This window comes from Oryctolagus cuniculus, chromosome 15, assembly GCF_051225735.1.
Source record: "Oryctolagus cuniculus isolate XC-2025 breed Fujian yellow rabbit chromosome 15, ASM5122573v1, whole genome shotgun sequence".
In the NCBI taxonomy this organism is placed as follows: Eukaryota; Metazoa; Chordata; class Mammalia; order Lagomorpha; family Leporidae; genus Oryctolagus; species Oryctolagus cuniculus.
The window spans coordinates 64,735,633-65,563,905 of record NC_142881.1 but is presented as its reverse complement, the minus strand read 5'-3'; the positions used below and the strand labels follow the sequence as shown (position 1 = coordinate 65,563,905).

Genomic DNA, 828,273 nt, shown 5'->3' with positions numbered 1-828,273 from the left:
CAGCCCTGGTTGTTGCAGCCATTTGGGGAATGAACCAGCAGATGGAAGATCTTTGTGTCTCCCTCTCTCTGTCACTCTGTCTTTCAAATAATTAATCTTTTTTTAAAAAAGAATAAACTGTATATGTGATTTTGCATTCCTACCAGCAAAGAATCAGAGTTCTTACTACTTTATATCTTTGTAAGCTCTTGATATTGTCAAATTTTAAATTTTAGCCAAACTAACAAGTGTGTAGTTGTTTTAACTTGTAATTATTTTTCTTTTCTTTTTTTTTTTTAACAGGGAGAGTGGACAGTGAGGCAGAGTGGACAGTGAGAGAGGGAGAGAAAGGTCTTCCTTTTTTGTTGATTCACTCCCCAATGGCCGCTGCAGCCGGCGCACCGCGCTGATCTGAAGGCAGGATCCAGGTGCTTTCTCCTGGTCTCCCATGCAGGTACAGGGCCCAAGGACTTGGGCCATCCTCCACTGCCATCTCGGGCCACAGCAGAGAGCTAGACTGGAAGAGGAGCAACTGGGACAGAATCCGGCGCCCCAACTGGGTCTAGAACCCGGGGTGCCGGTGCTGCAGGCGGATGATTAGCCTATTGAGCCGCGGCACCGGCCAATTATTTCTTGATATGTGATGCTGAACATATGTTCATGTGCTTAATAGCTACCTGCATAATCCCCCCCCTTTTTTTTGACAGGCAGAGTGGACAGTGAGAGAGAGAGAGACAGAGAGAAAGGTCTTCCTTTGCCGTTGGTTCACCCTCCAATGGCCACCGCGGCCGGCGTGCTGCAGCCGGTGCACTGCGCTGATCCAATGGCAGGAGCCAGGTGCTTCTCCTGGTCTCCCATGGGGTGCAGGGCCCAAGTACTTGGGCCATCCTCCACTGCACTTCCCTGGCCACAGCAGAGAGCTGGCCTGGAAGAGGGGCAACCGGGACAGAATCCGGCGCCCCAACCAGGACTAGAACCTGGTATGCCGGCGCCGCAAGGCGGAGGATTAGCCTAGTGAGCCGCGGCGCTGGCCCATAATTCCTTTTGTAGAGGTGTCAGTTCAGATCTTTTGCCCTTTTAAAATTGGATTATTTTCTTTTTTATTTTTTTTAAAAGATTTTGTTTATTTATTTGAGAGGTAGAGTTATAGACAGAGAAAGGGAGAGACAGAGAGAAAGGTTTTCTATCTACTGGTTCACTCCCCAAAAAGCTGCAATGGTCAGAGCTGTGATCCAAAGCCAGGAGCCAGGAGCTTCTTCTGGGTCTCTCATGTGAGTGCAGGGGCCCAAGTGCTTGTGACATCTTCCACTGCTTTCCCAGGCCATAAGCAGAGAGCTGGATCGGAAGAGGAGCAGCCGGGACAAGAACTGTAGCCCATATGGGATACCAGGGTCGCAGGTGGAGGCTTTACCTACTATACCACAGCACCGATCTCGGATTATTTTCTTATTGTTGAGGTTCAGAGTTCTTTGTATATTTTGGATACAAGTCCTTTCTCAGGTATGTGTTTTGTAATGAAAACTTTTTTTTTTTTTTTTAGAAATGGGTAGAACACATTTTTTAAAAATTTTATTATCTTTAAAAAGATTACTTATATGAAAGGCAGACTGATAGAAAGAGAGAGAAATCGTTCATCTACAGGTTCACTTCCTAATTGCTTGCAGCAGCCAAGTTTAGGCCAGGCCAAGAACTCCATCTCCAGGTCTCCCTCATGGGAGGCAGGGACTCAAGTACTGAGCCATCATCTGCTGCCTCCCAGGCACATTAACAGGAAGCCAGAATGGAAGTGAAGTATCTGGGGCTTGAACACAGTGCCTGCCCCTAAGCATTTTTAAAATTTATTTATTTGAGAGAGACTACTTCCATCTGTGGGCTCACCTAATGTCCACAATAGCTGAGGCTGAACCAGGCTGAAGGTGGGAACCAGGAACTCAGTTTGGGTCTCCCACCGGTGGCAGGAACCCACATCCTGGTGCCATCACAGTTGCCTCCCAGCGTGTGCATTAGTAGAGAGCAGGAGTCAGGAATCAGAGGCGGGAATCAAATCCAGGCACCCAATACAGGACCTGGGTATCCTAACTGGTGTGCTAATCACTAGGCCAAATGACTGCCCCCGTACCTGTAATATTTTTTTTAGTAGAAGTGTTCAAAATATAATTTACACACCATACAGTTTACCATTTTATAGTATATGATTCAATGATATTTAGTATATCACAAGTAGTACAAATATAACCGCAATCCATTTTACAATGTTTTCATCACTCCAGAAAGAAACAATTGACCATTACCAGTCATCCCTCCTTATCCTTGCAATTCCTCCCTTTAAAGGCAAGCACTCATCTGTCTTCTATTTCCATAGATTTGTCAGTTCTGAACATTCCATATAAATGGACTCATATGTGATCTGTTGAGACCTTCTTCTCTCATTTTGCTTTTTAGGGTTCATTCTCTTATCACTATTTTATTCCTTTATATGGCTCAATTATTTTCCATTGTACAGGTATATCATATTTCATTTATTCACTCATCAATTGATGGGCATTTGGATTGTTCACATTTTTTTGGGTTTAATGAATAATGTTACTTTCATGTATAAGTTTTTGAGTGGGCATATGTTTTCATTTCTGCTGGGTTATTTATGGTAACATTATATTTTACTTTCTGAGGAACTGATAATTGTTTTCTAAAATGGCCGCAGTTCTATCGGCAGTGTTTGAAGGTCTGTAATCTCTCCATGTTCTCATCAACACTTGTTAGTGTGTGTGTGTGTGTGTGTGTTTTATTAAGGACATCTTAGCAGGTGTGAAGTAGTAACCCATTGTGGTTTTAACTTGCATCTCCCTACTGATTCATGATATTGACAATTTTTCAGGTGTGTTTGTTCAACATTTAAATATCTTCTTTGGAGAAATGTATATTCAGATCCTTTGCCCATTTTAATGTTGAATTTTTTTTTGTTACTGCGTTGTTAAGGGGTCTTTATACATTCTGGATCCTGGACCCTTATCAGAGACCTAAGAGTTTTAGTTATAAAATTTAAGTCTTGATCCATTTTTAATTTTTGCTTACGATACATGTGAGAAATTGGTCAACTTCAATTTTTGTTAAGTGGATTTTTAAAAAAGATTTATTTTATTTATTTGAAAGGCAAAGCTACAGAGAAGAGAGAGGGACAGGGGAGGGGGAGGGTCTTCCATTTGCTGGTTCACTCCCCAGAGTGGCCGGGTCTGGGCCAGACAGAAGCCAGGAGCCAGGAGCTTCCTCCAGGTCTCCTTCATGGGTGCAAGTGCCCAAACACGTGGCCCATTCTCCACTGCTTTCCCAGGTGTATTGGCAGGGAGCTGGATCAGGAGTGGAGCAGTGGGGCCTAGAACAAGCACCCATAAGGGATGCCAGCATCACAGGCGGTGACTGATAAGCTATACCCCGACGCCGGACCCTAACAAGTGGATATTGAGTTATCCCAGCACTATTTGTTAAAATGAAGCACACCATGGCCAGCACCGAGGCTCACTAGGCTAATCCTCCGCCTTGCGGCGCCGGCACACCAGGTTCTAGTCCCGGTCAGGGCGCCGGATTCTGTCCTGGTTGCCCCTCTTCCAGGCCAGCTCTCTGCTGTGGCCAGGGAGTGCAGTGGAGGATGGCCCAAGTGCTTGGGCCCTGCACCCCATGGGAGACCAGGAGAAGTACCTGGCTCCTGCCATCGGATCAGCGCAGTGTGCCGGCCGCAGCGCAGTGTGCCGGCCGCAGCGCACTGGCCACGGCGGCCATTGGAGGGTGAACCAATGGCAAAAGGAAGACCTTTCTCTCTGTCTCTCTCTCACTGTCCACTCTGCCTGTCAAAAAAAAAAAAAAAAAAAAAAAAAAAAAAGAGTAGATGTGAGCTGGTCCCTAGCTTTCCTACTTCCCTTGAAGCGATGGTTTGAGACGGTGGGGTTACAAGATGATCGGTACCTGGATCTCTGAGTCATCACATGGTAAATAGTCTTCCAGATATCAGATATCTTCCACTTGCTGGTTCAGTGCCCAAATGCCCACAATAGCTGACTGGGCCAGGACAAGGCCAGGAGCCTGGAACAAAATCATCCACTGCCTCCAAGGGTACACATCAACAGGAAACTGGAATGAGATATGGAGCCAGGACTTGAACCCAGGCACTCCAACGTGGGATGTGGGCTTCCCAAACAGCACCTTTAACCACTGTCCCATGTGCCCAACCCATGTTTAACTATTGACACAATTCCATGTGAAACCTCTGAGAGTTCAAGCTTTGTTCTTGCTGTATAGACTATCCCACCCTAGTAAAGGCTGAATATTGGGGTGGGCATTTGGCCTAAGAGAGCTTCTGCAACTCATAAGAACACATAGGTTTGATTCCTGGCTCTGGCTCCTGACTCCAGCTCCCTGCTACGTGCATTGTAGGAGGTAGCCATGATGGCTCAAGCAATTGCATTCCTGCCTCCCGTGTAGAAGATGTGGATTCTGTTTCTGGCTCTTGGCTTAGACTCAACCCAGCCTAGCCCAGACTCAGCCAGTAGTGGCATTGGGAGAATGAGCTAGTGCATGGGAACACACACATTCTCTCTCTCTCTCTCTCTCTCTCTCCCTCTCCCTCACCCTCTCCCTCTCTCTCTCTCATAAATAAATCAATAAACAAATAAAACTTTAAAAAACATTTTTAAGCTGAATATTACTACTGTCTCCATTTGTTTTGCTCCCGACTGGCATTCTGCCTTCTAGGGCTACAGATAAGGCGCTGCCACCTCATGTCCCTGGTGGACACTTGACACGCTGTTTCTGTCCTTATTGTCTCCTGTGTGTTAATCTCATGGCACTGATTAGCTCTGATCTTCTTAACTGGTCAGAGGTTGCATTTTACATTTTTTTTTTTCTATCCTGGTAGCTCTAGGCACAAAATTAGTGCTACGGCAATGCTAGTTAATTGTGTAATCTATATTACTCAGAAAAAAATCTGCTTGCATTTTCTCTGGTTTTAAAACATTAATATTCACTAGACTTTGAAGTTCCACTGAAAAACCCTATTCTATTTATAAGTCTAGATAATGTCAGCAATTACTTTTAAGTTTTAAAATAATAATTTGGTCCCATTTACACATTCGGTTAAATGCCTTCAACCATTTAAAACTGCATTTTATAAATGTAATATAGTATATTTCCTTTTAAAAGTACTTTAATTGTCTAACTCACAGGCCCTCCCATGTAGCTAAGCAATTTTTATAAATCTAATAAATTAAACATATAGACATAGTGAACAGAATTTCTCTTAAACGTTTCACCATGGTATATAAACTTAGTAAGGTTACTACTTAAAAGCTGTAAATCTCAATCAATTACTTGATTACATGTTTTTGAAACAAACACAAACTTAGAGAACACTTGAAAATTCAGGACAAAGAACTTGCTGTCTGAGCCGTGCCAGAGTAAGTAGCCAGTTTACCAAGACTCTGTCACCTTCGAACGTTCGAGGTGTGCTTTTGGCGAACAAGGACATTCTCATAGCCATTAAAACCAGAAGATTAGCACTGCATGTTACGGCCATTAAAGCCTCAGTGCCCATTCAAGTTTTGCCAATTATCCTAACACTGACCCCTAGAGCAAGCAGACACCTGCAGGTCACAATCGCGTGCTACTTTCAGCTATCCTATCCCTTCATTCTCTTTCAGTCTGGAATAGTTCCTCAGCCTCATGTCCTTGACATTTTTGAATGTTATAAGCCAATTATTTTTGAAATATTCCTTGGTTTGGGTATGTCTGATCCTCATGATTAAATTCATTTTATATATCTCGGCCAGAAATATTACAGAAGTGAACCTCTGTTCTTGTTGCATTGTATTGATTGCTGTGTGGTTTCTGTTTTTCTCACTACTAGTGATGTTCACTTAGATCATTTGATTAATGTGTTGTTTGATAGTTTTCTACACTATAAACTTCACTTTCTTAAAAAGCAGATTTATTTATTTATTTATTATCTATCTTGAAGGCAGAGTGACAGAGAGAGAGAGAGAAGGAGAGACAGAGAATGAGAGATCCTATTAATATATATTACCGATGCAGTAACACTGAATTCACAGTGAAAAGCATTGCAGCTCTCCCTGCACAAAGCTTGTGGCACACACACGGTTTTCACAAGAGACACAGCGCAGCCTCGTGCACAACAGTAGTGCAGTGCTGCACACAGGGCCGTTTCCATCAGCGGGATCCTAATGCGCAGGACAGCAATGTGAAAACCATGGCAGCAAAGAGGCTGGGCAGAGGAGGAGGAGGAGGACAGCTGGAACAGGAAGACAGGTCATTGCCTTGTGCAACCTCAGACGGAAAGACACCTATTGGCCAGCTCAAATTCTTCCTACTCGGTACATATTTGGTTGGGCTACCACAAAAGCATCATGAGGACTGATTTTGGGGGGTTACAAATAAATGCTACCGGCTGGCGCCGCGGCTCACTAGGCTAATCCTCTGCCTTGCGGCTCTGGCACACCAGGTTCTAGTCCTGGTTGCCCCTCTTCCAGGCCAGCTCTCTGCTGTGGCCAGGGAGTGCAGTGGAGGATGGCCCAGGTGCTTGGGCCCTGCACCCCATGGGAGACCAGGAGAAGCACCTGGCTCCTGCCATCGGATCAGCGCGGTGCGCCGGCCGCAGCGCACTGGCCGTGGCGGCCATTGGAGGGTGAACCAACGGCAAAAAGGAAGACATTTCTCTCTGTCTCTCTCTCTCACTGTCCACTCTGCCTGTCAAAAAAAAAAAAAAAATGCTACCAAGTCAGCAAATATAGAGCCTGCAAATAATGAAGATCAACTGTATCTGTTTTGCTATCCTCACCCAATAACTCTAGGACTGACGGAAGCAAAGAAGGAAAGAAGAGAAAGGTGAGAAGCTTGAAGACACACTCAGAGTGGAAACTGCCAGGCTGAGGTGTTTTATGCTAACAGGCTTTTAAGCATTAGAAGGACCTAAACTTACAAATACATGCAAATATTTTAACACAGTGCTAGGAGTTTTAGTGCTATGAGTTTTCTTTCCTTTCATGCTAATTTTCTATCAGTTTTCTTTCTTTCCATGCTTAATTCTCAGTTGTACAAGGTTTGAAAGCTATTTATCCAATAAGGAATAGTAACACAAGGATTCTTCAAAAAGTTCGTGAGAAAACACATTTTGTGAAAAAATTAGGCATGGATGCGAATGTTTTGTTCCAAAATCTTCCTTTGTAATTCAAATATTCATGAACTTTTTGAAGTTTTCTTGTATTCTGTCACCCAATTGTTGGAACTGTCTTCTCTATAATTTTGAGGTCACCTCACTGACTTATTTGAGGTTGCAAAGCTACCGGAGAAATGAGCTGCTGAGAAGATTCTGGCTGACCTTGACTTAGACTGTGAGGTAGCTCATCACGCAGGTACACCAGGGCTGGCTATGCAACTTCTTCTAAGTCAGCCCTGTGCACCTACATCTGAGGAGTCTGAAATCAGTCTTGGTGAATGTATTTACACCATAGAGATCCACGAATGCTACAAGTTGGGTTTTGTGGTTTTTTTTTTTTTTTTTTTTTGAGACTGGTTGCTAAACCATAACCAGCACACCACTGCCATGAACTCTATTTAGAGTTGGTTTTCGTGTCAACAACTCCATAACCCAAAAAGGGAATGTTCACATAACCAGAGCCCCTTCTCACCTCTGCTCACAGGAGGTGTCAACTTTTATAACACTCATTTGGAGATGGCGTTTCTTTGGCTCTTAAGATTCGTAACTCCAACTCCAAAGTCTTAAATTTGATGGATTCCTGGGTTCTTCCTAGGACCCCACAACAGTTACAGTCATGGACATAAAACGTGGTGGGGTGTAGGCCCTCTCTTGCAGATCTTCCCGGTTCAGGCATGACCTTGAAGGTTCTCTTTCCTCTCTCCCACTCCCCTTCCACACCCCCCACTCTCCCTGCCCTTGGTTCCTGCACATCCCACGGAAGCATCCAGCCCTGGATCCTCAGGCTATCAACTTTCATCACTTCTTTTCTCCTGTTCAGAGTGCATACAGGGGTTCTTGTGCAGCCCGGCCTCCCGGCTTGGGGTGCACGCTCCCCGCCCGCGAGTCTCCCCGGGCTGGGTAGGTCACAGCAGCCAGCTCCCTCAACACCTGGCACCAGCATGAGGACAAAGAACTCACGCTGCTGTGCTGAGCCTGGTGATTCAGGCTGTAAAACTGCAGGCCAGGTTGTTAAATCCAGATTCAGGTAGACAAGACCAACAGGCCGGGGCTGCCCTGCGTCTGGGTTTTGGCCGACAGCGCAGTTTCCCCATCTGTAGGAGCCACAGCCTGGCCTTTCTCTCCAGGAGGCAAGGCTGCTGTAATTTATTGGGCTGTAATTGTTGAAAGGAGCAGTCCTTTAGGCCATTCATTCAGGCCAAAAATGTTTCTTTATTGAGCATTCTCTGTGTTCTCAGCCTTGTGCTATGTGATGGGGGTGGGGTGCCTGCGTGTGTGCGTGTGCACGTGTGCGTATGCACGTGTGTGTGTGTGCTCAGACGCGAGACACAGAACACACCAAGACCAGTCTTTCTCCTGCAGCTTCCTAGCTCCACCACGACAGAAAGAAAATGCTCACAGCGGCCCTCACTTCCCAAGGTTTTGAAGGACAAATGGGTGTGGGGGCCCAGGGCAAGCCGGGGGTGTGGAAGGACGGGGGCCCCTGGATGGGGTCAGACGACCTGGGGATGTCGGCAGAGGCCGCCTAGGGGGAGACCTCAGACAAACGCCATTTTGCAAGGTCCAAGGGACCTGACTGAAAGCGTTTGATCAGCTGAGTGCCTCCCGAAAGCAAAACTGCGCTCTCCCTGCTGGAGGTGTCTTCCCTAGAGGGTGAGCAGTGCGCTCCTGCACCAGGCAGGGACCGCGAGCCAAGCCAGGGGAAGGATCGCGCCTGTTTCCAAGAGCTTTGCATCTGCCATACCAACTGCCATAGATGTCAGAGACGACAACCTGATTCTTTTATTATTATTATTTTTATTTTTTGACAGGCAGAGTGGACAGTGAGAGAGAGAGACAGAGAGAAAGGTCTTCCTTTGCCGCTGGTTCACCCTCCAATGGCCGCCGCGGCCAGTGCGCTGCGGTCGGCGCACCGCGCTGATCAGATGGCAGGAGCCAGGTACTTCTCCTGGTCTCCCATGGGGTGCAGGGCCCAAGCACCTGGGCCATCCTCCACTGCACTCCCTGGCCACAGCAGAGAGCTGGCCTGGAAGAAGGGCAACCAGGACAGAATCTGGCGCCCCGACCGGGACTAGAACCCGGTGTGCCGGCGCCGCAAGGTGGAGGATTAGCCTAGTGAGCCGCGGCGCCGGCCAACCTGATTCTTAATAGTAGGACCTAGGTAGTGACAAGAATCACAAAAAGAGTAAGGGTAGATAAAATTTATTAAGGAAGTGCTTAGCTCGAAGTCCTGAGCTAAGAACTCTGCATACATGATTTTGTGAAATCCTTGCATCAACCCTATGGAGTAGATACTATGATTATTCCCATTTGAAAGAGGAGGAGCGCCACAGCCAGGAATGGCAGACAGAAGATGAGAGCCCAGCACTGGCTGAGTCCAGCGCTTCCGCTATTTCCTCCTGCATTCCACCCCTTCCCGAGGCAAGGTGCTTTTGTAGAAATCAGTCCCCAGTGCTTCTGGGTGAAACGCTCGGAGGAAGTTGGATGTCAACCCATGCAGGTGGGTTAATAACTGGTTGGAAGACTAATCCCTGTGTATATGACATGCCCTGACTCGGTCTTTCTGGTACCTTTTGTTTAATGATGACATGAACTGAGTGATTGCTGACTGGTGGCCCATGGGACACATCCAGTCCACAGATGATTCTCTGTGTCTCACCTGTTGTTAGAAAATGGAATCAGGGCAGGTATTAGCCTGGTGGCTAAGATGTAGTGACAATGACTACTTCCCATATCAAAGTGCCTTTGTTCAATGCCTGACTGTGGCTCCTAACTCCGGCTTCCTGCTAGTGCACACAAGATTCCCTTGCAGAAGCTGCAGATTGGGCAACAGTGCATTCGCCGTCCAGCAGAGCAACAGCCAACCGCAGGTAACAGTGCCCGCCCTGGCCTGGAGCAGGGCGGGGGGCGGGGGGCTTTCGCTCCTCTGTTCCCAGGTTACCCTACCCACAGCAGGTGCACGCACACACAGCTCCATTAATTCACTTATGTTATTCCTTGGCTTCTGTGGATATTTGATTTTTTTAAGACCTTGTTGACAGACATTTCCCCAAGTCATCACAGGTGAAGTGAAAGTGGAAGGAATCCAAAAAAAAAAAAAAAAATCACAATACAGGATTCAGAAAGATCTCATCAATAGGATATGCACCTTGGGAAAGATTAGTGGAGATATATGCAAATTCTTGTGATTGTCCATTACATCAGCTGCACTAGTGTGGACGCACAGATTTGGCTTAATAGTAATAAGGTAGGGTGAGCACTGTGGCATAGTTGGCTAAGTCACCGCTTGTATCCCAGCTCAAGTCCTGCCACCCCTGCTTCTGATCCAGTTCCCTGCTAATGTGCCCAGGAGGCAGCAGATGATGGTGTGAGTACTTTGGTTTCTGGCACTCATGTGGGAGACCCTGATTGAGTTCCAGGCACCTAGTTCCAGCCTGGCCCACTCGCCACTGCTGTGGGCATTTCAGGAGTGAGACAGTGGCTGGAAGATCTCTTTCTATGCGGGCTCTCCAATATGGAATGTGGGCATCCCGTGTGGCATCTTTACTGTAAGGCCAAACACACACCCCGGAAACACGTTTAAGACCACTCGTCTCTCGTTTCCAGCCTGCTATGGCTTTGCTTGCGCGGCAGCTTTGATTTCAGCAGGTTCAGTTCTCTCTAAAGAACTCGTGCTGAGGAGGCTGGGGCAGGATGGGACAATGGGGGTCCCTGTCCTAGGCAGGTCACAGGGAGAGGTCACTACCAGCCTCTTCACAGGCAGCTCCTCCTCCCCCCTTGTCCACTGTGAATTTTCAAACGGACCAAGTGTCCCCCAAACCAAGGCCTTTGTATGTGTGTTTCACCTGCTGTCTCTCCTCAGAAATGTGCCTGGCTCCGTCTCTTTCTTTATTCTATTTTAGCTTTATTTTATTTATTTGGTTTTTTAAAAAGATTTATTTATTTGAGAGGCAGAGTTCCAGAGAGAGAGAGGGAGAGCCACTGAGAAAGGCCTTCCATCCACTAGTTCACTCCCCAAATGGCCATGGCCGTTTGGAGGCCAGGAGGCAGGAGCTTCTTCTAGGTCTCCCACATGGTGCAGGGGCCCAAGGACTTGGGTCATCTACTGTTTTCCCAGGCTGTTAGCAGAGAGCTGGATGAGAAGAGGAGCAGCTGGGACAGAAACCGGCATAAATATAGGATGCTGGTGCCATAGTTGGAGGCTTAACTGACTGCGCCACAGGGTCAGCCCCTGTTTCTTCGTTCTAATGTGCTCTTGTCACAGGAGGCTCTGTGCAGAAGGAGGAGGACAGCCTCTGACCCCTGGCCCTGACTGGTCTTCCTTCCCCGCCCTGCGCACCAACTGACAGTCACTGTCGTTAATCACGCGAGGCTCGACAGCAAGGACACGTTCTGTGAAGCGTGTCACTGGATGTTCTCTTCGTGAGAACGTCCTGGGGTGTCCTCACACAAACCCAGATGGGGCTACAGGGGGTGTGCGTGGGCGTGTGTGCGTCCCATATGTATATGGTATTGCCTACTGCTCTAGGGCCATGACCAACAAGACAACTCAAGATTAAGTCAAACACAAGTGAAAACAGTGCAGTCGAGAGATGTACCAGACTACACTGGCATACCGCAGTGCACTAGTTTACAGGAAAATTTTTATTTTTTAAGTAGAAGGAAGGCACTCCAAAGCAATCATAAAAATGAGGGTGGCATTATGCCAGCAGTTAGGACACTGCTTGGAACACCTGCGTCCCATATTGGGGTGCCTGCTTCTGCCTCAAGCTTCCTGCTGATGTGCACCACGGGAGGCAGCCAGTGATGGCTCACATACTTGGGTCCCGGACTTGCATGTGGACTCCTGAATTGAGTTCCAGCCTCCTGGCTTTGACCTGGACCAGCCCTGGTTGTTGTGGGTATTATAAACCAGCAGATGGAAAAATCTCTCTCCATCTGTTTCTCTGTCTCTTTGTCCTTCAAATAAAATGAAAAAGAAATTAAAAGTAAATAACATAATGATTTGAAAGTATAGTATCATAATCGTTTGTTGGGCCTGTGCTGTGGCAGAGTGGACTAAGCCTCTGCCTGCGGCACCAGGATCCCATGTGGGTGCTGGTTCAAGTCTTGGCTGCTCCTCTTCCACTCTAGCTCTCTGCTATGGCCTGGGAAAACAGTAGAAGATGGCCCAAGTGCCTCTCTCTGCCTGTAACTCTACCTCTCAAATAAAAAACTTTAAAACAAAAGCAGTCATTAGTTATCATGATCAAGTATGTTCTGTACATAATGGGGCTGGCAGCACAGGAGGTTCACCGACACTGACACGACCACCAACAGGTGAGTAGTGCCTGGTTATACATCACTAGGCTGGTTACGAGGTCACCAGATGATTTACGAAATTGTTACTATGTCTTAAGGGACGATCGGCACACATGCAGTCTTTTGCTGAAAGTCATGACGCGGTGCATGGGTGTACTGGTTTACTCTCTGTCTTGCCTCGTGAAATGTGAGCTTTGAGACTGGCACTGTGTGTGGCAGGGTAAGCTGCCACCTGCAGTGCCGGCATCCCATATCCTGGCTGCTCCACTTCTGGTCCAGCTCCCTGCTAATGCTCTTGGGAAAGCAGCAAAAGATGGTCCAAGTTCTTGGGACCCTATACCCACGTGGGAGACCTAGAAAAAGCTCCTGGCTCCTGGCTTTGGCCTGGCCCAGCCCTGGCTGTTTTGCTCATTTGAGGAGTGAACCAGCAGATAAAAGGCCTCTTTCTCTGTCTCTGTCTCAGTCTCTGTCTGTCTCTCTCTCTCTCATCCAAAATGAGCATCAGTTCGAGTCCCAGCTGCTCCACTTCTGATCCAGCTCCCTAGTAATGGCCTGGGAAAGCAGTGGAAGACGGCCCAAGTACTTGTGCCCCTGCCATCCATGTGGGAGACCCAAATGGAGTTCCAAGCTCCTGACTTCAGTCTTAGCCCATCCATAGCTATTGCAACTGTTTGGGTAGTGCACCAGTAGATGGAAGATTGTGTGTGTGTGTGTGTGTGTGTCCCTCACTGTAACTCTGCCTTTCAAATAAATCTCTTCAGAGAAAAAAAGTTCCTGTTTTCATAAAGTTCCTATTTCTTTTTTTTAAGATTTATTTTATTTATTTGAAAGGCAGAGTTACAGAGAGAGAGAGAGAAAGAGAGAGAGAGAGATCTCTTCCATCAGCAGGTTCACTCTCCAAATGGCAGAACAGTGAGGGCTGGGACAGGCTGAAGCCAGGAGCCTGGAGCTTCATCACAGTCTCCCAGGTGGGTGCAGGGGCCTAAGCACCTGATCTATTATCTGCTGCTTTTCTAGGCGCATTAGCAGGGAGCTTGACCAGAACTGGAGCAGGCAGGACTCGATCGGCACCCACATCAGGTGCCTGTATCACAGGTTGCAGCTTATCCCGCTATGCCACAGTGCAGGCCCCTGACTCTTTAGGTCCTTGAAAGGCTGGTCCTGTTGAAACAGTTATTCACTATACTGCAGCTATCTGTGTTTCAAAGCTGTGTTTGGCATGAGAAATGAACTTGATTGGCTCGGAGGGTTCTTTCTGCACTGGCAGTTGGCCTTGTTGGGCAGTGGGAGCTCTGAGCTGACAATTCACAGAGGAGCTTCTAAAAGAAACTGACCCAAGAGCTAGGAATATTGGTCTGAAACAAGGAAACATTCTTGAGTCACTAGAAATATAATTGTGTTTTGCATAACATTGCTTTTTAAAAAAACTAACTGATAAAAGTAAACAACTCACAGGGTCGAAGAGGGAGGGCCAGAACACAACATTTAGATTTTAATGATTAATTCAGCAATTAGCTATATTTTGTATTCTGCCTTGGTCCTTTATGACCAATGTCCTTATTTTCAGAGCTAGCCAGAAGCCGACTCTTGCCCCATTTACAGGCTGCAGCACCCCCTTCGGACGAGCCCCTTTCCTTTAGGGCAGAAAATAGAAATATTGTGAAAATATGTTTGGCGACTCCTGGTAGAGTCACTGCCCATTTACCAGCCTACAGAAATGGCAGAGGCCCCGATCGACAGGCGACAGGCAGAGAACAAGGCCTTCTACCAAGGCCTTCAAGCGCAGGCGAGGAGCACACTCAGTGGCGTCCCTCTGCTTTCCTCGCCATCTCACCCAGAAAGAGGCTGGGCCTGAGACAGCAGAGTCTGAGCCATGCTCTGTTGCAGTCCCTGGGCCTGCAAAGTGCCTGGCTCCTGGGGCTTAACATAGCAGAGCGGCTGGGCCTGGATTATGGCAAAACAGAATTTGAGAAATGGAGGGATTTCTAAACCAGGAGCCTGATTTTAGACAGGTCTGACGAGGTGAGGTCAGTTCCCAAGATCCTGTACAGCCAGCAGCCTTTATCAACTGGGGCTTTTGTCTCCTTGCTAGACCTTTTCCCACTAGAATCACAGACATTTCCGAGTTGGGAGTGGCCTTGGCATTTGTGAACATGTCTTCTAGTTGTGTGTGTGTGTGTGTGTACCAGGTCACTAATAATCTCCTTCTGTTTGTACTATAAAAAAGAAGAAAAGGGAGCTGCGCCGCGGCTCACTAGGCTAATCCTCCGCCTTGCGGCGCTGGCACACCGGGTTCTAGTCCTGGTCAGGGCGCCGGGTTCTGTCTTGGTTGCCCCTCTTCCAGGCCAGCTCCCTGCTGTGGCCAGGGAAGTGCAGTGGAGGATGGCCCAAGTGCTTGGGCCCTGCACCCACATGGGAGACCAGGAGAAGCACCTGGCTCCTGCCATCGGATCAGCGCGGTGCGCCGGCCGCAGCGCGCCGGCCGCGGCGGCCATTGGAGGGTGAACCAACGGCAAAAGGAAGACATTTCTCTCTGTCTCTCTCTCTCTCACTGTCCACTCTGGCTGTCAAAAAATTAAAAAAAAAAAAAAAAAAAAGAGGGGGGGGAGGTAGGCATTCCGCCTGGTGGTTAAGTAGTCAAGATGCCAGTGAATAAGTCTGAGCCCCATAGTGTGGAGTGCCTGGGTTTGACACCTGCCTGCAGCTCCTAACTCCAGTTTCCTGATAATGCCGACACTGGGAGACAGTTGTGAGCCTCCAAGTAATTGAGTCTCTGCCACCCATGTGGGAAACCTGGGTTGTGTTCCCAGCTGTCAGCTTTGGCCTTGGTGTACCTTGGGCCATTGCAGGGATTTGTGGAGTGAACCAGCACAGGGAACTCTCCGTCTCTCAAAAAAACAAAAATTCAAAAGGTGAGGGAGGTGAGATCGAGAACCGCGCGGCAGTGGTGGAGGCTCGTAGTCGGGGATGTGGCAGGCATGAGCTCAGAGCCTCCTCAAGGCCAGGGCTGCCGGGGGTGTGCAGAGCACTAGGAACTGACGGAGGGGCCAGGGAGAGTTGAGCAAGGGCTCTCTGAGCCCCACGCGTGTGGTGAGCACAGCCGCAGGCCCAAGGTCTTGGTCTCTGTGGAGCCGGTGTCGAGGACTAGCGTGGGTTGTGGTTGCACAAGGGGGTATCTGTGGAACGAAGGAGAGACTATGAGTAGTCTAAGGTGGAACATGTAGCAAATGGCTATAAAACTACACCATAGAAAAAGCAGCACATATTTTAATTGAACATTTACATCTAAATGAGGTTTGTCATCCAAAGAATTTACCTTGTGAGGCTAAATATATTTATTTCAATATGCTACAACTGTTCAAAACACAATTTCTCAAGAAGTTAAATACAGAATTACCACATGGCCCTGCAATTCCATTCCTAGGTATATCCCCGAAAGAATTAAAAGCAGAGACTAGATACTTGTATGCCAGTGAACACCGTGGTGTTAGTCATAAAAGCCAAATAGTGGCAATATCCCAAGAACCCACTAATAGATGAGTGGATGAACAAATGTGCTATATACAAACAGTGGAATAGTATTCAGCCGTAAAAATGAATGAACTCTGAACATGTTCTAACATGGACGAATCTTGAAAACCTTATGCTAAGTGAATTAAACAAGGCACAAAAAGGCTAATATATTATTCCACTTATAAGAAATATCTAGGATAGACAAATTTATAGCAACAGAAATCAGATTAGAAGTTATCAGAGACTGGAGAGTGAGAAGAAAGGTGGAGTTATTATTTAATAGGTATAGAGAATTAGAAAATTCTCTATAGTGATAGTTGCAAAACACTGTGAATATAATTAATGCCGTGAAATCACACATTTAAAATAATTAAAAGGGCATATTTTATGACATGTATATTTTACTACACTAAAAAAAGAAAATCTAATGAGATTAATGAGATACTACTTCATACTCATTAAGACAGCTATACTAAAAACAACAAGAAGTAAGTGTTGACCAATTAGAACCTTGACACACTCTTGATGGGAATGGAAGATTTGTAGCTTTTTTGGAAAACAGCTTTGCAGTCCCTTAAAAAGTAAAACACAGAGGTCCGTGTTGTGGCATAGTGAGTAAAGCCACCCTCTGCAACACCGGCATCCTATATGGGCAACACGTCTAGTCCTGGCTGCTCCACCTCCGATCTAGCTCGCTGCTAATGGCCTGGGAAAAGCAGTGGAGGATGGCCCAAGTGCTTGGGTTCCTGCCACCTATGTGGGAGACCCTGATGAAGCTCCTGGCTCCCAGCTTCAGCTGGCCCAGTCCTGGCTGCTGTGGCCACGTGGGGAGTGAACCAGCAGATGGAAGAGCTTTTTCCCTACCCCTCTGTCTCTCCCTCCCTCTGTAACTCTGATTTTCAAATAAATAAATCTTCCTAAAAATTTATTTAGAGGCCTGCGCTGTGGCGCAGTAGGTTGATCCTCTGCCTGCGGCGCTGGCATCCCATTTGGGCACCAGTTCTAGTCCCAGCTGCTACTCTTCTGATCCAACTCTCTGCTATGGCCCAGGAAAAAAATTGTTTATTTATCTGAGAGGTAGAGTTACAGACAGAGAGAGAGATAGAGACAGAAAGGTCTTCCGTCCACTGGTTCACTCCCCAAATGGCTACAACGGCTGGAACTGGGTTGATCTGAAGCCAGGAGCCAGGAACCAGGAGCCTCTTCTGAGTCTCCCAAGCGCGTGAAGGGGCCCAAGGACTTGGGCCATCTTCTACTGCTTTCCCAGAGCAGAGAGCTGAATCAAAAGAGGAGAAGCCGGGACATGAACTGGCACCCACAAGGGATGCTGGCGCCACAGGCAAAGGCTTAGCCCACTATGCCGTAGCACCAGCTCCCAAATCTTTTTTTTTTTTTTTTTTTAAGTAAGGCATAGAATTTACACACAACCCAGAAATTCCATTCCCACATATCTACCCAAGAAAAATGAGAACATACATTCACACGAAGACCTGTACACAAATATCCGTGGCAATATTATTGATAATAGCCCAAGGTGGGAATAACCCTTGTGTCTACCAATTGATAAACAGATAAATAAAATAAAATGTGATACATCCTTACAATGGCATATTATTTGGCATTTGAAAGGAATCAGGTATTGATACCTGCAGCCATACAGATGAGCCTTGAAACATTTATGCTAGATGAATGATGTCAGTCAGAGAAGACCAAACATTGCAGGCTTCCATTTATGTGAAAATCCAAATAATGAAATCTGTTGATATATAAAGCAGAGGAGTATGGTTTGTAGGCTATAGCTCATAAATCTTGGAGGAATCAATTGTCCACCTATATGCAGACTATTTCAGAACTCTATTCTGTTCCACTTATCTGCTTGTCTATTACTATGTCAGTGACACGCTGTTTTGATTTCTGTGGCCTTATAAAATATCTTGAATCAGGTCATGAAAATCCTCTGACTTTCTTCTTCTTTTTTGAATTGTTTTGGTTCTTTATCCTGTGTATTTCCGTATAACTTTCACAGCCAGTTCCCAAAAAAACCTGCTGGAATTTGGATTGTGATTGCATACCATCTTGTTCATCAAGTTTGAGACAACCTGTATCTTCATGTTGTCCAGCCTCCTGACCCACAGCAAGGTGCATCTCTATATTTAGGTCTTCTTTAACGTGTCTCAATAATGTCATGTAGTTTCCAGTGTAGCAAACTTTCACTTCGTTTACCAGGTTTATTAAGTATTTCACATCATTTTATTAATTTTAATTTCTGATTGTCACTTTTAGCAAATAAAAATGCAATTAACTTTCATATCCTTCAAACTTGCTCAACTTATAGTTCTAGTTACTTTTTCCTCAGTTCCGTTGGATTTCTACACACACAAATGTACTGTCTGCAAATAGAGGCGGATTCACATCTTCTTTTCCAATCTGACTGCTCTTCACACCCCCTTCTTTTTCTTAAAAAACCTGGCTGCAGTGCCCAGAGCCTCCAGTAATGTTGAGTAGAAATGGAGAGCGCAGACATCTCCGTCTTGTTCCTGACCTAAGGAGAATATTTGCTTTCACCACCGAGTACCATGCCAGCTGAATGGTTCTGGTAGATGTCTACCATCATGCGGAGCTTATTCCTTTCTCTCCCCAGCTTGTTGATATATATATTTTTAAAACCAGGGGTGGATATTTGATTTTGTCAAATGATTTTTCTCTTTCTTTCTTTCTTTCTTTCTTTCTTTCTTTCTTTCTTTTTTTTTTTTTTTACAGGCAGAGTGGACAGTGAGAGAGAGAGAGAGAAAGGTCTTCCTTTGCCGCTGGTTCACCCTCCAATGGCCACCGCAGCTGGCGCGCTGCGGCCGGCGCACTGCGCTGATCCGATGGCAGGAGCCAGGAGCCAGGTGCTTTTCCTGGTCTCCCATGGGGTGCAGGGCCCAAGCACTTGGGCCATCCTCCACTGCCTTTTCGGGCCACAGCAGAGAGCTGGCCTGAAGAGGGGCAACCGGGACAGAATCCGGCGCCCCGAACGGGACCAGAACCCGGTGTGGCAGCGCCACAAGGCGGAGGATTAGCCTAGTGAGCCGCGGCGCCGGCCCGACAAATGATTTTTCTATGTCTACTAAGATGGTAATATATAGTTCTCTTTTTAAAAATGTCTTAATATAGTAAACTACAATGATTGATTTTCAATATTGAATTAACCTTGTATTTCTGTGATAAATTCTGCTTGGTTATGATATATAAACCTTTCAATACATTGCTTGCTTCAACATGGTGAAAATATTTTTGAATTTTTCACCTATGTCCAGAGGGGTATTGGTTTGTTATTTTCTTCTAATGCCTTGTCTAGTTTTGGTACTAGCCTCATAGAATGAGTAGGGGAAGAAATCTGGTGTTTTAATGTTTTTTTTTCCTCTGAAAAAATATATGTAGAATTGCAATTCTTTCTTCCTTAAATGTTTGTTAGGATTCATAAGTAAAGTCATATGGGTCTGAAGTTTTTTTTTTTTTTGTAGATTTCTAGCACAAATTCAATTTATTTATTTATTTATTTTAAGATTTACTTTATATTACTTGAAAGTCAGAGTTACACAGAGAGAGAAGGAGAAGCAGAGAGAGAGAGAGAGGTCTTCCATCCTCTGGTTCACTCCCCAGTTGGCTGCAATGGCTGGAGCTGTGCCAATCCAAAGCCAGGAGCCAGGAGCTTCTTTTGGGTTTCCCATGCAAGTACAGGGGCCCAAGGACTTGAGCCATCTTCTACTGCTTCCCCAGGCCATAGCAGAGAGCTGGATAAGACGTGGAGCAGCCAGGACTCGAATCAGCACCCACATGGGATGCCAGCACTTCAGGCGGTGGCTTTACCCACTAAGCCACAGCATCGGACCCACAAATTCAATTTCTTTAATACAAAGTAAACTTCAAGAGGTTGATGGGAAAATGAAATGAAAAGATAAAATATTAAATTATTTATCAACATAATCCCCACCAAGTCAAGATACTTTTGTAAGTGTTGATGCTATCCATTTAGTCCACCTCTAAAGAACCGAGGCTCCTGAGAAAGTAACCACATTAATGAAGGATTTTTCACACTATTAACTGAAGAAAAATGGGTTCCCTTTAAATAAGATGTTTAGGATTAAGAAAAAGTGGCCGGTGCTGTGGTGTAGCCAGTAAAGCTGCTGCCTGAAGTGCCAGCACCCCATATGGGCACCGGTTCAAGTCCCGGCTGCTCCACTTCTGATCTAGCTCTCTGCTGTGGCCTGGGAAGGCAGTAGAAGATGGCCCAAGTCCTTGGGCCCCTGCACCCACGTGGGAAACCTGGAAGAAGCTCTTGGCTTCTGGCTTGGATTGGCTCAACTCTGGCCATTGTGGCCGTTTGAAGAGTGAACCAGCGGATAGAGGACTTCTCTTTCTCCCTCTGCCTCTTTAACTCTCCATTTCAACTAAATAAATCTTAAAAAAAAAAATAAAGTATGTCAGAAGGAGACAGATTAGGACTGTAAGGTGGATGCCTAATGGTTTCCCACTGAAACTTGCACAACCGACCTTTTTTGGTGAGAGAAATGAGCAAGGGCATTGTCATGACTGAGAAGGACTCTCTGGAGAAGATTTCCTGGGAATTTTTCTGCTAAAGCTTTGGTTAACCTTCTCAAACCCTCCCCTAATAAGCAGATGTTATCACTCTCAGGCATGCTGGATAAATCAACAAGAAAAATGCCTTGATCTTAAAAAACGACTGCTATGACTTTTGCTGTTGATGGTCTTTTGCTTTTACTGGACTACTTCCACCTCTTGGTAGCCTTTTCTTTTTAAGATTTATTTCTTTATTTGAAAGTCAGGGTTATAGATCAAGACCACATACATACACATACAGAGAGAGAGAGAGAGAGAATCTTACATTTTCTGGTTCACCCCCACAATAGCCGGTGCAGGGCCAGGCCAGGCTGAAGCCAGGAGCCAGAGCTTCATTTGGGTCTCCTACTTGGGTACCAAACACTTGGGCCATCTTACGTTGTTTTTCCCAGGACATTAGCAGGGAGATGAATCAGAAATAAAGCAGCTGGGACCACAAATTGGTGCCTATACGTGATGTTGGTGTCAAGGGTGGAGGTTTTACCCACTATGCCACAACTCTGGCCCTGGTAGCCATTGCTTTGATTATGCATTGTCTTCAGCATTGTACTGGTACAGTCATGTTTCATCTCTTACTATAATTCTTTGAATAAATGCTTCAGGATTTTGATACTACTTGTTTAAAATTTCCACTGAAAGCTCTGCTTTTATATGCAGTTTATTTGTGCACAACAGTTTTGGTACCTATCCAGAATTTGGTCTACTTCAGCTTTTCAGTCAGAATTAAGTAAGGTGAACCATTTAAGATGTCTCTGTTGTTGGCTATTGCTTTTGCCTTTCATTGTTGTTCTTCAATTAAAGAATGAACGAGATGCAATCTTTCTTTGCAAGTCAACGTGGATGGTCTGCTGCTGTGGGCCTCACCGTCAGCACTGTCTTGTTCCATCTTAAAATGAGAGCTCCACTTGCAAGCTGTTGATCCGTTTGGAGCATTGTCCCCACAAGCTTTTTGTAGAGCATTAATAGTTTCACCATTCCTGCACTCAAGCTTCAACCCCAGTTTGATATTTGTTCTTACTTTCACTTTAGCAGAATCCATGTTGTTCTGATAGGGGCTTTTAAAAAAAGATTTAATTATTAGTTTATTTGAAAGATAGAGTGACTGAGAGAGAAAGGGGAGAGAGAGAGAGAGAGACAGAGAGAAAGGGAGGGGGAGGGAGAGGGGGAGAGAGTGAGAGAGAGGGAGAAGGAACTTTCCGTAGGCTGGCTCACTGCCTAAATGCTCAGAACAGCCAGGGCTAGGCCAGGCCAAAGCCAGGACTCCAGCACTCATCTGCGTCCCCCACATGGGTGCAGGGCCCAAGTGTCTTGCTCATCTTCCGCTGCCTTCCCAGGGGCATTAGCAGGAAGCTGGATCAGAAGCACAATGCCTGCCACAGGGGCTCTTTTCAAACTGATTTCTCATTTTTCTTAGTGCCTCAAACTAGACCCTACAGATAGAACAAGTTAGCAAAAGCTTATTTTGGTGCAGAATCCAAGGATAATTTTCTCATAATACTTACAACACTTATTTAGCAGAAACGTTTTCAAGATCTCTTCATTTGACACTGAGAAAGCAGTAGGTGGGTGTTGCAGAGGAATGCATGTCCAGACGCTGTGTTGGGTCTTCACAAATGTCTCACATCGACTCACTGCATAGAGAAGAAAGTGATGCTCAGAATGGGGGGATCCTTTGCTCAGTTATTAGCTGGTTAGTGCAGTGGTTAGAGTGCGAGTTCTCCAATTCCAGGTCCCTTCTACTAGACTTGTTTTCTTACATGAGAAGGGATCAGAGGTATAATGGTCAATGCTTACCACATGCCAATCACACCTCATTTGTGTGGACTATGCGATTGGAGATAGCGAAGGAGAACGGTTTAGTTGTGGCAACCTGTGGGCCCTTTTCTCTTGCCCAGAGGACTGACTTCTAAAACCAACACTAAATAGGGAAGAAGGAAGGATTCTACTGTGCAGTGTGTGGATGTGGCAGCTAAAATCTTTGGTGACCTTGGTAACACCAAGTCTTTCACTCACTGCAGAGATCTGGGGAAGTGAGAAAGGCCTCCACTAAGCAAACATTTATTCAGCACTTACTGTGTGGTAGGGCACAGTTTTGCCTTAGAAGACATATACCAACAAGGAATTACGTGGCACAATAGGATTCCATAAACTATGATAAGGCAATATGCAAGGTACTTTGAGACCATAAACCATGAAACAGCCACTTATTGCTTGGGAGCTTAAGAAATTTACAAAGCACTTGACTTTCGAAGTGGATCTTTAGCTATGAGTATTTGTAGAGGGAGAACAGGAGTTGAGCTGGAGGCCTGAGCATGGTTAGAAGGTCAGGCTGGAGTGGAGGATTATGAGGAGGGTGGCTGCAGAAAGCTGTTAAAGTGGTCAAGAGAAGTCAGTCAAGGAACTTAAACCAACCAGGGAATAGATTGTGTTTCTGCTACAGTAAAGCATGCCCCATGGGGAGAGAGGACAAATGAAGGGGAAAAACCAGAGTTGGGGAAATTAGCTAGACATGGGCACAGTCTAAACTATACCTAAGGGGATGGAGACGTGAGGAACAGATTTAAGAGAGGTACAGCTGACAGACCTTGGTGATCAGTTAGATATATGGGTAATGAAGAAAGAAAGTCAGGAAGAATTATTTCTGCTAATGGACACTGGAAAAGGAGGAAGAACAGACTGGGCCTGGGTATTCAAGAGAAGTAAGTTCTGTTGTGATGGTCAATGTGTCTGCAGAATATCCCAGGTCTTAAAGCTGGGAAAGACCAGGATTAGGCAGAGATTTGAGAGTGACTGGGTGGCAGAGGAACGAGTGGGAATAAAGTTAGTTACCAGTGAGGAGCTAATGACAAAAGCTTGTGGGTGTGGAGGTTTCTTAACCTTAAGCGTAGCAATGGCTGTTTCCAAAGCAGACTAACAAGGAGGGGAGAGAAGGAGGGAAAGGTGGCCGTGTGAAAGCCTAGGGAATGAGCCTCAAGAAAGTGTGGCTCCCCCATGGCAGGTGCTGAGAACAGATAACGGGGGAAGAACTGAAATTCGGAACTTCCTAGTGCTCTGAGGAAGGGATGCTTCTAAGCAGAGAGCAGGTTGCAGAGGGCTGAGCAACAGGGCTGGGGTCAGCTGGACTCGGAGAGGAGAGGGCAGTCCACACTCAGGAGAGATGCCGTGGGTATGGTAACAGTTCAAGAAACTTTGCAGCAGTCCAACACTGGCTGATTTTGTCATGAAATTCATATAAAAATTACATTCTGAACGTCATTTTATGCTGCCTTCTCTGATTTGTGAGCTGCTACTATCAATCAAGTTTAACAAGTTTTCTTATTTAACTGCTTTATTTCTTTCTTTTTTTTTTTTTTGACAGGCAGAGTGGACAGTGAGAGAGAGAGAGAGAGAGAGAAAGGTCTTCCTTTTGCCGTTGGTTCACCCTCCAATGGCTGCCGCGGCCAGCGTACTGCGGCCGGTGCACCGCGCTGATCCGATGGCAGGAGCCAGGTGCTTCTCCTGGTCTCCCATGGGGTGCAGGACCCAATACTTGGGCCATCCTCCACTGCCTTCCCTGGCCACAGCAGAGAGCTGGCCTGGAAGAGGGGCAACCGGGACAGAATCTGGCGCCCCGACCGGGACTAGAACCCGGTGTGCCGGCGCCGCAAGGTGGAGGATTAGCCTAGTGAGCCGCGGCACCGGCTTAACTGCTTTATTTCTCCCAGCATTTTACTTTTTTTTTTTTTTTTTTTTTTTGACAGGCAGAGTGGACAGTGAGAGAGAGAGAGACAGAGAGAAAGGTCTTCCTTTGCCGTTGGTTCACCCTCCAATGGCCGCCGCGGCCAGCGCGATGCGACCGGCGCACCGCGCTGATCCGATGGCAGGAGCCAGGAGCCAGGTGCTTTTCCTGGTCTCCCATGGGGCGCAGGGCCCAAGCACCTGGGCCATCCTCCACTGCACTCCCGGGCCACAGCAGAGGGCTGGCCTGGAAGAGGGGCAACCGGGACAGAATCCGGCGCCCCGACCGGGACTAGAACCTGGTGTGCCGGCGCCGCTAGGCGGAGGATTAGCCTAGTGAGCCGCGGCGCCGGCCAAAGAACATTGAACCGCCCAATGTGGGGCTCGAACCCACGACCCTGGGATTAAGAGTCCCATGCTCTACCGACTGAGCTAGCCGGGCAGTTTATTTTTTTTTTTTTTAAAGATTTATCTATTTGAAAACAGAGTTACAGAGACAGAGGAAGAGACAGTGAGGGAGAGAGAGAGAAAATGTCTGGGGCTGGAGCCTCCTCCAGGTCTCCCATGGGGGTACAGGGGTCCAAGCACTTGGGTCATCTTCCACTGCTTTCCCAGGCACGTTAGCAAGGAACCGGATTGGAAGTACGGCAGCTGCGACTCAAACCAGAACCCAGATAGGACGCAGGTGGTGACTTAACCCACTACGCCGCAATGCTGTCTCTTCTCCCAACATTTTATTAGAAAAAATCTCAACCCTAAAGTGTTGAAAAGTATTAGATAGCAAATATCCATCTGTCTACCATTTAGACTCTACAGTGAACATTCTGCTATCTTTGCCTTATCACTTATCTACTCAGCTATTGATTCCCACTCATCTTTCTCTATGCACTTTACTGTAAGCTGAAGTCCTCAGTACACCTCACGGCTATCGGCAAGGATATCATTTAACTGGAATTCAATATTTGCTTGAGGTCCTTTTGCATGTGTGAGATAAAATTGAAACAGTGAAATCACACAACTGAAGTAGGCCATTTCCTGAATACTGACACACACACACACACACACACACACACACACCCGCAGAACCCCAGTACGATGTGGAAGATCAGAAAGGCCCCTCACATCCCCTCCCAAGGCCCCTCGTTCCAGCACCCAATACCCTCCTCCCTGAGAACGGCGGCCACTGTTCTTCTTTCATTGTGTGTTGGTTTTACTCCTAGAACTTCATAAACACAGGACCTTTTTTTTTTTTTTCTCAAGATTTACTTATTTATTTGAATTTTTATTTTTATTTTATTTTATTTTTTATTTATTTTTTTTTTGACAGGCAGAGTGGACAGTGAGAGAGAGAGACAGAGAGAGAAAGGTCTTCCTTTTGCCGTTGGTTCACCCTCCAATGGCCGCCGCTGCAGCCGGCGCACCGCGCTGATCCGATCACCCTCCAATGGCCGCCGCTGCAGCTGGCGCACCGCGCTGATCCGATGGCAGGAGCCAGGATCCAGGTGCTTTTCCTGGTCTCCCATGGGGTGCAGGGCCCAAGCACCTGGGCCATCCTCCACTGCATTCCCTGGCCATAGCAGAGAGCTGGCCTGGAAGAGGGGCAACCGGGACAGAATCCGGCGCCCCGACCGGGACTAGAACCTGGTGTGCCGGCGCCGCAAGGTGGAGGATTAGCCTATTGAGCCACGGCGCCGGCCTTACTTATTTATTTGAAAGGCAGATGGAGAGAGAGAGAGAGAGAGAGAGACAGAGAGAGAGAGAGAGAGAGAGAGAGAGAGAGAGAAAACACCGTATCCACTGGTTCATTCCCCAGATGGCAGCAACAGCTCAGGCCAGGCCAGGCCAGGCCAAAGCCAGGAGCCAGGAACCCCATCTGAGTCTCCCACATGGGTGGGGCCCCTGCACCCACGTGGGAGACCTGGAGGAAGCTCCTGGCTCCTGGCTTTAGCCTGGCCCGGCCCTAGTTGTTGCAGCCATCTGGGGAGAGAATCAGCAGATGGAAGATCTCTCTGTCTCTCCTTCTCTCTGTGTGTTAACTCTTTCAAAAAAAAAAAAAAAAAAAAAAAAAAAAAAAAAAAAAAAGACAGTGTTGCAAAGAATGCCTGGATTGGATACCTGGCTCTAACACCTGACTTCAGCTTCCTGCTAATGCAGACTCTGGAGGCGGGCGGCAGAGATGCTTCAAGTAACTGAGGTCTTGCCACCATGTAGGAAACTTGGATTTAGTTCCTGGCTCCCAGCATTTGCTGATTTAATCAGATGGTGGGAGCCCTCTCTCTTTTTCTGCTCCCCTAAACCCCTAAAAAGCATGCTACTATTGGAGGACAAAATAACCACATTCTAAGGACTAGTTTTATTACAAGGAAGTTATATGTAATATGCATGCATGTTAAGTATTACCAAACAGCATTTTTTTTTTAAAACCTCCTTTAAAATAGTTACTGTCAGAAAAGCCTAGCTGGTGACGGGAGCTTAATCAATATTCTTGGAGTAAGAGATATTCTCATCTAAAAAATTGTCCAGGTTTGTCAGTACACCTCCTGTTAATCGAAGAGGAAGACCTTCTGTAGCAGGTTAACATGGTAAAGATACCCTCGTGTTCAAACTAATTACTCTGCAGGAAGAAAGCTGGAGGAAGTAGAGGATTTATACTTCCTGGTCTGGACAGAATAAGGATAGAAATATACAGCAAAGGAATAAAACCGAGAGCCTAGAAATAAAACTTTACATTTATGGTCAACTGATTTCTCACAAGGGTGCAAAGACAATTGAATAATGGAGAGAACAACATTCTCACTCAGATCCTGGGACAGATGGCTATCCACATGTAAGAGAATGAATTTATACCCCTTACCTCACATCATATAAAAAAGTAAACTCAAAATGAATCAAAGACTTAACTGTCCAAGCAAAAACTATGAAACTTTTACAACAGAACTCAAGCATAAATCTTTGTGCCATTGGATTAGGCAGTGGTTACAGAAGTGAAATCAAAAGCACAACTGAGAAAAGAAAAACAAATAACTTGAACTTCATCAAAACTCAAAACACTTATGCTTCAAAGACATCATCAAGAAAGTGAAACAAAGCACACAGAATGGAAGAAATATTTGCAAGTCACACATCTGAAAAGAACTTTCAGCCAAAATATATAAAGAACTATTAAACTGGGGGCTGGCGCCATGGCTCACTTGGTTAATCCTCAGCCTGCAGAGCCAGCATCCTATATGGGCACCGGTTCTAGTCCTGGCTGCTCCACTTCTGATCCAGCTCTCTGCTTTGGCCCAGGAGGGCAGTGGAGAATGGTCCAAGTGTTTGGGCCCTGCACCTGCATAGGAGACCAGGAGGAAGCATCTGGCTCCTGGCTTCAGATCGGCAAAGCGCCGGCCGTGGCGGCCATTTGGGGAGTGAACCAACAGAAGGAAGACCTTTCTCTCTGTCTCTCTCTCTCACTAACTCTGCCTGTCAAATAAAAAAAAAGCTATAAGAAATTAAGAAAAAAAGGACTATTAAACTTAACAATATAAAGACAAACCACCCAATTAAAAATTAGCAAATAATCTGAATAGATTTTTCTCCAAAAGAAATGTATAAATGTCACATGAAGAGATGCTCAACATCATTAGTCCTCAGGGAATGCAAATCCACAATGAGATATCACTTTGTTAAACACTAAGATGGCAGTAATCAATTGGATAGTAGCAAGTGTTACCAAGGATATGAAAAAACCACAACCCTAAATGCAAAATGGTGTAATTCCTTGGAAAAAAATTTACAGTTTCTCAAAAAGTAAAACATAGGGTTACCCTATAATGCAGCAATTCTGAGATGTGAGTATATCCCAAGACTTGCAAACATATCTAAACAAAAAACTTGTACATGAGTGTTCTCAGCAGCGTCATATACAAATTCAAAAGTGAGAACAACCCAAGTGTTCATCAACCAGTGCATCAATATAATGTGATACATGCATATCATGGGCTATTTGGAAAAAGGATGAAAATGAGGTACTGATACTGCTGCAAGATGGAAAAACATGGAAAGCATCACAGTAAGTGAAAGAAGCCAGTCACCAAAGAGCAAATAGTATTTGATTCCATATTTATGAATGACCAGAACAGGCAAATCTATAGATAGAAGACACAGCAGTAGGTACTGCAGCCTGGGTAGATAGGTGAATTGGGACAGGGTTTCTCTTTGGAGTGATGAAAAATTTTTTTTTATTTTTATTATTTTCTTAAAGATTTATTTTATTTGAAAGGCAGTTATATATATATAGAGAAAGAGAGCTTTTTTATCCATTAGTTCACTCCTCAAATGACTGCAATAGTCAGGGCTGGCCCAAGCTGAAGCCAGGAGCCTGGAACTCCAACAGGGTCTCCTACGTGGGTGCAGGGGCCCAACTACTTGGGCCATCTTCTGCTGCTTTCCCAGGCGAATTAGCAAGAAGTTGGATGGGAACTGGGGCAGCTGGGACTCAAGCCAGGAGCCCATTTGGGATGCTGGTGTCTCAGGTGGTGGCTTAACCTGCTGAGCCATGACTGCAGGCCCTGACAATGTTCTTGACTTAGATAATGTTGATGGTTGCACAGTTTTGTGAATACACTAAAAATGACTAAATTGTAGGCTTTAAAATGGTCAATTTTTTGGTAATTCGTCTCAAAGAAACAAAAAGGAAGCATAAGAGACCTTAGAGTTAACCTAATTACAGGGCAGCAGAAAGAGAAAACTTTTTCTAGTTTGAATTCAGCTTTATACACATTATGTTATTTCCTAACAAAATCATAATGATAAAAATAGCAGCTGCTTATTAAGCACTGTATCAAGTAAGCAAGTATTTTACATTTGGTATTGTGATGGTTAACTTAAGGTGTTAGAGTGATTTATTAAGCAATACCTAGAGACCTGATAATGTGTTACTTTACCAGGGTGTGGTACAGTGCCTGGCAGGTGAATCAGTGGGAGGGAGGAGAAGTTCTGCCCTCCATGTGGGCAGGGCTCAGACAGACAAGGAGAGAAAAGGACCATCGTCTCTGTCCCCCCTTCCTTGAGTCACGAACTCTCCTTCTGCTCCTGGACATCACAACTCCAGCTCTGCAGCCTGGGGACTCTAGGACTTATATTAACAGCTCAAGTTCTCAGGCTTCTGGACTTGGACTGAGACATACTAGTAGCACCTGGGACTCCAGCCTGCAGACGGCCTGCCGGGGGACTTCTCAGCATGCATAGTCTTGTGAGCCAATACTCTAAAGAATCGTCTTTCAAATGTCCATACACAGGGGCCAGTGCTGTTGAGTAGTGGGTAACGCTGCCACCTGTGGCACCAGCATCCCTTATGGGTGCCGGTTTGAGTCCTGACTGCTCCACTTCCTATCTAGCTCCCTGCTAATGTGCCAGGGAAAGCAGCGGGAGATGGCCCAAGTGCTTGGGCCCCTGCACTCAAGGTGGGAGACTCAGAAGAAGCTCCTGGCTCCTGGCTCTGGACTGGCTCAGCTCTGGCCATTGTGGCCATTTGGGGAGTAAACCAGCAGATGCAAGATCTCTGTCTCTCCCTCTGCCTTTCAAATAAAAAAATAAAAATAAAATAAATGTCCATACATATATCCTATTGGTTCTGTCTCTCAGTGATCTTTATAAGGGATATCATCCCTCTCTCCACCGCCCCCCCCCCTTTTTTTTAAAGATTTATTTATTTATTTGAAAGGCAGAGTTAGAGAGGAGAGGGAGGGAAGGAGGGAGGGAGGGAAGGAGGGAGGGAGAGGGAGAGGGAGAGGGAGAGGGAGAGGGAGAGAGAGAGAATCTTCCATCTGCTGGCTCACTCTCCAAATGGCAGCAATGTCTAGGGCTAAGCCAGGTTGAAGCCAGGAGCCAGGAGCTTCTTCTGGTCTTCTACATGGGTGCAGGGACCCAAGAACGTAAGCCATCTTCTGATTCTTTCCCAGGCACGTTAACAGGGAGCTGGTTTGGAAGTGGAGTAGTGGGGGCTCGAACTGGGGCCCATATAGGATGCTGTGGCTACAGGCAGTGGCTTTACCCGCTATGCCACAGCTGACTCCTATTATCCCATTTTTTAGAGAGGAAACGGAGACTCAGAGATTTGTCTAAGGTCATATAAATGTAAATAAGTCTGACTCCAGAGGTGCTATTATACTGCTTTATTTTCTTTTAAAGAGTGACTTAATGGTTTCCCATATTTGTTTTAAAAATGTATTATGCTGTTCTCTGTAACTCTGTCAACAAAGTAGATATCATTTTAGTGTCCAGTATTAAATAATGATCTTTCTTCCTTAGATTTTTGAGCACAGGCCAAAGACAAAAAATTCCTATATGACAAGTTTTTATTTGTATCAAATCACAGAGTACAATAAGATTAGGATTTGAATATTATAACTTAAAATTTGGCAGATTATTTAATTATCCAAAGTTTATTACATATTTGAGTATACATTGAAGAGATTATTTGGAATAGCTTGGCAATAGAAGTATTTCTGTACCTTATTTGAACATTTATCATATATTTATTTGAGGTACATATATGTATGTATGTATGTACCTGTGTGTATTCACACATACTCCTAAATTAAATATATTTATATAAAAAGCTAAAGACTGATGTGTGAGGATTAATTCCCTTAAAAAATCTATCATATTAAATTGCATCTGCATTCAAAGCAGAAATGTAAAAAAAAGATCAATTTACTAAATACCATACATGAATTTACAAAGTAATTGAAAATGAAATGAAAATTTGTATTGAAATGTTATATTCCTGTCTAATTGACATTTAGGAGGCACTAGCAAACTATGGAAATTAACATCATTTTGTAGGTTACTGAGAGACTAAAGATTCTATGAGCATTACTGTACCCTCTAAATTAAGAGTGAACATTATTATAGTAGGAAATATGGCAGATAATTTTCTCCTTTATTAATGTGGGAATTCTCAGGAAGCAATGAGGGCAGTGTCGTACTCCGGGGGGGCTTAGGCTTTTTGCTCTTCCATTAGTGAAAATCTGGCTTCTCAGGAAAGGTGCAGCCAGTCCGCCTGATTATGACGCTCGCTGCATAGTGGCCAGCACGGATGCATTCGGTCAGAGGCTTATCAGAGACCAGCTGAGACAGAAAACCTGGAAAACAGACAAAAAGGAAGAACATGAGTATTGCGTACCAGCATCAGAAATGTCATGCTGAGTCACAGCAAAATAGTCTAAGCACCTACCACTCTCTCCAGCCCTGACAGAAGTGCCAAGTCTCCAGGGCTGGAGAGGTTATCCTCCCACCACCAGGCCCTCCCTTAATGTTTCTTCCAAAGACTTCAGTAGGGACATGACAACCTGCCATCAAGTCAATCTGGTCTTTCTAAGCCTAACCTCACAAGTTGTCATTTCACTTTGAGACTAAAAGAGTGTAAGGAATACTGGCTGAATAATACTACCTTGGATCTTTACAACTGAGCAGTTACGAGTTATCTCGCTTCCCTTCCCGTGAGATTCCTTCTGTGCTGTTGTCATACCCAGTGTTCTGCCATTTGGACAAAATTCCGTCATCTGAGTACATCTTTGAGAGATGGAAAGTTCTGGAGGCATGGCATTGCCCTTTCATTCCCAGAGTAACAGGGAAATCATTTCTGTAGTTAAGCACCACGGATCAGTTCAACACAGTAAATCAGGGCGGAAAAGTCCTAAGGACTTCTGTGTCTGCCCAAGATGGGCTAAAAAGAACCATTTTTATTTTTTGTTCAAAAACATATAACACAAATCCAAAATATGTAAAATCAAGTTTTCAGATATTGTACATCTGCTACAAAAGACTCATGGGAAAAATGAAGCAAAACACAAAATTGCTCTGGGTGTGGTGTGGCCTTGAGAAACATACCAGGCCACACCACACCCTGAGATGCTGAGGGCAGATCCCAAGAATCTGAGTTAAGAAGTTGGAAATCTAAGTACAAATTGGTCAAAATCGACAAATCTCTAGGTAGACTGACAAAAGACACTAGAGAGGGGGAGAGCAAGCAGGTGAACGAGCAAGAGAACAGGAATGATGAGCATCAGGAATGTCAGAGGTGGTATCATTGTCAAGTCCATAGTAAATATTAATTATACATATCTTAACATACCACATGTAATAATACATATCTAAAGGAAAATTCAAAGCATTAATTACATTAAGTATATATTAAATTTAGGTTACATTTATTAATTTAAATTTATTTTAAGTGGAGCTACATTTAATACATAAATTAAAAAGATAATTGGGAAATACTAACAACTTAAACCTGATACAGTTACCAAGTTAGATGAACAGGATAAATTTCTTGAAAAATACAAACTATCAAAACTCACTTAAATAACTTAACTAGCCCTGTTATATTGGTTTTGTATTGAAAAGCTTTCCATAGGGGCTGGCACTGTGGCATAGTGGTTAAAGCTGCTGCCCACAGTGCCGGCAGCTCATATGGGCGCCAGTTCAAGTCCTTGGTTGCTCCACTTTCAATCCAGCTCTGCTCCATTTTCCAATCTAGCTATGGCCTGGGAAAGCAATAGAAGATGGCCCATGTCCTTGGGCCCCTGAACCCCCATAGAAGACCCAGAAGAAGCTCCTAGTTCCCGGTTTCCAATCAGTGCAGCTCCAGCTGTTGTGGCTATCTGGGGAGGGAACCAGTGGATGTAAGATCTCTCTCTCTCTCTGCGCCTCTCTGTAACTCTACCTTTCAAATAAATAAATAAATCTTTTTTTTAAAAAGCTTTCCATAAAGAAAACTACAGGTTCAGATTTGGTATCTGGTGAGTTCTAAACATTTAAGAAAAAAAATAACGATGCTACATTAACTCTCGTGAAAACTGAAAAGAAGGAATGCATTTCAATTCATTCTTTGAGGACAGTATTACCCTAATCCTAGAAAAGAAGACTACAGACCTAAGGAAAATTTCAGCAAATCAAATGTAGTAATACACATAAAAACATAACAAATCATGATAAAGTGAAATTTATCCCAGGAATGCAAGTTTAAGATTAAAAAAGCAACCAATGTACTTTACCAGACTACCTAAGAAAATGGTAACATTATCTTTTTTTTTCAAAGAAAAGATTTATTTATTTGAAAGGCAGAGTTACAGAGAAAGAGAGAAGGAGACATAAAGAGAGATTTTCCATCTGCTGGTTCTCTCTTCAAATGGCTGTAACGGTCAAGGCTGGGCCAGACCAGGTACTTCCTCTGGGTCTCCCATGTGGGTGCAGGCGCCCAAACACTTGAGTCATCTTCCACTGCTTTCCCAGGCTCATTAGCAGGGAGTTGGATTGGAAATGGAGCAGCCAGGACTTGAACTGGCACCCACATGAAACGAGACGCACTGCAGATGGCTTAACCTGCTGTGCCACAGTGCAGCTCCAATTTTTTTCTTTCCTTAGATGATCTTAATAGATGCAGAAAAGGTATTTCACAAAATCCAAAGTCCATCCCTAATTAACGCTTTCAGCAAATCAGGAATAAAAAGGAACTTTCTCAATTTGACAAAGGTTCTTAAGAAAAACTTATAACTAGTATCATTCTTTTTTTTTTTAAACAGGCAGAGTGGATAGTGAGAGAGAGAGAGAGAGACAGAGAGAAAGGTCTTCCTTTGCCGTTGGTTCACCCTCCAATGGCTGCCGCACTGATCTGGCAGGAGCCAGGTGCTTATCCTGGTCTCCCATGGAGTGCAGGGCCCAAGTACTTGCGCCATCCTCCTCTGCACTCCCTGGCCACAGCAGAGAGCTGGCCTGGAAGAGGGGCAACCGAGACAGAATCCGGCGCCCCGACCGGGATTAGAACCCGGTGTGCTGGCGCAGCAGGCGGAGGATTAGCCTTTTGAGCCACGGCACCGGCCAACCAGTATCATTCTTAATGGTGAATGGAATGTTTTCCCCTTAAGATCAAGAACAAGGCCAAGAGCGGCAGGCATTTGGCCTAGTGGTTAACATACTAGTTAAAACTTCATGTCCCACATTAGAGTGCTTGAGTTTGGTATCCACTAAGGCTCCTGATTTCAGGTTCCTGCTGGTGTAGACTGAGAGGCAGTGGTGATGGATGGCTCAGGCAGTTGGGTTCCTGCCATCACATGGAAGACCTAGTTAGATGCTCCAAGCTCTCAGTTTTGGGGAGTGAAACAGTGGATGGGTGCTCTCTGTCTCTCAAATAAATAAATACATAAATAAAAATAATAAAAAAAAAACCCAAGAGTGTTAGAAAATCATTTAAAAGCAAAAACAGGGCTAGCATTTGGCATAGCGGTTAAAATGCTGCATGAGTACATACATCTCACATCAGAGTACCTAGTTCAAGTACCAGCTCTGCTTCTGGTTCTACCTTCCTGATAATGCAAACCCTGGGAGGTAGGAGGTAATGGCTCAAGTAATTAGGTCCCTGTCTCTGAGGTGCGAGACCTGGATTGAGATCCTGGCATCAGCCTGGCCCAGCATTGGCTGTTGCAGGCATTTGGTGAGTTAACTAGTAGGTGAAGGCTATCTATCTCTGTCTTTCTACCTTCCAAATGAATGAAAATAAATGAACAAAAACAAGGTAAGTGTTTGTTCTTAAACTATATCCTGGAAACTCTAGGCAATGCAATAAGGAAAACAAGAGCAATGAAACCATTGAGAGGGGCTGGTGCTGTGGCACAATGGGTTAAAATCCCAGCTTGCAGTGCCAGCATCCTATATGGGCACCAGTTCAAGTTCCAGCTGCTCCATTTCCAATCCAGCTCCCTGCTAATACACCTGGGAAAGCACCAGAGGATGACCCAAGTCCTTGGGCCCCTGCACCCGTGTGGGAGGCATGGAAGAAGCTCCTGGCTCCTGGCTTCAGATCAGCTCAGCTCTGGCTGTTATGGCCATTTGGGGAGTGAACAAACGAATGGAAGACACCTCTGTCTCTCCCTCTCTGTGTAACTCTGTCTTTCAAATAAAAATCTTTAAAAAAAAGTTTGTTTAAAAAAAAAAAAGGGATTGAGATGGAAAAAGAAGTAAAACTGTTGATGACTGTCCATGTCTTTGGCTTTCAAGAGTAGGTGATTTTGACCCTAGGGGACACGTGACAATGTCTGGAGACATTGAGTAAAGCTGTAAAATACTGCATACTAAAAAATGACAATGAGAGAAATAAAAATATAAGGAGAGATATAGTATGTTCAGAGGTCAGGCGATTCAGTACTACTATTGGCTCTGCAGAAAATTTTGTCAATTCAATGCAATAATAAACATTTTAATATGCTTTCATATAGAAAATACTTCTAAAAATTTTTTCAAATTTAAATTTATTTTCATTTTATTTGAAAGGCAGAGAGCAAACAAGTGGGATAAGATCTTCCATCTGCTGGTTCACTCTCCAAATGCCCACAACTGCCACTGCTGGTCCAGGCAGAAGCCAGGAGCCAGGAACTCAATCTGGGTCTCCCATATGGGTGGTAGGGATCAAGTACGTGAGCCCTCACTGCTGCCTCCCAGTGAGGAAACTGAATCAGATACACATTAGCAGAAGCTGGGACTTGAACTATGCACTCCGGACCCAAGCAGTGTCTTAACCACTGTGTTACATGCCCATCCTTGCTTCTAAAATTTAAAGAGAAATGCAATGGATGTAGATAACTAAAACACACATTGATTAAATAAGTAAAAGCCAGAAGACTTACATTACCTAATTTTAAAACTTATTATAGAAGTACAATAATCAAGACACTATGGTGTTGGCATAAAGACAAACAGATAAATGGAACTGAATAGACCCCATTTCTATAAAATAAATATGAAATAAACCCATTTCTATACAGACAACTGATTTCTGACAAAATTGTCAAAGAAATTCTATGGAGAAAGGGAAAAATTATAAACAAACTATAGTAGAAGAATTGGGTGTTTGTCGCTCCCCCTCTTCGTGGAGGAGCAACACTGAACCCTGCGCCGTTCTTTCGTCTGCTCGGCCCTCCCCGGGTTTGCTGCTGGTTCTTCCCGGGTTGGCTACTATCCCTTCCACCTCCGTGGAAGGGCAGTTCCCCCTGGCCGCATTCCCCACTTCCGCAGGGGAGCGGCACACCGCCGGCCGGCTCTTCTCGGGGGCTGCACAGGTGTTCCTTCAGCTAGATGTTCCCCATAGATGTTCCTGGTGCATGCCGTCTCTCTCCTCCTTTATAGTCCTCCTCCGCCAATCCTAACTCGGCTGCCCACACGCCGAGTACGCTGCTCTCCAATCAGGAGCAAGTCCTACAGCTCATTAGTTGAACTCGAGGCAGCTGTGCGGAAGCTGTTTACTTCTCTCCCAATGCCATATTGTGGGAGAGCAGATGCATAGAATAAGTCTTAATTCCAGTAACAGTCTAGTCCGAGCTGCTCCCCACAGAGGAGAGCAGATGCATAGAATAAGTCTTAATTCGAGTAACTTAGTCTAGTCCGGATTGCTCCCCACAGATCCCCCTTTCTTTTTATTTTTTAGCGTTGATACGCGCCTGTCTTCGGTGTCCCGCGGCACATACTCTGCTCTACTTGCTAGAGTTGCCACAGGCTCTTACAAGTCCTATCCATCAGGCAAACCGAATCCGGGTCCTCTCTTCGCCATGTTGTGAGGAGGTTTTTAGGCGCTGATGCGTGCCTGTGTTCGGTGCCCTGCAGCGCATGCTCTGCTCTGCTCTGCTAGAACTGCCTGCAGGTGCTTACAAAACCTATCAGGCAAACCGAATCCAAGCCTTCTCATTGCCGTATTGTGGGGGAGACTTATTAGTGTTGGTTTGTGCCTATCTTCGGTGACCTGCAGCTCATACTCTGGTCGAGCTGCTTGCTGGCGCTTACCGCCTTAAATCAGGCAGACCGAATCCAAGCTTAATATTGTTGTATTGTGGGGAAGCCTTACTGATGTTAATTCGTGCCTGTCTTCGGTGACCTGCGGCGCATAAGCTGCTAGCTGCCCGCAGGTGCTCATCGCCTCACTTGATTAGCCAGACCGAATCCAAGCTCTCACATTGCAGTGTTGTAGGGAGGCCTTTTTATTTCTCTATTTCTCTATCTCCGGGCATTCCTATTTCTCCCATTTTACTTCTATCTTCCAGCATTCCTATTTTTCTCACTTTACTTCTAAACTTCTGTTTCTCTTATCCCTGCGGCTTTCCGGCACCTCGCCCCGCCGGCGGGTTCCCGGCTCTGCGCCACTTCAGCCCGCGCGCCTCTCTCATCTGCGCAGCTTCCCGGCTTTGCGCGGCTTCCCAGCGCCTCGCCCCGCGGCAGCTTCACGGCTCTGCGCGCACGCTCCGCGGTCTCCACGCACTTCGCGCCCGCACCACGGCCTCGCGCCAACGCCCCGTGCTCTCTCTGCACGCGGCGGCTTCCGCGAATGTTTCCGCCACCACCGGCATTCAGTCCAAGTTCCCCGGACTAACCTGGCGAATCCTGGCGGCCCACGTCTCTGCCTCTGGTTCCAGATCTTCGCCTCTTGCTCCCCGGGGTGACTTGAAGAATTCCAAGATGGCTTGGCCTGCACTCGCGGCTTCATCCTCCCTAACATTTCTCTCTACCCGGTATGTTTCCTTAAGTTTTCTTCCAACAATATTCCTCTCATTTCTCCTGGCTACTCCCCACAGTCCGTATCCGAGTCCAAGCCTCCTCCAGGTTTCACTTTCGCTTTCAATCTCCTAGCTTCCCCACCATAGTCCGCATCCGAGTCTATGAAAGCTTTCACTTTCGCTTTCAATCCTAACTTCTTTCCCACAGTCCATATCCGAGTCTATGCCTAGGCTTTCAATAGCTTCTTCCGGCACCTAGGCTCTTTGCTAGTCTCTCTCTCCGGTATTTTCCTGCTTCTTCCCGTTTCTTCCCTCCTAAGTTTCCTATCCGTCCTAGGTTTCCTAATCCGAGTCATGTTTCCTATCCGAGTCACGGCACCATTATGTCGCTCCCCCTCTTCGTGGAGGAGCAACACAGAGTCCTGCCTAGGCTTCGTATCCGAGTCACGGCACCATTATGTCGCTCCCCCTCTTCGTGGAGGAACGACACAGGACCCTGCGCCGTTCTTTCGTCTGCTCGGCCCTCCCCGGGTTTGCTGCTGGTTCTTCCCGGGTTGGCTACTATCCCTTCCACCTCCGTGGAAGGGCAGTTCCCCCTGGCCGCATTCCCCACTTCCGCAGGGGAGCGGCACACCGCCGGCCGGCTCTTCTCGGGGGCTGCACAGGTGTTCCTTCAGCTAGATGTTCCCCATAGATGTTCCTGGTGCATGCCGTCTCTCTCCTCCTTTATAGTCCTCCTCCGCCAATCCTAACTCGGCTGCCCACACGCCGAGTACGCTGCTCTCCAATCAGGAGCAAGTCCTACAGCTCATTAGTTGAACTCGAGGCAGCTGTGCGGAAGCTGTTTACTTCTCTCCCAATGCCATATTGTGGGAGAGCAGATGCATAGAATAAGTCTTAATTCCAGTAACAGTCTAGTCCGAGCTGCTCCCCACAGAGGAGAGCAGATGCATAGAATAAGTCTTAATTCGAGTAACTTAGTCTAGTCCGGATTGCTCCCCACAGGTGTTGTATGTAAAAAAAAAAAAACAAACTCCACTTCAACCTTTACCTTATACCATCTGCAAAAATTCACTTAAAATGAATCATAACAGGGCTGGCGCTGTGGCATTTTGGGTTGAACTGCCGCGTACAGTGCCAGCATCCCATATGGATGACGGTTTGAGACCTGGCTGCTCCACTTCTGATCCAGCTCCCTGCTGCTGTGCCTTGGAAGGTGGAAGAAGATGGCCCAGGTCCCTGGGTCCCTGTACCCTGTGGGAGACCTAGAGGAAGCTCCTGGCTCCTGGCTTTGGCCTGACTTAGCCCTGGTCATTGTGGCCATTTGGGGAGAAAAGCAGCTGAGAGATGGAAGATCGATCTCTCTCTTTATAACTCTTTCAAATAAATAAATAAATATTTTTTAAAAAATGAATCATACACCTATATAAAAATGAGTAAGTTTGTATACCTTAAATAAAATATTTCTGGGGAAAAATATAATTCTATTGCATATGAAGTACATGTCTACTGAAAAAGGTAAATACAAATAAGCAAAAAATAAAAATCATTCATAATTCTAAAAAAAAATCTACAAAAATGAGAAAAAACATAGGAGAAAATCTTAGTCACCAAGAGAAAAGCTCATTGAGTAAAACATTAAAGGTACAAAATTTTATGGAAATAAAGAAATAAGAAATAAATCTTTTATTAAAACAATTTAATAAAAAAGTGGGCAAAAGTGGAATGGATGTCAGAAACAATGGTTATGACGCCAGTTTAGAAACCTGCATTCCATACTGGAGTCTTCCTTCAAGTTCTGGGCACTCTGCTTCCAGTCCAGCTTTCTGTTAATGCATACCCCAGGAGGCGACAGATGATGGCTCAAGTACTGGGATCCAAGCAACCCATGTAGGAGACTTGGACTGAGCTCCAGGCTATTTGCTTTGGTATGGCCTAGTCCTGGCTATAGCTGGCATTTGGGGAGTCAACCAATGGACAGATGATCTCTGTCTGCCTCTCTGTGTCTCTAAATAAGATGAAAATAATAAACAAAGTTTAAAAAATTTGCAAAAATAATTAACAGTTTAGCCAAGAAGATAAATGTATGTAAAGGGGCCAGTGTTGTGGCATGATGGGTAAAGCTGTCACCTGTGACTCTGACATCCCAATGTGAGCATGGTTTGATTCCTGGCTGCTCCACTTCCAACTCTGATCAGCTCCCTGCTGATACACCAGGGAAAGCAGTAGAAGATGGCTCAAGTATTTGGGCCCCTGCACCCACATGGGAGACCTGGAAGAAGCTCCTGGCTCAAGGCTTCAGCTTGACCTAGCCCTGGCCATTGTAGCCTTCTGGGGAGTGAACCAGCAGATGGAACTCCTTCTCTTGGTAACTTTGTATCTCTTTCTCTTTCTGTAACTCTGTCCTTCAAATAAATAAAATACATCTTTTAAAAATAAATAAAAATAAATGGATGCCAAATAAGAACATGATATTCAACATAATTATTTGTTAATGAAAATTAAAATAAGATACCACCACATACCCATCAGAATGGCTAAAATTGAAAACACTGACCATACTAAGTGTTCCCAAGAATGTGTATCAACTTGAACTCTCCTACAGTAACTGAAGGAAAATAAAATAAGAGCGCTTTGTAAAAGCCATTTGTCAGTGTCTTAAAAAGGTAAACTTATACTTACCATATGACCCAGTCATTCTATTTGTAGGTATTTACTCAAGGTAAATGAAAACCATACACTCATATAAAAACTTGTAAATCAATGCCACAGTAGCTTTATCTATGAGAACCCAAAAGTGGAAATACTCCAAGTGGATGACATGGGGCAGAAAGACAAGATTACAAAAGGGCATGAGAGTAGTGATATGTACATGGTGATGCTTTCATGGGTACACACATACGCCAAAATTCATTAAGTTTTACTCTTGGAATATGTGTCTGGCATTATGGTGCAGTGGGTTAAGTCACTGCTCATGACATTGGCTTCCCAAATCCAAGTGCCAGTCAGAGTCTTGGCTGCTCTGCTTCTGATCCAACTTCCTGCTATTGTGCCTGTGAAAGCAGTGGATGATGGCCCAAGTGCTTGGTCCCTGCCACTAATGTGGGAGAACCAGATGGAGTTCCTGGCTCTTGGCTTCAGCACGGCCCAGCCTGGCTGTGGCGGGAGTTTGGGGAGTGAACTAGCAGCTACAAGATCTCACTCTCTCTCTGTGTCTCTATGTGTGTCTCTTCTATTCTTTCTGATGCTCTGCCTTCCAAGTAAATACATCTCTAGAAAAAGTACAGTTTATTGCATGTCAACTACATCACAATAAAACTGTAAAAAAAAAAAAAAAAGTGTAGCTACAAATAAGGTAAGTGAAGAACAGATGAACCTGGGCTCCTTTCCCCTGAGAGGGACCTGGAGCTGCCGCAGCAGCAGGACTCAAGGAGAGACTGTCCTGCAGCTAGACATCCGGGCATTCCCCTAGGCCCTGGGCAGCCTGGCCTGGAGGGAGGGGAGGTGAAGGTTAATTGAGAAGCTGTGGTAGGATGACCTGAGAGAACATTACAAGAGATTTATGTCCTTCCTTTTCTACCATTCTGACCACACAGACTTTTCCCAGTCAGATTTGGGGACTGCTCTGTATTAGACAAAATAAGTATTCCCGACCAAAGAATAAAATCAATTCAGTTACCAGAATGATGTATTTCGAAGACATTTGCTTAGACTGTGAAATCACTCTCTCAGGAGGTTTAGTGAAAGTATTTTATCATTGGGTTTTCAGGTAACAGTCAAAGGTCATTATTAACTTTGTGCCAAACTGTGCGTCTAAAATGCTCAGCCCACACAGCGAATGGGGCAGATGCCAAATTCAGAGTCAGATCAGCTTACAGTGGAAACACGTCTATTAGGAGCCTTACAAGCAACATCTGTTTTCCTCGTTCCTCTTGGTATGATCTTTGTGAGAAAGAGAAAAGCTTATGTTTATGAAATATTTTTGCGAAGCCTAAGTAGCAGCATCCTCCTTCCGAGAGAAGTGCAGCTGACGAACGAAGTGAAGTGCCCTGAAGTATCATCTGCTTTGACAAGGGGAAACCTGGCTGCTGAAACAGCGAAGATCTCTGCCCCAGAGGAATACCACTTTTTCAATAATTTATTTTAAAAACCAACTAATATGAATTACAGCTATTTCATAATCAGTTATAAGTGGAACCTTCAAAACGCAGCTAATGTGAATCTTAAAACTTGCATAAAATTGTTTAAATAAACAGTTTATATTTAAAGAGCTGTGGAGAATCCTTTTATGATACAAATAAACCCACCCAAGATAGTTTTATTGTATAAAATACACATAACATTTAAAACTTTAGCGATTTTTAAAAGTAAATTCATGGTATTAAGCACATTTGCAGTGTTATACAACTATCACCCTCAAATGTTTTCAGAACTCATTCATCACCCTGACAAAAACACTGTACTCATTAGACAAAAACTCCCCATTGCTCTTTATCTCAGCGTCTGGTAACTGCTATTCTAGTTTTTGTCTCTATGAATTTGCCTATTTTGGGACCCCTCTTAAGCAAGATCATACTAGATTTGTCCCTTCGTGTCTGGTTTATTTCACGTAGCACAATGCTTCCCAATATGTTTAGATTTTTCAATTATCAGCATGCCTAAAGTGTACTTTAAAAAAATGTTATTTGAAACGAATTTCAAATTTAGACAAATGTTACAGGAATAAAAATAGTACGAAAGGCACCTGCATATCCTTTACCAGATGCACTTACTGTTAACATTTTGCTTCACTTGCAAGCGTTCTTTTTCTGTGAGCTACTGGAGAGCAAGTTACATTTATCATGGCTTTCCTCCTCCAAATACTTCAGTGTGTCTTTCCTGAGAATAAAGATATTCCCTTCCCAGCCACAATCTGGGTATCAACTCTGTTAATCTCATGTTCATATTCCAATTTTGTCAATTACTCAGTGATGTCCTTTACAGCGACTTTTCCCTCCAGAACCGATCTAGTCGAGGATTTAACTAGTATGTCATTTTAGTCATCTTCAACTTGGAACATTTCCTCAGTCTTTGACTTTCGTGACATGGACATTTTTGAAAAATACAGTCAGTTCCTTAGCCTCTTTTTAATACTCTAATTTCTCATTAGGGGGTTGTCTGATGTTTCCTCATGATTAAACCAGATTACGCATTCCTAGTCAGAATACATGTAGTGTCTGTCTCAGAGTGTCACATTTAAAGGTACATCATATCCATCTGTTATTCACTGGTGATATTCATTGTTGATCACCTGACCCACATGGACATATTTCTTTCATTGGAATAGAAACTATTACTTCCCTTGCAACTAACAAGCAGTCTGTAGACAGACATTTGAAGACCACACACATATACTGCTTCTTAGCATAAGTCCTCAGCCCTCACCCTGACGTGGTGTCTATGGTTCCTGGGTAAAGCAACTACTACTGTGATGATTTTCCATCTTCAGCATGCCTTTCACATTTGCCAGCCCTTGGAACTCTACTGTAAGCAAGAGTCTACTACTTCTTTTCCCATTTATTTATTATCTATTACCAAAAAGGATGCACAGATTCTTTGACTATCAGTGGTTTATAATTCTTTACATCCCTTAACTAGTTTCTCTAAATGTCCCAGTTTTTTTTTTTTTTTTTGTCTGTTTTTTGTTTTGTTTTTTTTTTTTTTTGACAGGCAGAGTGGACAGTGAGAGAGAGAGACAGAGAGAAAGGTCTTCCTTTGCCGTTGGTTCACCCTCCAATGGCCGCCGCGGCCGGCGCGCTGCGGCCGGCGCACCGCGCTGATCCGATGGCAGGAGCCAGGAGCCAGGTGCTTTTCCTGGTCTCCCATGGGGTGCAGGGCCCAAGCACCTGGGCCATCCTCCACTGCACTCCCTGGCCACAGCAGAGGGCTGGCCTGGAAGAGGGGCAACCGGGACAGAATCCGGCGCCCCGACCGGGACTAGAACCCGGTGTGCCGGCGCCGCTAGGCGGAGGATTAGCCTAGTGAGCCGCGGCGCCGGCCCCCAGTTTTTGCCCAAGAGAACCCCTTCAGCCAGCCCTTGTGTCCCTGGTCATGCCTTCATGTTATTTTTGAGCATTTCTTTACTTGCTGGTATAATACTCTGGGCTCAGTCATTTCTCCAAGGACTCCTGTTTTCTATAGTGTGGAAATATTATAAGAGGTCAAGGTCTGGGTGGTGGGTATATTATTTGCTTTTAGGCCCTATTATTGGACAGAGCTAGAAAGTATGCATGTATATACACTCACAAGCACTTATACACCTGGATTCACAAATGCATATACACACATGTACAACAGACTTATTTTAGAAATTGAGTGGACACCAACATTCTAATTCCAGCCCATTCGTGTTGAGTTCAACCTTGCCTTTCCCCATTCTATTATTTGCATGTTCCTTCTTCAGTGAAAACCCTAACTCCCAAGTATCAACATATTTACTTACTTTGTAATATATCTAAAATAGCTTCAGAATTATTTCAACCCTTCTACAAAATACACACACACACACACACACACACACACAACCTTAAACTTACTAAAAAAGGAGTTCAGGATTAGTTTTCTGTCCTCCTATCTAGCTAAATACTCAGTATACTATTTATATTAGTTTTTTTCTTAAAAAAGATTTATTTATTTGTTTGAAAGTAACAGAGAGTAACAGAGAGGGAGAGACAGAGAAACACATACACATACACATACACAAAGGAGGAGAGAGTGGGAGGGAGAAAGATCTGGCTCCCTCCCCAGGACTGGGCCAGGCTGAAGCCAGGAGACAGGAACTCCATCTGGGTCTCCCATGCCAGAACCTGGGACCCCAGGACTGGGGCCTGCCTTCCTAGGTACATTAGCAGGAAGCTGCATCAGAAGAAGCAAGGAGCTGGGATTTCAACTGGCACTCCAGTATGGAATGTGGACATCCCAAATGGTGGCTCAATGAACTGCACCACAACACCTACCCCAGATTAGGTCTCTATCTCTCATTTCACTACAGGAGAACTCCTTTTACTTAATAAGAGATTGGAAAAAAAAGTTGAGTTCATGTGTTTTAGTTTCTTGTCAGAGTCCTTCTCTGTACTATCCTTGTTGACTGAATGCTATTTTAAAAAAAATATGTATAATATTAACATGCTTCTTAAAGTAACAACTCTATAAAAGATGTACACAAAGAATGCCACTTTGTTTTACCCTATGCCACCATCCCACCTCTATAGGTTTCGCGTTTTATCTTCCTGTATTCTTTTTGCAAAGGTAGGTAAAGTACATTTTCCTACTTATTCATTTTTTACACAGAAGGAGGTAGCAATATACGCTTGTTTGACTTTTTTTTTCTTACTGAAAATTACCTCCTGTAAATCACTCCGTATTCACAGATATGTCACTCATTGTTTTTTACAGCTCCTCAGTACCTCAATGTGTGGACATACCCTTGTTTCTAACGTTTTGCAATTACAAGCAATGCTGCAATAAGTAACCACTTCCAAGTGTATTTTTGTGTTATTAGGAGTATATCCCTGAGATAAGTTTCCAGAAGTGGAACTTTAGTCTGAGGAGTAAATTTATAGTGTTTTTTTTTTCAGATATTGGCAAATTCTTCTCCATAGAAGTTGAACCATTCAGCATTTCCACTATTATATAAAAATGCCTGTTTTCCAACAATCTTACCAATAAACTACATTGTCCACCTTTGAATTCTTGCCAGTCCAATGCATCAGAAATATTACTTCAGTGTAGTTTTGATTTGCATTTTTTCATTACAAAAAGCTGAATATCTTTTTATATATCTAAGAAACAAATCTGTGAAAATTTTCCTTCCCTATATCTTAAGATTCATTCATTTGTTTGTTTGCAAAGCATGGTGACACAGAGAGAGAGAGAGAGAGAGAGAGAGAGAGAGAGAGACGGAGAGAGAGAATCACTCCCCAGATGGCCCCAACAAAGCCAGGAACTGGGAATTCCATCCAGGTCTCTAAGATGGGTGCAGGAGCCCAAGAACTTGGGTCATTTATCTACTGCCTTCCAGGCACATTAGCAGGAAGCCAGATGGAATGTAGAGTAGTTAGGACCCAAACTGGCACTCCGATATAGGATGCTAGAGTCGCATGCAGTGGTTTAACCCACTGCACCACAAAGCTAGACACCCTCCCTTCTGTTTTAGAAGTTCTTTATATCTTATTAGGGATATTATTCCAATAATGTGTTTTTCAGAAAAAAAAAAAAAAGCCAACAATGTGATAGTAATATGTATAAATATTGTATCAAGTAAACCCAATGCTTACTCATATTTCTTTTTGTTGTTGTTGTTGTTTTTGACAGGTAGAGTGGACAGTGAGAGAGAGAGAGAGAGACAGAGAGAAAAAGGTCTTCCTTTGCCATTGGTTCACCCTCCAATGGCCGCCGCAGCCAGCGCACCACGCTGATCCGAAGGCAGGAGCCAGGTGCTTCTCCTGGTCTCCCATGGGGTGCAGGGCCCAAGGACTTGGGCCATCCTCCACTGCACTCCCGGGCCACAGCAGAGAGCTGGCCTGGAAGAGGGGCAACCGGGACAGAATCCGGCGCCCTGAGCGGGACTAGAACCCGGTGTGTCCGCGCCGCAGGCGGAGGATTAGCCTAGTCAGCTGCAGCGCCGGCCTTATTCATATTTCAATAACTGACATACACCACTGGGTCTCTGAGTGTGGTTGGTAAACACTAGTAAACAAACATGGGTTGTAGACCGAAGTTTTTTTAAAAAGGAGAGAAACACTCTCATCCTGATATACTTTCTAAATGCTGGCAATGGTCAGAGTTGGGTCAGGAGGTTGGTCCAGCTTGCCCATATGGGTGGCAGGAAGCTAATTTTGAGCCATCAGTAGCTGCCTCCCAGTGTGCTGGAATTAGGAACAGAGCTGGGACTTGAACCCCGGCACTCTTATATAGGATGTGGGCATCTGAACTGGTGTGCTAACTGGTAGGCCAAATCCTACCCTGATTTACTCTTTCAAGTAAAGATGTTGGACTTACCTAGCATCCAAAAACTGATGTGGAATATATGTCAGTATGAAGGTTTCTTAGGAGCCCTTTTTGTTGGTGTCATTAGCTTATGTCCTTATTAGTAAATCATCTTAAAACGAAGGGCACTGTGGCACAGTGGGTTAAACCACTTACTGGGATGTCCATATCCCATATCTGAATGCATTGTTCAAGTCCCAGGCTTTCTGCTTCCAATCCAGCTTCCTGCTCATGTGCCTGGGAGGCAGCAGATGATGGCTTGGGTACTCGAATCCCTTTCATCTATGTAGGAGACCCGGATGCAGTTTCTGACTTCAGGCTGGCCCAACCCTGGCTGTTGTGGACAAATGGGGAGTGAACCAGTGGATGGAGTATCTCCATCTTTCCTTCTCTCTTTGTCACTCTGCCTTCCAAATAAACATACAAACATATCTTTTTATAAAAATGATGGGTAAGGCTCTGTATCAATGCTTTTCAACATAGCCATAGGAACAGAAAGAGGAGGCATGACAGGGGAGGCCACTGAACATTTATACAAATTTCCACATCAGGAGCTCGTATGCTGAAGGAGTTGTCGTTGCCTTTCTACCTTGGTCCTTTTACATCCAGCCTACTTCAGGGCCTCAAGCTTTGCCCAGCTTTAGGCCATGTTACAGACCCCACATCCCCTAGCTGTTGAGGTGTAAGATCAATGAGAGCCTTCCACTCATACTGAATTTGGTTCCTGCAGTTACTGTTGGCTGGCTCATTAACAACAGGTACAGCTGATTATCTTGTTTGATTTTATTTGGACTTTTCTTTCACTGACAATAAAGAATGGATAATTTTAGTCCAGTTCTATCTAGCATCTGAAACGAGGAGGCCTGAAACATGTTTTTAAATTGTATAAAGAGAGGAGATGCCAAGTGAGGTTCCTCAAGTCACAGAGGTAAGACTGCAGTTGTGGGCAAAAGGCAGTAGATTTTTTTAATTTAAGCTGCCCATTCCATGAGGTTATTGTAGAAGAGATGCAATATCTGTAATTTTCACAGTGGCATATACAGGCAATTGAGAAATATGTTAGTGGGTATGGAAGCCTTAATAGAGACACTCAATAGTGCTAGGACTATTTTACAAGAAAATGAATGATGTTTATAAGTCAAACTTTTCCTTGCCACACACAGTTCCCTCTCTAACAGTTTGACAGTGGCTGGAACTCAAGTAGACTCCATCTCTGTTCACTCCATATTCAGTAGCAAAAAGGATGAATTAGCACTTCTGGTTGTCAGCACATAACAAGCTGTGCCACACTTCTGTTTTTAAATATAAATTTGGATGAAAAATGTTTTAATAATTCACTTTTTACAAGCATTACTATCTTGTATTATTCTAAAATTGTTTCACCAAAGATACTGTATGAATACATGTCAGTGACAATATCTTCTCACATATTCCCAGATACCTGTAATAAACAATAAGGCATAATATGTATTTATAGAGTTAAAATATTTCAAGGAACTCTTGGGACTATATATATACACACACACACTTTGTTCTAAAATCCTCATTTTATGCTAAATTTAAATTATTACACATCTAGGTAATATAGTACTTTGTTTACCTGGCAATATATATAAATGCATATGTGTTGAAAATGCATTTTAAGCCATATAATTTAAAGGTCAGAGAAAACTAATACTGTGAAATAGACAGAGTAATATCTCATATATATAAAACCTGAAGCCATAACAGCTTTCCTGGACATCCGTGTTACACCCATAATGACCCTTCAGCTTTCACAAAGAGCCTACACAGTTGATGTTTAAGAAGGAAAGTGGAAACTATTTTTGGATTGCAGAAATAATGCCCAGTAACTACAGAAAGTGTGCAAAAAAACCCCAGTAGAATTAGGAAATAAGTAAAACACAAACATAGTTCCATTTAAAAGAATAATCAGGGGCTAACACTGTGGCTTAGTAGGATAAGCCTCTGCCTGCAGTGCCAGAATTCCATATAGGCACTGGGTTCGTGTTCTGGCTGCTCCTCTTCCGATTCAGCTGTCTGCTATGGTCTGGGAAAGCAGCAGAAGATGGCCCAAGTGCTTGGGCCCCTGCATCCATGTGAAAGACTTGGAAGAAGCTCCTGGCTTCAGATCAGTCCCACTCCAGTCACTGTGGCCATTTGGGGAATGAACCAGTGGATGGGAGACCTCTCTTTCTGTTTCTTCCTCTGTCTGTAACTCTACCTCTCAAATAAGTAAATAAATAGATTTAAAAAAGAATAATCAGTTCTAATCACATGGCATGGAAGTCCCAACAAGAGCTTTAAGGGGCTGGCATTGTGGCATAGCAGATTAAGCCGCCACCTGTAATGCTGGAATCCCATATGGGTGTTGGTGTGTCCCAGCTGCTCCATTTTGCATCCAGCTCCCTGCTAATGTGCCTGGGAAAGCAGCTGAAGATGGTCCAAGCATTTGGGCTGTTGACACCCACATAAGAGACCAGGATGGAGTTCTGCCTCAAGGCTTCAGCCTGGCCCAGTCCTGGGTGTTGTAGACATCTGGGGAGTGAACCAGAGGATGGAAGATCTCTTTCTTTGTCTCTCCCTCGGTTGTTCTACCTTTCAAACAAATAAATAAATCTTAAAAAAATAAAATTTATGAAAAACCAAAGGATTAAGAACAACCAGACACTCCTGAGGGGAAACAACATAGGTGGGACTTGCCTTGTCAGAGTCAACACACACATGACCCTTTAGTAATAAACTCAGTTTTTATTGTCATAGATGCAGACAAACAGTGCAAGGAGACCTACACAAATGTAAAACCTTAGCTACAACTGAGTCGCCACTGTGAATCCATGTAGAAACAATGACTTATTGGCAAAAACAGTGTTCAGGCAACAAGTTTTCAATTTGGAAAAATAAAACTACTTCATTCCACATATTAAAAACCAATTCCAGATGCACTGAGGAACTGTGAATGACAAAACTATTAAAACTTTTAGAAGAAAATAATGAGTATTAGTATCTTTATGATCTAGTAGTAGGAACAAGTTCTTAAATAAGAAACAAACAAACAAACAAAAAACCACAAAGCATAAAGCAAAGGACTGGAATAATCAACTAGGCTGAAACGAGAACTTCTGTTTTTCAAAAGATACTTTCATTTATTTTGCCTAAATGAAAGTTTTTAAAAAATGTTTATTTTATTTACCTGAGAGGCAGGGGGAGGGGGGAGAGATGGAGATGCCCCGAATGTCTTAAACAGCCAGTGCTGAGCCAGGCTGAAATCAGAAGCCGGGAACTCCATCTGGGTCTCCCACATGGTTGGCGGGGGGCACAGCCAGTTGAGCCATCACCAGCTGCTTTTCAAGATGCATCAGCAGGAAGCTGAATCAGAAGTGGAGCAGTGGGCTCAAACTAGCACTCCCATATGGGCTGTGTGTATCAAGCAGCAGCTTGATTTGCTGGGTAGTGCTACTGCACCAGAATACCCACTATTTTTTTTTTTTAATTAGTTACTTAGCTATTTGAGAGGCAAAGAGAAAGAGAGAGAGAGACAGCTCCCATTTACTGGCTGTCTTCAAGAACTGGGACAGGGCTGGGCAAAGCTGGGAACTCAATTCAGGTCTTTTAGGATGGTGGCAGGGTCTACTGCCTCTTAGAGTCTGTTTTAGAATCAAGTTGTAGGCCGGCGCCGTGGCTCACTAGGCTAATCCTCCGCCTAGCGGCACCGGCACACCAGGTTCTAGTCCCGGTTGGGGCACCGGATTCTGTCCCGGTTGCCCCTCTTCCAGGCCAGCTCTCTGCTGTGGCCAGGGAGTGCAGTGGAGGATGGCCCAGGTGCTTGGGCCCTGCACCCCATGGGAGACCAGGAAAAGCACCTGGCTCCTGGCTCCTGCCATCGGATCAGCGCGGTGCGCCGGCCGCAGCGGCCATTGGAGGGTGAACCAACGGCAAAAGGAAGACCTTTCTCTCTGTCTCTCTCTCTCACTGTCCACTCTGCCTGTCAAAAAAAAAAAAAAAAATCAAGTTGTAGTTAGAAGCCAGAGGCAGGTATTAAACCCAGACACTCTGGTATGAGATGTGAGTGTCTACAAAGGCCAAACATCCCTCAAAAGGTACTTTTTTTTTTTTTTTTTTTTTTTTTTTTTTAAGATTTATTTATTTGAAAGGCAGAGTTATAGAGAGGGAGAGAGATAGGCAGGTATCTTCCATCTGCTGGTTCACTCCCCAGATGACTGCAAAGGAGGTGGTTTACCACTATACCACAAGGCTGGCACCTTTTCTTCTCTGTAAAAGTATCTTTTGAGGGGCCAGTGCTGTGGCATAGCAGGTAAAGCTGCAGCCTGTGGCACTGGCATCTGCCTCTGATCTAGCTTCCTGCTAATGCGCCTGGGAAAGCAGCAGAAGATGGCCCAAGTACTTGGGCTCCTGCCCCACATGGAAGACTTGGATGAAGCTTCCAGTTCCTGACTTCAGCCTGGCCCAGCCCAGGCTGTTGCGGCCATTTGGGGAGTGAACCAGTGGATGGGAGATCTCTTTCTCTTTGTGTGTCTCCTTCTTTCTCTATAACTTTGCCTTTCAAATAAATAAATCACTAGCAGTGAAGGAAAACTCAAGTTAAAGCCATAATAAGGGGCTGGTGTTGTGGTGCTGAGAGTCAAGCTGCTGCTTGTGATGCTGGCCTCCCAAATTTTTGGAAAGTCTGGTAAACTGTTTTGCAGAGTGTCACTTAATTCAGGTTCTTCTGATATTTCCTAATAATTAGACTCAGACTTGAAATTTTCAAAGTAATTAATGCAGAGAGACAGAGGTACAGAAAGACAGATAAGACAGAGACCTTTCATTTGCTGATTTACTCCCCAAAGGCCTGTAATAGTCAGGATGGGCTAGCAGGAAGTCAGGAATTCAGAATTCAATTCTGGTCTCCCACATGGGTGGAAGGAACTCAAGTATTGGAGTCATCACCTGCTGCGTCTCACAGTGCACATTAGCAGGAAGCTGGAGGGGAGAGCGAAGCTGGGACTTGAGCCAAGGTAGCTCTGATATGGGATGGGAGCCTCCCAAGCAAGGGCCTAACTGCTGTGCCAGACACCTGCCCCTAGACTGGGTTTAACATTTTTTCTAAGAACATCGCAAAAGAGTCTTCTGGGTGTCCCATCAGGAGGCAGCTGGTGTTGCTTTGCCCCATTTGATCATTCGGTTGGGTTATGTCTACCACATTTTTCCTTATGAAGTCATATAATTTATTTAACTCAAACAAAGAAATCTGCCAAGGTCAGTAGGGAGACAGTTAAATCCATGTAATAGAATAATATAAGGCCGGTGCCACGGCTCACTAGGCTAATCCTCTGCCTTGCGACGCCGGCACACTGGGGTTCTAGTCCCGGTCGGGGCGCCGGATTCTGTCCCAGTTGCCCTTCTTCCAGGCCAGCTCTCTGCTGTGGCCAGGGAGTGCAATGGAGAATGGCCCAAGTGCTTGGGCCCTGCACCCCATGGGAGACCAGGAGAAGTACCTGGCTCCTGCCATCGGATCAGCGCGGTGCGCCGGCCGCAGCACGCCGGCCATGGCGGCCATTGGAGGGTGAACCAACGGCAAAAGGAAGACCTTTCTCTCTGTCTCTCTCTCTTACTGTCCATTCTGCCTGTCAAAAAAAAAAAAAAAAAAAAAAAAAAAAAAGAATAATATAAAGCACTTAAGCAGAAAGGAGTAAATCAGCATGTGCAACTATGGAACAATTTTCAAGACAGGAATATGTGAAAAATCAAGAGTATAGAAGAGTAAGCACAGGGCTGGTGCTGTGGGTAAAGTGGCTAAAGCCACTGCCTGCAGTGCCAGCAATCCATTTGGGTGCTGGTTCAATTTCCAACTGCTCCAGTTCCAATCCAGCTCCCTGCTAATGTGCCTGGAAAAGCAGCAGAAGATTGCCTAAGTACTTGACCCCTTGCACCTGTGTGGGAGTGCCAGAAGAAGCTCCAGGCACCGGGCTTTGGATGGTCCCAGCTCCTGCCATCGCAGCCCTTGGAGAGTGAACCAGCAGATGGACGATATCTCTGCCTCTGCCTCTCTGTGACCCTGACTTTCAAATACATAAATATAAAAAACATAAAGAACAGCAAGCATAATATACTACTGCTATTTGATGAAAGACTGGAATCTATATTTATACACAAGCTTGTACAAGTGTAAAATATTTAAGGATGGATTCAACAGAAATTAGCAAGCAAAACTGTCTTAGAGGAAATAGAGGATTGGAGTAGGAGTCATATTTATCTTTATTTTATACATAGATATACAAACATAAACACACACACCCTTTTTGTATTTGCTATTACTTACCGATATTACTCTTGAAGTAAAAAGAATATTAGGATAACTTCCCCATATCTTTAAATATTCTTAAAGACCATGCTTTTAAATGTGGTTATAACATCATTTATTTAATCCTATTATAGGATATTTACGTTGCTTTAAAAATTTTTACCCCATAAATAACTCTGTGATGAATAACTTATTTTTATGACACTACTCATTGTGCACATATCTAATTTCCTTAGGAGTAATTTCTTTAAGGGTAATTTTAATATTTCAAGGATTTATGTCCATATTGTAAAAAACTTCTCTTGAAGATTAATGTATACCACGAATAGTGCTCTTGCCATTAAAAAAAGTCTGTTGGAGGGGCTGGCGCTGTGGCGTAGTAGGTTAAGCATTTGCCTGCGGTGCAGGCATTCCTTATGGGTGCTGGCTGCTCCACTTCTGATCCAGCATCCCAGCTGATGGCTTGGGAAAGCAGTAGAAGATGGTCTAAGAGATTTGGCCCCTCCATCCGCATGGGAGACCCAAAACAAGCTGCTGGCTCCTGGCTTTGGATTGGCCAGCTCTGGCCACTGAGGTCATTTGGGGAGTGAACCAGCAGATGGAAGTCCTCTCTGTTTATTTCTCCCTCTCTCTGTAACTCTGCCTCTCAAGTAAATAAATAAATAATACACCTTTAAAAAAAAAATTCTGCTGGATAATCTGAAAGGCATAGGCAGAATCTTGTTTCAATTTATTGATTAATTTGTTAGAGCACTAGGCCATGCCAAAGCCAGGAGGCAGGAGATTTTTCTGGGTCTCCCACAAGGGTGGCAGGAGTCCAAGCACTTGGGCCATCTTCTGCTACTTTTCCCAGGCCATTAGCAGGGCGCTGGATTGGAAGTGAAGCAACCAGACACAAACTAGTGCCCATATGGGATGCCGGCATCACAGGCAGGGGGCTTTAGCTCCTACGCCACAACGCTGGCCCCATTCCTATTGCTTTAAGGCTATTTTATTTTGAAATAATTTTAGATTTACAAAAGAATTGCAAAGAGGATAGAGTACTCCTTCTTGTACCTATTGATTTTAAATCCTGACTTTATTAAATTCCTATATGTGTTTCCTTCCATTTTCAGACTTTGGTGAAATTGATAAAACACATTTTAGAATCATGTTTACTCAAAACAGTTTTTTTAAAAAAACAAACAGTGAGTATATGAAAAGATGTTTCCAGAGTTGAAAGAGTTTTACTGTCTTCTGCTTGCTTTTCCTATCTTCTAAAAACTCTAAAATAAGTAATATTACTTTTATAATCAAAAGATGTCAACAAATATTTCTTTAAAAGCCACAGAACATTTATCTACTCAGAAAAATTAAGAACAACCCATTCCAGGGTTTTAGCTAAGTGGTGTTTTACTGTAACAGTTCTCTACTCATGCCCTTGAAGTTCATTAATAATTGTAACCACTTGGGACACAGCCTTTCACGAAGTAAATCAATACAAGCACAGTGAAATTGGCCACTCTTCTCAGAAGATTCCTCAAGCGCATAAAGACCTTAACTATTTTCTGTATTCTCCTCTTAGGTTTAAGGGAATACTGGCAGTTTTGGAGAAGGGACTTAGAAAATTTCTGAGGGACCCTTAGCACAACTTTCACCCCTCACCCCCCCAAATGAAATCTTCATCTGTAGAAGCGGCATGACAAGTAAACTGGCAGGCATCTTTACAAATGGAAATTTAAGGACTAATGCTTCCTGAGCAGGGACTGCTAAGAGAATTCCTGACAGAATTAAGCAGAAAAGACCACTGCGCTTGGACAGAGTGGCTATCATTTGTTATCAGTGAAAATAAGCATTTTGAATGTCGGAGTTTGTGGACTCAAGAGGCTTCCATAGCCTTGGCAGCTTAGGACAAGAGCCTCGGTTGATCACCGATGTCATAAATAAGAGTGTCAATTGTTAAATCAACAACAGGAGTCACCGTGCACTTGCTCCCCATGTAGTAGCTCTGTTCTTAATGAGTTGTACTATGAGAATTAATGGTAAAACTAGTCTTCAAACAGTACTTTATATTTTGTCTGTGTGGGTGCAAACTGTTGAGTCTTTACTTAGTATAGAGCTGATCTTCCGTATATAAAGATAATTAAAAATGAATCTTAATGAAGAATGGGATGGGAGAGGGAGTAGGAGGTGGGATGGTTTGGGGGTGGGAGGGTGGAGTTGGGGGGAAGAACTGCTATAATCCAAAAGTTGTACCTATAAAATTTATATTTATTAAATAAAAGCTTTGTGTAAAAAAAAGAAAATAAGCATTTTGGAGAAAACTGTGAGACCACAGGATACAAATTTAAACCTTAGTATCTGAGGACCACCCAATAAATGAAGTTGGAAACACAGACCACACACACAAACCAAAAATGTTGCCAAAAGGAAACAGGTAGAAGGAAAGTTATTCTACTTGGAGTTACATTTTTAAAAAAATTAAGACTTTTTTTTTTTTTTTGACAGGTAGAGTAGACAGTGAGAGAGATAGACAGAGAGAAAGGTCTTCCTTTTCCGTTGGTTCACCCCCCAATGGCTGCTGTGGCCGGCACACTGCGCTGATCTGAAGCCAAGAGCCAGGTGCTTCTCCTGGTCTCCCATGTGGGTGCAGGGCCCAAGCACTTGGGCCATCCTCCACTGCACTCCCTGGCCACAGCAGAGAGCTGGCCTGGAAGAGGGGCAACCGAGACAGAATCCGGCGCCCCGACGGGGACTAGAACCCGGTGTGCCGGTGCCGCAAGGTGGAGGATTAACCTAGTGAGCTGCGGCGCCGGCTAAATTATACTACTTTTAAAAATTATTTATTTATCTGAAAGACAGAAAAAGAGAGAGGGGAGAAAGAGACAGGGAGAGGGAGAGGGAGAGGAGAGGGAGAGGGAGAGGGAGAGGGAGAAGGAGAGAGAGAGAGACATAGAGAAGAGATCTCCCATCCACTGGTTCACTCCCCAAATGGCTGCAACAGCTAAGGCTGGGCCAGGTTGAAGCCAGAGGCCCAGAGTTCAATGCAGGTCTCCCACAAGGGTGGTAGGGATCCAAGTACTTGAGCTATCAATTGTTGGCTCCCAGGATGTGCCTCATCAGCAGGAAACAGCAATGGACCCAGGCACTGGGTGTTACCAGTGGTGGCTTAACTGCTTTGCCTGAATATTTGCCCTAAAACATTATTATTTACTAATTATACAGTTTACACTAGGGGTCACTTTTTGTATTGTATATCCTATGGGACATGACAAATGTACAATGGGTGTACCATTAAAAATATCATACAGAATAGTTTCATCGCTTTAAAATTGCTCAGTGCCTCATCTGTTTATCTCTGTTTTCTCACCACCCCTCAAGCCCTCTGCAAATTGTAGTCCATGGCAACCACTGATCTTTTTTCACTGTATCCAAAGTTTTGGATTTTCTCAAAAGTCATTGCCAAAGTTTGGATGCAGTCTGCTCCGTTAAAACTCATGTTTAAATTTAACTACCAATTAAAAGACGTGGTGGGGTCTTTAAGATGTGTTTGTGTCATGGTCCTCAAAGGGGTTTAAAGCAGTTCCTGTGAGACTGGGTCACTTCCAGAGTAGCTGGCTACAAAGGGTCCCTTCCTCTTCTGCTCCTGCCACCTTGTTCTTCCATGTTTCCTTTTCTTTTTTTTTCCCATGCTATGATGTAGCATGATCCCCTTAACAGATATGCCTGTCTAATCTTCATGTTTCCAGCCTCTAAAACCACGACCTAAATAAAACTCTTTTCTCTAAAAAGCATCCAGTCTTGGATATAGAAAAAGAAAAACTAAGGCACATAATTTAGTTTGGGGGCATCAAAATATATCACTTGTGGAAGATGATATGAGCTGAGCCTGTAATGAATAACATTTTATAGAGGAGACGGACATTATAAGCAGAAAAAAAAAACAAGTTCTGATGATAGGACAAAGGGCATTGTGGAAAACAGTTCAAGTTAGATGAGAAGAAGAAATGGAAGCAGAGGCAAATGGGCATTAAGGTAAAAAATGTTGTATGATGTGATATGGACAGTATACTGTAGTCAACACAGACACAACCAAAGTCTTTGGGCAAAGGCAGCATAGAATCACATTGCTGCTAGGCAGCTAACCCTGGCAGAAGTGGGGAGTATGAACTGATAGGACAGACTCTGGTAGCAAAGAGATCACAGAGGGGTCTACCACAACATCCTAGAAGTGGTTCTCAAAATATGGTCTCTGGTACAGCAGCACCTCAGCTCCACCACAGACGTAATGAATCAGAAACTCTTGGATAGGATTCAGCAATTCGTCTCTTAACAAGTCCCCCTGGTGATTCTGCTGCATGTTGAAATTTGAGAACCACTATTCTAGTTGATAGATAATAATGGTACGAAAGAGAACAAACAAACCCAGTGATTTGATGGGGGTGGTGACAAAAGTTAGAGTTCAGAACAATTCTGTGGTTTAAAGCTAAGGAAAATACATAGAAAATGAAGCACAGTATATGTCCTAGACTAAGTTCATATCAACAGGCTTCCTTGGAGATTCTCCCTGCCTTCTTTATGGAAGTGCTGCTACTTTTGGCCCACTCCCACTTGTAAGCAGAGCAATGGCAGCAAAGATCCCATGTAGGACAGGACAAAGGTGTGTGTGCGTGTGTGTGTGTGTGTGTGTACACACATTTTTATTTATTTGGAAGTCAGAGTTACACAGATACACAGAGAGAGAAGGAGAGCCAGAGAGAGAGAGGTCTTCCATCGTCTGCTGGTTCACTCTCCAGTTGGCCGCAATGGCCTGAGCTGTGCCAATCCGAAGCCAGGATCCAGGAGCTTCTTCTGGGTCTGCCATGTGGGTGCAGGGGCCCAAGGACTTGGGCCATCTTCTACTGCTTTCCCAGGCCATAGCAGGGAGCTGGATTGGAAGTGGAGTGCCAGGACTTGAACTGGAGCCCATATGGGATGCCAGGACTGCAGGCAGCAGCTTTACCTGCTACACCACAGTGTCGGCCCCAGGTTCTGATATTTGATATGTGGGACCCTCCACTTGGAAGTTCAGCAAACCACATTGAACACTGGGCGTGTGTGTGCTAAGGGTACTAAGAATAATGTCAGGAATCAATTTCAAGATCTACTGGAAAACTTCAATATATTCTGTGAAATTATGACTGAAGTCTATGACCTATACGCCACTATCCTGACAACCAGTTTTTTATATTTGTTCTGCAACTACATAGAAAGACTGGTATTAGATGCTTCCTTCCTTGCCAGCACATGTGTTCTTTTAATAGTTGCCTGAATTTTAAATAACAGTAAAGAAAAGGTAGCTATAAGCCATCATTCCCTCTGTTACTGGATAAGTCAGAGACACAAAGTAGTATGGGTTAATCTTAAATCAAGGTGACCTGGTATCAAAGTTTGGCCTACCTTGCTATTTCCTGACTCACTCCACCCCTTCTGACAACATCCTTCAACAACCCCATTCCTAAATACACTGCCTAGATGGTTTTTATTTGATGGTAGGGGGAAGTCTGTTTGCAGCTGTGCATGTGACTAATATGTTCATTTATTTAACTAATATTTACCGAGTACCTACTTCTTGCCAGGCACCATGCTGGGTTCAGGAAATATAGTGAATAAAACATTGATAGTTCCTGTTCTCCTGAAATTTATATTTTAAGGGGAGAGACAGACAAAAACAAGTAGATAAATGATATGGTGATTCCAGAGTGTTAAGTGCTGTTAATAAAAAGGACTGGGGCTGACATTGTGGTGCCATGGGTATAACTGCTGCCTGTGACACCAGCAGACCATATGGGTGTTGGTTTGCATCCTGGTTGCCCCACTTCCGATCCATCTCCCTGCTAAATGGCCTAGGAAAAGCAGAAGAAGATGGCCCAAGTGCCTAGGTGCCTGCCACCTCCTGGCTTCAGCCTGGTACAGTCCTGGGCTGTTGTGACCATCTGGGGAGTGAAATAGCAGATGGAAGATCTCTCTCTTTCTGTCTCTATCTCTCTCTCTGTATAACTCTGACTTTCAAATACATACATACAACATCTTTTAAAAAACCAGAAAAGAAAAAAGCTTGTGTAGCAATACAGAATAGTAGTGAACAGACTATGTATAAGTGATTAGAGAAGAGATGACTTAAAGAGCAGAGCAAGATCATTCCAGGCAAAGTGAACTGTATGTGCAGAGTGTCAGGTGTGAAAGACCAGGATAGCTAGAGTATGCAGGCAAAGGTGAAAGAGGCGTGACATAAAGACATAGGGCTAGAGATCATGTAAATCCTTTCGATCACAATAGAAGCTTACATTTTCAGTCTATCTGCAATGAGAAGGCATTGCAGGATTTTAAGCAGGGGAATGAAAAAATTTAATCTCTTCCAAAAGTGATTATTTTAGCTACTGTGTAGAAAATAGAAGGACTGTCAGAAAGAGTGAAAGCCTAGAGATCAATTAGGAAACTATTGGAGGACATGGAAAATAGCCCTGAGCTAAAGTCATGTCAGAGAAACAGAAGTAAATGAATCTGAGATATGAGGACTTGAGATACATTCTTAAAATCACATCAAAGAACCCACTGAGAGGTGAGTGATGTAGTACAGTGGATGGGGCTGCCAGCATTCCACCTCAGAGTGCCGGTTTGAGTTTGGGCCACTCTATTTCTGCTCCAGCTCCGTGGTTAATGCATCTGGGAAGCAGAGGATAATGGTTCAGTACTTAGTTGAGTTCCTGCCACCCATATGGGAGAACCAGATGGAGTTCCTGGCTCCTGGCTTTAGTGTAGTCCAGCCAAAGCTGTTGCGGCCATTGGGGGGGGGGGGCAGTGAATCAGTACATGGGAGATGGATTTCTCTTTCTCTCAATCTGCCTTTCAAATAAAATAAATCTCAAAAAAAAAAAAAAACCAAAAAAAAACCACAAAAAACCTAAAAAACAAAACAACTCACAGGGTGTGGCTGTTTGTTCTAGAGTTTAAGGCACTGCCTGTCTAAGCGTTTAGGCTCCTGCACACACATGGCAGACCTGGAGGAATTTGGCTCCTGGCTCCTGCCTTTGGTTTGGCTCAGCTCCAGCCATTGCGGCCACCTGGGGAGTGAACCAGCGGATAGAAGACCTTTCTCTCTTGTCTCTCCCTCTCTCTGTTTGCTACTCTACCTCTCAAATAAATAAATAAAAATCTTAAAAAAAAAAAAGAATAAAAAAAAAGAGATATTGCCTGGGCTGTCTGAATCCCAAATCACAGTGACTAAGCTTGAGTTCTGGCTCTGCTCCTAATTCCAGTTTCTACCTAATGTGCACCTGGGGAAGCAGCAGAATATGCCTCAAGTAGTTGGGTCCCTGTTACCCATGTGGGAGACCCAAACTGAGTTCCTGGTCTAGGTTTCAGCCTGGCCTAGGACCAGATTTTGTGGGCAAAGCTTGTGATATTCCGTGTATTCTGTGATAGGTGGAATAGTAGGAAACATTTCGGAACCATGAGGGTGTGGGTCAACATTATGGCGTGGCAGGTAAAGCAGCTGCCTGCAACTCTGGCATCCCGTATTGGCAACGGTTTGAGTTCCAGCTGTTCCACTTCCAATGCAGCTCCCTGTTAGTGGTCTGGGAAAATCAGTGGAAGGTGGCCTAGGTGTTTGGGTCCCTGCCACCCCAAGGAAGGAAACCAGCTCCTGGCTTCTGGTTTTGGCCTGGTCCAGCACCGGCTGTTGCCATCTGGGGAGTGATCTAGCAGATAAAAGATCTCTGTCTCTCCCTCTCTCTGTGTACCTCTTTTGAATACATAAATAAACGAATAAATCTTTTAAAAAAAGACCTGTAAGGGTGGGAAGAAGGATGTAGATAAGGCGTACACACATACATGTTTAGACAGCCCACCCACCCTTTATCTTTTGAAGAAACATCACTTTGTACCCACCACTGTTGAGGAGGTCAGTGGAGATATTTTGTGCATTTAAATCAACATTTACTATTAACTGGACCAGAGGGTAGGCATCTGACCCAAGGGTAAACAACTTATGGTTCTCCCAGTGTCTTATTTATGACAGTACACACAAAAGGACATGGAGCTAACCTAGTGTTTTTTCTTGTCCAGGAGCCAAAATGGAAAGCATGTACAGGCTAGGAAGCTGCTCCAGAGATCAGAAGAAGCAGACAAGCAAAGCAGGTGAGTAACACTGGCGAGTGAAGCTCTGGAGTGACACTCCATGAAGGTCTGTGTCTGAGTCTCTAGAGCTGACTGGGGTCTACAATCACCTGATCTGGCTCTACGCTCAGTGGAAACTTGTCCCGTTCTGGCTCTTGTTTGAAATTTCTTTGAGATGCCTCTTAAAATAGGGAACACTTAATGAATCCTTAGTATGTGTCAGGGATTGTGCTTTGTAAAAATTATCTCGTTTAACTTTCACAATAACTGAAGTGAAGTCGTTACTCACTATCTTCACTTTTATAGATGAGGGAATTGAAACTTAGAGAGATGCTCAGTAACTTGTCCATAGCACTGGTCTTCAATGCTTTGTGTTGAGACTGGGTAATTTATAAAGAACAGAAAATTATTTTGTCACAGTTCTAGAGGCTGCAGGGTCCAGGATCAAGAGACCAATGTTAGATGTCTGGAAGGGTCATCTTCCTGCATCAACAGAGCCAGAGGGCTAATGAGACAGAAGGGGAAGATACCCAGCACTGCACCCCCCCCACCTTTTCAAATAACTTCCTGCACAATTTATTAAGCTACTCATATACAATCTACTCTGCCCTGCTGAGACCATGTTCTTTCCTCCTGATGATGGCAAGAAGCAGGTGAAACCCTTTTAAGAGCCTTACCCTCATTCAGGGAGGAATGCTCATAGCCTCCCGGCTCTTAAAGGCCCCGCCTCTTCATACCATCACATTGTCACTATCAGAATTTCTTTCTTTTTTCTTTTTTCTTTTTTTTTTGACAGGCAGAGTGGACAGTGAGAGAGAGAGACAGAGAGAAAGGTCTTCCTTTGCCATTGGTTCACCCTCCAATGGCCGCCGCGGCCGGCGCGCTGCGGCCGGCGCACCGCGCTGATCCGATGGCAGGAGCCAGGAGCCAGGTGCTTTTCCTGGTCTCCCATGGGGTGCAGGGCCCAAGCACTTGGGCCATCCTCCACTGCACTCCCTGGCCACAGCAGAGGGCTGGCCTGGAAGAGGGGCAACCGGGACAGAATCCGGCGCCCCGACCAGGACTAGAACCTGGTGTGCCGGCGCCGCAAGGCGGAGGATTAGCCTAGTGAGCCGCGGCGCCGGCTTGACACCATCAGAATTTCTGAGGGGGACACATTCAAATCACAATAAACCCAGGATTATTTAATGGTGATACAGGTTTCAAACTCACATCTTTTAACTGAATGTCTTAACCACTATGTTATAATGTCTTCTTTAATGTGTATGTTCCTTACACACACACACACACACACACACACACACACACACACAAAACCCACAAAGCTTCCTCAACCTGACATAAGTAAAATGGGTTTCTTTTCATTTTAATCAAAAAAATCAGATTAAACAGTGCCCTGAAGCTAAGAGAACATTCTGTGTTCTCTCTGTGCCAACAAGCTCCCTCACACAGTTATGCATCTAAAGAAAACAGAAAAGAATGAAAAAAAAATTCCTGTAGGGGTCTTTTGAAATGGATATATAAAATATATGATGATATATTAATCATAAATCGACATCCTTTTACTTCTGTCTTGAAATACTTCAATCTAGGCATTTACAAGAAGGCAGGCTGAGTGTTTGTATGAATACGTTTTACTCAGCATAGTAACTAAGGCAGTTTCTATAGGTGGCAAGATGTTTGTCTTCTGCTCTGGGCATCCAATGTTCATCATTATAACTTGGGAGTGGGTGTTTGCATTAGCAGTTGAGATGTAGTTTGGGATACCTGTATCCTATATTGGAGGGCCTGGTTTGAATTCTGGCTACTCTGCTTCCTATTCATCTTCCTGCTAAGGCACATTCTGGGAAACAGCAGATGGTGAAAGCAGTATGAGTCCTTGTCCTTTATGTGGGCAATCGAGATGGGAATTCTAGGCTCTTGACTTCAGTCTGGCCCAGTCCTGGCTGTTGTGGGCATTTATGGAATGAACTCGTGGATGAAAGATCTCTGTCTTCCTTAAAAAAAAAAAAAAAAGATGACTACCTTAAAGTGAAGTAAAATATACTAGAATCTTCTTTAATGAAATTATTTGGGACTGGCACTGTGGTGTAGTGGATAAAGCCACTTCCTGCAGTGCCAGCATCTCATATGGGCGCCAGTTTTTGAGTTCTGGCTGCTCCACTTCCAATCCAGCTCCCTGCTATGGCCTGGGAAAGCAGTAGAAGATAGCCCAAGACCTTGGGCCCCTAATCCCATGTGGGAGACCTGGAAGAAGCTCCTGGCTCCTGGCTTCTGATTGGGACAGCTCTGGCTGTTGCGGCCACCTGGGAAGTGAACCAGTGGATGGAAAACCTCTCTCTCTCTCTGCCTCTGCCTCTCTCCTTTCAAATAAATAAAATAAAATCTTTAAAAAAAAGAAATTATTTGTAAGTGAGTGACACTGACAGTTTTATGTGTCTAGGACATGTTGTACAACAAAAAATATTTAAGTGACATAAAGATACTAACTAGATACTGCTTTATACAAATACTTGGCTTAAATTATTTTATAATTACTTCACTATTTCTCAAAAATTGATTTCTTCAAAAATCTCATGCATTTCTTTTGCTGGTATAATTATGGATCACTGTCTCTTTACATTGGTTTTGGCTCTATTGTGTTCTAGTGGTAACCCAAGTACTAGAATGAGAAAATGTCTGAAAAACTCTTGGCCATTAAATTCATATATTTAACAAGTCACAACCTTGAAATCTCACTCTAACCGAAAACACCATTAAAAGTGCCTAGCTATTATTACTAGGGGAAAAATTTAATAAAAGCTAATTAAGCTACAGAAGACCCAAGTGGTTAACCGATTTTAGGGGTTAAATTTCTGGTCCTCCTAATTATCCTCTGATGGCTTTACCTAGTATTTCACAGCCATGACAGATGACAATGAAAACTGCAATGAAATTCATCCGCCCTGACACTGTGCTAAGCACCAGCCTCTCCCTCTCCACGTAAAATCAATGCTCTGTTTGAGGAAACACGTTTACAGCTTTATTAGGATGTCTTGCTTGTTCTGTAACAGCTACTTGAAGCTGTGGTAACAAATCGACTCAACTCAGTTAAACCTAGAGAGCTGGGTAAGAGGCCCATCGATAAGGTTGTTATAAAAATAAACTGCAGGAGATCAGAAAGCTGGAGCAAACAGTCTGGTAAATGTCAATATTTTCCCTTACAGAGGATGACAAAAACAGAGAGATCATGTGGAAAGTCTCTCTCCCCCCTTATAAATGTTTCTTGTTTCCATTGGATAAAGCATTTCTATTTTATGTGCACAACTCCTTGGAATGAAAATTTCACTTCCTAATTCCCACATGTATCTGGAGCAGGAAGTTGATATAAACACTGGATATTTTTTCAAGCCATGTTAGATTTTTTATGTTCCTTCATAGTTAGAGACACATTTTGGTCTTCTCTGACTTCATAAAATGACCTTATCCAAGTTCGACGAATACCTGTGGTGGCTCAGTCTTACTTTTTTTTCATTTATGAAATAAAGCTTTCATCATCTACATTTAGGAGGTCACTTCAATGAAACGTACACTCTTGCTATAATATCTGTGAGGCTGATGTACTTTCACAATTAGGCCTTCCATGTTCTTGGCATTTAACAAGAGCAAATATTGTTACACAGGCTGCACAACCTCCTGACTGGGGGGACATATAAAATGTCTGTTCCTAATAGGGAGCAGACCCAGTGGGGTTAAGCCTCCACAGAGGGTGTAGCTCTACAGAACAAGGTCTCATATACTCTTGCTTAGATGTTCACAGGTTGCTCAAAGAACTAACATCTGGCAGGAAATTCCCACTTCACTTTGGCTAGCTTAGCCTGCCCAGATGTGACAAAGTAATGGTTTCCCCTTGTTGAAAAGTGCTCAGATGTAAACTTTTTTTTCCCTTTATTTCCTATGTAGTCTAGTCAGTAAAATTCTGTTTTGTTTTGACTTCATATTGACTACCAACTCAACAACTTGTGACCCTTATGTTAGAAAACACAGATTTTTCTGGGAAAAGGAAACCAACAAGCATTAAATTTTAAAATAACTTAAAAGCTACTGTTCCTGTCAGTACAAGGTCTAACCTAGAAAGTATCCACATAATGAAAAACCATAGCTTAAGTGGTGTCAGATGGTACCGTGCCTGACCTGTACAAGAAGTCAGTTCGGAGTAAAGGTTCCTTTAGAACAGATAGCTTGGCACAACATTCTCAACATCAAGTGAGCAGCTGAGGAGTAACGTACAGTATATGGATAAGTGGTCAGGGCTAAAACCATGAGAGTAACTATTATTCCCAAACGTACTCTCTTTGTGAAGGATGAAAGTGGAAGTTTGTGAAATTCTATTAACATAGCATGGGATACTGCATCTGAACCAAAAACAAAGAAATGCCCCTAATTAAGGGAAGAAGCACCATACAGAAAAGATGTCCTTTCACCCAACCCTTTTCAAAATACTGCTTTGAGGGGCTGGCACACTGTGGCTTAGTAGGTTAAGCCTCTGCCTGTGGTGCCAGTATCCCATATGGGCCCTGGTTAAGAGTCCTGGCTGCTCCTCTTCCAATCCAGCTCCCTGCTGATGCACCTAGGAAAGCAGTGAAAGATGGCCCAAGTGCTTGGTTCCTGAACCTACATGGGAGACCTGATGAAATTCCTGGCTCCTGGCTTCAGATCTGCATGGCTCTGGCTGTTGTGGCCATTTAGGGAGTGAATCAGCAGATGGAAGCTCGTGCTCGCTCTCTCTCTCTCTCTGTATTTCTCTGTAATTCTGCCTCTCAAATAAATAAATAAGAGTGGGAATGAGAGAGGAAGGAGATATACAATTTGGGACATGTTCAAACTGACTTGCCCCAAACAGTAGAGTTAGAAACGTGCCAGGGCATTCCAATTCAATCCCATCAAGGTGGCATGTACCAATGCCATCTCACTAGTCCAAGTGATCAATTTCAGTTCACAATTGATCATAATGATAGGTCTAAGAGTCAAAGGGATCACATAAACAAAAAACTAGTGTCTGCTAATACTATCTGATAGAATTAAGAAGGAGAGAATGATCCAACATGGGAAGCGGGATACACAGCAGACTCATAGAATGGCAGATGCCCTAAACAGCACTCTGGCCTCAGAATTAGCCCCTAAGGCATTCGGATCTGGCTGAAGAGCCCATGAGAGTATTTTAGGCATGGAAAGCCAAGACACTCTGAATGCTACCAAAAATATGGACAGAGCCAAATGGGATTTTGTTTAATCTCATTTCATTCTGATTTAGAAATGACCTCATTTGTAAAGAGTTTTATTCATGAAAATAGTTTGAAAACCATAAAATGTGATTTAAAAAATATTTCTTCAGTACTAACACTCTAAGCAATGCAGTTAAAGACAAGAAAATTTCTTGGGACATAGTCATAACTGTTGAAGTAAGGAGATGATAGCAAGCTTACTTATGTGAGGCTGAGCTTACGTCCTAATTCATAAGCAGTAAAACTAATTTTGTTATCAACTGCATTTGATCAAGCAACAATTTCTTAGAGCAGAATGGTTCTAAAATTTTAAGGCCATTTGATGATGGAAACAAAATTTTAATTGGCCATTTATTTCCTAGGCTAGAAATAAATAAATAAATAAATAAATATATAAACTCTATAAAATATCAATGTTAGCTGGATAGTTAAATGAAAATAAATTAAAAGGCTGTGTTTATATAGTAGCTGAAGTGAGAGTAATTTTTTTTAAGATTTATTTATTTGAAAGTCAGTTAAATAGAGAGAGGAGGAGACACAGACAGAGAAAGAAAGAGAGAGAATGAGATCCTTTGTTTGCTGTTTACTGCCCCAGATGGCCACAATGGCTGAGGCTGGGCCAGGCCAAAGTTAGGAGCCAGGAGCTTCTTCCAGGTCTCCCACACGGATGGCAAGGGCCAAAAACACTCAGGCCATCTTCCATTGCTTTTCTCAGGCCAACAGAAAGCTGGATTGGAAGTGGAGTAGCTGGGACTCGAACTGGCACCCATATGGGATGACAGTATCACAGGCAGTGGCTTAACCCACCATGCCACAACACAGGCCCTGGGCGAGTAATTAAAAAAAAAAGAGCTTATTTATATATTTTCATCTACTTGAAAGGCACAGTAACAGACAGAAAGGGAGAGAGAGGAGAGGAGAGGAGGGGAGGGGAGGGGAGGGGAGGGGAGGGGAGGGGAGGGGAGAGGAGATATTCCATCCATTGGTTCACTTTCCAAATGCCTGTAGCAGCCAAGGCAGAACCAGGACAAAGCCAGGAGCTTAGAACTCAATCTGGGTCTAATAAGTGGGCAGCATGGCCTCAAGCACTTGAGCCATCACTTGCTGCCTCCCAGGATGCATTAGCAAAGAGCTAGTTTGGAAGCAGAAGTGTGGGACACAAACCAGCACTCCAAATGGCATGTGGGTGCCCCAAATGGTGGTTTAATTTGCTGCGCCATTAACACCTGCCTTGAGTAACTTTTAATTTGATAATCATACTGCTAGTTTTTGTTTGCTTAATTCAGACCTTAGCCGATATTAAATAACCTGACAATATCAGAGGTTACATTTCATAGAAATTATCACATACGTTGGAATTTCTCATGACTTATTTACCATGACCAACACTTCTATTAGGTTGCAAGGCTGACCAGGTTCTACATCAGTACTACTGATTAGTGATTTTACTCACTTAGAAAGTACAAGAATGACAAAGCCACTAAAGGCACACCATAAAAAGATTGAAGTATCATTAAGACATACAGAGTAAAAAGTGATCATGTCAATCACTTACCTTTCAGTATATCTACTGTTAACTGTTTGGTGTGCTTCTTTTTGGGACATTTATAAGTAAAAACACAACATACACACATAAGGCCATTTTAACAAAATATAGATGGCATCTCATACTTACTGTTTCATGAACTTTTTTATTCCCATTTATCAAGATGTCACCTTGAAGATTTTATACTCAGAAATAGATACTAGATAAGCCCCAAGTTAACCAGAAACTCAAGTCTCCACTGATTTTTTTTTAAAAATATTTATTTATTTTATTTGAAAGGCAGAGTTACAGAGAAAAAGTGAGCGAGTGAGAGAGAGAGAGTGAGGGACATCTTCCATCTGCTGCTTCACTCCCCAAATGGCTGCAATGGCTGGAGCCAGGCCAGGCTGAAGCCAGGAGCCAGAAGCTTTTTCTGGGTCTCCCACATGGAAGCAGGCACCCAAGTACTTGGGCCATTTACTGCTGCTCTCCCTGGTGCATTATCAGGGAGTTGGATCAAAAGTGGAACAGCCAGGACTTGAACTGTTGCCAAATGAGATGCTGGCCCTGCAGGCAGTGGCTTAACCTACTATGCCACAGCACTGGCCTCACCGTTGATCTTTATTTCTTTTAAACATTTTATTTATTTATTTATCTGAAACCTAGAGTAACAGAAAGAGTGAGATAGAGAAAAAGAGCTAGCTAGACAGTTAGAGAAACATCTTCCATTCACTGGTTCACTACTTAAATTCCACAACAGTTGGGGCTGTGACAGGCTGCAGCCAGGAACCAAGAACTCCAGTGGAGTCTCCGACACAGGTGGTAGGGACCCAAGTACTCCAACCATCAATTGCTCTGTGTAACAGCAGAGGTTGTAGAGCAGGGCTCAGTCCCAAGCACTCTGATTTGGCATGCAGGTGTCCCAAGTGACTGCTTAAGTCCCTGTATCTCAATGTACCTTCACTATCTTTATATTAATGCTATAAAAAAACTAGTTACATGATTTTGTAGAATTAACAAATAAGGCTGATCAGTGAATTCCAGAGTTTTGGATGTCACAGAAGGTTGAAACTTCCCCAAAAGATTTTAGGGATAAACATAGGGCTGTCAAACATTAATTTAGGAAAGCACATTAAAAAAACCCACATTATTACCAATGTTATTCATAAACATAGGACAGTTTAAGTCTCCAAAAACAGGAATAATGAGAATTAAAATTTGCTACATTTGGCTTTTTTTTTTTTTTTTTTTTGATAAGCAGAGTTAGTGAGAGAGAAAGAGAGAGAGAAAGGTCTTCCTTTTTCTGTTGGTTCACCCCCCAAGTGGCTGCTACGGCTGGTGCGCTGCGCCAATCTGAAGCCAGGAGCCAGGTGCTTCCTCCTGGTCTCCCTTGCGGGTGTAGGGCCCAAGCACTTGGACCATACTCCACTGCCTTCCTGGGCCACGGCAGAAAGCTGGATGGGAAGAGGAACAACCGGGACAGAATCCAGTGCCCCAACCGGGACTAGAACCCGGGGTACCAGTGCTGCAGGCAGAGGATTAGCCTAGTGAGCTGTGAGGCTGGCCTACATTTGGCTTTTTAAAATTTACTTTTCACCATTTCCTTTTTAATTTTGACACTAGCTGATGAAAACTGTTAATTCATTGACTGGCACCTGTCTACAGACCAGTTTTTAGAAAACCCTTTTGGGTATTTCTCCAAACTTGGAGAGGAAGACAAGGTGATACAGTAATGTATGAGAGTTAAGAATAAAACGGTTAGGGGTAAGAACTCAGATTTTGAGTTTGAATCCTGGCTTTTAACGTGACATTGACAAACTATTTACTTTCTCAAAACTTCAAGGCTACAGGAACTATCTAGCAAAGCCCAGATCCAGCTGCCAGTCCACAGAAGCTAAATAAATGGATTGTAGTTTTAGGTTACTATATTCTGGAGGTGATTAGTGGGGCATAAAGGGTTAACTGATGCATGATGTATGACTATGTATGAATCAGATAGATAAGGTGGGTAAAACTAAGCAGATCCATTTAATGGCAGCTAAGACCATTACAGGATTCAAATTTGTTTCAGTTGGCTGACTAATATTCTTGGTCAGGAAACTAACAAACATATGTCACAATTTTAAGAAAATGAACTTCAGAAATTTTACTTACGACTTTTCTCCTGGCCCTCTACCACTAAATAAAATCTTTTCATATTAACATCATTTTCTTACAATAACATTTCTCAATAATCTTCAAGTATATGATACCTAAAGCTCACATCTGAACTTTGGGGTCTGCTAGCCTATGTGGCTCAAATCATTTCTGTCTTATCCAAATTCCTAGAAGATAAAGCACTTTGAATTCCAATACGTATTTACAGATGTTTCTAGGTAGAGGCCAACCAGCATATCAGATCTTTGAGAGAACATTTGTGTTTATGAGAAATTCGAGACTTCACTCTAAAACCATCCTGTATTTCATAAAAAACAAAGTGATTTTTTTTTGTCATGGCTGGGAAAGGATAATCTTTACCCCTTTTAACTAATGAAGGCTCAAATAATTGCAGGCAGATTTTCTGAAATTTGGTCCTGGTCCAGCTTCAGTTTATCTATGTCTCTGGATGTGTGATCCCAACAAAGCATGAAATGAAGCATCTTATGTTTGTGCAAGGATGAATATATTTTCCCTTCTCTTGTGTGAACTTGAAATGTTATCTGTGGTGAATGTTTTATATTCCTGATGACCTCATCAATACATACTTCCTTGATGGTTTGAAGGACAATTTCTGTTTACGAAATAAAACACAGAAGACGTTCTTTTAAACAAGGAGAGACGGTATTGATATATGGTGGTTTAGCCGTGGGTAGCTGTCATCTGAGTTACCATCAAGAAAATCCCCAGAAGATGGTGGATCATATGAAGATTTTAGGTTTTCAGTGAGGAAGTGTGAGAAACAAGATATTTAACCCTCACCAAATTATTTTCTAGTCATCTAAGTTGGAGAGCCAATGAAAGGGGTGGTGAAGAAAACAACAAAAGCACAAGAACTCTACACTGCTTCTTTGTGTAGTACAATGAAGCAGTAATTAAGAATGAGGGAGGGGGCCGGCACCGTGGGCTCACTTGGTTAATCCTCTGCCTGCGGCGTCGGCATCCCATATGGGTGCCGGGTTCTAGTCCCGGTTGCTCCTCTTCCAGTCCAGCTCTCTGCTGTGGCCGGGGAGGGCAGTGGAGGATGGCCCAAGTGCTTGGGCCCCTGCACCTGCATGGGAGACCAGGAGGAAGCACCTGGCTCCTGGCTTTGGATTAGCGTACCTCTGGCTGTAGCGGGCCATTTAGGGGGTGAACCAACAGAAGGAAGACCTTTCTCTCTGTTTCTCTCTTTCTCTCACTGTCTAACTCTGTCAAAAAAAAAAAAAAAAAAAAGAATGAGGGAGGAAGCTACAAATGTTTGGGAACAAAGAAGGTGAGTATAGCAAATATAATGATAATTAGAGAATTTATATGGCTCTCAAAAGTACACACAGATGCTAAATGAAGAAGTAGCAACATTCTTATTCTGGAAACAATTTTTTAAAAATCAAATTCTTTATTCAACATGAATTAGAGTGATATTAATGCCCCTTTTTAATAGATGGGAAATAGGATAACTATTTACACTGTGATTGCTAAGTAGATTCAAGAGTCATTCGCACATCACAGGTAATCCTTATTTTAGGGCAATATATTTTCCCCACTAAAGCAGGTAGCACAGTTATTTTATTATCACTCAAAAAAAAAAAAAAGTTCTAAGCTAGAGTTGGCTTTTAATTACTCTTAATGAGGCTTTTCTATACTAAGAATGTTGGTCCATGGGTGAGGTCTTCTACCTGTAGGTTATATATATATGCCTGGACATAATCTGTCAAAGGTATACTCACTTTCAGTCTAAAAATGATTTGTAAGTCTAGTCCATATTCCTTCAGATGCCATAAAACATGTGCTTAAATCACTTTAGATTACTATAGGCTGGTATTGACAGCCAGGTGGGAACATTGATTAGGTCCCTTTTCATGTTATTTGTTACGATTTTTCTTCTGTTTCATTTACTGGGAAGACACAAGGGAAGAGATTTCACTGGGAACAATGACAGTGCCTGTCACACAATGTTCTCAATGTTTCCATTTGTTACTATGACAGTGACAAAGAGGGTTCCAAATGAAAAGGCAGACCTGCTGTGACAAAGCACAGCAGGATAACAGAAGAAATTTTCTCCTGACCTGGGAAATTAGGAAATCATACTTAGAGATTACAGAATTGTCTCCATTTCCAAAGGTACAATCCTAGTACATGGGTTTTTGAGAAAGAATGCGCAAAGAATAGTTCTATCATTGCTGGTCAGTGGACAAATACAGAACAATGTTACAAAGTACTTAAGACCTCCAAATAGAACAAAGAGGCTAAGGAAGATTTGTCATTGTTAATAAAGACTTAGGATGGAACTACAAATTTATGTATCTTCGGGATACTCATTTTAAAATTATATATGAAAATCCATGATGTATTCCCATTTAAAAATGTTTTTATGAGTTTATTGGGGCTGGTGCTGTGGCATAGAAGATGAAGCCGCTGCCTGCAGTTGCTGGTATCCCATATGGGTGCCAGTTCGATTCCCAACTGCTCCACTTCTGATCCAGCTCTCTGCTATGGCCTGGGAAAGCAGTGCAGGTTGGCTCAAGTCCTTGGGCCCCTGTACCCGCATGGGAGACCTGGAAGAAGCTTCTGGCTCTTGGCTATGGATTGGTGCAGCTCCGGAAGCTGTGGTCAACTGGGGAATGAATCAACAGATGAAAGACCTCTTTCTCTCTCTGCCTCTTCTCTCTCTGTGTAACTCTTTCAAATAAATAACCTTTTAGAAAATGTTATTTATTATTTTTATTTGAGAGGGGGAGAGAGAGAGACAGAGACAGAGAGAGAGAAAATTAGGTCCTATCTACTGGTTTACTTCCTAAACACCCACAACTGTGGTCTCTAGCTGAGGCCAAAGTCTGGACCTAGGAATTCACTTTAGGTATTGCAGGCGGGTGTCAGGCACCCAAGTACTTGAGCCATCACTGCTGCCCCAAGGTTTGTATTAGCAGGATGCTGGAGACTGGTACTGAACCCAGGTTCTCGGATATGGTACACAGTCATCTTTTTTTTTTTTTTTTTTGGAAGGCTTTTATTTACTGAATACTAGTTTCTTAAGTACAGCTTTTAGGGATATAGTGTTTCTTCCCCCCATTCCTGCCCTCCAACCCCCACTCCCATTCCATTTTCCATTAAGATTCGTTTTTAATTGACTTTATATACAGAAGACCAACTCTTTATTAAGCAGAGATTTCAACTCTTTGTACTCACACAGACACACAAAGTATAAAGTACAGTTTGAAGACAAGTTTTACCGTTAATTCTCATAGTACAACTCATTAGGGACAGAGGTCCAGCATGGGGAGCAAGCGCACAGGGACTCCTGTTGTTGATTGAACAACTGACACTCTTTATTTATGATGTCAGTGATCATCCAAGGCTCTTGACAAGAGCTGCCAAGGCTTGGAAGCCTTCTGAGCTCACAAACTCCGTCCGCTTTTAGACAGGGCCATAAGCAAAGTGGAAGTTCTCCCTTCAGAGAAAAGTACATCTTTCTTTGATAGCCCCTTCTTTCCACTGGGGTTTCACTCACAGAGATCCTTCATGCAGAACTGTTTTTGCCACTATGTCTTGGCTTTCCATGCCTGAAATGTTCTCATGGGGTACACAGTCATCTTAACCACTATGCTACTCCACTTTTCCCTCCCAAATACTTTTTAATTAGCTAAAAGGAACACATGACATCAGTACTGTGATATGTAACTAACATATGGAAGCTGAAACAATGTTTTATCCTAAAATTTGAAATTTATGGAAAGACAATTATTATGCTTCAGAAAGTTAAATCACCACAAAGTAGATTGGAATATAGATATGCAAAGTCACAAAAGATAGAACTACTCTTAGTTTAGCAAAACTTGAAAGCAACAGGATGAATATATTAGCTATCTAAAAATAGAATGTGTCATTCAGAAAGCATATATGTTAAACAGGCAAGGAAGCAAAGAAAAAGAAACCACACAGTATATGTAAAAGTTGCCAGTGCCTCTGTATTCATACCCAAAGCAGATAAAGTTCTTAACAGCTGGATTTATTTATTTTTTTTTAAAGTTTATTTTTATTTACTTGAAAGGCAGTCTCTCTCTCTCTCTCTCTCTCACACACACACAGAAAAAGAGAGAGAGACAGAGACAGAGACAAAGAGGGAGAGAGACACAAAGAGGGAAAGAGGAGAGGTCTTCCATCCACTGGTTCACTCCCCCAAATATCTCCAACAGCCAGGGTTGGGCTGGGTCAGGCCAAAGCCAGGAGTCTGGAACTCCACCCATGTGGGTGGCTGGAACTTAAACACTTGGGCCATCATCCGCTGCCTCCCAGGATACATTGGCAGGAAGATGGATCAGAAGTGGAGCAGCCAGACTTGAACTGCCACTCCAGTATGGGATGCTGGTGTTTCAAGCCCTGGCTTAAGCACTGCTGTGCCACAATGCTAGCCCATGGAGTTATTTTCAATCCCAATAGAATAACTAAAGCGCTATGAGATGTGAGCAGAGGTTTTAACCAGTCGATTTTTTTTATTATTTCCTACTAGACATCTGTAGTGGAGGATGAATCCAACAGGTGGCTGGATTTTAGACTGATGCTATTAAATGGTTGATTTATGTTACTCCCCTCATTTGGATTAACCAAGCCAATCTACTATCTGGTTTCCTGTTTCTCTATAGTGCAATTTTTTTTCTATTACGTATTGAAAGGCTCTTGGTTCAAACTCACCAGGGACTACAGCCCTTCACTTATTTTTCCTCCAGTTTCTCTTTCTTTAATACAACAATCCTAGCTTATGGTCTGCAGAACCCTATCAGGTAACAAAAGCCTCTCTTCAAAATATGAAGTCATCTATTCAGACAACAGGAAGTTTCTCTTCGGCAAAATAAACTTTTGTCAGAAAGGCTAGTCTGTGGTTCTCAGTTCTAATGCCAAGATTTCCCTTAATGTTTAAAGTGTAGTGCAGTAAGAACATTGCTTCTAGAGCTAGACTGCTTGGTTTTGAATCCTGGCTCTGCTATACCTAGGTATGAGACTGTGGACATGTTATCTAACCTCTTTTACTGCAGTTTTTCATCAGTAAAATACACTTAAAAATAATTTACCTCAAGGAGCTTTTGTGGCTATCAAATTACTTAATACATGTAAAGTGGTTACAGCACCAATGGGCAGTAGGTGCTATATATAAGGGTTATTTATTGCTAGTACTGTCTACCTTGACTCACACACACAGAATGTGCTGAATATGACAATTTAAGAATCCCATCAAAAACTGACATTAGCGTGTTTACCTCATTACAACATCTAGTGTTTCATGATATGATATCCTAGAACAGACCAGAGTAGATTTGAAGTATGAAAAATGGCTATCAAATTGATGTCTTACCAATGAATGCCTGCCTAGTTTCACCCTGATTTTCTCTATGTTGATTTCAACAACATGTAGTGAAATCTAGTTTTGGAGCCTGGGTATGTTAGAGATGAATAAAGATGAGGATGCCATCAGTGCTAACACAAAGGGTCAGCAAATGATTGTTTGTGGACCAAATCTGGTCTATAGATTGTTTTTGTACAGTTGGAGAGCCAAGAAAGATTGCTACATTTAAAAAATGTTATAGAAAAAAAAAACAAAACACAAGCAAGCAAACAAAACAAGAACATGAAATATAGCCTGTACGTGTCTTACAAAGCCTAAATTATTAATTTTCTTTTTTTTTTAAAGATTTATTTATTTATTTGAAAGTCAGGATTATAAACAGAGAGAGGAGAGGCAGAGAGAGAGAGAGAGGTCTTCCATTCGATGGTTCTCTCCCCAATTGGCTGCCAACGGCCACAGCCGTGCTGATCCGAAGCCAGGAGTCAGGAGCTTCTTCTGGGTCTCCCACGTGGGTGCAGGGGCCCCAGGACTTGAACCATCTTCTATTGCTATCCCAGGCCATAGCAGAGAGCTGGATCAGAAGAGGAGCAACCAGGACTAGAACTGCTGCCCATATGGGATGCTGGCGCTTCAGGCCAGGGTGTTAACCTGCTGCGCCACAGCGCCAGTCCCAAATTATTCATTTTCTGGTCCTTTATTTAAAAATGGTTGTGGATACCTGTTCTACACTTTTTTTTTTGTTCCCCCTACTAAATGTTCCACAACAATAAATAAAATTAGGCTTGATAAGTGGAGTGGGATTAAAAAGAGGCTGAAAATCCTGTAACAGAAATTCCAACTGTTTGGATATATATAGTTCATTTATCACTCTAACCAGAATATAAACAGTGGCTACTTGTTCCTAATTCAGTATCCTCAGAATGGCCTCTCTCTCGATCACAAAGTCTGTGTGTTCTGACTGATTACTGGTAGAAATACTTGGTGGCTACAAAGGGATTTGTTTTTGTAGGGCCAGGAAGCCCAGAACTCTAGAGTGAGAGGTGGGGGTTCACTAGGTCACCATCCTACCTATGCTAGTCTTATTGTCTGTCTTGCTGTGTGTCAAAGACACAGAACACTTATACTGTTTTATACAGCTTACAGGAATCACAGGACTCATGTAATGCAAATACAGGGAACATGTTTAAAAGTTTCTGCACTAAGATTTTTGGTTTAAACAATTTCTTTTTTTTTTAATTTTTTTTTTATTATTTTTTGACAGGCAGAGTGGACAGAGAGAGAGAGAGACAGAGAGAAAGGTCTTCCTTTGCCGTTGGTTCACCCTCCAATGGCCGCCGCACCGCGCTGATCCGATGGCAGGAGCCAGGTACTTATCCTGGTCTCCCATGTGGGTGCAGGGCCCAAGTACTTGGGCCATCCTCCACTGCACTCCCTGGCCACAGCAGAGAGCTGGCCTGGAAGAGGGGCAACCGGGACAGAATCTGGCGCCCTGACCGGGACTAGAACCCGGTGTGCCGGCGCCGTGAGGCGGAGGATTAGCCTAGTGAGCCACAGCGCCGGCCGGTTTAAACAATTTCTAACAAGGAAATTGCCAGTGTTTCCTTAATGTATTACAGAATATGGCCTAATTCTGAATAAAATATTTTTCTCTGAAGAGGATAAAATAGTAAAATTAGCTGCAAAATACTCTAACATTAAGAACAATGAAGGCTTTCAGAGCTAGGAAATAAAATGCAAGCATGACAGTAGAGTGTTACATGTAGTATGTACTCTTTCCAAAGAATGTAGGGCATGAGGCATCATAACTATTCATTTAAGAATGGTCGTAAATAGTTTCAGAGAAAGAAAAATGAAAAATTTATGTTGGAGGAAAGACCATTAAAAAAATAATACTGGGTGCTGGTGTTAAGGTACAGTGGGTTGGGGCTAGTGCTGTGGCGCAGGTTAATCCTCCGCCTGCAGCGCTAGCATCCATATGGGCACTGGTTCTAGTCCCGGCTGCTCCTCTTCTGATCCAGCTCTCTGCTATGGCCTGGGAAAGCAGTAGAAGATGGCCCAATCCTTGGGCCCTGCACCCACATGGGAGACCCGGAAGAAGCTACTGGCTCCTGGCTTCGGATTGGCTCCGGCCGTTGCGGCCATCTGGGGAATGAACCATCAGATGGAAGACCTCTCTCTCTTCCTCTCTCTCTACCTCTCTCTGTAACTATTTTTCAAATATAAAATATTTTTTTTTTTTTTTTGACAGGCAGAGTGGACAGTGAGAGAGAGAGACAGAGAGAAAGGTCTTCCTTTGCCGCTGGTTCACCCTCCAATGGCCGCCGCTGCAGCCGGCGCACCGTGCTGATCCGATGGCAGGAGCCAGGATCCAGGTGCTTTTCCTGGTCTCCCATGGGGTGCAGGGCCCAAGCACCTGGGCCATCCTCCACTGCACTCCCTGGCCATAGCACCTGGCCATAGCAGAGAGCTGGCCTGGAAGAGGGGCAACCGGGACAGAATCCGGCGCCCTGACCGGGACTAGAACCCGGTGTGCCGGCGCCGCAAGGTGGAGGATTAGCCTATTGAGCCACGGCGCCGGCTATTTTTCAAATATAAAATAAATCTAAAAAAATAAAAACAAGTCCACTAGCACTCATTTAAAAAAAATTCAGGTACAGTGGGTTAAGCTGCTGCTTGTGATGCCTGCATCCTATATGAGAGTGCCAGTTCCAGTCCTGGCTGTTCCCCTTCCAATCCAGCTTCCTGCTAATGCTCCTGGGGAGGCAGTGGAAGATAGTCCAAATACCTGGGCCCCAACCATCCATGTGAGAGACCAAGATGGAGCTCCTGGCCCCTGACTTTGCCTGGCCCAGATCTGGCCATTGTGGTCATCTGGTGAGTGAAGCAGTAGATGGAAGATCGAACGATCTGGTGAGCATGTGCCTGCATGTGCTCTCTCTCTCTCTCTCTATGTTGATCTTTCAAATAAATAAATTTTTAAAAATAAAAATAAAAAACAACATTAAGTTAAAATCACCACACAAACTTAAGTATCCCTTGAAATTATCCTTCAGGGAAGGGGGGGAGGTCGTCAGTTCAGTTTACCATTTTTACCTTGCTTTTCTTGTTGCTATTATAAAAAAGAAACAGAGATCTTTTGGAATCTAAACCGTTCTAGGGACTACAACTTATGTTAACCACACTTAACTAGAAGGAATTCGGACCCATCAAAGAACCTTTAAACTAGACTTCAGATCAATTTAAGTCTTTAAATCAGAAATCTGTGTTGATCTTGTTTTTAGTACTCATTCTCAAAAAGATTCAATTCTTACAAAATTTTGCCAGTTCTTACTGAGCCAGAATCCGGTAAAAAATTTAACTCTTCCTAGAATAATAAACACTACACACTGTTGTGTTAGAAACAGATATTTAAATCAAGGATATAATCCAAAGACCTCGTCTTTCATTGTTAACATGCTATTTAATATTCACCACAACTTGTTTTAAAGAACAATAATGTGTTAACATTTAAGCCTGAAGGGCTATGCATATTCTATCTACTGTACTTGATGCAACTTGTTTATGCAATATTCTGACAGATACAATTAATCTTGTGAAAATGACTGGGGTATAACATAATAGCAAATTATCTTTGTGAAACACATATTTTTCCTATAGTAAAATCCCCTTATAATACAGCAATAGTGGCATATAAAAAAACATTATGAGCTGATTGCTTAAAAGAAGAAACTTAAGTTGCTAAATTAATTAACCTTGCCTAGATGGTAACGATAAGGGTTAACATGCTTAACTTATAAGTAAGTTGAAATAAATAGTGTGTACCTCCAACAAATGCATCTCCAGCTCCGTTGGTGTCAATGATTTCTTTCTGGTCTTGATCCAAGACAGCAAAAGCAGTGACTTCACCTTCTGCAATAAGAGCCAAAGAAAAGTCAGAGTGACTTTTTTTTGTAATACTCAACATCCAAGCTTACTCAGTAAAGTATTAAGCTCCTTCATTACTCATCATTCAGAGGGAAACAGGACATGAGCTCCATATACTATACCTGAACACCAGGGAATAAAGATACAAAGTCATCTGTACGCAATACCTTTTGTAACGTTCAGAATATAGACATAGCAAGGTAGTTCACATTTTGGGAGAATAATTACAAATGGTACCAATAACTTTTTGGACAGTACAAATGACTGAACAGAAACTAAGAGCTACAGGATGTGTTTGTATGGATTGAATCATGGTCTCTAATAAAGCTTCAAGCCTGACTGAATTCCTGGCAGTAAAATCTTGGATACAGTTAAAGAGCTGTAAATTTAAAAAATACAAATAATGAGTGTTGTGTGTTTCTCTTCAGAAAGTCACAAGGCACAATAAAAAGATCACTCCTATTCTGTTACAATACTTCATGTTAATGTCAAAGATTATTGATTTTACTTGGCTTATTACAAATAACCTAATCTGGTTACTTTGTGCAAAGGAGTTACTATCTGCCAACCAGTAAAAAGGACAGCTACCACTGAATAAAAAAGACAGTTCAATGGGCTCTTGTCCTAGAGTAGTCTGGAACAGGCTTGGGTTGTTTTGACTACAGAGTAACCAAATATACTACTTCAAACTTGGAATACGGCAGTGGAATGAATATTTGTGATGAAATCTGGCTTAGAGGAAGTCTACAAATGATTGGATTGTGTTTTTTATTGAGGGCTGGAAATGAAATAACAAATTTGCATCTCTTACAGTGATAGACAGGCTAAAGACACATAGACTTCATTTTCAACCAAGTTCAAGAAGGAGATCTTGGGAATCTTAACAGAGATCTTAAGAATGAACATTAAGAATATTAACAAGCCGTATTCTGCCTGCCTTTTGCTACTGGTTATTAATGCATACTATCAACAAGAGACAAATTCAGATTCGTTAATAAAAACAGACCCTCCTGGAAAGGTTAATAGTCAAGAAGAGTGTTCATTTACTTAGTGATCCCTTCTGATCCTGTGATTACACACTCTGAGAAGACCCCACACCAGAAGCATCTGTCTGAACTCTTTTGATAACTAAACTTCCAACACTTTGTTACATTTAAGTTAACAAAATTTTGATTAACTGGAAATTATGGTATAAATATCTGAGATTAAATTATATTGAACACAGTGCTACACAGGCTAAAAAAAGGAGAAAAATGTAAGTGGACTTTATTAGAATTAATTGGGAAAGGGCTGCAGTCTGATTTAGGAAAATGTCTGTACCATAAATATTTATAAAGAAATCTGGTTTTATTACTTCCAAGTACAAGTCATCCTATAAACAGAACTAACAACTATAAACTAAGAACAAACAAGCACTAAATAAGTAAAATGAGCTAAATTAATGACACCATTACAATTTATAATAGGGTTACAGTATTTAAAAATATAACGTGTCTATAAACCATTTTAGGTAATACAATTACTGGATTTACAGATCTAAAAATAATTATAGATAAATGATAAGTAAACCATACTTAGATATAATCCTCTAAGTTCATTGCTAAAAAAAGTTAATTTAAAAATTTTATTTGATTTTTATTTATTTGAAAGGGGGGTAGAAAGAGAGAGAGAGAGAAAGACAGCGAGCCAGCTAGCTAGATGGATTTGGGTAGATCTCTCTTCCATCTTGTGGTTCACTCTCCAGAAGTCCACAACAACTGATGCTGGGGCAGACCAAAGCCAGCAGCAAGGAACTCAGTCCAGGTCTCCGATGTGGGTGTCAGGGACCCAAGTACTTGCCTATCACTGCTGCCTCCTAGGGTATGTACTATCAAGAAGCTAGAATCTGAAGTGGAGCTGGGACTTGAATTTAGGCACTCAAATAAGGGAGCTGGGAGTCCCAAACAGCATCTAACTGCTGTGACAAATGCTTGCCCAAAGTTGTTCATTATTTTTTATAAATCTTTATTTACAAATAAAACCTACTTAACATTGGAAAAGATTATTTTGTACTCTGGGGCTGGTGCTGTAGTGTAGTGGGTTAAGCTGCCTCCTACAGCACTGGCATCCCATATGGGTGTCGGTTCAAGTCCTGGCTGCTCCATTTCCAATCCAGCTCCCTGCTAATGTGCCTAGAAAAGCAGCAGAGGATGGCCCAGGTGCTTGGGTCCCTGCACCCACATGGAAAACCCTGATGAAACTCCTGGCTTTGGCCTGCCTCAGCCCTGTCTGGTACAGCCATTTGGGGAGTGAACCAGTGGATGGAAGACTTCTCTGTGGCTTTGCCTTTCAAATAAATAAATAAATCTTAAAAAAAAAAATTCAAGACTATTGGGCTAAGTACTATACTTTTGTTTCTTTATGTAAGTATGTAGGTTAAGACAATTTATCTTTAGCTATCATATGAAAATTAATTTCTTAAAATATAAAGTAGAATCATTTTCCACCTTCTATACTTAATAGTACAAATAAGTATATAAGAAAGTCACAGATGTAAAAGATATGTTACAAATTCAGTACAGCCTTTTTCTTTTTTTAATTTTTATTTTTTTTGACAGGCAGAGTTAGACAGTGAGAGAGAAAGAGAGAAAGGTCTTCCTTTTTCCGTTGGTTCACCCCCCCAAGTGGCTGCTACGGCCGGTGCGCTGCGCTGATCCGAAGCCAGGAGCCAGGTGCTTCCTCCTGGTATCCCATGCGGATGCAGGGCCCAAGCACTTGGGCCATCCTCCACTGTCCTCCTGGGCCACAGCAGAGAGCTGGACTGGAAGAGGAGCAACTGGGACAGAATCCGGCGCCCCAACTGGGACTAGAACCCGGGGTGCCGGTGCCGCAGGTGGAGGATTAACTTAGTGAGCTGTGGCCGCGCGCCGGCTGCGGCGGCCATTGGAGGGTGAACCAACGGCAAAAGGAAGACCTTTCTCTCTGTCTCTCTCTCTCACTGTCCACTCTGCCTGTCAAAAAAAAAAAAAAAACAAAAACAAACAAACAAACAAAAAAACAAACAAACAAAAAAAAACAAAAAAACTTAGTGAGCTGTGGCGCCGGCCTATTTTTTTCTTTTTTAAAGATTTATTTATTTATTTGAAAGTCAGAGTTACACAGAGAGAGGTGAGGCAGAGAGAGAGAGAGAGGTCTTCCATTTGATGGTTCACTCCCCAGCTGGCCGCAATGGCCAGAGCTGCGCCGATCCTAAGCCAGGAGCCAGGAGCTTCTTCCAGGTCTCCCATGTGGGTGCAGGGGCCCAAGGACTTAGGCCATCTTCTACTGCTTTCCCAGGCCACAGCAGAGACCTGGACAGGAAGAGCAGCCGGGACTAGAACCGGCGCCCATATGGGATGCCGGTGCTTCAGGCCAGGGCGTTAACCTGCTGTGCCACAGCACCGGCCCCCAGCCTTTTTTCTATATGTAGAGAACTTCTTTAAAAATAATGACCCTGAATATTGTGAGATCCTGAAACGTGTCCTGTCCTGAATCACATAAGGCTTGAAAATGTTTAATAATATTTAAGTTCAATGAAAACTTTTGTACATTCTTATTTTTTAAGAGTGTAATGATCTAATTTGGTTTGCAGAGCTGTTAGAATGCAAAATAGCAAGGGGCAAGTGTTTGGTGCAATGGTTAATTCACTGTTTGAGATGCTTGCAGCATGTATCAGAGTGCCTGGGTCTGCATCCCAGATCACTCTCCATTAGAACTTCATGCTAATGAACACCCTGGGAGGCAATGGTTATAGCTCAAGTACTTGGGTCCCTGCTCTCCCTCTGGGAGATCTAGATTAAGTTTCTGGCTCCTGGCTATGGTCTGGCCCAGCCATTACTATTGTGGGCATTTGGAGAATGAGCCAATGGATCGGAGATGTCTTTTTCTCCTTCGTCCTTTCAAATAAAATAAACAAATATTTTTTAATTAAAAAAATCACACAACTAACTAAACACTATTTATCAGTATGATTTTATCATAGCCATTCCAGATGGCTATCCTGGAAACTGTGTTTACATAATCTGAAGACTTATTTATAGACATGGGCATTATTCAGTCTATGAAGCCTAAAACACTCATATAACTCTCACTGAGACCTGGTTTTCTTAGGAATGAGATGGGCCTAGAGTATCTGTAGGTTTGAGTTGCAGCAAAAAGTAGCTTTCTGCCTAATTATAGAAAAATGACATTGTTCGTTCTTATTAAGTACTTCTACTTAAGAGCTTAAGATAAGTCGTAGCAATTATTTCTCAATTCTGCCAAAACTTTTTTGTAGTAAGAGGCAAAATGATTGAGAATAATTATTATTCCTATTTCCTAGACTTCTACAAAACCACTAAATCATAACCTCTTTAAGTAGACAATTTGGTTGATTTCAGAGTTGTTTCATGTCTTTTATTAGATGAGACCCTCAGGGTATCTTCTTCCCAAACAATGAAATTTAACTTACTTAAAATACAAAATAACAAATTTTAGACATTTTCTAGACAGTTTGGCAAACAAATAATTTACTTGTCACTTGACGGAGATACTAACTTCACCATCTAATCACTTAAGAGGCCAGTTTAACTAGAATAAGAACATCTTCAGGCATCCATAATGCAAGTCAATTACAGCAGAGATTGTTTTTTGTACAAATGGCATAATATGTAATTGAAAAATAATAATAACAATTTTGCCAGTGTCAATTAAATGTTTCTGCAGCCTAATTTCTACTAAATTTGTATATTTTAGCACTTTATACACACAACCTCTTGAAAATTAAAATCCTCCCAAATTTTCTTCAGATATTTTTCAATGCCATGATTTATCACTGTTTAATGTCCCCTCCAAATATCAGGGAATACATAACTGAAGAAGAAGAGTTACAAAAGGTTGAAAGGTAAGTTGGCACATGTTTTTCAACTTCAGGGTGAACTGTAGTCTGCTATTACCTCTGACCCAACATCAGGAGGCTTGGGAGAGAAAGAAAAGTGACGGCAAAAACTTCACAGGAAAGTAAAAAATATGAGTAGGTAAAAATTGGAACACTTAATGATTTTTATCTACATCTTGGCCATTCATTATAATCAGGTAATTTCCAGGGTACTAATGCTTTTGTTTCATTGTTTCTTTAACCTTTTATTTGGAAATAATTTTAAAGTGACAGAAAAATTCCAAGAAAAATACAGAGAACTCACCATATAATGTCTACTCATATTTATCAGTTTTTAAACATTTTGCCACATTTGCTTTTACATTTCTTTCCTATGTATATACATATATATTATCATTTTTCTTTGAATATAATTATTATGCCTTTACCCTTTACTACTTCAATGTGTATTTTCTAAGAACAGGATATTATGTTATCAGGATGTAACTGATAAATTTATTATTTTTTAAAGATTTATTTATTTATTTGAAAGGCAGAGTTACAGAGAAAGGCAGAGGCAAAGACGGAGAGAGAGGTCTTCCAACCGCTCATTCACTCCCCAGATGGCCGAAATGCCTGGAGCTGAGCCGATCCGAAGCCAGGAGCCAGGAGCTTCTTCCAGGTCTCCCATGTGGGTACAGGGGCCCAAGGACTTGGGCCATCTTCTGCTTTCCCAGGCCATAGCAGAAAGCTGGATCGGAAGTGAAGCAGTTGGGTTTCTAATTGGTGCCCATGTGGGATGCTGGCACTGCAGGCAGCAGCTTTTATCCTATGCCATAGTGCCGGCCCCAGTAACTGATAAATTTAGAAAAATAATTTAATGGATCTATAAGTTCAAGTTCCAATTTTGTTAATAGTTCGAATGTCTTTTATAGTTTTTTTTTCATCCAGTACAGGATTCAGTACAGAATCACACACTGTTTTTAGTTATTTTTATTTGTTTTCAATTTAACTTTTTGAATAGTAATATATTCATATACTTCAAAATATAAACATACATGAAGAGGCATGCTGTTAAAATTTCCTTCACCTACTCTTTCTGATTCAGCTGGTTTCCTTCTTTTAAAAAATGTTTATTTATTTATTTGAAAGACAGAGTAAAAGAGAGAGAAAAAGGTAGGGGGTGAGGGAGAAACAGACTGACAAAGAGTGAGACAGCAAGAGTGAGTGAGAGAGAGAACGTGAGAAAGATTTTCCATCTGCTGGTTCACTACCTAATTGCTCACAACAGCAAGGCCTGGCTCAGGCTGAAATCAAGCCAGGGATTCCATATGGGTCTCTCCTATGGGCAGCAAGGACCCAGGTACTTGAGACATCATCTCTTACCTCCCAGGATGTGCATTAGTGGAAGCTGGATGTGAAGTGGGGGCAGGACTTGAATACAAGTGTTGTGGGACAGCTTAGATAGATAATTTTACATTCATGAGCTGGAAGTGGCACCTCCTTTGTTCTGTGTTGCCATGTCCATCTACTTATCAATCAGGAGGCCCCTCCCCAGGAAGTACCTCCTCTTATCCAGGATGTGATGGTGGTTATCACGTAAACACTTTGTTTTTCTAAGCTCATAAAAAATCTAGGAAGATTAAAGTGGTCTCTCCTCCTCGTGGACACAGGAGGGTATGATAATTCCTTTTCTTTGGCTCATTCTCCCTTAACAAAGAGACAGAGCTTGCATATTTTTCTTACTTTATAAATAAAGTTTATCACACTGCATGCTGTGTTTAGGCCCGTATTTAGAATCCATCTCTAAGTAAAAGGCGAGTCTGGAAAATTAATTTAGGCCAAATCCAGCCCATAACACAAGCACTCCAATACTGGATTTCTTAATTGCTGAGCCAAATGCCCATTGCCTGCTATTTTTTCTTTGAAATAAAAAAATGTATCACCCAAAACAACTGGAGAAAGACTATATGACATCTGTCTGGGCAGGATAAAACCTCAAAGCAAACAGCAAAAGCAAAAACAAATGAATGGGATTACACCAAACTAAAAAGCTGCTGCACCGCAAAGGGAACAATCAACACAGTAAAGAGACAACTTAGAAACAGGAGAAAATACATGCAAACTATACATCTGAAAAGGATATCCAAATATCCTTAATATCCAAATATACAAAGAACTTAAAGAATTCAATAGCAACAAAACAAAACACTTTATTAAGAAATGTGCAGGGGCCAGCATTATGGTATAGTGGGTTAAGCCAACACCTGTGATGCCGGTATCCCATATGGGTGCTGGTTTGAGTCCTGCTGCTCCACTTCTGATCCAGCTCCCTGCTAATGCACCTGGGAAAGCAGCGGAGGATGGTCCAAGTGCTCGGGCCCCTACACCCACACAGGAGACCTGGAAGAAGCTCCTGGCTCCTGGTTTTGGCTTGGCTCAGCTCCAGCTGTTGCGGTCATTTGGGGACTGAAATCAGCAGATGGAAGACCTTTCTCTATCTCTGTCTCTCCCTCTCTTTTTCTGCAATACTGCCTTTCAAGTAAATAAATAAATGTTTAAAAAAATGTGAAGACCAGAATAGATATTTCTCAATGCAAATCAAAATCATGAGATTTTACCTCATACCTGTTAGAAAAGGATATTATCAAAGAGATACTAAGAGTTGGTAAGGATGTGTAGATACGGGAATATTTACACACCATTGGTAAAAATGTAAATTAGTACAGCCATGGGGCCAGTGCTGTGGCATAGTGGGTAAAGCTGCCACCTGCAGTGCCGACATCCTATATAGGCACTGGTTTGAGACCCAGATGCTCCACTTCTGATCCAGCTCTCAGGTATGGCTTGGGAAGGCAGTAGAAGATGGCCCAAGTCCTTGGACTCTTGAACCCACCCACACAGGAGACCTGGAAGAAGCTCCTAGCTCCTGGCTTTGGATCGGCCCAGCTCCATCTGTTGTGGCCATTTGGGAAGTAAACAAGCGGATGGAAGACCTCCCTCTCTCTCTCTCTCTCTCTCTCTCTGACTTTCAAATAAATATATAAGTCTTTAAAAAAAATAGTACAGCCACATGGAAAACAGTATGGAGAGTCCTTAAAATATTAAAACTAGAGCTACCATTTGATTCAACAATTCTACTAGGTATATATCCAAAGAAATGGAAATAAGTCTTCTTTTCTTTTTTTTAAAGATTCACTTATCTATTTATTTTAAAGATTTATTTATCTGTTTGAAAGTCAGAGTTACACACAGAGAGAAGGAGAGGCAGAGAGAGAGAGAGAGAGAGAGAGAGAGAGAGAGAGAGAGAGAGGTCTTCCATCCGCTGGTTCACTCCCCAGTTGGCTGCATCGGCCAGAGCTACAGCAATCCGAAGCCAGAAGCCAGGAGTTTCCTCCAAGTCTCCCATGCGGGTACAGGGGCCCAAGGACTTGCGCCATCTTCTACTGCTATCCCAGGCCATAGCAGAGAGCTATATTGGAAGTGGAGCAGCCGGGACTTGAACCGGCACCCATATGGGATGCCGGCACTGCAGGCGGCAGCATAACCCGTTATGCCACAGTGCTGGCCCCTCACTTATTTATTTGAAAATCAGAGTTACAGAAAGAGGGAGAGACAGAGAATGTTCATCTGCTGGCTCACTCCCCAAGTTGCTACAACAGACAGGGTTGAGCCAGGCCAGAGCCAGGAGATTCATCAGGGTCTCCCACATAGGTGGCAGGGGCGCACTTGGGCCATCTTCTGCTGCTTTTCCAAGGCCATTAGCAGGGAGTTGGACTGGAAAGTGAAGCAGCCAGGATGTGAACCTGCACCTACATAGGATGCCAGTGTTGTAAGTGGTGGCTTTACTCAGAATGCCACGACAGCCCCTGAAATTGGTGTTTCAAAGACATATTTGCACTTGCAAGTGTATTGCAGCACTATTCACAATTTTTAAGATGTGGACTCAGGGGCCGGCACTATGGTGTAGTGGGTAAAGCCACCGCTGGCAGTGCTAGCATCCCATATGGGCACCGGATTGAGTCCCAGCTGCTCCTCTTTTGATCCAGCTCACTGCTAATGCACCTGGGAAAGCAGTGGAAGATGGCCCAAGTGTTTGGGCCCTGCACCCATGGGAAACCCAGAAGAAGCTTCTGCTTCCTGATGTCAGATAGGCCCAGCTCCTGCTGTTGCAGCCATCTGGGGAGTGAACCAGCAAACAGAAGATTTATCTCTCTCTCTCTCCCCATCTCTCTCTATGTAACTCTACCTTTTAAATTAATTAATTAATTTAAAAAAAGACATGGACTCAATGTTGGTGTCCATCAACAGATGAATGGGGGCCGGTGTGGTGGCATGGCGAATAAAGCTGCTGCCTGCAGTGCTGGCATTCCATAAGAGCACCGGTTCGAGTCCTGGCTGCTCCACTTCCTATCCAGCTCTCTGCTATGGCCTGGGATAGCAGTAGAAGATGGCGCAAGTCCTTGGGCCCCTGTACCTGTATGGGAGACTTGGAGGAAACTCCTGGCTTCTGGCTTCGGATTGCTGTAGCTCTGGCAGATGCAGCCAACTGGGGAGTGAACCAGCGGATGGAAGACCTCTCTCTCTCTCTCTCTCTCTCTCTCTCTCCCTCCCTCTCCCTCTCTCTTTCTCTCTCTCTCTCTCTGCCTCTCCTTCTCTCTCTGTGTAACTCTCTGACTTCCAAATAAATAAATAAATCTTAAACAAACAAACAAAAAAACCAAACAGAAGAATGGATATAGATAAGGTGATAATTATGCACAATGGAATACTATCTATCCACAACATGGATGAACCTGCAGAACATTACATTAGAAATAAGCTTGGCACAGAAAGACATACACCATATGATCTCATTCATGTGGGGTATAGAAAAGCTGATTTCATAAAACAACAGAGTAGAATAGCAGTTTCCAGAGGCTAGGGAGGTTAGGTGGTGAGAGAAATAGGGACATGTTAGTCAAAGGATATATAATTACAGTTAGACAAGGGAAATAAAAAAGTCTAGAATAGGTAAATCTGTATGCATATATCTATACCAAATCTAGACAGAAAGTAGACCAGTGGTAGCCTGGGGCCAAAGGGCTGGGTAGAGGGGATGTTATATATGTATGTGTGTATGTGTGTGTATTTTTAAAGAAACTGGGAATGAATGCTAAGGTTTACGGAGTTTCTTTGGTGATGAACATGTTCTATAATTGATTAAGGTAATGGCTGTACAACTCTGAACATACTAAACACCATTGGATTGCACACTTTAAATGGGTATATTGTATCCTATGTGAATTATATCTCATTAAATCTCTCTCTTTTTTTAAGTACCCTTTTCGGGTTGCCGTGGACATTTTTTTCATTTGGAGATCTAAGTTGGTAAACAGGAAATGTTCTCCTTTTTTATGAGCCCACACAGTTCATTTTATGGATATACTATAGTTTATTTAATCTGTCCTTTACTGATAGGCTTTAAGGTTATTTTCAATCTTTTGTTAACATAAACAATGTTGCAAATCACTAATGCTTTTATTTTAAATAGACCTTAAATTTAATTACTTAAGATGAAGTCAATAAATATTACTTCTACTTTGTACAGGGAGCTAACACAAGGAAACTAAGTTGTACTAACAATATGCCTATAACCAAAGAATAAGAAAAAAAATTAGAATCCAGGAAATGGTTTTCTTTTCACTAGGACACCATACCAGGATCTGAGAAAAGACACCCTGCTCAGACAGCCCTAATAAACAGGGTAATGAAACAGATGACAAACTCTGCTAATAATAGAGATTTATAGAACAATCCTAATTAACAAGGACTTTGGGGGAATGAAAAGCCCTGGGTTAATTTAATTTTCTGGTTAACTAAAGAAAAAGTAAAAATCTTTATAGTTGGAGATCTTTCTAAATATATTAATATAATATGATAATATACCATGACATCTTTGCTTTAATTAATTTACTGTAATGAACTGAATGAAATTTTTCTTTGATAACAGAGAATTCCACAGCACATCTTAATGTCATCATCCTAAATATCAATTCTATTGTAGTTCCGAAAGTATGAGTGTTGTGAGAAGCAGAATAAACAAAGTAGCGGGACATATAAGGGATTAGGAGTCAAAAACCTGTGAGTTTGATTCAGATACTCTGTTTAAGAACTACTGGGTTCTAATCCAGGTTGTTCCTCTTCCAGTCCAGCTTTCTGCTGTGGCCCAGAAGGCAGTGGAGGATGGCCCAAGTGCTTGGGTGCCTGCATCCGCATGAGAGACCAGGAGGAAGCACCTGGCTCCTGGCTGTGGATTGGTGTAGCTCCGGCCGCAGTGGCCATTTTGGGGGTGAACCAATGGAATAAAGACCTTTCTCTCTGTATCTCTCTCTCTCACTGTCTAACTGTATCTGTCAAATAAAAAAAAAGAACAACATATTTTAAAAGATTTATGTATTTATTTGAAAGTCAGAGTTACAGAGACAAAGAGGGAAACAGAGAGAGAGAGAGAGAGATCAGAGAGATTCTGTATCTGCTGGTTCACTCCCCAGATGGCTGCAATGGCCAAAGCTGGGCCAGGCCGAATCCGGGAGCCCGGAGTTTCATCTAGGTCTCCCATATGGGTAGCAGGGGCCCAAACACTTGAGCCATCTTCCACTACTTACCCAGGACATTAGTAGGGAGCTGTATCAGAAGTGGAGTAACCAGGATACAAACTGGTGCCCATATGGGATGTCACTGTTGCAGATGGCAGCTTTACCCATTTTGCCACAATGCTGGCCCCTATTCACAATATATTTAAAGAGCCTATCACATGTGAGGGACTGGGGATACAGATGTTAATAGAATAAATAAATAAATAAAAATAAATAAATAAATAAAAAAAAAATAAAAATCCTTTGTTTATGGAGCCTACATTCTAGTGAAGATAGACAATACACAGGTAACAAATAAGCAAAGTAATTTGAGATATTAATAGATGCCACTGAGAAATAAAACAGATTGATGTTTGAATCGAGACTTCAGTGGCAGGGAGGAGCATGCCATCTGAAGATTCAGAGGTAGAACATTCAAGTGCAGAAAAATATGAGAACTGGGCTAGCCATGAGCTTGGTGAACTAAGCCTGTTTAATATGGAGAATGTCACCATACCTACAGTATAGTAAAGGTGGGATTGTATGGGATTTCATTCCATATACAACAAGAAACCATGAGAAGTGTTTAAAAAGGGAAATGACATGATCCCATCTTTGATTTAAAGATTCTTTGGCAACTTTATAGAAAACAGACTGAACGGATGGGTCTAGAGGTAGGGTCAAAGGTTCTACTTGCCAGGAAACTTTCCTTGGGCAATTCACAATGTAACTTTAATTCAAATTTACTACTTTAAAAATGTGGGTAATACTTTTCCTACTTAGTTTCTATGACTGTTACATGGATTAATTACTAACAATATTACTAAAACACGATGTTAAATATAAAGGTCAATACAATTTTATATGGTATCTTAGGAGCTTACTTTATTCAAACAGGCACTATTTATTGAACATTAAGTATGAATTCCTCATATTTTTCTGGATGTGTTGAGGGAGGTATATGAGAAATATTTTTTAAAGATTTATTTTTATTTTATTTATATGAAAGAAAGAGTTACAGAGAGAGGGAGAGACAGATTAGAGGTCTTTCATCTGCTGGTTCACTCCCCAGATGGCTGCAATGGCCAGAGCTGTGCTGATCCAAAGCCAGGAGCCTCCTCCTGGTCTCCCACACGGGTGCAGGGGCCCAAGGACTTGGTCCATCTTCTGCTTTCTCAGGCCACAGCAGAGAGCTTGAATGGAAGAGGAGCAGCTGGGACTAGAACTGGCGCCCATATGGGATGCTGGTGCTTCAGGCCAGGGCTTTAACCTGCTGTGCCACAGCGCCAACCCCTATGAGAAATATTCAACATGATTTTTTTTCCCCAAAGAGTTAAGACTCTAGATGGAAAGATAAATCAATGTCATAGAATTTTTGAAGAATCATATGATATAATACCTATTGTAAATGCAAGAAGACTTCAAAGAAGGAAAGTAACAACACATTTGACTTTAATTAACTGGAGATGGTTTCATGGAGAAGACTAAACTTAAGATAGGACTTAGAGACGTGGATCATGAAGAGAGGAAAAGAAAAGGATGTATGTCCCAGGAAGCAGAAAGAAGAAAGTTTTCATGTTAGGTAAGGCAAGAAATAAAATAGGATGGGTAGGGTGAAGTTGCTGCTAGAGATTGTGAAAGCCAGATGGAAGTTTAGATTTGATGCATCAGGAACACAGCTACAGTTTCTTGAATAAAACAGCATTGCACCAGGTGCTTTATATTCTTTATCTCAGGCAATTCTCACTGTAATCAAATGAATTAGGTATTACTGAAATGGTTTTATAAATGAACACACTGATGTTCAGCTTGTCAAGTGCTCAGGGATCCATGGCAAAGGCAGAAATTTGGGAGAAGGTGAATGAGAGAAAAAAGTAGTAAAAGGTGATTTCAAAGTTGTCATTCTTTGTGTGTGTGTGGTGTGTGTGTGTGTGTGTGTGTGTTTAGATATTTATTCATTTGAAAGGCAGAGCCACAGAGAAAGTAGGAGAGACAGAGAGAGATCTCTCATCTGCTGGTTCACTCCCCAAATGCCATAGCAACCAGGGCTGGGCCAAGCTCAAGCTAGGAAACAGGAACTACATGTGGGTCTACCACGTGGGCAGCAGGGATCAGTCCTTGAGCCACCAGCTGCTATCTTTCAGACAAACTACCAGGAAGCGGAAGCTGCAGCAGAGATGAGGAGGGACTCAATCCCAGGCACTCTGATATGGGCAGGACGTGTCCTAAGTGGCAGCTTCACCTGCTACATCACAATGCCTTCCCCACAAAGCAGGTTGTGATGAAGCAGCATATGGTAGTCAACTGAAATGTGAACTCCCTTAAACCACATCCAAATAAAACTGATCAACACTACACAGAGAGCACACGTGACACTGCATTGTGGTTAAGAGTATAAACCAGTGGTGGGCAGTGTGGTGCAGCAGATTAAGCCACTGCTTGGGACGCCCGCATCCTGTACTGGAGTGTCTAAGACTGAGTCCTGCCTCTGATTCTGATCCAGCTTTCTGCTGATGAGCCTTGGAGACAGCAGCCCAAGTACTTGGGTTTCTGCTATCCACATGGGAGATCTGGATTAAATTCCAAGCTCCTGGGGAGTGAAACAGCAACAGGAGTTCTCTCTCTTGCAGAATCTCAAGTCCTGCCTGGCCTCCTGCCATCTCCCTCAAAAAAAAAAAAAAAAAAAAAAAGGACATATTTATGACTAAAGAACTAAGGTTCATATCCTGTTTATAGGGACTTTGAATTAATGCTTGGATCAGATCAAACTGAGGTAATCAAATGAATGCTAGTGATATGCAAAACTAGTTATTTGCAAAGCTTACATAGGAAAAGCTGCATTAGATATGAAGGGATCCATGATCCTCTTTTCTTTATGGAGAAATCTTTCTAATAATTTTTATTAATTCATGTAAAAGGCAGAGGGAGGTGGGAAAGGAGGGTGGGGAGGGAGAAAGTAAAACAGAGAGAGAGAGAGAGAGGGAAATCTCCCATCTGCTGGTCTATTCCCCAAATGCCTGCAACAGCTGGGGCTGGGCCAGGCCAAAGTGAGAAGCTGGGAACCTATCCATATCTACCACATGGGTGTAGGGACCCAATTACTTGAGCCATCACCTGCTGTTTTCCAGGGTGCACATTAGCAGGAAGCTGGAAGTGGAAGACATGGTAAGACTCAATTCCAGGCACTGCAATATGGGATGTGGATGTCCCAAATGATTTCATAGCTGTCAAGCCAAATGCTTACCCATGTTTACTGAAAAGAAGTTAAAAAGAAAGAAAGCTGCTGACATGTCACTGGTGTTTAGTGCAATCTGGTTTGCAGGGATGAAAATGCCACAAAGTAATATCATAAGTTTATATGAAAGACTTTTTTTTTTTAAAGATTTATTTTATTTATTTGAAAGTCAGAGTTACACAGAGAGAAGGAGAGGCAGAGAGAGAGAGAGGCCTTCCATCTGGTGGTTCACTCCCCAGATGGCTGCAATGGCTGGAGCTGCACCGTTCCAAAGCCAGGAGCCAGGAACTTCCTCTGGGTCTCCCATGCAGGCGCAGGGGCCCAAGGACTTGGGCCATCCTCTACTGCTATCCTAGGCCACAGCAGACAGCTGGATAGGAAGAGGAGCAGCCAGGACTAGATGGGATACTGGCGCTTCAGGCTAGGGCTTTAACCCGCTTCGCCACAGCGCTGGCCCCTATAGTAAAGACTTTTTAAACATTCTATACAATACAATAAAATTAAAGTTCCTCAAAGCATGGGGTCAATTTCAATGGTTACCCTCATAATCAAACACTGATAAAAATTCTCAGTACTATTTATTGCCCAATAAACTCAATTAGATGCATAGATCACGTGTCTAGTTGGAATACAGTGATAAACGACAGTGAACAACCATGTTATACAATTTAAAGAGAACACTTATCTTTATTGAGTCACTTGCCAATTTCTTTTGCATTTAAAAGGTAGATTAAAATGTGTAAACATACCATTAATTATCTGTAAAAAACAAAAAAGCACCTCTCAAGTACAATGCTTTACACTGCTTCTAAAGCTTGTTCATACTTTACAAATGGAAGCTGCAGCATCAGGTTTAAAAATGTTGCAGAAACAGCTTAAGGATCATAACTCATGGTCTGCCTTCTGTTAAAGAATCTAGAATTCGGTTACAGTCTAGCCAGACTTATTTGAAGTTCAATAAAGTCTCTGGGCAAAGATAAACTTCTGGAAAAGATCATTTAATTCAGAAAAGTAAAACTAAGAAAATTCAGTCCCTTGATGACACAGAGTGGTGGGAGCAGTTCAGAAACTGGGTTCATTTCTCTTCCCAACTTTGCATTCAGTGTCTTCACTTTGGATTGACATGGTGAGTCACAGTGGGAGTATTTATACCACGGAAATTAGAAAACACAACAAAGCAGGGTTTGTTTGTTATGAGCTGTTTGTTAAAAATATACCAGCACACCACTGATTGGTTTCACCTTTACTACTATGCAATCTTAAATTGCTATTTGTCTTTTTATTTTTCCTTAAAGCGGAGATTGGAAATACACTAATGGGGGCTAGTGCTATGGCTCCACAGGTTAAAGCTGTGGCCTGCAGTGTTAGCATCCTATACGGGTGCCAGTTCATGTCCTGGCTGCTCCACTTCTGATCCAGCTTCCTGCTAATGTGCCTGGGAAAGTAGCAGAAGATGGTTCAAGCACTTGGGCCACTGCACCCACATGGGAGACCCAGAGAAAACTGGCTCCTGGCTTTCGCCTGGCCCAGTCCTGGCTGTTGTGGCCATTTGAGGGAGTGAACTGGTGGATGAGGGATCTCTCTCTCTCTTTGTCCTCTCTCTGTGACTCTGCCTTTCAAATAAATAAATCTTTTAAAAAAGAAAATACATTTGTTACATTGAGGCTGTTCAGTATTTCTGTCCCAGAAATGAGCAGTAACAAAATTCCTTAACAATATATACTGAAAAGTAAATCACCATTCCCCTTTGTCTCCCAGTCAGTTCTCCCAAATGAAGTATACTTGATTTGAAAAATTCTGATATAGAAAACCCTATGATGAGAAGATAATCTTAGAGAAGTCTAGATAATCTTAAATCTGTTGTCATTTCCATCAGAGATCAAATCTGCTGTTCTAAGAGACAGTGGGCCCAACTGGATTGGGAATGCTATATATTTTTGTTTCTATTTTAACAGCTCTAATAAACTTTAATGAGATTCATGGTTGGAATTTCTGGCCACGAGACCTAGGGAAGTGGTTGTTTCATTCTCTGTTCTCACCACAAAAGTTTTTGCTGTTGTTTTAAGTGGTTACAATCAAACTTTTCCATTTATCTTATTTCTTTATTGGTGTTCAATTTACATACCAAAAGTGCATTCTTAAATATACAGTTTGATGAGCTTTGACAAATACATGAACTTGTATAGCTCACATTCCTATCAAGCCACTAGCAACATGCAACTAGTTAAATTAAAATTCATTAATGTTAAATAAAATTTAAAATCCAGCTCCTTGTTTGCACTGGCTACATTTCAAGTGTTCAATAGCTACACGTGGCTAGTGACTATCATACTGGACAACAAAGATAAACAACACATTAATCACTGCACAAAGTTTTATTGGAGGATACAATTATAAATATTCTCATCATCTCAGAAAATTCTTTCATGTTCATTCACAGCCAAACTCCTCATTAAAAAAAACCCACAAAATCAAAAAAGCCATTGTTCTGATTTCTATCACTACTAATATCACCTCTTCTAAATATGAAAAATGAAATATACAGGTTTTTTTTTAATATTTGGCTTCTTACTTCAGTACTTTTTTTAACATCCTGTTTTTGACATTCATCCATGTTGTTGCTTATATCAGTTATACACAGACACACACATCATTTAAAATAAAAAAAAAATTGGGGGCTGGTGTTGTGGCAAGGATAAACTACTGTCTGCAATGCTGGCATGCCATATTAGAATTCTGGTTTGATAGGCCGGCGCCGTGGCTCAATAGGCTAATCCTCCACCTTGCGGCGCCGGCACACCGGGTTCTAGTCCTGGTCGGGGCGCCGGATTCTGTCCCGGTTGCCCCTCTTCCAGGCCAGCTCTCTGCTATGGCCAGGGAGTGCAGTGGAGGATGGCCCAGGTGCTTGGGCCCTGCACCCCATGGGAGACCAGGATAAGCACCTGGCTCCTGGCTCCTGCCATCGGATCAGCGCGGTGCGCCGGCTGCAGCGGCGGCCATTGGAGGGTGAACCAACGGCAAAGGAAGACCTTTCTCTCTCTGTCTCTCTCTCTCACTGTCCACTCTGCCTGTCAAAAATAAAAAAAAAATAAAAAAAAAAAAAAAAGAATTCTGGTTTGATTTCCAGCTGCTCTGCTAATGATCCAGCTCCCTGCTAATCAACCTGGGAAAGCAGTAGAAAATAGCCCAAATACTTGGGCCCCTGCCACTCATTTGGGAGACCCAAATGGAGTTCCAGGCTCCTGGTTTCTGCCTGGCCCAGCCCTAGCCTTTGTGGCCATTTGGTGAGTGAACCAGTGGATGAAAGGTCGATTTCTCTCTCCCCTCTTTGTCTCTTCCTCTCCTTCTGCAACTCTGCCTTTCAAAAAATAAATCTTTAAACAAATGCTAAAGAGGGAAATGTTTCTCCTATAATGCATGGGATGCCACTAGGTAAACATATTTTCCATAATTCAGGCTTGCCAATGCCTATCAGAAGATTAACAAGAACAACATAACTCTATTAAAAGAAAAATGAAGACCTGTGTCACAACAGGCCAATGTTTGTTGTCCAATAGTGTGCCAATTCCTGTCAAGTTCTCTCAGAACTGGATCCATCAATTAACCTTGATGGTACTTCCACTTAGTTCCCCAAAAATCATTCTAAAGGTCTTTTAAGCCACCAACTAATTCTCACCCTCAGAGGAAATAGAAGGCAGTTAGTGTCACCTTTATATTTTGCTAGTTATGTTGAACTACTGACAGTTTTCCCATCAAACAAAACAAGAATCAGTATCTTTGTTTCTAAATCTAGAGGAAGTCGGGTGCTAATTCAATTTAGCATTATGAGGTCATACAGCTTCAGAGGACACTGTTTATACTCTAGGCTATGCAAATGGAATCTGCTAGACTTGGTCTGCCTACAGACATATTTATACTTCCTCAGATGACCCAGACATCATACACAAATGACCAGGCTAAGGAGTCAGTGTTGCAAGGCTGGTATCATTAATTACGTAGTAGGTGAAGTCTCAATATTGGCTAAATACCGAAGAAATTTGTGCTGCACTTGTATATTCTTGGAAAAAACAAAAGTAATGCCAAAAACAAGTCTCTATTTTTAACATACTGACATACTGTGCTAGGCCTCAAAGAAGTAACAACTGCCTCACAGTGCGGATCTCAATTTGTTAATCTGTTTTCATACCTCACTTTAGGGCTTTAGAGAGCATGAGTAAATGTTCTATGTGAGCTACAAGCACACCATAAGTATTAGCAATAAATTCCTATTTTACCACAGTGGCTGCTCAACAGAAGGCAAAAGGAACATCATGTTTTGCTGAGCTCATTCTGAAAGTCTAAAATTTGAGTGCATGAGGGTTAAGGTTCACATTTTCTGTTGGTAGTGGCATCCTCTAAATACTCTGAGGGTGAAGAGAATGGACCACACAGGTGCCCTCAATTCATCACATCAAGTCTCTTGATTTCTTTTTGCCTTTTTTTTTTTTTTTTTAAAGATTTATTTATTTGAGAGTCACAGTGAGAGGGAGAGACACACAGAGAGAGGTCTTCCATCCACTGGTTCACTCTCCAAATGGCCTCAATGTCCAGAGCTGAGCTGATCTGAAGCCAGGAGTCAGGAGCTTCTTCTGGGTCTCCCACACAGGTGCAAGGGCCCAAGCACTTGGGCCATCTTCCACTGCTTTCCCATCTCTCAGGCTTTTCAGGGGAAGTCATGGGCACAAACTTTTCCATTTTTTACTTTCAAATTACTTTTTATTTTGAGATCGATAGATAGATAAGAGGTTGATCTTCTATCTTTTGGTTCACTCCCCAAATGGCCACAATAGTCGGGACTGGTCCAGGCTAAAGCCAGGGGCCAGGAGCTTCATTCACATCAAGCACATGAGTGCAGGGGCTCAAGGATTTGGGTCATATTCCACTGCTTCTCCAGACACATTAGCAGGGAGTTAGATTGGAAGTAGAGCAGCCAGAACCTGATCTGGCGTCCATATGGGTTGCCAGCACTGTAGGCAGTGGCTTTAACCCACTGAGCCACAGTATTGGCCCCAACAATTGTATTTTCAATCTCTGCTTTAAAATGGCTTAAAATCTCTGCTTTATTTAAGGAAAATAAAAAGAAATGGAGCAGCTGGGAATAGAATTGGTGCCCATACAGGATGCCAGCATTGTAGGCCATGGCTTAACCTGCTACACCATGCTGCCAGCCTCACTTTCCATTTTTTAGATCATGAATGTGTCTGGGACATCAGAAAGCAAGAGTATTTAATCTGTCATATACATAGATGAGGAAGTCATTCTGGACAACAAATAACCATTTCTTGACTGTACATTAAAAAATTTAGTGGATTACTATTTAGTGTTCTTTCTCTTCAGTCTGAAGCACTCCCCTCAGCATTTCTTATGGAACAGGTCTATCAGTTTTTATTTGTAAATATCTTGATTTCTTGTCCATTCTGAAGGACAGTTTCACCAACTTTAGAAATCCTGTATTCTAACGTCCAGTTTTTTCACATGGCAAATTACATAAATACATAGCTACAAAGAAGCCAACTCTTCACATTTTATAATGCATTTTAATTTATTGATGGCCCAAGAAGATAAAATTGTAGAGCAGATAAAGATCAGTGTTAAACTCAAGATAGGGAAGCTTTTCAGAAATTAGCTGCTGATTGTATTTTGATAATTAAATATACAAACCTATGATCCTTTTAGGCTCACCTAATTAGTATCAAATGAGTTTACTTAATTACAGTTGTAAATTAAATGCATAGGGTTTGCCTCATCTCAAAATAATTACATGTGCATTGTAATGTGAATTATGGAACATTAATTTGTACTTTATCGATTACTCCCTAAACAGAGACTAGGACTCATTAGGACAAAGTTATTATCATAGCAGCTTTGATAAATAGCTCCTAGAAAAGGTACCTGAATAATGTTTGCATACAAGTTTTTTTTTTTTTTTTTGACAGGCAGAGTGGACAGTGAGAGAGAGAGACAGAGAGAAAGGTCTTCCTTTGCTGTTGATTCACCCTCCAATGGCCGCCGCACCACGCCCATCCGAAGGCAGGAGCCAGGTGCTTCTCCTGGTCTCCCATGGGGTGCAGGGCCCAAGCACTTGGGCCATCCTCCACTGCACTCCTGGGGCATAGCAGAGAGCTGGCCTGGAAGAGGGGCAACCGGGACAGAATCCGGTGCCCCGACCGGGACTAGAACCCGGTGTTCTGGTGCTGCAGGCTGAGGATTAGCCTGTTAAGCCGTGGCGCCTGCCTGTATACAAGTTTTTTAAAGGAGAAATATACATGTGTCAGAGTTGGTAGTATACAGTATTTACTGTAAAAAATATGTATGCAACTCCAGTCTGGAGACATGTGCTCACTGAGGAGTTCAGGTAAGAGGCACATCTAAGTGTGTATGTGTATAACACATCCACCCTCATTCTGCACAGAGCTAGAATCTTTTCAAGTTAATAGTAAATGCTGTATTATCATTTTACTAAAAGATTTTTGAAAAAATGTTCATATTCATATACTTTAAAGGCACGCTGACAGAGGGAAGCAGGGAGGAGGTAAGATGGGAAGCAGAGAGAGAGAGAGAGAGAGAGAGAGAGAGAGAGAAATCTTCCACCTACTGGTTCAATCCACAAATGCTTACAACAGCCAGGGCTGGGCCACACCAGGATGAAGTCATGTTTATAGTAGATGCTGTATTACCATTTCACTAAAAGATTTTTGAAACAATGTTTATTTTCATCTACTTGAAAGGCACAGTGACAGAGCAAGGGATGGAGGAGGCGAGAAAGGAAGGAGAGAGAGAGAAAGGAGAGAGAGATACCCTCCACCTACTGGTTGACTCCACAAATGCCCACAACAGCCAGGGCTGGGCCAGGCTGGGGTGAAGCCAGGAGACAGGAACTCCACCTGGGTCTCCCCACGGTGGCAGAGTCCCAAGCACCTGAGCCATTATCCACTGCTTTCCTAGGATGTGCATTAGCTGTGGATAGGGTAGCTGTGACTCAAAACCATCCCTCTGATTGATGCGGCTGCCCCAAGCCAACGGCTAAGCCTCTTGTGCCACAATGCCTGCCACTTACTGCTTTTGTTAAAAAATTAATTACTGGGGGAGGTGGCGTTGTGGTGCAGTGGGTTAACCTGGCACCCTATATGAGTGCCAGTTTGAGTCCTGGCTGCTCCACTTTTGATCCAGCTCCTTGCTAATGCACCTGGGAAAGGAGCGGAAGATGGCCTAAGTGCTTCAGTCCCTGCCACCTACATGGTAGACCTAGATGGAGTTCCTGGTTCATGGCTCCTGGCTTTGGTCTGGCCCAGCCCCAGCTGTTATGGCCATTTGGGGAGTGAACCAGAGGATGGAAGATCTCTCTGTATATAACTCTGTCTTTTAAACAAACAAACAAACAAAGAAATCTTTAAAAAAATATTGGGGCAGGTGTTGTGGCACAGTAAGTTAAGCTGTTGCTGAGGATGCCCACATTCTACATTGGAATACTAGTTCAAGTCCCAGCTGCTCTACTTCCAGTCTGGCTTCCTGCTAATGCACCCTGGGAAGAGCAGAAAATGGTTCAAGTGCTTTAGACCCTGGCACACAAGCAGGAGACCTGGATAGAGCTGCCCGGATGGAGGCAATGATAGATTCATTATCACATTAACAAAACTTCTTCTTTGTCTTACACCCAAGAACCACAAGAAAGGGGGTAAAGATCTTTGTCTTCCTCTATTCTATATACTTTACCAGGGCAGTTATCTTTTTTTTTTTTTTTCTTTCCTTCTTAAAAGGAAATCTGGGCCGGCGCTGCGGCTCACTAGGCTAATCCTCCACCTAGTGGCGCCGGCACACCGGGTTCTGTTCCGGTTGCCCCTCTTCCAGGCCAGCTCTCTGCTATGCCCTGGGAGTGCAGTGGAGGATGGCCCAAGTGCTTGGGCCCTGCACCCCATGGGAGACCAGGATAAGTACCTGGCTCCTGCCATCGGATCAGCGCGGTGCGCCGGCCGCAGCGTGCTGGCCGCGGCAGCCATTGGAGGGTGAACCAATGGCAAAGGAAGACCTTTCTCTCTGTCTCTCTCTCTCACTGTCCACTCTGCCTGTCAAAAAAAAAAAAAAAAAAAAAAAAAGGAAATCTGAGAAAAAACATTTGCTGCTAGAAAACAGTTATTAAAGGCAAAAATACAGACTAATTAGGGAGAAAAACATTCTAACTTGAGAGGTTGTTTCTGGAAATGACTACTTTCACTGGTTGGACAGGCCAAATGAAGCTCATTCAATGCACAGCTTATTTATTTATTTTTACTTTTATTTATCTGAAAGGCAGAGACACAGAGACAGATCTAATGATTCACTCTCCAAATGCTTGCAACACCTGTGGCTGGGCCAGGCTGAAGTCAGGAGCTGGAAACTCAACATGGGTCTCTCACATGGTTGGCAGAAACCCACCTACTTGAGTCATGACCTGCTGCCTCTCAAAGCATTCACTACCAGGAAGCTGGAATTGGAAGTCTGGAAGCTGGAACAGGGACTTGAACTCAGGCATTCTCTTAAGAGATGTGGGCATCCCAAGTGTCATCTTAACTACTATGCCAAATGCCTATCTTTCAGCACAAAATTGAATACTTTTTGTATTAGTCACGTTTTTCATCAGTTGAACTAAATGCCTAAGATAAGCTACTTATGAAGGAAGGGGATGGAGATTTTATATATGTACACATACATACATATTTATATATATTCCCACATATTTATATATACTCATATATATATGTATGGAAGTAGATTAAAAGCATTTTTTAAGACTTTATTGAGAGGTAGAGTTACAGAGAGAGAGAGATACAGGTCTTCGATCCACTGGTTCACTCCCCAAGTGGCCCCAACAGCTGGAGCCTGGCAGATCTGAAACCAGGAGTCAGGAGCTTCTTCTGGGTCTCCCACACAGAGGCCTGAGCACTTGGGCCATTTTACACTGCTTTCCCACACCATAAGCAGAAAGTTGGAATGGACAGGAGCAGCTGGGACATGAACCAGCACTCCATAGGCGGAGGCTTAGCCTACTATGCCACAGTGCTGGCCCTGATTAAAAGCATTTAAAAAATTTATTAATTTATTTATTTGAAAGTACAGAGACAGAGAGATAGGCCATCTTTTTACTTATTCCCCAAATGCCTCGAATAGGAGGTATGTGTGTGTGCAGGACTGATCACACGGTGAGCTGAGAATGGCTCAGGCTTAAATAACCAACTGTCTCGTGAGAATTACCTTCTGAGGGCATGCCTCTCATGACCTAAGGACCTCCCTATAGGCCCACCTCTAATTACCATAATTGGATTAAGTTTCCACCCTTTTCTGTACTATTAACTTATGACCTTGGGTTTTAAACATGTACATGAGTTCAGGTCCCCAATCCTGTTAAAACCATAATGTCTTTTAGGTTTTTTTGTTAGTGGTGGGGGAATCTATTTCACATGTAATTTCATTTTAGGGCTTAGATTGTTTAAAAATACAAAACAGCTTTAAGTAAAACTGAGTTTATCATGTTTAAGACAGACAAACTTTTCAGACCAGCCCCTATGCTTACATGCTTACATGCTTGGTCGTATCTACCATTTTTCTTTTCCTGCTCTCTTGTGAGATAACTCCACTGACGACACTAATATAAATGTGATCTTCCACTGCTTCTCTTTTTATTTTGCACTGTATGCCAAAAGATACTCTGCTGCCAGGGCCTGAAGACCACACTTAGCTGCTTCTATAAGCACTAACATTATCAGGCTTCAAAAACAACAGCGGGGCCTGTGCTGTGGCGCAGTGTGTTAAAGCCCCTGACTGCAGCACTGACATCCCATATGGGCACTGGGAGTCCTGGATGCTCCACTTCCGATCCAGCTTTCTGCTATGGCCTGGGGAGGCAGTAGTGGATGGCCTAAGTTCTTGGGTCCCTGCACCCGTGTGGGAGAATCCAGAAGCTCTGGCTCCTGGCTTTGGATGGGCCCAGCTCTAGCCATTGTGGCCATTTGGGGAGTGAACCAGCAGATGGAAGACATCTCTGTAACTGTTTTTCAGATAAAAAAAAAAAAAAAAAAAAAAAAGCAACAGCAGTAAAGGATGAGCAGATACATCAAGCCTTTCCTCTGCATGTGGATTTTCTAACTTGGGACAATATATTTTATTCCTCTTTATATCTGTACCTTTCTGCCATTTTCTCTCCTTAAAAATAGAGACTGAGGATAAGACCTTAGCATAATAATCCTGTTGTAATCCAGCCCAATTTTGGTCTAAGGCAAACATCTAATTACTCATGATTGATTCTGAAGAGCATAACCTACTCTCATCTTCTATGGGTCTATGTGTGAATCTAACTAGTGGCTTCCCTTCATTTTATACTGTCTTTCTTTTCCCTGTGTTAACTTAATCCCCCAAAGTGACTGAAGAATCATAAAATGCCATTCTTTTTCTATACAAAATATACACATTATGCAGCTCACATTTCAAGGGATTTATATTATCAGCCTTGAATGTGTTCAAATTCAGATTAAATTTAGACCACTCTGTAATAAATAACAAGATGCATGAGGGCACTGTAATCTAGGCAACCATAATTATACAATTATTGATGAAGTTCCTGTTGATAAACAATGCAAGCATTAGGAAATACCATTTTGCAATTAAATGATGAAGAAAGCTGTTTATTGCCTTCCGTTCTACCCTCTGTTAATAAGACTGAAGTTGCAGATGTTCATGTATGCTGCATTGATGTTAAATGGTGCATGCTGCTCTAGGTGGTTCCCATAACCTTGCTTTGTCTACTATGAACTGACTCAATTGATATGATAATAGAGAAAAGAGCTGGGCTGAACTGCCACAATTTGCATAGCCTTGAAATTTGCCATTATTGGACAGCCAACTGCTCCTAAAAGTTCCTGTTCAGTTGTCACTGACAACAATGTATCACACAAACAATATTTTGAAATGCACTACACAGGTGGGAATATCATTTACTGAAGCTTTTATCTCATCAAACAAGGTACTCATCAACGCATTTACAAAGCTAACAATTGGGAATTCTGTGATTTTTTTTTTTTTTTGGTTCAATTGCTATTAGAGCAAGTGTAAAGACAGCAGAAATCATTCAGAGGTCACAGAACAGTGGCAGCACTTGGCAGCTTTTTGTCATAGGTGTAATATTTAGAGAAACAGCTTTCTCCATTTCACAAAAACCTGTATTTCCACCTTACTAAATAAATATTATAATTTAGATTAACAGATAATAAAAGCTTCATTGTTACTCAGTATAATACTGTACTTATGAAAAGAGAATCATCATGTAAGAGGCTCAATGTGAGGATAGCAGGAACTTCTCTGATGCATGAAAACAAAATGATACACTAGAGAACCTCTGAAACACTGAAGAAAGCAGAATAACTTCCAAAAACATATTGAACAGCAACAGGAGAACAACTAGAAAAATATCGTAAGTGCAAAGGAGAACTGGGAATCTGAGTTTAGAATTTATGGGCATATATACTTCACAGAAAGATAAAAGCTAGCACATGTACTTTTGGAAGGGTAGACAAATAATTGGACAAGAAAGAACAATTGTAAACTAATGAGAATAATGCAATTTTGAAACAAAACTCCTAAACAAATCTGACCAAGAAAACTTTGCGCTAATGAAAGTGTAATATAAAACAGGAAACACAGGGGCTGGTGTTGTGGCTCAAGAGGCTGCTCCACTTCTGATTCAGCTCCCTGCTAATGGCCTGGGAAAGCAGCAGACGATGGCCCAAGTACTCCCACAAAGGAGCCTCTTGGCTCCCGACTTCGGCCTGGCCCAGACCTGGCCATTGTGGCCATGAACCAGCGGATGAAGATCTCTCTCTATCTCTCCCTCTCTCTCTTTGTAATTCTACCTTTCAAATATATAAAATAAACCTTTAAATAAATAAATATACAAAATAAAATAGGAAACACAAATGAGATGCCCTGTATGGCCTACAAGTCAGTAATAAATATTTAACTTCTCAAAGAACAAATTCCCAAATGCATAGTTGGATAAAGGAATTTTGAGAAGCATCAGACAAAATAAACTGGGTATACACAGAATTAATATTTTAAAGAAGGACAACAAAAGTAGTTTTAAAATAAACTCAATTATTGGGGTAGGCATTTGGCATAACAATTAAGCTACTGCTTGGGATGCTCACATTCTGTATTGGAGTGCATGGGTTCCAGTCCTGGCTCTGCTTCTGATTCCAGCATCCTACTAACGTGCATTCTGGGAGGCGGTAGGTGATGGCTCAAGTTGCTGTGTTCCTGCCATCCATGCAGCAGACCCAGAGTGAGTTCTGGGTTCCTGGCTTTGGCCTGATGTAGCCCTAGTTGTTGTAGGCATTCGGGGAGCGAAGCAACAGATGGAAGAGCTCTCTCTTCCAAATAAAAGTAAACAATAAAAAAATGAAAATACTCAACTCTTTATCTTAAATCAAGGTTTAAACAACAATAGGTTATTCTTTTTCAGTTGGTTTAAATACTAAATTAAAGAGAAATCTTTCATTTAGAGCACTCGAGACTAGACTATAACCCTGAATAAAGCTGGGGCCACTGTACATAGTATGCATTGCCTCTCCTTAACAGAGCTGATCACTGTGGGAGGATTATACTCTGTTCCTAAGTACTGTATTTCCTATCAAATTACTGTCAGGCTGAGTCATATGACTTGCTTCAGCTAATGAAACGTGAGTGGCAGTGACGCGAGAGTTTTATAAACTACTGCTTAGTTTCTCATCCATGCTTTTTCCCTTTGTCACAGCCAGCATGTTACTGACAGAGGCTGCCTTTCAGCACTGGTCCTAGAATGAAGAAAACATGGAGTAGAGCCTCAACTAACCCATGAGAGGCAAGAAGGTAAAAGAAAAATATCTATTATTGTAATCATTACCATTTGAGAGTTGTTACATTAGCCTAACTTCATTAATAAACATACAACAAGGGCAGCATGGAGTTTTTAAAGGATCACAATTAACAATGATGAAGATGAAGGGTATATATAGTAATGGCTTATTTGAATTTGCCAATGCCCTCAATTAGTCTGAAATAAAACATAATATCAGACTAAACATTCAAGAGGTGCTTGTCGGAGTGTCTGTGTAAATGTGGTGCAGAGGAGAAACTGTGCCTACTAGGATCCTCTGCGAGGGGTCTTCCCTGTTCTGATGGCTTCCTAAATATCCCAGAGAGACAGAGAAATATTAATATGAATTTAAGTAAGGTTTTAGAGACTTTTAATAATGGCAACCTAATTTAGACCAATTAACTCATCAAGAACAAGTAGAGCATCGGAACAAAATATACGTTTAAAAAATCCACTGGGGGCCAGCACTGTGGTGTAGTGAGCAAAGCTGCTGCTGCCTGTGGTGCCAGCATCCTATACGGGTGACAGTTTGAGTCTTAACTGTTCCATTTCCGATCCAGCTCCCTGCGAATGCACCTGGGAAAGCAGTGGCAGATGGTCTAAGTGCTTGGGCTCTTGCATCCATGTGGGAGACCTGGATGAAGCTCTGGGCTCCTGGCTTCTGTCTGGCCCAGTCCTGGCCATTGCGGCCATTTGGGGAATGAACCAGAAGATGGAAGATCTCTCTGTCTCTCCCTCTCTCTCTGTGTAACTCTGCTTTGCAATTAAATAAATAACTTTAAAAAAATTTTTAAAAATTCCCTTGAAAGCTGGCGCCGCGGCTCACTAGGCTAATCCTCCGCCTTGCGGCGCCAGCACACCGGGTTCTAGTCCCAGTTGGGGCGCCGGATTCTTTCCTGGTTGCCCCTCTTCCAGGCCAGCTCTCTGCTGTGGCCCGGGAGTGCAGTGGAGAATGGCCCAAGTGCTTGGGCCCTGCACCCCATGGGAGACCAGGATAAGTACCTGGCTCCTGCCATCTGATCAGCGCGGTGCGCCGGCCGCAGCACGCTGGCTGCGGCGGCCATTGGAGGGTGAACCAACGGCAAAAGGAAGACCTTTCTCTCTGTCACTCTCTCACTGTCCACTCTGCCTGTCAAAAAATAAAAAAAAATTTTAAAAAAATTCCCTTGACTTTTTCTCTTTCAAATAAATAAAACACAAAAGTAGATAGGTGGCATTTAGCCTAGTAGTTAAGACACATCTCACCCTGAAGTACCAGGATTCGATTCTTAGCTTAGGCTCCTGGTTCTAAATTCCTATTAATGCAAATCCTGAGAGAAGGTGGTGATGGTTCCAGTGGCTGGATTCCTGCCAGACACATGGGAGACACTGAGTTCCTGTTTCTGGTTTCAGCCATGGCCCAGCCACAACTGTTGTGGGTATTTGGAGAAAAACCCAATGGATGGGAGTTGTTTTTTTCTCTCTATGCCTCTCAAATAAAATAAAATAAAACAAATAAAAATCTTCTTGAAGTCACTGAAGGCCTAAGAAAAGAATGAAGAGTTATCAGGCTAGGATACAGAGAGTTGAGTCTGGTATCTGAGGCTTCTAGGAGGATCCAGTTTGGCACTTAGACTGTCATGAGAAATGGCCCTGACAAAATCTCCTCATTTGAACTTGGGTGCTGAAAAGATTAAGGGTGGGGGAACAGGTAGTAAAAAGGCCTAGGCAAAGGACTATAGCTTATAATCACCTGAAGTCCTAAACCTTTATTACAATGATTCCAGTGTGGGAGTGTTCCCATGCCTGCTAAAAGCAAACATTAATTAACCTATGACTCAAATTATTACTACAAACAATTCTGCACATATAACATATCATCCATAACAGAAAATAAAGAGTTATATAAGGAGGCAAGCAAGAAACTTAAACAGTAGAATTAGACAATAAAAACTAGCTCAAAGCATGTTAATGAACTTACCAAAAAGACTATTTTTTAAAATAGATTTATTTTATGTATTTGAAAGTCAGAGTTACAGAGAGAGAGAGAGAGAAAGAGGGGAGAAACATCCAGACGGAAGTCTTCCATACACTGGTTCATTCCCCAAGTGCCTACAACAGGTAGGGACAGGCCGGAGCCAGGAGCCAGGAGCCAGGAGCCAGGAGCTTCATCTGGGTCTCCCATGTGGGTGGCAGGGGCCCAAGTACAAAGACCATCATCTGCTGCTTTCCCAGGCCACTAACAGGGAGCTGACGAAAGGGGAGCAGCAGGGACACAAAGTGGCACCCATATGGAATGCCAGTGTTGCAAGCAGTAGCTTTCCCCACTACACCTCAACACTGGCCCTCAAATAGAAACTCTGAAATAAGTGTGCTTACTGATCATGTATTTTTAAAAAATAGGCAATTGCAGGACTATAAAATGGAAATGGAAATTAATAACTAGATAAGTTTGAATGGAAATTGAAAATACTAATTAAATGGATAGGTTTAACAGAAGCTTAGATAAAACTTAGAAAATGATTATTGGCCAGCGCCATGGCTCACTTGGCTAATCCTCCGCCTGTGGCACTGGCACCCCGGGTTCTAGTTCTGGTTGGGGCACCAGATTCTGTCCCGGTTGCTCCTCTTCCAGTCCAGCTCTCTGCTGTGGCCCGGGAAGGCAGTGGAGGATGGCTCAAGTGTTTGGGTCCTGCACCCACATGGGAGACCAGGAAGAAGCACCTGGCTCCTGGCTTCAGATCACCACAGTGCGCCGGCCGAAGCGGCCATTTGGTGGGTGAACCAACGGAAAGACCTTTCTTGGTCTCTCTCTCTCACTGTCTAACTCTGCCTGTCCAAAAAAAAAAAAAAAAAAAAAAAAAAAAGATTATTGAACTGGAAGATAGATCAGAAGAAAATATCTAGACTGAAGCATGATAAAGATGGCTAAGATGTATTTCTACATCCCAAAAGCAGATCTAGGACCAAAGGAAGGAAGTTACAAAGAAGAAAACCTTCTGTCCACAGCAGGAAGAAGTTCCTAACAACTTAAGAGTTTATAAAACTGAAATGAATGGATCTCTTGGGTTGTGTTTCAGAGTATTGCTTAATTGAGTCAGAAACAAGATAAGATGATCCCTATTTCCTTTTTAACTTTAAGACCATAGGATTTTATAAGAATTCAGAGTGAACAGAAGAAAAATTAAAGTGTCTCAGTAGAAAAAGTTTGGAAGAGCACAGCATAATCTCAAATATGTAAAATTACGTAATATGTGTTTGTATGAGCACTCAGAAGAAAGAGGTCTAGAAGGATAATCACTAAATTGTTAACATCTGTTATCTCTGTGGGACTTTTAGTTGATATTTTATGTAAGTGAGTAGGCTGGGGATGAGATCAGAGCACTACAACTCGGTATGTTACATTACAGTAGGGGTTCTTAGACTTCTTGGTTGTAAAATCTTTACAAATTACTAAGGACCCATTACAGCTTTTGTTTATGAGAGCTGTATATATTAAGTTAATATATTAGAAATTAAAAGAGAATTTTATTAATGAATGTATTATATTTTAAGCATATCTTTATGAAAGCTAACTATTTATCCTGAATAAAAATATTAGTGAAGAGTGTGGGGGCTGGTGTTGTGGTGCAGCATCTTAAAGCCATGACTTATGAGTTATATAAGGAGGCAAGCAAGAAACTTAAACAACAGAATTAGACGGTTCAAGTCTTGGCTGCTTCATTTCCGATCCAACTTCCTGGTAATGTACGTGGGAAGGCAGTGGTAGATGATTCAAGTATTTCGGCCTCTGCCACCCATGTGGGAGACCCAGATTGAGTTCCTAGCTTCTAGCTTTGGCCCAGTTCAGACCTGGTTGTTGCAGTCATTTGGGGAGGGAACAAGCAGGTGGATAAGATCTCTCTCTCCCTCCCTGTTGCTCTTCCTTTCAAATAAATCAATCTTAAAAAAGGGAGCGTGGTATTTACATTTTTGCTAATCTCTTCAATGTCTGGTTTAAAAGAAGACAGCTGGATTCTCATACTTTCTTGAGTAGTCAATCTGTTGTGATATCACACATTATGTAGTCTCTGGAAATCTCTACTGCAACTGAGAGTCAAAAGGCACATAGTATCCTTGAATGATTGTGAAACAGTTTTGATTTCACAGAAAAGACTCCTTGAAAGAATCTCAGAGACCCTGATGCTACCCACATGTTGAGAACTGCTGCATTAGAGTGAGGGCTAAAGCTGTCACCATGCTAGGAAGGTGGCCCTGTTCACTTGGGACAAGCTGTAATTATTAGGTATGTAATTATTAGGAATTATTAGGAATAATTAGGAATTATTAGGATCTGCTGTGCTCATAATGGCTGATGGGATAGAACAATAAGGAACTCATTCTCAGCATTTGGAAAATAAAGATCCCAAAGAGTGTTAGCAGAAAGCAAATTAGCCAATATGTATATTTTAGACTTCTCTAGGCAGATAAAGTACTGCAGTGTTGATCCCTTTATAATTATCCCAATCTTTAATCGCTTTTTCACTGATGCAAACAGAGGTAAAAGTGTTAAACAAACAACTAGCTGAGCCCTGTCATGGGAGATCTAATGGCTATCTACAAAGGGAAGACAAGTCTGCGTTAGAGTACTGGTAAGTTAAGACTAGGATATAAACCCAACCCAAGACAGACGGAGATGGGAAACCCCCGAGCATTGCAGCTGCCCCTATGTGGACACCACCTGCCCCCGAAAAGCACAGCCCACACTCCACTGTTAAAGGCACAATGTAGCCCCCATTTTAACAGAATGAAAACCAACAAGCTCTTCAGGCTTTCTACTAGGCTCAAAGGTCCTGAATATTTAGAAGAACCCAATCACAAGTGTTGCAGGCACCATTTTCTTCCTTAATTGCAATGCCACAGAAACCTCTCTGTTGTATAGAATTTACAACAGTTTGGTAATACAGTTAGGGTACTTTTATCCTTTTCCCCATAGTGTTAAAAACATAACAATGAAACAACATTGTGTATTTGACTAATCTATAAAAAATAAAAAGTCTGACAGAATGGTCTCTCTGATAAAAGGTTTACACGGTATCCTCCAAAGAATTCTTTTAATATGATATTCCCAGTACCTTAATTTTGAGATTAGGGTTTGTTAAACTATGGCCTGTAGGCCAAATCTGGCTAGCAGTCTATTTTTGTAAATAAAGTTTTATTGGAACACTGCCATACCCATCTGTTTATATATTGTTACATATGGTTATTTTCATGTTACAGAGGCAGAAATGAGAATGTGCAACAGAGATCATATGCCCTGCAAAGCAGGAAATATTTACTATTTTGTACTTTACAGAAAGTTTGTTGACTCCTAATCCAGCTATTTAGTCTATTAGAAGAAAAGATACAGTAGAGATTTTATAGCAAGTCATTTCATTTTATAGTTGAGTAAAATAAGGCCCAGAGAATTGAAAAGGCAGTACACTGAGCACACAAAAGACAAATGGAAGCTTACTGGCACATGGGATTCCCTCTTTGCTATTTTCTAGCCTGCTCATTCCACACGAAGAATGCTCTGCCTAAAGCAAGAGTCCTGCCGAGTCTCTTAAAAGCCACATATGGTCTTGGCACAGAAATTGTTTTTTCAACACCTGGGTAACCAGGCTGTGTAAGTCCCAGGAGCACAGCAGTGCCCTCAGCTTCAGCTCGAGCCAACCCCTGAGGAGTTAGATCTGAGAGAGAGTCACTTTCAAGGCCTTGCCTCATTAGTCCCTGCTGCCACCAATCTAGCTCTGAGAAAATTGATCCTTCCCCTATGCCTGCTGCACCAAGGCCAGTCTTGGGTAAAGAGGTTTTGTTCATAGATGATTCGTTAATTAAGTCATCACTGTACTAATGAAACCCAAGAGCTTTAGTCAGTAGTAGTGTATGTTACTTAGGGTAGCTAAATATGTATATTTGTAATTAAAAGGAGTACATTCTTTTAGAACTAATTGATATGTTTTTTAAAAAATGAAAATAAGATATGGAAAATATACACCTAGTATTTATCATCTTACCACCTTGACATAATTATTCTTGATTTTTTTCCAGAAAATAATACACACACAGACATGTACAGTTCAAATAACAGCAAATAGGAAACCAAAGGAGGACCCCCAGACTGGACATAAAATGGCTACCCATTCCCCATCAGAACAGGTGAAGGTGGCCCTTCCACCCTCAGTGATCAACATGGCCCTCCCTCCTCATTCTGCTGTAGCACCCAAGGGGTGAGGACCTAACTTCCCCAGGAGTAGACTGGGCATTAGTAACCCAGTCTGGGAGAGGGGATGCAGGCAGAACAGAGGGAGGCAATGAGCATTTGGCATTTACAGCAGTGGTGAGGGCTGTCTAAGATGGAGCCAGAACCTTGGAGGTTTGAGAGGAGCAGGAAGGGTGGGAGTAGACAAGGCTGGCTTCTTGTTATTAGTGTTTTGTGTGACAAGGAGGAAGCAGGCCTCCAGCAGGAACAGGAAGGCTTGGGGGAGGGGGATGGCAGCCTCAGCTCACCTTCGGCGGCTCCTGCATGGAATTGTGGGCTTCACCTGGACAACAAGTGATCCTGCTGCATGTCTATTACTGCAATATATACTCAGATCCCAGGGTAAGGGCATGATGGACAGGGGGCCCCTGTGAAGAGCGAGTAGAGGGCTCAAACACCTGCCTTCCTTTCTGTACCCCAAAGGGGATTGTTCAACCCAATACAAGGACCAGGAAAGGAGGGGGAAGGAATAGAATGGGTGCAGATTTCCGCCTGTTGACACTGGTTTTTTGGGGATGCCTCGGAGGCTAGGCATCTACCTCCACTGGCCACACCTGCCTGCTGCCAGGGTAGTGGAGAGGTGCAAGTCAGAATGAGACAGGGACTGATTCCCTTTTAAGGCCAAGAGGGTCCTCCTAGGCCCCTCTATGGGAAGCCAGAAGGAACAGTGGGCCACAGAAAAGGCCCCCTAATCAAGAGCCCAGAGATGTCCCCACCAGCAAGGGAGCAGTAATGAAGCAGGTGCAAGATGCTGCCGAGTGGGAAGTCAACTTGTCCAGGAGGGGCATTTGTGTGTGCAAGAGGGTGTCTGGGAACTGAGGACAGAAGAAAGCTGCTCCCCTCTGGACCACAGGTGCCCTACTGAGGCTGATATATGCTATGTAGTATACAGTAATGAGGATGCAGGTGGGGGTGCTGGGGAGACAATTGGGGGGTGCCCAAGAGGGTGTGGGGGCAGTAGGATTGGAGCACAGCTGTCCAGTCCCAGAGGAAAGCAGCTCCTTGGATGATGAAGCAGGCAGCAGGACACGGTCACTGCTCCTCCACAAAGGACTTCCACAAGATACCCTCCTCATCCTCCTTCTCTTGGTTTTTAGGTGTGCCCTTGGCTTCTTTGCTGGAGTTGTAGTGGTTTTCTGGGTCTTGGCAACAGCCTTGTTTTTGCTCCCCCTTGGTTGGACTTATAGGTATCTTGGGTGTTGGCACTTTGCTGGGCTCCTTCAGAGGCTGCTTACATGGCCTGTCCTGGCCTCACTTCTCAGTGCTGCGCTTTTCCGGCTTGGAGGCCAGAGGCTGGCTGGACTTGACTTGCTTGTATTTCCCTCTCTACAGGGCAGGTGGAAGAGCAATGGCTGGGGTGTATGAGCTCGGCTAATAGCCCGAGGTTGTGGTGCTGGGTTTTGAGGACCATTGTTGCTGGTGGCAAATACATGCCATTTACTTCATGGAGCCAAGCCAGCACCAGAAATAGTCTTGGATCAGAGTCCCACTCTTCATATTTTGACTATAATAGCAGTCAATTATATACATATATATGAACAAATCCTAAGTGACAAACTTGTTTTCCTATTTTTTAAGATTTATTTATTTGAAAAGAAGAGTTAGAGAGAGAGAAAGAGAAACAGAGAGAGCTTCCATCTGTTGGTTCACTCCCCAAGTGGCCACAATGGCCAGAGCTGGACTGATTGAAAGTCAGGATTCTTCATCTGGGTCTCCCACGTGGGTACAAGGGCCCAAGTACTTGGGCTATCCTTTGCTGCTTTCCCAGGAGCATTAGCATGGAGCTGGATTGGAAATGAAGTAGCTGGGACTCGAACCATCACACATGGGATACTGGCACAGCAGACAACAGCTTTACCTACTACGCCACTGTGCCTGCACTGAGAAACTTTCATAAAGTGAATGAACCCACTGTGTTGGCTTATTTTCCATCTAACATAATACATATTAAGTCTCAAGCTGCTGCATTCTTTTTAATGATGGAACCAAATAAGTAACATTTTACACATTAGATTGCTTTCATATTTTTCACTGCTATACAAAAATGGCATGAATGTTTCCACATGTAGATGCTCTCATTTGATCATTCAAGATGAAATTACTGTATAAAATGGCATGAATAGTTTTATCAATTTATAATCTAGCAATATTTTAACAGCATTTTTTCCATATATACATCCCAAGCACCAAATAGCAATTCCTTCAGAAGAGTTTCCTATCTACCTCGCATATTCCAATTTTAAATTTTTCTTTTTTTAAAGATTTATTTATTTATTTGAAAGTCAGAGTTACACAGAGAGAGGAGAGGCAGAGAGAAAGAGGTCTTCCATCCGATGGTTCACTCCCCAATTGGCCGCAACAGCTGGAGCTGTGCCGATCCGAAGCCAGGAGCCAGGAGCTTCTTCCAGGTCTCCCACGTGGGTGCAGGGGTCCAAGGACCTGTGCCATCTTATACTACTTTCCCAGGCCATAGCAGAGAACTGGATTAGAAGAGGAGCAGCCGGGACTAGAACTGGTGCCCATATGGGATGCCGGTGCTTCAGGCCAGGGCGCCACAGCGCCAGAACCCCAATTTGAATTTCTTTATGAAAATCCCTATGTCTAGGTTGAATCTATAGAATTAGTTTTCAACATTGGAGTTCACATTAGTCTCAACTGTAGCTAGGATGACATTTCTTTTTTTTTTTTTTTTTTAAATGTTGACAGGCAGAGTGGACAGTGAGAGAGAGAGAGAGACAGAGAGAAAGCTCTTCCTTTTGCCGTTGGTTCACCCTCCAATGGCCGCCGCGGCTGGCGCGCTGCGGCCGGCGCATTGCGCTGATCCGATGGCAGGAGCCAGGAGCCAGGTGCTTTTCCTGGTCTCCCATGGGGTGCAGGGCCCAAGCACCTGGGCCATCCTCCACTGCACTCCCTGGCCACAGCAGAGGGCTGGCCTGGAAGAGGGGCAACCGGGACAGAATCTGGCGCCCCGACCGGGACTAGAACCCGGTGTGCCGGCGCCGCTAGGCGGAGGATTAGCCTAGTGAGCCGCGGCGCCGGCTAGGATGACATTTCTAAAAAGCCATTAATTGGCTTGATTCTAAAAGTAAAATTCATTAATAAAAGCAAAAGATACAACGTTTAAAAGGTTTTATTGATGGGGCTGGCGCTGTGGCTCAGTGGGTTAATGCTCTGGCCTGAAGCGCCAGCATCCCATGTGGGCCCTGGTTCAAGATCTGCCTGCTCTACTTCCAATCCAGCTCTCTGCTATGGCCTGGGAAAGCAGTAGGAAATGGCCTGAGTCCTTAGGCCTCCTGCACCGGCGTGGGAGATCCAGAAGAAGCTCCTGGCTCCTGGCTTCAGATCAGCGCTGCTCCGGCGGTTGTAGCCAATTGGGTAGTGAACCAGCAGATGGAAGACCTCTTTTTCTCTTTCTCCCTCTCCCTCTCCTCTTCTCTGTGTAACTCTGACTTTCAAATAAATAAATAAATCTTTAAAAAAAAGTCTTATTAAAACTATTTGTTATGATATGGAATACCTGAGACAATGATCTTTCTGCACTTCTCACAACCAAAAATTCAAACTGGTATGGTGTCTATGTATTGTGAGACGTGCTTAAACGCTAGTGTAACATTCAGGCCGGTGCTGCGGCTCACTAGGCTAATCCTCTGCCTTGCGGCGCCGGCACACCAGGTTCTAGTCCCGGTCGCGGCGCCAGATTCTGTCCCGGTTGCCCCTCTTCCAGGCCAGCCCTCTGCTGTGGCCAGGGAGTGCAGTGGAGGATGGCCCAGGTGCTTGGGCCCTGCACCCCATGGGAGACCAGGAAAAGCACCTGGCTCCTGCCATCGGATCAGCGCAGTGCATCGGCCACAGCGCACCGGCCGCAGTGGCCATTGGAGGGTGAACCAACGGCAAAAGAAGACCTTTCTCCCTGTCTCTCTCACTGTCCACTCTGCCTGTCAAAAAAAAAAAAAAAAAAAAAAGATAGTGTAACATTCATTCCATAGATAGAAACTCAAGAAAAATGGTCATCCAGAATCAGCATAAATTCACAATTAGACAAATCTGCATCTTAATAAAGTATACTGCACTACTTTAAGACTAGCTAAAAATTATGACTCTCAGGGCAGGCATTCAGGTGCAGCACATTAAGCTGTGGCTTGGGACATCTGCATTTTATACTGCATTGCTGGTTCAAGAGTTCAGGAATTGGCTATCCACATTCTGATCCAGCTTCTTGTTAATGTATCTGGGAAGCAGCAATGATGACTCAAGTACTTGAGTTCCTGCTGCCAACACGGGAAATCAGATGTAGCTCTTTGGTTTCTGGCTTTAGCCTGGCCCAGCCCCAGCTAATGCAGCCGTGTGAGGAATAAACCAGTGGATGGAAGATCTTTTATCTCTCTTTTTCTGTCCCTGTGCCTTTCAAATAAATAAATAAATATGTTTTAAAAAGTTATACTTCCTTAGAAATCATGTAGCTTAGTTTGCTTCAAGTTTTGTGTGTATATATATTTATTAGATGGCCAACTTTTTAATATAGATAATGGTACAGGACTTAAAATATTATATCTGACCATTCTAAGATGAAGTTCATTTCTTATATTAGCATCTTTTTTTGTGGCATGATTGTCATATAATAAATGGCATGTATTTAAAGTGATAAATTTGAATATGTATATACCCATGATATCATCACTACAACTAAAATAACAAACACATCCATCATTTCTAAATGTTTCCTTATGCTCCTTCCCACCCCCCAGTCTCTAGGTAGCCTTTCATCTAGGCTTACAGTATCAAAGTTTGCTTTGTATTAAGGATTCAGGTAATACTGCCTGTACCCAGTGGGTTTTGTCTCCATAAATGGATATATAATTTGAACAACACAGGTTACTTTCTAGGAAAATTACTGAGCCGCAGATTCACTGAACCAACAGCAGCTTCAAGCATTCTGCAAAGTACCAGTCTTCTGCGGAGACTGACAGCCTTGCCATGTATTAGCACATAATTACAGACCTCAAGCATTAGCCAATGATTGGTGGCTCTTAGAACAACATATTTTAAGACAAATCAAAGAGGAACTAATTTGATTATTTAGAACCAGGCATTTGGAATATACATAGAAATTATGTTTATTTTTCAGTTATGTTATATATATTTAAAGATTCTTTTTCTCTGAGTTAAGAAAAACATTCACTAGGGTGATTTTTTTCTTTTACAGTTGATAATTTTGAAAAATCTGTACCAATGGTCAATAACCAATTCTAGGTTGCCTGGTTGGCCTCAGGAACCTATGCGGAGCACATGAAATTCAGAATTCTATTGGTAAAACACTTTCAGTGTTATTCTTCTCATACATACAAAAAGACTCACATGTCTGTTCAGATGAAGCATGTCTATAAGCTATGTAATTCTTAACACTGACCTCCTATTACTTTGAATCATTATTCCTACAATCACTTAAATTCAGATTCACTTAACATCATCTTTGTCATCTTATATAATCACTAAATCCTGTTAAATCTTCTTTGATGTTGTCTTTTGCCTTCAGTGATGTGTTCCATCTTTATCTTTCTGGCTGCTTGTAGCCAGGCTTAGCCTGCACATGCAAACATACTTAACTATGCCCCCAGAGCCCAATGCCATACTCCTCTTTCACTATGGCTGCACACACACTTTTTCTTCCATCTTTGCATGAGTTTGGCAAACTTTACCCATCTGCTAAATCTCACACAAAGCACTTCTTAGACTCCTCCATAATATTAAGGCCTCCTTCCTTTTGGATCTTTAATACCTTAAACATTCATTTATTAAAGCTCTTATTAAAATGAATTATATTTATTTCTTTATATTATATATTTATATAAAAATATATTTATATAAATTATATATTTACAAATTTATATTATATAAAAATATATAATACAAAATATAAATTTATATATATAAATAAGTATATTTATTTATATTTTCTCTTTTATATATTTTGATTTGCTTGAATGTAAAGACCAAATGTATAAACTACCTCTCATAATATCTAGAATAAAGTAGACCCCCAGTCTCCGTAGATGGAATAAATAAACTCTATTACTTTTTTTCACATTAATGTCCCATCATTCTAATTCAAATTCTTATTCATGTATATATAAATCATTGGTACTAAATTAGTCTGATTATAACCTCTCCTGTAGTCTAGTTTGTGTACCAGCATCAAATTATGTCTCCTAAATTACTATTTTGAATATATTTTTCTTCTGATCAAAATCCTTTAATAGTATCCCAAATGCTTTCAAATAAGACCCAGTTCTTCAGCCAAGCACTCCAATCTCACCACAATCTATCTCTGAGTTACCTTTTTACTTTATCAACTACTATCACACCCTAAGTAATTCCACACTAGTGAGGTGGAAATACTTTTATGTTCTGGAACATTTTGTAGTCTCTAGTTTATATTATACCATTCTTTAAAAATGAATTCTGTATTGTTTACATACCCTTAGGAAAAAATAGGCTTTCTAATGAAGTGTAACATTTATAAAGAGAAGTGTAAAAACTGGAAATACTGATCCTTAGACTAATGGACACAGAGTCCTAATCATTCCTAATGAGTCCAGCCCATAGCTAACACACTAGCTGAATGTAGACATACAAGTGACTGACTATTGGCAAGACCAGCACACTGTCAAGCTGAACACAGTCTTGACTGCAGAATCATGAGAATATAAAACTGCTACTTTTTTTATTCATTGTATTCATTTGAAAGGCAGAATGACAGAGAAAGAGAGAGAGAAATAGAGAAAGAGATCCTCCATCTGCTGGTTCACTCCCCAGATGCCCACAATGGCTGGGGATGCGTCAGGCTGAACACAGGTGCTCAGAACTCCATCCAGATCTCCCAAGCTGGGCAGCATGGGACCAAGTACTTGGACCATCTTCTGTTGCTTTCCCAGGAGCATTAGCAGGGAGTTAGAGAGGAAGTAGAGCAGTCAGGACTTGAAGTGGTGTTCTGCAATGCACGATGCCAGCACCTCAGGTGGTTGCTTGACCAGTTGTGCCATAATCCCTGCTCTAAAACTGCTTTTATTTCAGGTCATAAATTTGTGGGGTGAGTTGGTTCCACAAAATACTCCTTGTGTCAATTACATAGGTCCTCTATTTTTGTTGTTGTTAAGTTTTTAAAATTTATTTGAAAGCCAAAGAGAGTGGGAGGGACAGGAAAAGACCTTCCATTTGCTGGTATATACATGCATGTGCACTCACATACCACTGTAAAGGCCGTCAATAGCCAGGGCTAAGTCAAGCCAAAGCCAGACCAATCAGGGCCTCCCAAATGGATTGTAAGGACCCAAGCACTCCCATCTGAAGATAATCTGATTTCTATCTCCATGGACTTTATACAGAGTCACATAGTCACATTTTAGGAAAATGTTTTTTTCTAACACTTTTATCTTTGACGGAAAATTTTTGCTACATAGAAAATTCTGGGTTGGGACTTTTCTTTTAGCACTTTAAAGATGGTATTCCATTCTCTTTTAGCTTTAATAGTTTTTGATGAGAAATCTGCAATTATTCAAATAATTTCCTCTTGCATGTAATGTTCTTTCATTCTTCAATATCTTTTCTTTACCATTTTGGTAGTCTAATTATGTTTAAGTGTGGTTTTTCTCTATATTTATTTTTGGCTTGCAGTTCACAATGCTTCCCAAATCTGTAACTGACTAAATCTTTCACCAGATTTGAGAAACTTTCAGCCATTATTTCATGAAATATTTCTCCTGCCCTATCCTCTAGCTCCTTTCCTCCGGCACTCAAACTACACATATTACAGGATAAACGGCTCTGTTCATTTTGCTTCAACAGATTCCCCCTCTATTCTTCACACTTGCTATTTTCTAAAGCTCTAGATTCAAGTTTTCTTGCTCTTTTATCATCTTTAAATTGTTAAAAACACATAGTAATTTTTTGTATTGAAAATTTTGTTTTCCAATTCTAGAATTTCCATTTTTAAATTTATTCCTTGAAAGAATTTACCATCTTAATCATCTTTTAAACATTATTTGAAAAGAAGGGAGACTGAGAGAAAGTGAGAGATTGACACCTTCTATCCACTAGCTTACTCTCCAAATGTCCACAACAGCTGGGAGTGAACCAAGCTGAACTCAGGAAACTAGAATTCAATCTGGGGGTCCCACATGGGTGGCAAGGACCCAAATGTTTGCTGCACCTCAGGGTATTCACTAATGGGACAGTGAGGAAGTAGGGAAAGGGCTCAAACCCAGGGGCTCTGATATAGGATGTGGATGTCTCAACTGGCAACTTAACTACAACAAACGCCTACCCCTTACCCTTTTTTTCAGTTTCTATTTCTCTGATGAGATTTTCTAAATGAGCATTCATTATGAGCATACTTTCTTGTACATCTTGGAGTAAATGACTTTAAAGGATTAAAGTCTGCTAATTCATACAATTATTGTAGTCAGTACAAATAGTGTTACATAGCAAAAGAATAGAAATATTAACATGTACCTCAGAAGATGATTAGTAAAATAAATTACAATATATCACTAAAACAGAATATTAGTTAGCCATAAAAATTTGGAACAACTGGGCCGGAGCCGCGGCTCACTAGGCTAATCCTCCGCCTTGCGGTGCCGGCACACCAGGTTCTGGTCCTGGTCGGGGCGCCGGATTCTGTCCCGGTTGCCCCTCTTCCAGGCCAGCTCTGTGCTGTGGCCCGGGAGTGCAGTGGAGGATGGCCCAAGTGCTTGGGCCCTGCACCCCATGGGAGACCAGGATAAGTACCTGGCTCCTGCCATCGGATCAGCGCGGTGCGCCGGCCACAGTGCGCCGGCCATTGGAGGGTGAACCAACGGCAAAGGAAGACATTTCTCTCTGTCTCTCTCTCTCTGTCCACTCTGCCTGTCAAAAATAAAAAATAAATAAAATAAAATAAAAAAATACGGAACAATTTCTAAGATATAAGAGCAAACTTCAAAAAGCTTGTGGAAAATGGAATTAAGAGATATTCACTTTGTTGTAAAAAATTTTTGAAATTTCATTAATTTTTGCAGGCCTCTAATATGTATGGACTTCAAAAGTATTCTGGACCAAGATAAATTTATCTTTTAATTCCATTTTCCATGAACTTTTTTAAAAGATGTTATTATTTATTTGAGAGGTATAGTTACAGACAAAATGAAGGGTCTTAGATCTGCTGGTTTACTTTCTAAAGATTTACTTATTTGAGAGGCAGAGTTACAAAGAGAGGAGGAGGGAGAGAGAAGAGGAGAGACAGAGAGAGAGATCTTCCATCTGCTGGGTCACTCCCCAAATGGCCACAATGGTTGGGATTAGGCTGGGCCAAAGCCAGGAGCCATGAGCTTTTTTTGAGTATCCCATGTATGCGCAGGGGCCCAAGCACTTGGGTCATCCTTGTTGCTCTCCCAGGTGTGTTAGCAGGGAGCTGGGTCGGAAGTGGAGCAGCCAGGACTTAGAGGGACACCCATACGGTATGCTGGCTTCATAGCAGCAGCTTAACCCACTACACCACAATGTCGGCCCCATACATAAAGTGTGGTTTTAAGCTTCTAAAATATATTTCTCTAATCATTACAGTGAAGTGAGTTCATGTATGAATTATTTCTGCAGTATATTTTCAGTAAATCACACACATGTTATACATAGCAGCTTAGTTTGGTATTTGCAATAAACCAGTTACAATTGGTTTCCTGCCATAGACATGTTCAGATACATTATCTGCTGACATTTCAAGTCTTAATTTTGCTTGTATGAGCTCCTCATTTTACTCTGTTTTTATCTTTCCCAGGTCTTCACTTACTGAGTTGGGTACAAGTGCTAAGCTAGTTCCAACAAGGGCAGGATACGATTCAGGAGTAGGATGTGTAATTACTTCAAAACATCCAGATATAAAATGTGGTGGCCCGGAGTGACTGAAAAGCTTCTGTTCTACCTTGGTAAATTATGTGCTGCACTAGTCAATTCTGGGAGGTTGGATGAGCTTTTAGTCTAGATTCCCAATCTTTAGCTCTGATTATCCTTCCTAACACTCTACTTTCCAGTTTCTAATTCCAAGGTGTTTGTTAAGCATATTAGTTCTTGCCAGCTCCTATCTCTGTCTCTGTCTCTGTTTGTCTCTCTCTAAAAGATTTATTTATTTATCTGAAAGTCAGAGCTACACAGAGAGAAAAAGAGATTTTCTATCTGCTGGTTCACTTCCCTCAGATGGCTGCAACTGTCAGGGCTGGGCCAGGTTGAAGTCAGGAACCAGGAGCTTCATCCAGGTCTTCCACGTGGGTGGTAGGGCCCAAGCACTTGGCCCATCTTCTGCCGCTTTTCCCAGGCCAGTAGCAGGGAGCTGGATTGGAAGTGGAGCAGCTGGGACTCCTGAATCGGTGCCCATTTGGGACGCTGGCATCACAGGCGGTGGCTTTACCTTCTGTGCCACAATACTGGCCCCACTACCTTTCTTTTAAGATCAACATAGACCTTTCCGAATGACACTGATTACCTCCCAGGAAAGATCTCTGTCTCCTTTTCTTTAATCACTCCTAGCTCATAGAATATCTTGGTGGTGTTCACACTAGAATTGATAAGGAATTAGATAAATGGTCCAGGAAGGAGGCATTGTAGTTTGTTAAATGGGAAAGTCAGGAAAGTAGAACTAGTAGGGCCTGAAGAAAACCTAGCCCAAGTAAGGCAAGGTTGAGATAAGATACAGGAGTTGTAGCTACACTGTACTTTTGTCTGTACTGACTCAATGACAGATTTGCTACAAACCCAGTATCCAGAATATCTTATCTCAACCTTGCCTTACCTGTGCTAAGTTTTCTTCAGGCCCTGCTGGCTCTGGCTTTCCTACTGAGCTGAACCATTGCTTTTTTCCTAGACCACTAATATAACTTACTATAATCTAATTTATCATAGCTTTGGCTTGTGAACTACAGAGACAGCATAAGAGTTCAATACCCAGAAACACGGTTTGTATGACTCATCTAGAGAAAAATTATTAACCAATAGTAATTAGATATTTCTATTTTTGCTCTATTAGGTTAAATGCAAAATAACTAGAAAGAAAAAGAAGCTGAGTTGAGACTACCACACACATAGTAAGCAACAATACATGGAAAGCAGAGTTGCAAACAGATCCCAGATTAAATGTCAGGACTGTCAATGGCGACACATGCCTCTATGCTTTACAGATAAGCTTACAAGTGGCATGCAGAGTTGGGTTCTCATTATCACTTGTTAATGAAATAAAATGACCCCCTTTATGATCCATTTCCTATGCTCAAATATCAACAAGCACACTTCTAAAGGCTTAATGCGAACTATTCAGTTTAAAAATTATGAATTTATCTTTTCTGAAAGCTGTTCTTTGTACTTTAAAAAAAATACCAAATGAAACAAATTGGAATATGTAGAGCAATGTTAAGATAGAAGCTGATAAACCTGAGGCCATTGCAAAAGAAAGCCTCTTTGATTACCCTGTGGGTTAACTTGTCAAAGTGGTAAGAGCTTTAATATATATAGATTTGCTATGAGGGCTTAAAATCTAAATGCTTTAACAGATCCCAGAACAAAGGACTGCAAAAATACTGTTTATTTGATCATAATGAGTAGCAAGGTTGGTCTTTTACAGTAAGCATGTAATCAGCCCTAATTCATGGTAGAAATAAAATGGTAAATCCTAATGCAAGACACAGAAAGTCAAGGCCAAGGCTTATGTTTCAGAACTTATGGGCACAGCAGCTCAACCAGAAGTATAGAAGGAGATATGGATTTTGTTAGGGATCCATATAGCTGTTCCAGGGAGCTAGCCCCTGTTCTCTAGCCTTCCAGCCATTGCTCCTAATACAGAGATACCCTCTACATTCTTAAATAGCAAAGAGAAAAACATAAGTTTCAAATAATTCCTTCATTAAAATATGACTCACAGAAGAATTAAAGTTCTATAGACTACTCAATCACAATGATTTAGCTAAAATTTTCAACAAAAACAATTTTGTTAATAGAATCAGAATATAATCACATTATATAACTAAATGTAGACTCTTTAGTAAAGACATATTTCCTAAAAAGATTCACTCATTTGTTATTTATTTGAAAGGAAAGTGAAAGATAAAGGGCAAAAAGGAAAGAGAGAGAGAGAGAGAGAGAGAGAGAGACAGACACTGATCTTCTACCCACTGGTTCACTCCACAAATGGCTGCAACAGCTGGGACTGGCAGATGGCAAAGCCAGGAGCCAGTAACTCCATCTCCCATGCGGATAGCAGGAATTAAAGTATTCAAGCCATTATCTGCTACTTCCCAGGCACATTAGCAGTGAGATGGATCAGCAATGAAGCAGCTGGGACTCAAACTGGCATTCTGAAGTGGGATGCCACCCTCGTGGCAGCAGCTTAATCCACTATGCTATCATACCAGTCCCTGAAGACATATTTCTGATGTTCTACAAATGAAGTTATTTTACTACCTGTTTCTTTTCTGTTGTTGTTTTTAAAGATTTATTTTTTTTGTCTGCTTATTTGAAAGGCAGAGTGACAGAGACAGAAGGAGAGACAGAGAGCAAGAGAGGTCTTCCATGCACTGCTTCACTTCCCAAATGGTTGCAATGGCTGAGTCTGGGACAGGCTGAAGGCAGGAGGTTGGAACTCCACCTGGGTCTCCTAGATTGGTGGCAGAGACCCAAATACTTGAGGCACTATCTGCTGCCTTCCAGTCACATTTGCAGGAAGCTGGATCAGAAGCAGAACAGCAGAGACTTGACCCCAGATGCTCTGATATGGGATATGGACATCAAGTAGTGGCCCAACCTGCCGTGTTAACGATGGCAGCCCACCATTATCCATTTAATCCTTAATACGGAACATTTCCTAGAAGTTAAGATATTTTTCTAATGTTAACTGTTGTTAACTCTATTCACATATTCTGTGGCTTTAAAAATGGGGTATGTACAACTTTTCTTTTAAATACTGTTTCAGAAGGGGCCATCAAAGGAGGATATATTTTTCTCTGAGGGGAGGAGAGAACTTCCACTTTGCTTATGGCCCTGTCTAAATACTGACGGAGTTTAGGGACTCAAAAGGCTTACATAGCCTTGGGAACTCATGACAAGAGCCTTGGGTGATCACTGATGTCATGAGTGTCAATTGTTAAAGCAACAACAGGAGTCACTGTGCACAGCCCCCCCCCCCCCATGTAGGACCTCTGTCCTGAATGAGTTGTACTATGAGAATTAATGGTAAAACTAGTCTTCAAACAGTACTTTATACTTTGTGTGTCTGTGTGGGTGCAAACTGTTGAAATCTTTACTTAGTATATACTGAGTTGGTCTTCTGTATATAAAGATAAGTAAAAATGAATCTTAATGAAGAATGGGATGGGAGAGGGAGTACGAGGTGGGACGGGAGTGGGGGTGGGAGGGTGGGTATGGGAGGAAGAACTGCTGTAATCCTAAATCTGTACTTATGAAATTTGTATTCATTAAATAAAAACTTTCTAAAAAAATAAATAAAAAATAAATACTATTTCAAATCTCTGTTTCTGACTTCAAGGATCTAATATCATAATTTCTGTAATTTGATTAGCAGCTACAATATTTCCTAATACAGTATCAACTGCAAGTTTTATTAATAGGTTATTCACTATTTTTCCTTAAAGAAAAAGAATGCTTAACAAAATTCCATCTATGTGGGCTGAGTATTATGGCCCTGCAGATAAAGCTGCCACTTTTGATCCTACATCCCTTACATGAGGGCTGATCAGAGTCTTAGCTGCTCTGTGTGTGATCCAGCTTCCTGCTAATGGATCCTGGGAGGCACTGAATAATGACTCAACTGCCTGGGTTCCTTCCACCCACATGGAGACATGTGGCTCCTACCTTTGGCCTGGTCCAGCCTGGCTGCTGTGGGTATTGATAGAAGAGAATAAGAGATAGAATATCCGTTTGTCTCTCTCTGGCCCTCAGACTTTCAAATAAACAAATCAATCTTTTTTTTTTTTTTAAATCCCATTTATAGCAATACTTTTAGCAAGTACTTTCATATAAACTTTTTCTGTAACTGAATTCATTAGCTTTTTGCATTAGTCTTTGTTTATCATCTTTAAACCAAGCCAATCTTTATTAATTTTCTAAGGCATTTTCCCTTGTGCTTTTACCACAATTTTTCTAACCCTATCGCATTTGTCTCACTCTAACCCCATGGGATTGTTCATCACTAACACTTTTTAGTGGGATTATTGCAGCTTTTATTCTTTAGCATTTAATTTAGAAAATGATTTTCATCTTTGGCATTTGTTGATTCCTGTGAAACAGTTTTATAAACAAAAAAAGTACAGTTCCTTTCTCTTATGGAATTATGATAAACAGATCACAAAATGTTGCTTGGCCCAAAGGATCTGTTCCTTCTCTGTATGAATTTTATCTTTTTATTTTTATTTTTATTTTTATTTATTTTTTTATTTTTTGACAGGCAGAGTGGACAGTGAGAGAGAGAGACAGAGAGAAAGGTCCTCCTTTTTGCCGTTGGTTCAACCCCCAATGGCCGCCACAGCCGGCGCGCTGCGGCCGGCACACTGCGCTGATCCGAAGGCAGGAGCCAGGTGCTTCTCCTGGTCTCCCATGGGGTGCAGGGCCCAAGCACTTGGGCCATGCTTCACTGCACTCCCTGGCCACAGCAGAGAGCTGGCCTGGAAGAGGGGCAACCGGGACAGAATCTGACACCCTGTCTGGGACTAGAACCTGGTGTGCCGGCGCCGGCGCCACAAGGCGGAGGATTAGCCTAGTGAGCCGTGGCGCTGGCCTCTGTATGAATTTCAAGAATTTAATTATGGGCCGGCGCCGTGGCTCACTAGGCTAATCCTCCGCCTAGCGGCGCCAGCACACGGGGTTCTAGTCCCGGCTGGGGCGCCGGATTCTGTCCCAGTTGTCCCTCTTCCAGGCCAGCTCTCTGCTGTGGCCAGGGAGTGCAGTGGAGGATGGCCCAGGTGCTTGGGCCCTGCACCCCATGGGAGACCAGGAGAAGCACCTGGCTCCTGGCTCCTGCCATCGGATCAGCGCGGTGCGCCAGCTGCAGCGCGCCGGCTGCGGCGGCCATTGGAGGGTGAACCAACGGCAAAAGGAAGACCTTTCTCCCTGTCTCTCTCTCTCTCACTGTCCACTCTGCCTGTCAAAAAATAAAAAATAAAAAAAAATAAAAATAATAAAAAAGAATTTAATTATGTATTGTTTGGCACAAAGGCCCATCACAATTTACTATTTCATGATTACTCAACCTCCACTTCATTTCTTTCTTTTTTAAAAGGTTTATTTATTTGAAAGGCAGAGTTACAGAGAGAGAGGAGAGAGAGAGAGAGAAAAATCTTCCATCTGCTGGTTTACTCCCCAAAAGGCCAAAATAAATGGGATTGGCCAGGCCAAAGTCAGGAACCAGGAGCTTCTCCCAGGTATTCTTTGTGAGTACAGGGGCCCGAGCACTTGGGCCATCTTCTACTGCTTTCCCAGGCCATAGCAGAGAGCTGGATCAGAAGTGGAGCAGCTGGGAATCGAACTAGAGCCCATATGGGATGCCGGTACTGCAGGTGGCAGCTTTACCTGCTATGTCACAGCGCCGGCCCCTCTGCCCTTATAAAATTAGTTTAGGGGCCGGCGCTGTGGCATAGTAGGTTAAGCTGCTGCCCACAGGCCACCATCCCATTTGGGCACCTGTTTGAGACCTGGCTGCTCCACTTCCAATCCAGCTCTCTGCTATGGCCTGGGAAAGCAGTAGAAGATGGCCCAAGTCCTTGCGCCCCTGCACCACATAGGAGACCCAAAAGAAACTCCTGGCTGTTGACTTTGGATCTGTGCAGCTCTGGCCATTGCAGATAATCAGGGAGTGAACCAGCGGATGGAAGACTCCCCCCCCCCACTTCTCCTTCTCTCTGTGTAATTCTTTCAAATAAATAAATAAATCTTTTTTTTTTTGAACTTTTATTTAGTAAATATAAATTTTCAAAGTACAGTTTATGGATTACAATGGCTTCCCCCCCATAACTTTCCTCCCACTCGCACCCCTCCCATCTCCTGTTCCCTCTCCCATTCCATTCACATCAAGATTCATTTTCAGTTATCTTTATATACAGAAGATCGATTTAGTATATATTAAGTAAAGATTTCATCAGTTTGTACCCACACAGAACATAAAGTGTAAAATACTGTTTCAGTACTAGTTATAGCATTAATTCACATTGGACAACACATTAAGGACAGAGATCCCATATGAGGAGTAAGTACACAGTGACTCCTGTTGTTGACTTTTAAAGAAATTAGTTTAGAAGAGGTGCATACTACCTCTCATACTGTAGAAGTAGACTGTATCTCTCCTTCTAGATTCCAAGTAAAGGAGTTTTTCTCTTATTTATCTTAATAACCATAATTCTTTTTTTTTTTTTTTTGACAGGCAGAGTGGACAGTGAGAGAGAGAGAAAGGTCTTCCTTTGCCGTTGGTTCACTCTCCAATGGCCGCCGCGGCCGGCGCGCTGCAGCCGGCGCACCGCGCTGATCCGATGGCAGGAGCCAGGAGCCAGGTGCTTTTCCTGGTCCCCCATGGGGTGCAGGGCCCAAGCACCTGGGCCATCCTCCACTGCACTCCCTGGCCACAGCAGAGAGCTGGCCTGGAAGAGGGGCAACCAGGACAAAATCCGGCACCCTGACCGGGACTAGAACCCGGTGTGTCGGCGCCGCTAGGCGGAGGATTAGCCTAGTGAGCCGCGGCGCCGGCCCATAATTCTTACACATAGCAGGTGCTCAATAAAATCATACTGCACTGAATTTACTTGTGCTGGTACTTCACTGCTTTTTCTGTCTTATCTCCTCAAGTTGGGCTGCTAGAGGTTAGAGACTCTTAGACTTCTCTACTAATTGTATGTTTTGCATTCTGAACAAGCGAATTGCCTATTTAAAAAAAATTTAAGAATTTCTCCTTCATTAAGGGTGGATAATCAGTGGAGGCTGAGGACTAAGGGAAACAAAATACAGGCTAAATTTATCAACAATAAATATACGGAACAGGTCGCTAAGTGCAAATTTAACAAAATCTGTGCATTTTCTTCAGTCTTGCTAATTGTTTATTAAGCAAGAAAGGTACTGGACACAAGAATTTAAAAATAATAAAATAATCACTTCTTGACCTTTTGGCTCACATCAAGTATAAAATTAATAGTAGAAAAAAGACAAATAAGCTTTCTTCCAAGACTAGGCAAAAGCAAGGGGAACCTCAGGAACATCTGCACCCACTGGGCTACTTTAAAAAAAATTCAATGAATCAAAAATATCTTGAGCTTCTAAAGTAAATTAACTTGAATGAAGATTTAAAAGAAGTATAGCAACAGTTAAGTCTTTAACTACAGTTTTTAACATTCCATATGTAATCATTTCATTCCTTTTAACTGACAAAAATTTTAGCTATTCTGTTATCTAAATCAGACTTCTCTGCTACACCTCCAAAGATTTTTATCTGGGCCAAAATCTTGCAAGCAGTATTTCAGCCAAAAGAAAATTTTGCCACCAAGTTGTAATACCCTAAAAAAATGAATTTGAGAGTCTAACTGAATTTCAAAAGAAACACTCATTGGGTGCTAACAATAATTATTCTGAAAAATACTTGGTAATATACCCATTTAATTAAATGCCCATTTGTGTTATAGTTTCAAGAACTGCTGATTATAGAAACAGATGATTTGTAGTTTTAAAAGAATATAGGTATGTTCTCTAAAATTATTTAAGTTAGTACATATAAATATATATCTATAAATGTGTAGATAAATGTCACTATCTTCTAGATATCTGTTCACACATACAAAATGCTTTTATAAGATATGCACACTCAACACATCAGAAAGTTTTCTACTTCTAACAAATTCTAATTAAAGAGAAATCTCAAAGTTGGAACTCATTTGACAGAAACTCTTGAGAAACACAGTTAAGGAAGGATGGACTAGATGGTACATGGACTTTTTTGAGTCAAGGCGTCTCCAGACAGATCTCTATAAGAAGTTTTATCTCACTAATATCTACTGGAAATGACCTTACGATGAACTATAAAGTGGAAGCAGCCAGAGATCTTCTAAATTCAGTATAAATTCCAAGGTATACTGTTAAGTTAGGGATGTTTTAGCCTTGGTGCAAATAATATTTTGAGCCAGATAATTCCTATGTTGTGGGTGGCTGTCCTGTGCATTACAGAAAGTGTAGCTGCATTCTTAGCCTCTACCTACTAGTTGCCAGTGGAACCCCAATGCCTTGACCCCAGCCAATTGTCACAATCAAAAGTGAGGAGAAGAAAAGATCAGATAGAAACCATGGCTATATGCAAATGAGGGAGTCTGGTATAGAACAGATTAGGCCAGAGTGGGATTCAAGGGGCTGGCTTCTAACCCAGCTGCCTTTGTCTCTAGTACTGGTTTCTTAGAGAAATGATCTAAATTCAAGTTTTCTTAAAACGGGGTTTAAGGGTAGTACTGGTAATCACTCAAGGACCTTATATAACAAGAACAGGTGAGCCCATTTAAATTTCTTGAGCTGTTTATTTTTCCATTTAAAATTTAAAAATTGAATGTAAATGTATAATTTGGGTTCTAGTGCCATAGCTTGGTAGAAATCAATCCCTACATCATGAACATGTAGAAAATATTAGAAAATTTAAAAACTTCAAGTAATAGAGAGCCTCCAAGGTAGCCAAGACTTGACAGAACAAGACCTGAAAAAGAAGAGAATTTTAAGTAAAGAGCTGACAGCCTAAAAGTTATTTCTTCCTCTCGGAGAATTTACAAAATTCTGGCGTTGGGTGAGTGGTTGAGAATTTTGCAAATGGGCTACTTAATAACAGGCACAGAAGCAAACAGAGATTTGGGTAGTGATAACACAAATGGGGGGTGATAACATAAATATTAGGGTACTGCCAATGCTGTCAGATTGAAGGCAGGAGAGGAAAACAGTGAAGCATGCCTGATCCTCAGGGGTTTTCTCCTTAAGGCATTTGCTAACACGTCAGGTAGCAGGACAAGAAGAGGTCAACACATAAAGCAAAAGAATTTGAAATAGCAAAGTGGTGCTTTTGGTAGTTGTACAGTGCAAAGTGATAAAAGCCGAGGTCCAGCATCCACTAAAGAGTAGAGACTTGCAAATACCCCAAAACTTCAGTTGGGATACCAGAAGGCGTATGGCATAAGAGTGGGAGCAAATTAGAGGTAGAATGAACCTTACAAAAACTATAATTCCATCATTTTTTCTAAAAGAGTTTGCTGTTGTCAGCTTTGTTTTGTATTTATCTTCATCTACTTGAAAGGCAGAACACTAGAGTAAGAAAGGGAGAGAGAGGCAGGGAAGGAGAGAGAGAGAGAGAGAGAGAGAGAGAAATAGAGACAGAGATATCTTCTATTTACTGGGTTATTCTCCAAATGCTCACAATAGCCAGGGTTAGGCCAGGCTCACACCAGAAGTCCAAACTCCATCTGGGGCTCCCATATGGGTGGCAGGGGCCCAAGCACTTGAGTATGCATTAGGAGGAAGTCAAGAATGCATTAGGGCCGGCGCCGTGGCTCACTAGGCTAATCCTCCGCCTTGCGGCGCCGGCACACCGGGTTCTAGTCCCGGTCGGGGCACCGGATTCTGTCCCGGTTGCCCCTCTTCCAGGCCAGCCCTCTGCTGTGGCCAGGGAGTGCAGTGGAGGATGGCCCAGGTGCTTGGGCCCTGCACCCATGGGAGACCAGGAAAAGCACCTGGCTCCTGGCTCCTGCCATCGGATTAGCGCGGTGCGCCGGCTGCAGCGCGCCGGCCGCGGCGGCCATTGGAGGGTGAACCAACGGCAAAAGGAAGACCTTTCTCTCTGTCTCTCTCTCTCACTGTCCACTCTGCCTGTAAAAAAAAAAAAAAAAAAAAAAAAAAAAGAATGCATTAGCAGGAAGCTGGATCAGAAGTGGACGGGACTCGAATCGGCACTGTGATACAGGCTGTGGGTATCACAAGTGGTGGTTTAGTCCAGTGTGCCACAATGCCTGCCCTTACAACCCTACCTTGAGTTGGCTTAGTCTTTGGTCTATCTTTTCTCTAGTTTCCATCCATAGGAAGAGAGTGGCACTAACAAAAACTCTATAATTTATTGTGGACAATATATAACACCTGATAAATAATTATCAGGCAAGTCACAAAGAAAAGATGACCAAAAAAAAAAGGACAAAAGACACAGACTTACATATGACAGAAATATGGCATTTTTCATATATGGAATTATTACTACCATGATTAATACCTTAAAACACAGATGACAAGGTAGAGGATTATACTACAGAGCTGGGCTCAATAAGAGACTATCAAATAGTTTAGGAGTTGAAAACTGTGACAACTGAAATCAAAGCACAGAAATGGTGTTTGGCAAAGCAGGTAAGATGTCAGTTGGGAAGTCAGCATCCTACACGAGAGTGTCAGGGTTTGACTCCCAGCTTTGGCGTCCGGTTCTAGCTTACTGCTGGTGCAGACCCTGGGAGGCAGCAACAACAGCTCAAATTGTTGGGTTCATGCCACCTGTGGGAAGCCTGGTCTGAGATCCTGGCTCCCAGCTTTGGCTCCTCAGCCATTCTGGGCATTTGTGGAGAAGGGCCAGAAGACAAGAGTGTTTCTCTCTCTCTCTCTTTCTTTCTCTCTCTCTCTTTCCGCCCTGTCAAATAAATAAATAAATATTTTGCTACATATTCAAAAGACTAAAAACATTTAAAAATTATTTGAGAGGCACACACACACAACACACACACACGCTGTGGGAGGGGAGACAGAGGGAGAGAGATATCCTTCAAGTGTTGGTTCACTCACCAAATGCGTGAAAGGGTCTGGGCTGGGCCAGATCAAAGCTGGGAGAAGAGAATTTATTCTGGATCTTCCCTAGAGGCAGCAGTGACCCAACTACTTTTTCCATCACCTGCTGCTTCCTCCTAAGAGTGCTTATCAGTAGACAGCTGATGCGCAAATGTATGTGTGTGTGTATATACACACACACACACACATATACACACGTATATTTTACAAGATCATATTTGACAATGGCAGAATATACATTTTTTCAAATGTGAAAAACATGATCTGATTATTTGCTGGACTATAAAACAAAAATTTCAACAAATTTTATTAATCAACAAATTTTATTTTTATTTTGAAGGACAGACACATGGTGGGTGGGAGGAGAGACTGAGAGAGGGAAACTGAGCATTCCAATCTTGTGGTTCACTCCTTAAAAACCACAGTGGCTGAAGCAGGGCTGAGCTGAAGCCAAGAGGTAGGAACTCAATTGATGTCTCCCAAGCAGGTGACAGGGACCCGATCACTTGAGCTATCACTTATTATCTGCTAGTCTGTAAAATTAGTAGGTAGATGTAAGCGAGCCCCAGAGCCAGGACTCAAACTCTAATGTGAATGAGGTGGTCCCAAGTAGTACCTTAACCACTAAGCCAAATGCTCACCTTTTACCAACAAATTTTTTTTAAAGATTTTTTATTTATTTATTTGAGAGGTAGAGTTACAAACAGTGAGAGAGAGAGAGACAGGTCTTCCACCTGATGGTTCACCCCGCAAATGGCCTCAACGTTCTGAGCTACGGCGATCCGAAGCCAGGAGCCAGATGCCTCTTCCTGGTCCCCCATGCGGGTGCAGGGCCCAAGCACTTGGGCCATCCTCCACTGCCCTCCCGGGCCACAGCCGAGAGCTGAACTGGAAGAGGAGCAACCGGGACTAGAACCCGGTGCCTACATGGGATGCCGGCGCCACAGGTGGAGGATTAACCTAATGCGCCACGGCGCCGGCCCCACCAACAAATTTTTTTTTTAAATTTTATTTATTTATTTGAGAGGTAGAGTTACAGAGAGAGGGAGAGACAGAGAGTTCTTCTACCTACTGGTTCATTCTCCAAATGGCTGTAACAGCCGGAGCAGGGCCGATTGGAAGCCAGGAGCCAGGAACTTCTGGGTCTCTCATGTGGGTGCAGGGGCCCATGCATTTGAGTCATCTCTACTGCTTTCCCAGGCCATAAGCAGAGAGCTGGCTCAGGAGAGGAGCAGCTGGGACATGAATCGGTGCTGACATGGGATGCTGGCACCTATGCTTAGCCTATTAAGCCACAGTGCCAGACTCATCAACAAATTTTAAAGAACTCAAATAACTTAGCATATATTCAGTGGTAACAAATTAATTAAATGAATAATCAATAAAGAGAGAATTAGAAAATTGCTATTTATTTGGAAGTAGAACTTTCCAAATAACTTACAGATTAGAGAAGAAAGCAAGAGGAATTACAAATTATTCTGAACTAAAAATGAAAATAAGACAACAAAATTTGCCGAATTAAAAACACTGAAAATAGAGGAAAACAGTAAATGCTAGAAATGTGGAAATGAACATAATGTGGAAAACAAATATACAATAGAGAAAATCAATAAAGGTAGAATTGTTTCTCTTTAAGACTAATAGAAGAGACAAACTTTGTGATAGCCATGAAAATGGGCCTCGCAAGTCTGCTGTGTGGAACATAATTGACTCATGGCTAGATCTGCTGAGGGAGTGAACCAGCAGACAGAGCATCTCTCTCTGTCTCTCCTGCTCTCTCCCTGTCTCTCTGTAACTTTGCCTTTCAAATAAATAAGAAATCTTAAAAAAAAAAAATTGACACTAATCCACAAACTGAAATGTCTTAGATAGAAAAGAAAAACCTGTTAGCAAACTATTAAGGCCATTTGGGGAGTGAACAAATAAATCTTAAAAAATAAATTAAAATAAATTATTTATTATTTATAATTAATTTATAAATTAAAATAAATAAATTATTTATTATTTATTTTATTTTAATTTATTTTTTAAGATTTATTTGTTTATTTGAAAGGCAGAGTTACAGAGAGGCAGAGGCAGAGAGGGAGGTCTTCCATCCACTGGTTCACTCCCCAAATGGCCACAAAGGCAGGAGCTGCACTGATCCGAAGACAGGAGACAGGAGCTTCTTCCACGTCTCCCATGCAAGTGCAGGGGCCCAAGAACTTAGGCCATCTTCCACAGCTTTCCCAGGCCATAGCAAAGAACTGGATTGGAGAGGAGCAACCAGGACTTGAATAGGCGCCCATATAGGTTGCTGGCACTGCAGGCAGCAGCTTTACCCGCTAAACCACAGTGCAAGCCCCTGCTCCACTTCTGATAGCTAATGCACCTGGGAAAGTAGCAGAAGAGAGCCCAAGTGCTTAGGACCCTGCACCCATGTGGGAGACCCGGAAGAAGCTCCTGGCTCCTGGCTTCCGTCCTGCCCAGCTTCGGCTGTTGTGGCCTTTGGGGAGTGAACCAGCAGATGGAAGACCTCTCTCTCTCTGCCCCTGCCTCTCTCTCTAACTATGCCTTTCAAATAAATCTTTTTTTTTTTTTTTTAAAGAATTGTATACAGCCTGTACAAAGAACTATACATCAATCAGACAACTCAGTACAGGCAAAAGAGTTCAACAGTTACATAAGAAGATACTTAATACTAATAAGAAGATAAAAAGGTGCCTCTCCTCACTACACATCAGGAAAACTCAAATCAAAATCAGAGTGAGATACCATTACACATTCATCAAAATGGCAAAATTAAAAACATGGGTAAGTAGCAAAGGCTGGTGAAGATATGAAACAATTACTGTTGTCCCATACAATGCTGGTAGGAGTCTACACTGGCATGACCCTTCGGGAATCTTAAATTGAAAAATGGAACTCTTCTGCATCGTAACTATAGTGGTAGTTACAAGATATGCATTTGTCAAAACCCACAGAATATAACACAAAGAATGATTTTTATGTATTGAAGAAACACAATCAGAATGTGAAAGGAAACCAGACTGGGAAACAAAGCCTACGAAATGGTCTTACTTATATTAAAAATAAATACTATAACCATACTAAAGCTGATGCAACAAAAGAGCTAAGTTGGGGCCAGCATGTTGTGGCATAGCAGGTTAAGCCTCTGCCTGTGGTGATGGTATCCTATATGGGCGCTGGTTTGAGTCCCGGCTGCTCCACTTTTGATCCTAACTCCCTACTAAATTAAAAATTACTTTAGGATGGAACAAATAAGTAAGCATATTTTATAAAAAGAGAGCCAGAATTTTCAATGTCAGAGGAAGAATTTATAAATAAGAAAAGAGTAAAGGCATAAATAAACCTGTGTAGTTCGACTGGAATAAAAGACATCAGTATAAACTTATGGTTTGTAAATATATAAACAGGCATAAAGATACAGAAATACAGAAGGATGTATACATATAGATTTTATGCATACATATATTGCTAAGCTCTGTTTGCCAAGAGGCCCTAGGAACAATAACACTTGAAGAGCAAAGAGCATATCTAGTGTCCACACCTGGATTTCCAAATACATTTTTTTAGTAAAAGGAACCAGGGTTCCTTGGAGAAGTAGTTGATTTCAGAACTTTGAGGCAGAGAATACAGCATAAGACTAGAAAATCTTACACTGTCAATAATTAAGAGTCCACAAAAAAGAATGGGGAAAGAGCCATACAAAAATGTGACATACAGGGGAATTCCATTTAGTAACCAGATAAAACTAAAGGCAAGCAGGAGAAGCCAAAGTGGTAGTTACCTTTGATGATGAGAGTGGATCCCAGAATGCAAGAGGTGGGGCCAGCAGTGTGATACGGTGGGTTAAGCTGCTGCTTGTGACAGCGGCATCCCATATCAGAGTGCTGATTTGAGTCCCTGCTATTCTGCTTCCAATACAGCTCACTGCAAATGTGTTGGGGAAAACAGCAGAAGATGGCCAAGTACCTGAGCCTCTGTCTCCTATGTGGGAGACCAGGATGGAGTTCCCATTTCCTGGCTTCCAGCTTCATCCTGGCCCAAACCTGCCATCATTTGGGGGAATGAAGCAATAGAATGAAGATCTCTCTATCTCCCCCTCTCTCTGTTGCTCTGCTGTTCAAAAAATAAATATATAAAAAGAATGCAAGAAGTGATGTATTTATTGATATAGTGGTAGCTATACAGGTGTATCTATCTAATGAAAAGTTTTCTATATTTGTAGCTACCATTACATACTGGTCAAATATGCATGCATTTTACTATATGTAAACTAAATCTCAATAAATCTGACTTAAAGATTCTTTCACAAAGCAACATTACAGTAGTGCTCACATTTGCTTACTGTATGCTATCTCCTATTTTGCCTTCTAGCAAAATCCTACTTGATAGAGTGGTAGGAGCTAAAATAAATTTCATTTCTTCATGTCTGAAATCATTCAGTCATATGAACCATGTCCCAAAGATGCAATTTTGTATACAATTTTGACAGTTTCACATATGCTATTCTAAATACTCTTAGCTAATTCAAGGACTCCATCTTTTGCAGTTACAAAAATCTAAATCTGGAACATGAGCTAATAACTTGGTTGTTTATATTCATAGATAAGAAATATATTTTCTTTAAAATCCCACCCAGTAAGAATTTTTTCTATGAATGCCATACATAGATATTCTAAAACAATTTGTTCTATATTTAGCACTACCAATATAATCCAACAAGATCATCACTTCAACCTGGTTTCACTATAGTACAGGTAACATTTTCAAATGATTTATATTAATATTTTGTATCAGTAGGAGTTGGGATGATGTGCTGACATTATTCTTCATACTATTGAGACCGTTTTCCTCTAGGGTTTGCATACTTACTGTGCTTTATGTCTACCAGAATTGCAAATCACACTGACCTTTTCTTATAGAGTAATGGACAGCACTGAGTGCTTTCACAGAGATGAAAACTTAACCACCAGATGAGGTAACGAATTTCTTTAAGGACTAGGAACATGAAGACAAGTTACTTCAATACCTCCATTTCCTTAGAATGAAATGATAAAGGGCATTATGATGCTACTATCTTAAATTATAAGCACCTCAAAGGCAGGAGGCTATTTAAAGTAATCTATAGACTGCCTATAAGAGTGGATGGTCCTTGATACTTTTTGATGGATCATGGAAGAGAAGGATTTACCTAGGCCTGACTTATTGAAGAAGCAGATGCTTAGCTGTTAAAATGTTCTGTTTCCATCATGCCATAGATCACAGAATTTGAGGCAACATTATCATATCACCTAATCCAATGATTCTCAGAGAGGTAGACAGCACTGCCATATCACTTAAAGGGACTTTTTCAATAAATATACAGCTCTATACTCCCTCCCTCTAGACCCTATCACCTGCATTCTCACACCCCTACCTTGAGGATGTATTTTCTAATATTCCTCATAGGAATAGATCAGATTGAGGGGAAGTTGCTTTTAAGTAGACAGGTCTATATTTACCTTAAGCTCAGTAGGGGATTTTGATATGACAGCACCTGTCTTCTAGTTAAGAAACCTCTGATAAATATATTTTCTCCCTCTGCATAAAACTACATTTCAAACTAGAAAGAATTACAAACTAGAAAGAACTACATTTCAAAACTAGAAAGAATTATGGGGGAATTCAGAAAAGAAAAATTTACAATCTATTCTTCAGTGGATATATTTGATTGTTTTCTAAGAGCCACTGTATGAAATGCAGTTTTCAAATCAGAATGAAAGTCCAGTTGCTTTTTCCAATTATTAGTGTATATTTAGTTCAGAAACTTAGAGAAATACAAACTTTCCAAAAAGCTTTATATATACATATTAATTTTTTACTTTAATCCTTAATATAACACGGTACTAACAGCACACCTCATTAGTAGCTGCTGTCAAGTAGTAAAGAATATCTATAGTTCAGTTTTTTAAAATAAGTTTACGATACACATATGATTCCCTTGTCACTACACAGATTCACTCATCCTTTATTTATTTTTTTAAAAAGATTTATTTTGTTTATTATAAGACAGAGCTACAGAGAGAGATAGAGACAGAGAGTTCTTCCATCCACTGGTTCACTCCCCAGATGGCCGCAATGGCTGGAGTTGCACCGATCTGAAGCCAGGAGCCAGGAGCTTCCTCTGGGTTTCCCATGTAGGTGCAGGGGCCCAAAGACCTGGGCCATCCTCTGCTGCTATCCCAGGTCATAGCAGAGAGCTGGATCAGAAGAGGAGCAGCTGGGACTAGAACCGGTGCCCATATGGGATGCCAGGGCTTCAGGCCAGGGTTTTAACCCACTGCGCCCCAGCACCGGCCCCACTCAACCTTTAATAAAGGTTCAAAACTGACGGACTCATCTTTTCTCTTTCAGGCCCCGTCTCTTGCCTTTTGCTTATTTTATTCATATGTTTATATTTTTAAAACTGTGGTAGAACTCATTTAACATACAATTTACCATTTTAACTATGTTTGAGTGTGTGAGGACAGTTCAGTTCCACTAAATACATTTTGCTGCATAACCATTGCCACCATCCAACTCTGTAACTTTTTTCATCCAACAAAACTGCAGCTCTACACTCATTAAACAATAATTTCCTATTCACCCCTCTTCCAGTCCCTGGCAATCACCACTTGACTTTATGTCTATATGAATTTTACTATTCTTAAATATTTCATATAAGAAGAATCACATAGTATGTATCCTTCTGTGTCTCATTTTTTTCACTTAGCATACTGTCATCAAGGTTTATAAAGAATAATAGCATGTGTCAGAACATCTCTCTTCCCTGGAACCCTGACTTGAGTTCCATTTCCTACTCCACCCCTACTCAGCTTGAAGAAGCCAGAGTGGTCATCATTCCACATGCCCTAACAGAAGTTAGGGTCCATTCTTCTGGTGGAGGCAATGTGAGGAGTCACACTGGTTAACAGGCAGTCAGGTTGATCCTGGTGGAAACTGAATGTGCAAAATACTTGCTTCCCTCAAAAGTTACCTTTAGCAAGGTCAGGTCTAAAGTGCCTGGCCCACTCCTTTGGTGCTTCCAAATTTATTATGAGAATAGAAAGGGAGTAGCAATTCCATTTTTCTGAGCTCACAGTTTACTGCAAAAACAAGTTACCTATCCTCTAGGCAAATAAAGGTTACAGATCAGGCCTTTTGATGGGTTTTGTCTTTGCCTTGTAACTGAATGTCAAGATTTTCTTCCCCAAAAATGTGCTTAAAAATCCCACTATTGGCCCACGCCACGGATCAATAGGCTAATCCTCTGCCTGCAGCGCCGGCACACTGAGTTCTTGTTCCAGTCGGGGTGCCGGATTCTGTCCCGGTTGCTCCTCTTCCAGGCCAGCTCTCTGCTGTGGCCCAGGAGTGCAGTGGAGGATGGCCCAAGTCCTTGGGCCCTGCACCCCATGGGAGACCAGGATAAGCACCTGGCTCCTGGCTTCGGATCAGTGCTGCGCGCCAGCCACGGCGGCCATTGGTGGGTGAACCAATGGAAAAAGGAGGACCTTTCTCTCTGTTTCTCTCTCTCACTGTCCACTCTGCCTGTCAAAAAAAAAAAAAAAAAAAAAAAAAAAAAAAATCCCACTACCACCAGCCCCTTCAGGTTTTGCCTCTCTTGGAGGCCCTCTCCCAGCTACTCCATCTGGAGGTCTCTGACTTAAATAAAGCCTGCTTTTAAATACAAAAAGAGAAACAAACCCACAAAGCAAACAAAGAAAAAAAAAACCAACACAAAAAAAGAACACCCCTCTTTTCAAGGCCGAATAATATTCCATTATCTGTCTGTATCCACATCTATATCTCTCTCTACTTTTTTATTCATTCACCTGTCATTGTATACATAGGTTGCTTCCCTCTTTAGGTTCTTGTGAATAATGCTGCTATAAACATGGTATGCAACTGTTGTAGTGCCTACTTTCAATTCCTTTGGACACACACTCAGATGTACAATTGCCCAGTCTATTACTCTGAATACTCTCCAGGGCCCAGACCTCCCTCAAGAAATTTTTTAGAACTCAATTAGCTTGCAAGCACTGCAACAGTGACTAATATGAGACAGAACTTCTGGGCTGGGTAAAAACTGAATCTGAAAGTGAACTAACACAACAGGGTGAATAGAAAAGACTTGAGAGTCACAAGCAATTTAAAGAATTAAATTTCTAAAACAAGAGAAAGTGGTTTATAGATACCATATCTCAAAAGGAGTCAGGTCTCTAGAATAAAATATCAAGGAAACTGATTTTGCTATGTTATTGCTAAATGTTACAAACTTAACAGTGTGATCATTTAAAAATACTCTACAGTGTGAGGTTTAAGGCACAATGATTCCTAATTAGTGTTTTTAGAAGTATGTTAGCACTGCCTTGTGCCATTCCGGAATGTCACTTATGGTAAATTAAGGGACACTTTTCTCCCTATCTTCCATTAGTATTTTAATGCTAGGAGGTGGGAAAAAGCTGATCCATATTCAAGAGGAAAGGAGGGAAAACAATAACAAATTGGCATCTCTTCTGTGAATTGCCCCACAGGCCAAGCATTTTTATGTTCTTAATCATTATTAAATGACTTAACATGACACCCAGAGCCTGGCGAATGATTGCATCCTGACATGAGAACGAATTACAAATGAAATGAAAGATCAAGCCGTATTAGAGGACTGCCTCTGGGAAATGAAAATCTTTAATTCTCTTTTATTATTGACATTTATTTGGCTGCCATGAATAACAACATAGCAAAGAGATTCGGCTATGCTTGTGCACTGAATAGCTTATCCCAGGGCTCAAAACTGCATTAACATTTATCATGTTTGCTTTTGTAGCTGACACCACTGAACAGATTCTCTATCCATCTTGTATTTATCATGCACTGCAGATATCATGCATCCTCTAATTTAAGTTCATTTTCATATGGTAGGAACAGCAAAGATTAACCAGTGTCTTTCCTCAAATAAATTCCTGCTTGTAAGCATTCCTAAGCATGATTTAATAGATCTAATAAAGAATAAAATAAGTTCACAAGGAAATTCAGTCACAAGGTGTGAAGGCTAATTTTCAATTCTGGGCAAATTGTACAAATGCACAATGAGGAAGATACTTGTGATATATAAGTGTGTATGTGTATTATATATATAAAGCCTTAAAATGTATTCTCCATAGTGAGCAACCAAACAGGACTAGACAAATCCAAAGGTAGTACTACAGTTCCTATAAGAAGTCTGTAGTTCAGTGCTAAGACAGGAATAGGCCAGTAGAGCATAGCATATCCCAAGGCAGAGATGTCCTTTTCATGGTTTGTTTTCCTTTTTTTACAAATTACCAGCATGGCTTTTCCTACTATTCAATAGAAGACAAGACAGTATCAGGTGCCTTTCCTTTGATGATCCTCTTTGACCAGATTGCCCTTCTTTCTTTAAAGCTTTCCTAGAATTCAACATTTGGCAAGATATCAATGAATTCTGGGAAAGTCATTTAGCATCTCAATCTTACTTAAAAATCTTAAACTTTTTTCTTTTTTAAAGCTTTGTTTATGAAAAATTTCAAACATATATGCAAGTGGAGAAAACAGCAAAATGATCCCTTATATATCCTTTGCCCAAATTCAACTATTAACTCATGACTAATTTCACTTCGTCAATACTCCCACTTCACTGTCTACCACTCACTGAATTACTCTGAAGAAAATCTCTGAATGTTCCTTCAGATAACCCTAAAATAAGAAAGTTGGAATTAATTATTTTTAGGGTTCTTTCCTCCCAAAATTTAACAATGATTTCATCTTTGACTCTTTCCAAGCTCTATAAATTTAATTTGACAAAAATTTACTTGATATTCTCTATAACATCTTTCTTCGATTTACTGATCCCTTTCTCTGAGCCAACACAATCCATAGAGTTTGTGCCAATAAATAGTAACTATAATTATACTTCATTCTGCACTCACATTTTATGTGTATTAATTTTATTCCCCAATCAGATCTTTAAAGTTTATATCTTAACATTTCAGTCTTCAGTTGAGTACTGAACAAACACAAAGTAATAATTGCTACTATTTATAGTGACCATTGCTTAATCAATTGGTTTCAATCTGAATGGTTCAAGCAGAATTAAAAGGTTTATATTTTAACTTTACAGTAGGTACCATCATGTTGACAATATTAATAATTTTAATCAATAACATATTTGTTTACTGATGAAATTCCTTTCATTTCTATGAGTGCTATAAAATAGACGACATTGAGTAATACCAGAACTGAGATTTTCTTTCTGAAGGAAAAACTGAAGAAGGAAATTATTTTTGGATTTTATTTGTTCATAACTGAGTAAATTTATTCTGGTGCAGTATTTTACAAGTTAATTATATTCTTTCTTATTTAGGAAAGACATTTCTAGACTAACAAAATCTCTAAAATTTCAAGGCAAGTAAAGTATATCCAAGTGGTTTATTCAACTGAATTTTAATAAATTATCTTTCTGACAATGAATTTTTTCTACTGAGATAGAACATAGAAATATTAAGATAAAAAATTTAGGTACACTGCTTTATTATAATAGAAAGAATACAGAATTTTGTTGTAAATGATTAATCTCCACCATACTGTATTTCTCACACAGTTACCACACATACCTGTAGCCATGATAGTGTCCTCTTTCCCTTGGGTGAAGATCACAATTCGCTGCCTCTTTGAGTTCACCTTTGGCAGAGCTTGTGTCTTCTTGGCTATCTCTTTAATGTCTTTAGTCTATTAATAGAAGAGAGGAAAGAAATTCTAGTAACCAGTAGAGCAAAACAAAACTTCACTAGCAGGTAAACAATTTTGCTTCTGATCTGATCATCAAATAAGATACCCAAATTTCTGTTAAGAGCTAATTTTTTTAAAATTAACAATATACAAAAGAAAACAGAATAGTATGACTTCTAAGAAACTCATTGTCAATGTGCCAAAATTTTAAATTTATGAGGTATCTTATTTCCTCTATAAGGTCATCTATCAGCCTTTCAAAATTCTTATGATGCGAATCCTATATGCTGTATAATTTTTAAAAAAGATGTACTTATTTATTTATTTGAAAGTCAGAGTTACAGAGAAGAGAGAGAGAGAGAGAGAGAGAGAGAGAGAGAGAATCTTCTTTCTGCTCATTCACTTCCCAAATGGCTGAAATAGCCAGGGCTGGGCCAGGCTGAGGCCAGGAGCTAGGAGCTTTGTCTGGGTCTCCCATGTGGGTACAAGAGCCCTAGCACTTGGGGCATCCTTCACTACTTTTCCCGGGCCATTAGCAGGGGTCTGGATTGGAAGTGGAGCAGCCAGGACATGAACCAGTGCCCACATGGGATGCCGCCATTACAGGTGGTGGCTTTACCCACCATGCCATAGTACTGGTCCTGGTACTATATTATTTCATCTATAAATGTTTTAGTATGTTTTTCTGAAAGAAAATTAAATATAACCATATAACTTTTGTTATATTTAAAAAAAGTAATTCATTCAAATAGGCTAATATGCAGTGAGTATTCACATTTCCAACTAAAGAGATATTGTTTAAAAATATCTAATTGTTTTAGAGATTTATAGGATGTAAGTATGCTGACTTTGGAAATAATATTGCTGCTATAATGCCAAATTTTTCAAAGGACTGAATGAAACAAGGAAAAGCTAACACCTTGTACAATTATATTCTGACAAAAAAGAAAAAATTAAATTTAAAGAAGTGCTAAAGACATACTTTGTTTAAAAATGAAAAAGTTTTAGAGAATTAGATTAATTCCCAAAACCACGATGCTGTTTTTCATACTATATGGGCCATGAAATTTTACATCATGAATATTCTAACTTGAAATCTCACTATTGAGCTAAAGGCACAATTTTTAGAATGTGTTTTTGACCATTTTAGATCTTGTGAAAATCCATGTCTGTATTCAGCAGACCTCTAAAACTACCCACGGTTTGGGTTTTCATGGTAGTTTACTCTGTTATCACACAAAATTTCAAATGGTTATGGAGAAACAAACACATATCATATCATAGAAACAAACACAATCATATCATATATATATTCCATATATATATATATATATATATGAAACAAAGGAAACATATAGCACATACTGGAGAGAAAAAAAATGGGATATGTGCCAGAGAAAAACTGAGGTAAGCAAGCAGATAAATCATAATGGTTTATAACAGTTAAAATGTCAGAAATTATGACATTTTTAAAGGTATAACAATCTGCAGTGAAATATTTTATGTTGTTATTTAACTAAATAAATTCCGGATAATATATGAAGCTTAGATTCTAATACACCTAATGTAATGATTTTCAGATAACTGTTATTTCTGAAAAGAATACCCACTTGTGATAGGACAATATTGCTGACCTTTCAAACATGCTGACTACTTTGGTTTTGGTTACTTATTTTAGAGCAGAACTAAGCCTGAATTCTGATGAGAAAAGAAATTTCCTAAGTTTTTAGAAACACTATCAGAATGATTGGTAACAGTTGAAAGGATCACAGAATGCTATAAAATAACACTGTCTACAGTCTCTTAAACAAAGTTCCTACATTTAATGAAAATGACCTACAGATATTGTGCCAACCTCTTTAGTATAAACAGTGTTACTACTAGAATTTTTGTTGATGATTAAGTATAGATCAGTTTAATAAAGGTAAAAGGCAAACAGATTCACTTCATCTTGGGAGCAGAATATTATGCACGTATTAGATTTTTTTAAGGGAGTCTTTCTTCAAGGTAGTATAAAGAATAAATTAAGAATACAAATTCATGGTTGCTTTCTACCAATCCTTACGGGAATCTAGTAATTTAATCAAGAAAATCTTTGTTTCAGATTAAATCTCATAAAAACAGCAATTCAAGATTGAAATAAACTTTCGAAATACAAAACATAAATCTTCCCAGATTTATGTAAACTTTATTCTATTTGTATCCACATCCACAGTTGATATAAAATCCCTTTGTCACTCACTCTGGCATCACTGTCAGTAAGTACCTAATCTAAATTTCTCACAATGCCTTGAGGAGTCTTTGCTTCCACACAATAGTTGATTCCCATCTAGTATAAAAATTTTCCTCAAAAACCTCAATTTTATTTTCCCAAAGCTACATGTTTCTAGTTCTACAGTATTTCTGTTTCTCTACAGGTTCTTCTCCCTTACACATATGCTCACACATCTTAGCAGAACAATGAAATTAACAAGAAACTGAAGAATACAGTAGACCCGTATTTAGTATTTGTGTGACTTAGGATTTGTGCAGTTTAATAAACTTTGTTAAGGCTCCATTTCTTCCATTTCCTCATCTGCAAATAGTTGAAGAGAAACTAGGTCTTTAAAGAATTTCAAAATATCTCCCCCTGGGGAGGGTGCTGTGGTGTAGCAGGTAAAGCCACCACCTGCGGTGCTGGCATCCCATATAGGCACTGGTTTGAGTCCTGGCTGCTCCACTTCTGATCCAGCTCTCAGCTATGGCCTGGGAAAGCAGAAGATGGCCAGAAAGCAGTAAAAGATTTAAGATTTTTTAAGATTTACTTATTTATTTTAAAGAGCTTCAGAGAGGGGGGGGGTAGAGAGAGAGAGGTAGGTCTTCCATGTGTTGGTTCACTCTACAGATGGCCACAGTAGCCAGAGCTGCACGGATCTGAAATCAGGAGCCAGGAGCTTCTTCCCAGTCTTCTATCTGGGTGCAGGGGTCCAAGCACTTGGGCCATCTTCCACTGCTTTCCCAGGCCTAGCAGGGAGTAGAGCAGCTGGGACTCAAACTGGTACCCATATGGGATGTCAGCACTGCAGGTGGCGGCTTTACCTGCTACACCATAGTCTGGAGCCAAATAAATAAATCTTAAAAAAAAAGTTTCCCCCTAAGGTGTTCATTACAAAAGGAAAAACAGCAATGCTGGAGTAGAGAAAGTTGACAAATATCACCCTAACACAGTCATCAATTTAGCGATACTCAAAACTAGCAAAACTGAAAATACCTGCTCTAAAACATTTATTAATTAAAAGAAGTAGTTACTTTTCAGAGGATAAATTGGAAACATCATTTTCACCTAGCTGTTAAGGTTAACACTACCAACAATCAGACATTATGACAGGACGTACTGAGAAGGGCACCTCACTTCCATGGTTTTACTGCCAAAAATGCATAATATCAACTTAATTATGAGACAACATTAGACAAATTCAAACTGAGGAACATTCCACAAAACAACTGATCAGGACTCCTCAAAAGTTTCAAGGTCATGAACAACAGGAAAGAGTGAGAATCTCACAGATGGAAGAAACAAAGGAGACAAATGCAATGTGGGATCCTAAATTAGAGAAAGGAATTTAGAGTAAAAACTGGGGAAATCAGAACACAATCTGAAGTACACTTATTCTAATGTATCAATCAATGTTAATTTCTTGTTTTTGGTCATTACACTGTGGCAATACAAAATACTAGCATTGGGAGAAATGGGTGAAGGACACATGGAAATTCTGTTCTTGCTTTTACAATTATTTTGAAGAATACAATTATTTTAAAATAAAAAGTTGAAAATGGTTGCAGTGATGATAAAAGAAAAGTGAAAGAGCTAAACGCAATATTTAGTGAAAACTTAATAAATATTCATTTCTTTCCTCAAATGATTTTCATTTTAATACTCCCTAAACTGCCAAGTCCTTAGGTTGCTCCAAAATCTCAAGGAAGGGCCTCAAGAGTTGTGAGTTCTAAGAATTCCATTATAATATCTAATAAGGGAGGAGAAAGATGAAAAGAGGGAGGTGAATAGAAGGAAGCTCATACAACTGAGCTGTGAGTCATGTACACAGCTCTAAAGTGGTCATTAACTCTTAGCTGCTTTAGGCAGTAGGTACTGTTATACATCTTAGTTTCTAGATCAAGAAAGCGAGTCACAGGGAAGTTACGTAATTTGCCTAAGGTTACAAATATCAAGTAGTAAAACCTGGGCTAGTATCTACGAAGTCTGATTCTAGGGATTAATAGTACTATTAACCACTATTTCATGCTATTCAGATTCTTCAATTCTAGCAAAGTGCTTTTTGTTGTTTTTAAGACAAAACTATAATATGCTTAACTAATTTATTTGCCATATTGACAAGTTGTTCCTGATCCTGCTCTTATATTTGCTATTTTTTCTTAATTTTTCTATTTTGTATTTTATCCCAATAACTTTCAATTTTTGAGTTCAAGGTGTTTCTCATTTATCAAGGTCATTTTGAAATCTAATCTCCTCTTCTAATCTGTTAGATGTAAGAGAGAGAGTAGTGCCATTTAGACTCAAGAGTACAACACTTAGCTACACTCTGATACAGGTGCCATTATGTAGCAAGCTATGAGACCTTCAGCAAGTCATATAGGAGCTTTCTCTCTGTCGGCTGACCGGATACATCAAACACATGCCTTGCACACCTCTTAAGGTTTGTGTGAGCATTAAATGTATTAGCTATATATTAGAAAAGGTTTAACAAGCTGTGAAGCATTTTATAAATGTAAAATTGTTATCTGAAAACTTAAAAAAAATGCTGTCACTGGTGATCACACACCTTATATAGCAGTATTTTTAATTAAAGAATATATTCTCTTCATTCCATTTTTAACAAGCTGGGGACACAAATGCTAAAAACAAAAACAAGGGGCCAGTGCCGTAGCTCATTTGGCTAATCCTACGCCTGCAGCACCGCCTTCCCATATGGGTGCCAAGTTCTAGTCCCGGCTGCTCCTCTTCCAGTCCAGCTCTCTGCTGTGGCCCTGGAGGGCAGTGGAGGATGGCCCAAGTGCTTGGCCGCCTGCACCCGCGTGGGAGACCAGGAGGAAGCACCTGGCTCCTGGCTTCGGATCGGCATAGTTCCAGCCGTAGTGGCCATTTGGGGGTTGACTATCGAAAGGAAGACATTTCTCTATGTCTTTCTCTCTATTTGTCAAAAAATTAAATAAAAATAAAAAATAAAAACAAAAACAAACAAAAAAACCCTGTCAGAATCTACCTACTCCTGCAGAATGCCAATTGTTGTGTTCCCACACATTGTCTGGTTTAACCACACCATTAACAATACAAACTCCTATCACAGTGATGGTGTTCCTATGACGAGTCGGTCGCCGGCCTGACCGCATTTGCTCTCTCACTCTAATCCAGTCACCTTGGCCTTCCGTCAGTTCCTGGAGTTCACAGTACATTATGCTCTTTCTTATTTCAGGGCCTTTGTGTTCCTATTCTCCTTGAGAACTGTTTTCCTGTTTGGCTTTTTTGCTCTCATTGTTAGATATATGTATTTTCTTTTTATTTTTTAAGAAGGTTATAATCATTTTTTTAAAATGACCTATTTATTTATTTGAAAGGCAGAGTTACAGAAGAGAGGGAGAGGCAGAGAGATCTTCCATCTGCTAGTTCACTCCCCAGATGGCCACAGTGGATAGAGCTGGGCTGGTCTGGTCTGAAGCCAGGAGCTTCTTCTGAGTCTCCCACATGGCTGCAGGGGGCCCAAGCACTTGGGCCATCCTCTGCTGCTTTCCCAGGATATGGCAGGGAGCTGAGCAGGAAGTGGAACAACTGGGACTTGAACCAGTGCCCCAATGGGATGCTGGTGTCACAGGCAACGGCTCTACCCACTATGCCACAACACCAGCCTCTAGATATTTGTATTTTCAAGTTTTACTTTCTCAGAGAACCATTCCATGGCCATCATAAATAAATAGGAAGCCCTCCCACACTCTCGATTTCACAATACACCCTCTGGTCATTTCTACCTTGTCTTCAGGTCTGCCAGAGTCTTAGGCACATTGTAAGGGCTCAGTAAATATTTGTTGAATGAATCAATTATTAAGTAAACAGAAATAGAAGATTATCTTATCTCTTACTCATAATCTAACTGTTGTAAAATTTTCCTTTTTGGGGATCAGTCATCTAGAAAAGCAGCATGACATTCTCTTTGCCAGCAGGACCTGACTTAGTATCTGATTTTCAGAAATGCTGGGTGATTGTTCATTCAATTCTCTGCCTTTAAAAAGAAAACAGGACCTTAGAATCATCCTGGAGAATTCTCTGGGAATCAACATCTCCTGATTATTCTCCATAGACTTTCTATCCAGGGCTAATCAATGTAACTTTCTGTGAGGATGTGTATATCTGTATCTGAACAGTCCAACAAAGTGGTCATTAGCTTGAAATGTTCCTAGTCCAATTAAGGGACCAAATTTCAAATTTATTTAATCTTAATTAATCTGAAATAGCTGCATGTACTTATTGAAGGTTGCACTGGTAGCAGTTTCATACATTTCTCTCTCAGTGGGGTAAGATGACAGACTACCTACTGGTCAGAGAAGGATCCCAAGTCTGGGAGCCTCTCAAAGGCTAGGTGGGAGGTAGGAAAAGAAGACTTCATCTCTCTATGGAAAGAAGTACTGTGTCTTAGAAAGCTTTATAAGGAAATTAAAACTTGCTACTTGAAGTAAAACTGAATAATTGATCCAATAAAGAAGGTATGAATTATCTTCACTACTTGGTATATATTCTCTGTTGCAGAGACAATGAAAACAGAGGATAATATCTACTTACATTTTGGAGGTATTTTCTTCAATTTATATTTAACTTAAATCAATTTTCAATAGTTTTAAAAAGGCTTCACAATGAAACATGAAGCACCTTATTTTTATTTAGGTTCTAAAAATACAAACCTTTAATCGCTTCAGCTTAGGATAAGGCAGATTTAAAAACACACTGCAGTCGGAACGGTTTTTCCAGAATAATAAAAGGCCTTATGAAACTTTTTACCCCAAGAATTGTCATTTTAAATTCTTAGCAGGGCTGTCATTTAAATCAGGCACTATGCAATTTTCCATCACATATATATATAAAAACCTGCTCTCTTCTGCTTTGTGCTCTGCCCGGCTCCAGTTTTTATCTCATTCTCCAGTGCCCTCCTAAGCTGCTGCTTCTCACTGAAAATTGCCCAATTCATTTTAAAGATTAAAGATTTTTTTTTAAATAAAGATTATCTAAAATTTGCAGAGAAGCTAACCAAAATATCATAAACAATGCCACTAAGAATATCTCCTGATGAATAAACACTGGTTATTTTTAGAGATATCTGGATTGGTCTGTCAGCAGACAGATCACTAGGGGCAGCACTCCATGGCTTTGGGAACTGATTGGGATTTGTAACAGGAAATGAGGACAGGCACATTGGTGGGAAGAAAAAACTGCTCACCTTTCCATTCTTTTAATAATCTTCTCAGTTCTGTTTTTTCATTCATGCTCCAAATTTAGAGGCAATATTAAATTGAAAAGGATAAAAATGCAGATTTCTGTCTAGTTTGTCACACTAGACTTGAGAACATTAACACATTTCTATAGACAGAAAAATGCTGATGTAAAGTGAATCATATTTGTTTTCTTAGGAATACCAAATTCCAAACTTATGCTTTTGCGTATCTGTCTAATGAACTGAGGAAACATTTAATTACGTTATAAAATCACTGAACTTCTCTAGATAGCATTCTACACATGGATCATATTTTATTTACAATGCTTTCTTGAATTTATCCTACTCATGGTTTTTAATATCTTCGGGAGCCCACGAAGGAATATGTTAAGACATTATTTGCTTTACCCAATCTAACATTTCACTGTCAACATCACTGACAGAGCAGTTTTGCTATGTCAGGAGGTAATAAGGTAGGCAATTATAATCATCATCACTTTTCATATAGGCTATAATCAATTGTGGCAGATTTATGGCAAAAAGAAACAATTCTGGAATCACTGAGTAAAAACTAATGGAAAGGTTAATATAGTGTTGGTCAGTAGAAAATAGAAAACACAGCTTGTTGCTAAAACTAAACGTAAACCAGGCATATTCAGAGCAAGTAGTTCAAGGGGACAAAAGTATGAATTAGTTAGGCCTAATAATTTTTTTAAACAATTACGTAGGTTCTACAGGGTCATGATCATTTGTTATGCAACATATACATTTCTAATTATCTGCAAAACTGGGTATAGTACGAAAATACACTTTTATGGTAACACAGTAAACTGAAAGGATACACATTTATATTCTTAAAGATTTTTAAAAATTTATTTGAAAGGCAGTTACAGAGAGAGGCAGAGACAGAGAGAGAAATCTTCCACCCACTGGTTCACTCCCCAAATGGCTGCAACAGCTGGAGCTGAGCCAATCTGAAGCCTGCAGCCAGGAGCCAGGAACTTCTTCCAGGTCTCACACGTGGGTGTAGGGGCTCATCTTTTGCTGCTTTCCCAGGCCATAGCAGAGAGCCGGATTGGAAGTGGAGTAGTTGAGACTTGAATAGGTACCCATATGGGATGCCAGCACTTCAGGCCAAGGCTTTAACCTTGCTGTGCCACAGTGCCAGCCCCTACACATTTATATTCTACAAGCTTTTATCTGTAGAGAATTTGGATTTATTAAATTCAAAAATTTTTTTTTTTTTTTGGACAGGCACAGTGGACAGTGAGAAAGAGAGAGAAAGGTATTCCTTTTCCATTGGTTCACCCCACAATGGCCGTTGTGGCTGATGCGCTGCAGCCGGCGCACAGCGCTGATCCAAAGCCAGGAGCCAGGTGCTTCTCCTGGTCTCTCAGGCGGGTGCAGGGCCCAAGGACTTGGGCCATCCTCCACTGCCTTCCCGGGCCACAGCAGAGAGCTGGCCTGGAAGAGGAGCAACTGGGACAGAATCCGGCGCCCCGACTGGGACTAGAACTTGATGTGCCAGCGCCGCAGGTGGAGGATTAGCTTATTGAGCCGTGGCGCCGGCCTTAAATTCAATTTTTAATATTAAAATTTAATATTGGGGCAGGCATTCAGTACACTGCTTAACATGAGATTTAGGATACCTGCTTATAATATTGGAGTGCCTGGGTTCAAATCTTGGCTCTCTTTTTGATTCTAGTTTCCTGCTAATGCACACTCGGGGAGGCAGCAGATGATGGTTCATACGGTTGAATCCCCCTATCTATGGGAGATTTGGATCGAAATCCTGACTCCTGGCTTTGGCTAGGTGCAGGCCTGGCTGTTGCTGGCATTTAAGGAGTGAACCAGAAAAGATTCTATCTCTTTCTCTTTCAGTCTTTCTACCTTTCAAATAAAATGAAGGAAAAAAAAAAGCTGAAAATCCCTTAATGTCAGTAAAACTTTAATGACTGAAAACATTTATTCATATTCTAATGAACAAAACATTTTACTTTTAAAAAAATTTATTTGTTTGAAATGCAGAGTTAAGGAGAGAGGGAGAGAGAGAGAGAGAGAGAGAGAAAGAAATATTTCATTTGCAGGTTCATTCCCCAAATAGCCACAATGGGTTGGGCCAGGAAGAAGTCAGAAGCCTCTTCCCTGTCTCCCATGTGAGTTCAGAGGCCCAAGCTCTTGGGCTATACTCTGCTGCTTTCCCAGGCACATTAGCAGGGAGGAGCAGGATCAGAAGAGGAGCAGCCAGGTCTAGAATCAGGGCCCATATGGGATGCTGGCATTGCAGGTGGCAGCTTTACCCGCTATGCCATAACACAGGCCCCAAAACATTTGCCTTTTAAATTGAATACCCTCTGATTAAATTTTTGTTTTATCAATTGCTTGTTTGGGAAAATACAAAGTGAAACTTAAATTAGAAAATAAAGGGGGTGGGTACTGTGTAACTAAGCCCCTACTTGGAGTGCCTGCATCTTTTATCAAAGTGCCTGATTCAAGTCCCTGCTAACTCTATGCATCTGATCAGTTCCCTGCTAATGGGCCTGGGAGGAAGCATGTGATGGCCCAGTGCTTGGGTTCATGCCACAGTGTGGGAGACCAGGATCAAGTTCCTGGCTCCTGGCTTTGGCCAGCCCAAGCCTTGGCTGTTGCAGGTTTGGGAATTTAACCAGTAGAAGGATCTCTTATTTGTTATCCTCTTTCTCTCCTTTTCTTGCTGTTGCAAGAAAAAAAATCTTAAAAATTTTTCTGGAGGGACCTGGTGCTGTAGTGTAGTGTGCTAAGCCACTGCCTGCAATGCTGGCATCCCATGTGGGTGCCGGTTCAAGTCCAGTCTGTTCCACTTCCAATCCAGCTCCCTGCTGATGGCCTGGGAAAAGCATCAGAAGATAGCCCAAGTGTTTTTGTCGTTGCACCCACGTGGGAGATCTGAAAAAAGCTCCTGGCTCTTTAATTCAGCCTGGTACAACCTTGGCAACTGCAGCAGCTGGGGAGTGAACCAGTGGATGAAGGCCTCTCTCTCCCTCTCTCTGTGTAACTCTGACTTTTATTCACACAAATAAATAAATCTTAAAAAATATATCTTTTCTTTTAGAAAATTAGAAAAAGAGGCTGACACTACGGCAGAGTGGGTTAAGCTGCCAATTATGATGCCAGCATCCCAATTTAGAATATTGGTTCGAGTCCTGGTTGCTCTGTTTCTTTCTTTCTTTTTTTTTTTTTTAAGAGTTATTTATTTATTTGAAAGGCAGCATAAAAATGAGGCATAGGTAGAGAGACAGAGAGAGGTCTTCCATCTGCTGATTTACTCCCCAAACGGTTGCAATGGCCGGAGCTGCACCAATCCAATGCCAGGGGCCAGGAGTTCTCTGTGGGTCTCCCACAGGGTACAGGGGTACAAGGACTTGGGCCATCTTCTACTGCTTTCCCAGGCTGTAGCAGAGAGCTGGATAAGAACTGGAGCAGCCAGGACTTGAATTGGTGCCCATATGGGATGCTGGCACTGCAGGCAGTGACTTAATCTGCTATGCCACAGCCCTGGACCCTGCTCTGTTTCTCATCCAAGTTCCTGCTAACGTGCCTGGGAAGACAGCAGAAGATGGTCCAAGTGCTTGGGCCCCTGCCACCCATATGGAAGATCAGGATGGAGTTACTGCCTCTTGACTTTGGCCTGGCCCAGATCTGGCTGTTACTGCATCTATGTGGAGAGTGAACCAGTAGATGAAAGCTCCATCCCTCCCTACTCCTACTTCTCTGTTTCTGTTGCTTTGCCTTGCAAATAAACAAGTAAATACATAAATCTTAAAAATTAGAAGAAAAATACTTGGAAATACCTTTGTGTACATGTGACTTAACTGTGCATTTACTATATACTTCCATGAAAATATTTATACTACATGCTCTTTGTCTTTTTTTTTTTTTTTTTGACAGGCAGAGTGGACAGTGACAGAGAGAGACAGAGAAAGAAAGGTCTTCCTTTTGCCGTTGGTTCACCCTCCAATGGCCGCCGCGGCCAGCGCTGCGGCCGGCGCACCGCACTGATCTGATGGCAGGAGCCAGGTACTTATCCTGGTCTCCCATGGGGTGCAGGGCCCAAGGACTTGGGCCATCCTCCACTGCACTCCCTGGCCACAGCAGAGAGCTGGCCTGGAAGAGGGGCAACCGGGACAGAATCAGGTGCCCTGATAGGGACTAGAACTTGGTGTGCCAGCGCCGCAAGGCGGAGGATTAGCCTAGTGAGCCACGGCGCCGGCTCCTCTTTGTCTTCTTCTACTAAGAGGAAACTCCGTGTCTGGTATGTGAAGTCCTACGACATGGACAACATACACATGTATTATTTCATGGCTCAATAATGAATCTGACTTTAGTACATGTAAATAATAACTTCCATCAGAAATTAATGTAACACCTTTCTTTAAAGAGTTCAAAGTGAATTTACTGATACTATCCAATCAATGCTCACAGCTCTCTAGATGGTAGACAAGCTGAATATTCAACTAGGAGAGAATTTCTACTTCTAGTCATAGTCAGATTAAATTTTAAAAATTACAATCATGGTACATTTCATATTGCCGTACAGAACAAAGCATTTTACACAGTTCTGGCTCAATAAATATCATGATCATAAAAGACTCATAAACCCAGTTAATTCTCTGTCAATTAACCCGGGTTCAGATTGAAGTCAGTGTTTCCTAACAATCAATTGGAAGATGGATATTATACAAATAAAAACATGGTCTTGACTGTTATCTTAATTCTACTAACAACAACCACATGGAGTTTTGATTCTTGACAGGATAATACTTCTATTAGGAAAAAAACAGAATCAAGATCTGAAAATTAAAGCCAATTACTGATATTTTCTTTCAGAAAACTTATGCATATTTTATGCTATCTAAGAGAGAGAGGGCAAGGGGAAGAGAGAGAAAGGGGAAAAAGATTCAAACAGGAAATTTATATGAGCAGGATTTAAATTTATCATTTCCTAACAACTGTTAAGTACAACCTTTTGAAAATTAATTTGCATAATGATAATCTACATGTGATAGGGCTGAAATTATTTAAACGACATTATATTTCACTATTTAGTCTTGCTCCACCACTGCTTTAGCAGTGAATCCTTATGAAATGTAATGCAGCTAATGAGGTAGCTTTTTAACTGAACAAACTGACAGGCCCCATATCTGCAGAGGCAGCTTGAAACCGTGCCCAACCTCTTGGCTTCCCAAGAGGCTTTTCAAAATTCAATAAATAACATCTGTAGGCGATGTTGGGTGCAGACCTAGCAGAGTGCGTCATAACACTGTGCTGGCAGAACAAAGAAACCATGACGACTGCCAAGTTTCCATGGCAACTGCTGCGAGGCTCTGAGAGTATAATAGCACATCAATCACTGTCCAAAAGAACTTCATTATCAGCTAGAAAAAACCTTTAGGATCTGTTTAGTGTGCAATTGCGGGTTAACTCACCTCAAAGCCTTGCTCTCTAGCAAAAGTGGCAGCTTCCTGAAATAAAAAAAAAAGAACAGTTAATTATAAAGTGTTAGGTAATGAAGAAATAATCCATCTGAAACTCATTCAGTCTTCTTTTTACACAATTATCTCAATATACCTACATAGTACAATTTTTATTCTTACACCAAAAAAGATTTCTCTTTTGTCTTAGAATAGTAATAATAATAATGGCAGCACAGTGTCAACACATTTCATATATTGCGATAAAGAAGCTGTAGTGCATGTTTTTACTGTAGCTGCCACTGTGAGTTTAGGTGTTCTGACCTGAGCAAAGAAGGAAAATTATTTGAAACCTAAGGAGCAAGCTAATGGTTAGGTTTGTAATTAAAGCAACAACTTTCAGAAAGCTCTTCAACAGAGAATGCCTGCTAATAAGTGTAGATATTAAAAAAAAAAATCACCATTTTATAACCCTCATACTGAAATTTATATAGACAAGATCATCAATGGATGTTAAATTAATGGGGTGAAAGAATGATGGGAACTAGGTATTTCTGTGGAATCAGAGTATCATTGATGCTATGCTGATGACAAGGAGCAGGTTTTAATAGAAGATAACTGCTACTGGAAGGATAAAACTATCATCACTTTGTTCCAACGACTGATCCTATCACTTTGTATCATTAATAGTGCGATCACCACATATTCTGTGCTGTTAGGATAGATTACGAATTTCACAGCATTACCCATAGTTTCCTGACTAAAAAAATTTTAACATGAATTAGTAAAACTTTAGTTCAATAACCTTGAGTCTACCAGAAATACAGAGGAGAGAGAAACAAATCAAAGAGCACAATGAGAAAGTAATGGGACAAATCTATAAGGTAGAACATGTACGAGACAACTAACTCAGCCTCTTTAACAAGTCAGTATTATAATAAAGTGGGAAAGGGAAAGTGACTAAGAACAATGTATTGACCTTAACTGGATCCTGTGTTTGAACAAACCAGCTATAAAAGACATTTTTGGGACAACCAAAGCAATTTGAATACAAAATAGGAATTAGATAACACTAGAAATCATCAGTTGAAAGGAAAATGCTCTTAATTTGTTAAAAATTTTTCATTTGTTTATTTGGGAGACAGAGAAAGAGCATGTCAGGCACACGATCCTATCTTCTGGTTCACTGCCCAATGCCTGCAATGGATGAGAATGGGCAGAGCAGAAGCTGGTCTCCCTGCATGGGTAAAACCCAATTATTGAACCATCACCTTTGCCTCCCAGGGTCCACGTAAGCAGGAAGCTAGAATCACAAGCTTGGAGCTGGGAAATGAATCAATGTATTCCAGTATGGGAGGTGGGTACCCTAACTGCTAGAAAAAAATGCCTGTCTTTAATTTTCAGAGATACATGCTGAAGTACTTAAGGAGGAAATGTCATAGAACAGGTAATTTACTTTAGAATGCTTCATAAGTTCCCATCTTTCACGGTGGGTGAAAATGCTCTAGCTCCAAAGCCAGTGACAAAGTTAAAAAGAGGAACCTTAAGGATAAAAAGCTCAAGAAGGGGAAACCCCACTGCAGCAGAAACTCTCTCCTCATGAGAGGGACTGGCAGATATCCCTGGTTTGTCAAGTATTCCAGGAAGGCCATGAACAAGAGGAAATACTTGGCTCCTAAATCCAGGATTGGAAAAAAAAAAAAAAAATGAGAGAGAGAGAAGGTTCTTGCTACTGTCATGAAACCAGTTCGTGGTGATAAGAATTGTGGCACCATGGTGGTTAAGCATTGCAAAATGCCTAGATATTATCCCACTGAAGACGTGCCTCGAAAGCTATTCAGCCAAGGCAAAAAGCTCTTCAGTAAAAAATAAAAATAAAAATAATAATAATTAAAAAAAAAAAAGACCCTTCAGTCTGGGTGTGAGGAAACTAGCATCACGCCTGGGACCATTCTGATCATTCCTGTTGGGCTCCACTGATGCTTGTTTGAAGAAGCAACTGAGGAAGCCCAGACAACAGGAAGGTAAGATCTTTGACACAGCGAAAGAGAAATAAGAGATTACAGAGCTGTGCAAGGTTGATCAGAAAGTTACAGATTCACAAATATTACCAAAAATTAAGGCTGTTCCTCAGCTCCAGGGCTACCTGAGATCTGCTTTTGCTCTAATGAGTAGAATTTATCCTCACAAATTGATGTTCTGAATTTTATAGGAAGAATCTAATTAAATTACTGATAACATAAAAATACTTCATAAAAAGTTAAAGTGAAGCAAAATTGGTAAAATGTTAGCAACTGTTAAATCCAGAAGTATATAGTACATATGGGTTTGGTTTCTCTACTTATTTTGTCTGCTTCAAATTTTTCATTAAAAAATTCCCAATTTCTTTTTAATATCACAAGGTAATAAAAGTTGAACACTAAAAACTACTGTTAAAATTTTTTAAAAAGAAAGTCTTTCTAGGTTTTCAACACCTTGAGTACAATTGGATGAACATTAGTATTATCCTAATGCCTTTATAGCAGGTTATCAAATGACAAATTAAACATCTGTGTAACCAAATCCTTGCCCTTTCTTTATTCTTTGTTTTGTTCATATATTTTAATTTTAGGATTGTAGAAGATGGAGGAAATATTACTTTTCAATTCTACTTCCCTCTTGAAAATAAAAAAGAGTGCAGACAACTGTCAAGAGCCTCTACATCTTAACTTACATTCCTCCAAAATTATCTTTGCCAAGAGATATTAATAGAAGGATGGGATTTGAGCCTGAGTAGTGAACAGATCCAACTCAACTAAAACGACTGCTGCACCAAACCATGTAAGGCAGAAAGTGCAGTCAGTGTCTCCAGCACAAATTTGGGCACTACCTACATGTTGAAAAAAAATACCAAGGAAAAAAATACATGTATGTACTTAAGGACCAATATACTCAGAATATAGAGTTAGAAAACTATTTTGAGGGGTTTGGAAAGGTTAAAATCTGTGATTACAGATGAATATGAGGTTAACAGAATAAAATGATTAGCTGAAAGCAGAAGTCCTTGGGCCATTAACTAATGAAACATAAGGCTGAGCAAGTTAGCTTAAGCTGGTGCAGGCATCCTCTACAGGGAAGAAAAACAAACAAACAACAATAAAAAAAAACCAAGACAAAACTGAGTTATGAACTTGACAGTTGGCACAAGCAAGGTTAGCTTCTTGACAATTTACTTACAACAGAATTTTGTATACCACATACTTAACAATTTTTGATGGCTGGAATAACAAGGAAAAGGTTCAGAAGATATCCAAGTAGTGTTTTCTGAGCTGTCATAATTAACCAAGCTAATTCTTACATGAAAAAGACAAGTGAAAAAGCTCTGCTAGAACTACTTGTTCATATTGAACATTTTAACAGAGCCACAAAAGAACCCTGGAGGACTGGAAAAGAAAGTTAAAATGAAGAATCTTTAGGAGTAAAATTGTACTAAGACATAAAGAAGGAAAATTCACATATAATAGTTAAATTATTTTTAATGTTCATATTTCCTCCTATAAATGGAATAAGGACTAAGTGTTATCTATTGCAGTATAGGGCAACTGACTAACTGAAAGAAGACACAAATATAAATATCAAATTATTATTTATAAGGACATTGGGTCCTAGGATACCTCCAAATCTATAAACAGTTCCAAAGATCAACATATTTTTGACTGAGGAAGGGTGCAGTTGAGAAAAGTCAACTCTATTTTCCATCTTAGTGCCCCCTCACACAGGTTTGCTGAGCTGTGCCCTATCACTAGAAAAGCTAAGCACTTGTTCTGTGGTTTAAAATGATCTTATCTTCCAACTTCCTCCCACCTTCCTTTGATCTTGGGCTGGTGCCCCAAGTCACTCCATTACAGGAGGCAGCTGGCTCACATCACTACAGACTTTCCCACAGCTAACCTCTGATCTGAATGTGTTTGCAGTTACAATGATAGAACAACATTTATTTTTCCCTCTCAGCAAAACAAATAAAACAACACGGGAGAACAGTTTGACCCAGTAAAAATTTTAAGCGGAACTTTAGTTTTCAGTGTCACTGCATAGAAGGACAGAAAGACAAGGAATCAGGTCAGGAATCAGGGAAGAAGAATGGGCATAGATGGTGGGTGGAAGAGTAAGAAAGGCAGGTTCCAAGTATCAGGAGTAATTCCAAGCAAACTGATCACTCTAAATTGAAGAGGACTTTTTAGTGTGCCATCGCAGTGAAAGTGAGAAAGGAAAACAAGCAAGTCCCCATCTGTGCTGCCCCAGGGCGCCTCGTACTGAGTTTCACAAATCTAATGAAGCAGTCAGGTTAAAATCCAACTGCAGAGTAGATGTGACATGTGGAGAACAGCTAGGGCTAGAATCGAGAAGCAGGGCGGTTCCTAATGCAGGTGATTATCCATGTGATAATCATTATATTTACAGGCTTTCCATTTTAGATCTGACATCAAAAATCACAAAGGAGGAGGGATTAAGGAAATAAACAACTGACACAGAGGCTTTCCTGCTCCCCTGAGAGTAAGGCACTTTCATTCATGCATGACAAGCAACAAAAGCAAAACCAAACAGGCCAGGAAAGAGTATTTCTGAGAAGGCTGGATTTCACATTAACACTTCTTTCCATTTTGATAACTTTCGCTATTATTCTGTTTCTGAGACAGGTCACATTTTCAGAATCAGTTCCCATTGTTGCCTATGCTATAATGCAGTATCATTTTTGGTTTACAATGAATGATCCTCACATAATATGTCTTTTATAGCAACAGAGTCATTTTTTCCCTTCCTGGAATTGAGTGTTGTGAATAAAATGACATATAATTAAAGTCTTAGACTCTCATCTATACCATGCCACTTAGGATTTACAGTAGGCTTACTACCTCATCCATCAGGTTAAAAGGGTGCTGCTGGTGGAACAACAATCAGATACCATTTTTTAAACTGAGATTAAAAAAAAAAAGACTGAAATGTAAAGTTAATGAAACTATCGAATACTTAACATTAAAAGCTATTTAAAGGGATTTGCAAGTCACTATCAAAAAGCACAAGCCTCAGATCATACAGGAAAGGAAAGAAAAACTCAAGTGGAAATTTGCATGTATAAAAGACTGTTTCCATTATATTCAATTAAATAGAAAATGATTTTTCTGCATTTTGTCTGGTAACACCCAAGTTCTTATTTATAAACTAGGAAACTAGGATTATCTGTAACCAACATTAAAAACATAACTTGTCCATGTTCTTATTTCAATTTCAATTATTACTAGTCATACAGATACACAAGGATTCCTGTATTCAATGCTGTATCATGAAACTGCCAAATTCACTTACTCGTTGCAGGAACTTTTTCGAAATTACTTAGGGCTGCCTACACAGATCACTATGTGAATCATTTATGTGAAGAAAGACAGTTTTCCGTATTTCTACTGACCATACCACAAGTTATTTTGAGATGTTTACAAAAGCCTTTAAAAAAATTTACTTCTTTCCTTGAGTGATGAGGAGAGTATGACTATCTACTACTACGACGACTAACATAGCTCATAACTCTTGACCTCTCACTTCCTGCTCTATACTTCAAAGCACTAAACCTAGTTTAGAAGTATTATCTATATGCTTTTGTTACTGCCTAGCTTTCTGATCTCAGACATGGTCCTGGGTATAGGCTGAAATTTCACAGGCTGAAATAAAAAGGAAGACAAGTTCAACTTAGAGCTAGATGAAGAGACTATTAGCCACCCACAGAAAGCAGCCATTCCATCCAAAACAGACTACGTGTTGCTCCAAAGCAAGGAAGAAGTGGATCCTAGAGTATGGAGGTATAGTTCTCACTGGGAGTCCCCACTGTATTCATTCAAGTTGTAACAATCCAGCACTTTGGGAAAAGCCAAAAGAGAACAGGGTCACCAGACCAGTTCTGCTTCTTTGTTCATCTTTCCATCTTTCCTTCCAACAAATATTTACTCTCTAAATATAATTTTAGACTAACAGATACTATTAGCCTTGACTAGAAGTATATCGCTGGTACAGCTGTTTCAGACCTTAAAATAGTATTAGACTTTCATTGAACTAATAATAGTATAAATTCTAAATGGTGTAGTATGAAGTTTATGAGATGATAGGGTCCCTTTAACAATTCTTCTCTATTTGTGCCTAAATTTAGAGGTACAAGTCTCTCTTTGAATGTCTTCAAAAGCCACTTTGTATTGCTTAGAAGTCAGTTATAGGGTCAGCACTGTGGCGCAGCAGGTTAATGCCCTGGCTTGAAGCGCCAGCATCCCATATGGGTGCTGGTTCGAGACCTAGCTGCTCCACTTCTGATCCAGCTCTCTGTTATGGCCTGGGAAAGCAGTAGAAGATGGCCCAAGTCCTTGGGCCCCTGCACCCATGTGGGAGACCTGGAAGAAGCTCCTGGCTCCTGGCTTCGGATTGGCACAGCTCCGGCCGTTGCAGCCAATCGGGCAGTGAACCATTGGATGGAAGACCTCTCTCTGTCTCTGCGTCTCTTATCTCTGTGTAACTCTGACTTTCAAATAAAATAAATATATATTTTTTAAAAAAAGTGAGTTACAGCCACATGGAAAGAGCACAGAGCTTAGAATAACATCCTAGTTTTACAGCTAATTTGCTATGTAATCTTGAACAAGTTGCTTAGGATACCAATTTATCAATACAAGTGGATTTAACAATACCTATTTCATGGGATTATTATAGGAATAAATGAGATACATTATGTGAATGTAAAATCATTTTACCTATTGAAGTTCTTCATAAGATTATGGCATAAACAGATGAGTACCACAACATTTAGAATATATTCAATGATTTGACTTATCTGTACATCAAATATATACTGGGCAGCTACTAAAATGACTACCCATGATCCTAATCCTGGTATTCAAACTCTTAAAGAATCTCCTTCCCTTAAGTGTGGGCTGGACCTAGTGACTTACTTCTCACAAACAGGTGACAACAAATGTGTGACAAAACCATCGAATACTTTGTTCATCCTCTTGATCTCTTGCCTTCTTTGAGCCCTTACTCTAGGAGAAATAAGCTGCTATTGTGTGAATATCTCCATGGAGAGCTGCATGGCCAATGATCAAAGAGGTTCGGAGGCAGTGGATACTATTCCTGTTGAGCAGTAAAATGACCATACCTATGTTTGATCCCTTGATTAATCCAATGAGAGACCCTAGATCAGAGGCACCAATCCAAACTGTGCCTGGATCTCATTTTCATTTTATGTATGAGGAACCTAAACCTTAGATGCTAAATAACAATGAAAATTAATTTCTATTTAAATTACAGTAATAAAAATATTAAAGCAACTGTGGTCAACAGAACAATTACAAGGTGAGTAAACTCTGGGAAAATATAGATTCATGTGATTTAAGTGGTATTGTATAGCTGATTAGAGTTAATAATTTCTTTTACACAGGTTAATTAATTTTGCATAAAATTCAATTTGTGACATCAAGTTTAGTTCCAATTTGTAATCTCTTTTATTATTCTGAAGCAGTGATTACCTTATTGAGACTAGAATAAGATTTTTAAGTAGTGCTGGAATCCTCAGGTGAGAAAAATATTGAGAAAAATATAATACTAATATAAGGTATGCAATAGCTGTAGCAGATATACCTCCAAATCATGCTGAAATTTAATGATAAAGAACTACCTGATTTTTTTTCCATAAAATGCTAGTATATCAAAACACAGACTTATGTTGGCTAAGACAATAAATATTTTCTCATGCTGTCCTTTAGATTGTGAGCTATCTTTATTTTATGCTATCTATAAAATCACTAATATACTTCCTTATGAGACTGTATTCATGTTAATATGAATTCAAATTTTATATTATTTCTGATGAAAACATTAATTTGTAAACAAAGTTAAATGAAGGCTGGGGAAAAAGTAAAATTTGAGCCTGGGAATCCCTCTTTAAAATTTCATTCACAAAAATATCTATACTAGCTTTTTCCAAGATTAGAACATACAACTTTTTGGAAATTTTCAACCTGTGCTCTGACATTTATTACCGTGCACTTTCTGTCTGCAGAATGCTGAATGGAAATATTATTTAACATTTATTGAGTGCCAAAAAATCCATGGGGCAATATACAGCTACAAAGACAGTCATGCCTCTATCCAATAAGTGTACAATAAAAATTAGATAGTATATAAATTAAACTTCAGAAAATGTACCTGGGGCCGGCGCCGTGGCTTACTTGGTTAATCTTCCGCCCGTGGCACCAGCATCCCATATTGGTGCCGGGTTCTAGTCCCGGTTGCTCCTCTAACAGTCCAGCTCTCTGCTGTGGCCCAGGAAGACAGTGGAGGATGGCCCAAGTGCTTGGGCCCTTCACCCGCATGGGAGACCAGGAGAAAGCACCTGGCTCCTGGCTTCGGATCAGCCGTAGCTGCCATCTGGGGAGTGAACCAATGGAAGGAAGACCTTTCTCTCTGTCTCTCTCTCTCTCACTGTCTAACTCTGTCAAAAAGAAAAGAAAGAGAAGAAAGAGAAGAAAGAAAGAAAAGAAACAAGGAAGGAAGGAAGGACGGAAGGAAGGAAGGAAGGGAAAGGAAGGAAGGAAGGAAGGAAGGAAGGGAGGAAGGGAGGGAGGGAGGGAGGGAGGGAGGGAAAGAAAGGAAGGAAGGAAGGAAGGGAAAGAAAGGAAGGAAGGAAGGGAAAATGTACCTGAAAAAAAAATTAAGCAGCCAAAACACAGGCCTAAAAGATAAAATTCAGTTAATAAGAGACTTAACCTTTTCACAAATGATTTATTAGCTGTCCTATTTTAGCAAGGAGAGCTATTCAATCCCACTTTCAAGCATATTTAAAGGTGGTAACTGAAGGAAAAATTAAATAGGAAAGCGACTCATTACAATTTAAGATCAATCAGCTACATATACTAACTTCTAGAACAGCGCAACTTTTTGGTTATCAAAGAAGGGTAAGAGAGGATGGCATCATAAGATTCTCAGGGTAGGATTCCCCTTTGGGGTATTTTATTTTTATTTTCAATGAGAAAGCATGCTTGGCATAAGAGACTCAAAGAATGCCAACTCTTGCTTTTTCTCACTTGATCCTCAAAAATGTCCTAAAATAGGTACTATTCTCATTTTACAGATGATAATATAAAGATTCAAGAGATTAATGTATGTGAAAGACCATATAGAAGATAATTACAGCTTTTGGATCTGAAGCTTTTTAAATGGATGGACTGTTACTATTGAAGTCTTTCCAGTTTTACACATCTGAAGAAGTCTTTATTTTGCTTTTGTTTTTAAAAGGTATTTTCGTGATGTATATTTTCTAGGTTAAGGAGCAGGTGTTTAGTGTTGCATTCTGCATTTTTTATGGGGTATAGAAATCTACGTTGAGGGGCATCCCTTATCAAGTTCCAGCTGTATCTGATTCAAATTCTTGCTAATGCACACCCTTGGAGGCAAAAGGTGATGGCTCAAGTAGTTGGGTCCCTGCCAACTATATGGGAGACATGGATAGAATTTCTATCTCTTGGCTTTGGCCTGGCTAACCCCTGACTGTTGCAGGCATTTGGGGAGTGACCAGTAAATGGAAGTTCTGTTTTTCAAATAAATAAAAAATAAATTAAAAACTTTCTTTACAAAAGTAGATCCTTCTCACTTAAAAAATGAATTCTAGATTGATCCTATTTTTCTTTCTATACTCCAAGTTCTAGTTTGTATGTATTGTTCCTGATGAGAAGACAGCTGTCATCCTTATCTTTCTTTCTTTATTTATTTATTTTTTGACAGGCAGAGTGGAGAGAGAGAGAGAGAGAGGTCTTCCTTTTCCATTGGTTCACCCCCCAATGGCTGCTATGGCCGGCGTGCTGCGGCCGGTGCACCACGCTGATCCGAAGCCAGGAGCCAGGTGCTTCTCCTGGTCTCCCATGTGGGTGCAGGGGCTCAAGGACTTGGGCCACCTTCTCCTGCTTTCCCAGGCCTATTAGCAGGGAGCTGGATTTTAAGTGGAGCAGCCAGGTCTCAAACTGGTGCCCATATGGGATGCTGATGTTGCAGACAGAGGCTTAACCTGCTGTGCCATAATACCAGAATACCAGTCCCAGCCTTTATGTCTTCAAATATATTTTCTGTCTTCCCCTGGTCCCCATATATATGTATTAAGTCACTTGGGCTCACAGCTACACTGCTTATTACTTTTCTAGTCTTTTCTTAAAATGTTTCATTTTGAATAGCTTCCAGTGCTTTGTCTTCAGGATCACCAATCTTTCTTAAAATTGTTTATTTTCATTTTATTTTAAAGGTAGAGGTAGGGGAGGAAAGAGGGGGGAGAAGGGTGGGGAGAGGGAGGGGGGGAAGATGAGAGGGAGGGAGAGGGAGAGGGAGAGGGAGACAGAGAGAGAGAGAGAGAGAGAGAGAGAGAGATTGATTGATTGATTTTCTATTTGCTGGTTCACTTCCCAAATGCCTGCAACAATGAAGGTTGGGCCAGGCTGAAGCAAGGAGCCAGGAACTCAATCTGGGTCTCTCATGTAGATGGCAGGGACTCAAATACTTGCATCAACAATTGCTTCCTTACAATATGCACAGTAGCAGGAAGCTGGAATCAGAAGAGCTGGGACTTGAACCTAGTGATGTGTGCATGTCAAGCAGCGTCTTAACCATTGTGCTAAATGCTAATCCCCAGAGCTCTGTTTTTGTGTACAGTGTCTGATCTTATCCAATATATTCTTCATCTCTGGTATAGTATTTATCCTCTCTAGTAATTATATTTTTTATATATTTTTTCTGTATCTCTCTCAATATTCTTACATTTTTCTTTATTAAAACAGGATGGTTTTGAAAAGCTGTTTTAATGTCCTTTTCATCAACATCTGTATCATTTTATTTATTAAAAAGATGTATTTGAAAGAGTGACAGAGAAAGAGGGAGGTGAGGGGACAGAGACACACACACATACACACACGGACTGATCTTTCCTCCGCTGGTTTATTTTCCAAATGCCCACACCAGAAAAGGCTAGGCTAGGCCAAAGCCAGGAGCCTGGAATTCCATCCAGGTCTCCTGTGTGGGTGGCAGGACCCAAATACTGGAAACATCATTTGTTGCCTCCCAGAGTACACATTATCAAGAAGCGGGACTGGAAGCAGAAGTAGGACTTGAACCTAGGCATTCCTATATAGGATACAGGCATCCCAAGCAGCAGTTTAACAACTGTGCCATGATGCCTGCTCCTCCATTCTTATTTTTAGGCTTTGGTGGGTGAGCTGAGGGCAACTTTTAATCTAGAGCTAATCTAGTCTTCTACTGATGCAATATCCTTTGGAGTACTAAACAAGATGTTCCATTTGCTAGAGGTTTTCCACGCTTGCCACTGGGGACATAAACTATATCAGCCTTAAGTGAGTTTAAAGAATGTTCTGTTTCTTTCCAGTAGTTGTAACCCTGGCCTTAAGCTGATCGGTATTCAGCTGAAAACTCAGGGGATCCTTCTGTGGATAGTGTGTGTGCTCTCTCTCTGTGCAGCTTCTTCTCCTCTGGCTCTTTTTTTTTTTTTTTTTTTTTTTTTTTTTTTTTTTTTAATTTTTTTGACAGGCAGAGTGGACAGTGAGAGAGAGAGACAGAGAGAAAGGTCTTCCTTTGCCGTTGGTTCACCCTCCAATGGCCGCCGCGGCCGGTGCACCGCGCTGATCTGATGGCAGGAGCCAGGTGCTTCTCCTGGTCTATCATGGGGTGCAGGGCCCAAGCACTTGGGCCATCCTCCACTGCACTCCCTGGCCATAGCAGAGAGCTGGCCTGGAAGAGGGGCAACCGGGACAGAATCCAGCGCCCCGACCGAGACTAGAACCTGGTGTGCTGATGCCACAAGGTGGAGGATTAGCCTGTTGAGCCATGGCGCTGGCCTTGTCTTTTACAAACTCTAATCACCTTGACTTACTTAAATTTTAAGCTCTGCCTCAATGCAGGGGGACCACTGGGTTCTGTTTGGGATCCCCTTCCTGCACTGCAGACTACAAACCATCCTGGAAGAATGCTAAGCAACTGGCAGCCATTCCTTGTTTATTCCCTTTGCCTCAGGGATCCATGTAATGTGTTGCCTGTTGCCTAATGTCTAAAAATCGTTGTTTTACATATTAAGTTTTATATATGCCTAGTTTAAGTAGGAAGGATACATGTGGCCCCTCTAACTCCATTACTTCCAGCAGCTGATTCATCTTATGGTATAGAACCTAAAGGATCCTGGCATATTCAATAAACCTATATTCTTCAATTTTATTGGCTTAAGAAGCATATTAGGCCAAAGATAGGACAGATTCACCAGATAATTTAAATATCTCATACACTTTTCTTTACATCTTATTGTACAAATGATGTAATTCCTTTACTTATAGCTGCTATACTAATAAACATTAGTGTTCTACTTAACTTGTAATCTACATTTAATGAATAAATCTATTCAGTTCTGAAATGTCCTTTTCTTTCCCTATTCCATAATACTGTCATATTTTTGCTTTTTGTCTTACCAACTAGAAAACTTTGAAACTCCATACAGATATCACCATCTTTACATTTTCTTTCCTGGTCTTCTCTCAAAACCAACAGAAGGTTCCACCATAAAGTATTATCAGTACATTATGCGTGGGTCAAAAACCTGTAGCTTTTCACTTCTCTTTACAAATAAAGTTTTATTGGAACACAGAAATGCCTATTTGTTTACATATTATCTATAGGTGCTTTTATGCTACTGCAACAGAGGTAAAGTTGAGTAGTTTGACAGAAACTGTATCACGTAAACTTCTGCAGAAAGATTTTGCTGATCCTTGCATTATGCTATAAGTTAAATATATGTAAGTTTCAAAACAGACTCTTCTTCATAGATTTACCAGTGAAGAAATGAAAGTTTTACAGAGAGTAGACTCTAGCCTGTTATCAGCCGTTAGATCAGTAATATGTATTTTATGACAGGCCTTATTTCCATCATTTACTGCCAAAAGAATCTAAAAACCAAATCATTCATATTAATTCAAAGGCAGTAAAAGACAAGATAAATAGCCAGGGGCTGGCACTGTGGTGTAGCGGGTGAAGTCACTGCCTGCAGAGCTGCTATCCCATTTGGTTGCCCATTTGAGTCCTGGCTGCTCCACTTCTGATCCAGCTCTCTGCTATGGCCTGGGAAGGCAGTGGAAGACAGCCTGAGTCCTTGGACCTTTGCATCTGTGTGAGAGACCCAGAAGAAGCGCCTGGCTCCTGGCTTCAGACCAACAGAGTTCCAGCCCTTGTGGCCAACTGGGGAGTGAACTATCAGATGGAAGACCTCTCTTACTCTCTCTCCCTCTCCTTGCCTTTCCTTCTCTATGTGTGTAACTCTTTCAAATAAATAAATAAATCTTTTTTTTTTAAAAAAGATAAATAGCCAATCCACATAAGTTTGGGTACATGTTTATGTCAGACAATGATAAAGACTTCATTGATCAGAGTTTAAGCTTAGGTAAAAAGAAGAGAAGACCTCAGACAGGGAGAGATCAGCATCTATGTTAAGTGTCTTTTGAATCATCACTGTCTCACAGTTCAAATGTGCACCCATACCCTATAGGTTTTCCACATTCCATGAGCCTTCCCAATTTGTCAAGGTGTGATCACCATTGCCATATAAACCCCACCCTCCAAGGCTACTCTAATGGCCTTAACTTATTCTAGTCTGGAAGTTTTACAAAATTAATTCCTAGAAAATAAGGTGAAAACAAGAGACAAAGCCACATTCTATAAAACTCAGAAAAGGACAAGTACAAAGAGGCAAGGGTAAGGTGTGGAATGTTAATATGGATTTTAGAGGAACATACTAGGAATATCAGTTCCCTGCTAATGTGCCTAGGAAAGTAGCAGAAGATGGCCCAAGTTCTTGGGCCACTGCTACCCACATGGGAGTCCAAGATGGAATTCCAGGCTTCAGCTTGGCACAGTCCTGACTGTTGTGGCCATTTGTGGAGTGAACCAGCAGATGGAAGATCGATCTCTTTCTCTCTCAAATAAATTTTAAAATGAGAAAACTAGTTCCCAGCTATTTTGACTCTAAGCATAGAATCAATTACAAAAGCTCCACTATTTGAGTCTTGGTTTTTGGAGAAAGAAGAGGGAACAGGATCAAGAATACAAGTAATATTCATGGTCTAAAACAGCACTGGATTAGAAAAAAAATTATAGAACTATATCCTATTTTATCAACATAACAAAACATAGTAAAAAAAGAGAAGCATCTATTCTCTTTGTCTTAGTGAAAAATAAACTCCCCTTATCAGAATTTTTACATATGGATGCATGTATCTATAAATCATATCCAAATATCACCAATAATAGTGTTTGTTCTTTACTGCCAGATGACTCAAATAAATTATATACAAAGTGTATTATGATGATGCTGTCTTAAAAACAATCTTCATAAAATTTACACAATGGCCAGTGAGAAGTAGCAATGACAACCATGGAAATAATCAATTACAAGCCTCTGAAGTAAAAAAGCAGAACAAAAGAAAAAAATCCCCACAACTACAAGAAATCAGAAACAAACAAAAACCTAATGTGCACAGAAAACAAATCAGTCAAAGGTACAAGGTAAACTATTTTAAGATTTATTTATTTATTTGAAAAGCAGAGTTACATAGAGGCAGAGGCAAAGAGAGAGAGAGAGAGAGAGAGAGAGAGAGAGAGAGAGAGAGAGAGAAGTCTTCCATCTGCTGGTTTACACCCCAAATGCCCACAATGGCCAAAGCTGAGAAGATCCAAAGCCAGGAGCCAGGAGCTTCTTCCAGGTCTCTCACATGGGTGCAGGGGCTCAGATACTTGGACCATTTTCTGCTGCTTTCCCAGGCCATAGCAGAGAACTGGGTTGGAAGTGGAGCAGCTGGGACTTGAACTAGTGCCCATATGGGATGCTGGTGCTGTAGGTAGTGGCTTTACCTACTATGCCACAGTACTGGCATGAGTCACCCTTGCTGTATAAAAAAAATCTATTTTAAGAAATACAGAATATTTATGGAAAGCTCATATTCCATTTGATAATGAAATGAGAGGCATTAATCAAATCTATGGAATCAAGAAATGTATCTTTTTCCACCCTCCAGATCCTCTTGTCAGAATATGTGACAACATATTATCAAACACTATTGCTCGCTTTAGGTATTTCATAATCTCTGTGACAAAGGATGAGTTTTACTTGGCTATCAACAACTGAAGATAATGCAGTACAGTAGTAGTTAAGAAAAGCACAGCAATTTTTACTGTATGAAACATTATAAAATGACTGGGCTAACAGATGAGATGCAGGATTATTTTTAACAATCATGTCGACTTTTTGTACACAGTATTACAAATTGACTTCTATCTATACCCATCTCAGGAGCTCTTTTCTAAGAGGTCACCTGTCTAAATCTTTCCTCGTGGCTGTTTGGGATAAGGTGTGATCTGTTTTTGAGGGAAGGATTTCTGCATTGTGTAACACTTAGGATTATTTAAGAAAATGAATACTCATTTCCCTCAATTCTTTCAGTTTATGACAACTCCCCCCATACGCTTGGCACATTCAAGCTCTATTGTTTGGATCTTCCAATCCCTAGGGACAACTTAAAAGGTGAAAAATGAGATCTTATTTCTGCTTTAGAATTTTTCCACCCTCTCCTAGAAACTACCGATTTTTCTGTTGCATATATTTTTCCCTCTGCTCTCACCTTTTTTGTTGCTTATCTTCCTCCTCATTTCCTAAATTCCCAACATGTTGTCTTTTCCTAGAAATTCATTTTTCAGTCTTCCAATCTTTTCTCTCTCTACATTTCTTCGAGGGTAATTTCCTTTATTCCTTTCATTTGACATGATCAGCAGATATCCTGCCTCTCTTCTTGAGTTCTTTTGACACTTTTCTTTCTCTTTACATTTGATAAGGACCAAGTTCTGCCAAATCCATTTTGTAACCACAGCACCTATAATATTTACACCCTTATTTCCAATCCTACTGACTTAAAACTAGGTCAAGCCTGTACTACCTCTTGCATAAGTTACTTCTATAGTTTCTTAACCAGTCTCTAAGACTGGTCTCACCCAGTTTGAATGCATCGTTGCATACATTAGACTCATCTTTTCAAAATATCAAATCAGATGAGCCTTTGCTTAAATTACCTACTATTTACCTATCTCATAAAAGTCCCAGTTTAATAATCTGACTTTCAAAGATCCTCCACAATGTGTCCCTACTTTTCCTTTCTAGCCTGATCTTTCACTATTCCCTTATACATGTACCAGATGCCACTCAAACTAGAATACTTGCTATTCTCTGAACATGCCCCAGGCTTTTTTGCCTTCATGCTACCTTGCACATGTAGGCACTAAATGAATTAGAATATCTTCAACCACTCTTGTCAAAATCCTACCCATCCCTCCGGGGTTAGTTCAGCCATCTTTCACTTAATGGAAGCCTTCTTGAATTGTTCATGGTCTCTCCTTTCTCTACTTCCAGAAGTGACTTTCTGCATTGCACAAGAATTTTGCTCAACTTGTAAAGCTTCTCTTATGACAATTATGTGCAGACTGCAAATCTAAGTTTTATGTATAGATAACTTATCTCCCCTACTAGATTATAAATTCTTAGTGCAGAAACTTTTTCACCTTTTATTCTCAAAACATCTGAAGTTTTGCTCTGCACAGAAAAGATAATAAATCCTTAACTGGTTTACCAAATAACAGTACCCAAAGCACTCACCTTCACTAAGCAAAGAAGAGAAGCCCTCAACTACTTCTGCAGTAGATTGACACTGACTGATTTCTTTCAGTTCACACTTTATCCTGGGGATCAGAGTCGACTGACTTTAATGCACTGTATATTCCTCTGTCACATTTCTTATGCTACATTATAACTTAGTCTGTTTCCTCATCTAGTTTATCAGCTTTTTCAGAACACAGTTTTGTTTCACATCCTAGAACTTTATCTCACATTAAATAAGTTTGTATCAGAACAAGTTGATTAACTCAATAGAATTTTTAACTTTAAAAGGTAAAAATGATCTTTCTACCTATATGTATTTAGATTTTCAAGGATGGCATCTAAGATTTGACTAAAACCTTGGGGAGCTGCTGGTCTTATGTGTTCTGCAAAAAGTATTAATGCATTTTGTATCGTATCTGCAGCTGTCCTTCTCTAGGAAGCTGTGCTAAAGGATTTTGGCATTTGTCTCATCTCATATCACACCAAAAGTCAGGAAAATGGATTTTTTCTAAAGAAAATATTTCATTCTGAATTCTTAATTATGATTATATATTTTTAAAGATATATGCAATCCATATATTTATTTGCAGATATAAGATATCAAAGAGCACAGGAAACTAGAATAACAAAATGCCAAAAGGTTTGCTACCAAAGTAGGAGAAATAGGAAAAACAAACTAAAAACAAAAGCTACAGAACAAACTCTACATACAGATAAAATAACAGGGATAATTAAGTCCCAAACTGAACAACTGGTAAGTTATCAACAGACAGCAACTTTATGTCAAGCTTCTATTTTATTTGCTGATATGCAATATAACTAGAAAATTTACAGCATGTATGCTAGAAACATAAGTCTAAATAAGCTTATAACAATTGGGATATATTTTTAAATTTTAAGGTGATGCCACTTTGGGGCTAGTGTTGTGGCACAGTGGGTTAACCCATCGCCTGTGATGCAGGCATCCTGTACAAGCACCAGTTCAAGTCCCAGCTGCTTCACTTCTGATCCAGTTCCCTGTTAATGCATCTGGGAAAGCAGGAGAAGATGGTCTATGTACTTGGGCCCCTGCCACCCAAATAGAAGAACTAGATGAATTTTCTGGCTCCTGGCTTTGGCCTGGCCTAGCCCTGGCCATTGCAGCCATTCTGGGAGTGAACCAACTGATAGAAGATCTCTTTTTCTAATTCTGCCTTTCAAATAAGTCAAACACACACACACACACACACACACACACACACATCAGTGTTATTGCAAAAGAGGTTACACACAGTCAATTGACCTTATGTGTAAACATTACAAAGACAAGAGTCTGAATCAGAGTGATGGTAACAATCCCAAAAATCTTGTTGTGAAAGGAATGATATGAGTTACATCTCTAATGAACATGAACTACACCTCACAAACAGGAAAATGGATTCTTGATTAGCTTAACAGATGAAAAATGATTTAGACACAACAGAGGTCTGAGATACGCTTTCCTATCAAGTGGATCCCAGTAATTAGGGAGTACTGGGTTAGCAGTAGCAGGGGTAAAGGAAAGGAACCTGGATTTAGGACCGAGATGTTATAGGGGTAGGTTCCATGTAACTACTTAGTGCTAGCTAGGCACTTGGCTATGATAATATGGACAACAATTTGATTATTTGCTATATGAATAAAGTAGAGTAACAATAACTGTATTCTGTCTACTTTTAGAATTTTCATAGGGGTAGATGTTTGGCACAGTACTTGTCACAGCTTGGACACCTGTACTCCATATCAGAATGTCTGGTTCAGGTCCCAGGGCCTCTGTTTCCGATTCAGTTTCCTTCTAATGTACACCTTGGGAAGTAGTAGGGATGGCTTAAGTACAAGGGTGCCTACCACCCCCATGTGAGACCCAGACTGAATTCCAGGCTTCTGGCTTCCTGCTCTAGCTATAAAGGCATTTGGAGAGTGAATCAGAGGATGGAACATCTCTGTCTCTCTGCCTTTCAAATAAAAGGAAAATCAATAAATAAAAGCTAAAAAAGGATTTTAGTAACCAACAAACATATTAGATACATTTCTATAGTGTTGTAGTACTTGGACTTATATAGTTAAACAAAAATAAGGTAAGCAAAATCAGAAGAAAACAAAAGTTAAAGACAGAATATAATATGTAAAACTGAAATTAAAGGAAAGAGAAGAAGAGAAAAGGCTTTATTTATGGCAGAAATAGAAGCTGACCTCAATATGAAAAGATGGGTAACATTTTCAGTGAAAGTGTATGCAAAGAAGGACAAAGCAGTACAGAAAAACAGAAACATGTCTTGAAAATGGCAAATGGTCCAGAGCATAGGAGTGAAAAGCACTAAGACTTGAAAGTTAGATTTAGGGACAGGCACTGTCCGTAGTGGATTAAGCGCCATCTGCAGTGCCAGCATCCCATATGGGCATTGGTTTGAGTCCCAGCTGTTCCGTTTCCGATCCAGCTCTCTGTTACGGCCTGGCAAAGCAGTAGAAGATGGCCCAAGTGCTTGGGCCCCCTGCACCCAAGAAGGAGACCTGGAAGAAGCTCCAGGACTTAATTCATTTACTATGTGGGAGATAGACAGTGGGAGTGTGAGACATTAAGGTTTTTGAGTAGGTACAAAAATAGAACTATTTTATAGAAAGATTATTTTACCTTAACAAATAAGAAAGAGTATATAAGACTAGATGCAAAAAGAAAGAGATAAAAATTCTGAGATGGTAGATCACAAAACATGATAAACACAAAATATTTCAATTCAAATAGTGAAGCACATGAATGATAAATTCCAAGATATAAACAATATAATAGACTTTAGGCAAACCAGGTGGCCTTCCATATTTTACATAGTGGGCATTGTTGTACACAGGATTAAGTTGCCACTTGGGATGCCTGCATTCCATATCAAAGTGCCTGGTTTAAGTCACTTTAGCTTAGAGTAGCTGGTTTAGCTACTCTGATATTCTGACCCAGATTCCTGCTAATCCACCTGTGAGGCAGCAGATGATGGCTCAAGGACTTGTTTCTTGCCACCCATGTGTGAGACTTGGATGGAGTTCCTGGCTCTTGGCTTCAGTGTGGGCCAGCCATAGCTGCTGCACCCATTTGGGGAGTGAGTCAGTAGATGGACGATCTCTCTGTCACTCTGCCTTTCAAATAAATAAATGAACCTTTAAAAAAAAAAAGTCCTGGGCAGGAAATCAAGACACTTGTTTCTAGTCCTTCTTTTGCCTCTAACTTTAACCCTAGGCTAACTATAGGCAAGATACAAACTCTTTCTAAGATTCTTAATCTCAAAAACGAGAGGCTTTTCACATTTCCTGAAATCTTTCTAACTCAAAAAGTTCAACCATAAAAATGATTTTTGAGAGCTACCTAACAGCCACAGACAGAATACAACTAGGGAGGACCCCACTAAACAAAAAATCCCAGCAATCCTATTAAGAAATGATTGACCTAAATCAGCAAGCAGATTTAAAAATCTCTCATTTTCTACTGCTCATACCTTTCTGTAAAAGGTAAAGAATATTTTTAAAAGGTGACAGGAAAAGATTCATTATTTCTTTCAAGAAGTCAAAATCCAAGAAATTTTTCTCCTCATTTAACGGATACTTAAAACAAAGTCATGCCAAGAAAAACAAAGTGTAAAATTATAGAAGTTGGAAAATGTGAATCATCACTGGTATTAAAACCTACATTTAATAATTACATTGCAGTTCCAAACTACTTCTGAATCCCATTAGGTTTAAAACCAAATTCAATAAGAATTTCTGACTTTATAAATGGCATTTAAATGTATTCAGAAGTAGAAACAAGAACCATCTGATAGAGAAGTGATTGTGGTTAAAATGAAAAGGAGAAAATAAAGACATAAGGAGGCCAGAAGGCAAAGGGGAGGAGGAACACAGACACAGGCTGCGAGGGAATACACTGCAGTGAGGACTGTGCGGCTCAAGTCGGGGGCAGATACTGAACAAATTTATTGTCTGTATTACACATTTTCTAATTTTACTAATACTACACACTATTAATTTGAATTAATACTACAATAAAAAAAGAGGCACCTGTCAGTTGAAAGGCAGAAATTGTTTCAGCCAAACTTTGTGCCAACTTCTTAAGGAATTTTAGAACATATGGAAATATGTACCACATGACTGAAAATAACATTTTGGCCTTTATTCCACAACCAATTTGGATTTACTTAACTGTCTTCAAAATTTTTATTCTTTCTTAATTTTAATCATAGTAATTAATGTGAAAAACAGCATGGCAAGGGGGGGTTTATCACTTCCTAAAACAAGGTTTATAATTTTTCCTGATAGGACCAGTTGTTTAAAAATCACTGGTATCACAGAAAGAAATTCTGAATTGTTAAAACCTTTAAGTTCTTCATTCAGTTGTTAAGGGAACACTGTTTTATCAACACACACATGCTAAGGATACAGTTATGTTTCAGGAGTATTGCTGGAGCCAGGCTGACTTCTAAGACGTGTGATTCTACTTTCTGTGTCCCAACTCCTCCTTTCTGAATGCTTTTTGTTTTTATCAAACCTCTTGGCTCCCATTGGTTTTAAAATCATCCTTTAAATGATTTAGAATCCTACAAGCTCCTACTAGCCTTGGCCATGATACCCATGTCCTAGGAAGCAGCAGAGCCAGTGAACCTAAGCATTCATACAGTTTAATAGCAGGTGTCTCAAAATAGCCAATGTGGTCGCAAGACAGAAGAGAAATTAAAAAACCAAAACAAATACAAAAAATCTGCTTCTAATACAAAATAGTGATCATGTGTCTGGTAATGCTGTATAAAAATGTTGACAAATATATGTCGAAATGGTAAGAAATTTAAAAGCATTTCTTAAAAATGGAACAGGGTTAGTCAGGATTGGTTTGAGGAGCATAAGGATTTCTGTATTGGACTTAAACAGAATTCTGGGAAGAAACAGTATAAGCATAAAAGTAAAATGCAATATAGGAAACTAAGAAAATCACAGGGCTGGGGCTCATGAGTCATTAAAGGGAAAAAAGGAAATACCATTAGTTTTCCTGGGCGTGAGAAAAGTTTTTGGATTTTGAAAGTTAAAGGCAGAATGCGATATGGATTTTTCTCTTTTCAAGCAGCATTTCCCCAAATCTTGATGGGCTCATTTAACTTAAATGGTCTTTCTGGGAGGTGTTGACTCTGGCTTTTGACTCTAAGCAAGAGACTCTTAAAAAAGCCATAGACTTGGCCGGCGCCGTGGCTCAATAGGCTAATCCTCCACCTTGCGGCGCCGGCACACCGGGTTCTAGTCCCGGTTGGGGCGCCGGATTCTGTCCCGGTTGCCCCTCTTCCAGGCCAGCTCTCTGCTATGGCCAGGGAGTGCAGTGGAGGATGGCCCAGGTGCTTGGGCCCTGCACCCCATGGGAGACCAGGAAAAGCACCTGGCTCCTGGCTCCTGCCAGGATCAGCGCGGTGCGCCGGCTGCAGCGGCGGCCATTGGAGGGTGAACCAGCGGCAAAGGAAGACCTTTCTCTCTCTGTCTCTCTCTCTCACTGTCCACTCTGCCTGTCAAAAAAAAAAACAAAAAAAAAAAAAAAAAAAAAAAAAGCCATAGACTGCAGATACCAGATTCAGGCTTGCGGAAATTGAGAGGTCAAACAGGTTGTTTTGTAGACACACTTGTGGGGAAATTATTATACAACACTATTCACTAAAGTGGAGGCTTTCAAGGTGTATAACAGAAATTGTGGTAAAATATTCATTTTACTTTGCAACTTGCCATACACAGAATTAAGTTTATATGTATTTATATAATGCACTCTTACATTTTTATTCTATTTTATTAAAAAAATACTGCATTGTTCCTAAAGTGAAAGTAAGAATATTATTTATAAAATAACACAGTCTTTGGAAATCAAACTTAGGAAAGTTTGAGAGCATTCTACAGTGACTAGAACGTAAATGTTCAATATGTCAATCTATCCTTTCACTTTCTAAACATCCACCACGTGTCAGGTTCTGTGCTAGGAACCAGCACTACAGGAGAGACTGAGAGACCAAATTAATATCTGGTAGGTAGGGACATATAAGGATACTCTGAGAATGTTATTTAAGTTGACAGCTAAAGGATGAATAAGGGATAGCTGGAGGAGTAACACTGAACAATCGGTTAAAGATAGGTGAAGGTGGAGGGGAAGAGTACGTACAAGGAAGCTGAGAGGGCAGGATAAAGATCTCAAGTGTTTTAAAAACTAAGTAGACCAGTGTGGCTAGAGAACAGTTAAGGGAAAGTACCAGGGATTCTCAACTTCGTTCTAAGTAACAAAATCAAAAACACAAAATAAAATAAATATCCACAACACAACACAATCAAAGAAAAAATATTAACTGAATGTAAAACCAAATATAGGCTGGCACCTTGGCTCACTAGCTAATCCTCTGCCTGCGGTGCCAGCATCCCGGGTTCTAGTCCCGGTTGGGGCGCCAGTTCTATCCCGGTTGCTCCTCTTTCAGTCCAGCTCTCTGCTGTGGCCCAAGAGTGCAGGGAAGGATGGCCCAACTCCTTGGGCCCTGCACTCGCATGGGAGACCAGGAGGAAACACCTGGCTCCTGGCTTCGGATTGGCGCAGCGTGCTGGCCACTGCATGCTGGCCGTAGCGGCCATTTTGGGGGTGAACCAATGGAAGGAAGACCTTTGTCTCTCTCTCTCACTTTCTACCTCTGCCTGTCAAATAAATTAAAATATATATATATAGAAATCAAATTCAATTTCCCCCTGACCTGGTTCACAAGAACAGGTTCAAAGTTACAGAGAATAAAATATAATGCAAATGTTCTTGACACAAAAAACATTCATTTAATTTATTACCAAAGCAGGCATTTATTGAAAGCACATGTAGTGTATTAAAAAGGATCCCAAAATTTTATGTGCCAGATTTGATAAGGGATCTACTTTATATTCTGCAATATAGCTGGAAGCCTGGTTAGCGATGCAGCAACATAAAAAGGACTCGATGTCCCTGTTCTTCTACAGATATGTGATGTCACTAGGTCACCAGCAATTTCAACTAGTACAAACTGACGCACTAATTTCAAACAAAGATTAAAGGTCAAGGATGAGGAGAGCAAGACTATTGCTGAAGGAAATGGTGCAAACTGCTAACCAATTAAAGTGTGTTTGCACCCATTCCAATATACTTAAGTCCCTGAATCCAACCCCAAATCAGAACATTCACTGATCTTTAACCAGCTCCTTGAAAATGTCAGATAGGCCTCATTTATTCAAAAAGCATTTTAAAAACACTTACTATGTATTAGGCAATGGGCCAATGTCAGGCATTCATACAACATGAAAAATGTCCTTAAAATTTCCAGTAACACTACTTCCTACAATTAATGCTGGTGTTTCCCTGTCTCACTTTCCTACTAGATTGTGTTCAACACTGTATCAAGAAAAGTGCTTGGTATATAGCAAACATTCAAATTTTTTTTTAAAATTAAGAAATGGCTTTAAGGGATCCAGAGAGGGTGAGAAACTTGTACAAGTGCTCAAGAGCAACAGATGTAAAGAATTAAGAACAATTCAATCTCACAACCAATTTCACTAAAACTTATCTCTAGGAGTTGGCATGGTGGCACAGTGGTTAAAGCCACCGCCTGTAACACTGGCATCCGAATGTGCATCAGTCCGAGCCCCACTGCTGCACTTCCGATTCAGCTCCCTGTTAATGTATCTGGGAAAGCAACAAAGGATGGCTCAATCCCTGTGCCCCTGAACCCATGTGGGAGACCTGGAAGAAGCTCCTGGCTTCTGGCTTTGGACCTGCTCAACTCAGGCCATGTGGCCATTCGGGGCATGAACCAGTGGATGGAAGATCTCTCTCTCTGTCTCTCTTTTTCCCTCTCTCTCTGTCTTTCAAATAAATAAATAAATCTTTTAAAAAGATAAAACACTGATCTCTAAGAATATCACATCAGAGGGCAAACTGTAGGAATCCATTTTAAAAAATTACAAAGCAAATTAGGAGAAAAGGCAATGGGGAAACAGTAAAATGGTGTCACTAAATTTTATGAGACCTCTTAGAATATGTTTTCAATCCCCCAGAAGGCAAATCTTTTGATAAAAATGCCTCTACAAAATTTCATTAAGTGTTCAGATTTTCAGTTTTTTAATCTACGTATTCTTTGTACACAGAGAAATATTCCTACAGATCAGAACCTTGCATATATAATAGCAATAAAATGTGGTAACTAGTTTAAAGTAAAAACGGAGTACTTTCAGGGTTCTAACTACTATTTTAGCTAAACCTTACAGAGCATTAAGTGAAAGACTAGGTGAACATTCCAAGTGAGATCCTTCCTTTGACATCATAAAAATAAATTTCACAACATTTCTGGGCTCAGATTTAGTACCTGTAAAATGAAGGGATTGATTTAGAAGGCCTCTTAAGGAAACTGGTCCAATTCTAAGGCCCATTATGCAATCTGTGACAAAGCATATTTTCTGAATATGGCTGGGGTCAGTGGCACTTGATTAACTACAAGTGATTCATGGGGTTACTATTTGTAGGCGGAAAAGTAATTTTTTTTTGATATGTCATGTTAACTAGGTTGAACAACCCTCCTCAGTCACTCAATCAGGCACTAATCTAGTTGTTCCTCTGATGGAATTTTGCAGAACTCCTAACCAGCTGATTTAAATTAATCAACAGGGAGATAATCTTAAGTGCTCCTGATCTATTTAGGCTAGCCCTTTAAAAGAGAGCTGAGTTTATAACCATCGGGTTCCAGGCTGCTAATGATTTTCCTTTCCTGACTGGACTCTGCGATAGCTGACTCAGCCTCCACAATCGCATAACTTAAGTCCTTCCAACAAACCCTCTGTTTATGTTTTCTACTGGTTCTGCTTCTTTGGTTTAACTATGACTCATATAAAGATAAATTATAAACAGTGAACATCTTAAAATATTTTAACTGCTCCCATTGAAAACACTTGTCAATTTCAATGAAGTAAGTATATGCGGGGATTAAAAACACCCATATTCGACAGATGAAATCTATATTCACATGACACTAAGGTATGCAACAGTTTTTTCTGATGCCCTGTCTCTTGATTCGTATTCTTCACTGTCTCCCTGATGGAGACTACTAGTCTCATTGTCTCTCTTCTTGCCTATCCAAAACTGACATGACAAAAGGATCTTAAATTTATTTACTCTGTGGTATTAAGATTTGACAACCTTTGGTATGTTAAAATATCCAGGGATTACTTCTCTCCAATAAGGGTGAAAGCCTTCAACAGAAGAGTAACTGGCAAATGGTACAACTAGCAAGACAGTAAGTACACTCATCACCTTTAAATGGACAAACTCACAGATGACCACTCACCCATCTGTAAACTGAATACTTTGCTTTATTTTTTGATGATTTCTTCATTTTGCATGCTAGAAATGCAAAAGCTCTACCAAAGCTCTGCCACCAGTAACATTTCCTTAGCAGATAATACTGCTACAGAAGAGAATGCCAAATTTTTCTGTTTTCTTTTGGTTTAGGGAGGGGGTCTCTATGCATTGTTGGGTAATATTTTTTTATTATTTAATTTTTGACATACTTATGCTTAATTTTCCAAGCTAGATCATGAGAGGTTTGAAGACAGCACCATAACTTATAACTTCAAAAAACTTCTACCACTTTTCTTTTTAGTCAAGAGAGCAATGAGAGAACAAAGCACGGAGTTCCTCCACTATACACGCAGCACAGCTGTTTCTAGTAGTTTCACTAAAGAATATTTAAAATATTAAATCTATAGCTACAGTTTATAGTTATAGTGGAGCCAATAGCTCGAGTTGAAATTCGTCTTGCTTATTTATTCATTGCTAGAAAGGGTTATACAGCAGCACCATTCCCTACTATGCCATAGTATTTAGATTGTTTCAAAGATCTGCTAAAATCCACACTGACGGGGTGTGCTCTTTATTTCTTGAGGTCTGACAGCCAATACATACTCTAAAGGATCAAGAGTAAGGCATGAGTGGGGCCTGATAGCACCAATCACAGAAATCTAAGGACTTTTCCATAGATACACAGCTGTAGAACTTACACTTCAATCTTACAGAGCAATAATGGTCCCACGTCTCCAGCTATGCCTGGCGTCTTCCTTTCTTCAAACCCTAAAAAAGACTTCTGTGTTTTTTTAACTTCACACATAATGGTAGACAGCAGGAGAAAGCTAAGATTGGTTGAGGATTGGTCAACGCAACTGAGAAAATGTTATTATGAATTATATACATCTCTCCCACCAAATCTTCTAAGTGGCACTGATAAGCAACAGAAAATATTTGGTTAAATATACAGTAGCAGAATCCCTGCTGGTCAAGTTAGTGAAGCTGTTCTTTTAGCTCCAGTGGCAAAGAACACACACCATATAGCAGAAGGGAAGCCAGTGACTTGATATATACTCCTGCCAATTGCTTTTTGCTTTGAAAGCTTTCTAAGTCAATGATAAGCTATCTGCACTGAGAAGGGTATGGAATAGCCTCAAGTTGTATATGCAGTCCTGACACAGAAAATAAGCAGAGCTCATACGGCATATTGCTGTTCTCTATTTTAGAACTAGCACAAGAACCATGTGATGTGCTCATTGCTATGGTAACTACATTTCAGTAGTGAACAGGAGAGCAAACGGGCATGTAAAACATGTCTAAGTTGTCAATATATAAGTAATTGTTGCCTGAAGCTGCAATAACTTAAATTTCATTGAGGTATGACTTATTAGAATAAAAATCTACTATTTTTTTAAATGAGGTTAATAAACCTTCAGCCCCCTTAATGCCTTCCGCATTCAAGGAAACAAATTCAGAGTGTCTTTTATTCCAGCATTTTGGTTGCTTCTTAAGAGAATCACTGTTACTAACAGAAATCTAAAAAGTATGAGCAATGTCCTGGGTGACGTAAGGCTAAACGTTAGTCTCAGCCTTGGCCACTGGGAAAGCGCTCGCCTATACCACTCTAGGGGTTTGCATCTGTTAAGACCAATGTAGTCAAATTTTAAGGTTGATGATGGACAGAAAGTCTCTGATTCGGCCCTACAGTTACCTTAACCTTCTCAGTGCTTTCAGAGCAGAACACTGAGAAAAAGATCTACCCAAGACACAATCATTTTTGACTGCTTCTAGATAGGCTCTGATTGTCCTGCACTTCAAAGACATCCTTACAATAGTTCCTATGTTAAGTCCACTGAAAACTGGAAAAATTAAGTCAAAAAATTCACATAGTAATCTTGCCTAACATCATAGCTGAGCAACACAGTTTAAAGTAGAGTATCCGTTGCTCCCTTTGTGGTCACAACAGTGAACAGACGCTGAGGCTCACTGCCGCTGCCTAGTACTTTGAGACTATCATACTACATACTGAAAGTCCAGGAAAAGACCAAAATTCAAAATTAGAAGCATGGTTTCTACTGAATGCATATCGTTGTGGTACCACTGAAAGTTGAAAAATTCTGAGCCCAATCATAGTAAGTTGAGGACTGTGTTTACTTAATTTTAAACTTTCTGTATGACACCACTTAGGATAGAAATCTTTACAAGTTTCTCAATTTTCTTCCTCTTTTTTCATCTATAATTCTGGCTTATGGGATAGTTAATTGGATCTGACACCAATGACTTTTTAAAAGAGTTAATGAGTTGAGTGTGTTAAAAATAAATAAAGGGGCATGGCTTGTGGCAAAGTGTGTTAAGCTGATACTTTTTTGATGCCTGTATCCTATATGAGAGTGCCTGTTTGAGACCATACACTCCACTTCTGATCCAGTTCCCTGATAATGTGCCTGGGAAACAGCTGATGATGTCTTAAGCAGTTGAGTTCCTGCCACCCACATGGGAGACCAAGATGGAGTTCCTGGCTCCAGCCTTCATCCTGGCCCACTCTACCTTCAAATAAATAAATAAATCTTAAAAAAAAAAAAAAAGAGAGAGAGAGAAAAATAAGCCCTTAACACAAACTGTTTTTAAAAAGCTAAAAATCTATACCAAGTGAAGTATTACCTGAAGCCTGTGGTCACATTAACTGAGCTGCTACCACAATGAATATATCACACCATGGTTACATAGCTAATATGCAGGTACACAAAATCACAACAAATATTTTGAGTGTTTTTATCTCACAGTGAACCATATTCTGTGGGGAAATAAAATACTGTGTCACTTCCAATAAATATTAATATCAAAATGGATTGTTGAAAATAAAAAACAAACTAAAATTATGGCTGTTATTTATAGTAAAAGCTAATATTCTAATCTTTACCATTCTTATAACTTAGTATTAATACTGACCTGGAAATTTTTTATTGTAATACTTCTCTAATTTACAAAATATATTATCATTTTATTGGAACTGGGAGGAAAATTACACATTAAATAAAGCAGGTTATACTGAACAATCATCATACCTTACACATACAACTATGTAGAAAGCTGGAAAGACTATAAATTTGTTTTTGTGTACAAAAAGGCAATGTATACTTTGTGCTGTTTCAGCAAGAGGAACATTTTCTTCAAACTCATTGGCTCAGTGGCACCATATGGAGCTTGCTGATCTTCAGATACCAAGAATGTCTCCAAAATACATTTCATTCTAGTGTGTTAAAACTTTCCACTCTGCAGATGTCGTTAAAACCATGTAATTCCTAGCCTACTATAAATATGCAAATCACAAATCACATAGCTTAATATGGTTATAGAAATAGAAGGGATTTCTAATGGCATCTACATTTTCAAGTCATAATTTCAACTCTTTGTTAACAATATTACATACCAGTGAAAGCCACTAACCATTATGCTTATTTAACTACTGCTATAGGTGGGAATAGGATGAGAGGAGGGCACAGGAGAAATAACCAAAAAAAAAAAAAAAAAAAGGTATATGTCAATAACAGAATAGTATGTGACAATGTTAATTAATAAGCTTTAGCTGTGTACAACAATATGGGTGAATCTTAGAAATATAATAATTGAAAAGAGCAAAACTCAGGAGACTAGATTGTACCTTATCTACAAAAAAGTTATATAAATACAACTAAATAATGTGCAATATAAGGATATATGCACAAATACAAAAATGTGTGTATATATATACATATATTCACATATGGATCAGGGCTATATATACAGAGAGTACACACATATTTATATGTGTAAATGACAAGAAAACAAAAACACAAAAGTCAGAATACACATTAGCTCTGCAGGGGACTGGCAGGAGCTTCAAATGAGGGAGGCAGAGGCATATGCTTTGTAACATATGTATGTCATACATATTCTTTGATATATATTAAATATTCCATAATAGAAGGCAGAAGAAAGAGAGTACTTCGATACACATTTACCCTTCCAAGGGCAGAACATCACGGTTTCCATTTTACCATAAGAAAGAGTAAGAAAAGGACAAGGAGCTACTGTGGGAAAGCACCTTTGTCTTACTCAACATAAAAACATATACAGTAAGGCAAGACTGATCTTTCTTAGGGAGCTTCTTCAGTCACTTTTTAAGATAATCTTTTCAAAATTTGTATGTCATATATGACATGTTTACATAAGCATATGTTAAATGGCATTAAATAAAATTCTAACATTTTCTTTTTCTAGAAACAGGTAGGATTTACTGTTCTTTTTAAAAATGGGTGAGGCAGAGGCTGGCGTTGTGGCACAGCAGGTTAAGCTGCCATATGCAACTCTTGCATCCCATATGCTTGCCACTCCTGATCCAGCTCTCTGCTAACGTGCCTGGGAAAGCAGCAGCAGATGTCCCAAGTACTTGGGACCCTGCCACCTACACTGGAGACCTGGATAGAGTTCCAGAATCCTCACTTTGGCCTCGCTAAGCCCTGGATGTTGTGGCCATTTGAGGAGTAAACCAACATATGGTTCACTCCCCAAATGGCCTCAAAGGTCAGAGCTGAACTGATCTGAAGCCTGGATCCAAGAGCTTTTTCCAGGTCTCCCACATTGGTTCAGGGGCCCAAGCACTTGGACCATCCTCCACTGCTTTCTTTTTTTTTTTTTTTTTTTTTTTTTGACAGGCAGAGTGGACAGTGAGAGAGAGAGACAGAGAGAAAGGTCTTCCTTTTTGCCTTTGGTTCACCCTCCAATGGCCGCCATGGCCAGTGCGCTGCAGCCGGCGCACTGCGCTGATCAGATGGCAGGAGCCAGGTACTTATCCTGGTCTCCCATGGGGTGCAGGGCCCAAGCACTTGGGCCATCCTCCACTGCACTCCCTGGCCACAGCAGAGAGCTGGCCTGGAAGAGGGGCAACCGGGACAGAATCCGGTGCCCCGACTGGGACTAGAACCCGGTGTGCCGGTGCCACAAGGCGGAGGATTAGCCTAGTGAGCTGTGGCGCCGGCTCCTCCACTGCTTTCCCAGGCCATTAGCTCTCTGCTGGATCAGAAGAGGAGCACACTTGGGACACAAATCAGTGCCCATATTGGAATGCTAGCACCAAGAAATAGATCTTTTTTTATTAAGATTTTATTTATTTATTTGAAAGTCAGAGAGTTACACAGAGAGAAGAGAGGCAGAGAGAGAGAGAGGTCTTCCATCCACTGGTTCACTCCCCAATTGTCTGCAACGGCCAGAGCTGCGCCGATCCGAAGCCAGGAGCCAGGAGCTTCTCCCGGGTCTCCCACATGGGTGCAGGGGCCCATATGGGATGCCGGCGCTTCAGGCCAGGGCATTAACCCGCTGCACCATAGCACCAGCTCTAAGAAATAAATCTTTTTTAAAAAGGTGTAGTGGGCTAAGCCTCCGCGTGCAGTGCTGGTATTCCATAAGGATGCTGGTTTGAGTCCTGGCTGCTCCACTTCCAATTCAGCTCTCTACTATGGCCTGGGAAAGCAGTGGAAGATGGCCCAAGTCCTTGGGCCTCTGAACACACGTGGGAGACCTGGAAGAAGCTCTTAGCTCCTGGCTTCAGATTGGCTCAGCTCCAGTCGTTGCAGCCATTTGGGGAGTGCACCAGGGGATGGAAGACTTCTGTCTCTGCCTCTGCCTCACTCTGCCTTTCAAATAATTAAATAAATCTTTTAAAAAAGATAAAAATGAGTGAGATTTATTAGTAAATATGCTGAGTTGGCTTGCAACTGACTATTATATATAGCATTCTGTGTCTTCCTGATGTATAATTTACATAAAATACGATGTACAGATCTTAAATGATCATTCAAAACAAGATATACTCCTATCATCCCAGTACTTTCTCTAATGTCTTTCATCAGTCAACTCCTACATCACCTAACAAAGAGGAAACTACTGATTTCTAAACTAGATCACTTTTGTCCTTTGGAATGGCATAATACAAAATACAAACACTCTTTTGTGCCTGACTCTTCTTGCTCAAAATGATGCTCCTAGCATATCAGTGGTTTATTCATTTTTTACTAACAATTCACTACTGAATGAATACACCACCATTTGCTGAAAAAAAACCTGCCATTTTGATGGACATATCTGTTCTTTATGATGAATCTTCCTGCACAAGCTCTTTTTTTTTGGGGGGGGGGGTGTGTATGCTTTCATTCTCCTTGGGTAAATGACTTTTAAGTCAAGAAGTAGATGTATGGTTAATATTATTAAAGAAAAAAATACTACCATAAAATATTCCAAATCTGTGGTATCAGTATATGGTCCCACCAGCAAAGAACAGAATCTCTATTGTTCTGCATCCTTACAAAGTAGATGAGCAATGGTATCTCCCTGTGTTATTAATTTGTATTCCCTAATGATCAATAATGTACAGGGGAAAAGTTATAAATGAATGAATCAAGATTTCATAAAAGAGATTAATCCATCCCACAAGACACAATACAACCTTGCTCTTAACTTGGTCAAGTTCATTTTGTATTATTTCAGAACAAAGTGATTTTTCCCTCACAATACTCAGATGTTTATAATTATAAATTCAATGTCTTAATTGAATAATGTCTGCCTCTCCCACAGACTGTAAAATCCATGATGGTAGGCACTACTTCTGTTTTTGTTTACAAAAGGATCCCCCGCATCTGAAACATAGAAGAAACTTAAAAAATTATCATGAAATAAAGAATAAAGGAAGGTAAGAAACCCAAATCCTCTTGGAAGGTTTCCCAGGTTAATGGAAATTTGATCGTTACCTACTTATTTACAAGAAATAACATTTGTTCCAAAAAGACTGTTTTTTTTTCTAGAATACAAAATCATTTATTCATTCTACAAACATTAGTGATTATAGTTCACAGATACTGTTTAAGAGATTTAGGAGACAGTAGCAAATGGGACACAAAGCATTTGGAGTTACAGAACATTCTTTCCACAAATTTGCTTTCATTCCTGCTTTAGTGGCAATCTCAAGCCATTCTATCTGTGCAAAACATATCCTTTGCATTCTTTCATCACCACTGCACAAAGACTACAAGAATATTCAAACTTTTGATAGACTGCTAGATAAAATATAAAATGTCCAGTTAAATTTGAATTTGACATGAAATAATTTTATTAGTATAAGTATGTCCCAATTATTGTATGTCCCATATAAAACTCAAATTTAACTGGACAATTTCATCATCTGACAATTTCTTCCTTTCCCAAATTTGTTTTCTAATTACATTCAGAATCATAGAGATTAACATTTAATTATCGGCCGGTGCCGCGGCTCACTAGGCTAATCCTCTGCCTAGCGGCACAGGCACACAGGGTTCTAGTCCCGGTTGGGGCGCCGGATTCTGTCCCAGTTGTCCCTCTTCCAGGCCAGCTCTCTGCTGTGGCCCGGAAGTGCAGTGGAGGATGGCCCAGGTGCTTGGGCCCTGCACCCCATGGGAGACCAGGAAAAGCACCTGGCTCCTGGCTCCTGCCATCGGATCAGCGCGGTGCGCCGGCCGCAGCGCGCCAGCCGTGGCAGCCATTGGAGGGTGAACCAACGGCAAAAGGAAGACCTTTCTCTCTCTCTCTGTCTCTCTCTCTCACTATCCACTCTGCCTGTAAAAAAAAAAAAAAAAAAAAAAAAAAAAAAAAAAAAAAAAAAAAAAAACCTTTAATTATCCTCTCATGTAGGATTTTTGTTTTGTTGTTTCCTGTTTCAAGGACTTGAAATACTTCATAAGTGGATTCAGAGACTAAAATTACAGTGAAGATTTATTTACAAAGATGCTCTTCCCAACTGTATTTGTAATACTGAAAAAAAAAATAGAAATAGTAAAAATGTACAACAATAGACTAATGAAAATAAATGATGGCATACAGCCATCCAAAATGATAATTGACAGAATAATTAAAGACACTGGAAAATGCTGAAAATATAACATTAAGTGGGAAAAGGATGTAAAATTATAGTATTAGAAATACTTTCAACTTATTAAAAATTTGCATTTAAAGAACAGTTGGATGTACTCTTTAAAAAACTACCCATGTCATGAAAGAGAAATAAAGACTAAGGACATGTTCCAGATTAAAGAAAGGGTAGCAGGTAAAGCTGCTGCTTGCAGTGCCGGCATCCCATATGGGCGCCGGTTCGAGTCCCGGCTGCTCCACTTCCTGTCCAGCTCTCTGCTGGAAAGCAGTAGAAGATGACCAAAGTCCTTGTGCCCCTGCACCTGCATGGGAGACCTGGAAGGAGCTCCTGGCTCTTGATCGGTGTAGCTCCGGCCGTTGTGGCCATCTGGGGAGTGAACCAGTGGATGGAAGACCTCTCTCTCTTTGCCTCTCTTTGTAACTCTGACTTTCAAATAAATAAGTAAATCTTTAAAAAAAAAAAAAAAAGAATATCAAACATACATGACAAGTAAAGGCACTGCCTAATTCTGGATTGAATCCTGAGGAACAAAGTAACTAGAAAATACATTCTTAAGAGAACTAGAAAAATTTGAATAATGTATGTAGTTAGGCAAATATACTTAAACAGAATGAGAGAGAATTATCCACTTCTCTTCAGGTTGGAAATCACTTCAAAATAAAAAGGTTTTTTTTTTTTGTTTTTTGTTTTTGTTTTTTTTTGTTTTTTTTTTTTTTTTTTTTTTGGACAGGCAAAGTGGACAGTGAGAGAGAGAGACAGAGAGAAAGGTCTTCTTCCTTTGCTGTTGGTTCTCCCTCCAATGGTCGTCGCGGCCGGCGCACCGTGCTGATCTGATGGCAGGAGCCAGGTGCTTCTCCTGGTCTCCCATGGTGTGCAGGGCCCAAGGACTTGGGCCATCCTCCACTGCACTCCTGGGGCATAGCAGAGAGCTGGCCTGGAAGAGGGGCAACCGGGACAGAATTTGGCGCCCTGACCGGGACTAGAACCCGGTGTGCAGGCGTCGCAAGGCGGAGGATTAGCCTAGTGAGCCGCGGCACCGGCCAAAATAAAAAGTTTTAAGACAGGTGTGGAAAAAACTGTGAAAGGATACACATGAAAAAATTTGAGAGTAAGTAATGTTTAATTATATGGTGAATGCTGATTTTAATTTTTTCTTTGCATGTTTCTGTATTTTTTATTTTCTACAATGAACATTATTAAGGTTGAAAAAATGTTTAATAACTTGAAGGTACTTGATGAAATATATAATCCATAATCCATAGATGTTTAATTTGGCAAATTTACCTATTTTAATGTCTTATAAACCTCCAGAATAAGAAAACATTTTACTGATTATTATAAAAAATTCTTCTCCAAGCTGGTGCTGTAGAGTAGCAAGTTAAGCTCCCAACTGCAACGCCAGCATTCTATATGGGTTCTGGTTTGTGTCCCAGCTGCTCCACTTCTGATCCAGCTCCCTGCTAATGGCCTGAGAAAACAGCAGAAAATGACCCCTGAAAACACTTGGGAGACTCAGAAGACCTAGCTCCTGGCTTTAGCCTGGCCCAGCTCTGGCAACTGCAGCCAACTGGGGAATAAGCCAGTGGATGGAAGATCTCTTCTGTCTCTCCTTCTTTCCCCGTAACTCTGCCTTTCAAATAAAATAAAGCAATATAAATATAAATAATTTTTCTCACTTTTTTTTTTTAACCAATTGCCTATATGTCCAACTATTTTCCTAAGAATGAGAGGTTCCAAAAATGTGCAACTACCCTATGATACAGGACATCCTATAGGATTATATTAAAAGTAATTTTTAAGTGATCTAACTTGAAATTTATCCAGGTAGGAGCCAACTTTTGAAATCCAGCCTCTACACAGTGCCTATGATGCCAATACTAGAACTACCAGGCCCAAGTCTCCCACAGTCTCTCAGTCTCCCTCCGTTAACTTTTAGTTTCTTTGTCCTAAGATTGCAAATAAATTTCTTTTCTTTTCTTTTCTTTTCTTTTTTTTTTTTTTTTTTGACAGGCAGAGTTAGACAGTGAGAGAGAGAGAGAGACAGAGAGAAAGGTCTTCCTTCTGTTGGTTCACCCCCCAAATGGCCACTACGGCTGGCGTGCTGCGGCTGGCGCATTGGGCTGATCTGAAGCCAGGAGCCAGGTGCTTCTTCTGGGTCTCCCATGCAGGTGCAGGGCCCAAGCACTTGGGCCATCCTCCACTGCACTTCCGGGCCACAGCAGAGAGCTGGCCTGGAAGAAGAGCAACCGGGACAGAATCCGGTGCTGCAACTGGGACTAGAACCTGAGGTGCCAGTGCCACAGGCTGAGGATTAGCCTAGTAAGCCATGGCGCCAACCAGCAAATAAATTTCTTACTAAAATTAATTCACTAAGTTGAGGGAGTGGTACAGCTGACTCCACAGCACCCCAGATCACAAGACTGAGGTTATTTATCCTCTCTATAAGAGACGACATCTTGATGTTTGGTTTTGTCTTGAGAGTTCCAGAAGCCCCAGATCCAGAGCAGAGTAACTATCACCTGCATGTAGCCCCCAGGCTGAATACAGCCCACTTTGCTATCATCAGAATTGCCAAGAAAACACAGTATCACTAATAAATCAAGGGAGGGCCATGAGCACTGTGAGCCAAGCAGAGACCTGCACCTCTGAAACTGAACTTCAGTCTACAAGATCCTTTACTTAACGTCTCTAGAAGCTGGTAACAAAGAGATAACTGCCCAACTTCTTGCTCTGCACCCTGCTAATAAATACCTATTTCCTTCCACACTCTGATGTCAGTGATTAGGTCACTATACATTGGGCGAGCAAACCCATGATTTGGGGTTCTGTAACACTTTCCAGAAATATTTAGTGTACTCATATTACCTGCTATTGACAAAGATAAAGGAAATTTAATAACTAAATCAATGGTATCTTGGAGTATTTTCTCACTGATAAAGAGTAAAAGTAAAAGAAATGAAACCCAGAGTTCAGATAATATAAGTGAGAACAACTAAAGAAAAATGGATGAGAATATTTCTAGTTAAGTCCTACCTCCTGCATGCATTTGCTACATAGTAATTTAGTTCACTGAAATTTAAAAGTCAATCCAGTCTCGTAAATCTTCCACTTTTTCCATTTGTAATTTGAAAAATAATAAATATCATTTAGTTATGACAACATTCTTTGGTTAAGTTTATATGTTTTGCACCCATTTTGTAACTTCTTCTCAGTAACAAGGAAAAATTGTTAATTTATTTTACAGTATTCCTTGTGATGTATTTTGAGGTTCCACATAAGAAGTGAGATAAACTCTGACTTCAGCATAACAGATGTGAAGTTTGATTATGAAGGAGTAAATTGAATTCACCTCCTACCCAGCATTTTCATTCTGGAAGATGGGAGGAAAAGAAGAGGTCATTTTTGCATTAATACATGCTAAAAGAAAGAAAATCCATTTTTCCTCATGTGAAAAATTGTTTTCTACAGACTATCAATCCAACTTGGACTGATGCTGTATAACAGGATTTTATGCATCAAATTTAGGATTGTTTTAACTAGACAAATTAGTGCTAATACTGATTCTATTAATTGCTCATGTTCAATACTTATTTTTATTCAGACAAATTACCAAAAACATACATTGCCTATCAAAATGAATTCTTCATTATAGCTCAAATGGACTGCAGTTTAATGATAAAATAGTAAAGGGTACATCATATCCATTTCACCTGAAAATATCTTAAACAAATCCTATGAGAAGTCATATTTTTGAGTGACAATTCAAAAACCCTTCTAAGGGAAAGGAGTTAGAGAAGGAGTCAATTTCATAATATAGGAAAAAAATGACATATTGAAGTCTTATATTTCACAGCAAAATTTGACAGTATGAGACTGAAGTCCCCTGGTTTCCCTTCTTCATACTCCAGACTGAAAACAGACAGGATTATGTTTTTAGTGGAAACCAGAGTCTCTGGGCTTGTTAAAGTAGTGTAGGGGTTCCACAAATTGAAGCTCTTAAAACTATTTACACAGGAGCTGGAGCTGTGGTGCAGCAAGTAAAACCACCGCCTGCAATGCTGGCATCCCATATGGAAGCTGGTTCGAGTCCCAACTGCTCCACTTCCCATCCAGCTCTCTGCTATGGCCTGGGAAAGCAGTAGAAGATGCCCCAAGTGCTTGGGCCCCTCCACCAACATTGGAGACCCAGAAGAAGCTCCTGGCTCCCAGCTTTGGATCAGTCCAGCTTGGGTTGCTGCAGCCATTAGGAGACTGAACCATCAGATAGAAGACCTTTCTCTCTGTCTCTCCTTCTCCTTGTAACTCTACCTCTCAAATAAATAAATAAATACATATTTTAAAAAAAGTATTTAGGCCGGCAACCCGGCACACTAGGCTAATCCTCCGCCTGTGGCGCCGGCACCCCGGATTCTATCCCGGTTGCCCCTCTTCCATTCCAGCTCTCTGCTGTGGCCCGAGGAAGGCAGTGCTTGGGCCCTGCACCCACATGGGAGACCAGGAGGAAGCACCTGGTTCCTGGCTTTGGATCGGCGCAGCGCGCCAGCCGTAGCAACCATTTCGAGGGTGAACCAATGGAAGGAAGACCTTTCTCTCTGTCTCTCTCTCTCACTGTCTAACTCTACTTGTCAAAAAAAAAAAAAAAAAAAAAGTATTTATACAAATGGCACTTGACGTGAACAAAAAGCCTGACCTGAACTCCATTTATGAAAACACACTACAGATCCCCATTTTGGAAAAAGCTGAGAGCAAAAAGAATGTGATGAGTAACTGACTATGTAACCACAGACTAATAACACTCCTAGAGTTTTCTCAATACTTCATGCTAAGCACAGTGTTTGGCACAAAATATGCTCTCAATAAACTGTGATCAAATTTAAGTACATCTGATCTCCAAAAGTGCCTAAAAGGAACAAGCTGAAATAAACTTTTAACTATTCTTCTGAAAAATCTATAACCCAGTAATTCTATTTCTATAATTATCACTTTACACAATTTGGGGCTTGCTAAAATTGTGAAGGATATTTCTTGTTTCATATTTATGTCTGTACTCAGGATCATACAGATTCTACTTTCCTTGGTGCAATGACAGAAAATTAAAATAAAAATTAAAGTATCACATCACTGCCTTGTTTTTTACATAGCCCTTTGTACTTCTGAAATCATATTCACATATTTTACTTAATACCAACAAAACAGAGTATTTTGCTTACTGCCGTTTCTCAAAAGAGAAAATTAAGAGCTAGAAAAGTTAAATGGACTTGTCATCCCCACATAGCTAAATCTGCTAACAAATCAGAGGTCCCATGACTCCCAGGTCAGCATTCTAATAACTGCATCACACTGCAGAGTACATCTGGCAGGGAGACAAAGCATTTATGTCAGCTATACCATTCACTCTTGGGGAATACGTTGGATGGAAAAGATAAAAACTGGGAAATCTACTATCCACGGTTGAAATCAGGTTAAATGTAAATGAGCAAGCCCCAGATGCCCTACATTACCATACCCTTATTTCAAAAAGGCTTCAACTAAACAAAATGTAAAAATTCTTACCACAAAGAGTAATCATCCTGTGTGCCATTTTACCAAGAAGATTATTAAATAAAAATTACAGGGAGCATTGTTTTGGACTAAGCTCCTTACTAGCCCTGAACAGATCAGGCCAAAAATAAAAATGGGGTTACTTAAGCTAAATTTCCATGAAATCAAGCTGAAACTAAGCTATTTATGTGACTTTCTGAGAAGTAAGGATTAGAAAGCCAGATTTCCCCAACAGGCTGATTTCAATTGGCATAATAATGAAATTACCTGTCTTAATCTTTACAAAAAAGACAACCTGAAGTAAGATGGCGTTAACCCATCAGTTATTTTTCTATTATTCTGTTTCTTGTCTTTCTGTCCCTAATTTGCTTTTGATTCTGTCTTCTTCTTTGTCTATAAAATCAACTTCCTTTCCTTGGCATAGCAGAATACTTAGTTCATTTCAGGGAATAAAGTACTGCTCAATTCCAGAAACAAAAAGAAAGCCAATTAAGATTGTTAAATTGAATTGTTGGAATTCTGCCATTTGACAGATTTGGCAACCACAAAGGGACCCCAAAGAGTCTGCTGATAACTCCTCAGACCCCTTGAGAGATGCCAGAGCCGCACCACCAACTCCTCTGAAGTTCACTGTCTTCCCTGAGCCCAGGGGATTCTAAGCTGCTCTTATGCAAGATTTCTGCCTTCTGCTCTTTTGGCACTGAGTTCCTCCACTCAGTCTTTTTGGCTTTGTGGTTATCAGGTTAGTCTTTTTTAAAGATTTATTCATTTATCTGAAAGGCAGAATTACAGAGAGGCAGAGGCAGAGGCAGAGAGAGAGAGCGAGTGAGCGATCTATCTTCCATCTGCTGGTTCACTCCCCAAATGGCCACAACAGCTGAAGCTGCACCGATCTGAAGCCAGGAGCCAGGAGCTTCTTCCAAGCCTCCCACGTGGGTGCAGGCCATAGCAGAGAGCTGGACTGGAAGTAGAGCAGCCAGAAATGAACTGGTGCCCGTGTGGGATGTCTGCACTGGTTTTATCTGCTAAGCCACAGCGCTGGCCTAACCAGATTGGTCTTGTGTTCTCAGAGAGCACTTCAGTGTGGAGTCCTTGAGTACCAGGGTGTCTGTGTGGTGAGAAAGCATCTGACTTCGGAGTACCAATGGCTAGTTTGTGTTATGACACAGTACTTGATTTATTGGTCTGTGGTGGCTGAAAAGTCACTGGCAAAAGCTGCAGGTTTAGTGGTAAAATAACTGATGGCTGTAAGTCACATTTGCTGTAGAGAGAATGAATTGTGGCTTTCAGAATTTGTAGGTTACATGGGTTCTATATTCTTTTTGCCTGGGAGCTTCTGTAAGGGAAGCCTCAGACGTCTGATTGATCAGATAAAAAGTGGAAAACCACTAACTTCTGAAGAGACTCAAGATCCATAAAATGGTATTCCTATTTTTTTTTTTTTAAAGATTTGTTTGACAGAGTGAAAGAGAAAAAGGGAGAAGGGAAGGGAGGGAGAGAAGAGGAAGGCAGGAGAGAGGGAAAAGAGAGAGAGAGAATCTTCTATCTGCTATCTTGTATCTGCCAATACAACAGCTCATCTAATGTACAACTTCCTACTTTATAAAGAAAAAGTCACCAGTGAACAATTTATTTAGCTAACTAAAAATTCAGTTTTGTATTATTATGCTATACATAATATATAAGACTATCCAAATAAGGGTCAGTATTTCACCACTTAAGATATTTCAAATTTACCAATTTAATCTAGAGTAGTTATAAAATTTAGTTTGATAGAATAAGGGTCAAGATCAAATCTTAAGAAGAAAAGTGATTAACCAGAGATAATCATATTTATAAACAACTATTCCCTAAAATTTGTAAAGATTCAAAATCTTCCAGCAAAAAATTTCATTTATTATACAGTTAATCTTGTCAGGCAGTGAAAATATAGTAAAGAAAGTCATTGCTGTGATGGGGCCAGCACTGTGATGCACTAGGTTACGCCTGGTGTGAGTCCCAGCTGCTGTACTTCTGAATCAGCTCCCTGCTAATGAGCCTGGAAAAGCAGCAAAGGATGGCCCAAGTGCTCAGGCTCTTTCCACTCACATGGGAGGCCTGGATGGAGTTCTAGGTTCCTGGTTTTGGCCTTGCCCAGAACTAGCTGTTGTTGGGGAATGAGCCAGCTAATGGAACATCTGTCTATATATCTGCATTTAAATTAAATAAACTAAATCTTTAAAAAAAATGAAGATCTCTATGGACTGTTACAGCATGATTTTCAAGATGCACTTATTAATAAAAGCAGCTAAGTGCAATCAGGATCTATAGTGTGCTACCTTTCATGTAACAAAGATACATTTAGGTGCTAATTTGTGCTGAAAGAAATTTAGGAATGTGAGTCAGAAGCCAATGAAATTTCCTAAGGGGGTAGGGTTGATGAAGCAGGGAGAGCCATGGAGAAGAAGGGGATGATATAATGGGTGATTCCAGGACTAAGACAGAAAACACAAGATGAAGCTGGAACAATCTGTGATGCCAGAAAGTAAGGAAGTTCCTCACAAAATGATAGAGGATGATCCAAAGAAGAAGGCCAATTTGAGGAGCTTTCAACAGCCAAATCTAGAACAATTCGAACAATAATTATTATAATGGACTATAACCCATCAAACAAATATCCATACATTATACTGATAAAAAAGTAATACATAAGTTGGACAAAAGGAGAGCTCCTGTTTATACAGAATTCTGAGAAAAATCATCATTTGACAAATGCCACAGTAAAAACTGCAGTATGTATGGATGCTCAAAGTAGTGGGTGAAAGTATAATCAAAATCTATTTTTAGTTTCAAATATTTCTCCACAATATACTTATTAAAAACAGAAAGAGAAAAATTAAAATGGATAAGTTCGGCCAACATCTTCCTTAACCAAGTGATCAAAATTAGTATCATGAGTAGTGAGGCATAACTGAAATCTTGATATATGCATGAAAAAGATAGAACAGCATTTCAATGGTATTTTTTAAAAAAATGCATTAGTCATGAGGGAATATTAATCAACCCTACACTGAAGGACATTCTACACATTCTATACATAGCCAGTACTAGGCAAAATTATCATGGTCATAAAACATAAAGGAAGACTGAGGACTTGCTATCAGATTAAACAGATTAAGGAAACAAGATAACAAAATGCAATATGGGATCCTGGCTTAAAAAAAGGATATTGGGATTTTTTATATGTGAGTATAACAAAATTATCAAAATTAAGAAATTAATTTTGATAAAATACTATTAACTAATCTATAAGACCTATTTAAATATTGCCAATCATCTCCCATATATTCAAAAATTTTCTTCTTGGCCCCTCCAAATGTACAGAAAAACTCGAGAGCTAATTCAAAAAAAGGTTTGCTTTCTTATTTTATTTAATCCTTGAATAATATGTGCTAACTGTACATATTTATGGGGTTTAGTGTGATATTTCAAAACAGGTACATAGCGTGTACTCATCAAATCAGGGTAATTGGAATTTCCACTTCCCTATAAAACCTAGGTTTTTTAATTTTGGAAAAATGTTTTATCTATTTTAATATAAATTTACAGATTTTGTTTATATGGATAAATCAATTTAATTAAATAATAACAAGCAATAAGTAACTTTTTTTGATGGTTTCTACCAGATATTTTTATTGTGACTGAACATTCTGGCATATGCCAAGATTTACAGATATAATTGGCTGCCTGATTATGGTGGTAAAAATAGCTTCAAAAGCTCTTGTCAATCCCTTCCATTTTCTTCTCCATTGGTGTTCAAAGTTTCAGTGAATAAACTCTGGAATTATCTACATCTCTTACAATTTGATCTTTGTATCAACCTGAAAGGTCTTGAGAATCCTTACAACTGTCTCAAAGTTCACCCCGTTTTTTCCCGTGAATATCAATCATTAGCTGTTTGTTTTTTCTCCCAAAGAAGCCTTTTATTTAATGAGTGCATATTTCATAAGTACAACTTTAGGAATATAGTGATTCTTCCCAACATACCAGCTCCCTCATCCCCACTTGCACCCCACTCCCTCTTCCTTCTCCCATTCCCAGTCCCATTCTCCATTAAGATTCATTTTCAATAATTTTATATACAGAAGACCAACTCTATACTAAGTAAAGTTTTCAACAATTTGCGCGCACACACACACACACTATTTGAGAACAAGTTTTACCGTTAATTTTCATAATACAGTTCATTGAGGACAGAGGTCCTGCATGGAGAGTAAGTGCACAGTGACTCCTGTTGTTAATTTAACAATTAACACTCTTATGTTATGTATGACATCAATGATCACCCAAGGCTCTTGATATGAGCTGCCAAGGTTATGGAAGCCTTTTAAATCCACAGTCTCCATCAGTATTTAGACAAGGCCATAGCAAAGTAGAAGTTCTCTCCTTTCTTCAAAGAAAAGTACATCCTTCTTTCATGGCCACTTCTTTGCACTGGGTCTCTCTCTCACAGAGATCCTTCATGTAGAATATTTTTTGCCACAGTGTCTTGGCTTTCCATGCCTGAGCTCTCATGGGCTTTTCAGCCAGACCAGAATGCCTTAAGGGCTGATTCTGAGGTCAGAGTGCTATTTAAAGCAATTGTCTTTCTACGAGTCTGCTATGTGGATTGCTTCCCATGTTGGAACATTCTTTGCTTTTAAATTCTATTATTTTTACCAGACACTTGATCTTATTTATATGATCCTTTTAACATTTAGTCTTATCTATATGATCACTTTAACACTTAAGATGGTCACTTTAACACTTAAGATGGTATTTTTACCACCCAGCTTAATGGGAGTTGGGGACCCATGGCACGTTTTTAAACTATACCCTTAGAAGTAAGTCCATAGGAGTGTTTACAGAACTATACAGCTTTATAGTTATAAGCTTCCTCCTCCCTCTCATAGTCCCACTGTTATTTTTTACTGAGATCTATTTTTCAATTGACTTTATACACATATGATTAATTCTATGTTAAGTAAGCGGTTCAACAAACAGCATGGAGAGAAAAAAAAAAAAAAACCTGTTCTTTGACAGTCAAGACAAGGGCTGTTCAAGTCGTTGCTTCTCAAAGTGTCAATTTCACTTCTACAGGTTTCCTTTTAGGTGCTCCATTAGTTATCACAGATCAGGGAGAACATATGGTATTTTTCCCTTAGGGATTGGCTTATTTCCTGAGTATGATGTTTTCCAGATTCATCCATTTTTTTGCAAATGACCAGATTTCAGTTGTTTTTTTTTTTTTTTTTTGGTAACCATAGAGTACATATCCCATAATTTCTTTATCCAGTCTTCAGTTGATGGGCATTTAGGTTGATTCCATGGCTTAGTTATTGTAAATTGAGCTGCAATAAACATGGGGGTGCAGATAACTTGTTTATTTGCTGATTTAATTTTCCTTGGGTAAATTCTGAGGAGTGGGATGGCTGGGTCGTATGGTAGGGCTATATTCAGATTTCTGATGTATCTCCATAATGTCTTCCATAGTGGTTTTACCAGTTTACATTCCCACCAACAGTGGATTAGGGTACCTTTTTTCTCCACATCCTCACCAGCATTTGTTGTTTGTTGATTTCTACGTGAAAGCCATTCTAACTGGGGTGAGGTGAAACCTCATTATGGTTTTGATTTGCATTTCCCTGCTGGCTAGTGATCCTAAACACCTTTTCATGTGTCTGTTGGCCATTTGGATTTCCTCTTTTGAAAAGTGTCTGTTTAAGTCCTTTTCCTGTTTCTTAACTGGTTTGTTTTGTTTAGTTTGTTTGGTGAATTTCTTGATCATTTTATATATTCTGGTTATTAATCCTTTATCAATTGCATAGTTTGCAAATGATTTATCTGATTCTGTCAGTTTCCTCTTCACTTTTCTGAGTGTCTCTTTTGAAGTACAGAAGCTTCTCAAATTGATATAATCTCATTTATTAATTTTGGCTTTGATTACCTGTGCCTTTGGGGTTTTTCCCAAAGAATTCTTTGCCTATGCCAATATTTTGCAGGGTTTCCTCAATGTTCTCTCATAATCTGATGGTATCAGGTCATAGATTTAAGTCTTTAATCCATGTTGAATGGATTTTGTGAAAGGTGTATGGTAGGGGTCCTGCTTCATACTTCCACATGTGGAAATCCAGTTGTCTAAGCACCATTTGTACATTTGTGGAGATATTCGGTGGTTTCTCCGCCACCTCCCCCTCCCCCTCCCCCCCCCAACTGTGGCAGCTTTTATCTTTAGACTGTGAGTGGATTAGTGGAGTGTCTGCTTTCAGGGAATACCTAGAGCTATGTGGTGGGTGTGGTCAAAGAGCTCCTCTGTTCAGTGCTCCAGGGTGAAGGGTGTGTCTTAGGTGACACACCCATGTTTGATGTAGTAAATATCCTTTTTTTTTTTTTTTTTAAATCAGAGAGGAGGTCTGTTCTTGTCTGTTGGCATAGACTCAGCTGAGCTCCTCTCTGCAAAGGAGACCAGTGTCTGGGCGCTGGCCCCAGTGGGTATATTATTTGTTCACTCTGCCACAAGCACCAAACAAAGGATCTGTGCAGTTCAGATTCCCCAGTAATGTCCCTCGCCAGGTAACCAGGGAGCCCTGATCATGTGGAGCTTCCCATGGTGACTGTCCAAAGTCCCAGTCACACCTGGAGTCTTCTCACAAAGCCTCAGTGTTTTCACAGTCCCAACACACAAGCTTCCCACAGTCACGAGCACCCAGCACCCTGTCTGTTCTCCCCACCAGACTCAGAAGTCTCTACTTGGCTGGTTGCTAGGTGCAGACACAGCTGGCACAGCTGTGACATATGTCCAAAATGGTGCCTGCGTTCTATCAGCTTGTAACAAGATGCTGTTGCACGGTGATCGGGGATAGAGAAAACGTGCCCCCCTCCCCCTTGTTTTTTCTCCTCTAGTCTGGCAGGTACACTATCCCCCATGGAGCTCCAAGCTGGATTCCCTCCAGGTTCTTCCTGCATCTTTTTTGCCAGTGGCTTGGGCTGTTACAGTCTGGTCTCTCCTCACTCTCCAAAGCTGGTTTGGAGGCTCTTGGCTGCTAAGGTCCTGAGTTGTATGTGTCCTTGCCGTCCACACAGGTCCACTGCGTCCATCCAATTTGCGTAGTTTCCTCTGCTGTTTTCTCCCTAATTTGTCCTTGAAACTGTAATCTTTCCACTTTTTTTTTTTTGACAGGCAGAGTGGACAGTGGTGAGAGAGAGAGACAGAGAGAAAGGTCTTCCTTTGCCGTTGGTTCACCCTCCAATGGCCGCCGCGGCCGGCGCACCGCGCTGATCCGATGGCAGGAGCCAGGAGCCAGGTGCTTTTTCCTGGTCTCCCAGGGGGTGCAGGGCCCAAGCACCTGGGCCATCCTCCACTGCACTCCCTGGCCACAGCAGAGAGCTGGCCTGGAAGAGGGGCAACCGGGACAGAATCCGGCGCCCCAACCGGGACTAGAACCCGGTGTGCCGGCGCCGCTAGGCGGAGGATTAGACTAGTGAGCCACGGCGCCGGCCAATCTTTCCACTTTTTAAAAACTATCTTTTCTTGGCTGGCACTGCGGCTCACTAGGCTAATCCTCCGCCTGCAGCGCCGGCACACCGGGTTCTAGTCATGGTCAGGGCGTTGGATTCTTTCCCAGTCGCTCCTCTTCCTGTCCAGCTCTCTGGTGTGGCCTTGGAGTGCAATGGAGGATGGCCTAAGTCCTTGGGCCCTGCACCCGCATGGGAGAGCAGGAGGAAGCACCTGGCTCCTGGCTTCAGATCAGTGTGGTGCGACAGCCGCAGCAGCCATTGGGGGGTGAACCAATGGAAAAAAAAGGAAGACCTTTCTCTCTGTCTCTCTCTGTCTAACTCTACCTGTCAAGAAAAAAACAAAACAAAACAAAAAAAAACTATCTTCTAGACTAGAGCAGCAAGCTCCCTCCCTACTCTGCTATCTTAATCCAATCAATAAACAACTTTTAAAAGGCATTAAATGAGAACTTTAGATATTAACTCATGTGTACATACTGCTATAAATAATACTAAATAAAATAACTGCTTGCAAATTTGTAATACCATAACTGAAATAAAACAAATAAAAAGATGAATTGAAATTTTAAATAACACAGAAAGGGATTACCACATAAAATATGATTGTCTCCAAGCAATTCAAACTATTTCAAAGTATAAGGCTTTTTACCAATGATGGATAGTAGACGGGGATAGTTGAAGGCATTTTACATCTTCGAAAAGGCAATGTAGTTGTAAGGAAGAGGGAGACAAAAGCAGCAGGAAAACAAGGCAATGTTGGTGAGGATGGGAGAGAAAGGAGACAGGGAGTAGAAATAAGGGAGATGTGAAGCACAGAGCTGAATGCCCTTTGGTGCTTTCCAAATCCTTCCCACAGCACAACTTCACAACATGCCACTGACATTAGAAGCCTCCTTGTGTTACTTTTTTTTTGTTTGTTTGAGATTAGTAAAATACATTACCAGGAAGACCCTAAGGAGCAAGTTAAATCCAGGTGCTAAGAAGCAATTTACGATGCTATAAGACCTGTGTTAACTGAAATTTTTGTCATCAGAAACCAAAAATATTCCAAAACTTCATAAAAGCACTGGAAGTTTTCATTTTGTTTTTTTTTTTTTAAAGGTTGCATGGATATTTTTGTTTAAGACTTAATTATTTATTTGAAGGTCAGAGTTAGAGAGAAGGAGAGACAAGACAGATCTTCCATCCACTGGTTCACTCCCCAAGTAGCTACAATGGCCAGGGCTAAGCTAGATTGAAGCCAGGAGCCAGGAGCTTCATCCTGGTCTCCCACAAGGGTGTCAGGGCCTAAGTACTTGGGCCACCTTCTGCTGGTCTCCCAGGCCATCAGCAGGGGGCCCAATCAGAAGTGGAAGAGCTGGGACTTGAACCAGTGCCCATATGGGATGTTGGTGTTGTAGATGGCAGCTTCACCAGGTATAACCCAATGCCAGCTCCTCATTTTGGTTTGAAAGAGTTATGTTATGTATGTCATGTATATTCTCTGAAAACACTGATTCTCATCTTCCTTAATTAATCTTTAAAAAGTTATTTATTTGTTAAAGGCATGACATGGTATTTGTTAAAGGAATGACAGAGGGAGAGTGAGAAACAGAGGGAAAGTGAAAGAGAGTGCCTCCACTGGCTAGTTCACTCCACAAATGCCCACAACAGCCAGGATTTGGCCAGGCGGAAGCCAGAAACCCAGAACTCCAATCAGGTCTCCCAGGAGCCTAAGTACTTGGGCCATTATCTGCTGCCTCCCAGGGTGTGCAGAAAGCTGTATCAGAAGAGCAGAGTTGGAGGCTGGCGCTGTGGCATAGTGGGTAAAGCCACTGCCTGCAGTGCTGGCATCCCATATGGGAACCAGTTCAAGTCCTTGCTGCTCCACTTCTGATCCAGTTCTCTGCTATGGCCTGGGAAAGCAGCAGAAGATAGTCCAAGTTCCTGGGCCCCTGCACCCACATGGGAAACCTGGAAGAATCTACTGGCTCCTGGCTTTGCGATTGGCATAGCTCTGGCCATTGCAGCCATCTGGGGAGTGAACCAGCAGATGGAAGACCTCTCACTCTCTCTGCCTCTCTGTAACTCTGCCTTTCAAATATATAACTATTAAAAAAAAAAAAAAAAGCACAGAGTTACTGACACTGAGAAAAAGGGATGAAGGGATCCTAAGTAGTGGCTTAACTTGCTGCAATGCGGTGTCTGGCCCCTTGATCGATCTTACAACAGCTTTAGATTCTGTTATATCAGGATCCTCTCACTGTTCATAGCAAAATAAAAGGAATGGAGAGATGTCTACATAAATGGTTTCAGAAAGCTGACTTCCATCTGTCCTAGGACACAAGGAACTTTTGTTTATATTACAGAGCAGAATTACCATTTTAGGTAGAATCTTATTCCTCACATTCATGTTGGGAACACCCTGATTCAGGAAAAGACAGAGCACTTCTCACTTCTAGTGGCAGAATACGGATCTAAGAAAAATCCTGAATCTTGAGTCCCTGGAAATAATACACTTTAAAGCATTACAAACAAACAAGGCATTGACAAAACAAGATGTAAAAATTGAAAAAGGAATTCTCAGAGGGATAAAACATAGATTTGACAGAGGAAAGTATTAAAAATTAAAAATAGCACCTTTACAAAAACTCTCCTGAACAACAAGAGAATACCCGGATGAAGATACATGCATGTGTAGTACTTATCACATTTGGTGTGCATAATAAAACAAATTATAGACTTACACAGATTTTCATATTGAAATAGCAAATGTCTTCAATGTATGTACAGAGGTATAGAAACTAAAAAATTACTTTAGATATCTGTATTTAAGTTATTTATAATTTAAAGAACTGCTTCTTGAACCACATCGCTTTCTAAACATGACTGAACAGCTACTCAGCAACAAAACAACCACAACTAAACTTTTGTCCACTGTTTGTAATTTATTTGCTGATGAACTGGATATTTTTTTAAAAGTTAGAATACCTGGGAGGAAACAAAGAATAATTTCAATCTTCCTGGCCTATAGTAGAAAAGTTTGATATACGGAACCCTCGTTGAGGTCAACAGGTTTAAAATGGGTTTCTCTGTAAGGAAATGTGCAATGTGGGAATATTGCCAGCAAGAGGACTGATGAAGCAGAGCAATAAATTATCTTTATAAATTGAAATCATCTGTGAGATTCAACGCACTAAGTGTATGAGGGAGAGCTTTATCTAAAACGTATCATTCTTAATCAATTTGAAATGATTCAACTGAATTCTTCTGCCCAATTTCAAAATGCATTTTATTATTTAAATGATTTTAAAGTGCATTGTACAGTTTCACTGTGGAATTAAGTGGTAACTCTTGACAAAGCAGTTATTATCAAGAGATAATTGACCTTATTTGAGAGATAAGCATCCTGAGGCAAAGTTGAGTATACTTAATCCTGGCAGGTTAATTATCTAATGATTATGGAGCCCTGAAAGGTACTACTCTTAAGAACCATTTGCAAAATGACACTATTAAAAAAACTTCTTAATTTAATAAAAGTGAAAAACAAGAAGAATTATCAAGTTCTTTAGTCATGTACTGCTAGATAATGACTACAAAGCAGCTTGCATTAGAAGGCATCAATGGATATAATTATCCTCATGTAGAATGTTCTTCATTAAGCTGATTTCCGTGAGTCTAGCTAGCAAACTGTTGTTGCTGAAGTGAAGCATTTTAAATTTGAGGTTGTTGAAAACAAATTAAAACACAGTGTAACATACAAAAGTTTATATACTAGAGCAGTTTCAAAAGGACTTTAAAAAGTATAACCAATCGATGCCGATGAATAATTTAAAAGTACAAAGTGCAATATAACAGGTTACCAATTTTCAATTGAGGAAACAGAAATTTGTCTCTGCATTATCAAGCCTTAATTAAAAGTAAACCACACAAATCAAAACCACAATGAGATGTTATCACATGCCCATTAGGATTCATTAAAAAAATGGAAAATATAAGTGTTGGTGAGGATGTGGAGACACTGAGATCTGATGTATTGCTGATGGAAGTGTAAAATGGTGTAACTCCTGTGGGAAACAATTTGGGGGTTCCTCAGAAAGTTAAACAGAGTTATTACCATATAGATCATCCAGCAATTCCACATCTAGATAGGTTCAGCGTTATTCACAATAGTCAAAGGTGGAAACAATTTAACTGTTCAGCAACAGATGAAGGGATTAAAAATTCATATTTATATAATATATATTTAGTTTTAAAAATAATGAAATTTGAATGTGTGGTAAACATGGGTGAACTGCTGGTGCCACGGCTCACTAGGCTAATCCTCTGCCTGCTGCGCCAGCACCCCGGATTCTAGTCCCAGTTGGGGCACCGGATTCTGTCCTGGTTGCTCCTCTTCCAGGCCAGCTCTCTGCTGTGGCCGGGAGTGCAGTGGAGGATGGCGCAAGTGCTTGGGCCCTGCACCCGCATGGGAGACCAGGAGGAAGCACCTGGCTCCTGGCTTCAGATTGGCAGGGCGCGCCGGCCGCAATGTGCCGGCCGTAGTGGCCACTTGGAGGGTGAACCAATGGAAGGAAGACCTTCCTCTCTGTCTCTCTCTCTCTCACTGTCTAAATCTGCCTATCAAAAATAAAAAAATTAATTAATTAAAAAAAAAAGCATGGGTGAACCTTGAAAACATTAGATGAAATAAGTCAGACACATTAACTGCTACGTGATCCTACTTTATGAGATACTTAGAATAGGCAAATTCATAGAGACAAACAGTAAAACAGTGGCCACCTGAGGCCAGGGGCAGGGAAGGGGAAAGACACATGGGGGGTTATTGCTGCATGAGCACAGAGCATCAGATTGGGATGATGAAAAAGTTTTGGAAATGAATAGTGGTGCAGGGTGAACAATGCTGTGAATACACCTAATGCCAATGAATCATATACTTAAAAATGGTTGAAGTGGCCGATTTTATATACTTTTTAATGATAAAAAGTAAAATTAATTATGCTTCATTATGTCATCGTATAGCTATGGTATTTCTGGGGATACTTCTATTTAGTCTCAGGATGTGCCCAACCAAGTATTTTCAGATATTCTTTGGAGAAGAATATCTTTTCCCCTGGGCAAATAAAATAGAAAAGGAATAGTAAGCTAAGAAATAGGAAAAATTCCACTTAAAAAGCATTATACTTGTGCCTGTACTAAAATAAAAAAGAACTTAATTAAGGGCAAGTGTTTAGCCTCGTGGTTAAGTTGCCAATGAAGATATCCATGTTCATATATCTGAGACATGAATTAAATTCCTTGCATTGGCTCTTGACTCCAGCTTCCTACTAATACAGACTTGACAGGCAGTAGTGATGGCTTAAGCAACTGGGTTCCTGCCACTCAAACAGGACATCTGGATGAGTTCCTGGCTACCATCATTTGGGGAATGAACCAGAAAGATGATTAAGTAGAGAACAGAAATTATTTTCAAAACTAAATTCTTCATTTCAAGATATAAAGTACATTATTTGCTGATACTTAAAACAGTGTAAAGACTTTTGAGTTTCTGCTGACTGACATCTTGGAGTTTTTTTTTTTCTTGAAGATTTATTTTTATTTATTTGAAAGGCAGAGCTACAGAGAGAGGGGGAGGGATAGGGATCTTCCATTCACTGGTTCACTTCCCAAATGGCTGCAATGGCCAGGACTGGCTTTAAGTTTTCTTTGTTTTGGATACAGAAATCCAACTGCTCCAGAATGATTTATTAAACAGACTATTCTTTCTTCACAAAACTGCTTCTGAAAGTTTGTTGGAAAATCAATTTTAAGTCTGTTTTTGGACTCTTCCTTCTGTCCCATTGACTTTTGACATATTTATTTTGACATAATCTTGACAATTGCAGTTTTACAATGACTCTTGCAATCACATAGCAAGTCATCTGATTTTTAAAAAAGATTTATTTATTTGAAAGGGAAAGAGGGAGAGGGAGAGGGAGAGGGAGAGGGAGAGGGAGAGAGAAAGAAAGAATCTTCCATATTCTGCTGCTTAATGGGCAGATTAGCAAGTACCTGGATCACAAGCAGAGAAGCTGGGACTTGAAATTATACTCTGGTATAGAAAATAGGAATCCCATGAGGCAGCTTAACCTGCTGTGCCACAATGCCTGGCTCTATTTTTTTTTTTTTTTAAGATTTTATTTATTTATTTATTTTTTGAGAGGTAGAATTGCAGGCACAGAGAGGGAGAGATAAGAGAGAAAGGTCTTCCATCTGCTGGTAAATTCCCCAATAGGCCACAACGGCTAGAGCTGGGCTGACCCAAAGCCAAGAGCCATGAACCTCTTCTGTGTCTCCCACATGGGTGCGGTGCCCAGGCATTTGGGGCCATCTTCCACTGCTTTCCCAGGCCATAAGCAAAGAGTTGCATTGGAAGAGGAGCAGCTGAGACACGAACTCGTGCCCATACGGCATGCTGGTACCACAGGCGGAGGCTTATCTTACACACAGCGCTGGTGACCCTCTCCTTTTTTTTTTTTTTTTTTTTTTTTTTTTTTTTTTTAATCAAAGTTGGTTTGGCTCTTCTACTCCAGTGCTTTTCGAAATCAATTTAGCTTGTTTACTGCTACAAAAAAACAAAAACTGCCAGGAATTTGATTGGATGATGTTGAATCTACAGATCATTTTGAGGAGTACAGTTATCTTAAAAACACAGCCTCAAATCTATGAACACAAAATATCTCTCATTTAGGTCTTAATTTTTCTCAATGACTTTCTGTACTATGTAGCTTACGTATCTTCAGAGTATGTCATATTTCTGAGGGGACTGGAAATTTCCATTCTTAGTTAAATAGAAATGTTCTTGGTTTCTAACTTTTTATTCTGTATCCCATAGTCTTATTGAAATCATTTTTAGTTCTTGTAGCTCTTTGAAGATTCCATCAGATTTTCTACAAAGATGATAATTGTGTTTCATAAGAGACAGTTATATTTCTTCATTTCTAATCTGGATTTTTTTTATGCCTTATTAACCCTGAATCTGCAGCACAATGATGAACAGAAGGGGAGAGTGAACAGACTTGATTTGTTCTCATTTTAAGGGCACACAAATGTTTCCTCGTTAAATACAATGATAGCTGTACATTTCCATGGATGTTCTTTTCAGAGTTGAAAAAGTTTCCTTCCACTGAGTATTTTAAGGATTTTCTTTTGCCAGTAATGGAATTTTGGGCTTTGTATTATGCTTTTCTGTGTCTATGGAGATGATCACAATCTTTGTCTTTTTTGAGTTTGATTTATATTGATGAATTTTTAAAATGGTAAACCGCCGGCACCGCGGCTCACTAGGCTAATCCTCCGCCTAGCGGCGCCGGCACACCAGGTTCTAGTCCCGGTCGGGGCTCCGGATTCTGTCCCGGTTGCCCCTCTTCCAGGCCAGCTCTCTGCTGTGGCCAGGGAGTGCAGTGGAGGATGGCCCAAGTGCTTGGGCCCTGCACCCCATGGGAGACCAGGAAAAGCACCTGGCTCCTGGCTCCTGCCATCGGATCAGCGCGGTGCACCGGCCGCAGCGCGCCGGCCGCGGCGGCCATTGGAGGGTGAACCAACGGCAAAGGAAGACCTTTCTCTCTGTCTCTCTCTCTCACTGTCCACTCTGCCTGTCCAAAAAAAAAAAAAAAAAAAAAAAAAAAAAAGGTAAACCAACTCTATACTCCTTGTTATGATAAATTATTTTTAAATATACTGTTGAATATGACTTGCTAAAATTACTTTTGTATCAGTATTTTTTTTTAAAAGAGAAGTTTTCTCTAAAAAGTTTTTATTTTACTTATTTGAAAAGTGGAATGACAGAGAAAGAGATCTTTCCTCTGCTGGTTCACTCCCCAAATGGCTGCAGCAGCTGAGGGTGGGCCAGGCTGAAGTCATGAGCCAGGAACTCCATCCTGATCTCCTAGGTGGGTGGCAGGGGCCTAAGTACTTGGGTCATCCTCTGCTGCTCTCCCAGGTGCATTACCAGGGAGCTAGATGGGAAGCAGAGCAGCCAGCACTGCAGACTGTGACTTAACCTGCTGTGCTACAACGCTGATCCCTGTATCTACGTTTATGAGGAATACTGGTCTGTAGCTTTGCTTTCTTTTAAAGCTTTTTTCTGGTTCGGGTATCAAAGCAATGTTGACCTCACGGAGTTAAGTGGGACCACTTCTGGATACTCTGTAGCTCCATGAATTAAGAGGTTATCCACTAACACTAGTGGAACAGGAATGGCTTCAGGCTCCATGAGTACTCAAAGAATTTTCTCTCATCTCTTCAGATAGTTCTTATCCTTTATTAGCTTCCTCACAAATACGTGATGAATAATACACAAGTGAGGTGCATGTGGAACTCTGCAAATTTCTTGTATTCTCTAGGCAACTCTTTATTCTCTGGTACCCTTGACTTGAAAGGACTAGCTGTCTCATATTCTCTGAACTTCTAGCTCCATCTCTTTTATTCAAAGAGATAACAGGCTCTATTTGGGCTACCCTCTTTGAGTTGTGGTTTCGCATTGCCCTCCAAGTAATTAGCTGAAGCAATCATAGGGTCCACCTTATTTCTTTCTTGTTTTGCAAAGATCACTGATCATGAAAAGACAGTCTTGGAGACAGGTGTTCCTTTAAATACTGAGACAATTAAGCCATTATTACAAATATATAGTCCTCTGAAAAAGGGACGCTGAACATCAGGTAGAAAATAAAGGCCAGTGTGTTTGGTTGTAGCTAAGTGTTTACACTTAGTTTACAGAAATTTTTTACTAGGGCTAGTGCTGTGGCATTGTTGGTTAAGCTGGTGACTGCAGCCTCGAGTCCCAGCTGCTTCATTTCCAATCCAGCTCTTAGCTAATGAACCTAGGAAAGGGCAAAAGATGGCCCAAATACCTGGGTCCTTGCACCCATGTGGGAGATTCATATGAAGCTACTGATTCACAGCTTTGGCCTGGTCCAGCAATGGCCATTGTGACCTTTATAGGGTGAATCAGCAGATGGAAGATCTCTCTCTCTGTAACTCTGCCTTTCAAATAAAAATAAATTTTTTTTAAAAAGAAAATGTATACTAACATAGTTTTTTTGTTTATAATAGGGAAGGGGAAGATAAAACAACTCGATATATAGGTTCTGAGAAATATATTTTACACTTTCTCCCATTTATAACTAAAATGTCTTTTTCCTCGAGATCTAAAAATAGCTTATTATTACCATAGTATTCAAGAAGAACAATGGGTATGAAATTAAAGAGATAAAAGTTATATTACTCCACTTGCTTTTTTATAATCAAATACAGTATCATTTTTATTATTCCTATTAAGTTTCATAACTCAATTGATATTTCCAGTCCATTAGCATTTTAAAAAATCTGATTTTGACATTCAACTTAATTTGACATTTATTAAGGATCTGAAATATTTGCATTTGTATTATATGCAAATAGAGTTTTTATCAGAATCAATGGCAGGTTACTTGGCGAAGCTCAAGGTACTGAGGAATTCCATTAGAAATATTTTAATTTATCAATAGACTTTTTCTATTTTTTTTAAATTTCAAATGAGAGGCAGATAGAGAGCCAGAGAGAAGGAGAGAGAGGTCTCATATACTGATTCATCCTAAATGCCTTCAACAGTTTAGGCTAAGCCATGCTAAAGCCAGGAGGTGGGAATTCAAGCCAGGTCTTCCGCATAAGTGGCAGGGACCCAATTATGGTGATCTGTCACTGCTCTTCCTGCATCAGTTGGAAGCAGAGTCAAGAACTGGAGACAGGTATTGAACCCACACACTCTGGAAGAAACGCAGGCTTCTTAACTGGCGTCTTAACAACTAGGCCAAATGCCTACCTCAGCAAACCTTTTGAGACAAGTTCAATAAAACACCAAATACATCCAATTGACCTATAGCTAATCTTCATTATTAATTCACAGCATGACAGATCTTCTCAAATATATTATGCATCCACTGTTTATTGGCCTGCTCTAATAGGTAATACATATGTATCTGCTGAATTCAAATGAACAGTATTCACCTCAACAGAGAAAAACATTCTTATGACCTGACTTGGAGTCATGTAGCAGTATATAGTCTTACCACTTCCTCTTCTGGGTGGGGAAAAATAATTTCTTTCATGACCTATGCTAAGATCTCATGAAACTTTAAGTTTACTGGTTTGTGGATTAAGCCCTTTAAAATAAATTGTAGTAAACATACATATAAGAAAATGTACCATTTGAGTAATTTTAGTATTCAATTCAGCAGCATTATATACATTCACAATGTTGTACAACTGCTACCACTGCCCATCTCTAGAATTTTTTCATCTTCCCAACAGAAACTGTACTGATTAAAAAAAATACCCCATTTTTCTCCTACCTTCACCCTGGCCCTTGGTAACCATTAATTTACTCTCTGTTTTTATGACTTAACTTATTCTAGGTACGTCATATAAAGGGGGATTCTTAAAGGAAAATCCAACAGTTGTCTGATGTATCTGGTTTATTTTACTTAACATAATATTTTCAAGATTAATTCATTTTATAGCATGCGTTAGAATTTCATTTCTGAGGGCTCAAGAATATTTCATTATATGTACAAGTGTGGAATGTCTTCTGGTAGCAGCATCATTTTACATTCCCACCATCTATACAAAAGGGTTCCAATTTTCTACCTTCTCATCAATACCTGATCTTTCATTAATTTTTATTTATTTTTTATTTTTACTTATTTTTGACAGGCATAGTGGACAGTGAGAGAGAGAGACAGAGAGAAAGGTCTTCCTTTTGCCATTGGTTCACTCTCCAATGGCCGGCGCGCCGGCGCGCTGTGGCCGGCATGCTGTGGCTGGCGCACCGCGCTGATCCGATGGCAGGAGCCAGGTGCTTCTCCTGGTCTCCCATGGGGTGCAGGGCCCAAGTACTTGGGCCATCCTCCACTGCACTCCCAGGCCACAGCAGAGAGCTGGCCTGGAAGAGGGGCAACCAGGACAGAATCCGGCGCCCCGACTGGGACTAGAACCCGGTGTGCTGGCGCTGCAAGGCGGAGGATTAGCCTAGTGAGCCGCGGCTCCGGCCTCATTTATTTTTTACAATAGTCTTCCTAATGGGAGTGAGGCAGTGTCTAATTTTAGTTTAATTTGCATTTTGCTAATTGAATAGAGATGTTAAACAGTTTTTCATATGTTTATTGGTATTTATATGACTTTTTTTAGAGAAATGTTCCTTTAAATCTTTTGCCCATTTTTGATTTTGGATGCTAGTTTTCTTGTTGGTGAGTTGTCATTGAGTTGTGTATTTGCATATTAACCCCTTATAACATATATGATTTGTAAATATTATCTCCCATTGATAGTACTCTTTGATAGATAAAAGTTTTTTTTTTTTAAAAAGATTTATTTATTTATTTGAAGTCAGAGTTACACAGGGAGAGGAGAAGCAGAGAGAGACAGAGAGAGAGGTCTTCCATCCACTGGTTCACTCCCCAGTTGGCCACAACAGCCGGAGATGCACCAATCTGAAGCCATAAACCAGGAGCTTCTTCTGGGTCTCCCACATGGGTACAGAGGCCCAAGGACTTGGGCCATTTTGTACTGCTTTCCCAGGCCATTGCAGAGAGTGGGATTGGAAGTGCAACAGCCAGGACTAGAACTGATGCCCATATGGGATGCCAGCACTGCAGGCAGTGGCTTCCCCTGTTACGCCACGGCGCTGGACCCTGCTCCACTTCTTATCTCGCTCCCTGCTAATGTGCTTGGAAGAACAGTGGAAGATGGCCCAAGTCCTTGGGCTCTTGCACCCATGTGGGAGACCTGGATGAAGCTCTTGGTTCCTGGCTTTGGCCCAGCACAGCTCTGACTGTTGCAGGCATTTGGAGAGTGAATGAGCAGATGGAAGATCTCTCTCTGTGTGTCTCTCTCACTCTTTCTCTCTAACTCCACCTTTCAAATAAATAAAATAAATCTTTAAACTTTTGTTTGTTTGTTCATTTGTGGCAGAGTTACAGACAGAGAGAGGGAGAGACAGGGAGAAAGATCCTCCATCTGCCGGCTCACTCCCCAAATGGCAGCAATGGCCAGAGCTGGGCTGATCCAAAGCCAGAAGTCAGAGAGCTGGATTGGAAGAGGAGCAGACAGGACACAAACCAGCACCCATATGGGATGCTGGCACCACAGTTGGAGGCTACTACACCACAGCACTGGCCCCAGTGATGTTCAACTTATCTGTTGTTTCATTTGTTATTTGTGCTTTGAATTTTTTTAAGTGAAGACCATTTTTATGTCATCAACATTTTCTATAAACCTAAATCATTTTGGGCCTATTCTTTTTTGATCTAATTCTCTAACAAACTTTTAGCATCATTACTGAGTGTCATATATGGTTTTAATCCCTCTTTCTCTGTTTTACGTTTTTTTAATTAAATATTTATTTATTTTTATTTGAAAGACAGAGTCACAGAGAGGGAGGAAGAGGTAGAGAGAGAAAGAGAGCTTTCATCTGCTGGATCAGCCCTTAAATGGCTGCAGTGCCTGGAGCTGGGCCACGCTGAAGCCAGGAGCCAGGAGCTTCTTCCAGATCTCCCATGTGGGTGGCAGGGGCCCAAGCACTTGGGACATGTTTCACTGCTCTCCCAGGCCATTACCAGGGAGCTGGATCTGAAGTGGAGAAACTGGGACATGAACCCATATGGGAAGCTGGTGTCCCAAGCAGTGGCTTAATGTGCTGCACCACAAAGCAGGCCCCTCTTACATCTTTTACAAATACTGATTATTGTTAGAGTGTTCTGTATGCTCTGCAATGATTTTTCAAAAAAGCTTCTCCCCTTCCCCATTCTCTTCCTAATTAACATCAATGGTGACTATAATGTCCAAATGTATTTTTGGTGGTATTCAGTCCTCTCAAGCCATCTTTATTTCAAAAGTCTCATACCTTGAAAATCATCATTATCTTGTGAAGTTATAAAATTTGCCTTCTTAAAGTCTAGAGCACACATTTAAGTGCTACCAGTCTGATTTTTCCTGACTACACAAAGCACACTGTAAGCAGGTGTCAGTTTCTCCCAATGATTCTCAAACTGCTATCTGATAATCAATTCTATAAAGTTATTCAGGGCTAGAGAAGCATTTTTTTCTAGTTACTTCCTTTACCTTTTAGAAAATAGAACTTAATAGGGAAAATCTAAAAGGTAGATTTTAGTCAAATGAGACTTCCTGGAGCTATACACAAAAGCAATTCAAAGCTTTTACCACTATTCCTTGCCATTATGTCATTGTGTTAATTGTCAAGGATATAGCATTTCCTTCCAGAGGTGACTGCATTTGCAGTTACTGACACTGTGACATTATTTCTACAAATCTTTACCCACATGATCTCAGAATTATTTCTAGATCAATTTTTATGTTATTCTAGGGAGACAGAACAGTTATGTTATTTAGATATAAAATCAATCAATACACTCAATCTATTTTAGAACCATAAAATTAGAATCAGAACTCACTTCTGGGAAGATTTAAGACACTATCTTAATTTCACATGTAAAACTCTTGCAAGTCAGAAAAGTTCAGTGGTTAAGATCACTTGAGGATACACTGAAGGCCTCCTACTTTCTTCTGCTTTTTATAGATTTTGAAAAAGATTTATTTATTCGAAAGATAGAGTTATAGAGAGAGGTCTTCCATCCACTGATTCACTCCCCAAATGGCTGCAACTGTCAGAGCTGAGCTGATCTGAAGCTCGGGGTCAGGAGCTTCTTGGTCTCCCACATGGGTACAGGGCCCTGTCCAAAGACTTGGGTCCTCTTCTATTGCTTACCTAGGCGCATTGTCAGGGAGCTGAATCGGAAGTGGAACAGCCAGGAATGAAACTGGCACCCATATAGGGTGCCGGCATCGCAGGCAGTGGCTCAACCCACTATACCACAGTGCCAGCCCCTTTTATTTATATATTTTTTGAAAGATTTATTTATTTATTTGAAAGGCAGAGTTACCCAGAGAGAGGAGAGGCAGAGAGAGAAACAGAGAGAGAGAGAGAGAGTAGGAGAGGGAGGGAGGGAGGGAGAAAGGTCTTCCATTTGATGGTTCACTCCCCAATTGGCCACAACTGCCAGAGCTGCGTGGATCCGAAGCCAGGAGCTAGGAGCTTCTTCCAGGTCTCCGACGTGGGTGCAGGGGCCCAAGGACTTGGGCCGTTTTCTACTGCTTTCCCAGGCCATACCAGAGAGCTGGACTGGGAGTGGAGCAGCCGGGTCTCGAACCCAGCGCCCAAATGGGATGCTGGCGCTTCAGGCTTGGGGTTAACGCGCTGTGCCACAGTGCTGGCCCCTTATTTATATATTTCTAAACACATACACGGATCAGAAACAAACAACAAGCCAGGTAATTTTGTTTTACTATAGAAAAGGTAACTTACCGTCTCATTTCCGAAAAGGATGTCAACATACGGCATAACTTTCATCAGTGATTCCTTATAGAACTGGCTAATAAATGGTGCAGACAGATTTAAAGTGAAAATCCTGTTGTTTTCAGAAGCATGTTGAGCCACTTTTAATACTGACTCCGGTGATACGGTAAGAAAAAAGCCCTGGTTAAAGAAAAAAAGGAAGGAAAATTAAGAATGCCATCCCCACATAGTTACTCTAAGTGAGAATAATAAACCGATACAAAATAAAAAAGTCCACATAAAATATCATTATAGAACACAAGGCAAAAACAGCAGTATTCGACTGGGAGAAACATTTGTCACATGAACACTAAATGCCATTACTTCAGAGAATAAACAGTGCTTATTTCATTATATGCTCGAAACTGAAAGAAGCCTGAGAATCTACAAAAGAAAAATATATTGGAAAGATTTCAGTCAAGGTAGCAATTACATATAAATTAGAGAAACAGTAATGAAGGCAGATTGGATCCTTCTAGCACTTTATGAACAGTCTGGATTCTTATAAGGGACTAAAATAATCTGTTTAATTAACATGATAGCTTCTGATTACCTAAGAAACACCTGAAATGGAATTTTTGAAGGTTCTGAATTAGAATTTTTAACTAATGAGAAAATAATCTAGTAATATAATAAAAAGTTTTATTAACATGTCAAAAAGCTATACTTTACAATGCTATTTACTTATGTCTTTAATAACAATAAAAGTATTATGAAAATGTATTCATACTTTCTATTTGAAATATAAAGAGATACAGATACATAAGTTGGTATAGATCACAGACAAGTGTGTAAAGGAATACACAAATGGCAATAATATAAAGATGAACATGAAAGACCAGCTAAGAACGCAAAGGACCTTGGGTGGCAGGTTAGGAGTCTATTTGGCAAGTAATATGGGAGAGAGTGAGGATGGATTACGGGCAGTGAAGTTTTCCTTGAAAGAAATGAGTAACAAGCTTAAAGAAAATATAAAGAGGCCGGCGCCGCGGCTCACTAGGCTAATCCTCCGCCTTGCGGCACCGGCACACCAGGTTCTAGTCCCGGTCGGGGCACCGGATTCTGTCCCGGTTGCCCCTCTTCCAGGACAGCTCTCTGCTATGGCCAGGGAGTGCAGTGGAGGATGGCCCAAGTGCTTGGGCCCTGCACCCCATGGGAGACCAGGATAAGTACCTGGCTCCTGCCATCAGATCAGCGCGGTGCGCCGGCCACAGCGTGCCGGCCGCGGCAGCTATTGGAGGGTGAACCAATGGCAAAAGGAAGACCTTTCTCTCTGTCTCTCTCTCTCACTGTCCACTCTGCCTGTCCAAAAAAAAAAAAAAAAAAAAGAAAATATAAAGAAAACTTAACCTAGATATTAATAATCTAGCAAAAGTTAATAAAAGTCTGCATTTGGCTGTGTACAAGGAAGCCATAGAAGGATGACTACATACAGAATCTGATGATTGTTTAAAGTGTATAAGGTAGGGCTGGCGCTGTGGCATAGCAGGTAAAGCCACTGCCTGCAGTGCCAGCATCCCACATGGGCACTGGTTCGAGTCCCAGCTGTTCCACTTCTGATCCAGCTCTCTGCTATGGCCGGGAAAGCAGAAGATGGACCAAGTGCACTCACATGGGAGACAGGGAAGAAGCTCCTGGCTCCTGGCTCCTGGCTTCTGATCTGCCCAGCTCTAGCCATTGCAGCCACTTGGGGAGTGAACCAGCGGATGGAAGACCTCTCTCTCTTTTTCTTTCTGCCTCTGCCTCTCTATAACTTTGCCTTTCAAATCAATCAATCAATCTTTTAAAAAATAAAATGTACAAGGCAAAGGAGAAGAGTCCAAAGATGAAAGGGATTTTTAAATTTGGTTCTACCATTAATAGAAACTGAAAAATCTAGAATACTATATGGTTTAGATGATAAAGAGAGAGTATTTAGCTGTGGTCACCCTGCAGTTGAGGTGCCGAGTGACTCACAAGGAAGATTATGTTAGGAGTTGAGGTAAAAGAGGGGTTATAATTATTCAGGTTGTAATTATCAAGGAAGAGAACACAGGACGAGCAGAGGACACAACATAGAATGGAAAACAATAAAAAAAAAAAAGGACAGAGGAGAGGAAAAAGGAGAGAAGAGACAGTATAAGTGATGATGAAAGAGAACTCCACCCAGAGTAACTTCAAGAAGGGGCTTCAAGTGCTCCATGTTGTTGAGTGGCAGAGAAACACAGGACTGAGGGAAAGGTACAGGATTTGATGATTAGGAGGAAGCACTTACCATGAAGGTAAAAACAAGCAGCTACTGGAGAAGGAAAGGTGTGAAAGTAAGGGTAGTGTTCTAAAGTATTTTGGGACCTTTATCAGTGAATGATAATAATCTGAATGTGAATATGTATACACACATACAGTATTATTAGCTTTTTCCCCCTTACCTCAAACTTACGCAGTATATACCATCATTATTAGTCTTATTTCATAAATAAAACAAACAAGACAGAAGTTAAGAAATGTCCCCACAGTTTCTATGGAATGGAGCCTGGATTCAAATAACTTCTTTCAGAAAGGTTCTGAATTAGAATTTTTAACTAATGAGAAAATAATCTAGTAATATAATAAAAAGTTTTATTAACATGTCAAAAGGTAATAGGTAAAGAAAAGGGCAGAAAGGCTTTTTATTGATGGAACAAAAGAGCTGTTTTTAAGGACAGGGGAAGTTTGAACATTTTAGCTTTTTCAGAGAGAAAGATCTTGGGAAGAAATAGAAATATGAAGAACCAAGGGAGGGAGGATAATTAAATCAAAGAACCAGAGGAAGTGATGGTACTGCAAAGTGGAAGGGGAGAAGACCCAGCTAATAAATTCAGTGAATAATCTAGAAAACATGAAAGAAACTTCTTCAAAGTTACCAAAATGCTACTGAACTATTCACTTCAACTAAGGGACTGACCAGTTTCGTCATGCAAACTTTAAGTCTGTGCACGGGTTATGTGTATCAGGATCCATATTTGAAAGGGGGATTTACTACTGTTACATATTCTTAAATATTGAAAGAGAATTTTGTTACAATTGTATCAGGGCTCAGATTAAGATATCCCAAATATGGCACTTTGGCAATTGGGAAAACTGCTGAAGTAAGGTCACTCGGATCTTTTGCCTTTCTGTGTGAAAGTTGGGGGGCCAGCGCTGTGGCGCAGCAGGTTAAAGCCTTAGCCTGAAGCATCAGCATCCCATATGGGTGCTGGTTCTAGTCCTGGCTGCTCCTCTTACGATCCAGCTCTCTGTTATGGCCTGGGATAGCAGTAGAAGATGGCCCTAGTCCTTGGGCCCCTGCACCCATGTGGGAGACCCAGAAGAAGCTCCTGGCTCCTGGCTTTGGATTGGTGCAGCTCCGGCCGTTGCGGCCAATTGGGGAGTGAACCAGCAGATGGAAGACCTCCCTCTCTCTCTGTCTCTACCTCTCTCTGTAACTCTTTCAAATAAAGAAAATAAATCTTTAAAAAAAAAAAAAAGAAAGTTGGGCCTAACAGAATTATTTAACCCACCTAAGTCTGAAGCAGGCTATAAGGTAAGTATTTCAGAGGAGTCCTGCTGTACACCTGGAGGCTAAGAAGAATCCAACCCCCCCAACCTAGTTTATTACCATTAGATCATATCCTTTTCATTCAATCATGTTTCTCCATAGCTGTTCATTTTTTTTCATCGGATAAACATAAAAATATTCATTTTCCCCTGAGTCTTTGAGTCTTTTATTTCTGAGACTCCCTTATCATAAAACTTTGTTAAATAAATTTGTTAGGTTTTTCTCTTGTTAATCTATCTTTGTTATAGTGATCAGCCATGAATCTTGCAATGGATAAGGAAAATTATTAATTCTCCCCTCAATTGTGTACTATCAGTATTACTAATGAAATTCTAATAAAATTATGCTTTCCTGTGATAATTACAACCCACTGATATTCAACTGTTCTAAAAGGTAAGCAGGTCTTAAGTGTTACTTTTGAAAAACGTTTTCACCTTTTTTCTTTAACCAAATAACCATGTCACTTGCATACTATGAGCATCCAAGCTGTTTTTTTGCTATTTCTGTCACTTGGAGAATTAAAATGAACAGTTTATATAGCATCTTGTCTCCATAGTAATATGTATGTACTTGCTTTTCATTTAATGAGAAGAGTTTAAAGCTTTTCCCCCCTATTTCTCTCCAAACTGTTCCAGCATGAAATAAAAACCTTCCAAAGTTAGCATTCTGCCAGCTGTGGATTAACCACAGACAGCCATAGAATGGTCTACATAAATAGTAACCTGGTCAAATAATTAGGCTTCTCACCAACTTCAGACTGAAAATTTGATCTGTGCTAAAATACATCTGATAGTAATTTAACGTACAGAGCAGTATGCCCCTGGGTCTAAATTTGGCCTCCATCCAAATGTATGTATGTTGTATGTGTTTCACTTTAAAATATAACACGAGAGTATTGTGATGTTGCCAGTACATGTCGATTTTGCCAGTTTTATAAAGGATATCCCAAAAAAGTCAACTTTTAAATGAGTCAAATTCACAACTTAAATTAACTCTATTTTTAAATGTTCTCTTGTTTTTCTTAAGTAAATATTTACTATTTAAACAATTTGGGATTTGTGCTCTGCTAGATTGTAAAGACTGTTAAAATGTATGCCAACCATAATTTTTCTTCCTAGATTTATAACCTTTGGTAGACCACATGTTCCATACTACAGTATCACCAAAAACAAAAACAGTGCAATTACAAAAAATAATTTTTTTCATGAGTTTTAGGTTTGCAAAAAAAAAAAAAAAAAAAAAAGCGAACAGTTCCTTTAATTGTAATTGAGAAAAATATGTAACCAACAAAATCCTGGACTTTTCTAATTAGGAGTTTTAGTCGACACAACAGTTAACTCTGTTAGTCCTTGTCCTAGTAAGAAATCTAAAACAAAGTAGATTCTAATACTTGCAGGCTAGATAATACAGATGAGAACAGAAAGTGAAGTGGGACTTTTTACTCACTACAGTAGGAAGCAAAACAGAACAAGTAGCAGGGATAGGGAAAGACTGTTGAGCCAAAGAGCCATTCTGGTGGAGAAGGACTTAATGGTCAGAAATCTCAAGCCCTTTAAGGATTCCTCAGGGTAGTTTAAGCACAGGGTAGTCTAGACACAAACATCATTTAATACATTAAAAGAAAAAAGAAAGAAATCACTCCTTTTGCTATTCATCAGTGTCTATCTTAATTCATGGTAATGATTTGGGAGTTCTTTTTAATTGTTCTTATCTAAGAACAAACTTTTTATTTTCATTAACAATTCTCTGAAGAATTGATGCACGTGAATGTGTGATAATTTTCAGGGGTTTAAATTCTTGAAATTGGTTTAAATTCCTGAAATTCTAAGTCTATACGGATTCAAAAGGGAATAAAGCTATAAACTCATGAATTTAACTCTCATTGTGGATACATAAAGATATAAAAGAGTAAAAAAGACTTCCACTTTTAGAAAAACTGTCAGACCAGAATATAAGAGGGCAGAAATAGAATTATTTTCAAATATTCAGACCAGTAGATTTTAACCTATGTGAGTTAATCTACCCCAAATCTAACTATCCATATACATGAAAGTGTGGTGATAGTAGAGAAGTTCCCCTTGAAGCTCATTTATAAATAAGAAGTAAGCAATTAGGGCCAGCGCTGTGGTGGGCGCTGGTTCTAGTCCCAGCTGATCCACTTCCAATCCTGCTCTCTGCTATGGCCTGGGAAAGCAGCACAAAATGGCCCAAGTCTTTGGGCCCCTGAATCCACGTGGGAGACCCAGAAGAAGCTCCTGGCTCCTGGCTCTGGATCAGCCCAGAATGGCTGTTGCGGCCTATTGGGGAGTGAACCAGCAGATGGAAGGCCTCTCTCCCTCCTTTCTCTCTCTCTCTCTCTCTCTCTCTCTGCTTTTCCTTGTCTCTCTGTGTAACTCTGACTTTCAAATAAATAAATCTTAAAAAAAAAGAAGTAGGCAATGGATTTGAATGTTTAAGAACTTGTAATTTAGTTTCTCTTCTCATAATTACATAACTGCATAAATTCATTTGATTAAAGCTTCCTTCTTAAAGGAAAATATATTAGAAATCTATAATAAAAGAAGTAAAAATCAAATTTCTGGATTGGCAATGACTTTCAAGCCAGATAGCAAATATTACTGCTACAGAAAAATTAAAACCTTCAGTTGGCTCTCTTCCAAACCCAACAAGGGGAAAGAAAGCATTGGAAAAATAGGGAAACTGTAACAAAGGGTTAATTTTTTAGTCTTTAAATAACTTAAATATTCTTCTCTAAGATAAATATTCTTCTCTAGCAATGAAAGAAATAACACAATAATACTTGAAGATGGAGAAGGGTTGGTGAAAAGAGCACACTAATACTGCTGAAGACAATGCAGAGTTCCTCAGGAAGTAACCTGCAAATACACATGAGGAACCATAAAGAAAAAACTATAGGCCAATAATTACACTTCGGAGAGTCTACTTTAAGGAAATAATCCAAAACATGGGAAACATTCATGAAAATATCAGCATGCTATTTATTTCACTGAAGCCTGGAAACATTTAATAAGAGGAATAAATAGGTAAGAATTGACATATATACTGTGAAGTTACCTACTGATCACTTAAAATGTGACTGGTGCAACAAATAACATAAACTTTAAATCTGAATTTAAATGAAGTTATATAGAGGAGAAGCATATGTAATATGGCTTGTACAACTGTGGAAATTAATTTTTTATTAAATTTCAATAATATAAATTTTAACATGGAAGTAATTTAAATATTTTTTTGCCTAAATTTTGTTGTTTTCAATAAAACATTTACATTTCATTTTGACTACTCAAAGTTCAGTGGCTAGGAGTGCACATTCAGGGCTGCGATTAAGAGATCATTTGGGACATGTGAGTCCCGTATCAGAGTGCCTGGGGTTGAGTTCTGGCTCAGCTTCCCATTCCAGCCTCCTCCTAATGTGCACTCTGGAAGACAGCAGGTCATGGCCCAGGTAAGAGTGTCTCTGCCACCCAAGTGAGAGACCCAGACTGAGTTTCAGACTCCTGGCTTCAGACTGGCCCTGTCCTGGATGTTGGGAGCATTTGGGGAGTGAACTAGTGGATAGAAGATCTCTCTTTTGGACTTTCAAATAAATAAAAACAAAAAAAAATTTAATAAAAAGTTTAGTGACTGAATAGACTATGCTATAAATAGAAAAGGTACATTTCAAAAACAATATGGAAAAAAGAATGTTTCATATACAACATATAATTTTTGCACACTGAAATAAAAGCATTCCAATATATTGGGATAGATTTAAAAATAGTGTTAACCTGCTTCTTCTTACTTCTTTTATGGGGACTAGAAAATTTTTAATTATATATATGGCTTGTGTTGCGCTTCTACTGAAAAGTGCCGCTCTAGAGACAATTTTAAGCACATTACAACTGATGATGACAAAAATTAAGTACTAAAGTAGAAAATGTTTTTCATATATGAACATTCAATGAGACATATAAACAATGCAAACACAGTGGAATAACATACATTATATCAATAGTAAAAAAAAACTAATGGAATATATCGAAAGTAAAAATGGTTAAATTTGGATAGAAAAACTGTAGATAATTCCAATATTTTCCTTATTTTTCAAAATTTGGAGATATGGTTATATTATTGTGATAAAAATTGTTTAAAAGCATTTTGTTTACTTGAGGTAAGTCTGCCCAAGCAGGAGATGTTTGTAAATGGTGAGACGCTTAGTTCAACAAACAAGAGTAAGGACAGATCAACGACTGATACCGCCCACATAACTTCTTTGAGTAGACAGAAGGCTCAAAAAGGAACAAATTAAATATGAGAGTTCTAACTCCTGTAAGGATAAACACTATTTATAGTGGAAAATTTAAGAATGCTGTGTGATAAAAGAAAAATTCTTGGACAATCAGAAAGTTCCACCAAGCCTAGACTAGTGCTAACCAGGAAAGGGCTAAGAGCACCAGATGCTTTCGTCTTAAGATGTCCCACTGTTGTCTGTTCTCTTTAAAGAAGATAATTAGCCTGTTTCCCATGCCATGACTAAGGTGCCAGAGAAACAAGATCAGAGGAGAGGGTAGAGAGGATGCATTAAATGAAAAATCAAAAACAACTAATACAACAATCATAACAGCATGTTTTCTTCCTGTTAACGGGTTCTACATGTTTGGTGAACCTCCCAGAGTGTAAAAAATATTCCCTTTTAGTACTGGGAGTGAAACCAAACCCTTATATAATGTAAAAGCAGGACCCAGCCTCTTGTCCATCCCCCTTGTCCTTGCCTGCCCTTTGTCAAAAGGAATTCACTGACTTGAGGGAATGACATCCTGGCTCTGCAAGGCTCTAGTCATCAGAGTCAAGGAGTTATTTGCTTCTCCAATAGATAAGAACTTTGATGGCCAGTGTTGTCCTGGGGTGATTTGTGTAGGGGAATTCCAGTTCCGGGCAGACTGTGGCTGCCACCTTCATGTAACCCCCAGGACAACTGGAGCCCACTTGACCACCATAAATTCCCTGAGGGCATGGCATCATTGACCAAAGGAATATCATGAGTATTACTGCCCAACCAGGAACCTGGACATGAGCTGCTCACCCACCTCTCAGCCCCAGTTTCAATCTTAAGAACCTTCACCCCTAACACCTAGGAAAGTCCAGGCATTAAGCAACAGCTGCCTGGCTCCTTGCTTTGTGCTTTGCAATAAACATCTACTTTCTTCCACCACCCTGATGTCAATGACTGATTTTCTACACGCTGGGTGAGTGGACCCAGGTTGGGGATTCTACAGCAATGCCTCCTCCAACCAATTCGCATTGTTGTTTGGCAACAGGAAGATCAAATATGAATTATGACAAAGCATAGCTTCTACCTGCTGGAAGGAAAATACTGACTTTGACATCCATTAAGATAATGTATAAATTGTTTTCAATTACAATGTTATGATATGCAGTACTTCATGAGTGACAGCAAAGAGTCACTAAAAGAAGAAAGCTAGAACAAATATACTAGTGCATGCTATAAAGTTTATGTCACCACTGCACCTATGTAGTTCCTTTTGGTAACATAAATAAAATCACCTATTTCTATATAACGTTTTAACCTTTTTAAAGATTAAAATACCTACAGCGTTAAGTATACCATGAATGAAGTCAGTTTTCTTCTTTTCCATATAACTCCCTCAAAAAAAAAAAAAAAAAAAAAAAGCATGGACAGAAAGGCACAATGGAATAGTGGAAAGAATATGGAGTTTGGGGGGACCCAGAGGATGACTATTATCAAAGTTTTGCTGCAAGGAAAAGGAAACCTAAAGCATCCTAGAAGTCTACTTCTAAGGTAAAAGACAAGGAGAATGTGGTGAAGGTATATTATTATGTAGAGATTAAAAGCAAGAGGTAGAAATATATACATCAACGAGGCCAAGATACAAAGTTCATACTTTTCTATATCATGTACAATGTAAACACATTTGATTTGCACACATCAATAACACCACCATATAATTTTCAAGGATACATATGAACACAAAGACACACATCTAACAGCACACTAGCATACTTATGGTCAGGAAGGGAAATGGATTAGGGATCAGGAAAAATAGGAAAAATAAAATCAGAGGAGTTGTGCCTAAATCGAATGATGACAGCCTGATAAGATCTGAGGAGAAGGATTAACTCAATTCTCTGCAGTTTAAACAAGCTAGTACACTTATTTTCAACAATTTTGCTAATCTGTCTACTTCAACTATGTGACTTTGGGCAATAGCTTCCCAGGCCTTATTATTCTCATCTATAAAATGAGAATAAAGAAATCTTTTAAAGTAGTTGTCAAAATTAAAGGAATGCTTAATACAGAGCCTGACATGCAGTATACATTCCATAAGTGTTGTATTTCATTAATACTGTTACCATAGAAATATCAAGAACATTAGAAAGCCTTCCTCCTCCTACAGGAATGGCAAGTTCTAAGTTACAGCTGTTAGGAACAACACTGAACAAAAGTATACTCTCTTTAACTTCCATCTACAGTTGGATATTTCCTTTGAAATACAAATACATAAAACAAAATCCATCATTCTCTTTCAAAAGCTTCCCCTACCTCCTTTCTCCTTGATTTAATCATCCTATATCCTGCTGACAGATTAATCACCCTAATCACTCTTCTTTTCCTAGTAAATTAAATCCAAATGCCTCACACCCCAGCATTCAAAGCTCACCACAATAGTACTCCAACTCACATAGTAAACCAGCTGTAACCTCTATTACTCCACAACATATGTCCTTGCTTCAATCATACAGAATGACTTTTGCTTTTCCCAAAATAAATCTTTCAAGTCTTTATTTTGTTCCTTCTATCTGAAATATGCAGTACCTGTACCTGCTAGAATTTTACCACTCTGTCAAGGCCTATATAAAATCTTACTTCCAGCCCTCAAAGCCTTTCTTCATTTCCACCAAAAGATTTACTCATTCTTTTTTTTTTTTTTTAACTATTTTTCAACTGATCCATAAGGCAGACAGACATCTCCCATTCACTGTTTCACTCTCCAAATGTCCACAACAGCTACTGCTTGGCCAGGCTGTAAGCAGGAACCAGGAACTCAATTCTGATCTCCCATGAAGGTGTCAGGGACCCATTACTGCTGATTCATTCTTTGAATCTCTATAACATGTAATATTATGAAATAAATAACTGAGGGTATTTCTCTTAATATATGTAACCTGCATTTGTCTTACCACCCTTACTTTTTGTAATCTTAAGGATTACATTTTTTGTGTGTGGGGGGGTTGGTATAGCACAAAGAACAAAGCACAGAAAATTTCAAAATATAGGGCCCGGCGCTGAGGCGTAGCAGGTAAAGCTGCCACCTGCAGCACCGGTATCCCATAATCCCATATGGACGCCGGTTCGTCCTGGCTGCTCCACTTCCAATCCAGCTCTCTGCTATGGCCTGGGAAAGCAGTACAAGATGGCCCAAGCGCTTGGGCCCCTGAATCCACGTGGGAGACCTGGAAGAAGCTCCTGGCTCCTGGCTTCGGATCCACATAGCTCCGGCTGTTTTGGCTATTTTGGGGATTGAACCAGCGGATGGAAAACCTCTCTCTCTCCCCCTGCCTCTCCTTCTCTCTCTGTGCAACTCTTTCAAATAAATAAATAAATCTTTTAAAAAAATTTCAAAATATCTGAATAATGAATAATGAAATTTTTATTGAGATTCTTTATAAACTCTCGTGTCCCTGAAATGTTATTTTAAATGGAGGAGACTGTTGCATTTTCAGAAGCCTATGGGACAGGGAGGACATGCAGTTTAGAACTGGACAATTCTCTCTAGTTTGGAGGACCTGAAGTTTCTCAGTTCATAGAACCTTTACTGTTTTTGTCATTTTTTTCATGCTGCTTTAACAGAGACTTAACAGATCTAACTGCTAGACTGAACAACTTCATTAAGTACTACCTTTACAACTTAATATCCAGTTTGAAAAAAGTCACATACAAATTAAAAATGAGTTTCATTTCATTCAGAAATTACCACAATACTATCAGAATGTGTGCGTTTATAGAGCACTGCATTAGTCTTCAAGCCTTAGATTCTATTGCTACCCTTGCTTCCTGTCCTGAATTGATTTTCAGAAAGTATTAGGTTTTTTTAATCATTCCCAAGTATGACATCATCTTGAAGGAATGCAGCAAATCTAATGCTGAAACTGATATAAAATGTCCTGTAGCACTCTTGTGAGTTTGCTGCCATAACCTAGAGTATCTGAGTGCCCAGTTTTGGCAACTGTGGCTCTATCTGGAGAAGATACTTTGAAACACACTCTTTATATTTGAGAGAGTGACAGCCTTTCTTGGGCATGGCTCCGAACATTTAGAAAATGAAAGTAATTACCTGTGTATGAGATAACTTAAATAAATCTGTGTGTGAGGGTGGCATCTCTGGACAGTGAAGTAAGAAATTTTATACAAGATGGATCCTATGGCTGGGATGACCTAACAACTTTAGTAACGCTAATACCTAGTCATCAGTTTTGTTTCCAATCCTATGTAGTATCATAATCCTCCATTAACTTAAAACTTCCATAAAAATTAGCTCTTCACTTTCCTAATATGTCTAAATAATTTTGCATTTTTCTGCACAATAAAGTTTGAATCTAAGAATTGTTATATCTTTGCCACCAAATTCACTAATGCCCTATCAATGGTAACTGTATAGCAACTCTCATAACTAGGCTACCTTTTCCATTAATACAACTTTAGTTGATAACTCATTAGTTTGTGAATACTATTGCAACAGTTTCTTGCTTTGGAAAAACTCCACTGTTAAAAAACATTTTTTTAAAGATTTATATTATTTATTTGAAATACAAGTTACAGAGAGGGGTAGGGGGAGAGAGAGAGAGGAAGAGAGAGAGAGAGAGAGAGAGAGAGAGAGAGAGAGAGAGAGAGAGAAGAGGTGTCTTCCATCTGCTGGTTCACTCCCCAAATGGCCACAAAGGCTGGAGTTGAGCCGATCTGAAGCCAGTAGCCAGGAACTTATTTCAGGTTCTCCTACGCGGGTGCTTTCCCAGGCATATTAGCAGGGAGCAGAATTGAAAGTGGAGCAGCTGGCACTTGAACCAGCACCCATATGGGATGCTGGCACTGTAGGCCGGGACTTTAACCTGCTGTGCCACAGTGCCGGCCCTGACAAAAACTTTAAATGACTTATTTAATAAAAATACTGTTCATGTTCCTTAAATGGCATTAAAAATCCCTTAAATCTAACAGCACTCTTTCTTACCTATTTTATGTCTGGTGATGTGCATTCACGGAATTTATACTCTAACCATACAGGCTTTTAGCTAGCCTAAGCACAAATCCTGTATCTTTCTATATACTTTTCTTTGCTGGTGGTATTTATTCACTGTATACTTCATCAACAAAAGGGGCTGGCAAATGCTTTCTGTAAAAGGTCCAATAAATATTTTAGATTTGCAGACCATGTGATCTCTCTACTCAGCTCTGCCACTGCAGCATGAAAGCAGCAACAGACAAATGTAAAAGAATAAGCATGGGCGAGTTCCAAAAAATCCTTATTCATAAAAACAGCTTTTGGTGACCTCTGAACTAAAAGAAAAAAGAAGGAAATACATACTAAGTAGAAATGAAAAAGTAACAGATAAAAGGAATATTGGAGAGATATATTAATAGGAAATCACGTTAGAGCGTTATAGTGTATCTAATTCTTAGTAATAAAGAGAATAAAGAAACTGAAAATTAAAGTGAATTCAGAAAGAGAGAAATAATATAATTACATTTCCTAATGTGCTCTCCTGAAATGAAGACATCTGACTATTTTCTTAGCTCAGCAGTAAGTCAACACTAGTCCTTTAAATTTGAGTGTAACACCCACTTTTCTGACAGCCCTACTTGCTTTATTTGGCTACGGCTCTTCATCTCCAGTCCTCAATATGATTCAGTACTCGTCCCTGGATGCCTGAGGACAACGTTGCTGAAAACAGACCTTTCAGCTTTCACAAGCAGGACAGGGTCATTTATATAATCTTTATACACTCTGAGTGTTCTTGTCTACTGGAAAAACCAAAAAAATTGTCAAGTAGTGGAATGTGGTAACCAATTTTTGGAAGCAACTCCTTAATTTAAAAAATCAAAATTATGGCAGAAGTTTAGGGTTCAAAAACCAGGCACAGGGGCCGGCGCTGTGGCTCACTTGGTTAATCCTCTGCCTGCAGTGTCAGCATCCCATATCGGCGCCAGGTTCTAGTCCCAGTTGCTCCTCTCCCAGTCCAGCTCTCTGCTGTGGCCCGAGAGGGCAGTGGAGGATGGCCCAAGTGCTTGGGCCCTGCATCAGCATAGGGGACCAGGAAGAAGCACCTGGCTCCTGGCTTCGGATCAGCACAGCGTCATCTGTAGTGGCCATTTGGGGAGTGAACCAATGGAAGGAAGACCTTTCTCTCTGTCTCTCTCGCTTACTGTCTATAACTCTACCTGTCAAATAAATAAAACCAAAAACAAACAAAAAAAGAACAGGCACATATGAATTAGATTTAAAATATAAGGTGCTTCCTTTGCTGAGCTGTTGTAGATTAAGTCTCTTCTAATTCAAAGTCTGGCTTTTTTTTTTTTTCTAAGCACAAATGAAGCTGTTTCTTTGTCTTTATTGTTTTATAAAATCAACACCTGAAGTAGTATGTTCACCTGAAGTACAAAAATTACAGAAAGAGATAATAAAGCAACAAATGATACACTAGTTACAGAAATCACTGGGCTAGAAATTCATATTTACATTCTGGCTGGGTTTTACAATAACTACTATGTGACACAAATGTGTATTTATTTACTCTTGATGAGTGTCAGTATCTTCACCTGTAAATAACAGACTATGTTGAATGACCTTGACAGTCACTGTCAATTAGAAAATATTAAAAGTCAGTTTTTTTTCTTTTGACAGGCAGAGTGGACAGTGAGAGAGAGAGACAGAGAGAAAGGTCTTCCTTTGCCGTTGGTTCACCCTCCAATGGCCGCGGTGGCCAGTGCGCTGCAGCCGGCGCACCGCGCTGATCTGATGGCAGGAGCCAGGTACTTATCCTGGTCTCCCATGGGGTGTAGGGCCCAAGTAGTTGGGCCATCCTCCACTGCACTCCCTGGCCACAGCAGAGAGCTGGCCAAAAGTCAGGTGTTTTTAATTACCTGCTTTCTTTAAAATGCCAAAGTGAAAATCACATAAAATTTTATTTATAAAGTTCATATAACATTCATGTTATAAACCATCACCTAGTTCCAAAACATTTTCATCATCCCCATTTTATCATCTTCACATTAAAAAAGTTACTTCCCCAGTCTCCATTCCTCACTTCCCTTCCAGACCTTGAAAACCACCAATATGCTTTCTGCTCTAATGGATTTACCTGTTCTGGATATTTCATGTAAATGGAATCATACAATTCATGACATTCTGCATCTGGCTTCTTTCATTTACATAATTTGAGAATCAATCATATGGTAATACATCAATACTTTATTCCTTTTTATGGAAAAGTAATATTGTATTATAAGGCAATACAATGATATATTTACCCATCTTTCTGCTTATTCACACGTAAGTTGTCCCCATAATTGGTTAGCTTTGCACAATATTTTCAGAAGCAATACATAACACAAAACCATGTACACATCATGGGTGCACATTAAAAAAATTTGAAGGGATTCTGAAGAGGGAGTATCTTTTACCCAGAAATTGACAAATCACAGTGAGCTAGAAATAAAACTAGTTATAACTTCTGTTATAATTAATTAATTTTGGCTTTAGTGGAAAATTTAAAATCATAAAAATTCTATATGTCATAAACAAACAAAAAATACATGGGTCAGGCTTTGAAACAGGATAACAGAGAACACAAGTGATCCTAAAGCAGCTACAAGAAATTTTGAAGTAACTACACGGAGATGACTGTACTTTCTGGCCACATTTTATTGTGAAGTTATCTTTAGTCTTACCTAATAAATGAATACAAACAAGCAGTTTCTCTCCAGTTACTATTAGACTTAGTTGTTTTAAATCTGAGTTCAAAAATGACCATAATGCAACCATTTCTCTAGGTAATTGTTTTGGCTTTCTGAAGTTTGCTTTGCTTATTTTATGAAACTATCACTTTGTAAATGGAAAATGACTAAGCTGAAAGCTATTGTTTTATCATTCTAAGTGGCCTGGGTTTCTGTTTTTGATAAAAGCCAAATTTCAAATCACTTTCTGTAACACAAGAAAGAGCTAAACTGTCAGTGAATGCACTTCTATTGACCCTGACATTTTCTTCTTAGGTGCTGCCAGCTTCTCAAAAGGAAAAGACTGCTTTTAGAAATAATTTCTTTATTGCTGAAACAAATCCTGATTACTGCTGGATTAGCATGCATCCATTCACAACTGTAGTACAAAAAGTCAAAGATGGTAAAGACAGGCCTTGATGTCACACAGGAAACACTTCCGCTTTTTAAGAATTTATTTTATCTAATGATACTAGGAGCTTTTTGTCAATTAAATATTTTTCAGATATCATAGTGTTACTTAGACATTAATTATCTCCTGAATATTGCTAAGTTATGTGATTTGATACAATTTTTAAGTTAAGTGTCTCAATGCAGTTTTTTTTTTTATTTTTATTTTTTATTTTTGACAGGCAGAGTGGACAGTGAGAGAGAGAGACAGAGAGAGAAAGGTCTTCCTTTGCCGTTGGTTCACCCTCCAATGGCCGCCGCTGCAGCCGGCGCACCGCGCTGATCCGATGGCAGGAGCCAGGAGCCAGGTGCTTTTCCTGGTCTCCCATGGGGTGCAGGGCCCAAGCACCTGGGCCATCCTCCACTGCACTCCCTGGCCATAGCAGAGAGCTGGCCTGGAAGAGGGGCAACCAGGACAGAATCTGGCGCCCCGACCGGGACTAGAACCCGGTGTGCCGGCGCCGCAAGGTGGAGGATTAGCCTATTGAGCCACGGCGCCGGCCCTCAATGCAGTTTTAATACTGATTAGGATAGTTCTCAAATCAAATTCCAGAGTCACCTCGAGATGTGCAAAAATTCCAACTTATTGGTCCCACCCAAACCTGCTGAACCAGAAACTCCTATGGGTTATGTACAGCAATCTGTGTTTTCACAAGACCTTCCCACAAATTTTTAACCACTGATTAAAAATATGGAAATGTCCACTCATTATCCTTGAGACATTACAAAAAATTCAAAATCTCATGAACATGGCAAAAAGAAGGCCACTATAAAATATAAAATTTGGTTGTAGTAGAGGGAAAAGTAGTATAGTGCAGGTTGTACTTCTTTGTTGAAAAAGGCAACTCTAATTTTATCTCAATCAAAAATGAGACTTCGTTTCCTTACAGTGGAGGGTGTTGTGGTGCTGTTGGGGTAAAATGCTGTCTGGAATGCCCACATCCCATATTGGAGTGCCTGGTTTGAGTCCCAGCTGCTCTTTTGCCAATTCAGTTTTTTCCTAATGTTATCCCAGGAAGGGAGCAAGTAAAGGCTCAAGTAGTTGAGTTCTCCCAACCCAAGAGAGAGAATAAGGCAGAGTTCCTGGCTCCTGGCTTTGGCCTGGTCCAGTCTTAGCTATTGCAGGCATTTGGGGAATGAATCAGTGAATATAAGATAAATTCCTTCTCTCTTTTCTCTCTCTCTCTCTCTCTCTCCTCCATCCCTCCCGCCCCCCTTTCCTTGCCAATAAATAAAATGTACTTTTTATTTTTTCTTTCTTTATTTGACAGATAGAGTTAGACAGTGAGAGAGAGAGACAGAGAGAAAGGTCTTCCTTGCATTGGTTCACTCCCCAAACGGCCACAACGGCTGGCGTTGCACCGATCCGAAGCCAGAAGCCAAGTATTTCTTCCTGGTCTCCCATGTGGGTGCAGGGGCCCAAGGACTTGGGTCATCCTCCACTGCCTTTCTGGGCCACAGCAGAGAGCTGGACTGGGAGAGGAGCAACCGGGACTAGAACTCGGTGCTCATATGGGATGCTGGCGCCGCAGGCAGAGGATTAACCAAATGAGCCATGGTGCCGGCCTCTAAAATCTATTTTTTAAAAAAGACAAACTTAGTTTCCGTATAACTATGGTACCGGCCTGACCAGAGCAGTTCTTCCATGATTTGGTTTATATAGTGAGCTTTGAAGTTATTGCTCATAAAACAGTATTCTGCAGCAAAAAATATTTGCTCTACAAGCCCTGTCACTTTGCAGGACAAATTAAAGCCCAGAAAGATTGTACCACTTGGCCAAGGTCATACAATCAATGATATGAGGATACAACAGGATTCCATTGTGCTAACTTGTCATCTTATTCATTTATACACATCTCTATCTGTTTCACAATTAATGAGAGAACTTTTTAAAAATTATTAGAAGAAGTAAGTAGCATAGGTATCTTGAATTAGCTTTGACTTTGGTTCTAAGGCACTTGACAGCCAAGGCAGAAAGTAAGATATGTCCAGTTCCTGAGCTTTCATTCTTGAAGAGATGAAAAAAATGCTACTTCTTGTGAGAAACATTTGGTTGGTTCGAAAATAAACTTGTCATATGTGCTTAACATATTGAACACTAATTAATACAGAAGACTACGTTGTCCACAACAACTTCTCAGCTGCAAATTCAGTTTACTGTGTTCTTCAATGAAAGATTAAGACCTCCATGTAAGAACAACTAAGTGAAAGCAATGCAGGTGGCGGTAAAGACCAGGTAAAAAGGTTTCTGAAGGCTCAAGCATAAAATGTGGAGTTTCCACAGGAAAGGAAAGACTATATGTTACTCAAATATCTTCTGTCAATACCAATCCATGTAGAAGATTGTGTCTCTACAAAAGTCTTCTCATTTGGTATGCATTCAAAACAGTATGCTTCCAGCTCTACTGTAGAGGTCTTAGAATTAATCAATTTATTGTGGATATCTGTTCAGTGACAAACCTATAATTTTCATAAATTAAATACTAATATAAGAAATGTTACTGTCCCATTATACAAGCTGCTCAAACAACATTTCTTCAAAGGTCTTCCTAACTATTATAGGTAGTGCTGAAATCTCTTCAACCTAATTTTTATCTGGCTTTATGATTTCTTTTTTTTTTTTTTGACAGGCAGAGTGGACAATGAGAGAGAGACAGAGAGAAAGGTCCTCCTTTTCGGTTGTTTCACCCCCCAGTGGCCACTGCGGCCAGCGCACTGCGCTGATCCGAAGCCAAGAGCCAGGTGCTTCTCCTGGTCTCCCATGCAGGTGCAGGGCCCAGGTGCCCAAGGACTTGGGCCATCCTCCACTGCACTCCTGGGCCACAGCAGAGAGCTGGCCTGGAAGAGGGGCAACGGAGACAGATTCCAGCGCCTTGACTGAGACTAGAACCTGGTGTGCTGGCGCTGCAGGCAGAGGATTAGCCTATTGAGCCATGGCGCCAGCTGGCTTTATGATTTCTTAACACATAGAATGTACTGTTACTAAACAATATATTATATAGTCACTTATTTATTCTTTGTTTCTGGACAAAGATATTAGAGTGTAGTATCTATGAGGGCCAAGATATCAGTTTCGTTCATTACTGGATCTCTAGAACAATGTCTACATAAAGAAAGTACTTTTTTTTTTTTGACAGGCAGAGTGGACAGTGAGAGAGAGAGACAGAGAGAAAGGTCTTCCTTTGCCATTGGTTCACCCTCCAATGGCAGCGGCAGCTGGTGTGCTGCGGCTGGTGCACCGCGCTGATCGGATGGCAGGAGCCAGGTACTTATCCTGGTCTCCCATGGGGTGCAGGGCCCAAGCACTTGGACCATCCTCCACTGCCTTTTTGGGCCACAGCAGAGAGCTGGCCTGGAAGAGGGGCAACTGGGTCAGAATCCAGTGCCCCGACGAGGACTAGAACCCGGTGTGCCGGCGCCGCAAGGTGGAGGATTAGCCTAGTGAGCCGCGGCGCCGGCTGAAAGTACTCATTAAACATTTATTGAATAAATGAGTTCACCCAGAGTGGAAATAAAGAAAAGATAGTTTTAAAAATTATAACAAATTAAGCTGAATAATTCTGTTGAGTTGAAGCAATAGTTGTCACCTGCATTCCGTCTCCCTCCAAAACAACATAGAACAAGGACAGAAAAATACACCTATAAAAATGCCACACCTTCAGCACAACATGAAGATGCAAAGATAACCAACCATATGTTGGGGTGGGGAGCCTTTTTTCTGCCAAGAACCATTTGGATATTTAAAACATCATTCATGGCCATATAAAATTATCAACTTAAATATTAACCTGCTGTAGATTTACTAATTTTCAGTTCCACCTGCAATTGCCTTGGTAGGGTGGGACCAAACAATATTGAAGGTCTTGTCTGGCCCATGGGCCAGATATTCCCTGCTCCTGAAGAGAGAAAAGTCACCAAATCCTAGGGCAAGATTCATGTACGAATCCCACACTACATAAAGCCCTGGGGAAACCAATATAAATATTGTACATTAGAAACAATGTAACTGAAAAGAGAGGATGTAAGAGGGGGAGAAGGAAACAGAACAAGCTCCTAGACTATTCTATAGGCATCATATTGAACAATATCAACCAAAACAGAAACTATATTGAATGAGGTTAAATAAAATAACAGAGCAGGCAGGTATTTGGCCTATCAGTTGAGCTTCCAGTTAGGAAATCCACATACCATACTGTATTGCCAGGATTTGATAGCTCCTTTTGGCCCCTGGCTTGTTTCCTGCTAACGCAAGCTCTGCAAGGTCAGTGGTGGTGGTTCAAGTAAGTGGGTTCCTGTGGGAGACCTGGATTGAATTCCTGGTTCCTGGCTTCCATTCTCCTAGCTGTTGTCAGCATTTGGAGTGAACCAATGGACAGGAGTGAATAATGAATAATACTACAAAAAGCTGAAGTGGGTGCTTGGTGTACCATTAACGACATTGTCTGGAATGCCTGTATGACCTATGAGCATGCCTGGATTCAAGTCCTGGCTGTGCTCCCAATTTCACCTTCCTGCTGATGTGCATCCTGGGAGGCAGCAGATTGATAACTCAAGTAGTTGGGTCTCTACTACCTACATGGAATACCCAGAGTGAATTCCTGGCTCCTGGCTTCTGCCTGGCCAAGCTCTGGCTGCTGCAGCATGTGGGAAGTGGTTTTGATCTTTGTATACCTGCATATGTCTTACTGAATCTCTCTGCCTTTCAAAAACAAAAAACAAAACAAACAAACAAACAAAAAAACAAAACCAGGGAACTTAACAAAAATGCATAAGTATAAATCCATAAAACAAAACTTCTTTATGAAATACACATAAATAATTTTAAAAATATTTATTTATTTATTTGAAAGGCACAGCAGGAGATAGACACACACACTCAACATCTTCTACCCATTGGTTCACTCTCTAAGTGCACACAATGGCCAGGTCTGGGCCAGGCAAAAACCAGAAGTCAGGAACTCCATCCTGGTTTTCTTTTTTTTTTTCTTTTCTTTTCTTGACAGGCAGAGTTAGACAGTGAGAGAGAGAGAGTGAGAGACAGAGAGAAAGGTCTTCCCTTCTCTGTTGGTTCACTCCCCAAGTGGCTGCTACGGCCAGCGTGCTGCGGCTGGCGCGCTACGCCGATCCGAAGCCAGGAGCCAGGTGCTTCTCCTGGTCTCCTATGTGGGTGCAGGGCCCAAGGACCTGGGCCATCCTCCACTGCCTTCCCGGGCCACAGCAGAGAGCTGGCCTGGAAGAGGGGCAACCGGGACAGAATCTGGTGCCCCAACTGGAACTAGAACCTGGGGTGCCAGTGCCGCAGGCAGAGGATTAGCCTATTGAGCCGTGGCACTGGCCTCAATCCTAGTTTTCCACATGGATGGCACAGTCTAAGAATGTGTGCCACCTTCCACTGACTTCCCAGGCATATTAGCTAGGAGCTGCATCAGAAGGGGAGTAAAAAGGACTTGACTTAGTACTCCAAATTGGGATGCCAGCATTGAAAGCAGCAGCTTAACCCACTGCACCACAACACTGGATCAAAATGGTTTTTTAAACTTAAAATAGTGATTTTCTTTTAAAAAATATTTATTTGAAAGGCAGAGTTACAGAAGAGGGAGAGACAGAGAGAGAAAGAGGTCTTCCATCTGCTGGTTCACTCCCCAAATGACTGCAATGGCTGGAGCTGGGCCAGGTCAAAGCCATGAGCCAAGAGCTTCTTCTGGATCTCCCATGTAGGTGCAGGGGCCCAAGCACTTGGGCCATTCTTCACTGCTTTTCCAGGTGCATTAGTGCGAAGCTGGATTGAAAGTGGAACAGCTAGGACATGAACAGGCACTCATATGGGATGTCGGTCCTGCGGGCAGCAGCTTAACCCACTATGCCACAACAACAGCCCCCAAAATAGTGATTTTCAAAGACAAAGTTGATGAATAAACTGAGGGATAACATTTTAAAAGCATTTTTCTTCAAGGAGGCTCAGAAAACAATCAAAATCATGGTTTCTGACAAACAGCAGGTGATAAGTAAATGTTTATGGATATGAAGTAAGTTATTAGTTTTGGACCATAGCTAATGTAGGTCATTGTTATTCTAGTGATATTGCTTAAAGTTATGTCATTCTTCACTTTGATTGTAAGATTACACATCTCAGTTCACAAAATATTAATTCTGACACACTTACTTAACTGAATTAAATTATTTAATTTAAAAGTTAGAGATTAAGGACAGCATCATTACAGAGATTTCCAACAACTGAAAGGGGCTGGCATTGTGGTACACTGTGGTAAGCCATGATTTGCAACATCAACATCCCATATGGAAGTGCCAGTTCAAGGCCTAGCTACTTCACTCCTTCCCTTCCTTCCCTTCCTTCCCTCCCTTCCCTCCCTTCCCTCCCTTCCCTCCCTTCTCTCCCTTCTCTCCCTTCTCTCCCTTCTCTCTCTCTCTCTCTCTCTCTCTCTCTCTCTCTTTCTCTCTTTCTCTCTTTCTCTCTTTCTTTCTTTTTTTCCAGCTACTTCATATCTGTCTAGCTTCCTGCTAATACCCGTGGGAAGGCAGCCAATGATAGCCCAATTACTTGGGGTCCCTGCTACTAATATGAGAGACCCAGATGGAGTCCCTGGCTCCTGGCTTCAGCCTAGTCCAGCCCTAACTATTGTAACCATTTGGGGAGTGAACCAGGAGGTGGAAGATCGATTTTCCTCTGTCGATCTGCCTTTCAAATAAATAAATGAATACATAAATCCTTTAAAAAAAGAGCTGGTAGATTTTAATGATAGATAAATGAAAAAGGTAGAATTAGTATTAAGACAACATTTTAATGTCAAAGTATAAACATTTCTGTACATTCTTTCAAAAAGTACCTCAAATAATGAGAAATTTAAATCAAACTCCTTAATGAATAAAACCTAAAGATATTTACACTCCTGAATTAAAGTATCTAAAGGCACAAAATATGTAAAGAGGTAACTAGATTAGCAGAATATATATATATATATATCAGTTATACATACACACATACATACGTCTACAAGAAACAAGTTGATTCAGCCATAAAATTCTAAAAAATACAAAAAAGAGTGGGATCAGGTATCTAAGAAAAGTCTTCAAAAAGTCTATGGAGGAGCTGGCATTTGGTCTAGAGGTTTAAGGCTGGTTAGGAAACCCATATCCCACACTTGAATATTTGGGTTGGATTCCTAGCTCCAGCTATTGATTCCAGCTTCCAAAAAATGCACACCCTGGAAGGCAGTGGTGATGGTTGAAGTAACTGAGTTCCTACTACCCATGTGGGAGACCTGGATTGAGTTAAAGACTCCCAGCTTTGGCCTGGCCTTGCCTGGGCTATTATTGCAGGTATATGGTGAGTGAACCAAGAGATGGGGAGACTCTCTCTTTGTCTCTATCACTCTTTCCCCTCTCAAAATACATTTAAAAAGTTCATATGAAAACATATTATACAGCGGTTTCATTTTTTTTTTCACCAAAACAAATTGCATTAACTTGTTATAACATGTCTCCACAGGATCTAGTCAGTTTGAAAAGAGCCCTGATATGAGCTACATGAATTCTGGTAAAAACTGAAGCACAAATATCAAATTTATGGCAAAGCCTGGGTAGAAGAATAGTGAAGTCAATAGTGATTTATGAAAAGTTCATGGGTAAAATGCCCCAAAGAAATCAGTTTGCAAATGTATAACAAGTTCTAAAAAGACATAAGACAACATTAAGGATGAAGAGTGCAGTGGCAGACTATCCATATTAATGTGCAAGGAATAAATTAATCTTGTTCTTGCCCTAATTGGAAAGGACTAAAAGTTAATAGCAGAAATAATACCCAACACCATAGACATCTCAACTGGATCAGCTTACACAATTCTGTCTGAAAAATTAAAGTAAACTTTCCACTCAATGAGTGCCAAAAGTATTGCACACAAATCAGTTAAATACAAAAGCAGAGCTTTCAGTGGAAATTTTAGACACGTGAAATCAAAATCATGAAGCATTTCTTCAAAGAACTGTAACAAGGGATAAAATATGGCATTCTTAGTGTGATCCAAAGATAAAGCACAGGGGCTGGTATTTTGGTGTAATGGGTTAAGCCACTACTTGTGATGCCAGCATCCCATACTAGAGTATCAGTTTAAATCCCAGATACTGTGCAAGCAATCAAGCTTACTGTTAATATGCCTGGAAGTGCTGGTGAAAGATGTGCCAGTGGAAGGTGGTCCAAGCACTTGGGCTCCTGCTACTGTATGTGAGACCATGATGGAGTTACTAGCTTCTAGCTCTGGCCTGGCCCAGCCTTGGGTTTTGCGGCTATTTGTGGAGTGAGCCAGTAGATGGAAGCTCTTTTTCTCTCTCTGTCACTCTTTCAAATGAATGATTGAATAAATGAATGAATGAATCAATGAATCTCAACAACAAAGACAAAGAAAAATGAAAGAAATGGCCACCAAGAGGCGAAAACAGTCCAATCAAAGCAAAAGTCAAAGGGCCAGTGTTGTGGCATAGTGGGTTAAACTGCTGTCTGCAGCACTGGCATCCCATAGGGGTACCGGATTCAGACCTGGCTGCACAAATACTGATCCAGGTCCCTGCTGATGTGCCTGTGAAAGTAGCAGAAAATGGTTAAAGTCCTTGGGCCTGCACTCACGTGGGAGACCTCGATGAAGCTTCTGGCTTCTGGCTTCGGTCTGCCCCAGCCCCAGCAGCTATAGACATTTGGGGAGTGAACCAGCTGATGGAAGATCTCTCTCTCTCTCTGCCTCTCCCTCTCTGTAACTTTGCCTTTCAAATAAAAATAAATACATCTTCAAAAAAATCTACCTTTACTTGTCAAGTAAGTACTTTCATAATAAAATTTATCATAAGCAAACATATTATATAATATACTAATTGGGCATTATCTTCATTTTATATTGATTAGGTTCATTTTACAGATATAAAAATTGCAGATGAATGTTTACTAACAAAAGCAGAGTTATGGGGGGGAAGCCATTGTAATCCATAAGCTGTACTTTGGAAATTTATATTCATTAAATAAAAGTTAAAAAAAAGCAGAAAAAATGGTGGAGTAAAAAAAAAAATCGCCTTTTGGTGACCTCCATAGTAACAACTGTTTCCTCAACAATTATCAATAGCTGTCAAAACTACCATAAGAATTTATGATGACAAATAGTATATTTAGGGCTGGTGTTGTGATGCAGCAGATTAAGCCACTGCCTGGAATGCTGGCATCCCATGAGTATGGGTTCAAGTCTTGGCTGCTCTACTTGCTATCTAGCTCCCTTTGGGCAAGCAGTGGAAGACAGCCCAATTACATGGGTCTCTGCCACCCTCGTGGGAGATCTGGAAGGAGTTCCAGGCTCCTGGATTAAGCCTGGACCAGTCCTGGCCTTTGTGGCCATTTGGGAAGTGAACCATTGGCAGATTTTTCTCTCTATCTCTTCCCTCTTCTTCTATGATTCTGCCTTTCAAATAAATAAATAATCTTAAAAAAAGGGAATAGAATATTTATATAGTCTCATAGTGTCTTACCATAAGATATTTATTATAAACAGAAAATATTAATTTTCTGGTGTAAAATATCTTATGACCAAAGGTAACATCATCAACAATAGGACAAAGTAGATATTAAGTACCTCTCAATATTATACATGAAGGATACATCATATCATTGGTAGTCTACCAAATGTATAACCTAAGCTTAAGGATGAACAAACATAAGACAAGGTACATTCTACCAAATAAATAGCTTATAGTTTTTAAAATTATCAAAGTCATAAAAGACAAAGTCAGATTAAAGGGCTCTAAAGAGACATGACAAATTTAACAAGTGATCTTGGGCTGATAAGAATAATTTTTCTTCAGTGATAAAGGACATTAATGGCATAAGTGGGGAAAAAATCTGAATGAGGTCTCTAGATAAAACACTTTACCACTTTAATCAATGTTAATTTCCTGTTTTTTATACTTACACTGTGGCTATGTAACAAAATAACTATTTTTGCCAATCACACACTGAAGTATTTAGGGTTAAAGAGAGAATAATTCTTCATTCTCAAAATGGTTCAAGGAAGAAAACTACATGTATGATACATTAAATGTGATAAATTATTAACAGATGGGAATTCATTTAACTATTTCTGTGATTTTTCTAAAGGTGTGAAATTTTCAAATAAACAATTAAAAACTGGGCAGGCATTCAGCTCAGCAGTTAAGACGTCCCTGTGCCACACAAGAATATCTGGGTTCAAGTCCGCAGCACTTAACTCCAGCATCTATTTTTTTTTTTTACTTGAAAGGCAGAGATACAGAGAGAAGGAGAGATAGGTAGGTAGGTAGGTAGAGAGTGAGAGTAAGAGCGAGAGCGAGAGTGAGAGTGAGATATTCCATCCTCTGGTTCACTCCCTAAATGGCTGCAATGGTCAGGATATGCCAGGCAGAAGCCAGGAGCCAGGAACTTCTTCTGGGTCTCCCACATGGGTGCAGAGGCCCCAGGACTTGGGCCATCTTCTACAGCTTTCCCAGACCATTATCAGGGTGTTGGAAGTGGGGTAGCCTGGACTTAAACCGGTGCCCATTTGGGATGTGGGCACTGCAGGTAGTGGCTTAACCTGCTACACCATTGTGTTGGTCCCTCCAGCTTCCTGTTAATGAAGACATTAACATGGGAATCAGAGGTGGCTCAGTAACAGGTTTCTGCTACTACAAGAAGAGACCTGGACTGAGTTCTCTGTTCATGGATCTGGCCCTGGATCCACCCTTGGCCACTGTGGGCATTTGAGGAGTGAACCAGCAGGTTATTTCTCCCTGAGTCTGTCTTTCCTATTCTCTTTTTTGACTCTAGAATGAATGAATGAATATTTTAAAACTAAAACAACCCTACTTATCTATTTAGTTACAACGAATAAGTTGTAAATAAAAGGTCATTCATCAGATAATTTATAAGATAAACCAAAATATAGTAAATTATCATGAAACTCTAACAAGATTTAACTTGTCATGGTTTAGATTATTTTGCAAATTACTACTACTTTCTTTACAATACAGAGTATACAGAGTTAAAAATCAGAGGCCAACAATTTTAAAGCAAATATTTCATTGAGAACTGTGTTTTTTGTTTTTGTTTTTCTTCTTTGGCTGGATAAAGCAAGTCTCAAAATCTCAGTAATTTTTCTAACTCAGTAATGAGTAGATGAAGATTCATTATATAATTTTTGGAATATTGTAAATGTTTGAAGGCTTTTATAATAAAATAAAATGGGAATTTAAGGAAATGGGATGTAAAAAGAAAAACCTTTTTTTAAATTTTTTAAAAATTTTTTGACAGGCAGAGTGGACAGTGAGAGAGAGAGAGAGAAAGGTCCTCCTTTTTGCCGTTGGTTCACCCCCCAATGGCTGCTGCAGCTGGAGCGCTGCAGCCGGCGCACCGCGCTGATCCGAAGGCAGGAGCCAGGTGCTTCTCCTGGTCTCCCATGGGGTGCAGGGCCCAAGCACTTGGGCCATCCTCCACTGCACTCCCTGGCCACAGCAGAGAGCTGGCCTGGAAGAGGGGCAACCGGGACAGAATCCGGCGCCCCGACCGGGACTAGAACCCGGTGTGCTGGCGCCGCAAGGCGGAGGATTAGCCTAGTGAGCTGCGGTGCTGGCCAAGAAAAACCATTTTTAAAGAAAAGGTTTATTGGTGCCCATGTCTGTGGTGCAGTGGGTGAAGCCTCTGCCTGTGACACTGGCATCCTCCATCAGAGTGCAGGTTCGAGTCTCAGCTACTTTGCTTCCCATCCAGCTTCTTGTTAAGGCTCTTAGGAAGACAACTGAACATGGTCCAAGAGGTTGGGCCCCTGCCACACGTGTGGGAGACCAGACTGCGTTTCCAGCTCCTGGCTTCAGCCTGGCCCAGACCTGGCTGTTGCGGTCACTCGGGAAGTGAAGCGGTGGACAGAAAGTCTCAGTCTCTATTTATAGCTCTGGTTTTCACAGGGATAAATAAACAAATCTTCAAATATTTATTTATTTGAAAGGCAGAGTAATGAAGAGAGAAAAAAAGAGAGGAAGTGAGAAAGAGAAGAAAAAGCAACAGAATATTCAAGGTGGAAGAGACTACTGCAGACAACTTGTTCAAACCCACTGGAAGGAAAACTAAAATAGGGATCTATTAACTGATATGTTCAAGCATAAAAACAACTATAAAAACAACAGCAACTCTGTTATTAGGTAGCAGTGAGTGGTATTCAGATACTGGGCTCATTTTCATTAGGAGATCTGGTCTGAAACATGAATCATTTTTTTCTCTTATTTTCTAGCACTATGGAAATAACTCTTAAAGCTTAAGTTAGGCTCCAAAACTGTTCTAATTGTGGCAATATATTTCCAGGAGAATATATATTACACAAGAGATAAAGTATCTCTGATGCCATCCATATATAAAGACACTGTATAGAGACAAAAGATTGCAATTTTTTTTATTTGAAAGGCAAAGTCAGAGAGAGAGAGAGAGAAAGCCAAAGAGAGAGACAAAGACAGAGACAGAGACAGAGACAGAGAGACAGAGAGAGAGAGAGAGATCTTCCATTCCCTAACCCACTCCCCTAAACGGTTGCAACAGCCAGGGCTGCACCAGGTAGAAGTCAGGAGCCTGAAACTCCATCCTGGTATCGTACATGATTGCAGGTCCCAAGCACTTGGACCATCTTCTGCTGCTTTCCCAGGTGCATTAGCAGGCACCTGGATCAGAATTGCAACAGCCAGGACTCAAACCAGTGCCCATATGGGACATCAGCATTATAGGCAGCAACTCAACCCACTGTGCCACAACTCTAGTCCCAAAAGATTACAATTTTAACTACAATTTTCTGTGTATATAATTAAATTTGTGGTTGTTAGTAAATCCCAGGCAACATTTTGTGGGTTAAGATAGTTCCACACTCTCACTAATTATATAAAACATACCATATGTTAAACGTAGTCAAGGTTAGTATATAGGTATTTTCACAGAAATATGTTGATAAAATCCGGAACTGCAATGAATGCACACAGAAGGTTTTATTTCCTCAGATTTTTAAAATCTAATTTGGGAAATCTTTTCTAAAACATTTTTAAAAACAAGCTTATTTTCTTATGCACTGAAATTCAAATGCCATGAATTGCAAAAGAAATAAAGACAATGAATTTTAAAGAATATAGATTATGGACCAGCGCTGTGGGGTAGGGGGTAACGCCACGGCCTAAAGTGCGGGCATCCCATATGGGTGCCAGTTCAAGTCTCAGCTGCTCCTCTTCCAATCCAGCTCTCTGCTATGGCTTGGCAAAGCAGTGGAAGACTGCCCAAACCCTTGGGCCCCTGCACCTGCATGGGAGACCTGGAAGAAGCTCTTGGCTCATGGCTTCAGCTGGCCCAGCTCCAGCTGTTGCGGCCATTTGGAGAGTGAACCAGTAGATGGAAGACCTTGACCTCTCTTTCCCCTTCTGTCTGTCTGTAACTCTGACTTTTAAGTAAATAAATCTTAAAAAAAAGTATACAGATTATGAGGGGCACTATGATTCATTCTCTGAAATATTATATAAATGCTCTAATGCTTTTATATGGGCTCAAACATTATTAAAGATAATACTGACATGGGCTATTGGTGATTTAAAAAAATCCTTACAATGAATTATTTTATATGATTTTAAAGAATCTTTTAAGAAAGGATTACTACTTACAGAAGACTTATTTTCTCCAACATTTGGTGAATCTTAGATCTTGAAAAAAAAGTAAGACAAAATTTCCAAGAAAACCCTGCAAGTGCCATTTTAACTGCAGAAAACAGAAACTGGTTTAATTACCATTTAATAGTTTTTCAGAGAACTTAGGTTAAGCCATCACACTGTGATCCAGTTGGGATAATCAAAAAATGATCCCTTTCTACTCAGTGTCTAGAACAGTAACAGCAGCACTTTCAGGATGAGGCGTATCCCTGTTTCGAAGAATGCTTAGGAAACACAATGCCACCAAAAACAGGATGCAGAGGGGAAAATGAAAAAAAAAATTTTTTTTTGACAGGCAGAGTTAGACAGTGAGAGAGAGGGAGAGAAAAGTCTTCCTTCCATTGGTTCACCCCCCAAATGGCCACTAGACGATCCAAAGCCAGGAGCCAGGTGCTTCTCCTGGTCTCCCATGTGGGTGCAGGGCCCAAGCACTTGGGCCATCCTCCACTGCCTTCCCGGGCCACAGCAGAGAGCTGGACTGGGAGAGGAGCAACCGGGACAGAATCCGGCGCCCTGACTGGGACTAGAACCCGGGGTGCCAGTGCCACAGACGGAGGATTAGCCTTATGAGCCGTGGCGCCAGCCGGAAAATGAAATCTTAAAATCAGAATTTAACTGAAAGCTAAACAGTGAACAGACTTTTTCCTTCTCTCTCCCTGTGTTCTATACTCTAGTAGATGCACTCCAGGTCATTTAAGCCATTATCCCAGCTGGTAATAAAATCTCTTTTTCTCACTTCTCTAAACTCTATCCAAAATATGTGAACTTCCTTTATCTAAATTTTCTGAATTTCTCTGGGTACCCCTGATGGGTGACATCCATCACATAAACTGTCTTATGTTTCTTCAGTGCACATAAATTTTTAACAAATAACTTTATTTATTTGAAAGGCAGAGCAATAGGAAGAGAGGGAGAGATTTAGAGAAATCTTCCTTCTGTGGGTTCACTCCTGAAATAGCTTCAGTGGCCAGGGCTGGGCCAGGGTGGAATCAGGAGCTAGGAATTCCACCCTGGTCTTCCACGAGGGTGGAAGGGTCCAGGTACTTGGGTCATCTTCTGCTGCCTTCCCAGGAACATTAGCAGGACGTCAGATTGGAAGCAGGGCATCCAGGACTGGATCTGGCACTCTGATAGGGGATGTCAGTGTCACAAGTGACAGTTTAACATACTGTACCACACTGTCACCCCTCACAGAATGTTTTTCCTTTGGATTACATGATATCTGACTGAAAAGGTGACTAAGCATATATGCAATGTTTTCAACATGAATTTTCTAGTAATATAAAATGTGTAATGACAATGTCTGGGAGGTAAACTACCACCCTGTGAACTCCTCTGAGGCTGTTCAGTCTTACATTTTTCCTAATCTTCCCTCAGCAAAGAATCAGGTAATAATAATAATAATAGCAGCTATATAACGTTTATAGAACAGGATTATGAGCCGGCGCCGTGGCTCAACAGGCTAATCCTCTGCCTGTGGTGCTGGCACACCGGCTTCTAGTCCCAGTCAGGGCGCCGGATTCTGTTCCAGTTGTTCCTCTTCCAGTCCAGCTCTCTGCTGTGGCCTGGGAAGGCAGTGGAGGATGGCCCAAGTGCTTGGGCCCTGCACCCGCATGGGAGATCAGGAGGAAGCACCTGGCTCCTGGCTTTGGATCGCCGCAGAGCGCCGGCCACAGTAGCCATTGAGGGGTGAACCAACGGAAAAGGAAGACCTTTCTCTCTGTCTCTCTCTCTGTCCACTCTGCCTGTCAAAAAAATAAATAAATAAAATAAAAAAAGAACAGGATTATGTGCCAGGCTCTTCCCTAAGCGTTCCAAATATATTAACTCAATCATTACTAAAACCCCCAAGTGACAGGCATTACTAGCATCCTATCTGATGTCTGGGGCCAGGTGGGAAAGAAGCTTAGATATGTAAAATGGCATATCCAACATCACATGGCTGGCAAATGATGGAAGTCAGGGTTTGAATGTGAACAATCTCACTAGAGAACTTCCGAGACTGGCTATTCTTCTACCTCAGCAACTAAATGTTCAATACATATGTGTGGAATAATGCTAAGAATAGAACCCCAAGCCCACTAGGTCAATTTAACAACTTTAATGTCCTAATACTCCATTTTCAGTAACATTTAGACAGGAAATGGAAACAATTGTTTGGATGCCTCCATTTTCAAAATCAGAAATTTGGAGAAAAAATTTATTTATTTATTTGAAAGGCAGCGTTATAGACAGAGAGGTGAGACAGAGTTTTTCCATCTGCTGGTTCACTTCCCAAATGGCTGCAAGAGCCAAGACTGGGGCCAGGCCAAAGCCAGGAGTCAGGAGCTTCTTCTGGATCTCCCAAGTGGGTGCCGGGCCCTATCCAAATCAGACTGCCTGGGGTCAAGTTCTGCCTCCTCTTCCAATCCAGCTTATTGCTTCTGTGTACTTTGGGCTGCAGCAAGCAATCACTCAGGTACCCAGATCCCTGGCTCCCAGCTTTGCTATGACACTATCCTAACTGTTGCAGGAATATGGGGAATAAACCGGCAGATGGAAGAATTCTGCCTCTTTCTCTGTTGCTTTGCCTTTCAAACAAACACTCATAAATAAAACTTAAGAAAAAAAATTTTTTTACCTACAAGTTTTTCTTCAACTTTTCATTTCAAAACATACCAAACTTAGAGAAATTGAGAGAATGTTGTGACAGACATTCTTAGACCATTTATCCACTTTATTAACTGAAACATATTTTATACACACTCTCATCATCCCTCTACCCTCAAATCCCTAGAAAATTATTTGTAGACATCAAGCCTCATCATGACACATTCTGTATTCATTTCCTAGGACCACTGGCATTTTCCTACATAAATAAGACTGTCATATAAAGATATTATCAAATATATAGAACATATCTAACATTTCTCAACTATCTCAGAAAATGTTCTTTGAAGACCGTTCTTTTCTTCTGTTTAACACTTTTTGGCAGTGAGCGTGTGGTGCAGCAGTGAAGTGGCCACTTGGGACATGCACACCCCATACTCAAGAGTCCTGGCTATTGTGGGCATTTGGAGAGTGAATCAGCAGATGGGAGATCTCTTTCCATCTGTCTTCCACTCTGTCTTCCAAAAGAAATTTTAAACATCAGATGCAGTTCAAGTCAAAGATCTAGGATCACATTTGCTTGTCAAGTTTATTCTCCCTTAATCTGATACAGTCTCCTCCCACCCACTTTAGTCTGTCTCTCATGACAGTGGCATTTTTTGAATATTCTAGGCCGCTGAATATTCCACAATCAAGATCCGTCTGATATTTTCCATATGATTACATTCAAGTTACATATTTTAGGCAAGAAAGTATACAATTTTTGGTACTTTTCACTGCATGCCATTTGCAGTAAATAAGTCAATAACAGTTACAATACTACACTGAATTATTTGATGAAGGGTGGATTAAGTCTTTTTTTTTTTCTTTTGTTAAACTGTTATTTGAAGAGAAATGGGGGTGGGGAAAGAAAGAAAAAGAGAGACAGACAGACAACAGACATACCAAGCACAGTACACTCCCATTCAGTGGCTGACTCCCCAAATACTGGGTGGACGTGAAGCCAGGAACCAGGATCTCAAGAGAAGAGACTCGACCACTTGAGCCACTGCCTACTGCCTCCCAGGGTCTGCATTAGCAGAAGCTGGAATTGGACTCAGAGCTGGGATTCAAACCCAGGCACTCCTGTGTGGAATATAGGCATCTTAATAGCCAGGCCAAAGTCCTGCCTTATGGCTCCTTTTTAAAATGATTAAATTTAATGACTAAGCTCTGGCTGGTTGAAAATATTGGACTTTTAGGTAAGCCAAAAAACATATATGCTGAACGTGAAAGACAATTATCCATGTAAGGTTTAACATACTCTTTTAACCAATCTAGTATCTCTTATAATTTTCTACTAATCTATCCTTACTTTCATTATTTAAAGCATGACAATTCATATTTTGGGGCAGTGTACAACAATATATGGTCTTCCCCTAAAGGTCTGATGAAAAACTAAATACAATACTTTACTTTTATAAGAAGGTATGTGACTAATCTGTCTTATTTTTAATGTGGTTTTTGGAAATAATAATAAATATTCAATGGAAATTTTTATAGGTCATATACAATTTCAGGATTCTAAGGAAAGTACTAATTAATTAGCTATAATAAGATACATTAAAAATTTGTGGCAATAGCCAAAAGAAACTAGCCTAGTCTGACATCTCTCCCTAATTTTAAAGCACCCAGGAAAAAACCAAAATGAAGTATTTCACCATAATTATGATTTTAGGAATGTAATCCATTTTAATCACTTAAGAATTCTTCTGTATAATAAAAATATTTTAATTTAAGTGCTATATATCTGTTCTGTGGATCCAGGGAGGACTGGTTCTAGGACTTCTCAGCAGACACCAAAATCGACAGGTGTTCAAGTCACCTACAGAAAGTTGTACAGTATTTGCACATTTCTATGTATTTCACTTTAAGTCATCTGTAGGTTACTTACACGTGATACAATGCAAATACTATATAAATAGTTGTCATACTGTATCATTTAAGGAATAATGACAAGGAAAGAGTCTGTATATGCTCATTATAATTTTTCTTTCTTCAAATGTTTTTGATCTTCAGTTGTTGAATCAATAGATGTATAACTTGTGGATATGCAGAGCTGACTGTGGTATTATTAGTTTTTTTCTAGCAACCATTCATTCTGAAGTACCAATCCACACAAAACCAAAATTCTTGAAAGAAAATATTATTATTAGCATGGACAAAAATTATGTTCTAACCAGTTTACTACAAAAATGTTTACTATAAAATACTTAAGCTAACTTTGTATTATTTCTTAAAACAGTAAAGGGTTGGTGCTGTGGTATAGGGGGTCAAGCCAACATCTGCAGTGCCAGCACCCCATATGAGCGCCAGTTCAAGACTGGGCTGCTCCAATTCCTATCCAGCTCTCTGCTATGGCCTGGGAAATCAGTAGAAGATGGCCAAGTACTTGGGTTACTGCACCCATGTGGGAGACCTGGAAGAAGCTCCTGACTCCTGGCTTTGGACGGGCTAGCTCTGGCCATTGTAGCCATCTGAGGAGTGAACCAGCGAATGGAAGACCTCTCTCTACTTCTGCCTCTGCATAACTCTGCCTTTCAAATAAATAGATAAATCTTAAAAAAAAAAAAAAAGAAATTATTTGGGAGATTTCATAATGCTAAGATTATCACTGTTTGCAAGACTTCTTTATGAATACAGGGCAGCAATAGGATATCTAGGTATAATAAAGAAATCAATATCAGGTGAATTATAGATCTAAATGTGAAAATTAAAATAGGAGAAATTCTAGAATGGAGAACTAACTTTGGAGAGTACAAAGGCTGATAACTTGTGCTACATTAAAATTAAGAACCTCCACTTATCAAAAGACACCCTTGAAAGATAAAATGGCAAACCACTGAGGAGAAGATATGTATAACATTAATAACCAGGAAATAATTAATATCTATAAAGAATTCCTAGAATCAGTATGAAAAAGACAACACAGAAGAAAAATAAGCAAAAATACTAACTGAAAATAAAGAAAATTCTTGCTAGTATGAAACACAGTTTTAACCCCTTCCTTATTTGAACATACTCTAAAATAGAAAAAAAAAAAAAACCTTAGACAAAGATGAGAAATCTAAAAGGAAGCAGCACAGAATCTGTACAAGAAAAGAAGAAAAAAAAGTTCTATAAAGGATGTTTAAAAGAAATACACAGCAAGGAACAATCAAGAATTATTACCAACAGGGCAGGTGTTGTGGGACAGCAGGTCAAGCTGCCATGTAGGACACCTGCATCACATATCACAGTGCTGGTTCAAGTCCTGACTACTTTGCTCCTGACTAGGCTTCTTGCTATTGCACCTGTGAAGGCAGCAGATGATGGCTCAAGTATCTGGGTCCTTGCCACCAATATGAGAGAGCTGGATGAAGTTTCAGGCCAGCCCAGGTTACTGTGGGCATTTGGTAAATAAACTAGCAGATAGATGATCTTTCTGTCACTATGCCTTTCAAATCAATCAACCTTAAAAAATAAAAATAATAATAAAAAAGAATTATAGCCAAAGTATAGACAAAATTGAACCCAGTTAAGCAGGCATTTCAAAGCTGGGTTCAGAGTATCATAACACAAAAATAAAACCATCAGAGAAACTGAGAAAAGACAATCATAAAAATGAAATGATAACTGAACAAATGAAAGCAATGTAATAAATCAGTGGGAAAATGATACAAACAAAAGAAACAGTAAGTCTCAGGCAACATAAATGATGTCTCTAAATTAGGGTAATAAATTAGTGGCACCAGAAAAGAGTTAAAATCTACTTGGAGACAAAATTAATTCCCTGAAATCACATTCTTCTTGGTATTCACCCCCCACCCAATAAAACACAAGGAAAACAATCATGGCTTCAGCATTACACAGAATTCAGGCAAGAGATGCAATCAAAAGATTAACAGCAACAACAAAAATATCTGAAACATAAGCAAATTACTAAGTGCTCCAATATGGAACAAGAAAAAAATAAAGGCGAACAAACATGAGAATGAAGGTGAGATAAAGAAACAGAGAGAGAGAGAGGGGGAGAGAGGGAGAGAGAGAGAGAGAGAGAGAGAGAGAGAGAGAGAGAAATGGAACACAGGCAAAGAAGATCCAATATAAGGGTACTTCAAAATTTTTGGTGAAAGGAAACGTTTAAATCTAGGAGTACAAATGATCTTCAGAAAACTGATGGAAAATGCACATTATGAAAAACTATAATAATTTAAAAATATTTCTGCACCAAAATGAACTTAATTTTTAGATGTTGATTTTTAAGATTTTTTTTATTGAGCGAATTTATCTATTTGAGAGGCAGAGAGATGGAGATAGAAGAGACAGAGAGTCAGAGCTCTCATCTGATTTACTCCTCAAATGTCCACAGTGGCCACGGCTGAACTGGGGTTGAAGCTGGAAGCCAGGAACTCAATCCAGGTCTCCCACATGGCATCATGAGCCATTACTGCTTCCTCCCAGGGCCTGCTTTAGCAGGAAGCTGGAGTCAGGAACCAGAGCCTAGTATCAAACCCAGGCATACAGATAGGAGATGTGGGCATCTTAACCACTAGACTAAACATCTGCCCTAAGAGCAATAATTATAAATTAAAGGATGGAAAGAATGGTTTGTAAAAATCATATATTCTGACAAAACAGAAGTAATACAACTTAAAAATTGAGCAAAGGGAGAAAGAAAAATATACAATAAAATCAATGTTACGTAGGTCCTAAGTGGGATCAAAGGAAACCATTCGAAAATGATAGAATAGGGACCAGCACCGTGGTGCAGCCACCACTTGCAAAGCTGGCATCCTATAGGAGAACCAGTCTGAGTCCTGACTGCCTACTTTCACCCTGTTAATGCACATGGGAAGGCAGTGGAAGATGGCTCAAGTGCTAGGGTCCCTGTTACCCTGTGGGAGACCAGGAAAGAGTTTTTGGCTTCTGACGTTGCCGTGGCCACACCCTGGCTGTTGTGGTCATTTGGGGAGTGAACGAGTGCATGGAAGGTATCTCTCTCTGGCTTTCCCTCTCTCTTTCTGTCACTCTGCCTTTCAAATAAACAAAAGTGTCTTAAAAACAGAGTAGATAATTAAATATAAGAAAAAATGGATTAAGGCCACTATTAATTATGAGAAAAGAAATATAAAGTTCACAAAACACCAGAATAAAAAAAATTTAGAATAACAAAGAGAACACAGCCCAGGCAGAGAACAGTACATGCATAGTTCATTCAGTAATTCTAATACAGAATAACATGACAGAGTCAAGGTCAAATCTATCAGTGACTCATTAAAACTATATCCATATTGCCTTTGGAAGCAAAACGGAGTTTTGAGCTGTATGGCAAAGAAACATTAAAACCTAGTGATTCAAAGCGGCTAAAAGGGATAAAGAAAGATAAAACCAGGCCAGGGGGAACAGTAAGAACACAGAAGCTGCAATCCTGATATAAAGACATATGCGAGAAAACTTTCTAGAAATAACACCTAAATCTGTAGTTGGAAAGAGCACAACATTGACACATAGTAGTTACAACCAAGACACATCCTAGAAAAGACTCAGGAATGGAAAACTTAAAAATAAATCATTTGGTGAAACCAGCAAAAAGATCAAAGTACTTAAAAGAATCCTGGAACTGAAATAGGACATTACTTTAAAAATCAAGTATGTAGAAGTCTGCAGTTAACAGTGTTGTACTAATGTTAACTGAGTTTTGACAAAGATTATGTAGTTATATAAGATGTTAACATTAGGAAAACCTAGGCAAGGAGTGTATGGAACCTTTCTGTACTAGCTGAACTCTTCTGTAAATCTAAAATTATTTCAAAGCACTGAAGAAAAGCATCCACAATGAAACACAAAAAGAATTGGCTAAAATTACAAGGTCTGAGATAATCCATAATGGTGTTCAGATAGGCAGAATATAGGAAAAGACAATAGGGAATACACAGTAGAAGACGCTGTCATATTAGTTCTTTCCATTAGACCTCCTTTTGCAATGACAGAAATGTTCATTTTCATGAATACAGTAGCTGTTGGCCACAATGTGGCTACTGAGTACTTGATATGTGGTTAACTGAAGCTGAGAAATTTGATTTTTAACTAAATTTTTAAACGTTTAAAGGTAAATAGCTATATGTAGCTAGTGATTATCAAGTTGAACAGTGTACTTCTAGGTTTTATTAGCATAAACAGGTGATAGAGGAACAATATTGCAAAGAGGCATGGAGTCTTATGGAGTATTTTGTAGGACAAATAAGCTGGCTTCTCTGACAAATCAATGGAATGCAAAAGAAGGGCAAGGGGTGAGAGAAAGGGAAGGAAAAGATTGTTTACAGAGAGAAGAATCTTATGAGACATCAAAACTAGATGACATCTCAACTGATGCAGAAAAAGGACTTAACAAAATTCTATACCTTTTCACAATTAGTAACAAAAACACTAAACTAAGCATAGAAAGAAACTACCTCAACAGGATAAAAATGAGTAAGGAAAAGCCCTAAGCTAGTATCATAACCATTAATGAAAAACTGAAAGCTTTTCCTGTAACATTAAGAATAAATCAAGGATGCTCACTTCTCCAATTTTCATTCCATACAGTGCTAGAAGTCCTAGCCAGAGCAATCAAGCAAAAGGAGAAAGAAAAGAAAGAGAAAGTCATCCAAATCGGAAAGGAAGAAGTAAAATTATCTTTAATTATAGATGACAAGATCTTATAAATAGCAAACGCTGAAGACTGTACCGAAGAAACTGTATCAGGAATGAAAAATTTAGTAAACTTGCAGGATACAAAATCAACACAAAATAAATCAATTGTCATTTCACACAATAAGAATGAGCAACACGAAATAGAAATTAGGAAAACACCTGCATTTACAATAGTATTAACAGGAAAAAAAAACCCCTTTGGAATAAACTTAAGAGGTGAGGGACTTGTATACTGAAAATCACAAAATGTTGCTAAAAGAAACTAAAGATGGCACAAATAAATCAAAAGATATCCTAAGTTCACGAATATGAAGACATAATATTCTTAAAATGTCCCTATTACCCAAAGCAATGTGCACATTCAATGCAATTCCTATAAAAATTTCCATTTTATTTGCATTAATAGAAAAAGCTATCCTAATATTCATATGGAATTTCTAAGAACCCTGAAGAGTCAAAATAATCTTCTTGGAGCTTTCATACTTTCTGATTTCAAATCATATGAGAGTACTTTTATTAATTAAAATTTTTTATTTATTTGACAGGTAGAGTTATAGACAGTGAGAGAGAGGTCTTCCTTCTGTTGGTTCACTCCCCAAATGGTCGCCATGGCCGGAGCTGCGCCAATCCGAAGCCAGGACCCAGGTGCTTCTTCCTGGTCTCCCATGCAGGTGCAGGGCCCAAGTACTTGGGCCATCCTCCACTGCCTTCCCAGGCCACAGCAGAGAGCTGGACTGGGACTAGAACCTGGAGCCCACATGGGATGCCGGCACCCCAGGCAGAGGATTAACCAAGTGAGCCACGGCGCTGGCCCCCATACGAGGGGCCATATGAGAGTACTTTGAAAAGTTCATGGCAAATGGAACTAAAAGTTGAGTCCACTTTAGTGCAAAAAGACAAATACAGTATGATTCCACTTAGGTGAGGTAGCTAATAGAATCAAAAAGTAGAACAGTGACTGCCAGGGGCTGCATGAAGAAGGAAAAATAGAGCTGCTGTTCAATAGATAGAACTCCTGTTTTGCAAGATGTTTGAGCAATGAGAGACCTGCTGTACAACAATACGCAGAGTTAACACTACTGCACTTTAAACCTAAAAAAATGGCTAAGATGGTAAATTTTATGTGATCACAATTTCAAAAAACAAAACTAGATTATATGCATACACACACACACGTTTACATCTTGTATAGATTATGATCTGGACAAAATCACAACAAAGCGCTTATAAATGATTATTACTGAGATGATGAGGAAATTTTAATTTGGATTACATACAGAAAGTACTAAGTAATTGCTGTTAATACTGATAACATGAAAATGTATATTGGGTACATAGGGGTTCATTATGCTACTTATTTTTATTCTATCTAATTTTGTATATGATTTCAATTTTTATGCATGATTTAAAATTTTAAGTAAAATGTTAAAAAATAGTCTTAGTTTTAGAGATCAAATAGGCTATAAAGATAATCCTATTCATCTTGCCATTTTAGAAAACAAGAGCTATAGGTTCAGAGAGTTTATTAAATTTGCACATTATATTTTCTAATGGTAAAACCATGCCTAAAAATACTTGAGTCCTAATCTGCCACCTAATGCTTTATTCAGTACATAATATTAACTGTGTCATAAAAGCTCTATTAGTGATCACAGAATATACATAAATCTTGCTAAGGCTTGCTAAAACACTAAAAAATCAGTTAACAATTTTGAGTAACTGACATATCAAGTCATATTTGAAAGGATTACATATATTACTTATGAAGTTTTACAGAGAATGATTTTCTTAACTGTAAAGGAGTTTCCGTTTATTTTTATTTGAGTTTCTCACCTCAACATCAAAAACAATCCAAAGACACCCATAAGGTGCAGCCTCAAATGTAAAAACAATAATAAAGTCAGCAAAAACATAGCCTTTGTCTTGAGGAGGAAGGTAGCAGGGAGGCTCTCTCTAAGAAACATAACCACACTTCCATATACCTTATCTTTTTAAGGGCTTTTTAATACCACTAGCTGCAACATCATCATCTCCCTCTTCCCCAGTCAGAATCACAGCCCACCCGGGACCCTTGAGCAGAAACAGCACTGAATGGAAAAGGGCACTTGAGAAGAGAAGCATAGTTGTACTTTAACAGGGTCATAAAATACAAAAAGTTAAGAGGAGGAAATTGCCTATATAGAGTAGTGAGAACTAATGAGGAAATGTGGTAAAAAGGGGAAAAGACAGGGTACCTGGGTTTGAGAACTGGTTGTTAATGACTAATGAGATATGTGACCTCTCTGTCCACCTAGTTTCATAAAAATGATAGTTACCATATTTAATTAAAACTGCAAAATCAACCATTTACAAAAATGATAATTTGTGTTCATTGTGATTTAAGGACAAGAAAAGATCAGTTCATGTTTAATATATAGCTTTAAGCAAAAACGAATAATGAAAGTATTTTCCTCATAAATTTTTCATGTAAAATTTAAAAAAATACATAAGTCTTTGATAATCTCACTCTCTAGAGATAAAATGAATGGTTTCACTATTAATTGTCAACTACCATAAAAAATAAAGAGTTTCATATATTATTGTTCTACAATGAAATTACCTGGGTAATTTCTATAAAAAATCTTTTATTATAATGTAGTCATGGAGGTAATGTCACAAAATTTTATCTATTTCTTTTGGATTCTAAGTATTAATGACTAGGCAATCTGGACTGTGAAATCAAAGTCAGAAGGAAAGCCCTGGAGATATAAATAATCTATAACTTCAGGTTAACACATGTTGTGGCTTTCTGTACTATCAACTCAAGATAGTGGTGTCCAGAAACGGCAGGTCATTGTTTATCACTGCACTAAATTTGAAGTATCGGAGTAACTCACAGTTTCTTCAAGACATTGTTACAACAGTGACCCAATGTTAAAAGGTTGTTGAAAAGGTAGACACAACAGTAAAAGCATCCATGCTAAAAGATACGACTGTCCTTTCTTTGAAGTCATTTACCTTCAATACAATAGATAAAAAATGGAAAAAGAAGAAGGCTGTTATTACAATGCAGGATCAATAACTTACACTTAAAAAGGCAAATTATTAATTTTTTCCTTCTATAATATCCAAATTACCTAAAGTGAATCATATAAAATATGTATATATACTGTAATAAAAATACATGTGTAGATACAGATTTACTTATCATTTTTCTGTTCTTGAAAAGATCTGCAATTTCATAAATTATTTACCCAGATCTGTTAAAGTGGATTGAGGATTTTATTTATTGCATGTAAATAAGACTACATGACTAAATGTCCCAGGTAACAGATATTAAATGAATACATGACATTTTAGCTAATGAAGCAAAGCCATTTGTCTTGAAATTTTCTTGCTACAGAAAGAGAAACCTTTAAAAGTGTCCTTAAGTTTGCAAAAATCAGCAACTTTAATCTATCCACTTTCTTTTGACCTTTACACTCAACCTCAAAAAAATGTTCAGCAACATAAATTCGATCTCAAAAGGCTGCTGCAGATCTCATTTTCTGCTGTTTTTCCATTAGGTATTTATGGGACTTGCTAGTGTTACAAGGGACTAGTAAAACGTCAAAGTAATCCTGCAGTTCCTGTGTATGAATTCAGCTTTTCCCTTTGAGATGATAACTTTTTTCCCCCTTGCCAAGGCCTTTTCAGATTTGAGTATAAAACTAAGGCTATAGGTGTAATGTTCCATTTCAAGGTGTAGCATGAGTGCGCAGGGACTGGGGGTTGGGGGCAGGAATTAATCAGATTTAGCAGTCCAACTATTGAAATACAATAATTTTTTAAGCCATTAAAGTAGCTCGTTACACATTGGCACTAATTGAAATCACAGCATGCTTACAGAGGATAGAAAGGGAATCCAATGAGTTCCCAAGTTTGAGGAACTCAGCTGTGTGCATGCCTTCTCTTAACTGCACAGGAAACCAGCTGCTTCCATTTATGAACTGGATTGAACACATGTGCTCTAGTATACCCATGACATAATGTGAAACACTACACTTTCAAACAAGTTTGCCAAAAAGGGGGAAGGGAGTATAAATATGTTAGGTGAGACAAAAAACTTTATGTATGTGTGGGTTTTTTTTTAATATTAGTAAGGCAAGAAAGGAATTTTAACTTGTGTTTCCATTAATGTGCTTTAGAACATTCTATAAAATATATACAACAAAATCAATGAGTTCAAAATGAAATAAATTCATGTATTACAAACATAGGAGTTTATCAAAGACTAACTCTAAATCAAGCCTTAGACAAAAATATTAAATTAGTTAATAATACCTATTTCTAATCCACGATGAACAGGAACTATTTTAGCTAAGCAATACTGGTCTGCAAGACTCAAGCTTTCCTTAATTTATACAAAACTAGATCAAATTATCCCCATTTGCCCCATCTCAGTTAATGGAAGTTCCATCCTTGTCTTATTTCTTTCTCTCACTAACTCCTTCTTTCTCTAATTAACTACTTCCAACAGCAAATTCTACTATATGTACCTGCACAGTATATTCAGAACCTGATTGCTTCTCACTAAGTCCATTGCTAATACTCTAGTCCAAGCAATCATATTTCTCATTTACATTACTGGAACAACCTCCAAATTGATCTCCCTATGTTTATCTTTGTCCCATTTAGGTCCTTGTATGCGTACATAGCAGCCAGAGTAAACCAACAGAAATACAAATCAGGTTATGTTTCTTCTCTTCTAAACAAAACTCTCTCCAAAGGCTCTTTTTTGCTTCATTCTTTTTTTTTTTTTTTTTTTTTTTTTTGACAGGCAGAGTTAGACAGTGAGAGAGAGACAAAGAGAAAGGTCTTCCTTTTTCCGTTGGTTCACCCTCCAATGGCCACTGCACTGATCCGAAGCCAGGAGCCAGGTGCTTCTCCTGGTCTCCCATGCAGGTGCAGGGCCCAAGCACTTGGACCATCCTCCTCTGCTTTCCTGGGCCACAGCAGAGAGCTGGACTGGAAGAGGAGCAACCAGGACAGAATCCAGTGCCCCGACCGGGATTAGAACCTGGGGTGCCGGCGCTGCAGGCAGAGGATTAGCCTGGTGAGCCACGGCGCCAGCCTCTTTGTTTCATTCTTTCACTCTACAACTACATCTACTACTACTTTTCCCATGCTCATTCTACTCCAGGCCTATTATTCTCCTGTTTCTTAACAAGTTCCATGCTTCTGGCATCTATGCTTTGTACATGTTTTTTATTCCTATGTCTAGATTGCTTTTAATATCTGCATGACTTAAATTATTGCAATCTGTATTCAGATATCATCTTTGTAGAAGCAACTTTCCTTACTGATTCTATTTAAACGTGCAACTTTCCTCTTGAAGTCTGAGCACTCTTTTCCTCTTTATGGTTTATTTTTCTCCATAGTTCACAATAGCCATCTAATATACTAAATATTTTGTTTAAAGAACTAATATTTAATAGGTGAGCACCTTAAGGGCAGTAATTTATATTTGCTTTTGTCACTGCTATATTTTCAGCATCTACAAAAGTGGCAGGGGGCTTTTCCCCCCCTGTAGCGCTGCTGGGCCTGCAGGTCTGTGTCGAGCCGCGGTTGCGGGTCTCTGTTCCGCAGGATGGGGTTTGTTAAAGTTGTCAAGAACAAGGCCTACTTTAAGAGATACCAAGTGAAGTTTCGAAGACGGCGAGAGGGTAAAACTGATTACTATGCTCGGAAACGCTTGGTGATCCAGGATAAAAATAAGTACAACACACCCAAATACAGGATGATAGTTCCTGTAACTAATAGAGATATCATTTGTCAGATTGCTTATGCCCGTATAGAAGGGGATATGATAGTCTGTGCAGCTTATGCACACGAACTGCCAAAATACGGTGTCAAAGTTGGCCTGACCAATTATGCTGCAGCATATTGTACTGGCCTGCTGCTGGCTTGCAGGCTTCTCAATAGGTTTGGCATGGACAAGATCTATGAAGGCCAAGTGGAGGTGACTGGAGATGAATACAATGTGGAAAGCATTGATGGTCAACCTGGTGCCTTCACCTGCTATTTAGATGCAGGCCTTGCCAGAACTACTACTGGCAATAAAGTTTTTGGAGCCCTGAAGGGAGCTGTGGATGGAGGCTTGTCCATCCCTCACAGTACCAAACGATTCCCTGGTTGATTCTGAAAGCAAGGAGTTTAATGCAGAAGTACATCGGAAGCACATTATGGGGCAGAATGTTGCAGATTACATGCGTTACCTAATGGAAGAAGATGAAGATGCTTACAAGAAGCAGTTCTCTCAGTACATAAAGAACAATGTGACTCCAGACATGGAGGAGATGTACAAGAAAGCCCACGCGGCTATACGAGAGAATCCAGTGTACGAGAAGAAGCCCAAGAGAGAAGTTAAAAAGAAGAGGTGGAACCGTCCCAAAATGTCCCTTGCCCAGAAGAAAGATCGGGTAGCTCAAAAGAAAGCAAGCTTCCTCAGAGCTCAGGAGCGGGCTGCTGAGAGCTAAACCAAACAATTTTCTATGAAGATTTTTCTGATAAAGACAATAAACTTATTGACCAAGCAAAAAAAAAAAAAAAAGTGGCAGGGGGCAGTGGTGTGGTGGGTAAAGCCACCGTCTGCAGTGCTGGCATCCCATATGGGCTCCAGTTCTAGTCCCAGCAGCTCTACTTCTGATCCAGCTCTCTGCTATGGCCTGGGAAAGCAGTAGAAGATGTCCCAAGTGCTTGGGCCTCTGTATCCGCATGGGAGATCTGGAAGAAGCTCCTGGCTCCTGGCTTTGGATCAGTGCACCTCTGGCCATTGTGGCCATCTGGAGTGTGAACCAGTAGATGGAAGACCTCTCTCTGCCTCTCTGTAACTCTGCCTTTCAAACAAACAAATAAACCTTAAAAAAAAAAAAAAAAAAAAAAAAAGTGGCAGGCATTTAGTAAGTGAATTAATTATGTAAAACAGAATGTAAATTTAAGTACATTTCCAAAAGTAAAGTATCTTTTGAACTTTTGCTTATGTATCTTTGGAATAAAATTAATTAAAAAGCATATGAAATATTTTTTCTCGTATGGTAGAAAAATACACAGCAAAAACTCAAAAATAATTTTATTCCATGAATTTCTTACATATTCTTATTTTAACAAACCAAGAATACACCCACATGCTGTTTTCACAAAGATTACCATGTCCAAACAAAACTGGAACACCAAGGACATGGGAAAAGTTGAACAGCATGTATAAAGTGTATTTGGTATGTATGAAGGTTCTTTAAAAATTCATGGAAAATGGAATTATATTGTAAGCGTGCTTTGGTGGAAAAATTTTTGAAATCCAGAGCAAGTTTCTTCTTCTTCTTCTTTTAATATTTATTTATTTGCTTGAAAGGCAGAGTTAGAGAGAGAGAGAGGAGGAGACAGAGAGATCTTCCATCTGCTGGTTCACTCCCCAGATCACCACAATGGCCAGGGCTGGGCCAAGCCAAAGCCAGGAACTATGAGCTTCTTTTAGGTGCAGGGATCCCCCTGGGTGCAGAGGCCCAAGCTTGGACCACCTTCTGCTGCTTTCTCAGGTGCATTAGCAGGGAGCTGGAGTGGAAGTGGAGCAGCCAGAACTCAAAATGGCGTCCATATGGGATGCTGGCACTGCAGATGGTGGCTTCAGCCACTGCACCATAGTGCCAGCCCCTATATCAAATTTCTTCATCATATTTCCCACAAACTTTTTGAAGACCCTCTCCTATATGTAGATTTTAACATTTTTTAGTACCAAATAAACATATCTTTTAATTCTGCTTTCCGCAAACCTTTTCAAGTTCTCTCATTGTGTTAAGTATGTTCTTAGCGGGGACTGGCACTGTGGTGTAGTAGGTAGCACCGGCTCCAAAAAATAAAATTTTTTAAAAAATGTTTTTTAGTGGTCTCTTTTTCCTTTGTACAATACTTTACACATATAATTTGGGGAACACATAAATAACACATATGTAAAGGAATTTTTGGATATATAGAAGAATATATCAATTCAGATTAATTATTAAAGCAATAGTAATTTCTAATTCAGTAAACCTCCTATTAAGAACTTTTGTACGTGGCTGGGGAAGTGGCAAAGTAGGTAAAGCCACCATGGGTAAAGCGCTGCCCCTTGGGATGCTGTCATTCCAAATGGGTGCCAGTTCGAGTCCTGGCTGCTCCATTTCTGAACCAGCTCTCTGCTAATGAGCTTGGGGAAGCAGCACAAAATGGCCCCAGTGCTTGGGCCCCTGCAACCAAACTGGGAGAACAGGATGAAACTCCTGGCTTCAACCTGGCTCAGCCCTGGCCGTTGTGGCCATTTGTGGAGTGAACTAATGGATGGAAGATATCTCTTTCTCCCTCTCCCCATCTTCCCCCCACAACGCCTCTCTCTTCCTCTGCCTCTCCCTCCCTGTAACTCTGTCTTAAAAATAAATAAATCTTAAAAAAGTTTTGTTTATGATATGTCTCTTACAATATACTTGAGCTCTATGGTTTCAAATAACAATCTAATTTTTTAAAGAACATTTCCCTGAATCTTATAAATAATTTTATGTATCCATTGCCTGGTTGCAGACAAGGATTGAGGTGGTTTATAAGGATGTAAAAAAGACAAGATATCATGACAAGTACTTGGTGGTAAAGAAGAAAGCAGAATAAACATAAAAATGCATGCTATAATCTATACAACACAGCTTTGCTTTTAGCTTTCTGACAGCTAACGGGAAAAATGAAATATGGTGACAAAACTAAAATTGTACAAAAGGCTGGGAAATTTGGTAAATAATACTTCTTTAAAAACTATACAAAGAGAACATATTCACTTAATAGATCAAAATGGCTGAAGACTTTTTGTTTTCCACATTTATTGATGAACGATCATGGTTTCAGAATTACATAAGGCTGCTGTGAGATTTTCAAAATTCTTCAATCCATCAATTATGGAGATACTAAAACTTACATTTTTATACTTAATATTATGTGAGAGTCATCTTTCCTTTTTTGCATCTCTAAACTTAATACTCTATCCTCATTATAGTTTTCTCTCTTCATGTAAAGGACTTGAGGTTTTTATGATAAATAAACTTATTTCAGAAGGGTACTTGTATATTTAATATGCTGTACATAATAACCAAAGTATGCTACACAGGATGCTAGACAGTTAACTCATTCCCTATGTCAGATCACAGCAAACATCAGTTGAACTATGAATGCTAAATTTGTGAATGTCAATGTATTATCCTATTCTTTCATTTTGAAGCTGATAATTCCACTGTGACTAAACTAGAAGTCTCTACCTGTCAGTCAAAATATTTGGATTTAAAAATTCAGATATGGGAGCTGTTTTCAGAGCTGGCTGCTCCACTTCCAACCCAGCTATCTGCTAATGTACCTGGGAAGGCAGACTGCCCAAGTCATTGGGTCCCTGCAACCCAAATGGGAGACCCAGATGAAGATTCTGGCTCTGGGTTTGGCCTGGCCCAGCTCTGGCCACTAAGGCCATTTGGGGAATGAACCAGCAGATGGATGATCTCTCACTTGCATGAAACCTCTTCCTCTAATTCTGACTTTCAAGTAAATAAATAAATCTTTCAAAGATCAGATACGAAACATATGTAACTTATTGAATTACTTGAAGTAACTTTAATAATAGTTTCTGGAAGCAAATGTGGTCTATATTTAAGAAAAAAATCTTTTTTTCCTGAAAATGATATACAGAATTTAAGAGAAGCTCTGAGAAGGTACTATTCTCTTACAAAGAAGTTTTAGCTTTCCTGGGATTATCAAGTTAAAAATCTTTTTTCTTTTTTTTAAAGATTTTTTATTTATTTGTTTGAGAGGTAGAGTTACAGACAGTGAGAGGGAGGCTGGCACCACAGCTCACTTGGCTAATCCTCCACCTGCGGCACCGGCACTCCGGTTCTAGTCCCAGTTGGGGTGCTGGATTCTGTCCCGGTTGCTCCTCTTTCAGTCCAGCTATCTGCTGTGGCCCAGGAGGGCAGTGGAGGATGGCCCAAGTGCTTGGGCCCTGCACCCACATGGGAGACCAGGAGGATGCACCTGGCTCCTGGCTTCAGATTGGCACAGCGCACTGACCATAGTGGCCATTTGGGGGGTGAACCAACAGAAAAAGGAAGACCTTTCTCTCTGTCTCTCTCTCTAACTCTGCTTGTCAGAAAAAAAACAAAAACAAAAACAAAAAAACAACACAAAAACCTGAGAGGGGAGAGACAGAGAGAAAGGTCTTCCTTCTGTTGGTTCACTCCCCAAATGGCTGCAACGGCCAGAGCGGGGCCTATCTGAAGCCAGAAGCTTTTTCCTGGTTTCCCATGTGGGTGCAGGGGCTCAAGCACTTGGGCCATCTTCTACTGCTTTCCCAGGCCACAGGAGAGAGCTAGATTGGAAAAGGAGCAGCTGGGACTAGAACCAGCGCCCATATGGGATGCCAGCGCTGCAGGAGGAGGATTAGCCTACTGCACCACAGTGCCAGCCCCAAAATCTTTTTTCTTAATATGCTGTATATGCTCTAATTTTCCCCAATTATTCATTTTTCCCATGCTCTCTAAAATAGGGTAACAATGCAGGGGTGGACAATGTATAGCCCATGATCCAAATAAAGGCCCGTGAAATGATTTGGTCTGGCCCGACTAAAGCAACTGCAGGCGAGACTTGAAATTCGGTAAATCTACAAGCTAATTGTTAAACTGATAATTCCGTATGGCCTGTGAATGATGTTATAAATGGACCTTGGTAGAAAAAAGGTTCCCTAGTCCAGATTTAGACTTTATATAATTTTAAAAGATCCATTAATAATAACATAAAGCTATCAAATCAATGTACTAAATTAGGACTTGGTGCTGTGGTATAAAAACAAAACAAAAAAAAAAGAGATAGAAGAAAGGGATTAGACTATCCTCAAAACCTGTAAGGAATTTGTGTAAGATTTAAAACAGACACAAGCTTTTAAAGTCAAAAACGTTCAAATGCAACAGTTAATCCACATAATAATTCAACAACCAACAGAGATTCAAAGTTCTAACAGATACCATATGCAACTTGTAATAAAACCTGAGTTAAGATATTTCAGGCAACAGGATAATTTCATTTTCCATTTTAAATACTCATTTATTTTTAGTTAACTGGCTATGATGAAGCACATGAAAATGCTGTTCTTATTGTACAATAAAATCCTATACAGATAAGTTATTTTATTGTTAGTCAAGAAGCTAAGACTTGAATAACAATATTACAAAAATATTTGTCTAAGTTTTCCATGTTTTTATGAAAGATATACTGAATTTACTGTTAACTGTATAAAATCCAGTACCTGTTTAGGTAAGGAAATATACGAAACAGCAGGAAAGTTATATTTAGCCCACAAGATGTACAAATTCCAAATCATCAATTATAATGAATGCCTACTATGTGTAAAGCTCTATGTCAGCTATAAATGGAATATATCTTGACAAGAGTTCATCCTATTGTAAAAGAAACTAAAAAAAATTTAGTTAAATGCAAGGACAAGATAGCTAAAGGATAGCCCACATTTTAAGTCAGAACGAAAACACTGAAATGCAAATATATTACAAATAGATCTTTTTCTTGTCAAAATAACCAGTCTTTGAGGATTCTAACAAAATAGGGTCATCATAGTCATGCAGACTAGGAAGATGGGAAGTCTGAAAATAGAAACAATGTACAGATGTTAGCTGAGTAAAGCAAGAAGTATATTTATCATTTTTTGCTAACAGTTTTTGAGACAAAGGAGTAAGTGTCTAGCAGCAGAACTAAGAGAAGCTGGGAATTCAAATGGCATTGTTAAAAGGAAGTTATCATCTTCCATTTCTGGTTTCTCAAGTTTATAGTTGGTTTATGCTAAGGATTTACTCTAAGTATTCCTTACTTTAATCACAGAAGATGTTCTGTAAATTTAAAGACAGAAAATTGGCAACCCCCATCAGTAGTATTTCAGTATTACAATAGCTTCTTTTATTAGAAACTCAGTACTCCTAATTCATTCATCTGCTAGACAGAACTTCCTGGCTAACAGTCCATTGTGATGACATAATTTCTGACATTCTCACTAAAATAGAGACTATCTGGACTAATAATTATAGTTTTATTTTAAATATTTTCTTAAGCTATTTGTAATTCATGGAATAAAAGAAACACTTTACTAGGACATCCACATCATATCCTATCATCCTAAAGGGAAAACTCACAGAGATAAAGAAACAAAAAACAAAACCTTACAGATTTCATGTTTGGTTAGCGACAATTTTGCTTATACTACAGTTGTCTACAGCACAATTTAGTGTCTAAATTGTACATGATGGGAGGCAAAGGTTAATACGATAATCTGGCACTCAGATAAAACCACTTACACTGAATATAAAATCATAGCTGAAATTGTAGGAAAAATAAATATACTTCAATAAGGATTTTCCCACCATTCAAATTACTAAAAAATCTAATGACATTTATTAATATCTGTAAAACTATAATCTTTTTACATTCATGCGATTCCTTTTAAACATTACTGTACAACTCCTAGTTTACATGTAAGAAAAAAAGAGTATCAAACCCACAAATTGAATATAAAAATATCTGATATTTCATAGTCACAGAACAATAGACTTTAAGTAAGTAAAGCCACCAAAATATGCTCCATTCCCCTTCCCACACAATCAAAATAATTTGTATGTCTGTGTAAGCGTGAATTAATATCACACAGTATATGTCAAGAGGTCCTTTTGGTACACAGAGGTATCACAACAAGGAGTGTTTTGTTTTTCTATCAAAAACTGCTTTATATGGGATAAGCTTGGGAGAATAATGCTCAAAGAGTGCTCATAGCAGGTGTTCTTTCACAGTATTTTCCCCTTGGGGTGGAGGAACAGTTAGATAGCCAGAGACAGAAACAAGCCTCTAAACCCAAGTCTCTTTCTAATCTGAACTTTGAAAATAGAGTGGCTTCTATTTCTTAAGTACAATTATGGGGAAAAATAGACTTAGAGGGGAGCTAAAAACAAAGACGTGCTCACAGGGTGGGTGGGGCTGAAACATATTTGGATACTTTTCCTCTTTTTAAAAATCACTGGAAGAAAAGAAAGAATCAATAAAAGTTGTATGGCAATTAAGGAGGGGAAATGCCTAATTTAGCATTGAAAATATTTGAATTTCAGGTAGAAATTTTTTGTTGTTATTGTTTTAGTAATTCCCAAACAGTGTCTAGCTGAATTCTAGTATGCCTTGAAATATAAAAAGATGTTCTGGATAAAAAAGTTTTATCCCATAGTAAAGAAAACTGCAAATTTTGCCTATCTTACATTTTCCAATTGATTTGAAAATCAAGCATTTTATAGAATATAACTTAGAAAACATTGCTTTTTATCATATGTCAAGATAGATACATGATTATGTTTAAATAAATATAAATGTTTTTAAGATTTATTTATTTATTTGTAAGAGTGAGAGAGAGGGAAGGATGGAAGTGAGGAGAGAGATAATCTACCCATCTTCCATTCCCAGACTCACTCCTCAAATGGTAGCAACAGCCAGAGCTGGGCCAGGCTGAAGCCAGGAACCTGGAACTCCATCTGGGTTGCCCAAATGGGTATCAGGGGAATTGGACCACTCTCTGTTTCCTTCCAGGACACATTAGCAGGGAACTGGATCAGAAGTGGAATAGCTGGGATTTGAACTGGCACTACCATATGGTATGTCAGCACTGCAAGCAGAGGCTTAATCTGCTATGCTTCAACACTGGCACCCAAATAAATATTTTAATCAAGTTTTGGTTAACCGTTTCTCGTTTTTTTTTTTTTCCCATATTAAGCCTTAGCAGAGCAAAAGAACTTTCCAGTCAAGAAAAAACCGCTGGTGGGCATGTGGGCTAATTCTAAAATTTAAGCAGATAAGTATTGCATAAAGAATTGGTATGGAAAAGAAAGCAATTTATTTTTGTTTGGGGAAGATGAGACATGTGGGAAATTGGTAGTATAGATATGGAATAAAGAATGGTTTATAGCAAACTGGATTAGCCTTACTTTTGTAGAACTAGAGGGCAATAAAAGAATTTCTGAAGCCAAATGGAATTACAACATATCACTTTTTTTTTTTTTTTTTTAAGGTAACCTCAGAGTACCCATACCTGAATGACAGAAAAGAGAAGTAACTTGAAACTAGGTGGTGGTGGTAAACATGAGGGCTCCAACGGATAATCTTAAGTTAAAATTTCTTGGTTATCTATTACTTAACCTCTAATTTTATATTCATGATGACATGAAATACCTCTGATATCTTTAAGATGGTCTGAAAGGCAGAGGCTTAGGTCAAGTCTTTTAATTTCTTTTATTTGAAAGGCAGAAAGAGAGATCTTTCATCCATTGGTTCACTCCCTAAACACCTGTAATAGCCAGAGTTGGACCAGACTGACGCCAGACACCTGGAACAAATCTGGGTCTCCCAAGTGGGTGGCAGAATCCCAAATAGTTGGACCATAATCTGTGCATTAGTAGGGTACACACTGGAAGGAAGCTGGAATCAGAAGTGAAATCAGGACCCAACCCCCCACACGTGGGCTGCAGGTATCCTAGGTGGTATCTTTAGATCTTTCCCCAAGTGTGTCTGAATGCTGTGCTAAACACCTGCCCTGTGCTTTTTTTTTTTTTAAACCAGGAAAATAATCCAACGATCTTGGCAATGTTTCTATTTAATCAGTCATTCAACAAGGACTTAGTTATCACATTATATGCTAACCAATGGCTAGAGGGCCACAAACATTCTCTCCTTTGCACATACCCACTCCTCTCATCAAGCAACATATTTTATTTTTTATCTCAGAAAACTCAAGCATGTTGCACTCTGTATTTCCTCTTTCTGGAAACTGGTATCAAAGATACAAAAATGACTTGCTGTCACCCTTAATTTCTGTCTCTGTCAACAGACCCTTCTTGAAAGAGATCTTCTATGAGCGCCCTTTCAAAAAGAGTATTGCCACCAATCTCTGCCAGTCATCCTCTAACAGATTTCCCTGGTTTACCCTTCTATGGAAGTACTGAACTGCTACCTGACATGCTATGTGTTTGTTTATTACATCCTACACCATCCTCTTGTTACCCAAGATGAAAGGTTCCTGCAAGACTGGTGGGAACTCTATGTCTTCCTTACTGATATGACAGAACAGACATGAATGCTGCAGGGACTTTTTGTTCCTGTGGTGTAACCGGCATCAGGTGTATAGTACAAACTCAGCAAATATTGGTTGTTGAATCTGTGAATGGAACATGAGTGGAATTGACCAAGTCAGGAAGTGATAACTGAAGCAAAATCTGATGGAACCACAGAGTTACCAAAGTAAAGAGATGTGGGAAGGTAAGAGAGCTGGCCAAGCAGAGAAGACTAAAACCTGAAGGGTGGTCAGTGTTGTCAAACTCAGAAAGCATTGTGTGAAGACCACTAAGAAATTCAAGCTGAAACAAAGGCAGGTAGAAAAGATCTGTTTAGAAGCCAAAAATATCTTTAAATTCACCTTCAAAGATGTATCTAAAGGAAGAGGCAAAGAATGGCTATCTCAGTGTCTTATGACAACAAAAATTTTTTTCAGAAATACTCGTTTAATTCAGATGAGGCAAGTATTTTCTACGTAACATAAATGAAAGCAATTTAGGAGTAAGGAAATCAAACCCAGTGCTTCAGATCCTATCAGTGAAATTAACAAATCACATTACTTCTTATATCAGTGAGAATGTCAGCTTTCTAAGCTATTCATAAAAAGACAAGCAATACTAAATTAAACTCAACTAAAATACCAGGGCTAACTAATCACCTCTTCTAAATTAGAACATTGCCTCGAACACGGGTCTATTCTAAAGAAATACAATGGGGGCCGGTGCTGTGGCTCAGCGGGTAAAGCCACCACCTGCAGTGCCTGCTTGTGGCCTGGGAAAGCAGCAGAAGATGGCCCAAGCCTTGGGCCCCGGCACCTATGAAGGAGACCTGGAAGAAGCTCCTGGCTCCAGATTGGCGCAGCTCCGGCAGCTGCAGCCAGTTGGGGAGTGACCGAGTGGATAAAAGACCTCTCCTTCTCTCTCTGTGTAACCGTGACTTTTAAGTAAAATAAACAAATCTTTAAAAAAAAAAAAAAAAAGAAAGAAGAAATACAATGAATTTTTTCTTCATGGGGCTGACACTGTGGTGCAGTGGGTTAAGCTGCAGCCTGAGATACCAACATCCAACATGGATGCTAGTTTTGAGTCCCAGCTGCTCTACTTCTGATCCAGCTCTCTGCTAATGTACCTGGGAAAGCAGGGGAAGATGGCCCACTCTGTGTCCATGTGAGAGATCCAGATGAAACTCCTGGTTTTGGTCTAGCCCAGCCCAGCCCTGGCTATTGCAGCCATATGGGGAGTAAAGCAGTGGATGGAAGATCTCCCTGACTCTCCCTCTCTCTCTGGAATTCTGCCTTTCAAATAAACAATAAATTAAAAAAAAACTTTTTTTTTGACAGGCAGAGTGGACAGTGTGAGAGACAGAGACAGAGAGAAAGGTCTTCCTTTACTGTTGGTTCACCCTCCAATGGCTGCTGCGGCCGGTGTGCTGCAGCGCGCTGATCTGAAGCCAGGAGCCAGGTGCCTTTCCTGGTCTCCCATGCAGGTGCAGGGCCCAAGCACTTGGGCCATCCTCCACTGCCTTCTTGGGCCACAGCAGAGAGCTGGACTGGAAGAGGAGCAACCGGGACAGAATCCGGCACCCCAATCGGTACTAGAACCTAGTGGCCGGCGCCGCAGGCGGACAGTTAGCCTATTGAGCCGTGGTGCCAGCCAACAATAAATTTTTAAAAATAGAATTTTCTTCATTCTTATATCAAAATAAGCTATTTGTCAAATATGTTACTATTATTATTAGGTACAGATTTTCATTTCATTTGGAGTCCGAACTGTCTTTTGGAATTCCCTTAACTTTAAATATACAAACTTATTGAGGGGAAATACACTTCAGAACAAACATTTCCTACAAATCTACATAATGTAACATAGAGATTGGTACATAATTTAATTTCATTTTAACTTTTTTTTTAAAGATTTTTATTTATTTATTTATTTGAAAGGCAGAGTTACAGTGAGGCAGTGGCAGAGGCAGAGAGAGAGAGAGAGGTCTTCCATCTGCTGATTCACTCCCCAAATGGTAGTAACGGCTGGAACTGTGCCAATCCGAAGCCAGAAGCCTGGAGTTCTTCCAAGTCTCCCACATGGGTGCAGGGGCTCAAGGACTTGGGCCGTCCTCTGCTGCTTTCCCAGGCACATTAGCAGGGAGCTGGATCAGATGTAGAGTAGCCAGGACTCAAACTGGAGCCTACATGGGATACTGGCACTGCAGACAGCATCTGTACCCACTATGCCACAGTTCTGGCCTCAACTTTTTTCTTCTTTATCCCCTTTGTTCTTTCTAATTAATTGAGAGGCAGATACATACACACACACATACACACACACACACACACACACACAGAGAGAGAGAGAGAGAGAGAGAGAGAATATGAATCTGCTGGTTCACTCCACAAATGCCTGCAATGGAAGAGGCTGGGCCAAGGCTGATGCCAGGAGCCAGGAACTCAATCTAGATCTCCACGATGAGTGGCCAGAACTCTATGAATGAGCCATCACTGCTGCCACCTAGAGTTTGAATTAGCATGAAGCTGGAGTTGGGAGCCAGAAGTGTGCATCTAAGCAGGGCATCATGACATGGGACACAGGCATCTCAAATGTCAGGCCAAATGCCCATCCCTAAAAATACCTTTAAAGCAAACTTTTAGTGAGTATTTCTTGTAGCCATGCACTGTTCTATACAATCTACATATGAATATATCACAGTTTATTTGAAGGAGGTAGGTATTATTATCATCATCTCTATTGATGGGCTCAGGATATAACATCCTCAAATATGGCACCTTCACATATCGATTCTTTGAAGGTGAAGGAATTTGGGAAAGTACAAAGGTCTTTTTGATCTTCCAGGAGTCTTTTCCTGGACATAAGATGCTGGACATAAAACCTGTGACCTATTTTTTTGACCCCCCTCTTATGGAGGCTGTAAGACCTCATGTGAGAGCTGCTCTCCCTGTAAAGGAACATCCTTAACTCTGCAGATGAAGTAACAGAGAGGAATCCAACAGGCCTTCTACGTTTTCCCAGTTTACACACATCCTCATCCTCTTACCCTATCGTGTTTCTACATGACTGGCTATTACTCACAAAACCTCTAAGAAAACAGTGACAAACACCAGGGACACAACTTCCAAGAGCACCTGTCTATCTTCTGGATGTTTCATCAAATGCCAGAAACACTTGGGGTGGGCCAGGTTGAACCCAGAATCCCAGAACTCAGTTTGGGTCTTCCACTTGGATGATAAGGACCCAACTACTTAAGTCATCACCTGCTGTCTCCCGGGATGTACATTAACAGGAAGATGGAATTCAAAGTGGTGCTGGTACTCAAACCCAGTAACTCCAATATGGGATGTTGGTGCCTCAAGTGGCATTTTAACCACTTTGCTAAATTACAACTCCCGAAATAATTTTTAAATTGGGGAACAAAGAAATGGTATCAATGACTTCTAACACTCATAAATCAAGTGAAAAAATATTTTATTTGATCACTGCTATAGTTTTCTCAAAGACTTAGGTGACCTTTATTTGGCATTCTTACTTCTGATGTGCTAGAGAAAGGTCAATCCACCAAAAAAGGAACCAAAAATATTATGGACATGATATTAGCTATAAGAAAATTTTAAATTATTAATAAAGCTCCAATTTAAAGAGTTCTGCCCCCCCCACAAGCTTAAAGTATGTGTTTTTTTTAAAAAAAATAATTAAATATTTTTTAGATTTAATTCTTGTCAATATTCTCCATATTAACTATGGTTTCAATCATGAATGTCCATAAACTCAAAACAAAGCGACTCATAAAACTCAAAAACAAAAATTTAATTAGTCCATAAAAACTGTGTTAATTAAAATATTATTAAGAGTTACTGGATTACAAGTTTACGAGTTGTTACTTTTTATGAAATTGATCAATGGAAAGGTTGTTTCAATCCTTTTCAATAGCATTTTTATAAGTTGGGGAGAGGAGATAAAAAGGAGGGAAAGGAAATAATCATAAAACGATGAAGTAATTTTTAAAAGCAAAATCACTGAAAGACCACTAATAACTCCGAGTGAAATGCCATATAAAAGCTTTTAATTGCCTTAAATTTGTGAAAAACTACCCAGGAGATCAACAAATTCACATCAATGAACTGCATTATACTAATAAGAGACCCCTGGCCGCAAGCCAGAAAGAACAAACAAAAAGAACCATTCTCATATGGCTGCAAATTATTGAAAAGGAAGAGAAAGAGACAAAGTCAAAGTAACATGTTTGCATGGTGGGAAAAAGATCAAATATTGATCAGTCCAAGCTGAGGTAATTAGAGACATTGTTAGGAGATGGGATGCACGTTCCTAGTCCTGTAGAAATGCATCTTTGTCTTAAATGTTCAGGATACTAGACATTTGCTGGTTGGACTTTTGTTGAAAAGAATTCTAAAAAAAAATCTGGATGTACCAGGTGTGTATACTTTTTAAAACCTAATAAATTCTTAACCCTTGAAGAAATCATCTCATTTGTGAGATTTTCAGAAAGATTTATAAGGATTTGTTTGAATTTTAGTTAAACATATCTCTATTACCATGAGACTAATCACGTGCCCAAATGTTAAACCATGAGTTGATCAAATAAGCAGAGAGTGAAATTATTACAAAATGAGAACAATTTAAAAATTAGTACACTTTATTAAGTACCAATACACATCTAAAACATGAAATTCACAGATATTCTAATTTTTATTATAGTAAAGCCTATTCATTTCCCTTTTTGTGAGGGGACTACCACTAACCATAGTTGAAAATGTAAGAGATTTTAGTAACACAAGAAAAAAGCATTAACAGTCTATGGCATGAAGCAAACCAAATATTTGTCTCATACTGGTTCATAATAAATCCTGTAAGAGCTATTCCAATTATAATCACTAAGAATATACAGTAATCTGATATAGAAATGTTCACCCAGAATCAACTTGTTATGAAAGAATGCTTTAAAAACACCTCAGTATAATCTTACTGTTAACATTTCTGTAGCAAAATGTAGTTTTTATTTACAGATTTTCTGATATAAAGAATTGTATTCCTATGTCTATAAATTTATGGTTTTATAGTGTTTAATAAAAAAAGAAATCTTGTGTGCCTAATTTCATTTCTTTCCACTATTATATTCATGTGTGTCGATCAATTAGAGACTGACTTCAAAAATTCTGTGAGAAACAGCATATCATTCAGGGTCCAGGAAAAGGTGGGCTTCATACCATAAATTTAGTACTTCAGAGGCTGCGGATGACTAGAAATGAAAGCCTATTTCCATATTCCTGTCAATGACATAATACAAATGCAGACAAAACTCTAGGCCACCACCACATACCTGTTTAAAATATATCTTTCTGTTTTGAGTTTTCTTTGTTGTAAATACACATGGATAACTATTATTTGTTCAAGTAGGGTATTTCCTTTTTAATTCCTGTATTATTATATGTAGCTTAATTTTTTATAACACATCACGTCTATACTCTGAGTAATGACAACTGGTCCATTATGAGCAAGTAGAACGTGCAACTGAAATATTTAATAAAGAAATTGGGTCTTGTTCGTTCAAGCACCCTTTTGGAAATACTAAATACTGCAAAAAGCAAGGAAATAATCATTAATAAAGTTATTATTTTTACATTTAGTGTCACTGATGTTAAAAATATTATATATATTTTTTCCTTTTACACTTTCTAGTATATTATCCTTTCGTTTTACATTTTATTTTCATTTACTTCCTTGAAAAAAGAAACTATATTACATCCATTTGTGCCAACTTCTTAATCCCAGTGAATCTATGACAGATGGAATGAAATACTCAAATAGTCACTTCAGTAGCTTTGTTACATATTAGCCTTCCAACCCCCACCTTCTTTTCTGAATTGCCAACAAAAGTAGATCAGATCATCTGATGAAAATGAACCACAAATCTGAATGTCACCTCAGAGAAATTGGTTTCACTTACAACTTTTTAGTCATATTTCAAAGAGTAGAAATTATACTTTTCTTTCATCATTAGCACTTTTCAACCATATCTATAATCCTCTGATAAAGGCTATTAGTGCTCCCCAGGAAAGAATTCAGTTAGCAAACTGTTCGACTAGAACTTGGCTTTAATTGTCTCTTTGGGAAAAAGTGTCAAAGCAAATACACCTCTTTACATTTTGTTACCTATTTTTCAGACTAACATAAACAATAAAGCAACGTTTATCTTTCTAGTAATAAAATCACTAAAAAGTCATCATAGAAAAATACTCTGCTTCTTCTCTTTATTTACAATGAAATCTCTGCACATAATTAGTTAAATAAATGTTATCAAACCAGTATAAAATGAAAAGGAAATAAGTAGAACTATTATTTTTCTCTTTTCACAAAACCCCAGGCAAAATTTATTTAACAGAGAAACAAGCATGGAAAAGAGAAACAAAGTCCACTGGTTTTCCTTTGATTATTTTTAAAGATGTATTTATTTATTTGAAAGACAGAAGGGGAACAATAGAAGAGAAATCTTCCATCCTCTAGTTCACTCTTCAAAGTATGCTAGAACTAACACTATGCAAGGTTGAAGGTAGCAGCTGGAAACTCCATCTGGTTCTCCCACATGGGTGGCAAGGACTCAATTATCTGGGCCATCATCTACTGCCACTGAGTTCTGCTGGATCAGAATCACTCCAAAAAACCAGGAGCTGGGAACTCAACCCAGGTCTCCCAAGTGGGTAGCAGGAATCCAATCACCCGAGCCATCACGAAGTCAAGAGCTGATGCCAGGAATTGAACTCAGGCACCGCAGATGTCTTAACTGCCTAAATCTCTACCCCTAAGTACCCTTCAATGCAAAAAATAAGGCATTGAAGTATAGCAAAAATTGTGCATAATTTTCACTCTTAAAACATTTACATTCTTGTGGAGGGAGGGAGGTGTCTTTGGCAGAAAACGACTTTCTTGGGGCAGGCATTTTGGCACAATAGATTAAGCTGCTGCTTGGAATATCTGCATTCCAAACCCAGTGCTGGTTTGGGTTTCCTGCTAATGCGCTGGGAGACCCGATGAAGGCCCAAAAACTGCCACTCACGTGGGAAACCTGGATGGAATTCCTGGCTCCTGGCTTTAAGCTGGCTCTGCCCATTGTGCCCATTTGGGGAATGAATACAGAGATAAAAGATCTCTTTCTGCGTGTCTGTCACTCTCCCCAAAGGGCCGCAACAAAGCTAGGAGTGCAGAACTCCATTTGGGTTTCCCACATGGGTGGTGGCCAAAGCACTTGGGCCACCTTCGCTGCTTTTCCAGGTGCATTAGCAGGGAAGTGGAGCAGCCAGGACTCTAACCAGCTACTCATATGGAATGTCAGCAATGCAGGCAGTGGGCTAACCTGTTGTGCCACACGCTGGCCATAAATAAATCCTAAAAAAAGAAAATGAGTTTCTCCAGTTGAGGAATGGGAACTGCAGTTTTTTGTTTTTTTTTTTTTAATTTTGTTTGCTCCTGTATTGATTCTTTTTTTTTAAAGGTTATTTATTCATTAATGATTTATTTATTTATTTGAAAGGCAGAGCTACTGGCACCCATATGGGATGCCAGCATCACAGGCCGTGGCTTTACTATGACACCAGCCCCTACGTTGATTAATACTAATTTAGATATGGTGCTTTTGATTCCAAGTACACTCAGATCTGAGTGTATGTGATGAAACACATTTCAACACAGATAGGTTTTATGCTTTATTACTTAATTCACTTCAACACTTGAACACTTTTACGGGTGTTATGCCAAGCAATGGGAATAAAGGATAAATCATACATACCTTTGAGAAAGGCGAGGCATACTCTTAGCATTATCATTCTTTTATCCTTTCAGTTACCACACATATTCCCATCCTAGTCTATGCCTAACACACTGTAACAGATCTCTCCTTCTATCAATCTAAATGATATTTATCTTTCAAATTCCAGCTCTTCTATCAATTCTTAATGATTTCAGGAAAAAGGATTTAAATGAATTGCAAGATATCAAAAAACTTTTGATATTTGTGCTTCTATTATAAATAGTAGCAAAACACGAGGTATTTAGATTCCCCCAAAAACCTAAAAACAAAAATAAAAAATCTCTACCAAAAAACAGAAAAAAAACAACTACCTAACTCTGGAATTTACTATTTTGAACAAATTCATTATGAGATAGCTTTTTTGTGTGACAACTTGACTGGGTACAGACTTATTATTCAATCAAATGCTAATTAGCTGTTGCTATGAAAGTTTTTTGTGATGTAATTATAATCCCCAATCAGTTGACACTAGCAACCAGGATTCTACATAAAATATGGAGGGGTCTGACTGAATCATTATAAAGCCCTCAAAAGCAAAGTTGAGGAATTCCACCTATGAACCACAGCTTCAGGTTTCTGCTCTGTCAAAGATAATTCTAGCCTGCAGGTAGAACCTTTTCCTACCCTTTGGTTTTTGGATTGTTTAGCCAGTCTTCACAATGATGCAAGCAAGTTTCTTGAAAATTAGTCAATTTATCACTCCATCTCTATCACTCTTGTAAAGATTTATCTCTCTCTTTTAAAGATTTATTTGAGAGGTAGAGTTAGAGAGGGAGAGACAGAGAGAAAGGTCTTCCATCCACTGGTTCACTCCCCAGATGGCTGCAATGGCCAGAGCTGAGCCAATACGAAGCCAGGAGCCAGGAGCTTCTTCTGGGTCTCCCACGTAGGTGCAGGGGCCCAAAGACTTGGGCCATCCTCCACTGCTTTCCCAGGCCATAGCAGAAAGCTGGATCGGAAAAGGAGCAGCCGAGACTCGAACCGGCACTCATATGGATTCTGGCACTTCAGGCAGAGGCTTAGCCCAATGTGCCTCAGCCTGAGCCCCTCCATCTCTCTTTACATAGACATCTCCTACTGGCTTTGCTTCTCTTAAACCTGATTATCCTCATTATTCCAAATTATATAATTATACTAATACATGTTCAAATAATGTGTTTCTGCTCTTTAACTGGAAAAGTGGGATTTTATTAAGTCAGTATCTACTATTGTATGTTTATATAAAGTAAAATGTAAACAGAACTTTGAATGTAGTTACTGCAAGAACAAGTATAAAACTCAATGTGGGGACTGAAGTTGTGGCAAAGTAGTTAAACTGCTGCTCGCAACTTTGAAATCCCATATCATGGGGCCAGTTCCAGACCCAGGTGTTCCTATTCAGCTCACTGCTAATGGGCCTGGGAAAGCAGAACAACATGGCTCAAGGACTTGGGAGACTCGGATGGAGTTCCTGGCTTCAGGCTTAGGCCTGGCACAGCCCTGGCCATTGTGGCCATTTAGGGTAATGAACAAGCTGTGTGCCACTCTGCCTTTCAAATAAATAAATCTTTAAAATAATAATAATAATAATAACAACAACAACAACTCAATAGGGATTCCAAACAATGCTTGGCCTAAACTTCAACTTTTAATTAAATGGTCCCAGTTATTAACAATCTGTCAGTATAAACTTTGTTTTCTCCATGCAAAGTACACTTTAATAGGCACTGAGAAGGGTCATAAAAGAAAAAGAGGACATGGTTTTATGTCAAAGTTATTTAACACCCTGGGGCAAGATGGGAGCCTAGAAACTCTATAGAGAAGAGGAAATAGCATGTAATGAATATTTATCATATAGCAGACACTATACAAACTGTCTCAATGAATCCTCTAATGAGGTTAGATTTATTCCGATTTCACAGCTGGGAAATACGAGGCTTACAGCTGACCAAGGTCACACAGCTAACAGATGGCATAATCAGAATTTGAACACAAGCTATCTAACCAGAATGAGCCAACATTTTCTTCTGTACTACAGTTCAGAAGGAAATGATTCTCTCTTGATACGAATTAATCAGTGAGCATTTACTATTACTAGAATCCTTTATTAAGTAATCTTGTATGTTTTTATTAACTTTTGTGAAAAGTGCTGTCATGTTCTCCATTTTAAGGATGAAGAAACTACAATGGGAAACTGACACAGAGGGTTAAGGTATTAACCATGACTCCAGAATCAGCTTAATTTACCACCATGGAATTGGTAATGAAAGAGTTCAGAAAATGATACTTCAGAGGGCTGTGGCTGTGGCATAGTGGGTAACTCCGCTGCCGGCAGTGCTGCCAGTTCAAGACCCCACTGCTCCACTTCCCATCCAGCTCTCTGCTATGGCCTGGGAAAGCAGTAAAAGATGGACCCATTCCTTGGGCCCTTGCACCCACGTGGGAGACCTGGAAGAAGTTCCAAGCTCCTGGCTTCAGACTGCCACAACTCCAGCCATTGTAGCCATCTGGGGAGTAAACCAGTAGATGGAAGATTTCTCTCTCTCTCTGTCTCTGATTATCTGTAACTCTGTCTTTCAAATAAATAAATCTTAAAAAAAAAATATGACACCTAGAATTCAATACATTGGTGTAAGAATTACTTTGAACTGGAGGCGAGTAAGACATAGCAAACACAGGATGAACTCTCTGCCATTTCCCTTTCTGTCTAAAAGCAGAAAATCAATTTTTTCTTCTGAAAAGTAAATTTACATTTGTAAAGTAGCCTTTGTCTTCAGTATAACCAAGAGACAAAGAAATCTCTTCTCACTTGAGTCAGCATAATCAGCTTTACTAAACAACGCTTACTTATCATTCCTTTGCTTATTACCTTACTAGAATCCCTTATTCCATCCCACAAGAAGCCTCAACTCACCTTTTATCTAGTTACTTCTCCATATTTTATAACTTTTTGTTTAAATGGTATATAAGCCCCTAGATCTAACGGCCTTTTGGGGGCTTTTACTTTTTTTCCGTGAGGATCCTGTGTGCATACAAAATAAACCTTTGCATCTACTAATTTTCTGTTAGCTTTTTTTTTTTTTTTTAAGATTTTATTTATTTATTTGAGAGGCAGAGTTACAGACAGTGAGAGGGAGAGACAGAAAGGTCTTCCTTCTGTTGGTTCACTCCCAAGATGGCTGCAATAGCTGGAGCTGCGCCAATCCAAAGCCAGTTTAATTCATGGGCCCAAACTACTGAACCTAAGAGGGCAGAGGAAAAGTTTATCTTCCCTAAGAGTACTCACTCTATCCTGTTATGGGAGGATGGTGTAATGTGCAGATGTTAACTAACATGGCAAATAGTACAGTTACTAATCCAACAACAAGTAGCATGTAGATGTCAAAGAAGATATTTGATAGAACTTATTATTAGAGCAATGGAAGATGTGAACCACTTTAGATAGTGTTAAAGAAAAATCCCAAAGCTCCTTAAGTGAAAATTAATGTGTGAGGAACAAATGGCACTCTATAAACTAACAACACATATTTTGGTTATAAAAATTAGTTTGTAAGATTGCTCAAAATCATTGTACTACTATCAATTAGTACAAATACAAACAATGAAGCTAGTATACCTTTCCTTTAATTTAATTCCAAGCTCTGAAAGCAACAAGAAACTAAATAGTGAAGATATTTATCTTCTCTATTTCATTTTCTGTAGGTATCTGGGAACAATTAGCATAAATAAATGCCACCACCCTTCACCTTCTCATGAGTATTCTTCCATACCACAGTCTTGTAGCACACTACTTCTTTAAAGGACGTTTTAGTTTCAAACTGCTTATAGCATCAACTCCTAAATGTGAGCTCTACTTTCCTAAGATCATCTCCCTGCAGTCTTTCACATGGGACCTAGCTTAGTATTTCACTTACTGATTCACAGGAGTGGTTTATTAAGTTCCCTTTGAAAAATGGCTTGACTGGGAAATGGATTTGTAAAAGCCACACATCATCTCTCCCTCTTGGAAATTCAAAATAAGCATCAGATGGATTCCTGAGAAAGTGGGCAAAATAAATTAGGGTTGAATAAATAGCAAACAGACTGCCTCTTCAATCCAAAACAAAACAAAACAGACTGAGTAATTAGAACAATAAGGAGATACATTATCAGAAAAAAAATTAAAGCTCTTAAAGTATATATCATTCATCTCAGCATTCTCGTGGCAGAATATATTCCTAATTGTAAAAATTATACTTGACTATCCAATCATTATTTTTGTAATTATTTAAACAAAATAAAAAATGCTTAAGACGCATGCTTCAGTTAAGTTTAAATCACTATTAAAGAGACTCAAAATTATTTTTTATTCATTTAAGTATTTATATTTGAAAGATTCTTTTTGAAAAAGGTAAAGTCATAACACAAGTTCAATGTGTGAATTGCAATTTCCCTGAGAGAGAAGTTATAACTCTTTCATTTAGGCTTGACGGTTTCCATTAGCCTCTTTTAGAATTCTCAGTAAACAATTACTTGCACTCACTTTATGATTTAGCTAAGGCTCAACAGTCACTTCCTTTAAATAAGGAAACCAAGGTTAAGAGAGGTTAAATGTCTTGGAGCAGATCAGAGGTTGAACTAGCTGTGTAACTGCAGGGTTCTCAGGAAATAATTTACTCTTTCCTTCAAGCAGGTGTAAACATAACACGACATGTGATAATACAGACATTCCAAGCAGCTTCTTTTATATTTCAAGCACTTTTCTTCACTCAAAGACACTTTAAAATTACTGAATAACAGTAAAGAAATGTAACAGACTGGGTATCAAAGTATGTTATAAACAAATGCAGAGATGATGATTAATATCATCAGTAACAATTTATTACTTCATTAAATAAAAATTAAAGAATAATTGCCACTTAGCTAGGAACTGGATAATCCCTCATTTGAGGAATGAATAACAAACATAAGGTGTTAATACTGAAATTAATTACAGACATATTAATGACATTCACACTTAACTATTAACATGTTAATCAGTAGTAACTCAAGTAAGTCTGGCTAGGGGAAGGTGATTCTAACAGAAGGTTTTTTTTCAACAGAGGCTGTAAAAAATGTGCAAATTTCAGAATAAGGAAAGTATTTTTTATAAAAACATTGGAGCAAGGAAGTAAAAAATACACATGCCTATGATTCATTGTCATTTAGAATTTTTTAATTTTTAACTGACATAAAAATGCTACATATTTATGGGGTTCCAGGTAATGTTTCTATACATGCATGTAATGAATTCTTTATGAAAACATTGAAAAAGGCTATTTACATCTCACTGTTTGTACTTATTTTTTTAAGTCAGTCATTACGACATTAAAAAAATAAATTCTACCAAGTTTATTCTCCATGTCTTCTTGCTGCCTCTTTTCTAACCTATATCCTCAATCTTCTGTATGTATGTGCCACTGTAATCAGATGTTGTGAAAATTATTATACTGTCACAGGAAATGGATTTTGTGATTTCTGGTGGGAAATAAAGCAGTCAGACAAATGAACCATTACGGGAAAAAAGTCTTATCTTTTCTGAAAAGTAATGGATCAAGATATTAATGACCATCACCCCTGAACTCACTGCTGGATGCTGAAGAGAAAGAATTTAAACCCCTCAACTCTGAAATAAAAAGGAATGGTTTCTTTCAAAGACCAAGCCCTCTTTTTCCACCTTATAAATTATACATTTATGGTAGTCATAGAACAGAGATGTTGTCAGAGGAAGAAGCTGCCTTAGAGTATATCCCACAAGCATTTGCTACAAAATAGTGACTGTGCTTATTTTAATAAATATTTCTAAACACGCCAAAAGGAATCATATAATTTTTAACAGAAAAGCCTGGAAAACAATTAAAGGTATTTATTCTTCAAACAACAAAGTTCAAATCAGTTATACGAGGAGAATCAATCAGGAGATAAGCAAGTCTAACAACTCCCAAGTATGTATTTTTCACAAAACAGACAAGTCTGCCCCATTTTTAAAAAGGCTTATTTACTTATTCATCTGAGAAGCAGAGTGACAGAGAAAGAGGGAGACAGGGACAGAGAGAGAGAGAGGGAGAGAGAGAGAGATTGACAGATCTTCCATCTGTTGGTTCACTCCCCAGATGGCTGTCAGGTCTAGGCCAGGCAGAAGCCAGGAACCAGGAACTCCATATAGGTCTCCCACAAAAGGTGTCAGGGGCCCAAGTAGCTAGGCCATCATCTGCTGTCTTCATTTTGGAATAATGTATGAAATTAAGTAGCATTTATAGAGACAATTAATTTCTGGGGGGAAACTCTTTTTTTTTTTTTTTTTTTTTTTTAATTTATTTGACAGGTAGAGCTACAGATAGTGAGAGAGAGAGACAGAGAGAAAGGTCTTCTTCTGTTGGTTCACTCCCCAAATGGCCACAATGGCCAGAGCTGCGCCAATCCGAAGCCAGGAGCCAGGTGCCTCTTCCTGGTCTCCCATGCAGGTGCAGGTGCCCAAGCACTTGGGCCATCCTCCACTGCCTTCCCAGGCCACAGCAGAGAGCTGGACTGGAAGAGTAGCAACAAGGCCTAGAACCGATGCCCATATGGGATGCCAGGGCTACAGACGGAGGATTAACCAAGTGAGCCACAGCGCCAGCTGGGGAAACTCATTTAGCTAAACTACAAATAGATTTTGGTCAAACTGCTCATTTCGGGGCACACTAATGAAGTGCCAAATAGATAAACATCATAACAATTAGGTCAATTGCATGTACTTGAGAGGCAAGCAACAGAACTGGTGACTATAAAATTCTGGTAATGATTTAATTTTCTTTGGCAATATACCTAGTAGTAATCTTGTTGGATCATTAGGTAATTCTAGTTTTAATTTTTAAGGAATTTCCATACAGTTTTCCATAGTGGCTGTACCAATTTACATTCCCACAAATGGCGTATAAGGGTTCATTTTTCTTCATGTGACTTTTTTAAATGGTAATTTTGTTCATTTTTTTTTTCACTGTATTTGAAATGCAGGGTGAGGGGGAGAAGGAGAGCAGAGAATGCTTCATCTACTAGCTTAATCCCCAAATGCCCACAATGCTTGGGGTGGGGGTACAAAAGCCCGGAGAACTCAATCTAGCAGGTAGGTGTTGTGGTGTAGTGAGTAAAGCTGCCTCCTGCCAAAACCAGCATCTCATATGGACGCTGGCTGCTCCACTTTCCATTCAGCTCCCCGCTAATGGACTGGGAAAGCAGTGCAAGATGACCCAGTTCCCTGGGCCCCTGCACTCATGTAGGGATGGACGATCTCTGTCTCTTTGTAACCCTGCCTCTCAAATAAATAAAATAAATCTTAACAACAACAATAAAAATCTCAATTTAGGTATCCTATGTAGGTGGCAGAAATTCAAGTATTTAAGACATCAGTTCTACTTTTTGGCTATTATGTTATAAACATGTACATTTTATATAAATATATAGATCTTTTTCCTCCTAAAGGAGTGGTAGCTCAAGAAAGACAGCAGTCATGTTTTCTTCATTTGTACCATCACACTGCTTCCCAGGATACACACAGTAGACACACACTCAATAAATGATGGTCAATGAATAAATTTAACATTAAACTTTATATTACCTTCCATAATGCTTCTCTAAGATAGAACGGACTGACACTATTCAGATCCCTTTTGAAAAATGATTATACACACATTTTACTCTGAATTATTGGGGCCATAACAAAACTCCAAATTTTCTAACCCCAAATTTAGTTCTCAATATGCATTTGATTAGCCTAGAGATTTCTCATGTTCAGATGATCCAAGTTTTAAAAAACTGGCATCTATAATAAAATAACATCTTTATTTTGGCTTACTAACATAAATTGTAGTTCATTTACTTTAAACAAAACAAATAACTACATATTGTCTCACGTAGATATGGTAAAGCATAAATAACTTACTTATTAACTGTCAAATAGCCATCAAGGGCCGGCGCCGCGGCTCACTAGGCTAATCCTCCGCCTAGCGGCGCCGGCACACCGGGTTCTAGTCCCGGTCGGGGCGCCGGATTCTGTCCCGGTTGCCCCTCTTCCAGGCCAGCCCTCTGCTGTGGCCAGGGAGTGCAGTGGAGGATGGCCCAGGTGCTTGGGCCCTGCACCCCATGGGAGACCAGGAAAAGCACCTGGCTCCTGGCTCCTGCCATCGGATCAGCGCGGTGCGCCGGCCGCAGCGCGCCGGCCGCGGCGGCCATTGGAGGGTGAACCAACGGCAAAGGAAGACCTTTCTCTCTGTCTCTCTCTCTCTCTCTCTCACTGTCCACTCTGCCTGTCAAAAAATTAAAAAAAAAAAAAAAAAAAAAAAATAGCCATCAAGAAAAGTCTTTCATTCTTCTCAAATATAAAGGATAGGTTCTTCTCAAGCATAAGCATAAGCTGAATATAACTTTATTTCTATGACTCTATAGTATGGTTTATGAATATGGGCTCCAGGAGGCCTGAGTTCCAGGCCAAATCTATCATTTATGAGTCAGCTGAGCTTGAGTCAATGATTTAACCTCTGAGCTCCCGTTTTACACTTTACAAACAGGTAACAATTCAACTTAGAGAGCTATTGAGAGGACTAAATTCATAATGTACCAAGATATAGTATGTAATATGAGAGTAATTTATTATTCACAGAAAAACTGTACCTATGTCCAACATGGAATAAATTTCCAAATTAAAAAAATATGTAGCCAATACCAGGCTATCAGGATTAATCTAACGGCCTAATCTTGGTAGAGAACTAGGAGACAGGGATGGGGAAAAGATAAACTTGCTCCTTTAGAATTATGTATTATTTGCAGGTACTATATATTCAAAGTAAGTAAATAAAAATTAACCAAACAACTTTAATCAATGACTATCAACGGAACACCCTCACTAGAAGAAAATATACATTATAAATTGTTAGTACAAATTATATGACCTAAAAATATAGGCTAATAATATCAAACAAATATCTATATAGGAAATTATGCATTCCTTATATTGAAATTAAATCAAGTTGGTTCATAAAGACAAAATGATTATCTTGAATGGTACCATAAGTTAAACATTAAAATGAACATAAAAAGGTTCAACTTCAGACATTTAATTTATATGATAATGGCAGTATGTTGATTGTATTGTACACTATAAATTTTATAAATATGAAAATACAATTGCTGATTTCAGTAAACATTTTCAACATGAAGGTGAACTTTCTTTTGGAAGCCAAGATAGATTATAATCCATTAATATATCTTTCAACAAAAAGGATGAAATCTTCCACTGGTTAGGCTGATAAACTCTTTCGTGTCAAAACTAAGCCTCTTTATCATGATAACCCAGAATAATGGTCGGCTGCTCTAGGCACTTTATCTACTTTACAGATGAAAAATCAGTTCTACTTTCATGGAATTAGATTAATGCCATAACAGGAAATACTTCTGGGGCTGAACTTGCTTCATGCCTTCAAAGCTGCCTGTAAATTTAAAGTACTTCCTGAACTCAAAAGATAAGACAGGAGAAGGAAAAAGAAAAACAGTACAGTGACCCTTTTACTGAAGGAAAATATTGCTTCCTGAAAAAGCTGTTGAAAGCTACTTGCTGAGGGCATTATGCTCCAGAAAGCCTGGGGCAAGTCTGTTTTAGTTGAACATGGGGATTCTGGTCATATATCAAACAGTTGCTATAAATCTGTTCTTTCTAAAATCCTTCTTGATAAACTTTCTTTAAGTCTCCTTGATGAAAGCTAAAGCAATAACTTTCTCACATTTTAGTACACACAAAATTGCTCACTATTTTACATATGACATTTTATGAAGGATTACAGTTTAACATGTTTGAAAACGCTGACCACAAGCTCTAGAATTAAATTTTGGCTCAGAACGAGGATCAAAGGCAGGAATGCCAGATGACACTTTACTAGACAGTTTAATACAACATAGAGAAATAAGAGGCATTAACTGGAATATATAAAAGTTTTAAAAATGGTGATCATGATACCAAAAATGATTTATAGAAGATACATAATGAAAAAGAAAGACTACTGGCTTGTATGTATGCACTGGAACATACCCATAAGAAATTAAAATGAATTCAATAACACAAATTATTATAAAACTTACAAAGAGGAGATAAAGAAAAAAATGGGCCCACAATGAAAATAACAAAGAAAATCAAGAGAAATAGAACATTTATCAATTTATATATACTGGGCTGCTTACAGTGTATTCATCTTGTGGAATACAAAAGAGATAACAGATTTAATAAATGCACACTGAGCATACATTAAATACAAGGTACTATTCTACCTGCCAGAGGTAATGTGGTTATTAAGACAGTTCAAGGACTGGGATGGTGTTGTGATAGAGGTGGTTAAGCCACTAATTATGAAGCCAGTATCCTATACTGGAGTGTAGGTTCAAGTCTGTCTGCTCTGCTTCTGTTCCAAGTCTCTGATAATGTACCTGGGGAAAGCAGTGGAAGATGGCCCTAGTACATGGATCACTGCCATCCATGTGGGAGACCCAAATGGAGTTTTGGGCTCCTGGCTTCCGCTGTTTGGGGCATGAACCACGGGATGGAAGATCTCTTTATGTGTCTTCTAGTCTCTGTCACTCTGCCTTTCAAATAAATAAATAAATCTTAAAGGGCGGGGGCCAGCAAGGAGTTTAACTTCTCATTAGCAGCATTCTAGGATGGATTAAACATGTTAATTACCAGGCCAAATTTGACTAGGCTTTTGCCTGTGGCACCAGCATCCCAAATGGGTACTGGCTCATGTCCTGCTGTTCTTTTTCTGATCCAGAAAAAGAGAGAGAGACAGAGACAGAGACAGACAGAGAGATATCTTCCATACACTTGTTCACTCCCCAAATGGCCACAACCAACAGCGCTGGGCCAGGCTGAAGCCAGGAGCAAAGAGCTTCTTCTGGGTCTCCCATGTGGGTACAGGGTTCCAAGGATTTGGACCATCTTCTGTTTTCTCAGGCACATCTGCTGGGAGTTGTATCAGAACTGGAGCAGCTATATGCGATGCCAGCACTGTAGACTGTGGCTTTACCTGCTATGCCACAGCACCAGCCCCAGTCAGAAAACGACTCTCTAAGAGGATGACATCTGAATTGAAAGCTGAAGAATATTCTAGTAAGAAGGAAAAGGAGTGAAGGACTTCAGAAGGAAAAGAGCTTGGATGTTCAAGGAAAAATCAATGAAATACAACGCAGATTAAGAAAAATGTTAGGCAGGTAAGAGAAAGCAGGAAGAGTAGCCCATATCATGCCTCTCCTAACTGTAAGTAGTACAGTGTAGAGAGAGGTATCTTCTCCTTAGGGAAGGAAGAGGGAATAAAGTCCATTCTTTAGACTTCAATCCCAATTCACAGCACACTGTAATAAAGCTAGATAGGGACCCACAGTCCCTACCCCCTAGGCACATACCTGCAGAGGACCGATTATATGAACCCTCCATAGCCAAGCACAGAATCAGTTCTGCTATTCCTCCCCCAACCTTCTGAAGAAAGCAGTGCAAGACTGCAGCCACAGAGGAATGTGGCAGGAGAGGTTTAGAACCTTGCCTTGGAGCTCACATCAGGACCACTACCATGATACCCAGCAGCTGATAAAGCCCGAAGGATTCTATTCCCCAGGCCAGGGCTCATGAATGGAGCTGCTAGACATACCTCGGCCTCAGATGGAGTGGCTCCCCAATAGGACGGACCTACTTCACCATTAATCACTTCCAGCCTCAAGTGGTCTGTGTGTACCCCTAATACTTTCTAGGGCCAGTGACTGTAAGACCAGCCCTAGTGTCAGTGGCAAGCATCTTCAATACTGCTCAGCAACTGATGACTGAAATCCAGCTACTGTTGTTTGGGCAGCTGATAGACTGCCACTGTTATGCCTTTTCCAATCTTGGACATACAACAAGGATCCATAAGACAGTATTGAGACTCAGTGCCAGGCTGATAAAATCCAATATTGAGCCTATTCTAATGGTCTCTGTCTTCAGGTCAGTGCCACAGAAGGAGCCTCTGCACCTGCTTTGGTGCCAAGCAAAGTTCTATGGCACTAGTTGATTGATATTATTCCTGAGCCAACACCACCAGTAGCTGGTAGGAGTGACACTAGATAGGGAGTCTATCTTAGCAGCACACAAACCATAGCAGGGTGGGCTCAGGTCCTACCCACAGACTGTGCTGGTCTCAGTGGACTGATCACTTTGATTGTGATCTAGCATTGGTTTTGGTGGCCCTAGAAGTAGCTGTCTGGCCCTACAGTAGCCCCAGAAAGTGGCTTATAGGAAAAGACTTTCCCACTTCATTCTTAACAATATATAAACTGTGGATTTGGGACAAATCTGAGCTTGGAGAATACTGTAGGACTGAAACAGTGAAAACATACCAACTGCAGACCAGTGGCAAACTTAGACATATGGTGCCATCTAGTGCTAAAACTGCAGAAGTAGTTCACAGGTTCAAAGAAATTGACTGCTTGGAATTTCTAGAAGCAACCATAAATAAAGCCCACAACAATCCTTCAGTGTAGAGATGACATAAACACTAAGAAGTACCCAGGGATTCAAGACTTTACCTAAGGAGCAAAAGAAGGTGCCAGAAACCAAACACCTAAGAACTAAAACTTCCAAGTGCTGAGATGAAAATTTCAAAATAGCCATATATTGAGGAGATTCTATGAACTTCAAGCGAACAAACAAAAATGATTTAACACTAACAGGAAGACTTGAAAGAGATGCGGGAGTTATTAAAACAAATCAAAGAGAAATCCTTCAACTGAAAAGCACATGAAGCCAAATAAAAACCATGATAGAAGGCATCCATAGCAGAACAGACCCCATGGGAGACCAGGAGAAGCACCTGGCTCCTGCCTTTGGACCAGTGCGGTGCGCCGGCCGCAGCGCACTGGCCGCAGCAGCCATTGGAGGGTGAACCAACGGCAAAGGAAGACCTTTCTCTCTGTCTCTCTCTCTCTCTCTCACTGTCCACTCTGCTTGTAAAAAACAAAAACAAAAACAAAAAACAAAAACAAAACAAAACAAAAAAAATGAAGAATCAGTGAGCTAGAGGATAAAAAAGAACCAAGAAGAATGAAGAAAGCTTACAGGAACTTTGCAAAAAGCATGGAAAGAGCGAATATTTCAGTTACTGGTGCTCAAAAGGGACTTGAGAATATCAGAGAGGAAGAAAGCACATTAAAGTGATAGTAACAGAAAATATGCCAAACCTGAAGATACAATTATCCAGTTACAGGGAGAAGGTCTAAAGTTACCAATCAGATTCAACCAAACTCATGTCTATCCCAAGATATTTTAATCCAGCTCCCCAACATTTAAAGAGTATTCCCAAAGCTTGTGCAAGAGAAAAAAATGATATAATACAATAAGGGGTCCCAATTCAGTTGACTGTAGACTTCTCAGCAGAAATCTTACAGGGCAGGAGGAAGTAGGATGAAACTTTCAACAGTTCTGAAGGGAAAAAAATGCTGGGAAAGAATACTTTAGAGGTCGCTGCCGCCTGCTATGCTGGTATACGATACAGGCACTGGTTCAATTCCTGGCTGTTCCACTTCCAATCCAGCTTCCTGCTAATGTGCCTGGGAAAATATCAGAAGACAACCTGAGTACTTGGGCCCTTACAGCCCACGTGAGAGATGTGTATGGAATTCCAGGCTACTGGCTTTGGTCTGGCCCAGCCACGGCCTCTGGTCATTTAGGGAGTGAATCATCGGACAGAATCTAACTCTGCCTTTCAAATTAATAAAATAAATCTTTAATAAATCTTTAAAAAATATTATAACCGGCAAAGCTATCCATCAGATATGAGGGAAATAAAGACATTACCATTCAACAAAAGCTGAGAAAATTAATCACCACAAGACCTGTCTTATAAAAAATACTAAAGAGAGATCTTCAAACTCATAAAGATGCTAATTTTTAAGAAGAAAATATAAAAAGGTAAGAAAACTTAATGGTAAGAATATACAGATAAATTTAGAATGTTCTAGCATTATAAATATATACATATAAATTTGTATCTTTAGTGTAAAAACTAAAAGTCAAAACAATTAAAACATTAAAATGTCAACAGAAGGGTAACATAGAGAGAAAATGGACATCAAAACTTCAAAATGTGAGGAGGAATGGAATACAAATGTAGAGTTTTTTGTCAGTATTTATCTTCTTTTTTTGTTTCCTTCCTTATCTTCATAATCAATGTTAAGTAAACATGATTTTAAAATATCTTGTAATAACCAAAAACACTTCTTTCTAAGTCTCATGGTAACCAAAAAGCAAAATTCTGTAACAAAATTAATAAGCAAGGTATCAAAACACACTATGAAAGCAAATCACTTAAGCACAAAGGGAGACTGTAAGAAAGTGAGAAAAGAGGGCCAGCGCTGTGGCACAGTGGGCTAAGCATCCACCTGTGGCACCAGCAACCATATGGGCGCCGGTTTGTATCCCAGTTGCTCCTCTTCAGATCCAGCTCTCTGCTTATGGGCTGGGAAAGCAGTGGAGGATGGCCCAAGTGCTTGGGCCCCTGCACCCAGGCAGGAGATCCGGAAGAAGCTCCTGACTTTGGATTGGCCCAGCTCCTGCCATTGCAGCCATCTGGAGAGTGAAACAGCAGATGGAATCCTTTCTCTCTCTAACTCTGCCTCTCAAACAAACAAACAAACAAAACTAAAAAAAAAAAAAGGTAGAAGGAAATTGCAATAAAACTAGAAAACAAACATCAAAATGGCAGTAAGATTTTATCAATCATTACTGACAATTAATTATTGATCTCTATCAATAATTATCTTAAATTTAATTGGATTAAAAATTCTAAGTAAAAGATACAATGTAACCAAAATGGAGTAAATAAAAGAGCCAAGATCTAAATACATGCCGCTTTTAAGAAACTCATTTCACTGGCCGGCGCCACGGCTCACTAGGCTAATCCTCCGCCTGCGGCGCAGGCACACCAGGTTCTAGGCCCAGTCGGGGCACTGGATTCTGTCCCAGTTGCACCCTTCCAGTCCAGCTCTCTGCTGTGGCCAGGAAGTGCAGTGGATGATGGCCCAAGTGCTTGGGCCCTGCACCCCATGGGAGACCAGGAGAAGCACCTGGCTCCTGGCGCTGGATCAGTGCAGTGTGCCAGCCGCAGCATGCCGGCCACAGCGGCTACTAGGGGGTGAACCAACGGCAAAGGAAGACCTTACTCTCTGTCTCACTCTCTCATTGTCCACTCTGCCTGTCAATAAATAAATAAAAGAAACTCTTTTCACTTCCAAGGACATGCATGAATGGAAAAGATATTCCATACAAATAGCACCCCAAAAAAAGCAGAAGTACCAGTATCTGCATCAGATAAAATAGACTTTAAATTAAAAGCAGTAAAAAAATGACAAAGAGGGTCTTTTTTAAAATTTTATTTATTTGAAAGACAGAGTTACAGAGAGAGGTAGAGACAGAGAGAGAGAGGTCTTCCATCTGCTGGTTCACTCCCCAGATGGCCACAATGGCCAGAGCTGTGCCAATCCGAAGCCGGGAGCCAGGCGCTTCCTCCAGGTCTCCAACGTGGATGCAGGGGCCCAAGGACTTGGGCCATCCACTACTGCTATTCCAGGCCATAGCAGAGAGCTAGATTGGAAGGGGAGCAGCCGGGACTAGAACCAGTGCCTATATGGGATGCCGGCACTTCAAGAAAGGGCTTTAACCCACTGCACCATAGCGCCGGCCCCAAGGAGGGTCTTAATATAACGGTAAAGGGCTCATTCCAGACAGAGGAAATATCAACTGTAAATATATTTGTACCCAATAGCAGAATACATATACAAAGCAAATATTAATAGTCTAAGGGGACAGACGTCAATAAAATAAAAGTAGGCGATTATAATACCCCACTTTCACAAACGGACAGATCATACAGAAATAAAACACCAGCAGGGTTGAATTGCACTGTATATCAATTGCAGCCCATATCTAACAGACATTTACAGAACATTGCACTGAACAGCTTCAGAATACACATTCTTTTTAATAACTTTGTGTGGGGTAGATCATATAGTATTTTACAAAAGAAGTCCCAACAAATTAAAAAAAAAATAGGGAATCAGGGGGTATTTATTGTGATGTAGCAGGTTATTCTACTTGTGCTGATGACAGTTAAAATGAGTGCTGGTTGAGTTCTGCTACTTCACTTATGATTCAGCTTCCTGCTGATGGACCTAGGAAGGCAGTAGAAAGTAGCCCAAATGCTTGGATCTCTGCTACCCATATGGGGGTTCAAGATGGAGTTCCTGGCTCCTTGCTTCTGCCTCTCCCTCCTGCGGTGACCATTTGTGAGGTGAACATCTCTCTTTTTCTCCATCTCTCCTTCATACTCCCTCTTGCTCTGCCTTTCAGATAAGTAAATCTTAGACAAACAAACAAACAAAAATAGCAATCTTATCAAGCCTCTTTTCTGACCAAAAACTAGCACTGAATAACAAGGAAAACTGCAGTGCTGACACTGTGGCGTAGCTTGTAAGGTTGCTGCCTGTGAAGCCAGCATCCCATGTGGGCACCAGTTCAAGTCCCGGCTGCTCTACTTGTGATCCAACTCTCTGCTAAAGTGCCTGAGACAGCAGCAGATGATGGCCCAAGTGCTTGGGGGCCTCTGCATCCATGTGGGAGATCCAAAAGAAGCCTCTGGCTCCTGGCTTTGGTCTGGCCATTGTGGCCATCTGGGGAGTGTACCAGCAGAAGGAAGATTTCTTTCTCTCTGAAGCTCTGCCTTTTACATAAATCAAATAAATATACAAAAAAAAAAAAAAAAAAAAAAAAAAAACCACAACTGGAAACCCCAAAAATACAAGGAGATAAAAAAAACTTACCACTGAACAACCAATGGATCAAGGAGAAATTAAGACAGAAGTCTGAGAATGTACTCAGATGAATGAAAATGGAAACACAACATTCCAAAACATATGAGATACAACAAAAGCAGTACTAAGAGGAAGTTGATAGCAATCAATGCCTACAACAAAAATACAGGAAGATCTGAATCAAACAAATTACTGCTGCATCTCAAGGATGCAGAAAAAGGGCAAATCAAACCCAAAATTAGTAGAAAGAAAGAAATAATAAAACTCAGAGCCTGGGTGTGCACACATAGACACACACAACACATAAAAATACAAAAACGAAAGTGAAAGCCATTTCTTTGAAAATATAAATAAAATTAACAAACTCTTAGACTAAAAAAAATAGAAGATTCAAATACATAAAATCAGATGAAAAAGGGAGACACTACAACTGACAAAGAAGGATTGTTAGAGATTACTATGAACAATTATATAGTAATAAACTTGATAACCTAGAAGAAACTTACAAATTCCTGAACACATGCACCTTACTAAGACTGAGTCATGAAGAAACAAGATACTTAAACAGACCAGTAAAGAGAAGTGACGTTGAATCAGCAATAATATCTCATCAAAGAAAAACCCACGACCAGATGGCTTCATTGCTGAATTCTCCCAAACATTTAAAGCATTAACACCAATTTTTCTAAAATTTTGCCAAAAAATAGAAGAGGAAATTATTCCAAACTCTTTCGACAGAGCCAGCATTATTTTGATTCTAACAGCAGATAAAGACACACAAAACAAAAAGCTATAGGTCAATATCCCTGATGAAAATAGATGTGAAAACCTCAACAAAATACTAGCAAACTAAATAAAACAGTACATGAAAAGAGTACTCACCATGATCAAGTGAGTTCATCTCAGGAGTACGAGAATGCTTGAATATACACAATTCCACAAATTAATATATTCTATCAACAGAATGAAGGCATAAAATCAGAGTGGTCTATTAGGACATTGGTTAAGATGCTGTTTCCTGATGCTTGCATTCCACATTGGGGTGTGTGGCCTTTCAGCTCAGTTTCTGATTCTATTTTTCTTCTAATGCGCACCAAGGTTTGGTTCAAGTGTGTGGGTCTCTGCTCACCACATGAGAGACCCAGTTTTAGTTCTAGGCCCCAGATTTTAGTCTCATCCAGCCCTGGTTGCTGCACTTGGGGAGTAAATCAGACTCGCCTTTCAAGTAAAATGAAAATAAATTTTCAAAATGTTAAAAAAAATATGATTACCTCAAAAAGTGCAGAGAAGTCATCTGATAAAATTCAACATCCCAGGGCTGGCCCTGTGGTGTAGCAGGTGCCACTGCCTGCAGTGCTGGCATCCGATATGGGTTCCAGTTTGAGTCATGGCTGTTCCACTTCTTCTTCTTCTTTATTATTATTTTTTTTTTTACTATTTATTTATTTGAAAGAGTTACACAGAGAGAGAAGGAGAGGCAGAGAGGTCTTCCATCTGCTGGTTCACTTCCCAATTTGCCACAATGGCTAGAGCTGCGTCGATCCGAAGCCAGGAGCCAGGAGCTTCCTCCGGGTCTTCCCACCTCAGTGCAGGAGCCCAAAGACTTGGGCCATCTTCTACTGCTTTCCCAGGCCATAGCAGAGAGCTGGACCAGAAGTGGAATAGCCCGGACTTGAATCAGCACCCAAAGGGATGTCGGCACTGCAGGCAGTGGCTTTACCTGTTATGCCACAGTGCTGGCTCCTGCTCCAGTTCTGATCCAGTTCCCTGCTAATGAGCTGGGGAAAGCAGTGGAAGGTGGCCCAAATTCTTGGGCCCCTGTAATCATGTGGGAGACCTGGAATAGGCTTCTGGCTCCTGGCTTCAAATGAGCCCAGCTACAGCTGTTGCAGTCATTTGGGGAGTGAACCAGCAGATGGAAGGCCTCTCTCTGCCTCTCTGTAACTCTATCAAATAAATAAATAAGTCTTTTAAAAAAATTCAACATCCCTTTATGATAAAATCTAATCTAGCTAAATGTAAAAGGTTTTCACTGCAATATCAAGGATGTTCACTTTCATCACCTTTTAATGACAGAGAGGGAGGGGCTGGTGCTGTGGCGCAGCAGGTTAATGCCCTGGCCTGAGGCGCCAGCATCCCATATGGGCGCCGGTTCTAGTCTCGGATGCTCCACTTCCAATCCAGCTCTCTGCTGTGGCCTGGGAAAGCAGCAGAAGACAGCCCAAGTCCTTGGGCTCCTGCACCCACGTGGGAGACCCAGAAGAAGCTCCTGGCTCCTGACTTCAGATCAGTGCAGCTCTGTCCATTGCTGCCATCTGGGGAGTAAACCAGCAGATGGAAGATCTCTCTCTCTCTCTGCCTCTCCTCTCTCTGTGTAACTCTTTCAAATAAATAAATAAATCTTTAAAAAAAAATGATACAGAGAGGAAGAGAGAGAGAAAGCGAGCACACACTTCTATCTTCTGGTTCTCTCCCTAAATGCCTGTAATAGCTACAGTTTGGCCAGGCTTAAGCCCAGAAGCAGCAACTTCATCCAGGTCTCCCACACAGGTGGTAACAGGAACCCAATCACTAGGGCCAACATCTGCTATCTCCCAGGCATGGATTGGAAGCACAGAGCAACAAGGACTGGAACTGGCACCTAAATCAGTGCCTTGCACCATAATGCCTGTCCCTGCTTTCACCACTTTTACTCAACATAGTGCTGAAGTCCTAGTAATTGGGTAACAAAATGAAATAAAGGGCATCCAAACTGCAAAGGAGAAAGTCAAATTGTCATTGTTGGCAGATGACATCTTATATATAGAAAATCCTAAAGAATTCACCAGAAAGCTAATAAACAAGTTTAGCATAGTTTCAGGATACAAGGTCTTAACGCAAAAATCAACAGCATTGCTACACACTAGAATATCAGATTTCAGAATTATCTGAAAAAGCAATCAAGAAGGCAATCCCATTTCTAACAGCTACTAAACAAAAATATCCATACCAAAATCTAGGAATAAACATAACTGCAGAGATCAAATATCTCTACAAAGAAAATTATAAATCATTGATAAAAGAAATTCAAGAGGACACAAAGATATTGAAAGACATTCCATGTTCCTGGACTAGAAGATTCAGTATCACTGAATTGAGGACCTGTACTGCGGGACAGTGGATAAAACCGCTGCTCTCAAGGATGGCATCTAGGGGGCCAGTGCTGTGTCTTAACAGGTAAAGCTGCTGTCTGAGATGATGGCATCTCAAATGGGTACCAGTTTGTGTCCTGGCTGCTCCACTTCTGATCTAGCTCCCTGCTAATGAACTGGGAAAAGTGGTGAAAAATGGCCCAAGTGTGTGGGCTCCTGCCACTCATATGTGAGACTTGGATGAAGCTCTTGGCTCCTAGCTTTGGCCTGGCCCAGCACTAGCTGTTGCAGCTATCTGGGGAGTAAACCAGAGGATGGATGATAGATCTCTCTCTCTCTTCCCCTTTCCCTCTCTCTCTGTAACTCTTTCAGATAAATAAAATAAGTCTTAAAAAAAAAAAAAGGCTCATGTCTCATATCACGGTGCTTGTTGGAGTTCCAGCTGCTCCACTTGTCATCCACCTCCCTGGTAATATGGCTGGGAAGGCAGTGGATGATGGACCAGGTAACTGGTTTCCTGCCACCAACCATGCAGGAGAGCAACATGGAGTTCCTGGCTCCTGGCTTCAGCCTAGCCTTCCCTGGCTGTTGCAGCCATTTGGGAAGTATGGCAGAGGATGGAAGATCTCTCTCTTTCTGCCAGTCTGCCCAAATTAAAATATATATATTAAAATATATATATCTTTACAAAAATATCATTAAAATGTCCATACTAATCAAAGTGATTTATAGATTCAATGCAATACCTGTCAAAATATCAATGACACTTTTGACAGAATTGGAAATATCAGTACAAAAATTTGTATGGAACCACAAAATACTCCAAATAGCCAAAACAATCTTGAGTAAAAAGAACAAAGCAGGAGGCATTACACTATGTAACTTCAAGATAAAATACAAAGCTATGATAATTAAAACAGCAGAATATTGGCATAAAACCAGATACATAGACCAATTAAAGATAATACAGACCTAAGAAATCAACCCATGTAATAAATAAATTCAATTAATAATGCTAGGAAAATTTGATATCCACATAAAGAAGAATGAAACTAGATCCCTTTCTTATAGTATGTACAAAAAAAAAAAAAAAAACTAAAAAACAAAAAACAAAAACAAACAAAAAAACAACTCAAGGGGCCAGCTTTGTGGTAAAGCAGGTTAGGACACTGCTTATGATACCAGCCACCCATATCAGAGTGCAGGTGCAGGTCCTAGCTACTCTGCTTCAGATCCAGATTCCTGCTAATGTGCCTGAGAAAGAAGCCTTAGATCCCTGAACCCTTGTGCGAGAACCAGATAGAGTTCTTGACTCCTGGCTTTGTCCTGACCCAGCTCTGGCCACTGTGGTTACATGGGGAGTGAATCAGCAGGTGGAATATTGATCTCTCTCTTCCTCTCTCTATAACTTTGCCTTTCAAACAAATAAATCTTTTTTGAAGTTCAATTTAAAAAATGACCTAAATATGGATTAAATGCCTAAATTCAAGGTCTGAAACTTTGAAACAGTTACACAGGCAAAATGTTTTAGCATATTAGACCAGGCAATGATTTTTTTTTTTATTTGTATTAGATCTGAAAAGCAGAGCAAAGAAAAGCAAAAATAGAGGAATGGAATTTCGACAAACTAAAGAACTTCTGCACAGCAAAGGACATGATCAGAGTGAAGAAACAACCTACAGAATGAGAGAAAATATTTCCATATATATTTTATACATAATATAAAAATATATATGTGACAAAGGGTTAATAACCAGAATTTGGAATTCAAACAACTCAATAGCAAAACCCAAATAATACATTAAAACATGGACAGTAGGTCTAAATAAAGATTTCTAAAAGGAAGACAGACAAATGGCTAACAGGTACATTAAAAAATGCTCAACAATACTAACTGCCAGGAGAAACATAAATCAAATCTTACTGAGATGCCTTTTCATTCCAGTTAGATTGGCTATTATAAAAAAGCTACAAGAGAACAAATGGTGCGAATGTGGAGAAAAGGGAATCCTGGCACACTGTTGGTAGAAAGTAAACTAGTACAGGCACTGTGGAAAACTGTATGGAAGGTCCTCAAAAAACTGAAACTAGAATCACTGTTTGACTCAGCAATTGTATTACTAGGATGATACCCATAGGAAATTTACACTTCCATTCACAATAGTCAAGAAATGAAACAATCTAAGTTTCTACCATTGCTTAATGGATAAAGAAAATGTGGTACATATATACAATAGAATGCCACTCAGGCATAAAAAGGATGAAATCTTGTCATTTGAAACAACTTGGATGGAACTGGACATCATTATGCTAAGTGAAATAAGCCAAGCACAGAATGAGAAGTGTTGCATCAGACATCATTCATGAAGTGGAATCTATAAGAGACATGATCTCAGAGAAGCTAAAAGTATAACAGTGGTTACCAAAGCCTAGGGAAGGATGTGCGGAGGGTGATGTGGGAACATGTTGATTAAAGGTACCAAGTCACAGTTAGGTAAGGGAAAGACATTCTGGGGTTGTAGGGTGACTATGAAGAACCTTAAAAATCAAACCAAGATGGAGTGACTTAAGCTAACACTATTAAAAACAAGAAGTCACTTTGCCCCAAATAAAATTAAAGTTTAAAAATTATAGCTCTAAACTTTTTTCCCCCAAAGCTAAAATTAGGTGCAGCTATAAAAATAAGGGACCCTATGCTTAGCTAGCTGCGACACTTGTGCCTGGCTGTGCTAAGACCTAACCCAGTTTGTATGCCTCCTAATACTCAAATAACGGTGTGGGAAGCGGGACGCTGCTCTCCCTCCAGGGGAATGAAGGGAGCGAGAGGTCGTCCCCCTCAGGGTGAACAAGATGACGCTGACAGGGAAAGGAACTGCTAAAGAAGTAAACAACAAAATGGCGATGAGGTGCATGCCTCCCATGTGATCCCGTAGCTGACTGGATAGAAGACGCATGCCTTTCACATGATCAGCTCGCGGATTGGACTGCTGTGTGCATGGACTCTATAGTGCTTTTGATTGGTCGCTGCGGGTATATAAACCGTGTGGCTTTGTGCTGGGGGCGCTCTCTGGACTCCCGAGTTCAGGAGGCCCGTCTGCGCAGACGCCGAATAAATCCTCTTGCTTTTGCATCAGCCGGTCTGGACTCTGAGTCTTTGGGGTGTGCCTCTCGACGTGTTAGCATCCTCACTCTGAGGGTCTAACAACTACAGATAAATGTTACTGTGTTATATGTTTCTCTACTTTTTTTTTAAACCTAGAAGACAGAATTTGGATATTTTAAACATAAGGATGTTAACTTTTTAAGGAGACAAATATGTTTACTCTCAATGGACATTATACAATGTATGCATATATCAAAATATTATGTGGTTCTGATAAATATATACAATTTTTATACATTAACAGATTTCTTAAAAACTGTCCTTAATATACCTAGCAATTACATGGATCACTAAATAGCTACTGAATGAATGGCTGACTGATGTAAATGACTAAAATATCTAGATTCCAATAATTTTAACAAAAGACACTCAACTGTTTCTATCATAATTATATAGTTTTATATTACTATGCTTTTTACTAAAACCATTCTCTAACCAATACTATTTTCATATGTCTAATAAAATTGTTGCTGGTTTTACTCTTGGATGAACTACAGCCTAGCCTCCTGCTGTTCCTGCAAAATGCATTAAAGCAGGTCACATGGTTTTCTTTATGTCAACAAATGAAGGCTCAATTAGGCAGATAAGTATCTTCAGCCCTCAGCAGAATCTTCAGTCCATTCTTAGCAGTTGAAAAAACCACTCTGATGAGCATTAGAGCTAAGGAAAGGAACACTTGTAATTCTTTAAGCATTCAATTAATTTTTAAATTCAAGACTGGCTATTGAATGTTTCCAAACACAAACAGTGTGGAAGTAGATGTTCATCATGAATGAGTACTCTAAAATCTGGTGTGTATGTAAATTCCTTAATGAAATGAGATTATGACATTTCTGATACGATGTTTGCAGTATAAACACTTATGGATGATCCATTTTGGTAATTTTGTCATTAACAGACGATTCTATGTTGGGCTGCTAATTAATGGGCAGTGTTTGCCTGCATGCAGCCAAAGGAATTTCCAACTAAAAGATACAGAGTAACTGCTGAGTCGTCTTGTACAGTGAAGCCTTACACTTACTCAATGAAAGGAAACCTCAGGAATGCAGAGCATAAAACAGAAATCAGGTTGAAAAATGGCCCCAATACGCAAAGATCTATATATTTAGCCCCCATTTATTTACTCTTTTCTAAAAATTCTACCTAATTAGATTTTTTTACACCCAAGGAAATTAGAAACAATAAACAAGAAGATCATTTGAGGGTGACAGATTACAAGCCCCAGACACTGTAAAATTATTAAAAAGTACATATAAAGACTCAAGATATTTAACAGTTTGGAGTTACTTCAAATAAAAGCAAATAGCGACTGGCATTGTGGCACAGTGGGTAAAGCCGTGGTCTGTGACTCAGGGATCTCCCATGGGCCGGTTCAAGTCCTGGCTGCTCCACTTCCCATCCAGCTCCCGGCTAACAGCCTGGGAAAAACAATGGAAGATGGCCCAAGTGCTTGGGCCCCTGCCACACATGTGAGAAACCAGAAGTTTCTGGGCTTAGCCTAGCCAGCCTGGCCAAGTTGGGAGTGAACCAGCAGATGGAAGATCCCTGTATCTCTTTGTCTCTTCCTGTCTCTAACTCTTTCAAATAAATAAATAAATCTTTAAAATAAAAAAAAAGTAAGCATGCATATTTGGAGAGACCCATGGAATAGTCAAATAAATTATAGATATTTTAGATGATGAACCTGAGTCATGAAGAAAACTGAATTATATACATGGAAATGATGGACAAAGATTATTAACTAGAAATATTTTCTGAATAGTTAAAATTTATATCAGAAGAGTAAAAAAAATTTTTTTTTGACAGGCAGAGTGGACAGTGAGAGAGAGAGACAGAGAGAAAGGTCTTCCTTTGCTGTTGGTTCACCCACTGCGGCTAGTGCGCTGCGGCCGGCGCACCGCACTGATCTGAAGGCAGGAGCCAGGTGCTTCTCCTGGTCTCCCATGGGGTGTAGGACCCAAGCACCTGGGCCATCCTCAACTGCACTCCCTGGCCACAGCAGAGAGCTGGCCTGGAAGAGGGGCAACCGGGACAGAATCCGGCGCCCCGACCGGGACTAGAACCCAGTGTGCCGGCACCGCAAGGCGGAGGATTAGCCTATTGAGTCACGGCGCAGGCCAGAAGAGTAAAATTTTAAGAACATTTTACTTCTACCCTCAACAATTCTGGATAAATGATGTATTATTAAGCTAAGTTTTAATAATACTATTAATATTTAATAATACTATTAACATAGATAAATTTAACCAAATGGGGTAAAACTCTACAACATGTCTATAATCATTTGTTACTTTTGCCAATACAAAGATGCAATGTGAGGCATCCTTAAATATCATGGAAATAAAGGATATGTTTCTACTTTTCTTTTAGTCAACTATAAAACCACAAAGAGAGGATATATAATATGGCCTGTTTGAAATTTAAAAAGCTAGAGAAGGATTATGTTGGGGGTTGGGGTGGTATTGGTGTTGCTACATTATAAAAGAAAGGATAAAAGCAAATGTTAACACTACCTGCTCAAGAAGGGTTCAGAAGCCTTTGTCTATCGATTTTATATTTTAGGCCCATGTTAAGATAAAAGTATCATATTAAAGGTTAATTTATTCAAGTCCCCTTATCTTGATTCTATGTTCACCACACAGGAAATATTTACATTCCAATGTATGCCTGTGTACAGAATACAAAATATACAGATTAAGCAGTTACAAACATTTGAATACATCTAACAATTATATTTTCTACTCTAAGTGAATACAGCAACTTATTGTTATCCATTCCCTCAAACTTGGTAAACTGAGTCATTCCTGCTTCCTAAGCTCTTGTATACAAAAGCCAATCCAAAAAAACCCATGTGAGATCTTCAAAGCACATCTAGCAATGGACCCATGGCAGTATCTCCATCACCGATTTAAGCAATTGTTACTTCTCACTGATCACCGTAACAGCTTTCTAACTGTCCTCCTTGCTTTAACCCTTGATCCATTATCATTTATTTTCTATACAGCAGCCACAATGATTTAAAAATACAGTTTAGAATATGCTACTCTTTTATTCCAACTCTTTGGTGGTTGCGTGCTTCACATTGGGAGAATCTAAAGCCTTACTGTATTCCATATGTCTTACAAATGTGTCTCCTAGCTGCCTTTTAGAGCCTATCTCTTCATACTTTCCTTGCTATGTATCTCAGTGCCCTCCTGCCTGTGTCTCAGATACTTCATGCATATTCCACTATGAGGCATCTGTACCCAGTTCCTTTCTTTGCTTGAAAGGTGCTTTCTCCAAACGGCTATGTGGCTTTTTTCTTCATTTCTTTAAGGCCTTTTCTCAATATCATCTAAAGCTTCTACACAAACAATCACAGTAGCCTTATTTGTAACAGCTCCAAACTCTAGCCAATCAAGATGTCCTTCAAGAGGTGAACAGTTAAGGAAATTGTGGCATGTCCATACAAAGGGCTGCTACTTATCGATAAATAGGAATAGACTACTGCAACAATCACAACTACCTAGATGAATCTCTAGATGATTACACTGAACAAAACCCAATCAACCCCAAAAGATGACAGACTGGATGATTCCATTCACATAATACTCTTTAAATGGCAAAATAATATAAATGGGGAAGAGATCAGCAGTTACAAGTGTACAGGAGGGGACTGATGCAGAGAGAAGTAGATACGCAACTTAAATCATCATTATGGTGATAGTTACATGTATTTATTATCTTGACTACATCAATGTTAGTATAATGGTTACGATATTTTTCTAGAGATTTGCAAGATGTTACCTTTGGGAGAAACTTGGTAAAGCACACATTGGATCTCTGTTTTTTTTTTTTTTAATTGATTTATTTATTTGAAAGAGTCACAGAGAAATGGGGTGGGAGGAGAAAGGGAAGGGCAGAAGAGAGATCTTCCATTTGCTGGTTCATTCCAGCAAATGGCCACAGTGGTATGGGCTGTGCTAGCCCAAAGCCAGGAGCTTCTTGTGTGTCTCCCATGTGTATGCAGGGGCCCAAGCACTTTCCCTGGTGCATTAGCAGGGAGCTGGATTGGAAGTAAAGTAGCTTCACCCACTATGCCACAAAGATGGCCCCTCACAACAAAGTGTTTTTTGAGCATTTCCAGCATTACAAGACATATCAATATCATCTCATACCTTCCTTGTCCCAGGCCTGGAGCCAGCCATTTCCATAAAGGAACTCTAGTTTTAGAAAGCATTAGTGTTAAACTACCTAATTGAAAACAAACGCGTTCAAGTTCTAGTCCCTGGTTATATATGAATGTGAGTTCATACAGAAACAGTGTCTCTACAAGTGTAATCAAGTTAAGATGAGGTCACATTGGGCAAGAATCGGTCCTAATCCAGTGGACAGTGCCCTGAATAAGAATAAAATGTGGACAAACACACAGTGAGAACATCGTGTGAAAAGAGAGGCTGAGATTGGAGACAGGCTGCCAAAAATCAAGAAACTCTGAGGACTGTAGGCAACTATCACAAACTAGGAAAGAGGTAGGAAGATTCCACCCCATGTCTATCCCCAGAAAGAAATTAACCCTGCCCAACACCTGGCGTTTGGACTTCTGGCCTTGAATTTTGAGTGAATTTTTGTTGTGTTAAGTTGGTGGTAACTTGTCATGGCAGCCCCAGAAAACTAACACAGTGGGAAAAGCTGTGAGTGTGTCATGACTACTCAAGTGACTCTGGTCCTTCACACTTTCAGCAACAGAGCTTTAAACACAAGAATGTATGATCACGTACGTATATTTATGCACACATACAAATACACACTCGTGCATCAATATATACATACACTTAAACGTAAATACTTATTTACATGCTTTCAATCTCATCCATCTACACACTGTTTTTTCCCATTATTTATCTGCATGGTCCTTCCTTCATAGGGTCAATGCAAGCTCCTAATAATATCAGCTCCTTTGCTCAAAATAGTCTCCAAGGAGCAGGTGTTGTAGCACAGCAGTTTAAGCAATCGCCTATAATGCTGGTAACCCATCTGAGTGTGAATTCAAATCCTACATTCTGCTGCTACATTCTCAATCTAGCAACCTGCTAATGCACCTGGGAAAGCAGTGGAAGACGGCTCAAGAACTTGGGCCCTTGTAATCACATGGGAGAACCAGATGGACTTCTAGGCCCCAAGCTTTGGCTTGGACCATTGCAGCCATCCATCTGGGGAGTGAACCAGCAGGTGGAAGATCTCTTTCTCTCCCATCCCTCCCTTACTCTCTGTAACTCTACCCCTCAAATAAGTAAAAATATAAATAAATATGGGCTGTCATTGTGGCATAGTGGGTAAAGCCTCCATCTGTGATGTCAGCATCTCATATGGGCACAAATTCATGTTCTCATTGCTCCACCTCCCATCTAACTCCCTGGGAAAAGCAGTGGAAGATGGTCCAAGTGTTTGGGCCCCTGTTTGCACATGGGAAACCCGGATGAAGCTCCTGGCTCCTGGCTTTGGCCTGGACCAGCCATGGCCATTGCAGCCATCTGGGAAGTGAACCAAAGGATGGAAGATCTCTCTCTCCCTCCCTCTCTATATAGATCTTTCAAGTAAAATAAATCTTTAAAAAATAGTTTATCCAAATCATTAAAATAATAAAAAAGCTATAAGAAAAAAGTTCAGGATTTGCTTGCAGTTCTTCTGTCCTCTCCCACTATCCTAAAGAGGATATACAGGCCAGAGCTGTGGTGCAGTGGATTCATCCCCTGCCTACAGTGCCGGCATCCCATACGGGCACCAGTTCTAGTCCTGGCTGCTCCTCTTCCAGTCCAGCTCTCTGCTATGGCCTGGGAAAGCAGTAGAAGATGGTCCAAGTACTTAGGCCCCTGCACCCATCTGAGAGACCCATAGGAAGCTCCTTGCTTCTCCTTTTCTCTCTGTCTCTCCCTCTCACTGTCTGTAACTCTACCTCTCAAATAAATAAACAAAATCTTTAAAAAAAAAAAAAAAGGATATACAGTCAATGACATGTGTATGAATTACTTGGATCAGTTCTCCCTTTGCTTATCTTTTCATCTTCCTTTAGTATAATTTTCATATTTATTTTACTTTTCAATTAATTTCATTTGTTTCAGTTTTCTTGGAGTTTTAGTTTCCCCCGCCTTAATAATATTATTTTAATATAGCCATTTGAGTCTGTAGGATGTTAACATCCTTTCAAAACTTTAAACAATAGCAAAAATAATTACTACAAGAAGTATCACTTTCCAGTATTCTTTCTATCTTTTGTAATTAATTTTATGGTTTCCAGTCTTATCCCTCCTGTGTTATAGGCATGTTTTATTCTGCCTCTTGGACAACAGTTACACTAAATATATTCTTCCCTAATTCCCTTCGGTGGTATTTTTTGGAAATCACTCTGTATTTGTTTAGAAAAGTAGGTAGCTTTTTAATAACCTTAAAACTCCATTGTGTTTATGTTCCAGTTCGTTCAATCACTCTATGACAAGTCACTAATACAGTTTCTAATATTTAATTAATAACTACTAATAAAGCTGCAATAAATAATCTCAGCAAAATTATTTTCCAATGCCAAAAGGATTGGATTCCTGAATTTTACTAATTCATATTTGTATGGTTTTATGTTTACATTCATAAGGTGACTGGGAAGAGGAGCTGTAGAGGAACATGACCATATTTACTTAATATTAAGGAACAAAATTATGTTATGAAATAATAAACACTGCAAAGATGGGGCTGGTGCTGTGGTATAGAGAGCTAAACCACCACTTGTCACACTGGCATCCTCTACCAGAGTGACAGTCTGAGTCACCCCTGTTCTGCTTCCTGACTCCCTGCATATGGGAAAGTAGTGGAGGATGGCCCAAGTCGTGGCCTCCTGTCGCCCACACTGGAGACTCAAATGGAGTTCTGGGCTCCTAGTTCTGACCTGGACCAGTCCTGCTCATTGCAGCCATTTGGAGAGTGAACCAGCAGATGCGAGATCTCTCTTTCTCTCTGTGTGTCTCCCGCTCTCTGCCACGCTGTCTTTCAAATTAAATAAAATAAAACTTAAAAAAGGAGAAACATTGACATATGCAAAAAAAGTATGATGGAATTATGGGTAATTTTTTATATTCTTTGTAGTTTTCCATATTTCTCAAAAATGAATGCAATAAATTATACTTGCAAACAATAAGGAGGACTTTAATTTCTGTGAATAAAATTGACCAGGTATCCTAAGATAGCTCTGTTGCTAAAAACAACAAATGCTGAGTTTAAAATAAAAAGAAAATTAATTTTTTTGGAAATATATTGATGAGTAGATACAGAATACTTAGAAGGCTAAAGAAAAGTAAAAATGAAAATCCAGGAAAGCAGGCAAACACTCAAATATCTTTCATTCTGGGGGATATGCCAAATCCCGTGAATTGCACTTCAGTTTTCACAGCCATGCCCAGAACTGGCAGTGGTGTGCAAGAGCCAACTCAAGAAAGCTAACTGTACATATCTCTTCCCAACTTCAAATTCAGTAACTTCATGTTGGTAGCTTGTAATCAGTCATAGTACGAAACTGGAAAACGTGACAACTCAGGACTTTTTTTCTTTAGGACAGCCAGTTTTTAAAATATTTACCAGCATACTACTGAGCTCAAGGTTTAAGAGGTAAATCCTAGGGTTTAATGAAGACAGGGAGCATAATTAGACATCTCCACATAAAGTTGGGATCCTAAAGAACTACAATTCTTCATTCAGAGAGAAATCGAATTATGCCTACACCACAGAAGGAATGAGCAAGGAAATTAGCCTGTTTTAAACTTAATGCTGGGTGGAGGTAAAAATATCTTCTCTGAAAATTTAACCACAAGCCCACCCTCATGAAAGTTTATGGATCTGGAACTCATGTTACCTATGCAACCCACAAAACTTTGAGCCCAAAATTTATTTGAATGTGTTCCCAGGTTGACAGTATCCCCAGGCTTCTGGCAGATTCAAATGCAAATAGTCTCTTTGGAAACATGTCTTCATTTCAGCCTCAGAAATTACCACAAATAGTGAATATGAGCTAAAATACAGGAAAATAAGGCAGTTTGAGTAAAAGCCAGCGGAAACAACAGACACCAGAAATCAGAACTGCTTAAGTTTTAAACATTAGGCTGGGTTCAAACAGAAAATAAGTTTAAAGAAATAAAATTACAGGAAGTGAGCTTCATCAAAAGGATGAAGAAAGTGATTTGAGAGAAAGAAATGAAAATGAAATCAGAGGTATTAAAACTCAATGGATGGGTAAAACAGAATAACAGACACTACTAAAGACACAATTAGCTACATCAACTTATAGATGTGGAGATTCTATCCAGAACATAGCAAACATACAAAGAAAGGGAAACTGAATAAAAGGTTAAAAGATGCAGTTAAGCTGTACAGAAAAGCATGGAAATGCTAACCATAATTTCAGGATAATGGTTACTTTTAGAGAAAAGAGAATCATGGAGCCATAAGGGGCACATAGAAATTCACAGATTCTGGCAATGTTTTATTTCTTCAGAAGGGTGGTGGGTACATAGGTGTTTTCTGTTTTTCTTCTTTATCTTTTTAAGGATTTATTTATTTATTTGAAAGTCAGAATTACACACAGAGAGAGGAGAGGCAGAGAAAGAGAAGTTTTCCAACTGATGGTTCACTCCCCAATTGGCCACAACGGCTGGAGCTGCGACGATCCAAAGCCAGGAGCCAGGAGCTTCTTCTGGGTCTCCCATGTGGGTGCAGGGCCCCAAGCACTTGGGCCATCTTTACTGCTATCCCAGGCCATAGCAGAGAGCTGGATTGCAGAGAAGCAGCCGGGACTAGAACCGGCACCCATATGGAATATCGGCGCTTCAGGCCAGGGCGTTAAGCCGCTGTGCCACAGAGCCGGCTCTTTTTTTTTTTTTTTTCTTAAGTAAAGATTTAATTTGGAAGCAATTTTAGATATCCAGAAAAATTACAAATGTAATATACTGAGTTGCCATATATCTCTCAATCAGTTCACTCTAATGTTAATAAATTACCATGTTACGTATGTCTAAGCTAAGAAAAGCAATGGTGTACTAAGGGCCAAAGTCAAGACTTTCCATATTTAGAATACCAGTTTTTAAACTAATATCCTATTTTGAAGTCTGGATCCAATTCAGGAAACCATACCCCATTCAGTTGTCATGTCGCTACAGTTTCCTCTTGTCAATGACAAGTTCTTAGTCTTTAACTGTTTTTCATGAGCTTGACAGTTTTGAGTAGTCTTAAGGGTTTTTTGTAGGATGTCCATCAGTTTATGTTCTCATAATTACATTAAAGTCAGGGATTTGGGGGATGACTATCAGAGAGAGGTGAAATCTCCCCCTCACAATCAATGTGCCTTCTCCTTGGTGATGTTAACCTTGATCACTTGGTTAACATGGTTGTGGGTCATGTTTCCTCAATGGGAAGTTAAACTAGTATTTTCTCTTTTCCCAAGTTAAATTCTTTGAATGTAAGTCACTGAAAGCAGCCTATATGCACAAGGGGAAGTGAAAAGATCCATTTTCTGGAGGGGGAAATAAGTTGGTTAGAATTCTTCTGTGACGGGGCCGGTGCTATGGTACAGCAGGTTAACACCCTGGCGTGAAGCACTGGTGTCCCCTATGGGTGCAGGTTCGAGACCCAGCTGCTTCACTTCCGATCCATCTCTCTGCTATGGCCTGGGAAAGCAGTAGAAGACGGCCCAGGTCCTTGGGCCCCTGCACCCACGTGGGAGACCCACAGAAAGCTCCTGGCATCTGGCTTCGGTCAGTGCAGCTCCGGCCATTGTGGCCAACTGGAGAGTGAACCATCGGATGGAAGACCTCTCTCTCCTCTCTCTGTGTAACTCTTTCAAATAAATAAATAAATCTAAAAAAAAAAAAAAAAAAAAAAGAATTCTTCTGTGAGAAATTTACCTCTTTTTCCTCATTTACTTAAACAATTTATATCACCATGAACTCACATATTTCATAATTTGTCCTTTTTTTTTTTTTTTTGACAGGCAGAGTGGACAGTGAGAGAGAGAAAGACAGAGAGAAAGGTCTTCCTTTTGCCATTGGTTCACCCTCCAATGGCCGCTGCAGCCGGTGCACCGCGCTGATCCGAAGGCAGGAGCCAGGTGCTTCTCCTGGTCTCCCTTGGGGTGCAGGGCCCAAGCACTTGGGCCATCCTCCACTGCCTTCCCGGGCCACAGCAGGGAGCTGGCCTGGAAGAGGGGCAACCGGGACAGAATCCGGCGCCCCGACCGGGACTAGAACCCAGTGTGCCGGCACCGCTAGGTGGAGGATTAGCCTAGTGAGCCGCGGCACCGGTCAACCATAATTTGTCCTTAATCCAAGGTAACATGTTTTATTTTGTTGCTCAAATTATTCTAGCTTTGGCCTGGGAATCTTTCATGTTGGCTCACATGTCCCTTCTGGCACTCTATCTTCTTTTTCTAAAGTATTCTTTTAACCTCTGGCACTGTAAGATACTCCGTGCTCATGCTGCACCTTCCCTGCCCCATTCCCAGAGAGAGTCATTTCATTTCTTTCTTTTTTTTAAATTTTTTTAAGATTTATTTTTATTTTTTGAAAAGCAGAATTACAGAGAAAGGTAGAGACAGAGAGAGGTCTTCCATCTGCTGATTCACTCCTCAAATGGCCACAATGCCTGAAGCTAGGCCAATCCAAAGTAAAGTACCAAGAGCTTCTTTGGGGTCTCCCATGTGGGTGCAGGGGCCCCCTATATGGGTACAGGGGCCCAAGGACTTGGGATGTCTTCTGCTTCTTTCCCAGGCACATTAGATTTGAGGTGGATCAGAAGTGGAATATCCAGGACTTGAACCTGCACCGATATGGGATGCCAGCACTGCAGACCAGGGCTTTAACCCGTTGTGCCACAGTGCTGGCCCTAGAGTCAGTCATTTCTTTTTTTTTTTTTTTTAATTATTTTTTTTTTAATTTTTATTTTTTTGACAGGCAGAGTGGATAGTGAGAAAGAGAGAGACAGAGAGAAAGGTCTTCCTTTTGCCGTTGGTTCACCCTCCAAAGGCCGCCGCGGCCAGCGTGCTGCAGCCGGCGCACCGCGCTGATCCGATGGCAGGAGCCAGGTACTTATCCTGGTCTCCCATGGGGTGCAGGGCCCAAGCACTTGGGCCATCCTCCACTGCACTCCCTGGCCACAGCAGAGAGCTGGCCTGGAAGAGGGGCAACCGGGACAGAATCCGGCGCCCCGACCGGGACTAGAACCCGGTGTGCCAGCACCGCAAGGCAGAGGATTAGCCTAGTGAGCTGTGGCACCGGCCGCAGAGTCAGTCATTTCTAATTGGAGAATGGGATTAAAAAACTAGGATCTGAGTATTGGGTTGTTTACTGCCACTGGGATGTCACTACTTCTAGAAACTCTCAATGGCCAGAGTTATAAAATATATATGTGTACTAACCCATGTATATACAATACAATTATTTTTTAATCAGTCTGTCTATATGTGTGTATTAGGGACACATGAGTTCATATTTATATCTCCAACTTGGATCCAGTACTAAATGGTAGATTCTAGCGCTCCTGTCTTGCTTATTTTTTTTAAAGACTTATTTATTTATTTGAAAGTCAGAGTTACACAGAGAAGAGAGAGGGAGAGAGGGAGAGAGGGAGAAAGGGAGAAAGGGAGAAAGGGAAAGAGGGAAAGGAGGGGAGAGGGAGAGGGAGAGAGAGAGAGAGAGAGGGAGGGAGGGAGGGAGGGTGGGCAAGGGCCAGGGCGAAGGGGAGAGGGCAAGGACGAGGGCGAGGTCTTCCATCAGATGGTTCACTCCCCAGTTGGCTGCAACCGTCGGAGCTATGCTGATCCGAAGCCAGGAGCCAGGAGCCTCCTCTAGTTCTCCTATGTGGGTGCAGGGGCCCAAGGACTTGGGTCATCTTGTACTGCTTTCCCAGGCCATAGTAGAGAGTTGGACTGGAAGTGGAGCAGCCAGATCTTGAACCAGTGCCAGCCTCTATTTTTTTTTAAAGATTTATTTTATTTATCTGAAAGACAGATTTACAGAGAGGTAGAGACAGAGAGAATGATCTTCCATCCGCTGGTTTACTCCCCAGATGGCCGCAACAGCTGGAGCTAAGCCTATTTGAAGCCAGGAGCCAGGAGCTTCCTCTGGGTCTCCCACAGGGTGCAGGGGCCCAAGGACCTGGGCTGTCTTCTACTGCTTTCCCAGGTCATAGCAGAGAGCTGTACTTTGGAAATTTATATTCATTAAATAAAAGTTTAAATAAATAAATAAATATCAATATAAATAAATAAATAAAAAATATATATGGAAAAAAAAAAAAAAAGAGAGAGAGCTGGATCGGAAGAGGAGCAGCCGGGATAGAACTGGCACCCATATGGGATGCCGGCACTCAGGCCAGGGCATTAACCTGCTGCGCCACAGTGCCGGCCCCGCTTATTTTGTTTATCCATGGGTGGTGAACCTTTCTTCTGATAACTGGATATATATAATATCAATTATGGGCCATGCAAAAATCATTAATTTAAAAATAAGTCTGGGGCTGGCATTGTGGAATAATGGGTTAAGCTGCTGCCTGCAACGCCAGCATTCCATATGGGAGCTGGTTGAAGTCCCAGCTGCTCTATTTCCAATCTAATTCCCTGCTAATGTGTCCAGAAAAGCAGTGAAAGATGGCCCAAGTACTTGGGCCCCTGCACCCTCATGGGAGACCCAAAAGAAGCTCCTGGTTGTGGCCTGGCCCAGCCCCAGCCATTGTGGTCATTTGAGGAGTAAACCAGCTGATAGATGGCATCTCTCTAACTCTTTCAAGTTAAGAAAATAAATCTTTAAAAAATAATCAGCCTGCTATAGATTTACTGTGTTTCAAGTCCCACCTGTTATTGTCTTGGCAGGACCACACCAAACTATTTCTCAGGCTTGATACACCTCAGGCCAAACATCCCCCATCTAAGTCTTTTTTTTTTTTTTTTTTTTTTGGACAGGCAGAGTTAGACAGTGAGAGAGAGAGAGACAGAGAGAAAGGTCTTCCTTTTTGCCATTGGTTCAGCCCCCAAATGGCTGCTATGGCCGGCGTGCTGCGCCGATCTGAAGCCAGAAGCCAGGCGCTTCCTTCTGGTCTCCCATGCAGGTGCAGGGCCCAAGCATTTGGGCCATCCTCCACTGCCTTCCCGGGCCACAGCAGAGAACTGGACTGGAAGAGAAGCAACCGGGACAGAATCCGGCACCCCAACTGGGATTAGAACCCGGGGTGCCAGCGCTGCAGGAGGAGGATTAACCTAGTGAGCTGCTACGCGGGCCCTCAAGTCATCCTTTTTTAATAGTTAGATACGTAGCTCCCACCATCCATTACCCATTTACTTGTTTGTACAACCCAGCATATCCACAAAGTAGGTTCAGAGTTGTTAACTGATATTCTTCTGAGAAAGAAACTGACCAACTAGAATACACTGTTTCTATGGTGCTCCTTTGTCTTTAACTTCACATTTTCCAGTCAAAACACCATTTTCCAAAGTTACTTAGGGCACTTCTTTTTCCCCAAATCCCTTCAGCTAGGTTAGATTATACATTTGTAATACAATTTGATTCATTTGTCACAACATTAAATCAATCCTGGGATCCTATTTTAAAACATTGCATGCATTATTGTTAACTCCTGTGATACACAATTCTATGGGCTTCATCAAACACACAGAAACATGCATGCATCCACCAGTTTAGAATCTTTGAGAACAGAATCATCATCCTTTTGTGGTCATCCTCTCTCCTTCCCCATCATTTATAATTTTAGTATCTGAAGTGATTAAGAAATGTGAATGCAAAAATTAAAATTCATGATCCTTCACAGAATAAAACCTATTTAAAAGTCAAGTTGTAGGGAGAGTTACTGCTCAAAAGTTATTAGCATTGAGGGCTTACAAGCTATTAATGTAGAGTTACAGACTAGACAGCAAACACCTAAGTCCCTTAATTAGCTTTTCCAACATGCAACATACAAGATTATGAGATCAATTTGGATGATGTTCATAATCAACAGAGTTGGGTCCTAAGCACTTTTTTTCTACATTTATAAAAGCATTTTCCAAAGAAGGAACCTGCAAGTATTGCTCAGGAAAATGTCTGGGCTTAAAGTTTTAGTTGTTTACTAGAGAAATATTTAGAACAAAACCACATTGTAGCAACAAAAGATAGAAAACTTCCTTAGAGGCCATTCAATAAGATCATTAGGTCATATTATACACGCTATGACAGCTGCTCTGTTTCACAGATTTAAAACATTCAATTTCAGGATAGCTCAAATAGACTGACAGGTAAGAATAAAAACAACAACAACAAAAAAAACTTTGGACAGCTTAATTGCACTACCCCCAATTTTTTCCTCAAAGTACAATTAAATGCAAGGTTCTATTTCAAGTTCTTGAAATTAAAATTTATTTTCATTTTATTTGAAAGGCACAGAGACAGAGACAGAGACAGAGAGATGTTCTATCTATTGGCTTACTCGCCAAATGCCTGTAACATTCAGGGCTGGACCAGGTAGAAGCCAGGAGCCAAGAACTCAACCTGGGTAGATGGCAGGAACCTACGTGCTTGAGTTATCACTTGCTGCCTCCCAGGGTGCAAATCAGTAAGAAGCTGGAATCTGAAGAAGAGTCAGGACTCAGATCCAGGCACTCTGCTATGGGATGTGGGCATCCCAAACAGCATCTTAACCTGTGTGCTAAACACCCATCCCCTGTTTGTATTTAGTAGTAGGTTAAGTCTACAGGATTCATATACAATAGAAGAATCATGCCTCAAAAAGCAGCGTCATCTGGGGGAAATGGATAACTATGTAGTTCTAAGCAGTACAATCTACTTGCTAGCAGTTGTATCACCAGTCAAGGACTTTACATTTTTAAACTTTCTCCCCCTGGTGGTAGTGTCTGGGTCGATAACTTCAAAAAAATATTTGGCTACCACTTTGAGGTTTACGGCTCTACAGTCAATTATAGGTAGGCAACTTTGGAAGAGAAGTAGATTTACATGAAAGAAGAAGCAGATTTCAAAACTCTTCCAATGAAAGCATTTGCCTCATCTCTTTTTTCTCCAAAATGCAATTACAATTACAACCATTACATCACTGTGAATTACATGCTGGGGTTATCTCAGTAGGTATCTGCCAAATTCAAAACTTACAGAAGGTCTTCAGTGTAATAATGATGTTTTATCATTTTAATTACAAACTCTTTAAAAAAATCCCCAAAGTATACCAATTGGGGTGGTCTAAATTAACTGTATCTTCATAGCCCAAGGGTAGCAAAAATAGATTGAACTACCAAATTTCATCATAGTTATAGCAGCTGTCTTCCTGCCTCTAGGAAGCTAAGTATTTAACAAAGCAGACAGCTTGGCATTGGCATCTGATTAGCAGTGTGTGTATTGTCAGATAGAATGTGCTTGGCTCTTTTGTTCCGGGGTTTGATTAGAAATCTGGAGAGCAGTCGCATCATGTAACTTTATTCTGAAAGCTTCTGAAAGGTAAATACGCTGTGATGCTTCCTCTGGTATTATACCTAAAAGACTGATCGATGTTTTTCTAATAACAAGCCTTATTAAATCCTTGAACATTTAAATAAAGGATTTTTTTTTTTTTGGAAAAACTACCAGAAAGATTAAAATAGGCCACTATCAAAATAATTTTGGTTCAAAATTTCATATAACAAAAATATTCTTGCAATAGAGTACTTCGAGTTTTATTGAGACCTGGATTTGAACACTGTTGGTGGGTAAGCAAGAATGATCATTCAGAGTGTACAAATACAGGACTCTATTCTTAGAAATATCAATAGACTAAATGAAGATCTGGAATTTTTTTCCTAAACTCATGTGAAAAATCTTACTGGGGAAAAAATTGCCTCATAAGAATAATATTACTGTGATGAACGTCTCCAAACATTAAAGTATAAAAGGGTGACTCTCATTACCTTTCCCCGACAAATTTCTTTGAAAATTTATTACAAATGATTGTGCTTATTGGCAGAGTTCAAAATCAGTAGAGTCCATGCAAACAATCTACTTCAATGAGAAGTACATTCTTTTACTCTATCAAATCCATCGGAGGTAATCAGACTGGATGTTTTATTCAACAGGGCTGAAGAAAATTGTTCTACAATAGGTTAATTCAAAATGGCAGCATAGAAAATGCATCTGTCAGTGGGGATCAAATTACAGGGCAAGCTCCTCTCAATGCTTAGAAAAACAAGTCTGCAGTTCTACAGATTATGTGCCTGTGTGTGTTTAAAGGGGTGGGAAAGGAGCTAAATATCTGAGCTAACCTCCAATTAAAGTCAATCATAAAAACAGCCAATTTAATGAGTGCGGATTTCTTTGGGTAATTATAACACCAACCACTTTTTTCTCTTTTAAATCTGTAATTCTGCCTTCTTGTTATTGCTTGCTTTGTCATTAATCGCCTCAGGACCTTGATTTCCTAGCAACAGACTGCCACCAAACATTTGGCTCCTGTTCAACATTTTCTTTGTGAAAAATGGCACTGCTGTTGCCGCCTGGGCTGCTGCAGCTAGACTGGCTGTGTAAGTGCTCTAATAATGTATTCCACTGGAAAAAAAATCACATGATACAGAGTGCAATGACTGAGCTCAGTTAATTACTGAGCCGGGAAGTTTATCTACAATCTAAAAGCTGTGTTGGGGGGAAGGGGACTCTAAGGATTAAAAAAGTGTTCCTTCTAATACTATTAATTTTCAGGTGAGAATTTACAAAGAAATATTTCATTCTTGAGTGTGTACAAGTTTCTGTTTATTTCGGAAAGAGTACAAAAGGCCAATGTCCCTAAAATGTTGCTTGACAAATTCTTTTTCTCTAAAACAGCTTTTAGGACACAAAAGAATCACAGAATTAACCTCTTTATCTGTCAACTGTTTCTCTTCTACTTAAAGCAAAAGTATTTGTATATGTATATTTGGTCTGAGATGGCAGAATGAGGTTTTCATTCACAACATGAACACCAGGGGCTAAGAAAATAGAATAATTGAAAACATTGTGTTTTGATATGTTATACACTTAAATAAATATTTAATAATCCATAAAAAGGGAAAAAGAAGGTTATCATTTTTTAAATGATTCAAGTGGGACTGAAGGAAATCAAGCCTCATGATTGGAAATTCAGTGAGAAGGTAAAATATTTTGCTATTTTTTTAAAACTGGGTAGACCTATTGAGATTCTCTATGCCTTAGAAATACTACCACCCCCAGTAATGATAGTTATGGAAATTAACATGGTGTGTCAGATATGGTTCACTGATGCCTTGTGTGAGATCTTAGAAATATGGCTTTATAAGACTGGCATGTTTCAGGATTGCTGTCAAGATATGATAATTTAATATACCCAAGAGTACACTAAGTATTATGGAAACATCTGTGAAACTAATAAGCCAGTGGACATTTCTGATTCTTTCCAATGTCTACACACAGTATAACAAACTTCCTACAAAGTCTAGTCCCAATTCAGCTCATGTGAGGATGTGAAAATACTGAAAATACTACAATCTATGTTTAAATATCACAATCACCATATGGCAGGCTGAAATAATACTGAAATTAGGGAACATTATTAAAGGAGTGATAAAAATGAACAAGTCTTTGATTATATTCAGGTAGCTACAATATATGTTTTTTTTTTAAAGAACTACAGATATTTAAGTGCTTTTAAAAGAATTCTGTTTACTGCTGGCACTAAGCCACACGATTTCCCCACTGAGTCTGATTTCTTGCTTAAATATTTTTTTTAAAAAAACCAGTTTTTGGTTGATCTAAGAAGGCAAATATTTATTCACAATCAGGAAAGTTTTTCAAATAGAGTTCAAAATTCAGAAAACAGTAGAAGCCACCAAATAAAGCATATCAACCTACCCAAGAAATGCTAGCTCATGTTTGTAGGTAAAATAATAAGGATTCCACTTAGTTCCTTTTAGACTTCAAGGTAAATAAATATTAAGTTCAGAGGAAGTTACACATCTGCGGAAAGCTACTGAGGACAAATAACTGAGCATATAGGCTGTTTCTTAACTTTAATTTTATGCATCTTTCTGGAAAATATGAACAAAAAATTTTTGGATACTTTTTTTTAAGACTTATTTATTTATTTGAAAGTCAGAGTTAGAGAAAGAGAGATGAAGAGAAAGAGATCTTCCATCTACTGGTTCACTCCCCAGTTAGCCATACCCCCAAAGTCAGGAGGCAGAAGCTATATCTAGGTCTCCCACAAGATGGCAAGAGCCATCTTCCACTGCTTTCCCTAGGCAATTAGCACACAAAATGGGACAGAAACTGGTATCCATGTGGGATGTCAATGTCAGTGTCACAGGCAGAGCCTTTACTCTCTACTCCATTGAGTTATTCTTCATTTGATGCTTTGCTACTGTTTCTATCATGTTCCTTAAGGTTAACATAGTAATATAGGGTAGTTAAATTCTTTATGCAATGAAGACATAAACACTGCAATGGATGGATATACAAAATGAGTAATTAAGACAGCAGAGTTGAAAAGGAGGGGCCCACATTGTGGCATAGAAGATAAAGCTGCCGCCCTCAGTGCGGCTTCCCAATATGGACACCGGTTCAAGTCCCAGCTGCTCCACTTCCGATCCAGCTCTCTGCTACGACCTGGGAAAGCAGTAGAAGATGGCCCAGGTGGTTGGGCCCCTGTACCCATGTAGGAAACCCAGAAGAAGCTCCTGTTTCTTGGCTTTGGATCTGCGCAGCTCCAACCATTGTGGCCAACCAGTGTATGGAAAACCTCTCTCTCTATCTCTCCTTTTCTCTCTCTGTAACCATGACTTTCAAAGAAATAAATAATTTTTTTGAAAAAAGAAAATGTTTCAGAAACTGGGCAGAAATTAGAGTTTGGAGAGACTTGTTACAGGGGAGTATGGAGTAGAGATTAAAGAGAAAAGTATTTGGGGCTGGCGATGTGGCATCACGGGTAAAGCCGCAGCTTTATCTGGAGACCTAGATGCTCCACTTCTTTTTTTTTTTTTTTTTTTTTTTAATTTTTTGACAGGCAGAGTGGACAGTGAAAGAGAGAGAGAGAGAGACAGAGAGAAAGGTCTTCTTTTGCCGTTGGTTCACCCTCAAATGGCCGCCCTGGCTGGCGCACTGCTGCGGGTGCACCACGCTGATCCGAAGCCAGAAGCCAGGTGCTTCTCCTGGTCTCCCATGCGGGTGCAGGGCCCAAGCACTTGGGCCATCCTCCACTGCACTCCCAGGCCATAGCAGAGAGCTGGACTGGAAGAGGGGCAACCGGGACAGAATCCAGCACCCCGACTGGGACTAGAACCTGGGGTGCCGGCGCCGCAAGGCAGAGGATTAGCCTAGTGAGCCATGGCACTGGCTGATGCTCCACTTCTCATCCAGCTCTCTGCTATGGCCTGGGAAAGCAGCAGAAGACGGCCCAGGCCCTTGGGCCCCTGCACCTGCGTGGGAGACCTGGAAGAAGCTCCTGGCTCCTGGCTTCTGGCTTCAGATCAGCGCAGCTCCAGCCATTGGGGCCATCTGGAAAGTGAACCAGAGGATGGAAGACCTCTCTCTCTGCCTCTCCTTCTCTTTCTGTGTAACTCCAACTCTGAAATAAATAAATCTTTTTAAAAAAAAAAAGATTTCAAGAGCTTATCATAATTTAAGGCTAAAAATTGATAGAGAGGGGACTGGCACTGTGGCATAACGGGTAAAGCTGTCTGCGGTGCCAGCATCCCATACGGGCACTGGTAGGAGTCCTGGCTGCTCCACTTCTGATCCAGCTCCCTGACAGTTGGCCAAGTTCTTGGGTCCCTGTACTCATGTGGGAGACCCAGAGGAAGCTCCTGGCTCTGGCCTGGCCCAACCTAAGTTGTTGCGGCCATCTGGGGAGTGAACTAGTAGATAGAAGATCTCTCTCTCTTTCTCTCTCTTTCTCTCTCTTTCTCTCTCAGTGACTCTGCCTTTCAAATAAATAAAAAATCTTTTTTAAAGAAAAGATTTAAAAAATTGTATCATAGAACATCATCATAAAATTGATTAAAATCAGAGAAAATCTTAAAAGGACTTGAAAGCAAAAAAAGACATACTAGGTTAGGAGGATCAATGATAAGAATGAAGTGTTTGTTCTTTCACATATAATGCAAAGCAGAATGCAGTAAAGAAATGGGTTAAATTTATATTTCAGAATGAAACAACAAGATAACCCCAGATATGATGCATGAAAAAGTGGGAAACAATCCAGATGAGCCCTATGATAACAGCAGATTACTGCCTCAAGAGTTTCCAGACTAGGACTGGGAGAGTAACTGAAAAATATGGAATTCGTTTTTCATCCCTCTTTCTTGACATAAAATTCCAAAAATCTTTGCAATCTCTAAAGTGGTGAGTATCTTTCTGTATCTAGTAACTTACTGATGGCTGGCAGCCACTCTGCAGCTTCAGGTTGGGAGCTGGTTACACTAGAAAAGACCAAGGAAGGATTACAGAGTTGGGACTTTCAGCCCCACCCCAACCCCACTTCTGGGGAGGACAGAGGGGCTTAAGGTTAAGGGAATCATCTGTGCTATATAATGAAGCCTCCACAAAAAACCAAACATAGGCTTTGTAGGCCTTGCAGATAGCTCAATATGTGTATGTTCCGGGAGGGTGGTGCGCTCAGAGAGGACACAAAAGCTCCATTCCCCTTCCTATACCCTATGCATCGCTTCTCTGCAACACTTCAAATGCCTTATATAATAAACTGGCCAATGTGTTTCACTAAGTTCTAAACTTCTCTTGAGCATGCCAATGGAATCTAAGAAGGGGGGTTATGGGAGCTCTGATTTATAACTGCTGGTCAAAAGCACAGGTGAAACTGTTAGGTAGGAAGTCAGTTATGAGCTTATGTGTGTGTGACAAAGGCCTAAAGAGAAGACATCTATGTCCAGCATCTGCATCTGCATCTCAAAGTCATCCTGATGGTGTTTCAGGGGCAGCCCGGTATTCACATCCTGCCCTGCCCTGCCCCCTTCTACCTGATAACCTGCCAGGTGGGGGGGGGGGGTCCCCACCCCTTCTGCCTGACAAATCTTCCACAATCTCCCCAGGTGCAGCCCAGTATCTGCATTTCAAACACCCTGCTCCACATCCCAATTCTCTAGGGGGTCCTGCTCACCCTTTCTCCTGTCTGATAACATCTGCATCCATAGAGTCCTTTGTTTCAGGAGGAAATATACCTTCAAGGGAAAACTCAGGTAGAAGTTTTTCTATTTACATCCAAAAAGCCCTTTGTTCCAAGAGAAGCAGAGGTGGGGAAGCAAGACTCATCTCCTTAAAAACCCCTGGCCTCAACCAGACTGTGAGCTCAGCCCTCTGCCTCTCTGCTGAGTTGCCTGCCTGGTCTGGCCAGGTGTAATCTCTCCACTCAACCATGTAACCTCGCTCCTTCCCCCCCCCCCCCCCCACCAAGTCCAAGCGACTGGGCACCCTCTCAGGCTGTCTGGAGAGGTGCCCATCCATCCCATCCATCCTTACCGATGTCCCTTCCCTAATAAACCTTGCTATTTTGCCTCCCACTACTCTCTGTCTCAGGCCTGAATTCTTTCTTGCGCGAAGACAAGAACCCTGCAATTTCTCCGGTAACAAAACAATGTGGGGCTTGCAAGTGATCTCAAGTGGGAGAAGAACTGTGAGCACCTGTGGGATCTGATAGTATCCCCAGATAGACAGAATCAGAACTGAAATGAATTAGGTAGGGACACCCAGCTGGTGTTCACTACTGCAGAACTGCTTGTTTGCTGGTTGGTAGGGAGAAAAACTCATTTTGGGATTACTTAAGTCTTTTGTGTTGATTGTTGTGAGGTGAGGGCAGAAGAAAAAAAAAAAAGTCTGTTTTTCCTATATTTAATGGCGCAAGGAGGGGAACAGTAGTGAAGTGGAGTTCAGAGTTCAGGAAATAAGACTGAGGGTTTAGGGGTGTCAGAGCAATTAGAGCTCAGAGGTCAGAATATCAGAGGAGATAAGTTTTATAGAGAAACTTGGAATTCTGCAGAGGTTCCTCCATGGGGATTCATCAGGTCAATGAAAAGGAAAAAAGAAAAGAAAATACCCAAAAGTTTTAAGAGGGGAAAAGGATCAGAGGAGAGAGTCCTGGGGTACACACATACCTGGGAATGGTGACTTTTCCCATCACTACAACAGAAAAGTTCTTTGTTTTAGGGGAATTATCTCAGTAGGAGTAGGGAATAATTAGAGTTACACTGGAGTTACTGAACATTGGCTCCACAGATAATCTGAAATGCAGAATTATTTGTTGTGGGGTGCTTTCTCAATGCTTTGTAAGATGCTTAGTGGGGCCAGTGCTGTGGTGTAGAGGGTTAAGCCACCACCTGCAGTGTTGGACATCCACTATGGGCACCAGTTTGAGTCCCAGCTGCTCTACTTCTGATTCAGATCCCTGCAATTGCATCTGGGAAAGCAGCAGCAGATGTCCCAAATGCCCTTTACCCATGTAGGACACCCGGAAGAAGCTCTTGGCTCCTGGCTTCGACCTGACTCAGCATTGGCCGTAGTGGCTATTTGAGGAATGAACCAAGGGACGGAAGAATTCTGTTTCTCTCTCTCTCTCTGTAACTCTGCCTTTCAAAATAAATATTTTTTTTAAAAAAAAGATGCTTAGTAACATCCCTGCCCTTTATCTACCAGTTTCAACAGTCTAGAGTCACCATAATTAGAAATGTCTCTGGAGTTTGCCAAATGTTCCTAAGGGGTAATAGTGTCCACAATTTAAGACTCCTACCATAGATGGGCCCACCTAACAAGTCATAAGAGCAAGAACCAAAATTTTTGTATCATATTTACTCTATGTAACTTCACTGGAATAAACCCCAAGATGATTTACAGTAATACAAAAATATCCTGCACCTAAAAAGTAAAATTCATGATATATGACAGCCAAAGACCACTAAGCATATAAACAGGCAGAAAAATACAACTTCTACTGAGGAGGACAGGCAAACACTCCAAATCACTTCATAACTGGCATATACTAACATACTACTATGGTGAAATTAAAAGTGAGGTATTTAAAAGTTACTTTAACTGGGTTTTATATGTTCTAAAGTTAAGTAGAGGCCGGCGCTGTGGCTCACTTGGCTAATCCTCCGCCTGCGGCACCAGCACCCTGGGTTCTAGTCCCAGTTGAGGCGCTGGATTCTGTCCCGGTTGCTCCTCTTCCAGTCCAGCTCTCTGCTGTGGCCCGGGAGGGCAGTGGAGGATGGCCTAAGAGCCTGGGTCCCTGTACCTGCATGGGAGACCGGGAGGAAGTACCTGACTCCTGGCTTTGGATCAGTGCAGCACCAGCTGTAGCGGCCATTTGCGGAGTGAACCAATGGAAGGAAGACCTTTCTCTCTGTGTCCCTCTCACTGCCTATAACTCTCACTCACTCACTCTCTCTCTCTCTCTCTCTCTAACTCTGTCTGGAAAAAAAAAAAAGTTAGGTAGAAACAGGAAACAGAAAAATGTCCCAATACAATTCTTGAAGAATGAAACAGCAACACTGAGAAGAAAAACACATTAAGCAGGATTAATGGCATAGTTCAGATATCAATTAAGAAAATATTAGGGGACTAAAAGGCACAGCAGAAGAAAGTTTGCAAAACAGAACATGGTGAGAATTAACAACAATTAAAAGAAGCTGAAGACTGAGATGAAGAAGAAGAAGAGGAAAATACAGAGCATGAGGGGTCAGCATTGTGGTGCAGCTGGTTAGGCTTTTGTCTGTGACACTGGCATCTCATTTTAGTGCTCACTCAAGTCTTGGCTGCACCATTTTCCATCTAGCTCCCTGCTGATGTGCCTGGAAAAGCCAAATAAGATGGCCCAAGTACTTGGCCCCTGCCACCCATGTGAAAAATCCACTCAGAATTCCAGGCCAGGGGAGTGAACCAGTAAATGGAAGGTATCTCCCCTCCCTCCTCTCTCTCTTGGTTTCTTTCAAATAAATAAATCTTAAAAAGAAAACATATGGCATCAGTGAGCTATGAGACAAGACCAAGTAGCCTAAAGAGGCCAAAAGGTAACTTTGGAAAAAAGAAATGCTTGAAGACAATTTAAACATAATAAATACTACAAATCCATAGATCAGTTAAAATTCAAGCACAAAAAAAGTCAGACTATACCAAGTCACACCATAATCAAACTGATCAGAATCAGTAATAAATAGAAATTTTTTTAAAAAAAGATTTACTTATTTATTTGAGTCATAGCGGGAGACACACACACACACACACACACACACAAAGGGATATCTTCCATCTGCTGGTTCACTTCCAAAGTGGCTGCAAGGGCCAGGGCTGAGCCAGACCAAAGCCAGAAGCCAGGAGCTTCATTCAGGTATTCCACATGGGTACAGGAGTCCAAACACTTGGGCCATCTTCCACTGCTTTCCTAGGCCCGTTAGCAGGGAGCTGGTGCCCATATGGGATGCTAGAATCATAGGTGGCTGCTTTATTGGCTATGCCACAATGCCAGCCCCAAACAGGAATTTTAAAAGCAGCAAAGTTTGGAGGGTAGGAAGGAGATGCTAAACACAGAACAAAAGGAAGTATGCCAAATTTCTTACCAAGGGGCCCTCTCTTGGCAAAGCAGGTGAAGCTGCCACTTGCCTCACCAAAATCACATACTGGGAGTGCCAATTTAAGTACTGGCTACTCTGCTTCTGATCCAACTCCCTGCTAATGTGCTTGGGAAAGCTGCAGAAGATGGCCCAAGTGCTTGGGCTCCTGCACCTGTGTGGGAGATCACGATGTTCCTCGCTCCTGGCTCTGACCTGGGCCAGCCTCAGCTGTTGCAGCTATTTGGAGAGTGAACCAGTGGATGGATTTCTATCTCTCCACCTCTCTCTGCCACTCTGCCTTTCAAATAAATAAAGAAATGAAAATTTTATGATATCTTAATTATTTAAAAAAATTCTCATCAAGAACAATGCAAGGGATAATCATGGCTCCAGTGCTTGGGTCCCTTCCACCCACATGGGAGACCTGAATGGAGTTCCTGACTCTTGACTTTGGAATGGCCCCTATTTGGGCATTTGGGGAGAGAACAAGCAGACAGAAGATTTTTCTTTGTGTTGCTCTACCTTTCAAATAAATAAAAATCAACAAATAAAGTAAAAAAAAAAAAAAAACCATTGCAAGCATGTAGACAGTAGGGCAGACAGTAGGGCAGTATCCTTGATGTAATAAAGAAGCCAACTGTTAAACTAGAACTATATATCTGGCAAAAATATTTTTCAGAAATGAAGATGAAATAAAGATGTTTTCAAACATATGAAAGCTGAAAGAATTCATTACTAGCAGATCCAAATACAAGAAATGTTTAAAAATGTCCTTTAGGCAGAAGGAAACTGATACCAGATGGAGTTCTGAGCCTAAACAAAAGGAATGAAGAGTATGGAGAAGGCAATTACCTGAGTAAAACATTCTTTTTTTTTCCTTATTATTTAAATCTCTTGAAAAAAGATAGTTGGCAATTTAAACAAAAATGATAACAATGTTTATAGTGTTTATAACACATCAGTTGTACAAGTAAACTGTTTTGTGTTGTATGTTATACGAATTATATAACAAAGTTATCTTTAAAAAGCACACAATGAAAAAATTTAAGGAGAGGGTATTTTGCCTAGTGTTTAAGACAGTGCTTGGGATACCTGAATTCAATATTGCCCCTGCCTAGGCTTAAATATGAGTGCTGCTACTGATGCAGCTTCCAGCTAATGTTTACCCTGGGAGGCAGCAGGTGATGGCTCAAGAAATTGGGTCTCTTCCATTTATGCAGGAGACCTGGATTTCAATTTCAGTCCTTCTCACCCTGAGCTGTTGTGGGCATTTGTGGAATGAATCAGCAGACAGGAGAATTCTCTCTTTCTCTGTTTCTCCCTTCTCCCTGACTCACAACACACACACACACACACACACACACACACACACTCTCTCTCTCTCTCTCACACACCCCCCCAAAAAAAACCAAAAAAAATAGCAATAACATCATAAGGGAGGATGAAGTGGAAGCACATTACTACATAAAGTTCTTAAATATATTTGAAGTCACATAGTATTACATCAAGGAAAACTGTGATGAATGAAGGAAGTGTTGTACAAACCATAACACAATAAAAATACTATATAAACCCAAAAGAGAGCAGGAAAAAGAAAAAAGAGTATGAAGAATAGAAAAGACAAAGAGAAAACTAATATGAAGAAGATGAATTCAAATATTACCAAATTGACAACTATATTAAATAGAAATGGCATAAACATTCCACTAAAAAAGGCAGACTTTGTCAGGTTGTACCAATGATAAAAGACATATACTTTAAAAACAGACATAAGTCAGAAGAGAAAGGAAGGAAAAACATATACAATGATACCAATAACCAAAAGAAAGCTGGATTGGCTATATTAATATCAGATACAGCAAACTTCAGGACACAGTATAATGTCTGAAATAAATTAATAAATGGATCAAATAATCAATCCTATACTTTATGCACTTAACAGCAGAGTTTGAATCTTAATGAAGTAAAATTGTTAGAATGTCACGGAGGAATATACAAATCCACAATCATAGACAAAGACAAAAACTCCAGAAAATCCCAATATCTAGAAATTGAACAATGGACATCTAAGTCCCCTGAAATAATCTGAGATGCAGCTAATTCAATACTTAGAAATTTATATTACTAAGTATCTAGTTTTTTTTAAGTCATACCTAAAAAGGAAATATAAAGAACGAAAACTAAGATCAACCTGGCCTTAGATTTCTTATAAAAAGTGTGCCAGAAGTCTATGAAATAATATCCATAAAATATTTTTGTTTTGCAAAATATTAAGCCAAACGAACTGCCGTTTATTTAAAAGCCATAGGAGGTAAATAAAAAAGCTCAAGAAGGGAGGCACTGAGTCGTTCCTGTTGAAAGAAAAAAAAAGTTTAATGATAAAATGCAGCCAATTAATGTATAATTAAAATAAAACAAAGAAATGAGAAAGCTGTGATAAAATCATTGGTGGAAAGCATCCCTCATTTAAATATGGAATTAAAACTTAAGAAATATGGCTATAGAACAAAATGCAAACACTAGAAATGTAAAAAATATAGTAAAAATTTACCAACATCAAAAGGCGGGATGAAACATTGTAAAGATCTGATGATTGTTGACAGCCCTTGTCTCTACTGTTGAGGAACAGTGCTTTGTTCTTCATACTATTTGTGGAAGCCTTTACTTAGTGTAGGGTTACTCTTATGGGTATAAAGCAAACTGAAAATAGATCTTTGTAAAAATTAAGAGTGGGAGTAAGAGAGGAAGGAGGAAGAAGGGTGGAAGCATGGAAGGGAAGGAGAATAGGGAGGGAAGAATCACTACGTTCCTAAATCTGTATATATGGAATACATGAAAATTGTATATCTTAAAATCAAATTTTTAAAGAAACATTATAAGTAAGTTTTGTCGAATTTCTTAGCAGATTAACAGTGCTTATAAAGAAATTCATAGTTGCGAAAAAGTAATGGCTCCAATATTCTAATCTTTTTTCATAAGCCTTTTCTAAATACCATAGTCTTAGAATTCTCATTTAGGAAACATCACTTCTTGAGAAGAAACAGATACAAGGCAATCTGATTCTAAGGTGAAGGGCATCTGAGAATGATGTTTTCAAAAACATAATTAGGCACCCTCACCAGTAATTCCTAATCACCTGCTAACAAGAATTTGACAATCTAGTCTAAACACGAAAAAAACTGAGTTTACAAAGCATAAATGGCACACTTGCTTGGAAATACAAAAAAAAAAAAAACAAAAAAAAAAAAAACCATAAACTTCAGTATTTTATTTAAATTAACAGAATGTTCCTATTATATTCAATTTCAGTTTTTTATGTGAGAGTTTCTGACGTGAATTTATTCACTGTACTATTTATTCATTGTGAAGAAAATGATTAACGTTTTCAATTTTCTTAATGCTGCTGATCATTACTAGTGGTGGGAAGAAATATAGCTGAATATATTGAGCTAGCTGATTTTATGTAATGCAGACAGATATCTTAATTATGGACTTCGTTAAATAAAATGAGTTGTTTCCTTAGATCAGCAATTTTTTAGACATGAAGAGCTGCCAGAATTTCAACTTGTTTGACCTCACTAATCTGCAATGATAATGGAAGATTACCAATCCTACAATCCTTGAAAGAATGCAGAATCCCACCTGATTCATGGTTTGTTTTTGTTGGCTGCTTATTTTATTTGCTTATTTTTCAGAGATTTATTTTATTTATTTGAAAGAGAGTTAGAGAGACAGATAGAGATAGGGGTGGGGGTGGGGAGTCTGTCCATCCACTGGTTCACTCCTCAAATGATCCCAACAGCTACAGCCAAGCTGATCGGAAGCCAGGAGCCATTAGTGGTGAAATGAATGCTAAGTGGAGTAGCCATGACTTGAACCAGCACCCATATGGGATGCTGGCCCTATGGGTGCTGCAGGCCACAGCACCGGCTCCCCAGCCTGATTTCGTGGTTTGAACATATACTAAGACAAGGCCAGATGCATCTCATTTCTAAATATTCTGAACTAAAGAATTATACATTTACAAGAACTAGAAAATATTTTTGTGGAAATAACACTACATTTCAGAGAAGAGTCACAGATTTTAATGATTAAGAATTATATTCTTGGGGCTGACACTGTGGTGTAGCGGGTAAAATTGCCGTCTGCAGCACTAGCATCCAGTATGGGTGCCAGTTGGAGAACCAGCTGCTCCACTTCCAATCCAGCTCTCTGCTATGGCCTGGGAAAGCAGCAGAAGGATGGCCCAAGTCATTAGGTCATTGCATCAGAGTGGGAGATCCAGAAGCTCCTGGATCCTGGCTTCGGAATGACCCAGCTCCAGCCATTGTAACCACCTGGGGAATGAACCATCAGATGGAAGATCTCTCTCTCTCTCTGCCTCTCTGTAACTTTGCCTTTCAAATAAATAAATAAACAAATCTTGAAAAATAAAGAATTATACTCCCAGTTTTTAGCCAAATAAGTATCTGTTGCTTATTCACAAGAATATGCACACAGTATCCTAGGTATCCAATATGAACTTACTATTTTCAGAACTATTTTGAAATAACTTAAGCACTGACAGGGTAGATTGAGTTGGCACTGTGAAGAAGGATTCTTTTCATAAAATTGCTGAATATATAAATTGCTCTAAAGCTAAGAGCTATTCATCATCATCAGAGATATCAGCTGGAATCTATTTTGTTACTTCTGGGTGATTACACCACACAAATTTCAAAAATAATCCAATTTTCCTTACTATTCTGACCAAACTGATCAATCTATGCTTTACACAAAAATTAGACTTTTAAAATTCAATACTTAATCCAATTATAAAAATACCATGTACTCAATATGTCCAAATAGGTAACAGCACATAATTAGTAAAACCATGAAGTTGTTTGTAACTTGGATGCATGGTTCTATAAAAATTCCATTGATCTAAAGTTGGCTTTTACATTATATAATCATTAAATCTATGAATTGTTTTCAGGTAGGCATATAATTCTGGAGCAAACTAGTTTGTTCTGAAGTGCAGCTAGTTGTAATTATCAAATTAAAAATATTTTTTCATCATAATATATCATCTCTCACAGTTAACATGGAAAACTTCCATAAATCATGCCAAATATTAAACCACATGCCCTCTGAAAATCAGACTTGCAAACTTAAGATGGTTTGAAACAGTACATAAATCCCCCCAATAAATCATGTTATGAATATGCACTATACCAGGATTTTAATGAAAAATTTGACAGTTTTGAGAAATAAAAGAAAATGGAAAGAACATAAGGGGGAAAACCATGAACTGTTGAAATGTTTTTCTCAAATACTGGCAGAAGAGATAGCATAGCTTTCCACTATGTAATCTTCTCATTGCAAGCATTTATTTGACAGTTATAAAGGGGTAGGATTTGCTATACAGAGGAATCAATAACAGTGTTGTGAAGCCTACAGCAGTGCCCATAAACATCCTGTAGGAGACATTAACACTAGGCTGAAAGAAATAATTATATTTTCAATAAACATGTTCGAATTGGATAATCAATTTTTTACATGTCTTACCAGCTGTTTCAATAGCACAGGTAGTGGAATGGAAGCAGCTGTTATACCAAAACCACATATTATATGCATATGAGGGGCTTTTAATTTTTCATAGGTATCTACTTATTTGTGAGCAGCCACATTTAACTCATATTAAATAAAAACAAGGTAATCATGGGGTGATTAATTCAGGGGAATTTTTAATACAGTCCTATTTTAGAAATGAATTCTTAACTAATTATTTTTATGTCAGAAGACTTAATAATTCAAATTACATGCTGCCCTTACTCGCAGATTTAAGAGATTTGTCACAATCAATGTTTCTGAAATATTAAATTAAAAGGTGTCATGGTAATTACTATGGAATAAATAGCAATTAAGAGTTCTTTTAGGCAAATAAGCTCAAACATTTTGCAGTGAATATTTAAACTATTAATATTTTTCACAGAATGCATGCATCATTCACAATATGTTACCTAAAAATAATTCTAAAGACATTAAGAAACTGATTTAATAGCACAGAATTCTGTGCTTGGTTGAGAAGCACCTATGTATAAAGTATTCAAAGAGGTAGAGTTGAAGGTAAATAACACAAATTTTGATTCATGTAGAGATCATATTTCTGTTCTGTATTTATAATAGTGAATATAACATGTTTTGAGATAGGTAAACAAGAGACAATTATTTAAAAATGTTTATCAGCAAACAACTATAACCTATGATATTAAGGCATACCAGGAAATCTGAATTAAATACTTACGGCTATATAACAAACTCTTGCTTTTTCTACCAACATCCAGTTTTTCTCCAGGTCAAGATGTTTTTCCTTTTTATAACAATTGGCAGCAGCAAGATTAGCTATAAGGGACCTAAACCAACCAAAGAAAAAACAAAAAGATTTTACTCCTTTTTTGGCTTACTCTGTCATATATTTTTTTATATATTAGTTAATTGGCAATGTTTTTTGTAATTTTCATTTACATGTTAATTATTGATTTTTCAAAACTGATGCTACTTTTAAATGAATGTAAATAATATTAGTTTTGTTTTAAATACTTTCTGTATTTCAAATAAATAAATAAATCTTAAAAATACTTTGAATACTTTCTGTATTCAAAACAGCAGCTGGTTGGCCAGCACCATGGCTCACTAGGCTAATTCTCCACCTGCGGCACTGGTACCTGGGTTCTAGTCCCAGTTGGGGTGCTGGATTCTGTCCCGGTTGCTCCTCTTCCAGTCCAGCTCTCTGCTGTGGCCAGGGAAGGCAGTGGAGGATGGCCCAAGTGCTTGGGCCCTACACCTGCATGGGAGACCAGGAGGAAGCACCTGGCTCCTGGCTTTGGATCGGTGCAGCTTGCCAGCCGTAGCAACCATTTGGGGGGTGAACCAACGGAAGGAAGACCTTTCTCTCTGTCTCTCTCTCTCACTGTCTAACTCCGGCTCTCACAAACAAAAAAACCACCAACTGGTATTTTGAGAAAAAGGAATTTAAGTTTTAATTTAAGCATAACCTACATTTATTAAATTTAAATATTTATTTTAAATACAATTGAAATATAAGATACCTTATATTTTAAAACATAAGGTATCATATTTTAATAGTTCAAAATAGTTAACAAATAAAGCTATTAAGTCATTCTGCAGAAGGAAATTTTTGCAAATAAACAATTATTTGGTATAGTGAAAAAATATCTTCATAAAAATAAGTATCAACATACACTAATTGACTATTTAATCTAATGCTTTGGAAGTCAAGTATGGGAGTAATTTTGTAAAACACACATATAAGCATAGACCATATTTGCTATGAAGAATTAATTTGCAAGCCATTACATTTTAAGGACTGGAGTCAATTAGATATTAGTTTCTATAGTTGAAAACTCCCTGGGCTGGTCCAGTTTTATAGCTGGAAAATCTAAGCAGGACACTACATTCAAAATTCTGTTATGAATGCCATGTAGATCAACAATTATACTTAATAATTATTTACATTTCATATAAATTGATAATTTCTTCCTCAGTTTATAAAACTAATTGTCAATTTTTTAAATTAAATGGTAACAGTTATAGCTTATTTTAAAAAGTCATGTCATCATTTTGAGACATTGATAATGTTTTTTTGATAATGTTTAATTCCTGTTAAAAAAATAAGAAAATATTTTCAAAAACTTATTTCCATTTATTTATATGCCAATTTACCACTGAAGGATATGTTTTCATGTTCAATTAAATGAAGGAAACTATACATCCATGTGCGGGGCCAGTGCTGTTGTATAGCAGGTAAAGCCGCCTGCCGCACCGGCATAACAAATGGGCACCGGTTCGAGTCCTGGCTGCCCCACTTCCTAACCAGCTCTTTGCTATGGCCTAGGAAAGCAGCAGAAGATGGCCCAATTCCTTGGGCCCCTTCACCTGCATGGAAGACCCCGAAGAAGGTCCTGGCTCCTGACTTCAGTTTGGTGCAGCTCTGGCCATTGAGGCCAATTGGGGAGGGCACCAGCGGATGAAAGAACTCTCTCTCTCTGTCTCTCCTTCTCTCTGTGTGTAATTCTTTCAAATAAATAAATAAATCTTAAAAAAAAATACATTCATGTGCAAAATAAGTACACTATAAATTTAAGAAAGTCCTGTTTTGAAAATATTTTAGTAATCATAACTTCAGGAAAATCTTGATTAAAATGGTCACTAAATAAAAGCAAAACTTCTGGTACTAGCTATTAAACTTTGTGGTTAATTTTTAGTTTACTTTCACTGTATTTGAAACAGAGATGACAGAGATCTTCGACATCCTGGTTTACTCCCCAAGTACACCCAACTGCAAGGGCTGGACCAGGCCAAAGCCAGGAGCAGGGAACTTAATCTAGGTCTTCTACATGGTTGTCAGGGCCCCAGTAGTTGAGCCATCCCACAGTGCACATTGGCAGGAAACTGGATTAAGAAGTACAGGAGCCAGGATTTGAACCAGGCACTCTAACATAGGATGCTGACATCCCAAGTGGTGTCTTAACAGCTTTTCTAAGTGCTCATACCCTTTGTTTTGAAAATAATTACTTTTGGTAGTAAACTATAGTTTGTTCAAAAGAAAAAACTCACACATTTTTACTATCCCAGTGTATCTGATGCTGAGTTTGAAGACTAAGAACCTGGATCAAGGATACTGCATTAACCATTTTGATTTTTAAGTTTCAGATGGTGGTAGCAAAGGTAGCAATGGTTAATAGCTCTTAACTAAAACAATTTATCCAACTCCACAAGCTTTCAGAATTTGGACGATGAGTAATTGAGAGTTATTCTCTAGTTTCTGACTTCTAATGTCATCTGAACCATCCTGATCACCATAATCATAATACTAGTATACATAATATTATCATAACTGCTGTTTAAAATAGCAATTTGGCATACCAAAACAATTCAGCAACTTTACTCAAGCCTGAGTAGTATCACAGGCAATTCTTGACCCATATTTCATTAACTGGAAAACTTTGCACTTCCAGATTAAAATCAGTTTTAAGAAACTGAAAATGGCAGAGGCCTCAATCAGCATATTTCAATGTTTAAATAATGAATGTTTTTATTTATTGAAATCTTAAAATAATATTATACACAAAAAATGAAGCTAAAGGAAGGATCTGAAAATGACTTTGATATACTAATTATTTTTTCTATACTTTATAAGTCTCTAAGGACACCAAAACTCATTTTTTTCTGATCCTCTAAAATATCTTTTTTAAAAACTTTTATTTAACAAATATAAATTTCCAAAGTACAGCTTATGGATGACAGTATTGCCCCCCCCCCCAATAACTTCCCTCCTACCCGCAACCCTCCCATCTCCCACTCCCTCTCCCATTCCATTCACATCAAGATTCATTTTCAATTATCTTTATATACAGAAGATTAATTTAGTATATATTAGGTAAAGATTTCAACAGTTTGCACCCAGATACACAAAGTGTAAAGTACTGTTTGAGTACTAGTTATAACATTAATTCACATTGTACAACACATTAAGGACAGAGATCCTACATGAGGAGTAAGTGCACAGTGACTCCTGTTGTTGACTTAACAAATTGACACTCTTCTTTATGGCGTCAGTAATCTCCTAGGTTCTTGTCATGAGTTGCCAAGGCTATGGAAGCCTTTTGAGTTCGCTGACTCCAATCTTATTTAGATAAGGTCATAGTCAGAGCGGAAGTTCTCTCCTCCCTTCAGAGAAAGGTACTGCCTTCATTAATGGCCTGTTCTTTCCACTGAGATCTCACTCACAGAGATCTTCCATTTAGGTTTATTTTATTTTATTTTTTTGCCAGAGTGTCTTGGCTTTCCATGCCTAAAATACTCTCATGGGCTCTTCAGCCAGATCCAAATGCCTTAAGGGCTGATTCTGAGGCCAGAGTGCTGTTTAGGACATCTGCTATTCCATGAGTCTGCTGTGTATCCTGCTTCCCATGTTGGATCATTCTCTCCTTTTTAATTCTATCAGTTAGTATTAGCAGACACCAGTCTTGTTTATGTGATCCCTTTGACTCTTAATCCTATCATTATGATCAATTGATCACTTTGACTAGTGAGATGACACTGGTACTTGCCACCTTGATGGGATTGAATTGGAATCCCCTGGCACGCAAAACTCTTATTTAATTTAATAAAAATAGTGACACTATTTGGTTTTAAAAATTTCTGGCAATATAATATAATCATTCTGTCTTTGCAATCAGCTGAAATTCTAAAGGCAATGACAATATTGATGAAAGTTTTATCATCATTATTATAAATTACTATATAAATAAATATCTAATATAAATATATAAATAAATATATAATAAGAAATTAAGCATATGTAAACTCTCAAACCAATTTTTAAACATTTTTGGTCTCTGGATGATTGCAGGCATGAGGGTGGTTATGGGGTAAAAAGCTGCTATAATCCAAAAGTTGTACTTTGCAAATTTATATCTATTAAATAAAAGTTTAAAAAATTTCACAGTAATTATATTTTACTACATGAATGTCCAATGTTTTATATTAGTGATTTACTATATTTTACATATCCTATAAGATAAATACTATTTTAAAGTACATTCAAATTCATAACAAATAATTTAAAGAATAGATGTATGAACTCACCCAGGAGGAAACTTATTTTGTTTAATGAATCCTTTTGATAAGAAATACTTCTAGTGTTCCAGACAATCTTTATCTTTGTATTTTGAAATGTACTGCCCATTGTCTGTTTCTAGCAAATTAATATAAATAGTTACTTAGGGATATTCTAATCCAAATTCCTGCCAATAAGGACAAATTCCTTTGTTCTCTCAGTGTCATCTTTCCAGCTCACTGGAGTCTTCCAGATCACAGCCCTCATGGACACCTTGGACAATCACATACTGCATCTCCTTTTGATGGACACTAGCCTTTTCAGCCAGATGACCTCCATGCTGGGATTCTCCTTATTTTTCACATTCTTTTACTATAGGAGATTCTGAATATGTAATTTAGATTCTCTTCTTTTAAACAATGTGATTATAACTATCAGATCAAAGTGAAGTTGTATTTCTGGCACTTGTTGAAGGGTTTTCTGCTAACATACCCTACAGAAACTGTCAAAGGCAACAAGATCTAATAGATGAGAGAGATCAACTCTTGGTCTTTGTGTTTCTAAACATTTTCCTGGTTCATTTACTAATATAATTAATGATTCTTAATTTGTGTAAATCCTCTTTTGGAACCAAATTTGTTTTATTGATGAAAATAATATCTGCCAAATAAAGTTGCCAAGTGGTTTCATCAATAAAGCCATTAGATTTTTCTTCTCCTGAATGTGTTAATCCAGATTTTGAATTCCCATTGCATACCATCGAGAGAAATATCACTCCTTAATTCAGCATCAACCCAAAACACAGAAGCCACCATATGAGCATTTGCTAACCCAGTGGTATTTAACAAAATATCATCAATTTCCCTTTCTTCTGCATCAAAATTCTTGACAGCACTGATGACACTGTTTTTCAATGAACAGCAGAGCTGTTTCCAGGTTCCAGCCACTTTTCACAGAGCTGTTCACCTTGGCTAACAACTAAGGATTTCTCCACTGTACTTCCTTTCCCAAAGTCATTTACTACTTTCTGATATTGTTTACTATGTGGCTTTCTCTGAATATATTTCAGAAAAGTTGTCTTCCCAGCACCTAAATACTCTGTGAAGGGGAGGGGTCTTGGTGCTGGGGCCAGGCATTTCCTCCTCTTTGTTTCCACCCAATGGAAACAAATTCAAGACAACCATCTGCCATGTTCCACTTCGTCATTCATCCACAACTCGTAAAACCTTGTAGCATCTGGCCAATAACACATACCTCCCTAAGTGGGTCCAAGACCTTCTCTAACTATGCTTTAAAGTTTTAGTTTAGTTATTTAATAATTACTGTCCATACTGATTCTGAGTATCCAGAATACACTCTGTTGGAGGACAATCAGTGAGCCAAAACAAACAGAATGAGGAAAGGGAATTAACAAATGACAGGGGAGAGAAGGGAAGAAACAGAAAGGAGGATAAAGGCAGAAATAAAGGTGAGGAAGAAGGGAATGGGAAGGAGACAGAAAATGGAAGGAGAGATGATAAAGTTGGGGCTGGCGGTGTGGTACAGAAGGTGAAGCCCCAGCTTGTGCTGCAGGCATCTCATATTGGAGTGCTGGTTCAAGTCCCAGCTGCTCCATTTCTGATCCAGCTTCCTGCTAATGTACCTGGGAAAGCAGCAGAGGATGGCCCAGGTTCTTTGGACCCTGCCACCCATATGGGAAGCCAGGATAGAATTCCTGGCTCCTGGCTTCAGAAAGGCCCAGAGCAGGCTGTTGTGATTATTTGTAGAGTGAACCAGTGAATAGAAGATACCTATCTCGGCCGGCGCCGCGGCTCAGCGGCTCACTAGGCTAATCCTCTGCCTTGCGGTGCCGGCACACCGGGTTCTAGTCCCGGTCGGGGCACCAGATTCTGTCCCGGTTGCCCCTCTTCCAGGCCAGCTCTCTGCTGTGGCCAGGGAGTGCAGTGGAGGATGGCCCAAGTGCTTGGGCCCTGCACACCATGGGAGACCAGGAGAAGCACCTGGCTCCTGCCATCAGATCAGTGCGGTGCGCCAGCCGCAGCGCGCCAGCCGCGGCGGCCATTGGAGGGTGAACCAACGGCAAAGGAAGACCTTTCTCTCTGTCTCTCTCTCTCACTGTCCACTCTGCCTGTCAAAGAAATTAAAAAAAAAAAAAAAAAAAAGAAGATACCTATCTCTCTGTCTCTGTCTCCCTCTCCATTTCTGTCACTCAGCTTTTTAAATTAAACAAAAAATAAACCCAAAGAAACGCAAAATTTTGGTGAGTCATTATTTAAAATGAAATAATTTTGAATGATTCTAATAATAACTAGGAAAGTTATTTTATCTTTCTTTTGCAAAAAAGGAAAAAGTCCACTCTGTTACAATATTAATGTTAGTAATGAATGAATATACTAAAGGAATACCTCCATATAGCTACAAAAGAACAAACATAACCAATGCAAGTAAGGCCACAAGAGACAGATTCCAAGTTTAGATGAAGAATTTTCTAGTAAGTAGTTATACAGAAACATACTAGGTTGTTTCTTGGGTGGTACATTACCCAAAACTAAAGCTGATTAATAAATAGATGACTGTTTCTTAGAAATGTTTTAGATGACCTAATTCATGAGATTGGATATTATGTAGCACTGTAAGTATGTACAATATGTACACATGGGGGTAGATATTTGGCATAGCGCTTGAGCTGCTACGTTGGATGTCCATGTCCCATACTGGAGTGGCTGGGTTCAAGTGCCAGCTCTGTTTCCAATTCCATTGCCCTGATAATGCAGGAGGCAAAAGATGATGGCTCAGGTGCTTGAGTCCCTCTGACCCATGTTGGTGTGTGAGACTGAGTTTTGGGCTTCTGAAGATCATTCTTTGTCCCTGTGTTTTTATCTTTCAAATAAAAATAAACTGATTTAAAGATATTGTGGTACAGTGAGTTAAGCAGTTGCCTGCAGCACTGTCTTTCTATGCGGGCGCCAGTTCGAGTCCCAGCTGCTCCACTTCCAATCCAGCTCCCTGCTAATGCACCTGGAAAAGCACGAAGGGTAGCCCAAGTCCTTGCGCCCCTGCACCCATATGGCAGGCCCAGATGAAGCTTCTGACTTGTGGTTTTGGCCTGTCCTAGTCCTGGCTGTTGTAGCCATTGGTGAATGAACCAACTGATGGAAGGTCTATGTCTCTCTCTGCCTCCCCCTGCCCCTATAACTCTGCCTTTCAGATTAAACACAAAACAGATAAATACACATTCATGAAAATTCATATTTCATTCTCAGAATATGGTAAAAGAAAAATTCTTTCTATTCCAACTTCGACAACAACCTAGAACAAGAAATTAAGCAAAACATTTTCCTTTTCTGATTCTAAGTACAAAAAGTAGAGATGGACTAGATAAATTCACTTTCATTCTATTATGCCTTACAAATTCAACAGCAGGTTCAACAAAAGTAAATTTTAAAACAAAAAAGAAAAAAATTGTATAAGGAAAAAGGGTTATTGAACACTAAAAGCAATGATAAACATGAGGTAACAATACCAAATTCAAACTGGACTTGAGATTTTAGCAGTGTTTTATGCAGCCAATTAGAACTGTGTTAGTGTCAGTACTCGTCCTGGAATCACACTGACCTGTTGTCACCAGTGATGCATGCAGCGCAAGTGCCTGTTGGCTGCTCATTCTGCTCATAGTAATGAGCATCCACATGGGCTTCAGCAGCTTTTCTCTTCAGAATCTCCCCAAATTTATCTATCCCAATGCATCCAAAAAATGTAGCTGCTTTGTGTGGCTGTTGAATCATCCACTGAAAAATAAGAACATACATTATTTAATGGGTCATAAAATGGTACACATCATTCAGGATTCTGCCATGGATAGTGTCATGAAAAGGATGCCTTGTGAGAAACTATAGTTAGTATGAATGGAATTTCAATTCTGTACTAGTATTTGTAACACACATGATGTAACAACCATGTAAAATCTTATACTACATTGGGTGAGAGAAAAGAGGCATATAGATTAAGGATTCTGAAAGAAAACTAACATAGATCTTTTTTTAAAATTTTATTTATTTATTTATTTATTGACAGGCAGAGTGGACAGTGAGAGAGAGAGAGAGAGAGAGAGAGAGAGACAAAGAGAAAGGTCTTCCTTTGGCGTTGGTTCACCCTCCAATGGCCGCCGCGGCCAGCGCGCTGTGGCTAGCGCACCGCGCTGATCCAAAGCCAGGAGCCAGGTGCTTCTCCTGGTCTCCCATGGTGTGCAGGGCCCAAGCACTTGGGCCATCCTCCACTGCACTCCCTGGCCACAGCAGAGAGCTGGCCTGGAAGAGGGGCAACTGGGACAGAATCCCGCGCCCCGACCAGGACTAGAACCCGGTGTGCCAGCACCACAAGGCAGAGGATTAACCTTTTGAGCCGCGGTGCTGGCCACTAACATAGATCTTAAGTGAAATGCTTGCTTAGATGGCACAATAATAGTAACTCCCAATGTAAGTTGTACGGCATTATTATAAAAAGCTCAGAATCTAACTTGAAAGCCAGATTCAAATCCTGCTTCTGCCACTTATTTAATAAGAATATGTCACTTAACATCTCTATTCCTCATCTTTAAAATAGGGATACAATTATAAATACAGATTAGTAGGTTGTTGAGGATTTTAACTGAAATAATTTAAGTTGATTTAATTTATCACTGAGGATAGTATCCAGCACATAAATACTTAATGTTAATTGTGTTTGTCACTATTATTGCTGCACTTGTAATTCATAAATAAAGTTAAGATATGCTTATGTCTAATGAATTCTTTTAAAAACTCAATAGTGTTAAAAATTCTAATTGCAAACATTTTGTTTCATTAAAATGATCTCAGAAATGAATATTTTGGTAAAAAAGGCACTAGATTTCTTTTAAAATGCATTCTTTTTACTGACTTGAATAATTATATCTCATAACAAGACCAAATTGCTAAGGGTTCTAATACTTAACAAGCAATTCTAAAGTTTTCACTTATTTTTTTTTTAAATACTTATGCTTGGTTAACTATTCAAAGTCAAACGATATCAAGAAAGATTCGGCAAAATTTATCTTTAAAAATATTGGAGGCCGGCGCCACGGCTCACTAGGCTAAACCTCTGCCTTGCGGTGCCGGCACACCGGGTTCTAGTCCCGGTCGGGGCGCTGGATTCTGTCCCGGTTGCCCCTCTTCCAGGCCAGCTCTCTGCTGTGGCCAGGGAGTGCAGTGGAGGATGGCCCAAGTCTTTGGGCCCTGCACCCCATGGGAGACCAGGATAAGTACCTGGCTCCTGCCATCGGATCAGCGCAGCCACTGGAGGGTGAACCAACGGCAAAGGAAGACCTTTCTCTCTGTCTCTCTCTCTCACTGCCCACTCTGTCAAAAAAATAAAAATAAAAAAATTGGAGTATAAAAGAAATGCATATATACCAAAGTGGTAAATGAATGAGAGAACAAAGAAAGAAGTAACAAAGAGAAAATTACAGGGGTATGATACAAGGACTCCCTGAAACCTGGCAACTCCACTCCCAGGTATTTCCATTGAAGACCCATGGCTATAAACCCAAAACAACACAGGCAGTAGTATTCAGTGAGACATGATTTGTAATGGCAAAATGGTAGAAGCAATATAAAAGTAAACCCACAGAAGACTGGTAGAATAAACTATGATTAAAAGCACTCAACAGTCATCAAAAAAAATTGAACAAAACAAGAAAAAGCTCTTTAGAACAACCTATCCATATGGAGTAATTTCAAGGATACTGTGAAGTTAAAAAAAGAAGTTCAAAGATACTTTGCTTGAGAAACAATAAAAATTAAGAACCTATATATTCTTTCAAAGCAAAAGGGGAAAGCTTCAGGACATTGGGTCTGGCAATGATTTCTTAGATATGACACCAAAATCACAAAGAACAAAAGCAAAAAAATCAATAAATGGGAGTATATAAAACTTAAGAACTTCCGCATGTCAAAGAAAATAATCAATAGAGTGAAAAAGCAATTTCTTCCACATCATTTAGTGGAAGCAAAGTTAGGAACTAGAGCATTATGGAACTTCTGAAACTCAACAACAACAAAATTAACCAGTCAAAAAATGAGAAAAGGATTGCTGCTTCAAAAGGTTAGTGAAGATGTGGAGAAGTTACAATCCATTTTCAGTGTTGGTGGGAATGGAAAGTGGTACACCGCTATGCAAAACAGCATAGGAGGTTCCTCAAAAAAATTGTAGATAAAATTAGCTTATGATTAAGGAATCCCACTTCCAGGTATATATATTCTAACGTACTCAAGGAAGGATCTTGAAGGTATTTACACGTTCATAATAGATTCTTGCACATCCACGTTCACAATAACCAAAAGGTAGAAGCAACTTAAATGTCCATTAATAATTACGTGGATAAAGAAATGTGACACAGGGGTCGGCACTGTGGTGTAGCAGGTAAAGCTGCCTCCTGTGACCCTGGCATCCAATATGGGCACAGGTTTGTACCCCAGCTGCTCCATTTTTGATCCAGCTACCTGCTAACAGCTGGGGAAAAGCAGCAGGAGATGGCCCAACTACTTGGGCCCTTGCCACCCACATGGGAGACCTAGATAAAGATCCTAGCTCCTGGCTTCAGCCTGGCCCAGGGCTGGCAACTGAGGCTAACTGGGGAGTGAGTAAGTGGATAGAACATCTCCATCTCTCTCTCTCTCTCTCTCTCATCACAAAGGAGAAACAAGAAACATGGTTAGCAAACACTGGGGGTAGGGGAAGGAATTTAATGTTTAGTACAGTTTAAATGTTGCAACATAAACAAGTTCTAGAGATCTGCTGCTAGACTATGTGAACAAGTCCTACATTTTTAAACTCCAAGCCAGCGAGTAGTAAACAGTGTGATGAAATCTTGTACCTTTGCACTCTGAACAGGATGTAAGGCATCCCTTTGTCTAGTGCAGCCATACTGAATATAGTATACCTGCCATTAGTTACTTAGTAGCCACCCTAGTAATCAGAGAGTTGTTATATGACAGTGCTTGTGTTCAATTAACCTATTTTACTTAATACAATGGCCCCAAAGGGCAGCATTGTAGAGGTGGCAATTTTATTATAGTATTTACCATAATAGTGGTATTTTATTTTATTAAATTAAAAAATATTTGTTTATTTGAAAGGCAGAGTAGAGAGGGCCAGAAGCAGAGAGAGAGAGAGAGGTCTTCCCTCTGCTGGTTCACTCCCCAGATGGCCTCAATGCCCAGAGCTGCGCTGATCGGAAGCCAGGAGCCAGGAGCTTCCTCCCGATCTCTCATGAGGGTGCAGGAGCCCAAGGACTGGGGCCATCTTCTACTGCTTTCCCAGGCCATCGAAAAGAGCTAGATCAGAAGTGGAGCAGCCAGGACTGCTAGCACCCATATGCAATGCTGGCACTGCAGGCAGCAGCTTTTCCTGCTACGCCACAGTGTCGGCCCCAATAGTGGTATTTTATTGCTATCGTAGGTAACTTCTCATGTGCCTGATTTACCTTTTTTTTTTTTTTAAAGATTTACTTATTTATTTGAAAGGCAGAGAGAGAGACAGACAGACAGACAGAGATCTTCCACCTGCTGGTTCACTCCCCAAACGGCTGCAATGGCTGGAGCTAGGCTGATCCAAAGCCAGGAGCCAAGAGCTTATTCTGGGTCTCCCATGTGGGAGCAGGGGCCTAAGTACTTGGACCATTTTCTGCTTTTTTCAGGCGCATTAGCAGGGAGTTGGAACAGAAGCAGAGTAGCTGGAATGTGAATCAGACCCATAGGGGATGTTGGTACCACAGGCTGTAGCTTTCCCTGCTGCATCACAGTGCCGGCCTTGTGCTTGATTTATAAATCAAACTTGATGACAGGTATGTAAATATAGGGTAAAAAACAGTGTGTGTGTGTGTGTGTGTGTATGTGGAGGTCTTGGAACATACTACAAATGAGTTAAAGTACTGCAGCAAAATACATAAATGAGCTCAGTAGCAACTTTTACAAAGGTTAAATAATGTCATCAAAATAAAATAAAACTTTGCTCAGTGAATATGAAGTCATTATAAAGCAATTCACCAAATTGTAATAAGTATTTGTCTAAACTATAGTCTGAAAAAAGGACTATTATTACTCAATGCCATTTTAAAACCTGATTAACTACTCTGTAATCAGGATTTAAATGAGTTTAAAAGTTCCTGTGACAAATCAACATTGCTTGAATGTGCAACATAATAATGGATAAATACTAGAAATATTACTAGTTTTTGTAATATCTTTACTAATGCACATGAAAGCAACTGACTCTATTTCATTTCATTTTTTTTTTTAAAGATTTACTTATTTACTTGACAGACATAGTTACAGAAAGGGGTCTTCCATCCACTGGTTCACTCCCCAGATGGCCGTAGCCATCTGGAGCTGGGCAGATCCAAAGTGGAGAGCCAAGAGCTTCTTCCAGGTCTCCCTTGTGGGGACAGGAGCCCAAGCACTTGGGCCATCTTCCACTGCTTTCCCAGGCCATTAGCAGGGAGCTATATTGGAAGTGGAGCAGCCAGGCATATGCTTAACTTACTAAGCCACAGTACCAGTTCCTGGTTGTTGTTTTTTTTTTTTTTTTTTGGGGGGGGGGACAGGCAGAGAGTGGACAGTGAGAGAGAGAGACAGAGAGAAAGGTCTTCCTTTTGCCGTTGGTTCACCCTCCAATGGCCGTGGCGCCGGCTTCCTATTTTGTTTTTTAAACAGTGTGTTTGTGTGTATTTCTGAGAGACAGACAGAAGGAAAGAGAGGCTCTTATCTACTGGTTCACTCTCCATGCCCACAATGGCCAGTGCTGGATTGGGGTCAGTTGAGAGCTGGAAACACCATCCAGATCTTCTACATAGGTGGCAAGGACCCAGCTATCTGAGCTATCACTGCTACCTTCCCAGGACCTGCATTAGCAGGAAGCTGGAGTCAGGAGCCAGAGGTGTTTATCAAACCCAGCTATCATGGGATGCAAGCATCTTAACTGACAAACTAAACACTCACCCCTCTATTGTTATTTCCAGTACAGGACACTGACAATGTGAGAACTTTATTTGTGATCAGTAATTCCCATGCAAAAATCAACAAATCTAAAATCACACTGCAGTAAGGCAAAAAAAAAAAAAAAAAATCAGAGTATTTTAGATACCTAAGAGAAATAGAGGACATACTCATACTTCAAAACAATTATCTAGATGAGTAAAAAAAATAAAATAAAGATGTTACAAAGGAGAATGGCAGTAAAAATTTTACAAATTAATTTGCTAAGACTTACTAAAATTTCAGTAAATCTCTAACTTTGCCTCAAACATAATGTGTAATCAACATGTAGTCATTACATTTCCCACCATTTTTACATTTCATCAATTAACATTTAGTGTACATCTGTGGGGCCGGCGCTGTGGTGTGGCGGGTGAAGCCGCCGCCTGAAGTGCCAGCATCCCATACAGGCACTGGTTCGTGTCCTAGCTGTGCCACTTCCAATCCAGCTCTCTGCTCTGGCCTGGGAAAGCAGTAGAAGATGGCCCAAGTCCTTGGGGTCCTGCATCCACATGGCAGACCCAGAGGAAGCTCCTGGCTCCTGGCTCCTGGCTTTGGATTGGCGCAGCTCCGGCCGTTGTGGCCAATTGGGGAGTGAACCAGCGGATAGAAGACCTCTCTCGCTCTCTGCCTCTCCTCCTCTTTCTGTGTAACTCTGACTTTCAAATAAATAAATAAATCTTTAGAAAAATGTACATTTGTTTGCAGATTAAAAAGGTAAAAATAATGGGGCTCCTACTACAAAGCCCCAATTGCTACATCTTTAGATTCTTTCTACTTTTTAAAAATAAATTATAATAGCAAATTTTTTTAAAAAGATTTTATTTATTTATTTGAAAGTCAGAGTTACACAGAAAGAGAAGGAGAGATCTTCCATCAGCTGGTTCACTCCCCAAATGGTCACAATGCTAAGGGCTGGGCTGGGCTAGTCTAAAGTCAGGAACCAGGAGCTTCTTCCGGGTCTCCCACGTGGGTGCAGAGGCCCCAGTACCTGGGCTATCTTCTGCTGCTTTCCCAGATACATTAACAGGGAGCTGAGTCGAAAGTGGAACAGCTGGGACTTGAACTGGTGCTCAAACAGGATGCCAACATTGCAGGTGGTGGCTTAAGCACAAGGACTGTGATTTCTGATAGAAAAGAAGCAAGGTGAGCTCTGACATCATGCATGTCTCTGCCAGAAAGGAATTTCCAGAACACCTTGCAGAGAAGAACTCTAAGAGAGCCTGGAGCTTTCTCTGAAATGAAGGGACAGAGACAAAAGTGTGCAAGGAGAGGCAAGAGATGAAAAATTGTAAAAAACAAATTTCAGAGAAGGATCTAAAATCTATAGAGCTACTCTACATAAATGTTCTAGAATAAAAGTTAACCAAAGTCTAAGGATGCAAAATTAATATACAAAATTCAAATCTACTTCTGTTACCCATCAAGGCACAACTGAAAACTAAAGTTAGGGGCCTGTGTTGTGATGCGGCAGGTTAAGCTACCAGCTGCCATGCCAGAATCCCTTATCAGAATGCTGGTTCCAGTTCCAGCTTCCCTACTATGCTAATGCACTCGGGAGGCAGCAGCTGATGGCCCAAATACTTGGGCCTCTGTTATGCACATGGAAGAATTAGATGGAATTTTAGGCTCCTGGTTTCAGCCTGGCCCAGCCCTGGCCATTGAGGCCATTTAGAGAGTTAACCAGCAGATCAAAGATCTATTTTTTTCTCTCTCTTCCTGTCACTCTGCCTTTCAAACAAATGAAATACATATTTTAAAAAAAAAGCACAGAAAAATTTAAAAAGCACTTATAGAAACATCAAAAATTAAAACACATAGGGGCAAATTTAATCCCTAAATGGTAGGGATGTGCACAATCCTCCCTACACTCAGTGACAGATTCAGTGCAATCCCACCTGAAATCTCAACAGGACTTCTAAGTATATCAAGAACAGCTGATATACACAATTAATAATTTATCTAATTAATAGCAAAAGAAATTAGGAGAGCGCAAACTTAGAAGATTGTCAACTGTGAGAGAAATCAATACTGTCACTCCCCAGTTTCTTCAGAAGTAAAATATAGGCAACAAAACCTTTGATCTCTTGATTTGGCTAAGAATCAGAGTTAGACTAAGAAGATGTGAACCTCAGTTAAGTATTATCTATTTACTACATTTAGATAACTTTTACACACAAAATGAAAGAATTCTTGCTATACTGTAATTACATCTAATGGGAGAAGAGGAAAACTACAATCATCATTGGTAACTTCATGTAAATAGTTGAATTAGTTTAATTCAACTTACATTTGAATGGTAAAGGCAGAAGTATACTAGAAAAAGCCCAGGAAAGATTACTTGTAGCTGAGGGGATCAGATTCCAGAGATTTGTTTTTGAGGATCAGTATGATTTTAAAAACAGTTATGAATTAAAAAATAGGGGTCAGAGCTGGGGCACAGCAGGATAAAGTCCCAGCCTGCAGCACTGCCGTCCGATATGGGCGATGGTTTGAGTTCCAGCTACTCCACTTCTGATCCAGTTCCCTGCTAATTTGCCTGGGAAAGCAGCAGAGGATGGCTTAAGTCCTTTGGGTCCCTGCACCCATGTGGGAGACCCGAAGAAGCTCCTGGCTTTGGATCAGCTCAGCTGTGGGCATTGTGACCATTTGGGGAGTGAACAAGTGGCTGGGAGACCTCTTTCTCTCTCTGCCTCTACTTCTCTCTGTAACTCTTTCAAATAAATAAAATTTTTTTTAAAAGATATACAGCACAGCACATGCCTCCTTTTTAATTTAAGAATTTTATCATACTGCCCCTAAGAAAAAAGAAGCATTGTTAATTGATTAGTTCCAACCAAAAGCATTTGTTTTCTAATAATTTAGCATTCCACTGTAAAATTCCCACATCTTGGAATCAGTCTGGTCATCATTTCTGGTTTCACATTTATTTTCATGCAGTACTTGCTCTTAATCACAAAAACCATCCAAATCCAGTTTTGCAGAAAGTAAAATGCCAGTGAAATGTCTGCTGTAATTCAATGTTAAAACAAATATGTGGAACTAGTTGTTCACACTGTGTCTCACAGATGTTGCCGTGCTTACTTGTACAGCAGCCCAAGGGCCATAGGAGTGCACAGTTTGGGAAACAAAAAAAGAGAAAAAAAAGAAAGCAGAGAAAAGAGAGGACTACTAGGAATATAATGACAGAGCAACCACATATGTGGGAAGAGACTAAAGGGAAAGGTAGACCTAGGACAGATCACTGTCACTTCAAGAAGTTTAGGCAGCATTCTGTAGGTGGAGGAGAGTACATTAAGATTTCTTAGCAAAGGAGTGACACAGAAGAAATGATGTCTACGGGCTGGCATTGTGGACAGGGAGTTAAACCACTGCCTACAACACCAGCATCCCATATGGGCATTGGTTCAAGTCCAAGCAGCTCCACTTCAGATCCAGCTCCATGCTAACGTGCTTGGGAAAGCAGCAGATGATGGCCCAAATACTCGGGTCCCTGCCATCCATGTGGAAGACCTGAATGGAGTTCCAGGCTCCTGACTCTGGCCTGGTCCAGCCCTGGCTGTTGCAGTCACTTGGGAAGTGAACCAGAAGATGGAAGATCTCACTTTCTGTCTCTCCCTTTCTTTCTGCAACTCTGCCTTTCAAATAAATAAATAAAGTTTCAATAAAGAGTATATTAAAGAGTGAGAGGATAATGTTTCAACACAGCAAAGAGCCAGGAGAAAATTTACAACTGAATTTAAATGAGAGCTGAATAAGCAACATATTAGCTTTACATTAAGAATCTTTAACAACAGAAGGAAAGATTTCTATTAATATTGACTTCAGCTTCCAAGTAAATTTCCTCTTTATCACTTAAATGCAATATTTAGGGCAATAAACCTGACAATGATGTCTTAGAGCCAGGTACTTCTAAAATAATGCAATACACTTTAGTTCATTTCCTAATTGAATGATGAAGGATGACACCTAGATACTAAAATAGTTGCAAGATAAGTCAGACAGGAAATTTTATACGAGAGAATTCAATGAGGCATTTGAGGAAAACTGTAAGGCATAACTATGAGAAATTAAATGTCAAAACTGGGAAAGAGCAACAAGCTAACTGCAAAGGGTGATGAGGAAATCAAAACTGAAGTACACTGATTAGGAAAATAGCACATATCAAATAGCTTAAAGGATTGAGATGATTGCAATACCACCAAGTGAGACAGAGTAAAACACGAAATGTTCATAAATATTAAGAATCCATTCTTACTCATCAACTAATGCATTATATGCCTCCCTCCTGATAAACTGCTCCATTTCTCCTCCTGGAAAGGATCCTATTAATAAAAACTGATTTCTAATAATATTGATATTATTGCCAACAATGGTCCTGTGTTAATTTTCAACTGGTAAAAACCTGTTAATATCTTTTTCTCAAAACAGATTTTGAGAAACCCATCTACTTGTTGCCTACAAGAATACATCTCATCAACAAAGAGGCACACAGACTGAAGGTGAAAGGATGGAAAAAGATATATCATGCCAACAATAAACAAAAAAGAGCTTGTGTAGCAATCCTAATATCAGAAAAAATAGATTTTAACACAAAAACTGTTAAAGGAGACAAAGAAGGGCACTATGTAATGACTAAGGAATCAATTCAACAGGAAGACGTAACTATTATAAACGTATATGCACCTAATTACAGGGCACCTGGCTATTTAAAAGAAATGGTAAGAGAGCTAAAGGGAGACATAGACTCCAATACAATAGTAATGGGAGACTTCAATATCCCACTTTTAGCAATGGACAGATCAACAAGACAGAAAATCAACAAGGAAATAGTAGAGTTAATTGACACTATAGACCAAATGGACCTAACAGATATCTACAGAACTTTTCATCCTACAGTTGCAGAATACACATTCTTCTCGGCAGTGCATGGATCTTTCTCTAGGACTGACCACATGTGAGGTCATAAAGAAAGTCTTAGCAAATTCAAAAAAATCAAAATCATACCATGCATCTTCTTGGACCACAATGGAATGAAGCTGGAAATCAACAACTCAGGAATCTTTAGAACATATGCAAATACATGGAGACTGAACAACATGCTCCTGAATGAACAGTGGGTCATAGAAGAAATCAAAATGGAAATCAAAAAATTTATGGAAACAAAGGAAGACAATACAACATATCAAAACCTAAGGGATAAAGCAAAAGCAGTGTTAAGAAGAAAGTTTATAGCAATTGGTGCCTACAAGAAATTGGAAAGGCACCAAATAAATTAGCTGTCGATGCATTTCAAGGACCTGGATAAAAACAGCAAATGAAATACTAAATTAGTAGGAGAAAAGAAATAATTAAAATGAGAAGAAATCAACAAAATTGAATAAAAAATACAAAAGATCAGCAAGATGAAGAGCTGTAATTGACACACCATTGACCCAACTAACCAAAGGAGAGAGAAGATTCAAATAAATAAAATTAGAGATGAAAAAGGAAATTTAACAACAGACACCATAGAAATAAAAAGAATCATCAGTAATTACAACAAAGAGTTGTATGCCAACAAACTGGGAAACCTAGCAGAAATGGATAGATTCCTGGACACATACAGCCTACCTAAATTAAGCCATGAAGACACAGAAAATCTAAACAGACCCATAACCAAGATGGAAACTGAATCAGTAATAAAGACCCTCCCAACAAAGAAAAGCCCAGGAGCAGATGGCTTCACTGCTGAATTTTATCAGACATTTAAAGAAGTAACTCTAATTCTTCTCACTATTCAAAAAATTAAAAGAGTATTCTTTCTATGAAGCCAGCATCACCTTAATTCATAAACCTGAAATAGATACAATAGAGAAAGAGAATTATAGATCAATTTCCCTTTGAACATAGACGCTCCTCAACAAAATTCTAGCCAATTGAATCCAACAACACATCAGAAAGATCATCCATCCAGACCAAATGGGATTTGTCCTTGGTATGCAGGGATGGTTCAACACTCAAATCAATCAATTTGATACACCACATTAACAAACTGCAGAACAAAAACTATATGCTTATCTCAACAGAGAAACCATTTGATAAAATAAACATCCTTTCATGATGAAAACTCCAAGCAAACTGGGTATAGAAGGAACATTCATCAACACAATCAAGGCAATTTATAACAACCCATGGCCAGTATCCTATTGAATGGGGAGAACTAGGAAGCATTCCCACTGATATCCAGTACCAGACAAGGTTGCCCACTCTCACCATTGCTATTCAATATAGTCCTGGATGTATTAGCCAGAGCCATTAGGCAAGAACAAGAAATCAAAGGGATACAAATTGGGAAGGAGGAAGTCAAACTATCCCTATTAGCAAATGACATAATTTTATGTATAGGGGATCCAAAAGACTCTACCAAGAGACTACTGGAACTCATAGAAGAGTTTGGTAAAGTAGCAGGATAGAAAATCAATACACAAAAAATCAATAATCTTTGTATACACAGACAAGGCCAAGGCTGAGATTGAACTTCTAAGATCAATCCCATTTGCAATAGCTACCAAAAAATCAAATTAATTGAACCAAGGATGTCAAAGATCTCTACAATGGGAATCACAAAACTTTAAAGAAAGAAATAGAAGATACCAAAAAATGGAAAAACCTTCGATGTTCATGGATTGGAAGAATAAATATCATCAAAATGTCCATTCTTCCAAAAGCAATTTACAGAATCAATGTGATACCAATCAAAATACCAAAGACATTGTTCTCAGATATAGAAAAAAAAATTATGCTGAGTTTATAAGGAAACACAGGAGACCTTGGATAGCTAAAGTAATCATATACAACAAAAGCAAAGCTGGAGGCCTCACAATACCTGAATTCAAGACATAACCACAAGGTAATCATAATCAAAAGAGCCTGGTGATGGTACAAAAACAGATGAGTAACCAAAGAAACAGAAAAGAATTGCCAGAAATCAATCCAAGCACCCACAACCAACTTATATTTGACCAAGGAGCTAAAACCATTCCCTGGAGCAAGGACATTCCCTTCAAGAAATGGTTCTGGGAAAACTGGATTTCCACGTGCAGAAATATGGAGCGAGACCCCTACCTTACACCTTTCACAAAAATCCATTCATCATGGATTAAAGACCTAAATCTATGACATGATACCATCAAATTATTAGAGAATATTGGGGAAAACCTGCAAGACATTGGCATAGGCAAAGAGTATTTGGAAAATACCCCAGAGGCATAGGCAATCAAAGCCAAAATTAAAAATTGAGATTACATCAAATTGAGAAGTTTCTGCACTTCAGAAGAAACACTCAGGAAAGTGAAGAGGCAACCAACAGAAAGGGTAAAATTATCTGCAAACTATGCAACTGATAAAGGATTAATTACCAGAATATATAAAATGATCAAGAAACTCAACAACAACAAAACAACCCAGTCAAGAAATGGGCAAAGGACTTAAATAGAAATTCCTCAAAAGAGGAAATCCTAATGGCCAACAGACACAAGAAAAAATGTTCATGATCACTAGCTGTCAGGGAAATGCAAATCAAAACCATGAGGTTTCATCTCACCCCAATTAGAATGGTTTTCATTTAGAAATCAACAAACAACAAATTCCTGTAAGAATGTAGGGAAAAAGGCACCCTAACACATTGTTGGTGAGACTATAGACTGCTAAAGCCACTTTGTAACTCTAACATTCAAATAAATAAATAAATCTTAAAAAAAAAAATTGGACCTAGAAGTGAATTTCACAAACAAACAAAAACCCAAATCATAATGAAGAGTGGGATAGGTAAGGGAGTAGAAGGTGGGGTGGGGGTGGGAGGGTGAGTGTATGGGGAAGAACCACTATATTCCTAAAGCTGTACCTATGAAATTTGTATTAATTAAAAGTTTTCTTCAAAAATAAGTGTTAACTGTTAAATTAACAACAAGAGTGTCTGTGCTCTAACTCCCCATGCAAGACCTCTGTCCTCAATGAGTTGTATCATGAGAGTTAGTTGTGATACTTGTTCTCAGTTTTGTGTGTGTGTGTGTGTGTAAATTGTTGAAATCTTTACTTAGTACAGAGTTGGTGTTCTGTGTAGAAAGTTAATTGAAAATGAATCTTAATGGAGAATGGAACTGGGAAGGGGAAAGGGAGGAGAAGAAGGGGGGTGGTAGGAAGAATAACTATATTTCTAAAGTTGTGCATATGAAATTTGTATTCCTTAAAAATTAATTAATTAAAAAAGAAAAAATAATTGATAACGCAGCTTTTATATTATTTCTGGGCTTCTTCTCTTTTCTCCATTGGTGTTCCTCAGGCCCGGATACAAAAATTACCTGTTTCTCTCACCCTATGCACATTTGGGTTATGTTCTAATATATTCCCATGGTATCAATTACCACCTGTATGCTGAGACCCTTCACCTCTGTTTTTAGCTTAGACATGCTTTTCAGATGACTGACCTGGATATCCAAACACCCACTGAATCCTATTTTGTTTATGAAATCACCACATTTCTATTTCTGTCTGTTATCCTACTTTAGTGCAGGATGCCATCATCTCTAAATTAGAGTACTGAAAAAGCTCCCTTTAACAAATTCTTTTACTGAAACACATTCATATACATAATACTCTCCACCTTTACACGTACATTTCAGTTGTTTCCTGTACATTCATAAGGCTGTGCAACCATCACCACTATCTAACACCAAGACATTTTCATGATTTCAAAAATAAATCTGTACCTATTAGCAGTCACTCCCCATTCTATCCCTATAACCACAAGCATTTGCAATAGTTTAAGTCATCTCCTCACCGAGAGTTCCATTTTCTAATTGACTTTACTTTGAGTGATCTTCCTAAAATGTCCTTCAACATTTACCCAAAACTCTTCAGCAAAATTCAAACATAAAAAAGTTCATAATTCAACCATTCACTATCTCTTCAAGTTCATCCTAAGGCATTAATGCTCTCAAATATAACGCCCAGTACTTTATTCTGCCTCGTGCTCTTCTGAGCTTCTCACCTGGGTTTTGGGCCTCACTTAGGCAAGCTTTTCCTGAACACTAGACTGTACATTGATGTTTTATGTTGCCATAGCAAACTGTACCACTCTGCACACAGAATGATTTCTTGGCTTCCTTGAAACAGTTGTAGGATACGTTTCCAAATCTAGAAGAGTACCTGCTATATTTTGTGCACTTAATAAATATTTGCCAAATAAACAAATGAATAGGAAAGCAACAGTTGTCCCTTTGTAAAGCTTACATTATAGGGGTATATAAAATAATAAATAAATGAACATTATAGCTTATTACAAGAAATGTAAACATATAGCAGGAGCTATCATGGCATATGGAAACAACACTTAACTCAGACTTTGGACAGTAACCAAAAAGACTTGCTCACACTTAACTATGGCAGAGATTAGGCTACTCTCCCCCAAAATATGGTAACTCGCACATTGAATACTTTAAGCTGAACAGGATAAGAAAGAACTTTGTAATCTACCCCGAAAGCAGGTTTTAAGACCCTCATATTAGAGGCGTACACCCTATATCTGGAAGAAAGAGAGACATCACCTCTGAAGAAAAGGAACACTGAAAGGAACCTGAACAAAGGCCTTAAGTTTCTCCCAGTTTACTCTCAGCTCACATCCCTTTTGTCCAATCAAAATTCCCCACACCCTCTTCTCTTCATCAAATCTACTACAAAGGCACTTAAGTTTACTGGCACTTCCGATCTTCATTTCCTTAAGAAAACTCCACATTTGTATAACTTTTAATTGGTACATATTTATTGTGTTAATTGTCTTTTGTTACAGAGAACTGAGCTAAGAACACAGAAAAAAAGTGTTTTCTTCCCATCAATACAGGTAGGAATGTGGATCTTGGATGAGACAGTTAACTTTTCAAAGAAAGCTGACAGAAAGACCTAGAAAAAAGAGAGAGAGAGCGTGCAAGCTTGCAGGAGAATGAAACAGACAGACTGATAAAACTAGGGAATTAAAAGTAAATTCTCTATTACAGGGGCCAGTGTTGGTGCATAGTAGGTAAAGCAGCTGCCTACAACGCCAGCATCCCATATAGATACCTCTCCCAGCTATCCTATATCCAATTCAGCTCCCTACTAATGACCTGGGAAAGGCAGTGGAAGATGGCCCAAGTGCTTGGCCCTTGTATCCACATGAGAGACCTGAAAGAAGCACCTGGCTTTGGCCTGGCCCAGTGCTGGCCACTGAAGACATCTTGGGAGTGAACCAGTGGATGGAAGATCCTCTCTCGCTTTTTGTAACTCTTTCAAAATAAATAAATAAATAAAATATTTTCTAAACATTCAGTATTCCAAAAGAATATATGCTTTAGATGAATAATAAATGTCTTAAAATCAAAATGCTTATAATTTCTTATTTAAGTCTGTATTCTAAAGACACAATGCTGCGGCCGGCGCCTGCATCCCATATGGGTACCGGTTCTAGTCCCGGCTGCTCCTCTTCTGATTCAGCTCTCGCTATAGCCTGGGAAAGCAGTAGAAGATGGCCTAAGTCCTTGGGTCCCTGCACCCACATGGGACACCTGGAAGAAACACTGGCTTCTGGTTTCTGATTAGCATAGCTCTGGCCATTGTGGCCATTTGGGCAGTGAACCAACGGAAGAAAGACCTTTCTCTCTGTCTCTCCCTCTCACTGTCTGTAACTCTCTCTCTCAAATAAATAAATAAAATCTTTAAAAAAATAAAGACACAGTGCTTTCTAAAATATACATAAAAGTACAGTGAATATATTCTACTGGGAGAGATCAACAATATACTCATTAACAAAAGTTAAAAGTTCAGTACAGAAATCTGACACAAAATTAATTTTAATTATTATGATCAGTACTATTTATATTTATCAACATCACTAATATGATTTCTTTTTTTCTATTCTGAGGTAAATTGTTAAATATCTAGAATACTGAGAATAAGTCTGAATTTTATTTTTTTTTATTTTATTTATTTATTTATTTTTTTTTGACAGGCAGAGTGGACAGTGAGAGAGAGAGACAGAGAGAGAAAGGTCTGAATTTTATTTTCTAAAATTTGTATCCTGCCTAAAGTTCATGGGCTCTGATTGTACCAGAGCATGTGTAAAAGGAGAAGAGAAAAATCACCAAACTTTCCAAAATTCAAAGAAAAATTTCATTTATCTTTAGGAGAAAATTCATAGACTTCATCAGCTTACTAAAAGGTTCTGGGCCACCCACACCAAAGGGGTGGAGGAGGTAGTGTAGGAAGAAGACACATATGGTCAGTGAGGAAGTCTTTCAGATTAAACAACAAAATATTTTAATCCAAAGACATTTATCCAAATTTTAAAATAACGCATATCATTTTGAAAAAGAACTGACAGTGCCTGAATATTCTGAATCCAAATAAATACAAATTTAAATGCTCTAAAATCAGAAATTTTTGAGCACTGACATGACGGAAAAGGAAAACTTTCACACCTGATCTTTTGTGACAGGTTGTAGTACAAATGCAGGTACACAAAAAAATATTGTATAAAATCATTTTTAGGCTGTATGTATAAGCCTGAAACAAGAATGAATTATGTGCTTAGACTCGGGTCCCATTCCCAAGATATCTCATTATGTATAAGTAAATATTCCAAATCCCCCAAAAATCTGAATTCTGAAGCACTTCTAGAAACATCCATTTCACATTAAGGCATAGTCAGAGCCTATATTATCTGAAACTTTCAGGAATTAATTTCTTAAAATGAACAAAATAGCCTGCGTTTATCTCCAAAGGTCTCCAAAACCGAAGCATCTAGTATGATATTACAATAAAGTTCAAATTTTTATCCAACCTGACATTCACCAGAAGCCTTTAGGCAGCATGATTTCTATGAAATCGACAGCATGTAGTCTATGCTCTCCCAGGATTTAAAAAATCATGACTATCTTTGCTTTTAGTTTCCTCATTATGCATAATGAAGTAAGTCTTTCTTTTAGTTTGGAATAAACAAGAACCTTTTAAAGAGAAATCAGATTTTTAAAAATCTTTTAGAAATGTCTTCAGATTCGTAATTCAAAGAGCATCCCCTCAACACTAATTAAAATAGTCAAATTCCTTTACATGGTGAAATAATGTTTTAAATATATTTGATAGTACACTCAAGAAATTTCAGATTAATAGAGATGGTAGCAATCACTGCTCTGGAGTTTAAAAGATGTTTTACTCATCCATATATTCATCATAATTTTTAAAACATTATCATTTCTCCCATATATTACAAATACATCCCCCCTGGTAACTTAAGAAAAATTGTACTAAAAACCAAATATAAACTAAAGTTTCAGCTGGAAAACACTAATATTAGCTAAAGTTGAGTTAGAAACAATAATAGTTAAGACTTAAAATTACTGAGTACTTACTGTATGGTGAATATTATGCTAGTGCTTTATATCCTGTGTTATTTAATCTGAACTACCAAACATAAAGTAGGCACTCTTCTTATTCCAATTTTATAGGAGAAAAGTCAGAGAGGAGAGGTCAGTGACAGAGCAAGTCTGATTTTAGCAGGTAAATTCTTAATCATTACTCTATATGTGAGGAACGGAATCCAAGTAAAGAAAAGCACAATGGAAGGAGCATATAACTATGTGGCTTGTATAAATAACTTAATCTCTCTAGTTATCACTGTCCTTAACTGTAAAAGCCAGAAAATTAACTTTAATGTTCTAAGAGGCCTATCTCTTCTGGCTGTGAACAATGCAGAAGAATATATTGCATATAAAATAAGAACAAAAACACCTTAGAAATTGTGGAAATTAAAACTGGGACAGAAAGGTGAGGAAAGGAAAAATCACAATGGTCATTAGAAGTAAGAATGTCACTCACACGTATTTGCACAGAAATTCCACAAAAGCTGCAGAGAAACACACAGACTAATAGCCAAAGACTAAGAAAAGAACTGAGAAAAATTCTTCTCTTCTATTTCTATCATACACTTTATAAAAAACAAAATCCCTCAAGGCAGTAAACATCTGCCCATCAACACCTATCAGCAGCAACATCAAAAACATAAGGCAAAGGTCAAGTCAAAGTTTATTGACAATGATGAACTATGACAGCCTCTATTAAATTACCCCTTCCTTCAAGGTGTATGTGATCAAAGCAGCAAAGATATTTTCACTCAGTCACATAACAAGCTATTTGTTGAGATTGAAACATCTGGTCAATATCTCCTAACACTGCAATTTCATGCACAGTTAGAATTAGGGCACATTTCTTCTCTTCTTCTTACAGGGTCCATAAGAGTGGCACATATGGCTGATCATTTCATTCAAAAAGGATTCAATTCAAAGCATTACACACAATCGTCTGTGCTTTATGGTGTTTTAAGTCTACCTGCCATCGTTTTCCATCATCATTGCTGACTGCTGTTCTCTTCTACTGTAAAAGCCTGCAAATATGACAGAGCACTTAAAGCTTAACAGCTTTCCTCTACTGGAGTTAGAAAAGCATTTAAGGCAAAGAAATCTATAAAGTGGTAGGTAATTTTCTACTGCAGGAACTCCTAATACATTAAACTATTTACCATGTTATTTAACATTTAGCAAAGATCTAGTACATATTAAAAAGTAATTTTTAATGTCAAATTAAATGCTTAACTTTCTAAAAGGCAGATTTATGAAAGTACATTGTTTTGGCTAGAATTTTAAGTTTTAATAAATGATTTGAAAGTAATATTATAGAGATCTAAAAATTAATTTTACAGCAGTTTTTATTTTTTAACTTGACAAAGAACAATTCTATACCGGAGAGAATAGGGATGCTACAATTTTATCAGTCCCATATGCTGAAAATTTTCCACTTGAAATTCATGCATTTGTTGTCATGGTAACAGAGCCTGTTCTTAAACACTTACAGTAGTAAACCTGAACTCACACCATAGATTTCTCTTTCTTCCTTGAGGATAATAGCTTCAAGGGGAAAATGGGGTGGGGATAGGGGACATCTTTAAAGCTATTGTTGCACAATTCCTCTGACTTATCTCCTTGACAGGTAAATGACTGTATGAGTATGGTTACTGTCTAAAACTTAAGGATTTGCCTAGATATTAACAAGTAAATGAATTTCAATGAAGCAATATATTAGCGCAAGAGAATCACGCGAGAAAAGAGTATCAAAGCAACAAGGCTGAAGTGAAACATAAGTTACGTAAATCATCAGAAACTGCTACTCCAGCATATAATGCAAATACTGTGTTTGTTCATTTGTCCACTAATTTAGTCAGTCAAGTCAACCTAATGGTATTTATTTTAAAAATAATTCTATGAGCCAGACACTATACTGTCACGGGAAGGAAATTTTTAACAAGTCAGTCATGGTCCCTACGGCATGGAGATTCTACACAAAACACAAAAAAAGAATTGTTAAGGAATTCTATGAAGGAAAAAACAAAGAGCTGAGGGTGATGAGAGGGGGCAAGGAAGAAACCTACCATTTAAAAAATAGATTATTTGAAAGGCAGAGAGAGAGGAAGAGAAAGATGGAGAGAGAAGAAGAAAGAAAGAGGAGAGATTTCCCACCTGCTGATCCACTCCTCAAATGTCCGTAACAGCTGAGGCTGGGCCAGGCCAAAGCTAGAAGCATGGAACTCTACTCGCACCTCCCATGTCAGTGGCAGGAACCCAAGTACCTGAGCCATGATATGCTGCCTCTCCAGTACATTAGCCGGATTGGAAGCACAGAGTAGCTCGGACTCAAACCTGGCACTTCAAATAGGATGTGGGCATCCCAAGTGGTGGCTTAATCTACTGAACCACAATACCTACCCATAAACTAGTATTAAAGAACAGCAAGAAATTAACATTTAAGATAATAGAGTGGTGTGGGTTTTCTTTTTTTTTTATTTAAGTGTCATTCTTATGCAATCTAAAGCATGTATTGATGAAAAGACAAGACACCTGCACTTGCTTAATAAGGCCAATACATGTCAAGTTTGGCAAGACATGGGTAGTTACTGAAGTCAGATGACTAAATAATGGGTACTTGAGATTCATTATCCTATTCTCTTTTTACTTTCCTACCAGTATGAAATTTTCTACACTAAAAAGGTGTAAGAAAGTAAACCAATAATCCAATTTACCCTAAAAATTAAGATAAAAATGATAATTTTCCCCAAAGAACCTAAAAATTCCAATGTGATATTTTCAAAACATCTATGTGATTCTAAATCCACCTGGAAGGATTATAAAAATAAACATTTTGAAAAAGAAGAGTAATAATAATGGTTACAGTGTAGATTTTATTATCTGGTGTTAAAATACTTTATTTGGCAACTGTTATTGAAACTACTTAATACTAAAATGATCAAGAGGAAAAAAAAAAAGAGTTCAAGCACAAAGCCAAAGTACCTATGGCAATACAGCATAGGATAAAGATGAAATGGCAAAGAGGAAATTATTTAGTACACAAAGCTGGGATAAATACATATCCCTTCACACCACCCAAAAAAGTAAAAGGCAAAAAACTAGGAAAGTAGTAGAAAATTCAGCTACTGATTTTTTTTAACTCTAAAACAAAAAGATTTCCTAACTATGGCATGACTACCATATACTTTAAAAGTAAAAATACTGACACCTTTTACAAGAACTTAACATCACCACACAGAGGGCCAGTGCTGTGGCACAGTGGGCTAAACCTCTACCTGTGGCACTGGCATCCCATATGGGCAGGCACTGTTTCGTATCCTGGCTACTTCTCTATTGATCCAGCTCTCTGTTAGGGCCTGGGAAAGCAGTAGAAGATGGCCCAAGTACTTGGGCCCCTGCACATTGTGTGGGAGACCCAGAAGCAGTTCCTGGCTCCTGGCTTCAGATTTGCCAAGCTCTGGTCATTGCAGCCATTTGGGGAATGAGCCAGCAGATGAAAGATTTTTCTGTCTCTCCCTCTCTAATAAATAAATAAATAAAATAAAAACAACAACAAAATCACCATACAGAAAAAAGAAATGTATGTGTGTTTGTCTATGGAGGGAGGGGAAACATAAGTATCCTTAATGGAGGGATGACTTTTAAAAATCAGTGAGAACAGGCCGGTGCTGGGGCATAGTGGGGTAAGCCTCTGCCTGCAGTGTCGGTATCCCACATGGGTACCAGTTCCTGTCCTGGCTGTTCTGCTTCTGATCCAGCTCTCTGCTAATGTCCTAGGAAAGCAGTGGAAGATACCCCACATGATTGGATCCCTGCACCAGCAAGAGAGACCTGGAATAAGCTCCTGGCTCCTGGCTTCGGACTGGCTCAACTCTGGCCACTGTGGCCATTTGGGGAGTGAACTAGAGGATGGAAGACCTCTCTCTCTGTGTGTCTGTAATTCTACCTCACAAATAAATCAATAAATCTTTAAAATAAACATCAGTGAGAGATTTGCAAGGCTGACACAGGAAGGTCATGGTTTATGGAGGAATGTCCAGAAACACAGGAACGATACGTGTACACACAAAAATACTTCAAAACATTCATGGGAGGCAAGTACTACGACACAGCAGGGTAAGCTGCTGCTTGTGATGCTGGCATCCCACAGGAGCAACAGTTCAAGTCCCAGTTGCTCCACTTCTGATTCAGCTCCCTGTGAATGTGCCTGAGAAAGCAGCAGATGATGGCCTAAGTGCTTGGGCCCCGGCCAACCATGTAGGAGATCTGGATGTAGACCCTGGCCTATAACTTCATCCTGGCTCAGCCCTGGCTGTTGTGGTCATTTGGGGAGTGAACCAGCAGATGGGAGATTCTTTCTCACCATCTCTCCTCTCTCTATTGCTGTGCTTTCAAATAAATTTTTTTTTTTTAAAGTTTGTGGAAAGTAGTATCAAAGGGTAAATTTATTTTTGTGTGAGAACAACTTAGAAATCCATGCATACAGAGGAATACCTTGAAAAAATTCTTGGAAACGTGTATTATGAGAAGACTACACTTAGATTTTAATTTTTGATGTACCAATCTTCCTCACTAATTCTATGAAGAGACTAGTCTTGAGTATACCTATCCAACAGCTGTAAATGAGTATTAACAACAGCGTCACAATCCAGAGTGCTGATTACAAGGACAGGTGAAGCACAGGACAATTTCCCAATCATGCCCTCTTCTCTATAAAATCCTCACTTAGGCATGTAAAACTACCTATTTTTGGAAAACCACAATTAACAGGAACAATGGACAATGAACAATGCACTCTACAAGGTAACTGAAGAAATGCAAGTCAACATAGTAAGCCAATTTTTTTAATGACAGGCAAAGATGCCATTTTTTCATGAAATAAAGAACGACATTATCAGCTATGGGGATAATAACATCTTTTAATCTGGCAACAAACAACTTCAAATAATGACAGAAATTCAGTTTTTTATCAGATAAAAATGCATAGCTTTCAGGAAAAAGGCTTATAAGCACAAAGTTTAAGAAACATCTAATACTTCAATTATAACATCATCAAAATGAAAATGTTAATGGCCATCCACCACGGAATTGAATACTTGTTACTCCAATAGACTTCTACTAAACTCTTCCTCTATTTAAAGTACTTTGTGAAGGAATACAGCATGAATAAAACCTGAAGAAATTTACAGTCTAGTAGAAAAGCATGGAAACAATAAAAATATATAAAGTGCTGTAACACAGGTATGGACAATGTATTCTGAAAGTACCCAGGATCAGGAGAGTAATGTAAAGGTCAAAGAGAAAATGACAGATATGCTGGTTCTTTTTTTTTTTTTTTTCTTTAAAATTTACTTATTTGAAAGTCAGAGTTACACAGAGAGAGGGACAGACACAGAGAAAAAGAGATCTTCCAACCACTGGTTCGCTCCGCAGTTCGCCACACAGCTGGGACTGGGCCATGCCAAAGCCAGGAGCCAGGAGCTTCATCCATGTCTCCCACGTGGGTACAAGAGCCCAAGCTCTTGGACCATCTTCTACTGCTTTCCCAGGCCCATGAGTAGGGAGCTGGATCTGAAGTGCAGCAGCTGGGACTTTGATTTGGCACCCAAATGAGATGCTGACATCTCATGGAGGCTGTACCCATTATGCCACCATGCCAATCCCTATGCCAGTTCTTGAAGACTGAAGATTTCAACAGACCAAAAATAAGAAAAAATAAACTAAGATAAATTATACACAGAGAAACATTAAAGTGAAAACTACAGAGGGATACCACAATCATGGCTTACTCAGAAATTAGTAGAATATGAGGTGCAGAAAAGCCTATTTCACAAAGGACTAGCGGTGCATGACACCGAAAAGTAGGCAGAAATCAGAGATATACAGGGTAAATCTGTATTTCAAAAGGCAATTTGGCAACAATGCACTGAAACATAACCAAGGAGTGCTGGGAGATGATTCATGGGTTTCTCATTTCTTTTATCAGACTTTTTCTAGACTCTCTCTGTATATATATATTTATATATATATATTACACAATATATTACATATATTATATATTAAATATTCACTTATCTATATATTTTAAATATGTAAATTTTATATAAATTTATTTTCATATAAAATAGATAAATTATATATTTAAATTATAAACGTAATATTATATAATAGTATAAATATATATTATATATTTATATATACACATACTCTTTATACACTGTCTATATATACACACTCTTTATATATATAAACACACACATGTGAAAGATTTATTTATTTTTATTTCAAAGGTAGAGTGGCAGAGAGAGAAGGAGAGACAGAAGGGGGAGAGAAAGAAAAAGAAAAAGATCAATTTTCCATTTTGTGGTTCACTCCACAAATGGTTGTAATGGCTGTGACTGATCCAGGATGAAGTCAGGAACCTGGAACTCCACCTGTGTCTCCCACGTGGGTAGCAGGGAACAACAACTTGGGCCATCTACTGCTGATTTCGAGGTGCATTAGCAGGGAGCTGGATTGGAAGCGAAGCAGTCTATACTCAAACCAGCACCTACATGGGATCCTGGCATCACAGGCAACAGCTTAACCTGCTATGCTACAATGCTAGCCCCCTTTATGGCCTATATTAAGGATGTTTTCTGCAGGGAAAAAAAAAAAAAAAACACTTAGAAGAAAGTGTCTATCTGAGTAAAGGTTGGGAAGTTTTCCAAGAACTCTATTAAAATACGGGGGCTTTCTAAGGTCAGGATTCCTCAGTTGTGATGCAAACTACAAACCCCTTGGGATCACTGTTTCCACCTGGGTTCACCTCCACATTGCCTCTTGGTGACAACAAAGGCAACCAGAAGCAGTAGGGTAATGAAGTTTACGCTGTGTGCTATGCTTGGAATAACGAATTTATTTGCCTCTAACACAGAAGATTTTTGTGTTCTGTCAGTACCTATGACACTGGCAGGCTATTTTGCAAGCAGGGCAAAATCCAAGGTATTTTAGAGCTCTTGACAAAAGAAGAGAAAGGCAAGACAGGACACAGAAAGAATGATTACCAGACTGTACAGCATTATAGGAAAGAGACAAGGATCTTTATCCAAAGGATTCCACAGAAAGGAGGAAATAGAATTAATAAACATGTTTTTAGAAGCAAAAATGACAAGTCCTGGGCCTGAATAGGTGTGCAGGCAAAGTGAAAGTTGAATATGCTATAATGTCTCTAATTGCATAACTGACAGTTCTGTCATTAACAAAGAAAGAGAATACAAAAGAGGAACGAGGGCAATGTGAAACACCAGAGCGAGGTGAGAGGAGTTTAAATGTAAGAAATTATAAGGATATTCATGTAGAGATTTCTACACCAACAATGGAATAGGAATTTCTAGATCCAGATAGGGGTCAGAAATACAGAAAAAGCACTTGGAAATAGGGATTCTAAAACAAGGATCTGTGGACCCCTGAGAGACCCTGAGAACTTGACAGGGGAACCATATGGTCAACTCAATTTTCAAAATAATACTAAAATACTACTTTTATTTTTTTCACTGTATTGACATTTATTTTAATGGTGCAGATTCAATGGTGGGTAAAACTGCTGGTCCTAAGAAACAATAAAGATAATGGAATCAAGCTATAGTAGCACTCAGTGAATTCTTCACAACCCTGCACTTGTATTAAAGAGATACTAATTCTGTAAAGTAAAAAAATCCATTGATTTTTATTAAATACTAACCTCCCAATACACATTTTTAATAATGTGTGAGAAAATGGTAAGTATGAAGGAAGTACAATGGTTCCCTGAGGAAAAGGACTTGTGCGGCTGAATTTCTACATGGAAATAGCTGCTTTTTTTCATGGAAAATTATTTTTATTTGAAATGATGACAGACAAATGACAGTTATTGAGACTTAGATATTTGGAAGACATTTTCTTGAAAATGAAAAAAGCAAGATTGTCATTAAAAACTGTCAGGATTTATTGCTAATAATAAAATTTGAGCTTTCAACTGAAAATTATAATTGTGTAAAACTCATATCTACCATGGTGAGATTACCAATACTTAAAGACTATTTTCTTGAGATTGGTATTCATAATGACAAATGAGACATTTTAGAACATTTGCCAAGAACTGCATATTTTAATGATGAAAACTTTGCAATGACTGATACATCGTGGTTAAAAAAAAAAAAAACAAAAAACTGGGCCTGCATTATGGCATAGCAGGTAAAGTTTCCACCTGCAAGGGTGACATTCTGGCTGCTTCACTTCTACACATCTCTCTGCTCACAGCCTGGGAAAGCAGCAGATGATGACCCACATACCCAGGTCCCCTTCCACTCACAGGGGAGACCTGGAAGAAGCTCCTGGTTCCTGGCTTTGGCCTAGCCCAGTGTTGGCTGTTGCAGCCATCTGGGGAGAGAACCAGCAGATGGAAGATCTCTCTCTCTCTCCCCCTATCCCTACCCCTGTAACTATGACTTTCAAAATAACTAAAAAAAAAAAAAATCTTGAAAATAAATACAGACAGTCTTCTGCTTGGTCTGCCTCTCAGCAGGTGTGAACAATTAATGTCTTAGAAGTCACAGGAAGAATATCCACTCCAAAAAATTAAACAAACCAATAGATTTTTTACTTAACAGTTTAGTTGATATAGTGCACACACCACATAAAGTAACCATTTGAAAGTTAAAATTCACTGATGCTTAGCATAGTCATAGCTGTGCAAGAATCACCACATGAATTTTTTATTACCTCAAAAAGAAACTCTTCCACACTACTTAGTCACCACAACCCCAAATATTCATTGCCAGAAACCCTAGGCAAATTTAGATTATTTTGATTCCAAAAATATGTTTATTGAGGATATTTCATAGACATGCAATCATAAAATACATGTAGTTTCACCGCACGTTTCTTTCATTTAGTATGGTGTTTTAAAAAATGGCCCATGCTACAGTACATACCTGGGCATTAGTAAATAATATTCTATCATAAGGATTCCTCCACTCTGTTTATTCACTCATCTATAGACGGACACAGGGACTGTGTCCACTTAGGCTGTCACGAAGAAAGTATGCAAGGAACATTTGTGTACTATTTTTTGTAAAAATACTTGTTTTTTATTTCTTGTGGAGAAAGAGGAGATAATGTAGCTACTCCATGGTCAACATTTGAGGGACTGTCAGATTCTCATCCAAAGAGGTTGCAGCATTTCACATTGCCAGCAGCAGCACTTGAGGATTCCCATTTTTCCACACCCTTGCAAAACGTTTTTTTTTTTCTTACATCCATCCTATCATGTATAAAATGGTATCTTACTGTACTTTTGAAGTCTGTTTCCCTGATAGCTAGTGTTGTTGGACATCTTTTCATGTGCTCATCAGTCATCTGTATATCTTGGAGAAATGTCTATTCAGAGCCTTTGTACCTTTAAAAGACTGTGTTGTCTTTTGATTGCATCATAATAATTCTTTACATACTCAAGACAAAAGAGATACGAATCCAAAAAATTGAACCCATCCTGAGGGTTGTCTTGTCACTTCCTTGTTGGCTCCTTGAAGCACAAAATTTTTTTTTTAATTTTAATGAAGTTCAATCTATTTTTTCTTTTATTGCCTCATTCCTTCTAGTTTCATATCTAAGAATCTTTTCCAAAACCACAGGTCTTCTTCTAAGACTTACAGTTTTAGCCCTTAAGTTTTTCATCTATTTGGATTTATTTTTTGTATATGGGATATAAAGGTCCATCTTTATTCTTTTGTAAGTGAATACTCAGATGTCCTAGCACCCTCTGCTAAAAGGTCATTATTTTTCCCATGACACTCTTAATAAAATCATTTATGTAGAGGCTGGTGCTGTGGCTTAGTGGCCACCCCCTGTGGCGCTGGCATCCCATTTGGGCGCCGGTTTGAGTCCTGGCTGCTCCACGTCTGATCCAGCTCTCTGCTGTGGCCTGCGTAAACAGTAGAAGATGGCCCAAGTCCTTGGGCCCTTGAACCCGTGTGGAAAACCCAGAGGAGTTTCCTGGCTCCTGACTTTGGATCAGCACAGTTCTGGCCATTGCGGCCACCTGGGGAGTGAACCAGCAGATGGAAGACCTCTCTTTCTCTCTCTGCCACTTTGTAACTCTACCTTTCAAATAAACAAGTAAGCCTTTTTTGTTTTTAAGTCATATATGTGAAAATTTATTTGCATACATGGAAAGATTTATATCTAAACTCACATAGATATATTGATCAATATATCTAACATTATGCCAATATCATAATGTACTGATTACTGCAGCTTAGCAGTAAGTTTTTAAATTAGGAAATGTTAGCCTAAAACTCTGCTCTTCTTCAAGACTATTGTGGCTATAATCAGTCAACTGAATTCACAAAAAAAAACCTGGAGTCCCTTAAAAGTTATTAAAAATAATAAATTTTGCACGGTTGCCAGATACGGTATCACGATAGAAAAATCAACTAAATTTCTATGTCAAATCAATGGACAAAATTGAAAATCAAAGTACAAAACAATTCCATCTATGTATCCATAAAAGGAATAAACTATTTAACAAAAAATTTAACAAAGGAAATTTAGAACTAACATTAACATTTTAGAAAAAGTTTATTTGTTTCAACTTGAAAAGCAGAGCGAGAGGAAAAAAGACAAGAGTGAGACTTCTTTCCATCTGCTGGTGAGAGACAGATAGAGATCAAGGTCTTCAACTGCTGGTTCATTCCTTAAAAACCTGTAACAGCCACAGCAGAGCCGGGCCAAAGTCAGGAGCACGGATCTCCTAAGTGAGTGGCAGGGGTCCAAGTGCTTGAGACATCATCTGCCTCCCAGGGAAGCCAGATATTAAGCAGAGGAGTCAAGGCTCAAAAGGGCACTCTGATATGAGATGTGGGCATCCCAAGCAGCAGCTTACCCAGTGTGCCACAACGTAGGCCCCTGCTTCACACTTTTCCGAGTAATGGTCTTCTATATCTTTAGTCAGATTTGTCCCTATGTATTTATATTATTGAAATTATGGGAAGCATTTTTTTATATTCAATTTTTATTTCACGTTTTTGTTGTTGGTTTAGAAAACTGATTTTTAAATTACGGATCCTTGATTCTGCAAGTATGCTAACCTGCTTTATAAATCACAGTGCCTTTCTGTAGGTTCTATGAAACAATGTTATACAAACCATCATATCACTGAGGAACAATGACAAATTCACTTCTGCTTTTCTAATCTAGATGCTTTCCTTTTTTCAACTTATATAAATGACTAGAACCTTTAGTACAATACTGAACAGTAGTGGTAAAAACAGACATTCTTATATTACTCCTGATCTTAGTAGGAAATCTTTTAGTCTTTTTCACACTAAATATAATACTACTGTTGGTTCCTCATAGATGTTAATTATCAGGTTGAGGAGGTTCCTGTTTATTTTCACTTTGCATGGTGATTTTTATGAGGAATGAGTGTTGTAAATTAGCAAATATTTTTTCTCCATCTGTAGAGATGGACATATGACTCCTATTTAATTATTATTTCTAGTGGAGGGTAAAGCCAGTACTTGTTATTTTGTCAAAACTAAGGAGCCCTAAATTCTTGTAGTTATAAGAAACAAAAAATTTGAATAGGTGATACAGTCAACTATGCAAATACACAATTCACCTTGTTTAACAACACTTTGAATTTTGCATCAATTGATTATCAGACTTAGGTAAAATGACTAAACTCAATCTAAATGGTTATCTACATTTCAAATCAAAATGTAGTTCAAAAGACCAAATGAAGAGCTGTCAGACAGAAATTTGAAGTAGACTAGTAAATTCTAGTATCACTGGAAGATGTAAACATTAAACCTACTAAACCTCATAGTTATACCGAAAGTATCAAATATGTGATTACTTTTTTTAAAAAAATATTTATTAATTTGATTGAAAGGCAGAGAGGAAAAACAACAGAGAGTCAGAGAGAGAGAGAGAGAGAGAGAGGTGGTTCCAGAGGTTTGTTCCCCAAACATTCAGCGGTTCAATCCCCAAATACCTGCAACACTCAGGACTGGGCAGGGCTGAAGCAAGTAGCCTGAACTCAACATGGGTCTCTCAGGTAGCTGGCAGGGACCCAATTACTTGAGCAATCAACTGCTGCTTCACAGTGTGCACACTGGCAGGAAGAGCTTATGCTTTCTGAATGCAGAGTGCCACGATGATTAGGGTTTACCAACTAGACAGAAGGTACAGTCTCCCAGAGAACAAATGCATTTGCATTTTTCATGCTTTGTAGAGCAAATTTCTCTTGCAGAGAACTATTTTAAAAAATTTACAGAACATAAGCAGAAATGCAAGATATAAACTAATTTAGAGAGCTCTTTTTGCTTCTTTAAACGCTCCACTTTTGGTATATGAATATATAAAATGTGAGGTTTCAAAGCACATTGGTATTTAAACCAGCTTTATTATTTTATTTCGTTTTACACATATGAAGTATCTAAAAATGTTGATTATAATCCAGTATCTCTTCAGTCTCAAAAAAAGTTTCCTCAAAAACAATGCTTTTCAACTAATATATTAACCTGGCAAATGTTTAGGAACTTAGCCAGGAGCCAGGAGCTTCATTTGGGTCTCCCACGTAGGTGGCAGGGGCCCAAACACTTGGGTCATCTCTGCTGTTTTCCCCAGGCCATTAGCAGGGAACTAGATCAGAAGTCATGAATTGGTACATATATGGGATGCCAGTGTCACAGGTGGTAGCTTCACCTGCTGCACCACAATGTGAGCTCCAAATGTTTGAGAAGTATTAAAAAAAAAACAAGGAATATTTTTTAAAAAAGAAAAAAGTGGACAACAGAGAAAACAACTTTCAACAATTTGCTCACTATTAACCATAAAAGTTACTTAATTGGTAAAGGAAATACCCTTTTTTAATACAGAGCATGAAGAACTGCTAAATGTAATGTGATATATTAAAATTTTTTAAATATATTAGATGTTTCAGTACAAAGATAAAAAAGAATTTACATTTTAAATACAGAGGGTCTACAGAGGCTGATAATGCTCAAGGAATTATGAAAAACACATCTATCTTAACAGAGAACTTCAAAGATCTAAATGTGGCTTTACTTTGCTAATCATTAGACCTATCAAGGTTTTAAATGACCACTTAAAAGATATTTCTGGGCTAAAAACAATAATCAAATTAAAATATGCAAGTAAGTTGAATCTATATATCTTCAGGAAAGATATACAGTCAACAACCATATGAAAAGATAAACAATGTCATTAGTCATTGGGGGAATGTAAATCAAAAGCATTTTACACCCTTGAAGTCAGATATAATCTTTAAAGATGGAAAACAGTATCAATAAGGAAGTACACAAATTTGAACTCTTATAGTTTACGGTGAATATGTAAAATTTCATAGCCACAGTTCTTTCAAACGCTTTATGTAGATTTCCATATGACCCAGTAATTATACTCCCAGATAGAAACACTGCCCTCCCCTAAAATAGAAGGTATTCAAAGGGTGAAAGCAACCCTAGCATTCATCAATTGATGAATGGGTACCAAATGTGGTATATCCATATAACAGAATATTATTCAACCACAAAAAGAAGTGATGCAACATGGAAGAATCTCCAAAACATTCTAAATCAAAGAAGCCAGACAGAAAAGGTCACATATTGTAATGATTTCATGTACATGAAACCTCCAGAATAAGTAAATCTGTAGAGGCAGAGAGCTGACAAGTGGTCACCAGGGACTCAGAGGAGAAGGGGAAATGACTGCTTAATAGGTATGGCATTTCCCTTTGGAGTACTGAAAATGTTTTAGAACTAGGTTATGGTTACATAGCATTGTGAATGCAACAAATGTTACTGCATTGTACACTCTAAAATGAATAATTTCATATTATATGAATTTAACCTCGATTAAAAATATAAAAAAGAACAATAAGGCTGCTTTTATCCTAAATGTTAATGTTAGCCACTAAAGCATCCTAAGGGAATAATATGACAAAATTTGTCTTTTAGTAGGGTTTTCAGCACCACGTGAAAGACACATTGGCAAGAAGCCAAATTGGCTACAGGGAGAACAAAGGAAAATTATTCTGTAATATAGAAGAGAAGTGAATAAATTGGAGCAACAGAGAAAAACATGTTAGAGAACATTAGTAGAAAATAGTATATCTGGAATAGATCTTATAAAACTCCTAGGAAGATAAAAAAGAAATTATAAACAGTACCTGTGATACTTCAGCTTAGCGCTATAATCCACCAGAAAGAGAGTGGGAGTTCATTTGTAAAAAGGCTATAAGAATCCCCCAAAACACGTGACAGCTTTGGCTTAAGATCTGAAGGTGAAAACAAATGCCAGAAGTGCTATAAAAACAGGAAAATAGGAATTGTCAGCCATGGAAAGGAGGGAAAGAAGTCGGAAGAGGAGGGGAAAAGTGTGAGGTATCACAGAAACTAAGCAACCAGGAGAGGAAAAGTTTTGAAGTAGAGGTAAGGTCAGTACTGGTAAGTAACAGATAAGTCAAATGAGTTAGGAACTGAGAAGCGTTCAGTGGATTTGGCAAGGGAAAGGTCACGGGTGATTCCTGCCAGCTGTTTCAGAGAAGTGGTGAGAGAAGTAGACAGGATAAGAGATAAAATGTGAACAGCATTTTCAAAAATTTCAGCTGAAAAGGAGAGAGGACAGATGAAGCAAATGTTTAAGAGATTTTTTAAAATTTTAAATTGAAAGAGAAGCACATTTATAACAAAGTGAAGATCACGGAGGGGATAAGATTTGAGCGTAGACTCAAACTACGAGAAGAAAACATAAATGAAGGGTTTAAAATACAGGGGAAAAAAAAGAAAGGAAAATACCTCTTCCTCAGATATTGGATAAAAACAAGAAATACACGTGTTAACGCAATTATGTGTGGCTATGTATTAGACACTGAGAATATTTCATAATGACTCAAATGATTGCTTACTAGGAAAAGTTGAAAAATTATCTCCTGGGAGAGGGCTAGACAGTTGAGGAGGGATTTGAGGATAGCAATAAATTATTAAATTTTTTTAAAAATAAGAAAAAAACTTGACCCCCCAAAATGAAAGAAGAGTAAAGAAGGATGAGGGCTCAACTTAGTGTAGAAAACATTATTTTATCTCTATACTGAACAGCATGATTTTATGTAAGTAGAGTTTCTATCCATCATTTATTCTTCCATCACGCTACTTGCTTCTGGTTCTACAGAGAGTTTGAAATAAGTATGATTCAGAGCACCATAAAAAAGAAAACTAGTTGATATTTACAAATTACACATGTTGGTAAATTTTTTTCTATTAGTTACATTATAGAGTTCCAAATTACTTCAAAAATGTGGTTCTAGTTATGAATGGATGTGTGAAGATGTAATAAATATTTGTTGATGATATTTTCTTTAAAACAATAATACCTGGATGGAGTTCCAGGCTCCCGGATTTGGTCCTGCTCAGCCCTGGCCTTTGCAGGCACTTGGGGATTCGAGAATCTCTCTCTCTCTGTCTCGCCCTCTCTTTTTCTGTAACTCAACTGTCTTTCAAATAAATAAATAAAGTAGTGGGTAAAGCTGCCACCTGCAGTGCTGGCATCCCATTTGGGTGGCAGTTCAAGTACTGGCTGTTTCACTTTTGATCCAGCTCCCTGCTAATGGCCTGGGAAAGCAGTAGAAGATGACCCAAGTCCTTGGGCTCCTGCATCCACGGGGGAGTCCTAGAATAAACTCCTGGCTCCTGACACTGGATCGGCCCGGCTCTGGCTGTTGTGGCCATTGAGGGAGTGAACCAGTGGATGGAAGAACTCTCTCTCTCTCTCTCCTTGCTTCTGCCTCTAATTCTGCCTTTCAAATAAATGAATAAATCTTTTTTTTAAAAAAATGAAATAAATGGATCAGTTTTGTATGAGCGACATAATACTAAGCCAACTGTTTTACATCAATAGATGAGACTAGTATATTAATGCTAAATTAAGGAATTTCTCTTCAGTGTTCCATAAAGTTAACTTACATTATAAATTATCCTTCAAAACACACAATTTTAATAATACTCAGATCATCATCCTGCACTGTCATTTGAAGTAAATATTTATGGATAAAAGGCAGTTTCAAAAGCATAAAGACAGGCTCCAATTTTGCACCTGTCACTATTATGAGATAAATTTAGAATGTATTTTAAAATTTTTTGATTATAAAAATATGAATTCAGTCTAGTTTTTAAACTTATATTACAATCCTAAGCATTGAGAAAAAAAATTACATTAAAAAATTCTAGGGGTTGCATTATGACATAGTGCAGTGCTGGCATCCCATGTAGGCCCCAAGTCCTAGTTGTTCCACTTCAGATCCAGCTAATGCACCTGGGAAAGCAGCAGCAGAAGGCCCAACTACTTGGGCTCCTGCACCCACAAGGGAGACCTGGAAAAAGTTCCTGGCTCCCAGCTTCGGTCTGGCCCAGCCCCGGGCTGTTGCAGCCATTTGGGGAGTAAACCAGCAGGTGGAAGATCTCCCCTTCTCTCTGAAACTTTGCCTTCCAAATAAATAAAATAAATCTTTAAAAAAATTCTATATATCTTTCTGAGCAGTGGATATTATTAAATTGAGTCTTTTAATGAACTATTTTTGTCAAAACCATTCAACTTTTTATTTTAATAAATTTTGAAATATATGCATATGAGGCCGGCGCCGCGGCTCACTAGGCTAATCCTCCGCCTAGCGGCGCCGGCACACCGGGTTCTAGTCCCGGTCGGGGCGCCGGATTCTGTCCCGGTTGCCCCTCTTCCAGGCCAGCCCTCTGCTGTGGCCAGGGAGTGCAGTGGAGGATGGCCCAGGTGCTTGGGCCCTGCACCCCATGGGAGACCAGGAAAAGCACCTGGCTCCTGGCTCCTGCCATCGGATCGGTGCGGTGCGCCGGCCGCAGCGCGCCGGCCGCGGCGGCCATTGGAGGGTGAACCAACGGCAAAGGAAGACCTTTCTCTCTGTCTCTCTCTCTCACTGTCCACTCTGCCTGTCAAAAAAAAAAAAAAAAAAAAAAAAAATTAGCATCATCTTTACTAGTTGTTTTATACTAGTTGTTTTATGTAAAGAACGAAGCTTAGGAAGCGAGGTTTACGAATATATTCAAGTTCAAATGTGGTTTTGCTACTAACTAACAATATGGTATCTAAACATCTATAAATCATTGTTAGGTCAGAACCCAGGACGGATGTGACAGTCAACTGCACTTGCAAGCTAACAAATTAGTCAGCCACAGCCTGTCTACCTGCTGTCTTTCCGTCTGTCTTCTCGTTCCACAAACACACAATAATAGAAGGAAACATGAACTCGGGATGAGAGACAAAGATGATTTACTACTCATCGGCAAAGCATAAACCATAACAGTATACTCAATCACCATTGGGCAATGCAAGCAAAGGCTGCACACTTTCAGTTCATACAGTGGACAGCATCAGAGGAGGAACACCCAATGTAAAGAACTCTAATCTTCTCTATTGGGTTGCTCTGCTCACTACTTATAATGTGAGCAAATATTCTCTGGAGCTAGGAAGAAGAGGTCTTTCACTCTCACTGCCTTGTGATGCCTCAAGAGAGGAACATGTCACTAGGTTTACTATCCTGGAATTTCTCCATATACAAACATTGGCACTGTAAACGCCTTTGTTCAGAGGACCTGAAGTATACAGCAACAACACGAGATATCCATGAACTCTTGTCCAACAGTCAGTCCCCTATCTGTAAACAGGGATAATAATGAACACACTGAAGTTATATTGAAGCATTAAACTGAAATTACTTGAGATAGGAGGAGGTATTATAGGTTTACAATGTATATACTCAACAGAAGTCTTCTGATTCACTCAGTACAAAATGAAGGGGGCAAACAACCCACTAATTATAACAACATATAAGTCACCCTGTAAAATGGGTACTTTATCCAAAAATCTAATGACATCCACTATTCAAACAGAATAAAGAAAACCCCCAATTAAGCCAATTATACTCTTTCACAATGATTTTCAAGTGTGATGTACTAGTTGAAGATGTTAATTGTAATTGTTTACATCATTATTTTAAAATCTAACAAAACAGAGTAAAATATCAAAGTGCACTAAAAGTCCTAATGGTATGACTTAACAGGGTGAAACTTTTCAGTCACCTATATTTACACAAAGACAACTTTGATAACTATGTAAAGTTTATATTTTGGTGTGGATTGATTGACAGATACATTAATTCCATTATGTGATAAGATAGATAAGGAGTACTATATTAAAAAATCACAAATTTAAAAACAGTACCTAGAGCTGGCACTGTAGTGTAGCAGGTAAAGCTGCCACTTGCAGTGCCGGTAACTCATCTGGGTGCCAGTTCAAGCGGCTGCTCCACTTGCAATCCAGCTCCCTGTTAACGCTCCCGGGAAAGCAATGGAAGATGACCCAAGTACTTAGGACTCTACACCCATGTGGGAGACCTAGAAGAAGCTCCTGTATCCTGACATCACATGGGCCAAGCTCCAGCTATTGTGGCCATTTGGAGAATGAAACAGTGGAGGGATGATCTTCCCCCATCCAACCCCAATTTATCTGCCTTTCAAATAAATAAATAAACCTTTAAAAACCAAAGTAGTACCTAATGATTGCAAACTTACACAAGTTAAGCAGAGGAAATCAAATTTTAAACATAATGATAGTTAGAAAAGCATCCAGCTCTTCATATTTCAACTGATCACAGAGAGCAGGCATACACTAAACTAACAAAAAATATAAATTACCTGAAATGAGAAGGGATAACTATCTTAATAAGAAAGTTGGACACTTAAAATCGCTCTAATGACAAAACGCTTCTCTGTTACATTTTGGAAAATTCTAACAGTAAATCTTTACCAACTCATATGACTGCCACAGCCTATATTTTTAATAATATGCTAAACATTAAATAAGATAAAATGCCACTGTCCTTAACATGGTTTTAACAAACAAAATCAAACCTTATTCCAAAAGTGGCATCATTAATTCTTGATTGTATATGGCTAAGAATATACTTTGTATATTATTTAAAAGGCTTTTCTTCTATCCCTCCAGGTCATTTTATTATTCCCTCCAAGCGACAGAAAGTTTTTTAAAAAGGGGGACTTATAAACACTATATTAACAATTTCAAGAACTGATCTGATAAGAAAGCAAATACTTTCACTAATAGGTACAAGATCATAAAAGAATGTATTTGGTCAGGAAAGCTGGGTTTGAATCCTTAACCTTATCATGATATCTAGCCATGTGGAGCTGGCCAAACAGCAAGCTCAAGATAACCTATTTTTTTTTAAAGCAAAAACCTGACCCTAGTATAACCAAATCTATGGAACAAATAAATACTTGTAATGAAGTTTCACTAATTTACCACAATCCTCTGCTAGGACTTACAGCATTATAAGTGCATATGGCTCCAATAACCATAATTCCAAACACTGGATGCATTGAGTGAAAGTGAGAACAAGTAAGTTATCTACCAACGCAAATTTAATTTAAATGCTAATTTATTTTTCTCTATGAATCAGATAAGGTATTTTTTTATAACACAGATAACAAAATAATTAAACACAAGAAGACTTCATTAAAGTTTGGAGTTTTATTTAATTAGACCTTATACATTATACTAAAATAATCATGTAACAGATACAGAAGTTGCATCAGTTGCCCAAGATCATTAACGTACTTGGTGTTGGAGAATGAAGATCTTCTACAGCATGAGTTCCCATCATACCAGGTGACCACTTGTTATGACTTTAACTATCCTTTAAAATGTTTACAAAGTTTTCCCTAACAAACATAAACAGATGAGCTCAAAATAACCATAAAAGAATTGAAATTTACCACGTTTTTCTTCAGCATATTCTAGAGTTGATATTCATTCAAAAATAATTGTTCCACTACCTACTTAATAAATTCATGGACAGCTATCAAGGAATACAAATGTTGAAAGAAATGTTTTATTGTGATATTTCTCCTGTATATGGAGGAATAGTGTAAGGGGAATATTTCCATTTCTCCAGCAAAAAAATACACAGATAATGGAATAAATCTGTGACAGTCAACGAGGCTGTGGCGTGTGATTCATATAAGAGGAGCAAAGGATTTGCTATACTGATAAGAAGATCAAAATTACTATATCTTGCAACTGGCAAGAACTTATTTCAGATGCCAAAGAGAATGCACTAAATTTTCTCCTCTTCTCTTATGCAGCTTCTCTTCAGCAGCAGTAATCAGTAGAAAGTCTAACCAAAGCCAGTGATTTAGTTGCTTGTATTACAATTCACACACCAATTTGTTGAATATATATTTTAATGCTGTTTTAAATTGATGTTTTATTTGACAATGAAATCATTTTTCTTAATGCAGAATGATTTAGAGCATTTTAAAGCTATGTTTCTATGCTACGAAGTTTTATTTTTTTACAATTCAGAAAAGCATTCTTTAAATCCCTAAGGAATTCCATACGCTAAATCAAATCCACTGAACATTTCAAAAACAAGACTGCCTTTTTTTTTTTTTTTTTTAATGTAATGAAACCCTTTTAACTCGCATTTGAAATCATTTTGGTGTTCTCTTTTTAGTTTTGAAGAATTTTTTTCGGAGGAAAAAACTATAAAAAATGAAAGTGATTAGAAGCTGGAAATTAGTGAAAATTTGGACTAGTTTGCATTAATTACAAGCTAATTATTTAATCACTTTGGATGAAGCCTACCCACATTATAACCACATTCTATTTTAACTGTAAAGCCCTGACAAATGTCACAAGTGGAGTGAAATTTTAAATCACAATAAAGCATTAGCACACCTATAAGAAGAAAAATCTATGTAACACATGTACTTAAATCAAATACTGTTGTGATTGTACTTAATGTATATTTCTCCTTGTCAGACGATAACTTCATAAAGTATAACTATTATAGCCATTACACTAGTAAGATTAAAATCCACAATGGTCACTGAACCAAAAATCAAAATCTGAACTGTTTTTGTGAAAATAAGAGAAATAAACATAAACTTATGACTAATTGTATAACAAAAATTTTAAATGCAATGAAAATTAAGCTTATTCAAATGTTTTTCTAAAAAACCTTAGTAAAATCAAGTGGTCTGAAGATTAAAATACATTTTATGAAATATTCTAATTATTTCATACAAATAAGGCAGTGGAACAGAATCTGCGTTTTCATATCAAAAGCTCTGCTATTTATACTTAAAATACATTTATGTTTGCATACAAGAGGTTCAAATGTGCAAGGAGATTGCAAGAAAACAGTGGAAAAAGAAACGTGAGACCAATAAGAAACGTGTCAAGAATGTATTAACATTAAAAAAAATTAAACAAATCAGATTACTTTTTAGATGAAATGGACAAATTCTTAGAAAGACAGAAACTATGGAAACTGACCCTACAACAAACAGGTAATGAATTTATATATAGTAAGTGAATGAATTTATGTAACAAGTGAAGCGATTGACATAGTCATCAAAAAATGACCCACAAAGAAAAGCCAAGGCTCAAATAGCTTCACTGTTAAATTCTAACAATCAGTTAAAGAAGAATCAATACCAATTTATCACAAAGTCTTCTAAAATTTAGAAGACAGAACCACATTTCAACTCACTTTATGAAGCCAATTTTACTGTGATATCAAAACCACACAAAGAAAACCACATAACACCACACACATGCACATAAAACTACAGGCCATCATCTCTTAAGTTGGAAAAACGCTTACTAAAATAATAGTAAAATAAATCCAGCAACATAGGAAAAGACTTACATAACATGACAAAGTGGGATTATTCCAGTAATGCAAGGCTAGTTTAAGATCTGAAAGTCAATGTAATACACCATATCATTAGACTAAAATCACATGATCATCTCAATGAACACTAAAAAGCATGAAAATAAACATCTGGAAAAATCTAAAATTGTTTTCAGACAAAAACACCAAAATATCTAGGAAGAGAAGAAACTTAATAAATATTACAAACGGCATCTAAGGAAACTGCAAAGCAAATATGTGACTTCCAGGTGAAGGACAAGATGCTTCCCTGCAATCTAAGGAACAAGACAAGGATGTCTGCTCTTACCACTTCCATTCAACATTATACCAGAAGAACTAGTTAGGCAAATAGATAAGAAAAGAAATGAAGGCTTCCAAATTAGCAAAGAAAACTATCTCTATTCAGATAACACAGTTTTGTATATAGTAAAACATGTAGAATCTACTACAAAATAAGAGAACTAATAAATGAGCTTAGAAAGGCTGTATGACACAGATTAACATTTTTAGAAATTTGTCCATTGAAATGGACAATCTGAATATAAAATTAAGAAAACAATCTCACTCTATAATAGTATCAAAAAGAAAAAGTACTTAGCAATAAACTTTCTTACAAGTACAAAATGTTATACTAAGAGGATTTAGACAAATGGAAAAATATCCCTTGGTCATGTCTCATCAGAAAATTCTGTTAGGATGGCAATATCCACACTGATCTACAGATTCAACACCAGTCCCTATCAGAATCCCAGCTGTATTCATTGCATAAATTTCCAAGTTTATTATAAAACTCATCTGGAATTCCAAGGGACTCAGAATAGTCAAGGAGGCAGGACAGGATGGCGGGAGGATGACAGATAAAGCTGATAAGTTTCCTTCACGAGGTACCAAAAACATAAAAATTGCTTGTGGTGGTGACAGCAAATGTAACAAAAACTATAGAACTGTGCCCTATTTTTTTTGTTTTTGTTTTTTGTTTTTGTTTTTGACAGGCAGAGTGGACAGTGAGAGAGACAGAGAGAAAGGTCTTCCTTTTCCGTTGGTTCACCCCCCAATGGCCGCTGTGGCTGGTGCACCACGCTGATCCGAAACCAGGAGCCAGGTGCTTCTCCTGGTCTCCCACATGGGTGCAGGGCCCAAGCATTTGGGCCATCTTCCACTGCCTTCCTGGGCCACAGCAGAGAGCTGGACAGGAAGAGGAGCAACAGGGACAGAATCTGGTGCCCCGACCAGGACTAGAACCCCGGGTGCCGGCGCCGCAGGCGGAGGATTAGCCTATTGAGCCGCAGCGCTGGCCATGTCCTACTTTGTTTTAAAAATATTTATTTATTTGAAAGAGTACACAGAGAGAGAAGGAGAGGCAGAGAGAGAGAGAGAGAGAGAGAGAGAGGTCTTCCATCTGCTTGTTCATTCCCCAATTGGCGACAATGGCCAGAGCTGCGCCGATTTGAAGCCAGGAGCCAGGAGCTTCCTCCGGGTCTCCGATGTGGGTACAGACGCCCAAGGACCTGGGCCATCTTCCACTGCTTTCCCAGGCCATAGCAGAGAGCTGGATCAGAAGTACAGCAGCTGGGACACAAACCAGCATCCATAAAGGATGCTGGCAATGCAAACGGCGGCTTTACCAGCTCTGCCATAGCACTGTCCCCAAATTTTAACCTTTTTAATGCATATGGCTGCTTTAAAAAAAAATCTGAAAAAAAAATCTCTTGAAAAATGTTTATTTGTTTTAATCTACTGGAAAGGTGGGGAACAATGGGAAAGAGAGAGAGAGATCCCATAGGCTGGTTTACTCTCCAAAGCACACAACAGCTAGGGTTACACCAGACTGAAGCCAGGAGTTCATAACTCCCTTTCAGGTCTCCCATGTGAGTGGCAGAGGCAATCATTTGAATGTCATCTGCTGTCTCCTAGGATGCATGCACAGGAAGTCAGACTGCAAGCAGAGTACAAACCAATATTAGAAGTGGGTGTCCCAGGCAGTGGTTTAACCTACCGTATAACACCTGCCCCGGACTGTACCCTGTAAGTAGACAAACTGTATAGTATGTGAATTAATAATGTTATTTGCAGGGGTTGACACTGTAATGCAAGATGAGCCACCACCTGCAATGCCAGCATCCTATATGATCCTCATCAATTCAACTTCCAGCTGCTCCACTTTCTATCTAATTCTCTATTAATGTGCTGAGAAAGCAGCAGAGGATGGCCCCGGTGCCTGGGCCCCTGCCACCCAAGCAGGAGACTTAAGATGGAGTTCCAAGATCCTGGCTTCAGCTTGGACTAGACTTGGCTGTTGTGGCCATTTCAAGAGTGAACCAGTGGATGGAACATATCTCTCTCTCTCTAACTCTGCCTTTCAATAATAAACAAATGAATACATACTTTTTAAATAAAAAGTTAAGTTGGGTTTTATTTAAAAAAAAAAAAGCTATTTGTTTAAGTAGCATTCAAATAAAAAAAGCCAAAATGATTTACTTTAGCAGAGGAAAAGTCGTGAAAAGTGACAAGAAGTGATGTCACCTGTGATAAGTGCACTTTTTACTATTCTCTAAGTCTTTAACAATCTGAAAACACAAAAACAGCAAAATATAACCAGAAGAGCACAAAACCTGAGCAAACTTTCTGTTATTACATGTCTCTGTTATAGGAAAGCTCATAAATAAAAATTGTTAAGACAAATTTTGATACAATGCAGATAAGTACACAAAACACCAAGAACAGCTATTTGTATTTTGTAAACAACTATATGACATGGGGAATTATGAGAGCTAAACAACAGTGGATTTTGGATTAAGGAAGTTCAAACATATTAGAACACTTGAAGAAGTCAAGACGGACAGCAAAAGAAAACCAACAAAATCAAGGACAGCAAGAAGAATAATTTTTGTAAAAATCCTTTCAATGTATAAGATATACTATAGCAAATATAAGAAACCTTGTCATAAGCACAACAAGAATGCAACTCAAAATGTTAAATAACAAATCTAGGAGATCACTTTGAAGTATATGTGCCATAGTATATCATCAAGGAGAAGAAACTGAACAAAAAATGATAACTTTTTATGTTGCCTTAGCACAATAAAACAGAAGAAGGGTTCTTCAATGAAGTTAGTCATTAAATTTTATTCTATATTTCTGACATAAAATATAACAGTAGATGTCTAATTAGTAGTTAATTTTATAATTACTAAAATCATTCTGTAGAGAATAAATTTTATGATTGAAAAATATTAGAGACAGTGTTCCAGTGTTCTCCTCACTGTACTATTCCCAACATAAACATATTTTGCAAATGGCCAATATGAAGCACTGATTTTCTTTTTTTGTTGTTGTTTTTAAAGATTTATTTATTTATTTGAAAGTCAGAGTTACACAGAGAAGAAGAGGCAGAGAGAGAGAGAGAGGCAGAGAGAGAGAGAGAGAGAGAATCTTCCATCCACTGGTTCACTCCCCAACTGGATGCAAAGCCAGAACTGCGCCAACCTGAAGCCAGGAGCCAGGAGCTTCCCCTGGGTCTTCCCATGTGGGTGCAGGGTCCCAAAGATTTAGGGCATCCTCCACTGCTTTCCCAAGCCATAGCAGAGAGCTGGATCGGAAGTGGAGCAGCCGGTGCCCACATGGGATGCTGGCACTGCAGGTGGCGGCTTTACCTGCTACCCGACAGCGCCAGCCCCTGAAACACTGATTTTCAAAGTCTCTTCTGGGGTAGGTGTTGTGGCACAGCAGTAAGTCACTTGAGACACAAATGTGGCAAATCAGAGTGCTGGTAAAAGTTTTGGTACTCTACTTTTGATCCAGCTTCCTGCTAATGTACTCTGGGAGGTAGCAGGTAATGGCTCAAGTGTTAGGGCCCCTGACACCTGACTGGGATACCCAGATGCAGTTCTGGGCTCCTGCCTCCTGCATGACCCAGCTCTGGCTATTGCAGGTATTTGGGGAATGAACCTGTGAATAGAAGCCCACCAGCCACTTTCGCTCACCCCCGCCCCTTGCTCTGTTGTTTCATGTAGTTGACAATAAACATTTTGTTAAAAAGTAACTTCAATATAAATTTTCTAGCCATGTTAATCTCTAAAAATTATCTATTTGGGCTGGCACCGTGGCTCACTTGGCTAATCTTCCGCCTGTGGTGCCAGCATCCCATATGGGCATCGGGTTCTAGTCCCAGCTGCTCCTCTTCCAGTCCAGCTCTGTTGTGGCCCGGGAAGGCAGTGGAAGATGGCCCAAGTGCTTGGGCACCTGTACCTGCGTGGGAGACCAGGAGAAAGCACCTGGCTCCTGGGTTCAAATCGGTGTAGCTCTGGCCGTAGCAGCCATTTAGGGGGTGAACCAACGGAAGGAAGACCTTTCTCTCTGTCTCTCTCTCACTGTCTAACTCTGTCAAATAAATAAATTAAAAAAAATAATAATCTATTTAAGGACCAGAACTGTGGCACACCAGGTTAAGCTGTCAGTTGAAACTCTAGCATCTCATAATGGATTGCCAGTCCCAGGCCCAGCTGCTCCACTTCCCATCCAACTCCCCACTACTGAGACTGGGAAACACTGGATGATAGCCCAAGTGCTTGTGCCCCTGCCACTGTATGGCAGATCTCATATCAGCCTGGACCAAAACCAGCACTTGTGAAGTGAACTAGCTGATGGAGGAAATCTCTCTCTCTATATATATTGCCCTGCCTTTCAAATAAATAAATCTTCAAAAATTTATTTATTGGGCTGGCGCCGTGGCTCATTTGGCTAATCCTCTGTCTGTGGCGCTGGCACCCCACGTTCTAGTCCCGGTTGGGGCACCAGATTCTGTCCTGGTTGCTCCTCTTCCCGTCCAGCTCTGCTGTGGCCCGGGAAGGCAGTGAAGGATGGCCCAGGTCCTTGGGCCCTGCATCCGCATGGGAGACCAGAAAGAAGCACCTGCCTCCTGGCTTCGGATCGGTGCAACGTGCTGGCCACGGCGGCCATTTGGGGGGTGAATCAACAGAAAAGGAAGACCTTTCTCTCTATCTCTCTCTCTCACTGTCTAACCCTGCCTGTTAAAAAAAAATTATTTATTTAAAATTTGTAATTCACAGAATGCTACAAAGATGATTAAGAGCACAAAACAGTAATGAGCAGAAAACAAGTCTCCCACAAGCAGCAATCCTCCCACTTTCCTCTGCTGTTTAATATGCATTTTTGAATTTCCATTCCTATTTCTATTTATTTCTTGACTTTATCCTGATTCCTTGATCTGTTCATCTATGTACACAGCTAATAAATACACACTGAAATATAAATAACCTAGATTTTCCAGAGAAGTCTAGATCTCTATTAAAATACTACCTATGCCTTCATTTTCACCTAAGATATATTTGCTTACAGTCTTGAATAGTAACTTTCAAAGTTTATAATCTAGGCATCAGAATATATTATCTGAAATCTGGTTTATAATATATTACAAAAGTAAAAAGTACATAAATCAAGACTACCACACTACTCAAACTATCAAAAACTGTATGGGAATTTAGGGAAATGATCAAGTTTTTCTGATAATATAAATAGCTCAATGCACAGACATATGATAAAATACTGAACACAATTACTATTTTAACTGGTATTTTATACCTTTTTCTTTCCCTGACACCCATCAAAAAGGACTATTTTTCTTACCAATAGTGTTGAATCCTATACCAAATGAATGTTAACCAATATACTACTTTTTATCAAATTAAAAACAATTTCCAGTAATAGAATACATTAATATCAACTCAAATAGCTTAAATCTTCTCATATATAGGTGAAAAATAGCCCTTCAGAATGGACAGGAATTTCATCAAATGGTTTAAAAATAACAATGAAATAAAGAGCAGCACAGACAAGACCATTTTTGGCCTCTGAGTTCCTTCAATATAGAAGCATTATAAAGGGAAAAAGTCAGCATTGATATAGTAAAGAAAGCTCCACGTTAATAAATCATTTTCCCAGGAAAAAGAGAAGTCTGCAAAATCTGTGAAAGTGATTTATTTTCAGGTGAATAAAATGAACAGCAATTGATCTTATATCTAGGGAGTGATTCTTCTTCTACTAGTTACAAATATATCTCTGTTAAATATTACTATTATAGGTTGGGTGGTCTCTTGTTTTGAATAATTTATATGTACATTTAGGATTTATCCTGAAGCAGTACACCCAATGTCATAGTTGCACTTGGGTGATTAGCTTGTACTTTATTTGGTCATTTTTGCTTGCATCTGTAAAATGAATCCAGCTTGGTATGGCAGTGTAGAAGAAGGAAAGAGGTACGTCAAAGGTAAGAATGCCAGAAGACAGCTATAGTTCAGCAGAGACGTATGAAGTGGGCACAGATGGGTCCTGTGCAAGTGAAGGCAAAGAATACTGCATGCAGACGAGATCCTATGCTTATGTCAATGAGATGGGCAACCATCAAAAGTTTCTATTTATAGCAGAAAACTCTGGGGAAATCATGAACATAGTCCATAACACACATCATTTTGAAAACAAAGCCTATTTTACTAATGCTTATAATCCTGGGACTTCAACAGTTAAAGATACTTATTTTTATGCTCAAAAGGACTTTTAGAAAATGTGTATCATGGGATTATTCTGTTATGAAGACAAAAAGCATTTATATTAGTTGAGATCTGGGACAACGGATATGAATAAATTAGACTTACTGAATGATCAAATACTAATTTTAAGATTCACAAGTTGTACCAACAGTAAACAAAGCTCTCATGTGGCTTTTACCAAACTTTCATTAATGTATTATATTATGTATCCATAGTTCATTATCAAATCCAGAAAATTGACATGGTATAGTACTAAACTGCAGACCCTATTAAAATTCCCTAGTTTTTACATGCACTCTTATTTATGTGTCTATATAGTTCTGTGAAATTCTACCACTTGTATAGATTTCCATAATCACCACCACAATGAAGATAGGGATCCCCCCCCCCCAAAAAAAAACAAAACAAAACTATTGATCACCACAAAGAAGTCTTCTCATACAATTCCTTTATATTCATGTCTGTTCCCTCTCTCCCTCATTATCTCCAACTCCTGGCAACAACCGGTCTATTTTCCAAGACTACAACTGTTTTCATTTCAAGAATGCTATATAATTGGAATCATACAGCATTGAATCTTTTGAGATTGGCTTTTTTCACTTAGTATGAAGCCCTTGAGATCAATAGAAATTTTATCAGTACTTTATTTCTTTATAAACCTGAGTAGTGCAAGTACTGCATTATATAAATATATCACAGTTTGTTTATCTATTCACCTGTTGGAGACTATATGGATTGTTTCCAGTTTTGGGCAATTATAAATAAAGCTGTTGTAAATATTTGTACAACAGGTTTTTGCATGGATTTAAATCATTTCTCTATAACTACCCAGGAATGTGACTGCTGAGTCATATGGAAAACATATGTTTAATAATTCTAAGAAATGCTAAACTGTTTCTTGGAGTAGTTGTGTCATTTTACGTTTGCCCCCCCAGCAATGTATGAAAGATCCAATTATTCTGCATTCTCACCAGCACTTATTATTGTAAATTTTTATTTTAGTTTTTCAAATACCTGTGCAATAGTATCTGTGGTTTCAATTTGCACTTCCCTAAAGGCTAATAATATTTAAAATATTTTATTTGGCTTATTTGTCCTTTTATAAGCCCTCTTTTATCTTTTAACATTTTAAAATACATGATCTGAAGAGGGGATAGATAAAATCTATAGGACTGAAGTTAGTAAGCTCTTAGAGGTAATTAGATATTAAAAATCAGGGATAAATATACAAAAAGCTAAGTAAGTTAGCTATGTGAAAAAATTAGAGGCAAACAAAATATTAACTATCAATCTAATTTACTTATAAAATACCACTATATAGACAATTCTGGCTTAAACTACTATTTGCTATGAAAACTCGGAAAAGGCACTTTAAAGTCACAGGGGCCAGCACTGTGGCGTAGTGGGTAAAGCCACCACCTGCAGTGCCAGCATCCCATATGGATGCCAGTTCGAGACTCCAGCTGCTCCACTTCCGATCTAGCTCTCTGCTATGGCCTGGGAAAGCAGTGGAAGATGGCCTAAGTCCTTGGGCCCCTGTATTCACTTGGAGACCTGGAAGAAGCTCCTGGCTCCTTGCTTCGGATTGGCACAGCTCCGGCCATTGTGACCAATTGGGGAGTGAACCAGTGGATGGAAGACCTCTCTTTCTGTCTCTCCTCCTCTCTGTGTAACTCTGACTTTCAAATAAATAAAGAAATCTTAAAAAAAAAAAAAAAGTCAAAGAACACAAATCAGATTAGTGTAAGTACCCCTCCTACATCCTTTGAACCTTACCATTCCTTTTTTTTTTTTTTTTTTTTGGACAGGCAGAGTGGACAGTGAGAGAGAGAGAGAGACGGAGAGAAAGGTCTTCCTTTGCCGTTGGTTCACCCTCCAATGGCCACCGCGGCTGGTGCGCTGCAGCTGGCGCACCACGCTGATCCGATGGCAGGAGCCAGGTACTTATCCTGGTCTCCCATGGGGTGCAGGGCCCAAATACTTGGGCCATCCTCCACTGCACTCCCTGGCCACAGCAGAGAGCTGGCCTGGAAGAGGGGCAACCAGGACAGAATCCGGCGCCCCGACGGGGACTAGAACCCGGTGTCCCGGCGCCACAAGGCGGAGGATTAGCTTAGTGAGCCGCAGCGCTGGCCACCATTCCTTCTTATTCCAGATCACCTGCAACAGCCTGAAGGCCTTCCCCCTGACCTGTTGGAAGATGATTTGTCCGCAACAGCAGGAGGTTATCTGCCCAGTCCTCAGATAACAGTCCTAACAGCAAGTTAACTCACCTGAAGTGTTAGAGTGTGAGTGTATTTGGAAAGCAATTTTGATACAGTATCCAGAAACCTAGGGAATTTGGTTAATAAATCTTTACTTAAGGAAAAAAAAAGATTCTTTTTTTATTTATTTTAAAAAGTTACAGAGAGTGAGGGAGAGAAATCTCCCCTGCCTGCTGGTTCACTACCTAAATGTCCCCAATGGGCTGGGCTGTGCTAGGCCAAAGCCAGGAGCCAGGAGTTTCCTCAGGGTCTCCCATGGGGTACAGGGGCGCAAGTGCTTGAGCTGGCCTTCGCTGCTTTCCCAGGTGCATTAGCAGGAGGCTGGATTGAAAAAGGGGCAGCCAGGACTGGAACTGCTATCTATATGGGATGCTGGCATCGCCAGTGGCAGTTTTACCTGCTACGTTGCAACACTGGCGCCAAATCTTTATTTTTTTAAAAAAAAAGCCTTGATTATTTATTTTTTTAAAGATTTATTTTATTTATTTAAAAGAGTTACAGAGAGAAGTAGAGACAGAGAGAGGTCTTCCATCTGCTGGCTCACTCCTCAGATGGCCCCAATGGCCGGAGCTGCACTGATCTGAAGCCAGGAGCCAGAAGCTTCCTCCAGGTCTCTCACGTGGGTGCAGGGGCCCAAGGACTTGGGCCATCACTACTGCTTTCCCAGGCCATAGCAGAGAGCTGGATCAGAAGAGGAGCAGCCAGGATTAGAACCGGGGCCCATATGGGATGCTGGCGTTTCAGGCCAGGGCTTTAACCCGCTGCACCACAGCGCCAGCCCCAAGCCTTGATAATCTGAAAGGCAGAGGGGTAGAGTGACAAGAAGACAGGTGGAAGAGAATAGGGGGAGAAGACAGTGTGGCAGGGAGGCAGTGCGGAGAGATGGGTAAGATCTCTTTCATGCTCTGGTTTAATTCCCAATGAATGCAACAGCCAAGGCATGGCCAGGCTGAAGCCAGGAATCAGGAACTCCATCTTGGTCTTCCACAAGGGTAGCCCAAGTAGTTAGCCCATTATCTGCTGCCTCCTAGGGACATAAGCAGGAAGATGAGATCTGAAGCATGGAGTAGCTGGAACCTGAACCAGGCGATCCAAGGTGAGTGGGGCCTAGGAAGAGGCAGATTACCCTGCTGTTCCACAATGCCTGTCTCAGGTTAATAACTTGTTTTCTCGAATCATGCCCTGCCATCCTTGCCAGTGCAATCTACATTTCCCAAATAGTCTAAATAGTCCTTGTTCTAAAATCTTGAGATAGAGACCTACCAACTGCTACCCAGGTTCTACTGCTGGGAAAATCTGTATAAATTAAACCACTTGCCACAACAAAATTACTCTCATTAAAAATAAAATTATGTAGAAGAAAAAGGTAGTGACAGTAAATAAGATGTATATATTTTCCTTTCCATACCTATTTGTCTACATATTAGTCACCATTTTAAAACTCTCTCCTACTGTAAATTAATGATATCTTCCTCAGTATATTGAAAATATAATTTCTAACATGTATTCTAATTAAAATTCAGTAATAGTGGAAAATCATATATGTTTACAAGTACAAATAAGAAATTTCAACTGGCAAAATTTCAACTTCCAGAGTCAACTTAACATGATTACAGACCACAAAAAACAATCACATCAAACTGCAATATCTAGGGCAACATGATACTGCAGAAAGAAGAGATGTACAGATCACTGGAATAGACAGTGATCTGTGCAAAAATACAACCATATAACTGATTTTCAGAAAAAGTACAAAGGGGAGGGTGAGTGTTTGGCACAGTGGATAAGACACTGCTTGGGACACCTGCATCTCAAATACAAGTGTTTTGAGTTCTTATTCTGTTCCCAATTCCATCTTCCTACTAATATGCACCCTAGAGTGATGGCTAGGTCTTGCCACCCACAATAGAGATGTGAATTGAGTTCTTAGCTCCCAGCTTTGTCCTGGCCCTGCCCAGGATGTTGTGAGTACTTGGGGAGTTAACTGGCAGATGGGAGATCCATATTTTCTGTCTTTCTCTCTGGCTCTGACTCTGTCTCTATCTCTCTCCAGGGATGGGGATCCCTTTTTCCACCAAGGGCCATTTGGATATTTATAACATCATTCATGGGCTGAACAAAAATTATCAACTTAAAAATTAGACTTCGATAGATTTATTGAATCTTGAATCACATTTGCTCCTGCCTTGGAAGAGCCAGACCAAATGATTTCATGGGCCTTATACAGCTCATGGGCCAGATGCTCCCCACCCCTGCTCTGTGCTTTTCCAATAAATTCATCAATCCACCAATCAATCAAATACACATTTTTAAAAAAGCACAAAGGCAATTAAAGAAATTTTAAAAGGCTTCATGTTTGGGTACTATAACAACTGGATATCTAAGTGCCAAAGCAAAAAAAAAAAAAGGGAACTTGTACTACAGCTCACCATATATACACAAAAAACGGATTGCAGACCCAAATGGAAAATAGAAAACATTACATTTCTAAAAGAAAATATAGGAGAATATCTTTCTGATCACAGATTAGGCAAAAAGTTCTTAGGTGTGAAATACAAACATTTCTACTCAATGAAAGGCACTGTTAGGAAATATAAAACCAAACCAATAAAGAAAATAATTGGAAATCATCTGATAAAGGACTTGCATGTCTAAAAAAAAGTACTAGTCCGGGAGGTGTTTATCTTATGGAGAATGAGTCATCAAGAATGAATTCTTGCTATTGCAGAAATGATTAACAATCATTGGAGTAGATGGTAAAAAACCAAGGCTATCCCTCATGTTTATCTTTTTCACATGACCATGCTTGTCTTCCACCATGGCTTAAAGAAGCAAAAGGTCCTCACTAAAAACTATGCAGATATGGCCACCTAACTTTGGATTTCCCATCTTCCAGAACTATGACCCAAATAAAAATCTTTTCCATATGAATGAATGGAAAATTATTCAGTCATTAAAAAAAAAACCCACTAATATACAAAAAAGCAGCTGTTTCTAAGATACACTTGTGTCAGCTGAAGGAGGGGAGATTCAAAGACTGCACTATGGGATTTCATTGCTTGTGTCAAGGAACTCAGGAGAGCTGGAGGGAGCTGAGCTGCCAGGTTTCCACACAGGGTATTACGACAGTTACAACGTAAGTATTAGTAACATCTTTAATCAATTACTTTAATGGAGTAAGAAAAACTCTAAGCTGCAGAAAGCACCAGCTGCACCGTTCTTTCACTTTCCCCATGGAATGGGGCACTGGTCAAGATTCAGTCTGGTGATCTGTAGACACGTGGGAGTTGTGTCACTGTAAAGAAAATCCCCCACAAAAGGCTTCTGCAGTTTTAATGGCCTGGGGGACAGGTTAAAACCTAGAAAGGGAAGGGTTAGGAGTAGAAAAGTACCAAGTCATACTGGACAAAGTGTCATTAAAGGTCCCACTCCTTTGCCCAGTAGGTTCTTCACAGAAGCACCTGAAGAAGTCCTCAGCAAAGACACCTCCACAAAGTGGTAGGTCAGGGCTGCAGATAAACAGCACAGAAGACCTGGGTCCCTTACTGAACCTGCTTCAGAGACAGCAAGATGCATGCCTCAAGCAACCTTATTCCCACAAAGCCTCCCAGGCAAAACCTTTGAAAATGCCTATGACAGGGCCTGGAAAAATGACACCTAGCTTTTTGACCAGGTATAGTAGTCATCTTTCTGAAACAATGCAAAAGGCGAAACCAGGCAACCAGAAAACTACAGCATATGGTATTTCATTTTATTTGAAAGCAAACAGAAAGCCTGTCACTAATTCTTGCACAAAGGCAGAAGACCCAAGACTCCTGGATTAAAGAAAAAACAAGTTTATGACTTATAGCAAAGCAAAAGAACATGAGGACATGTGCACTAGTTCTCCTCACTTAGTGTCCTATTGAAGGGATGTAGTATGGCTCAGACACATGCGTGTGGTGGGTTTGTGCTAGCAGCGGAGGAATACTCAGCTTAATAAATCCACCAATTCTATAGCAAGCAGTAACATGTTTGCTCTTATTGCTGGGGAGAGATGTTGCAGATTGACCAGCTGAATAAGCAACTCGGAGAAAATACCCCCCAACAAAAAGAGCAGACAGAGCCTTAAAGACCTGGCATCTCAAGCAAGTAGAACTGTCTCTGTCAACAAAAACGTGGCAGGGGTTGCCAAGAACTAAGGCTGGGTGGGGCCAGCTGGTGGTGGTGGTGGTGGTGGTGGTGATGAGGATGACTACAAAATAAGCACAGGGAAAGTTTCAGGGTGATGCAATTATATTAGATGTTTCTAATAGTGGTTGCAGGACTATGTGCATATATCAAAGCTTGGAGAATTCTACACCACAAATTTTACTAAAATTGTGTGTCAATTACAGCTTAACTTTAAACATAGAACAAAGAAATTGTAAAAAAAAAAAAAAAAAAGAAAAAGAAAAGAAAAAAAGAAAGATATAAGTTCCTACAGTCACATCCCTGGAGTCCCTTTCTGAACAAATCTACATTCAGTTGCCAACTACTTTACATTCACAGCTTCCATGTAAAGTTGATTATATTCTTAAATATACTTAAACGTCTATTCAAAGTCATCAAGATTTACAGTTTCCAAATCTTTACTTTTTTTAACAAGTTTTTGAGGAATAAATTGAATTTATAGAATACAATAACTAAAAATTAGTATAGTTTACCCTTGGCTTTCAGCTCTATAAACTAAGATATTCAAAAAACATTTGGCAGGCATTCTTTCACTCTCCCCACCACCAACCAATATTAACTCATAAACAGGACAAATCCTCAAAATTATTAAATTGCCGTTATTCATGTTTTCCTATTGACCAGTGATCTAAATACTCATTTTAGTAAGAAGGTTTTAAAAAGAATGGAACATCTGTTTTACGTTACATGGGAGACAGCAAAATCCTTCCTCTCTGACTGGATTATTAATGCTCATGCCTTCTATGGCATTACACTCTTCATTCGTGTCCCCACACCAGTGCTCTAAAGTGCAACATACCCCCTAATGTAATACATTTTCCTGTTAACTGTACAACACTGTAGATACCATAATTTTCATGTGACATGCTGGTATTTCTTTTTTAAAACCACAAATGCATTTCTTACTCTCAATCACAAATTTAAATTTCCTGTATATTCCCAGCCCACTAGACATTTTTCTTTTAAAACACCTGGAAAAAAATATGATTTCAATTTTTAAATTTGTCATCTCATTTTTTTGTAGATCTCTTCCAACTAACTCTCAGAATGGCAAAATGAAAATATTTGATTGTTTATCCTTTTGCTATTAAATGAATTTCAGAAACATTTTGAACTTCTTAAGGATAGAAATAAGGCTATGATGCATAAAAGTTACTTAAAATAATAGATTTTTTAAAAACTTACAGCATATCTTTAACAAAGACACTCTACCATTGTGCAAATCTAGAATTATTTTAATATATTTCTACTTTTTAACATCCTCAAAATTTGGCACATATTCTTTAGTTTCTGAGGTTGACACCAAAATTTATCCAAGAATGCATTACATTTCATGTGTTTAAATGAAGATCAAATAATACTTCAAATGCAGTTACTGCTGTATTTCTAATATCCTCAGTTTTTCTTATTGTGAAATATTTTGTTCATAATGAACAGACTCCAACAAAATTGACACAAACCACATCACTAGTGATGACTATCAATTAGTTCTTCAGTTCATTTTCCTTGCCTAACTCTATGAAAACTACATATGGTTTAAACCACTGGTATTTCTTACTTTCTGCCAATACACAAACCATGCTTTTTTGTGTTGAAAACATTCCCATGAATAATTATAATAGTCTCCAAAGAGACCAGATGGTAATAAATTCTAGAACAGATCTGGAAGCTATCCACAAATTTACCTTCTCATGGTCTCACCATCAAAATACAATTTTTTGTGCTATGTCATAAAAAAAAAGACTGGTGATACAAACAATGTGAATAAACTTTTTACTTAAACAAAAAGACACACCATTGTGTCAGGGCCTTTCATAACTATATACACCACTGATCTCATGTTCTTATCAATAACATTTTCAAGAGACCATCAGCTTGATAGTGTACACCATTCATAACCAAATATACAATGATTTTTTATTAGCAAAATACATTATTATCAAAGTAAAATTCAAGGAATATGTCCCAAATAATGATAGCAAATGATATAAAGGTAAAGAATTAGTAATATAAGCTAATGTTATATAGTATTGCCACTGATTCATCTTTTCATTCTTCTAAGAAACATCATTGTGATCTTGCTATGTCAATTGAGATAAAATGACTTGCATAATCATTACTACTTGTGAATTAATCATAAATCAATTAATCATTAATCATAAATCACTGTGAGATTTGTGAGAAATAAATCAAAAGGGGTTTTCAAAATTAGCAGCATTATTCAAAATTTCTTTTTTTATTTTTTATTTATTTATTTATTTATTTATTTTTTTGACAGGCAGAGTGGACAGTGAGAGAGAGAGACAGAGAGAAAGGTCTTCCTTTGCCCTTGGTTCACCCTCCAATGGCCGCCGCGGCCGGCGTGCTGCGGCTGGCGCACCGCGCTGATCCGATGGCAGGAGCCAGGAGCCAGGTGCTTTTCCTGGTCTCCCATGGGGTGCAGGGCCCAAGCACCTGGGCCATCCTCCACTGCACTCCCTGGCCACAGCAGAGGGCTGGCCTGGAAGAGGGGCAACCGGGACAGAATCCGGCGCCCCGACCAGGACTAGAACCCGGTGTGCCGGCGCCGCTAGGCGGAGGATTAGCCTAGTGAGCCGCGGCGCCGGCCCCCAAAATTTCTTTTTTTAAAAATATTTATTTACTTGAGAGGTAGACAGAGAGAGAGGTTTTCTTTTCTTTTCTTTTCTTTTTTTTTTTTTGACAGGCAGAGTGGACAGTGAGAGAGAGAGAGACAGAGAGAAAGGTCTTCCTTTTGCCGTTGGTTCACCCTCCAATGGCCACCACGGCTGGCGCATCACGCTGATCCGAAGGCAGGAGCCAGGTGCTTCTCCTGGTCTCCCATGGGGTGCAGGGCCCAAGGACTTGGGCCATCCTCCACTGCACCCCCGGGCCACAGCAGAGAGCTGGCCTGGGAGAGGGGCAACCGGGACAGAATCGGCGCCCCGACCGAGACTAGAACCCGGTGTGCCAGCGCCGCAAGGCGGAGGATTAGCTAGTGAGCCACGGTGCCAGCCAGAGAGGTTTTCTATCTGCTGGTTCATTCCTGAAATGGCTGCAATGGCCAGAATTTTGCCGATCCGAAGCCAGGAGCGAGAAGCTTCTTCCAGGTCTCCTACGTGGGTTCAGGGGCCCAAACACTTGGGCCATCTTCTGCTGCTTTCCCATGCCATAGCAGAGAGCAGGATCAGAGGAGGAGCAGCCAGGACTAGAACCAGCGCCCATATGGGATGCAAGCGCTGCAGGCAAAGGCTTAGCCCCCTACGCCACAGCATCAGCCCCTCAAAATTTCTAAAACATACTGTGGCATATAAAATTAAATTTTAGTGGCCAGTGTTGTAGCATAGTGGGTAAAGCCACCACCTGCAACATCTGCATCCCATATGGACACTGGTTTGAGACTGGACTGCTCCTCTTCTGATCGGGGTCCCGCTAATGCACTTGGGAAAGCAGAGGAAGATGATTCAAGTGCTTGGGTCCCTGCACCCACATGGGAGACCTGGATGAACCTCCTGCCTCCTGGTTTTGGCTGGTCCAACCCTGGCTGTTGGAGCCATTTAGGGAGTGAACTGGCGGATGGAAGACCTTTCTCTCTGTGCAACTCTGCCTTTCAAATAAACAAAATAAACCTTTAAATAATTAAATTTTAGGCACTTCCTTGCATCCTTAAAAAGCAAATCATAGCCAAAGAGTAGTTTACTTTTTGTACTCTTAGGATCAACTGACCATTGTCTAAAACATTATTTGTATTACCTCTGGCATTATTTTTTTAAAAATATTTATTTATTTGAAAGGCACAAAGAAAAAAGGGGAGACAGAAGCGGAGACGGGGTGGGAGACAGGTGAAGGGAAAATGGGGAGAAGGAGAGGGAGTGGAAAGGTGAGAGAGAAATATCACTTGATGGATCTTCCATCTACCAGTTCAATCTCCAAATTGTGGCAACAGCCAGAGCTGGGCAAGGCCAAAGCCAGGAGCCAAGAATTCTATGAAAGTCTCCCACATGAGTGGCAGAGACCTAAGTACTTGGGCCATTCTTTCTAGGTGCATTGGCAGGAAGCTGAATGACAAGCAGGGTAGCAGGGACTCAAAATGGCACTTGAAACAGGATGCCGGTGTTATAACCACTAACTTAACCCTGCACCACATGTCAGCCCCTAGCTCTGGTATTATTATTATTTTAAAAAATCTTTTTATTTATATAAAGACAACAAATTTCATGTATTTCATATACAGTTTTAAGAACATGACACTTCCCACTCTACCTTTCTTCCCTCCCATTCTCCCTCCTCTTTCCGCTTTTTTAATTTATTTTGCAATAACATACTTTCAATTTACTTTATAAATCTGGATACCTCATATAATGTATAAAAGAAAGAAACAGAATTAAGAGGAGAAGAAAACGAAGATCAAATAGAAACATGAAATACAAGCTCTTGAAAAAAACAAAAAGGAAAAATAAATTGAGGATGGGAAGAAGCAGAGACCACATAAAGCAGGGATTAAAACAATGTCTATCTGAAATGAATTTTATCTTCTTGTTTGCTACTATAAACTAAGTTTAATGTTCGTGTATACAGTCTATTGATTTAAGTGTTTCAATTTCTAAATCCAGTGACTTTATTGATTCTTAGTGTCTAGTAGTTAGCTTTACATTTATTGTTCATTTTTAGATTTTATATCTAATTCATGTGAGCTGACTAGTAACATCAGTATAATGAATAATGGCAACAATATTTGACTTATTCCTGACTTTAGTAAGAATATTTCAATGTTAGCTATAATGTATAATGTTATTACTGGAGTTCAGAGACTCTAAAATGGTAATGAAGCATATATGTATTACCTTAAATGGAGGTTTTTTAAAAAAATAGAGAAAATTCTATTTTCTCTTTCCTTTTATTCATATGTGACTAAAATAACAGATTTTCTAATACTTAAACAGTATTAGAAATGCCATCCTTGCCTTCCTGTAATTCCAAATTTCTCAACTGGTTACCTGACTATTAATAATGTGATACTACATTCTATTTCCAAATATTTGCTTTGAAACTTTTTTACAATGGTTATAAACAGCAATAGTTTGCTTTAAGTACTATGCTCTCTTCTGTTCTTTTTTGGATTGTGGTATTGGTGAGAGCATAGCTTCACGAAAAAGAATTTAGAAGATACTTTCCTCCTATGCTTTGCTTTGGTTTTCAATTATTTGCTTCTTAGAGATCTGAACATTTTCCTAGTGATGTCAGTTAGGACTAAAAGTCCTCTCGTGAAGAGAAAGTTATTTGACAACTTGCTCTGTTTCTATGTGTTTTAATCCTTCCACATTTTCTCTATTTTTGGAGTGTAAATTTTTTTTTTTTTTTTTTTTTTGGACAGGCAGAGTGGACAGTGAGAGAGAGAGACAGAGAGAAAGGTCTTCCTTTGCCGTTGGTTCTGGAGTGTAAATTTTGGCAATTTACTTCTCTAGGCAAAAAGTAGCTCAATTCATCCAGAAAAATGTAAGTGCAATCTTTCAATGAAATATTATTTTCCACACATGATACTTGTAAAAAAAACACTAAAAAATCTCAGAATTGTTGGAGATATAGTAAAACAAACACGTGCACTTAGTCATAGAGGAAATAAAATTGGTAAAAATGTTTACACAGAGAAGTCAGTCAACATCTATAAAAGTTTACTATGCCATTGTTCTTGTACCTGTAATTCTACTTTAGGAATACATTATAGAGATACGCTTACACAGATGAAAAAATGACATATATACTGAGGTATTCACTGAAGCATCTACATAAACATTTAAATAACCAACAACAGATTTGTTAAACAAATTATAATACTATGACATAATGGACTACTACAGCCATTAAAAAGAATTACACAAGAGCAGGCATTTAACCTAGCCTACCGGCTAAGCTACTGATTAAGACATTTGTGTCTCAAATCAAAGTACCTGGGTTCTGAGCTCAGGCTTCAACTCCTGACTCCAGCTTCCTTCTAATGCAGAGCCTGGGAGACAGTAATAATGGCTCAAGTAATTAGGTTCCAGCTATTCACAGGATTTGAAACACTATTCTTAAATTATTTTCTCCAAGTCTGTGTTCCATGGCTCTGTAAGACTGACTATACAACACAAACTAAGATTACATCAAAATACAAAACAAAATGCTTTTCTTCCATGTATCACAATGTAAGCACACACACAGACTCATATACAACTCGAGGAAAATAAAAATGTTAGTAAATATTTTCCCTTTCTCTGTTTCTCTATTTTCTTCTTGCTATACATTTAAGAATTAAAATAATTTTTAAATCTCCTAAGGGATCACACAGACATGGTAATATGAGGAAAAAGCATAAATCTGTCACAGTTTCTGAGATGTTGGGTTTAATTACTCGTAGAAAGTCCAACAGCAGAGTCTGCTGCTCCACCAACAATAAAGTCACTCTAAAAGGCTTAGCACAAGCCCTGTTAATTCAGAAGGGTTAGACACAGATCAAACTCTTTACATTAGTTGTAGCTATTGTGGCTATAAAATTAAGATTTATCCCAGGAACCTAAAGGAGATGGTCAAGAACTGATGGTTCCTGCTTAAAAACCTGCAACACTTACTACACTAGCACTAGTGATTACGATCTTTAACATTTAGCAAAATTTTTCCCAAGCTAGGAAGAAATCTGTTTTGGGAAGGGAAAATGGCCTATTTTAAATGAAGAATTACTGTCTATTCAAATTTTCATCACTGTAAAACACAAGATATAGCTACACAAATTCTTAGATAATCACTTTTCAGTTTCTCAGTTTTAATGCCTCACATATTTCCAATAGTAGTTTCCCGTGTTACTTTATTTACAGAACAGTTCACTAGGATTTTGAAAAACATTTGTCTACAAATCTTTTCTGCACTCAATAATAAAGCACAAATCCATAATAATCAATAAATATGAATTATCATTTATAATAGAACTGGACAGTAATCTAATCTATTTAATGATATTAAATAATCCATTTTTGCATGAGGAGTATGCCATCTGCATAAAGAATGAAATTAGTACTACTTTTATAAAATTAAGTGAATATTTTTATTTTGACAGATCTCCAATTTCTAAAATTTTTTAAAATGTTTATAATTTTGTTATGTGTTGTTAGATCACCTCTTAAGTATGTAAACAAACCACAAATTCTTTTGCTTTTTAAGATTTATTTATTTATTTGAAAGGTGAGTTACAGAGAAAGCAAATGAGGGAGAGACAAAGAGATCTTTCACCTGCTGGATCACTCTCCAAAACTGCCAGGGCTGGGCCACTCTGAAGCTAGGAGTAATAAGCTTCTTCTGGGTTTCTCATGTGGGTGCAGGGGCCCAAGTGTTTTGGTCATCTTCTGTTGCTTTTCCAGGCGTATTAGCAGGGAGCTGGATTGGAAGTGGAGCAGGGGGGGCTCAAACTGGAGCCCATATGGGATGCCTGCCGGTGACATAAGCTTTGGCTTTGCCTGCTACAGCACAGCGCCAGCCCCATGACAAAATTCTTTACCTATGACTCCAAAAGCAGAGCTCTCAGAAGTGAGCTACATTCACTGAGCTAATCAATCTTCTCTTTTATTTGAAAAATTCCACAGCATAGCTGCCAATATCCATAGAAAGAATTTTGAACCAGAAAAAATTTTTGGTCCCTCATGGGGTAAACAGTGATGCCTACCCTTATTTACAACTACAGAGTGGAATGCAAATGTTTTATATGGGAGGCATTCAAGAAGGTGAGAAGAATGATTAAGGGTTCCATGACAATTTTTCATCTTACCTCACCAACACCTCTACATACACCCAGGTTTTATCTTTGGGGCCAAACAGCATACCCACAGTTTAATGCAAAAAGACTAGAGAAAAAAAAGGACTCATTCTATTTTGCTTTTTAAATATTTCTAATTTCATTTTAAAAAAACAGGCCTTTCATCACAACAGAAAGATTAAGTAGGTACATATTCAAGTAAGTCTATAAATCAATATGAATCCATTCTCTTGACAATGCCAATAATGAAATGGGACTCCTGACTGGCAAAAGAGTAAAATTAGAAAACAGGATGCCAACAGTCTAAATGGAGGGAAACAAAGGCTCTGAGGAGGTAAAAGGAAAAATAGGAAAAACAAAAACAAAAACAAAAACAAAAACAAAAAAAAAAACTTAGGTGTACTGAGCTATTGGTCACACCTAAGCAGCAATGCACAAGGAAACCAATGTTCTGGCTCATTTTTTCAGTTAAAAGTATGTAAGTGGCGGGCACTGCGGCTCACTAGGCTAATCCTCCACCTGCAGCACCGGCACCCTGGGTTCTAGTCCCAGTTGGGGTGCTGGTTCTGTCCCGGTTGCTCCTCTTCCAGTCCAGCTCTCTGCTGTGGCCTGGGAGTGCAGTGAAGGATGGCGCAAGTCCTTGGGCCCTGCACCCGCTTGGGAGACCAGGAGGAAGCACCTGGCTCCTGGCTTCAGATTGGCGCAGCGTGCCAGCCATAGTGGCCATTTGGGGGGTGACCCAACGGAAGGAAGATCTTTCTGTCTGTCTCTCTCTCCCACTGCCTAACTCTGCCTGTCCAAAAAAAAAAAAAAAAAAAAAAGTAAAAAAGTATGTAAGTGGGGCCAGTGCTATGGCAGAGCAGGTAAAGCTGCCACCTGCAGTGCCAGCATCCCATATGGGTGCTGGTTCAAGACCTGGCTGCTCCACTTCCTATCCAGCTCTCTTCTGTGGCCCGGGAAAGCAGTAGAAGATATGTATGTGTGTGTCTGGTCTCTTTCTTCTTCTTCTTTTTTTTTTTTTTTTTTTTGACAGGCAGAGTTAGACAGAGAGACAGAGAGAAAGGTCTTCCGTTGGTTCACTCCCCAAATGGCCGCCACGGCCGGTGCTACGCCGATCTGAAGCCAGGAGCCAGGAGCTTCTTCCTGGTCTCCCACACGGGTGCAGGGGCCCAAGCACTTGGGCCATCCTCCACTGCCTTCGTGGGCCACAGCAGAGAGCTGGACTGGAAGAGGAGCAGCCTGGACTAGTACCCGGCGCCCCAACCGGGACTAGAACCCGGGGTGCTGGCGCCGCAGGCAGAGGATTAGCCAAGTGAGCCACAGCACTGGCCCTGTCTGGTCTCTTTCTCTCTGCTTATTAAAGCCACCAGGATTTAATAAATAATAGAGGTTTGATCCTAATGATCTTATCCAATGCCAATCATGTCCCATAGGTCCTATCTCTAAGCATCACGGCTGGAATACTTTCCACCTTTTATCTCAAAATGGCAATTACATTTCAACACATAAATCCTTTGGGGTCACGCAAACCACAGGAATTGCAAAATTTGATGCTATATTACTAAAGTACCCAGACTATACTTATGAAGTATAACATGGAATTTCCTATCATTTAATACACATTATTTGCATTTTAAAAGATATATGTCATTTACTAATTCAGTAAATTTTTTAATCAATAAGCTATCATGTTCAAAAGCCTGATCATAAGGCTCTGTCAAAATAAAAATCCTGGGGCTGGTACTGTGACGTAGTGGGTAAATCTGCCGCCTACAGTGCCGGCATCCCATATGACACAGGTTTGAGTCCTGGCTGTTCCACTCCCAATCTACCTCTCTGCTATGGCTTGGGCTTGGGAAAGCAGTAGAAGATGTCACAAGTCCTTGGGCCCTTGTACCACATGGGAGACCCGGAAGAAGCTTCTGGCTTCAGTCTAGCCCAGCTCCAGCCGTTGTGGCCATTTGGGGAGTGAATCAATAGATAGAAGACCTCTCTCTCCTCTCTGTAATGCTACCTTTCAAATAAATAAATCTTTCAAAAAAAAAAAAAAAAACTTCATTGGCCTGTATACTATCATATTGAATTCAGTGTTTTAATGGAGCATCGTAAATGATTAACCTTAGAAATGCTATTGAGTTTTTAATTTATACTGCATGAAATGTTAAGCTAAATTCCAAGATATAATTTAATCCTCAATAGTCAGCTAATTTGTGCATTGCTCTTAGAAACTAACTTAATCATTATATTTCCGGGTATGTTGAATATCTCAAGATTCAACAGAATGTAAATATCCTGAATACCAAGGTAAAAAAGGATATTGTATCAGGACCCACATTAATTAGATGGTATAATCATTATGCCACTGAACTATACATTTGAATGTATCAACTTTCAGTTATATGATAATCAAAAATATAATGAGGAAACTCCAAAAAGTTCATGAAAAATGCATATTATGGGGGCCACTGCTATGGTGGACTGGTCAAGCCATCACCAGGGGTGCTGGCATTCTTTATGGGCACCAGTTCAAGTCGTAGCTGTTCCACTTATGATACAGCTCCCTGCTGTTGACCTGGGAAAGCAGCGGAAGATAGACCCTGTACCCACATGAGAGACCCGTAAGAAGCTCCTGGCTCCTGGTTACAGATGGGCCCAGCTCCAGTCATTGTGGCCATTTGTGGATGGAAGACCTTTCTTTTGTCTCTCCCTTTCACTGTCTATAACTCTACCTCTCAAATAAAGAAATAAAACCTTAAAAAAAAAAGCAGTGTCATTTCAGTGCAGTAGAAATACAAGCAAAGCATAAGAATGACAGCACACTACACAATACTTAGAATATACACTTGGCACACCTTTTGGTGGGTTCAGAATCTGAGGATTCAACCAATTACAAATTGCAAATATTTCATGCAGACCTCCTTCGTCATTATTTGCTGAACACTACAATATGACAGCTCCATCTCCACTATGCTTCTCCTTCCCCCATAACTCTGCCCTTCAAATAAATAAATACAACTTTTAAAATAAGTGTTAAAACTCAGTAGTGAAATCCTTTGTTCTTGGGATTTCCTTTTTGGAGACGTGTTTTGTTTTGTTTTTCTTTTAAATTGACTCATTTCATTACTTCCTATTGGTCTGTTCAGGTTTTCTATGACCATAGTTCAATTTTAGTAGCTTCTAAGTATCTAAAAATTTACCCATATCTTCAAGGTTTTCCAATTTGCTGCAATAAAGTTCACACCAGTCCTTACCAACCTCTGTATTTATCAGTTATGTCTCCTTCTTCATCTCTGATTTTATGAGTTCTCTTTTTCATGGTTACTGTAGTCAAAACTTCATCAATTTTGTGTACTTTTTCAACAAAACAACTCTTCCTTCATTGATCCTCCATATAGATTTTTGTCTATATTTCACTGACTTCTGCTCTTGTGGGTTGTCCTCCCACTCAGAAGTGCAGCAATGGGGTAACTCAGCAGCTTCTCAAAATGTGTTCCTGGCCAGTGAGGGCAGCAGGCTTCTCTCTAAGGGAACACTTCAGGTGCTCACACTGTAGGTGAACAATGCTGAGCTCCTCCTGCTTACATTCTCCCCACTGAGTGAGATACTTCCTGGTTCAGGGTTGATCTCCAGAGACAAGCTACAAACTTCCCTTCTTTATGAGTTTATCAAGTATTTCCATGTTTGTTCTGATCTGTTACATCCTCACTCCACTCTGACAAGTGTTTCAAACATTCCAGTGAAACAGTTGCTGTGTGTTGTTTTGCTTATACCACTCCCCTATTTCAATCCTTATGAAAACAAAGGCAACCTGAAGGTACAGGATGTAATTTCAATCATTTATTTCTCCGTCATTCTCTCTCTCTGGCCCAGTCTTATAAGGAAAATAACTTTGAAACAACCAGTCTTTATTTTTTTCTATTAGTGCTTTCTTCTGTCTATTTCTGATATAAAACCATCCTCTTCTGCTCAGTTCACTAGGAACATGTATTCTATTTTATGAAATCAAGTGTAGGGCCAGCATTGTGGCATAGCAGGTAAAGCCACAGCCTGTAGTGCCGGCACTCCATATGGGTGCCGGTTCAAGTCCTGGCTGCTCCACTTTCGATCCAGCTCTCTGTTATGGCTTGGGAAAGCAGTGGAAGATGGCCCAAGTCTTTGGGACCCTGCACCTGCATGGGAGACCCCAGAAGAAACACATGACTCCTGGCTTTGGATTGTCATAGCTCTGGCCGTTGTGGCCAACTGGGGAGTGAACCAGCAGATGGAAGACCTCTCTCTCTCTCTCTCTGCCTCTCCTTCACTCTCTGTGTAACTCTTTCAAATAAACAAATAAATATAAAAAAAAGAAATCAAGTGTTATCAGTTCTAGAATTGCAAAAAAAAAAAAAAGGGGGCCCAATTAAGATCTTCAAATTAAGGACCAGCACTGTAGCATAGCCAACTAAGTTCTTGCTTGTGATGTTGTCATCCCTTATCAGAATGCCAATTCCACTCCCAGCTATTCTGCTTCCATTCCAGCTTCCTGCTAATGTGCATGGGAAGGCACTGAACAATGGTACAAGTATTTCGGCCCCTACCAGCCATGTGTGAGACTAGGATGGAGTTTTTGGCTCCTGGTTTCAGCCTCGCCTAATCTAGTTTATAATGGCTATTCTAGGAGTGAATCAGCTCATAGAAGATCTCTGTCTCCTCCCTCCATTGTTCTTCCTTGCAAATAAATAGCTCTTAAAAAAATCTTCACATTAAATTAGTTGTAATTAGATCTTTTGGCAGGATCAACCAACAATTTTGACAAGTTCTGGGATTTCCATCATGTTTTTCAAATTAAAGGCTAAAAGGAAAACCTAAGAAGAAACATGACAAAAATGACAGAAGACATCCTCTAAAGTTAGGACTAGGGTGTACAAGATAAACATTTAACTGTGCTAAGTTAATAGAGATTGCTCATTGACTCCTTTTAAAAAACAGTGTTATGGGGCCAGTGCTGTGGCATAGCAGGTAAAGCTGCTGCCTGCAATGCCGGCATCCCATATGGGTGCTGGTTCGATTCCAGCTCTCTGCTAAGGCTTAGCAAAGCAGTGGAAGATGGCTCAAGTCCTTGGGCCCCTGCACCCACGTGGGAGACCCATAAGAAGCTCCTGGCTTCTGACTTCGGATCAGCACAGCTCTGGCCATTACGGCCAGTTGGGGAGTAAACTAGCGGATGGAAGACCCATCCCCAACTCTCTCTCCCTCTCTCTTTCTATAACTGACTTTTAAGTAAATAAATAAATCTTTTTTTAAAGTGTTATTTCCAAAGAAATTTATTTTAAGCTTCTTTAAAAAAAAGGAACACTTAATTACTCAAAAAAATCTGTATGTAAACTACAAAAAATGTCAATTATATGCTACCTACAAGTATATAAATTCAAATTTACATAAAACAAGATTGATTTGTGTATTTTATTTTGTATTCAAATAACTATCAATGACTAACACTTATTGACTCCAGACAACCAATAAATCTGAGAGTTGACAACACCCTACTTCAAAGTCCCTGACCAAAACAAGCTAATCAAATATTCAAGAACCTCAAGCTGGATTAAAAATTATTTTACCTCATAGTGTCCATAAGAATTCTTCTGCTGGTTTATAGTAGGCCTTTACTTACTTTTACTTTTTCTAAGAGAACAAGTTTTGAGGTACAGTTCTAAGGAAAGGAGTGTATGATATATTTTACTGCTTCATACACTATCATTCAGTTTCTGGAATTATAAAATTAAATTAATGGAAAATATTTGCTATACATATTTTTGATAATGTAACAGCAGCTACAATTTACTGAACTCTCATTATGTATAAGTACTGGAAAAAGTGCACTGTTCATTACATATGTCATTAAATTCTAACAACATGCCACACTGAGGTACAGACTGTCAAAAATGATGAAAGATCTTAAAATGTAAAAGAATGTCGATGTCATCAGTGGAAATTTATGTACTGTTCAGAGCACACTATTCCGAATGCTCTGGTAGCAGGGGTTTACATCTTTTCTCAGCACTGAGCTATACCATGAGTTTAAAAGTTATTCACGGGGCCGGCGCTCGGGCATGGAGGGTAAAGCCGCCACCTGCAGTGCTGGCATCCCATATGGGCAACAGTTTAAATCCCAACTGCTCCACTTCTGATCCAGCTCTCTGCTATGGCCTGAGAAAGCAGTAGAAGATGACCCAAGTCCTTAGGCCGCTACAACCACATGGGAAGACTCGGAGGAAGCTTCTGGCTTCAGACTGGCACAGCTCCGCCCATTGCGGCCAATTGGGGAGTGAACCAGCGGATGAAAGACTTCTCTTTTCCTCCTTCCCTCCCTCCCTCCTTCTCTCTCTCTCTGCCTCTCTTTCTCTGAGTAACTCTTTCAAATAAATAAATAAATCTTTAAAAAATTTATTCATTACTTATAGCATTTTTTATGGATTTATTTATTTATTTCAAACACAGTTACAGAAAAAGAGGGAGAGACACAGAGAAAGATCTGTTAGTTCACTCCCCAAATGGCTGCAATGGCCAGCACTGGGCCAGGCTGGAGTCAAGAGCCTAGAATTACATCTGGATCTCCCACATGGGGGGCAGGGGCCCAAGGACTTTGACCACCTTCCTCTCCTTTCCCAGGTGTATTAGCAGTGAGCTGAATTGGAAGTGAGAAACTGGGACATGAACTGTTGCCCATATTGTATGTCAGCATTTCAGTGGCAGCTTAAACCGCTGTGCAACAATACCACTTCCTATAGCAATAATTATCTATACACCAACAAAAAAATTTTGAGCCAGTATAGGGGCATTTGAAATTGGACCCATACCCAAAAAGTCAGTTTTATAATGTCTACTGATTCATTTCATGGAATACTTATGTCTCTGAATTCACCTTTATTTATTTTTCTGCATCTCATGTGTTTATTTCACCTTCAGGAATTAGTTTCTTTTTTAAATTTTATTTAAGGTATACAAATTTCATGTATTTCATATATATAGATTTAGGAACAGTGATACTTCCCATCCTACCTTCTCTCTTGCCCATGCTCCAATACTTCCTCCTCTTTCCTCTTTTATTCTCTATCAATTTTTACCATGATCTACTTTCAGTTTACTTTACGCTAATAAGATTAACCCTACACTGAATAGAGAGTCCAACAAATAGTAAGAAGAAAAAAACACTGTTCCTCAACCATAGAAACAGGGCTATATAAAGAATCATCGAATTTTTTTTAAATTTATTAATTTGATGGGTAGAGTTGTAGACAATGAGAGAGAGAGAGAGACAGAGAGAAAGGTCTTCCATCCGTTGGTTCACTCCCCTAATGGCCACTATGGCCGGCGCTGCACTGATCCAAAGCCAGGAGCCAGGTGCTTCTTCCTGGTCTCCCACACGGGTGCAGGGGCCCAAGCACTTGGGCCATCCTCCACTGCCCTCCCGGGCCTCAGCAGATAGCTGGACTGGAAGAGGAGCAATCGGGACTAGAACCTCATATGGGATGCCGGCATCACAGGTAGAGGATTAACCAAGTGAGCCATGGCGCTGGCCCCCAAACATCAAATCTTAAAATGTCCATTTCACTCCTATATATTACATTTTTGGTATTCTATATTAGTTACCAAAGATCATGGAAAGTATATGGTATCTGTCTTTGTGGGACTGGCTTATTTCATTAAGTATAATCATTTCCAGTTGTATCCATTTTGTTGCAAAAGACAGGATTTCATTTTTTTTATGGCTGAGTATATACACCATAATTTCTTTATCTAGTTATCAGTTGACTGGACATCTAAGTTGATTCTATATCTTAGGTATCCTGGACTGAGCTGCAATAAATATGGGGATACAGATAACTCTTTCATATGCTGATTTCATTTCTTCTGGATAAATTCCCAGGCATGCGATCTGTGTATCTATTTTCAGCTGAGGTATCTCCCATACTGTTCTTCCACAATAGCTGTATTAGTTTACATTCCAACCAACAGCAGATTGGTACCTTTTCCACCACATCCTCATCAGTATTTATTGTTTGTTGGTTTGTATATGAAAGCCATTCTAACCAAGATGAGGTAAAACCTCATTATAGTTTTGATTTGCATTTCCCTGATGACTAAGTGATCCTGAGCATTTTTTCATGTATCTGTTGGCCATGTGAATATCCTCTTTAGAAAAATTCCTGTGCAAGTCCTTTCGTTGCTATTGATTTCTTGAGTTCTTTATAGGTTCTGGATATTACTCCTTTATTTGTTGCATAGCTTGCAAGTATTTTTTCCCATTCTGTTGATTGCCTCTTCACTGTGCTGAGTGTTTCCTTTGCAGAACAGAAGCTTCTCAGCTTAACGTAATCCTATTTGTCTGAATTTCCCATTACATTAAGAATAATATCTCATCGATTCAAGCATTAATTATGAGTTAAATAAAATATCTGACAAGTGTTTATATCTGTGAGAGTCAGAATTCTATCCTTTTTTAAAAATTAGCTCAGGAAAGTTCTATGATTATTATCATCTTATAACACAAGAAACTGAAACTTGAAAAATTTAAGTGTCTTGCCCAGGTTGTTTAAACTGCATGGCACTGGACTATGCTACAAATTAGATTTCTTGGTTTTTCTACATTGTTATCTCAAGTATCAGTGACATCAAGAAACACAGAAATGTGCTAGAAAAGCTTTAAAAACATTACAGCCTATAGAACTATCATATAATTTAATTAGTGAAGACATCTTTACCCAACTAATTAACAAATGAGATGGCTTTTCAAAAAAAAGTTAAGTTTAATTTTCAGTTCAAATAAATGAATATATGATGTATGGGGGTGTGGAGGCAAAAGTTCCTGAATCCTAATTCCAAAACAGAGTTAAAAAAAGAGGACCCTGGCAACAATTTTGGTCCCACAATCATTTGTGGCCCATTATGTGCTGTAAGAAATACTTACTGAAGCTTTTTTTTTTTTTTTTTTTTTTGACAGGCAGAGTGGACAGTGAGAGAGAGAGAGACAGAGAGAAAGGTCTTCCTTTGCCGTTGGTTTACCCTCCAATGGCCGCTGCGGCTGGCGTGCTGCGGCCGGCGCACTGCGCTGATCCGATGGCAGGAGCCAGGTACTTATCCTGGTCTCCCATGGGGTGCAGGGCCCAAGCACTTGGGCCATCCTCCACTGCACTCCCTGGCCACAGCAGAGAGCTGGCCTGGAAGAGGGGCAACCGGGACAGAATCAGGCGCCCCGACCGGAACTGGAACCCGGTGTGCCGGCACTGCAAGGCGGAGGATTAGCCTAGTGAGCCGCGGTGCCGGCCGAAGCTCTCTTTTTTTCTTAGCAAGGGCAAATGCAACAAAAGACTGTTCCCGTGCTTAATGCCATATCCAGACACTGCATCATAGTGTTGACCCATAAAGGTAGAGGTATGTCTTTCTTTTACAAAGTAAATAACTATGAAATCTATGTGTAGATTTATACTAGGCAATCTCATAGCACAACAATCATTGAGACAGAACTAAAAGCATATTTTTACTAAGTGGTAAAATAATCTTTTAATACAAAGTACAAAACACTGTCTAAAAGACAAAAAACTAAAAAAATTTTAAAAAGAAAAACAGGATAAAGGGAGAGAGGGAAGCCAGAAAGACACAAAACTGTGATATAAGGGGCAAAACCATTGCATGTGGTGCTGGCATTCCATATTGGCACCAGTTTGAGTCCCGGTAGCTCCATTTCCAATCGGGTTCCCAGGTAATGCTTTTGGGAAAGCAGTGTAAGATGGCCCAAGTACTTGGGCCCCTACACCCATGTGGGAGACCCAGAGGAAGCTGCTAGCTCCTGGATGTGGAATGGCCCAGCTCTGGCCATTTGGGGAGTGAAGTAGTAGATGGAAGAGCTCTCTGTATCTCCCTCTTTCTCGCTGTAACTCTGCCTTTCAAACAACAAAATAAATAAATCTTTAAAAAAAAGTGTGATATAAATTAGAAAAATTTCACAGAAACATTAAAATAACACTCAAAACAATAAAACATTGCTTTATTTAGGTGAACAATTAAAACCCCTCAATATAATTCAACAAGAAAAAACATGACTAAAGAAGATATGCTTTCATTATTTTATTCAAATTTCAAAAACTAGTGGTGAGGCAATCAGTTATTGCTTAGATGCCGGCCTGGCCTGCCCTGTATATTCTCTTCATTAAACCAGGGGGAGGGTCAGCGCCGTGGCTCACTCGGCTAATCCTCCACCTGCAGTGCCGGCACCCTGGGTTCTAGTCCCAGTTGGGGCACCGGGTACTAGTCCTGGTTGCTCCTCTTCCAGTCCAGCTCTATGCTGTGGCCTGGGATGGCAGCAGAGGATGACCCAAGTGCTTGGGCCCTGCACCCGCATGGGAGGCCAGGAGGACGCACCTGGCTCCTGGCTTCAGATCGCAGCAGCGCCCACTGTAGCGGCCATTAGGGGAGTGAACCAAAGGAAGGAAGACCTTTCTCTCTGTCTCTCACTGTCTATAACTCTACCTGTCAAATAAAACAAACAAACACACACCAGGGGGAGAAGAGGACTAGGGGTGCGTGGTGCAGTAGTTAAGTTGCCATTTGGGAAGCCTGCATCCCGTACTGGAGTGTGAGCTCAAGTTCCAGCCAATCTGCTTCCAGTTTCACTTCCTGCTGTTGGGCACTCTGGAAGCCTGCAGGTGAAGGCTCATATGTTTGAGTTCAGGCCACCCAAGTGGTAAACCTGTATTGAAATTGGAGCTCTTGCCTTCAGCCTGGCTGTTGTGGGTATTTGGATGTAAATCGGCAAACGGAAGACATCTCCCAGTCGGTTTTCTTTCCTCTGCTTTTCAAATAAAATGAAAATAGGCCAGCGCCATGGCTCACTAGGCTAATCCTCCACCTGCAGTGCCAGCACCCTAGGTTCTAGTCCCAGTTGGGGCGCCAGTTCTGTCCTGGTTGCTCCTCTTCCAGTCCAGCTTTCTGCTGTGGCCTGGGAAGGCAGTGGAGGATGGCCCAATTCCTTGGGCGCTGCACCTGTGTGGGAGACCAGGAGGAGGCAATGGCTCCTGGCTTCGGATCGGTGCAGCCAGCCGTGGCGGCCATTTTGGGGGTGAACCAACATAAGGAAGACCTTTCTGTCTCTAACTCTGCCTGTCAAAAAATAAAAAAATAAAATAAAATAAAATGAAAATAAATTAACAAAAAAGGTTAAGGGCCGGTGCTGTGACTCAGTGGCTTAATCTTCCACCTGCGGCGCAGGCATCCCATAAGGGCACTGGTTCTAGTCTCAGCTGCTCTTCTTCCGATCCAGCTCTCAGCTATGGCCTGGGAAAGCAGTAGAAGATGGCCCAGATGCTTGGGCCCCTGCGCCCATGTGGGAGACCTGGAAGAAGCTCCTGGCTCCTGTCTACAAATAGGCACAGCTCCTACCACTGTGGCCATCTAGGGAGTGAATCAGCGGATGGGAGATATTTCTGTCTCGCCTTCTCACTGTCTGTAACTCTCTCTCTCAAATAAATGAACAAAATACTTAAAAATTAAATTAAATTAAATAAAAATTAAAAGAAGCCGCCAAAGGGCTAACATTTGGTGCAGTGGCTCAGACACTGCTTTGGACATACACATACCACATCGGACTGCCTGGCTGGATTTCAGGATCCACTTCAGATCCTACTTCCTGATAATGTAACCTGGGAGGCAGCAGAGGATGCCTCATGTACACAGGTCCCTATTACCACCCACTTGGGAGTCCCTTCCTGAACTATGGGCTCCCTGCTTCAGCCTGGCCCTTCTATGACTGTTGCAGACATTTGTGGAGTCAACCAGTGGATAGAAGATCTGTCTCTCTGCCTTTCAAATAAAATGTAAATTAAAATTTTAAAGAATAAATAAAAAGAAATCACAATTTGAATAGCCAACTTTATATAAGAAATTATTCAGTAATGCTAAAATTGGCATTAATGGGTACCTCCTTGTTAATGATAGGGAGGTTTAACAAGACTGTGCTGTTATCACCATCTGCTACATCCTGCTCTGTTGTTATAAAAATAGTTGTGGTACTGATAGTTTTACAAATGCTGCAGGTGTAGGACATTAAAACAGAGAATTCTCTTTGATCAGTCCAATGTCATCTTCTCTTTTAAAATCTAAGTAGTCTGGACTGCTCTCAGATTCTCAGATGTACTGTGTTTGTAAAAAAGCCTTTTAACCTCTAACTAGTTTTTCTAGGTGAAATAGGCCACAAAAGAGATAATGAGAAATATTTTTAAATACAATAAAACCAGAGATTAACCTTTCTTCAAAAAAACAATCTCCAAATAGAAAACCAATATGAGGCTTTTGACTTAAATCATTCTGTCTTCTAAATACTATAAGTGAAAAATGCTACACGGTTATTGACATGTGAGCTCTATAATTTTTGTTCATTATGTTTCCCTTTCATTTAAACGTTAACTCCTTAAGCTTATTTTCTGTTAAATGTTTAGAAACTCCCTGTACATGAGGTTTGGAAATGCAGTAAAACACAATTCTGAAAATTGGTTAGTTACATAATATTCTGAGTAAAAAATTTTAAAGCATCCCCTCTCCTCCAGATGCAATCCTGTATTAAAAAATAAACATACTGGCATTTAGGCAGTTCTCTCAAAATTTAACTAAAAACAAACAGAAACACTGCTAAAATTAAACATAAATATGGAGGCTTAGCTACCTAGGAGAGAAATAAGAAATTAGAATATGAAAAAACTCAAAGATCAGAAAACTAGGTTAGAAATTATGATTTAGAAATAAAGATCCAGTCATTGAAAGAGATCAAGTTAAACTTTAATGCTTATGTGAAAAAAATTCAAAGCCACTACTGATAGTTTTATAATCATGATTAGGAAGAAAATCCATAATTAGAAACCTAATGTCAGCTCTATTACCAAAAGGAAAACAGAAGAAATAGTGCTATTTGGCAAGGAAGTATATAAATTTGGTTATTTAAATAAAATTATTCCCTATAATTAACAATGTATTATTTTATTCAGAGATCCTTGCTTAAACAAAAGGAAAAATTCACTGTATTTGAAAATATGGTAGTTATAAATGAGATAGGAAAATGTTTGTTCTTTATTATTGAACAGTCATAAAAATTCATATAACTTCAATGTTGTAAAGCTGACAGGGAGAATAAATAATTTATTCCAATGATTATCTTCTTACATTACAATTAACAAAGATAAGAGGGTACTAAAAGATTTGACCAACTGACCAAATATAAAGAAAAGCAACATGTTAAAAACAAATATAAAACATTAGAAAAACCAATAATTCAATTTGCAGGAAGCTTAAAAATAAGTAAATTTACAGAAGTTAAAGCAATACAGAAATACCCCATGTTGTTCATTAGGTTTCTTAAAAATTCAGCAAGTCAGTTAATACCACGCATCTCCAAGGAATAAAGAAGATTTCTATCAAGGAAAACCATTTTCCTGAAAAAGCATGAAATAATCCATTTGCTGAGAACTATATTTAAAATGATGGATACTTCACTCTGAAAACCTTCAGTTCTTGAAAAACTTAAGACTAGAAGTGGAAAGGGTGTGTGAAACACTACTCAAAATTGCTGAGATGTAGAAAAGCCAAAATTGAAGTACTTAAGGATAGAAAAATCTCCAGCAAGAACAAGTGGACACCACTAGGATTCTAATTTTGCTTCTTTACCCATCTTATTATTTTGTTTACCTTACTTAATCAGAACCCTTATTATTAAAAATGAAGATCAGAGAAGGCATTTGGCACAGTACTTAAGTCACTGCTTGGGATGGCCACATTCCAAATAGAGATCCTGGTTCAGGTTCTTACTACTCTGTTTCAGATTTGGTTGCCTGCTGAAGCACCTTCCAAGAAGCAGCAGTGATGGCTTAAGGACTTGGGTCCTTGCCATCCATGTGGGAAACCCAGATGTAGCATCAGGTTCCTTACTCTAGCCTGGCCTTCCATGGCTACCATGGGCATTTGGGGAGTGAAGCAGGAAATGGAAGATGTTTCTCCTTCAAACAAAATGAAAGAAATAAATGAAATGAAGATCACCTCTTCTTCCTCAAGAGCTATTGTTAAGATCTAAAGAGCAAGAAGCTATACAACAGTATAAAATAAGAGTTGAAATAGATAATATAAGTAAGTAAAGTAGATGAGTTAACAAAATCAACAGAGCCAACGAAGACAATAGAAAACAATGGTCTTAACATAGAGTGATCAACTTCTTAGAAAAGATTACGAGTTTTTTAGAATTACCCATACAGGATAAAAAAAAATCAGTAATTAGCTATAATAGATAATTATGAAGCACACTGGTGAAGTAGGCAGCACCAAATAACACACCAAAGAAACAATACAGAAAAAAAATCAAGCATACCAACATATTCATTGTGGGGGGAAAAATAAAGAGAACAGAAAAAATATTTGAAGACATAATGATCTCAAATTTCCCAAATCTGATGAAAAATATCAGTCTACACATCAAAGTAGCCCAATGAACTCCAAGTATGATAAACTCAAAGAGATCTACACTAAAATATATAATAAACTGTTGAAACAAAGAATCCTGAAAACAGCAAGAAAAAAGTAAATTGTCACAAAAAAGGTCCTTAAGAGCTAATTTTCCTAAGAAGCCACGGAGGCCAGAATTAAGTCAGTTGACATATTTAATGTACTAAGTGAGAAAAAAAAAGTCAATCATGAATTCTATATTCAGCAAAACTATCCTTCAAAAATAAAAGAGAGGGGCTGGCACTGTGGTAAAGCAGGTAAAGCTGCTCCCTGCAGTGCTGGCATTCCGTGTGGGCACCAGTTCTAGTCCCGGCTGCTCCACTTCCCATCCAGATCTCTGCTATGGCCTGCGAAAGCAGTAGAAGATGGCCCAAATCTTTGGGCCCCTGCACCTGTGTAGGAGACCCAGAAGAAGCCCCTGGCTCCTGACTTCAGATCGGCACAGCTCCAGCCATTGTGGCCATCTGGGGAGTGAACCATTGGATGGAAGACCTGTCTCTCTGCCTCTGCCTCTCTGTAACTCAGCCTTTCAAATAAAGTGGATAAATCTTTAAAAAATAAAATAAAAAAGAAATCAAGAAATTCCCAGATAAACAAAAGCTAAAGATGTCTTTTTAATAGTAAACCTACTCTACAAGAATGCTAACATGTATCTAGGCTAAAATGAAGTGATCCTACATAGTAACTAGAAGCCATAAGAAGAAAGAAATATCCCTGGTAAAATTTAAATACCAGTTACTGAAGTTTGCAATTCTTCTTTTAATCCTATAAGATATAAACGTCTCAGGAGTAAAATAGTTAACTGACTTATTTAATAAGTATACAATAAATGCTCAAGATGAAATCGATGATAATAATGTAAGAGGATGGAGACAGATACTAAGATGATATTATTCAAACTAGGTTGTTAGGGATATTAGGGTAAACACTGACAATAACAAATACATGGGGGCCAGCGTTGTACCGAAGTGGGTTAAACCGCCACATGGAGCACTGGCATCCCATATGGGCACCAGTTTGAGTTCTGGCTGTTCCACTTCCAATCCGGCTCCCTGGTAATGCACCTGAGAAAGCAGCAAAGGATAGCCCAAGTCCTCCAGCTCCTGTACCCATGTGGGAGACAGAGAAGAAGCTTCTGGTTCCTGGCTTTGGCCTGGCTCAGTCCTGGTCATTGTGGTCATTTGAGAAGTGAACCAGCAGATGGAAGACCTCTATCTCTCTGTTTCTCCCTGTCTCTCTCTGTTACTCTGCACTTCAAATAAATAAGTCTTTTTAAAAAACACACATACAAGAAAGGAAAATGAAGATGGAAATAAAAATAGTACACTACAAAAAATCAACTACATAAAATTAAGAATTATCCATGCTTTATAACTTTCAAATAGAAATTTAAAATAGGCAATTACTACTAGATGAATTGTGACATCACCACCACCACCACCGATATTTATATGTGAAGCACTAATCCTCAGTACTTTAGAATGTGCCTGTAAAAGAGTACTTCAAAAGGTTTGTAGAAAATGGAAATAAAAACTAAGCTTATTTTTGTGCAGAAAAAGTGGAATCAGGGAATACAGGGTCTTTAAAAAGTTAATTTAGTGGCAGGAGTTGCGATGTAGCAGGTTAAGCCACCACTTGGGACACTTGAATTCCATATCAGAGTGCCTGAGATCAAGTCCTGCCTCTGTTTCTGATCCAGCTTTCTGCTAATGTGCAACAGATGATGGCCCATGTACCTAGGTCCCTGCTATATCCATATGGGAGACCCAGATGGAGTGCCCGGTATCTGGCTTTGACTTGGCCCAGTCCGAACTTGGCATTTGCAGTTAAATAGTGGGTAGAACATGCCTCCCTTCATCTCTCCCTATCACTTTGCCCTTCAAATATATAAAGTTTTTTTTTTTTTAATTCATGGAGAATGTGCAATTATGAAAAAAATCATGTATGGATTTTAATTTTTTTGAGGGGGCAACAAAATAAACTAGCTTTTTAATTCGATTTCACATGAACTTCTCCAAGTACCTTCATATTTGGAGACAGGACATTTAACAAAGTAATTAAACCAGTGAATCCATTGCAATAGGGCTTAATCTAATCTGATGGTACCCTTATCAGAAGAGGAAATTGGGACAGAGAGAGATATCAGGGGTACATATGCACAGAGGGACAACCATGTGAAGAGGCAATAAGAGGGAGGCCATTTGCAGGCCAGTGAGAGAGCCCTCATGCAGAAATCCAAGCTGTCAAAACCTTGACATCGGACTTGTAATCTCCAAAATAGTGAGAAAAAAAATCTGTAATTAAAGCTGTCTAGCATCTGGAATTACGTTATTATAGCTCTAGCAAACTAATAACATAACTTTATTTATAAACTACTCTGTATTAACTACTTTTGCATTATATAAATGCCATTTTAAAAATGAAACTATGGGGCCAACTCTGTGGCACAGCAGGTTAACACCCTGGCCTGAAGTGCCAGCATCTCATATGGGCGCTGGTTCAAGACTCCACTTCAGATCCAGCTCTCTGCTATAATCTGGAAAGCAGGAGAAGATGACCCAAGTGCTTGGGTCCCTGCACCCACGTGGGAAACCTGGAAGAAGTTCCTGGCTCCTGGCTTTGTATCAGTGCAGCTCTGGCTGTTGCAGCCAACTGGGGAGTGAAACATCAGATGGAAGAGCTCTCTCTCTCTCTCTCTCTCTCTCTCTCTTCTCTGCCTCTCCTCTCTCTGTGTAACTCTGACTTTCAAATAAATAAATCTTTAAAAAAAACCCAAAACTACAGAATTAGTTAATAGTGTCAGCAATAATTAAGAGTAAATATGTGAGAAAAGATAATATTTATTTAAACTGTTCTTAACTTTTTATTAGAAAATTATGTTTTATCGGCCTTATTGTGTATTCTTAAAAAGCATGTCTTAAGATTTTTAAGAAGAGTGTTGATGGCTGGCACCGCGGCTCAACAGGGTAATCCTCTGCCTGCGGTGCCGGCACCCTGGGTTCTAGTCCTGGTCAGAGCGCTGGATTCTGTCCTGGATGTCCCTCTTACAGTCCAGCTCTCTGCTGTGGCCCGGGAGTGCAGTGGAGGATGGCCCAAGTGCTTGGGCCCTGCACCTGCATGGGAGACCAGGGGAAGCACCTGGCTTCTGGCTTCGGATCAGTGCAGTGCGCTGGCTGCAACATGCCGGCCGCAGCGGCCATTTGGGGGTGGTGGTGAACCAACGGCAAAGGAAGACCTTTCTCTCTGTCTCTCTCTCTCACTGTCCACTCTGCCTGTCAAAAGAGTGTTGGGGCCAGCACCACAGCTCAATAGGCTAATCCTCCGCCTGCAGAGCCGGCACACTGGGTTCTAGTCCCGGTCGGGGCGCCGGATTCTGTCCCAGTTGCCCCTCTTCCAGGCCAGCTCTCTGCTGTGGCCAGGGAGTGCAGTGGAGGATGGCCCAAGTGCTTGGGCCCTGCACCCCATGGGAGACCAGGAGAAGTACCTGGCTCCTGCCTTTGGATTAGCGCGGTGCGCCGGCTGTGGTGGCCATTGGAGAGTGAACCAATGGCAAAGGAAGACCTTTCTGTCTCTCTCTCTCACTATCCACTCTGCCTTTCAAAAAAAAAAAAAAAAAAAAAAAAAAAGTGTTGGGCAGGTAAATGGCCTATTTATTAAGATGCCAGAGTAGGAACCGGCACTGTGGCATAGCAGGTAAAGCCACTGCCTGTAGTGCCAACATCCCATATGGGCACCAGTTTGAGACCCAGCTGTTCTACTTCGGATCTAGTTCTCTGCTATGGCCTGGGAAAGCAGTAGAAAATGCCCCAAGTCCTTGGGCCTCTGCACCCACGTGGGAGACCTGAAAGAGGCTCCTGGCCCAGCTCTGGCCCTTATGGGCCATTTAGGGGAGTGAACCAGCAGATGGAAGACCTCTCTCTCTGTCTCTGCTTCTCTGTAACTCTGCCTTCCAAATAAATAAATAAATCTTTAAAAAAAAAAAAATAAAAGATGCCAGAGTAGGTCTCACATCAGAGTACCTGAGTTTGGTACCCAGATCTGTCTCCTCCTGCTAGTTTCCTCCTAAAACCTGGAAAGTACTGATGATGGCTCAAGCAACAGGGATTCTGTCCACTACTTGACAGACCTGGATTAAATTCTCAGCTTTTGGTTTTGGCCAGGCCCAGCCCTGGGAATTGCATGTTATCTGGGGAGTGAACCAGCAGTTGAGAGCATTTTTTTTGTTTTGTCTATTTCTCTTTTTATCTCTCTGGCTCTCAGAAAAGCAAATTAAAAACAATTTTTAAACAAATTTAAGTAATATTTAATGAAAACAATGATACAATGCAACAATATTCCACATTTGTGTTTAATTTCCAGTAACATTACTTTGAACTGTATTATCCTTTCTAGTGTGTATTAAAACAAAACAGAGTAAAATGAAAAACCCACTTTGACTTAGCAGCTCTGAGTATCAAGCTCACATTCTTAATGTCAGTCCAGTACAATGACACTGTGCTCAATATTCTCTCAACAAAAGCATGTGCATATGGAATATTTGATACTTTACTTATTAGCAACAGCAGCTATTTAGATTTTACTACAGAAATTAGTTCGCAATTCAAAAACAAAATCCCCTGCATTTATATATTTGCATTGGTACAAAAGTTATTTGAATTTGTGGAGCTAATGTTAAATTCCAAACAAATTAGAGTTTCAGCAAGGAAAATGAGAAAGTTCTATTTAACTCTTGGGTGCCCATTTCTGGTGACTTTTTCCATGCTGAGTTTTGAAGCAACCTTACCACACTAAACTGATCAATTTGTTTAACTTGTGAGTTTCTTATAGCTTCCTTATGACCTCTTCAATTATCATCAAACATTTTATGAAAAATGGCGTATAAAATGCTTATTTGTTTTACTGCAGTCTTATTTCCCATTCTCATCCTCAGTGTTTTGGCAACTTAGAGGACATTACTTTTCTTTCACATTTTGATAATATTTTCCTGCAAAGATTCTTTTCTAGGCACAGCAACAATCATAGTCATCTTAGGTACATATCCATGGTGGTCATTTTCATTTGTTTCTTTCAAGCCAGAAATCACATTAAGTCCTTCTATGTATTTTGAAAAACTGAAGTGACCCAAAGTGTTCATAACAAAAGCATCAGAATCATAGGGAAGCAAATCACATTCCTTGTTAAATACAAGGAATGCAAGATATTTAGCAGATAATATCTTTTCATTTTCATTAGTAGAAAGTATACAATAGATTGTGTAAAACTTTATATCAATGCTTCTAAATCAGTATATATGAAATACATGAACTTTTTATACCTTAAATTAAAAAATTATATTTGTTTGCTCATCAAATATTAAGGTATGTAAGTCTAGAAAACCTTTTCACAAGACATCAACAATATTTTGTTTTATGTTGCTTGTGGTTTCACTAAAATTCCCAAGAACATGATTTCATAATCAAAATACCCTGAAAGCTTTGGAAATATCATTTTGTTGACATGATTTATCATATGGAATGACATATGATAGTATGACTGCTAAGATCTGACAGAATAAGCTCCACATTGTACAGGGCCTACATAATCATTACCAAAATGTACCCTTTGTTTCTCCCACAAGTCTTTAGAGGTGAAACTTTTGATTCAGGAAATATAACCTCATTCTGTTTCATTGAGCAATCAAAGGTCCAATATAATAATGTATAATAATAATATAATATCATAATATAATAATGTACATACATTTGTGTGGAATGTCTTGGTGAATTCAGACATCACCATTTTCAAATGAACATCAGTATCTTTTTTGGAAACTGAGTTAACTACTGACTAACTGAAGAGAAATCATCTGTCAATCCTCATATTTGCTTTTGCATTCCCTTCTCTATCATGTCCACTACAAAATCATTTTCTGCATATTGTACAGTAGGCTCTATCTGGTTTCTTAGTTCCTAAATCAAGTTACATGTGTTTTAATCATTAAAACATCATAGTCATTTAGGCTTCTTTTTGGGCCATGGTGGTGCTAGTATTATAATCTTTTTCCATTTATTATCTAACTCCTACCAAACATAGTTAGAATATTCAGAATGTGAAAAATTAAATTACTCATCTAACTCTTACTAAACATAGTTAGAATATTCAGAATGTGAAAAATTAAATTACTCATCTCAGTACAAGTACACAACTATGTGACAAGGATTAACTTTTAACACTTACAATTGCACCATTAAGTTGCACACTATACTATAGTTTTCTACTGCTGTCGAAGTTTATCACTAAAAACTCACCTGCTTAGACAACACAAATTTATTGTATTAACAGAGTCAAAAGTGTGACACAAGTGTCACTCAAGGTGTCAGCAGGGTTGCAATCCTCTCTGGAGATTTAAAGGGAGAACCTGTTACTTGCTCATTCAGGCTGCAGCCAAAAGTAAGCTCTTGGCAGTACTAATTCTGATGCTCCTCCCCATTTTCTTACTGTCATCTGAGGGCTGTCCCAGTTACTAAGACACCACTCTCATGCCTGGGCATAGGGCTTCCTTCTTCCATCTTCAAATTTAGTAGTTATCCTATCTCACGCTTTAAGCTTTTTGGATCCATTTGCCTTCCTTTCTCATGTACTTTTATGTCTATGCATAATTAGGTTGATTCCAACCTGAGAGAATAATCTCCACATTTCAGGAAACATAATCTTAACCAAATATGCATGGTAATGATGCTATATATGGCTTATTTATAAGTTCCAGGATTTAAGACGTGGGCATCTCTGAAGGCTGTTTTCCTGCCTAGCACACAGACCTAATTCACTTCACTCTCAGTGATAGGACAATGCATGACCATTACCAGTCTCAGTGGTCAAAGGAACGAACAGAAGGTGGGTAACTTAAGCCACACTGATTTGACACTAAAATCTGTATTGCATTTAGCACTTATTTTGTTGACCATCTTACTTTTCCAACTCCTGTATCTATCATCAAAATAATAAGTCTTTTTCACAGAGATGGGTTTCCCAGAATATACAGTTTTCATTGCTAAAAATGAGACAGACATGGGCAAGTAAGGATGGCTGGTCACCCTTCCCTCTTGAAAGAATAATAAAGAGGTATATAGTATGTACCAAACTAGAAAACAAGACCTAATCAAAGTGGAACTACCTCCTCAGTCCAAGTGAAGATTTTATTTAGAAATTTGGGTCCTGACAGGCCTCAAAACAGAAGCAAAAAATCCTGTTTTTATATAACTTACATGTCATGAGAATCAACTGTTGGCAATCTTTTAAAACTCTGTTTAATGCTGTATTTTTTTCCTTTCACTTATTTATTTATTTAACAGATAGAGATACAGAGAGAAGGAAAGACAGAAAGGTCTTCCAACTGCTGATTTACTCAAATGGCTGCAATGGCCAAAGCTGAGTCAATCCAAAGCCAGGAACCAGGAACTTCTTCCGGGTCTCTGACATGGGTGCAGGCGCCATTTTCCACTGCCTTCCCAGACCATAGCAGAGAGCTGGAACAGAAGAGCAGCTAGGACACAAACTGGTGCCCATATTTCCTAGCACCACAGGCAGAGGCAGCCTACTAAGCCAAAGGCCCCTAAACCTTTTAAAACAATGTACAGGTTAGGCCACCAGTGGATCAAATTTGGCCGTAAGTTACAACTCCATCATTTCTTAACTACATTCTTCAGTGATACAGAAAATGAGAAGTAGAATCCAGTTGTTTTCGATGTTGAAGGACAGTTCAAATTTGTAAGCCAACAGCCCAAACCAAACCAAATACACACACAACACACCCCACTTTCCCTAGTAGGCAGTCATGGTCATCTTTTTTCTATTGAATTAACCTGGACTTTTAGACAGCTTTACACCTAACCTGTACTTCTTTATTCATTCAACCCATAGGATATATTCAGAGTTATTATCAGGATAATAGACTCTAAGTATTTTTTCAGATTAAATTTAATGTTTAGACAACATAGCTTAAATTACCAGCTACTACTTAGCACAATGACTAGCATTTACTAGATGTAAAATAAATATTTATACCATGTACAAAGGACCAGTGCTTACTATAAACAATTGCCTAAGGAAATCTGAGAAATTATTTTAAAAGGAATGTTTTTCTTTTTCTTCTTTTTCAAAGATTTTGTTTATTTATTGGACAGGTAGAGTTACAAACAGTGAGAGAGAGAAACAGAGAGAAAGGTCTTCCTTTCATTGGTTCACTCTCCAAATGGCTGCAACACCAGAGCTGCACCGATCCAAAGCCAGGAGCCAGGAGCTTCTTCCTGGTCTCCCACATGGGTGCAGAGGCCCAAGGACTTGGATCATCTTCTACTCCTTTCCCAGGCCATAGCAGAGAGCTGGATCAGAAGAGGAGTAGCCAGGACTCGAACTGGCACCCACATGGGATGCTGGCACTTCAGGCCAGGGCATTAACCCACTGTACCATAGCACCAGCCTCAAAAGTACAGTTTTGAAAAACATTCCTTTAGGGGTCGGCGCAGTGGCACAGGTTAATCCTATGCCTGTGTGGCAGGCATCCCATAGGGGTGCCAGTTCGAGTCCTGGCTGCTCCTCTTCTGATCCAGCTCTCTGCTATGGCCTGGGAAAACAGTGGAGGATGGCCCAAGTCCTTGGGCCCCTGCACCCACGTGGGAGACCTGGAAGAAGCTCCTGGCTCCTGGCTTCAGATGGGCGTAGCTCCAGCCGTTGTGGCCAACTGGGGAGTGAACCATAGGATGGAAGACCTCTCTCTCTCCCTCTCTCTCTCTCTCTCTCTGCCTCTCCTCTCTCTGTGTAATTCCGACTTCCAAACAAATAAATAAATCAATCTTTTTTTTTTTTTAATTGTACTTTTGAACATTTACCACACTCCATGATAGGACTCAGAAATGCCGCCTTCATCTGACCTGGCATAGGGAAGCAGCACAACTACACTCTCTCCAAGAGGAGGAAAGTAGTGGAAGATGGCCAACTGCTTGGGAGACCTGGAATAAACTTGTGACTCCTGGCTTCAGTCTGGTCCATCCCTGACCATTACAGCCATTTAGGGAGTGAACCAGCAGATGGAATATCTTTTCTCTCTCTGTCTCTCTCACTCTCTCTGTAACTCTCCTTTTCAAATAAATAAATAAATCTTAAAAAAAAAAAACTATACTGTTATTCAAGGAAGAAATTACAATTTTACAATTTAACTAAATCATCACTCAGAATGGAAAAGTAGTTTGAAAAATCTCTGGGGAACTGAAAAGCCAAGCAAAATACTATCTGGTTGCTCTACTAATAGATAAACAACACCTTCATTTTGTGAAGATGAGGTAGGGGGGAGGTGATGAGAAGACCTCAAACACCAGTATTTTCCAAATTGTCATTTAAACAATACTATAATTTTTAAAATATTCATTACCAACTGTAATCCTTACAATTTCTAACTGATGTCATCTTTAACCTCCCATTTGCAGACAAAAATTCCCAAAAATTTGAATACATGCTCATGACTTTATAGCCACTACAGTTTTTCCCAAGGAAAGAACCATGCTCTTGACCTGTTGTACTGGCTCATTAATTACAGAATAAGCAAATTAAAGCTGCAACTTGAATTATGTTAATATTCCCTACTGAGGCAATTCTAGATTTATTTTTCAATATGCATTAATGATGATACATTGTCCTTAATAAAATTTACCATCTTAGCTATTTTAAACTACATATTTTAGCAGCACGTAATGCATTTATATTGTTATACAACTAATATTGCCATCCCAGAACTTTTTTCATTTTGCAAAACTCTGTGCCTATTAAACAATAACTCTCCATCTCCCTCCCTGCAGCCTCTTGCAGCCACCATTTCACTTTCTGTTTCTATGATTGACTATTCTAGATAATTCATATAAATGGAATCATACAGTATTTATCCTTTAACGATTGGTTTAAGAACATAATGTCCTCAGGGTTCATCTATGTTCTAGCATGTGTCAAAATACTTCCTTTTTAAGGATAAATAATATTCCACTGTTTGTATATACCACATCTTGCTTTCCCATTTACCCACTGACAAGATACTTGTTCCACCTTTTGGCTATTGTAAATAATTCTGTATGGAACACAGCATACAAGTATTTCTTTGATACCCTGCTTTCATTTCTTTTGTGTATGTATACCTACTATAGTCTTGTTTGGACTGTCACAACAACATATTATAGATTATGTTACTCAAACAACAGAAATTTATTTCTGACAGTTTGCAAGGCTACAAAATTCAAGTTCAAGGAACCAACAGATTGTGTTCCTGGTCAAGGCTCACTTCCCAGCTCGCAGAAAGCTGCTTTGTTACCAGGTCCTCACAAGGAGAGATCAAGCTCTCTGAACTTTTTACAAAGGCGCTAATTCAATCATGATCACACTCTCATAACATCTTACCCTAATTACCAGCTGACGCTCCCACCTACACAAACCATCATGCTGAGGGTTCGGACTGCCAATAGGAAGGACTAGAAAACACAAACATTCAGTCCATAGTGTGCTCAGAAAAGGAATTCCTGGCTCAGGTGGTAATTCTATTTTTTATACTGTGAGGAACCATCATCTTGTTTTCCATAGCACCTGCCCCATCACATTTCCTACCTACAGTGCACAAGGTTTTGACTTTCTCCATATACCTTCACCAACAATTCTTATCTTCTGCTTTCTTTGGTAGTTAATTCTCTTAGCTGGTATGAGATAAAAATAAGTTTTTACCTCCAAACTATTTTTGTTTGAAAGGTAAAGTTACACAGACAGAGGGAGAGATGGACAGAGAGCAAGATCTTCCACCTGCTGGTTTACTCCCCAAAAGGCTGCAAACATCAGGACTGCGCCAGGCTGAAGCCAGGAGTCTGGAGCTTCCTCCACGTCTCCCACGTGGGTGAAGGGGCCCAGGAAGCTGGGCCATCTTCTGCTGCCCTCCCAGGCATATCTGCAGGGAGCTGGACAGGAAGTGGTACAGCAGGGACGTGAACCGGCACCCACATGGGATGCCGGCATCACAGGCAGCAACTAAACCACCATACCACAACACCAGCCCTAGGAAGTGTATCTTTTAAAATAATTAAACTGCCAGCGCTGTGGCTCACTAGACTACTCCTCCCCCTGCAGCGCCGGCACACCAGGTTCTAGTCCCGGTCGGGGTGCCGGATTCTGTCCCAGTTGCTCCTCTTCCAGGCCAGCTCTCTGCTGTGACCCAGGAAGGCAGTGGAGGATGGCCCAAGTGCTTGGGCCCTGCACCTGCATGGGAGACCAGGAGGAGGCACCTGGCTCCTGGCTTCGGATTGGCGCAGGGCACTGGCCATAGCGGCCATTTGGGGGGTGAACCAACGGAAAAGGAAGACCTTTCTCTCTCTCTCTCTCTCTAACTCTGCCTGTCAAAAAAAAAAAAAAAAAAAAAAAAAGAATTAAATCCTGAATTGACACTAATACACAAGAAAGATAAAATAAAGTTGTTATTTTAGAGTAACAGACCTGGAACCCAGCATCATCGTTGCCCCTTTCATTGGAATTCCCGTGACAGGCTCCACTAACCAGTTAGCAAAGAATCTTAGAAAACAGATTGACAAGCAATTCTTATACTGAAGGGACGGGTAAAGGAAAAAAAGTTTTTTGTGGGTATCTGTTTTCCTAGTTCAAAATAAAAGTTCTCATAAATCTAAGACATGCAATAAAAAAATCCTCATGGAAAAATGGAAATTGTCATGTTTCAATTAGAAATTAAAAAGCATTTTGGAGTTTTACTTGGGGAGATATATAGTTTTGTCTTTAAGCTTTCAGGAAAAATATGAGCACTCAAAGATGAGTATTAAAGAATTTTTATTCTGGCTCCTGTAATTTTGTTTACCTTTTCAAAGTGTTTACTACACTGTTTAAAGATAAGCAAAATAGTAAGATTCCCAAAATAAGCATGAATTTTATAAGCAAGAATATTTCTTATTCACTGATATGTCTATAATAGAGCACAGAGTATTTTATACCTATCAGTAAATGTTGGCTGAATTAATTGAGCTGCTCTTTACACAGTACAAAATAATATTCATTAGTCTGAGAATCAGGATAGGCTTTCCAAACACACACTAACAACAAAATTAAAATATTGGATGAGTTACCCACAACTTAAAAATTCCTTTTTTGCCTTAATAAAAACTGGAATAGACCATTGCTAGAATACATTGTTATAACACACATGAAATATTGTGAAAAATATAAAAGAGTAACAGTAGGCACAGACTTTTACTAAGAGAGTAGCATCAGGCACAAATGTGAAGGACTTCATATTAACTATACAATAAAGTTTAATTAGGTGGAAATTGATAACGATCCCAAAAAAAGGAAAAGAATTCATTAGTGAATAACTAATAGCCACACAGATCTGGGAGGAGAAAAGTCTGAGGAGGTAACAGAATGTGCTTTGTTAAAAAAAAAAAAATATATATATATATATTATATATATATAACAGAGGAATGTGTATTATAATGTAATAGGACTGTCCTAAGAAATACATAAAATGCAGAAGCCACAGAGTTTAATTACACTAAAAACACAAAGTTATATTAACCCATTATGTCCCATTGTCCTCTTATTTAAAAACCTATAAAGATTTAAATTGAACAATATGCCACTTATGGTAACATTGAAGTAAATATGTCACTGAAATATTTACAAAATTAAAAACCTGGGACTTAATGGGTTAAGAACAATTTAATACATTTATAGTATATAAACAGAGACAAATAACAACAAATAAGAATATGTTTATAGAGTAAAAAGGAATACTATCCATATGTACAAAGATTTTCAACAAATCAATACATGAAAAATTATAAAATAGTGAAAGGATACAAGTAATTAAGAAAGAAATCAATGAACAAATGTTAAAGATAATCAAGCTAAATAAAAGATAATCAAGCTTACTACTAACCAAAGAAACAGCAATTAAATTAATTTTTGTTTACTGGGTGGGTAACACTATTAAATTCCAATTCAAAATGAAAACTATGCTACAAGAAATTTGAGAACAATTATGCAAGATCATATTTTGAATATTTTTGTTTTAAAACAATTAACCAACCTGAGCCACTTTAATTGAATTTTGGGTAGAGCCGCCAGCATGATACTCGACTTTGAATTTTTTTACAAGTTCATCAAACCTATAAAGAAATCACAGGAGAAAAATGTTAGCATCTATCATTGTCCTAATGCAAATATTTCTGACTAGGAGTACATTAAAACACACTTAAGGATCTGACTAGAAGTACATTAAAACACACTATGTTCCTAAATCTGTATATATGAAATACATGAAACTCGTATAATGTAAATAAAATTTAAAAGTATGTCATTGTCAAGCTTAAAAGAATAAGAAAGGAAGGAGGAGGAAGTGTGAGAGTGTGGGCAGGAGAGAGGGTAGCGTGGGAAGTATCATTATGATCCTAAACTTATTTGTATATATTAAATACATGAAATTTGTTCACCTCATATAAAGAAATTTTTTAAATTAAAAATAAAAATTAAAAATTCACAAATAAGCAAAAACGAAGGCCCTATATGGTAAATCAGTGAATCAAAATCAGAATCAAAGTCTTGCGATTACTTGTTATCTGCAAACATACAGAAGTCAGTGCGTATTTCTCTTTATTCCAGACTACTGAGTCAGTTTTTTACAGAAACCAAAATTTTACTTAAAAATGTTACTTTTGGAATAAGTTGAAGAGGTATGAAAATTATAGGGCCCTTCACTTCAAGATGAATGATGAAGCATGTTTTGCTTCCTCTTTCTTGTCTTATTGAATATCAAAACCACATTTTATATGTTTAAAAATGAAAAAATTAAAACATCACCACAAGGCAAGGAAAGATGATACAAACAGACCACAAAATTGAGAAATTACACATTCTAGATTATCAGAAAGCAAATCTAACAGAATTCACAAAGCAGTGGCAGGAGACACAATATAGGAAGGGTAATTACTTTAAAGACTGTATTTGGAAAACCAGAGTAATTACCCAACCACTTCCACCTTAACCACAGGAGTAAAATTTAAGTGTGCCCATCTGTCATGGTAAAGTCTTCCTTTGGCAACTAGCTTCCTAGTTTCTCTCTCTCCCCATCTTCCCCTCACGATCCTGCCTTTTCCTCTTCTCTACTTCCATTTTTTTTTGGCCCCCCACCTTTAGTAACAGCTTTATTAAGATATAATTAATGTCATACAATTCATCCATTTAGAGTGTACAACCCAACTGTTTCAACTATATTCAAATGTTGTACAACCATCACCGCAATTTTTTTTTATTTTTTTTTATTTATTTATTTATTTATTTTTTTTTTTTTTGACAGGCAGAGTGGACAGTGAGAGAGAGAGAGAGAGAGAAAGGTCTTCCTTTGCCGTTGGTTCACCCTCCAATGGCCGCCGCGGCCGGCGCGCTGCGGCCGGCGCACCGCGCTGATCCGATGGCAGGAGCCAGGAGCCAGGTGCTTTTCCTGGTCTCCCATGGGGTGCAGGGCCCAAGCACCTGGGCCATCCTCCACTGCACTCCCTGGCCACAGCAGAGGGCTGGCCTGGAAGAGGGGCAACCGGGACAGAATCCGGCGCCCCGACCGGGACTAGAACCCGGTGTGCCGGCGCCGCTAGGCGGAGGATTAGCCTAGTGAGCCACGGCGCCGGCCACCATCACCGCAATTTTAAACAAAAACAAAACCTTGTACCCTCTAGCTATCAAAGTCATCTCCCCATCAGCCGCTCCATCCCACCCTAAACAACCGCTAATATACTTTCTTCATATTTTTTGCTTATTCTGGACAATTCAGTATAAATGAAATCATACAAGATGTAGTCTTTGTGACTGGATTATTTCACTTAGCATAATATTTTCACACATTGTACATATCCATTTATCAGTAGTACCTCATTTCTTTTTATGGTCAAACATACTGCATTGTATGGATATATCACATTTTGTTTGCCCATTCATCAGTCAATGGACAGCTAGGTTGCTTCCAACTTTTGTATACTGTGTGTAATGTTGCTATGAGCATTCATGTACAAATTTCTGTACGTATGTTTTTTTTTTTTTTTTTGACAGGCAGAGTGGACAGTGAGAGAGAGAGACAGAGAGAAAGGTCTTCCTTTGCCGTTGGTTCACCCTCCAAGGGCCGCCGCGGCCGGCGCACTGCGGCCAGCGCATCGCACTGATCCGAAGGCAGGAGCCAGGTGCTTCCCCTGGTCTCCCATGGGGTGCAGGGCCCAAGCACTTGGGCCATCCTCCACTGCACTCCCGGGCCACAGCAGAGAGCTGGCCTGGAAGAGGGGCAACCAGGACAGAATCCGGCGCCCCGACCGGGACTAGAACCTGGTGTGCCGGCACCACAAGGTGGAGGATTAGCCTAGTGAGGCGCGGCGCCGGCCACATATGTTTTCATTTTTCTTGAAAATATATTTTCAGAAGTAGAATTGCTGGATCAAAAGGTCCTTGGGTCAGCATTGTAGTACACCAGATTAAGGCACTGCTATGCCAGTTCAAGTCCCAGCTATTCTGCTTCCAACACAGCTTCATGCTGATGTGCTTGGGAAAACAATGGGACATGGCTGCCACCCATGTGGGAGATCAGGATTGGGTTCCTGACTCTAGGCTTTAGCCTGACCCAGACCCAGCTACTGTGGGCATTTAGGTAGTGAAACAGTATATAGAAGACATCTTCTCCCCCAACCTCACCCCGTCTCTCCCTCTTTCTCTGTTGCTCTTTCAAATAAACCAGCAAATAGTTTTTAAAATTAAAAAAGGTAACTCCTTATTTAACTTTTTGAAGAACATCCATACTATTATTGATTATCTGCCTTAAAGGTAGATACTACAGATAGTAGAGAGAACCTTGTCTGTTTAATTATCTGAAAAGGAACAACTAGACAACAGCAGATTGATATAAATTTACTTTACCACATAGTTTTCTTTAAAAGAAATCAGTATTTGGATGGGTGATCCAAACAATAAGAATAGACATGAACAAAAGCGAATACAAAAATAGAAAAGCCAAAATTAAGGAAAATGCCAAGAAAGAAGATAGAAAATATAGGCAAAACAAAATATGAAAGAAAAATTAAAATAGATAAAGAATGATCAGGTAGGTCAAGACCCAATTAAAAGCAATTACAGAATGGGAGAACAGGGATAGCAAAAGCTAAAAAAGAAATGCTGGGGGGGGGGGGCGTGTGGTGCTGTGGCACAACGGTTTAACGGCCTGGCCTGAAGCGCCGACATCCCTATGGGCACCCGTTTGAGACCCAGCTGCTCTACTTCCAATCCAGCTCCCTGCTATGGCCTGGGAAAGCAGTAGAAGATGGCCCAGGGCCTTGGGCCCCTGCACCCACATGGGAGACCTGGAAGAAGCTCCTGGCTCCTGGCTTCGGATCAGCACAGCTCCAGCTGTTGTGGCCAATTGGAGAGTGAACCATCAGATGGAAGACTTTCTCTCTCTCTCTGCCTCTCCTCTCTCTGTGTAACTCTGACTTTCGGATCGATGGATGGATGGATGGATGGATGGATGGATAGATAGATAGATAGACAGATAAATTTAAAAAAAGGAGAAGAAGAAATGCTAGGGGGAAAATTTTTTTTAAAAAAGAAAAAGAAAAATGTAATCATCAAATTTCTCCTAACGCCAAGCAGCTTACCAGAAAGGGTGGTCTGGGACCCATACTTGGACACATCTTATTAAATCTCTTAAATTAAGAGATAACTTTTTTTTTTTTTAATTTTTGACAGGCAGAGTGGACAGTGAGATAGAGAGACAGAGAGAAAGGTCTTCCTTTTGCCGTTGGTTCACCCTCCAATGGCCGCCGCTGCCGGCGCACTGCGGCCAGCGCATCGCACTGATCCGAAGGCAGGAGCCAGGTGCTTCTCCTGGTCTCCCATGCGAGTGTAGGGCCCAAGCACCTGGGCCATCCTCCACTACACTCCCCGGCCATAGCACAGAGCTGGCCTGGAAGAGGGGCAGTCAGGACAGAATCCGGTGCCCTGACCGGGACTAGAACCCGGTGTGCCAGCGCTGCAAGGCGGAAGATTAGCCTATTGAGCCACAGTGCCGGCCAAATTAAGAGATAACTTTTTAAAAGCATCTAAAGTCAAGAACATTTATCACTTAAAAAGGGATAAAAAATTGAATACCAAACTTCTTAAGGAATACAGAATGCAAAAAGATAATGGAATAACGTAGTGTATGCTAAGAAGAAAAAAAGATTTTGAAAGTAGAACTGAACATCTGTCTATAACAATTATTAACTTAATAACTGGAAAAACATTGTTTTTCAATTTGTTAAAGGATGTGAAAAAGAATTACTGAGGAGGAGGTATGGCAATAAATAAAACATGTTTAAAAAAGAATGAGTATACAATACAAATCTGAAAATAAAAGAAGCCATAAGTTAAAAGTGTTCATTACATCTTATTACATGTAGAATTCTACTTAATAGAAAATTTTTAATAATAAAAGACTTTATGTTCACTTTTGTGAATTCAAACACATTACTTGGTTCTACAGGGGATAATATTTATCTAATTATTCAGTAATGATGTTTTACTGGTGTTCAGAACCTAGAATCAATGTAGAGATGAAACACAAGATACATAATTATAGTTACAAAACAGAATATTTTAAAAATTACATATAACTTAGAAGATTGAAAAAAGAAAAGATCAAAGTGAAAAATACTAGTTCCCTTCCCTTTCATGGAGAAGAGCCCATGAGCATTTCAAATGTTAATAATCAATGCTTTTAAAAAGAGGTTTTAAAGATATTGTGTCATAAAGTCAATCATTACAACTAAAATATATAAAAATTAAAGAAGATGAGGAAAGTAAATGAACTGAGAGTGTTAATTTGCACTGTATTCTTCATTCTCCAATACAGTTAACTAACAGTATGCATTATTAAAAAAGATTTATTTATGGTGCCAGCGCCATGGAGGAGTAGGCTAAGCTTCTGCCTGCAGTGCCAGCATCCCCTATGTGTGCAGGTTAGTGTCCCGGGTGCTACTCTTCTGATCCAGCTCTCTGCTTATGGCCTGAGAAAGCAATGGAAAATGGCCCAAGTGCTTGGGCTCCTGCATCCAAGTGTGAGAACCCAAAGAAGCTCCTGTCTCCTGGCTTTGGATAGGCCCAGCTCCAGCTCTTGTGGCCATTTGTGGAGTGAACCAGTGGATGGAAGATTTCTCTGTCTCTCCCTCTGTGTCTTTGCCTCTCAAATAAATAAAATCTTTTTTTAAAAAATATTTTATTTATTTTAAATGCTGAATGACAGATGAATGACAGAGACAGATAAACCTTCCATCTGCTGGTTCACTTCACAAAAGGCCACAAAGGCTGGGGCTGCTCCAGAGAGAAGTCAGAAGCCCAGAACTCCATCTGGGTCTCCCACGTGGGTGGGAGGGACCAAAGTATTTAAGCCATCCTCTGCTGCTTTCCCAGGCACATGGGCAGGAAGCTGGTTCAGATGTGGAGTTGGGGGCCTGATGCTGTGACATAGCAGGTGAAGCCACCACCTGTAGTGCTGGCATCCCATGGGGCCGGTTCGAGTCCTAGCTGCTCCACTTCTCATCCAACCCTCTGCTTTGGCCTGGGAAAGCAGTAGAAGATGGCCCAAGTCCTTGGGCCTTTATACCTGTATGGGAGACCTGGAGGAAGCTCCTGGCTCCTGGCCTCAGATTGGTGCAGGTCTGGCCATTGCAGCCATCTGAGGAATGAACCAATGGGTGGAAGGCCTTTCTATGTCTCTCTCTGTCTCTGTCTCTGTCTCTCTATAACTCTGGCTTTCAAATAAATAAAATAAATCCTTAAAACAAAACAAAATTAGTGGAGCTGTGACTTCAATCAGTAATTCCACTGTATAAAATTGTTTATTCAAGAAGGGGGAGGCAGAGTTGTGGGAGTACTGGGCTAAGCTTCCACTTGTGGTGCAGGGTTCATGTCCCTACTGCTCCTCTTCTGATCCAGCTCTCCGCTATGGCCTGGGAAAGCAGGGGAGGATGGCCCAAATGCTTGAGCTCTTACACCCATGGGGGAGGCCTGCTAGAAGCTCCTGGCTTCAGATTGGCCCGGCTCCAGCCGTTGTGGCCACTTGGTGAGTACACCAGGGGATGGAAGAACTTATTGTCTCTCCCTCTCTATCTCTACCTCTCAAGTAAATAAATAAATCTTTCAAAAAAAAAAAAAAAATGAAAGAAAGAAATAGGGGATAAGCAAGTGGTTAAGATGCTACTTTGGGATGACTGCATCCCTTATCAGAGTACCTGAGTTCATGCCCCAGATATGCCTCTTGCCTCCAAGTGACCTGCAAATGTACTCCTTGGAGACAACAGTGATGCCGCACATAGTCAAATCCCTGCCACCCACAAAGGAGACCTGACTGGGCTGAGTCTAAGCCAGGAGTCAGGAATTCTAGGTCTCCCACACTGGTGGCAGAGTCCCAAGCACTTGGGTCATATTCTCCTGTTTTCCCAGGTATATTAGCAGGGAGCTGGATCAAAAGTGGAACAGCAGGGACCTGAATCGGCGTTCTACCATGGGATACTGGCTTTGCATGCAAAGTAATCTGTTGTGCCACAATGCTGGTCCCTTGTCTTTATCTGAAGTAAATAAATGATTACGAAATATGGCATAAACACATTATTTGGATTCACACTCCAAAATAAAAACAGTAACTGTGAACAGTATTTGAACTGCTTTGGAGCAGACACAGAGGGAAGTAATTTTTATTTATAATATTTTGAGTTTCTTTTTTTTTATAAATTTCTTGAGGTTATGTAAAATAAACATACAATTTTAAAAACACAAATATCTTTGGAGCCAACTAGCTAGAATAAGAAAAAGAATGGAGCAGACATTTTGCTCCGTGATTAAAATGCCACTTAATTGATACCAGCATCCTATATCAGAGTATGTTTGGGTCCCAGCTCCAATTCTGATTCTATTCCTGCTAATGCACACCCTGTGAGGCAGCAGGTGATAAGTCAAGTATTTAGGTCTTTATCACTCATGTGAGAGACTCGGACTGGCTTCAGCCTAATCCAGCCCTGTCTGTTGCAAGCATCTGCAGAGTGAACCAGCAGATGGATAATCTCTGCCTTTCTCTTTTTCTTCCTGTCAAATAATTTTTAAAAAATTTAAAATTTTTAGAAAAGAGAACAAAAAAGGACACTGGCATGATTCAAAGCACCAATGCCCTATAGAACACACACACACATGCCCAATTATGCCTGGGCTATTTATTCTGACACATCTATCCATATACAGATTTCATGGTGTCTTAACGACTAACAAACTGTAAGTCTTAATAAAGGACAAGTGTCTTGTTTCTTCATGAGTGCTTGACGAGGCTTCAGGATCAATTTACAATAGCTGCCAAACACAGAAACACAGCTTGTCAGAATTTTTGACTGGGATTGTACTAATTCAATTTATCTAAACAGGGAAAAATGATATCTAGCCAATATTACATTATCCAATCCATGATCATAGTACATTCCTCAATCTATTTATTTGGAATTTCTTTAAAATCTCTCAATAATGTTTCATAATGTTTGGCGTAAGTCCTGCACATCTTTTATTAGAGTCACTGCTTAATACTTCCTACACATTTGAAGTAACGTAAATGCTGTTTATTTAAACTTAATTTTGGTTTCTGGAATTTAAAAAGCACAATTTTCTGTGTCAAATTTTATATCCATGTTTCTAACATCTCTAATTAGCTCCAAATATTTCTGTACATAATCATCCTTTGTGAAAAATGACATTTTTTCTTACCCTTTTCTTGCCTGGGTAAAGAAACCAGGACTTCTTAAATAGCAGTGAAAAATAATGGCCAAATTCAGTTTTATTCTGAATTTAAGACTGATACATCTTGATGAATTGCAGGATAGTTCCATTTCCCAAAATCAGAAATCTTAGAAATGTCTAATTTTTCATCTTTATTTTTAAAAATTTTAATTTTTTATTCCAGCAGCAAGGGGAGAGGAAGGACAAAGAGGAAAGAGACAGAGGGAGAGAGGGAGAAGGAGATAGAGAGCACGCTCCCCTCACCCCCATCCACTGGTTAACTCCCCAAATGCCCTCAATGCTCCAAGCTAGGGGCTGAAGACAGATGTGGGAGTGTCACTCCAGGTTCCCCAGGTAGGTGGCAGGAACCTGATCAGTCGCAACATCACCTGTTGCCTTCCAGAGTGTACCTCAGCAGGAAGCTGGAATCACAAAGATGGGTCTGAATCTCAAGAGATAGGGGATGTGGGTGTTCTAACACAAGGCAAAACCACTAGGGCAAATGCTTAGCCCATTCTGATTTATTTTTGCTTTATGTATGCACTGCTTCCACTAAAAAGTTTTTAATGTTATATATTCTTATCTACTGATATTTTCCATGTTGCTTCAGTTTAGAAATACTGTCACAAAAACATAGGCACAATATCTTTTTATTTATAAACTAAACAACCCAAATACATGTGTACTAAGAAGGACCTGGAAGAACATAAACAAGTTATTAGCAGTGGTTATCTCCAAATCAGAGGCAATTATGAGTATTTTATACATCTGTATATATGCTATACAAATATATATACAATACAAATATATATACACATATAACAAATGTATATTTGTTATACATTTGTTTTATATACTTATTGGTTACCCAATAAGTATTAAACTGTTAAGTAATGAAAAAAAAAAAAACAAAATAATCAACATCAGGGGCAGGTATTAGGCTTTGAAATTAATATGTACATTAGGAGGGCAGAGTTGTGGAGTAGCAGGTAAAGCCGCTGCCTGCAATGCCAGCATCCCATATGGGCACCAGTTTGTGTTCCAGCTCTCCACTTCTGCTCAAGCTCCCTGACAATGGCCTGGTAAAAGGAGTGGAGGATGACCCAAATGTTTGGGCCCCTGCTACCCAAATGGGAAACCTGGATGAAATTCCTGGCTCCTGGCTTTGGTCTGGCCCAGTGCTGGCCATTGTGGCCATCTGGAAAGTGAACCAGCGAATGGGAGATCTGTCTCTCCCTCTCTGTAACTCTAAATTTCAAACTAAATAAATCTTTTAAAAAGATGTAGGTTAGGATACCCACATCCCACATCAGAGTACCTAGGTTTGATCTCTGAGTACACCTCTTGAGTCCAGTTTCCTGCTAATGCAGACCATAAGAAACAGCAAGTGATGGCGCAGGTAACCAGCTTCCTGCCACCCATACAGGAGAACTGGATTGAGTTCTGGCTCCTGGGTTAGGCTCAGTCCAACCAGTCTCAAGGGCTACAAATATCTGAGGAGTAAACCAGCCAATGGGAGCCCTCTCTCTCTGAGAGTCTGTCTTTCTCTTTCTCTCAAATAAATATTTAAAAATCAACCTCATTTTACAATGGGAGAACAATTTTTTCTACAGTTATCTCAAAAACTATATCTAGAACAAAGACAAATGAAAAACACAGAACAAAGTGATTCTGAATGAATGAGTCAGAGAAACGTTAACATCTGATCTGAAATTTGACAGAGAGAAAAAATATTCCTGTCTGAGGATAAAACAAAGAACATGATCTATTCAGAAAAACAGGTTAAACACCTACTGAAATGTAGGTCAAAATCACAGTAGTAAAAACTGACAAAGGGAACTCTCTGGCTAATAAACGAAGATATTATTCTGAAGATTACTTAGAATTATTAAAATCTGCATATTAAGAAGTATGAAACAGATTCCTATAAAAACGATGACAGCACCGTCTGTAGAACAGGTGCAGTAAAAAGCAGATCTGCCTTGAGACTACAGTTCATACCAGAGGATGAGAACCAGAACCACAGGCATAGAGAAGTGACCAAAGTAAAGAACTATTCTAAGGCTGAAGGCAAAGGATATCAAAAATAATTGCCAGAGGAAGACTGAGAAAAGGGATGGTAATTCTAAGGTATAGAGTTTGGATGACCAGTTGGATGGCGCTAGGAAAGAAGATAAGAAAATCATAAGGAACTAACAGAACTATTAAACAGCTGAATAAAATAGCAAGGAATTGAGTGTACTATGGCAAGATTTGTTGCCTTTAATCTCATGGAAAGACTGGGCATCTGTGTTATATACTGGTTTTCTCTGTATTTTGTTTTTGGTTGACACCAATTTTTTGTTGTTTCTTCTGTACGAATACTGAAAAATGTCAAAGAAAAGATGAAGAATTGTATATCTCTAATGAAGCTAAAAAAATTCAGGCTAAAACATTAATGAACCTCAAAACTATAACATCATAGGGAAATAATTACACAAAAATTTTAACTATTTTCTAAGGTATTTAAAGATGAAAAAGTTTATGATAGCCTTATATTTTTTTGGGTAATGTCTACATAGTTTCCTTATGTGGCTTTTTATATAGCAAGTGATATATGGCAGGGTAAGTACTTTATACATTCATCTTACTTGAATCTCTCTTTCTGAATGGAGTGGACATCCCAACACCTCAACCAAAAAGCCAGAAGAATTAAAAGGACAGTTCCTAATCCATTTTCCTAAACCAACCTATTTCCAAAGTCCAAATTAATAAAGCAGATAGCATTTATGATACTAAAAAAAAATCAGAGATTATGTTCTTTATTTTTTTCCTTTAAAATTTATTTATTTATTTGAAAGTCAGAGTTACAGAAAGAGAGAGAGACAGAGAGACAGAGAGACAGAGAGAGAGATTGTATCCACTGGTTCACTTCCCAAATGGCCACAATGGCTGGGGCTGGGCCAGGCCAAAGCCAGGAGTCTGGAACTTTAACTGGATCTCCCATTTGAGTTTCAGGGGAACAAATACGTTGGTCGTCATCTGTTGCGTTTCTTGGCTTATTAGCAGGGAACAGGATCAGAAGTGAAGTAGCCAGGACTCAAACTGGCAATCATATGGGACACTAGTGTAACAGGCAGCAGCTTAACCCACTGTGCTATAACACCAGCCCCTCAAGTTCTTTTTCTTTACTTGATTTTTATTGTAAAAATTGCTTCCCAAATTATCCCAATTTTAACCCTAAAGTATTCAACAAATAATTTAAGTTGGCAAGAAAACAGCAAAGTTACATTAATGTGAAATATTTAGTAGGAAGCTTTATAAATATAAACCTTTATTTTCTGAAAGAACTAAGAGGCTAACCAAAGTACAGTATTTCATATTACATGAATTTAATCCCTGACAAGTCTGACACTCTGTGCTCAGCCTGAGTACATGCATAGCAACAGTCTAGCCACTACTGGCACTAAAGCATTATTCCTAATTTCTGATTTAAGCATAACTGATCAACTATTTGAAAAATATATTATTATAGATAGACTGTTTAATAATAATTACTATAAAGACTAGCTTTGGAAAGGTTACACTATCCAAAAAATATTAAAAGAAAATCCCAAAACTCATTGAGAAAACAACCCAATAAAAAGGGGCCAAAAAATTTAATGAAGAAAAGATACAGCCAAGATAGCAAGTAAGCACAGATCTCAACATCATGAGTCACTATGGTAATCAACATCAAAATCACAAACATAAACATCTATTAGAATGGCTGAAGAAAACCTGAGAATGCTAAGTACTGACAAGGCTAAGTGCTGACAAGGTTGCAAACTAACTAGAACTCTCATACATTGCTGATGAAAATACACAATGATACAGCCCCTTTGGAAGACAATTTGGAAACTTTTTAAAAAATTAAGCATATATTTACTAGACAAGTCAGGTACACAAATATTTTTAGCAGCCTTGTTAATTACCTGAAACAACTCAAATGTCTATTAACTACTAAATGAGTAAAGAAATTCTGACACATCCTTATAAGACATTACTAAGCAAAACTAGAAATGAACAACTATACTTTCAACAACATGGATAAGTCTCAAAAACATTAGCTATATTGAAGAAGCCAGACACAAAAGAGCTTTATATAATATGATCCCATTTATCTGACATTCTGGATAAGATAAAACGGTAAGATAAAAATCACAGCAGTGGCTGCCAGGTGCTGAAGATAGAAAAGATGCAGAATTATCAACTTTGGGGACAATGGAGATTTTCTATTTCGTTGATGGTTATACAACTATTTTTATCAAAACTCATAGAATTTCGTATGCAAAATGGTAAATTTTAATGTATAAAATGTTTCAAGGTATCTTAATAAATTTGACTTTTAAAAATATATATAAGCTAGGTAATCAATCGAGGAAATTCCAAATTTCAGATGTATTGATACATCTGAGTTATGTTATATATTATACACTATGTACATACATAGCGGCTTACATATACAGAAAGAAATACACACAAGAACACAGAGCCACAATGATGCACATATGAAGTGCAAATTAATCTTCTGAGATAAAACCATTATTCCAATTTTCTAAATAGAATTTTAGAGAGGTATTTTTTAAACTTCTGCCTTTGAAATAGTTTTGACCTTGTGGAAAGGCAGAAAGATAAAAGCACAGGGACCAGAGCTGTGGCACAGTTAGTTAACCTGCCACTTGTTGACACCAACAGCCCATAAGTGCTAGTTCAAGTGCTGGCTACTCTGCTTCTGATCCAGCTCCCTGCTAATGAGTTTGAAGATGCAGTGGATGATGGCTCAAGTAATTGGGTTTCTGCTGCCCATTTAGGGGACCCAGATGCAATTCCTGGCTTTGTCCGGGTCCAGCCCTGGCTACTGTGGACATTTGGAGAATGAACCTGCAGATGGAAGGTATCTTTCTCTCACTTTATCTTTCAAACAAATTGTTTTTAAAGCACACACACACAGAGAGACATACACACATACACAAACACCCACAATATGAGGGTATTTCAAAAATGTGTGGAAATAGAATTTAAAAACAAGTTTATTTTGGTGCGTAAAATTCCACTTTATATTCATGCATAGTTTTTCAGAATAAGTATTTTCATGAATTGTCTGAAGACCTCCCCCTTACAATAATACAATCAACACCTATACATCTTTCAAAGGATTCATAGATTTTTTTTAAAGACTTTATTAAGGCAGAGTTACAGAGTCAGAAGCAGAGGCAGGGAGAGACCTTATCTGCTGGTTAGATAAGCTGCAATGACCAGAGCTGGGCCAGTCTGAAGCCAGGAGCCAGAAGCCACTTCTGAGTCTCCTGTGTGGTTACAGGGGCCCAAGGACTTGGGCCATCTTCCACTGTTTTCCCAGGCCATAAACAGAGAGCTGGATCGGAAATGGAACAGCCAGATGTAGAACCAGAGCCCATATGGGATGCCGGCTTTACCCACTATGCCACAGCACCAGTCCAGGAGACATCAATTTTTAACATTTTATATGTTGTATCTTCTTCTCTAATGCTACATACTTAGTTGCTTTTTACAAATTCCTTTGGAGTAGGTTAAAATATCACGTATTTTTAGCACTTATAGTACCTCAGTGGGTATTTTCTAAGAATAATAGGAAGATAATAGGGAAAGAAGAAATTACAGAACCAAAATAGCTCCTTAATTTTTTATGTTTAATCCTTCTATTTATTTTACATGAAAAAAAATACTACTTGAAATTAAAAGGTATTTTATGATTATACCCCTATAACACAATGCCAATTCTGTATTAAAAAATCACTTAAGATTCAATAAGCATGAAGTGGAAAATGTCTACAAAACTGTGCCTCACAATTTCTAGTCATAGAAACTAAAACCACTGTGTTATCCCAAACTCAGGGGCAAGAAAACAGAGATGGATGGGTGGATGGATGGACGGACAGAATGGATGGACATCTAGTTAGATGGCTAGAGTGCACAAAAGCACTGCATATTATCAGAAGATAAAAGAAGACCTCATGTTGTACCAACATCACTACAGCACAGAAGCAAACATCAATAGCTTTATGCGTCTTATAAGGACAGACATGAGAGGTAAGACATTTAATTAAAATCTCTTCAGTACAACCCCAAAAGTTTAACTTCCTTAAGAAAGCACTCGTAACTGCCAAGTGAATTTTTGATCAAGTTCTTTCGTCAACTTCTCATCTAACCAAATAATAAATGAAAAACATCAATAATTCTAAACAGGTTACACTTATTAAGACCAAATGTTAATAGAATAACATGGGGAGAAATCCATAGGCAAATTAAAAGATTCAAAGCTTTGAAATCTTTAACCACAAATGTTTAGTGAGGTTGAAAAAAATCACTTAAACGTCAGTTTGATAAAAGCCAAAAGAACATTTCCCACATGTGTTTATATTTAAGCATATTTTGAAGAGATGGAAAAAGTAACACTCATTCAAAACTGAAGTTCAGCTATTAGTTCATAAGGATCGTAATTTAAAGGTATTTCTCTAACCTGTAATTTTATTTTCTTTGATAAGCATGTGTTGTTTAGATAAGTCCTTACTCAATTCTAAAACGTTTAAAGATTTAATTATTCCTATTTATAACTCTAAAGATGAAGTTTTTGGCACATAAAATTATCACATATATTGTGGAAAAGCACTTTGTATCTAAGCAATGATGATTAAACTAAAGTGAATTATTCCTAAATTTAGAAGAATGATATGCATTAGGTTTCTACCCTTTTAAAAGCAAACTGAGTGCCTGGGTTCAAGTCTCAGCTCTGCTTCTGATTCAAGCTTACTGCTAAAAGCACACAACAAAATTTCACTAAAGCAATGTATACCTGTCATTAAATAGTGAATAGTTTGACATTCAAGTTTAAACCACACAAGGATTTCAGAAAAAAGAAAATATTACAGACAACGGTTCTCAAAATGAGAATGTGTAGTCTCCTGGTTAACCATGAGTGTTGGCCACATGTTCACAGACAGCTCTAAAACACAAATTGTACTACCACCACCCCCAACCCCTTATTGATTTGCTTTCAGCTGTTATTTCTATCAGAGAGTCCATGGTTTATAATGGGGCCTGAGTTTCTCTGATCCTAGAAAATTTCTAGAAACATATGTAACAGATATGGAGAGAAAGTAGTCAAGCAGTCACTAATTATTTCTCTCTACTCAACTTAAAAAAAATCACTCATCAGAAACACCCAAATATTTAAAACTTTTATCAAAACATCACATATGGAACTTCCGATTCAGAGTAGCATACAGTGCATAACAGTCAACATTCCTACTGACAACAACTAGAAAAGCCACATAAATCTTAAGTCCTATTGTCAAAGGTACCAAAGAGCTACAGATGCAACAAGGACAAGGTGGATAAATTTCGAGGGAGGTGAGAACTATTATAGAGGGTCACCCAGAATTGGCAACTCTTTTGTCCCACCTGCCCAGATGTGGAACCAGTAATATATGAGGTAATAGGGACAAAACTTGACATTTCCCAAACTTCAAATACACAGCTGGTTTGCCCCATAGCACGCTTGCTGAATTCTGAAACTGAATGGCATGCTAAGGTGGTTAACCAAAATCATCTCAAAAGCAGAAAATCCTCCCAGTCTGGCAGTGCTTACAAAACAAAAGACAGGCCAGCAGAAGAACTAAAAACACAATACGAAAGCAGTAAAAGTCTAAGAAGGAGAGGAACATAGAAACTAAAGATCCATATGTACTTCTTTGGGTTGTAGGGAAAAGCACCTATCTATACTGGTTACATCCAGAATCTGAACACCCAGACTTTGGGTTTAGTAGAACACAAGGGTAAAGCAGAGGATAAGAGAGAAAAACATTGGGATTTTGGAATTATGTAAGGCCAAAGTAATAAAATTGGAAATGAAGGGCCTATACTAAAGAGCAGATTCCCTCTGGTGACATTAACCAAATTTTGAAGGCATGTGAGCTCAAAGCATCAAGAATAAGTTGGATGAGCCAGTGTGTGGCACAGTTGTTTAAAACGCAGCTGCCTGCAACACCATCATCCCATATCAAGCTGCCAGTGTGATTCCTAGCTGCTCCACTGGGAAAATGAAGACTCCTTTCTCTAGCCAGAGAACCAAAAAGGAGAACCACAAAGTACTAGGACTCTCAAAACGCATGGAAAATAATGAAAGACTCCAAAAAGAAGCACAAAACATAAAAAGCTTAGAATTTAAAAATTTACTAACAAATTTTAAAATTCGCTAAATGGGCTCACGAGCAAAATGGAGAATACATTTAAAGTGAATGTACTTAAAGATAAATTAGTAAAAATTTCCAACATGAAAAAAGGAATAATGATTTTCAGAAAGTAAAAAAAAGACTCAGACCTATGATAAGATAGCACTAAAAGATCTAACATTTGTGTCCTGTGAATTATTCAAAGGACGGAAAAACTTCAGTGCGCTTTGGGCTTAAAAATTTCAAAAACTGATTGAAGACATACTCTTACAGATTCAAGAAGCTCTGTGTAACCAAAGAGAAAAAAAAATTCCATGCACTGAAACACAAGAACCTTGGGAGTAGAATAGGGGGTACCAATACTGATGAAGTGAGTATTCCAGCAAAGAGCAGAGGCTGAGATCTCACAAAAGGAAGGGAAGGAGGAAGAAGGAGGCCCTAAATGGCCAAATTCCTTACCAAGGATTTCTAAGACCAATTTGATAATCATTTATGATTTCATAACAAAGTCATAAGAGAAAGCAGCATTCCTCAACAGTGAAAGACAAAGGCACTGGTGACAGACAGTCTTGGATTTAATTTCACATTCATCTAACTCTTTGATATGGGGCAAGTAATCTGAATACTCTAAGATTACGTTTCATAGCATTAAGGACTATCTATTTAAAATTTTACTCATTTGAAAGGCATAAAAACAAAGGGAGAGGGAGAAGGTCAAAAGGGGTAGAGGCAAAGAGGAAGGGGAGAGAGAGTGAAAGTGAGTGAGGGGGCCGGCACTGTGGCACAGTGAGTTAAAGCCCCAGCCTGCAGCGTCAGCATCCCATATGGGCGCTGGTTCAAGTCCCGGCTACTCCACTTCCGATCCAGCTCTCTGCTATGGCCTGGGAAAACAGTGGAAGATGGCCCAAGTCCTTGGGCCTCTGCACTCATGTGGAAGACCTGAAAGAAGCTCCTGGCTCCTGGCTTTGGATCAGCTCATCTCTGGCCATTGCGGTCACTTGGGGAGTGTACCAGTGGAATGGAAGACCTCTCTTTCTGGCTCTAATTATCTCTGTAACTCTTTCAAATAAACAATTATTTAAAAAAATAAAAATAAGTATCTAAGTCAAAGCCTTCACTTTAAAAAAGAAGTGAGTGAGAGTGAGAGTAAAAGAAAGGGAGAGATCTTCCATATTCTGATTCATTCCTCAAATGCCTCAACAGCCAGGGCTGGGCCAGGCTAAAGCCAAGAACCCAAAACTTCATATGAGTCTCCCATAGAGGTAGGAGGTAGCCTAGTACAGCCATCATCTGCTGCCTCCGGGCATGCGCACAACAGCTGGCTGCAGGAGAAGTGAAGGTGGAACTTAAATGCCACACTCAAATATAGAATGCTGGCATTTCAAATAGCAGCTCAGCCTTCCCAAATTCCACAATATCTCAGAAGAGTGCCAGACAGACACTAGATAATCAATAAGAAAACAACACAAAAACCCTGAAAAAAATCAGTAAATATCTAATGGACAAACTACGGGAGAATTAAATGAATCTTCTTGCTGCTGATGTCAATTTTTTAAGAAATTATATTACACCTGTACAAATTTAACAAAAATAGGTTTCCCTCAAATAGCTCTCATCTGGTTTACTCCTCTGATGCTCACAACAGCAGGGGCTGTGCCAGGACAGGAGCCAGAAGCCAGAAACTTAGTCTAGGTCTCCCATTTGGGTGGCAGTAACCCTGAGGTATCAGTGCCACTGCCCAAGGTCAACATTAACAGGAAGCTGGAGTCAGGAGCCAGTGTCAAGTTTTTAATTCTAGTACTACAATGTGGACATCGGTATCTTTATCAGCATCTTAACTGCTAGGCTAAATGTCCACACCTCTCGATTATTTTTAAAATAACTTAACACTGTTTTGGTTTTTGTCTATGTCTCAAATATCTACTGTACACTATACAGAAAACTAAGAATTGAGGAAAATAAGACTGTGGAATGCTGTTTTTAGAAAAATTTGATAGTAAGCAATAAAATTTTAGGTTAACACAAAGATACAATATTTCTAAACAACTGTGATCAAATAAGGTGTTCCTACTTGCCTCCTCTGTGTGTATGTTGAAGGGGGAATGAGGGAGTACATTATTACACGCTCCTAAACACTTAAAAAATGTTGCCCACTATTTTTATAACAGTGAAAGAAAAACTTAGGTGCTGATTTAGCACAGAATTTTCAGTTAGGCTCTCACCTTAAAAAAAAAAAACTCAATAACTAACATCTTCAAAAATAATTAAACTTCCTAACATTTTTAAAGACATATGATGTAGGGGCAGGCACCATGGCTCACTAGGCTAAACCTCCGGCTGCAGTGCTGGCATCCCATATGGGCACCGGGTTCTAGTCCTGGCTGCCCCTCTTCCAGTCCAGCTCTCTGCTGTGGTCCGGGAGGGCAATGGATGACGGCCCAAGTCCTTGGGCCCCTGCACCCGCATGGGAGACCAGGAAGAAGCACCTGGCTCCTGGTTTCGGATTTGCGCAGCGCCGGCCATAGTGGCCATTTGGGGAGTGAACCAACAGAAAGAAGACCTCTCTCTCTCTCTCTCTGTCTGTAACTCTACCTGTCAAATAAATAAATAGAAAATAAAGATATATGATGTAAAAATAATCTCAAAAAACTCCATTGAGATCATAAGTAATGAGGAATAAAATCTATTAGATAATCCATTAAACAATTAACCAGGGATAGACATTTTGCACAGCAGTTGAGATGCCACTTATGGTGCCACTTAGAATGTCCACATCCTAAAATGGAGTGCCTGGGTTCGAGTCCCCTGTCTACTCTCCATTCCAGTTTCCTGCAATAACACGACTTGGGAGGCAGCAGATGATGGCTGAAGTATGCAGATTAAAAAGAATTAAATAAGTTAAAAAAATTAAGCCAATCTGACAGCTATACAAAACAAAAACTTATCACCAAACAATGTACAATTCAAAAATGTACATATATACAATCCACAATATTATGTTCACATTACTGTTAATACAATTGTGATATTATCTTAAAAGCCGATATTTTGAAAATGTTATCAGTGCAGAGGTTTTATCTTATGCATGCCTCTGCAGCAAGATATTAAAAAACCAATATGAAAAGTGTTTATATACTGAGGATATATTCTGTTTCATCTTCTAAATACTACAAAAGATTCCAATAAAGAAAACCATAAGTTTGCCAAAGTTTAAAACATCTGGGGAATATCTTAAGATATTCATTCTTAAGAGTTCTATATTAAAGAACAGCCTGAAGGGTAGATGATAAACCTACTCTAAAACTAGAAGTGTGTTTTTAATCCCATTGAAACAGGCTTTTTTTCCCAATAAGGGCCTGGGGGTGGGGAGACTACAATTAAGAAGTAAAGAACTAGATGACAAAATTACTACATAAAAGTAAACTTTAAAAGTAAAGACTAGAGCTCAGTAATAAATTAATCATGAGAATATGTTTTTACTGAGATAATATTAGCAATCATAAAGTAATCACAATCATCCTTTTTCTAATTCAAGGATACTGGGTGATAAGTTCAAAGGTGATCATTTAATTATTATGCTACATGACCTCTAAACAAAAACACATTCGTTTGTGAAAGATGTCCCCAGGTGTAAATTCTCAAGGCATAATAAACTCTCAGAAGCCTGTTGTAAGAAATAAGTGGTAATTATGTTTAAAAACATCCTGAAGAAACATCTTGCACATGCATGAAGATAGTATGAATACTAAATTTTGTTTGATTAAAAACATTATTTACCAAAATGTATAATACAAAAATGTAACAAGGAATGGTATATAACATCTTAAAATTATTTCCCACAAAACTTAAAATAAAGCTGATCACTAAACTTATAAAGAAAATACCTATTTTGGCCGGCGCCACAGCTCACTAGGCTAATCCTCCACCTGCGGCGTCAGCACACCGGGTTCTAGTCCCGTTCGGGGCGCCAGATTCTGTCCCAGTTGCTCCTCTTCCAGGCCAGCTCTCTGCTGTGGCCTGGGAGGGCAGTGGAGGATGGCCCAAGTGCTTGAGCCCTGCACCCGCTTGGGAGACCAGGAGGAAGCACCTGGCTCCTGGCTTTGGATTGGTATTGATGCAGTGCTGGCCGTAACAGCCATTTGGGGAGTGAACCAATGGAAGGAAGACCTTTCTCTCTCTCTCTCTCTCTCTCATTGTCTAATTCCGCCTGTCAAAAAATAAAAAAAAAAGAAAATATCTGTTTTGTTTTATAAAACAATAGCCAAAACTGGGCTCAGTACAAGAAGGAATACAGAGTTCAAAAGTAAAATGAAGACTTCAAGTAAACCACTAGTAGTCCTTTTGAAAGCAAAAACAAGCTAATAAAAGGTAAAATATGTAAAACCCCAAATTCCGAAGTTATTCAGCAACCACAGCAGAGAAATGTTACAGGATCAGGATATTCAATGGAATATACTCTACTGACATATAATTTGTAGCTGAATCTCCTTTCCAACATTCCAAAGATTTAAGTTACAGTATGGAGGGAATAAACCTCTTCAAATCTAAACACTTTTACTATTTTCTAAACACAATAATTCTACTTGAGAATAAAGGAAAATAGACCTATGGTGTAAATGACTTCAAATTATTCTTTCAGGAGAGGGGGGGTCAGACAATTTTTTCTATAAAAAGCAAGGTGGTAAATATTTTAGGGTTTGTTGATAAAGGGTTATTATTCCACTACCTACAAAATATAAGAAAAGACAAAATATTTCCCTTATGTGGTATTCAAACTTAGTATTTCTCACCATTAAAACTGATTGCAAATATACATTTGTTAACAATAATCTAGGAGAATCAAAGATGGTTGAATAGCAAGAAGAGATGCCGATTCTGACCACAGGAAGAAAACGGGAGTATGCAGTAGAAATCCTACAGATATAAGAGAGATACCAGGGAGCAGAAAGAACAGTACAAACATACAGCACTAAGCAGGGACACCATCCGTGACTCCAATAGTCAGGGACTTGAGGAGATGCAATTTTCTCATAGAGAGGTGAGTGGAGACTTCAAAAATCCTCAACAAAATACCAGCCAATTGAATACAACAACATATCAAGAAAGATCACTCAACCAGACCAAGTAGGATTTAACCCTAGTATGCAGGGATGGTTCAACATATGCAAATCAATAAATGTAATCACATCATATTAACAAGTTGAAAACGAAAAACCATATGATTATCAATAGATGCAGAGAAAGCATTAAAATACAAAATCCTTTCATGATTAAAAAAAAAAAAAAAACCTTAAGCAAATTGGGCATAGAAGGAACATTCCTCAACACAATCATGGCAATATATGACAAACTCATAATCAGCATCATATTGAATGGGGACAAGCTCAAAGCGTTTCCACTAAGATCTGGAACCAGATAAGGATGCCCACTTTTACCACTGCTATTCAATGGAGTTCTGGAAGATTTAGCCAGAGCCATTAGGCAAGAATAAGGTATCAAAGGGATACAAACTGGAAAGGAAGAAGTCAAACTATCCCTATTTGCAGATAACATAATACTATATATAGGGGAACCAAAAGACTCCACTAAGAAACTATTGGAACTCATAGGAGAGTTTGGTAACCTAGAGGATATAAAATCAACACAAAAAATCAATAGTCTTTATAAACACAAACAATGCCAGGGCTGAGAAAGAACTTGTAAAATAAGTCTCATCCACAATAACTACAAAAAAATTAAATACCTTGGACTAATTTCAATCAAGGATATGAAATATCTCTACAATGAAAATTATAAAACATTAAAAAAAGAAACAGAAGATGACACACAAAAGAGAGAACATCTTTCATGTTCATGGATTGGAGAGTTAGTATCATCAAAATGTCCACATTACTCAAATCTATTTACAGACCCAATGTGATCCCAATCAAAATATCAAGGACATATATTTTCAGATCTAGAAAAAATGATGCTAAAAATCATATGGAAACACAAGTGACCCAGGATAGTTGAAGCAACCTTTAACAACAAAAACAAAGCCATAAGCATCACAATACCAGATTTCAAGACATACTACATGGCAGTTATAATCAAACAGCAAAGTACTGGCACAAAAATAGACATGCAAACAATGGAACAGAAAAGAAATCCAAGAAATTAATCCACAAGAATCTACAAACAACTAATCTTTGGCAAATGAGCTAAACTCAATCCCTAGAAAAAAGACATTATCTTCAACAAATGGTGTTGGGAAAATTGGATCTACACACGCAAAAGTATGAAACAAGACCACTACTTTACACTTTATATAAGAATCAACTCACAATGGGTTAAGGATCTAAATCTACAACCTGATACTATCAAATTAATAGAAGAAAACATCGAGGAAACTCTGTAAGACATTAGCATAGGTGAAGACTTCTTGGAAAGACCCAGTAGAACAGGCAACAATAACAAAATTGACAAACAGGATTACAACAAGCTAAGAAGTTTCTGCACTACAAAGGAAATATTCAATGAAATGAGGAGACAATGGACTGAATGGAAGAAAACATTTGCAAACTATGTAACTGACAAAGGATCAATATTCAGAATCTAAAAGAGCTTAGGAAACTCAACAACAGAGCAATCTAGTTAAATGGGCAAGGACTTGAACAGGCATTTTTCAAAGGATGAAGTACAAATAGACAATAGGTGAAAAAATGTTCAGTATCACTAGCCATCAGGAAAATGCAAATCAAAACCATAATGTGGTTTCACTTCACCCAGTCAGAATGGCTATCATCCAAAAATCAAAATATAATAAATGCTGGCAAGGATGTAGGGGAAAAGGTATCCTAATTCACTGTTGGTGGGAATGTAAACTACTAAAACTATTAGGGAAGACAGTATCGAGACTTCTAGGAATCTGATAATATATCTTACCACATGACCCAGCCATTCCACTCCTGGGAATTTACTGAAATGAAAGGAAATCAGCATATGAAAGAGTTATTAGTACCTCCATGTTTATTACAGCCCAATTCACAACAGCTAAGATATGGAATCTACCCAGATGTACATCAACTTATAATTAAAGAAAATGTGGTATATAAACACTATAGAATACTATTCAGCCACAAAAAGAATAAAATCCTGTCTTTTCCAACAAAATGGATGCATCAGAAAACAATTATGCTTAGTGAAATAAGCCAGTCTCAAAAAGACAAACAGCAACTGTTTTCTCTGATATGCAGTAGTTAATACAAGATACGAAAAATGTATAGGAATGAAATGAATATTCCATGATATGATTATCATTTTTAGCCCTTGTTTACACTCCTGTGGAACTGTGGTCTTCCCACTTTTTACTTGTAGAATATTATGATAAGTGGAGAATTAAGTCTGTGATTACAGAGTGAATTAAAATTATGGCTTTGCAAAAACTGATTAAAGGAAGATGGGGGGAGGAGGGAGAGAAAGGGAGGAAGAGGAGGACTGTGGGAAGTGTGGTTGTCTTCTTGGAACTGTACCTAGAGAATGCATGAAATCTGTCCTATTTATATTAATAAAAAACACAGAAAAATTATATTCACACTATAGAAATATGGGAATTCTAATGGTATAGACAGTTAACTTGTCCATTTGTGCCCAATCTTGCCTTACTAATGCACAATGAATAGTGTAGAAAAGAGCACTTGTAAATAGGAAACATGACCTGTAATTGTTAATTACATATATGTGCTAGCTTATACTAACATTGCATTTGGAAATTTTGTCTAGCTTCTAATCTTTTGCATTTAGTTTTCATGAAAAATACTATTTTATTATCTCATTTTAGAGCTTTTTTTCTGTTTAGGTGGCATAATTTGTACCACTATTTGGAATGTATATCTGTTATTCATGAGTTCCTGAAATAAAGTGAAGCCTGCATACTATGAAACAAAAAAATGATCTATAATGATTTTACATATTTCAACTTTGAAAATCTTTTTTAAAAAAGAAGTGGTGAAACAGTTTTGGTACACAGGGCAATTTTTGGTAATAATAATAGATAGAATTAAAAAGGAGTGAATGCTCCAACACGGGAAGCAGTCTACACAGCAGACTCACAGAATGTCAATCACTTTAAGTAGCACTCTGATCTCAGGATCAGCCCTTAAGGCATTCTGGTCTGGCTGAAAAGTCCACGAGAGCATTTCAGACACAGAAAGCCAAGATATGGTCAAAAATGTCCAACATGAAGGACTCTGGTAGGTGAAACCCCAGTGGAAAGAAGTGGTCATCAAAGAAGGATGTACTTTTCTCTAAAGGGAGGAGAGAACTTTCATTTTGCTCATGGCCTTGTCTAAATACTGACAGAGTTTGTGGATTCAAAAGGCTTCCACAGCCTAGGCAGCTCTTGTCAAGGGCCTCAGGTGATCAGAGACGCCTGCATAAGAATGTTACTGTTAAATTAACAACAGGAGTCACCATGCACTAACTTCCCATGAAAGCACCTCTGTCCTCAAAGAGTCGTATTTTAGAGTTATCAGTAAAACTTATTCTCAAAGATTTATTTCATTTTAATGTATTAAGTGGGAGATATTCTTACAACTTATAAGTTTTAGTTATGTCTAAGTGTCCAAATCCTTTGCTTGTTCCCTTAGGTGCTTCCTTAATTAATGATAAAACTTGTTGTAAAAGATATGTTTTCTTTTAATGTATTAAGTGCAAGATATTCTTATGTCTCATAAGTTATAGTTATGTCTAAAGGCTAACAAAAGATGTATCATTCTTGGGTGCTTCTTTAAAGTTAATTAAGTTTCCAAAAAAAAAAAAAAAAAAGAAGTGAAATTAACTTTGAGATGCAATGACTTTGAACAACCCTTGTCTTGACTGTTGAGGAATACTTTTTTTCGTGCAAATTGTTGAACTCTTTACTTAGTACAGAGTTAGTCTTCTGTGTATAAAGTTAATTGAAAATAGATCTTAGTAGAGAATAGATCTTGGAATGGGAGAGAGAAGAGGAGGAAAGGTGAGAGAGTGGGTAGGAGGGTGGTATGGTATGGTGGGAAAATCACTATATTCCTAAAGTTGTACTAACGAAGTGCATGAAGTTTGTATTCCTTAAATAAAAGGTTTCTATGGAAACAAAACAAAACAAACAAACAAAAAAGAGAATACTTGGGTTGGTGGTGACTGACCAATAAAAGGCAGAATGGAGACACACACACACACACACACACAAAAAGATATTGCTTCAGATGCTTGTTCAAGTCCCTGCATCAGTCCCAATCCTAACTTCCTGCTAATGTGCACTCTGGGAGGCAGCAAGTCATTGCTCAATTAGTCCTTCCACTCGCACAGGAGAACCAAAATGAGTTCCTGGTTCTAGGCTTCAACCTGGCAAAGCCTCAGCTATTGTGGGCATTTGAGAAGAGAACCAGTAGATGGGAGATCTCTGACTGTCTCTTGGCCTGTCAAGTAAAATAAAGTAAACAATAATTTGTGTAGATATATACCATTAAGAAAATGGAAACAGAAGTCAGAGATGGCATGTGCCAACCAAAAAGGGTGATGATCTGACCATAGAGATTTCCTATTAGTGGATCAAAGATTATTACATACATAATAGAAAATAAGGGAAAAGAATTTTTAAAAAATTTCACAAAGAAATTTATCCAAACAGTCAATAAACAAGTAAGGAAATGTGTAACTTCATTAGTGGTCATAAAAAGGGAAATGCAATTAAAATTATGAGGGAGGGCCAGTGTTATGGTACAGTGGGTTAAGCTGCCTCCTGTAATGCTTGCACTCCATATGAATGTTGGTTTGAGTCCTGGCTGCTCTACTTATGATTTAGCTCCCTGCTAACATGCCTGGGAAAGTAGTAGTAGATAGTCCAAGTGCTTGGCCCCTGCACACATGGATGGAGTTCCAGGATCCTGGCCTAGGCCTGGCCACGCTGCAGCTGTAGCAGCCTTTTGGGGAGTGAACCAGCAGATGGAAGAGATCTCTTTCACACTCTCTCTGCCTTTTGAATACACAAATGAATATATCTTCCAAAAATTACAAGGAGATACTATTACACATTTCTACTCAACCACAACTACTCAACATAATGGCTAAAAGTTTCTTTTTTTAAAGACTGAAAGCAATAGTAACATAACAGCTGGAACTATAAATTTGGCTGATGGGAGTATCTTGATAGTATCCTGCATCATTTCAGTCAAGCATACCTAGGTGACACAGTATTTCCTGAATATATTTCCAAAAGAAATGTGTACATAATTGCACAAAGAAACATACAAGAACATTTGGCCGGCACCGCAGCTCAATAGGCTAATCCTCCGCCTTGCGGCGCCTGCACACCAGGTTCTAGTCCCGGTCGGGGCGCCGGATTCTGTCCCGGTTGCCCCTCTTCCAGGCCAGCTCTCTGCTGTGGCCAGGGAGTGCAGTGGAGGATGGCCCGAGTGCTTGGGCCCTGCACCCCATGGGAGACCAGGAGAAGCACCTGGCTCCTGCCTTCAGATCAGTGCGGTGCGCCGGCTGCAGTGCGCTGGCCGCGGCGGCCATTGGAGGGTGAACCAACGGCAAAGGAAGACCTTTCTCTCTCTCTCTCTCTCTCTCTCTGTCCACTCTGCCTGTCGAAGAAAAAAAAAAAAAAACATACAAGAATGTTCATGTACCAGCATTATCTGCAATACATCCAAACTAGAAACAACCCAAATAACCACTAACACTAAATTATAAAAATAGAGATGAATTGAAACAGTGGAATAGGACACAGAGAACAAGGCAATGCTACATGCAACAATGTAGATAAATTGCACAATGACAAGCCAAAAAAGCCAGACACAAAAAAATATACACTCTACAATACATTTATTTAAAGCTGAAAAACAGCAAAGCTAATCTCTGGTGGTAAATGTCAGGATAGAAGATACTTTGGGGGAAGAAGGAAAAGGGCTCAGGGGTGCTTCTGGGCTGCTGGCCAAGTCCCATTTCTAGAACTGGATGGTAGTCAAACAGTATGTTTATTTTGAGGTAATTCTTTCAGCTGCACACTTAAGATCTGTATACCTTTCTGTGTGTTATACTTCAATTCATAAAAAGTTAACAAGAATTAATCTTGAATCTAGCCAAATGATTTTCTAGCAACTATCAAAATCATAACATAAAATTTCTTCAAATATTTGCTCTACTTCTGATCCAGCTCTCTGCTACAACCTGGGAAAGCAGTAGAAGATGGCCCAAGACCTTGGGCCCCTGCACTCACTTGGGAAACCAGGAAGAAGCTTCTGGCTTCTGGCTTCAGATCGGCGCAGCTCCAGCTGTTGCAGTCATATGGGGAGTGAACCAGCAGATGGAAGACCTCTCTGTCTCTACCTCTCTAACTCCGTCTTTCAAATAAATAAAATAAATCTTTTTAAAAAATCTTTTTAAAAAATGGATAAATGGAAGTTAAAAGCAAATTACAATGAAAGAGTAACTGAGATATTTGAAAATTCTATATGGTACCTTAGGGATGACTAAAAAGTACCAGATAAAGAAAACAAACTTAATATGAATCAGACTTCATTGGAGAAGGTGTAGTTCACCTACCAGTACACTGGTCTAGCTGTTCTGCAGTGCTGAGCAAATAACAGAAACCCTACAGGAAGCAAGTGGAACAGCATAGTAAATAATATTTAAAAATACCTTAATTTTGAACAATCCTTTCATTTTGGAATAAGTTCTACCGGTACTAGTCTCTTGATGTATTTTGTTTACATTGCTGTTAATTTATACCTTGTGGCTTTTTGTATAAAGAAAACTATTAAAACATATTTTGTGTATTAATCCTATAACCACCCACTGTGTAAATGTTCCTGCTTCTAATTATTTTTGAATTGTTATTTTTTGTTTTACAAAAATACAATTATTTCACCTGCAAATAACATTTTATTTCTTTACCATTTTTATTCCTTATTCATTTTTATCAAACAATGACATTATCTGATATACCTTTTTAAAAACAACTTATGTGCTAGCTGAGAACGTAATGAAGACAAGAAGGGTGGAAGGAAAGAAGCAATTTAAACGCTACTGTGGGGCCGGTGCTGTGGTGCAGTAAGTTAATCCTCTACCTGCAGTGCCAGCAACCAATATGGGCACTAGTTCTAGTCCTGGCTGCTCTTCTTCCGATCCAGCTCTCTGCTATGGCCTGGTAAAACAGTAGAAGATGTCCCAAGCGCTTGGGTCCCTGCACCCACATGGGAGACCCGGAAGAAGTTCCTGGCTCCTGGCTTTGGATAGGCTCAGCTCCAGCAGTTGCGGCCATATTTGGGGAGTGAACCAGCGGATGGAAAACCTGTCTCTCTCTCTCCTTCTGTCTGCAACTCTACTTCTCAAATAAATAAAATTTTTTTAAAAATAAATAAAGGCTATTGCAATAATCTAAGGATGATGGTGGCACTAAAGATGAGGTGGGGTGGGACAGATGACTTTACCTGTTCAGATGGTACAACCAATTAGATTTCAAAAGTAGGATTTGATGAAGGACTGGATATGGGAGATGAGAGGAATCAAGGAGACCTCTAAAGTTTTTATTCTGAACAACAAGAAAGATAGTTTCCATCAAGTAAAATGCAGAAGGCTGCACGTAGAACGGTTTGAAGGGGAAAGATCAGAAGTTCAGTTTTGAACGCATTGAGTTTAGGATATTGAAAACATAAGCACATTCATTAAAGAAATGCTTAAAGAACAAATCAATTACCCTCTCAAACATGACCTACTCTCCAATATTCCAATATTGCTATAATTAAGGACACAGAAGGCTACACCACAGAAAACATGTTACTTCACTACAAACAAATGATCCCTTGACATACAAAATGGACAGAGATCTGACAATAGGTCCCATCTCCCCATGGCAGAAACTGAGCTATATACACTGACAGCTATGTGAAGGGACAAACAAAATGCATTTTCTTCTAAGGCAGAACCAAAGATCCAGATTCTACTCTGGTATATTCCATATGATTGTTGTAAATGTTCAAAATGAATAAAGGACCAGTATTTTTATTATAGCAGACAATACTGAGTTCACAACAGTTTCATGACAGATATACAGATGTTAAGTCTGAGAAAAAGAAAAATCCACCCACAGTTCATGACTTTAGTGGTATAGTCATTCTATGCCCCAGGGGAGATGTAGCAAGTTTATTTCAAAAAAGACATTTTGGATTTCAAATATGAACTCTAAGGCCTTACAACTTCCTGTTTTCCAGTATGAAATACTTGAAGCTACAAGGAATAAAATCTGGCACAGATAAGAAAACGGAAGCATGCAATCATTTTGGCATAAATATAATGATCATCAAATTTACAATCAGTATTCCTGCCTCCACCCTTTGGCAGATGTCTCCCTCTCAAAAAAATTCCCAAAATTGTAAAGGTATCATACAAACATATATGCTGTGGCTAGCAGGTAAAGCCACCTCCTGCAATGCCATAATCCCATATGGGCGCTGGTTCTGGTCGCTGCTGCTCCACTTCTGATTCAGCTCTCTGCTATGGCTTGAGAAGGCAATGGAAGATGGCCCAAGTCCTTGGGCCCCTGTGCCAACGTGGAAGACCCAGATGAAGATCCTGGTTCCTGGCTTCGGATCAGCAAAGCTCTGGCCATTGCGGCCAAGTGGGGAGCAAACCATCGGATGGAAGACCTCTCTCTCTCTCTCTGCCTCGCCTCTCTATGTAACTCTGACTTTCAAAATAATAAATAAATCCTTTTTAAAAAATTAGCTCATGTAATATAAAAGTATTTGAAAAAAGATTAATACTTCAATAACCATAATATTTTTCACACGTAATGATCATTATCATTAAGAGGTGGTGACTGCTGTACATCTTGTATATGAAAGAATTTCTCAGGGGTTGGCGTTGTGGTGCAGTGAGTAAAGGCGCCCCCTGCAGAGCCGGCATCCCATATGAACACCAGTTTGAGTCCTGGCTGCTCTTCTTCTGATCCAGCTCCCTACTAATTTATGCGGCTGGGAAAATGGCAGAGAATGGTCCAAATGCTTGGGCCCCTACATCCAAGTGGGAGACCCGGAAAAAGTTCCTGGCTCCTGGCTTTGGATCGGCCCATGGGGAATGAACCAGAAGATGAAAGATCTCAATTTCTCTATATCTCTCCCTCTCTCTCTCTCTCTCTGTAACCCTGTCTCTCAAATAAATAAATAAATCTTTTTAAAAAAACCATATGACTTATGTTGGCTTCCTATAGTTCATAATAATATATATAACGATGTAGCAGAAAATGTTTTCTTTTTGTTAAATGCAACATCAGGGTTTTGTTTCTTTTTTTTTTTTTTTCATTTTATCAGTTCAAGACAGTAATGAGAAAAATGCTTCTATATCCTTAGTATATATTTTACATATGGGCAATAAAATGTATTACAAAACATTTTCCATTTTAAGTTTGTTATTTGGCAGAAAATCTCCCACAGCGCTTAACTTATTATTATTATTTGCTACAGACTCTTCCTAAAAGCAAGAAGCAGCCCATTTTCTCCAGATGACTCATTAACTAAAGGCACAGTAGAATGAAGTGTTCCAACTTGAAATACCAACAGCTAAATATAACCTCCTTTACAACATTAGAAAATTGAGTGCCTCTCTTTAGTCTGTAAGAATCATCTTAAAGGGTCACCTTAACAAAACACATTTAGCATAATAGGTGACTGGGAAGAAAAAAAACCTGCAACAACAAAGTATTTTTTAATCATTCAGCAAAAAAGGAGCAAACATAAATCACACACACATTTACAGATACAAAAATTCCCCTCTGGGGCCGGCGCTGTGGTGCAGCAGATTAACGCCCTGGCTTGAAGCGCTGGCATGCCATATGGGTACCGGTTCTAGTCCTGGCTACTCCACTTCCAATCCAGCCCTCTGCCTTGGCCTGGGAAAGCAGCAGAAGATGACTCAAGTCCTTGGGCTCCTGCACGCACGTGGGAGACCCAGAAGAAGCTCCTGGCTCCTGGCTTCGGATTGGCATAGCTCTGGCCATTGTGGCCAACTGAGGAGTGAACCATCGGATGGAAGACCTCTCTGCCTCTCCTCTCTTGTGTAACTATGACTTTCAAATAAATGAATAAATCTTTAAAAAAAAATCCCCCTCATTCTTGTCATTTTTATAAAAACAATTAACATCCTAATATATCAACACCATTCACAAATGCCAAAAATTGTCTACTGATCCTTAGTGCACTAAAAGATTTGATTTGATTTGTTTGACCATTAAACAAATGAAAATCCAGTCACAGTTATTTCCCTTGCAATCGCGACTTCGAGGAACAGAAATACCATAAATCTTAAAAAAATACATATATATATTTATATTTAAAGTTTTTTTTTTTTTTTTTTTTGAGAGAGAGACAGAGTTAGAGAGAGAGATAGATATCTTCCATTCTCTGCTGGTTCACTCCCCAAATGGCCACATCAACCAGAGCTGGGCCAATCTGAAGACAGGAGCCAGGAGCTTCCTCTGGGTCTCCCACAAAGGTACAGCAGCCCAAGCACTTGGCCCATATTTCAGTGCTTTCCCAGGCCATTAACAGGGAGCTCTATCAGAAATGGAGCAGCCAGGACTTGAACCTGTGTCTATATGGGATGCCAGTGCTGCGGGTGGAAGTTTAACTACTGTACCACAGCTCCAGCCCCATTAACAAACATACTAAATCTACTTTTCCTCAATATTAATTTTGCATATAAAATATAAAAGCAGTATCTGAAATTACCAGTTAATCAACAGTACATGTTTTCTCAGATGAGCAATAAAAAAAGCTAACACAAGTATCATTACAAACACAATAAATCAAAGCTAAAAAAAGAGAAGGGTTGGGCCCAGCGTTGTGGCACAGCAGGTTAAGCCTCTGCTTACAATGCTGGCATCCCATATCAGAGCATGGGCTGAGTTCCACCTGTTCCACTTCCAACCCAGCTTCCTGCTAACGTGCCTGGGAAAGCCACTGAAGATGGTCCAAGTACTTGGGCACCTGCCACCTATGTGGGAGACCAGGATGGAGTTTGAGGTTCCTGGTTTCAGGCTGGCCCAGCCCTGGCTGTTGTGGCTATTTGGGGAGTGAACAGACAGATGGGAAGAGTTTTAAAAAGCCATCTAGGGCCAGCACCGAGGCTCCCTTGGTTAATCCTCTGCCTGAGGTGCTGTTATCCCATATGGGCACCAGGTTCCAGTCCCAGTTGCTCCTCTTCCAGTCAAGCTCTCTGCTGTGGCCTGGGAAGGCAGTGGAGGATAGCCCAAATGCTTGGGCTCCCGCACCCACATGGGAGACTGGGAGGAAGCACCTGGCTCCTGGCTTCGGATCGGCACAGCTCTGGCTGTAGTGGCCATTTTGGAGGTGAACCAATGGAAGGAAGACCTTTTTCTTTGTCTCTCTCTCTGTCTATAACTCTGCCAAAAAAAAAAAAAAAAAGGCTATCTAACAAAGTGAAGCTAATTCTCATAGAAAGAGCAAATAACTGAAGACAAAGCAACTATGACATCATACATTCCATCTTTTTTTCTTCCATAAAGAAGAATACTTTTTTTTTTTTTTTGGTCCCTACAAAAAGACAAAACTAACAAAACAGAATTCACTTCAAAGCCAACTTTTTAAAAGTATCACTTTAAGAAAGTAAACTGATGGGGCCGGCACTGGGGCACAGTAGGTTAATGCCCTGGCCTGAAATGCCGGAATCCCACATGGGAGCCAGTTCTAGACTCAGCTGCTCCTCTTCTGATCCAGCTCTCTGCTATGGCCTGGGATAGCAGTGGAAGATAGCCCAAGTTCTTGGGCCCTTGCACCTGCATGGGAGACCCAGAAGAGGCTCCTGGCTCCGGATCAGCACAGCTCTGGCCGTTGCGGCCATCTGGGAAGTGAACCAGTGAGATGGAAGACCTCTCTCTCTCTGCTTTTCCTCTCTCTGTAACTCTTTCAAATAAATAAAAATAAATCTTTAAAAAAAAAAAGGAAACTGACAGCAGCATTCCTCTAAATAATCATCTCTCTAAAAAGAACGTAGCATTTTTAAAAGAAAAATTAATTGGAGGGAATACAAAATATGATTAGAGTACTATATTCATCATGCAATTCCTCATAATCTTTCTATTTTTCACTTTTATATACTTTCCAAATTCTCAACAAAAACAACAGTCAATACAAAAAAGAAACATGTTACTTTTAAAATAAGGATACATTTTCAGTAATTTTAATTTTAATAACAGTTCAAAGGAAATCATTGCATAGGCCAAATCTTCACAGAATTTTTGAGAAGTGAAATGCTATTTATTCCAATTCAGCAAATATTTGTGAAGAACTTGCTATGTTTAAGGCAGAATGTCATGTCAAAAGTGTAATTCTTGGAAGAAGCCATCAGAGAGACTTCTCTGAATGTGTTTATGTGGTGTAGGAGGAAAAATGCTTTTTGGTGTGATGTTTGAGTTGCAATAAAACTTAATACAGGCTTTAGGCAACAGTATTATGGCTCAATACTACAATACCGAGAATAAACTCTGAAATGTGTAAGCTACTTCATGCTAACATTTTCATTCCCTTCATGCTGACATTATCTTCAAAGTATCAAACACCTCCCTCCAATCAGTTGCAATGCAAGCTTATAAAATATCACCCACTTTTCATTTAAATAATCTCTTAAAATAATTTAGGACAAAATTCTTCCATAGAAAAATGAAGTAATGATGTCACCCTTTTAGATCCTATTTTCTACTATATCAAATAATTCTCAAACTTCTACTCCATAAAAAATAGATAAATCAATTTCACTGAAATATTTTAATAGTTTTTGTAGAAAAAAAGTAAAAGAAGTAAAATGACTGCATACAGAGGTTAAGGAAGTTGTCTTTTATGTGTTATAATCACTTTTTAAAAATAACCATAATGGGGCCCGCTCACTTAGCTCACTTGGCTAATCCTCCACCTGTGGCGCCAGAATCCCATATGGGCACCGGGTTCTAGTCCCGGCTGCTCCTCTTCCAGTCCAGCTCTCTGCTGTGGGCCGGGAGGGCAATGGAGGATGGCCCAAGTGCTTGGGCACCTGTACCCACATGGGAGACCAGGAAGAAGCACCTGGATCCTTGCTTCGGATTGGCGTGGCTCCGTCCGCAGCAGCCATTTGGGGGGTGAACCAACGGAAGGAAAACCTTTCTCTCTGTCTCTCCCTCTCACTGTCTGTAACTCTGTCAAATAAATAAATAAATAATCTTAAAAAAAAATTAGCCATAGCAGCCTGCATTGAGGTATAGCAGGTTAGATGGGTAATGCTGCAAAGTCAATGCCACATATGGACTCCAGTTCAAGTCCCGACTGTTCCATTTCCAATTCAGCACCCTGCTAATGCACCAGTGAAAGCGGCAGAACACAGTCCAAGCACTTGGGCTCCTGCACCCATGTGGGAGACCCAACTGAAGCTCCTGGCTTTGGCTGGCCGAGCCCTGGCCATTGCAGCCATTTGGGGAGTGAACCAGTAGATGGAAGATAACTCTGTCTCTGCCTTTCAAATAAATAAATCTATAAATTTATTAAAAGATAAATTTATTAAAAGATAAATTTATAAAAACCCACAGAACGTATTTAAGTAACTTCCACTAAAAATACTTAAGACTCCAATAAGCAACCATCTTGCCCCATCTTCCTACATTTTCTACCAGTCGTGTTTCCTTGTACGACAGGTCAATACAATGATTTCAGCACTGAATTTTATAAGATTATTCCCCCCAAAATTTATCATGGTAAATCTAATTCTCTGTTAACTACAAACATTTCAAATATGTTCAATGTGTACATATCTGACACGTCTATATATGACATATTACATCTAATAATTCCTAACACAGTCATAGTGTCTTTGTATACAACATGTATTTGAAGAGTTCTCAATAAAACTTACATATTTCTAATCAAAATCAAACAACTCTCATTGTAATTGTCATATAGTATGTAAATATATATATTTTTAAAGATTTTATTTATTTATTTGAGAGGTAAAGTTACAGATACTGAGAGGGAGAGACAGAGAGAAAGGTTTTCCTTCCATTGGTTCACTCCCCAGATGGCCACTACAGCTGGAGTTGCGCTGATCCAAAGCCAGGAGCCAGGTGCTTCTTCCCAGTCTCCCACACAGGTGCAGGGCCCAAGCACTTGGGCCATCTTCTACTGCTTTCCCAAGCCATAGCAGAAAACTGGATTGGAAGAGGGGCAGCCAAGACTAGAACCGGTGCCCATATGGGATGCCAGTGCCGCAGGTGGAGCATTAACCTAGTGCACCACAGAGCCGGTTCCTGTAAATATATTTTTAATTTTTCATTCAATGACACCTATTCATCTTCCATTTAAATCCATATCTTAGTCAACGGGGCACAACCTCCTCCTCTCTCATGATTACTTCCTAATTCTTCTTGTATTCTGCTCACCAGTCCATTAATGGAGATTGCCTTAAACTGTAGCTTTACTCTTTAACTAAACTATTTATCTTGAGAGATCATATTCACTTACTCCCTTGTATCTGTAAAAATTCATAAATATGTACTCTAGATGAAATTTCTATCTTGAGCTTCGAGATAAATTGGGCCACTTAGATTCAAATCTTGTCTTTTCAATCCTAGTTCTGTGACTATTAGCAAGACCCTGTGCCTCCCTTTTCTCATCTATAAAGCACTGATCATAACAGTAATTACTTCATATTGATATTTTTGAGCATTAAATGTGGTAATACAAGCAAATCACTTGCCACAGGACTTCATGGTAGCTGTGAGGTGTGGAGTTCACTGGTCTTGGCCTACATTACAATTCATACTCCTGTTCTTGGGCAGGTTAACTTCGTTGGCAACTTAGCATTGAACTCAAACCAGAATAATTTCTTTCTTAAGAACCTGCTCTGTTTAGTAAAATTATCATCTTGTATTTAATTGTGGAAAATGTGAAATCAGGAATATTTAAAATCCAAAGATTCAACTAGGTAGATAGTCCCCAGGCCCTCAAGGCTTCAGTAAAGTCTTCAAAAATTAAAAAGGTCTCAAAGCTCTCAGACAGGTTAAATGTTTAAAGGACGCCGGCGCCGTGGCTTAACAGGCTAATCCTCTGCCTTGTGGCGCTGGCACACCAGGTTCTAGTCCCGGTCGGGGCACCGGATTCTGTCCTGGTTGCCCCTCTTCCAGGCCAGCTCTCTGCTGTGGCCCGGGAGTACAGTGGAGGATGGCCCAAGTGCTTGGGCCCTGCACCCCATGGGAGACCAGGAGAAGCACCTGGCTCCTGGCTTCGGATAGGCGCGGTGCGCCGGCCATTACAACCACTTGGAGGGTGAACCAATGGAAAAAGGAAGACCTTTCTCTCTGTCTCTCTCTCTCACTGTCCACTCTGCCTGTCAAAAAAAAAAAAGAAAAAAAATTAAATACTCCAAAAATAAAAATAAAATTAACTTTGGCCGGCACCACGGCTCAATAGGTAATCCTCCACCTAGCGGCGCTGGCACACCGGGTTCTAGTCCCGGTCGGGGCGCCGGATTCTGTCCCGGTTGCCCCTCTTCCAGGCCAGCTCTCTGCTGTGGCCCAGGAAGGCAGTGGAGGATGGCCCAAGTGCTTGGGTCCTGCAACCCATGGGAGATCAGGAGAAGCACCTGGCTACTGCCTTCGGATCAGTGCGGTGCGCCAGCCGCAGTGCGCCACCTGTGGCGGCCATTGGAGGGTGAACCAACGGCAAAAGGAGACGTTTCTCTCTGTTCTCTCTCTCACTATCCACTCTGTCAAAAAAAAAAAAAAAAAAAAAAAAGTTTAAAGGACACATTCACTGGGAGATTATTTAGGAAAAGCAGTTCACACAAATATTTATTCAGAGAGTCTATTAGGGCCTTAAGGATACCCTACATCATGTTCCAAGTATTATCATTAATATGCTTTATCCCTAGGTGACACAACCACCATTACACGCCAATTATAAAATGGGATATCGTTCCTCTCACTCATGTGGCTACATCTGTTGATTTCACCTTCAAGAAAGTCTTCAAATCTTCCTCTCACCTCTTGATCTCATTGCCACATTTCAGAACTTCATTAATTTTACAGTTATCTGAAGAGTGTAGTAGGTCTGTCTTATGTAAAATGCTCACATCATCTACTAAAAACTCTAAATTTTTTACTACTGTGTAAAAACAGATACACACACACACTTGCTATGCATATATGTATATATGAAATACAACCTGTTTTAATGCTTTCTTCGAAAAATCTAGTCCAAACTAACTCTCAGTTCACCAACTCAGGCATCATGCTTCAGTCATACTGAGGTGTTTTCATAAAATACTTTCTGCAGTCTCCGTATTTTTGCAGACTATTCATATTGGTCTATTACTTTGAATTCCTAGTTGTCTTTAAATATTCAACTTGGGGTAAGCATCTTGCACAGCAGTTAAGCACCGCTGCATTCCAAATTAAAGTGCCTGGGTTAGAGTACTGGCTCCTCTCTCCATTACAGCTTCCTGTTAATGTGCACTCTGGCAGGCAAGTGATGCCCCAAGGGATTGGGTCTCTGCCACTTATGTGGGAGACCTGGGCTGGGTTCTTAGTTCCCGGCTTTAGCATGGTCTAGCAGTGGCTATTGCAAGCATTTGGGAAGTAAAGTAGATGACAGAAGGTCTCCCTCTGCCTCTCAAATAAACATAATATAAACAAATACTTAGCTTACGGTATCATGTTTTCTATGAAACCTATTCTGTTAGTCTGCCAACCTTAAAGTAGCTATCTTAGAGGTCCCTTTCAAGTATTTATCACAGCATTTATCACCTGCTTAATATCACTATGTGATTACTCATAACTCTGAAAACTTTGTTCAACATTACAGTGTTTCATAATATCTATACTGAAAAAAAGGTTTTAAACTTAAATATATGAATGGCTAGCACTTAATGAAAGTGCCAATAAATGATAGCTGCACAGTACCATTTTTCTCCATGGCAAGCATGTTAATATTCATCCTTCTAGCTCCCCTACCTACTTAATATTTAGCAACAACCGAGTTGTTATACGCTGGCAAAATGAATAAATTCATGATTGAGAAAGATAACTCCTTCAGCATGCAGAGGACAGATTTAAGGAGTATCTGCAAAAGATCCTTTTGGATCTCAAAAGGAAAGGAAAAATTATTTTTGGGGTATTTTATTTATTTAAGGTTTTTTTTTTATTTTTATTTTTTTTGACAGGCAGAGTGGACAGTGAGAGAGAGAGACAGAGAGAAAGGTCTTCCTTTGCCCTTGGTTCACCCTCCAATGGCTGCCGCGGCCAGCGCGCTGTGGCCGGTGTACCGCGCTGATCCGATGGCAGGAGCCAGGTACTTATCCTGGTCTCCCATGGGGTGCAGGGCCCAAAGACTTGTGCCATCCTCCATTGCACTCCCTGGCCACAGCAGAGAGCTGGCCTGGAAGAGAGGCAACCGGGACAGAATCTGGTGCACCGACTGGGACTAGAACCTGGTGTGCCGGCGCCACAAGGTGGAGGATTAGCCTAGTGAGCCGCGGCGCCGGCCAATTTTTTTTTTTTTTTTTTTTTTAATTTTTGAAAGGCAGAGTGACACAGAAAGGGAGAGGGATTTCCATCTGCAGGTTTAGTCTTCAAATGCCCACAATACCAGGGCGAGTCCAGGCCAGAAGACAGGAACTCCACCCAAGCCTCTTATTGGGTGACAGGAACTCAAGTACTTGGGCCATCATCCACTGTCTCCCAGATGTATTAGCAGAAAGCTGGATGGCAAGTATGGAATAGCCCAGATTCAAACTAGACACTCCAGTCTTTCCAAGCAGTGACTTAACAATCTGTGTCAAAATGCCCATGTCAGGGGGCGCGGTGCTGTGTCATAGTGTGAAGCCGCCTCCTGCATGCTGGCATCTGATATGGGCACCATTTGGAGTCCCGGATGCTCCACTTCTGGTCCAACTCTCTGCTATGGCCTAGAAAAGCAGTAGATGGCTCAAATCCTTGTGCTCCTGCACCCACTTGGGAGACCTAGAAGAAGCTCCTGGCTCCTGGCTTCAGATCTGCCAGCTCTGGCCGTTGCAGCCATTTAGGGAATAAACCAGCAGATGGAAGACCTTTCTCTCTCTCTCTGCCTCTGCTTCTCTATAATTCTGTCTTTCAAATAATAAATAAATAAACCTTTAAAAAAAAAATGGCTGGGGCTGGTGCTGTGGCGTAGTGAGTAAAGCTGCCGCCTGTAGTGCTGGCATCCCATATAGGCACCAGTTCTAGTCCCGGCTGCTTCACTTCTGATCCAGCTCTCTGCTATGGACTGGGAAAGCAGTGGATGATGGCCCAGGTCCTTGGGCCCCTGCACTCATGTGGGAGACCGGCAAGAAGCTCCTGCCTCCTGGCTCCGGATCAGCACAGCTCTGGCAGTTGTGGCCTATTGGGGAGTAAACCAGCGGATGGAAGACCTCTCTCTGTCTCTCCTTCTCACTGTGTGTAACTCTTTCAAATAAATAAAAATCAATCTTTTTTTTAAAGAAATGCCCACCTCTGGGGTATCTAAATAACCAGGTAAGCACTACATGACTCAGAAGATTTGCCACTTCAGTTGAGAATGACTACTGAAGGGAGCTTCTGCTAGTTTACGTGGTAGTTGGGTAGGAGGTGGTAGGTAGAAGAGAACCTAATCTCTTGTGAGTCATTGGGACAGAAAGCTGCAGAGAGAGCCTCTGAGCAATGGAGCCAGAGAGCAGAGCAATACAGCACTTCATGCAAGAGAGGAAAACAAGGGCACCAACCATGAAAGCAGAAAAGAGAGGTGAGATGTGAGAGCCACTTCAGACAGTGGTAAGAGCTGGTGAACAACCACACCAAAAGTCAGAGGGGTAGGGATCAAAGATGGCTGAAAATGTCAAGCTTGACAAAATCATTTAATTGCAAAAACAAGTCAAGAAACAAGGCAAACAGATTGACTCAGGTTTAGAAACTGGCAGAGTCAAACGAAAAGAATTTGAGAGTCATAGTAAGATGTAGTTGAAATATCTGGGAGCCAGCATTGTGGCATAGTGGGTTAGGCTTATGCCTGTGACACCAGCATCCCATCTGGGTGCCAGTTTGAACCATGGCTGCTCCACTTCCAATCCAGCTCCCTGCTAATGTGCCTGGGAAAGCTGAGGAAGATGGCCCAAGTACTTGGGCCACGGCACCCACATGGGAGAACTGGAAGAAGCTCCAGGCTCCCGTCTGGCCCTGAATGTTATAGCCATTTGGGGAGTGAACCAGCAGATGGCAGCCCTCTCTCTCTCTCTCTCAAAAATAGAAATATCTGACCATGTCACTCAAGCTGGATAAAGAGAGTAAAAGGGCCAGCACTGTGGTACAGTAGGTTAATCCTCCTCCTGAGGTGCCTGCATCCCATATGGGTGCTGGTTCTAGTCCCTGCTGCTCCTCTTCCGATCCAGCTCTCTACTATGACCTGGGAAAGCAGTGGAAGATGGCCCAAGTGCTTGGGACCATGCACCTGCATGGGAGACCCGGAAGAAGATCCTGGCTCCTGGCTTCAGATCGCTTCAGCTCCAGCCATCTGGGGAGTGAACCAGCAGATGGAAGATCTTTCTCTTTGTCTCTCCATCTCACTGTCTTTAACCCTACCTCTCAAATAAATACATTTTAAAAAATCTAAAAAAAGAAAAGACAGATAGTAAAGTGAAACTAGGAAGGAGCTAAGTAATAAGTAGATATAGACTTTTTTAATCTGATGGAGGATGGGGGGTGGGAAAAAGGCACGGAAGACAATGACAGAGACACAGAGACAGTTACCTTCTGTTGGTTCACTCCCTAAATACCTACAACACCCAGAGTTGGGCCAGGGCCACAGCGGGACAATCAATCCAGGTCTCCTATACGGATGAGCCATCACCACGGCCTTCCAAGGGCTGTATCAGCAGAAAATTGGAGTCAGAGGGAGGCAAAGGTGGGAATCACACCCAAGACTCTGATGTGTGAGTCCAGCATCTTAATCACGAGGCCAAATGCCAGTCCAAAAAAAATTTTTTTAAAGCAATTCTGAGCAGTAACTATGTTTAGAATATGGCCACAACAGAGGGTAACACAAAAAGGATGGAGGTAAAGGTAGTATAAAGGAGGAAATCAAGGAAATGTGAACTTGTGCTAGAAATACCATCTGCATAGGAACCAATAAGAGGACAGAAGAAAATGCAACGTTTAGAAAACTTGATACCAAAGCTTTCAGAGAACTTGGAGGAGTCTGAAAGGGGACAAAGATCAAACTCCAAAAGCTCCTCAACAATCTTTACTTTGCCTGACCTACACTGTTGGTTTATTGACTGAACTGGCTAACTGAAGCTTACTTCCGCTTCAGTAAGTTAGAACTGACGACTCTCTTCCAGACAAGTCCTTGATCGTTCACTCGTATTTTTTCAATAGACACTTAACAGTCTGTCAAGGACAGAAGAGTACATTCTACATCAGGTAATTTCCATGCTGTAAAACATAAATAATACCAAACAAAATCTGATTTTACAGTAAGCACTGCTCATTTAAAAATCATATAGAATGTACCAGTGGCCATTTTAAAAATTCTGGTAAGAGAATGACTCAAATGAAAATGAGAAAAAACTTTATATATAAATCTGATATAAGTATGAACTTCTATAAATCATGTATGTTTTCTGGGAAATTGTAGCCGTTCTCATCACTGTACATCAATGTTTATTCTTATTACTACGCACAGTTTTAAAAGCAACAAAACAACTTCTTATTAAGGTGGTTAAATCCAACAAAGGAATAAAACTAAGTCTTTCAACTCTAAAAAGCTTAAGGGAATTTTTACATTTTATGGTTATTCATAATATTTTAGTACATTTTAAATGATCCAACTACAGTGTCTTTTCATGAATAGTCTGGTATCACCATGCAATTTTAATCCATATGCTTAAGCCTTTTCACAGTTTACAGGAACAAAGCAGTTCTGATTCACAAACAATGCCCTGCAGTCAAATACGCTCATGAGGTATTAATTTACAACTTCATCTGTGATCAGTTAAACTGCATGTGAAATCTTAAACATCCTTAAAAAGCTCACCACAAATAGTTCAATAAGAGATTTTTTTGGTAACATTAGTTTAACAAAAAACATGTAAGATTAAATTCTATTGTAAAATAAAACCAAATGCCACTTGCTTTTAAGGATAACCCACTAACAAAACAATCTTTTAAAATGTCACCTTTTGCATTTAAAATATTAATTAAAAATGTAACACCAGTATCAAAAACACGTGCTTCATACGATCTGGCAGGACAAGTCAGGAAACCAGTCTCATGAAGAAAATGTGCATATTTTAACAAATAAAATGTTTCTTTAATCATTCTTAGGAGCCAGCGTTATTAAAATGTCAGGTCAAACTGAATCATACCAAAACAAAAGATTAAAATTACCAGTTTTACCAAACAACTAAAATGTCAGGTTCACACAAAGTTATGGACAAAAACAATAAGGAATAAATATAATATAAATTCCCATTTCAGCTTATTTTCGTGAAAAACAATAATCACCAACTTTTCAAATTCTTGGCAGTCTTGAACCACATATTTATGTCATTTCAATCTTACAAGATTTATTTACTCAATATTTCTTTTTTAACTAACCACAAGTAGTAAGTTTTCTTAAAATTGGTTAACTAAATCAATCAAAGTAATTATTATCTCACACAACAAAAAATCCAGAGCTTTGAGCAGTTCCCAGGCTGGTTAATTTATGGCTCAACTTCATCATTATCGACCTACGTTCTTTCTGTATTTTCCCATCTTTCGTGCAATGACTTACCTCCCCGAAGGGTTTCTTTCTTTTTTTTTTTTTTTTTTTAAAGATTATTTATTTATTTGACAGGTAGAGTTACAGACAGTGAGAGGGAGAGACAGAGAGAAAGGTCTTCCTTCCGTTGGTTCACCCCCCAAATGGCTGCTACGGCCGGAGCTACACCAATCGGAAGCCAGGAGCCAGGTGCTTCCTCCTGGTCTCCCATGCGGGTGCAGGGCCCAAGCACTTGGGCCATCCTCCACTGCCTTCCCAGGCTACAGCAGAGAGCTGGACTGGAAGAGGGGCAGCCGGGACTAGAACCCGGTGCCCATATGGGATTCTGGCGCCGCAGGTGGAGGATTAGCCAAGTGAGCCATGGCGCCGGCCCCCCGAAGGGTTTCAAAATAGCCACATTCAATACAAGTATCGCTTTAGTAAATGTCTAGAGATCAGAATAGAGACTGCTTTCTCCCTGCATATGTCTCTTTGCAAAAAAGGAAGGAAGGAAGGAAGGAAGGAAGGGAAAGAGGGAGGGAGGGAGGGAGGTGAGGAGGGAAGGGAGTGGGGGGGAGGGAGAAAAGAAACAAAAGAAAGAGGAAAACATTCTGAATAAATTTCCTCTCAGATCTTACTGACCACTCGTTACTAGATCATTGGCAAAGGGAATGAAATAATCAAGATTGGCTGGATTAATTCAGATTTACCCCCTGAACATAAAGAAGAACTAAAATTCCGTAAAGCACATGTTTCTCTAATACACGGTTAAAACTGAGATATCAAAGCAGTATTATCAAAGGTAAAATATCAAATCAAACTATCTTCACACAAAGCATACAGACAGTATGTAACGCAGAGTTACAGAGAGAGGGAAAGACACAGATCTTCCACCTGCTGGTTCACTCACCAAGTAGCTGCAACAGTCAGTGCTGGGCAAGATGGAAGCCAGAGCAAGTTTGCTGGGTCTCCCACGTGGGTGCAGAGGCCCAAGCACTTGGGCCATCTTCTGCTGTCTTCCCAGGCACAGTAGCAGGGAAACAGATTGGAAGTGGAACAACCAGGACTCAAACTAGCATCCACCTGAGATGCCAGAATCACAGGCAGAGAGGCTTCACCTACTTACTCTGCCACAATGCCAAAACCATATTTTTCTCTTTTTTTAAATAATATTTATTTGCTTGAAAGGCAGAGCTAGAGAGACAGGTATTTTCCATCTGCTGGTTCACTCCCCAAACAGCCATAACAGCCAGGACTAAGCCAGTTCAAAAGCAGGAGCTTGGAGCTCTATCCAGGTCTCCTACATATGTGGCTGAGCAGATCCATTAGCAGGGAGCTAGATCAGAAGCAGAGCAGCCAGGACTTGAACTGGCACTCCAATATGGGATGATGGTGTTGCAAGCAGTGGTTTAACCAGTTATGTCACAACACTTGACAAGTTTCAAATGCCCAATGTGGCAAACTTTTTTTCTAACTTTTAATATCTCAGTTCTGTTTAACTGAATATGTATCTCATTAGAAAATTGTTAATTCAAATTAAGATAAAATAAAAGCCATAATTCAAACTACAAGCCAACTTCTAAATCAAATCAAAGGAATCAATACATGCACAAAACTCCAATTCCTCTTGACACCCTACTAAAACTACTCTCAAAGACAAAAAAGAGCAGCAAATGAAACAATGATGACAAAAATTCATAAACTGGAAAGCAAACTGAGGAACCGTGAAACTACACAAACCCCAAAAATTTGAATCCTAAATGGCAATGGAGAACAAAAGAAAGTTGGGAAGAAAATAAATTTATACTGTCATATCCCTAAAAGGTGTCACTGGAGATTCTCTAGGAATGGGAATGCAGGCAGGGCACAAAAGTGTAAAAAGCAGCTGGACTTAAGAGTTCCCCTCTGTACTTGGTTCATCAGGGTAAAGGCCCTTCTCTCTCTTCCAGCAAAAGTGTGAAAGGTCAGTTTCTACAGAAGACACATAAAATAGAGTGAAAAATATATTGCGACTCTGAGGGTTAATAGAAGGCTGATATACCAAACTTTGTGACTTCCAATCTTATTTTCCTTTTTTAAAACTCCCAAAGATAGGAAGTAGGAAATGGCACCTTCCTATTACCAATCTGGTCCAAGAAACAAGCTAATATCAACAATATGAAGGAACTCTGCTACAAAGCAACCCAATCAGATCATTTAATGGTGACTCAAATCATTGCCGAGTCTTATTTACACAGTTATTGTCTTTGTTTCCCACTCTAAAAAAAGGCAAAGAGGCAAGGATCATTAAATAGTTTTAAAAGCTTCTGTGTAAGACAGATATCAAAATAAACAAGTAATTTTAAATGATAACTTGCTAAAAAAGAAGACATGCAATGGGAAAAAAGTTGAATAAAGAATCCTATCCACCGTTACTTTCCTAAAAGAAATCAGAGAAGACAGTACCTTTAAGAGACACAAACATATGTTACTTTTAAAAAGTATTAAGGAATACGTAAGAATCCTTTGAATGTTAAAAATTACAGCAAAAACAAAAAAATCTCAGAAAGCAGAATGAAGTTAGGAGAGGAAAAAAATAGAAGACCAATCTGAGATGTCCAACACCCAAATAGTTGGAGTTCTAAAACAGAGAAACAAGAAAACAGCAAGAAATCAAATCAATAAGAGAACAAAATTCCTTAGAACTGAAGAATGTGATACTCTATGTCAAAAGAAACTGCCACCAATGTGCCTTGCCCAGCGGATGAAGAGATCCATCCCAAGACATCATCAGCATAGAGGGTCTCCTAAAAGCTTTCTGCCAAAAAAGTAAGTTCCCAACAAAGGATCAAGAAACAGAATGGCATCAGACTTCACTGTTAACAACACTAATGTCTAGAAGACAATGATGTCTTTGACAATGATTTGCAAAGGCAAACTTTTGTATAAAAAGAAAAATGAAACACACTACAGAAACTTAGAGCAGCTTTGCTGAAATGACCATAATAATTAAGCTGATTTTAACAAAACCCACACCCTAAAGAAGGAAGTTAAGATCATTCGATGTGAACATCAAGTGCTTCAATTCTATACAGGCGACCAAAAGACAGAGAGAGCAGGAAAGGGGTCCACGCTGTGGTGTAGCAGGTGAAACCAATATCTGCAGAACCTACATCTCAGGTGGGCACTGGTTCAAGTCCCAGCTGCTCCACTTCCCATCCAGCTCCTTGTTAATGTGCCTGGGAATGTAAATCAAAACAAACATGGAAATGCAGATATCAGTACATGGTAAAAGTGGTATCTAGAGTATTAAGGAAGAGATGGAGTACTAAATAAGCAGTACAGCTATCAAAAATAAAGCAGGATCCACAACTCAGACTATGTTTGAGGATAAATTATAAATGGGTCAAACATTTAAGAGGAAAAAGGAAGGCAGAGAAGAAGGCCCAACTGCTTGGGCCCCTGGACCCACGTAGGGGACCTGGAGGAGGCTCCTGGCTCCTGGCACCTGGTTTTGGATCAGCTCAGCTCCCGTCATTTGGGGAATGGACGAGTTGGTGGAAGATCTCTCTGTCTGTCTTTCTCCCCCTCTCCGTAACTCTGCCTTTCAAATAAAGAAATAAATCTTAAAAAAAAAATTAAAAAAGAGGAAAGAAGAGAAAACTGGAACTGTGGCTTAATTCAAGATTCTCCCATCTCTCATTTTTGAAATCTGCAACAAGAACTTACATTCAAAGAACATTTTCTTCCAACTTGAAAACATGCAAGATGAAAGATAACAAAAATACCATCGAATTTTCAGTTAAAATTAGGAGACAAATATAGTTAGCAAGTATTACAAATTACCAAAGAAAAGATGGAATAGTCATTTATAGTACAAAACAACTACAAATGAAAGCTTAATATCTATCAAAAGCAGCTGCCTTCAGGAGAAGAAAAGCACAAAATGTGGCAGGAAGGTCATATCAAAAATTCACTAAGAAGAATTAAAATATACTTTCTGAGAGTGAGAACTAAACAACTAACTTGCCAAGTTAGTAGGATAAGGATGCCACTATCACCATTATTATTTAACATTATACTGGAATAGCATCCAACATCATTTGAAGGCAATTAGAGGTATAAATATTGGGAATCAAGAGATAAATCCATCATTACTTGAAACTCTTATTGCAAAGCTTTAAAAAAATTCTAAAACGATTACCTGAAAAGCTACTATGGAGACTAAGAGAATGTAGCAATGGAGATAGGTATATAATTAGTATATAATTCAGTAACTTATATAAAACAAGAAAAGCTTTTCATTACATTAATTAAAACACCTGAAAGAAGCTACTTACGAAAAGTTTGTTTCATTTTACAGTTTTGGAGGTTCTCAATCCATAACTAAATGCGAGTGGAGGATGGTGGACCAGGAGTGGAGGAAAGATCACACAGCAGAGTAGAGGGCAGCTGGACTTAATTCAGCTTTTGCCCACTCTCAATGACATAAAGACTTCCTGGATGCCATAATTAAATCAAATATCTACTTTTAACCTATTAATACTAATGTATTAATATAAGACTTAGGGACTAAGCTCCCAATACATGGGTTTTGGGGGATACTCAAACCAACATCCAAACCATAACACCATTAATAAATATCTTGATTCATAAAGCCAGTAAAAAGATCACTTCAAAAATGTGTAACTCCTATATGAAAACAAATTGTAAACACTTAACAGAAGACTGGAAACAGAAACAATGAAAGGATATTTCATGCTCTTGATTAGCAGGATTCACTACCAAGATGTCAATCACCTTGGGCTAATCACTAACTTTAACATAATCTCCTTACAAAAGCAACAGATTTCAGGGTATGTCTGTTTTTGTAGGGTGGGTGGTATAGGTGAGACAATACGATGAAAAATAAACAATGCTAAAATAGGAAACTGGAAAAAATTAAAGAATCGAATAGAATAGTTCAATTCAGAAAAAAAATGTTATATTACTCTAATAATGAACTTTCCTGTGAATAAAGTCATACCAATTCAGTGTAGTGTAAAAGGTCTATATGTAAACCAAGACAAACATGGAAATGTAGATATCAATAATTGGTAAAAGTGGTATCTAGAATAATAAGGAAGAGATGGAGTACTAAATAAGCAGTACAGAATACCCAGCTATCAAAAATAAAGCAGGATCCACAACTCAGACTATGTTTGAGGATAAATTATAAATGGGTCAAACATTTAAGAAGAAAAAGTGAATTTAAAAGCCTCAGAACAATAAATTCAATTACATAACAATAAAAACTATCTGACAAAATTAGCAAACCGAATTCAAGTTTAATCTTACGGAAATACTTGCAATTCATAACACAAAGGGTTTATGTTCCTAGTGAATAAAAAGTTCCCAAAAATCACTAAAGAGTCAACAGTCTCCACAAAAGGAAACTGGTACAGATGATAAGATAGAAGCAGACAGTTCACAGAAAAAAGTAAATGTTTTAAAACAAGATCCTCAACTTCACTCACTTAAAAGAAGGAAATTAGAGGTAAGCTAAAACACCATTCATTATTTAGCAACCAAGCAAGCAAGCAAAGAAAAAAAAAAAAATCAGAAGTTAGACAACTCAGTTAGCAAGACAAGGTATTCTAGGTAAAAGGCACTCTACTTTTTTTTATAAAAAGGGCAAGGAAAGAGAAAAAAGAAAAGAAGGGACTAAAAAATCAACATTCACAATTATGTTAAAAGGTAAAAATTTTAAGATAAAAGAAAAATAAGGAACTAACAGCTGATATAAAAGACACATCAAAGGCAAAGTAGAAGAAAAGGACATATTGGTAAAATGTTAACCAAAAGAAAAAACTGTTACTAGAGTGAGAGCTAGAGTACAGGTTGCTGTCTGCACCCAATGCCCACATCCCATATAGGATGGTTTGAGTGCCTGCAGCTCTGCTTCAGATCCAGTTCCCTTCCCTGCTAATGTGTCTAGGAAAGCAATGGAGCATGGTCCAAGCAGGCTCCTGACACCTACAAAGGTGACAGGAATAGAGATCTGGGATCCTGGCTTTGACATTGGGGTCATTTGGGTAGTGAATCAGCAGATGAAAAGATCTCCATCTCTCTCTCTCACTGTATGTGTTTTCACTCCACTTTCTTTTCCTAATAATTGAATAAAAATCTTTTTTTAAAAGCGACTTAACTTTACTTACAACTAAATGAATGTCAATGGGGAAAATTACAAAAAGATTAACAACAATTATTATCAGAAAAACTTCAGGCCGGCACCATGGCTCAATAGGCTAATCCTCCACCTATGGCGCCGGCACCCTGGGTTCTAGTCGCGGTCAGGGCGCTGGATTCTGTCCCGGTTGCTCCCCTTCCAGTCCAGCTCTCTGCTGTGGCCCGGGAGTGCAGTGGAGGATGGCCCAAGTCCTTGGGCCCTGAACCCACATGGGAGACCAGGAGAAGCACCTGGCTCCTGGCTTCGGATCAGCGCAGTGCGCTGGCCGCAGCGGCCTTTGGGGGATGAACCAATGGCAAAGGAAGACCTTTCTCTCTCTTTCTCTCTCTCTCTCTCTCTCACTGTCCACTCTGCCTGTCAAAAAAAAAAATTTTCAAAAGATATCTACTAGGCTAGAAATGGTCACTACATAGGTGCTAGTGCTATGGCTTAGGATAAGAAATGCAAAAGAGACACAGATCTTCCATCAGCTTCCTCATTCTCCAAATGGTTGTAATGACATGGGTGCTTCTTCAGGCCAAAGCCAAGGCCCTGGCACTCAATCTGGGTGCCCCATGTTGGTGGCAAGAGCTCATGTAGTTAGACTAACCTTTGCTACTTTCCTAAACTCAGTAACAGAAACTGCATTGGAAGTGGAGTAGCTGGGCCTGGAACCTGCACTCCAGTGTGTGATACCAGTGGCTCAAGCAGCAGCTTAACCCATTTTTAACCTCTTTTTTTGTTGTATTTCCACTATACCTTTTTATGTTTAGATATTTTTAGAGACACAATAATTACTGTTGTGTTAACATTGTCCACAATATTCAGTATAACAGCATGCTGCCCAGGTTTGTAGCCTGGGAGCAACAGGCTATCCCATAAAGCCTAGGTGTTCAGTCAACTATCCCATCTAAGTTTGTGTAAGTACATTCTACGATATTCGCACAACAATAAAATTGGCTAAGGATGCATTTCTCAAAAGTATCCCTGTCATTAAGTAAGGAGTCATGTTGTGAACTTTGATTTTGACTGACAGCTAAATTAAAGCTTTAATGATAATGGAGGGAACATTCTCCAAGGACATGGCAATGAATATCCTGGCAGAGCTCTTGGAGCTACTTCTTAAGTACCACTGTAACGGCTCATGGAAATTTGAAAAAAGTGATGGCCGTAGGCAGTGATGTAGGGAGGTCTGAGCTGCTGGGCAGTAAAGGGAGCCAGGAATCAGAAGGCCCAGAGAAGTGATGTGCTATAATGAATCGAGTAAACAAGGCCAAAAAACGCATGGATGTTCCTGGGGTAGGATGTCTGAAAGACAGTTAATCCAAAAGTGATAAGGAATATGATAGGGGAGCTTAATGCTAACTGTTTACTGTAGATGGTGGCTGATGGTAGAAAATGGTTTTTGTAAAACTTGCTCTGTAGTAACAAGGAACATGTCTGAATCTTGAACTAGTAGAGGCTAGACAGCAGCACTTAACTGTCCTAAGTAATGTGAGTATATTAGTTTTTTGTTACCTCCACACATTGCTACAAATTTAGCAACTTTAAAACAATGCCCTATTATAATATCAAAATTCTGTGGGTCAGAAGTCTGGTACAGTGTGTCTCACTCAGCTGATTCTCTGTTTCAGGTTTACCAAGCCTGAAATCAAGATGTTGGCAGTACTGTTCCTTTCAAGAGGCAAATAATTCCAAGCTCATACAAGGTGCTGGCTGAATAGAGTTAGTTGCAGTTCTAGAACCCAACCTCATTGGGTTGCTGGCTTTTGATCAGGGAATCTTTCATCTGATAAAAACACATTTCCTTTACTTATTGGATATAGAAATCCCTATATCCCATGTCATTATATGATCATACATATTCAAAAATGTTAATTATTTCTTATTTATGTAATTTATTGGTGGTCAGTGTTCAAAAGCTATGGAGAAATCTGCAATGCTAGGTTTTTTAAATCCTTTTCCATATGTTTTGTTGTTTAGTATATTTTAAGAGGGGCCAGCGTCAGGGCATAGAGGGCAAAGTGGCCGCCTGTGATGTCAGCATCCCATATGGGTGCTGGTTCCTGTCTCAGCTGCTCCACTTCCAATCTAGCTCCCTGCTAATGGTCTGGGAAAAGTAGCAGAAGATGGAGTCAAGCATTTGGGTCCCTGCCACCCATGTAAGAGATCCAGATGAAGCTTCTGGTTCCTGACCCAGCACTGAGTGTTGTGGCCATTTGGGGAGGGAACCACTGGTTAGAAGATCACTCTGTGTCTCTCCCTATCTCTCTGTAACTCTTATTTTTTTTAAATTAATTTTTTTTGACAGGCAGAGTTAGACAGTGAGAGAGAGACAAGAGTTATAGACAGTGAGAGAGAGAGAGACAGAGAAAGGTCTTCTTTCTGTTGGTTCACTCCCCTAATGGCTGCCATGGCTGGTGCTGCACCGATCTGAAGCCAGGAGCCAGGTGCTTCCTCCCAGTCTCCCATGCGGGTTCAGGGACCCAAGCACTTGGGCCATCCTCCATTGCCCTCTTGGGCCACAGCAGAGAGCTGGACTAGAAGAGGAGCAACCAGAACTAGTACCTGGTGCCCCAACTGGGACTAGAACCCAGGGTACCGGCGCTGCAGGCGGAGGATTAGCCAAGTGAGCCACAGTGCCAGCCTGTAACTCTGACTTATGACAAGCTTTATTAGTACTCTGAACTTAACCATATGGGATGCCAGCGCCACAAGAAGAGGCCTAACCTACCATACTGCAGTGCTGGCCCCAAGTTACACTAAATTCACAAGAAATATTTTTCTTCCTCCAATAATAAATTAATCTTTGCTGACTGTAAACCTTCTACTTTATAAAGATTTTAATTTTTTTTTTTTTTTTTTTTTTTTTTTTTTTTTGACAGGCAGAGTGGACAGTGAGAGAGAGAGACAGAGAGAGAAAGGTCTTCCTTTGCCGCTGGTTCACCCTCCAATGGCCGCCGCTGCAGCCGGCGCACCGCGCTGATCCTGGCAGGAGCCAGGAGCCAGGTGCTTTTCCTGGTCTCCCATGGGGTGCAGGGCCCAAGCACCTGGGCCATCCTCCACTGCACTCCCTGGCCATAGCAGAGAGCTGGCCTGGAAGAGGGGCAACCGGGACAGAATCCGGCGCCCCAACCGGGACTAGAACCCGGTTTGCCGGCGCCGCAAGGTGGAGGATTAGCCTATTGAGCCACGGCGCCGGCTCAGATTTTAATTTTTTAAATTCTTGTGTACTAGCACTTAGCCAGAAACAAGCACACTGTACAGCTGCACAAAAATTATTTCTTTACATCCGTTATTGTAAAAGTTTTTTTCCATACAAAACTAAGACACAAACACACACATCTGCCTGAGCCTATACAGAATCAGGATCATCAGTAAAACTGTCTTTCACCTCCACCTCTAGTCTCACTGCAGGGTCTTCAGAGGCAGTAACAGGCATGGAGCTGTCACCTCTTATGATAACAAAGCCCTTCTGGACACCTCTGAAGGACCTGCCTGAGGCTCTTCTTGAGGAAGTGTCACTCCTTCCAGAAATACGTCCATAGTGGTTTGCTTGGCTTCTTTTTCTCATCATAAAGTTGCTTTTAAGAAGATAATGTACCATGAACATTCTTCTCTATTAATGAAAACCTTCTGGTGTTTGGGGCCATGTCTTCAAACTTTTTAAGGAGCTTCTTGAGGTCTGCAAAGTTTCTGCTAAACACGTCACAGTGAATTTTCTTGTAGGTTCTTCTTTTTCTATTCCTACAGTTTCCTTTTCTCTTTCCTCTTCTGGAGCTACAAGCTTACTAGGCAATAGGAATTTTTCAGCTTCCCTGGAATATCTTAAGGAAGATGATGAAAACCATATGTGATCTCAGAAAAAATGCATAGCCACAGGGCTGGCGCTATGGCATATGGGATTAAGCCACGGTCTGTGACTCCAGCATCCCGTATGGGCAACGGTTTAAGACCCAGCTGTTCCATTTCTGATCCAGCTCCCTGCTAATGCACCTGGGAAATCAGGAGAGGAAGGCCCAAGTGTTTGGGCCCCTACAACCTCATGGGAGACCCAGAAGAGGCTTTAGGCTCCTGGCTTCAGCATGGCACAGCCCCAGCATGGCAAATCTGGGGAGTGAACCAGTAGATGGAAGATCTCTCTCTCCTTCTCCCTTTCTCTCTCCTTTCCCTCTCTCTCTCTGAAACTCTGCTTTTCAAATAAATAATAATAATAAAATGTACATCTACAGTATATCTTTTTTTCAGAGAATCCAGCTTGCAACAAAGAAGCATTTATTTAGGGTACAAGATATTTATTTATACTAAACCACTATGAAAAAAAACCAGAGAGAAAGTTGGATTAATCTGGGAGAAAAGTAAAATTATACTACAGGCACAGAAAAGCTTAGGGCAACCTAGCAGGGATTTCTGAAGGTACACTACTTACTAGGGCCATCTCAGAAGTGAATAAAAGAGCCATTGTAACCCATGAGTCATACTTTGGAAATTTATATTCATTAGATAAAAAAAAAAAAAAAGAAGTGAATAAAAGACTAGACCTTTACACCCTTGCCTTGCCTTACTGCAAGATGAGAACTACCCTGGGAAGGGCAAGAGCTCATGCAGAGAGATTCTTACAACTGAGTTGGACTCAAAGCCACCTGATGGTTTTCTGCAGCATCCCCAAACCTGGGCAAAAATTCCTTGAAGGAGGATCAGGCTGCATGTCTCTGTGATTAACACAATCTCATTATTAAGAATCCCTCAGGCCAGCGCTGTGGCTCAGCGGGTTAACACCCTGACCTAAAGCGATGGCATCTCATATGGACGCTGGTTCTAGTCCCGGCTGCTCCTCTTCCCATTCAGCTTTCTGCTATGGCCTGGGAAAGTAGTGGAAGATGGCCCAAGTCCTTGGGCCCCTGCACCCAGGTGGGAGACCCAGAGGAAGTTCCCAGCTCCAGCTGGTGCAGTTCCAGCTGTTGCAGCTAATTGGGGAGTGAACAGTTAGATGGAAGACCTCTCTCTCTCTCTGTCTCTCCTCTCTCTGTGTAACTCTGAATTTCAAATAAATAAACCTTTAAAAAAAATCCCTTTTCATGCATTTGAACACCATTGCTTCTCTTTTACTTTACTTCCTTCTCTTCTTTTTCATTTCTAATTACAGTAGCATGCCTAAAGCAAAAGCCCAAGTATCTGTAGCACAAAGGATCTGCACCATGAAGACCTTGCAAGAGATACAGCACAGGGGCCGGCACTGTGGCATCCCATATGGGTACCGGTTTGAGTCTTGGTTGCTCCACTTTCAATCCAGCTCTCTGTTATGGTCTGGAAAAGCAGGAGAAGATGGCCCAAGTCCTTGTGCCCCTGCACCTGCATGGGAGACCAAGAAGAAGCTCCTGACTCTTGGTTTCGGATCAGCACAGCTCCCACATTTGCTGTCATCTGGGGAGTGAACCAGAGGATGGAAGACCTCTCTTTCTCTCTTTGCCTCTCTGTAACTATGCCTTTCAAATAAATAAATAAATCTTTAAGAGAGAGAGAGAGAGAGAGAGAGAGAGAGAGAGAGAGAGGTACATCACAGACCAGGGGCAGACAGAAGTTAATAGGGGTGGAAGGCGCCCACTCACAGCCATAAGAAGCCTTATTGATCAATGTTGCTTTGTAAAGTGCTTGTCAAAGCTAATACGATGAGAATAACTGACAAAATGATCTCAAAACAAACTTGTACAAGTAGAAGACTTTCTAACAAGAGTTAAATACATTATAATTTATATACTGAAACAAATTATACAGTATCATTGTACTGCTATAAAATTAAGCATTTATAATGCTATCTTTTAAATTATAATCAGAATAAGAAAAGTATATTTATAATGTTTTGCTCATATAGTGTTTAAAAGTACTCTTTTTCTTTACTTCCTTCATACAGCGTTTGAATTCCTTCTGTGTGCCAGCCACTTACTAGGGGCTGTATATACAAGGGGGACAGGACAGGGCTCCAATGCTCCAACCTTCAAAGAACTTAACAGGAGACAATAATAAAAAATGAAACAAAGTCATTTCAGACAGTGGCAAGTGCTATAAGAAGCTATCATTTGAGTCTGGCACACTGAAGAATGTACACTGAAAAAGAACCACAGTTAAGAACAATTCAGAAATTGGAAAGAGAAAACACAAAGGTCCCAATGTAAGAATAAGTATTTGTTAACAGCAACAAAGACCATCACTAGTGAAAAGCCATGAGCAAAGGTGCCTTATGTGAGGTCAAAATGTCAAGTTATGATCAATCATCCTTCCTTCTACTTAATCTGTTGTTTACTGTTAGAGAGTCACATAAATGACTGAGACTTGGAGCAGCTCAGTAAACACCTTCTGATCTTGCCAGCAACCAATGCTGCTTTCTATCATGTGGTTCACTGATCTAATACTATGAAAAAGATTAAATCGACATTTTCATAGAAATTGATGAGAAGAAATAAAAATTAGTGCAAAACTTTCTCATACCCCTTACAAGGAAAATTAGTTTTATATGTAACATTCAGTAATGCAAAAGATATTAGCAACACTTTCCCTTTATGCAAATAACTACATATATTTTGACTGAGTCACACTGAAGAGAGTAAACAAGTCATTTACACATCATCACATAAGTATATTCAGAATAATTAAGGTTTCCCTACATGTTAAATCCCTGCAAATAATTTACTATCAATGGATTTGCAATGCAATTGGTTTATGCTCAGAAAAAAAAGTGTTTACTTGCCTGACACATCAATGAGAAGTTCCAACTAATAGGTAAATATCACATGGCCTTTTCACATCAAATAACCACAATTTTGATAAACATTATTTGAAAAAATTATATTAAAACAAAAACCACTTTAAAATATACCTGAGTAAAATGTAATCTCTAAGCATGAAAATACAAATGGTGTAAGTGCTTAATTAATAGTGTTAAGACTGAATTGTCTAGCATGAGAATTTCTACTTAATCACGGATTAATACTAACCAAAGTCTGTCCTATAGTCAAGCTTCAGATGACCAATTCCAGACTAGAGTTATAAAAAATACCCCATGACTTGATACCAAGGTAAATATATATTAAGCTAAGAAAAATTCTCAATATCAAAGCCCCTAGTTATGAGTCAATTAGGTTCTACTTATTCCTTAATATAAAGTGACCAATGCCTATATACATACTGCCATACAGAAAACTATATACATTATCCTCTACCAGGGGTAAGGAACGTCCAGCCTGCAGATCGTATAAGCCCAGGGAAATCCTTTGGTCTGGCCCTGCTAAGGCAGTTGCAGGCAGGACTCAAAATTCAATAAATGTCTAACAGGTCAATTTTTATACTGATAATTTTGTATGGCCTGTGAATAATACAAATATTCAAATGGTCCTGGGCAGAAAAAAGGTTCCCCTCCCCTGCATCTGTTCCTAACTTACTGCTTTATGTATTCTATCAGCTTTTTTTTTCTCTGAAATACTCGAGTCTGTCCACACTAAAAATTGGTTGTGAGAAATAATCCCTCTCTTCTTTATGATCTCTACACAAGTACCATAAGAATCCTGTTAACAACCATGGTATCCACAATTGCTACCCTACCACTTACTTGGATATTACCTGGATTTAAAGGGCCTTAAGCCTACAAAACTATCTCTGGCTGTGACAAGTTTGATCAACAGTACCTACACACTGCTTTAGCCTTTAAATTCTCAGACTTGTAGGGTCTTTCAACATAAAATCAACAGACATCTGATACTGATGTACTATAAATTCAAAAGAACTTCCACCAGTAACTCTTACTGATTGCCTTCAATTGTACTGGCCAGCAATGCTCAAAGTATGGTCCCCCAAAGCCTTTCAGAGAATCCACAGTGTTAAAACAAGTTGCTTGCCTTTATTTTTATTCTTGCACAACTATACAGTGATGTTTCCCAGAGGGCAAGTAACATGAGATGATATCACTCTGATGGCTAATAGAATGGATGCATACATATTCTTGGTTTTTTAAGAATTCTTTAAGGTAACAGATCTAGGGTATTAATTTGCTTTCAGAGATTAACCCAGTTTTGTTCTTCATTTATCTACTGTGCTCTACTAGCAATACCAAAATCTATGTATCTGTATGAGACCATATTTCATTTATATACTTCAACCAAAACATAATAAAGCAATAAATCGCAACATACTGAATGCAAAAGCAGATGAGAATCCAGCTGTCTTCAATTAGGTCAGCCATTAAAGAGATTTGCAAAAGTGTAAAATAATAGTACTCATTTTACATTTTTTTTGTTTCAGAAAATATTATTTTTCACAAATGTGCTTATCTTAACATGTTTTATATATTTATTATACTTATCTTTAAATGTATTAAATATTTTCTACTGTCTCCATTTATTTCTGATATGGTAACTACCAACAGATATAACCCACTAAGCAAAAGCTCTTTGGGGCACTGGCATACTGCTTATCACATATTTAATCACTTGCTTATATGTTAAACTAAGAAAAATTCCCAATACAGAAAGCCCTTATTTATGAGTAGGATAAGTTCTATTTATTCCTTAATCTAAAATGACCAATCCAAATATATATGGCTGCTAAATACAAGACAACATTGTTATCTTGTTGTATAGTGTGTAGGTGTTGTTGATCAAACTTGTCACAGCCAAAGACAGTTTTGTAGGCTTACAAGATTTTTTTTTCTTTTTTCTTTTTTTAAAGATTTATTTATTTATTTGAAAGGCAGAGTTACAAAGAGGCAGAGGCAGAGGCAGAGGCAGAGGCAGAGGCAGAGGCAGAGGCACAGAGAGAGAGAGAGAGAGAGGTCTTCGATCTGCTGGTTCACTCCCTAAATGACCACAACAACCAGAACTGAGCTGATCTGAAGCCAGGAAGCCTGGAGCCCCTTCTGGGTCCCCCACATGAGTGCAGGAGCCCAAGGACTTGGGTCACCCTCTGCTGCTTTCCCAGACACACTAGCAGGGAGCTGGATCAAAAGTGGAGCAGCCAAGACTTGAACTGACACGGGGACACTGGCACTGCAGGTGGCGGCTTTACCCACTATGCCACAGTGCCAGCACCTCTACTCTTAACAATTGCTACATGTGTTCTACTGGGCTTTTTCTCTGAAATATTTTATTAGTCCACCCTAAAAACTGGTGATGAGAAATAATTTATCCCATTTATAATCTCTTTACAAGATAAAAATAATTATTGGGGCCAGCATTGTGGTGTGTAAAAGCACCACCAGCATCCCATATGGGTGCTAGTTCCTGTTCTAGCTGCTCCACTTCTGATCCAGCTCCCTGTTAACGGCTTGGGAAAGAAGCAGACGATGGCCCAAGTCCTTGGGCCCCTGCACCCACGTGGGAGATCTGGAGGAAGCTTTGACTCCTGGCTTGAGTTTGGCCCAGCCCTGTCATAGCAGACATCTGAGGAGTGAACCAGTGATGGAAGATTGATCTCTTTCAGATAAATAAACCTTTAAAAAATAATTCTTATTTATTAAACAGATCTTGTTTTCACCATTTAATATTATAAATTTTTATTTCAATTACCATAAGATTGATCTCTCTGCCTCATTAGTGTTTCACATTCCTTCTACTTTATAACTCAATAACATAACTGTGGGGAGCAACTCGGACTAGACTAAGTTACTGGAATTAAGACTTATTCTGTGCATCTGCTCTCCCACAATATGGCGCTGAGAAGGGAAACAGCTTCTACACAGCTGCCTCCAGTTCAACCAATAAACTGTAGGACCTGCTCCTGATTGGAGGAGAGCAGCGTGCTTGGCATGTGGATAGCAGAGTTGGGATTGGTGGAAAAGGACTATAAAGGAGGAGAGAGACAACATGCACCAGGAACATCTATCCGAATAACATCTGAGCAGCCCCCGAGAGAGCCGGCCGGCGGTGTGCCGCTCCCCCGCGGAAGTGGGGAAAGTGGCAGGGGGAACCGCCCTTCCACGGAGGTGGAAGGGACGGTAGCCAACCCCGGGAAGAACCAGCAGCAAACCCGGGGAGGGCCGAGCAGATAAAAGAACAGCGCAGGGTCCTGTGTCGTTCCTCCACGAAGACGGGGAGCGACATAATGGTGCCGTGACTCGGATATGAAGCCTAGGCAGGGTTTAGTGTCGTTTCTCCATGAAGAGGGGGAGCGACACATAACATTCTTAAAAATAAATTGGAACCACAAAACAAAGCAAATATAGTACAGAATAATGAACACAACAACAATAAAATGCTTAGTCATGTCAGTTGACAGCATCTTTTGGTCTCAAGTATCTATAAAATGTTATATAGTGAAAGGGACAATTTTTAAAAGATTTCTTTATTTGAAAGGCAGAGTTACAGAAAAGCAGAGGAAGAGAGAGAGAAAGAAAAGAAAAAGAAAAAGAAAAAGAAAAAGAAAAAGAAAAAGAAAAAGGAGAGGTTGTCCATCCACTGGTTTACTCCCCAAATGGCCATAATGGATGGACCTGGGCTGATCTGAAGCCAGGAGCCAGGAGCTTCTTCTGGGTCTCCCATGAGGATGCAGGGACCCAAGGACTTGGCCCATCTTCCACTCCTTTCCCAGGCCATAGCAGAGAGCTAGATGGGACGTGGAGCAGCTGGGACCTGAACCGGCACATATAGGATGCCAGCACTGTAGGTGGTGGCTTTATCTGTTATACCACAGCATTGGGCCTGTAAAAGGGACTTTCATGGTTTTAACATTGATACTTTTCAATTCTGAATAAAAGATACTGGTAAAACACAGTTTACAACTAATTGGATTTAAATATGCCATAAGTCAAATAATGATGTACTTACTGTATTATTTTATAAAAAATTACTTCTATTCCAGCACTATCATGAGTTTCATGTTTATTGTCAATGTGTGTTTCTAAATCTAAATTTTAAAAACCATTATGGAGGCTCTATTCTTGAGACTTCACACTAGTAACCTAAATGGAAAAATTATGATAAATACAAGCAATATTTTCTAATAAAGATGAATGGTAATTGAAAAATTAATGTTACATTTAAAATACATTTCTGAATACGGTACACAGCACTGAAGCACTTTAATTAAAAAACAAGTTTAAATCACACTTAATCATTCATCTTTTTCACTTGCTGCCAACTTCCTTCTATTCTTCAAACACATGAAGTAGTTTATATTATTTCCCCAAACAATAAAACCATTTATCACAATTTCACTATATTTATTGCTAGTCCTTACAGATAATTTATATTTCCCAACATAGATTAATTAGAAAAATATTACAGAAGCTAAATCTGCACTTTCAACACAAGTACAGAAATACAGGTTAAATCATGAATAGGATAGTATCTACCAAATGTCATTTTAGGCACTCAATGTGGTAATCAATAAATTGATAATCTTCAAATTGGTCATTATACCCTTACTATACTATACTATATTCACAGATTACAGACTAATTTAAGGCATTTAGCAAGGGCTAATAAAATCCAAAATAATAATCATGTTTACAAATGAATTAACATGTCTGGAATCATTAATATATGTCAGCCAGTAGAATAAGTATTTCACATATATTATCTTACTTTATCATCACAATAATGATATCAACAGGTGTCATATCCTCAAATTTGCCAATGAGGAGATGGGCTTTGAGGGCTCACCCATAACCACTAAGCAGCAGAGATGACATTAAAGTATAAACAGAGAGCAGGTATTTAGCCTAGTAGTAAAGATGCTCATAACCCACATAGGACAGACCACTAGCTTTGGCTCAAGACTCCTGATTCTACCTTCTTGCCAGTGTAGACCCTGGGAAGCAGTGGTGATGGCTCAACTAAATGGGTTCCTTCCACCCAGGTGGAAGACTACACTTAGCTTCTGGTTCTTCGCTTTGACCCCAGCCCAGTCTCAGTCATTACAGGTATATTGGAGGCTAACCTGTGGATGAGAATTCTCCTGCTCTGTCTCTGCCTCTTGAAATAAATAATTTTTCTAAAAACTCAAAGTACAAAAAGTTCTGATGAAATAATACTCAAGTGAAACATTTTTAAGAATACTTTATTAAAGAAATAACCACCACTTTATAAGTATTCTTTATTACCATAACAAATCCAAAGTTGCTTTGGGGAACCATCACTATAGCACTCTTAATCCATTAAACTTCCAACATCTTGAACTCCATCCTCGTTTGAAGTAGTAGGTATCGATCCCAAGCCAAGCCAAACTGATCTAATATGATACACTTGTTATTGGAGACACTGGAGAAGATGCAGATGCAAAATAATAATAAATAAACCAAAAGTATGATGGATATAAGCCTATTAACTGACAGCAGCTACCCCAGCCTCCAGATGAAAGTCTGTTTTCAAACAGAGCCAATACCAAGGAAAACAAGGCTAACAATTAAAGAGGGCGCAAATAAAGTCATTGGAGCCACTCCATCAAAGTTTACCTTAAGTCAGTCACACCACAATCTTTTTGGTTATGTGATCTAATAAATCTCCAGAGTTGAAAATTTTACGGTATAAATCATATCCAGAAATCAAATACTGCATTTAGTTACTTCCAATCTGGGGTCTTAAAAACAGTAACAGGAATAAAGGAATCATTTTCAGAAAGGTAATTGGAACAGTACACTGACCTGGCAGAAGGCCATCAAAGCTTATTGAAACACCAACTTTCTTCAGATTAAATCGATTCAATATGAAAGCCCGTTATCTTGTTTCAATGTGAGTTCTAAATGAAAATTCACTTTATACATAATTTTCAATTTAAACTAGAAGAGGGTCAAGCATCATGGGGCAGCGAGTTAAGCCACCACTTGATTCCTGCATCTCTTACCTGAGCACTGAGTTTGACTCCTGGCTACTGTCATTTTGATTCATCTTCCTGCTAACATACCTAGGAGGCAACAAATGATAGCCCAAGTGCTTCAGCTCCTGACTCCCATGTTGGAGAGAGACCAGGGTGAATTCCTGGCTTCAGCTCGGCCTATCTCAGACCAGACAACTGTGGGCATTTGTGTAGTGAACCAGCAGAATGAAGATCTTTCTTTTTCTGTTCCTCCCTCTCTTTCACTCTTTCAAACAAATACATAAAATCATTTTATTTGGTAGACAAATGCTTTAAAACATCAATCTCAAGAGAAATTTTTCAACACGATCACTACAGGAGAAAATATCAAGAACAGTACTACTTTGAAACATAACCAATAAGACAATTCACATTTAATATATAAGCAATCCCTGGCTAACCCCGCAATTTGTGTCAGCTCTTCTATCTTTTCTACCCTGAAGTTATTCAGCCGCCTGAATTTTCAAACCAGCAGTCTGAGCTAACGGCACCACCTAGTGCTCTATATTGGTCATTATATGATTTTCTGCCTTAAACTTCCTCTGCAACTGAAGGATGCAGTCTAGTCTTAGTGTTAGTCTTTCATGAAGAATTCTTCCAAAAGTCATTTCTTTCTCATTCTCATATACATATACACATCGTCCTGTCTCCTCTCACCCTTTTCTCTTTAAGTGTCAACTTAGCTAACAACTATTTAGCATGCCCCTAATCTTTGCTAGGTAGCTGGTACTCAATCTATATTACCATCAAAAGCACTTTATGAAGTTAATACTGTTAAGTATCTCATTCATACGCCACAGATTACAGATCACTGGACAGGCAGTGTGACTCCGAAACCCATTTTCTTAATTACTACCCCTATGGCATGCTGCTTTTTAAACATTTCTTCTTTTCATACTATGGCCAAACCACAAATCTAATTTCTAAAACTGGTAGTAAATGGATCTATTATAACTATTATAAATGGCAGTTAAAGTGAAAATTAGATTTTAAAAAATCAGATTCAGTTCGCCACTGGAAAGTGTCTAAAAGATCTTTCAAAAATTATTTTGCTTTTTTTCCACTTTTGGTTTAAGCTGAGCTTTTTTCAAATACCAACACAGTGAAAACATTTTGGGTTACTTTTGTTGGATGCACTAACATCATTTTCTAAAATTTTTTATTACAAATTACAATCTTCAAGCTTATCACCAGTTAAATCAGTTTTGACAAAAGAGATTAGACCTAACCACCAATTATTTTGTTAAGAAAATTCAAATAAAATATCAATACAGCGATAAGCAGATCAATGGAACAAAATTAGAACTCAGAAACTAAACCCATGACAACACTCAAAAAAAAGGAAAATCAGTCTCTAATTCTACGTCACACTATACAAATATTAAACTGGATGAAAGATTATTAAGTTCTGTAGGGCCCAAAGAGGCAAATCTCTGACCTTAATGTTGAAAAAAATTTTTTCCTTTTCTTTTTTTTAATTTATTCATATACTTGAAAGGGCTAGTTACAGGGGGTTGGGGCAGAAAGAGAGATGGATCTTCCATCTGTTGGCTCACTCCTCAAAGTGCCACAGTGGCTGGAGTTGAGCCAATCTCAAGCCAGGACCACCCTCTGCTGCTTTCCCAGGTACATCAGCAGGAAGCTGAATTGGAAGTGGAGCAGCCAGTCTCTAACTGGCACCCAGATGAGATGCTGGTGCTACAGGTGGCAGCTTCACCCACTAAACCACAGTACTGGCCCCCAGTTATTTGTTTATTATACAACGATAACAGATTAATGTAGCTATATTTCAAGAACACGATATTTTTAAAGAAGACATACAGGCATAAAGCACAAAAGAAAAGGATAAATTTGATTACATTGAATTTTAAAGATTGTGAGAAGACACCACAAAGTTAAAAACAAGTCAGGGCCTGCGCTGCGGCTCAATAGGCTAATCCTCCGCCTGCGGCACTGGCACACCAGGTTCTAGGCCCGGTAGGGGCGCCGGATCATGTCCCGGATGCCCCTCTTCCAGGCCAGCTCTCTGCTGTGGCCAGGGAGTGCAGTGGAGGATGGCCCAAGTGCTTGGGCCCTGCACCCCATGGGAGACCAGGAGAAGCACCTGGCTCCTGCCTTCGGATCAGCGTGGTGCGCCGGCTGCAGCGCTCCGGCCACGGCGGCCATTGGAGGGTGAACCAACGGCAAAAGGAAGACCTTTCTCTCTGTCTCTCTCTCTCTGTCCACTCTGCCTGTCAAAAAAAAAAAAAAAAAAAAAAAAAAAACAAACAAGTCAGGGGTCAGCGCCGTGGCTTACTAGGCTAAACCTCCACCTGCGGCGCCGGCATCCCACATGGGCGCTGGGTTCTAGTCCCGGTTGCTCCTCTTCCAGTCCAGCTCTCTGTTGTGGCCCGGGAAGGCAGTAGAGGATGGCCCAGGTGCTTGGGCCCCTGCACCTGCATGGGAGACCAGGAAGAAGCACCTGGCTCCTGGCTTCGGATCGGCATAGCTCCGGCCGTAGTGGCCATTTGGGGGGTGAACCAACGGAAGGAAGACCTTTCTCTATCTGTCAAATAAAAAAAAAAAGTCATACGCTACAAACAGATACATGCAACACAAACAAAGAATTACTATCCATAAAAATGCAAAGAACTCCTTCAAATCACTAATTCAAAATATTCCAAAAGGAAAAAAACTGAGCAAAGAATACTGATAGGAAAGCACAAAACGAAAACCAAAAAAGACAAACAAACATATCAGAAAATATGCCTAACCAAACGCAGTCACCTTCACTGGACATTTTAAAACCATAATGTAACATATTTCCCACCTACCAAAACAGAAATTACAACTTCTGTTCACACCAATAGCTACAGCAAATAGCTGAGAAAGGGCTCCCTAAGATACTGCTGGCAATAAAAATTCAGCCATATCTAGTTAAAAACAAGATGTGTATATATCATGATCCAACAATTCCACAATTATAAACCCCAAGCAGCACTATCCTGTAGAACTTTCTGTAGTAATGGAATCATCTGTATCTACAACACCCAACACATTAGCCACTGGTTACCAGTGACTACTGAGTATCTGAAATGTTGCTAGTGCCACTGAGGAAATGAATTAATTTCATTTGATTTTAATTAATGAAAATTTAAATATCCACATGTATAGTATTAGACAAGACAGCCCTAGACAATCTTCTACATATGCATAAACACATAAATACAAGAAACTTAATCAAGCAGTGTTATTAATACTGGGAAAACCTGCAAGTCCTTAAGCAAAGAATAAACAATGGGCCAGGACTGTGGCTAGTGGGCTAAGCATCCGTCTGTGGCATCAGCATCCCATATGGGCGCTAGTTTGAGTCCTGGCTGCTCCACTTCCAATCCAGCTCTCTGCTATGGCCTGGGAGAGCAGAAGATGGCTCAAGTGCTTGGGACCCTGCACCCTCATAGGAGACCCGGAAGAAGCTCCTGGATCCTGGCTTTGGATTAGCTCAGCTCTGGCCGTTGCGGCCATTTTGGGAGTGAACCAGCGGATAGAAGACCTCTCTCTCTGCCTCTGCCTCTCTGTAACTTTACCTTGCAAATAAATAATTCTTTAAAAAAAAGAATAGTGACATATTCTTATAATACCAAAGAGGAGAAAATTAACTATAGATTCTATTTATGGACACAGAAAATCTCAAAAACTTAATACTACAGAAAAAAGGTCAAAGGCACAGTAAAACAGCACTTACATAATGTTTTGGAACCTGTAACTCAACCTTTCATAATGTTTAGAGATACACACATATACAACCAACAAACTGGAATACCAGTCACCTTTAGGATAGGAGAGAGAACTTACCGCACCCAAATCTTCAATAAATTTCACAATGCTCAGACAATGAGTATGTGGGTACTTGTTTTAGTACTATTAAATTTTCTATACACTTAAAATAATTCACAAGGGAAAATTAAAAACAAGAAAATCTATGCTACAAACGAGAACACAGCCACTGCCAAGCAGCAGAGTCCTTGTTTATTCTTTAATTTCTGCCCCATCACACACAGCTTAGTAACATCCATCATGAAGTACAATGAAATCAAATTTGTGAAGGCCTAAAATATCAAACTGTATTTTCATGATGACGCATAGCCTGTCACTAAAATTGTTTTCAACTTCCCAGTAAAGGCAAAAAAAAAAAAAAAAAAAAAAAAAAGCAAGAGTTTTCTTTTTCTTTAACTTTTTGACGTCTTATTCAACTCCCCAGTGCAGTATTTCTGGAAATAAAGTATTTTGTGTGAAAAAAAAAAAAAAAAAAAACTTAGCTATTACCCCTGGGATATTTCATGGATTCCAGAATCAGGCCACTTAGCCATGAGGTCAACTGTAACATATGTTTTAAATAACATTTAATCCACTTTTCTGAACTCCTTATTAAATGTTTATGTTTTTCAACAATTGAAGAACTCACAGGATCATATATTGGGTCTTTTTGCCAAACAAGACACTACACTCTCTCTGTTTTAAAAATCAAAGGCTAACAACGTGTTCTTGAAAATAAAAACAAGCAAGCAATACATTCCATCTGAAGAAAGCCTGTCTCCAAATTAAAAGTCTTCTTGAATTAGTCAATCTTCTATTGTTCAGAAGCACTATTACATGTTTTATCAATTAGAGTGGTACTAAGCCCCTAGGACTGTAAGTTCCACGAAAACAAGGAATGAAATCTGGGGTGGATGTTTGGTGTAGCAGTTAAGACACTGCTGAGGACGTCCACATCCATATCAGAGTATAAACGCTTGAGTCCCAGATCCTCTCTGGATTCCAGCTTCTTGTTGATGCACAAACTGGGAGGCAGCTGGTGATGGCTTGGGTAGCTGAATCTCTAGTACCTACAGAGAAGACGCAGATTAAGTTCCAGGTTCCTAGGTACCGAAAGGCACAGTTCTGGCTGCTGCAGGCATCTGAGGAGTTAACCAGCAGATGGGGGAGATCTCTCTCTCTCTCTCTCTCTCTCTCTCTATATATATATATATATATATGTGTGTATGTATGTATGTATGTATGTATATGTCTCACTCCGGATCTCTGTCTTTTTAGCTTTCAAATAAAAATTTAAAAAAAAAAGAAGTATGACATAGAGATATTTGCACTTTTGTGTTCCTTGCAGTGCTAGACACAATAGCCAAGGTAGGGAATCTCAACCTAAGTGTACATCAACAGATGACTGGATAAGGAAAATGTGCTATAGATCTGCAGCAGAGTACTATTCAGCCACAAGAAAGGAAGGAAATCTGTTACTTGTGACATGAATGAACCTGGAAGACATGTTAACTAAAATGAGTCAGGCACACAAAGACAAGTACTGCATGTTCTCCCTCTTTCATGGATCTTAAAAAGATGATCTTGGAGAAGTAGAGTAGAGCAATGGGTACTTCTAGGAGGTAGAGCAGAATGGGGACAGTTTGGGAAGACATGAGAATATAAAATAGCAGTTACATAGGAGGAATAAGTTCACAATGATGATTATAATTAATACTGCATTCAGGAAAAATTCTAAGAGAGTGAATGTTCTCACCACAAAAACGATAACTGTGAAATAAAATATGTTAATTAGCTAGATTTGGTTATTCCACAATGCACATATACTTTAAAATATCGCACTGTGTATAACAAATATATACAATTTCACCTGTCAATTAAAAAATTTAATGTTCTCAACCTCACCAGCAATCACAAAGAAAAGCTTATTAGAACTTTTAAATGTCACATTTCCACCTGTCACATTGGTGGCATGTATAAATAAGCACTAACATACCTATGAATCATTAGTAGATGATGCTACTTCTATGAAAGACAATTTGGCATCTCTCAAATGTGCATTCTTTTTAGTTATATATAACAGGAAAATTGGCACAATTTTGGAAAAGTACATGCAAAATATAAACCGAATACAAGTGTGGGCAGGAGGGAGGGAAGGGTGAGAAGAATCACTATGTTCCTAAATTTGTATATATGAAATGCATGATGTTTGTATTTATTAAATAAAAGGTTTCTAGGTAAAAAAAAATAATAAATAACATGGTATGGATAAGACATGTTTTACATGTTTAAAATACAAATTCTAGGAATTTATTCTCTGAGATTCTGATCTAGCATATCTGGGATGGATCTCTGGAATCTAATTGTTAAACTGACACACCTTAACTTAAAAAAAGAAAGGAAGAAAAAGTACATGCAAAAAGATAAATGTAAGTGTTTCTGGTAGTCAAAAACTAGAAACACTGACAGTATCATTTAATACAAAACTGATTAATAACAATGATCCATAGTTCCAGAGAAAATTACCAAAACTATAAAATGAAAATGGCTAAAAGGATATTTAATTCTGTATTACATGGGCCCATTAATGCCCAGAAAAATGAAAAAAAAAAAAAAAAAGTAGAAGAGCCATACTGAGAAAAATTTCATCAAGAAATTTCAGAATACTGAGGCCAGTGTTGTGGCATAACAGTTTGTAAAACTGCTGCCTGCAATACCAGCATCCCATATGGGATGCCAGCTCGAGTCCCAGCTGCTCTACTTCCTATCCAGCTCCCTGCTAATGCACCTGGGAAAGCAACAAAAGATGGCCCAAGTGGTTGGGCCCTGCCACCCATGCGAGAAACCTGGATAAAGCTCTGGTCCTTGGGGCCAGCACTGTGGCACAGCAGGTTAAAGCCCTGGCCCGAAGCACTGGCATCCCATATGGGCACCGGTTCTAGTCCTGGCTGCTCCTATTCCGATCCAGCTCTCTGCTATGGCCTGGGAGAGCAGTAGAAGATGGCCCAAGTCCTTGGAACGCTGCACCCATGTGAGAGACCCGGAAGAAACTCCTGACTCCTGGCTTTGGATTGGCGCAGCGCTGGCCATTGCGGCCATCGGGGGAGTGAACCAGCGGATGGAAGACCTCTCTCTCTGTCTCTACCTCTTTTTGTAACTCTGTCTTTCAAATAAATAAAATAAATCTTTAAAAAAAATAAAAAAGATAAGCTCTGGCCCTTGCTTCAGTCTGACCCAGCCCTGGATGCTGTAGCCATTTGGGGAGTGAGTGAACCAGTGGATGGAAGCTCACTCTCTCTCTCTGTGACCTGCCTTTCAAATAAGTAAAATAAGTATTTAAAAAAATAAATTTCATAATACCAAAGAAAAGAGAAGATTCTAAGAGTGTCCAAAAAGAAAATGCAGGTCACATATAAAGGATGGGAAATCAGCATGGCGTAAGACTTCTCAAAGGGAGTACTGGTTGCTAACAGAATAAGGCCTTCACATTGTGAGGAAAAATTATTTTCAACATACAACTCCACATGCAATTGAGGGAGCAGATGATGACCCAAATACTTAAGTTCTTACCACTTATGTGAGAGACCAGGATGCAGTTCCAGAGTCTTGGTTTTGGCCTGCCCAAATCTCGACTGTTGCAGGCACTTGGAGAGTGAACCAGAGGATGAAAGAGATCTCTCAGTATCTCTCTCTCTCTCCCTCTCCCTCTTATTCTCTGTCATTCTGCCTTTCAAATGAACAAATGAATCAATCTTTAAAAAACAAAGTAGAAAAGAGGGTTGAAGGAGACATATCTTCAGGAAAGGAAAAACACTGAGCTTTTTAATCTGATAAACATTTGAAAAAATTAATGAGGGGTGCCTGAGGGACTTGGTTACACACTGAGAGAAACACTGGCAAATTAGCCCACAGGCAACCAAGGAAATGAATAAAGAAGGAAATAAACAACAGGACACCAGGGAGGGGGGAAACCAAAGATTTGGTTAAGGAAGTGAATATAATATACTAAAGTATCTCACTTAATACTTATATAGTGAATATAATGTAATGGACTGCCTATAGGTTTAACAAAGATTATTATAGAATTGCTCAGACAGAACTGAAGGATTAGGTGCTATATGTTCTGTATTTCAAGTCTACACACAAAAAGTTGGCTAATCACAAAAATCCAGAAAAAGCAAATTATTTAGAAATAAGGCAGCATGAAAAGGAACAAGCTAATAGTATTTTAAGCACTACTTCTTGCACAGGAGCAGGAGACTACTATTTTTCGTTTTAAACCTTTCACCACTAATCAGTTCTTTAGTCATGTGTAAGAATTACTTTAATACAAAAAGTTCTCAGTACTCAACTTTGATGATGTTAAGATGAATAGAAACTGAGAAACAGTATGTAGAGAACACAGCCAATAAAACATGAAATAGTAAGTTTCCTGGTATTATTTGAAATTATAAAGTAACCAACATAGGAACTAACACAGTGATCAAAACTGGAAAGGATTCAGAAAAAGTAGAGGTGATGTGAGATAAAGATTCATCTAATCATAGAACATATAAGAACAGAAACACCAAGCAATAATATACAATCTTACTATAGACTGAGACAATCATAAAAAGCACTCAGAATTAGTTAAAACAGAATTAGTTAAAAGTGGCTGCCTTTGGAGAAGTGAGGCTAGAGAAATGTGTGGCAGGATTTCTCTTATTTTTTACTAAAAGACCATCTGTTCTACTTTTATCCAAGTGCATATACTACCTTTATGTTTTAAAGAGTGGCCCTGAGATATGAGGGATCAAAGGCCCATGAGGTTTGTTGAAAACTGTTACCAAAACTTCTCAAAATGTAGAAAATCTCCATCTAGAACATTCTTACAAAGAAATACAAGATGCATTAGCTTTGGAAAAAATCTGGGCAGAGCAAGGAGTGCTCCCCAAAATAGGAACATGTATAAAACAATATAGTGAAACCCAACCTGAATCATTTAATTCAATGAACAGATAACTGAGAAAAAATGGCTACACTAAGTTTAGAACTCACTCCTAAGAAATCTGAGGCAAGGGGCCAGCACTGTGAAGTAGAGGGTTAAGCTGCCGCCTGTAGGCTCCAGTTCAAGTCCCAGCTGCTCCACTTTTCATCCAGTTTCCTGCTAATGCACCTGGTAAAAGCAAAAAAAGATGGCCCAAGTATTTGGACCCCTGCCACCCACACAGACCAGGAAAAAACTCCTGGCTACTGGTTTCGGCCTGGCCCAGTCCTGGCCATTGTAGCCATCTGGAAAGTGAACCAGCTGGGGTCTGCACTGTGGCGTAGCGGGTAAAAACCACAGCCTGCAGTGTCAGCATCCAATATGGGCGCCGCTTCGAGACCTGGCTGCTCCACTTCCCATCCAGCTCTCTGCTGTGGCCTGGGATAGCAGTGGAAGATGGCCCAAGTCCTTGGGCCCCTGTACCCACGTGGGAGACCAGAAAGAAGCTCCTGACTCCTGGCTTTGGATCGGCACAGCTCTGGCTGTTGCAGACAACTGGGGAGTGAACCAGTGGATGGAAAATTTCTCTCTGTGTTAACTCTGACTTTCAAATAACTAAATAAATAATCTTAAAAAAAAAAGAACCAGCAGGTGTAGATCTTGATCTTTCTTTCTCTCTCCCTCTGACTCTCCATGTAACTCATTCAAATAAATCTTAAAAAAAAAAAAAAAAGAAATCTGAGGCAAACTAAAGTCACCACCACCTGAAAAAATCATAACTTTTAGTGAAGATGTCTTCACTAAAGATTTTCAACTTAATTACATTTAATCACTCTATATCTCTAACTTAATTCTGAAAAAATGTTATCTCTTTGCACATGCTTACAAGTTCAAAGTAAACTACTAACAGTCTGTGCACTATGACAAGGAAAAGGTTAAAAAGTAATTAAGTATTGAAAAATATTTATTATATGTCTTAATTAACATTTAAAATGTCTTCTATTTGCAAATTGCATACTTAAAATTTAACACTTTAGCTACAACAAAAAAGCAAAAATCTAATGCTTATTTCTAACTTATATTAGAAAACAATCATTAAGTAACATAATCATAAAATTTAAAGAAAAAGTTAAAATACAAAATTGTATTATATTGTTATATAGATATAACTGTATAATCATCACTTTACTCCATGGCACTCAACAAACACAATAAACAGCTGCACTCCATTTTTTCTGCAGTGAACCTCTTAGTTTATTAGAACTGATATGTGAATTACTAGTTATTATGATCTTTCATTTTTTCCATTTAATAATATGCTTCACATTTTGATTACTTTTAAATCTGTTGTATTAAGTCTAAAACCGATTAATGATGTACTGTATCCCGCTAAGCAGAATTAAATTAGTGCAAAATTGATTAGTGTATAATTGAAGCAGTTGTAGATTTATCAACTTTAATTAGGATGGCTTATTACCGATAATTTATACTATAATATAATATAAAATAGAAGAAGTTCATCAAAACCTTAAATTAAGATCAGGGACATAATAGTGAAGATTAGAAGGGGCTATATGCTAATAGTAAGTACTTTGAAAATAAATCATTTTAGTCTAAATCCTTTTAGAAGGGAAAATTGATTATTAACCTTTTAGCCTAGATTTTTCAAGTAATTACACTATTAATGGTAATCTACTTCAACAGGCAATGCTAACTCATGTAAGTGAATTAAAGAACTCATACCAATAATATTTGTCTATCTCCAACACTAAATTCCTAAACAGAGAACAAATTCAAATACCTAATTATTTCTAAAAGGCCTTTTAAAAAGGTATTTCTACAAGAGAAAATTCTATAGCTCTAATTCTAAAAATAAATAAAAACTAATTCATCAACAAAGAAAGGAGTGAGGAGAAAGAGCATCTCAGCAACAATGCATAGAAGTAGTGTCTGCAGTTCTCTCAGTCCCCTTGTGGGTGGTAACTGCAGCCCAGAAAGTTCCACACATCAATTGTTAACTCCCCTGAGTTTAAAGCCATGGTAATTAGGTTCATTATCTTACATGCTAATGACACAGAGATAATAAGTTTGCAGTGAATAATTCATATACTATCAGCTCTCATGGTGATGCTCATTGCTAATACTTTATTTACAGTACAAGTTACACTGCATATTTTTCTATAGTTTAATTTTATAGCCTGAATAAACAGAAATCATTTAGTGTGGAAATCTAATTATAATCAGTAGATAATAATAATCTTCAGCATATATTGGTTTATATATATTTAATTTTTACTCATTCTTCATAATTAGTTATAACAATCAAATCATAAGGATGTCTCATAGATGAAGGCATCTATGTATATGATTATTCTAAATTAAATTACAAAATAATAGGCTGTATTGATGTCAGTAAGTTACAAATTACTAACTCATATGTTTCAAGTATTAGTAGCACCACAGATTACTTTGGAACTTTGAACAAAATATAAATAAATAGATTATGTAACCTATAAAACTGAAGTTGTCTTCCACTTTTATTCAGTTTTTAATGGATATTTTTACACTTGTTATATATATTGAACTAAGACTAGATCATTTTAATCTCTTTCAAATGACTATTTTTGTTGCAATAACTCACTTTATAGTTTACATATTATAAAAACTTTCACATTACTATACCTGAATTGTTGTGATTTCAATTTCTCTAAATGAGATAGGTAACATTTTATATTGTTTTATACTTCTACATGACTCCTTCTAAAATAATTTTACTTCCAAGCTACAACTGTTTTAAGATACAAATTGTATGAATAAACATATATTAGGTAAGATTCAAGCACATTTATCAAGAAAGAACTGCAAAATCTCAGTGCCTTAAAACAATCAAGTCCTTCTCTCACACAAGCTGTTCATCCGGGTCATCTGAGGACTCCATGTCTTTTCATTTCAGTACTCAACATCATGGAGCAATCACCATCTCAAATTCTGCCAATCACCGCAGTAGATGGAAATAGGTTCTGGGCAGTCCTGTACTGGTAACTAAATATTCTGCTTCAAAAAACTATTTTACCTCTGCTCATATCTCAGCACAATTACCTGCAAAATGTTTACATCTTTAAAATTTCGAAAGATAAATTTTCAACACAATATCTTCCTAAGTAGGCTCAGACAGTGTTCATGAAGGTGTTAGAAGTAGCATTTCAAATTTCAAAACATTCCAATTCATTTCAAATTTCACAAAAACACAATTTACAAAATGCTTCAAGGAGGAGGTCGACACTGTGGTGAAGCAGATAAAGTGCTGCCTGCAATGCCAGCTTCCCATATGGGTGCCAGTTTCTGTCCTGGCTGCTCCACTTCCAATTCAGCTCCCCACTAATGGCCTAAGAAAAGCAGTGGAAGATGGCCCAAGTGTATGGGTTCCAGCCAACCATGTGGGAGACCCAGATCAAGCTCCTGGCTCCTGACTTCAGCCTGGCCCAGCACTGGCCATTGCGGCCCTCTAAGGAGTGAACCAGAGGATGGAAGATCTCTCCCTGCCCCTCCCTCTCTCTGTGTCACTCTGACCCTGAGACTCTGAATACCACAACAAGGAGTTCTGTAACCCCTCAACACTGATTCCACATCTCCACTATGACCATTCATTTACAAGCATCAACTATTATTGACCTTTGAACCCCTACTGTGTAACATTTACTAATAAATATATGCTTAGAAAAATTTCTAGTTTATCATAGTGACAAATGAATCATACTAAAGGAAAGTCATATGTTGGCTAAATAAAGAATAACTGTCTTGACTGTCCATGGAGATATAATTCAAAATTAAGTTTGCTCAATCATTTTAATTGCTGGAGTCAAATTGTCGGCAAAAATTCTGACAAAATTAACTTAAACTTACATAATAAAAAGTTGATTTTTCTTTATTCAATCCCCAAATTTTTATTATTCAACTCAGATGCCAGGAGATACTGTCATCAATACACATGCTAGACAAAAACAGGTGTTCAATATTCTGCTGATCTGATTTTCCAACATTAATGTTCACTTTACCCATCACCATAGTAGCAGAATTACTTAATTTTACTATAACCTACTTCTTTGTAATTAGTAAAAAAAGTTGGGATAATTATTAGCCACTGGCCATAAAAATGTTAACTATGTTTTGGTTACAGGTATTTTTTGAAGTACATTACAGAATAATTTTTCAAGTACAACTTTAACATGAAATATTCTAGTTAAATGAAAACAACTGACATTAAAATATATGGTTCTGTTTTTAGATGGAAAAATGAAGTGGAAAAGATTGAGAGGTAAAGTTACTGGATGTGGAAGAGTAAATATATTTTTATAATACTAAGAAAAATATTGTGCAAAAAGAAAATGATAATCCCCAAGTATTATTCAGAATGCTATTTCTAAGTGAAATATTGAAACTTTTTATGCTTGGAAAAGCAGCATGGTCTACATTCCTGCAATATTTTCATAAAACAAAAAAGGACAAAGTTACCAGTACAATTCTTAGCTATTCTTGTTATCATTATTTAGCTGCCTAACACACAGCAAAAGAAAATGACTCACAAAGTCTCTGAACATTTTTTTACATTTAGTATGTGCATAAAATCCATTTTTATTTAAGAATCTTTTTATAATAATAAAAGAGCTGATAAACTTAAAAATACATTTCATGCCAGTGATAAACTATTACACAAAATCTGTACTACTACAGAGTATCAAGAAACAGTATTCATCACTCAGTTTTAGTACAGCATAAATTCCATGACACAACTTGATAGGAATTCTTTCCATTTATATCAGATACATGTGAGAAGACCATTTAATGTATCATTTTTTATAGAAATTTTATTCCCTTAAAATTATTTATTTGAGCAGAAAAGACATATGGAGAGAAAGAGGAGGAGGCAGGGAGAGAGAGACCCTATTTCTGGTTCATTCCCCCAAATGCCAGGAACTCAGTCCACATCTCCTACATGTGAGGCAGGCATCCAACAACTTGAGCCATCACTGCTGCCTTGCCTCCCAAGGTCTGCATTAGCAGGAAGCTGAAATCAAACCTAGGTACCCAACATGGGATGAAGGCATCCTAACTGGTATCCCAACCACATGGTCAAATGCTTGTACCTTCTGTAAATATTAACTTCTCATATAGCTAGTTTAATTATGGATATATCATTATCTGGAATTATATACTCAAAGATTTATAAGTACATTGATGAGAACTATAAATTAAACTAAAAATTACAATAATTATAAGTGAGGGAGCAATAAGTATTGTATCAATGGGAAAACAAGAACACAATTACTCTTTTTATAAGAACATTTTTACTTATTTTATTTGACAGGCAGAGACAGAGAAGTGGAGAAAGACAGGGACAAAGAGAACTCCCAACCACAGGTTTATTCCCCAAATGCCCACAACAGGAAGGGCCTGGCCAGGCCAAAGCCAGAAGCTGGGAACTCATTCCAGGTCTCTGCTTTGTGACTGGCAAAGACCCAAGTACTTGAGTCATCACCTGCAGCTTCCCAGAGTGTACATGAGAAGAAGGCTGGAATTGAGTGGAGCTGGGATGCAAACCCAGGCAGTCCAGCATGGGATGCAAGTGTTCCAAATGACATCTCACTCACTGAGCCAAAAGCCTACCTCCAGAACTACTCATAAAAATTAGCAGGCTAGTAAAATAGAGTTGGTTGGGATCACTGTTTTATACAATAAAGCCTTACCACAGAAATTTGACAAAATGTTCCTATAATGAAAGAAAGCTCACGGGATGCCTTTCTGAAATATTTTATTCAGAGATTGGAACAAATCATGTCTATATATCTGTTCAAATCTTTGATGTATTTTCAAAAAAAAATTCTTTTGAGGGGTAGACATACACACACAGGAAGAGAGAGAGAGAGAGAGAGAGAGAGAGAGAGAGAGAGAGAGAATGAATATCTCCCATCTGCTTGGTCAATCCCCAAATGTCCATAACAGCAGGGCTGGGCTACGCCAAAGATTATGAGCAGGGCACTCAATCTGGGTCTCCTACATGAATGCCAGTGACCCGATTACTTGACTCATTACTGCTGCCTTCTTGAGTCTGTATTAGAAGAATCGAACCCAAGCATTCTGTTGTGGAATATGGGTGGCCTAACTAGCATCTTTACCACTAGGCTAAATGTCCACACCCTTTGTTTCCTGTAGGTGTTTAATAGTTATTTCCGTACAGGTTTTAAACACGTGTTGGTAGGTTTATACCAAAGCACTTTACTTTTACCTTTTTCCCTCACTTTTTAAATAAAGTTTTTGAGACATTATCTCACACAAAGGCTACTTATTATTTCTGCATGTTAATTTTATTCTTGGTTACTTTTCTGAATTCTTGTACTAAGTTTTTATTTTTGACTCCCTAAAGTTATCAAGTTCAAAATTGTGCCACCTGCAAACAGAGTTTATTTCCCAGTACTTATGTCTGTTTTCTCTCATCAAATTACACTGGGTTTAGTTAAATGGTAGAGGAGATAGCAGACATCTTTAAATAGTTCCTGATTCTAAGAATGTATCTACTGTCTTCCTGTGAAATGTTTACTTCAGAACTGAAGTAAACACATTTTATAATATTAGGGAAGTATCTAACCATTCCTAGTCTCAAGAGGGTTTTTTAGTAGGAATGGGTATTGCATATTATCAGAATTACTTTCAACATATCAAGATAACCATTTAATTTTTCCCCTCAGATATATTCATGTAGATTATATTAAGACTTCTGAACACAGAACCATTTTTGAATTCCTGGGATAAACCCCATGTGGTGATGTTTTATTATTTGCTTAGTATGGTGTCAGTCTTCTGATAATATTTTGTTAAAGATTTAATATAGTATTACTTAAATGATGTTGGTCTGTAATTTTTATTTTGTGCTGCCTTTATCAGGGTTAAATGTCAATGGTCAGGGCCAGGGCTATGGCGTAGCAGGTAAGGCCGCCACCTGCAGTGCAGGCATCCCATTTGGGCACAGGTTCAAGTCCCGGCTGTTCCACTTCCAATCCAGCTCTCTGCTATGGCCTGGGAAAGCAGTAGAAGATGGTCCAAGTCCTTGGGCCCATGCACCCATGTAGGAAGACTGGGAGGAAGCTCCTGGCTCCTGGCTTCAATGGGCCCATATCTGGCTGTTGCGGCCAACTGGGGAGTGAACCAATGATTGAAGACCTCTCTCTCTTTCTGTGTATAACTTTGACTTTCAAATAAATCAACAAATTAAAAAAAAAAAAAAGACACCCTTGTTCCATATCAGAGTGCCTAGGTTTGATTCCTAGATTCCTAGCTCCAAGTCCTTATATATACATATATTTTTTAAAAATGTCAATGGTACATAGAGGCTTTCCTTAACTCTTTATAATCTGAAACAATTTATATTTACATATTGGATTTATGTGGTCTCTCAATGTTTGGTCTTTTTCTCCTGAGAAACCATATGGGTCTGGTGATTTGTGTGAGCGAGTTCCTTGAGAACTTCATTTACTTCTTCTATGAAATTTAGTCTAAGCATGTTCTTTTGACTAGCGTTACTTTCAGTACACTGTGTTTTCATTTAATAGAGATTTTCAATTTTATCTGCATAAAGCTGTGGAAAATAATCTCATAGGATCTTAAATTATCCTCTCCATAGTTACTTCTCCCTCATCAACTCTTACATTATATATTTGTATTTCTACCTTTTCTTTATTGATTTTGCTAGTGATTTCTCTATTTTATTGTTTTCCCCCCCAAAAAAGTTGATTTGTTTATTCTGTTCTCTAATTCCATTAGTTCCCACTTTTTTCCTCTTTGCTTTTGAAATTTTTTCTTCAAGTATTTAAGAGCATTTTTATTACTGAAGTTGTCTTTGAATCAATACATCTTATAGGTGTTAATCTTTTAATAATTGTTTACTATCTGGTTTGTCAGTTTTAATCTTTTTTTTTTTTTTTTTTTTTTTTTTTTTTTTTTTTGACAGGCAGAGTGGACAGTGAAAGAGACAGAGAGAAAGGTCTTCCTTTTTTGCCGGTGGTTCACCCTCCAATGGCCGCCGTGGCCGGCGCGCTGCAGCCGACGCACCACGCTGATCCGATGGCAGGAGCCAGGTGCTTCTCCTGGTCTCCCATGGGGTGCAGGGCCCAAGCACTTGGGCCATCCACTCTCCCGGGCCACAGCAGAGAGCTGGCCTGGAAGAGGGGCAACCAGGACAGAATCCGGCACCCCGACCGGGACTAGAACCCCGTGTGCCAGCGTCGCTAGGTGGAGGATTAGCCTATTGAGCCACGGCGCCAGTCAGTCAGTTTTAAATAGTAGAGTTTTGTTGTTTTTGTTGTTGTTAAAGATTTTATTTATTTGAAAGGCAGTCAGAGAAAGAGAGAATATCTTCCATCTACTGGTTCATTCTCCAAATGGCATCAATGGCTGTGGCTGAAACAAGCCAAAGCCAAAGCTAGGAGCCAGGAACTCCATCTGAGTCTACAACATGGGTGGCAGGGGCTTGCCAGAGCCATCTTCCACTGCCTTTCCAGATGCATTAGCAGGGAACTGGATTGGAAGGACTCAAATTGGCATTCCATCATGTGATGCTGGTAACCAACTGTGCCACAACTTTTTTTTATTAGCACATAAAACGTTTTTCAAAGTACTATGTAACATTTCCACACATGTATACAGTATAAACTGATCAAACCAAGCAATGAACATTAAATAGCATCCTGACTTTATTCCATTTTTCACTTCTTCCTTTCCGACCTTTTTGTCTTTCCAGTGTTTACTACTGTTCTTCAACTAATATCCCCTACCATCTTCAGTCTCACCTCTTCAGTTAAATACAAGACACGCCCATCATCACTTTCTTCACTGAAGCTTCCCCAGTTACCCTATGATGAGATTAAACTCAGCCTCTAGTACAAGAGCCAAATGCAGCCAACCTCCACATCTGACACATTTATAGTCTGAGCTAAGAAAGATTTTAACATTTTAATTACATTGTAACTGGCTGCACAGTGCACAATATTACCCTTGATTTTACTTTTTGGCTCATAAAACACAAAATATTCACCATCTAGGAGACATTAGCCAGGACTATTATCTAGTAAATCCCTCAGGAAAAACAAAGGTACACAGCGTTCCTTGAATACACACTCAAAACTTTATTCAATAGTCTTAATACTTGAAAGACAGTTTGGCTGGATATAAAATCCTTGAATCACACTTTATGTTGGAGTCTCATAGTAAGTCTGATGCAAGTCTAATTCTCCTACTCTTATATCTTTATACCTGGGGTTCTTGACACTACCTTTAAAGTGTTTAATATTTTACTAGTCTCAGAAATGCTCTTTTCAGGTTAATTTTCCCAAGGTACCCACTCAGTCCTTCCAATGTGTGGATCCTTTCATTTCCACAGTGTTTATTTGGGGCTTTACATATAAATTCTGTTTTTTTCTTTTTCAGGGGCTCCAACTGCATGTATGTTGGACTTCCTTGGCATTTCTTCTATTTCAGCCACTTTCTTATTTTACTTCTTTATAACATGTTCATTCTCTATGTTGTATTTCATGTCTTTTTCAGTGTCCCTTTTTCACTTTTTCCTTTGAATTTACTTTCCCTTAGACACAATGTAGTCTTCATTTCTGATATTACTTTGTCTCTTTTTTTTTCCTGAATTCAATCAACTCTTACCACATTTCTTGCCAACTTTAAAAAATATATATATTGGGGCCAGCATTGCAGAGCAGCAGGTTAAGCTGCCACCTGTGCTGCTGGCATTCCTTATGAGTGCTGGTTCAAGTCCCTGCTAATGTGCCTGAGAAAGCAGCAGAAGATGGCCCAAGTGCTTGAGCCTCTGCCACCCATGTGGGAAATCTGGATGGAATTCCAGGCTCCTGATCAAGTCACTGCAGTCATTAGGGGAATGAACCAGCAGCTACAAGTTTCTGTCTCTGTAACTCTAACTTTCAAATAAGTAAGTAATCTTTCAAAAAGAAAAAGGACCTGCTTCCCATCCTGCAGCTCCACTCTCCTAAAGATGCAAAGATACCTGGTTCACCTGATAGATCAATGTACTTGATTCAGGCTCAAAAGATATCTTCAAAACGGAAGGTGCAGGGGAGACTCTCCCTCTTACTCCTCAAATAAGCAAATAAATCTTTTAAAAAATATTTATTGATTTGAAAGGTAAAGAGACACACAGAGGAAGAGACAGAGACAGAGAGAACATATGGACAGAGGTCTCCCCTGCTGGTTCACTTCCCAAATGCTTATAACTGCCAGGTTTAGGCCAGGCCAAAGCTGGGAGTCTTCCACATGGGTAGAAAGAACTCAGTTACTTAAGCTATCTCTGCTCCTTCCCAGGGTATGCATTGGCAGGAACCTGGAGTCAGGTATCCAATCCAGGTACTTTTTTTTTTTTTTTTTTTTTTTTTTTTTTGACAGGCAGAGTGGACAGTGAGAGAGAGAGACAGAGAGAAAGGTCTTCCTTTTGCCGTTGGTTTACCCTCCAATGACTGCCGCGGCCGGCGCGCTGCGGCCGGCGCACCACGCTGATCCGATGGCAGGAGCCAGGTACTTCTCCTGGTCTCCCATGGGGTGCAGGGCCCAAGCACTTGGGCCATCTTCCACTGCACTCCCTGGCCACAGCAGAGAGCTGGCCTGGAAGGGGGGCAACCGGGACAGAATCTGGCGCCCCAACTGGGACTAGAACCTGGTGTGCCGGCGCCACAAGGCGGAGGATTAGCCTAGGGAGCCACGGCGCCAGCCAATCCAGGTACTTTAAAATGGGATGAAAGCATCTTAGTTCCTGTCTTAACTGCTAGGCTAAATCCTCACCGACAGTACCAATTTTGAAAGATTTATTTTCTCTTCTCAAATTTTCTCTTACTAAAAGTAGTTAACATTTTAAAATATTTCTTTAAGGATGCTGAACTGAGTTCATGGAATCAATCTGGTGGCTGGGTTTTAGAGGCAAACTCTCATCTGATATACCTTACTTTTTCTATTTTGCTTATGATAACTCTCAATAATGCATTCAGCTTTTCAGCTTTCCTTTGTTCCTACTCACTCTGTGGACAAAGTTCCTAATTCAAGAGTGCCCTCTTCTGTGCAGTTTGTTTTATGGGTGATACGGTTGGAAGAAAGGGGTTTCATTTCTGTAGAACCTTTAATTTCCTCATTTTATTTCCTTTTTCCCTTTCAGCTCTATGTCTCTAAGGAGTACTGTTCTTTCTCCTTATGGCTTAATCTCTCTTAGAAACAGAATATTTCCTACAAGGCTGCAACTTTCTATCCTGCTCAAATTCAATCATTTTCCGTGTAGTTGTTGCTGCAAACTACCAAGTCCTAAATTGTGTTCAGTATTCTGGCACTTAGTTTTAAAATTTGTTCTTTTGGAGTTATTCTCTTCCAACCTTGACTGGTGTCCTGCAATTCAATTCTGGCTACTCTAAGTTAGCAGAGACTCCATAAGTTGAAGGACATATGCAAAGCTTGACTCTCTACCTTGGATATCAAGTGTCCCTAGGCAACCCATACTCTGACTGGCACCTAACTCGGCAAAGGGCTATGCTTACAATTATAATGTTATTATAAAGGACACAACTCAGAAACAACCAAACAAGGAAATAAACAAGGTAAGGTCTTAGAATGGTATAGAATACAGAGCTTTCATGCTAGCTCCTCGTGGAATCAGGACGTTTCTCTCCTGGAAAACTGCTGTGCAGCAGTCCCGCCTTGGTTGTGGTTTTGCTTTCTGTGATCTTGGTTATTGACACTCAACCGCAGTACAAATCATTAAATGGAAAATTCCAGAAATAATTCATTAGTTTTAAACTGTTCATCATTATGAGCAGCTTGATGAGATTTTGTGCCATCCCATTTCATTCCACCCAAACAGGAATCATCAGGATATCCACACCAAACATGCTATCCACTCACTGACACTTAACAGCCATCTCAGTTATTTTATCAACTGTCATGGTACCTCTGTGTTTTTGTTCAAGTAACTCTAACATAGTAACCTAGAGCTACATCAAAAAGCCTACAACATTCACTTCATGTCATCACATCACACAGGCACTGTACCTTCTCACATCATCACAAGAAGCTTGAGTACAATAAGACATTATGAGAGACAGAGCACATTCACATGACTTTTATTACAATGCATTATTTTATTATTGTTGTTAATCTCTTCCTGTGCCTAATTTATTAATTAAATTTTATCATATATATGTATAGAAAAACATAGTATATGTAAGGTTCAGTACTATCTGGTTTCAGGCATTCACTGGAAGACTTGAAGGGACATCCAGTGGATGGGGGGTGGGGGGTGAGGGGCTGCTGTATTCACTAACCAGGAAGCTCCATTGAGCTTCCATGTCCAGAGTTTTTCTTGGTATCTATTACACAGGCACAACTGATTAAACCATTGGCCAGCAGACTAAATCTCTCCCTCCCCAGAGGATGGGCCAGCTCAAAGTCCCAACCCTCTGATCACATGCTTTGGTCTTCCAGGGTGACCAGCCCTTATCCTGAAGATTTCTAGTGATCCACATGATCACTCCTCTAGCATAATAACCCAAGATGCTCATGAATTAAAAGACACTTCCATCTCCTGGGGAAAATTGAAGGGTTTTAGTTGCTCCGTACCATGAACCAAGGGTAAATGTTCTTCATTCAATGAAACACATTAGAAACCTTTCCGCTAACCAAATCTCTTCCATTCCAATTCCTGAAGAAAATTAATGAAGGACGTATCATTAAGATTTTCAGATCCATGTCCCAGAAATATCTGATAAAATACTAAGGGAAGATACTATTACTCTAATTCATTGCAGCTACTAAAATTCCCCGATCCTTTCTGTTTATTTCAAACTTTTTACCTTACTACCTTCAACCGCAATACTAAAAATATGGTACCAGCTTAGCTGTCATTTGATGATGTATTTCAACACTTACACAACACAAACTTTACTTGTTGTTTCCTATGAGAAACGAACACAGTATTTGTCAATCAAAATCTTAACACAATTTGGGGAGCTGTCTTTAGAGAAAAGAATACAAAAATGTGGTATAAACTAAACATTTATTCAGAATGACAAAATAAAACAAATTACAAACTTTAAAAAACCCACAAATAGGGGTGGGCATTTTGCCTAGCCATTAAGATATCATCTAAATCCCATATCTGTGCTTGAGTTCAAGTCTTGGTTCTGCTCCTGATTCCAGTTTCCTATTAATGTATACCTTGAGAGACAGCAGGTAATAGTTTAAGTAGCTGGATCCCTGTCACCCACATGGGAGACCTGGATTGGGTCCCAAGCCCCAGTCTTTAGCCAGGCCAATCCCTGACTATTGTAAGCATTTGGGAGTGAACCTGCACATGGCAGCTCTCTTTTTCCCTGTCCCTCAAATACATAAATAGGTGAATGAATGCATAAGTTAACAAATGCAACTAACCTTATAAATTCCAAAAAGAAAGGCATCTTTTTACTAATCACTTGATCAACTTCCATAATGGTCTTATTTTCCCACATTTCTGGCTACATATTTTTGAATGTCTCTTTATGTAACAATTTTGTAATATTAAGAAATAGAAAGATAATTCTTTTTATTTGATCAATATTTACTATTAACAGTTCAATCACAGGAAGTTTGATCAATATTTACTATTAACAGTTCAGAGAAGCTTACTTCAGATTTACTACTTATTACTGATAATGCCAGGCACATTCTTAGGAATATTATCAAATTTAGAAAAACTACTATCAAGTTTCTTTCACATATGAGTTCTAAGGTTTAGAAAAAAACTCCAGACTAATTGCTAACTCCATATACTTACACCATGTTTTTTCTCTTAAACCATATACTTCTGATACCAGACACAAAGAACATACTAGGAACCCCGGGTCTACATCACTGTATCACAAAGCCAGGGAAGCAGCAAAGTGGACAGTAAGAGTATTCCTAGAAACCATATATATGCCAGAATAGCCAGTAACAATTATACACACAGACAAGAGCAAACCACACACTCTTCACATACATGTATCCCCTATTCAACTTCCCCTCAGCCAGATCCTGAAAATGCCTCTGGCCTTCATAATGCCATCTGACTTGAGGGTACGGTAGAGGGACAATCCAAGTGAAAAGGGATAACAGTTTTTTGGTTTTTTTTTTAAGATTTATTTATTTATTTCAAAGAGTTACAGAGAGAGAGGAGAGGTAGAGAGAGACAGAGAAAGAGGTCTTCCATCCACTGATTCACTCCCCAGATGGCCGCAACAGCCAGAGATGTGCCAATCTGAAGCCAGGAGCCGGCAGCTTCTTCTGGGTTTCCCATGCGGGTGCAGGGGTCCAAGGATTTGGGCCATCTTCTGCTGCTTCCCAGGCCATGGTAGAGAGCTGGATGGGAAGAGGAGCAGCCAGGACTAGAACCGGCACCCATATGGGATGCTGGCGCTTCAGGCCAGGGCTTTAACCTGCTGTGCCACAGCTCCAGTCCCAGGGATAACAGTTTTAAATAATGAAAATACCTAACTTTCACAAACTTACCAAAAAATTTACAGCTGTGTGATCACATTCCTTGTGATCTTCTCAAAGCCTTGGAAGGGTCTGTGTAAATTAGGGACCCTGAAAATGAAGTTAGTCAACTACAAAGAAAATCCATTTGTACCCCTACCCTAATTTGAAGACCTAGCTTTTATTCTTTTTACTTACAGATATCATCAGAATAATAAGACTCTTTTCCTCAATAACATTTTGCTAACTTTTAACATGTACTTCCATTTTCTAGAGCAGGATCACCTCCAATTCTATCCCGATTAAACTGCAACTAACATTGTCGTCTATTCCTGTTTTAATTGTGTCTCAACAGTACTGCAGGCCCTATTATAGCTTTGTACTAAATAAACATATTAGAATCCAGTTAGGTTTCTTGCATTGGTAAAAAATTTAAAAAAACAACTTTTAAAATCCAACTCATACTAGCCCAGTAAATTTTCTTCACACAATCTTCACGTAAAAATTAGTCTTGAGGCAGTGTAGCTTTAGGACTGGGAAATTTAAAACCTCAACAAGATCATTAAGAATCCAAGTCCTCTCCATCTTTTCATTTTAACTCTGCCATCTCATGTTTTGGTCTTACCCTGAACTAGCCCTGATACGGTAACAAGAAAGATCCACGAATCAGAGCACCCATCTAAATGATAACAAACAGAAACAGGGGTGAGGGGGGAGCTTTTCCCAGGAGCACTCTCCAAGCCTCCTTTTATGTCTCATTGCTCACATATGAGTTAGTGCCCAGATATGAATCCTACTGCCATGTCTTAAGTAATATCTGCAAAAAAAGTGGGATAATCATGATTGACTCCAAATATTCAGATTTCTTAGGGACAGCAGTGTGGCGTAACAGGTAAGGCTCCCGCCAGAAGTACCGAAATCTCATAGGGTCACTAGATCGAGCCCCGGCTGCTCCAATTCCAATCTAGCTCTCTGCTATGGCCTGGGAAAACAGTAGAAGATGGCCCAAGTCCATGGGAGATCCAGAAGAAGCTCCTGGCTCCTCCCTTCAGGTCAACGAGCAGTGGCTGTTGTGGCCATTTAGGGAGTGAACCAGTGGATGAGAGACCTCTCTGTCTCTGTCTCTCTCTCTTTCTCCCTGCCTCTCTGTAACTCTACCTTTCAAATAAATAAAGAAATATGTTAAAAATATTAAAAATATTTCAATTTCTACATTAGGGATATATTCAATCTGTATCTGTACTTACTCGCCCAAAGAAACATGTTTCACTCTGTTATGAATAACTGAACACTGAATTCAAAGGTATTCCCATACCTTTCCCGAGGAATCAAAGGCAAGATTTAACTAATCTGTAATTTCACATGCCAACAGAATCACTGTTGGCATAGACAACAACGATTTTGGCAAATACTTTTAACAGTACACACATGGCTTTATGCTTCAATCTCACGACCAGACAAAAATACAGAATAATAATTACATTGTGGGGGAGGAAAATACTACACTAAAATGCTACAAATAGTTTTAAGAACTGGTTAAATCTTTCCAACTTCCCTGAACAGTATATTTCAGTAACAAGTCATTGGATAGTTTGTCATTCAATAGCTTCTTTTAACTTAATATTGTAAGATATTTTCTATCTAATGTTCAAATTAATTATATTAATTCACCATTTTAAATTGTAAAAATAATGTATTCAAGCCTAATTTCTCTCTTTTAATAAATCAAGAACATACAAACAATCAAAATGTTTCCCTTAATTTGTAAGTAAATATGTAACTCATGTGAGACGGTAATGTTCTTAACCTTTCTGAAAATGCAAAAAAATCTTGAAACATATATATTGATAACACACATCTCCTTCAAAAAATAACCTCATTTTTCATGCATATACAATGCATTAGTTATAGGATTCATATATATATATATCAAATTTTAAATGAACATCTACTTAATATGTTTAGTCTAAATAGAAGGTTTACCATCATATTAACTCTGGAGTTAGTCTTTGACTTTCATTAAGACAAACATGCAGTACCATATACATCAACTGAATACTTCTTTTCACTGTGTTTATCTACCTCAAAATATTGTGCCCAAATATTTCCACATCTTCTATACACTTTTTGAAAAATTATGTATTCATCTATCCTGCTTCTTGTCACAGATAAAACAGATGAAATAGCACCATCTGGTGGGTATCACCTTAGTTTGAAAATAATTTTCTAAATTATGGTCAGTTAGCTTATTAATACTCCTTTAAAAATTACATAATGTAGCACTAAAAAGTACTACAAATGAACAATGAAAAGTAGCTTAATTACCAGGATAAAAGAAACTTGAAAACTGAATTAACTGCAGCGCTGTTTTATTTTTCAATTTTTCTCAACTGTAATTGCATTAGGTCTACAATCTCCTCAGAACTTAACTGCTATCTTCACTTTTTAAAAAAGAACCTTTTAACATGAAAAATTTGTATTTTTATATAATATACGCATAAGGTAACAGGCAGATTGTGATGCAAATATAACAGTATTCACGAAAGATGTTATCTGTTATTTACATTTATTTTAGTGTTGACATTTCTTTTTAATAGGTATGTCTGAAAGAACTACTCAGACTAGTAAGGCTTATCTCAATGTTTTTAAACACTAAAAGTTTCCTAAGGACTAACAGTGTGCTGGATAATGGTAAAAACATAAATGGTCAAGATTATATGAGGTAAAACAGACTTATAACGCCTATGGAAAGGAATATAAATAAGCTGAAAACAAAATCAGAAAGAAGGCAGTATTACTTATTTTACCATGTATCCCAGGCTTTTGAAGGTGAAACGAAGAATAGCAGGATCAAAATACCAAAGCTAAACAAAGAGGCAACATTTTTCCCAGACATACTTTAAAAATATACATGTTGAGGGGACCAGCGCTGTGGCCTAGCAGGTAAAGCCACCGCCTGCAGTGCCAGCATCCTATATGGGCACCAGTTTGAGACCTGGCTGCTCCACTTCCGATCCAGCTCTCTGCTGTGGCCTGAAAAAGCAGTAGAAGATGGCCCAAGTGCTTGGACTCCTGAACCCATGTGGGAGACAGGGAAGAAGCTCCTGGCTCCTGGCTTTGGATGGGTCCAGCTCTGGCCGTTGTGGCCATTTGTGGAGTGAACCAGCAGATGGAAGACTTCTTTCTGCCTCTGCCTCTAACTCTTCCTTTCAAATAAATAAATAAATCTGTGTGTGTGTGTATTGATTTGAAAGGAAGTTACAGACAGAGACAGAGACCAAGACAGAAAGAGAAAAGAGGAGATCTGTCAGCTAGTTCACTTTCCAAATGGACACATGGCCAGGGCTGGGCCAAGCTGAAGCCAGGAGCCAGGAAATCCATTCTAGTCTCCCACACAGATGGTAGGTTCCCAAGCCCTTGAATAGTATTCCAATGCTTTCCTAAGCACAGTACCAAGGGATTGAACCAATGCTAGCTTATGGGATGCCAGCATCATAGGCGGAATCTTACCCTGCTCTATCATCATAATGCCAGTACCATTTAGATATATTTTAAATTATCTAAAAATAAATTTGCAGGTTTGGTGTTGGGCTCAGAAGTTAAAGCTGCCACTCAGGACACCTGCATCCCATATCAGAGTCCCTGGATTCCAGCTCCCTGCTAATGTACTCCATGGGAGGCAGAAGGTGATGAACCAAGTACTTTACTTTCTACTATCCATGTGGGAGACCCTGGCAGTTGCAGGTATATGGGAAGTGAATCAGAAGATCAAACATCTTCCATATCTTTCTTCCTCCCTTTTTCCCTCTCCCTCCCTCCCATCACCTTTAAAATAAGTATAAAAATAAATATATTTTTCTAGTAACTATTGAGTAACCACATACTCCTTTAACCAACGGCAAAAGGAAGACCTTTCTCTCTGTCTCTCTCTCTCACTGTCCACTCTGCCTGTCAAAAAAAAAAAAAAAAAAAGACATTAAATAAAAGTCTGCACAATGAATGATAAAATAAACCTCATTGTTCATTCCCTCTCCCCCCCCCACACACACACAGCCACCCTCCCTGACCCGTCTTGGTCCTTAGCATGCTGGTAGACAAGCTTAGACATAATAGGTAGAATATTACAGAATTCTAACTAGGCCAAGAAAAATAAGGCCTATAGATGCACTGACATCCAGAGCTAACCAAAGGAAAAGACGAATTTAAACAAAACCACTTTATGGAAAGCCCTTCCACTGACAAATATGGACCACACACACAGAGCAATCAGTCCGATTCTTAATTCCTCACTTTCTTGAATATAAAAGAATAACCAAGAATCATTTGACATTTGAGAGAAGCCTCTAATGGGAAAGCTAAAGATCAAAACAAGCAAACAAAATAAGGGAATTACGTGGAACAGAACCAAAGAAAAAAGCAGAAGAAAAGTTTTGAAAAACAAAGTATAAGGGCTAGTGTTGTGGCAAAGTGGGTGAAGTCACGCCTGTAGCTCAAGCATCCCATGTGGGCGATGGTTCAAGTCCCAGCTGCTCCACTTCCAATGCAGCTCCCCACTAATGTGCCTGGGAAAAGCAGCAGAAAATGGCCCAAGTACTTAGGGATGTACTACCCATGTGGCAGACCTGGAAGAAGCAACTGGGCTCCTGGCTTTGGCTTGGCCCAGTCTTTGCCACTGGGGAAATCTGGGCGAGTGAACCCGCAAATGGAAGATCTCTCTCTCTCTCTCCATCTTTCAAATAAATAAATAAGTCCTTTTTAAAAATAAATAAGTAAGGAAATACAGTACAGGAGTGGTGCTGTGGTGCTGCAGGTTAAGCTGCTGCTTGGGATGCTGTATCCCATACCTGAATGCCATTTCAAGTCCAGGATAATCCACCTCAGATCCAGCTCCCTGCTAATGCACCTAGGGAACAATGGATGACAGCTCACGTGCTTGATTCCCGGCCGTCCACATGAAAAACCCAGATGAAGCTCACATCTCCTGACTTGGGCCTGGCCCTACCCTGGCTGTTGCAGCCATTTGGGAAATTGATCAGTAGAAAGAGAGACAGGGAGACAGAGACAGAAAGGGGGAGAGAGGTAGAGAGAGAGAGAGAGAGAGAGAGAAAGGGAGAGAGAGGGAATTTCTATAATTTTCCCTTTTAAATAAATAGAAAATATAATCAAAATAACAGAATAATAATTAGGAATAAGCTCTCAATAGGAGAATGCATACACTAAGATATAATCATATAATGATACCTTATACAAAGTATGCATGAATACACTAGACTGATTCTGTCAAGTGAAAAATCTGAAAAAATGATTTTGAACAAAAAGGAAGATGACAGTCATGTACAGAATACCATTTAAGTAGTTTTGAAGATTGCAAAGCAATACTACACAGTATTTAAAGACACAAACACACATAATAAATACATAAGGACAGACATAGAAATGGAAACACCAATTTATATAGTTGTACTTAGTGTAAAAAAAAAACAGGAAATAATCTTTAATTATATTTGTAATTTTTTTATTTGCATACATTTCATAAATACAACTTTGGGAACTCTTCTCACTGGTCCCGCCCTCCCACCTACACTCCCACCCCTCTTCCTCAAGACTAACTATTCTAGATAAAGAGTTCAGTATTTTGTATGAGGGAGAAAAAGAAAAAGATCAAAACAAATAAAAACTAAAAACAAAAACTAAAAAAGAACAAAAACTGTTCTTCAACAGTCTAGACAAGGGCTGTTCAAAGTCTCTGGATGTTGATTGCAATTTTTTTTTTTTTTTGCAACTTGACTGTCTTTAAAGAGGAACACAAAAATGATACATTTTTTGTGAGCACTCAGACACAACTGCAATTTTTTGTTTTTTGTTTTATTTTTATTTATTTATTTATTTTTTGACAGGCAGAGTGGACAGTGAGAGAGACAGACAGACAGGTCTTCCTTTTGCCGTTGGTTCACTCTCCAATGGCCGCCATGGCTGGCGCACTGTGGCCGGCGCACCGCACTGATCCAAAGGCAGGAGCCAGGTGCTTCTCCTGGTCTCCCATGGGGTGCAGGGCCCAAGCACTTGGGCCATCCTCCACTGCACTCCCTGGCCACAGCAGAGAGCTGGCCTGGAAGAGGGGCAACCAGGACAGAATCCGGCGCCCCGACCGGGACTAGAACCCGGTGTGCCGGCGCCGCAAGGCGGAGGATTAGCCTATTGAGCCGCGGCACCGGCAAACAACTGCAATTTGTGTGACATAAAAATATCCTCCCCGGGGCCAGCAGCATGGCACACTAGGTTAATCCTCTGCCTACGATGCAGGCATCCCATATGGGTGCCAGGTTCTAGTCCCGGCTGCTCCTCTTCCAGTCCAGCTCTCTGCTGTGGCCTGGGATAGCAGTGGAGAATGGGCCAAGTGCTTGGGCCCCAGCACCCACTTGGGAGACCCAGAAGAAGCTCCTGGCTCCTGCCTTTGGATTGGCGCAGCTCTGGCCATTGCGGCCATTTGGAGAGTGAACCAATGGAAGACCTTTCTCTCTGTCTCTCTCTCTCACTGTCTGTAACTCTATCTGTCAAATAAAAAAAAGAAATTCCTCCCCTTCATACACTAGAACGACCTAATTCTTTGAGAACAAGTTTTACTATTAAGTCTTATAATACAGCACTTTGGGGAGTTAGTGCACACTGACTCTTGTTGCTTATTTAACACTCTTATGTATGACGTCAGCGATCACCCAAGGCACTTGACAAAAGCAGACTAGGTTATGGAAGCCTTTTGGATCCACAAATTCCTTCAGTATTTGGACAAGGCCATAAGCAAAGTGGAAGCTCTCTCCTCCCTTCAGAAGAAAGTACATACTTCTCTGGTGGCTGCTCCTTTCCACTGGGGTCTCACCCACAGAGGTCCTTCATGCAGATCATCGTTCGCCACAGTGCCTTGGCTTTCCATGCCTGGAATGCTCCTCTGAGCTTTTCCGCTAAACCAGAATGTTTTAAGGGTTGATTCTGAGGTCAAAGTGCTACTTAAAGCAAATGTCACTGCTGTAAAGACTGCTTCCCATGTTGGAGCATTCACTCCTTTTTAATTCTATTATTATTACCAAATACTTATCCTATGTATATGATTGCTTTAACACTTGATTCTATCCTTATGATCTCTATAACACTTAGAATGTTATTTTTACCACCCAGCTTAAGGGGATTTGGGGTCCCATGGCATGTTTTTAAGCTGTACCCTTAGAAGTAGGAATGTATGCAGAACTATACCGCTTTACAGTTACAAACTTCATACATTTCACAATTACAACTTTAGGGTCACAGTGACTCTTCCCTCCGTGCCTGGCCCCCCTTCCTCCCTCCTCTCTTATTGTGACTCTTATTTTTAACTAAGATCCATTTTCATTTAGCTTTATACAGTTCAACGATTAGTATGAAAGGAAAAAAATGGTAAATAAGATAAAACGAATGAAAAGAAAGGAGGAAAAAATGAAAAATAGGCTGCTGCTGTGGCATAGCAGGTTAAGCTACCGCCTGCAGTGCCGGCATCCCATATGGACATCGGTTCGAGTCCCAGCTGCTCCACTTCCAATCCAGCTCTCTGCTATGGCCTGGGAAAGCAGTAGAAGACGGCCCATGCACCCATGTGGGAGACCCAGAAGAAGCTCCTGGCTCCTGGCTTCAGATGGGTGCAGCTCTAGCTGTTGTGGCCAACTGGGGAGTGAATCAGCAGATGGAAGACCTCTTTCTCTCCCCCTGCTCCCCCCCACTCTCTGCCTCTCCTCTTTCTGGGTAACTCCAACTTTCAAATAAATAAATAAATCTTTAAAAAAATAAAAAAATACAAAAAACAAAACTGTTCCTCAATTGTCAAGGTATGGGCTATTCAATGTCATTGCTGCTCAAGCTGTCAATTTCACTTCTACAGGTTACCTTTTAGGTGCCCTATTAGTTATCACAGGTCAGGGAAAACAAATGGTATTTGTCCCTTTGGAACCAGCTTATTTCACTAAGTATGATGTTTTCCAAATTAATCCATTTTGTTGCAAATGACCAGATTTTATTTTTAAAACTGCTGTGAGTATTCCATTATGTACATATCCCATAATTTCTTTAACCAGTCTGCAGTTGATGGACATTCAGGTTGATTCCATGTCTTTGCTATTGTGAATTGAGCTGCAATAAAAATAGAGGTACAGATAGCTCTTTCATATTCTGATTTTATTTCCCTTGGGTAAATTCCCAAGAGTGGCATGGTTGGGTCATATGGTAGGTCTATATTCAGACTTCTGAGGTAACTCTATACTGTCTTCCACAGTGCCTGTACCAGTTTACATTCCCACCAACAGTGAATCAGGGTACCCTTCTCCCCACATCCTCACCACCATTTGTTTTTTGTTAATTTCTTTATGAAAGCTATTCTAACAGGGGTGAGGTGAAACCTTACTGTGATTTTGATTTGCATTTCTCTGACAGCTAGTGATCCTGATCATTTTTTCATATGTTTGTTGGCCATTGGATTTTCTCTTTTGAAAAGTATCTGTTTAAGTCCTTTGCCCATTTCTTCACTGGGTTGTTTGTTTTGTTGTTGTTTTCTTGATCTCTTTATATATTCTGGTTATTGATCCTTTATCAGTTGTATATAGTTTGCAAATATTTCCTCCCATTCTATCGGTTGTCTCTTCATTTTGCTGATTTAATATTTTATTTCTTAAGACTGATAGTGGTATTTTGTCCTACACTTCTTGGAAACATAAAATAATTCACAATGGAAAAAGGCCTTTGAGAGCCGGCATTGTGGTACAGCAAGTAAAGCCTCCTGTGATGCCAATACCCCATATGGGGACCAGTTTGAGTCCTAGTCCTATCTGTTCACTTCCCATCCAGCTGCTTGCTAACAGCCTGGGAAAATTAACAGAAGATGGCCCAAGTACTTGGGCCCAAGCCATCCATCCATGTGTGAGACCCAGACGAAGTTCCTGGATTCAGCTTGGCTCAGCCCTGGACATTGCAGGCACTTAGAGAACAAACCAGCGAATGGAAAAATCTCTCTCTCTCCCCCTGTAACCCTGACTTTCAAATAAATAAATAAATAAATCTTAAAAAAGAAAGAGAGAGAGAGAAAGAGAGAGAAGGTCTTTGAGAGAGGATGTTTTCATGTCCACTTTGGAGGTTCTTTTCTATGTTCAAGGGAGGTGAGGCTTTCAAGGTACTAACAAATAAGGTATATTTAGATCAAGCACACATATTGACAGAAATAGCATTCTAGTCTATAAAAAAGGAGACCTAGATTCCTTCCATTATCCAGCAATGTGTCCCTGGGCATTTTAGTAACTTACACAGGGCTCAGTTCCTTAAAATATCAAATCATAAAATTCAATTACAAAACTCTAGGTTTCTGCCCTAGAGTCTACAATTTAAATTGTGCTCTTCAACTTTAACATCTGAGACTTTGTACACTTACAAAGTTCCTGCAATATACAAAACAACTTCAAATTTCTACACTAAAAGAGATCATATTGCTAAATTAGGCAAAGCCTTCTAAGATAGACAGTAGAGAATTTACCTTGTTGAGAATAGTTAACAAAACATAAGACACAGTTTCATAGAATATACTACATGATTATCATTTTCATGTTGTCCCTTTACTGTCTGTGACTTCTTTAACTCTAGTATGCATCAGAATAAATGCCAGAGCTTGTTAAAACATAAAATGTTGTCTTTCACCCCAGAACTGCATATTCAGCTTCTTGCTTGGGCTGAAGAATTTGTATCTCTAACAAGTTGCCAGGTAATGATATTCCAAAAACCACACTCTGAGAATATCTGCTCTGTGTTTTATAAAACATATTAGAACTAGTAAAGATGCTCTTGGCCAAACTCTAGACTACTTATAGCTCTTTTTCAACTAAGCGCCATCCTTGGGCCTTGTCCTGAAAATCCTAGTTAAAGCAAGAACACTGCTAATCAAGTTGAGTGAAAATCCCTTACCCTCAATATCAGATCAAATGTCCTTATCCTCAGACATCCCTGAGTGATGCAGATCACCTAGTCTGTTTTCAGCAAGAAAACTCTCAAGTTGGTGTAGCCAGAGTGCTCTGGCCCCTATACTCACGTGGAAGACCTGGAGGAAGTTCCTGGCTCCTGGCTTCAGATCAGCCCAGCTCTGGCCATTGCAGCCATTTGAGGAGTGAAGCAGTGGATAGAAGACCTTTCTTTCTGTCTCTCCCTCTCCCTATCTGTAACTTTTTCAAATAAATAAATAAAATATTTTAAAAAATTTGTACTAGGACAAACATGAATGATGGGCATATTCGAATGTCCCCATAAACAAGAACTAGCTGTATAATTCATGAGAATTACCTTACATTAACAATATAAAAGCTACTCACAACTGATTTCAGAGTGTTCTCAATTCACCATGGACATATACTCTGTGACCCTGAACAACTATGCTTAAAAAATTATTTATTTGTTTGAAAGGCAGAGTTATAGAGAGAGGGACAGACTGAGAAAGAAATTTTCCATCCACTGGTTAAATTCCCAAATGACCACACTGGCAGAATGGGCCAGGCTGGGCCAGGTTGAAGCCAGAAGCAAAGAATTTAATCCAGTCTCCCATGGGGGTGCAGTAGCCCAAGGACTTGGTCCATCTTCCACTGCTTTCCCAGGCACATTAGCAAGGAGCTGGATCAGTAGAGCAGCTGGGACTCCAATCATGTGGGATGCCAGTGTCACAGGCAGCAGCTTAAGCCGCGACATAACAGCACAGACTTCCAAAACGAGGTTTAACAGACCTATTTTTCCCAGCCTGAAACTAGCAACAAAATGCAGTGCATCAGAGCATACACTTCCTGTATCGACAGTGAAGTTAAAAGGTTAGTAGTACAGCTTCAAAATAAACACACCTGTTATGAGCTTCAGATAAAACAATTATGAAAAACTATATATAGTTGTAGAATACATTTTACAGAACACAAATCTTTAGGAGTCTTTAGGTTATAGCAATAAAAAAAATTCCTTCCTATACCTGCATTGTGGTGTAGCAGGTATAACCACTGCCTGCAAGGCTGACATCCCATTTGGCCACTGGTTCGAGTCGCAGCTTATCCACTTCTGATCCAGCTCTCTGCTATGGCCTGCGAAAGCAGTAGAAAATGGCCCAAGTTCTTAAGACCTTGCACTAGAGTGGGAAACCCGGAAGAAACTCCTGGTTCCTGGCTTTGGATCAGCACAGCTACGGCCATTGCAGCCACCTGGGGAGTGAACCAGCGGATGGAAGACTTCTCTCTCTCTCTCTGCCTCTGCCTCTCTATAATTCAGCCCTTCAAATAAATAAATAAATCTTAAAAAAAAATTCCTTCAATAATAAAAACAACTAATGAAATATAGTCACACATTATTACCCATTTTCAAGTTTGCAATAAAACCAGTCAACTATAAGGATGTACTAAGTCCCAAGAATATAAATAACAATTTCTAATTTTATTCATTTCTAAATATTTGATACTATACTTTAGAAAACATAATTTTATACTATGTTAACTCCTAAAGGGCACAGCTAGTACCAAGAAAGGAGACAAATAATAAGATGCTAAGCATAAAAATAAGTTAAAAATGACAGGAAATGATTTTAAAAAACATACTTTTCAGGAACATTTAGATAGGACATTAATTTTCAAGGAAAAACAGTATTATGGGGCCAGCGCTGTGGTGCAGTGGGCTAATGCTCTGACTAGAAGCAATGCCGGTTCTAGTCCCAGCTGCTCCTCTTCCAATCCAGCTCTCTGCTGTGGCATGGGAAAGCAGTAGAAGATGGCCCAAGTCCTTGGGCCCCAGCACCCACTTGGGAGACCTGGAAGAAGCTCCTGGCTCCTGGGTTCAGATCGGCACAGCTCCAGCCATTGCAGCTATCTGGGGACTGAACCATAGGATGGAAGACCTCTCCCTCTCTCTCTCTCTCTCTCTGCCTCTCCTCTCTGTATAACTGACTTTCAAATAAGTAAATAAACCTTATTTTAAAAAAGTCTTATTACTATTACTTTCCAAGACTCACATCTCAACCAGAAAAGGGCTAAGTAGAAACAGGAAAAGCATAAATACACATACTAACATTGAAAATTAAAGCAGAACTTTATGTTTAAAAAGTTTTTCACATAAAAAACAAATCAGGCCGGCGCAGCGGCTCAATAGGCTAATCCTCCACCTTGCGGCGCTGGCACACCGGGTTCTAGTCCCGGTCGGGGCGCTGGATTCTGTACCGGTTGCCTCTCTTCCAGGCCAGCTCTCTGCTGTGGCCTGGGAGTGTGGTGGAGGATGGCCCAAGTACTTGGGCCCTGCACCCCATGGGAGACCAGGAGAAGCACCTGGCTCCTGCCTTCGGATCAGCGTGGCGTGCCGGCCACGGCAGCCATTGGAGGGTGAACCAACAGCAAAGGAAGACCTTCCTCTCTGTCTCTCTCTTTCACTGTCCACTATGCCTGTCAAAAAAAAAATTAAAAAATAAATTAAAAAAATCAAATATTTGTGGTTTGATCATCATAACTTGATTCAAATATAACTAAATAAAATAAACAATCACCTTTTAATATAAGGGGTATTCAAACAGGTCATGAAAACTATGTACGCATAAAATACTAAGTGAGAGGGCTGACGGTGTGGCACATCGGGTAAAGCAGCTGCCTGCAGCAGCTGGCATCCCATATGGACACTGGTTTGAGTCCCAGCTGCTCCATTTCTGATCTAGCTCTCTGCTATGGTCTGGGAAAGCAGTAGAAGACGGCCCAGATAATTGGGCCCCTGCAATCATGTAGGAGACCCAAAAGAAGCTCCTGGCTCCTGGCTTCAGATTGGCAAAGCTCTGGCCATCGTGGCCATCTGGGGAGTGAATGAGCGAATGGAAGACTCTCTTTCTCTCTTTCTCTCTAACTCTGCCTTTCAAATTAATAAACAAAAACTTTTCTTAAAAAGTAACAATTTATAGTTATGGAATATGTGTTGATAATCAATATTTTTATTATAACCAAATTTAACATGTAAAAAATATATTTGATTATAACCAATTCTAAAATTGCTACACCCAATGTCTAAATAAACAAAAAAAAATGAGAAACAGAAAGAGAATGATGATCAATAAACAATATTATTCGGCCAGTGCTGTGGTGTAGCCAGTTCAAGTCCCAGCTACTCCACTTCCAATCCAGCTCTCTGCTGTGGCCTGGGAAACAGAGGATGGGCCAAGTACTTGGGTCCCTGAACCCATGTGGGAGACTAGGAAAAAACTCCTGGCTTCAGATTAGTCCAGGTCTGGTCATTGCAGCCGTTTGGAGAATGAACCAGTGCATGAAAGACCTCTCTCCCCCTGTATCTGACTTCTACTATCCCAACAGCTGCTTCTAATTTCTGACATATGCTACAACATGGATGAACCCTAAAGAAACTGTGCTAAGAGAAATAAGAAATTCACAAAGAAACAAACAGTACATGATTCCACATACATGAAGTCCAAAATCATCAAGACAGAAAATGGAATAATGGTATCCAAGGGCTGGACTTACTGTTTAATACATACACCATTTTCATTTTGACAAGGAGTTCTGAGGATGGATGGTGGTGATATGCACAACATTATGAATGGACCTTAACCAGTCTAACTATATACATGCTAAAAAATGCCCAAGATAGTAAATTTTATGTTCTATTACTATAAAATAAACTGTAGAGAAAAGACATAACAGTCATTCACTTGGTAAGCAATATTAAATTGTCTACACCCATTATTTAACCCTCATAATAATTCTATGAGGTTCTCACTCTCAAATTTAAATGTGGAAACATTTAAAGGAGTAAGTAACTATTTCAAGGTCACACAAGTATTAAGTATCAAAACCAGAGTTCTAATTCTGGTCTACCTAATGGTTTACACCTAATATCCTAGAACACCCAAAGGGTATACAACAGAAAAAGCTACCTTGGGGAATTAACCACTAAGGAAAGTCTTAAAAGGGCAAATAAGAGTTAATCAAGTGGGGTAAAGGAAATACCACAGTATTCTTCGTTAAAATATTTGCCTCTATAAAAATACTTCCCACAGCCAGAGGGAATGCTGACCCAGAGGGTCATGTGATTCCCATAGCATACTAAGAGCATCATACTAAGAAGCTTCTTAATGTCACCTTTCCAAACATTTCACAATTACAAAGCTTCAAGAATTATACAAATAATTCTCACATACCCTTCCATCTACATTTACCAATTATGAAAATTATATACAATTTGACTTATTTCTCTCATTACATACCACTATTTATCAGTATCCACAAGAACTGCTGAACCACATAACATGCATCATAAACATCAACACCCCTTTACCCCAAAATACCTAAGTATGCTACTTCCTAAAAATAAGACTACTGTCTTCCATAGCCACTGGCTACTATGAAATTCAGGAAATTTAACATTGATACAGTTCTATCACTTATCATACAATGCATATTCAGTTTTGCCAACTATTCTAATGATGTTCTCTACAAAATCCCTTTTTCCCTCATGGTATACAATCCAAAATCACATATTACATATAGTTATTATGTTTCTTAAGTTTCTCTTAATCTGGAAAAGTTACTAAGCCTTTTGTTTTTCTTTGTCTTTCTTAAGAGTGATGCTTTTAACTCAGGCCAGTGTTTTTTTTTGTTCAATTTTGGCTCAGCTGTTTCTTCACAATTAGATTCATACAATTATTTTTGTAGGAATACCACATATGTGATGGTCTGAGCTTCTCAGTTCATTACATCAGGAAGTATATGACATCAATCTGTATTTGACATTAGTTTAATAAATACTTTTAATAGTTTTATATTTAAATTAATATATAAAGGGTCCGGCGCTGTGGCGTAGCGGGTAAAGATGCCGCCTGCAGTGCCAGCATCCCATATGGGTACGGGTTCAAGACCCGGCTGCTCCACTTCCAATCCAGCTCTCTGCTATGGCTTGGGAAAGCAACTGAATATGGCCCAAGTTTTTGGGCCTCTGCACCTGCATGGGAGACCTGAAAGAGGCTCCTGGCTCCTGGCTTCAGATTGGCGCAGCTCTGGCCATTGCAGCCAACTGGGGAGTGAACCAGTGGATGGAAGACCGATTTCTCTCTGTCTCTGTGTCTCCTTCTCTCTCTGTGTAACTGTGACTTTTAAGTAAAGTAAATAAACCTTTAAAAAATTAATATATAAAACCCAGGATTATACAGATATGACAAGATAAGACACTTTTAAGTTAATATAAAAGAAAATTTAAATAAGTAATATAGAAAGTACTTACTCCATGTGATACATAGGTTAAATCAAGCTCACAGCGAAATGAATTTATATATTCCTCAATAATGTAAAGGAAAGTATACTGCAAACACTGATCTCAGAATCAGCCCTTAAGGCTTCCTAGTCTGGCTGAAAAGCCCTTGAGAGCATTTCAGGCATGAAAAGCCAAGACACTGTGGCAAAAATGATCTACATGAAGGATCTCTGTGAGTGAGACCCCAGCAGAAAGAGGAGGCTATCAAAGAAGGATGTACTATTCCATAAAAGGAGATGAGAACTTCCACTTTGCTTATGGCCTTGTCCAAATACTGACAGAGTTTATGGACTCAAAAGGCTTCCATACCCTAGGCAGCTAATATCAAGAGCCTCGGGTGGTCACTGCCATCTTACATAAGAATGTTAACTGATAAATTAACTATAGGAGTCACTGTGCACTAACTCCCCATGCAGGACCTCTGTCCTCAATGAGCTGTATTATGAGAGTTAACTGTAAAACTAATTCTCAGTTTTTTTTTTTTTTTGGTGTGCATGTGTGCACAAATTGTTCAAATACTTATTATAGTTGGTCTTCTGTGTAGAAAGTTAATCGAAAATGAATCTTAATGGAAAATGGGAATGGGAAGGGGAGAGGGAGGAGGAAGAGGGGTGGGAGTGTGGATTGGAGGGTGGATATGGTGGGTAAAATAACTATATTCCTCAAGTTGTTCTTATGAAATTTGCATTTCATAAAATTTTATAAAATTAATTATTTAAGAAAATACTGCAGATTAAAAAAATATACTGCAGATTTTTCCCAGAGTCAAATGGGAAGCAGATGGGTTAGTTACCTTTCAGGACTGTGGAAAAGTCATTGATTAAGAAATTAAACACTGGAAGAAATCCTAGCAAAATATTTAAACAACAGCATAGACTTTTTACTAATATAAGAAAACAATATATTATTTCAAGGGTATAATATATACATAACAAAAGATGAATTGTTTTATATTAATAAAGTCTATTCTTGCCAACAATTTTGTGACATTAAATCCAGTCAATATCAACAAACATAAAGAGTTAAGAATCATCCTTGAATTTCCTTATGCCCCCATAATGCATGTCTGTTGGAATAAGCTATATCATATGTTAACACAATAATGAAGATATTTAATACTAACAAAAGGTTCAAAGATAATTACCCTATAAAATTGTTTAAAAACCTACTCACAGACGCTCCTAATAATGTCCTTCAGTCTACTAAGAAGATAGTTAAACTTTTTTTTTTTTATTTGACAGGTAGACATTGAGAGAGAGAGAGAGACAGAGAGAAAGGTCTTCCCTCTGCATGTTCACTCCCCAAATGGCCACAACAGCCGGAGTTATGCCGATCCAAAGCCAAGAGCCAGGTGCCTCCTCCCGGTCTCCCACGTGTGTGCAGGGGCCCAAGCACTTGGGCCATCTTCCACCGCCCCACCCCCAGCAGAGAGCTGGACTGGAAGAGGAGCAACTGGGACTAGAACCGGTGCCCACATGGGATGCCAATGCCGCAGGCAGAGGATTAACCAAGTGAGCCATGGTGCCGGTCCCAATAGCTAAACTTTTATAAATCAGAAGCATTCAGTGGAAAAAAAAAAAAAAAAAAAAAGCATTCAGTGGTGCTATGGTGTAGGCTAACCCTCCTCCTGTGGCACTGGCATCCCATATGGGTACCAGTTCTAGTCCAGGCTGCTCCTCCTCAGATCCAGCTCTCTGCTAAGACCTGGGAAAGCAGTAGAAGATGGTCCAACTGTTTGGGCCCCTGCACCCACATGGGACACCAGGAAAACACTCCTGACTCCTGATTGGCCCAGGTCTGGCCATTGCAGCCAATTGGGGAGGGAACCAGCAGACGAAAGACCTTTCTGTCTCTATCTCTAACTACCGCTCAAATAAATAAAATCTTTAAAAAAAAGGGGGGGGGGCACATATGGACTTCAGTCCTTTCCTACCCTCATTATTGTGCTTTAGTCCCTGCCTTCATGGATACCATCAGCTGGCTAATTTTTTAAGTTCCAGATTGGAAGTCAATCATATTTCCTCTGTCTTCAGGGAGTTTACATTACAGTTAGCAAGACACCTTTGAAGAACTAATTATACAATTTATTATTTAATATAAAATGGTTTGGGGGGGGAAGAAAGTGGTGGTAAAGGATATATTCACATTCCTACACAGGGAGATTGGTAATACAACTTGATTTTATTGTAAGAACACAAATTAATGGAAATCACATATTAAGCATTATTTCCACATGTCTTTGTGAATTTTGGGATCCTGCTAAAATATTTCTCTTTGCCCCTTCTATTATGTAGAAATTATCTTTTTCCTTTTTCTTCAAGGCAAAAAAAAAAATCTCTTAAACATCTTACCACACAATTCAACAATAGAAAAACTGAAAAAATTTCAAGTATATTATACAGGATACAGATAAACTCCAAAACTTTTCTGCCATCTTTTTCAACAAAATTTTTCTATGTACTCTGATCCTACCTAATACAGACCTACAGATCTAGAAATCACAATTCTTACTAATATTCCCAAAATATGCATTAAAGTACAGCAAAGGTTGATTAAGACTGTTTAATTGTGCATAAGCTATTAAACACAGTATATTCAAAATGAAACATTTTTATAAAGGTAACATTTGTAGGACAAAAAAAATCACTGGGGATTGAGGGCAGGCATTGGGCATAGCAGTTAAAATGCTGTTTACTATGCCCACATCTATCAAAGTGTCTGAGTTCAAGCACCAGCTTCAGTTTCCAGTCTATCTCGCTGCTAATGTACACTCTTGGGAAGATGGCTTAACTACTTGGATCTCTAAAAGTCACCCACATGAGAAACCCTGAGTAAGTTCTGGACTCCTGGATTCAGCCTGGCCCAGCTCCAGCTACTGTGGACATTTGGGGAGTGAAACAGATAGAAAATCTTGCCTTCTCTATGCCTTTCTAATAAAAAGTAAGTAAGTTTGTAAACTTCTACAAGAAAATGTCATCTATTCTAGATAACACTGCAATCATTTTGTCAAGTTACTGAAAAAGTGAAGTTGCAATATTCAACAAGTTCTACAGAGGGAGCCAGCACCACAAGGAATAAAGCTGTAATATATCAAACTTCAAGAAAATAACCACTATTGAAAATAATGCATTTCCATGCACCAACCTGAGCTTATTCTATTTTACCTTAATGATGAGCCAACTCAAAATGAGACAGTATTACCTGAAAAGTGAAATTTTTAGTGAGCCATATTAAAACTTATCAAATGTAATATCCATAACAAATACTTTTAAACATTTTTAAGTAGATGTTCATTGTAAATAATATTATTCCTCTAAGAAAAAAAGAAAAACTCATATAAGTTTCCTAAGCAAAGTAGAAAGCAAACATATCTGAAATCAAACAACAGTTCTAACTTTTCCTGCTTTTACACAAGTTATAGTCTCTCCAAGGGATAGTTATGAGGATTAAATTAGATCATAAAAATTATTTTTAAATGCCCCCTTCCTTGCTCTTTAGTATATTAATTGTTTCCAAAAAGAAATTAATAACTATAGCTAATGGAGAAAATTTTTCAATGATTAGATTAACTGTTGAGAGATATTAACGTATCCCCAAAATCCTTAAAGGAAAATAGGCATAATCCTTATATTATTTTTCAGGCATAGCTTCATTCTCACAACATTCCTATTTGTTGTAGATAACGGAGAAAAACAACTCCTCATTCCATCAGTTTTTGCTCCCTGCATTCTATGTTGATCACAATGAAAATTCATCCCATTGCTATCACATAGTGACCATTGCCAAGTAAGAACTACACCTGGACTACACAAGTCCTAGACAGAGTTTCTAGGAAACACTTCACCCTTTCCCTTAAAAAGTCACAGTAATAAAATGGCAAAGCAACAATCTTAATCCAAAATGATATTTGAGACAGAACTTCTCCACGAGTAGATGCCAGTTCAACTGCGTGTTCATAAGCATCATCACAGTCACAAAAACCTGCACACAGCAACCTTTATATGGTTTATCATAGTTCAAATTGTTTTCACATATATAATTTCATCTAATCCTTATTACACCTTATAAAATGAAATTGTCACCATTTTACAAATAAAGACATAAAGTGCAGAAAGGCTAGATGATTAACCCAGTTAAGGCTTTGAACTCTGTCAACCAGAACTGCCATTTCCCAGAATCCCCACCCCATATGGTTTCAGATTTAGTCACAATAGAAATTTGTGTAAGAATCAGGGGTCACAGTGAAGCAGGCAGAAAGGACACAACATAGGGGCCGCATTCCAATCTGCCCCTACTTAGACCCACTCCATGTCACCTTCTTGATCAACCAGGCCAAAGCCTATCACCAAATACTTCTCGGAAAACTAAGGTGGCAGGTGCGAAGCATCATCAGTTTCAATACAGCAGTCAGACACATCCATCTGTTTCCAGAAGAGTCCAACTCATTAACCTACATCAAGCCTCCTTGGTGACTTTTCTCTGATCTGTTGTTGGACCATTACTTCCTTAGTTTTCCCCACAACTGAGTAACATTTAATTCCTACAGCAAATTCCTTAATATTGATGGTGGCATTGAATCCTAATTGAAACTTCAAGGCTATAGCTTGAACCAAAATTCAGATAAATTAAGTTCTTCTAATGCTAAACTCACATCATCACACATCTTCAAAAGCAAAACAATGGTAATTTAGATTAATCCTTTCAGGGTTTTTAAAGTGTGCCCCTAATGATAGACATTTTCCATTTACCTATCATACATGCATGAATATCAGCCCAAGTTTAAACACAAAATTATCCCTTGTAACAAACTGCCTTCCTTTATTAGTCAATTTTTTAAAACAAAATATTTAATAATACAGATATTATTAATACAGAGCTTAAAAATCTAGGTGTAACAATTTCATAGAAGCAGTTATGAAATACTAGAATTTTAAAGTGAGATTATAATCATCAAATGGGGTGAACTCTGGTTTCAATCTGGTTTCATCTGGTTGAAAACCATTTGTTGGAGGCCAGCATCCCATATGGGCACCACTTCCAAACCAGCTCCTGTGGGGAGCAACTCGGACTATACTGTTACTGGAATTAAGACTTATTCTATGCATCTGCTCTCCCACAATATGGCGCTGGGAGAGAAGAAAACAGCTTCTACACAGCTGCCTCCAGTTCAGCCAATGAACTGTAGGACTTGCTCCTGATTGGAGGAGAGCAGCGTGCTCGGCGTGTGGGCAGCCGAGTTGGGATTGGTGGAAAAGGACTATATAGGAGGAGAGAGACGGCATGCACCAGGAACATCTAAGGGGAACATCTAAGGGGAACACCTGTGCAGCCCCCGAGAGAGCCGGCCGGCGGTGTGCCACTTCCCTGCGGAAGTGGGGAAAGTGGCCAGGGGGAACCACCCTTCCACGGAGGTGGAAGGGACGGCAGCCAACCCGGGAAGAACCAGCAGCAAACCCGGGGAGGGCCGAGCAGACGAAAGAACAGCGCAGGGTCCTGTGTCGTTCCTCCACGAAGACGGGGAGCGACATAATGGTGCCGTGACTCGGATATGAAGCCTAGGCAGGGTTTTGTGTCGTTCCTCCATGAAGAGGGGGAGCGACAAGCTCCCAGCTAATGGCCTGGGAAAACCAGCGGAAGATGGCCCAAGTGTGTGGGCCCCTGCCACCTACATGAGAGATCTGAAAGAAACTCCTGGCTCCTGGTTTCAGTTTGGCCCAGCCCCAGCTGTTACAGCCATCTGGGGAGTGAACTAGTAGATGGAAGACCTCTCTCTTTCTTTCTCTCTCTCTCTCTCTCTCCATCTCTCCCCTCTCTCTGTAGTTCTTTCAAATAAGTATTAAAAAAAAAAAAAAAAAAGAAGAAGAAGGAGGAAGAAGAAGAACCACTTGTTGGGTATATATATATAAGCATAAATTAACTTTAATGAATGCTAGCCTGGACTTCTTATAGAAAGCACCTGGTGATACCAGTAAAATAAGGAACAAAGAAACTTGAATCAGATTTAGTACTTAATACTGGAGGCACAGCCTCATAAGCACACATAGTGAATGCTATTATAAAGAGTTTAAACATTAACTTAAAAGTAATACAATAAATGGTTACCTTACAAGATTATGACTATAGACAAAAATCAACTTAAAAATTATTTTATGTAAAAGGTATTAGTAGCTTAGGGCAAAACTTCCAATGAAATTATCACAATTGAGGAGAGGGTATTTAGTGTAACAGTTAAAATGCCACTTGGGATTGCCACTCCAATCCCGAATTGGAGTATCTAAGTTCAAGCCCCAGCTCTGCTTCTAATTCCAGCTTTTTGCTAATGTGCACTCTTGCACCTAAGGCAGCAATAGGTGATGGCCCAAACAGTCGGGTCCCTCCATCCATGTAGGAGCCGTGGATTGAGTTCCCAGCTTCTGCCTTCAGCCTGGCTCAGCCCCAGATGTTGTTGGTTTTTGGGAGTTAATAGTGGATGGCAGATCTGACTTTCTGCCTTTCAAGCAAATAAACAAATTCTTAATCATCATAATTGAATAAATCAATTATGATGGATGAGGACAGATGTGCTCTAGAGAAAAGAGCTCCAGTACAGAAAAAATGTTGATGAAGATGCTCAATAAGGGGCCAGCATGGTAGCCTAGTGGGTTAAGCTGCTGCCTGCAATGTGGGGATCCCATGTAGATGCCATTTTGAATCCTGGATGCTCCACTTCTTTTTTTTTTTTTTTTTATAAAGATTTATTTATTTATTTGAAAGTCAGAATTACATAGAGAGAAGGAAAGGCACAGAGAGAGAGAGATGTCTTCCATCCGCTGGTCCATTCCGCAATTGGCCACAACAGCCAGAGCTGCGGTGATCTGAAGCCAGGAGCCAAGAGCTTCTTCTGGGTCTCCTACATGGGTGCAGGGTCCCAAGGACTCACGCCATCTTCCACTGCTTTCCCAGGCCATAGCAGAGAGCTGGATCAGAAGTAGAGCAGCCAGGTCTTGAACCAGCATCCATATGGGATGCTAGCGCTGCAGGCAGTGGCTTTACCTGCTATGCCACAGCGCTGGCCCCTGATCCACTTCTGATCCAGCTCTCTGCCAATGTGCCTGGAAAAGTAGCAGAGAATGGCCCTAGTGCTAGGACCCTTGCACCAATATGCAAGACTGATGGATTTCCAGGCTCCTGGCTTCAGCATGGCCAAGTCCCAGATGTTGCAGCCATTTGGAGAATGAACCAGTGGATGGAGGATCTCTCTCTTCCTCTCCCTCTATTTCTCTCACTCTCTCTCTGTTTCTCTCTCTCCCTCTTTGTGACTCTGGCTTTTAACTAAAATAATGAATCTGTAAAAAACAAAAAAAGACTAAGTACATGAGAAAAATGGGAAAAGGTTTAGTTACGTCATGTAATATGTGTTTGTAAAATGTATAATGCAAATGAAAATATAAATTTGGCTTATTTCATAAACATAAGGCTTTCTGTATCAAGTTTAACAAAAAAAGCTTTTTATCTTCTTGTGTCAGGAAATCAGGCATATGTAATACCTGATTGACTCTCCTCAACTCACTTAATATTCACCAATGGTCATTTCTAAAGTCACAGTATCATGAAATTAATTCAATCACCACTGATTGCATTATGATCAGTTACTGAGTCTTGAATCAGATACTAATCCCTTTTAAGATGCTACATTGGGGCTGGCGCTGTGGTGCAGCGGGTTAATGCCCTGGCCTGAATTGCTGGCATCCCATATGGGTGCCGCTTCTAGTTCCGGCTGCTCCACTTCCAATCCAGCTCTCTGCTGTGGCCTGGGAAAGCATACAAGATGGCTGAAGTCCTTGGATCCCTGCACCCACGTGGGAGACCCGGAAGAAGCTCCTGGCTCCTGGCTTCAGATGGGTGCAGCTCTGGCCACCGTGGCCAATCGGGGAGTGAACCATCGGATGGAAGACCTCTCTCTCTCTCTCTCTCTCTCTGCCACTCCTCTTTCTGTGTAACACTGACTTTCAAATAAATAAATAAATCTTTAAAAAAAAAAAAAAAGATGCCACATTGTGGTGCAGTAAGTTAAGCCGTTGCCTGCTACGCCAGCATTCCAACATAACAGGCACTGGTTTGAGTCCTGTCTACCACTTCCCATCCAGTTCCTGGCTCATGTGCCTGGGAAAGCAGAGGAGGATGGCCCAAGAATCTGGGCCCCTGCCACCCATGTGGGAGATCCAGATGAAGCTCCTGCCTTCTGCTTGGCCTGGCCTAGTCCCTGTCATTGCAGCCACTTGGGGAGTGAAGCAGTGGATGGAAGATACCTCTTCTCTCTCTCTCTCTCTCTCTGTAACTCTATTTTTGAAATATATAAATATTTTTTTAAAAAAATTACTGTATATTATTACAGAGCTGCTCTGTGTGACAAGAAAAAGCTCTTAAATACAAATCAAGGGACTTGGATCCGGGTCCAGTGTTAACATTAAAAACAAATGTAACATGCAACAGCTCCATCAATGTGAATCTCACCATATTCAAGATAAAATATGGATATTATAGTTACAAGATTCATTTCTAATGTAAAGTACTACACTATAAAATATATGAATGTGGTACCTAAGAAAGGGACCATAAAAATGTTCTTACTTTAAAAACTGCACCTTATTTATAAAAAACAAAGAAATATTAAGTATTTAGCATTGTTGATCCTAACTGTTCTATATTTCAATTAACTTTTTCTTGCCAAAGGATTTCTCTTTCACATTAAGCAAATATATTTCGTCATGAACAAAATCCATTCACTTAGGCAACCAGCTCTTAGATCACTCTTACCAAAATAATCGATGTTTTCAAAGAATTGCAAAGTCACAATATCAATAATACTGCATTAAGGTCACAGTGGATATTACTGATTGTTTCCAACAGCCTTGAACATATTCTTAAATATGTCACTTAAATAGTCACAAATTTCCCCTAGCTGGTTTAGAAACAGAGCACCATTTCCTAAGAAATTACGTGTTCACATAATACCAAAGATCAGATCTAACACGTTCCTTTCCAATACCCTTTTTTCTTGCCTCTCACATAATTTATTTTTCCCTATTTCATTGTAATACTAAAGCAGTGCAAGGCTAAATAAAACACAACTAATTTTTACAGGACACATTTTAATCAGTAATTCTAAGAAAACGATTTTAATTTTTGACATGTCATTAAAGAGCATTCAATATTAGAGGGGATAATACTCCAAATTTAGAATAACATACATTGCTTGTAAAAGTTTACCCTTTACCTTACCTACTTTGTAGTCAAGTATATAATTTAAAAATAAATCTCTTTTCAAAAGGAACAGATAACAGAAAAAATCTGCAGCTATGAAGTTACCATCAACTACTTAACACTGTCTATGTTAAGTCGTATGGATACTTCTGAATATATTTATATTTGCCCTTGGCATCTGCTCCTAAGTTTTAATCTTTCTCATCTGGATACTTATGATCAGATCTCGATATTCTAATCAAGGTAATATAGAATTTATATATTCATAATGAATAGATGCTCATAAAAACAAAATGGATCTATTTTCTATAACTACAGATGTATCCAACAGTTAGAAAAACCATTACTGGCAAAGAAGCCTCCATTTATAAATGAAGTCACTATCCTTTAAACCACTTAACTGAGATATGACTGGCATACACAAAGCTATACAATACCTTTGCTTTAAACAGTGCCTAGGACACTAACTGACAAGGTAAAAAATATTTACTGAATAAAATAATGATATCTCTCTCATTATTTACAAAATTACAAGTATGACAGATTGAAAAAATCTAAAGAAGACCAATGAAAACAGTTCAACATTCAATCGTGCATACAGCAAAGCATAAATCCCAGTTTTGGAATAATCACATCACAATTTCAAATGTTCAGCTTTACCTAGTTAAAATCATCCCAGAGAGTGTTCAGTATGTAGAATAATGAAAACCAGGAATCTGAGAGAAACCATTCTGCTAAAAGAAACAAGTACCATTACTCACCAAGTTTTCCCTGTTTTGTCGCATGCCTGTCTTTCCCAGACAGAATAATGAATACACTTGTGAGGCATGAGTGACTAAGTGTATATGGTATCTGAATCACCAGATTTCAGGAACTAAGAATATTTTAAATGAAAACATAGTTAATATTTTCAATATAAATCAATTCAAGATAAAGTTACAATTATATTCTCTTACTGTATACAGAATTAGAGTACACTTTTTTTTTTTAATATTTATTTATTTGAAAGGCAGAGTTACAGAGAGGCAGAGGCAGAGAGAGAGGTCTTCCATCCACTGGTTCACTCCCCAGATGGCTGCAATGGCCAGAGCTGCACCAATCTGAAGCCAGGAGCCAGTAGCTTCTTCCAGGTTTCCCAAATGGGTGCAGGGGCCCAAGGACTTGGGCCATCTTATACTGCTTTCCCAGGTCACAGCAGAGAGCTGGATTGGAAGCAGAGCAGCCAGGACTCAAACCAGCGCCCATATAGGATGCTGGCACTGCAGGTGGCAGCTTTACCCGCTACGCCACAGTGCCAGCCCCACAGGGTACACTTTTAAAAAGCATGCCAAAGGGGCCGGCACTGTGGTGCAAAGAGTTAAGTCCCTGCCTGCAATGCCAGCATCCCACATGGGCTCTGGTTGAGTCCTGCCTGCCTTACTTCTGATCCAGCTCCCTGCTAATGCACCTGCGAAAGCAGCAGAGGATGGTCCATGTGCTTGGGCCACTGTACTCACATGGGAGACCCAGAAGTTTCTGGCTCCTGGCTTCAGTTTGACCCAGCCCCAGCTGTTGTGGCCATTTGATGAGTAAACCAGCAGCAGTAAGATCTCTCTCTCTACGTCTTGCCCTCTTTCTGTAGCTCTGCCTTTCAAATACATTAAATATATATATATTTTTTAAAAAAGCATGCCAAAGTGCTGGTAGACTATATTTTTTAATATGATGAATCAAGTCTACCTTAAAAGATTGGAATTAAGAAAGATTAAGGTCTCAGTGAAAGAGACTTCTACATAAAAAACAGGCTGGCCAGTCCCACATTGTCTTTTTTAAAAAACTGATTTTTTTTTTTTTATTTGAAAGGCAGAGAGAGATCAATCTTCCATTTGTTTGTTCATTCCTCAAATGTCCACAACAGCCAGGGTTGGGACAGGCCAAGGCCATGAGAGTCTCCCTCATGACAGGCAGAGACCCAAGTTTTTGACCCATCACCTGCTGCCTCAAAGGGTGTGTATGAGCATAAGGAAAATGGGAATTGGAAGCAGACTCTAATAAAGGGATGTGGATACCCCAAGTGGAATATTGACCACTCCCTCAGATACCCAGCCTGTCTTCCACTTCTGTACCTTTGTACTGCAGGCTGCTGGCTTCAGGGTGGCCAGCACTAAGGGCTGGTGACTGAATCTGGAGCATGGAAGGGCCAGGAGACCACCATGTTTATGGTGCTGACAAAGTTCCAAGGTAATGTCCCTTGCCTCCCACCCTAGAAGCACAAGGGTCTCCCTGGGGTGAACAAGTGGGGCTGTCCACACAGCTCTTTCAGTTGGGCAATACTGATGGCAGGAGCCTTCCTCACATGCCTGCTCCCTGGGAACATACGGGTCCCAGGTCTTGAAGACTCTGACAGGACCCAAGACCTCACTGTGGAGAGGCTGTCCTGAGGTAGTCACTGAGGTACAGGCCAGGAAAGCAACCCACAAAACAAGGAGCGGTAGGCGCAGCCCCTTCCCACAGGTCCCCCTGTGTGAGAGGGCCTCTACCTCCCCCTTGGAAGTCTCAGGTAGAAGGGTGGCCATCACCGTTTTTCCTACACATACAAGTAGCCCTTTTGCAGCTGGGCTCCCAATTTTTGGAGGAAACAGGAGATGCCAAGCAAAAGAATGAACAAAAGGTGGCCTGGAGGCCTAGCTTTTCTGGGCTATGCCCATCCAGGAGCTGAAAGCAAGAAAAGCTGTCCGCTCACAACAATGCCCCCACAGCCTGCCCCAGCCTGCCCAGGTCCAGGGTCTGCAGTCAGAGCAGGGATGGGCCTCAAGTTGACACTCAAATAAGTACAGAACATGGGCCTCGAGCCTCACAGTTTTATTTTCTCCATGTTATCCATCCTTCCTTTCAGCACCAATAAAGGAAAAAAAAATCACCTTTTCAAAAAGAAAAACACAAAAAACAGGCTGTCATATGATTCCATATATAACACATTCTAGAAAAGGCAAAATTTTAAAAAGAAATCCAAAATACTAAACTTGATAATTAAGGATAAATGCGTTGACATGTTAAGGGAAAGCAATTTACTTCAAAACCCATCAAAAAAATAAAAAAACCCTGTCAAATTAATGGATGTATAGAAGAATGGACAGGTGATAAAGCAAATACAGTAAAATGAGAATAATAAAATCTAGGTGGTAAGGATATGGGTGTATAGATGTGAGTATTCTACGTTCAAAATTTATCAGAAAATCTAAGAAAAAATATCAATTACCTAAACTCTACCCATGGGAAAGAATTATAACTTGGACAGCTGAAAAAAGAAAAAAAAATTTTAAATGAATGAACACACTAACATGAATTTTTTTGGATAACATAAATAAATCCTTTAAATAAAGATATTGTACTTATTACAGTCTACAAAAGTCTAGGTTGACTGAGTACTTAATTCCCAAACCAAAACAGCTCTGTTACCAGATCTACAAATAACAAGTAACTAACCAAGGGTACAGTGATAGTCACCTTCCATTACCGACCAGATTTGGCAAAAAAGAAAGAAAATACACAAAATTTCTTGATAATACACGTGAGAACCCAAAATGGTTACTATAATCAAATGAGGCTAGAATATACAAATATTGTTAAAAGCTAGCACAAAATGGGTATATAATCTTTAAGAACTCTTTTAAAAAACTACCTCTCCACACACTGGTCCTAGCATTTTACAATTAACACTTAGTATGATCTCTTCAGTAAGAGAGAAGAAAGGAAACAATTTGGAAAAGGCTCAGGGAAGAACTTTTAAAAAAAAGCATTTAAAAGTACTTAGAAAAATCAGTAACTTGAAGAACTAATAAGTGTTGGAATACTCTATCAAAGAAGTTATTGTCCGCAAAGGCAAGTAAAAATTAAGATTATATTAAAGTAAACCAAGAGAAATTCGAGTTAGATGTTTAAAAACAATGTTTTTAACATCAGAGTGTTAAACATTAGGGAAACTCCCAAAGAAGTTTGTAAAGTCCATCAATATACTTAATAAACAGGCTACAGTATTAATTGACTTTCAGTGTTTATGTAATAATTAACATTATCATTTTCATACTATACAATGGGGAAGAAGGTAAACTAGCTAGAATGTAGAAGCATATAAAAGTTTTTTAAAGTTCCCTCTTTTTGCTTAATCTTAAGAAACTCAAAAGATTCAGATAAATTTAAAAATTCCCAAACTTTTCCTTTTTAACTAAAATCCCTAGGCTCTTGTGAGGTACCAATCTTTTAAGTACTACAACAGGGGAGAAGAACAGCAATGCAAATATCCAGGAATCCTAAATACAGTTACTTTTTGAAAGAGGCACAAAAGAAATACATTAAAATTTTTAAAGGCAACAAAATTTTATTCACACTTCAGACTTAACATTTAAAGTTTTATCTTATGCTAAACCATAGGTATGGATTTACTTTTTTATAAGGCAACAAAAAAAATTGTATTTCTCCATCTTCAGCATGGGAATGGAGGAGGCACCTTAAGACAGACCCAAAAACCAACAATGACAATTTATTATTTTTATCTCGACAAAAAAAATGAAGTGACATATTTCCCAAAACTTCTGTAATCTAGATGAAAAAACAATACTACATATTTTGATATTTATAAGGAACAATTCCTATGTTAACTTTATGTGACATAAATTATCCCAATCCTATTAGGCTGAAGGCCACAGTGTTTTAATTATACCTTTACATTTTATATAGTTTTTTTTTCTTTTTTTTTTTCTTTTTTGATAGGCAGAGTGGACAGTGAGAGAGAGAGAGACAGAGAGACATTTTATATAGTTTTAAAAACCAGATTGTTTACAGACATCTAGTTCTTAGAGTTAACTATATACAACCTATGGTTTAATGAACTTACAGTTCCTTGTGCTTGTCTTCAGCCAAAATTTGGTCATTTGGCTTCAGAGAATACCTATCATATAGAAACAAAAATACACTGGTCAGTTAAACAAAGAAATATATTTGCCTCACAGACATATGATTATCAACAACACTTAGTTGATCCCTACCAAACAAGCACTACTACACTGTTACAGATCTCTGATTTAACTGATAAAACACCAAGAATGTCAAAGCAGATGGTTCTTTGCTATTCAATTAGTCACTTCCACTGACAGTGCTTCAAAAATGCAAGATATCTTCACTACACTGTTCTATGGTGAATCATCTGTAATACTACTCTCATCCAGCCGTTCAACATCCCAAGAAACAACTACAATGTGAGGTATTTAAGAACTCACAAGGGGACAGCACTGTGGCTCATTCAGCTGCCACCTTAACACTAGCATCTTATGAGTGCAGGTGCCAGTCTATACTGCTCCACTTCGGATCCACGTCCTTCCTAATGTGCCTGGGAAAGCAGCAGAAGATGGCCCAAAGTACTCAGGTCACTGCCACCTACTCCTGGTTTCAGACTTGGCCCATTCATGGCCATTGCAGCCATTTCAAAAATGAACCAACCGATGGAAAATATATCTAACTCTGATTTTACAATAAATAAATAGAATATTTTTTAAAAATAAAAAGAACTGATAAAACAACATGCAGGCCGGCACCGCGGCTCAGTAGGCTAATCCTCTGCCTTGCGGCGCCGGCACACTGGGTTCTAGTCCCGGTTGGGGCGCCGGATTCTGTCCTGGTTGCCCCTCTTCCAGGCCAGCTCTCTGCTGTGGCCAGGGAGTGCAGTGGAGGATGGCCCAAGTCCTTGGGCCCTGCACCCCATGGGAGACCAGGAGAAGCACCTGGCTCCTGGCTTCGGATAGGCGCAGTGCGCCAGCCGCAGCGCGCTGGCCATGGCGGCCATTGGAGGGTGAACCAACGGCAAAGGAAGACATTTCTCTCTGTCTCTCTCTCTCACTGTCCACTCTGCCTGTCCAAAAAAAAAATGCAGTTACTACTTTGTATCAGGTTATGTATTAAATAGTGAGATACATGAGGAAGAACTAATTTTGAAGTTTCTGACTCAGTCATGTACCATCTTAATGAACAAGGACCAAGTGCTTCAGTTTCTTTTTTTTTTTTTTTTTTAAGATTTATTTTTTATTTATTTGAAAGGCAGAGTTACAGAGAGAGGTAGATATATATATAGAGAGAGATCTTCCATCCACTGGTTCACTCTCAAATGGCTGCAACAGCTGGGGCTTGAGCAGGCCAAAGCCAGGAGCCGGAGCTTTTTCCGGGTCTCCCATGTGGGTGCAGGAGCCCAAGCAGTTGGACCACCCATCCTCTACTGCTTTCCCAGGTGCATTATCAGGGAGCTGGACTGGAAGTAGAGCAGCTGGGACTCTAACTGGCACCTATATATAGCCAGGGCTTTAACTCACTGTGCCACAGCGTGGCCCAAGTGCTTCCCTTCTTTAAGTCTATAAAACAGAGGTTGCTGTAAATATTAAATCAAGAACATTTCATAGTACTGTATATTTGTACCACTGAGGGTAAATACTTTCTGAGAGGCATATGGAAACAGATAAACAACAATAATAATAATTTCCAGGCCTTGGGTTTCTATTTGTTCCAGGCTTTTATAAAACTAATCTGCCTGACCATGGTTCAAAGGTCCAGGTGAAAAGACCATGTCAGCTTCCCTTCTCTGTGTGCTCTCTCACAAATCTCTTTGCTCACTTTATAAACAGCCTATCTTTCACCCATCCTTAATGGAAGTGAACTGTATGCCCTGCAGTGTTCAACGAGGAATGATCCATGAAATTTTGTCTGCAACGCCGTCTTTAAAGAATGACAAACTAATTACAGGGCTTCCTGTTTTAAACATCATTTCTATAAAGAATTAAGCTAAAAATCAGAAACTGGGACTTCTGAGAGTATGTTCTGTTTGCAAGCATGGAAGATCTCTCTCTCTCTTGCTCTGTGTGTGTGTGTGTGTGTGTGTGTCTACTTCTCTCTGTAATTCTTTCAAATAAATATTTTTTAAAATTTTAAAAATTTTTTAAAATCTGGTGAGGAAAAGTGCAAAAGAAGTACAAATTTGGGGGGGGGGGGATACAAAGTTTTTTAATGCTAAAAAAGTTGGAGCTGACATGGCACAGCAAGCTAAGCTGCCACCTGTGACGCCCGCATCCATACAAATGCGAGTTCAAGTCTCAGTTGCTGCACTTCCAAATCAGCTCCCTGCTAATGTGCTTGGGAAAGCAGAAGAAGTTGGCCCAAGACTGGCCCTTGCCACCTAAAAAGAAGAACCAGATGGAATTCCTGGCTCCTGGTTCAATCTGGCCCAACCCCATTGTTGCTGTCATTTTGTTAGTGAAACAAGGGATGGAATATCAATCTCTAACTCTGTTTTACAAATAAATAATAAATACATCTTTAAAAAATAAAACTTGTTTATTTTTCTGAAGGATAGTGGATATGAAATCACTATGGTATTAAGAGTCTATTAAAAAGGATGAATTATTAGTTTTATTTAAAGTTACAAAAACCATATACATTGGGGTCAGCGCTGTGATGTAGCAGGCTAAGCCAAAGCCTGCAGTGCCAGCATTCCATATGAGTGCTGGTTCAAGTCCCAGCGGCTCTACTTCCGATCTAGCTCCCTGCTCTCATGCCTGGGATAGCAGTGGAAGATGGTCCACGTGCCTGGGCCTGCACCCACGTGGGAGACCCTTATGAAGCTTCTGGCTCTGTCTTCCGTCTGGCCCAGCCCTGGTGGTGTGGCCACTTGGGGAGTGAACTAGTGGATACAAGATCTTCCTCCCTCCCTTCCTCCCTCCCTTCCTCTCTCTCTTCTCTCTTTTCCAACTCTTCCTTTCAAATAAATAAAAAATAAATTTAAAAAAGGAAGAAGAGGGGCCAGTGCTGTGGCTCACTTGGTTAATCCTCCGCCTGCAGCACCAGCATCCTATATGGGCGCCAGGTTCTAATCCCAGCTGCTCCTCTTCCAGTCCAGTTCTCTGAGGTGGCCTAGGAAAGCAGTGGAGGATGGCCCAAGTGCTTGGGCCCCTGCGTCCACATGGGAGACCAGGAGGAAGCACCTGGCTCCTGGCTTTAGAACGGTGCAGCACGCCGGCCGTGGCAGCCATTTGGGGAGTGAACCAATGGAAGGAAGACCTTTCTCTCTCTCTCTCTCTCTCTCTCTCTCTATGTCTATGTCTATGTCTATGTCTATAACTCTACCTGTCAAATAAATTTAAAAAAAAAAAAGGCAAGAAAAAAAAGTCATATACATTAATATGTGAAGTACTTATTTATCAAAATACACTTATGGAACACGAAAGTTTAAAAATTTGAAACCACTGGATTTGATGATATCCTTTTTTTTTTTTGACAGGCAGAGTTAGACAGTGAGAGAGGAAGACAAAGAGAAAGGTCTTCCTTCCACTGGTTCACCCCCCAAATGGCCGCTACGGCCGGTGCACTGCGCCAATCCAAAGCCAGGAGCCAGGTGCTTCCTCCTGGTCTCCCATGCAGGTGCAGGGCCCAAGCACCTGGGCCATTCTCCACTGCCTTCCCGGGCCACAGCAGAGAGCTGGACTGGAAGAGGAGCAACCGGGACAGAATCCGGCGCCCCAACCGGGACTAGAACCTGGGGTGCCAGTGCCACAGGCGGAGGACTAGCCAAGTGAGCCGCAGCACTGGCCAACATCCCCAACATCCATGTTTTAACAAAGTGCTTGGTACATACATAAGGGGAACTTAACTAATGCTACTTTTCTGTCTGGCTTGTGAAAGTGAAACATGAAAACACATTTTGGGCTCAGTTGTGTGGCACAGCGGGTTAACGCCTTGGCTTGCAGCACAGGCATCCCATATGGGCGCCGGTTTAAGACCAGGCTGCTCCACTTCCTATCCAGCTCTCTGCTATGGCCTGGGAAAGCAGTAGAAGATGGCCCAAGTCTTTGGCCCTTGCACCCACGTGGGAGACCTGACCTGGAAGAAGCTCCTGGCTTTGGATCGGCGCAGCTCCGGCCGTTGCAGCCAATTGGGGAGTGATCCAACAGATGAAAGACCTCTCTCTCTCTCTCTTTTTCTCTCCTCTTTCTGTGTAACTCTTTCAAATAAATAAATCAATCTTTAAAAAAAACACCGGCCGGCGCCGCGGCTCACTAGGCTAATCCTCCGCCTTGCGGTGCCGGCACACCGGGTTCTAGTCCCAGTCGGGGCGCTGGATTCTGTCCCGGTTGCCCCTCTTCCAGGCCAGCTCTCTGCTGTGGCCAGGGAGTGCAGTGGAGGATGGCCCAAGTGCTTGGGCCCTGCACCCCATGGGAGACCAGGAGAAGCACCTGGCTCCTGCCATCGGATCAGCACGGTACGCCGGCCGCGGCAGCCACTGGAGGGTGAACCAACGGCAGAAGGAAGACCTTTCTCTCTGTCTCTCTCACTGTCCACTCAGCCTGTCAAAAAAATAAAAATAAAAATAAAAACATGCATTTCTTATCTGAAAGACCTCACAGTTCATTAGCAAATCAGAATAAAATAACTACTCAGAATATGAGAGTTACAATAAAGCTAAATAGTACAATGTATAATGGTAACAACACAAAATAAAGTTTGTAGAGGAGAGTAAATCTACAAGATTCAAAAAAAAGGGAGGTCAGGAGCCGGCGCCGTGGCTCAATAGGCTAATCCTCCACCTTGCGGCGCCGGCACACCGGGTTCTAGTCCCGGTCGGGGCGCCGGATTCTGTCCCGGTTGCCCCTCTTCCAGGCCAGCTCTCTGCTATGGCCAGGGAGTGCAGTGGAGGATGGCCCAGGTGCTTGGGCCCTGCACCCCATGGGAGACCAGGAAAAAGCACCTGGCTCCTGGCTCCTGCCATCGGATCAGCGCGCTGCGCCGGCTGCAGCGGCGGCCATTGGAGGGTGAACCAACGGCAAGGGAAGACCTGTCTCTCTCTCTCTCACTGTCCACTCTGCCTATCAAAAAATTAAAAAAAAAAAAAAAAAAGGGAGGTCAGCTTTTATCTGTTTCCCAACTTTCTCCTCCTTTCCCATCTTCTGTGTCTTCTTGCTCCTTCCCCCAAAACAACTTTCCCTTTTAAATTCTCAGGATAAGAATCTGAAGGGCCTAAGAAAAGGGGCCAGAAGAAAGGGTCCATAACAGGCAAGAACAGGGGAGGCAAGAACAGCTTGATTTTGATCAAAATGCCCAAGGGGAAACTTTACTCTCCCAATTTTCATGTCTTTAACAGTGAATTTCCATGATCCATTCTGAACTGTCCTCCAAGCAAATTAGTGATCTACTCTCAAATACGCTTTAAAGCAGTCAGTCTTCCTAAAGTATTCCTTTCTCTGATTTGACTTCTCAGATTCCAGTAACTTTTATTCATATCTTTGCTTTTTTTTTCTTAATTTTATTTTCATTTTTTTCTTGACTCTTCCACACTGCTATCTAAGAATCTTATACATATATAGTACCTGGTATTGGCCAAACTACAAAGTTTGAGGACATAATACCCACAACTGCTTTCTTTCCCAAAGTAGCTACAAGTTGCAACTACCCTCAGGTTCAATAAATTCAGAAGGATTCACCGAACTCACTTAAAGCTACTGAATGCTCAGTTTCAGTAAAGGAAAAGACACGGGCCAAAATAAGCCAAGAGAAGAAAAACCTAGGGCAGTGTCTGGGAGGGTTATATATGAATGAGTCTCTCCTTGTTCTGTTTCCAGTGAAGTTAAGACAAATTTCCCTCTCAGGATCAGTATGTGACAATGTGGCACAGAGTAATGCCAACCAGGGCAGCTTCAGTGTCTATAGAGATTTTATTGAAGCTTCATTATGTAGGCATGATTGACTGGTAAACCGTCCATATGGCTGAACTCAGCCTCCAGAAGGACTGACACCATAAGAAAAGTCCTGACTTTAAGTCTCATGGCTGACTTTTTGGTAACACTTTGGCCGGCCCCGGCTATAAACAAAGATACTTTTATCAATTATGGTGTCAATTACTACCCAGATGGACCTCTCTTTGAGCAAGGCCAAATTCTTTAGCACACATGTACCTTGTACATGTTTGTTTATATGTCTATAAATATACTGATATTTATATAGATTCATTTATAAACTTCTGACTCCAGATCAGCATGTCTCATAGAAATCTCCTTTATTGATATCTACTTATTTTTTTTAAAGATTTATTTATTTATTTGGAAAGCAGAGTTACAGAGAAGCAGAGAGAAAGAGATCTTCCACTAGTGGTGCACTCCCCAGATGGCCGCAACGGCCAGAACTGAGCTGATGTGAAGCCAGGAGCCAGAAGCCTCCTCAGGATTTGGGTCATCAAATCGGAAGTGAAGCAGTCGGGTCTCCAACCAGCGCCCATATGGGATGCTGGCACTGCAGGCAGTGGCTTTGCCCGCTATGCCACAGCGCTGGCCACTACTGATATCTACTTTATCCAACCTTAGGTTAATAACCATTTGAAACACCACTAAAATAACCTATAGTGGAGTCAGCGCTGTGGCATAACACTTAAAGCCGTACCTGCAGTGCCGGCATTCCATATGGGTGCCAGTTCAAGAACCTGGCTGCTCCAGTTCCAATCCAGCTTTCTACTGTGGCCTGGGAAAGCAGTAGAAGATGGCCCAAGTCTTTGGATCCATGCACCCAAGCAGGAGACCTGGAGAAAGCTCCTGGTTTCAGATCGGTTCAGCTCCGGCCGTTGGGCTCATCTGGGGAGTGAACCAGTGGATGGAAGATCTCTCCCTCTCTCTCTCTCTCTCTCTCTCTCTCTCTCTCTCTGCCTCTCTGTAGCTCTGCCTTTCAAATAAATAAATAAAATCTAAAAAAAAATAAAATAACCTATAGTTATTAATAATATATCCTGCTGCCTAAAAGAATAATCTTCTAACCTTTAAAACTGGAACACTGACTTGGCTTGCAAATTAGAAAAAGGTCAGTCTTACAGGTGATCTGTTTCTCCAGGCATCTTAAAGACATTTCCAAAGTTCATCAACTATAATCAAGCTCCACATTAATACAGAGTTATTTGTTTTGTTTTGTTTTGTTTTGTTGACAGGCAGAGTGGACAGTGAGAGAGAGAGACAGAGAGAAAGGTCTTCCTTTGCCCTTGGTTCACCCTCCAATGGCCGCCGCGGCCGGTGCGCTGCAGCCGGCGCACCGCGCTGATCCGATGGCAGGAGCCAGGTGCTTCTCCTGGTCTCCCATGGGGTGCAGGGCCCAAGCACCTGGGCCATCCTCCACCGCACTCCCTGGCCACAGCAGAGAGCTGGCCTGGAAGAGGGGCAACTGGGACAGAATCCAGCGCCCCGACCGGGACTAGAACCCGGTGTGCCGGCGCCGCAAGGTGGAAGATTAGCCTAGTGAGCCGTGGCGCCGGACAATACATAGTCATTTGTAAAGAAAAAAATCTTCATAAAACACCTTTAAAAAATACACCAAAGATAGTGCATATAAACTAAAAATGTCTTAAACTCATTTTGAAAAAAGAGAAAGTGTAAACTATATAAGTAAATGCAGGGCTGGCACTGTGGCATAGTAGGTTAAGCCTCCGCCTGAGGCATCGGCATCCCATATGGGCACCAGTTTGAGTCCCAGCAGCTCCACTTCTGATCAGGCTTCCTGCTAATGGTCTGGGAGAGCAGTGGAAAATGACCAAAGTGCTTGGGCTCCTGCACTCACATGAGAGACCCAGAGGAAGTTTCTAGTTTCCAGCTTTGGATCAGCCCAGCTCCAGCTGTTGGCGTCATGTGGAAAGTAAACCAGCAGATGGAAGACTCTGTCTTTCCCTCTCTCTGCCTGTAACTCTGCCTCTCAAAAAAAAATTAATAAACCTTCAAAAAAAATAAGGTCAGCACCGCGGCTCACTTGGCTAATCCTCTGCCTGCGACGCCAATACCCTGGGTTCTAGTGGCAGTTGGGGCTCCAGATTCTGACCCGGTTGCTCCTCTTCCAGTCCAGCTCTCTGCTCTGGCCCAGGAAGGCAGTGGAGGATGGCCCAAGTCCTTGGGCTCTGCACCCGCATGGGAGACCAAGAGGAAGCACCTGGCTCCTGGCTTTGGATCGGCACAGTGCGCCTGCGGTAGTGGCCATGTAGGGGGTGAATCAACAAAAGGAAGACCTTTCTCTCTGTCTCCCTCTCTCACTGTTTAACTCTGCCTGTCAAAAAAATTTTTAAAAATTAAAAAATAAAAAATAAAAAAGCAATGTGGCTGGCACCGCAGCTCAATAGGCTAATCCTCTGCCTGCGGCTCAGGCACACCAGGTTCTAGTCCTGTTCGGGGCGCCGGATTCTGTCCCGGTTGCCCCTCTTCCAGGCCAGCTCTCTGCTGTGGCCAGGGAGTGCAGTGGAGGATGGCCCAAGTGCTTGGGCCCTGCACCCCATGGGAGACCAGGAGAAGCACCTGGCTCCTGCCTTCTTATCAGCGCAGTGCGCCGGCCGCAACATGCCAAACACGGCGGCCACTGGAGGGTGAACCAACAGCAGAGGAAGACCTTTTTCTCTCTCTCTCACTGTCCACTCTGCCTGTTAAAAAAAGAAAAAAAAAAGCAAATGTAAAACAAATATGCCATCAGGACCACAATCCTTACTGATTAACTATAGGTATTTCCCACTGAAACATACAGTGAAGTTTGTTTAGTGTGTTTTTAACTATACAGAGTTCTTAACTTGGTATGTCCTGTTTTGTCAATCTAACTGCTGTTGACAAAACAGAACATATACAATGTGTTGTAGGGTAGAATAATGTTAATGTTCTAAATCAGTAAATGTCAAAGGAAAAAGTCAACTTAACAGAATTTCCCACCATATCTTTCCCAGAATAATGCAAAGCATGGTCTATTTTTGGTTGTGCTTTGCTTCCGAATGACATGATTTTGTGGGCATTCTGCTTTTACAATCATTTTAAAGATTCAAATTGAACTCAATTCCCAAAAATAAGAGATAACAAAATGGTACAGTGGTAGTCTATTTCTCAGGTTTTTTTGTTTGTTTTTGGCTAACTTAGTAGAGGAAAATGACACACATACCAAAGAGTAAAGGATGTGGAAACGAGAGAGAGCAGTAGAAAGGGTCCTTTTTTTTTTTTTATCAGATCTCCAGCTTCCACAAAGAGAACTTCTAAGTAGATTAAGAGTCAAAAGGTCAAAGGTCAAAAGACCTACATTCTCAGCCTGATTTTGTCATTAAATTAAGTGGGCAGGTCACTTAATTTCTCTAATGATACTAGAACCATGTCACAGGGTTGCTATTCTGATCGAGTAACATACACAGAAACTGGCCAGCACCCAACTTAACACTTATTAAGTATCTCTCCCTGCCCTCTTACCAGAATACCTCTAACTGTATAAACAAACAATGCCATTAGCTCAAGAACAGCAACATTCACTGCTTTTATAAAGAAATGAAACAAACATTTTTTATTCTCAAGTGCTCTTTCCCTGAAGATTAGCCTACCATAAAATTGAAGGCCATGAAAGGTCTCTGTGGAGACACTAATGTCCAGAAGTAGCCTATCTGTAAGCAAGATGCTGGGCCCAACCTCACATAAATTATGTCAAGCAAAGACTTGGTAGATAGCAGGAAGAAAATATAATATTCTCCAATTACTTGGAACTAAAACCACCCTTAAAATTTAAGTAAAAATACACAGAGCTGCACAAATATTACCACATAGTCCATCCAAAGAATGACAACAATATCACTGCAAACCTTTACAGAATTGACAGACCCAATAAGATAGACAGTGTGAATACGGTAATATTTTTAAAAATTACTGTGCTTCAGTTACCTCTCTTAAAAAAAAATTATTTAATGGTATTTGAGAGGCAGAGTTTCAGATAGAAAGAGGGAGAGACAGAGAGAGAGGTCTTCATCCACTGGTCCACTCCCCAAATGGCAGCAAAGGCCGGAATCGGGCCAATCAAAAGCCAGGAGACAGGAGCTTCCTCCAGGTCTTCTACTGTCTTCCTAGGCCATTAGCAGAGAGCTGGATCAGAAGAGGAGCAGTCAGGACTCAAACTGGCACACATATGGGATCCCAGAGCTGCAACTGGATTCATAACCTACTACACCACGGCTGGCTCCTTCAGTTACCTCTTTCAACCACAAAATAAAGGTTGAGGTTTGGTGGTTTGGGGTAGAGGTTAAGATGGCAGTGAAGCAGCCTATATTCCATATTAGGAGTGTGTGGGTTTAAGTCCCAGTTCCACTCCTAATTCCAGCTTCCAGCTACTATTCAGAAGAGGCAGTCTGGGAGGCAGCAGGTGATGAATAAAGTATAAAGTTCCAGCCACCCACACTGGAAACAGACTGGGTTTCCAGCTACTGGCTTCAGGCCTAGCCTAGTGCCTAGCTTTGTGAGCATTTGGGAAATGAACCAGAAGATGGGAAAACTCACTCACTCTCTCTCTCTCCCTCCCTCTCTCCCCCTCCTCCTCTCCTCTCCTCCTCCTCTTCTGTCTTCCTCTTCTTCCTCTTTTCTCCTCTCCTCCTCTTCCTCCTCTCCCCCTCCTCTTCTCCTCTCCTCCTCCTCCTTTCTTCTCTTCTCTGCCTCCTCCTCTCCTCCCTCCTCTTCCTCTTCTCCTCCTCTTCCACATCCTCCTCCTCCTCCTCTTCTGCTTTTTAAATAAAATAAATTAAAACCTTATGCTAAAAATTGGAGCCAGCACTGTGGCACAGCAAGTGAAGCCTCCACCTGCAATACCAGCATCCCGTATGGGTAGCAGTTGAGTCCCAGCTGCTCTACTTCCAATCCAGCTCTTCCAGTAGAAGATGGCAAAAGTCCTTGGGCCCCTGCACCGATGTGGGAGACCAGGAAGAAGCGCCTGGCTCCTGGCTTCAGATCGGCGCAGCTCCGGCCGTTGCGGCCATCTGGGGAGTGAATCAGCAGATGAAGACCTCTCTCTCTCTGCTTCTACCTCTCTAAACTTTGCATTTAAAATAAATAAATAAATCTTTAAAAATAAATAAATAAAAAGTAAAGGTTGATTAAAATATATAAGAAAATAAATAATGGGGATCAGAAGTGTTAATCAGCACAATGTTTGAGATTGAAGCTGGAATCAAATTTAAGAGGCTTATACACAAACAGATTAAGAATAAATCACTGGGTTAGAAAAAAATAATAGCAAAAAGTTACAAGGTTTAAGAAAGTAATATTTTTAATTCTCATTAGCAAAGTAGATGAGAATTAAGACTCAATTAGACAAAGCTGAAGAATTAAAAGTTTTAAATCTAAATTCATAAAATAGAATATATTCTTCATACTATTTTTTCTTTAAATGCTTTTTATTTTTATAAAGTAATTTGTAATTACTCAAAATGACCAGGAACTGATTTTCATTAAAAGAAGTTGTAAAAATTTGGTACTTGGAAGATGTCACTGCTTAGCTCTTGGATAGCAACAATAAAAGTGGCTTATCTTATAGCAGACTTATCACATATTCATAACACATTTTTATTTTCACTTCTGTTCCCACAACCCCACTGCAATTTACCTAAGTAACCACTAGCATCTTATTGTCCAATACACTGGAATTTCTAGGCCTTATTTTATTAGACATCTTTGTTGCATCTGTTATAATTGACCACTCATCATATAAACTCACTACATTTTGTGAGACTGTGTCTTGGTTCTCCTGCTAAGTTGACCATTTCTTCTAAATCTTTTTTTTTTTTTTAAGATTTATTTATGTATTTGAAAGTCAGAGTTACACAGAGAGAGGGAAGGCAGAGAGAAAGAGAGAGAGAGGTCTTCTATCCGATGGTTCATTTCCCAATTGGCCACAACAGACAGAGCTGCGCTGATCCGAAGCCAGGAGCTTCTTCTGGGTCTCCCATGTGGGTGCAGGGGCCCAAGGACTTCGGCCATCCTCTACTGCTTTCCCAAGCCATAGCAGAGAGCTAGATTGAAAGTGGAGCAGCCGGGTCTCAAACTGGTGCTCATATGGGTTGCTGGCGCTTCAGGTCAAGGCGTTAACCTGCTGCACCACAGCACTGGCCCCTGTAAGTCTCTTTTCATAATTATTATTTATCCATCCATCCACTAAATTCCAACTTTACAACTCACTTGCTAAGGTTCATCTAGTGGTTGCCTTAAATATCATCAATATATAATGGTAACAAAACTATCATTTGTATGCCAAATAATGAAAAATTAAATATACTTACTATAAATTGTTCTAGTCATGAATTCTCTATCTACTAAAAACATAAGTAAAACTGTCTCCTAAATATGCTCACTTGGACATCACATAGTCATTTCAAGAAGTAACAAACCTAAACTCAACCTCTCTAGGCCCTCTACTATGTCTACCTCTCGTACTTCATAGCTCAGATGTAAATACTGCCATCTACTCAGTCACCAAAAGCAAAATTAGGAATGCTATCCCTAACTCTTTTGCTATCTTCATTAAATTAATCATGAGAGTGTTAACAGTGTTACTGTACTTTCCCCAATCCTTCCACTGCAACTACCATAATCAGCTCATAATCTTCCAGCAGGTTTACCACTCTAGCCTCTTCTACTAATGCAGTGCAGACACAGTGATTTCCATAACTTTTTTTTTTTAAAGATTTATTAACTTTGACAGAATTACATAAAGAAGAGGGGAGAAGGAATGAGGGAGGAAGCAGGATCTTCCATCCTCTGGTTCACTCCCCAAGTGGCCGCAATGACCAGATGTATGGACCAGGCCAAAACCAGAAGACAGGAGCTTCTTCCAGGTTTCCCATATGGGTGCAGGGACCCAAGCACTTGGGCCAGCCTGTGCTGCTTTTCCAGGTGCATTAACAGGGAGCTGGATTGGAAGTGGAGCAGCTAGGACACAAATGGTCAACCACATGGGATGCTGGCACTGCAGCCAGCAGCCTAACACACTGCGCCACCACAGCACCAGCACTCCATAATGCTAAAATGTGAATTATACCATGTCAGTCCCGTTTAAATCCCTCGAGTGTTCTCCATTGTCCAAAAGAGGAAAGGAAGAGACAGTTCAAGCTCCTCTGTAGTCAAATAGTAACCCACATATGCTAAACACAAACTATCGCATTTAATCTTAATAATTCTATTTTATTCACAAAGAAATGGAACTTCCATAGATTAAGCAACATCAACAAGATCACACAGCCATAAGCAGCTTCCAAGCAAACTCGCAATCTCCATTCTGTCAAGTCACTGTAAATAAGTGATTTCTTCCCAAATGTCTCCTCAATTAAATTACTATCTGCCTTGAGGCAAAAAATAATTATTTTAACATTGTATTCCAAGTATCTGTCAAAATGCTGACCACAAAGCATGTACTCCATAAAAATTTCTGTTGAGCTAAAACAAACTGTTAAAAATGATCCCATGCTCCTGGCGCCCGGCTTCAGTATGGCCCAGCCCTAGCAGTTACAGCCATCTGGGAAGTGAATCAAAGGATGGAAGAAGCCCTTTCTTCTCTCCGTCTTTCTGCCTCTAACTCTGACTTCAAAATAAAGTAAATATATATTAAAAAAAAAAAAAAAAAAAGGAATGGAACCGACATGGAATATCTGTATCTCATTCTCTACTACATACAGGAAATGGCTAGGCTTAAAACCCAGATCCACTCTCCATTCCAGCTTCTTGATAATGTTTACCCTGGGTGGCAGAAGGTGATGACTCGGGGCTTGGTGCCGTGGCTCACTTGGTTAATCCTCTGCCTGTGGTGCCAGCATCCCATATGGGTACTGGGTTCTAGTCCCGGCTGCTCCTCTTCCAGTCCAGCTCTCTGCTGTGGCCTGGGAAGGCAGTGGAAGATAGCCCAAGTGCTTGGGGCCCCTGCACCCACATGGGAGACCAGGAGGAAGCATTTGGCTCCTGGCTTCGGATTGCCATAGCTCCGGAAATGTAGAAATGTAGAATTAGATGTGAAAATAACCCAAAAGATAATGGATCACGCAAATTATAACACAGCAGTTGCCACTGAAGCCCTAAGTGACAGTGAATTACAGAAAGCCACTCTCTTATGGGGCGGTAAGTGACCAATTAAGGCCGGCAAGGCTAGCACTTTCAAATTAGCTTTTAGAAGCCTTGGTTGCACCCACTTCCAAATCTATAATTATGGTCTAGAGATTTAATTGAAACCCATTTTCTTCTGCAAAGTTCACCAAATCTTCAAAAGTACAAAAGTACATGTTCTATAGATTTGCCCTCTGACTATGGTAAATAGTGACTATGGTAAATAGTCAGAGCAGACTTATAGAACAAACCGCAAGGGAGCAGACAGCAAGCAGCCCAGCCAGGGGCTGACTGCTGCAACACGGACTCTAACTCTAGGGGGTATACCTGTAACAGCAGCCTCCTTATAGTTAGGTGCGTTTCTTGTGATCCAACAGGTTCTACAAATTAAGTAATCTGCCCTTCTGGGTGGAGCTGGGAATTTTTTATTGCTCTTAGCTAGGAATTTTCAGGACCATCAGGTGCCTCAGGGTAACCTCCACATCTTGTTCATAAATGGCATCAATCTGAACCCCCACTCAGCCACACTGTATGCTGGGAGAGCCAGTGTCTCCACCAAATCACAAAACCCAAATGCTGTCATTCAAGGATGTGAAAGGGCCCTAGAAACAAATCTTGATTCAGCTCAGCCTTACAAGTAACAAGTGAAGACACACAGGCTACTGGGCCACTGGTAAAAGCAAGCCATGATCTTGGCCATGCCTGTAAAACAGATTATAATGAAGATTCTAATATAATGCTGAAAGTTCAATTCAGGCACCAGAGAACTCCAGAATGTTGGAAGTATAAGTGAAAACATGAAGAATGAGAGACCAAAGAAAAAGAATGGGTAGGGGCCAGCGCTGTGGCATAGTCGGTTAAGCCTCTGCCTTCAGTGCCAGCATCCCACTTGGGTGCCAGTTCGTGTCCCAGCTCCTCCTCTTCCAATCCAGCTCTGTGCTTACGGCCTGGGAAACCAGTGGAACCTGGCCCAAGTGCTTTGGACCCTGCACCCATGTGGGAGACACAGAAGAAGTTCCTGGCTTCAGATCAGCCCAGTTCCAGCCCTTGTAGCCATTTGGGAAGTGAACCAGGAGATGGAAGACCTTTCTGTCTCTCCCTCTGTCTGTAATTCAGCCTCTTAAAAAGATAAATAAATCTTAAAAAAAAAAAAAAGGAAAATAAAGGAGTAGGAATCAGATTGAGGACAGGAGAATTCCCAGGACACTCAGGAGCTCCACATGGCTATTTTCCCGGTGCCTCCCTTAGGGGAATGCTTGGTAATTTTACTGGAGGAGAATGGCCAAGTTCGGTGAAATTCTTAGTGATCTAGAGGTTCTTAGTTTAGGATGTAGAAGTCATGGTGGCCTTCAGGATGTGGATCAGAACCCAGCAAATATATACCAAACATCAGAGCAACCCAAAGGTTATGTATCTCACCATTAAATTGGGCAAATTTAGAGGTCAAGCATAGACTTCTTGACAAATAAAGACCTTGCTTAGAGAACAGCAACCTAGATGGCCTGACGGATGTTAGGATAATACAGACTAGTGTACCTCTGAGCCTCTCATCAAGAGAGCTCGGTGCTTTAAAGACAGTCCTCACTCTGCTCTGCCCCAAACACAGGTGATTGAAGCCTTCTGCAGTTGTTCGCCATTAGGGTAGGCAGATGTCCATCACTCAATGTTTTCCTACTACAAATTACAAACGTTCAGACTTTTTAAACATCAAACATAATGTAAAACAAGTTTAAGAGGGTGTGTTAATTCCCACTCTTTTCTTTATTAATCATATTGGGCTTTTTCATTTGAATTGTTGGTCAAGGATGAAACCTAAATATAGAATATTTACTGCTCTAGTTTGAGTGAAATAAGCTTTTTATGGGAAGCAAATGTAACTCATTTAAATAGATAGGATTTGAATCTGAGACATGTTGATGTCTTCTTAAATGTTTAATTTTTAAACAACCTGATTAATTTTCATAAAAATGAGATCACCAGTTTTTCAATAGGACCTAGATAAGGACTGGAAGTACTTAGCAGGGCAATAGCAGTCTTACTATGCTTTACATACCATGTAGACTTGTAAAGTTGCATTTAAAATTGTCACTGTGGTACAGGTGTGATTTTTATTCTTCTAATGCTAGAGCAGAGTTGGATTTCATCAGCTAGAAGGAATGGCAGTGTAGACAAATGACACATTTTTAGTCTAAGTTTTCACTACTGCCATGTTGTGTGTTTTACCCACTTGCCTGAATTTTCCACCAAATGTAAAGGCTGAATGAAAAAATTACAATTTTCTTGCTAACACTTTCAAATTAAGCTTTAGAGGCCTTGGTTGCACCCAATTCCAAATCTATAATTATGGTCTACAGCTTTAACTGAAACCCATTTTCTTCTGCAAAGTTCACCAAACCTTCAAAAGTACATGTCTATACAGTACAGTGCTTTTTCCAAGTCCTTAATACATAAAAAAGCAAGTAAGTTCTAGAATTTCTGGATCCAACAGAGGCATGAATTATATATCTTTTATTTTTTTTTAAGTGAGAATAAGTGCCATCCTTTAAGCAAAGGATGCACTACTTACTCTACATTTCACTTACTGGTAAATATAGGAAGTCTAAATCCCTAATCAACAACAGTTCACCATTTCATTAGTTTGATAACATTAGAGAACCTCTGTATCAGCACATGTCTCTGGTTCAGAAGGTCACTGAGCTCATCAAATTCTTTCCATTTTCAGAAAAAGACGCAAGCTTTGTACTATGTATGAAGGAGCAGAAGGAATACATAACTGAATTATTAGCACAGATTTCTTTCAAGATTTATGTATTTGAAAGACAGAGTGACAGGGCTGAAGACAGAGTTAAAGAGCACGTGTGCACACATGTTCTTTCATTACCTGGTTCATTTCCCAAATGCCCACAACAGCCAAGGCTAAGCCATCATCACCTCCCAGGTGCTTTGGAATTGGAAGTAGGACTCCATGCTAGGCATGCTGATCTGGAATGCAGGCATCCCAAGCAGCAGCTTAACACAAGTGCTATACAACACCTGTTCTAGCAGATATTTCTTCTATTTTTCATCTGCATTTTCACTTCTATGATCTTCAAAATACTCACTGCACATGTATCTGTAAAGAGCCTGTGGTCTACAAATTTTCTAAGTATATGCTGCTCATTTGAAAGTCTGGTTATTGCTTGATTGTTGCAATTAACTTTCTGTTTTTGCAGCACCAATAATAATTACCTTTTAAACTTTAATTTTTCACCATTAGGTAGCCTCATATACTTATTACAGCCTTTTTGCAAGGGAACAAGTTCACAAATCTATTCCATTGTATTTTAAGCAAAATAGCTTAATAAAGATTTAGCTATGAAAGTGTCAGAACACTTCACAGTGTTTTAAAGCAAAGCATTAAAGTTTTTAACCTTACATAGGGAGCCCCATTTGACAATCGAAATCTAACATACACCCATTTATAGAAATAATTCATCTTTGTTTATACAGATAATTCACTTATAATTATTAGCAATGACTAATCAGGGAAATTTATGAGCAACTTATTACTTTAAGCACTTTTAAATTTTATTTTATTGAAAAGGCAAAGAGACAGGAAAACAGACAGCTCTTCCATCTCCTGTATCATTTCCCAAATGCCCACCACAGCCAGAGCTGGACCAGGCCAAAGCCAGGAACCAAGAACTCCAGCCAGGTTTCCTACATGAGTGACTGGGAGCCAAGTATTTGAGTCAAAAACTGCTGCCTCCCAGGATGCCCACCAAAAGGAAGCTGGAATAGAGAGTAGAGCCAAGACTTAAACCTAGGCACTCCAAAATGAGATGCATTTGTCTCAAGCCACAGGCAGCTTAGCTTCTGAACCAAACACCTGGCGGTTTTAAACATTTTTAGAATAAACAATAACTATTTCATTTATACTTACAGTAATTAAGACTTACCTAAGGTTTTTGTGCTAACGTTATTAAAGATTTACATCTATCAGAACAGCATGTTTCCTCAACTATTGTAGCTTCCCATCAAAAAACTGAGAATTTTCATTTCTAATTATAATTTTTTTTCAATTACCCCACTCTTCTTCTGTGGTATCTGTCTAATGTCAGGAAAAAACCAGGGAAACTTGTCTTACACATTGCTTCCCTCCCTTCTCCACGCCTATTAAAACAGACTTCTTCCTTTTCTCTCCATAATTACAGCATTGCTCATCTGGAAGTATTCATATGTTCCACATTTCCTTCCCTCCTCACACCCACTTGTATTTCTTCAGTATGCTAGAAAAGATGCTTTTCAATAGCCTACTTCCTGCCACAAATGTTACTACTAATTTTCAGTTAGTGTATTTTGCCAAACTGAGTGCATCAAAACCAACTAACAAAATTCTGCTTTTCTTTTAATTAGATAAAGATTCATTGTTCATATTCCAGGGAAAAACCAGCTTCACAAAGCTCAAATAAACACAAACGGATATTCTAGAAGAAAAGAATTTTTTGGAAATCTAAGAACATGAATATCTAATTAATATTCCTAAACCATGACAATGTTTGCTGTATTCTAAAAACAAGTCACCTATAGGCAACCTACCAACTTCCCAATACAAGAACTGTATAGTTTTGAAAATTTAAACAAGAAAACTGTTCAGTCACTTTGATCACTCTAACACTAAAACTTTTTTTTTTTTTTTTTTGGACAGGCAAAGTTAGTGAGAGAGAGAAAGAGAGACAGAGAGAAAGGTCTTCCTTCCGTTGGTTCACCCCCCAAATGGCCACTACGGCCGGCGCGCTGCGCCAATCCAAAGCCAGGAGCCAGGTGCTTCCTCCTGGTCTCCCACGTGAGTGCACGGCCCAAGCACTTGACCATCCTCCACTGCCTTCCCAGGCCACAGCAGAGTGCTGGACTGGAAGAGGAGCAACCGGGACAGAATCTGGCACCCCAACCTGGACTAGAACCTGGGGTGCTGGCACCACAGACGAAGGATCAGCCTAGTGAGCCACGGTGCCAGCTCTAACACTAAAACTTAACAGTAAAAATTTTTGCACCCAGTTAAATACAATTTTTTTTTTGCCTACACTAAACCTATAATTGAAGGAAAATTGAATTTCATCAAGTTTATCAACCTTTATATGTCTACCATAATTTATGTCAAATGAACCTGGGTATACAAATGTTTTCTACTTTCAAACTTTGATAGCAGAAAATAAGGATTATAGGTTTCACAATGAAAACAAACGAGTTTTCAAATCTCTGTACTATTACCAATGCAGCTGGCAGCCATGAACAAATCTCTTACACTGTAAGATATGCTTTATGAGGATTCTCAGATCATAAAGTTGGCACAAGAACTGAACTGAAACATACCTAATATGAGGATACCTCAAAAAGTTCATGGAACAGGGTGTTTTACAATTCATCTTAGTGCAGAAACAAAAATTGAAATCCATAGTTTTTTCATAAGCCACATTTCTTCCAAACTCTTTGAAGAAACCCTCATAAGTGTAGATTTCAATTTTTTTTGCACCAAAAAACTCTTCATTATATTTTTCAGGGACTTTTTGAGGTTACCTCAGATATGCTCAATAAATAGCAAGTAATGGTAATAATTATCAGATAATAATTGCATACAATTTTTATACACTCATTTTTTTCTCTTTTTTTTTTTTTTTTTTAAAGAATTAGAGATAGGCCGGCGCCGCGGCTCACTAGGCTAATCCTCCGCCTTGCGGCGCCAGCACACCAGGTTCTAGTCCCAGTCGGGGCGCCGGATTCTGTCCCGGTTTCCCCTCTTCCAGCCCAGCTCTCTGCTGTGGCCAGGGAGTGCAGTGGAGGATGGCCCAGGTCCTTGGGCCCTGCACCCCATGGGAGACCAGGAGAAGTACCTGGCTCCTGCCCTCGGATCAGCGCGGTGCGCCGGCCGCAGTGCGCCGGCCGCGGCGGCCATTGGAGGGTGAACCAACGGCAAAGGAAGACCTTTCTCTCTGTCTCTCTCTCTCACTGTCCACTCTGCCTGTCAAAAAAAAAAAAAAAAAAAAAAAAAAAAAAAATTAGAGAGAGACACAGAGGGAGATCTTCAATCCGCTGGTTCACTCCCCAAATGGCCACAATGACAGGCTGGGCCAGGCCAAAGCCAGGAGCCTGGTGCTTCCTCTGGGTCTCCTATGTGGGTAGCAGGGTCCCAGGGACTTGGGCCATCACTGCTTTCCCAGGCCATCAGCAGGGAGCTAGATTGAACTGGAGCAACCAGCAGTCAAACCAGCACCCATATGGGATGCCAGCACTGCAGGCTGCAGCTTAACCTGCTATGCCACAGCAGTGGCCCCTTGCTTTGTTCCTAAAAAGTTTTTCAGGGGCTGTCCTGTGGCACAGTGGATAAAGCTGCTGCCTGCAGTGCCAGTAACCCATTAGATGCCAGTTCCAGTTACTCCATGTCATCCAGTTCCCTGCAATGGCCTGTGAAAGCAGTTGAAGATGGCCCAAGTCCTTGGGCCCCAGCAACCAAGGAAGAAGATCCTGGCTCCTGGCTTCAGATTGGTCCAGCTCCGACCATCACAGCCATTTGAAGAGTGAACCAGCAGATGGAAGACCTCTGTTGCTCTCTCTGCTTCTGCCTCTCTGTAACTCTTTCAAATAAATAAATAAACCTTTAAAAATTTTTTCATATTGATTTTCCATGATCTTCAGATTCAATCATTTATCACCATTCTACTTTGCAAAGGCCATTTGCATATGATGGCTCTTATTTTTTAGAAGAAAACTGTTGTGTAAAACTAAAATTTAGCACATGAAAAATATATATAGAAGTGCAAAACAAGGGCCAGGCACCAAGCTCCCTGCTAATGTGCCTGGGAAAGTCCAAGAAGACGGCCCAAGTGCCATCTGCACCCATTTGATAGACCTGGAAGAATCTACTGGCTCATGGCTTCAGCATGGCTTAGTCCTGGCCGTTGCGGCTATTTGGGAAGTGAACCAGCAGATGAAACATCTCTTCTTCTCTTTCTCTCTCACTCTCTGCCTCTCTTTTACTCTGCCTTTCAAATCAATCAATAAATCTTTAAAAAATATTTTAAAAAGCGAAAAAAGAACATCAACTTCTTAGCAATTTTGAACATTTAAAATTCTATTTTTAAAAATCTTTCCTTATGGGCCAGTGTTGTGGTACAGCAGGTTAAGGTGCCATTTGCAACACCAACATCTGCTATGGGTGCTGATTTAAGGCCAACTGCTCCAATTCTGATCTAGTTCCCTGCTGATGTACCTGGGAGAGCAATGGAGGATGGCCCAGGTACTTGGGCCCCTGCAACCATGTGGGAGACTCAGAAGAAGCTCCTGGCTCCTGGCTTTGGCTTGGCCCAGCCCTGGACATTGGGGCAATTTGGGGAGTGGGCCAGAGGATGGAAGCTCTCTCGCTCTCTCTTGCTCTCCTTCTCTCTGTTTAACTCTGGCTTTCAAATACATAAAAAACAAATCTTTAAAAGAAAATTTTCCTTAAACATTGTTTTCTGCAGGCATAATTTACTGTTACCCACCAAACATGTACCAAAGCACTACGCTAGGAGTCAAAACTACAATGTAATTCCCTAAAACCAATAGTTTATTATGTATATAAACGATTTTCCAAAATTATCAAAACACTTTTCCTAATTTTCTCTCCCCATAAAATGTTATAAATACTACTTGCAAAGCTTATTCTATGCATATAATTATAAATCTAGTAAACAATATTGCACAAGAGATTATGAGTCAACAGAAAAGACAATGAAAGCCAAGAAACCCAAAGGAGATCATAAACACTAATTTTAAAAAACCTGTTTTATAAAAAATATGGCTTGCTTGAGAAATTTTAAGTTAAGGTTATCACATAAATTACTTAAAATTAACAATGAGGCCACTAATCAACAGAAGATGTGAAATAAAGTCAAGATAATTCTTTTTTTTTTTTTTTTTTTGACAGGCAGAGTGGACAGTGAGAGAGAGAGACAGAGAGAGAAAGGTCTTCCTTTGCCGTTGGTTCACCCTCCAATGGCCGCCGCTGCAGCCGGCGCACCGCGCTGATCCTGGCAGGAGCCAGGAGCCAGGTGCTTTTCCTGGTCTCCCATGGGGTGCAGGGCCCAAGCACCTGGGCCATCCTCCACTGCACTCCCTGGCCATAGCAGAGAGCTGGCCTGGAAGAGGGGCAACCGGGACAGAATCCGGCGCCCCAACCGGGACTAGAACCCGGTGTGCCGGCGCCGCAAGGTGGAGGATTAGCCTATTGAGCCACGGCGCCGGCTCAAGATAATTCTTTATCCAGAAATTGCTCTATAAGGAAGAAACCAGGTTTACTTGCTTTGAATCTCAAAAGTTTGGTACTAGTTAGTAATAAACATTTGCACAATCTGTTTTAACTACCAGCGATTTAAACATGTAGTTAAGAAATAAAGGCAGTTAGTATGGCATAGTGGAAGAGGAACAAATGAGGGTCAAGAGGTACAAATTCTAGGACTAGATTCAGGACTGTATTGGTCACTATCATCAACGGGCAAAGTATTTAACTTCCCTATGCCTGTTTCCTCTGGAGTAAAATGAGTAAAGAGGATTAAATTATGTCCAAATTACCTCAACAGTCCAAGTCTGTAGTTACATCTATCCTGCCATAATACATAATAACCGTGAAACACACTCACACCCTTTGACTTTGATGTAAACATAAAAAAACTACCTACTCTCCTTTCTAAGGTTTCTCTAAAATGATAATAAAATTATCTTTAAAGGTACACATCTATAGGATTAAAAAAAACTAATGTAAGCATCAATTGTCAATACGTATCCAAACATTTTTAGAAAAAGGAAGTGGATGGGGAATAATAACTTTAGCAGAGCTGATGGAAAACTAAACTCTCACATGCAACAGAAAGAAGCTACAGGTGATTTGCAAGCCTTGTCCACCAGCAGAAAGAAGCCCAAAGTCTCAGTGCAGGGAGATAAGCAAGTACCTCAGGGAACGTAAAAAAGGTACGGAATTAAAAAAGGAGAACTACCATATGACTATCACTTCTTAAAATTCTTAAAATTAATTAGAGATTTATTCTCTGCAGAAATCAAACAGAAGCAGTTCTGAACTAAGAAAAAAGAGATAGGGAGGGACAGATAAAATAGCCTACTTAACTATAATACCTCTAGTGCTTTTTACTACCCAACTCTAAGAAGAAAGCAACACAGCTTACATTTCAGAAAGGAAACTGGAAGACTTTTTTGTGAAGAAAATGAACAGACTTGGGGCAAGCATTGTGGGTTAGCAGGTTAAGCCTATGCCTGCAGTGCCAGCATCCCATACGTGCACTTGTTTGAGAGCCAGCTGCTCCACTTCTGATCCCTAACCTGAGAAAGCAGTAGAAGATGGACCAAGTCACACTCATGTGGGAGACCCGGAAGAAGCTCGTGGCTTTGTGCTGGCCCAGCCCTGGCCACTGCAGCCATTTGGGGAGAGAACCAACAGATGGAAGATATTCTCATTCTCTGATTTTCTCTCTTTCTCTCTCTCTTTCATCCTCCTCCTCCTAACTCTTCAAAAATCTTTTTTAAAAAATGAATAGATTCACAGAAAAGGTTACTGATTTTAGGGGTCACCTCCACCCAAAAAACTAAAGTAGGCTTTTAACAAATCAAGGCAAAATTAAGTCCCATCAATGAAGACAACAAAAACCTGCATACCAACTTTCCAAACAGGTTCTAATGGGGAAAAAAACAAAACACTTTGCTTTAATTTTTAGTGCTCTTATGTAAAAAATTCATCCAAAACACAGCAGTTTAAAATAACGCACAGTCATTTCACATCAATTCAGAAGGATCAGGAATCCAGGAGTGGCTTAGTCAAGTGACTTTCGCTCAAGGTCTCTCATGAGACTGCTGTCAAACTGTCAACCTGAGACTCAGCCTTATTAAAATCACTTAAGCTGGGGCCTATGTTGCAGCATAGTGGATTAAACTGCTGCCTGTGCCGGCATCTGAGTACAGCTTCAATTCAAGTTCCAGCAACTCCACTTCAGACCTAGTCCTCTGCTAATGCGCCTGAGAAAGCCAAGTCCCTGGGCCCCTGCACACACGTGGGAGACCCAGAACAAACTCCTGGCTTCTGGCTCCTGGCTGACTCAGCCCTGGCCATTGCAGCCATTTGGGGAGTAAACCAGCAGATGAAAGATTTCTCTCCCTCTCTCTCTTTCTCTCCAACTCTGCCTTTCAGAGATGCCGACATCCCATATCACAGGTGCCTGGGTTTGATTCCCCACTCTGCTCCTGACTCTAGCTTCCAGCTAATGCAGACCTTAGCAAGCAGCAGTAATGGCTCAAGCAACTGAGCTTCTGTCACCCATGTCAGAGACCCTGATTAAGTTACAGGCCCCCAGCTTCAGCCCCAATCATCAGCCACTGTGGGTACTGTAGAGTGAATAGGCACATGGAGAGTGCACACTTGCTCATCAATTTTTTTTTAATTTTTAAAAAATATTCAACATAAATTTTTTTAAAAGATTGATTTATTTATCTATTTGAGAGGTAGGGTTACAGGCAGTAAGAGGGAGAGACAGAAAGAAAGGTCTTCCTTCCTTTGGTTCACTCCCCAAATGGCCACAATAGCTGGAGCTGCACAGATCCAAAGCAAGGAGCCAGAAGATTCTTCCCAGCCTCCCATGTGGGTCCAGGGGCCCAAGCACTTGAGTTATCTTCTACTGCTTAACCAGGCCATACCAGAGAGCTGGATTGGAAGTGGAGCAGCCGGGACTAGAACCAGCACCCATATAGGATGCTGGCGCCACAGATGGAGGATAAACCTACTGCGCCACCATGGCGACGGCCCCTCAACATAAATTTTGGAATGGCCATCATTAGTCAAATCACAGCAGTATACAGCTAGTAAAGTATTCCTGATTAATTTATTTACACAGTTCAAATGTAAAATACTAAACACGGCTAAAGTATAAGCTAAATGTAGTCTATTAAAATCATAAGGAACACTCTCAAATGTACGGTAGAAGAAATGGACAGGGATATAACTATAACATAAAACCACCTTTTATGGTTAGGGTCTGAACATTTGCTTTTTATCTCTAAGCACTGACTTCAAACTCAAAGTTAAAGATTAAAACACTCCCCCAAAAGTAAAATAAACCATCAGCTGCTAGTAAGAAAGAGAAGTTAGTGGAGCTCTCAGTAATGTCATTCTCAGCTGCCAAGTCATTATCATTCTGACCATACTGCCTGAATTTTTAAAAATAGAGACTAAAAACAGTGTTGAGCAGAATTTTAAACAAAGCAAATTACCTGAGATTACAAACAGTAGGGGCTGGCGCTGTTGCTTAGTGAGCACCAGTTTGAGTCCCAGCTGTTCCACTTCCCATCCAGCTTTCTGCTGATTGCCCAGGAAAGCAGTGGAAGACGGCCCAAGTGCTTAGGCCCCTGCACCCATGTTGGAGACAAGGAAGAAGCTCTTGGCTCTTGGCTCCTGGGTTCAGATCAGCCCAGTTCTGGCCATTGCAGCCATTTGGGGAGTGAACCAGCAGATGGAAGACCTTTTTTTCTGTCTCTCCCTCTTTCTGTCTGTAACTCTACCTCTCAAATAAATAAATAAATCTTAAAAAAAAATTACAAACAGTATAAGCCTATAAACACACACCTCTAAGTTTTATGAATGTTCTTAAAAAAGCCATGGAAAATGGAATTAATCTTTTAGTTTCAAATAATTTTGAACTTCATGCAGTTTTTCCATAATATACATTTTCCTCAAACTTTCTGAAAATTCTCTGTATATGCTTAACAGATGTCTAGAGAAATGTTCACTAAAATAGTAACACTAGTTATTATGTAATAAAATTGAAAATGTTGGGCTCCAGCATTGTGGCACAGCAATTTAAGCCACCACTTGTCACAAGAGCCTGCCAAATCAGGTCAGAGCGCTGGTAGAAGTCCTGGTTACTCTGGCTTCCACTCCAGCTCCCTGTACTATGCCTAGAAAAGCTGTGGAAAATGGCCCAAACACTTGGGCCCCTGCCACCCACATGGGAGATCCAGATGGGAACTCCTGGCTCATAGCTTTGGCATTGCTCAGACCTGGCTATAGTGGCCATTTGGGGAGTAAGCCAGCAGATGGAAAATATATCTCTAGCTGTTTCCCTTGTTCCCTCGATCCCTCTGTGTCTGTCACAATGCTTTTCAAATAATCAAATAAATCTTTTTAAAAATAAATGAAATTTTAACTTAATATTTGTATTTTTAAATATCATTTGGGGGCCGGAGCCGTGGCTCACTAGGTTAATCCTCTGCCTGCAGCGCTGGCATCCCGTGTGGGCACCGGGTTCTAGACCCGGTTGCTCTTCTTCCAGTCCAGCTCTCTGCTGTGGCCCGGGAAAGCAGTGGATGGCCCAAGTGCTTGGGCCCCTGCACCTACATGGGAGACCAGGAAGAGGCACTTGGCTCCTGGCTTCAGATCGGCATAGCTCCAGCTATAGCAGCCATTTGGGGATTAAACCAATGGAAGGAAGACCTTTCTCTCTGTCTGTCTCTCTAACTCTATCTGTTAAATTAAAAAAAAAAAAAAAGAATAAAAGACAAACCTATAAATATCATTTGATTTCTTAAAAAGTTATGACCATGAATTACTTAAATTTCTGGGAAACCATCACATGCCAAGCCAACAAAGGAGATATAATTTTATACCCATGCATAGATGTTCAACTGATTTTACCCTGTTTTGTGTATTATAGCTTTCTTGATGTATAATTGGCATGTCTTTGGCCTGGCTCAGTCCTGGACTTTAGGCCATCTAGGGAGTAACACAAACAGATGGAAGATATTGCTCTCTGTCTCTCCCTCTCCAAGTAGCTCTTTCAAATAAATACAATAAATCTTAAAAAAAAAAAAAAAAAAAAAAACTGGGGAGTTCAACCATTAGGGAAATCAAATATGCGTCTTCCTTCTAAATTATAAACAAGAAATTTATGTGAAAATAACAACAGATAAAATAAAAGTATGTTTCTTCCTGGCAAAATTGTGATAAACTACTTAATAATGATACTTTCTGGTAAAACATTTGAATGTCCTGTGTTTTCCTCAAACTGAAGGTGTTAAATGGTGAATTCAATGCTAGGTTTTCATAAGTTTTCCTTCAGAGATAAAATTTCACATTGTATATGGAAAGAGTTTAATACTCACTTATCAAGGAAATTTTTGTCCACTACAGCAGAGATATCAAGAAGAGGATTTCCCATTCCGAAGAGAATATTTTCACTAAAAAAAAAAAAAAAAAAATCTCAAGTTAGAAATACTTCTGAAAGTAAGCTGTTATGTAAAATGTACACAAATATAAACTTTCCTTCATTCTGAAAATAAACCAAACATACTAGCTTAATTAAACCTTTAATTTCCTATTAAATTAAGGACAACAGTTTACAGGTAGTTGAATTAGCATGTGTGAGCAGGTTAAGCTGTTTCAGTCCCCACTGCCCCACTTCCAATGCCGTTCCCTGCTAATATTAGTGGGAAGGCAGCAGATGATGGCCCAAGTACACGGCTCCTGCCACCCACGAAGGAGATTAACTTGAGTTCCTAGCTTCTGGCTTTTTCACCTGGCCTAGCCCCAACCACCATGGCCATTCTGGGGAGTGAACTAGCAGATAAAAGATCTCTTTCTTCTTATCCATTTATCTCTGTTACTCTGCCTTTCAAATCAATCAATCAATAAATCTTAATAATAATAATAACAATAAAGGAGGTACAAAGGCATTTAGAAAAAAATCTGATGACTTTTAAAGAGAATAAAATAAAACAAAAGCAGGTCATGTGATTTTTTTCATAATAGCCAACAGTTAATGATTAAAGCTAATTCATTTCAGTGTTCTTTTTTTAGAAAAAGACTGTTAAAACAAAGCTACTGATTCAATAAACATGACTGATAATTAACTCTCTCTAGCTAGTAAGATAGTCAACTACTCAGAGTAATTAGAGAACACACACCAAGTCCTGCAACAGTCCAAACAAGGACCCTACGCTGAACAGTGAATGGCTGTGAAGAGGCCTTGCAGTATCAGAAATGCTGTAATTTTCAATTACATTTAACAGACTTTGTTAACACTGTCTGTTCTCCATAACTGATCACAGTATGGCTCAAGTTCAAGGAAAAGAAAGAACCCTACCACAAGTGATGCCTTAAAAAGAAGCCTGACTGGCAGCAAGAAATCAATCAGTGACCATAGCTTGGTCAGTCTCAATGGGAGACAAGCAGTTTATTCAGTAAGACTTGCTTCTGTGTTATTTCCCACTGTTCTCCAGTTTGCTGCAGATACCTTCCAGCTGCTGCAAAACCAGTTACCACCCTCACTTTTAGTTTTACAGATTATCAGTAATATCAGTGGAAACAATGCCCTAGGTTTCAATAGGAGGATGAGATATATAGCCTACAATTAGAGCCTGTAATGATTTTAGAAAACAAAATTACAGTGTCTTATTAATACCACAAGTTGGGAAACTATGGCTGAATAATCAGTAAAGAGACAATCCATCCTTTTTCTACTTAAAGAAAGCAGAGTAAAAGTTAAAACGTAATGCATTTATTCACACTCGAATTTGTAATCAAAATAAAAATATATCATAAAAATAAATTTTTAAAATATTTATTTATTTAGTTGAAAGGAAGAGACACAGAGAGAAAAGGAGAAAGAGAGGTCTTCCACCTGCCATTCACTACCCAAATGGCTGCAAAAACCAGGGATGGGCCAGACGAAGACAGGAGTCAGTAGCTTCATCCAGGCCTCCCACATAGGTACAGTGGTTCAAGTACTTGGCCATCTTCCACTGTTTTCCCAGGCACATTAGAAGGGCGCTGGATTGGAAGAGGAGCAACGAGGACTCGAACTGGCACCCATATGGGATGCTGACATTGCAAGCGGAGGCTTAACCTTTTTTTTTTTTTTAATATTTATTTTATTCATTTTAAAGAGTTACAGAGAGATGTAGAGACAGAGAAAGAAAGGTCTTTCACCCGCTGGTTCACTCCCCAGAAGGCCACAATGGCCAAAGCAGGGCCGATCCGAAGCCAGGAGCCAGGAGCTTCTTCTGGGTCTCCCATGTGGGTGCAAGGGCCCAAGCACTTGGGCCATCTTCTACTGCTATCCCAGGCCATAGCAGAGAGCCAGATTGGAAGAGGAGCATCCAGGACTATAATCAGTGCCCATATGGAATGCCAGTGCTGCAGGACACCACAGCGCCGGCCGCAGCTTAACCTTCTAAGCCACAGCACTGGCCCCATAAAATGAAATTTCTCAAGTGCCAGGAAAATGAAGAATCAACAGGCAATAAAATTTGATCATTTCATTAGGGACCAATCTACGTGATGTATTCATATTCAAGTAAAACTCCTAGAACTTGTTATTTAAAAAAAAAAAAGTATAGAGAAACGGTCCCTGGGATGCTTAATTTTCTCTGTTCATTCACCCCCCCCCCTTTTTTTTTAATTTTTTGATAGGCAGAGTGGACAGTGAGAGAGAGAGAGAGAGAGAGAGTCAGAGAGAAAGGTCTTCCTTTTGCCGTTGGTTCACCCTCCAATGGCCGCGGCGGCCGGTGTACCGCGTGATGGCAGGAGCCAGGTACTTTTCCTGGTCTCCCATGGGGTGCAGGGCCCAAGGACCTGGGCCATCCTCCATTGCACTCCCTGGCCACAGCAGAGAGCTGGCCTGGAAGAGGGGCAACCGGGACAGAATCCGGCGCCCCGACGGGAACTAGAACCCGGTGTGCCGGCGCCGCTAGGCGGAGGATTAGCCTAGTGAGCCGCAGCGCTGGTCCATTCACCCTTTTTAACATCCAGTTCAATGTACACTGTCATATAATCACTGTCAGAATCAAAAAAATGGAATACTTCCCTTGTGACAAAAGTATTCTGGGGGCCAGCGCTGTGGTGTGGCGAGTAAAGCCGCCACTTACAGCGCCAGCTCTCATTTGGTCCGCTCTTGTTTTTTTTTTGTTTTTTAATTTTTTTTTAAAGTTTTTTTTTATTTATTTGAAAGGCAGAGTTACAGAGAGGGAGAAGCAGAGAGCAAGAGAGGTCTTCCATCTGCTGGTTCACTCCCCACATGGCCAAAACGGCCAGGGATGCACTGATCTGAAGCCAGGAGCTTCTCCCGGTTCTCCCACACGCGTCCAGGGGCCCAAAGACTTGGGCCATCTTCTACTGCTTTCCCAGGTCATAGCAGAGAGCTGTACAGGAAGTGGAGCAGCCAGGACTTGAACCAGTGCCCATAAGGGATGCCTGCACTGCAGGCAGTGACTTTACCAGCTAAGGCACAGTGCCAGTCTCTCCTCTCATTTTTAAGGAATGTAATTGTGACACTCTTTTTTTGAACCTCTCTTGCAGGCAACAAACTGTGCATTCTATAATGATAATTTAATAAAGATAATATTATACATAGCCAAAGAATTTAATCCTAACAGCTAAGAACTAAAACATGAAAGTAAAACATGAGGGAGAATAATTCATGTCTACCTCAGTTCTTTAAGAGTCAAAATTTAAGGAAACCAAGCAAGATCTCTGGGCCTAACAATTCAAAGGACAAAAAAGTGTGAAGAAAGATGAGAATAATGCATTATTATATTTCTAAGCTTATCTTCCAGAAAAATGTTTTACCTAAACATAAATTGGCAAAAATACATTTACACTAAAAAACAGAAATCTGCTTCTTGTTTTAAGAATGGAAAATGATTTTTTTTGGACAGGCAGAGTTAGAGAGACAGAGACAGAGACAGAGAGAAAGGTCTTCCTTCCATTGGTTCACCCCCCACATGGCTGCGACAGCCAGCGTGCTGCACCAATACAAAGCCAGGAGCTAGGTCCTTCCTCCTGGTCTCCCATGCAGGTGCAGGGCCTAAGCACTTGGGCCATCCTCCACTGCCTTCCCGGGCCACAGCAGAGAGCTGGACTGGAAGAGGAGCAACTGGGACAGAACCGGTGCCCCAACCGAGAATAGAACCCAGGTTGCCGATGCCACAGGCAGAGGATTAGCCTAGTGAGCCGCGGCGCTGGCCGATTTTTTTATTTTTTAATTAAGAATAATGATTGGAGACTGGTGTTGTATAACAGTACATTGGGTCATTGCAACACCAGCATCCCACTTGAGCATAGATTCAAGTCATGGCTGTTCCGCTTCCAATCCAGCTTCTTGCTGATGCATCTGTGAGACCAGCAGAAGACGGCTCAAGTATGTGGGTGCCTGTCACCCATGAGGGAGACTCAGATGGAGTTCCTCCCTTTGGCCTGGCCCAGCCAACCACAAGGGTGGCTGTGGCTGTTCGAGGAGTAAACCTGCAGATAAAGATCTTTCTCTTCCCTTCTCTCTTTTTCAAATAAAATTTAAAAAAAAATTATTAAACAAAAGAATGATGATTGGGGCCGGCGCTGTGGCACAGTGGGTTAACGCCCTGGCCTGAAGTGCTGGCATCCCATATGGGCGCCGGTTCAACACCAATCCAGCTCTCTGCTATCGCCCGGGAAAGCAGTGGAAGATGGCCCAAATCCTTGGGCCCCTGCACCCACGTGGGAGACAGGGAAGAAGCTCCTGGCTTCTGGCTTCTGATCAGCACAGCTCCGGCCATTGCGGCCATCTGGGGAGTGAACCATCAGATGGAAGACCTCTTTCCCTCTCTCTCTGTGTAACTGACTTTCAAATAAATAATTATTAAAAAAAAAAAAAAAGAATGATGATTGATGGGGTTGGTGCTGTGGGACAGTTGTTTGTGGTACAGCAGTTTAAGCTGCCTGAGACGCAAGCATCCCATATCAGAGTGTCAGTTCTAATCCTGGCTATTCTGCTTCAGATCCAACTCCCTGCTAATGTGCCTGGAAAAGCAGTGTAAGAAGGCCCAAGTACTTGAGTACCTGCCACTTTTGGGAGACCCAGATGGAGTTACTGGCTCCTGGCTTATGCTGGCCCAGTCCTGACCACTGTGTCATTTGCGGAGTGAACCAGGAGATGGAAAATCTCTTCCTCTTTGTTTCTCCCTATCACTCTGCCTTTCCAGTAAATAAAATAAATCTTTAAAAGAAAAAAAAATATGACTGGGAAAGAGTAACTGGTAAATTGTTCCCTTATTATTGTTAATAAAATACATAAATGATGCTAATAACGTTTGGCTTACTGTTGCCAAATAATTTACAATGCAGTTAAGATCATTTGAAGCTATTTTCATAATACACTAGAACTGTGTGCTTATCATCTGTTCCTTGTCTTCTTCATTCTCTCATCCCAAATGTCCTCATGTAAGATACTTAGGTCGAATTGATCACCTCAGTTCATGGAGAATAAGAATCTAATTGGTTTAACCCTGGAGCCATACGAAAGCATAACTCAATCTGCAAGATTATTTCTCTAGGCTTGGTGATCACTTCAAAGATGTGCATGTAACAAACACCAGTCAAATACAATTAATCCAAGATTTTGTCTAGGAATGCTCAGTTATAGAACATCTTCCTTCCTAGTAACAGGAACCCAACTACTTGAGTCATGACTGTTGCCTGGCAAGTTTTGCCATCAGCAAGAAGCTGGAGTCAGGAGATGGAGCTGGGGACCAAACTTAGGCACTCCAATGTGGAATGAGGGCACACTAAGAGCCGTGAACCATTACACCAAATGCCTTTCTCTAATGTTTTAATGTTTATTAGATCCTATGATCAACAAAAATGTTTACTTATTCTGTGGTGTCAGAATCAATACTAATAATGAGTGCCATTAACTGTTACATCTTTCAATCATCTCTTTATTTTTTTTTTCCTTTTTTTTTTTAATCTTTTATTTAATGAATATAAATTTCCAAAGTACGACTCATGTGTTACAATGGCTTCCCCCCCCATACCGTCCCTCCCACCCACAACCCTCCCCTTTCCCACTCCCTCTCCCCTTCCATTCACATCAAGATTCATTTTCGATTATCTTAATATACAGAAGTCAATCATCTCTTTAAATTCAGAAATTCAACTTTAGATATGATTCTTCTCTATCAACTAGTAACATCTTACTAGTAACCATATTTTCTTGGTTTTGTCAAACACTTCTTGTAACAGGAACTCCCACACTATCTCCATTGGCACTAGGCCCTCTACAGCTCTTGCCTGAACCACATTGTTAAAAATTGTTTTAGCTCGGAGCCAGTACTGTAGCGCAGCGGGTTAAAGCCCTGGCCTGAAGCGCTGGCATCCCGTATGGTCTCCGGTTCTAGTCCCGGCTGCTCCTCTTCTGATCCAGCTCTCTGCTATGGCCTCGGATAGCAGTAGAAGATGGCCCAAATCCTTGGGCCCCTGCACCCACGTGAGAGACCCAGAAGAAGCTCCTGGCTCCTGGCTTTGGAATGGCACAACTCTGGCCATTGCAGCCATCTGGGAGTGAACCAGCAGATGGAAGACCTCTCTCTGTCTCTACCTCTCTCTGTAACTCTGCCTTTCAAATAAATAAATCTTAAAAAAAAACTTTTAGCTCATAATAAACCCCATACAGTATTATGAGAATTACATTATTTAAAACAAATCTATCATATTTTTCTATTTAAAGTCTACCTAGATTCTAATTAAATGTAGGATGAAATCCAAAAGCACAACATAAAAGATACCAATCTTTCGGGGCCGGTGCTGAGGCACAGCGGATTAAAACCCTGGCCTAAAACGCCGGCATCCCATATGGGCACCAGTTCTAGTCCCGGCTGCTCCTCTTCCAATCCAGCTCTCTGCTGTGGCCTGGGATAGCAGCAAAAGATGGCCCAAATCCTTGGGCCCCTTCACCTGCATGGGAGATCCGGAAGAAGCTTCTGGCTCCTGGCTTCAGACTGGCGCAGTTCCAGCCATTGCGGCCATCTGGGGAGCGAACCAGTGGGTGGAAGACCTTTCTCCCTCTGTCTCTATCTCTCTCTGTAACTCTTTGTTTCAAATAAATGAAATAAATCTTTTAAAAAAAAGATATTGATCTTTCACCAGATGCCACTGGCCATAAAATAACTGCAATTTCAGATGGTGGTACAGGACAATCAGTTGGAAGATGTGTACCAATTTCAGAGATGTTAAAATACTAATAAATGTGCATATTAAAATCACTGAAATACTTTAACTCTTTACCCTTGTCTCTCACTATTTTAATACATATATATTTAATACATTTAATACATAATTCCATCATAATACCTCATTCCACAATATCAGTTAATTTTAACATTCCTCCTTTAGTAAAACAGAAGGAAAAAAGGAATCACACTACTGGATATCTCTCCTAGAAAAATGAAAAATTCACAGAAATATGTATATAAATGTTCATAACAAGTTACAAAGTATTTCTAATAGCAAAAAGCTAGAAATTACCCAAGTGAACACGTAAACTGGTACACACAAATAAAGACAACTATTCAGCAGTAAAAGAAACAGATTATGATATAACAGTTTGGGTAGATTTCAAAGCCACTGTGCTGAATGGGAGAAAAAAAAAAATCCATGGGTTACATATTGTGTAATTCCATTTACTAACACTCTCAAAGTGATGTAATTACAGTGATATAGGACAGATCAGTAGATGTCAGGGGATGAAGTTTTTGCAAGAGAGCATGTCTACAGGGGTAATATTTGTTTGAGATAACCAGTTTTGGTACCCTGATTGTGGCAATAGTTACACAAATCTGGACATGATAAATTTGTATATATATCACCACCACCTAAATTAAAAAGAGGGACAAAAACTCATGAAATTCTAATAAGGTCTATAGTAAACTTACCAGTATTGTACCAACTTCCTGCTTTGGGTAATACCCTATATCATCAGGGGAAGTTGAGTAAATAATGTGGAACTCTGTACTATTTTCGCAACGTTTTGTGAGCCATAAAATATTTCAAAAGGGGGTAAAAGGATATAAAAATAGATACAAAAGTGTCTAAAAAAATCATGGTGACATCACTGGGGAAGGCAAATTATGGACTTCCAAAATGCCTCTCTTAAAAGCATAAAGAACAAGGCATAAAAAAAAAAAGCATAAAGAAAAATCAAAATGAACTTTTCCAGAACTCTAAATAGTAACCAAAGACTTGCAACAATCTGAGGACCACTTACTCAAAAAAGACAGTAGAGGGGCTGGCACTGTGGCATTAAGCCTCTGCCTGCAATGCCAACATCCCAAATGTGCGCCAGTTTGAGTCCCAGCTGCTCCACTTCTGATCCAGCTTCCTACAAGTAGCCTGGGAAAGCAGTGAAAGATGGCCCAAGTGCTGGCCCCTGCACTCACATGGGAGACCCGGAAGAAGCTCCTGGCTTCTGTTTAGCTCAGCTCCAGCTGTTGCAGCCATTTGGGGAGTAAATCAGAGGAGGGAAGACCTCCCTACCTCCCTCCCTCCCTCCCTGCCTCTGTCTGTAACTCTGCTTCACAAATAAATAATTAAAAAAAAAAAAAAAAAAAAAAAAAAAACCAGCTGAGAGTTGCTCAAAGCAGGGAATCGGAGACAAGATGGTTTATATCTTGTCAAGTGCTGGACAGCCACAGTCCCCATGCATATTATTTTTGATAATGGATTCTTCTGGGTACAGACAAGTTTGTGGCTGTTTTTCAAAATCCTGCCTCAGCAAGATGTGCAAGAAAAAGAGAGGCTACAGAAAGTCACATGATTCCAGATATGATGACAGAACAGGGGCACGAGGAAACCCTCCCAAAACAATGGGCGGAATCAATCATCAGTATGGCTTGAGTTCTCATTCAATGGCTGGTGGATGAGGAAGATAAATGTTTGCTCAAAGAACTGACACACATATTCATACAGCAGGAAGAAATCAAAAAAGCAGAGGATTGACCATGCTTGATAATTAGATGAATGTGTACATCTAAAGAGGAATCGCTCTGTGTCCCCACAGATGAATGAGGTCATGCTGGGAAGTCCCTCTGCAGAGAGCTGACCTGACACATAGTTTAACAAATGCACTTATAAGCATCATTATCTTTTATGTATAGTTTATTAAAGTTAACAAGGCTGTAATGGTATTTTTATGTTATAAAATTTTACTCCTCACTTTATATAAATAAATCATAATAAACTTCCAATATGAATAGACTAAGAAAGGCTGAAACGCATTTAAAAAGCACACTTTGTAGCATTTTAACTGGCCCTGCTCCCCTCCACAGCTCCCCAGCTCAAGGGTAGCCTGGAAAAGCAACAGCCCTCAAACACACTGGAATCACAAGCCTAGCAGCCACTGGAGGGAAGAACAGGGTTAGAGCTCTTTCAAAGCTCCATTTTCAAGAGAACTGAGATTATTTCAGCTGACTGGCAGTTCCCTGAAAAACCCACTCCCAAGGCTTCCTGTGATTTGACCTGATTCAGAGCTTGCCCAGTGCTAACAGCCTTTTCCCCCAAGGGTATTTGTCAAAAACAACCAGCTGCAATTGTTTAGCATCTCAGCTGCCTGAAGCAGCTGGAGCAAACAACCTAACCAAAAAAATATAAGAAAGCAAAGTGGGGGATTGAAATGTCCATAGATGGTTTTAAAAAGTTCTGTTTATTCCTCAGAATCTAGTCGGATGGCCATGCACATGTGCTCAGGGCTATGGGAGAGCTCAAGAAAGATCTGAAGACGGAAGACCTTAAGCAATCCCTCTGGTCAGGAAGCTGCTCACAGGCACAGAGAAGCCTATGGAGAAGCTAGAAGCCTGGCTGTCAAGAGTATGTCCCAACAAGCACAGGGAGCCTCTAGGCAAAAACTGGGCAACAATAACAAGTACTAGCAAGAATGCAGAGAAACTGGAATCCTCATGCATTGCTGTTGGGATGTAAAATGATGCAGTCACTTGGGAAAAGTATGGATGTTGCTCAAAAACATCAGCATAACATTACCATATGACCCCAGCACCTTAACTCCTAGGAAAAACGAAAACATATGACAATACAAAAACTTGCACACAAATTTTACTTATAACAGCCAAAAACTGAAAATAATCCAATTATCCATGAATAAATAAAATGTAGTATAACTACTCAGTGAAATAGTATTCAGTCAACAAGAAGGAATAAAACACTGATACATGCTACAACATGAACTTTGAAAACATTATACTCAGTGAAATAAAATCCTGACACAAAAGATCAAATATTACATGCTTCCAATCATAAAATGTCCAGAAGAGGCATATTTGTAGAGATAGGAGGTGAATTAGTGGTTGTCAGGAGACAGGCTGGGGAATGGTAAAGTAGAGCTGACAAGTATGAGGTTTTGTTCCTGAGTAATGAAAATGTTCTGAAAGTACATGATAGTGGTGGATATTTGTGCAACCTTATAAATATATGAAAAACTACAGAGTTCTTTTTTAGGTTTTTTTGTTTGTTTTCTGCATCATATTTCAAAGGCAGAGGGTAAGAGAAAAATAGAAAGAGATCTACCCACTGGTTCGCTCTCCAAATGACCAGGCTACCAGGGCTGGGCCAGGCTGAAGCCAGGAGCTGGGGGCTCAATTTAGGTCTCCCACATAGGTGGCAGAGAACCAACTACTTGAGCCATGACCTGCTGCTTCTCAGGGTGCACACTAGCAGGAAGCTGGAACCAGAAGCAAAGGCAGGACTTGGATCCAGTCACTCCAATATGGGATGGAGGCATCCCAAGCAGCACCTTAAATGCTGCGCCAAATGTTCACCTTGAGCTGTTCAGTTTAAAATGGTGAATAATAATAATGAAAAATCATAATAATTAAATAAAATAATGTGACAAAATTGATATTTATGGATGACTAAACAACTACAGAATACACCATATCTAATGAAAACTATGCAAAACATCTATACCAAAAACCCAAAAATACTGATAAAAGCAATTAAAAGATTTCAAAAACACGTAACAATGAGGGAGCCCTGAGACTACAACAGGCCAGACTGGCTCCATCCTGCAACTCCTTACCTGAACATACATACAGGCTAAACCACCAGGATGGAAGTCCATTGTAACATATTTGCCAACAAACAAGATTTAGGTTTCGACAGAAATAACTTAGAAAAGGCTCCATTTAGACTGTCCCCACCTTCACAATAGCTAATGCATAACTGCTACATTAGCTCTTTGGAGATGATGTGATAAAAACATACAAATATCCCTAGACTGAGAGACCTCAGCAGCTTGGTCTTTCTAGCAGTCCCTCTGTCTGTTCAGAGTTCCTCTTTTTCTTACTTAAATAAAACTTTGCTTCTTCTATCCTCACATTGTGTCCAGTCTTATAAATTGTCAATGTCACCAGGACATGAACCCAGACTCATCTCACCAGCTTTCCTACAACAATAATATTCACCAAAACAGACCATAGGCCAGGACAGAAAACTAACCTCAGCAGGTACCAAAGGCCTGAAATCATAAGCAGTGTGTTACCTGTTTCTGTAATACATATTTGTTTATAATATTTAAGAAATACATTCTGTTAATATAAAGAAATTGAAAAGCAATTTTTTAAATTTTTTTTTTTTTTTTTTTTTTTTGACAGGCAGAGTGGACAGTGAGAGAGAGAGACAGAGAGAGAAAGGTCTTCCTTTTGCCGTTGGTTCACCCTCCAATGGCCGCCGCTGCAGCCGGCGCACCGCGCTGATCCGATGGCAGGAGCCAGGATCCAGGTGCTTTTCCTGGTCTCCCATGGGGTGCAGGGCCCAAGCACCTGGGCCATCCTCCACTGCACTCCCTGGCCATAGCAGAGAGCTGGCCTGGAAGAGGGGCAACCGGGACAGAATCCGGCGCCCCAACCGGGACTAGAACCCGGTGTGCCGGCGCCGCAAGGTGGAGGATTAGCCTATTGAGCCAGGGCGCCGGCTCGAAAAGCAATTTTTAAAAATAACTAGAGCACTCCCAAATATTAAGAAATTAAACAATAAACTTTTAAATGACCCGTGGATAAATTACAATGGAAATTATAAAGTAATGTGAACCAAACACAATATATCAAGTTATGGTACAATTAAAGGAATACATAGATGGAAATGTTTTACATAGGAACTGCACATATTAGAAAAGAGAGATTCAAAATCAATGAAAAAACTTCTAACTTAAAAAAAAAAGAGAACAAATTAAATCCAAAAGAGTAGAAGAAAATAAAAAGACAGCGGAAATGGGCCTTGGAGGCTCAACAGGTTAAAACCACGGCTTGAGGCCAGTGCCGCGGCTCAGTAGGCTAATCCTCCACCTGCAGCGCCAGCACACTGGGTTCTAGTCCTGGCTGGGGCACCGGATTCTGTCCCGGTTGCCCCTCTTCCAGGCCAGCTCTCTGCTGTGGCCAGGAAGGCAGTGGAGGATGGCCCAAGTGCTTGGGCCCTGCACCCCACGGGAGACCAGGAGAAGCACCTGGCTCCTGCCTTCAGATCAGCACGGTGCGCCAACCGCGGCGGCCATTGGAAGGTGAACCAACAGCAGAGGAAGACCTTTCTCTCTGTCTCTCTCTCTCTCACTGTCCACTCTGCCTGTCAAAACAAAACAAAACCACGGCTTGAATGCCTCTATCCAGTAACAGAGTGCCTGGGATAAAGTTCTGCCTTTGCTTCCAATCCAGCTTCCTATTAATGAGTCTTAGAGGCAGCAGATGATGGTCCAAGCACTTGGATTCCTGCCATCCATGTAGGAGAAAATAAATTCATAATTTAAAACCTTCTATCCTTTCCCTTCCCCTCCCAAAACATTCCAGGCCCAGATGACTTCACTACTTAATCCTACCAAAAATTTAAAGTAACAATATCAATCTTACAAAACTACAATAATCAAGACAGTGTGGCCTAAGGATACACAAATATATAAATGGAGAATAGTGAGTCCAGTAAAAGACCACACCTAACTAGTCAATTAACTGAGAACGCTTTTCAGAAAATTGCACATTAACAGCAAAAAAATTAGTTTAAGATGAATCACAGACCTAAATGTGAAAAGTAAAATTATAAAGCTTCCCCCAGTAATGTGCCTTGGAAAGCAGTGGAAGATGATCCAAGTTCTTGGGCCCTTGTACCCATGTAGGACACCCAGAAGAAAGTCCTGGCTTCAGACTGGCCCAGCCCTGGCTGCTGTGGCCACTGGGGCGGTTTGGAGAAAGAGGCAGCAAATAGAAGATCTCTCTCTCTTTTTCTGCCTCTCTCTGGAGCTCAACCTTTCAAATACAGTAATTAAAATAATAATAATAATAAAGCTTCTAGAAGAAAGCCTAAGAAGGCAGTTTCACAAGCCTGGCATAAGAGTAAGGTAAGATTTCTTAAGACACAAAAGGAAATAACCATAAAATGTCAGGGCCAGCATTATGGTGCAGCAGGTTGCAGCACCAACATCCCATGTCGGAGCGCTGGTCCGAGTCCCAGATGCTCGGCTTTCAATCCAGCTCCTTGCTAACGTGCCTGGGAAAGCAACAGAAAGTGGCCCAAGTATCTGGGGGCCCCTGCCACCCATGTGGGGGACCCAGATGCAGTTACTGGCTCCTGGCTTCCGCCTGGCTGTTACAGTCACTGGGTAGTAAACAACAGCAGATGGAAGACTGACATCTCTCTTTCTCTCTGTCTCTGTCTCTCCTACTCTCTTTGCCTTTCAAACAAAATCAGCATCCAATATGCTGATGTTTGCGTCCTGGCTGCTCCACTTCAGATCCAGCTCCCCGCTAATGCACCTAGGAAAGTAAGAGATGATGGCCCAAGTGCTTGGGGCCCTGTCACCCATGTAAGAATCTGGAAGACACTTCTGGCTCCTGGCTTCAGCCTGGACAAGCCTCAGCCACTCAGACATCTGAGGAGCGAACAAGCACATGGAAAATATCTCTCTCTCCTTCCCTCTCTCTCTGTAACTCTGCCTTTCAAATAAATAAATCTTGAAAAATTAAAACACTAAAATTAAAAAAATTAAACTTGTCCAAATTTAAAACTTCTGCTCTTAAAAGACCTTGTTAAGAAAACAAAAAGGCAAATTCAGACCAGAAGAAAACACCTTCTGTGTGTGTTTCTGTGTGTGCATATAAAATCTGACATTTCTGACAAATAATCTGTTTCCAGAATATAAAAAGAACTCCTGCAAATCAGGGACAAAATGAAAATCCAATCAAAATACAGATGTTCGTCAATCTTACAATAGAGGGACACCCATTAAATTGAAAATATCATATGCTGAAAATACACTGAGTACATCTAACCTACCCAACACGACAGCTTAGCCACACAGTTCAACAGAGTTTACCCTCCTCATCATGTGACTGACTGGGAGCTACAGCCTCCTGTTGCTGCTCAGGATGAAAATAAGGTATTATTTCCCTTACTGCTAGTCTGGAAAAAGATGAAAATTTGATGCATGGTTTCTAATGAATGTATTCTGTAAAGTCAACAGTCAAACCATTGTTAAGTCAGGATTCACCTGTATAGGTAAGGCTTGAACTAACACTTAAAAGAAAATACAAATGGCCAACAATCACCTCATTAGCTATCCAGGATACAGAAATTAAAATCAAATGAAAAGCAACTACACGTTCACCAGAATGACAAAACAGAAAACATTAAACATTTTAAACAATGTCAAAAAACTGGAACTCTCCTAACACCACTGGTGGGAACATAACATATGTTTAATTTTCCATTTTGGAAAAATTTAATGATTAACGTTAAACAGAAATCTGCCCTAGGACAGAATAATACTACTCCTAGATATCTGCCCAAGTCCACACAAAACTTACACAAAAATGTTCAAAGCAGCTTTACTCGTGATAACCAAAAACTGTAAACAACCCAAAGTTCATCAATTAGAGAACTATTACTACATACTTATGAACAGAATGTTACTCGGCAGTCAAAGGGCACAAACCACTGATACGCACTTCACAATGAGTGACTCTCAAAATTACAATATTGAACAAAGGCAACCTGACATAAACAGTCTTTACCATATAATTCCATTGACAAGGAAGTTCTAGAATAGACAAAACTAATCAATAGTAATAGAAGTCAGAAAGTGGTTTCCTGAGTGCGAGGGGGTGTTGTATTAACTAAAAAGAGGCAAAGAGTCTACGGCCATACCACCCTGAACACGCCCAGTCTTGTCTAAAAAGAGGCAAAGAGAACTTTCTGAGATGAAAATGTTCTATACCTCAATCTGGGTACTGTTCACCTAAGTATGTGTGTGTATAAATAAATATATTCAAAATTCAGTGAGCTAGGTCTGACTTCACTGTACATGAATTTTGGTTCTCATGTTTTAAAAAAGCAAGCAGACTAGCTTTTTGGCTACATAAGGTCAATCCTACCATCTGAATTCTGGATCCCACCCCTTCTTGCATAGTCAAAGACACTGATCTCTTCCCTCTGCCAAGCATCATTTATTGTCTCAGTTCCTCCCATCCAAGTAATAACCAGGCCCGACCGTGCTTAGCTTCCAAGATCAGACAAGACCAGGCACATTCAGGTGGCATGGCTATGGATTGTTTCAATTCCTACTCAATCTTTCCTTTACAGTATACACATGTTGAAATCTCAGCCCTCCCCTCATAAAAACTTCAATCCATCATAAATTTCCAACTACTTTTATTTCCCTGCCAATTCACTTAGTATACCTACCCTACCCAGATGAAAACACATTGAACAAACCTGATCTACCCAACAAGCTAGCCTAGCCACACAGTCAAGTAGAGAGTACTGGTTGTTTACCCTCCTGATCATGTAGCTGACTAGGAGCTACAATTTCCTGCTGCTACCCAGGATCAAAATAAAGTAGCATACCCCTTATTGCTAGCCCAGGAAAAGATCAGAATCATAAGTATGGTTTATACAACTCTTCAAAAAAGCTGTAAATACTTCAATAAACAGCAAGGTCCCCTAAACTAGATGAAATTGTTCATTTTAAAAGGGGGCCGCCCTCTTGCCCATCAATGCACTGCACGTTCGTGGGGAACCTGGAGGGAACCTGGCGCTAAACCATTCATAGACGACCTGCTTCTGGGTCGGGGTTTTGTACGTAGCAGAGCAGCTCCCTCATTGTGATCTATTGAAAGTCAGTCCTCTACACAAGGGTTTATGAGGAGGAAAAAAAAAAAGAAGAAACAATAAATAAATAATTATTCATTGTTCATTTTCAATTCAATTTTTCAAGAATGCATGTATGACATAATGACATGGCAATTTTCACCTTGCCAGGCATTTTTGCATACCTTATCCTTTTAAATCCTCACAATACCCATAGTAGGGGAGGTATTGCTATTTTATCTGTTGAATAGAGGAGTAAACTAGGTTCAGCAAGGTGACAGAACCTGACAAAAGGTAAACAACAAATAAATGATTCCCAACTTCATATCATACATATGCTTTCTTGTTTGATGTACTACATTTAGGCACTCAGAAATCTCCCCGAATACAATAAAAATGTCTTGCAGTAAGCATTTAACCTAGCAGTTCAGATGCTTACATCTGGGTTTGATTCCCAGCTCCAGCTCCTGACTAATGCAGGTGCTGGGAAGCAGGAGTGATAACTCAAATAATTGGGTTTCTGCCATCTTTGTGGAATATCTGAGTTTTGTTTCCAGCTTCAGGCGTTAGCCCTGGCCATGCCTGGGCCTAGCTCTAGATATTGCAACCATTTAGGGGAGTGAATCAATGGATGGGTGCTCTGTCAGATATTTTTTTTAAAAAAAAGTCTTGGGGCGGGCGCCACGGATCACTTGGCTAATCCTCTACCTGCGGCGCCGGCACCCCGGGTTCTAGTCCCAGTTGGGGCACCGGATTCTGTCCCGGTTGCTCCTCTTCCAGTCCAGCTCTCTGCTGTGGCCCAGGAAGGCAGTGGAGGATGGACCAAGTGCTTGGGCCCTGCACCGCATGGAAGACCAGGAAGAAGCACCTGGCTCCTGGCTTCAGATCAGCACAGCGCGCCGGACGTAGCAGTCATTTTGGGGGTGAACCAATGAAAGGAAGACCTTTCTCTCTGTCTCTCTGTCTAACTCTGCCTGTCAAAAAAAAAAAAAAAAAAAAAAGTCTTGGAGCTGACATTGTGGTATAGCAGGTAAAACCACAACCTGCAATACTGGCATCCCACATGGGTACCGGTTCGAGTCCCAACTGCTGTTTCCAAGCCAGCACCTTGCTAATGTGCCTGGGAAAGAAGCCTAAGATGGCCCAAGTCCTTTGGCCCCTGTATCTACGTGAGAGACAGGGAAGAAGCTCCTGGCTCTTGGTTTTGCAATGGCCCAGCTCTGCCCCTTGCAGCCATTTGGGGAATGAACAAGTGGATGGAAGATTCCTTCCTTTCTCTCTCTCTCTTTGCCTCTCTCTCACTACAACTCTTTCAAATAAGTAAATAAATCTTAAAAAAAAAAAAAGTTTGACCAATGAAAAAGCATCCAAAATAATCAAAATAAGCTAATGCTCCATGTCTTATGATCCTATTTCAAATATCATTTCAATAACAAAAACTCACCATAACAATATAATTATACTATATAAATATATAACCAGATAATTCATTGTCCAAATGGGCACTTTTGAGAATAAACCATAAGTTGCTAATAATTATGCCAGGATAATAGACATGATCCAGGACTGTCTTGGGCAAACTGAGACATAAAGTCATCTTATTTTATTTTTAAGATTTATTTATTAATTATTTGAAAGTCAAAGTTAAAGAGAGACGAGAGAGACGAGAGAGACGAGAGAGACGAGAGAGAGAGAGAGAGAGAGAGAATGTTCCATCTGCTGGTTCACTCCCCAGATGGTTGTAATGGCCAAGGTTAGGCCAGGCCAAATCCAGGAACCAGGAGCTCATTTCAGGTCTCCCAGATGGTAAGCCGGGGCCCAAGCATTTGAACCATCTTCTGCTGCTTTTCCCAGGCCTTCAGTAGGGAGCTGGGTCAAAAACAGAGAAGCCAGAACATGAACCGGCATCCAAAAGGGATGCTGCCATAGCAAGTGGTAGCTTTACCCGCTACAGCACAATGCTAGTCTGGTCATCATATTTATATGGTAGCTTTGCTATTTAAAAAATAAAAATCCATACCTTTGCTTTATTACAATGTTTTCTAAATACCATTTTAAAACCAAGGAAGTATGCAGAGGTAAAGGGACACAGTTGTTAATTTTTCAGGGAAGTGTGAACATAGAGTCTAGACAATCATTTTGGTTCCTTCCGGTTTTATCTGACAGTTCTGCTTAATGTAGCAATACTGTGGCTGGAAAGATTTGGAGTTAGAAAACCTTGTATGCTCTTTTCAAACAAAGATGACCTATTTATAAATATGAACATTAGCAACTGACAGCACTGCATATAAGTGAAAGATTTCTATTTTGGTGCTTTAAAATATTTCCTAAATGAAACAATTTCACTGTTTTAGAGGCTCACAAGAAATCCCACAGCATAAAAGTTTGTGCAGTAATCTGAATTTTACAATTCTTATAAAAAACACAGGTCTTGAATTGAGTCTGAAAATTCTGTTTAAAGACTCTAAAGAAACCAAGCCAACAAAGAAAGATAGTTTCAGTCTTAGCCAGATTTTAGTCTCCATATGAATGTTCTCCATCTGAGAGGCTTGGCACAGTCTACTGGATGTACCTCAAGAAGTCTTGAGTGTTAGAAGAAAAATATACTGGGACCCCACCCACAGCCCACATAAATTTTCCAGTGTAGGCCTAACTCACAGAAGTGGTTCCAGAATCATCAAGTAGGGTACAGTTATGTCCAGAGTCCCAGAATAGTCTGAGTAAACTTGACCTGTCTGGACAGACCAAAGAACAGGGCTTCTCACGCTCTACAGCAAACACACTCCTTGTCTCCCCCAACTCATTTCCCCAGTCTTCCCTGGCACAAACCCAAACTTAAAAGTGATGCCCAAAAGTAGACTGGACATTAATGTAAGGAAAACAAAGCAACACTCAGAGCAGTATTTTGAAATAGTATTGCTCAGTGAAAAGTATATAAAGTAGTGGTCAGAAGACCTGAATTCTGTCTTAGGCTCACTCACCAGAGTCTAAATAGAAAATATAACTTTACTTTGGATATAATATACAAAACAGAAAAAAAGTAAAATGTTCTAAGATTCTATTTGAGTCCTGATATCCTATACTTTCCTGTCCCATCAATTTCTCTATTAGGCCAAGTACAAATGACAATAACATTAATTCAAGTACGTTCTATCATTTCCCAAAATCCCATCTGAAATGATATATAAATATAAAAAACAAAGGATATAAGCTGTTATCCAAGGATAAGCAGTTTCAGAGGCTGTAAATTTAGACCCTTCATCAGTAATGATGCAGGAGAGCAGAATTGCTGTCCCTAGGCAAACTTTTTTTCAAAGAAATGAAGTTTTTTTAAAAAAAGTTTGTATTTAAAATCAGCTGAAGGCCGGCGCCGTGGCTCAATAGGCTAATCCTCCACCTTGCGGCGCCGGCACACCGGGTTCTAGTCCCGGTTGGGGCGCCGGATTCTGTCCCGGTTGCCCCTCTTCCAGGCCAGCTCTCTGCTATGGCCAGGGAGTGCAGTGGAGGATGGCCCAGGTGCTTGGGCCCTGCACCCCATGGGAGACCAGGAAAAGCACCTGGCTCCTGGCTCCTGCCAGGATCAGCGCGGTGCGCCGGCTGCAGCGGCGGCCATTGGAGGGTGAACCAACGGCAAAGGAAGACCTTTCTCTCTCTGTCTCTCTCTCACTGTCCACTCTGCCTGTCAAAAAAAAAAAAAAAAAAAAAAAAAAAAAAAAAAATCAGCTGAAGCTACACTAGAAAGGGCATTGAGCAAATATACCTAAGAGATCTGGGTTCTAGATCAAGACATGAAAGTATTTATGGGAACTTAAGTTATAGTATCTTTGGGCTTTAGCTTCTACTGTAAAATGAGAAAAAATAGGTAAGTTTGTTTTCTGTTTAATGATTTAAGATTCAGGAGTCAGCATTGGGGTGTAGTAGGTAAAGCATCCACCTCCAACATCAGCATCCCTTATGGGCATGGGTTTGAATCCCCAACTGCTCCACTTCCAATCCAGTTACCTGCTAATGGCCTGGGAAAAGCCGTAGAAGATGGCCTATGGACTTGGGCCCCTGTTATCCATATAGGAGACCTGGATGAAGCTCTTGGCTTCAGCCTGGCCCAGCCCTGGTCACTGCAGTCATTTAAGGAGTAAACCAGCCACCAGATGGAACATGTCTCTCTCTTTCTCTCTCCCTCTCTCTGTGTAACTTCAGCCTTTCAAATAAATAAAACAAATCTTTTTTTTTTTTAATTAAGATTAAACATTTATTTTCAGATGATCCCACTGTCTAGGGAACTCAATGCTTTTAACAAGAAAAACATAGTTCATTTATAAAAAGCCTTAAAATGTAAAAGCACTCTTAACATACCCAACACACCACAGGATATATATTAGAATCAATACTCTGATTTATTTCACACACACACACACACACACACACACAAAAGTCCAGATCACTAGAGAGAAACTGAAGATCCACAACCCAGAGAGAGGCCCTCGTGGCCCTGGTATAATGACCACTGGTCCTCACTGATTTCCAATCCCGTATTCTTTTACAGTCACTGCAAAGTCACATATTGATACAACATTTAGCAAATAAATATCACATACAATATTTACAACAATTATTTGAAATGTGGTATACAAACAAGAACATCAGACATCAAGTAGATTGATAACTCGTGATTATTCTTCTTACCAGTAAAAAGGGTTAAAAAAAATCTTTGAATCTACTAGACTAAGTACAAAATAGGAACACACTTAATGTCACAATTGTAAAAACTGAAGAATGACATAACCTCATTGAGAACTGGCTGGTATGTGTAGGATTACCAACTCATTCAAAACCATCACCATATACAACCTCTTCACTTTGGTAGTCTTCCTGCCCATCCCTGAACTTACATTATCAAGTTATAAGGCTAAACCAAGGAGTGCAACAGTTACTATAGCCGCCTCACAATACATCTTATATCAACTAATAACTAGGATACATTAAGAGAAGTGTGTATTGGGGGCCGGCGCCATGGCTCACTAGGCTAATCCTCCGCCTTGCGGTGCCGGCACACCGGGTTCTAGTCCCGGTCGGGGCGCCGGATTCTGTCCCAGGTGCTCCTCTTCCAGGCCAGCTCTCTGCTGTGGCCAGGAAGTGCAGTGGAGGATGGCCCAAGTACTTGGGCCCTGCACCCCATGGGAGACCAGGAGAAGTACCTGGCTCCTGGCTTCGGATCAGCGCGGTGTGCCAGCTGCAGTGCGCCGGCTGCAGCAGCCATTGGTGGGTGAACCAACGGCAAAGGAAGACCTTTATCTCTGTCTCTCTCTCTCACTGTCCACTCTGCCTTTCAAAAAAAACAAAAAAAAATTAAAAAAAAAAAAAGAGAAGTGTGTATTGGGTAATTCAGAAGCTGTGTGAACATCACAGAATGTACTTACACAAACCTAAGGGGCACAGGTCAATCACCCAACATGGCCTCTTCACACAATCAAAAGGACATGTGGTAAACAGGAGGTGGATAAGGCAGCTGCCAGCCTAATATGTGTACTATTTTACAGTAATAATTTTTTCTAAGTAAAAGGAATATCCTCTAAAATAATGATTAACAGTACATATATATATATATAATAAAATACATAAACCAGTAACATAGTGGCTTATCACATATTATATATTGTACCTAATTTTATGGGTTACTTTTATACAAATGGCAACACAGTAGGTTTGTTCACACAGCATCATCACAAACTTGCTGAGTGATGGGTGGCACTATGACATGATGGTGGCTAGCACGCCTCTAGGCAATAGGAATTTTTCAGGTCCATTATAATTTTATGGAACCACTATTGAATATGCAGTCCATCATCGCGTGATTGTACTTCACAGTTCTGGTCCTCAGAAATGGCTTTTTCGGGAAATTTCAGCAGCTTATTGTTTTTATAAAGGCATCATGCACAGCACTAGGTCGTGGAGAATTTGATTTAATTCCTAACTTTGCCACTGACTTTCCACAAAGTTTTCTTGGTCTCAGTTCCCTTGTGTGTAAAATGTAATTACTTAGCTGAGGTAACATCTAGTTCAAGACTACAAACAGTAAAATGAAGACCAGCATATAAGGAAATAAGCATAAGTAAATGTGATTATCAGTTAACTACCGTGTCAAAATACATCGAAGTTGGTGTCAATTTAAAAATGTCTTTCGAAAACAACAAGCATTCAATTTCTACATTAAAAGATGCATCCTGCTGTCACTCGCTGGAAAGCCGAAGCTTCAGATGTGGATATTCCTCTAGGAAGGACAGCCAGGAAGATGACAGTCCACTAAAACTGAAGTGACATGAAGAGCTAATTTGCAATACAGAAAAGATTCTACCTACACCTAATTAGCAGCAGTCTGCTATGGCAGGGATCGAAGTGAGAATGGAAAAAAGAGGGAATTGGTGCTTGGTACAACAGCATATGCTAATTCCTCTTAAACCCTGTTAGCTTTAAAAGCTAGATTTACACACCCCAATACAATTTACTGTAAAAGCATTCCATGTGGTCTCTGCATTTCAGTTCCTGAATTTCTCATTCTGCAAAGCGACACAAGCACTCAATACAGAATTATGCAATTTAAGAGAGACTGTGTGCAAGTCAGCAGTTACATTTTACCTTATTTAAGCTGACCAGTTAGGTTCTAAAGCTGCTCTTAAATACGGGGTAGTCAGAATGACCACTGAGAAGCCGTTAAATCGCCAGGACTTGGACCCCTGGAAGCTCACAAACCAAAGATTAACTCATTTCTCTTCACATCTTTGCTAAGATCTCTTTTTTGCTGGGACCACTGAAGGCCAAGGTCTACTTTAAATGTACTAGATCACAACACTGTGTGAACAGCGCAATTTCTTTTTATCAATTGTTGAATTAGCCTAACAAACCATCAGTAGAGGCCATCAGCGCGAAGTGGACAAGCCCATCACCCTAAAGCCATGAACCAAAAAAAGATCTTCAAAACTCAGCAAGAGCAACTGGGAGAGTCTCCAGTTTTATCCCTTTGGTTGCGCGCGACTCTTATAAAATTCACTTCACTTGTGACTCTCCGATAAGCAGGTAAACACACGGTACCTTCGAGAACCAGAATACTAATTCAGTCTTAAGCAAGCCCTTTAGGCACACAACTGGGGGCCATCTACCTGAATGGGGGGAGGGCCAGCTTGGCAGGTTGGCTCCGGCCAACAGCGAAGTTCCATCAAAAGGCATGCCCTGCAGGCATGGACACACGTTGTGCACGTCACCTTCCCTCCAGCCCTGGGTCACAGGGAGGGGGAAGGGGGTGGCCACATTTTCTCATGAGATATTTACTATACACACAAGAAAGCTTCAAACCCTGCAATCCGGGCGAGGGTCCCCTCGACGAAGCGGCGACAAAAAAAAAGCTCCGCCAGGTGCCACAGACCCAAAAACTTCTGAGGAACGCAGAAATGTCCAGCTGAAAAGTGCGGGGAGAACCCGCAACACGAGCGGGACCGGCAGCAAAGGGAGGCTCCGGACCACCCACGAGAAGCGTGCGACAGTGCTCGGGCTGCCGGGAGGCTAACGCCCAGCCGAAGAGCACTTTAGCGGCCTCCCTCCCATTACCTGACGGACGTCATGCTTCCACCTTCCAGCCCCAAGCCGCCTCGCCCGCGTCCGATGCTCTGCGTCCGCTCCGGCAGCAGCAGGTACCACAGCAACTGCTCCTCCGCTCAGGCACTCAGCGACCGCGAGCGCGTCCTCACACACCCCGCGCGCGGGCGGCCCCAGGCGAGCCGGCCCCGCGCACTGATTGGCCGCGGCAGGAGGGAGGGCGGACGCTCCGCCCCGGGCCGCGGGCTGCAGATCGTCCCCCTGCGCGGCGGGCTGAGGCGAGCCGCCCGCGCGTCTCGTGCCGCCTCGCTGGCGCGCGGGCTAGCGGGCTGGCTAGCAGGCACGGTGGCCATCTTGAGTCCTGGTAACAGCCGCCCTCGCCCCCGCTCCCGGCTCCCGGGGCACGAGGTTGGGTGCCCGCCTCAAAAATGGCCGCGCCGCTGGCAACTGGTTTGGGAGTCACATGGCCACCGTCTACCTCGGCAAGCTCAGGTCTCTTTAACAGCTCCTCGGGAGGGGACGCTGTCATTGCCCATCTCCGCGGAAGGGTTTAACAGCCTGCGAAACCCTTGTGCAGAAGGAAACCCCAGCCCGGAGGAGCTCGAACGCTCGGCGGCAGCAGCAGAACGTCATGAATTCCAGTTCGCAGCCTCAGAGTCATCTGCTGACAGCAGTGCGATGGTCCCGAACATTCTTTAACTTCAGAAACACTCAGAACACCGCATTTAATGTGGACGCGTCCGGGGTTTACCCTCAGAGTGTCAGAATCTAGAAGGGTGAGGCCGGGACACGGATACTTTTAGCCTATTCCCAGGTGATTCAGGTACATATAAAGTTTTACCACCTCTGGGCCAAACGGGCCCCACGCGGGCTATCCTAGTAGCCATGCCTAACAGATGACCCCCACTTTCCTGAAAAGTACGCAGGCTTATATAAAACAAGCATCTAAGGATATAGGGGGAAAGAGGGGGGCACCTTAACTCTAACCTTAAAATTTAGCGCGGCTAAAGGGTAAAGCAACTCAAGGTGAACCACGAATGTGGCAGGTAAATTAATTCCAACTGTGGGAAGGGTGCCGGAGATGAGGGAGGGGAAATCAGTAAATGTCTTATGATCAAAATCTTTTTATGCTTTTATTCTCTGTACGATATTCACATTCACAGACTACAATATCCATTGGCATTCTTTATTGACCGTACACGATGGGGATCAGTTTCACAGGTCAGTAATCAGTTATATCAGAAACAACACAACATCATGTGATACTGAATGTCGCTGATAGGACTGGAGACTGAATTTTTATTTTGTTTAAATTTTAAAACAATAGAAAATATTTTAAAACAATTTCATTTGCACTACATTTCATTTCTTAACCATTGAAAAGTTAATAGCCAAATTAAGACAGTGTAGACTACATACCAGATTTTTCAAGACAGCACAAAAAATATATCAGTAATATTTTATATTATATGTTAAAATAAAATTTTTGATATGAGTTAGATAAAATATATTAAGATTAAACTAGTTCTTATTTTTCTAATGTGGCTACCAGGGAATTTAAAACTATGTCTTCCATTATATAAAGGACATTGAGTGCTGTTCTGCAGTCTAAGGCAGTCTCATCTGTCATTGCCCTTGTGACAGAATAATAGCATTCACAAAATGAAATTAGCAAGGAAGCCAGTTTATACAAATCTGTTTCCTTGCTAACCATCTAAAACATCAGATACTCCAGAAGATTTCAAGTTTCCTTAGAAAATGCTATTTTTAGCATTGTTCTTTTAATTTGGGAAATGCTCATCCAGAATGAAGCTGTGGACTGTAAATCTGATGTGTTCAGTCCATGAGTAAAAGCTGTTAAAAGCTTCCCTTGGTTTGGTTAGACTTTGACCGAATGTCCACAAGTGGAATTAGTCAGTTGTTCCTCTGGATTATACACAGGATCCAAAGCAGCTGGACAGTAATTTGAAGAGTTTCCCTCCTCCTCTTGTGGAAAATGTTAACAGATAATGCACATGGACTAAAAACCAAACTAAGAATAATCCTGAAGATTTCAAAACTTCAATGTAATGCTTTGAATACTGAACATAGTATGGGGTAGCGGTGCTTCTCAACATGCATAAGGATCTCTTGGGGATCTTGCTAAAAGTGTAAGTTTAACTATTTTCTTAGTGGCTAAGATTTTGCATTTCTGTACATTCCTAAATCTCACCTATTGCTTTTGTTCTGTGGACCAGGCTGAGCAGTAAGAAGGTAAAGGTAACAAGGCAGATCTAGTTTGGAGCTCCTGCTTGATTTCCTATTAGCTGTGTGACCTTGAGCTGATTCTAACCTGGCGGTCTCTCAGTTCACCCATTACTTGCTTCTCGAGGCATTATGAAGTTTAAAATTTAGTTTAGTAAAGTGTCTAATAGAGTTCTTAGCACATAGCCTAACTACTGCTTTATTATTGTCACCACACTAGTAAAAATTACATCTCTGGGAAACATGATATTAACGCTAACATGAACTTGGCTCTTTGAAAAATCAAATGACTCCTTCCTCGCGGTGGGTGGAGGAGGCCCAAGCGGTGCTGGGAATGCTCCCCCCTCTCCACTCTGCAACCTGCCCTTGCCCTGGCCCTCTGGCACTGCACAGTCTCTCAAGACTGTCCTGGATTTGGCTCATGGGGAAGAAGATTCGGTCTCAGCAAACAATGCCAAAAAGCAAGCTGTGCGAAAGAAACGAGGACATGACCAAAAGGCTGCTGCCACGGCCACCTTGATATATACCTGCAGTGCCTGTAGAACACAAATGCCAGACCCTAAGCCCTTCAAGCAACACCTTAAAAGCAAGCATCCTAAGATTCCACTTCCAGAATTGGCTGATGTTCAGGCATAAACCTGCTTACAGGTACATTCGTGACACCTCTGACTCTTCTGTCTCAGACCCTAGGTAACAAACCTGCTGCTGCTTTTCTAACAAACTGTTGATCAGCAAAAATACAGGGGTTACAGAAACATTTATTTTTGTGCTGTCCTTTTGGGCTTTATAAAAAGACATTTCTGTGTAAATGAACAGTTGAGTGATTTGGAAATCTGAAAATCAGTCAATCCTTGTAAACATTCTTTTTACAATTGTAATTATACCAATGTTCATATTATATAAAATAATTCATTTAATAAAACAGCACTGGGCTGGCGCTGTGGCACAGTGGGTTAGGCCACCACCTTTCATGCCGGGATCCCAAATGGGTGCCAGTTCAAGTCCCAGCTGCTCACTTGCGATCCAGCTCCCTGCTAATGCGCCTGGGAAAGCAGTAGAAGATGGCCAAAGTACTTGGATTCCTGCACCCATAATGGGAGACCCAGATGAAGCTCCTGGCTCCTGGCTTTGGCCTGGCCCAGCCCTGGCCATTGCAGCCACTTGGGGAAAGAACCAGCGGATGATCTCTGTCTCTCCTTCTGTCTCTGTAACTCTGCCTTTCAAATAAATAAGAAAACAACTTTTTAAGACCTAATTTTTGTAACAAAACAGCTAGACTTGAAACTTTAGTAATTTTTAACAAATATACCAAATTTTGTTATTAAGGGAAAATATGGGTTTGCAATATTCAAATACTCAAAGCCACACCATAAAGATATTATTTTAAAAAATTCATTTTGGAAATGCATTTGACTTATTCAGAACTTTGTATGTTTTTCTTTTTCTTTTTTTTTTTTTTTGACAGGCAGAGTGGACAGTGAGAGAGAGAGACAGAGAGAAAGGTCTTCCTTTGCCGTTGGTTCACCCTCCAATGGCCGCCGCGGCCGGCGCGCTGCGGCTGGAGCATTGCGCTGATCTGAAGCCAGGAGCCAGGTGCTTTTCCTGGTCTCCCATGGGGTGCAGGGCCCAAGCACCTGGGCCATCCTCCACTGCACTCCCTGGCCACAGCAGAGAGCTGGCCTGGAAGAGGGGCAACCGGGACAGAATCCGGCGCCCCGACCGGGACTAGAACCCAGTGTGCCGGCGCCGCAAGGCGGAGGATTAGCCTGTTGAGCCACAGCGCCGGCCAGAACTTTGTATGTTTTTCCAGTCAACACTACCTACAAAAAATTTATCGTCTTAAAATATATTCAGGTATCACTCATTTCAGCAGGTATAAACACAAAAATATTGTAACAAACAGAATTCTTGTGTCATTGTTCTTTCAGAGTCAGTTAGGTAGGGACATAAGTAAAGGTAGATTTTCCAGGTACAGGCAGAAGTCCTTTTATTTATAGCAGCTTCCCTTCCTCAGCCTTTCAGTGCTGTTTTTCTAATCTTTCCCTATCCCCCTCAAACCTAGCCTGAGTATACACCTACACACAGCTATTGAGTACATACTACTTTTTATCAATTTCTAAGCAATTTATTTCAACCCTATTCTTTTCTGTAAGGCCTGATAGCCTGAAATCTTTCACTTTCATCAACCTTCTTACAATTTAAATAGTTAAGAAAAGTGGTCAGAATAGTTTGCTCTTGGTAAAAGTAATAAGTGATTCTACTTTAATAATCTTAGGTTAGTCTCTACAATAAAAGCAAATAGATAGTTAACCCCACAAAGCTAAGTACCTTTGTATGGCATAACAAAGATGTGGAACCACCTACTAATCTTTTGAACAAATGCTTCAAGTCCCAAAATAATAACAATGTTCTTTAAACACAATCAGTTTGCTGTTAGAGATACAATAAAACAAGCACTCTTATACATTATCAGTGGGAGGATAAATTAGTACATTGCCAAAAAGCTTTCTAGAAATATGTGTAATTCCATTTTTCAGGAAACTATAAAGAAAAAGTGTAATGAGAACCAAGATTTTAAGTTATTCATATCAGCATTATTAACAATAGCAAAACTTTGTAATATCCTACACAGCCAGATATAAGACATCCATTAAATAAGTTACAGAAGAATAGTGTGGAGTTATTACAAAATATTTCCACAGACATCTTAAGGATGCAGGAAAATACTCATGATAGAAATGAAAAAACCAAAACAAAAAGAATGTTTGATTTCAACTGTCTTCAAAAAAAAATACAGCAAAGCTCTAAAGCAGTTTTTGTACTTTTTAAAATAAAAAAATACAATTTTTAAAAATTATTTTAATTATTTGAAAGTCAGTTACAGAGAAAGGGAGAGACAGGGACCTTCCATCTTCTTGTTCACTTCCGAAATTGCCACAGGGGCCAGGACTGGGCCATGTTGAAGCCAGAAATCTAGCACCTCTTCCGGATCTCCCACATGGGTACAGGGGCCCCAAGCACTTGGGACATCTTTCACTGCTTTCCCAGACCATTAGTAGGGAGCTGGATTGGAAGTAGTACAGCTGGAACTCGAACTGGCTCCCAGATGGGTTGCCAGCATTGCAGGTGGAGGCTTAACCTGCTACACCACAATGCCAGCCCCTAAAATAATATTTTAAAAGCTATCTATCTATAGCAAAAATAGAACTGCTTAAAACTTGAGTCTAGGGGCTGGCATTGTGCTACAGCGGGTTAACGCCCTAGGCCTGGAGCGCCAGCGTCCCTTATGGGTGCCGGTTCTAGTCCCGGCTGCTCTGCTTATCTAGCTCTCTGCTATGGCCTGGGAAAACAGTTGAAAATGGCACAAGTCCTTGGGCCCCTGCACCTGCGTGGGAGACCCAGAAGCTCCTGGCTCCTGGCTTCAAATGCAGCCAATTGGGGAGTGAACCATTGGATGGAAGACCTCTCTGTCTCTGCCTCTCTCTCTCTGTCTAACTCTGACTTTCAAATAAATAAATAAATCTTTAAAAAAAAAGTCTAAAATAAGCAGTGTGCCACAGTATAAAATTCAGGAACCTGGGAATATGGAGAGGGAATTTCTGATCCTGGACCTACCAATCACTGCATAGTCTTTGACCATCAGTGTCCTTATCAGAAGCATAAAGGAATTTGCTACAGCTGACATCTCAGGAACTTTTCAGTTCTTATTAAACAATCAAAGAAAAAAGCTCTACTTGTATCTCAATACAAGGTGGGTTGATTTTTAAAGAGCTGATCAATTTTAGTCAGTTCTCACTATGGACAAAGTTATTCAAAGGAACACAGCTAAATGCCTTACTCTCTCCTCTAAAAGATATTATAATAAGTCTATTATTTCCTTTTATCTGTAGATTTTATGTCACATTCAATTTAACATCACATATTCTAACAGAATACAACCTTTAAATGGAATCTGACGATCTATTTCCCTAGAGAATTTGAAGAGTACATAACATTTGATTGATTGAACTTTATTTAGTAAGAATTCTTAGCAAAATTCCCTCCCAAGCACACACCCACATAGTACTTCTTCATTTTCAGTGAGATACAAATCTCTGAAAGTCAAAGAAAACTTCCAATGCACAGGACAAAAGTGTTTTCCCAATTATTTCTGCTGCAAATAACTTATTTTTTTTTTTTTTTTTTTTTGACAGGCAGAGTGGACAGTGAGAGAGAGAGACAGAGAGAAAGGTCTTCCTTTTGCCGTTGGTTCACCCTCCAATGGCCGCCGCGGCCGGCGCGCTGCGGCCGATGCACCGTGCTGATCCGATGGCAGGAGCCAGGAGCCAGGTGCTTTTCCTGGTCTCCCATGGGGTGCAGGGCCCAAGCACCTGGGCCATCCTCCACTGCACTCCCTGGCCACAGCAGAGGGCTGGCCTGGAAGAGGGGCAACCGGGACAGAATCCGGCGCCCCGACCGGGACTAGAATCCGGTGTGCCGGCCGCTAGGCGGAGGATTATCCTAGTGAGCCGCGGCGCCGGCCTCAAATAACTTATTTTTTTAATCATTTTTCTTATAGATACTCATTTCATAGTCTGTGTTTTTAAATCTCCTATTGTGTCCTATTTGTTTTTTTTTTTTTTCTTTAAGATTTTTTTTATTTGAAAGGCAGAGTTAGAGAGAGAGAGAGAGGGAGACGTGGAATAATCTTGCATCCTCTGGTTCATTCCACAAATGGCCACGATAGCCAGAGCTGGGCCAGACCAGTAACCAGGTATTTCATCTGGGTCTCCCACGTGGGTACAAGAACCTGAGCACTAGGCCAACCTCAGCTGTTTTACCCGTCATTAGCAGGGAATGGAGTTGGAAGTGGAGCAGCCTGGCATTGAACCAGTGCCCATTTGGGATGCTGGCCTGGCAGGCAGCAGCTTAAGCTGTTATGCCAAAGCACAAGCCCCAGAATTTACTTAAAGCTTTACATTTGAATGTCATTATCACTTCATAAGAGAAAGGGAATAGTAATACAAAAATGTACAAAAACAAAGACAGCTATTCCCAAACCAGAATTGTCCTTTGGGTCTCCGCTGCTCTGCTTACCTTCAGCTTCCTGCTGGTGTATCTGGGAAGGCAGTGAATGCCTGGGCCCTTGCCACCCACGTGGAAGACCAGGATAGAGTTCTGCCTTAGGTCTGGCCTAGCTCTGGCTGTTGGAGGCATATGGGGAGCAAAAGAGCAGATGGAAGGTCCATCTCTCTTGGTCTATCTCTCCCTCTCTGCGTTACTCTCCTTCTTGGATAAATAAAATAAACCTTTAAAAAAGGGCTGGCGCCATGGCACACTTGGTTAATCCTCCGCCTGCAGCACTGACATTCCCATATGGGCGCCAGTTCTAGTCCTGGTTGCTCCTCTTCCAGTCCAGCTCTCTGCTGTGGCCTGGGAAGGCAGTGGAAGATGGCCCAAGTGCTTGGGCCCTGCACCCGCATGGGAGACCAGGAAGAGGCACCTGGCTCCTGGCTTCGGATCGGCGTAGTTCCAGCCATAGCGGCCATTTGGGGAGTGAACCACCGGATGGAAGACCTTCCTCTCTGTCTCTCTCTCACTGTCTGTAACTCCACCTGTCAAATAAATAAATAAATAAATCTTTAAAAAAATGAAAAGTAAATAAAATAAAAATAAAAAAGATTCCTTCTCAATGGGCTGTTAGTAAGACTATAAAATATATTTTTAAAAAGTCAGTTACACAGAGAGAGGAGAGGCAGAGAGAGAGACAGAGAGAGAGATGTCTTCCATCTGCTGGTTCACTCCCCAAGTGGCCGCAATGACTGGAGCTGGGCCAATCCGAAGCCAGGAGCCAGGAGCTAGGAGCTTCTTCCGGGTCTCCCACATGGGTGAGGGACCCAAGGACTTTGGCCATCTTCTACTGCTTTTCCAGGCCATAGCAGAGAGCTGGACAGGAAGTAGAGCAGCCAGGACTAGAACAGGTGCCCATATGGGATGCTGGCGTTTCAAGCCAGGGCATTAACCCACTGTGCTACAGCACTGGCCCCAAAATGTATTTTCTATATAAAAAAATTTCCTTATTTTTATTGTTTTACCATATATCTAAAGGATAAGTTTTTAGGGGTGGTTCATTCATTCATCACTCAACAGTTAAGTATTGAGCATCTACTCTACTATACCAGGTTCTAGAGATTCAACAAAGACCAAGAATATGTGCTGCCCTTATAGAACTTACATTGAACTTGCATCCTAAGGGGATACAGACAGGTCACAAGAACAACATCAAATTATCGTAAGTGCTTTGCAGAGAATTAAAATCAGTTTATCAACAAAATGAAGGGCTCCTTCACACTGAGTAGTCAGGGAAGTTTTCTCTCCATTCAAGTATTAACCAGACCTGACCCTGCTTAGCTTCAGAGATCAGATGAGACGGGGTGCATTCAGGATGGTATGGCCGTGGACAGGGAAGTTCTCTCTCTACCACGAGATAACTGAGTGACAAGAAAGAGCTGGCAGGAGGAAAAGAGGATTGCAGTGAGAATAGACCCATAAAATCAGAACTAGCGGGCCAGTGTAAAAAGTCAAGGGCAAGTACAAATCTGCAGTGGTCAGAGCAAACAGATCATTTCTGACATAATAAGGCTATTAAGTTTTGATTTTATTAAGAGCAGGACAGGAAGGCATGATAATCAAGTTTTAACAGAGGAATAACATAATCTCGTTTTTTAAAAAATCACCCTGATTGAAGCGTAGAGAATGGACTTAGGAGTACAAAAATAGGGAGATAAAGTTAGAAGATTAATATAGTGATCCAGATGGCACATAACCACAAAGACAGTGGTGGACACGGAGAGAAGTAGATGGATCCAGGACACATTACAGAGACAGACTGGCAGGACCTGATGAAGGACAGGTTTGAAGTACTAAGGATAAGAAAGGTAACTCTCTGGATTTGGGACTTGAGAAACCAGCAAATGGTGCTACTCTTTACTGAGAAAGACAGGGACGAAGAGGTCAGAGATGGAGACAGCAGTATTAGGAAAACGGGTCAACACTGTGGCACAGTGAGTAAAGCCGCTGCCTGTATTCCCATATGGGTATCAGTTTGAGACCCGGCTGCTCCACTTCTGATCCAGCTTCCTGCTAATGTGCCTGGGAAAGCAGCAGAGGATGGCCCAAGCACACGGAGCCCCTGCACCTATGTGGGAAATCTGGAAGAAACTTCTGACTCCTAGCTTTGGACTAGCCTCTGTCTCTCTCATTCTCTCTCGCTCTCACTCTTCCTCTGTCTGTAACTTTGCCTCTCAAATAAATAAAGAATCATAAAAAAATTTATTCGTATATTTGAAAGAGTTACAGACAGAGGAAGAGACAGACCTTCCATCCACTGGTTCACTCCCCAAATGGCTACAACGGTTGGAGCTGGGCGGATCTGAAGCCTGTACCCAGGAGCTTCATCCAGGTCCCCGACTTAAATGCAGGGACCCAAGCACTTGGGCCATCTTCTGCCGCTTTCCCAGGCCACCAGCAGGGAGCTGGATTGGAAGTGGAGCTGCTGGGACTCATATGGGATGCCAGCGTTCATATGAGATACCAGCACTGCAGGCAGGGCCTTAACCCACTATGCCACAGCATTAGCCCCCATAAATAAATTAAAAAAAAAAGATTAGGAAAACAAATGTTTTTTTTCTATTGCTTGTTTCTCTGCAATGCCTACTGTTACCTCTGTTAGAATAGAAAATAAACATCTAGAATTTTATATGCAGCTTCATTTGGACAATGCCCTAGCAGGGGAGCAATTCTACTATCTTGGCATCTACTAGCAGCCATAGGTGTATACATAAGTTAAAGTGAAGGTAAATCCAAAGTTTTCAATTCTCCAGATATTTCAATGACATAAAATTTATTTCACAGTTGCCATAAGTGGTATAACAATTGCTCCATTTAAGTCTTCATAAGTGTCCTATATATAGTACCATGAGACATAATGTGCCAGGCACCGTGCTAACTGTATATATTTCAAGAACTATTACATGGGGCTGGCTATGGTATAGCAGGTAAAGCTGCCGCCTGCAATGCCAGCATCCCATATGGGTGCCGGTTCAAATCCCGGCTGCTCTACTTCCAATCCAGCTCTCTCCTATGGCCTGGGAAAGCAGTAGAAGATGGCCCAAGTCCTTGAGCCCTTGCACCCATGTGGGAGATCCGGAAGCAGCTCCAGCTGTTGCGGCCAACTGGGGAGTGAACCAGCAGGTGGAAGACCTCTCTCTCTCTCTCTCTCTCTGTAACTCATCTTTCAAATAAATAAATAAATCTTAAAAAAAAAACTTAGAAATTTGAATTTACAACAACCATGACAGGAGTTATTTTATTATCATCATCTTAGAGATAAAGAAATTCAAACTCAAAGAGGTTAAATAGCTTGCCTAAAACCACATTTTACAAAACAGAAATACAAACCTCAGCAGTCTGACTCCAAAATGGGAGCTAATTACAACTAGACAACAGAGTGTCACTGCCGTAAGCCTAAGACATTCTCACGTTAAGTCTGAGACTTTTATAAATACTCAAATTTCACACTCTGAGAGTTCACACTTAAGGTGCAGTGATCCAGTCACAGCCTTCGGATTAAATGGAGCACCATACGAAATACTTTCAGAAGCTGCTTCTTTTACATCCATAACTGCTCACGCATAGATTAAATATTAATAGCCAATCAATTGGCCATTTGTTCTTAACTACAGCCAAACACTCCTAAATGTCACCTTAGACCTAGCTTTCAAAATTTTAACCACAATTTGCTGTCACAATCAAGAGTAATTTTTGACAAATAAACATTTTTTTCACTTTTGCAAGAATTTAGGGGCACATAACAAGCAGAGAATTTGGGGGCCAGTGCTGTGGCGCAGTATGTTAATCCTCTACCTGAGGCACTGGCAACCCATATGGGCACCAGTTCTTGTCCTGGCTGCTTCTCTTCCAATCCATCTCTCTTCTATGGCCTGGGGAAACAGTCAAAGATGGCCCAAATCCTTGGGCCCCTGCACCTGTGTGGGAGATCCAGAAGAAGCTTGTGGCTCCTGGCTTCAGATCTGCCCAGCTCCGGCCATTGCACTATTTGGAGAGCAAACCAGCAGATGGAAGACTTTTCCTTTTGCCTCTCCCTCTAATTGTCTGTAATTCTACCTCTCAAATAAATAAGTCTTAAAAAAAGAGAGTAGAAAATTTACTATTAAGTCCTCTATTCCAGTCATTCAGCTGTGCAAGTAAAATTTAGCCTTCAGTAAAATTATAAATTATTTCATATCAAAATCTTTCAAGATTCACAAGTAGAGACCACCAATGTTCACAAAAGTTTCCTCTGTAAAACCCTAACTCCTAGTGCTTACCATTTTCCATATATTGGTAAAAATTAATGCAGTCTCAAACTTATCTATCCCAAAGAAATCACTTCCTTTTTTTTTATTTATTTGAAAGACAGAGTTACAGGTAGAAGGGTAGAAGTAGAGAGAGAGAAAGAGGTCTTCCATCCACTGGGTCACTCCCCAAGATGGCTGCAATGGCCAGAGCTGAGCTGATCTAAAGCCAGGAGCCAGGAGCTTCTTTTGGGTCTCCCACATGGGTGCAGAGGCCCAACGACTTTGGCCATCTTCTACTGCTTTCCCAGGTACATTAGCAGGGAGCCGGCTCAGAAGTAGAACAGCCGGGACCCGAAACCACGCAACCATATGGGATGCCAGTGCTGAGGTCAGGGCTTTAACCCACTGCGCCACAGCACCAGCACCAAGAAATCACCTCTACATGATTGCCTTCCTTTTTTTTTTTTTTTTTTTTTTTTTTGACAGGCAGAGTGGACAGTGAGAGAGAGAGACAGAGAGAAAGGTCTTCCTTTGCCGTTGGTTCACCCTCCAATGGCCGCTGCCACAGCTGGCGTGCTGAGGCAGGAGCCAGGTACTTCTCCTGGTCTCCCATGGGGTGCAGGGCCCAAGCACTTGGGCCATCCTCCACTGCACTCCCGGGCCACAGCAGAGAGCTGGCCTGGAAGAGGGGCAACCGGGACAGAATCCGGCGCCCCGACCGGGACTAGAACCCCATGTGCTGGCGCCGCAAGGCGGAGAATTAGCCTACTGAGCCACGGCGCCGGCCCATGATTGCCTTCTAAATGACAGAACTGGTATCTAAAAGTTTTCTTTGTTCAACCTTTCTGTTGTCTTTACTGAAGGAAGGGATGAAGAAGGGTGCAGCTCAGAAGCAGATTTCTCATAGAGGTCTCAGCAAAAATTTAACAGCCTCAGATTTTCCTTTTTTACCACAAAGATTGACTTATTTGAAAGGCATAGTTAGAAAAAGAGACAGACAGACACAGAGAGATCTTCCATCCATTGGTTTGCTCCCCAAATTGGCCCAAGTGAAGCCAGAAACCTGGAACTTTACCCAGGTTTCCCAAATGGGTGGCAAGGGCCCAAGCACTTGGGCCATCCTCTGCTGCCTTCCCAGTCTCATTAACAGGGAGCTGGGTAGGAAGTGGAGCAGCCAGGACTCCAATAGGTGCTCATTTGTGATGCCAACACCACAGTCAGAGGCTTCACCAGCTGTGCCACAACATGGGCTCCAACAGCTTTAAACAGACTGTATGTGAAAGGAGAGAGGGACTAAATCCAAATGTAGTCTTTGGCATTGTAGGAAGGTGGCTGCTTCTGTATGCCAAACAGACTTTTAAGGTAGTGGCAGGTAGCAAACAAGACACCATAGATATTTTAAAATATTAAAGAATTTATTTTAAAAACATAAAACTCGCAGAATGGGTGTTTGGACTAGGGGTTAAAATGCCAGTTAAGACACCTGTGTCTTATGCTGGAGTAACTGGCTTGATTCCCAGCTCCAGCTACTGACTCCAGGTTCCGACTGATGCAGACCCTAAGAGACAGTGTGATGGCTCAAGTAATTGGGTACTGTCACAGTAAGTATATTTCAGGTGCTTGCAGGCATTTGCAAAGTAAATCAAAGTTCTCTCTTTGTCTCTATCTCTCTGTGTGTTTGTGTCTGCCTCTCAAACAAATAAAACTCCCAGTAGTCCCTGGAAAAGTAATATTTAAACTGAACTTTGAAATAATAATATATATATATCCCAACATGGTAGAGAAAACACTATTAAAAATAATCATCTTTCAAAGAACAGTAACAGAATTTAAAAATTGTATAGATAATTCAGTCATCTTTTACCAAAATTATGTTACCTTAATTTTGGCCAATTAAAAAAATGTCTACAATTTCTTGGAGACAAGACTCTGTCCTGTCCCCTTGAATCTGGGCTGGCCAGGTGGTGCTTTGACCAATCACATCCAGTGGAAGTGATCCTATGCCAGACTTCAGGCTAGCATTTAGGAGGACTGCCAGCTCCTGTCCTGGTGTCCTGAGGCCGTCAGCTACCACATAAGTAATTTCCCAGCTGAAGAAACCACAAAGAGAGTCTCTCAAACTTCCCAAGAGGCACAGAAGCCCAGCTGAGCCCAGACTTCCAGTTATCCTCATCAAGGCATGAGGTAAGTCAGTATAGACAAGGAGGACCCTCCAGACCAGACCTGTTATCTGCTAACTGCCTCCAAGTGATCCTATTCAAAACCACAGGAGGCCAGCGCCACGGCTCACTTGGTTAATCCTCCACCTGCGGCGCCGGCACCCTGGGTTCTAATCCCGGTTGGGGCGCCGGATTCTGTCCCAGTTGCTCCTCTTCCAGTCCAACTCTCTGCTGTGGCCCAGAAAGGCAGTGGGTGATGTCCCAAGTGCTTGGGCCCTGCACCCACATGGGAGACCAGGAGGAAGCTGGCTTCGGATTGACACAGTGCAACAGCTGCCATGCACCGGCTGTAGCGGCCATTTGGGGGGTGAACCAATGGAGGGAAGACCTTTCTCTCTGTCTCACTCTCTCTCACTATCTAACTCTGCCTCTAAAAAAAAAAAAGAAAAAGAAAAAAACACACAGGAAACAGAACAATCAACAAGCCATGTATGAATTCCTTACCCACAAAATCATGAAACTTAATAAAAGATACTAAACTAGGGGATAGAAAACCAAAATCACTGTTAAAAAAAAAGTACAGACTTCATTGCAATTCACTATATATACATAACTAAAACAATGTTCCATAAAGCAACATTTACTTTAAATTTTTTCTATTTTTGAGATGCAAAGACAGAGATGGACAAATAGAGCTTCCATCCACTAGCTCACTCCCCAACTGTCATCAAAAGCCAGGGCTGGGCAAGAACAGGAGAATCCAGGTCTCCCACATGGATGGCAAGGATCAAACTTCTTGAGCCAACATCAGCTGCTTCCCAGATTCTGCATTGGCAAGAAGCTGGAATCAAGAGCCAAGAGAACCAGGCATGAAACCAGGTATTCTGCCGTGGGAGATAGGGAGTCAAACTCTAAGCTGTGTGCTTCCTCCCAATATTGACTATTCCACTGATTTGTTTTTATTTTTAAAAAAGATTTATTTTTATTTATTTGAAAAAGTTACAGACAGAGTGAGATCTTCCATCCGCTGGTTTACTTCCCAACTGGCTGCAAGGGCTGAAGCTGGGCCAGGCCAAAGCCAAGAGCTTCACCCCACATGGGTGCAGGGGCTCAAGCACTTGGGCCATTTTCCACTGCTTTCCCAGGTACATTAGCAGGGGACTATATGGGAAGTGGAGCAGCCGGGTCTTGAACCAGCACCCACATGAGATGTCGGTGTAGCAGGAGGAGGCTTAAACTGCTAAGCCACAATGCTGGCCCTGATATTTTTTATTCTATCTTTTATAAACTACTACTTGTTTAACACTCACATTAGTTCACAATCCAGTTTGAAAACCATGTTAGCATATGCTATTCACAATACAGATGCAAATAAAATACAGAAGCCTTAACAGGACTCAGGTGTTTTAATTACTAATCCAATACTTTTTTCCTTGCACAATGCTAAAACAGGTATCACAGTTCATAACCAGAAGTTTCTCACCAAACTCACTTACATACCTCAGAGCAGAAGGAAAAGCTACACTGAAGATCACGAGAGCTCAGAAATAGTTAAGAGGAACTGAAACTTCTCCTTTTCTGGCTTCTGTGTTTCTCCTCCCTCTTCCCAGTTCATAGCTGTATTTCCCTCTAAATTCCTTTTCCCTATGCTTATCAAACATTAAGAAAGTGAGGTTCTTCAATATTATCAGTTGTATCTAATAAAATGTTGTGGTCCTACTTTTAAAAATAGGCTAACTGAACATTTCATCATTTCCTTAAAAAGGTTTTTATTTTAATTTTTGTATTGTTACTTTGGGTCATTTTTCTTTCTTTTAATTTATTTGAGAGACAAAGACAGACACCCCCCATCCCCTGCCATTTGTTTTTTCACTTCCCAAATGCCACAATGGCTGGGACTGGGCTGGGGTTAAAGCCATGAAGTCAATCCTGGGTGACAGGGACCCAGCTACTTGAGTCTTCACCCACTGCCTACCAGGATCAGAATCAAATCCAAGTGCTTTGACATGGGACAGGAGGTGTCTCAACCACTAGGCCAAACACCTGCCCCATTGTGGGTCATTTCTAATGAAAAAGACCTCATCGCTACCATCTCAGATCTGGTAGAACATTTTTACAGGACTTTAAAATTATTAACAGTATTAAAAGGCTAATTGCTTTTTAGAAGATTATCACTAATTGTTTCATGTATAATACAGAACACTTTATTTAAAAAGATTTACTGGGGTTGGTAACTGCTGCCTGCAATGCTGGCATCCCATATGGGCATCAGTTCGAGTTCCAGCTGCTCTACTTCCAATCCAGCTCCCTGCTAATGCGCCTGGGAGAGCAGTGGAAAATGGTCCAAGTACTGGGGTCTCTACTCTCATGTAGGAGAACTGGATGAAGCTTCTGGCTTCAGCCTGGTCCAGCCCCAGCTGTTGCGGTCATTTAGTGAGTAAACCAGCAGATGGAAGATCTCTCTCACTAGCTCTCCCTGACTCTATATCACTCTGCCTTTCAAATAAATAAAATAAAAAGGAATAAACTATTAAATATATACATATATTTAAAGACAGAGTAACATAGGCAGGAAAAGAAAGAGATCTTCCATCCACTGGTTCATTCCCCAAATGGCTAAAAACGCCAGGGCTGGGCCAGGCCAAAGCCACAAGCCATGAACTCCATCAGGGTCTCCTATTTGGGTGGCAGAGGCCCAAATATTGGGGCACCTTCCGTTGCTTTCCCAGGCCCATTAGCAGACAAATGGATCAGAAGTGGAACATCCAGCACTCGAACCTACACTCTATTATGTGATCCAAAATTAAAAGCACCAGCTTGACCCACTGCGCCACACACTGGCCCTTGGAATACTTTTTGAAACTAAGGGTCTGTGCTTGCTTTGGCAGCACATACACTAAAATTGGAGTGAAGCTAAGAGCCTGAGTTTTTTTTTTTTATTCCTGTTTAAATCATTACTGACTGCTGTTGTTTTTTATGCAGTACCAGAAAAATTCAGATAATCACTAAAAATATTAAAATAGATTCAGGTTTGAATTCTCTGACATTGTGTGATCTTGGGCATATTATTAAATTCTAAACCTGAGTTTGTTCATCTGCAACAGAGTAATGGTTAGCCTATATTATAATAATAACACTGAAGTCATAAGATTCAAATCGTTAACATCAAGGAAAACTACACATTTTTCAAAAACTTATTTAAAATCATTCTCTTAGCTGGAACTTTTAAACATAAGCAAAATTGGTTTGCCCAAGGTTTTAATTAGAAAACACAACCTGTTCAAAATCCAAGTTCAACAAGTTAATCTATTTGTAAAGCATACCATTAAATATATCCCATAAGAGAACATTTATTCCTGGGATAAAAACTACATTATGTGTGAATGAGAGAACTTCAAATAAAAATAAGCCTAAAAAAGATTACAAAACAGTTTCCCACAGAATTTCTTTAAATAGTGTGCTTATCTAACATACAGAAATCACTGTGACAACTTCTCAATTTGTATCGTTATTGAATAATATAAACAGCAAGAATATGAGTCAGAAGTCCTGAATACTCACTATTTAGGGACTCTTAACTTCTCAGAATCTATTTCCTTGGCTAAAGACATGTTACCTGGCATCATCCTTGTAAAAATCAATTTTTAAAAATTAGGGACCCATAGAAGGAAAAGTTGTCACCTGCAGCACTTGTATCCCATATGGATGCCAGTTCAACTCCCAGCTGCTTCACTTCTGATCCACTTCTAATGCACCTGGGAAAGCAGTGGAAGATAGACCAAGTACTTGGGGTCCTGCCACCCATGTGGGATGAAGCTCCTGGCTCCTGGCTTCGGCCTAGCCCAGCCCCAACCATTGCAGCCATCTGAGGAATGAACCAAAAGATCTCTTTGTGTCTCTCCTCCTCTCTCTCTGTAACTCTGCCTCTCAAAGGAATAAATCTTTTTTTAAAAAATAAAAGACTCTGATGTTTTCTTTAAATATATTATTCTTGGCCGGCACCGTGGCTCACTAGGCTAATCCTCTGCCTGTGGCACCAGCACCCCAGGTTCTAGTCCCGGTTGGGGCGCCAGGTACTAGTCCTGGTTGCTCCTCTTCCAGTCCAGCTCTCTGCTGTGGCCCAGGAGGGCAGCGGGGATGGCCCAAGTGCTTGGGTCCCTGCACGCGCATGGGAGACCGGGAGGAAGCACCCGGCTCCTGTCTTCAGATCTGCGCAGTGCCAGCCATAGCGGCCATTAGGGGAGTGAACCAATGGAAGGAAGACCTTTCTCTCTGTCTCTCTCTCACTGTCTATAACTCTCTCTCAGTATCTCTCTCTCTCACTAACTCTGCCTGTCAAAAAATTTAAAAAAAAAATGTTATTCTTAACCTTAAAAATTAAAAACTCCAAAGAACATTGATACTGTATAGTTTTAAGTAGGTACTGATACAGTTTAACCTCTTTGAGTTTCAATTCTCTCAACTTTACAATATAAATATTAGACTCAGATTTTAAGTATCTCATTAAACACTAACAATCCAAAGAGTCTAAAACATGTTCAAAGAATTTTCAAAAATCACAAGGGTTATAGACATTTGCTACAGTAGTTAAGAACCCATTTGCGGGGAGCCACGCTGTGGCATAGTAGGCTAAGTCTCCACCTGCAGCACCAGCAACCCATATGAGTGCCAGCTTGAGTCCCGGCTGATCCACTTCCAACCCAACTCCCTGTTAATGGCCTGGGAGAGCAGTGGAACAAATACCAAAATTTAAGTCCTGGATCTGCTCCCAATTCCAGCTTCCTGTAGATGCACGCCCTGGAAGGCAGCAGTGATGGCTCAAGTAGTTGGGTCCCTGCCACCCACCTGGAAGACCCAAATAGAGATCTGGTCTTCTGGCTTTGGCCTGTCCCAGCTTCAGCTGTTGCAGACATACAGGAGTGAACCAGCAGATAGGAGATCTCTGTCTCTCTGACAAAATAGACATCTCAAGAATCTATGAACCACCATTTCTCTCTCTCTTTTTTTTAAGATTTATTTATTTATTTTAAAGGCAGAGTTACAGAGAGGCAGAGGCAGAGAGAGAGGGAGAGAGAGAGAGGTCTTCCATCTGCTGGTTCACTTCCCAGATGGCCACAGAGAGAGAGAGAGAGGTCTTCCATTTGCTGGTTCACTCCCCAGATGGCCACAATGGCCAGAGCTGCACTGATCCGAAGCCAGGAGCCAGGAGCTTCCGTGTGTCCCACGAAGGTGCAGGGGCCCAAGGACTTGGGCCATCTTCTATTGCTTTCCCAGGACATAGCAGAGAGCTGTATTGGAAGTGGAGCAACTGGGACTCAAACCGGCACCCATATGGGATGCCAGCACTGCACACAGCAGCTTTACTGGATACGCCATAGCGCCGGCCCAGAACCATTTCAAAGGACATCTGGCTGATAATGAGATCTATTTACAGCTTTCCAACCCTACTCTGGGATTTGTAGGAAATCCCAGCTCCAGGAAGGAAAATTTCCCACCTTTTTTGGTAATCTGTATGCTAATCATCTCCTCCCACATGCTGCTCCTACAATTATGACCCCTAACATTCCCAAGCATCTTTGGAAATGCCAAAGTAGTTTCTCAGAGACAAGACTGAGAGAACCTGCTTTAACCTGTTTTATGAAGCACTATCTTGGCCAGCATGAAAAAATTTAAAGACTTCTTGATCTGACTTGATAAATACAAGATACTAACCAGATTCTTACGAATGCAGTTTATTCAAGCTTCACAAAAAGAACTGAGGTCAAATGTCACTAATGTGGTGTTTTTCCCACTGGTGGAAAAATGTATTCTTCTTTGCTTATTTGCACCAAAGGAGAGAAACACTATAGAAAGAGAGAAAAATTAGGCCGGCGCCGCGGCTCACTAGGCTAATCCTCTGCCTTGCAGCGCCGGCACACCGGGTTCTAGTCCCGGTCGGGGCGCCGGATTCTGTCCCGGTTGCCCCTCTTCCAGGCCAGCTCTCTGCTGTGGCCAGGGAGTGCAGTGGAGGATGGCCCAAGTGCTTGGGCCCTGCACCCCATGGGAGACCAGGAGAAGTACCTGGCTCCTGGCTTTGGATCAGCGTGGTGCGCCGGCCGCGGCAGCCATTGGAGGGTGAACCAATGGCAAAAGGAAGACCTTTCTCTCTGTCTCTCTCTCACTGTCCACTCTGCCTGTCAAAAAAAAGAAAAGAAAAAAGAAAGAAAAGAAAGAAAGAAAGAAACAGAGAAAAATTACTGCTAAAGAAGGGACTTCTGGGGCTGGCGCTATGGCATAGTGGATTTAGCTGCTGCCTGCAGAGCAAACAGCAGAGATGGCCCAAGTCCTTGAAGCCCTGCATCTGCATGGTAGACCTGGAAGAAGCTCCTGGTTCCTGGCTTCAGATTGGCTCAACTCCAACCAACACTGCTGTTTGGGGTGTGAACCTTCCAGCATCTGGTGGAAGACCTCTCTCTCCTCTCTCTATAACTCTGCCTTTCAAATAAATATATAAGTATTAAAAAAGAAAGAAAGAAAGAAAGAAAGAAAAGAAGGGAAAGCTAAACAAAGATAAAGACCCATGAGCCTAGGTCTAGAAATTTATATATTCTCTACAAAACACCCTTTGTATTTTTTTCCCCTAAGAATTGTTTATTTTATTTGAAAGGCAAAGTTACGGAGAGAGAGGTAGAGACAGTTCCTTCCACTGGTTCACTCCTCAAATGGGCACAACAGCCAGAGCTGGGTGGGTCCAAAGGCAGGAGCCAGGAACTTCTTCCAACTCTCATATGTGGGTACAGGGGCTGAAGCACCTAGGCCATCCTTTGCTGTTTTCCCAAGTACATTAGCAGGGAGCTGGATCAGAAATGCAGCAGCCAGGTCTTGAACTGGCATCCATGTGATGCCGGCTCTGCAGGTGGTCCCTTTACCAGCTACACCACAGCACTGGCCCCACCATTAGCATTTTTAAAAAGGGGGATGCATACAACCCAGGAAGTCAAATCTGCCATGTAGAAAATAACCTATATCACATACCAAAAAAGATAAATCTTTCCCTTTGAGTTTTAACTAAAATACTATTTTAATATTAAATATCTAGTACTACTTACTGAATTTAATAAAATAACCATAGTTTATTGAATATCTAAAACAATCTAATTCTACACATTTGGTTAAGAAAGTGCTAAGTAAAACAAACACAAAGTAGAATTTTGTCAGCATATTTTAAAGTGCCTTAACAAGCTGTTCCATGCTTAAATATAATATAATTAGTTCATCCTAAATGTATGAGAACAGACATAACCAAGAATGTAAGCCTATCACATCTATAGCCTAATGTCTTAAATTTTCAACAAAACGAAGAACTAAGAGTGATAACTAAGATCTCAGCTCTGTTGAGGAAAAACAGTTTTGGAATTTTGGAACACTCTATTTTAGGAGGAAACAGACTTCCTCAGTCAAGGCTATAGAACAAGAAAATGTTCAAATCTCTTAAAGACAACATATGTGAAATGATTATGAAAGTGATAATATTCTTGTATTTCAATTTGCTTAATTATTTAGATGGCCTTTCAGAGTTCAATTCTGAGCTCAAAAATAAAAAAGTTTATCTTACTATGTAAAGTTTAATGGAATCTGAAAAAAATCTGAGATATGTGAATTTGATTCCTTTGCATTCAACTCACCCCTCTTGGACAAGTCAAGAGAGACAAACTTCTTACAACATCATTTTGTGGTATATTATCTATTGGTTAAGTAGAACAGTAGTGCTGATCTTCAGAGTCTGAGGATTCTGATTACATTGCCAAAAGCCTAATAATTAAGGACTTGCTCATCCAGAGGAAAGAGATGCAGCATTCTGAAGTGTCTGAGACCTTTGGATATTCACTCTTTCAGAAAATCCACTCTTCTACCAAATAAGCAATTCTACTACATTAAAAAAGATAAAGTGCAGCAGTTAAGACTCTCACATCCAATATGGGAGTGCCTAGGTTTGAGTCCCAGCTCTGTTTCCAATTCCAACTTTCTGCTAATGCATAACTTAGGTGTGAACAGGTAATGGTTCAAGTACTTGAGTCCCTGTCACAGACATGTGAGACCCAGGTTGAGTCCCTGGCTTCTTACTTCATCCTGGTCCAGTCCTGGCTATTGTGGACTTTTGAAGAGTGAACCATTGGATAAAGATCTCTTGTTGGTGTGTGTGTGCGTGCGTATGTGGGTGTGTATGTCTCTACATGTTTCCACTAAATAAAAATGATTAAAAACAAAAGTAATGAAAAAGAAAACACTAATCAGAAGGCCTTAATAAAATGTTACTGTTGATATAGGAGATATATATTTATTCTAGGGGAATTTTCCCTGTGGAAAAATATAAGAAAAATGATTAACCATGGTCAAGCTCACTACAGTCACCAAAAAGACAGAAATGCCATCTAGGAGTACATTTCTTGCCTCTACTGTGATCCAAATTGACTTTGCATGCAGGTTCACTTCATGTAATAAGAAAAATTAAAGTCAAAGAACCAAGAAGTATTTTCAGTTAAAGGTTCTCTCTATCAACTCTCATGAATAGATAAGAATTTATAAAACCGGGCCGGTGCCACGGCTCACTAGGCTAATCCTCCACCTAGCGGCGCCGGCACACCGGGTTCTAGTCCCAGTCAGGGTGCCGGATTCTGTCCAGGTTGCCCCTCTTCCAGGCCAGCTCTCTACTGTGGCCAGGGAGTGCAGTGGAGGATGGCCCAAGTGCTTGGGCCCTGCACCCCATGGGAGACCAGGAGAAGCACCTGGCTCCTGGCTTCAGATCAGCACGGTGCACTGGCCGCAGCGCGCCAGCCGTGGCGACCATTGGAGGGTGAACCAATGGCAAAGGAAGACCTTTCTCTCTGTCTCTCTCTCTCACTATCCACTCTGCCTGTCAAAAAAAAAAAAAAAAAAGAATTTATAAAACCATTTTATATCAGAATGCTGCACACAGACTCAAGTATCTTTAAATTCACTAATCCAACAAAAAAGTAAAGCTTGTTATATTGCAATGAAGTGATCAATTATGAGGCACTAAAGAGTTACGCAACAAATTTCCTGACTTTGAATAGCAATAGACAAGATAAAACATGCACAATGCAAAGTTCAAAGTACAGTCAGGAAAGGAGCAATTTCCAGGCTGGATGATGAGGAGTTCTACAGAGAAGAAAGGCTTTAGCTAGGTGACAAAGAACGAAGCTGGTTTTCTGAGAGGGAGAGAAGGGTGGTTGTTTGTTTCAGTCAATATTTTCTATACATTCTAGAGTGGATTCTTCTCTTGCTGAAGGAACACCACCTCCTGCCTCCCTCAGGTCCTGGAGTTAATTACCAACCCCTCCTCAACATCCATCTACATCCTCAGCACACTACCCTCCCCTCCTTCCCCTTCAACACTGCCTATACTCCTGGGCTGCCCACGTATATCAGTACCACTTGCACACACAAACACTACATGGGCAGGCATTGAAAACTGGCTAAAACTCACCTCTACTACAGTACTTGGTCCATTAGTGGTATGAAACCCAGGTAGAACTAGAGTTCTCCCAAAACTGACACACACACATATTAAATCTCTTCCTCTGGGCTCATGAGATTTTGGCTTGGAGGTGAGAAATGCAATTTTTCTTGTTACACTGAAATAAACTGTATGAAAAATCTAATCCAGATGACAACAAATGCGAAAGACACACTCCTATAAACATTATTAAAGTGTTGGTGTCTAAATTTCCAGAGTCTTTATATGACAATATAATTAGGATAAAAATCTACAGGTTTAGAGTGGGCACATAGCCTAGTGGTTAAGCCACCCACATCCAACAGTGGAGTACCTGGGTGCAAAGCCTGGCTCTGGCTCCTGATCCCAGATTCCTCCTAATGTAGATCCTGGGAGTTAGCAGTGACGGCTGAAATAACTGAGTTCCCACTTCCGACTTGGCTGACCGGGACTGCTCCCCACCTACTTGCTCATCCCTGCTCCAGCCACTGCAGGCATTTGAAGGAAGCCCTGTTTCTTATCTCTTATCTCTCTCTCCACCTCTCAAATGTTTTAAAAATAATTTTTTAATAGCTATTGTTTCACTTTGGATTTTTGTTTCCATCTAACAAGGTGGAAGGCCCTTTCAACCTGAGAACTTTGCTTGTCGTTAACTTCAGGAAAATTCTCTGTTGTCAACTCTTCCAATTTGACTTCATCTTCCTCTTTTTGGAAATACTGGTGCTTCTTGATTTATATTCATATGTCTTAATTTCTCCTTATGTCTCTGTGATTCAGCTGAGTGAATTTCTCTACTTTCTTTCAATTCATTAATTTTCCCTTCAAAAATGTCTAATCTAGAGTTTAACCTATTTTAGTTTTGTTTTAATTTCACTAACTTTTTTATTTAATAGCCATCTATTTCATATCTACCTATTTTTATTAATAACATTTTTGATGATCATTATTTCTCATACCCTTTTTTAAAAATCTTTAAAATGACTTAGTCATTTTTAAATGGCCCTAGTATTTCCATTAGACGTGAGTGAACTGATCTCCCAGTGGCTTTGTTTATATTCTAAGTAATGCTCTTCCTCATATTTTCACAAGCTCAGACCCTCCCCCTCTTTTCCCAGTGGTTCTGAAGCAAGCCATCCCCCTTCCACAGCCCATGACCTCCAAGCTTGGTGCCCTTGTATTAGGTGATAGTGGGGAAATTACAGTTCCTGACACTAAGCCATCTGGCAGCCTGGCTGTGTCTGTGTGTTCACTTAAGGTCCACAGCTTTTTAAAGCAACAGCTGGGGGCCGGCGCCGTGGCTCAATAGGCTAATCCTCCACCTTGTGGCGCCGGCACACCGGGTTCTAGTCCCGGTTGGGGCGCCGGATTCTGTCCCGGTTGCCCCTCTTCCAGGCCAGCTCTCTGCTATGGCCAGGGAGTGCAGTGGAGGATGGCCCAGGTGCTTGGGCCCTGCACCCCATGGGAGACCAGGAAAAGCACCTGGATCCTGGCTCCTGCCATCGGATCAGCGCGGTGCGCCGGCTGCAGCGGCGGCCATTGGAGGGTGAACCAACGGCAAAGGAAGACCTTTCTCTCTCTGTCTCTCTCTCTCACTGTCCACTCTGCCTGTCAAAAATTAAAAAAAAAAAAAAAAAAAAAAAAAAAAATAAAGCAACAGCTGGGAGCAGATGAGTTCAGCCTTCCTTCACTCAGACCCAGCCCTGCTCCTGGTCTCATCAGGGTGTCTCACTACAGATTTCCCCTGCAGAGTTATTTCCCCCAGTGTCGGAATCTAGAGTGTAACTGCATGTTTCCTCTCTGTTCCTAGTTCCTAGAGATGTGTACCTTGTTTATGAGTGTATCTACACGCTTCCTCTTTTGTTTTAAATTTGTAATTGTTGCATGTGGAGCAGAGTCGTGAGCCAAGAAGGATAGACAGTCCTACAATAATAATAATTGCTAACATTTATTGAAGACTTGTTATAGGCTAGTTTTACATGAATTTTCTTATAAAATCCTTCTCAACTGTCTTAAGAAGAAGGTAGTGGGGCTGGTGCTGTGGCATATCGAATAAGGCTGCCGTCTAAAGTGCAGGCATCCCATATGGGTGCAGGCTCCACTTCTGATCCAGCTCTCTGCTTTGGCCTGGGAAAGCAACAGAAGATGGCCCAAGTCCATGGGCCCCTGCACCCATGTGGGAGACCAGGAAGAAGCTCCTGGCTATTGGCTTCAGATCGGCCCAGCTCCAGGCATTGCAGCCATTTGGAGAGTGAACCAGTGAAAGGAAGACCTCTTTCCTCTCTGCCTCTGCCTCTCTCGGTAACACTGCTTTTCAAATAAATAAATAAATCTTAAAAAAAAAAGTGGGTAGTATTACTTCTCATCCATTTCATAGGTGAGAACGCAGAGCCATGGGGCAAGTGGGCAAACATCCAAAGATCACCAGCTAATAAGGACCAAGAGTCAAACCATGTATCTGATTCTAGTAACCAGGCTCTTAACCACTGCTCTACTGCCTTCCATCCTGACCAAACAGCTCTTTATAATTTTGATTTTCCCTCTTTTTTTCCACTTACCTGCAAACATCTTGCACACAGACAGAATTTTAAAAGTGGAGCCATTTTCTGGGTTTATAAAGAAGCTTATTACCCTCATGTTTTATTTAGTGTTATTCAGTGTAGGCCTATACCTAAAATCAGAAACATAGTTTTTAATGCTCATCTTTTCCCCAGAGTCCTTCCCACATTATTGAGTTTCAAGCACTTCCTTGCTTGCCCTCTGGCTCACTCTCCCTCTACCACTTCTACTTTGCCCTGGTACAAAATGCCCAGAAAAGGATCTTATCAAGACATTCGTGCAAGGAGCCGGTGCTGTGGCATAGCGAGTAAAGCCGCCGCCTGTGGTGCCGGCATCCCATATGGGTGTTGGTTCAAGTCCTGGCTGCTCCACTTCCGATCCAGCTCTCTGCTATGGCCCGGGAAAGCAGTGGAAGATGGCCCAACTCCTTGGGCCCCTATACCCACGTGTGAGACCTGGAAGAAGCTCCTGGCTCCTAGCTTCAGAACGGCACAGTTCCATCCATGACAGCAAATTGGGGAGTGAGCCAGCAGATGGGAGACCTCTATCTCCCTGCTTTTCATCCTCTCACTGTATAACTCTTTCAAATAAATAAATAAATATTAAAAAAAAAAAAGACATTCATGCAAAGCACTTCAGGGAACTTCTGTTTTCCTTTCCATCATATCCAAAAGCCTTAATCTTAAAGAATTAAATTTATAAATGCAAGTGAAAGGCATGCATTATCATCCCAAAACAAGCAAATTCAATTTTAGGCTGCATTATTAAATGTATAGGGTTGGGGCCAGCGCTGTGGCTTAGCGGGTAAAGCCACCACCTGCTGTGCCAGCATCCCATATGGGCGCCAGTCCTGGCTGCTCCACTTCTGATCCAGCTCTCTGCTATGGCCTGGGAAAGCAGTAGAGGATGGTCCAAGTCCTTGGGTCTCTGCACTCACATGTGAGACCTAGAAGAAGCTCCTGGCTTCAGATAGGCACAGCTCAGGTTGTTGCGGCCATCTGGAAAGTGAACCAGAAGATGAAGAACTTCTCTCTCTCTGCCTCTGTCTCTCTGTAACTCTGCCTTTAAAATAAATAAATCTTTAAAAAAAATAAATGTACGGGGTCTAGTAAAGATACCAGTTCCACTCTATGAAACAAACATTAATTGGATAACTCCTAAGGACCAGGTACTGTGTAACACCCTAGGGACACATGATCATCCTTTTTCTCTTCTAGTCTGCATATACTAACATGTTCCTCTTGTAATCCTAACTGCAGACCATTCCAGAACAATGTGCTCAGTTTATAAAAATAAAATAAACTTCCAGAAAGTTTTCTGAAAGAGAGAAAAAAAATGTGTTTCAGAAGAAGGAATTACTGAAGCTGTTGCTTAGTCACCAAAGGTACTGTCTCCCTGAGTTTTCTACGTAATTTGAAAATACAGGGTTAGCAGTGAGAAAGGAGATGGAGGGAAGGAATTAAATTGGTTAGGAAGCAATACTTGGGGAAAACTCAGTACTGAAGAATTGCAATTTGTTTCCTTTTTATTAAAAGTCATGACCCTGAACAATCCCTAACCATAACGTCTAAGTAGTTTTGATGTGGGCCCTGTGAATTCAACTCTTCCTAACATCAACATCTTATATTTGCTACAATGAGTAAGTGGAGCTATGCCTCAGGAAGATAAGCAAAAGTTCAAACTGTTGATGTACCGACTAGTCTGGAAGCCTTTATAAAATCTAAGCAAAACTAGGCCGGCGCCGCAGCTCACTAGGCTAATCCTCCGCCCTGCGGCGCCGGCACACCGGGTTCTAGTCCCGGTCGGGGCGCTGGATTCTGTCCCGGTTGCCCCTCTTCCAGGCCAGCTCTCTGCTGTGGCCCGGGAGTGCAGTGGAGGATGGCCCAAGTGCTTGGGCCCTGCACCCCATGGGAGACCAGGAGAAGTACCTGGCTCCTGCCTTCGGACTGGCGTGGTGCGCCGGCCGCAGCGCGCCAGCCGCGGCGGCCATTGGAGGGTGAACCAACGGCAAAGGAAGACCTTTCTCTCTGTCTCTCTCTCCCACTGTCCACTCTGCCTGTCAAAAAAAAAAAAAAAAAAATCTAAGCAAAACTCGGTCTACATTTTGATACCATTAACAGATGCAGGAACCACGAGAGATGGTGCAGATTTAGGACAATAGATGAATTTAGTTTGATAAACACGGCTCTAAAGAGTCAACTAGTTATTCACAAGAAGATACTCAACAGAGAGTTGAAACTGAGTTCTAAGAGCTAACAGAGAAATAGAAAAATCACATGTGAAAGTGTGCAATACAAAGTCTGGATCCCTATATCCAGTGCTTCAGTCACACAAAGCCACCCGTAATTCCCCAGCAGAGGTAGCTACCCCAGCCCTGACTCTAAAAAATAAACATTTTTCTGTAAAGACAGACACCCACTTCATACTTGGGTCTTCTTCCAGAATGCTCAGATGTCTTTTTCCCAAAGCCTACTTAGCTAACAGAAGGACAGTACCTGGGTCCTACCTCTTTGTGTATACATACCCAGTTTTTAGCAGCATGCCTAAAATAGCACGCACTTGAAAGACAGACTGAAACAGCAGACTTGGCATGTGCTCAACAAGCTGTGGAAGGCTCTGTATCCCCTTAGAGGTGACCGCTGAAGAAATGAACTTGGCTGACATTGCCAAAGAAAAGAAAACCAAGTAGTCCTAAATATAATCATCACAGAACCTCTTAATCTAGGAGCAGTTCCCAAAGATGTTTCTTGATTCTCTCAGGTCTGAATACCTCCTGTGTTACACAGGGGTCATTACTTCTACCTCACAGGTCATGGGGAGGATTATTGAGATAGCATATGTGAGTATAGAGCAAGCACCTGCTCTAAAGTCTGGCATCCAATTACATTTCCTTCCCTTCCTCAACTCCTTCTGAAAACATTAGAGCTTCATTCTTTCTCTGCAACTTTAGTAACTACTATATCCCGAATACCAACCTAGCCTAGAAAACAAAAAACAAAACAGATGTGTGAGAAAGGGAGGCTAGCTCTGCCAGATGCCTTCCTTTGCGCAGTTTCTCAGCCTCTACACTACTGACAATTTTGGCCAATTTTTTATTATAGGAGGATGTACTGTGCATTGTGGAATGTTCAGCAGTATCCTTAAACTACACACCAGCATCCAGGAGCACTCCCTACCAAAAACGTCTCCAAACTTTGCCAAATATCCCTGAGATGGGAACAATTTCCCCTGGTTGAGAAATACTGCCCTAGAGCTAACTGGAATTCTCACAGAGCCCTAAATTCTTTCTCTGACATCTGAAAATATCTTTGTTCCCCACTGACTGACCCTACACATTTACACTTAGACTTTATAAGCCATTCTCTTTAACAATCAACCAAAATTGGTAATTATACCTTAATTGTAAAGCACGTTATCAAAAATTCAGTGTAACTCAAGGAAGTATCATGCTACAACCTGGAAAGCCAAAGTAATACAGTATAATAAAAGAACCAAACCCAAAAGGTCTCCACTCAAAATTTTTTCTGTCCCAGTATTCTCAAAGGGTCTAATATCTTAACTTCTTGTCTACAGGTTGCACTGTATTAGCTGCTAAGGAATTTTACAAGTTTTAAATAGACACTAATGACATATAAAACATATAGATATAGCAAGAGAAATAGATATAGATAGATATATGCCTGTTTCCTTGTTGGTAAAATGTAGGTAATTAACATAATAGGGTTGTTATGGAGTTCAGTTAAAATATATACAGTGTTTAAACAGTACCTGGCATCTACATATGTAAGTATAAAACAATATTTATCATCATGTTTAAGGATGCATAAGCAAAGAAAAGCCTATATTGCGTAGTGGTGTAAAAGCAGGCAAATATTTTTATATGCCTACAATGCAGTAAAATAATAAATTTGTATTCACATGCCCTGGGTTTATATTTCTGTTCCTTAACTAATTGTTTCATTTGGCCTTCAATATCCTCATCTGTAAAACAGGAGTAATTCTTTTCTTATATCTTTGAGCTGTCCAACAAGGTAACAGGAAAGCACTGTGAAAATTGATCAGCCTTGGGCCGGCACCGGGGCTCACTAAGCTAATCCTCCACCTTGCGGCACCGGCACACCAGGTTCTAGTCCCGGTTGGGGCACCGGATTCTGTCTCGGTTGCCCCTCTTCCAGGCCAGCTCTCTGCTGTGGCCAGGGAGTGCAGTGGAGGATGGCCCAGGTGCTTGGGCCCTGTACCCCATGGGAGACCAGGAGAAGCACCTGGCTCCTGCCTTCGGATCAGCGCGGCACGCTGGCCACAGCGGCCACCGTTGGGTGAACCAACGGCAAAGGAAGACCTTTCTCTCTGTCTCTCTCTCTCTCACTGTCCACTCTGCCTGTCAAAAAAAAAAAAAAAGAAAGAAAGAAAAAAGAAAAAGAAAATTGATCAGCTTCATCTATAAAGATTTATTTTGTTAATGGAAGATCTTAGAGTTCCATGACAGTAGGGAAGAGTTCCATCTGTCTCCCAATTTGGTGGGGAAAATCAGTGAAGGAGACTTTCAAGGAAATACTCTAATAAAGGGACAAGTAGGGAAACCGTACACCTTGAACTCAGGTAGGTGTGTTTCAAAAGTCCTTGTTTTAATCTGCATATACAAGGATACTTCAAAAAGGTCAAGAAAATGATAATTATCTTTTAATTCCATTTTTCCAAAACTTGTTGAAGTGCCATCCTAGTCTGAAAATTTTTAAATAAAAAAGACATACAGAATTATTATTTTTGTTTATACTCTTGGTATAAGGTAGGCACATTAATCTTTCGAAGTTAGTGGGGATACATTAAAAGCACTGGCAGGAGGCCCTGCGCTGTGGCATGGCAGGTGGAGACTGCAGTGCCGGCATCCCATGTGGGCAGTGGTTCGAGTCCTGGATGCTCCACTGTCAATCCAGCTCTCTGCTGTGGCCTAGGAAAGTAGTGGAAGATGGCTAAAGCCCTTGGGCCCCTCACCCATGTGAGAGACCTGGAAGAAGCTCCTGGCTCCTGGCTTTGGATCTGCGTGGTTGCGACCGTTGCTGTTATCTTGGGAGTGGACCAGTGTGTGGAAGACTTACTTTATTTCTCTCTCTCTCTCTCCCTCAGCCTCTCTGTAACTCTGCCTTTCAAATAAATAAATCTTTAAAAAAAAAAAAAAAAAAAAAAAGAAGAAGCACTGGCAAGGATTTTGTCTCTCTCCTTTCAAAACAGTATGAACACACTACGGTGTCCCTAAATGACGTTTTCAGTTAGGAATGAATCAATCTTCTGGAAGCGAAGAAGAGTTGGAAGAAATGGAATTTGTATAATCAGTAGTGTTTCAATAGCTTTAAATTAGTTTGATATGTTTATTTTTAGACTTAAAAAAATCCCCGCCTTCCAACGAACACTTCAAAATCATCAAAGACTGTGCCGCTGCACTTTATACTTGCTAGGAAGGCAGTTTTTAACAAACGACTTTTTGTAAGTTAAAGTTGCAACATCAATCATACATGAGACTGGTGTTGGGGAAAGAAATTCTAAACTGCAGCCAAAAAAAATGCAAATAAAAAAGAAAACGAGCCCTTCCCATCCACTCGGCCTGCAAAGCCTCCCAGGTGGGGTATGGGTCTCCGACAGAAGGTCTCCAAAGGTGCCAGTTTTCAAAGTGCGTATGCATTAGGTCAAGGCACCCTTCCTCGACATTTGTCAAAAAATTCCCAAGAATTCTGTTTGTCCCGGAGCTGGACAGACACAGGCCTTCTCCCCGCTTTCCCTCAGGGAAGCGAAGGTGGCTGCCTACGGACGCTGCTCCGGACCGGTCCTCCAGGGTCGCACCAGTCCAGCAGCGCGGGACGCACGTGGTGCCTGCAATCGGCTTCAGTTCCCCCCACTACCACCAACCACCTTCGGCCGCCCTGACTAGCGGAGAGCTGCCAGAACCGGAGCTGCACTGGAGCGGACGACCAGTCAAGTAAACTTAGATGGGGACGGGCGAGGGGTCGCGGCCACGCGAGCAGCTCCCTGAGTGACAGGTCGGGCGTGCTGGCCCCATGCAGGCAGGCAGCCGGACACCACCGAACGCCGGGGCTGCGCAACCCCACGTGGGCCCTAGCTTGCTGAAGGCGCCGTCACCCTCCTCCCCACTTCGGGCAGCGCTCACCTCAGCGCTCGCGGCGCCTCCACCTTCAGTTTTTTGGGCTTTGGCTCTTCCTCAGCAGCTGCCATCTTCGCGCTCCCACCCTACTTGGGCTCCACCGACCGCCCCACCCCCTCGTCCCTCTGAGCCCGCCCCCTCCACGCATCACCGCCTTTTTTCTCCAAACCCCGCCCCCCGAAACACCGCCCATTCCATGACTCTCTCACCCACCACCATTGGCTCTACCCCTGTATGGCCCCGCCCCTCGTGGCCCCACCCACTCCACTGTAGGGGACCCGAGACTGAGTTAGGCTGCAGATGAGCGCCTGAGTCCAAACGGTGCGGAATCCCGCCCTTTTTCTAGATCCTAGGTGAACTAGCAGACTTAAATCCCAAACATTAAGAAATTTCTTTTCTCTCACCTAACGCCTATCTTGCTATTTAATCTTTCTAATTCGGGAGACCGAGTTTGAGTCTTTGAAGCTGTTAGTCAGGCGATCTTCTGGGCACTCCAACTGCGGGGTCCTCACGGCTTTCTCTGCTGCCTCAGCTTTGGTCCGGAGAGGACCCGGCGCCGAATCAGACTGACTGGCCTGGGTGTCCGGGTGAGTGCGGAGACTGGGGAGTCTGCAGACAGGGGACAGCTGGGTAGTAGGCTGAATGGCTGAGGCTCTGGGCCCCAGGAGCGTCTCTGTTGCTGCGACCTGGAGCCGCACCTCTCTCCGGCTCCCGGCCTTCCGGGCTTTCCTGCCAGCTGGGCCGGAAGAGAAAGATGCACCTGCAGGGCAGTGTTCCCAGGCACAAGGTCCTGCTTGTAGGCGTCCTTCTCCGTGCTCCCGGACGGGAAAAGGGTCTTGTTGCCTCAGGGAGCTGGAGTTCTGACTATTCGAATTAGCCCCAGGGTTCCTTTTTGGATGACAAAACTCCTAATGGCCCTGAGCGGACATCCTGTTAGAGGGTGGAGAATACTAGGAGGATGTTGCCGTTGTTCCGAAGAAAGGTGACTGTGGAAAAGTGGGCAATGTGGCATGTTGGCTTTAGATTCGTTTGCACCTGAATTTACAGCCTATTTGATGAAGAAGGTGATGTCAGTATAAAATTGGGAGCCATCACAAAAGGAGAAGGGGTTGTGTGGAGTTGTGGGATTTATCGAATTGGAAAGAATGTTTTAGGTGGAGATTAGCAGAGATTAATTTTGTGTGCGGAGGGGCGACCTCTGAGAACTAAACTGGGAATTAAGTTTCAGGGTGAGAAACAAAACCATGACATTCCGTAGAGTATGATAAGAAGCCTTTGTGGTGTGTTCAGGAAGGTTATCAGACACATGAAATGCTGCAAGAGCCCAAGCAGGAAGCTGAAATCGAAGAGTAAGTAGTAAAGTGTTGAAGGCTAGAGAATCTTTGGACCGTTTGAGAGAGCTGCTTTAATAATGCAGTGTAGACTAATCCTTCATCATTTGGGGCATGAAGCCCGATTACTCAGAGTGGTGAGATGAAAAGTTTGAGGTTTGATTGTTTCGAATACAAGACATGTGTTTGGGAGTGGAAAGCAAATAATCAGTGTGCTGGATTAAGGGTTCTAGAAAGAGAAGAGAAAATGCCGGATGAGAAGGAAGAGGATGATATGGTACCAGTGGGTGAATTAATTTTGAAAGAAAATGAACTTTTTTTTTGTACAGATTTATTTATTTATTTGAAAGTCAAAGTTACACAGACAGATAGAGAAAGGTCTTCCATCTGTTGGTTCACTCCCCAATTGGCCACAACTGCCAGAACCGATCCGAAGCGAGGAGCTTCCTCCAAGTCTCCCACGCTGGTGCAGGGTCCCAAGGACCTGGGCCATCTTCTGCTTTCCCAGACCATAGCAGAGAGCTGGATGGGAAGTGGAGCAGCCAGGACTCGAATCGGCGCCCATATGGGATGCCGGCACTGCCGGCAGCGGCTTTATCTACTGGCTACACCACAGTGCCGGCCCCAGACGTTTTCAAGTCAGACCATAGGAAAAGTGGAGCAAATGAAGAATTACCTGAAACTTACACATCATTAGTAGGGGAGCTCTCTACAATAAGGATAGTTTTTCTTATCAAGCCTTCTTATAAACCTTGTGATTTTTATATTCAACAATATACTAGATATTTGTAAGTAGCTCTGTTTTATCTCAATTCATGAGTAGCAAATGGTATTTTTTTTAAATTCTCTATTTTTTTCTTTTCTTTAAGATGTATTTATTTATCTATTTGAAAGTCAGAGTTACATAGAAAGAGGAGAGGCAGAGAGAGGCCCTCAATCCGCTGGTTCACTCTCCAATTGGCCACAGTTGTCAAGAGCTGCGCCGATCTGAAGCCAGGAGCCAGGTGCTTCCTCTGGGTCTCCCACACAGGTGCAGGGCCCAAGCAATCGGGCCATCTTCTGTTGCTTTCCCAGGCCACAGCAGAGAGCTGGATCAGAAGTGGAAAAGCTGGGACTCAAACCGGCGCCCATATGGGATGCCGGCACTGCAGGCGGTGGCTTTACCTGCTATATCACAGCACTGGCCCCGTAAATGGTATTTTTGGAAAAGAGGCTTTCCATTGCATTATACAGAGAAAACAGAAGCCATCATTTTCCTGAAACCAAATACAAACTTTCTTCTCTTCTATTTGAAGAGTTAAAAGGGTCCCTTCTCTTTAAATCACATTGACTCCCAACGCCATCCTCTCCCGTGTCCTCAAGGCCTTTCTTTCATTTATTCCCTCACTCCTGCGTCAGCTTTTCCCTCTCTGTCCATACCATCCTTTAAACCTTGAGAAATATTCTTCTTACCTTTCAGGATCTACTCCATTTTTTTTCCTGTCTTCCTTTTCTTCTGAAAGATTTATGTATTTACTTGAAAGGCAGAGAGAGAATGCTAGCTTCCATCTACTGATTCACTCCCCAAATGACCACGATGACCATGGCTGCGCCAGGCCAAAGCCACGAGGCTTCTTCTGGATAGCAGAAGCCCAAGTACTTTCACCATCTTTTTCTGCTTTCCTAGGCACATTAGCAGGGAACTGGATTGGAAATGGAGCAGGCTGGACTCGAACTGGTGCTCATACAGGTTGTCAGCATTGTAGGTGGCGGCTTAACCCACTGCACCACGGTGACAGCCCTTTATTTTCCTGTTTTTCAATTCCCTTTACAGCTGTATCTTTAGAATTTATTCATCTCTCTTTTTTCCTATTTGCTATTTATTTCTCAGGCCACTGCAATGCCTTTATTCCAGTTTTCCACTGAACTACCACTAAAACCCCTTTTACCAAGATCACCAGTGTCCTCTATGTATTAAAAATGCATCTCCATGTGAGAAAAAATTGTGTCTTGTGAGACAAAGAACATTATATTCCTCTTATTCTCATTCAACAAATAGTTTTGAATACAGTTTGTATACTAGACACTTGCAGATATAAGGAGGAACAACATAGAGTTCCTCCAATTACAGCATAGATAGGTTTATGTACTAATGGATGATAAACAAAGTATTCTGAGGTATCAAATTTTTCTGGGTTTGTTAATTAACTCAGTCATTCCACATTTTATTCATAAATTATAACATCACATACTGCATATGTATAAATACAATTGTCAATTTCAATTTAAAAAATAAAAATTTTTAAAAAGTTTTTTAGCGGTGAGATTTGATTGGTAGTCTGTGGGTAAGTGGAATCTAACAATATTTAGTTCACTCTGACTTTCAAAGTAAATAAAATAAATTTTAAAACAAATGTTTATCCTTTCATTTTACTCTATCCCAATTGTCAGCATCTTACTCTAGGCCATGACCATCATTTGTGTCTCAACTAGTGCAACCATGTTCAGTGCCCAGTTATCCCGTTTCTTCAGTGTGATTAATGTAATCTTTCCAAACATGAAGGTCAGATTGCCTGAGTTTACACTGCATGAGAATAAGGCTCAAACTCCTTAATGAGGATTGCATTGCCCTATGAATCACTGTCTACCTTGTTCTTACCTCTCATTGCACCACTGTCCTGTACCTGCCAGAGTAGCTAAGTTTATACTGACTTTTGTGTGTGTGCTCTCACCTCCAGGCCTTGTAGATTCTCATAACACACCATATTTCCCCTATCAAGAAATTCTGGGCCGGCACTGTGGCTCAATAGGCTAATCCTCCACCTCGCAGCGCCGGCACACCGGGTTCTAGTCCCGGTCGGGGCACCGGATTCTGTCTCGGTTGCCCCTCTTCCAGGCCCGGGAGTGCAGTGGAGGATGGCCCAAGTGCTTGGGCCCTGCACCCGCATGGGAGACCAGGAGAAGCACCTGGCTCCTGCCTTCGGATCATGCCGGCTGTGGCGGCCATTGGAGGGTGAACCAACAGCAAAAAGGAAGACCTTTCTCTCTGTCTCTCTCTCTCTCACTGTCCACTCTGCCTGTCAAAAAAAAAAAAAAAAAAAAAAGAGGAAGAAGAAATTCTAACACATTTATCATTTATCTTATCTGCTGAAATCCACATGCTGTGCTTAGGGGAACTGTTTCACTCTACCTTGTATCCAGAACTGCCTAGTATATAAGACGTATTTGGAGCTGTTTATTGAAATGAACAAGTGATTACAATATTGTCTAATGTTCAGAGGAGCTAGATACTTTTCTGGAGTCATTCTCTCATTTTGGATATAGGCTCTTCTCTGCCTCTATTTTTTAAATATGGAGAATCAATACATTTTCTCCTTTAGATACTATGTTCCAGTTATATTTTGACTATTGTAATTTTATTGCTTGTAAAACACCAGGAGGAGTATACAGCATTTAATCCATGGGATTTATAGAGTATTTTAGCAGCAGTCAAAAATGTGATGAAATGACCTCTGAACCCAGTTTTTCTCTTGAGAATACACTGGAAGAATTCTGTTTTATGACTCAAAAGTCACCAGGAGCACAAAGATGGTTGTGGTGATAGTGACTGTGTAGCTTTCCCTGAAGCTTATTAAAATAATAAAAGAAGTAATTCCACCTATTAAAAGGATGATGTGTTGCTAAGGAATGGAATGATTATGCTGCCACATATATTATTGTTATATGCATTAGGCCCTTCGTGATAATATGCATAGGAGAAATAAACCCTTTTCCTAGGGCCGGCACCACGGCTCAATAGGCTAATCCTCCACCTAGCGGCGCCGGCACACCGGGTTCTAGTCCCGGTCGGGGCGCCGGATTCTGTCCCAGTTGCCCCTCTTCCAGGCCAGCTCTCTGCTGTGGCCAGGGAGTGCAGTGGAGGATGGCCCAAGTGCTTGGGCCCTGGACCCCATGGGAGACCAGGATAAGCACCTGGCTCCTGCCATCGGATCAGCGCGGTGCGCCGGCTGCAGCGCGCCAGCCGTGGCGGCCATTGGAGGGTGAACCAACGGCAAAAGGAAGACCTTTCTCTCTGTCTCTCTCTCTCACTGTCTACTCTGCCTGTCAAAAAACAAACAAACAAAAAAACCCCTTTTCCTGTTAGAGAAGGTTCAGATGGGTTTTAAAGCTAAGTACTTTTGAGGCCTGCAAGTGTTGTGCTTTCATCTCAGCACTGAGGATAACAACAATAAATTCAGCAGGCTGGTTTAACTTACTGTATTCTTCTGAAACCTGAACTACTGCCAGTAAAAACAACTTTAATGGAAACTTTCCTGGAAAGAATTTACCAGCTTAAGAGGATGAATAGAGATCTGGCCCTAAAATAAAGTAACTCCAAAGTGACTTGCTTCAAGAACTAGCAAGTCTTTTAGGGTATGTTGTGGCAGTGAATACTTAGGTCCATGTGAACGACATACTTTCTGTAGGGTGATAGTTGTCAGCTCTTCTAATCATAATTTCTCCTCTAAATAATTGATTAAACTTCCTCAGCATAAAAACTAGACCATATTTTGGTTTCTAAGTAAACAAGAAGCATATGATTTAAGAGGAAGAGTTGAAGCATAAGTTAAAACAGCACATTCACTGCACTACCAGTTTTTAAACTTTAACTTAATTAATATTTAAGTATATCAGTTGCATTAGCCATGTTTCACATGCTAAGTAGCCACATGTATCTAGTGAACCGCATATTGGACAACACAACTAAAGGATATTTCCATCATTGCAGAAAACTTTGTTGGATAGTGCTGCATAATAAGGCATTTATACATCTCTAAGAAGCAGGTATGAGCAGTGGCTTAGGATTCATCTGGACCTAGATTTCATTCCTAGCTCTGATACTTACAGTGTGATTTTAGGTAAGTGACTTACCTTTTCTGAGACTGTTTTGCCTTATCTATAAAACAGAGATAAAAGCAGTTTCTAACAGTATTGGGAAGATTAAATGAAAACATAGGTAAAGTGCCCAATGTAGAGTCTGGCCCACAGCAAGTATTTACATTTTAGATGTTTTTAATTCATTTATCTTTAATGTATAAAACACGTTGAGGGGCTGGTGCTAATCTGCTGCCTGTGGTGTTGGCATCCCTTATGGATGCTAGTTCATGTCTCAGCTGCTCCACTTCTGATCCGGCTCTCTGCTATGGCCTGGGAAAGCAGTAGAAGGTGGCCCAAGTCCTTGGGCCCCTGCACCCACATGGGACACCCAGAAGTGGCTCCTGGCTTCAGATTGGCCCAGCTCCGGCCATTGCAGCCATTTGGAGAATGAACCAGCAGATGGAAGACCTTTCTATCTATCTCTACTCTCTGTCTGTAACTCTACTTCTCAATAAATAAATAAATAAATAAATCTGTTAAAAAAAAAAAATTTGAGTGGGCCTGGAAGATTTATTTTTGTAAAGGATGTCATGTTCCATAGCTGGCTTTCACTCAAATCTTGGTTCACACTTCATATTTCACGTAAAGATTTTGTCCTAAGAAAAAGGCATATTAAATAAAACACATTATTAAATAAAAATTTAGTTCAGATCTCATCATTGGATATTCCTGTTCCATTTTTTTCAGAGTTTAACAGTTGAGGTTATAAAGTCAACAGATTCTATATAGCTGTCTGTGTATTCAGGGGCAATTGTAGTAAAGTCCAGATAGAAATACAAGGCTGACACCAAGCAGGTCTACCAAGCAGACCATCTGATTAGATTATCTAATGTAGAAAAATTTAGCAGGTCCTAAGCCTGAGGTGTCACAGTTTACCAGATCAAGTTGATTGCTTATAGAGATAGCCTTGAAAAAAGAAACATTTTTGTTTCTAATGAAAAGATCTCTAAATCATTAACTATTCATTTTTCATTAATATAGTAATACTAAAACATGCCTTAGAAATTGGTGTTATTTACTTGGTAACTATTGAACACATACCAAATGGGAAGAGGAAATCATTACTAGATGGTCTTTAAATGTCAGCTGCTTTCATAAAATAAATGATTTCCTCTGAAAAGAATGGGTCAGTGTGATGTCATTGTTTTATGTGTCAACAGAGCTGAATGAGTCAATTCTGAAAAGGCTTCTTTTCCACATACAAAATTTATAAATTTTGAAATTTATCTTATTGCATAGAATCTGTATTCATGGATTTTAAATTCTTTTTTAAAAAAATATTTATCTGAGATGTAGAGTTACAGATAGAGGAAGAGACATAGTGAAAGGTCTTCTATCCACTGGTTCACTTCCCAAATGGCCACAATAGCTGGAGCTGGGCCAATCTGAAGCCAGGAGCCAGGAGCTTCTTCCAGGTCTCCCACGCAGGTGCAGGGGCCCAAGGATTTGGGCCATCTTCTACTGCTTTCCCAGGCAACAGCAGAGAGTTGGATGGGAAGTGGAGCAGTCGGGACTAGAACTGGCACCCATATGGGATGCCAGCATTACAGGTAAAGGCTTAACGTACCAGACCACAGCGCCAGCCTCATTCTCTTTTATTTTTTAATTAAGAATTAATTAATTAATTAATTTCAATTTGAAAGGCAGAGATAGAGAGGAAGATCTTTCGTCCTCTGGCTCACTCCCTAAATGGCTCCAATAGCCAGGGCTGGCCAGACCAAAGACATTCCATCTGGGTCTCCAAGTAGGAGGCAGGGGCCCAAGCACTTGGGTCATCTGCTGCTGCCTTCCCAGGTTCATTAGCAGGGGGCTGGAAAGGAAGTGTAGCAGCCAGGACTCGAACTGGGGCTTATATGGGATGCTGGCATTGCAAGGGGTGGCTTAACCCACTGTGCCACAACACCCCCACCATGTTAAGCCAAATGTTTGATAATGATGCTTTTCCATGTAAAAGACAAAAATTAGGTATACATGTTTCCAGTCTCCCATATTGACAATAAGCTTTTTATTTGAAGCATAATATCCAGAAAAGCATATGAATGATAATGTAAAGCCCAATGAATTAGCACAAAGTGAACACAACTTGTAAACATCATTCAGAGCAAGAGTAAACATTACCAGCACCTTAGAAGACCAGCTTCCTGCCCCTGTCCGTCACTACTCCTGCTCCTCCATAAAGAACACCAGGAGATTCTGATGCGCCAGATTAGCTTTGCCTGTTCTAGAACATCATATGTATGGATATTGCTATGCATATTTGGTATCTGGCTTATTTCTAAGATATATCCATGTTTGTTTTCTGCGGCAATTAATCATTTTCATTGCTGTATAATATTTTATAAAATGCTATAATTTTTCCATTGTGTGAATAAACATTTGAGTTGTTGCAGGTGCTTGCTGTTAAAAATGTATTTTTAATACATGTTTTTTGCTGCACATTTGTATACATGTCTTTGGAATCTGCCTAGGAGTAGCTTGTGTCACAAGACATGAAGAGTACATTTTTTGAAATTGAGATATAATTCACATACTAAAAAGACATCATTTTAAAGTGTACTATTTAATAGTTTTCAGTATATTTACATAGTTTTGCCACAATCAGCTCTAATTCCAGAACATTTTTATCACTTCAAGAAGAAATTCCAACTCCTTTATCAGTAACTCCCTGTTCCTGCCTCTGACTAGACTCTCTGCCTGTAACCACTAATCTACTTTGTTTCTACAGATATACCTATTCTGGGTATTTCATACAAATAGAATCATATATTAGGTGGCCTTTTGTCTGGATTCTTTTATGGTTCATCGATGCTGTGTATTTAAGTACTTAATTCCTTTTTATAGCTAATATTTCACATTTTGTTTTTTCATTCATCAGTTAATTGACATTTGGTTTGGCTTTTAATGAATCATGCTGATGTGAACATTCATGTACAAAATGTGTATCATTTGGAGTAGAATCATGCAGTCACATAACTCCAACTTTTTGAAGAACTCAAACTTTTCCATTTTCTCATTCCTACCAGCTGTGTGCCTGGGTTCTAATTTCTCCACATTTTGCCAACCCTTGTTATTCTCTGCCTTTATTATAGCTAGCCTAGTGTGTGTGAAATGTTACCTCCTTGTAATTTTGATTTGTATTTCATGAATGACTGGCCATTCATATGTATATTTTCTTTGGATGAATGTCCTCAAATTCTTTGCCCATTTTTTAATTGTCGGTTGTTATCAAAGTTCTTTATCTATAGGTAATATGCCCTTACCAGTTATATGGTTTCAAATGAGTTCTTTCATTCTGTGGGTTGTCTTTACTTTCTTCACAATGTCCTTTGAAGCATAAAACTTATAATTTTGATAAGACCAAGTGACTATTTTTTTCTTGCTTGTGCTTTTGGTGTCATATCTTAAAAAAAAAATTAGCTAATCCAGGGTCATCAAGATTTATGCATTTTTTCTAAGAGTTGTATACATTTTTTTTTTAAGATTTATTTATTTGAAAGACAAAGTTACAGAGAGAGGTAGAGACAAAAGAGAGAGAGGTCTGCTCTCTGTTGGTTCTCTCCCCAAATGGCCACAGCACCAGAGCCGAGCCCATCTGAAGCCGAGCCCATCCTTCCAGGAGTTCCTTCTGGGTCTCCCATGTGGATGTAGGGGCGCAAGGACTTGGGCCATCCTTCTGCTGCTTTCCCAGGCACATTGGCAGGGAGCTGGATCAGAAGTGGAGCAGCTGGGACTCAAACTGGTGCTCTTATGGGATGCTGGTACTGCAGGCGGCAGCTTTACCCGCTACACCACAGCACCAGCCCCTTCATTTGGGCATTTTAACAGGTAGACTAAATGCCTGACCCTGAAATTATTTCTTTAATTTTATTTTCATGCTATTTGTAGCTAATGAATAGCAATACAGTTCGTTTTTTTGGATTCATCGTCATTCTGCAATCTTGCTGAACTCATCTTTTAGCTCTACTAGTTTTTTGTGTCTAATCCTTAGGATTTTCTATATAAAAGATTGTATATTCTGCAAATACAGTTTTGCTCTTTCCTTTTCAATTTGAGAGCCTTTTTTTCTTCTTTTTCTTAATAATTGCCCTGGCTAGAACCATGTTGAATAAAAATGGTGAGAGTGGACAATCTATATTTGTGTTTTTTTTTTTGTTTTGTTTTGGTTTTTTTTTTTTTTTTTTTGACAGGCAGAGTGGACAGTGAGAGAGAGACAGAGAGAAAGGTCTTCCTTTTGCCGTTGGTTTACCCTCCATTGGCCGCCGCAGCCAGCGCACTGCGGCCGGCGCACCACGCTGATCCGATGGCAGGAGCCAGCTACTTTTCCTGGTCTCCCATGGGGTGCAGGGCCCAAGCACTTGGGCCATCCTCCACTGCACTCCCTGGCCACAGCAGAGAGCTGGCCTGGAAGAGGGGCAACCGGGACAGAATCCAGCGCCCCGACCGGGACTAGAACCCTGTGTGCCGGCGCTGCAAGGCGGAGGATTAGCCTAGTGAGCCGCGGCGCCGGCCTATATTTGTTCTTTTACTATTAAATGTGATATTAGTTGTGAGGTTCTCGTGGATGTCTTTATCAGGTTAGGGAAGTTTATCTTCCTGGTTCAAGCACTTGTTTTGTTTTCATGAAAAGGTCTTGGATTTTGTCAATGCTTTTTCTTTAATTTTTGAAATGACTATTTGTTTTGGTACTTGTATTAATATTCCATGTTACTTTGATTTGCTTATTTGAACCAACTTTTCCCTCTTGAAATAAATATCCCTTGGTGAGGGAATGTAGCCCTTTTTTAATATGTTACCAGATTCAGTTTTTTAGTGTTTTTGTCAGGATTTTTGTATCAATATTCCTTAAAAAATAAAAGATTTATTTATTTGAAAGGAAGAGTTACAGAGAGAAGGAGAGAAAGGTCTTCTAGCCACTGATTCACTTCCCATGGCTGCAGGGGTCAAAAACTTCTTCTCAGTCTCCCATGTGAGTGACAGAGGCCCACACGCTTGGGCCATCTTCCGCTGCTTTTCCCAGGCCATCAGCAGGGTGCTGGATCAGAAGTGGAACAGCTGGGACATGAACCAGCGCCCACTTGAGATGGCAGTGTTGCATGCGGTGGCTTAACTCTACACCACAGTGCCAGCCACTCTGTCAGTGTTCTTAAATGAAAATAGCCTGTAGTTTCTTATATTGCTTTGTAAGGTTTTGTATCAGGGTAATACATGGGCACTTTGTGACATTTAATAAAATTAAACCTTTTTCCCCCCCACAGAAAAATGATCCACAGTCTATTTCTCATTAACTGTTCCGGTGACATATTTCTGGAGAAGCACTGGAAGAGTGTTGTGAGCCAGTCTGTCTGTGATTATTTCTTTGAAGCTCAGGAGAAAGCTGCTGATGTTGAAAATGTGCCACCTGTCATTTCAACACCTCACCATTACCTCATCAGTATCTACCGGGACAAGCTCTTCTTTGTGTCTGTCATACAGACTGAAGTGCCACCTCTCTTTGTAATTGAGTTCCTGCATCGAGTTGCTGACACTTTCCAGGTTGGTTATGCATAAAACCGTTCTAATTTAAGTTGCACAAGTTAGCTGGAAGTGGGGCTCGTGATTAATTTGCAGCTTTTAGTGTATACTCTTTGTTTCTCACTTCTTAAACCTTTTTCTATAGAGTGTACAGTGTACACACGGCTACTCTGTTTGCTGTTTTTTAGGTATATTAAAAATTATGTCATCAGGCAATAATAGGGCCCTCCAAATAAAATTCTCTGGATATTCCCAAGATTTTTGTTGATTATGAACTCTTCTGTATTTACAATCTATATTTTTTCTTGTCTTGCTGTGTATACCAAATAATTTAAAACTTATCCATGTGTACTTAGGAGTAGTTAATCAGGACAAATGAAGTTTTTGTGGTGTTGTTTTTCAATGCTTATTTTTTTCATCTACTTGAAAGGCAGAGCAACAGAGAGAGCGAGCATGCTTCTTCTATCCACTGGTTCACTCCCCAGATGCCTGTTACAGCTGGGCCAGGCTGAAGGCAGGAGCCAGGAACTCTCTCTGGGTCTCCCACGTGGAAGGAAGGGAAGCACTTGCTATTATCCTCTGCCTCCTAGCATGCGGTATTAGGAAGCTGGATTGGAAATGGAGGAGCAGAGCTGGAACCAGCACTGTGGTACAGGGTGCAAGCGTTCCTAAGCAGCACTAAGCAGCCTACTCCAGCACTTAACACCTACCCAGGACAAGTGAAGTTTCTTGCTTACATGCCAGTTTAACATTTCTTTCTTTTTCTTTCTTTTTTTTGTTTTTAAGATTTATTCATGGGGCCAGTGCTGTGAAGGTCCTGGCCTGTGGCGCCAGTTCGAGTTGTGGCTGCTACACTTCCAATCCTGCTCTCTGCTCAGGGAGATCCAGCAGGGAACTGGATTGCAAGTGAAGCAGCCAGAACTCGAACAGGAGCTGTAACTGTGGCTTAACCTGCTATGCCACAGCATAGGCCCCCAGTTTAACATTTCAGTACTTTTTGGTATAATGTATTAGGAATCAAGTTCATTCTAAAAACACTTTAGGGAGCAGGCATTTGCAGTTTAACATGCCAGTTTACACTTCTTCATTCAACATCAGAGTTTAATTTCCATCTCTGATTTCAGCTTCCCAATAATACAGACCCAGGGAGGCAGCAATGATGGCTTAATAATTGAGTTCCTAAAACCCATGTGAGAAACCTGGATTGAGTTCTTGGCTCTCGACTTAACCTTGACCCAGCCATGGACATTGTAGGCATTTGGGGATTGAACTAGTGCGTGGGAACTCTGTCTCTCTGTGTATGTGTGTCTGTCTGTCTCTGAAATAAATAATAAATTACAAAAATTTTGAGGAGTAGTGCTAGGACTAGAGGGGTTTCTTCCCTCTTGCTTATAGATTTTCAACATGTTAAAAAGTAAGTTACTTCACTTTAAGTTTATTCTGAGAAAAAGTATGTAGCAAATCTTCCTTTCTGCTTTTCATTGTGCAATATTCTATATATTTTGTTAGGACTATTTTGGTGAGTGTTCAGAGGCTGCAATCAAGGATAACGTGGTCATAGTATATGAGCTCTTGGAAGAAATGTTAGACAACGGATTTCCACTGGCTACTGAATCTAACATTTTGAAAGAACTGATTAAGCCACCAACAATTCTGCGTTCTGTTGTCAATTCTATTACAGGTAAGGTGAAAACATATTCCTCTAGCAGCTACAATTTTATAAACAACTTATTGGTACTTATGATCTGACAAATTATTAAAGTAGTAAAATTTGGCCAGAATTAGTTACTGGTATGCACTAAGTAAGAGGATTGGATAAATTATCCTAGGTAGTGTTAAAGAAGTCACTCTATGAAGCCACTGTGTGCCTAAAATTTAAACTCCCATGTAACACTAAGATTTTAGTAAACAGTTTCATACTTTGCAGATAATGTAGTAACACTGGAAATACTCATTCTAAAATTATTAAACAGGTTAAAAAAGACAGCTCAAGACCATTAAAAGTTGATCTTAATTATATATTGACATTCACAAAGACAAAAATCTAAAATGCTCACAGTATCTCAAGCTAAGGAAATACAGAATATATTTTTGCTTCATAATTTCCAACCTTCCAAAATAAACATATTTTTAATTAGAAAAATGTTACTATGTAGAATGTAAAAATTTAACATGTATCCATAGGGCAGTATATTGTAAAGTCCAAGAGGATAGTTCAGTATATGAAGTAATCCTTGCTGGACTGTAATAAGTAGCCTTCAGGCAGGGCCCTGGACAATCAGTAGAGTTAGAAAAAAAGCATTCTCCATAGGTATGAGGAAAAATACACATGAAGTGAAAACCTTGAGTTGTATTAACCCCTTTAATAGAAGCTGAGCTGTTTTTCAGATGCGTAGTGAGGGAAGTAATTTTAACAGCTGAGAAAGTCCTTGAATGTTAGGCTAAATATTTAGCTTTTATTGTAAACATGGAAGATTTTAAGCAGGAAAATAACATGATGAAAGCTATGGCTTTCAAAAATTCTTCTGGAAAGCAACAGGTTGGAGGCAGGAACACCAATCATAAATGGATTGCAAAATTGTATATATAGTATGAATACAAGTGCATTCAAAACAAAATTAACAAAATAGAACAAAATAGTAAATGCAACCTACATGGGAAAATGCTTAAAAACATAATGGTAATTGTACCTTGTTCGTAAGAAGATAGATTTTTTTAAACCACTTTATGAACTATGTCCCTCCCTTCTTGGGCAGAGGACAGTTAAGCATGTACTTGGATTAGAAGTGTAAAGTAACCAAAATGTTAAGTAAGTCAAAGCACGTTTTTTTGGACAATCACACAAGTGTTTGTGATTTACCATGCAATTAGATATTGAAGTTTAACCATATTGCAGCTAAATCAGTGTGCTGACCTGAAAATGGGAAAAGGCCAGAGCATGTTCTTCATCCAGTTTCTCCACTGAGGCCTTTTTGGCAGCATCTGGTATACAATTAAGCTGAATACCAAAGGGCCTATTTATCACTTTGTATTCTCAGTGGAGACATTTTATCAGCAAAAGATTTTGAAACAAACAACCTCTTTTCATCAGTGGCAGCAGGATGAGAGTCTGTTGTTGGGCCACTGGAATTAGTTATTGTTACTATTAACACACAGAAAGCAAAAGATAAGTAAATGAATTTAACCTGGTTTGTCAGACAGAGAACCACATGGCCTGTTTCTGTCTTTTAGAAGTTTGATCATATTGGTTATAGATACATCTTTGACATTTCTGGAGACCATCACAATTTCAGTGAGAAAAACACAGCATTTGAAGAAGCCACTTCTTTTTTTTTTTAATTTTGTTTTCTGATGATAGCTTTTCTGATAACCATTTTATATATCAGCTTTGCTTTCTTCTTTTACATTTCCTAGGCAGTAGTAATGTTGGGGACACACTTCCCACTGGGCAGCTGTCCAATATCCCATGGCGCCGGGCAGGGGTAAAGTACACAAACAACGAAGCCTATTTTGATGTCGTTGAAGAAATAGATGCAATTATAGACAAATCAGGTAATTTGTGCATGAGGTCCAATTTAGGGAAAAAACAATTCAGCCGACATAGGTTGAAAAGAAAATTAAAATCCTTTGGCAGTGTAATTTCAGTAGAAAGGCATTTATTTTCTAAGGATTTAGAACTCTGTTTATTTTGCCCAGAGGTTACATATAATTTTCATAACCACTAGTTGAAGTCTGCCAAACATTCGTAAATTAGAAATCATCATGCCTTACTTACAGATTAATTATTACTCTGTATACTTCTCTTGCTTGTTATTTATTTGTAACACTTACTGCATATCTATCATATTCCATACTTTTACTACTATTTTATATGCCGTACTACTAGCAGAGGCCTGTGTCTGACTATTTTTTAGCCAGACCAGGTGATGGTACTCTATCACAATCATAAAATTTAATTATTAAAAATATTCATAATATAACTAGGGTGACTGTAGTTCACAAAATTGTATTATATACCATATGAAGAACTGGAAAAGAAGAGCTGATAGGCACCAAACAAAACGAAAAGGAGGCCGGCGCCGCAGCTCACTAGGCTAATCCTCCGCCTTGCAGCGCCGGCACACCGGGTTCTAGTCCCGGTCGGGGCGCCGGATTCTGTCCCGGTTGCCCCTCTTCCAGGCCAGCTCTCTGCTGTGGCCAGGGAGTGCAGTGGAGGATGGCCCAAGTGCTTGGGCCCTGCACCCCATGGGAGACCAGGAGAAGCACCTGGCTCCTGCCATTGGATCAGCGCGGTGCGCCGGCTGCAGCACACCGGCCGCAGCGGCCATTGGAGGGTGAACCAACGGCAAAAGGAAGACCTTTCTCTCTGTCTCTCTCTCACTGTCCACTCTGCCTGTCAAAAAAAAAAAAAAAAAAAAGGAAGTAAACGCTTAGTTGCCTAGCTCAATCAATCCAGGCTCTGTATATATGTTGAAAGTATACCCCAAAGCAATAGAAGATGGCCCAAGTCCTTGGGTCCCTGCACCTGCATGAAAGACCCAGAAGAAACTCCTGACTCCTGGCTTCAGATTGGTGTAGCTCTGGCTGTTGCAGCCATCTGGGGAGTTAACCAGCAGATGGAAGACCTCTCTCTCTCTCTCCCTCTCCCCCTCTCCCCCTCTCTCTGCCTCTCTGTAACTCAGCCTTCAAATAAATAAATTAATCTTAAAAAAAAAGAAAGAAAGAAAAAAGAATACCCATAAAATGTGTAAGTATTAAATGTTTATCAAAAAATTAGTAAAATTATAAAGTATTTTTAAAAATCTAGTCCCATCATCACATTTTATACGTAAACTGAGGCTGGGGCTGGCACTGCAATGTAGTATGTTAAGCATCTGCCTGCAGCACTGGCATCCCATATAGGCGCCAGTTTGAGTTCCTGCTCCATTTCTGATCCAGCTCCCTGCTGATGGCCTGGGAAGGCAGAGATGGCCCAAGTTTTTGGGTCCCTGCACCCACATAGGAGATGCTGAAGAAGCTCCTGGCTCCTGACTTCTGGCTTTGGCCTGGCTTAGTCTCAGCCGTTGCAGCCATAAGAAAGAAAGGAAGAGCCTTAGAAAGGTTGAGTGATCCACTAAAGGTTGTATTTGATATGTGATGATAATTAGTGAATTTTAGCCAATATCTTTTTTTTAATAGTAATTGATAAAGGGAAAGGAATCCTTCCTTTCAGCTTTGCTTTTCTTTTTTTACAGATTTGTTTATTTATTTGAAAGAGTTACACAGAGAGAGGAGACAGAGAAAGAGATTTTTCCATCCACTGGTTCACTCCCCAGTTGGCCTCAACGGCCAGAGCTGCGCCGATCCGAAGCCAGGAGCTTCTTCCAGGTCTCCCACGCAGGTGCAGGTGTCCTAGGACTTGGGCCATCTACTGCCTTCCCAGGCCATAGCACGGAGTTGGTTTGAAGTGGAGCAGCCGGGTCTCGAACCAGCGCCCATATGGAATGCCGGTTCTTCAGGCCAGGGTGTTAACCTGCTACGCCACAGCACCGGCCCCTAGCCAATATCTTTTCTTCAGTGATTACTCTTTCCACTGTAGCATTCTGTCTACAGAAAAATAGATCATAGCTTCTATTTTTCTTTTTTTAAATGTTTATTTATTTATTTGGTAAGTCAGAGTTAGGGTGGTGAGGGTGGTTCACTCTGTAGATAGCTGCAACAGCAGGACTGTGTCAGCTCAAACCCAGGAGCTGGGAGCTTCATCGTGTCACCCATGTGGGTGGCAGGGACCCAGATGGAAAGTGGAGCAGCTGGAACACAACCTGGCACACATATGGAGTGCTGGCATTGCAGGTGGCAGCGTTACCCACTACATCACAATGCTTATCCCAAGTGGCTCCTATTTCTTAAAAGTTAGGAAGTAGTTTGCTGCATTTCCTAATAAATTTCCCTCATTTTTCAAGTCTGTTGTAACAATTTAAATTCATATCAGTAGTCTAAGTCTGTTGTAACAATTTAAATTCATATCAGTAGTCTTAGAAGGTGAACTCTCTAAAGGAGATAGGTTTGATTTTCATTAGCATTATCATATTCCAACCAGAGTTAGCTACAGACCATGGCACTAAATGAAAAAGCTCTCTGAACTGGTGTAATATATCCCCTGTCCACTGACCTGTTAATCGAGGTGCAAAGCTTCAGCAAGTCTGACACCCAGGGGGTGGCTCCATTACTCCAGATATAGTGATAGCTCTGCTAAAGACTCAGATTCCATTGATACTATCAATCTTTTTCTTTCTTCAGGATCTACAGTCTTTGCAGAAATTCAGGGGGTCATTGATGCTTGCATTAAGCTATCAGGAATGCCCGATCTCTCCCTATCTTTCATGGTAAGTTTTGTTTTCTTGTTTGCAGCAAAGGGCTACATTTATTCCTCCAGGTGGAAATTTCCAACTCATAATAGCATACATATGAAATACTCAATGAAGCGATAAGTACTACAACTAAATATTAAATGAGGTGATAAGTACTTTAGATAAGTTTGTATCTTAAGAGTGTAAAGGATCATCTGAGAAGTATTCCTAGCATAGCAGCTTTCAGGACAGTAGTTTACATGATGAGCCTGGCCTTTATGAAAAGGCTGAGAAGTCTTTGCCTACATGTGCTAAAAGTGACTTAAAAGTTAGCTGGCAAATCTCTACTTTAGTTTTCACTGAATAATTATCTGCTTTACCAACAGGAAAGGGCACTGGACTTTGTCTTATCATTTTGGACTTAGCATACCACACTGCAAAGAACAATGAAAAGAATTGAGTTATGGTGCTCTTTTACCAATTTGTCCTGAACCTCAGTTTTTTACCTATGCAATGGAACTAATATTATTCATCTTTGCTCCCTGGTAGTTATTGAAATTCAAATAATGTATATAAAATACTTGCAAATTGTGAAACGTTTAAGGTTCTGTGGATGTCATAATAACTAATAAATGCTCACATGACTTTTATCTTTTTGACATATAATAACATAGTTAAGGGCTACAGCGTGATAATACATTTACATAAACAGTGTATAATGATCAAATCAGTATAATTAGCATTTCTATCTTCTTAAATGTTTGTCATTCTTGCTATTGGGAACTTTCATATTCCTCTCTTCTAGTTCTTCATAAATCACAAATTGCTGTAGTCAGCCTACTGTGCTAGAACTGCAGAACTTACTCCTTCTAACTGTATTAGGAGATCCATCTTAACAGCCTCCCTCTGTTCTCCACCACCTTACTCCATCTACCTCTGGTAATCACTGTAATTTTTGGTGAGATCGACTTTAGCTTCTGCATATAAGTGAGAACATGTGGTATTTGTCTTTCTGTGCCTGGTTTATTTCATTCATGACTGCTTTATCTTTAGAAAAAATACTAATATCTCATAATACTGAACAGAGTTACCATAGCTGGTATACTTTATGAACCTGGCTGTCTTGTGTTTTCCTGGCAGAACCCTAGGCTTCTGGATGATGTCAGCTTCCATCCCTGCATCCGGTTCAAACGTTGGGAATCTGAAAGAGTTTTGTCATTTATTCCTCCAGATGGAAATTTCCGACTCATATCCTACCGTGTCAGCTCACAAAAGTATGTTGATGTGTCAGCCAGAATCTTCCATCATGTATCAGTGTACTGAATAGAACCTACTTTGCCTTGTTTCATTCTACACTTGGCTACTTGAGTTCATCATGGTTGACTTAATCACAACTCAACAAGATACCCAAAGAGAGGCCGGCGCCGCAGCTCACTAGGCTAATCCTCCGCCTTGCGGCACCGGCACACCGGGTTCTAGTCCCAGTCGGGGCGCCGGATTCTGTCCCGGTTGCCCCTCTTCCAGGCCAGCTCTCTGCTGTGGCCAGGGAGTGCAGTGGAGGATGGCCCAAGTGCTTGGGCCCTGCACCCCATGGGAGACCAGAAGTACCTGGCTCCTGCCATCGCATCAGCGCGGTGCGCCGGCCGCAGCTTACTGACTGCGGTGGCCATTGGAAGGTGAACCAACGGCAAAGGAAGACCTTTCTCTCTGTCTCTCTCTCTCACTGTCCACTCTGCCTGTCAAAAAAAAAAAAAAAAAAAAAAAAAGATACCCCAAGAGAACTGATGAGAATACATGCCTGAAATAATCTGTACCTTGAATCTAAGAGTACATAGTAGCAGTAAATAAGACCATAGCAAAGCCTATGCCTGAGAACAAGCATTTTGGACTATGCATAACCAGAACCCGGAACTGGTACCATAATTTTATCAAAGTCTGTAGACATTTGGCCAACAGAAGGAGACAGGCCTTACCTTTAGCTCTGCAGACTTGCCCAACATGCCCACTTCAAGTCACTCTCTGCTGCCGTGAGTTTTAAAGGAACAATTCAGCATCGTAGCTTATATAGCTATTTTTTTCCTTGAAAGGATCTGAGGGTATTTGGGTGGTATCATCAAGACAGGACTGAAAAGCAGAGAAATGTTTCTTGGCTCTCATCATTTATATTAAATTCTAAATTACCTTTCAGTGGGATCTTTTTAAAAACTAGAACCATTTGTCTCAATTGCTTACACTGTTATTAGGCTTCAGAGTTGGGTTCTGATCTGTATACCTCCTGCTGAGAAATGATAGATTTCCTAGACCATAGTGGTACCAGAATGTGCTATACTCAGCTTTCCTTTGTGCAGATGCTAAAGATGCAGTTTTAGAAATATGGATCCCTACTGTGGAGTAGAAGCAGGGTAGAATACTCTGGACTGGTATTTTCAGGGCAGCTCTGAAGGTATCCTAACCATTAATTGTGTATGTATATGCTTTTGTGTCTTTTAGTCTAGTGGCAATACCAGTGTATGTGAAACATAATATCAGCTTTAAGGAGAACAGTTCCTGTGGCAGATTTGATGTAACGATTGGACCAAAGCAGAATATGGGCAAAACTGTTGAAGGAATTACAGTGACAGTTCACATGCCAAAAGTTGTGCTGAATATGAACCTGACACCAACACAAGGCAGCTATACCTTTGATCCAGTCACCAAGGTACAGCCACTTCAGATCAAGAGTGAGCAAGTGTTTCCTGAAATCTCTTTTGTGATTTGGGGGAAAGAGTAGAGGGGAGGTTTACCACCTTGTTTAAAACTAAAGTTCCTATCCAAACCAAACAAAGATCATACTAGGCTGTATTTCTGCCACTGGCTGTAGAGAGAATCCCACGTCTGCCCCTGAGTAGATAAACAGAGACGTGAAACTGACTCTATCTTCTTTCAAAGTACCTTTACTCATCTGTGATAACCCAAAGACTGTCTCTACTAATAAGAATGTAAAGGCTTTTTTAAAACTATTTATTTATTTATTTTGAAAGGCAGAATTACAGAGAGGCAAAGGCAGAGAGGTCTTCCATCCGCTGATTCACTTTCCAGATGGCTGCCATGGCCAGGCCTGGGCCAGTCTGAAGCCAGGAGCCAGGAGCTTCTTCCAGGTCTCCCACGTAGGTGCAGGGGCCCAAGGACTTGGGCCATCTTGTACTGCTTTCCCAGGCCATAGCAGGGAGCTGAATCGGAAGTGGAGCAGCTGGGATTTGAACCAGTGTCTGTATGGCATGCCAGCACTGCAGGTGGCAGCTTTACCTGCTACACGACGGTGCTGGCCCCAGTAAAGGCTTTTTTAAGTGTTTTGTGGATATATGAAGATACTATAATCTATTGTTAGATCTTTCTGTAGAAACCAACCATTATTTTGTTCCTTTTTTTTAAGGTTTATTTACTTATTTATTTGAAAGGCAAAACAGCAGAGAGAGGGGGTAGAGAGAGATCTTCCACCTGCTGGTTCACTTCTCAAAAGGTCCTGCCAAAACCAGGAGCCAGGAACTCCATCCTGGTCTCAAAAATGGTTAAGGGACCCAAGGACTTGAACCGTCTTCTGCTGCCTTGCCAGCCTCATTAAATACGCAAGCTGGATCAGAAGCAGAGCAGCCAGGACTCAAACCAGCACTCCACATGGGATGCCAGCATTAAAAGCAGTGGCTTAATCCGTTAGGCCACAGTGCCAGCCAGCCCCCTTTTAAAAGTTCTTCATTTCATATTCTTCCACAGGAGACATTGTTCTGCCTATTTACACATGCCTATAGCAGAAGATTATGAAGCAACTACAGCATAGTCATTGAACTGCCTGATAAAAAGGCTTTTTAAAGATGTATTTATTTATTTGAAACTCAGAGTTACATAGAGGGAGAGATAGATCTTCCACCCACTGGTTCATTCCAAGGGCTGGGCCAGGCAGGAGCCAGGAGCTTCCTCCAGGTTTTTTACATGGTTACAGGGCCCCAAGTACTTTGGTTATCTTCCATTGCTTTCTCAGGTGCATTAGCAGGAAGCTGGATTGAAAATGGAGCATCCAGGACTTGAACTGGTGCCCATATCAGATGCCTGCACCACAGGTAGTGGCTTAACCCACTGTGCCACAGCGCCAGCCCCAAAAAGGCATATTCTTTAAAAAGATGTATTTATGTATTTATTTGAAAGGCAGAGTGACACAGAGCTTCCATCCTTTGATGCACTTTGATATGGGATGCTGGTGTTGGAATTAGCAGCTTAACCCACTCACGGTACCCAAAGACATTTTTTTTTTTAATTAAAAGTCATAAACTGTTAAACATTATCTAACTCCATCCCAGGAATTCAAAGAAGCTCCTCAGAAACAACGCGGGACTGGGAAAGGGGGGCTCCGGATCTCGTGCCCTTCCAGGTAGCTTCAAACAGAACAGCTTCGCTTTCTCTTCTGCATCGAGCTTCCATGCTTAAGATTTCACTTGAACTTCTACAGCTAAAAATTTTCAAATACCAACTTAGATGATTCTCCCTTTACAGAAAAAGAAACAGGCTCAGAGAGAAGCAGTGAAGATGGTATAATAAAAAGAACATTTAAAATCAGATGGGATTTGTCAACTTCCAACTTGCCTTTTATTAGCGTTAAGCAAGGAATTTGACATCTGGAACCTTAAGTTCCTCATTTGCAAATAGAAAACAAGTTCAAGTCACATGCTTGTTTTTTATTTCTTTTTAAGGTACTAACATGGGATGTGGGAAAAATTACTCCACAAAAGCTCCCAAGTCTTAAGGGATTGGTAAATTTACAGTCAGGAGCACCTAAGCCAGAAGAGAATCCCAGCCTCAACATACAGTTCAAGATTCAGCAACTTGCTATTTCAGGTAAAAGTGTTTGGCTTTGTTTAAGGGTAACTAAGTTTCACTGAGCCCAGTTATTGGATAGTTAAAAAAGTAACAAACATTTCCTGCTATAGAAAAAGCAACAGCTCCAGTTTGCCTTTTAGGCTGTGCTGTAGGGCCAGCCTCCCTGGCATCAGTTGTGGAGAGCATTTATTTCGCTCAAGTTCCCTTAACCCCTGCCTTCGTTCACCCACCAGAAAAGAAGTCAGTCATAGTCACAGAAAGTAGAATTCCCTGCCTACATGGCAATCAACTAAAACCATAACCCCACAGTTCAATAACTTGTGAATGTAGGTGGGACATTTCCTGATAGTGGATGGAGTAGACGCTGCTTAAGGTCAGATTTACTGTATAGGCTCATTGCTTAAATACACATTTTATCTATCTAGTATTGGTTCGTATAACTGAGATGTAGTAATTTATTCCTTTCATTCTTTTTGACACAGGCTTAAAAGTAAATCGCTTGGACATGTATGGGGAGAAATATAAGCCATTTAAAGGAGTCAAATATGTCACGAAAGCTGGAAAGTTCCAAGTGAGGACATGAGAAGAGGCCAGAAGTAATCAAGATCAGTTTCTTTTCCAAGTGTCATTACAATTTATTACTGTTAGATACCAAGTGGGTGGGAATACATATTCTAGTTAAAGCATTTGTGTAGAGCTACACACCACTAACAAAGTTGCTTAGTACTCAATGTAGGGTTCTTAAGGAGCTTTAAGCTAAGGAGACTTTTCTAATAACTTAGCTTATTTTCTATCTTTTCACTTGGGAAGATTTTGAAGGTGATTTCTTCCACAGGGGAAGGGGGTATCAGCTGGATGCTGCACATTGTGACAGTAAAGGCAGAAGGCTACAGTGATAACCTATCTCCTAAAACAAGTGAACTGGTTTCTAGTCCAGGAGGAGCTGTCTTAATCTGCAACGTGACATGTCAGGTGTAGCTACATATCATAGCCTCAGATCTTAGCCATCCCAACTCAGTAGCTGTCCCAACAGAGGAAACTCCCCCCACGCCCCGACGTTTACAGAAACTGCCTCTTCAAGTGTTTGCCTTATTCAGCTTTTCACTTGTGCCATTAAGCAAGCACTGTAGCAGAAGCCACTTCCACATGGCCCTGGCAGGGAGCACTGCTGCTCCATGCTCCATCCTCACTGTACTTGGTATTGTATTTTTTATAAATAAGAATTTTTATGTAAAGCTCAGATTTTGATTTACAGGGACCTTGCTGCAGTAACTATCATCTCAATTTTGTGCCACTGGTTCAGCTGTTAGCACAGGAAAAATCATTTGTATGATGGGGCAAATGCTTTATTAAGATAATAAAAGGGAACACTACTTCTCCTTTTAGGAAGTTGTTGCAAGCACAAGTGTTTGCAGTTTTAAGCAAATTAAAGTAAAGAGAAACTTAAACAAAACCTTTGCCATCTTCCTGTTTTATAAAGCTTATCCAATACCCCTTAAACCGAAGTAGTCTGCCTCCTGCCCCAGTTCAGCAAAAGGAAGAAAATGAACCTGCCTCAATTTTATTAATCTTTTTTTATCCTTTTTGTTATTTTTAAGGGGCTGAATTTGCCTGCATCCCTTGTCTTTTAGGGGAACTCTCTTATTGCAGTATGTATTTACCAAGCCTGTAATCATAGATTGCTTCCTGCAACTACTGTCATAATTCTTACTGAAGTACTTCAGTGTCTACACTGTACTAACAAAGTACCTGGAAGTATATTACATTGAGGCAGAAACAAAATCCTCAGTAACCCTGACAATATCATATCGATCAGCATGGTTGGAAAGTCAATCTCAACTTCCTTGGCTTGGTCATCCTGCCCAGTTATTTTGCCTCATTAAATATAAAGAAGTAGAGAAAGGTTGAAAGTTGAAAGTACTTGGTCTTCTTGTTTCCTGCTTGTTCTTACTAATGCTACTAGTTTCCTTCTCCTTGTGGTTTTATTCTCTTGTTCTTCTCGGCGTCTGACTCTTCCATTTAAAATGCTAAGCATAGCCCTTGACCTCATTCCTGTTTATGGTGTTAAAGGCTAGTGGTTGGTGCTGGTATTGGGAGTCCACTATACAGTGCGTCCTTACCTGTCCAGGGCATCCAGCCTGCTCTTTATCTAATAAAAAGGCTACTCTTGGCAACCAATCCCAGGTGGGCAGCTAAAGTCACATGTTACCAAATATATAACTCCCTTTACCTCAAGTCAGTTGCCCAGCTCCCTATCCTTTCATCTGTAATGTCTTAACTCTTCAGGTTTCTTACCTCAAAATATTCCAGTGTTCCTCCTGTACTGTCTCCTCTTGAATCCAAGCAGAATGTATGCCAAGTTTCTTGCCTTTAGCAATTTCTGTTAAGACATCCAAGTACACTGTTTTCCTCTTAGAATTAAATTATTTATTAAATTTATAGAATCCAATAACTGCTTTCTCTAGCTCTGGCTATACTGTCAATAAAAAAAAAATCAAAGCAAGAACTTGATTTTTTTTTTTTTAATCAGACATTCTCAGATGGGCAAGGCCAAACATGATCAGATTTTCTTACAAATCCTCACCTAAGATTTGAGTACAGCTGCAAAGGCCACTTGCAGATGCTCCTCTTCTAACCACAGTATGCTAACAGCCACTCATAGTTTTAAGTTTGCCTCTTCTGGCTGAAGACTGAGCGATAACCTCCCCTACTACCACGTCCTACCAATATCAAAGATCCATAAATACTTAATAGTATTAGAATAGTTTTCAAGCATAGAATTCCAGCTAATCTGAGAATATTCCTTTTTTAGAGTATATCCCAAGAACAAATGAAGTAGATGTAGTTGCAATCATTTTATTCAGAGAGTTCATTTGATGGATTCATTAAGTGGTGCTAAAAATAAGTTTTGGAAGATGCTGGTCTCATTGTCCTTAGAGACACCTGGTTTCCAAAAACAACTATAGAGCAGCAGGAAGGCAGCACAGTGAGCACAGTGGTGGCTAGAGACTGCAGAGCTAACTCAGTAGTCTTGGACATTCTCCTTTAACTCAAGCAGGCTGGAATCTCCCTGTATGACTGGAAACTGTTCTAAGTTAGCAGCATCAAATAGCATCCCTTCATGATCTTTACCCTTTAAAAAAAATGCCTCAGAAAATCAGACAAAAACACTGATGTCCCAACTCTATTCCTAGAATGTGCCCCTACAATTTTGGTGCTTCCTCAAGCAAGAAAAAGGGATATATCCCCAAAGCTAGCTCTGCCTCAAAGCCTAGTGGCTCTGGCAAACCTACTATCCCATACTAGGCTTTGGAGTGTAAAAAAATGAGTGTGTGGTACTCCTGCATGCTTAACAATCTCAGCTTTTTAGGGGACACTGACTGATAGTCTCCAAACAAATAGCTAGAATCTTCTAAAATAAAGACAGACTGCTTTAATCAGAAAGTATTCATGTCATCTGGCCACTTTCTGTCCACTGTTGACCTCCATCACAGCACCAACCACTAGTACATAATCCCAAACGGTCTTTTATCACACAAATCCTTGTTAAATATATACACTACTGCAATCCCTACTTCTGACACAACATTTGTATTTAATAAAAATCTTTAGTTATCAGATCTTGAGGATTAGTTTCATTGGCTGTTCTGCAGAAGAGAAACTTGACCCTTAAAGCTCTTGGTAAAATGACATAGTCATCCTTTAAAGCATTGTTTATATAAATGCATTTTATTGTCTTTAACAGAACAAAAGAAGAGGCAGAAAATATTTGCATATAATAAATCCTAGTTTATAAATGTAGGTTTTTTTAGTGGTAACATCTCTAATGATCATTGCAGACAAAAAAATTTTTTTTAATTTGTTTCACTGTGTCTTGAGCTCTGATATTAGAGAAAAGCACATCTGGCATAAAGTGTAACCCAGTGTCTCCAAACACTGGAGGAACCTGGAGAGCAAACATGACTTTTCTTATTTCCTCTAAGTAATCTTTAGTAAAACAAAAGGTGATCTTTGGCATAGAGTCATACTTTAAAGGCATTAATATTGCATTTATATAAGAAAGCAACTATACGCATATGCTGAGGACCTTGAAAATAATCTTCATCAGTTAAAAGGAAATAAGAAAGCCTGAGTGTACAGGACCAACTTAAGACAAGTTCTCCACATTAGGAACTAACACATATTGGGACTGGGAAGGAGGGACATTCAAGCAAGGGTTCTTATTCCTTTGCTCACCTGGTTCTGGCTTTGGGAAGAAATACCATTTCATGTGCTAGGGAATGCTCAATCAGCAGTGATTAAGTGCGAAAAGGGAAAAGTTGCCTTCTTTCTGACTTTGTCTAACAGGAAACTTACTACAGTGATAATGAAATATTATACCCATTATACTCTAGAACGGTCATACTTGGGAGAGGATGCCGTGGGCTTGGTTGTAGTTGGTTGACGGGAGGCAGGAATAACAGGAGTTATTTCCCCTTGAATTCAGAGGCACTCTCCCTTAGGTACACAGTGTCCTTCGGACAAGATTCCTTTCCATTAAATGCACTAATTCTTAGGACTGAATTTCGAAAAGATAAAAAGAATATTTTAAAATTACAGATGAACAAACACCTATATAACTTTAAAATCTTGTTTATGAAAGGTATGAGGGAAGACTACAAAAGTCATGGTAAGAGACATGATTTGGTTAAAAATTAAATGCAGCACTTCAGCTCAGAAAGAACAGCTGAGAGCTAAGAATGAATAAGGCCTCAGCGCGAAGACCTCTGCAGGCAGTGACAAAGCATGGAGAGCCCGGGAGTGACCCCACTGGGAGGCCGGGTAGGACCACACCCTGGCTCCTCTGCCCCTCCAGTAGCAGAGAGCACCAGCACACAGTGTGTTTGTGGGATTGGCTACCTTGGCAGGCCGAGGCAGGATATGGGACAGGAAGTTTCCATAGCACAGACAGCTCAGGGGCACAGTAAACATGGAATCGTGATCTGTGAGTACCTCCTGACAGTAAAATTTGGTTTGGATAGTGTGAGAGTCTAGAAGGATTAGCTTGAGGAAGGGCAAGAGATGGGTCCAGACCCCTAGGCTGGGGCTCCTCAGAGGCTACCTTCTCGAGCAGCAAGCTCACTTCCACAAAGACCCAGGTAGCGCAGCCCAGGAAAGGCAGGTAGGGTCAGCAGCAACACGGAAAGCCCAAAACCATTTTTGGAGGCACAGTGATTTCCTTCTTAACTGAATCGCCTGGGCTCTGGGTCTTGGGAGCCTGATGGGAGGATGAGGACCAGTAAAATGCAAACAGAAAGGGAAATGTCCCCTAAAGAATAAGGGCAGAAGAAGTGTCTGGCTAGTGTTCACTTGGATTCTGAGCTTAGGTGAAGTCCATGGGCTAGAAACCCATGCCTACTGGGATAGAGTGTGCATGAATATAACTGTGTTTTGAGAATACAGGCTTTATATGGAGACACATCTCAAAGTGTCCATGACAAAAAAGTATAAATGGTTTCTAATATGAAGAGGCCTCCATTCCTTTCTGATGTCAGGCCAGGTTGTGGCATTCAAGCCCCAGCAACTATGGGTGGCTCCTGGGCCTTGATCATTTTCCTTCTATTTAGTAGGGGTTTCTGTGCCAAGCATGTCCAGTTAGGTGCCTACTGGTACCAGGGAGTCTTTCTAACCCAGCGCAGTGTAAATCCAGCATCTGTTCGAATTTTGATTGAAGCAGCTTCTGCTTCTCGCACAGTCTCCTTCACAGACTGCATGAGGTTCTGAGCATTGTGAACCAGCATCTCTGTGGCCTGCAAGGCAAGAGGAGCTCTGTTATTTCTACTCCCTGATTCGGCCCTGCCTCCAAAATAGGGTTAAGCCTGGAGTAGACTGCAGTTAATCCCACATGAGCCCGGCATCCCCCTTACTTGCTTGGGTCACCAAAAAGAACCCAAAACTGGACCATCACTGATTGTGTACTGTGCCTTCCAAAAGCCTGTACCATATATTTTCTTGGTCTTCAAACATGTTCTTCCCTCAGAACTCTGGTTAATCCTCCCAGTTATCCCATGGCTACCCCCTCACCTCCTTCAGATCTGTACTCAATTGTTAACTTGGTGAGATCTCCCCTGCTCGGATTATTTTATACCTCAAACTACCTTCCCAGATCCTAGTGTTCCTCATCTTCCAATTTCTCTCCATAGAACCTATCACCACTAACTGATGAACTGTATTTTACCTAAATTGTTTGGTTACTTTTGTTTATCTATCTCTATACTACAAGTTTCACAGGGCAGAGATTTTTGTCAACTCTGTTCACTATTAAAGCCAGTGTTTATAACAGGTATTTCATAAATATTAATAATTGGGAAAAGAAGCAAATGAACAGTCAAGAAAACAGATACCTCATAAACCCAGGAAAATCTTAGTAAGTTTATCTTCCAAACACAAACTTACAGGGCTGGGATCACATTGGTATCCAGCATAGAAAGTCCGCAGACTTCAAAATCAAGGAACTTAGCCCCAGGAGTTCTTAACTGTTTTTGAATTGTAGATCTTTTCAGGATTTAATGAAACCTATGGATTCTCTCCAGAAAAAAAATGTCCACACACATGACATGTGTGCCTGTAATTTCGGATTGTTCATATGGGCTACAACTTCCAACCAGTTGATCTTTTCACTTGGCCAACCAAAGGACTTGGGGCCCAGAGAGGCTTGGAGACTTCCCAGCCTCACTCCCACAGTAGAGACAGGATGAGGACTCGGGCTCTGTGACTTACAGTCATGTGAGTGTTCCATTCTACCACACTGCCAACTTCTTCTTTTTTTTTTTTTTTTTTTTTTTTTTTTAATATTTTTGTTATTTGAAAGGCAGAGTTAGAGAATGAGAGAGAGGTCTTCCATCCTCTGGTTTACTCCCCAAATGGCCACAATAGCCAAGGCTGGGCCCAGTCAAAGCCAGGAGCCAAGAGCTTCGTCGGATCTCTAAAGTACGTGGCAAGAGCCCAAGCACTTGGGCCACCCTCTGCTGCTTTACCAGGCACATTAACAGGGAGCCAGGTCAGAAGTGGAACAGCCAGGACATGAACCGAAGCCCATATGGATGCTGGCACTGCAGGCGGTGGCTTGACCCACTGCAGCACAGCACAGGCCCCAATTTCTTCCTTTTCTCTACTGGATTATTTAATGGAGCATAGTGAACATACCTGAAACACATTTCTGTTGATTAATTAATTAACTATGTGATCATGACCAAATCTCTGAGTCTGATTCTTCCTTCCCCATTTTTTTCTACCTTTGAGCAAAAAAGATCATACCATGGGGAAAGAGCCTCGTGCCCAAACTTGCGTTGGACTATGGTAGTGAAACAGCAACAGTAGAACCAAGAAGAGTAGCCTCCTTTTTCCTCTACAGTGCCTCTAGATCAGAAACAGTTGGAGTCCCGAACTACTTCAGAGTTCTCTAAAGAAAGGGATGGTGTCTCTTATTCTTTTAAGCCCTGTAACACCTCAAATATGCCCTGTGTGTGCTGGATGAACCCTGCCTGGACAGTCTAGCAGCAGATGTGCTACCTACACTAAGGTGGCCTTAAGAATCTGGCTCTGAGTAGGGTCTGTTAGAGAGAAGTAAGGAAAGGAAGGGGTGCTCAAGGGAGAGTTTTCTGAAAGACCTAGGCCACAATTCTAGGGAGGATGCTACGGAAGAAGCATCACTTAAGAGAACCTCCCAACTAAAAAAATATAAGAGAAGCACATGCTTGGAGCTTTCCTCTCAGTCTCAGCACAGGCCCGGTCACATCATGCACCTGAAAAGCCCGTACTGTTCATCCTGTGGCACTAACCCCTCTCCAGCCAAAACAACAGTGAGGACAGAGGCCCGAACCTCCCCCTGGGGAAGAGAACTGAGCAGAGTCCTCACTGTCGCTGGAGACACCTGACCTCCCCACACCCGTTTCCCATCTGTACAATGAAAACGTTACACATGAACTGCTTTTCCAATTCCAAATTCCCAGTGCATCTCTCCAGCACAGAGTGTCGCCCCTAGAGCGTGAGCCTGAGTCCATCCCATGTACTGAGTACGTGGTTCAGAGGTGAAATTTTCCCAAAGCTGAATGAAATTGCTGCAAAAAGGCAAAGACACCGCTGGCAAGAAACCAAAAGCAGCAGACACGCACCTGCTCAGACTCCTCGTCGCTGATGTTGGTCCGGCCCAGCATGGTAGCCTTCACTGTGGACAGGATTTTGAGCTGGGTACTTATAGTTGGGATTCGTTCACACACCTAAAAAGAAAGTTTCGTTTGGAATGTCCATGTTGGGCTTACCTGAACCTCCTTAAGGGCAAGCCATCCACCCTCTGGATTCTCAGTGGCTGGCATACAGAAGCCACTTAGTAAATGAGCAGCAAAAATCACTTGTTTTTATCCCTCAGGTTAGTACGGTCCCCTTTATCCAAAAAAGGGAGCATTCAAATTCTTTTCATTTGATTAGGATATAAATGTTCCTGAGTCTGTCTTCCCCAAATACACAAGTGTGTTAGTGTATTTCCCCTTTCTGCCATTTCTTTCCACCACTGTTCACACAGTTTTCTTTCCTGCTTTTCTTCCTCCCACACCTTCTACACACACATAGCCTCTTTTCTTTTCCCAAGTACCTGTAAGAGGTTGGTTCTAATCCGCTTATCTGTGCACTGCTTGGCAACCTCCTTGGCCAACCGAGTCACCTCATCCGAGGCCTTGGCGATGTCCTTGGCACACTGAATGAGTGCCCGCTTGGTACCACTGCCTCCTCTCACAAGCCGAGACATCTCGGCCATCAGCAGAGCCATGCGTTTGGCTGCTGCAATGATGTCATTGCCCTAGGGAAAAGCAGAGATACAGCATGAGGTCTGCCCACGCTCTGGCCAAATCAAGGAAGGAAGTGGAAAAACAGAAGAGGGAGCCTGCCAGTCTAGCAGCGCCCTGGAAGGGAGAGAAGGGAATAGAAGGACGGTTCGTGAGTGATACGGAGAGCAGTGGAGAAACAGAGTGAGCCAGGGCACTGCCTCGGCAAACAGTGAGAGGACAGACACAGACTTCCGACTGGAAAAAGAAAGACCTGGGTGTTAGTCTGAAAGGGCAACATGGGTGTCCCAGGCACGGCACTGAACAAGCACTTAGCATCCCTGGGTTAATCATGTCAATAACATGGACACCGGGCCAAGGGGTTGGTTAAACAGCCATTGTCATTTTTACAGGGAGGGAAGCAGTAGAGCTGGCAAGAGGGGAAAAATAGAGAGGATCCTTTCTGGATGCTGACATCATCCTTTTCATCTGCACTCTTGTTGCAAGTAGCAGCTTAGGACTCACTGCTTAACCGGAATGTAAAATCCCAAGGAACTAGTCTCAGCCTGAGAGAAAAAAAAGTTTTTTTCTGATCTAAACTGCTCCAGCCCTCTGCTAATGCCTCCTGTGTATCTTCTCAGCATAAAAGAATATGTCACCTGAATTTCTCACAAGGAAGATCAAGAATCAGTTCTTCAGTCCCTTCAGCTTAGTGAGGCCTCCAGTTAAAGGAACTTCTGGCAACATAATGCCAAGGGAGGAATCAGAAAAATTAAAGTCCTTATTTAGAACCCCCACTCTAACGAATGGCACTTTATCTGAGATTTGGATTTTGGCTCACTAAAACCCTCATGGGTCATAATAAAAGAAGCACACAGATATTTTATGCCACCAAAGGCTCATCTTTTAGGATGAAAAAATGTCAAACTTAAGGGAACCAGAAAAAGTCCAAAATATGCAAGAGGCCAGGCCCTACTCATTTTTCCCCTCATGCTTATCAACTTCTACCCAATGCAGTGAGGCATACACAAACCATGCCACTGCAGGGCGCTCTGAGACACCTCCATGGGTACCATGAAGTGGCTTGCCATTCACACCAAGGGTGTGCAACAGCTCAAGCAGTAACTGAGGCCCAAGAGAACACAGGTACAAAAGTGAGTCAGGAGATGAGGGGTGTGTTAGACAAGGCCCGCTGGGTCCACTTCTTTCAGTGCAGTCCTGGGATCATTCCAGGATTTCATGACCATGGTTAGAAGACAGCATAGTGCCAGGGTTAGTTATTACCCATCATTCCTCAAAGCCTTTCTTGCAACATGCCGCTTTTAAAGGGAGTAATGTGATTATCCCCACCTCCTACTCCCCAGACTAGCTTTGCTTCAGCCCCCAAGGCCTGTCCTGCAGCCTTGAGTGCTTTCTGTGTCCCATTCCTGCCTCCTCCCACTGACATACTCCGACAAGCAGTAGGTGAAGCCCCTTTCCCTGTGGGCTCCCATCAAGGCCAGCATCTGCCATACAGCCAAGTGCAGGGCAACAAGCAGTTCTCCCCAGAGACCTTGTCATCTAAAGCTACCTCTCACCCTGATCAACTCTGCCTGAGCCATCAGTGAGAGGGCATCAGGGAGCAGGCAAAGCTCAATGATCAGGCCAGGTGACCTTTAATGATTGACAACGGTTACCAGCCTTAAAGTCATTCAGAGATAATCCAAGGATTCCCAAGGGGTTTAAAGTTCCAACAATGGCCACAATGTCACTAAGGAATCCATTCAAAAAGTGCCCCAACTGACTTCCCCCAAACAATCTGGCATTAGCAGACCTGTCAAAGTGGTGAGGACAGTCCTAACAACAAGGTGCAGACAGACAGATGCCCGCCCTGCTCAGACTCACAGGACCCGCACAGATCAGGAGTGATGCAATGTGTCAAGGCTGCACATGGCCGGATGCATTTGGAGCAGCCCCCAACCGGGGGTGCTGAGCAGTACCTTACTAGACCACTTGGTAGCTTCCCGATGCAAGGACTGAGCCGCGGCCAGAATGGGCTGGTTGACCGGCTGATTGGATGGCATTAACAGCAGCTCAGGTTCGTAATCGTCTTCCATGTCAGAGGGGACAGGGAACCCAACAGCATCAGCCGCATCTGCCTCGGCTACACCACCAATACCCACCTCAGCGGCTCGGATACCCGGCTTTGTCGATGGCGGGAAGGACGAGAAATAGGGATAGTGTTAGTAAGAGCAGGAGGATTTGGGAAACAGCTTCAGCTGGTTTAGTAACCAAAGCTCGCCTAAGGAGGGGAAGAAACGGCATATTCTCCAGGAGCCAGATGAGTCAAGGTCCATAAAGGGGACAACTCTCAGCCCAAGTCACCCTGTGACAAAAGGAGCTCAGCCAGCCGCAAGGGTTTACAGAAAAATATTTATACCAAGAAAGCAAGTAGCATCTTTTTCAATAAACTTCTACCAATGTGAAACTTGACAAGAGTAATTCTTACACCAGGACATTTTTAGGAGCCAAACAACCACACAGTAGTGCATAATTAAAAGGACCTGAGAGGGCAAAAGCTTGCAGCCTCATGTAAGCTGCTCGGACTAGAACAGTGTGAACACCGTGCTGGATCATGTGGATTGCAGGGTCTTTCTGGGATACAGAGTTGGGTCAGCTCTACAGCTGCCAGAAAGATTACTTCCTTCAGCAGTTAAAAGTCCCAGAATTTAAAAATACGTGCTGGAGGAGCCAAATACCAAACGAGGAAAGAGGCAGGAAAACAAACACAACGGCGGGTGAAGAGGCTACATCAGGTGCCCGACGATCACCCAGCTGGAAGTAGTCACAAGTAAACCCTGCCCAGCCTCTTACCTCCTCGGGGGGGGGGGGGGACCACATGCCAGACCAGCTCTCTCTCCCCCCGCAGAGTCAGAGCTTCCACAGTCTCTTATTACATATAGCAACTCAGAAAGATTCTCCTCGGATACAACCTCAGTCTCTCTTCTGTTACAAAAGAGAGTCTCACCCACCCTCAAATCTGACATACCCAGTCCACAGACAGGATAACACATGGACTTGGCAACTGTCTGAGGCTAAGCTCAGAGAAGCCCTCAGAGGAGCCTAACACGGTTGCCACAGGAACCTTAGGGAGAGGCACATGAATTCAGCACCACAGTTACATGTTTAAAAGAACACAAGAAGACAGAGCTATTGGATGCTGAAAACAGGCTACGGTGGAAAGCAAATTGCCCTAATGAAGACAGTTTCGATGGAGAATGGCAAACACAGATTCTTTACATTACATATTTGTAACCACAGGGCAAGTAGGAGTTTGAATGAGATTTTACTGGGACTTGCTATCACTCCTGAAACCCTTATCCTTCACAGAAAGCCTGTCTCTGAAGGGTGAAAAAGGATTCAGGATCAACAAGATGTTTGGGTACCATCTAAATTCTTTTGCCTAAGCTCTGTCTCAACCAAGATTCATCCCCATTTCTTAGAGGAGAAGCCAACTTACTGCTGCTAGGTTTCAGAGTTCCAAAGTCCCAGGGACAGACAGACTGACAGGTAGACAAACATTCTCCACCACCCCTACCACTGCTGTAACACAAACACAGTTCAAGCAGCTCCTGACTTCACAAAGTTCAAAGGTAGCAAATCCCTAATGCTCCAAACCACAGAAGACATCAGGACTTCTAGCCACAAATAACAGAGAAGAGCAAATAGGTAGGTCAAGGCTGTTTGCTCCGAGTCTTATCTTTATAATTTATGCATATTCTATATATGGATCTACTGCAATAAAATTTATATTTCCTTTAAAATCTTCGAGTAAAACCAACCTTCACTGTCACCCTCACCCACTCCCACATGCAGTAGGACTCTGCGACATGGATCCAGAGTTGGAAAGCTGCCATTTGAAATAATTACACAGGCCAAGTCTAACACCAGTAAGGTCTGTATTCTTTCTTAGAACTTGAGCTCACAGCTAACAGTTCAGGAAAACAAAGTTAAAAACCAAGGTCAATTTCCAGGCCTGAGAAAAATCCAAGGTCGGCTGCAGGTGCAGGAAGTCCCTTGGGAAGTACATCCACTATAGGAGTTTGAAAGCACTTGAGGATGTGAACAGAATAATGGCAAACAGATGATGGAAATAAAGAGCCAAGGTCACATTAGAAACAGCAGAGAACTGAAACTACATTTCATTGTAAGGTTAGCAATAATACTCTGTTCTCATCTAGAAAAGCTACCACTGAGGGGAAAAATAGGCAAAACTTATTCATGGGGCATGACTACTGCTGCATCCAGGTTTTCAATAACCACATTAATACTGACATTTGCAGACTTAAAGGTGGCCTGGAGCTCTCTTGAGTTGAGAGGTAGGACGATTCTGAGGAATGACCAAGCACACGGCTTCCAAGACAGCAATCTACCTGCTTCTAACAAAAAAAGAGGAGGAAAATGCAAAAATTTCATCTAGCAGTAGCAGAGGCCACGGAAGGCAGTTTCAGATCTGGAGCTCTGATAATGAGCAATGGAACATCTAAAAGCATCCAGCAATCCAAGAAAGATAAGCAATTACTAAAGAATCCCACACGTCCAAGGTCATAGCAGGTGACATTCCAGTGGACAAAAAGAACCCCTCTTCTAACCACAGGCCTCTGAGCTTCCACCTTTGCTGCTGGAAGAAGAACGCATCAAGCACCAGGAACAACTCACCAGACCACAGCTAAGAAGAGGAACCAAAGAGAGGGGTCCCCAGATGGATTCCTCTTCCTAGCTGGGTGCCTGCTTCTTCATTCATCCTTTCTGACAAAACACCCTTCTCAACAAGAAAGGCCGCATTCCTTACCTTGCTGGACCATTTGCGAGCTTCATCATGGAGCTGCCTGGCAGCCATCATCATTGGCTGGTTAATCACCTCCCCGGCTTTCTGCTCAGGGAACTCTTCATCCTTCTCCTCTGGCGGTGGGGGCCTGGGCGGGGGGACCTCACCCTCAGGCAGAGGTGGTTTAGGAGGAGCAAGCTCATCTGTTAGCTAAGAAGGAGAGAAAGTGGGTTGTCAGAAAAGCTGTAGCAACTATTCTAACCCCCTTCCCGAGAATTCTCCCTCTGGAAAGCATCCCTAGAAAAGCCACCCACATTCGCTCCATCTGAGACCACCCACACTGAACCAACAAGAACCACCTGCTTCGAGCTCAACAGCAGCATTATTTTTTCCTCCACAAAAGCTAGCAGCTACTGCTTTGCTCATAGCCCAGGGAGGCACACGCAGCGCTACCAGGATCCAGGACTGGGTCCCAAAAAAGATCCCCACACAAGATACAAGTTTGGGTTCTGGTTCTAGTTTTATCAAAGGGCAGCCGCTAAGGCAAGTAACCTAGGCTCAGGTTCCTCATCTGTCAATGAAGGGAAACTAAGCCAAATGGCCTCCAGGATCCTCATTCTATTTTTATTTTTTTTTTTTTTTATTTTTTTTTTTTATTTTTATTTTTTTTTTATTTTTTGACAGGCAGAGTGGACAGTGAGAGAGAGAGACAGAGAGAAAGGTCTTCCTTTGCCGTTGGTTCACCCTCCAATGGCCGCCGCGGCCGGCGCGCTGCGGCCGGCGCACCGCGCTGATCCGATGGCAGGAGCCAGGAGCCAGGTGCTTTTCCTGGTCTCCCATGGGGTGCAGGGCCCAAGCACCTGGGCCATCCTCCACTGCACTCCCTGGCCACAGCAGAGGGCTGGCCTGGAAGAGGGGCAACCGGGACAGAATCCGGCGCCCCGACCGGGACTAGAACCCGGTGTGCCGGCGCCGCTAGGCGGAGGATTAGCCTACTGAGCCGCGGCGCCGGCCCGGATCCTCATTCTAAATGTCATCAATCTGTTGATCACAGGAGAAACCATGCCCCAGGAGTAGCTCTCTCCCCTGGCCCTGCCACCCACCACCAGCCCAGACGGAGAGAATGAAAGGAAGTGCCGGCTGCAGGGAAGCACTGTTGCTCGGCTCCGTGCAGGAGACCTAATTAGGTCCTCTACCAGCTTAAGAAACAACATCTACTGATACGAAGTATGAGAAAAGTAATCAAAGAAAGTAAATCAAATGGTTGTCTTGATATGCTGTTTCTAAAGTCAAGGGATTTCTGATACTGTTAGTTGGAATAAATACCAAAATATAACAAATACAAGTACTTTGTTTCTAGGATTTGTATCTGCAAATAACTTCTTCCTAATTCATGGGAAAAGAAAAAGAAAAAGAATACAAGCTAAGTGAAGGCAAGAACCTGGATGAGACTCACCACTTCGGTTTTGCCATTATCAGCCAGGGACACTTCCAAGTCTCCTCCCCACAAGCTGTCCAGGTTCTGTTACCACACTCACCACCAATCACTCACCACATCCACACTTACCAAAGCCAGCTCTTCCGCTCCAGTCACTCACTGCCCATCACAGCAAGCCAGTGCCACAGCCACTGACTGACCCATGCATATTATGAAACCTCGAGACTGAGATGCAAAGTCCGTATCCACCTCCCACTAGGCTCCAAGTAAAGGCTGAGCCAAGCCACCTCACGACCGAGGCTCTAGAATACAGGCCATCTTTCTCTCGCTCCTGCCCCAACACCATGCGGCCCCGTTCTCCCCACCCCTCTGAGTTGACTTACACGGAGCTGTTCGAGATCTGGTGGGGGAGGCGGGAAGTCAGGCTCCTGAGGTTGGAAGGCTTCTCTGACCTTGGCCACGGCTCCCAGGATCCGGTATCCCGAGTCCAGGAAGCTCTTTTGCAGCCCTAAAAACAAGACACCCTCCTTTTCAGCTGAGCAGCCCGGTGCCCTGAAGTACTGTCTGTGCAGCAGGGCTGGTTTCCAGTAACAAGAGCTGCACGTGAGGCTGCCAGTGAACACAGGGAGTGACTGGAGGGGAGCAAGGCAGGGCCTGCGCAGGGCAGGACGTGTCACAAGCCAACTGTTCCTGTCGTATTTGGGTGCTTTCTTGGCGCTACTGCTTAACAAGTCTTCAGGAGACTCTGGGGTGTGGCCATTTGGGGCTCAGGCAGCCCCCATCCCCACTCTTATGATGAGGTAGTCAAGAGGGAAGTGTGCCTGACTCAGCACCTGGGAGACGTCAGTTTCAGGCTGGATGGAGAGTCCCTCGCAGTCCTCTCTCCCTGCTCCTTGGCTCTACTCGCCACTCAGCATGTTAACCCTTACAGTGGGCTGAGGTGGCCAAGTCCAGGCGCCTGGAATCCCGGAATCTAATCAAGGCATCAGAAACTTGAATTAGGAAACTAAGCTTGTCATTAGTGATGGCAGACTGAGGATATTAGATTCTGCTTGGGTTGGGGGTAAATAGGACAAGCACTCTTTCAAACTGACTGGATTCTACTCATAGAAATGGCTAGAAACACTGGATGCTCGGAACCAGAAGGATTTCAGGTGATTCCAATCAAAGGAGTGGCCCCAATTAATATCTGCTTTAGGAGCATGGAAAAATTGATCAAATTACTGCTGAAGAAAATCCAGATAATTTGATGCAGGATCTAACAGATCCAGAAGTCAACTAAAGCCTTCCAGAATGGATGGAAATAGAAAACAGTTTGCAAAGAAAACACATTTAAAGAAAATCCCAAAACAAGCAGGTTTTTAGCCTAGCAGTTAGGACAGCCATCCCATATCAAAGTACCTGGGTTCCATACCTGCCCACCTGTGGCTCCTGACTCTAACTTCTTGCCAATACAGACCCTGGGAGGCAATGGTGATATCTCAAGAAACTGGGTTCCTGCTGCCCACGTGGGAAAACTGGATTGAGTTCCCAGCTCCCAGCTTTGGCCTAGTCCAGTCTCAGTCTTTGTGTGCATTCGGGAAGTGAACTAGCATATGGGAGTGCTCTCTCTTTCTCACTCCATCTGTGTGTGTGTGTGTGTGTGACACTGCCTCTCAAATAAGAAAAGAGAAAAAGGAGAGGAGAATAGCATAAAAGACATTATGCCAGTTATATAACCTAAATGGGTGATAAACTGGTTGCCATGCACCTTTTTAGAAAATTCCAAAATAAAGACTGAAGAGGGCCAGGAGCTATTTAGCCAGACAACATTAAAGAAGCAAAGAGAAGATGATCCAGAAGACACTAGCTGACCACAAGCCCATCAACACTGCAGAGACTACAGACTAGGCATCTATAGTTTTTGTGCACAGGCCTTGTATTTGGTGGCTGTAGGGTACATATTCTCTCACCATCTTCCCTGAGTTAACCTAGCTGAGGTGAACCACACCATGCGTTGTTGCTTACCAGGGTCAGAAATGTTTCCAGCCACAGCCTTTGCGTCCATCACCATTGGGGAGATGGTTTTGCTCAGTTCGTCAGAGGCGGCTTTCACAGCCTCACGGAACTTGGGGTCCTCAGAGTTCTCCACCTCTCTCTTAGCCACCAGCAGGATTCGGTTGGCCCGACGAGCAATGCTGGTTGCCCCCGCGACCAGCATCTGCGGCTGAATGTTGGCCATGGCTACCTTACACTTATCCAGGTCTTTTTTAATAGCTTCTTCGGAAGCATCCAGCAGAGATTTGGTATCAATGGCTTCGTCGACCAGCCCTGTCAGAACAGAAATGGAATTCGGTTTCTGTTTTACAAGAACAGAGCCTCCAAAACACTGTTGTCCACTCCGGTTTCTCCTGAGAAAGTGCAACACCCAGAATTTTCTCCTTCAGCTCCCAAGTTTTTTCTATGCAGTCAAAAACTTCCAGGAACACCACAGTATAAAAATTCAGTGAGGACACAGCCAGAAGCCAAACGGACTTGCAGCATTTATACCAACCACGGGCACTGGCCTTCTCGCATCTACAGACAGCCGGCAATGCAACAGCATCAGGAGTAAGCAAGGATTGCGTCTGACACCGGCACCGCATCGCCACCATGTTATCTGTTAATAACATTTCCTCCCTTCTCGTCTCACTCCCCGGCCATCTGTTGCTTGTTGGCAGCTTGTGGTGCCCAAGGTGAGCCACGCGCAGAACTCCAAGAACCCTAACCGGCGGCTCTGGTTTCCGTTACCTCTTCAGACTCCTCAGGAGCTCCACTTTCATTTCTGGCTGCTACAGCCCCTGTCACAGCAGGTCCTGCACAGGCAGGGAAGAGCCTACATTCCGCGCTTCGTCCCTTCCTGCCTATCCCTCCCTGCACAGAGAATGAAGAAGATTCAGAGGTGCCACTTCAGTCGAACGGGCACAGGTTCGCGGGTGGCTGGTTTCTCCCTTTTTAAAAAACAGCATGGTCGATAAAGTCGGAGGGAACTCTGAGACAAGTTGTATTAAATGGTAGCTATTGTGGTTCCTTGAAATGTGAACCGACTGAAAATGACAGGGAGACTTACTGTATCCAAAGACACCGACTCCCAGCCTCTGAAACCAAACTCTGGCTCAGACTGGGCAAAGACACTATTCAAAGAGAAATAGGAACTGTAACCATAAACATCACACTGGGAGGGCAGCATTAAAATAAAAGGCTCAAAGAGTCTCTCTTCCGACAAAGTTGCAAAGCTTGAATCAGAAGCCGCGGCTGCTCGGCAGCCCTAATCAGGGCCAAGTTCACTGCTGAGCACATGACTGATCCTTTATCCCACTACAGCTGAGTAACTTAACCGGTCCTGCTCAAGTTTCTCAGAACTCATTCCTCACGGATTAGACAACAAGCACTTTACACAAAACTCTACCTGTCATCTTCTCCACATTGTCAATCCACTGGTTCTTCATGGTCTCAAAATGTTCATAAGCTGCTTGGTTTCCAGGATTCCTAAGTAAGATGCGAGCCGCTGAGACAACCTGGCAATGACAACGCAACATTTAAACACCCGAGTACCCCTCACACCCAAAATACAACCTTCAGAGACACTTCTCCCTCTTTGCCTCCAGGTGGCGCCAGAAAACCTAAAACCGCCTTTGTCAGACTGAACACATTCGGTTTGCTCTTACAGCTTCTCAGAATGGGGCCTCCACTCAAAGGTTTGATTTTAAGAGGGTAAAAAAGTGACAAAGTGAATGTATGTTCACATGAGACTTCAGAAGAACATGTACAAAACTGACATATATGTAACCTTGATGTCAACTCTTCCATCTAAAGAGGCACCCTTAACAAAGAAACGGAAAACCTACTCAAAACTCATTTAGGAATAATATTAGTAAAAATACATGTTGACAGTTAATAAAATGCTTTCACATCCATTATCTTTTCCCTCCCACATTTATTATCTTACTGAATCCTCACAACAGCCCTGTGAGAGACACAGGACAGGCAATATCTTCACTTTGTAGATGCAAAAAACAAGACTCACAACATCTAAATGACTTGCTCAAGAAGTCCCAGCTAATTAGTAACAGCAGGGGACTGGTGCTGTGGCATAGTGGGTAAAGCCGCTGCCTGCAGTGCCTGGGAAAATAGTGGAAGATGACCCAAGTTCTTGGGCCCCTGCACCCCAGTGGGAGATCTGGAAGAAGTTCCAGGCTCCTGGCTTCAGCTCAGTGCAGCTTCAGCCATTATGGCCACTTGGGGAGTGAACCAGCAGAAGGAAGATCTCTCTCTCTGCCTCTCTGTAACTTTGCCTTTCAAATAAATCCTTAAAAAAATTTTGCAACGGCACTTGGGGAAGAAGGAAATGACATTTACTGAGTACCCATTAATATGCAGGCCATATACAATGCACTGTCGTTTTTTTGTTGTTGTTGTTGTTTTTTGACAGGCAGAGTTAGACAGTGAGAGAGACAGAGAGACAGGTCTTCCTTCCATTGGTTCACCCCCCCAAATGGCCGCTACGGCCAGTATGCTGCGCCAATCCAAAGCCAGGAGCCAGGTGCTTCCTCCTGGTCTCCTGTGCGGGTGCAGGGCCCAAGCACTTGGGCCATCCTCCACTGCCTTCCCAGGTCACAGCAGAGAGCTGGACTGGAAGAGGAGCAACCGGGACAGAATCCGGAGCCCCAACTGGGACTAGAACCCAGGGTGCCGGTGCCGCAGGTAGAGGATTAGCCAAGTGAGCCGTGGTGCCGGCCACAATGCACTGTTACTCCTCAAAACAATCAGTTAGAAATGAATTGGGCCCATTTTACAGATGAGGAAACTAAGCCTTAAGGTCACAGAGGATTCAAACCCAAGTATGTCTCCAAAGTCCTCATTCTTTCCATAGTTGGTGGCATAAGTAGTTTTCTGGTTCTTTTTTAGGAATCTCCACTTCATACTGAAATCCGTGCTTAATGTCCCATGTTTTATGGATATATTTAAAGAAAGTTGGACATGTTCATATTTTATGAAAAAATTTTTTTAAAATTTGGATGAAACCCTCTTTTCAAGAGAATCTAATGTGTTAATCTGTTAACATGCCACATAGGCAAAAGTTGATTAAGAGATGTGCTTATTTTCTCCATTTCTCCCCATAAGTCCCGACGTAAGCCAGCCTCACATATTTGTAAAGCTTATCACATTTCCTAGTGTTACCACAAGTACTGAATAAATCAATGAAAAAATGCATTTTCCTATAATTTGAATAGAAGAAAAACTACAGAAGCATCACAGTAAATGATGCTGACCTGATATTTTTAAGAAAATCAATCACTTAATAGAGCTTTAATTTCTGTCCAACTGGCTTTGCTTCAAATATTTTATTCCCAAACTTACTAGTTATACCTTGGTTATATAATTAATTATACATCTTGGTTGTACACTTAACTAGAAAAAATAAAATAAATTATGGAAACAACTGATTTTTCTGTTAAATCAAAGAGATAATGAAGAAAGATAGAAACTTAAACCAGTTTCTCAAAACTAACCAAATATTTTCCTAATTATATGAGTGTGATGAGAGGGTGCTTTACTAGTTTTTTTTACTTTCAAAACCAATATTTGATCATTGTTCAAAAAATTCAAACACAAAAATGCATAACACAGAACGTGCTATAATCACAACCCTAGAGATCAGGAAGGCTGACGCTACAGGTGTTTGTGGGTTTTACTACTGCCATCTGAATAAAAGTGTTCAAAAATGTTCAAAACTATTCTGTAATTACCTTTCTTTACTGAATATTACACAATCAGCATCAAAATCCAGAGTGGGCAAAAACGAACCTGGGGTGTGAGTTCTCGGGCCGTCTTCACCGATGCCTGAATGCCTTCCACGGTTGATTTATTAGCAGTGCCAACAGCAGCCGCCTTCTCTGCGGTGGCTCCAAGTCTCCCTGAATGGTTTTCAAAGTTAGCTGCTCTCTCATCAAATACCTTGAGAAAACAAACACATCAAAAAAAACTGATTTCAATAAAATGCGCCATTCAGGAAAATGCCTCTCTTCAAGCAGACACAGCGACTGCTCAAAGATTTCAAAGATGACACCAAACCCTAAGAATGAAGCCGCAGTCAAATACCAAACCTGCACTTGACATGCCTCCTCAGAGGTTGAGCCATGGCATCAGGTGGACACACAGCCTGAATTTCAGTTCACCCAATGCTTATTAAGTGCAGTCAGGACACACAGTGTTGCATACTCTGAAACACGGAGCCCACAGAATGGGAAGGCTGAACAATCTCCATACCCCAAAGGCTTTAATCCTCCAGTTTGAACAAGACAGACAAACCCACTTAGGGCTCTACCATAGGTAGCCGGGTGTGCCCAGAATAGCCACAGAGAGTCCTACTGGTCTCTAGCCTCCTCAGAGCAGCATCCCTCAGACATCCCATTGCCATTAAGGCTGTAAAAACGCCACACTTGACCTCCACAGAAAACTGCTAACTGGCACCCACCCTCAGGCCTGACACAGGGAAAGGATGAATGACTTTTTTTCTTTTAAGATTAATTAATTTACTTGAGAGGCAGAATTACAGACAGAGAGAGAGGTCTTCCATCTGCTGGTTCATTCCCCCAGATGTCTGCAATAGCCGGAGCTGCACTGATCCAAAGCCAGGAGTCAGGAGCTTCATCAGGGTCTCCCATGTGGATGCAGGGGCCCAAGCAATTGGGCCATCTTCCACTGCTTTCCCAGACACATTAGAGGGAGTTGGATCAGAAATGGAGCAGCCAGGACACTAACTGGCTCCCATAAGGGATGCTAGCACAGGTGGGGGCTTCACCTACCACACCACAGCACTGGCCCTGGTTGAATGACTTTTATTAACTCCAAATATGAAACCATGTACTTAAAATTCATTCAACTCTCATATCTTAAGAGTTAACTTTTGGTTAGACATGGCTATTATGCAAAGTTGCACACCACTAAAGGGACTATCTAACTTACTTAAAATGATAAAAGCTCTTCCATCATTTATTGGATAACATTAGAATTGATACTTGAAAAAGTAATATATATCAAACAGCACTGGGTCACGTTTACAATATACCCAGACCACATCAGGAGCTACCTGGCAAATTCATCCCATTTTTGCCTCCTACCAAGCTTCCACTTGCCTGTACGTGAACACCAGGGCTGAAAAATGCAGACAGTCCCTAAGGTTTCTTAGAAGTGCCAACCACTCCCTAAAATACCTTATCTCCTCGCCCTCTTGTCCTGGCTTCAGTCCTTGTTTGGTTAACAGGTGTCCTACACTCTGCACCTACAGGTTATTTCCTATTTTGGTCGATATCACAAGTCCAGACGATGGCTGCTGCGCCCTCTGATTAATTATTTAACATGCCTTTCTTGTCATTCAACAAAAGTTTACTGAGCAATGCTGCAGCAGGCGCTGACGATACAAAGTTGAATGAGACATGAGTATCTGCAACTCAAGGAGTTCACAACCTAGTGCAGGCAAAGGGCCCACAAACAGGCATTTATACTATACTACACCATGTGCAGTCACTACACTACACACTAATATTATAGGGACAAATGGAAAGGTACTTCACCCATACAGGAAGCAAGGGACAATACATAGAATAGAACAGCGGTTAAGAGGAAATAGTTGGGCCAGCGCCACGGCTCACTTGGCTAATTCTCCGCCTGTGGTGCCAGCACCTCGGGTTCTAGTCCCGATTGGGGTGCCAGATTCTGTCCCGGTTGCTCCTCTTCCAGTCCAGCTCTCTGCTGTGGCCCGGGCAGGCAGTGGAGGATGGCCCAAGTGCTTGGGCCCTGCACCCCATGGGAGACCAGGAGAAGCACCTGGCTCCTGGCTTCAGGCCATAGCAGCCACTTGGGGGGTGAACCAACAGAAGGAAGACGTTTCTCTCTGTCTCTCTCTCTCTCTCACTGTCTAACTCTGCCTGTCAAAAAAAAAAAAAAAAAAAAAAGAGGAAATAGTTGAAAAAGAAAGGGAAAATAATAAGGCAGAGAGAAAGAAAGAACTAAAGCATGGAAATCAAAGAGTACGCAGGAAACTACAGCATTTAAGTATTGCCAGAGCATGAGCTGAGAGGCAGGATTTATAGGAAACTGGTAAAGAAAGAGTATTAGCAGTCAGAACACAAAGCTCTAGCTTTATCCTATGTGAAAGGGAAGGCCCACTAAAAGGTCTAAGTGGGGGCCCAGCACTGTGGCATAGCAGGTAAAACTGCCACCTGTGATGCTGGCACCCCATGTGGGCTCCTGCTTGAGTCTTGGGTGCTCCACTTTTGATCCAGCTCCCTGCTAATGTTCCTGGGGAAACAGCAGAGGATAGCCCAAGTGTTTGGGCTCTTGCACACATGTGGGAGACCTGGAAGAAGCTCCTGGCTCCTGGCTTCTGTCTGGCCCAGTCCTGGTTGTTGTGGTCATTGGGGAGTGAATCAAAGACTGGGAGATTTTCTCTCTCTGGCTGTCTGTCTCTCCCCCTCTATATATAACTCCGTCTTTAAAATAAATAAATCTTTGAAAAAATTTTAAGAAGAAAGGTCTAGAAGTAGGAGAATATCAGGGTCAGACTTGTATTTTTCTTTTATTAGTGGCCACATGACAGATTCAAAGACCAGTCAGAACTATGCAGACAGACAGACAACAGGGACAAGGACCAGAATTAGAGCCATGCCAAGAATCATGAAAAATGGAAAGGATTCAAGAAATACCTGTAAGACCAAATTAGTATGCTTTAATTATTTACTGGTATGAGAAGATGAGGGGAAGAGAAAAGCCACTGGCAACTCACAAATTTCCAAGAGAAAACAGAAGAACAACACATGCTGGGGAATCTACGAAGCATCTGTAGGAGAGGTCCAGCATACAGCTGGAGAGCTGGATAGCCTGAATCTCAGAGACACGTACAACAAAAAAATGGCACATCATCCCAACCTAGGGGGACCATGAGCTGAACTGCCTTGTACTCTACACTGGAGAAAGAAAATGAAGATCATTTGCAAATCAGAGTAACACAAACCTCCACCTACTAGTTCTACATTATCTTGGGCCTGATTTAACCCCATCTCATTTGCTGCCAATACTATAAAGGCTAGAAAACCAAATACTCATACTTGTTTTCCAAGATTCCTTGGTAACCAGGGTGGCCATGTGACATAGTTCTGGTCAATAGTACATAGCCAAAGGTTTCCTGGATAAGTTCTGGCACCAGATATGCAAGGAATTGGTCTAGGAACTGGGGATGAGCAATGACAAAACAAAATCCCTGCTGCATGGAGCTTTCATGCTAATTTCAGATAAATAAAAAATGAGGCAAATACGTCAAACATGGATAAATGCTAAGGAGGAAAGTAGGCTATGCAGATTAAGAAACCCCTGAGAAGGCTGGCATTGTGGTATAATGGATAAAGCAACCGCCTGCAGTGCTGGCATCCCATATGGGTACCGGTTCAAGTCCTGGCCACTCCTTTTCCAATCCAACTCCCTCCTAATGTGCCTGGGAAAAGCAAAAGAAGATGGCCCAGGTCCTTGGGCCCCTGTACCCATGTCAGAGACACAGAAGAAGCTCCTGGCTTCAGTCCGGCCCAGCCCCAGCTGTTGCAGCCATTTAGGGAGTGAACCAGTGGATGCAAGACTCTCCTCTCTCTCTCTCTCTCTCTCTCTCTCTCTCTCTCTGGCTGTGCCTTTCAAATAAATAAAATAAATCTTTAAAAAAAAAAAAAAAAACTATGAAGGTCTATGAAACCCTGTTATATTTCCTAAGATGCTAGAAATACTTCTTAAAGAAAAAAGAAAAGAAGCCCCTGGGAGTAGGGCTGCTATTTTAGGTGGTCAGTAGAGAGCTCAAGCTCAAGAAAGTAAATGAGGGGCCATGCTATGGTGTAGCAGGTAAAGCAGCCGCCTGCAGTGCCAACATCTCATTTGAGTTCTAGCTGTTCCTCTTCCAACCCAGCTCTCTGCTATGGCCTGGGAAAACAGTAGAAGATGGCCCAAGTGCTTGGGCCCCCGCACCCACATGGGATACCTGGAAGAAGCTCCTGGCTCCTGGCTTTGGATTGACGCAGCTCAGCCATTAAGCTATTTGGGGAGTGAACTAGCAGATGGAAGACCTCTCTCTTTCTGCTTCTACCTCTCTATAAATCTGCCTTTCAAATAAGTAAATAAATAAATCTTAAAAAGAAAAAAAAAATAAATGAGTAATACACAGTTATCTGTCCAAAGAACAGAGAACAAGCACAAAGACCCCAGGATGAGAAACGGCAACAAGTAAAAGGATCACTAAGCGTACAAATGAAGAAGGTCAATATGGATAAAGAAGCACGGGGGCCAGCGTTGGGGCGCAGAGAGTTAATCCGTTAAGCCGCTACCTGTGACACCAGCATCCCATGAGCTCCAGTTTGAGTCCCAGCTGCTACACTTCTGATCCAGCTCCCTGCTAATGGCCTGGGAAAGCAACAGAAGATAGCCCAAGTCCTTGGGCCCCTGCACCCACATGGGAGATCCAGATGGAGTCTTAGGCTCTTGGCTTCAGCCTGGCCTAACCCTGGCTGTTGCAGCCATTTGAGGAGAGAATCATTGCATAAAAGATGCCAATCTTTCTTTCTCTCTCTCTCTCTCGCTCTTGCTCTCGCTCTCATCCTGTAACTCTGCCTTTCAAACATAAACAAACAATAATAATGAGCTTATAAAAACCAGTTGTGCCCATATATTCCCAAATCTGCTTTCAGTTGGGGTGGAAGGATTTACATCACTAAAATCAACTGACAGTACAATCAGGGCTTTTGTTTTTTATATTTCTGGAGAGTTGATTTATGAGCATATCACTGGCCTTGCTGTTCATTGTAAGGACTCTGGCTTCACCCACTGGAAGGGTTAGAGTAGAATGACATCAAATGATCTCAGAGAATTATCCTGACTTCTGTATGGAGAATAAAGTACCCTAATAAAATGGACACTTGTAACTGGAGTACTCCTATGCCTCATTTCTTTCTACCTTGAGTATCATTTGTGGTGGTGCAACAGCTATTCCACATCATGAGTGAAAGGCCAAGAAAACCACATCGACACCAACTTTCATGGTATGAATTTTCTGAACCAATGCCAGAGCTACCTACTTTCATGTTCCTTGTTATGCGATGAAAATAAACTTTGTCTGTTTTAATATCCAATGGTAGGTTCCTGAGAGAATGCTCATTGCCCTGCCTGGTACTCCAGGGCAGACTTCGTTTTCATTTCCAGTTAGTGAGAGATTAGCAAGTTTAATCAGGGCCTTCTCAGTCTCTGGCCCTTATCACCCAGGTCAGGCCTATGAGCAGGATCTTAACACATCATGTTTGCAGCACAGCATCAGGAATGACTTAGTACTAAATGCTGTATTTTTCTGTGTCTGCGGGCAGCATACATAAGTGATACAAAGGAGCATTAAGGGAGCAAAGTGCTGATCAAGACTGGCTCAGGAAGTGATGAGAAAGGCCCTCGTGGTGTTACCAGGTGCTATCTCATGCTGCGATCAGCACACACGGGGAGAGCATGTTATTTCTCAGCCAGGCAGCAAATGCTCCTGTCTTTGAATTAACCTGTGTGAACCTTTTTATTTATTTAAATCAAATCACAAATAAAAGCAAAATAAAGACAGGTATTTAAAAGAAAAAAAGTACATTTAATGGTAGGTCAGTTCTTCTATTGCTAGCAATTAAAGGTATTCTAAAATGAAATTCTTGGTTTTCCCCCTTGCATTGCTTCTGCTATACACTGTAATCACATTTTACCTTAAAAACAAAACAAAACAAAACCAAAAACCTTTGGTATGGGTGTGTGTGTGTGTGTGTGTGTGTGTGTATGTAGCCAACAAAAGGAACGGAAGACCTCAGCTACTCACCTCTTCTCTGTTAGGGGCATCAGGAGGGGCTGTAGCCGCCACTGCCAACAGCTTGATGGGAGTTGTGGTATCGCTGAAAACATCCGACACCTCCTGCGTCATGGCCTCTTGCATCTGGGCTTTCAGATCCTTAAAAATATTATTTAAAAATGAAAATGTCCAGAAACAGCTCAGAAGCGTATTTAGTAATATCTTAACTTCACTGACAAATTCATTCAGTCTTTCACTCACTGAATACTTATTGTCAATTCCCAACAAAGAACTAAGCCAGGTGAGCAACTAGCCAGGTGAACATTCATTGTCAACTACCAATAAAGAACTGAGCTAGCACAGACCTAGTGAACTCTGGCCCTCAAGAGATTATTGCCTAGTAGAAAGAGTAAGCCATGACCCATCTGTTCCTGGAGGCTAATCTACCAACCCAAGAATCTACTTCTTTTCTTGGTGTCTTCCATGAAATAACTGAGAACCATGGAGTTGAACCAAAGGACTTAAGATACAGAGTTATTCACCATCCCTCGCGTGTCAGGGCCTGGCAATGACCACAGAAGTTTTAAAGATTGTTTAGTGAGGCAGTGCCATATTTCTAAGCAATGTATTGTCTTATGAGGAAAGAGGTCACAAATGGGAATACTTTTCAATGAAGCTTCTAGAAAAACTCAGTTATTTATGTATGTAATTGATCTCTTACTATAGGTTTAATGAAGAGGATTAAAAGTCACACAAAAAAGCTTTTATGCATAGCAGTCACAGTCTAATTTTGGTTTTCTGGATTTATACAAAGAAGTCTCCATCACTTCCAGTGTTTTGCAAGGTGAGTGGCAGATACTGGCTGGTGAAGTTTGAAATGCTTTCAAGTGTTAGCAGACAATTGCTTTTATTTTAACAATAATGTGTTTCTTTTGAAGGCTATGAGGAAAAAATACAAATAACTTTTCAAACCCATAATGTCAGGATAATTATAAAGTTTTAGATTTGAAAAAGGAATGCATATTAATAAAAATATTAACAAATGAAAGTACATGTGATATGTGGGTAAAGCAAAAATCCTGAAAGAGCTCTCAATTGAGTGAGATTTCACAAACACAACTTCAGTCACTACCATACTTCAATGTGCTTTTCTCCAAGAAGCTCAGACTTCCTTCTATTGTTGGTCACACTCTTCACTTTACCTAATTCCAGGAAATGGCAGGCATTAGAAGTATAATAATAATATGTGCTCCTGAGTTGTACCTTCAGGGAGTCTTGGAGCTGAGACGCAAGTGCTCTCGCCTGAGGACTCTCTCCTTCACCTCTGGCAGCCAGGTCAGCCAGCTGGGCTGTTAGTTGGTCCACTCGGTCACACTTGGCAAGAAGGTCTTGGCGATAAGGCCCCATCATGACATTAGCCAGACGATGCCCTTCAGCCACAAGCCCTCGGATGGCAGCCTGGCCTGAACCAAGAGGAAAACAGTGAGGCTCACAGAGACCCAGACAACTGCAGCGCCATTCTACTAAGTTAACATTTGGTGGAAATGGAGTGGGTTCCCTAACAAAAAAAAAAAAATGAGGGAAACACAGAAAAGCATCAATAAGAACAAAGCACCCATAATCCCATCACTTAGCGATTAATATACCAGAATATCTCCTTCCAGTCTTTTTTAATGCATTCCATATACCTATATATACAATGTATTTATTTTTTAGATTATTTATTTATTTGAAAGTCAGAGTTACACATAGAGGAAGAGAGAGAGAGAGACAGACAGAAAGAGGGATTGGGGGGGGGGGTCCTCCATTCACCAGTTCACTTCCTAACTGGCCGCAACAGCCGAAGCTTCACCGATCCAAAGCCAGGAGCCAGGAGCTTCTTCCAGGTCTCCAAGGCAGATGCAGGGGCCCAAGAACTTGGGTCATCTTCTACTGCTTTCCCAGGCCACAACAGAGAGCTGGATAGGAAGGAGAGCAGCTAGAACTCGAACTGGCTACCATATGGGATGTCAGTACTGCAGGCGGTGGCTTCACCCACTACAACACAGCGCCAGCCCCATATTTTTTATTCCTTTATTCTTTCCATTTAACATGAGCATTTTATCTTTAAAAATCATGCTGTAAAAATCTGTGTAATTTAATTACTTTACACTTGTGCTGTTCATAAACATTCTTATATCTATCTCCTCAGAAACATCTATAATTATTTATTAGAAAAATATTCCTGGGATCTGGCACTGTGACGTAGTGGGTTAAGCCAACACTTGTGGCCCAGCATCCCATAATGGGTGCTAATTCAAGTCCCGCTGCTCCTCTTCCAATCCAGTTCTCTGCTATGGCCTGGGAAAGCAGCAGAAGATGGCCCAAGTGCTTAGGCCCCTGCACCCATGTGGGAGACCTAGAAGAAGCTCCTGGCTCCTGACTCCGATCAGCTCAGCTCTGACTGTTGCAGCCATTTAGGGAGTGAACTGGCAGATGGAAGACCTTTCTCTCTGCCTCTCTCTCTCACTGTCTGTAACTCTACCTCTCAAATAAATAAATAAAATCTTGAAGAAAAAAAAGAAAAAGAAAAATATCCCTGAAAGTCAAATTGCAGAATTAACAGGTATAAATTTTTTCATAGCTTTATTCACAAAGTTTGTTTCAATCTGCTCCTCCACCAGTAAATTACACATCTACCCAATTCCCTAGTGCATCACCAACATTGTAGTATCACGAATTTAAAAACCGACCTTTTTATCCAACGAAAATAGCAAATGGAATAAACAGACTTTTCAGCTTCAACAGGCTTTCTGTCATAAAATGATCTAAGTTCTTACATAGCTATTCTAAAAGTCTCCAAAATAATCCAAATTGGGGTTATAAATTCTCTAGGTGACTGTGTGATACCCTGACAACTGAAGTAACCTTGGCAATCAGGTGCCTTCATTTTCAAAATTGATATTTAACTGGGTGTTTTACTATTGAATGGAAATACACATAGGAGTGATCACAATTAGATCAAAGTTTCAACTCCAACATGAGGACCTTTCCATTTCCCCTCAGCAAAATCATCCTTCAATAATTATTGATTAAATCGCAGGAGTTTCATTGGCTATGTTTGCAAATGGAATCATGCTCAAAAAAAGTGACTGACTTACCAGTGGTTGAAAAACCCTTTCTGCATCTAATTACCGATGTTACAGGACACCTAGGAACAACGTGCAGATTTGCACTGAGACTAGTTTAATGAAGGTTAAGTGCTCTGATGCCCTTACCAACTCCTCGGTCATCCACTGTGGGATTATCAATCCACCGCTGTGCTTGCTCAATCTTGCCTTCAAGGTGAACGGCTGCTTTGGCAGGTCTGCTATTGGCCACAGCCCTGTTGGTTTTGGTCTGCAGGTTCTGTAGAGCAGTGGCCACCTGTTTGGCCAATGCACGAGCCTCTGGAGAATCTCCTTTCCCCCTAGAGAGAAGAAACCACTTTTTTTTTTCTTTTTCTTTTTTTTTTTTTTTTTGACAGGCAGAGTGGACAGTGAGAGAGAGAGAGAGAGAGACAGAGAGAAAGGTCTTCCTTTTGCCGTTGGTTCACCCTCCAATGGCCTCCGCGGCTGGCGTGCTGCGGCCGGCGCACTGCGCGCTGATCCCAAGGCAGGAGCCAGGTGCTTCTCCTGGTCTCCCATGGGGTGCAGGGCCCAAGCACTTGGGCCATCCTCCACTGCACTCCCAGGCCACAGCAGAGAGCTGGCCTGGAAGAGGGGCAACCGGGACAGAATCCGGCGCCCCGACCGGGACTAGAACCCAGGGTGCCGGCGCCGCAAGGCGGAGGATTAGCCTAGTGAGCTGCAGCGCCGGCCCAAGAAACCACATTTTATAACATACAAATATTAACTGCATTGAGATGACTAATCAAATGCGAAAGATGACAAATTGCTAGAGATTAACCTTGAAAAGAGTATTGTTTACAGCCCTTGTCTCAACTGTTGAGGAGCATTGTTCTTCATATCATTTGTTGAACTCTTAGTACACGGTTAATTTTATGAATATAAAGTAAACTGAAAATAATCTTTTTAAAAATTAAGAGTGGAAAAAGGAGAGGGAGGAGTAAAAAGGGTAGGAGTGTGGGCAGGAGGGAGAGTAGAGTGGGAGGTATCACTATGTTCCTGAATCTGTATATATGAAATACATGAAATTTGTATACCTTAAATAAAATTTTTTAAACAGTTATTTAAAAATAAACATGAGACAAATACAAAAAGAGTGCTTTATTTACTTGGCTCTTAAGAAATTAGTTATTTAAATTCAAATTGTGTTATCCTACTTAAAATATTTGATATAAATTCAGGTGATACTAGCTCAATCAAGTTCAGTTGTAGCTGAGCTCAATCAATCCTTAGTAGGGAAACTGCACCTTGAGCCTGGCACCTCTGAAAACGATGTTTGCTCTGGAACTAAGTGGGCCTCTGCAATCATGTCTGTTGAGAAGTAGTTACAGCAGAAGAAGTAGTCATACTACATTTTGAATACTAATTCTGCCAGGTACTACTGCAAGCACTCATATTATCTAATCCCCACCAGAAGCAGTATACAACCCTATACAGTACATACAGTATTATTCAAAAAAACAAAACTGAGGCACTAGACTGGACAACTTACCCAAGGTTCCATTATTTATTTTGATGGAGGCAGGATTCAAATCCAGCACTGTGACTTCAGAGCCCTCACTCTTAAGCAACTAAATGTATTTCCTTATGTTTGTATCACAAAAGCCCCAATTCTTGGCATAATGAATTGAATGGGGTGATTATCTAACTCAAAGACAACATACCCACAGTCAGCCAAGGAACTCAATTAACTTCTGGGGGTTCTCAAAGCCCAATGTGAATGAAAGTCACCTGTTACCTTTATTTTTAAATACAAAAGAGTTTGTCTGGGACAGGCTCCGTAGATGCACATTTTTAACAGCCTTCCCAGGTGATCTTCAGTCTGTACTTCAAACACAATGTGGTCACCCAGTGGCACAATGTTAGGCTAGAAAGTCCTATTAAGCCTAGGCTACGTACGATAGGTCAAAGCCAGAGGAAGAACCGGCAAGTAACGTCAATACAAACAGTGAAATAGACATGCAGGACACAACAGAGCCACCAAGAGGTGGAGGCAGAGCCTTCCCTGCCCTGAGACCTGGCCTTGGTTCTAGCAGCTGGGTACCATTTGCTGCTTCTATAAATTTCTGCTTTTCATCTGAACTATTTCCTTGCAAACAAAGATCCTCAACAAGAGTATCAAAACAGCAATAAAAAGACAACCACGAGTGTATCACAAAGGACGATCACTGCCCCTAAAACCTCCCCTCAAAGACTTCAGGCTCTAACCATTAGGAAAATATAAAGAATCATTTTATATCTCAAATCCACTAAGTTATGGAAAAGTAAACTTCAGACTAATCTCATCTTTCAATCTGTAGAAATGAAATATTAGCTCACCTGCCAGAATGAATGACTAATTCAGCTACTCTCTCTAAAGCTCTTTTTATGATTGTTGATTTCTGTAACTTTCTCCATTATAAAGCTGGACAAAGAAGGCATTTATCATGATTCTGTTCATGGCCACTCCTGCTGCCAAGAAGTTATATATGTTACATATATGTGTTACAGTAATAATGACCTAAGTGACCACACACGAAAGTCTGCTGTCATCACCATCACCATCAGTAAGAAACATAAAGGAGTGCCGTCTACGTATACGCACTTACTTAAACTTCTGAGAATATAAAACACCTACCTTTGAGTATTTTGTAAATTTAAAGAGACTGTAAATAAATTATATTAGTGAGTTAATATTAATATGCATATTAAAGTTTACAAACTATACATATTAATCACCTAAATGATTCAAGATTTGTGGCAAAAAAATAGTGATCTCCAAGTGACTGATCTGTTACCTGAGCTGATCTCTATCACCACAACTTCCTACCAGAAGTATATCCACCCTGCTCCCATCAAGCTTATTCAATGCTAGGCAGGAGTTTTTCTTAGCTAGCACTGCCCTCTTAGTCAACATAAGACTTCAAAGGATTCTATTCCCTCTATAAATTAGGCATTCTCCCACAAAAGAACAGGAAATGAAACACTCAAGCTTCATTTGAAAAAAAGAGTATCCCAAGATACTTGACTATGGTTATCCATGGGAAATGCAGCTGAAAGACTGAAACAGAAAAGAAAGTAACTTTTAATTTTACAAAAAAAAATTAATGTATTAATTTATTCATTCATTGCAAAGTCAAAGAGACAGAGAAAAAGATAGACATCTACTGGTTCACTCCCCAAATGCCCTCAACAGTCAGGGGTAAGCCAGGCCAAAGCTGGAGCTGAGAATTCAATCCAGGTCTCCCATGTGGGTGGCCAGGTCCTAAGTATTTTAGCAAACACCTTCTGCCTCCCAGAATCCACACCAGCAGGAAGCTAGAAGCAGAAGTAGAGCAAAGACTCAAACCCAGGCATGCAGATATGGGAAGCAGGCACACAAATGGTGACTTAACTGCTATGCCATACATCCATCCCAGCTTTTTTTTTTTTTTTTAAGATTTATTTATTTATTTTGAAAGTCAGAATTACAGACAGGGAGAGACAGATACAGACAGAGAGATCTTCCATCTGCTGATTTACTCCCTAGATGGCCACAATGGCCAACACTGGGATAGGTTGAAGCCAGAAGTTTCATGTACCTCTCCCATGTAGGTGGCAGGGGCCCAAACCCTAGGGTCACCCTCTGCTGCTTTTCCCAGACCTTCAGTAAAAGGTGGATTGAAAGTGGAGCAGCTGGGGCATGAACCAGTGCCCACACAGGATGCCGACATCGCAGGCAGCAACTTTACCTGCTATGCCACAACACCAGCCTGCAAGTTTTACTTTTAATGTTACACCCCTCCTTAGCATTCATTCAACATGTGTTGCATGTTGAAGAGAGAGAAGAAGCAACATCTCTCCTATTGTCAAAGTAGCTGTGATAAAAGTCTTTAAGAAAGGAAGTTGTGGTGAGGATGTTGTTACAGGAGTAATCACCCAAGAATTGTAATTTAAGGATCTTTTATATTTGCTACTGAAGAAATAACTCGCTCTGGAAGAAATAAAGTACTTTCTTATGCCTTTCCCCAATCCATATACATTCAGGAATTTTTTCATAGCTAGCCACAAAATTTATTTCCCTCACAAATCTGAGGAATAGACATCATAAACCTGATATAGCAGGGAAAATCTGCTTAGAAATTTAAAATACAGGGGCAGGCTTCGTGGTACAGAGGGTTATGTTGCTGCTTGGGACTGCCGCATCTCATATCAGATTGCCTAAGATCAAGTCGTGCCTCTGCTTCTGGTCCAGCTTCCTGCTAACACCCCACCTTGGATGCAGTAGAGGACAGTTCAAGTACATGGATCCTTGCCATCACTGTGAAAGACCCAGATGGAGTCCTTGGCTCTTGGCCTCGGCTTGGCTCAGTCCTGATGTTGCAGGCATTTGGGGGAGTGAACTAGCAGATGGGAGATTTCTCTCTCTCTCTTTGAAATAAATAGGCTTTAAATATAAATTTGAACATTACAATAAAAACCTTTAAACCTATCTCCAGAGGGCAGCACTATGAAGCAGCTTAAGCCACTGCTTATGATATCAGCATCCCATACTAGAGTGCCAGTTCAAGTCGCCGCTACTCCACTTCCCATCCAGTGTGCTGCTAATGTGCTTGGGTGGTGGTCCAAGAGCCTGGGTCCCTTGTCACCCATGTGGGAGGCCTGGATAGAATTCCTGGCTCCCCATTTTGGCCTGTCCCTGGCTGTTCTGAACATCTGGGGAGTAGGCTGACAGATAGAAGATCTGGCTATGTCCTTGTCCCTCCCTCTCTCTCTGTTGCTCTACTTTTCAAATCAATCAATTCATTAATTAATCTTTTAAAACATATTTATTTGAAAGGTAGAGTTACAGAGAGAAAAGGAGAGATGAGAGAGAGAGAGATCTTCCATCTGCTGGTTTACTCCCCAGATGGCTGCAATGGCCAGGGCTGAGCCAGACAAAACCAGAAGTCAGGAGTTTCTTCTGGGTCCCCCACAGGGGTGCAGGGGCGCAGGGCCTTGGACCATTTTCTGCTGCTTTCCCAGGTGCATTAGCAGGGAGCTGGATCAGTAGTGGAGCAGCAAGGACTGAAATCAACATCCATATGTGATGCTGGCATTGCTGCCAGTGGCCTAACCTGTTATGCCATAATGCTGGCTCAAGAAAGAGGTCTTATCTGACCTACCCATGCCACATACCCAATGAGAATGTAGTAGAGCATTTAACTGTGTGTGGTCTCAGAGGGAAAAAATGAGAGGGAGAGGGAGAGAGGGGAAGAGGTTGGGGGAAAGAGAGGAGGAAAGAGGGAGAGAGATTATCAAGAGAAAGACATTAAAGGGCAATTTAAGGGATTAAATACGTACTGTCTTCGCAAATCTGCTAATTTAGAAGTCAGAGCAGATATTTCTCCAAGGGAGCGCAGGATGTCATCCCTCTCTTTAGGGTCATCACACAATTCTGCTATTTTCCGAGCTTCAGCCAAAGCTCCTCTGATCTGTTCTTCTCCTTCGGGCCCACCATTTGGATCTGCAAGCCAATTCTACACAAAGACATGGAGAAGAAACACACTACAGTTTACTCATCAGCTACATTTTATTAAACTTAAGACCATCAGAAATAGTCTAAAGGTATCACATGGCAAACTAGTAATCACTTTCCAGAATGCTAATTCTTTTTTTTTTTTTTAACACAGAAGCTCTTAGCTCAGGAAAGATTAGATTAATCCCTCACCTCTTTAAAAGCAATTTCCCCTAACCATTAGAATAAAATATTTTCATGAGCTTCATGTCATCTTTGAATTAATCACAAACATTTTTAACTCTTTGAAATAGACTTTACAATATCTGATTTAAAATCATTTTACAGTAGAATACTACTAGAAAGCTTAAACCATTTAACCAAATGACCAATTCTGTGAGCTGTGAATTCTGAGACAAGAAAGTTTTAATGTACAATAATCTATCAGGAACTAGGATTTTCTTGGTATTCAGAGTACTTTTTTTAACAGATGAAGTATCCAAAATTAAGATCTTATTTCAAAATATAAACATTAGTCCAAGCTTATGGCAATAGGGGGTCTGTTAACATTGGCAACTGATAGGAATCAGTCAGCCACCACTTAGAAACACCCAATACATACCACAGCGTATAATGAGAGATGGTCTAAAGGGGAAGGGAAGGGACACAGGATATTTATGGAACATTTCGCTTTCTCTTTTGCTTCCCACCCCTCCTGAAAACCGTCATCGCTACCTGGGCAGCATCAACTTTCTTTGCAATGCTCTGCTTTGAGTTTGTCATGGCTTCCAGCTTGCGAGCTGCATTTTCCACTTTTGCGGTGAGCACATCCAGGCCCTGAGACACTTGCTGGGCTTTCTGCATGGCTACTGGTGAGGCTCCTTGTCCTCTACTCAAACAGACAGATGCCATCATTGAACCATCACAAATAACAAAATACTGCCAACAACAAGCAAGCACAGTACAGGTCATTTCCTTAACATGCTTATCTTTTTCCTTTTCCCTATTAAATCTGGGAAAGCACAAGAAAATAGGGAAGACACTGAAATCAACCGCGGTCTTTTGCCTTTAAAAATATACATTACTTTATGGAACTGCATGAGCACCTTAAAGACTAAGCCAGCCAATTTTGATAATACTTATTTTTCTCCCTGCTGGTGATTATATAATCAAAACTAAACTTCAGTGGGAAAATGTGCTTAGGATTTTATTAACTACAGAGGTTTTTGCTACCATAGTAATATGTGCTTTAGGAATCCACAGCCCATTAAATTGCTTTTTTGGTGGACATGTATACATTGAGAATGTTTCAAGAGGCAGCACACAGTGTTATTGAAAGTGCACCACACTGGGATCAAGTGGATCTGTGATAAAATTCTGACTCTTGGAACCTGTAGAACTTTGTTTAAAAAGCTTAACCTCCTCGGGCTTCAGCTTTCTAACTTAAAAGATGAACACAGGTAACAATACTACTGCCCTCATTATTTTATGGAGTGGTTTCAAACATCAATAGAATATATTTTATAATTATTAGAATGAACCTAATAACAATCTTTTTTAAAAAGATTTATTTATTTTATTTGAAAGAGTTACACAGAGAAAGAAGGAGAGACAGAGAGAGAGAGAGGTCTTCCATCCACTGGTTCATTCCGCAACTGGCCGCAATGATCGGAGCTGTGCCTATCTGAAAGCCAGAAGCATGGAGCTTTTTCCTGGTCTCCCACACGGGTGCAGGAGCCCAAGAACTTAAGTCATCTTCTACTGCTTTTCCAGGCTATAGAAGAGAGCTGGATCGAAATGGAGCAGTCGGGACTCCAACCGGCACCCATATGGGATGCCGACACTACAGGTGGCTGCTTTACCCACTATGCCACAGTGCCGGCCCCACAACAATCTTAAACATCTAAGTTTCCACTCTCAAGAATCATTCAATCAGGGGCCAGAACCCTGGCATAGCAAATAAAGTCCCCGCCTGTGGTGCCAGCATTCTATGTGGGTGTCAGTTTGAGTCCAGGCTGCTCCACTTCCAATCCAGCACTCTGCTAATGGCCTAGGAAAGCAGCAGATGACGACCCAACTGCTTGGGCCCCTGCACCCATGTGCAGACCCAGAAAAAGCTCCTGGCTCCTGCCTTCAGATCAGTACAGCTCCAGCCGTTGCGGCCACTTGGGGAGTGAACCAGCAGATGGAAGACTTCTCTCTCTCTCTCTGCCTCTGCCTCTCTGTAACTCTTTCAAATAAATAAATAAATAAATCCTTTTAAAGAGTCATTTAATCAAAACTAGTTAGTTCTGAGAGGAAAAAATAGCCCATGGTGATTGAAGCACATTCTTTCCCATCAAGTTCATAGAGAACTAACTGCACTATCTTCCCCTCAGAAATGGTATGCAACTACTACAAAAAAATATGAGTTTGTGAAAATGTGTTTCCCTTAGGGAAGAGACTTTCTATGTCAGAAAGTAAGATCTCTCATCCTCCCCCCCAACCTGGGAAACACAATGATAAGTGTGACAAATTTATTATTTGGTAGAATGGCACAGATAATCATCCTAATCTCATCTTCCAATTTTTGGATGAACTCCAGAACACTTCAGTTTCTCTTAGTAATAGTATGGACCTGTTACTCATTAGTCTAATCCTCTTTTTAAAATTCATCTGTTTTGTAACTACAACACTTATGGTAATGAACTCCATAAATTTACCACCAGATATATAAAAGGCATATAAATACCCTTTACTTGGACTTGAAGTCTTTCTTGTATATGATAAAAGAGTAGCAATCAAGCCACCACTTGCAGTGTCAGGATCTCATATCGTAGTGCTAGTTCAATATCCGGGTGCTCTGCTTCCAATCCAGTTTTCTCCTAATGCACCTGGGAAAGCAGCTGAAGATGCCCAAGTGCTTGGGTCCCTGCTATCCACATGGGAGACGAGGATGGAGTTCCAGGATGCTGGCTTCAGCCCGGCCCAGACCTGGCTATTGTAGCCACTTGGGCAGTGAAACAACAGATGGAAGAGATCTCTCTCTTCTTCTCTGTCACTCTGCCTTTCAAATAAAAAAAAGCTTTTTTAAAAAAGATTTATTTATTTGACAGAAAGAGAGAGAGAGATATGTCTTCCACCAGCTGGTTCATTCTCCAAATGGCCACAGTCGCTAGGGCTGCTTTATTCTGCTTGAGCCATAGTCTGCTGCTTTCCTAGGTGCATTAGCAGGAAGCTGGATTGAAAGCAGTGTAGTCAGACTCAAATTGGTGTCTGTATGGAATGCCAGCATCAAAGGCAGTGGCTTATCCACGATGAGGGCTCAAATAAATCATTTTTCTTTTTCTTTTTTCTTTTTTTTTTTTATTTGACAGGTAGAATTATAGACAGTGAGAGAGACAGAGATTGAAAGATCTTCTTTCCGTTGGTTCACCCCCCAAATGGCTGCTGCGGCTAGCACTGCGCCGATCCAAAGCCAGGAGCCAGGTGCTTCCTCCTGGTCTCCTATGCGGGTGCAGGGGCCCCAGCACTTGGGCCATCCTCCACTGCACTCCTGGGCCACAGCAGAGAGCTGGACTGGAAGAGGAGCAACCAGGACTAGAACCGGCACCCATATGGGATGCTGGCGCCACAGGCAGAGGATTAACCAAGTGAACCACGGCGCCGGCCCCAATCATTTTTCGTAAGAGTCCAATTGTGAAAAAGTAAAAATATTTATAGGCTATGTAGTATTTTCACTCAAAATAAAAATTTTCTTGCAACCTAAAAACCCAAAGCAACCAGTGTGTATCAATGCAGCTACTGTTACTGTGCTTTAGGCATTAAAATGTTAAACCATTGGGTATATTTAAGAAAGGATAATAGAGAAGTAGCATTGAAATCTTTCATCATGAAAGGCCATTGCTGGCTCCAACATGAAGCAGGACCACAGCTACTCATCACTGTTCTAGCCTGTGCTCTGCACAGATCAATGGTCTACGCCATACAATAAGCACCTCATTTTCTTGTTCATATTCACCTCTCTGAGCACATATACTTGTGTATTTGAGAACTCCAAGTGAAAACTGGCCACCACATTGTGAAAAGGCTACAGACAAAAAAGGCCAGAAATGAGAAATTAGAAGAGCCAAGAATGTTGTCAAACTGCACTGGCATTTTTCCAAATGGGAACAAAACTTCTTTTTGTCTTTTCTGAGAGTTCTTGTTCTGCACATGACAGGGGAGACCGCTTCTCAGCAGAGCAGGCTCACTGAGCTCGATGGGATCACACTTACTTAAACAGTTTCTGCTCCCCTGCAAGACAGAGCCTCGATCTGCAGCCCCTGCAGCTTCCAGGGCCACAGTGAAATTACATCCTCAGGAAATGACTCCTAATATTGTATGGGCATGTTCATGTACATCTTTTGAGGTAGAGATGAATCATTCATCAGATTAGAAAAGTCCAAAAAGGTTAAGAAACACTCCTTTAGGATTCATGTTCTAAGTCGAGTGTGTTAATGCTTTGGGACCAGGTATAACAGTGTGTAACACATTACGGAGTGTTCCTGAGCCTGTTTGGATGGAGACCCTGTGTATCACAGTTATCTCAAGATATTTCTTGAGTGGGGACGGTGCTGTGGTGCAGTGGGTTAAAGCCCTGGCCTGCAGCACTGGCTCCCAGTTCGCGTCCTGGCTACTCCACTTCCGATCCAGCTCTCCACAATGGTCTGGAGTAGAAGGATGTAGAAGATGGTCCAAAACCTTGGGCCCTTACACCCATGTGAGAGACCCAGAGGAAGCGCCTGGCTCCTGGCTTCAGATCAGCTCAGCTCTTGCCATTGCTCTACATCTCTCTGTAACTCTGTCTTTCAAATTAATAAATCTTTGAAAAAAAAAAAGAAAAAAAAACTATATTTATGACATTATCAAAGCAAAACTAAACATCTACATTAAGTTTTCTTAATGTTCACACTATAAAATTCTATTAAAATGGGGATCATTTAGAACTTCATTAACTACATGGATGAATTTCAAATAAATCTATATTATACTGAGTTTTCTCAATAATAAATGAAGTGTATTTAGTTTATGAAGAAAAAAGTTCTCAAATCCAAGACTTGAAGAGGGTACAAGGAAGGAAAAAAATCATGAAACCAAATGAATAATGATGAAATAAAAATGCAAGAGTCCAGAAATTACCTACTTAGAAGATAACCGATTTAAATTATTTTTTAAATGACACGTAAAATAATTCAGTGATTTTTACTTTTTCTGTTTCTTCCTATCTACCCTTAATAAAAGATATCTAACTATGTCAGACTTCATCACTACCCCTTATTTTACAGATTTCTATTTCAATTTCAGTGACAAAATACATTTCTACTTTATTATCAGCCATTTCCATATTTTAGAAGTTCTGTGAAGCAAAATTCATGTCAATCTCAAAAGAATTAACAGAATACAGTACCTAAGTTATCTACTAGCCAAAGACAAAAAGGATAAAGATTTGCTTTCTGAATTACTCTGCCAAGAGTTAAGTTACCCACTGCTGGTCTGGTCTGGTAGAGGAAATTTACCTGGCTCGGAGGTCAGCCACTTGATCAGTCATCTGCCCTAGCATTTTGCAGGTTCCCAGGATCTCCCTGCGTTCCTTGCCTGCACAGAGTTCACCAACTTTTCCAGCTTCATCTAAGATCTGCCTGATGGCCTGCTCACCAGCATCACCTAAAATAAACAGATATTCAATATCTACGTGTAGACACATTAATCATTTACAGGGGATACTTTACAAGTCATTTCATTCATGAAGGGATGAATGATTTTAAAAGACAAAACAATGAATAGACAGCAATCATCTAACAGCTAACATCTAAGTAGTGCCCTTACAACCACTGGGTGAGGTTTCAACCACAGAACTGCTAAAAACAATACTTGGAACCATATCCACTCGGTGATACTAAGCAGCTTGTGGTTAGAATACAGGTAATGAAAACAGGTTCTAACAGTTTAATGGTACTTAGCACCTCCAACCTCCCTTAGGCCTTTCACATTCATTCAAATATTAATCTAAAACTGAATATTAGAGAAGAAAATCTACAACGCCTATCTCAGTAAACTATTTGGGTCTTCTCTTTATATAGTCAATTTTGCTTTCCAATCCTTTTTGGCACCATCATTTGATCTACTTACTTCAATACTTTGTTGACAAACATAAAAGTCTGCCCAGTGGAAACTCAAAGAGAAGAGCTTTTAGCAAAATAATTATCTTTCCAATTCAGCGGTGAGCCAATCATTTTGCAACAAATGCCTCGCTTAGCTTGGTTATTCCTCCAGGATAAGAGGTGATTTAGTCTATTGCCCTTCATCCTTTTAAGGCCCAGTAATTTTTCAATTAGCAAAACTGTCAAAGAATGGAGTATGTCCCCAAATTTCTTCCTTTCATTTGTAATGAAAGAAAAGCAGAAACAGAGAATTACCTGGGGAGGCACTGGGGTCACGGAGCCAACCCTTGGCCTGATTCAGTTTGGAGTCTATGGAGGCCAATGCTCTCTTCATGGCTTCAGTGTCCTTGTGAAGAGAAATCTCAGTTATTTTATTTGCAGAAATTGAGATTCCACAATACAAAGTAAGACAGAGAAGTAGTTACAGCATTAACATACAATAAGTAGGGTAGTCCTACAACAGCCTCAAAAATAATCTCATCACACCACCATTCTTATATTTCTGACAAAATGCAGCATCTTGCATGCAAGTCTTCAGTTAATTCTATTCTCTTTCCTGGCATCCCTATTGCTAAAACTGTGAAAATTGGTAAAATTGCTCAAGCCAAAAGATGTTTAATGTCTCCAGCAGGAAAAATCCCTGTTGTCACATGCCCCATTATCAGCCTTTCCACTAGTCAACATTCATCTACTCCTACAGCCTGCCAAAGCCCTCCCTGCTTTGGAAGCCTCATTAGTATGTGCTGTCACAGATCACAGTTCTTTCACATCGTATTTTGAAATACACACACATACTCAATGATGTTTCACTGTATTTAATTCATCTGAAAACTTGGAATTACTGGTTGGAAACAAAACTGAAAATGTTAATCTAGCACTTTAGCTTTAATTCTACAAATAAACCACTAAATATAATATAAGAAAAAAGTGATTTTATAGCCTTCTCTGCCACTCCTTCTTCGTAGTTCCCTTAGTATCCCTGATCTGGAAGAAGATGGGATAAAATTACCAAGTATTTATCATTTACAACCTTGATTTATGAGGACAAGCATAAATTAGCAAAACATTTCCAAGGACACAGCCTGAGAAGCTGAAACAAAAGACTAATCACTTCAAAAATATTCATAAACTTTAATACATTTTAATAGGGAAGAATACGAAGAGCAGTATGACAAATACCCATGCAATAAATTGACAGACTGACCATCTCCTAAATCTCTATTTAGCACCTAAAAGATAACCTAACTTCTTTTGGCTACAGAGAATTGATTCTTAAAGAGTCAGCACATCAAAGCACAGAGTTAACCTATGAAACTCTAGCAAATGTCTTATGCACTTAACTTTCCTCAAAGTCCAATTCTGCAGTGCCAGTGTTCTTAAAAGTGTTACACCACCAGTTTTCCACACGGGGGCACCCACTTCCAATTCAAACAAGACTCAGCACTAGCACAAATTCAGCACTGGCAGCTCGTAGGCAGGCTTAAAGTCAGTAGCATGATCTCAGCCTCTCCAAAGTTCCTATTCATGTGATGGGACGCCCAGCTTTAGGATTCCTTCTTTCCCCACACAGAGAGATACAGGTTGTTATGTTGTAACTTTGGCTTGCCTTCAAAAGTAATGCAAAGGTCAAATTTAGCTTAACTCCAAATTAGTAAGGCCCAAATCAGTGTCTTTAAAAGGCAGTCCCAGAAAACTTCTGACCTCTGAGACATGGATAGCCTTCAGGTTCTAACACAAGTTAGAGAGCATGGCACAAGCTGTTTAGGTACAGATTGCCTTTTTTTTTTTTTTTTTTTTTAATCACAAGCTCTTACTTAGGAAGTTATGTGCAAACCCTGAAGAGGAATTATATCAATGTAAAAATATTTAAAACCTATCAATAACCATTTCCCTAACACACTTTTTGTTTTCAGTGAGAAAAATCAGTGAGGTATTTATAACCTTCCAAAAATCTAAATTCAAAGTGAAAAAAATTTGCAGTGCTTATTCTGGAAGTAAAGGCTGCTAGTTAGAAAACTACCTTCAGTGGAGCATTTCTTGCACTTTAAATTCTGTTTTAACCACTCCCCCTAATCACCTCACTGAAATATCAAATTTATATGTAATTTCATTTGCAAATTAAGTAACAGGGAATCATTCCTATACACCCAGTTTGATCTCAGGTTTGTTGACTTCAAACTTCATAACTTCATTATTTTGTATTAGATGAAACTTCAGAATTTTTTTTTTTAACCAAAGATGCTACTCCCCTTCTACAACAGTAAGCGAACCTCTGCCTTGTCAGTTTTGGCTCTGATTAGTTATGCACAGAAAATAAGCTCTAGAAATTAAATTCATAATCCTCACTGACCTAATAAATAACTACATCTATTCTCCAATGTGCCAAGATGACTTGAAATACAATGGAGAAGTAGTTGTGCTTTACTCAGCATCCTCAAAAATCATTTCTTTTCCCTCCCTAATAAAGCTCAAATGGCCACCACAATACAAGGAGAGAATGTGATTCTCGAGGAGTAATTTACTCCTGAGTGGGAAACCTGGCAACATCAAGAGTTAAAAATGCAAGATACTCCCTCCTAAAAGAATCAATGACAAATTTGGAATGAAGCTGTACTTTTAAACTGGAAATTTCAATTAGTTACCAAAATGTTTAATACATGAATTTTAAATAATTTTGGAAACTTAAAACAGTCACTGAAAGGGTTACTTTAAAGTCTTCCTGGAACACACCAGGTTATAAATAACCATTTAAAAGTAATATATTCTAATGGCATAGCTGTAAAAAAAAAAGTGCTTATGGGAACAAATACCTTAGTCTCCTACAAATTTCTTATTTCTTTTGAAGGGTGGGTTTATGGTGGCATTAACTGAATTCTGTCAAAAGCAGCATAAGAACAATACTAACACTGGATACGATATAAACAAATTCCCCAGACAACTAGGACTAGAAGTCAATTTGGAGACATATTTATAAAGGGTAAGGATAATGATAACCTTTGTGATCAACCACACTATGAACACAACGCATTTTGTTAAACGTGGCATGTACCTCAAGTACAATCTGGGTTTGAAACAGAAGCAAATACTACACTTCCACCTGAGTGCTCTTTTCCACTAATACTCAAATTTGGAAAAGAAAAAAGTCTCCACCAATCGATGTTAGTTTTTGTTTTGTTTTAACAGAGTGTAAAAAGATCAGCTCTAGTCATGCAGCTTTGGAGAGAGCTGGCAGAGACCTATCTGATTTCCTTCCACTATGGTCCCTTTTACCAGAAAATTCATGCTTGGTAAGCTTTTACAGCAGTGCCTTGGCACTCTCCCTCACATACCAAAAGGTGGAAGAAAATCCTAAAACAGAAGCCCCTTTTACATGCTTTCCTAGGAAATTAAATACTCCTAAAACTTAATATTCAGCTGGGCCTCAAGAATACCTGTCAATAATCCTCATGAGATCCTCCCTCAGGCAAGCAAGATGACGTACAGTTAGAAAACTGAAGTCCTGGCCGGGGCCATGGCTCACTTGGCTAATCCTCTGCCTGCGGCGCCAGCACCCCGGGTTCTAGTCTTGGTTGGAGGGCCAAGTATTAGTCCCAGTTGCTCCTCTTCCAGTCCTGCTCTCTGCTGTGGCCCGGGGGGGCAGAGGAGGATGGCCCAAGTGCTTGGATCCCTGCACCCGCGTGGAAGACTGGGAGGAAGCACCCGGCTCCTGGCTTTGGATCGGCGCAGTGCCGGCCCCGGCCGTAGCAGCCATTAAGGGAGAGAACCAATGGAAGGAAGACCTTTTTCTCTCTCTCTCTCTCACTGTCTATAACTCTCTCTCTGTCTCTCTCTCACTGTCTAACTCTGCCTGGCAAAAAAATAAATAAATAAATAAAACTGAAGTCCTATACAATCTCAGAATTCTAAAATTGTAAAAATGTAAATATTGGGAATAAGGGCCCTCTCCATCACTGCCTGATCCTCCTCTACCTTCTACTAACACCTCCCTTCCCACTTCATTCCATGTCTGACCACATTTCCATCTGCCTCCAAATCAATGCTCGAAACAAAACGCATTTTGGTAAGAACAGATTGGGCAGTAAGATATAATCCTACAGACTACATCTAAATGAAAAGGGAACATTGCTTAGTCCTGAGATGTCAAAGCAAGTTATCTTCTGGGGGCCTCAATGAGCTCTAAAAACATCTTCCCCAGCTCTAAAAACCACCTATGAGCACATAATCAGATGCACCAGCTGAAAATAGTGTAGGATCAAGAGGAAAACACCAAACTGTTTAACATTTTAGGATTTTCTCCGTATTTGAGAGAGGGCATAAAATAAATGCCTGACTTAACTATTTTTCCCAAACTCCTAGAGGTAAGTCTTTCATTCTACAGTAGCTATTAAAACAAAACAAATACTCATAAAAAGCAATCTCATTTTTTTAAACCAAATAAAAATCAACTGTTATACCCCCAGTGATCTGTAGAAAGGGTATTACAGGATATTCTAAGTGATAGTCTGGGCAAGACATCTGAGTCAGTCACTACTCTTATCCACTACCAGTCTAGGACCACAGCAAGAGGAGACCCACAATAGGAATGTTGAATAATCGTCTCTAATGACTCAAGATACAGTGCTGCAGGAATGCCCATGCAGGGTTCAAAAGTCTTAAGAGTGAAATGTTCTTCAAATTTTCTCTTATTTCCTCTTAATTCTCAGCATGCATCAAGATCTAAACAATATAAATACAAGAAAAAGTATGGAGTACTACATATACAATGGGTAGACTGAACATGGTGTTAAATCAAACTCTTTTGGTTCATAATGTATTCCTAGGATTCCAGACACATTAATTTGACTTTAAATGATCATTCTAAGATGATTGCTGATTTAAGAAGGGGACAATTTTTCCTTTCAAAAGAAGTGAAATGTTTAAAGTAAAACTTACTTGCAAATTTATAAATCTGCAATTTGAATGTAGGCATAAAAGAGAAAACCATCAGCTACTGCATTGCCTCTTAAAAATCTGAACTTATTTGGCAAACACAATTTTACCAAGAATTTTTTCCACTTACTTTCTTCCCCCACTTTTCTAGAGGAACCATCACTTTCCAGAAGAATACTGCACCAATGGGGAAGCATGAAACAAGTATGGTAAGACAAAGTTAATTATGCAGTGGTAGGGGCAGGAGGAGGTGAAAGACAATATATGAAGTAAATAGAATTGGGAGCATTATGGTCACAGCCAGACACAAGGTCTGATTAATTCACTGCATACCGCTGAGCAATGAAAGATGCTTAATACTGCTAAACTGAAAAACAGACAAAAATCCTCATTACCACTTTCCATTTTCAAGGTAAGATTTTTCTCCCTTAGTATCGTTATAACTAATAAAAACAATTACTCCTATGAGGTAAGGAGAGGTGGAGTGGATGGGGACAGGGCTGGGACTGAGACTTATCATGTCTATCTTTTTGTATATGTCTGTGAAGCATTTCATATACATCTGTATAGCATTTTGATTTTTGAAACAAGTAATTTGCACAAAAACAGCAAACTTAGGTGAAAATAAAATACATCTCTTGTTCACTCTGATTTCATTATGAACTTGAGCTCCTTTTGGCTGAAATAATTTAATTTATTTTCATTTCTGATCAAGTTAGTTTTGCAGCATCTGAACAATCTGGCTTCCTCCCAGGCACAAAACTTGGACAGCTGCAAGACTTACATGGTGAGGACCAGATCTAGACCCATGTGTATCTCCCCAAGTGTGGAAACCTACTTCTGAAAAATTCAAAATATCATAGTAAAAAAGAAAGAAATTGCCACAGCTCTTAATGGTGCTTGCACAAAATAAAGCTCAATAACACTTATTCACTAGATGATGGATAAATTCTCCCCTCCAAAAATACAGAAAGATTAAGGTTAAATGCCCATTCCACTTTATTGCTTTCTCATATGCTAAAAGCTAAGTAAAGACATTAGGTTAGGGGAATATGAGGTCAGAAAGAACTCTGCTGGTTCACAGCTCAGACAGCAGGACATGCACAGAGCAACAGACTGAAGTTAGAAAACCTTTAGATACACTTTACTTCTTTTGTCCATTTGATTTTGAAAGCTAGGATTATTATGAAGGGTCTTCATCTAAGCTCTCTTGCCCATTTTCATTACAGCTTAAAACCTCAGAGACACATCTGCAAAAACAAAATTTCAGACCCTGCAAAGAATACTGGTGGGAGAAACAAACAGAAATGGCATTAACTGAAGTCTCCTTTCCCATGAGCTGGTTTACAGGTAATCCAGGGGTCATCCAGCTACCTGGGAAAACTGTCAGTGGGAATGACTAGGCCAAAACATTCTCAGGAGGCTGCTCAAAGAGATCAAAGTACCCACCAAACAGAGAAAGTCTGATATCCTATAGCAACATCTTTTCTTTTGTGTCCCTCCCCCAAAATAGCTCAACATAAGCTGAGTCAGTCTGCCCAGCACAGCCCAGAGCCCCATATTAAATCACATTCTGACGTATATTCGAGCACAGTGTTACACACCGGCACACAGAATAAGGCATGGCACACCACACAAGAAAACCTCACAGACATGCTTTTTCTCTTTTTAAGCAAAAAATGAAACTAAGAGGCAAGAGAAAGCTTACCTTCTAAACGTGAGAAAAAGAATAAAACAAACAAGAGAACAAAAAAAAAAAAGATGCATAAGGAAGTCATAAAAGGGAAGTAAAAGTTGTCAAGTATGCAAAAGCAAAATTAAATCAAATATTAAAGACTGAAAATTATTTTTTCACATCAATGGGAAAATCCATAGTTACGGTATGTTGACTACTTATTCTGCATGGTTATCGTAGCTTTCTGGACATTAAGAGAGAAGGCTGGTGACTTCAGGTCCCACTTCGACCTCACTATATAATAGGTTCCTGCAGGACAAATCTAGCTCTACTGCTAGCAGCCTGCTGGGTGGCCCTGAAGACAATCTTTGGGCCATAGGTGGGAATGCCAGGTTGTGGAGACAGTTTGTCCTCACTACTACCTGCACCTTGAGCTCCCACAAGGAAAGCATAAATCCAAGTGTCTCTCTTCTCCCAGAAATGGAAGCTGTGTTCTCAGTTGCTATTCAGGAAGAAGCAGACCAGGGCAGCAGCAACACAAAACTACTGCTGATCGGTTCTAAAAGCTATCAGCCAACCCCTGTGGAGCCCAAGAAGAGACCCTAGACAGGGTAAAGGGACCTGCCTGAACTAACTACAAATGTGAATACTCATGTTCTAGTTAAACTTTTCTTAGGGAAAATGGAATGACCAATGGACACATCTAGATATACCAAGGGTCTTCTCTGGACCAAAGGTCAGTTAGAGTAGCTCAAAGTTACAAGAATAGTCTGTCTCTATCTTCGTCCCTTGGCAGCAACCACCCATATAAAAGGCAGGGCTCCCACCCAAGAGAGTATACCTACCAGAATTCCTCCACCAGCCCAACCAGTGAGATTCCAACCCAAGGAAAAGGGCACACACTTCAGCCTTCAACCTATGCTCACCCCACATGTCTATTTATTTGTTCTACTGTGGAACAAGGTAAATTTGCAAAGATAGCAAGTGAGCCAAGGAAAAGATACGTGATGGAGAAACTACTTTTACACTATCTGAGTACTCTTATGCTACACACGATTACAAGATAAAATGTCAGACGGGTGACAAAAATCTGAAGAGGGCAGAATTCAGGATTTTGCTTATTTCTCCTCCAATAACACTTACTTTGCTGGCCCAGGCATCTTCATCCCAAGAAGTGAGCTGTAACACACGAATGATCTCATTGATTTCAGCACTCATCTTTTCTACGGTAAAATTGCGATTTTTCAAAGCTTCTTCTATTCCTTGGTTTTTTGAGTTTTTAGTTGTTACAAAAATTTTCATAGCTGTAAATCAAACAAAGGACCAGAAACTAAGCCTGGAACTTAATTTTGCTGTTAACAGCATTCCCATAAGATATTCCACAATTAGAACATACGTTTTGGGCTTCTAAGGTCTTAAGAAGAACATATAGGAAAAACACTGCAAATCTGCTAGTAAAGCTCCAATATCAGCAACTTTCATTATAAACAAAATTCCAGATATAAAACATTACCACAATCTGATTAGGGAATGAATGTAATCAGTTATCATTCTGGGCCCTAACACTCACTCTATGTACTACAAACATACTGGGACAAGACAAAAAACCATCAATAACACTGCAAACATAGCATTTGCCTGCTTCTAATCCCAGAAGATCCAAAGTCAAGTTTACCTTCTAGAATTTCTCTTAACATCTGGCAGGGTCTTTCTAGCCCCAAAAGAAAGAAAGCGGGGTGAGGGGTGGGGGAGAATATGGAGAACTGAACTGAAGAAAGAGTATCTTCCCATAAAATAGTTAAAATATTCTAAATAAAAATTAACACTTTATTGAGTTATCTGAATCAGAAACTGTAGTCTCCACAACTTCTGCTACCTAAAACAGCTGGCTACAAAATCTTAATTCCCATGAACAACCTCTTTACAAGTTTTTGTTTCCTAGTTCCCGTAACAGCCTGTTAGAGCTTTGCAAGAACAGAAGTAGGCCACAGGAAGGGCAATTTCAAACCAAGAACAGGAGATGGAGAGCATTAGAGTAGATGAATACTGATTTTCAGCCAATCATCTGTAGCCATCTTATAAAATCAATCAGATTTCTTTTCTATCTAGGCTGATGGATATGCAACAAAACAACATAAAGAAATGTACTGTAGAACATGTTAGCATTTTTTTTCTCTTAAATAAAGTACAGGCAGGAAATACCTGAAATGAGAACTGGGAGCAACTCTTTCACCGTGTTCATTGAGTTCACCAACATCACTCGGTGCTCCTGGTGAGTCAACTCCTGCTGTCTCTCATCAATCATCTTGGCCATCTTAGTCATTCCTGGGCCACAAGAAGAAATTGTACAAGGTAAGCAGCAAAACAAACCAGGGTCTGACTTTCTCAGGCTCCACCTATCATGAATTACTGTGAAAGTCCAAACCAAGCTTAAAGTAAACAAACCTTAAATATAATTTTCATATTTGACATAAATGTCCACACATATAAAATAATATCAAAATGAATAACTATTTGTAAAAAGTAAATTCACAAGTAGGAACAATATTTTGACAGGCTACTATCTATACAGATTTCATGACTCATATCTGGCCATGTATGAATATATATAATAATCTCATGTGAGCTTAATACTCAATCTAGTGACTGAAAAAAGTTATAAGAATGATAATGATGTGTTTTGTTTTCATCTTTATATTTTCTTGTACTTTCCAATTCATCCAAAATAAGCATGTACTATTTTTATAATTAGAAACAAGTAGAAATATTATAAAAATAATTACAGTGATGACAGTGTTTGAAAGCATCTGCCGTTTTGGAATCAGCCTGCTAGCACTTTTTGTTTATTTTGGTTATAATTCAAAGGCATTATGTGATTTTCTAAAGTCCTGATTTTCAAATTGCTCCTAGGATTTCTTAAGTTGATTCAAAATCAATATTTCACATAAAACAAAATAATTTTAAAGCCAATCAATCAAGTTAAAAAGTAAAACATCAATGTCTTGTTAAAGGTTTTACTCATACCTTTAGGACCCTCAAGTTCATGTTATAAGTCTGTAACATCAAAAATGGTATCTGTTTGTATATTTTGAATATTCAGTATTCAGAAACCTAAACAATCTTTTTTATAAAGATTTATTTTATTTATCTGAAAGACAGAGTTACTGAGAGAGGTAGAGACAGAGAGAGAGGTCTTCCATCCACTGGTTCACTCCCCAGATGGCCACAATGGCCAGAGCAACGCCGATCCGAAGCCAGGAGCCGGCAGCTTTTTCCAGGTCTCCCATGTGGGTGCGGAGGCCCAAGGACTTGGGCCATCTTCTACTGCTTTCCCAGGCCATAGCAGAGAGCTGGATGGGAAGAGGAGCAGCCAGGACTAGAACCGGCACCCATATGGGATGCTGGCGCTTCAGGCCAGGGCTTTAACCTGCTGCGCCATAGCACCGGCCCCCTAAACAATCTTTTCAAAATGTGATTTAACCACAACAGATCTTCTCTTCTTCTGGGTCCAACGGTATTAGGCAGACTTGGACTAGGGCATGAACTCACAATAGTAGGCAGGCTAATTAGCAATCTAAGAGGTCATAAAGAGCTACAGGCCAGCTGGCAGACAGTGAAGGAATGCTGTGTAATGTGGAATGGAGAGGTCAGGAGTCAGAACGGTCTTCAGCATCACAGTAATAGAAAAATATTCCTGGGGCTGGCACTGTGACATAGCAGGTAGAGCTGCTGCCTGAGTTGCCAGCATCCCATATGGGTGCTGGTTCAAGTCCCAGCTGCTCCACTTCTGATCCAGCTCTCTGCCGTGGCCTGGGAGGGCAGTGGAAGATGGCCCAAGTCCTTGGGCCCCTGTACCCACGTGGGAGACCTGGAGGAAGCACCTGGCTCCTGGCTTCAGATTGGTGTAGCCCCAGCCTTTGCGGCCTTCTGGGGAGTGAACCAGTGAATGGAAGACCTCACTGTCTCTCTCTCTGCCTCTCTGTAGCTCTAACTTTCAAATTAAATAAATGAATCTTAAAAAAAAAAAAAAAATTCCCTACATTCTCTAGCACCATTTGCGATTTCTGATATAATTTATAAGACAGAGCCAGATTTTGTTAAAAGTAGATTCAGATTTCAGACAGTACCATTTCCTCAGTAGAAGCATAGGGCTGAAGACACCTGAAAGCCCAAGGCATCACCACTGACCTTTTGCAAAATGTAAGTTGACACCATTTCCCCTTGATCCAATATGGACATTCAAATAAAAAAAAAAAGGTCATTATAAAAATTAGATATGACTAACCTGGCCCAAGATTCTTTGTGTAAGTGACCAAATCTTCCATAGTCTCCACCACTTCTGCCACTGTGAGATATTCCAAAATTCCTTTGCAAACTCTAATAATTTTACGAACCTGGAAATATATTTTGGAGTATTCAGTCAAGTGAGCAGACATTAAGTAGAAAACATGATAAGGCACACGTCTACCTGTTCAAGATTTTATCATCCCAAACAACAACCCTCCATTATTATCTTTGAGCCTGGGATTTTTGTCTGGGAGAGATCTGCATGGGCCCCACATCACCTACCTCAGCCTCGTCGAAGGTAAGAAGCAGGTCTGATGTGCCAGAAAGGATGCCCCTCGACCCATCGATCAGATAATCTCGAGCAGGAACCGAGTACGGATCTGACTGAAGCATCTGAGCTGCCTGGACGAGCTTGGTGCAAGCATTCTCAACTCTGTGGGGAGGAGCATGGGTTAACTCCACAGCAGAACCAAGCAGAAGACCATCATACGCAAATACAAAGACTATGAATGCAACATAAATGTAAATTCATCTATTTCTCTTACATAGAAAATAATCAAGACCAACTGATAACAGGACCTAAGTTTTCAGATTTTAAATTTTACAATTAAAGACAGCACATTGATTCATTCATTCAAAGCATTAAGCCCTCGTTCTTTGTTACTTCCTTACAACAACAAAAAATGATTAGAAATTGTCTTGGGTGTCTTACTGTAGGTTGCAACATCTCTGTTACTCCTTTACTTCCTTATTCTTCTCCACCTTGTTTGTACTGCCATTAAAAGACACTGCACAAGGGTTGGCACTGTGGCATGGTGGGTAAAACTGTCACCTGCAGTGCCAGTATCCCATATGGGTGCTGGTTGGAGGCCCAGCTGCTCCACTTCTTATCTAGCTCCCTGCTAATGCGCCTGGGAACGTAGCAGAAGGATGGCCCAAGTCCTTGGCCCCTGCGACCATGTGGGAGACCTAGAGGAAGCTCCTAGCTCCTGGCTGTTGTGGCCATTTGGGGAGTGAACCAGGGGATGGAAGACCTCTCTCTTTCTCTGTCTCTCCCTCTCTCTGTAACTCTTTCAAATAAAAAAGAAAATCTTAAAAAAAAAAAAAGTCACCGCACAAAGAATGAAATCCTTTACAGCACTTTCGGATTGAAAATCTCTTCATAAAATGCCAAAGCATTCTATTAAATGAAATTTAATAATCAGACAAAGCAAAGGAATAAGGTAACACAAAGATAAAAATGAAGTTATGCATAAATTTCTCATTCATATAGCTAAATGGATTTGTTTAACAAAATCACTGGATTATTTGAAAACAGCCCTATAAAACTACACTGTTAATTAAAAGGCTACTGGCATTGTTGAACCAGTTATTAATAGCTTAATATTAACATAGTTTAATACAGACTTCCAGATATTCCAAAGATTTGGATGACAGGATGTTTTCATTTAAAAGAGGAATCCAAAATACATAAATCAAATATTCTCCCTGACTCTCTTATGCTACAAAATATAGTCATTCATTCAATTACTCACCTATACAGAGCTGGAAAGAACCTAACAGATAACCTCTAATCTCATATTCCAATATATCAATCATGTTATCACTGAGTATAAAGATAAGGGATAAATTGCATAAAATTAAATGCTTATATTAAGCATTCTCATTTGCATATAGAAAATGTCACATGCAAATAAAAACCTACTTCAGAGTTGTTCTGATGATCAAATGAAACAATACAAAAATTTGTATAAGGCAGTGTTGAACTGCTAATAAAAAGAATTAAACCAAAATGAATTAAAACTACATAAAATCACTGAGTCAGGACAACTATATGCATGCAAATAAAGATGTAAAAAGCACCATTCCAACTCTCAGGAAGTGCATTCGCAGATGTATTGTAAATTACTGGTCAGCCTTTAAGGATGGAGTGTTTTGTTCTTTTTAAATGTTAAATTACAATTTTAGTTTAATATTAAATTATATTTGTGTATATTCAGATACGTTGCACACATATACACTTTATTTATTTTTTTAAGATTTATTGATTTATTTGAAAGTCAGTTACACGAGAGAGAAGGAAAGGCAGAGAGAGAGGTCTTTCATCCATTGGCTCACTCCCCAGATGCCCACAACAGCCGAAGCTTCACCTATCCAAAGCCAGGAGCCAGGAATTTCTTCCAGGTCTCCTACAGTAATGCAGGGGCCCAAGCACTTGCACCATCTTCCACTGCTTTCCCAGGCCATAGCAGAGAGTTGGATCGGAAATGAGTGCAGCAGCTGGGACTTGAACTGGTGCCCAGATGGGATGCCGACACTGCAGGCTGCAGCTTTACCTGCTACACCACATACACACATTTAAACCTAAATGGACATACAGTAAAAAAAAAATGCCTTCCCTCCACTTTCTTCCAGACAAATTCCATCACACTTGTTACCAATGTGGAGTTTCCTCCAATTTTGTATTTCCTCTGTAGATAAATGTCTTTATAACACATTTCAAGCACACAGAAACAAAAGTCTACTTCTACCCTTTTTCCCACAAGTAGTTTCATTCTATACACATTCTGCATTCTGCTCTTTTCACTTCAATGTATTTTATTTAAAGTATATAAAGAGACTCCTCACTTTCATACAGGGATATGATCATTCATAACTTATTAGCCTGCTGCAATAAAACACCTTTAATAAATATAATTTTAACCTGTGTATCTATAGAATATATTCTAGAATTGGCATGCGGAGTCAAGGCATGGACAGGTGTTAATTTTAACAAATATTTCCATATTATAGTCTGCAGAAGCTATACTATTTTACATTCCCACCACAAGGATGAGAGTACCAAAACAGTTCTCACCTATTTACCATTCAGTGTGTAACTAATGTTTTGGATATTCACCAGTGAAAGACCATAACTGATTATTAATATAGTTTCTTAACTTTTTTTTTTTTACTTTTCATTTTATTTAAAAAGCACAGAGACAGAATGACAGATCTTTCATCACTGGTTCACTCCCCAAATGCCCACCATAGCCAGGAATGCACCAAGTTAAAGCCAGGAGCCCAGAACTCAATCCGAGTCTTCCAGAAGAGTGGTAGGGACCCAAGTACTTGAGCCATCACCTGCTGCCTCCCAGGGTACACATTCGCAGGAAGCTTGATGAGAGGCAGTAGAGCTGGGATTCTAACCAGGCACTCCAAGAAGGGATATGGGAATCCCGGGTGGTATCTCAACTGCTGAGCCAAATACCTGCCCCCTAATGTCTTTTTTCCAATTAAAGTAAAACTCACATAACATACAAATAACTATTTCAGAGTGTACAATTCAGTAAAATTTAGCATAGTCATCATTATTTCAGTAAACCACCCAGTATTCAAAGTAATCACTCCCCATGTCGCCTCCTCTCAACCCACGACAACCACTAATCTACTGACTCTATGGATTTGCCTGTTCTGTGTAAGTGTATTCCCGGGATTCCCATATCAATACAAATGGATTCAAGTATCATGAGACCTTTGCTGTCTGGTTTCTTTCACTTAGAATGTTTCTGAGGTTCACCCAAATAGAAGCCAATACCAACCAGAACTTCATTCCCTTTTACAGCTGAATAATATTCCACTGTATGTAAAAGCCACAATTTCCTTTATCCATTCATGCACTGAAGGGTATCTAGGTTGCTTCTACATTTTTTTTTTTTATTTTTTTTATTTTTTTGACAGGCAGAGTGGACAGTGAGAGAGAGAGACAGAGAGAAAGGTCTTCCTTTGCCGTTGGTTCACCCTCCAATGGCCGCCGCGGCCGGCGCGCTGCGGCCGGCGCACCGCGCTGATCCGATGGCAGGAGCCAGGAGCCAGGTGCTTTTCCTGGTCTCCCATGGGGTGCAGGGCCCAAGCACCTGGGCCATCCTCCACTGCACTCCCTGGCCACAGCAGAGGGCTGGCCTGGAAGAGGGGCAACCGGGACAGAATCCGGCGCCCCGACCGGGACTAGAACCCGGTGTGCCGGCGCCGCTAGGCGGAGGATTAGCCTAGTGAGCCGCGGCGCCGGCCTAAATAAATCTTTTTTTAAAAATGCTGCTATAAACATTCACATCTAAGTTTCTATGTGGACATATGTTTTCCTTTCTCTTGGGTATATACCTAAAAGGGGAATTGTTGGTTCATATAGTAATGCTATTTTAACTTTTTGAGAACCAACTGAACTGTTTTCTACCACTTCAGCATTTTACATTTTGTCAACAGCAATGTATGAGGGATCCTAAGTCTCTACATCATCATTAACATTTGTTATTTGGGTTTTAACTTTTTTTAAAAGACTTTATTTGAGAGGTAGAGTTACAGACAGTGAGAGGGAGAGACAGAGAGAAAGGTCTTCCATCCGCTGGTTCACTCCCTAAATGGCTGCAATGGCTGGAGCTGAACCACTCTGAAGCCAGGAGCCAGGAGCTTCTTCCAGGTCTTCCACATGGGTGCAGGGGTCCAAGCATGTGAGCCATCTTCTTCTGCTTTCCCAGGCCATAGCAGAGAGCTAGACTGGAAGCAGAGCAGCTGGAACTAGAACCAGTGCCCATATGCAATGCCAGCAACGCAGGCAGGGGATTAACCTACTGTGCCACAACATCGGCCCCAGATTTTTAAATTATTATTAAAGACATCTAGTGAGTATGATGAGGTATCTCATCATGGTTTTTATTTGCATTTTTAGAGATTTATTTATTTATTTGAAAGGCAGAGTTACAGAGAGGCAGAGAGAAATCTTCCATCTGCTGGTTCACTCCCCAGCTGGCCACAGTGGACAGAGCTGCACTGATCTGAAGTCAGGAGCCAGGACTTTCTTCCAGTTCTCCCACGTGGGTGCAGAGGCCCAAGGACTTGGGTCACCTTCTACTGCTTTCCCAGGCCACAGCAGAGAGCTGGATTGGAAGTGGAGCAGCCGGGACTCAAACCAGCGTCTACATGAGATGTTGGCACTGCAAGCAGCAGCTTCACCTGCTATGCCACAGCACCAGCTCCATTGATTTGCATTTTTTAATGACCAAGGATTGTCCATTTATATATACATATATGTGGATTTTTTTTTCAGAAATGTATATTCAAGTCCTTTGCCCATCTTCAGCTTGGTCTTTTGTCTTTTAGTTGAGTTATAAGGGCTATTATAAAATCCCATCAGAGTACAGTTTGAAAATATTTTCTCCTCTTCTGTAAAGTTGTCTTGTTATTCAATATAGTATTTAATCATATAATTTGAAAGACCAAGACATGAACAAGACAAAGAGAGAGAATCTCCCATCTGCTAGTTCATTCCAAAAAAAAAAAAAAAAAAAAGGCTGGGTTGAAGCCAAAGCAAAGAACCCAATCCAAGTGTTTAACATGGGCAACAGAGACCCCAAATACTTGAGCTGTCACCTGCTGCCTCCTAGAGTGTCTATTACCAGGAAGGAGGAATCAGGATTGCAGGATTGAAGCCAAGACTCAAACCCAGGCACTCCAATATGGCGATAAGGGAATCCCAACCAGCATCTTAACAGCATCTTAACTAGTCTACCAACTGCCTGCTCCATTTTCATATCTTTTAAATTACAAAATAAAATCACACTGGCCAGTGCCGCGGCTCACTTGGCTAATCCTCCGCTTGCGACACCGGCACCCAGGGTTCTAGTCCTGGTCGGGGTGCCGGACTCTGTCCCGGTTGCTCCTCTTCCAGTCCAGCTCTCTGCTGTGGCCCGGGAAGGCAGTGGAGGATGGCCCACTGCCTTGGGCCTTGCATCCGCATGGAGACCAGGTCGAAGCGCCTGGCTTCTGGCTTCAGATTGGCGCAGCACACCGGCCATAGCAGCCATTTGGGGGGTGAACCAATGGAAAAAAGGAAGACCTTTCTCTTTCTCTCTCTCTCTCTAACTCTGCCTGTCAAAAAAAAAAAAAATCAAAAAAAAATCACACACATAACAAATTGTCTGAACTTTAATTCAAATACTATGTAGCCAACCATAATGCTTCAGAAATAACTCAGTACTTTTGAATCCTACTTTAATCAAAGCTTCGTTCCTACTCTCTAGAAGTAATCATTACTGTGAATGTTGTACTAATTATTTCCTTGATTGTCTTTATGATTTTACCACTTAAAGTTATATATATCTAAGCAACATATTGTTTGGTCTTATCTGTATGAGACCTATACTTAAGTGGAACCACACTGTCATGCATGCTTCAGCAACTATTCTTTTTTTTTTTTTTTTTTTTTGCTTCAGCAACTATTCTTTTGTTCAATATTACAACATTAGAGGTGGTATAGATTATTGTGGTATTACTGTTGCTAACACAAACAATATTGCCATAAATTTTCTTGTCCTGGCTTCTGGTGCATATGCACAGAGTAAAGATAATCCACAGGATCTTTAGAAGGTTCACATGAAATATGTATTATGAAAAAAATTTTCTGTGCCAAAACAAATTTATCTCTGGGAGCCAGCATTGTGGTGTAGCAGGTAAAGCTGCCACCTGTGACGTCAGTATCCCATATGTGCACCAGTTTGTGTCCTAGCTACTCCACTTCCATTCCAGCTCCCTGTTAATGGCCTAGAAAAGCAACAATGGAAGATGGCCCAAGTGCTTGGGTCCCTGCACCCACATGGGAGACCTGGATGAAGCTCCTGGCTCCTGGCTTCTGCCTGGCCCAGCCCTTGCTGTTGCGGCCATCTGAGGAGTGAATCAGTGGATGGAAGACTATGCTCTCTCCCTTTGTCTCTCCCTCTCTCTGTGTAACTTTTTCAAATTAAACTTTTTAAATTTATCTTTTAATTCCTTTTCCCATGAATTTTTTGAAGTTCCATCATATATCTAACAGTAGAAATAATGTTACAGAAACTCCATATATTCAAATTTACTTTTTTTTTTTTTTTTTTTTTTTTGGACAGGCAGAGTGGACAATGAGAGAGAGAGACAGAGAGAAAGGTCTTCCTTTGCCGTTGGTTCACCCTCCAATGGCCACCGCGGCCGGCGTGCTGCAGCCGGCGCACCGCGCTGATCCGATGGCAGGAGCCAGGTACTTATCCTAGTCTCCCATGGGGTGCAGGGCCCAAGGACTTGGGCCATCCTCCACTGCACTCCCTGGCCACAGCAGAGAGCTGGCCTGGAAGAGGGGCAACCGGGACAGAATCCGGCGCCCCGACCGGGACTAGAACCCGGTGTGCCAGCACCGCAAGGCGGAGGATTAGCCTAGTGAACCGCGGCACCAGCCCAAATTTACTATTTTCTAAAAATGATTGTATTGTTCATAATTGGTCCTCACATATGAACTTTTAATTTGCCAATAAAATCAGTGTGAATGATAAATTTGCTTTTTTTTTTACTAATGAGTCTGAGGTTTGTTTGTTTTCATGCTTATGAGACCCATGAGTCTTGATAGGTAGTATTTTTTTTTCTAACATTCATTTATTTATTTGAAAGGCAGAGTTACAGAGAGAGAAGAAGAAACAGAAAGAAAGATTTTCCATCTGCTGGTTCACTCCCCAAATGGCTGCAATGGCCAGGACTGGGCCAGGCCAAAGCCAGGAGTCAGGATCCTCCTCTGGGTTTCCGAAATGGGTACAAAGCCCAAGGACATGTACCTGGGAAAACAGCGAAAGATGGCCCATCAGGAGGGAGCTGGATTGGAAGTGGACCAGCCGAGACTTGAACCAATATCCAAATGGAATGCCAGCACTGCTGACAGCAGATTAATCCACTGTGCTACAGTGTTGGCCCTAGCAGTATTCTTGTTATTCAGTTCTAAATAATTTTCATTATAATTTCTTTAAAAATGCAGTTTTGGGAAATTTTTAAATATACTTTTAATTATAAGTAGAGGAAGATAAAGGAAGGGAGAAAGGAAAAGAGAGAGAACATAATAAAGACCTCTAGAGAGGAGAGGGGATCAGGACTGCAAGTAAACCACCAATGGCCACTGGTTTAATCAATCATGCCCCTGTAATGAAACCTCCATTAAAAATCCTGACACAGTGGGGACTGGAGAGCTTCCAGGTAGGTGACTACATGTGGGTGCTGGGAGTTAGTATACCTGGAAAGGGCATGAATGGCAAGGAAGCTGCATGCAACTCTTTGTGACTCCCAAGTCCATCACATTTTACCCAGTGCATCTCTTCCACTTGACTGTTCACGAGTTTATAATCAGCACATGGAAGTAAAGTGTTTCCCTGAGTTCTGTGAGCCATTCTAGAAGTTATCAAATGTGAAACAGGGCAAGGGATGTGGGAACTTCTGACTTCATCAAGTCAGGGAGAGATGTGGGCACGCCAGGCATCCAAACAGTGTGACTGGGGTCTGAAGTGAGAGTGGTCTTGTGGGACTGAGCCCATACACCTTTGGAGCCTGATACTAACTGTTGATAGTCAGTGTCAGACAGGAACTGAATCAGTGACTTAGAAAACAAATTGTTGGTGTGGAAAAAATATACACTTCTGGTATCAGAAGTGCTATGAATAAAAACATACCATCTATATTATATAAATCAAGGTTGTTTATATTTACCAACAGATTATACAAATAAATGATACCAAATGAAAATCTAGATTTATACAGAATGAAGAGCTTTAGAAACAATAACATGTAAGTAAATATATAAGACTTCTTTATAAATATGTAAGGCAAAAAAAAATTTTTTAAGTGCAGTCAAAAACGTAATCTTGATATGGTTAACTTAGCTAGACAATAACAGGCTTTGCCAATGATTATGGCAAGTATTTTCCATAAAATAAATGAGTGAAATTTGTGTAGAAATATATTAAAGTCATGTACATTGTATAAATGGAAGAAAATAATACTTTACAACTAACAATGTTAGGGTTTTTTTTAAGATATATTTATTTATTTGAAAGCCACAGTTACAGAGGGAGGGAGAGACAAAGATAAAGAGATCTTCCATCCACTGGTTCACTCCTCAGATGGCTGCCATAGCCAGGGTTAGGCGAGGCTGAAGCCAAGAGCCAGGAGCTTCACCCAGGTCTCCCAGCAGGTGGCAGAGGCCCAAACACTTGGGTCATCTTCTGCTGTTCTCCCAGACACCAGCAGTGAGCTGGACTGAAGTGGAGCAGCCAGGACACGATCTGACACCCATAAGGGATGCCAGTGTGCATGTGGCAGCTTTACCTGCCACGTCACATCACCAGCCCCTCAACTTATAACTGTAAATGTGTAAATGAAAATTTTAAAATGTACAAGAGAAATATTTCTAAAAGTCCCTTACAGATAGCCAACTACTCATGAAAGACCACTGACATCCTGCTTCAGAAGTGTTTAGATAGCTTCTTTCTTTAAAGAATTTGTCTTCTACCCTTTTTGTTTCTTAGCCCCCCACTTGTTCTTTGACTCCACTTTTAAATGCCTCTTCCTGAGGAAACCCCATCACTTGTCTCCCAAATCTAGGGGAATTGTCCATGTTCCCACAGGACTTGACATAGCTTCTTAGTTGTCTCTAACTCTTTTGAAAGCTGTAAATTCGGGGCCAGCATTGTGGTATAGCAAGTTAAGTTGCTACTTGTGATGCTGGCATATCATAGCTGAGTACCAGTTCAAGTCCCAGCCACTCCACTTCCAAATTCAGTTCCCTGCTGTCGTGCCTGAGAAAGCAATGGAGGATGGAACAAGTATTTGGGCCCTTACCACCCACGTGAGTTCCTGGTTCCTTGCTTTGTCTATTCTGACCATATGGGGAGTGAAGCTGTAGATGGAAGATCTCTCTCTCTCTCTCCCCTACCTCTAGCCCTCTTTCTCTTTACTCTGCCTTTCAAATAAACACATCCTAAAAAAAAAAAAAAAGATTAAGTTCATCAAGGACATGGATTTTTGTCTATCTTTTTAATTAATGTATTCATAGAGTACAATGCCTGACACATAAGAAATGTTCAATAACTGTTGAATAAATTTTTACCAAGTAGAGACAAAATGAAATCATTTGGTTCATAGAAATCATCAACTTTGAAGAGTTTCAAACTTTTATTTTCAGGGAACTTAAACATTTTTAAATTAATTTTTATTTGAAAGAGTTACAGAGAGAGAGAGAGAGAGAGAGAGATTGATTCCATCCATTGGTTCACTCCATAGATGGCCACAATAGTCAGCACTGCACCAAGCAAAGCTGGGAACTTTTCCAAATCTCACTCATGAGCCCAAGCACTTAGGCCCTCTTCTGCTGCTTTTCCAGGGAGCTGGACTGAAGTGGAGTAACCAGGACTCGAACCAGCCACTATGGGATCCTGGTGTTGCAGGCAGCAGCTTAATCAGCCATGCCATGACACTGGCCCTGGGGAACTTAAACCTTGATGAAACTATAGCAAACATAAGCATCACACAATGCAATTCTTATGCTACACCTATTCACAAGGACCCAGATACTGTATAAGTTATTCAAATTCGGGGGAGGGGAGGGAACAAAAAACAAATGACAGGAATAACCATTATGGAGAAAGGAAACAAAAAATAAAATAGATAAAATGGAAAAGGTTTGCAAGAACCAAATTGATTCTCCACTAATGTCTCCCTTGTGTGGTAAAATGACAGGGCCAGAACAGACACTGCATTATTTTCTTCTACAATAAGACATCTGATCTGTACATTAAAATTTAATGACATTCATAAAAGCCAAACAAATCCCACTATGACTAACCAGCAGTCAGAAACAGGAAGAAGTCTGTCTTGTCTGTGGAAAATGGAATTTTATTTAAATGTTCAAGCTGCCTGACTTCTTAAAGTGGCCTTCTACTTTATAGCAGGAATTTGAATTTTAAAGCATTTTAGAAAACATTATGGATAAGATCTGTTTCCTAAACAACTTCATATCTTGACTACATTCTAATAATGCTGATTTAGTTTAAATCAATCAACTAGTGCATGTTAAAGTATCTCTGCTTTTGTGTTCAACCTAAATTATTGGAAAATTCTCAAGCTTTCAAAAGATCATTCATAGCCCAAATCATGCTTCCCAGAATGGCCACCTGATATCATTTGAGACAATTTAAAGTCCCAAATTCCTCAGTTCCACGTGATTTTCATTACCACTCACTGAAAAACAAATGTCAGTTACATTTTTTATTTCAGAAAAATAAGGAGAAACAGATTCAGATATTAGAAAAAGACTGTCAAAAGTCTTTTTTAAAGTTCTTTTAGACCACACCATACCCAGGAAAAGTGAGTTACTCTTCCTGAATTCCTTTAGCTGAATACTCTTTGACATATTTATTCATCTAATATATTGAGCACCTAGTGTATGCTGTGATTCCTAAAAATAGGAAGACTGTTTAAAAAGTCCCTGCCTTTAAGGAATTACTACCTTGGCAAAAGGAGCTAGACATATAAACAAATATATACAAACAGCTTTTTTTTTTTTTTTAATTTGAAAGAGAGAAAGGGGGCCAGCACCATGGCTCACTAGGCTAATCCTCTGCCTGCAGAACCAGCATCCCATATGGGCGCCGGGTTCTAGTCCTGGTTGCCCCTCTTCCAGTCCAGCTCTCTGCTGTAGCACAGGAGTGCAGTGGAGGATGGCCCAAGTGCTTGGGCCCCTACACCCGCATGGGAGACCAGGAGGAAGCACCTGGCTCCTGGCTTCGGATCGGCACAGCACGCCAGCCGTGGTGGCCATTTGGGGAGTGAACCAACTGAAGGAAGACCTTTTTCTTTGTCTCTCTCTCTCTCTCACTGTCTATAACTCTACATTTCAAATATATATGTGTATATATAAAGAGAGAGAGAAAGAAAGAGATCTTCTACATACTGGTTCATTCCCCAGATAGCTGCAACAGCCAGAGTTGAGCCAAGAGGAAGTCAGAAGCAAGGAATTCAATCTGAGTCTCCCATATGGTGAGTGGCAGGGAGCCAGATATGTGAGCAATCATCTGCTGCCTCCCAAGGTACACATTAGTAGGAAGCTGGAATTAGAAGTGGAGCAGGGACCTGAACCCCTGGTCCTCTGATAAGCAAAAGAGACATATCAAATGGCATCTTAACTGTTGCACCAAAGGCCTACCCTCAAATTAGTATTTAGAAGTATGTCCAGCACATGCTGTGGTTGCAAAACCGGGAATATCATTGTTACCTTAGAGGTCAAAAAAAGTTGTGACATAGAAGGTAAAGACTATATTTCTCCTGCTTTAAAAAGCTTGGCGCTTCTAGGAAAAAAAAAAAAAAAAAAAAAAAAAAAAAAAAGCTTGGCGCTATTTACAAAGATGACTTTCTTCATAGCATCTCTTTGACTTCTTTTCCCAATGGTTCATTCTCTCGCTTGCATTCTCTCTCTCTCTCTCTCTCTCTCTCTCTCTCTCTCTCTCTCTCTCACACACACACACACACACACAGTCCTTTTTGTGGAAAATGACATACCTATTTAACAGATCAAGTTTGACTAAAAGGGAAGTCTACCACCACAAAGTACAAGTAACGCATACCCTGAAGAAGCAAATAGTATCAGGTGGCTTCTGTACAAATCCTATTCCCCAGTTCACTGGTTTAGCCATGGAAAGAAAAACGTTAGACAAAATAATATAAAGGAGACAGTTTGATGAGTCTATTTAAACACATACTGGCCCATAATTTAAAACTCAAATGCCCTGTAACAAATTAAACTCATACATACACACATGTTGGGGAGCGGTGGAGACGACTTATCTTATAACAAATTCATTGCTTTAATAGCAGCAAACAAAGCCAGCGCCGTGGCTCACTAGGCTAACCCTCCACCTAGCGGTGCCGGCACACCGGGTTCTAGTCCCGGTCAGGGCACCGGATTCTGTCCCGGTTGCCCCTCTTCCAGGCCTGCTCTCTGCTGTGGCCCAGGAGTGCAGTGGAGGATGGCCCAAGTGCTTGGGCCCTGCACCCCATGGGAGACCAGGAGAAGTACCTGGCTCCTGCCATCGGATCAGCACGGTGCACCGGTCGCAGCGCACCGGCCGCAGCGGCCATTGGAGGGTGAACCAACGGCAAAGGAAGACCTTTCTCTCTGTCTCTCTCTGTCCACTCTGCCTGTCCAAAAATAAAAAAAAAAATAAAATAAAAATAAATAAAAAATAGCAGCAAACAAAAACCCGATCTTAGATATTATAGCCACTTAGGTTATAAATAAGTAAAAGAAACGCATTCTGTCTGCTAAAGACTGAAGTGCAATGGAGCGGAACACCTGAAAATCTGGTTTCATAGAAGTTGAAGTAACCCTGGAGCAGACTCAAGGAAACAAGTGTTTATATCTTGGGACCTCTGCTACAGAGAGCGAGCAAGTGAGTCAGACTACAACAAACCTGATCATATAAAGCGCTGGCAACAACCACAAAATTGAAAGAAAACTAGAGGAATGAAGGGAGCTAGAAGTACAATTGGCTTCAGAGAGGCTTTCTCCATTGTGGCCTCTGCAACCAGCATCTCTCTCATGGCCGCTTCCAGTCTGGCCCTTGGCATATTGATTCGGCCAGTGCTAATTCCTGCTCTCTTCTTGACCCTTGTTGAGACCTTCTTTCCATTCCCGTAAGGGCTGGGTCTCTCAGAGATCAAGAAAGGCCCAGAACACTTACAAGTTTGAGAAGGCCACCATATTTAGTTTAATTATTTAGCCAAACCAAATTAATAAAACTGATGGTATATTTAAGGGCTTACATTTATCATTGTAATTGCATGATAAACATCTTCTTTTAAGACTCCCTCTTTTTCCCTGTGACTACATATATGGCTTTATTTCAAATAAACAGTCCCTTTACAATATAAGACTTGAGTGAGAAACCAGGGGTTGGGGGTTGGGAGCAGACCCTCAAATTCTCTCTGCTTTCCCACTTCTTAGAGGCACCACTTCAAAGGCCTGTAATTGAAAAATCACTGCTAAGGTCTCAAAATTTCTCCCTTCCTAAGGTATTTAAGAACTAAATTGTTAATCTGAGGAAATGTGCTCCAGTAAAATTTCAGGCATCAGCAACATATTAATCCAATTATTCTAGTATCCCTTGAATAGGAAATAATCAATTCATTTCTTTCTCATATCCTTTAGTGTATTTAAATTTGACACAGAAAATAGTAAGGAGTGGGGTCTGGCATAGCAGTTAAGATGCTTTTTTTTTTTTTTTTTTTTTTTTTTTTTTTTTGACAGGCAGAGTGGACAGAGAGAGACAGAGAGAAAGGTCTTCCTTTGCCGTTGGTTCACCCTCCAATGGCCGCCATGGCTGGCGCGCTGTAGCCGGCGCACCGCGCTGATCTGATGGCAGGAGCCAGGTGCTTCTCCTGGTCTCCCATGGGGTGCGGGGCCCAAGCACTTGGGCCATCCTCCACTGACTGCACTCCCTGGCCACAGCAGAGAGCAGGCCTGGAAGAGGGGCAACCGGGACAGAATCCGGCGCCCTGACCGGGTAGAACCCGGTATGCCGGCACCACTAGGTGGAGGATTAGCCTAGTGAGCTGCAGCACCGGCTAGTTAAGACGCTTTTTGAGATGCCTGCATTCCACATCTGAGTGCCAGAATTTGAGTACCAGCTCCACTTCTGATTCCAGTCTCCTGCTAACAGGAACCTAGGGAGGCAGGAGGTGATGGCTCAAGTACTTGGGTCCCCCCAGTCCATATGGGAGAACCAGTTTGAGTTCTGGGCTCCGCCTAGCTCAGCCCTGGAAGTTGTGGGCATTTGGGGAATGAAGAGTAGATAAAAGGTATATTGTCTCATCTACATTATAAAAAATGCAGCAAATAAATAATTTATCATAAGACAGGGAGATGCACAAAATAAAATTTTCTTGTATATACTACCCAATTGGCACCGATTTTACTTTAAGACTGTCTATGCTATGCCAGTAATAGCTCAAATGATTTGCTCCTGGAGTTGCCATTTTGAGAAAGGTCAAGGATCCTCAGCCATTAGTCATCCAGAAACCTGAGTGACAGCCACAAGCACAGTTACAGTTTTTAGAAGGGAGTAGAGAACACAGAGTACAATGACATGCTTTAATCTACTTCAAGTAGCAAGTGCACGGCACCAACTCATCCAGTGCACGCTGTGTGATAATACTAAAACATGCTGTTCCTACCCTGTGCTTCTAGACTCAAGGATACTACATACCTCATCCACCAAGTATTCCTTTCCCTGTCCCAGCTCTCTGAGAGTACAACACAATGCAAAGTGGCCTTCTCATTCTTATCAAGGTCAAACACGACAGAACAGGACACTGCATGTGTACAACCAAAACTAAAACTGACAACACAATGATACACATTAAATATACACAATTTTCACTTGTCATTTATATTCCAAAGCTGGTGGGGGTGGGGATTTAGGAGGAAAAAAAAGCCACAATGAGTCATACCAAAAGCAAATCAAAACCCTTTTAGGGCAAAACCAAACTCTTCTTTGTTAGAACATGCACACTGAGATAACAAGGCTGACACACACACACAATACCCAAAGGCTCACTAAATTCTTTCAGTTTAGATGAGATTAGGAGGGTATACAGTCAGTTTTGCCTTCCCCTTCAAACAAAACAGGATTCTGCCGGAGTCAAGAGATAAGGAAAGGGAAAGGGAAGCAGCATGCCAGAAACATGAGGATCCTAAGTGTATGCTCCTGAAGTCCTGGTAAGCAGCGCAGAGTATGAGTCACAACCTTTGAGTCCGTTAAAGCCTGAATGTCTAGCCCTCTTCCTCCCTCCTTCCTTCACCCTCTTTCCAACTCTGCCATCAGCGCCACGAGGAGTGATTCCGAGTCAACAAAGTCCAGTCGAGAACTCTGCTACCTACAGTCCTTTCTCCATCTTGTGCCAGGGTGATGGCAGACATAGATTGAGCACAAAAATAAGTGAGTTCTACAGATATGGATACTTTTCACATATGTCACTGTGGTTGTTATTAATACAACTAAATGTTTTAAAATATTACTTAATTCACTATATCTTTTTGTTTTATACATAACTTAGTTCATTAATAATTAAGTCTCACCATTATTATTTCAAGATTCTTATGTTGATAAAAGTTGACAATCACAGTTACAGCAGAATGCAAAGAATGGATTAGAGATGTGGGGAACAAAAGACAAAATAAAGTGGCATATACTATTAAGGGGGTATTTGTATTAAGAAAACTGCCCAAAGCTAGATGTGGATTAAAAAAAAGTGTGGAGAGGCTGGCACCGTGAAATGGTGGGCTAAGCCTCCACCTGAGATGCCAGTACCCCATATGTCCCGGCTGCTCTTCTTCCCATCCAGCTCTTTGCTATGGCCTGGAAAAGCAGTAGAAGACAGCCCAACTGCTTGGGAGACTCGGAAGAGGCTCCTGGCTCCTGGCTTCGTTTCAGCCCAGCTCCAGCTATTGCAGCCATTTGAGGAGTGAACCAGCAGATAGAAAACCTTTCTCTCTTTCTCTCTCCCCCTACTACTTCTCCCTCCCTCCCTCTCTCTGCCTGTAACTCTGCCTCTCAAATAAATAAATAAAATCTTTAAACCAACCAACAAACAAAAAAAAAGAAGTCTGGAAATATAAGCCAATAGGAAGCTAACATCAATCAACACATAGATGTTCTAAAAAAGGGCAATAAACAATAAATCATTAACAATTTAAAACCCAGGAGGATCGCAAACTTACAACCAGCAATATTAATTTGAAATACATAAAGCTAAAACTGAAAGTCAGGAGGAAAACTGACCACTGTACATCAGAACAGGCTCTAAAATACTTCATTCATACACTGATAGTTCAGACAAAATAGTAAGGTTATAAAAATCACTGATAAATAAGATTTATATGTCAAACCAATTGATACAAATAAAATCCCATACCCAATCAAAACAGAATATCAAACATGAATTTCTAAGAATCGATATTATACTAACCATCTCTTTTTGGGAAAACACAATTAAATTAGAAATACCATAACAAAAAGACAGTAAAAAGAATCCTGAAAACTTTAAAATGCACTCCTAAAGTACATGTAGCTATATCCTAACTTTTAGTAGGACACAGAGCAAAAGTGAGTCCTATATGTATTTAAATAAGAACAATAAAGATTGCACATGAAGTTGAAATACTGAAAATAAGATATTCAAATAATAAAGTAAATAATTGATAGGATAGGAAAATCTAATGAAATATATCCTTGTGGAAAAAATAAGACAAAAGGCAAAAACGAATAATACTTAACAAAAAAGGTGATATAACTAGAAATACAATAGGGATGAAAAATAATAATAATCAAAAATTTTATACTAATAAATCTGGGAGTTTAGATGAAATGAATAATTTCTTAGAAAAGAATCAGATGTGGTGCCGGCATTGTGGTATAGGTTAAGCCTCCACCTGCAATGTCGGTATCTCATATGGGCACCGATGCAAGTCCCTGCTGCTCCACCTCTGACCAAGTTCCTTGCTGATGCATCTGGGAAGTCAATGGAAGATGGCCCAAGTGCTTGGGCCCCTGCATCCATGTGGGAGATCTGGAGAAAGTTCCTAGCTCTTGGCTTCAGCCTGGCCTATTCTTGATCATTGCAGCCATTTGAGGAGTGTTCAGTGGATATAAGATCTCTCTCTCTCTCTCTGCTCACTTTGGCAGCACATATACTAAAATTGGAAAGATCTCTCTCTCTCTCTCTCTAACTCTGCCTTTCAAATACATAAAAAAAAAAATCTTTGGAAAAAAAAAAAGGAAAAAAATTGAATGAGTAATCTAGTCTCTTCCTCCAAAAGATACAAGACCCAGGGTTTTAGATGCAATTTTCAAAAGATAATCTTTATCTTATGTAAGCAGTTTCAAAGACTGGGAAAAGACCTTATGTTATGAATCAAAAATAACCTTGATAACAAAACTGGACAAGAACAAAAGAAATGAAAATTATGTATCTAGGTCTTTCATAAAGAAAGAAACAAAATCCTTTTAAAATATTAGCAAGTAAAGGCGGGTATTATGCTTGGCATGCCCGCATCCCACATCAGAGTGCTTGGGATCAACTGCCACTTCCACCTTCTGATCCAGCTTCCTTGCTCATGTATCTGGGAGGCAGCACATGAGGGCTCAAGTATTTGGGTCCTTGTCACCCATGTGGGAGACCCACATGGAGTTGCTGCCTTCTGGCTTCAAAATGGTCCAGTCCAGACTGTTGAGGCCATTTGGAGTGAAACAATTAACAGAAGATCTTACTGTCTTCTCTCTCTTCTCTCCTTCCTTCTTTGTCATTCTACCTTTCAAACAAATAAAAATGACTAAACATTTTAGTGTACTTTTTAAAAATAATAAAATATTAGCAAGCAGAATTCAGCACTGTATATTTTTAAATCACAATCATGTAGAGTTTATCCTAGAAATCCAAGCATAGTTCATTATCAAAAAATCTATAATCATGTAGACCTTTTTTTTTTTTTTTTTTTTTGACAGGCAGAGGGGACAGTGAGAGAGAGACAGACAGAGAGAAAGGTCTTCCTTTTGCCATTGGTTCACCCTCCAGTGGACGCCGCGGTAGGGCGCTGTGGCCAGCGCACCACGGTGATCCGATGGCAGGAGCCAGGTGCTTCTCTTGGTCTCCCATGGGGTGCAGGGCCCAAGCACTTGGGCCAGCCTCCACTGTACTCCCTGGCCACAGCAGAGATCTGGCCTGGAAGAGGGGCAACCGGGACAGAATCCGGCGCCCCAACCGGGACTAGAACCTGGTGTGCCGGCGCCGCAAGGCGGAGGATTAGCCTAGTGAGCCTCAGCGCCAGCCTTGTAGACCATACATTATTTTAACAGAGTAAAGGATGAAATGTGTGATAATCTCAATAAATACAGAAAGAGCAATATAGTAGAAAACCTGCTGGTGTTGTGGTGTAGCAGGTGAAGCCTCTGCTTGTAATGCCAGCATCCCATATGAGCATGGGTTCAAGTCACAGCTGCTCCACTTCCTATCCAGGTACTGGCTAAGGTGCCTGGGAAAACAGAAAATGGCCTGAGTCCTTGAGCCCCTGCCACTCACATGGGAGACTCAGATGGAGTTCCAGACTCCTGGCTTCAGCCTGGACCAGCCCCAGCCACTGTGGTGATTTGGGAAGCAAACCTGCAGATAGAAGATCCCTCTGTAACTCTGTGTCTTTCAAATAAATAAGACTCTTTTTTTTTTTTTTTTTTTTTTTTTTTTTTGACAGGCAGAGTGAACAGTGAGAGAGAGAGACAAGGAGAAAGGTCTTCCTTTTGCCGTTGGTTCACCCTCCAATGGCCGCCACAGCCAGCGCGCTGCAGCCGGCGCACCGCGCTGATCCGATGGCAGGAGCCAGGTACTTCTCCTGGTCTCCCATGGGGTGCAGGGCCCAAGGACTTGGGCCATCCTCCACTGCACTCCCTGGCCACAGCAGAGAGCTGGCCTGGAAGAGGGGCAACCGGGACAGAATCCGGCGTCCCGACCGGGACTAGAACCGGTGTGCCAGCGTCACAAGGCGGAGGATTAGCCTAGTGAGCCACGGCGCCGGCCTAGACTCTTAAAAATAATAATAATAACTGAGTTTATTTGAAGAAAAGAATTGAGGGGAAGAAAAGACTGACTAGCTAGGGAAGAACACTAATAATCACCACATGTCCCTTTTAAATTAAGGTCCTTTCACATATATTATTTCACTCATTTAAACCTCACATCATCTACTGGATTTTAAGAGGAGTTTATTGTAAAGAAGGATATAAATGTATTTCCTCACACTGAAAAAACACAGCCTTGGAATCAGATAGTTCCAGGTTAGAATCCCACCTATGTGTCTTTCTTTCTTCCTTTTTTTTTTTTTTTTTTTTTTTTTGACAGGCAGAGTTAGACAGTGAAAGAGAGAGAAATAGGGAGAAAAGTCTTCCTTTTTCTGTTGGCTCACCCCGCCAAGTGGCTGCTGTGGCCACGCACTGCGCTGATCCAAAGCCAGGAGCCAAGTGCTTCCTCCTGGTCTCCCATGCGGGTGCAGGGCCCAAGCACTTGGGCCATCCTCCACTGCACTCCCGGGCCACAGCAGAGAGCTGGACTGGAAGAGGAGCAACCGGGACAGAATCCGGCGCCCCAACCAGGACTAGAACCCGGGGTGCCGGCGCCACATGCAGAGGATTAGCCAAGTGAGCCGTGGCGCCGGCCAAACCTATGTGACTTTCAACAAGTCACTGAGCTTCTCTGAGTCTCCACATCCTCATCTGCAAAAAGAAGCGAATTAAATAGCATAACTCAAAGTAGCCGGCCCAGAGAAGGAATTTTAAAAAGGAGTCATTTTAATAAAGTATTAAAGTTCTACTAAAAAGAGAACAGCAAAGATTTTAAAGGTTGCAGAAAAAAAATTTTAAGCATGAAACTTCTTAATTTGGGATTAAACTTACATAGGAAAAGTCGAGTAATAACCAAGGGACTATCTGCATCTAATTGCTTTTACTGTTTTTGTTTGTTTTTCAGGTGGAGCTGGGCAGCCAGTAACTTTAATTCATATATAAAAGAATGAAATAGAAGTTCATTAAGCAATCATGATTCCTTTTAACTTTAAAACATCATAGCTTTAACTGCTTTACAATTTAAGAGTTGTAAGACAATGCCCTACATTGTAAATTACATCTTTACTCTTCATTATGTGTAAATTGTTATCCTCTGAGAGTGTGGCACAAAGTATTATCTCGAGGGTGAAGGACGACTTTCTAGAAGGATTGACTGTAGAAAGAACATGGACTTTGAAGTCATGAGACCACCAAGACATCTGTCCTGCACTGAACTAGCTGAGCAAACTTGAGTGAATTAAAGCATATCAAATACCTTGAAACTGTGTTCTCAGAATCACATGGGAAAATAAAAACATGTTAGTAACCTGCCTAATAATAAGTATTCAATAAATGTGGACTTCCCTTTGCCCCTTGAGGTTATTTAATCAAATGATTTTGGTAACTCTATAGACAAGGAAACTTAAGTGCTACGTGTTTGAATTTTTACTTCTTTTCCCCAAAAAAGATCTGTCTATTTGAAAGGAAGAGTGAGGCCGGTGCCGCGTCTCACTAGGCTAATCCTCCGCCTGAGCGCCAGCACCCCGGGTTCTAGTCCCGGTTGGGGCACCGGGTACTAGTCCTGGTTGCTCCTCTTCCAGTCCAGCTCTCTGCTGTGGCCCAGGAAGGCAGTGGAGGATGGCCAAGGTCCTTGGGCCCTGCACCCACATGGGAGACCAGGAGAAGCACCTGGCTCCTGGCTTCGGATCAGCGCAGCACGCTGGCTGTAGCAGCCACTTGGTGGGTGAACCAACGGAAAAAGGAAGACCTTCTCTCTGTCTCTAACTCTGCCTGTCAAAATAAAAGAAAGAAAGGAAGAAAGGAAAGAAGAGTGATAGGGAAGAAGAGAGAGAAAGATGTTCCATCTGCTGATTCACTACCTGAATGTCCACAGCAGCCCAGGCTGGGTCAGGCCAAAGCCAGAATCCAGGAACTCCATACTTTCCCATGCAAATGTCAGGAACCCAAGTACTAAGGCCACCACCTGCTGCCCCCAAGTGTGTTAGCAGGAAGCTAGATCTGAAGCAAACGTGCCAGGGCTCAACCGACACTCCAGTATGGGATATGTGTATCCAAAGAGGCAGCTTAAACTGCTTTGCCACCCCTTGTTTATTTCTCAATCACTTAAGGCTATACAAAGTAAACCAAAGACTCAATTCTTGCATCAAGCTGTTTAGAACTCTTGGGCAAAGTAACCAAAATGACTCAGAGTTCACTACTGAGAAGACTAAAAACAAATCACAAATCAATTTGTTTGAGAATGTCTGTGAAAAACAGCAGCAGCCAACCATACTCGATGGGCCAAGTTCAGAGGTAAACTATTTAAAGTTTGATTACTTGCTCTAGGTCAAAAATGCAGCAAGGCAGATGGCAGATGTGAATGATTATCTCACAAAAACCTGGACATACACATTAAGAGACAAAAACCTTCTCTTAAAATAGCAATGGAGGCCGGCGCCGCGGCTCACTAGGCTAATCCTCCGCCTAGCGGCGCCGGCACACCAGGTTCTAGTCCCGGTCGGGGCTCCGGATTCTGTCCCGGTTGCCCCTCTTCCAGGCCAGTCCTCTGCTGTGGCCAGGGAGTGCAGTGGAGGATGGCCCAGGTGCTTGGGCCCTGCACCCCATGGGAGACCAGGAAAAGCATCTGGCTCCTGGCTCCTGCCATCGGATCAGCGCGGTGCGCCGGCTGCAGCGCGCCGGCCGCGGCGGCCATTGGAGGGTGAACCAACGGCAAAAAGGAAGACCTTTCTCTCTGTCTCTCTCTCTCACTGTCCACTCTGCCTGTCAAAAAAAAAAAAAAAATAGCAATGGAAATGATCAGACACACACACACACACACACACACACAAAAACAAGTTAAACTCATGCCCCAGACAAGCAAAGGGCACTGAGTGATAGGGTTAAATAACAACAACAACAAAAAAGACATCTGGACACTTTTAATCCATAAGTGTGTTTAAAAATACAAATTTCATCATAAATTATTTTGAGCAGAAGTAAAGAAAAAGCTAAATCTAGGAGCTGGTGATCTAAAAATATGACATTGTTACTTTAGGTCAAAAGAGATTTTAATTAAGTATAAGTATGAATTAAAACTTCAAATTTATTCTTTGTACATAAATATAAATTATGGTAAGAATCATACAACTGTATACTATAATTGTGTTGAGCAAATACAATTAAGAATTAAAACAAGGTGGGGTTGGTGCTGTGGCATAGTGGGTAAAGTCTCCGCCTATGGCGCTGGCATCCCTTATGGGTGCCAGTTTGAGTCCCAGCTGCTCCACTTCCAATCCTGCTCCCTGCTAATGCACCTGAAAAACCAGCAGAAGATGGCCCAAGTGCTTGGGCCCCTACACCCACATGGGAGACCTGTCAGAAGCTCCTGGCTTCTGGCTTGGGATCAGCGCAGCTCTAGCTGTTGTGGCCATTTGGGGAGTGAACTAGAGGATGGAAGATCTCTCTCCCTCTGTCTCTGCCTCTTCCTCTCTCACTCTCTTTTTAACTCTGCCTTTCAAATAAATAAGTAAATCTTTAAAAAAATTAAAACAAGGTAATTCCCTAGGAAATATGATTAATTGCAATGATATAATAAGTGTGTCCTTCCCCACAGTATTCTATGAAAATTTTTTTATTCAGTAGACCTAGACATTACAATGTTCCCAACACAGTTCAGGCTGGTGAATCTATCCATGTTTTCATGATTTCAAGCACACCCTTCAGAACAGCACTAAGGCCGAAAGTGACAGCACTTTGCAGTCTGAAATGGAGCTGTCATTTGCCTGCCAACAGACCATGTGCAACCAGGCCCTTTCCAAGGAGTTCACACCACAAGACCACCTCACAAGCGGCAACTCTGGATATTTTCAGATACTGAAAATCCTTGTACAAGGACCAAGAACTGCCTTTCTTTTTCCTTTATGCTCCATTGCAGAAATAAGAATGAAAATTCCACAGTATATTACAAAGGCCATCTTCCCAAAGCAAATAAAATATTTGCTGTAGACATTTCTCAACTTTAAGGAAATCAACATGAAGCAAACTCAGAGTGACGGAAAATGAATCCGGCTGCTTTGACGTACAGCTGATTCACCATTACAGCACTACCACCTATGATTCATTCTGTAGCTGGCTATGAATCTTCCTGAGAAACCACTTTTATGTTGTCATCCTGCTGCACAATATTGGCAAAACTCATCTGTTGTCCAGATTCCTCTGCCTGGCTTTCAAGGACCTTCACCACGTGCACTGACCTCTGTATCTAAGCTTAGTCCCTGGCAACCCCACCATGACCACTCCTCTCCTCACAGGCCCCCAAGACTTACTCATGCCACTCACTGGACCCAGAGTGTTTTCCTATCCCCTGTATCTGTCCTCCCAAGTCCCACTTCCTACATGAAGTCTCTTCCTACTATTCCTATCTACAATGATAGCCCTTTTTTTGAATTTCAGTTATAAAATCCACCTTCTTACAGCTCTTTACTTTGAAACTTATTAAAATAAGTATATATATTTTTGGGGGGGATGAGGGGAGATGGTTGGCACAGCATTTAAAGATACCATTTATGATGCTCGCACCCCATTATCAGAGCACGTAGGTTTGAGTTCTGCCTCTACTTCAGATGCATCTTTCTGCTAATGCAAACCCTGGGAAGCCAACAGGTAATGGTTCAAGTACTTAGGTCCCTCCACCTATAACGTGGGAGATCTGAATCAAGTTCCAGGTTTCTGGCTTGAATCTGGCCCAGACCCAGCTTTTGTGGGCATTTGAGGAGAAAACTAGTAGTTGGAAGATCCGCCTCTCTGCCTTTCAAATAAAATGAAATAAGGAAATAAAAAGAAATGATGTGACAACTAGTAAAAACAAAAACAAAAACAAAACTGTTTTCTCTGCAGCACCACTTTCTACCTTTGTTTCTCCATGATACACAGAAAAACAAAATATTTCCATATGGGTACCTGGGATTTTGCAGTATCTAGCCATAATGGCTGTAATTCTAGTAATTTTTCTCCTACTATAGAATGCATACTTAAAAGAAAGTGAATATATTCTACTTCAGTGAGAGAAAAAACAGTGAGCAGAAATAACAAGTATATTAATATGCACTTAGCATGCTAGACACAGGACAATCAATAAATACTTAGTTAACTCATAAGCAAGTCTAGCTCATTAATCAATTATATATATAAATAATAATTATGGCAACAGCTATCGATGATGATGATGTTTCATGACTGATGATGATGATACAAAATACAAATATAGAATATAGTGGCTGGCTTCACTGCTGACAGCTCTAACAAATGACTCAAATGACCCCTATAAGGGGTGAGTCTAAATAATATCTGAACAGAACAGCATGGCCACTGAATTCCTGAAGTTTGTAACAATCAGGGCACGGTTTCTATGATGACTTCTGTGACAATCATCAGGAAATTCTGTATCTCTTGAGCAAGAATAAGGCTATTGTTACAATCTTGAACAAAAGAAGTAAATTAGGAATTCTATCTGCCAGTGAAGTTAAGGATCAGGTAACTTAGCTGTACCTCAGAGAAAGCCTTCCCATGGCTATGTAAATCTTGTTCTATATTAAAATGATTCAAATTTTACAATAAGAAATTACTTGAGTAATGAAAAGGCCCTCATCAACAATTACAAGTCACTGGGAACAGGTGTTCAGCCTACTGTTGTGCCGCCACATCTAACATTGAAGTGCCTGGTTTTGATTCCCAGCTCTTGCTCCTGACTTCAGCTTCACACCAGTGCAAACCCTGGGAGGCAGTGGTGAGGGCACAAGTACTTGGGTTCCTGCCACCCATGTAGGAGACCTGGATTGCATTGCAAGTTCCTGGTTCAGTCCCTATCAAGCATTTGGAAAGTGAACCGGCAGTTGAGAGTGCTGACACACACTCACTCTTTCCCCCTCAATAAATAAACACATAAATAATTTAACAAAACAAAAAGGCAATTACAATTCACATACAAGTTGAGTATCTCTTATCCAAAATGCTTGGGACCACAAGTTTCAGATTTCATTGCTTTCTCAGATTTCAGATTTTTGGATTAGGGATGCTCTACCCATACATAATTTTTAAATAATATTAAAACCATTTTCCAATATGCCCTTAACTTCCAGGCACACAAAAAGTCCAATGATTTTATTTTGAACCCCTCAATACTGAAAATATTATATCCTTCCCTGAAAAATATTTATACACCAGACAGCTTAAGTATAAATCTACCTACAGGCCAAGAATCTTTTGCTATCACTAGCCCTGATACCCTAACTCTCTAGGAGTAGAAACTGATCTAACAATAAATTTTTAAACTTATTTTATTCTTTAATGGTGCCTAAGCAGTCACTATTTAGAAATACTTACAAAAGTTGACTACAAAGGAAGCTCAAGCTTAGATCACTCATGCCCTGGAAACATCAAAACATCAACCAAACAGCCTAAAAGAATGTCCTACTCAACAATTCCAAGGATGTCATTAATTGCTTCCATCTGTTTCCCTCTCTGACCCCTCCTCCTCAAAGTCATAGCATCGACTATTTTCTACTTCATTTGCATTCTAAAGAAATGCACAAAGGACCATCACGTCTATAATTGCACAATATTTATTTGCCCCAAAATTTGTTTGCCAACCCTACCCACATTGTTGTTTGTACTATAGGTTATTCTCAATTAACATTTCTGAGTGTACCTATTAAGTTATATAGATTTTTAACAACAGTGCAGCAAATTTTTCACTTGGTTACAACTTAATGTTTTTTCCTGATTTCCATGGAGACCAAAGTTTTTTCCCCTATGGTACAATAAAGGTTTAAAACTCTGCATGGTCTCACCCATTGATTATCCTTATGTAAACCAATTGCTTCAATAAAAGCAATGCAGGAGGAGGGGCATTTGGCACAGATCCCATTTGGCACCCAGATCCCATATCCAAATATCAGGGTTCAAGTTCCAGCTCCACTCTCCAGTTCCAGCTTCCTGTAATTGGGTATCCTGGAGGGCAACAGAAAATTGCTCAAGTACTTGGATCCCTACCACCCAAGAGGGAGACAGATGGAGTTCTCAGCTCCTGGCTTCAGCTGTGTTGACTTTTGTGCACATGTGGGGAGTGAACCAGCAGATGGGAGATATCTGTCTCTCTTCTTTTCAAATAAAATGAAAATCAATTTTAAACATTTCTAGGGGCCAGCGCTGTGGCACAGAGGGTTAAGGTGCAGCCCCAAAGCAGGGGCATTCCATACTCACCAGTTTGAGTTCTGGCTGTTCCACCTCTGATCCAGCTCCCTGCCAATACGCCTGGGAAGGCAGCAGAAGATGGCCAAGCACTTGGGTCCCTGCACCCATGTGGGAAACCCGGAAGAGGTCCCTTGGCTACCGATCAGCCCAGCTGCAGCCATTGCAGCCATTTGGGGAGTGAACCAGAGGATGAAATTCTCTCCCTCTCTCCTTCTTTCTCTCTGTAACTCTTTCACATAAATAAATCTTTAAAAAATTTCTAAATACTTTATTTTAAAAACTACACAATAATGATTTTCTAATTCTGTAATTCTTTTCAAATTTATTGGTTAGAATTCCCCTCATCAACTAGGGCTGATGTCAGACTACCCCTTTATCAGGTTTCCTCCTGCCCCTCCAAATTCAAAAACTTGTTATGTTTCCCCATTCTTTTCCTGCAAATTACCCTATCTTGTGCTTTAACAATGGATCTAACCATGTATTTTTTCCACTTTCTGCTTTATTAGGCTAGCATGATGCTGGCCTGATTCCAAGCCTCTCCAATCAGAAGAACTTGCCTCACAAGCGTTTCTCCATACTGGCTGTCTGCTATCTAAGCCATAAAAACTTTCCCCAGACCCAACCGGGCAGTCAGATTTTTGCATTGCTCTGGACTCCTAACATGGTCACCTTGTAATATACTTTCTGTCACCAAAGACCATAACTTGAATATCTTAACCTTTTTTTATAATTTTATTTGAAAAGCAGACAGACCGAGAAGGAGAGACAGTGAGAGAGATCTTCTGTCTGCTGATTCACTTCCCAAATGGCCACAACAGCTAGGGCCATACCAGGCCCAAGTTGTGGGGAAATTAGGCACAGGAGGCAATTCAAAGATGGTGGCTGAAAGGAAATTAGGCACACGTGGCAATTCAAAGATGGCGCCCAAAGGAAGTAAGGTGGGCGGTGCCCAAAGTCGTTTACCACCAAAGCTAATTGGCCGTGCAGCATCAGGGGAGGTGACAACTGATGATGAGTGTACAGACATATGGCTGGTCCTGTAAAAAGTCACCCCATAAAATGACCTTTTAAGTAATTGGTTGGTCCTTAAGCCATGTCCCAGTAATCCTGCGGTCTTGTGCTTTAAAAGGCTTTGCTACATGTGCAATAAATGGAGTTCTTGCTTGCTTGACTTGACTCCCCGCTGTGTCTGTCTCCGGGATTGGGAGGCTGGGGAACAGGCGAGTGGCGCACTTACCTTTCTTCGGACCCAGTCCATCCTTGTTCGGGTGGACTAAGACCCAGCACAAGTCAGGAGCCCAGAACTCCATCATGGTCTCCCATGTGAATGGCAAGAGCCCAAGCACTTGGGCCATTTTCCACTGCTTTCCCAGGTGCATTAGCAGGGAACTGGATCAGAAGCAGACTGGACTTGAACTGGTACTCCAACATGGGAGGCCAGCACTGAAAGCAGAGGCTTAATCTGTTGCTCCACAACACCAGCCCCAGTATTTTGTTTGACCTTCTTATATATGTAGGCAGATGGACTCATTTTGGTTCAATAAAGAGCTATTATGCTACTGTGAAATAAAGCTTGTGGGGCTACCATTGTGACATAGTGGGTAAAGCTACCATGTGAGACACCAGAATCCCAAAAGGACACCATTGCAAGTCCCAGCTGGTCCACTTCCATCCAACTCCCTGCTTACATGCCTGGGAGCTAGGTGGATGATGGTCCAAGTACTTGGGACCGTGCCACCTACATAGGAGACCTGGTAGAAACTCCTGGGTTCTGGCTTCAGCTTGGCCCAGCCTTGGCTGTTGCAGTGATCTGGAGACCAAACCAGAGGATGAAGACTCTCTCTCTCTCTCTCCCCATATATATATATATATATATATATATATATATATATATATATATTTGTAACTCTTTCAAATAAATCTTTTTTTAAGTTTTATTATTTATTTGAAAGTCAGAGTTACACAGAGAGATGGAGAGGCAGAGAGAGAGAGAGGTCTTCCATCAGCTGGCACACTCCCCAATTGACCGCAATGGCCAGAGCTGCACTGATCTGAAGCCAGGAGCCAGGAGCCTCCTCCAGTTCCCCGATGCAGGTGCAGGGGCCAGGACTTGTGCAAGGACTTGTGCTATCCTCCACTGCTTTCCCAGGCCATAGTTTTGAGCTGGATTGGAAGTGGAACAGCCAGGTCCTGAACCGGTGCCCATATGGGATGCCAGCACTGCAGGCAGCAGCTTTACCCGCTTTGCCACAGCACCAGCCCCCAAGTAAATAAATCTTTAAAAAAGAAAGAAAGCTTGTATAGGAAAGGCAGGATAAATGCTTATTTCTTTCCTCTAAATCACCAATTACCAGAATGAGGGAATAAAGTTTTGTTTTAAAGTTTCCTACTATTTTGAAAACTGTATCACAATTAGGGCATATTTCTCTTTACTTTTTCTAAGTCTACAAGGAAGCTTGTGAGAACATGTATCTTACTTCAAGGGTTCATCTCTGGGAATGAGCCAAAACAAATTTCCTGAAAAAATCCATTTACCAATTAAATTATATTCACGTGAAGCTTGAAAGTAACTTTTTGTAGGGTCATCTAGTCTAACTCCCTGCCTGATAGTGAAATATTTGGCTCAATGTCTCAACATGCTCTGTATCTTCCAGGGAGCAAGGAGTAATCTGGTAGAAGATAGAGTTGTATTTTCAATGTAAGGTAAATACAAGTTTAATTATAACACATATATTTAATAATAGAGGATTCCTCTTAATATTATCACACTGGTGAAATGGCATATAAATAAAGTAGAGAGAGAGAGAGAGAGAGAAAGAAACCTGGGAAGTGACCAGATCTAGTGAAAGAAAGACAAAAAAGATCCTCCCACAAAACAGATCTTACAAAAAACCAGATGCTTCCGTGACCTTACTTCCTGATGCATGAAGAAATTTTACAGAAATAACAGACACATAGTTTCTGCAGAAGTTCTCATTCAAGTAAGTCAGAAATAAGAAGACATCAATATGAACAAAATTTTTGCATCTGTTTAGAAAATAATAGAACATAAGGAGGATAAAAATAAATGAACACTTTTAGCTTGACTTAAAATCGTGATGTATAACATACATATAGAAAACTTCACAAAAACATGTATAATACAATGAACAATTATAAAACAACCACCATGAAACTCAATACTTGCATCAAGAAATAGAATATTATTATTACCACTTTAGAAGTCAATGCCTGGCTCTCCTTAAGTATAAAGTCCTTGACTTTGGTGATAATGATTCCCTTATCCATCTTTTTCTTGTTACCACATATATAGGCATCCTTAAAACAGATTATCATGCATGCTTCTGAAATTTACATAAATGGACTATTTTTAATTAATTAATTTTATTATTATTATTATTATTGACAGGCAGAGTGGACAGTGAGAGAGAGAGACAGAGAGAAAGGTCTTCCTTTGCCGTTGGTTCACCCTCCAATGGCTGCTGCAGCCGGCGTGCTGCGGCCGGCGCACCGCGCCTATCCAAAGGCAGGAGCCAGGTACTTATCCTGGTCTCCCATTGGGTGCAGGGCCCAAGCACTTGGGCCATCCTCCACTGCACTCCCTGGCCACAGCAGAGAGCTGGCCTTGAAGAGGGGCAACCGGGACAGAATCTGGCGCCCCGACCAGGACTAGAACCCAGTGTGCTGGTGCCGCAAGGCGGAGGACTAGCCTAGTGAGCCACGGCACCGGCCTTATTATTTTTATTTTTGACAGGCACAGTGGACAGTGAGAGAGAGAGAGAGAGAGACAGAGAGAAAGGTCTTCCTTTGCCGTTGGCTCACCCAACAATGGCCACTGCAGCTGGCATACCGCGCTGATCCAAAGCTTGGAGCCAGGTGCTTCTCCTGGTCTCCCATGGGGTGCAGGGCCCAAGGACTTGAGCCATCCTCCACTGCACTCCTGGGCCACAGCAGAGAGCTGGACTGGAAGAGGAGGAATCGGGACAGAATCCGGTGCCCTGACTGGGACTAGAACCTGGTGTGCCAGCGCCGCGAGGCGGAGAATTAGCCTATTGAGCCGCGACGACGGTCCTAATTAATTTTTTTTTAATTTTATTATTTGAGAGTCAGAATTGCAGAGAGAGAGGAAGTAAGAGAGACAGAGTGAAAAAGAGATTTTTCATGTTCTAGTTCATCCCCCAAATGATTTCATCAGCCACCTCTGTGCCAAGTCAAAGCAGAGGATAAGAATTCCATTTGGTCTCCCACATGGGTTGCAGAGGCCCAAGTATTTGAGCCATCTTCTGCTGCCTTCTTGGGCACGATAGCAGGGAGATGGATTGGGAGCAGAGATGCCAGGACTTAAACCAGCACTACAAAATGGGTTGTGATTGTTATAACTGATAGCTTAACACATTGCACCACAACACCGGCCCCTCTCTATCTTTTGCTCATTCTTCAATTATTTTTGAGATTCATTAGTCTCTTCTTAAAAACTAAGGTAAAATTAATGTAAAATAGAAGTCATCATTTTTAAGTGAAAAATTCATATTCCTTTTTATTACTGCTTAATATTCCAGTTTACGACGACATTATGATTGCTTCTATCCATTCTACTATAGACAGAACAGTGAAATCATCATGAAAAATGCCAATACAAAGGTTTTTGTATATGGATCCTAGTGTGTAAGTGGCTGAGCACCTCTAGAGAATGTTCCTGGGAGTGAGTTACCAATCTTCTTTACTAATGCCAAACTCTTTTTTTCAAAACAGCTGTATCAATTTACATTCCCAACAGTAAGATAAGAGCATTCTAGTTACTCCATGTCCATTTCAACCACTGATATTATCAGATTTCTCAGTTTAGGGATTGACAATGGAATAATTTGTACTTCCCTGTTGACTAATAAGATAGAGTACATTTTCATGTTTATTGGCTTTCCTCTTTTCTGAAGTACCTATTTGAATCCTTTGGGGGACCCTCTTTCCCTTTTTTAAATAGTCTTTTTTTCTTTTTAAATTTTTTTTTATTTATTTATTTGACAGAATTAGACAGTGAGAGGAGAGACAGAGAGAGGTCTTCCTTCCGTTGGTTCACCCCCCAAATGGCCGCCACTGCTGGAGCTACACCAATCCGAAGCCAGGAGCCAGGTGCTTCTTCCTGGTCTCCCATGCGGGTGCAGGGGCCCAAGCACTTGGGCCATCCTCCACTGCCCTCCCAGGCCACAGCAGAGAGCTGGACTGGAAGAGGAGCAACCAGGACTAGAACCCAGCGCCCATATGGGATGCCACACCGCGCAGATTAACCAAGTGAGCCACGGCACTGGCCCTTTTTTTTTTCTTTAAAAAAAATTTTTTTTACTTTTTTATGTATTTAATTTTATTTATTTGAAAGGCCGAGAGACAAAGAGTAGACATACAGTGATCTATCGCCCACTTATTGACTCCCCAAATGCCCACAAAAGCCAGGGCTGGGCCAGACCAAAGCCAGGAGTTAAGCACTCAATCCAGGTCTCCCATTTGAGTGACAGAGATTCATCTTCTTGAGCTACCTGCTGCCTGTGAGGGTGCACATTAGTAGGAAGCTGTTATTAGGAATGGAGCTGGGACTGGAACCCAGGTACTCCTATATGGGATGTGGGCATTCCAAGGCAATATCTAACTTTCTACACCAAATACCTGGCCCTTTAATAGTGTTTTCTTAATCTTACTGATTTCTCTACTTTTTTTGATCCTGTACATCAGCTTTTACCTTCACTTAGGGTTCGATTGCCATTTAGAACAAAACCACCAATCAAACACAACATAAGAACATAAAGGCGGGGCCAGGCATTTGGCATGGTGGCTAAGATGCCAGGTGGGCTACCCACATCTCATAGGGGGTGACTGGGTTTGAGTCCTGGCTCCTCTCCCAATTCCAGCTTTCTGGTAACACAGGTCTTGAGAAGCAGCAGATCCTGACTCCAGTAGTTGGGTTCCTGCCCATGTGGGAGACCTGGACTAGGTTGCTAGCCCCTGACTTAGACCGGGCCCAGCCCCAGCAGTGGCAGGCATTTGAGAAGTGAATCAACAGATGAAAGCTCGCTCTTTCTGTTTCTGTCTCTCTCTCTCATATCACCTCTGTTTACCCCTCAAATTAAAAAAAAAAAAAAAAAAAAAAAAGTCTGAAAGGCAGGCATTTGGTATAGCAATTAAGATCCAGCTGGGACAACCACAGCACTTATCAGAGTGCCTGGATTAAAGTCCCTTCTCCACTCCTGGTTCCAGCTTCCTACTAATGCAAATTCTGGGAGGCAGCAGGTGATTGCACCAGTAGCTGGGAGTCACCACCTATGTGGAAGGCTTGGATGAAGTTCCTGGCTTCCGGCTCCAGAATGGCTTCAGCCTGAACCAGCCCTGGTTGTTTTGGGCATTTGGGGAAGGAACCAATGGATGAGGGTGTCTTCTGTCTGTCTGCCTCTCAAACAAAAGAGAAATGAAAAGAACTTAAGAAGTTTTAATTAATCAGTATCTCTATTTGTTTTACACAAGATGGAACAAAATATCTGCAAAGTATTTGTAGGAGTACTGAGACATAGGTAAATATAGCTTAAATTTAAAATGTTACTATAATGTGTAACAGATTTATTAAAGTTCATATTTACTGTTATTCCCTTATTGCCAAGCAAAGGCATTTAGTATATAATTCAAATTCACTCATGCTATTGTCAGAATGTTCCCATTTTGGAATGCAATCATAAATCAGGGTTTTACTAAAAATCAATGTCAAAAATACCTACCTTCAGTGACTAACATCAATAGTAGGAAAATCCTCAAAGTCAAAAAGTTGGTATTTCAATTATAGATGTGAGCTTTATATATATTTTTAGGAAGGCTTTTATTTAATTAATACAAATTTCATAGGTACAGCTTTAGGAATATAGTGGTTCTTCCCCCCATACCTGCTTTCCCCAGTCCCGTCCCACCTCCTATTCCCTCTCCCATCCCATTCTTCATTAAGATTCATTTTTAATTAACTAACTTTATATACAGATGACCAACACTATACTAAGTGAAGATTTCCACAATTTGCACCCACACAGACACACAAAGTATGAAGCATTGGTTGAAAACAAGTTTTATAGTTAATTCTCATAGTACAATACATTAAGGACAGAGGTCCTACATGGTAAGTGCACACTGACTCCTGCTGTTGATTTAACAATTGGCACTCTTATTTATGATGTCAGTGAACACCCAAGGCTCTTAACATGAGCTGCCAAGGTTATGGAAGCCTTTTGACTCCACAAACTCCCTCAGTATTTAGACAGGGCCTTAAGCAAAGTGGAAGTTCTCTCCTCCCTTCAGAGAAAAGTACATCCTTTGATGGCCCCTTCTTTCCACTGGGGCCTCATAGAGATCCTTCATGTAGATCATTTTTTCCAGTGTCTTGACTTTCCATGCCTAAAATGCTCTCACGGGCTTTTCAGCCAGATCCAAATGCTTTAAGGGCTGATTCTGAGGTCAGGGTGCTGTTTAGGGTGCTTGTCATTCTATGAGTCTGCTGTGTGGACTGCTTCCGTGTTGGAACAGTCTCTCCTTTTTAATTCTATCTTGTTATTACCAGACACTTGGTCTTATTTACGTGATCCCTTTGACATTTAAACCTATCTATATGATCAATTACACACTTAATATGATCACTTTAGCTTTTCAGATGGCATTAGTACCACCCAGCTTAATGAGATTTGGAGTCCCATGGCAAGTTTTAGCTTTACCCTCAGAGGCAAGTCTGTGGGAATGTGTGACGAACTATACAGCTCTTCCCTCTCTTATCCTCACTCTTATTTTCTACTCGGATCTATTTTCAATTGGATTTATACACCTATGAATAATTCTACGTTAAGTAAAGAGCTCGACCAATGGTATTAAGTAGAAAAAGAAAATAATAAAAAATAAAATAAGATGATAAATTGTTTCTCAACAGTCAAGACAAGGGCTATTCAAGTCATTGCTTCTCATAGTGTCAATTTCACTTCTACAGGTTTCCTTTTAGGTGCTCTGTTGTCAAAAATTAGAGAGAACATATTGTATTTGTCCCTTTGGGACTGGCTTATTTCACTAAGTGTGATGTTTCCCAGATTCAATGTGAGCTTTATATTAAAAGAAATTATTCCTAGAACTAGTTACTTTTCTTCATAAAAAGAAAATTATTCTGCTTAGCTAGAGAATATTTTAATTACTCACTTAATAAATGCTGGTGGCATATCTCTCTTCAAAATCTGATCCTCAGTGGTTTGAACAGTCTCTTTTCCAACCTAGAAGAAGAAAAGATTCACAACTCAAATATAAATTCTTAGACTTTTAAAAACCATTGCTTATGAATATACAAAAAAATACCATTACACAATTTTTAAAAAAGATTTATTTTATTTATTTGAAAGAGTTACAGAGAGAGGTAGAGACAGAGAGAGAGGTCTTCCATCAGATGGCTCACTCCTCAGATGGCCACAACGGCTGTAGCTGTGCCAATTGAAGCCAGGAGCCAGGAGCTTCTTCTGGGTCTCCCACATAGGTGCAGGGGCCCAAGGACTTGGGGCATATTCTACTGCTTTCCCAGGTCATAGCAGAGAGCTGGATGGGAAGGAGCAGCCAAGAAGAGAACCAGCGCCCATATGGGATGCCGGCACTGCTGGTGGTGGCTTTACCCACTACGCCACAAATGCCGGCCCCAAAATAAAAATTTAAAAAAAAGATTTGTTCTTTGAAAGTGTGTTATAATGCATGATCTGGTGACAGAAAATCCTAGTTTTTCAAAAGAATTCTTTGGAAGAAAGTGAGTGTGTGTTCTATTTGTGACATAATCCGTACATGTACACATGCATAATCTAGTTAGTGTTATTTAGTATTTTGATAATTTAAAAAATGTTGACCATTATTATTTGGGAGATTTATGAAACATGACAGATAATTATTTAAATTATTAGGTAGGAAATAATTGCACCTTTATAGTTCAGAGGAATACTTTATTTTTTAAACATTTATTTTTTTGGCAGAATGACAAGAAGAAGGAGAGACACTTACACAGAGAAATCTTCCATGTGCTGGTTCACTCTACAAATGGCCACAACAACAGTGGCTGGGCCAGGCCAAAACCAAAGTCAGAGTGTCACAAAGCCACATGGGTGTCAGGGACTTGATTACTTGGAACATATCCTGTTACCTTCCCACATGCGTTAACAGGGAGCTGGATCAGAAGCAGAGCAGGTCAGACACAAACGGGTACTCCGGTATAGAATGCTGGCATTTCAGGCAGTAGTTACCCTCCTGTGCTGGAATGCCAGCCCCTAAATATTACTTTTTATATGATAAAAATCATATAGTCATCTTTCAAAAAATTTAAAAAGTAGCAAATGCAGATGCAACTTTAGAAAATTTCTCAAATGTTTATATAATTATCATTAGCATATTGTTTTGCTTTTTAGTGTTTTTGCTTTATACACATGGATTTTTTGTTTACTGTAATCATTATTTTTATTTATAGCCTTTCTTTGAAATGAAATATAAAGTCATGAGCATTTTCCCAATGTGCTGTTTCTTTACAACCATTTTTTCAATGGCCCAATAATATTCAGTGTAAATATATAGATCTTTCTTGTAATTTTTTTAAAGATTTATTTATTTATTAAAGGCAGACCTACAGAGAGGCAGAGAGAGAGAGAGAGACAGAGAGAGAGAGAGAGAGAGGTCTTCCATCCACTGGTTCACTCCCCATATGGCTGCAATGGAAGGAGCTGAGCCAACCCAAAGCCAGGAGCCAGGAGCTTCTTCCTGATTTCCCACGTGGGTGCTCTTGGGCCATCTTCTACTGCTTTCCCAGGCCATAGCAGAGAGCTAGATCGGAAGTGGAGTAGCTGGGACTTGAACTGGCACCCATATGGGATCCCAGCACTGCAGGGGTGGTTTTACGCTGTAGCGCTGGCCCCTTATATCTTAATTTACTTAAATTTTCCTCTTTGGTGGGTAAATTATTTAAAAAGTGTTTTAGCTGTTATTAATAACATTATACAGAATACTTTTTGAATATTTTTTGCTGTTTTTTATATGATTGCTTATAGGGTATATTCTCATATACTCCTAAGTATGACATTTTTTTATGTCTCCTAACATGTACTAGCAAATGGTTTTCCAAACAGAATATGCCAGTTTACATTGCTACCCACAGGGTATAAAATTGTCTGTTCCCTGTTGCATTCAGCATTATATAATATTTCTTTTTATGTTGCTCTATAATTAGGGAAATATGTTGTTTTAGTTTTCAATTTTTTGATTACTAGTGAAGTTGCATATCTCTCTACTTTGTTTCTAGTGTTGGAATCATAATTGCTTCAAATATTTTCCCCAGTTTCAGTAGCTTCCATTTTTTTCTGTATAGACATTTTTGTTTGCAAAACTTGATTCATGAATTTCATGACACCCTTTAGAGATTTGGCAGTTGCACATATGTATTCTCAGTGATGAATTTCTCTTTTTTTTTTTCTCAACTGTGCCCAATGGTGCGTTTATATTTGTTATTCTGGGAGTGGACATGTGGCATAGCAGGTTAAGCTCTTGTCTGGGACTCCTGTATCCTATATTGGAGGGCCTGCTTGAGTCTTGGCTACTCTGCTTCCTATCCAGCTTCACACTAAGGCATCTTGGGAAGGAGTGAATGATAGTTCAAGTACTTGGACAACTGCCACACACATGGGGGTCCCCGATGGAGTTCCTAGCTCCTGGCTTCAGCCTGGTCCAGTCCTGGCTGTTATAGGCATTTGGGGACTGATTAGGGAGTGAACCTACTTGGAAATTATCTCCCTCTTTCTCTCTCTTGCTCACTGTTTCTCTCTGTTGCTCTGCTTTTCAACTATGAAAAAAAACTAAAGGAACATTTTTGAAAAATTAGTTATGTTGGAGAAGGGGTAATACAACATTATGTTTGTACTCCATATTGATACCCAAGAATGTTGTGGAAGCATATTATGGTAGTTATTTTAACAATTTTTTAAAAAATAGAGAAATTTCCTTCGAATCTAGAAACCTCAGTAATAAATTATGTGTAATGGGGGCCGGTGCTGTGGCTTAGTGGGTTAAAGCCCTGGCCTGAAGCACACGAAGAAGCTCCTTGCTCCTGGCTTTGGATCAGCACAGCTCCGGCCGTCGCGGCCAATTGGGGAGTGAACCAGCAGATGGAAGACCTCTCCCTCTTTCTCTCTGCCTCTCCTTCTCTCTCTGTGTAACTCTTTCAAGTAAAATAAATAAATCTTTTTTAAAAATTTACTTATTTAATTTTAAAGGCAGAAAGAGAGGAAAACAAAGAGAGACTGGGGGCCAGCAATGTGGCATAGCAGGTACAGTGCCGGCATCCCATGTGGGCGCAGGTTCAAGTCCTAGCTGCTCCACTTCCAATCCAGCTCTCTGCTATGGCCTGGGAAAGCAGCAGAAGATGGGCCAAGTCCTTGAGCCTCTGTACCTGTGTGAGAGACCCAGAAGAAACTCCTGGTTCCTGACTTCAGATTGGCACAGCTCTGGCCATTGCAGCCAATTGGGGAGTGAACCAGTGGATTGAAGACCTCTCTCTCTCTCCCTCTGCTTCTCTTTCTCTCTCTGTGTAACTCTGACTTTAAAATAAATAAGAAGAAGAAGAAAAGAAAAAAAAAAGAGAGAGAGAGAGAGAGAGAGCCTGTTGACTCATTCATTCCCCAAATGTCTACACCTGCCAGGACTATGCCATTGAGAACTCAATCCAGGTCTCCCACATGGGTGGTAGCAACCCAATTATTTGAATTATCACCACTGCCTTCTAGGGTCTACACTAGCAGGAAGACAGAATCAGGCCAGAGATGAGAAGCAAATTCAGGGACTCCAATATTGGATGATAGGCTACATATCCACACACAAGAAGAAAACTTTAATACAATAGTGAATGCTGAAAGCCAACCATTTTATCAATAAAAAGATACCTAGGAGTGTTAAATTATAAGCCACATTTTAATGCAGAAATCTGTGAAACTGTTAAACCTAGAATATAAAGTACCTCAATCCTACTGTTGAATCATTTTAAAACTTTTGAATTATATTTAAAAGTTATTAAGAAAAATCATAAATGTACAGTAAATAAGCTAAAGAAAATAACACAATAAACTATTCTCAGAGGAAAAAAGTCATACAGAAGTCAATGAATACAAGTTTTTTTTTCTCTCAAGTTAATAACTTGGGAAAAGCAACACAGATACCCCACTGTGCAACACTTAGTGCTTTTGTAGACAATAGACTGTCTGTATCATAAGAAAAGCCTTTCAAATCAGCAGCTGGTTCTCTAGGGTTTCTCAGATCAAAACATGACAGAGTATTTCCAGATGTATTGTTCACTATATTTCCCAACTGAAACCAACCATTCAAAGAGCAGTGGGCCATGATATCATGAAGTGAAAGATGAAATTCAGCCACAAAGTCACTGGTGTAAAGGGCATAGGATACTCACATTTAAAACATGCTGAGATTCCTTTCATATTTGGGAGTATGTCAAAAAGTTCAGGGATGGGTCCAGTATCACTGGCAAAGTGGGTTAAGCTGCCACTTGCAATACTGCAATCTCATATCACAGCGCCAGTTCGAGTCCCAGTTGCTCTGTTTCTGATCCACTAATGCTCCTGCAAAGGCAGCATAAGAGGGCCCAAGTGTTTGAGTCCCTATCACCCATATGGGAAACCAGGATGGAGTTCCTGGCTTTGGCCTGGGCCAGCCTTGGCTGTTGCTGCTATTTGGAGAGTAAGCTAGAGGATATAAGACATACCTATCTACCAATTTCTTTCTCTCTCTCTCTCTCCCTCCCTCTCCCTCTGTCACAAATAAATATATTTAAAAAAAAAAATAGGTTCAGAGCCGGCGCCGTGGCTCAATAGGCTAATCCTCCACCTTGCGGCGCCGGCACACCGGGTTCTAGTCCCGGTCGGGGCGCTGGATTCTGTCCCGGTTGCCCCTCTTCCAGGCCAGCTCTCTGCTGTGGCCAGGGAGTGCAGTGGAGGATGGCCCAGGTGCTTGGGCCCTGCACCCCATGGGAGACCAGGAAAAGCACCTGGATCCTGGCTCCTGCCATCGGATCAGCGCGGTGCGCCGGCTGCAGCGGCGGCCATTGGAGGGTGAACCAACGGCAAAGGAAGACCTTTCTCTCTGTCTCTCTCTCTCACTGTCCACTCTGCCTGTCAAAAAAAAAAAAAAAAAAAAAAAAAAAGGTTCATAGAAGCATGTGACATAGCAGTTAGGATGCTGCTTAAGACACCCCACATCTGAGTGCCTGAGTCAAATCCCAGTTCTGCTACCAATTCCAGCTTTCTCTAATGGGTGCCCTGAGACAGCAAGTGATGGCTCAAGTATTTGGGTCTCTGTCACCCACACGGCAGACCTGGACTGAGTTCCAAGGTCCTGGCTTTAGCCTAGCGCAGCCCCAGCTGTTGCAAGCATTTGGGGAATGAAATAGCAAATGGGAGACTTCCCTCTCTCTCTTCCTCTCTCTACTTTTCAAATGTAAAATATAAAGTGTCACTTTAAAAAAAAGTTCATAGAATTAAAAGATCAGTTTATTCTGGTACAAAAAAACTTCAAAGGGCTGGTGCTGTGGCACAGTGGGTAAAGCCACTACTTGAAGTATCCATGGGATAAGATCTCTCTCTCCCTCTCTCTCTCTCTCTCTCTCACTCTGCATTTCAATTAAATAAATCTTTACAGAGAGGTCTTCCATCTGCTGGTTCACTCCTCAAATGGCCAAAATGGCCAGAGCTGGCCAATCCAAAGCCAGGAGCCAGGAGCCTCTTTCAGTTCTCCCACGTAGATGCAGGGACCCAAGCATGTGGGCCATCTTCTGCTGCTTTCCCAGGCCATTAGTAGAGAGCTGGATCAGAAGTAGAGCGGCCAGGTCTCAAATTGGCACACGTAAGTGATGCTGGCACTGCAGATAGAGGCTTTACCTGCTACGCCACAGCACTGGCCCCTAAAATAAAACCTTAAAAACAAAAAAAATCTTGCGGCCGGCGCTGTGGTGCAGTGGGTTAAAGCCCTGGCCTGAAGCACTGGCATCCCATATGGGTGCCGGTTTGTGTCCCGGCTGCTCCTCTTCTGATTCAGCTCTCTGCTATGGCCTGGGATAGCAGTGGAGGATGGCCCAAGTCCTTGGGCCCCTGTACCCATGTGGGAGACCCGGAACAAGCTCCAGGCTCCTGGCTTCAGATCGGCGCAGGTCCAGACATTGCAGCCATCTGGGGAGTGAACCAGCAGATGGAAGACCTCTCTCTCTGTTTCTGCCTCATTCTGTAATTCTGTCTTTCAAATAAATAAAATAAATCTTTAAAAAAAGAAATCTTTGAAACCATGGAGTTTTTTCCATGGCATGCATTTTCTATGAAGTTTCAGAAGACCTCTAGTAGAAAATAGCAATGAAGGGAAGAAGAGAAAGGGTGAGTTCCTTTTATATGCTTTAGGAAGCAGTCAGATCTTCAGTGTTATTAAACACTTACTGAACACAACTACATGTGCCAGGTACTGTTTTAGGTACAGGTGATACAGCAGAAAATAAAGCTGTTTCCTACCCTCATGGGACTTATATTCTTACAAGGGTAGACAGAGTACACAGTATATAAAATAGAATTCCATATACTGGGGCCAAAGTTTGGCACAGCATCTAAGCCATTGCTTGGGATGTCCACATCGCATATCAGAGCGCCTGGCTTGGAGTCCCAGGTCCACTTATGATTTCAGATTCCGCCTAATGCATACCTCAGAGGCAGCAAATGATCCTCAGGTTCACATACGTGGATCCCTGCCACCTCGAGATCTCAATTGACTTCTGGGCTCCTGGTTTCAGCCTGGCCTAGCCCTGGCTATTGCAGGCACTCGGACTGAACCAGAGAATGGAAGATTCTCTCTCTTTCTTTCTGTGTGTGTGTATGTGTGTGTGTGTGTGTCTTTCAAAGAAAAAAAGAAATCCACACAATGATAGGGATGATACTAGAACGAGAACACAGTGGAAGCAGAAGGAACCTATTGTGGAGTGGAGAATGAAATCTTCTTTGAAGAAGTAACACTATAGTTGAGACTTTGAGGCTAAGAAGGAACTATTCATGCAAGAACTGGTAAAGAGGCTGACATATCACAGGGGATTAAACCGCTGCCTGCGATGCTAACATCTCATATGGGCATGGGTTTGTGTCTTGGCTGCTCCACGTGGGATCCAACTCCCTGCTAATGCACCTGGGAAAGCAGTGGAAGATGGCCCAAGTGCTTGGGAGACCTGGATGAGCTCCTGGCTCCTGGCTTTTGACTCAGCCATTGCAGCCATTTAAGGAGTGAAACAGCAGAAGAAAAATATATCTCTCTGTGTCTCCTACTTTTCAATAAATAGATCTTGGGGCGGGGGGGGGGGGGGGGGGGACTGGTAAAGAGTAATCCAGAGAGAGTAGCAAGAAAAAGGCAGGAAAGACCAAGTTTATTAAAGGAACCTGAAGGAGGCAAGAGTGGTTCATGGTGTGCTGATGAGTTTAGCTAAGACGACGAAGGCCAATTCAGAAGCAGCCTTTTAGGACAGGCTGAGGCATCTGGAATACTTTCTAAGCACAATAAGAAGCAAAAGTTGTAAACAAGACTGACAGTATCTGATTTTCCTTTTAAAAGTTCATTTTACTTATTATGTGGGGAAGTAATCTTTGGGGATTAAGTGGGAAACAGAGTGATTAGGATGCTACTTCTGTCAGCCAGGGGAAAGATGGTAGTGACTTAAAACAAGATGTGAGGGGGCCAGCACTGTGGCACAGTGGGTTAAGCTCAGGCCTGCAGATCCAGCATCCCACATAGGTGCTGGTTTGAGTCCTGGCTGTTTCACCTCTCCCTGCCAATATGCCTGAGAAGCAGCAGAAGATGGCCCAAGTACTTGGACTCCTGTACCCACATTGGAGAGAGATCCTGATGAAGCTCGTGGCTTTGGGCTGGCCCAGCCTTAGCTATTGCAGCCATCTGGGGAGTGAAGCAGAGAATGGAAGATCTTTCTCTCTCTGTAACTGACTTCCAAATATATCTTTAGGAAAAAGAAAAAAACAAGATGTGAAAATTAAAATGGAGAAAAAACCAAAATTATGATAACTTTTGGAGAACTATTATTAGGGCTTACTCATAGTAGGCGGGGTGGAGATGATGAGTAGGCTGAAGTAAAGAAATATAAAAAATGACTTCTCAGTCAATTAAATGAAATTCTTCAAAGGCAGCAACGACAGAAGGCTGTTATACAGCAAGGGTTTATCCTCAAAAGGTCAAGACTATACAAGGCAAAACCATTAAAAGAGTTTGCAAACAGCAAATTTTATGGCCCCAGCAGAGGTAATTAATAAAAATAAATGTATTTAAGGCCGGCGCCGCGGCTCAATAGGCTAATCCTCCGCCTGCAGTACCGGCACACCGGGTTCTAGTCCCGGTCGGGGCACCGGGTTCTGTCCTGGGTGCCCCTCTTCCAGGCCAGCTCTCTGCTGTGGCCCGGGAGTGCAGTGGAGGATGGCCCAAGTACTTGGGCCCTGCACCCCACGGGAGACCAGGAGAAGCACCTGGCTCCTGCCTTCGGATCAGCGCAGTGCGCCGGCCACAGCACGCCAGCCACAGCAGCCATTGGAGGGTGAACCAACGGCAAAAAGGAAGACCTTTCTCTCTCTCTCTCTCACTGTCCACTCTGCCTGTCAAGAAAATAAATAAATAAATAAATGTATTTAATTAAGCCTTTTCTTTAAGGGCAGAAATAGGTGGGGAAACATATATAAATAATAAATACATCTGAGAGTTGCTTATTCAAAAGTTATTTTGAGAGCAGGCATTTGATGCAGCAGTTAAGACATCCCATTCTGGACTGCCAGGTTCAAGTTGCAGCTCCTCGGCTGCTAGTGCAGCTTCCTGTTAACACACACCCTAAGAAGCAGCAGATGCAGGCTCAAGCACTTGTTACCCATGCAGGAGACCAGGACTGCATTCCAATGCTCCTGGCTTCAGCCTGACTCAGCCCCAACGATTGCATGCATTTAGGGGAGTGTCTGTCTCTCTTTCCACCTTTCAAATGAAATTAAAATAAGCATCTTTAAAAGTTATTTTTAAGCACTTAAGTGACAGACATTAAACCTGATTATTATTTTAAATTGCATCCACACTTGCAATGAGTATACTATTCGCAATACACTCAGCTACAATCAGGTTAGGTACAAAGAATGGCTCAGTTAAGGAACAACACATACAACCTGACTATAGGATGAATGCCATTTTTATTTAGGGACTTGATTTTTGGAAGTGCTGTGTGGCAGAACTTTCTGTCATAATGGAAATGTTTCATTTCATCTAGACTGCCCAATACAGTAACTGCTAACTGCACAAAGTTATTAAGCACTTGAAATGTGGCTAGTACAACTGAAAACTTAATTTTTACTTTGATTCATTTTAATTTAGACATTGGTTAGTGGCCACCATATTGGACAACTCAGATCCACCCGACCTTCATTACCTCCAACACTAGTCATCTTGCCTCCAGACCCTCCTTTGCAACTCATTCTTCACACAGTTACTGGATCAACCTCCGTTTAAGCCTTTGTGATGTGGTCTCTTCACAGAAGAAAGGATGGAGGCCTGGAACAATAGAAGTTGCCAGGCAGAGAAGAGAAGGATTGAATGGACCAATCAGAAAGAAGAGGATGAGAAAAGGCAGTCAGTTGTGTATAAGCACATGGTTCACTGGACAAGAAAGTCAGGCTGGTGTGACTTTGGCAAAGGAAATGAGGCTAGCAAGGAAAGTTCAGCCAGCCTGGCAAAGACTGTATATGCTAAAAGAACACAAAGATTACGTTATCCTGACCCAGAGGTTGTCTTCCTCTGTTCTCGAACTTTCCAGTTCAGTGAAGTATCATGTCAGGAACTTCCAAAGAAGCCAATTTCTAAAGATGTACAAGGAACAAAAACAGCATCGCCTTTCTTGTGTCAAAGCCTATCTAGGAAAACCACAAAGCTTCCAGTCCTTAACCAAGGTGACAGGAAATGCATTTTCCTCCTGTCTCCTCACATCAGCAAAACAAAATTTCTGCAGCACTCATCTTTTTCAAATAGAAGCAGAACAATTAAGAAAGAGATTAATTCACAAAATGTTCCTTGTTACTAACTAGCAAAAATCTTCTTGGCTTGTGGAAAAGCATTAGTGGTAGTGGAGCTCAGCTTAGTACGAGAACCTATGTGATCCTCAACAGAGGCTACGACTTGTAAACAAACACAACAGTAGCAATCTTCTTCCTTTTTTTAAAAAAAAAAAAAAAGATTTATTTATTACTTGAAAGCATAGTTACAGAGATAGGGTTCTTCCATCTGCTGCTTCACTCCCCCAAATGGCTGCAATGGCCAGAGCTGAATCCGAAGCCAGGAACCTAGAGTCAGGAGCTTCTTCTGGGTCTCCTACACGGGTGCAGGGGCCCAAGCACTTGAGCCCTTTTCTACTGCATTCCCAGGCTGTCAGCAGCGAGGTAGATGGGAAGTGGAGCAGCTAGGACTTGAACTGGTGCCCATATGTGATGCCAGTACCACAGGAGGATGCTTAACCTACTATGCCACAGCACCAGGCCCAACAGTAGCCATCTTAACCGGCATGCTTCAAACCAGTGCAACACCAGGTCATCAATAACACTTGGCTTGTTAAACCAAATGTTTTTTACCACACACATGTTAATGGCACATGTGTTAGAATTTGGTGACTTGCTGTCTAGCTCCACTAGTAGATGGCTATGGACTTCAAATAACTCATCGGATTATTCAAATATTTCTTCCACTACTATGTGATCTCTCTAGGTACTTCCTTAATTATCTACTGTAGGTTGACCAAACTCCCTTTTAGCTTTCTGATAAAGGAACTATACATTTAAATTTATCTTTTCCTATCTTAGATCCTCATTTACTACTTCAAATTCTTTTTGGAATAATACAATGTATAAAATGATTAATGAACACAATATTTAAAATCTCCCACATCCTGTTTACATATATATACACACACATATATATATAGTGATTATAACATCTAACTAATATTGATGCCTGAATTTTTTAAAATAAATTTTTTAAAAGATTTATTTATTTGAGAAGCAGAGTTAGAGAGAGAGAGAGATGGAGGTCTTCCACTGGTTCGCTCCCCAAATGGCCACAACAGCCAGAGCTGGGCCAATCAGAATCCAGGAGCCAGAAGCTTCTTCTGGGTCTCCCATGTGGGTGCAGAGGCCCAAGTACTTGGGCCATCTTCCACTGCTTTCCCAGGCATATTAGCAGGGAGCCGGATTAGAAGTGGAGCAGCTGGGACTCAAACTGGCACCCAAATGGGATACAGTCGTAGGCTTAACCCACTGTGCCACAGCGCTGGCCCCTAACATAAATTCTTTAAAAAGATTTTATTTATTTATTTGAAAGGCAGAGTTACTAGCAAGAGAGAAGGAGAGAGATCTTCTATCTACTGGTTCTCTCCCCAAAAGGCTGCAATGGTCTGGTCTGGGACAGGCTGAAGCTAGGAGCGAGGAGCTTCTTCTGGGTCTCCCATTTGGGTGGCAGGGCCCTAAGGACTTGGGCCATCCACCATTGCTTCCCCAGACACATTAGCAGGGAGCTAGATTGGAAGCAGAGCAGCCAAGACTCGAACTGGAGCTCATATGAGGTGCCAGCACCGCAGGCACCTGCTGTGCCACAGCTCTGGCCCTTGAAATAAATCTTATTCCCTCTGAAAAAAAATCTATAAGTTAGATTGTTAAAAAAAAATAAGCAAAGATAACAAATTAGTTGTGGGTATAATATAAGTTCTGAGCAGGTTTTCAAAATCAGTACTTAACTAACTTTACAGTGCAAACATTTTATCACTTCCAAAACCGCCTCCACTGCTGAGAGAAACTGAGATTTGTTGGTTCTATTCACTGCTAAAATTATTTCTCTTTAATTTTCTTCACCAGAGAATAGCTTTTAACTCTTGAGTCCTGATTCCATTCAATTCGAAAACAGACAGTAAGTGCCAACTATGTGTCTACTAGGTGGTAGGAAGAGAATGAGATAAGAAATACAACATCCTTAGACACAGAAGGATAAACTGAAATAATGGTTGTGAATGAGTGAGAGGCCTAGGGGCATTTTCAGGGAACTTGGCAGGAAGCTCTGTTTCTTTTGAGGAGCTCTTATTTTGTTCTACAACTAATTTAAATATCTTTTGTTCAATATGTGACTTTAGTTCAAAATTCTATGTAAGAAGGCTTTTGTCTTCTGCTGCTGTTATTATTACTCCTTTCACCACAATCTACTCAATTATGTTCAGCAATGTAGAGAGATTTGGTCTCTGTCCAGAAACAAAAGAAAAGGCTTGGCTGGTTCAAGTCACTACCTAGACAAAAATATGTTAATATAGATGTCTTCTTTAGCTAGACTAAGTTTAAAAAAAAAAAAAAGTCAGACAAAACACAGTAGGAAGGACTTGTGTAATGATTTGTACAGTATAAATGATAGTTAACTATAGGCATTACACTAAAAGAGGGCAGAGAAATTTCTTAATGTGTTTAGACAAAAGGCTAAATGTGATAAAAATGTAAGCCTTTATAGTAAGTACACCAACCTATGGGAGCAATTGTGACCACACATGGGAATGTGCACCCATTTACCTATACTTACTTGGGCTCAAATCAATGTTTTATGGCATAACTGTTAGGCTAATCACTCCACTAAACTGAACAGCCATTTCTGATAGGTAGCTGTGTCCAAGGCCAGGCCAACAAGGATCATAATAATGATGTGACCCAGCATCAGCAGAGTTTCTTATCTTTTCCCTATACTGATGATGGACTTGAGATCCATCCATTCCCTCACCAACATCCCATGTATTCATACATAACTCACAAATGGCCAGAGAACGGTGTGAGCAAACCTAGAACTTTTTAAGCTACTCTGATTTCCAACTCATTCATTTACTCAAGCACTTAGTGAAAACTTCCTCAGTGGTAGGCACTGTGTACATTATTGTGTGATACAAATACACAAGTGAGACTCAGTCCTCAGCCTTCATAGACAAAACAAATGCTTAAACAAATCATGGTATCGCAGTTTAATGCATGCTCTGATAGTCACATCCCAAGTTTCAGTTCTGCATCAGTGAGGTACAACAAGTTTCATAGAGACAATTTCTGGGAAAGTAAAATAAGAATTCTTAGGTATAAAGGAATTTGGGATTTTTTTTTTTTTAACAGAGAGAGGGTCTTCTAGTTGGTGGATCAGTGTATGTGAAAGCAAAGGTAATACAGGGAGCATATATATACACATAGCTCGAATACAGGCTTGGGGAGAACAGATAGGAAATTGAAGAAGCAGAAAAGGGTCGCATTACGGAGGGCCTTGGACACAGTGCAATGGACTTAGACTTGATCCTCTAAGCAATTTGTAAATTATTTAATGGTTCTAAGCAAAAGACATTGATAGGTTTGCATTTTAAACAGAAAAATTCAACAGCAAGAATGGACCAAGGTGAAGAATACCAGAAAGACAAGTGGATCTTAGTGAAAGATAAACTAAAAATCAACTAAAGCAACAGCACTGCAGATAGAGTTAAGAAGGCAGATGCAAGAGATGCATCTATAGGACATCATTCCATGTAGCAAGTCAGATAGAAATCTAGGATGACATCAAGGTTTCTGGTTCAAGTGATTTGGTCAGTAGGTAACAGGAAGAAAGTCAGATCTAGGAGAGAAACTATTAATACTGGGATGTTCAGCTACGGATATCCAATAAGCAATTGTGTACAGATGGGTCTTCAGCACATTCACCTGGGCTGGAGAAATAGAATGCTGGGAAGAAGCAATCAGGTAGTTCTAAAAGCCAAGAACAATGAATGAAATCAATACTCAACAACAGATAAGCAAGTGGTGAAAAGAGGTGAGAGGGGCCAGTGCTGCGGCATAGCAGGTAAAGCCTCTGCCTACAGTGCCAGCATAGCATATGGGTGCCGGTTCAAGTCCCGGCTGCTCCTCTTCCAATCCGGCTCTCTGCTATGGCCTGGGAAAGCAGTGGAAGATGGCCCAAGTCCTTCGATCCGGAAGAAGCACCTGGCTCCTGGCTCTGGATTGGCACAGCTCTGTCCTTTGTGGCCATTTGAGGAGTGAACAAGTGGATGGAATTCCTCTCTCTCTCTCTCTCTCACTGCCTCTGCCTTTCAAATAGATGACTAAATCTTAAAAAAAGAGAGAGAAGAAAAAAAAAATAAAAGAGATGAGAAGGAAATTTGAGATGAGGGCAGGGGCAATGGTACAATTGTCAAATGAATAAGGAGTTTCAAGAACTGTCAATGGAGTCAACTGCCAGAAAGAGGGTAACAATGGTTTCCAGTATATTCACAGAGTTGTGTGATTATCACCACAACCAACTTTCTAACATTTGCATAACTCCAAAGAGAAACCCAGTAACCATGAACAGTCACCACCACCTCCAATTGGCCCTCTCTCTGCCACACCATAACTCAGCCTTAGACAACCACAAATCTACTTGCTCTCTCCAAAGATTTGCCTATTTTGGATTTCTGATATATATGGAATTACATATGTGACCTTTTTAAAAATTTTTTGTTTGAAAAGAAGAGAGACAAACATCCCCTATCCACTGGTTCACTCCCCTTCACAGCCAAGGCTGGACTAGTGAAAAAGGCAGGAGCCTAGAACACAATCTAGGTCTCTCATGTAGATGGCAGGGACCCAACCACTTCAGCCATCACCTGCTGCCTTCCAGGGCACACAAAAGCAGGAAGCTGGAATGGAGAGCAGAGCCAGGACTCGAACCCAAGTACTCAGACATGGGGTGCTGGCATCTCAACCAGCAACTTAACATGCTGCACCACTCAACCCCAAAACATGATCTTTAGAGACTGGCCTCTCTTGTTTCACTACTTCATTTCCTTTTATTGCCAAATAACATTTCATTGTATGCTATACCACAATTTGTTAATCCATTCATCAGTTGATGGACATCCGGAAATTTTGTACTTTTTGACTATTATGAATATACTACTATGAATGTCAGCATATAAAGTGTTGTATGGACATACATTTTCATTTCTCTGGGTTATACACCTGGGTTTTAAATTGCTGGATCACTCCATGTTTAACCATTTCAGGTGCTGCCAGACTATTTTCCAAACAAGTTGCATCATTTAACATTCTCACCAGCAACACATGAAGGTTCTAGTTTTTCCATATTCTCACCATATTTGCAATCTAAGATCACTTTCACATAGGAAATGTGTTCAGTTTTAACTCACCATTTCCCAAATTCACTTGACCAAGAATTCTTCACTTCTTAACAACACCTTTTAACCTGTCATCCAACTAGCACTTGTAGGACATAGGAAAAAGTGATCTAGGCCAGGAGCTGCAAATCAGTGACCTTAGTGAAGAATTTGAGACTACAGTGGCTTTTGTTCAATGCACAGATTGTTCTTAGAAATCAAGAAATTTTGGGCTAGCACTGTGGCATAGTGGGTTAAAGCCCTGGCCTGCAGTGCCAGCATCCCATACGGGCGCCTGTTCAAGTCTCAGCTGCTCTGCTTCCAATCCAGCTCCCTGCTAATGCGCCTGGGAAAGCAGCAGAAGATGCCAAGTCCTTGGGCTCCTGCACCTACATGGGAGATCTGGAAGAAGCTCCTGGCTTCTGGCTTCTGGTTGGCTCAGCTCCAGCTGTTGTGACCACTTAGGGAGTGAAACAGTGGATGGAAGACCTCTCTCTTTCTCCTTGTCTCTACCTCTCTCTGTAATTCTTTCAAATAAATAAAATAAATCTCTTTTAAAAAAAAGTTTAATAAAAAAATCAAGACATTTCTCAAGGATTCTATTTTCTGACATATCTTGAAATAGCAGAAGATCTGGATACACTGGACCCATATTCCAGAAAGGAAAAAACAAAACAAAACTACTGGAATTCAAGCATCCCATAAGAGGAATATATTGTCTATATCACTCACAATTTTAACATGAAACCCATTTATTTATGTCATCACCTGCCCCCTGCATCTGAGTTTATCATTTCTATACTAAGCACTGTGTCTATATACAGCAAAAGGTTCCTGAAGCCACTCTTAGAAACTCCTTATCCAATCCTTCACTAAACATTTTAATACAAATATTCTTCTTGTGATAGCTATGAGGAAGACTGAGAAGTGCTTATGTGCAGAGTAACAAAATGGCCGTGTATATGTCAAATACAACACATCTATTTCATTTGGTCAACATAACATGTTTTTAAATGGGAAATTTCACATTAACAAGAAATCAAAGGTGGACATTTGCGGTGCAGTGGGTTAAGTTGCTCCTTGAGATGCCAACATAGGGAAATGCATTGAGTTTGGGCTACTCTGTGCTTCTGTCACCCACATGGGAGACCCTGATGGAGTTCTTGGATCCTGGTTTTGGCCCGTTGTGGCCACTGGGGGAGTAAACTAGTGGATGGAAGATTTCTCCTCTATCTCTCTCTCTATCTCTATCTCTCTCTCTATCACTCTGCATTCAAACAAATCAATCTTTAAAGAAAAAAAAAAAAAGAAATTGAGGCCAGCATTGTGGCATAATCGGTAAAACTGCCGACAGTGATGCCGGCATCCCAGATGGCACTGGTTTATATCCTGGCTGCTCTGCTTCCAATTCAACTCCCTGCTAACAGCCTGAGAAAGCAGCAGAAAATGGCTCAAGTGCGAGAGCCCCTGCAAGCATGTGGGAGACCCAGAAGAAGCTCCTGGCTCTTGGCTTCAGCCTGGCCCAGCCCTAGCTGTTGTAGCCATCTGGAGAGTGAACCAGCAGATGAAGATCTCCTCCTCTCTGTCTCTTCCTCTTTCTTTGTAACTCTGACTTTCACAATAAATATTTTTTAAAAAAGATAAAGAAATCAAGATTTCAGATTTTCTCAAAAATTAGGAAGATCTTATAACACCAGACTCTATTTCCCCAGGATAACAATAAGCTTCCCCAGTCAGGGCCTTTCTTTACCAGTTTACCACAGTCCCCACCATTCTCCCAGTGTCCTATACCTGGCCTGATACACTCTTTACTGATGTGGCACCTTGCAGGATTTGAGATGGAGCCACTTGATTTAACAAACAAGATTCACTCTTAATTAGCACGATGCATTAGGCAAGCTCCCTGATGTCACAAATACTAGGTGAAATTTTACCTAACTTCAGTTATTTCACTAATGATGAAACATCCTCTTTCCCTCAATACATACATCCCCGCTGAACAAAAATGACTAAAAGGAGATATATCAGAAGAGGTAGAATCTCAGATCACTTTTATTTTCTTCTAAACGTTTTTTCACTTCCTAAATTTTCCAAAAATTAAGTATGATTTGCTTCATAAACAGAAAGGAAAAAAAGGCTAAGTTCTAAAATATATTACCTATAAGGCTGGCACTGTGACTCAATAGGCTAATCCTCTGCCTAGCGGCGCCGGCACACCAGGTTCTAGTCCCAGTCAGGGCGCCGGATTCTTTCCCAGTTGCCCCTCTTCCAGGCCAGCTCTCTGCTGTGGCCAGGGAAGGCAGTGGAGGATGGCCCAAGTACTTGGGCCCTGCACCCCATGGGAGACCAGGAGAAGCACCTGGCTCCTGCCTACGGATCAGCGCAGTGAGCCAGCTGCAGCGCGCCAGCCGTGGCGGCCATTGGAGGGTGAACCAATGGCAAAAAGGAAGACCTTTCACTATGTTTCTCTCTCTCACTATCCACTCTGCCTGTCAAAAAATAAATAAATAAATAAAATATATTACCTATGTTCTATGTCCTAAGTTTATATAAAGTAGTAAGAGACTACCATGGCTAGCAATGTGACACACTAGGTTAAGCCTCCATTTGGAATGCCTGCATCCCATATCAGAGTGCAGTTCAAGTTCTAGCTTCTCCATAACCCATTTCCCTAACTCATGTGTCTGGGAAGCAGCAGATGATGACTAAGTCCTAAAGTTCCTGACACTCTCATGGGAAACCGGAATGGAGTTCCTGGCTCCTGACTTCAGCCTGGACCAGCAACATCTATTGCATCTTTTTGAGGGAGTGAACCAGAGAATCAAATATCTCTCTTGCCCTCTCCACCACTCTGCTTTCAAATTAGTGTACATCTTAAATGCTCAAAGGTTTAAATTTTGACCAACTGCCAAAAACTGAAATAAACATCAATGAGAACAAAATCACATGGGTTAAACAACAGATGAACCACATCAGTGACAAGTTCTAATGTGAAGCAACCTCAGCCACAGTCACATGGTGTCCTCAGAGATAAAGTTGCCCTCGGGTAGGCGCTGTGGCATAGCAGGTAAAGCCACCGCCTGCAGTGCCGACATCCCATATGGGCACCAGTTCAAGTCCTTGCTGCTCCACTTCCGATGCAGCTCTCTGCTGTAGCCTGAGAAAGCAGTAGAAGATGGCCCAAGTCCTTGGGCCCCTGCACCCATGTGGGAGAGTCAGAGGAAGAAGCTCTTGGCTCCTGGCTTTGAAGTGGCTCAGCTCCTGCTGTTGTAGCTGTCTGGGGAGTGAACCAAGGGATGGAAGACCTCTTTCTCTCTCTGCCTCTGTAACTCTGCCTTTCAAATAAATAAATAAATAAATCTTTAAAAAAAAGGTTGCCCTGGCAGCAGCTGTTTAAAAAAAGTTGCCCTGGCAGCAGCTGTTTTCTCCCCTGATATGAGACTGAGGGATTCACTGAGGCTAGATCGGTGTTAGCAGAACCGCCTTGCTCACCAGATCCCTGTTTATGAACATTTCATAAAGAGGCTTCCAAAGTGCAAATTCTACATTCTCTCCCTCAAGATTCTTTGACAGACACTGTAACTACTTACACTTATCTCCCAAATTAACAATAGAACAGGTCATCAGTACAGGGACCTTCTCCCCACCACCCACTTCATCCTCAACTCCCTCAAACAAACACAAGATATGCTTCCTCAAGGTCATAGATTGAGAACTGTAGTATGAAGAACTTGACAGTATAATCCAAATTTTTCACTGTGATAAGGGATACTGGTGTCCCAAGCAGTGTCTTAAACAGTAATTAAATAATAATTTAATTATTATATATAATATTAATATATATTAATTATATTATATATAATTAATATATATTAAAAATATATATTTATATATAATATATATAAATATTATATATAATAATTAAAATGTAATTAGGGTGTTGGCCCTCCCAATATTTTCGGGGAGCAGTGAGAATCATTAACAACATTGTATACTTCAACAAAGAGCAAAACTAAAATGGCAAAATTAAAATTAATAGATGCTTCATTAAAGACCTTAAAGTGGGGAGACTGGCAAAATTAAAATTAATAGATGCTTCATTAAAGACCTTAAAGTGGGGAGACTGGCACCACTGGAATAGTGGGTAAAGTCACTGTCTGTGGCACTGGACATCCCATATGGGCACTGATCAAGTCATGGCTACGTCATTTCTGATCCACCTCTGGGCTAATGGCCTCGGAAAGCAGCTGAAGATGGCCCAAATGCTTGGGCCCCTGCAACTACATGGGAGACCCAGAAGAAGCTCCTGGTTCCTGGCTTCAGATCAGCCCAGCTCTGGCCATTGTGGACATTTGAGAAGTGAACCAACAGATGGAAGACCTCTCTTTTGGTCTCTCCTCCCCTCTACCTCGTAACTATGCCTTTCAAATAAATAAATAAATCTTTTTAAAAAAAATTTTTAAAAAAAGGGGCCCAGCTGTGGACAGTGGGTAAAGTCGTCACCTGAAGTGCTAGCATCCTCTATGGGCACTGGTTCGAGTCCCCGCTGTTCCACTTTGATCCAGCTGTCTGCTATGGCCTGGGAAAGCAGTGGAAGATGGTTCAGAACCTTGGGCCCCTGCACCCATGTGGGAGACCTGGAAGAAGCTCCTGGCTCCTGACTTCGGATCAGCACAGCTCTGGCTGTTGGGCCATTTGGGCAGTGAACCAGCAGATGGAAGACCTCTCTTTCTCTTTCTCTCTGCCTCTGTTGCTCCATAATTCTGCCTTTCAAATAAAAAATAAATAAATCTTCAAAAGTTAATAAAAAAAGTGAAGCTCACATCAGACAAATAAAAACCATTAGGATGCACTGTGGCCAACCAATGTCCAATTGGCCAATTTTTTCTTCCCAGAAGCTGTAGGGTTTCCACAGTCCAGATCAGTTAAGCTCACCAGGGCTTTAGTTTATTAACTGCTATTTGCTTAGGTGTGATCAACTAAGTCAATCTGACCACAGCTAGCTTCTAAGATTAAACCAGGACTGACCAACAAATTGCTTTTTTTCTGTTTCCTAATTACAGGTATGCTCAAAAGCTGAAATAGTAGCCCTGTGGTAAAAGTCTTTAAAAGTGTTTCCTAACATTGGGAGCCATCCTGCAAGCTAATTGGAGGTCATTTCAACAATACACTAATAGAATGTGACTCCAGGCCATAATAAATACTCTCATCCATTAAATTAGGGCTATAAGCAAAATTACTGTTTCTTTGCTCAAGCTACAAACACACTTCTTACAGGCAGTTGAACCTGGAAATTCTGTTTTACAATTTCCATTTAACAAATGACAGTGCTCCCAATTAAAATAGTGTACTTGTACTAAATACACTTGCAGAGTTTTACTATACAGCTTTCCTTCTAGATTTTTTTTTTTTAATTTATTTGACAGAGTTACAGAGAGTGAGAGAGACAGAAAGGTCTTCCTACCTTTCTCTCTGTCTCTCTCACTGTCTATAACTCTGTCTGTCTCTCTCACTGTCTAACTCTGCCTGGCAAAAAAAAAAAAAAAAAAAAGTCTTCCTTCCGTTGGTTTACCCCTCAAATGGCCTCCACGGCTGGCGCTGCACCTATCCGAAGCCAGGAGCCAGGAGCCTCCTCCTGGTCTCCCATGCGGGTGCAGGAGACCAAACACTTGGGCCACCCCCCACTGCCCTCCCGGGCCACAGCAGAGGGCTGGAGTGGAAGAGGAGCAGCTGGGACTAGAACCCGGCGCCCATACAGGATGCCAGCGCCACAGGCGGAGGATTAACCAAGTGAGCCACAGCACCAGCCCCAAATGTTTCTATCTTTTCAACTACTGCAAACACAATTTAGTATGATCACATATGTGTTGAGTACCATCTCAGTTCTAAACTTGTTACAAAGTAAAATAAGACAACAGCTGTTGCAGTTCCAAACTGGTCAAGATGTACTGATTGAAAAAAGTCACCCCCAGCAATACTATTTGTGTTTATGCCTTCCGTAGATTTTATTTCACCACTACTCTTCATACAACATTAACAGATTAGACACTGACTTAGTGTAAAACAACAGAGACTTTTATAGGAACAATAAATATATTTCCTTTGTTTCACTTGCTTACCAATGCAAAATAATAATGTGGTAGCCTAGATGTTGAACAGCTGCCAAAGCAAAAGTCATTAGAGAATTCCAGCTCTGTCATCTCTGATAACTTATTCTCAGTTGGGCAAAATGAAGAAACAGAACAAGTCAAAAGTGAGAGAATTACACTATAATGAGAGTCCACTCATTTAGCTACTTTGTTGTTGTTTTAAGTAAAAACTAATGACGGAGGCCGGTGTTGTGGCATAATGTGGTAAAGCCATGATGCTGGCATCCCATAGAGGCACCAATTTGAGTCCTGGGCTGCTCCACTTCCAACCCAGCTACCTGAGAAATGCAGCCAAAGATGGCTCAAGTGTCTGGGTCCCTGCCACCCTCATGGGAAACCCAGACTAAGCTCCAAGCTCCTGGCTTTGGCCTGGCTCAGCCCTGGCCATTGCAGCCACCTGGGGAGTGAACAAACAGAGGATCTCTCTCTCTCTTTCTCCCCCTCTCACTCTGTAATTCTCACTTTCAAATAAATAAATACTTAAAAAAACAAAAGGACCCCCAAAACCAAAATATTATAGCTTGAAAAAATATGTAACTAAAGACTCAACTACAATCCTTTTATCTTCAGTCCTAACTAAATATCAAGCTCAACCTTAATGGTTCATCAAAGAACAACACAAACCTATATTTGGTTCACAAATGGAAACCATATCAAACTGGGAGTTTAAATAGAAGATATAACAGTAGAGTCCCAGAGATCAAGAGAGTATGGCACATTTTGACCACTGAAATTTATTTTAAAATATGAAGTCCTCTCTTAAAAGATTTCTATAAGTCTAGCAATCAATATATATACTAAAGTCTTAAATAATCATCATCACACAAATAGATAATCATCCTCAGGACAAATCCAAGTTCTCTACTCATAGCATACATATTTATCAATTGTTAAGTAGATATGCTAAATTCTCCTAAACAATTGAGTCCACTGAAAATATTGTTGCTTATTTTCCCTTTCTGTTTTTTTTCTTAATGATTTATTTATTTGAAAGTCAGAGTTACACAGACAGAGGAGAGGCAGAGAGAGAAAGAGGGGGCTTCCATCCACTGGTTCAGTCCCCAATTGGATACAACAGCCGGAACTGTGCCGATCCTAAGCCAGGAGCCAGGAGCGTCTTCCAGATCTCCCACACTGCAGTCCAGGGCGTCAACCTGCTGTGCCACAGTGCCGGCCCACTGTTTTTTTTTTTTAAGATTTTTTTATTTTATTTGAAAGGCAAAGTTACGGAGAAAGAGGAAGAGACAGAGAGATCTTCTATCCACTGGTTCGCTCCCCAAATGGCCACGCAGGCCAGTGCTGAGCCAATCTGAAGCCAGGAGCCAGGAGCGTTTTCTCCTATGTGGATACAGAGTCCCAAGCATCGGGGCCATCTCCCACTGCTTTCCCAGGGGCATTAGCAGGGAGCTGGAAAGGAAGTGGAGCAGCTGTGAATTGAACCAGTGCCCATATGGGATGCCAGTGCTGCAGGTGGTTGCTTAAGCCACTACACCAGAACGTGGGCTCCTTTCTTTTTCACTTTTTTCATCTTTTTTTTTAACTTTTTTTTTTTTTTTTTTTTTTTTGACAGGCAGAGTGGACAATGAGAGAGAGAGAGACAGAGAGAAAGGTCTTCCTTTTGCTATTGGTTCACCCCCCAATGGCCGCCGCGGCCGGTGCGCTGCGGCCGGCGCACTGAGCTGATCCGAAGACAGGAGCCAGGTGCTTCCTCCTGGTCTCCCATGGGGTGCAGGGCCCAAGCACTTGGGCCATCCTCCACTGCACTCCCTGGCCACAGCAGAGAGCTGGCCTGGAAGAGGGGCAACCGGGACAGAACCCGGTACCCCGACCGGGACTAGAACCTGGTGTGCCGGCGCCACAAGGCGGAGGATTAGCCTAGTGAGCCGCAGCGCCGGCTTAACTTTTATTTAATAAATATAAATTTCCAAAGTACAGCTTTTAGATTACAGTGGCTTTTTCCCCCCCATAACTTGCCTCCCACCCGCAACCCTCCCATCTCCCGCTCCCTCTCCCATTCCATCTTTCTTTTCTAGTAGAAATAACCTAGAGATGTTTAAGGTCTCTCTTAGTTCCAAGCACTTTCAAATTAATAAATTTTTTAAATTATGTCCTGAAAGTTTTATGTATAAGGCACTGCACAAATGATACACATATGCACAATGAGGGAGCTTACAGCCTGGAACAGCATCAGGACAACAACAATGACCACTGAGTGCCCAAAAGGAAGCATAACTTAGCAGTGCTAGGGGTCATGAGATAGAGTAGATACAGTTGTTAGAATCAGGGGAGTCAGAATCTGAGCTGAGCTTAAAGCACAAGTATAGTTTTCAGGCAGACAAAGGCAACTTAGTGTCATTCTGCCTTCCAAATAAATGTCTACCTTAAAAAAAAAAAAAAAAAAGCAGCAGAGGTGAGGCACAACTGAGTTTGTTCTTGCATCATCAAGAGGTTTCAGTGGGCTAGTCCAGAATTCGTGGACGGGACATGATGGTGGAGTAGCATCGGCACTAGATTCTGATTTTGGCTTTTCCACTCTCAAAGGACCATGCTTCAGATACACTATTATGTTTGAGAATTTGTTTTCTCAATCTTAAACAGACAGTGGATTAGAACATCTTTGAGGTCTATTTCCAACTCTAAAAATCTCTGACTCTAAGTTAGGGGTTGGCAAATTTTTTTCTATAAAGGGCCAGACAGTAAATATTTTAGGCTTTATGGACCATATGGTCTCTGTCACAATGTCTCTACTCTTTCATTGCAATGTGAAAACAGCCATAGGAAATAAGTAAATGAATGAGTACAGCTGTGTTCCATTAAAATTTTCTTTACAGACAGTGAAATCTCAATTTTGTGTAACTTTATGTGTCATGTGCTCTTTTATTTATACCTTTTAAAAATGTGAACACTATTTTTAACTCCTGGGATGTACAAAACTTGACACATAGATTGTAGTTTGCTAACTCCGGCTCACCATAGAAGAAATAGTAAGATCAGAAAGGAGTTAAGGGTGTGATAGACTTTAAGAGCTAGAATAAGGAAATTAGATTAATCTAGAAGACAATGAGAAGTCACAGCAGGTTTCCAAGCAGGATGTTAAGATCAGAGCTGGGGGGTCTGCACTGACCCAAGGTAGATTAATCCTCACCTGCCTCAAACACTTGGGCCCTTGTACCCACGCAGGAGACCTCCGAGAAGCTCCTGGTTCCTGGCTCCTGGCTTTGGATCAGCTCAGTTGCAGCCATTGGTGCCACTTGGGGAGTGAACCAGTGGATGGAAGACCTTTCTCTCTGTCCCTCCCTCTCATTATCTGTGGTTCTGCCTGTCAAATAAATAAATAAAATCTTAAAAAATCAGAGCTGTACTTAAGGAAGATTTACTAGGTAGTCACAAACGGAAGGGAGAGATTGGAAGATTATAATTAGCCTAATCTAGACCGATAGCTATGAGGAAGGAAAAGGAGGGGAAAAAATATGGTAAGAAAGGTCAACGAATATGACTTGGAAAAAAATGGGAAAATATGTATTTATCTGTTCAGCATAAATAAAAGAGGTCAATTCCAGACAAGAGGGAGAAATGAGATTTTTTACATTCTCATTCCCCAGGGCCATCAGTACAGTGTATGACTGATTACAGCATAGGACCAGCTGAGGAACCTGTTGTTAATGGAAGCTTTCCAATAACCCAAGAAGGAGCTTCCAGCTCAAAGGCAGAGTCTTCTGCTGATATCAGGTAAAAAGGAGCATTCGTGTCTTCATTTTAGAGATGCAACAGATGTGGCGGTTTCAGAGAGGACGTTGATGGCTCCTTTTACTCCAGAGGCTTCTCAAATTAGGAAAATAATTCGTCTAGTACAGATTTAACTTATTTGACAGGCAGAGTTAGACAGTGAGAGAGACAGACAGAGAGAAAGGTCTTCCTTCCGTTGGTTCACCCCCCCAAAATTGGCCGCTACGGCCGGTGCGCTGCGCCGATCCGAAGCCAGGAGCCAGGTGCTTCCTTCTGGTCTCCCATGCGGGTGCAGGGCCCAAGCACTTGGGCCATCCTCCACTGCCTTCCCCGACCACAGCAGAGAGCTGGCCTGGAAGAGGAACAGTCAGGACTAGAACCCGGCGCCCATAAGGGATGCCGGCGCCGCAGGCGGAGGATTAGCCAAGTGAGCCAAGGCGCCGGCCCCACCCTCAGAGTTTTAAAGTCACTCTGCTGACTATGACTCAGAATCTGATAAATTCTTTCTTGCTCTCACAGAGGGGGAAAAAAAACTGCAGTGCTGCAAATTCACCCAAATCAACATCAAACTCCAAGTACTGTGAAAGTAATCCCACTCTATGAGAATAATACATTCCTTCTAGAACTCAAATTTGGAAGCTCTGTGGGAATAGGAGGAAGGAGGGATAGAAACAGGGATAGAACATGTATTTAAAATTCATGCCTGTATCTGATAGAAACATAATGAAGTGGGGTTTTGTTTTGTTTTGTTTTTAGAGAGAGAGAGAGTTCTTCTATCTGCTGATTCACTCCCCTGCTTTCCCAGGCCATTACAGGGAGCTAGATCAGATGTGGAGCAGCCAGGACTCGAACTGGCACCCATATGGGATGTGGGTGGCAGTTTTACCCACTATACCACAGCACCAGCCCCCAAAATGAAGGCTTAACAAAAACACAGCAAAGGGAGAGATTAATTTTAACTGAGCAGCTTAAGAACTGCTCATGTCATGGCATCCACACTGAGCCCATTACAATAAGATAGGAAGGGTAACTCCAGGTAAGGCATAGAGTGCAAAGACCCCAAAAATCTTATTTCAGAAGTAGCACATGTTCACTATTAATTGGAAGGCCTGAATTATGGTGAGAAAAAAAATTTTAACCTGAACTCCCACCATTCAATTCTATGCCATTTTGGTATGTATTCTTCCATATGCTTTAACAGCACAGAGGTGGGGAATATGTTGTCCACCAAGGGCTATTTGGATATATCTAACATTATTCACAGGCCATTCAAATTATCAACTTAAATATTAGCCTGCAATAGATACTGAATTTTGAGTCCTGCCTGTGGTTGCAGGGCAATCCAAATGATTTCATAGGCCTTATATGACCCACAGGCCAGACATTCACCACTTCTGATATAGCATAACACAGAATAGGGTCGTTCTAAATATATTACCCTACTGTTTTTAGCTTAACACCTTACCAGCATGGATAACTGTGCCATCGTGGAATACATACTGGAGTGATTAAAAACCACTGGTAGACCTGAGTTTAAGGCAGGTATAGCCTTCCCTTACAAACTCTGCTTGTGAACTCTCATTCCAACTTGATCTTTGTTTCTTTCAGCTTCTCTCTAAGTAGATCCATGCTACCAGCAACTATACTCAGCGTTTCCTTCTTCCACATGAGATAAAAAAAATGGGGTGGGTATGAATTGTTTCATATACAGCTTCAATAAAATCACTGTTGAGATATTTTAGATCGGATTAATATTGTAGGTTTTCTGCTCTGCATTTTAAATTAAACCTATTTGCATAATTAAGCTAAGTTCAATTACTTGCTCTGGACTTGGACAAATTACTCAAATTTTATGAGCTTTAGTTTCCTCATCAGTATCACAGGGTTAATAACAACATGTTGCTTGAGAATAATTTTAAAAACACATTTGTTTCCCTGACTCAAGTTTTTAACTGAGAATACCATAAACCCAATGGAAATTAAGAGGCTGTCTTTAGACTCTGTCTCCTTTTTCTATCTGTACTCCTCCCATGGCTTGAAGGCAGCCTTTATTATCTATTGTTTGAAGGGATGTGCTCCAACTCCAGTGCCTCACCAGTGCTCCAATCTGTCTTCCACAGCGCTATTGTGATTACCTTACCAAAACCTTATATCTCAGCTTAAAACCCCTCCACAGGGGGTCAGAGGTGTGGCTTGGTGAGTTACAATGCTGGCATCCCATATCAGAGTGCAGGTTCAAGTTCTGGCAAGCTCTGCTTCTGATTCAGCTTCCTGTAAATGCTCCTGGGAGGGCAGCAGCAGATGTCCCAATCATCTGGGACCCTTCCACCCATGTCAGGTACCAGGATGGAGTTCATTGCTCCTGGCTTCAGCCTGGCCCAGACTCAGCTGTTGTGGGCACTTGGGGAACAAACCAGCAGCTGGAAGAGTCTCTTTTTCCCTCTCCCTTCCTTTCTGTCTCACTGCCTTTCAAATAAACAAGTGTTACAAAGCGAAAAAAGCCCATAGTTGTTACCTAACAGCCAATGCTTAATATGTTCTACTTCTAAGAATTATTCTATAAATGTACTTGTCCATTCATAAAATGACAAACCTGTATCATTCTTTGCTGTATTGTCTGAAACAGCAACAGATCAAAAATAACCTTAATTCCTTCCATAAGGGTCTAGTTCAACAAATTATGCTACAAACATCAAGAAGCTTTATTTTTAGAGACAGATATAGAAAGAGATACAGAAACCTCTCATCACTGTTTCACTACCCAAATACCTGAAACAGTCAGGGACTAGGTTAGGCTGAGGCAGGGAAACTGGAACTCAATCTAAACCACCCATGTAGGGGGCAGGAACCCAATCACTTGGGTCATCACCACTGCCTCCTAGGGTCTGCAATAACAGAAAGCTGCATTCATATGCAGAGCCAGATACAGAACCCAGGTACTCCAAAGAGAAGCATGGGAGTCTCAACTACAGGGGAAATCTACCAAGGAACTATTATGTAACTTTCAAATGATGATGAAACTCTGCATGTACTCATCAGAAATATTCATCAAAATATATTAAGGGGGGAAAAAATCAAGGAAGAGAACATGGTAATAGGTCACTGTCTGTAGAGTCGGGGAATTACATAGTGCCTGAATATGCATAAACTCTCTCTAGAAGCATAGCCAAAACATGATGAGGGAAACTAGGGAGCTGGCGTTCAAGGGTAAGATGCAGATTTTCCACTATCTACCATTCACTTTTCAAGTTTTGAGCCAGGGGAATTAATTATTATTCAAAAATTGAAGTGTTTCCTTTTTTCTTCTGACAAGTTTATATGACATGCAAGTCCCTTCACAAGCCGGCATAATGTTCTCATTCTAAAGCTTCCCTTTCCCTAACTGCACATTCACACTCTCTTATCTTGTTCCCAATCTGCATAGGAGGTTTTCTTATTTTTTTTCCTGGCTGGAAAACTTCCTTGTACTTCAAATATTGCTTCTCTAAAGAAGAATGAACTTCCTTCCCTGACTTTCTACCACATTCTGCTTAGAGGCCTTTAGCCTCTGATGACATGTTTGCTCCCTTGCATCAGAAGTGAAGTTCATAGTTCCAGCCCAAGTCCATCAAAAGCTTATACACCGCAGGACAAAGTCCAGGCCTCTTACAGCATTAAATATATAATGAAATAGTAGCATGATTCACAAGCCAAATGTCCATCAATTAATGAATGGATAAACAAAAAGTGGTATATACATACAGTGAAATATAATTCAGTCTTAAAAAAAGGAAATTCTGGCACATGCTATAACACAAATGAACCCTGAAAACACTATGCTAAGTGAAATAGGCCAATCACAAAAGGACAAATACTGTCTAACTCTACTTATATAATATACATAGAATAGTCACATTCAAACAGACAGAAAACAAAATGGTGGTTGTGAGGAAATGGGGGGAAGGAGAAGCGAGGAATTTTGGGCAGAGAAAATGAGAAGGTTCTGGAGGTATGTGGGGGTAACGGCACAATTAAGTGAACATACTAACTACCACAGATTTGTACACTTCTAAATGGTTAAAATGGTAAATTATAAGTTACACATATTTTACAATAAAAAAATTTTTTTCAAATCAGAGATTCCTGGGTCAGTGTTCTGGCATAGCAGATTAAGCTCACTCACTCACTTGCTCTCTCTACCTCTCTAATAAATAAAATTTATTTATTATTTATTTATATGAGAGACAGAGTCACAGACAAAGAAAGGGAGAGACAGAGAGGTCTTCCATCTGTTGGTTCACTCCCCAAATGGCCACAACAGCTGGAGCTGGCTGATCCAAAGCCAGGAGCCAGGAGCTTCTTCTAGGTTTCCCATGCAGGTGCAAGGGCCTAAGCAACTGGGCCATCTTCTACTTCTTTCCCAGGCCATTAGCAGGAAGATGGATTGGAAGTGGAGCACCCAGGACTTGAACCAGTGCCTATATGGGATGCCAGTGCAGCAGGATAGGCTTAGCCTCCTATGCCACAACACCAGCACCTCAAATAAACAAATCTAAAAGTAAATAAAATAGGATATTCAACAACCTTTAAAAAACAGATTTATTTACTTAATGGGGCCAGTGTTGTGGTACAGCAGGTATAACCACTGCCCACAATGCTAGCATACTATATGGGCACCAGTTCAAGTTCCAGCTGCTCCACTTCGAACTCAGCTCCCTGCTTATCTACTTTGGAAGGTGGTAGAAGATGGCTCAAATGCTTAGGCCCTGAAGCCATGTGGGAGACCCAAATGAAGATCCATGATACTGGCTTCCACCTGACCCAACCCTGGCCATTGCAGTCATTTAGGGAGTGAACCAATGCATGAAAAACTCTCATACTCTCTCTCTGTAAATCCAAGTTTCAAGCAAATCAATAAATCTTTTTAAAAAGGGGGGCGGGGATGGGGGAGGTTTGTGGCCTCTCCTCTCTATGTGTAACTCTGACTTTCAAATAAGTAAATATGGGGCCGGTGCTGTGTCATAGCAGGTGGGACCACCGCCTGCAGTGCCAGCATCCCATGTGGGCACCAGTTCGAGTCCTGGCTGCTCCACTTCTGATCCAGCTCTCTGCTATGGCCTAGGAAGGCAGTACAAGATGGCCCAACTCCTTGGGCCCCTGTACCCACGTGGGAGACCTGGAGGAGGCTCCTGGCTCCGATTCAGCGCAGCTCCTGGCGTTGCAGCCAATTGGGAAGTGAACCAGCGGATGGAAGACATCTCTCTCTCTGCCTCTCCTCTCTCTGTGAAACTATATCTTTCAAATAAATACATCTTTTTAAAAAACTTAAAAAAATTTGAAGTTAAATGTGCACAGGAAAAATGTCTAGAAAGACTAGAAATAATGAGTATAATACAATAACTTCCAAACTATGGTCTCCTGTATCTCATTTTCAACTCTATTATGCCTACATTTCAGAGAACATCGAAAGAGATTCTATTCTTCCTTTCAGGCAAGAGATGTTAAGCTAGTCCTGTATTTGGCTAGGATTTGGTCAGATATTTGCTAGTATTCCGGCTGTTCCAGAATATGATCAATGCTATTTCACAAATGCATCATACTTCCCAACTCTACCTGTAAGCTTGATTTCATCTTATTATTTTACTCACTGGGCTGGCTATTTCTTTCTTTCTTTCTTTCTTTTTTTTTTTTTTTAGAAAACAATTTTTTTTTCCAGAAAATAGGACAATGAATGCTTGGGCTAAAATCCCAAATTCTAAACCCTAATCCTTGCTTCTAAATTGGGTAGAAGAAAAGATACACTTTTACCCTCTCGCTATTGCTCCAAACTAAAGAAATACCAATTAAGAACTTAGGAGGCAGGCATTTGGCATAAGAATTAGGATACTGCTTAGAACACCTGCCCACCCATCTACATCCAGTACAGAGTACCTGGATTAGAGTCCTGGCTCCGCTCTCCATTCCAGCTTCCTGCTAATGCACACCCTGGAAGACAGCAGGTGATAGCTCAGGTACTTGGATCCTTGCTATCCACATGGGCGACTTCAATAATGCTCCTGGCTCCTGACATTGGCCTGGTCCAGCCATAGCCATTTGTGTTACATGCACTTGAGGAATGAACCAGTGAATATAAGAATTTCTCTTTCTTTTTCTCTCTACCCCCACCCTCAACTTTCAAATAAATGAAAATAAAAAATTCCTTAAAACCTAATAAAGTAAAAATGTAGATGTTTGTCTTTAATCATAAGAAGCTAACAATAAAAGGTTCAATCATCTAAAACTGTCAGTGGTATTTTCCCACAGTTGGTAAAACTGCATATTCCACAACATATGGAATTCTACTGAAAGCTTTCATTGGCATTTTGCCTTGTTGAGTGAAAGTTAAAGCAATGCTTAGACATTTTTAAAACCTACACTGCCTTTTCATTAGATTAACATTTAAAAATGTGACTTAAAGATCATGGGGAAATATACAAATGATAATAGCCAACACTCACTGGGCTCTTAAGGATGAATAGTTACAAATATTTTAATAAACTATTTTGATCGACACAATAATACTATGACTCAGGTACTATCTTTAGCTGTGTTTTATAGAGGAAGAGCATGAAAAATAAGGGATTAAATAACCAACCTCCCAGTGTTATCTATCTTTAAAGGTGACAATGGTGAGATTTGAATTTAAGGAGTTTAAGTTGTTTTTTAAGTCTACCAGAGGGTTTACAATAAGGAAAAAATCTCTCATCTTTTTTTTTTGCTTTCTTTTTTGACAGAGTTCCCATCTACTTGTTCACTCCTAATATGCCCCCAACAGCCAACAGTCAACAGCCGGGCCTGTAGATCAGGATACCATCCATGTCTCTCACAAGAGTGTCAGGAAGCCAATTACTTGAGTTATTACCCTTGTCTCCCAGGGGTCACATTATCAAGAAGCTAAAGTCAAGTATCTAACCCAAGTAAGTTGATGTGGCACATCAGCTTCTTGTATCTTTTTTTTTTTTTTTTAAGATTTATTTATTTATTTGAAAGAATTACATATAGAGGGAAGGAAAGGCAGAGAAAGAGAAAGGTCTTCCATCCGCTGGTTCACTCCCCAGTTGGACGCAACGCCTGGAGCTGCACTGATTCAAAGCCAGGAGCCTCTTCTGGGTTTCCCACATGGGCACAGGGGCCCAAGGACTTGGGCCATCTTCTACTGCTTTCCCAGGCCATAGCAGAGAGCTGGATCGGAAGCGGAGCTGCCATGTCTCGAAATGGCATTGATATGGGATGCTGGCACGGCAGGCAGTGGCTTAACCCGCTATGCCACAGCAAGGGCCCCTTAACTTCTATCTTAAGCCCTAGATAAAAGCCTGCCCCAGGGAATTTAACTCTCAACCATTACACACTTCTGCCTACAAAGAATCTAGTTATGTTTCTATGCTGATTTACTAATATATGTATTTAAAGTCTGACTTTGGCGTTTGTGAATTTATAATAAGAGCATTTTGACAAAGTCAGTTTTTCATTTCAGTTGCAATAGATCAAAAATATCAGAGAATTCCTAATTTATCTTTTACTTTTACATATTCTGCAGAATCCTGTGTCGGACTAGGCAAGATTATCCCCATGTGTATCCTAGGACACTGTACTCAGAATTCATTCTTTCAAGAAACATGGATAATCCTATTAAATAACTTTTTTTTTTGACAGGCAGAGTGGACAGTGAGAGAGAAAGACAGAGAGAAAGGTCTTCCTTTGCCGTTGGTTCACCCTCCAATGGCCGCCGCGGTTGGCGCGCTGTGGCCGGCGCACCACGCTGATCCGATGGCAGGAGCCAGGTACTTCTGGTCTCCCATGGGGTGCAGGGCCCAAGCACTTGGGCCATCCTCCACTGCACTCCCGGGCCACAGCAGAGAGCTGGCCTGGAAGAGGGGCAACCGGGACAGAATCCGGCGCCCCGACCAGGACAAGAACCCGGTGTGCCGGCGCCACAAGGCGGAGGATTAGCCTAGTGAGTCGCAGCACTGGCCTCTATTAAATAATTTTCTAAGAGGCCACTGAATTAGACTAGGCACCTGCACTGGGCCCAACAAACCAAATCAACTTAGAATATAACCACTGAAACTGAGCGTGGCTAGCTGCAGAAGGCCCTGTAGTCAGTTAACTGATCAGACTGCAAATAATTAACTAGTTAAGCTGTAACCAATTGACCAGTTAATTGACTAAGCTGTAGCCCGTTACTTTCTGTTTCTCACCATTCATTTTTCTATATGTTGTCCATCACATTGTTGGCTAGAATTCTCACAACCTGTTCTAGTTTGTAGGAGCTCCTAGATTCATGGAATTTTTTGTTTGTTGTGCTTAAATAAACTTTACTAAATTTAATCCGTATAAGGAGTTATCCTTTTAACAGTCCTATTGCATGCCATGTCCTGTGCTAAACAATGATTTACAGCTACCTTCCAAACTGGCACTTAGATTTCACCAAGATTCACTCTAAGCACAACATATACTCTTCCAAAGAAGCTTAAAACACTTTTTGGTAGGGCAGTAGCACATGGTCTTACCATTTGATTACCCAACGAATATTTCTCAAGACCCTACTAAGTGCCGAACTCATGAAGAATGCTAAAAATTCAGAGGCTAGCACAGCAGAGCTAACATTTGGCCTTAGGAAAACAATGTTAAACAAGCAATAATCATACAAATAATAGTGCATAGCTAGAGTTTTGTTTTAGTTGTCATTTGTCTGAAAGGCAGAGAGACTGACAGAGATCTCCTATCCTCTGGTTCACCTGTTGCCTCCTGGAGGATGCATTAGCAGAAAGCCATAATTGGGAGCAGACTCAAGCCCATGCACTCCAACATGGGCTGTAGGCAGCCCAAAAAGCATCTTAACAAGTATGCCAAACACCTGCCCCCATTGCTAGAGTTTGATAAATAATTTTGCCGTCTGGGGAGAATGGTAGAAGAGAAATTTAAGTGTGGTTGGTCCAGATTTTTTTTTCTTCTATATATATTTAGTAGCTCATTCATATATTCTTATCTACTTTAACAGCATGAATAAAAACATGTTGTCCTCCTGATAGATAAAAATGAGCCAGTTTCCCAGGGATGGGGTGGGGACAGAAAGAAGGTTGGAAGCACAGGCAAACTACATAATAGAGGTCCCTCAACTCTCAACTCCACGAACAAACATGCCATTACTCTTTCTTCACAGAAAGCTTACTCATGGGAATAACTCAAGCTCATTTCAAAAGAAGGAATGACTCTGACTTGGATTGTGGCCAGCTGTGGTTAAGAACTGCAGTGAAATTCAGCCACTTTTGCCTTAAAAGTCATTCAACTAGAAATGTTATCAGTGGGAAATTCTCTAGGGGCCAAAGACTCCATTTTCTGCAACTTAACGATATTTGTAAACCATTTTTAGCTTAAGATTTACCATCTCTCAGTCTCTGCACACACATACATACACACACACACATACTCTTACCAATCCAATAAAACTGACTTAGAAGTTTTTGAAGGCTAAAAGCCAAAAATATGTAACCAACTTAGTACAACGTCTAAGTTATTTACTCTACTTCTTTGCGTGCAATGCATATATTTACACAAATTTCATCAGTGGGAATTTCACTCCAAGTCTTTTTTTTTTTTTTTTAAAGATTTATTTATTTGAAAGGCAAAGTTCAAGGGGGAGGGGGGAGTGACAGAGAGAGAGAGAGAAAGATATCTTCCACTTGCTGGTTTACTCCAAAAGGGAGCTGGAGCTAGGCCAGGCTAACGCCAGGAGCTTCATCTGGGTCTCGCACATGAGTGGCAGGAGTCCATGTACTTGGGACATCTCTCATTGTTTTCCCAGGTGCATTAGCAGGGAGCTGGATTGGAAGAGGAGCAACTAAGACTTAAAATGGCACTCATATGGGATGCCGGCTTACTGCACTGTGCCACAACACCAGCTCCACCCCATCTCTTAACAAGTATGTCGGCCGGCGCCGTGGCTCACTAGGCTAATCCTCCGCCTAGCGGCGCTGGCACACCAGGTTCTAGTCCCGGTTGGGGCGCCGGATTCTGTCCCGGTTGCCCCTCTTCCAGGCCAGCCCTCTGCTGTGGCCAGGGAGTGCAGTGGAGGATGGCCCAGGTGCTTGGGCCCTGCACCCCATGGGAGACCAGGAAAAGCACCTGGCTCCTGGCTCCTGCCATCGGATCAGCGCGGTGCGCCGGCCGGCAGCGCGCTGGCCGTGGCGGCCATTGGAGGGTGAACCAACGGCAAAGGAAGACCTTTCTCTCTGTCTTTCTCTCTCACTGTCCACTCTGCCTGTCAAAAAAAAAAAAAAAGTATGTCAAGACTAGAAGTTCTTTCATTCCACACTTAGTGAAACAGCAGTTAGCTAGCTAAAGCCCAGCTCTCTAAACAGCATACCACAGAAAAAGTTCTGGAGTGTTTTAAGAGTCTGAGTTCCCTAACTTTTCTTTGCAAATTTATGAGCAAGAAATTACAGATGGTTGATTTTGCTTTTGTTTTAATGGCAAAAAGAATAGGAAACAGTGCATCTCCATAGTTAAATTTATACTCTAGAGAGAAAATGTGACTAAAAGAGAGCAAAGGGGTAGGAAGGGCAGAACACCTGCCTGACAACAAGAACCAACCGGCTGTAATCAAGAGTCCTGAGCACAGAGCACTCTTCTAGGGAAGGAACCTCTAGAGAAAAATCAACTAATCTCTGATATTTGCTCACAAAGTACTGCTACTTCTTTTGATACTGTCAGAATGCTGTTTTATTATGTAAAATATATATATATATATATATATCTCACTGTCATGACCAGGACATAGGATTTAATGAAAGGGCTGGGCCCAAAAAAGCCAGAAAGCAAAAACGCTGCAGATCAACTTTAAGATATCTTTATCTCTTGCCATATGGTCAAGGAAAGAAAGATCCTTTAACAAAGAATTCATGACTCACAGTATGAGACTACACTGTAACCAGTAGTTACACTCAAGCAATATATCAACACCTGGTCTAAATCATTAAATTTTTAAAAGACACTCCCGAAAAGAGAATGCAAAATCCAAATGCCACTTTCAGATAGGAGACAACATAATCGCACGTTATGAATTTAGTAAGTGGCCTGCATAGTTGAAATGACTCTGAAACGGAGAAACCGCAACCCAAAATAGCCTGAACACTTTTGTTATCTCAAACAATGGGCATTTAGCCATTCATTCCTCCCTCTCAGTATATATTCTATTTGCTTCAGTCAAAGCCGATTATAAATTCAATGAGAGTGCTGAAATTTGGCTGTGCCAGATGTCTGAAAGCTGTGGATAAGAAATACTAGTTGCACAATAATTTTCCTATTTTATAGCAAAAAAAAAAAAGTTGGGCATTATGTTGAGTCAATTTTAAAATTAATATCGCACTATGACCAGAACAGGCACAGTCCCTGCCTCTAAGGAACCTACAACCCAGTGAAGAAGACCAACACTGAATGAGTGTCCTAACAGAACATAGGCAGGCTGGGGAACTGGCATTGTTGTATAGCAGGTCAAGTCACTGCCTAACCCAGCCCAGGCTGTTGTGGCCAGCTAGGGAGTGAATCAGTGGAATGAAGATGTCTCTCTCTCTCTGAATCTGTAACTCTGACTTTCAAATAAATATAATTCTTTAAAAAAAATACACATGCTAATGGGGACTGCGGATAATGAGAATGTTCCCACTCCACTCCCTTCTTGAGATGCAGTAAAGAAAGAGGGAATTATCAGAAGGCTTTTAAAATATTACACCCTCAATTACGATATAATAAAGCATAAGCATTTTACAACTACGGCCATAATTAAATAAGTATAATAAATGACCAGGCTACTTTGGGAGGGTAGCTTTGCTCATGACTATACCAATAATGCCACTGATCAGCCTACTTCTTTAAAATACATATACACACATACATACACACACACACACACACACACAAGAAATATTAAAACCCAAATGAGATCTATCCTCATCAAAGCAGTTACTCTAAAGCTGTTATACCGTTATATAACTCTAATATGTTGCCCTTCCTCCAGAACTGTAACTGTTGTTGGCATCAAAGGCCTTTTACAGCTGGCGCCGTGGCTCACTAGGCTAATCCTCCGCCTTGCAGCGCCGGCACACCGGGTTCTAGTTCCGGTTGCCCCTCTTCCAGGCCAGCTCTCTGCTGTGGCCAGGGAGTGCAGTGGAGGATGGCCCAAGTCCTTGGGCCCTGTACCCCATGGGAGACCAGGAGAAGCACCTGGCTCCTGCCTTCGGATCAGCGCAGTGCGCTGGCCACAGCGCCCTGGCCGTGGCAGCCATTGGAGGGTGAACCAACGGCAAAGGAAGACCTTTCTCTCTGTCTTTCTCTCTCACTGTCCACTCTGCCTGTCAAAAAAAAAAAAAAAAAAAAAAAGGCCTTTTACTTTGTCCATCTGGAATTACACCATTGCTACTTTTAAAACAGCTTTAGGGGGCTGGCGTAGCAGGTAAAGCTGCCACCTGCGGCCCTAACATCCCATATGGGCTCCAGTTCCTGCCCTGGCTGCTCCACTTCTGATTCAGCTACCTGCTATTGGCATGAGAAAGCAGCAAAAGCTAGCCCATGTGCTTGGGCCCCTGCACCCACATGGGAGAGCTGGAGGAAGCTCCTGGCTCCTGACTTCGGATCGACCCAGCTCTGGCCATCAAGGCCATTTGAGGAGTGATCCAGCAGATGGAAGATCTCACTGTCTCTCTCATTCTCTCTCTCTCTAACTCTCAAATAAATAAATAAATCTTAAAAAAAAAAAAAAAAACAGCTTCAGAAAAGCCTAACTTTCCACTGTGTAGATACAAACAAACATTCAAATCGGGGCTCCACTGAAATTAAAAACATAGTTACAGAAACATATACAATCTCCAAACATCTTCTGTTCTGTCAGTCACATGAGTAAATATTTAAGAGTTACTCGAGCTGACACTGTGGCGAAGCAGGTTAAGCCGTCACTTGCAATACCAGTTCAAGTCCCAACTACTCCATTTTTGATCCAGCTCCCAGTTAATGCACCTGGGACAGCAGCAGCAGATGGCCCAAGTGCTTGGATCCCTGCACCCAGGTGGGAGACCCAAAAGAAGCTCCTGGCTCGTGGCTTTGGCCTGGCTCAGCCTCAGCCATTGCAGCCATTTGGGGAGTGAACCAATGGATGGAAGACTTCTTTGTCTCTTTCTCTCCCCCTCTAACTCTGCCTTTCAAATAAATAAATCTTTAATATATATATTAAATATTATGGACATAAACTTCACATCTTATTAGATCTCTTTTGATCTGGGGTCAGTTTTTCAAATGAAATTTCATGATTTCTCAAAGAAGCTACAAATTTAGTTTAAATACTATTTAGTTCTAAAAAGACTTCAAGCTAAGCAGTCATATATAGTACAAAAATGCTTTATTTGTTTTGCAGGCATGAATACTTTTATGCTGATCTGTATCTACTCTTATTTATCAGAAAAAGAAATGCCAGGACTGGCACTGTGGTGCAGCAGGTTAAAGCCCTGGCCTGAGGCACCAGCATTCCATATAGGCACTGGTTCTAGTCCTAGCTGCTCCTCTTCCAATCCAGCTCTCTGCTATGGACTGGGAAAGCAGTGGAAGATGGCCCAAGTCCTTGGGCCCCTGTACCCATGAGGGAGACCCGGAAGAAGCTCCTGGCTCCTGGCTTCAGGTCGGTGCAGCTCCGGCCATTGCAGCCATCTGGGGAGTGAACCAGCGGATGGAAGACCCACCTCTATCTCTGCCTCTACTTCACTCTCTGTGTAACTCTGGCTTTCAAATAAATAAATCTTTAAAAAAAGAAAAAAGAAAAAGAAATGCCATGAAATTGAGTATGGCTATGAAAACACCTACCTTCTCATCAGTCTTCTCATTTAAACCCTTCATGCAGGCTATGCCAAAGCCAGGTTCTAAACAGATACTGCTGCCAGGCCCAGAGTGAATGGAAACTCTAGGACTAACAGCATCCTTGGTACATGTGATTCTAGGTGGAAACCTCCACTGATACTGTACAACTTTTCTCTAAGTGGATGTAGAAGGGTGGAGTAGAAAAAACTAGAGAATCAGAGTTTGAGTCCAGGCTAACTTGTTATGCCACTATGGGCAACTTACTTCTCTGAACTACAAATAGTGCGCTCATCTGGGAAATGGGGACAACAGCAAAACCTATTCAAGGATTTCTATGAGATTATAAATGGGAGAGTATTTTATGAACTAAAGAATTATACAAACATGGGTGTGAGCATTCTGGTACTGCAGATTAAACCACCACTTAGGACGCCAGCATTCCATATCATAGTGCCTGGAATCAAGTCTTGCATCTGCTTCCAATCCAGCTTCCTGCTAATGCACACAGGAAAGGTAGCAGATGATAGCTCAAGTACTTGAGTTTCTGCCTCCTTTGTGGGAGACCCAGATGGAGTTCCTGGCTCTGCGGCTTCAGTCTATCCCAATCCTGGCTGTTGTGGGCATTTGAAGCATGAACCAGAAAAAGGATAACCTCCCTGTTCTGTCACTTCCTCTCTCTCTGTACTATGCCTTTCAAATAAGTAAATAGTTTATTTTTTTTTAAAAAAAAGGAAAGAATTATACAAATGTTCTTATTATCTACTTTTATTATTTTCTTAATATAATAATCACCTATTAATTTTTAAAACTAAAAAATAAAGAAAAATATTAAGAAAAAACACTCACAGGCTCAATACTCAAACATTATTTATTTTGTTGATGGTGTTATTTGACTAAAGTAAGTACAATAACAAACAAAATTAAACCAAAAATAATTTCAGATGTTAATTCTGATCATTACAAATGACAAAATTAATTACTCATCTCTTTTTAAAAGCAAAGTACCCTATTCCATCTATCAGTTTAAAATGAAGACAACGCTGTTAATTGTTCCAGAGCTGGTCCCAAGAGCATATGATATATGGTTAAGGCCCATAAAAGTCAAGGCCACAAAACATCCCAAAATAAATATTGCATGAGCCCAAGAAGTGGTTACAAAATACACCCTCACACACAATGAAGAAGGCAAAGAATCTGAAGCCCCATTAATAAAACTGACATGACTATAACAGTCACATCAAAGACTGACAGATTTCTATGGTTCAATTCAACGGAAAAGAAAAATTTATATCATACTACCAGATGGGCAAAGACTTCTATCTTTTGAATCCCACGATTCTTAGAATTTCTTATACTGCTCCTCTGTTTCCTTTCCCAGACTTCTCCTTCCTACCTCCTCTCCCTTGTTTCATTACTGCAATGGACTCGCCCTGTGTGTTTAAAATGGCTTTATTCCATACAATGGAATATTATTCTGTAACAAAAGGGAACGAAGTTCTAATACATGCTATACCACAAATGAACCCTGAAAACCTGATGCTAAGTGAGAGAAGCCTGACACAAAGGGGCACATACTGCAAGATACCATTACATGCAATGTTCAGAAAAGGCAAATCCACAAGTAGCCCAGCCATTGCTAGTGCTGGGGATGTGGGTGAGGAGAGAGAATAGTGACTACTAATGGCTATGTGGTTTATTTTAGAGAGGTTAAAAAAGTCCTAAAATTAGATTGCAGTGATGGCTGCATAGCACTGTCATTATACCAAAAATACTGAGTTGTACACTTGAAACTGTAAATTTTTATCAATAAATCTGCTACCAAAATAGTTCTGTTCTGTTTCTCTGCCTCTCAAATAAATAAGTAAATAAAATTTAAACCAAATTAAATTAATAAAAAGTAAGGGACAGAAATTTAGTCTAGCAGTTAAGATACCTGTATCCTATGTTGGAGTACCTGGGTTCAGTATCTGGTTCTGCTCCTAACCCCAGCTTGCTATTAATACAAACCCCAGGGGGGCCAGCACTGTGGCACAGTAGGTTAAGCCTCTGCCTGCAGAGCCTGCTGGCATCCCATATGCCTACCAGTTTGAGTCCTAGCTGCTCCACTTCTAATCCAGCTCCCTGCTAATGTGCCTGGGAAAGCAGTGGAGGACGGCCCACATGTTTGGGCCCCTGCACCCACGTGGGAGACCTGGAAGAAGCTCCTGGCTTTGGATCATCCCAGCTCCAGCAGTAGCAGCCATTTGGGGAGTGAACCAGTGGATGGAAGATCTCCTTCTCTGTCTCTACCTCTCTCTCTCTGTAATTCTGCCCTCTCTAGTAAATAAGTAAATCTTAAAAAAAAAAAAAAAAACAGACCCTGAGAGGCAACAGTGATAGTTCAGATAGTTGGGTTCCTCCCACTGACATGGGAGACCTGGATTGAGTCCTAAGCTACCAGCTTCAGTCCAGCCAAGCTCCTGCCACTTAGGTATTTGGGGAATGAACTAGCAGAAAAGAGTGTTCATTCTGCTTCTGAAATAAATCAATTAAAATAAGTAAATACATACATAAATGGCCTTGTTCGGGATCTTTAGTAGAAAATAAGGACATGTAAATAAATATTTGCATCCTACTCCCTCTCTAATTGCAAAGTGAAAGTGATGACTCAGTATTCAAACAGGTTGAGCGTCCCTAATCCAAAAACCCAAAAATCTGAAATGTTTCAAAATCCAAAAACACTGACATGACACTACAAGTGGAAAATTCCATACCTGACCTCATGCAGTGAGTAGCAGTCAAAACACAGATGCACTAAAAATACTATCTAAAATTACCTTCAGGCTATGTGTATAATGTGTATCTGAAAATAAATTATTTCATGTTTAGACTTGGGTCCCCTTGCCAAGATATGTATATGTAAATATTCAAAAAATTTTTAAAAAATCCAAAATCTAACATTTCTGGACCCAAACATTTTAGATAAGGGATACTCAACCTGTGTACTATGTGCATAAAGTGACCAGACTATTTTGCATAGCAACTATACACAAAATTACAAATAAAAATATATAATACAAAAAATACAAATATAATATACAAATTTAAATAAATCCTGCCTCCCAAAGGGCCCTTAATAAGTCAAAACGTGGTGCTCAGATTCTTGAAAATTGTATGCCTTTGCCTTCATAGTTTCTTACCACATCTTTATTATTTTCTTTTTTAGAAACAGCTTTCATTATTTTATTTTATTTTATTTTATAACAGGCAGAAAGACACACACAAAAAATCTTCCATCTGCTGGTTCACTCCCCAAATGTCCACAATAACCTGCGTTTGGACAGGCAGAAGCCAGGAGTTAGAAACTGCATCTGGGTCTCCCACATGGATGGCAGGAATCCAACAACTTGAGCCACCGCTGCTGCCTACCAGGGTGCACATTAGCAGGAGCTGGAATCTGGTGCAGGGCCAGGACTCAAATCCAAGTACTCCAAAGTGGGATGTAGTTGTCCCAAACGTTTAAGGTATTGCACCATATGTCTGTCCCTTACCACATCTTAAAGAGTTCAAATGTTATTTTCCTCATGAAGCTTTCCTGATGCTCCCATCAAAAGTAATCTCATCTTCTGAATTCCCAAAGTACTTTACTTCCTCAATGCCAGTCAAGGAGTTTCCTTTTTTTTTTTTGACAGGCAGAGTGGACAGTGAGAGAGAGAGACAGAGAGAAAGGTCTTCCTTTGCCGTTGGTTCACCCTCCAATGGCCGCCGCGGCCAGCGCACTGCAGCCGGCGCACCACACTGATCCGAAGGCAGGAGCCAGGTACTTCTCCTGGTCTCCCATGGGGTGCAGGGCCCAAGCACCTGGGTCATCCTCCACTGCACTCCCTGGCCACAGCAGAGAGCTGGCCTGGAAGAGGGGCAACCGGGACAGAATCCGGCACCCTGACCGGGACTAGAACCTGGGACTAGAACCTGGTGTGCCGACGCCGCAAGGCGGAGGATTAGCCTAGTAAGCCTCGGCGCCGGCCCAGTCAAGGAGTTTCAATTCAATATCACCCTCATTCTGCCCAGTGCTGTACTTACTGCTTTGACATTCAAAGGGGTCCCAATAACCACCTGTTTCATAAGTGAGCGATCGTGCTCAACAACCAATAATTTCATTTCTATCTATTAAATTTTAATTTTGGAAATATCCACAAGTCTTTTAGTAGTTAGCTAAGGCCCACTTCAGTTAAAATGTACAGTTTCTTGACCAAAGTAAAACTAGTTTAGCATATATACGTACAAAATCTGAAACAAAGTCCCTAAGAGAAGCCCTGGAATTAAGACATAACCTCCTAAGGTAACTTAGGAGACATACAGATTACATAAATTCCAGAATATTTGTTCAAAAATCAGTTTTATTATTTTATGATCATGTTTCTACTAACAAGTTCTATTATCTCTTTTGATATACTTAAAATTAGGGGCCGGCACCATGGCTCACTTGGTTAATCCTCTGCCTGAGGTGCCGGCATCCCATATGGGCACCGGTTCTAGTCCCGGTTGCTCCTCTTCCAGTCCAGCTCTCTGCTGTGGCCCGGGAGGGCAGTGGAGGATGGCCCAAGTGCTTGGGCCCTGCACCCGCATTCCCAGGAGGAAGCACCTGGCTCCTGGCTTCGGATCAGGCGGTGCGCCGGCCATAGCGGCCATTTGGGGGGTGAACCTACAGAAAGAAGACTTTTCTCTCTGTCCTTGTCTCTAACTCACTGCCTGTCAAATAAAAATAAATAAGTAAATAAATATTTTTTTAAAAACTTAAATTTAATTACTTTTCCATTTTCTCTGCCACACCCAAAGTCTGGATCTTCATTTCTTCATAACCAACCAATCTTAAATCTTCTAATTTCTCTCAATTCCCATACTTCCTACTTTCCTTCAACAATATTTATCAAGCCATTCTTGTGTGACAACATTGAGAGTAAGAACTGGAGTGCATACAAAGAAATACTAAACAAGGCCTGTTCTCCAGACACAATCTAGCTGGAACTTGAGTCACACAGGATCTACATGTTTAAAGGCCACACTTGAAACTGAGAATCCATAGCAGCGGGTAGGTCCTCTGGCCTTCCCCAGAAAACAATCCACACAGTCTTCATCACACACCATCCTTATCCTCCCACTCCTACTTTCTTCATCTTAAACTCCCTATGTCATGTACCAATTTCTCCACTCTGTCCAACTTGCCTCGCCAGCTGTGATCAAGACAATCTACCTGCTGAAATCTGGAAAGGTAATTCACAAGCACCTTTGGTCACAACTATCAGCATAATCCTCCCCACTTTCTCCCTGCTAATTCATATCTACCACTAATCTTGCATCCCTTCTTTTATGTGTTGGGAAATATGCAATACTATGTATTTTTTCAGCTTATTACTAGCCTTATTTCTCTTGTATATGTCTTACAATATCTATTAGAGTTTCCTATCCAAAGGTATAAATCAAAATCACTTATAGAGCTTCTGAAAAATATAAAAGGTAGGGGCCAGCATTATGGCACATGGTATTAAGCTGCCATCTGCAAAGCCAGCCTCCCATATGGTGCTGGTTCAAGTCTTGGTTGCTCCACTTCCAATCTAGCTCTCTGCTAATGCACCCGGGAAATCAGCAGAAGATGGCCCTAGTATTTGGGCCCCTGCTACCCATGTGGGAGACCTGGACGGAGTTCCAGGCTCCTGGCTTCAGCCTGGCCCAGTACTAACCATTGTGGCAATTTGGGGAATAATCCAATAGAATGCATTGTCTGTCTGTCTGTCCCACTTTCTCTTTGTGTGTCTCTTCTATCTATTAAAAAAAAAAAATCATGGGGCCAGCACTATAGCATAGTAGGTTGCACCACCATCTGCAGGGCCAGCATCCCATATGGGCCCCTGTTCAAATCCCAGCTGATGCACCTGGGAAAGCAATGGAAGATAACCCAAGTGCTTGGGCCTCCACACTCACATGGGAGACTCAGATGAAGCTCCTGGCCCTTGGCTTCGGATAAGCCCAGCTCTGGCCATTGCAGCCATCTGGAGAGTGAACCAGCAGGCAGAAGATCTCTCTCTCTCCTTTTTATCTCTCCCTCTCTCTGTAAATCTGATTTTCAAATGAACAAATAAATCTTTAAAAAAAAAAATACAAAGGCCTTGACTGTACTCCCTGGGGAGTTCCTCAGTCTGGGCTGCAAGCTGGACATCTTTATTTCTAAAAGGCCTCACTGGTGATTCTCAGGCATGCTCTGAGCAAAGAACAACTGATTTATTACAATGCTCTCTATACAGCATTCAATGCTTATTAATTCATGGCATGGAAGCTCATAAATAACTTTTCTCTAAATAGCCTAACCAGATATCAACCCCTAGACTACACTAGCTCTGTTCCAAGTGCAACATGTGGTTTTAAGATTTCATTTCCTGAAGTACTACATGGAGGGACACAATTACCTTGTCTCTTTACATTGTTTCCCATTTGTTGAAAAATGGAGGCCTGGAATGCAGCCATGTTAGACAACACTACATAAGAATGTACTCTGGAGTCTTTAGACTAAGATTGGTTATAATAAGAACAAGAACTATGTAGAACTAGACATTCTGAACGAACACAGTATTCTTACTGTGTAGACTCTTACTGAATCTGTGCAGAATAAACTTGTAGTTAGACAGTGGTGCCTCCTGAACTGCTTAAGGCAGTCCCGGAGCTCCTTAAGACTCAGGAAGACTTTCAGTTGCTGAAGTGTCTCTAAGTGCACCCAAGTGCTCTAATCAGATAACTAACCCCCGCCCCACCCAGACCCACAGTGGCCTCCAACCTCCCAACCACCGAACTCACACTATTGACACAGTACAAAGAGGGAGCAGCACGAACTTTCTCCAAAGTTTCTGCTAACAAGCAGCAGCAGCCTGAGTCACCCACGGGGACATTAAGTGTGACATTAGGCAGGGGAGTGTTAGCAGACTGGTCGCAGCACCTCTTTTCCCATTTCAGAAGCGGGCCCCACCTCCTCCAGGAATCACTTCGGTTATTAGTCACAGCTGTGGATCGCCGGGGTCTGCAGAGTCACTCCACCACCAGCAAAGTTGCCGGCTGGGGAGGGGACGCCCCAGCCCCCTCTCTCTCCGGCGGGGGCCCGCAGATCCCAGATTCCACAGGCCTCTCCCAGCAGCTCCATCTTGCTTCCTGCCAGGAGGAGGGGCCCGCGGAGGAGGGCCCCAGAGTCTGGAAAGGCCCCCGGTGGGAGGAAGCGCTTTGACAGCAGGTAAACGCAGGTGGAAATCGCCGCCGGAGGGAATAAAACGAAAGGCCGCAGGGTGAAGGGAGAGGGAAAATGCGGTTCCCGATCAGGAATTACTGCATAAAGGTGAGAGTGCCAGAGGTGTGAACAGTTCAAACGCCCGGGAGCAGGGAGGAGGCGGCGGCAGGGAGACGAGTGGGCAGTAAAACAAGGAGGGGAGGAGAGGCTAGACGCGGAGAGAAGTGTTAGAAGGGACAGAGCAACGTGGCTCAAATAAGAAGCCCTGGAAGGAACGGAAGGGAATCCATAGGCAAGCCCGCCGCCCCACCCCCAGGCCAGAATGGGGAGGCCTAAAAAGGAGCCCAGAGCAAGGTAGTAACCGAGAAAGCGGACAGCCAGCGGAGGGCCAGGGGCAGTCAGACGTCCTAACGAGTATTTTTTGAACCATACGCTGTGTTAGGCGCCCTACAAATAATACCTTGCCGAATCCTCACAACAAACCAGCAAGGCAGGCTTTATTTCAATTGCCCCCATTTTACGGATGAGGAAACTGAGGCCAGGAGAGGCTCGGGGGATTGTTCAAGGTCACGCAGCACGGAACAGGCATGGGAACCCACGGGGTCTGGCGCGAGCTGCCTGAGGGGTGCAGCAAGGCGGACCGGGACCCCAGGGGCTGCTCCCGCCCCGGCTCCCGCCCCAGGCCCAGTGCGCTCACCCGGACGAGGTTGCTGACGGCCGCCTGTACAGCGGCCACGGGCGCGGTGAGGTCAGGGATGGCTTTGCCGTCCACCTCGCCCTCCTCGTGCATGATCACCAGGTGCGAGATCTGCTGCGCCACCGGCTCCAGGATGCTCTCGATCGTGCGTGTGTGAAACACCGGCATCTCGGCGGTGAGCGGGGCGGCGAACCGCGGGCAACAGAGAACTAGGAACGGCGGGGCCGGCAACCGGCGGAGAGACTGACTCGGAGCGGCGACTACGGAGTCGGGGCTTCCCTCAGCGTAACCAGCCTCACGGGCGCCCCGCCCCCTCACGTCGCCGCGCCCAATGGAAGCGCCTCTCAGACCTGGGACGCCACTCCTATTGGTCCCTCTTCGAGAAGCTCCGCCCTTGCCACCGCGCCGCCAAGGCCCCGCCCCGCCCCCATTCCCTAGGGAGGGGCCTGGGATTGGGGTTGCGCCTCAGGGATTGAGACCGGATTCCCGAGCCCTAACGCCGGGCGCTCCTTATAAGGGCATGGTGGGAACGGAGCGTGCGGCTCGAGTCGGATGGCCCCGCCTCCCCGGGCCGCCTCCCGCCTCGGATCTGCAGAGCTCCGCCCCTCTGCAGAATCACCTCAGCTGGGCGGAATCTCCACACCTCCCGCGGCTCTAGAGTCTGAGGAGAGCCAGACCCTAGGTCCACCCCGCCCCCTCCCCAACTTTTCCTACACCCGAGACTGTGAAAATACTCCTTCCATGTTCTCTCAGTGGTAGAGGGAAACGTTTGTGGTTAAAGAGATTCCAACAACAGAAGTGCGCCTAGAAACGCGAGTCTCCCATTGATTTATACAGACTCCACCCACTGCTCTCACACGTACTCGCTGCTAACATCCCATGTGTAACCTTCTAGACCTTTATGCATTGTACATTTTGGTTTTTTTTATTCTTATTTATTTATTTGAAACTCAGAGTTACACAGAGAGGAGAGGGGAGGGGAGGGGGAGGGCAGGGGGAGGGGGAGAGGAGGGGGAAGGGGAGGGGGAGGTCTTCCACCGCTGGACCTGCGCTGATCCGAAGCCAGGAGCCAGGAGCTTCCTTCGGGTCTCCCATGCGGGTGAAGGGGCCCAAGCACCTGGGCCATCTTCCACTACTTTCCCGGCCATAGCAGAGAGCTGGATCAGAAGAGGAGCAGCCGGGACTGGAACCGGCCCCCATATGGGATGCCAGCACTGCAGGAGGCGGCGTCACCTGCTACACCATAGCACCCTACATGTATATTTTGTAAGTCAATGAGATTAAACATTTGCATGCAGCTAGGTATTTTTCTCCTTAATTATGTAATTCCTTGATTATCTTTCTTTGTTGGTGCACATAAATCAACCTCCTTTTTAATGACTGTGATGTATTCCATGTCATGGAATAAAGCAATTTATCTTTTTAAAACATTTATTTATGTATTTGAGAGGCAGAGTTTACAGAGAAGTCTTCCATCCGCTGGTTCACTCCCCAGATGGCTGCAACGGTTAGAGCTGTGCCAGGAGCCAGGAGCTTCTTTCAGGTGTCCCATGTGGGTGCAGGGGCACAAGCACTAGGCCACCTTCAGCTGCTTTCCTAGGCTGTTAGCAGAGAGCTGGTTAGGAAGTAGAGCAGCGGGGACTCAAATTGGCACCCATATTGGATGCCAGCACCTGCTACGCCACAGCGCCAGCCCAAATAAAGCAATTTATATGACCCATTTCCAGCTAATGGACTTAGGTTACATTTTATTTTTTGCTGTTAAAATATAATTCTGGGCCGGCGCCGCAGCTCACTAGGCTAATCCTCCACCTTGCAGCGCTGGCACACCGGGTTCTAGTCCCGGTCGGGGCGCCGGATTCTGTCCCGGTTGCTCCTCTTCCAGGCCAGCTCTCTGCTGTGGCCAGGGAGTGCAGTGGAGGATGGCCCAAGTCCTTGGGCCCTGCACTCCATGGGAGACCAGGAGAAGCACCTGGCTCCTGCCATCGGATCAGCGTGGTGCGCTGGCCGAGGCGGCCATGGGAGGGTGAACCAACGGCAAAGGAAGACCTTTCTCTCTGTCTCTCTCTCTCACTGTCCACTCTGTCAAAATAAATAAATAAATAAATAAATAAATAAATAAATAAATAAAATTCTGGGAGCTGGCATTTGTTACGTGATTTAGGCGTCACTTGGAAGCTGGCATCTGCTATAGGAGCATCTGGTTCCCGATTCCTGAAGGCAGCAGGTGATGGCTCAAGTACCTAGGGTTCCTTTCACCCACATGGGAGACCCAGGTAGAATAAGGGGCTCCTGGCTTCTGCCTGGCCCAGCTGGGTTATCTTGGGCATTTGGGAGCAAACCAGAGGATGTAAGATTCTCTCTCTCTCTCTTTCTCTCCCTACCATCTCTCCCCATCTTTCTACATTTCAAATAAATAAAAAATTTTAAGTTGACTCTTTGAAAAGATCAACAAAATTGACAAACCTGAAAAAAAAATCTGTGTGAACATCATTGTATTTTTCTCTGTTGTACTTATCTAGGACAGATGCCTATAAGTGAAGTGAAAATGCAAAAGTATGTACATTTTACATTTTGGAAGTGAGACCAAATCAACCACTTCTCTCATGGCGTGCTTTGTGCAGGACATCTTTAGTGTCTTCTTCACCTCAAGTTCTCTTTTGCACAAGCGTCTCCTTTCTGAGGTAAACATTCTCATTAATGCTTCTAGGCAAAAGATCCTCAAATATACTGAAAATATTTCCCAAGGGCCCATGTTTTGCCAAGAGATTAAACTATGTGTGTTCCTGTGCAGTTTTAAAGCTGGTTTTGTCTAGTAATATATATTCCATTTCTGATGTGCCTGTTGCCAGATCCTGGACTTTTCCTTCTCATAGTATCTTCACTTTTTCTTAGTGCTTTTATGTCTATTGTCATTTGACTTATGTATTGCTCCATTGTAAGCTAATATTTATTTGGTACTTTCTAAATTCTAGGCACTGGGATAATCCCTTATTTAGATTAAGGTGTATGCAGCAAAAACTATTTTATCATCTGTTTTACAGATGAGGAAAACAAGACTCTGCAGTTTGTCTAAGATTACACAGAGCATCAGCTACTCAATTTGTAGGGACCAATGCAAAATGAACAAATGTGTCCCTTGTTCAAAATGCAGGAAAAGACTGAAAAGATACTAAAATGTAAAAGCTTCTTTATTTCCTCACTGGTCTCTCCCTACTTGTCATGGTATTTTTTTCTTTAAGATTTATTTATTTATTTGGAAGTCAGAGTTACACAGAGAGAGAAGGAGAGGCAGAGAGAGAGAGAGACAGAGGTCTTCCATCCACTAGTTCACTCCTCAGTTGGCCACAATGGCCAGAACTGCACCGATCTGAAGCCAGGAGCCAGGGGCCTCCTCCAGGTCTCCCGCATAGGTGCAGGGGCCCAAGGACTTGGGACATCTTCCACTGGTTTCCCAGGCTATAGCAGAGCTGGATTGGAAGTGGAGCAGCTGGGACTTGAACTGATGCCCATATGGGATTTTGGCACTGCAGGCAGAGGCTTTACCCACTATGCCACAGCACCAGCAGCCCCCATCATGGTATTTTTTATTTGCTAGTTATTGTCATACACCCTGGGCAGGGGGATATTTTTTGTTAAGTGTAGACCCTTACAGGAACTTATAGGCCCATGAAACCCACTGGCTCCCAGGGTTCCTCTCTCTCTGTTCCCCAGCAAGGGGGAAGGAAGCCACATTAGACTTCTCCACTTCCCACAGGCCTGCCTCCTGCACAGTAGATGGGTGACCTCTAAAGGTGTTATAGTTTCCACTGGTGTCAGTCAATAACTGGATTGAGAATAGGTAAAACGCTTCCTGCCCCACCCCCCACCAAGTCCTCCATCAAGCATGCTGTTGTATTGTTAGCCCTGACCAGGAATGGCCAACCCCATGCCTCACCCCTAGACACCATAGGGAGTACACATTGGACCCTGAACAAGGTGTGGAGGGCAGAAGGCAACAGTGATCAGTGAGGAGGGCAGCATGGAGGAGGCTGGGCAGGGTCAGGGGGCCAGAGGACAGGGGAGCAAGCGGCTGAAAACCCAGCAAAGGCAGGTGGCAGAAGACAGATCTGAATATAAAGTGAGACTGCAAGTCCTAATGCATGCATGGTCCTATTAGATGTTCCATCTATAATACATGCTCCAAGATAACATTGTTAAGAACTGGGGCCCAGGGCCGGTGCCGTGGCTCACTAGGCTAATCCTCCACCTTGCGGCGCCGGCACCCCGGGTTCTAGTCCTGGTCAGGGCGCCGGATTCTGTCCCGGTTGCCCCTCTTCCAGGCCAGCTCTCTGCTGTGGCCAGGGAGTGCAGTGGAGGATGGATGGCCCAAGTGCTTGGGCCCTGCACCCCATGGGAGACCAGGAGAAGCACCTGGCTCCTGCCATTGGATCAGCGTGGTGCGCCGGCCACAGCGCGCCAACCACGGCGGCCATTGGAGGGTGAACCAACGGCAAAGGAAGACCTTTCTCTCTGTCTCTCTCTCTCACTGTCCACTCTGCCTGTCAAAAAAAAAAACAAAAAAAAAAAAACAAAAAACAAAAAAAACGAACTGGGGCCCAGTGTTGTAGCACAGCAGGTTAAGCTGCCACCTCCAATGCTAACATCATATATGAAAGCGCCAATTGGACTTCTGGCTTCTTCTTCTCTGATCCAGCTCCCTGCTAATGTGCTTAGGAAATCAGCAGAAGGAGTCCAAAGTACTTGGGCCTCTGCCACCATGTAGGAGACTCAGATGAGTTCCAAGCTCCTGGCTTTAGCCTGGTCACTCCTAGCTGTTGCAACCATTTAGGGAGTAAACCTGTGGACAAAAGATCTCTCCCTGTCTCTTCCTCAATCTCTGTTTCTCTCTTTTAAATAAATAAAATAAATCTTTTAAAATTAGAAATTAAGACAGGGTGGTGACACTTCATCCACCAATTGTCCTCATTGACTCTCTGTTTTTTTTTTTTTTTAAGATTTATTTATTTGAAAGTCAGAGTTACACAGAGAGAGGAGAGGCAGAGAGAGAGAGAGAGAGGTCTTCCATCCTCTGGTTCACTCCCCAGGTGGCCGCAATGGCTGGAGCTGCGCTGATCTGAAGCCAGGAGCCAGGAGCTTCTTCCAGGTCTCCCACACAAATGCAGGGGCCCAAGGACTTGGGCCATCTTCTACTGCTTTCCCAGGCCATAGCAGAGAGCTGGATCAGAAGTGGAGCAGCCAGGTCTTGAACCGGTGCCCATATGGGATGCCAGCGCTTCAGGCACTAACCCACTGCACCATAGCACTGCTGGCCCCCTCATTGACTCTCTGAGATGAGCTGACCCTGGCATTTTCCTGCACATCGTGTTCCTTTTTTTTTTTTTACATTGCCCACTATCTAGCATCCATGGTGGTACTGAAGCATCATCTGGCAGTAACAAGAGTGGCATGGAGAAATCTTATTCCAAGCTGGTTTACTGCTGTATTCCACTGCTTTGGCCAAGGAATTTTTTTTAATATTTATTTATTTGAATGGTAGAGTGATAGAGTCACATGCACATGACTGGGCATGCACACACACACACACACACACAGAGATATCTTCTGTCTACTCATTTACTCCCCAAATGGCCACAAGAGCCAGAGCTGGGCCAGGCCAAAGCCACAAACAAGGAACTCAATCCAGGTCTCCTATATGGGTGGCAGGAACCCAAGAATTTAGACCATTATCTACTGCATCTCAGGCATTTTAGCCAGAAGCTGGATCAGCAGCAGAGTAGCTGGGGGCCAACATTGTGGCCTAGTGGGTGATGCCATACCTGTGATGCCAGCATCCCATATGGTCACTGGTTCATGTCCCAGCCACTCTACTTCCAATTCACCTACCAGCTAATGGCCTAGGAAAGCAGCAAAGAATGGCTCATGTGTCTGGGGCCCTGCCATTCACATGGAAGACCCAGGTGAAACTCCTGGCTCCTATTTCCATTGTAGTAATCTGGGGAGTGAAATAGTAGATGGAAGATGGGGAGTGAAGTTGTAGATGTGCGTGTGTGTGTGTGTGTGTGTGTGTGTTTCGCTGTAATTCTAACTTTCAAATAAATAAATCTTTTAAAAAAAGTAGAAAAGCTGGAACTTGAACTGTGACTCTGATAAGGTGTGCAAATGTTGCTCATGGCAGCTAAATTTGGTGTACCACAATGTTCAACCCTAGTGGAAGAATTTTATCCTGTATATTGCTTGAATAGGCTTCTTTGAGTTTTCTTATAAACCACACTAATATAAGTTTTGTTACTGGCATCTTTAATCTAATACTTTTTGTGACCTAGTTTCCCAAAGCTATTCATTCTTCTTTTTTTAAAGATTTATTTATTTATTTGAAAGGCAGAGTTACAGAGAGGCAGAGGCAGAGAGAGAAAGAGAGAGAGAGGTCTTCCATCCACTGGTTCACTCCCCAGATGGCCTCAATGGCCCGAAGCTGTGCCAATCCGAAGCTAGGAGCTTCTTCAGGGTCTCACACGTGGGTGCAGGGGCCCAAGGCCTTGGGCTATCCTCCATTGCTCTCTCAGGCCATAGCAGAAAGTTAGATCGGAAGGGGAGGAGCTGGAACTTGAACCAGCACCATATGGGATGTCAGCACTGCAGGCAGTGGCTTTTCCCACTACGCCACAGCGTCAGGCCCCAGACTATTCATTCTTATGTGTTCAACTCCTGACTGCAGGAATGAAGAAAGAAACCAGAACTTGGAAAATAGCTTTTACAAAGATGGCTGGACAGTCATGATAGCTATTGGCTGGCCTCGAGTTGCAGGTAATACCATTATCATGAATTTTGAGCAGTTGGTAAAAGGACATTGGAAACCAGAAGGTGATGAATAGCTGAAGATGTCCTGTTCGTCCAGGATAATCCTACTGAGGTCAGTTATCTTTACATTCCAGTGTATCAAGCATCTGGCAATATCAAAGCCTAATCTTAGTTTCCTTTATACCATCTTTCTTGTGACCACAAAGATAACTGATGAGTACATACAGAGACTTCTGCTCTGACTCCTACTCCTTTTTAGGATATGTTGAGTGGGATGCTATTTGGCTGGCAGCAACAGTTTTCATCATGTGAAAAGAAAAGTGAAATAAAATCATCTTCCAGTGGCACTGGCTCATCAGCCTCAAAACATGTGGATTATGGAGTCAGCGTTGTAGCGTAATGGGTTAAGCTGCAGCCTGCAATGCCAGCATCCTATATAGGTGCCAGTTCAGATCCCAGCTGCTCTACTTTTGATGCAGCTCCCTGTTAATGTACCTGGGAAAGTGGCAGAGGATGGCCCAGGTCTTTGGACCCTCCTAACTACGTGGGAGACCGGGATGAGGCTCCTGGCTCCTGACTGCTGTGGCCATTTAGGGAATGAATCAGCAGATGGAAGATCTCTCTCTCTAATTCTGCCTTTCAAATAAATAAATAAATAAATACTAATAAAAGACTTGTGGATAGGGGCCAGGGTTTGGTACAGCAGCTAAGATGCCGCTTAGTGCCTGGGTTCAAGTTCTAGGTTTACTTTCAATTCTGGCTTCCTACTAAATGTGCACCCTGGAAATAGCAGGTGGTAGCTCAAATATTTGCCACCCATGTGGGAAGCCTGGATTGAATTCTGGGCTCCTGGCTTCTGCCCAGCCCGGCACTGGTAGTTGCAGTATTTGGAGAGTGAACCAGGGATAGGAGAGCTCTGTCTTCCATTTCTTTACCCCTCTCTCTAGCTCTCTGTGTGTCTTTCTGCATTTCAAATAAATAAAAATAAACAAATAAATAATTATTTTAAATTTTTTATCTGATCCTTCAGATAATGTTAAAGAAGACTGAGTATAAATTTATTTGATGAGTTTTAGAAGACAAAATGTATTTTTCTGACCTCCTTATCAGATTGTGATACTATTTCTATGTAAATGATAAGAAATAAAGATTATATATAAGGAATACAGGTGACAAACAGAAAGTTTTTAAAATTAACTTATTTATTTGGAAAGCAGTTTACAGAGAGTGAAAGGCAGATGGAGAGAGAGAATCATCTTCCATCTGCTGGTTCACTCCCCAAATGGCTGCAATGACTGTAGCTGGGCCCATCTGAAGCCAGGAGCCAGGAGCTTCTTCCAGTCTCCTATATGGGTACAGAGGCCCAAGGACTTGGACCATCTACTACTGCTTTCTCAGGCTATAGCAGAGAGCTGGATCGAAGTGGAGTTGGATTGGAAGTGGACTTGAACCAGCACCTATATGGGATGCCGGCACTGCAGACAGTGGCTTTACCCACTACGCGCAGCACCTGTCCCAAAATAAAACTTTTTTTTAAACTTTCAATATTTTATACACATTTTTATTTGACTCCATGTATAAATTCAGCAGGATGTAGACTTCACATTGCAATTTATAATTTAATTATAATTGTATAATTAAATACAATTTAGTTGTATTTAATTTTGAACACTGAGTAAACTTTTCCTAAAACACTTTATATTATAAATGAAAACAAAGTGCTAGTTCATATTTCAAATATAAACATACTTATTTCCCAAGTTAAATGGAAAAGACCTAGTTTTATTTCTAGTAGTTCACTGAGCTCAGAATATTAACATGCATCTCAACCTAAAGTCTATTTCAGGGGCTGGTGCTGTGGCACAGTGGGTTAAAGCCTCCACTTCTGATCAGGTTCCCTGCTAATACACATGGGAAAGCAGTAGAAGACGGCCCAAATGCTTGGACTCCTGCACCCATATGGGAGACCCAGAAGAAACTCCTGTTTCCTGGCTTTGGCTTGGCCCTGCCCTGGTCATTGTGACCGTCGGGGAGTGAAATAGTGGATGGAAGACCTCTCTCTCCCTCTCTCTACCTCTTTCTGTGACTCTGTCTTTCAAATAAATAAATAAAAAAACTTTTTAAAAAATAAAGTCTGTTTCATATCTTTGTTTTAAAAAATTACTGTTGTGGAGGGCTGGCATTGTGGCACAACAGGTTAAGCAGCTGCCTGCGACACAGGCATCCTTTGTGGCGTCCCAGCTGTAGATGACCCAAGTGTTCGGGTACTTGCTGCTCACATGGGAGACCTGGATGAAGCTATTGGCTCATGGCTTCAGCCTGGCCCAGCCCCAGCTATTGCAGGCATTTGAGGAGTAAGTTAGCAGATGGAAGATCTCTCTCTCTCTCTCTGTTATTCCCTTTCTCTGTTACTTCATCTTTCAAATAAATTTTTAAATTAAAAATGCAATTTTTAAAGAAAGCAAGGGATATTATTTTTAATAAAGTCCTCTACCCATGCTTTATTTTATAATTTTCATTTTAGGAATTTAGCTTTTTCTGTCTTTCTCTTTAAAACACATTTGTTTTAACTGTAGGAGAAATTATTGCCAACATTTCACATGTTCTCTCTAATCACAGTATCTGAATATATTAATCATTTTTTAATGATTAAACCAAAAGTATTGTCTCAATTTAGGATTTTTCATTCTGTCTCCTAGTAAATACTGTCTCTTACTAGATTGCATGTGATTATGTTATTTTTTTACATATCCATATAATTAATTTTATTTTAAGTAATTACTTTCACATGAAAATTCTTGGCTCTAATAAAAATTATCCTTGGACATAAAATAGTGATCAGCTAACCAAGAATAAACAGGGAAACCAAAACCTCATATAGTAGTTCATTCGAATGAAGAATGATTACATTAAACCTGTTTTTTATTGGCAAAATAAAAAATAAATAAGAAATAATGTCAAATTTTCTTGCTTTATTTTATGGTTTTTTTTTTCTTAAAAAAGAGTTATTTATTTATTTGGAAGTCAGAGTTACAGAGAAGGACAGGCAGAGGCAGAGAGAAAAGGAGAGAGAGATCTTCCATCCACTGGTTCACTCCACAAAATGGCTGCAATAGCCAGGGCTGGATCAAGCCGAAGCCAGGAGCCAGGAGCTTCATTAGGATCTCCCACATGGGTGCAGGGGCCAAAGCACTTGGGACATCTTCTGCTGCTTTCCCAGGCCCATTAGCAGTGAACTGGATCTTGTGTAGAGCATCCAGGACTTGCACTGGTGCCCATATGGGGTTCCAGCACTGCAGGCAGTGGCTTTACCTGCACTGACCCCTCTTTTGTGGTTCTAAAATCCAGTGGGGGCAAGCATTTGACCTAGTCCTTAAGACATCTCCTGGGATGCCTGCATACCATATCAGAGTGCCTGAATTCAAGTTCCAGCTGTGTTCCTGATTCTAGCTTCCTGTTAAGACACACCCTGGGAGGCAGCAGATGATGTGTCAAGTAACGGGGTCCTTGCATGGGAGACCTAGATAGGGTGCCTAACTCAGGTTTGCCCTGGCTGAGCCTCCCCAGCCATTGCAGGCACTTGGGGAGTGAACTGGGAGGTGGGAGCTTAATGTCACGCTCTCTCTCTCTCCCTCTCTCCCTCCCTCCCTCTCTGTATCTCTCTGACTTTCAAGTAAATTAGATACATATTTTAAATCCAGTTACAACATTAAAATTCTGTGATATGATTTTTTTCTACCAGGACCATGAACCTACTACCTGTATCAATTATTTTTGGATAATTTAGAAATATACAGATAGCATTCAAGTTAGCCTTTTTTTTAATTTTTAAGAAATACAAGGATACTTCAAAAAGCTCATATGCAAATGGAATTAAGAATAAATTTATTTTGGGGCAAAACATGTTTAAATCCTTAGGTAAAATTTAGACAAGCATCAAAAGCACTTTAGGTGGAAAAGAAATATTTCCCAAGATTTTCCCTCCCTGGTGCACACACTCTGCATAATCCTCAGTACTGTGAAAATAATAGATTTTACTACCATGATCTAATTAAAGCTCTCCTTCTCTCTGTAACTCTGCCTTTCAAATGAATAAAATAAAAATCTTGGAGAAGGAGAAGGAGATGAGGAAGGAGAAAATGTAGGCAACCTCTGGGAACTGAGACTGGCCCCTGGCAGACCACCAGCAGCAAAACCAGGATCTTAGTCCCACAGCTACTAGGTACTAAATTCTGCCAGCAAGAAGAATGGTGTTCGGAACATCTTTTTTTCCCAGTTCCTCCAGAAAACTCAGTCTAGTGGAATATTTTGATTTCAACCTCTGGAACTGAACAGAGAACTTAGACAAACTATGTAAGACTTCCAATGTAGACAGTTGTGAGATAATAAATGATTATTGTTATAAGCCACTAAGATCGTGGCAATTTTTTACTAAACACTATAGCACTTAAACATTAAAGCACCTTGAAGACACACTTCAGGTCCTTTCTCTGTGACTTCCCACTATAAAATCCTGACATAAACTATTTGTATATATCCCTTCTACTTCATACAACTTACCACAATTGTCCTTTAATTACATGATTATTTTACATTTCTCTCCTATCTCTGATAAATGTAACTAGATGTCCTTGAATTTGTTATCTGCTCTTCATCTTCAGTTATAAAACCCCAGATTTACAGCTGGGCACATTGCCACATGGTTCTAAAATGATGCTTGGCAAATTATAGAGCTTTAGTTTTTTTCATCTCTAAATGAGGATAATCCTGTGTTCAATCTTATTAAACATAAAGGACTTAGCATCTAGTAAGGACTCAAAAAATGTTACCATGAAGAGAGAGGTAAATTCATAGCATGCACTAGACTAAGAAACCATCATAAAACTAAATCAGAGGCCGGCGCCGCGGCTCACAAGGCTAATCCTCCGCCTAGCGGCGCCGGCACACCGGGTTCTAGTCCCAGTTGGGGCGCCGGATTCTGTCCCGGTTGCCCCTCTTCCAGGCCAGCCCTCTGCTGTGGCCAGGGAGTGCAGTGGAGGATGGCCCAGGTGCTTGGGCCCTGCACCCCATGGGAGACCAGGAAAAGCACCTGGCTCCTGGCTCCTGCCATCGGATCAGCGCGGTGCGCTGGCCACAACGTGCCGGCCGCGGCGGCCATTGGAGGGTGAACCAACGGCAAAAAGGAAGACCTTTCTCTCTGTCTCTCTCTCTCACTGTCCACTCTGCCTGTCAAAAAAAAAAAAATGTTACCATGAAGAGAGAGGTAAATTCATAGCATGCACTAGACTAAGAAACCATCATAAAACTAAATCACAAAGTTGTAATAAAGACCATGTGCTGCTCAGATACTTAGAAGGAGGAGGTCATCATGGGTGTGCGAAAAGGAATCAACAGAGCCCTCAAAGGAAGAGTATGTTTGGTTGAACAAGCAAGAGGGCTGATGTTCCAGAATGAGTAAGCCTGGAGATGGGTGCATGTTCCAGGTCAGTGATTAAATTAGTCAGACTGAAGTCAATGTTCATGCAGCTCAAAGATAAAGATGAAAATGTAAGTCTCCACAAGATTATAACCTACACAGAGGCTAAGGACTACATGGTGTTTGCTCTTGTTGCGGCTAGTTCAACGTTATTCTTCACCATATAATTAGTTTGAAGACCACTAATGATAGGAAACATTGTAAGATATGTACAAATTTAATATTTCTAAGTTAGAAAAAGTTTGGGAAGTGTTTTTGATGGTGGCAATGATATCACACACTCCTCTACAGCATGGAAAACTTTTGCTGCTTTTAAGTCCATAACACTTTCTGAGGTCAGTAGAAAACAAGAAGTACCACTTTCTTTAGTGTACTGATTGGGAAATAGAGACATGATGGCAACTGTCAGTTGTGAGTACAACTTGTGGAAATTTTAATCAAGGATAGAACTGAGTATAAAACTAAGTCTTGTGCTTTTAGTTGGGATACTCAGTTTCTCTCCAGGTTTTTGCGTTTTTCTCCTGAGTGATTCTTGGGGTGCTGTGTATTGGTTATATGTCTAAGAATTTACTTCTCAGACATACTCCAATCCACGTTGTACCCAAGTGACTGAATCTATAACTTACATGCACAGACACATACACATTGTGTTCTGCAGCTCAACACATTGTACCTTCTGTCTATCTAGACCTCTTTACCAACCCTTTCCCTACACATCCCCACATCAGAACCACTTAGTGGCTTGGTTAGCAGCTCTTCCTTCCTCTCCCCAAACGCTGAGTTGTACACCACCTCCCACCCCACCCAAAACCACAACCGCTTCCCTCATCACTTTGAAAAGAATATGGCTCTTGTCTTGTCTTGGCTGATCTTTACAAATTCATTGTGAATTTAAGTCATTTTCTACTTTACACATTTTGCAAATTTTATATTCATTTTATCACATGTCAGTCTTTTATATTGTGGGAGAAAGCTGCAAAGAAGGCTATTAAAATTGTGTAAAACTGCAGTTGCTATAGATGAATACTATTAATATTTTAATATATTCTCTTTCAGCCTTTTTCTGTTCATATATATTTTTATGTGTTTGATCAATTTTTTTCTCATAAAATTTTCTATTGATATCATTTACATACCATTAAATTCATCCCTTTATAGTATTTTTTGTTTTCAATTTATATACCATGATACTGAATACTCTTTAAAAACATGATTTTTAATAGCTATATAACATTCCAAATGTGCAAGAACCATAATTTAACCATCTCCCTATTGTTGGGCATTTAAGTTGTCTCCAACTTTTCACTGTTGTAAACAATGCTTTGAGAAACATCCTTGAGTTTTTATTCTTATAGATACTGAGTTATAGTTTTTTTTAAAAGATGTATTTTTAAAATTTATTTGAAAGGCAGAGTTGCAGAAAGAGAGGGAGAGACAGAGAGAGAGAGAGAGAGAGAGAGAGAGAGACTGAGGGAGGGAGAGATCTTCCATCCACTGGTTCATTCCCCCAATGGCAGCAATGGCCAGGGCTATGCCAAGCCAAAGCCAGGAGCTTCATAAAGGTCTCCCACGTGGGTGCAGGGATCTAAGCACTTGTGCCATCCTCTATTACTTTCCCAGAAGCATTAGCCAGGTCTCAAACTGGTGTGTGTTAGAGGCCTTTGTCTTTAATTAAACTCATTTCTAACTGACATAATTAAAGTTGTGGTAGAAGCCTTCCCAAGGTCAGAAGAAGAAAAAGGGAGGCATCTGTCCTGGGAATGAAATGTGGTTGTTAACTGCTTATCTATGAATGCTTCAACTGAAGTTACTATCTGCTTATGTGTTACCATTTCAGGTTCTGCTTGCTAGTACTGAGCAGTGGTACTAACCCTTGCCAGGCAGCTTATGGTCCAGTATGTGTATAGAAAAAAACAGCATCAGTACTATGTATGCATATGCAATATTGTATCAAATCCTGTGATCTCCATGTAACATTAGAATATCCAATCAAATGTACACATGTAGCCATATAAGGGAAATAAATAGGCTAAAATCATATATAAGAAAATACCTCTCTTTGTTCAGGGCTCAGGATTTTGGATAAGAAATTCCACCTGGGCCTTATGTTGGCATAATGAAAGACTACTTCCTGTTAAAAGACCTTGGTGTCTTGTCTTTGTACACAAATCCTGCTACAGGTCCCCAAATAGGATGTTGGTGTTACAGGCTGCGGCTTAACCTGCTATGCCACAATGCTGTCCCCTGAAGTATAGTTTTAACACATTTTATTATTATGAGAGGGGCAAACAGCTGTTAGTTGCTTACCAGTAAGCATTCTCCTTCATCCTTACCTAAATAATCCAGTATTGTGGTGAAATATATTAGGTATCTGTTGCTGCATGTAAATCACCTCAAAGCAATTATGCTGTATATCTCTCATACTTTATGTAATCAGGAATTTGAAAGGGCTTGCAAGATTTTCCAGCTTAAAGTCTCAATGATATGGCAGTCAGATGGCAACTGCAGCTAGAGTCATTTCCAAAGCTTTTTCGCTCAGTTGTCTGATACTGCACGGGAAAGACTCAGCGCACTGACTGTCGGAGCCTTTCGGGGGTCTGTGTTTCTGTGCAGTCCTTCCATATGGTTCCTGAAGCATGGCAGCTTCTGAGTAACTGAACTTCCTAAAAGGGGTTCAGAACTCCAAAACAAAATCTCTTCTTTTTTTAAAAAAAATATTCATTTATTTGTTTGAAAGAGAGTTACAGAAAGGCAGAGGCAGAGAGAGAGGTCTTCCATCATCAGCAGATTGATTCCCCAAATGCACGCAACAGCTGGAGCTGGGCCAATCCAAAGCCAGAAGCCAGGAGCTTCTTCCAGGTCTCCCACGTGGGTGCAGGGGCCCGAGGACTTGGGCCATCTTCCACTGCTTTCCCAGGCCATAGCAGAGAGCTGGATCAGAAGCAGAGCAGCTGGGACCCGAACCGGAGCCTGTAGGGTATGCTGGCTTTGCAGGTGGCAGCTTTACCTACTATACCACAGTGCCAGCCCCCAAAGGAGCATCTCTTAAGAGATCAAGAACTAGACAGAAGCTGCATCATCTTGTCTATCAAAGCCTTATAAGCCACAGGAACCACTTCTACCTGAGTCTTACATAGGCCTACCTGGATTCCAGAGGAGGAAATAAACACCCTACTCCTTGATGGAGCAGAGTCAGTGTCAACTCGTAAGGAGAACATTTGGAAAATACATTTGGAACTGTAAAAGGAGGCAAACATGCTCAGAGAAGTTGGTCCCTATCCAAACCTAAGGACAATTGCTAGTTGTCCAACCCAAGTTTATTTCCCCTTCCTCCTGCTAGAACCCAGCTAAATGTGTTATATTTCCCAAGCTCCCCTTACAGCTAGGGTAACCGATTGACAAAGTGTTCCCGATGAGCTAAGCGAAGAGTTTTTGCTTTCCTGATGTAGATTAGGAACACAGCTCCAGGAGTGGTCCTTGGAAAGCATGAGCAAATCAATACTGCCTATTTTCCTGGTCATAGTGATTGAGGAATGAGGAACTGACCCAGTTTGATCCAATGGGGAAAAAATGACTCCCAGGTATGGAAGTTTCCAAAAATAAATTTTCTTTTTCTTCTCAAGGTACGATGTGAAAATGGGAAGCATCTGCAGGCAATTAACTTTCATGATGGTAATGCCTGGAGCTCTGAGACAGGATGAGGGGCTTAAACTTGAAGGTAAACCTTGGAGGGAGGAAGGGAGAGAGGGAGAGAAAGAGTAGGGGGAAAGATAGAAAGGTCTTCGGTGAAACTTTGATTTCGGACTCAATCCACATGTCACCTTAGCATTTTTCTGTTTCTGAGGGTATTAGTCAGGGTTGTTCAGAGAAACCCATAGAAGATAGGTAATTATATACATAGATATATGTGTATACATAAATACTACATGCAGTTGTCTCTCCACCCCCATCTGCGGTTTTATCTTCTGTTGTATCAGAACTATTCTTGCTATAATGTGGATTTCTATGCCTCTATAAAGAAAATTTCATTGGCTGGAACAGGAATGCCAGAATTTTAAGAAATTCATTTAAAACAAATTCTGAAATTTATACATTTAATAAAACATCCCCACAAAGCAAAATACCCACCAACCTCCCATTCCCTCTTACCCTAGATTATTTAAGAATTCCTCACTGTTATCTTCATTTTCTGTCTTGACCACAATATTTCCAACAAAGCTGTTAACTGTATGTGTCACACAGACTGACTCTGCACAGACCTGACAACTTAGCATTTTTTCACCCATTACAGGCATCATTCAAATGTGCTAACAGCTAATAATACCAAATTGAACACCACTAGGTTGGGCACCAGAGCAAAATCTAGGCAATCCAGGCACAATTTCCTAACTAACTGATTCTTTTCAGACTTTGTGCTTTGGTGGATTTTGAGAGAAAACCATTAGAACCCCTCCCTCAGAAATATTTGGGAATTGTGTTTCTAAATGTGGGTCTCGTTTATGATTATTTTAATGGTTCTGAGTTTTCTTCCTTTAATAAAATTTTAGTACTTTTTCACTAAAAATGTACCTGTCTTCTTAAATTTATTTCTAGGTATTTGTAGTTTATTGATAACTGAAATGGCTTATTTAAACAGTTTATTATACATCTATGCATTTTTCTTTTCAATTATTTTATTCTTAGTTGGTATATAGTAATGGTACATATTTATGGGTACAGTGTGATATTTCTTTTTTTTTTTTTTTTTTTTTTTTTTTGACAGGCAGAGTGGACAGTGAGAGAGAGAGAGACAGAGAGAAAGGTCTTCCTTTGCCGTTGGTTCACCCTCCAATGGCCGCCGCGGCCGGCGCGCTGCAGCCGGTGCACCGCGCTGATCCGTTGTCAGGAGCCAGGAGCCAGGTGCTTTTCCTGGTCTCCCATGGGGTGCAGGGCCCAAGCACCTGGGCCATCCTCCACTGCACTCCCTGGCCACAGCAGAGAGCTGGCCTGGAAGAGGGGCAACCAGGACAGAATCCGGCGCCCCAGCCGGGACTAGAACCCGGTGTGCCGGCACCGCTAGGCGGAGGATTAACCTAGTGAGCCGCGGCGCTGGCCTACAGTGTGATATTTCAATACATGTGTACAATGTATAATGATCAAATCAGAGTAGTTGCCATGTCTGTCACCTCAGACATTATTTATTTGTGTTGTGAACATTCAAAATCCTTTCTAACAGTATTTTTAAGTTTTTTTCAAGATTTATTTATTTATTTGAAAGAGTTACAGAGAAAGAGGGAGAAGCAGAGATCTTCCATCTGCTGGTTCATTCCCCAGATGACCACAGTGGCTATGGCTGGGCCAGGTCAAATTCAGGAGCCAGAACTACATGCAGGTCTCCCATGTGGGTGGCAGGACCCAGACACTTGGGCCATCTGTCACTGCTTTTCCCAGGCCCTTAGCCAGGAGCCAGATTGGAAGTGGAGCAGCCGGGACATGAACCAGTGCCCATATGGGATTACAGTGTCACAGGCGGCAGCTCTGCCCCCTATACCACAACACTGTTCCTGTATTTTGAAGTATTTAAGTAGTTACTGTAAACAATAGTTATCCTATTGTGATATGGAACAGTAGAAGTTATTTATCCTATCTAACTTGAAATGACTTTTTAAATTATCCTTTCCAGAAAGTAATTTCCGATTTAAATAAAAGCTGTCTTGGGGCCGGCGCCATGGCGCACTAGGTTAATCCTCCGCCTGCAGCGCCGGCATCCCATATGGGCACCAGTTCTAGTCCTGGTTGTTCCTCTTCCAGTCCAGCTCTCTGCTGAGGCCTGGGAGGGCAGTGGAGGTTGGCCCAAGTGCTTGGGCCCCTGCACCCGCATGGGAGACCAGGAAGAAGCACCGGGCTCCTGGCTTCGGATCGGCGCAGTTGTGGCCATTTAGGGAGTGAACCAATGGAAGGAAGACCTTTCTCTCTGTCTCTGTCTCTGTCTCTGTCTCTGTCTCTCTCACTGTCTGTAACTCTACCTGTCAAATAAATTTAAAAAATCTTTTTTTAAAAAAAAAGCTGTCTTAAAATTTACCTCAAGATACAGTCTCTTATTAATTATAAATGTTTATTTTTGGTAAAGTCTCTTGGTTTTTCTTATTGTGTAGTTATATAATCTGAAAAATTAAGTTTACTTTTCCACTTAATTTCCAACATTTGTTTCTGTATGTTTTATTTTCTTATTATATTAGCTACAACTTTGATTATGTCAAATATAGGGATGATGATGGTCACCTCCTCTTTTACTGATTATTTTAGTATTTATAGCACTCAAGTTTTTTTTTTAAAGATTTATTATATTTATATGAAAGGCAGAGTTACAGAGACAGAGACTGAGAGATAAGTCCATCTACTGGTTCACTTTTCAAGTGGTTGCATATCCAGGGTCAGGCCAGGCCAAAGTCAGGAGAATGGAACTCCATCCAGGTGTCTCTCATGTGAGTGACAGGGGCCCAAGCACTTGGGCCATCTTCCTCTGCTTTCCCAGGCACATTAGCAGGGAGCTGGATGGGAAGTAAAGCAGCCAGGACTTGAACTGGCACTCATATGGGATGCTGGTATTGCAAGTGTCAACTTAAGCCTCTGTGCCACAGCCCTAGCCCTATTTAAGATGGTTTTAGTCTTTGTGGCTTTTTTTTAAGATTTATTTTTTATTTATTAGAAATCCAGAGTCACAGAGAGAGAGGGAAAGACACAGAGAGAAAGATCTTCCATCCATTGATTCACTCCCCAAATGGCCGCAATGGCTGGGGCTGAAGCCAGGAGTCAGGAGCTTCTTTTGGGTCTCCCACCTGGGTGCAGGGGCCCAAGCTGTTGAGCCATCCTCCACTGCTTTTCCAGGCACATTATCTGGGAACTGGATCAGAAGTAGAGCAGCCAGGTCTCAAAACAGCTTCCATATAGGGTTCCGGTGTCACAGACAGCAGCCTAACCCACTATACCACAATACCAGCTCCTTGTTCTTTGTTTTGTTAAACAGTAAAGATTATGTGTTAGTTAATATATATATATATATAAGTTACCTAAATAATTGCAAAAATATCCACCAAGAATGCTTGTAGTTACATAGATCAGAAAATATCTAAGATCAGGGGCTGACATTGTAGCATAGTGGGTTAAGTGACCACCTGCAATGTCAGTATCCCATATGGGCACCAGTTCAAGTCTCAGCTGCTCTGTTTCCAATCCAGCTCTCTGCTAATGTGCAGTTAATGAAAGCAGTTCATCATGTCCCTTGAGCCCCTACACTCACATGGAAGATCTGGATGGAGTTTCACGATCCTGGCCTGACCCAGCCCCAGCCATTGGGGGCATTTGGAGAGTAGTTGAAAGATCAATTTCTACTCCCTCCCCTTACTGCCTTTCTGAAGCAAGATCTCCAATATTCCCTGGCTTACTGCCAGTACAGATAGGAGGAGCCAAAGAGTTTAGTCTCCTTGAGTTGAGGAAGTATTGCTGACTAGGAAGTCAAAGAAGGAGAAATTTTAAAGGAAAGAGAATTTTAAAGATTTGCCTTTGTGTCCTCAATTCACTGGCAATGAGAATGTGTATCTGAGAAAACCACCTATAGCTGGCAAAGAACCATCTGAAAGAAACAGGTAGAACAATTCATAGAGATCAGATGGGATTGGGAATATTTCATTATTCCCAATAACCAGAATGAGAAAATCCTGTGATACCTGGGTATCAGGTGGCATACTTGTATTAGTCAGGGTTCTCCAGAGAAAGAGAGCCAATAGGAGATATATATCTCCCTATATATACATCTACACACACACACAGAGAGAGAGAGAGAGAGAGAGAGACAGAGAGACAGAGAGAGAGACAGAGTTTGAGAATTGGTTCATGTGATTATGGAAGCCAAGAAGACAACAGTAACAGCAGAATTCTTATTGGAAATAATAAAAGCCAGAAGTCAGTAGAGTGGTATCTTTAAAGGGCTGAATGAAAAAGACAAAACAAAACTGTCAAACTAGAATTCTTTTTTTAAAAAGATTTATTTATTGCACCGGCATCCCATATGGGCGCCGGTTCTAATCCCGGCTGCTCCTCTTCCAATCCAGATCTCTGCTATGGCTTGGGAAAGCAGTAGAACATTGCCCAAGTCCTTGGGCCCCTGCACTCACGTGGGAGACCGGGAGGAAGCACCTGGCTCCTGGCTTCAGATCGGCGCAGCTCTGGCCATTGTGGCCATTTAGGGAGTGAACCAACGGATGGAAGACTTTTCTCTCTGTCTCTCCCTTTCACTGTCTGTAACTCTGCCTCTCAGATAAATAAATAAATCTTCTTTAAGATTTTTTGAAAGGCAGAGTTACAGAGAGGCAGAGGTAGAGGCAGAAATATAGAGAGATCTTCCATCTGTTGATTTACTCCTCACATTGCTGCAACTGCCAGAGCTGGGCTGATCCAAATCTAGGAGCCAGGAGCTTCTTCCTGGTCTCCCCTGTGGTTGCAGGGGCCCAAGGATTTGAACCATCTTCCACTGCTATACCAGGCATATTAGCAGGGAGCTGGATGAAAAGTGGAGCAGCCAGGACTCAAACAGGCACCGATATGGGATGCTGGCACTGCAGGAAGGGGGCTTTACCCACTACGCCACAATGCCGGCCCCCAAACTGGAATTCTGTGTCCAGGGAAATACCTTTCAAAAATTAGAACAAAATGAAAACTTGTTTATAAAACTAAAGAACTTTGTCACTGTTAGACATGCATTATGAGAAGTATTAAAATAAGTCTTTAAGACAAAAGGAAAATAATTTCTGTACAAACAAATGAAGGCTACAGTACATGGAAAATATACGGGACAATTTAAACAAGAACTTATTTTCCTCACATAAAATAGTTTGAGATTGACACCGAGTGACTTCAATACGGCTGACCCATCTTCAGGGTTTCTAGCTGTTTTAAATCTTAACTCTACCAGACTGGGCTTTTCTTCTTCATGTTTGTTGCCTCAAAGGAGTGACATTGTTTTGGATGTCATTTCTTCCTAAAAAAAATTTCATGTGACGCTTGGTCATCAGTCTGACAGTATTGGAAGGCAGTGAGATCTTTAAGAGGTGGGGACTTCTGGGAGATGATCTAGATGTGATCACCTCATGAAGAGACTAATGCCGGTCTAGAGGAGTAGGTCCGCTCTCCCAGGAGTGGATTAGTTCACTGAGAGTGAACCAGTAGTAAGAACTAGCCTGCCCCCTCCCTATTCTCTTTCTTCCTCTCTTGTTTTGTAGTCTCTCTCATACATGCTCCTGCATGTAATGTTATTCACCATGTTATTGCACAGCCAGAAAACCCTCTTAGAGGCTGATCAGAGATGGTGTTACCCAGTTTTGAACCTTCAACCTCCAAAACTGTGAGCTAAATAGAACTCTGTATACAAAGTGTTCAGACTCAGGTATTTTGTTATAACACAAAATGGACTATAGACAGAGGTCTTATCTTAAAATATTTGTATTCATTTACCAGTGAGGTTATATTTAAATATAATATTTGTACAATTATTAGTGGGTCTAGAAATATAGCACTAAGTTCGAATTTTATAATGTGACTTGTGCTAACAAAAAACTCATCAATTTAAGCAAATCGTAGTTATTAACCCAAGAAATTGAGGCATAGAGAAGACCAAAGGTAGAAAATTCTAGGATGAGCTTTACTTTTCCCTCTGGTTAATATAGCATTTAATACTTGGGTGTTTTTTTTTTTTCTTTGTAGTCCTGCTTCTGCTAACATGTACAAGCACACATACATATTTGGAGAATTCCTCTCCTACTTGATAGGACCATTCGGGGCTCTTAATTATAATAATTTTTTTTCTCAAAACACCTCCCCCTCCATTACCAAAGTGTAATGAATATGACCCAGAATTAGCCAGTCATAGTACAGGAAGCCATTCAAGAATAGACAAGCAACCTTAGAACAGCCCATCAGAATCCTTTCCTGAAATTACTATATGTGCATTAAAAGAGAGAATAATTCTCTACTGGAGTTGCTAAGCTTGAAAGATGTGAAGTTGGAGAGTTGGAGCCAATTTTCCCAGAAGTCTATCTAGAGTAGGAAAAAAACATGACAAACCAGCTTTTTTTTTTTTAAAGCAGGGTGCAGTCATGGGGAAAAAAGGAAATACTTGACTCATTTTTTGATTCCCTTAATCTAATTATGCTTAACACTAGAACCTGCTTTAAGCAACACAAATATTAAGGTCTTAAAAAATGTCCATGGAGGATGGGTATTATTAAAACAAATGCATGGATTTCAGAGCTTTTGCACTGAAATAATCTTGTACTTATGAAAATATATCTGAACAGGATCTAGTTACATACCATAAGAAGGGTAAGACATCAGTTTTAAAAGAGAATTCTGCTAAAATTGAAGCAAGAGCAAACATCAAATTTATTGCAAAGCTTAGGTGGAAGAATAGTGAAATCATCAATGCTTTGTGGAAAGTTTATGGGGATAGTCACCCAAAGAAATAATGTTTACAAGTGGAGAACTCACTTTCAAAAAGAACAAGACAACATCAAAGATGAAGCCACAGTGAAGGACCATCCAACATCAATTTGTGAGGAAACAATCTTGTTCAGTCCCTCACTAAAGAGGACCAACGATGAGCAGCAGAAACAACAGCCAACACCATAAACATTTCAACTGGTTCAACTTACATAATTTTGTCTGCAAAATTGAAGTGGAGCAAACTTTCTGTTCTGTGTGTGCCCAAACTGTTGCATCCATATCAATGCAGACAAAAGCAAAAAAAAAAAATCTCAATGGAAATTTTAAACAAGTGGGATCAAGAGCCTGAAGCATTTTTTTCAAGAGCTGTGACAGCACATGAAACATAGCGTTCCTCATGTGATTCTGAAGACAAAGCACAGTCAAAGCAATGGCTACCAGGTGGCGGTGGTCCAGTCAAAGCCAAAGCAGACCTATCAAGAGCAAATGCCAGGGGGCCGGCGCTGTGGCTTAGTGAGTAAAAGCTACCACTAGCAGTGCTGGCATCCCATATGGGTGCCAGTTCAAGTCCTGGCTGCTCCACTTCCAATCCAGCTCTCTGCCATGGCATGGGAAAGCAGTAGAAGATGGCCCGAGTGCTTGGGCCCCTGCATCCGCATGGAAGACCTGGAAGAAGCTCCTGGCTCCTATCTTTGGATCAGCACAGCTCCGGCCACTGAGGCCAATTGGGGAGTGAACCAGCAAATGAAAGATTCTCTCTCTCTCCCTCTCTCTCTCTCTCTCTCTCTCTCCCCCTCCCTCCTCCCTCCATCCCTCCCTCCATCTCCTTCTCTCTCTGTGTAACTCTGACTTTCAAATAAATAAATAAATCTTTAATAAAAAAGAGCAAGTGCCATGATAACAATTTTGGGGGATGTTCAAGGCATTTTGTTTGTGTTTTCAGAAGGCCAAAGAATGATAAATGCTGATTAGGAGAGAGTTTTGGGAAAATTGGCCAATTTTTTTTTTTTTTTGCAGAAATATGCCCCAAAAAGCTTCACCTGAGAATCCTTTTCCACCACAACCATGCTTCTACTCATTTCTCTCATCAAAGACAGGGTCAGCCTTGTGGCACAGCAGATTAAGCCACTACATGCAATGTTGGCATCCCAAATCAGAGTGCCTGTTGGTGTCCCAACCACTCTATTTCTGATCAGCTTTCTGCTAATTAGCCTGTGAAGGCAATAGATGATGGCCCGTGTAGGAGACCCAGATGGAGTTCCTGGCTCCTGGCTTTGGTTTGGGCACAGCCCTGGCCGTTGTAGTCATTTGGGACTGAACCAACTGATGGAAGATTTCTCTCTCTCTCTCTCTCTCTCTCTCTCTCTCATGTTCTGCCTTCCAAATAAGTAAACTTTTTTTGACAGGCAGAGTTAGACAGTGAGAGAGAGAGACAGAGAGAAAGGTCCTTCCTCCGCTGGTTCACCACCGCGCTGGTCCGAAGCCAGAAGCCAGGCATCTCCTCCTGGTCCCCCATGCGGGTGCAGGGCCCAAGCACCTGGGCCATCCTCCACTGCACTCCCAGGCCACAGCAGAGAGCTGGCCTGGAAGAGGACAGAATCTGGTGCCCCAACCGGGACTAGAACCCCGGGGTACCGGCACCGCAGGCAGATTAGCCTCATGAGCCGCGGCGCCGGCCATAAACTTTTTTTCTAAGATTTATTTATTTATTTGAAAGGCAGAGTTACAGAGAGGCAAAGGCAGAGAGAGAGAGGTCTGCCATCCATTGGTTCACTCCCCAATTGGCTGCAGTGGCTGAGGCTGGGCTGATCCAAAGCCAAGAGCCAGGAGTTTCCTCTGGGTCTCCCATGTGGGTGCAGAGGCCCAAGGACTTGGGCCATCTTCCACTGCTTTCCCAGGCCATCTCAGAGAGCTAGATGGGAAATGGAGCAGCAGGGACTGGAACCCACACCCATATGGGATGCTGGCATTGCAGGCAGTGGCTTTACTGGCTATGCCACAGCACTGACCCTCAAACAGGTTCTTGTTTAACTCCAGCATGTGATTCATACAAACTTTTGTTTTTTTAAAAAGAGGGTTTATTTTTATTTAATTACATTTCTGAAATATTTATAATCTTTATAACCCCCTGATCTGATATTTTATGAAAGTCAATGAAAGAATGTAAAGCCACATAGCAAAAATTCCTAAAATGAAATTTATTCTTCTAAGCATTACTTAGGAGTATTAGCATATGCTCAGGAGTGACTGCACCAGAAATTGGAGTAGACTCATAAATAAAGTGATCGGGCCGGCGCCGCGGCTCACTAGGCTAATCCTCCGCCTAGCGGCGCCGGCACACCGGGTTCTAGTCCCGGTCGGGGCGCCGGATTCTGTCCCGGTTGCCCCTCTTCCAGGCCAGCCCTCTGCTGTGGCCAGGGAGTGCAGTGGAGGATGGCCCAGGTGCTTGGGCCCTGCACCCCATGGGAGACCAGGAAAAGCACCTGGCTCCTGGCTCCTGCCATCGGATCAGCGCGGTGCGCCGGCCGCAGCGCGCCGGCCGCGGCGGCCATTGGAGGGTGAACCAACGGCAGAGGAAGACCTTTCTCTCTGTCTCTCTCTCTCACTGTCCACTCTGCCTGTCAAAAAAAAAATAAATAAATAAAGTGATCATGGCGCATGATATTTTCTAGAATAACAAAATCTTTGAAAGTAGGTGAGAAGAAGCCAGCACTGTGGCACAGTGGGTAAAGCTGCCACCTGGTGCACCAGCATCCCATGTGGGTGTGGTTTGAGTCCCAGCGTTCCACTTCCTGTCTAGCTTTCTGCTAGTGAGCCTGGGAAGCAGTGGAATATGGCCCAAGTGCTTGGGCCTCTGCACCCATTTGGGAGACCTAGAAGAAGCTCCTGGTTCCTGGCTACAGATTGGCCCAGCTTTGACCATTGCAGCCATTTGGGGAGTGAACCAGCAGTTGGAAGATTTCTCTTTTTGTGTCTCTGTCTCTCTGTAGCTCTGCCTTTCAATTAATAAATAAATCTTTTTTAAAAATGAAAAGAAAGTAGGTGATAAATAGTACCAACTGTAGGCCTATTGTCAAGGACTCATTTTACCTGGGAAACCCAAGTGCTTGCACCTCACCAGTTTAGCATCACAGTTTCACCCATTTTGCACAAGTATTGAAACAAATACTCAGATTGCCAGAAGTCACCTCCTAGTGTCATCCAGTAGTAGGGGGCTGTCTCTCGAGGGGTCAGGGATAGGTCTGAAACACCCTGCTGCTGTGGCCTCTTCATCTTGTGGCCTCTGTCAGGGACCTTCATGAGATTATCACTGCAGGGGCCATTACTGTTCTCTACTGGTTCTCTCCAAGATTACCCACACTCTTGTGTCTGGGAACGGGGCATTGCTTTCCCGTTAGCAGTTCTATCCCACGTGGGGTAGTTTTAGTCAGATAGCAAATTACAGTCAGCCCTTTGTATCTGCTGGTTCCACAACCACAGATTCAGCCAACTGAGGATGGCAACTGTTCAGAAAAAAAATAATAACAATACAGCAATGAAAGCAATACAAATTAAAAAAATACATGCAGTGAGCATTTGGTGCAGTGGTTAAAATGCCACTTGCTGGAGAGGGGGTGCGCAGTGCTGTGGTGTAGCAGGTTAAGCCGAGTCCTGCAGGGCTGGCTTTTCACATGGGCGCCAGTTCAGTTCCTGGCTGTACCACTTACAATCCAGCTCCCTGTTAATGTGCCTGGGAAAATCACGGAAGATAGCCAAAGTCCCTGGGCCCTTGTACCCATGTGAGAGACCTGGAAGAAGCTACTGGCTCCTGGTTTCAGACTGCCACGGCCATGTCTATTGCGGCCATTTGGGAAGTGAACCAGCAGATGGTAGATCTCTCTCTCTCTCTCTCTCTCTGTGTGTGTGTGTATGTATGTGTGTTTCTCTCTGTAATTCTACCTTTCAAATAAATATTTCAAAAGAAAATGCCACTTGGGACACCTGCATCCCATATTGAAGTGCCTGGATTCAAGTCCTCCCTTCGCTCCTGTGCTAATGTACACCTTGGAAGACAGCAAGTGATTACTCAAGTATTTGGGTCCCTGCAACCCATGGGGAAAGTCAATTGAGTTTCCTGGCTCCTATGTTTGGCCTGGCCCAGCCCTAACTGTGGTGAGCATGTGAGGAGTGAACTAGCTAAAGGAAAATCTCTCTTTCTCTTTTAAATAAATAATACTTTAAAAAATACAACTATTGGGGGCCGGTGCCATGGCTCACTTGGTTAATCGTCCGCCAGCAGTGCCGGCATCCCATATGGGCACCGGGTTCTAGTCCCAGTTGCTCCTCTTCCAGTCCAGCTCTCTGCTGTGGCCTGGGAGGGCAGTGGAGATTGGCCCAGGTCCTTGGGCCCTGCACCCGCATGGAGGACCAGGAGGAAGCACCTGGCTCCTGGCTTCAGATCAGTGTAGCGCCAGCCGTAGCGGCCATTTGGGGGGTGAACAAATGGAAGGAAGACCTTTCTCTCTGTCTCTCTCTCTCACTAACTCTATCTGTCAAAATAAATTTTTTAAAAATACAACTATTTATATGGTATTTATGTTGTATTAGATATTATAAATGAGTTGGCCAGCGCCGCGGCTCACTAGGCTAATCCTCCACCTTGCGGCGCCGGCACACCAGGTTCTAGTCCCGGTCGGGGCGCCAGATTCTGTCCCAGTTGCCCCTCTTCCAGGCCAGCTCTCTGCTGTGGCCCGGGAGTGCAGTGGAGGATGGCCCAAGTCCTTGGGCCCTGCACCTGCATGGGAGACCAGGAGAAGCACCTGGCTCCTGCCATCTGATCAGCGTGGTGCACCAGCCGCAGCGTGCCGGCAGCGGCGGCCATTGGAGGGTGAACCAACAGCAAAGGAGCAAAGGAAGACCTTTCTCTCTCTCTCTCTCTCTCACTGTCCACTCTGCCTGTCAATAAATAAATAAATAAATAGATAGATAGATATTATAAATGAGCTGGGGATAATTTAGAGTGTACAGGACAATGTACTTATGTTATATGTAAATGTTACACCATTTTATTTAAGGGCCTTGAACATCTGTGGGTTGTGGTATCTGTGGTGAGGTTCTGAAACAAATCTCTCTTGGATACCAAAGGACAACTGCGATGTAAATAAAAATATTGCACAGAGAGAATATCTCACAGAATCTAAGGGTAGGTGTTGTAGACCAGCCTGGTAAGAGATAGAAGAAGAAAAAAGAATGAGGATATGATCAAGTGCTAACACTGATCCGTGTCTTCTAGAACCTATTGGTCCTGTAGACATCTGCTTCATTCTTTTCCCTCTGTAGTATAATTGTCCTGATTTTTTCACCCACAGCATGGAAAATGACTGTCCCAGCCTCTCTTGGTTCCTTTCCATTTTTTCTCACTGACATGTTCCCTAATAAATTATATGCAGTCAGTTACATACATCTTGATTTTGTCTTTTGGAAGACCCAGACTAATACATTCAGCATCAAGATGTTCATTTTCAGTCTTTACAAGCACCATGTGAAAGGCAACAATAGCCCAGAGCAGTCACTGCATACGGATTCCCTCTGACCTGAAGTGAAGTTCATGTCTGTAGCCTTTCCTGTATTCCTCAGGGTTCCTTCATAAATAACTGGGGGGAAAATTCCACAACTCCCCAAGACAAGCAATCATTTATAGAAGAGCACAGCCTCAATTCATAAAGAACAGGCTCCCCTTCAAGGTTGCTGAAAGTTATTCCAAATTTACATTATCAAACATTTATTTGGGGGTAGGCATTGTGGCACAGCTTGACTGCCCACATCCCATATTGGAGGGCCAGTTCAAGGCCTGGCTACTCCACTTCCAATCCGGATTCCTGCTATTACATCCCGGGATGCAGTGGATGATGGTTTAAATGCTTGGGCCCCTGCCACCCATGTGAAAGGCCTAGATTGAGTTCCTGGCTCCTGACTTTGGCCTGGCCTGCCTCTGACTGTTGCAGGCATTTGGGGAGTGAACCAGTGGATGGAAAATACATCTCCCACCTTGTCGCCCCCAGACCCTTTCTCTGTTGGTCTGCTTTTCAAGTAGGTGAAAACAAGTAAATAAGAATTTTAAAAATTTTGGATTAATTAACTGTATTCAGTTTTTCCTCCTGGGAATAATGAGTGGCTATTTTGTATATATATTGGTAGGAACACAAATAGGTATCTCACCCCAAGACAGAGGGAGAACCCTCAGTGTGTATCCAAATCTTTACATCTTGGTAGGTAGGAACTGCTTTGTGACTTAAAAACAGTTTATGCTATTTAAAAATCTTGAAGTCTAGTCTTTATCAAAATAATCCATTACACATATGAGTACATTATCTCATTTAATCCCCAAAACAGTAATGACTGGCATTAATCCACATTTTACAAAAGAGGAAACTGCATTTCAGAGAAATTGGGACATTTACTCAAGCTTGCTGTACTAGTTTTAAACAAAAGAATTAAACACAGATTGTTCTAACTCACAACTTCACATCTTTCTTCTGCTTTCTGAGAAATGCAGTTTGCTAAGATCTTAGTTGATGAGAACATATGGAGCATTTCAATAAACTTAAGTGTACTTTGGGAAAAAAAATCCAAAAGGCAGAGCGACAGAGAGAGGGAAAGAAAGACACAGAGGTCTTCTACCTGCTAGTTCACTCACTAATTGGCTGAAATAGCCAGGTCTGGCCAAAGCCAAGAGCCAGAAACTCCATTCGAATCTCCCACATGAGTGGCAGGGGTCGAAGTATTTAGGCCATCTTCCACTTCCTTCCCAGGTGCATTAGTAGGAAGCTGGATTGGAAGTGGAGTGGCTAGGACTTAAACTAGCACTTTGATATGGGATACCAGTGTCATAAGCTGCAGCTTAACCTGCTGCAAGATAACTCTGGTCCCTTGCTTGTACCTTTCATTATTTAAGAATGAATGGTCTATGAGCTATTTTGTCCAAATAGGTGAATATACATAAATTTTTGCCAACATATATTATTTGTGTTTCTGACACATTGAGGGAAACAACCTTTCTTCTTTCTCCTCCCCTCCACTGTGGCCGAACTTTTGATTGATGTCCGGTGAGAGGTAGAGGTCGTCGTGTCCAGGTTAAGAAAATAAATAAGTACATATGTTCGCACTGTGACAGTGTTTTGGAAAATGGGAAGTCTGGAATATATCCTGTATTGGTATGTAGGATTTGGAGATATCAGTATCACAGTCTGATTAGATAGACAGATATATGTGTTCCAGCTATGTCCACTGAGGGCCTAAAAGCAGTGACATTTTGATAGCAACATGTATTTAAATCTTGGTTTCTAAATACTATTGTTCACTAAAAGGAACCTGGACTCCTTAAAGAAATGACTGACTCTAGGGCTGGATCAGGGAAAACCCAAGATGTGTTCTGAACATTTTTGATAGGAAAATATAAAATAAAGTAAAAAAGTACTCAAAGAATGATGAGCACATTCTATGAGACACAGTAACCAGCTTGAGTATCAAGATAAATAATGCAATCACAGATTATAATACAGTTAATAAAAGAAGAATCCTGAGTCCATACTGACATTAATGAATTAACAGAGGAGAAAAGCAAGCTCTATCCCAACTCTTAATCTAGAAATAATGATAGGATAGAAAATTCTCACTTGATAATCATCAGAATAATAATTTATTCAGATTAGAATCATTAATGGGTGCTAAAACTAGTGAAAGTTTGATGAGAAACAAAGTATTGACATGATCTTATTCAAAAATTTTTGATATGAAATACTTATTAATTGGGTCTGGCACTGTGGCACAGCAGGTTAAGCCGTGGCTTATAGTGCCAGCATCCCATATGGGTACAGTTTCATGTCCCTACTGCTGCACTGCTGATCCAGTTCCCTGTTAACACTCTTGGGAAAGCAGTGGAGGATGGTGCAAGTCCTTGGGCCCCTGCATCCATGTAGGAGGAAGTTCCTGGCTCCTGGCTTCTGCCTGACCCAGCTCCAGTCTTTGCAGCCATTTAGGGAGTGAAATGGAAATGGAAGTGGATGGAAGATCTCTCTCTCTCTCTCTCTCTCTCTGGTTCTACCTTTCAAATAAATAAATCTTTTAAAAAATAATAAATAATTGTTAATTATAGTGGAGAACCTGTCAGACAACATTTTAACTAAATGATAAAAAATTAACACACTATTAATGGAAAATAAACAACCTGTGCCTACTCATATGCCGCTTTGAAACCAGAACAGCCTCAATTCTATGATATTCTTGTAAAAATGCAGAAATGATAAACATCAGACAAATCTCCCAAATTGAAGGACATTCTCAAATGTAATTGACCTGGGCTCCTCAAAACTATCAAAGTCATGATTCAGGATAGGCATCATAGCACAGCAAGATAAGCCACTGCTGGGATGCCAACATCCCATATCAGAGTGCAGGCTCAAGTCCCAACCCATTAGCAGGGAGCTGGGTCAGAAGCAGAGCAGCCAGGACTTGAGACCTACTGTGCCACAATGCTGGCCCTCTTAAAACTTTTAATTTGGGGCCAGCGCTGTGGCTCACTTGGCTAATCCTCCGCCTGCAGCGCCAGCACCCTGGGTTCTAGTCCTGGTAGGGGAGCCAGATTCTATCCCGGTTGCTCCTCTTCCAATCTAGCTCTCTGCTGTGGCCCGGGAAGGCAGTGGAGGATGGCCAAGTGCTTGGGCCCTGCACCCACATGGGAGACCAGGAAGAAGCACCTGGCTCCTGGCTTCGGATCAGCTCAGTGCGCTGGCCGTAATGACCGTTGGGAAGGTGAACCAATGGAGGAAGACCTTTCTCTCTGTCTCTCTCTCACTGTCTAACTCTGTCTGTAAAAAAAAAAAAAAAAAAAAAAAAAAAAAAAAAAAAAAAAACTTTTAATTTGGAAGTAAGTTCAAACTTACAAAACAAATAAACAAAAAGCCATACAATAGACCGCTTAAATAATTTAATTAGTATTTCTGAATCATTTGAAAACAAATTATAGATATGGTGCTACCTTACCTTTTAATATGTCAATTTGCATTTCCTGAGTAGAAAAATACAACAATTGAAATTGGGGGCCGGTGCCACGGCTCAATAGGCTAATCCTCCACCTAGCGGTGCCAGCACACTGGGTTCTAGTCTCAGTCGGGGCGCTGGATTCTGTCCCCGTTGCCCCTCTTCCAGGCCAGCTCTCTGCTATGGCCCGAGAGTGCAGTGGAGGATGGCCCAAGTGCTTGGGCCCTGCACCCCATGGGAAACCAGGATAAGTACCTGGCTCCTGCCATCGGATCAGTGCGGCGTGCCGGCTGCGGCGGCCATTGGAGGGTGAACCAATGGCAAAGGAAGACCTTTCTCTCTGTCTCTCTCTCTCTCTCTCTCTCACTGTCCACTCTGCCTGTCAAGAAAGAAAGAAAGAGAGAGAGAGAGAGAGAGAGAGAGAGAAAGAAATTGGGAAATTTACATTGATCCAGTAATATATCAACAGCCCAAGTGCTTGAGTCCTTGCTATCCATGTAGGAGATGAGGATGGAGTTCCTGGCTCCTAGCTTCAGCTTGGCACAGACCTGGCTGTTATGGCCACTTGAGGAGTGAACCAGTGAATGGAAGATCTTTTTTCTCTCTCTCTCTCTCTTACTGTTAGTCTGCCTTTCAAATATATATATATGTATATATATGTCATATATATGACATATACATCAAATATAAATATATATATATATATATCTTTAAAAAATAAAGTACAGGGATTGGCATTGTGACATATCAGGTAAAGCTCATGCCAGCATCCCATATGGGCATCAGTTCAAGTCCTGGCTGCTCCACTTCCAATCCAGCTCCCTGCTAATGTGCCTGAGAAAGCAGCAAAGGATGGCCCAAATGCTTGTCCCCCTGCCACCCATGTGGGAGAACCAGAAGAAGCTCCTGGCTCCTGGTTTTGGCCTGGCCCACTCAGGGCCATTGCAGCCATCTGGGGAGTAGATTAGTGGATGGAAGACCTCTCTGTCTCACCCTCTTTCTGTAACTCTACTTTTCAAATAAATATAATTAATATATTTTTAAAAAAGAGTACAAAAGCCAAAATTTGTTAGTTAGTCTTAAAGCTTAGGTTTAGAACCTACACATTTAAACTTTCTGTTCCTTAAAATACAGTAAATAATAGTAACATAGGGAAATGTTCAAGCATGCAAAAAATATACAAGCTTCCAGGTACCTACCACCTAGCTTTAAAGTTTTATTTGATATATAAACTCTAAATAAAATTATCAATAAATAAAAATGTAAGTCTCAGTGCTGGCACTATGGGGCAATGGATTAACACCCTATCCTGCAATGCCGGCATCACATATGGGCGCCGATTTGAGACCCGGCTGCTCCACTTCTGATCCAGCTCTCTGCTATGGCCTGGGAAAGCAGTAGAAGATGGCCCAAGTCCTTGGGACCCTGCACTCACACGGGAGACCCGGAAGAAGCTCCTGGCTCTTGGCTTCAGATCCACACAGCTCCAGCCATTGCGGCCAACTGGGGAGTGAACCAGTGGATGGAAGACCTCTCTCTCTTTCTCTTTCTCTCTCTTTCTGCCTCTCCTCTCTCTGTGTAACTCTGACTTTCAAATAAATAAGTATTTTTTAAAAAGTAAGTCACAGGGTAAATTAAGAATCTATGTGGGGCCGGCGCCGCGGCTCACTAGGCTAATCCTCTGCCTTGCGGCGCCAGCACACCAGGCTCTAGTCCCAATCGGGGCACCGGATTCTGTCCCGGTTGCCCTCCCCTGTTCCAGGCCAGCTCTCTGCTGTGGCCAGGGAGTGCAGTGGAGGATGGCCCAAGTGCTTGGGCCCTGCACCCCATGGGAGACCAGGATAAGTACCTGGCTCCTGCCTTCGGATCAGCGCAGTGCGCCGGCCGCTGCGCGCCGGCCATGGCGGCCATTGGAGGGTGAACCAATGGCAAAAGGAAGACCTTTCTCTCTGTCTCTCTCTCACTATCCACTCTGCCTGTCAAAAAAAAAAAAAAAAAAAAAAGAATCTATGTGGTAAGTAAGACCAGTATCTGCTAATAATAATTGATATAATTAAAAAGGAGAGAACGATCCAACATGGGAAGGGGATACACAGCAGACTCATAGAATGGCAAATGCCCTAAACAGCACTCTGGCCTCAGAATCAGCCCTTAAATTCATTTGGATCTGGCTAAAAAGACCATGAGAATAACTCAGGCATGGAAAGCCAAGACATTGTGGCAAAAAATGACCTAAATGAAAGATCTCTGTGAGTGAGATCCCAGTGGAAAGAACAGGCCATCAAAGAAGGAGGTACCAGGGCCAGCTCTGTGGCACAGTGGGTTAAAGCCCTGGCCTGAAGCACCGGCATTCCATATGGGCCGGTTCTCATCCCGGCTGCTCCACTTCCAATCTAGCTCTCTGCTATGGCCTGGGAAAGCAGTAGAGCATGGTCCAAGTCCTTGGGCCCCTGCACCCATGTGGGAGACCCAGAAGAAGCTCCTGGCTTCGAATCGGTGCAGTTCCAGCCATTGCAACCATCGCGGGAGTAAACCAGTGGATGGAAGACCTCTCTACCTTTACCTCACTCTGTAACTGTCTTTCAAATAAGCAAAATAAATCTTTTTTTTTTTTTAAAGAAGTTCTCTCCTCACTTTGATTATGGCCTTGTCTAAATAAGGTCAGAGTTTCTGATCTTAAGAGGCTTCCAGGGCCGCTGCCGCGGCTCAATAGGCTAATCCTCTGCCTAGCTGTGCCAGCACACCAGGTTCTAGTCCTGGTCGGGACGCCGGATTCTGTCCCCGTTGCCCCTCTTCCAGGCCAGCTCTCTGCTGTGGCCAGGGAGTGCAGTGGAGGATGGCCCAAGTGCTTGGGCCCTGCACCCCATGGGAGACCAGGAGAAGTACCTGGCTCCTGGCTTCGGATCAGCGCGGTGAGCCGGCCGCAGCGTGCCAGCCGTGGTGGCCATTGGAGGGTGAACCAACGGCAAAAGGAAGACCTTTCTCTCTGTCTCTCTCTCTCTCACTGTCCACTCTGCCTGTCAAAAATAAAAATAAAAAAAAAATTTAAAAAATAGTCTTCAAACAGTACTTTATACTTTGTGTATCTGTGTGGGTGCAAACTGTTGAGATCTTTACTTAGTATATACTAAGTTGATCTTCTGTATATAAAGATGATTAAAAATGAATCTTAATGAAGAATGAGATGGAAGAGGGAGTAGGAGATGGGATGGTTTGCGGGTGGGAGGGTGGTTATGTGAGGAAAAACTGCTATAATCCAAAAGTTGTACTTTTGAAATTTATATTTATTAAATAAAAGTTTTCTAAAAAAAAAAAGAATCTATGTGGGAGTGAATTGTACAGAATATAAATACAAGTTGTATAACAAGTTCAGAGCCACTTTTGGAAATTAGCTACCATACAATCACAACTAATTTATTTGTTTCCTTGCCAGAGACATATTTTAAAATAATGTTAAATAAGTAGTCTTTAAAAGCCAAATAAAGGGACAACTGTTTGGCCTAGTGGTTAAGATGCTAGCAAGGATTCTCAAATATCAGAACACTTGTGTTTTGAGTCCTGCCTCTGCTCTCGATTCCAGCTTTCGCTTATGAAACACCCTGAGAGACAGCAGGTTGAGTTTCTTCCACCCACATGGGGGAACTGAATTGAGTTCCTGGCTCCTGGCCCAGCCTAGTCTTGGCCACTGTGTGCATTTGGAGGTGAACCAGAAGATGAGGCCTCTGTCTGTCTGTCTTACTCTCTATCTCTCAAATTGTTTTTTAAATGCCAAACAGAGATCAAAGCAAAATAGATTAAGCTTTTTTTTTAAGAGCTATGCTGTAGATTCTTGCATAAGTTATCTTTTCTTCCTTCTGCATAGCCAGTATGCAACTTTGTGGTTGTTTATTGTAGTTTTTAAAGAACCTACTCTCTTGCCTCATTAGAACCTTGTTATAGCTGGGCAGCAAATTACCTACCTTGGTTTATGAAGATGTTTTTGTATATTTTTATTAATTCTTTAAATTTCAAGGATTGGGTGAAATAATCAAATCTGGTTCTTTCAATGTCATGAATTGAAATTGTAATGGCTTTTTTGAGGTATAATTTATATACTATAAAATCCAGACATTTAAAGTATGCAGCTTAATAGTTTTTTTTAATATTTATTTATTTATTTATTTGAAAGTCAGAGTTACACAGAGAGAAAAGGAGAGGCAGAGAGAGAGAGAGAAAGATCTTCCATTCCCTGTATCCAACTCCCCAGTTGGCCGCAATGGCTGGTGCTGCTCCGATCTGAAGCCAGGAGCCAGGAGCTTCTTCTGGGTCTCCCACGTGGGTGCAGGGTCCCAAGGACTTGGGCCATCTTCTACTGCTTTCCCAGGCCATAGCAGAGAGCTGGATTGGAAATGGAGCTGCTGGGACTGGAACCAGTGCCCATATGGGATGCTGGCGCTGCAGGTGGTGGTTCTACCTGCTACACCACAGCTTCAGCCCCATATTTTTTATTCTGTTTACAAAGTTTACAAACATCACTTAAATCAATTTTGGAGTGTTTTCATCATCCAAAAAGAAAATATCTTACTTATTTGTAGTCATTCTACCACTTCCACCCCCAGTCCAAGTATAACTAATTTATTTTCATTGTTTATAGATTTGCCTATTCTGGGCAGTTCATATAACTGGAATCATATAAGAGTGGTCCTTTGTTACCACATTCTTTCACTTAGCAAAGTATTTTCAACATTTATCCATGTTACAGCATGTATCAGTGCTTTGTTCCTTTTTATGGTCAAATAATACTCCATTATCGAATATACCACATTTTGTTTATCAGTCACCTGTCCATGGGCATGTAGATGGTTTATACTTTTGGCTATTATTAATAATGTTGCTATGAACATTCAAATACCTGTTTTTGTGTGGTCAGATGTTTTTATTTCTCTTGGGTAAATACCTGTATCCATTAATTGATTTTTTTTGACAGGCAGAGTTAGACAGTGAGAGAGAGACAGGGAGAAAGGTCTTCCTTCCATTGGTTCACCCCCTAAATGGCTGCTACAGCCAGCGCTGCGCTGATCCGAAGCCAGGAGCCAGGTGCTTTCTCCCAGTCTCCCATGCGGGTGCAAGGCCCAAGGACCTGGGCTATCCTCCACCGCCTTCCCGGGCCACAGCAGAGAGCCAGACTGGAAGAGGAGCAGCCGGGACAGAATCTGGCGCCCCAGCCAGAACCAGAACCCGGGGTGCTGGCGCCGCAGGCAAAGGATTAGCCAAGTGAGCCACGGCACTGACTACTTTTGCAGTTTTAAAAACAAAAATTGTTTAAAGACAATTTTAAAATGTGTGAAGTCAACCTCAATTGAGTATGTTTCCTAATTTAAATGCTTTCTTATATTATCAAACAATACACTAAGCTGAAAAATAATGGTTTGACCCTGCTTCCTTGCTGTCTATGTTTTAGATTAACTGAGGAAACAGAGATTGCTGACTTAAGATCTAAATAGTACTTTAGTTATTCTTTTCCACTTTACAAATCAGGAGAGAGAATTTCCTGGGCAAAAAGATCCATGCTTTTACCAAAACTGATCTCAAGACAGATACTAACAATATTCAATTTTCCAATCTACAAAGAGTTACTTTTATTTTTCTATTGATGATTGAGATCTGTTATGCTAAACATGTCTAACTAAATTTCTTTTTGACCTTTAAAGTCTTTTTGATTGTATCCTAAAGAAACTTGTTAATTAGCATCTTGCCAAAGATCCTGTCTCATTTCTGTAAGCTTATTTGGCATTCCATTTTAATTTATTACCTCTGGAATTAGTAATTACATGATTTCTTGGATGACTCCAATCTTAAATAATGATGTCTCTTGAATAAGGCTTGCTCTATTTATAGAGCATAAAGAGAAATTACATTTTTAAGAAACAGCGGGATTACTATAAATGACAAAGTGTACTCTAGAAATTATCTTCTGGCCTAATATTTCTTGCTTTATTAATTTTTCTGGTCAAAAGAAAAGGAGTACAGAATAATGAGCTTATGAGGCCCTTGTCTTGGCTTATGCTCACCCATACATGTAACCACTCACTAAAGTCTAAAAAGGATACATTTTCTGGTTTTCAGGAAACCTGTAGCCTTTATTTTTTTTTATTTATTTATTTTTTTTGACAGGCAGAGTGGACAGTGAGAGAGAGAGACAGAGAGAAAGGTCTTCCTTTGCCGTTGGTTCACCCTCCAATGGCCGCCGTGGCCGGCGCGCTGCGCTGATCCGGTGGCAGGAGCCAGGTGCTTCTCCTGGTCTCCACTGGGGTGCAGGGCCCAAGCACTTGGGCCATCCTCCACTGCACTCCCTGGCCACAGCAGAGGGCTGGCCTGGAAGAGGGGTAACCGGGACAGAATCCGGTGCCCCGACCGGGACTAGAACCCGGTGTGCCAGCGCCGCAAGGCGGAGGATTAGCCTAGTGAGCCGCGGCGCCGGTCGAAACCTGTAGCCTTTAATTAACCAACTTATAAATACCTGCAGGGTAATAAATGCCATGCTGATGACTGTGTGTGTGTGTGTGTGTGTGTGTGCGTGTGTGTCTAACAGCTTTATTGACATACAGTTCATCTATTGTACAATTCACCATCATAAAGTATACAATTCAGGGTGGGTGTTTGGTGCAGCAGTTAAGGCTTATCTTACATCCCATATCAGAGTACCTCCATTCAAGTCATGTTTCCATTTCTGATTCCAGCTTCCTGTGATCGCATACTCTGGGAGGCACCAGATGAAGGCTCAAATACTTGAGTCCCTACCACCCTCATGGGAGACCCAGACTGAGTTCCCATCACCCACATGTGGGCATTTGGGGAGTGAAGCACTGAAGAGAGAATCTGTGTCTGTCTCTCTGTTTTTCAAATAAATAAAAATAACTTTAAAACCATTAAATTAAAAACACATGAAGTATACAATTCAGTGGTCTTTAGTATATTTGCAAAGTTTTATAACCATCACCACAACTTTAGAATATTTTCATCATACCAAACAGAAACCCAATACCTATTAGCTATCATTCCTTTTTTCTCCTCAACTCCTAGAGACCACTAATCTATTTTCTGCCTCTGTGAATTTGCCTATTCTGAACATTTCATATAAATAGTGTTTATAATATGTAGCCTTTGTGTCATACTTTTTCAGTTTGCATAATGTTTTCTAAGTTTATCCAGGTTATAGCATGTAATTGGTACTTCATTTCTTTTTGTGGCTTAATAGTATTCATATTCATTGTGTGGATGTCAGTTTGTTTATCCATTTTTCAGTTGATGGACATTTGGTTGTTTGTATTTTTTGATTATTGAAAACAATGCTGTTATGAACATTCATGTGCAAGTTTTTGTGTGGATGCTTTTATTTCTGTTGGGTGTACACTCAGGAGTGGGACTGCTGAGTTATGAGCTAACTCTACATTTAACCTTTTAGAGGAACTGCCAGACTGTTTTCCAAAGTGTCTGAACCATTTTACTTCAGGGCTGCATATAATATCTACTTGGTCTGGAATTAATTTATGTTCTATTTGAGTATGGCCTTAGGAGCATGCTTTTTCTGTTCAGGTAGGACACTTCTGTGAAAAACTCTCTCTATACAGTCATGTACTACATAACATTTCAGTCAATGACATCTGCATCAACAATATATGTGGGGAGCAATCCGGACTGGACTAAGTTACTGGAATTAAGACTTATTCTATGCATCTGCTCTCCCACAATATGGCGCTGGGAGAAAAGAAAACAGCTTCTACGCAGCTGCCTCCAGTTCAACCAATAAACTGTGGGACCTGCTCCTGATTGGAGGAGAGCAGCGTACTCGGCGTGTGGGCAGCCGAGTTGGGATTGGCGGAGGAGGACTATAAAGGAGGAGAGAGACGGCATGCACCAGGAACATCTAAGGGGAACACCTGTGCAGCCCCCGAGAGAGCCGGCCGGCGGTGTGCCGCTCCCCTGCGGAAGTGGGGAATGTGGCCAGGGGGAACTGCCCTTCCACGGAGGTGGAAGGGACAGTAGCCAACCTGGGAAGAACCAGCAGCAAACCCGGGGAGGGCCGAGCAGACAAAAGAACAGCGCAGGGTCCTGTGTCGTTCCTCCACGAAGAGGGGGAGCGACAAATATACAACAGCAGTCCTGTCAGATCATAATGGAGAAAAAAAAATTCCTGTTGCCTAGTGACATCATAGCCATTGCAGCATCATAGCACCATGCTTTACTGATGCATTTTTTAAAAGATTTTATTTATTCATTTGAAAGGCAGAGTTAAAGAGAAGCAGAGGCAGAGAGAGAGAGGTCGTCCATCCGCTGGTTCACTCCCAAATGGCCGCAATGGCCGGATCTGGGCCCATCGAAGCCAAGAGCCAGGAGCTTTCTCCAGGTCTCCCATGTGGGTGCAGAGGTCCAAGGACTTGAGCCATCTTCCACTGCCTTCTCAGGCCATAACAGTGAACTGGATCAGATGTGGAGCAGCTAGAACTCAAATCAGCGCCCATATGGGATGCCAGCACTGCAGGCTGGGGTCCCAACCCACTGTGCCAGCCCGTACTCATATTTGTGATAATGCTAGTATAAACAAATCTATACTGCACTGACTGTCATATAAAAATATAACACACACAATTATTTATAGTACATAGTACTTGATAATGATAATAAATAACTATGTCACTGGTTGTTAATTTACTATACTCTATCACATTATTTTAGTTTTTAAGTATTTAATTGCCTAGAATGAATTCCCTCTATTTATAAAAGATGTGCTGCAAAACAGTAACTGTTATGTTGTCGGAAGCCTCATGCATCTCATATTTGCTACATCTCTTAATTGCATAATTTTCTCTTATGGTTAAATTAAACTCATGTTGTTTTATCATGGTAAAGATGAGCGACAGACTATCCAGACTATTTGAAGGAAGCTTAAAAAGCTTGTGGAAAGTAGAATTAGAAGATAAGTTTTGTGTAAATTTTTTAAAATTTTTTGCTTTTTAAATTGATATAAAGGGGCCGGTGCCGCGGATCAATGGGCTAATCCTCTGCCTTGCGGCACCGGCACACCAGGTTCTAGTCCTGGTCGGGGCGCCAGATTCTGTCCCGGTTGCCCCTCTTCCAGGCCAGCTCTCTGCTGTGGCCAGGGAGTGCAGTGGAGGATGGCCCAAGTGCTTGGGCCCTGCACCCCATGGGAGACCAGGAGAAGCACCTGGCTCCTGCCTTTGGATCAGCACGGTGCGCCGGCCGCAGCGCACCGGCCGCGGTGGCCATTGGAGGGTGAACCAACGGCAAAAGGAAGACCTTTCTCTCTGTCTCTCTCTCTCACTGTCCACTCTGCCTGTCAAAAAATAAAAAATTAAAAAAAAAATTAAAAAAATAGTATAAAGGGAACAAATTTCATATATACTAAGAGCCTCCCTCCCATTCTCCCTCCTTCTTCTCAAAACAGTTTTTAAATCCATGTGTAGGTTTTCCATAATATGTGTGTTCCATGAAGATTTTGAATACCCCTCATATACATGAATTGCAAACTTTGTTTTTAATGTATTTATTTATTTGAAAGGCAGCTATAGAGAGAGGTGGGGAGCAGGGACAGAAAGAAAGATCTGTCCACTGTTTCAGTCCCCAAATGGCTGGAACAGCCAGGAGTAGGCCAGGTGGGAGCCAAGAGTCTGGAACTCCATATGGGTCTTCCACATGGGTAAAGAGGCCCAAGTACTTCTGCTGCTTTCTCAAGCACATTAATAGGAAGCTGGATTGGAAGTGGAACAGCTGGGACTTGAACTGGTGTCCATATGGGATGCCAGTGTTGCAGGCAGTCACTTAACCCACTGAGCGACGGTGCTGGCCCTGCAAAAATTTTTATACCAAAATTAGTTTAATTCTGTTTCTACAGTTTTAAGCAGAAACTAAACTTCCAATCACTGGTTCACTCCCTCAGTGCTCATAAGGCTGTGACTGGGCCAGCAAAGCCAGGAGCCAGGTACTCAAATCAGGTGTCACGTGTAGGTGGCAGGAACCCAATTACCTGAGCCATCACTGCTGCCTCCCCAGGTCTGCATTAGTTGGAAACTGGAATAAAGAGCCAGGAATCAAACCCAAGCACTGTGATGTGGAACAGCGGTTTCTTAACTGCTCACTCTTCCACAGATTTTCTGAAATACTTTTGTATGTATAATATGTAACCTAGATGTATAGCAGGCCATACCATTAGATTTATCTAAGTATACTATTATATTTGTACAACTACAAAATCTCCTAATGATACAACTCTTAGAACATGTCCCTATCATTAAATGAAGTGCTATTATATTATGATTTGAATTAGACAATCTCACAGAGTGTAAGTTTTTCAACAGTTTTGGAAATGATTAGCATTCTTTGTTCTAGAAGGGATAAAAATGACTGTTTATCCAGTTTCTAACATTTGAATAGCATTTCCCTGTTCTTACCCTAGGAAACTAAGTAGGCCTTGGGAATAGATGAAGCAATGCATAGTGGTATAAACCAAAGAGCATTGAATATGTCTTTCTGTCTCAACTTAGGCTGCATAACAAAATACCA

At 40.8% G+C, this 828,273-nt stretch overlaps 3 protein-coding genes, 1 non-coding gene and 4 pseudogenes across 18 annotated transcripts; 3 read left to right on the top strand and 5 right to left on the bottom strand.

Moving 5' to 3' along the window:
- Window positions 1-24,721: 24,721 nt before the first annotated feature.
- Window positions 24,722-24,794, bottom strand: TRNAK-CUU (transfer RNA lysine (anticodon CUU)). The gene has a single exon. It is a non-coding gene; the product is annotated as a tRNA-Lys (tRNA).
- A 5,878-nt stretch (window positions 24,795-30,672) lies between these two features.
- Window positions 30,673-628,876, bottom strand: ADK (adenosine kinase). Of its 5 annotated transcripts, none has more exons than XM_008269935.5 (11): window positions 628,772-628,876; window positions 573,445-573,519; window positions 546,240-546,293; window positions 431,718-431,796; window positions 343,608-343,780; window positions 335,655-335,763; window positions 219,527-219,697; window positions 158,038-158,073; window positions 144,983-145,097; window positions 79,470-79,556; window positions 30,673-31,479 (listed from the first exon to the last, which is right to left on the bottom strand). In XM_008269935.5, exons 1-11 carry the CDS (start codon window positions 628,834-628,836, stop codon window positions 31,355-31,357), a joined length of 1,089 nt encoding a protein of 362 aa, XP_008268157.1. In that variant the 5' UTR covers window positions 628,837-628,876; the 3' UTR covers window positions 30,673-31,354. The 5 variants fall into 5 exon arrangements, with proteins under 5 accessions (XP_008268157.1, XP_008268158.1, XP_089169621.1 ...); XM_008269936.5 differs by lacking the exon at window positions 628,772-628,876 and adding an exon at window positions 596,831-596,947; XM_089313495.1 differs by lacking the exons at window positions 546,240-546,293; window positions 573,445-573,519; window positions 628,772-628,876 and adding an exon at window positions 478,793-478,892.
- LOC149122027 (high mobility group protein HMG-I/HMG-Y-like) lies at window positions 114,510-144,502 on the bottom strand (annotated as a pseudogene).
- LOC100356224 (large ribosomal subunit protein uL18 pseudogene) lies at window positions 263,393-265,198 on the top strand (annotated as a pseudogene). Its single transcript, XR_016220974.1, has one exon. The product of XR_016220974.1 is annotated as a large ribosomal subunit protein uL18 pseudogene (transcript).
- On the bottom strand, window positions 340,131-341,198 carry LOC149122026 (zinc-regulated GTPase metalloprotein activator 1F pseudogene; annotated as a pseudogene).
- Window positions 628,877-629,301: 425 nt separating the features above from the next.
- Window positions 629,302-655,300, top strand: AP3M1 (adaptor related protein complex 3 subunit mu 1). Of its 7 annotated transcripts, none has more exons than XR_016220973.1 (10): window positions 629,302-629,352; window positions 634,844-634,973; window positions 640,248-640,524; window positions 642,013-642,184; window positions 643,918-644,055; window positions 646,783-646,868; window positions 647,973-648,106; window positions 649,323-649,552; window positions 651,554-651,698; window positions 652,163-655,300. XR_016220973.1 is itself a non-coding variant. In XM_017348696.4 (10 exons), exons 3-10 carry the CDS (start codon window positions 640,252-640,254, stop codon window positions 652,261-652,263), a joined length of 1,257 nt encoding a protein of 418 aa, XP_017204185.1. In that variant the 5' UTR covers window positions 629,302-629,352; window positions 634,844-634,973; window positions 640,248-640,251; the 3' UTR covers window positions 652,264-655,300. The 7 variants fall into 7 exon arrangements, 4 of the variants coding, with proteins under 4 accessions (XP_017204185.1, XP_008268160.1, XP_089169619.1 ...); XM_017348696.4 differs by having other exon boundaries at window positions 649,323-649,530; XM_089313494.1 differs by lacking the exon at window positions 629,302-629,352 and adding an exon at window positions 629,993-630,114 and having other exon boundaries at window positions 649,323-649,530.
- Window positions 655,301-655,390: 90 nt separating this feature from the next.
- VCL (vinculin) lies at window positions 655,391-786,487 on the bottom strand. 4 transcript variants are annotated; one of them, XM_089313491.1, is made up of 22 exons: window positions 785,943-786,487; window positions 739,177-739,247; window positions 704,543-704,693; window positions 704,259-704,367; window positions 702,176-702,298; window positions 701,117-701,277; window positions 693,625-693,718; window positions 692,725-692,872; window positions 687,923-688,076; window positions 687,034-687,209; window positions 681,844-682,034; window positions 679,850-680,049; window positions 678,617-678,745; window positions 672,550-672,699; window positions 670,151-670,259; window positions 668,731-669,033; window positions 667,107-667,231; window positions 665,310-665,495; window positions 662,458-662,661; window positions 660,310-660,513; window positions 659,834-659,938; window positions 655,391-657,469 (listed from the first exon to the last, which is right to left on the bottom strand). In XM_089313491.1, the coding sequence occupies exons 1-22, from the start codon at window positions 786,108-786,110 to the stop codon at window positions 657,323-657,325; spliced, it is 3,408 nt and encodes a 1,135-aa protein (XP_089169617.1). In that variant the 5' UTR covers window positions 786,111-786,487; the 3' UTR covers window positions 655,391-657,322. The 4 variants fall into 4 exon arrangements, with proteins under 4 accessions (XP_089169617.1, XP_002718451.3, XP_089169618.1 ...); XM_002718405.6 differs by having other exon boundaries at window positions 693,625-693,715; XM_089313492.1 differs by lacking the exon at window positions 662,458-662,661.
- A 6,082-nt stretch (window positions 786,488-792,569) lies between these two features.
- LOC100356739 (trimeric intracellular cation channel type B pseudogene) lies at window positions 792,570-793,143 on the top strand (annotated as a pseudogene).
- Window positions 793,144-828,273: the final 35,130 nt, after the last annotated feature.

Excerpts from the sequence above, each read along its gene's own strand:
- ADK (XM_008269935.5), bottom strand. The coding sequence starts at position 628,836 with ATGGCAGCTGCTGAGGAAGAGCCAAAGCCCAAAAAACTGAAGGTGGAG. Across the intron at positions 335,764-343,607 it reads TGCATCACTGGTGACAACAG|GTCCCTTATAGCTAATCTTG; the intron begins GTCAGTGTGATT and ends TGGTTGGTTTAG. Across the intron at positions 219,698-335,654 it reads CAAGAGTTTGTTATATAGCC|GGCTTTTTTCTTACCGTATC; the intron begins GTAAGTATTTAA and ends TTCTTTAACCAG.
- AP3M1 (XM_089313493.1), top strand. The coding sequence starts at position 629,662 with ATGACAAAACTCCTAATGGCCCTGAGCGGACATCCTGTTAGAGGGTGG. Across the intron at positions 642,185-643,917 it reads TGTTGTCAATTCTATTACAG|GCAGTAGTAATGTTGGGGAC; the intron begins GTAAGGTGAAAA and ends TACATTTCCTAG. Across the intron at positions 651,699-652,162 it reads TCAGCAACTTGCTATTTCAG|GCTTAAAAGTAAATCGCTTG; the intron begins GTAAAAGTGTTT and ends TTTTTGACACAG.
- VCL (XM_089313491.1), bottom strand. The coding sequence starts at position 786,110 with ATGCCGGTGTTTCACACACGCACGATCGAGAGCATCCTGGAGCCGGTG. Across the intron at positions 680,050-681,843 it reads AGTGGATGACCGAGGAGTTG|GCCAGGCTGCCATCCGAGGG; the intron begins GTAAGGGCATCA and ends CTCTTGGTTCAG. Across the intron at positions 672,700-678,616 it reads ATGCCCCTAACAGAGAAGAG|GTATTTGATGAGAGAGCAGC; the intron begins GTGAGTAGCTGA and ends TGTTTTCTCAAG.